Source organism: Trichosurus vulpecula, chromosome 4 (genome assembly GCF_011100635.1).
Source record: "Trichosurus vulpecula isolate mTriVul1 chromosome 4, mTriVul1.pri, whole genome shotgun sequence".
In the NCBI taxonomy this organism is placed as follows: domain Eukaryota; kingdom Metazoa; phylum Chordata; class Mammalia; order Diprotodontia; family Phalangeridae; genus Trichosurus; species Trichosurus vulpecula.
In genome coordinates, this window is record NC_050576.1 from 367,288,974 (window position 1) to 368,442,406 (window position 1,153,433).

The window sequence follows — 1,153,433 nt, forward strand, 5'->3', positions numbered from 1 at the left end:
TGGCTGTGTAAGACCAATAACACCAGCACACAGGAGGGCTGCTAGTATAGGTTCTTTGATGTGCTTTTCTTTCTTTTCTATCAATAATGATTCTGAAATTTATTTTATTTTTATTTATTTATAAAATAATCTTTAGAATATTTCTTTTTTATTTAATATTTTAGTTTTCAACATTGATTTATACAACATTTTGAGTTATAAGTTTTCTCCCCATTTCTACCCTCTCCTCCACCTTAAGATGGCATAAATACTGATTGCCTATTTCCCCAGTCTGCCTTCCCTTCTATTACCCCACTCCTCCCCCCATCCCATTTCTCCTTACTTTCTTGTAGGGTAAGATAGATTTCTATACCCCATTGATGGTATATCTTATTTCCCAGTTGCATGTAAAGACAACTTTTTTTAAACATTTGTTTTTAGAACTTTGAGTTCCAAATTCTCTCTCTTCTTCCCTCCCCACCCAGCCTCCTTGAGAAGGCAAGCAATGCCTTCTCCATTGACCTAGCTCCATTGACCTCTGGAATATCATATTCCAAGCCCTTCTATCCCTTAATGTAGAAGCTTCTAGATCCTGTGTTATCCTGATTGTGTTTCCACAATACTTGAATTGTTTCTTTCTGGCTGCTTGCAATATTTTCTCCTTGATCTGGGAACTCTGGAATTTGGCTACAATATTCCTAGGAGTTTTGTTTTTGGGATCTTTTCAAGAGGCCATTGGTTGATTCTTTCAATTTCTATTTTATCCTCTGGTTCTAGAATATTAGGGCAGTTTTCCTTGATAATTTCTTGAAAGATGATGTCTAGACTCTTTTTTTGATCATGGTTTTCAGGCAGTCCAATAACTTTTAAATTATCTCTCCTGGATCTATTCTCCAGGTCAGTGGTTTTTCCAATGAGATGTTTCACATTGTCTTCCATTTTTCATTCTTTTGGTTCTGTTTTATAATATCTTGATTTCTCATAAAGTCTCTAGCTTCCACTTGCTCCATTCTAATTTTTAAGGTAGTATTTTCTTCAGTGGTTTTTTTGGACCTCCTTTTCATTTGGCTAATTCTGCCTTTTAAGGCATCCTTCTCCTCATTGGCTTTTTGGAGCTCTTTTGCCATTTAGTTTAGTCTATTTTTTAAGGTGTTATTTTCTTCAGTATTTTTGGGGGTCTCCTTTAGCAAGTAATTGACTTGTTTTTTGTGATTTTTCTTGCATCACTCTTATTTCTCTTCCCACTCTTTCCTCCACTTCTTTAACCTGCTTTTCCAAATCCTTTTTGAGCTCTTCCATGGCCTGAGACCCATTGGTATTTTTCTTGGAGGCTTTTGATATAGGATCTTTCACTTCGTTGATTTCTTCTGGCTGTATGTTTTGATCTTCATTGTCACCAAAGAAAGATTCTATAGTCTGAGTCCTTTTATGCTGCTTGCTCATTTTCCAAGCCAATTACTTAACTTTTGAGCTTTTTGTCAGAGTATGACTGCCTTCAGAATGGAGAGTGCTTTGTCCCAAGCTTCAGGGGTTTTGTTCTGCTGTTTTCAGAGCTACTTCTATTCTGAGGTGGCATGATGACCCTCTCCTGGCCTGTGCTCTGGTCTGTGAGTGCAGGCAATCTTTTCTGCCATGTAACCACCAGGAGGACTCCCTCTCCACAGCCACCACAAAGCTCTGCCACACCAGTGCTCCTCCTCCCCCAAGAACCACCAAATAGGACAAAGCAAGACAACTTTGCCTCAGCACCAGCAGAGCATTCTCTGTACTCTTGCTCTGATCAGCCATTTGATTCCCCCCACCGTGTGGGCCAGGGGCTTTGGAAACAAACACTACTGTTGCTGCTGTTGCTTCTGCTGCTACTGCCCCTACTGGGGCCACTTCAGTCACTTTCGCTGCCCCATGGCTGTGGCTGGACCATACACTTCCCTCATCCAGATCCAGAAGTTTTCCCACTGACCTGCTCTGTTGTGTTTGGCATTTATGGGTTGAGAAATCTGGTAACTGCCACAGCTCAGTGATTCCTGCTCTGTTCAGTCTACTCTTGCCTGGTCTATCCTGGCACAGTCCACATTGGGCTGTGGTCCACTCCCAGCAAGGTATGATAGACCCTTCCCAGTGACCATCCAGGTCATCTTGGGCTGGAGACTTGTTTCCCTCTGTTGTTTCATGGGTTCTGTAGCTCTAGAATTTGTTTAGAGTCATTTTTTACAGGTGTTTGGAGGGATTTGGGGGAGAGCTTAAGCTAGTCCCTGTTTTCAAGCCACCATCTTGGCTCTGCCCCTCCCCTGATCTGCTTTTCTAAAGAAAGCAACTTTAAGGGGTTTACAATCCTACTTTAATCAAATATACATATATTATTCACTTAGTTCAAGGGGAAAAGTCATCACCCTGAACTTCAGAGCAAATACAAACAGAAATTACAAACAGAGCAAATAACACAAATCAACAGACAGGCTTCTAGCTGTCTGACCAAAGCTATACATGCATAGTTACCAGAGAGAGAAGCACCAACATCTGGGTTTTCAAAATGGGGGGGGACTCCTTACTATATATATATACACATATATGTACATATATGTATGTATATATATGTATATATATGTATATGTATATATACACATATATGTACATATATATGTATGTATGTATATATATGTATATGTATATATATGTACATATATATATGTATGTATGTATATGTACTTCTTCAGGGTCAGAGGGCTTCACACCTTTTGAAGGCTTCACACCTCTCATGACCTAATTAGCAAAATGGTGTGGGCCTTCCTACAAACAAAGGCAAGACTCACTTGAAGGCATGTGATTGCCTTAGTGCTGAGAAGCACTCCAAAAGAAAAAAAAACAGTAAAAAAGTCCCATTTTGCTTGCCCTTATATTCCATCTCTGCAGGATCCTTGGGCTTACAATCTAAGTGGTCATGGATCATGGAACAAATGGAGGCATTATACTTTGCATTCCCACCGCATAATTACTTATTAGTAAAGTGGTAATATAGTTTTAAATAACACATATCATTCAGTATATCTTATAGCATTTCTCAGAACACCCACACAGCATATATCATTGTTCAATAAACTAAACCATAACATTCACAGCAACACCCTTAAGGAAAACATCATTCAGTAGCATTCCTCAAAATACTTGTTTACACAAGCAGGGTGTCCCAGGCCAGAGTCTTCCCTAGCACAACATATCGTCCTTAAGGGATGGCAGAAAATACAAACACCATCCACCCCTAGGTAACAGCAAGTTACAATCTCCTCAGTCAATATAAAGCATCCAAGTAAAGTCTTCTTTTCATCTTGACCTGAGGTCAACTTTCAAGTCTCATGTCTCTTCCTCTGTGAGCCAACCATTCCCAGGTTTTTCCTGGATTCACACACAGGCAGCTCTCTTCTTCTGCTCCCTGTCTTAGCTCACAGGGACTGCTCCACTTCAAGTTCTTCCTTCTCCCGCCTGACAGTAGGCTCCAGGGGCTCCTGTCCAAAGTTACTGTTTCTGAGAAAGCAAAGCTCCATACACAGGCAGCTCTCTGCTCCTCCTCCAGGCTCCACAGAATCATAGCTACATTAACTGTAAAACAAACAATTATCCTAGCCCCCATATTTTCCTTCTAGTTTGCAGATCCTGCTGACTATGCCATTTTGTAACAACAATGCTACTTGCCACTACTGTGTAAATGGCTGTGTAAGACCAACAACACTAGCACATAGGAGGGCTGCTAGCTCAGGTTCTTTGATCTGCTTTTATAAGGAAAGCAACTATAAGGGGTTTACAATCTCACTTTAATTAAACATACATACAACATTCACTAAGTTCAGGGAAAAAAGCCAGCACCCTGATATCTAGAGAAAACACAAACAGAAATTACAAGCAGAAATTATAGAAACAGAGCTAAATAACACAAATCAGCAGATAGGCTTTTAGCTTCCTATCCAAGACATTACATACATAGTTACCAGGGAGAGAAGCACCAACATCTGGGTTTTTCAAAGCTGGGAGGCTCCTTAATGGCTACTCAGAGTCTAGTGTGGTCAAATCACAGGACACTCTTGCAGTGAGTGAGCCCCAAACAAAATGCTAACCTCAGAGTATACATATGCATACATATATACTTCTTCAGGGTCAGAGAGCTTCATACCTCTCAAGAGATTTACACCTCTCAAGGGCTTCAAATCTCTCACCTCTCATGATTTAATTAGCAAAAGGGTATGAGCCTTCTTACAAACAAAGGCAAAACTTAATCAAAGGCACTTGATTGCCTTAGTGCTGAGAAGCACTCCAAAAGAAAAAACCAGTAAAAGTTGCATTTTGCTTGCCTTTACACACACATTTAATCAACATTCTGTGGTGAATTTCTGGGAAGAACCACAAATGATGGGCATGAAAGAATTGTAATCTGCATCATCAGAGAGAATACTTATAATAATGACATCCTGTACAAACTCCTTGGAATTTTGAAGGATTAGAATGATGATTATGCTTTCACTTTTTGGGTTAGCCATTCAAAGCCTTGCATCCTAGAATTTCTGCTGTTTTTTGCCATTCAATGCCCTCAACATATGACTGATCTTCCAAGTATGTATGTTTGTGGGTTTACGCAGAGCTGAAACCAGGAATATTTGCATTTTGGGCAAAATGGTCACTGGAGGCAGCAGCACAAAAGATAGTCTGATGAGAGTGGAGGGAGAGGTAGCATCTTAGATGACAGTCTGAGTGCAAGGGGCCTTCATGCTGTGTCTCAGAAGCTCTCTTCCTACCTGTCCTACCACTCACTCTTTTTTCTCTTTTGTAATTCTTCCACATAATTTATCTTCTGTAATGTGTTATAGCTTGTTTATGCCCGCCATAAACTTCTTCATTGTTCTCTGACTGAAAGTCATATTAAATTCTTCAGGAGCCGTAATAATATTCTACAACTAGCTTATCATCTGTATCACATCCCCTAACTATGGGTATTCCCCAAATTTTTGTCCTAGGCCTCCTCTATTTTGCAGATGACTCATAGATAATATATATCTAGCCTCCTTTTTTCTCCCTTTAACCTCAGTTCTACACCTATTGGACATATCAAATTGGATGCCCCAGAGACATCTTCAACTCCACATCAGATGCTGAAAAATGAAACTCATTATCTTTCTCTCTAAACCTACCCTTCTTCCAAACTTCCCTATTTTAGTCAAAGGCACCACCATCCTTTCAGTCTCCCAGATTTGTAACTGTGGTATTATCCTGGATGCCATACTCTCCCTCACCCTACTTATCCTATCAATTGCAAAATATTTCCATTTCTGCTTCTACAATATCACTTGTATCAGACCCCTTCTCTCCACTCAAGTCCTCATTCTTGACTAGATTATTGCAGTAGTTTTTTAATTAGTCTCCTTTTCTCAAGCTGCTCAACACTCCAGTCTAGCCTCCATATTACCATCAGAGTAATTTTCCTTAGGTTCAGGTCTACCCTGTGACTGTCCTCCTCAACCAACTCCTATGGCTTACTATTGCCTCAAAGATAAAATATAGGCTATTTACTCAGTATAGCTTTTAAAGACTTGAGCAACTTGGTCCCAACCTACTTTCTAGTCACATTCGACATTATTTCTACTTTCTCACTTTATAGACAATTTAGCCAACTGGCTCTTGGTTCCTTGTGCTCCACCTCCTATCTCCATATCTTTTCATTGTCTATTCATATACCTGGAATTCATTCCCTCTGAAAATCTGCATCACAGAATCTCTCTTTTACTTTAAGGTACAATTAAAGAGCAATTTTCTATGTGAAGCATTTCCCTGTTCCCTCCTTCTCAAATTATCTTGTATTTAACTACTTTGTATATATTTGTATTTATTCTGTATATGTTTCTATACATATGTAGGCATAGATACATATATAGATGTAGATATCTCCCTCTCTTATCTCTTTCTTTGTTCTCCTCCCTCCCCCACTAGAATGTAAGCTTGTGAGTAGATACTGTTTCATTCTTTGCACTTGTATTTTCACTTTCTGCTCTCTCTTCTGTTTGCTTCACTTCCACACCTGCTGCCTGTTCTCTCTAAGGATGAGTGCCCTGAGACCTGATTAAATAATAATGATAATAATAATAGATAAATAAACATGATCGAATGTAAGGTAATGCATGGGAATAGCAGTGGGAAAGAATCTTATCTACTCTTGGATCCCTATGTCAGTCAGCAGTAATTCATTAAGCATTTATTATTATGCCAAGGGCTAGGAATACAAATACATTTAGAAAGACAGTTCCTGCCCTCACAAAGTTTACTTTCTAATGGTGAAAGTAATACATAGAAAGGAGCTGAAAATCAGGGGAAGACAAAAGTAATTGGCCTGGGGACATGATACAAGTCCAAAGTCTAGCACAGGGAGGGATAAATTTCTTCTTACTTTGTGCTCAAGTGTCATTCAGGTAAGGTTTATAGTATATGAGGAGGTTAGGAGAGTAGTATGGTGGGAAGAACAGGGTTTCAATCCTAGATTATAGGGAATGGGGAAGAGGTGTCACATATATGAACATACATTCATTAAAAACAAGGTACCTCTAATTCCCCTTCTTGGGGAATTAGAGGTACTTTGGTGAATTAGAGGTACTTTGTTTTTCCAAGGAGATATTTCACATTGTCTTCCATTTTTTCATTCCTCTGGTTCTGTTTTATAATATCCTGATTTCTCATAAAGTCACTAGCTTCCACTTGCTCCAATCTAATTTTTAGAGTAGTATTTTCTTCAGTGGTCTTTTGGACCTCCTTTTCCATTTGGCTAATTCTGCCTTTCAAGGCATTCTTCTCCTCATTGGCTTTTTGGAGCTCTTTTGCCATTTGAGTTAGTCTATTTTTTAAGGTGTTGTTTTCTTCAGTGTATTTTTCAGTATTTTTTTGGGTCTCCTTTAGCAAGTCATTGACTTGTTTTTCATGGTTTTCTCGCATCCTTCTCATTTCTCTTCCCAATTTTTCCTCTACTTCTCTAACTTGCTTTTCCAAATCCTTTTTGAGTTCTTCTATGGCCTGGGGCCAGTTCATGTTTTTCTTGGAGGCTTTGGTTGTAGGCTCTATGACTTTGTTGTCTTCTTTAGGCTGTATGTTTTGGTCTTCTTTGTCACCAAAGAAAGAATCCAAAGTCTGAGACTGAATCTGGGCACGTTTTCGCTGCCTGGCCATATTCCCAACCAACTAACTTGACCCTTGAGTTTTTCAGTGGGGTATGACTGCTTGTAGACTAACGAGTTCTATGTTCTACGTTTGGGGGGGAGGTGCCAGCTCTGTCAGAGCCACACTCCTCCTTCCCCAAGGACCCCCAGTCCAGACTGGGCTTAGATCTTCAGCAGGCTGTTGCACTCCTGCTCTGATCTGCCACTTAATTCCTCCCACCAGGTGGGCCTGGAGCCGGAAGTAACAACAGCTGTAGCTGCCCCACCTCCACTGCCCCCGGGGCTGGAAGCCGAACTGCGAACTCCTTCCACTCCCGCAGCTTTTCCCACTAACCTTCTCCGCAATCTTTGGTGTTTGTGGGTCGAGGGGTCTGGTAACTGCCGCAGCTCACATATTCAGGGCGCTAGGGCCCCCTCCGCCCGGCTTCTGGTCTGGATCGTCCACGCCGCTCAGGCTGGGCTCTGCTCCACTCCGTTCCCAGCTCCCAGCTCCGTGTGGAATAGACCTCACCCAGAGACCATCCAGGCTGTCCTGGGCTGGAGCCCTGCTTCCCTCTGCTGTTCTGTGGGTTCTGCCGTTCTAGAATTGGTTCAGAGCCATTTTTATAGGTTTTTGGAGGGACTTGGGTACGGAGCTCACTCTAGTCCGTGCTTACCAGCCGCCATCTTGGCTCTGCCCCTCAAAACTGAGGTACTTTGTTTTTAATGAATGTGTGTTTATATATGATATTGTTATGAGGACTCACCTGGACAGAGTATCAGGAGAAATCCTCAACATTGACGCTACTTACTTCTATTGTAAAAATAACAATGAAATGAGAAAAAGTATAAAATTGTAGATTTTGTTGCATTAAAGCAATCCTAATTACAGTATTTTATATGAACTATTTACCCTTTAAAGATTGTCATGAAACTCAATGGTTATAATGCTTGATGGTCAGATTATCTTTCCTACAAATTTTATTTTAATACAATACTGAAATTTGTAATGAATGTTCATTCTCTTATTGCTAATATAACCAGACTATTCTCCAGCAACTTGAAATTATTGTAACATTGGTATAGATGACTATGATAGTCTCTACTAAAGAAAAGATTAACCTCTATATTATATTCTAGTGCAGAATAATATATGTCTCCTCCTTTAAAGCTCATGTCCTACATTTCTATAATCCAGAGTGTCAGCATCATCCCTTCAGAGTTTCTGAAGGTGTCCTACCAGATTCTCATCTGTTTGGTCTAGACTGAAATTTAAGCATTTGGCTCTCATTCATAGCCCTCATTCAGCCAGGCTGGAAGAATTGAATAGTAATACCAGCTGGCAGTAGACTAGAGTCTATATTAGCATATTGATGTTACTACATCAGCATATTGATGCGAGTGACACCCAAATGTTGTTCTGTTTCACTCAACTGCTTCAAATAGACATTAAGCAAGGGAGGTGACAAAAGAAAGCCGACAGTTATTGTCCTCCAGATTGCCCACTGGGCAAAAATACTACATAGTGAATCAGTGCATTATCAAGCAATGACTTTAAGTCCATAAGACCTCACTACCAATAATAAATAAGAAGGAACACATGAATGACCATTGAGACCAGAACAGCTTTGATTAGAAACTCACTTGAAACCCATACTCATGTTGATTAAGGCATTTAGAGAAAGTTGGAATTGTTTCTCAATGATTTTTTCCTCAAAATGAAACTTCAAGAATGATTACTGAGCCAATCAAACCTAACTTGAATTCCCACTAGCATGTGAAAAGTTTATGTATTTCATCATTCTAGTATTCTTCAAAGTTTTAGATTCTAAACTATAGAGGCAAGAAGGGCATTTATGTACTTTCAGGACCAAAGAGAAATTTATGGAGTGCGTTCATTTGGCCAGTTCACTTAATTTTACCTTTCACTGAAGCTGATGGTGGGAGAAGAGTAATAGCTATTGGGGTGTCAGCATGTGGTGGGATCCCTGGGGAAATAGTATAGATTTAAAGCATTGGAACAAAAAGGTTAGATTCTAGATAGGGGACAAGCAACAGTCAGTCAGTAAACATTCATTGAAGCACTAGGAACTATGCTACGCATTGGGGACACAAAAAGAGGCAAAATATATTTCCTATTCTCAAGGAGCTCATGATCTAACGGAGGAGAAAAATAAACACATATAATACAAACAAGGTATATGTAGGAAATACTTAATAGGGGGAAGGCAGTAGAATTAAGATGAGTTGGGAAAGGCTTCTTGTAGAAGGTAAGATTTTAGTTGGGACTTAAAGGATGCCAGAGAAGGCAGTAGGTGGAAATGAAGAGGAAGATCATTCTAGGCATGGGGGATAGCCAGAGAAAATGCCTGGAACCAAGAAATGGAGTATCTTGTTCATGGAACACTACGGAGACCAGTATCACTGGGTCAAAGAATGGTAGGGATTAAATGTAAGTGGCAGGGATTAAAATGTAAGAAGATTGGAAAGGTAGGAAGGGGCTAGGTTATTAAGGTCTTTGAATGCCAGAGATTTTGCATTCAACCTCAGAGGGGATGAGGAGTCATTGGAGTGTATTGAGTAGAAAGGTGACATAGTTGACCTATGCTTTAGGAAAATCCCTTTAGTGCCTGAATGAAAGACGGATTAGAGTGGGGAGAGAGTGATGACAGGCTGACCCACCGCAGTCTATTGAAATAGTCCAGGTATGAGGTGATAAGGGCCTGCACCAAGTGCCAGTGTCAGGGAAGAGAAGAAGGTGTATATGAGAGATGTTGTAAAGGTAAAATTGGTAGACTTTGGCAAAAGATTGGATATGGAGTGGGGGTGAGAGATAATGAGGAATTGAAGATGACTTCTAGATTGTGAGCCTGAGGAACTAGTAGGATGGTATTACCCTCTACATTAATAGAGAAGGGGGGGAAGTCTTGGAGGGAACTGGACATCAGTTTGAGATGTCTGAATGGCAGTTGGAAATGTGAAGTTGGAAGTCAGCAGAGAGGAAGTTCTAGCCCCTCTTATCAACTGGGAGAATGAATGTTTGAACTGCAGGTAACACAACAATGTTAGCCAATGGGGAGGACCTCCTAAGGGGTCCTCCACTCCACTTACTCTGCCCTTCTTCTTTTGCTCCTACACTTCTTTCCTTTATCTATAGGGTCTATGAGAAACTAGTTGCTAGTCCCTGGAAACTGCTACCAAGACAAACAGGGCCAGTCTGAAGAAGTAACACAAATACCTACAAGAGCCAAAGAGAAGGGCAAGGCAGCCACTCATAAGGTTCAGAACTAGTTATCAGGATGGAGAATACCTTGTTTGGCTTCTGATATCTGGTTCTTAGAAACCAGGGGATGGTACTAGGATTAAATTCAGAAGGGAAAAGCCAAATCTAAATAAAAGAAGGGATCTCAGTAGATGTTATTACAAGGATGGGGTGATGGTGGTAGGAATCTTGAGAACAGCATTCAATCAACAACTACCTGGGCCATAGTACCCACTGGACTAATAATCAAAATTGTTTTGGAAGGAGGAAGTTATTTGCCCTTCTTCTTACTCTTTCTAGGCAGGTATGTGGAAAAATGGATGGAATACTGGATTTAGAGTCAGAAAGACTTGAGTTTAAATCTTACCTGATGTGCTTACTAGCTGTATGACTCTGGCAAAGTCACTTAACCTCTCTATGCTCATTTTCTTGATCTGTAAAGTTAAAGGGAGTTGGATAAATGAACTTTGAGATCCATGCATATATGTATGTTTTGTATATGTGTGCCTGTATACATACACACACATATATGTCTACTATGTGAGAGGCACTGTAGCAGGTACTGGGATTGGAAATACAAAAATAAATCATTCCTTGGCATCAAGAAACTTATATTCTAGTGGGAGGAGGGGTCACTACAAGTAAACAGATAAATATATACAAAATAATTTCAGATGGGAGTGAGCAATAAAAACTAGGAGGTCTAGGGAAGATTTCAGGGAGGATCTGTCTCCTGAGCTCAGTCTTCAAGAATGATAATGATTCCAAAAGTCAGAGATGAAGAAGCCATATATTTCAGATATGGAGCTGGTTGTTTGAAGACATCAGTTGGGGATGGTGACAATGAAAGATTATACTCATGAACTCACATTTTCAAAAGTCTGAGATCACAGCCTGGAACAGATGCGTTACTATAGAGGTTGAAAGAAAGAGTGCAGGGACAGTTGGTGAATCTCCTTTTCATATAACAGAGAATGAGTAGAGCAAGGCAATCATGGTGACTTGCTTTAACAGGAGATGAACTGACTCTATTTCCTTTTCAAGGCCAGGTACTATAGGTTAAGAATAATTTGGATTTGAAGACTCCTCATTCAGTCCAGTGTCTGGACTCTGACACCACTTCCCATCTTATGACTATCTCTAGAGGTAGAATGGGATCTGGGCTTGGATATCAAAGAATGAAAGAAATACAAAGTGAGTTGTAGGGTATGGACATATGAAACTGGGTCCCATGGCTGATGTTAAAATTAACACTCTTAAGTCCAGGAGATACTAGATTTGACCATGTTAGAAGTGGTAATCTAAGATAACCTAGTTACAGTCTCCCCTCAGGCCATCACCAGAATCATCATGAGAGTGGGTATAATGAAAAGGAAGAGACTACTTCAGCTATATACAGTAGAAAAGAGATTGGTGGAAGTAAGATGCATTTTGCATGTCATGGGCTGCTGAAGAGGGCATATTTCAGAGTTAGTAACCTAAACAATGGTAATAGACTAATAATTCAATCCTGCACTTTTTCAAGGGACAAAATTTTCTGAATTGCAAGGGAGTTCAGAATCCATACCTGAAGAAAGTCACTTTACCTTTATGTATCTTAATTTCCTTATTTTAAATTGAGGATGTTGGATTAAATTACTTCTAAGATCTTTTTCATATCTAATATTCTACAAATCCACATTTCTTGAAATTAGGCATCCCTGCTATAGTACTCTAATTTCACTCTAGTTAAGAGTTTTAAAGGTCAAACCTCCTTAATCCAGTGAACTCTCCCAGGCAGTGGGAGGGGAAGGATGATCACAGGTATAAGACTTGGGTCAAAGGCTGCCACAAAAATCACAGCAGGTTTAGGTTCACTTGGGAGATTTTTCACTTCTCTGTATCATAGGCCTTACCTCAAACGTCTGGGAGAATCACCACCTGATGCCACCTGTGGTAACTGTGTACTCCATAACGTTGAATTCTGGCTACTGATAACTGTATACTTGTATTACAAAAACTGCATATATTGTATAATTGATGGGCTTTCCCAGTCCTGTCAAAGGCTTGCTGACTTGATCCCCTGTTATACACAGTTATTTCAAGACATGATGTACCTCCTGGAAACATTTCTTGAAGGAATGGTAGGTAGTGGATAAAGAGTAATAAAAATATACACATTGATTTGATTGTACTGTCATTATGAGTGGCATAGCTCCATGGTCTTTTCATCCATAGGCAGTCATTGTGTACTATTAATAGTGTTTAGCAGGGGTCTTCCTGGATTGCTGTCCACTTGTAGGACTGAGTCTCAGGGATCTGTGACTATTTGGCAGAAAACATAGCAATGGCTGGAAGCAGTAATATTTTCTGTAGATCTGGAGTTATTCCATGGTTCTCCAGAAGCTCTCCTGACAGTTTCTTTACTTCCCGGTATAGTGGAAAGGACACTGAATTTGGGAAAAGTAGGCTTAGATTCTAATTCCTATTTTGTCTACACAAATGTAGATGTATGGTTTTCTACAAGTTACTTCCCTTCTTTGGGCTTCAGCTTATACACATAGAAATAAAAGAGGGAGTTTAATTAGAGGACCTCAAAGTTCCCTTTGAGATCTAAAGTTGTATTCGTGAAGTTCCCTGCCCATTCTATAAAGGGGATGGGAAGGTGATGAGTTTCTACAGCAGTGCCCAGTCTCTCATTATAAAGGCATTTCTTCTTTTGCCTACTATTAGAAGGTTTGTGAAGCATTTATAATTACATATTCAGATCATACCTTCATATCTGGAGGTCATCCAAGCCAAACTCCTTTGTTTTACCATTGAGGAAGTGGAGTCTCAGGAATGTGAAATGATTTCAGTCAATCAATCATTTACTAAGTGCATACTATGTGCCAGGCCCTGTGCTAAGTGCTAAGGATATAAAAAGAGACAAAAGACAGTTCTAACCCTCAAGACTCTTCCAAGGTCATAGAGATAGCAAATAGCAGACCTGGGATTTGAACCCAGGTCTTCTAACTCCAAACTCAGCCCTCTTTCTCCTATATTAAACTGCTCCCTGTGATCTTGTAATATTTGTATCATTCTTATTTCAATAAGACAGTTCTGTTCCTAGCTCTCTGTAGATGGCTCTATCATGCCACATACAGATAGAAGCTAGCCAAACCAAAATACATGTTTTCACCAAATAATAATACTAGTCTCAATTCACTGATAACCATATACAATGTCAATTTCTAGATGAAAAATACCCAGAGAACTTAGGGAAGATGCATGAACTCCTTTAGTTATCCTAATCAGTTTGAACCAAAAATAGGACCAAGACTTATAATCAGGAATCTGTGCATATCAAATATGGTAAAACAAAAAACCTCACTAATAACTAAAAACAAAACAATATTAATTGGTATTTGATTTATCTTTTAAAGTGTGATAAATTAGATTTTTGATAATAGCATGTTAAAGTTATTGATGACAGAATCTTTTATTAATCAAATGACTCCTTTAAAAATCTTGGGGGTATATTGCAGCATATTATTCTCATGATTTTAAATAGAATTTTAAGTTACCTTCATTCATGCACTCAAAATCCACACAATTACTTATGTCAAATTTAACTACTATGAACATGTAAGAATTACTTTTCAGTAATTAAAATTAAAATTTTATGCCTTTTACCATTAATCTGAATGCGTAAAATTTTCAACTATGGTAACTTACATGGGGTCATAATTATAGTCCATTGAGGAGACAGTTTTAAGATCAATGCAAAAAATAAAAGGCATCCATGAATGAGCATGAATCAAAAACTGCAGCCACAAGCTATTACACATATAATTAAAATGGATTTATTGCTTCTAGTTTTGATTTCCCCCTCCCTGTTATTAAATCATTAGAGGGATCCCTTGAGTTCAGTTATAATTATATACATACACATTATGATGTTCCATACACACACAAGGATATATATTTAAGATGTATAAAACTAGGCTAAACAGTATTATGGATGCAAAAGTAAATATCCTAAATTCTGGATATTAAAATTATGGGTTCCAGAGAAACACGAATACAGAGGTAGTTATTAGATATTTTTATATCTGCTCTTGTCACAATTTACCTCTCCACAATAGTAGAATTATGATATTTATGTGATCTGTGCCTTTACATTTCATGACTCACTCAAATGATCAACCATTTAAGTTAAGAAACATATTCTTATTTGTTTATAAATTTGTTCTCTGAATGAGTTCAAAGATGTCTATAGGAATTATTTGGTTTTGTGATCATGAGTTTTTAACCAAAGGGTAGAATGACAGTTTGGAAAACAATAGAGAGGTGAATGCTTAACTGTGTAGTAACTCTAAGCCTGCTTTCCACTAGGAGAGGCTGTTGTGAGAGGTTGGTGGGTCAGGTGAGTACTTTTGAGTTATGAAAGCTCTTGGAGGAGACCCTATATATACATACACAAACATATATGCATATACATGCATATATATATATATATGTATATATATGTGATCTAGTTCAGCATTTCTCTCTATAGTTTCTCCAGAACCTAGGTGCTCTCCATGCTTCAGTGAAACTACTAGTCCATTATATAATTCATGTGGAGTACCTGGTTGGATTACATCCCAAATCATATGTATCCACAAGTTCATCTGAAGAATGATTCTGTATTCTTGTTAGGATTCAAGAGATGTTCCTAGTCCCAAGCCAGTTCATATACCCTAAAATCCATTCCAGTTTGGCCTATTCCATTCTAGTTTGAACCATCTAGTAGACTCTAGTAAGGAGATAATATAAAAAGGATATATACGAGAATATATACTCCACATGTCGCAAATAGGAACAATAGGTGCGAAGTTGCAGAGTGTAAGATTTTGGTCCAATATAAAGAAAAACATATTCTATAGTTATCTTGATCCCATTCCTTTTCCTCTTCTCCAGCAGATTATCTTCACTATCCTTCATTCTTTCTTTCTAATCTTCAATCTCTCCCTACCTACTCCTTGTTTTCCTTCTGCCTACAAATATTCCTAAGTCAGCCCCACCCTTAAAAAACCCTTACTATTATCTGAGGTCCTACAGTCCTCTCAATCTATCATCCTGTATCTTTCCCATTCATTTCACATAAACTTGAAAAATTTGTCTCTACTCATACCCCTTCTCTCCTCTCACTCCCTTCTTAGAGTTTTTCCAATCTGGCTTCTGATTTCATCGCACGACTGTAACGACTTTCTTCAAAGTTAATAATTATCTCTTAATTGTCCTAATTGGTATCCTCACCTCAAATCTCTCCCCACTCCAATTTATTTTCCCCATAGCTACCAAAGTTATTTTCCTAATGCATAAATCTGATGTCACTCTCTTCTTGATTATGCTCTAATGACTTCTTATTACCCCTAGTATAAAATATAAACCCTTGTGTTTTGCATTTAAAGCTCTTCAAAACTTAGTCCCAGCCCATTTTCAGCCTTGTTAATATATTTGTCCCATCCTTGCATTCTGTGGTTTAGTCAACCTGATCTTGCTTTCTTTCCCAGATGAGATTGTAACTAAGTCTCTATACCTTTGCATAAGCTGTGCTAAGTAGCTAGAATACACACTCTCTTTGCCACTTCCTCTTGAAAGACCTTATTTCCTTCAAGACTCAGCTCAGGTGTCACCTTCATGAGATGTTTCCTGGTCTTCCCAGCTACAAACGTTTCTTGCCTCCCTCCTCTACAACCCCTTCTGCATGGTTGACTTGTTTTGGTTTTGTTTGTATTTAGTATATGTTTATAACCATGCATGTTGTCTTCCTTTGTAGAATGTAAGTTACTTGGAAACAGGGATTCTTTTGCCTTTGTCTTTGTATCCCCAGTGCCTAACAAAGTGCCTGGTACATAGTAGGAACTTTTTGATTGATTGATTAATCATTAGAGCTGTCCAAAAAGAGAACAGACTAAATTGAGAGCTAAGTTTTCCAAGGCATCCAATGAGTTCAAAATAGATACTTGATGGCTATTTGTTGACAATGTTGTAGAAGGGATTAATGTTTAGGTAGAGGTTGGATCAACCTAATTCTGAGGTCCCTTCCAGCTCTGAGATTCTACGATTCTGTGATCTCAAAAAGTCCTAGGCAGCAGCATAATGGAGTGTAGAGACATAGGAATGTACATCTGGAGTTGGAAGGCATTTCAAAGGTCATCTAGTTCAACACCCTCATTTTACAGATGAGGAAATCGAGATCCAAGTAGGGTAAGTGACTTGCCCAAGGTCGTAGAAGTAGTAAGGAGCAGAGGTGAGTTTCAAACCCATGTCCTGTGACTCTATAGCCAGTAGTGTGGTCTTTCCTGTAGGGGATGCAATGTGACCATTGATTTTCTGGAAAGACTGGAGCGACAGTAAAAACTACTGAATTCTCAGACTATTGCTTAGTGTCTCCCTGATCACTTTTAATATATCTGGATGAGTGTGACCATCAGCTACATTCCCAAGTGAGGGAATACCCATACTCTGAGCCATGCCTCAAAGTACTAATATCTCTGTGATAGGTCCTACACTTTACTTTCATTGGCATTATTAGTCACAAGAATGAATACCAAAATATGAAATAGTTTTAGAAAGAAATTTTTTTTGATAATTTGGTAGAGAAGAAAGGAAAAGGAGGTATGATTCTTTGTCCAATTTCTGTAAGGTTTATATATTGTATAGAATTTAGATATTTGTCTGATTGGCCTCAAGTAAGGAGTAGGTAGTGTTCACAGAAGGGCAGTTTTAGATGTGTAGTGGTAAATCAATCTAATTTGGGCAACTTAAAACACAAGCTTCGAGAGGAACCCAAAATGCAAACTTCGGGTGGACCTAAAACAAGACCCAAGTGGACCCAAAACAAGCACTCAGTGGGATTCAAGTTTTCCTTGGAGCTTCTCTGAAGTCAGTTTGGCCTCTACCATAAGCTTTTGGGTTAAACAATTTTCTAGCCACATAAAACTAGGTTCAAACAATATTAACAAATGAGAAATAATAAAGTATTTTTCTATAATATCTCTCTAATGTTCACTGTTTGCTCTCTCACAGGCAACATATCATCTTGCCAAGTTTTCCCATTATATTTCTCATAGGTAATATCTTACAAATATCAGTAAAATAAATATGTAGTGGGTGTTTTTAATTTTTATTCTTTATCTGTAACAGCTGAAAAACTGACAAGAGTAGTTAAATGATTTTCTGCTAAAAAAAGGTCCTTGACACAAGTCTTCCAAAGCCCCAGATGATACAGTAATACATACGGGCACTGATCATTTTTCCCCCGCAAATGATATCTCTACTCTGAATGAAACATTCTGTGCGTTGTAGAATAAATAAGACACCACAGGGAGATGCTATTCTCAAGATTAGGAAGAATTTTAATATTATAGTAAATGTAATGTTGGAACTAATATTGTACCAAAGGATCTGAAGTCCCAATTGGTACTAAGATAATTTCAAGAGTTTCTCATTCAGGTGCATCTGAGAGTTTTTTCACTTCAAACTTGTTTAAAAAATGGCAGATTTCTGATGATGGAATTATGGGAATCTAATTCAGGATACTATAATGTTTTGTGGTCTGCCAAGATGCTCTTGTGTCTGAAAATGAGTCTCTAGAATGCAATATTTTGCATGTGTTCATAATTTTTACTTAAATATATCAAGGACCTATTATTTTATTGGTCTGTATACCTCTTCACCCATGTAGTTTGTAACTCATCAGTAATTTAATAGGTCATTTTTGAGAGCCACAAGGGCTAGAAAATTCATCACCCTGTAAGCCAACCTGATTATTCACCTTTCTAAAGCACAGGTGTAACAAAGTCACCCCTTCTCCCCCCCCCCCCACTTCATTAACTCCCATTACCCTTAGAATCAAAGATAAACTCCTGTCATTTAAAGCTCTTTGCAACATTTCCCCTCTTTACCTTTCTAATCTTATTAAACAATACCCCTTTCCACATTCTTTACAATCCATCTACATTGGCCTACTTGCTATTCCTTGTACCTGACACTTTTTTTTTGCACTGGCTGTCCTACTGGTTTGGAAAGTTCTTCCTCATCATATCCCACTTCTAGCTTTCCTAGATTCTTTCAAGACCCAACTCAGATCCTACTTTCTTCAGGAGGCCCTTTCCAATCCTCCCTCTCATAGATACCTATCCTTTCCCTCTTAGATTACCTTCCGTTTACATTGTACACATCTTGCATGTAAATAGCTATTCGCATGTTGTTTTCCCCATTAAAATGTGAACTCTTTGAGAAGAGAGGCTATGCTTTTGTTTTTCTTTTCATTCCTTGCAATTAGCACACTTCCAATCACATATTATGGTCGAAATCAATTCTTATTGACTGACTGACCAGTCAAAATACTATCAAGACAGGCAAGGGACTGTGTGTGGCCTAGTCTAACCTCGGGAGAGAAGTTGCTACAACTATTGTCCAGGGCAGCTGGAACCTTCAACAACTGCAAAAATGTCTCCTAATCATAGACTGTGATTAGATTGAGTGAGCCAGGAACAGTCTTTGTGCCTCCCTTCTTTGTCCTTGGGGAACTTAGCTAGCGCTGTCACTTCACTTCTACTTACATCTGCCATAGGACCGAATGACAAATATCCAGCAGAAAAGAATGTGTTAAAGGAAAAAAGGGAGGAGCAGAGAGATGTCTATATCAGCTAGAGTAGCTTACAATCATGTGGGGAATAGATATGCATGCTTTACACTCATTTAATTTTACTCAAATTGAACTGCAGTAACCTATATTTTGCCTGCCTAAATTCTTTGAGGCTACAGGATGAGAGAAATGAAGAGCGAGAATTATTCCTATAAGAGGGGTGCTGAGCCAAGGTAATTGAAGCAACCACTACTTTAATATTTAAGTATTCATTCATTAAATACAAAACAAGGCAGCTTGTAAAAGGAGCAAAGCCATTTTCAGCCATGGGAGGAAGAAAACAAGCATTTATTAAATATCCTGCAATGTGCTAGGCACCGTGTGAAGCACTTTACAACAACTATCTGATTTGATTTTTACAACAGCCTGTGAGGTAGGTACTGCTAATACCAGTGAAAGAGACAGGTTAAGTGACTTGCCCTGTGTCACATAGCTAGTAAGTAACTGAGACTGGATTTGAACTGGGCTTGATTCCAGGCCCAGTACTCTTTCCACTGAACCACCTCACTGCCCGTAGAGCAGGTGGGAGGTAAAGGAGTTAACTGCCATCAAAAGAAATAGCTTAGTTTTGAACATTCTCTGGTGCCCAGAATGGATATGGTAGCCTACTGAAAGGTTGATTGTCCTTCACCTGCAGTTTAAAAAGGGAATACATCAAGCACAGTGCAACCTGGTCAATGACTCTGTTGTCACACTCTGAGTCATGCCAAGTTGGCCCTCCCCACTAGATCTTAACCCTACTGGCTACTGTCTCATTGTGTACTTGAAAGGCAGCATTAATTCAAAATACTGTTATCACTCATATTCATTGTCGATATATCATTAAAGTATATGTTATTATCATAAAAGTTTGCCAGCAGTATACCAATGAGTAAAAAAGCAGGCATACCAATGCACTACTGGTAGAATTGTAAACTGGTCCAACCATTCTGGAGAACAATTTGGAACTATTCCCCAAAGGCTACGAAACTACATACCCTTTGATCCAGCAACAGTGCTACTAGGTCTGTGTCTAAAAGATATCCCACTCCCCCAGAAAAGGAAAAGGACTTATACATACCAAAGTATTTATAACGCACTCTTATTGTGGTGGCAAAGAATTGGAAATTGAGGGGATGTCTATCAAATGGGGAATGGCTGAACAAGTTGGGGTATATGATTCTGATGGAATAGTTTTCTTCTATAAGAAATGATGACTAAGATTTTTTCAGGAACACCTGGGAAGACCTGTATGAATTGATGCACAGTGAAGTGAGAAGAACTGGGAGATCATTATATACAGTCAGCAATGATATTGTAACAGTGATCTGCTGTGAAAGACTTAGCTACTCTGATCAGTATAATGATCCAAGACAATTCCAATAGATCCATGATGAAAAATATTATCCACCTGTAGAGAGAGAACTTATGACCTCTGAGTGCAAATTAAAGTATAATTTTTAAATTTTATTTTTCTTGCCTTTTTAAAAAAAAACTTGGCTAATATGAAAATGTTTTGCACAATTTCACATGTATATTGTTTGCCTTCTCAATGGGGGGAGGGAATAGATGAAGACAGAGAATTTGGAACTCAATTTTTTTAAATGTTAAAAATAAATGAATAATAATTTTTAAAAGCACACCAACTAGAGAATCATGATGTTTATTATAATTAAATATGAGGTCAGTCTTTAAAGCATTGTTTCTGGTCCATTGCCAATTCAGTTCCTATAGGAAGAGTCTGAAATAAAGGTGGGCACTACCAGCTTTGAAATTTGCATAGATTTAGGGCTGGAAGGGACACCAGAGACCACCTAATTTAACTCCCTTATTTTACAGATGGGGAAATTGTGGCCCAGGATGGTTAAGTGGTTAAGGTTTGACCTGAGGTCAAACAGCTAATAAGTATAAGAGCCAGGATTTGAACCCATGTCCTGTGACTCTGGAACCTGTGTTCTTTCTACTGTACCACACTGCCTTCCAAAATTCAGGACACCAAAGTGTCTGAGGAGACTCTATGTGTCTAAATGAGGTAGCAAAGTAACTGTATCATCTCTGTCAGTCCAGTGGGACTTTGACTTTCAGTGAAATTTTAATTGGTGCCATATATTGTTGATATGCAGGAAGAACGCGTATACTTTGCCTATATTCAGGACTGACCCATAAATAGCCAAACACACTAGAATATGTTGTATCACATCATCTGCTTCTTGGACAGCTAGTGGTCATCCATAAAGTGGTGGCACACTTGGTCAGGTAGCTAGCAAATGGGATTTTAAGAGTCTGGAGTCTACCAGCTTTACAGTAGACTCCAGCATTTTATCTAACTCAAGAACCTGCTTTTCTAAGGTGAGGTAATATAATGGGTAGCTAGGTGGCGCAGTGAATAGAGTGCTGGGCCTGGAGTCAGGAAGCCTGATCTTCCTGATTTCAACTCTTGCCTTAGATACTTACTAGCTGTGTGACCCAGGGCAAGTCATTTAACCCTGTTTGCCTTAGTTTCCTCATCTGTAAAATGAGCCAGAGAAGGAAATGGTAAATCACTCTAGTATCTTTGCCAAGAAAACCCTAAATGGGGTCATGAAGCGTTGGATACCACTGAACTGACTAAACAACAACAATGTAATGGGCTAGCTGAATATGTTAGGATTCCATACAGTCTCCAGGAACATGAATCAGTAAGAGCTCTAGTCATGAACCAGTTTTTTACATTAAAAATTAAGAAAAACACCAAAGTATTCTAATCCTTTAAAAATTGTTCACATCTGTTGTTTTATCAAAGTAGTCTGGTTTTCGGTGAGTAAATGGCCTTTACTGTGGCAACTGCCATTTTACAACGTTGTCTGGGACCTTGAGAGGTTAAGTTTCTTGGCTAGGTTGACATAGCCAGTATGTTAGAGGAAGGGCTTGAGTAGAAGTTGAAGTTGAACTCTAAATTATACTGTGATTCTTTTAATGTTTGAGTCATAGGAAAAAAGGGAAGAAACAAGCATTTATAGAGAGCCTACCACCAGGCATTGCTCTAAGTGTGTGTGTGTATGTGTGTGTGTGTGTGTGTGTTACAAATATAATTTTATTTGATTTGAGGCAAGCATTCTCTAATGGGGTCTCTCAAATGAAGGTCTAATTGAAATTATATTGCAAACAAGCCAACCGGTGGATAAAGTTATGTCAGTTAGGTGATGGAGCTATCGGCCTTCAGGCTCAAGTCAGATTAGGCATCAGGCAAGGCTCTGGGCCCCAGATCATATTTTACCTTTTACCTTTACCCCTCCAGACACCCATCAAGGACATCTTTCGATCTTTCTGCCTGTTGCCACTGTCATGCTTCTCCCCAACTGGACCAACACATTATACACTGGACCTCTGCAATGGACCTCCAGGTTCCATGCTCTCAGCTCCTCAGGATATTAATACACTCATCTTTGAAATATTTGGAACACTGCCCTTCTCCTTAGCCCTCCCCCACATTCTGCAACCCACCTGCCCAGGTTCAAGTATTTTGATTAGTGATAAAGCGTAAACTAGTCTCTTAGCATACAATATATTCACCTTCACATCCCATCTAGATGTCCATCCAGGCCATTTTGTCATCTTTCTATTGCCACGCACAGACAATACCATTCAACTTTCCACATCTTGCTTTGGGTATAGTAATCAAATCAATAACAACATTGCTTCTGAAAAGGGGGTAGTCAGTTGACTGCCCTATAGATCAATTTGCTATTCTTACGGCTTCCTAGACCAAAACCTTTCCCTGGCCACTGCTATCCTACTTGTTTTGCCTCTTCCTATTAGGATATAGCTCCTTGGCAACATGGAGGATTCTTCTTTGTATTTGTATCTCTAGAGTTTGGACCATACCTGGAATGTAGTAAGCACTTCATAAATACTTTTTCATTTATTCTCTGGTCATGATTTGCTTTGGAATTGACTTTTTATTTGCACCAGAAGTGTAAGAAAGGAACAGTTTCAAGGAGTATCAGGATTAGGGCCCATGAGTAGGAATATCTTAAATCATGAAATAGAGACACCCTGTTGAAAGAATATTTCATAGGTAATAGCGAACTGGAATGACCAGGCTCATTGGACTGTTACATAGTTCATGACCATATTCTAAACTCCTACACTTCTCAAAGGACACTTAAAGACCTAGTTCAAATATCACTTCATGAAGACTTTTTTGATTGCTTCCCTCTCCTCAACCCTAATACAAAAATATTTCCTGAGACTTTGTACAATTCCTATGCATGTACAAGGTTGTTTTATATGTATGCATGTATATATGTATGCATATATGTACAGATGTGTGTGTGTACATGCACACACATATATACACAAAAGCACATATATATTCATACATATACATGTTTTTCTCCCTTAAAACGAAAGCTCTGTAAGAACAGAGATTATTGTGTTTGTACTTTTGTACTTGTGTATGTACTTTTGTACTTACCGAGTGCCTTACAGTAAACATTTAATTAGTATGTTTAGCTTCAAATTGAAGGAAAGGATGACGATGTTCATTTTTTCTTTTGATAAATTTATTTTAAATCCCAGTGATTATCAGCAAGTACTAACTACTCCCCAAAATATTATGTATAATTATTCACCAAAACTTCATGGAGTGAGAAGAGTGTTTAGAAAACTAAAAGGGCTATAGAAGAAGCGTGAACTATTGTTACAGATGCTCTTTGGGTCTGTTTTTCGTTCTTCTCCAAAGGGATGCTGAAGAAAGACATTTTGGAGATTCCACCAGTATGCTTACTACCATCTATAACTGGCACATATAAACCATAGTGGCTTACCATGGTTGTGGCAAATGCTTATAACTCTAAGATACTTGTTCTGAGAGAAGGTGTGTTTTGCCTTAGTTGAATTTCATTCAACAGTGTCATTGCAGATCCTCTTTCCTTCTGGTTTTGAGATAGCTGAGGACATATTTCCTAAATGTACTATAAAGCAAATGTAGAGCTGATTGTCATAATTTGTCTAACGGTGGTTCCCTCTTGCACATGCAAGTAATACCTTCAATCTTCTCAACATGTTGGTCTCCCTCCCCTCTAATGAATATTACGCTTTGTAGAATAGATGATCCAACTATGTTTCTCTATGATAATTTTGATATACAATCATGATAAAGCTTGCAGTAAGGTTGTCTTAATTCTGATGTCATACAAACCACTGCTTTGAAGACACTGACAAAAATGATGCAATTCAAAGGTCACAGTGTACATTTAAATTTTAAGGGTCCATAAATCATTTTTAATAGATGTGGGATTTTTTTTAGTAAACCAACGGATGAAAAATAATAAACTTTTCTTTAACCAACGAATTCAACTCAAAGTTTTCTTTTGCATTCCACCATTTTCTCCAACGTTTTTTCCTTGTTATCCTAAAACTATGCTGGTTCTTGGCTTGGAGGAAATGATGCTAACAAAATGTGCCGTAATTGTTTAGAAGTGATTTTCTCCGGAGAGCTGGGAAGCTTGAGTAGTTTAGTTTCCTATTACTTTCTGCCCCCTGGGTTTTACATTAGTTCTGCACTTACTTTCTTGTCTTATGTATTTGTGGGAGTAAAAGATTAGGAAGGAGAGGCTCCAGGGGATTGTTCTGGGCAGTAGCGGGGTGTCCTTAACTACCTTCTACTTGTGTGCACCTGATGCTGTTAGTTATTAACAGATTTTGTGTGATTCGATGACTATAATATCTCTTTGCTTAATAGATGTGCCCAGAAAGATGTAATAACATTTATCTGCAGGTGTACCCTATAGTCTTAATCCTAGAAAAAGGATTTTCTAGTGTTGTTGACAGCTGTTGGACTTGGGTTGTATTTTCATTGCGCAGGATGAGTCATGAATATTCAAAACAGGGTTGGCTTGGCTATGCTACCCATGGGATGAATCAACAAGAAGCCATGTATGTGGTAGAAAGTAATGAACTGCAAAGACCATTGTAAATAGGGTGGTAGGGATGAAGGAGTATTCCCCTGAGAACATAAAGAAAAGGAATGATGACAGTAGAGGTTTTTTTCAGAAATGAAAAAGTGATACCTATGTTGTAACCGGAATATAAATGGAAAATGAATTGATAAGTGAAGGTTCCTACCATCTTCCAAATCATCTACAGACTTCCATGTTGTTTTGATGATTAAGAAGTAACTGGAGACAGAGTTATATTTTATGAAATATAATAGGATAATGGGACCTGGAACTGAGAAAAAGGAACTTAGAGATAATCTAGTCTAATTGTCTTATGTGACAGATGAGTCTCAGAGAGATGTTAAGAGACTTGATTAAAGTCATAAAAGCAGGAAGTAGTGGAAGTAGTATTTGAACCCAGGTCCTCTGAGTACAATTCTAGTGCTTTTTGCATCACAAGAAGGAAAAGTATGAAGCCATATATGGAGAGCAATTTAGGATCCTCTTCTTTTACTGTATATGTTCCCAAATTTAAAGCCTGAAATGCTACATTTACTCTAACAAGTCTTCTGCTTTTCTACTTCCTTAACTACTCATTCATACCATTCTGTTGACTTAGAATTATGCTCCCACTTATCAAACCTATTGAAATCTGTCCTATCTTTCAAAGTCAAGTTTGGATGCCACATCTTCCATTAAGACTTCTCTGAGGGGCAGCCAGGTGGCACAACAAGTAGAGTACTGGCCCTGGAGTCAGGAGGGCCTGAGTTCAAATCTGACCTCAGACACTTGACATACTTACTAGTTGCGTGACCTTGGGCAAGTCACTCAACCCCAATTGCTTTGCCTTGCCCCCTCCAAAAATATAAAAAAAAAGACTTCTCTGAGCTCCCAAAACAGAAATGATCTCTACCTCCTTTCAATTTTTTATCTCTATCATGGTACTTATCATAGTTGGAATTGCAATGATGTGCATATTGTGGATGGAGATTGAAGTGACTGAGGGTATCTTTTGCACCCTTAATGGTACAGGAATATGTTCTCTTTTCTACCTCATATGTGAGTTTTGTGTGGCTCTCTGAGGTTTTTCACTTTGGGATTTAACTACATAGGGGTGCATGAGTAAACTCCTTTTTAATGTATGTCAGTGGAAACTCTGAAGAGTTCTTGCTCTAATCTGCTGGCAATATAGACCAATGTTTTCAGTACTGATGAGGATATAGTGATCATAGATAAGACTTCCTTATTTACTAACTTGTTAGAAATGCCTCTCTTAAAAGAATTTACAATGTAAAGTTACAGTGTAAAGTTTCTGTAAAGTTTAAAGCATTTAGAGTGAGAGAACCTGGGTTGCCATACGGTTTTACTACTCACTATTTCTTTGACCTTCTGGGACTTAACCTTTTTGGACATTAGTTTCCTTTTTTAATTAAATAAATGCATTGAACTAGATACTCTCTTAAGATCCATGCATACTCTGTATTCTGGAGAATGATCCTATATATCAGCAGAAGAATCATACTTGTTATCAGTGAGTATTTGTGCGCTGGGTAGCTCATGCCAGCAGTTTGGGGGCAGGTGCTGGTAATTATGCCCCTAGAGTGGCTAATTACAGGTATGCATTTAAAAAAAAGCTGCATCAGAAGTTTATTGCTACTGGTAAACCAGCTGCTTTGTTACTGAACATGCCAGAGAGATTGCAGCATCATTGGGGTATATTTTTTTCTGAATAGCAGGTTGAAATGACCGGAGGATCAATGTATCTTTTGTACACTCAATGATAATTTTAACTTTTTTTTTTCTACCCCTATGTGATTTTTGTGTGGTTCTTTGAGGTTTCTTACTTTAGGAATTAACTATATGAGGACCAAAGGGAGAGTATTTTTATTTGAATTTTCCAGAGGAGCTCTGAAAAGTGTTCATGTGTCTATATGTATCATTGGGGTTATGGGAATAAGATAAGAACCTGACTGATGGCTACTAAATCACTGTAGAAATTTACTTATAAGGAAATTTAATCCTGGTTTCTATTAATTAGTGTATACCTAACAACATCATCTGATACCCTGGGATGAAGAGTTGGAAGAGACCTTAGAGATCATTTTATCTATGTGGTAGCTGAGGTCCAAAAAAGCTAAGAGACTTTCCCGGGATTACCCAATTTAGAAGTTGCAGAGCAATGGCACAGAAGAGAACAAAGGCTCTGGTTGTAGCCTTCTATAAAATTTACTGCTTGTTAATAATTGTGAGTATTAGTCCCAGTCAGTGTACTGGGGATTTCTTCACAGTGGTAATGACAGTGGTGACTCTGAGAACTCTTTGTAGGATTATTTTTTTGAAAAAGGCCTACATTTTTGAAGAATCCAACCCTTTATTGTCTGGTAGTCCACCTCTATGTACCAGGTGTAAGCTTACATCTGGAAAAATTAAATGACTTTCCTGGGATTACATGATTTAGAAGTTGCAGAGCAGTAGCAAGGAAGAGAACAAACACTTTGGTTATAGGGCTTTTTTTAAAAATAGGGCCTAGATTTTTGGAGAATGTGTTCCTTCACTGTCCAGTGGTGAGCCTCTATGGTCAGTTAGGTGTTATGAGTTGGGCTACTTCTTGTCAGGACTGTGGATATACACTATTTTTATGTACCTAAGATTGTGTCATGGGACCTTTCTGATTTGTGTGTGAATATGGGGTACTAGGAGAAAAAAAGATTAATACTAACAATTATTAACAAAGGGTAAGTTTTATGGAAGGTTCAACCAAAGCCTTTGTTCTCTTCCTGGCTACTGCTTTGCAATTTCTAAATTATGTAATCCTTGGTTCTTTGTAGGCTGAGCCTTACTAGGTAACCACCTGGCATGAGAGTCAATCCTTTGGCTCCATCTGAGTTATAACATTCTTCAGTTGTGCCAGAGAGCAAAAAAAGAGACATCCACCTCTAAAAATATTTATAGCAGCTCTTTTTCTGGTGGCAAAGAACTGGAAACTAAGGTACTAGCCATCAGTTAAGGAATGGTTGAACAGATTATGGTACATAGGTTCAATGGAATACTATTATACCTTGAGGAAGGATAAAAGTGAGCAGAACCACAATATTACAAAAACAAATATCTATGAAAGGCTTAAGAGTTTTGATCAATGACCAATCACAATTCGAGCATGTATTATGAAGCAAACTACCCATATTCTGACAGAATAATAATAGGACTTAGGATGCAAATGAGAAATATATCTTTTTTTGAATATAGCCAATGTGGGAATTTATATTGCTTGACTATGCATGTTTGTTATGAGGGTTTAGTTTTCCTTTTTCTTTTTCTTTCAATGGGGAAAGAGATTTTTGTTAATTTTAAAAATAAATTTAATACAAAATAAACAATCCTCAAACATCTTGAGGTTTCACCTTTACTGAAAAGTAGAGAGACTGAAACAAGGAAGAACTATTAGCTGTTCTAGTGATAGTGAAAGGGAAAAGATATACTTGGAGCAGTAAACATAAATAATAAATGCAGTCATAAAATAATTAGGGTAAGAGAATAAATAAATATTTTCTTTTCATATGCCTTCTAGCCTTTTAGGCTTGAGGGCTCCTGACTCTTTCTAGAAGATTTTGCATCCATCTTCAGTATTAGTTTCTTCTTTCCTGATTTCCCATGATTATAGTGGGCTAGGAGGAGGAGTTGGTATACTTGATCTACATAGTCACTTCTAGGCCCTCCCTTTCACACACACACACACACACACACACACACACACACACACACACGCAAACATATAAACAATATAGATAATTGTCTGGTTTTGGAGTCAGAGATCTGGTTCAGATTCTACTTCAGAAAGTGTGATAATGGGAAAGCTAATTCACTTCTTAGTGTCTCAGTTTCTGTATCTGTAGAGTAGGGATAGTAATATTTGCATACCTATATCACAGGGTTATTTTGAGGATACCATCCTACAAAATTTAATGCTAGTTGTTAATACCATTAATGTTGTTTGTTTACTTGTTTTTGTCAAGGGAAGAATTTCCAAATATAAATTATTCAATAATCAGTAAATGTATTCCACTCAGGGTCATTATTGGAGTTAGTTCGCATATTTCTCTTGAAGAATTATGGCATACCCAAGCGTATTCCTGGGATTTTATTTGCATCTGTGCCTTTTTTTCTCTCTCTAAGGGGCAGGGGGCTTACAAAGAAGGATTTAGGGTTATTGAAAAGTCCTATAGATGCCTGAATTTGCACATTGACAGGAGAATGTTGGCCCTTTCAAACTGTACTGCAACTTGGTAAAATGTCTAAATTCTCTATTGCTCCTCCCTCTGAAGCCCAAGTGCATTAGATTTTCCTAGCTCAGGAGGTAGGGATCATGATTTAAGGGGAAGGGAAGAACTGGGGTTGGAAATATCAGGATGTAAGGTGGCTAGTTTTTAAAGTTTATGTTTGGATAAGTAAGATTCTTGTAAAAGTTAAATATAATAATAAAAAGTTTTATGGACCAGTAAAATTTCTCTTTTGACTGGTATTTGGGGAATACTTCTCTACACTACCACATCCCGAGAGGAGCCCTTTTATTGATTATGAAAGCTGACCTGAGCCAAAGGAATATTTGTGGATTTGTGCCTGACCTCAGTGTTCAACATACTGATGTCCCATGAACAATAGGCAAAGGAGAAATATTCAGGACAGCCATTGAAGGTGGAGTCATTATCTTCATGCAACAGAAAATGCAGTAGGAAAAGGAGATCAGACACCAAAAGGAGATATACTTAACAGCAGGGAAGACAAAATATGAGTGTCAGTCTATATGAAGTCAAATGGATGGCTAATACATATAGATATAATATGGATATCTATAGTCAGGAGAAGGAATTGAAGAGGAGAGGCCAAATTATAAGAGACGCCTGTGCAAAATATATGTCCTTGTGCATCTTCCTCTTAGTGGAGAGGCTCTAATTCATTTTGAAAAGAAATGGCTTTGAAAGTTGTAGAGAGAGACTTAATACACCATCTAGTCCAGGTGTCTTAACTTAGGGTCCATAAACTTCTCTTAAAAACTTTATAATTATTTTAATACATTGGTTTCCTTTATAGCCTATATACTTTATTTTATGCATTTTAAAACATTATTCTGAGAAAGCATTCATGGGCTTCACCAGATTACCAAAATCCATGACACAAAAATGTTAACTTTTCTGATTTAGTGAAACACCTTCATTCTATAGATGAAGAATGGTTAAGTGACTTGTCTGAGGTCACAGAGGTAGTAAGTGTGTCAGAAATGGGATTTGAACCTAAATTTTACCATGCTGCCATCACAGATAAGCTAGATAGAAGTGCCCACTCTTTTGGTTCTTATATCCATTTCTTTAGTATAGCTAGGGAACAGAAGTATTGCATTATGGATAGAAAGCTAGTCTTAGTATCAAGAACATTTAGATTCAAGTCATCCCTCTGATATACAAGCTGAATGACCCTGACCAATGCATTTAATCTCTCAGTGCCACAGGTAACTCTTCAGGACTATAAATCGCAGAGAAAATGCTGATTTGCATCGGCAGATGGAGTTTTCTTTACCTAGGAGTTAGATATGCCAATGAAATCACAGGTCTGCTTAAAAAAATCCATTTTCCTAGTTCAGCTCTTGAGGACTTTAATCAAGTTCCTTTAAAACAAACAACAAAAAAAACCAAATCTATTTCTTCAAAGAGCTATGTGGCCACTAGAGGCCTCAGCAAAGATTTGATTTTATATTGCCCTCTAGAGGTTCCAAGAGAGAGCCGAGCTGCTGCTCAGAGTTTTCTAAGCATTCTAAGAAGTGAGAGATGTCCTCACAATAATAGACAATCAGACATAGAAGAAATTATCTACAGAAGAGAGGGAGATTCAGAAATCAGTAGATAGGACATTAGGCTGATACAGTCAAATAGAAGGAACAAGGATTGAGAGTTAGAAGTTACCTTAAAGACAAATCATCTAGTCCAACCCCTTCATTTTACAAATATGAAACCTGAGGCCTATGATGCAAGTTTGAATGACTTGCCAAAAGTGACATAGGTAGTCAATAACAAAGACATGTTTTAAACCTAGGCTCTCTGACTAAATCTACCACTTTCCCTCATGAGTGACCTTTTACTTCCTAGATTATGGAAAAGAATGCTGATAGAAGGATAGAAATCATCCTAATAACTTTCCAACAGGTGACCTGTTTGGGTTGAAATTATGAGAATTTTAGGTGAAGGCCATATCCTAGGTCATAGTTTCCCTGTGGAGAGTATGGCAAGAAAAAGAGAATTATATGTAAACTATATGCCAAACCTAAATCTGTATACTCTACTAGCTGCTTTTTTATTGATACTTATCTTCATTTAGTAAAATTGAGGATACTAGAGTTGTTGATTTTGGAGTTGTTACTACATTTTAATACTTACACTTCACATATTACTGACAAAGAGCTGTAGATGTGAAAGGTATGTTTTTGCTGAAAATATAAGATACTTTTGTTGTTTAGTCATCTCTGACTCTTCATGACACCATTTGGGATTTTCTTGGCAAAGATACTGGAATGGCTTGCCATTTCCTTCTCCAGCTTATTTTATAGGTGAGGAAACTGAGGCAAAGATGGTTAAATGACTTGCCCAGAGTTACAGTTAGTAAGTATCTGAGGGCAGATTTGAACTCAGGAAGATGAGACTTCCAGACTCCAGGAGGGAACACTGTAACCATTGTACCACCTGGTGGCCCCAGAATGGTACTAAAAGTAGGTAATACAAAGTTTGTTTTTGTCTTTGGTCTTAGTGCCTTTCTCTCCACCCTTGAACTTCATTTACCACCGCACCCAAGGCATGGCTGCATTCCATTGTCTCCTTCAGGTGGTGACCCCAACAATTATAGATCCCTTTCTTTATTCAGATTTTCAAAACTTCAATATTTGCATGTCATTCCATGGGATGTTTGCTTTTAGATTGGAAAAGATTGAATCCAGGGCTGGGGAACCTGCCGCCTTGAGGCCTTATGTGGTCTTCTAGGTCCTTGGGTGCAGCCTTGTGACTTAGTCCAAGTTTTATAGAACAAGGCCTTTTATTAAGAGGATTTGCTCTGTCAAGTTTGGATTCAGTCAAAGGACCATGCTTGAGGAACTAGAGGGCCACATGTGGCCTCGAGGCTGCAGGTTACCTACCCGTAGGATAAACCCATGTTAAGTTTAATAAAGTTTCATATATTCCCTTAAGAAGTATTCACATGTTAATAGATGATTATTTGAGAACCCAAAGGAATTAATATCGAATAGTGGAATTTCAAACATCAATGGCAGGCATTTGGTGAAATAATTTGGAGAAAATACTTTCTTTGCATCCCTCAAATTATATCTCAAACTATGACTATTTTATGGAAATATAAGACTTTCTTCCCTATGGGAAAATCCTATTGAATAGATAAAAAGAGAGACAAAGATGTAACATATTTTTTCAAGATGAAAGAGAAAAACAAGTCATCACTTTCTTGTTAATGAAAAAGATCTAGCAAAATCTTTTCCTCTCTAAATGCAGCAGGTGTCCCCGTGTAAAGTAAAGTTGGATAGCTGGTACTCCTTCCTCTCTTTAGGGAAAAGGGTGAAATTCTTCCCCATTGAGCCTATTTTTACAAATTGGGGCTAGCTCAGCGTGAGACCTTTCCTTTCTGTCTCTGTCTCTACTGTTCCTTCCATCTCTCTGTTCCTCATTGTCTCTTTTTGTCTCTATCTCTCTCTGTTTCTCTGTCCCTGATGGTATGTTTCTTGAGGGAAACGGGGGATTGTCTAGCCTCTAGGCATAGTCGAACAATCAAACTGATTTACTGTTGGGATTTGGGTGGGGGTGGGACGCCGCTTAGGGCTGGGTGGAGGGTGGGGCAGGGACTACAGCTTTCCGGGTATAACGCTTTTCCGGGTATATCGCTGGGCGGTGCCGGCTTAGGATGAAGCCCGTCCATATAAGGCAATGTTATAGCTCTCGCCACTGGATTGGCTGCAATAGGTTATATAATGTACGGGGATAGGGGAAGGGAGTCGGAGTCGAGCAGTCGCCGTGGAAGATGTACCAATAAAGACCGTGAGCGAGATCCTCTGGCGTTCTGTCTGGTGAATTCCGGTCTGGGTGGAGGCCAGGCCGGCCGGTGACGACCGAAGGCTCGGTGTAGGAGCAGAAGAGGTCCCCCGGGGAGGACTGCCCGCGACCCCCGGCCCAGGAAGAGGCCTAGGGGGAACGCGGCAGGTTGGCGCCCGAACAGGGACCGGCCTAGGACGGCTGGACCGTTGCAGAGTTCCGGAAGAGCCCCGGTGATAGGGGGGACTAGCCCGACTAGGGCGGACCAGACAGCTTCTCCGTGCAGGTAACGGGGGAAAGGCCCGGAGATGGGGCAAGCGCGCAGCCTCCCTTTGCTGCGGCCAGAGGATCGGGACTTATTAACTTTACAGGTCAGAACTGCTTTGTCTAAACGGGGGTTGTCCGCCTCCACGGAGCAGCTAAAGCGGCTCGTGGAAAAGTTGCTGGTGGTGGCTCCGTGGCTCATACACTCGGGGTTTCAGCCGGACCGTTTTCCGGTCTTACAGCAGCAAATGCTGTCTTATCAAAAACAGTGCCCGGGTTTTCTTCTTCCGGAGGACTTTGGCTTGATGGCCGCCATTAAGGGGTTGCTCGACCCCAGGCCTCCTCCGGACACCAGCACGGCAGAGACTCAGACGGAGACCCGGCCGCTCGGTGGGGGCCCGGGAGGAGAGACTGATCTGACTGAGGTGGTGGTAACTGGGCCAAGGCCCGCGGCCTCTGCTCCCCCGTTGTATCCTTGGGAGGATATGCAGGAGGCGGGAAATGAGCGGCCTCAGGCGGAACATACAGGACAATGGCCCCTTTTAGAGACGAAAAGACTAGTCTCGGAGAACTGCTACCACGCTTCAGGCGCAGTTCGACTTTTTGGAGCGGTGGGCGCACCCAGCAAAGATGGCGCCGGTTTCCGGCCGAGGGAGGAGTCGCGGGCGATTCCCTCCTGCGGGGAAGGGGAGGCGCGAGGGAGGGGTGGTGTGCCAGAGGGCCGCCCACTGCCCCGCCCTCCAGAACAGGAACGCAGATCTACTTCCTCTTTTCCCCACTCTGACGGCGAAAGCGAAAGCCGCTATGAGCGGCTCAGCCCGGGGGATAGATCAGGCGGGTACCTTCCTCTGATACCTCGCGCGATCCGCGAAGCTATGCGGTCCGGAGAGGTGGTGGACTCAGAAATCTCTGAGGCATTTCCATTATTTCTGGATAATGGTACCCGAGTTTTTCAGCCCCTGCCGCTGAAGACCATTAGGGAATTTAAGCAGGCGGTGCAGGAGAATGGCCCCGCTTCCCCGTTGGCACAGCGCCTTCTTTCTAATATGACTGTCTCCACAGTCTGGACCCCGCGTGATTTCGATGACCTCGCGTTGGGGGTCCTGAGCCCTGTGGACTACACGGCGTTCCAGGCTGTCAAAGAATCGGAGGCTAGAGCGCTCCAAGCGCGCACCGGGGGGCCCCCGGGGCGGGTAGACCTGTTGTTGGGCCGGGGACAATACAGTGATCCCCGGGTACAGGCCACTTTTAGTAACCAGGAGCTGGAGGATGTGCGGGTAGTGCATCAACAGGCATGGCAAAGGCTGGGGCGTACCTCTGCAGGAACCCCAGCTGGCCTGGCCGATATGCGCCAGAAGCCAGGGGAGAGCGCACTTGAGTTTGCCACGCGAGTGCGGAGATACGTGGACAGCACGTTTGCAGGGCCGGGCCGGGAACTCATCATTAAGCAGATCTTCCGAGAGGGGTTCCGGGGGGAGGCGAAGACAGCTCTGGCGGCCTTGCCCCCCGACGCCACCCCGGACCAAATGATAGAAAAGGTGATGTCCCTCGCTCCTCCCTGTCCCATGGAAGTCTTGGCGACGGCCATAGAACGGGACCGGAGGGATCGCTTGAAAGAGGAGGCCGCGAGAAATGACGCCCTGGTAGAGGCTTTGAACCGCCTCGCGGTCTCCCGGGACTCCGGATCCGACCGTCGGTGCTTTAAATGTGGTCAGCTGGGTCACTTTCGGGCCCAGTGTCCACAAAGCTGCGGGTCGGGACGAGGCACCCCAAATTGCTTCCGCTGCGGAAAGCCTGGCCATATGGCGAAATTTTGCAGCTCCCACCAAAGGAACCCCACCCAGGAGTCGGGAAACGAGCACGGGGGGCCGAGAAAGCGGGCAACTCGCCCCCCCCGGGTCCAGTCCTTACGGCCCGAGACTCAACCACCCTTCCCTCGTGGGGGGCAATAGAAATCCCGGTCCAAGGGCCAGCAGGAGTGCTCCTGGCCACGGGGAACCCTTTTCAGTCCCGCTATACCGTTCCCACCCAGGTGCTGGCCCCCGGTGACCCGTTACTGGTAGTTAACCCACACCCTATTCTAGTTGATATTTTTCCAGGTGAGGTCCTCGCTCAGGCAGTGCCGTTCCAGGACACAGAGGCTGATTCTTGCCTTTGGATGGAGAAGATCACAATGGACCGCCCCATGATGATCCTCCTGGTGGAGGGACAGCCAGTGCGGGGTCTCGTAGACACGGGAGCCGATCGCTCCGCGCTGCCCCGCAACCAGTGGCCTCCTCAAATTCCACGCCGACGAGCTGGCAAGCCAGTAAAGGGAGTGGGAGGAGTAGTGGAGGCATGGGAGGCCGCCAGGCCTATGACTTGGAGACGGGACGCGCTTGAGGGCCAGTTTAGCCCTTTGTGCGTTCCCGGTCTCACCTATGCACTATGGGGTCGTGACATCCTTGCACAGCTCGAGGTTACCTTGTCCGGCCCGGATACTTTAAACTCTTGAGGGCCACTGATCGTGACACGGGCACCCCCACACCCCGAATCACTTGGACATCTACCACGCCAGTGTGGGTAGACCAGTGGCCCCTCCCGTTGCAAAAGCTCGTCGTAATGGAGGAGATTGTCCAGGGTCTGCTCCTTCAGGGCCAAATTAGGCCCTCCACTAGCCCTTACAATTCTCCTGCCTTTGTCATTAAAAAACGCGGTGGAAAAGGCCGCTGGAGACTCCTGGTGGACTTGCGGGCCATCAACCGTATTATGTTACCAATGGGGAAGCTCCAGCCCGGGCTTCCTTCTCCCACGGCCATTCCGGCTGGATGGCCTTTGGCCGTGGTGGACATAAAGGACTGCTTTTTCTCCATTCCCCTCCACCCGAAAGACACCCCCAAGTTTGCGTTCTCTCTGCCATCTACTAATGTTTCTCGTCCCCACAGGCGGTTCGAGTTCAAGGTTCTCCCGCAGGGAATGGCCAACAGCCCTACGCTGTGCCAGAGACATGTGGACGGGGAGCTGGAACCGGTCCATCGGGACCACCCTTCAGCTCTCCTTCTTCATTATATGGATGATATCCTGGTGGCGGCGCCTACTCAGCAATTATTGGACCCTTGCTTGAGAGATGTTCGGAGGACGCTACACCGTGCGGGCCTGTTCCTGGATCCTGAGAAGGTCCAACTTACGGTCCCGGCTAAGTATCTTGGCTCGGTGGTGGGGGAGACCTCCGTGCGGCGCCCCTTTCCTGTGCTACAGGAGGCGCGCTGCAAGACTCTTAAGGATTTTCAAAAACTTGTGGGCTCGGTGCAGTGGGTCCGCTCTTATCTTCCTATTCCCCCCGGGGATATGCAACCCCTTTATGACCTTCTCAGAGGACCCACGGACCTTAAATCTCCTCGAGCTTGGACCCCTGCAGCCCGCGATGCACTGCATCGCATCATTGCTCGAGCCACGTCCGCGCTGACACGATATGAGCCAAATAAGACAGTTTATTTTAGGCCCCTGCAAGACGGCCTATTACCATGGGGTGCCTTGTATCAGGCCCATGGAGTAATTGAGTGGATCTATGTTTCAGGCGCGGCCTCCTCGCTGGAGGGGCGCTTGGACGCTTTGGCTCGCCTTGTAATAGCAGCCCGGCGTCGCTGCCTAGCGTTGCTAGGCTGTGTGCCCACCCTGGACGCACCGTACCTTGTTCCCGTCCTTCCTGAACTGATGCAGGCGTCCTGGGCGTGGGCGGTGACACTGCTTGACGTCCCGGTGGGCGGCGGCCCTTTGCCCAAACTCTTGGAGACCATCCCCCTTTTCCCCATCTCCCTCGCCCCGTCCCCGGTGAGCCCGCAACCGGTACAGGGGCCCCAGATTTTTACCGATGCTTCTAAGGACCACAGAGTGGCGCTGTATATCCCCCATTTGCAACAGTGCCTGCGACTGCTCTCTCCATATCCCTCGGTGCAGCCCAGTGAGTTGTGGGCAATCCTTCAGGCGCTCCAGTTGTTCCCTGATACGCCTATTAATGTGATTTCAGATAGCAAATATGCTGTGGAGCTTGTTTCTGGCCTCCCAGACTCCTTTATTTCTCCCGGTGTACCGCTCCACCCACTCTTTTCACAGGTCCAACAGGCTCTGCAGACTCGTTCGGCCCGCGTTTACCTCCTCCATGTCCACTCTCACCGGACGACCGCGGGCCCCATCTATTCGGGGAATGCTGTTGTGGACGCCGCCCTCCGGTCGCCGCCTGAGACTTTCCTTGCTGTCGCGGATGAGGTTTCCGAAGATCCGGCCCAATTGGCCCATTCCCGTTGGCACCTCTCCGCCCGATCTCTCCGTCATCTGTACGGAATATCTCGACAGCAGGCCAGAGACATTGTCAAAGCTTGTGCCTCTTGCGCCCCCTTTCAGCCCCGCATCCCGGAAAGAGCTCGCAACCCCAGAGGGGACAGTTCTAACGCTCTCTGGCAGATGGACATGACGCACATTGGCTCCCGGGTTCTCCACGTCTCAGCGGACACGTTTTCGGGATTTGTCAGCGCCTCCTTTCAGCCTGGGGAGACGGCCCGCTGTGTTATTGCTCACCTCTACCAGGCGTTCGCACACATCGGCGTTCCTACGGAGATCAAGACGGACAATGGCCCTGCCTATGTCGCAAAGGCCTTCGAGGACTTCTGCCGTGAGTTCGGCATCCTACATACCACGGGCATCGCTTATAATCCGCAGGGACAGGCGGTGGTCGAGCGCACCAACCGCAGCCTGAAGGATTGTTTTACTAAAATGTTCGGCAAACTCCCTCGTCGACCGTCGACCCCAGACCTCGCTCGCGTGCTCTTCGCCCTAAACTTTTTGTCTGTTCGCGCAGACGGGACGACACCGGCGGCCCGTTTTTACGCCGGTCTCGTCGGACACTCAGACCCCACCTCCATACTTCCGCCTCCGGTTCGCGCCCGGGAGGGGTCTTCAGTTCTTTGGAGAGACCCCCAAGGACAATGGCACGGCCCAAGTCGGGTTGTGGCCCGACGCCGCGGGTGCCTGGCTGTACAGGGCCCCCAGGCCGGGGACGGGCCCTTTTGGGTCCCTCTCCGTCAGGTTCGGGACGTCCTCGTCAGGACGGACCCTAGTGACTCTGAAGAGGTAGAGCAGCCCTGACTAATTCCTTTTCTTTCCTTTTTCAGCCATGTGCCCGACACCTGGACTTCGCCTGCTCGGGGGGTTCCTCATCGTTCACCGGGAGCGGCGGTTCTCTCTTGGGAGAAAGAGGGAAAAAATTGGACCTTGACTCCTCAGACTGTTCCCCCCCAGGACGTTTGCGTCCAACCCCCTTTCTTCTGGCTCCTCATCAACGCATCTCTCTCCGACCCCCTTCTCAACTGTTCAAAGGTTGAATGTTACCTCTCCCCTTGCTGGAATGGCTCCTTTGCGCCGACTGCGGTGGTGGCCCTACCTGGCTGCTGCGGCGGCCTTCCTCGCCCTGCTTATTGCGGTCCGCGTTCTTTGCGCCCGCATCTCCCTGCTTTCTCGCCGCCAGCGGGTTGGTTACCGCGCCCTGCGGGCCGTAGGTGTGGGGGAGGACCCCTCAGGTTGGTTGGATCTTGATTCCGCTTTGTGAGCACTGCCCTATGTTTCCCCTTCTTCCTTTTAATTTTAGTTTAAGGGGTGAATTGTTGGGATTTGGGTGGGGGTGGGACGCCGCTTAGGGCTGGGTGGAGGGTGGGGCAGGGACTACAGCTTTCCGGGTATAACGCTTTTCCGGGTATATCGCTGGGCGGTGCCGGCTTAGGATGAAGCCCGTCCATATAAGGCAATGTTATAGCTCTCGCCACTGGATTGGCTGCAATAGGTTATATAATGTACGGGGATAGGGGAAGGGAGTCGGAGTCGAGCAGTCGCCGTGGAAGATGTACCAATAAAGACCGTGAGCGAGATCCTCTGGCGTTCTGTCTGGTGAATTCCGGTCTGGGTGGAGGCCAGGCCGGCCGGTGACGACCGAAGGCTCGGTGTAGGAGCAGAAGAGGTCCCCCGGGGAGGACTGCCCGCGACCCCCGGCCCAGGAAGAGGCCTAGGGGGAACGCGGCAATTTACTTTAGCTACAATACTGAATCAAAGACTTATTTAGGCTAGGGACTAGAAGAAAACCCCTAGGTTCCACTACTTTTTATAACTATGATTTTAAAAGTTTTATAGAATTATTAACAAAATGCAATGATAGCTCAAGTAGCCACTTGCTTTAAAGTTGGAAACTAATTATTTCAGTTAGTTCTGATTATATATACACTTATTCCGTATCATCCCCAAACCAGATCTATCCCCGTTTGCACTTTCTGAAGACAATTAAAGATGTGTGGGTAGAAAAATTGAGAGTGATATTATCTTTGGTTTAGAGAAAGCCATATAATGTATTACTGTACTGGTAAAAAGAAGTTTAAAAAGGAAAATAGAGAAGTTTGGATTTAAATCTCCATCCTTTCAGATGGAAAAATAGTAAAGAAAAAAATGAAAGATAGAAGGAAACTTATCAGATATCTGAATTCTTCTCTTCCAGAGGAAAGTTCATTAAGCACTAGACTTTTACCCCTGTCCTGTCTGCTTCTGGTGGAAGAAGATACTTGTTCTTCTGGTTCCAGGTTGTTCTGTTGTTCCCGGGTTCTAGAGCCCAGGAATGTTTCTCACCATTCTTCACTTCATCTATCTTCCTGTCTTTTCATCTCCCCTGATTCCTGTCTCAGATTCCAGTTCAAAACCTTCTCATGCCAGAATAATCTTGTTCTCTTATCCAAGCCTATTCATAATTCTGTCTCTCCCATGCGCTGGGAAGAAGACACTGTCTCTTTTTTTATGCTGGCCTGCATCCAACAGGTTCTTCAATCTTCTTCCCCTGAAGTAGTCTTCAGAAAGTCTGGGTAGGGTTGGGGGTCAAATACTCCATCCCACTAACCATTTTGTAAGGGAAGGCTGTTTTTTCAATTTTTAAAATTTTATTTTCTTTTGTCAATTATTAAACATATTTCCTCTCCCTCCAATCTCCCTCCCACATCCTCTCCACTACACAAAAAAGAAAATAATTAAAACAAAACCTTTTAAACAAATAGGCAAAGTCAAGAAAAATAAATTTCTGCATTGGCCAAATCCAAATACATACACGTATGTATGTATATACACATATAAACATATACATATGTATACAGATACACATATATGTATGTACACACACACACACACACACACACATATATATACACACAAGCTGGGTGCAAATTATATACATTTACATATAGGCACATATGTATATGTATATAATCTGCAGCCAGTGTCTATCACCTGTTAGGAGGTATGTAGCAGGTTTCATTATGTGTCCTCTGGAGTTATGGTTAGTCAGTGTGTAGATCAGAGTTAAGTCTTTGAAAATTATTTTTCTCTACAATATTATTCTCCTGGGTCTGACTGCATGCCGTTATCAGTTCGTTGAATGGATGGGGAAAGTATCTTCACTGTTCTAGCTGCACTTCCTTGGTTGGAATCTTAAAAACCTGAGGGAGAGGATGGTGGAAAATTATCTTGTCACTCTCCCAAACAAAGCTTCTAAATCAGCTGGACACTTCAATTCAATTTGATAAACATTTATTAACCATCTGCTATGTAGCAGAACACTATGCTAAGCACTAGAAGACAGAGAATTCAGATTAGATGTAGTCCCTGCCCTCACGGAACCTGCAGCCCAATATAACAAAACAACACATATGTAAGAGGTATGTCACATGATCTTATGGCTGTAACTACAACTTTCCTAATACTGTATTCCTATTTATTGCCCCACGTTCTAGTTAAACCTTGTCTCAGGCCCTGTCCATTGATACTTTTCTACTTTTAAATCTAACTATTAACAAATACCTTTGACCTCATAGCACAGTAAATTTAAAATAATTTAAATAGGATATAAGGGAGTTGCTACAAAGAAAAGTAGTGTAACATCAAACATCAGTGGATCCAGGCAAATAGAAACCATAATGGAGGAGATAAAATAGTGAGGGGCAGAATAGCTCAGCTACCTTCTTAGAAGACTTTCTGTCCCCTCACTTTCAAATTAATCACAAATTACACACATCTACTCTTTTTTTGTTCACTTTCTCCATCCTTTACACATTCAACCAATCTCAGCTATATTGTTACTAGAAATGTGTGAGTAAAAGTACTCATTGGGAAAATATCACCCAGAGAGTCTGAGGTTACATCCACACAGAGCTCCTTCTTACACACACGTAGACAAATCATACAAAACAACCCACAATCTCACAGTTCATTCTTTCAACAAACAGTTATTAAATATCTATAGTATATAGAATAATATAACCTGGAAGAGATACAAAACTCAGGTAAAGATACTTTCCCTGCTCTCATGGAACTTATGTTCTACTAGGGGCATAAAATGCAAATACAATATTACACACACATATACACATATATGTATATATACACACATACACATATATATATATACGTATACACACATATACATACATACACACACACACATACACACACACACACTTATATATGTGCCATAGTGCCCAAGGATTAAGCTGGAGAAAGATCACCACTGACTGGTGTATCATAGAAAACTTCCATGAGAAAGTGGCATTTGATGGAGCTTTAAAAGACAAGTAAAAATTCAGTAGGCTGTGCTTTAACATATGACTTTCCTGGTATTGAGATAGCAAGATTAATCTGGACCATGACTGTACCTAAATGTCAATGTAGGCTGAGGGAAGGGCAAATTCATGCTCTTCTCTCTCTCCTCTGGAATAGAATTGCTTCCTGTCCCAACACTGGTAATTGCCCTAGTCACCAACTCATGTCAAGTACTTCAGTTTGACTTACATATATAAAGACAGTGGAGGAGAATTGTATGAGATAGGGTAGTATGCAGTGACTGGAAAAGCAAAATGGAACCAGGTTGTGGAATGCTTTACATGCCATGCAAACAATAGGTCTGATTGTAAGGAAATTGTATATGGAGCTGAAATTTGTCATTCAGCAAATACTGTTTACTGCTCCTAGTTCTGGCTTCTGCCAAGGAAAAAGACATCTAATCCATCTTCCTTAGGACAACCTATCAAATATTTGACATCAGCTATAATTCTTCCCTTCACCAAAGTCTTCTCTTCAGGTTAAATATCTCAGGTTCTTTCTATTGATCCTTAGAAGATCATAGGTCTAGGGATAGTGGGATTTTAGAGGTCATTTTACAGATGAGTAAACTGAGGCTCAGTAACATTAAGTGATTTGCTCAGGGTCACACAAGTAGTAAGTGGCAGAAGCAATATTTGAACCCAGCTACTTTGACTCCGGAGGACACTGCCCAGAAGTATCATGCTGCCTCTTCTTTGTAGGTAATAAGTTTTGAGTCCCTTCACTATCGGAGTCATCATCCTCCACAATACTCTTCTGAAGAAATCAAGCTTCTAGACATTTTTTCACCTCCTTTCTTATTTTCTTCTTACCTCTCAGTTTTGTCTCACAATAAGAACTGCTCCAAATTTTTGCTACCATCATCCTACAACTTAAGGGGAGCAGAACACTAAGGAACTAAGGGGAATGAAACAATTCCTGTCACACGACCTTGATCATCTTGTCAGTAAAAGAGGAGACTAAGTCCTCTCTCTCTCTCTCTCTCTCTCTCTCTCTCTCTCTCTCTCTCTCTCTCTCTCTCTCTCTCTCTCTCTCTCTCTCTCCGTGTCTCTCAGCCAGAGATATAAGAAGAGAGGAAAAGCTTTGACATAGTTGCCATGGTGGATGAGATGTGACTCAATAAAAGAAGAGTAGATATACCGTTAAAAAGGACCAGTCACAAGAATGACACCGAAGAGAATCTAGAACAGTTCTACGCTATGGGGCGAATAACTACACATTCTAGTACTTATAGACAGCATCACTGGGCTATGTTAAAGGCACATGAGCATCTGTGCAAATGATGGGGGCATTTTGCAAAATGGCATGATAATTTCTCTTGATTTCAGCAGTCTCCAAAGGCATCTTTGTATTAAATATGTTCATAATTATGTTATTGAGTCATTAGCATATTCTCTTCCCATTTTTACCTTGCAGAATCTTAGTTTCCTTTATTATTCAGTTCAAATATCTCCTTCCATGAGAAGCCTGTTCTTATCACTTTACTTGCTAATGCTCTTTCCTAGACACTATTTTGTATATTTTTTCTGTGAATATGAAATTTGCCCCCAAATAGAATGTAAGTTCTTTGGGACAAGGGAAGTTTCGTTTTTGTCTTTGTATCCATGGCACAGTTATTGGTACATAATATATCCTCAATAAGTGCTGAATGAATTGATGAATTCATAAATGTTAAATTATGTTTCTTATGTTATATTAATTGAGGTGGAACAATGTGTCTGGCATTTTAAAAATGATAATCAATTAAAATGTTAATGTTTAATCACTTCAGTAATTTGGAAAATTCCGTAATAGGGGAGTGTGAGCTGCTTTTAAAAAATGCACATGTGCATGTGTGTTTGTGAGTGTGTTTGGGGAGGGGTGTGTGTGGAGGTGTGAGACCTGTGATTTAATATGTTTAGGGAATTCCCATCTTTTAAAAAAGTTCAATTCTTGTTTACAAAAAGTTCATTTTTTAAATGACTTGCCCAGGGTCACACATATACAGAGTGTTCCTAAAGTCTGGACACATAGGAAATATGGAAATATTGTATCGAGTTCATGTGAATCTTGCAAAATGCATCAACCTTTGCATCACAAATGATGGAAATCATATTGAAGATGTTATTTGTTAATATTCCTATTAAATAAAATGTTGTTGAAAATTTCATTCATTTCATTTCTTGAAAAAATGCATTTTTGGTATGTGTGCAGACTTCAGGAACACCCTGTAATATGTGTCAGAGGTAGGATGTGTTCCTGACTCCAAGGCCAGCTGCCTATCACTTATGTATTACTGTATTCAAAAGCAGAAACCACAAGGAGGAGAGAATAGCAGTTAAATTGTTGTTGTTTCATTTAAACCATAAACAAATAAACCTTGAAAGCGGGCTCCTCAGTGGGTGATGTGCTTATTTTGGATTAGTAACCATCATGAGGCACATGATTCAGGTTTTTTTTTTCTCCCTCTACCATTTTGTGCTTTTAGCACATAGAATGACTCACAACAAAGTCATAGCAAGACAGATGTTTCAATTTTCTTTTTTCAGGGAAATGAGATGTTTTTGCATTTGCTACATTGGGACAGCACCTTAGAGTTACACGCTTAAATGATGTAACATTGCCTTATAAAATCACAAGTGCTACACTTTAACTAACAATAGTTGGAAAGAATTAGCGATTAAATGTTTAAGAGCAATTCACTGGAGAGGGAGCTCCATAGTCAGCTCCGCTACTTAGATGGGGAAGAATGAAAAAGCAACTGATCCAAAAAGACTTTTTGTGCAAAAAAAAAAGTATATTGAATTTGGGCATCTTGAGTAGAATCAGAATTAATTGGATGAACAAGGCTGAGGTTCACAACATGTTGCCTTACAAATGGCTCTATAGATTTGAGTTCTACTTCCAAAAGTACAGGCTACAACTATAATATTGCCCTCCATTCTGTTTCATCCTGGGCAATTCTCCATGCCCTCCTGGAAGTCCTTCACAGGAGGTCTACTTAATGTGATTGAGGTCTTTCTGTAGTTTTCCTCATGTTACATGTTATAAATGGAGCACATGGGTTGACCACTGACTATCTCATGCTTTAGTCACACATTAAAAATAACTATTTCAAGAGACTGAATAAAATATGTAAACTACACTATAACTGGAATACTGGGGTTTGCACCTAGTTTGACTAGGCAGGTCTTATCAGAAATTATTTCTTAGAATATGCTGCCAAGAGAAAATTAGTATAGCTAGAGAAACATCTCATACTGGTCACAAAATGTAGTATGCTCTTCTGTATTTACTGGTTTAGAATGTTATATCTGAAAGAAAATAATTATATGCATATATATGTATATATATACATATAGAGATGTGAATCTATACATATATGTGTATATGCACACATATATTGCAGTGACCTTGAAGAGAACTAGATTCTAAGAAATAACTAGCTAGCATGATTTTATGAAGAACAAATCTTTTCAAAATCATCTAATACCCTCCTATGTCAAGGTGACAGCTTTGATTGAGGAGTGAAGACTAGATATATTATAGCTTAAATTTATCAAGACATTTATTTCAGTCTTGCATAATACGCTCATCAATAAAATTGGAAGATGTACCATACGCAAGTTCATATATAGGTTAAAGGTTATGATAAAAAAAGTTGCTCGCAATGGTTCAAAATTAATACTAAAGCATAGAATATGTGCTTCCCACACTTTAGGTTAAATATGTTTCTAGAGTGATGAAAAAATAGATATGATGATATACAACTTTATGTAGAAACTTTTCTGGAGATTTTAAAGGATATTAAACTATCTGTATCTTCAAAGGGTTATTAAAGTGTTATCTTAATGAAGGACAATAATGGGGGTGGGGAACTCTGGATTTGAAGGTAGAAGACTCTGGTTAAAATCTCTGCTATCTCTTACTACTTGTATGATCTTGAATAAGTCATTTAAATTCCATGAGCCTCAGCATCCTTAAAAAGATGACCTCTGAGGTCCTCCTGGCTCTAAATCTATGATCTTATAATATACTAAAATACCACTTAGGATCATGTTTTAGTCTAGGAGTTTATGATTGTAAATGAGAAAACAACTTTCAAAAACCTGTTATCACTTATGTAGTCGATGTCTGAAGGGAGAGAACAACTAATGAACTAATGAATTATACATGAATTTTACCTTCTATTTCTAAGGCCAATAGTCTGTTTAACTAATGTCTTTTGATTTGACAGAGCTATTAGAAAATGAAAATATATTTGCTGAGCTTGCTTCTCTGATATTAGACATAAGGACTGTGAAATTTGAACCCACTTATAAAATGCAAATATATTTTCATTTTCAATTTAATTAAATTCAATTGAATTTTACTTCAGTAAAAGAGAACTGGATTTGGACTCAAAAGACCAAGATTTAAGTTATAGCTTTGCTGCTTACTAGCTAAATGAGCTTGGGCAAGTCACTTACTAAGCCTAAGTTTCTGCATCCGAAAAATGGGAATAATACTTGTGGTGCCTATCTCATGTAGATGAAGCTTAAATGAAATGCCTATGAAATTCTGTTATTAAGCATAAAGCACTAAATAGATATAAACTATTTTTATTATTTGTTTGTTTTACTATGTGTAAAGTTAAATTTCTGGGACCAGTTCATTGTTCATATATAGTATTTGTCCAAGAAATATGTCCATCAAGGGAGGGAGCAGCTTTATGGCTTAATGATTTAAATGTATATTATTCTGGATATCAAACATTCTTTATCCAGTTGGTTTTTGTGTGTGTGTAACTTTCTTAAGTTGTTATGGATCTCATTTAGGAAGCTGTGCAATGTGATGCAGTTTTGATGCAATTATTGTAGTGTCAGGTACAAAGAGAAATATCTCTGGACTCTGCCTTCTACAGGAAATCTTTGTGTGATTTGGACTCTACACTGGACAGCCAAGTGTAGACTTTTGGCAAGCATATACTTCCCTGTTTTATGTTTCACTTGATGCAGTCAGAGGATTGCCAAACAAGACTATCTGTGTTTTTATTTCTTTCAAGGAATCTGATATGATTTTGACATGTGCATCAGAGATTTCTCGTTACAAATGAAGCCTTTCAAGGAGATATTTTGCTCTACTAAATCAAAAGCTTTGTTATAGTTAGTACAGAGTAAGCAAAGTGAATTCCCATGTAAAGGAGGGAGGGTTGGATTACCTTTAGTGATTTTTGTGATGCTAAGATTCTTCCTTCAACAAAAGCCCATCATTTTTAATATCGATATTCATCTAGAGATACCACATAGTAACAATGTATGAAATATGACAGTCCTTGATGATACAAATTTGAAAATGGCCCAAAGATCAATGGAGAGTTAACATGGTGGGCATGAGAACTCTGCAAGATATCACTAATAAAGAACTGTGTGAAAGAATTGGCATAAACTATAGAACCAAGGGAATGAATGACTGGAAAATGAGGAAATTCACTCATGTAGAAAGAGTGAAGGATGACCGAGGGATACCTGTATGTTTTAGTGGCATCCTTACAACATAAAGAGATTGAAAGAAATGTTTGTAATACACTCCACAGATTTCTTCCTATCCCCAATGATTTATTGAAGGCATGGATGGGTTATGATCTTCACAATTAGGGATACTAGCCATAGTAATTATATTACAGACCTCCTAGAATCCCTGGGCTTTGAGGTTCAGGTCCTCTGTTTAAGAAAGGGGTTCAGCACAGTCTTCTCCCTATTTACCCCCAGTTACCCTGCTTTTGGACCATTATGCCTTCTTTCCCCAGGAAACTCATTATTGGGAAATCTCATATTGCAAGATTGAATCTGCCTGGTACCCACTCCCTGGCTGGAGGGCAGGGCCATGAGCTCCAGGGTCATTAATTAAGAAAGGGGCTTAGCACAATCTTCCTGTAATTTCCTACCAGTTACCCTGCTTTTGGACTCCTTTAGACTTCTTTAACATGTCTCCACACACATTGGGTATCTCAGTCCCCCCCTCCACCCCACTCTGATTTTCAATTTCCTTTTGTGTGTGGTCTCCCTCCACTAAATTGTAAGCTCCTTGAGGCCAGGGTCAGTCTTTTTTTTAAACTTGTATTTGTATCTACAGCTTCTAGCACAGTGCTTGGCACAATGTAGGTGCTTAATTAATGTTTATTGAATAACTAGAAGTAGTGAAGCATATGTAAAGCATTATGGTAGGTGATGAGAGAAGATTAAAAAACAATCATACATGGTTCTGAACCATCATCGAAATGCTGATAAATCAGTTCTAGTAAATATACTGCTAAAACAATTTAAATAACTATAAAAATGTGGTATTTAACCTAGGTGGAGTGGTGCAGAGAGCAGGATGTAGAGTCATATCTATATTAGAAAGTGTAGGACATCAGCATCCACTCAGTTCTTGCATACTATTCTTTCTGTTTATTGCCTTTTGACTATTTATAATAATTTTTGGCAGTCCACCTTCCTCATCCTGCCCCCTACCCCACATTACACAGAGCATGGATGGTTTTTGGCAGGACTGCTTAGACTGGGGGCTGATTTTGTTTATAAATAGAAAATAAACTGTATGGTATAGTTAGTAGGAGGTTTTCTATTTTCAAAGATGTTATTGCTGTTAATAACTTGACAGGTTCTTTTAACTTTCACTTCCAATTAAAGGTAGATTTTTGGTTTTTTTTAACTTGTGTCCATGCAATTATTGAGTGACCAAAACCTTTCCCTGTAGTTCGCTTAGTTTGTCTATCTCTATTTCTCCAGAAGCTTCCTTTTATAGCGCAAAAGATATACATATATATATATGTATATGTATATATATATATATACACACATACATACACACATATCCTACAAGAGAAGTTGAAATGGAATCTCCCATTTCAATTTGATTAAATGGAGACTGTTCTAGCCAAAATTTTGAATCTTGGTAGATAACAATTTGCCTGACAGAATTAGGACCAAGTTAAAGAAATAAAGATCAAGCGGTGATATAGAAGATACAACACAAAGGAATGAGGGGGGATGAAGCAAGAAAAGAAATAATTGCAGTGTGTTTTATTAAGGCATAAAAATAAAGTGAACAAATTGTTTCACAGATAGTGTTAGGCTTATTGCTAGACTGCCAAAAGAAGTGGAGGAAAACACATTGAAAATATTATTTTTATTATTTTAATAATTTATGTAGGAATCACACTAGCAGGAGCTGCAATCTGTTAGCCAGAAACATTTGCCACCTGGTGTCATTGTGGAGCAACCATCGTAGGATACAGACACACATTCTTTTCCTTTCTACCTGGACAAGATTCAATTTTAGAATGTTTATATTGCTTTTACCTTAACTTGGAGTTTGGCCTTGCAAGGGAGGGAGTCTGTTTATTACAATGATATTATAACTCTGATCACAGTTCAGAGGCCATTCCACAGCTATGAGAATAAGACCACAACTGTGAATGATTGACTTAGCTATGTAAGTAAAGGGAAAAAAATAACAAATCACTTGGGTAATTACCTTAATTAAGCATGTAATTTCTTTAATTTTATGCTTTATTTTGATTGTCCAGACCTGCTCTAGCCCAGTATAATTCCACTGGATATTCATATTGATGAAAGCAAAGCAAAATGCAGACAAAGCATCATTTTAACTCGTTAATGCCTTAATATTTTGGGAGGCAATACAGCTGTTTTATTTAGCCTAGTCAAATTTTTTTCTATTGATTACATTTTCCTTTCAAAAATGAATTAGTATTAATTAGCTATTATTATTAGCTAATAATAGTATTGTTATAATATTATTATCAACAATAGTATTATTAGTAATCGTGTTATAATATTAGTACTAATTTGGTAGTAATATTGATAGCATTAATATAGTATTATTAAATATTATTATTAGTGTTAGTATTATTATTAATTAGTATTAATTCCAAGAGACTTACCCTTTGGGATTAATACGAGCTTTTCTTTATTTGCAGGCCAGTATAAGGATGCAGCTAATCGACAAGAACAATACTTTTGAACCTGATTGCCCCCTTATCTTTGTTAGTCCATTGGCTGAGCCACCAGAGCAAAAAGGGGCTATTTTAAACCTGTCGTGCTGCTTCTTTGTCTCTTCCTGTCTTTTGACTCAAATAGTTGCAAGAGTTGAGAGGTTAGGAGGTAAGGGGCTCTGCTGCTCCTTGCTAAGTGAATATTGAATTTTTTAGAACAAAAGGTCAAATTTGTTTTAAGGTGTTAACTTAGAGCACTATAGTGGTGTGGATTCCAGGAGTGAATCTACACTTACCTCAATGTGTGATCCCATACAAACCATCAAATTTCTTTGTATTTGTTGCCTTAACTCTGCAATGTGACCCTTAAGGGGGGAGCTGTTGTGATGTAGTGTGAAGAACACTGGTTTAGGAATCAGACAACCTGAGTTAGATGTGCTACTGATTCCCTTATGAACTAGGCAAAGTCTCTGGGCCTCACTTTCTTCTGTTAAATGAAGAGGAGCTTTTGAATTCTAACATTTTATGATTCTACCAATACTTGCCCTATGTCCCAAGTTAATTGTGAGAAGACAATCCAAAGATTTGGAAAAGCTTTGTGCTCTCTATATTATTATTAAAACCAAAGACAATATTAAAAACACAATTTCTCTATTCTGATTTTTTTTCTTTTTTATGTGCTAAGTGAGTTTCCATGGCTTTAATTACCTTTTTTAAACCTACTGCAGTATAAAATGATAAAATTTTTTCAATCAAGTGATATAGAAATTTGCTTTATTTTTATCTGACTGAAGCAAAGACATGGTTAACAATATGTACTTAGGAAATGCTATTGTGTTTCACTGAGTTTTTGTTATATCAGTTTCTTGCTTTGGAGAATACTGCAATGTGATTTATAATATTTTATAGATAATAAAAAATATGGCAGGAAACAAGCTTTTAGGAGCTAATTCATCTTGCCAAACACCTTTACTACTAATGTTGGTTCAGAGTCTGGGGAAGTTTTATAATTGTCCATATAGTTGAAGATACAGAAGGGACAATAGGGCAACAGAACTTTTATGTGACAGATGACCCCCAACTAGGAAAATGAATAAACTTAATTTCAATCAAAGCTTATTTTAAGCATACCCTGAAAGAGTTCTATTCCTTCCACAGGACTAAAAGACACATATTATGAAATAATCATGAAAGATACATTATTATGAAAAAATAAAGGTATGGAGATAAATACAACAGTACAGGGACATGTGAGGATTATAAATGTAGCCTGTGCTTTGGTAGCTCCTGGATCTTAAAGAAGTAAGGCTAGTTTCTTATGATGATGTGAGATTGCTTGTGGATGCCTGGTTGGCTGAATGGGAGGACATGAAAAAAGAGATGATGGAGTCATACTTCTCATTCCTCAGGACATTAAAAACCATGCTCTATTTAGACTTCACAGTCAGAATAAGGAGTGTGAATGTAGAGGAATAGGGACTCCAATTCAATGATAGTGTATTTTGTCCAATTTCGATGATATGCAAGATAGTAAATGCTTAACTCCATAATCATTCATTAAATGTGTGCTGTGTAAAATAAATCCCTTGCTCTAGGCTCAGGAGAGATAGATACACAAGATATGACCAATCTGTAAGAAAAGTTAAATGGTAGCTCCTGAAATTGCCTCATTTCTCAGATGAGTAAACTAGGAACCAGATAAGTTAATTGACTTGCCCGAAGTGACAGAGCCTAGTAAGCAGTAAAGCTTAGAGTGGAACCCAGATCCACTGACTCTAAATGCAGAACTCTTTCCATTGCACCGTTGCTCTGAATACAAAAGCTTGATAAAAAAGAATTAATGAAGTCAGAGCTTAAATGAAAATAAAATAAAGCTAAATATTTATCCTTAACTTTTCTAAGATTTTTTTAAAAAATAGGACTTCAACATCTTAGTATTAACAACAGAATTTTAATGCTGAAATACATTTGAAACTAGAATGTAAGCTCCTTGAAGAAAAGAATGATGTCTTGCATAGTACTATCCCTTGCAACTCATAGCACAGTACCTTTGCATATAGTACCTACTTAGGAAATTAATGTTTTTGATTGAATATATATTTAGGCAGACTGAATTAAGTGACCAATGATATCCCTTCCAGCTCCAAAGCTTCTAAGACAGTAGGTCGCACTGTAGGTGCTGGATATACCAGAGTAAAAGACAGGTTGTGGAAAACAGATTAAAATTTTAACATCAAAGTCTGATTTTCTTTGTGGGCAGGTAGCCAAACTCTAGAGATTAAAAGAAAAAAAAATAGTCTCTGGTAAGTTTCCATTGCGGAGAGAGGCCAGCCAACATCTGGACTGATAGTGAGTGCAGTGTCCTCCACTGGGAGTCTACTGCAAACAAGTCGTGCTGGTGGGTGCTTAGGTGTCCGATTCTACAAATAAAACAAGTCAGGTTTGTATCTGTGCTCACAGCAGAAGGAAGCTGCATATTTAAGACGTCTTAAATTAATGTTCCTAACACTTGCGTAAGATTCCTCCCCAGTTTACCTCCTTAATCTTCACACCCCTTTTCGGTGTCCAACTGACAGAATTCTCATCTCCCCTTATTCCCTACTCTCCAGGAGCGGCTAAAAACCCACAGAGACTTGGACTCCTCCCCTGGAAACTCCTCCAGGGCCGGGGAATGGTTTGGCGCATGCTCCGTACCTTGGGCAGGTTTTTGCTGCGGGTAGGAGGACTCCTTGTCACACCGGCTGGTGGGTAGCGGTGGTGCCAGCCTTTCGCGAGCGCGCGCGCGCTCCTGTGTGTCTGGCTGACAGACCTGAAGCAGCAGTGGGACTTCTCCGAAGAGGCGGTGCACTGACTCGCCTGAGGCTCCTTTCTCTCTCTCCTCCCCCTGCAAGGGCTCATCTGCAAACTTGCATTGGGGGCTGGCAGCTAAAAGCCAGCCAGCACGCAGCTCCGGGCTCTCCTTGCCCCAAGGCTCCCCAGAGTGAGAGGGTGCCTGGGGTGGAGGTGGGTAGGAGCAGGGGCTAGGGAGGGCGGGGCATTGTGAGGGGCCAGGGGCCGAAGCTCCTCCTCCTGTTTCCTGGTACCCGGGCTCGCTCCTGAAGATGAAGCCTCTGGGTGTGGGTAGAAGCACTGGTTTTCAGCTACCAGAGGGGAAGGTTCAGGACCCAAGATCAGATAGTAAGTGCTTAAGAGCCCGCGACAGGCTGGCTCCCTGAGGCGCCTTTCTGGTCTGAGAGACGCTTGCTAGCTCTCTCCTTCTCTGGCTAGGGCAGAACTAACGGCCCTGGGGGTCCAGGGAGAGAGTAGAGGGAGAGTCCCTTTTGAGCACTGGAATAGTCTTCGCGCAGCCGCCGCCCCTTGGTGTCGGGAACCGGCACCTCATCTTCGCCTTCCTCCTCCTCTTTCTCCTCCGCAGCAGCGGTGGGCTAGGGGACCCAGGTTCGCTACTCCACCTCCCCTTAGCCCCGCGAAAGCCAGCAGCAGTGAGCCACCAGAACGCCGGAGTGCAGCCAGCCAGCCAGCCGGAAGCCTTTGCGGGGGGTCCCGCCTGCCTGGCCACAGGGGGATGGAGGTGCGGCGGGCTCCGAGCCGCAGCCCGGAGTCCAAACTTCAGCGCGGGCTTTCAGTGGAGCAGCTGCCGCCGCCCCCACCACCGCCGCAGCTTCGCCTTCTGGCCTGAGAGCAGGACCATGGATGAGAGGTTCAACAAGTGGCTGCTCACGCCGGTGCTCACGCTCCTATTCCTGATCATCATGTACCAGTACGTGTCCCCCACCTGCACCAGTTCCTGTACCAACTTCGGGGACAAGTTCCACGCTGGGGGGGAGTCGGGCCAGGTTGCAGCCGCCCCAGCGGGTCCCCGAGAGGACCAGCAGCAACCACCGCCCCGGGACCAGCAAGCCGAGATTCCGGGGGCACCGGCGGCACAGCTCTCCGGGCCAGTGCAGGAGGCAGAGGAAGAATTCGAGGAGTTGGAAGAAGAGGAGGAAGAGCAGGACCGAGAGTCCCCTGACAATGGCTCTCTGCCCAAATTTGTGCCTCGCTTCAACTTCTCGGTGAAGGACCTCACTCGTTTCGTGGATTTCAACATCAAAGGGCGGGACGTGATCGTCTTTTTGCACATCCAGAAAACTGGGGGCACGACCTTCGGGCGGCACCTAGTGAAGAATATCCGGCTGGAGCAGCCTTGTAGCTGCAAGCCTGGCCAGAAAAAATGCACCTGCCACCGACCGGGCAAAAAGGAGACCTGGCTCTTCTCGCGCTTCTCCACGGGCTGGAGCTGTGGGCTGCACGCCGACTGGACAGAGCTCACCAACTGTGTGCCGGCCATCATGGAGAAAAAGGACTGCCCTCGAAACCACAGCCGCACCAGGTACGGTCATTCTCTTTCGGACACTTTTTTCTTACCAACACCACGATTTTCACTCTCCTTCCCTTGCACCTGATTTCTCCGATACAGGGTCTTCTCTAGCGCTTGTGTTGGACCAAAGTATTTCCTTACTTTTGGGGCTGGGGTAGTGGAAGGAGGTAAAAAAGAACCTCTGTCTGATCCTCTGGTCTTGAACTCACTCATCACCCCATTCTTTTCCTCCCTCATATTCAAAGAAATTTAGAAAGATTGGGCATATATGTATTGTTTGTGGGCCTCTTGGTTCAAAGGTGAAGGGTTAGTTCCAGGAGAGAGTTATATTTTATGCATAATCTTCCAAGTCAGTCAAGAAAGCAAATAAATGGACAAGGGTGGAAAGTGAACTGTTTGTGTCTGTGTAAAATGTAGAGTGGGCAAAGTGCTCCTCAAATATGCTAATAGCCTGCATGCTGGTTGTCCCAGGTGAAAAAAGGAAAGAAAATACTTCTACTCCAAGTGGCTCTCAGCCATTATGGCACGACTGGCTTGATGTTCTTTAAGAAGAGGAATTTAAACCCTTGCTCTTCCTTGACAGACTCTGAGGGTTGATCTAGTGCCAGCTATTCAGCATCTAGTGTTTTGGACTCAAGATACTGTCTTTTAGCAAGAATCTTTGCATTTGTTTATTCATATCTTGAACAAATGTTTATTGAGCACCTAACTCTGTGCCTGATACCGTGTTAGGTGACTCCTGGGACATGGATGAGTAACACTGTCCTTTTCTTACAGTGTAGAAGTGATTAATTTTTTTTTAAAGCATACTGTTGGGAATTAGGAAACTTTTACATTTGAATAGCCAATGAAAATGCTTACTCTGTTGCCATTCTTTGAGAAAGGCATGGGCAAAGATTTTGGGTGGATACTTTTCTTACCTATTACAATTTTAATACTGTTCTCAACCCTATTCCTTATCATAAAAGTGAAGTATTATTTAAATAGTGTTTTAACACCAGTATTTCTATAAGTTTTGTGGTCAAGAACTATGAATTAAAAAGCTTACTCAACTGGTTTATAGCAGATGGTTTCCCCCCCTACCCCCCATTTGACACTTACAGAAAACCTTCAGTAGCTAGCTGGAAGCAGCCCAGATTTAGGAATTCAGCACCACTGGAGCATCTAATTCCACCTCATTCCTCTGAGAATGAGCATAATTTCATTATGGGAATTTTCCCGTGGCAGTTTTTCAAGGACCTTTGTTTCTCCCATTTAAAAATAGGCCTTTGTCAGAATAAGAAATGACTTGAAATTTGGAATGAAGGTCATGGGATACTGACTACCTTTTGCTTAGTGCATTTATTAAATCTTTCTACAAAGATTTGTGATTGTATATGGTATTAGGCTGTCACAGTGATACTTTCAAACTTTGCTTCTCAATCAATGACTACTTCAGAACATAGTATATTTATACTCTGTTTTCCAAGTCAGCAGTACACTGTTTTTTGGAGAGTTCCTTGCCACTTATCTTTCTTTGATCTTTGCCCTCTTAATATAGTACTCTTTAATCTTTTCAGAATTAATCTTGTGTTAAACCAAAAATTTTGTTTGTCTCTCTCTTTTCAGCAGTGCAATACAGTATAGTACTCAAACATCTTCATAAGGACATAATTTTGGAGCTGGGAGGGGCCTTTGACATCATCCATTTTAATTGCCTCATTTTGGAGAGCAAAAACAGCACCAGGTTTAAGTTAAGTGACATATCTAAGGCCACATGGGTAGTAAGTAGAATAGCAGGCATTCAAATCCAGGCCCAGTTCTCCTTCCACTGTGCTAGGACAAGAAGAAATTTCCAACAGAGATGGGAATTTTGACTTAACTCTGAAATGCTGCTGAATGCTAGAAGTTGTAAATGCCACATAGCTAACTACACCCACTGCAAATAGCACAGTCTTCTTTCTACACAAAACCCTCCATTTCTCTATATTTTGACTGAGATTTTCACATATGTAACAAAATTTTCCCAACACATGCTTTCTATTGAGCAAACTAATTTTTTTTTGTGTGTGTGCCAGCTATTCACAATGAATATATTATACCTTGAATTACAGGTTATTAGGCACTGATCACCCTGTTCTAGCTTTCCCTTTGTTTTCTGATCTTTATAGTGTTATTTTCTGTCTGACTTTTTATGGTGCCCTGGGGTATTCCCATTTCTTTCTTATTTAGGTACTGTGGGAAAGAATTGTTCTGTTTTATTTGAGAAGCACTGTATTAAGGGACTAGGGGAGAGTAGGTGATGAGGTGATAGCAGGAGCTGAAAATTGTGACTGTCCAGAGTAGTAGAGATATAATTATTTACCAGCCCTTACTGGTATATAGTCTTCTACGATCTACTGGAGCACCCTCAATAACGGAGGATGCACAATCATCTACAATAGAAAATGACAGATGATCTGTTTCTGTATGGGGAGCAAGGTAATTGATTTTACTTGAGGAACTGGGCTAGCTGGAGGCAAAATTGTAGATTAGAAGAAGTTATTCTTCAGATATGCCCCTTCTGTGTTCCTTTCTTCTCCCCATCTAAGAGTACCCTATCTTTTTCTGACTATTCCCCCATTTAACCTCCTTATAGGAAAGGATCTGGTGAAGTCATTCCCACTAAGTTTTAAGTGACTGATAGTTCCCTGTTATTCCTCCCATGTATACATGGCCTTTTAACATTTAAAATGTTAGATGTGGAATTTAAGATATCATTCAGGGGATTAGGGAGTTATTTGATAAGGAGGGAGAGGGCAAAAATGTTTTCCCAGTGAACCTGGAAGCATACTATATAGAAGATTGCCTATTGTGGTAAGACCAGCCTTAATGAACAGTCAGGGTAGTAGTAAGAATAGCTGAGAAGAATAGTAATTATCTTTGTAAAATGAAGATAATAATATTTGCCCTTACTTTGAGGCCAGGAAAACCTGCTGTATACCTTAAAGCCCACATATATGTGAGCTAAAGAGACCTGGAGGGAGAGGACAATAGGGAGGATAGTTGGGATGAATAAAACTAGTCCTGCAGGGTATCCTGGGGAATTTTGTATTAGTGGGACCCTAAAAATAGCTATTAATGATATTAAACACAAGTACCTGGAGTGGGGGAGAAATATCATTTTGTCATTTGCTTTCACAAATGAGACAAATGTTCCAGTTTTGTTCCTGACCTACTGTGCTGGGAATCAACTGCATAGAAATGGTGGGGAAATTAGCCTGTAAATATGGTAGAGGGGGGATGAAGCTCAAATACTGACTGGCTCCAGCTGTATATAGACCTTAGTTATCTAGACTAATTAGTGTGGAGGTAGCTAGAATTTGACTATTCTATACTTTCTTCTTGATTTCATTACTGTTTCCCAATTTCCAATATTTTTAGTCTTTTATCCCATTACTATTGATTTCTGCCCATCATTTTATAATCTTTTATTAAATTGGGAACTCCTTGAGGTCAGGGACTGATTCTACCTTTCTTCATGTTCCCATTGCTCAATGTATTGCTTAGCACATACTAGGTACTTAATACATGATTGCTGACTTGACTTGGTTGGAGTATCTCTCACTTTCAATATTTTCACTGTGCTATCATATAGTATTTTTGATCTCCTTCATCTGGACAAGGATATTTTAGTCAGTTCTTTCTTTGATTGTATGTGCCTCATTTGGCATTTTGGGGACTTGCTTACTTTGATTTATGGGTGAAGCCATCTATATTATGCTGCCCTTTCTCTTTCCATTTTTGATATTTGTTTTCCCTTAGTTCTTTTCTAAATATCTGGCTCTTCAATTCCTTTTTTTTCTCTTTTTAAAATTGTATATTTGTATTAATTTGTTAATAATGATACAAAAGTAGTCTTTCTGTTTCTCCTCTTGCTTTTTTTTGTAATTATTTCCTGCCATATTTTCTCCACTTTTATTTTTACTTTTACTTCAGTTTTTGACCCAGGATGTTTAATTAAATTTCGCAGCACAGTTTTGCTCTTTAGATAGGACCTGATCTCCTATGTCACCTAAACTAGGGAAGGGGTAGTTACAGTTTGGCCCTCGGGGTATGGTTCTACAAAGTCTCAGTGTTAGCCTTTTATTTTGAAAGTATACACGGGAGTCTCTTTTGCAGAACAGAGATGACAACAACGTGAAATAGATGATTTCTTTCTTTTGAAGGTATCAGGGAATTTACCTGTTATAAAATCTCATTTTAATTCCCTGCTTTTGTTTTGCCTTGTTTCAATGATTGTAGAATTTTCAAATGAAACAGACCTTATATGTCATCTAATCCAACCTGCAGCTTTTACAGATGAAGAAACTGAGGGTCTAGGAGGTTAAAATACAGCTAGTAAGTAGCAGAGTTGGGCTTTTCAATAATAACAGATACTTTCAGAGTATGTTAAAGTTTGTAAAGCATTTTACATATATTATCTCATTCAAACCATATAGCAACTTATTGAGGCAGGTATTATCAGTTTTATATATATATATATATATATATACATATGTGTATATATGCATATATACACAGATATTAACAATATTGTATATACTGATATATGATATATAGTACATACTTATATATATATACATATATATCAATAATGCTAATACATGTCCCTATATATCTATCTATCTATTTATATATCAGTATATAATACTGATAATACTTGCCTCAATGAGTTGCTGTATGGTTCAAGTGATATTATATATATATATATGTATATATAAATGTATATAAGCTTTACAAACTTCAGAGTACTCTGTGTCAGTCATAGAAAGATAAACTTGAAATCATCTAAACCAAATAGCAACTCATTGAGGCAGGTTTTATTATATACTGATCTCTCTCTCTCTCTCTCTCTCTCTGTATATACACACACACATACAAGTGTGTGTGTGTGTGTGTGTGTGTGTGTGTGTATCTCTGTATCTATTTACCCCTGCCTCAGTAAGTTGCTGTATGGTTCAAATAATTGCAAGGTCAGCTCTCTATCTACTATACTATCCTGCCTCTTGGAATCTTTTGACTGCAAATCAAGGGGCTCATTCCTTTATTTGTTGTAGTATTTTTTTATTTTCCCTACTGTGGGAAATGTAGTAGATAAATGGAAGAACCATTCAGGTTTGCCAAGGCATAAAGTTTTTAGGTAATTTTGATTCTAGAGGCAGAATCAATAGAGGAAAAATTAAGTCATGATTTCATAGGATCAGGATTCTGTCAAAGTTATGAGTTTTGCATATGAGATACTTAATAAATGTTGAATTGAATATCTTCAATTCAATTACAGCCTTGAGAACTAATTAGTTCCTGGAGAGAACAAGTCAATCAATATATTTTTCATAAACAGTATTTTCCAAAGTGCTCTGTGGGTTCTTTCGATGTGAATAGGGATTTTCTGTCCATATTTCATTATTAGCAGTATTTCTTAAGTGTGGACTAGAAAAGGAGTAGGAAGAGCATGGCGGATATTTCACTAAGTTTTGGGGATGATGTTGTAGGGAAAGTAGCATCCTCACTCTATGACAAATGTTTCCTATTGCTGACTCTTGCATTATCTCATTTCATGGAATCATTTGACAGTATTACAACAATCTTGTGAGGTAGGCAGGGCAAAGTGCTGTTATCACCATTTTATAGTTAAGGAAAATGAAGCTCCAGGAGGTTAAATGACTTCACCAAGGTTGCACAGCCAGTAAATGACTGTGCCATATTTTCTGATTTCTTTGCCACAGTTCCCTCCATTGTAGTCCTCTGACCATTTGTGATGTCAAACATAGGATCATAGAAATGATGGGCTTGAAAAAGTCTTCAGAAATTCCATTATCCCTCTGCCTCTAGGTCTGCCTAACCTGTTCTAGACAGATGAGTATCTTTTCCCATTTTCAAAATACTGTAAGAAAGGAATAATCTATGTGTTTGCCTTCCAAGGACAGGGATGTTTTGTTTTGTGATTTATTGATTCAGTGTTAGGGGCCTCTGTGGTTATATGGTAAATGTTAATGAATGAATAAACCCTCTTCTCAAAGATAATGTTTTACTTTGAGGAGTTCTGACTTATAAAGTTATTCATTCGAAGCACAATTCCAGATCAAATTCTAATTGGTTAAAGAAGAATTCTGGTTGCTAATGCTCTGAAAGACTTCTTTTCCTTTGTTAAAGAGATTGCCTTTCCACAGAAGAAGGCAGTTTTCAAGCTGTTGCTACATTCTTATCCAAACTTCTGGGTTTCATAAATCTTTGAATTTAGGATATAGATTTGATAAGCATGCATTCAATTTTTATCCAAGTCATTCAGAAAATTAACACTCTTATGGCATTGTTGTTTAGCTCTAGAATTGTTTAGCTTATACTGTCATCCAGCAAGATATTTTACAAAATTTTCCAGGAAATACTTACAGACACGATGAAGATATATAGCCTGGGTTATAGTATATTTAGGTGAAGTCATACTTTCTTCAACAACAGTTCTGAACAAATGTTGGTTAATAGATTGAAATTAACATAAAAAGAATGTATCTAGTAATATGATAAAGAGCTTTTTACTTATTACTGATTTTATCCATGACTTGGGTGAAGACATTCATTCAACCCACATGCTTTTTTTTGAGAACTTTCTTCATTCCAAGAACTGTGCTAAGTTCCAGGGATACCAAGACAAAATGAAGCCTTCAAGTAGCTTATATTCTATTGGAGGTGGGTGTGTGAAAGAAACATGTATACAAAGATTATATATAAAATAAAAATAAAATAGAAAACCTACAAGGAAGCAAAGCTGAGTAGCTTCGAATACAATGTGTAGTATTTATTATATAGATTTTCTTGAAATGGAAATTTATCATTTAATATTGAATCCTCTCATGTTCTGCTGTGTACATGACAATGTTCTGTTTTTTTTTCTTTAAGTTTAAAATGAAAAAAAAATTACAAAAAGCTTCCAAAATAGATACAAAGTAATTGGTATGGTGAGAAGATACCAACAATTATGACAGTCAGTATTAGACTTCCTATAGGAGGTATTTTGAAGGAATCTAAGCAGTCTATGAGGCAGAGTTAGGAGAGAGTACATCCTAAACATCAAGGAAAATCTGTGCAGAAAGACATGGAGGCAGGAGATCCAATACTGTATAAAGAAGCAACAAACAGTTTGGCTAGAAGGCAGAATTCATGAAAGAGACAAATGTGTAATAAGCCTTCAAAAGCAAAGGTTGACAAGAGCTTTAAAAGTCAAATTGAAAAGTTTATATTTATCCTTGAGGCAAGAGGGAGGTACTGGACCTTTTTGAGCAGGGGAGTGACAGAAATCATACTTATCAAATCTATTTGCAAAAGAGATAGGGCTAATAATAACAATGATATTACTAATAGCTAACACTTATGCTTGCTTTAATATTTAGAAAGTAATTTATATTATATTATCTGATCATCACAACACACTGTGAGTTGGGTGCTATTATTACCCCCATTTTACAGATGGGTCAACTGAGGTTTAGAGAGATTAAATGGCTTGCCAAGATCACACTGCTACTGAATGGCTGAGGCTGGATTCAAACTCAGGTTTTGCTGATGTCCAGTATTCCATCTACTATTCTAACTAGACGACTCCTGTGATTTCATTAGTATAGGGAACTCCTGAGTTAGGAAATGCCATCTATGCAAATTGTATTTTCTCTGCAATTAGTGCCAGATCACTGAGAGGTGTGTCTTTCCTAGGATCACACAATAAGGATAATATAAAAATGACAAATCAAGATTCAAAATTCTAGAGCAAAACCAATAAAATAACATTTAACAGGGATAAATATAAAACTTTGTATTTAGGTTCAAAAATAAATTATACAAAAAAAGATGGTGAGAGGACAGTAGTTCATATGAAAAAAAATCTCAGATTTTGTAATTGACTAAAAGATCAGTGGTCAGCAGTGCAACATATCTGCTATGAAAAGGTATTACAATTATTGGTTACGTTAGTAAAATTGCATTATCTATCCCAAGGGAAGGTCTATGTCCTTCAGAACACATATCCAGTATCGTATTAAGTTCTGAGCATGCCATTTTCATAGTGACAATGATAATGTGTACCTCCAAAAGAAGGAAATAATGATGGTGATATAGAGAGGATAGTTGAAGGGAGTGAAGATTTTTATCTTGAAGATGACTATAAGTTGTGAAGAAGTATCTTAATTAAGACCCATATATGATTTTTGAAGCCATTATTAGTTTTGGAAACAAGGCAAACGTCCTGAGACACCTTATTTAATCTGATTTTCTTTTAAAAATTTTTATTTATTTTTAACATCATTTAAAAAATATTGAGTTCTAAGTTCTCTCACACCCTCCCCTACCCATTGAGAAAGCAAGAAATGTGATGTCAATTATACATGTGAAGTCATGCAAAACATATTTCCATATTAGCCATGTGTAGCAACAATGTGGCTAGCAGCTACTGGGGCTGTGTAAGAACAACAACAACCAGCACACAGAAGGCTGCTAACACAGGTTCTTTGATCTGCTTTTCTAAGGAAAGCAGCTTTAAGGGGTTAATAATCTCAGTTTAATTAAACATACATATATCATTCACTTATTTCAGGGGGAAAAGATCAGCCCCCTGAACTTCAAGACAAATATAAACAGAAATTACAAACATCAACAGATAGACCTTGTCTGATCAAATCACAATACATAGTTACCAGAGAAGAACCAATGGGGCTGGGTTAGCAAAGCCTGGGAGGGCAGTTACAATGGCTTTCCCTCAATACTCCTTTCATGAGTGATCTTCAAAAGTCAAACGCCAACCTCGAATCTTGTATACTTGTCTCAGGGCCCTGGGGCACTTGACTACCTCAGTGCTGAGAAGTACTCAAACAAAGAACAGTTAAAAGTCCCATTTAGTGTGTGGCAAAGTTAGTTAATCCCTAGTACCACCATATACAGGGTTTCCAATTAATGACTCCCAATTGTCTTAGTGATGAGAAACACTCCAAGCCAAGATCCCACTTTACCAACCCCATTCAAACAAAGGCCAGAATCATTAAAGGCATTTAAGAGAAGAACAGCAAAAAGCCCGGCACAGATTACCACCACACCATGTTGCAAAAAAGCAAGAAAAATAAAGTGAAAATTGCTTCAATCTTCATCCAACTACATCAGTTCTTTTTCTGGACATGGACAGCATTTTTCATCCTAAGTCCTTTGAAATTGTTTTGGATCATTGTATTGCTGAAAATAGCTAAGTCATTCACAGTTCATCAGCATACAATGTTACGATTAATACATGCAATGTTCTGGTTCTGACCATTTCATTTTGCATCAGTTCATACAACACTTTCCAGGTTTTTCTGAAACCATACTACTCATCATTTCTTGTAGCACAATAGTATACCATTAAAATCATATGTTACAGCTTGTTCAGCCATTCTCGAATTGATGGGCATCTTCCCAATTTTCAGTTCTTTGCCACTACAAAAAGAGCTACCATAAATCTTTTTGTACATATAGGTCCTTTTTCTTTGATTTTTTTGAGATAGAGATTTAGTAGTAGTAATGCTGAGTCAAAGGATATGCAAGTTTTATAACCTTTTGGACATAGTTTCAAGTTGCTCTCTGGAATGGTTGGATCAGTTTACAACTCCACAAACACTGCATTAATGTCCTTATTTTTCCACATCCACACTAACATTTGTAATTTTCCTTTTTTGTCATATTAGCCAACCAGATAACTCACATTTCTCTAATCATTAGTGATTTAGAGAATTTTTCATATGACTATAGAGAACTTTGACTTTTTTCTTCTGAAAACCACCTGGTCATATCCTTTGACCGTTCATCAATTGGGGAATGAATCACATTCTTAAAAATTGACTTACTTCTCTACATATTTAAGAAATGAGACCTTTATCAGAGAAGCCTAATGTAAAAAATTTCCCCTACAATTTCTTGCTTTTCCAATCTTGGCTGCACTGATTTTGTTTGTGCAGAACCTTTTAAATTTGATGTAATCAAAATTATCCATTTTACTTCCTATAACAGTCTTGCCTTATCCATAGATCTGACAGAGAAACTATTCCATGCTCCCCTAATTTGCATGTAATATCACACTTTATGTCTAAATCGTGTATCCATTTTGAGCTTATTTTGGTATATAGTGTGAGATGTTGGTCTATACCTAGTTTCTGCAAAACTGCTTTCCAGTTTTCCCAGCAGTTTTTGTCAAATAATGAGTTCTTGTGCCAAAAGCTTTATCAAACACTTGATTACTATCATCATTTCCTTTTTTTTTGAAGTGGGGAAGGCAGGGCAATTGGGATTAAGTGACTTGCCCAAGGTCACACAGCTAGTATGTATGTCAAGTGTCTGAGGGCAGATTTGAACTCAGGTCCTCCTGATTCCAGGGCTGGTCCTCTACTCACTGTGCCACCTAGCTGCCCCCAACTATCATCATTTGCTACTGTATATTGAATATCTAATCTATTTCAATGATCCACCACTCTATTTCTTAGCCAGTACCAGATTATTTTGATGGTTACTTACTGCTTTGTAATATAATTTGAGATCTGGTGCTGCTAGATTACCTTTCTTCACATTTTCATCTTTCCCTTGATATCTTTAAACTTTTGTTCTTCCAGATGAATTTTTTATTATTCTTTCTAGCTCTATAAAATAATTTTTGGTAATTTGGTTGATATGGCACTGAGTAAGTGAATTAATTTAGGGATAATTGTCATTTTTATTATATTGGCTTGGCCTACCCATGAACAATTAATATCTCTTCATTTGTTTAGATCTGTCTTTATTTGTGTGAAGAGTGTTTTGTAATTGTGTCCATATACTTCCTGTGTTTGTCTTGTCAAGTAGACTCCTAATTATTTTATATAGTCTGGAGTTATTTTAAATGGAATTTCTCTGTTCTTTCCTGCTTGAACTTTGTTGTAATCTATAGAAATGCTGATGATTTATGTGGGTTTATTTATGCCCTACAACTTGCTAAAGTTGTTAGTCATTTCAAGAAGTTTTTAGTTGATTCACTAAGATTCTCTAAGGACACTATCATATCATCTGCAAAGAATGATAGTTTTTATTCTCCATTGTCTATTCTATTTCCTTCAATTTTTTTCTTGTCTTATTGTTATAGCTAGTATTTCTAGTACAATTTTGAATAATAGTGGTGATCATGGGTATCCTTGCTTCCCTGATCTTATTGGAAATGCTTCTAGTTTATTCCCATTACAGTTAATGCTTGCTGATGGTTTTTGATAGATGCCACTTATCATTTTAAGGAAAGCTCCACTGATTCCTCTACTTTCTAGTGTTTTTAATAGGAATGGGTGTTGTATTTTGTCAAAAGATTTTTCTGCATCCATTGAGATAATCATATAATTTTTGTTCTTTTTTGTTACCAATATGGTTATAATGCTGATAGTTTTCCTAATATTGAACCAGCCTTATATAACTGGTTTAAATTCCATCTGGCCATAGTGTATGATCTGTGTATGTTGCTGTAATCTTCTTGCTAGTATTTTATTTAAAATTTTTGCCTCAATATTCATTAGGGAAATTGGTCTACAGTTGTCCTTCTCTGTGTTTGCTCTTTCTGGTTTAGGTATTGCCACCATATTTTGTCTTAAAAGGAGTTTGGTAGGACTCTTTCTTTGCCTATTTTCCCTAATAGTTTATATATAATTGGAATTAATTGTTCTTTAAATGTTTAGTAGAATTCAGTTGTCAATCCCATTGGTCCTGGGGATTTTTTCTTGGGAGTTCACTAATGCGCTGTTTAATTTCTTTATTTCTTTTTAATTTAATTTAATTTTATTCTGAACTTAAGAAATAATGCATTTCCATAACATTGTAGAATAGAAGAAAGATGATTGTATGTGAAACTGCAAATCTATTATGTACAACTTGCTATTCCTTTTAAATACATAAAGTTATCATGTAATTTTCTTAAGGTAGGGTTACTTAGGTATTTTATTTCCTTTTCTATTAGTCTGAACAATTTATATTTTTATAAATATTCATTCATTTCACTTAGATTGTTAGATTTATTGGCTTTAATTGGGCAAAATATCTCCTTATTGATTTAATTTCCTCTTCATTAACCCTTTTCACTTTTGATACTGGTAATTTGGTTTTCTTCTTTTTTTAATCAAATGTTTAAATCAAATGGCTTATCTATTTTATTGTTTTTTCTCATAAACCAACTCCTAGTTATATTTATTACTTTATTTATTAGTTCACACTTTTAATTTTTATTAATTTCTCCTTTTGTTTTCAAGATTTCCAATTTGGTGTTTAATTAGGCATTCAAAATTTGTTCTTTTTATAGTTTTTTTTAAAATTGTATGCCCAATTCATTGATCTTCTCTTTCTTTGTTTTATTGATATAAGCATTTACAGAAGCACTGCTTTGGCTGTATCCTACACATTTTTGTAGTTGTCTCATTTTTGTCATTCCTTTAATGAAATTATTGATTATTCCTATGATATGTTCTTTGACCCACACATTCTTTAAGATTTTTTGGATATAGATTTTGTATTTTGTTTATTTGGCTTGCAATTAAATTTTTATCTATATTCCCACGGACCTTTATGGGATGTAATTTTTATTGCATTATGGTTTGAAAAGGATGCTTTTCTGCATTTGTCTGTGAAGTTTTTATGCATGGCCAATTTTTGTGAACGTGCCATGTACAGCTAAGAAAAGGTATACTTCCTTTTATTTCTATTCAACTTTCTCCAGAAGTCTATCACATCAATTTTTCTAAAATTCTACTCCCCTTTGCTTCCAGAATATCCTTTTCCATTTGCAAAATTCTACTTTTTAAGGAGTTCTTATCTTCCATGGATTTTTGTGCCTCTTTTTACAAATTGGTCAATTCTGTTTTTTAAGGTGTTATTTTCTTCAATTTTTTTTGCCTCTATTAACAAGCTGTTGACTTTTTTTTCATAATTTTCTTCCATCACTCTCATTTCCCCCATTTTTCCTCCACCTCTCTTATTTGATTTTTAAATTAATTTTTGGGAATTCTTGTTGGGCTTGTGTCAAATTCACATTTTTCTTTGAGACTTTGTTTGCAGACATTTTTACTTTGATGTCTTCTCCTGAGTTTGTGTCTTGATCTTCCCTGTCACCATAGTAGCTTTTAATGGTGTAATATTAATGGAGGGAGGTGTAAGATCTTCTGTGCCCATTAATAGGGCTTATGTGGAACCCATTAAGGGAAGCTTGCTTATAGAAAGGCTTGCACACCTTTTGTTAATAAGCTAATTAGACAATGAGCTGAGTTGTGATGCCTTCTGGCTCTGAGCCTATTAGCTGAAAGAATATATATTCAGAGAGGTGAGCTTTTGCTTTGGGGGCTTGCTTATGAGAAAGATGTTGTGTATCCCTGGTTTAGACTCCAAGTGGCCATATGTTCAGAGCTTTCTGACTCCTCAGAATTAAAGGCCCTCTTGATTCAGTGGTAGATGTAAAGTTTTGATTCAGGCAGTAGAGCCATGTCTGTTGGTCTTTATTTCTCTTCTCTGTATTTCTTGTGTTAGTATTTTATGTGATTAAAAAAGAAAGATTGTTGACCCCTGAAACAGCTGTCTTTCCTTAATAAAGCAGATCTAAGAACCTGCACTAGAAGCCATCCTGGGTATGCCAGTGTGGTTGCTATTGCAAATGGTGGTTGTTTTTTTGTGTGTGTTTGCTTATTTTTACAGCCTATTTCTTTGATTTGAATTTTATGTTAAAGTTGGGCTCTGTTCCTGGGGGAAAAGGGGAACTGTCCCAAACTTCAGGTTTTTCATGCTGCTGTTTTCAGAGCTACTTCTGGGGGTGTGTAAATTTTCAGTGCTTTCAAGGCAGTATGATCCAAGGAGAGGTGTGGTCACTGCTCCGCCGGTCTGTACTCTGGTCTTTACCAAGGAAAGGATATTGCACCCCTGAAGCTGCAAGTGCTTCATTCCTCTTGGCCCTAGAGCTGTAACCAGGTTCCTTTCTCCTTTGTGAGAGACTACAAACAGTCTTCTCCAATCCAGAACTATGACCAGGACCCCTCCTCCCCTGTAGCCTGAAGTGCTATCATTCCTCTTGGCCCTGAAACTGTGACCAGGGCCCCTGTGCTCCTGCTCTCCTGCAGCTGTAAAAGTACTAGTGTTTGTCCTTAAGCTGGAACTGCAACCCACAACTACATATAGGCAATCCAGTGTCGCAAAAGGCCCCATGTAATTTCTTTCTGGCTACTTTTCCAACTCCCTTACTGTCTATGAACTCTGAACTTTGGAAGCTGCTGCTGCCTAGTTGTAGTTTCCTTCATGGCCTGTTGCTGGTTTTGCCCAGTGTGTACTGCACAGCTCCAACCCCAGTATCACAGATTTCTCCTTCCACCTCCTAAGTTGTTTTGGGTGGCAAAAATGTCTCACCCCCACCTTTTGTTGGCTCTGCCACTCCAGAATTCAATTTGAAGCTTTAAAGTTGTTTGGTTTGGAATGATGGGTGAGTTCACTGAGTTGCAGCTTAAACTCTGCAGTCTTCGCTCCCTATTATTTGATTTTAGACTCTGAGCCTGAACATTCTGTAGCTATAGCCAGATGAATATTTGTGTTATGTGCTGGCTGTGCATGTCCAAATTTTTAAGCTTCCTATTATTATGGATATTTAACAGAAACAATAACACATTATTTAGCTTTTTATACTTTTCCATTAAATGCAGCTCAATTGAAATATCAGGAAAAATTATATAAATGTTAATTATTAATTATAAATCTGAGGCAAGGTAGCACTGAGATAAAAACTGACAGTCTTGTAATTAACAGAACCATTAGGTATCACTACCTATCTAAATCATAGGTCTATGTTTCCTTTACTTACAATGTATAGTACTTCTGGTTGTTAAAATGATCCAGATCTTTTACTTCTGGAAATTTGTTTATGGAAATTAATTGATTGCCCCAGTATCCTTTTTGGTTTTGAGCTGTGCATTGCCAGCTGTCTATTGTCAGTCAGTCAACTAGTACTTATCAAGCATCTTCTATGTGCCAAGCACTATGCTAGGCCCTGAGAATACAGAGAAAAGCCAAAAATGGCTCCTGCTCTCAGGGATCTCATAACCTAATGAGGGAGACAACTTGAACTTGAAAACAATTATGTACAAGTAAGTTATATACAAGATAAATTGGAGATAATCAACAGAGGGAACACATTAGCATTAAGCCTGATAAGATAAACAAGAATAGGGGAGAAACCAAACAGCAGACTATTGAAATGATCTAGACTCGAGGTAATGAGAATCTCATCCTGCACCAGCTAGGTGGCACATTGCATAGAGTGCCTGCCCTGATATCAAGAAGATCTGAGTTTAAATCTTGTACTTACTAGCTATGAGATCCTGAGCAATTAATGTAAACTCCTTGAGGATAGAATGCATTTTATTTTTATCTTGCATGTAATATGTGCTTAATACATATTGTTGATTGGTTGAATGAATGAATGAATGAGAGCTGTTAAAAGAATACCTCCCTTTTGCCTGGGCTTAACTTTCACCAGGAGCTAGTTCTCCTCAAAGACAGCAAGTTACTATACTAATCTTAAGAAAAGTTCCTGTTATTGTGAACAAACTATGTTTCTTGATTCGTTGTTTTCAAAGTCAGGAACAGAAAATATGGTAAAAAGATCATTTTATATAATTTTTTCTTCACCTTTAAAAGTAGGCTGGAACATGATTATAAAAGGTTTTAAATACGAAGTTGAGAAGTTTGTATTTTATCGTAAAGACTATAGGAAGTCACAAAAGATGTTTTTTCTTAAAGCAGGGTAGTGATGTGATCAGAGATGAGCTTTAGGAAGATTATCTTGTCAGCTATTCATAGGATGAATTAGAGAGAGGAGAAGTGAGCATGTTAAGCTCTTTTTGGATCTCAATTCTATTACTGAACATATTAGATGTTCCTTCTAGCTTCATGTCATCCTTAAGTTTCATAAACATGCTGTCTATACCTTTATCTGAGTTATTGATTAACATTGTCAAACAAAATAGATCCAAGCTTGGAGCTCTAATGCATTCCACTAGAGATGTTTCTCTAGGCCAGGGATTCCTATCCTAAGGCCCAGTGGTTTCATGGATAGATTTCAAGGGTTCTCTAAAATTTCACTAAATCCTAACTGAAATGTAGAATTTCTTTCAACTTAATTAAAACAATTATTCTGTAAAAGAGTCAATGGGCCTCACAATTTGATGCCAAAGGGCTCCATGATACAAAAATGTTTATGAACCCTTGCCCTAGGTTAATATCAATCCGTTGATCACCTATATTTGGGTTCAGTTGTTTAATCAGTTCTAAATTAGTGTCTGGGCATTCTTGGTCTGTCCTATCTCATTTATCTCATTATCTCTTCATTTTATCAACAAAGAAATTGTGAGAGACTATCAAATGCTTTACCGAAATCCAGACATACTATGTCTATGGTATTCCCTAATCTGACTTAATAGTGACACTTACAAAAGAAATAAGATTAGTCTGGTATGAGTTGTCCTTATTGGACCTATGCTGGCTTTTAGTAAATTCTGCTTCCTTTTTTAAGTTCTCAATATCATGTCTTTATTAATACCTTCCAAATTTCCCCCCAGAAATCAAAGTTAAGCTTTCAGTTTAAATAATCCATTTTATTCTAAACAGAGAAGTGAAAGTCTAAATTTTAGGCAATATGCTTTACTTTTTCATTCCAAAGAAGATTATCAAGTTTCTAGAGAAAGGTAAGTCAATCAATAAACCTAAACCTCCAATTTTGAAATCAAGGTACAAGTGCTCTGGTTGATAGAATAGTCTGGTTGACAAATAAGTCTGCTATGTAGAAACTGTCATCTTATTAACAAGAATACTTTAAATACATTATTCCTTTTAGTAATTTCTCATAATAGTAGATCTCTTTTTCCTGTATGCATCCATGCTGTTACCCCGTATTGCTTTTTGGTAACTTAAATAACTTTATATTAATAAGATTGCAAGAGGCATTTTTTCTTTTCCTTCTGTCAAGAACCAAATGGGGAAATAGGCTGACAGTTCAAGACAATGTAGGCATATGCATCAGTAGGTGGTAGTTGAAGTAACACCATGGCTAGTTGTTAGGTTAATTGATATCGGTGAGGACATGGGTTGTGGTTATTATAGCTCATTTAAAAAGGAGGGCAAAGCTGAAGGTAGGCAGGAATCATAGATCTGGCAGAGGGGTTCAGAACCCTGGATAGCTCCTTGGGAGAAGAGTTGTTCTTTATTCTTAGAGAAATAGGTTTACTCCATTCTGCCCTTAAGCTAGAAATCCCTTGTTGCTATATCAGTGCTGGAACTAGATCCTACGGGACTAGAACTATAACCTCATGTTATCAAGAATTTGACCCCTGTACTGACATCCCTTAAATGTCTAAAACCTGATGTCACTTAACTACCACCAATTGGCTTAGCTCCACTTTAGGATCTAGTTCCAAATCCAACCCTATGAAGGGAAAATAAAAGGATTTTTGACTTATCATCTGCTTTGCTACCAATTCCACTTTGACCTTGAAACTTGGTTCTAAGTAACCAGGATAATACCTTATTCTATACGACTAAGTCCTATCTTGTACCCTAGTTCACTGTCTTATTCTATATATTTCTGCAAGGGTGCCTTACTTAGTGGCTCAGTTCCTCTCAGACTGTGGTCCATCCTTTCTTGTATTAATCTACCCACTGAATTATCTTGTCCCTAAATCCTAGGTCTTTTGGCAGGTCTACTGCCTGTTGCCAGATCTCCCAAGGCTGACCAATTTTCTGCTTGGTTTTTATTCTCTTGGCTACTGACAGATCTATCTCCACCTACCCCCACCATGACTCTACCTGCTTGTCAGAACCTCTCCAATTAATCTTTACCTTTCTAACTTCAGTTGTGATCCTGTTTAGACACATAGCCAAATTCTCCTGACATCTGACAAATTTGTTCATACTTACCCATGACTCTTATCCTTATTAGCATATCTGTGTAGTTTATAGGTTCTGGGCATTCTTGGCCTGTCCTATCTCATTTTCACCTAATACCCAACATTGGAATATCCTTGTCAGAGTAGTTGACTTATGTTGGAACTTCATGAGGGTTTCCATGATCCCAGGGAGTTCAGAAGACTGTTCTGATGAAATAATTCTTTTTTTTTCCCTTGAATGTATTTTTCTCTAGGGAAACTATCTCTTTCAGGAAAGGGAACCTAAGCTTTCTCTTACCATTTCCTTCACTTAAGATATCCTAAGTTATTCCTTTTCTTCCCATTGATTGAAAGTATAGTTCTTCATATGTGGAAATGGAGATTTCCAAGCTCTTTTCTTCACATGTCTTTTAGTTTTGAGGAAGATATAAATGAAGCCAGTTCATACTATCCATATTGAAGTTTCCCATGTATTCCCATGAAGATTTTCTACTGACCCATATAGAGTAAATAATAATGGAACTAACATTAAGTCAGAAGGAATCACTAACTAACCATTATATTATATTCAAGTGTATTTAAAATATCCATAGAAAAATTGTGGCCCCTTTAAGAAAAGGTGGCCTGAGAAAGTTGTAAAACTGCAGAGTTTAGCAAAGTAGCAGGTCAGTACTAGTTGCATATTGATAAAAGAAGATAGGGGAATTGAGGGAGTTAAAAATTTAGTTACTAGTGTAAATTTTTTCTGATTGGAAAGACATTTGCATGTGATTGGTTACAGACTTTATTCAGATGGGGAGGGGTGAGACAGAAACATGACATAATTTTTCTACATATTTCATGTTTTTGATGTATAAAAGAAAATATTAAGAAATATAGTGTGCTCATAAATTACAGTAGGGACTTTTCCTAAGGTTAGAGAGGTACCTGTCTTTCATGAGAAGAGCTATGTTCTAAGGTGAATTGAGCCCAACCAAAAGGAAGTTATTTTATCAATAGTTCTAATTCATAGAGATAGCAAACTATACATAAATTTACAGAAGGCTCTGAATAAACTAAAGGCCTAGATCTTTTTTTTAAAAAATAACTTTACCCTTTTCTTAGCAGAAGGATATTTCATGTTCCCTACACTCACTGAATTTTCTGATGTAAGTTGCTATTTACTTTGGGCAACTTAGCAAGTAGCCATTTGATGACTTGTCATATTAATACATTAATTATTAATTAATAATATTAATAATGAAACAAAATCTTTAGTTTTTGAGAGACAACCTTTAAGAAGTGAGATACCAAGTTGTTCATCCTGTTTTTTTTTTTCTTCTGGGACATGTATGTCAAGTTCTGGAATCGCTAAGAAGAATTATGGATACTACTACTACTTTTCACACCACTATATAAAACTGGGAGTTGGCCTAAAATTTTAAAGTTTACAAAGTAATCTTCATATATAAACTCATGTTTGCACATCAACCTGATGAACTAGGTATTATAGGTATTGTTATCTTTGTTTTCTGTATAAGAAAACTGGTGTTCAAATAATTAAGTTCATTGCTTGTGGACAAAGTGAGAAATGTAAGAAACAGTACTTTATCTAAGGGGTTTCTTGGGTCAAATTACAGTATCTTTTCAATTATTACATCCTAATCCTTCTCAAAAACTGATAAACATTTCAAGTCTTCTCTTTCAAAAATATCCCGCCAATTAGAAGCTTGCTAGTATAAACAACTTTCTATTTTAAAATGAGCATAACTCTACCCCAGTTAAGCTTATGCATTATTAACTCTGTTGTGAAAATTACTTCATTTGGTTAGCTTACCTCTTAAACTCTTGTCAAAATTAACGAAAACTGAAGAATAAGAGTTTCATTAGGAGTTGTGAGAGGTGGTGAAGTGAGTTGTGGGTAGTGGTGTGCTGGTAAATGTATATCAAGTTTTCTGAAGAAAAATGTATGTATGACACATTTTAAAGTTTAATCTGCATTAACATTTTCTCCAACACTTTACTAACTCTGGACAATCAACAAAACAATAAGTCAAGCCATGATTTGTAGCTTTGCTGATTTCTGAGTTGTTAATGGCCAAAATGAAAAATGAACAATTCGCTTTTGTGGGCAGGTATGAACTAGTTCAAGCACAGAACTAGCTGTAGGGGTGGTGGCTATTTTGGGTGAGTGGATAAAATGATAATTTTGGAGCCTTACTCAACTTCTGGGGAGGGAATTTCTAGTTCTACTATTATTGTGATGTGATGTATGTGTGTTCAAGGGTCAAGAAGTTGGCTGGGAACATGAACAGGCAGCAAAAATGGACTCAGATTCAGACTCAGACTTTGGAATCTCTTTGGTGACAAAGACAATCAAAACATACAGCCAGAAGAAGTCAACAAAGTCAATGAGCCTACATCAAAAGCCTCCAAGAAAAATATGAATTGGTCTCAGGCCATGGAAGAACCCAAAAAGGATTTGGAAAAGCAAGTTAGAGAAGTAGATGAAAAATTGGGAAGAGGAATGAAAGTGATGCAAGAAAATCATGAAAAACAAGTCGATGACTTGCTAAAGGAGACCGAGAAATACTGAGGAAAATAACACCTTAAAAAATAGACTAAACCAAATGGCAAAAGAGCTCCAAAAAGCCAATGAGGAGAAGAGTACCTTGAAAGGCAGAATTAGCCAAATGGAAAAGGAGGTCCAAAAGACCAGTGAAGAAAATACTACCTTAAAAATTAGATTGAAGCAAGTGAAAGCTGATGACTTTATGAGAAATCAAGATATTATGAAACAGAACCAAAGGAATGAAAAAAAGAAAGATACGGAGAGATAATTTAAAAATTGAAAGCCATGATCAAAAAAAGTTACTCAGGCCAGCTAGGTGGCACAGTGAGTGGAGCAGGGGCCCTGGAGTCAGGAGTACCTGAGTTCAAATCTGGCCTCAGACACTTAACACATTTACTAGCTGTGTGACCTTGGGCAAGTCACTCAATTCCAATTGTCCTGCCTTCCCCCCTAAAAAAAAGAAAAAAAAAGAGCCTAGACATCATCTTTCAAGAAATTGTCAAGGAAAATTGCCCTGATATTCTAGAGCCTGAGGGTAAAATAGAAATTGAAAGAATCTACCAATCGCCTCTTGGAAAAGATCCCCCCCCCCAAAAAAAATTCCAAGGAACATTGTTGCCAAATTCCAGAGCTCCCAGATCAAGGAGAAAATACCGCAAGCAGTCAGAAAGAAACAAGTTGAGTATTGTGGAAACACATTCAGGATAATCCAAGATCTAGCAACTTCCACTTTAAGGGATTGAAGCTTTTGGAATATGATATTCCAGAGGTCAATGGAGCTAGGATTAAAACCAACAATCACCTACCCAGCAAAACTGAGTATAATGCTCCAAGGCAAAATATGGATTTTCAATAAAATATAGGACTTTCAAGCTTTCTCAATGAAAAGACCAGAGCTGAATAGAAAATTTGACTTTCAAATACAAGAATCAAGAGAAGCATGAAAAGGTAAACAAGAAAGAGAAATCATAAAGAACTTACTAAAGTTGAACTGTTTTGCTTACATTCCTACATGGAAAGATGATGTGTGTAATTCATGAGACCTTTCTCAGTATTAGGGTAGTTAAAGGGTATAAACATATATATATATATATATATATATCTCAATATAGATAGATATAGATATAGATATATAGATATAGATAGATAGATAGAGGGCACAGGGTAGTTCAATATGAAGGGATGATATCTAAAAAAATAAAATAAATTTAAGGGATGAGAGAGGAATATATTGAAAGAGGGAGAAAGGGAGAGATAGAATAGGGTAAATTATCTTGCATAAAAGTGGCAAGAAAAAGCTGTTCATTGGAAGGGAAGAAGGGGCAGGTGAGGGGGAATGAGTGAATCTTTCTCTCAATGGATTTGATTTGAGGAGAGAATAACATACACACTCAATTGGGTATCTTACCCCACATGGAAGTAGGGGGAAGGGGATAAGAAAGGCGCAACGATAGAAGGGAGGGCAGATAGGGGGAAGAGGTAATTAAAAGCAAACACTTTTGAAAAGGGACAGGGTCAAGGGATAAAATTGAATAAAGGGAGTACAGGATAGGATGCAGAGAAATAGTTTTTCACAACATGACTATTTATGGGAGTGTTTTGCATAATGATACATGTGTAGCCTATGTTGAATTGCTTGCCTTCTTAGGGAGAGTGAGTGGGGAGGGAAGAGGGGAGAGAATTTGGAATTCAATGTTTTAAAAGAAGATGCTCAAAAAAGATGATTTTTGCATGCAACTGGGAAGTAAGATATACAGACAATGGGGCATAGAAATCTATCTTGCCCTACAAGAAAGTAAAGTGAAAAGGAATGGGGGGGAGGGGGAGTGGGGTGACAGAAGGGAGGGCTGACTGGGGAATGGGGCAATCAGAATATATGCCATTTTGGAGTGGGGGGAGGGTAGAAATGGGGAGAAAAGTTGTAACTCTAAATCTTGTGGAAATCAATGCTGAAAGCTAAAAAATATTAAATAAAATGTTTTTAAATCAAAAAATAAATAAATGCTGATTAAGTGATAATATTCCTGTTTTGAAATTCTGCCTTCCATTTATTTTTTTATAGTTAAAAGTGGGAAATTAATGAATTACCAAGTTAATAATATAAAACCATTATTAAAATTTAGAATATCTAACAATTTAGAATATCTAAATTTACAATATCTAACAATGAAATTAAGGGAGCTACATGTAAGTATATGCATAGTTGTAGTTTTCTATTATAAGCGTGTAAGCAGTTTGAGATTATAAAAAGTTGCCTGGCATGGTAGAAAGTAGACTTAACTTGGAGTCAGAAGACTTTGGTTAAAATCTTGTCTGATACTAGCTTCATTACATGAAAGCCGTTTAATTTCGTTGAGATTCAGGTGACTTTCTTAGACTTAGCTACTAAGCTACAGATGGGTTGTGAGCTGGTTTAGTGTGAAAAGATATTACAGGTCCTTGGCATTTTGTTGTTATTCTAAACACATTTTGTTATGCTTTTTAAAGAAACCATATGTACTGTGTTACTTTCAGAATGGAATATTGGGCCTTACACACTGAATTTTATTTCAGTAGCGTAGGTTTTTTTTTTTTAATTTGAGGACACTTAGGTGTGGCCAACCCCCAGTATTGTGGAGCCTGGGGCTGGTGGACCACTTGAGCTCAGGAGTCCTGAGTTTCAGAAAGGCTAAAGCTGAATGAATATTTCACTAAGTCTAGGACTAATATGGTGAACCCATCCCCAACCCCAGAGTATGGGGCCACCAGGCAACAAGTGGATGTCAACTGGCTACAATTAGAAATGTAACAAGTCAAAGCTTTTGAGGAATTAGTAGCAGGATCAGCCCTTTGAAAGGCTGGTATATTTCTAGCTAGGAAGATCAGGGAAACTCAGTTTCAAAAAAAAATTGAGTGGTCTGTTGGCATACTGACTCAGAATGTTTATGTTTTACTTGTTAGATTTCCAAACCATTTCCTTCTTCCTCTACAAAAAACTTGCAGTGTTTTATGTGTATGTGTGCATAATATATGTATATATATTTCACTTCTCTATATATGTATACATGCTATACATACACACACACACACACACACACACACACACACACACACATATATATATATATGTATGTTCTTAGAAGTGATTTATATGTAAATAAGAAAACTGTGTTTTTCATTTGTCAGAGTTACGGTAGGATCAATATCCAACCCCTCCCTCCTTATGAGCCAGTCTGATTTTTCCTTAAAAGGTATTGAAACTTTTTGCCAGACTTGGTTGGTCTAGGGCCCTAAGGGCTCAGACCGTTCACATCACTTCATTTCCTCTATAAATTGGCCATAAGAAGTTCAAGGAACTTTTTCTTTTTTGGCTGGTGGACCACAGTGGGAGCTTCACTCAGATGAATATACTCAAGGCAATCTTAGGACCTATCCTTGTTGAATATTATTTTCTTGTTATGGCTAAGGAAATTTCTTTTGTTAACTGTTGAACGACTTAGGAATGTCTCATTTTGTTCCAGCATCAAAACTAAACTACCAATGGACTGTCTTGAGTTGTTCTCAGCCCAGGACAAAAGGGTACTCTCAGATAAGGAAGCTCTTTTTTTTTAACAAAGCATATGTCACTAAGTTATATATAGTCTTAGAGAGTTGACTAAAGCTTAAGTAATTTGATCAGGATCACACGACCAGTGTGTTTAAGATGCAGGATTTGAACCTAAGTGTTCCAGGTTCTGAGGCTACATCTATGTACATTTTATCATACTGCCTTTTGTTTTATATATATATGTGTATATATATATATATATAAATTTGAAGTATGGGGCATTTAATAATTGTATTTTGTACACTACAGAGTTGTTATTGGTTCCATTTTGTTCTACCTAAAATGTTTGAACTAAAAAGAGTACCGAGCAAAGTTTTTTTTTAATCCCAGGAATAGGATAACAATGTGTTTGAATGGAAATCTGAAGGTAAGATTATAGGATCACAAAGTTCATAATAATGGCACTTGACATTTGTATGGCACTTAAAAGTTTACAAAGTGCTTTATGTACGTTAATACATAAGTCTCATAACAATCTTCTCAGATAGACCATACTGCATCATGTTTGCTAATACTCCTTAATACTCTCATTCCACTAATTTTGTATCCCACTTGCATTGAACAATCCTTCTTCTAAATACCCAGCTGGTTAACTTCTTCTGGTCATAGCAGAGGGGTCAGAATACTCCTTATTCCATATTGCCACTTAGAGACCTTCTCTGGACCACTTACACTAAGCAACTTCTTCTACTTTGAGGTTCACACTATCCAAATTTATCACTCAATTTAAATTCTAGTGGCTATTATATATTGAAACTCAGTGCATTTCTCTCTCTCTGTCAGTAAGTTCAGTACCTGGCTTATAATTTTTCTCTTCTCCACATCTCCTGCCCTCATATGAGGTGACTTCAACATATTTAATAATATTCCCTCAAATGTCCTAACATCTCAGTTCCTCTACAAATTTAATTCCTATTAAATATCTCCCAAATGAGGTATTTATAAAGTGCTTAGCACAGTGCCTGGCACATAGTAGGTACTTAATATGTGTGTATTTCTTTCCTTCCATCTTCTCCTGCCTTCATCCACTCCACCTCAGCTACACACAAAGATGGTCAGACCATTAATCTTGACATCGCTGACTTCATTTTCATGAACACTTCCATGTTCGTGAACTCTGAAATTACTTTATCTGATCATAATCTTAGATCATTCCATATCTTTCTATGCCTTAGGACTCCAGACTTTGTTCTGCACTATGACCTTCAATACCTTTACTCTCTAGTTCTTTCTGAGGCACCTATTGGTATAAATTCTGTTCATTTCACTATTTCAACCCCTTGACTAATCAACTCAACGCTATCCTTTTTTGAATCTCTTGCCCCCTTACCCTATTGCTAACCATGCCTTGCTAAATACCAACCCTGGATTAGTCCCACCATCTGTGCTATGCACTCCTAGTGCTTAATGGAGCTGGAGGAGATCATAATACCATGCTGACTGGATCCACTACAAATTTATTATATTTTATAATCTCAACTGGGCCCACCCTTGCCGCAGGCAATCATTTTACTTTCTAATCACTTTCCTATCTCACTCTTTTTTCTCTTTTTTTGGAGGAGGGAAGACAGGGCAATTGAGGTTAAGTGACTTGCCCAAGGTCACACAGTTAGTAAGTGTGTCACATGTCTGAGGCTGGATTTGAACTCAGGTCCTCCTGACTCCAGGGCTGGTGCTCTACTCACTGCACCACCTAGCTGCCCCTTCTTGAATCCTCTGACAGAACCTTCCCATACACTCTCATCTGAGGAATGTGTTTCATACATTACAGAAAAATGGAGACCATTCTCTAAAAGTTCTCATTTCTCCCTACTTGCTTGTCTCATACAGCTCAGACATCTTCCCGTATATCCTTTTACTCCAGTATCATGTGAAGACGTGCCTCTTTTCATTGCTATGGTCAACCATTTCAAGTGTACCCTTGATCCTATCTTATCTTCTCTAGCAGATTTCCCTCAGTATAATCCTCACTCTCTTTCATCTTCAGTCTCTTCCTATCTACTGATTCCCTCTCTTCTGCCTATGTCTTCATGCCTGTGTCTTCCCTGTCTTTTAAATGAAACTCATTTGATCTTACCATTCATGATAGGTAATACTCCTATACCTTTCCTCCCTTCTCTGTTAAAATTCTTGAGAAAACTGTAAGATAGGTACCTCAATTTCCTCTTCTTTCACTTTCTAATAAACCCTCCTCTGATCTCATGATTTAATTTAAACTGCTCTCTCCAAGGTTACCAATGATCTCTTAGCTGTCAAATGTAATGGCCTTTTCTTAGTCCGTATCCTTTTTTAACAACTATTCAAAATTTGCCAATACTGATAATCTTCTCCTCCTGTGTATTTTCTCCTTTCTTGGTTTTCATGGCACTATTTTTGCTGTGTTCCTCCTATGTGTCTGATCACTTTTTCTCTATCTTCTATTTTTTCATCCATGGCATAAAATTAACTGTGTTTCCCAAGGCTTTCTTCTGGGCCCTCTTTCTCTTTATATTACCTCACTCAGTGACCTCATCAGCTCCTATGGCTTCAATTACCATTTCTATAGTGATTACTGGATCTGTATATCCAGTCCTAGTTGCCCTCCTGAGTGACAGTTCCATATCACTAAAATATTTGTGGACAAATTGGATATGCCATAAGCACCTCAAACTCTCCATGTCTAGAACAGAACCTATCTTTCTCTCAAAAGCCCTCCCCTCTTCTAGACTTCCTTATTGCTATCCAGTAAACCACCATCATTCCTGTCCCTAAGGCTTGCAGTCCCATTGTCACCCTCATCTCTTTCCTCCTAGTCACTACATATATCTAATCCCTTAACAAATCTTACTGCTTTTACTTTTGCAACGTTTCTTATATATTATCCTTTTTTCCATCCTAGTTTAGGTATCATCTCTCTCTTGTGCTATGGCATTAGTCTTGTAATTGTTTTCCCTATCTCAAGTCCCTCTCAATTCTAGTCCAACATCTACTCAGCTGCCAAACTGAATTTCTAAAAAAAGCATAGTTAGCCCTCTATTTAATAAACTAGAATGTCTCCCTATTGCCTCAAGAATCAAATATAGAATGTTCTTTTTTGGCATTTAAACCTGATCCCTTCTACTTACCAGCATTCTTATATTTTATTCCCTTCTACCTACTTTACAATCCAGACTGGTCTATTTGCCATTCTTTGCTGATGATAATCCATTTTTGGACTTTGTGTCTTTGAATTGGCTGTCTTTGATGCCTAGAATGCTCTCCCACTTGACCTTTAACTATTTGCTTCCCAAGCTTCCTTCAAGATTTTGTCCAAATCTTACCTTTTACAAGACACATTTTTAATCCCTCTCTCTACCTCAGCTGCAAGTACCTCCTCCACTGAGATTACTTTCCATCCATTTTCTCTATGTCTTGTATGTGCCTAGTTATTTAAATGTCATCTGCCCTTTAGAATGTTTAGAATGTGAACATTCTAAAGTCAGAGATTGTTTTACTTTTTTTTATATTCCCTGGACTTAACAAATCACCTGACATATAGTTAGCACTTAACAAATTCTTGTTGATTTACTTACTGAATTTTCTCTCTACTCTTAATTTTGATCACACACACACACATATTGACTTTCAGAGAATATGTACTGATCAATAAAAAGTCTATAGGTTGTCTATACAATTATATATCACAGTCTGGACAATACACATAATATGTTTGGGAAAGACACTACAAATGAACAATGAGTAGCATCCAGAACTAAACCAGAAAAAGAAAGCAGACTGGATTGTTTTTGGGAAAGAAGTATCTAATTCTTTCAGTGAACCCAAGTTTCTCTCTGAAATAAAGGTCCATCTTTTTAAATAACAGTATACTTCCAGTGATGTTGCACAACTGCCATTCACCAATATTATAGTTTTTGAAAAACTGATTGCATAGGTCACCCAAAGGACAATGGAGAATTGCATGATGGGTGTCCGTATGTTGCAACACAGTACAAATAAGGAATTCTGGAGAAGAATTGCAAAAGATGTCAGTAGAGAAATGTATAACCAGAATAAATGATGAGAAAGCGAAAAAGACAACTGATGGACAGCTTATGGGTTCCATTGGTATCCATAAAATGAGAAGAGAATATGAGGTAGGTCCTCCAGCATACTGGGTAAACTCTCTATGGGGAATTTCTGATAGGACATAGATGAGCAAGGAAGGAATACCCACACCTATGAGATCACAGATCTATTGAAGCACTTGAATATTAGAAAATATAAAGTACTGGAAGTATACACACTAGCATAATCACCTTTGCCATTCAAAAGCTTTGTAGACCTATGTTCTAAAGGTTTTCAAATTTATGGGCTGCGAATTCTTCAGCCACAAATTTCAGTATTACAAATTACAAAGACCAGAGATTCCAAGATTAAAACTCCTATGCATATGCCATTGAGCATTTGTTCAATATGAAGACATTTATGAATATCCTATATAAATGCAGATGTCTATAAAGCACAGGATATTTAATAAACTCACTCTTTACACCTGTGACAGAAGAGAATGGACAGCAATAGAGAGCCTATGATGAAGGATTGCCTTTCACAGAGATGTACATATCTTCCTCATTCTAGTCTATATGTTTATGCCACTATTACATGACAGTCATGGCATGTGATATCATAGATGTTATCACATAGTTTCATTTGAATATGTGGCCAGATATAAGGTTGTGAGTGCAAGCAATTAGGATTTTCTTTGATCACTCATAATGTCCCTACTTCAGCAGTTACTTATGTTACCATGAAGGTAGTTTAGCAGATTTGACTGTTGCAGTGGCATGCATAGGCTCTAGGAGAATTACTCTCCTATTTAAGCTTATAAGAGATGCATCAGGTGAAAGTTTCCTTTTCACTTTGGCTTCTAATGGTACATTATTTTGTCATTTTACCTGAAAAGGATGGATTATTACATACTTTCATGAGATAAAGTCATTATTATGTTTAACAATTTCAGATCAGCATGAAGGAGCTGATTTAAATGAGATGAACTAAATGTATTATCTCATGCATGCTTATCGTTAATTTTACTGTGAGCCGTTATGCAAGATTCATTCCCGTTTCACTCTCAGAAGCAAACCTGAAACACAACCACAGATAAATTTCTGTGCTTTGAAAGCTTGCTTGCCAAGTTCCTTATATGTGCTATAAAGAATAATTAATGTAATGAAAAATCAATGTAGTGTATAAATTATTTAGGCTTTACTATCATTGTAATTTTCTTTTCTACACCTATCGATTGACAACAATTCATTTGTTAATTTCTTTCTAATAAGATATTCATTGTATTAGGTCTGTAGTAGTGCTGGTCCTGCACTTTCACAAGCAAGTCATGAATTACTAATGACATATAGAACAAGTTAAGTTGCTCATGAGTGTTGTGAAATTGGAAAACACACCATGAAGCTATTTGAAAGTCTGTCTTACAGATGTGTTTAGACTATACATCAAACAACTACAAATAGCCAAGCTAGGATATTCTTGTACTACATTAATATGTCCATATTTATGTTTTTGATACATTTTCTAACATACTTTTTTTTGTCTCCTTTCTCCATGACTGAATTCTAAGTTCTTAGTGTTAAAGGTCCATTGTTTCCTTAATTTTGTATGTACCTAGAAGAGTGATCTTTATGTAGCAGACATTAAGTAAACATTTGTGATAAGTGATAACTATATGTCCTCTGGGAGGTTCTAGTGGAGAAAAGAAAACTTAGAGCATTTTGGAAACACCAGTTATGAGGGAAGTGTAAACACACAGTGATTGGGGAGAAATTCTGTGGAATTTAATCAACAGTCAATGATGAAAGAGAAGAGGACCTTGGGTACTATAAAAGGACAATACAGAAGATCATTTTGGTATGAAATATAAAATGGGAGGAAATTCAGATTTTGGAGTTGCAGTCAATCTACAATTCATCATGTGTGGAGAGATGAGTTTCCAAAATTGGGGTAACAATAAATTCAGCTGAAGAATAGACTATATTCACTGTTAGAACAGTGGGTGGTTTCTTTTGTCATCTCACATAGTATTTCAGGAGAGGTTCATTCAGATTCACAGCTCTCTCTCTCTCTCAGACCATGAGGTCTTCGCTGGCTGGGGATCTGGCAGCAGATCATTCTTCTGAAGGTCTCTTAATTGCTTTACCCTTTGAGGGAGTTTTCCCCAAATCAATATCTTCCATTTTGTATTCATGACTTTGTCTTTATCACTATAAAAGATATCAATTCTAGCCATAGGATAATAATTCCTATAATTGAATTGAACATGTAGGCACTCTTCATTTGGGCTGGTTTAAGATGGGATAATATATTGGGTCAGTCATAAGGTACTTGCTTTTCCTTTTAACTACAAACATTGCAAAAGTTACTTCTGGTCAGAAAGCAAAAACCTTCTAGATTCATGTGTGTATTTTAATGAAAGATTTCTATGCAGAACAATTTGAAGACTAATGTGCCAACCATCTTTACAATCATTTAAGCAAATATAGGAAGGAAATAGTCTCTTGTGTTTACAAAGTATTTTTTTGTTGTAATAATTTTTAATTATTATTTATTTTTTAATATTTTTAGTTTTCAGCATTGATTTTGACAAGAGTTTGAATTACAATTTTTCTCCCCATTGCTACCCTCCCTCCACTCCAAGATGGCATATATTCTGATTGCCCCATTTCACAGTCAGCCCTCCCTTCTGTCACCCCACTCCCCCATCCCCTTTTCCCTTATTTTCTTGTAGGTCAAGATAGATTTCTATGCCCCATTGTGCCCCATTGTGCCCCATTGCCTGTATATCTTATTTCCCAGTTGCATGCAAAAACTTTTTTTTTCGAACATCTGTTTTTAAAACTTCTGAGTTCCAAATTCTCTCTGCTCTTCCCTCCTCACCCACCCTCCCTAAGAAGACAAGCAATTTAGTATAGGCCACATGTATATCATTATGCAAATCCCTTCCACAATACTCATGTTGTGAAAGACTAACTATATTTTGCTACTTCCTATCCTATCCCCCTTTATTGAATTTTATCCCTTCACCCTGTCCCTTCTCAAATGTGTTTGCTTTTGATTACCTCCTCCTGCTATCTGCCCTGTCTTCTATCATCCCCTCTTTTTTTATCTCCTTTCTTCTTTCCTGTGGGGTAAGATACCCAATTGAGTGTGTATGTCATCCCCTCCTCAGGTCAAATCCAATGAGAGAAAGATTCACTCATTCCCCCTCACCTGATCCCTTTTCCCTTCCAACCAACTGCTTTTTTTGCCACTTTTATGCAACATAATTTACCCCATTCTATCTCTCCCTTTCTCCCTCTTCTCAATATATTCCTCTCTCATTCCTTAATTTGATTTTTTTAGATATCATCCCTTCATATTCTACTCACCCTGTGCCCTCTGTCTATGTATATATATATATATATATATATATATATATATATATATATATATGTGTGTGTGTGTGTGTGTGTGTGTGTGTGTGTGTGTGTGTGTGTGTGTGTGTATATTCCCTTCAACTACCCTAATACTGAGGTATCATGAATTATACACATCATCTTTCCATTTAGGAATGTAAACAAAACAGTTCAACTTTAGTAAGTCCCTTATGATTTCTCTTTCTTGTTTACCTTTTCATGCTTCTCTTGATTCTTGTTTTTGAAAGTCAAATTTTCTATTCAGCTCTGGTCTTTTCATTGAGAAAGCTTGAAAGTCCTCTATTTTATTGAAAATCCATATTTTGCCTTTGAGCATTATACTTAGTTTTGCTGGGTAGGTTATTCTTGATTTTAATCCTAGCTCCATGGACCTCTGGAATATCGTATTCCAAGCCCTTTGATCCCTTAATGTAGAAGCTGCTAGATATTGTGTTATCCTGATTGTGTTTCTACAATATTCAACTTGTTTCTTTCTGGCTGCTTGCAGCATTTTCTCCTTGATCTGGGAGCTCTGGAATTTGGCAACAATATTCCTAGGAGTTTCCTTTTTGGGATCTATTTGAGGAGGTGATCAGTGGATTCTTTCAATTTCTATTTTGCCCTCTGGCTCTGGAATATCAGGGCAGTTCTCCTGGATAATTTCTTTTTAAAATTTTTTAAATTTTATTTATTTATTTTTAGTTTACAATGCTCAGTTCTACATAATTTTGAGTTGTAAATTTTCTTCCCCCCTTCCACCCTTCCCTCCCCAAGATGGCATGGAATACGATATATCTTCTATGTATAACTTTGCATTGAACTTATTTACACACTAGTCAAGTTGTGAAGAAGAATTATGACCAATGGAATGAATCATGAGAAAGAAGAAACAGAACCAAAAAACCTCCCAAAAGCAAAAACAAAAGAGAAGAAGAAAGGGAAAAAAAGGCAAGCATAAAGTGTGCCTCAATCTGCATTCATACTTTGTAGTTCTTTCTCTGGATGTAGACAGCATTCTCCATCGCTAGTCCTTTGGAGTTGTCTTTGCACCTTGTGTTGCTGAGAAGAGCAAAGTCAATCAGGGTTATTCCTCACAGAATCCGTATATCTGTGGTTGTATATAATGTTCTCCTGGTTCTGCTCCACTCACTCAGCATTATATCATGTAGGTATTTCCAGGTTGTTATAAAATCCATATCATCCCCATTTCTTATAGCACAATAGCATTCATATACCTTCATATACCACAACTTGTTCAGCCATTCCTCAATTGATGGGCATTCTCTTGATTTCCAATTGTTAGCTACTACAAAAAGAGCCGCTATAAATATTTTTGTACATATGGGTCCTTTTCCCACTTGCGTGATCTCTTTGGGATACAACCCTAGAAGTGGTATTGCTGGGTCAAAGGGTATGAACATTTTTTATAGCCCTTTGGGCATAGTTCCAAATTGCTCTCCAGAATGGCTGGATCAGTTCACAGCTCCACCAGCAATGTAACAATGTTCCAGTTTTCCCACATCCTCTCCAGCATTTATCATTTTCATGTTTTGTCATTTTAGCCAATCTGACAGGAGAGATGTGGCACCTAAGAGTTGTTTTGATTTGCATTTCTCTAATCAGTAGTGATTTAGAGCACTTTTTCATATGGCTATAGATATCTTTAACTTCTTCCTCTGAAAACTGCCTGTTTATATCCTTTGACCATCTCGATAGAGGAATGACTTGTATTCCTGTACATTTGGCTCAGTTCCCTGCAGATAGACTCCCAAATATTTTATAGTGTCTACGGTAACTTTGAATGGAATTTCTCTTCCATCTCTTGCTGTTGGGCTTTGTTAGTAATGTATAGGAATGCTGAGGATTTATGTGGGTTTATTTTATATCCTGAAACTTTGCTAAAGTTGTTTATTATTTCAAGTAGTTTTTTACTTGATTCTCTAGGATTCTTTAAGTAAATCATCATATCATTTGCAAAAAGTTATAATTTAGTTTCTTCTTTGCCTATTTTAATTCCTTAAATTTCTTTTTCTTCTCTTATTGCTACAGTTAACATTTCTAGTATCAAATTGAATAGTAGGGGTGATAATGGACATCCTTGTTTCACCCCTGATCTTATTGGGAATGCATCTAGCTTATCCCCATAACAAATAATGCTTGTTGATGGTTTTTAGGTAGATGCTATTTATAATTTTAAGGAAGGCTCCATTTATTCCTATGCTTTCTAGTGTTTTTAATAGGAATGGGTGTTGTATTTTGTGAAAGGCTTTTTCTGCATCTGTTGAGATGATCATATGGTTTTTGCTAGTTTTGTTGTTGATATGGTCAATTATGCTGACAATTTTCCTAATATTGAAGCAGCCTTGCATTCCTGGAATAAATCCTACCTGGTCATAGTGTGTTATTCTGGTGATAAGTTGCTGCAATCTTCTTGGTAATATTTAATTTAAAATTTTTGCATCAATATTCATTAGGGAAATTGGTCTATAATTTTCTTTCTCTGTTTTGACTCTTCCTGGTTTGGGTATTAGTACCATATTTGTGTCATAAAAGTAATTTGGTAGGACTCCTTCTTCATCTATTTTCCCAAATAGACTACAAAGTATAGGAATTAATTGTTCTTTAAATGTTTGATAAAATTCACGTGTAAAACCATCTGGCCTTAGAGAATTTTTGAACTCAGGAAAAAATGTCTTGCTGATTCCAGGCCTGGCATTCTACTCACTGTGCACCTTAGGACATAGTGGATACTTGATAAGTTTTATTGATTGATTGATTGCTGTAGCAGTAATTCAGGTGTAGCGCTATGCCTGTGAAAGTAGAGTGAGGGATGAAATTAAATGGCGTCATGTTGGAAGACTCAAGGGTATTTGACTACTTTTTGAATGTAGTTCTGAAAGATCTCTGACACATACATATCAGAAAGAATAGGAATGGACTCAGAAAGTTTCAGGGATTCTACTATTGCTGACTTTTGGAGAATCAACAATAATAGCTCACATTCATATAGATGCTTTGAAGTTTGCAAAGTACTTTAATATATTAGTTTATTAGATGCAATTCTGTGAAATAAGTGCTATTATTATCATCCCCATTTTACAGATGAGGAGACTGAGGCTGAGTCTCAAAACATCACCAGTGACACAAACATACAATAAAGAGTAACAGACTGACAGGAAAAACCAACTCTAAATAACACATGGAATTCTAATATATTTCAATCTCAGGTCTCCCCCTCTCAAGGATAATTACCTGTGTATTTCTACTCTAGTCTGGAGGTTCTATCTATATTTTTATCTGCTACCTATAGGTGGCCTCAGAGTGGGATACAGATTGTTAAACTGTTAGAGCTACTTGCAACTGCTAGTCCCTTCTTTTTACCATAGTTCGCTGTTTTGTGTCCTTGATTATGAAGAGACTAAAGGGAAGAGTCAAGTACAAGAAATATGGGAGATATTTTCATTGATATTACTGAGCAAATTGGAGAAGTCAAATTTATCTGGGGATAGGGAGGGAGGAGAATGCCTTAAACTGAACATATCAAAAACTGAACTTGTGGACATATCCCAAACAAAACTAGGCATATGAACTTAAGGTATAAATTTGGAAGTCACTTGAATGCAAAGACTGGTTTGGAGGAATATTATACTTTAATTGAGAATATTCTTTTACTTTTAGAATATGATACATTGATTCCCTAGCCCATTTCCATTGTTATTCCACCACTACCACCACCACCACCACCACCACCACCACTACCACTACCACCACCAAAACAATACGATTTAAATAGTGTTTTAAGGTTTGAAAAGCACTTTTCAAATGCTATTTCTTTTTATACTTTCAGCAACACTTCTAAGAGGTAGGTGATTTTACTCTTATGAGTAATATTTTTACATATGAAGAAACTGAGGCAAACAGAAGTTAAGACTTTAAGCCTAGAGTCACTTAGCTAGTAAATATCTGATGCCAAATATAGACAAATAAGACATGTAGGTTTCAAGTTTGGTATCAGTTTTGGAGAGGTAATAATTTTTAAAGGGTAATATTTATAACAAGTACCATATAGAACTTTTGATCCTATTGGCTGAACTACATCCCAGTGTCACAAGAATAACTGGAGTTGACTTTCTAATTTTTAGGGTGTAAGACTTTTCTTCCTTCATCTTGTTCATGAAATGCTGAACTGTAAATCCATTTGAACTGGTAGTACTAGAATACTAAAAGTCTCTATAGAGAAGTCTCAGCAAAATTTCCAGAAAAGGTGAATTAGATTTAAATTGGTTCAACCTCTTTCTGGGCAGCATTATTTTTTCATTATCTGTAATTAGCATTCTTTTAACACTAGGTGTTTGTGAAAGTTTTGGTGTTAATTGCAAAGCATAGTGTACCTTCACCTTTTTAAATTCTGAGTGCATCTCCCTTGCCATATTTTACATTTCCCTTGCTGTCAACTCTCATAGGCATCTTATTACCTAGTCCTTTCCCTAGACCACAAATATATTCCGGATTTCTCTTTCCACTCTAGTTTTCCTTATGGCTCCCTCTCCCTTGCAGATGTCCTATAGACTTTACTTTAGTCCTATGCCTTTTTTCATTACGAATTTCTTTGTTTCTCACTCTCCTCATTACACTGATTATTGCAATCCATAGCCTCTCCTTGTTTCTTCTATTTTCTAAGGAACTGTGCATGATGTAAACAGAACCACAGCATGGTGAAAAGAGCTAGGAGTCAAAATTACCAAGTTCTTGCTTTGGCTTCATTGCTGAGAAAGTTTGGAATCTTGATCACTTCATATAAACTCTCTGAGTCTTAATTTCCTCATCTGTTAGAAAAATTCATAAGGATTAGTCTAGGGCACCTATAAGTGACCTTTCAACTCTATAATTCTGATACTAAGGAAGACAAAGACATCACTTCCATTTCATCTGTTCCAAAAATCTCTCCCTTTTAACTTCATTCCTTTTCTTTTTCCTGAGTACTGCTAATCCTCCCTCCTGCTTGCAAGCTTTGCCAAAATTTCATTATCTTTGATTTTCTTTGAAGCTCTTCTCTGCCTTTGGCTCTCTGTCTCCCAGATCTCTAAAAGAAGGGGAAGGGAAGTATGATTGTAAAATCTCCTGAGTGATAAAGTCAAGGCTAATCAACCCATATAAATAGGTTCTCACCTACTTATTTTACCTTTGGTGAGTAAGGAAACCAATTAAGACTACTAATAACTTTACTCCATGCCTCTGTGTCTTCAAAGGATGACTAGGAAGTCAACAAATATTCTACAGACAGTGGAGATTCATGGTTTAGGCCCAGCTCCCAGAATCTTTTAATTACTCCTGTGGACATCCAGCTTTGTGATTTAACTAGGGTTTCTCCTGAGACTCTTGTATAAAGAAGGAACACTGAGATTATAGTTTCTTTGTCTGTAGGAGTGTCTGTGAGTTAGCTATATGAATCAGTTAGCTTAGTGGCTAATAAGTTCTGGTTGCAAGTTCAGTTTTAGAAGAGGCAAGTTATCTTCACTTCTCTAGAGAAAGTCTCTTTTCTATCACCTCAGATTGTGCCTTCCATCTGACCAACTTCCTTAAAAATGAGGGCCATTGATAACTAGATCCTAGGTAATAGGGTGAGTCCTAATGACTCAGGGCAATCTGACACCTTCTGCTCCCAGAGAAATAATTTTAAGCATCACTAGCAATGGATCTGAAGTAGCATCTTATTGAAAGGACAGCACTTTAATAATGGTGATCTAGTAGCTGTACGGCAGGCCAAAAAAACCTGAAGGTCTCTTACCCTGTCCCTATCTTCAGTACTGGTCTTGGCACTGGTTACCAGATTTGCCTTGCTGTGTTTAGCATCTTCTGGATCCAAAAATAGTCCGCCATAGATCATAATCTCTTACTTCAATTCAACTAATTAATTAAAATATTTATTGAGTTTTTATTGTGTAGTAGAGGTTAGACTTCCAGTGACCTCACTTATAGGTTCATATAATTTAGAGCTGGAAGGATTCTTAGAGATCAGCTAGTCTCCCTTTCAATTTGCAAATGAGGAAACTGATATTCACAAAGGGGAAGTGAAGTCCAAGGTCACAGAGATAACAAGGGATAGATATAGAATTTGAATTCAGGCTTTTTTTTTTACTCTAAATCCAGTGCCACAAACATAGACAGCACCAAACCTCCAAAGAAGAAGGGGGAAAAGCCTCTAATCAATGAGCAGAAAGAGAAATAGATGAATATTCTTTTAGATGTGATATAATGTGATTGGTCACTTTGCCAACCAGAATGCAAGATGTATCCTCATTGGCTGGAGTTTGCTATAAAGACAAAGTTTCACTAGTGTGAAAACTGGGAAATGTAGAAGTAGGAGGGCAATTTTCCTACCTCTCAGTGTTGCTTTGAGAATCCAATGATATAATGGATATAAAGATTTATACCAACCATAAAGTGCTACATAAATATCAAATATCATAATTATTATTGTTAGGATAGAAGCAGAAAAATGTAAAAATGTGAATAAGAGAATGTGGCAAATAGCTACAGGGATGAGTGATACCCCAATAGTAGCAATAAGTAACAGCAGAGAAAGTAGTTGGTCACAAGATGTAGAGAGAATAAAATAATAATAGCTTTGCAGTTTAAGGGTTGTTCAGCACTATGTACCCGAGTAATCTCTGATGGTCACATTTTGCTACACTCAAGGTTTACCATTGTAGATTAGTGATATTTTTCTGATAAAAAGACACTTCAGTAAGAAGGAAAATTAAATCCTATTCACTTCAATGAACCCTAAGCATATCATTTTATTACAGTCATCAGGAAAATGTGAAATGATGTCCAGTTTGCTTCCTTCAAAGAAGGCAGAGACATAGAAATATTTTTTTTAAAAAAGATTTCTAAAGGAAATGGTTTAAAGTTTCAACACTTAAAGGATTAATATTCAATTAAATGGGAAATTCATTTGTGGAATAATTAATTCCCTTATGATGCTGGATAAATAAAATATTGCTATAATTAAATAGCTGGAAAAATCTGGGCAGTCGAAGGGAAGAAACCTATCTAGCTGAATGAAGCCAGGTAATGTGAACAAATGGGAAAGTTGGAAAATGGAGAGGAAAGGATGGATACCCAAAAAAGTCAGAGCATGTGAAAAGAAACAATTTACATTTATGAACAGAGTCTTCAGGCCATCAATGATTCAGGTGACAACACTAGTAAGTTTAGCTTAGAGATTAGAAGACTGAGTAACAAAAAATATCTTCAAATTGTATATTTTGGCTCATGTAGAAAAGACCCATTTGTAAATAGGCAATCTGACCTATTTGATTGATTTATTTCATTGATATCCAAATTTAGAGAATATTTAAGGCTACTTGGAATCTGGCACCCTAATTTATATCTCAGTGGATAAAGGCTGGAGACATTATGTTGCCAATGGTCATTTGTCTCTTGAGTTGCTATTGAAGTCAGGTGGCCAAAAATAGATAGTTACTATAATAAAGTTAAGTTGTAGTCTATTTCATGGTGAGTGGAAACATCAAGACACAGAACTTCCAAAGGGTAACAGATAAATAAAATTATAAAATTTTAGAGTTAAAAGAGACCTTAGAAATAATTTAGTCCAAACCCTTCATTTTACAGATGAAGAAACTTATGTCTGGAGAGGCTGAAGAACTCTACATGCTGATAAGTAATCCAGATGGTGTGGGATCATTATGTGATATGACAAAACTTGTTATCAGTAATATTCCAGGGGCAGCTAGGTGGTGCAGTGAGTAGAGCACTGGCCCTGGAGTCAGGAGGATCTGAGTTGAAATCTGGCCTCAGACACTTGACACACTACTTGTGTGACCTTAGGCAAGTCACTTAACCCAATTGCCCTGCCTTCCCCCCTCCAAAAGAGTAATATTCCAGTTAGGGAAGATAAACTAAGTGATATGTCAAACTCATGTTAGATGAATCATTCCATACATAGTATGTAGTCACAAGTAGAAAAGAAGAAAGGAAAGAAAGAAGGAAGAGAAAGAGAGAGGGAAGCATGGATAAGGGGATGGAAGAAGAAACGGAGGAAAGGAAGAAAGACAAAATAAGATTTTGATAGTGGTGCAATGGAGAGAGGATGGGCTTTGGAGTCAGAGGATCTGAGTTCAAATGTTCTTTCTGCCATTTACCATGGGCAAACCATGTTTTCTTTCTTTCAGTTAAGTGACTTGCTCAGGATCACACAACCAATAAGAGTAGGAGGCTGGATCTGTACTCAGGTCCTCCTGACTCTAGGGTTGGTACTCTATCCACTGCACTACCTATCTGCCACTCATGTTATCTTGCAAGGCCTTAGTTTCTTCATCTATAGACCTAAGGGGGTTGGACTAGGTGACTTTTGAGGTTCCTTTTAAGTTCTAGTTATATGGTCCCATGAATGATATGAGAATAGTGATGTAAAGCTGGGGTTAGGACATAATTAGGAGAGAAGGCAAAAAGCTACAGTAAAAATGTGGCTGGGTGTGTATTCGGCATATTTTTCTAGAACTCTGCCTTTTACTCATTTTTAAATATAAATCTTCCCAAAGTGTGCCATACAGTTTCCTACCTTTTTAACTATAGTATTTTCTCAATAATTCTGCACCATCATTATATTTTAATAGTTTAAGGATCTGTGATTTCATTGACATCATCGTCATAGCATCATAGCTTGAGAATTGGAAGGGATGAGAGTCCATCTAATCTTGGTGCTCCCTCTAGTGGTGCACAGTGCAGCTCCTATATGACTTAGACAATTTTCAATTCTTCTGAATGAAAAATTAAATCTAATTATCCTGGAATCAATCCGATGCTAAACCTTTCCAAACAAGTCTAGGCTGATCTTTGTATAACAGACACAAATTCCTTTAATAGGCTTATCTAGCTGAGTAACACCCTCTAGTGTTTATGTCTTGTTAACATAAGCTTTGTGAACCAAGGTACTATGATGAGATACTGGAGTAAGATGTGAGTGGAAGGTCATAATGATAAGCATCAGCTATTGGCATATACTGACCATGTTGCTATAGATACATATGCAGATAGTATATGACAGAGGAAAAATGTAGTATACTTACCTGGAACTCCTTATTTTGTGTCTCTGACTGACAAAGCTTTCCTTTTAGTTATTTGCCTTTTTTATGAGGATGGAGCAAAGCATGGAAGATGATGGATTGTTGTTTTTCTCTCTAATGGTACTTTGTATGTGTCTTGTGTATACCCATTTATGCATGGTTATCTTTCACAGTAGAATATAAGCTCCTTGAAGACAGGGATACCTTTGCCCTAGCACGTAGCAAAGCACTTAGAACTTAATAAACATTTGTTGATTGATTCTTCAACTAAGCAGAGTAATATAACTTCCTTTTAGGAAAATTAATTAGTGATAAAAGGCTGAAGGAGTCTTTAGCAGTTTTCTCATGTTCCAGAAGTATATCATCTTTACTATCACCTGAGTTTAACTTTTCATCCGCATTTAACATATTATGTGTGATTCCTGCATGACAGGTAATGGACGACAGGCACCTCTTTGCCAGCCTGCTTCTCATTCTTTATCTTGTATGAATTATTATGTATATGTGAATTATGCAATGTGAAGAATAAGTCAATCAATCAAAAAAGATTGATTAAGTACCTAGTATGTGCTAGGCATTCTGCTGGATACTAGGGATACAAATACAAAGTCACATAATCCTTACTGCCAAAGAACTTATGTTAAAGTGTTTTGAGGAAGTTTGCTCCAAAGTCTTGCAGACTTGGTATAGGGTAAGGAACACTGACTCTGGAATGACAAAATCTGGGTTCAAATCCCACCTCTGATACTTATTGCCTCTTATCTTAGGCGTGTCACTTACCCTTCCTGGACCCATTTCCTTATCTATAAGAGAGCTGGAGCAGATAAGCTCTACCTTTGTGCTCTTTACAATCATTGTCAGATAAAGGTGACACTTCTGCTGAAAAGATTCTAGGTCACAAATTTCTCTAAACTCTTTTTTAATATTTATTCTTGAACAGAATTCCAGGTATTGGCAGCATTAAAATTTAATCTTTTATCTTAAAATAAGATTGAAAGTCTTATGTACTTCCTGTACCAGCAAATCAAGTTTCTCATTTAATTCTATTTTTGTAATAACATTTCATGTTATGAATAACCTTGCACCATAGGTAACCTCAGTAAGGTAATATTGGGAGTGGAATATGGTAAAAGATATTCTCAGATACTAACTGTGCTTACATAGGGTGAAAACTACACTTGTGTAGCAATAGAGTAGCTTAACAATCTTCAGATAAACCATTGATTCTGAAATGATCTTTCACTGAAAGTTAGAGAATTGAAGCAGGCATATTCTGTGTTGTGTTGCTCAATAAACAACAGGTGTGACATCTTTGGAAATTTTGGAATGATGAAATTCTATAGTTACCAGAAGTTTTTATTTTTGTGGATCCTGCAGCATTAGCATATGCAAGAACAGGTAACATTCTTATTCTGCTAATAAAACCTGGAGATCCGATTTACTGGCATCTATCAGAGTTGCAGTTGGTGAAGACTGCCAAAATAGACCAACTTCATCAACCTTCTGGTATGTTGGTATGTTGTGGTAAGTTATATGGATTGTGTTCATAAATAAGTTTTCTGAAAAAGCCACAACATTGATTCTGAAACAGCAAAGGCTGCCTTCCCAAGGTCCACATGGCCCAGTCAACTGTTAAAATTGTTGTCAGAGGGCACCCAAAACAACATCGTATGACGTTCTTGTAATATCTGGAACTATAGTTAGCCTGGAGACCGGAGGAAAGATATACCTGTTTGTTGCCCTAAAGAATTTGAAGAGCTGTCATATCAAAGAGGAGTTGAATTTATTCTGTTTAGCCTCAAAGGACAGAACTAGAAACAATAGGTAGTTTGTAGGATCATAGGTTCAGAGCTAACCTCCCTCGATTTTATAGATTGGGAAACTGAGGTTCAGTGAGATTAAATGTTGTCCATGGTCCTGAAGGTTGTAAGTAGCAGAGCCAGTATTTGAAATCCTGTCCTCTAACTCCAAATCTAGTTCTCTTTCTGCTGTACCACATTGAATTAAAATAAGAGAGAGGCAATGGATAAATGTGTATCTGGGTTTCACACATGCCCACCTAAGATGGAGAGACCTACTTCTGAGAGAGAATATTCTGCATTCCCCTACCAAGTGGGTGGGAATAGCTTCTTTTCCATTGATTGCATAGCTGGAGCAGGCTGCATCTTTAAGACTTCCAGACTGGAACAGTTTTATTCTCTTTCAAACTGTATCCAAGGCAGCAAAGGGCCTGCTCATCTACAGCATGGATATCATGAACTGAGTTGGGAGACTACCTTCCCCTTCTCATCTTTAGGCTCTGTGACCCTTTGATTTGGACTTGGGGTTTTGTTCTCTTGTGTTTATCCTTTTTAGTTCTAGGAGCAGGTGATAGAGTCCCCACCACATCTAGACTTGATCCTCCATTCTGTACTCTTTAACTAAAGTAATCTTTATGAAGTTCAAGTCTGACTGTACCATTGTCCCCACTCATTAATTAAACTTCACTGATTCCTTATTACCCCAAGGGCCAAATATTAAATCCCCTGCTTAATATTCAAAGCCCTTTATAACCTGACCCTTTTCAACTTTTTCCAGTTTTCTTACCCTTTATGCCCCTCTACATGCTCCACTATACAATGACACTGAAGTGCTTACTGTTCCTTGCACAAGAAACTACATTTCTGTATAGTGCATTTTCACAGGCTAGAAATTTTTCATCCCCCCTTGTTATTACTTTCTGGTTTCCTTCAAGTCTCAGTTAAAATCCCACCTTCTACAACAATTTCTTTATCCTTCTTAATTCTAATGCCTTCTCCTTGAGACACCTTCCAATTTACCCTGTATATGTATGTGTATCTATATCTATATCTATATATATGTATATCTTGTAGTTGGTTCCATGTTGTCTTCACATTAGAATGCATTCTTCTTAAAGACAGGAACCATTTTTTCCCCTTTCTTTGTATCCTAGTACTGAGGACAGTGCTTATAAAGTATATAGTATATAGTAAGCACTTAATAAATGTTTGCTATTTTTATGGAGGTGGTGGTGGTGGCGACTTTGACAGAAATGAGGGAGTTCAGGAGATGGGAGATTTTAGGGGGACACATAATGAGTTCACTTTTAGACATGTAGAGTTTAATAGCCTTGATCTCTGTTATCCCAGCTTTCCAAATACTGCAACCAAAATGCCAATGCAATTAACTTATTCTTCCCTTCACTTTTCTTGTAATTGTAGGAGAGATACATTCCTAACATTTTGTGAAATGCAGCATTTTGGGACTTCTCTTGTCTCCCAGTCCCATAGTGTCTCAATATGTACTGCTTTTCCCCCACAGAAATAAAGCTTTGAAATAATTGATCTTTTATTATGCCACAGCCCTACCACACTTGTCAGTAAATCAGCTAGCATTTATTGTCTATTATGTGCCAGGCACTATGGTAAGTAATGGAGAGAAAAAGAAAGGCCAACCTCCCCAAAAATCCAAATCAAAAACTAGTCCTTGTTCTCAAGGAGATCATGGTCTAATGAGAGAGACAATGTTCAAGCAGCCATGCACAAAAAGCCATATACGTGATAAATTGGAGTTAATATCAAAGAGAAGATGCTAAGACTAAGAGGGACTGTTTTGCTTCCCTCTGCTTCTATTTCATAATCTGTAAAAGATGGGGACTGGTTTTAATGGTTACATTATGTGACTCAGTTCTTCCTGCTAGCCTGGTCTTCACCACTGAACTCTTTGCTTTGCTTGAAAGTGGTCCCCTTTTGGTTTCTTGCTGGTATTTCCTCTCTGTTCTTAACCCGAGTCCTTCAACACTTTGCTTATCCTATGGGAGAAGATGTTGCCGTCTCCCTTCTGCCTTGCCACCTCTTTTCTGAAAACACATAGACTTTCTTTTTTGTGGTTTTATGAATTTTCTACTAAGTCCTACAGGAACGGGTAGAGGGGTTACAATTATGAAATTTCTAGAGGCCTTATTAATTCACCAAAGGTTCCCTACAACCATGAATCCTAAATTCTCATCACTTAGTGGACCTTTGATTTTGCTTTTGCATAATGGCACAGGAATCAGATATTTCTTCTTTGTTTTCTTGTTTTGACCTACGGCCTCTACTAGGTTACCTCAGAGTCTATCAGACCAATCTTGTGTGTGCAGAGAACAGGAACCACAATTATTTTGCAACATTTGGATGGACTAATCCCATAAGCACATGACAGCCTAATAGTATAAAGTCCTCAAACCTTGTCGAAGGAGAAACAGAATATTAACAAACTGTTCAAAGACATGGTAAAGCATCTATTTATCCACTGTTGTAACAACTATTTGATGACCTTCGATAAGAATCCCTGCAGTTTTTTCTAAAAGGACTTCTTTCACAATTGTAAACTTATTTGGTCTCTTCCATTGTCTCCTCCCTTTGAACAGGGGATGTTTTATTATTCTGATAATAAATTCTCCTAATTGTGCTCCAAATACTCTCTTTTCTTCCTTGACTCATCCCCCTTTCTCTACTCTTTCCTTTCCTGTGAGATGTTTTACTTATCTCTCTTAAGGTGCCATAGAATGCTGCTGATTGGCTCTATTATTAGACCTGAAAGGTTATAAAAACCAAATCTATGCCCCAGGATCTGGGCATGTTAATAAATCTCTTTGCTTTCAATTTGGTCTCCTATCTTTGACCCACAGTCGTTGGACCCCTACTGATGGATATACTTCTCCCACAATGTTGAGAGAGTTCCCTGACGTGTTTGTGTAAGATCTTGGATTACATCTCCATTTATAGCAAGTGGATTCATTTTGGCAAAACGATAGAGATTTCAGCCCTTCTAGAATTTGCTTCCCCAGGCCTCAGTTTTCAGTCAGTCAACAAGTATTTATTAAGTGCTTCCTATATGCTAGGCACTAGAAGTACAAAGAAAGGCAAAAGGTAGTCCCTGCACTCAAGGATCTCACACTCTAATGGAGGAGACAACATGAAAGCAACTTTGTATAAACAAAAGTACACAGTACACGTTTGAAGATAATCAACTGCGAGAAGAAACTAGGATTAATGGGGATCAGTAAAGGCTACTTGTCAAATTTTTCAGGATGGGAGATCTGGGCCTTAATAGGCATACCCTTTTATATGCATCCCTAAGACTTTTTCTGAGTCTCTGGTCAATGAGGGAGTTCTAATCATTTCTTTTAACTGTGACCCTCTGGTCACGGACTTGGCAGGAAGCCTTGTCATTGATTTCCAATAGTATACCTAAATGAGTAAAGAGAATCAGTGAGGCAGGTGCTATTATTATCCACATTTTACAGTTGAGGAAACTGAGGCCTATAGCAATTAAGTGACTTTACCAGGATCACAATCTAGTGAGGAGGATTTGAACTTAGGTCATCTTCACTTCAGGTCCTACACTCAATCCACTGTTCCATCTAGTTGCTTGTTCCTGCCTCCAGGAACATTTTTATCCTGTAAGATCATATCAGTTCTGGACCTCCCATTTCATCAGTACTCACTGCTATGGGATTCCTCTGATTGAAGAGCAGGTTAGAGAGCTCTTCCCAGAACTCTCCTTTTAAGGAGGGCCCCCAGGCCAGCAATCTCTTTATTCCTCACCTTGCTGCTTTCCTTTGGACATCCTATCATTTCCCCATTCCCCATACCTTTCCTTCCATTAGATGCTAAGTTTCTTGAAGGCAGAGACTTGGCTTTATTTAAAAACCTTGATTGATATCTCTGTCCTCTCCTTACTGAAGTTATTTTGTCCTCAATATGATGCAGCCTAGGCATCCATGCTAATATTCCTTTGAACTTGACCATATGTTCAAAGTTCCTTCAGATCTTTTGCTTTTAGACCTAAGACACTTTCCATTTAAAATTGTGTGCTTTGGTTCAGACCTCATCCCCAACTCCACTCCAATTCCTGTTTCTGGGCTCCTGGGTGAGCTACTTCTAGGTACCAGCTTTTCCAAAGGGGAAAAAATGTACTTGGTATACACAATAAATAATAGCAAACTTCCATGGAGGAAGAATCTGGCACTGTGCAGGTACATAATGTGGAACTCTTTTCATTATATTTTTCCTTTGTCAACTGAAATTATTTCTTTAGTGAGTTTAATTGTAATTAGGTCAGAATATATACCATGTGCTAAAATTTTTAAATTGTGATAAAACCATTCCAGGAGTAATTAAGACTCTAAGTTTTATCTGTCTGGTTACTTATGTAACTTCTATGAATAACCATGTTAATAATTGTAGTGATTCTTATATTCCTACATACTTCTGGCTGTTTATCCTGTTGGAACTTAACTGAAGACTCTCAATAATGAAAGTCACAAATCAAAAGAAAGAATACATAAAAATGGATTACAATAAAAAGACCTACATCCCTGATAAAATGAATCCCATAATTTGACAGATGTAAGGGGCTGAAAGATGTCATCTAATAAATTAAAAATGAGTTACTCTTTCCTATTGTAAAAAATGAATAGAGAATTGTTTTTCTCCCTGTAGTACTGAATGATACATGCTTCAATCTTAGAGTCAGGAAGGCCTGGGTTTAAGTTTTATCCGTGACACATACTGGCCATGAGACCCTGGACAAATCATTTAACTTTGCCATGCCCCGGGCTAGGCCTTCTTAAACTTTTTCCACTTGTGACTCCTTTTTGCCCAAGAAATTTTTATGCAATCCCAGGTATACAGGTATGTAAAAGAGGTATACAAGTCAAACATTTACTGCTAATAAATCATAAAGAAATTTATTTTAAAACAATTTTTGGTATGCATATAATTTTTTACCGTTTATTAAAGATGAAAGCAAATTTGCATAGTAATAAGTTGGACGTGCTTGTTTATTTTTACATAAAGAATTAAATCTTGGTGGAATATTTGATACCGCAGGATGTAGAGCATCTTCAACATTTTTTAGGTTTGATTGATATTTTGATTTTGTAATCATCAGTGCTGAGAATGCTGCTTTACTTAAATACATAGTACAAAATGGCAGAAGTATATTTAGGGCCATTTCAGAAATTGTTGGAAATTCTGTCCTAATCCCAAGCCAAAATTTATGTAACGATTTTTTAAGAAACTCAAGTTTTAAACCTGTGTCACTTGATAACTCGCCAAATTGTTTCAGAACCAAGGCTGTATTGAAGTCATGTGATGCAACATGGGCAAACATTTCCAGAAACACCTTGGATTTATTACATGTTTGATTTTGAATTAATTTTTGTTTGCTGTGTGTTCAGAAACCTTTCACTGTTGTTAAATTTTTTTGACCCTCATATTCAGGCACATGACCCCATATGGGGTTACCACCCACAGTTTAAGAAGCATTGCTCTAGGCAACTTTTGGCAGTTCTAAGTTGTACAAGAGTTGGTCTCTATAGGTGAAAGAGTTTCCTTACTAGGAGTTCCCTTTACCAGTGAAATCAAAAGTCCAGATGAAAAAAAACCTTGTTAAATAACCCCCACCCAACCTTGTGTTTCTGAAAGTAATTTGTATTTGGCTTATTTTTACCAAGTTGAGGGTCCTTTTTTGGACAGGACCTAAGAGTTTATTGGTTTAGGGAACCCTCAGTGTGGGGATTCCCTCCACCAACTCAGTTTGTTACCTGCTCTGTAACTTAGAGTCTTCAAGGATTGTCCAGAGCACCAAGCAATGAAATGTGTCGCATGGAATTTGAATCCAAGTCTTTCAGATTCCAAGGGCCATACTTCCTCTCATTAACAACAGCCCAAATAAAGTGTTTGCATAGCACATATTTCCTGTGCATTTTAAGTAGTATTATCTCATTTTCATTTTTGGATAGTTTATTCCATAGTACAATGGATAATGATATGGATAATATTCCACTGGGCAATGGATAATGATAATGATAATAGTAACAGCTAGCATGTATATAGTACTCCAATGTTTGTAAAGCACTTTGTGTAGGTTATCTTATGTGGTCCTCACAACAATTCTGGGAGGTAGATGCTATTCATTTCTCTACTATGCATCTGATGGAACGTAGAACTAGAGAAGTTAAGTGACTTGCTCAGGGACACAGAGCTAGTCAGTGTCTGAGGCAGGATTTGAACTCAGCTCTTCCTGACACTAAAACCAACACTATCTATTATATCACCTAGTTGCCTGTATATCTTATAGATGAAGTTTTAGTGGATAAGGCCTGAGTAAAATTCCTGGTATGTTGATAGTAGGTGAATTCACTTGAGTAATTATGGGACCAGACATGTTACTCCCTAAAGTAAAGCAGTGTTGACTTAGGGCAGACAATCCATGATTTGGAATGGGCATTATTCTAAACAGTAAGGTTCAAGAGGAAACTAATGACAATTTGCAGCTTCTCTAGAAAGTTGGTAGGCATTGTATCCTTAGCACCTAAGACAGCATAGGGAATGTAGCACTCAATACATTTGTATTCAATTGAATTGAATTCCCAGAACCATCTCTGACTCTGCTGGCTCAATGTTTTACATGACTGGACTCATCCATCAAGATACTCTCATTTTGCCTTAGAGCCATAACTAGTAGGGTTTCTTAATGCAACTGGAAAGGGAGTTCACCTGCCTGGGGAGGAGGGAGGTATAGGCAAGGAAAAGTGAAGAAGCACATGCCATCTGATATTTTATGATTCTAATTCTTTTAGTTAAGTAGATGCTTAGTTTAGTTGTTTCTATGTTACGGAAGGAATGTCATCCATATCATTTCCAATCCCTGGGACAAATTCTGATTGCTTTGCACCTGTTTTCATCCCTATACCCAAGGGTGTGTTGGGGCTAGCTTATATGCCCTTGTTAGAGTTGATTGTTAAATTTTCAGTGGACTCATTTACACTTCTGAAATCAGTAAAGGCTAAAAATGATAGCTTGATTTATTATTTTTTGATCATCTAGACTTAAAAAAGTGACAGAGAATATTAATGATGCAGATTAAACTTAAATGTGTGTTGCATATTTTTTCCTTACTGGCGAGCCAGTTATGAAACATATACCATCACATCCCTGACTTTATCTGTTTTTAATTAATACTGTAAGCTGACCATTGTGGATTTACTGAAAGAAAATTCTATTGGATTTCATTGGATCAACTATTAAAATTTTAAAATCTTTCATTGGGCCTACTTTTATTCTTTTAGGGGAAGTAGTATAATTTGGGGAAAGAACATTGGGCTAGAGAAAAAAAAACCTTCTAGGTCCTTGGGTGTAGCTTTTTGACTGAGTTCAAGTTTTACAGAAAAATACTTTTATTAAGGAGTTTTGTTCTATGGATTTTGGATTCAGTCAAAGGGCTGCAAGTGAGGACCTGGAGGGCCACATGTGGCCTTGAGTCAGCAGGTTCCCCATCCCTGGGCAAGAGCTTTATAAAAATACATATCCTAGGTAGATGGTACAGATCTTGAAAAGAAAAATGGTGAAATTAAGTATTTTAGTCTCAGTATTTAAGAGATATTTTCTTCTTTATAACAAGTTCTACCATATTTTTCAGAAAAATGTAGAACTACCTTTACCCCTGCATTTGGAAATCAAGTGCAGCAATATGCTTTTTAAGTTACATATTTTTTTTCAGAGGGCCTTAAATTGTGGTTTTAAAAATTATTTAACTGAGTAGGATTTCTGGGAGCCAAGATGGCGGAGTAAGCAGTAAATCACTGTAAGTCTCCTACATTCATCTCTAAACAACCATAATGTAACACCACAAAACAAAGCCTGGGACAACAGAACCAGCCAAAAGATGGGGTGAAACAACCTTTGAGCCCAAGAAAATTGGAAGATAGTTTGTCCCACTAGGTTAAAAGGGGAGTGTAGTCCAAGACAGGAATCATCCCAACAAACCAGCAGCAAGCCCCACCTCAGCAAACCAGAAGTAGATTTAGATCCCCAGTGTAGTGGAGCAGGCAAGTGCCAACACCAGGACCCCCACATGCCTCAGCATAGACAGGGAACAGGCAGACTCAAGCTCTGAGAACCACCAAGTACTTCAGTGTAGTCTTGAGCAAACAGGTAACCTCTAGTGGCCAGACCTCTATGGGGTTCAGTGTAGCCCTGGGCAAACAGGTGGATGCCAACCCTACAGGTGCCTAAGGAAATAGGCAGATGCCAGTGGCCAGACCATCACATGCTTCAGTACACCCTGGGGAAATACAGAAACACCAGGGAGATGCAGAAACACCTCACAAGCCTCAGCACAAAGCAGATACCTATGACTAGGACCCTGGCTCAACCAGGTAATGTGACAGACCCCTATGGCCTCCAAAAGCCCCAGCCACCCCGCACTGGACCCCCTCAGCATAGCACCAGACTTGAGGGTCCCCGGTGGGTCTCAGGGCAATATCAGTGCAATTCCAGGTAAACAGTCAGGGCCTGTGGCTCCTGGCACAAGAAGCCTGAGACAGTGCCCCTTCCACCCTGAGAGTAGAGATCAAATTTAAAAGAAAGGAAAAAAAAAAACAAAAAGATGAGCAACAAACAACATTAAAAAAAGAATCTGACCATAGAAAGTTATTATGGAGACAGGGAAGATCAAGACACAAACTAAGAAGAAGACAACAATGTCAAAACACCTATGGGCAAAACCCCAAAGTAAAATGGGGAGTAGTTTCAAGCCCATAAAGAACTCAAAAAGGAGCTTAATAAGAGTTAGAGAAGAGATATAAGAAAAATTGGGAAGGCAGAACCCACAGAACAGCAGAGGGAAGCAGGGCTCCAGCCCAGGACAGCCCGGATGGTCTCTGGGTAAGCTCTATTCCACACGGAGCTGGGAGCTGGGAGCTGGGAGCTGGGAACGGAGTGGAGCAGAGCCCACCCTGAGTGGCGTGGACGATCCAGACCGGAAGCCGGGCGGAGGGGGCCCTAGCGCCCTGAATACGTGAGCAGTTACCAGACCCCTCGACCCACAAACACCAAAGACTGCAGAGAAGGTTAGTGGGAAAAGCTGCGGGAGTGGAAGGAGTTCGCGGTTTGGCTTCCAGCCCCGGGGGCAGCGGAGGTGGGGCAGCTACAGCTGTTGTTACTTCCGGCTCCAGGCCCACCTGGTGGGGGGAATTAAGTGGCGGATCACAGCAGGGGTGCACAGCCTGCCGAAGATCTGAGCCCAGTCTGGACTGGGGGTCCTTGGGGAAGGAGGAGTGCGGCTCTGACAGAGCTGGCACCTCCCCCCCAAACGTAGAACATAGAACTCTGTAATCTACAAGCAGTCATACCCCACTGAAAAGCTCAAGGGTCAAGTTAGTTGGTTGGGAATATGGCCAGGACGCGAAAACGCGCCCAGATTCAGTCTCAGACTTTGGATTCTTTCTTTGGTGACAAAGAAGACCAAAACATACAGCCTAAAGAAGACAGCAAAGTCATAGAGCCTACAACCAAAGCCTCCAAGAAAACATGAACTGGCCCCAGACCATAGAAGAACTCAAAAAGGATTTGGAAAAGCAAGTTAGAGAAGTAGAGGAAAAATTGGGAAGAGAAATAAGAAGGATGCGAGAAAACCATGAAAAACAAGTCAATGACTTGCTAAAGGAGACCCAAAAAAATACTGAAAAATACACTGAAGAAAACAACACCTTACAAAATAGACTAACTCAAATGGCAAAAGAGCTCCAAAAAGCCAATGAGGAGAAGAATTCCTTGAAAGGCAGAATTAGCCAAATGCAAAAGGAGGTCCAAAAGACCACTGAAGAAAATACTACTTTAAAAATTAGATTGGAGCAAGTGGAAGCTAGTGACTTTATGAGAAATCAGGATATTATAAAACAGAACCAGAGGAATGAAAAAATGGAAGACAATGTGAAATATCTCCTTGGAAAAACCACTGACCTGGAAAATAGATCCAGGAGAGATAATTTAAAAATTATTGGACTACCTGAAAGCCATGATCAAAAAAAGAGCCTAGATACCATCTTTCAGGAAATTATCAAGGAGAACTGCCCTGATATTCTAGAGCCACAGGGCAAAATAGAAATTGAAAGAATCCATCGATCGCCTCCGCAAATAGATCCCAAAAAGAAATCTCCTAGGAATATTGTTGCCAAATTCCAGAGCTCCCAGATCAAGGAGAAAATACTGCAAGCAGCCAGAAAGAAACAATTTGAATATTGTGGAAACCCAATCAGAATAACCCAAGACCTGGCAGCTTCTACATTAAGAGATCGAAGGGCGTGGAATGCGATATTCCGGAGGTCAATGGAGCTAGGATTAAAACCTAGAATCACCTACCCAGCAAAACTGAGTATCATGTTCCAAGGCAAAATATGGACTTTCAATAAAATGGAGGACTTTCAAGCTTTCTCAGTGAAAAGACCAGAACTGAATAGAAAATTTGACTTTCAAACACAAGAATCAAGAGAAGCATGAAAAGGTAATCAAGAAACGGAAATTGCAAGGGACTTACTAAAGTTGAACTGTTTTGTTTACATTCCTACATGGAAAGATGATGAGTATGATTCATGAGACCTCAGTATTAGGGTAGTTGAAGGGAATATGCATATATATATATGCATATATATATGTTTATGTATATATATAAGTGAATGTGTATGTATGCATGTATCTATGTGTATATGTATGTATGTGTATGTATGTGTATATATATATATATGTAAAAGAAAGAGAGCAGACACAGGGTGAGTTGAGGATGAAGGGAAGATAGCTAAAAGAAATAAAATGAAATTAAGGGATGAGAGAGTAACTTACTGAGAGAGGGAGGTAGGGAGAGAGAGAATGGGGTGGATTATCTCCCATAAAGGAGGCAAGAGGAAGCAGTTCTAGGAGAGGAGGGGAGTGGGCAGGTGAGGGGGGAATGAGTGAACCTTGCTCTCATCAGATTTGGCCTGAGGGGGAATACCATACATATTCAGTTGTGTATCTTACCCCACAGGAAAGAAGAGGGAGGAAGATAAAAAAAAAAATAAAAGGCAGGGGGATGATGGAATGGAGGGCAGATGGGGGTGGAGGTAATCAAAACAAACACTTTGGAAAGGGGACAGGGTCAAGGAAGAAAATTCAATAAAGCGGGATGGGTTGGGAAGGAGCAAAATGTAGTTAGCCTTTCACAACATGAATATTGTGGAAGGGTTATACATAATAATACATGTGTGGCCTAGGTTGAATTGCTCAACTTCTTAGGGAGGGTGGGTGGGAAGGGAAGAGGGAAGGGAATTTGGAACTCAAAGTTTTAAAATCAGATGTTCAAAAACAAAAAAACTTTTTGTATGCAACTAAAAAATAAGATACACAGGCAATGGGGCGTAGAAATTTATCTTGCCCTACAAGAAAGGAAGGGAAAAGGGGATGAGAGGGGAGGGGGGTGATAGAGGGGAGGGCTGACTGGGGAACAGGGCAACCAGAATATACGCCATCTTGGAGGGGGGGGGAGGGCAGAAATGGGGAGAAAATTTGTAATTCAAACTGTTGTGAAAATCAATGCTGAAAACCAAATATGTTAAAAAAATAAATTGCATTTAAAAAAAAAAAAAAAGAAAAGCCAATGTCCTGGGCCTTTGCCAGTCATCATGACCTTTGTCTTACTACTAGACTTTGATGACTCTAGAGAAGAGGAGGAAGCAGATGACTTTGTGTAACTCTGCCTCTCTTAAATCTGATTCACTGGCAAGTCAAGACATCACTCTGGTGAAGTCATTGGTCCTGTTCAAAGGGTGAGCCACAACAACTCTCCCCACCCTTACCTTCCAAGAAAATATGCTTTCACTGACTCTGATCTTGGCTAAATTGATCTGATTAAAGTAAAAGACCAGCCTGTGAAAAAAAAAAAAAAAAAAAAGAAAAATTGGGAAAAGAAATGAGAGTGATACAAGAGAATTATTAAAAAAGAGTGAACAGCTTGGAAAAAGAAAACAACTGCTTAAAAGGTGGGATTGACCAATTGGAAAAGGAGATACAAAAAATTCACCGAAGAAAAGAACTCCTTAAAAATCCAATTGGTCAAGTGAAAAAGAAAGTACAAAAACTAATGAAGGAAAACAATACTTTAAAAGTTAGAACTGGGCAAGTGGAAGCTAGTGACTCTATGAGACATCAAGAATCAATCAAACAAATTCAAAAGAATGAAAAAATAGAAGAAAATGTAAAATACCTTATAGGAAGAACAACTGACCTCAAAAATTAATCCAGGAGAGACAATGTCAGAATCATTGCACTACCTGAAAGCCATAATGAAAAAGAGGACCCAGACAGCACCTTTCAAGAAATTGTTGAGGAAAACTGCCCTGATATCCTGAAACCAAAGGGCAAAAAAGGTATTGAAAGAATCCACATATCACCTCAGGAAAGAGATCCCAAAATAAACACTCCAAGGTATATTATAGCCAAATTTCATAACTTTCAGGTCAAGGAAAAATGCTGCAAGTGGCCACAAAGAAACAATTCAAATATCAGAGAGCCACAGTCAGGATTACACAGGAATTGGCAGCTGTAACATTAAAGGATTGGAAGTCATGGAACATGATATTCCAGAGGGCAAAGGAGCTAGGACCACAACCAAGAATCACTTACATAGCAAAATTAAACATAACACATCAAGGAGAAAAATGGTCATTCAATGAAGTACAAGGATTTCAAACTTTTATAAGGAGAACACCAGAATTAAACCAAAAATCTGACCTTCAACATCAAGACCCAAGAGAAGCATAAACAGGTAAAAAGGGAAAAGAAAACACAAGGGATTCAATACAGCTAAATTGTTTACATCCCTACATGAGAAGATGATACTTGTAATTTTTAAAAATTGAATCACTAATAGTACAGCTAGAAAGAACATGTATAGACAGATGGTACTGGCATAAGGTGGATTTGAGGGAATTACATAAAATAATTAAGGGATGAGAAAGAGGAGTACACTTCATGCAGAAAGAAAAGAGGTAAAATGGGGTAAATCATTTCATATGAAGAGACATGAAAGACATATTACATTGGGGAAAAGATGGGAGGGTAAGCCATGGGCATCACTTGAACCTTACTCTCATCAGTATTGGCTCAAAGAGGCAATTGTATACATATTCAGTTGAATATAGAAATGTATCTTCCCTGTTAGGGAACTAGAAGGGGAAGAGATTAAGGAGAGGGGTGGGGACTGAGAAAAGGAAAGGCAGATGAGGGGAGGTTGTAGACAGAAGCAAAACACTGGTGAGAATGGAAAGAGTAAAAGGAGAGAGTGGACAAACAGGAGGAAAAATAGAACTGAGGGAAATATATAGTTAGTAATCATAACTGGGAATATGAATGGGGATGAACTCTCCCATAAAACCAAAGCAGAGAGCAAAGTGAATAAAAAATCAGAATCCCACAATATGTTGTTTATAAGAAACACACTTGAAGCAGAGAGAGACACACAGAGTAAAGATAAAATGCTGGAGCAGAATCTATTATGCTTTAGCTGAAGTTACAAAAAAGCAGGGCTAACAATCCTGATCTCAAAGTAAAAGCAAAAAAAAAAAGACTTAATTAAAAGAGATAAGGAAGGAAACTGCATCTTGCTAAAAGGTATCATAGATAATGAAGCAATATCAATACTAAACATATATACACCAAGTTGTATAACATGCAGATTCTTTTTTCCTTTTTTAAAATTAATCTACTTTTAGCTTTCAGCATTCACTTCCACAAGGTTTTGAGTTCCAAACTTTCTCCCCATATCTCCCCTTCCTCTACCCCAATTCTGTTTACCCATTCCTCCAATCTGCCCTCCTTTCTATCACCCCCACCTTTTCTTATCCCCTTCCCTTCTATTTTCCTGTAGGGCAAGATAGATTTCTATACCCCATTGCTTGTATATCTTATTTCCCAGTTACATATAAAAACAACTTTTAACATTTGTTTTTGAAACTTTGAATTCCATATTCTCTCCCTTCCTCCCTCCCTACCCACCCTCATTGAGAAGGCAAACAATTTGATACAGGTTATACATGTGTAGTCATGCAAAACACTTCCATAACAGTCATGTTGTGAAAGACTAACTATATTCCCCTCCATCCTATCCCACCCCCCATTTATTCTATTCTCTCCTTTGACCCTGTCCCTCCTCAAAAGTGTTTGCTTCTGATTACCTCCTCCTCCAATTTGTCCTCCCTTCTGTCATCTCCCCTTTATTCCCTTCCCCTCTACTTGTCTGTAGGGTAAAATAGATTTTCATACTAAATTGAGCATGTATATTATTCCCTCCTTAAGCCAAATCCAATGAGAGAAAGATTCACTCATTCTCTCTCACCTCCCCCTTCTTCTCCTCCATTATAAAAGCTTTTTCTTGCCTCTTTTATGTGAGATAATTTACCCCATCCTACCTCTCCCTTTTTCCTTCTCCCAGTACATGCCTCTCTCACTCCTTAATTTTATTTTTAGATAGCATCCTTTCATATTCAACTCACCCTGCACCCTCTGTCTGTCTGTCTGTCTGTCTGTCTGTCCATCTGTCTATCTATCTATCTAGTTCCTCCAACTACCCTAATACTGAGGAAGGTCTCATGAGTTACAAATATCATCTTTCCATGTAGGAATATAAACAGTTCAACGTTAATAAATCCCTTATAATTTCTCTTTCCTGTTTATCTTCTCATGCTTGTCTTGAGTCTTGTATTTGCAGTCAAATTTTCTATTCAGCTCTGGTCCTTTCATCAGGAATGCTTGAAAGTCCTCTATTTCATTGAATGTGCATTTTCCTCCCGAAAGATTATAATCAGTTTTTCTGGGTAGTTGATTCTTGGTTTTAATCCTAACTCCTTTAACCTCCAGAATATCATATTCCAAGCCCTCTGATCCCTTAATGTAGAAGCTGCTAAATCTTTGTGTTATCCTTATTGTGTTTCAACAACACTCAAATTCTTTCTTTCTAGCTACTTTCAATATTTTCTCCTTGACCTGGGAACTCTGCAATTTGGCTACAATATTCCTAGGAGTTTTCCTTTTGGAATCTCTATCAGGAGGTGATTGGTGCATTCTTTCAATTTCTATTTTCCCCTCTGGTTCTAGAATATACGGGCAGTTTTCCTTGACAGTTCCTTGAAAGATGATTTCTAGCCTCTTTTTTTGATCATGGCTTTCAGATAGTCCAATAATTTAAAATTATCTCTCTTGGATCTATTTTCCAGGTCAGTAGTTTTTCTATTGAGATATATTGTCTTCTATTTTTTCATTCTTTTGGTTTTGTTTTATAATTTCTTGGTTTCTCATAAAGTCACTAGCTTCCATTTGCTCCATTCTAATTTTTAAGGAACTATATTCTTCAGCGAGCTTTTGGCCCTCCTTTTCCATTTCATCAATTCTGCTTTTTAAAGCATTTTCTCCTTATTGACTTTTTGGAACTCTTTTGACATTTGGGTTAATCTATTTTTTAAGGTGTTGTTTTCTTCAGCATTTTTTGGGTGTCCTTTAGCAAGCTGTTGACTCATTTTTCAAGATTTTCTTGCATCACTCTTATTTCTCTTCCCATGTTTTCCTCTACTTCTCTTACTTGATTTTCAACATCCTTTTTGAGCTCTTCCATGGCTTGTGATCAATTAATATTTTTCTTGGAGGCTTTGGATGTAGGAGCTTTGACTTTGTTGTCTTCTTCTGGTTGTATGTTTTGATCTTCCTTGTCACCAAAGTAAGATTTTCTAGTCTGATTTCTTCCCTCTGTTTGCTCATTTTCCAAGCCAATTACTTGATTTTTAGCTCTTTGTTAAAATATGTCTCTGCTTCCAGTTTGGAGGGTATACTGTCCCAAGCCTCAAGGTTTTTGTGCAGCTGTTTTCAGAAATATTTCTAGAGATCTGTAAATTTTCAGTTCTTCCAAGATTTTATGATCCAAGGAGAGGTGTTTCCTCCTCTCCTGGCCTGTGTTCTGGTCCACAAGTCACCACAATCACTCTTTTCTGCCTTGCCACTCTGAGGAGGATTCCCTTTCTACTACCACCACAAGCCCCACAATGCCAGTGCTCCTCACCCCAAGATCACCACCCAGGACTGTGACCCAGTTTGAAGCACGGGCAAAGCAAGAGCATGCCCCCTCAGTGCCAGCAAAGTGATCCCTGCAATTGCCTTCTGATGAGCGCTTGACCCCTCCCCCCCACCTTCTGTGGGCCAAGCACTCCACAAGCAGCCACTGTGGCTGCTGCTGCTACTGCCACCATCCTTGGGGTGGGGCCAGACCATGCTCCTCTCTCACCCAGGGCCCACAGACATTTGCTACTGACCTTCTAGATTGTCGTTGGAGTTTGTGAGTTGAGAAGTCTAGAAACTGCCACAGCAGCCAGTGATTCAATAGTCGGAGGTCTGCTCCTGCTCTGACTGTGCTGGCATGGCCCATGCTGGACTGTGCTCTTCTCCCAGATCAGTGCAACAGACTTTTCGTGTTGACCTTCCAATCTTCTTGGGCTGGAAATTTGTTTCACACTGTCATTTTGTGGGTTCTGCTGCTCTAAAGTTTCTTTAGAGTCACTTTTTGCAGGTATTTGGAGGGGTTTGGGGGAGAGCTCAAGCAAGTCTCTGCTTTTACTCCATCATCTTGGCTCCACCCCATAGCATCCAAATCTTTAAAGGAGAAGTTAAGTGAGTTATAGGCATTATGAAATGTAAAATATATACTTTCAATTATATTAGAATTAAAAAACTTTTGTACAAACAAAAACAATGCAATCAAGATTAGAAGCAAAGTAGAAAGCTGGGAAACAAACTTTATAGAAAGTGTCTATAATAAAGGCCTCATTTCCCAAATATGCAGAGAACTGGGTCAAATTTATGAGAATACATGCCATTCTCCAATTCATTAATGGTCAAAGGATATGAATAGGCAGTATTTAGATGAAGATATCAAAGATGAAGAAGAGCTCTAAATCACTTTTGATTAGAGAAATGCAAAGTAAAACAACTCTGTGGTGCCACCCTATACATATCAGATTGGCTAATATGACAAACAAGGAAAATGATAAATGTTGGAGAAGAATTGGGAAAATTGGGACACTAATGCACTGTTGGTGGAGTTGTGAACTGATTCAGTCATTCTGGAAGCAATTTGGGACTATGCCCAAAAGGGCAACCAAACTGTGATCCAGCAATACCAGTACTAGGTCTGTATCCCAGAGATCATGTACATATGTAAAATATTTATAGCAGCCTTTTTCATGGTGGCAAAATATTGGAAATTGACCAGATGACCATCAATTGTGGAATGGCTGAATAAGCTGAGGTATATGAATGTAATGGAATACTATTGTGCAATAAGAAATGATGAACAAGAAGATTTCCGAAAAAACCTGGAAAGACTTGTACAAACTCATGCAAAGTGAAAATGAGTAGAACTAGGAAAACATTGTACACAGTATCAGCAACATTGTGTGACATCAACTATGAATAACTCAGCTCTTCTCAGCAACACAATGATCCAAGACAAGTACAAAGGACTCATGAAAGAAAATGTATCCATGTCCAGATAAAGGACTGATGGACTCTGAATATAGATTGAAGCATATTTTTTCACTTCCTTTCTTCTTCTTTTTTTCTTTTCTATTGATCTGTTTCTTCTTTTATAACTGTGACTAATAAGGAAATGTTTTACATGATAGCACATGTATAACCTAAATGAAATTGCTTACCATTTTCAGAAGAATGGAGGGGAGAGAGGGCAGGAGAAATATTTGGAACTCAAAATCTTGTAAAATAGATATTTAAAATTGTCTTGACATGTAGTTGGGAAAAAATAAAATACTCTAAAAATCATTTAGTTTCTGATATCTTGCACCCCTCTTTTCCCCCAAACTTTCTCTGAAACAAATATTATTTTATGTAAAACTCTTGAAGTATAACTTGACATCTTTTAAAATAATTCATTACCATTATATAATGTACCTGGCAAACTCTTCCCACTTCATTTAAAATGACTGTGGCTGAATATTGATCCTATTCATAGAAAGAAATGCATGAATGTTTTACTTTTACATAATAATGAAACTAATAATCAGAACGAAATAAAATAATGAACTCTCAAATTTCACTGGGCTACCTGAAGCTTTTTATGGATCAAAACAAAAAATTAGAGTAAAAATAGTGATGCCCACGTGCTTCTTAATCACTTTATATTCATGCAAATGATCTCATAGTTCTTTCTACATACAAAAGATTCTTGTCTAACTGTGAAATACTTGTCTACAGAGTGTAATGCAAGTAATAAGAGGGATGAATCTTTAAGTCATCTAAGTCGAAGTGATTTCTTAAAATAATACTTAATGTGATTTAGGGCTTGAGATGATTTCTTCATCCTTAAAGTGAAAACAGTGAAAAAGAATACAGATTGATACTCAATCTCCCTCTCTCTCTCTCTCTCTCTCTCTCTCTCTCTCTCTCTCTCTCTTGCTTTCTCTTGCTTTCCCTATCTTTCTCTGCAAAGAAACACATATATCCAAACTGATAGGAAACAGAAATCAGAGAAAATATACTTAGGGGGATATATATTAGACAAAACAGAGTGAAGGAACTCTCCCACTGGGAATGAGATGAGAGAGAGAGAGAGAGAGAGAGAGAGAGAGAGAGAGAGAGAGAGAAATGTTCCATATCTTACCCAAGGGGAAATTCCTCAAATTGTAGCAATCTTGGGATCAGAACATGATGGAGATGGCTAGCTCCTCTCATGCCAGCTATGCTAGCTTTTTCCTGAACCGGGGTTGGCATCATCCATCTTCTTTCCCAAATCTAGAAGCCAGATGCACCTGAAGCAATTGCAGACTCAAGAGCATACAAAAGAGACTTGAAGAAAGTCCTCTCCTATCCAGAATTGGTACAGAGACTTCTAGGGTACAGATTCAACTCATGGAACTCAAACATACCAACAGCCAATCTGACGTGGTTTCCAGTCCAGGTGTAGAGACAAGCAATTCTATAATGATCTTGATGGTCAGCCTATACCAACTACTAGCTCTGGTATAGGAGCTGAGAGATCTGTTAGTGAGAAGATAACTAGGCCTATTAGACCAATCCTTTGGCTGAGTTTTGATGTTACAGGTCAATCTGAAGGTATAGTTACATATGTCTCTAGGCAACAACACTATAGATCACTTGTGGGAAATGTGCCTTGAATATAATTACATATGCTTACTGCTGTACATGTTAAATACTGCATGAATATACTTGTTTTGCTGTTATGTCCATTTTACCATGTTTTAAGTGTGTATGTTCATGTTATAGCAATGTCTGTTAATTGCTTTATGTGTAAACAATTGCTTATAGTTAAGTTGGATTTTACATGTAGGCCTATCGATAGTGTTATTGTGGCAGCTAGATAGCTTTGCTATGTTAGTCACGCTTATTGCTTTTGATTGATCACTGCATAGTATAGATATGCATGTACCTTTGAAATGTGCATGTTTTCTGTCCTGTATGTAGTTAGGAATGCTGTCAGTGCAGCATTCTCCTCAGTGATGCTCTGTAGAGTGCCGTGTGTCTACATATACTCTTCATATGCAAATTGACTCTCATAATTGAGAATATATTGCTTTCCTTTATCATGATAGAAAAAACCCTTTCTAAAAACACAGTTTATTCAATCATTTAAGAAATGACTGTTGATTTGTAGATTATCCAGGTTCTTTGCTTTTCTTCTTGGAACAGTCATTTGCACCTAGTACCTCAGCTTCCTCATCACCATTATGGGAAAGATCCTAGTCATTCTTCCACTCACTCACTCTTGCCTATACTCTCTTCTTATTCCTTCTCTTCTCTTGACACATTTCCACCCTAGAGTAACCTTCTCTCTAAGACTATCCTTTGAGGATTGGTGACTACCTCAGTGGGGCTACCTACTACTTCACCTCAGCGAAGAAACAACTCTATCTTTCAGTATAGGTCAGCAATTGTTCTGCAATTGACAGTTAGAATTGCCTAAAACACTGGGATTAAGTGATTTACTCAGGGTCACATAGCCAGAATATGTTAAATTTGAACAGCAGTCTTCCTGACTCTAAGATCTATTCATTATCTACCATATTAATTTGTTTCTCATGATTCTATTACACGTGTCATGTATACTAGGACATATAGCCAGCTTCTTTTTGTTTTGTCCATTATTTGGTGACTAGGAATCTTACCTCCTCCTGTTGTCAAAATGAATGAGTAAATGAATGAATGCATGAATGAATCTATGAACATTTATTAAATGCCTACCAGGCACTCTGCTAGGCATGGGGGGTGGGAGGTGGGGAGGGACAGAAATTAAAAAAAATTATATTAAGGAGAACTAAGGCAGGAAGAAATCAGAGACAAACTCTGAGGAAGAGTTTGTATTTCAGTATTCCAAAACCAAATATGGATGATTTACTTCTTGAGTACTTTGTCAGGGAGAAGAATAGTATGTCTTTCATCCCACATTCTTAAGCTGTACTTCAGCAAGCTTATTATACTACTCTTATGGGAATTAGCAATATATCTATTTCATTGATGGATATTAAATATTTGGGCACCTCTTCAATCTTGCTTAGATTAGAAACTTTCTACTATTATGATAAAAATCAAAAGGGATTAAAGTATCACCAATCTTTAGTCTAAATGACTACTGGGCAGTGTATACACACATACACATAATTACAGTAAGGTTGATGGATTATAAATGGCAAAACAGTTGAATGAAAAACTGATGGTGGTTAGGTAGAAATGTCATTTAGTTGTGAAGTGGTATGTTCATGTTTGTAGGAAGGTTGGAGCTGACACTCTATCTTTTGTAATTCAACCATTTTTTCTGACTTTTGCACTGCATGCAATAGTCATTTATCTTTAATGACCATCTAAGTTAATTAGGAAAACCCATTTAAAGAATAGAATGCTTTGGTCAAACATCAAAGGAAGTCAAAAGAGCTAACTGAAGAAAGTGAATTGTTGGAAAGTCAACTTCAATTAAGCTTAAGGAAATAAGAGGGAAAAGTCAGAGTGCAAAAATCCTCAAGATGAACCAGATGATGCTTTTAAGTAACAACATTTCCAAAGTGGAACAAAGAGTGAAATAATAGGGTCAAACCAAGGCACCTGAACTAGAATGCAAAAAAAGATTTGAAATGCCCTAAAATAGGTAAAAAAGAAGTACAGACCATGAACAAGTCATACAATGACATGTGTGGTCAGAGAAAAATCAAGAGAACTAGAGTGAAAAGAAGGAAGTAGCTTGCAGGTGAGAGCAAATAATTTTTTAGATATAGCAGGTGCAAAAGACAAAGAAAATATTTTCCTTTCTTAAATGAGAAAACAAAAAGTACATGTTGTTTGCAAATAAGCCCTTTTAAGCTTTAATGCAGCTAGGTGGTGTAAAAAAGAGAGCACAGTATCTGGAATCAGAAAGACTAGAGTTCAAATCTAGCCTTAGACACTTATTGTCTATGAGAACCGGGGCAACTCGCTAAACCTCTCTGGGCCTCAATTTTCTCATCTATAAAATGGGGTTAATAATAGCACCTATTTCTCAGTGTTGTTGTGCAATAATACTTATAAAATGCTTTGTAAACCTTAAAATGCTATGTAAATGCTATTGTTATTATTATTGTTGGTATTATTATATTTCGGACCACCTGTGATTTCATCAGAACAAGCACTTTGACCATGCAGTTTTAAAACTCTATGCTTTTTCACTCTGTGTGATTCTCGTCTACATTTCCCCATAAATCTTTTGTAAAAGAATTGAGCCCTTCATGATCTATATCCAACCTACCTTAGTTTACAAACCTACTTCACTTTATGCACTCTCCAGTCCAATCAAACAAGCCTTCTTGCTATTCCATCTCACGGGTATCCGTGATACCCTCCTTGCCTCTGCGTCTTAGAATCCCTATTTTTCTTCGAAGCTCAGCTCAAATGCTACCTTTAGGATGAGACCTTTTCTGATCCTTCAAACTTCTAGGATCTTCCCCTAAAATTGTATTAATTGTGTATATACTTTTATAACATAGATCATTGTGGTTATTGCTTTGGAGGGCACATTTGGCAGGCTAGTACTTCTCACAGCCATCTCCCCTATCCCCCCTTTATCCCCAGAGATCTAATTAGGCACCTTTTGTTACAATATCTATTTTGCTTTTCTTTCCCCTAGGGAAAAATAATAACCTGTCAGGTCCTTGTGGGCCCCTCCTTTGGTATTTTATGTAGGTTTGATCAGATAAAAAGCTGGGAGTACAATCACAATAGCTGAAAAGCCCCAGTTAGAAAATTCCTAACATTAGAGAGAGAACGGCTCTCTGACCTAAATTAAAATTATCTTTATTTCTCACTAACTTTTGACCTTTTATGTGTGAGGCAAAATTCAGGATATAGGAAATGATTAAGTAAAAGAAGGCGGCAGAATCTGTTACTGGACAAGCCTAGGGATAACTAGGGTAAAAGCACACTTAAAAAAACCCCAAAACTAAAACTTCTCTCAGTCCTTAAAGAAATTAATAAAACTGGCACCCTCAGTTCAAAACTTGTGCTCTAAGATGTCTGTAGGAGGTCAGTGTCCCTCTTGAGTCTCTCCCTTCTGTTGCACCAAGCCTACCTCCATCCGATTTCTCCTTTTGCCTGTTGCCTCTGTGCTACTGACTCTTTCTGGCTTAGCTCATTAAATCCCATGCAGAAATGAAGATACTGTCCCTCAGCACTGCTACTCAACTCTTGAGGTCCCTACTCCTTCCTCCAAGTCTCGGTATCTCAGACTATTTGTGTCCCTTTAAGAATTCTTGGGCATAATTTAAGATTGCCTTTTTGACTCAAAAAGCATGACAGTACGTTTTGTTTAGCCTTTCCCAAATGGGTGTTTTCCATTTTTGGTTACTATGAAAAGAGTTTATACACGTGCACATGTGTGTATAAATACACACACATATATAAGTATGTACATATGTTTTTATCTATCTATCTACCTATCTCTCCTTTTCGTCTTTCATCATTTTCTTGGGAGTATAGCCCTATTAATTGTAATCTGAGTCAAAGGTTATTCACATTGGTATCTTTTTGAACACAGTTCCAAATTCCTTTGCTTTCTAGAATGGCTCCACTTTCTAGAATAGCTCCACTGCCAGTGCACCAGTGTATGCTGATTTTCCCACAACTCCTCTAGCATTTTTCATTTTATGTTTTTTTTGGGTTATCTTTGCTGGTCTGATGGGTGTAAGGTTGAGCTTTAAATTTGATTTAATTTTCATTTCTCTAATTAGAGGTTTCATTTAAAAATATGGTTTTTGATACTTGGGCTTTCTTCCTTTGAAAACTACCTATTCACATTTCTTGAGTTTTTAGTGGGGAATGGTTATTAGTCTTATAAATTTGAATTTGTTCCATATATATCTTGGTTATGAGTTGCTTTTTTTTAATCACAGAAGCTAACTGCACAGCCCTTTCCCCATTTACCTGTTTCCCTTCTAATTTTAATTACATTAGATTCATTTGTGCAAAAAAGTTTTCATTCTTTTTATCACCTGCTTCATCATGAACTCTCCTTTTACTTTTGAATCTGTAGATCCAAAAGATAACTTCTTCCTTGCTCTTCTCATTTGTTTGTGATATGATCTTTTATATCTAGGTCATATATCCATCTGGAGCTTGTCTTGGTATGTAGCGTGAGGTGGTATTATAAAACTAATTACCACCAGACTGCTGTTCAGATTTTCTAGAAGTTTTGCTAAATAAATAGTGAATCCTTCTCTCCAGTAACTGGGTTCTTTAGGTGTATTGAACACTATGCTACTGTGTTTGCTTCTGTAAGTTATGTACCTAATTGGTTCCATTGATTACCCTCTCTATTTTTTAGCTAATATGAAATAATTTTTATTATTACTGCTTTATAATATAGTTGGAGATCTAGTACTGGCAGACTCCTTTCATTCCACTTTTTTCATGATTATCTTATTATTATCCTTTATTCTTGATCTTCTTTCATATGAATTTTGTTTTTTCTCAACTTTTATAAAAACTCCTTTGATAGTATGATTGGTACATCACTCAATAAGTAAATTAATTTCAGTAGGAATGTCATTTTTATTAGTTTGACTTGACCTACACATAAGCAATGATTGCTTTTTCAAGTATTTAGGTGTATATTTTTTGAGGAGTATTTTATGATTTGATTGATATACTGTATTTCCTATATGCATCTTGGTATATACTCTTGGATTTTTATATTTATAGCTGTTTTAGTTATTTTGAAATTTCCTGTTCTATATCTTTCCGCTTTGTCTTATGGATTTATTTTATCATACAACTTTGCTGAATTTATTAATTGTTTTAATTTTTTTTAGTTGACTTTTTGGGACTTTATAAGTCAATCATCTATCCCTTGCCAAAAGTAATAATTTTGTTTCCTTTTTGCCTGTCCTTATTGCCTCAATTTCTCTTTCTTTCCTTATTCCTAGAGCTAAGATTTCTAGCATTATGTTAAATAATAGTGGTGTCAATGAACATCTTTGCTCTACTTTTGGTCTTATTGCAAAGATCTTTTTTTCTCCCTTACCTATGATGTTTGATCTTGGATTTAGATTGATATTACTTAGAAAAACATGGAAAGACTTGTATGAAATAATGAGGAGTGAAATGAGCAGAACCAAGAGAACATTGTATACAGTAACAATGATATTGTTTTAAGAACAATTTTAAGTGAATGAGTTATTTTGACTATTATAAATATCCAAATTAACTATAAAGAAAGATACTATCTGCACCCAGAGAAAGAACTGATAAATATATAGAATTATTTTACATCTGTCTGTCTATCTATCTATCTATCTATCTATCTATCTATCTATCTATCTATGTCTAATGGTAACTATCTCTTGGGTGGGGTGGGGGTAGGGTGGGGAAAAAGGAGGAAAAGAATTTTACATGATAATCTTGTATTTTTTAAAGGAATAGCAAGTTTTTCAAAATAGATTTGCAGTTTCATGTACAATCATCTTTTTTATTGTACTGTGTTATGGAAATGTTTTCTTTATACACAAATATTTATTTATGTAATAAAAAGTTAAAGGAAAACAAGATTGATATTACTTGCTATAGTAAGATAATGTCCATTTATTCCCATGCTTCCTAGCTTTTTTAAAAACAAAAATTGGTGCTGGATTTTGAGAAAATCACTTTCAGAATCTATTCATATAATTATAAGTTTATTATTTATTTTATTCATATAATTTATTATATTTATATTCTTTCTTATGTTGAACTAACCATGGATTCCTGATACAATTCCAACCTGGTGGTGATTCTTTTACTTCATTTAAGATTAGGTGGAAGACATAACTCTTGTTTCCAAAGCTCATTGTCCCTATATGTGTCCTTGATCCCATCTCCTCCTGTTTCCTCTAGGAACTTTTCCCAGTTTATTTTAATGTTCATTCTTTCTTTTAACTACTGGCTCCTTCTGTACAGATTATAAAAATGCCCATATCTTCTCTCTTTTTGAAAGACCTCCATACAACCCTGCCATCCCCTCAAACTGTTATCCTCTATTTCTCCACCATTTCACTGTCAGATTGCTAGAAAAACCTTGATAAACCTCCTTGATCCTACTTCTTCATTTCTCATTGAATTCCCTTTTTTCTGTTTGGCATAAAAATTTTTTTTTCTTATAAACTCAACAAATATCAACACACAAGAGCACTTCAATATACAAAGAAGAACAGGAGAAAAAAGAGATATGTCTGTGAATATGTGCAGCTTATTTTTTAAAAAATTCATATTTAATTTGGTACTAAAAAACTGCTTTGCTCATCTGGTTCCCTGTCTGAATTCCCTTCTATTCTCCTCTGTAAATTTTTTCATTGATACTCTTTTCTTCGTTTCCCTCCCATATCGTGACTACCTTGCCTAGTTCTCTCCCTTCTGATTGAGTCCTTCAATTGTCACAAAGAAGTATAATCAAACAAAAAAATCCATTTCCTGTGGAGTTATCATGGTTATAGGTTGTCATTTTTTGAATTGAATTGAATTATTTCTTCTTCATATAATACTTTTTCTACTTTGGAAGGAAACTTCAAATGTGGCAATTCCACTATTGCTGCAGATGAGAGTAGGTCACTATATAAATGTTCATAAATCTATTTAATTTGTTGTTCTTCCATTCCAAACTGTAAAAACTCATAGAATGATATGGCTCACTTGGACTTTACACCAGACTACATGCAAGCCTTTCTCAACTGTTTATTGTGGGCTGATGCTGCTTATAATTATTTGTGCATCTGTCTTATTGTCTATATAATTTTTTTTGTGAGAAAATGCCAATATTTTATTTTATCTTTGTATTCTCAGTTCCCAGCACAGTGGCTAGGTGATTAACATGTCATCATTCTCCCCTATAAAATGTAAAAACGTACCTTCTTTCTGAACAATTGTTGTCCGTAGGTTGCCATGGCTTTCTGCTTAACAAGAACATTTAGCATTTTTGGCTAAAGCTGTTTCTGAACCCCAGCTGTTTCAGACACTTAGTTGTGATGACTATTTTAAATCAGTCAAACTTTTCTAGGAAAGGGTAATAATTGGAATAAAAGTCTCCAGTTTTTTTCATTTTCCATTTTTTCAGCATTGGCAATGTGTCTAAAGAGGCTAGCTTAGAGTTATTGCAATTGGTTACTTTTTTCTCATCTTTTTATAATTTAGTGTTTACTTAGACTTTTACTCTAACAGTTAATGATTGGACTGTGCATAAAAAAACTGACGGAGAAATTTAGGATCTAGTCAATTTCATTTAAAAAAGTGCTTGTTTGATGTTGGCCATACCTAGTATTTTCTGATTCCTTTCTGGGGGAAAGTATTCTTAATATACAGACATGAGGTTTCTGAGTAGTTGTAGGAAAATATTACAGAAGAAAAAAATATTATTATTTGTTACAGTTATACATACATATAATACATATACACAGAGTCAGGGATACAAGCCAGTGTTTAAATCTTATAGGTCAGATGCTACCTTTAACACTAGATGTTTTATACATACATGCATACAATAAACACATGCATATATGTGCCTACATATATGTAAGTATGTTTAGATATACACATAAATACTACATATACATATGCACTTTTTACACATACACACATAACACATATACATACATATGTACATATACATACAGACAGATATATAGTTTTTGGCATTTGCGCTACTTAGTACCTTCTTACTCTTTGGGAAGTTTCTGGTTTTTGAATAGTCTTTGGAAAGGGTCACAAAAGCAAAAATGGTCATTATTATTATTTTTAGTTAATGTTTACATGTGTGTGTGTTTTTCTCAGAGTCACAGAGCTAGTAAGTTTTTGAGGTGGTACTTGTGTCTATTTCTATGTCAGTTTTCTCTGCACAGAGAGAATAACAGCTATGTACACAAAATTCAAAAGGAGTTAAAATCTCTCTAATACTTATAAGCTGTGTGACTTTAGGCACATCAGTTAATCTGTATCTTTCTCTAATATCCTATAACTTATGTGGGTCATAGGTATGTTAGAATCTGCATCAATAGAGAAAGTTCCCATATTGGAAAATCAAGAGTTCCCTATGCTGATGAAATTACCAAATCTTTTTACATATTCGGTCATATATTTTCTTTATATGTGAGAATAAGCAATGTGCTACAGTGGATATAGTCTTAGATTTGGCATTAGGAAGATTTGGATTCAGATTCTGCTTCTGATGATTATTAGGTATGTGACCCTGAGGAAATCATATAATCTCTTTTAAGCTAAATTTCCTAATGTGTAAAATGGGGTTACCTACCTCATAGAGTTCTTATGAGGCTCAAATGAGGAAAGTTTTTGCAATTTGCAATAATTATAGAGTTATATACATATCAGTTAATGATGATGATAATAATAGCAAAAATAATAATGTGTGAGAGAGTGTGAGGAATCAAGAATAACTACTCATATTTTTGTATCAAATTTCAGTTTATCTTACATATCAGACTCTTATCAGAAAAATTTGAGGCAAAGGTTTCTGAAATTTGATTTCTTCTCTTATTTTAGCTGCACTTTTTTAAAAATATGATTTAAATTATCAAGATTGCCTACCTTATAGTTTATATTCATACCTATTCCTTTCTTATTTGAAAATTCCAATTCTAACTACAGATTCTTGTTTTCTTATCTTCGTATTATGTTACCCTTTTTAGTTAGGTTACATATCCCTTTTGAGCTTATTGTGGTAGGTTTTGTAAGATCCTGGTCTAAACCTATTATCTGCCCAACTACTTTCCAATTGTCCCAGAAATTCTTTTTGAAAAAGGAGTCTTTTCCACATTGGTTTGTGTTCATGGGTTCATCCAACATGGGGCTTCTGTGTTTGATTGCTTCTGAGTTGTGGTTGTAGAGTACATTTCACTGACCTACTTTTCTGTTTTTAATTAATGAAATATTTGAATTGATCTATGGTTTAGCTTTGCTTGTTTCCTTCAACAGTGAAGTTCTCAATCCATCTGTGACCAAATCATTTTATGATTACTGTTTAATAATATAATTTGATATGAAATATTTCCAGGCTCCCTTCTTTTGTTGTTGTTGTTGTTTAGTTTTTCAGTCATATCTGACAATTTCTGACACTGTAGACCACACCACACTATTCTAGTGTCATAGTTTTAGCATTTTAACAGGGTTCATGGAATTCTCCTGGCAAAAATGCTAGATTATTTGCCATCTCTTTCTCCAGCCTTTTGTCAGGAATCTGCATGACTTGTCTGTCTTAAGTAACTCTGCATAGCAGAATTCATGTTTCATGCAAGCCCCTCTACCATGACAAGGAGGGGAGGCCCCCTTCTTAGTTATTCATTTTTTCCTTTTATAATTATAAACTTTTTCTTCCTCAAAGTGAATTTTGGTATCATATTTGACTAGTCTTATAAAAGAATAGTTTGATTGCTATAGCACTAAATCTTTTAACTTAGGTAACATCCTATTGACAATAATAAGTACTTTAAAAATTTCATGGCTATTTTGAATGGGTTTTCTTTATCTTTCTTTTTTCAAATAACATACAGCATTATGATTTTGGTGAGCTTATTTCATACTGTGCTATTTTACTGAAGCTATTGGTTTTGTATTTTTTCATTGCATTGAGTACTTGGACTTATCTAAGTGAGCCATTATACCTGCAAATAGAAGAATTTTGTTTTCTCTTTTCCTAGACTTATGCCCTCAGTTTTTTTTCTCAGAGTTAGCAATATCTCAAATGGCAATGTTGGCAGTAGATATCCTTATCCCTGTTTTTATTGGGAAAACTTCTACTCTATTTTTTTAGGGCAAATAATGCTAGTTCTTGGTTTTAGACATGCTTTCAGAAAAGGCCTTTTATTTCTATACACATTAGTGTTTTTTTTAACCATCTCTACTGTATTTTTGATAGCCAAAACACTTTAATCTAGCCCAAATGTAAATTTTCATCTATTAATACTATGTTTGTTTATCTTAGAATATTAGTGAAGACAATTAAAAGACTCATGATGGAAAAGCTATGCACATCCTGAGAAAGAATTATGGAATCTGAATGCAGATTGAGGCAAACTATTCGTTCTCTCTTTTTTCCCTTATGTTTTGGTTTCATTTCTACTTTCTCATGATTCATTCCATGACTTATAATTCTTCTTTAGAACTAGACTATTATGTAAATAAGTTCAATGTGAAGGTATATGTAGAACCGACATTGTATTACATGTCATCTTGGGGGGTAGGGGGGAGGAGAGGGAGGGAGAGAAAATTTGGAATCCAAAAACTTGTGAAACTGGGTTTTGTAAACTAAACATAAAAAATAAATTTATAATTAAAAAATTATAATCATTCCCCCTGTCAGAACTAGATAAATCTAACTGCAGAAAAACAAGAAAGAAGTTAAGGAGATGAATAGAATTTTAGAAAAGTTAGATATGGTTGATTTTTGGAGAAAATTGAATGGGGATAGAAAGGAATGTATCTTTTTCTCAGCAGTACATGGCACCTATACAAAAATTTACTATGTTTTAGGACATAAAAACCTCACAATCCAATGCAGAAAGGCAGAAATATTAAATGTATCCTTTTCAAATCACTATGGAATAAAAATTACATGTGATAAAGGACCATAGAAATATAGACTAAAATAAATTGGAAACTGGATAATCTAATCCTAAAGAATGAGTGGGTCAAACAACAAATCATAGAAACAATCAATAACTTCTTCCAAGAAAATGACAATAATGAGACAACATACTAAAATTTATGGAATGCAGAGAAAGTGGTTCATAGGGAAAATTTTATATCTCTAAATGCTTACATGGATAAAATACAGAAAGAAGAGATCAATGAATTGGGCATGCAACTAAAAAAGCTAGAAAAAGAACAAATTAAAAATCCCCAATTAAATACCAAATTAGAAATTCTGAAAACCAAAGAGAAATTAATAAAATTGAAATTGAGAAATCTATTGAACTGATAAATAAAGCTAAGAGCTGGTTTTATGGGAAAAACCCCAACAAAATAGATATACTTTTGGTTAATTTGATGAAAAAAAGAAAGAAGAAAACCAAATTATCAGTATCAAAAATGAAAAGTGTGAATTCACCACCAATGAAGAGGAAATCAAAACAATAATGAGGAGCTATTTTGCCAAACTGTATGCTAATAAATTTGACAATCTTAGTGAAATGGATGAATATTTACAAAAATACCAATTGCCCAGAAATTAAACACTTAAATAACCCCATTTCAGAAAAATAAATAGAAATAGAAAGAAATAGAACAGGTCATCAATGAACTCCCTAAGAAAAAAATCTCCAGGGCAAAATGGATATACAAGTGAATTCTATCAAATATTTAAAGAACAATTAATTCCAATACTATATAAAATATTTGATAAAATAGACAAAGAAGGAGCCCTACCATATCCTTTTTATGATACAAATTTGGCATTGATACCTAAACCAGGAAGAGCCGAAACAGAGAAAGAAAATTATAGACCCATTTCCCTCATGAATATAGATGCATAAGTTTTAAATAAAATGTTATCAAAGAGATTACAGCAACTTATCTTGAGGATAATACACTACAACAATGTTGGATTTATGCCAGGAATGCAGAGCTGGTTCAGTTTTAGGAAAACTACCAGCATAATTGACCATATCAACAACCAAGCTAACAGAAATGATTATTATTTTCTCAATAGATTAAAAAAAACATTTGACAAAATACAACAGCCATTCCTATTAAAAACACTACAGAACATAGGAATGAATGGAGTCTTCCTTAAAATGATAGGTAGTATCTATCTAAAACCATGAGCAAGCATTATTTGTAATGGGAATAAGCCAGAAGCATTTCCAATAAGATCAGGGGTGAAACAAGGATGTCCATTATCACCACTGCTATTCAATATTGGACTAGAAATGTTAGCTTTAGCAATTAGAAAAGAAAAAGAGATTGAGGGAATTAGAATAGGCAAAGAAGAAACAAAGCTATCACTCTTTGCAGATAATATTATGGTATATTTAGAGAATCTTAGATAACCAAGTAAAAAATTACTTGAAATAATTAACAAATTTACCAAAGTTGCAGGATATAAAGCAAACCCACATAAATCCTCAGCATTTCTATATATTATTAACAAAGTCCAACTGCAAGAGATAAAAAGAGAAATTCCATTTAAAGTTACTGTATACATTATAAAATATTTGGGAGTCTACCTACCAAAACAAATCCAGAAACTATATGAACACAATTACAAAATACTTTTCACATAAATAAAGGCAGATCTAAATAATTGGAAAAATATCAGATGCTCATTGGTAGGCTGAGCTAAATAATGACTATTCTACCTAAATTAATTTACTTATTCAGTGCCATACCAATCAAACTACCAAAAATTATTTTATAGTGCTAGAAAAAAAACAATAAAATTCCATCTCAAAGAATAAAAGGTCCAGAATATCAAGGGAATTAATGAAATGAAATGCAAGGAAAGGTGGCCTAGCCATACCAGATCTGAAATTATATTATAAAGCAACAATCATCAAAGTTACTTGGAACTGGCTAAGAAATAAAGTGGTGGAACAGTGGAATAAATTAGGTAGACAAGACACAATAGTCAATGTCTGTAGTAATCTACTATTTGATAAATCCAAAGACTCCCACTTCTAGGATAAGAACTCACTATTTAACAAAAAAAAACTGCTGGGAAAACTGGAAAATAGTACAGCAGACACTAGGCATAGACCAACATTTTATACTGTATACCAAGATAAAGTTAAAATGGGTACATGATTTAGATATAAAGGCTGACACTATAAGCAAACTAGGAGAGCAAGGAATAGTTTACCTGTCAGAACTATGGAGAAGGGAAGAATTTACAACCAAACAAGAGATACAGATCATTATAAGATACAAATGGATGATTTTGATTACATTAAGTTGAAACAATATTGCACAAACCAAGCCAATGCAACCAAGATTAGAAGGGAAGCAGAAAGAATTTTTACAACCAGTGTCTCTGATAAGGGCCTCGTTTCTAAAATATATAGAGAACTTAGTCAAATTTATAAGACTACAAGTCATTCCCCAATTGATAGATGGTCAAAGGATATGAACAAGCAGTTTTCAGAAGAAGAAATTAATGCTATCTATAGTCATATGAAAAAAATGCTCTAAATCTCTATTGATCAGAGGAATGCAAATCAAAACAGTTCTGAGGTACCACCTCACAGCTATCAGATTGGCTAACATGACAAAACAGGAAAATGAAAATGTTGGAGAAGATGTGGGAAAATTGGAACACTAATACATTGTTGGTGGAGTTGTGAACTGATCCAACCATTCTAGAGGGCAATTTGGAACTATGGCCAAAGGGCTATAAAACTGTGCGTACTGTTTAACCTAGTGATACATCTTCTGGGTCTGTACCCGAAAGAGATCATAAAAACAGAAAAAGGACCCACATATACAAAAATATTTATAGCAGCTCTTTTCATGGTGGAAAAAAATTGGAAACTAAGGAGATACCCATCAATTGGCATATCTCCTGAACAAGTTGAGGTATATGAATATAATGAAATGCTATTGTTCTATAAGAAATGATGAGCAATTGGAAATACTTTTCAGAAAACTTGGAAAATTCAGGAAAACCTGGAAATACTTATATGAACTGATGCTGAATGAAGTGAGCAGAACCAGGAGACCATTGTGCATAGTAACAGCAGCATTGTGTGAAGACTGGCTTTGATGGACTTAGCTCTTCTCAGCAATGCAAGGATCTAAGACAACTCCAGAAGACTTACAATGGAAAATGCTATCCACATAAAGAGAAAGAACTTTAGAGTCTGAATGCAGATGGAAACATATTATTTACTCTACTTTTCTATTTTTGTTTTGTTTCTTCTTTCTCATGGTTCCTTCCATTAATTCTAATTCTTCCCTACATCATGATTAATGTGAAAATATGTTTAATATGAATGTACAAGTAGGGCCTATATCAGATTGCATGCTGTCTTGGGGAGAGGGGAGAAGAGGAAGGGGGAGAAAATTTAAAACTCGAAATCTTATGGAAGTGAATGTTGAAAACTAAAAATAAATAAATAATATGAAAAGAATGAGAATTTAGAAGAAATGGAAGAATATCTACACAATGTAAATTATCTACATTGAAAGAACAGATCCAAGATGACAATTTATCCAAAAGCCACAACATTGTAAAGACGAAAAATCTTTGAAAAACAAGAACTTTCATGATTACAGTGATGACCTATAATTCCAGAGAACTAAAGATGAAACATGGCACCCACATCATGACAAGGATGTGATGGACCAAGGGTGCAGAAAGGAACTTTTTTATATGGATAATGTGGGAATTTCTTTCACTTCACTATGCATATTTGTTACAAAAGTTTTTCTTTTGTTTTTCTAATGGGGGAGAGAGGTAGGAGCGATTAAAATGTACTTTTGCTAATTGAAAAAAATAAAATTTAAAAGAAAATTTTTTTATAATCAGCAATTAATTTGGATTGGATTCTTTTTTCTAAATAATTTTTTATTTTTAGTTTACAGCACTCAGTTCCACAAGTTTATGAACTCCAAATTTTCTCCCCTTCCCTCATCTTACCCCTCCCTGCCCCAGACGGCATGGAATCTGATATATGTTCTACATATACCTTTGCATTAAACTTATTTACACAATACTTAAGTTGTAAAGAAGGATTATGATCAATGGAATGAATCATGAGAAAGAAGATTCTTAATCCTAGCTGTGATAAACCATTTGTATACTTTTGGCACATTTTAGATATTGTGCACTTTGTGTATTACTGTGTATCAGGGTCTTTGAGCCTTCATTGTTAGTGCTTACGATTTGACTCAGTACAAAATAAATTACTCAATTTTCTGATATTATAATAAGTGTTTTTGAAAAACTAATAAATTTACTAAGAGTTATATAAAAGATTTCTGAGACATTTCTAACCAAAAATGGAAGCAATCCAGCGATACAGCAAGAATCAGATTAAAAAAGAAAACCTGAGGGATACATTGCTATTACTGAGATAGAAAAAGAACCAAAGGAAAGCCTCTAATACTCTTGGTGTATTCTCTATGGAACATTTAAAGAAAGACATAAGCAAAAACAGCAAAGGATAATAAGGTTCAGAAAGTTGCATTTTGCAATGGTGACTATCATATACCATACTAACAAAATCGTAGCTCCATCCAGGTAATATTAGAAAATGGTCACTCATTACATCCTTTTGTGTATTAGAACTCAGAAAACTTTCTGTATTGTCTTTGCCAAGCCCTATCTTTGATCTTAGCCTTGACTGGGATGGGGAATCTGTGGCCTCAAGGCCACATGTGGCCCTCGAAGTCCTCAAGTATGGCCCTTTGACTGAATCCAAACTAGACAGAACAAATCCTTACTAAAAAGGATTTGTTCTGTAAAACTTGCACTCAGTCAAAAGGCTATGTCCATGGACCTAGAAGGCCATATCTGACTTCAAGGCCACAGGTTCACCACTCCTTGACCAATTATATTACTTGGTGAAATTTGCTGTAAAGATTATCCTATTCCTTTTTGTAGGAACAGAAAAAGAAAATAGGGACAGCTGGTAGTGCAGTGGATAGAGTGCCAGGTCTGGGGTCAGGAAAACTCCTTTCCTGAGTTCAGATCTGGTCTCTGGCACTTACTAATTGTGTGATGCTGGCAAATCACTTAACTCTATTTGTCTTAGTTTTCTCATCTGTAAAAATGAACTGGAGAAGAAAATGGCAAACCATTCCTGAATCTTTGCCAAGAAAATCCCAAATGGGGTGATGAAGAGTCAGACATGACTGAAAAATGACTGAACTACAAAATTCTGTAGGAATGATGTCAGAGACTATATCTAATCCGTTCAAGGGTTAGGAGACACTATCTGGTCATTTTATCTTTCTTGAACAAGATGCGTCATATAACAACTGAGTCAAAACAGCTTTCTCTCTCCTTCTCCCTACTATGAGGAGAGTGATATTACTTATAAATGAGCTCTCTGGTTTGGCTAGCTCCCAAAATACATTTATTATCTACAGCATGGAATCATCCATTTCACTTATTAGGGCATACTGCATTTTGTTTAGTACTCTAAGATATATTTAAATTTCTTTTTTTGCAAAAATACATAAAACAATATATTATATTTATGACTTATTGGACAATTTAAATGTATTCAGATGTTATTTCTTTACTTTGAATTGTTGTAAAAAATTTCTACATGTTATTTTAAATTTGAATAAACATGTAATATCAGAAAGGTGTACTAAAATGCAAAGAATTTAATCAGTGATATCAAAGTTTAATTAATGAGGATTTTTTTAATTTAATGAACTCCTGATCAGAATACATTAAATTAATTCGATAAAATTTTCTTTCTAAATTCACTTTTAATCAAGTCTGAGTCTACAGAATTTTCATATTAAGGATCACATTAACTATAAATTTTGAATAGTTTGTTGAAACGTTTGTACCCATGTTTAGGACTTAGAATATCCTAAATGATTTAATGTAACACTGATGACTTGGAACTAGGTGCAATTATGACTTTTTTAGAGCTTATAATTACAAAATAATTAGTTTTATTTGCGTTTCATTAAATTGGTATACAACACATTAGAAATAAAGTATCTCAATGTTTAAAGTTAAAATGTTGTCAATTGTGTTAGAGGAAAGAGAATATACTAACTTAACATTGCTCTTATATCCCTAGAGCTTTATATTTGAAAAGTAGTGTAGTGGATAGTTGGCCAGGATTGTAGTCAGGAAGCCCCGAGTTCAAATATGGCTGCTGACACTTACTAGCCATGTGATGCTGATCAAGTTATTTAACCCTTTTGCCTCAGTTTCTTCATCTGTAAAATGAGCTGGAGAAGGAAATAGCAAACCATTCAAGTGTTTTTGTCAAGAAAACTCCTAATGGGGTCAGGAATAATTGGACATGAGTGAACAACAACAATTTTAGTTGGTTTAAAATCTCATAGGCATTAACTCAAATGATAATTGTTAAGTAAAATGAAGATGAAGAAAACTATGTTGGATATAAAATAGATTCTTAAAGCTCTGAGGCTGCCTACCAAATTGCCCTAGAAATCAATGGTTAAGCAGCAAAGATTATCTTATTTATAAGACAATCTATTTGAGGATTGGCCTGAAATTTTGATTTGGTAAACAGTGTACTTTGTGAAGTGGCTACCTATGACTTATAATGCAAAAAAAAATTTAAATTGGGGTTTCCTCAGGGATTATCATAGTTACAGGTTTTTGTTAAAAATTGACGAAAGGTAATTGTTTCACAAATAGTAATGAGAAGCCAGAGAAAACAATTCAAAAAGAAACATTGAGTAGCTTCAAACACATTTCAATATGTATACGAAAATGATCTCTTCTGACAGACAGAATGGTATCTATTGTACATCTGTGTTTTTCATTCAGAATTTTTCCTTCAACATCTAATTTGAAGTTATTGAATAGGAAGGACTTACTAGAGTTGCCAGCACTTAGTAAAATGCCTGTCACATAGTAGGCATTTAATAAATGTTTATTGATAGATATTGATAAAATGACCAGATAGTGTCTCCTAACCCTTGAATGGATTAGATACAGTCTCTGACATCATTCCTACAGAATTTTGTTGTTCAGCTTGCTATACTCCGACTTCAAAAATCACACTTGAAACAGAGTCACTCAAGAATCTTCAGAGCTTCAGTGAGGTAAATACATTTGCAAGCTGTGTTTTGATCTTCTGCCTCCCTACTCCACTTTACAAATGAAGGTTTGATGTTGTTGGTAGGCACCTGATCCATTTTGGCCCATCCTCAAAAGGAAGAAGAAGGACATGTGGAAAACAAGAGCTAGAATTTTTGATGAGTCCATAAAAGTAACTTCTGAACACCAAAGGACATTTACCCTTCTCTGTGTTTGTCTTTGCCTGGACTATTCATTGTTGGAGTGTTTAAAGTTTCCTGGAGTATGTTTATCCTAGATCGGTTCTTTTGTCAAGCTCAAATTCCCTTGATCCTCTTGGATATAAAGTAACACTGATCCTAATTTAGAAGAATCACCCTGAATCAGCTTCTATTTCTAGGCATGACTGGTTTCCTTGGTGTATGTATGGCTTCATTTCTTAGGACCAGAGCCAACACTGAAATACATGGGTGGATGATGAAACAGATTATTACAGGTCTCCTGGTATCCTTTTGTGTATGTTTGTATTGTGGGTTGTTTGTATGGTAACAATATAACTTGCAGGTAGATTATTTGAGTATTCAGCTTTGTTTCTGTTCTTTGAAGGCTTGAATTAGGTTAGCAGAGCATGGCATTTAGTTGGGGTTTTTTAAGGCAATTTGAGTTAAGTGACTTGCCCAGGGTCACGTATCTAGATATTTAGTTCTTAACTGTTTTAATTGTTAGTGCCTAGAATGCTGAGTTTTCACTAATCAGTTCAATTAACTTTTTTTTTTCAAAACACTGGTCTATCACATTCTCTCAATATTAGTGTCAAGTTGCTTCATTAGCAATCATGACTCAAACTTGCATATATAGATTTGGTTTCCTTAGGCATATCAAGTCATTTAAACGTCTGGCTTAGTTGTGCTTTCTCTATCATTAAGTTTCTCCTGCTAGTCCTAAAACTCTGTTGATGCTGTTATACATTTGGAATTAAGGTAAAAAAAATAAGAGTGCTTATTGTGAACCGAATTCCTCTTCTAATAATATTGAGATGAAGCATAGTGTAGTTACTGGGCTGGATTTTGAGTTAGGAAGATCTGGGTCCAAGTCTGCCTCTGATGCATACTAGTCATATGACTATAGCTAAGTACCTTAAACTCAGTAAGAGAGGTTAGGTACTCAGTAAGAGGCAAGGCACTCAATAAGTACCTTAACCTGTCCACGAAGATCACAAGTTAAAGATAAATTCTCATCAATGGAGGAAGTTTCTTAGTTCACTATGTGGTGAATTCATAGGTCTGGAGTAAAAGAAAAAACAGTCAGTTGAACTTAATTTATAACTGTTTTCCTAATGTTTTAAATAGTAAATCAATAGAATTTTAGGTTGTGGGGACAACATATAAAAATAGCTAGTATTTGTAAAGTAGTTTAAGGTTTTCAAAGCAATTTATATATGTTTTTTTTATTTAATCCTCACAACAAAACTATGAGGCTAGTGCTAAGATTATCTCCCTTTTTATAGATGAGGAAACTGAGACTGAAAGATATCAAGTATTTTGCCTAACATCTCACAACTAGTAACTTATCTGAGGCAGGATTTGAACTCAGGTCTACATGACTGGAAATCTAACCCTCCGTTCTTGGCACCACCTAAGCTACCCTCTGATGGTGGTAGTGATTTGGGAAAAATGAATGGAGATCATAATTTAGCAGTGAAGCAGCATGTCATAGTGGATACAGATAGCCTTAGAGACAGGAAGACATGAGTTCAAATTCTGCTGCTTACACTTACTGGCTGCATGATCCTGAGCAAGTCACTTCAGTGCTCTAGACAACTGAGAAGGTATAAATTTGCATTGATAGCAGGAGTTTCTTTATCTAGGAGTTCCCTGTATCAGAGAAATCACAGGTCTAGTCTGTATGCTATCTTTTTTAATTTAGTAAAATTTTATAATGTTTTATAATGGTTGCTATGGCATGACTTAAAAATTCCCATTCTGAAATTACGGCAGTTAAACCTCCTCATTCCTTTATCCAGCCTTTATGTGGCATATGCTTGAGACCCTTCTCTGCCCCTGTTGCCCTCCTCTGGGCACTCATTTCAATGTCCTTTTTAAAGAGTGCTGCCCAGAACTCAGAACAATACTCCAGGCCCATCATATTCCTTGTCTTAGGCGGTATGCCTCTCGCAGTGAAGCCTAGGATTGCATTAGCCCTTTTTTTAATGCAATACTACATTGTTGACTAGTATTAAACACAAAGTTCCCTCCCTTCTGCTACCACTGCAAGTGTGCAAGGTTTCAGATTTCAACTCCTCCCTGAAGAATGTCCCGAATGCCCCAGATGAAGACAATGGCTTTTCTATCATTTTTTTCCACAGCACTTTAGATCTCTCTTTTGTCTTGATCACATTTTCCCTTGTGTTATAGCAATTTAGAAACATGTTTTTCCATTATCCCCCTTCCCATTAGATTGTAAACTCTTTGAGAAGAAAGTCTTGCATTTTGTAGGTACTTAATAAATACTTACTGAAATGAAGAGCGTTTAGAATAACATCATTTCCGGAAAAAAAAGTTTTTGAAATTCAGTAAAGTGGATAGGTCAGGCTATTTCTGTTGGTATAAATGTGTGGTGCAATTAATTGGAAAAGTTGTGAATCTATGATCCTATTTGTATCTCAGAGAGTCAAATAGAGTATTTTCCCAGAGGACTGCAGGCCAGCATTGTGAATAGAATATCAGTGGCCTACTGTCCCTGAAAACTCTGCCCAGTGACATCCATTGCCTATCATAGTGCTTATTAAGTGCTTATTAAGTACCGTAGGCACTTAATAAATGCTGGCTGATTGACTGTTGAAATGAGTTTGGCCTACTTTGTTATAATAGTATAGCTCGGATAAGAATTAACAAAGATTTGAGGATTAAAAAAGTTATAATTAGCTTCTTAAATATTGAATATTTTGCACTGTACTTATATATATATATATTATATAAATTATAGGGTTAAAAGAGATATCAATCAATCATCTATTCTGGGCACATGACTAGCCAGAATGATACCTAAGTCCTTTCAGATAGATGATTCTTTGTCCTGCTCTTAAAAGTTTTCTTTGTCGTAATTAGTCAATACAGAATATATTTATTTTAACTCTTTCTGTTTCGTTTGGATTTTGTTGAGGTGTGTTCCCCCCTCCACCAAAGTGCAAAAGAAATGGGAATATAGTATAGTTTTATAGCAGCAATAATCCCTGTTCACAGTGCAAATACATACTGGGTTTTTTCTTTTGGATCTAGCTCTTAGTTCAGTAGCAAGAAGCACAGTCATTCATTCTATCGTCTTGATTTGGAGGAAAGTACATAAAACATTAGTCAGTTACATGTAATTTTTCCCCTTTACTCTCTGTGCACTATGGAAAAACAGAGTTTAGAATTTACTCAAAGGGGCTCATATTTGTGATTTATTTATTAGCTTTGCTATATTTGATTCCACGTCTATAGCTTTTATGAAAAGGTACAATGTAAAATATAAAAGTAGAAATGTATCAAAGAGAAATTGAAAGCTTCATATGAGCATATTGGGTCTTATTTAAATATGATACGGGGGCTCTTGGGAGGGGGTGGAGAGGAAACCTTATGACTTGTAACCTATAGTTTTGATATTTCAATAGAAGTATTCTGTGTACAATAGCAGCTGTAATGTTTATTGCTAAGTGTGTGATTTCATAAGAAATATGATTTTGAGAAAGCATTGAGACAATGTAGTGTGGGGTAGAATTTAGAATGAATTAAAATCATGCACTGCTTGTGGTTTTCCAAGTTCTTTAAAAATAGGATATGTCAACAAATACTCCCCTTGTTAGCCTAGATATTTTGATGCTATGATTAATAATTAGTACTGTGAAACACTTTGTTTACATATTTGTTTCATTCTGGAATCTATTTTAATTATATGTACTGAATTAAAAAGGAATCCTGCAGATTATTTAAAGGTCAATTTTGTTCACTGTGTTGTGAAAAGGTTTTTCTTTTCATTTTGATGTCAAAAGAGAGTTCAAGTAGTTGCTGCCCTCCTGATATGGAATATTATCCTGCAGGCTTCAAATTGGGAAGGAAAATCTGAAAAAGTTGTAGCTGGTATACAGGCTTTATTTTGTTTTTTTTTCATAGCCTCTTAATGGAGAGAGTATTGGGAGTAAAAATACTTACAATTCTTCTTCCATGGCTGTCACTGACTTGCAGTGTGATTTGTTGTTGTTGAGTTGTTTTTCAATTGTGTCCAATTCTTCTTCACCCCATTTTGGGTTTTCTTGGCAAAGATACTGGGAGGGTTTTTCATTTCCTTCTCTGGCTTATTTTACAGATGAGGAAACTGAAGAAAATAGTGTTAAGTGACTTGCCCAGGGTCACACAGTTAGTAAGTGTCTGAGGCCAGATTTGAACTTCGGAAGGTGAGTCTTCCTGACTCCAGGCCCTGGCACTTTATCCACTGCATCAGCATTGTTTTGTTTCTACTTTTTTCTTTTTTTACCATGTTTCTTTCAAATTTATTTATTTTTATTCTGAAGAAGAGAAAGAGAGAGAGAGAGAGAGAGAGTGAGAGAGAGAGAGAGAGAGAGAGAGAGAGAGAGAGTATTAATATATACAACAGAACACAAAAGAGGAATTTTTACCTGAAACTAGCAATCTCTATTTCATATCTTATTTTTTAGGGAAAATATAATAAAATGCACATGTAATTTTCATAGTGGTCCTGATTGTCTGTACATCCTTCTAAACTTCTTTCTATTCTCTTCTGTGTATTAAGAAATTTTTCAATTGATACATTCAAATGTTTCAAATGTTTCTTTTTTGGTATCACTTTGCAAACCCCAACCCTTCCTATAACCCTCCTCTAGTTCAAAATAAGAGAAAGGGGAAAATCACCCTTATAACAAATAACCATAGCTAAGCAACCCAATTCACACAGGACCAAGTCTGAAAATGTAGATCTCTTCCTGTACCTCGAGTCCTTGAGCTCTTTGTCAGGAGGTGGGTTAATATGTTTTGTCATAGGTCTTCTGGCATCATGACTGGTCCTAGCATTGATCAATATTCTCAAGTCTTTCAAATGTCATAGCCCTTATGCAAATTGTACTCTTGATTCTGAACACTTGTCTCCATATCACTTCATACCACCAAAGAGTCTCTGCAATTGTGTTCTGATATTTCCTCCTCTTGGCCCCTATCTATCTTGTATATAAAAAGTTTTTTACTGTGCCTCCCTTGTTAGAATGTGAACTTCTTGAACATAAGGGCTCTTTTTGTCTTTCTTTGTATACTTGGCAGGTGGTGAACATTTAATAAATGCTTATTGACTGGCTGAAGGCATTAATGTTCTGAAGGAGCACTTGTTTCTTCTTTCCCATTAGAATGTTAGCACCATATCATCATCATACAGTCCCTCCCAGTTGCTTAAATTACTTCCTTTCTAGGTTTTATGTTTGTCTTTGTATTTCAAAGTTCTTATTTGTTTCTGGTCTTTTCATCAGAAATGCTTGAACGTCCTCTTGTATATTAAAAGTCATTTCCCCCATATGATTATACTTAGCTTTGAAGGGTAAGTTATTCTTGGTGTAAGCCTTCATCTTTTGCTTTCTGGAATATCTGATTCCAAGATCTCTTATTTAAAGCAGAAGGTGCTACGTTGCTAGGTCTTGTGTTTTCCTTACTATGGTTCCCTGATACATGAACTGCTTATTTCTGCGTGCTTGATGTATTTTTTCTTTTATGTGGGAGCTATGACTATGACATTCCTGGGACTTTTCCTTTTGGGGCTTCATTCAGGAGGAGATCAGTGGATTCTTTCTGTCATTATTTCTCCTTCTGGTTCTAATGGAGCTGGGCAGCATTAATTTGTGATTTGTAGAATGTAGTATCAAGATTTTGTTTTTGTTATAGTATTTAGATTTTTAATGATTCTTAAATGGTCTCTCCTTGATTGTTTTTCCCAGGATATTTGTTTTTTAATATTACGCGCCTTACTTTTTTATTTTTCAACTTCTGCTTTTGTTCTGATATTTCTCGTTATCTCAAGGAGTCATTTGATTTCTGTTTGGTCTAGTTTAGGAACCTGTTATTTGTGTAAAGTTTATCACTTTTCATTTCTAAGGTATTTATTTGTCCTTCAATTCTTTCTTCTGTATTTTTTTCACTTAAAATCTCTTGCTTTGTTTAGCCTAGATATTAGTATATTAATTGTGAAAAAATCCCTTTTCCCTCCTTGTTTTAGGGGGAATCTCTAGATCTTCAATAATTTTTTAATGCTGGTATACATTTCATCTGCTCATTTCTCTAGCTTAATTCCTGAAGTGGGGCTTTGTGCTAAGTCCAGGCTCTGCCCTCTACCTCCCTCATGCTTTTGCTTATTCAGCTCTGCTTGTTCTTTCCTTAGGTCTCCTGAGTTCCAGCACTGATGTCCAGCATGAAAGGGCTTTTGAGGTTCTAGTGCTAGATATTGAGGGCCTTTTATGTTATCCTGATGTAGAATCAGAAGGAAGTTAGAACTGCTTAATGGTCTGAGCTCTACCATGCTGCTCTGGTTGTTGATGCTCCCTGGGGCTTTTAAGCTCCCTACCCTGTGGCTTTCTTGGGATAGATGATCTTTGGCTCTTGCTTGCCTATGGACACAGATCATGGAAAGTTATATAGGTCTCTGTCTACTTCTGGGAATTTTGCAAGGCTGTCAGCTTGTTCACTTGTAATGGTATTTGTTTTACTTTCCTTTTCCCTTTTGGCACCTGGCTATCTTTTTTGTGCAGTTCTGTGGTGGAAGAAACTTTATAAAATTTTCATTGGCCTTCTGGATCCTTACTCATTGTGGTAAGAATTTTAGGATTTTTTTCTGGAATATACATGTGGGATCTAATAGATCTGCCTTCAGTTCAGGCAGCCTTAAAGGTTAAAAATTGAGGACAATACTGTATTTCCCTGCACAGGAGGAGTCTGAGAACAAATGAGTTAATATATTCAACAATATCTGGAGTTTCTATGAAGATTTTATGTAACTGTTGTTAATTATTACCCAATACTTATGTCTTTGGCATATATTACTTTTTCCTTTTTATAGTCTTACTCTTTGAAATGCTTCTGATGACATAGAGATCTTAGGGCCAACTATGAATGTTAAGGATTAGTATAATATGGAACTTAGAACTCATGTTGTTGGATCCTCTCTAGCACTATTTCTAGTGTGGTAACACTTCCTCACATCCCTCAGGTAATAAATAAGTAGCAGAGCCAGGGTCTCAACTCAAAATCTTTGACTTAAAATCCAATTTAAGATTACTGGAAAGGTTTCATGTAATTCTTCAAACAGAAATTTGCCTTCATTTATGACACACCTTAAAGCACTGTTTAGAGCTGGGGAATGACTAGTCTCATAGAAAAATATGATCCTTCTTTTTTCTATAGGGGCAGGGAACTATGTTTTGTGGAACATTGAATATGTTGTCAGACTCTGACCTTTTTCTTCCTTTTTTTTGTTACAGGGCTGGCTCTCTGGGTAATGGAGGAGAGGGGATATATTTGGAAAGGAAGGTTATATAAAAGCAAAAGATATCAACTATATTTTTTAAAAGCTGGGGAATTATTTTTGAAACTAAACATAAGTATGATGTCAATGTGAAGAAAACTATTTTTAAAAAGACTAATAATTGTTGCATTAAATGGTTTAACTGTGTTTAACCTACCTTGACTGTGTTTGAAAATGTCCTGTCCAGATTAAAAAGTGAGACTGCTGAATCATCTCCCCACCAAGGACTGCTAATTAGAACCAGCTGTGACAGGTCTTATTTGGCACCAGACTTCCAATATAGAGGGCTTGCTTCAGAGGGAGTACTAGCATAGAAGGTTGCTTCAGGCAGTTCCAGAGGGGGAGTTGTTCCAGAAAGACCAGAGAGGATATTGGCTACCCTGTGGCTCTGAGTAACACAGGCAGTGACAAAGTAGTGTGAACATAATAGTTAAAAAAGGGACAGAAACAGAATATGCTGAGGCTCAAAGCAGTTATTACAGCTAGCAATGAAGTATGCATTTGGGGTACTTATAAGGTTCTGCACTACCTCTCCTCCACCTTTTTGTGCTATTTCTTATTGTTTGGTTTATCCATGCTGGGTAAATTAATTAGCTGCTTTGTGTTGCTATTTTAAAAGAAAATACAGCTTTATCAAAATATATACTTAAATAAATATATACCTTTCCCATAAATATATGCTTCTTTCAGTCCTAAAATTGGTCATGCCTAAATTGCTATATTGATTTAAACAGTAGCACCAACAATTTCCTGGTGACAGGCAAAAAATAGACATACATACCTAACCTGGAGGATAAAATATAAGGTCCATATGGGCACATTAGCATCTCAAACAAAGATAGAAATATCATATTCACAACCCTAGAAAATATGAGACTTTACAAGGTTGTCTGTTTGGGGCTATCGTGAGGTGGTAAAAATATAAAAGAACAATGCTTTTTGTTTCCCCTCTTTTTTTGTCTTATGTTTCAATATTATGTATGCATGGATACCAGGTGTGATATGGTACAATGTTATTGATCCTTCCCTGCTCCTTCTTCCTCTTCCTTCTTTCCTCCCTCCTCCCTTCCACTCTCCTTCTTCCTTTTCTCTCTTTCTCTCTCCCTCCCTCCCTACCTTCTTCCCTTCTTTCCTTCCTTCCTTCCTTCCTTCCTTCCTTCCTTCCTTCCTTCCTTCCTTCCTTCCTTGATTCCTTTTTTTATTTGGTTCCTTTAAGTTTTTGGTTCTTTTTGAGTTCTATTCTTTTATTCTCTTTTGAGACTATAGTGATTTCCAAAATGTAGTTTTGGTCAGGGTAGTTCTATAGCAATAAATAGGTTGTCAAATGAAGGCCTGCTTATCTCTTGCTGATTCCCTGATGTCAAGCACATTCCACCTTTTGGGGATGAGGTTAAGGGCTTGTTATAAGGGATAATGGAAAGTAATTTAGTTCTTCTCTCTGGTCCTTTAGGTAAACAACTTAATCTGGCCTTTACCTTGCAATCTGAGAAGATTTTGTTCTAAAATGGCTACTGTGTTGTAGGGCTTGATGTCATTTAAGTATCCTCAGATTCTCATATAGGACAACTTTACTTCTATATCAAGCAAATAGTTTGTGGGGTCCAGACATGCTATAATATGACGCTTATAACTCTACTTTACCTAAGACTAAGATATTTCATGAATTTATCAAATTTTTTAAAATATACTTCTCTCTAGAACCATTATTCATTGTTCAGTCATTTATGTTTCCTAATCAATTCTACAAAAGGACAGTGAGTTTGCCCCAAAATTAAATAGAAGGTGAGCAGGTTGTACTCCCTTGGGGAAATCACAAAACTTCTTAATGACTTAATTACAAAGATTGGTCATTTTAATAGTAATGCTCCATAAAAGATGGTGTATGGTTATAAGTCATGGAACTCTACAAATTTAAACATGGATATCACTGAAAGGGCAATCTGAAAGTACATGGTGGGCATAAGCAGCCTGCAACACATAATAAAGAAGGAACCACATAGATACACAGTAAAATATATCACTAAAGAAACATACGATAAAAATGAAGAAATGTTTGTTACATAACAAAAGTGAGGGGATACCTGATGGACAATTCATCACCTACATTGGTGTGATGTCAACAGAAGGCTAGAAAGGCCTCCAGCACATCCTGCTGAGCTTAATGGAGGTCACTGACGAGTCATACATTTTCCATCTGCATTGCCAGAATATCCATATCGACAACATCATACATTCACTAGATTACTTCACAAACAGTCTGGTGATAGAATTACTTTTATATTGCATAATTATATTCTCTGTTTCAATGCTGAATTTGGAGAAGTTCTTAAATGATATGCTATAAGGTCAGCATGCTTGTAGAGTTCATAATGAAACTCTCTTCATTGAAGCAAATTTGACATGAATAATTGTCCTAGATGAGTTCCCAGCCAGTGAGATTATGTTGCTACCTGTCACATGGTAAATTCTTCTCAGCAGAAGTTTTGAATCTGCCAACATTGGCAATTGCTTATTCAACAGTATAGCTGCAAGCAAAGGTTCATTTGGTAGGAGAGTTTAGAAATATTACCTGTGAGTTCTTAAATATGTATAGAACTGGAAAAACACTTTATGGTTTGCTGGCTTCTAAGAAATATGATCCAAGTTGTGGAAAATATAGCTCTAAATATTCAGTGAAGACACAATACTGGTTCTTGGCACTTTGCTATAGTTTCTTCTGATATCCTAGAATTTTTATTGTGGAGTAACTTTTTCCCAAAATATTTGGAAGGGTTCCTATCAAAAGGCTTTGGGATTTCTTTCCTAGGTACGTTGTATGAATCCATAAAATACATATTAGTATAACATCTTTCTATATATCTGTAATATACCTAACAAAGGCAGTTCAAACATAGTGCTAAATCTAGTTTTCTTGAAACAACAGATAGGATTTCCCAGAGGATTAAGTACAATTTTGCTATAATACAAATGTATCTAAGCCCATGAGAAGCTATTCCTCTCTTTAAAAGTCTTCATTAGATCACCTTTGACCACCAAATAAATTTCAATTCTTTGCCTAACATTTGAGGCGCTATATAATCCGAGTCTTTCCAACACTGTTTTTTGTTTTATCCTCCATCAAACTACACCACGCTATCCTCAAACATACCTTATACTTACCTACCTCTGTACCTTTACTAATGCTGTTCCCCTTTGCCTGGCATGCCCTACTTCTCTCTTTGTTCACCTCATGAATTCCTACCTATTCTTTAAAACTCAACTCAAATGCCACCCCAAGTTAGTGAAACCTTTCCCCCAGACCTTCCACAATGACTTGATTAGCACCTCTAATAAATTTATTATTTCATATTGTCTGTTATAGTTATCCGTCTTTATGTTGGGAAGGCAGATAGTGATAGAATGGCTGGGGAGTTGACTGGAACATGCCTAGATGTACTAGGTAACTGAGAACATCAATTAAGTCAATAACACCCATTCATTAAGTACCTACCATGTTCCAGGCACTGTGCTAAGTTCTGGGCATTCAAAGAAAGGCAAAAACCAAGCGAACGAACAAAATAACAGCTCCTCCTTTCGAGGACATCACAGTCTAATGGAGAAGACAACATGTAAACAACTATTTACAAACAAGTATATACATGATAAAATGTGGGGTAATTTCAGAGGGAATGGATTAAGATTAAGGGCATTGGGAAAGTCTTCTTGCAGATGGTATCATTTTGTTAAGATTTGAAGGAAGTTGGGGAAGGTAGAAAAGGGGAGGCAGATATGGGAAGGGAGAGAGTTCCAGGCATGGGGTACAGCTAGTAGAAATGCCCAGAATAAAGAAATAGTGTCTTGCTATAGGAACAGGAAGGCTGCCAGTGTCACTGGATAGAAGAGTATGTTGTGGGGTGGGGAGAAAGTGGAGTAAAATATGAGAAGACTGGAGAGACAGGAAGGGGCCATATGTTTGAAGGACTTTTGAATGTTAAGAAAAACATTTTAAATTAGTGCTGAAATTATAAGAGAGCCACTGAAGTTTATTGAATGGTTTGAATGGGGGTGCCGTGATATGATCAGGTCATGCTTTTGGAAGATCATTTGACAGATGAATGGAGGGTGGATTGGAGTGAGGCAGAGACTTGAGGCAGAAAAACTAGACAGAATTCTATTGCAGTAGTCTAGCCATGAAGTGATAGGGCCAGGATGGTGACAGTGTCAGGGGAAAGAAAGGAGTATATACAAGAGATGCTATGAGGATACAAATTACAGGACTTAGTGAATGATTAGATATGGGGAGAGGTGAGAGCTAATACATCAATTTTCCCTTTCTTAGACTTTGTTAGATGCTATACAATAAGCAATTTTTGTATATAGCAAATAATTTTTAGAGAATTATATAAGTTCTAATTGAAGTGAAAATGTATTAATGCAGTGTTAAATGAAGCACATTACATAAAGAATTTTAAGTGTGACTAGTTGTAATATTTCAGGAATGTTGTTGAACTCATAATGACCAAATGTGAAGTCTAAAGCACTGTTATGTTTTTAACTGAAACTCCAAGTATATACATCTAATAGCATTGACACCCCCTCAGTCAGTTTTGTATTAATCTTGTAATCCTTGCCATGATTCCTAAGCTTTTTAGATATTTTTATACTTTTACTTTTATAAAGTAACTCAATGTGAGGGATGTATCTTTAAAAAATAAATACAATTTAGTTTTATTATATAACTAAGCCCTTTCCTGAGATGTTCCTTTCTTGAATCTTTCCAACCACTATTTGACCTCTCCTTTGTAATGAATCAGTCAACAAGCATGTGGGCCCTGTTTGTTTTTGCCAGCTGCTCCCCTTCCAGTTTTTGAACCGTAATCAAATCAATTCTGTCACTGCTCCAGGAAAGGGTATGTCAATCTACTCCCCTAGGGCTCTGCTCGCCATCCCTGTAACTTTCCAAAATAAATAATGAGGGCCCACATGCTTCTTGATTGGTTAATCAGTGTCAAGAAGGGAGAATCTCAGGAAAATAGTCATGGTGGAAGCGGCGCCTGGGACTTGAAAGAAGTAAAGCTGAGCTTCAGGTGGGGTAAACCATTTGAGACATTGAGCACAAAGGCAGCAAAATGCAGGATGAGATCAGGGAATAATAAGTTCTTTAGTTTGAGTGGAATGTCTGTGTTTGAAGGGAAGGGGGAAATAAGGTTGGGAAAGTAAATTGGAGTTCATTGAAAAGGCCTGAGGTGTTTGTCCTTGATTCAGTACGTACTCAGTAGCAATGACTTAGAATCAGGGGTGAGGAACCTGCAGTCTTGAGGCCACATGTGGCCCTCTAGGTCCTCAAGTGTGGCTCTTTGACTGAATCCAAACTTCACAGGACAAATCTCCTTAATAAAAGGATTTGCTCTGTAAAACTTGAACTCAGTCAAAAGACTACACCCAAGGACCTAGAAGGCAATATGTGGCCTCGAGGCCACAGGTTCCCCACCCTTGATTTACTTGGAACCAGTCATTGGCATCTTTTACCTGCCAGCAGTCTCTTCTTCCTAGTATCCCACTCACTATTACATTGGATGCAAGGTGGACCAGCAGAAAGAACACTGGATCAGGAATCAGGAGATTTATGTTCAAATCCCTGTGTTTGAATCAACTATGTTCAAATCAACTCTCTGTGCCTTTGTTTCTTTATGTGTGAAATGAGCAAGTTGGACCAGATGGTATCTATCACCCCTTCTAGCTTTAACCTTATGGTCCTATGAGTTCCTTTCTCCACTTAGCCTTTTTCTCTCTCACTGAAAGCGAGTGACATATTCAAAACCCCCTGAACTCCACAAGATGAAGTAAAACTATTTATCTCAGTATAGAACAGTTTCCTTAGTGTATCTTTGAAGGAAAATCTGAATTATAGAATCTCATTTTTGGGCAGGATTTTAGTGGCCATTTAGACAGATCCATATCTGAAAACACACTCAGCAAGAAATCATCCCCTTTTTGTCTGAAAACCTCAAGTGAGGGAGAATCCATTATTCTTGGAAGCAGCCCAATCCACACTGGGATAAAATATAACTATAATTAATTGTTAAGTTTTCCTGACATTAAGACTAAATTTGCCTCTTTGCAACTTTTGTCCATTGCCCCTTTAAAGTAGAAAGAGAATTCATTGACTCCGGAGTCAGATAACCTTGGTTCAAAGCATACCTCTGATGCTTACAGCCATTACAAGCTCACGTGGGTGAACCTGTGATCTTATGTACTTGAAGCCAGAAATCTTGTCATCCTCAAATCTGTTCTTTGCCAAGACAAGCATTTCCAGTTCCTTTAACTTATCCTCATACGGCAAGTTTTTAATGCCCATAAAAACTTTCAGATTTTACAAATTTCATAATCTTTAGAAAATTACAGATAAAACTAGCAAATACTTTTACATCTAATCTTTATGAATGGAAAAGTAAGGTTTTTATGATATTTGAATTATTATAAGAATTGACAGGTACTCATCTAATTAAGTCCATATTGCCCCCTCATAATTTTTATTCCTTTCCACTGGACATTCTTTTGCTCAGTCATGTCCTTCTTAAGATGTGGTGCTAGAAATAAGCAGTATTCCAGATGTGGACTGACTGGAGAAGACCATAGAGAGATTCTTTCCCTCTTAGATATAAAAGTTTCACTGCTTTTCTTATATCTTTGTTTCTTGAACACTGGATACTTTTCCTTCTAGCCAGCAGTTTTATCTTCTTTCTACCTACCTCCTTCATTACGATCCTGAGTTTTGTACTTATTCAGGAGGACATCAGTCTATTTTTAAATTAGCTTCCTGAGGCTTTTAAGTGCAGTGTGTGAAACCATCTTCCCTGAGGATCTCCCCTGTGATATGTCTGGCCTAAATCAAATAGAGCAGGAAGAGACCAGAACTCTTCCAGAACAGATTGAAGCATTATCTGCCAGGCCATTGGGTCATTTACTGAGCTGCAGTGTTTTCCACATACGTGGTATCTTGAGAAAAGCTTTATTGGACAATTTTTATTTTGTCCATAGATATGCTAATCCTACATTAATCACACTGAATCTTTCAAGTACCCAAGTGTTTCATGAATAGGTAATTAATTAAAATGTTATTTGCAAGTGTCAGGCAATGCATGTAAGAAATCACTAAAATTTCATGAAAACTTCTTTGGACCTATTTATAACTCTGTGCACATGAATATTTTACATAACATATACATTCACTTGGTACATAGATTAAGTACTTAATGTAAGGTTTTAATATATTAAATATTAATTTATTTATTAATATATTTTATGATTAAAATTTTTATAGATAGGGGCTTAATTTGATAAGTATAAGTCCGTGCTTATAATTATTCTAAGTGTCATTAAAACCTTACTTTTCCCATTTGTAGACTGTTACAGAATTTCATAAATTTGAAAGTGTTCATTGGTAATAAAATTTTATGTGCTTTAAATTCTCGTTGCCTTCTTTACCTTATGAATGAGCAAAAATTTGGGCCTACAGGTATTATAAGGGATTTCAACTTTGAGTTATTTTTGGTGGGGAGAGAGAGTCCATGAGGTACTTGATCAAGTATTGTTTTTATCATAAAGGAAGGAACATCAACCTTAAAGGGGATGATGGTGTAACAATGGTCATTGAAGACAGTTCTTTGAGTCTTTCTAATTGTCTTTAGTCTGAGCAGAGCCTCCACACCACAACCACTTCCTCCTCGTGGGTACATGTTGGGCAATCTTCCCTATTCTAAAAATGATTTCTTTAAAACATAAGAAAATACAGTTGATCAGAGCACTGGGATTGAAGGCAGGAGACTTGGATTTGAGTCCTTTCTCTAAGACTTAATTATTGTGTAACCATCAACATCTCTTTGAACTTCAGTTATTTTATACTTTAAATGGGGATAATGTATTACTTATCTTTTAGGACTTTTATGTGGAGAGAACATGGTGAATCTTAACCTACAATAGAAATGAGTGTTTTAAAAATTACTTCTTTAGCTTTCAGTACATTTCTCTTCTTCCCAGAGATAATAATGGTATGATCAGAGTTTTTTCCCCTACCAGATCTAGAATTTTACCTTTCTTAGAACAACTAGAAGAAGGAAAGAAGGAAACAAGCATTTATGACATGCCTACTATGTGCCCACCATTTATGCTAAGTGTTTTACTAATCTTATCTCATGTGATCTTCACAACAGCCTTGGGAGGTAGCTGCTGTTATTACCCCCATTTAACAGTTGGAGAAACCAAGGGATACAGATTGCTCTATCCACTGGGCCATCTAGCTGCCTCTAAACTGGTATGAAAACTCCCTTCAGAAATGCGAATCAGCAACTAATTTGTAGTTTATACTCTCAGAGAGTTGTCTGGGCATTGATTGGCTAACTCATGGTCACATAGTTAGAATAGCTACAGCAAGATTGACTTAAACCCAGGTCTGTTTGACTCCAAGGCATATTCTCTATCCACTATGCCACACTACCTCTCATAATCATATAGCAGGTCTGAAAACTGATTATTCAACAAATGCTCAGGGAGTGCTCTAATTTAGTCTGAGAAAAATAACATTTTGTATATGTGCAAGGATCTTGTTTGGGTTAGAATTTTGGAAGTTGTTTGGGTAGAATCATAGAGTGGAAAAGAACTTTGAGAAAGTTTATAATCCATTACCCTGTCTCCATGTTCTAACATAAGTGCTTTTAATACTATGGGAGTAACCGATTTGACTTTGTCCTCTTAAAGATGAGCAGTTAGGACTCCTGGCACTACAGCATTGAAGAGAGGGCACGTAGAGCAAGGAATATGCTAATCTCCCACTCTGATCAACTTTGCTTAATGGACACTTGAAAAAGGGACAGCTTTTATGCTGGTCATGCCAGTGAGTTTATTTGTTTAACTCTCTGTCTTGCTTATGTGCATTTTGCCTCAGGTTTAGCCTAGGAAGCTGTTGACTTCAATGTCTAGTCATGTGTTCCTGCTTATAGTGGAAGAATTAGCTTCAAAGACTGTTGGTTCAAATAATGTCCATTCCTGCTAATAAAATATACGTTTGCATAGTGCCTTCCAATTTTCAAAATTTATTCATATCTTTTTTGAGAGCATGGTCAAATATTACTAAATGGTCAATAATTAGTTAAAGTAATTGAAAGTAAAATAAAGGGACAGATTTTTAAGTTAGCATCATGATATCATTAAAAAACTACATTTACTTATATGTGTTTAGAATATCAGTTCAAGAGATATTAAATTTATTAAACATTTATTTATTCATTTGCAGTTTATGGATATCACTTACATTTCCCCAAATATTCCATCCCCTACCCTCACTCAGATAGCTGTTTTTTTATAACAAAATTTAAAAAAAGAGAAAAAAATGGTTTAGCAAAACTAACCCATACATCAACCAAGTGCAACATTACATGCAGTGTTCCATACCAGTAGTTTCTCCATCTCTGAAAAGGAGGGAGGGTAGTGCATTTTTATAACTCTTCTTTGGGGGTGAAACTTGCCCAGTATAATTACGTTGCCTTCAGTTTCTATTTTTGTTGTTGTTATTCTTTCCATTCATATTATTATATTCCTAGTGTGTATTATTTTTCTATATATGGATCTTTTTTTGGAGATGGATCTTTTTTTGGATATGGATCTTCCCCTGTTTCTCTTCATTTTTCATATTTATTTCTTAGAGTACAATAATAATTCATAACATTAATGTAATACAATTTGTTTAGTCATTCCCCAATTGATGGATATCTACTTTGTTTCCAATTTTTTGTCACTATAAAACTACTACAATAAATATTTTGGTGCATATGGGACCCTTTTAAAAAAAACTTTGACCTCTTTGGGGTGTATATCTAGCAATGGGAGGTCTAGGTGGAATGGTATGGCATTCTCTAGTTACTTTTTCCCTCTTAGCATACTTTCAAGTTACTTCTAGTCTGATTGGAACTTTTGGTAGCCATCAAGAATGTAGCAGTGTGCCCACAAATATTTGCTAATCACCCACTTGTACAGTACACTGCCTTAGAAATTGGCAGAGGTACAAAGTTTAGAGAAGACAATTCGTTTCTTTATGGAACTTACAGTCTAGTAAAAGTATGACATTATATGGTTAGAGTTATATACAATATTAAGTTTTACAAGCATCAGAGATGGATTAAACAAAGTATTATGTTTGAGGGAGACCAAAAAATGCTTCAAGGAAGAACACTTGGATTGGAATTAATCAGGTCAAGAAGATTAGAATTTCAGACACAAGAAATAAGATGAGTGAAGGGACAGAACTGAGAGAGAACACTGGATGTTTAAAAGATATAAAACAGTTCACTTTGTCTTGAGCATAGGATGCTTAGAAATGAGGCTGAAAAGTAATATGTTGATCTCTGACTCTTTTTCCATTATGGACTACTGGAATCAGATTTAGCATAAAGGAAACCTGTATTGGTCTAATTACTTTATTGAGGGTTGTCCAACTGTGGGCTTTTATTGAAACAATAGACAATATATTTTGATTTGCTGTTTTAGTGAGAGCACTGCGGTAGCTTGGCTTCATTTACTAATGCATTTATGTAAATTTCTATGCTTGTAGGTGGGCCGCATAAATCTCACTGCAGGCTGCATGTGGCCAGCAGGCTGCATTTTGGACAGCCCTGAATTGCAGACCATAGTAGCTATGGGGAATGAACTTGTGGTGTATTCAAAGCTTGAGTCTGAACTTCCTATAGGAATATAGCGTTTTATATTCAGTATTTCACATTTCTCTTACTTCTTATATCCCTTATTCCCATCGATTTTCATTTGATTCTCCTCAAATGGTAAGTATTGGTACTTAGTGTTCTACTTCTCTTGTTGCTTACTTTTATGATATCACTGGCATACAATGGTATGAAGGATAAAGATTTTCTCTATGGTGTTTGTATATCATTAATCCAGGGCATCCTCTAATCATCCTGACATGGTCTTTTCTGGTTTAGCATTCCTATAGTTTTCTTAAGAGACTCATGTTGTTTGATAAATCCTGCGGTACTGGCACACTCCTTCCTGTCTCCCCTGTATCATTGATATGATATGCAATATTTAACAAAATATTGTTAAAATACAGCTAGTGATGTTGCTGCAAATACCACTGTGGGGCACTTAACATCCATTACGAGGCCTCTTTGACCCTAGCATTCAACCCCAGTATTAATTCCTTAGCTACTATATTAGTATTGTACAAATAGATTGTGTAGGCCTTTAAATGGCCAGCATAGGAATTTGAACATTACTTAGTAGGCTATTGGAAGCCCCCAAGATGGTCATTCAAATCTTTTAGGGACTTAATTCTGTGGGAACAATGACCCAGTCAATGTATTTGCTTAAATTTAAGTTGTAAGGAGAAAGAACTCTTTGAAAAATTAAAAAAAGTGTCAGAACACTTAAAAATAGGGAGACAGCCAATGAGAAACAACAATAATAATTCACATTTATGTAGCACTTTAAGGTTTACAAGGCACTCTCTTCATAAGCACCCTTTGAGGCAGGTAATGCAAGTATAACATTCTCTATTTTATCAAGTCATAAGTTGAAAGTTGAATAACTTGCCTATGGTCCCAAACCTAGCAAGTGTTGGAGATAGGATTTCAGTTCAGAATTTTTGACTTCAGTGCTGTTTCAGACTGATAAAAGCCTTATTTAGACTGCTAGCAAAGTTTCATTGTTTATTTTAAATGATCATAGTTTAACTGCTTAGACACAATGAATTAGGGTAGAAAGTGTTAGGAAAGCAAAGCTAAAATGTAGAAATGATTTCATGAATTCCTTTGATATTCCGGAACTTTTGTTCTTCCAGATGAATTTTGTTATTGTTTTTAAATATTTTTGGTAGGTTGGTTGGTATGGTACTGAAAAAGTAAATTAATGTAGGTAGAATTGTTATTTTTATATTAGCTTGGCCTACTCATGAGTAACTGATATCTTTCCAATTATTTAGACCTGACTTTATATGTGTGAAAAGTGTTGGATGTAAATAATTGGAAAGATATCAGTTGTTCATGGGTAGGCTGAGCTAATATAATAAAAATGACAATTCTACCTAAATTAATTTACTTATTCAGTGCCATACCAATCAAACTACCAATATTATTTTATAGAGCTAGAAAAAATAGTAAAATTCATCTGGAAGTAAAAAAAAGGTCCAGAATATCAAGGGAATTAATGAAAAGAAATGCAAGGGAAGGTGGGCTAGACATACCAGATTTTAAATTGTATTATAAAGCAGCAATCATCAAAACTACTTGTTACTGGCTAAAAAATAGAGTGGTAGATTAGTGGAGTAGGTTAGTTACACAAGACACAGTAGTCAATGACTATAGTAATTTACTGTTTGGTTAACCCAAAGACTTCAGCTACTGGCATAAGAACTCACTATGATGAAAACTGCTAGGAAAACTGAAAAATAGTATGGCAGAAACTAGGCATAGACTAACATCTTACATCATATATCAAAAGTCAAAATGGGTACACAATTTAGATATAAAGACTAGGAGAGTAAGAAATAGTTTACCTTTCAGATTTATGGTGAACAGAAGAATTTATAACCAAACAAGAGACAGAGAACATTATGAAATGCAAAATGGATAATTTTGGTTACATTAAATTGAAAAGATTTTGCACAAACCAAGCCAAAGAAAACAAGATTAGAAGAGAAGCAGAAAGTAGGGAAGCAATTTTTACAACCAGTGTCTCTGATAAGGGCCTCATTTCTAAAATGTATAGAGAACTGAGTCAAATTTATAAGAATTCAAGTCATTCCCCAATTGATAGATGGATCATGAAGGATATGAACAGGCTGTTTTGAGAGGAAGAAATTAAAGCCATCTATAGTCATATGAAAAAATGCTCTAAATCCCTATGGATTAGGGGAATGCAAATCAAAACAGCTCTGAGGTACTACCTCACACCTATCAGTTTGGCTCACTGTGACAAAACAGGAAAGTGCTTTCACTTTTAATAAGCCTAGAGAATTAAATGGTTAATTGGAATGCTTGGCAGCAAGGGAGGATCTTAAAACATTTGGTGCCAGAATTTTATAGAAAGATTATGAATATGTATAGACAGAGTAGGACTAAAATAAGAAAAAATTATGGTTACAGGTCTCTCCTATAAATTATTTGACTAGGCTAATAAGACCAATGTAGAAATATTTTTTTTTAGAAATTGGGAAGTTACAAGGTGGAGCTAGGTAAAAGTAATGAGAGCCTTCACTAGATCATTTGAATATCTCATTGGGAAGAGATGTGCAAGATTTTGTTTTGAGACAAGACAAATGACTTCAGATTAAACCATTTTAGAATTCAAAAAGAAAAGAAACATTTCACTTTTAAAGTGGAGGACAGGAACTGATATAAACACAGAATGCATTTGTTAAATTGACTGCCATTAAACAGTGAATAATATACCAGTTCATTTTTTGTTGCTGAAGAGAGGAATCCTTCCCATTCTTTAACCCACTCCATAATCCATCAGTCAGTTATTCAGTTTTAGAATCATCATCAAAGAACAGTACTAGGACAGAAAAAGATGAAAGTTAAAATATCATAGGATGTCAAGAGACTTAACCCCCCCCCCAACAACAATAACACTTTATTGGAAGCTAAAAGGGAAAAATATATGCCACCAATGAAAAAACATCAGGCACAACAACAAAAATCTTTTATGACTCATTGGCAGATGGACAGAGGCTTTCAAAGGGGAGCTAAATGCACCGCAAAAAAAAAAAAAAATCGAAAGACAAAGTATGACAGGTCAAGTGGAAAAAAGAAATTAGGATCCTGAAAAATTTAAGGAATCATTAATGTCAAGGGGTTTCAAAGCTTATGATTAAAAGTTTTGTTTATTTATTGTTTGTTCTTTGTCCTTAGTTCTTGAAGAGAATCATGACATCAGGAAGGTGATGTCATGACTTTACAAGTGAATTGAATTTAAGTGAGGGAGGGCTGTGCAAAGTCACTAGCCTAACTCTCTCACTCTTTCCTTCCAGCCTTTTGGGTCCAGTGGCAGGATTATAGATCAGGATGACTAGAGATGGTCCCAGATGCAGTGGGAGACCTTGGCCTTTTGAGGCTTAGGTTTTCCCCGGGTCTCAATTTGATTGGGGCAAAGCCCATTCAGTGATTAAATAAAGGTAAGAAAAATGAAAACAAAATAGAATCAACCTGGGAGGGGAAGACCCTCCAGGTTTCTTGCCAAAAGAGAAAAAATTGTTATTTATACTCACTCTGAACTGTTGGAGCACAAACAATGACCAAATGAGGCTTGGGCTGGGACCTATTGTTGGCCAGTCAATGAGAGGCAGAGTGATTTGGGTTTGAGGCATGATCCTTAAAAAAGAAATCTAGCCTGTAAACCCTAATATATCTTGTGAAGTTTCAATGATCAAAATTTACATTCCTTTGGGCAGAGTACCCACAAGTAAGGGTATGATTCCCTATGTGGACAAAGGAAGAGGAGAGAGGGAGAGAAAGAAGAGAGAAGAAGGGAAAAAGGAAAGAAGGGAAGGAGGGAGGGAACTGGTGTTGCCCAACTAGAACTGGCCGGTTGGGTCCCCAGTAGGGCAGCTTCTATTCCTCACAGACCCATTGTTTGTCCTTAGTTCTCAAAGAGGACCATGACATCAGAAAAGTGATGTCATGACTTGCAAGTGAATTGGATTTAAGTGAGGGAGGGCTGTGCAAAGTCACCAGCCTTACTCTCTTCTCTGGAGGCATCTGGGTCCAGTGGCAAGATATAGATCAGGGTGACTGGGTGATTAAACCTTTAAAACAATATTGAATGAGGAAGCCAGCAAGAAAACCAGTAAAAAACACTTGATAGTCTAAAAAGTGTGCTTCAGGACAGGGCAGGAACATAACAATGACTTCTTAGCTTCTATCTTTACTGAACAGATTTCCCCATATTAGTTTTAGGTAATGTTTACTATTAGCACTAATTGATGAATTAGATGAAGGAAATTATCAGAACTGGGTAGCTTTTACCCAAGAGCTCTTAACTTGAGCATGAAATTTATAAAATGTTGGCGAAAATGTCTAGTTGCATATAAAATGGCATTTGTGTCAGAAGACTTGAGGATTTCTACTGTAACCTGTATCTGTGAAAAACCCCTGAAAATCAGCAATTAGGGAGTTCCATTTCTATTAAATTCTATAAGCAAGTGGAATCTCTGATAAGAGGCAGGGACATGGACTACTTGAGCAAACAAAATTTTTGTCTTTGTATTCCTAGCATCTAAGACAGTGGCTTGCAAATAGTAAGCATTTAGTAATTGTTTGCTGAATTTAATTAATCAACAATATAATTTTTCTGAGTCATCCATTGATTATGAAGGGGTTTTCTTGGCAAAGATACTGGAATAGTTTTCCATTTCCTTTTCCAGTAGATTAAGGCAAACAGAAGTTAAATGACTTGCCCTGGGTCATGCAGGTAGTAAGTATCTAAGGGCAGATTTGCACTCAAGTCTTCATGACTCCAGGCACAGCAGTCTATCCATTGAGTCATCTACTTGCCTCTGTGTATTAGCTTTAAGCTTAAACTTCACTATGACTTTTCAGACTCACCTCATATTTATTCCAATTCAAAAAATATTAAAGCCTACTCTGTGTGAGGAATTGAATCTATAGTGTAAAATGAAAGATATACTCATGCACAAATATTTGCGAAGGAGAGCTCTAAACAAGGTTGGTCTTAGAAAATTGAATAAGGAGAGATTTCTTTCAGGTTGGAAGGCACAGTGATGGAAAGTTAACATCTTCATGTCAGAGAAGACCCATGCTCTGGGCCTTATAGGAAGGAACTTCAACATAGGGAGTTGAAGGCGGCAGAGAGGACTAGGGGATCATATATTTCAGCAAAAGCATAGTGATAGGAGAATAGGATGAGAATGGGAGCAGAGAGTAATCCAGTTTGAGTGTGATGTAGCCTATATGAAGAAATAGAGGATCATACAAGGGTAAAAAATTGGGTTGAAGATAGATTGTGGGGAACATTGAATTCCAGGATCCAATTTATGCTTCATTTTCTAGGTAGTGGAAAACCACTGAAGATTTTTGAGAAGGGGAGTGAAGTGATCACAGTCATTCATCAGGGACATTTTGAAATGTTTAGGAGTAGTGTGAAAAATGAATTAGAGAGAGAATAAGTCAGAAGTCAGGAAAACCGATTAGGAGGATATTGCTATAGTTTAGGAAAGAAGATGGTGGCATGAACTACTGTTGCAACAGTAGGAACAGAAAGGAGAAAGGTAGCACCCCAATAACCTGGTGTATCCCTATTATATTCTGCAGAGGCCCTCTGGGGATTTGAAGTTCCCCAGAATGTAAATATATTTTGAGGCTACTAAATGAGCAGCTCTTTTCCTGTCAGGCCTGCACTATCAAAATAATTCAAGGAAAGAGAGAAGAGCAAAGTCCAGGCCTTTTATTCCAATTATTATGTCTTTCATTGCTTGATGATACCCTAACAGTGAGAGCCTCATGGGTAATTCTCTTCTCTCTCCAAGAAGCAGACTGCTCAGGAAATATCCTCTCTTTTGACTAGAAGTATAGATTTCATGACTCTTAAATTTGAGGTTTCAAAAGAGACAACCCCCAGAACTACACCAGAAAGCTAGTATTTAGGGGCTCACATTGTCCAGATTACATAGGCAATCCTTTTGTCTCTCCCCCTCCCCCAAGTATAAAATTCTCAGGAATGTTCCTTTCCTGGATAGAGATCAAGATTTCCAATCACTTGAATTTGGAGTTACTCATAAAGTGACCCCTGTGGCTATTGCTGCCCTCCAAATATTTCTTTTCTGGCTAGATGGCTAGATTTTAGGATTCTTGATTTTGTGACGTCTTGCAGGGCAGGCACCATCCAGTAAATCAATGTAGTTCCTGAATCAATTTGATAAGTTTACCATTGTGCTTCTGCAGAAACTCTTAATATTCCACCATTGCCCCAACTACAGCTGTTTCTCCATCTGGGAAAGCCCATTTTAAAATTTGTTGTGAAAAATAATGGCACAAGTGTCCAGAAACTCTTCTCAGGCCACATGGATGAGCATATGTCTATTCTTATGCAGGCAGACATAAATGACTATTGGACAGGTAGGATATTCAAAGAACTGCCACTACTGAAATCTCAGTATCTCTCAAGTAGAAGAGAGTAAGGGAAAAGACAGAAAGGAGTCTGAGTCCTCAATAAGACTGCTTTTATAGTCCAGTGCAATGGGGCAGATTCTGTCCCAAAAGACTAAGCCAATTAATTATTCTTGGGAATAGCTCCAGTCATTAAAGCCCATCCCTCAGAAGACATGTTCACACTCTCTATTGTACACGTACACACACACACAAACACACACTATAATGTGCACATACATATGTATACATATACATACACATATATTTGTACATATATGTATATGTGGAGAGAGACAGAGAGACACAGAGAGAGAGAGACGCAGAGAGAGAGAGAGAGAGAGAGAGAGAGAGAGAGAGAGAGAGAGAGGGACAGAGACAGAGACAGAGACAGAGAGACAGAGAGACTCATACCCAATGAGCAGCACACATCAAGTTGATTGGGTAAATCTTTTGATTATCAGTTACAACAAAATTCCCAAACAAAGGCTCATCTTCAGACAAGATCTTTAATTTTATCAGGATATTCCTTTAATCGATACCCCACAACAATAATATTCACTTATACAAGATTCAAAGTACTCAACCTGACATTCAAGGATCTCCACAAATGAGAGTGAAGCTGACTTCAGTCTCATTTCACACAATACCTTTTCAGGTACTTTATTCTCCATCCAAAGTAGGCTACTTAATGTCCCCAAATATATCCTATGCAGTTTACCACTTCTGTACATTTGCTTAAGCGATTTATAGCCCATATGAGCTCTGAGCATCTTCATCACAATTCCCCTTTCAAAGGTAAGTCTTAGGTCCCAGTGCAAGTCTGTTCTCTAATGCCATCAGCTTAAACTCCCCTCTTTTTGCTTCCCCACAAGACTATCAGCTGAGAATCATTATGGTCAGTCAGTCTTAAGTCCCTCTTAGAATAGAGCCTTTACTAAGATGCTACAGTAAGAAACTGGTGCAAAATGTTCCCCTAAAAGTCTATGACACACTCTCCTGCAAGTTGAATATATAGAGGTGAAAGCAGGCTCAAGCTTAGAGAGCACATGTAGCAAAAGGGTAAGTTATAGTTCTTTTAGTTGGAAGAAATTCCTTCTATGTATATTGTAGTTTCTTTACTAGGCTCCTTTTACGGAGCTGTGAATCTATGCACATTCTGTTTTTCTTTCCTAAAGAATAAACTGCCATCAGCTGATCCAGGGATGCAACTATGGCACTGCTGGAAAGATGAGAACCTTCTGAGGCTTTAAAGTTCCTCCTTTGGCTAAAGTTGAGGGGAAGGGAGGAGACCTAAGTTAAAGTTGGAGCCTAGACCTCTCTTTTATCTCACAAGTTTCTTCCCAGGGGCTTTATCTGATGTCCATGCCTTCTCCAACCTTTCAAATGAATCTGATTCTAACTAGCTTGTTAATTTATAGAAAATAATCTGGGCATGACCAAGTTTCTTCAGTCTATTCAAGCATATTTCTTGTGCAATATGCATCCAATTCTGAGTTTTAGCACTAAGTGTAAAGCATATGCCCTTACCTAGTTTGGGTATCAAGCCTAAAATGGGGCATGGTGGTTTTAGCCACACCCTTACATATTATAAAAAAATCCTCTCCTCACATCTGACTGATGAAGTCCTACTAACCCTACCAGCTCAACTCAAAAAACACTTTCATCATTAAGTCTACACCCAATTTATCATACCTGGCAGTGATATCTCCCTCTTCTGACTTTTTTAGTACACTGTATTTTAAAATTATATTCTCATTTGTATTGTGTTGATTCATATACACTTTGTCTCCACTACAGGGTTGTAAGCATTTTGAGGCCAGGGTTATGTCTTATTTATTTTCACGTCTTCTAATTTAGAAAATAATAGATTTGTAAGAGCTGGAAAAATGTGTTTGTGTGCCTAAGGCAAGATTTGAAAACTATGTTCCCTACCATTTAAAAATTGTATGCCCTATGTGTTACTGTTCACTGTGCTTTCTTCAAATCTTTGGTCTTAGACAAGTTACCTCACAAAATAAATACCTTCAGGCTCTGGCAAGCATAATTGTCTTGCATTAAAAATATATGAATTTATAAAAAATAATATTAAAAATGTCCTTCAATGTGTGCCTACCTGGATGCTGCAAGCCAGGCAGTCCCAGCTCTGGTGCAACTTCTACTCATTGTTCCTGGTTAGGCCTTTCATTTGAAAATTGCAAATTTAGGCTCGATGTTAAGAAAAGCTTCCTGAGGAATAGAACAATCCAACAAGTACATCATGCTGATTTTGGAGGTAGTGAGTTCCCCTTCCTTGGAGATCTTCAATTAGAGAGTAGTGATCACTCTTCAGGGAATTTCTTTTCAAATATCAGTTGGTCTCAATAGCCACTGAGATTCCTTCTGAGTCTAAAATTCTGTGATCTTGTGAGTGAATATATGTGACTCTATTGGTGTGGTTTTGTGGATGAATTAATTCACCATGAAATTTTAATTAAAAAAACACCAACTTCTTAGTGTTCTTGTTCTATCACTGTATATATTTGGTTTTTAGTGAACAGTAGCTAATTGCATTTAAGTTATTAAATTTTACTTTACAGAATTGGAACATTTTATAGTTTTGTCACATTTCAATCTAAGTTACTCAGTGTGGTTAAGTTTATACAATTTATTTTCAACTATATATAGTACTAAGCTTAAAGAATTAGTCTGATTTTCAAGTACAGTATACATTTATAGTACATTGTAAAATTGTAGTTTTAATTGTGATAAACTTTAAAGACATTTCAAAAAAAGAGTTTCAGTTGGTCTTTGATATTGTATTCATTTGCATTTCTTACTATAAGTCATTTAGATTCAGACATTTCTGAAATTGAGCTGTGTTCCTAAAATGTCAGCTGTGATTATTATGCTTAGCAATAAGTAGAAATCTTTGCACACACATACAAAAGAATTCTTGGAAAACAAGTGTTTCTTTTGCCCTCCCTGTTTTGAGCTCCCTTCTGATTTCTTCCTTCTCTGATTTCAAATTATTTAATATTATTTTCCTTGTGCACTACTCATACTGTTTTTCTACATGTCCCAACGTCTACTGGTATATTATAGTCATTGGCAGCATTGGTATGTATTTTATTTACTTTTTGCATTTTCTTCAGAATTTAGCATTTAGCCATGGAAGTGCATTACAGTTAATAGATATTGAATGAATGTTTGAATAAATGGATGTTTCAGCTCACAACACAAAAACATCTTGAAATATCATTTTTATCCACTTTCCTTTTTATGTCCAGCCCAATGGAGTCATAGATTTGATCATTTCAAGGACCTCTTATTGGTTATTGTGACATTCTATTTATTGGTTAGTAGTGCCAATAGGTGATGTGAATTAAAGACTCCATGAACCAGTAGCAGCTTTCTAGATTGCAAATATCCTCTGACAAGGTCTGAAAAAAAACCCAACCAAAAGCAAAAAGAAAAGCTTCACATAAGGTAATATGAAAAAGACTGATACATGAAAGCCATGAATCCAGATGCAGATTCACTTAGTTATCCCTCTATTTGTGCAGGAGGTTTGTTACAAATTGTTCAATTCAGTAAACATTTATTGAACATCTGCTATGTACCTGGTATTATTCAGCATCTAGCTGGAGTTACAAATGTAATAATTAAGTATTTCCTGTCCTCAAGGAGCTCGTATTTGATTGTAATTGATATTCAACGTGCAGTTGAATTTGCAGACCTTTATCGAATCCATATTTTTAACAGTGGGTAGTATCTGCTACTATTATCATAATCCGACCATACTTTCTTACCTCTTTTGATTCTTGAATCTTGTCTTTCAATAAGTTACAGAAACATATATTTAGAGCCAAAAGGGACACTGGAGGTCATTACATCTAACCCCCTCACTTTACAGGTGGCGAAAGTGAGGCCTGAAAAGGTAAGGGGACTTTCCCAAAGACACATAGCCAAGTTAGGATATGAACCCAGGTTCTTTAACAACAGATATAGGCTCTACCCGGAGGATCTCTGCAATTCACTGTTTGTTTCCTCCTTGTTCATTTAATAGTTTATTTATACCAATTTATCATTCAGCCATTTATTTGTTACCCCTTCCTCATAACAAACGATTGACTCATCTTTTTCCACCATACCTGTCATTGATGTTGCCTGTCACATTGAGTTTTGATCAAAGGGACCATCCCTTGATTAACTTCTTAAAGAGACCTATTCACTGAATGGGCATTACCTCACTGAAAGTGAGAACCTGAAAAGACTTTAGCTTGAAAGGGCCAGGGTCTCACAATGCATCCTGGGCCATCTCCAGTCCTCCTGATGAATATCTGGTCACTGGACCCAGATGGCCCTGGAGGAGAAAGTGAGGCTGGTGACCTTGCACAGCCCTCCCTCACTCAAATCAAAGTCAAGTGCAAGTCACGTCATCCTTTCCCTGATGTCATGGTCTTCTTAGAGAATGAAGGATAGATACAGCAACACTTTTCTTATGTAAATCATTGGTATCACAGCCTACCTATATGGGCCATATGTTTTTTCCATTTTCCTTTATGTCTTTTGAAATTTTGATTCTTCTGAGATCATGGTATAACATGATTCACAGCCATATAACATCACTGGGAGAATATTAGTGAAACAAATATGACTTTATGGCAGTGCGTACATTGTTTGGGATTATTTAAAATGTTTTACAATTTCCTAAATTTAACTGTGACTCATTTTCTTCTCATATTCAGTTATGGACCCAGTTCAACTTGTATGTGCTATCAATAATGAACAAATACATATTTAGAGAGCATACTAGTGTCACTCTCCCTTCTAAAAATAGTACTTACAGGGTGGCTTCCTCTAGAGAAACAAGTGTCCCAGGTTCAAAGCACTCTGTGAGTCTATACTGCAAAAAAGATAGTTTATGAACCTCAAAAACATTTACTTAACTGTCATAGTAAGAAAAGTGGTAATAATTCATCTTACCCTGATGCACACTCTTTCACAAATACACCCAAAGTTAGTGCACTGCTTCCTCTCACCTTGGGCTTAAAATTGTTGCTAATACTTCCCTGAAGTTGTTTCTAGAACCTGCTTGACTCTAAACTCTATAGTCTCTAATTTCTGGCCCAGCTTTTGTCAGCTCTCTGTGCTCCAAATAGAACATGGTGCAGGAATGTGGACTTCTTTCTTCTTCAAGGATCAGGAAATACCAGGAAGTCCCTCTTTAGAAGATCTGAGACTGAACTCTGGAACTCTTGAACTTGGAGTGATCCGGAGAAAACTCTCAGAGCTGGTGCTACCTGGAGAGTCCTTAGCATTTGTTGAAAGGCTAAATTTTAGGATCATGCTATCTAGAGAATTCAGAAAACTACCTTCTCTACACTGATGTTTGGGATTTCCCTGAATTCTCCTTTGAGGCTGTATTCCAGGAAATATTTCCAATGGTTTTATGCTTCTACTGTAAGTTATTATCATCAATCTTTCCATAAGTCTTCCTCAGATAATCTCCTCAATATGCTTTCTTTTGTTCCTTTTAATTTAGAAGACACTCCAATGTAGTACTTTGTCTCCTTCCCTTTTCCTACCACTAAGGGAGACTGAAAACATTGAAGGCTAGGTCTTTCTCTTTGATGAGTTTGTAATCTAGGTCAGGGAGAAAGAACTTGTACACATACAATACATATATATGCATACATATGCATATGTGTATATATACACATGTGCATGTGTATATATACATGTGCATGTGTAAAAATGTATTGTATATGCTGTGTATTCACACACACACACATATATGAAATAATTGCAAAACAAAAGTGAAAAAAATGTAAAGTTACACGGTAGACATCTTAAGTACATGGTCTAAGCAGATGGAGTTCAAGACAGTTTTTGAGAAGAGCAAAATTTCATAAGTTTCTTAAGAGCAGGGACCATAAAGAGTATTGGAAGGAAGGCTGCTGACAGACTAAATGTTAATTTACTTGTAGAGTCCATCCTTCAAAGAAATGAGGGATCAAACATACTTGTGCTAGGCACTTATATTGTTACAGACATTCAGATTTACTCAAGTTGGGGGTATTTTGTCAAACTGGAAACTGCTTCTGTGGCTATTTGTTCTAGCACCACATTGAAAATCTAACAGAGTAAAATACCCTTTTAAACTTTTGCTTCACTCTCCTTTCCCAGAAGAATGGTTTGGTTCTGACCTTTACAAAAGACCTCCTGGAAAGATCATAGTTCTATGGTTCTTTAAATTTTTATATTATAGGCAGGTAGGGCAGGAAAGGAGAGGTCTAATTCAGTCCAGAACCTCATATCCACCTTTGGTTTCCTTTGGAGTAACCTCACACCTCTAAGCCAGCCCTATAGATTATGAGTATTACCTGAAGCCAGGTCAGGTCTTTGTTCCCTCCCTCCCCTCAGAAGGAACCTGTCTTTGGTTTGGATCTCTGAATACTCTTTATTTGGGAACATTTGTCACATGAAACCTGCTAGTAGTATTTTTATTCCATAACAATAGAGTTTTCAAAGCCCTTTCATGGACATTGTGTCATTTGATTTTCACAATGTCCCTGTAAGGTAGGAAGGAGAAGCCAGTTAACTCTATTTTACAGATGAAGACAGTGAGACTCAGAGAGATTAAATTACTCCCTTAAGATCATGTACCATTATTTTGCCCTTATTAATTGGTTGCAGAGTCAGAAATACCACTAAAGCTTTCTGAATCCTAGTCTAGTGATCTTTCCAGTATATAATGCAGAACTATGTTTTCAGAACTATATAAAGATTCTCTAATTTTTGTTGGTTTATAATTAAGCAACAAGTATTTATTTAACAGTGTCAGCTAAATGGCTCAGTAGATAGAGTGCTGGGCCTGGAGTCAGGAAGACCTGGGTTCAAATCCAGATTAAGAATTTAGCAGTTGCGTGACCCTGGGCAAGTCACTTAACCTCTGTTTGCCTTGGAGGGAGCTAGGTGACTCAATGGATACAGTGCTGAGTCTGCAGTCAGGAAGACCTGAGTTCAAATCTGGCCTTAGATTCTTCCTAGCTGTGTTACTCTGGGCAAGTTACTTGAGTTCTGTTTGCCTTAATCCACTGGAGAAGGAAATGGCAAACCATCCCAGTATTTTTGCCAAGAAAACTCCATGGATAGTATTGGTGTGCTATGGTCAAAGGGTTCACAAAGAAGTGAACACAATTGAACAACAACTTTGTTTAATATCAACTATTTTCCAGACACTGTGCTAGTCATTGGGAATACAATGGCAAAGGCAAACCAGTCCATCCCCTCAAGGAGCTTATATTCTAATGAAGGAAACAACATGTACATCTGCAAAATATAGACTAAACCCATACAGAGCAGATAGAAGGTAGGTAATATTGGTGTAGAACATAATACCAGCTTGAGGGAAATATATATGGAAAATGTCCCATTGTGCTTGAGCTTATCCTTGAAGGAAAACAGGGATTCTAAGAGGCAGAGGTGAGGAAGAAGAAAATTTCTGGTATGGGGAACATGTATTCTGAGTTAGTACAGTTTTATTGTATTTATAACCTAATAAATGCTAAAATTACAATAAACTCAGAAGTTGCCAGTGCCTAATGGGACATAGCAATCAGTTCCAGCAGTTGCTAAAAATGTGATGAGCCCTTACATCTTAGTGATGTAACAATAAATCTTTTATTTATAAAATAATTTTGCTTACTAAATTGATCAAGAAGCTCATTTTTAGGTTGACCAAGGTCAAAAATAGAGTTAATTCTTCAGGGAAAACTCTAGTTAAATATTTGCAGGATATATTTTTACATTTGGGAAGTAGGATCTCAATGAAGAGTATTGCTTTTTCTTATAGTTGACAATTACTTTTTAAAAAAATAAGATTGCTGTTTAATTTTATGTAACCCTATAATTAATTTAAAGGGACAATTACTCTCCTATTTGTGAATGACAGGATTTACAGCTAGTAGGAACTTTCTAAGCAATCTAGTCTAATCCTCCACAGTAAAAGAAGAGAAAACTAAAGCCGAGGTTGGTAAAATAACTTGTCCAAGGTATTGTGGGTACTAAGGGATGAAGTTCTTATTTGAAACCAGGGTTCTCTGATTCTAAATTCAGTACTCATTCCACTCTATTGCCCTATGTCACCTCATCTTTTAGAAGCTGAAAAATTCTTCCTTCTCCCTACATCAGATTTTCATATTCATATTATTACTTTATCAATAGCACTTGGGCACTACTAAAAGTGGACCAAAAAGGACAAACCTAAAAAACTAAAGAGCTGCATCATGTTTTCTAGGGATTTACATAGCATGACTAAATTCTAAACATTTTTATTTTTGTTACTAAGATAAAAACAATTTTTCCCCTTAAGTATTTGTGTGGTTATTCTATGTATGTATGCACATATGTATGTGTATATATGCACGTGTGCCTGTGTCAATATATATATATATATATGCATATATATGTATCCATACTTGGACATATATAATCTTTTGAAAAAAAATTATAAAACTTCAAAATTAGAATCTAAGTTCCTTAAGTAGAAATTAAGCATTCATGCAGTCATAACTATCTTATTCTTTGTCTTTGTATCCTAGCACTTTGTCTGGTGCCTTGAACATAGTAGAAAATTAATGTTGTTTGAACTTAATTTTATTGCTTGTCGAATTTGGAGATAGAAGATTTAAGGTTTCTCAAGATTACATAGCACTCCTTGTCAATTAACTTTAGCTCCTTTTTCCTGTTGCTTTTGCTGAACACCTTCTCTATGACAACCTCCTCTTGTTTTTACATTAACACATTAGCCATTACTAATAATAGATTTTGTCATGTTATTTTAATTGATTACAAAAATTATGGACAATTCTTGAATGTTTATTTGAGTATGTTTTGTTTAGGTGCTGACTATTCTCTATTGACATATCTCTAAAATATTTTCAGTCAGTAGAGACATCCTGTTATGTGCCATTTGTCTTGATGAGAATTTTATTCCAGGGAAGGATATACATTATTCATCATATTGAGGGGGTTTAGCTTTGCAGGCATGTCCTACTGGTAAAGTTTGATCCTCTTTGAGGCAGATATGGACAACGTATAATCCCTAATACATTTACCATGTAATAGTTTAAAAACAACATGTGAAAAAGTCAAAGTTAAAAGGCTATAAGAAATAAGGAAGAAACCTTAATAAGAATGAAATAATAAGCCTTAAAAAAAGGAAAGCAAATATTTTTTTCTTCATGAGTATTTAAAAATATTTTGTTTAAAAATATTTATTGATACTTTTTATTTTTGTATAATGACAATAGTCATTCCTCCACAGTCTTCCTCCTCATTCACATCTCCCTCCCTCCCCCAAATTGAATCCTTCCTTGTAATGAAGACCAAAAGTTTGGCTAAATGAACAAACAATGATTATGACTAATGGGCTTTGTAACATTCTCCACATGAAATCTACCATTTGGCCATCAAAAACTGTTTATTACCATTGATTGGGCTTCTTCTGAGTGTTGTTTTTGGGTACATTATTGCAATCAAAGTCGATTGTCCTGCTTCTTTTACTTTATATGTCTTCCTATGTTTTTCTGTATTCTTCATATTTGCCATTTTTATTATGGGGTAGATTGTAGATCTCAAGCAGGAAAGGACATCAGAGACCACCTAGTGTAACATATTATTTTATAGATGAGGGAAGTGAGGTAAAAGGAGATTAAATGCTTTGGACAAGGTAATATTGCTAGAGAGTGGCAGAAGTGAGATTTGAACACAGATCCTTTTGCTCCAGAGAAAGCATTCTTTCAATTGTGCTTCATTGTCCTTTCATGGGTATTTACTTTTTATTTTCCAGTTTTTCCTATGAAATGTAATCAATTCTTTAATATTTTTAAACTATTCTCTTTTCTGAAGTTTCATATGAGACTCTTTTTTTAAAAAATTAAAGTAGAAAATTGTTTTATGTAGAGAAATTCATTTAGAATAAGGTGGAGCTATATCTCTTAGTCTCTATCATCTGTTCCATTAGATTGTAAGCTCCTTAAGGGCAGGAACTGTCTTTTGTATGCTCAGTGGTACCTGCAGGTACCTCAGCACATGGTACCTGCTTAAGATTAAATAATTGATTAATTTTACATTTGTGATGAAGGAACCCATCTCTGTGCTAATAAAATCATCCTTTATAGGTATGTATAATCTGGAGTCTCAGTAAAGAATAATTAAAAAAATCCTGACAATGAAGGGACTAGTCTAGGTATTTTTATAAAGGCCTTGCACTCTCAGTGTGAGTAATAAAAATGGAATTGCTTCACAAAGTGATGTTCCTTTGAGAAAAGGAGAGAAAGAAAGATAAAGATGGCTTAGGGAGCAAAGGTTATATGCTACCATCTTCTGCAATTCAAAAACTGAGAAGGGTAAAGCCCTAGAGATTTCATTAGAATTTGCCCTTCCAGGCCTCACATCCTGACCCAAATCCTGGCAGAGAGAGCACATCTGATTCTAGGCAATGGCTGGACCATTTTTTAACCTTTCTTTTATACCTTTTCTCCTGCTGAATCTTATGTTACACATATACAAGTTAAACTTTGACTTTTTATTATCATGCACTCTGTGGTTCTGGTAATGAATGCTGAAAATATGATGATATGATACAGGGGAAAGTCTGGTTGCTTTCAGAGGGGATTCTTCTCTCTGCGTGGATATAAAATACCCCAGGACTTTAGAGTCTGATCTAAAGTTTTTGAAAATACAAATCAATTGTACACACCAGGATTAGCATTTTCTGTCATTTTAGGGAATTAAAGAGTATGCAAGACATTTCTTTATGGGATGTTCTGGTTTTCTATCTAAGTGGTATCACTCTATTTGCCCCCATTCTGCTCATAGATATGCATTATTAATCAAGTTTTTGAAAAATTCTCTGAATCAATTTCTTTCCCTTCCTCCCTCCTCTCCAACCCAAGGCAATTTCTTGGTCTTTGTAACATTCTTTATATATTCTTTATTTGCCTTTATTCTACATTGATCAATAGACTGATATCTAGTTTATGTATTTTGTTGTTTGGCTTCAAAGTTAACACTGCTGTTCTTGGTATCATCCATGAACACAATGGGTATACATTAAAAGACTAATACATGATTAGGAATCCTTTTCACACAGATTACCCTGTATGGAATTTGCCTGTGGCAGGTGCTATAAGTAAGACCAACACAAGCTGGAGAATAGATTTAGATGATGAAGGGAACATAGTGGTCATTGAGTTTACCTATTCTTTCCTATGTCCTTCATTTTCCTGAAGCCCAAGGAGATTAAGTGACTGAGGTTGCCCAGATAAGCTCTCAGAATTAGGATTTGAACCCAGATCACTTGGACCTGACTGGATATTGCCATATAAGTGTGGGGTTGGGTAGATTAGGGGAGTCTATGATTTAATTGCAGAGTTTTCCATTTATCCTTATGATTTTATAGGATGTGGGCCTTTGTTTGAAGGCAACAGATGACATGCAGCGAACTTCTAGTAATTGACAACTGAAGGTCAGCTATCCCTTCTCATGTTGGTATTTAGTGTTAGTTGGAGTCTACCATATAATACTTTCATTCCCAAATAACCCAACTCCAGGAGAATCTGGCCCTGATGAAGCAGGGGTGGATGCTGGCCTGATACCTACCTGTGGGCAGCTCTCAAAATACAACAATGAAGCAAGGGAGAAATACTTCCTTCCCCCACTACCTCCTACCTCTATCCTTATTTCCCTGGCACTTTGCAAGAAATTGTAAGAGAAGAGGCAAAAAGGAAGCATTTCTCAAGAACACCTGAAATTGCTGTCAATCAATTTGCATTAATAGGGAATGGGGCAGTTAGGTGGAGCAGGGACAGAGTGCCAGGTTTGGAGTCAGAAGACTCATCTTCATGAGTTCAAATCTGGCCTCAAATACTTGCTAGTTGGGAGATCCTGGGCAAGTTACTTAACACTGTTTACCTCAGTTTCTTATTTGTAAAATGAGCTGGAGAAGAATATGGCAAACCACTATAGTATCTTTGCCAAGAAAATTCCAAATGGAGTCACAAAGAGTTGGACATGACTAAACAATAATAATAGGCCATGACTAGTCCTTGGTCACCCAATCATTTAGAGCTCCTTATTTATCTAAGGAAATGTTAGCTGTGACTCACACTGAAGTGTTGACTGGGTACCCTTAGATCCTGAAAGAAACTGAAACAGTTAAATCCTCAAGCAACCTGCCTTCCCCTGCTCCTCCACCAATGCATATCTTCCACAGGCAATGAATAAACTTATTTCCATCTGGGTAAAAATGTAAATTAGCTTTTGACCCATTTGACCCATTACAATAGGTAATGCTTAATTCTGTTCAGGCAGGTCATGTGTTGGAAAGGGGACCATCCCTAGATTTGAGGGTTAGTGAAGTGTTCTTTTTTATTTTTTCATTGTGATTTGTTTAGTAAATATAAACATACAATGTAGTTTTCTTTTTTCTTTCTTTTTTTTGCAATTCATTGAAAATTTTATTTCTTTTTTTGGTAAAAAAAAATGATACAGTGTATTTTATTAACCACTCTTGACAATATGGTTCAGTGGATGAATTTTAATTCAGAGCAACACCAATACACAGCAATGAATTCTTTCTTTCTCTTCAAAATTATTTTATTATTTAATATTTTAGTTTTCAACATTGATTTCCACAAGATTTTGAGTTACCAAATTTTCTCCCCATTTCTACCCTCTCCCCACTCCAAGATGGCATATATTATGATTGCCCAATTACCCAGTCAGCCCTCCCTTCTGTCACCCCACTGCCCTCCCATCCCCTTTTCCCTTACTTTCTTGTAGGGCAAGAGAGATTTCAATGCCCCATTCCCTATATATATTATTTCTCAGTTGCATGCAAAAACAACTTTTTTTGAGCATCTGCTTTTAAAACTTTGAGTTACAAATTCTCTTCCCTCTTCCCTTCCCACCCACCCTCCCCAATAAGGCAAGGATTCAACATAGGCCACACGTGTGTCATTATGTAAAACACTTTCACAACACTCATGTTGTAAAAGACTAACTATAGTCCCCTCCATCCTAACCTGTCCCCCTTTATTCAATTTTCTCCCTTGACCCTGTCCCTTTTCAAAAGTGTGTTTTTGAATACTTCCTCCCCCAATCTGACCTCCCTTCTATCATCCACCCTTTTTTGTCCTCTTCCCCTTACTTTCTGTGGGGTAAGATACCCAACTGAGTGTGCATGTTATTCCCTCCTCAAGTCAAATCCAATGAGAGCAAGATTCACTCTTCCACCTCACCTGTCCCCTCTTCCCTTCCAACAGAGCTGCTTTTTCTTGCCACTTTTAAGTGAGATAATTTATCCCATTCTATATCTCCATTTCTCCTTCTCTCAATATATTCCTCTCTCATCCCTAAATTTTATTTTTTTTTAGATATCATCCCTTCATATTCAACTCAACCTGTCCCTCTGTCTCTATATATGTATATTCCCTTCAACTACCCTAATGCTGAGAAGGATCTCATGAATCACACACATCATCTTTCCATGTAGGAATGTAAACAAAACAGTTCAACTTTAGTAAGTCCCTTATGATTTCTCTTTCTTGTTTACCTTTTCATGCTTCTCTTGAGATTCTTGTGTTTGAAAGTCAAATTTTCTATTCAGACCTGGTATTTTCACTGAGAAAGCTTGAAAGTCCTCTATTTTATTGAAAATCCATATTTTGCCTTGGAGTATGATACTTGGTTTTGCTGGGTGTGTTGGTAAGTAAAATGGGCTCTTAGCACTTAGTTAAACCAAGTGCCCTTGAAGAGTTTGGCTTTTGTTTCCTTTGAGTAATTCAGTGTATTTCATTGAGTCTTACTAGGTGCTAAACCCCAGGCCCAAACCCCTATTAGGTGTAAAACCTATGTGGGTGTGGGTTGGTAACTGGGGTGGGGCCCAAGGTGGGGCTAAGTGAGAGGAGGTGCTAACTCCATAGCCAATCATAGGAGCCTAAGTTCTGGTCATTCAGATGATGCTTGATGACGTCTGAAATGCGTTAAGAAGAGAAGACAGAGCCATTTGCGCAGGGCTGTCATTCGTGGTGGCCCAAGGTGATGTGGAGAAACCAGGCAGCTGTAGCTAAGAAGCCCTCCAGCTCATAAACCCAGATGCTGAGACTTTGTTAAACTCTGGTAACTATGTATTGGGATTTGAATCAGACAAGGTCTGTCTGTCGATGTTTGTACTTTGTTTGTATTTTGCTCTGAAGTTCTGGGTGCTGATTTTTTCCCCTGAACTAAGTGAATGATATTTGTATGCTGAATTAAAGTAAGCTTGTCAACCCCTTAATGTTGCTTTCCTTACTAAAGCAGATCAAAAGAACCTGTTCTTTTGCAGCATGCTGGTAGCGTTCTTGTTGCTAGGCTTGTGTTGGTCTTTCACCCTCCACAGCAGCTGCTAGCCGGATTGTTGAAACACTGGGTAGGTGATTCTTGGTTTTAATCCTAGCTCCTTTGACCTCTGGAATATCATATTCCAAGCCCTTTGATCCCTTAATGTAAAAGCTGCTAGATCTTGTGTTATCCTGATTATGTTTCCACAATACTCAAATTGTTTCTTTTTGGCTGCTTGCAGTATTTTCTCCTTGTGACTTGTGAACTCTGGAATTTGGCGACAGTATTCCTAGGAGTTTTCTTTTTGGGATCTTTTTCTTTTTTATGTCTAATTCTTCATTAAGAGTTCTGAGAAAACACTTCCACAAAGGCCATGGAGAGTAGAATTAATCAGCACCACTTGAAGTCTGTGATCACACTGGTCAGCGGCATGGATGGCATCATTTCATCAACTGCACCTGTCTGTGAGCTCACAGTCTTCATGCCCTTGACATCAATAACCTGGCTTGACCAGTCTTGTCAAGTTAGATAAGGGATTGTCCTCAGCTTCTTCCTTTTTTGCACACAATGGTCATTTAGAAAAAATTACTACCTATGCTCAGAAGAAGATCTGTCATCACTGTGGCCTTGGAATGGCATTAGAAGGCTCCCAGGTCGAAGAATGGAGGGCAAAGGAGCCAATTTGTGTTATCATTTCTCCAGGACACCTTTGCTTTCAGGCTTGCTGAAATTACATATCAAGAAAAGTCAACAGGAGACAGTAAGGATACAGCTAAAAGAGCCAGGACTCTTGAGGACTTTGGTTCAAATCCTGCCTCTGAGGCTTTATTGGTGGTTTGAACCATGACATTTCACTTCTCTGAGCACTGGTTTTCCTCATCTGTAAAATGGGAATAAAGCAGCTAGGTGGTACAGTGGGTGGAGTGCTGGGCCCAAGGTGAGGAAGACTCATCTTCCTGAGTTCAAATATGGCACAGACACTTACTAGCTGTGGGATCCTGGGCTAGTCACTTATTTTGGGATATTTTTCAAGAGGCAATTGGTGGATTCTTTCAATTTCTATTTTACCCTCTGGCTCTAGAATATCAAGGCAGTTTTCCTTGATAATTCCTTGAAAGATGATGTTTAGGCTCTTTTTTTGATCATGGCTTTCAGGTAGTCCAATAATTGTTAAATTATCTCTCCTGGATCTATTCTCCAGGTCAGTGGTTTTTCCAATGAGATATTTCACATTGTCTTCCAATTTTCATTCCTTTGGTTCTGTTTTATAATATCTTGATTTCTCATAAAGTCACTAGCTTCCACTTGTTCCAATCTAATTTTTAAGGTAGTATTTTCTCCAGTGGTCTTTTGAATCTCCTTTTGCATTTGGCAAATTCTGCCTTTCAAGGCATTCTTCTCCTCATTGGCTTTTTGGAGCTCTTTTGGCATTTGGGTTAGTCTATTCTTTAAGGTGTTATTTTCTTCAGTATTTTTTGGGTCTCCTTTAGCAAGTCATTGACTTGTTTTTCATGATTTTCCTGCGTCACTCTCATTTCTCTTCCCAATTTTTCCTCTACTTCTCTTGCTTGCTTTTCCAAATCCTTTTTGAGTTCTTCCATGGCCTGAGACCAATTCATATTTTTCTTGGAGGCTTTTGATGTCGGCTCTTTGACTTTGTTGACTTCTTCTGGCTGTATGTTTTGATATTCTTTGTCACAAAAAAGATCCTAAAGTCTGAGTCTGAGTCTGAGTCTGTATCCTTTTTTGCTGTCCATTCATGTTCCCAGCCAACTACTTGACCTCTGAGCTTTTTGTCAGGGTATGACTGCTTGTAGAGTAGAGAGTACTTTGTCCTAAGCTTTAGGGGCTGCGCTCCTGTTTTTGGAGCCACTTCTACTCCACTGTCACCACAAGCTCTGCCACAGCAGTGCTCCTCCTTCCCTAAGAACCACCAAACAGGATTGCAACCCAGATCCAGGCAAGGCAAAACACCCCTGCACTCCCGCTCTGGTCTGCAGCTTGATTCCTCCCACAGTGTGAGCCAGGGACTCTGGAAGCAGCTGACACTGGAGCTTCACCACTGCACCACCTCTGCCACCCCCAGGACCACTTTCTAACTGGATGTAGCAGTTTTCCTACTAACCTGCTCCGTGGTCTTTGGCATTCGTGGGTTGAGAAGTCTGGAAACTGTCACAGCTCAGTCATTCAGGGGCCCTATAGCCTGCTCCTGTTGACTCCCAGTCTGGTCTGTCCTGGTGCAGCCCACACTGGGCTGTGCTCCACTCCCAGCAAGGGGAGATGGGCCCTTCCCAGAGACCATCCAGACCATTCTCGCTGGAGACCTGCTTCCCTCTGCTATTTTGTGGATTCTCCAGCTCTAGAATTTGTTCAGAGACATTTTTTACAGGTGTTTGGAGGGACCTGGGGGAGAGCTTAAGGGAGTCCCTGCTTTCCAGCCACCATCTTGGCTCTGCCCCATCCCCCAAAATGTATTTTTAAATTAAGTTTGGACTTGTGTTTAAAAAGAGAGTTCTTTATTATATTTTGTATGTTCTTAACTTTATTCTTTCCAGTTTATAGTTATACAATTTAAAATTAAGTATGCATTTTTGGACATTTCTTTAAAAGGTTGAATATCCAAGTGGGCTGAGTAGTGGGCCCCCTTCTCCCCAACTTCCTTCCCCTCTACTCATTACAAGACTTTTTCTATAGCAAAACCAGATTCAACCTAGATACCTTTACTGGCACCTTTATTTTAATTTTAAGGGTCTCTCCTGAGAAAGTAACTTCCTTTGAGGACTTCCTGTCTAAAAACAAGTGTCTAATTCCTTTGATGCTTTTGTATTGTCCTGTAAAGGGATAGCAGTTCCTCAAATGATAAATGGTCAAAGGACATGAGCAGGCTGTTTTCAAAGGAGAAATCCTAACTATCAAAAGCCATATGAAAAAATACTCTAAATAACTAGTACTTATAGAAATAAAAATTAAAACAATTCTGAGATTCCACTTCTTACCTATCAGATTGTGGAGAAGTACATTCTAGGCTCAGGGGATAATTTGAGGAAAGAAACTTGGATGGGAAATGGAAGACAGATTTTGGGGAAGAAACGCCCAAACATGAGTAAATAGAATCTTTGTGGACATCTTCAACATTCATTGGCATGAAGAAATGACATGGATCTTTCTATCCCTTACGAAGTGTTAATATCATGTCTGTGTACCTTATCATTAATGTAGTAGAGAGACATGTCTTAAGAGCCAATATATATTTGAATGAAGGTCTGAATGACTCAACTGTTCTTACTGAAAATTTGATGTTTTTTCAATCCTTCTTAAAGCTACTCATCATGATGTCTGTAAGATCATTAATCTTAGAGAAGACAATATGGTATATTGGCAAGACCAATTGACTCTGGAGTCAGAGGACCTATGTTCATATATCTATATCATTATCTATCTATCTATCCATCTATCTTCTATATCTTTATATCTCCTCTCTTTGATACTTTTTATCTGTTTTACCTTGGGCAAGTAACTTAAGAAGTGGGGAAGGGTTAAGGGAAGGGAATAAACATCTATATAGCACCTACTATGTACAATTTAAAAGCAAATATTAACTTATTTGATCCTTACAACAACCCTGGAAGGTAGCTGCTATTAATGTCCCATTTTACAGTTGAGGAAATTAGAAGAAACGGAGGTTAAGTGACTTGCCTAGGGTCACATAGCCAATAAGTGCCTGAGGCCAAATTTCAATTTAGGTCTCCCTGACTCCAGGCCAAGCACTCTTTGCACTGTGCCACCAGCTAGCTACCTTTTAACCTCTCTGGGATTCAAGTTCCTTATCTGCAAAATTTGAGAGTTGAACTACATGGTTTCTCAGGTCTATTCCTTATCTAGATCTTTAATTCAGTCTACCTTCTAAAGATTCATTAGAGTTTTTCTCTTGCTTAGACTTAGAATTCATATGTTCCTCTTGGAATTCATGCTAATAACATAATTAATGGTTATTTGGGAGTGCAACTTTCTGATCCCTGGAAATAAAGCAACTCTTTTTTATAAGAAGAGTATATTGGAAAGGCCTGGGCCTGGACCACTCATAGGTCAGGGTTACTCTTATGATGCCCAGAATTTTCCATTTAACATGCTAAAACTTAAAAAGTGAATTAAAAAACAACAACACATTAGCGGATTCAGTGGTGTCAAGCTAGAAGATGGAGTATGTTTTCCGTAAACTTTCTGTTTAGTAACACCCTACCTCTTCCTGAAAGTAATAATGAATAATACAAGAAAATCTTTAATGCTGTCTTTGGGCTTTTGGTGGATAAAAGGAACCACTGTTTAGCTTCAAAGCTTTAAAAAAATTCTTGCAGAGATGTTTTATCCTTTCCAATGCATCTTCTCTACTCAGTGCCTACCCACAATCCCAGTGGCATGCTCAATCCATCTTCATAGCACTACATATCTTCAAGTGTGTGTATAAATTCTGTCAGGGAGGAATACAGCTTCATAGTGGATAGCTGCCAGCAGGATTATACAGGGAGTTCTCCTGCTTGATGTAAAAATTGATCAAGGGTGACAATTGTTTATGCACTCCATGCACAGAGGTTTTAAAGATAATTTGTGTTCATTGCATTTCTTTTGCCAAAGTCCTCATCATAAGGTGCTATGTTATTGAACATCTTTTTTAGGGCTCTTCTTTAAGGAACATGGCTTATTCCAAACCTATAAATTGACAGTGGCCACACAAATATTGCATAGCCTTACAGTCAGTAATGTTTTTACACAAGCTATTGGTCCAGTTTTAACCTAATCATTTTAAAGCTCTGAGTCCAAGACCAAGAAGTTCCATCCTTGACAATGAATTCTAGTGTTCCTAACACAATTAGCCAAATAATGTATTCTTTTTTTACTTGATTGAAAATTGATGAATTTTTCTCATCATTGTTCATAGAGTCACAGATTTAAACCTTAGGTGCCATATTTTTGTGTTTTACTTAGATGTTACCCAAATATCTCTTAAGCTTATCTCCACCTTTCCATTCTCATTGCTATCCTGCTTCAGGCCTTCATTGATTCTTGTCCAGAAGAAATGTTCATCTTCTTTCTGGTTTCTCCACTATTCAGATCATCTTACACAATGGTTCTAGAATATTCTTCTAAAATATATTCAATCCAATTAAAGAAATATGTTGGGTGTTCTATGTAAGAAATGCTGTGCTAAGCTCCAGAAATACAAAGATGTATGTGACACATATCCTAGTTCAAAGGAAATTTTAAATGAATGGGAGAAAAACATGTGCAAGATTAAACATGAAATAAAGAGAGACTTAAATGCAAAAGAGTGATCTATGGTGTTCTTAAACTGTGTGAGAAGTGCTGAAAGGGGGAGTGCAGCCAAGATGGTGGCTGGAAAGCAGGGACTTGCTTAAGCTCTCCCCCAGGACCCTCCAAACACCTGTAAAAATGGCTCTGAACAAATTCTAGAGCTGCAGAACCCACAAAGAAGCAGAGGGAAGCAGGTCTCCAGCAAGAATTGTCTGGATGGTCTCTGGGAAGGGTCTATCACCCCTTGCTGGGAGCAGAGTGCAGCCCAGCATGGGCTGCACCAGGACCAACCAGACTGGGAGTTGGGCAGAGCAGGCCATAGGGCCCTGAATCACTAAGCTGTGGCAGTTACCAGACTTCTCAACCCACAAATTCCAAAGACAACAGAGCAGCTAGTGGGAAAACTGCTGGATTTGAGTGAGAGGGGTTGGTCCCAGCCCTGGGGAAGGTGGAGGTGGTGTGGCAAGGTGGTCACCAGCAGCAGGAAGCTCCCGTAGCTGCTTCCAGAGCTCCAGCTGTGGTTGCGTCCAGCCCCAGGCCAACTGGGAGGAATTAAGTGGCGGATCAGAGTGGGAGTGCAGTCCTTTCTTTGCCCTGTTTGGATCTGGGTCGTGGTCCTGGTTGGTGGTTCTTGGGGGAGGAGGAGTGCTGCTGTGGAAAAGCTTGCTGAGGAGAAGTAGCTCTGAAAACATCAGCGCAGCCCCTAAACCTTGGGACAAAGTACTCTATACTCCACAAGCAGTCATACCCTGACAAAAAGCTCAAGGGTCAAGTAGTTGGCTGGGAACATGAACAGGCAGAAAAAAAAAGATGCAGACTATTGAATCTTTTTTGGTGACAAAGAAGACAAAAACATACAGCCAGAAGAAGTTAACAAAGTCAAAGAGCCGGCATCAAAAGCCTCCAAGAAAAACATGAACTGGTCTCAGGCCATGGAAGAGCTCAAAAAGGATTTGGAAAAGCAAGTAAGAGAAGTAGAGGAAAAATTGGGAAGAGAAATGAGAGTGATGCAGGAAAATCATGAAGAACAAGTCAATTACTTGCTAAAAGAGACCCCCCAAAATACTGAAGAAAATAACACCTTAAAAAAGAGACTAACCCAAATGGCAAAAGAGCTCCAAAAAACCAATGAGGAGAAGAATGTCTTGAAAGGCACAATTAGCCAAATGGAAAAGGATATTCAAAAGACCACTGGATAAAATACCACCTTAAAATGAGATTGGAGCAAGTGGAAGCTAGTAACTTTATGATAAATCAAGCAACTATAAAACAGAAACAAAGGAATGAAAAAATTGGAAGACAATGTGAAATATCTCATTGGAAAAACCACTGACCTGGAGAATAGATTATTGGACTACCTGAAAGCCATGATCAAAAAAAGAGCCTAGACATCATCTTTCAAGAAATTATCAAGGAAAACTGCCTTGATATTATAGAGCCAGAGGGTAAAATAGAAATTGAAAGAATCCACTAATCACCTCTTAGAAAAGATTCCAAAAAGAAAACTCCTAAGAATATTGTCGCCAAATTCCAGAGTACCCAAGTCAAGTACCCAAGTCAAAAGAAATAATTTGAGTATTGTGGAAACACAATCAGGATAACACAAGATCTAACAGCTTCTACATTAAGGGACTGAAGGACTTGGAATATGATATTCCAGAAGTCAAAGGAGCTAGGATTAAAACCAAGAATCACCTACCCAGCAAAACTGAATATAATGCTCCAAAGCAAAATATGGATTTTCAATAAAATAGAGGACTTTCAAACTTTCTCAGTGAGAAGATCAGAGATGAATACAAAATTTGTCTTCCAAACACAAGAATCAAGAGAAGCATGAAAAGGTAAACAATAAAGAGAATTCACAAGGGACTTACTAAAGTTGAACTGTTAAGTTTACATTCCTACATGGAAAGATGATGTGTGCAATTCATGAGACCCTTCTCAGCATTAAGGTAGTTGAAGGAAATATACATATATATAGACAGGGACAGGGTGTGTTGAACATGACAGGATGATATCTAAAAAATAAAGTAAAATTAAGGGGTGAAAGAAGAATATATTGAGAGAGGGAGAAATGGAGAGATAGAATGGGGTAAATTATCTCACATAAAAGTTGCAAGAAAAAGCAGTTCTGTTGGAAGGGAAGAGGGGACAGGTGAGGTGGAAGAGTGAATCTTGCTCTCATTGGATTTGACTTGAGGAGGGAATAACATGCACACTCAGTTGGGTATCTTACCCCACAGGAAAGTAGGGGGAAGGGGATAAAAAAGAGGGGAAGATAGAAGGCAGGTCAGATTGGGGGAGGAGGTAATCAAAAGCACACACATTTGAAAAGGGACTTGGTCAAGGGAGAAAATTGAATAAAAGCGGGCAGGATAGGATGGAGGGAAATATAGTTAGTCTTTCACAACCTGACCGTTATGGAAGTGTTTTGCATAATGATACAAGTGTAGCCCATGTTGAATTGCTTGCCTTCTTGGGGAGGGTGGGTGGGAAGGGAAGAGGGGAGAGAATTCAGAACTCAAAGTTCTAAAAACAAATGCTCCAAAAAGTTTTTTTTTACATGCAACTTGGAAATAAGATATACAGGCAATGGGGCATTGAAATCTATGTTGCCCTACAAGAAAGTGAGAGGAAAGGAGATAAAGGAGGAGGGGAGTGGAGTGACGGAAGGGAGGGCAGATTGGGGAAAGGGGCAATCATAAAATATGCCATCTTGGAGTGGGGGGAGGGTGGAAATGGGGAGAATATTTGTAACTCAAAATCTTGTGGAAATCAATGTTGAAAAGTAAAAATATTAAATAATAAAATATGAAAAAAGAGGAAAAAAAGAAGTGCTGAAAGGGTCTGAAGTCGAAAAAGTTTAAGAAGCACTGGTTGAGACTAAATGCTTTAAGGGCCTTAGAAGAGGTAGAGACTTCTTTTAGCAGAGAAGCCATAGGGGTGAGGGAATTACAATCTGGCTTCCACTGTATCATTTACCTGAAACTACTCTTTCCAAAGTTAGCCATGATTTCTTATTCACTAAATACAATGTCTTTTTCTCAAGTATGCATGCTTCAAACTTGTTCATCAACATTTTCCTTCTGGATACTCTCTCCTCTCTGGACTTTCATGACAAAACTGTCTTCTGGCTGTCCTTCTATCTATCTGACATCTCCTTCTCAGTCTCCTTTGCAGGTTCTGCATCCATGTCATGCCTTCTATCTGTGGGTCAACCCAGAACTCTCTCCTGGGTTTCTTGTGTAATACTAAACCAAGAGGCAACATGGCGTAGTCAATAGAGAGCCAATCTTTGAACCAAAAAAAACTGGTTTCAAGGCTTACTTCTTTGGGAACCTAGATAAGTCACTTTAAACTATTACTACTGGAGGAAACTCTCTAACACTTTAAGTTGCAGAAAAGATGCCGATTTAATTTGGTAATGGGAATTTCCTCATTCAAGAGTTCCCTATGTGAATGAATAAGTGATACAAATAAAAGCACAAGCACAGGCTCTCTCTAATGCTGGACTATTATTTCTATTTCAAATCATAGAGTAGTATGACTCTATATACCCATAATCTCTCTTACCAGTGCAGTGCTTTAGTTAAAGGAAATGGAACATCTATGAAAGCTTTTATGGTAGTTATGTATTTCTCATTAGCTTCTCAAATAGTCATCTTACTTTTGAACTCTAGTGATTATGAACTCATTGTATAAGAACTCACAGTGGGCTACATTATGTAACAAAGTGACTATTCAGATTTCGATTAATATTAATAACTGAGTACTACAAAGGAATGAGAGCCATTAAACATCTATTGATTTTTTTGGTTCTAATTTCTGCTTTGCTTTGCTTCTGTGTGCATCATTTCGTTTTGATTTTCAAAAGCTAGCCTATAATTTGTTCTAGGGCAACACTGAGGAGCTTACAAATTGTAATGTACTTTACTTTTTAATTAGCACTGAAAGCTGGAGGCAGGAGCATCAGGGCACAACTGATTTAAAATCTTATTAGCCTATTGGCTACAAAGCAGCATGAGGACTTTTTTTTCAGCCAATAGCTTGTTCAATGGCTATACAGGAAAACTTAGATTCTAGTTTGATGGGCTTACTTCAGAGATTTTACTATTAGGCCAGAAAGAAGCAAAACAAAGTTAAACTTTATTCAGAAGAATTAAGTTAAACTCAAAGCAGTTACTAGCCCCAGGCCAAGGCTCTCCCTTGGCCACTAGGAGGAAGGATAAAAAATGCCTTAAACATGACACTGGCATTCAAATTCATTTCCAAATCTCTGCACACGGCTACTTTAATAACTATAGGTCAAAATCACTTCCCTGTTGTTTCAAAGACTGAAACTGCTTTGGGGAGGAGTATTGAAGCAAGGATTTTGGATATATCTATTTCAAATTGCTGCCCTGTAGCCCACTATTTAGGAAACATCTATGAGAAAGCATATTTGTTTTATTGTTCATTGTGGATGCAAGAACTGGGCATAATCATAGCTTACAAAATGTATTTTAATTTGTTGTGTATGTGACATTTGCAATACATGTTTGCAGCTTGTGTATTGTGAGCTTTCTACCAATCTCTTTCCCTTCATGGGCTTCCATCTTTTGTTCTCTCTTGGGCCAAATATTCCAACTTGTTTTTTGCTTCCCTGCTACTTGCACACTGTTCCAACATGAAAAAGTCCAAGCTAGAAATTTTTTGAGCATTTTTATATTTTACTTTTTCCAATTAAATGTAAAAATAATTCTTAGCATTTGTTTTTTTTAAATTTGAGTTCTAAATTCTCTCCCTTCCTCCTCCTACCCCATCCTTGAGAACACAAGCAATTTGATATGGATTATACATGTGCAGTCATGCAAAACATATTTCTATATTAACCACACTGTGAAAGAAACCACAGACTAAAACATGAAAAAAATAAATAATGTAAAAAAATGTTTCAGTTTGTATTCAGACTCCATCAGTTCTTTCCCTGGAGGTGGATAGCATGTATCATAAGTTCTTCAGAATTGTGTTAGATCATTGTTTTGCTGAGAATAGCTAAGTCATTCACAGTTGATAATAGTATAATATTGCTATTGCTGTGTATGTTTTCCTGGTTCTGCTTACTTCACTTGGAATCAGTTCACATAAGTTCGTGTAAGTCTTCCCAGGCTGCTTATCATTTCTTATAGCATAATAATATTCCATCACAATCAAATATTACAGCTTGTTTGGCCATTCTCCAATTGATGAGCAAGGCTAGAAACTTCTTATTGATATACAATTATTGGTGGCAAGTGGTACATTGCCTGATGACTGAATGGAAAACTACAAATACCAAATGATGGGTTTCAAACATCTGTTAGTCTTATCTTCTAGTGTATTGGAATGGCTACACTTTTACTCACTCTTCAAATTGAGGTGTGCTTAAACACACTTGTTTTATCTTGAACAGATTTTCAGATGACAGGATGTAAGTATATGGAAAGAGTTAGAGTCTGATACTATTTAATGGATAAAACTCTCTGACTGTTAGAGACCCTATACTATTAAAATTTCTCATGGAAATAAAATTGCCTCATATTTTGGCCATCAAACATTCTTTCTTTTCATTCAAAATTCTTGGGTCTCACCTGGTGTAGAAGGCCCCTTTTAAAGAAAATGTGGTATTGCTGCTTTCAGTTTTTATACTTTAGTTATTTCTTTGATGAGAGGCATAGTGTATAGAGTACCAGCCTTGGAGCCATGGAGATTGGGTTCAAGCGTGTCTTCTTATTCATACTGCTATTTGATCTAGGCATTTGAACTTGATGTTTAAGAAAGAAGTGATTGTGTGAAAAATTCCCTGGGAGGCATTTTAATATGGCATCCTTTATGACTAGGTCAAAATAGCTCATATATATTATCATACTTTTCTTTAAAATATCAGCAAATATGCAGGCAGCACAAATTTCAGAACATAACCCTCTACCCAAAAAATGGCTGATTGTAGGAACTGATCTAGTGGCAAAAGAATTGGATTTGAAGTCAGGCAACTTGATGTTCAAATTCTAGCTCTGATACTTAGAACTTTTGTGACCTTTGGGAAGTCAAAAAATTATCTAATGAACCTCAGGTTCTTTATTTGTAAACTGAGAGGACTAGATTTAGGGACTTTGGGAATCCTATCTAGTTATAAGTCCAACGATCTCATTTATATCAATATCTGATTGTGTATTTGTATTATATAAATCTAATTTGTCCCCTCCTCAGGTTAACAAAATATACAAAATCCCATGGATTCCAAATGCTTAATTTCTTCCTGAAGTTAGGGTTGCAAAACACTTTGTAAATTGTAAAGTGTTTACAAATATAAAGTATTATCAAGCCTGTCTCTCCACCCCATCCCTTCAACCTTATTTGGTTGTCAAATCTTTAAGGAAGAAAATTGGACACATAGAACTAAAATTCTCAGCCAGATAAAATTCATCAATCATGAAGAATCCTATCCCTTGCAAGGTGAACATATATATTCAAATAATGGTGTTTTCACTTTTCATTCCTCTGTGTAGTAAGTGGCTAAGATTAACTATTGGAAAGCTATTTTCTTCCTTTAGAAACTAAAGAGAAAAGAAAATCCAGTAGCTAAATTTATGAACTTGCACCACTGAAGTAGATGCTATGATAGGAAAATATTGATTTTCTAAACTGACAGAGTAGTTGATAACTTACTTTTGGTTTGACTTAATGTATAAATTGTGAGTTAGGTCAAAGGATTTTTATACCATTTTTGCGCCAGCTTATCTTGGACCTTACAAATCCAAATATTGACTTTTTTTCTGAAAAAGTGCCTAATTTTACCCCAATGGAGTTTTCATTAAGGAAGCTACAGGTGTAGACTCTCTAATGTATATACTCGTGGTATATTCCTCATCATACAAATTTAGGAAATGTGGGCATGGACCAGGGACCATGTCTTGTGCACACATTTCCCTCAGCACCTAGCATATTGTTAGGGACTTTGGAGGTGCAGGATTAGGGTAGGAGTGATCAGGAAAATCATTCTATCGATGCAGAGTAGCACTTTCTTTGTAATTTACAATCTTAGAGAGTTGTCTGAGTTTATTAAGAAGCTAAATAACTTTCTCAGGGTCATACCAGCAGCTTGTGTCAACAGCGGGACTTGATTTCAGATCTTCTTGGTTCCAAGATCAGCTCTCTATCCACATTGCCAGGTTGCTTCTATTGTGTATATTGTAGACACATAAGAAATTATTCTTGAGTTTGTTGAATATATCAGTCTTAGGATGATCCTACTGGCATAACCTTATAGCATATATTCAGAATGTTTCTTTTTTTCCTTTTTACCCCTGTGAAGTTCTATCCCCTTTCATGGGCCTATGTTCTCTCATTTCTTCTCTCAATATTACAGATAGAAGCAGTACTTTGTTATGTCCAATTCAAATGATAGTATTTTTGACCTGTGACATCTCTCCTTTTTCCTATTTTTCACTACTCACCTCATATTCACAAAAGTTAAAACTCAATTCTTGTATTGACTCCTTTTCTTATGATTTTCAACCATTTCTTATGCCCATAATAGCCCTCTCTCACCTTCAATCAGAATTTTCTACTATTTTATTCTAACAGTTGAGGTGAGGGCAAAGTGTATGAATACATTTTTCCTACCTCTATGACAACTGAATAGTCATGCTCCCAAAGAATGTGTGCTTTTGTGTATCTTGTAGGTATTCAATTTTCTTGTAGTTGTCGTATATAAACTATTTGCTGTGTGAAAGCAGAAGCTATAATCTATTTTTTTAAATGTGGCACTCAACACACTGAATGAGAAGCAGTTATCTTGGCTGTTAATGGTTCATTTGGCTCTTAAAATAAATAACATGTAGAAACAATTGATTATTCCATTACATTAACTTCTGGATGTGCACTTGAACCAATATCGGGAGGCTTACCCGACCAGACCAATCAAGTAAGAAATGTTAAGGGAGTTGTTCTTCTGTTTTTTTTTTCCTCCACTTGTGCTCCTTGTCAATAGTAGCCTTACTTTCCTTTTGTAATGTTTTAATATTTTTTTCTTTCCTATGCACGTTAGCAGAATTGAAGAGTTTTACCTGAAAATTGAGATTTTGTTTAGAAGCCCTTAAAAAGACTTCTAGCTACTGTGAGACTCACCAGCTACAAAGGATTATGGCTTCAGAACTAGAGAAGACCTTATAGGTCATTGGGTCCAGTTCCTCCATTGTACAATTGAAGAAACCGAGGCCTGGAGAGTGTAGGTGGCTTGCTCATGATCATACAGATATATTTAAGTGTTTAAGACCAGGGATTTAAGCCCAAGCACTCTGCCTCCAAATTCAGTGCCTTTTCCATGCTTCTTTCCCATCTTCATGAGTTGGGTTTACTTCAGTTCCTCTATGCTTCAGTAAACTTGGTCTCCTGTGTGTTCATGAACTGTTGTGGCTCAAAGATCATCACCTGTTGGCCACCCCTCTAGTGATAAGCCTCTACAAACTTTAAGTAGCTTAGTCTTGTGCTGATAAATACCTTGCACTTAAATCACTGACAAATCCTGTTGAATGTGTTAGAACCAGCTCTGCTGGTGCAGCTTCCAAGACTTGAGGGGCGCCTACACTGTGGGCTGAATCATTGGAGTAAGATGAATCTCAATAAGGCATGATCAATTAAATTCAAAGTTAGTGGGCTGAGAAAAAAAATACATCTTCACTTTTGAAACTATATGTAACTGGGTGAAATTGAAGAGCTACCATCAAAAGTGTTGTTCTGCCATCTGCGTTATACACAGGGATAGTCAGACAACGTAGTTTGATTACCATGTCAGTTAAGTCAAGAAGGATTTATTAACCACATAACCACGTGCCAGGTACTGTACTAAGCCATGGAAATATATAAACGAACAGAAAGTGAGTCCCTGTTTTTAAGGAATTTACATTATAATGCGGAAAGATAACAAGCAAAAGAGTGTTTAAAAACATCCTGGGGTTGGAGATGGGGTAGGAAGAGTTGGATGTAGGTTTCCCTCCTGGAAATATGGTTGACTAAGTACTGTGGAGGGTCAGGAGAGCAGCCCAGAGGAATGAATGCATGGTTGTCTTGGACCTCTTCCTTAAAATGAGGTTCTAAGAGGAATCAGCCAATCAGAGAGAGAGACTACAGGGGTGGAGAGTATTTCTAATGTGAGCAGTATGGGGTGGAGTGAGCTTACAGGTTGAATAAGTTTCTAGGGCACAATGGAAGGAGTCTTTTGGAGGTGAGTCAGGAAGACTTTGGCCTCCACAAAGTCTTACACATCTTGGCATGTAAGCGGGTCCAGCTCTGCCAGTGGGGTACAAGAAGAGCACCACAAGTCCAAATAGGAAGATACAGGTTGCAGTACGATTTTGTATACTCTGGTTAAGGTATTTTAAAGATGAAACTACCTAATTATTGCCAATTAATTGCTGTGGGAATTAATGTTTGATTTTCCTGAGGTGAACAGAATTTTCATCGTATTTTTTTTACTATGCCTAATCATTTAAGACCACTTAGCAACACTGTAAGCAGCCAAGATTTTCCTAGAGAAATTTCTGTGATTTTTATGACTAGCAGACCTAAATGCATCTCTTTCCCCCTCTGAGACTCTTGAATAAATTTAAAACACCTCTAATACTTTTAGTTTTTCTAACTTTTGTTCTTTGTTAGACATAAAGCGAGGCTTTTTGGGGGCCGGGGCATGAAGCAAGAAGGGGAGTGTATCCTAGCTATTACCTATTTATGTCCACAGTCACCTTTCCCCTCTCCATCTATAAACTGAATATCTTTAATTATAAATGGTGGTAATTCTTTTAGCCTTCAGCATAAACAATTTATCTGAGCCAGCCATGCCTTGATCTAGGTTCCCTGTTGCACAGAACTTTTAAAGGACTCTAGTAAGCTCTATTAACCTTGTGATCATTAAAACTTGTATACTCTTTCCACTACATACATACTTCTTGTGGAAATTGTTTTAATTAATTTTATTTATAAGAAACTTTATTCCAAGGTATCTTTTACTACTCACAGTTTCATAAGATGGACATTTTTTTGCATCTGACTCTGGGCTACTATAGACTCATATGCTATCTAGCCAAACCAAATGATGTGAATGTTCTTGTGGTTGCCTCGTTAGCTTCCTGAAATTCATCTTGTGGTTATTGGAATTAATGTTGTCTGGAGCTGCCATGGTCTTCTCATGAATTATGCCTTAGCGTAAAAGGAAAAAATTGAGGATTCGTGGTTCAGCCACCAAAACCTTGGCTTCCCACTACAAATATAATGATAAAGTTAGACTCAAACAAAACAAAACACAACTTCTTTACAAAAAGGCATGAAACAAGAACATTCACAAGTGTAATTGTAATACATAGTTTTGCTTGTTTTATTTAAATTTTGATTTGATGAAAGGAAATTTGATTTCATTCATTCATTTACTTCTTTTATCTTTGAGGTGGTTAAACCATATTAGACAAAAAGAAATTGTGGGTTTCTGATGTTTTAGTAGTTTTGATTGGTCTGGACTTAGTATTTCATTAGTATGGGGAAATACTATTGTAAACACTGCTTCCACCCATTATAGATTCTTAACTCCTTCTGTAACTTATAGTGTTAGAACATTGTTTAGGGGCACTGAGGAATTAAATGACATGTTCAAAGTCACAGAGATAGTATGTGTCATAAGATGGACTTGAACCCAATTCTTGCTGACTTGAAGGACACCTCTAACCATTTTGCCACTGCCACACAGTAATTTTAATATCAATCGGTTTGTTCTTTGCTACTCTGTGGATTTATAGAATAATACACACAATATTTGCATTTTAAAATTAGTCAAATGTATAGATATAAAAATCTTATTTTTTCCACATTAGATATAATTTTTAAAGTTTTAAAGGAGAGGTGCCGACACTTAGCTGAATGGTAAGAACCTGATTATGTACTTGATTGGCTGCTTAAGAATCATTGGTATTAGTAGTCTTACAAACACTAGGGGGCACTGCCTATGTAGAAAGCAAGGGTCTTCCTCAAGACTGGGGTACAATTTAGCCCCCAAAAATGAGGAGCTGCAGAAAAAAACTTTTTTGTACTTTTAAAATATTTTCCTCCCTTGTATCTGCTATCTTACATCTATTTCATGCATAGATATGAAGAGTATCTCCTTTTCACAGAGCTATTGTTTGGGGTCAGGGATGGAAAACTCAGAATGGTTTTTCCAATATTATGGTTACTTTCCCCATATTGGTACTATGTCCCCTTTTCAGTGTTTTAAAGTTTTATTTAGGAACTTCTAAACCAGAGTTTTACAAGATGCTTGTAAAATACTAGTTCCCACTAACTAATCTATGTTTAGACTGCATATGTATGTGAAAGAAATTAGTTTATATACTCAAAATTGAAGGAAAAATAGTTGGTTTTAACCAGGAATATAAATCTCTCTTGCTGAGCTCTTATATAGTAGAATTTTTAATTTTATAAGTAGTTTTAATGACTGAGCTATAAACTGCAGCATGTTGAAGATTATAATGACTCAAATCCATGAATGGTGAATAGTGACAGTGTAAATTGGGCAAAATAAATTATTTTTCTGTGGGCAGCAAAATTCAAGAAATAATATCCCAAATCAAATTCCTTATTTAGTACATCATAAGGCATTTGAAATGTGCAATAAATGTGATTTTCTTCCCAGTTACTTTATAATGTACACAGGGGAAAAATTGATTTCTTTTCCTAACCAGGCATAACCCATGTAACAGAGAGAGCAAATAAAGGCTTTGAAATGGACTTCTAATAATGTCCAGGCCTCATAAGATGCAGCAGATGTTGGTAGTTGAAAGGTGACCAGCAACATCTCTCATGGCATTGCACCATCCCCATTCTCTCTGTGCCGGAGATTAATCCTACAGGAAATTAAAGAGCAAAGTCCAGAGAATATCAGAGGCAAAATAGATAGAACTAGGTCAGTACCAAGGCAAGGAGTTAATAAGATCAATAAAGGCTAACATGAGTACCTAGCTTTCCTTGATGAAAACTGTCCACTGAAATTATACTTGCTAATTGACTTTGTAGAAAACCTATTTGCCGTGCCTAGCTTTTTGAGAATTTCTCTTTCTGGTGTTGCTGCTTAAACAGGAGCACATTATTCAGGCTTAACAACTAGTAATTGCGCTGATGGCTGTAACTGTTCCTGAATCAGCAGCAGGATAATCAAAACGAATTTATTTACAGAGATTTACTATGTGTGTTAGTGAATTTTTAGTTGAATAATTATGCGGTTTAAAACTTGGGGCCCTGATGCTATCAATATTTTAGTTTCCCTCCTGTTTCCTCTCAGAGCATTATTTTCTTCATTTATCTAAAACACGCTTCAGCTCACACAATTTAATGATAGAATTCTTCTTGGTTTTTAGCAAAATGACCTTTTTATAGCTAGTGCATAAATATTTTGGTGTTGCTGTAGGGCTTTCTCGGCAGATAGCACAGTAAAAGTTGTCTCATCAGAAGGCTTCTTGATATTGCTGCTGATAGGTAGGTTTTTAAAAGAAGTTAATGTGAATGAATAAATTATAACAAAGGTTTTAGTTTTCTTTAGGACCATGTCACCTATAGTGATGTAAGTAATCTATGCTGTTAGGTCATAGGTAGCCATATCTGAGTATTATCCACCATGAAAGCAGAAAATACTATATTTAATATACTGTTTATTAACAGGATAACACAGTACCTGGCAGACAGAAGCAGCATACTTGTTGATTGGTTACCATTCAACTCAGGGTGGGCTGGAGATTAATAAATTGTTCTCTGTGACAAGGGATTGTAATACAGTCCGATAGAATGTAAGCTCCATAAGGGCAGAAAATGTATGGTCTTTTTTTTGGAGGGGGGAAGGCAAGGCAATTGGGGTTAAGTGACTTGCCCAAGGTCACACAGCTCATAAGTGTGTCAAGTGTCTGAGGTCAGATTTGAACTCAGGTCCTCTTGACTCCAGGGCTGTTGCTCTATTCACTGTGCCACCTAGCTACCCCAGAAGATGTACAGTTTTTATTTTATGCATATAACTCCAATGTTTTCCATATAGTAGCTACTTAACAAATGCTCATTTAATTACAAGGAAGAGAGGAGGAGATACTGACAAGGAGGGACAAAAACTCATAGCATTAAATGTGGATTCTGTAGCCTTTGTCCCATAGCAATGGGTCAGCTGCTACAAGTATAAGGACATCCTTTGCATTTATGATAGCAGTCGGTCTTAACAGCTAGGAGCACTCTTCCTCTGCTCAGGGAAAGGATGGCTAATAATTACCACAACATCCCTAAGCCTTCCAATAGAACTGCTTAATATGTTAAGTTCTTTGGGCTGGATGGAGAAGGGAAAATGAAGGTACACAGCCACTTGCCTAACTTGTCAGTTGCACCTAAAACTTCAACTTTGGTGATGTTGTTAATGTAATGGTTTTCTGTAAATGTAAAACCTTTAAAAATATAACATTTATGCTGTGTGATGACACAATAAAATAACATGAGATATGTGAAAATTTTAATCCTTTCTCAAAGAGATATGAAAAATTCCAATTTTTAGTTTATCACATAGCATCTACATATTAATGTTTTGGTTTATATGCCCAGACTACTGTGATTTTTCACAATTATCTCACTTACTGTAATAGTTACTGCCATAAAACGCAAATTCCAACCTGTTTCAAACTACCTGCCATGAAAATTACTAGAAAATAGAAACAAGTTCTGTACTCAGTCTCAACTAGTGACTGAATCAATCTCTTACTTTTTTTTACCTTTTTCATGTTGAGAATATAAATCGTCTTACTGAATGTGTGCAGGAATGGTTTGGGATCAATGATATCCAGTCTCAGCTTAGCCCTAGAGCCACATGTATTTCTTTTCATCCTTTGACTTTAATTTTTCATTAAAATACTGTAATACTTTAGATTTAGTCAAGCATACAGCCACAGGTAGTTCTAGTACATGATATTTGTAGTGTCATGCACTGGTCATATCACTGATTGGCAATGGTTTTTTTTAGTGTATCTTGTGAACAACCTTTGAATTCTGACTAGGAAAATTTCTAAGGGGCTTAGCAATTTATGGCGATTAAAAAAAAGACTTTGAAAAACACTTTTCAAAGCTTTGCAATTTAGGTAGGGTACATGTATACACTATTTTAAAGATGAGGAAATTGAGTTGAAGAATGATTAAATGATTTATCCAAGATTCCACACCCAATTAATGGCAGAGCCAGGCCTAGTATGCAGTGTTCTTAATTCCCTACTCAGGATCCTTTCTGGAGCGATATTTACTTCCCATAAAATCAAGCAAAAACTATCTTCTCTGTTCTGGACTCTCTTACCGATAGTTTTAGGTTTTTATTTTTAAATACCTCAAATACATATTTATACCTCTTTAAAAATGGAACACAAACTTGCATTGTTACCAGGAATACATTAAAAATTTTTCGAAACTATAGCTGAATTATTCTGAAGTTAAATGCATGGTTTATTCACAGCAATATATTACCTTATAACTAGGCAATTGAGGAAATCATGAACAATAAAATTTATTTCCTGTATGTATCATAAGTATGTAGGAGGCCCCAAATGTAAATTCTGATCACTCATATCCTTTGTAAACAGGAAATTCAATTGGTACTAGATGACAGATATCTATAGGGTGAGTGTATTTTTGAAGTCACTATGTATCAAACCTTGTTCGGCCCAATTACATGTTGTAGGTTAACTGACCTGTACTTAGGATTGCTATTGCTCTAAAAATTTGAATGTTTCAGGAGGCAAGGGAAATGAATCATACCCTGATGAGCTCAATGTGCTTTTTTTTCTATTAAATTCCACCATCAATTTTTTTCTATTAAATTCCATCATTAGATAATTTTCAGTGTGAGGCTTTGCATGTAAAGGTGCTTAATTGTTGTTTGATTGGTAAATGAATGACATTCTCCTTTGTGTAGAAAAGTACAGAAAGAGAAGAATATATAAGTAATAAAGTTCTTTTATATCTCTCTCTCTCTTATTCACCCTAATTGTGAGTCTGCCATACATTTTGTTTTTATAATTTTTATTACTTGGATAATATGACCTCACAGATATTACTGAGATTTAGTGGAATGCAACTCATGACCAGAGCACAACAAAGGAAGGCTATACCTTTATGTAAAGAAACATATTAGCTAAAAGAAACAGTGGAGTAACAGGTATATACAAAATATCATTATATTCACCTGAGGGGGGCGGGCGCAAAATAGAAAGCATTTGGGGAAGAAAAGAAAGATGTAACATCATAATATTACAGACCACTCAATCAGAGAGAAGAAATGGATGATGATTGCAGATCACAAACATTACCATACAAGTGGATTGCTGTTGTGATGGTGGATTTCAACTATGTGTTTCAGCATGGAAGATCTTTCTGCTGAAATCGGAATATTTATAACTTATTTGGCTGCTGACAAATTCAATATTTCAGGGAGGCAAAAAACAAACAGGAAAACTGTTCTTCCGAACCTGATTTTGGTGGTATGGTAAATTACTTGGTAAAATTCAAATGATAGCATTGTCCATTCCTCATAATATTCCTATCTTAGAGTTCCTAATATGTAGAGAGTAGAGTTATGAGAAAAGTTTGAATTGATGTGCCTTTTCCAGGTTGCACCCCCTTCCTGGATTGCTCTCTCCCTTTACCTCTCTCTAGTAGATTCCCTAGCTTCTGTCAAAGCTAAGCTCAGCTGCCCCATTTTAAAGGAAGCCTGTCCTGGCTTTTTAAAGCTTTATGGTCACTCAAGTTAAAAATAGGAAGAATGTTTATAATGCTATTTGGAAGGAGGGGAGAAAGAATAGTGATAGAAGATCTCACTAGGTTGGAATGATGGTCTGAATTTAGCAAGATGAACTATCATACAAGTAATTAATTCTCGTTAAACATGTACAAGCCTAGCTTGGGAGAGAAATATCTAGGCAACAGCTATATGAAAAAGACCTGAGGATCTCAGTGGATTTCAAGTTCTGTCTGAATTAAAACATGATGTGCGGTAGGGGGAAGAAGAAAGAGGAGGAGGAGAAGGAGAAGGAGGGGGAGGGGGAGGGGGAGGGGGAGGAGGAGCGGGAGGAGGAGTAGAAGAAACAACATGACCTAGGTATATTAATTAAAGTGGCAGGTAGAATAATGTGCTCTTAACCAGTTCAATAATGATTGATGATAATGATGATGATAACAATAGCTAGCATTTATATTTTGTTTAATCTAAGCATTTTACAAGTATCTCTTTTGATCCTTACAATAACCCTGTGAGGTAGGTGCTATTATTATCCCCATTTTCTAGATGGAGAAAGAGAGGCAAACAGAATTTAAGTGATTTGCCCCAAATCATACAGCTCAATAAGTGTCTAAGGCTGAATTTGAACTCCAGTCTTCCTGATGTCTGCCCTGATGCTATCTCAACTGCACTGCCTAGCTACTTATCAGTAAATATTTGGATTAACCCGTTTATAAACTTTATATTAGTTCCTGATACTTTGTTGCTCTGTTTAGAGCAGGTACTGACACATTAGCTTTTTAAACATACGTATATCTATATCTATATCTACATCTATCTATCTACATAAATATATATATATATATACACACACATATATGGGGGGGGGAGAGAGAGAGAGAGAGAGAGAGAGAGAGAGAGAGAGAGAGAGAGAGAGAGAGAGAGAGAGAGAAAGAGAGATTATCTCACAGATCAGATATGGTGAATGAAAATTAGGTTGTACTTTGTAAATGTGGGAGCTGTGTAAGTAAGTATAAAATGCTTTTCTTTAGCCCTAAAGGTATGTTTACTATACTTTTTGAGATGAATACTTAACTACAGTTTTTTCCTGCTAAAAATAGTATTTTAATAGCATTTGTGGGGATCCAGCAGAACCACAGTAATCAATTTGATCTGGTCCTGTAAAACAGATGTCATTTTGATAAATGGTCCTAATTAGGCTGAGATTTCAGGTAGAAAGTCTATTGAGCTAATGTGTTGGCACCTATCTGGCTGTAGTCAGACAAGTACAGATTGTAAATAAACTGAATGTAGTGCATTATTAACTTAGTCAAGACACCCACTTTTGGATTCGCCGGCATTTGATCAAAGAACCTGAAAAACTGTTGGTTTTAGCTTTTATTTATTCGCTGTGGTATTTTTTTAAAAAAAGCTTTGTATGTTTCAACCCCTTCAGGTCATTTTTCACTAATCCCTATCCTGCAGTGAAAGACATGCTTAAAAATGATTAATTAGATAAGAGGCCACATAGTTTTTAGCACATGATTCATATTCTCTCTGCATAACATGACTTTAAACTGTTGTGAACAAAAACCTTTTATGTCGTCTTTCATTAATTTCAGGAATAGTCAGGATTGTTTCCCTTATGATTTCTTTCCTCATACAAAGCACAACCGCTATAAATACTCACTAGCATGACCTTGACCTCCCAAGGGACAAAATGGATTAATGATCGGGCTGGTCAGGCCTCACTTGGGGCCTTCTAAGGACTGGGGATTTCCTGACGTGAAGCCATGACTCTTAGGCCTACTCTTCTTGGATGAATAATCCTTTTTATGGCCTGGGAATCTCTCAAATGGATGTTTGGGAGAAAGATGGCTTGTCTCTCCTCAGTGTCTGCCCGAGATCCCAGATCCACCATATGCCGCAGTTCAATTAAAAAAAGTGTTTAGTGGGGAACATGGAAGGCTGCAGAGCACTGAGAAAGTTCAGGAAGTGAGGAGGTACAGACTCTCTATAGCATTTACAAAGGCCGTGACTTAAAAGGAAAATAAAGACAAGTTCAGACAAAAACACCCTGTGTCTGTCCCTGAGAACCCACACTGGGCAACATTCTAGGAACTACAGAGACTTCTTATCTTGCTGAGATGGCTAACTATTCCGGTCAAGAAGTGGGAGTAGGGTGGTTTGGGGTCATGAATGCCTAAAGACCCCCGAGGGGTCATTTTTGGTTCATTCTCTCTTAAACGTATTTTACTATGTGATTAGCAGCACCAGACATGTCACATGGTGTGCCATGCATAGAAGTTATTTGGCAATCAGAGCTAGAAATAATAATTTCTACTTCTTCTTCCTTTTCTACTAAGCTCTGTCATGCTGTTGGAGGTGGGGGGAATATTTATCATAGAATGTTTGAATTAGAAAGGAGAGAGATAATCCATTTTAAAAATCAGGAAACTGAAGCTCACAGAGGTTGTGATTTTCTAAAGATTATATAGTAAATAGCAAGATAGTGGCAAAACTGAAATTACAGCCCAGGTGTCTTGGGTTTGAACATGGGTACTTTTCTCTCTATAACAGAATTTTGAGAATCATAATAAATTTAATTAAGCTGTTCCAGTTTTCTACAGTATCTTATATATCTATGCTAATTAGCTAGTCAATTGCTAATTATTTATTGAGAACCCACTAAGTATCTCAGCACTGTGTAAAACTCCTTAGGAGGTACAGATGAAACAGAAGACATTGTTCCTGCCTGAAGATATTTGGAATCTGATCGGAGAGCCAAGACAAAAATATACTTAATTACTAAAGTGTGGCATAGACTATGTTAACGTTAGGGGTGAAGTGAGTCTATGAGGACTGTTTTTAGGTACAGGAAGTGAAAGTGAGAGTGAACTATCTCAACACAAACTTGGACGTTTTAGTATTCAATTTTTTTGTTATTTTTTCCCATGGAGCTACAACTTGACCAAAGTTCAACAGAAGTAGTATACAGAATTTGTCTGTATTCTAGGCTGGTGGGTGTCAAACTCATATAGGAGGGGTTCCAGGTGGTCTGCATGTTGACTTAGAAAACCACAATTTAACATTATCAATGTTACATTGTATTTTTATTTATTTTTTTAAACATTTCCTAATTACATTTTAGTCTTATTTGGGCAGCATTGTAGAGTTTTGCTCATGGCCCTCTGGCTTCAAGTTTGACACACATCTGCTCTAGCCCATGTAGCCTCAAAGTGCATTGTACTCTAATTTGGTTGGGCCTGCATCACTGTTAAATTAACAGGGCATATCATTTTTGGTTTATTAGTATAGGCTATTTATGACAAGAAAATCTTTGAATTTTCATTCTATGTTCTTGCTACACATAGTAAAACATTGTTTTTATACAAGGAAGTCATATAGTTAATTAGCTGGTTGATAAGTCTATTGTGGGTTTTGAAAACCACTATTTATTTGTTCTTTAGGGGGAGCAATTTTTTTGTAAATAGCATTTTATTTTTTCAATTACATGTAAAGATAATTCACAACACTCATTTTTATAAGATTTTGAGTTCCAAATATTTCTCCCTTCTTCCTTTCCCTCTCCCCTCCCCAAGATGGCAAACAGTCTTATATAGGTTATATATGTGCAATCATGTGAAAGAAGAAACAGAACAAAAGGAAAATGCACAAAAAACTGATATGCTTCAATTTGTATTCAGACTCCATAGTTCTTTGAATGTGGATAGCATTTTCTGTCATGAGTTTTTTGGAATTGTCTTGGGTCATTGTATTGCTGAGAAGAGGTAAGTCAATCATGGTACATCATTGCGAAGTGTTATTGTGTACAGTGTTCTCCTGGTTCTGTTCACTTCGCTCAGCAACCATTCATGTAAGTCTTTCCAGGTTTGTCTGAAATTCACCTGCTCATCATTTCTTATAGCACAATAGTATTCCATTACATTCATATACTTGTTCAGCCATTCCTCAATTGATGGGCATTCCCACAATTTCCAATTCTTTGCCACCACACACACAAGAAAGCTGCTATAAATATTTTTGTACATGAAGGTCCTTTTCTCTTTTTTATGATCTTTTTGGGATACAGACCTAGTAGTTGTATCAAAGCGTATGTGCAGTTTGATTGCCCTTCTGTCATAGTTCCTAACTGCTCAGAATGATTGGATCAGTTCACAATGCCACCAACAATGCATTAGTGTTCCAATTTTCCCACATCTCCAACGTTTATCATTCCCCTTTTCTGACATACTAGCCAATCTGATAGCTGTGAGGTGGTACTTCAGAGCTGTTTTAATTTGCATTTACAGTATTTTTATATGACTATAGGTAGCTTTAATTTCTTCATCTGATATCTGCCTGTTCATATCCTTTGGCCATTTATCAATTGGGGAATGATTTGTATTCTCATAAATTTGACTCAGTTCTCTATGCATTTGAGAAATGAAGCCTTTATTAGAAACACTGACTGTAAAAATTGTTTCCCAGCTTTCTGCTTTTCTTCTAATCCTGGTTGTGTTGGTTTGTTTGTGAAAAAACTTTTTAATTTAATGTAATAAGAAATATCGATTTTGCATTCTATAATGTTATTATCTCTTGTTTGTCCATAAATTTTTCCCTTCTCCATAGATCTGACAGATTATTGTGTTTGTTAGTGGTGTTTGTCCTTCGTTTTCGAAGAGGACCATGGCATCAGGGAAATGGTTACATGACTTGCAGTTGACTTTGATTTGAGTGAGGGAGGGCTGTGCAAGGTCACCAGTCTCACTTTTCCTCCAGAGCCATCTGGATCCAATGATCAGATATTCATCAGGATGACCGGAGATGAGATAGGATGCAATGGGAGACCCTGACCCTTTCAGGCTAAGTCCTTTCCATATACTCGCTTAGAGTGAGGTAAAAAAGGAAGGTAGATCTGACAGATAAACTATTCCTTGCTTTCCTTTTTCGCTTGTGGTATCCCTGTTTGGGTCTAAATCGTGTATCCATTTTGACTTTATCTTGGTATACTGTGTGAGATGTTGGTCTAGGTCTAATTTCTGTCATATTTCTTTCCAGTTTTCCCAGCAGTTTTTGTCAAATAGTAAGTTCTTATCCCCAAAGCTGGAGAGTTGGGTTTATCAAGCAGTAGATTATTATAGTCATTTACTACTGTGTCTTGTGTACCTAACCTATTCCATTGATCCACTACTCAATTTCTTAGCCAGGACCAAATAGTTTTGATGATTGTTGTTTTATAATATAATTTTAGAACTGGTACAACAAGGCCTTTTCTTTGAATTCTTTGCGTTGATTCCCTTGACATTCTTGATCTTTTGTTTTTCCATATTAATTTTGTTATTATTTTTTTCTAGCTGTATAAAATAATTTTTGGTAGTTTGATGTGGCACTGAATAAGCAAATTAATTTAGGTAGAATTGTCATTTTTCAATTGATATTTTTGCAGTTGTTTAGATCTGACTCTATTGGTGTGAAAAGCATTGTGTAATTGTGTTCGTATAGTTCTTGAATTTGTCTTGGCATGTAGACTTCCAAACATTTTACATTGTCTGCAATTACTTTAAATGAAATTTCTCTTTCTATCTCTCCCTGCTTAGCTTTGTTGGTAATATATAGAAATGGTGATGATTTATGTGGGTTTATATCCTATGATATTGCTAAAGTTTCTAATTTTTTCAATTTCTTTTTCTTCTCTTATTGCTAAAGCTAATATTTCTAGTACAATATTGAATAACAGTGATGATAATGGGCAGTTTTGTTTCAATCATATGATTTTATTGGGAAGCCTTCTAGCTCACCCCCTTACAGATAATGCTTACTGATGGTTTTAGATAGATACTGCTTATCATTTTAAAGAAAGCTCCACTTATTTCTGTGCTCTCTAGTGTTTTTAGTAGGAATGGGTGCTGTATTTTGTCAAAAGCTTTTCCTGCATCTATTAAGATAATCATATGATTTCTGTTGGTTTTGCTATTGATATGGTCAATTATGCTGACAGTTTTCTTAATATTGAACCAGCCCTGAATTCCTGATATAAATCCTAATTAGTCATAATGTATTATCCTGATGACAAGTTGATGTAATTGCTTTGCTAACATTTTATTTAAAAATTTTGCAGCAATATTCATTAGGGAAATTGGTCTATAATTTTCTTTCTCTGTTTTGACTCTTCCTTCCTTAGGTATCAGCTTGGTGTCATAAGAGACATTTAGTAGGACTTCTTCACCTATTTTTCCAAATAGTTTATATAGTATTGGAATTAATTGTTCTGTAAATGTTTGGTAGAATTCACTTGTAAATTCATCTGGCCCTGGAGATTTTCTTTTCTGGGGGATGATTTGTTCAATTTCTTTTTTAAAATAGGGTTATTTAAGTATTTTATTTGTTTTTTGTTAATCTGGGCAATTTATATTTTTGTAAATATTTATCCATTTCACTTAAGTTGTAAGATTTATTGGCATACAGTTGTATAAAATATTTCCTTATTATTGCTCTAATTTCTTCTTCATTGGTGGTAAATTCACCTTTTTCATTTTTGATACTGGTAATTTGGTTTTCTTTTTTTAAAATCAAATTAATAAAAGGTTTATCTATTTTATTATTTTTTCATAAAACCAGCTCTTAGTTTTAGTAATTAGTTCAATAGTTTTCTTACTTTTAATTTTATTAATTTCTCCTTTGATTTTCAGAATTTCTAATTTGTTGTTTAATTGGGGATTTTTAATTTGTTCTTTTACTAGCTCTCTTAATTGCATGTCCAATTCATCAGTCTTCTCTTTCTCTATTTTATTCATATAAGCATTTAGAGACATAAAATTTCCCTTAAGTATTGCTTTGACTGCATTGCACAAATTTTGGTATGTTGTCTTATTATTGTCATTCTCTTTGATGAAATTACTGATTGTTTCTATGGTTTGTTTGACCCAGTCATTCTTTAGGATGAGATTATTTAGTTTCCAATTAATTTTTAATCTATTTTCCCATGGCTTCTTATTAAATGTAATTTTTATTGCATCATGATCTGAAAATGATGCATTTAATATATTTGCCTTTCTGCATGTGATTGTGAAGTTTTTATGCCCTGATACATAGTTAGTTTTTGTGTAGGTGCCACATAGTTCTGAGAAAAAGGTATATTCATTTGTATACCCATTCAATTTTCTCCAGAGGTCTATCATATCTAACTTTTCTAAAATCCTATTCCCTTCTTAATTTCTTTCTTATTTATTTTGTGGTTAGATTTGTCTAGTTCAGAGAGGAGGAGGCTGAAGTCCCCCACTAGTATAGTTTTTCTGTCTATTTCTTCCTGTAACTAATTTAACTTTTCCTCTAAGAATTTGATGCTATACCAATTGGAGCATAGATGTTTAGTATTGATATTACTTCATTGTCTACGGTACCTTTTAGCAAGATGTAGTTTCCTTCCTTGTCTCTTTTAATTAGACCTATTTTTGATTTTGCTTAGTCTGAGATCAGGATTGCTACCCCTGCTTTTTAAAAATTTTTATTTCAGCTGAAGCATAATATATTCTGCTGTAGCTTTTTACCTTTACTTTGTTTCTCTCTGCTTCAAATGTGTTCCTTGTAAACAACGTATTGTAGGATTCTGATTTTTAATCTCCTCTGCTATTTGCTTCCATTTCATGGGAGAGTTCATCCTATTCCAATTCCCAGTTATGATTACTGTGTTTCTCTCCATCTTATATTCTCCCTGTTTATACTGTTATCTCTTTCTCCTTTCATCCTGTCTTTCCTCACCAGTGTTTTCTTTTAACACTGATTCCCTCAGTATGATCTTCCTTCTCTCAGTCTCCCCCCTCCCTTTTCTTTTCCCCTTTTCCTCTTACTTCCCTGTAGGTTTTGATAGATTTCTTTACCCAGTTGAGCATTCATGTTATTCCCTCTTTGAGAAAATTCCAATGAGAGTAAGATTCAAACAATGCCCACCCCACTCCCATCTTGCCTCTCCATGTGATACAGTTTATCTTATTCTGCCTCTCCCTTTCCTCTTTTCCCAGTACAATCCTTTTTTTAGCCACTTAATTTTTTTTATCTTCCCATGTAGGGATGTAAACAGTTTAACCTTACTGAATACCATGTTTTTTTTTTCTTTCCTGTTTACCTGTTTATGCTTCTCTTGAGTTTTGTATTTGAAGATCAGATTTCCTGTTCAGCTCTGGTCTTTTCTTCAGAAAATTTTGAAAGTTCCCTATTTTATTGAATGTTCATCTTTCCCCCTGAAAGACAATGCTCAGTTTTGATGGGAAGTTGATTTTTCATTGTAATCCAACCTCCATTACCTCCTGGAATATCATATTCCAAGCCCTCCAATCCTTTACTGTAGAAGCGGTTAAGTTATATGTAATACTGACTGTGGCTCCTTGATATTTAAATTGCTTCTTTCTGGCTGCTTGCAGTATTTTCTCCTTGACCTTTTAGTTCTGGAATTTGGTGACAATATTCCTTGGAGTTTTCATTTTGGGATCTCTTTCCTGAGGTGATTGGAGGATTCTTTCAATCACTATTTCCCCCTCTGGTTCTAGGATATCAGGACAGTTTTGCTTGATAATTTCTTGAAAGATGCTTTCCAGGCTCTTTTTTGATCATGGCTTTCAGGTAGTCCAGTTATTCTTAAATTATCTCTCCTGGATCTATTTTCCAGGTCAGTTGTTTTTTCCAATGAAGTATTTTACTTTTCCTTCTATTTTATCATTCTTTTGATTTTGTTTGACTGATTCTTGATGTCTCATAGAGTCATTAGCTTCCACTTGTCCAATCTTAATTTTTAAAGAATTATTTTCTTCAGCTAGTTTTTGTACCTCCTTTTCCATTTGGCCAATTGTACTTTATAAGGAGTTTTTTCTTCAGTAGATTTCCTCCTGTCCCCCAATTTGGCCAACTCTATTTTTAAGGATTTGTTTTCTTCAGTCAATTTTTACACTTCCTTTTCCAAGGTGTTGACTCTTTTTTCATAATTGTCTTGCATCACTGTCATTTCTTTTCCCAGTTTTTCTTATACCTTTCTTATTTGATTGTAAATATCTTTCTTGAGCTCTTCTAAGAGGACCTTTTGGGCTTGAAATCAGTTCATACCTCCCTTTGATGCTTTGCATGTAGGCATTTTGACATTGTTGTTCTCTTTGGAGTTTGTGTTTTGGTCTTCTGTATTTCCATGGCAACTTCCTATGGTCAGGGCTCTTGTTTTGTTTTTTGATTGTTTTTAAAAAGTTGAGCTGTGCTCCTGGAGTATAGAGGGCACTGTCCCAAGCTTCTTGAGCTGGTTGATGGCTGTCTGTGCTGGGGCCTCTGGTTTTTATGGCTTGCCCATTGTACTAGGGTAGCCCAGCATAGTCATACCTGTTGTGCTCTTGGTTCTGGGGCTGGTGGTTTGCCTGCTGCACTGAGGCTGGGAGCCTCACAGCTAGCCTGCTGTGACACAGGTCTGCTGAGCCCAGATCATGGACACTTGGTTGCTGATCTGTACTGTGGCTAAGAGCCTCCTCCTGGCTTGCCTGTACACCACCTGCACTGGGCTGAGCTCCCCTTTTATCCAAGTGAGACAGACCTTTCATGAAGTCCTTTTAAGTTATCTTAGGCTGGAAAATCATTTTACTCCATCATTTTGTGGATTCTGCTGCTCCAGAATTCTTTTAGAGGCTTGATTTAATGTTGTTTCTGAGGGAAATGGAGAGTTAGGCAACTTCCTGGATTCTCCAAGAACTACTATTTCAGAGCAAAATTTTATGTGTGTTTGTGTGTGTGTGTGTGTGTGTGTGTGTGTGTGTGTGTGTCTGTGTGTGTGTGTTTGTCTCTGGTGAGGTCAGGACAGTTAGGTATACAGTGGATAGAGTGCTCAACTTGGCAGCCTTGTGTTGGAATCTTTCCTCTTATACTATATGTGACTCTGGGCAGGTGACTTAACCTTTCCCCGCCTCAGTTTTCTTATTTGTAAATTAGAGATAGTAATAGCACCTACCTCACCAATTTTTTGTGAGGATCAAATGAAACAGATAACACATGCAAAGTGCTTTGCAAATCTTAAAGCTCTATATAAATGCTAGCTATGGTTTTTGTTCCTGATGATGATGATGGTGAAAGTATAACAATCTGGCAGCGCTACCATTCCCACTATTAGTCACCAGGACCTTGGGTTATTTCAAGAGTCTATTTCCCTCTCAGGAGAAGTGTCTGAATGAGAAATAGCAGAATTAATATTGAGTTGTTACCTTTGGACCATATGGCAAATTTACCTCAAGTAGAAATCTCAGAATAGTGGAGTTGGAAGGGAATGGAGAGGTCATCTAATTCAATTTGTATCTGAACAAAAATTCTCCTTACAAAATGCCCAACAACTCTTCATCCAATCAAGCTTTATTTGAACACCTCTTGTGAAAGAGATCGTGCTACCTCCCAGGGGAACCCTTTCTACTTTTGGGATAGCTACAGCTACAGATACTTTTTCCTTACACTGAAGCCTAAATCTGCCTCTTGGCAATTTCCACCTATTTCCAGCCCTTTGGGGGTAAAACAGAAGGAGTTAATCTCTCTCTTTGGTTATTTATGTCTTCTGTATATCAACCCTTCAAATACTTGCAAACAGTCACCATGCCTCCAGGAAGCCTTTTCTTCTCCTGGTTAAACTTTTTTACTTCTTTCAATTGGTTCTCATATGGCATTTGGTTTACAATGCAGATTATTACCCATTTATATCTTCTCATGTTGTGCAGTTCTTGCCTGTGTCTTCTCCAGAGCTTCTGTAGAGGATCTACCCAACAGGGTAGAGTTCATTTAGTATTTTGTGCTTATTAGTTCAGCTTGGGCTATCCTTCTCTTACCCTTACTCTTACTATATGACTAGTGCACCTCTTTTTCCAGAAGTACATGATATGGCTTTACATCATTGTTCATCTTTCCAATGTGGTCCTGCTTTCTTAAACTCATCACTCATCTTTCCATTGCTCTTTATATCCCTTGCAATTTTGATTCATTTGGCACTGTGATGTTTCACAATCTAGCAACAGAAGGAGAAGAATATTGTTGAAAAGATAGGCTTTTGAAGCAAGGAATGGCTTGTGATCATCGGAAGTGTTCCAGTTCTGGCAATATTGGTCATTCACTCTTTTTTCCCCATTTAATTTGACAGATTAATAATTGTAGCCTTATTGAAAGCAGGAATCAGAAGTGATTATTACACTTGCAAATATTGAATCCTCTTGTTCCTACCAAGGGCTTGAAGCACCTGGGTAATAAAATACAGTTTGTGGAACTACAGATAAATAAATCTGAAATGGAAAGAAATGTGGTGATAAGAAGGGGGAAAAAGAGACTCAACCAATCAAACCAAAGTCAGTTATAAGACTAAAGGGAAAATACAGAAGAAAATTGGGAAAATAATGAGGCAGATAATGAAATGGGGAATAGAAAGAGATGAGATAACAATTTGTGTTTATATGATATCCTTCATCCAAAGATTGAACTTGATATAGGGAAAAAAGTAAACTCCTGATGCTGTCAAAGGGGAAAAAGGAAGGAATCTGGTACTACAGGAAGTTAGTCTGACTAGAGTGAAGGCTGTAATGCTGTAGTGAAATAGTGAAAGACATAAAATTGGATATAGGGAACTTTGGGGATTTTGAGTAGAAGACTAACATGGTCAAAATGACAAGCATGGAGAAAGTAATTTTGAATTAAGGGTGCAGGTCAACCTAAGGCAAGGAGAAATGGAGAAAAGTATGTAACAGAAATTGTTATCTGCCATATTAGAGGGTAATGTATAGAGTATAGAGTTTTAGTAGTTAAACATTATGGTTAGTTTAGAACATATTTGCAAAAGAAATGTCTTGGGACAAGAGAGCTGTCATGAGGGCTGTAGTTGTTACAGAAACCTTTTGGCAGAGCATTCATGTCCTGAAATAGACCTGAGTTTTTCTCTTAGAAATTTAGGTGGCCTCTATAGCCAGTGTGAAATAAAAGGGGGAGGAATAGAGGAGGTACAATTAGACAACCCACATATTGCACTAGTACCTTTATAATGCCAAGAGACCTAGAGGGAGATCCCTGGACAGGAACATGAATTACACAGGATTAGAAAGTTTGGACAGGTTGCTACCTGAATGTTAAGTTCACCATTGAAAAATTGAGATATGGTAGTACCTCAATATTTGTTTAATGAATTTGGTGGCATTATGGAAGAGGAAATGGATGGAGAAGCTGGTGAGTGAATGTATTAGTAATTAAGGTGGGACTTTTTTTTTTACTGTTTTCTCTTTTGGAGCACTTATTTAATCAAGTGCCCTTGATGAGTCCCCCTTTGTTTCTTTGATTAAATCAGGAGTCTTTGATGACCTGCTTACCCCAAGGGAAAAAGTAATTTACATGGGTTTGAGTCCCATGTTTGTGATGCCCTCTGACCCTGAAGAAGCTTTTAGGTCATGTGGGTTTGAGTTGCATATTATGTTGCCATTTGACACTGAACAGGGTATATAAACTCAGAGGCTGGCATTTTGCTTTTGGGGATCACTCATCGAATGAGTGTTGAGACTGTGCAAACTGTTGTAACTGCCCCCTGACTTTGCTAACCCAGACCCATTGGTTCTTCTCTGGTAACTATGAATTGTGATTTGGTCTGTTTATATTGTCTGTTTGTAATTTGTTTGTATTTACTCTGAAGTTCAGGGTGCTGGATTTTCCCCTTGAACTAAGTGAATGATATATGTATGTTTGATTAAAGTGAGATTGTTGACCCCTTAAAGGTGCTTTCTTTAGAAAAGCAGCTCTTGTTGCTGGTCTTGTTGGGTTTTACACCCCTACAGCAGCTGGTAGCCGAATTGTTGTTACGATAAGATAACTCAAATGTCAGGGAATGGGGTAGAGGTAAAAATGGAGAAAGGTCAGAATGATAACAAGGTACAGGGCTTGAAAACAGGGATAATCATGGTGCCTTCGAGATGGCAGAAGAATTTAGGAGGGAACGTATGGGTTCAGTAAATATCTTCCAAGTTAAATGGGAGGCAGCTAATTAAATGAGTCAAGCTAGGTGGTATAGTGCATAGGGTGCTCATCCTGGAAGTAGGATATAACTGGGTTCAAATCAAGCCTCAGATACTACTAGCTATGTAACCCTGGACGAACTTAACCTCTCTAAGTCTCAGTTTTCCCATCTTTAAAATGAGGATTCTAATAGCACTTACCTTACAGCATTGTTGTGTGGATAAATTAATATTTTTAAAGTACTTTGCAAACCTTAAAGAACTACATAAAGGCCATTTATTATTATTAGTTCATATAGAGGCCCAATGATCAAGTACAGTACTCAACTTATATATATATATATATATGTACACACACACACACACATATATATGTATATATATATATGAAGAGAGAGAAAGAGAGAGAGAGAGAGAGAGAGAGAGAGAGAGAGAGAGAGAGAGAGAGAGAGAGAGAGAGAGAGAGAGAAGATGAGCCAATGGAGGGTAAACTCCAGGACGAATAAGGTCAGTAGAATCCATTAATCCTAAATGGATTAAAAGTCAGGATGTTGTAGTGGATAGATCATGTAAGTAGATCCTTTAGGTGATTTGGAGATTTTAGTGGTGGACTGACTTCATTTATCTAGTTACAAAAATGTCAGCAATCAATTGAAGACAATTGGTTAAATATTTTATGTGAAAGATGACATACAACGAAGCAATTGTTATTAATAGTTAAATAAAGCTAACTCTGTGAGAAAATACAGCGTAATTCGATTGCTAGGCATTATAGTTGTTTTTCTGTTTGCATTATTTTTTAAAGCAAATTGTGTCTTGTTAGTTACTATGAACATGAAGATATAAATAAGCACTGTATTATTACATGGTTTCTGTAGAAGAGGGAAGCAGACATTGTATATAATATATGAGAATTGCTCAGAAGTTAATGACCACTCTTTTACATCTCTAGTAAATCATTAACATTTATGTAAAGATTTCCTAGTGAAATCATTGCGTTTCTGACCCCCTACCTGTGAATCTCTGACTTCATCTATACATGAATCATATTGATGAAAATAGAGCCTTGGTTTTGTAGAATGACTTGAGAAAGATGTTTACATTATCATCTAAGCTCTTGAGGTTAGAGACTGGCACCATCATGATTACTGTCACTTAAAATTTGATCTTAATATCCCCAGCACTTAGCAGAGTAATTTGCATATAGAGGCATAATGATTGTTAATTGAATTGAATCAGTTCCACAGAGGACACCAAAAGCCAAGTGATATACTCTTTTTGCATTCTGTTTTTTGGGACTTTTATCTGTTCAGTTAGAACTTCTCAAAACTGATCATTTATATAGTAGGAATCTTTATGCAATCATATAGGGATACTGCTGTATCTCCTTAGTTGAAAAAAATGTTATTATTTAATTTTAGCTACATATGGGAAGATTCAACTGCTTCCATTGGACTTATTTGCCCACTTATTAATATTTGGCTTATGAATAAAGCAAGAGAAACAATCTTGATTTATCGCTTGTTGTTATTGTTCATCCCTTGTTTCTGAAGATGACCAATGCCATCACAGGGGTAATGTCTTGACTTGAGCATGAATTGGATTGAAGTGAGCCACGTAGATGTCAGCTTCACTCTCTCTTCCTGAGTCATAGAAGTCTAGTGGCAGATCAAAAGCAAAGGCAACTGGCTATGGCCAGGGATCCAGTGGATGATCTTGGTGTCTTCAATGTCTGACAAAGCTCTAAACACTCCGTAGCACCTGTTTCAGCTGCCTTCATGGCCACTGGAACAAATTGTTCTCATCTGCCCGTTCTACTGGGGGAAGTCTTCACACGCTTGAGGTTGACATTTCTCTAACTCATTGATGAGTTTCAGGCCTGTTGGTTAACCTCAACCTGTTTTAGCCCTTCTGCTGAGACAATTTTACCTGATTGTGGCCATTGCACATGCTACAGCTTCTTGCAGCCACAGGTGAGAAGTGGGTGTTGGGTAGACACCAAAGGAAGATAAGCATCCCTGAAAAGGGCTCAGCAAGGCCTCACACCAGAGGTGCTAATCTCCTTGAATACCCCATGTATCTCAATTTATCAGTCATTCTCTGGTCAAAAGAAAATTTGGGTACTAAAATGTGATAAAGCCATCTTCTGTCTGTGCTGCTTTGCTTGCTTTCAAAGCCCTTCCCAGTCTTAGAGACAGCATTGTGTAGTGAATAAAGCTATGGATTTGGGAGTTTGGAAGACCTGGGTTCAAATCCCACTTTAGATAGTTGCTCAGCTATGTGACTCTAACACAAGTCATTGAATTTCTCTGTTTCGTTTCCTGTAAAATGATGGTGTTGGATTCAACGACTTCTCGGGTTCTTTTTAGATCCTGCCTCTTCCAACTTATCTCCCACAGTTCTCCCAGAATGTACTCAGTTCAGTCTACTTATTATCCTATGAACATGACATCCTCAAATTTATTTCTGTGCCTTCCGTCTTCTTGGATGTTTCTTTCTTCTCTCTAATTATATGTATCTTCTCCATCCTGTAAGGCAATGCTAAAACACTTCCTCTTTCATGAAGCTTTCCATGACTTCTCAGAAATCCTATAAAATTTCATCATAAAATTCAGCACTTGATTAAATACTGTCCTGTTTACTAATTATTTCATGGTCGTTTGAATTTCTTTAAGAATGCATACCTTCTGAAAAATATTGTAGGTCTTGTCATACTCCTGTATTCTTCATAACTTCTGTGATGGCTCAAAATTCATTTTTTGTTGACGATGCAGCATTTAATCTCGATATTATAAACTACTAAACACAATAGCAACAGAAATCAGCCTATAATTTATTATAACATTAGTAGCTATAAGGGAGAACTTTTTGGATTAAAGGCAGGTTAGAGTGGGAAATAATTGTAACTCTATGATCTAATAAAGAATGATTTTTATCTATGAGCAGTGATGGACGTGTATGTTGGTTCAGCATTATCTATTAAGTTACCCCAACAGAGAGCAGTTGTAGTCTAGAATCAATCAATAAACATTTATTAAGCACCTACTATGCACCAGGCACTTTGCTAAGTACTAGGAATACCAAAAATGGCAAAAGATAGTCCCTGTCTCAAGGAATTCATCTTCATGTTGGCGTGTGTGTGTGTACATGCCACAATGTGAAGGACTTTTAAAAAGTAATTAGTCTAAATTGTCTAAAGCAAGTTTATCAACCTGATTAATACTGTAACATTCTTCATTTTCATTTGACCACAAAACAATATTGAAAATTTGAATTCTGGGCTTTCAAGTCAACATTTTAAAAATCTATTCCCTGCCCTTTGTTCGTTGCAAAGTAAATGGGTCTTCATTGCTCTCCTTTGGTGAATATCTCCTTTCCCCACATTGTGGCTTGGTGTTGCTTTGATAGCATTTCCATCTACGTTTTTGCAACCTTCATTTTTTATTTAAAATAGTGGCTATTATAAGAATGGAAATTTAGCATCTCAAGGAAGTCATGTTTCATATAGAACCAGGGATGTAAAATGCATCCTTTGCTCCCTGGCCCTAGAGAGTAGTGGTTTTGAAATGGATGGAACATTTCAAAATACTTTTGATTATATAGAGCCAGGGCTGTAGCTAGAAATTATTTTGCCTAAAGCAAATTTAGTTGGGGGTGGGTTGGGGGCATATATGGCTCTGCAAAGGGATAGTCTGACTGTGGATCTTCAGTTGTGCTGGGAGAAAGGGCAGCCTATCCCTTATGGAGTCTAGTGCTTACCTCCTCAGAGATAGAGAGAAAGGCAGGACCCAGGAGAAGGAATGTTGGGATAGGTAGCATAGGGATAATTGTGCTACATAGCGGCATGACTGGATATGCTATTTTCTACACTTTTAGACAGATATACACAACCTATAAACGGGGGTTTCCCAAAGTGAACTTTGAGTGGACAGCTAAATGAACTAAAGAGAGATCTTTTCAGGTAGCTCTGGGGTCAAATAGAAACTATGTAAATCCAGACAGGTAGCCCTGGGACAACAGCCTCAGAGTCGTTCTAAAGAGTGTGAGTTTTGATGTCAAAGGTAGCTCTTTTTAATCTAAGCTTTGCTGCTTCATAAATCACCCCATTTCTTCCTATGTAAATTTAGGAGTCTAGCCTAGGTGATTTGCCAGGTCCTTTCCAGCTATAAATCCTATCTATGATTCTAAATGAAAGTAAAATCTAAAAGCAAAATGAGATAGTCTTTGTCTCAGTTTTATTGTGGATCCTTTTCAGCTTCCATAGACCTCAGGTTGAAAATTGCTGACATAGATGCTCTAAAGACTGCTTTAGAAATTAATCTTTTAGTGGGCTACCTTTCTCTTCTTTATATGCTCCCATATCATTATCTCCTTTAGATGAGCCTTTGTAGTCAAAGCAGTGGCCCTCAGAGTAAGCAGCCTGAATATGAAAGGAAACTGGACCCTTAAGAATCTTAATTTATCAAAATCAAACAAATAGAAGAGACCGAATAAACACAGAACAAAACAAAAACCTGTCAAGAGTGAAACAATTTGATTATTTATTAGGTATTCAGAGTTCTGTGTTCTTTTTGGTCACACTCACCCATCGCAGTAGTAAAATGTTATGTTGAATCCAATAGGCCATGCAGCTTTGTGAGATTAGAATGGTTTTTTAGGTGTACTGAGAAGAGAAGAAGGTTGGCATGGTGATCACTTTGTTCTAAAGACTTGAAAACCAAAAGTAGTCTTATCACCTCAAAGCCAGTTTTGTAACAAAGAGCCTTGTAGGAATTGTTGACTTCAAATCTCCCACATGAAAAGACCATGATTTATGAGTAGACCTGACTGCTATGTTTAAAGGGATCAGGAGGGTAAACTAATTTATTTCCTAGAAATACAATTGATTTGCCAAAAGTTTAAAGGGAATACTGCTAATCAGTCTGAGGATGGGGCCTTGCTTGTTCCCAGTATGATACAAAACACATTGGAACTCCTTATGCTTTCCACATGTTTCTGCACTGTTTAAATAAAATTAAAAAAAACCTTTTTTGAATAAATTCTATGCAATTTCAAGAAAGAAGAGGGGAAAATAGGCTAGTCCTGTAACTTTGCCAGAACAGAATAAAGCTGGAATTTGAAATCTCTGGTATTAGGTACAGAGATGAGTCCTGTAACTTATTGATGTCCATGAAAAACCTACTCACAATGTGAGCCAAATATGACATTCTGTACTTGTATATTATTGTCCAGCTATCAGTTTTTGCTTAAGGAAAATAGAGATTTCCCACCCTCTTACCCCTTGGTTTTTTGAGATTGTTGTTATCCAGTTGTGTCTGACTCTTCCATGACCCCCTGGACCATATTGTCCATGAGTTTTTCTTGGCAAAGATACTGCATTGGTTTGCCATTTCCTTCTCCAGTGGATTAATGCAAACAGAGGTTATGTGACTTGTCCAGGGTCATGCAGCTAGTGAGTGTCTGAGGCAAGATTTTAACTCAGGTCTTCCTAGCTCCAGGCCCAGCATTCTATCTACTGAGCCAGCTAGCTGCCTCTAGCCAAATCAAGTTAGAATGTACTATCACCATATGCTGCTTCTGCTAATATGCAGTAATATTCATAGAATAGAATTCACATGCCTGAGCCTTGAAAGTCACAGCATGTTCTGAGCATTAATTTTAATCTTTATCAGCAGCATTGAAATTTTACTTCATAACCCATTTGGTTGAATATGATCAGAAACTGTGGTGCTAATTTTGTCTTTTATTGCTAGATCATCCCATATAATCTAAATCATCATCCCATTACTGATTTGGAATTAGGGCATAACAGGCAGAATCCATGAAGTAATTCCGTTATTTTACTTAGAGTTGATTAGATATTAGTTAGGTCCAGATGTGAACTCCCATAACTTTAACCAGATTGAGAGAACTAAGGTCAGTCCCAGAGAAAAGTAACAAAAATGATTAAATTCTCTGAAAAAAAACACAAAACCTAGGAAAACTGACAATGCTTAGTTTGAGTAAGAGAAGGAAAAGAGGAAATTTAACTATAGTATTTAGAGCCATGAAGGTATTTTGTAGTGTTTCCTTCCTTTGAAGACAAGGGAAATTTAGAATAGAATTACTTTGAATCACATAATCTGAATTGGAGAGGATCTAAGAGTTTATCAAGTCAAATTTTGGCCTAAGCAGGAAAACTCTATATCAGGGCTGTCCAATGTTAGGTTTTTATTGAAACAATAGACAACATTTTGATTTGCCATTTTAGTGAGAGTCTGCAATAGCTCGGCTTCATTAACTAAAGCCTTTATGTGAATTTCTATGCTTGTAGGTGGGCTGCATAAATCACACTGTGTTCCTCATTTTGGACAGCCCTGCTCTATATGATGTGCCCAACTAGTGGTCAAAAGATCATAGATCTAGAACTGGAAAGGACCTGAGAGATGCTTATCCAGATTCTGTTTAGAAATCTCCACCATTGGAGAACTAACTCACCACCTAGTGAGGCTGCCCCTTTCATTATGGGGGAGTTTTAATTATTAGAAAGCAGAGGGGCGGAGCCAAGATGGCCGCATGAAGGCAGAGTCTTACCGGAGCTCTCTCACAAGGTCTGTCAGATTCCCCTAAAAAAGTGAATTTGAGCAGATTTGAGAGAGTCAGAAACCGCGAGCAGTCTGCGTGGGGCAAATTTCCGAGCCGGGAGAGTTTGAAAGGCCGGAGGAACTAACCTGCAGGCTCGGAGAGTGCTCAGTGCGCAGCTGCTCCAGACCAAGGCAGAAGCGGCTGGCCAGGAAATCCACGTGGGAGACGGGCTGGGAGAAAGCTGGGCGCCCGAAACCGGCGGAGATCCCCAGGACTCCCAACACAGGACGGCAGTCTGTGGGAGCGACGAGAGGCAGCGCAGTGCCACCGGCCGTGAAAACACCCACTCCTCACGCTTGCAAAACCCAGGAACTCGGCTTTTTGAACTTCCGCAAGACTCAATGGCCAGGTAAATGGCTCTAACCCCTCCCCCCCTCACCCAGAGAATTCCTCGGGAAAAAAAAAAAGAGAACTGAAACAGAGGAGAGAGTAGCAGGGCCTCACTGGACAAATACCAGCAGCTTAGTAGTCCCAGAGGGGAAGAGTGGGCAGGGGTCAACGCCAGGAGCCCAGACGTAATCTTGCTCCCCCAGGGGAAGCGCCAGTCATCAGCTCAAACAACAAACAGCTGAGACCATTGCTGAAAAGCAAGTGCTGGAGAACACCCATAGGGAGTGAGACGCCAGGGAGCCAGACCCCTCCCCCACACCTCAGGAAACTGAAGGTTATAATTCTAGACTCACAACCCCCAGAATAAGAAAGCTGGGACAGAAAGCCCTGAGACTCACAGATAGAAATTCATTCTAACGCCAGCAAAAGGCAATCCAACATGAAGAAGAACACAAAAAAACCGAGGACAATAGATTCTTTTTATGGAGACAGGCAGGATCAAAATATCGACATAGAAGAAGATAGCAATGACACGGTAGATACATCAGATACCTCAAAAGCTAATATGATCTGGTCTCCAGCCCAAAAAGCACTGCTGGAAGAGCTAAAAGAGGACTTTAAAAACCAAATTAGGGAGCTAAAAGAAAATATGGAAAAAAAATTCACTGATGAAATCAAGTCCCTAAAGAATAAGATTGGCGAAATGGCTACGGAGATTCAGAATCTAGAGAGAGAAAAGGATACCCTGAGAGGTGAAATCAACCAATTGAAAATGGAGGCTCAAAAGCAAAATGTAAACACTAACTCATTTAAAATTAGACTTGAGCAAGTGGAAGCTAATGAATCTATGAGGCATCAAGAAGTAATAAAACAAAACGTAAAGAATGAAAAAATAGAAAAAAATGTGAAATATCTGATTGGCAAAACAACTGACCTGGAAAATAGATCCAGGAGAGACAATTTGAGAGTTATTGGTCTACCGGAAATCCACGATGAAAAAAGGAGCCTTGACAGTATCTTCGAAGAAATTATCAAAGACAACTGCCCAGAGGTCCTGGAGCCAGAGGGCAAAATAGTCATTGAAAGAATTCACCGATCACCGCCTGAAAGAGATCCCAAACTGAAAACACCAAGAAATATTATAGCCAAATTTCAGAGCTATAAACTTAAAGAGAAAATACTGCAAGCAGCCAAAAAGAAGCAATTCAAATATCGTGGAACTACAGTCAGGATCACGCAGGATCTCTCAGCTTCCACATTAAAAGACAGGAGAAATTGGAATATGATATTCCGAAGGGCAAAGGAGCTGGGACTACAACCAAGGATCAACTACCCAGCAAAACTAAGCATAATTTTCCAGGCAAGGCGATGGACATTCAACGAAATAAGGGAATTCCAGACCTTCCTGATGAAAAGGCCAGAACTCAATGGAAAATTTGATCTCCAAATACAAAATTCAAGAGAGACATAAAAAGGTAACCAGGGGGAAAAACCCCACAAACCTCATTAACCAATAAGCTTAGGTTGTTTACATCTCTATGTCGGATTATATCATCTTATGTATGTTTTTTATGTCTGTATGTATATATATATATATATATATATATATATATATACATATATATATATATATACACATATACATATATAAGTCATTCTTGGGAATGGTACAACTATTGTGACAAATGAAAGGGATATACATAGGTTGTGAATGCCTGTATAAATTAACTGATGTAAAGATATAAAATATAAATAAGAGATATAAAGGGAGGGCTATGAGGGAAGTGGTAAGGAGGTTGTAGAAAAGGGTAAATTACACCAAAGGAAGTGGAAAAAAAACATATTATAGTAGAGGGAAAGAAGGGAGGGAGAAGAGCAGTATTTGAGCTCTACTGTCATCTGATCTAGTTCAAGAAGGGAATAACATACTCTGATAAGTTTAGAAATCTAACTTGTCCTACGGGAAGTGGGAGGGAAAGGGGGGAAAAAGGGAGGGGGGAGGGCAGAAGGAAGAGGAGAAGTAGCAAGTGGGTAACGGTAAGATAAGGGAGGGGAATAAAGAGGGAGGGTCAACTGAGGAAAGCGGCGGTCAAAAGCAAAACTTTGTTGGGGAGGAGAAGGGGAAAGGGAGAAATAAAAGCATAAACAGGGGGAATCAGGATGGAGAAAAAGACACAGATAGAAATCATAACCCTGAACGTGCAGGGGATGAACATTCTCACAAAACAGAAGCAGATAGCAGAATGGATTAAAAACCATAATCCTACAATATGCTGTTTACAAGAAACGCATCTGAAACAGGGGGATACACATAGGGTTAAGGTAAAAGGCTGGAGTAAAATATATTGTGCCTCAGCTAAAGTAAAAAAAGCAGGTGTAGCAATCCTAATCTCAGACAAAGCAAAAGTAAAGATAGATCTAATTAAAAGAGATAAGGAAGGACATTATATCCTGCTAAAAGGCACCATAAACAATGAAGCAATATCATTGCTTAACATATATGCACCAAGTGGTAAGGCATACAAATTCTTAGAGGAGAGGTTAAGGGAGTTACAGGAAGAAATAGACAGCAAAACTTTAATATTGGGAGACCTCAACCTCCCCCTTTCTGAACTTGATAAATCTAACCTCAAAATAAATAAGAAAAAAGTTAAGGAGGTAAACAGAATTTTAGAAAAGGCACATATGATAGACCTCTGGAGAAAACTGAACGGGGATAAAAAGGAATATACTTTCTTCTCAAAAGTACATGGCACATACTCAAAAATTGACCATGTACTAGGGCATAAAAACCTCACAATCCAGTGCAGAAAAGCAGAAGTAGTCAATGCATCCTTTTCAGATCATGACGCAATAAGAATCATTTTTAATAAAGTACCATGGAAAAATAAGCTAAAAACTAATTGGAAACTAAATAATTTAATTCTAAAGAGTGAGTGGGCCAAAGAACAAATCAGAGAAACAATTAATAATTTCATTCAAGAGAATGACAATAATGAAACAACATACCAAAACTTATGGGATGCAGCAAAAGCAGTTCTTAGGGGGAGTTTTATATCTCTAAATGCCTACATGAATAAAATAGGGAAAGAGGAGATCAATGATCTGGGCAGACAGCTGGAAAAGCTAGAAAAAGAGCAAATTGAAAACCCCCAATTAAATACCAAATTAGAAATACTGAAAATCAAAGGAGAGATTAATAAAATTGAAACCAAGAAAACTATTGAATTAGTAAATAAAACAAAGAGCTGGTTTTATGAAAAAACCAATAAAATTGACAAATCTTTGGCCAATTTGATTAAAAAAAAGAAAGAAGAAAATCAAATCACCAGTATAAAAAATGAAAAGGGTAAGGTCACCTCTAATGAAGAGGAAATCAAAACAATAATTAGGAATTATTTTGCCCAACTGTATGCCCATAAATTTGACAACCTTAGAGATATGGATGAATATCTACAAAAACATAAACTGCCCAGACTAACAGAGAAGGAAGTGAAATTTCTTAATGACCCCATATCAGAAAAAGAAATTGAGCAGGCCATCAACGAACTCCCTAGGAAAAAATCTCCAGGGCCAGATGGTTTTACATGTGAATTCTATCAAACATTTAAAGAACAACTAATTCCAATACTTTGTAGACTATTTGGGAAAATAGGTGAAGAAGGAGTCCTACCAAATTCTTTTTATGACACAAATATGGTACTAATACCCAAACCAGGTAGAGTTAAAACAGAGAAAGAAAATTATAGACCAATTTCTCTAATGAATATTGATGCAAAAATTTTAAATAAAATATTAGCAAAAAGATTGCAGCAACTCATTACGAGAATAATACACCATGACCAGGTAGGATTTATTCCAGGAATGCAAGGCTGGTTCAATATTAGGAAAACTATTAGCATAATTGACCATATCAACAACAAAATTGGCAGAAACCATATGATCATCTCAATAGACGCAGAAAAAGCCTTTGACAAAGTACAACACCCATTCCTATTGAAAACACTAGAAAGCATAGGAATAAGGGGAACCTTCCTCAGAATTATAAATAGCATCTACCTAAAACCATCAACAAGCATTATATGTAATGGGGATAAATTAGATGCATTCCCAATAAGATCAGGGGTGAAACAAGGATGTCCATTATCACCCCTATTATTCAATTTGGTACTAGAAACATTAGCTGTAGCAATAAGAGAAGAAAAAGAAATTGAAGGAATTAGAATAGGAAAAGAAGAAACTAAATTATCACTTTTTGCAGATGATATGATGATTTATCTAGAGAATCCTGGAGAATCAAGTAAAAAACTACTTGAAATAATAAACAACTTTAGCAAAGTTGCAGGATATAAAATAAACCCACATAAATCCTCAGCATTCCTATACATTACTGACAAAGCCCAACAGCAAGAGATAGAAAGAGAAATTCCATTCAAAGTTACTGAAGGCACTATAAAATATTTGGGAATCTATTTGCCAAGACAAACCCAGGGCCTATATGAACATAACTATGAAACACTTTTCACGCGAATAAAATCAGATCTAAATAAATGGAGAAATATCAGTTGCTCATGGTTAGGCCGAGCTAATATAATAAAAATGACAATTCTACCAAAATTAATCTATCTATTCAGTGCCATACCAATCGAACTACCAAAAAATTTTTTTACTGAGCTGGACAAAATAATAACAAAATTCATTTGGAAAAACAAGAGGTCTAGAGTATCTAGGATGTTAATGAAAAGACATGCTAGAGATGGTGGTTTAGCCACACCAGATATTAAACTGTACTACACAGCAGCAGTCATCAAAACTGCCTGGTACTGGTTAAGAAACAGGGGTGTGGATCAGTGGAATAGGATAGGTACACAAGCAGGTGAAATCAACAAGTTTAGCAATCTACTCTTTGATAAACCCAAAGAAGCCAGTTTCTGGGCTAATAATTCACTATTTCACAAAAACTGTTGGGAAAATTGGAAAATGGTAGGGCAAAAACTGGGCATAGACCAATATCTTACACCATATACCAAAATAAAGTCAAAATGGGTTCATGATTTAGGAGTAAAAGTTGATACTCTAAGTAATTTGGGAAAGCAAGGAATAGTTTACTTATCAGATTTGTGGAAAAGTAAAGAATTCATGACCCAACAAGAGATAGAGAGCATTACAAAATGCAAAATGGATAATTTTGATTATGTCAAATTGAAATGTTTTTGTACAAAAAAAGCCAATGCAACAAGAATTAGGAGGGAAGCAGAAAATTGGGAGAAAATCTTTGCAACTAGTATCTCTGACAAAGGCCTCATCTCTAAAATATACAGGGAGCTAAGCCAAATATATAGGAATACAAGCCATTCCCCAATTGAGAAATGGTCAAAGGATATGAACAGGCAGTTTTCAGAGGAAGAAATTAAAGCTATCTACAGGCATATGGAATAATGCTCTGGATCACTGCTGATTAGAGAAATGCAAATCAAAACAACTCTTAGATACCACATCTCTCCTGTCAGATTGGCTAAAATAACAAATCAGGAGAATGATAAATGCTGGAAAGGATGTGGGGAAATTGGAACATTGTTGCATTGCTGGTGGAGTTGTGAGCTGATCCAGCCATTTTGGAGGGCGGTGTGGAACTATGCCCAAAGGGCTATACAAATGTTCATACCCTTTGACCCAGTAATACCACTTCTAGGGTTGTATCCCAAAGAAATCACGCAAGCGGGAAAAGGACCCATATGTACAAGAATATTTATAGCAGCTCTCTTTGTGGTAGCCAAGAATTGGAAAGCAAAGGGATGCCCATCAATTGGGGAATGGCTGAACAAGCTGTGGTATATGAAGGTGATGGAATACTATTGTGCCATAAGAAATGGGGATGATGCAGACTACATAACAACCTGGAAAAACCTACACGACATAATGCTGAGTGAGCGGAGCAGAGCCAGGAGAACGTTGTGCACAGCCACAGATATGTGGATTCCGTGAGGACCAACCCTGACATACTGCGCTTTTCTCAGCAACCTAAAGGGCAAGGACAACTCCAGGGGACTCACGATGGAGAATGCTATCTTCATTCAGAGAAAGAACTGTGAAGTTTGAATACAGACTGAGGCACACTACATGCTCGCCTTTTCTGCTTCTCTTTTGTTTTTGTTTTTGGGTTTTTTTTTTTTGGTTCTGTTTCTTCTTTCTCAGGATTCATTCCATTGGTCAAAATTCTTCTCCATGACCTGACTAGAGCATAAATTAATTCAATGCGAAGTTATACATGACAGTTATATGGGACTTGATGCCGTCTTGGGGAGGGAGGGGGGAGGGAGGGGAGAAAAACTGGAACTCAAAACTATGTAGAACCGTGTGTGGTAAACAAAAAATAAATAAAGAAATTTAAAAAAAAATTATTAGAAAGCATTCCATTATCCTGAGTCAAAAGCTGCATCTTCTACACAGTGCTACTAGTTCTTCTCTTTCCTACAAAGTAGTACAAGGGTAATCATTTTTTGATGGGACAGGTCTTAAAAGTTTATATTGTTATACTTTCCCCAGAATCTTCTCTTTTGTAGGCCGTAAATATCCCTAATTCCTTCCATCAATTTTAATATGACTTTTTCTCTAGTTTCCAACCATCTGGTTATCCTATTCTGTCTTCTATTTTATTTTTAAAATACCAATGAAAAGACTGAGTTCAATATGTGAGATGTAGACTGACCAGGACAGACGACAGTGAAAATGTTATTTCCATTGTCCTGGACAGCATTTCTTTCCATGAAACATTAGATTATATTTTTAGGTTGCTATATTATTATTCTCAAGTTATGTTAAAATACAGTTCATAAAAAAAGAAAATACAGTTCATTAAAACCCCTGAGACAGTGGCCCTTCCACCCTGGGAGCAGAGCTCAAATTTAAAAGAAAGGAAAAAGGCCAAAAAAGATGAACAAAAAACAACGAAAAAGAATCTGACCATAGAATATTTTTATGGTGACAGAGAAAGTCAAGATAAACTCAGACGAAGCCAACAATGTCAAAATACCTAGGTGCAAAGCCCCAAAGAAAAACCCAGAAAGAGCTCATGGAAGAGATCAAAATGAGCTTAAAATCATATGAGAGAGGTAGAAGAAAAATTTGGAAAATAAATGAGATTGATGCAAGAGAATTATAAAAAAGAGTCAACTGCTTGGAAAAAGAAAACGATTGCTTAAAAAGTAGAATTGTCCAAATAGAAAAGGCAATACAAAAATCCACTGAAGAAAACAACTCCTTAAAAAGTATAACTGGTCAAATGGAAAAGGAATCACAAACGCTAACAGAAAAACTGCACTTTAATAGTTAATGAAAAATAGAAGAAAATGTAAAATACCTCAGGGAAAAAACAACTGACCTCAAAAATAGATCCAGGAAAGACAGTGTCAGAATCATTGGTCTACCTGAATGCCATAATCAAAAGGAGGATCTGTATAGCATCTTTCAAGAAATTATCAAGGACAACTGCCCTGTTATCTTACAGCCTGAGGACAAAATAGGCATTGAAAGAATCCATTTATGACCTCAGGAAAGAGAACCCAAAATAAAAATTCCAAGGAATATCATGGCCAAATTTCAGAACTATCAGGTCAAGGAAAAAATACTGCAGGTGGCTAGAACAAAAAAACAATTCGAACTTCAGGGAGAGACAATCAGGATTATACAGGACTTAGCAGCTGCAACATTAAAGGATTGGAGGTCATTGAAAATATTTTCTAAGGTAAAGGAACTAGGATGACAACCAAGAATCACTTACCTGGCAAAATTAAGCATAATACTTCAAGGGAAAACTGGTTATTCAATGAAATGGAGGGGTTTCAAGTTTTCACAAAGGGAAGACCAGAATTGAATAAAAATTTGATGTCCAACATGAAGACCCAAGAGAAGCCTATAAAGGAAAAAAAAAAGAAAACATAAGGGGTTCAATGGAACTGAACTGTTTATATCCCTTCGTGGGAAGATGATACTTGTAAATCTTAAAAATTAACAATTGTGTCAATTATATAAATTCTGTATGACCATGAAGAATATATATGGATAGGGGATACTGGTATAAGGTGAATTTGAGGGAAAGACATAAAATAACTAAGGGATAAGAAAGAGGGGCACACTAGGGAAAAGTTGAATGGAGGTAAATTATTTCTGATAAAGAGGTGCAAAAACCTATTACAGTAGAGAGAGAAATGGGAGGGTGGGCGATGGTTATCATTTGAACCTTGCTCTCCTAAGTGTTGGATTAAAGAAAGAATAATATACACAATCAGTCAAAGATAGAAATCTATCTTACTTGAAAGGTAAAGATAGGAAAGTAGGAGGGAAGGAGATTAAGTAAAGGGGCAGGGGGACTGACAGAAGAGAGGGCAGATGGGGGGGGATGATAAACAGAAGCAAAACTCTGTTGAGTAGGGAAAGGATGAAAGGAGAGAGAGGACAAATAGGAAAAAATAGGATGGAGAGAAATACCTATTTAGTAATCATAACTGTGGATGTGAATGAGATGAACTCTCCCATAAAATAGAAGTAGATAGTACAGTAAATCAAAAACCATTATCCTCATTTCTCAGATACATAGAGAACTGAGTCAAATTTTTAAGAGTACAACCCATTCCCCAACTGATAAATGGTCAAAGGATATGAACAGGCAGTTTTCAGATGAAGAAATCAAAGCTATCTACTGGCATATGAAGAAGTGCTCTAAATCACTTTTTTATTAGAAAAATGCAAATTAAAACAATTCTAAGGTGCCACTCTTAGCCTATCAGATTGGCTATTATGACAAAAAAGGAAATGATCAATGTTGGATAGCATGTGGGAAAATTGGGGCACTAATGTTCTGTTGGTGGAGTTGTGAACTGAAGCAACTATTGTGGAGAACAATTTGGAATTATGGCCAAATGGCAATCAAACTGTGCATACACTTTGATCCAGCAATAACACTATCATGTCTGTATCCCAAAGAGATTATAAAAGAGTGAAAAAGAGCTACATGTTTAAAAATATTTATAGCAACCTTTTTCATGGTGAAAGAATATAGGAAATTGAGGGGATACCCATCCATTGAGGAATTGCTGAACAAGCTGTGGCATATGAATGTAATGGAATACTACTGTGCTATGCAAAATGATGAACAGGTGATTTTGAGAAAAACCTGGAAAGACTTGTACACACTGACGCAAAGTGAAATGAGCAGAACCAGGAGAAAATTGTACACAATAACAGCAACATTGTGGGATGATCAACTATGATAGACTTAGCTCTTCTCAGCAATAAGGTGATCCAAGACAATTCCAAAAGACTAATGATGGAAAATGCTATCCACTTCAGATAAAGAACTGGTGGATTTTGAATGCAGATCAAAGCATACTTTTTTCACTTACTTTATACTTTTTGTGTTTTTTCCTCTTGTTCTGTTTCTTGTTTCAAAACTGAGACTAATATGGAAATATGTTTTACATGATAGCGCATGTGTAACATATCAAATTGCCTACCATTTTAGGAAGAGGAGAGGGAGGGAGAGAGGGAGAAAAATTTGGGACTCAAAATCTTGTAAAAAATGAATGCTAAAAATTGTCTTGACATGTAATTGGGAAAAAATAAAATACTATTAAAATGTATTGAGGATCTTGTGATACCATATGTATATATGTATATATAGAGATATAGATATATGTATGTATGTATTTTATAAGCTAACTAGAGTTTTTGTTCTTCAAGAACAAGGGACCTTAGCTTAAACTTAATTATCTTCCATAGCACCTTGTAATAATAGGTATTTAATAATTATCTGTTGGTTAATTGATATTTTCCTGGCCAAAAGCCTTTTAAATAGTTACTGACAGAGTTGTAGTTCTGATGAGCAGGAGGAATGATGCAGTAGTGAGGGTCAGGGATCATGAGAAAAGCAATAGTTTGTTATTTGTACAGTCATTTCCCTCCCGGATGTCTTTACATAAGACAGTCAACCCCAAATTATTTGTGGTTGAACTTAATCAATTTTGGATCCAATTCGGCAGGAAGGTAGAATATTTCGGGAAGAGATTCTCTTGTTCTCCAGCTGAATTTAGAGCATAGTCCCATTCCTTACGCAGCCATGTGGTCACTAGGGTTATAGAGTTTTGCCAAGTGGATTAGAGATGTTTCTGACTGTCATTGTTCCATTTCTACAAGTGCCCTGAGGAATGGAACTGGAGCCCTGAACTACGTGCTCAGCTGTAACATCAACAAAATTCTAAGCATAGTTTCTTCATTAATACCTTCTGTTTCATTTCCCACCCTCAAAAGAGACCTTGCATACTGATTCTTGTGTGGCTCTACTTAAACAGCAGGGATTATAGCCAAATTCCTTGTTACAGAGTAGCTAGCATTTCAGGACTTAAAAATTGCTGATGATTTATTTGAAGTTTTCTATTATCTGTCTTAATACTCTTATCTAGTGTTGACTATTCTCTTTTAAAGTTTTTATCTGCAAGTTGCTAGGCATAATTAGATAATTTCACATAGAAGATGGATTATTTTAATTGGCCCCAGAAAGCCCAACTGGGGCCAAGAGATGAAAGTTATAGGGAGCTAATTTCATTATTCTCTGTTGATTAGTGCTATTAGAGGCAGTTAGGTGGCATAGTGGATAGAGCATTTGGCCAGGAGTAAAGGTAGCCCTGAGTTCAAATCTGGTCTTACATACTCACTAGATATGTCTGATTACCTCAGTTTCCTCAGTGATAAAGTGGGGATAATAATAGTACCTACTTTCCAAGGTTGTTGTGAGGATCAACTGGGTACACATGTTGTGTTTGTCCTTCGTTTTTGAAGAGGACCATGACATCAGGGAAGTGATGACATGACTTGCAGTTGACTTTGATTTGAGTGAGGGAGGGCTGTGCAAGGTCACCAGTCTCATTTTGTCCTCCAGAGCCATCTGGATCCAGTCACCAGATATTCATCAGGATGACTGGAGATGACCCAGGATGCATTGGGAGACCTTGGTCCTTTTAGGCTAAGGCTTTTTCATGTACTCACTTAGAGTGAGGAAATACCTATTCAGTGAATAGGCTTCTTTAAGAAGTGAGTCAAGGGATGGCCCCTTCAATTCGAAAAAGGAAAAAAATACAGTTGGGAGAGGAAGACCCTCAGGATCCTGTTCCAAAGAGAAACAGTTACCATTGACATTCACTCTAAGCCAGGAGGGCCCAAAATACAGCCATTAAGTGGAGCTTGGGAAGGGACATATTGTGGTCCAATCTATGAGCTTCAGAGTGAACTGGGGTTAAGGTTTTATGAGAGAGAGGAAGAGAGAGGAAGAGGGAGGGAGGGAGGGAGGGGGAGAGAGAGAGAGAAGGAGGAAGGGAGGGGGAGAGAGAGAGAGAGAGAGAGAGAGAGAGAGAGAGAGAGAGAGAGAGAGAGAGAGAGAGAGAGAGAGAGAGAGAGAGAAATCTAGTCAGTAAACCCCAAGTTAAGTGGGCAGTTTCTGGCCATCAAAATTTACCTTCCTTTGGAGAGAAGGAGAAGGAGAAAGAGAAGGAGAGGCAGGAGAGGGAGAGGGAGATGACAAGCTGAGTTATCCAACTAGGTTGGGTTGAGTACACAAGTAAATGCTCATTTAATACTTCCTCCTTCCCTCTCTCCCCACTTCCCTTCCTCCCTCCCTCCCTTCCTTCCTTCCTTCCTTCTTTCCTTCCTTCCTTCCTTCCTTCCTTCCTTCCTTCCTTCCTTCCTTCCTTCCTTCCTTCCTTCCCTCCTTCCCTCCTTCCTTCCTTCCTTCCTTCCTTCCTTCCTTCCTTCCTTCCTTCCTTCCTTCCTTTCTTCCTTTCTTCCTTCTTTCCTTCCTTCTTTCCTTCCTCAAATAGAATGACTTCTTAGGTAATGAGCTTCCTATCACTGGAGCAGAGCCTGCATGTTTACTTATTGGGAATGTTGTAAGGAAATTCGTACTTCAGTTGGAAAGTTTGGACTAAATAATTTAAGAAGTTCTTTCTAATGAAGAGGATATGACTCTAATCTTAAATTTGAAACACTTGCCATTTTTAAAGGGAAACCAATGAGTGAATACTAGAATAATTGTGAATACAATATACCAATAGAATAATGAAAACTGTCATCAGAGTGGAGTTATCTACTAGTCTAGTTCTTATAGGTGTCAGAAATAAGAGGCCAGGGAATGGATAATGATCTGACTAAATTCCACAAAGGACCTTGAATGCAAGTACCACAATGGGGACACAGGATCAGGCAGATTCATACCTTCTAGTAGTGAGAGAATTTTTACATTTTGTACGTGTAACTTTTTGATTGTTGGTGATACCTCTCAACTGTTGAAGGATAAATGTTACATTTAAAACTTATCCAGTCTTCTTTTTTCTTTTCTTTTCTTTTTTTACCTTCCAGAGGAAGTTCTCTCGGGCATTGCATGGTTCATCTATGGGGAATTTATAGAAAGACATCAACAAAGTTCATAAAAGGATGATTAGATATGAATTTGTATATAACTCAGCACAGTGCCTGGCATGGAGTAAGCACTTAAGTGCTCTGTTTTTCTCTCTGTCTCAGTTTTTCTCTCCATCTCTATCATAATCTGTTCCAGTGGGGGGAGCAACCGCACAAGTGAAAGAGAGTCCGTTGAAATATTTGAAAGCAACACCAACAACACCAATGCAGCAATAACTTTTATTTGCATGTTGTTTGCAGATCAGGCAAGACTAAACAGAACAGATAAATCTTACTAGAATATATTGCTTCCTGATTGGCAGTTTTAACCTTAGGCATGAATGTGGGGTTAAATTTCAGGGACTTCTTTTTAATTGCCTTAAAAAGTCAGTGGATCTAATTTCTCTGGGTTAGCTCAAGCTTTATCATATATATTCTTAAGTCTATTTTCAATTAAATATTATTTTCCTATTAGAACTCTCGCTAGGTCAATAAAATCCTGTCCCAGACACATCAAGATTCTAGGACAACTAGTTTATAGGGGAATTTTCCTAATGCCTTATGTTGAGTTCTATGAGTAAACAAAAGTCTTCAGAATCTGGGACTCTTATTATTACAACTAAAAGAAGCAAAGGCAGTTCATTTACTACTACATCTATACTTTCTTTGACATCCTTGAATCATTTGAGTATCTCCTTGGTAAAGTTCCTGCTTGAGTGACCTTATCTTTTAAAGATTTTTTTTCCAGTTTAGACTTTTGTCCTCTTATTGTAATTCTTGTTATAAGGAAAGAGTTTTTTAGGTTTTATAATAAAAACTAACTAGGATTTATAGACAGAGAAAATCTTATTTTGATGTATATTATGATTTGGTCAGAGGTTATTCAATTTAACAAATTCATCGATTACAAAAAACTTGTGAATTATGACTCCTCTGCAAGTTTAATGGGGAATCTTCAATAATTCCCAATGAATTTTTTTTGGATTTAATTCTTATTTTATTTTTTCTCAATTACACACAAATTTTTTTATATTTTTTTAAAAAATTGAGTTTCATATCCTTTCCTCACTCCTCTACCCCTTTAGAAGGCAAGCAATTTGATATATAGCATATATATATAAAATATATATATACATATGTATGTGTGTATATATGTGTATATATATTCATATATACACATACACATACAAATATATATACATACGTACGTACACAGACAAATATATGTATATACACACATATATACACAGTCAGATCTAAAGAATTAGAGAAATATTAATTGCTTATGGATAGAGTGACAGACCTGGAATCAAGAAGACTCATCTTCCTGTTCAAATCTGGCTCCACATACTTACCTGTGTGACCTTGGGCAAATCACTTAAACTTGTTTGCCTCAGTTTCCTTATCTGTAAAATGAGCTGTAGAAGGAAATTGAAAACCACTCCAGTATCTTTGCCAAATGAGGTCATGGAGCATCAGACACAAATGAAAAATGACTGGACTACAACAACACTTGAACAACTAATATTTCTCCAATTATGTAGATGTAAATTTATTTGTTTGAGCTCCCAATTAATTTTAATGAAATACAATAAGAAATATTACAAAGTTAAGTGTTTTATATTTTGGATTGGCATGAAATGTAAAAATATATATCATGTTTCATATTCTAATGTATTTTTGCTGTCTATATTTGTATGATCCAGTTGAAAAAGAATACTAGAATTAGAATCAGAGGGTGTGGGTTCAAGTCATGGCTTTGCCACTCTCTACTATTGTGTCCTTGAGCAACTGATAGCCTCTTAGGGCCTCATTGTCCTTTTCTGTTAATAATGGCACTGGGCAAGATGACCACAAAGCACCCTTCCAAGGCTAAATCTTCCTATTTAAGTTCTACCAATCAAAATAAACGTGTAAGTAGGGGGGAATGGCTTATATTGCTTTATTTACAAGTAGCACTTTATGGTATCAAAGTATTTTGACATACATAATTTCAAGTGATTCTCACCTTCACTCTATGAGACAGTGTATTTACAATTTGCAAGTGAAGATATTAAGCCCTGTAAAAGTAAGATGACTTGTGCAAGATCATATGGCCAACAAGTAGTAGGATGGAATTTGTAACTCCAGGCTTTCTAACTGTAAGTTCAATGTGCTTTTCATAATATCACAAAATTGATCTTTACTGCAATTTTTAAAAATTATCAGAAAAATAAAGTTAATGATATAATAATGAAATGTTCAAGGTGGTAAGACAGCAGAGAAGCAGAGAAATGCATAAGTAGGGGGATAGGAAGCAGTATAGTGTGATGTAAATTAGTGGTGTCAAACTCAAATTAGTGGTGTCAAATCCCCGCAGTCCATATATTGACTTAGAAAACGACAAATTAACGTTATCCATGTTGTATTGTATTTTTATTTATTTTATTAAAGGTTTCCTAATTATATCTTTAAAAATCTGGTTCATGTCAAACTCAGGAAAATGGTGGGCTTCATGTGACCTGGGCTGTATGTCTGACACCTCAGATATAAATAAGTAGATTGGGAGTCAGAAGAGCTGGGTTCTAGTCTTGGTTCAGTCGCTGTCAGATTTCTGGCAAGTAATTTAGCCATTGTGGGTCACAGTTATCTCATCTCTACATTGAGGATCTTCGATTAAATGATCACTAGGATACTCTCCTCATGCATTTAATGATTACATGTGCTTTATGACTCATTTGAAGGTGGAAGCTGGTAGGATTATGATAGTATAGAGAAGGCTTCTCACTATTTTTTTTTATTTTAAAATCTGAGATAAAATCTATTTAGTGACCCAAATTGATACCCTTCAGATGACTAGTCTGTCCACAGACAAACACACTTGTGACCTATAAAACAGATCCTGTATAGAAGAAAGTAATCTATTATCATTCAAGAGGCATATTAGAATTCATAGAAGTACCTTACAATACTACCATGAAGACTAATCCATTTGGTGTAGTTTATATTTGTGTAGGCTGAAGGTATTTTAATTGGTAGATCACAGTTATCACTCATTAACAGAATAAAATTCAGGAGGTTGTCCCTCTATTATAAACAGAAGCCTCTAAATCCCAAGAAAATGTAAAAAAAGTATATTCAACCACCGGGTTTTATTGATATGAAGATAAGACAAAGCAACAACAACAAACAACAAACCACTACTCATATACTGGTAACAAAGACCCAAGAGAATGAAGTATATAGGGAAATTGAATTTTGTTTGTTTATTTTAAAGTGTTTCATGGTAGTAAAAAGAGTACTGAGATTTGAATCAAGATAACCTGGGTTCAATTTATTCCTCTGGCTCTTCTTAGTTAGGAAAGCCACCTAACTTTAGTGTTCCTCAGGCAACCCTAGGCTTTATCTACTATGTAAATTATTGATTGTAACCTACACTCATTGGAAGGAATTCCTCCTACTGGTCCTGCACTGACAAAATCCCAACTCTTTCCCATATTCATTAAAAAGTATAAATAATAAAATTAATAAAAACATATTCTAGCCTGGACCCCCTTTTTGGGTGACTAATCAGCTAAGAAATTCCTAGATGAGTCTCTAGGAAAGTCTACATCCCATAAACTCCTATCAGTACATGTTCTGCCATATATAATATATTTTTGGTGACTGTTGGCAAAATTTGGATAACACTATTGATGTGGCTATTCTATCATCATACAATAAATTGATTGCCTTCTAATCAGCCTCAATGTCATGGAAAATTATATCCTAAGATGGCACAGAGGAAGATTGTCCATGGATAGTTTTCATAAACAGAATGGTTAGCTCAAAGTTCATTTTGTCATTCCTGCTTCACCAGCAGTGACACCTAACACAGATTCTAGCCTATGACCAACCAGGCTGGTTATCAGGTTCTAGCTCTTTGATCATGAGAATATTAGATAGTTAGTGTTCTGTTCATCTTTAATTGAGGTGCTGTGAGAACAGAACCAATCTGGAGGAAAAGAATCTAATAAAAATTCAAATCTGCATCTTGGGATTAGAAGAATTTGTTTTTCTTATTAAATAGAGACTGATTGATTTGTAGCAGTCCTCTATATCTTTTCTTCAAGTTGTCAGAACATTCACACATAATAGAAGATGTTTATTCCAAAAGCCGAGTTAACAGTAAATGATAAATATATGAGGCATACAATATTTATTGTAATGACATTATGAGCGTGGTGGTGGTGGTGGAGGAAGACATAATGGTTTGGGAATATGGAGTTAGAGGACTTAGGCATGAATATTGGATCTTCTGTTTACTAGTTGTGGCTTTGGGCAAATCATGTTCCATTTTTAGGCCTCGGTTTCCTTGTTTATATAATGAAGGAGTTGGACTATATAATTAATGAAACTTGTTCTAACTCTCAATCCCATAAGTCTATGCCAGATACTTGATAAATAATCTTTATATTAGTATAAAACTATTGGTACATTTGGATATATCTGTCAAAATTCCCACCCGAAGATGTAAAACATACAGATACTGGTAACATAAATGTCATTTACTGGAACTGAGATAATAAATATATTTAGGAATTTCCCCTTTGAATCTGAATTACAGATGCTTGCTCTTGGAGCAACCACCAGGACCTTTTCCCTTCTCTTTTGGAGAGCTGACAAACAGATTCTGTTTATTTGCATCATCCAAGCTAACTATCCAGGAAGAAGATGATAGATGAAAAGATAAACAAAAAGTAAAAAGGATTACTTTTCCAAACCCCAAATGACCCAGTGGAAGGGGTCAGTAAGAAAAAGGTACACTATTCAGGCACTGGAGGGAGGGAAGAGGTAAATGAGATGAGTTGTAAATGAACTGAACCAGAGTGGAATATATATTTATGTATATGTATATGCATATACATATATACTTACATATGTGTGTACACATATGCACATAGACATGCACACACATGAATGCACACACACATATTTTTCCAATAGTTACCTGAAGATACCCTTTGGTTAAACATTGGGACATATAGGACCCATGTGTTACATCACACCCAATAAAATTTAAAGAGGCATCTAAGGAAAGGATCTGTAGAATTATCAGTTGAAATAGTGTAATCTCTCCAGGGAAGCAGCTTCTCAAGAGCAGTTTCCAGAGAAGGAGTAATTATTATAGCCTGTTGGAGGAAAGTTAAGGAGTGGGAAGAGAAAATCGAGAGAATATGACAGAAGGATTCACAACATCTGCAGAGAATGGAAAAGAATGATAATAAAATGGTAGAAACTAACCAAATGAGAGCTGCCATCAAAAGTGCACTGGTACACAGTACCTACACGGAGGAGTGAATTCTAGCCTCCTCCTCCATTTGTGGGACTCTACCTAGAGCAGAACTGTAAGCCAGAGAGATCAAATAGGTCACTGGGTGGGAGGTAGGTGTCCCACTGGTAGGGAAAGTCTTGCCTCTTAATAGGCTTGGTGGTAAGTGCTTTGTCTTTTTTACTGTGTAATTAAAGCTGTTCTTTGTTTTAAAACCTTGTGAAGCTGGATGCATATAAGGAACTGATGGCTTCCCTTGGTAGTGCCAGATACTGATGTTCCCAGGTTCCCCATTGGTGGGGCTGATGAGAGAAAGTGTGACAAATTCCTAAAGTATTTTTTATGTCAGGAAGGAATTTTGATAGCATTATGTGAAATTTGGGGAAATATTTTTTAAAAATCACTACCTTTAGAGTTGCCTGAAAGGGGAAGAAAGAGGAATTTTTACTTGTTAAAAAATAGGAAGGTTGAGTACACAAAGTAAACTAGTTGAGAGCCCAAACCATTATAACCTATATTCAATTCCTATTTCCTTCTTTATTTTGCAGAAACTGTGAAGATTAACTCTGGAAGGGGTGGCAGAATTTTCAGTCTTGTAAACTAACTAGAATCTCTGAGGGTTATTCCTTAAACCTGAAAGCACAGAACTTGATTTTCAAGGCTTTTTAATTACTTCTAAGTGTGAAGTGTTGACACTGAAAAATGGTAAAGTTTGAAAATAACTTTAAAACATATTCTAGTTAAACAGTAATGAATAGGGATTGACATTTCCTACCACTTACTAGGTGGCCCAGTGGATAGAGTGCTCAGCTTTAGAATCAGGAAGGCTCCTTTTCCTGATTTTGAATCCAGCCTCAGACACTTACTAGTTCGGTGACTTTGGACACACCAGTTAGGCTCAATTTCCTGTAAAATGTAGATAATAACAGCAACTTCTTCAAGGGGTTGTTTTCAGGATCAAGTGAGATAATATTTGTAAAGCACTTAGCACCATACCTGGAACATAGTAGGTACTTTACAAATACTTATTTCCCCCTCCTTCCCCTTCTCTTGTGAGTGACTGTGAACACATAGATTTTCTTCACTCGTTTTCCCTCTTGGTAGGTGTCTTTAAGTGTGTGCTCACTCTCCCCAACAGATAATGAGCGCATTGGTGGGAGAGTAGGATCCAGATTATATGTGAATTGTTAACTGTTTTATCACTCATTATTCATGCATTTGCTTTAATATATCAGTGCCTGCGATATTATCATTTCTTTTGATTTCTTGTTAAGTGAATGTTTGTATTTTAAAATCTAAAGGTGTTCTTAGTGAGTAGTTGGTTGTATAAATCAAAAATACATCAGTGTGGGACTCAAGAGTAATGAGATGGAGATTATTTTCACTCTCAACAAGGTTATCCCAAATACCTTGAAAGAATTTGAGTATAATCACATGGTATGGCCCTTCTTTGAAAGCCCACCTTTTCCAGTGTGATATCAGGTTGAAGTGATTAAACCATACCAGAAGTGAGTGGTGTCCATACAACCCGGTGAGAAACGAGAGGCCTAAGGTGGCTACTTGGGGTGAGTAGACCATCCTATATACCTAATATACTTTGAATGTACTCAAATTTCATTCCTTCCTCTCAGAATCCTTAAAGACTTATTTCAAGTTTTGCTTCATTATTAATGCCTTCCCAGATCCTTTCTTCCCCAACTGATAATGTTCTTTCCCCATCTTTGAATTAATTAGATTTATATCTGTGTACATTTTGTGTTACTCTCCCTCAGCTCTAGCACCACCATCTAGTAGTTCATGCTCCTGTAAGGGAGGAGCTATCTTGATTTTGTCTTTGGATTTTGAAGATCTAATATAGTACCTTTCACATTATAGGTCTATAAGATGAGCTGAATTAATGGGAAACAATGAGGGTCCCAATTTTTCAGGCACATTATAATGCTGAATGAATGGGGAGGGGTTTGGGGAAGGGAGGAAGGATGTCTGGCAAACTCTGGTCATAAAAGTATGCTCCCTGGAGTACTTCATCCAAATGGTCTCTCTCTAGCATGTTCTTTGTTGTTCAATTATTTTCAGTCTTTTCCCATTTGGGGCTTTCTTGGCAAAGATACTGGAGTGGTATGCCTTTTCCTTTTCCAGCTGATTTTACAAATGAGGAAGCTGAGGCAAACAGGGTTAAGTAACTTGCCCAGGGTCGCACAGCTACTAAGTGTCTGAAGGCACATTTGAACTCAAGAAGATGAGTCTTCCTGACTCCACGCCCACCACTCTATCCACTGCACTACCTAGAGGCCTGCTAGCATGCTCCCCTTTTCTCATTGCTGACTTAGATGGCTACTGCTCTTAATTCTATTCTTGTCTCCTGCCTGTCCTTTGGATTTGGCTCAGAGGCGATGTGATAACTCTCTTCAAGTGCATGAAAGATTGTCCTACAGAAATGGAATTAGATCTGCTCTGTGTGACTTTGGCCTCAGAAAACAAAATTTGAAGTAGTGAGTGGAAGGCTTGATGTAAGGGAAACCTTCCTGAGAATTAGAACTATCCAAAGAGTAGAATAACACTTCAGAAAGTAGTGTGATCCAATCCACTGCAAGCCTTCAAGCAAAGGGATGAACACTAGTCAGCTGTATTGTGATGGGGATTCTTTTTTCAATCAGTTGCTGGAATAGATGCAGTTTCTTCCACCACTAAAACTCTGATTCTAGTTTCCCTATGAATTCTAGGTTGACAGCTTTATTCCTCCCAAAGAGTTTTCCCCTCAGATCCTATTGATTATCCTTAACTGAAATCAAGCATGGACTCTGTTCCATCCTTGCCAACACAGGCAACATTTATCAAGGCTGCTAGGTACCCCCTGTAGGCTCAATGAACCTGTCATGGGGGTTTCACAGGACTTTTGGCCTAGGCCCAAGATTTATTCTGGAACCTCTGAATTCCCCACAAAGGCTGTAAGTTTGTAAACCTGTAACTATTCTCTTTGAAATTCATGAGGAAGGATTTACATTTGCAAGCTATAAATGTAGTTGCAATATTTGAAAAGGATTGTTATGTTAATAACAAAATCAAGAGTATTGTTGCTTTCTAATTAAATTAGGTTGGCAAATTGTTATAGTACTTTAGATTTGCTCCAACAAAGTAATTTTCTATTCAAAATATTTCCAGAGATGACTTAGTCAAGATTAAATCAGGGAAACTAGAGAATATTTTTTCTAGGAGTAATAAAAATGGTGTTGGTTTTGAGAGGCAAAAAAAAAATTCATGAAGGAAACACTTTCATAGCAACAAATACTTCCCCTTTTAACTTTATTGACAAAGCAGGTACTTTGGCTACCAGAAATTTCAGAGGATCAATGACTTAGAGCTGAAAGGAATCTGAGACATCACCTAGTTTGACCCACTCATTAGAGATAAGGAAACTGAATCCCAGAGAAGTTAAGTCACTTGCCCAAAGTCACACAATAAATGGTAGAGATAGGATCTGAACCCAGGTTCTCTGTCTCCATTTCTAGTACTTCTTTTCATTGCATCACACTATCTCTACTATAGCCATAGGGACCTTAAGCTAGACATTTTATACAAAGCAGGCACTAGCTAGGTAAATTCCCAATAAGAGATTTAGTTGTTTTTCAGTCCTATCTGACTACTCATGACCCCTTTGGGGGTTTTCTTGTCAAAGATACTGAAATGGTTTGTCATTTCCTTCTCCAGCTCATTTTTCAGATGAGGAAATTGAGGCAAACAGGATTAGTAACTTGCACAGGGTCACACATCCAGTAAGTATCAGGAAAAAGAGTCTTCCTGATTTCAAGCTGGGCACTCTATCCATTGTGTCACCTTTGTTTTGTTTCTATTTTTATTTATTTATTCATTCATTCATTCATTTATATTTGCCATCCATTATACTGCCTAAGCTGCCATAACTCTTTACTGTCCTCTTTCTGTCCCAGGGACTGTTCATGAAAATTCTACTCTGTATGTAGTTTCTCTGCTGAGCAGATACTTACATTGCTGAGTTGAGCCAATCCATGTTGTGTTTCACACTTCATTGAGGAAGATGTCTCATGAAATTAGTCAATCCACTGAGTGACTTCTCTTACAGAAACAGCTGGTTATGAGTTATGTGACCCTGGGCATGTCACTTACCTGTTTGCCTTAGTTTCCTTGACTATAAAATGGGGATCATAATGGACCAATCTTCTAGGATTGTGGTGAGGATCAAATGAAATATTTATAAAGGCCCATAGCACAGTGTCTGGCACATAGCAGGAACTTAATAAATGTTTATTCCTTTCTCTGCTTCCAAAATATTCTTCTGCTTATCTAGACTTATTGATCAATAGCATCTGTAGTTACTATCTATCCTTTCCAACTTCAGACTTAGCTGATGCAGTTCTGAAATCTTTCCTTTCAGCTCTCTGTCCTCTTTCTGAATTGATTCTGGATTCACTGAATCTCCTCCGCAAATGATTAGTAATCAAATTCTCATCTTCTATCTGTAATCTATGTCTATAATCTGATGTATTATATTCCCATAGTTATGCTACAGTTATGGTACCCATATATTCCAATTTACTACAGCTTATCAAATTCAAAACTCAGTAGTAACTTCTTTTCTCGGAACTCTGGCTTGAATTAACACCCTGGCAGCTGTTTCTCAGAGTGTCTCTTAGAACTCTGAGCAAGATTAACTCAGCAGCAAAACCTAATGGAACAGGGTATTGTTTGTCTCTCTTTTGAACAGGGCCAATGCCATCATGGGGTGATGTCTTGCCTTGTACATGAATTGGATTAAAGTGAGGCAGAGCTGTGCAAAGTCATCAGTCTCACTCTCTCTTCCAGAATCATCAAAGTTCAGTGGAAAGACAAAAGTTAAGCACAATGTGGATTAGCTCAGCTTAGCAATGTAAGCATCTACATAGTAGAGTTTTCACCGGTAGTTCCTGTAACAGAAAGAGGACCATAAAGAATTCTGCAAGCTACATAAAATGCAGTGGATGGCATAGGTTGCAGTGGGTGATCTGGGCAGCTTCAATGTCTGACCAAGCTCTGAGCTCTCCATGGTGCCTGCCTCCACCACCTTCATGGCCATCAGAACAAATTGTTCTTAGCCATCCATTCCACCAGGGTAAAGTCTTCACGTGCTTGGGGTAAACATCCCCCTAGCTCACTGACTGGTTTGAGATCTGTAAGTTACTTGGTTTATCCTGTCTATTGAGATGGTTTGTAGGGTGTGGCTGCTGAGCCTATTCTTGGAGCCACAGGTGAGAGTTGGGTGAATCAGGTGGAAAATAAAGGTGGATGAATAGCCCTGAAAAGGGCTAAGCAAGTCCTAACACTAGAGATGCTGGTCCTCCTGAACACCCTATATAGTGTGTTATATAGACAAGGGGTCAGCTTGGGCAAATTTGTGGAGATGGGAGATAGTGATTAGTAGGTTACTTTGGTTGGAATGTACAGTTTATGAATGGTTCTAATATGAGATAAGGTTGGAAAAGTAGATTGGAGCCAGATTATGGAGGGCGTTAAATGTTAGGCTTTATGCTAGAGTCAATAATGAGCCAGTGAAAGCTTTTTAGTAGAAGAGTAACGTGCTTTAGGAAGACTGTTTTGGTTAGGTGACTATTGGCTAGATGGAGAATAGTCATTTCTCATCTGGATCTTTATGGAATTACTGGAGGCTGAGCTCTAATTCAAGTTCTCATCTAGGTCTTTTGAGGGCCCAACCATCCGGTACCAGAAATTGGCAACTCTGACATAAAACTTTACACAGGTAGGCATACCTACTGCACCTTATCCAGAGGAAAGAATGATATGTGAGATATAAAAATAAGAGAGGTATTGATGTTGACATAAGAGAGAATAACCATCTATTCATTCTTCGTTTGACTTCTTGTTTTTAAAAAATAGATATGTTGAAATAGCATTGTAAAGTGGATGTATCATAAATTTTCCTGTGCACTATGATTCCATGTTTATTATACCGTCTTCCTGATCTTTATTTGGCCATGGCCTTTAGACGAGAGCAAGGTGAACTATAAAAAGCACTTGATGAGGAGTCAAGAGTTTCAGTCTTTCAATTAATTTCTTAATTGACTAAGGAGAATCTCTGGGTCTTTTTTTCTTAATAGAAGGAATTAAACTATATAATATTATGTATGTAATTATAATTAAACTATAGAATAATGATACATACATGTGTGTGTGTGTGTATATATATATATAGCATGTAACAAAATAATATAAAACTACAACATATACTATTAATAACTAACCCTCATATAGCCCTTTGGGGTTTGAAGAGAGCTTTACAGATATCATCTCCTTTCAGCCTCAAAATCAGCCTGTGAGGCAGGTACTATTATCATTTCCATTTTGTAATGAGGAAATTTAGCCCCAGATGGGTTGAATATCTTGCTCAGGGTCATAGAGCTATTAAGTGTCTATATTAGGATTTGAATTCAAGTTTTCTAGACCCTTATATACTATACCAACTAGTTGCCTTTCCAGTCTCTAATATCTCATCTTTTTAGCTCAGAGTTGAATGTTATGATTCTTACAGAGAATTCCTTTTTTTAAAATAGCAAATTATTCTTGAAGAGAAGAGGTTGTAGATGTTATACAGAAAAAAAAAAACATGGTTTGCACGTGAAATCAAACTTTTATCAGACTGCATTTAAAAATAGTATTTTAAATGTTGGACAATATTATGTTAGCATAGCTTTGGAGAACAAGTCAAAGGGCATGCTATAAGTTGGAATATAAGATTTTCCTTTGGGCTTTGTCATTTGATACTAACAAGTCATGGGTTCTAGACATAATCATCCCTGAAAAACGAGTTTCTTTTTGATTTTTAAAGATCTTCTGGAAAGGAAATTTCAGAAATCTCTTTGGATAGACAGACTGAGTATAACAATTAAAACCAAGTCCCTTAGGTTTTAATTTAAGCCTTTTTCTTTTAAGTCTCTTCTCAGTGGAGATAGAGAAAACCTGGCAAGCATACTTAAATACTTTTTGTTATTCAAGCCTTTATTATATCAGCTCATGCTCAAAAAGTAGTGATTGTCTTCCCTTAAGTTTTTGAATGTGGTATTTAAAGCATGTCAGTGCAAGATTATACAAAATTGAATCTCCATGTTTTTAAATAGCTAAATTTAGGGGGTCAAATACTGATTTGAAGCCCAAGTTTGATAAAGTTGGTACCCAGCCATGGACGGTAGGAGTCAGGACTAGTCAGGCAAGTGAGCTGTTTGAAACAAATAATAACTGCTCTGGCTTAGCCATAGATGTGGTTAGAATGCCACCCCAGCATAAAAGATGGCTCTGCTAGGAAGGCAACAAGCAGGGCACATTTTGTCTTGGTGTCAATGTTTGCTAATATCTAATTTGTTTCCATGTACTCACACTGACTAGATTTGGTTGTCTCTGACTCTTCTCTCACTTGGTTCTCTTGTGTTATTGCCTTGCTTCTGTTAAATCTCTATGTTTTCTCCTAATTTTTCCTGCCTTGTCCTACACTGGTGACCAGTCTTGAGAATAAGTGGAGTCAACTGCTCACTCCTGCCCACTGTTAAGTATTGTAGTTTGCCTTGGGTAAATTTCCTCCAGTGAAGACCTTCCAGGGGTCCTGGGACAAGTAAAGTTTTATGTGTAAAATTGAATCTTTGTGAATTCCATACCAAGAAGAAAGGAAAGGGGGAAAAGAAATCTTCCATTGAGCTACTTTGGGGAAGGAACATTGATCTATGTTTCTTTCAGGGGTGGGGAACCTGCAGCCTCCAGGCCACATGTGGTTCTCTAGGTCCTCAAGTACAGCTCTTTGATGCCAAACTTCACAGAACAAATACCCTTAATAAAAGGATTTATTCTGTAAAACTTGAACTTGGTCAAAAGGGGGCAGCCCCCAAGGACCTAGAAGGGCACATATGGCCTTGAGGCTGCGGGTTCTCCACCCCTGGCCTAGACTATCCTGTTTGGATAGAGATGGTGGTTGGTAGGAGCCTTATAGAGAAATTTACTTCCTCTTATAGCTGGGACTTCTCCCTCAGCATTTCCTGTGACCTGCCATCAATGCTACAAACCTTGATCCAAAAATAATCCTGAACCTTTCCCCTTGCCAACAGTATTTGGTGTATAGAAAGAATTCATGGTGAAAGAAATGCTTAGCTCTCAGAGACATTGGCAGTTGTCTCTAAAATACATAGCAAGGACTTGATAAATGCATGTTTCCTTCCTTTCTCCATAGATTGGGAGGGCTATGTAGCCAGTAAAAGAACTTGGGAACCTTCTTCTACTCTATATGTTCCAGAACATATGGAAGCACACTTATTTCTCAAACTGAAGTCATTTGACCTTTTAGACTGAGGATAATCAGTAGGTTCTTGCTCTACATTTTCTGAAGGGTATGGGGGAAGGAGGTGAAATGATTATTATGCCATTTCAGCGTAAAAGATGGCAACTCATTAATTATACCACCATTTAATGACATTTTATATAGTTATCTCAGGCTTCCAAAGGGCTTTACATATATTATCTCATTCAATCCTCAAATTGTCTTCTGTTATTTTATAGATGTGGAAACTGAGGTATAGAGAGGTTAAGCACAGTAAGAGTCCGAGGCAAGAGTTGAATTCAGTTCTTCCTGATTTCAAGTCTGGTGCTCTATGTACTATGCTACCTTGCTGTTGCTATCATCTGCATTCAACTCAACTCCTTTTCCGGGTTCTCGTTTCTGTTCCTGCTCTGCCCAGCTCATCTCTTTTACAATTTGATTTGTTCTTTATCAGAGTTCTCCTCTGTATTCATGTATAACAAACCCTTCCCCTGACCTGGCTGGACACAACATGTCAAGAGGTCATCCTGGACAGGAGATGAGTTATTTTATGGAGGGGCACGTGAAACTGTACAGCTAAGAGAGAATTGGTAAGGGGTGAATTGAGTTGAAAGACCAAAGTTCAGTGTTCAAACAATCATGTACATCAGGAGGGGCAAGCAGGATATGGGTTCCAGATGGGCATCCACAGATGATATCTTGTCCTTAGCACAGGTGCTGAACAGCAGTTCCCCATGATCATTACAGACACATTATAACCACAGTACTGCACTGGTTTAGACGTCAGGAGACCAATATCTTTGCCAAGAAAACCCTAAATGGGGTCATGAAAAGTTGTACATGACTGAAAAATGACTGAACAAGACAAGGTCTATGGTGATGTCCTAAGAGGGGGCACCCTAAGTTATTTTAAAAATAATAATAAAAAAAACTTTTACAAGGCATTTCATGGTTTAAAAAGTGCTTTATTTACAACCTGGTTAAATAAGGAATACCAGTATTATTACCTTCAATTGGCAGATGAGAGAAATGGGGTTCAGAGAGGTTGTGATTCATTGAGTCACACAGGTGGTAGGTACAAGAGTTGAGACTTAAACACAGATCTTCTGATTTCAAGACCATTATGAGCTATAGATTTTATCAAAGGGAGCAGGATTACCAAAAAGAAAAGTTCTAACCTAGTAGTTTTTTGAGCTGCTAGTAATCACTTAAATTTTTCATAGCACCATAAAGTTGCCAGAGACTTCAGATTATTTTGCTTCTGCCTCCCTGATTGCTTGTAAAACTACATATGAAAAATTGAGACAAAGAAATGTGCCCAATAACAAAATATCTCTAAGAAGTAGGAATTCTTAGTGTAGTGTTATGCCATAGCTAGGTAAAGGGAAAACATTTTATAAATGAGAATAGAGCCTGGGCCTGTGGTTTTACGGATATAAGAAATGCCCAGATAAGGAAATTCTCTTTTTTAATGTAGCTTGGAACTTTCTTTTTTAGTCTTATAGTCCCATAGAACACTAAGAGATGAAATGACTGGCCCAGGACCAAATAGTCAGTATATAAGGGGCAGGACATGAATCTAGGTCTTCTTGAATTCCATTATGTCCACCTGGTTGGTTGGTTGGTTGTTGTCCTCAGTTCTCGAAGAGGGCCAAAATGACATCACTATGTTAGAGTCAAGTTAAAGGGGGTCTGACTGTGGCTGATCAGACCAATACAAGCTCAGAATGTTCTATCACAGGTCAGGCACAAATAGTCCATGTGAACATTTGGGGTGGATACTCTAAATTTGTACCTCTCTCTCTCTCTCTCTCTCTCTCTCTCTCTCTCTCTCTCTCTCTCTCTCTCTCTCTTTCGTTATTGCAATTCTGCTTTGCTCCTAGAGCACAGCATCTTCTCTGATGAAGGCAGGCCATGCTGAGTGGTCCTGTGCCAGTGTCTCCCATGTCACACAATCAATTCCAAAGTTCTTAAGAGTTCTTGAGAGTGTTCTTGTATCCCTTCTTCTGACCACCATGTGAACACTTGCTCTGTGTGAGTTTTCCATAAAATGGTCTTTTTGGCAAGTGTTCATTTTGCATTTGAACTACATGCCCAGCCCATCGGAGTTGTGCTCTTTGCAGCAGAGTTTGAATGCTTTGCAATTTAGTTCAAGAAAGGACCTTAGTATCTGGTATTTTATCCTGCCAGGTGATCTTCCAAATCTTCCTAAGACATTTCAAATGGAAACAGTTCAGTCTTCTGGCATGGCGCTGGTATACTGTCCAGGCATACAACAATGAGGTCAGCAAAAAGGCTCTGTAGATCTTCAGCTTGGTAGTCAGTCTAATGTCTCTTCTCTTCCCCACTTTCCTTTGGACCCACCCAAAAACTGAGCTGGCTCTGGTAATTCGTGCATCAACCTCATTACCAATGTGTACATCCCTGGAAAGTACACTACCAAGGTAAGTGAACTTATCCACAGCATTCAAGACTTCTCCAGTTGCTGTAACTGATGGTTCCATGTATGGATGATGTGGTGGTGGCAGATGGAACACCTATGTTTTCTTGGTGTTGTTAAGCCAAAATTAGGAAAGGTGGCAGAGAACTTTGTCGCATCTCAGCCTCGGAGGCCCCATTGAGTACACAATCATCTGGAAACAGAAAGTCATGCGCCAGCACTCCCTCCACTTTGTTCTTGACTTGTAGCCTTTTCAAGTGGAAGAATTTACCATCAGTGTGGTAGCTGACCTTGATGCTATGTTCTTCCTCATTGAAGGCATTTGACAGCATGACTGAAAACATCATGCTAAAAAGCATGGGAGAAAGCACAGAGTCTTATTTCACTCCACCTAAATCTTTATGAACATAATTTGGTCATTTACACTTCAACCTTGAATCAAGGAAATGGATTAATACTATTTACCCATTTCAGATGATTGAAATGATAAGGGATAAAATTTGATCTTTGTAAACCACTCTTCAATCAGGAAAGAACTATTAACATTTAAGCACATGGAAGACAGTATGGTATAGTAGAAAAAAGCTTTAGATTTGGAGTAAAAAGACTTTGAGTTAGAATTTAGGGTTTAAAAGGGTTTAGAATTTAAATGATCAAAACATTGGGTTTGAATTTTGACTTTATAACTTCCTACTTGAATGTCTTGGATAAGTAACTTTTCTGGATCTCCATTTCTTCATCTGAAAAAAATGATGTGTTTGGATTCAATCTCTGAGGTTCTTTGAAACCCTAAAACCTATATAGTACAGTGACCATTACTTATTCAGTCTTCTCTTTGTATATTGATGTTTTCCTCTTGTATGTTGTATCCAGTAGTGACCATAGTACCTGGATTTTGATAGAAGTGTCTTTGTATTTTCAAACTAAATATCTGATAGATTGAACTTTTTTGGTGCATTAAACCACATCATCTCCTAATGGTGAATATACTTAGGCTACTATTCCGATTTACATTTCTCTGGCTACTACCTTCTGAATGACTGTACACATTAAATTCTTACTGCATCTTCTATTCCAAACACATCATTTTTGTTTCATGTAATGAAATTTGAGTTATGAATTTTCTATGAGATTTCATAGGTTTGTAGAGTACATGTCCATCAACCACATCCCTGTGAAGATTATGCCTAATGCTTAGGAAGTAGGTGATGTGGCCATGATAAATATTAATAGATTTCAAAACAAAGTGTTTACTTAGAGATATTATTAAATGAACTTTGACTTATTCTTCAAATATAGTTTAAGTTCTGTTACAACTTATGAAAAGGTTGGGTTCCATAGGGTCATTTGTAAGTCAGTTGTTTGGAACTCGTAAGGCATTTTCAATTTTCCTATAGAAATGTTATAAACTTAACATTCAGGAACTGTTTATTATTCTTGAATAAATAGTAGTTAGGGAATTATGGAATCTCAAAAAAGCCAATGTAGCCCATATCATAGCTAAGCCTTATTAGTGCTACTGAAAATAAATGCCATTGATTATGTTGTAAACTCCTGGAGGTCAGAGATCATTTTGATTTCTTTCTTTCTTATCCCCAACATCTAGCAATGCACAGACATGTAGTAGAAAGTTAATAAATGCTTCCTGAGGATTGAATAGAATTATGAAAAGTCTTTCCAAGTTACCATTCCTAATGCCAGGAATACATTTTTTCCAATGGATACCTAATAGTGAGAATGAGAAATGCCCCTTCCCTAGTTCCTTGACTGGGATACAGCAGTAAGAATAAAAATCCCAGTTCTCCAGAGTCAGAATAATGTTTATTCAGTGTTATTTCAGTGTTTATAACTTTGAAGAATGACTCCCTCCCTTCATCCCTTCATTCCCTCATTCCTTCCTTCTTTCCTTACTAGTGAAGAATCTTCATAATATCGTGGGTAGAATAACAAAGAATTCTGTATTTACAGATGGCAATAGGTAGCTACCAGAAAGTCAGCACCTAGCCAAAGTTCAAGGGGAATCAAGCCCAGATCAACTGTCTGTGTAGGAATGTGTTGCATACAAATAAGTGTACACAGAAAAAAAAACAGTCTCATATAGTTGTTTTTTACAGAAGCATTTGGTTTTGTGCTGATCTGTTTGTACTTTCACTTACTCTTTTCCCCTGAGATCCCTTTATGACTACAACCCATGTTTTCAAAACAAATTTTAGCTGAAATTAAGGGTGAAGTCAGTAGCCACGGAACAAAACAAAACTCAGTTGACCCACTTCAGTATTGAAACCAGAATCTTGATCTATCCAATATTTTTGTCTAATCAGCAAAAATGACATCACATCCAAAGTGGCCTTAAACTTCCATTACCCGAAATTAGCAGGATTTGTTCTTGGGGTTTTGTGTGTGTTGCATCATCCCAGTAATTTCAGCTTACCAGCAGCATGCAAATTGCACTAGTTTTCTCTAGGTGTTAGAATGCAGTCTATGGAGATATTATAGATTCTAGAGTCCAAGGAAGTTAATTTTGTTTTGCTAAATAAAGCACAATACTTTACTATTCTATTAGTATAAAATTGGAGGTATACTAGATAGAGAACTATTAAGAAACTCAAAACCTTCTACAAAAGCTCTGGAGGTACCAGTGATTAAAGACTGTGTCATGCCTAAAGCAAGTGCTTTAATTAGCCATTAAACAGACTTCAGGGTCAACATGACAACAGGTTTCTTTCTTTCTGTGTTTGATTTAGTAGAAGCAGTTAATGATTTTGTTTTTATTATCTTTACCCCCTGCTTCAGAATTATTTACTTAGCACATGGAAGGCAACAGAAATTTGTTATTATAAAATCAATTTCATGCCTGACTAGACTATCTCTTCCACCTTTGTCATTATTCTTTTAGCTTTGGGTGTTATCTAGGGCTCATTTATGTTTATACAACTAGATGGCAATGGACCTTTCCCATAATTATTTGGGGAATTTGGGCCATATAGCAACAAGCAGTGAATTTTCAGAGTGTCTTTTTTGGAAGATTTCCATATATCATTTTTTTCTTCTAAGTGAAATTTCTGTTCATTAAAATTCTGTAAGTAAATCTTCCCATGCATAATTCTCTGTTTAACTATATAATAAGAATAAATTATAAAAAATTCGTTATTAAAAGGAGTAAAAACTTTAATGTTTATAAGTTAAGCATTCTGTCTTAAAACCTTTATTTATTCAAGTTAGGGTCTATTCCATATTTGGCCTTTATCTAAGACTGTAGTAGGTGACAATCATGGCTTTAATGAAATATCAATAGCTTCAGAATGAAATATTTTAAATGCCAGTGGAATGTTTTCTTTCACTTCTGAATTAATATCTAAAATATACCTGGAATTAGGGCAACACACCCCTTTCCCTGTTGTTACTGTTAAATATAACCCCAACATGGAATTGGAGGCACTTGATAAACTTAGAGCAAAGAGCTATTTTGAGTTATGAGAGCTCTTTTCTTCTTTCTCTTCTTTTATTTTTTGGGGGAGAAACTCCCACCCCCAATCTAAATTCTCATTATTTAAACTGTATATGGTGACCTGAGCCAGGAACAGGAGACAAGGGTAGTGGAAAAGTCATAATTCATGAGCCTATTAAAGGCAGTAATTTCAGAGCCAGGGCAGAATAATATATTAATATAGAGAAGTTATATCTGGCAGAAACTTTATTCCTGCAATTATGGTAGCTACAACATCCATTTGGTGAACAGCGATTCCATTTAGGGTAGTAGAAACCATAAATGGGTTGGCTTTCTCCAGGCATAGTTAATTGATGCCTAAGAAAGAAAACCACACAGTTTGAGTTGGATATGTTTATTATAGAAATACTTAACTTAATTAAAATAATGCAATTTAGTGACTCATACTACGTTAGAGGTGAGCAAATGGCAATACAATCTGTAGCAAGATTTAAAATAAGAAGATATATTCAGGCATGGTTTGTTGCCCTCTTAACTCCAAATGTGCTTGTAATTTATGACTACTTAACTTAATCTAGGTCTAGTATCCTCCTAACTTAATCCTAACCCACTCCTAACTTTCACTTGGAATCAGAAGCCAGATAAGTTGCTCCAATGCCCAGGTGCTTACCCCATTTATACTCATCAGAACTCTGGCTATCCTGTGTTTTGTTTTGCTAAGGTAATCAGAGTAGAACAAGTCCCTTCTTTCCATTCTATGGCTTCTGCCAAAGCTACAAAGTTACAAAGATTTGTGCTGTTAGAAAATAAACTAAAACAACTTCCCTATGTTTAAAACAATGACATTCGATTTAGATGGCTAATCTTGTGTTTCATCTGAGATGCATATGATCACAGTTGAGTCTTTGTAGACATAATTGTCTCTCTCTCTCTCTCTCTCTCTCTCTCTCTCTCTCTCTCTCTCTCTCTCTCTCTTTCTCCATGTGTGTGTATCATTTAGGCTGTAGAGGTCCTACAGAATCTATCTCTGTGTGGAAAGAGAATGGAGGGGGAGGAGGGAAATTCATAAGCACCAGTTTCAGGAATAAAGAGAGGAAGATATTGGTAAGAGGATCACTCCCAAGAAGAACCAAAATAAAAAAGGCAGCATGGTTTAGTAGACATTGAGCTTATCTCGGAGTTAGGCAGACCTGGATTCCAGGCTCACATTGAATACATGCTTTCTGTAGGCCCTGAGGCAAGCTACTTAACCGCACACCCAAAACAACTCTCTAAGACTATACGTTTCAGAGGAGTTGCAAGTCTCCATTGGTGAAGGGAGTTTCCTCTTTGGGAGTTCCTTACACTAATGAAATCACAGGTCTGTTTTCCCTACCACTTTCAAAAACATAGTAATAGATATATGAGAAGACAATTAGGAAATACCAAACTTTTAAAAAAAATCATATTCTAGTTAATTTGGATATCAGGGATAACAAAGTTCTTATTAATGTAGTTCTTCCTTATTTTAAAAAGTACATTTCTAGTCCATGTAGTTTCCATAAATAAAATCTCTTAAAAATTTTCCCAAGACAAATTTGCTTATGGAAGGAAAAGAATGGGATAGTAGAAACTGTGAGCCCATATCTTGTTCTATTTTGGGCCAGGTCAGAGATGGTGGCAGGAGAATAAAGAAGGCAAGGTAAACCATTGCAGGGACACATGAAAGAAAAGAAAGGGGTGAACAAGAAACCAGCCCAGCAGTGGCAAGATGCCCATTTTCCCAGATCCATTAAGCATAATCTCTTTTCCCAATGAATATCAAGTTACTTGTGCTACCATAGCAACTATCATCTTTCTCCTCCTCATTACCCATTCCTTTCTAATGAACTCATAGCATGTGATTACTCTATGTCTACTATGTGAAAACCAGGGTCATTTGTCAAGACAGTTGTCAATTCCTTTCCTTTCCACCTGAAAACTTCTGTGTATTTGACAATCATATGCTTCCTCCCTCCTATATCAGGGGAAGAGGTGACTCCCTCTGTTGTCTTCCTCTGACCTCCTGCAATCCCACTCCCCTTCCTCCTACCTTCTCCAGTGTCTTATCCCATCTCCTATCCCCTCACTAGTTTGGCTCTTCAATTTATCACTCCATAAAACAGAAGTGGAGATTTGTCAAAGATGGTGTGAAAAGGATAACTGTTTTAGGTAAGAGTTAGACCAGATGCATTCTAAGGTCCCTTACACTGTGATTCTATGGCTGATCATTGACAGAGCCATGGTAGTCATTGTAGACAGCTACTTAATGTTCAACATGCATTGAGAGACTTTTTAAATTGCTTTTAATAAATATACCTAAACCATCAAATTTTACTCTTCAGAGATTGTAGGTATTTAAAATTTACATGTAAAGCATTTTTAACATTTATTTTTTAAAATTTTGTGTTCCAAATTCTCTCCCTCCTGCTTGCCCCTCTTCCCTCCTTGAAAAGGCAAATAATTTGATATCAATTATACATGTGAAATCATGGAAAAATATTTTCATATTAGTCATGTTGTAGAATAAATCACAGACAGAAAACAAAACAAGATGTATGAAGAAAGTTAAAAATATATGCTTCAATCTGCATTCAGAGTTCAGCAGTTCTCTCTCTAGAGGTGGAAAGCTTTTTTTATTGTGGATCCTTTGGAATTGTCTTGGTTCACTGTCTTGATCAGAGTAGCTAAGTCTTTCACAGGTGATCACTGCCATGATATTGCTATTACTGTGCACAGTATTAATATTCTCTTGAATCTGCTTACTTCACTTTGCATGAGTTTATATAAGTCTTCCCAGGTTTTTCTGAAACCATCCTGCTCATCATTTCTTATAGCATAATAGTATTTTATCACAATCTCATGCCACAACTAGTTCCAGTCATTCCCCAATTGATGGCTATCCCCCTGATTTCTAATTCTTTGCCACCATAAAAAGAGCTGCTATTTTTTCTGAATGGATCCTTTCCCTTTTTCTCTGATTTCTTTGGGATACAAGACCTAGTAGTAGTAGTAGTATTGCTGAAGCAAAAGTTATGCATAGTTTTATAGCTTTTTGCATGTAGTTCCAAATTATTTTCTAGATGAGCTGTACTAGTTCACAGTTCCACCAGCAGTGTGTTATTGTCCAAATTTTTCCACATCCCCTCCAGCCTTTGTCAATTTCCCTTTTCTGTTACGTTAGCCAAGATGACAGGTACAAGGTGGTATCTCAGAGTTGTTTTAATTTGCATTTCTCTAATCAGTAATGATTTAAAACATTTTTTTATGTCACTATTGATAGCTTTGATCCCTTCTTTGGAAAATTGCCGCTTCATTTCCTTTGACCACTTATCAGCTGGGGAATGGCTCTTATTTTTATAAATTTGACTCAGTTCTCTATATATTTGAGAAATGAGGCCTTTATCAGAGAAACGTGCTATAATCCCTGCCCCCAGTTTCCTATTTTCCTTCTAATTTTGTCTCTATTAGTTTTGTTTATACAAAAGATTTTTATTTCATGAAGTCAAAATTATCCATTTTACTTCCCATGATCCTCTCTATCTCTTGTTTGGTAAACAACTAGCTCTTCCCTTATCCATAGGTCTGGGAGGTGCATTTTTCCATGTTGCCCTAATTTACTTATGAAATCACTTTATATGTCTAAATCATTTGTGTATTTTGTCCTTATCCAGTACTGATTTCTCAGTTATTTTTCATCAGATGGTTAAACTCTTACCCCCAAAGCTTGGATCTTTGGATTTATCAAACACTAGATTACTATGGTCATTTATAATACAGTAGTGCATTGTGTACCTAATCTATTCCACTGCTCCGTTACTCTCTTTGTTAGCCAATACAAGAGTGCTTTGATGATTATTACTTTGTAATATAATTTGAAATCTAGAAGTTCTAGGCCCCCTTCCTTCGCATTTTTCAGTCAATTCCCTTGATGTTCTTGACTGTAAGTTCTTCCAGATGCATTTTGTTATTATTTTTTCCTAGCTCTATAAAATAATTCTTTGGTAGTTTGATTGGTATGGCCCTGAAAAAATAAGTTAACTTAGGTAGAATTGTCATTTTTATTATATTGGCTAGGCCTACCCATGGGCAATTAATATTTCCCCAATTGTTTAGATACGTGTTTATTTGCATGAAAAGTGTTTTGCAACTTTGTTCCTATAGTCTCTGGGTTTGTCCTGGCAGGTAGACTCCCAAGTATTTTATGTAGTCTTCAGTTATTTTAAATGAAAGTTCTCTTTCTACTTCTTCCTGCTGGGGACACGTGCTACTCATTTCTAGTTTAAACAGTAATGAATGCTCACTTAATATTGGAAATGTTTTGAAATAATTTTTAATATGTCTTTGGAGAGCTATCCTAAAAGTCCTATCACTGATATATTTTGCTAGGGTGTGAGGTGTTTAGTTTTTCTCTTAAAAGCCGTACTGCTTGTAGTGTATCTGAAATGTAAGATGTACCAAATCAGCAATGCCTTTAATTTCCTGTTGTTCAGAATCTACAGTTGAGCCCTCTATGGGATTTTATTGTGTGCTGTTTATGTGGCCAAAAAAGAAAAAAAAAACTACACACCTGAACACATTTCTTGCCTTTGAATCATCTTGTCCTTTTTCCATGTAACAGTGCCCTGTAGGTTTTTCAAAGGGGAACAAAAGGATGGGCATCATAATAAGAGTTTTGCCATTCTAATTTCCTCACCTATTTCCACTCACAGTTCTGTTGTCCAGGATCTCTTTATAAGGGCTGGGCAAAATGATAGGCACACTGAGAGTGACTGATGTTGAATGCCAAAAAGCAAGTGCTAATTTAAAGTCCTTATAGTGTTCTTTTTTCAAAAAAAAATCAAGAGGAAATAAATCTCAGATTAGAAGACTAACAACTAGAGCAGTCTTGCACCTTACTGTTTTAATTGGCTCTTGCAAGAAAGAAGAATTAATTGTTTCTTTTAAAGTCTCACATCAATGGCTTAATTTTGATCCAGTGTTGTAATTAATCAGCTGTGAATAAAAATGAATCAGAAGTCATTTTAACCCTTATTTTTGAAAACTTCTTAGAGGATATAAGTAACAGGTTAGCTGAGCACTGGAATAAGATTCTCAGGTCCCTTCCAGATTTAAAGTTTCTGATTCTATGTGCTGGATGCTGGGAGGGTGGAGGTAAGGGGAATATACAGTACCTTGCCCTGCTCACTCTCAATGTGTTCATTGAGGCAGTAGATGTTCCCCAGGGAACCCCACCTGCAGTTAGAATAAACCTGCTTCAAGGTGAGGATCAGTCTGTGTGGCAGTAGTTATTCCTCTCTGTTTTCTCTTTTTCCTCAATGATTGATAGAAATTATCTTTTCCAAGATGTTGTTGCTGTCCATTGCCATAAAGATTCCCATACAACATGTAGTAGGAACTTAGGAACTACAAATTTAATAAATTTCAACAAACATATATTAAGCACCTGTTAGGTGTAAAGCACTGTGCTTTGCTAGAGTTTACTGCTGCTGTTTCAGTCTCTTCCATGCTCATTGTCTCTCCTCTAAGAGGGAATGAGCTGTGAGTGATAGTATATAAACTAGTATTCATACTAGTGATGTCACTCTTCACTTGCTCCCGCCCCAAAGTGAAATGTCTACAATCATTCTGTTCACAATAAAGTTTTATAATTTAACTGAAAGCCAGCATGGTGAAGTAGAAAGAGCAATGGATTTGATAACTCCTTGGTCAGATCTGCTACATATGAACAGTCTTTTCATGTTACTGGGTTTCAGTTTCCTGTAAAGTGAGGGAAGAGATTTCTAAGAGGTAAGAAATTTCTAAGGTCCATGCTAGGTCCAAATATATATGATAGATACATAACATATAGGTTATATTTGATCACTAACTTCAGGTTAGTGCTAAGAGGTTTTGCTAATTACTAACATCAAAGGCAGTGATACTAGTATGCATCTATTCATACCATATATTTTGCAAATTTTCAGTACATTAACTGACTTTCTAAGAGAAAGTATTGGGGAAAAACATAAGAATCAGTAACTACAGAGATGTGCAGGAGGATAGGTCACAGGGATTCTGATGGTCATTGCCTTCAGCACAATTTATACTACTATCTCCTACCATCCCGTGTCCATTGGTCCTACATTGCCTTTAAAATATCTTCAGGTCACTGTCTTTAAAATCTTCACAGTACTGTAACATACTGGGCTCATAATACATTACACACATTAGGCCTCTAACATTCTAGTACTATGATTCTATGACCTTACTTAATGTCTTAGGATAATACTGGCAGGAGTTAAAGCATCTGTACAACTTAATCTTCTTGTGAGTTTCAGCAAATCTCCCTTTTGGTATATTTCTTAGAAATCGTTTATTGAAGTATTAGTGTTATTTCAGAAAGACTTTCTTTATGTGAATCAGTCAATATGTATTTATTGAGCACTTACCCTGTGCTAGGGAACTGTGGTGAATACAAAAATTATACATGAATATTGCCTTCAAGGAGCTCACGATATGGTTTGGGAGATAAAACCAATACACATGAAGAAAAGTTGAATTAGAAGGAGTATTAGGTAAGGGCAGAGAAGAAAAAGGAACATCTCAGCTTGAGAGGAAAGCTGGAACAAAGGCATAGGAATCGACGATGAACATGGTAGTGCTCTGGTGTTGTGATCCGCCCCCGTACAGTATTGCAGTTGGTCTATAAATATGAAGGACTGTTGACTTGAACTGGTGGAAGGAGTACCTACAACAGTGGAATCATCATATTATCAAAATGCCAAAATTTCTAGTCCTCAGGAATTAGGTAGCATTCTATCCACTAACTGTTTTGAAGATTTGTGGGGGTTCTTAACTAGCTTTTTACAATCCTCTATAAGAACATTTACTTTAGTATTTACATATTGCTACCTGTTGTAATAATTTGATTAGAAAATAGTGTTTTATTTGGCAGTGATGACAGTAGCCTGGAAAGCTTGGGAATATATAATTTAAGTTTAAATACAGCATACACAAAGATTTGGGATCATTATAATATGTAAACAAAAGATAAGCTCTTTATAATTAGATATAGTATGCTAATTATTATAACATGCGAGAATTAAAATGGCAATTCTCAGTGCTTCAATAATAATTAGGACAAATTTATAACAGGAAAAATATACTTCTATTAGATTAGAGATATCTTCTCAATATAATTTCATTCTTGTTAGACTCAAATATTTGTTGTCATTAAGGACAGAGTGTTTAACATTACTTGTTCTCACTATCATTCTATTTTATTTCAGATATAGATTTTCATTAACCTAGTCCAGCATAGGGGTGATCTTCCATTGACCGATTAAATGAAGTAAAAGTCTCACTTAATGTAGCCAGCTTCTGGACAGTCAGTTTTCCTGACTGTCCATTTTGACCAATATTAGCTGATGTTACAAATCTAAAATCAGCACATAGCTATTGGGATTTTGCTGCATGTGGGAAATGTATAAGGCTCAAAAATTCAACACATGCATTACTTCAGCAGAGTAGAAGGATGTGGCAGCTGTGAACTCTGATACTGACCCAAGAACAAAGAAGAGGAGATTTGATTTCTGGGAGTCTATAAGGATGATAGACTTCAGCTTGCTTAGCCTCTCTCTCTTTCTATCTATTCCATAAAAAATCCCTAACTCCCTCATGCACTCCTCCAAGCATTTTCCTATTACTCTCTTATTTGCTGGGGGACCATTGCCCCCTTCCATCTTTCCTCTGCAGGAAATTACAGTCTCCTTCCTTCCCTCTCAGCTAGAATGAGTAATAATCCCAGGACAACTTTTCCATTCTCCTTGAGTTAGGTAGACTTGCTGAGGCTTCTCTGATTGAATAGAAAAAAATGTTGCTCCCCATTACCCATGGGGTTGACTCTTTTGGACTCTGAAGTCTCCCCCAACTTCATGATTTTATCCCAAACCTTAAGTGCGTGCGTGCGTGCGTGCGTGTGTGTGTGTGTGTGTGTGTGTGTGTGTGTGTGTATGTGAGAGAGAGAGAGAGAGAGATGGACAGACAGACAAAATTATTTGGGACATTCAATCATTTTGATATGGTTTCATCTTGTGACATGCATGGTCATGAATGTGTACTTTTACTGACACTAGGTTGACTCAGAGCATTTGGCCTTGACCTTGCTCTCTTTACTTGTTGATTCTGTGATTTTTAAGATTGGCTATTACTCCAAAGAAATGTGCAAATTGTATAACTCTTAAAGAGAATAGGTCAATGATTATTAAAGGTATGACAGCAACTGGTTGTGTGGCAATACCAAACATTGCAACAATCATTCAGGATTAAACTGAAGCACAAAGGAAAGTTTAGTGGAAAGTGAATAACACTGAGAATTGCCTAACTTTTGCTACAGAACAGCTCAAACAATACTCAGAAAGATGCAAAGACTTTCAAAGGGACCTGACATTTAACTTGTAATTGAATACGCTTGTGTGACATGAAATAGGAAGAATAGCAAGAACACCAGTGAAAATAAACACTAGTAACTATCACTGTGAAGAAAAGATGTAATGGGCAAGTAACGGGCAAGGTAATATGAAGATTGGAGTGCTGCAGATTGGATAAAAAGATATTGTTTACTAGTGAAGCTCCATTTTCATTCGTGATGATGTCAAAAGCATTTTCCATAAAAGTCCAGGTGAACCTATAAGATTAAGTCCTTCCATCAGACTGTAAACACATCCACCAAGTACAGCATTTGTTTTGTGTTTTTTCCCATGTCCAGTATGCTTAGAAGTCTTGTCCCCATAAAAGGAATTATTAATTCTGATGCATATATCGACATACTGAAAAGTAGAATTTTTCTGGAATTATAGAAATTCCCATATGAAGATGTAATACTGCAACAAGACCTTGCCCCATGCCAGGTGTCACAAATGGTTAAGAAATTTATCTATGAGGTAGAGATATTACATGTTTTAATAGGCTTGGAACTTGCCTAATTTAAATACAATTAAAAACTTATAGGCTATAAATAAGGATAGACTTGAAAAAATTAACTGTTAATAAAAGGGGTGCTTAACATTCAATGTTATGAAAAGTATTATTTCAAAATGAAGAATTAGAGAATATATATCAGAATCTTGTGAATTCACAGCATCAGAGTTTGTAAAAATAAGTGATTGCCGCAAAAGAGGATACTTTGTATATGCAGGGTTTCTTTTTTAAAAAGATGTAAAAGGTTGTAAGATTCATTGTATGTTAATAAAGGTAATGATTTTACTTTGTTCCAGTTAATGTACATACCACTATAAATAATTCCGGTTTCCACTCAACTGAATTTGCCTGAATTACTTTTTATATTATTTTTATATCATGAATTACAAAGTTGATTTTAGTGTAATTTTGTGCTCAATGCCCAGGTGCCAAAATCTTCCATTATATCTGTTTTGTCACCTCTTTGGCTTTATCCAACCCGTTGCTGTCCTTTCCTTGACTGTCTGACTGGGGACAAAATTTCAACTTAGCTTAGTTTCCAGTCACCATTTTTCCTATCATTTTAGTTAAATTGTGTTGACTATTACTGCACTTTTCTCTTTACATTAGAGAACTTGCCTTTTAGGATAATTATATCATAGATCTAGAGTTGAAAAGGACCATAAAGGTCATCTCTTCATTTTACTGTTGAGGAAAATGAGGCCCAGACAACTAAGGTGTCCAAGGTCACATAAAATAGCAGATCTCAAATTAGAATTTACCATCAGTAGCTCAATGTTCAGCCCTCCCTCATATGTACCATGCTGCATTATTTTACCTAAAATCAAAGTTTTGATATCTTACATCTATCTATTTTTCTTAGGGGTACCTTCTCTCTATCTCCTGCAAGTTACAAAATGGCTTTCCATTTTAGATTGAACGATGCTACAGATTTTTAATTACATATTTTATACTTAGCACTAGAGTAAAGGCTAAAGCAATGAAGTTTTCTACCAAATGAATATCCTAGAAAATGGAGATTTAATCTTTTACATATAAACAGTTTTTGTTTTAACTTTCTGATGAGAATATTTCTAAAATATGCTATATCCCTTCCTGCTCTCTTAAACAAATACTACTTCAACCATTCAAAGAACTCTAGTTTTATCTTTATAGGTATCACTTCCACCAGAAGAGAGATCCCTTCAGTGTGTAGTCTTCACTGGTTGCTGTAGCCAAAAATTAAATTAATCAAGATTACAGAAGTTGTTATCCATTTGCATGGTCTTTCAGAACCCAGATTTAAGGCTATGCTATCATGTAACATTGAAATAGAGCTTGTTTTAGTTTATCTGGATCATTCTGCAGAGTAGAGGTGTCAAACATGTGGCCTGAAACACTCCTGAGTGCTGCTAAATGAAATTAAGATGTAATTTGGAAATATTTAACAGAATAAACAAAAATCCAATAAAACATGATAATATTACATTTCACAACTAAGTCAATATGTGGCCCACAGGGATTCTTATTATGGATTATTGGCCCCCCTTTCTATTTGAGTTTGACACTGCTGCTTAAGAGCATCAGTATATTGTACAGTTGTAGCTATTGATATGGGCACAGATTTAGACAGTGTGGAAAAAAGCATTGAATGGGCATTGATCCCAGTGGTAGTCCCAGAGATTGTTTGCTCTTTCTTGTAAGGGTAATACAAAGCATGACCTCCTGCTCAGGCTAACACAGCTGCATTTCTACAAAATGAATTCATGAATCAAAGGTAGAATCAAACCTTATCCAAAGTGATTTTTTTTCTTGCTCTGGAAATCTTTTCCATAACTGCTTTTGTTGTGCTTTGCCTTGTCAGCATCATTCAAAACATAATCAATGACTTCTGAAAGAGTAAGACAGTGGACCACAGGCTGATACTTGTCAGCTTGAACCTGATCTATCTTACTTTCACTGTTTGTTCACAAGGTGTGAAGGAGGAATATCCCTCATCATTTCAAGAATTTGTGCCAGAGGGCTTGAGGGAGGGCTCACTGCAAAGTATACACATTCTTTATTATCAGAACAAGGAGATGACACTTTTACTGACATGACAGCAGGCCACAGTTTATTCAAACATCTTCTTTATGCTTGAATTTTTTAAACACAACTCTAGGCACAAGCACAATTAACAATTTTATCTTTAATAACATGATGAGACTGAAAGTTCTGTAATTGTGCCTGAGTGATGGATCAACTTTCTCATGATATTTTTCCTGGGAAAAATAATTCATATTCTGAATAACACTATATTAACATTAAATCTAAGAATTAATATTGAAGGTTTGGAAAAAAGGGGAAAAAAGACTTCTGGGCAAGCTAGACAGTCATCTAGCAACTAAACAGTGTTACTATTTTTCAGTGAAGGTAAAAAAGATGATAGAACAAATCAGGAAAAAAATTGTTATCCATGCATTGGCTTGTGTTTTGGAAGCAAAAGATAAATGTGTGATATCTCTGGATGCTGTGGGATGATGAAATTCTCCAATCTCCGAAGACTTTATTTAATTAAATCTTGTAGCATTAGCACATACAAGAACAGGCAACTTGTCTTTCTGATGTTTGTTCCTCGGGGAAACTTGACTCACTGGTAAGTTTCTCCAAACTAAACCAATAGATTGTGCTCAGAAGTTAGTTCACTGAAAAAAAAAACTAGACAATTCTTCTGCAGATAAGGCTTAACTGTTTTTAGAAGCTTTATCTAGTATTTTAATGTTGTGACAGAAATTGTTCAAGGATCTGTTCATAGGTACTGCTGCCGAACATAACCACCAATGATTCAGAGGTATGATTAAAAACTGGTTTATTATGCCCAGAGCATAGACTCGTATCCAAAAATCAATGAACCCTGAGCAAGTTTCAGCAGACTTATGTAGGTTTTAGTTACATAGGTATGATGGGCACGAGAGAAAGTGGAAGAGGGTAAGTAATAATTTAAATATCAAAGAACATTGTAGAAGGGGAAAAATAGATATCAGGTAAAACAGGAGGATACTAGTCAGTAAACATGGGAATATAGCTGGAATTTTCAAACTAACCGTTTAACACAGAAGCTACAGTTCGATATCTCATCTCGATTTCGCAGGCTGCAGCTAGTTAGATGACCTGCTCATCTAAAGTAAATAGTGGTAAGAAAATTAAGCCAGAAGTTCTCTCATTACAATGTCATGTTCCTCAAATGGAATGTCACCTTTTTTCTCAAAACCATCAAAATAATTCCCTTGCATGTACCACAAAATTTAGCAAATGTTGAATTGCTTATTGTTTGCAGAACATTGTGCTGTGCTGTGCTGTACTGTGATGTGTGTGTGTGTGGGAGGGGGGGAGTATGTGTGTGTTCCTGTGAGGGGTGGCGTGAGGGAGGGAAGAGGCAAAATTTAGATTACATAGCCTGCTCTTATTGAGTGTATTGTCTATCTGACAATGTCCCCTAAGATATTTTATAGTTTATTAATCTTTGAACATTTTATCTTCCAAAATAGATTGGAAGGTCCTTAGAGGAACCCAAGCATGGTGCTTTGCATGTAAGTAAATATGGGAAGCATATATTTCTTCTTAGAGTAGGGAATAGCTTCCATTGCTGTGGACCACAGCCTATGAATATGAATTAGTAGTTTGAATTAGTCTTTGGTAGTTCTTTGAGGCTAGTGACTTTTAGAGCCTGTATTTGAATGCTTATCATTCTTTCTTTAAGCCCAGTATTCTATCTGCCATGCCATGCAGCGATATGATACTCAGTAGGTAGTAGGCAGTTAATTGATATTTCAATGGATGCATGAATAATAGCGTACATTTATTTGGTGATTTGTGTTACAAAATACTTCCTTTATAACTGAGTTAGTGAAAGGTGGAATTGTGAACTGATCTAAAAATTTTGGAAAGCAATCTGGAATTACGCCCAAAGAGTTCTAAACCACCTATACCCTTTGACCTAGCAATACCACTACTAAGTCTATTTCCAAAAATGATTAGGGAAAAAGGAAAAGAACCTGCATGTTCTAAAATATTTATAGAAGCTCTCTTTATTGTGTCAAAGAACTGGTAATTGCAGAGATACCCATCAATTGGGGAATGGCTGAACAAATTGCAGTACATGATTGTGATGGAATATTACCGTCCGTTATGAAACGATGAGCTCAATGGCCTTAGAAAAACATGGATAGACTTGCATGAAATAGTGGAGTGAAATGAGCACAACCAAGAGAACATTGTATATAGTAACAGCAATATAGTTTTAAGAACAACTTTGAGTGACTAAGTCATATCGACTATTATAAATACCTAAGTTAACTACAAAGGACCTATGAAGAAAGATGTTATCTACATCTAGAAAAAGATGACTGAATCATTTCAAATATTATAAATACCTAAGTTAAATACAAAGGACCTATGAAAGAAGATGCTATCTACATCTAGAAAAAGAACTGGTAAATATAAGAATGAATAGAATGATTTTACATATATCTATGTGTGTGTGTGTGTGTATTCATGTCTAATGGTAGCCATCTCTATAGGATGGGGGGAGGGAAGAAAAAAAGGAAAGTTATATGATAACTTACTTATATATTTAAAAGGAATAGCAAATTGTACATAATAGATTTACATTTTCATGTGAATATATCTTTTCCCCCTGTCCTACTATGTTATGGAAATGCTTATTTTATTTCTTAAGTACAGAATAAAATAAATAAAGAATTTTAAAAATCATATACTATGTGCTAAGCATGGCACATTCAATAGCATATTCTAAGTGCTAGAGATTTGAAGAAAAAAAATCTCTGTTCTTGAACTTACAGTCAAATGAGGGAGACAAATGTGATGATTATGATAACAACTAACACATATATAGAGCTTTGAGATTTGCAATGTCTTTTTTTGAAAAAAGAAAGTTTTATTGATGCCTTTTTTAATATCACCATAGCTTTCCATGGTATCGCTTTCCTTTCCCCGCCAGAGAACTATCCCATCTAAAAAATAGTACTTTTAAAGAAACCAAAAATAAAGAGAAAACAAATCAGGATAACTGATCACTGCAGTGAAAAAGTCTAAAAACGTGTAATGTACAACACTTTTGCATCCACTGCAAAGGTGGGGTAGGAATATCTTCTATATCTTCTGTTGACCCATGCTTATTCTTTACAATTTTGCAACATCTATTAAAATTTTTTGATGGTTCTTTCTATTTACATTTTTGTAGTTTCTGTGCATATTGTTTTCTTGCCTCTGCATACTTCACTCAACATCATGCCATATAGATCTTTCTTTGCTTCTCTTTATTACTGTGCTATGACGCTATGCTAAGGATGAATGGAGTGATGAATGCAAAAGCCTATTCATGTCCTTTTATTTGGGATTATATATCTACATCTATCCATATGTAGAAAGAAATAGATATATGTGTTTGTGCACACACACATATATAAATGAAAACAGCTATGTTCAAATAAGATATATAAGAGATAAATCACAAGTTATCAACAGAGGGAAGGTACTAACATTAAGGGTTAATTGGGAAAGGCTCCTTGCAGGTGGGATTTGAGCTGAATATAAAAGAAGCCAAAGATACCAGGAGATGGAGATGAAAGGGGAGAGAAATTCAGACATGGAGGACAGCCTGAGAAAATGGCCAGGTTTGGGAGATAAGAGTGTCTTGTGTGAAGAACAGCAAGGAGACCAGTGTCACTGGGTTGCAGAGCCATCTTGCTGGTTTGATGGAGTAAGAAATTAAGAATACTGGAAATATAGAGGAGACAGGTTGTGAAGAGCTTTTGAATGCCAAACAGGTTTTATATTTGATCCTAGAAGTGATGGAGATCTTCTAGAGTTAACTGAGTGGGGACATTTAAGGAAGATCAATTTGAAGGATTAGTGGAGGAACAGATTGGATGGGTGTGTGTGTGTGAGAGAATGCAGATATAGGTTTAAATTTTGAAGGGAAAAGAAAGGTGAATTTTATTTATTTCAGAAACAAGAGAAAACATGTCAACTTCATATTACAGAAATTACAAATAATGCATATAATGAAATAATGAAGGAAAAAAATTATTAACCACTTGCTATATGCCAAGAAGGTGACTATATACTGGAGATGCAAATACAAAATGAAAGGCAGTCTCTGCCCTCAAGGAGGTTATGTTCCAGTGGGGAAACTCACATATGAGAGTGGTAGCTATGGCAGAGTACTTTAATCTGGAAGTTTACATGAGTGGGGGATAGGGAACTAGATTCAATTCTATAAAAATTTACTAAGCACCTACTATGTGTCAAGCACTGTTCCAAGTGCTGAAGATTCAAATAAGAAAAGAAAGACAGTCCTTATCCTTGAGGAGTTTACTATCTAATGGAGGAAGACAACATGCAAAAGGAAGTTTGAAAACAAGGAGGGGAAGACACCAGGGGGTACTCATGATGGAGGTATCTTGTTCCATGGAGTTGAAATCAAACAGTTCTGTAGATGGAAAGTGGAGTGAGCTGGAAGTCCAATTCCTGCCTTCCATAAAGGAAAGCTTTAGGAGAAGTTAAATGCTCCACCCTTCATTCCTCTAATCAGAGAGAAGAGGCTGAGGAAAGTGCATTGGTATATGAGTATCCAAGGCTGAATTCATATAATGGTGCTTAGCTCTTCTAAGCGAGGCAATGATCTAAGACAATTACAAAAGACTCATGATGGAAAATGCTATCCACGTCCAGAGAAAGAATTATGGATTCTGAATGTAGATCAAAGCTCACTATGTTCTCTTTTTTGTGTTTTTTCCCCTTACTCATGGTTTTCCTCCTTTGTCCTGATTCTTCTCTCACTACATGACTAATGTAGAAATATGTTTAATATGATCATACATGTATAGCCTATATCAGATTACATACTGTCTTGGGGAGCAGGGAGTAGAGGGAAGGCAGGGATTTAGAACTCAAAATCTTATAAAAGCAAATGTTGAAAACTAAAACTAAATAAATAAATTAAAAGAATAAATATATTTTTCAATGAAGATTTACCTTAATGATTCATTCTCAGTCATATAAAAAACAGCCTGGTAATAAGGCTTACCTAGAGTTGAAATAGAATAAGGAGAATTCTTAAAAATCCCCTTGTGTGGTGGTCTTTAAAAATATGACAGGTGCTTGTTGGTCAGGAGTGATTAAAGTATTACCTTGCCCAAAGTGAGACATATCATAGCAACAATTCAGCTAGCAGCAACTGTTGAGGTGTAAGACCAAATGAGACCAGCATACAGGAGCTGTCAGCACAGGTTCTTTTGATCTGCTTCACTAAGGAAAGTAACTGTAAGGGGTTAACAATCTCAGTTTAATCAAATATACATATATAACTCACTTAGTTCAGGAGGAAAAGCCAGCAACCTGAACTTCAGAGCAAACACAAATTACAAACATACACAATATAAACAGACCAAATCACAGTTCATAGTTACCAGGAAAGAATCAAAATCTGGGTTGACAAGCCGGGGAGCTCTTAGCAATGGCTTGCCCAGAGTCCCATGCCACTCTTCCAGTGGCTGAGAGCTCCAAGGGAGAATGCCAACTTCTGGGTTTATATAGCTTGTTCAGAGTCAAAGGTGAGTCATAAACATGCAACTCACCCACGTGACCTAGAAGCGTCACAAACATGGGACTTAAACCCACATGGCCTAAAAGCTTCTGACATCACAAATATGTGACTCAAACCCATAAAAACTTGGCTTTCTCTTGAGTCAAGGAGGTCACCAAAGACTCCTAATTTATTCAAAGAAACAAAGGCCAAAATCATCAAGGGCACTTTATTAAATAAGTGCTAAAAGCCTACCTTAATTACTGATACACATATATAGGCAGCTAGGTGGCATAGCGGATAGAATGTTGGACTTAAGAGTCAGGAAAAGTTGAATTATAAGCCTGTCTTCAGATGTTTACTAGTTAGTTGTGTGGCCCTGAATGAGTCACTTAACCACTCAGGCTCAGTTTCATTATTTGTAAAATATAGATAATAATAGGACCTATTTCACAGGGTTATTGTGACTATCAATTGAGATATGTAAAATGCTTTGCTAACCTTAAAGCATATAACTGCCCGCTCTATAAACTAGCACTCTTAAGATTTAAAGTAATACAAAAAAGAATTAAAAAGCAAAAAAAAATGAAAGCAGTTCTGAGTAGGGGACTAAAGACCTTGGTCACAATGACCTGGTTTTAAAATTCTAACTGCCAGTAATTCATTGTTTGAACTAGAGTAATTCATTTGCTCTTTCTGCACTTACACTTCCTATAGCTATAAAAATCAGGGGATTGTTTAGATTTTTAAGGCTACAATTTTACCTCTAAACTTCTGTTTTCTTCGAGATTTGTGATTTTATACTTAGGGAATGCATTGACTTTTCAAAAAACCACAGTCCTTTTGATAAACTTATTTTTCTAGTCTATCCTAATGATTTTAAAGACTTCAGCACTCAAACATGGGAAATTTACTAGTTCTCATTTGCAGTCTCATTGTGCCCAGCACACATCGGAGGACTATGGGTTTCTTATTAGCCCTTTGGAAAGTGTGAGTTGTTATGTATGGGGAAAAAAGATATAATTCAGAAAATAGACTGTCACAGGTTTACAACCACCTATCTTTATGAGAGCATTATGTATGTCACATTTGCCAAACAGCCTAGCCATTATACTTTTTAGAATACATATTGTACAAATACAAGGTACTATGTTTGCTGAAACATGTTATTTTCTTTGGAACTAAAATAATAGACTTTGGGGTCTATTAATAAAGTTGCTTTGAGGATGGACTTTAGAGTGTGGAATAATGTGATCTAAATTTGTAAATAATGAGCATGGAATGTTAGAATGGCCTGCCCGAGCAGGTATCGAATTCCCTTTTCCTTGAGGTCCTTGAGCAAATACTAGATAATCATTTTCTGGTATGCTGTAAAGGAGATTCTCAGTCAGTTGTGGGCTAATTTAGATGGTTGCTTATGTCCTTTCCAAGTCTGACATTCTGTGAGTCTGATACCTTGTTGTTGATTTTTAGTATGTTATACCCAGGTGACATTGGCTCCAAGTGTCCTTGCCATTGGAAATTGAGTCATAAAGTAAATTACCCTGCATTTCATTGCCTATCTTGTCCTTCTTCTATTCCAAGCACATGCTGTTCTAGATTTACCAGTTGGATAAGCGCCAGAAGTTCTGGATACTCTATCCTTATAGAGTAAATCAAAAAATATTCAACCAATTCAACCAATAAACTTATTAATTTATTTATACCTGATTTCTCTCAGGTAGTAAAAATATCCTCTATTACCCACCTGATTCAAATGATTCTTCTTGTTCAGCAGATCTCTCAAAGGCAGCTATGTAACTTTCAACTTTCTATATATTTGTAGTGTTAAGATGTATGTAGCATTGTATTTTTGCTAGCTCTCTTAGTTCTCTTCCTAATTGAGATGGTTTGAGACTGTTCTCCCTCCTCCCATCACATTTTCATTGAAATATTTCTAAATTGTGATAGCAGTTTAAAATATTCAGGTCAACTTGTCTGTGTCTGGCTTCGTAAGTGGCAGCTGCCACAGTTCCCAGAAGTCTGATTGTTACCCCATTCAGATAGCTGCAAAGAAGGGCCTGGAGCAAAGCTGGTTGAAGTTATTTTGAATTCCAGTGCTTGGGTCTTTATGACCATATTCTCTGATGTATGACAGCATGAGAAGGAGTCATACTGTGTCAGGAGCATTTTAAAAATCCATTACCAAAATATGCTTTTATTCAACAAGGAGAGAAAATGCTCATTTCTGTGAAAAGTCACAGTGGGTAGTTTTTAATCCCTGGGCAGGTGGACACAAGGAAAACAGTAGAAAATAATAGGAAGTTTTGTGATGAGAAAAAGCAGTTCTTCCAGTTCTCCACTTAACTGTTTCTAATTGAATTGTAGAGCTCCTTATCTTATGTCAGGGTATGATAAGTGTTGTTTTTTTTCCTGCTTTCTCACTATCCTCATTCCTTCAACTTCCCTTCATTCCTACTTTCAAATTGTATGCTTCTATCCTGCCCATGGGTCTAGGTAATATATAACATTTTATGGAGTTGGCAAGGTTGAAAAAGATAATGAAATTCAGGTTTTTCTTATTTGCCTTCCTAGAGAGAATACAAATTGTTGTCAATTAATAGATGACACATCATGCTAATACAAATAGATTGTTAATTGAATTTAGCCATAGTCCCCTACAAGTATGAATTGATATTAAAAAATCCTTTTAATTTAGGCTAATGTTTTTCAATGTCAAGTTTGTGAGAGAATTCCAGAGAAATGGTGGGAACTGGGCTCCCTTTTGAGAGTAGTAATGAATGGAACCGTTTCCATCTTTAGAGAGAAAACATGGTACAAAGGAACGAACCTTTGCTTTGGAGTCATGGAATCTGGGATTAAAACCTGCCTCTGTCTCTTGCCGCCTGTGTGACCCTATGCAATTAACTTAATATCCTTGACTCTCAGTGTTATCATCTACAAAATGAGGAGGTTGGAAAGACAGCCTCTGAGGGCCCTTCTCCATCTAGATCCATGATTCTGGGAATCATCTGGACTGTATTCAACCTTGCTTCCTTGAGAACAATGTATAGATCTGTTGATCTGGGTTCTTTCTTGTTGTAGATGTTATAGAATAGCATAAAGTGAGATGAGGAACAAAAAAGGAGGACTGCTTAAAAATAGAAAAAGGTAAAAATGGGTGCTTTTGTTACCAGACTCCTGTAGACAGAGCATATCAGTTGTTCTTCCCAGGGAAACTATGATTTTTAAGGCAACTCCAATGCTGCATTATCATTGTTAGGTTTTGAAGGTAATATTTTTAAGCTTCCAACTTCATGAAACATTGCCTCATGTAAGATCCTGATAGTACTGAACCAACTTTGAAGGAAAAAAAAGAAACTGTGGATGAAGGAACCTTGTGCACTTCTTCGGTGTGATTCAGTCAAAAGATGGACAACTCTGATATGTAGATGATTTATCCCTGTGCTTTGAAGCAAATAGATATGAAGGAGAAAGCTGACATCTCATCAAAAGCTCTTAAAGACACACTCTTTAGGAATAATTGTGCTTCCAAAGAGTCTAGAGGATGCTTGTCATTTATTACACATCTAAATTCGTAACTGTTAAATGTGATATTAGATTTTCTTCACAGTTTTATAGTAGCTGGCACGTCCAGCTTTTGAAGGAATAGAGAGTGTAGCAGTATATTAACATGTAAGCAATGTAATCATATAGTAGAACATGGTCCAGCTGGATGAGGAAATGAGATCAGATTGCTCTTCTCTCTTTCCTGGCCTATTTGGGGGGCTAATGCTAGTTTTCAGGGAAAGAAATCATGGAGGCTTGTGAGAGATTCCTTTGTCTAGGCTGAAACTGCAACTAAGCCATTGTGGATGTTCTTGCACTCTTCAAAATTTATAATAATATGTGTAAAACACTTTTTAAATCTCAAAGCTCAAATTTACGTATAGCTTCAAGTTTGTCATTAACTTATTAATATAGACTTTCTTAGTAAATAATTCCAGATTTTTACAATACTTATAATATCAAAAATTCTTTTTAATGTTTAACAAAATTTAACATAACTTTGTAAAACCCTGTGATTTATTGTCATTCCATAACTCAGAAGATTAAATACCAATGAAAATTTTGTTCTGAGAATTACAAATTACAACATTAGAATTGCTATGTGAGAAGAATATATTCAGAATTAATAGAAATAGTAAAAAGATCTTGGCAAAACAAAAACAACACAACCACCATCACAGACACACCACTCACCTGAGCAAAATACAGTTCACCAAAAAAGTCCCACAAAAACAAAAAAACCAAAAAAAAAACTCCTTCCAATATTTATATATTTGGGGGCAGGGTAAGGAGGAGTAAGCCTAAGGATAATTCATTTTCAGAGCTTCCACTGTGTTATATTAATGTTTATTTAAGAAGGGTGACTCAGAGTTTGGGGCTTGAAAAATAACTTCATGAAAAGGGAGAGGGTGCACATAGGATACCTCTGGGTCACCCAGGTGGATTGATGATTCTTGACAGAGAAGTGGGCTTTTAAGATTTTTACTTTTTAGTAAACTTGGAGCCTTACAAGGTTCAGAAGTACCCTTTAAAATACCAAAAGTCTCTTTTTGCTTCTCTTTGGTTAAAATTTCCTGCTAGTTATCAGGACCACCCTCAAATCTCATCCCTTTAGCATTACTGTCTCTTCCTATACTGTTTAATCTCTCTCTTGAAGTTTCATAGCGTATCAACAATGTTGTTAGCAGCTGCTGTGGGGGCATAAGACCAGTAACACCAACACACAGGAGGGCTGTTAGCACAAGTTCTTTGGTCTGCTTTTCTAAGGAGAGCAACTTTAAGGGTTTTACAATCTCACTTTAATTAAACATACATATATCATTCATTTATTTCATTGGGGAAAGCCAGCACCCTGAACTTCAGAGAGTATACAAATAGAAATTACAAGCATACATTATATAAACAGAGCAAATAAACACAAACCAGTAGACAGGCTTCTAACTGTCTAACTGCAGCAATACATACAGTAACCAGAGAAAGAAGCATCAAAATCTGGGTTTTCAAAGCTGGGAGGCTCTGTGATGGCTACCCAGAGTCTCGTCTGGTCAGATCATATGATACTCTTCCAGTGAGCGAGAGCCCCAAAACAAAATGCCACCCTCAGAGCTTATATACCCTGTTCAGGGTCAAAAGGTATCACAACCATGGGACTCAAACCCAAGTGACCTAAGCCTTCAGGTGGCTTAAACAGGTCATCAAAGACTCTTGATTCGGTCAAAGATTTTTGATTGAAACAAAGGCAAGATTCGAAGGTACTAGATTTGCTTTAGTGCTGAGAAGTACTCCTAAAGAAAAAGCAAAGGCAAAAAGTCCCACCCTGGTTACCATTACACATAGGTTCTTAAAGAAAAAGCCCATTCATCTCCAAGCTAGAGGTCCACTTGTTCTGTAATAAGAAAAACAACAACCATAAAGATAACAACTGACATTCATATGAGTAGCACTTTTTTAGTGGATAGAAAGCTGGTGTTGGAGTCAGGAAGACCTGGGTTTGAGTCATCCTTCTGATACATGCTATCCTTGGGAACCCGGGGAACTCTAAGATTTTAAGTTGTAGAGAAGATGCTTTGGTGGAGAAAGTTTCCTCAAATGGATGTTTCCTGTCTCATTGAAATTGTAGGTCTTGTGCCTATCTCTGTCCTAACAACAATGATGCTGACAACATTGAGGACCACAATGACAGTAACGCTAGCAATAATACTAATACATTTATATAACTTTATTGTTTACAAAGTAAGTACATACCTGATCAAATGTAAAAAAAACATTTTTTTGAATTTGTAAATTTGTAAATTTTTGCAAAATTCAAAGTACTATATATTTGTTAGCTATTATTTTTAATAATTATTTTAATTGATCCTCATAACAACTCTACATAGGAGGTATTTTTATTATCCCTGTTTTACAGATAAGTAAACTGATGCTCAGTCCATTAACCAGTAAGTATTTATTAAGTACTTACTATGTTCTGGGCATTGAGCTAAGCAGTAGGAGTACAAAGAAAGGTAAAACAAACAAACAAAAAACCTGTAGCTACCTTCAAGGAACTTACAGTCTAAAAGGGAGATAACTTGTTATAACTTTTTTCACATAAGTTACCTACAGAGTCAATGGAAGGTAATTTCAGAGGGAAGTCATTAGCAGTATATGTAGTGGGGCAGGGGACATCCTTCTGCAGAAGGTAAGACTTAAGCTGAGTCTTAAAGGAAGACAGGGAAAAGTAGAGAGGGAGGTAAGGATGTGTTTCAGGTGTGGGGGAATAGGTAGTGAAAAGGCATAGATCAGTGTAACTGTATTGTGGATTATGTGACGGGGAGTAAACTATATTAAAACTAGAAAATTAGGAAAGTACTAGGTTTTTGTGGTTCACTTATTCCCACAATTTGCAGCTTGAACTTTTGTTTCCTCAGTAAATTTCATATTTCACCTGCCACAGCTTTAAATGCCAAAGAGAGTATTTTATATTTCATCTCAGAGGTAATAGGAGCCTCTGAAATTAATTGCATAGGGGAGTAAAATGGTTTGATCCAGGCTTTAGGAAAATCACTTCCACAGGTGAATAGAATATTGATTGGAGTGGGTCAAAATTTGAAGCAGAAGACCAACTAAGGAGGCTAGTGCAATATCCAAGGTATGCCATGATTAGAGCAAGTATTAGAGTGTTGGCTATGTAATTGGGAAGAATGGAATATATACAGGAGATGATGTAAAGACAGAAATCATAAGACATGAAACTATACTGGATATATGTGGTGAGTAGAATTGAGAAGTTGAGGATGATATTAAGGTTGGAAGCCTTTTTGACTAGGAGGGTGGTGGTACCACGAGAATTAAAAGTAAAGTGTGGAAGAAGGAAGGATTTGGGAGGAAAGATAATGAGATCTGTGATCTAGCCAAATTGGCCTTCTTTCCACATGATACTTTGTCTCCTGTCTCTGTATCTTTGCACTGGCCATCCTTCTTGCTAAGAATGTACTCTCTCTTTACTTCCCTCTCAAAAAGTCCCTTTCTTGTAACAGCTACATTGTGTGATGATCAACTATGAGTAACAGCTCTTTTCAGCAATACAATGATACGAGACAATTATAAAGGACTCATGATAGAACATGCTATCCACATCCCGATAAAGAACTGATGGACTCTAAATTTAGAGGAAGCAGACTATTTTCACTCACTTTATATTTTTGTGTGTGGTTTTTCCTTTTGGTCTTCCTTCTTTCACAACTGAGACTAATATGGGAATATGTTTTACAAGATTGCATGTATATAACCTGTATCAAATTGCTTACCATTTTAGGAAGAGGGAAAAGGAGGGAGGGAGAGAGAAAAATTTGGAACTCAGAATCTTGTAAAAATGAGTGCTAAAGTTGTCTTTACATAAAATTGGAAAAACTACTATTTTCAAAAAAGTTACTCTCTGCTTTAAAGATATAGCCATCTTCTATGTGAATGAAACCTTTCATGATCCCCCAAATTGCTACTGCTGTCCCTGTCAAACTACCTTGTATTTAACTTCTTTGTGTGTGTATTTATTAACTTTATATTTATGTTGTATATATTTTTATATGTGCTTGTCTTCCCCATTAGAATATAAGCTCACTGTGAGTAGATTGTTTCACCTTCTGTAGTTTTATTGTCAGCACCTACTGTAGTTCCAGGCGCGTAATAGGTGCTTAATTAAGACTTGCTGATTGATTCCTCATTATCCTCTATCTCCAGCATGGCTGGCAAGTCCATAGCATCACAACTGGAAGGGTCCTCAGAAGCCATCGTGTCCAATTCCCTCATATTATAGATAAAGACACTTAGCCCTAAGAAAGTTAGATACCTCAGCCCCCTTATATTCATTATGTCTCCCAAGAACCTTTTAAACCCACCTCCTTTGATAAAATGTCCAGGTCGTAATGAAATGTTGAGTTTGGGATTTCCTTTGAAACAGAGCCTGAATTATTACAGGACAAATGGGTCTTTTTCCCTGACATGAAGAGGCACTTTCTTCCCAGGGTACATGTATCCTCTCAAACAACCTAAGCCGCCATGTGAAATAATCACTTCCTAGCCTCGCCATCACACCCCCACCATAATCCATAGGATCTCATTGTTTGGTACCACTCTTTGGAACCTAGTTTCCCCATCAACCCACACAGGGATGCAGGGATCAGCCCCTTTACTTCCCTGGTACACTTGTACCTGTAGTCAATTTGCGTTCTGTTGTTATCCTTCTCCCCAACAACAACAACAACAACAAAAAAACAACAGAAAAACATTTATGTGTCTTACTGCCCAATGTTCAATTGTATTTGCCCTAAACAGTATAATTATGTCATATCTTTTTCCTGAAATGTTAATAAAATGTTATTTCAGTTGTTTGTAAGGTCCTCCATCAGCCCTCATGTGACACTTTTGTCTTTCCTCCCTGTCTAAGGTTAAAAAAAGAGAAGTGAATATTGTAGGAGGGGAAATGAGGCATCCTTTTTTATATACCTATTTTACTTTTTGATTAAAATTAGCAATTACTTAATGCTTCTTACATGCCAAACACTATGTCAGGTACTGAGAATACAAGACAGAAATGAAATCATCGCTGTCCTTAAGAAGCTTACCTTCTCCCTCACCTCCTCTTTCTAATCCTCTCTCTCTCTCTCTCTCTTTGTCTCTCTCTCTCTGTCTCTGTCTCTCTCTCTGTCTCTCTCTCTTTCTGTCTCTCTCATCAGATCTCATGGATTTAACCATCATCTCTAGCATCTCTATGCAAATCAATTATTCGATTAATAAGTATCTGTTATTTTAATACTAATTAATACTTTAATAATAACCTAATGATAGCTTGAGGAGGTATGACTTAATACTGAACATATTCCTTCCACAGATGAAAATCACAATTTATAGAATCACAATTTATAAATTACTGTGGGGGAAAATATCCTGTGGATAATCAGATGAGTGTTGCTTGATTGATTCTTGGATGAACACATATGGTCCATTACTAAGCCTATAGTTATGAAAAATTTTGAGAGAATGCTAATCTTGGAGTCAAGAGACCTTTGCTTGAATCATGGCCCAGACATCTATTGGTCATGTGACTTTGAAGAAGTTCCTTCCCCTGTCTGGACTTCACTTTCCTCATTTTATAAAAGGCTCTTTTTAGCTCTCAATCCTGTGATTCTGGTAGGACCAGCCAGTTTGTAATTTACTGGCATAGCCTTTGAGAACATACAATGGTCCCCATGCCATAATAAGGCCTTGCCATAGGACTTTATTTGAAGTCCCATTTTATTAACCCTTTAAAAACCTCCTAAAACTGTTTGTTTGCATCAGAGAAAGGAGAATAAGGAGTAAGAAAAGAAAGAAGCAACAAGTGGTGTCAGTAGAGCAAGTAGACCAATGCCTTCTGGAAAGCCTGCCCTAAAAAAGCTGACACCAGGGTCTTGGAGTTGGGCAAATGTCTATTTCCAGTTACTATTTCTAAGGAGTTATAGGAAGAAGAAGAGTATTTGATGACACTGAATATGAGGTGAGATGTGTTTGTGGTGTCTTAGGTTAGAGTTTTGAAAAACATTCTCCTATAGAAATATCATTAACCATTGCAGTTTGGTTTTATATTAGTACTAATAAAGCTATATTTTGGGTACAGCAAAGTTTACATAGGACTTTGAGGGCTGATCTTGTGATGTAGTAATAATTTATTGCATAGTTTCCGTTCAAGTATGTGTTCTATGTTCCAGTAGCTTACTTAAAAATGAAGTTTTGGAAGACAACAATTTTACTTGTTGGGAATTACTTGCTTAAAGACAAAAATTCACAAAACATATTCAAATCAATCATTTTTAAATGATTGCAAAAGGAGGCATTACCATACAGGAGATTCCCTTTACGTATTCAGTTCCACAGAAGCATAAAAGCGTTTGTTTACGGATCATTAATTAGAATAAAATCTTTTTAATTTATCCCTCAGTATTTCAGAACTTCTAATTAGCTACCTGGGTTGGGCCAAAGTTCAACTTTATTCTGGTTGTTTATAAAGAGAGAGTCAGCTAGCTCAGTTAATAATGTGTATAAAATTGTAGGGGACAGACTTTAACTATCTTAAAAGACCAAGCAGTTTTGAAGTTGTAAAGACTTTATAACACCAATTAATAATCCAAATAACAATAAGTCTCATCTATTCCTTAAATTAGTAGAAAATCTATTTGGAAACATTTTATGTAGCTAAGTTTCTTTCTATATATTTGAAAACTGTATTTTCAGCTATATTATACTTTAAAATGAACTCTTATTTTTCTGAATTGATTATACTTTGATAGATTAGAGAGCAAGGCAACTTAGACCTAAGTTTAAGTATTTGGTTTTTCTTACAATTAAAGTATTTGAATTTTCTTGCAATTAAAAATAAATGGGACGGATAGATGGCACAGTGGATAGAGCACTGACTCTGACATTAGGAGGACGTGAGTTCAAAATGGGCCTCAGACACTTGATGCTTACTAGCTATGTGACTGTGGGCAAGTCACTAATCCTTGATTGCCTTGCAAAAACAAAAACAAAAAATAAATTAGGAATTGAGGTATAGTTTCTAAATTATAATTGCCAGTGGGGAAATGTTATTTAATGTATAATCTTAAATTTATGTATAATTTTCTAAAAAAACAATTCAGTTATATAAAATGAGGCACTATAGCTTGAATCTTGATTTGCATTACTATAGTTAATGGTGTTGTGAGCATAACTTTAACCTTGAAGGAAGAACTAATACAAGGTAATACCCTATATACCCCATCCAGGACATATCAATTGATCCCACAATTTCAGACACATAACCATGGTGGCATAGGTACAACAAAAATGTTCTCTGATAGCTTTGTCCTAAAATATTCATATTGCATTGTTTAATTAAAACAACTCTAAAACAACTCAATAACACCTCATACCCATCAGATCACCAAATATGATGGAAAAAGAAAATAATAAATGTTGGAGGGGATATGGGAAAACTAGGACACTAATGTACTGTTGGTGGAGTTGTTAACTGATCCTACCATTCTGGAGAGCAATTTGAAACTATGCCTAAAGGGCTATAAAAATATGCATACCCTTTTATCCAGCAATACCACTGCTAGGTCTGTATACCAAAGAGATTTTAAAAAAGACAGGGTGGCAGGGTGGGGAGGAACTTATTTTAAAAAAAATATAGCAGCTCTTTTTGTGGTAGCTAAGAATTGGAAATTGAGGGAATGTCCATCAATTGGGCAACAGCTGAACAACTTGTGGTATATTACTATAGGGGAATATTATTGTGCTGTATGAAACGACAAGCAAGACAATTTCAGAAAACCTTGGAAAGACTTAAATGAACCAATGCAAAGTGAAATGAGTAGAACTGGGAGAACATTGTACATAGTAACAGCAATATTGTAACAATGAAGAATTGTGAATGATTTAGCTATTCTTAGTAATACAATGATCCAAGATAATCCCAGACTCATGATGAAAAATGCTATCTGCAGTCTTAATACAGGCTAAAGGAAACTATTTTTCCACTTTTTCTTTTTCTTTGTTCAAGTTTTCTTGCACAAAATTAATAATGTGGAAATGTTTTACATGATTGCACAAGTATAACCCATATCAGATTGCTTACTGTCTCAAGGTGTGGGGAGAGGAAGGAGGGAGGGATAGAATTCGGAACTCAAAACTTAAAAAGACCCAAACAAATGTTAAAAATTGTTTTTATGTATAATTGGGGAAAAGAAAATATTATTAAAATATTACATTATCTATAAGACTAGATTATCAAAGCTGCAGAATAAGACCCCACATGTATCCCTCCATTTCTAAACTTGTTATCTAAAAGAAAAATTTTATTTCAATATACACTCAAGTATCTAACCTCTGAGAAACTAATAAAATTTACACTTTTCATATTCTCTATTGTAGAAATGTTACTTTAACGTCAGTGATCATATTTAATTTTCAATCAAATATTTTAAAATATTTTTCAGACCACTAGAAAAATAGGACATAACCTTGAAATATTGAATGGGAAGGCAATGTTAATTGTATTCTGTAAGAAATTGGTATGAAGAGAATAAGATCTTTTCTAATATAATACCTGATGCTAACATATTGCTCAGTTTTAACCAGCAGTGATAACTGCATAATTTGTGCCAGTTGCTGCCTGTACTTTGGGTGAGCAAAAGTTCTCCCTTGTAACTTGCCTATCCTCAGAAGTTTAAATTGTTTTCCTACACTTTCCTGTTCTCAGAGAGTTCTCTCAACAAGCTATTTCCGTTGGATAGGGCAAATCAGCAGGCCAGGGTCCAGCATCGCATTTTTTTTTCTCCTTTGGGGAAAACTAAGTTTTCCCTAAACCAGTGTTCTACCATTCCCTTAACAAGAGTCTTAAGGTTGTTCTGCAAGCAAAAAAGAGGCTTTCTTTGGCCTTAACTCAAAACTGTTTCATGTTAGCCTCAAAAAACACTTTAATGGAAGTGTTGTCACTGTAGTACCTTCCAGAAGGGCAACAAAAGGTAACCTGAGCAGCAGTCCTAGAGAAACGAAAGTGAAGGAACCAGAGCTTCTCATGCATGGTGGGAGATTTCCCTTTTGTGCTCTTGCTTGGTGTCCTAGCTGAAAGCTGGTATTAGCGCTGTTCTCATCAAAGGAAAGATCACCAGGGAGCTGCTCAGTGCTCTAATCAAAATAACCTTCTCTCCCCAGACTCCCCTCTGAATGTCAGGCTCTTGTACTGGGGATAAAAGCACAACTGAGCTTCTCTTTTCCAATCAGTTGTGAACTCATGGTTGCTGCTTTACCGTCTATGGGAAATGTCTCAATCAGGTAGACATGAAGTTGGCACCAAACAAAAATGGATGACTACCTGAAGGACTCACACCAAATGGGAGATTAGGTTGGAGAGCAGAACTGCTAATACTCATAAATCCAAAGGGCTATTCCAGCTTCCAGGAATCAAATACTTCTGAATCAGCTGAAAGCCATTGAGGCCTCCAACAGGTAGAATAGAAGTTAGCTTCACTGTTGAGGTAGGTGTAGGTACTATTAGCCCTATATGCTACTTCCAGTCTAGACCCAAGCACCAGTTTCTTCCATTTCTTCATGTGGGCCAAAACATATAATGGAACCACCAGAGTTCAGGAGCAGATATTAAATTCCCATAAAGTACTCTTAAACGTGCTATGGCCTCAATGTCTTCATTCTGAAAATTTCACTGAAAGGTAAAAAATTTCCATGCGTTTTCCAAGTAGACCCATTCTCTCAATCTGGATGACTACTGACAATGACTCTATTTTGCATTAGAAATCCATCATCTTTCCCCAATTGAGAAATGGTCAAAGGATATGAACAGGCAGTTTTCAGAGGAAGAAATTAAAGCTATCTATAGGCATATGAAAAAATGCTCTGGATCACTACTGATTCGAGAAATGCAAATCAAAACAACTCTTAGATACCACATCTCTCCTGTCAGATTGGCTAATATAACAAATCAGGAGAATGATAAATGCTGGAAAGGATGTGGGGAAACTGGAACATTGTTGCATTGCTGGTGGAGTTGTGAGCTGATCCAGCCATTTTGGAGAGCAGTTTGGAACTATGCCCAAAGGGCTATAGAAATGTTCATACCCTTTGACCCAGCAATACCACTTCTAGGGTTGTATCCCAAAGAAATCACACAAGCGGGAAAAGGACCCATATGTACAAAAATATTTATAGCAGCTCTTTTTGTGGTAGCCAAGAATTGGAAATCAAAGGGATGCCCATCAATTGGGGAATGGCTGAACAAGCTGTGGTATATGAAGGTGATGGAATACTATTGTGCCATAAGAAATGGGGATGATGCAGACTTCATAACAACCTGGAAAAACCTACATGACATAATGCTGAGTGAGCGGAGCAGAGCCAGGAGAACGTTGTGCACAGCCACAGATATATGGATTCCATGAGGACCAACCCTGACATACTGCGCTTTTCTCAGCAACCTAAGGGGCAAGGACAACTCCAGGGGACTCACGATGGAGAATGCTATCTTCATCCAGAGAAAGAACTGCGAAGTTTGAATATAGATCGAGGCGCACTACATGCTTGCCTTTTTTGCTTCTTTTTTGTTTTTGTTTTTGGGTTTTTTCTTTTTTTGGTTCTGTTTCTTCTTTCTCATGATTCATTCCATTGGTCAAAATTCTCCACGACTTGACTAGTGCATAAATTAATTCAATGTGAAGTTATACATGACAGTTATATGAGATTCCATGCCGTCTTGGGGAGGGAGGGGGGAGGGAGGGGAGAAAAACTGGAACTCAAAACTATGTAGAACCATGTGTGGTAAATTAAAAATAAATAAAGAAATAATAAAAAAAAGAAATCCATCATCTTTTTGGTCATGGTGAGTATGAGGTCCTAGTGGTCGTCAACACATTGGGTCACACAGCACTCTAGGTGCTGCTCCTTGCTTCTGGAATCCATCAGAACTTTGGCTTTGTCAATGCAGTACATTGTACATCAACCCAGGAGTTCCTGGAATTTCTCCAGTTCGCTAGTCACAAGGGCCTGTGCCTGGGCCAAGGGTACATGGTAACACCCGATGCACCGATGAACCTGCTACGTGGAGGCCTGGTTATCCTCACAGCATTATATTTCCTCCATTATAACCTATTGAAAACTAGTGTTTGTTTTTATAGGTATTAATCTTATTTAGATTAACTTTGAAAAAAAGTTCTTGAACGCTTTTTATCTTAAAGTATTTTGTTGAAGTATAGCACATCATCAGTATAGTAGTAATTGTACTTTAAAAATCCTTTACATGTGTTTCAATAAATATTGTTTGGCTACTATGTGCCATGAATTTTTTGAGTGTGCTGGTAAGATGAGCTGTTTTATGGGTCTATTAGAGGTAAACCACAATTTCTTGGTTTGCTTCCTTAAAACTTTTATTAACATTATCTCTATTTCTACTTACTGTGAATTCAACCTGTAGTCTACCAGAAGCTCTGATCAAAAACTTTTAAAAGCAAAATATAATTATTTGCTATGACCAGATCAAGATACAAACTATAAATAACCCCCAGACTCTTAATTTCTGCAAGTATAAGCTGCTGCTGCTGACAATAATAACAATAATAGGTTCTTGAAGCCATAAGCTATACAGTGATGTACATACTTACATACATACATATACGTGTGTGTGTGTGTGTGTGTGTATGAGCAAAGTTGATTCCGGAGGTATAACAGAGTTATGATTATTGATCCAAGGACAAGAAACAAGTAAAGAACCCCCTGGTTCTGGGTGTGAGCAGACAAGAAATGATAGATATTCTGAGAGAGGAAAAACTTGGTCCAGACTCCTTAAGCATTTGTAGCTGTTAGTTGTGGCAGGGAAACCATGCTTTGTTGTTAGTTTGAGAAGTAATGTTGTCGATCTCCAGCGTGGATTGGACGCTGGGGTAAATTTCTGTATTGGGGAGAGATGGGTAATATCCATGCATAAAGAATATTTTTCTAAAGAGAAATGATTGATTTGGATTTATATTGATAATGATGTTTTTGATAAAAGCATTAATAAATGTGTCAGGTGAGTAAGATACATTTTATTCAAAATAAATTGCATTCCTTAAAAAAAACTTCTTGATGCAACAATGAGAAAAATGACTGAAATGCTCCTTTCCTGTTGAAACATTTTCTTAATAACTCAGAAATTGTTACTAGAAGAGCTATAGAGTACATTTAAAGTAATTATTTATTTTGATACTTATACAAATTAAATTTTCAGATACACCTGACAGCAATGACAATTTGTTTAACTACTATAGTTAATTGAAGCAAGTGACCTTCCTCTAATTAAAAAATTATTGTAAATATCAAGTATTTTTTGGCCATTGTAGTAGAAGAAAAATAGCTACCAAACAATAGACATTTTGATTTCAACTATTTTATTTAATTAAAACAAAAAAACCTCATCATGTATTTTTATTCTCTAACAATTAAATATAATTATTTCAAGGCATGTTTTCAATTCTCAGCTATTTTAGTTAAAAATGAGATTTTTTATTTTAAAATGTTGTTTTCAATTCTGAGTTTTCTTTTTTTCTCATCTTCATCCATTGAGAAGGCAAGAAAAACAAAACTTCTAACAAATACATGTCATCAAGTAAAATATATCCCCTCATTATTCATGTTACAAATAAGATTAAAAAAAAGAAAACCAACTAAACTCTTTTTCCTTTAGGAAAGACTTAAAGCAATAGATTAAGCAGTTTAAGACCGTATTGTTTCAAGCTTAAGATATTGTTTTCTCTTCATCCCTATATTCCTGTAGAAGAAATGAGACATGTCATAGAAATAACTATGAAAATGGAAACAGTATCCAATCATTTCTAATAATTTTCTTATCTCTGAAAACTCCTTGGTCTTTTTGCTAAATATTCATTTCTACCAGGTATACTAACTATAGGTATCTCCTGAGATGCTGTCTTGGACCCTTTTCTCTCTTCAGTCTGTAACCTGTCACTCCCTATCACTTGATGATTTCATCACTTCCCATGGGTCAAGTTATTATGTCAATGCAGGCAGACCTATGTCTTGCCACTGGATTCAGGTGACTCTGGAGGAGAGAGTGAGGCTAATGACTTTGCAAAGCCCTGCTTCACTAAATCCAATTCACTTGCAAGTCAAGACATCACCCTCCTGATGTCATCGGTCCTCTTCAAGAATGAAGGTCGAACAACAATCTGTGACTAGTAGTAGCTGCCTCACTGGGGAACCAACTGGCCAGTTTCAACTGGGCAATGCTGCTCCTTCCTCCCTCCCTCTCTCCCTTTATCCCTTCCTTCCTTCCTTCCTTCCTTCCTTCCTTCCTTCCTTCCTTCCTTCCTTCCTTCCTTTCTCCATGGGGAATCATACTTCTACATGTGGGTGCTCTGCCCAGAGGAATATAAATTTTGATCACTTAAACCTCACAAGTTATCTTGGGGTTTAGGGGCTAGATTTTTTTTCTCTTCCCTACTTATTTACTCCATCATTTTTTTAAAAAGTGGGACAATTAACTCCTTTGTCCCATGTAGTTTCATTTAGGATTTTTTGAAAAAGAACTCTGGAAAACTAGGCTTTGATAGAAAAAAAAACCATTGGGATTCAAATGGAGCTACTTGAGTTTGCTTTAAACCAAATCACTCTGGCTCTCACAACTGGCCAACAGTAGGGCCCAGCCCAAGCCTCACTTGGTCATTGTTCTGGTTTTGACGTCTCAGAATGAGTGTAAATACAAGTGTTTCTGTTCTGGCCAGAAACTCTGAAGTCTTCCCCTCCCGGACTGATTTTTTTTGAGTGGGCAAACTAGGCCATCTTTTGCCTCATTTTTTGCCTAGCTGTATGGGACAGAGCATTCAAATAATAGGAGAGACATCTTTAGGAGAAGCAAAGTGAATTTATTGGATACAACCTCGCGAGGTGGGTGTCATATCTCAGTATTGCACTAGAGAGTGAGGCAAACTGCAAAGAAAATGCATAGGTGAACATACCTAACGCAAAGATCCCCTCCCCCCTTTTCTATCCCTCCTCTCCATTGCCTAGGAGGTGGGTTTACAATCTAGGTGCGAAAAACTAGACAGAGAACTAGGAAACCAGGTAGAGCCAGTCCATGCATGCTTTCTTTATCTGGAACTCAACTTCCAAGGTCGCATCTAAAAGTCTAGGAGAAGAAATGAGGACAGGGGAGGGGGCCAATTCCTTCGGCCTCACTCAATGCAAGTCACAGTGACCCTTTCCTTATTTGGCTACTAATGTGGCGATGATATGGCTAAAGAGAAATAATGAGGATGGAGAGGGGGACCTTCCTGGAGCAGAGAGCAAAAAGCTCAAAGGCAGTCCATTATCTCCCTATTTGGTAAAATTCTTGTGCTAGCAGGAGAGAGGGGGAAGGGTGCCTATAGCTTCAGGCCCTGACTATCCAGTAGTTAGCTAAGTCACTACAAGGTTAAATTCCAAGCCTCCCCTACTCCCTCAGACATTCCCCATTCCATAAATAGGAGAAGAGAGTAGCCCCTATATTCTTACCCTGTGAAGTCTTCACAAATTATCCTTCTCACTCATAGCCTTAAATCATCGAATGGGTGTTGCCTCAGACAAACTGAGACCTGGGTAAGACCTTAGCTTCAAAAGGCTCCCTCATTGCATCTGGGGTCATCTCCAGTCGTCCTGACCAATGTCTTGCCACCTAACTCAGGTGACTCTGGAGGAGAGAGTGAGGCTGATGATTTTACACAGCCCTGCCTCACTTAAATGTAATTCACTTGCAAGTCAAGACATCACATCAGGAACAGGAACAACAAAACAACCACAACATCAACAATAACATCCATTCCTAGTCTCTAGAGTGGTAATAGGGATCTTCAATTATCCAGGTATCTGTTGGAATATTATTTCTGACAAAAACAGAATAGCTTATAAATTCATTTGCCCTAATGATAATTTTGGGAGAAGGGACGAGGGATACTCCTTTATTGACCTGATTTTGACCAACAGGGAGGAACTGATTTGCTGAAATAGAAATGAAGTCAGCCTAAGAGGGAAGGGACTAAGTGACTTAGAATTCATGTTCAAGGAGGAGAAAAAAGCCTGTTAGATACACTTGGTTTTAGGAGAGTAGATTTCAAAGCATTCAGGCAAAGGATAGATAATTCAGAATTGTACAATGAAAATTACCCCAAGAGGAAGTGGAAAACTTTTAAGACACAAATTATGAAAACCAAAGAGAAACTGTAATAGTGAGGAAGAAAGGGAGAACTGCCTGAAGACACATGGATACAGAAATGCCGAGAATTCATCAAATTAGATTTTAAAAGAACATGTATAGAAAATAGATACCAGGGAAAGTAGTAGAAATTGTATGTAAAAGAATGGTTAACCAGATGCCCTAAAGCTCAAAATGAATTGAAGTTTTTAAGGAACGCTAAGGACATAGCAAAATATTTTTCAAACAATAATGGGTAAAAGAGGATATAAAAAGATATGACTTCTCTTTATTATAAATTATGGAACAAGTGTAATAAAAGATGTGGAGAAATTACAACTCCTGAACTTCTCTTTTGTTATTAATGACATAAATAACAATCTTTGGGCTGAGAAAATTAGAACAAAAATAGTTAACAGGAAATTGAAGCCCTAGATTAATGTGGCGATAGTAATTGAAGACTTAGCTGGTTTCAAAGCTTTCAAGTCACCATACCTAGATGAACAATGTCCCAGGATACTTATGAAAATGGTCAATGCTATTTTTGAGTCACTGTCTTTAATCTCTGGAAGCTCATGGAGAAAGGGAGAGGTGCTGCAAGACTGGAAAAAGACAAGTAGCCCAATTTAGAAAAAAAGTAAAGAGATTCAAAAGTGTAAAATACAGAATAAAGAGATCGACTTTGATTTCTGGGGAGAAATTATGATTGGATTATTAAAGGGATCATTTTAAGACTTTAGAATGGCTGTTAACACTTAGAGCTTATCTGGGTTCATCAAGGGAAGACATGCAAGACTAAATTAATTTCATTTTTTTAAATATTAACATTAGAGTGATAGAACAAGCTATTGCTGTAGACAGTACATCTAGAGTTCTCCAAAGCATTTGACAGTTGTTCAAATTCTATCATTTAGACAACATGGAGAGATGTGAACTCTATTATGATTATATATTAAAAATTGACTGAATGATCTGACACAGAATAGGCATTAGTAGGTCAATGTCAACTGAAGTAAGGCGTGTCTAATAGACTGTATAGTGGGGTTGGGAAAGGAGGTCTTAGGTTTAGTAACAACTGCTTTGGAGATTGGATAAGGCTTAGAGATCTCTTAATATATCTTAATTTTCTTGTTGAGGAGCTCTGATAACATACATGGTATTTAGATTAGTATAATCAATTTACCTCAGATTTCATAGAAAAACATGGCTACAATCATCAGAGGTCAAAAAGCTTATTTCTTGGTCTCTAGGCAGAACTTTCATTATTTCATACAGCCAGTTATTTGTCTTAATGGTAAATATCATTTGGGAAAAGTGATTTCATAAATGCTTATTTTTAACCTATTCTGGTTTTATCAGCTCTTATTTGCATATTTTTTCCTGTTCAACTTATCTTTGTGTTGAAATATAAGGCCATTTATGTTTCTCTTAATATTTAAGAGATTGGTAGGGAGCCAAGATGGTGGCTGGAAAGCAGGGACTAGCATGAGCTCCCCACTGAGTCCCTCCAAAAACCTATAAAAAATGGCTCTGAACCAATTCTAGAATTGCAGAACCCACAAAAAAGCAGAGGGAAGCAGGGCTCCAGCCCAAGACAGCCTGGATGGTCTCTGGGTGAGGTCTGTCCCACACAGAGCTGGGAGCTGGGATCTGGGAGCTGGGAGTGGAGCAGAGCAGAGCCCAGCATGAGCGGCACGGACCAACCAGACCAGGACCCGGGTGGAGTGGGCCCTAGCGCCCTGAATCAGTGAGCTGCGGAAGTTACCAAACATCTCAACCCACAAACACCAAAGACAGCAGAGAAGGTTAGTGGGAAAAGCTGCAGGAGTGTAAGGAGTTTGAGGTTTGTCCACCGCCCCCGGGGCAGCAGAGGTGGGGCAGCCACAGCTGCAGTTGCTTCGGGCCCCAGGCCCACCTGGTGGGAGGAATTAAGTGGCAGATCAGAGCAGGAGTGCACAGCCTGCTGAAGATATAAACCCAGTCCGGGTTGGGGGTTCTTGGGGAAGGAGGAGTGCTGGTGTGGCAGAGCAGGCACATCGCCCCCAAACATGGAACATAGAACTCTTTAGTCTACAAGCAGTCATACCCTGCTGAAAAACTCAAGGGTCAAGTTAGTTGGTTGGGAATATGGCCAGACAGCAAAAACACACCCAGATTCAGTCTCAGACTTTGGATTCTTTGGTGACAGAGAAGACCAAAACATACAGCCTAAAGAAGTCAACAAAGTCCAAGAACCTACAGCAAAAGCATCCAAGAAAACCATGAACTGGTCCCAGGCCATGGAAGAGCTCAAAAAGGATTTAAAAAGCAAGTTAGAGAAGTAGAGGAAAAATTGAGAAGAGAAATGAGAAGGATGTGAGAAAACCATGAAAAACAAGTCAATGACTTGCTAAAGGAGACCTAAAAAAATACCAAAAAATACACTGAAGAAAACAACACCTTAAAAAATAGACTAACTCTTCCTATTCTAATTCCTTCAATTTCTTTTTCTTCTCTTATTGCTACAGCTAATGCTTCCAGTACCAAATTGAATAATAGGGGTGATAATGGACATCCTTGTTTCACCCCTGATCTTATTGGGAATGCATCTAGTTTATCCCCATTACAAATAATGCTTGTTGATGGTTTTAGGTAGATGCTATTTATAATTTTGAGGAAGGTTCCCCTTATTCCTATGCTTTCTAGTGTTTTTAATAGGAATGGGTGTTGTACTTTGTCAAAGGCTTTTTCTGCGTCTATTGAGATGATCATATGGTTTCTGCTAGTTTTGTTGTTGATATGGTCAATTATGCTAATAGTTTTCCTAATATTGAACCATCCTTGCATTCCTGGAATAAATCCTACCTGGTCATAGTGTATTATTCTCGTAATGAGTTGCTGCAATCTTTTTGCTAATATTTTATTTAAAATTTTTGCATCAATATTCATTAGAGAAATTGGTCTATAATTTTCTTTCTCTGTTTTAACTCTACCTGGTTTGGGTATTAGTACCATTTTTGTGTCATAAAAAGAATTTGGTAGGACTCCTTCTTCACCTATTTTCCCAAATAGTCTACAAAGTATTGGAATTAGTTGTTCTTTAAATGTTTGATAGAATTCACATATAAAACCATCTGGCCCTGGAGATTTTTTCCTAGGGAGTTCGTTGATGGCCTGCTCAATTTCTTTTTCTGATATGGGGTCATTAAGAAATTTCACTTCCTTCTCTGTTAGTCTGGGCAGTTTATGTTTTTGTAGATATTCATCCATATCTCTAAGGTTGTCAAATTTATGGGCATACAGTTGAGCAAAATAATTCCTAATTATTGTTTTGATTTCCTCTTCATTAGAGGTGACCTCACCCTTTTCATTTTTTATACTGGTAATTTGATTTTCTTCTTTCTTTTTTTAATCAAATTGGCCAAAGGTTTGTCAATTTTATTGGTTTTTTCATAAAACCAGCTCTTTGTTTTATTTATTAATTCAATAGTTTTCTTGGTTTCAATTTTATTAATCTCTCCTTTGATTTTCAGTATTTCTAATTTGGTATTTAATTGGGGGTTTTCAATTTGCTCTTTTTCTAGCTTTTTCAGCTGTATGCCCAGATCATTGATCTCCTCTTTCCCTATTTTATTCATGTAGGCATTTAGAGATATAAAACTCCCCCTAAGAACGGCTTTTGCTGCATCCCATAAGTTTTGGTATGTTGTTTCATTATTGTCATTCTCTTGAATGAAATTATTAATTGTTTCTCTGATTTGTTCTTTGGCCCACTCACTCTTTAGAATTAAATTATTTAGTTTCCAATTAGTTTTTAGCTTATTTTTCCATGGTACTTTATTAAAAATGATTCTTATTGCATCATGATCTGAAAAGGATGCATTGACTACTTCTGCTTTTCTGCACTGGATTGTGAGGTTTTATGCCCTAGTACATGGTCAATTTTTGAGTATGTGCCATGTACTGGTTAAGAAACAGGGGTGTGGATCAGTGGAATAGGATAGGTACACAAATAGGTGAAATCAACAAGTTTAGCAATCTACTCTTTGATAAACCCAAAGAGGCCAGTTTCTGGGCTAATAATTCACTATTTCACAACAACTGTTGGGAAAATTGGAAAATGGTAGGGCAAAAACTGGGCATAGACCGATATCTTACACCATATACCAAAATAAAGTCAAAATGGGTTCATGATTTAGGAGTAAAAGTTGATACTCTAAGTAATTTGGGAAAGCAAGGAATAGTTTACTTATCAGATTTGTGGAAAAGTAAAGAATTCATGACCCAACAAGAGATAGAGAGCATTACAAAATGCCAAATGGATAATTTTGATTATGTCAAATTGAAATGTTTTTGTACAAAAAAAGCCAATGCAACAAGAATTAGGAGGAAAGCAGAAAATTGGGAGAAAATCTTTGCAACTAGTATCTCTGATAAAGGCCTCATCTCTAAAATATACAGGGAGCTGAGCCAAATATATAGGAATACAAGCCATTCCCCAATTGAGAAATGGTCAAAGGATATGAACAGGCAGTTTTCAGAGGAAGAAATTAAAGCTATCTACAGGCATATGGAAAAATGCTCTGGATCGCTGCTGATTAGAGAAATACAAATCAAAACAACTCTTAGATACCACATCTCTCCTGTCAGATTGGCTAAAATAACAAATCAGGAGAATGATAAATGCTGGAAAGGATGTGGGGAAATTGGAACATTGTTGCATTGCTGGTGGAGTTGTGAGCTGATCCAGCCATTTTGGAGGGCGGTTTGGAACTATGCCCAAAGGGCTATAGAAATGTTCATACCCTTTGACCCAGTAATACCACTTCTAGGGTTGTATCCCAAAGAAATCACGCAAGCGGGAAAAGGACCCATATGTACAAGAATATTTATAGCGGCTCTCTTTGTGGTAGCCAAGAATTGGAAATCAAAGGGATGCCCATCAATTGGGGAATGGCTGAACAAACTGTGGTACATGAAGGTAATGGAATACTATTGTGCCATAAGAAATGGGGATGATGCAGACTTCATAACAACCTGGAAAAACCTACATGACATAATGCTGAGTGAGCGGAGCAGAGCCAGGAGAACGTTGTGCACAGCCACAGATATATGGATTCCGTGAGGACCAACCCTTACAAACTGCACTTTTCTCAGCAACCTAAGGGGCAAGGATAATTCCAGGGGACTCATGATGGAGAATGCTATCTTCATCGAGACAAAGAACTGCGAAGTTTGAATATAGACTGAGGCACACTACATGCTCGCCTTTTCTGCTTCTCTTTTGTTTTTGTTTTTGGGTTTTTTCTTTTTTTGGTTCTGTTTCTTCTTTCTCATGATTCATTCCATTGGTCAAAATTCTTCTGCATGACTTGACTAGTGCATAAATTAATTCAATGCAAAGTTACACATGACAGTTATATGAGACTTCATGCCGTCTTGGGGAGGGAGGGGGGAGGGAGGGGAGAAAAACTGGAACTCAAAACTATGTAGAACCGTGCATGGTAAACTAAAAATAAATAAAGAAATTTATAAAAAAAATACTACCTTTATCAGAGAAAAAAAAATAGACTAACTCAAATGGCAAAAGAGCTCCAGAAAGCCAATGAGGAGAAGAATGCCTTGAAAGGCAGAATTAGCCAAATGGAAAAGGAGGTCCAATGGACAACTGAAGAAAATACTACCTTAAAAATTAGATTGGAGCAAGTGGAAGCTAGTGACTTGATGAGAAATCAAGATATTATAAAACAGAACCAAAGGAATGAAAAAATGGAAGACAATGTGAACTATCTCATTGGAAAAACTGACCTGGAAAATAGATCCAGGAGAGATAATTTAAAAATGATTGGACTACCTGAAAGCCATGATCAAAAAAAGAGCCTAGATATCATCTTTCAAGAAATTATCAAGGAGAACTGCCTGATCTTCTAGAGCCACAGGGCAAAATAGAAATTGAAAGAACCATCGATCGCCTCCTCAAATAGATCCCAAAAAGAAATCTCCTAGGAATATTGTCACCAAATTCCAGAGCTCCCAGATCAAGGAGAAAATACAGCAAGCAGCCAGAAAGAAACAATTTGAGTATTGTGGAAACATAATCAGAATAATCCAAGATCTGGCAACTTCTACATTAAGAGATGGAAGGGCTTGGAATATGATATTGTGGAGGTCAATGGAGCTAGGATTAAGACCTAGAATCACCTACCCAGCAAAACTGAGTATCATGTTCCAAGGCAAAATATGGATTTTCAATAAAATAGAGGACTTTCAAGCTTTCTCAGTGAAAAGACCAGAGCTGAATAGAAAATTTGACTTTCAGACACAAGAATCAAGAGAAACATGAAAAGGTAATCAAGAAAAAGAACAAGAAAAAGAAATTGCAAGGGACTTACTAAAGTTGAACTGTTTTGTTTACATTCCTACATGGAAAGATGACGTCAATGATTCATGAGACCTTAGTATTAGGGTAGCTGAAGGGAATATGCATATATATATATAAAAGTGAATGTGTATGTATATATATATGTATGAGTATATATATATATATATATATATATATATATATATATATATATAGAGAGAGAGAGAGAGAGAGAGAGAGAGAGAGAGAGAGCACAGACACAGGGTGAGTTGAAGATGAAGGGAAGATATCTAAAAGAAATAAAATCAAATTAAGGAATGAGAGAGGAATACATTGAGAGAGGGAGATAGGGAGAGATAGAATGGGGTGGATTACCTCGCATGAACGTGGCAAGAGGAAACAGTTCTGTGGGAGGTGGGGAGAGGGCAGGTGAAGGGGGAATGAGTGAATCTTGCTCTCATTAAATTTGTCCTGAGGAGGGAATACCATACATACTCAATTGGGTATCTTACCCCACAGGAAAGAAGAGGAAAGAAGATAAAAAAGGGGGGGATGAGGGAGGGGAGGGCAGATGGGGGTGGAGGTAATCAAAAACAAACACTTTCCAAGGAGACAGGGTCAAGGGAGAAAATTCAATAAAGGGGGATGGGTTGGGAAGGAGCGAAATACAGTTCGTCTTTCACAACACGAGTATTGTGGAAGGGTTATATGTAATGATACACATGTGACTATGTTGTATTACTTGACTTCTTAGGGAGGGTGGGTGGGAAGGGAAGAGGGGAGAGAATTTGGAAGTCAAAGTTTTAAAAACAGATGTTCAAAAACAAAAAAAAATAGTTTTTGCATGCAACTAGAAAATAAGATACACAAGCAATGGGGCGTAGAAATTTATCTTGCCCTACAAAAAGGAAGGGAAAAGGGAATGGGAGGGGAGTGGGGTGACAGAGGGGAGGGCTGACTGGGGAACAGGGCAACCAGAATATAAGCCATCTTGGAGTGGGGGGGGAGGGCAGTAATGGGGAGAAAATTTGTAATTCAAACTTGTGAAAATCAATGCTGAAAAATAAATATGTGAAATAAATTTAAAATTAAAATTAAAAAAGTAAAAAAAAAATTTAAGAGATTAATTCAAAAGGATGTTACAATGTAGCAGGGCATTACTATCCTATGAGTCACCTAGGCTTACAACCTTGGTGAGAGGAGAATTGAGTGAGGGAGACCAATTACAAGACAGTTACATTATTGATTTGAGAAATGCAAATTAAAATATCCTTGAGATATCATTTTACACCTATCAGATTAGCTAAAATATTGAAGGGGAAAGTTAAAAATGTTTGAGGGGATGTGGAAAAATGGGGACACTATTTCATTGTTGGTGGAATTGTGAACTGAACCAACTATTTTGGAGAGCAATCTAGAATTATGCCTAAAAGTTATTAAACTGCCTATACCAGCAATACTATTATTAAGTCTATTTCCAAAGATGATTAGGGAAAAAGGAAAAGAACTTGTGTGTTATAAAATGTTTATAGCACCTCCCTTTGTGGTGGAAAAGAACTGGAAATTCTACCATAAATATAACTTGCATCCATTCTTTTACTGTCCCAGCAGGTTAATCCTACTAGAGTATAATTATGACCAATTCAAAATTATAATGCAGTATGGACAGGGCACTACCATATTCAAAGTCACCTCCATATATTCCACATCAATACTCATAAATTAGGAAATGGCTGACCAAATTGAGGAATATCCTTGGGATGGAATGCTACTGTGTTATAAAGATGAGCTAAATGATCTTAGAAAAACACGGACAGGTTTGTACAAAATAACAAAGAATGAAATTAGCAGAACCAGGAGAACATTGTATACAGTAACAGCAATATTGTTTTAAGAATAACTTTGAGTGAATAAATATCCAAATTAACTGTAAAGGACATATGAAGAAAGACACTATCTGCATCCAGAGAAAGAACTGATAAATAGCAGGATGTATAGAATAAATTTACATATATATGCCTGTTTGTTTCTAATAGTAGCCATCTGTAAGACAGACAGAGAGGGGAAGAGAAGAAAAAAAAAGAAAAAAGAAATTTACATGACAACTTTGTTGTGTATTTAAAAGAAATAGCAAGTTGTTTATAGTGAATTTATGGTGTCATGTGCAATCATCCTTTTTATTGTACAATGTTAAGGGAATTCTTATTTTATCCCATGAATTAAAAAAGTAAATAAATAAAATTTACAAAAGGAAAACAGTTACAATAGCCCTATAGTGCCTATGTGAGTAGAGAAAAAAAGATATATACAAGTGATATTGTGAAGCTAGAAATGGCCAGATTTGGAATATATGGAGGTGACTTCGAAGATGGTAGTGCCCTGTCCATACTGCATTATAATTTTGAATTGGGCACAGTTATACTGTAGTAGGATTAACCTGATGGGACAGTAAAAGAATGGATGCAAGTTATATTTATAGTAGAAGTGTGTGGGAAACATAGATTGCTACTTGGGATTAGGGTCATATACATGTGTGTACACACACACACACACACACACACGTGTGTGTGTGTGTGTGTATGTATGTATATGGATTTTAAAATTAAATACTGAAAATTTATAGCCCACAATACCATGGCCTTACAACCATGCCACAACCCAAAAATGAAATAATGAAAACACCCTTAATCTTTAGATGCAACAATTGTTATTGAGATAAAGATTCAGAGTAGTTTAATTTATTTTATTTTTATAATACTGTGATTTTGCAGGCTACAAATTTTAGTAAATAAAAATTCAGATGTTAATAAAAGTATATTTTTTGTGAGTGTGGAACACTCACAAAAGTGTTTTTTTTTGTTTTGTTTGTTTTTTTTTGTTTTTTTTGTTTGTTTTTATAAACACAAAAGTGTTTATAAAACAAAAGTGTGTTTTTGTTTTATAAATGTCCCACAGAATTGAGGTACATAATTGAAACACTGACAGATTCTTAATGACCTTGCTATAAAACTCTAATTTTAATTTTTCTTTTTTTCAGTGTTATGCGTGGAACATCAATTATTTTAAAACACCCCAGCATGAAACAAAAGAAAAGATTTTTAATAATCAGCTATTTCTGCTACACAGCATGCAGTTAAATTGTAGTCCTTATTAACAGTCACAAAATGGTTATCAATGAATAGTCTTTACTCTCCAGCTGTTTAGCCAGATGCTCATAACTAGTTATATGTACACTTTGATAGGTCACATACAGCAAGATATAAGCCTTTTCATTGAAACCTTACTAATTTGATAAATAAGAATATCTCAAGGTTTTATATTTTCCTCTTGATAGCTTATAATCAAAATAATGAGAATACTAACATTTATTCAATTCTAGATAGTCTATATTGTTTATGAAGGAAAATTATATTTACTTCAGTAAATATTGGCACTACCTATTACCACAGTTCTCCAAATTTATACTAGAGATGGACTTTTCCCTCTTTTGAAAGTGACAATGTGATTTAGAAGTGATTGCGGAAGAAAAGCAATCATTGAGTGTAAAACAATAGACTGAGTCACAAATCTTTGGGGTTTAAGGCTAAGTGTTGTCCCCATGGAACAATCCTTGTCTCCTTGCAGATGTTGGGCTCTCCTTAAAAAAACTGTGCTGATCCTGATACAGATGTTCCTGCATTGACTGAGCCTTTGATTAACCTTTTATGTAGTATCTGCCTACAGAAATCTGGATTAGTTTGTTCCCATGTGTCTTATTAAAAGCCTGTGGGGTTTTATTGAACATTTTGTTTATGTTTTTTGTTTTGTTTTGTTTTGTTTTTTTGCTCTAGAGACAGTTTTGTGAAAAACAGACAATATGAGCATCCACTAACAAGATTGTCTAGTTGGGTGTCTGATGCCAGCTGCTGATATTAGTTTGAAATGCTAAATGCCTTGTAGTTTGGTTAGTTGATTAACAATAAAGAATGGATCTAGTTACAAAAGCAAGTGCTGTTTTATGTAAACAAATTGTCAATGCACTAGATTGAATCCATTCATTTGAAGACTTGTTAACAGAATTCTTGACTTCTGGCCTCAGGATTGGTTTTCCTTTGTAAACTGTTGTTCTGCAGATTTTAAATACCTGTCTTGCCAGTGGGCCCAATCTCAGTGTACAGTGTTACCATTTATATTATGCTGTCTCTTAAGACATTTCACTGTTGGTTATGTAGCCTTTTTATCATTGTCAGTTTGAATTGAGAAAACCTGCTTTTTCCATGAGGCTGGAGCATTTGCCTTTCTGTATATCTCATTTAACCTCACAATTATTGGACTTTTGACTTCGTTTTCTGAGTAATGAACATTCTGTACAAGTGATCATTGAGGTCTTGCCAGGTAAAGGAGAATTTGAGGTCAGCCATTCCACTTTTATATAATTCTAACTTTTAGGAAATAATTCCTTATGTTGAGCCTTTTGGCCAATTCCAATCTGATTCTGTTCTCTAGTTTACTATGGTGCTTGAAAGTGGAAAAGGAAAGAATTTTCATGGAGAATAATAACATTGAGAATGAGAATAGGAGGGAGATAGAAGTGAGGAAGAAAACTACCTGTGTGATAATTGTGGAAGTCTGTGTACCAATTCCAGGGGGGCTAAGTGGTGCAGTGGATAGTGTTCAGGGCCTGGAGTCAGGAAGACTCATCTTCCCGAGTTCAAATCTAGCCTCAGACACTTACTAGCTGTGTGACCATGGCCACGCCACTTAACCCTATTTGCCTCAGTTTCCTCATCTGTGAAATGAGCTGGAGAAGGAAAGGGCAAACCATTCCAGTATCTTTGCCAAGAAAACCCTGAATGGAGTCATGAAGAGTTGGACATGACTGGAAAACGACCTAACAAACACACCTACCAATTGGGATGATATTTCTATCTAAATAAAATTGTTATATTTAGCCTTAGTCTACTTATTGAAACAAACAGGACCATTTTCCTGTGTGTCTCTTACACAAACACATACACACACACATACACACACACACACACACACACACACACACATACATACACTCGATATCTCAATTTCTTTCCAAGCACTCTCTTTTCCCTGTGTTGAGCTGCTGATACTAATAGTAGCTTACAATTGTGTCAATCAGCTAGCTTCATCTGCCAGGACTCTCATTTGTCTCCAAATGTTGATATCTTAATGAATCTAAGGACTCAAATCTCAATGCTCAAAATAGCAGTGGAGCAGTATAGCCTTGGCCAACTCCCTCTTTCCCTTTTGCTGAAATCCAGCCTGTCCCCTTGCTTGATTGTAGGGCATTCCAAACATATTGGCCACACCTATTTCCTTCACAGAATAAAGTAACAACCATTTTTATTACTATTCATACTGGGAGGCTTTTTTTCTGCTAGCTTGGAAATGTTTTGTGCTATCATTGGATGCCCAATAGCTGGATAAATAAAGCATTATCGTACATCTTTTGGTCTAAAACTATTCATTGACCAAATATCTTTGCAGGACCAAATGCTTTGTTACTGTTATTTTTAAAGCTATTTCATCTATTTGAGTAAGAAAATCTAAAGGGAAACTTCAGTTTGGGCACCCCATCTAAGACCTGGAAAATGATTACCTTCTTGTTTTGTGTAGCTATGAAAGTCTGTCAGCTATCTGATTGAATCAAAATTGAAATAAAATAATAGGGAAAGAGGGAACAGGGAAAAACTTGATAGAGGGTAACTTTCATTCATTAATTCTTTTATTTTACTGATGATTTTTGCTGTTATAAATCCCACCCCTTCTTGAATAAGTCCCCTGTATTTCTCCTTTTTCTTCGCCCAGCTTATCATACCTTGTTTAAAAAAAGGTTAAAAAGGAAAAAAAAAGCATTTCATCAAACCAATCAACATATTGACTATATGTGACAGAATATGCAACAATCAACACTCATTGATCTCCACCTCTGCAGTGAAAGGAGAGAAGTACATTTTTCTCAATTTTTTTCCCTGGTAACATGGCTGATTGTTATATTTATATGACTTTCATTCACTTCCATTTCACTATCCATTTATAGTGTTGTAGTTATTTGTGCATATTGTTCTCCTATTTCTGCTTACTTTACTGAAACAGTTCATTTGTGTCTCCCCATGTCTTTTGAATCTGTCATATTATTCCTACAGCACAATAATATTCCGTCATATCCATGTATTATAATTTGTTTAGCCTTTCCCCAATCAATAGGTACCTGCCTTGTTTCCAATTATTTGCTTCCACAGAAAGTGCTGCTGAAAGTATTATGTTGAATATGGCGCCTTTCTCTCTTTAACTTCCTTTAGGATAGTTATTCATTCAATTATAAAAAGATACAGTCACGAAATTAAGTAGTACAGGTGTGTTAACAGAATCGCTATATCTTGGATCTGTTGTAAGGGATGAGGAGGAGCAACAGCAGAAAAAGAGAGGATGCTAAAAAAGTAAGGAAGGAAACAAGCATTTATTAAGTGCCTACTATGTACCTAGAACTGTGCTAATGCTATATACTTTATAAATGTTATCCCAGTTGATCCTTGAAAAAAGCCTATTAGTTGATAGCACCTGGGATGATACTATTATTATTCTCATTTTACAATTGAGGAAATTGAGGAAACATAATTAGTGACCTGACCTTTATCACACAGCTTTTAAGTGTCTGAAGCTGGATTTCAAATCAGGTCTTCCTAATTCATGGCCCAATGCTCTATCTACTGTGCCACCTAGCTGCCTCTAATTGCCTTTACAATTCAAAATAAATGGTGGCCTTCTGTAGTGTAGGTGAGGGAAGGAGGCAGTTTGGAACTTAAAATGTAACAAAAATAAGTTAACTTTTAAAAATAAGTTACCTCCTAAAAAGAATAAAGGGCATTTGGGGTCTTTTCTCCCAAGAACATTATGGAGTGAATTTTCCTTCTGGACTTACTGGAAAAGACCACTGGTACTAAGATCAAGAATGCTAGATTTGTTCATTTTATAGAGGGTTCTCTTAGGCCTAGTACTACAGCCCCTTCTCTTTGTAGATTTTCTGATTCCTGAGACACCTCTAATAGCTTGCTGCCTAAATCAAGATAAAGCCGTGTCCAAATGGGTCTCTAGAAATTGCAAAAAAAAAAATTACTGAACTCCATTTCAACTTTATAGATATTAGTCGACCTGTCACAAGGAAAGAGGTTATCTTGTTTGACTCTGATGTCCTCTGCCTATTTTAAGGGTGAGAACTGAAAGCTCAGCAGAAGAGACGCTGAGGATCTGTGTTTTTTTTTTGTCCCTGGTTGCTCCCAGGTCTGCAAACACCTGGGGTTACATGAAGGAAATTTTATATTACAAAGAAAGAAATGTGGATTGCCTGTACCTTTTGGAAATGAAGGAGGGATAGAAAATCTTTTTTATTTCCCCAAGTCTTAGAGCAATGGAGTAGAATGTCTTTTGAAACATTAAATTCTCCAAATGGACATAGAGTTTTAGATATGCTTTGTTTTCTTACCAGTGTTTTAGGAATTAGGTTTGAAGGTTTTACCTTGGGAAAACTAGAAGTGCAAGGGATTAGTTGGTCCAATACTATCTGATTTCCTTGGGGGGAGTTTCTTACAGTGGTGTAGAGTGTGTGTGTGTGTGTGTGTGTGTGAATGCATTGATGCATGCGTATGTGTGAAAAAGGGCATGTTCTAGGCTAGGATGATGAAATACCCTCTACAAATACAGGGTGGCACTATGTCTGTTTGTGTATGTGCATACATTAGTGTGTAACTATATACAAACATGTATATATATATATATATATATATATATATATATATATATATATATATACACACACACATATATATACACACATATATATACATATAAGTATATATATACTTATATACATATAAGTATATATATACATATATATACTTAAGTATATATATATATGTATATCTGTGAATACGTATGAATCTGTGAATTCATGTGAATGTAAATACACAGCTATGCATATATAAACACATATACACACATGCATAAATACACACATAAATACACACATGTACACAAATATATATTAGTCCCTGCATTTTCTGGAGGACAGTTCTAATGGGTTTGTGCAGCCCAGATTTAAGGATTTCTAAATAGTTATTACGTGGTAGTCATAGCTAGAAGAGGAAAACTTCCAGAAATTTTAAAACATGGAAAAATAAAACCAAAGGCATGCACACATATATGTGTATGAAAAAGGATGATTCCAGGATGAAGAAATACAGATTGGTTGTGTGTGTGTGTGTGTAGGGAGACATACTAGGGTGAAGTCCAGTTCTATCACACTGTCTTGTACGTAGTATGCACTTTAATGTTTATCTAATTGAAATGAAATTTAAACCACTTAAATTGTTATTTTATAATGCTTTTGTTGGCATAGGATGCGAAGATATGGATAGGTAATGATTGCACAGATGAAGGATGAGATCATGGATTCATTGAAAAATAGTGCCATTTATAGATCAAAAATAATTTTTTTAGTTAAGGAACACACATTTTGTTTACAAAGTTAACATATTGCTATATATTAAATTTTAAAACTTAGCTTATTTATATAATTTAATAATATATAAATACATTAATAAATTAATAATTTATATCATTACTCTTTTAATTTACATTTGCATATTTTCCAGACGGGAGCTATAAGTTCCTCAACTTTGAGGACTCCAGTTTTTGTGAGCTTATACCATGAAGCACATACTATTGTGCCAGGCACTGGGCTAAGCCCTAAGGTTATTAAAAAAAGGAAAAACTGGATCCCTATCCTCAATGACAAGCTCATGTTCTAATGGGGAAGACAACATGCAAATAACAAAATATATAAGGTATCTACAGTGCAAATTGAAGATGTTCTTAAAGGAGCATCCTCTCTTAGAGGAGAGGTCCTGGGGAAGAGGTTTGTGGTGGTAGGGACCCAGAAAAGCCTCTTGCAGAAGACGGCCTGTCTTTAGTATGATCTTTTAACTGCTAAAATATGAGCTGAATATTCTTTCATTTCAACAAGTGTAGGCATGTGAGCATTTACACAAGGCACTAGATTTAGTCCGTATACAATTTCCTGGATCTACAAGTATAAATCTAACTATTGCATGAAGGAAAAAATTCCATCCTAAATAGAGCTACAATAATATGATTTTGTTGTGTTCATAATTTAATTATTTATGAAGAATTGGTACAATACAGTTATACTTTAAAATGCGGGTGCTACTTCTGAGTCATATGTAATTCCACAATAATTTTATATTTTCCATGCTTATTAAATCTGAAAAAAATTAATGATTTTGTTCTACCATCAAAATGTATCTTACAATAAAATACTTCGAAATTATTCTAGTCATGTACAATAATTAGTCTAATTTGGTCTAATTTTATGTTAGTAAATAGGGATTAATAGTTGTATGCTTTTTATAGAATTGTTATCCTAAATACTATTCACTATTGCTCAAGACTGAGCCCAAATTCTCTGATCAAGTAAAGCAATTTAAAAAATTCTTCCTTACAAATTTAGTGCTTCCCAATTTATTTAATTTATCTTTCTAGGAAGAGTTTTGAGCTCCTAAGAGGGTATAATTTACCTGTTTCATGGGGCTTATTTATTGGATGTCACTTTCTTCTAAGAAACATGGATGATTAGTCTGAACATATGTTCTTTCCTGCGTATGTGTTGATGATTTTTTTTTAATTTGGTCTTTTACATTACAGACTGAGAAAAAAAACCCAACTGATTCACCTTGAATTTTGAAAGAAAGAATATTTATTCCACTTTAAGCCTACATCCTATATGATAAGAAATCTTAATTTTACAAATCATTTTGACAGTCAGGTTTATAAAGATGTATGTTATAATTGTGAGTCATTGCAAAGAACATTGTGACAGGTGTTATACAAGTATAAGTTTGGGGATAGAAAACCCCACCTCAATTAACGTAAACACAGAGGGCCCTGATTTTTTTTTTATTGAATAAATCCATTGGAGGTAAAACCTAAAAGTGAACTAGCCTTTAATCAATTTGGGGGTACTGAAATGCTTTGAACATTGGATGAGTACAGATGACCTCACACAGGAAATATTTTGTAGCTGGTTTAAGACAGTGTCATAGCACTTTGGGGGTAATTCATAGCCATTTTGGAAACTTGTACTCTGCAGTGAAGCAGTACAGCTTCTGGAACTTCAAAGGTCAAGAACCTAGAAGAGTCAGACACTTAAATTTATACCAGAGGGGAAAAAAGCAGGGGCAGGGAGAGAAAGCCTGGAGAGAGTATAATATTCTTTCCCTATAATTGACTAAATAATGATCTTGTGAATGTCAAAATGTTGGAAGAGCTGGAGTTCTCGTTAATATTGTTAGCAGTATCACCCCACCAGCAGTGTCTGCATCTGAAGCAGAAAGACACACTGACACAAGCTAGACACAATGAAGAAAACCAGCTCGAGGACTCTTAAGAACACTGACCCTCAAACCTAGCATCCAGCTGCAACTAAGGGGAACTTTTGAACTACAAAGGAGAAAAAAGCACTTTTAGTGAACAGAAGATGTGAGTTTACCCTTTGGCTACATGGGCTCTGTAGTTTTGAGCCCACTCTCCCTGGGGACCTTTTTGTGCAAAGGAAGAGTAAGCCCCTGTTTACCAATTGTCCTTACCATACCATTTTTAGTATATACTTTTTTTTCTAAAAGTTAATTGAGACTATTGGATAGTTATCAATGGAAAGTATACTAGATAGGGCTCATGGATGATAGTCTAGGGAAACTACCATCATTCTCAATTACCACTGTAATCCTGAGTGGTGAAGTAGTCAGTTTGATGGTGTTGGGAAACTAACATCATTTTCAGTTATCCTCAGAATCATGAAGGGAGAAATAGTCAGTGACCCTCTGTATACACACACACACACACACACACACACACACACACACACACACATATATATATACATACACACACACACACACATATATATATATACTTACATGTCGCATTATTTTAATAAAATCTAAATCCCTTCAGGGCAATGACTATTTTTATTTTGTCTTTGTATCTATAGTAGCTACCACAGTTCCTTGCATACAGTAAGCACCTAGTAATTTCTTGTTGTACTGGATATTAATTATTGTGTATAAAATACTCCACAAACACAATCCATGATATTTTTAAACACTTGTATACAGAAGCAATGCTACTTTTGAAAATAAAACACAAGGATAATACATTTATGCAAAAATCAGAAAAGTCACTGAATATTATTGTTTTCCTGAAAAGACACAAGTTCATTTCACTGGAAATTCTTTATTCTTATTTGTGGACATTTGTGTAAGTAAATCTTTCTGGAAAATTTGTGGATGTGCCTTTTTCACTTCTCAAATGTTCAATTTGCTTTTTTGCATGTATGTAGTGAAATTTTACAAAATAAAATGAAATAAAAACAAAGTGTGAAGATGTTCTTTTTGATTCACTGTTTAGACTGAATTTGAACTTATTTCAAAGTATAATACAAGTTCCTTGAGGATAGAGACTGTTTTGGTTTTGTCTTTGCATCTTCATTACTTATCAAACTATTTGCATACGATAATTGTTCATTGAATTGAGAATATAGTGTGCAATGATTTGTTTTTTTTTTAATCATTGATTGTGCATTCTGAAATATTTTTATGTGTGGTATTAATTTAGATAGAATTGTCATCTTTATTATATTGTTTCAGCCTATCCATGAGCAATTAATATTTTTCCAATGGTTCTGTCTTTATTCATGAGAAAAGTGTTTTGTAATTGTGTTTCTGTAGTTCCTGAGGTTCTCTTGGCAGGAAGACTCTGAAGTATTTTATATTGTCTACAGTTATAATAAAAGGAATTTCTCTTTCTTTTCTTTTGCTGCTGGGCTTTGTTGGTAATATATAGAAATGCTGATAATTTATATGTGTGGTATTTAGAGTTTAAAATTTCCTATATTATAAATTATAGATGTGTCTTACGTTATCCATAACATACTATAAATGTTAATGTAGAAAATATTAGCTATCATAACATACAAAGTTGAGCATCAAATGTTTCATATATTTGTGTGTACATACATACATCCACACACATATATATGCAGACATATATGCATATACTATGTGCAAACACCCAATGATGATCTAATTTGTTCTTTGAAATTACAGCTCTCCAAGAAGAGAGGAAGGCTTGATTTGATTAATTGTGCTTACAAGCTGTTAGTGAAAGAAAAAAACCCAAAATGGTTTGACTTGAATTTTTACATAATGGATGCTTTTTAGATTGGCATTACTTCTGTCAGTTATTGAGAAATGAATAAATTTCATTTAAAGGTAGAGGTAAGATAAAAAGTTGGTGGTATAATACATCAAAGGAAGGTAATAGCATTTAAACACATGGTGATTAAAATAAGATGAGAGTACTTATTAAACTGTTATTATAATAAATTTCCTCCAAAATCTTTAAAAATTAATTATGCTTGTAACCAAAGACATACTCTTTGTATATCCTTATTCATTTACCCGGACAAAAGGATCTGTATTTCTTGTACGCTTCTTAATTGGAAATTTTTTGATGATGATCTGCAAATATTGTATCAGTCTATTATCTTATTTGAATAGCAGAAATTTAGTTTAGCTTAGTTTAGGAAATATCTACTAATGCATTTAAACTAAGAGTTTGCTGTTGAGATTAATGTACAGTTAGGCAAACAACATCCCGAATGAGTTTTCATTGTAGCCTCTACTAGATACTAAGAGCAGAGATCATCAAGTCATCAAGATAATTACTAATAATTGATTGCTTTCTATGTTTGACTAGTACATAGTGCATCATGTTGTGGATATACATGTGTATACATACACACATATCTCCCTATTTGTTTATCTATATGTTATTCAAAATATTTGGCATAATAGGGAGAGTGCAGGGTCTGGAATCAGAAAGACTCATCTTCCTGAATTCAAATCTAGCCTCAGACACTTAATAGCTATGTGAGCCTGGGAAGGTCACTTAATGCCATTTGCCTCAGTTTCCTCATCTGTAAAATAAGCTGGAGAAGGAATGGTGAACCACTCCAGTGTCTCTGCCAAGAAAATCCCAAATGAGAAATGAACAGTCACACATGAATGAAATGACTGAACAACAATGAAATTCACAGTATTGTGAAACCATTGATTAATTACAGACTATTGGGGGAAATTAAAAATTTCAAGGTACCACCTTATTTCCATCAGATGCCATCTTGTATTCCTTGAGTTCCATTTTCCCTCTCTCACTTAATTTCCAGATGCCCTAAGTAGTCATTTTAGGATGTTATTAGCTTGTTACTTTCCATTTTCTCTCTCATAGCATTATAAACATGTATGCTATTGTGTATTGAATAAATAGGTAGATACATAGATAGATAGACAGTTAGATAGATACATAAATTCTGCCCATAAGGTTAAAGTAGAGTTTGTAGTGGAGGGAAATGCCACACCTATGTTGAAAAAAGTTTTAATAAAAGCAGAAAAATAAACCTAGCACTTCTGTGGATGATTGTGAAGATTAGCCTTTGTTTTCAGTCTGTTAGCGAACAGGCATTTATTAAGCATCTATCACTGTGCTAAAAGTTAAAGAAAAGTCATGTCTTATCCCACTACCCCATCTTTGGTACCAAATACTTATATGCCTATGTCCTCATCTGAAAATGATTTAAAAATTTTTTCAGGCGAATATTGTAAGGAAATATATTTATCTATGTTAAATAAATTCATCAGATTTTCAGAGATATTTACTTGCAAATGAATTTTACCACTGTTTTGTAAACATGAGGATGAAAGTTATTGATAAAATGCAGAAAGTAACTAAGAGTAATTCATCAAGAATTGATTTTGCATCTACTCTATGCCAGGCACTATGTTAGATTCCAATGATTCAAAGTCAAAAATGAAACAGTATTTGCCCTCAAGGAGTTATATTCCTTCAAGAGAAACAATATGTACACATATAATGCCATTGGTAGAGATCACTTAGCAGGAAGGTTCAGTTGCTTGCCAGCACTCCCAGACTCCTTTATAGGTAGAGATTTAATCAGCTACTAGAATAATTACCATTTCCCCCTTTTTAGCTTATAAACAATTTAAAAGCTCCTTAAATCCACATAATCTCTTCTTCTTCTGTTTTATGGGAGTTTTATCATGGAGAAAGTTAAGAGCACAATTACAAGCTTGTGATGCTTAAAAAGTTCATGAGATAATTTTTGGGTAATTAGTCATTTTGTTAATAATGCTAGTATGTTATTAATAAAAGACGTCAGTGGCATTCTTGAATTCCAAAGACCCTCATGGTGGTGGGTTCATGGCTTATATGCCCTTGGAAAAAGGATATTGCTGAGGGTGGTAATGAACTCTGATTCCTTTACAATTAATGAGAGATTGAATATTACAGTGAGGGGCCAGACATATTCTAATGAACTTTTATTATGTCATTTACTTGTAAGTTATCCCCAGCCTTGAGCAATCTAATAAAAAAAAATCCTCACCCAAACCTGAGTAGAACACAATGGGATTAAATTCTTTGTAAGATTGGGTGAGGTCTGACCAAGATTGAGGAGTTAATTCAATGTCCTTCAAGAGACTGAACTTTTTTTTTGAATCTTATTATTTTTATTTAATATTTTAGTTTTCAACGCTGATTTCCACAAGATTTTGAGTTACAAATTTTCTCACCATTTCTACCCTCCCCCCCCACTCCATGATGGCATATATTCTGATTGCCTCATTCCCCTTTCAACCCTCCCTTCTGTCACCCCACTCCCCACCCCCATCCCCTTTCCTCTTACTTTCTTGTAGGGCAGGATAGGTTTATATGCCCCATTCCCTATATATCTTATTTCTCAGTTGCATGCAAAAAACAGCTTTTTTTTGAGCTTCTGCTTTTAAAACTCTGAGTTCCAAATTCTGTCCCCTCCTCCCTTCCCACCCACCCTCCCCAAGAAGGCAAGCAATTCAACATAGACCATACATGTATCATGATGCAAAACACTTCCACCATAATCATGTTGTGAAAGACAAACTATATTTCCCTTCATTCTATCCTGTCCCCCTTTATTCAATTTTCTCCCTTGACCCTGTCCCTTTTTAAAAGTTTGTACTTTTGGTTACCTCCTCCCTCAATCTGCCCTCCCTTCTATCATCCCCCCTCTTTTATCCGCTTCCCCTTACTTTCCTGTGGTATAAGATACCCAACTGAGTGTGTATGTTATTCCCTCCTCAAGTCAAATCCGATGAGAGCAAGATTCACTCATTCCCCCTCACCTGCACCCTCTTCCCTTCCAACAGAAGTGGTTTTTCTGCCACTTTTATGTGAGATAATTTACCTCATTCTATCTCTCTCTTTCTCCCTTTTCAATGTATTCCTTTCTCATCCCTTAATTTTATTTTATTTTTTAGATATCATCCCTTCACATTCAACTCCCCATGTGCCCTCTGTCTATATATATATATATATATATATATATATATATATATATATATATATATTCCCCTCAACTACCATAATACTGAGAAAGGTCTCATGAATTACACACATCATCTTTCCATGTAGGAATGTAAACTTAACAGTTCAACTTTAGTAAGTCCCTTATGATTTCTCTTTCTTATTTACCTTTTTATGCTTCTCTTGATTCTTGTATTTGAAAGTCAAATTTTCTATTCAGCTCTGGTGTTTTCATTAAGAAAGCTTGAAAATCCTCTATTTTATCAAAAATCCATATTTTGCCTTGGAGCATGATACTCAGTTTTGCTGGGGAGGTGATTTTTGGTTTTATTCCTAGCTCCTTTGACCTGTAGAATACCATATTCCAAGCCCTTTTGATCCTTTAATGTAGAAGCTGCTAGATCTCGTATTATGCTGATTGAGTTTCCACAATATTCAAGTTGCTTTTTTTCTGGCTGCTTGCAGTATTTTCTCCTTGACATGGAAATTCTGGAATTTGGCAACAATATTCCTAGGAGTTTTCTCTTTGGGATCTTTATCAAAAGGTGATAGGTGGATTCTTTCAATTTCTATTTTACCCTCTGGTTCCAGACTATCAGGGCAGTTTTCCTTGATATTTTCTTGAAAGATGATGTCTAGGCTCTTTTACTGATCATGGCTTTCAGGTAGTCCAATAATTTTTAAATTATCTCACCTTTATCTATTCTCCAGGTCAGTGGTTTTTCCAATGAGATATTTCACATTGTCTTCCATTTTTTCATTCCTTTGGTTCTATTTTATAATATTTTGATTTCTCATAAAGTCACTAGCTTCTACTTGCTCCAATCTAATTTTTAAGGTAGTATTTTCTTCAGTGGTCTTTTGGACCTCCTTTTTCATTTGGCTAATTCTGCCTTTCAAGGATTTCTTCTCATTGGCTTTTTGGAGCTCTTTTGACATTCGGGTTAGTCTATTCTTTAAAGTGTTATTTTCTTCAGTATTTTGGGGGTCTCCTTTAGCAAGTCATTGACTTGTTTTTCATGATTTTCTCACATCACTCTCATTTCTCTTCCCAATTTTTCCTCTACTTCTCTAACTTGCTTTTCCAAATCCTTTTTGAGCTCTTCCATGGCCTGAGACCAATTCATATTTTTCTTGGAGGCTTTTGATGTAGGCTCTTTGACTTTGTTGACTTCTTCTGGCTGTATGTTTTGGTCTTCTTTGTCACCAGAAAAGAAATCCGGAGTTTGAGTCTGAGTCTGAGTTCATTTTTGCTGCCTGTTCATGTTCCTTGACAACTACGTGAGCCTTGAGTTTTTCAGCAGGGTATGACTGCTTGTAGTGTAGAGAGTACTGCTGTTTTCAGAGCTACTTCTACTCCACTGTCACTGTAGGCTCTGCCACAGCAGTGCTCCTCCTCCCTCAAGAACCACCAACTGGGACCTCAATCCAGATCCAAGCAGGGCACAGCAAGAGAACCTGCCTCTATGCCCACAAAGCACTCCTTGCACACCCGCTTGAATCCACTGCTAGATTCCTCCCACCTTGTGAGCCAGGGACTCAGGAAGCAGTTGATGCTGGAGCTCTGGAAGCAGCCTCAAGAGCTTCCTTCTGCTGCCACTGTCACTGCTGCACTACCTCTGCCACCCCCAGAGATGGGGCCGGACCACTCTTAATCAGATCCCATAGTTTCCCATTGAACTGCTTCTAAGGCCTGTTCCAGCCAGCTGACTCCCAGTCTGGTCTGTCCTGGCATGGCCCACGCTGGGCTGCACTCTTCTCCTAGCACTGTGTGATAGACCCTTCCCAGTGACCATCCAGGCTCTCCTGGGGTGGAGACCTGTTTTCCTCTGGTATGCCGTGGGTTCCGCAGCTCTAGAATTTGTTCAGAGCCATTTTTACAGGTGTTTGGAGGGACCTGGGGGAGAGATTAAGCAAGTCCCTGCTTTCCAGCCACCATCTTGGCTCTACCTCTTCCCCCCCCCCCAGCCCCAAGAGACTGAACTTTGAAATGAGAAGTATGGAAAAAGAGTAAACACTGGATCTCCCCAAATCATTGGTTATTAATAATCAGTTCTATCATTTTCACAAATTGAAAGGAGTATAATTATAGTTCACAGTCCCCCCTCCCCAGTTAGAATGCTCCTGAAGTTTGTCTTTCCTAATTCAAATTTATCTTTTTGTATTATTAACACTTTGGCATCTTTATATTTGGGACAAAATTCAGAGTACTGGAAATGTTTAGGTAAAAGAATCTAGCAGAGTATATTACTGTGTTACTGGACAGGCCTGAGGAGGAGCAATTGGGGAAAGAGTAGACTTTTTTCTTTTCGATATTTATATATAAGTGGCAACTTCAGCTTGAGTCTTTTGTTCTGAAATGCCTGTGGGAAGCAGTGACCCTCCGTGATCTCTCCTTTCTCTGCTACAGTTCTGTCCTCCTTTCAATTTCTCCTTTAGATTATATTTTTTTTTGGTCCTTGTGCCACTGATTCTTTCAAGTTCAGATCATTTAGTCCTGGGCAGGGTTAAGGAGGATGATTCTCAATGCTACTACTGCTACTTAGTTCTTGAGGACCCTACCCCTTCCTTTAAGTCTTTCTCTCACAGACTGTATATACTCCTTCAATAATGTCTGGGCGTGACTCAAGTCAGTCATTTGAGATAGTTACAAATCACCTTCAGAGCTGAGAGGGAATGATCGTTCCTCTGAAATACAAATCTCAGAATGTAAGTTAATTCTCAAACTCTTATAGTGCACAAATAGAAAAATACAAAATAGATACAATGTAAAAACAAGGTAGGTTATTCTATTTTATTTATCCATCTTTTTATCCTTTTATCAATGTACCTATGTTTTATTTATTGGTGTATATGTATATGTGTGTGTGTGTGTGTGTATGTATTTGTATGTATCATTTTAGTATGTATGCACTTGCAGGGGGTGGAAGTACTAACAGTGAATTTTATAATAAAATGCCTCCTTTAGGAGATTATGCATGAATTGAGCCTTGAATGAAATACAGTGCATATTCCACCATGGACAGAAACCTGTTTATTTCACAAGGATAGGAGTTGGAATTCATGTGTAAGGCCAATTTGGCCAGACTGAAGAATGTGTGGAAAGAGAATAATGTGTAAGAAACCTGGAAAGCTAAGCTGGGGCCAAATTGTGAAGAGTTTCAAATGTTAGATAGAGGAGTTTCTATTTGATCCTAGAAAGAATAGGGAGCCTCTAAAGTTTTTTTTTTTTTTTAAGCAGGAGAGTGATATAGCCTGCACTTTAGAAAAAATCATTTTGTCAGTTGCATAGAGGATGGCTAGATAACGGGAAATATTTGGAAGGGAGGTCAATTATCAGGCTACTGCAGTAATCCAGAAGTGGTGATAAGAGCCTGAACTAGGGGGGTAGCCAAATGAGTAGAGATAATGAGATGGCTCAGAGAAATGTTGTGGCCCTAGAATTGACAAGACTTGCCAACTGTTCGCAAGTGTGTGGTGTGTGATAGCAAGTAATTGAAGATGAGTCCAACGTTGCAAAACTGAGTAACTGAAAGTTTAGTTGGGATGTTAGGAAGATGGATTTTTTTGTGGGTGGAAGATAATAAAGGGGGTGGATTTTGATGCACCATTTAAAGAAATATTTTGAAGATGTTATAAATGACTTATTGATGATCAGATGATAAAAAATATATTTATTGAGTATCTCATGTACATGCTTGTTCATGTAGTATGTGCTTTAAATTCCAACTGAAAAACTGAGCTGAACCATAGTAAAATAGGATCAAATGTAATCATACATTTAGAACCCACTGTATCTTGCTGCTATTTTCAATTAGGTGGTGCAGTGAGTAGAGCACTGGACCTGGAGTCAGGAGAACCTGAGTTCAAATCCAGCCTCAGACACTTGACACATGTACTAGCTGTGTGATCTTGGGCAAGTCACTTAGCCCCAATTGCCCTGCCAAAAAAACAAAAAAAATGCATTTTTAAAAAAGTAGGCTTTCTAAGATATAGAAGTAGTGTGGTTCAGACTCAGGAAGTCCCACTTCTGATGGGTATTAAATGTGTAATACTGGGCAAGTCACTTAAATTCTAAGTACTAGGCAACTCTTTAAGATTATATGTTAAAATTGTATCTCGACCATACCTCTACCCCCTTTCTAGTCAGTACAGTAAGTTTATAAGTAGCCCGTATAAAGTGACAATAGCATGAAGTAAGATGGCAAAAGCCCAGAAGTCATATACACGTTGTCCCAAATATCAAATTGCTAATTTGATATTAGCATAATTTACAAATTGTATCATATATTAATCAAGAATCATATCTTGCTAATATGTGTGGAACTAGTATGTATTAGCAATTTGAAAACCAACAGGGACTGATGACAGGCACACAAGTAAACTTCTGTCTGCCTCAGTTTCCTCAATATGTGATCAGCAGTGTCAATAAGGATGATGACTGAGGAAAGATCATCAGATTTGGTAATCAAGATAATTGGGAGCTTTGGAGAAAGCAGCGCCAGCTTAAAGATGAGGTAAGAAGCCAGAATGCAGGGGACTGAGAATTGATTTGGAAGAGACAATGAATCTAGACAGCATTTCTTTCTAGGAATTTGACTGAGAAAGAAAGGAGAGAAAAAGGATGATTACTTGAGGGGATGGTAGGGTCTAGTGAAAGTTTTTTTTGGAAGGGAGAAGCACAAAGTGAGCTTTTGAAATTACAAGCTACTTAGCTCTGTTTTCTGGCAAAACTCTAGAATTTATTATTAGAAGGATGATATGCAAAGATTCAGAAAGAGAAGTAGTGATCACCAAGAATCAGCTTGAGTTTCTCAAGAAAAGAACAATCCAAGCTAACCTCATTTCATTCTTTGAGACAGTTATTAGAGTAATGCCATAGATATAGTTTAGTTGGATCAAACCACTTAACCAACACATTATTCTTTTGGATAATATGGCAGACCTAATAAATGATGAGGCACAATGCCATCTTATTGGGACACCTATAGTGGAGTACAATAGGAGAGAGCTGTGAAGTCCTACAACTGGGTTCAAAAATCCACTCTTCATGTATATCATGGAAGAGGAAGGGCTGGGCAGCAGTTCATATTAAAAAGGTTTTTTGTGTTTCAGTGAAGTTCTAATTCAACCTAAATCAAATGTGTAACTTGCCCTCTCCCTGCCTTAAACTAAGGTGAATTTAGGCAGCATGAAGAGGAGCATGGTTTTCAGAATAAGATGTTATACTCTTGTCCTCTATCCTTGTCTGCCCACATCTAGAATATTGTGTTCAATTTTAGTGACTTTGGAGGACCTCCTTTTGGAGGACCTTTGGAGGATTACATTCTGGGTAGGAGAGGAGGGTGTGTGACTAGGAACTAGAAATTATGGCATTATAGGATCAGTTGGAGGAACAGGGAGCGTTTAATCTGACAAAGGAATTTAGGGAGAAGTAATGGTTTTCTTTAAGTATTTGAAAATCTATTTTGTGGAAGAATTAAGTCTGACTTATTCGAGATAGCTTCAGAAAGAAAAACAAAAACAAACACAACCCTCCCCCCAAAAAACCAAAACCAAAAAAACCCCAAACAAACCCAAAAAACAACAGCCAAACCAATCAACCAACCAAAAAAACAACCCTAAGAATGGTTTGTGGACTTTTCAGAGTGATAAGTGTAGGGTCAATGTAAGGAAAGCTTCCTAACCATCAAAATTATCTGAAAGTGGCATAGGCTGCCAAGGAATGAATCACTATGTATGACTTCTTAAGTGGAAATTCATGAAATTAAAAAAAAAATTAAGCAGCTAGGTGGCTCAGCAACTAGAACTCTAACCTCCCCACCTCCAGGCTAGCCTCTCCAACAGCCTATTAGACGTCTCAAGCTGGATGTCTTGAAGATACATTAAACTCAACATGTCCAAAATTGAGCTCATAATACTCCTGCCCCCCAAACCCTTTCCTTTTCCTAACCTCCATATTACTGCTGAGGATGCCACTATCCTCACAACAATCCAGGCTCACAGCCTGGGTGTCATTCTTGTTGACTCCTCACTCTCACCTCTAATCTGTTGCAGCGCCTATGGAACTTGCCACTTCTCTCCTCTGACACTGCTACCACTCTGGTGTAGCCCCTCATCATCTCACACTTGGACTCTGCAAAAGTCTGCTGGTTGGTCTGTTCCCGATCCAGACTATCTTCCATTCAGCCACTAAAGTGATTTTCCTAAAGCTTAGGTCTGACCGTGTAACTCCCTCCCCACCTCCCCACTAACAAATTTTGGTAGTTCTCTATCAGCTCCAGGGTTAAATCTAAATTCCTCTGCCAGTCAACACCCTTCCTATCCTGCTCCCCTCCTTCCCCTCCTACCTGAGCTTTTGCATTCTTTTTACACTTTACAGCATCCCACATACTCTTGCTATATTTCAAAAAAGATACTCCATCTCCCGTCTCCGGACATTTGCAATGGGTATCCCTAATTTCTAGAATGTTCTCCTTTGTCATCTCTGCTTCCTGGTTTCCTTCAAGCCCTAGCTAAAATCCCCATCTACAGGAAGCCTTACTTCTAATGCCTTCTCTTTGTTGATTATTTCCAGTTTATCATGTACATAGTTGTTTGTAGGTTGTCTCCCTCATTAGATTGAGTCACTTAAAAGCAAGGCCTATTTTTAGTCTTTCTTTGTATCCTCAGCACTTAGCACAGTGCCTGGCACATATTTCATGCTTAACAAATATTTATTGACTGACTGAGGAAGATCTGAGTTTACATCTGGTCACAAACATGTATTAGCTGTGTGACCCTGAGCAAATGACTTAACCTGTGTCTGCCTCAGTTTTCTCATCTGTAAAATGGGAATTATGATAGCACCTATATCCCAGGACAGTTGTGAGGATTGAATGAGTTGGTGTCTGTAAATTGCTTTGCAAACCTTTAAAATGCTACAAAATGTAATTATTGTCCTTGTTACTGGATTCACCCCTGAATGGAGTTCATCAAGTGAAGCTTAGATGATCGTTTGTAAAGAATTCAGTAGAGGTGATTCCTGTTTAGATATAAGCTAGACTAGATTGCTTTTAGGGTCGCCTTCCACTCTGAAATTCTGTGGTTCAAGGGTAGTTGGTAAAGTGTAAAGGTATGGAACTTAAAATGGGTCTTGAATAAAAAGTCAAATTTTACTAGATAAAGAATGTGAGAAGGCAGTCCTCCTTTGGTTCTGCACATTGCAAGATATGTAGTAGTAGAGTCTCCACGAATAGAGTATTTTACTCAGGGAAGGGATGGGTTGGGGACCTGATTTCTCAGTCTACCTGACTTGTACCCTTATGTGACATATTCAGCATATAACAAAATCATCACGCAGCCATATATATACATACACACACACACACACACACACACACACACACATATATATATATATATATATATATATATACACACACACATATATATATGTATATATCTTCCCATCCCTCTCTAGGGATGTAAATCAATTTCTTATCTTTGAAAGTAGAAGAAACTTCAAGCAGGAAAAAACCTCACAAAGCAAAATAGATCCCAGAAAACTAATTTTCAATTCATGATATGGGCATCAGGCCTACCTGTAGTCAAATATCCAAATGTGCTTGACCTTGCAAAGGTGTGGAGGAGTATAATTGCTACTAAGCAAGAAGTCTTTCCTCCTGCTGAATACATCAGCTGTAGAGGAGAAAATCACTGACTCATATCATACTACACCCCATGTCTGCAGAAAGGATTTAGATTAATTATTCTAGGGTGGTTCGGCTATATCTCTAAGAGCTTGACAACTGGTATTGTTGGCTATGACCTAAGCCATTGCAGAGAGAAAGAGACAAACCATCAGCATTTCCAGGGAAAGAGAAAAGTGTGTGAATACCTAATAGTTATTAATAGCAAATGCTTTAGTATTAAAATGCATGAAAATACATGAAAATAATCAGAAATGTTTGTATCGAGTATTTAAAGTAAATGCATTTTTTAAAAAAATTCAGAATTCGGAGAAATTTTCTGCAATAGACATGCTTTTTTTCTTTGAGATTAATTTTAGATACTATTTCAGTGATTTAAAAATAAAATATATAAATAATTGACAAACAGAAATCTTAGCTATCTAGGATATATGTTTGGAAACTCAGAGTAAAAGAAAATCTTTCCATAGAAAATAATTTTATGATAGTTCTGATGCATTTAGTTCCCTTACCACTTTTAAACAGAATCACACTATCCCCTACTCTCATGTGTGAAAACATTACACTTATTTCCTCTAGGTCGTAAAAGATAGTTTGTTGATCGTGTGTTTGTATAATTTAGCTTTTCTTAGGTGTCCAATATCTCCCTTCATAATGGATAGCAAGCTTGCCAAGCTTACAAGTTTAGGCTAGGCAGATGAAGACCCAGGAATGATGTGACCTTCTCAAAGTCACATAACATGTCAGTGCTGAAAGGGAAAATAGTAGTCAAAGATTTTATTGTGCTAGTCTCCTGATCTGTTAGGAGACTAAACTCTGACTTTCCCTTGTTAGTAAATCAGCTATGGGCATTATTTTGGCAGGGAACCACGCTGGAGAATGGCAAATTGCCAGAGCTGTGATTTACATTCTTTGGGTTTGTTTATCTTTATTATCATTATTATTAATAGCTTGTTATGCAAATTTTTGTGAGAACTACTCTGCCACACAAAGGTTACTTTTAGATGAGGACAGCTGTACTGCAGATACTATATGAGGTTATTGAAATGGTTCCGCATCTGACCTTAGGAAGGTTAAAGCAAGCTGAACCCTGCAGAACCACTATGATTGGGCTGTTTAATCAGAACTTCATGGTCTTAAAAAATGTATATTTATTTTCTTGGTGTGTGTGTGTAGAATATTTTTTTCAATATAATAAGTTTCTGTGTAATACTAAATATTTCATCCATTTAAAATATTATCCTGTGAAGGGGTCCATGACACATCAAAGCTTAAGAGCACTAGCAGCATAAGATAAAGACATTTATATTAAGTATACAAAGATAAGGGCAGCTAGGTTGCATAGTGTAAAGATTACGGGACCTGGAGTCAGAAAGAGCTGAGTTCAGATTTGGCTTCAGATACTTACTAGCTGTGTGACTCTGGGGAAGTCACTTAACCCTGTTTGCCTCAGTTTCATCATCTGTAAAATGAACTGGAGAAAGAAATGTCAAATCACTCCAGTATCTTTGCTAAGAGAACTCCAAATGGGGTCACAGAGTCAGACATGACTGAACAACAACAATACAAGGAAAAGACCCTCAAGAAATTTTTACCCTAGATACTTCAGATTCTGTCATGATCTCCTATCTACCACAGTCTCTTCTTATTTCTCTCTGAATTCAATTTAACTAATCATACACTAGGGGAGCCCCACAGCTATGGAGGGAGGGAAAGGGAAGACTGATGGTTGGCCACACTGAACCACATGGATAGCCTTCAGTGGGGTGTGCTGGCAATTTTCAAGTTGCCAGTTGGTCCCTTCTACCCTAAATGATGAGTAAATTGCAAGTCACATCCAGTTTGTTAGTTGTATTTCAATTATGATGATTTTAGTCAAAAGCTAAATTAGGGAATAATTTTACTCCAAAGGCAGCAGGAACAGATGCTGCTTTTCTGGCTTTTGGATGTTTGTTTTACTGCTTCAAACAAACCCTCCTAGGCCTTGACTTTCCAGTGTATATTTGTAGCACAACAGAGAAAAATGGACAGGGGTACTTTATCAAAGTACATAGAATAAGATGTTGGCTATTGTTGAGTTTCATGTTCTAGCAATAATATTGAAGGATAAAACTTGAAAAGTCTATAGACATAAACAAAATAAAAAAGTAGGTTTATTTGTGGGCCTCTCCTCAGTCCCTGTTTGTTTTTGAATTGTTGACCCACATCAGTTCAGAAATCTATGTACAGCTTCAACATTAAATTGGCAATAGCAGAAAATATTATTAGGCAAGCCTATTGAGACATTTTCAGGTACATGTTCAGATTTGGTTGTTAAAAATCTGATAACAGCTTTTTTATCAGGCTTGGGTGATGTCAGAGGATCTTTAAGGCATCAGAAAAATTTGTTAATAATGAAACTCTCAATCATTGGAAAAACCTGGCCTTTGCTCAGAAATTGACTTTCTTTGCTCTTTTAGGATAACCAATATCATTCCCTGGTTTTGGCTTCTGTTGAGGTTTTCTGATAAAGACAACCTTGGTGGTAGGATTTTCTGAAACTATTATATTAACTCAGCTGCTTTCTCTTTGAGCTCCAGTGGCAGGGAGAGTGTGGTTTAAAAAAAAGAATTGAACAGACAAAATACTGACTGGCTTGGGCCCTTGCAACTTCACTGATTCACTAGAAATCAACTTCCTTCTGTCCTGAAAAATGTACTCCGATCTTTCACACACTGTCCCTTGTCCCACAGTTACAGTGTCTCCTGTCTCAGATTTTTTTCTCCCCTTTTGGTATCTAAAATTGTTGATTTCCCATTCACTGCCTAAAATGTATTAAAGCTTCTTCTTTACATGAAACTAAACTTTAAGAGGAAAAAAAAGACTCCATAGCACTCTGCATCATCATTTACCCCAAGTTTTCATGGAAATGTGAATGCATCCAATTCTTATAAGTTATAACTTGTTGCAAAAATGATAGAGAAACAGCAGAGCTTATTCCTCCTTTCTAAGATGCCTCCCATTTAAAGGATATACATAAAAGGCCAATGGAGAAGTTTGATTATTTTTCCAACTTTGGTTAAAAATTCCCCAAAATGCTGATTTTTAACCATACTTATTTAATAATTAATTTATTTAATAACTAACAACTAGCCCTAGAATTGGAAGACCTATGTTTGAATCCTGGGTCTGTGATATAGTAATTATGTGATCATGACACTTAATTTTTTTTCCTGAGTCTTATGGTCAAATGAGAAAAAATGCACTTGAATTTCCCAATTCACCGAGTTATGTTAATGTAGATAGGTATGCCTGTCTGCATCTATATTAAGACCATTGAATGATACTTTTCATTAAAAATAAAACATGCTTGGTCAATTACAAAATACTAGCTCTGGAAGGTTTGGTCATGGGGGAACATTATCAAGAACATTATAGATATTTTTAGAGGGCATAGATGATGATTTACATTGATCATTTAAATTGATTTTTAAAAGTTTTAATGATATTCTGGATCCTTTTAAATTTGCAGGTTAATTGCTGGCAAAAAGTTTAAAAAGTAGTTTCAAAAGTTAAACTAGATTTCTCTTTTTGTATTCATTACACATATAAAGTATTTAAGGAAGGTATACAAACGTAAATACCTTGCCAAATTTTAGAAATACTTTAATCTGAAAGTGATTGTAAGAAAAATGAGATCTTAGATGAGATAGTTGTATAGAATTTCAAATATGATGAACCTTTTATAGTGCTGGGTTAAAATGCAGACTTCCTACTGGACAGAAAACAGCATGCAAATCTTATCAAAGAGGCAATATAGTAATACTAAGCTTCTAGTTACAAGATTAGCAGGTTCTGAGAATATTGGATTATAATTTTATTTGATCAAATATTTGTTTTCTTACTCCTTCAAGACTACTAGAGGAGTAACATAAAAAGAAGAAATGTAATACATTCGAGATGGAGGAGTATTTTTTCATCAAATATGGGGTGGGTTCTTGTATTAAGTTAGTATTTTTTCTGTGGGAAAAAATGCTTTTCCTTCCAAGGCAATAGATGGAAGTTAGGGTCTCAGGGTGTGAAAGTCAGGGTCTCAGGGCCTCCCAGAAATGTTATCTTTACCTGGTAAGGTGCAGGATGTTTCAAGGGATATCCATTGAACCTCCTGTATGCTGCAGCACTATCTTTGAAGAAGGCCATATTGAACTGCCATTGTGAACTGATAGTATGACATGGGCAAACATTCTGGATTGAATGTGTTCTGCTTTCATTAGAGGGCCTATTCATGTCAGTGAGTTGTACATTCACTTGAGCATTTGTGCACTTGAGTACTCAAGGTATTTGTATATGTTAAGAAGAAATGTTTGAGATGGAGATTCTGAAATTTTATAATCAGGAATCCTAAGCTTGAATCTTTCCTCACACTTTCTGGTCGGGTAATCATGGGAAAGTCATTTAACCCTTCAGAGACTTTATTCCCTACATGTAAAATGAGGAAAACAATGCATGCCTACCTCCTATACGGGGTTATTGTAAAGAAATCACATCAGAAACCTTACAGCATTAGGCAAATGTGAATCATTATAATGATTTGTGGTAATATTGAGCTAAAATTATTATGGATTTTTAATCATTATAGTTCCATGGGAAAAAAAAATGTGTTCATCGTTCGATTTGAGGGCTCAGGTACAAATAATTACTGATACCTTGTGTTTTAAGTTTTACAAAGATTTTCCCAAACAATAGACTTGTGAGGTAGTTAATGGAAGTGCTATTATTCTGATTTGTATAAGAAACAAGAGCTCAGAGAGCTTAAGTTGTTTCTCTGTAGTCACCCAGCTATGAAGTATTGGTCACTGCCTGGAAATGAATCTGATTCTCCTGACTTAAAGTTTAGTGCTCACATTTCCTCCTGCTACAGTGGGGTTGGAAGCTCTCTCTTCTATTACTTCACCTACCTGCCAAGCTGTAAAAGCAAAACTTCCTTTTTTCTTCAAGCATTTCAGTGATTTCCATAATTCAGAAACAAGGGATCTAGAAAATTAAAGCATACGTTTTCTATCAGCATAAACCCCCTCACCCCACCCCAACCAATCCTGGACATATCCCCATCCTGTCAAGTTTATAAAAATAATTCTGTTACTTTTCTTTTACTGGCCCTTGGTTGACTGGACTGCTTTCCTGTCCACTATTACCATCTATTGATTCTGACCCAGTATTTGTCTCATTTTTAAGCATAACAAGGTAAAGAAGAGCCTCACAGATTCTTCTTGGTAATCCTGAAGCAGGCATATAAAGACTTTAAAATATTGGATATGAACTATTATTTCTAGGTACTTGTATGCATATTTTATTGTTCCTGTTCAGTCATTTCAGTCGTGTCTGACTCTTCATGAGATTATTAGGCGTTTTCTTGTCAAAGATACTGGAGTGGTTTGCCATTTTCATTCCCAACTCATTTTATAGATGAGGAACTGAATCAAGCAAGGTTTGCCCAGGGTCACACAGCTAGTAAGAATATTTGAACTGTGGCCATATTTGAGCTCTTGATAGTGAGTCTTCCTGGCTCCAGGCCCAGTGTTCTGTCCCCTATGCCACCTACCTGCCCTTGTATGAATGTATGGGATATATATTAATTATACATAAGTTAACAGTTGCTTATCTGTGACAATACTGATTATTAACCATAGGCATTTAAGTGTAATTCTCAAAGCTAATGTGTTACCCACAGCCTTTATAAATAGTGAAGAGATCTAATTTGTCTGATTACTCATTATCCTTCAAAGATCTTGAAAGTTTATGGCTCCACATTTTCACCGCGCTGAATGTCTGATATGCTTGCTGATTGCTGGCAAGTATTTTGCTACAGCTCCTTTCAGGTTCAGTTTGTGTATCTTCCTGCTTAAAAGTCTGTATTCTGTAACTCTTGAGAATGTGTCTTGCCACCCTGTACGCAGTGCAGCTCCCCCATCCTTCAGTCCCTCCCCACTCTTAATATTCAGGGACTGTTCCAATTGCTTTGTCTAAGAATGTCACCTCATTCATTTGGGCTAAACTTGGGGAAGGCTCTTCAAACTAGATAAAGGACTACTGCTTGAATTTGAGATATGAAAGCACCATTCATCTTGTGTATAGATCATTTAATGTTTTCCAAAATGGTTTTCCTAAAGTATAGATTTTACCATGGTATTCATCCCATTCCCCCCTCCTTTGCTCAACTCAACATTCTCCATTGGCCTCATCTAACCTCCAGGATCAATTATAAACTCGTGTGTTTGGCATTTAGAGCTTTTCACATCCTGGCTCCTTTCTACTTTTACAATCTTCACACACATTACTACCCTGCACAATTTTATGATATATTCATACTGGCTTATTTGCTTCTCCATACAGGACTCAATATCTTCAATATTTGAGTCAATCTTTTCAAGCAATCACTATGTTAAATGCCATAGATATAAAAGGAGGCAAAAGACAGTCCATGCCCTCAAGGAGCTCACATTCTAATTGATAGCTAATATTTATATATTATCTACCCTGTACCAGGCACTATGCTAAGTGCTTTACAAATATTATCTCATTTGATCCTCAGAACAATCTTGGGAGGCAGGTGCTATTATTATACCCATTTTACTGAGGAAACGGAAGCAAAAAAAAAGTTAAGTGACTTACCAAGCATCATGCAGCTAATATCAACTCAGATCTTCCTGTCTCCAGGTCCTGTGCTCTATCTCTACCACCTAGGTACCCTAGCATGCTAGAGAAAGTCAAGAGTGTGGCCTAGAGAGGAATCAGAAATGGCTGGCCTAGGCAGAATCCTTAAATGGAGTTCTGGGAGGAATTATCTGTGGGCAACTAATTGAATATGAATGGTAAGAGTGAGGGAAAAATCAAATATTATTATGATATTAGAAATTTGGATAATTGAGAGGGTGATGCTTTTATAAAATAGAAATAAAGATGTTTAGAAGAGGGAAGGGACAAGTTTTGAGGAAAATATAATGAGTTCTGTTTGGGGCATGTTGAATATGAGGTGACAAAAGAACATATCAATAGAGAAGTCTAGAAAGATGTTAAAGATTTAGGATTGAAATTTAGAAGAAAGATTAGGAGTAGCCATCTAGATTTGAATGTCATTTGTATAAATATGATAATTGAACCTATGGAAGTAGGTGATATCACCAAAAGAATGTAGAGTGAGGATAAAAGAGTGAACAGGATGGAGCCATGGGGAATAGCCATGCTTATGGAGGGGTAGAAGGATATTGATCCAACAAAAAAAAAACTCAGAAAGGTTTCAGGTAAGAGGAGAACCATAAGAGAAGAATATTCTAGAAGTAAGTGGAAAAGAGAATATATAGGAGGAGGGGATGGTCAACAAAGTCAAAAGTTATAGAAAGGGAAAGGATGACAAGGGTTGAAATAAAAGCTATTGGACTTGAAGGGATTGGAAATCAATTTAGAATAGATTGAGAAGAGAGTGGAAGATAAATTTAGGCTGTGACTGTAGACAACTCTTTTTAGGACTCTGACAACAGAACAGGAAACTAGATAAAGGACAAAACCTTGAGGGGAAAGGAGGACAAAGTAAAGGATTTATTTTTAAGGATATGGAAAATCTGAGCATGTTTTTAGGCAGGAAGGATAGGGAGACACTGAAGAATAGAGAAACGCAATGATCCATAGGGCAAAATCCTGGAGTAGATGACACGGGATGGACTTGAGAGTACAATAAATGTGTTAGCCTTGGTGAGGTGAAAGGTCATTTTTTCCTTTGAGACTGGAACAAAACAGGAATGTGTGGATAAAGATGTTAGATGTTCTGAGTTGTCAAAAAAGAGCAAAAGATTGACCACATACCTAGCTTCAATTTTTCGAAATGAAAGTGAAGGCAAAAGCATTTATGGAGAGAAAAGGAGGTGTGAATGATGTTATGAACCTGAGAAAAGATAAGCATAGAAATAGAAAGAATGCTTTGAAAACTGAGATGTTGAAATATATAAACTTCCATTAGTTAATTGTTTAATAGCTTGGGAACATATGAAGCAGGTGGTGGGGGTGATCCATAGTTAAGAATTGGCAAGGCGTGAGTGATAGAAGGGACAAGAGGACAATGGAGTGAAAGATCAGAGACTATGCCTTGTTAAACAAGTTAACTATTGGTTAAGATTGTAAAGGAAGGAATAAGGGACTGGAACAGTGATGATGGACTAATGATGGTGGCATTCCACTGTGCTCTGCAACAGTTGTTTGTACTGATAGAGACTTGAAGAAGTGCTAATTTCAGAAATCGTAAGCAGCAAAAGGGTAGACCTTAGCCCTCTTGGGTGTGAGGCTATAGAGTGACAGTGGCTATGTCAGTACCGGAAGAGAGAGATACAGAAAGAAAGAGAGAGAGACACAGAGAGAGAGAGAAAGACAGAGAGAGAAAGAGAGAGAGATTTAGAGGGGAGAGAGGGAGGGAGAGAGATACAGAGAAAGAGAGACAGAGACAGAGAGATAGACAGACAGACACAGAGACACAGAGAGATACAGAGATGGAAACCGAAAGACAGAAAAAGACACACAGAGAAGCACTTAGAGATACTTTTTTGTGAATAAGCAGATGTACCTTGTTCCACAATGGGATACTATTTAGAGGTGCCTAAAATCTCCCTAGAAGCAGCTAAGTAGGCAGCAGATAGAGCATTGGGTCTGGAGTAACAAAGGCCTGAGTTCGGTTTTCTCCACTACACAATAAGGACAGCACCTACCTCTCAGGGTTGTTTGTGAGTATCAAAGGAGATTATATTTGTGGACTGTTTGACATAGTGCCTGTCACATTATAGATACTTAATAAATGTTTGTTTTCTTCCTTTTGAATAATTAGCTTATGATAAACAGAAGAAGCAAATTCCTGTCTAAGTAGGAACCCATTTTTTCTGCTGTTCTAAGTTGTTAGCATCCTACTATTCTTCCATTTTTTTGCAGGGGAGAAAGCAGGGCAATTGGGGTTAAGTGACTTGCCCAACGTCACACAGCTAGTAAGTGTGTCAAGTGTCTGAGGATGGCTTTGAACTCAGGTCCTCCTGACTCCAGGGCCTGTGCTCTACTCACTGCACCACCTAGCTGCCTCACATCCTACTATTCTTTAATGGGTGGATCTTTATATTCTGTTTTTCACAGAAGTCTCTTCCATGCTTTCCATATTCTAGCCAAGCAGCTCTTTGAATATGCCTTGTACTGTCCTGCTCTGCACCTTTGCTCACATTGTTCAGTGATCTTGGAATGTTTTCCTCAACCCTTTTATATCTGTTGAATTCTTGCCCTCCTTCAAAGGCCAACTCAGATGTTATCTATTGCATGAAGGTAGGTCAGATCCCTTGGGTCAGTTACAAACTTGTTCCTTGGTCTTCATATATACCTTTGTTGTTTAATACTGTAATGTAATCACTATGTAACATTTTGTGTATTATCTTGGACTAGACTGGATGTCCTACTAACTCCTACTAACATTATGTGTCTTATCTTCTTCTGGACTCTAAAATCCAGAAGGACAAGGAATATGTTTTAGCTAACATTTGTACCTTCCCTAGTGCCTAGTACAATACTAAGGAAAAAACCCACAGAAAGTGTTTAATAAACATGGGCTGAAATGAATGAATTTTATATTTTCATTATTCAGAACTTCAATTTAATTCAATTCAACCAATATTTATTAAGTGCCCACCATGAACAAAACACAAGATGGTACTAACTGCCTCTATATTTGTTCAGGGTGATTTGAGTCTTCACGAAATGGGGAAAATGGACAGAATTCCAGTTCTATGTGTTATAAAAGATAAAGCAGACATATTTAATAAGAGTGGGGCTCATTCCCTGCATTCTTCTTCCCCCTTCTACAGAAGGAGTTATGAGGATTCATATCCTGGAGGTTATCCAGTTGGACCCTCCAGGTCAGCACACATATGAGAACAGAGTGGCTTAGGATGAGGGAGACGGAGAGGGAGAGTGAAAGGGAGAGGCAGTAAGCCAGAAGCTGAGTGAGCTGTATCAGCTTCTGAGTCCCTGCCTATACATATATTGGTTAACTAGTCAACAGGTGAAAATATGACTACAAACTGTGAAATTAAAGGTAATGCGGAGCTAATAATGACCGTAAAAACCAAATTTTTAAAGTCGCACTGTCTTTCCCAAGTAACAAATGAAAAGGAATTCATCTGCATATTAGTTTAAACCTAAATGATTTAGTTATTGTGTTTACTTGTTAATGTCTTCCCATAAAATAGTGTTTTTGGTTGGATGTTTCAGAGAACAGCTTCTACTTAACAAGACAGAATCCAGACAAAGCAATAATCTGTCTTTACTCAACCCAGACTTAATATGTTAATTTTGATTTAATTTAATTTTCTTCACTCCCGGCACAGAAATTTTCAAATGGTTCATTTGGTGCTTAATTATCAGCTAAGAATGTCATCCTATCAGGATAGAAGTCCTGCCGTGTCAAGCGTTAACTCATCTATCTGGGTACATTTCTGCTCTTTTCACCATTTTTGGGTTTGAGACACAGAAGAGAGAACGCTTCCATTTGTGTCTATTACTTAAGAATAGCTAGGAATTTTCAAAAAGGGTTTCAGGCTCAAGAATCTTTTTCAAAAACCTTTTATCTCATTTAGGATTTAAAAACTTAAAGCCTTTTTGTACTTTTAACTGTTCACTTAAATGTTCTTGCCTCTGGTCTTGTAGAGCTAAGGCAAAGTCTTGGCCAACAGTGGGAAAATGGAAGACATCAGCATACGTTTATTTCATCAGGTGTGCACCTTAACCTGATTGAAGGCAATTTCTCATGATTGGTACTTTTTTCTATTCTGCATGCCACCTTGGCTTTATAATCATTTTCCTCTGCCTCAGAGATCAACCTCCCTTATTACTTTTCACTCCTCACTTGCTAACCTTTTTTCCTCCTTAATCTTATCTATTTCATTTGTTGATTGATTGATTTGTTTCATTTCTTTCTCTTACCTTTCTCTCTTCTATGCCTTCTTTTCCCTTTTCCCTCTGTAGGAAACTATACACTTGAATTTTCAAAGACAAATGTGTTCATACATACACACACATGCCTATGTCTGTATACACACACATATACATATAGCTTTTATTAAAGCCTTGCAAAAGAATTCTCCTTTATCAGAAAGTGTATTTGGATTTTTGGTTCAGAAAATATCATTCTTCCCATGTCTTTCTTCCTTTTTCTGTTGGCCAGGCTCCTTTCATCTTTTATGTCTCAAGATTTTGTATATTTAAAAATTTCCTTAAACAACAGAAAAAAAACTATGTATTAACCATCTAAATACACAAACATGTATGTGCCACCACTGTCTTTTAGTGTCACCATTAATTGCCATTAAAAAATGAAAACATTGAGCTAGCAGCTTACTGTTTAAATACTGACGTAAGTGCATTGAATTGGACTCTTTTCTATTGTGGTGAATAAATAGCACACACCCTGGAGAATTTTGTTAGCAGAACTATAAGTTCATGTATAATTTCCCATTTTGTTATTGCCTTCAGTTAAATTTTGTATTTTACAAAAGTAATCGCTCTTACGCAGATTGACTTTTCTTATGAATCATCATTAAGTATGTCAATATCAGGAACCTGAACAATGGAATAAGTATCCAAGTGTTAGGAGACAACTTAATAGTTTATCTTCATTGCATGGTAGCATGGTGGTTTCTATGTAAACAGTTGCTGATTATGGAATGTTTTTCAATTATCTGAAGGTCATATTTGAATTGAAGTAGCAGGAGACATTTATATTTTTCGATGAAATTATTTTGAAATTTTATTTTGATGAAAGAATAAATAAGTGATAATCTCATCCCACAACACATTTGATGACATTATAATGTGGAGATTTATAGCAAGTCAGCATGGCACAGTGGATAGAGAACTAGCTTTGTGATCTGAAATCCCTGGGCTCAGACTCTGCCTCTTACAAATCTTGGTAGTATAATAATCATGGGCAAATCACTTAATCTCTCAATGCCTGAAGAGAATTCTCTAAGATTCTAGGTTATAGATGAATTACCAGTCTGTAGGGATTTTCCCTACCAGGATTTATCTATACCAATGAAATTATAGGTTCAGAATCTCACCCCCCTCCAATAAATAAAAGACGAGATAATTGAGATGAATATAGAAAAGTTGTTAGGGTGAACCAAGTATTTTCTCTTTTAAGATATAGAATATTTGTGTTGATGTAGGATACCCTGAGGAGAAATCTTGAAAAGATACTAGTATTGCTGTACTTTTCATAGGCTACCATTTCTTAAGAAACACAATTACTTAGGATCTAAAATAACGCTTGCAGAAACTTACTTTATGGGAAAGATTCCATTTTTTACTGTTTCATTTCCCTACTAGGCCAAATTGTTTTTTTTCTAATGTGCTATTTGTTATCTTAGTTGACAGATTCACATGAAAACCATTGTGTAAGAAAAAAGGGCAGATTTGGAGTCCTAAGTCATGGGTTTGAGTTCTCACTTTTGTTGGGAAAGTTCCCTAATCCCTGTAAATACAATTTTCTTCATTAGTAGGTAACATTGATGAATGATTAGACTTAAACCTGACTAAACAGGAGACACAGACCTGTATTCTGATGGACCAAATTTAAATTCCCTAATCATATAGTAATTCTGCCCATGGGAGTACTGTTAAGAAACATATGAATGATATATGATTATGCCTGTTGTTAGAGAGAGGAAACCCTTCAAGATTGAGCTAGAGAATTAGCGTATCAGCCCTGTCCTAGGAAAGGTCAAAGGTCCCTTTTCTCCTTTTTTGGCTACCAGGGCTATCTTGTGCCCTCATGTCCTGAACAGAGAGATAGAAGGAAATGCAAAGGACAGGGTGAAGCACAAGTATTTATGAGAAATGAGATTAGACCCAGAGCAGAAGTACCAGCTATGGCTGCCATCAAGCCCCAGGCCTCTCAGCCCAGGACTGGAGTCTGTCTGTTGGAGGACAGAGCCTGCAGCCATGTGAGCAGCTAGCCTGGAGGCCTCCAATCCATAGTCTAAAGGTTTGAAACTTGCCTTCTTGGACTCCTGATAGCCAGGATGTGCAGGTAAAATGGCTCTTATCCCTCCATTGAATAAACCCAGAGAATAAAACCTCAGGAGAAACAGAGGAGCCAGAAGTGGGGCTTCAGTAGTGAGAGAAGTGGGGGAGAGGGCCCTTCCTGTGGTGGCAGAAGGATACTAGTGCAGGAAGAGAGGTGTCCCAGCAGCCCTCACCTTAGCAGAACAACGAGAGTAACTGAGCCCCAGGGGGTGGAGCTAACTGACATCAACGCCAGGAACCCAGACTTGGCTTTGCACAGCCAAGGGAAGTGGCAGACACCAACACAGACATGGGCTGAGACCACCCCTGCTGTAGAGCAGTCCTGGGGAAGAGGGGACTCCCAGCAGGCAGACCACCCCTCCCCCACACTTCACCAAACCAGAGGCCATAGCACATAAAGCTGGATCCCAACATAAGAATCTTGGGACAGGCCCCCCCTGAGCCTCAGAAACAGAGATCCACTTCAGAAACCAGGAAGGAAAAAAAAAAAACCCATGAAAAAGAATTGTAAGAAGCTTTCAAAGATGATTGACTCATATTATGGAGACAGGGAAGACCAAAATACCAATTCAGAAGAGGACAGCATGGACACTACACCCACGTCTGGAACCTCAAAAGGGAAAGTGAACTGGTCTCCAGACCAAAAAGCGTTCCTGGAAGAACCCAAGGAGGACTTTAAAAACCAAATTAGGGAGGTAAAAGAAAAAATGGAAAAATGATAAATGAGATTAGTTCCTTCACACGTAGTCTTTAACAGAACAAAGAGACACTAGTAATGAGTACTAATAGCACCCAACAGAGGAAAGACAGGAGGAGGGATATGAGGACCACCACATCCTTCTTGGCTATTTTTAAACTCAGTGTTCCAGCCAACTGACCCTGATATTTACACAAACAAACAAATATACAGTCTTCTCAGAGGCCTGGGTTTGAGGAAGAAAATTGAAGAGGCTGCCATCCCAGTTGTCAAGATCACTGCTCCATTTGTCGGGGAAGACCTACCACTTCCTTCCCCTTCTTATATTCTCTTTCCTTTTGCTTGTGTTACTCTTAGGCCAGGAATGAACCACACAATATTTCCTTTCCTCAGTAGCTAAACACTCCAAGTTCCAGAAGTCCATGTAGACAGGAGCCATTCTTACTGTCTGTAGAAGACATGCTAACATTTAAAATTAGGATAATACATACCACCTAACTCATGGTTGAAAGGAAAGTACTTTGCAAATGCTCGGCCATTATATAAATGAGTTATTATCTCTGTTACTCATTTTAAGTGCATGCACACATGTCTAATACCCAATAAAACATTATTATTATTATTATTACTAGAACGGCTATTATATACCATTTCAAGTGGTATATAATATGGTTAATGGTATTACATAGCAAATAGTATATTTTATAGATACTTTCCCCTCAAAGCATTGAGGCTTCTGAGAATTTTATTTGGCCAGTGAAATCAGTATTTTTTTTTCCTGATCACATTTACCATTACAGCTCTAACTGAACCCATACTAATAGTAATGGGTAAGGTATGAACACCTGCACAGTGTTTAGCACATAGTAGGCACTTAATATATACTTATTGACTTGCTTGCATCAAATTTAATTAATTAATTTATAAAGATTGCATTTTATAGCCATTTTCTTTTCATTTTGATGGATAATAATCTCATGTGGAAGGGCCTGTGACATAGTGGACAGATCATTGGGCTTGGAGTCAGAAAACTTGGCTTTAAGTTCTAGTTATCTTATGCTTCTCATTTGTGTGACACTAAGCAAGTTGTTTTAGTCATTTCTCTGAGCTTCAGTTTTCTTGTCTGTAAAATGGTGACAAAAATATGTGCACAACCACTCTCACAGGGTGGCTGCAAGCAAAGTGCTTTGAAAGCTTAAACTATGATATTTTAGTGAGTTATAATTTTTATTATATCTTTTGGATTATGCAACTTTCATTCTATTCAGTTCAATCTCAAGAACAGAGGAGAAAAAATTCAACAAAATAAATACAGCTGCAAAAGTGTTCCTAGAATCTACAATTCCTCTTATGCAGTACAATTGTTAATATCAAGGCTTTGGTATGTTAAGCAAAGCTTAACAAGAAAATGTTCAAAAAAAGCAAATATTTTAGTGGCCTTAAATATTGACTGAGGTCCTCATAGCTAATGCTATAAATCAATAAAATATTTATTACAAAGAAAACTATATAACCTCAGTCAAGAGAACATCTGAAATAAAGATAAAACCCTCTCTTCTAGAGCAGAACTAAAATAAAGCTTTTATCTTCTAAGCCTCTTCAAAACAATTTCCCAAAATACTCTCTATTGAGTTCCAGATGTGAAGCCTCCAAATGTGAAGTCAATCAGATGTAATTTAAAATTCCTTTATAAAGTTAGCAACCTTGATTGTGTCTTCCATAATGCACACCAAACTCAGTAACAGCCTTCTACTGCATATTTGAATTAGTATTGGAGTATACCCATTATATCAAGTCAATTTTTCCCCTTTCTACCCTCACCTCTTATCTTTATAATCTTTGAAATTGCCTAAGACACTAAGGAGTTATGACTTACCAATGGTCACGTATGTAGTAAGTGCCAAAGACAGGATTTGAATAACCTGAGTTCTTCCTGACTCCAAGATCGGCCCTGCAACATAATTTATGCCACCTCTAATGACAGATGCTAGAATTTGAAAATGGACTGGTCTGAACATGATAGTTTTTGAGCAGAAATATAACCCCAATGCACATAGTGCATCTCCCAGACACAGTAATCTCAGGTTCAAGGTACTCTATAGGACCATATCCACTGACAACCCATAGCTTATGTACTTTTACTTATGATATGTGTCTACTTTTTTTTTTTTCCTTTTTGGAGGGGGGAAGGTGGGGCAATTGGGTTTAAATGACTTGCCCAAGGTCACACAGCTACTAAGTGTGTCAAGTGTCTGAGGCTGGATTTGAACTCAGGTCCTCCTGACTCCAGGGCCAGTGCTGTACTCACTGCGCCACCTAGCTGCCCCACTACGTCTCCACTTTTACTAGTCAGATCAAGGATGTGATTAATTCAAAGAAAATAATAGAATAGTATAGGAACAAAAGTAGAAATAAAACAGTGCCTCAGTAACTGGGGTGATATTCTCCCACCAATATATGTACCACCAATGGGGAGGGAGCACACACTGAGAGGGACACACATTGAGGGAATATGTATGCTTAGTGTCCGTGTGTGGAGGTAACTCATAGGTCCCACACTGTAGGATAGCAAATATCTTCTGGTGGTGGCCACATATTGTTACCACCAAGCCTTTTCTCTGATTTTTTTCAAATGGTGTCTAGTGTCTACCAGACAAATAATTTCTGCTGGATGTGTAGATGTGGCATATTATCTTTTTCCAGATTTTATAGCAATAATCTCACATGGCCACTATTTGTTAATATTCTACTGATCCTCTTGTTGCTTCTGGGCACTCCCAGGCATGGCTTCACTGTGCATTAAGTTTCTCCCTAATTTAAGCTGTTGTCTTCAACTGCAGTCCTAGATCTCTTAGTTTAAAACCTATTTTTCCCCTGCAGTTTTTCTGGAGAGAGACACAGAGACAGAGAGAGACAGAGAAAGCAGACACAGACACAGACACACACACACACACACACACACACACACACACACACAGAAAGAGAGAGAGAGAGAGAGAGAGAGAGAGAAATAGTGCAATACTGTTTTGTTATCAATAGCTTTTTTAGATACATTTTGCCACCTCTTGTTTCCATTTTTGAACCTGTAATAGGGAATGGAGTTGAACAAAAAGTCAGCATATGAGAAAAAGGGTATTTGAATCTGGAAAAAGATATGACTTTGTAAGAGCTGACCTCCATTTTATGTTAAATGTTTTAACAACAAGTAAGGGCATCAGAATGGTAAGGAATAATATAATTTTCGGTCATGGTTCACTTAAGATGGCATTATTTAAATAGCAAAGAATCTTTAGATCATAGTGGAAGGGCTCACATTACCATTGAACTAGGGGAACAAACCAGCATATAAACTCTCAGCAGCTTTGAGTCCTGGTTCTGGCATTAACTACCTGTGTAACCTTCGGCAAGTCACTTTGTCTCTGTTTCCTGATCTTTAAAAATGGAGAGACTATTGTACTTCCTGTCTCACAGTGTTGTGAGAAACTATGTTGTAAACTGTTCAAATGATATATAAATGTGAGTTGTTAATATGAAATGTCAGCTATTGCCATGCCCTGGATTTTTATAAATTCAGTAATGTTTGCTTTGAAAACACCTTGCTTATGTTCATCAAAGCTTTGTTTAATACTCTGTCACTGTGATATGTCACTTTGGGAAGTTCTGACTTATCATTTTGCAGTAAAGAACAGAAGGGGATCTGTTCAAGTAGATTTATCATTTAGATGTGAGATATGTTTTAAGAACTGGAGCCTATAAGATGAAGCGGTCACTTAGTCTGAGCAAATATGTTCTCCTTGTGTCCTGCCTCTAGGAAGTAACAAACATTCTTCTTTTAATCATAGTGAAGGGGGAAATTGACATTAGGAGTCAGTAGATTATAATGAAGCATTTTACTTTATGTGGGTGCTGTTTTGTCTTTTCTAATGAAACTGAAAATCCTTTGAGGGTGTTTTAACACCAGCCAGTGTATTCCCATTGAGCAAGCTGATGATGAGGCAACTCTTGTAAGCTCCTAACATTATTAAGAATCAATTTATCAGTTATCATATCACTTTCTCATTTTGTTGGGTCTCAGAAATACTCCCAGTTGCTTCTCTTCAATCCTAATTCATTTTGAAGGTTATTTTTTGACTCAAGGTTTTCAAAAGTTGCCCCCAAAATTCTTAAATGCTCATACTATTTTTCCATCAAAAGTACAGATTTGATTTTCCACTATTTCAATACCAGTTTTTTTTTCACCCTGATGGAAGATTCCTCCACTTTAAAGTGCACTTCCTTTCCCTCTCTCTCTCTCTCTCTCTCTCTCTCTCTCTCTCTCTCTCTCTCTCTCTCTCTGTGTCTCTCTCTCTCTCTCTCTCTCTCTCTCTCTCTCTCTCTCTGTCTCTGTCTCTCTCTGTCTCTCTCTCTCTCTCTCTCTGTCTCTGTCTCTCTCTGTCTCTCTCTGTCTCTCTCTCTCTCTCCTCTCTCTCTCTCTCTCTCTCTCTCTCTCTCTCTCTCTCTCCCTCTCTCTCTCTCTCTCCCCCTCATATGTCTGCTCATAACACAACTGAGTTTTTTGCTGCCAGCAAAAACTTCATGGCTATAGACTGAATTAGGAAAAATCTTATGTCTGAAACATTCTCATTGTATTTTCTCCTGTAAATCTTATGTCTGAAACATTCTCATTGTATTTTCTCCTGTTCAGACCACATCTAGAGTATTATGTTCAGCTCTGGCCACCACATTTTATGATAGGCTTTTGCCATCTAGAAAGCAAACAGAATGGTGAGAGACCTTGTAACCATTTAATATAAGGACCCTGTGAAAGAATTGGAGATATTTAGTATGAATAGGAAAAGATACAGGGGTAATATCATTATCATCAGATATTTGAAGTATTGTTATATGCAGGAAGGATCCAGTTATTTTGCTTGGCCTTAGGTGTTATCAATAGGAACTTTGGTGAAAGTTACAACAATATAGAATTCTGCTCAATATAAGGAATTACCTAATTAGTAATGCTGTCTCAGAAATGGAATATAGTAGATTGGTAGTGAATTCTTTGTTACTGGAGTCTTTCAAACTGAGTCTTGATGGCTGTCACTTGGGGATATTTTAGGTGGTATTTATGCTTCAAATAGGAACTAGACTACATGGCCAAAACATTTTCTTTACATTTTGCAATTCTATGATCACCTAATATCCTCATACTTTATGGCATTTTTTGTTTTTATAGCACCTTCTTTTTTAATACAATCCTTGTCTCTCCCCTACTCAGCAAAACATCTCTTGTAATAAAAAAATAAAAAAAGAGAGGAAAAGGAAAATAGTATCATCTAAAGAATATATCAATGGACTCTGATAATGCTATGCTATCTATTCCATTATCATAGATCCCTACTTTTCCCAAGAAAATAGGAGGTTCATTTTATAATTTCTTCTTTATAGAAAGGTTGGTGATTATAATAACAACATTTGGTTTCTTATTTCTTTTGTTTTTTTTTTCTATTTATATTGTTGTCATGCTGATGGTTTTCCCAGTCCTGCTTACTTCAGTCTATATCAGTTAGTACTTTTTTTAGTTAAAAATTCTCCAACCAGGAATAGTACTCCCAAGTCTCAAACTATATTATAAAGCAATAGTAACAAAAAACCCAGATACACAAGTAGATCAATGGAACCAAGTAACAAGGGACAATCAGAAATAATGGAACTTAATAACCTATGTTTGATAAATCCCAAAACATAAATTATTTAGAAAAGAACTCTCTTTTTTATAAGAACTTCTGGTAAAATCTAGAAAGTAGCCTGATAGAAATTAGACTTAGATCAATATTTACACAATATTTCACATAAATTCAAAATAGCTACGCAATTTGAATGTTAACAATCACATTAAAAATAAGAGAACATACATCTTTCATAGCTATGAGTAAGAAATACATTCTTAATCAAATGAGGGATAGAGGAAATTACAAAAGATGAAGTAGGTAATTTTGATGACTTAAAATTGAAGTTTCCACACAAATAAAGTGTGTATCTAGGATAAGAAGGGAAAGAGTTGTGTGGGGCAAATAAAATGTGAAGACTTCACAGGTAAGTATGTATAAATATATATCTATATCTGTACTAATAAATGTTTAAAAATCAAGAAATAGGGAAGTGAAAAAAAAATTCTGAGGCTGTGAGAGTCTGATGGCTCAGCCTCTGGGAAGGTTTACCCTGAAACTTTTTGTTCTTTCTTCTGGTTCAGGTTTAAAAATTTGCTCAGTGAGAATAGGGTCACTGTGACCTGCTTTCCTTTACTGTAAAAGTACTGTAAGAGAATGGAGAGGGTCTCCCCATCCCCTTATCCTATTCTCCTTCTTTAGATTTATAGATGTCACCTCAGTTGTAATCATTAACTAAGGGAATGGGAATTGTAGTTTCTGTGCCTCAATTTCCTGGTTCTTTGTCTAGCTTTCATGCTCAGATTGTAAGCCCATCTCCCAGCCAGTGGTGAGAAGGGTCAGAGGTGGGCAGGAACTCTCTTGTGTTAGGTATAATTATGGCTGCTTTGCCTCTTGTAAAGCACCTCCTTTGCTGGTTCCACTCTGTGCTAGCAGAGGACACCCAATTCTTGGGAACTGAAAAAAATTTATTTTTGTTCCCACACTTAGATGGCTCCTTATTTTAAATTTAATTGGTGAGGGTCTTTCTCTCCACACAGAGTTGAACTGGAAAAAATATCTTGGAATTACATTTCTCATATAAAGATTTAGTTTTCAAGATATATAGACAGTTAACAGAAACATATCACAAAATCATTCCTTAATAAATAAGTGGTCAAAGGTTATGATGAATATTTCTCAAAATAATTACAAAGTATTGTCATCCAAAGGAGGGAATACTCTGCTCTAAATCATTAATAATAAGAAATATACAAATCAAAATAACCCTAAGCTTTTACCTCACACCCAGAAAATTAGCAAAGATGGCAAAAACTGAGAATGGCCAATGTTGGAAGGACCGTGGGAAGATAGACACACTAATACATTGTTGGATGGAAATGTGAATTAGTACAACTAATTAAGAATGCAATTCAGAATTATGCAGATGAAATGGTCATATATCATACCCTTTTACTTGGAGATTCATATGCCCCAAGGAGGTCATTGATTAAACAATATTTTGTTTTGGTTGTAAATAACTTTTGTTGTGGTTGTAAATAATTGGAAACACAGTAGATGTCCATCAATTTTTGAATGGCTAAGCAAATTGTGGCACATAGATTTAATGCAGCATTTTTTGCTGTAAGAAAAAAATGAATATGATGAATATAGAGAAGCAAGGAAAGGGCAATAATAATATTATTATTAATAACCACAATGAGATCTGCTGATATTTATATGTACACTTCTACATATACCTAAAATAGATTTTGCCCTACCTTCTTTTACATCTGTTGAAGTTGAAACCTAAATCAAATTCCTCCTACCCCTTAAAGCCTTTCCTGAACTCTGGAATAAAAGCAACCTCTTTGTCCTTAAACTTTTCATGACATTTTCTCTTGACTTCTTCCTTGTTCTTTTCACATACCCCTTTGTATCCAAAATAGCTATATCTTTATTTTCCTATCCCCATTTGGTTGTAAACTCCTTGCACACAGGAAATATTATGGATATATCTACATATCGATGTCTATTTATATATCTATATCTGTGTCTTTATAGGAGGATTTTAATGTACATTTCTTGGTTTGAGTTGAATTGCATTGCAAAGTTTCCAAAGAGCTGTGTCATATATTATCTCATTTGATCATCACAACAACCTTGTGAATTAAGTAGGGCACATCTACAGGAGTGAAACTACTGACACCTTCAAAATGAGGGAAAAGAGTGGAAACCCATTTAAAAATACAAAAACTCAAGAAGTGCAGCAATCTTGGTTCATTTCATTTAGTGGCAACCCATATTTGTGTGCCTCAGTAACCCCTCAGTAGCCACTGTGTTAGAGGATAGTTTATATCCACAAAAATCACCTGGGATTAAATAATGTTAAATATATTCTGTTTAAGATAGTATGAGCATGTGGAATATGTTTTAGAAAGATTTACATCATAAATGGTCAAGATTTTAAAGGTTTCAGCACTTAATATTGAAGCTAAATAAATGAGGTTTTACTATGCATTTGTAAATCTCTTACCTTCTTCAATCTCTCTTGAAATATTATTTATTTAAAGAAATCTGTTTTTTATATTGGGCAAAGATAAGACATTCATTGGTTCTTGTGACATCATTTAAATATTATTCCTCCCTCATGAAATTCTAGCACAACAGATAAGGGAATGGTTTGAAAGTATTTAAAGAAAAGTCATACTGTCTTTTAAAATGATATGTTAGAAAAGGACCTCTCATTTTAATGTACTCTGTTCAGGAAGATATGTGTCTAAATAAATATTGTATAATCTATCCTTTTTTTAACTGGGTGTCCCTGACATTGAAAAAGAGATGCTGCATATGATTTTGGACTTCTACTTTAACATTTCAATAACTCAAAAGACTCAAGAACTCATTGCAGATTTTCAGGGAAGGTTCCTAAAATACTTAAAAGGAAATATTTAGTAAAGGATAGGAGAAATACTTAAATCCTTAAGTCAATAACTGCTTGCTCTTATCTCAGAGATAAGAATAACTTAATGGTCTTCAACGGGTGCTGAAGTAGATAATCTCTGGTCCCTTTGAGCTAAAAAATCATATGATTATTTATGATGAATGTTGATTTTATTCTATTAATAACATTATTTCAAACATAGTAAACTTGATGTAGAATAAACACCCACTACCTGGTAAAATTTTGGGGGGATCTTTTTAAATACTTGTCTGCATAGTTCATGTTTCTTATTGTTTATCTCACAATACTCCATCTCCCCTTCCCTAGCTACCCTTGGGGTATTGGACAGGGCATTATCCATTTTTTCTAGTTCAGATCTATACCAAAATTTGAAGGAGAATTATGGTGGACTAACAGGCAAAAGTTTGGGGGGAAAACAGCCATCAAAAATAAAATGTGAGGCCTTTTGGGTTTGAGGTGGAAGAATTAACGCCCCTGCTTAGAGCCTGTTCCTAGCATGTCTGACCCTATTACATATCATTTTAGACTGAGTAGCCCCCAAACCATAGAGAACACTGAGTATCTTGTAGATTCTAGGAGTTTCATTACCTAAAATGACATATTTTTGGCACAAAAGTAAAAACAAATCTTGGACTTTGCAGGCTAGGAGGGACCTTGTGGATCATCTAAGCCAGCCTATCCATTTCACAGAGCATACTGCAATTCAAAGACAACAAATGACTGGTTCAAGTTCACACAACTAGTAAATGGTAAATCTAAGACTAGGACACAGGTCTTTCAATGTTCTTTTTTCTGTATCAGTTCTAATGCTCCACGTGTAGGCTTGACACATGGCTTTGGGAAGGATAGCAGACAGATGTATGCTAGTGAAAACCTGCCTTACCTTAGATCTTATAAATGGTTACCTGTACTCTCTGTAGATCTTTACTACTGAAAATGTATATTTACCTTGCCTTACAAGCTCAAAGCTAAACATCCCTAGAATTTCAAAAGGACCCATTAGTAGAGAGTTTATTTTGCACTTTAGGAATGTCAAGAGATGAAGCATTTTCTGTAGGATTCCTGAATTTAAACTCATTCACTAGTTGCCACTTAAGAGATGTAGGATATATCAATTTGTTTACAGCTGATAAAATTGTACAGATGTTCAACTTCTTTGAACTTGGAGATTTTCATTATGGCTATGTGAAAATCAAATTACATTTCATGGGGTAAAGAAAGCATTGTTAAATCAGGTTTTGAATTTTTGCAAGGTTCATTTTCCATCTAGGGTTGAAAGACATTTGTTTATGATATACACAATTTAGACAAAACCTGTTTTCTAGAACTCATTGCAATATAGATTGGATTCAAGGCAAGAGCTATAATATTTTCCATGATTTTATCTATACCTATCATGTAAAATACACTAACACAGGAATACTTGGATAATAAAATTTCATATAACACTTTAGTTACAAACTTACAATGTAGCAATGATTATAAAAACAACATCAGTATAGAATGGAAAATGAATATAAAAAGTTACCTTCTCTTGTACAGAAAACACATTTTTTCATAAATTCACACAATGCTTTTTTGTACCTTATATTACTATTCTAGTATGAGGAGAATTATTCTCTTTGTTTTTTCTAATGGTTTGAATTGAAGGTTCATACACACTATCCCCATATTTCCTTTCTTACAAACAAACAAACAAGCAAACAAAACTAAATTCATTTTGTGCTTCTGAATTCAATGTCTTTACTCTGCCTAACCCCTAATTCTCTAGGTTGACTACTCCTCTTAGATATAATAGTGGATGGTCAACTGGACCTGGAGCCAAGAAGATGTGAGTTCAAATGTGACTTCAAATATTTATTGGCTGTGTTACCTAAATTCTGTCTGCCTCATTAAAAATTATTTTATTGATGTGTTTTGTTTTTACATTATAGACATTTACAAATTCTCCCTCTGTGTGAGAGATCTCTTGTAACAAAGAAAAATAACTAACAATTAACAATAGTGACTTCATCTGAAATTTCATGAGACATTTCCCATCAGCAGCCTTCAACCTCTCTATTTTTAAATTGCTATTTAGTTAACAGAAATCTACCTTTTCTCTCTCACCCTTACCCCATTGGGAAAATTTTTTAAAAAAAATCCTTGTAACAAATAGAGATAAGCAATGCAAATTCCCTCATCTTCTTTATAAAGAAGAAATCTATCTCATTATACCTCTCATATGTGTCATATAATGAGGTATATCGTATATCTCATATATATGTACACATATATACATATATATATCTGTCTATAAATTCTGTACCCTAAATCTATCTGTTTGAAGGTGAATAGTATGTTTTGTCATCTATCCTTTAGGATCATCGATGATGATTTTATTAGTAATAATTTTTATATTTTCAAAGTTGCTTCTCTTTGCATCGTTGCTATTATTCTCCTAGTTTTGTTCATTTCATTTATTATAAGTTTATAAAACTCTTCAAAATTTTTGGTTTTTATAATATTTGTGTCACAATATAAATTGTTCTAGTTCTGCTTACTTTACCCTACATCAGTGTATATACATCTTCTCAGTTTTATCATCCCTAAAAATACAGATAATAATAGCACTTTTCTGCTAGGAGTGTTGTAAAAATAAATGGGTAATATTTGTAAAGTTCTTTGTAAGTATTAAAGTGGTATATAAATGCTAATATTATTGGAGCAGTTCTGAAATAAGAAAGTATTTTGTTTAGTTCATGAAATGTTTGCCTACTATGTGCAGTGCCCTGAGCTAGGCTCTGTGAGAAATACAAAATGTAGATCAAATCCTTCCCTCATGGAAATGACAGTTCATTGTAGAAATAAGAAATATATCCAGATAATTATAATATAAAACATTTTATCAGTGGTTGGAAACTCAAATACAAAGAATCAGATCCCTGAAATGCCACATATTTACTTATAATACCACAAATTAACCTGATGTATATTATATTTTTAGTATTTTATCAAACATTTCTCAAATGCATTTTAATCTGGTTGCAATCACATTTGTGAGTTTTGACACCTCTGCTTAAATGATAAGCACATGAGACATACAAGATAAAGTGACAGATGAGGTCAAAGATTATTTATTGCCAGTGGAGAGGACAGGGAAATGATCCTGGTGAACACAACATTTGAATCTAGCTTCATTTTGGTGGAATACTACTGTGCTATGAGAAATTATGAGCTCAATGATCTTGGAAAAAACATGCAAAGACTTGCATGAAATAACGAAGAGTGAAATGAGCAGAACCAAGAGAACATTGTATACAGTAACACTAACATTGTTTTAAGAATGACATTGAATAAATAAGTCATTTTGACTATTATACACATCCAAATTAACTATAAAGGACATGTGAAGAAAGATGCTATCAACATCCAGAGAAAGAACAGATCAATAGAAATTTGTTTAGAATAATTTTACATACACAGACATGCACACACATGCCTATTTGCATCTAATGTTAGCTACCTCTAGGGTGAGGGGGAGGGAAGAAAAAAAAGAAATATATATGATAACTTCTTTATATATTTAAAAGGAATAGCAAATTGCACATAATATATTTGTAGTTTCATGTGCAATCATATTTTTATTACACTATGTTATGGAAATTCTTGTTTTATTCATAAATTAAAAATAAAATTAAAAAGAGAAATCTAGCTTTATAGGATGGGAATAAGTTTAAGAGGCAAAGAAACCAGATTATATTTTAGGGATAGGGGACATTGTGAAAAGGAACGCAAACAGAAGAGAACCAGATGTGTTCAAAGACAACTGACAAATAGCACATTTTGGTTGGATAGTACAGTGAAAGAGGAAGAATAAGCAAAGACAGTGGGGTGGTATCAGATTGGGGAAGTGCCTTGAATTCTATGAAAAGGAATTTTAATTTTCCTTAGTAGGTAGGAGGAAGACACTGAAGATTTTTTTTTGCAGTGGAATGATGTGGCCAACTTATGCATAAAAAAGATTTGTCTGGCACATGTATAGAGGATGGATTGTAGGGCAAAGCTCATAAGTCTGAAAAGCCTGGCAGGAGTTTATTGCAATAGTCAAGGTTAGAATGAGAGACTATACTAAGGTGATCACAATGGGATAAGTGAAGAAGGGTTAGATTTCAGAACTGTTTTATTGCTGGACTTGGGAACTGATTGAATATGAGTGGTAAGAGGGTTGCAAGGATACAATATAGAGTAAAGGTTATAAATATTAGAGATGAACTATATGGAGAAATCAGACATAAATAATAAAGCCAAAAGATGGAGCAGATTTTATGAAAAAGATTATAAACCCAATTTTGGCTATGTTGAGTTTGAGATGCTAGGGGAGGTATCCTGTAGGGATCTGCAGATAAAAGTCTGCAGCTCAGACATAATTCAGGGCTAGAAATATAAAATTCACCACAGGCTTCATATAAGGAGTAACTGAAGATGTGAGAGTGATATTTCCAAGAGAAAAAGTATAGAGAAGGAAGAAAAGACCAAGGACAGGATTTGGGAAAACAAAACATAGGATTTTGGATTAGTCACAAACAAGGGCTCTCTCTGTGAATTTTGAAATTTTAAATTGAGGACATTTGATCACTTTCTCTTGTTCATTTCATTTCCTTGATTTTGCAGCCAAGGCACTTATAGATAAGTGAGTTATTGATATCAGTTTGCAGTAAGAAAGGAGAAAATGCCTACACAAGACATATCTTGGAGGGAAATTTTTTAAACGATATTCTGCTCAGCAGACCGTAGCCTCAGAAAGACTGGGGAAGGGAAGGATGCTGTGCAGATATCGGTATGGTGATGTAGAAACTTGCAAGATAGCTTTCCAGATTTTTTTTCCATTTTATTGGGAAAATACCATTTTTGGTAAATGTTAGGGATTCTCCTTTGCTTTTTGGGGGTTCTGGGATGGGGATTGGTCTTGAAGCAAAGTTAGTTTCAATGGCCTCTGAGGCCCTTTCTAGCTCTATATTTGTGATCCTCTGACTTCTACTTCCAGTTCAAGTTTGGCATTTCTGAGAATTGTAATTTTTTGAAGGAGCAAAGCAGGTTTGAAAGGTAGGTTTGAAGACAATCTGCCTCATCCCAGGGTTGACGTTGGGCCTGTTCTCACAGAGGAAGGAGCATGTTTTTCCTAGTCTTGCAAGGACTTAGACCAAAGACTTATGGTACAGTTGGTGTTACTTTTGAAGATTTGAGGTAATCATTAACAAAGCTTTTCAGGTCAAAGCTAAGAGTTTTGCTTCATCATTTAGATTTTCTAACAAAATATGAGAAAAGATGCATGCTGGATGTTTGGCAGGAGTAACTTATTAGTTGTGCAGGATTGTATAAACTGTTAGTACAAAGATATAAATCAGATTCTGAATAATTTTAATAACAAAAGTTAAATTTTAATTTTGCTTTCATAATAATTTTAACCAGATGTTTTGCTAAACCAATTTGAAATAGAAAGTGAAAAAAATTTACAAAAATAATCAGCTCATAATAATAATTTCTTTTGGGGTACTTTAAAGTTTGCAAAGCACTTTGCAAGTATTATCTCATTTAATCTTTGTGTGAATCCTATGGCTAACTGTAGTTTGTCAGAGTTATGCAACTTTTCTATCTCACTGAACAAAATCTGCCACTCAATAGAATTGGTATGTCTAATATTTTAAAGTTATCAGACAACCGTGTAACCTGAGTAGCAAATATGAAGACTGATGAGATTTTGTTATTGTAATAAAAAGAAAACTTTTAACATAGTTAAGTTTACACATTCAGGGCTAAAGACCATTGTTGTGCTATGTGATAATTAGGTATAAATTGTAATAAGTTTACATAAATTAGTGTATTCAGTGTTGCTTTTATATAGCCAAACTCAATTTTTATTTTGTTTTATCTTTTTCTAAAGTAAATACAACTGGCATCACTGTGAATACCTTCCTCTCATATAATGTACTATCATCATAACTATAGATATACAAATTCTAATATTCATATTACAAGTCAAAGTTTTACATCTTATTTTCCTCATTTTTTTATCAGTGTATGATATGGTATAAACTATTGACCTATTCCATCCCTACTACAATCCAACTACAATCCCTACTGATAATCAATCAGTGACAATGAACTAATAAACATTTAGAAGTCCCCACTATGCCACACACTGTAGAAATGGACAAAAATTAACCAGAACCTGATACTAGAGATTACGTTCTATTGAGTTACAACATGCACATATATAATTCTATATGGAAAATATAGAAAATAAACACATAGTAATTATGTTGGGGAGGACATAGGGAGATATTGGGTTGATCGAAAAAGTTTTTATGACGAAGGTAGTGTTTATGTTGAGCCCTTAAAGAGGTCAAGGCATGAAGGGAGTTTATACTAGGCATATGAGACAACTAATAAAAAGACTAATGGAGAGGAAAAAATGTTTTGTGTTAGAACAGCTAATAGGCTGTATCATAGAGTTCACTGAGAACAATAATATATAATAAAACTAGAAAAGTAGAAGAAGCCAGCTTGTGAAGATATTAAAAAACAAAACAAGGGGCAGCTGGGTGGTGTGGTGGGTCGAGCTCCAGCTTCTCCAGCTCAAGGACCTTAGTTTAAATTCAGCCTTCAACACTTACTATCTGTGTGACCCCAGGCAAGTCACTTAACCCTAGTTGCCTCTACAAAACAAAATGCAAAAGTTTGTATTTTATCTTAGAAGTAAAAAAAACCCTCTGGATTTTATTGAGTGACATTGTTAGATTTCTGCTTTAGGAGAATCACTGGCAGCTGTGTGCAGTTTAGATTGAGTAGGGAGAGGCCTGAGTCAGGGAGATGAACTAGGAGAATATTGCAATATTTCAGAAGTGATGAGGGCCTGAACTAGGGAAGCAGCTTTGTGAGTAGAGAGGAAGGAGCATATATGTGACATGTTATAGAAAAATAAATGACAAGATTGGCATCTGGATGGATATGTGTGATGAGTGAGAATAAGGAGACAATCATGGAAGACTATGAGGATGGTAGTGTCCTTGAATAGCAAAATTCAGAAGAAAGAAAAGATGGGTTTGTAGGAAAGATAAGGAATTCTCTTTTGGACGTACTGAGGTAGGGGTACCTATAGTATATCCATTTAAAAACATGTTCAATGGGCAATTGTTGATACAAAACTGGAGCTCAGCAGAGATCCTAGAGCTGGATATAGAGATCTTAGTGTTTTCAGTAGAAACACAGTAATTGAATCTATAGGAACTGAGGAATCCCAGTCTGGGATAGATTACAAAGTGTAGAAACTGGAGTAATGTAGAGTTAGTTTGGAAAGGTAATGTGGGTCCACAGCTTTAAAAGCCAAAGAGAAAGGTCTAAATTGCATGTAAGGCAATAAATAGTCATTGGAGGTTATCAAGTAGAGTAGGGACAGCATAAGATTTGCACTTTAGAAGGTTAATGCAAGAGTTCAGTCTTGCTTATATCTTCTCATTTCCTATATCTCTGATGAAGTACAAATTAGACTAGACCTATGAAGGCCACAATGACCCAGGAAGTATGCTCACAATTCATTATTACTGAGAGTTGTAAGGAGGATGACACCTTATCACTAGACTCTCCCTGTCTCTGACCCCAAGAAAGCTCAAATATTTGAGTCACAAATAAGTGCTGTCTGTGTATGTATATATATGTATATATATATATATATATACATATATATATATATATATATACATACACACACATATACACACACACACACACACATATATACACTCACATAAACATATACATACATACATGTATATATGCATATATGTGTGGCTGTATGTGTATATGTATATATTTATATACATACATATATAATTTTAGCAGGACTTTCCTCTAAATTGTTATTGTAATACCAAGTATTCCCTTTAATTAACTTGATCAAATCCTCTTGCCAAATGTAAAGTAAGAGAAAAAGTGCTTTTCAGAGCAAAACTACTATGTGGTAGCAGGTTGTTTCCTCCTTAGAATTGATGTTAGAATAGTGGAAATAGGGGACATTTGGCTCAGAGCCCTTAATGATAAAAGCTGGCTACTAAATCCAAAGATAGTGCTCACCCTCACCAGTTTTCTTCATGGTAAAGGAGAAAGCAGACTCCTTAAAATACTTGTCCATTTCTTAACAGTTTGCTATTAAAGAGTAAAGAGATGAGGTTGTCAGACACATCTCCAGGTTGATTTTATAGTGCCTCACTGCACTTTGAAAAGGATGCAAAAAAAAGATGGTAGAGGACAGCTTGTTTCTTCCTACTCAGAGAAGGTAGGCATAAAATTAAGCTTTACATAACATCTGCCCAAGTGATGATAGGAACAGTTTTGGAGGGGCATTTAAAACCTTCTGCATTCTGGATTCCATCAATCTTTTCAGTCTTATTCAGCACTCTAATCAAAATGGACTTCTAGCTGTGTTCTCTGTATATGACAGTCCATCTGTTGTAGGTCTGAAATAAGCTTTTCCTCAACTTTGCCTTGTAGAATTTGGAGCTTCCTTCAAAGTACACCTAGGTGCCACCTCCTAAATGAGGATATTTGAGATCCATCAAATTGTTAATTGAAATTTTGCATTATCTATATCTATATATGTGCACATATGTACTTCACAAAAGTGTGGTTCAAAAAAAGTAAGTGAGAGGACAAAGACTTGCAGATTACACAAAAGTCTTATATGTCACAACACCATCTTAAAAATAATTGGTGGATAAAGGACATAATAAGAAGCAAATAAGGAGTAAAATAAATTTTACTTAACAGATAGGAAATTTATGCTGTATTTAGTCAGATAGTTGACTCATCAGAACTAAGATCAGAATATGGTTTAAGAAAGAATTAGAAAGAAGAAATAGAGTACAATTAGAACAACTGGAAGTTGATTTATTTAAGCAAATAATTGAAGTTAAATATTGTAAATGAATTGGGAATGGACAATAGAATTGACATCAGCACCAATTATCATAATTTCATCTCAAAGTTTAACCAACGTATGTTAATTGTTATAACAAAGAAACCAAACAGCTTAGAAGGTATCCTAGCAAATATTTGACTCACTTGCCAAACCGAGACATGTCTGCCAAATGCAGCACTAATTTGGAGTCTAAACTCATTTTAAAACCTTAAGAAGAAGAATGATGGACAATTATGAGCAGTATCATCTCATAAAGCAGAAAAAAAGCAGTAGGGGGTTAAACAGTTTAAAGTCAGCATGACAAGATATCCAACTAAGCAAAGTAATGCTAAGGATGAAAATGGAAGAACTACAAATAAAAGAACAATAGAAAAGATTTATAAAATCATTTAGACAAACCATTTCCCATATCATGGATAGTGGCACCACTTTATTAGACTCTAACATCATAGTCACCAAGGTCCTTATGGAGAAGGTAGAGATAGCACTAAAGAGAGTAAACATGGGAAAATCAGCCAGATTGGACCAAATAGAGAGAGAGCAGATACATTCTAGGGCAAATATAATTATCAGTGAATTAAAGGAATGAGACACAAATATCTGTAACAGAGAAAGATGCCAGAAGTGTGGACAAAATCTCAGTCATCATCAATACAAATTTTAAAAAAGGTAACCAAGAAAGTATAACTAATGACTTATACTTCTTCTTCTTATACATACTTCTTATGTACTTGTGAATAGTCATCTACTGCCAAATCAAGGAGATTGTCAAAAAACATAATAGTGGGGAATAAGCAGGGTTTTACAAATAATATTCAGTAGTGGACCAAATCTCTACCATCTCCTAAATAACTGAAACTTACAGAGGGTATAACATTTTATTGTTCTTAATGCTTATTGATTATGGAAGAAGCATTTTAATGAGTAGATTAAAATGCTAGGTCTTTTATAGAATGATACCTCCCATCCATACATTAAGGTCATTCAGGATTCATTAGAAGATGTACTAATAGAAACAGTTCTGTTTTATTATCCTCTGATGATAAACATCACTTGGTACATAAAATAGGTGAGTGTATGCTCATCAAAGGTAGTCATCACTGTGGTGGAGGAGTTCCAGAACAGAGACCAGACTGAGGAGGATTCTCTGCTGATGCTGTGATTTTCCAGGTGCTCCTTTTTGTGGATGATATTATACTGATTACATTCATCACTGATTTTCTGGGAAGAGATCATTAATCACTCAAGAATTTGGACATTAGACATTTGGAAGAAGAACGTATATTGCCTATTTTGACATGAATTTGGATGGACACATTATAAAGATTGTCCATCAGTATGCCTAACTTGGATAGAGAGTGCAAATGGACAGTGAGCCAGGTGAAGAGTTAAAAAGGAGTTAGAGAATGAGATGGATTGATTTAGGGAAATTTCAGTGATCTTTTACTGACCCTGAACTTCTGATGAAAGCAAAGTCCTACCTTTTCAACACTAAGGAGTTATCATTCCATAAAAGACCCAGTTAAGTGATGCTGCTATTTGTCAGCAAAAGTTTTGTTGTACACCACAGCCTACAAAGAAGAGAGAGAGAGAGAGAGAGAGAGAGAGAGAGAGAGAGAGAGAGAGCAGGCTCTAACATATCACCAAAAAAGAATTGTGAATAACTAGAGTAACACATGTCATCAAGAAATTATATAGCAAGGTGAGAAAGTGAGCTGGTCACCTGCCAATAGCAAGTGGAGAGTCAGAGTGCTCCACTGTTGTAAGAAAGCAAAGATCTCATCTAGTATTCTGTCTGGACTTTTGTGGTGATTTTTGGAAATCGTGGACAAGAAGCACACAAGATTAATGAGCATGGAGGATTTGGGATGTGTATCAATAGAGAGGATTTTTAAACAGAGAAGATCACAGATCCTTTTGAATATTTTAGTAATATATACAAATATAATTCCATATATTTAGTTCTCTCTCCCTTATATACACATATATATTTAACCTTATGGCTCTCTAATTCTGTGACTAATGGTAACACATCCTTGTCAATTCATTTGTTTATCACATTTTAATTTCTTTTCTTTACTATAAATTTAACAATGATCAACAAACACAAACATGCCAACATATAAAGAGAACTCTTAAAAAAGAGTTTTGGGGTATGAAACTTCAAACTTCTGTTAGGTACATTTTCTTTTTTTAAAAGTGTATATTAAATGTAAGAATTTAGTAACAAAATGGCTTGCATGTCTCCTTCTGAACTTTTTTGTTTTCTTCTGTATTTAAATTTTTTTATTAATGCTCTTTTTTCCCTCCTTTCTTCTTACTCTTCCCTCTCTCTCTCTCTCTCTCTCTCTCTCTCTCTCTCTCTCTCTCTCTCTCTCTCTCTCTCTCCCTCTCTCTCCCTCTCTCCCTCTCTCCCTTCTTTCCTCCCTCCCTCCTCCCTTCCTCCTTCCCTTCTGTCTTTCTTAACCTTCCTTGATTTTGTATTTTGCTGGTTCTGTGCCTTATGCCCTAGCTATTCACATTTGGTCTCCAAAATAAGCTGAAATCCAAATAATCTTCAAATGCTTATCTGCATGATCTGGCCCTTGTGGAGAGCAAGTGACATTCAGCCCCCTCTGCTTAGAGCTGAAGTTTATGCCTTTGGAATCCTGGGGAATGATCCTCAGTCATGCAGATATTTTGAAAACAGGCCTATAGAAGACACTGTTTGCGTAGGAATATACAAGGTAAAATGAAGAAAGAGTTTTGGAATGCAGTATATTTATTAAAATTAGAAGCTGCTCTATGAATAATGATTGAAACCTAAGCCTTTTATAATTTAGTGTCAGTATAAAACTCTTAGAATAATGCATCATGAGGTTGAACTTCCTTTTCTGGCACCATCCCAATTCACCTCTCCCTGAGTCCAATATGTTAGAAAACAAATCCTTCTAGATTTCTGATTAATTATTTTCATATATTTATTATTCAACCAACTATAAAAGTACTGATTTTTTTTGTAAATCTATGTATATAAAACAAATTCTTTCCATAGCCTACTTTTGCTTATTTCAACCAAGTTGATTTTTATCAGTTTGATTGAAATAAGTAACTGATTTTCCCCAATATAATCCTTGGGGGTTACACATCACGACATACCTGACATACTGATATTGACATTTAAAAGGAGTGCTATGTCTGACTATCACAACTTTTAAGTTGAAGTTATCTTATTTTCTCATGGTGTTAGGTTAAATCTTTTCTTCCATCTTGTTCAGGTTTTTAGCCCTTTTAATCATATTTCATGCTCAGAGATTTTAGGATTATATGGAAGAAAATGGAAGTAGTTTCTTGGTCCAGCTCCTTGCCTCCAGGCAGGTAAAAGAGTGATATACAGGAATAGACATTCTGTCATGTTCTCTAGTAATATGTTTTAGGGCTTAATCATTAATAAAATAAAAAAAAAAATTCTTATCTTTATATGGAGAGAAGGAAGAAGTTTCCCAAACTTTCCCAATGCATCTTAATTCTGGTTAATAATCCCCTCTATTAATTGTTTCCTCTATATCTTTTATATGGCTTGTGTTCATATTTGTTTGCTTGTGGTCTCCTTCTGTTAGATTTTCAGCATTTTGAGGGTAGGGACTGTCTTTTGCTTTTCTTTGCATCTCTAGTGATTAGCATAAGTATCTCGCACATTGTAGAGGCTTAATAAATGTTCACTGAGTATACTTTACCATTCTGCACCTGGTGTTTTTCCTCTGTTTCTCTTGTCAACCAAAAGGAGATAAATCAGGTTCTGAAAATGTTTTTCAAAAATCTGAACCAATTCTTCAGTTAGTAATAGAAAGCTTTTCACCTATAAACCTGATAGGGGTTTACTGATTGATAGCTGAATTTTCTTTTCAGTATGGAAGATGTTTATTTCAGATTTTTTTATGTTTTTTACAGACTGGTTGTTTTAGTTGTGTCTGACTCTTCCTGACCCCATTTAAGGTTTTCTAGGCACAAATAATGGGAGTGGTTTGCCATTTCCTTCTCCAGCTCTGAGGCAGATAGTATTAAGTGAGTTGCCTACAGTCACACAGTTAGTAAGTGTCGGAGAATGGATTTGAGCTTAGATTTTCTTGATCCCAGGATCAGCATTGTAACCACTGCTCCTACTAGCTGCCCTGTCTTATACCATAGTTTAAGTCAATTTTTTCTTTGCTTTTTTCCCCCTGCTTATAGAAACATTTTGGTCTGTCACTACAAAAGTGGTGAGTAGGGTAGGGACTAAAAATGTGTTTTCATACATACAGTGCTTAAAAGAAATATATTGAGCCTAGGAGGTCAGGAGAGAGGTCATGTGATGTTGTCTTAGGGACAATTCAGTAGCAACAGACATCTATTAAAGTGTCTACTGTGTGCAATGCACAGTGTCAGGTTCTGGAGAAAAATGATAGAGATAACAGATTAAAGTTCAATACTGGAGTAGAGGTAAGGAATATAGTTTCTTTAAGCAACTGTAATCTTTGTGACGAAGACAAACAACAAGGTATAAGAAGATCAGTATATGCTCTTTGGCACCATGTGCAATAACAATTATGGTGCAAAGTAGAATGTGCTAAGTACCAGTACCAAACTACCAAAGTAGGCAGCTTTATCTTCCTTTGGAGAGGACAGGCTGAGGCAGAGGCAGAGGCAGAGGCAGAGGCAGAAGCAGAGGTTGAAAGCTGCCTACTTAACTTGGGGTTTACTAACTAGATCTCTTTCTCAAAGACCAAATGTTCAACCCATTTCACTCTGGAGCTCATAGACTGGACAATAGGTCCCTGCCCAAGCACCTCTTAATGGCTATTTTTGGGGCCCTCTTGGCTCAGAGTGAATGTAAATAGTAACTGTTTTTCTTTTGGCCAGCAACCCTCAGATTCTTCCCCTTCTAGTTTGATTTTTTTTCATTAAAGAGTCATCCCTTGACTCACTCCTTAAACAGTCCTATTCATTGGATGGGTGTCACCTCACTCAAAGTGAGAATCTGAAAAGACAGCCTAAAAGGGCCAGGGTCTCCCATTGCATCTTGGGCCATCTCCAGTGCTCCTGATGAATATCTGGCCACTGGACCCAGGTGGCTCTGGAAGAGAAAGTTAGGCTGGTGACCTTGCACAGCCCTACCTCACTCAAATCAAAGTCAACTGCCAGTCATACTATCTCCCTGAGGTCATGGACAAACATAACAATAACAACAACACAACAGCCTAGCCTTAATCACTGATTAAAGAGGACAAGTCCTCCTGCTACATTCGGACCATCTCCATTCATCCTCATCTATATCTTGCCACTAGACCCAGATGTTTCTGGAGGACAGAGTGAGGCTGATGATGACTTTGTACAACCCTGCCTCTCTTAAATCCAATCTGCTTGCAAGTCAGGACATCATCTTCCTGATGTCATTGGTGAACAAAGGACAAACAACAATGATGGAGTCAAGGAAAACTTCATGGAAGAGGAAACATCTGAGTCAAATCTTAATGGATTGGACAAACTTAAATAGACTGAGATGGAGATTCATATATTCTTATCATGGCTCAATGGCAAGGAGACAGGAAAAGGCAGAATGACAGTAGTCTAGTTTAGCTGGAATGTAGAAGAGATGGTTGGAAGTATATCAGACAAAAGCAGAAGATTTGCTTGGATTGCATCCAGATTGTGGAAGGTCTTCAGTGACAGACTCAGAATCTACCCTTTGTTGAGGAGATGAGAAGCTGCTGCATAATTTTTAGTAAGGGAGTTATATAATTAAAGAAATACATTAGAAAGCCTACTCAGGAAGTGATATGAAGGAGAATTTTTAGAATTTATAGATACAAAGAACAATTCAGGAGATTACTACAGTAGCATAGGGACTGACTGATTTCTAGTACCTCAGACCAAGGCCATGAGAGCTGCAAATAAATCAGTACATATTTTATGACACTTTCATAGCCAGTATTCTTTTCCTTTCAGCCCATGAATCCCAAGGGACCTTGGAGGAATTTGAGAAGCTTGGTCCTAACTTTGGGTTTACGAGAAATGATGTTTTGCTATTCTTTCTATTCATTCCATACAGAGGTATAACTAACTGTAGCATTTGAGCAAAGAAAATCAATGAGTCCTTTAAAATTTTTTCCATAAGACTAGCCTTCTTGATGTAAGGTAAAAATCCTTCTCTTTTCTTCAGGTCAACTTTCATCTTCTGTCTTTGAGATGTATGTTTTGGATCTATGATGGAATGTTCCAGGCACTATGGAGGATCAAAATATAATGTCTGCAAAAATTTTCCTTATGTTTTTATCCAAACACAAGCTATAACATAAAGAACCCCAGACCAAAATGGGCTTCGGTGGTGGTGGTGTCAGAATGTCTACCTCTACCATTTACTAGCTTTGAGACCTTACTTCAGTCCCTCTTTCTCTTTGAGCCTCAGTCTTTTCTTTCACAAAACTTACTAAGTGATCTCTAGGTTTTCATTCAAGCATCAGATTTTCTGGTTCTATTCTTCCAGGCATCTTAAAATATATTTAATTTGGTCTATAATAGAACAAATAAATTCCAAGATTAGCTTTTTTTCTTCAAAGTTAGTACACTCCATGTAGTTTATTGGTTTTATATTTTGGCATCATAACATACATCTAATATGTACCAGGTAGACATCTTAATTTGATTTCCTACCCAAGTTATATTGAACGGTCCTGTTGACTTTTGCTACTATATTGAAGTGTTCTTCAAATTGATTTTTTATGATGTCCATTCAACAAATGTCTTTGGGTATTTTAAGATTTTACTGCCTTCAACTTAGAAGCCTGAGCCAGTGTGGGTGCAGGTGTTCTATTCTGCTTCCAATTATATATCTGTAGCCCTATAGCGTATTACAGCAATCCACTGAAAGTCTAGACATGTATGTATGGCGTACCTTATGCCTTTCAACTTCAATGAAAATTTAGCCCTGACATTTATTTGTTATATTATAGAGCTTATAAGTTAGGATACATAAAACATTTTGTAAACCTCAACGTGCTGTATAAATGTCTTCTCTGATTATTTTCATAGACTTAAGAGATAGGGACTCTACCTGTAATTTCATTGGTAAAGAAAACTCCTGGATAAGGATTCTCCTTCTACTAATGCAGGTAGGAATCTACTTTTCTCTTGAGACACTAAATGGCATAGTGGATAGAATGTTTGGCCTGGGCTCAGGAATTCAAATTCTGCCTTGACACTTACTAACTGTGTGACCATGGGCAAGTCACTTGACTTCTGCCTGCCTCAATTTCCTAAATTGTAAATGAGAAATAAGAACATCTGCCTCCCAGTATTGTTGTGAGGATCAAACAAGATGGTATTTGGAAAGTGCTTAGAACAGTGCCTGGCACTAGCAGGCACTTATTTCCCTTCTCTTTTCTTCAACTTAGAGTCTTAAAAAGTGTTCGGAGGCCATGAGAGCCTAAGTGACTTGGTCAAAGTAACACAGGCAGGGATGTGTCAGAGGTGGGACATGAACCCAGGACTTCCCAGCTCTCAGACTATCTTTCTATCTAATAGGCTTGCTGTTTTTCATCATTTTTACAATAAATGTATACCATGGAGGCAGGAGGCAGGTAAATGTTTAATAACTGGCTCTCTGGAAAATTTTTTTTCCACATGACATACTTTTAAGTTTAATTTGCAATATAAACATTTTACCTCTCATTTTTGAAAGTCTAGAAATCAACAAAATAAATAAAGCCCTGGTTTGTGGTGTTTGCCAACTTCTGAATTATAGAAGATCAAACTGAAAATTTCATAATTGACTTTTGGGAATTAGTTTGCATTGGATCCCCACACCCCAGGACTTAGGAGAAATTATATTTCATAAGAGAGACAGCATGGCTTAGTGGATGGAGAATGAGCCTTGGAATGAGAAATATTTCTTTGATACATAATAACTATGTGATCTTGAGCACATCGCCTAACTTTTCAGTGCCCCGGGCAATTCTGGGAGACTTTAAAATGCAGAAGAGTTGCCAGTGTGCACTGGCAGAGGGACTTTCCTCACTGAGGGTTCATATTCCCAATAAAATCACTGGTGCACATATTCCTCTTAAGGTAAAAATCATAAAAAATCATTGACTTTTAAAATATTACTGATTGTGAAACTTCCATTCAACTACCTTTGGAAAATGAATACTTGTCTTTAAAAGAAAAAAATCATACAGCAATGATAATTAAGGCGTTTTTCTCTGGTTTTATTTACATATTTTGTTTCTCATGTTTTGAGTTCCTAGTGTTACTTTTCCATAATAATTTATTTCTCCTTCATTACAAGCTAAGCAATGTGATAACAATGGTCACAGAACCATGTGGAACACAGACAGACCATCACAACCTAGGTTCTCAGAAAGTAGATGTTGGGACTCAAATGGTAAAATGGAATTACAAGCTGTGGATAATAATATTCTGGGAAATAAAAAAGGGCCAGAAGAATGTAAAGAAACATGTTTCCAAATGGCCAAAGTAATCTACTTTATTTCTGTCATAGAAGGATGTGTAAATTCACGACAGCAGTTTTTGCATTTTATGGTGTGGAATCTTAAAATTACCTCTGGATTATTAACTACCCAGTGATAATTTATTGCATGGATGCTGATATTCTCTAAAACTGTTTCTCTGGTAAACAGATGAAGGAATGAAACCTACTGTATTATCTTCTGTGTCAAGTAGTCATAAATAACAAAGTAATTCAGTCCTGAGATAACTCTGTCTCTTCAGTGACATTTTCACTGAAGTCGGTTTGTCGGTTTTGTAAATCTGAGTACAATATTATCTTTGTAAAATTTGTCTTGCTTGAAAACAGTTTCACTCTTGAAGGTGAAAGTATTTCTCCTTCGGAGGAGAGTTCTGTTTGCTTTCTACCATACAATTCTTTCTCTGAATTTGGTGGTGCTGATTGTTTTGGTTTTTCTTTTATATATTTACTTCACGTTCAATTTGGTTTTTTGGATGTTAAATTAGTTCCCTTTTAAAATGTGTACTTTTAAAATAAATGCATCTTAAGGTATTCTTTCAAATGACAGGAATGTATAAGTTCTTAATTGGGATGTGATATCTGCCCCTTCTCTTTGATTCCCACTTTTGCTACCATTGTGTATGTCTTCATTACCACCTGCCTATACTATTACCATGGCCTCCTAGTAAGTCATACTGTCATTTTCTCTCTGCCCTTCATTTTATCCTTGCTTCCAGACTAATCTTCCTTATGTGTAGACCTGGTTATGTCACCCCCTCCCCCACTCCAGATTCTCAGTTGACCTCTATTTCCTAACAAGCAAAATTCAGACTGTTTTGCTTAGCTTTCCAAGTCCCCCACAATCTGATGCCACCTCTTTTTTTCTAGTCTTATATTATTTCTCTCCATGTACTCTGTACTCAAAAACAAACTGGGCTACTTTGCTTCCCACATAAACTGTGTACACTTTCCTACTCCCATGCCTGCTTGTCCTCTATATCTTTTTTATCACCTATTGAATTTCTATTCATCCTTTAAATACTAACTCAAATGGTACCTCCTCTATGAAGCCTTTGCTGATATGACTTGAGAGTAACAAACGCTCCTTTCATATAACACTTGATTTTATAGTGCTCATGCACTATATTTATATTATTATGTTAAATTCATCTGTTTGTACATATCTCCTCATGACATTATAAGCCCTAGGAATTCTTGGCTTATCTAAACCTTGAATTTTCTCTAGTACCAAACACAGTGCTTTTCCTTTAATAATACTTAGACGTTTGATAAATTGAAAGAGATCAAGTGAGATGTTGGAAGTATCATACAAATATTGAGTCCTGTATTATTACCATCCTCTATAAACCTGCATTAGAAAATATCTTCAGCATGATTGTTAACAGGAGAAATGAAATTAGGTGACCAGAACAGTGAATCAATTTCTCTAATGTCATTGAGAAATATATTAAAAACAAATATGGAAAAGCCTATTCATAGAAATCTAAGTACCAAACTTAGTAGGGGAGGATTACCTTATTCTCATAGAAGGAGAGATGGTTTCAGAGACCAGAAAAGGGAATAGGAGATAAAATGAAAGGTGTTTTATATTTCCTTCTTTTTTTGTTACAGATTTCCAAGTTGTCTGAGAACAGCAAATCTCAGGAGGGAGCCTATTTCACTGCAATTTATAATCCATTTACTTTATTCCATTTATGAGAATATCCTGTCTTTTGCAAAACTCTTGTTCAATTTCTTTAACAGTATTGGGGATATTTAGGAACTTTAGGAAAAAAGGCAGAGAGTCAACCAACATGCCTTCACTGACTATGTGGAAAATGTTATTGAAAAATTCTTGCTTCATTGTTTTGATTCTCTAGAACAGTGAAGCCAAATGAATTATTATAAATTTCATTCTTAATTTTCCATGTGCTCCTTTTATCTTGTATTTCTGTATCTTAGTGAATTTATACTTACTTTTAGGTAGTTACTCTTTCCAATAGCATAGATCACAACCATTCCATCCTGTGCAGTTTTTGTCCATGTCTTTCCATTCATCCTGTGTAGGGAATTCACAAAATATGATGAAGAAATTTGTTCATTTATTTTAAATTTACATGAATATTAGTATAATATGTAGGCTTGTCATTTTTATTGTTTCAATTGTGTCTGACTCTTTGTGGCCCCATTTAGGGTTTTCTTGGCAAAGACACTTGGAGTGATATGCTGTTTCCTTCTCTACCTCATTTTACATATGAGGAAACTGAGGCAAATAGTGTTAAGTGATTTGCCCAGGTCACCCAGCTAGGAAGTGTCTGAGGCCAGGTATGAGATCAGCTTTTCCTGACTCTAGGCCCAGCACTCTATACAGAGCATCACCTAGCTGTCCCTTTATATAGGCTCTTGATATATGACTAGCTCTTCTTTCTAGTGTCAAAAACACTAGTCATATGTTTCTTGGTTGACGTGGTCTGAATGATTGCACATGTATAACCTATATCATATTGCTTCCTGTCTTGGGGAAGAGACAGAGGAAGAGGATGAAGAAAAATTTGGAATCAGTATAACCATTGTGAAAATCAGTTTGAATTATGAAAATAAAGTGACTAAAATGTCTAAAGTCTTTGACTCAGAGATTCTACTATTAGGTTTATGCCCCAAGAAGGTCACTGATAAGAAGAAAGCTTACAACCCAAAAATATTTAACAAGAACTTTTTGTATTGGCAAAGAATTGGGAAAAAAGAAGATGCAATTTGTTTGGGAATAGCTAAATAAGTTATGTAAATGAATGAAATGGGATATTACTGTGCTTCAAGCAATAGTGAATATGTCAAATACTGAGAAGCATGCAAAGATATATATGATCTGATGCATAATGAAGTAGGTAAAGCCAAGAAAAGAATAAATAAAATGATTATAATAACTACAAAACAATCAAAAGTGAATGTTGAAATATTAAAAAGAACAAGCATGACCCCTAAGAAGATACAGAAGAGACCCCATCCCTTTATAGAAGTGAGATATCCATGAATATGGTACACTTTATATTTTCTAGATTTTTTTGATGTACTTATTGGTTTTGTTGATTTTTCCTCTTCTTTTTCTTTTCCTTAAAAATATTATTATGTACAATATGATGGGTCTATGGGGTGGGGTGAGGTTGGAAAGGATAGTGGCAGAAATTCTGTTGGTGTAATTTTTTTTCTTTATCTATATCAATGTAAGATAATATTATTTTCTTTTTTTATATATTTAAATTTATTTATTTAACATATTTGGTTTTCAGCATTGATTTTCACAACAGTTTGAATTACAAATTTTCTCCCCATTTCTACCCTCCCCCCCACTCCAAGATGGCTTATATTCTGGTTGCCCTGTTCCCCAGTCAGCCCTCCACTCTATCACCCCCCTTCCCTCTCATCCCCTTTTCCCTTCCTTTCTTGTAGGGCAAGATAAATTTCTACGCCCCATTGCCTGTGTATCTTATTTTTTAGTTGCATACAAAAACTTTTTTTGTTTTTGAACATCTCTTTTTAAAACGATGAGTTCCAAATTCTCTCCCCTCTTCCCTTCCCACCCACCCTCCCTAAGAAGCCCAGCAATTCAATCTAGGCCACACATGTATTATTATGTATAACCCTTCCACAATACTCATGTTGTGAAAGGCTAACTACATTTTGCTCCTTCCAAACCCATCCCGCTTTATTGAATTTTCTCCCTTGACCCTGTCCACTTTCCAAAGTGTTTGTTTTGATTACCTCCACCCCCATCTGCCCTCCCCTCCATCATCCCCCTGCCTTTTATTTTTTTTTTTATCTTCTTCCCTCTTCTTTCCTGTGGGGTAAGATACCCACCTGAGTATGTATGGTATTCCCCCTCAGGCCAAATCTAATGAGAGCAAGGTTCACTCATTCCCCCCTCACCTGCCCTCTCCCCTCCTCCCATAGAACTGCTTCCTCTTGCCACCTTATGCGAGATAATCCACCCCATTCTATCTCTCCCTATCTCCCTCTCTCAGTATGTTGCTCTCTCATCCCTTAATTTCATTTTATTTCTTTTAGATATCTTCCCTTCATCTTCAACTCACCCTGTGTCTGCTCTCTCTCTTTTACATATATATATATATAAACACACACACACACACACATATATATATATATATACACACATACATACACGTACACACATATACACATAGATATATACATACATACACATTCACTTATATATATGTATATATATGCATATTCCCTTCAACTACCCTAATACTGAGGTCTCATGAATCATGCTCATCATCTTTCCATGTAGGAATGTAAACAAAACAGTTCAACTTTAGTAAGTCCCTTGCAATTTCTGTTTCTTGATTACCTTTTCATGCTTCTCTTGATTCTTGTGTTTGAAAGTCAAATTTTCTATTCAGTTCTGGTCTTGAGAAAGCTTGAAAGTCCTCTATTTTATTGAAACTCCATATTTTGCCTTGGAACATGATACTCAGTTTTGCTGGGTAGGTGATTCTAGGTTTTAATCCTAGCTCCATTGACCTCCGGAATATCGCATTCCAAGCCCTTTGATCTCTTAATGTAGAAGCTGCCAGATCTTGGGTTATTCTGATTGGGTTTCCACAATACTCAAATTGTTTCTTTCTGGCTGCTTGCAGTATTTTCTCCTTGATCTGGGAGCTCTGGAATTTGGCAACAATATTCCTAGGAGATTTCTTTTTGGGATCTATTTGAGGAGGCGATCGATGGATTCTTTCAATTTCTATTTTGCCCTGTGGCTCTAGAATATCAGGGCAGTTCTCCTTGATAATTTCTTGAAAGATGGTATCTAGGCTCTTTTTTTGATCATGGCTTTCAGGTAGTCCAACAATTTTTAAATTATCTCTCCTGGATCTATTTTCCAGGTCAGTGGTTTTTCCAAGGAGATATTTCACATTGTCTTCCATTTTTTCATTCCTTTGGTTCTGTTTTATAATATCCTGATTTCTCATAAAGTCACTAGCTTCCACTTGCTCCAATCTAATTTTTAAAGTAGTATTTTCTTCAGTGGTCTTTTGGACCTCCTTTTCCATTTGGCTAATTCTGCCTTTCAAGGCATTCTTCTCCTCATTGGCTTTTTGGAGCTCTTTTGCCATTTGAGTTAGTCTGTTTTTTAAGGTGTTGTTTTCTTCAGTGTATTTTTCAGTATTTTTTGGGGTCTCCTTTAGCAAGTCATTGACTTGTTTTTCATGGTTTTCTCGCATCCTTCTCATTTCTCTTCCCAGTTTTTCCTCTACTTCTCTAACTTGCTTTTCCAAATCCTTTTTGAGTTCTTCTATGGCCTGGGGCCAGTTCATGTTTTTCTTGGAGGCTTTTGTTGTAGGCTCTATGACTTTGTTGTCTTCTTTAGGCTGTATGTTTTGGTCTTCTTTGTCACCAAAAAAAGAATCCAAAGTCTGAGACTGAATCTGGGCACGTTTTCGCTGCCTGGCCATATTCCCAACCAACTAACTTGACCCTTGAGTTTTTCAGTGGGGTATGACTGCTTGTAGATTACAGAGTTCTATGTTCCACGTTTGGGGGGGAGGTGCCAGCTCTGGCAGACCCGCACTACTCCTTCCCCAAGAACCCCCAGTCCAGCCTGGGCTTAGATCTTCAGCAGGCTGTTGCACTCCTGCTCTGATCCGCCACTTAATTCCTCCCACCAGGTGGGCCTGGAGCCGGAAGTAACAACAGCTGTAGCTGCCCCACCTCCGCTGCCCCCGGGGCTGGAAGCCGAACCACGAACTCCTTCCACTCCCGCAGCTTTTCCCACTAACCTTCTGCACAGTCTTTGGTGTTTGTGGGTTGAGGGGCCTGGTAACTGCTGCAGCTCACATATTCAGGGCGCTAGGGCCCCCTCCGCCCAGCTTCTGTTCTGGATGGTCCACGTCGCTCAGGCTGGGCTCTGCTCCACTTAGTTCCCAGCTCCCAGCTCCATGTGGAATAGACCTCACCCAGAGACCATCCAGGCTGTCCTGGGCTGGAGCCCTGCTTCCCTCTGCTGTTCTGTGGGTTCTGCCGTTCTAGAATTGGTTGAGAGCCATTTTTATAGGTTTTTGGAGGGACTCAGGTACGGAGCTCACTCTAGTCCGTGCTTACCAGCCGCCATCTTGGCTCCACCCCCCATAATATTATTTTCTAAATAGGATTATTGTATTATATTATGAGATCTAAACAATAATGATGATAGCAAACAGAAATAAATACCAATATAAAAGAACTGCATAATCACATGTTATTGCTGAGTCACTATCAATTATTTTCCATAAATCATGGGAAATGGGAGAAATTCCATAGGATTTAAGAAAAGGTTCCCCACCCCCCAAGGCAAAAGAACAGAAACTAAAAACTGTAAGGCAGTGAACCTCAGTTTGATTTGTGGAAAAGTTTTATGACATTATTATATTTATTATGTTTATGGTTTTTATACTTATAGAAAATGAAAATCACATAATCAATATTATTTAATCAATAAAAGATCAAGTGGGGGAGTAGAGCCAAGATGGTGACTGGAAAGCAAGGACTTCCTTAAGCTCTCTCACAAGTCCCTCCAAACACCTGTAAAAAATGGCTCTGAACAAATTCTAGAGCTGTAGAAGCCATGAAATAGCAGATAGAAGCAGGGCTCCAGCCCAGAAAAGACTGGATAGTCACTGGGAATGGTGTATCTCACAGAGCTGGGAGAGGACTGGAGCAAAGCCCAGCGTGGGCTGCGCCAGGACCAACCAGACTGGGAGCAGGGCGAAACAGGTGATAGGGCGCTGAATCATTGAGCTGAGGCAGTAACCAGACTTTTCAACCCCAAAACACCAAAGACAACAGAGAAGGTTAGTGGAAAAATTGCTAGAGTGAAAGTAGTGGGTAGTTGGCCCTAGCCCCAGGGGTATGGAAGTAATGTAGCTCTGGGGCTGCTTCCAGAACTCCAGCTGTGGTTGCTTCCAGACCCAGGCCCATCCTGTGGGAGAAATTAAATGGCAGATAAGAGTGGGAGTGCAGAGCCTGTTTGGATCTGGTCACAGTCTGGGTTGGCGGGTCTTGGGGGCGGAGGAGTGCTGGTGTGGCAGAGTTTGCTGTGTAGAAGTAGCTCTGAAAAGAGCAGCACAGCCCCTTAAACTTGGGACAAAGTACTCTCTACTCTACAAACAGTCATACCCTGCAGAAAAACTCAAGGGTAAAGTAGTTGGCTGGGAACATAGACAGGCAGTGAAAAAGGACCCAGATTCAGACTCAGACTTTGGAATCTTTCTTTGGTGACAAAGAAGATCAAAACATACAGCCAGAAGAAGTCAACAAAGTCAAAGAGCCGACATCAAAAGCCTCCAAGAAAAATATGAATTGGTCTCAGGCCATGGAAGAACTCATAAAGGATTTGGAAAAGCAAGTAAGAGAAGTAGAGGAAAAAATTGCGAAGAGAAATGAGAGTGATGCAAGAAAATCATGAAAAACAAGTCAATGACTTGCTAAAGGAGACCCCCAAAAAATGCTGAAGAAAATAATACCTTAAAAATAGACTAATTCAAATGGCAAAGGAGCTCCAAAAAGCTAATGAGGAGAAGAATGCCTTGAAAGGCAGAATTAGCCAAATTGAAAAGGTGGTCCAAAAGACCACTGAAGAAAATATTACCTTAAAAATTAGATTGGGGGCGGGGAGCAGAGCCAAGATGGTGGTTGGAAAGCAGGGACTAGCATAAGCTCCCTGCCGAGTTCCTCCAGAAACATATAAAAATGGCTCTGAACCAATTCTAGAACTGCAGAACCCACAAAACAGCAGAGGGAAGCAGGGCTCCAGCCCAGGACAGCCTGGATGGTCTCTGGGTGAGGTCTATCCCACACGGAGCTGGGAACTGGGAGCTGGGAGCGGAGCAAAGCAGAGCACAGTGTGAGCGGCGCGGACCAACCAGATCAAGAGCCAGGTGGAGCGGGCCCTAGCACCCTGAATCCATGAGCTGTGGCAGTTACCAGACTCCTCAACCCACAAACACCAAAGACAGCAGAGAAGGTTAGTGGGAAAAGTTGTGGGAGTGGAAGGAGTTTGCAGTTCAGCAACCGCCCCCAGGGCAGCAGAGGTGGGGAAGCTACAGCTGCAGTTACTTCTGGCCCCAGGCCCACCTGGTGGGAGGACTTAGGTGGTGGATCAGAGCAGGAGTGCACAGCCTGCTGAAGATCTAAGCCCAGTCTGGGTTGGGGGTTCTTGGGGAAGGAGGAGTGCTGGTGTGGCAGAGCTGGCGCATCCCCCCCAAACGTGGAACATAGAACTTTTTAGTCTACAAGCAGTCATACCCGGATGAAAAACTCAAGAGTCAAGTTAGTTGGTTGGGAATATGGCCAGGCAGTGAAAACTCACCCAGATTCAGTCTCAGACTTTGGAATCGTTCTTTGGTGACAAAGAAGACCAAAACATACAGCCTAAAGAAGTCAACAAAGTCAAACAGCCTTCACAAAAATCCTACAAGAAAAACATGAACTGGAGACCCCCCAAAATACTGAAAAATACACTGAAGAAAACAACACCCAAAAGCCAATGAGGAGAAGAATGCCTTGAAAGGCAGAATTAGCCAAATGGAAAAGAAGGTCCAACGGACCACTGAAGAAAATAGTACCTTAAAAATTAGAGTGGAACAAGTGAAAGCTAGTGACTTGATGAGAAATCAAGATATTATAAAACAGAACCAAAGGAATGAAAAAATGGAAGACAATGTGAACTATCTCATTGGAAAAACCACTGACCTGGAAAATAGATCCAGGAGAGATAATTTAAAAATTACTGGACTACCTGAAAGCCATGATCAAAAAAAGAGCCTAGATATCATCTTTCAAGAAATTATCAAGGAGAACTGCCCTGATATTCTAGAGCCACAGGGCAAAATAGAAATTGAAAGAATCCATCAATCGCCTCCTCAAATAGATCCCAAAAAGAAATCTCCTAAGAATATTGTCGCCAAATTCCAGAGCTCCCAGATCAAGGAGAAAATATTATAAGCAGCCAGAAAGAACCAATTTGAGTACTGTGGAAACACAATCAGAATACCCAAGATCTGGCAGCTTCTACATTAAGAGATGGAAGGGCTTGGAATATGATATTCCGGAAGTCAATGGAGCTAGGATTAAAACCTAGAATCACCTACCCAGCAAAACTGAGTATCACGCTCCAAGGCAAAATATGAATTTTCAATAAAATAGAAGACTTTCAAGCTTTCTCAGTGAAAAGACCAGAGCTGAATAGAAAATTTGACTTTCAAACACAATAATCAAGAGAAGCATGAAAAGGTAATCAAGAAAAAGAACAAGAAAAAGAAATTTCCAGGGACTTAACTAAAGTTGAACTGTTTTGTTTACATTCCTACATGGAAAGATGATGTATATGATTCATGAGACCTCATAAATAGTAGCTGAAGGGAATATGCGTATACATTTATATATATATATATAAGTGAATGTGTATGAATGTATATATATATATGTGTATATATATATATACATGGAGAAAGAGAGAGAGAGAGAGGGAGAGAGAGAGAGAGAGAGAGAGAGAGCAGACACAGGGTGAGTTGAATCTGAAGGGAAGATATCAAAAAGAAATAAAATCAAATTAAGGAATGAGAGAGGAATACATTGAGAGAGGGAGATAGGGAGAGATAGAATGGGGTGGATTATCTCGCATAAAGGTGGCAAGAGGAAGCAGTTCTGTGGGAGGAGGGGAGAAGGCAGGTGAGGGGGGAATGAGTGAATCTTGCTCTCATCAGATTTGTCCTGAGGAGGGAATACCATACATACTCAATTGGGTATCTTACCCCACAGGAAAGAAGAGGAAAGAAGATAAAAAGGGGGGGTAATGGAGGGGAGGGCAGATGGTGTGGAGGTAATCAAAAACAAACACTTTGGAAACGGGACAGGGTCAAGGGAGAAAATTCAATACAGGGGGATGGGTTGGAAAGGAGCAAAATATAGTTAGTCTTACACAACATGAGTATTGTGGGAGGGTTATACATAATGATACACATGTGGCCTATGTTGAATTGCTTCACTTCTTAGGGAGGGTGGGTGGGATGGGAAGAGGGGAGACAATTTGGAACTCAAAGTTTTAAAAACAGATGTTCAAAAACAAAAACAAAAGTTTTTGCATGCAACTAGAACATAAGATACACAGGCAATGGAGCATAGAAATTTATCTTGCCCTGCAAGAAAGGAAGGGAAAAGGGGATGGGAGGGGAGTGGGGTGACAGAAGGGAGGGCTGACTGGGGAAGAGGGCAACCAGAATATACACCATCTTGGAGTGGAGGGGAGGGTAGAAATGGGGAGAAAATTTGTAATTCAAACTGTTGTGAAAATCAATGCTGAAAACTAAATGTGATAAATAAATAAATTTAAAAGAAAAAGTAAAAAAAAATTAGATTGGAGCAAATGGAGGCTAGTGATTTTATGAAAAACCAAGATATTATAAAACAGAACCAAAGGAATGATAACATGGAAGACAATGTGAAGTTTCTCATTGGAAAAACCACTGACCTGGAAAATAGATCCAGGAGAGATAATTTAAAAATTATTGGACTACCTGAAAGCCATGATCAAAAAAAAAAAAGAGCCTAGACATCATCTTTCAAGAAATTATCAAGGAGAACTGCCCTGATATTCTAGAGCCACAGGGCAAAATAGAAATTGAAAGAATCAACTGATCGCCTCCTCGAATAGATCCCCAAAAGAAATCTCCTAGGAATATTATCACCAAATTCCAGAGTTCCCAGGTCAAGGAGAAAATACTTCTTGCAGGCAGCAAAAAACAATTCGAGTATTGTGGAAACAAAATCAGGATGACACAAGATCTAGCAGCTTCTACATTAAGGGATTAAAGGGCTTGGAATATGATTTTCCAGAGGTCAAATGAGTTAGGATTAAAAGTAAGAATCACCTACCCAGCAAAACTGAGTATAATGCTCCAAGGCATAGTATGGATTTTCAATAAAATAGAGGACTTTCAACCTTTCTCATTGAAAAGACCAGAGCTGAATAGGAAATTTGACTTCCAAACACAAGACTCAAGAGAAGCATGAAAAGGTAAACAAGAAAGAAATCGTAAGGGATTTACTAAAGTGGAACATTTCCTACATCGTTTACATTCCTACATGGAAAGATGATGTGTGTAATTCATGAGACGTTTCTCAGTATAAACAAATATATAGACAGAGGGCACAAGGTGAGTTGAATATGAAGGAATGATATGTAAAAACATAAAATTAAATTAAGGGATGAGAGAGGAATATGTTGAGAGAGGGAGAAAGGGAGAGATAGAATGGAGTAAATTATCTCACATAAAAGTGGCAACAAAAAGCAGTTCATTGGAAGGGAAGAGGGCGAAGGTGAGGTGGAATGAGTGAATCTTGCTCTCATTGGATTTGACTTGAGGAGGGAATAACATATACACTAAGTTGGGTATCTTACCCCACATGAAAGTAGGAGAAAGGAGATAAGAAAGGGGGGATGATAGGAGGGAGAGCAGATAGGGGACAAAGTAATCAAAAGCAAATACTTTTGACAAGGGACAGGGTCAAGGGAGAAAATTGAATAAAGGGGGACAGGATAGGATGGAGGGAAATATAGTTAGTATTTCACAGCATGACTATGGGAGTGTTTTGCATAATGATACATGTGTGGGCTTTGTTGAATTGCTTGCCTTCTTAGGGACAGTGAGTGGGGAGAGAATTTGGAATTCAAAGTTTTAAAAGAAGATGCTCAAAAACAGTTGTTTTTGCATGCAACTAGGAAATAAGATATACAGGCAATGGGGCATAGAAATCTATCTTTCCCTAGAAGAAAGTAAGGGGAAAAGGGATGGAGAGGGAGAGGAGGGGGTGACAGAAGGGAGCACTGACTGGGGAATGGGGCAATCAGAATATATGCCATCTTGGAGTGGGGGGAGGGTAGAAATGGGTAGAATATTTGTAACTCAAAATCTTGTGGAAATCAATTCTGAAAACTAAAAATTATTAAATAATAAAGTATGGAATAAAAAATTTAAAAAAGAAGAAATGATCTGCCTTTAATGAGAAAAAAATTAAAAAAATAAAAGGTCATGTCTAATTATCATTTCTTCTTCCTTCCTCTTTTCCTTTATCCTTTCTTTCCTTCCCTTTTCCCCTTCCCTTTCCTCCCTTTCTTCCTCTGCCTTCATTCCCTCTTCCTTTATTTTTCCTTTCTTCTCCCTTCCTTTCCTTCCTCCCTTCTTTCTTTCTTTCAAAGGTTTACTAGATATACCCTTCCATAGATATTGTTTGCCTAGATATTAGCCTATAGCATATGTTTTTTAATTTATAGACATTGTAAAGATGAAAAGCATATGTAGCAATATTACAATCATTTCAAAAAGGTCTTGATAATCTTGTACTTAGATCCAGTTATCATAAGAAACAAATTTAAAAAGATAAATATAAAGTCCTACTTGGGTTCTAAAAATCAACTCCATAACTACAACATGGGTAACATCAGCCTAATAGTGATTCAATTGAAAATGATCTGGGAATTTTGGTGAATTTATAACCTCCATATGAATGAACTCCATGATATTGTAGCCGAGAAAACTATTTTGGCTCTACTCTAAGTTGAGAGTGACATAATTCCTAGTACTAGGCTGATACTAGTTTCGTTGTGGTTTGCCCTGGTCAGACCCTCCTGGAGTATTATGTTTAGTTTAGGGCAACACACTTCAGGAAGCATTTTTATATTTCCTGAGAGTCTGAATGGAGATCAGATCATACTATTTTCACTTTTTTTTCTTTCTCATGGTTTTTTCCCCTTTTATTCTGTTTCCTCTTTCACAGCATGACTAATGTAGAAATATATTTATCTTGATTGTGCATGTATAACATATATCAGACTGCTTGCTGTCTTGGGGAAGATAGAGAGGAAGAGGGATGAAGAAAAATTTGGAACTCAAAATCTTATACAAATGAATGTTGAAAACTATCTTTACGTGTAATTGGAAAAAAAATACAATTTAAGTGGGAAAAATACATTACCTGAGAATCTTCACGGGTGGTAACCAGATGGTAAAGAGCCTCAGTTTCCTTCCATATAGGGATCAGTTGAAAAAACCAGGAATGTTTAGAATGTAAAAGTTAAAATTTTGCAGGTACATTATAGCTCTCCTTAAATATGCAATGTGCTGTCACATGGAAGAAGGAATTAATTTGTCCCGCTTATACACAGAGGATAGGATGAAGAACAATGAATCAAAGTTGCAGAGAGGTGAATTTAGGTTTAATATCTGGAAAGAGTTGTTAATGAGTAGAGCTATTCCAAAATGAAATGGGTTAATTCAAGAGGTGATGAGTTCCTCCTCATCACAGGTTTTCCAGCACAAGATGGATAACCACTTTGCAGGTGTGTTGGAGAAAGTATTCTTTTTTAAAAATAATATTTTATTTTTCCCCAATTACATGTTAAAACAATTTTAAAAGTTTTGAGTTCCAAATTCTATTTCTCCCTCTCTCCCTCTTCCTCCCCCCAAGACAGTAAGCAATCCTACATAGTTTATACATGTGCAATCATGTAAAACATTTCCATATTAGTCATTTTGTACAAGAAGACTCAATGAAAAAGAAACAAAGAAAGTGAAAAAAAGCATGCTTCAGGCTATATTTAGACAGTATCAGTTCTTTCTCTGGAGGCAGAGAGCAAGCTTCATCATGAGTCCTTTAGGATTGTCTTGGATCAATGTATTGCTGAGACTGGCTAAGTCATTCACAGTTGTTCATTGCACAATATTGCTGCTACTGTATCCAAGTTCCCCCGGTTCTGCTCACTTCAGTTTGCATCGGTTCATGTAAAACTTTCCAGGTTTTTCTGCAATCATCCTGGCGAAAGTATTCTTATTCAGCTGTAAGTTGAAATAGACTGTTTATGAGGTCCCTTCCAGTTCTGTAATTTTGTGATTCTGTGAAATAATGAAATCAAGTATAGGATCTGTTAGATTCAGCAGTAAAAATGTTTTCTTCTCTTTGGGGTTTTAGTAAACGTGAGAGGAGCTACAACTTAAACAAATCAAGGGAAGAAAGGGGAAGACATTAGGTAGCTAAAAAATAGTACTGGGGTTAGATTAGAAAAAAAAATAGATCTGGCCTGAGAAAAACCCTGGTAGTTCTCCCACAGTGACACATATTAGTCAAATGCCTGGAGGAGTGCAGAAACAAGATTGGTTTGTGTGAATAAATATTGATTTGACAAGGAACCAGACACATTAATTTCATGGAGAGGTATAGCTGCAGTCTTAAATAAAACAGTACAAAAGGTATTTAAGAAAAATCATTTGCTGTATCTAGATTTTGTTGTTGTTTAGTTGTTTTTCAGTTGTGTCTGACTCTTTGTGACCCAATTTGGGCAGGAGTGGTTTGCCATTTCCTTCTCCAGATCATTTTACAGATGAAGAAACTGAGGCAAATAGGGTTCAATGACTTGCTCATGGTCACACATCTAGTAAGTGTCTGAGGTCAGATTTGAACTCAGGTCTTCCTGACTCCAGACCCAGCACTCTAACCACATAGCTGCCTAATATTTGGGCATCCTGTTCTTATGTCAAAAATATGCCTAAAGTCACATTCCATTCAAAGCAGCTTTCCGGTTCCAATTTTCCACCGTTTTTGACAGTATCATCAGTTATCACATAATTCCAGGCTTAATTTTTAGAGTCCCATTGATTCATTTCTTTTTGCCTTGGTCCTGCATATTGCCACCTAGTCCTGTCAGTTCTTTCGTTGAACTTCTTTTAGATATCTCCCTGCCTGTGCCCACTGTTACACTGTGTTTCAGACTCACAGAATCTCACACCTGGAATCTTGCAACAGACTTCTTCCCTTATTGAAATGGGATAGTTAAAGTGGTGGGATTGAATGATATTAATAAGAAAAATAGGCAAAATAAGGGGAAAAAAGACAGAACCTTGGGAAAAAATACTCACTTGCCTTGAGGCAAAAGAATAAAAAGTAAGCAAGGGAAACAGAACAGAAGGAGTTACAGAGGAAAGGAACCAACATGGAATAGTACCCCTAAAAGCAAAGGATAAAAAAGTATGCAGAAGGAAGGTATATTCAATAGCATGAGATGTTTCAGTAGGATTAAAGGAGGATGAAGGCAGAAAAAAGTCATTAGATTGATAAAGAAAGGTTCATTGCTGACCGCTGAGTGATTTCAGTAGACTTGGGAGTAGGGGCAGATGCAAGGTTGGGTGGAAGATGAGGAGAGTGGGCAACAAGGCAGTTGAGAGAATGGGTATCGTTGAAATTTTATTCATTCATTCATTTATTTAGTTTTTTGGAGATGGAAAGGCAGGGCAATTGGGGTCTGAAACTGCATTTGAACTCAGGTCCTCCTGACTCCAGGGCTGGTGCTTTACTCACTGCGTCACCTAGCTGCTGCCCCTTATAGTTGACATTTTAAAAGAGGTTTCTGAAAAGAGGAAATGAAACAAAAGCTATATGGGATAGAAGAATCAAGAGAAGGTTGTTTTTTGAGGGGTAGGAAGACCTGAACATTCAGAGCTATAGCTAAAACTCCATTATTTATAAGGGGCTATTCTTGATTCTCCTCAATGCTAGTGCTTTTGTAATATTAATTATCTCCAAGTTGTCCTGTGCATAGCTAGTTTTTATGTAGTTGTTTTCTTGTTGGCTCCCCAACTAGACTAAGCTTCTTGAGATCAGGGGCTATTTTTTTGCCTTTCTTTGTATCCCTTGAATTTAGCACAGTGATTGGCACATAGCAGGTGCATAACAAATACTTATTGACTATTGACAGACTATAAGGAGCCAATAGAAAGGTAACAATTGAAAATATACAAAATATGTGATAATTGATGGAGCAGAAGAGACCTGAAGTACTGAAATCAAGGGTACAGGGACATTTAGCAAGGGGTAGATTTGTCTACTACTCTGTGACCCCAATGAGGAAGGAGAGATGGGTTTTGAGATGCTTTTAAGACATGACCATGCCAGTATTTGGTTAAAGTACAACAGAGAAAGCCATATGAGCAGGGTCTTAGAGGATTCATTAATATGAGTATTTAAGTCTTTGACGATAATGACAGTGTATAGAATAGAGAAGAACATAAGACAGGTGGATAGGAGCTGAAGTCACTGAGGAATTTAGGAAAATGATGTGGAAATCACTTAAATTATAGCAACAAAGACAAAGACATGATGTTATAAGCAGATGGCATGAACATCATAGTCAGACTCAAGACCTATCACCAGTATGAAGTTGTTTTGTTTTTTAGCAACATGACTTCTACTGTTTACTTGCTTCTCAGAACTCTTTTGTATTCTAGTTTGTATCATAAATCTACTATTTAATTATGTTCCCATTTATTATTTTCTAGTAATTTCATTAATGGCTTCTTGTCTCCCTAATTAGAACATAAGCTCTTGAATGGTAGGAACCATACAATGTATTTATTTTCAATGTGGTATAGTAGAAAGAACACTGACTTTGGGGTCGAAGATCTTTGGTTCAAATTTAATCTCTGTCATTTATTACCTTTGTGATCTTGGGCAAGTCACTTAACGTCTCTGGTTACAGTTTCCTCACCTTAAAAAAAAAGAGGTTGGACTAGACAGCTTCTGAGATCTCTTCCAATGCTAAATCTATTACTCTATGACCCAACACAGTACTGAGCACATAGTACTTTAAATGGTTGTATATTTATTATTTCATGGTTGCATACTATGATGATGATGATAATATCTACTCTATTTGCAATGACATTTGCCTAAAAATTAATATATCTTACCTTCTATGTACTCAATATTTCAATGGATCCACAGTTACATCAGTAACTTTGTATACTTTTTTGTTTTACAGTGCAAATATATTTAGAATTTTACAATAGTGAAACAACACTTGTAATGACATAGGCTAACTTAACTACCTTTCTTCTTAGATCTCCAAGTTGAGTTAGTGGTTCTTCATATAGTTAACCAATCTCCTGTTATGAGTAAGCCCCTCATCTAGTACTACCTATTTCTATATTTTATTTAGTGAACCATGTGAGAATTCTGATGTCTCCTAAAAGTATAGTTTTGTACAGTTCTCTTTGAAATGTGTCTTCTCACTTCTCTCTCTCTCTCTCTCTCTCTCTCTCTCTCTCTCTCTCTCTCTCTCTCTCCCCCACTGTGTCTCTCTCTGTTTCTCTCCCTCCTTCCCCTCCCTCTCTCTTTGTGGTCCATTAAAAGAACCTCCTTGCCAAGTCTGTTCAGTGATGCACATTTGGTATAGCTTCAGTCTGAGAGTGTTAGGGGAAAATACTATTACTAGGAGAATTACATCAATCTGTCAATGATATAGCAGGCACACGACTGAATTTGGAAATCATCAAATATCCTCTCATTATAGCTGAGAATAAAAAAATCTATATTTGGGTATTTAATATGTCGAACACAAGTCCTAATAAAAATGTAATGTAGAATTAAAGAAAGTTCATCTTGACAAATACAGCAACATCATACCTTTTCTTTCAGTCTTTTCTGGAATGGCATTTATATCCACTAAATACATTATTTAAGAATGATGCCTTGTAAGGAAGTATTAATTTACTGAGTAGGCCGATATTTATAAGGTAATTAACTAAAATAATTTCAAAGGAATGTCCATACAAGACATTGTATATCAAATATGTCATTTAAACTAGACTGTGTCTAAAGGCACAGCACTTATGAGAAAGAGAATGAAACTACCTAAAATGTTAAGCTATAGGAAAGAAAAAAGCCAACACATTAAAGATACAATCAAATTACTCATAACATAGATTCAGATGCTCCTTGCCAGAGCTACAGTATTGTTATGACATTGTTGGAAAAGTCTTATAAAACTTATTTGGGCTAGTTAAATTTTTAGGAAACAAGTGTCCTAAATGTATATAATTGGCTGTCAAAAGTATTATATCATCACCAAAATGTCTAAGTATTATTTTTAATAGTATTTTATTTTTTCCACAATTACATATTGCAGGCTTAAGCAAAGTGGATTTCTTGGAGTTTAGTTTTCCAGGATCCATGGCCCAAAATAACCTCCTGTTCCCAGGTATTTTGCCTTGCCAATCAGGTGCTGAGTCACATAGGCTTTCGCATCTGATGGCCTGAGCCAATTAGGTGCTGAGTCATGTAGGTTTTTACACCTTCTGGCTCTGAGCCCATGAGTTGAAAGGCTGGCATTTTGCCTGGGGGCTTGCTTAGGGAAGAAACCTTTTTCATTTCCTGGATTAGGGACTCTGAATAGCCTTTATTAAGGAGCCTCCCCACCACCCACTCAGATGTGCTCCCCTGGTCTAGATGCATGTAAATGTTAAAGTATGTAGCAAGATTACTAAGAAAGTTGGAGCCCTGTCTATTAGATCAGTCATCAGTTGCTGTGCTAATTTCTCTGTCTCTCTGCTTGTTCTGCATTGTCGAATTAAAGTGAGATTACTAACCCATTAAAGTGAGATTACGAACCACTTCAAAGCTGTCTTTCCTTTAGAAAAGCAGATCAAGAACCTGTGCTAGCAGCCCACCTTGTGTGGTAGTGTGGTTGCTAATACATGTCAGGGCAATTTTTAGCTTTCATTTTTACAGGGTTTTGAGTTCAATTTTTTTTTTGTCCTCCTCTGCCCTCCCCTTCTCCAAAAATGGTAGGCAATTTGATCTAGGTTATGTATGTGCTATCATGTAGAAGATATTTCCATATTGGTCACAATTCTGAAAGAAGTAAGATCAAAAGGGAAAAAAAACATGAAAAAGAATGAAGTAAGTGAAAAAAGTATGCTCCAATGTGCATTCAGAGTCCATCAGTTTTTTATCTGGATGTGGACAGCATTTTCCTTTGTGAGTCTGGATCACTGTGTTGCTGAGAAGAGCTGAATCATTCACAGATGATCTTCATACAATGTTGCTGATATTGTGTACAATGTTTTTCTGCTTCTTCTCATTTTACTTTGTATCAGTTTGTACAAGTCTTTCCAGGATTTTCTGAAATCTGCTTGTTCAACATTTCTTATTGCTCAATGGTTTTCCATTACATTCATATACTGCAACTTGTTTAGCCATTCCCCAATTGACAGACATCCCCTCAATTTCTAATACTTTGCCACCACAAAAAACTGCTTTAAATATTTTTGCATATGTACGTCCTTTCCCCTTTTTATGATATCTTTGGGATATAGATCTAGTAGTGGTATTGCTGGATCAAAAGGTATGCATAGTTTGGTTGCCCTTTGAACATAGTTCAAAATTCCTCTCCAGAATGGTTGGAACAGTTCATAACTCCACCAACAGTGCATTAGTGTCCCGTTTTTCCCACATCTTCTCCAATATTTATCAATTTCCTTTTTTTGTCATATAAGCCAATCTGATATATATACCATGGTAACTCAGAGTTGTTTTAATTTGCATTTCTCTAATTAGTGGTGATTCAGAGCATTCTTTCATATGACTATAAATAGCTTTGATTTCTCTGTCTAAAAATTGCTTGTTCACATCTTTTGACTATCGATTGAGGAATGGTTCATATGCTTATAAATTCAATTCTCTATGTATTTGAGAAATGAGGCCTTTATCAGAGACACTTGCTGTAAAAATTATTTCCCAGCTTTCTACTTTCCTTCTAATCTTGGTTGCATTGGTTTTGTTTGCGTGAAAGCTTTTTAATTTTATATTATCAAAATGATCTATTTTACATTTCATAATGCTCTCTATCTCTTATTTGGTCATGAAGCTGTAACTCACTTAACTTCTCCTTTAAGAACGTGGATGCAGGGGGCAGCTAGGTGGTGCAGTGAGTAGAGCACTGGCCCTGAAGTCAGGAAGACCTGAGTTCAAATCCAGCCTCAGACACTTGATACATGTACTAGCTGTGTGACCTTGGGTAAGTCACTTAAGCCCAATTGCCCTGCCAAAAAAAAAAAACAAAAAAAAAGAATTTGGATGCAACTTAGTGCATATATGTTTAGTAATGATATTATTTCATTGTCTATGGTACCTTTTAGCAAGATGTGGTTTCCTTCCTTATCTCTTTTAATTAGGCTTATTTTTGTTTTTTGCTTTGTCTGAGATGAGGATTGCTGCCCCTGCTTTTTTTTTTAACTTCAGCTGAAGCATAATAGATTCTGCTCTAGCCTCTTACCTTGACTTTGTGTTTCTCTCCTTCAAGTATGTTTCTTGTAAACACCATACTGTAGGATTTTGGTTCTTGATCCACTCTGCTATCTGCCTCTGTTTTATGGGAGAGTTTATCCCATTCACATTCCCAGTTATGATTACTGACTGTATTTCCCTCCATTTTATTTTTCCTCCTTTTGTTGTCTCTTTCCTTTCACCCTTTCCCCCCTCACCAGTGTTTGGCTTCTAAAACCTCTCCCAATTTGCCCTCCCTTCTGTCAATCTCTCCCCACCCCCTGAAACTTACTGCTCCTTCTGCTGACACTTACTTAATCTCCTCCCTTCCTACAGGGTATTCCTAACATGTGGACACATAGGCAAAAATGCATATTTTCAAGAAATGAATGAAATTTTCAACAACATTTTATTTAATTGGAATATGAACAAATAACATCTTCAATATGATTTCCATCATTTTTGGTGCAAAGGTTGTTGTGCTTTGCAAGATTCATGTGAACTCCACGCAATAACTACACATTACTGTCAATTTTAGCACATTCACTCTTTATGAGTTCAATCAAGTGTGTTGCATTTATGATTTTCCTTGAGTACACCTTCTCCTTTAGCATATCTCAGAAAAAAAAGTCAAGGGGGCTAAGGTCTGTCAATATTCCAAATATTTCAAAATATGCATTTCTGCCTATGTGTCCAGACTTTAGGGACACCCTGTACTTACCTGTTGGGTAAGATAAATTTGCATATTCAAATTGTATATGATTCCCTTTTTGAGCTAATACTGATGAAAGTAAAGTTCCAGTGATGCCCATTGCTCACCCTCCTATCTTCCCCTCTACTATAATAGGTTTTTTTCACAACTCTTCATGTGAAATAATTTATCCCATTATATCTCTCCCTTCCTTCTGCACCCAATGTACTCCTCTTTCTCATTCCTTACTTATTTTTTATGTCATTCACTCAAATTCACTGAGAGATTTTGGTGGGGGTGGCTTGCACATTTGGAGGCAGTAGAGGTCTGGCAGCTTACCTGGTGCTGAGCTGGGGTCCTAGTGCTGTCTGGTGTGTGCTGAGTTCAGTGGGGTGTTTCTGCATTTCCCCAGGGCTACACTGACACATGTAGCAGTCTTGCCACTGGAGGTTGCCTTTTGGTCAGGGCTTTTCTGAAACATATGGGAGGTCCTGGTGTTGGCAACTGACCACTCTACCATGATGGGGCTTAGGATTTCCCACCGGTTTGCTGGGATACTTCCTGTCCTCGAGTGTGTTCTCCTTTTACCCAAGTGAGACAGACCTTTCTTGCTGATCTTGCAAGTTTCCTGGGCTAAGAAATTGTTTGGCCCCATCTTTTTGCTGTTTCTGCTCTCTCAGGATTTGTTTTGGATGCTATTTTGTGGTTGTTTGGAGATGAATATGGGGGAGTTACATCTATTTACTGATTACTCTGCCATCTTGGCTTGTTATTTTTTCTTGAAAGGCAAGATGTTATAGTGGACAGAGAACTGGCTTTGAAACCAGGAAGACCTAGGAAGACTGCTTCTACTGGCCTATGACTCTGGGCAAATCATTTCACCTCTTGGTGCCCTAGGCACCTCTAAAGACTATATAGGGTGTTCCAAAAGTTTTAATATAGTTTTGAGCTTCTTAGCTTAAAGTTGTTGGACCATATTGGTAGAGGAAGAGTTTTCCATAGGGATGAAATCAGAGATCCAATGTCTAACTTTCCTTTTTTTTAATGAAACCGCCACTGGAGTATTGCTAACTTCTTTTGACTCATTCCTTCCCTTGGTGAGAATATCAGATGCTTCCTATACATTTTTTTTACTGCCAGAAAAAAAATAGCTCTTAGTATAGCAGTGTGACCATGTTTTATGAACATAAAATAGCAGCAATTAGGGATCTCTCATGTGAAAATAATTGTTGTAATTCTTTTTTGGACATAATAATTGTTAGTTTATTTTTATGCCTAGTTCAGTTATGATATTTTAAAGCAACAAATTTACTTCATAATTACAATTCAATTATATTGAACAAGATTCACTCTCTGCAGTAGCCATTTCTACACTTGTTATGTCCCTTTCTCATCTCTTTATGGAATATTTGTTGACACTTTTCTCTTAAAGGTAGATAATCATTCCAATGAAACTTCATTGTTCCTTTTAGTACTTATTACTTCTTACATAAGATATAAGGTATTAATGCCTTTCAGAGTTCCTCTAGGGGGTCTACAGTCATACTGTATTTTTTCTTGGCTAAAATATTAAAACATTAAAATACATTCACACAAGCAAAACTTTACTCAGTTTGTATTGTGATTAAAAGCATTTTATGGTAATCTAAGAAGTGACATGTTCAAATCTGTCAAAGCAAAATTACAAGACTATGAATATCATTATAGACTCAAATGTTTCAAGGAAATGATGGAAATTATTTATAAGGGGACCTACCTTTTCATAAAGAAAATTGCTCAACCTTATGTGAACATTCTCAGCCCAGTGCTTGGCATATAGCGGCCACTATATAAGTGCTTATTCTATTCCTTCCCCCTTTCTTTCCCTACTTTCTTGATGATGTTGCCCTGATAACTCTTTCATCACTTTCATGAACCTTTGATCTTTTTATTTCCAATAACATCTTCCTGTCTACGAACATGCTTGGCTTTCTTCCAACCTAAAAAAAGTGCTTTTCTTGAATTTTACACTCTCCAGTCACTATTCTATCTCTGTCTTTTCCTTTGTGATCCCACCTTTTTGTTTCTGTCTTTTACTGTTTAGTTATATTGATGTATTTTGTTTTACATAATTTTCTTTTCCTTAGTTCTTTTCAAAATCTTTATTTACTTGAATTATATCGTGTTATATTTTTATTGTCAACTAACAAACACCAAATAGAATAGATATTTGCATATACATAATCTAACAGAGACAAAAAAAAGATTGTACATGAAACTGTAAGTTTCTACTACATACAATTGTTTTTCTTTTTAAGTATATAATGAAATCAGCACATAGCTTTTCAAAGCTAGATTGCTTGTCTGGGCTTTCTCATCTTCATTCTGTTCTTTTCTCTCCATTAAAAAAGGATACTTTAATAATTATCCTTCCTTCCTTCCTTCCAGTGGTTACAAGGGTTGTTACAAGAGTTTCATTTTTCTTTTTAGATTGGGTGGTGGAAAGGAGAGAAAATTAATGCATGTTAACTGAAAAATAAAAGAAAATAAACAATAACAAAAAACTGCTTATTTATATCTTTTGACCATTTATCTATTTGGGAATGCCTCTTGTTCTTATAATGTGAATCAGTTCTTTAAATATCTTGGATATGAGACCTTTAACTGTGAACTTGCTATAAATATGTTTTCTCAGTTACCTGTTTTCCTTCTAATTTTACCTACATTGGTTTTGTCTGCACAAAAATTCTTTAATTTCATGTAACCAAAATATTCTAGGTCCAAAAGTAATTTCTTCCTGGCCCCTTTAATTTGCTTATGATGTCATGATATATGTCTAAATCAGGTATCATTTTGTGGCTTGTAGTGGTATGCTGTGTGAGATGTTGGATTTTCCTACTTTCTGCCAAACTGCTTTCCAGTTTTTTTCCTGCAGTTTTTGTTGAATAGTGAGGACTTATTCCAGTAGGTGGTATCTTTGAGTTATCAAATACAACACTACTGGGCTCATATGCTTCTCTTTTGTCTACCTAATGGGTTCCACTGATTGAACTCTATTTTTAAGCCATTAATAAATTATTTTGATGATTACTGCTTGTTTTTCGTTGTTCTTTCCATTTACATTGTTTTAGGCATTAACTATATTTTTTCCTAGTTCTGATTATTTCAGTATGGATCAGCTCACATAAATCTTCCCATGTATTTCTGTATTCTTTGTTTTCATTTTTCTTATGGCACAGTTATATTTTATTAAATTCATGAAATGTAATCGATTTATCCATTCCCCAGTCAAAGGGCATCATCTCTTGTTTCCGTTTCTTTGTTATCATATACAAAAAAGAGAGCTTCTGAAATTATTTTGGTATAGATGAAACCTTTCTGTTTTTCATGTACTTGGGATATATGTCTAGAAATAGGATGTCTGGTTAAGGTATGACACTTCCTTGTTATATTTGAAATTTGCCTTCCATAAATGTTTCATTGATTCACAGTTCCACCAATGTTGTATCAGTATGCCTGTTTTTTTTCCCATATCTACTCCCACATCGAGTACATATTTTTGTTAGTTTTTGGCCAATTTTCTAGGTGTGAATTAAAACTTTTAGAGAGAATGCCCTAGGGCACAGTTTCCCCTCTTATCCTAGTTGTATTGATTTTTATTTTTTGGAAAATCTTTCCAATTTCATATAATCAAAATTATTGACTTTAACTAGTATGATCACTTCTATCCTTTGTTTAATTAAGATTACCTTCCACTTCTTCTCCCCCTGCCATAGTTATGAAAGGCACATTGGTCCAACTTCTTGAAAAAGTTGTCTATCTCACTACTTTCACTTCCACAACACCAGCACTTTCCTCAGCTGGATCTAATCTGCTTTTCATCATCATTCTATTGAAACTATTTTTTCAAAGGTCAACAATTAATTTTTTTTTGTTTTTTTTTTAAATTTAATTAATTTATTTAACATATTTAGTTTTCAGCATTGGTTTTCACAAGAGTTTGAATTACAAATTTTGTCCCCATTTCTACCCTCCCCCCCCACTCCAAAATGGCTTATATTCTGGTTGCCCTGTTCCCCAGTCAGCCCTCCCTTCTGTCATCCCACTCCCCTCCCAACCCCTTTTCCCTTCCTTTCTTGTAGGGCAAGATAAATTTCTACTCCCCATTGCCTGTGTATCTTATTTTCTAGTTACATGCAAAAAAACCTTTTTTTTTGTTTTTGAACTTCTGTTTTTAAAAACTTTGAGTTCCAAATTCTCCCCCCTCCTCCCTTCCCACTCACCCTCCCCAAGAAGTCAAGCAATTCAACCTAGGCCACATGTGTATCATTGTGTATAACCCTTCCACAATACTCATGTTGTGAAAGACTAACTATATTTTGCTCCTTCCCAACCCCTACCCCTTTATTGAATTTTCTCCCTTGACCCTGTCCCCTTTTGAAAGTGTTTGTTTTTGATTACCTCCACCCCCATCTGCCCTCCCCTCCATCATCACCCCCCTTTTTATCTTCTTCCCTCTTCTTTCCTGTGGGGTAAGATACCCAGTTGGGTGTGTATGGTATTTCCTCCTCAGGCCAAATCTGATGAGAGCAACATTCACTCATTCCCCCCTCACCTGCCCTCTCCCCTCCTCCCACAGAACTGCTTCCTCTTGCCACCTTTATGTGAGATAATCCACCCCATTCTATCTTTCCCTATCTCCCTCTCTCAATATGTTCCTCTCTCATCCCTTAATTTGATTTTATTTCTTTTAGATATCTTCCCTTTATCTTCAACTTATCCTGGGTCCGCTCCCTCTCTCTCTCTCTCTCTCTCTCTCTCTCTCTCTGTATATATATATATATATATATATATATATATATATATATATATATATATACACATACACATACACACACATAGATATATACATACATACACATTCACTTATATATATATACATAAACATATATACATATATGCATATTCCCTTCAGCTACCCTAATACTGAGGTGTCATGAATCATACATGTTATCTTTCCATGTAGGAATGTAAACAAAACAGTTCAACTTTAGTAAGTCCCTTGTAATTTCTTTTTCTTGTTCTTTTTCTTGATTACCTTTTCATGCTTCTCTTGATTCTTGCGTTTGAAAGTCAAATTTTCTATTCAGTTCTGGTCTTTTCACTGAGAAGGCTTGAAAGTCCTCTATTTTATTAAAAGTCCATATTTTGCCTTAGAGCACAATACTCAGTTTTGCTGGGTAGGTGATTCTTGGTTTTAATCCTAGCTCCATTGACCTCCGGAATATCGTATTCCAAGCCCTTCAATCTCTTAATGTAGAAGCTGCCAGATCTTGGATTATTCTGATTATGTTTCCACAACACTCAAATTGTTTCTTTCTGGCTGCTTGCAGTATTTTCTCCTTGATCTGGGAGCTCTGGAATTTGGCAACAACATTTCTAGGAGTTTTCTTTTTTTGATCTTTTTCAGCAGGCAATCTATGCATTCTTTCAATTTCTATTTTGCCCTGTGGCTCTAGAATATCAGGGCAGTTCTCCTTTCAACAATTAATTTTTGATCACCAAAGCCAATGTCTTCCTTTTTTTCCCCTGTCCTAATATTCATCAAACTCTCAGTGACATTTTATATTGTTGATCCCCTCTCTACAACTTTCTGGATAGTATCTCCCTCTTTGGCTTTAAAGATGCAACAATCTTTAAAATTTAATTCAAATGCCATATCTTATGTAGAAGCTTTATTGACTGCCCCAGTTTCTGGAGGGGTGAATTTGAATTTGAAGTTCTAGGAGATAAACTTGTGGATATTGCTCCTAATACCATAGTTCCTGAACCTCTATTGGTGAGTAGCTCATTAATAATCAATCAACTAGCTCTTAGTGAAGGCATTTACTCAAATGGCACAGTAAGAAAAATAGTTATAAAACATTCCCTCATAAACCTGGATCATATCCTTTCATAAATTGATATGTGTCCATGTGAAGAATGAGCTCAGACTTGGAGTTGAGGACTAGCAGGGCACAAGAAGATGATGCACTTGTGGCAAAAGAAATTCACAACTTCTACTGTGGGACATGGAAGTCCTTTTTCTCTTTGTAGTGTTTTCATGCATGAACCTTGGGGTTCAGCATCTCTGCCGAATGCCTTCTTAGGGTCTGTCTCTCCTTGTTGATCTCTTCTCAAAGTTGATTCTTCCCTTGAGTTCTCTCTCTGTGTATCTGGAATATTTGTATCTGCTCCCTCAATGATTCCTCCAGCACTCTTGAACTGAGAATCTCAATTTGCTCAAATTGCTCAAATCTCCCACTTTCCTGATAGACTCCATGGCCATTGTCAAAGAGAAGAGAGAGACATCCCATCCCCTCCAATCCCTTTCACAGGAGTTTACTCCATAAAACTCCCGTGAACTCTGATATTCTTTTAAAAAATATTTATTTATTTTCAGTTTTTAACATTCACTTCCATAGGATTTTGAGTTTTCAATTTTCTCCCCATCCTTCCCCTTCCCCCTCCCCAAGACAGCATGCAATCTGATATATAATATACATATACATTCATATTAAATATATTTTCACACTAGTCATATTGTAGAGAAGTATTAGAACCAATGCTAGGAACCACGAGAAAGAAGAAACAAAACAAAACAAAAAAAGAAAAAATAGAGCAAATAGTTTGCTATCTGCATTTGGACTCCATAGTACTTTCTCTGGATGCGGACAGCATTTTCCATCATGAGTCTTTTGGAGTTGTCTTAGATCCTTGCATTGCTGAGAAGAGCCAAGTCTATAAACATTAGTCATCGCGCAATGTAGCTGTTACTGTATGCAATGTTCTCCTGGTTCTGCTCACTTCATTCAGCATCAGTCAACGTAAGTCTTTTCACGTTTTTCTGCAGTTTGCCTGCTCATTATTTCCTCTAGCACAATAGTATTCCATTACATTCATATACCACAACTTGTTCAGCCCATTTGATGGCCATTCCCTCAGTTTCCATTTCTTGGCCATCATAAAAAGGGCTGCTAGGGGGCGGAGCCAAGATGGCGGCTGGTAAGTAGGGACTAGAGTGAGCTCCGCACCCGAGTCCCTCCAAAAACCTATAAAAAATGGCTCTGAACCAATTCTAGAACGGCAGAACCCACAGAACAGCAGAGGGAAGCAGGGCCCCAGCCCAGGACAGCCTGGATGGTCTCTGGGTGAGGTCTATTCCATACGGAGCTGGGAGCTGGGAGCTGGGAACGGAGTAGAGCAGAGCCCAGCCTGAGCGACGTGGACCATCCAGACCAGAAGCCGGGCGGAGGGGGCCCTAGTGCCCTGAATCAGTGAGCTGCGGCAGTTACCAGACCCCTCGACCCACAAACACCAAAGACTGCGGAGAAGGTTAGTGGGAAAAGCTGCGGGAGTAGAAGGAGTTCCCGGTTCAGCTTCCAGCCCCAGGGGCAGCGGAGGTGGGGCAGCTACAGCTGTTGTTACTTCCGGCCCCAGGCCCACCTGGTGGGAGGACTTAAGTGGCGAATCAGAGCAGGAGTGCAGAGCCTGCTGAAGATCTAAGCCCAGTCTGGGTTGGGGGTTCTTGGGGAAGGAGGAGTGCTGGTGTGGCAGAGCTGGCACCTCCCTCTCAAACATGGAACATAGAACTTGTTAGTCTACAAGCAGTCATACCCCACTGAAAAACTCAAGGGTCAAGTTAGTTGGTGGGGAATATGGCCAGGCAGCGAAAACGCGCCCAGATTCAGTCTCAGACTTTGGATTCTTTCTTTGGTGACAAAGAAGACCAAAACATACAGCCTAAAGAAGACAACAAAGTCATAGAGCCTACAACCAAAGCCTCCAAGAAAAACATGAACTGGCCCCAGGCAACGGAAGAACTCAAAAAGGATTTGGAAAAGCAAGTTAGAGAAGTAGAGGAAAAATTGGGAAGAGAAATGAGAAGGATGTGAGAAAACCATGAAAAACAAGTCAATGACTTGCTAAAGGAGACCCAAAAAAATACTGAAGAATACACTGAAGAAAACAACACCTTAAAAAACAGACTAACTCAAATGGCAAAAGAGCTCCAAAAAGCCAATGAGGAGAAGAATGCCTTGAAAGGCAGAATTAGCCTAATGGAAAAGGAGGTCCAAAAGACCACTGAAGAAAATACTACTTTAAAAATCAGATTGGAGCAAGTGGAAGCTAGTGACTTTATGAGAAATCAGGATATTATAAAACAGAACCAAAGGAATGAAAAAATGGAAGACAATGTGAAATATCTCCTTGGAAAAACCACTGACCTGGAAAATAGATCCAGGAGAGATAATTTAAAAATTATTGGACTACCTGAAAGCCATGATCAAAAAAAGGGCCTAGATACCATCTTTCAAGAAATTATCAAGGAGCATTGCCCTGATATTCTAGAGCCACAGGGCAAAATAGAAATTGAAAGAATCCATCGATCGCCTCCTCAAATAGATCCCAAAAAGAAATCTCCTAGGAATATTGTCACCAAATTCCAGAGCTCCCAGATCAAGGAGAAAATACTGCAAGCAGCCAGAAAGAAACAATTTGTGTATTGTGGAAACCCAATCAGAATAACCCAAGATCTGGCAGCTTCTACATTAAGAGATCGAAGGGCTTGGAATATGATATTCCGGAGGTCAATGGAACTAGGATTAAAACCTAGAATCACCTACCCAGCAAAACTGAGTATCATGTTCCAAGGCAAAATATGGATTTTCAATAAAATAGAGGACTTTCAAGCTTTCTCAGTGAAAAGACCAGAACTGAATAGAAAATTTGACTTTCAAACACAAGAATCAAGAGAAGCATGAAAAGGTAATCAAGAAATGGAAATTGCAAGGGACTTACTAAGGTTGAACTGTTTTGTTTACATTTCTACATGGAAAGATGATGTGTATGATTCATGAGACCTCAGTATTAGGGTAGTTGAAGGGCATATGCATATATGTATGTATGTGTATATATATATATATATATATATATATATGAATGTGTATGTATGTATATATCTATGTGTATATGTATGTATGTGTATGTATGTGTATATATATATATGTGTTTTTATATATACATATACATATATATATACATATGTAAAAGAGAGAGAGTAGACACAGGGTGAGTTGAAGATGAAGGGAAGATATCTAAAAGAAATATAATGAAATTAAGGGATGAGAGAGCAACATACTGAGAGAGGGAGATAGAGATAGAATGGGGTGGATTATCTCGCATAAAGGTGGCAAGAGGAAGCAGTTCTGTGGGAGGAGGGGAGAGGGCAGGTGAGGGGGGAATGAGTGAACCTTGCTCTCATCAGATTTGGCCTGAGGGGGAATACCATACATACTCAGTTGGGTATCTTACCCCACAGGAAAGAAGGGGGAGGAAGATTAAAAAAAAATAAAAGGGAGGGGGATGATGGATGGGAGGGCAGATGGGGGTGGAGGTAATCAAAACAAACACTTTGGGAAAGGGGACGGGGTCAAGGGAGAAAATTCAATAAAGCGGGTTGGGTTGGGAAGGAGCAAAATGTAGTTAGCCTTTCATAACATGAGTATTGTGGAAGGGTTATACATAATGATACATGTGTGGCCTAGGTTGAATTGCTCGACTTCTTAGGGAGGGTGGGTGGGAAGGGAAGAGGGGAGAGAATTTGGAACTCAAAGTTTTAAAATCAGATGTTCAAAAACAAAAAAAAAGTTCTTGCATGCAACTAAAAAATAAGATACACAGGCAATGGGGCATAGAAATTTATCTTGCCCGACAAGAAAGGAAGGGAAAAGGGGATGAGAGGGGAGGGGGGTGATAGAGGGGAGGGCTGACTGGGGAACAGGGCAACCATAATATAAGCCATCCTGGAGTGGGGGGGAGGGTAGAAATGGGGAGAAAATTTGTAATTCAAACTGTTGTGAAAATCAATGCTGAAAACCAAATATGTTAAATAAATTTAATTAAAAATAAAAATAAAAAGGGTTGCTATAAATACGTTTGTACGTGTGGGTTCTTTCCCCATTTTTATAATCTTTTTGGCATATAAACCTAGAGGTAGTATCACTGGGTCAAAGGGTGTGCACAGTTTATAGCACTTTGGGGCTAAAATATGTTCAGTGCTTAGTGATTTAAAACTACCAGGAGTATAATTAATTTGTTTGCTCATCCAGTCATATTGTTTACTTCTCAACTCAGAGAGGAGTTCACACTTCATAGAAGTATCTCATTATTAACACATTAAAGCCTCAGAATTTGTTACTATATCCTATGACTACATCAACTGAGCTGAACTAGGTGACTCACATACCTCTTTTCTCATATGTGTGATTGGGTATTATATTTTATATGAGTGTTTCTTACTTTCCTACCTCCCACTTGACTGTAAGGTCAATGAAGCCAAGTCTTTTCTTTCCTAAACTTTGTATTTTTCCCAAACATTTGGTACAATTCTTTATATGACAATTGAATTGAATTAATGACTTTTCTTAAAAAATAAGAAATAAGAGAATGTGGTACAATAGATTTGAGTTCAAATTCTGTCTCTGATGTTTGCTGCCTATTTGACTTGATCTTAAGTGACTGAAGTCACTTAATCTCCTTGGGCCTTGGCTTTCTCATCTGTGAAACAAAAGTTTGGACTAAATGGCCTCTGAGTTCCCTTCTAGATTCATCTTCTTTTTGATGCTATGCCATAATCATTTTTGTAGCATGTGAAAATTAACATCTATAAGTTCTCAGTTAATAGGAAGAATCTGAAAAGTTTCACCCTGGAGAGAAAAAAAAATAACAAGAGGTATTTAAGAGTATGTAAAGAAAATTCATTTGTTTAAAGGTAAAGGTTTGGGTTACCTTTTTAAAGGAAGCAGAGGAATGCTTGCTAGCCTGTATGACTTAACTGTGTTTCATTATGCATGATGGTCTTCTCCCTTGTGTTTCTCATAACAGTTTTTAATACCTCTCTAATATTTTAGTCATGAAATATTGTGTATCATACTCATGTTTGTTTGAAAGAACTTAATTGCTTTTGTATCGTTGTCAGCAAGAAGAAAATCTCTTCTTGGACATTGTAAAATGACAATTATTTTTTTTCTCTCAGTGAAATAAAGAACAGGAGAGGAACTGCAAATTTCATGAACTTGAACAAGCTATTACCTATTCTCCAAAATGGTATGGTCAGTAGATTGATCTGTGGCATCCCATACCCCATTTGGACAATGCATTGTTATCTAATGAAGTCAAGAGGAAGAAAGGAAGACAAGAGGGAGGGAAAGAAGGAAGAGTGAAAGAAAGAGAGGGAGGAATAAAAGGCAGGGAAAAAGGAGCAGAGAGAGAAAGAGGAATAGGAGGGAGAAGGAAGAAAAGAAGGAAAGAAGGCAGAAAGGAAGGAAAGAAGGATGGAAGTGAGGAAGTGAGGAAGAAAATGAGGTAACAAAAAAGAAAGAGGAAGGAAGAGAAGGAAGAGGAAGGAAGGAAGGAAAGAAGAAAAGAGGGAAGAGAGAAAGGAAAGGAGGAAAGAAGGTAGAAAAAGGAAGGAAGGAAGACAGAAAGGAGGAAATGAAAGAAGGCTGGAAGAAAGGAAGGAAGCAAAAAAGGAAGAGAGAGAAGAAGAAAGGGAAAAAGAAAGGAAGGAAGAGGAGGAGGAAGGAAACATTTATTAAGCATCCACCATGTGCCAGGCACTGTGCTGAGAACTTTACAAATAGTATCTCATTTGATTCTCACAACAACCCTGGGAACAAGGTGCTGTTATTATTCCCATTTTTCAGATGAGAAAACTGAGGTGAACAGAGGTGACTTGCCCAGAGTCACATAGCTAAGAAATACCTGAAGCCAGATTTGAATTCAGGTCTTCCTGAATCTAGGTCCGTTGCTCTATCCATTGTGTCATCAGATGCCTAGAAGTAGATTTATTAATTCTATACAATTGTGGAGAAGCCTTTGTGACTTGTGCTAACAAATTATCACTAGAGTATCAAATAATAACCATTTAGGAGCAATTAATAAGAATCTAAAGTAAAATTATGTCCGATGGATACAGGTGCAGGACTTGGGGTCAAGAAGATCTGATTTCAAATCCTCCCTCAGACACTTATTAGCTGTGTGACCTTTGTCAAATCATTTAATTTCTTTGTCTCAGTTTCCTCATCTGTTAAATGGATGTTATAATAGCACCATTCTCTTGGGGTAGTTGTGAGGATAAAATGAGGTAATGTATGTATAGAGAACTTTGCAAACCTTAAAGTACTATACAAATGCTAGTTATTATTGTTATTTTCTCAATGCTCATCAAGTTATTGGAGCATCATCACATCCTTCCCTTGCCTCTGAATGTAGCATTGCAGAAGATAGGAGGCTAAAGGTGTGTGCTGGACATATTCGAAATGCAGTTAAATACTTGTTTCAAATCTAGAGCAGAAAGGTTCTTAGAGGTCAACTAGTCCCACCCATTTTACAAAGGAAAAAGTGAGGATAAGAGGAGTCCAGGAATGCATCCAAGATCACGCAGTTGGTAAATGGTGGCACTCTGATTTGAACTCTGGTTCCATGACGTTGAGTTAAGCATTTTTTCTTTTGTATGAAAAAAAAACAAAGAGTGCTCTTTTGTATAAGACTTCAGAGTCAGCATCAGAAAGAGTTTAAATGATATCCCCCTGATACTTAAAGATATTTACTTTTGGGTGACATCATCAGATTACAGAAGAAAGGATCATAGACCTAGAGCTGGAAAGGACCTCCCTATGAAGCCATCTTATCCAAGCCTTTCTAGGTCTTAGATACATTTTACAGATAAGGAAGTTGAGGCCCAGAGAAGGTAAGTAACTTGTCCAAGATCACAGAGGTATTAAGTCTCTGTGGTTGTACTTGAACCCAGGCCTTCTGAATTGAAAGCCAGGGCTTGCCCCATTGTACCATGCTGCCTCCCATGCTATGCTGTACTTCTGGTATTATTGAGGACTCAGCATTTTGGGGAAAGAATAAGTGTGTGCTTTTTGATATTATTCTTGGTTTGTCCAGGGCACTGGCTTCTTCTTCCAACCACCACCATTCTATCTTCCCTCTAATTTTTCTAAATTAGATAGATGCCATTTTTGCTTTTCAGTTTTAAGCCAACATGGTTTCACTGTATGAAAATGCCCCCAAAGCTTGCTAAATTGTCTATAGGTGATAAGGAGCATATCTGCTAGAAATATGATTTTCTTTTTTATGTAAAAGTGAATCATAATCCTCATTGTGCAGCAAATGAATAAAGGCATGAATATAGCTTTAGCCAATAATCTTTGAAATAAAGAGCTTAAAGTATGATCCTATTACAAGGATTTGCACTGCCTCATGGTACACTGTCTAGTGCTATTATAATAGAATAGCAAAAGAATGCTGCAAATTCAAACTCATTTTCCACACAAAGATGAGACTAAAAAAAGTCCCAAAGAGAGAACCCAGGATTGCAGTAGCAAGTGCTTTAATTGTCTAGACTTATGCACAATATCATCAAAACTGCGGTGATTTTTTCCAAGTCAGAAGAAAAATTTTAGGATGTTTCAGGTGAATAAAACATTACAGTAAATAACCTTAAGTATTCACATAATCGTTGCCTCTCCCTATTTGCAGCATAGTAACTATTCTACTGGGTATTCATTTACATTTGTTCATCTATTTATGATATGTATTCTTTTCAAGAGTAAATTTTTTGGGTAAAGCATTTACACTGAAAGATTTCTGTTTACTCTGAGGGTAATTTTTAGGTTTTCTTCCTTTTCTCCAATTAAGAGAAAATGAATGATGAATTATTATTTGAGGAGAACAACTGTTACAAAACTTTAAAAATGCCAAAAATAAAGTTGTTCATTAGCGTTTATAACGTCCTTGTGAAGGTGATTCCTATAGCAGAGATTCCTATTTTACAGATCAAGGAAGATAGGAAGAGGCAAGCTAAGCAATTGTTTTTAGGATACATGGCAGCTCAATAATAGAGCTAAATTCTCTTCTTCCCTTCTGATTTTCTCTTTTCTGGATCCCTTAAATTAGTTCTAAGATTTGTGTTTCAAACTCATAAAAATGGCATGTACTCATCTTTCTGTGTTTTCATATGCTCTCATATTCCTTTCTTCTTCTCTTGGTTTAATCCATGTCTTCCAATGACCACAACTACCACCACAGCAAACATAGAAACCACCCTATACAAAACAGTGATGCTTTCCAAAACACAAACACACATGTCTCTCTCTCTCTCTCTAGATATATATATATATATATATATATATATATATATACACACATATATATGTATACACACACATATGCATATATATACACACTCACGCATATATATGTATATGTATATATATATACATATATATATATATACATATATATATATATATATATATATGTATAGTGTTGGTGATTTGGGTCCTCAGCCTTTACAATGCAATCATCTGTATGTATTTCAAGACAGGCTACCACAGTGCACAGGATTTAGAGATGGAAAATCTCAGTTCAAATCCTGACTCTTTTTTATATAATATTGGTAAGGTGAGTAATCTCCCAAGCGCTCAGTGGTAAAATGAACAGATCATGCTAGATATCTCCTAAAATCCCTTTCAACTCCAAACCCCATTCTTTGGCTGTTTTTGTATTCTTTTAACATATATCTACACTGTCTCATTCAGGTTTAGGTCCATAAAAGTAGGAACTATGATTTTCTGATTCTTTAGTGTCTGTTCACAGCCCCTCCATGCCTAGGAGGGCTCAATAACGGTGAATATCTGATTGGTATTACCCAGAGATTGAAGGCAATTATTTTAATCAATGAATTGTTTATGAAAATTCAAAACTACTGAGATTGTGAAGGTGAAGCAATGTAAGATCACTAAAGAGAAGATTGGATAAATATATTCCTTCCCTGGGAAATGACTGGATTTTTGGATTAATTATTTAACAGGGTATGACTATCTGAGTATAAAACACGTAACTGTTCTCCTCTCTCTTGTGGATCCAGGTGACTCTGGAGCAGAAAGTGAGGCTGGTGACTTTACACAGCCCTCCCTCACTTAAATCCTATTCACTTGCATGTCGTGGTGTCTCTCCCCTGATGTCACGGTCCTCTTTGAGAATGAAGGACAAACAATACCAACAAAACTAACAACAACCCTTCCTTGTATTATTGTTGTCATTGTCATTATATCAGACCTTAAACTTGGACTGGTATAAGGAATTTCAGATGAAAAAACTCCCCCCAACACTTCAGGTTACCACTTGATCTGCAAGTTGTCGTCTTAAAGAGTTGCCTTGGATGATGAGAAGATGTGACTTGCAGGGTGATGTAGTATGTGTCAGAGGCAGGGCTTGAACCCAGGTCTTCCTGACTCAGAGGTGAGTGGTCTATTAACTATGCCATGCTGTCTCTTGATTTCATTACAGTTTTGACAAAATATTTCTAAGATCTTATTTCTCTTTTGATTCAATAATTCCTTTGGATTTTCCTTTGCTGATCTTATTAATATTTTATATCATATCTGGAGGTTTTATCCCAGTTTAAACATTTACTAAACCTAAGATCAGCCCATTTGTCTTACCTGTCAATCTAAAGTATAGAGATTATAGAACCATACCTGAAAAGTACCTGAAAGGTTAACCTCCTTATTTTGCAGTTAAGGAAAATGAAGCTAGAGAAAGTGTGACTTAAGGTCACACAGTAAATAAGTGACAAAGTTATATTTTAATATCAAGACCTTTGACTGTAAATCAAACAGGCTGTCCATGACAGTATGATGCCCCCAACCCAATAAAAGATTTTGTGGGGATAGAAGAATCTGACTCTTCTTCCCCAAAACTATACAAGGAAGATTTTTCCTGGTTTTGAAGTTTTAGGAGTCAAAACAATTGTTAGACCATCATTAGACTCACAGATTTTTTTCTGTTAGAAAGGATCCCACAAAATCACCTAGTTAAGTGTGATTACACAAAACAGTCATATACAGCAACCCTGAATAATGAGCACTTTTTGTTTTTGAGTTTTGTATGGAAGAAGATCCCACTGCCTCCTGCATATAACCATTTTAAATAATTTTTATTTACAAGGAGAACCAGGAAGTTCTTTCTTATTGAGAAGATCAGCACTTCAAAATTGGTTAACCAATGGAGGCTATTATGGGAACTTCAGGAATTGGCTAATTTTTAAACTAAATTTGGTACATTATCAAAGGAATATCAAGATTAACTTTCAGATTTGATTTGTGATTTTTAAATAAAAGGGATGGAGTCTTTGAAGTAGGCTTTTTCTGTTATCTTTAACTTGAATGAAATGTAGTATGTGGAAGAAATTGCAGGGATGGAATGCATTATGGGAACTTAGGGCTCAGTATTTTCTGTAATTGTGAAATCTATAGTTAACCACTATTTACATTGTTTAGACTTAGATTTTAAGAGAATCATAAATCTGGCATGGCCATGTACTGAGTCTCTCTAAAGATTCCAACAGCTGACCTCAACAAAGCCCTTACCATTGGACTAGACTGCTATTAATTCTGGAAATGTTTTGTGTCTGAGAGTGTATTGATTAGCTACGCTGGCCCTTCCAGGTTTCTCTGACTATAAATAGCCTGGCTACTCCCTTGGCCATTAACAAAAGGATGGCAAAAATTACTTTGGCAACCATGTGCTAGAGGGACGTGATGATTAACTCCAAGCTCTGCTCTTCTTTGATCCAACTGTACATTACAGTTAAACTAATCTTGTGGAGATGTTTCTTTTATCATGGTGTCCTCCTTAAAATCTTTCATTGACACTATATTTCCTAATACATACGAATGCAGTCTGTTATTTGAAGACTCCCACAATCAAGACCCAAACCCAAATTGGAAAATTTTCAACTCCTGACTTCCCTATACAAACACTAGTTAATATCTCTTGAACACAAATTTCTGCTTCTGGGTCTTTGCTTATACCATGTCCTCTCTCAGAAATACCAAATCCTTCTTCTCTACTTATTTGAATTCCATTCATTCTCAAAACTCTAATTCAAATCCAACCTCCATGAATTCTTAATCTGGCCCACTCTAACCTATATTGCTTGTGTCAGTATTTAGGATCTATTATTAGTTATTTTAAATTTTTTGTCTTGTCTAGAGATATCTAGATAGATGAGTAGATAGAGAGCTAGACTGGGGGTCAGGATAGGCCTGAATTCAAATTCAACATGAGACACTTAAAATCTGTGTGTTTATAGGCAAACTTTGTCTGCCTCAGGATCCTCATATCTAAACTAGGAATAATGATGGTACTTACCTACTAGGGTTGTTGTCAGGATGAGATGAGATAATATTTCTAAAAAATTTTTGAACTTTAAAGCACTGTATAAATGCTATCTATTAGTTTCCTATAATTAGTTTGTAAATGTCTTAAAAACTAAGACCTTGTTACATTCCAGTTTTCATTCACCATAACATTTAGCACAGAGCACAATGTACCTGCTCAACAGTTTGGCTATTTTATTAATAGGTGGAAACAGGAGCAATAATTGTGAAGTTTTTAGTGGTAATGATGTAATAGTTCACATTTATATAGCAGGTAGTTTATAAAGAACTTTCCTTTCCTTAAGCCTCATTTAGAGCGGTTAAGTGATTTGACTTAACTCACATAAGCAGCTGGTGCAGTGGATATAGAGTACCAGGCTTAGTCAGGAAGACTCATCTTCCTGAATTCAAATCTCATCTCAGAAACTTTCTAGCTATATGACTCTGGGTAAGTGACCTAACCCTATTTGCCTTAGTTTCCTCATCTGTAAAATGAACTAAAGAAGGAAATGGCAAACCACTCCTTTGCCAAGAAAACCCCAAATGGAGTCACAAAGAGTCAGGCACAAAATGACTACAAATGAGCAAACAAGAAATCTAATCAGCAAATGTTAGAGTGAGCACTTGAACCCAGATCTCCTAACTGTTTTTCTACTATACCATGCTGTTTCTTGGATGCTAAGTATTATCAGAGAGGTAGTAATAGAGGCCAAAAAGGGAAAGGGATAAAAATAGGAAGGGGAGCCACAGGGAAGAAGTTATTAGGAAGTGAAACCTAGAGGAGATGCCACGTTGAAGGGAGAAAGCTTGGTAGTTGTATAGCCTTAGAGGCAGCTAGATGGTTCAGTGGATAGAGAGTGGGAACTGAACTAAGGAAGACTGAGTTCAAATCTGCATTCAGACACATACTCACTGTATGACCCTGGGTAAATCACTTCAATTCCTATCTGTCTCAGGTTCCTCAACTGTAAAAAATGGGGGAAAGCAGTATGGGTTAAATTAGAAGTTTCCGTTCATTGTTTGTGCCTAGAGCTAGGGAAGGAAACCTAGTAAAATTTCTTCATGAGAGTCCCCTCAGTGCTAACAGCAGTTGGGCTGGAGTCCTACTTGATGAGACAGATGAGACAGGGCAGGTGAGGACAGTGGATATATTGTCTCTGTATATCCTCTTCCTTTCTATCCTGTTGTAGGCCATTCCCAGTTCTCTTGGAGGAAGTTGTTGGGCTATTCTCAGAGTCAGTGAGACTTTTGCCCATTCAGCTCTTCATAAAGAGTTATAAGAAAAGTAGTTTATGTATGTCTTGGCCATATTTCTGAAACAATGTAACTGAAAACATATGGGCCTTGGACTCAAGATAGCTGGGCTCTAGTTCTAACACTAAACTGGGTCTTTCTTTCTTTCCCTCCAAAGAAGGTTGGTAAGATAGTTTCCAAGGTGTATGAGTTTGTAGCTTCATTTGACTGCACTTCATATGATCCTCAATTTCAGTGAGTTGTGTCTTCTTCTGGATCCCCAAAGACATCATTTTTTCTCAGGAGTATCAATTTCTTCTTTTTAAAAATGAAGTTAAGGGGCAGTGAGATGGTGCAGTGGATAGAGCACTGGCCCTGGAGTCAGGACTACCTGAGCTCAAATGCAGCCTCAAACACTCACTAGCTGTCCTGGGCAAGTCACATCCCACTACCTCTACTCCAAGAAACTAAAGCAAAACAAAAGAATGAAGTTAATATAGATAATACTGAAGTCCCATCGTATCCTAACATTCTGTCATGAAAAATGAGAGTTTTTGGTAAAGATGACCCCAAGCCTTTATCAGCCCTCTCTCCCAAAACATTTATTTACTACAGTAATTTGAATTGCTTCTTCAGGGGTTAATCTCTGCAGCATCAACCAACCTCATGGTGCCCTGAATTCTTTACCCACAGGGCTATTGTCTCAGGGTGTCTGTCTCTCCCCATCAGGACGTGTACAGCTCTTCCTTGAAACTTGCCACCATGCATGGTTTGTGGCATTTGTCTTAGGTCAAAAAATTCCTGCTATGGCTATAGCGGGATGTCTAAAGTATTAGAAATAACCAAAAGCTAGAAAAAGACAAAGCAAAATAATAACTGTAGTTGGACTAAAAATAGAATGATTTAAGTTTGAAACTGGGTAGCATAATTAAAAACAATTTATTTTCTTACTATTATTTTCTTACTAAATACAAATTTTGCATTACAAATACAATTTACTAAATACAAATACAAAATCAAGTACAATTAAAATGTCAGTCAGATGGAAGATATAGAGTGTAGGGTAGGAAGGAGCGCATAGTCTTCTTTTGTCAAAAGTCTAGTACTTCAAGACATTCCCCATTTTGTATTAATGTGTCTTATTCTTTTCAAACTGAAGAGACCTGCATCTTCCCTATTGAACTTGATTCTTTTTTTAGCCAGTCTTCCAACTTATAGAGGTCATCTTGAATCCTTATCTTGTCCTCTAAGTCTTCCTGGCTCTATGTCATAGCAAACTTAATAAGGATATTCTCCATTTCATCAGCCAATTCATTGACCAAAATGTCAAATTCTACTGGGACCTGAAAAAGCCTGTCCTGAATACCACTTGCTAGACTGAGATATTTTACAAGGACGTTCTTGTATGTCCTTCTAAGCCAGGCATCAGCTTAATTTACGTGGTTGTAACAACCTTTGGTAACACCCTCTAGTCCAGGAATTCTTAACCTGGGTCTCATGAACTTTATTTTTTTTTTGAGAATTGTATTTCATTATAAATGGTTTCTTTGAAATCCTATTTTTAGACATTTGAAATCCTATAAAGTACACAATAAACTTTATTTTTAGAAAGGATCCATAGTCTTCACTAGACTGGAAAAGGGATTCAAGACACAAAAAAAGAAAGAAAGCTTGCCCTTTTCTATTTTTGTCCACTATGCCTCTTTCCATTATCTTTTATGCTCCTTACAATTTGGGTTTTTCTGAGGTTTTAGTACTCCGTGATTCATAACCATATGGTATCACATAGAGAATATTGGAGTAGCAAGGTGGGCTATTGTATCAGTAAGCAATTTGGAATCTCTGAAAGATTTGAGCATTTCCCAAATCAGAACCAGCTAAATCTTCTTTTGCTTGAAAATCTGTAATTTTTCCTTTAACTTAGTTCTGCAATGATAGTCTAAGCCCTATATGTTGAGGGGAAAACTGGTAGGACTCACATGTAATAGATGAACAATATTGTTTTTATGGTTACAAAAGACTCCTTCTATGTTCTTTATGTCATTTGAGCTTTCTAGCAACCTGCTGCAATAGAGAATGTACCTTTCATTTTTATCGTTGGATAGTTGAAGAAACTTAGGCTCAGAATATTATTTGCTTTGGTTATGATCACATAGCTGTAGTATTAATATGATCGAAGATCTTCCCCACACATTCAATAGGCCTCAGGTGGGCCTAGGTGGGAAAGCTTGATTATATCTTTGTAAGTAGGCCTAAAGCCCCTACTTACTAGGTGCTAAGCCAATGTGGGCGCGAAGCCCTCAGGACCCGAAGGGGAGTTACTAAGGCCAGAGCCAATGGTATGTGCACTGGCTTCTAGTCAATCATGCATTCAGCCAATCAGAGACCAGAGTTCTAGCCAATCAGATGCCAGCTATAAAAGGAGAGCCCAGAATTGAAGGGGAGCAGAATTGAAGAGGAGAAGAGAATTGAAGAGGAACAGATCTGAGAGCCACAGGACTAAAAGCAGCAGAACTGAGAGGAAGACACTGAGGCAGCAGACATCAAGAGAGCCCTGAAGAACATATATTGAGAGAACAAGCTTTGGCAAAGCTGCAGAAGAGAATGTTGAGCAGAGAGTTAGGGTTCCTGAGTGACTGTTTACAGGAAGACCCTAGCAGGAGGGAGGGTTACAGGATGACTTGGTTCCTTGCTGTAATACTGTGTTATAATGTCCTTGTTACTACATTGAAATGGGCTTACTGCTTTTGGAATGTAATTGCTACTATATTGAATTGGGGGTATTGGTTCTTGGATTTGATCCCCTGGAGTCTAAATAAATGTTATACTTCTCTACCTTCTACCTAGAGAGTTTTTCATACTTTATGATTCTGAACCATACAGGTATGTTCCTGGTCATCCTTAAGGTCATGAATTTTGCCATACTGATATAATAGCTAACAAGTAGCAAAGTGAAAATTTTAACCCAGGTGTTCTCTCTATATAGATATGCCCCTCTTTATATTTATTAAAAAAAATTTACTCATAAACATTGTTTTCTCCATGACTGTCACTTTATCATATTGCCAAAGAGTTTCGTGACAAAAAAGTTAAGTAACTCTACTTTAAAGTAGTAAACTTTCTAGCAACATCTCTGAAAAATGGTCATCTATCTAAGGATTGCCAGTAATAGGGAAACCATTATCTTCTCAGATAACTCAATCCATTTTGAGACATGTCTATTACTAGAAGGTTTTTTCCCTTAAATCGATCACAAATTTGCCTCTGTGAAAGCCATACAACGTTTCTCATTTTTGTCCTTTGGAGACAACTAAAGCAAATTTAATCCCTCTTTTATATGACAGACCTTTAAAATATTAAATAAAATTATTTTGCCCACCCAAATCTTCTCTTTTCTGTGCTAAACACCTACATTAAAAAATAGGGTATAATGGAGCTCTCCAAACATTTTGGCAAATTTGTTGAATTTTAAATTTGTTGATTTCCTGACTTTATAAATACCTTTGGGATGGTTTTGTTTAATGAGAACTTGTACCTTGATGCCTATAAGCTTCTTCTCCTCAACTGATTTTTGTTATTTTACAAATTAATACTTCTCTTAGTCTTCCAACTGCCTCCCCAATTAATGTTATCTTTGGCTCCCATGTTTTTCTGTGGGAATTGTTTCTACTAATTTAGGTACTTTCAGGGCTCTTTTGGCCTCTTTGTTGCAGCAACTGCATTCCACTTGTTAGGCTTCTTCTAGAAAAATATAATGAGAGAAAAGATTTTAATGCCCCACCAGGTTTTTTAATGGATATGTATTTGAAAAGTGTGGGTTGGAGCCATTATAACTGTCATCTTCTCATCTTAATTCTTTGTGCTGATTTTACAACGTATTTAATTTGACCTTTGCTCCAACCCATCAGTGATCATACTACTTTCAGTTTGATTCATAATCAGTTTTTAGTTGGTTCTGAAATGATTCCAACAGTTACTTTCCTAATCTCATTGCAAGGGTAAGAAATGGTAGAGGTGGGATAGGGAAAACCTTGGAGTTATCCTTCCATTTAAGTACAACTATCTTATTTCTTCTTATTCCATGCATAGTAAGAATTTCAAAGTGGAAGTGATTCATTTCCTGAGAAAAGTGTCAGGATATTATTAATGTTTAGACAAATATCACTTGTTCAGAGTCCTAACCATTAAACTACTCCATCTCCTGCCTCCCAACCTTTGTACATAATCTTTCATACCTACAATGGATTCTCCTTTCATCTCCATTTCTTTGAATCTTCAATTTCCTTTAAAATTTTCCTGAATTATCCCTTTCTATGTGAAGCTATCCATGATCTTCCCAGCTGCTATTGCTTGCCTTCATAATATTTTATTTGTTATGAATGATTATGTATACATATGTTTTCTTTATACTTATAGGTATACATGTATCATGTTTTAACTCCCCCAGAGATGTAAGCTCCTTGTGGCTGGAAACTGTTTTAGTTTTGTCTTTGTTGATCTAGAGTAGGCCTGTACAACCTGTAGCCCATGGGTTGTAACCAGCCACAGGCATGCCAGAGGATTTCAGGTGGCCCACAAAAAATGCAGAGGAAACTTTTTGCAAGCTACCCAAAATCTTTTGGCATGCCATGGGGCCACAGGTTGTTCAGGTCTGATCTAGAGTCTACAGTGTCTGGCATACATTAACGTACTTAATTAATGCTTCTTGATTGATTGAATTAATGCTTGTGAATGGCCCATGAATTGAGTAATTTTTAATTGCATATGCCCTTCACCCTACTGTGCTACTGTTATGGTGAAAGGTCTGTGAATCATTATTTTATTTGACTAAAAATCTCATCCTTCTGGGCATTTGACTTTTCATCTTTATATAGCCTAGTCTGCATATAGCCTTAATAGCTTCTTAGAAATTTCCAGCGCTTATACTCCCCTGACATTTCCTTTGAGACTTCAGGATCATCCCCTACCACAACAAGGCACATATGTACACCACACAAAATAAATGCTTTATTTTATGATAAGAAATCATTGCCATAATTTATTTCTTAGTCAATATGTAATCAAGTAATAATGCCTTTGAGCTATAGATTCGTATACCAGTGTCATAGCCAAAACAGGTGTTGTTACCATCTGAGCATAATGATCATTTACAGATGCTACAGATGGCACTTCTAGAAACTCAGTTCTTCATTATGTAGTTCAGCCCCTTTTTATACTTTTGCAACTTAATCATTTCCTTTCTACATTTGCTTTAATCTGTCTCCTCAAGGAGAAAAACAAGAGCCTTATAAGAATAATTAGTTTTTATCAGGTGGATGTTAGCAGCAACATACAAGTCGCCTTGTTTGTTTTCAACTTCCCTTTCCATAGAAGACAATGGAGATGTAAAGGTCTGATGTTTCCATTAATTTGCATTCAGGGTCATTTCAGTGGTGTCAGTTAAGAACTGTTAATACATACTTAGAATGTGTTTGTTAATGGGACTCAGGCAAAGACGGTGACACAGCTGCCCTTAATTCCATAAACATAAGGCATATTAATCCCTTTAGTTGACGGATGCTTAAATGGGAAGATTGGATGAGTAATTGGGTGTTCTTCTAATCCTTAGCCTGGAATATAAATGAGAAATGTCTTGATATTTTGATTTGTCTTCTGTAATCTCTTTTAATTGATCCATTTATAAAAGAACTGTTTCCTTTGAATAATGATTTTGGGGGAAGGTGTATATCTGTTATTCATACCAGTGGGTTTTCACTAATTTTGTATTTTAAATTTCTATATGTAGGCCCCATTTCCAAATTATACATGCACAATATATGACTCACACGTGTATATGTGCATAAACACCTTACTGTATTTATATATGATATATAAATATGTGACATATACACGTAACACACATGTGCAATTAATATCTTGATTAATGCCCATTAAGTAAGGCACATTCTTTTGCATAGTGATAGTGTTGAGTATTGACTACTCTCCCTATGAGTCTGAAATCTTTGTAAACTAAATCATTGTTGCTAGCTCCTAAGATCTCATCACAAATTATGCTATAGTACGCCTAAAATATTAATTCAGATCCCTAAAGTTCATAATTAACTCCCAGGTAGTAGCTCACATTCTTGAAAAACTTATTTCTATATTCTTCTTTAAGTGAATACAATAATAATCTTTGTTCAAAATTATATTTCTCAAGTGACTTGTTTATGTACCTTTTATTTCAATACTTTAAGCCTTAGGAAAGGATTAAGGCTGAGCAAGAATGGGAGGGACAAGAGAAGACTGGAAGACATCTTCTACTGTTCTTTGCTTACTGAGTTTGGGAGGGAAAAGTTGAGGATATTTGATTATCCTAAGAGCCAACTAGTCAGCAAAGCAGTCCATCAGATCTAAAAACAATAGGAAATCCTAATACCTCCACATAAACTAGTAATACATCAAAGTGTAAGCTTGAAGAGATGATATGAAATAGGGTAATAAAAAGTACTTCTGGGCATCCCAAAACACTTGAGGGCAGTAGGTCATCTGAACAATCAAATACCATGCAGACCTTATTTTCTTTCCCCAAGCAAGGGGATATATATGTTATAATTCTTTTTCTCCTATGGGTATATCTACTAGCTATGTACAAATATATATGGAAAATAAGCACAACTAACTCTACCAAAGTTTACTGCATACCTGTTAGAATTTACTCCAAAGTAGTAATAATAATGTTTAAAATAGATTTTGTGCAAATAAAAATGCAGATGGAGAAAATGGTATTTCTATTATGGTAACATGATATTAGATTCAGGAATCACCTACCATTTTAAGGCTCCTCTTAAGAGCATTAGTGATAGGGAAGAAAAACTATTACCTAAGCTGGGTATCAATTGTCATTAATGCTGTCCCTTTTATCTGCATTGTCATCAAAAAAATAGCTATTAACAGCCTCACTCCTTCTCCATATAGAACAGGAGAAGATAAAATAACCATTAAAAAATTAAAGTATCTATCTTCTGATTGGTTATTTCCATTGGTGTTCAAAACGGCCAAACACAAAGCAAAAACAAAAACATATAGTAAAATATCAGGAAAAGAGGACTTTTTATTTGAAATATTAAACACCAAAACCTGTGCACCTTCACTTTTCAGGCTTTTAATTGGAAATGTATATGAATATCTTTTTTGAGAAATCTCAGCTTTTGAAAGGAATCTCAGCTTTGGAAAGGAATTTAGAGTTCTCTTCATCAGGTTTTGTCTTTGCCATGACATCTCTCTTAAGTGGTTACCCAGCCTTCTCTTGAAAACCCCAGAAAAGGGAACTTGTTCTTGAAGGGAGGCATCATTTTCCATTTTTGGACAGCTCTACCTTTGCAGAAGTGTTTTGCTTTTATTGAGCCTAAGTTTGCCTCCATAAATTTCAAACACTGGTACAAATACTAGTTCTCCCCTCTAGCCAACAAAAAAAAAACCAAATCTAATCTATGATACACATAATCACCATAATTATTTGAAGACAGTTGTTATACTTCTGAGGAACAATGTGAGGTAGAGGATAGAGAGTTAGTCTAAGAGTCTTAAAGTCAGGAAGACCTGGGTAAAGTCTCACTGCTGACACATGAAGATTGTATGACCTTGAGCAGATCACATAACCTCTCAATATCTCAGGCAACTCCCTAAGATTATCTGTTGTATGATCCAAGATAATTCCAAAAGGCTCATGACAGAAAATGCTATCCGCATCCAGAGAAAGAAATATGGAGTCTGAATACAGATCGAAGCATACTATTTTCTTTTTTTTTCTTTCTCGTGGTTTTTCCCTTTTGTTCTGATTTTTCTTTCCTTTTTGTTCTGACTAATGTCAAAATATGTTTACATGATTGTATAGGTATAACCTATATCAGATTGGTTCCTATCTTGGGGATGGGGGAAGGAAGGAAAGGAAGGAGAATAATTTGGAACTCAAAATCTTATAAAAATGAATTTTAAAAACTATCATTACGTGTAACTGGAAAAAAAATTAAATACTATTAAGTGCAAAAAAAAAACTCCAAAATAAATAAAGAAAGGAAAGAAGGAAGGAAAAAAAGAAAAAAAAAGATTACACATAGTAGAGCTGCTGATCTGCAATGGCAGAGGAAGTTTTTCCCAGCATAGAGGTACCCAACAGCATTTAACTCCAGTCTTGACAAGAAAAAGTCCCCATTTCATAGTCTTTTTTCTCTAAACTAAAAATTCTTAGTTCCTTCAACTTATCTTCAAGTAACATAGTTTTACTCATTATCCTGGTTGCCTTCCTCTGGAGAAACTCCAGCTTATCAATGCCCTCAATTGTCAATGGGACACTCAGAACTGAATACAGTTAAGTCAGATGTCATCTGACTAAGGCACAGTATAGGTGAAGATTAACACTTTCTTTCTGGGCATGATGTCTCTATTAAGAGAGGCTAAGTTGACTTCCTTGTTACCTTGTTGACTCATAATGAATTTGAAATCTATTAAGACCTTTGGATATTTTCAACGTGTGCACTATTGTCTAGCTGTATGTCTCCATCTTATAGTGCAGCTGATTTTGTTTTTAACATGAAGTCAGGAATTTATGTTTATCTCTATAACATCTAATGTTGTTGGATTTAACCTATTGTTTCCACATTTGAACATGCAGATTCTGTTATCCATTCTGTTACCTTTCCCTCCAAACTTCATGTCTACTAAGTTGGTGGGCGTACCATCAATATTTTCATTTAAGTAACTGATGAAAGTATTTAATAGAACAGACTCAAATAGGATTCTAATAGACTTACCTCTAGAAGAACAATTCTTTAGATCCAGGCATTAAACCATACCCAGAGCCACTACCTAAGCCACTTCTTTTCTTTTTTTTTTTTTAAATTTATTTATTTAACATATTTGGTTTTCAGCATTGATTTTCACAACAGTTTGAATTACAAAATTTTTCCCCATTTCTACCCTCCTCCCCACTCCAAGATGGCATATATTCTGGTTGCCCTGTTCCCCAGTCAGCCCTCCCCTCCATCACCCTGCTCCGCTCGCATCCCCTTTTCCCTTCCTTTCTTGTCGGGCAAGATAAATTTCTACGCCCCATTGCCTGTGTATCTTATTTTTTAGTTGCATGCAAAAACTTTTTTTTTGTTTTTGAACATCTGTTTTTAAAACTTTGAGTTTCAAATTCTCTCCCCTCTTCCCTTCCCACCCACCCTCCCTAAGAAGTTGAGCACTTCAACCTAGGCCATGCATGTATCATTATGTATAACCCTTTCACAATACTCATGTTGTGAAAGGCTAACTACATTTTGCTCCTTCCCAACCCATCCCGCTTTATTGAATTTTCTCCCTTGACCCTATCTCCTTTCCATAGTGTTTGTTTTGATTACCTCCACCCCCATCTGCCCTCCCCTCCATCATCCCCCTCCCTTTTATTTTTTTTTAATCTTCCTCCCTCTTCTTTCCTGTGGGGTAAGATACCCAATTCAGTATGTATGGTATTCCCTCCTCAGGCCGAATCTGATGAGAGCAAGGTTCACTCATTCCCCCCTCACCTGCCCTCTCCCCTCCTCCATCAGAACTGCTTCCTCTTGCCACCTTTAGGTGAGATAATCCACCCCATTCTATCTCTCCCTATCTCCCTCTCTCAGTATGTTGCTCTCTCATCCCTTAATTTCATTTTATTTCTTTTAGATATCTTCCCTTCATCTTCAACTCATTCTGTGTCTGTTCTCTCTTTTACATATATATATATATATATATATACACACACACACACATATACATATATATATATACATATACAAAAGCACACACACATATATATATATATATATACCTACATACACATGCATACAAATACACATAGATACATACATACATACACATTCACTTATATATATACATAAACATATATATGCATATTCCCTTCAACTACCCTAATACTGAGGTCTCATGAATCATACACATCATCTTTCCATGTAGGAATGTAAACAACACAGTTCAACTATAGTAAGTCCCTTGCAATTTCCGTTTCTTGATTACCTTTTCATGCTTCTCTTGATTCTTGTGTTTGAAAGTCAAATTTTCTATTCAGTTCTGGTCTTTTCACTGAGAAAGCTTGAAAGTCCTCTATTTTACTGAAAGTCCATATTTTGCCTTGGAACATGATACTCAGTTTTGCTGGGTAGGTGATTCTAGGTTTTAATCCTAGCTCTATTGACCTCTGGAATATCGCATTCCAAGCCCTTTGATCTCTCAATGTAGAAGCTGCCAGATCTTGGGTTATTCTGAATGGGTTTCCACAATACTCAAATTGTTTCTTTCTGGCTGCTTGCAGTATTTTCTCCTTGATCTGGGAGCTCTGGAATTTGGCAACAATATTCCTAGGAGATTTCTTTTTGGGATCTATTTGAGGAGGTGATCGATGGATTCTTTCAATTTCTATTTTGCCCTGTGGCTCTAGAATATCAGGGCAGTTCTCCCTGATAATTTCTTGAAAGATGGTATCTAGGCTCTTTTTTTGATCATGGCTTTCAGGTAGTCCAATAATTTTTAAATTATCTCTCCTGGATCTATTTTCCAGGTCAGTGGTTTTTCCAATGAGATATTTCACATTGTCTTCCATTTTTTCATTCCTTTGGTTCTGTTTTATAATATCCTGATTTCTCATAAAGTCACTAGCTTCCACTTGCTCCAATCTAATTTTTAAAGTAGTATTTTCTTCAGTGGTCTTTTGGACCTCCTTTTCCATTTGGCTAATTCTGCCTTTCAAGGCATTCTTCTCCTCATTGGCTTTTTGGAGCTCTTTTGCCATTTGAGTTAGTCTATTTTTTAAGGAGTTGTTTTCTTCAGTGTATTTTTCAGTATTTTTCTGGGTCTCCTTTAGCAAGTCATTGACTTGTTTTTCATGGTTTTCTTGCATCCTTCTCTTTTCTCTTCCCAATTTTTCCTCTACTTCTCTAACTTGCTTTTCCAAATCCTTTTTGAGCTCTTCCATGACCTGGGACCAGTTCCTGTTTTTCTTGGAGGTTTCTGTTGTAGGCTCTTTGACTTTAGTAATTTCTTCTGTCTGTATGTTTTGGTCTTCTTTGTCAGCAAAGAAAGAATGCAAAGTCTGAGACTGAATCTCGGTGAGTTTTCGCTGCCTGGCCATATTCCCAGCCAACTAACTTGACCCTTGAGTTTTTCAGTGGGGTACGACTGCTTATAGATTACAGAGTTCTATGTTCCACATTTGGGGGGGAAGTGCCAGCTCTGCCACTCCAGCACTGCTCCTTCCCCAACCCCCAACCCGAACTGGGCTTAGATCTTCGGCAGGCTGTGCACCCCTGCTCTGATCCACCACTTAATTCCTCCTACCAGGTGGGCCTGGAGCCGGAAGTAACAACAGCTGTAGCTGCCCCCGGGGCTGGAAGCCGAACCACGAACTCCTTCCACTCCCGCAGCTTTTCCCACTAACCTTCTTCGCAGTCTTTGGTGTTTGTGGGTTGAGAAGTCTCGTAACTCCCGCAGCTCACTGAATCAGGGCTCTAGGGCCCCCTCCGCCCGGCTTCTGGTCTGGTTGTCCACGCCGCTCAGGCTGGGCTCTGCTCCACTCCATTCCCAGCTCCCAGCTCCCAGCTCCGAGCTCCGTGTGGGATAGACCTCACCCAGAGACCATCCAGGCTGTCCTGGGCTGGGGCCCTACTTCCCTCTGCTGTTTTGTGGGTTCAGCCATTCTATAATTGGTTCAGAGCCATTTTTTATATAAGTTTTTGGAGGGTCTCTGCACAGAGCTCACATTATTCCCTACTTACCAGCCGCCATCTTGGCTCCTCCCCCCTAAGCCACTTCTTTTTATTGCATTCACAAGGCTTTCATAAGCAATTTTGCTAAGTGCCTTGTTGAAATCCAGGTATATTAAATTGACGATAGTCTCCAAATCTGTCTTGGAACCAATTTAAAAAAGGAAATAAGGTTAGTCTGGTATGATATGTTCTTGTTAAATACATCATGGCTCATAATGATCACTACCTCTCTTTCCAAATGCTTCAAAAACTATCCCTTTAATAAAACATCCTAGAACTTTGCTTCTTTAGCATTTGAAGAATTGGCCTTCCTTCCCTTTTTTTCAAGAACAGTGCCCGTTGCTGGTGCAACGACATTGTTGTGTTGTCCTGCAGTCCCTACTACCATGGAGGCCGAGGCTGGTATGTGTATTGAATTCAGGTGTTCTGAGCTGTAATGGGCTAAGTAGATCAGGTGTCCATAAGTCTGGCTTTGATTTCATGAACCCCCAAGAGTCGGGTGGAGGGAGGGTGCTAAACTGCTCAATAAGGGGAAAACCAAATTAGGTGGAGAAACTCCCATGCCATTCATTAATGGGATCAGGCAGTGAATAGTCTTTGCACTTTCATCCTGGGAGAGATAGGGAAACCTAACCTCTACTCTCCCACCTCAAAAAAAAAATCATTTCATGAACCCAACTCCAGTTCTACACAGGAAGCCTGTTCTCAACACATTCTCTCAAATATTTTAAGCAGTATCTTTGCAACAATACCCTAAAGTTGTTTCCGTACTCTGAAATGTATTTCACCAAAGTCTGCTGACAAAATGGAAACTAAAATTTTGAAGCCAGCCTCAACGATATTCTGACAATTTTTTTTCAGTACTTTCATTTCGTTTTATATCCTAAATTTACTTCTCATTTATGTGGTGAAGTGTTTTTCTCCCCTCTAAACTAATAAACCTTCATACCAGATGCTATGACTGTTTAAGAAGCTGGGACTCTTAATTACATTAAACTTCTGTATTTACTTGGGATTAAGTCTGTTTAATTAGTCTCACAGTCTTACTAATCAGTTCATTATTTGCATTTAGTAATTAATAAAAAACACAGAAATACTTATGATAGTTCGTGACAAAAAATAGAAAAAAATTCATGTATATCTTTGGATTTTTAAAATTGCATCATGCTTATTTGATTCAATGATACTAATTTCCTTGTTCTGAAAGACTGGAGCTTAAAAGTGGAAGTAATCATTCCATATTTCAATCCATGTAGCATATCTTTTTCTAAACCCAATTGTTTCATCTATTATTATATCTATTATACTAATTTTGGTGTACATTAGCTGCGAAGTATGTGTGATATTTGCAAACTTACCATAGCAAAACTGAACATGGCAAAGCCAAAGTCAACAAATTGCTTTATTTTTCATCTGAATTTAATGCCTAGAGTGCTACTCATCTCAAAAATTTCCTGTAGTGAAACTAACATCATGAAAACTTTTTTATACAGAGGCATAGGGAGAAAAGTTGACTGTGTCCAATTTAATAAATCAGTAAAATTTCCAGAAATAACTAATTAAATTTTTAAAAAGTGTTCTAACATACACGAGATGCTTTGCTGTGCAGTATGGAATATGTGAAGGAGTAAGTATACAATACATGGTACTTCCCCTTGGTAAGGTTATATTATAATGTTGAAGATGAGATAAACACATGAAAATTTAAAGTACACATATTTTTATAGCTCATGAGTAAGTATATAATACAGGGTATTTCCCCTTGGTATGGTTACATTATCTTTAAGATGAGATAAACACATGAAAAATTAAAGTACATGTATTTTTTACTACTCGTGAGACATCTCAGGATGACCAAGTCAAATGGCTACTTAGTTCCAAACTCAGGAGCAGAATCTAGGTCTCTTGTCTTCCAACCCAGTGTCCTTTTCTTCAATAAAATACTACTGCTAGTATTACTATCACCACTAATATTGAAAGCTAACATTAGTACACCATTTTAAAATTTGCAAAACACTTTTCTTAACATAGTCATATGAGGAGGGTAGTTTAAGTATTATTATCAACATTTTACATGTGAAGAAATGGGTTCTGAGATATTAAATTTCTTTCCCATCATCACACAGCTAATAACATAGTCTGAGATAATTTGAACCTAGGTGTCTGCACACTTTTGTGTATACCCAGTGCCCTTCTAATTAAATGCCATCTCTAACACTCTTACTTTAGTTTCTTCATCTCTAAAATGAACAGTTTAGAGAACTCAACTTTTAAGTTTTCTTCAGGCTTTAAAATTCTATATGCAACTTCCATTTGTACCATGGTTAAGGGACTAATTCTCTCTCTCTCTCTCTCTCTCTCTCTCTCTCTCTCTCTCTCTCTCTCTCTCTCTTCCCCTCTTCTCTCTGCATATGTATGTATGTATATGTGTGTGTGTGTGTGTGTGTGTGTGTATATATATATACATATACATATATATATATATATATATATATATGTACATAAAATTTGTTGGTCCCTGTGTTAAATGCTGCAAGACACACATAATAATGGCTTTTGACCCTAAAGAATTTACAATCTAAGAATTAGGATAACGTAAGTGTTCAAGTTAAATGTAACTCAAAGTTGGTATAAATGATATAGAAAAGACAGAAAAATTCAATGAGGGACCAGGGGTTGAGGAATCAGGGAAGAGGGTTATATGAAAAAGATTGTATTTGAGCTAAGTTACATGGCTACTCTGATCTAATACCCTCAATAATTCCCTACTATCTGTAGGATAAAATAGAACCTCTTCAGCTTGATATTTAAAGATTTTCACAAAATGATTCTAGCCTACCTTCCCAGGCTTATTGCTTTTAGACATTCTAACTTCAGCACTCGATCTCCCATGTCTGTGCCTTTGCAAAGCCTGTCCTACTTGGCTGGATTATACTCTTCCTCTACCCTCCCTGCCCCTGTATTCCTTCCTCCTCTTCAGCCTCCCAGCTTCTTAGGATCACCTGATTTCCAGTCTCTGCTCATCTGCCACCCTCTTCTTGTTCAGTCATTTTTCAGTCATGTCTGACTCTTTCTGATCCTATTTAGGGTTTTCTTGGCAAAGATGCTGGAGTGGTTTGTCATTTCCTTCTTGAGCTCATTTTACAGTTGCGGAAACCGAGGCAAACAGGATTACATGACTTGCCCAGGGTCACAGAGCTAGTAAGTATCTGAGGCCAGATTTAAACTCAGGAAGACAAGTCTTCCTGACTCCACTCCTGGTACTCTATTCCAATGTGCTACCTAGCTGCCCTTACCATCCTCTTATAGGAAGCTGTTCCTAATCCCCTTAGTTGTTAGTGCACACTCTGTCTGTCTGTCTTTTGTCTCTGTTTCTCTCTGTCTCTCTCCTTCACCTGCAGCCCCAGCTAGAGGTTCAGCAGCTATGCACAGGCCTGATACCAATATTTATTAGTAGAAAAGCTTTTTAACCAGCTCCTTTTCAACCCCTCCTGCCTTGTAACTTTGGATGACTGGTTGCTCACCGTATTTGTGCCAGACAGTGCAGACACCCAAATAGCTTTAACCATACTGGAACTCAGAACTCCCAAACTCAAGTAATCTATTAGCCTTAATCTTCTCAAGTAGCAAGGATTATAGGTGTCCATCCTGCCCAGCTGTATGATTTTCTTAAGAAAAGGACTGGGAAATGCTGGACATGATGAATAGTGAATATAATTACAAAAATAAACTAGTTATAACAGTTAAAGATTGGTTACTTCATGGGAGTGAGTCATTTGTGAATCAACAGTTTAGAGTCAGGCCATTGACTTTTTAGAATAATGATAAAAATCAATATTAAATGAGAAAAAAATAATCAAAATGAGAAGATATACTGTACAATTCAGGCAATGAAGATCTACTTAAGTAAACTGTTGATGCCAAAAAATAGGAAATGGATAAAATAATAAACTCAGCATTTCCTAAGGGAATTTATTCAACATAAATCAATTGCCAGAATGAGGAGATCTGCACCATCAGAGGGAACACCTATATCAGTGAAATAACAGATGCATAGAGGTATCCAGTCAATCTATTTCCAGCCTATGTTTCCAGACTTATTTACATTAATCTCCATCATACACCCTAAAAGACAAGAAATGTGACATAGTGGGTTAAGAACGGGCCTTAGAGCCTGGAAGACCTTGATTCAAGTTCCTTTGCCTCATATTGTCTTTGTGATGCTAGACAAGACATTTAATTTCTCAATCCTGTAGGCAATTTGCTGCTACATCTATAAATTTCAGAGAAGGTGCTCATATAAATTGATAGAGGGAGCTTCTAAGGTCAATGAAATTATACTTTCAGGCCTTATCTCTATCCCAATTTTTAGAAGATTCTTTCTATTGAATTGAAATCTTCCTGCTAATTTTCACTCATTGATCATGGTTCTGATCACTGAAGCTCATACTAACAATTTGTCAGAGTACTAACAACTGTTCTTATAAAGAAAAACACCTCCTACAGTTTCATACTTTTATGAATATATAGGAAAGGTAAAGGAAGATGTCTTTATTGAGCTTGGCAACAACCCCCATTTCATTATCATTACCAGCATACTTGCTGGTAATGAATGCTGAAAGAATTTGGGGAAAAAACCCCACTGAATACCAATATAAATACAATATATAATATACTTAGAAATTGGAGAAAATTTAACTAAAGCCAAGATAGTGACTTTAGAATGAGGCTTAGAATGGAAAAAAATAAAGTGTAATCATGTGATATAGAAAAGGATGATCTTCAATCTTATTGATAATTTTCCTCCACTAATGGATATTCTTACCTATACATACCTTTTCATTCTGTGTAATTCTTGTTTATGTGCTTTCATAAAATTCATAAAGTGATTACAGCATGGGGCTCTGGAAATAGCGCTGGATTAGGAGCCTAAAGATATAGGTTGGAATTCTTTCAGTCCTATTTACTATCTGTGTGACCTTGGGAAAGTCACTTTTCTCTAGACCTTAGATTTCTTTTCTATAAAATAATTATTTGAACTAAATAAGCTCAGAGGTCCTTTCTAGTTCTAAATTTATCAGACTATCAAGCTAATAGGCTGTTGTTATTCAATGTCTTTTAGTATTTTGTGGATGCCCGTGTAAAGCTAGATTTATTCATATATTATCCCTCACTTTCATTCTATAAGGCATCTGCCCCATTTTCTAATCATGCATTTCTTTGATTTTTAAAAATCTAAAATTTCTTAGATTTTTAAAAATGATATGTTTCACCCAAAACATTGACAGTAATATGCTACACCCTACTTATGCCTCTAATCTGGATAAAGACCTGTTGTTCTTTGGGTCCCCTTCAATTTCTTCACCATTTGTAACAACAGTGCTACTTTCCACTACTGTGGCTTTGTAAGACTAACAACAAGAGTACACAGGAGGGCTACTAGCACATGTTCTTTGATCTGCTTTTCTAAGCAAAACAACTTTAAGGGTTAACAATCTGACTTTAATTAAATATACATATACCATTGACTTAGTTCAAGGGAAAAAGTCAGCACCCTGAACTTCAGAGAAAACACAAATAGAAATTACAAGCAGAAATTATATAAACAAAGCAAAATAACACAAATAGACAGGTTTCTAACAATCTGATGAAGTCATTACATACATAGTTACCACAGCAAAAAGTGACATCTGGGTTTTTCAAAGCCAGGGAGCTCCTTAACAGCTACCCAGAGTCTCATCTGGTCAAATCACATGACCCTCTTCCAGTGAGTGATCCCCAAGCAAAATGCTCACCTCAGAGTATATATACACTTCTTCAGGGTCAGAGGGTGTCACAACCATGTGACTCAAACCCATATGACCTAAGCCTTCCCATGACTTAAGAACATCATCAAAGACTCCTGATTCAATCAAAGACTCTTGAGTGAAACAAAGGCCAATCTCAAAGGCACTTGACTGCCTTGGGGCTGAGAAGCACTCCAAAACAAAAGACAACAAAAAGTCCCACCCTGCTTGTCATTACACTATTGTGACTAAAATACCCAACAACCCTAAGTTACTTAGGGGGGTAATAGATGACAAATTAAATATGACTTGGTAACAATTCTTTTTAAAAATGTTTTCTATATATATTTAAATTGACACTTCCTTGCTCTATCACTTGATTCTTCCATTACAACAAAGTAAAACAGTGAAGGCAAAGATTGACCCGGTAACCTTATTTAATAGTGTATACACTACTCTGCAATGATAGTCTACCAACTTGTTACTAAGAGGAGAGTAGTGTGTTTCATCACCAGTCCTCTGGAACAAAAACTTAACTTTTTCTTTTCCCCTTTTATTATCCTTTCCCCCTTTCCATTCCCATTCTGGTACCCTTTCTAATTTGTCCTGACCACTGATTTCATTAATAGAGAATTCCTGGTAAAGAAATGGCCACTATGTTATAGCTTGTACTCTTGGAGAGTTCCTTGGGTAAATGAGAAAGTAGCTTACAAGGTTCATATAGCCAACATTTGCCATGCTCTCTCTCTCAAATCTTTTCTGTGATTATTATAGGGTCAGCTTAGTGTAGCCAATGGGGCATAAAACTTGGACTTAAAATATCTGGGTTCAAAAGGAACTATGATGAAAAATAGTATCCACCTCCAGAGAAAGAACTCATGGAGTCTGAATGCAGATTGAAGCATACTTTAAAAGAAAAACTTTCTTTATCTTTCTTTTTTGTCTGTGTTTTCTTTTATAACATAGTTAATATTGAAATATGTTTTTCATGACTGTACATGTATAATCTATCAAATTGCTTGCTGTGTCAGTAAGGGGGAAAGGGGAAAGAGAGAGGAAGAAAGAGAATTTGGAACTCAAAATTTTAAAAAATGAGTGTTAAAATTGTTTTTACATGTACTTTACATGTAATAAATAAGACTTGGTTTAAAATCCTGCCTCAGCCATTGTACTAGTTCTGTGCCTTTGGGCAAATCGTTAAACCTTTCTATGTCTCAGTTTTCTCAGCGTACCTTCCAGCTCTAACTCTCTGAACCTACAAAGTATCTTTGAGGTTTCTTATTGATTATAGAATAATAGTTTATTTTAACCAGAAACATTTAATGAGATTCAGTGTGGTGTGGAAAAATTACTGGGCTTGGAACTAGGAGAGACCATATTTCAAATCCTGGCCCTGACATTTACTAGTTGTGTGACCTTAGGGAAGTCACTTTACTTTTCTGAAATTCAGTTTCCTTGTTTCAAAAATGAGGGTAATACTTATACTACCCACTTCACAGGGCTTTGTAAGGAAAACTTTTTTGTAAACCTTAAAGAGCTGTATAACCATTATTATTCATTCCTATTCCTCCCAACCTCCCTCCACCCAGTTTCATCTCAATGGGGTTCAGGTAGTCTTTAGATAGGTTGTTTGTTTTCTATAACTTATAGTCATGCTTTGGTTGGCATTTGAGAACAAATGAAATAGCAACAAAGCATGATGAAAAAGTGTTACTAGTCATTCAAGGATTTTGTATACTATATAAATAAAATCTGGCATTCTCTGAGAGGCCCCAGTTGATCAGCTAATATATGCAGACTTCACTTTTTTCACCTAGCTAATGAAGTATTTGGACCTTAATGTAAAAAATGGTTTTGGATGTTCCCACTGTAGCTTACTCTAGTCTATGAATGTTTTTGATTGCTACTCCTTTCTTTTGTCCTTGATTGATCAAAATTTTAAAATGTGTCTGATTTCTTCTTTGATGGTTCTTTTCTGATGAGAAAAATTAGGGTCCTTTAGTTTATCTCTTTGCTTCAATTATCAGTGCATATCATGTTTGCAATCACATTAAACAGGAGCCACAAAATGTTATATCAATTAAACTGGGCAATAGCTGTATTCCTTACAGAGCTCAGCAAAGTAAAAAATGAGAAATATTATTTTCAGAACCAGATGGTAGCTTTTATTGATTTTGTTATAGTTCTAAAATGCTATACTGGGGCCTTGTTTATTCATCTTAAAAAATAGCTGATGTGAATAGTTTTTTTTTTTTTGGTAATGCACATTATGGAAAAAGTAAGTATAACTTTTAAAATATTCATATTTATGGAGGACTGTCTTCAAGAACAAGAATATTTGAATTTATTTTTAATTTTGATTTTTATAAGCATTAATAGAGTAGGTCAGTTTTGCAAATATATTATAGAGAATTATTTTGCTGATCAGTTGGCAGAATACATTGCTCTCTGAATGTATGTGGATTTTTCTTTTGTTTTGGAAAGTGTTGCTCCTTTGGTTTTCATGAATATTACATCTTTCATAATAGAACAAGGACATTTCCTAAGGCTTCATTTTGTTTAATAGACAACAAATTTCCTCAGTAAGGCAAGCGTTCATGCTTAACTTTTGCTTAAAAACCCAACTGCTATAATTATAAGCATTCATTACTTAAGATGATAGTTTTCAAAATAGGATATACTATACACAGTTGTGAGCATTCAGTTGTAGATATTGATACCTTAAGATGAGGATGCATTAAGAGAATGGAGATGGCTTACATGGAATGATAGAAAACAGAAAAAAATTACTTTTCTTGGAATAAGGTATTTGAAATTATGATATTTAATCTAAATACATCTGAAAACTTTTATAACTATCAGTAGTAAACATGTTCTATATATTTAAGTGGACACAATATAATAATTGCCTACTCTGCCATGGATGATCTACAGTTTCTTTTGCAATGTGTTCTGGTAGACATTAAAACTCCTAATATGGCAGAATGATACCAAATAGTAAAATGTGGCTATATAATGTAGAATAACATTTGTTATCTCATTTTATCATCATACCACCCTTGAGAGTTAGGTGATACTATTATCTGCATTTTTACACCTGAGGCTAAGAAAAATGAGTGTCTAATTTGAACTTGGATCTTCCTCTCTCTGGACCAGTACTCTATCCACTATGCCACTACCTGCCAAAGAGGCCATTACTCCTTAAATATGTTCTAGGGAGAAAACAACATCAAAATCAAAATGACTAGTGAAAACTAGAACTGAGTCTTAGTATTATGCTGATAAAAAACAACAGTTGTAAGAAATACCAAGATGTACTTTTTGTGGTGCCAATGATGAAGTGAATATTGCTGTATATACAAATGATAATTTGGTGAGTGATTTTTTTGGAGGGCAGACAAAAAGGAAATGTTGTGAGGTCCAAAATCACCAGTATGAACATTGTTTGTGTTCTAATGTTGTTGGTGTTGTCCAGACATGACAATGTCCTCAAGTCCTTATCCCACAGGAAATGAAATTTTAAGTTTCTACTTATAGCCAAGCTACTGAGATAGATATATAGAAGTATAGGATAAAATCTCTTCTGCTAATGACACTAACATATTTATATAAGGCTTTATTTTCTGCAAACTATTTTACCTATTTTATTACTTTGAATTTGTAAGAATCAGTCAATCCACAAGTATTTATCAAGCATCTACTCTATCACTAGGGATTAAATAAGCCTGTAATATAAGTAGTACAAATATAACCATCCCTATTCTACAGTAATTCTTAGGCTGTAGAGAAATTCAGTGATTTGGCCAAGGGTAAATAGCTGTTAAGTGGTTGAAATGGGGATTGAACTCCTCTCAATGCCCTTCTGCTATGAGCTTCCCAAACCCTTTCCTTCTTCACCTTTGATTCAGCAAGGAGAATGGATTTAACAGTGAGAGTTCTCTGGCCCATAGCTTAGTGGGGTAAAATGTGGGCCAAAGTCAAAAGGAAGAATTCCTTAGACTGTAGGAGTGAGGTTCATGCTCCTTTTCATTATAGCATGTGTCTCTTTCAAAATTATAACAATACCAGATCTCACCATTCTAGAACATTTAAGCTTATAAAGTGATTTCCTCACAATCCTGTTGTTTGCATAGTATTAGTTGTATATTCTCCACTTCACAGAAGAATCAAATGAAGCTTGAAAATATTAAATGACTTATCCACATTCACCAAGTGGTAAGGGATCCTAGCAAAAACTATATTTAAAGTCTCTCCAGTAGTCAAATTGCTGAATAACAGACCCTTACATTTAATTTTTAAAAATATTTATTTGTTTTGTTATGATTATTAGTAATTTTGAATAAATTTTCCAATAACAGTGTGTCTTTCTGCTTTCGAAAATTGTATTTTTCTTAACTCATCTTTTGGGAGAATGGTAGCGATGAGGAAGTAATTTTTCCACATAACTAGTAAGCAGCAGAGCTGGCAATTAAGTCCAAATCATCTGTTTCTGTTTTTTTCCCCCTACATTACTCTACTTCTCTCTATACTCAGCTCATAAATGACTTTGTATACCTCATGAATGTACTATCTTACTATATTAACTAGGGCTTTGCAAATAATATCCTGCACATATATTCAGAGTAGAGTGAAAGGAATCTTTCAAACAGCTGGTCTTTAATAACAAAAAGAAATAAGCACAAAAATCTCTTATGTCCCCAGTAAAAAGAAGCTATTCAAATACTAAGAAGCTATAGATATGGATTTTCATTAAGTCCATTTTACTCTAGATTTTTCATATTTTGGTGGCCATCTTTTAATGGGAAATTAAGAGAAATCTAATCCTTCTATCATTCTTGTGATCAGAATAATAGAATTTACCAATCTCATTGGTTGTAGATTCTGTCCTAGGTGCTAGCTCTAGTGAAGGTAGGATGACTTAATGGGCATTTATTAAGCTGACTGATCTGTTTATAAAAATAGACTGCAGCCAAGATTCCTCTTAGGCTCTTTAGAGGTTGTCCTGTTTTGGCTATATACATTTACATCTCATTAAGGCTGGTTAGGAGCTGAATGATTTGTTGTACAGAGGAGAAATAGCCATCTGGGTTTTGTTCATAGTTTTATTGATTCCACTCCCCTCCACCCCCACCATATGATACATACTCCTCCCAAATACATTATGCCATGGAGGGTAGAATATATGCTTATGGTCTTTGTGAGTTGTACATTTGCCTAGAGACTTATCAAAGAATTTCTTAAACTAATCGGTCCTCCATGGGGTCAGGTAAGGGAAAAGAAGTCCTATAGTTATACTCTAAAGCAAAGATCATAATTCTCCCCTTTCACCTCATTCTTATGTGTATTTGTCACCAGTAATTAAATCTCCTTTTGCTTTTATTCTTCATGTCACCAATCAATCAATCAATCAACAAGCATTAGGTTTTTTGGGGTTTTTTTGCAGTGCTTAATTACGCACCAGGAAATGTGCTAGTCCCTGGTGATACAAGTACAAAGAATGAAACACAAGAAAAGAGCCCTATATGGGAGAAAACAAGTAAACACGTGCATATGTACAACAGAAATATAAAGTGAACAAATATAAATTTATACGACATCTTTTGGGAGGAAGGGAACTAACAGTTGGGGGAGGGTGTAATTAAGAAAGGCTTTGTGTAGAAGCTGATGCTTGAGCTGCTTCTGCAGCTGTTATAGCCACATCTATTGAAGACCCAAAAAATGAAGTTCTTGCTACCATATGGAGGTGGGGGGAGAAACAGAGAGACAGACAGATAGACAGACAGACAGAAGTTTTGTCCACAAAACCAGGAAGATCCAAGTTTAAATCTTGTTTATGACACATACTGACCCTATGACTATGGGTACACAACAACCTCTCAATGCTCTAGGCAAGTGTCTAAGATTCTAAGTTGTAAAGATGGTATTAACTTGCATTGGTGAAAGGCTTTTCTCACCTGGGTGTTCCAGATTAAATCACAGGCCTAATTTCTACTGCTCTCCTATGATATATAGCAGGTAACACTTACAAACTGGCCTCTAAGTATGTAGGTTGCCCCTTAGTATTAGCACTCTTTTTGTTTCCTCCAAGGAATTTTCCCATGAGAAACGATGTACTAGGAAGCACACAGTTTCTCCCAGATCTGGGAATGCCTCTCCTTTCTTTGCATATATTCTTGGTGTAATGGCAAGCAAAGTGAGACTTTTTGCTGTTTTTCCTTTTGAAGTGCTTCTCAGCACTAAGGCAATCAAGTGCTTTTGATTGAGTCTTTGATTGAATCAAGGGTCTTTGATGACCTGCTTAAGTCACAAGAGTTTGAGTCACATGGTTGTGATACCCTCTGTGAGCTGACCCTGAAGAAATGTACATGTATTCTGAGGTTAGCATTTTTCTTGGGGGGCTCTCTCATTGGAAGAGTGTTCCTGTGATTTGGCCAGATGAGAATTTGGGTAGGCTTTGAGGAGTCCCCCCGGAATTAGAAAACCCAGATGTTGGTGTTTTTCTCTCTGGTAACTATGTATGTAATGTCTTGGACAGACAGCTAGAAGCCTGTCGGCTGATTTGTGTTATTTTCTCTGTTTGTAATTTCTGTTTGTATTTGCTATGAAGTTCAGGGTACTGACTTTACCCCTGAACTAAGTGAATGATATATGTATGTTTAATTAAAGTAAGATTGTTGACCCATTAAAGTTGCTTTCCTTAGAAAAGAAGATCAAAAACCCTGTGCTAACAGCCCTCCTGAGTGCTGGTGTTATTGGCCTTACACAGCCACAGCAGCTGCTAGTAACATCATTGTTACACTTGGTCATTCTATTATCTGGCAATCCTCCTTTACACTTCTTGTAATTAACGGAGCAACCCAGAGGTTAAGGAATCTTGAATGTAGAACTGGAGTAACTTTTATCAATACTTACACAACACCTCCCTCCCTAGTGATATAAGAAGGTACAACAGATAAATTCTGAGTCGCTGAGATATGCAAGAGTGTTAATTATTAAGTTCATTCAGTCATTATTTCAACCATGTAATCCCATGTACCCATGAGCAAAAATCCATAAACCCCTTTTGTACTTTTAAAAACGCTATAAAAAAAAGTTAGATCTGGGGCAGCTAGGTGGCGCAGTGAGTAGAGCACCGGCCCTGGAGTCAGGAGGACCTGAGTTCAAATCCGACCTCAGACACTTGACACATGTACTAGCTGTGTGACCTTGGGCAAGTCACTTAACCCCGAATGCCCTGCCAAAAAGCAAAAAAAAAAAAAAAAGAAATGACAATTTTACCTAACTAATCTATTTTTGTAATGCCACCCCAATTAAATTACTAAAAAATTACCTTACTGTGTCAGAAAAAATAATAACAGTGCATTTGGAAGAGCAGAAGGTCAGGAACTTCAAGGGAATCAGAGGAAAACAATGTAAAGGAACTAGATTTGATAGTATCAGACTTCAAACCATATTATAAAGTGAGAGCAGTGTTGAAGTTTAAAATGGATAATTTTGATTATTTTAAATTAAAAATTTCCCATATAAATAAAACATATGTAGCCAAAAATAGAGGGAATGCATAAAATTAGGGGAAAAAAACCTCTCATAGACAGTCTCTCAGATAAAATGTTATTGGGCTGGAATATTGTTGTGGTGTAGGAAATGATGAGCCGGTGGATTTAGAAAAATATTAAAGCACTTGAACTTATGAAGGAAGATGCCATATGCCTACAGAGAAGCAAATGACAAGGGCAAATAAGTGTACCATGGTCTTACATATATGTGTTTGAATGTATATGTCTATATATGTGTATGTTATGGCTATCTATGTATATGTACACATGTGTATATACATATATATGTATGTGTGTGCTTAATTGTAGCCTTCTGTGGGGTGGAGAGAAAAAGGGGAAAATAAATTAAAAGGTGTACAGCAGAGGGCAAAAGAAAACATACAAGGAAGTAAGAAAAGATGGACAGCTTTGAAAATAATACTCAGTATTTATTATATAGGTTTTCTTGAAATGGAAATTTATTGCTTTATATTGAATCCTCTCTTGTGGTCTGCCGTATACATGGCAATGTTTTCTTATTCTACTATTATATTGTATTTAAGTTTAAAATAAATTTAAAAACTTAAAAAATAACTATAGTATATATAGATATTGACTCCCACAACAGTATAGATGCTTTTCTCAAAAGGAATGTGTTTATGGTTCTTTGTTGCTCATTTTCCCTTCCATTCTTGTCCTTCTTTTGGCCTTGCAAACATTCCCATAGCCCTCTTAATTATAAGAAACCTTCGCAACTTTCTTACCTATTAATTCATGTTGATTGTCAGTACACTTCAGGCTCCTTATTGCGTTTTCTTTTCAGTATGTATAAGTAAGTTAATAACTATTGACTGACAGAAGAACAATACCGCCACCACCACTGCCAACCACAACAGCATCTACTAGAGAACAGTCATTCATCTGTTCAAGCACCAAGATTGTAGAAGGATGAAGGGTGCAACTCTGGGCTTTCGCCTTCTGCCAGGTCCTGGCCTATAAGTACAAACTTACCTGGCACAATATGACTGAGGCTGGTTTCTTTCTTTTTTAATAAATAAGTTTTTATTCGTGTTTTCTATTTTTTATATCATCAGAGATAATTTACATTGTTCCCCCCATTTCACCCTCTACTCGTCCCAGAGAACCATCCCAAATAATAAATAGTATTTTTAAGGGAAAAATGGACAGAACAATATAATTGATGAATATATTGAAAGAATCCGAAAACACATGCAATGTGTAACACTTATCGCCCTCTCACCTACATAATGGGGTGCCTTCTTATGTTTCATCATTCAAATCATGCTTGCTCTTTGTAATTTTGTTACATTCACTTTTGATTTATTTTTATGTGGTTATTCTTTCCATTTCCATTGTAGCTATTGTATATGCTGTTTTCCTGACTCTACTTACTTCACTCTACTTCAGTTCAAGAAAAGTTTTCCATGCTTCTTTCTACACAGTTTCCATTATATTCATGTACCACAATTTGTTTGGTCTTTCTGCAATCAATGGACACCCACTTTATTTCCAATTCTCTGAAATCATAAAAAGAGTTGCTATAAGTATTTTGGTGTCCATAGGAACTTTCTTCTTCTTATTGGTTTTCTTGGGGTATAAGCCTACTAATAGAATTCTTTGGTTCAAAGAATATGGGCATTTAGTCACTTTATTTTCACAATTCCAAATTGCTTTCCAAAATGGTTATACTACTTCACAGCTTAAACAAGTGTGACTCTCATTCCACAACCACTCCAACAATGGCTATTAATACTTTTTATTATCTTTGCCAGTTATCATGGTGAGGAAAAATTTCAGGATTGCTTTGATTTGCATGTCTTATTAGTAATTTGTAGCATTCTTTTGTGTGGTTGTGAATACTTTGCAGTTTTTCTTTTGAGAACTGTTCATATCTTTTGGCCACTTATTTTGTGAGGAATCGCTACATATAACTGTATTTATTAATTGTTTATATATCTTAAATACTTAACTCTTATTAGAGAAATTTGATAAAAGATTTTTTTCCCATTCAATGGCATCCCTTCTTATCCTGGATGTATTAATTTTGTTTGTGTAGAAGTTTTTCAATTTAATATAATCATTTATCTTGTTTATCTTTTGTAATTGCTTCTGATTCTTGTTTAGTTTAGAAGACATCTCCTACCCCTAGCTGTGAGAGATATACAATCTGCTTCTCTTCCAATATTTTTATAGTACAATCTTTAACATTTAGGTTATGTATCCATTTGGAATATATCATAGAAAATGGTGCAAAGTATTGATCTTAACCTAAATTCTGCCTGAGTGCTTTTTAGTTTTCCCAGAGGTTTTTATCAAATAAGGAATTTTTCCCTAGGTAATTTATATTTTCCAATTTATCAAATACTGGGTTATTGAGTTCCATTGTTTCTGATTCTTCCTTTTCTATCTGGTTCATTATTATATAGATCCACATTTAAACCAGTACCCTATGATTTTGATGACTGCTGCTTTATAATACAGTTTTTGGTCTGGAAGTGCTGTTTCCCCTTTATCACTACTTCTTTTCATCATCAACACAGAAAAAGTTAAGGAACTCAGAAATTCTTAAAATATACCTTTAACCCAAATTTTACAATAAGTATTATAAACACCCATAAAAGAAAAAAAATTCAGATCTCTTATCTGGTAAGAAGGGAAGGCCAAAAATTTTATACAGATTTTCCAGATTGAGGGGTCACTGCACTTCTCACCCCTGTGATATAGAAGGGATAACTGTATACAAAGTGTTTTGTGTGCTTTGGTACATTGATCCCCAGATATCTTATTCATTTTGTAGTTATTTGCAATGAAGTTTCCCTTCTATTATAGCTTTTTGTGTTTTGTTATTATTGTATAGAAATGCTGTTCACTTTTGAGAGATTGTTTTGTAATCTGCCACTTTACTGAATCTATTAATTGTCTCAACTAGTATCTATGCTATTCTTTAGGATTTTCCCAATATATCACCATAGCATCAGCAAATAGGGATAGTTTTATCTCCCCTTTACCTTTTAATTTCTTTATCTTTTCTTATTGTTGTTACTGGTATATTCAGAAGTATAAGTTTTTAATGGGGAGAGTAAGCATTCTTTGCTCCTGTATTTATTGGAAAAATTGCTAGTGTATCTTAATTGCATATGATGATTACTTTTTGTTTTAAATACTTTTTAGGGCATTAAAAACGTCCCTCTACATCTGTCCTTCATAGGGTTTTTAGCATAAAAGAGTGCTTTAATAAAGGTTTTAAAGGTTTTTCTGCATTTATTGAGATTATTATGCGATTTTGGATGTTTTGATGTTTAAGATGATAATGTTGATATTCTCCCCTAATGTTGGACCATACTTGCATCCCTTTTATGAATTCCAATTGGACACAATAAATAATTTCTTGCATAAATCATGTAGTCTGCTTGAAAGGATTTTGTTTGAAGTTTTTAAGTCAATATTTATCAGTGATATCAGCCTATAGTTTTCATTCTCTCTCTTATTTTCCCCTGGGTTAGGTATTAAGACTATGTTTTTCTCATAAAATATGATAGAGTGCTTTCTTTGTTTTTCAGGGGAAAAATATGATGTGTTGTACTTGTTCTTTAAAAGTTTGATAGAATCCTCTTTTCTGTGAATACATTTAGGATGAGGTTTTTTGTAGTTCTGTTACAGCTAGTTCTATTGTTTACCATGGATTGGGTTATCTAAGATTTCTACTTGGTCTTCTGATAGTTTGGTATTTTATATTATTGAAAGTATCCTGTTTCTTTTTTGATTTCAGTTTTATTAACAATTATTGATTATTCATTTTATTTATTCTTTTTTGTTATTTCACATTGCTAATTTGCTATTTTACTTATTTGATTTTCTGCCCTTATCTTTTTAATCAGATTAGCTAAGATTTATCCATTTGATTAGCCTTTTCAAAGACTCAACTTTTAGTTTTAGTTATTTCTTTTTTTCTTTCAAATTTATCTACTCTAATTTTTAATATTTCCTCTTTTTGCTTATTTTAGGTTTATTTGTGGGCTTTCTTCTTTTTTAAAAAATGCATATTTGGTTTATGAATCCTCCCTTTCTATATTTTGTTAGCACATATTTGTAGGAACATGATTTTCTCCCTGGGAGCTGCTTAGATGCATCCCCAAAATTTTGACATATTGTTTCATCATAATTTTTCCACATAGTTTTTAGTTGTTTCTATGATTTTTCTTTGGCTCATTCATTATGTAGTGTTTCGTTGTTAACTCTCCATTTGGGTCTGTATCTTTTGTTTGAGGTCTTTGAATCAATGTATATTTGTGTTGTGCTACGGTCTATAGAAAGTATATTTACCATTTCTGCCTTTTTTATATTTGTTTTCAATATATCTAGGCCCTAATGCATCGTTTTTTCTTTGTCAAAGTTCCATGTGATACTAAGAGAAAAAACCACACATATATGTATATATGTTTTTAGTTCCTTTTAGAAGACTCCATATGTCTTTTACTTCTACTTTCTCCAGCAGTTGGATTAGTTCTGTATTTTCCCTTTAGTTTATCTTTCTGTTAGTCTTCCCTAAAACTGAGAAAGGAATATTGATGTTTCCTGTCACTATTGTGTTTCTCTCTATGTCTTCTTGCAGCTCAGGTAATGTTTCCCTTATGAATCTGGATGTAAAGGCATTTGAGGTCTATGTGGTTTTGTTTTCTTTTAAGCAAATATTAGTTTTTTTATCTATAGTTTATTTTACATAATGTAGTTTCCTTGTTCATCACTTTTAATTTTTGCTTTATCAGATGGTATGACTGCAATTCCTGCTTTTTTATTCATTTGATACATAGTAATTTTTCATCCCTTCAATTTTATTTTGTGTATGTCTTTTTTTAAAGGACTTTTTAATTACCATTGTAGGATTTTATTTTCTTATTCAGCTTATCACTCTTTTTCATTTTACAGGATGATTTAATTCATTCACATTTAAAGTTATGAGATTTAAGGTTATATTTCCCTCTATTTATCTCTAATATTATTTTTCAAGTAATTTTTCCCTCTTCTGCTGTAAACATAGTACCATGTCTCTTCTGTTCCTTTAGCTGATTTTTTTTAAACTGGCTCTATTGTCACTGACTTTCTTCTCCACAACTTTGATCTTCTGCTATTGTTACCCCTTCTCTTTGGAATTTTATTAATTCATTTTCATTTTATTCTTTTGTCTGGTGATTTGAATTTTCCTTCCTTTTTTTTTCTTTTCCTTTAGTCAAGCAGATTTCCTCTTTCTTTCCTCACCTTTGACTATACCCATTCATTAGTTTAAAAATTTTTTTTTATTTTGTTTCCCTTTCCAGAGAGGATTTCTCTCACTCTTTTTATTATCCATTCTCTCTTTCTCTACTTTAAATGCTCATTCTCTGGTACAAGACTACTATAATTATCTAGTCCCTCTCTCTTCCGCATTTCTAACGGAATGAAAAGTTCTGAGATATCCATTCTGAGCTCTCCCCTGTAAGTAGTTTCTGCCACAGCCACGTAGAACTTGCCCCAGAGATTCCCAATTCCCCTTTTCCATTGTTTCTCACTCCCAGAATGTCATTCTTGCCTGTGACAGAAAGAGCACTGCCCTAAGGCAGGACTCCCATCTCCAATATGTCCCTTATTATGTAGCTCCCATGGACCTATACCCTCCACCTTGGATACTTTCTTTCCCTATTGGCCTCAAAATCTCTATTCTGGGTTCATACCCTTCAATTCCCCCAGGTGCTAGTTGTTCATTAGGAGTTCCAACTCTTCCCACCAACCAATGAGTGGTCTTTTCAAGTTCTAAATCCCCCACTGTTCAGCACAAGATCCCCATCTTCTTTCACAGAACATCTTTCTACACCCATAGGAGCATACATCACTGGAACCACCTCCCACAACCAAAATGTGCCTTCAATTTTCCTACCTAATTCAATTCTGCCTTCCTTCTCCTCACCCAACTCCCCTATTCAGGGCTTCTCTTCCTGGGGCACCTCAGTAGCCACTGTTCCCTCATTTCTAGCCCTTTATTTGAGCCAGGCAAATCACATATTCCCCTATATCACATGCAGTTCTATAAAATAAAACAAAACACATTAATTCATCTGTTGGCAAGGTGTTTATTCATAATGTTCTAGAGCTAGGTCTCCACTGTTACCTCCATCTCACTTTTGCCTTAAGCAGAATTTCTTTGTGTATGTACACTTAGAAAGAAGTCTCTTACTGTTCTCTCTGCTGTCACATTGTTGCTATTGTCCTTGGCTGCTGTCTTTCTTCACTTCCTCTTGCATTTTTGTTGTCTGGGGTATTTGAGAACCAAAAAATCAATTTAGGTGTGTTTTTCTTTCAAAATATGTTACAAATGCCCCTTTATTACTGAATTTCCATCTTTTTTTCATTTATAGTTAAGCTCAGATTTTTTATTTTAAATTTATTTATTTAACATATTTAGTTTTCAGCATTGATTTTCACAAGAGTTTGAATTACAAATTTTCTCCCCATTTCTACCCTCCCCCCCACTCCAAGATGGCATATATTCTGGTTGCCCTGTTCCCCAGTCAGCCCTCCCCTCTATCACCACCCTCCCCTCTCATCCCCTTTTCCCTTCCTTTCTTGTAGGGCAAGATAAATTTCTACGCCCCATTGCCTGTGTATCTTATTTTCTAGGTCCATGCAAAAACTTTGTTTTTGTTTTTGAACATCTGTTTTTAAAACTTTGAGTTCCAAATTCTCTCCCCTCTTCCCTTCCCACCCACCCTCCCTGAGAAGTCAAGCAATTCAACATAAGCCACATATGTATCATTATGTATAACCCTTCCAAAATACACATGTTGTGTAAGACTAACTATATTTTGCTCCTTCCCAACCCATCCCCCTTTATTGAATTTTCTCCCTTGACCCTGTCCCCTTTCCAAAGTGTTTGTTTTGATTACCTCCACCCATATCTGCCCTCCCCTCCACCATCCCCCCCCTTTTTTTATCTTCTTCCCTCTTCTTTCCTGTGGGGTAAGATACCCAATTGAGTATGTATGGTATTCCTTCCTCAGGCCAAATTTGATGAGAGCAAGATTCACTCATTTCCTCTTCACCTGCCCTCTCCCCTCCTCCCACAGAACTGCTTCCTCTTGCCACCTTTATGCAAGATAATCCACCCCATTCTATCTCTCCCTATCTCCCTCTCTCAATATATTCCTCTCTCATCCCTTAATTTGATTTTATTTCTTTTAGATATCTTCCCTTCATCTTCAACTTACATTGTGTCCTCTCTCTCTCTCTCTCTCTCTCTCTCTCTCTCTCTCTCTCTCTCTCTCTCTCCTTATATATATACACACATACATGTATACATACATACAGATTAACTTATATGTATATATATATGTATGCATAAACATGTATATATATGCATATTCCCTTCAGCTGCCCTAATACTGAGGTCTCATGAATCATACACCTCATCTTTCCATGTAGGAATGTAAACAAAATAGTTCAACTTTAGTAAGTCCCTTGCAATTTCTTTTTCTTGTTCTTTTCCTTGATTACCTTTTCATGCTTCTCTTGATTCTTGTGTTTGAAAGTCAAATTTTCTATTCGGCTCTGGTCTTTTCACTGAGAAAGCTTGAAAGTCCTCTATTTTATGGAAAGTTCATATTTTGCCTTGGAGCATGATACTCAGTTTTGCTGGGTAGGTGATTCTAAGTTTTAATCCTAGCTCTATTGACCTCTGGAATATCATATTCCAAGCCCTTTGATCTCTTAATGTAGAAGGTGACAGATCTTGGGTATTCTGATTGTGTTTCCACAATACTCAATTTTTTTTTTTCAGGCTGCTTGCAGTATTTTCTCCTTGATCTGGGAGCTCTGGAATTTGGCGACAATATTCCTGGGAGATTTCTTTTTGGGATCTATTTGAGGAGGCGATCGATGGTTCTTTCAATTTCTATTTTGCCCTGTGGCTTTAGAATATCAGGGCAGTTCTCCCTGATAATTTCTTGAAAGATGATATCTAGGCTCTTTTTTTGATCATGGCTTTCAGGTAGTCCAATAATTTTTAAATTATCTCTCCTGGATCTATTTTCCAGGTCAGTGGTTTTTCCAATGAGATAGTTCACATTGTCTTCTATTTTTTCATTCCTTTGGTTCTGTTTTGTAATATCTTGATTTCTCATAAAGTCACTAGCTTCCACTTGCTCCAATCTAATTTTTAAGGTAGTATTTTCTTCAGTGGTCCATTGGACCTCCTTTTCCATTTGGCTAATTCTGCCTTTCAAGGCATTCTTCTCCTCATTGGCTTTTTGGAGCTCTTTTGCCATTTGAGTTAGTCTATTATTTAAGGTGTTGTTTTCTTCAGTGTATTTTTCAGTATTTTTTTGGGTCTCCTTTAGCAAGTCATTGACTTGTTTTTCATGGTTTTCTTGCATCCTTCTCATTTCTTTTCCCAATTTTTCCTCTACTTCTCTAACTTGCTTTTCCAAATCCTTTTTGAGCTCTTCCATGGCCTGGGACCAGTTCATGTTTTTCTTGGGGGTTTCTGTTGTAGGCTCTTTGACTTTATTAATTTCTTCTGTCTGTATGTTTTGGTCTTCTTTGTCACCAAAGAAAGAATGCAAAGTCTGAGACTGTATCTGGGTGCGTTTTCGCTGCCTGGCCATATTCCCAACCAACTAACTTGACCCTTGAGTTTTTCAGTAGGGTATGACTGCTTGTACACTAAAGAGTTCTATGTTCCACGTTTGGGGGGGAGGGTGCGCCAGCTCTGCCACAGCAGTACTCCTCCTTCCCCAAAAACCCCCAACCTGGACTGGGCTTAGATCTTCAGCAGGCTGTGGGTTCCTGCTCTGATCTGCCACTTAATTCCTCCCACCAGGTGGGCCTGGGGCCGGAAGCAACTGCAGCTGTAGCTGCCTCACCTCCACTGCCCTGGGGGCGGTGGCTGAACTCCTTCCACTTCTGCAGCTTTTCCCACTAACCTTCTCCGCTGTCTTTGATGTTTGTGTGTTGAGAAGTCTGGTAACTGCCGCAGCTCACTGATTCAGGGCTCTAGGGCCCACTCTGCCTGGCTCCTGGTCTGGTTGGTCTGCACAGCTCATGCTGGGTTCTGCTCTGCTCCGCTCTGCTCCGTTCCCCGCTCCCAGCTCCCAGCTCCCAGCTCCATGTGGGATAGACCTCACCCAGAGACCATCCAGGCTGTCCTTGGCTGGAGCCATGCTTCCCTCTGCTGTTTTGTGGGTTCTGCAGTTCTAGAATTGGTTCAGAGCCATTTTTTATAGGTTTTTGGAGGGACTCGGCAGGGAGCTCATGCTAGTCCCTGCTTTCCAGCCGCCATCTTGGCCAGTTAAGCTCAGATTTACAGGATAGTTGGGTTATATCCTGAGCTTCCTTGATTGCCTTTACAACCTTCCTGTATTTTTAGGGTGGGTTATTCAAATTTCCTTTACTTTGTATTTTAAGACCTTTCTCCTGGTTGTTTGCAGAACTTGTCTCTGAATTATATTGTTTAACCACTATGTCTTGGAGTTTCTAGCATTGTTTGGAGATTTTGGGGGGAAGGGGATGTGTTTTTTGTTGCCTTCTTTTGTTTTTCTCTTTGAGGTAATCTATTAATTTTTTGAAATGATATTTCATTTTCAGTTTTCAGACTTTCTGGGAGTTTCTTGTATTATTTCTTGCATTATTGTATTCAGATTTATTGACACAAGTTCTTTGGGGAGACTTATAATCCTTAGGTTATCCATACACACCATGTCTTTAACAGAACCATTTTTTTAACTTGGATACAAAATATATTTTATTTTTTTTAAAATTATTTTTAATTTTAAACCTTCATTTCCACAAGATTATAAGATTTTGAGTTACAAGTTTTCTCCTCATCTCTACCTTCACCCCCCCCCACATGGCATGCATTCTGATTGCCCCTTTCTGCAGTTTGCCCTGCTTTCTATCACCTTACTCCCCCCTCCATCCCCTTTCCCCTTACTTTCTTGTAGGACAAGATAGATTTCTATACCCCATTGCCTGTATATCTTATTTCTCAGTTTCATGTAAAAACAATTTTTAAAACATTTGTTTTTAGAATTTTGGGTTCCAAATTCTCTCCCTTCTTCCCTCCCCACACACCCTTCTTGAGAAGGCAAGCAATTCAATGTAGGTTATATGTGTATCATTATGCAAAACACTTCCATTATAGTCATGTTATGAAAGACTAACTATATTTCCATCCATTCTGTCCTGTTCTCCTTTATTCGTTCTTATCCTTTGACTCTGTTCCTTTTCAAAAGTATTTGCTTCTCACTCCCTCCTCCCCTAAGCTGGCCTCCTTTCTATCATCCCCCCTCATATCCCCTTCCCTACTACTTTCCTGGAGTGTAACATACCCAATTGAATGTGTATGTTATTCCCTCCTTAAACCAAATCTTATGAGATCAAGGTTTGCTCATTCCCTTTCACCTACCACCTCTTCTCTTCCATTATAACTGCTCTTTCTTGCCACTTTTATGTGAGATAATTTACCCTATTCCATCTCTCCCTTTCTCCTTCTCCCAGTATATTCCTCTCTCACCCCTTTATATTCAACTCACCCTGTGCCCTATATCTATATCTATCTATCTATCTATCTATCTATCTATCTATCTATCTATCTATCTGTCTATCTATCTATCTATCTATCTATCTATCTATCTATCTATCTATCTATATGTATATTGCCTTCAACTACCCTAATACTGAGAAAGGTCTTATGAGTTACAAATATCATCTTTCCATGTAGGAATGTAAACAGTTCAGCTTTAGTAAGACCCTTATGATTTCTCTTTCCTGTTTACCTTTTCATGCTTCTCTTAATTCTTGTTTTTGAAAGTCAGATTTTCTGTTCAACTCTGGTCTTTTCATCAAGAATCATTCTTGATGAAAATCAATATTTTGCCTGGACGTATTATACTCAGTTTTGCTGGGTAGGTGATTCTTGGTTTTAATCCTAGCTCCTTTGACCTCTGGAATATCATATTCCAAGCCCTTTGATCCCTTAAGGTAGAAGCTGCCAGATCTTGTGTTATCCTGATTGTGTTTCCACAATGATTGAATCATTTCTTTCTGGATGCTTGCAATATTTTGTCCTTGACCTGGGAACTCTGGAATTTGGCTACAGTACTCCTAGTTTTCTTTTCAGGAAGTGGTCGGTGGATTCTTTCAATGTCTATTTTCCCCTCTGGTTCTAGAATATCAAGGCAGTTTTCCTTGATAATTTCTTGAAAGATGATATTTAGGCTCTTTTTTTGATCATGGCTTTTAGGTAGTCCAATAATTTTTAAATTCTCTCTCCTGGATGTATTCTCCAGGTTGGTGGTTTTTCCAATGAGATATTTCACATTGTCTTCCATTTTTTTCATTCTTTTGGTTCTGCTTTATAATTTCTTGATTTCTCATAAAGTCACTAGCTTCCACTTGCACCACTCCAATTCTTAAGGCATTATTTTCTTCAGTGATCTTTTGGACCTCCTTTTCCATTTGGCTAATTCTGCCTTTTAAGGCATTCTTCTTCTCATTGACTTTTTCGACCTCTTTTGCCATTTGAGTTAGTCTATTTTTAAGGTGTTATTTTCTTCAGTATTTTTTGGGTCTCTCATTTTAACAAGCTATTGATTGTTTTTCATGATTTTCTTTCTCATTTCTCTTCCCAATTTTTCTTCTACTTCTCTTCCTTGGTTTTCCAAATCCTTCTTGAGCTCTTCCATGTCTGAGATCAATTCATATTTTTATTGGAGGCTTTTGATGTAGGATCTTTAACTTTGTTGACTTCTTCTGGCTGTATGTTTTGATCTTCTTTCTCACCAAAGTAAGATTCTATAGTCTGAGTCCTTTTATGCTGCCTGCTCATTTCCCCAGTCAATTACTTGACGTTTGAGCTGTTTGTCAGGGTATGACTACTTTCAGAGTGGAGAGTGCTCTGTCCCTGGCTTCAGAGGTGTTGCAGTTGTTTTCAGAGCTACTTCTATTCTGAGGTGGTATGATACTCCTCTCCTGGCCTATGCTCTGGTCTGTGAGTCCAAGCACTCTTTTCTGCCCTATAACTACCAGGAGGACTCTCTCTCCACAGCCACCACAGGCTCAGCCACCCCAGCACTCCTCCTCCAAGGACCACCAACCAGGATTGAGACCCAGATCTAAGCAGGGAAAGGCAAGAGAATACTGCCTCAGTGCCAGCAAAGAGATCCCTGCTCCCCCACTCTGATCAGCTGCCAGATTCCCTCCACTGTCTGTGGGCCTGGAGCTCCAGAAGTAGCCACTTCTGCTGTTGCTGCCACTGCTGCTACAGACACCTCTGCCACTCTGGGGCTGGGGCTGGACTGTGCTGCTCACTCACTGAGGTCCAACTGTTTTCCCACTTACATGCTCATTTTGGCGTTTGTGGATTGAGAAGTCTGGAAACTGCCACAGCTGCCAGTGATTAAGTACCCAAGGCCTGCTTCACCCATTCTGCTCAGGCCTGGATTGTCCTGGCACGGCCCATGCTGGACTTTGCTCTGCTTCTCGTACAGTGCTATAGACCCTTCCCAGTGACCATCCAGGCTGTCTTCAGCTGGAGACTTGTTTCACTCTGTCTTCTTGTGGGTTCTGTGACTCTAGAATTTGTTTAGAGTCATTTTTGCAGGTTTTTGGAGGGATTTGGGGGAGAGCTTAAGTGAGTCCCTGTTTTCATGCCACCATCTTGGCTGTGCACCACCCCCAAGTATATTTTCTTTTAATGTCCCCTTTTTTTCTTTTCTTCTCCTAGATAGTCTTTTACTTCTCTGTATTTCCATTTCTAATTGATTATTTTCTTTTGTTTCTTTGGCCAGGCTTGCCATCTCAGATTCAACCTTTTCTAGTCTATAAATAATTCTTGGTGTGCATGCAATACATTCTGCTCTCATAATTCTTATTTTTCTCTTAAACTACTCTGAAATAGCATGTTGTGGTTCCATGTGCTCCTCAAATTCCCTAGGTTCCCCTGTCTCATCAAGTGTCGGATTGTTTTCCTTTGTTTTTCATTATTTATTCATAGATGTCTGAACTCATTATTAGATCTGGAGGCCGCATTTCCTTCTGCTGTTAATGTTTTCTCTATTAATTTATCTGCTTATATTCAAGATTGCTGAGTTTTCTTCTTCCTCAGATCTTTGATAATTTCATTGTTTTCCCTCTTATTTTTCACTATTGCTCTTTTTTGAATCCTCCTGCTCTAGCACTTGTTTCGAGAATGGGCCATTCAGGGTTCAGCAGCATAAATCTCAACCTCAAATGACTTTTAGGGGAAAAAGAATCAACTCTAGGTGGATTGTGGGCTCTCTCTCAGGCTTAGTGGAATTATCCAGAGTGTCCATACATCCCCTCTTTCCTCCTCCTTGCTGTCCTGCCCTGTTTTCTCTGTTCCTTAGTTCTTTGGCCCAGTAGTACATAGCACTGCCACACCAGTGCTATCAAGTTGAGACTGATTTTTGTAGTTCATAGTTTGAATCTTCAAGGTTCTAGGTATATGAGCTTGGGTTCTGTTTCAAACCCAGACAGCTGTCCTGCCTCTTTTCTTCTACTCTCCTGCAGAAATCTTTTGCAGCATAGAACACTGACACGGTGCTGTCCGTGAATGCCCCAGAAAACCTCCATAGCCTAGAACCCAGATCAGTATGGCACTGGAAAGAGGCAGGCAGAACCAGAATATGGTTTTTGTTGTGAGGCCATGGGTTGGGTCCCTGAATCAGCTAGGTGATTCCTGCTGCAAGGAGTAGGGTTGGTTGTGGGGGAGTGAGTACTGAGTATGAGTTAAGTATCAGTTCGTGAGGTATTTTTTTTAGCTTTTTTTCAGTATTAAGTGTCCTAGATGATGGAAATAAGCAGAAGTTGCTTTATCTTTTGTGCATAATTTTTGTTTTGGAGAATTTTGAAAGATCATGAGGGTCAGAGAAAGTTCCCAGTTTTCCATCTTCTTGGTCTCGACTGCTGGTCTCTTTTAATTATTTTCCCCTAAAAAATCATGAGTAGAGTTTTTCCTGATGTTAAGATGGTTTGTATATCAAATTTTGTTCAATTAGATCTCCTAGACCTTGTTATGTGGCAAAAATGTGGTTGGATTCCTATAAAAGCTAATGTAATTTAGTGACTACATCAAACAAGGTGAAAATACTGTTGTATTTTCTTAACTTCTCGTGTGACCAAATCTCACATATTGCTTTTTTGTTTCGGACTGTGTTTTTTTGAAAAAGCACATTGACAAAGTGAAATGTTTCTAGAGGTTGTGAGCCAGATGTTGAAGGGTCTAGAAATGATGTCACATGAGGAACCACTGAATGAAATTGGAATCTTTTGCTTGGAGAAGAAAAGACTTTTGCATGATAACTATTTTCAAACATTAAAAAGGCTGTCAGGTGGAGGGGGATTAATCTTATTTTTTAAAATAGCTTCTTGGGATACAAGTAGAGCTAATTTATAAGAATTACTGTAAGGCAAATTTCAGTCTGATATAACAAAGAATTTTCTAGTGTCAAGAACTGTCTGAAAATAGAATATGCTGCCTTGAAAAATAGGGAGTTCCAAAATTCTGAAAGTGTTAAAGCAAGATTAGAAGAGCACTTGTCAGGGATATTTTAAAAGGGATTAGAGTGAGCATCAGGTGGGAGATTGGAAAAGATCACCTCTTGGAAGTCTATTCCAACTCATATTTCTTTGATTTTGTGCTATTACTTATTGTTTGTTTGTTTACTCCTATGATTTCCTTAGTGCAGGGAATTCCTGGTGTGGCTAGCCCATCTGATAATGCAGCATGATAACTCATAGTCTTTAAGAATTGCATGAGGGCAAGGAGGGGTTAAGACTTATCCACAATTAGATAATTATTAAGTGTAAGGGACAGGACTCAAACCCATCTTCTTAACTGACTGTTGTAGCAAACTAACTTTCATGATCCGACATACAACTTTCTGACCCTGGCATTACACTCTCCATAATTCTCTTGCTCAATTACAGTAATTTTCAATTGTTTATGAAGTGGGGTGGGGGCAGGGAGAGCTCATATCTGGAATGAAGTACTCACTGCCAAATGAGAACCTATCTTTGTTGACTCTGCTAAATGAAACAGCATTGGCAATGTGACTAGAATAACAGAAGTTGAGAGAAAATAAGACCAGCTTGCAGAGCAATGTGGAAACATGTATTGGCACAGAGGACCTTTATTTGTTTGGTCTTGGAAGGTGCTAGTCTGTGTTCTCTGTGGATCTTGCATGTGAATCTTACTTTAAAAAATGTTTCATTTATTCCATTTCCTTCTGTCACTGGCAGCCAGGAAAATAATTTGGAACAGGTGGGCCTCACATGTGTGGTAAGATACTAGTGAGCAATGTTTGGGCTTTATAGCTCATCATATTCCAGTTATCTTCTTTGGATCATGATACCTAAAGGGATTATTACATTAGCACTCAGTCTTGTGCTCGTTATCTGATAAAACTCTAACAAAATGAAAAGTGAAAGTTATCTTGTGAAAGCTCATTAATATTTAAATATAAGTATAGGGGTGTATACGTGTAGACAGATTTTCCTTGGTAGAATTCACCATTTAAGATTGGAGATGCAGGCACAATCTATGATAAACAAAGACCATCGAGACCAGAGTGTACTGTTTCTGCTATTTTGGATGACTAGATTTGCACTCAAATGAAATCATGACAGATTCATTTATGTGAAATGGCCATTGCTGATTTTCTTGCCAGAAAATGAGATTGGTTTTTTATTTAGGAGATTTTCAGTGCAGTCCTTCGCTATTTTGGTTAGTGGCAAGATGGCAACTGGCACCTGTAATCTTGTCAAGGCCAAACTGCCTCTTTTCATGTGGTTGGTATTGCCAATTCCTTGGAAAACAGCATCTAAAATATCTGTAGGGTGTTTTAAAAAATCTTCCTAAAGTTTCTTAATTACTGGAAATGGTTGGCCAAAGAGCACCTGCTTTTAGTCCAACAAAATATTTTGTATAAGTAACAATTTGTACTCAACTAGGATTGTACATATGACAAAAAGACATGATTTCACCATTAATTTCATTATTCTAATAGGTCATCTGTTAAGGGCATTTTATAATTCAATTTCTGTTCATAAATATTTGATTACATTTTAGTGAGCCAACTGCATAGGGGAAATAAAAAAAATAAGGTTAATACAATTTGGGTGTGTCTTTGTAACAAATTAGGAGACAATAGTAGCTCAGGACGGTCCCTTTAATATTAGTACAGAACTACTCTTAGGTTCTGAGATTCAGAGCCAGTGTGTATTTCTCCTCTCCCCTAGCAATATATCTGCAGAAAAGAGGATCCAGGAGCCAATAATAGTAAAATTGTAAGAAAAATTCTTATCTGATAACCATTTTTTCATTTTGTTTATCCTTAGAGAGACTTTGAGCAAGCAATTTCATCTTTCAGGGCCTTGATTTCCTCAAATGAGAGAGAATAGTTTCCATTATCTCTCAAGTTACTTACTTCCATAGTTCCCATGATTTCCAAAAGCCTCAATCCTGAGACTGCCCATACTACAAGCCAGTGAAAGGGCAGCTGGGTATGCTGTAGCCTAACCCCAACCCCAACCCCAACTTAACTTAGCTTATTCATTTTAAGATTAGTTTCTGTGCCACTCATTTGATATTTCAGGTTCAGAGGAATACAGGAGAAGGGTCCCTTTCATTTCCCCATTGGTAAGTGGGTCCTTTAGGTTAGTTTATAAAAGGACCCTGACTCCCCCCAAATAAAATTGCTCAGTAACTGACTCCCCATGTGCCTTTCTTCTCATAAGTCAGTACCCTTATATTCCTTCAATCAACCAACAAGTCAATCAGACAATCAATCAATCAATCAGCAAATTCTGATTGATTGCCTGCTGTGGACAAGGTACTTATACCACAAGATACTAAATGGGACACTATTATTACCAACAACAAATCATATTTGCATAAATCTTTGTAGTCATATAGCCATATGCAGACATATTTACCATGTCCAAAACAGAATTAATTCTGTTTCCTTCTCCCCTCATAATACCAGCCCTCTTATAACCTTCTCTGTTTCTGTTGAGGGCACCATCATACTTCTTGTCACCCATGTTTATAAACTTGGTGCCATCCTTGACTCTTCTTCTTTTCTTACCCTACATGTCCTATCAATTCTCAAATCTTGTTTCTATTTCTGTAACATCTTTCACATTCATCCCCTTAGTTCTACTCACATAGCTACCACTCTAGTTCAGGTTCTCATCTCTTCCCTGGACCAGGCCTCCTAATTGGCTTCCCTACCTTAAGTAGCTTTCTATTCCAATTCAGCCTCCATACAGTTGCCTAAGTGACTTTCCTAAAGGGATGCTCTTGATATAGCATTCTCTTTCCAGTGTATAATAGTTCCCTATTATACAAAGAATAAAATACAAATTCTTCTGTTTGGCATTTCAAGCCCAGGACCTTTCCCTCCCCAAATTCCAATAGATAACAGGTAGCCCTCCCTCAGGAAACAGTCCCCCTCCTTTAAAACTATAATAATAATTTCATGTACATTGCCTGGGGCTTATAAATAACTTTTGGTATAGTGGACTTTTGTTGTAATGATATTTGTTGCAGTAGGATCTGAACACATACTCTATGTGTTTCAAATTCATCATACATTATAAGGTACTGTCAACCTCCCTTTCCTCATCATTGCCCAATGTATCTACCAGAAGTTCTCACCTTCTTTTTTGCTGTTGTTCTTTTTTCCTTGTTAGAATAATGCAGAACATAATTAGTGAAAAAATAAAGAGGAGAAAACAGATCAAGAGAATAGTACAGAAAAAAAAAGGAAAACTTCAGTGGCTCTCTGTTGCTAGTAGGGTAAAATATTGACTTCTGAGTCTGTCATTATAGGCCCCCTACAATTTATCTTCTACCTACCAAATTTTCATCCTTACTTCATAATACTTCCCTCATTATGACAATTGATTTTTATTGGCTAAACCTCCTTGGAAAAGGTTTATATGTATTGATGTATCTCCATGCATTTTTTTCATTGTCAGGAGATTACTTAAATATGTCAGGTTGCAGTTGCCTCAATTGCCTCAATATCCTCTTCTCCTGATTATTATTTTTTTCTAATTTTGCATTGATTTTTATCTTTGCTCTAACAAGTCAATTATCTGACTGTATTTAGATATCTGATTTAGGAAATGATGCTTACATCAATAACCAGTTAGTCATTTAGATTATAATCAATTTCATTTGTGTGTATATGTGTGTGTGCTACTGCGTAGTACTGAGTCTATGTAGTATCTCATGAATCTCTTTAATAGAATTTTCATTTTACATAGATGCTGCTTTCTGTATAGCCTAGAAGCTGTTGGTCTGACTTGTATTATGATCTTGAATGATGTTTTCAAACTATTTTTAAAATTAATTAAGTTACTTTTAGTTTTCAATATTTACTTCATAAGATTTTGAGCTTCAAATTTTCTCCCCCTCTCTCTCCTCTCTGTTCCTCAAGAAGATATCCAATCTGATATAGACTCTAGGTTTATGCATTACTATTAAACATACTTTCACGCATTAGTCATGATTTAAAGAAGAGCTAGAACTAATGGAACGAACCTGGAGAAAAAAGAAACAAAACAAAACCACAAAATAAAAGGAGAGCAAATAGTATGCTTCCATCAAACTTTTTTAACCAGCTACCTCCGTGACTATGTTGATGTCGAGGGTAGTGCTATCTTGTAATCTCTGCTACTAAGGAGGCTAAGCTGGTTCTTCTGTTCTGGAGTCCTTAGTTGCCATGTGCTACATTGATATTGATAGGTATCAAGTCCAACACCAATATGGTGAGTGCCTCAAGGTAGGAGCCACTAGTCTTCCTAAAGAGAAGAACTATCCTCGGTCATAAATGAAGCAAATCAAACTCTTTGTGCCAATTGGCGGTAGGATCAGGCCCAAAAGGGGCTGCTGTACTTCCATTGTGGGTAAAATTGGGTGACCCAGTCTCAAAAAAGGAAAAAAAAAGTTTATTCTATTTGATATAGTAGTCCTTATTCATTTCATCATTCAATCTCTCTACCTCCTTATGTTCTGTAACCAGTGCTGGAGCACAAGCTACAATTACTGTCATGGTGGCTTTTTTATAGATGTTGGGATGTAAGTTGCAGTTATTGTCATGGCAACATTTCTGCAGATGTTGGCATATAAGCTAAAATTATTACCATGGTGGCTTTTTGGAAACATTTATTACTAACAGTACAAGATGACCAAATATCCCATAAAATGGGACCTTTAGACAAGCAGTGAAACCAACTCCACTAACTGCATTATTCATCTCTCCAAGAAGAATCCATGAGCCATCCTTCCTTTTATCTATAACTTCCAATGAACTTTTTTCAATTATAGCAAGAATGTCAAGATTGATATGATATCCTTCTAATAGTATGTCCACTTGTTGGTCACTGAATAAGGATTTTGCCTTTAGCATAACAATGCTTAGTTTATGTGAGAGAAGGGATCTAAACACTGATTTTTATCACTCTCTTGTTTATACAATGAGTCTCTCCATACTGAGGTAGGCCTGTCCTTGAAAAGCAGACATAATGCATTGCTGTGCCTGTATTGTCAAGTATGGTAGAATCTTCTAGAGATTTGGTCTGCTAGTTTAATCTTGAAGAACCTGGGAGCCACATCTATACCAGCAGCAAAAATAGAACTTTATAAAGAACTATGACACACCATTTACATTGTAATTTCTAAGCATTGTATCTCCCCTAATGCCTCACAGGGCTTTATTTGTAATAAGTGCTTAGTGAATATTTCTAGAATGAATGAATAAATCAATTAAAACTAATATCTCAGGACTGAAACTATGTTATTGCTTTCATCTACGAGTGGAAACAATATGCCCTCCATGAGTAATAATTGCAAGAACTGAGCCAACAATGTGCTGACAGAGAAGCATTGAACAAATAGTAGTTTCAGAAAATGGAGAAGCAATTCAGGACTAGGTCATTTTCATGAAAAATTACAGAAGTTGTTTCTTTAAGGAACCCCAACTTAGTGATACATTATAGATCATATATTAAAGCAACTAGGTAGCATAGTAGATAGAATACTGGGCCTGGAGTCAGGAAGACCTGAATTCAAATCCAGCTTCAGACACTTACTAGCTAGGTGACCCTGGAAAAGTCACTTAAATTATGGCTGCCTCAATATGCTCAATTCTAAAATGGGGATCCCCAGGGTAGTTGTGAGGATCAAATGAGGTAATACTGTAAAGCACTTACCATAGTGCCTGGCATATAGCAGGCCCTTAATCAATGTTTCCTTCCTCCCTTCCTCCATTCTTCTCTTCCTTCCCTCCTTTCCCCCTTCCTTCCTTTCCCCCTTTGTCCCTTTTCTCCTTTCTCCCTTCCCCCACTCCCCCCTTCCCCCCTTTCCCCCTTCTCACGTTTACCCCTTCCTTCCTTCCCCCTTTCCTTCCTTTTCTGCAAAGAATTGGTAGACACTATGCAACAAATAACTGTAGGATGTAAAAATTTAGTGCCTACTGTATACCTAATAAAACATGGATGGCTAGAATTATACAGCATAAGATTACTGTTTTCATAGCCTGACACGTGTTCCCATACCATGAATAGAAGGCTCAAAATATGCTGGAGAACTCAACTAATAGTACTAAAACTTGACCATTACCTGGACACAATCTTGGTGCATAAAAACTCAAGAACAACCTTTTTTATTAATAGATGTTATCATCCCAAGTATTCATAATCTCCAGGCAACATGGAACAAAAAGTTTTCAAAATATAGAAATGAGGCTAAGGAGTTAAAAATCATGTGGGGACCTGATGAGGTACATTCATTTCTTCCTTTTGCCCTGTCTACTACTAGTGTTGTACCAAGGCTAATTTGAGTGAACTTATAGAGAATGTGCTTATATCCTAACACTGAGTTCAAGTGTTATCTCTGACATGAAAATGTCCATGAAACCATTAACCATTAGTGACTCGGTGCCTTAGGCAACTCTATCGGACCACACTTTGCAGAGAAAGTGCCTTTCTGAACTTATGGAGGGAGTTTTCTCGTACTGGAATTCTTTATGCAATTACAAGTTCAGTCTTTATCCCTGTCCTGCCAATGATACCATCACCTAAATTCTTTCAGACTTAAATGCATTGACAAAATATATATGTTAATTGATAGTTGATCTTTAAGCATTTTGGATGGAAACACCTAAATTATGCACCTCTCTTCTTCTTGTCCTATACCTCATCACTTCAGAATCAGGTCAGGCTCTCCTTGCCTTCCAATGTAAATTCTGTTTATGTAATCTAATCAGCATATAATACCAATGTGCTGATGTGAAAAAGCTATTTTTTCAATTTTATAATTAATAATAATTGTGCTATCCAGAATACTGTAGAAAATAGTATCATATTCTAGGTTTATTACCTTTCAAAGTTTTGTCATTTCATTATCAAGTCAGATGATATTAAATCAAATAATAATGAACACATTCAGCAGTCATAGTTTTTATCTACACAGTCCTCATGATCAAACAATTGAATTCTAGGATAATGGAATAGATATTCTTAGAGTGATTACAACTCAGTTTGTATCTACTTTTACTTTTAGAGAACTCAAATTTAGCCAAGTTCTGTTTAATGGAATTATACATATAAAGAATTCAATTAAATTCATAAACATCAAAGGAGTAGTTTAAACACATTGTAAAGCATAGTAACACTTGACAAGCTTCCATTACAAGTGTAAGCAAGATATTATATGGTCACATGACTATATTTTCTGCAAAGACATTCTTTTACTTATAATAACAACTTATAATAATAAAACTGAAATTTAGCCTTCCTAGGAACAATCTGTTTAGTTTTAATTTCATATCTTTTCCCTTTTTCCTAGATCATTTCTTCTCAATTTCTTTCTCTGGATAGCCCTCTGAGACAGCCTGTGATATAGTACCAGCTATATTACTATCATATATGAAACAGAATCTAGGATATTTAGAAGGTGTTTGGATTAGCAGAAACTAGCTGCTCCTCTTTGGATGACCCCTATCCTCCCCCCCTACTCCTGGATGAAAATGATAGCCACTTTTTCCTAATTCCTACATTCATTTGGTCCTAGAGGGGCATGACTCTTCCTTAGTCACTGAGGCAAGTCTTCCCAGGAGACATTTTTAAGTACTGTGTGCCAGGCACTGTGCTAAGTTATAAGGATATAAACAAAGGCAAATATATTGCCCTCAAGGAGCCCCCATCCTACCTCTCACTGACTGCATCAAAGAATAATGCATTTTCCTACTTGCCAACACTCTTTTGCTAATATCTCTCTTTCACACACAGACACGGACACATATACAGGCACACTCAACCAATGCCTGACTTTCTCATTTCATCCTCCTTCACAAGTAAGGAAGCATACAACCCAAAATGGTTAGGATTTATCTTTTATTTCAAATTGGTTGTGGTACTGACTGAATAGAGATAAGCTTTAGATACACCATCTGCAGTTTTGGGCAATGAGAAGGGCGTAGAGAGAATGAAGGAGAGACAGAACACATCACTGTCCTTTACCAGATTTTTCTGGAGAAATGATTTCCATAAGTATTAGTCTGCTATAGCCACAAACCTCTTCAGAGTTTTCAGAGGTCAAAGAGCCCTCAGCTAGCTACCTCTCCTTTTCAGTCTCTTGACTCATATCCCCAACTGAAAGGGAGAACAGAATGAAATGATCCACCTCTTGTTCTGGTACTCTATTCCCTCCCAATCAAAACCCATTCATCTTCCTCGCATCTTGTCTTCCTTCTGCCCATATACTTGGGACAGCAAGCCAATTAATTCCATTCTTGGCCTATGGAACTTTCAACTACCAGCATACAATTTCTCTGGGTGAGAGAGATCCCACTAACTACACATAGATGAGGAAAGAAAAGGGTCCAATTTTTGTCTGGCAGGTACTCTGATCATAAAACTCTGTACTACCAATCTCCTTATTGCCATTATAGTTGATCTTTAAGAGTAAGAGGGAGACTTAAGAGATCAGAGGGAAGACCTAGCCTAGGGAACGAGGACAGTCATCAGCTCACTCTATTTACATTCCATCTCCCAATTCAAATATCAACACTGAACTGCTTGTCATTTCTAGCCTGTTAAAGTCCCTTGAATTTCATTAAGACACTCCCCTTGATATCAGATCTATAACTAGGGTAAAGTGATCTAGTTTCCTCCTGGGTGGTTAATTTGCAAAGTGTTAACAGAACTTGCAGACTTTCATCAGGAATAAATTAGCCCTTAGTTAGCAAAAATAATTAGTTAAAATAGAATGAGTTCTTAACCTTTTTTTTCTATGATGGACTCTTTTGACAATCTGGTAAAGCTTATGTATCCCTTCTCAGAATAATATTTTAAAATCCATAAGATTACAAAAAACTATATTGAAACATGGTTATTAAAATACACATTTTTTTAAAAAAGTCCATGAACCTCAGGTAAATAATCCCACTCCTTCTCCCCACCTGGGCATAAAGGATTTTAATTTAGAGCCTAAAACCCTAATTTTAAAGATGAGGAAACTGAGGACCTGAGAAGTTTAAATGAAAGTCACATAGATACTAGATGAGAGGCATGATTTGAAACCAAGGTCTTCTGATTCCATATTTCATGGTACCATGTTTCCTTTCTTCCAGATAACTGGCTGGGGTAAGCTCCTTCCCCTTTGCACATCCCTCCCTTTATCTCCCTAAGCAGAGGTCTCATGGAGGTGGTCACATTTTACTTTTCAAAGTTAGTATTTGTGGTAGTATATACAGGTAGAGGGCAGTTAGATGGAACGGTGGATGATGTGTTTGGCCTGGTGTCAGGAATACTCATCTTCCTCAGTCGAAATCTGGTCTCAGACACTTATTAGCTGTGTGACACTAGGAAAGTCACTTCACTCAGTTCCTCATCTGTGAAATGAGCTCTAGAAGGAAATGGCAAACCACTCCAGTATCTTTGCCAAGAAAAACCCAAATGGGGTCATGAAGAGTCAGACAGGATTGAAAATGACTCAACAACAACAATCCAATTATTGTGCTGTTTTTCAAATGTACAACACTAGTTAATTTCTTTTATGACCCCTGGATTTTGTGAAAAGCGAATAATGGTAGAAATGGTATGGGTGATGTCTTTTGATTCATATATAAATTGGATTTAAGTGAGGCAGAGTTGCATGAAGTCATTGGCCTCACTCCTCCAGAGGCATCACAGTCCAGTGGCAGGACAGAATCAAGATGACTGGTGATAACTCAAGATGCTGTGGATGACCTTGGCTTCTCTGATGTCTAACCAAGCTCTAAGCACTCCACAGCACCTGCTTCAGCTGCCTTCATGGCTGTTGGAACAAATTCTTCTCATCCCCCCCATTCCAGCAGAGAAAATCTTCACATGCTTAGGGTAGACACCCCCCTAATTCACCAATGGGTTTGAGACCATTTGGTTACTCTCAACTTGGTTTAGCCTGTCTACCGAAACAGTTTGCTGGGGTGTGGCTGTTGCCCATGCTACATCTTCTTGGAACTCAGGTGAGAGTTGGGTGGAACAGGCAGACAACAAAAGTGCAAAGCAGCCCCAAAAAGGGCTCAGCAGCCATCGCACCAGAGGTACCAGTCCTTCCTGAACACACCCAGATTCTAGATAATGGACAAGGCTCTCATGCCTTCCCATTCACCAATGGAGTGAAACAAGGCTGTGTGCTTGCTCCCATACTTTTTAGCATGATGTTTTCAGTCATGTTGTCAAATGCTTTCAATGAGGATGAACACGGCATCAAGGTCAGATACCACACTGACAGTAAATTCTTCAACTTGAAAAGGCTACAAGCCAAGACCAAAGTGGAGGGAGTGTTGGTGCATGATTTTCTGTTTCCAGATGATTGTGCACTCAACGCAGCCTCCGAAGCTGAGATGCAGCAAAGTATGGATCACTTCTCTGCTGCTTATGCTAATTATGGTCTAACAATTAACACCAAGAAAACATAGGTGCTTCATCAGCCACCACCACAGTATCCATATGTGGAACCATCAGTTACAGCAAATGGAGACGTTTTGGATGCTGTGGATAAATTCACTTACCTTGGTAGTGTACTTTCCAGGGATGTACACATTGGTAATGAGGTTGATGCACGCATTACCAGAGCCTGCTCAGTTTTTGGGAGGCTCCAAAGGAAAGTATGGGAGAGAAGAGGTATTAGACTGATTACCAAACTGAAGGCCTACAGAGCTATGGTGCTGACCTCATTGTTGCATGCCTGTTGCATGCACACTATACCAGCACTGTGCCAGGAAACTGAATTGCTTCCATTTGAATTGTCTTAGGAAGATTCTGAAGATCACCTGGCAGGATAAGGCACTAGACACTGAGGTCCTTACTCAAACTAAACTGCCAAGCATTCAAACTCTGTTTCAGAGAATGCAACTTTGATGGGCTGGCCACATTGTTTGAATGCAAAACATATGCTTGCCAAGAAGATTATTTTATGGAGAACTCATACAGGGCAAGGGTTCACATGGTGGTCAGAAGACACTCTCAAGGTCTCTCTCAAGAACTTTGGAATTGATTGTATGACATGGGAGACACTAGTACCAGACCATTCAGCATGGCATGCCCACATTCGTGAAGGTGCTGTGCTCTATGAGCAAAGCAGAATTGAAAGAGTTCAAAGGAAATGCAGGATGCGTACACTTAGAGTATCCACCCCAAATGTTCACATGGACTATTTGTGTCCGACCTGTGGTAGAGTATTCCGAGCTCGTATTGGTCTGATCAGCCACAGTGGGACACATTGAAATTTGACTCTAGCATTAGTGATGTCATTTTGGTCCCCTTCGAGAATGAAGGAAAACAACCAACTACCCCATCCTCCAAAACAAGCAAACAAACAGAAAAACTATCACACACTGAAGTAACCATAAATAATAATCCTCTAGAAATTTCAATAACAACAGGCTGAGGTTGTGGTAAAGTGCTAGAAAATTTAATTGTTATTGTGTGGCAGCTAGATGACGTAATGGATAGAGTATCGGACTTCAACTCAAAATATCTCCATCTGAATTCTGCCTCAAATACATATTAGCTCTGTGACCTTGAGCAAGTTATACACTCTCTTGCAGACTCAGTTTGGTAATTTGTAAAAAAAAAAATGGGGATAAAATCATAGCACTCTGCAGGGTTATTGTGAGAATTAAATAAGGCAGTATATACTAAAATGCTTTACTATTGTTAAAGTGCTATATAAATGTGATAATAAGATGATTTATTTCATTCATTTCATAAATTATCAGCAAGCCCTTTGTCTACAACAATGTGTTAGAAACAAGGAAAGTATGAAGGCTAAAGAGGATCTCTCTGAATGGGAAGATGTAAGAAATAGATTAATAATGAACTTTTAAAAATAAAAACAAAATCCAAATCCTAATTGCAACATGCCAAACTCAAGAACCAATAGGAAAGACATGCTATAGGCAAGGGTGTCTTGTTAGGCCCCTTCCCCATTAATGGTGGTGACTGCTGACTGTCTACCACTGTTGTGCCAATATGGGAAAGCTAATAAAATCCCTAACCTCATTCCAGGGTTACTGTCATTCTCTTTGCCTATATTTGTGTTTTTTTTTAAAGATACAGTTAATAAACCTTATAATTAGAAAGAAGTATTAAAGTGCTGACTTAAACACTTTATACTGCTCTCCTAATGTTATTGTTTGAAAATGCCTTTGAGGCTGCCAATTTGCCATATAATCTTATTTCTACCTAGCCCCGCAGCTGCCTTTATCTTTGTCTTTCCATCTCTTTCAGATCTATTTCATGACTCACCTTGAAGCAACTCAATTTCTTCCAACTTTAATCCCTTTCAAAAGCAGGAAGCCATTTGTTTATTTTTAATTAGACTCATAGTATCCTAATCTCTGCACTTTCCTTTTTTTTTTTTTAAGGAGCAGAGTTGCTAAATCAAAGTTAGCAAGTTATTTGGTTTGCAACATTCAAAGAAAGGATCATTCATTCCCTCTGTGTGCTCTGGGAGGATATGAGGAGTTAAACCTAAAATCAACAACTCCTGGAACACTAGCACACCTTGACAGAAGATTGTTCTTTGTTTTATTTTTCTTAAACATGACATAGACACATCTTGTATAGTTTCCTAAAGACTAAATCACATCAGACTCATTTAATCTTTTTCTTTCATTCATTCACATTCCTTGGAGATTGAGGGCAAACAGTAACTCTAAGTTGGATCAAGTTTAACATGGCTTTTGCTTTGATCCTCATGGCATAATTATCAACAAGCTGGAACGTCATAATTGGGTATATTTATAGGGACTGGAGAGTCATACTTAGAAAGTGATCGTTACTGTGCTTAATAAGTTGACCCTACCTAGGAGGTAATCATGAATTATGGATCAGAAATAGGTAAATGACTAAGTTGAATTTTTGTATGATTTTAAGGTGATTTCCAACTCTGAGATGGTTTTTTAAGAAATATGGGGTAATAAAATGAAGTAACTAGTGTTGTATATTTGAAAACCAGCACAATAATTGGATTGTTATGGTGGGGTTGTTTTTAGTCATGTGCAACTTTTTGTGACTGCATCTGGGATTTTCTTGGTAAGGATACTGGAGTGGTTTGCCATTTCCTTCTAGAGCTCATTTTACAGATGAGAAATGGAGGCTAACAGGGTTAAATGACTTGCCCAGGGTCACACAGTTAGTTAAGTGTCTAAGGCCAGATTTGAACTCTGAAAGATGAGTCTTTCTGACTCCAGGCTCAGCACCCTATCCACTGTGACCCCTAGCTGTCCTAATAATTGCATACACCAAGGCAAAGAATGAGGACAAAAGGTGGAAGTAGAATTTTTTCAAGCTGAAATAACCAAGAAATAATTTCATAATGGTGTCATGTAGAGAAAAGCTTATTAACCATATTATGATGATAAGTTGTTCTCAATCTCCACTGAGAATAGAACCCATGTAAAGGCTTAAATGATAATATGTGAGATTTAGATTACTGAAGAAGAATTCTCTAACATTCATTACTGTTAAATATTACATTTGTTACTAAGGGAGATATAAGAGCTTCCTTCTACATCATAGAATCATAGATTTAGAGCTGAAAGAGACCTGGTAAGTCAACTAGTTCAGTGGTGTCAAACTTAAAATGAATCTCTGTGGGCTATATATTTACTTAGAAAACCACAAATTAATATTATCTATGTTTTATTGTGTTTTTATGTATTTTGTTTAACATTTCCCAATTGCATATTGATCTGGCTAGGTGTGTCCTCAGAAGTTTTGCTTGCTGCATTTGTCTGCAGGCCACATCTCTGATCTAGTTCAACCCCCACATTTTTCATGTGAGAAAATGGAGGGCCAGACAGGTGAAGTAATTTGCTTATGACCATGCAGGTAGTAAGCAGGAGAGCTGGGATTGCAAGCTGATTTCTCTAGTTTCAATACTTATACTCCTTCCATGGGACCAAGAGAAAATTCTAATAAATAATGCAGTACTCTTGCCATTCTAAGGTAGCTTGTGAATGTGTTGTTACCTGAAATTGAGCCATTGAACTATATAGGTCCCTTCCAGCTCCATATTTAAATTTTTTTTATAATATCACAAAATGTGTTTTAAGTTTTAATTTACCTTATCAGAATTTGGTGAGAATTCTGAGAAGGCATGTATTAGTTCTGTCCAATGCAAAATTACAGGGAATAAGACAAGTATTTTATGTATGAGAATAATGTCAGTACTTCTGTTCCAAAGAAGGCATAAATTGTTGAACAAATCATAGTTTAGAAAATTCAACTGTGGGTAACCTTTGGGTCATCCTGGACTTTACAGAAATATTGTTCTATTTTGGTTTAAAAACCTTTAACAAATAGTGCACTACAGTGGAATGGCCCATTCATAAATTAGAAGTGGATAGATTTAAATCATTGCAATTTGATAATTTTGTTTAGTATAACCAGTCAGATCCTGGGAGAATAGCAGAGTCTAGTGTTTGGGGCATAGAAGGTAGAGTGAGAAGCTTAGCCTTGTAATTTGTGCTGCCACTTCCTGAATAACTTGAGGCAGATTATATAAGAACTCAGTTTCCTCTTTGTGAAGTGGGAATTTCCTATTTGTGAATAGGAATTTCCCATTTGTGAATAGGAATTTGTTAATGGGAGTGAAAATATGTTGCTTTACAAATTTTTTCTGAGGAATAACATATTGATGAAACACATGTAGATATGAGGCCAAAATATCTACATAAATATGTGAAAACCTTGTGGCATTTACAAAGTTTGAGAGACATAATTCCTGGGCAATTGATCATTTTATTAATAATGCTAGCATTTTATTAATAAAAGGAATGGTCATCTGGCCATCTGTCTTAAACCAAAGATAACTTATGGCAGCGGGCAGTTTATATGACCTTGGAAGAGTGGGTGTTCCTAGGGTGGCAATAAACTTTTATCAACAATTAATGAGAGGTAGACTTTACAAAGAGAAGTGGGCTCACTCCAATGAGTGGCTGGAGAGTGACATCATGTTACCCCTGGACAAAGAAACCCTCTCTACACCCAGACCACCTTCACCCTTGGGCAATTTGGATAAAGGATCTACCTCAACCCAAACTTGCTCTAGCAGAACACAATGGGCAGGAATTCACCTAGAGAAGATGCTCTGGGCAGGGGTGAGGGGGGTGTGGGGTGTGGGTAAATTTTTGGCAGAGGTCCATAATGTCCTTCAAAGGACAGGCTTTGAACAAGAAAATGAGGACTTTAGAAAAAGGGGGAACCCTGGATCTCCCCAAATCATTGATTTTTAATAATAATTTCTCTCAACCCTTAGTGTCATTTAAAGACCTTTATTTCATAGCTTCATTTTCATGCTCAAATGAGAGGCTCAAGTGAGAAACAAGTGTCTCAATCGAGGTAGAGTTGTACTTATAGTGTGGTTTGAAATGGAGACCAAATATTGAGAAACTTACATTGTGTTACATCTCTCAATTCAGGTTAGCAAGGATCCTCTAAATAATAGAACATTTTTAATTCTTCTCATCTCTTTATTGTTTTTCTTAAAAACAATCTTTGACTAAATTACTTTCTTAATAAGTGGATAAAGCTGCTGATCTGAATTATGGTTGTGCTCTACTACTTAATTGAGTCTCCTTATCAGCTGAATTATTTGTTCTTCTTTCCTATCTTTAACATTCTCTTTTGTGCTGAGGTTTCTTGCAAAGCAGTGTTGTTATAATGAGGATGTCTATGAAGGAACTAATGGAGCTAGAAAATGAAAGTTTCAGAGCCCTGAATCAAGATGGAATAATCAACCACCATTCACTAAATATTCTTTAGTAAAAGGTCAGTAAACTCATTGTGGTCACATAACATTTAGGAATATAAGAAGAAAGTAAAAGAACAAAATGAGGGAAGAGCTAAAATTGCTTATAATTGCATCTCTGATGCTACTAATAATTTTATCTCTGTGGTCCCTATGTAGCCTGATATTCGAGGTGGTCCATAACAAATTAAAACCAATAAAAATTTTAAAGACCCTTCGTGGCCTTGTGGAAAATGTGAAATATAAAAGAACTTGAAGCCCCTTTTATAGGACATGAAATCATAAAATGATTAACATGGTGATATATTGACCCTATTTTTGTCTTTTAACCTCAAACATATCTTTAGAATATCAAAAAACCAGAAGATTTAAATTGGATATTTGCCAGGGCTTCAAACACAGCTAATAGATGAGTAGGCAATCTCGCAATGGTTAATGGTCAAAGTTTTGGTACTTATAGAAAGCAGTCTATTAAGATGTGTTCACTGTTCAGTTTTATCAGGGGGCAAAGCAGGTCTTCTTCTTCATTGTATAAATGAGGAAAGCTGTTTAAGTTTTGACTCCCTTCTGCTTGGAGCATTGACAGTGCACTCATGGCTGAACTTGAATCATGAGCTTAAGCAGCTACTATGGCACTATGTGTTATGTGGAATCTGGCCTCAGACATTTATTGACTAGCTGTGTGACCCTAGGAAAATCATTTCACTTCTGTCTACCTCAGTTTGCTCATCTGTAAAAAAGGTTAAATATAGCACCTACTTCCCAGGACTGCTATGAGGATAAAATGAAATATTTTTAAAGGGCTTTATAATCCTTAGGGAGCTATGTAAGTGATAGCAATTTTTTTTTATTTTGACTGAGGGAATGATAACTCTTTGTTTTTTGAAGGAGTCAATACTAGTCTTTTCCCCTACCCCTGAAAAATTAATCAAGGAAAGTGCTTCCAGCTTCTGTGTCCCCAGGCCTGCATATAAACCGACAATTAGCCACTTAGGTGTCAAGAATGGCCTTGATCTCTGCCCCAGTTTCCATTCCCAGTCAGGTGGGGATGTTACAGCTGCTTGTGAACTCAGCCTTTTCCATACTGTGGCCAGCAGTGAGTATTGCCTAAAACAGGGGTGGTGAGCCTGCGGCCTCGAGGCCACATGTGGCCTCCTAGGTCCTCAAGTGGGGCCTTTGACTGAATCCAAACTTCTCAAAACAAATCCTTTTATTAAGTTTGGATTCAGTCAAAGGGCTGCACTTGCGAACCTAAAGGGCCACATGTGGCCTCAAGGCCACAGGTTCCACACCCCTGGAAACAACTCAGAACCCCACTCATTCTTTGCCTATTGTTCAGACTGTTGTTCAAATCCTACCTTTTTTCTTGCTGCTTAAGTGGAAAGATAGTGTGGTGTAATGGGTAAAGTGCTGAACTTAGAGCCAGGAAAGCCTGGTATCAAATTCTGATTCTTGCCTTTTCTCAGTGAGTACATTCAAACAAATGACAACTTCTCTGAACCTCAGAGCAGTGATGCTTTCATTCATTCTTCTGTAGGTAGCATTTTTCTTACTTGTAAAATGAGGAAAATAAGGTCTGTAGTATCTATCTCTTAAATATATGTTGAGCCTCAAATGAGATAGCATACTTTGAATATTAAACATATTAAATACTATAAAAGATCATACAGTTTAATTACTTTTAAAATCTTGGCAATTGGGTTTCTGACTTTTTTCTGCCAGAGCCTTTACCCTTGTATTCTTTGTTGTCTGGTTTCCTAACCTGAATCCCTGATTCTTCACCCCACTTCCTACATTTTCCTAGCCTGGGTTCCTGAGCCTTGCTGTATGATTCTTGGGTTAAATTCCAGGTGTGCCTGGATGGATAATCCAGGTGATGATCTTCTTAGTATTAACTTCTAGCTGACCGGTCTTAGGATGGTGACTATTCTTTCTAGGAATATTCTTGGCTTTATTCCCCTTAAGCTTCCCCATGCTGCCTGTCCTCTCCTATTTCTTCCTAAACCCAAGTAATCTTATATCAGCATAATCATATTGTCATCATAAAATAATTCTGTCATTTCTCTAGCTGGATTCTTCACTCGATTTTAAAAATAAAACAAAAATACCCTTTATTCATAGATTTGTAGTTTCTTTTTTGACTTGCCATATCTGGTGGACTTTCTTCTGCAGGTTTTGTACTAAAGATATTTTAATTTTGATGTATCTGCAATTTCATTGATGTAGGTGCTCCCTTCAGTATGCAGGTAACATCTTTTTTCGTTTTTTTAATTTCCTGGCCATGATGATCTTTGATGATAACCTTTACACTCTTTGTTTTGCATGATGATACTTCCCTTCTATCCTTCCCAATATACCCTTCTTTACTTTGCCAATTACTTATAGTAAGCCATGTAATTCCCAGCTATCTCTAGGCCATGCTGCCTATATTTCCTCCATCTTTTTACTTCCAGAACCTTGGACTGTACTCCAGAACAGCGAGATCAGATAGGTGAGTTGTTGCCATATTTTGCTCAATGTCAGGCCCCCATACCACTTTCCTTTTATCTTTCCATCAAGCCCCTACAACTTACTTCTTCCTTCACTCCTCTTTCCTACCTCTCCTTTATGGTCATGCTCAATTAGAATATAAGTCTCTTTAGAGCTAAAGGCTGTCCTTCTTTCTTGTATATATACATTCAGCATATAAAACTGGGCCTGGTACATGATAGGCACTTAATAAATGTTCTATCTGTCATCTGTGTATATATCTATCATCTATGTATGTATCATTTCTGTATCTATGTATCTATCATACATATGTATGTATCATCTGTCATCTATATATGTATCTATGTATGTATCTATCCTCTATGTATATCTATCTAGCTATCTTTCATATGTATGTATGTATTATCTAACATCTATGTATGTATCTATCATCTATGTATATATTTATCATCTATGTATCTATCACCTATGTATATATGTATCTATCATATGTATGTATGTATCATCCACCATCTATGTTTGTATCAATCTATCATCTCTCTTTTTTGAGTACATAGGATCAAAGATTACCAAGTCATTTTTGAGTTAAGGAGGCTAGGGCCGAACAAGGTAAAGTGATTTGTCCAGGATCCCATAGGTAATAAGTAACAGAGTTAGGATTTTAACCCAGATGTTATGACTCCATATTCATTGTTTATAGGCCAATTCCTATGAGCCTAAACTAGGGTTCAATGCTCTTTTTTACAAGACTTCTAATAATTTGAGATAGCATTAACTTATCTAAAGCCCTTATATACCTTTTCCTGATGTTATAGTTCATCAACACATGTGACTTCATAAATAATTAAGGCCTTCTTGTCCAATTTTGTAACATCTCAATCCTACTAGAAAGTTGAGTTTAGCTGTATTTGTATTGTTATGTGTTTATGTGTGCTTTTACATTTTCATATCAAATTTAATTTGTGTGGCTATGTCCGTGTATTTTTTTTACTTATTTGTGTGTCAGAACATTATCTTTTTCTTCTTTTATACTCCCAAAGTATCTGGCATGGTGCCATCTGTTAACTGCTCAGCAGATATTGAATCTTTATTAGGTGGAGGTTTTAAGCTTCTCTATCATCTGCAGGAGGGATAAAATAATAGCAACAGTAATGAGTTGGTAAGAGCTATAGGTATAGTGTTTATTTTTAATTTTGGCTTCTGAAGGGATTCCTCTTGAATACAAAAATAAAATTGTCATATTTCATATATCCTATCATATCAATCATTACTTTCTCTCAGATAATATCTGGTTTTTTTGTGACCTTGCTACCTGATTGGTTAGAAAGAATGAGCTGTAACTGATAGGTCAATGCATTTGATGAATTGGTTTAGAAATTATTTTAGGGGAACTTTTGTTTTCCTAGCAACCCTACTGGGGAATCTAACACTTGTTCAAAAGCATGAGGATCTGTCTCTCGTAATTTTTCACTCTTGTTTGTGTAATGACACAATAAATTCCTTTCACACATAGAGGCACAGACAAATGTTATTGAACATCTCCAACCTGTCTTTGATAGGAGTAACACTTGACAATTTACTCACTTAGGGACTCTTTGTTATGCTGTCATGACTTTTTACTCTTTACAGATGTCAGCAGCATTCATCTTTTGAGAGTTTCATTGCTCTTAAGGTATATTTCTCAACACTTATTCATTCATTCAACATGTACTCTGCTGGAGCAAAGGATTGATGCCTATTTTCAATTTTACTTTGTTCTTTGGTCTCTTAGTTTGCCTTTTGCCGTGAATCGTAAGAGAATTTTATTCCTTGCATTCCCACCATCTGTCACTGTTGCCAGTTGGTTGTCAAAATGAATGCAAATTATTAAAATTTATTATATAATCTGCATTTTTACCAGATTTTAAAAAATCTTAGATTCTGATTTTGTTTTCCCATCTTTCTATAGATTTTTATGTAGCAGACACGTTTTCTGTATCTCTAGCACCACCAGTAAAGACACAGTAGGTATGACATTTGGTGATATGTACCTTTCCTAGTATGCTTGATATTGCCTTAGGAAAGTCTCATTTTCATTTTCTCTGTCTCTCTGTCCTTCTCTGTCTCTCTTTTTCTCTTTCCTTCCCCCATAGGTATGTATGTATGTATATGTATATATGTGTGTGCCTACTTATCTTTATGCCTGATCATCATATATGCAGGCTATATATCCAAATTGATTTGATCCAGCCAAAAATGAGGAGGCATAGGGATGGTCTGTGCAAAATCATGGAATTGGGAGATGGAACACATACATACACACACATACATACATGCATCTGCATGCACACGCAGATACATGCATGTGTGCATGCATAGATACACAAGCTGTTTAGCTTTGGAGTCATTTAAAATATTTGGGCCTCATTTTCTTTATACCTTTTCATATTTAAACTTTATAAATCTGTGAAATCAGTTCAAGTCTCTACATTTAAAAAAAACATAATCTGACCTTCTGTTCCTTTCAACTATCCGTCATTTTTCTGCTTTTCCCAGCTAAATTTTCCATTCTCGCATCTGTCCTCATCACTCCACTGGCAGTGCTTTCTTTGAGTTCATCAATGACCTCATTCTAGATTAATCCAAAGGTCTTTTTCACTTTTCATCCTTCTTGCCATAAACTGCATTTGGAACTGATCCCCATACCCTCCTTTGAAATATTTACCTACTTGATTCCCATTCCGTCAGAGTCATAGAATCACAGAATCTTAGAATGAAGGGACCTCTGAACCTATTTAACCCTGAATAAGAATCCCTTATATAACATATCTGAAAAGTAGGCATTCAACCTTTCTTTAAGGACCTCTAAGGAAAGGGAACCCACTACTTCTGAAGACTGCCCAATTCCACTTTGGACAAATCTAATTGAGTCATCTATAGGGGAAGCAGAAAGGTGGAAGAGGAGACTGGTGCTGACAGAAATCTGAGGCTCCTATTCACACAGCCAAGCAAGGAAAGAAGCTGGTTACTGCATTCTACCCTTCCACCCAAATGCATGCTTCTTAGGCTACACATTGCCTTTCTGGAGCTACTTTTTTTTTAAAAAAAATATGCATTATAGTCATGTTGTGAAAGAAAACATAAACAAAAAAAAACCTAAAGAAAAATAAAATAAAGGAAAAAAAAGTATGCTTCAGTTTGTATTCAGACACCATAAGTTCTTTCTCTGGGGATAGATGGCATTTTTTATCCTAAGTCCTTCAGAGTGGTCATAGATCATTGTTGTGCTGAGAATTGCTAAGTCATTCACAGCAGATCATCTTACAATATTGCTGTAACTTTGTACCTACTACATTTCACTTTGTATCAACCCAAGCCAGTCTTTCTAGGTTTTTCTGAGAGCATCCTGCTCATCATTTCTTACAGTAAAATAGTATTCCATCATAATTACAAACCACAACTTGTTCAGCCATTCCCCAATTGATGGGTATCCCCTCAATTTCTAATTCTTTACCCTCAGAAAAGAGCTGCTATAAATATTTTTGTATATATGGGTCCTTTTTCTTTTTGGTTTTTTATCTCTTTTGGGATATAGACCTAGTAGTGGTATTGCTATGCCAAGGGTATGCATGGTTTTATAGCCCTTTGGCCATAGTTCCAAATTACTGTATAGAATGGTTGAATCAGTTTACAACCCCACCAACAGTACATTAATGTCTCTTTTTTTCCCACATCCCCAACATTTGTCATTCTCCTTTTCTGTCCTATTAGGCAATCTAATAGGTATGAGGTAATACCTCAGAATTGTTTTAATTTGCATTTCTCCAATCAATAGTGAGTTAGGATATTTTTTTCATATGGCTATAGATAGGTTTAATTACTTTATCTGAAAACTGATTATATCTTTTGATCATTTATCAACTGGAGAATGGCTCTTATTTTTATAAATTTGACACAGTACTATATGTTAGAGAAGCAAGGCCTTTATCAGAGAAACTTGCTTCAAAAAGCTTTTTTTCAGAGTAACTATTGCTAACTGTATTTTCCTCCTGTAGGGTAAGATAGATTTCTATACCCCATTGCCTGTGTATCTTATTCCCTCTTTGAGTTCTGATGACAGTAAGGTTCACTCACTCTACCTCACCTTCCCCCTCTTCCCCTCCATTGTAAAACCTTTTTATTGCCTCTTTTATGCTAGATAATGTACCCCATTCTAACTCTCTCTTTCTCTTTCTCCCAGTACATTCCTCTTTCATACCTTTATTTTATTTTTTAGATATCATCCCTTCATATTCAACTCACCCTGTGCCCTGTCTATATATCCTCCTTCTAACTACCCTAATAATGAGAAAAAATATTATGAGCTACAAATATCATCTTCCCATGTAGGAATGTAAACATTCCTTATTAACCTTATTAAGTCCCTTATGATTCCTGTTTACCTTTTTATGATCCTCTTGAGTCTTGTATTTGAAAGTCAAATTTTCTGTTCAGCTCTGGTCTTTTCATCAAGAATGTTTGAAAGTTCTCTATCTCGTTGAATATCCATTTTCTCCCCCTGAAGGATTATGCTCAGTTTTTCTGGGTAGGTGATTCTTGGTTGTAACCTTAGTTCCTTTGTCCTCTGGAATATCATATTCCAAGCCCTCTGAATCTTTAATGTAGAAGCGGCTAAATCTTGTATAATCTTGACTATGGCTCCACAATATTTGAATTGTTTCTTTCTGGCTACTTGCAATATTTTCTCCTTGACCTGGGAACTCTGGACTTTAGCTATAATATTATTGGCAGTTTTCCTTCTGGATCTCATTCAGGAGGTGATCAGTGGATTCTTTCAATTTCTATTTTACCCTCTGGTTCTAGAATATTAGGGCAGTTTTCCCTGACAATTTATTAAAAGATAATATCTAGACTCTTTTTTTGGTCATGGACTTCAGGTAGTTCAATAATTTTTAAACGATCTCTCCTGGATCTATTTTCCAGATTAGTTGTTTTTCCAATGAGATATTTCACATTTTCTTCAGTTCTTTTCATTCCTTTGGCTTTGTTTTATTGTTTCTTGGTTTCTCATAAAGTCATTAGCTTCCATTTTCTCCATTCTAATTTTTAAGTAATTATTTTCTTCAGTGACCTTTTGGATCTCCTTTTCCATTTGGCCAACTCTGCTTTTTAAGGCATTCTTCTCCTCATTGGCTTTTTGCACTTCTTTTGCCATTTTGACTATGTTTTTTAAGGTGTTATTTCCTTCAGTATTTTTTTTGTGTCTTCTTCACCAAGCTGTTGACTCTTTTTTCGCTATTTTCTTGCATCACTCTCATTTCTCTTCCCAATTTTTCTTCTACCTCTCTTACTTGATTTTCAAAATCTTTTTTGAGCTCTTCCATTGCCTGAGACCATTTCATATTTTCATTGCAGGCTTTGGATGTAGGAGATTTGACTTTGTTATCATCTTCTGAGTGTGTGTTTTGATCTTCCTTGTCACCATAATAACTTTGTACAGTCAGTTTTTTCTGGTTTTTGCTCACTTTCTTAGCCTATTAGTTGACTTTTAACTCTTTGTTAAAGTGGGGCTCTGCTTCCAGGGTAGAGGGTGCACTGTCTCAAGCTTCAGGGGGTTTGTGCAGCTATTTTCCAAGATACCTGGAAGTTTTCAATTCTTCCAAGGTAGTATGATCTAAGGAGAGGTGTTTGCTACTCTCTTGGCCTATGCTCTGGTCTGTGAGTGACCACAAGAACTCTTTTCTGATCTGGAACTTTGAGGAAGGTCCCCCCTCCACTGTTGCCACAAGCTCTGTTATGCTAATGCTCCTCCTGACCTTGGAACTGCCACCCAGGACTGGGACCTGGATTTGAGTGTGAACAAAGCAACAGAGTCCTACCTCAGTGCCAGCAAAGAGATCCCTATGATCTCCTTTTGACCAGTTGTTCAACTCCCTTACCGTCTGTGGGCTGGGATTCCCAGAAGCAGCCACTGCTGCTGCTGATTCAGTCACTCCCAAGGCCTGTTCCTCATCTGCTGGGGCTGTACTGTGCTGGCAGGGCCTGTTCTGTACTGCTCTCCACGCCTACCTTGGCATGACAGACCTTCTAAGTTGTCCCTGGTGTCTGTGGGCCAAGAGGTCTGGAAACCGCCACAGCTGCCAGCAATTCAGTTGCCCTGAGGTCTGCTCCAGGCTCGCTGGTGCCTGGTCTGTGCTGGGGCAGCCTGTGCTGGACTGTATTCCTCTCTCAGCCTGGTGCAACAGACCTTTCCTACTGACCTTGTATGTTGTCTTGGGCTGGAAATTTGTTTCACTCCATATTTTTAAGAGTTTTGCTGCTCTAGAATTTTTTGGAGTCATTTTAAAAGGTTTTTGAAGGGTTTTGGAGGAGAGCTCAGGCCAGTCCTTGCCTTTACTCTGCCATCATGGCTCTACCCCACCCCTCTCAACTACTTTTAAATAGATTTTACTTGTGGAAAAATGAGGGTCAGAAGGGGGCTGGGCAAGGGAAGGGATGGTAATTTACCCTAGACCTCACTATTTTTTTTTTGGTTTTTTGTCAGGGCAGTTGGGGTTAAGTGACTTGCCCAAGGTCACACAGCTAGTACATGTGTCAAGTGTCTGAGGCCGCGTTTGAACTCAGGTCTTCCTGACTCCAGGGCTGGTGCTCTACTCACTGTGCCACCTAGCTGCCCCCCTCACTATTTTTTTAAGAGTGGTGCTGATTATGTAGCAAAAGAAACACATAGGGAGAGGGAAATAGCACTTTTTCTTGGTGTAATAGTCTTAACTAACATTTAGTTACACAGTTAGATAGTTCAAAGTACAGAATTATAGATTATTAGTGCCAGAAGGGATCTTAGAGATCACTTCGTCCAATTTCCTCATTTTATAGTTGAAGAAATTGATGTCTAGAGAGATGGTATCTTACCCAAAGTCATACTCATAGTGTATGCCAGAGTTAGGACTGAATATAAATCAATAAACATTTTTAAGCACCTACTATATATGAGGCACTATGCTAAAGAAAAATGCAAAATATGTCTACCCTAAGAGCTTACATTCTTTTGGGGATATAGAACTCATGCAAACATAAAGCATATACAAAGTAATCTTCTAAAGATGTTAAATTTAAGTCCCCTCACTCTAATTCCAGCATCTTTTGTCCAATATGCAATATTATCAGACTTGCAGTTGTGAAGCACTTCTCATACATTATAAACTATTTTATTTGATCCTAGCAATGACACTTTGAGGTTGATAGCTCAAAGTATTATTATCCTAATGTAACAAATGAAAAAACTTATAAAGGTAAACTGACTTCAAATCCTGGGTCATACAGTGGAGCCAATGCTAGAACTCAGTCATGTGAATACAAATCCAACATACTTTCCACTACATCAAACCCACTGAATATCTATAAAAAGTCAAATACATGTTAGCCATTATTAATTCCTATGACTGATACTCATCCTGGCAGTTAACATTGACTCTGATCAGCAAAACAATCAAAGATTGATGGAAGTTTCAGTGTAATAAAAAACACACATTAACAAATGTATTTACAGCCACATAGATATATGCACCTTAAATGAAAGAATATTTTAACTATCTTAATGAACTATATGCATTTTATTTATATGATCTAATAATTTGATCTTTAAGCCTAGTTTGCTACAATGAAATCTTTTAATGTTTTAGATTCCTATTATGAAGTAGAAGGGGGCTTATTCATTAGCATCATTCTTTTGTGCTTTTTGGGTTAAAATGAAACCTAAATGATGGTATGCTTATTTGGAAGTATACATAGGAGCACCTGCCTCCTTATGAGCGGTAAGAAGGTTTGAGTATGATTAAGCACAAAATTGTGTGGTGTGCCTAACTGATATTGTTTCTATACCATTTATATAAATGCAGGCTCTAAGGATGGTGATGCGAGACCAAAGGTTTCATCTGGTGGTTTTTATAAATAGCCTGAATGAACGGCTTTCCCTGAAACAGCACTTTTATGATGTGTTTCTCTTTTTCTCATTTTCAAGCTGCATTTGAAACTCATAAATTCATTATTTGTAGATCAAAAAATACAGTAAAAAAACGTCTACATAATACTATAATTTAACAGAAAGGAACAGTTAGTAACAAAAAGGGTAGGCAACTGCTAAAGGTTCTGAATGACCTCAGTGAGTGAAGGGTCAGTTCATCAAATGAGTCAGAAATGATTTACCCTGCATTAGTGATGTTTGATGGTACAATAGGTTGTGGAAATTGGAAAGAAATAGGTAAAAGTAATAGGTCCAAACTATCACATTGGCCTTTCTTTGCTATAATTTTGTGCTGTGAAGCACTGAACCAGAGATCACCTAGTATTTACAGGAAAAGAAAAAAAACACAGTGGCAAGTACATTATTTTTGTGAAAGAAAAAAAAAATCATTTGGACCAAAAAAATATCAGTTGGACACTTCACAACCATATTGTGTAAGCAGAATTCATATTTTGTAACACCCAGGACAACTACATTAATTGCTTATTTAGCACTTTTGTGTTACTTTAAGTGCTGGAGCCCTTATACTGTCCCCTGTATTCTCTCAGGTCCATGTGCACATAGGAGGTAGCTGTCTGTCTCAATTTACAATTCACAAGCCCCTATTTCCGTGGAATGTCCTTGACCAAGACAAAATATAACATGTGACATCATAGCAAAGCATTTACTTAAACAGATTGTAATGTTATTAAATCAGGCAACAAACAAGCACATTTGCCACTCTTTGTATAATGCTACTGGATCACTTGCCCACATGGAATAGGGGCTATTAGTCTGCTCCCTTTTCTCTTTCCTCATATCATCAGCATGAAAGAAAGACAGAGACAAGTTTCACCCATTAACTTGTGTGGAAGCATGAAAGTGGAATAATGGATAGAACATTAGGCCTAGGGTCAGGAAGACCTAAGTTCAAATCCATTCTCAAACACTTCCTAACTATGTGAGCCTGGAGAAGTGTAATGTTAATCAGGCAGGATTTTTTGCTGTTCTTCTCTTAAGTGCCTTTAATGAGTCTGGCTTTGAATGGGGCAGGTAAGGCAGGATCTTTTGCCTTGGAGTGTTTCTCAGCACTAAGACCAATTTGTATATGATGTGGTGCTTTCCCACTCTCTGGTGTTAGTAATTCCTCACACCCTAAATGGTGAGCCTTGTGCCCTTGGGGCTCTGAACACCATATATGTACTGAAAGGTTAGTGTTTCACTTTTGGGGGTACACTCATTGAAAGAGTATGGGTGACGAGACTCTGGGCAAGCCATTGAAATAGGCCTCTCTCCTCCCCCCCCAACTCAGCTTTGATAATCCAGACAGATATTGGTGCTTCTCTGGTGACTATGCACATTGTGATTTGGTTAGACAAAAATGTTGATCTGTTTATATTGTGTCTGTTTGTAATTTCTGTTTTTGCCCTGAAGTTGAGAGGGCTGATCTCTTCCCCCTGAACTAAGTGAATAACATATGTATGTTTAATTAAACAGAGATTGTTAACCCCTTAAAATTGCTTTCCTTAGAAAAGCAGATCAAAGAACTTGTGTTGGCAGCCCTTCTTGTGTGCTGTTGCTATTGGTCTTACACAGTCACAGTAGCTTCTAGCAACACTACTGTTACAGCAAGTCACTTAACCTATGTTTGCCTCATTTTTTTTTATCTGTAAAATGGGGATAATAATAGTACCTACTTTCCAGGGTTTGTGAGGACAAAATGAGATAAAATCTGTAAAGTGCTTTGCAAACTTTAAAGTACCAACTATTAAAACAAATAAATGCTACCTATTAAAATAGCAACACTAACATCAATAATAATTTGCTATGATGATGAGAATGGTGATGGTGATGGTGATGATGAGGATGTTATAGAAGTTAGCATCCACAAAGACAGTGGCCAGTCCACTTCCAACTTCTTTTCCTTCATACTGGATTCTCAGCACAGCGCTATATTCTAGGCAGGGAACAGAAATGTTCAAGACTTGCCAACTGGGTTAATTATAAAGCCTCAGTGTCTAGAAGGTGCTGCTTCTCAGCACAGAAATGATGAGGTTAAAGAAAAATGATGAGGTAAGGGAACCATGGGTTTCTAGGGGTGCTCGAGAACCCAAAACACCCACATGCTAGGTCCTGCCAAAGGAATTCGACTCAAGCCTTCTCAGCCAAGGAAAAGACAAAGTTTATTAAGGATTCACCATGTTGGGTTGTCTTAAGAAATCCTACCCTTTGTGATGCTTGTTTTCACAAGTGGGCCAGATTCCATCTGAGGTAGATGGAATCTGAGTGCCTTCATAGAAGCAAGATAGAACTTATATACAGAAAGATTGTGGGAGGGATTGAGGGGTGGTCAAGTAGTCTGGGGTGAATAGAGGAGGGGTTTAGGGAGGGTCTTGAGGAGGAGTCTAAGGAGGATCTTGGTGGGACTGGGGTTACTAGAGGGTCAAGACTCCAGGAAACAAGAGAATGGGATTTTGATGCTATCAAGGTGAGAAGCAACTGGATAATAAAGGGCTAGAGATTTGGGCCAAGATAATAAAAGGCTCATGGCCTTAGGGGAAGGCCAGATCAAGTGGGAAGCTTCAAGGAGAGTTCAAGGGGCTTCCCAGAGACTGTACCCTCATCAGAAACACTGAAGTATCAGTGACTCAAGGCTCTGGTATGGATACCATAGATTATTTTGGAAAATGCCATTGCTTCCTTTCAGAAACTGAAAAGGAGAAAGCTTCTTATCTCCACTTTTACCAGGGAGATTTAGCAGTGGTGTAATCTAGATGTAGCTCCCATTTTCTTCTCTTCTTCTATTTTTACCACCCTTGATGTGCTTAGTTTTTGATTCTCTCAAGACCTTTATCATGGCTTTCTAACCAGGTATACTAAAAGCTCACCTATTCAATCAAAGTCCATTCTGAGGCACCATCTTAAACTGCCAAGCTCATACAGAGATGCCAGGGGAATATGTTTCACAAAGAGAACATGATGTCTGTGTCTCCACTATTCCCTCTGTCTTCCACAAAAAAAAAAAATCCCTCCTCATGCCTTAAATGAATTAGTTTGCAACTTTTATAAATATTATGTAGACTTTAAAAAGTGTCTCAATATATTAGTGTCCAAACATTGCTAAATAAATCATTTTAATTGGATTTCTGAGTACTGGTCTTTTTCATATCACTTTCATAGAAATATAAACACTTTATTACCTGCAGTAATGTACAAAACAGTGGGATGTGTTTTTCAATGGAATATATAGGTTGACCACTGGTCTGAATATTTAAGCCATTCATTAAAAATAATCCCCAGGGAAGTCAATTATTTATTTGTTCATGCATTTTCATATTTATTACTTTATTTATGTGTTTATTTATTTATTTTTGGGTCTGGGGAGCTGGGACTGAATGTAATCAGCACCATTTTACTGTACTTTCTGACTTATCCATAAGTAACCCTTTCAAATGTGTATGTACTTCTGAAGCTTTTTTTTATTTAATAAAGGAAGCATTCCTCTTTTGTTTTGAGAGGTCTGATACAGCAATGCAAGTAGTGATATTTCTTTCCCTTTTATAAGAATAAATAAATGATACAAGTTATTCCCCAATTGAGAAATGGTCAAAAGAATATGAACAGGCAGTTTTCAGAGGAAGAAATTAAAGATATCTATAGGCATATGAAAAAAAGCTCGAAATCACTACTGATTAAAGAAATACAAATCAAAACAATTCTCTCCTGTCAGATTGGCTAAAATGACAAAACAGGAAAATGATAAATGCTGGAGATGATGTGGGAAAATTGGAACACTGTTACATTGCTGGTGGAGTTGTGAACTGATCCAGCCATTCTGGAGAGCAATTTGGAACTATGCCCAAAGGGCTATAAAAATGTTCATACCATTTGACCCAGCAATACCACTTCTAGCATTGTATCCCAAAGAGATCACACAAGTGGGAAAAGGATCCATATGCACAAAAATATTTATAGTGGCTTTTTGTAGTAGCAAAGAATTGGAAATCAAGGGGATGCCCATCAATTGGGGAATGGCTGAACAAGTTGTGGTATATGAAGGTAATGGAATACTATTGTGCTATAAGAAATGGGGAAGATACGGACTTCATAATAACCTGGAAAAACCTACATGATACAATGCTGAATGAGCAGAGCAGAACTAGAACATTATACACAACCACAGATATATGGATTCTGTGATGACTAACCTTGATAGACTTTGCTCTTCTCAGCAATACAAGGTTCAAAGACAACTCTAAAGGACTTATGATGGAAAGAGCTATCTACATCTAGAGAAAGAACTATGTATGGAGTCTGAATGCAGATTGAGGCAAAATGTTTGCTCTCCTCTTTTCTTCTTTTTTTCTCTCTTTTTTTTTTGGTTTTGTTTTTTCTTTCTCATGATTCATTCCATTGGTCATAATTCTTCTTAACAATTTGACTGTTGTGTAAATAAGTCCAATGCGAACTTATATGTAGAAGATATATCACATTCCATGCTGTCTTGGGGAGGGAGAGGAGGGGGGGGGTGAAGAAAATCTGGAACTCAAAATCATGCAGAACTGAGTGTTGTAAACTTAATATCTTAATTAAAAAAAGAATAAGTAAATGAGGAGTTCAGTAAGGATGTGACCTCCTCCTTAGAAGATGATGTTTGATAGAATTGACAACCTTAAAACTCCAGCATTTATCATTTTCCTCTTTTGTCATTTTAGCTAATCTGACAGGAGGGAGTTGTTTTGATTTGTATGTCTCTAATCAGTAGTGATTTCGAGCTTTTTTTTCATATGCCTATCGATGATGTTTGATAGAATTGACAACCTTAAACTGAGGTTCAATTATTCTTCAGGTGGTGTGATTCAGGGCATAAGAGTTTGGCAGCAAAAAAAATACAAACATATTGGCAGACATCAAAAACATCTATGGAAAAAAAATCTGTGCTTTGGAGATCCCTTAGTCAAATGGGAAAAGTTTCAACCTATCATATTAGGGAGGGTACTGTACTTGGCATTTGAAACTCTTCATTTGAATCTTGAGTGTGCCACTTCTTGACAGTGGCAGCTTCAGCAAGGGACATTTACCCATTAGAATCTTGTCAATAAAATGAGCAAAATTATAATACTTTAGCAAGATAGGTTAAAGGAATCTACATTCTGCTTGGAAGACTGACGTAGGGACATGATGACTGACTTCAATCAGATATTTGTATAGAAAAATAATTAAATTTATCCTTTATTCTGGAGTATAAAACTAGGACCATGGGTAGAAACTACTGAATGGCATTTTTTGGCTTAATATAGGGAAAATCTTGAGAATTAGAGCTAACATAATGTGGAACGGACTACTTTACAAGGTAGTGAGTTCCAGTCACAAAATCTCCAAGCCGAAGATGGATAACCACTGGGAGTGATATTTTAGAGGTGATTGAATTAATTAGCAAGCACTTATTAAGTACTTAATATGTGTCAAACATTGGGTTGAGTGCTGGCTGGGGATACCAAGAAAGGCAAAAACAATCTTTGCTCTTAAGGAACTTACATTCTAATGAAGGAAATAGCATGCAAATAATAAGGCATATAATCTATATACAGAGTAGATGAAGATGATCAGAAAGGTGAAGGCGTTAGTAGCTATAGGAAGCAGGAAAGGCCTTTGGCTAAAGCTGAGATCTGAGCACCTAACATAGCTAAAAAGCCAGCTGAAACAAGTGCTAGAGGTGAGAAGGCACAGGGGACAGTTAGTACAAAGACTAAGTGACAGGAGATAGAATATCAAATTCAAGGAACAGAAAATAGGCCAGTGTAGCTGGATTCCAGCTTTGCATGCAGGTTGTATTAGATGACTTTTAGCATCCCTTCCAATTTGGAGATTCCCTTATTCTATGAAGACAAAAGATTCTTTGCCATAATTTCTGCTCTGTTCCTGTTTAAAATGCAATTGTAGTTTTGAAAGTACTTTTTAAAGTTAAAAGCACTCTATAGCAACAACAAAAACATTATACAAAATACTTTCATGACCTTGTTTTAAATGGGAAAAGAGTGGAAGATATACAGAAGAGCATTATGTCTTCATAGATCCACGGAATCTCAGAAGTGGAAGGCATTTTGAATTAATCGATCAACCAATCAATAAATATTTATTAATCTGAATGTGGTAGCTCACATCTATGTTCCTTGATGCCTAGCAGTCTGAAGCTGAGTTTATTGGATCACTTGAACTCAGGAGTTCCGAATTGCAGTGGGCTAAAATCAATAGTGCCTGTACTAAGTCCAGCACCAATATGGTAAGCCCCCTGAAGTGGGGAGCCACCAAGATCTGAAACAGAGCAGGTCAAAGCTATTGTGTTGATGAGGAGTGGGATTGAGCCTGAGATAGGGAGACTCAGTCCCCTCAAAACAAACTCTTGCAATTATTAATCACCTACTATTATATAGCAGACATTTCGGTAACTCTGGGTAACTAGGGATACAGAGGGAAAAAAAGCAAACAAACAGTTGTTGCCTCAAGGATATTTCCTTCTCTCCAGGGAGAGGATGAGTACACATCTAAATACATGCAAATATATACATATAGATATGCAAAATGATAACAACAACCACAATAATGAGTTAGCATCTATATGGTGCTCTAAGGTTTGTAAAGTGCTTTACATATGCTAACTCATTTGGTCCTCATGACAACTCTGTGAGGTAGGTGCTACTATTATTCCATTTTACCAATGAGAAAAACTGAGTCACAGAGAGGTTAAGTTAAGTGCTCAGGGTTACAAAGCTTGTAAGTGTCTGAGGCAGGATTTTAACTCTAATCTTCCTGATTCCAAATCCTTGCAATCTATACACTATGCCATTTAGCTTCAGTGCGAATAAGAGAAAACACTTGGAAACTGGTAGGATCAGGAAAGGTCTTAAGCAGGAGGTGGAAAAAATGTAAATCAATGCTTTGTAGACCTTTTAGCTTCTTTTCTGTTCAGAATTTAGAGACATATATTTCTTTGCATCTCAAAAATAAAACCTTACAAGTTTGTGTATAATCTTGATTTCTGTCATTTTCTTAGGGTTATGTCCTGTGCTTCCCTCCACTGTTACAGTCTATTATATCCATTTTGTATGGTGTCTAAAGCCTTCTCAAGCATATGCCTTGCCTAGCAGTTTTTAAGGAAAACACATATACTCCCTGTGAGATGAGTACTTTTTAATAAATGTATTATCTTGAACAGAGTCATTTTTGGCACACTAATTTTTTTTAAATTAGCTTTATGGTCTTGTTCATGGACTATCACTCATATTTTTCACTGGTATTTACCACAGTAAGGCCTATGATTTGCTTTAATACTTGTTTTTTTTTTAAACTATCTATTGATCTCATAGATATTTTCAAAATAGCTCATTTCCTTTGCCTTCTTCATAGGTTATTTTAAGATAATAATGTATGGTGTATGGGGTGTTCAGGGAAGACCAGTACCTCTGATGAAAGGAGCTTATGGAGCCCTTTTCAAAGCTGCTTACCCATCTTTGGTGTCCTCCTGTCACCCAACTCTCACCTGTGATTCTGGAAAACCATGTTGGCAGATGGGCTAAACCAGGCTGAGGGTAGTCAACAGACCTTAAATGTGTAGGTGAGTTAGGCAGCTGCGTACCCCAAGCTGGTACAAACTTATCCCAGCAGAATGGGTGGATGAGAACATCTTGTTCCAATGGCCATTAATTTTGCTGAAGCAGGCATCATAGAGTACTTAGAGCTTGGTCATACATCAAAGATGCCAAGACCATCCACTACATCCTGGACCACCACCTGTCATAATGACTTTTTTTGGTCTTGCCACTGGATTTTGATGACTCTGGAAGAGAGTGTGGGGCTTACGATACTGCACAATTCCAACTCACCCAAGACATAACCCATCATGATATCATTGTCCTTCTTTGTAAACAGAGGATGAACAACCTTTCAAGATTTAGTCATCATAAAATAACTAACAATGGTTAAGTAAGTAAGTCCTTAGAAATTTTTTGTTGAACAAAGAAACCTACAGTAATGCAAGTCTCTGTTATGTCAGGCTAGAATTTGAAGTACCATTGAATTTTTTCTCTAAACTCTAAGGACCATCCTTCTAGTTCTCAGCCCAAATATTTGCTCATCCCCCAAAGAATCTGAGATGATTATCTTAAGCATATACAATGCCCAAGGGATTTCTGGTTAAGTCCTCTACTGAATTGCTGCTTATATTTAATAAGTTATTTTGCTTTCAGAGCTGTGCTCCCTGCTGGGGAAAAGACTGAGGAGCCTTGTTCATTATGAAATTTGGCCTAATTTTCAGTCCTGTTCTTCAGAGTACAGCTAGAGCCTTTCCCAGAACATTTGGCATTTCTGTGAAAGAGGTGGAATTATGATGCTGGCAACACAATCTGGGGTGGGTATGGAATGCACCGGTGTTAGACAAACAGGCTGGCTAATTCCGTTGTTGTTAGAATGAGAGCTCCTCATGCCCTTAGTGAGAGAGTCCCAGTAGGGAAGCAGTACTGATTTTTGCCATGTCAGGAGGACAGCCAATTTTATGAGCTCAGATTCAGTCTCTTTTGGCAGTTGCCCTATCTAAGTTCTTGGCTTTTGCTCATGATTTTTAGAGCATGTGCTTCTCTAACATAGTAAAAATTACCTTAAGCCCAATGGGATTCCTGGTGGATACTGATAATCCCTGCTATATTTTTCTTCCAGTGTGAAGAAAGCTGTCTCTGTTATCCTTATTTAATTAAAAAAAAATAATCATCTATTTTTATTTTGATTTTTTGAGATCTCCAAGGCTGGCTTTAATTTCTCTGGGTTTTGCTTTGCTTGAAAGAATACCTTTGTGCAGCTCTACTATCTAAGCATGAGGAGTCAGTCACTCTGAGTATACAGAGCATCCTGTCCAAGTAGTAGCATTAGATTACATCAGCTGCTGTCCTTCCTGATTTGATCTGAGGTTGATGCTTGAATTCTTTGCTCAAGCCCCATTAGTAAGGTGAGCAGACACAAACAAAGCTTTGATTTCTTTGTTTGATGAGAACTCAGCATCCTGCTTGCAAGATGGTGATTCTTTGTCAACCCTTTTGTCCTCTCTGGCTATTTTCCTCAGACTCTGTCTGTAATCCAGAGGGCCCATGGTGCCTTTTGTGATGTATCCCAGAGTGTTTATAATTGTGTTACATACACAGTGCTGGGAATTGTGTACATAGGTGCATATGTGTATGTATGTGTGTGTGTGCGTGTGTGTATATGTGTGTGTGTGTATGTGAGTGTGTGCATGTGTGTGGTATGGAGTGGTTGGGATAAAATATATTGAAGAGAAATTGGTGCCAGGAATTGGGTGCTCTTTTTTTTGGAGATGCCATAAATTTCTAAGTGAGTTTCTGACGTGCTGAAACGTTTTGACAATCCATCGTTTGCATAGAGCTTTTTGTATAGCAGCCTCATTGACTTGTTTTTGTTTGGTCTGGTTTTTATGTGATCATTTCTACCTCTTGTTGAATTGGTAAAAAATAATTTAACATTTTTTAGAGGCTCTGGCTGGTGTAAGCAAACTGAATCTAGCCAGGGATTTTTCTATGGCCTAATTTGAGGATAGCAATGAGCATAAAATTTGCATTTGGTTTTATTTATTTATTTGCTCTCTTCTTTCTGGTATTTATGCAATGCAAAATTAAATGTTGCAGAGTGTTAATTAACCAGGAAGAGCCATAACCATTGGCACAGACTATACTGTTAACCTGCAAAATTTATGGAAACTCAACTCTGATGGTAATTTGGTAAATTGTTACTTTTTGGAGGATAGTGGTTGATCTTGTACTCAGGCAGAATGCTCTGTTGAAGAAGTTCTCACCAAAATTTAAGGGAAACATTCTTCCATTTATATACATACACATGTATGTTTTATATGGAGGGGGAGAGGGAGGGAGGGAGAGAGAGAGAGCACATTGTCAAAGAGACCTGCCTTTAGGTTGGGCAGAAATATGCCCAGTATTCCTCTCTTCTACCCTCTGGGAGTTTGGCCTCAATGTGTGACCATCAGGGCTGGCCATTTTATTGACAAAGTATCCCATCCTAAGGGATTGTTTCTGTGTGTGATGGTGGTGGTTATGGAATAGTTATGAAAGGCTTTGAGGAGTCACAAGAAAGACACAAAGAAGGGGCAGCAGTACCATAAGTTGGCCTCAAAGACTGTGGCTCAGTGGCTGGATTGTGCATGGCATCCTGTGTCAGTGACAATGTTATGTGCCTTCATCATTATCCCAGGACCTTTATATATACAATACCTGAAAGTGGTGATTCTTTATTTCTCTCTTACCCTCAGGTTACTTTGCTACCCTGCTTTGGAAAGGGTGGGAGCTTGATGTCTTCCTTAAGTCAGGGTATGGGCCCTTTATCTTTTTTCTTATAAATTTATTTGGCTTTCCACTTATTGTTTCTCTTAAGCTGGCAATTATGAAAAATTTTTTTAAAACAGGCATTACTAATCAGAGTGTATTTATTGGGAATTCAGTACAGGGGAATGATTGGAGAGCTACTTCTGGGGAGAGCAAGGGAGAAATAGATTTTTAAACTGTAGTATTTTTGCCAGGAATTTATCAGCCAAGGTCTCAGAGCTAGAAAAAAAAGAAATATAAATTCCCAAGGGGTTGGGGGGGTGGAGTGTAAGGGCAAGCAAAATGGGACATTTTACTGTTTTTTCTTTTGGAGTGCTTCTCAGCACTAAGGAAATCAAGTGCCTTTGAGTCTTGCCTTTGTTTGTAGGAAAGCCCATACCATTTTGCTAATTAGGTCACTAGAGGTGTGAAGCCCTCAGGCCCTGAGGGTAGCTGTTAAGCTAGAACTTTCAGAACTGTTGGAGGAGAGGTTTTGCTTTAGGGGTTCACTCACTGGAAGTGTCCTGTGATTTGACCAGAGGAGACTCTGGGTATCTGTTGGAGTCCCCAGACGTTGGTGCTTCTCTCTCTGATAACTATGTATATAATGTCTTGGACAGACAGTTAGAAGCCTGTATGCTAATTTGTGTTATTTTGCTTTGTTTATATAATTTCTGCTTGTAATTTCTGTTTGTGTTTTCTCTGAAGTTCAAGGTACTGACTTTTTCCCCTGAACTAAGTGAATGATATATGTATGTTTAATTAAAGTGAGATTGTAAACCACTTAAAGTTGCTTTCCTTGGAAAAGCAGATCAAAGAACTTGTGCTAGCAGCCCTCCTGTGTTCTGGTGTTATTGGTCTTACACAGCCACAGTAAGGACAAGTAGCATTGTTGTTGCAGGGGGGGTGGAGAGAGAGAGGGAGAGAGAGAGAGAGAGAGAGAGAGAGAGAGAGAGAGAGAGGGAGAGGGAGAGGGAGAAGGAGGGAGAGGGAGAGGGAGGGGGGAGGGAAGGGAGAGGGAGAGAGACCTGACAAAGAGACCTGCCTTTAGGTTGGGCAGAAATATGCCCAGTGGGGGTGGGGAGGGAGGGAGGGAGAGAGAGAGAGAGAGAGAGAGAGAGAGAGAGAGAGAGAGAGAGAAAGACAGACAGAGAGAGAGAGAGAGAGAGAGAGAGAGAGAATATTAATGAAGGGTATACCCCTAGGTCAGGGGTTCTTAACCTGGATTTTGTGACTTATTTATAATTATTTTAAAATTATATTTCATTATATTGCTTTCCTTTGTAATCCTATACATTATATTTCATGCACTTAAAACATTCTCAGAAGTGTCCATAAGCTTCTGCCGACTGTCAGAGAGGTCCATGACACACAAAAGGTTAATATTCCTGCTCTAGACAATGAATGATTCACCAGTACCTGGGGAAGTCTGTGTTAGCTGAACTTGTATTAAGATATAGCCTCTGCCACTCTTCCCTGGGCTTGGTTCAAGAGAAACCAAGGGTAGGTGATAATTACACTATGCTTTCCCTGGCCAAACAACATCAAAACTCTAATTTTGACAGCAATTTTTAAAGGACACACGTTGTCCATTTGGATTTTATTCAGGATCTCCTATCTCGATGATTAGCAGATTCAAAACCCTGTCAAATGAGGTTCCCTTGAAAGAACTGCATGTTGTGTCTTGCCCAGGGGAAAATGGCATTTGCTGATGACTTTAGCAGTTGCTGGCACAGGGGAGGAATGGGGGTGGGGAGGTGATGAGGCTCAAATTGGGATCCGAGCATGCAATACTGAGACCTTATTCCAGTTCATACAAAGCTGTCTTTGGAGCACCGAAATCCAAGCCTTTGAATGAAAATGGGAAACCAGTTGTAAGAATGAAGATTGAATCTAGCAAATTAGTAGATGATCAGAAAGCAAGATCCAGGTGTCAGGGAACTATCAGTCTCACCTAACTTATCTCCTTACAGTTTTAGAACTTTTATAGTGTTTTCATTTCCAATCCCTTCTTACATTCCAGATCCATCATACCTCTTCCAGAAATTGCTGCCTCAGTAAAATTATGACCTTAGGCTCTGGGGATTTGTAATAAGGAAAATAAAGATTTAGGGAGGATCTGATCACTGTCTTCAAATATGTGAAGCATTTTCATGTGGGAAAAGGCAGAATACTTCTTGGCCTTGTCTACAGAGAGTAGAACTACGTCTAGTGGACTTAACTAAGAACATTTGGAAGTGAATTTTTGTTCAATATCGAACAAAAAGCATTTATTAAGTATCTATTTGTGCCAGGTTCTGTACTGGTAATATAAGGTAGGACACTCAAACTGTTACCAATGGCAGCAGGTTGGGCACCTAATATATGTGGTCAGCCAACAATAGCTGTCATTGTGGTCCTGAGCAACATACTGGCCTGTAGCCCCCTCTTAGGTTTCCTGAAGACAACAGATAAAAGCTAGGTGAGTAAAACTTCTGGGTTGGTGTTTCTTACTGTGACCCAAGTGGCCATTGAAGATCTCTTTGCTTTTGAATAAGGGAGTGATAGTGAACCATGTGCCCTTTGTCTGTAGGAGAGCAATGCACATATTTGTCTGGGGGTTGGAGTGGTGGATGGTGTCTGCTGTTCTTGAGTTCTCTTTCTGTGTGCCTTTGTGTTCTCTTGTGCTCTAGTCATTGCCCTAGGAAAATTGTATGTTTAAGATGATGCAATTAGCTCAATAAAGTCTTGAAGGATTTGGTGCTCTAGTCATTGCCCTAGGAAAATTGTATGTTTAAGATGATGCAATTAGCTCAATAAAGTCTTGAAGGATTTGGATAATGGTGAACCTGCATCATTAGGCCATCAAAGGGCTGCATCTTTGGCACCAACTTTTGAATTCTGTCCTGATTTCTTAGGCCCCTTGTCAGATGTAATGGTACTTTGGCCCTTTGACTTTTGAAGGCACTGACAATAACAATTAATAGCTGTCTAACAATGGAACGCTTCGCAGGTAGTGATATCTCTGTCCCTGAAAGTGTTTGAACAGAGGTTGAATGACTTTTAGGACATGTTATAGAGTAGTTTCATGCTTTAGTTAGGTGTTGATTTTAGACAATAATTCTCATGTCCCTTAGAGCTCAATTAATAAATAGTTATTGAGTACCAAATGTTCATGTATCCTTAAACTTTTCTGGGCAATAGGAACATTTCAAAGGTCTTGATATCTTCTTTACTATTTGGCAACTTATTTCATCTTTCAGGTGCAGGACTGCCCATTTTGTACCTTCCTCTCCTGGGCCTGGTCTTTATTCTAAGCTATACAACTAAAATGATTTTGGATCTCCTCCAAAACTGTTCTTGTGCCCTTTTATAAGCAATCGGTACAACCTTCTTTTTACTCCCTTTTCCCTGTTCAATCATTTGCACACATTTGCACATTATCTCTTATAGCATTTTGCTTAATGACTTTGCTAATTGTGAAATGCAAGGGGACATCCTTTGTTAAAGAAAATGACAACACACACACGCACACACACACACACACACACACACACACACACACACACACCAATAGCCTATCTAAATCCCCCCATCTAAGCAAATCTATTACAGTTATTGTCGAGTACTTCAGAAGAAAGAATAAAGTGACTTCCAAGATCTCTTCCCTAGCAAAGCACCTGTGTTGCTTGGGTTTGAATACTACACATGCCCTGGGCTACCACTGCTGGAGGCTGCTACTCAATCCTTTCTCTAGGACTTGGAAATCACAAATAAGTTCATCTGGTACTATTCAGATAAATAACATTAGGCTGAGTTTGGCCTTACATATCTTACATCATCTTTATCTTTCCCAGTTCTGGCACACATTCATTAGGTTGCTGATCAGCCTGCACTATGACCCTGCATTGACAAAGGCATCTCAGGGATGGCACAAAAGAAAGAGTTATAGGACCAAACATTACTGCTTCTGCCACCACACCACAACTCCCAGGCTTAACTGACCTCTGCCCTGATCTAACTTCCACTCACTATCCCTCACTCTGCTCTCCACCAAGTTCCGTTCTCTCAGGACCAAACACAGGGAAGTTTCCACATGCACCAAAGCCCTGTGTATTGTAAGCCACCCCTTAACTACCCTTCAGAAGTGCCTGGGCCATCAGCTTTCACTTGGCCCAGTTATTTCCCCTGTAGTAGCTGAAATGTTCAATGAGAGCTTCTCTATCTTGTGACCAGCACTGCCGCTGCCCTCTCACTTAAGCCCTGTTTTTTCTTTCATTCTGACACTAATGATTGACTAGAAGTGGCACCTATTTTAGTTTTTTAGGAAACATTTATTAGAAACCTTTTGGGGGCAAAAGAGCATAAAGTAGTTTGAGGTTTACCTTGAAATAGATGAATTGGTCCATCTATTCCACTCCCTTTCTTCTTTGCCACCCTTAATCCTCTGACCTATTCTCTCTTTTGTACTCAAGCCCAAGTCTAAACACATTTTCTCATCAAGTCTCTTCCCTTCTATTATCCCAACAGTTTTGGATAGCAAAGCACTCTTCTCACTGTACACTCTTTGTCTCCCATTGCCTCAACCTCTTTCCATGTCACCTTCAAATACCTTCTTGCTCCTGAATGGCTAAACCAATGGGAGGAGAGATACTGGCAATTCTAGTTATTGAGACATAGTTAACACTATCCTTTAAATGAGTGTGTGTGTGTGTGTGTGTGTGTGATAAAGTGCAAACTTGTATGTGCTGAAGATAGGGTTATAGTTTGATAAAGATCTTTTTTGTTTCCCTGGGGAATTAGCAAAACATGAAAAGAAAACTCTCCAAATATATATTTTTAAATATTTTCATTGGTGCCTTACCTTTATGTTACCAAAATTTCCTCAGTGTTCCTCCTCCAGTGAAAGCCATCATATATAACAATTAATAAAGACAAAAACAAAAAACCCAAGAGATAAAAATCATCAAAATTGATAAATTAATTGGGAAAAATCTGAAAAAATATAATGCAACACACTTTTGAGTCTCCTATCTCTGCAAAGAAAGGGATGAGGTAAGGGTATCTTTTCACATTTTTTCTTTCAAGCCATGCTCATTCTTTGTAATTTTGCAACATGTTCTTTTGTTTTGGGGTAGGGGTATTCTTTCTGTTAGTATTCTAGTAATTGTTCCTTTTGTTTTCTTGACTCTGCCTACTTCACTCTGAATCAGATAGTGTAAATCTTTTCATAATTCTTTGCGGGCATAATCATAGTTTCATAGAGCACAGAAATATTCCATTACATTCACATAGTACAATTTTGTTTAACTGTTTCCCAATTGATGGGAGTTGCCTTTGTTTTGAATTCTTGGCTATCACAAAAAATTTAAATATGATTTTCAATATAAATATAATACTAACTGCAGGGATTTATCTTGACTGTTTTCTTACTACAAAATACAATCACAACTTTTTACACCATTAAATGTGTCTTGTAGAATTTCAAATTCTGTGATCATTCATTTGCCCATTCTTTGTGGCTTATTGTTCATGTGGCATGGTAGTGTCTTCACAATTTAGCAAAATGAGTGGGAGTATTGGCAGGATCTGACCCTTCCCTAAAGAAGCAGGCCATTTTGAACATAAGTAACAGTTGATAGCAACGCATGAACACATTGTGTACATAAATATAATTTTAAATGGGAGTATTGGTGTTGGGAAGCACTATAAATCTATCCCCATAACAGTTTTTTGTCTCCTCAAAAACTATCATAATTCACAAATATCCAATCTACTATGAAGGCATGTAATAATGGATAGAGAGTTGGCCGTGAAAGTCACAATTTCTCTGAGACTCATTTTCTTCATTTGTAAAATGAGAATAATAATAGCCCAAAGCTTTCAGGATTGTTGTGAGAATTAAATGAGGCAATATATTTAAAGTTCTTTGTGAACCTTCAAGTGCTTTAAAATATTAGCTGTGATTGTGGGTTACAAATTGGAGAAGGGTCACTTGTCTATATGGGTAGAGGGAGTTTCCTTACCAGAGGGTCTCTATAACAACAAAATTATGTTGACCTAGACCCTAACCCCTTCCCCTAATAAATTAGATTAACAGTTCTCTGATAGTAGTCCTGCCTCTCCTGTTATTGCCTGATTATTGGATAATTGAAGGTCTGGTAAAACATTCTAATGTCTACTTTTCCTGCTGGCAGGTCAAAATCATTGGAAGATTAAGGGAGTCATATTTTCAGTTATGTGATTATCCAAGAAACATATTCCTATTCAGAGTAAGCCCTAAAACTCTGGGATTTGGTTTATCCCCCAGACCTTTGGCTTAGCCTCTTCGGTCATCATCCAGGCAACCAGTCCCTATGGAGAAGGGGCAAGACAGCCTAAGTGCCACCTTTGGGGTAGGTAAGAAAGTGTAACTAGAGAAGCAAGACCCTTTAAGAGAAAAACAGAAGGCAGCATGTGCTAGGCAAATTAAATCATCACCACCATCTCAACCACTACCTCCTTTCAGACCCTAATGGAGATAGTCCAGGATCCTGACCCCAAAAGCCCCAGGAAAAACAGCATGCCCCAGACCACTAATCAAACATTCAATATGCCTCCCTACCCTGCCTCTACACATATACCTCAATAATCATCCACGGAATCAGTCTTTGTGCAGATGAGACTTGGAAACTTCCTCTGCAGGTGCTCTAGGTGCCACCTTCTTAGCAGCCACAGCCACTTCAGACATAAATTCTTGCTACTCAAGTCTTTCGTTTGTCAAACGGCTCAGCATCAGAAATGGATATGATTGCATTACCAATTTGCTTTGCTACTGGACCCTAAGTAACATGGGTGCCTTTCCATCTGACTTGTAGATGTAAACTCCTTGAGAATGATACAACACAACACAAAACACACACACAACCCATCTCACTGTGTAATTTACAACATGTTTTCAATTCCTTATAACATCTCAGTAAGATAAGTAGTACCAATATTATTATTCCTATTTAAAAGGTAAGGAAACTTAGGGAAACTAAGTGTTGGCCATCCCATGTTTACTAACAGGTGACTGCATTACAAAACCTGGTTTTCTAACCAAGTCGAGTGTTTAATCCAGTAAGACAAAATGCCTCTGTATAATATGCATTATTGAGGATATTACTGTAAAAAATGCAAAAGGAGCATGTCATTTCTAATTTCTTAGTTTTTCTCCTTTCGATGGAGGTCACTAGCCCATAAGCCTTGTTTTTCTAGGAGACTCTGCATTTAACTTGCAAAAGGCCACTTTTGAAGGTATGACTATTTAGTGGTGAAAATATTTCTATTCTATTCTATCTGTTGATTTAGTACATATGTGCTAATTTTAGTATGGACCCACTTTATAAAGTGCTGATGGGCACAAACTGCATCACTAGGACCTTTTACTTGCAATCTTGAAAAAAAAAAGGAATGAGGTGTCTAAGAATAAATTGATAGAAGGGAACGGAAAGAATTGACTTGAATAACTGTGTACTTCTGGTTCACTTTTTGAATCAAATTTTAGCTATACACCATTTTAGCACATTTTCTTTATTGTTAACGGGCACCAAATGCACTAAATGTTTACCTATTTTCAGGCTGACTCAGATTTTTAGGTCAGTTTTAAAAACTCTTCAGTGTGGAGATTTGTAATGGAAACAGTTGCAAAGCCTGTACTTTTACAGAACAGAGGGGCTAGGTCAATGGAATTACCTCACTGAAATGATTGAATCCATTTTTAAAACCTATCTTTGAAGCCACATCTCTTGAGTTGAGTACTCACCATCTTGCAAATGTTCCTCCAAGGATGAGTAAGTAGTGTTATCCTCTGCAGAATGGTCAATTTTCTTGATTTTCTTTGCGTGTACATGTATAGCTGAGTTTTGCAGATGTAAGTGAAGTTATTAAAAAGAGTTTGTTATAGACAAATTGTTAAAAGGTAAAGCTTATTTTTGGTTCTTTGTATCCAAGTGTGGATGAATACTCAATAGCAAAATAGGCTTTTATGCAATGTGTGTAATTTTTTTTAAACTATCCTCCTGGTACAAATTATTATTTTCTACATGAAAGTGGAGGTGGTAGAAGCAGTATTATTCTCTCTCTTTTTCAAAAGCAGATCGGTAGCATTCCAATTTTTCAAGTGAGGAAAAGAGAAATAAATGGTCTAAGTTGTCCAATATCTCCAAATTTGATCATTAGCAACCCTTCCACTCCAGCTATGGCCCCACAAATGCACTTTCCTCTGTTGTATAGAGTATATATGTGTTATCTAATTCATATATTCATTTAGTGCTTTTCTTAATTCAGTTGTCTGTCCCTCCACAATCTCTACTTGTCATCATTTTTGTATTGAATCATGAGTTAACTCACTTTGTAGCTCTTAGAATTGTGCCCCATATAATTGAATGCTTTGAAAAAGCTTGCTAAGATGATGATGGTGATGAATGCGACAGTTTGTAAACTGAAGATTCCTCTGAAGCCTCTATGTGTATTTACATATATATATATTATATCATAATATATTTAAATGAAAGATAAATTCTTCAGAAATGATCTTTTCATTAGTCCTTAGTGAGTTGCAAATGATAATTAGGCTCTTGGAAACTTGAAATTGCCACTTTTTATGAGAATATAAAACAGTAAGTAAATAATGTCCACATAAAATCTGGAGTGCTGTTGGTAATGTAAAGCATTGCAAAAGATGATGAAATTATCCTGGTTTATTTTTTTGATTATTATTCTGCCTTTATCCTGAAACTAATTTTAATAATATAATCCTTATTTATCCCTTAACCAGTCTACATTTGTTTGAATTAGATTGTAACCTCCTTGAGGGCAGGGACTATTTTTCCCCTCTTTTTTATTAGCCCCTTCCAACACTTTTAGCACAGTTCCTGATATATAGTAAACACTTAGTGTTTCTTGATTGATTGAATCGGAATTCAAAAAGATTTCCATAGACTAGAATAATGGGCTGAATTATTCAGTCAACAAACATTTATTAAGCACTCATATTCCAGGCACTCAATCAATTGTCTGAGATACAAAGACAAAAGTAAAACAATTCTTTCCCTCAAGAAGTTTATATTCTAACATTGGGGACAACATGTACATAGATAACTAGATAACATGTCCATAGATAAGTAGATAAAATACATACAGAGGTTTACAAAGAAGTTTTGGCAAGGAGGGTACTGGAGCTGAGGCTATCAGAAAAGAGTTCATGTACAAGCTGAGACTTGAGCTGGTTCTTGAAGGGATCTAGGAATTCCAAGAGGTGCTGAAGTGAGCAGGGAGGGTATTCCAATGATCGTCACATAGACAAGGAGATAGAGGTTTAATCCCATGAAGAGAAACTTGATAATGACCAACATATTTCGTTTCAGTTTAAAAAGAGCAGCTGCACAAATACAGATGGGAGAGATATTCATTTTTCTGTTTACATCTTTCATCTCCTTAGTAGTATATAAGCTTCTTGAGGACAGAGTCTGTTTTTATTTTATGTTTGGATCTCTTGTTTTTAGTACAATGCCTGACACATAGTAGGGACTTACTTAGGTGTTTCTTGAATTGATTTTAAAAAGAATAACCTAAAAAAACCCAATGTGATCCTTTAAGAAAAGAATAGTGTCTAGTAATCTGCCTGGCTAGGACCAGATCTGGGGTATTGTCCTCAGTTTTTAGCATAACAAAGGACGTTGATGTTTGGAAGCATCCAGAGGGCCACAGATAAGACATGCTGATCATTTGAAGGGACTTGGGATGTTTAGCCTAGAAAAGAGATTAGGATAGACATGATTTTTTTTATTTGAAGGACTGTCACATAGAAACCTTGTTTGTTTGTTTGTTTGTTTGTTTTCCCAAAAGATAGACCTAGGACTAAAGGGAGGAAAATTTTGTTTTGAGGTAATAAAAACCTTAATAATAATAAGAGCCATCCAAAAGTAAAATGGGCAGTTTGGAATGGTCTGGAGTTTCTATTCCTGGAACTCCCATCCCTGGAGCTCTTCAAGCAGAGCATATGCCAGGTACTATATGCCAGGTACTCTCCTAAGTGAAGCAGGGTGGTGTGCTTGCTCCCATGCTTTTTAGGATGATGTTTTCTGCAGTGTTGTCAGACACCTTCAGCAAGGACTAAAATAGCATCAAGGTCAGGTACCGCACTGATAGTAAACTGTTTAACCTGAAAAGACTACAAGCCATGACGAAAGTGGAGGGAGAGCTGGTGTGAGACATTTTGTTCATAGATGATCATGCACTCAATGAAGCCTGTGAGGCTGAGGTGCAACAGGGTATGAATTAGTTCTCTGCTGCTTGTGCCAATTTTGGCCTGACAATAAAGACCAAGAAAACAGATGTCCCTACCAGCCTGCACTATGCCATCCATACATGGAACTATTGGTTACATCCAAAGGAGAAACTTTGAATGCTGTAGATAAGTTCACTTACCTTGGCAGTATACTTTCCAGAGATGTCCACATAGATTATGAGGTCTGTTGCATGCTTTAACAGAGCTGGTCAAGAATTTGGGAGCCTCTGAAACAAAGTATGAGAGATATTAGGCTGTCTACCAGACTGAAGGTCTACAGAGCTCCTGTGATGATTTCACTTCTGTGTGCTTGGGAAACCTGGACAGTTTGCCAGCACCATGCCATAAAACCAAGCAACTTTTGCTTCAATTGTCTTAGGAAGATTCTGAAGATCACCTGGCAAGGTGTATCAGACACTGAGGTCCATTCTCAAACTGAACTGCCAGGCTTTCAAACTCTACTTCAGAGAGCAAAACTCTGATAGATTGGCCCTGTAGTCTGAAAACCAAATGATTATCAAAAAGACTGTTTTGAGAAGGACTTTCACATGGCAAGTCCTCACATGGTAGTCAAGAGAACAGGGGCAAGGGCACTCTCAAGGTCTCTCTGAAGAACTTTAGTATTGATTGTGAGTCATGTGAGACTCTGGCAGGACTGCCCAGCATGGCATACCTGCATCAAAGAAGGTGAGCAAGGCAGAATCTCAATAGCGGAAAGGAAACAAGAGCTGCACGAAACCAGAGACATCTCCATTCCAAATATTCTACTAGACTACTTGTGTTAGTGAGTGTCTGAGGATGGGTGTGAAATCAGTTCATTCTGACTCCAGGCAGAGCACTTCCTCCACTGAGCCACTTATCTATCTCCAATGGTTTGAGACCTGGTGATTGTTTGGATGTGAGGGATGAGGGAGGGAGAGACAGAATCATTAGAGAGGACCATGAGCTTATGCATGATCACTTGGAGGTTGTTAGTGCTCATGTCTGAAATAAAGAAGTTTGGAAGAAAGGAAGTTTTTGTTTTCGGTTTTTTTGGTGTAGAGTAGGGGGTAGGATAAGGAAGGGAAGTAAGGGTGGAAATAATGAGTTTCACTTTAGAAATGTTGATTCTGATTTTAAGATGCAGACAGTGCAACCAGATACCTAGATTTACAATAGATTTATTTTTGTTACCCTCAGTATTTCCACTTTTGAATTTTTTTTTTTAGCTTTTAGCTTGTGCCTCACTCCTTTTGAACATCATAAATTTCCCATTCTCAAGCTGGGTCACTTTTGGGGTGTACCAAACTTCATTCAATGAATTACTGTCATAGCTTATAGTTGAATGAGAAAATGCTTGTTTTCTTGGTGTCAATATATGAATCACAGGAACATGATGCACACAGCAAACATAAACAATATTTCTGAAATGGACAACTAAGTCTTTCTTGATTATAGTGTAGTTGCTAGACTTTCTAATGGAATTGCTTCTTAATTACAGACCTTGTCTTTGATAGCTATAAGAAAAAATTGGATTGGACAGTATTGATTCCAAGCACTTCTGTTCCTGTTTAGGGATAGTCTGAGCTGACAAAACACACACCGATGGGCAGACAAGACTGCTTAGTTTGCCCTCTGCTAAATTTGATCAATAGGAACCTATTTCTGGAGCCAGGAGAAGTGGCTGTTTTAATTTAGGCTTGGAAGTCTCATCATTAGATGCTATTGAATTAGAAGATGCAAACTATTTTGTTAAAGATATCAGGGGAATGTCAACATTTTAACAAAGTTAAACCTTTTATTTTTCCCTTCCAAAATTTCAAGTGTTTCCTTGGGAAGTGTTTGTGATAATCCAGACTATAGCAAAAATTTTCAGCTATCTGGCACATGAGTCTGGATGTCCATTCTATTCCTTCTTGGTAGTAATGTCAATTCATTTTTACTCTTAGATTTTTCAGGGTTTGAGGTCAATGGTAGGAAGATTTTGATTGTAATGAATATAGGAGGCATAAGAAAATAACATGAGAGTGTTATTTTAGCAAGAAGTGTGCTTATGTATTGAGTCTTTGGAAAAAGTGTTATTGCTGAGATCTTGGCTTGTAGAGCTGTTGATTCTCTTAGACATCAGGGTAAATTATGCCTATATCCTGCTATCATTCCCTATTAAGTGGACCCCTAAAAGTACTCAAAAATTGATCTTAGGAGTGCCTGTCTAGCTTTTGTAGTTCCTATCTAGCTTTCCTCAAATCCTGTATTCCATTTCCCTTTGGCTTCCAGCTCTTTTCTCTATCTGGCTCATTAAGCTTAGAGTCTCTTTTAGGTGTTAAGGTCATACTTCCATTGACAAAAGCATTTCAATCGACTATGTATTTATTGACTTTCCCCTTGAATCAAATGCCTTCATTATATTGTCTTCTCTGAACTGGTTTAGAAACCACTCCCTCCCATACCACCAGCCCACCTACACTTGTAAACTTGACCTTTCCAGTCAGCATCAATATCACCTTATATTGAATACTGACTATTTAGCTAAGGCTTGGGTATTATCTTCTGGCTTCTGTAGCAGGTTCAGACCAGGTGAGTCCATCATTTCCTGACACTTTCAGGATAGACAGTGAGAAATATTGTCTTTTAGAAGTGAAGAGACAAAGAGGAGAACCAGCCCTGCCCCCACGCAACATCAATGCATATTATAATCAATAACCTGGGTCTAAATGATGCCACCATCTTTCTAAGAAATATAATTCTGAAGAACTAGCTACCCTCCTTCTAAGCAGTATTTGTAGGCTCAAGGATAAACCACAGGGGAATAGCCTTGAAAAGTGAGTACATCTATGTTCAAGCTGGAGTGGCTCTGATTTTACTTTTCTTTCTTTAAATTTAGAACAGTCACTAAGAGAATCACCTCTCTAACCTTTTAGCATCATCATGTTCTGAAGAAAAAAAAATTGGTCTTTGAATTACAGTTGGAGATTTGAAATTCCGTGATCATATTTCTATTTTGACTATACATATTCTAAGGGAATATGTTATTAAAACCAACAGGGAATTGGAAAGTGTAGATACTGATAAAAAAGAAGAGGTTTGTAAGAACAGATAATGTGGACTAGGAGAATGTTTATAGCTCAGGCTTTGTCTTGATGGGATGTAAATGGAAACAAGGAATATCTCCTGAGATTAAGATGCCAGGCTTATTTGACTTTTACCCATTCTGGGAAAAGAACTAAGTTCCCCTTTAGAGAAAAGAATGAGGAAATTTTAAGGTTTGAATTGTTTTATTTTTTTGAAGCCCAGGAAGGCATGACCTCAGCAATGGGATGCCTGAGTCACCATAGAGTTGCTTCTGCGGAAGCTAGTATTGATCACTGCATTAGAAACAACAATGAAAGTCATCCTGACAGAGTCATATTAAGAAAGATTGGTTATATGCTGACTCTACAGACACTGACCTAAACAGGGCAGCATAGTTCTCTAGCGTGTTTTGCAGTGTGAACCTTTATAGGTGGTTGCTGATTCTCTTTTGCTTACTATGTTATTTTGTTAGAATGTCACATTTTAAGAAGAGATAGATCTATCTATAATATATGTATATGTATATATACCTATATACATATGTATATACACATATATACTATACATATATACACATACATGTGCATAAGTGTGTGTGTATATATATATTTTATATATATGTATATATGTATATGTATGTGTGTATATATATATAAATATATATAATATGTGTGTGTATGTGTATCCATTTTGGATATAAAGGAAATTTGTACTGCCTTCTAACCTGTTCTAACTAACTAACATGAATCATATAAGCTCAGATGTAAAGGATACTTATTTTATTCCTACATTTTCATAGTTTTCAAGCAAAGTACATTTTTTTTAAAAAGGAATTGACAGTCATATGCAGAGTATAAAGCTTATGTTCTTTTCAAAAACTTAGGTGCCTTCTCTGATATGCTCCGAAATGTTGACTCAATGTACATATTTTGTTCTGCCAAGCTTAGTGCAATTTAAGGAATGATAAACGGAATAATTATTTTCTTGGGTTATGGATCAGTATTAGGCAAGACACAAGCCAACCTTCAGCATGACTAAACTTTAATTTCCAAAACAACAATGAATTATTGTGCTAAGAACATTGCAATCATATCCTTTGGGATGTAAAAGGTACAAACTCAAAAGAGCTCAAAGGGAATAAAATGCCAGTGTTGTAACACAGCACTCATTAGCGTATGTATATGACACCTTCCTCCCCTCAGCTGACATTATATTTTAATCAATTAGAGTACTTGCTTTGGTGAGGTTGTCTCTGAATTCTGCTTATATATCATTCTGCCTCAAGCAGCTGTGGTGGTCAGAGAAGAATTATTAGTTTAAAAAAATGTAGCTCTGGTAAGTGAGGATTCAAGAGGTATAGCCGAAAGATTGATCAATGTCAGATAACTCTAGAGGCAATACTTCTAACGGATCTGCTGTTGTCAAGGCACCGTGGGAGGAATTCTTTCAGATTTCATCAGCATGATAGGGCCACAAAAGCCCATACTTGGAACCTTTTAGAATAGAAGCCTCAGAATCTCACTTCTAGTAATAGGAATCCACCTCGGTCCAGTATCAGAATTCCTAGCAAAGACTGACTTGTGATACAGTGATAAAAGATGCTGATTCTGAAAAGTTTCAATACAGTTGAACAGGCATGAGAAACAACAGGCTTTACATAAACAATCAGAAGGGAGATGGTATATTGAGTTCTGGGGGATAAAACTTATCTAAAACACAGAATTAATGGAAGGCAGTAATAAGAAATGAGTCTAGAAGGCGCAGTGGACTTTTGTGGTTAGACCTTGTAACCACTAAGGTTTCTTATCAGGGGAATGATTTGGTCAGAGCTTTAATCTAGGAAAATTAGCCTCGTGGTGGTGTACAAGATAGACTGAAAGTTGAAGAGGTTAGGGAAAGCAGTTGGGAGGAAACAGTACAGACAGGAAGGCCTGAAATACCTTGTTGGCAAAGATAATAGAAAGGAAAAAACATACTAGAAATATGGTGGAATTAAAATGTATAGGACTTGGTGACTTTATGTGAGTGGTTCCACTATTAGGAAAAGTCCTAGGTGTCTTGTAAGTTCTTAACTCTAGTAATTTGAAAATTTGTGGTCTTCTCAACCAAAATGGTGAAGTAACAGAAAAAGCTAGAGTTTGAGGAACATTAACACATTTGACCTGGTTGCTCTTTTATGAATGTTCCCCCATTTCAAGGTTGCCCTTGGTATTGTGCAGGATAGAGAGGTTAAAAAATAAAGAAAAGAAGATAAAGAAAACCAAAAGATTTGAAAGATTTCTGGTCTCTGAACCTATACCACTCACATTAGAATCAAATATTTCTAGAGAAAAAGCATGCTTGGAAGCCAAGCCTTTTATCTGACTAACAAGAAAATTGAATTCCAGAGAGGTTACTTTACTTGTCCAGGGTCACGCAGTTAGTGGCAAAGCCAAGTTTATAACTCAGATCTCTTGACTCTCAGGTCAATATTCTTTCCAATACAGCATGCTTCCCTGATGGGCTATCTAAATCATTCTTCAAAATCCCTTATAGATAATATATCATAGGCTTACTGTTGGAAATTACTTTTGAGGTAATCTAGTCCAAACTTCTGAAATCAGTATCAATTCTGTATCATTTTCTTATTGATCTTATTTATAGGTAATTGATTTGGACATATAACTGCTTAAGTTGTGATTCTTTGTCTCTGAATTTAATTCAGAATTCAGCTAGTCTGTAATGGTTTAAGTTTAAAAATCCAGCTCTCCTGCTAATCACTGAGCTATTTGACTCAAGGAATTTATCTGACCTTGGTGGATGCTTGTGACTCCACCAAGCATGTCTAGTTTGTTATTTTGTACCTTGACTCTCAGGAGGGAAGGAGGGGGTCATACTAACCCTCATTACCAAACTTCTAATGAATCAAATTGTTCCCAGTGCCTCCACTCTGTAACCAATCATGTCTCCAATTCCATGATGTTACCAATTCTATAACCAGTGATATGATTTTTCTTCTCTGTTCCATCCTCATAAAATGTATTGCACCCTCAGTTTAGGGCCTTTTGACTATTTGAAGAGTCAAGACCTGCTTTATTAGTGAGTAGCATCCCTACTGATAAACCTTAACTTTACTCAGAGAAGGCTGCCTTGATTTGTCATTTTGTTAAATGTCAATAGAGACACTAACTTTTTGTTTTTGTTTTTACTTTAGACTTATGATTTATTTTATTTATGTAGGCAGCTCCCTGACTCCCCAACCCATCAAACTCTTCTCCTTCTTCTAATGCTGATTGACAATGGCTCTGCAATTTACATATCTTAGAGAGTCATCTGTGGCCATGAGATGTTAAGTGACTTCCTCATGGTCACATAGCCAATATCAAAGGCAAAACCAGAAGCCAGGTCATCTTGACTCTGAAGCCAGTTTTCTACTTACACCATGCTAGTTCTCCAACAATCTCTTGTTTTACAAATGAGGCAACTGAAGTTAAGATGTGAAGTGTCTTTCTCAGGTCATACAGGTAGCAGTTAGTGTCCAAGCTAGATCACTTTTAACCTATGTTCTCAAGTTGCAGATCCAGCATTCTTAAGGCAGTACTAAAAGCTAATTTTAATAAATACAATTTTTATGAGTTTCAGATAGTTTACATTGGCATCTCAAACTCAAATAGAAATAAGGGTCACTAATTCATACATAAGGATCTCTTCAGTGGCATGTTAACTTAATTTAAAAATGTAATGTTATGTACCTTTTATTGTATTTTTATTTATTTTGTTAAATATTTCCCAATTACATTTTAATCTGCATACAGCCTCATTCCAGAGGGTTGGGTATTTGACACCTCTGTTTTACATTGATAACACGGTTAAAATATGAACTCTTTGTGAGGAGGGATTGTTTCATCTTTTGTATTCGTGTCCCCAGTTCCTGACATACAGCAGGTGGTTAATGAATGCTCCTTGATTGATTGATATGCTTGAGGGTTTATGTAGGTCTTAAAAATACTATAACATGTTGTAGAATCAATGTGTTAAACACATTTATTTTCATTTTATAATGTACACCTGCACTAAAATCTTTCTCTGTTGCATCATTATGCCACAGTAATGAACCTTGGTCCTTCCATTAGAAAGCAAAAGTGGGCAAGGCTCCAGTCAACTAATAGCCCAGTGATAGATATTTGCTGTACCAGGAACAACTACGTGAGTTTGGAGGAACTCACCATCAGGTTGGCCACAAACTGATGCTTTTTTTTCCCCCAGCTATAGCAATGTTTGGAGACTATATACTAAAGTGGATAGGGTTTGCAATCTCCCCCAGTACTTTTGTGCCTCTGTGCCAAGGAAACCACAGGTTCTTGAAGTAATGAAGGCTAGCACAGCATTTAGCATAATACCTGGACACAGGGTAAGTGCTTAATAAATGTTTATTGACTGACTGACTGACAGGCTGGAAGCATCGTAAGGAAGGGTAATTATTGAATGAACACTGTATGTAAACATCTGGCAAGTCTTGGCAGCTGAGGTCCCCTAACAGTTTGCTCTAGAGCAGATTCTTAACCTTTCTACTAGTCATGAAGCCCAGTTGTAATGTTAATACAATTTGAAGATCTTTCCCATCCCTTAATAGGCCTATATGACCTACTATGAATCTAAGTCACATGAGCCTGGGTCAAAAATGTTGTGATGCCCTCTGGAACTGAAGAAGTATATATGTACTCTGAGGTTTGCATTTTGCTTTGGGGCTCACCCATTGGAAGAGAGTTACCATGATTTAGCCAGATGAGACTCTGGGTAGACGTTGAGGAGCCCCTAGGCTTTGAAAAACCCAAATGTTGGTGCTTCTCTCTCTGGTAACTATGTATGTATTGCTTTTCATCAGACAGTTGGAACCCCTGTTTGTCGGTCTTCGCTGTTTGTATTTGCTCTGCTTATATAATTTCTGATTGTAATTTCTGTTTCTATTTCCTCTGAAGTTCAGGGTGCTGACTTTTCCCCTGAACTAATTGAATGACATGTGTGTGTGTGTGTATGTAATTGATTTTGACATATAACTGCTGAAGTTGTGATTCTTTGTCTCTGAATTTAATTCAGAATTCAGCTAGTCTGTAATGGTTTAAGTTTAAAAATCTAGCTCTCCTGCTAATCACTGAGCTATTTGACTCAAGGAATTTAACTGACCTTGGGGGATGCTTGTGACTCCACCAAGCATGTCTAGTTTGTTATTTTGTACCTTGACTCTCATTACCAAACTTCTAATGAATCAAATTGTTCCCAGTGCCTCCACTCTGTAACCAATCATGTCTCCAATCCCATGATGTTACCAGTTCTATAACCAGTGATATTATTTTTCTTCTCTGTTCTATCCTCATAAAAATGTATATATACATACATATATATACACACACACACGTATACACACACACTTGATTAAAGTATATATAATCAAACATATATATATACATGCATATATACATATATATGTTTGATTAAAGTAAAGATTGTTGATCTCTTTAAAGTTGCTTTCCTTTAGAAAAGCAGATCAAAGAACCTGTGCTAGGAGCCCTCCTCTGTGCTGGTTTTATTGGTCTTCCACTCCCACAGTAGCTACAAGTAGCATTGTTGTTACACTAGTGAAGCCTGATACTACCATGGTTTATTGTCCCCATTAATAATGAAAGGAAGTGCTAAATTTCAGTTAGAGGTTAGTGAAAATAAAGATATGTGTATATATATATATATATATATATATATATATATATATATATATATATATATATATATATATATATATACTCATCCATCCATTATAGGTGTATATGTGTATAATACATATGTATGTATGTATATTTTATACACACAGACACACAGACACACACACAGACACACAGACACAGACACACACACACATATATATATATATATACACACACACACATACACACACACACACACACACGCACATATATGTATGTATATTCCTATCCAAATTCATGTACTTCCTAAAAATCTATCCATGGATAACCAAGGATCCCTTCCTCAGGTTAAGGTCTCCTGCTCTAGAACCTACCTATTAAGCTCCATCTTTCAGCATCTCTCAGGATGACAATGTGCTTGTCAGTGACAAAGCACAAGGGTAATAGCTCAGATAAAGTGCATTCCTTAATTTCTGAGAATCACGTGAGGCAAATACAACCTGATTGTTAACAATAACTTCAACAAGTCCATGAGCTGTTGCATTAAGGGGTTTGGAATGGAATAATTTAAAAGGTGTGCCACAATTAAGGAAGTATTTCTTGGCATGGTCCTGCAGCATTCAATTCAGTTCAGTTCAGGTCAGTTCAGTTTGGTTTAATTGATTCGATTCAAGAAGCATTTATTACTTCCTGCTATGTGCAGATCCCTGTGCTAGATGCTTGAGATAAAAGGAAAGAAAAAACAGTTTTTTTTCTCAGTGACCTTATCTTCTACTGGTAGGGAACAACACATACAGAATTGAGTAAGTACAAAATATATACAAAAGCACAGAGTATTTCTTTTGGGGAGTAGTAGTAGTAATATTTGGGGAAAATCAAGAAAAACTAATAAAAATTTTTATTAAGGTCACTGTATGCTGAAAACATGTTCCTTTGGCAATTTAGATTGCATAATCTGACATAGTTTGCTCCCTTAGACTCTTTTTAATATCAGAAAGAATCTTAGGTCACTTTAGAAAATCACTGTGTTCATGTAAAGGTCTTCATGTGCTTTTGCTATTGTGGCCAAGATAATATGGCAAACACATTCTGGAATATTACCATGATTTTGACATTTAAAAGGTATCCTTTGTAGGCAGATGGCTCACCTAGATGATTTTACAGTAGCTTGAATTTATGAGTCAGTTTTTCCTCCTGGCCACCTATAACAATATGCTGCTAGCAGCTGATGGGAGGTGTAAGACCAACAACAAGACCAGTAACACTGGCACACAGAAGGGCTGCTAGCACGGGTTCTTTGATCTGCTTTTCTAAGGAAAGCAACTTTAAGGGTTTTACAATCTCACTTTAATTAAAAATACATGTCTCATTCACTCAGTTCAGAGAAAAAAGTCAGCACCCTGACCTTCAGAAAAACACAAACAGAAATCATAAGCAGAAATTATATAAACAGAGCAAATAACACAAATCAGCAAACAGGGCTTCTAGCAATACATGCATAGTTACCAGAGAGAGAAGCACAAACAGCTGGGTTTTCAAAGCCAGGGGCTCCTTACTGGCTACCCAGAGTCTCATCTGGCAAAATCATAGGAACACTCTTTCAATGAGTGAGCCCCTCAAGCAAAATGCTAACCTTATATTATATATACACTTCTTCAGGGTCAGCCTACAGAGGGCATCACAACCATGTGACTCAAACTCGTGTGACTCGGCCTTTCTTGTGACTTAAGCACGTCATCAAAGACTCTTGATTCAATCAAAGACTGTTGATTGAAACAAAGGCAAGACTTGATCAAAGGCACTTGATTGCCTTAGTTCTGAGAAGCATTCCAAAAGAAAAAAAAAAAGAGAAAATCTCTGTTTGCTTGTCATCACACCACCCAGGATATGTTCATTTAAAAACCTTGGGACATATAACTAGGTTCATGCCATTAAGCAAATATTTCCCCTCTCTTTTCCACAGTTTCCTCATCTGTATCAACGAATCAATCAGTCAGCAAACATATTTTAGATGCTTCCACCTTTCACTGGCTACTTCAGCTGCCATCCTGGGGCCTTTCAATAGTCACACCTATGTGACAGTTCTCTGGCCATCTTCAAGGCATGCCTAAGAATGCCACCTCTTTTGTCTTGGGCTGTTATGAATATCAAGTTTAGTTCATTTAAGAGGAGAGGCTACAGGAGGGGTTAATTATGAACTGCAATTTGTATTGTAAATATAAAGTAATTCCACAATACATGACATCTAAACAATTCCAGAACTTTTTGCATTAAAATGGGTGCCATAGCTCAACAATATAGATGGCCTCATCAAGATGTTGATTTTGGCAAGGCCTCCTGAATAAGAACTGGTAAAAACTGGTAAAAAGAAAAAGAAGATTCCTTGTAGGTTGCCTGAGGTATAACTTCACGCCTGTCAGATTGGCCAAAGGAGAATAATAAATGTTGGAGATATGGGAAAATTGGGACACTAGTGCATTGTTGGTGGAGTTGTGAACTGATCCAACTATTCTGGAGAGCAATTTGTACTATGCCCAAAGGGCTACAAAACCATGTATATCCTTTGATTCAGCAATAGCAATAGTCTGAATCCCAAAGAGATCATAAAAAAGAGAAAATGACCCACAGGTACACAAATATTTATAGCAGTTCTTTTTGTGATGGCAAAGAATTGGAAATTGAAGAGATGCACATCAATTGGGGAATGGCCGAACAAGTTGTAGCATATGAATGCAATGGAATGCTATTGTTCTATAAGAAATGATGAGCAGGCAGATTTCAGAAAAACCTGTAAAGACTTATATAAACTGATGCTGAGTGAAGTGAGCAGAACCAAAACGTTGTACACGGTAATAGCAACATCGTGTGATGATGAACTACAATAGACTTAGCTCTTCTCAGCAATACAATGATCTAAGACAATTCTGAAAGACTCATGATGGAAAACGCTATCCACATCCAGAGAAAGAACTATGAAGTCTGCATGCAGGTCAAAGCATACAATTTTCACTTTTTTTTTTGTTTTTTTCTTTCTTGTGTTTTTTCACTTTTGTTCTGATTCTCCCTTCACAACATGACTAATGTGGTAATACGTTTAATATGATTGTGTGTGTAAAGTCTATACCTGATTGCTTGCTTTCTTGAGAGAGAGAAGAGGGAGGAGCAGAGGAGGGAGGGAGGGAGAAAACTTGGAACTCAAACTTTTACCAAAAATGAATGTTGAAAACTATCTTTACATGTAATTGGAAAAAAAAAGTCAAATACCATTAAGGAAAAAGAACGTTGCCTCATAAATTGTACAATATCATGTTTTATAAAAAGCAAGAATGATGAGAAACTCTTACATATACACAGGTTGGGGCCCTACCACCTTTCAGGAAGGCTCTCCATCTTACTTTCAGTAATCTAGACTCAAAGCCACTTGATACACAAATCTTGGAGGCACCTAGGTGGCTCAGTGGATAGGCTTGAAGATCCGAATTCGAATCCAGCCTCAGATGCTTACTAGCTGTGTGACCCTGGGCGAGTCACTTAACCTTTGTTTGCTTTAATCCACTGGAGAAGGAAACAGCAAACAATTCCAGTATCTTTTCCAAGAAAACTCTGTACATGGCAACAAAGAGTTGAACAGGACTGAACAACACACAAATATTAGGAAAGAGTCTTATTGACATCTGACTTCACAATTTCTCAGAGCCAATTTTTTAAACTTCAGGTCTTCATAGGCTCCAGGCTGGAGGTATGAAAGGCTCCCTGGAGCATTTAAGAGTGGAGTTTTACCACCCTTGGATGTCCTGATAGAACAAATCCTATTTTCATAGTACTAGAAGGACCCAAGAGACTGAGGTTGTATCCCAGTTCTGCCAATTACAAGCTATGTGAGTGATGCTAGTCAAGTTTCTTCACCGGCCAGGTGAAGAATATACCAGGTGAATAATAATTCTTGAACTGCTTACCTGACATGGTTGTTTGGAGCAAAGTGTTTTGTAATGCTCAAACCTCTCTATAAAGGTAAGTCATTATTATTGTTGTTAGAATCAGTGTTTTGTCAGAAATAAGAAATAGGCTTTTAGGGTGTTTGGGGGTACAGAGGAGTTATGATTTGCTCTTGGTCACAAAGCCAGTATGTGTCAGAGTAGGACTTCGACTAAGGTCTTCCTGACTCCAGCATTCACCCCATTAGCCCATGCTGCTTCTCATTTTTGGAGTATGACTCTACGGTGATTATAGGGCCTCAAAAGGTTGTACAAATGTCAAAAAGCTCAAAGAGAGTAAAATAGCTTCTTTGTACTACAACATTGCTAACTTGCCCTGTCAGCCAGGCAGGACATTTATGAAGCACCTAGGCACTGTGTTAAATACTGTGGATACAAATAAAGGCAAAAGACAGTCCCTACTCTAGTAGGGAGATCACAATTTAATGGGGGATACAACATGAAAACAATTACGTGTCATTAAGATAATTTGTAGTTGATGAACACAGGGAAGGCACTAGTATTGAGAGGGATTGGGAAAGGCTTCTTGTAGAAGGTGGGACTTGAAGGGAGCCAGGGAAGCCAAGAGGTAGAGACAGGGAGGGAGAGGGTTAATTCACCTATTAGTAAACTTAAACATATATTCCAATGCTCCCTTTTAATATATGATCTTTAAATGTTCTATGCAGTATTTGAAGGCTGACGTCAGAAAAATTTTGAAAGGTAATTGCTTGGTTCTGTGTTGACAATGAATGAGAAAACTGTTTAACAAAAAAGCCTTGATTCCCTCATCTGTAAAATGGGAGTGATAAAATCACCTATCTCAAAGAGCTGATGTGGGTTTTAAAGGAGATAACACATGTAAATTACTTTTGAATCTTTAATGTAACATAGAAACTCTATCATTATTATTTAAATTTTAATAATATTTTAATTTAATAGTTTAATAATAATAATAACAGTTCACTACATTGCCACAGTTACTAAAACAAAACACACATCTTGGATTCTTTTAGTTGTAACCCTAGATGGATCCAAGAATTTTCCCATGATATGACAAACAAATGGAATCACTTTGATGTAAAGGTATTATTTTCCCTTCCATTTAACCATTTCTTTGCAGTTTGTGCAATGTAACCACTGTACCAGTCTTTGAGAAGCAGAAAGTAAACCTGGCTATGAACAGATTAGTCAGGCTTCACTGTCCAAGACAGGAGGAATTTAAAAGATAAAAAGAGCTTACATAGTGGAAAGCAATTCACATTGTTTGGGATTTCTTCTGCTTTATAGCCAGCTAAGTATTGATAAAGAAATGTTTTTTTTTCTTTTTTCTTTTACAAAGAGAATCCAGTGACCAATTCTTCACTTGGCAGTGCCTCCTTTATAAGACTTGTATGTTTTCTGAAAGATGCATCTGGTTTTCTCTAGTGTTACTGGTATCACTCCATCAAGTTTGGTCATCTGACAGCCTCTTGCTGTCTCCAGGCTACACAGGCAGCTGGATCAACACAACCATTGGCCTGCCCATGTTCTCCTGTCTTTCACCAGGTGCAGTCCTTTATTGTGATGCAGTTTATTTACTGTAGGGAAATATATTTGCATCTATTTCGATTTTGCTATCTTATTCCTTAGCAGTCCCCTCATCCACACCTTTATTTACCATAACAACAATATTAATTTTTAAAAAAGTATCACAATAAAAAAGCTTATTTTTATGCAATATTCAGTCAAAAAATAGGCTTAGCAGATCACCTACTCTGCTTTGTTTGGTTTGTGAATGAAATCTTTCCTAAAAAACTTCTATTTTAATGGTACATTCCAAGAATACTGTCAAAAACTCTAACCTAAGCTCAGCTATGCTTACAGCAGCAGGATATCCTGCCACAGAAGGGATATCTAGAGGATAGCATAAAAAAAAGCATCATCAATGTTTTTAAAAATCACTGTAGGCTTTTATTTATCCAAAGTAAATGCAAGTTCCTCGAGAAAATAGGAGATGGGCTAATTAAAGATAGTAAATTAACTCCAATGTAATATTTAGCAGTTTGTATCACAGTTTCCTCGGACATATACTAAGCATTGTTTTGGTATGATATTAAAAAAGCTTCATGTTAAAACCTAGGCACATATACATACAAATAAATAAATATATACCCACATGCATATGTATGTGTATACATGGTTGTATATATGTGCATATGTGTATATCTTAACATGGACTAGGTGCCATGGATTCTTCAGTTAATGATGAACTACTAGCCACAGCAGCTATTTTCACAAAACACCATATGTGTGGATGCTGTGTTCATGTTGAAAAAAGCCTCAGAAACATGTTTTTTGAGGGACCAACCACAGATTCTCCTTATGTCTGTTCTGATAGCACAGAACTTCACAGGGAATACTATCTCTCACCCTCCCAAGAGAAGAGTCCTGGTTGATCCCTATCGATGGGAGACTTGCTGCTGCTATTCAATGCTGATGTGAATATTTGAGTTTCTCTTACAGCAAAGCAAAATTCTATTCTGTCTCTGAACTATCAGCGGTCTCATTGGAGACTCTCTTGTTGAGAAGTTGGTGTTGTTTGATTCAACTCAGTACTACAGTAGCGGAGGATTTTTATCATTCCTCATTCTCTAATGCAGTTGTACAAAAGTCAGCGTGACATAGTGGATAGGGAGCTGGCCTTATAACCCGAAAGATCTAAGCTTGAAAAGCCACTCTGACACACATTGGTTCTGTCAGCAACTCACTCCATATCTCAGGATTCCAGGAACATCCCCAAGACTATAAGTTGCAGAAAAGGGACTGATGAGGCAGAGCCAAGATGGTGGAGAAAAGGCAGTAAGTTGCCTGACTTCTCCCCAATTTCCCTCAAAACAAATTTCAATCAAGCTTCTGGAGTGACAGAGCCCATAAAAGGAGGGGTTGACTTAGAAGAACTATGGCAAAGGTCTGGCTCAAATTCCAGAACTCTCAAGGTCAAGGTCAAGGAGAAAATACTACAGGTAGCCAAACAGAAATAGGGGTTGACCTACATTTATAGATAGCTCTTTCTAATTTGGGGGCCATCAAAAAGCTTATGTTCTAGTGGAGATGCCCTGTAACTATAGAGATCAATATACAGGATACATACAAATACCTGGGGTGAGGTGGGAAGCTCTTATTGCAGAAGTTGGTATTTAAGATGACATTTGAAGACATCCAGAGATTCAGACATGAAGTGAGGAAGAAGGGCATTCTGAGACTGACAGCTACTGCAGAAGAGACATGAAAGTGGAAAATGGAGCACCACGTTTGAGGATGGGCAAATAGGTTGAGAATGCTGAATTGTAGAGCGTGTGGACGGGAACAGTGTGAAAGGAGATTAGAAAAACAGGAAGGGGCCATGTTATGAGGAGTTTTAAATGCTAAAAAGTGGAATTTTTATTTATTCCCAAAATTAATTGATAAGTTATTGAGTGGGCAGCTAGGTGGCACAGTGGATCAAATGCTGGGCCTGGAGTCAGGAAGACCTGAATTCAAATTTAGCCTATATGATCCTGGCCAGGGCAAGTTACTTAACCCTGTTTGCTTCCGTTTCCTCATTTGTAAACTGAGCTGGCAAACCACTCCAGTGTCTTTGCCAAGAAAACCCCCAAAGGGGTCACAAAACATCAGACACTACTGAAAATGACTAAACAACAGTAACAAAATTATTGAGTGTGGGATCTGTGATGTGGTCAGAGCTGGGCTCTAGGAAAATCACTTTGGCAGCAGTGTAGAGGATGTGTTGTAGTTGGGAGAGATTAATGTTGCTGCTGATCATAATCCCTAGATGGATCTATTTCTGATAACTCAAGGAATAAATTACACTGAAGTCAGAATAGAATCATAGACTAAACTGTTGCCTACAATCATGTGGATATAATCCTAAAAAACATTATAAAATCCCATAAAACATTATTTTACAGTTAATCCCATAAAACATTATCTTTAATACCATAAAACATTATGAATAGTACATAGCTTAAAATAGTGTATTAGAAAATTTAACATAAAAAAAGAAAATTTAACATAAAGGAATAATGGGTGGATAATGACTTGTCCTGGGAATGTTTCTATCTGAATCCCATAAAAATCGAGATGAATGATGATGATAATATAATAATACCATTCCATACTCATCATCTAATCATTTAAAATATATGAAATAGATTAAAGCATAGGGGAAATGTGAGAGTTCTTGATTTCTCTCTTCTCTATTTAAAATGTACTACCAACACAATAATAATCAAGAATAATCGATATAAAAAGTGGCATCTTCCAGGAAAACAGTTTAAGCCCAGTATGGTTATATGTATCCTTAAAATCCATCATCTTCCCTCCTGAATGGAACTGGACATGGCTTTCAATTCCAAGATTGAGTTGTGCCACATCATATAAATCACTTGATGTATGTAGATGGCATCAAATTATATGGCTCCACTAAAAAAACTCATTAAATAGTTACTTCATCTCATGGAAATTTTCTTCAGTGTTAGCAAAATGTCATTTGGACTTGATAAGTCTAAAATTCTTTAGTAGTGCCAAGGAAGAATGGAGAATGAAAGCTTGCATTTGAATCCAGAGCACAAAATGGACCACTAGATGAAAGCAATATTTTGAAGTTGGCATTTTCTCCATTCAAGAGGAGGCTAATGAGGAGACAATTATAAAGCTGGGTATGGATGCTGAGAGAATGACTAGCATTCCGCAGTCAAAAAATTAACTGGGAGAACAGATTTATTCAAATAACACTTTCACTATACAGGTTTTAGTTTATACTCTGGTGGGGCAAAATGGATAAAAAGAGATCCAGAAGGTATCGAAACAAAATTAAGAAAACATAGTGTGTGTTCACAAGGTTATTGTAAGAATATTAATGTTTCCTCATCCAAAAGGGGAAAATGATATAAATTCTCTGAGAATATGATAAATTTATTTTTAAATGTACAAAAATAATTTTGTATCAAATAAACCACTTCATAAAACATTAAGAAAGGCTGACAAACAGGTATATGCCACTAGATTTGTTGAATAGACTCAAGAGTCATTTATCTCTGGATGAAGACTGTGAAATTATTAAGATCCAAGAATGGAATTAAAACTTTATGGACAACATACACAAGAACTCAACCAATAACATGTTTACAAAGATTCATCCAAATAAGGGCTATATCACAGAGATTTGTTTATAAAAACAGTTGGATTTATGATAGAAATACAAGATAAGGTTATTACAACCAGAAATTACCAAAAGGTTATCCTGAAAAAGCCAGGACTTATTGATCAATGCAGATTATGTAAGACAATAGTATAGATTATGTAATAAGATGCCTTTCATCCTTCCTGATGCTATGGTTGTCCTGAATTTGTTTCTGGTAAATCTATAGAATATAAGTTTACAATGCAATAATTGCAAAAATTCTCTGACAAAAGTGGTAATTTATTCACCTGTTCAATAGTCCACAGAATAGAAATCTAAAAAAAAATGACAAAAAGTGTCTTGTCCTTGGATGCTTTTTTCAGAACCCCATTTGAAGGATGAGACCAAAGATGAACGTAATGATGGTAATTGTAAAACTAATGATAATGGAAGAGGAAATTTCCTCATTTCAAAGTTCCCTATATCCCTACATTGAAATGATAAATAATAATGCTAATATTTAAGTAACAATAACTTTTTAATTATAACTAAAATAAAATAGATCTAGTAATTGTGCAAACAAAAACCCGTACAATATTCCAATATATCCTAAGGTAAAAGAAAAAGATTGATTGATGTTTTCAGAGAACATGATAAATCAGGTTAATAAAATACAGAGATAAACAAACCCCACTTCACAAAGAAATAGAAAAGACTGGCAATAGCTATTTCAATGTAGTTATATATGTACATACTCTGACACACATGTATCTTTGTCAGAGAGAAGTCAGATTGAAACATTCTTATACATACAGAGGGGAGCTGGTAAATGTTTAACAACCAGATCTATAGAAAAAAAGTTAACTACACTAAGTTTAATTTGTATCATTAACATTTCTGTATCACTTTCTTAATTCTAGAGAATCAACAAAGCAATAAATCAAACCTTGATTTGTTTTTGCTAATTTCCAAGGTGTAAATGCTCACACTGAACATCTAACAGTCATCTCCGGGGAGCTGATTTGAACTGACTCCAGCGCATTTCCGAGTATGTTTCTCTGTAGTTGTCAATTGAAACTTCAAGTAGCTTATCTCCAGATGCACCTAAGAAGTTGCTCAGACCCAAGAGTCAAGTTTCTATCTGCATTCCATCAAACAGAAGATGAGAAGAGGAGAATAATAATATACCAGACATATACCAGAAGTTCACTATTTTTCATAAATTAACAGATGAGAAATCCCCATACTACATATACAAAATTCTAAATAATCTTAAAAATTTAACAACTGAGTGCTACTAAAATGAGAGCATCATTACAGACAAAATCCTCCAGGGCACTACATTGATCCACCAAAATTGAAAAAAAAAACAAAACCCTAACCCGCCATGATTTAATAATGCCATATTGAACATTTATTTCTCTAAACTTAAAGGAATGAAAAGCTTTCAAAATATAAAGACCTAGTGAAAAAAATAAGACAAAGCAACTTGGGACCAAGAGGGTACATATCACCCCTAGCATACTATCTTCTCCCATAATTGTCCTAAATATGCTTGTATTCCAATACTATTATTCAATTAACAAAGAGAAGAAAAATGTCTTCTTCTACCCAGCCAATAGTTCACTGAACACAAACCAAAATGATATCAGAACCAAAACTTGTCTTAGGATTGTTTTACCTGACCTTCATTACAAACAAATATGAAAAGGATAAGATAGTGATGTTGATACTGATGCTGGTAACTCACATTTATATGGTGCTTTAATGATATGCTGAAAGTAGGACGCATGCTTTGAGTTGTTCTCTCCAAATCAGTGAAATATAGATTGTTCTGAGCTGCCCTCCATTCTTCAACTTTGTTTGTTCCCATTGGTGACTAGCATATAGTTATAAGGGAGCCCAGTTAGAGGTGGGTGGCTCTGTAGCAGCAAGCATCCTAGCATACCCAGGATGGCCTGCTACCACAGGTTCTTTGATCTGCTTTCCTAGGAAAGATTGCTCAAAAAGGGGTTAACAATCCTACTTTTAATAACATTCACTAGTTCAGGGGAAAAGTCAGCCCCCTGAACATCAGAGAAAATACAAGCAGAGAAATTAGCATAACGACCAACAGACAGGACTCTTAACTGCCTGATCAAAGCAATATTGCTACAACACTTTACATATACCACCGGATTGAGAGAGCCTTTACATCTGAGCAATTGGGGGTCTGAACATATGGCTACTTATAGTCTCAACCAGGGAATCACCAGATTGTTCTCATAAGTGAACCCCCCCAAGTAAAATACGCACTCAGAGTATATACACACTTCTCACAGCCAGAAGGCATCATAACCCTCAAGACTCAGTGCCTAATCAACTTGGTACCAAAAGGTGTGAAAGCCCTCCTACAAGCAAGCCTCCTGTAAGCAAGCTTTCCTTGATGAGCTCCACATGAGACCTATTAATGGGCAGGGAAGATCTTCCTATCCCATTAACATTACAGGCTGCAGCAGATTTCAGATTAAAAGATGAGTTCTGGAAGCTAATTTTTGGAAAGTTCATTCCTCAGAAAATAAAAACACACCATTTTGCTTAGAAATGTGTGATATTGGACTTTGGTATCATCTGTGTCTACAATAATAAATAACATTATACATAGTGAATATGTCAAGGTGACTATACAATTTAAGTGTCTGCTGAGTACAAGAAATTGGGTCTTCTCACATTTAAATAAGTGTGACTAAGAACACAAAATTAAACTGATAGAACATTCATTTGGTTATCTGGACATTTTAATACCAATTTGATAGTAATGTTGGCCCATTTAATAATAATATGTCACCATCTGAATGTTATACTGAAGGTAAAAATAAATGCAAATTTTTGTTTTCATGCCATTAATCACTCCCCTTTTTTTAAACCGAGGAAGCTGAATGCAAGAGAAGTTAAGGCTATATTTGAATTATAGGCTCTCCTGGAAATGTAACTTAGTTCAATTACTCAAACATATTGAGGCAGAGAAATTATCGTCATATATGATGATGTACTATACTGGCTATCTGCAAAGAGGCCAAGTTATGGTTGCTTTGGAAACAATAACTTGGAATATGCAGAATTGTATATAAGTAAATTACTTATCTTGACAATATTTTTGCATCAAACATAAAATATTACAACTTCCCCAGTTATGTACCTTTACGTAATCTCTTCTGTTTTGCCCAGCCTTAAAAAAAAAAGGCCATTTTCAATTACTTCTCTGTATTGATCTCCTTCAAGGAAGCTACTAAATAATTTCAGCACCACTGTTTTTTTCCTGTTTATTCATGTCTTTTACTAGACAGGAGAAATATTTGCTAATGGAAGAAACAAAACAAAATATTTACACCATGCTGTGTCTTTCTTTTGACAAGGCCAGGATGCAGGAGGGAAGCCTTCTTTTCCTCCATAAAATTGTTTACATGAAACAGTAGGAGAATGCCAAAGAATAACAGTTTTCCTTTAGCAGCTGGAAGTTGTCTGAATAGAGTCTTCAGTTCCCATGCATGTTTTGTAATGCAGATTTCTTAGAAAATAGTCTTGCCAGTACACCTTAAATACATTTTAGAATTATTTTACCATGAAATTAGTTTTCTCCGTCATTGGCTTAGTTGAATCCTTCTTTTTGATCAATGCTGGGACATTAAAAATAAAACCCTGGCTGCACTTGCTATTTTTGTAAGCTCCTATCAAAAATCCATTCTGTAGCAGCCCAATGCCCATTGAGAGTTGAGGTTATTACTGTAGCATGGCTACTATGTGGCCTGCTTCTTCACATCTCGCTGTGAGGCTTAATTCCCCACTTTCTACCCCTGCCACTTGGTCATATTTACTTATTTATTAACCAGAAGTAGGGCCCAAGAGGAATCTCAGATTCCAGAATTTAAACAAACCCAGAACTATGCTAGCATTATATTAGCTCTGCCTATAATTAATGAGTTAAATGAAACACCAGCTTTGGGAACTGTTATAAATATACTCACGTTTTCTAGGAATAAACAATACTCGTTGGGAAGCCAGGAACTTTTTAATTATATTTTACTTTTATTTGTTCTGAATAAATGGGTACATCCCCTGAACAGAGTAAAAGGGAGTAAGTACTAGGGACTCAGACAAATGCCAGTCCTTTTATCGGCTCCTAATTCAGATCTCCCTCTTGGCTCTTCATTGGCCATATGCAACCCCCTGAACTGCCCACATCGTGCCCTCCTCAAATGACTCGTTTAAGCATGCATACAAGCCTAACCTTTCACCTGACAGAAGCCTGGTCTCTGCTAAATCCCAGTCACCTGACTTACATTCTGCTAAAGCTGCGTGTGGGGTGGGGTGCGGGGGAGGGGTGGGGTGGGGTATACTTTATACTCTGTGGAAACAAAACTGCTTCCACTATTTCTCACAGGGACCAAATGTTTTCTTCATCCAAGCCAAGCTTTTTGCTTTGAGTTTTAATATTATGTTCTTTTCCCATTACTATTTCTTAGCCCTTCTGTGTTCTAGTCTTTTTATAGACATAGGTAGAGGGTAGTATGATGTAAGTGAAAAGAAATAAAGCATTGGATTTGAGGCAAAAAGAAAAAAGAAACTTGGGTTCAAATCTGAATGCTTGACACTTACTACTTGTGTGATCATAAACAAGTCATTCAACCTTTCTAATTCTTAATTTTCTCACCTGTAAAATAAAAAAAAAAATGAACAATCATGCCCAAGACCCATTCTAGCACTAAATCAATGATCTTTTGACTTATAAAATTAGAGAGATTGTGTTGTTGTGTAAATCAGAGATTCTTAAATTTTTTTGTATCATGGACAACATCTTTGGCAGTTTGGTGAAGCCTATAGACTCCTGAGAATCTCTTAATACTTTTAAATGAATAAAATAAAATTAATAGTGTTATAAAATAAATCAACTATATTGAATAGACCATAGGTTAAAACCCTACAAAGGTGATCTCTAAAACTCTTTTTAACTTTAGTTGCTAAATCCTTTTCTCTGAGGTATTATTTTTAATCATGGAATTGAATGTGTATATGTTTAGAAGTTAACCTATTTTGAATTAGAGAAATGTGGGAAGCACTCAAATTATGACACATGGAGAAGAGTCTTCAAAGCAAGATCATTATTCACTTTTGTAGATTGATCATCTTATATACATTTGGGCCCCTTCGGGATCAGAAGTTGTTAAAAAGGTCTAGCATAGAAATGAGCAGGAGTTTTATTTACAGGAGCCCTCCCTCCAGCCCCCCCTTATTTTTCCCTTTACTATTTATATAGGCACAGTCTTTGTAATATCATTATTGGACATTTTTCCCATGCTCCATATTGTAATATGGAATTATAGGAACAGCATGTTGGTGAAACTTTGGGCAGAGAAATTTAGAAAAAAAGTAACATTCTCTGGCATTTTAAATGAGTAGGATAATGTGCATTTTTTTTAAGATTTGTGTCAAGCAGTCAGCTTATAATAAAAACCATTTAGTTTTACTAAACATACAGACTTCAAATTGTAGCCTTTACTTTTTGACTTAGTGTTATCCTCCTTTCCATTGCCTATACCTTTCTTACAAAAAGCCGATCACTCTAGAATCCTGATGAGACACTTGTCTCTCATGTCATACTTTACCACCAGCTTAGCTGTTATGCTAGAGGAATCTCACCCCGAAAGCAGACCAAATCAATGTTATCTTCAACACAATATGTGGTAATCGTACCCTCCTCATGTCCGTTTATTTGGTCTCTAGTCTTTCTATCCAGGGGTTGAACCTGTTAATAGAATCCAGTGCCTTGTCTAGCTGCTTGATTTAAAATCAGGTCTGAACAGAATTCTATTTTCAAATGGTTTAGGGAATAAGGAACTTCCCTCAGTGTTAAAAACAAAGCCATCCTTTGTGTACTTTCTTATTTGAGTTTAGCTTTAGTACCCAAGTGAGCTTGAGCCCATGATGAAAAAGCAGAAGCCTTTTTTCTCCAATTTTGAAATTCTGACCCTTGAACATAATAACACAGATTTATTTTCTTATTATTTGCTTGCTGTTTGTCTTTAGTTCTCAAAGAGGACCGTGACATCAGGGCAATGATACTGTGCATGCAAGTGAATTGGATTTAAGCAAGGGAGGTCTGTGTAAAGTCACCAGCCTCACTTTCACCTTGGGAGCTATCTGAGTGCAGTGGCCAGATATAGATCAGAACAACTGAAGGTGGCCCAGGATGCAGTGAACAACCTTGGCTTTTTTAAGCTAAGGTCTTTAAGCTAAGTTTGACTGAGGCAATGCCTTTTTAGTGATTAAGGCTTAATAAGAAATGAGGCAGGGGGAAGAGCCAAGATGGCAGCTGGAAAGCAGGGACTAGTGCGAGCTCCCTGCCAAGTCCCTCCAAAAACCTATAAAAAATGGCTCAGAACTAATTCTAGAACTGCAGAACCCACAAAATAGCAGAGAGAAATAGGGCTCCAGCCCAAGACAACCTGGATGGTTGCTGGGTAAGGTATTTCGCGCATGGAGATGAGAGCTGAGCAGAGCGGAGCAGAGCCCAGCATGGGCGGTGCGGACCAATCAGACCAGGAGCCAGGTGGAACATGCCCTAGTGACCTGAATCAGTGAGCTGTAGCAGTTACCAAACTTCCTAACCCACAAACACCAAAGACAACAGAGAAGGTTAGTGGGAAAAGCTGCTGGGGAGAGAGTGATAAAAGGAGTTTGTGGTTCAGCCACCGGGCCCGGGGCAGCGGAGGTGGGGCAGCTAGAGAACTACAGCTGCAATTGCTTCTGGCCCCAGACCCACCTGGTGGGAGGAATTAAGTGGTGGATCAGAGCAAGAGTGCAGAGCCTGCTGAAGATCTACGTCCAGTTCGATTTGGGGGTTCTTGCAGAAGGAGGAGGGCTGGTGTGGCAGAGCCGGTGCATCCCCCCAAGCTTGGAACATAGTTCTCTTTACTCTACAAGCAGTCATACCCCACTGAAAAACTCAAGGGGCAAGTAAGTTGGCTGGGAACATGGCCAGGCAGCGAAAATGCACCCAGATTCAGTCTCAGACTTTGGAATCTTTCTTTGGTGGCAAAGAAGACCAAAACATACAACCAGAAGAAGTCAACAAAGTCAAAGAGCCTACAACAAAAGCCTCCAAGAAAAACATGAACTGGTCCCAGGCCATGGAAGAGCTCAAAAAGGATTTGGGAAAGCAAGTTAGAGAAGTAGAGGAAAAATTGGGAAAAGAAATGAGAAGGATGCGAGAAAACCATGAAAAACAAGTCAATGACTTGCTAAAGGAGACCCAAAAAATACTGAAAAATATACTGAAGAAAACAACACCCTAAGAAATAGACTAACTCAAATGGTGAAATAGCTCCAAAAAGCCAATGAGGAGAAGAATGCCTTGAAAGGCAGAATTAGCCAAATGGAAAAGGAGGTCCAACGGACCACTGAAGAAAATAGTGCCTTAAAAATTAGATTGCAGCAAGTGGAAGCTAGTGACTTTATGAGAAATCAAGATATTACAAAACAGAACCAAAGGAATGAAAAAATGGAAGACAATGTGAAATATCTCATTGGAAAAACCACTGACCTGGAAAATAGATCCAGGAGATATAATTTAAAAATTATTGGACTACCTGAAAGCCATGATCAAAAAAAGAGCCTAGATATCATCTTTCAAGAAATTATCAAGAAGAACTGCCCTGATATTCTAGAGCCACAGGGCAAAATAGAAATTGAAAGAATCCACAGATCACCTCCTCAAATTGATCCCCAAAAGAAATCTCCTAGGAATATTGTCGCCAAATTCCAGAGCTCCCAGATCAAGGAGAAAATACTGCAAGCAGCCTGAAAAAAGCAATTTGAGTATTGTGGAAACATAATCAGAATAATCCAAGATCTAGAAGCTTCTACATTAAGAGATTGAAGGGCTTGGAATATGATATTCTGGAGGTCAATGGAGCTAGGATTAAAACCAAGAATCACCTACCCAGCAAAACTGAGTATCATGCTCCAAGGAAAAATATGGATTTTCAATAAAATAGAGGACTTTCAAGCTTTCTCAGTGAAAAGACCAGAGCTGAATAGAAAATTTGACTTTCAAACACAAGAATCAAGAGAAGCATGAAAAGGTAATCAAGAAAAAGAACAAGAAAAAGAAATCGCCAGGGACTTACTAAAATTGAACTGTTTTGTTTATATTCCTGCATGGAAAGATGATGTGTATGATTCATGAGACCTCAGTATTAGGGTAGCTGAAGGGAATACGCATATATATCTATATGTATATGTATGTATGTATATATATGTATATGCGTGTATATGTATGTATATATGTAGATGTATATATATGTGTGAAGAGAGAGAGAGGGCACAGGGTGAATTGAAGATGAAGGGATGATATCTAAAAGAAATAAAATCAAATTAAGGGATGAGAGAGGAGTATATTGAGAGGGGGAGAAAGGGAGAGATAGAATGGAGTAAATTATCTCACATAAAAGTGGCAAGAAAAAGCAGTTCTGTAGGAAGAGAAGAGAAGGCAGGTGAGGGCGAATGAGTGAATTGCACTCTCATCAGATTTGGCCTGAGGAGGGAATACCATACATACTCAATTAGGCATCTTATCCCACAGGAAAGAAGAGGGAAGAAGATAAAAAAGGGGGGATGATAGAAGGGAGTGCAAATGGGGTGGAGGTAATCAAAAACAAACACTTTGGAAAAGGGACAGGGTCAAGGGAGAAAATTCAATAACGGGGGATAGGTTAGGAAGGAGCAAAATATAGTTAGTCTTTCACAACATGAGTATTGTGGAAGGGTTATACATAATGATACACATGTGGCCTATGTTGAATTGCTTGACTTTTTAGGGAGGGTGGGTGGGAAGGGAAGAGGGGAGAGAATTTGGAACTCAAAGGTTTTAAAACAGATTTTCAAAAACAAAAAAAATGTTTTTACATGCAACTAGAAAATAAGATACACAGGCAATGGGGCCTAGAAATTTATCTTGCCCTACAAGAAAGGAAGGGAAAGGGGGATGGGAGGGGAGTGGGGTGACAGAAGGGAGGGTTGACAGGGGAACAGGGCAACCAGAATATACACCATCTTGGAGTGGTGGGGAGGGTAGCAATGGGGAGAAAATTTGTAATTCAAACTCTTGTGAAAATCAATGCTGAAAACTAAATATATTAAATAAAAAAAGGGAAGGGAAAAAAAAAGAAATGAGGCAAAGAATGTCCTCTTTAAAAAAAAGAAAAGATCTGGTAGTAGAAGACCTTCAGGGTTTCTGGCCCAAACAGAAAAAATTGGTATTTACATTCAACATTCATTCTGAACCACTCAGGGCCCAAACAATGACCAAGTAGGGCTTGGCCTGGTCCTATTATTGGCCAATCTGAGAGTTAGAGTGATTTGGAAAGCCAGGGTCATTTGGGATTAAGACTGATCTTTAAGACAAAAGGAAAACAAAATTCCTAGATTAAAAATTTACATTCCCTTTGGGATATGATACCCTATTTAGTATTTACATTCACTCTGTGCTGGGAATGAAGGGACCTATTGTCCAATCTACAAGCTCCAGAGTGAGCTAGGCTTAAGGCTTGGTTTTTGAGAAAGAAATCCAGCCAACAAAACCGAAGTTAAGGAGGCAGCCTTCTGTCATAGATATGTATCTTCCTTTGGGCTAAGGAGGCAGAGGCAGAGAGAGAGGGAGGAGAGGGAGAGGGAGAGGAGGAGGGGGATGTTGAGGGAAGGGGGAGTAGGAGGGGGAGGAGAAGAGGGAGAGGGAGAGGAAGCATTTACATTCACTCTGTGCTAGGAGGGCAGGAACCTGTTGCCCAATCTATGAGCTCCAGAAAGAAATCCAGCTGGTAACTGCTTTCTTTTGGCAAGGAACTCTGAGGGTCTTCCCCTCACAGTCTGATTTTTTTTTTGAGTTTTGATTAAAGAGGCCATCCTAAGATTAATTTCTTATAGAGGCCTATTCACTTAATGGGCCTTACCTCACTCAAAGTAAGAGCCTGAAAAGACCTTAGCCTAAAAGGACCAGGGTCTCCCCATGCATCCTGGGCCATCTCCAGTCATCCTGGTGAATATCAGGCCACTGGACCCAGATGGCTCTGGAGGAGAAAGTGAGGCTGGTGATCTTGCATAACCCTCCCTCACTCAAATCAAAGTCAACTGCAAGTCATGTCATCATTCCCCTGATGTCATGGTCCTCTTTGAGAATGAAGGACAAATTCAACCGAACAACAATGATATCCTATGTGGACAAAGGGAAAGAAAGGAAGAAAGGAAAGAAGGAAGGAGGGAGGGAGGGAGGGAGGGAGAGAGAGAGAGAGAGAGAGAGAGAGAGAGAGAGAGAGAGAGAGAGAGAGAGAGAGAAACATAGAAAGAAAGAAAGAGTTGCTCAACTGGCCAGTTCCACTTTGGGCCACATTTATAGCTCATTCATGTATATTCCTGGTCCATGCCAACCAAAAATATAGTATGTGACTCTAAACTTTTCTCCAATTCTATGTGAACACTAAGAGTCCCATCGCAAACCTGGGTTATTCCCTCCTTATAGTTGGGTATGAACATGTCATGACTGTTCCTTTGCCAAACATTTCCTGGTAACAGCTTGTACATGGAAGGTTTTAATTACATTTGGAGCTCTCTTGCTCTGTCATTGACTGATGTATAGTTAAATGCTCAGCATGATGTACCCTTGCTGGAACTCTAATAAGGAAAATGGAGACTTAATTTGCATTAGTTGTTATTAGGTCATTTTCTTATTGGGAAAACAAATGATGATTAATACAGTAGGTGCCAAATGACTCAATATGCTAGTCATGGATCCAATAGGCATATTTATCTTTATTGTGAGCCTGCCAGTGTCACCATGGTCTCAGTTCTCTCTGGGGCCTAAATAACTGCCATGACACATAATGGTAAATAACTTTTTAAAATGTGTAGGCTGACATTTTTAGAATGCATATGCTGCTTAAAAATAGGCAGGGAGGTTGACAAACACCTGATTGCCTCTAGAGATGAAATCTGAAGTGCCTGACATTGCTACCTCTGCTTGGGAGCAGGATTTTAGTCATCTCCCCTCTTGACTTCTGCTGTGCAACAGAATAGATGAATTTTGGTTTGTAGGGTTTGTAGAACTGATATCCAATTACTCAGAGTTTCTGTTCCCACTCCTTGGCATTAACTTAAAATTTCAATGCTTTTCTGAATCTATGAGTTCATTGCTGTGAAAATTCCTTCTGGTGTTATAGGTTGCAATCCATCCATACCTTCTTATTCTGTTGATTTATTCTTAGACTGTTGTCTATGTTTTTTGAATCCTTCACAGGGTTTCACTTAAAGAGTAAAAGTCCTTGCTCTAGATGTCTTGATACCATGTGAGTACCAGTGCAATATATGGACTATCCATCTGCTATCCCTCACTCTTCCTATGGCACTGGCTTACTTATGTTTTTTGATTATGAAAGTATAGCCTAATAAATGAATTATTTGACATTTATAACTGATGATGTAGTCACACAGAGTACTTTTCTCATTTTCACTCACCACAAGGAGAGAGAAATTTTTGATGATATCTTTTATGATGCTTTTTGTATGTAATTCATCATTGATAATATGCTACAGTCTATTTACACTCACCATGCATCTCTCCATTGCCCTTCAGGTGACCTGCAATTCCAATTCCTCAGAGCCTGTGACACTCCATGATTTGTAGCCATATAACACCCCTGGAAGAATATTCACATTAAAAAGACTGGTTTTTGTTTAAGGCATGAGCTTAAACTTTCTGTGTATCACAGACAATGAATGGCATTTGTGAAATATAGTCTGTCTGGAATAGGGGAAGTTAGCCCTGAGGTAACTCTGCCTGAATCACTTCAAATGAGGGAGTTGGACTAAATGTTTTGTAAGATCCCTTATAGCCTTAACATTGTATAATCCATGATTTCCCTAGGAAAAAAGAACCATGAATGTAATCACCTAAGGCTCCAGAAAATATATATTTATGCAATTTTTAAGCTAGAAAAGACCTAAGAAATCATCTAGTCAGATGAGGAAACTGAGGTTCAGAGAAGAGACATGACACATAACTAACAAATGGTTCCCCTCAGGCCAGTGTTCTTTACATCAGGGCTGTCCAAAATGCAGCCTCCGTGGTCCCCAGTATGATTTATCTGGCCCACCTACAAGCATAGAAATTTACATAAATGCTTTAGTAAACCAAACAGAGCTACCACAGACCTCTCACTAAAATGGCAAATCAAAATATATTGTCTATTGTTTCAATTAAAAACCTAAGGTTGGACAGCCCTGCTTTACAAAATGCCTGTAAGTGAGAATAGTTGTACTATTCTATTTTGTCTTTTTTAAGTTTTATTTAACATTTTCATTTTATTTGATACTTTTCAGTGGACAAAAATCTATTCTCTCTCTCTGTCTCTCTGTCTCTCTGTCTCTCTCTCTCTCTCTCACACACACACACACACACACACACACACACACACATATCTTTTTTTAACAAAGATAACTAACTCCCTCATTAGTTATATCCAAAAAATATCTCTCAATCTGCACCATGAATCTATCTCTATCAGGTGGTATGTAACATGTTTCATCTGAAATTATGGCTGGTCATTACACTTATCAGAGTTCTTAAATCTCTGAAAGTACATTATCTTTAAAGTACTGTTATTATTGTACAAATTGGTCCACTGGTTCTGCTCACTTCACTTTTTATCTGTTCATAAAAGTCTTCCAATGTTTCTCTGAATCTGTTCCCTAGATTGTTTCCTTCCTTCCTTCCTTCTCAATCAGGGTAAAGTCACTTACACAGAGTCACACAGCTAGTAAATGTCTGAGGCTGGATTTGAACTCAGGTCCTCCTGACTCTCAGGGACAGTGCTTTATCCACTGCACCACTTAGTTGCCCCTAGTTGTTTCTTATATGACAATAGTATACCATTACATTCATATAGCTTAATTTGTTCAGCCATTCTCAAACTGATGTTTAGTTTCTAGTTCTTTGTTACAACAAAAAAGTTGCCATAAATATTTTCAGACAAAGGAATCCCTTTCCTCTTTTTTTATAAATCATTTTGGGCATAGACCTAATACTGTAGTTGTATTACTGGGTCAAAGTTTCTTTTTTCGAATTTTGGGGTTTAGTTCCAAATTGCTTTCCAAAATAAATTGGTTCACAATTCCATCAACAGCAAATTGATAAATGTTTTCTCCTCTTTAGACCCCTCTGACATTTGTAATTTTCCTCCCTGCCCCCCAACATTGTCAACATGATGAGTGTGAGGTAGAAACTCAGAGTGACTTTAATTTGCATTTCTGTAATTATTAGTGATTTGTAACATTTTTCATATGGCTATCTTTAAATTGGATTCTTTTCCTCTGAAAACTAGTATATTAGTCTTTGAGAAATGGACAAGTACAAAATGGCCTCATTTGTTCTGAAGATTCTTATAAATGTGAGTACTATTTTTTTAAAACTAAATTCCTTTTCATTCTATTTATGTAAACCCTAGAGGTAAGTGAGAGCCAGACTAGATGTTGCAGCAGTTCCAGTTTGGTTGTTTTGGACTTCTCTAGGAACCGAACAAGTGCTTAAAAAGTAAAAGAAGCGGACTTGGGGTGGAGCCAAGATGGCGGCTGGAAAGCAGGAACTAGCGTGAGCTCCCCACCAAGTCCCTCCAAAAACCTATAAAAAATGGCTATGAACCAATTTTAGAAGTGCAGAACCCACAAAACAGCAGAGGGAAGCAGGGCTACAGCCCAGGACAGCCTGGATGGTTTCTGGGTGAGGTCTATCCCACATGGAGCTGGGAGCAGAGTGGAGTGGAGCAGAGCCCAGCGTGAGTGTCATGAACCAACCAGATCAGGAGCCGGGCGGAGCGTGCCCTAGTGCCCTGAATCAGTGAGCTGCAGCAGTTACCAAACTTCTCAACCCACAAACACCAAAGACAATGGAGAAGGTTAGTGGGAAAAGCTGCGGGAGTGGAAAGAGTTCATGGTTCGGCTACCGCCCCGGGGGCAGCGGAGGTAGGGGAGCTACAGATGTACAGCCGCAGTTGCTTACGGCCCCAGGCCCACCTGGTGGGAGAAATAAAGTGGCAGATCAGAGCAGGAGTGAAGAGCCTGCTGAAGTCCAGTCCGGGTTGGGGGTTCTTGGGGAAGGAGGAGTACTGGTGTGGCAGAGCTGGTGCATCCCTCCAAGCGTGGAACATAGTTCTCTTAACTCCACAAGCAGTCTTACCCCACTGAAAAACTCAAGGGTCAAGTTAGTTGGCTGGGAATATGGCCAGGCAGCGAAATTGCACCCAGATTCAGTCTCAGACTTTGGATTCTTTCTTTGGTGACAAAGAAGACCAAAACATACAGACAGAAGAAGTTAACAAAGTCAAAGAGCCTACAACAAAAGCCTCCAAGAAAAACAGGAACTGGTCCCAGGCCATGGAAGAGCTCAAAAACGATTTGGAAAAGCAAGTTAGAGAAGTAGAGGAAAAATTGGGAAGAGAAATGAGGATGTGAGAAAACCATGAAAAACAAGTCAATGACTTGCTAAAGGAGACTCAAAAAAATACTGAAAAATATACTGAAGAAAACAACACCTTAAGAAATAGACTAACTCAAATGGCAAAAGAGCTCCAAAAAGCCAATGAGGAGAAGAATGCCTTGAAAGGCAGAATTAGCCAAATGGAAAAGGAGGTCCAACGGACCACTGAAGAAAATAGTGCCTTAAAAATTAGATTGGAGCAAGTGGAAGCTAGTGACTTTATGAGAAATCAAGATATTACAAAACAGAACCAAAGGAATGAAAAACTGGAAGACAATGTGAAATATCTCCTTGGAAAAACCACTGACCTGGAAAATAGATCCAGGAGAGATAATTTAAAAAGTGATTGGACTACTTGAAAGCCATGATCAAAAAAAGAGCCTAGATATCATCTTTCAAGAAATTATCAAGAAGAACTGCCCTGATATTCTAGAGCCACAGGGCAGAATAGAAATTGAAAGAATCCACAGATAGCCTCCTCAAATAGATCCCCAAAAGAAATCTCCTAGGAATATTGTCGCCAAATTCCAGAGCTCCCAGATCAAGGAGAAAATACTGCAAGCAGCCAAAAAGAAACAATTTGAGTATTGTGGGAACACAATCAGAGTAATCCAAGATCTGGCAGCTTCTATATTAAGAAATCGAAGGGCTTGGAATACGATATTCTGGAGGTCAATGGAGCTAGGATTAAAACCAAGAATCACCTACCCAGCAAAACTGAGTATCATGCTCCAAGGCAAAATATGGAATTTCAATAAAAGAGAACTTTCAAGCTTTCTCAGTGAAAAGACCAGAGCTGAATAGAAAATTTGACTTTCAAACACAAGAATCAAGAGAAGCATGAAAAGGTAATCAAGAAAAAGAACAAGAAAAAGAAATCGCCAGGGACTTACTAAAGTTGAACTGTTTTGTTTACATTCTTACATGGAAAGATGATGTGTATGATTCATGAGACCTCAGTATTAGGGTAGCTGAGGGGAATATGCACATATATATATATTTATATTGATATTCATATACATATATATATCTATATGTTTATGTATATATAATATAAGTGAATGTGTATTTATGCATGTATGTGTGTGTATATATATATATTTATACAGAGAGAGAGAGAGAGAGAGAGAGAGAGAGAGAGCGTACACATGGTGAGTTGAAGATGAAAGGAAGATATCTAAAAGAAATAAAATCAAATTAAGGGATGAGAGAGGAATATATTGAGAGAAGGAGATAGGGAGAGATAGAACGGGGTGGATTATCTTGCATAAAGGTGGCAAGAGGCAGCAGTTCTGTGGGAGGAGGGAAGTGGGAAGGTGAGGAGGGGATGAGTGAGTCTTGCTCACATCAGATTTGGCCTGAGGAGGGAATACCATACATACTCAATTGGGTATCTTACCCGACAGGAAAGAAGAGGGAAGAAGATAAAAAGAAAAGGGGGGGATGATGGAGGGGAGGACAGATGGGGGTGGAGGTAATCAAAACAAACACTTTGGAAAGGGGACAGGGTCAAGGGAGAAAATTCAATAAAATGGGATGGGTTGGGAAGGAGCAAAATATAGTTAGTCTTTCACAACATGAATATTGTGGAAGGGTTACACATAATGATACACAAGTGGCCTATGTTGAATTGCTTGACTTCTTAGGGAGGGTGGGTGGGAAGGGAAGAGGGGAGAGAATTTGGAACTCAAAGGTTTTAAAACAGATTTTCAAAAACAAAAAAAATGTTTTTACATGCAACTAGAAAATAAGATACACAGGCAATGGGGCCTAGAAATTTATCTTGCCCTACAAGAAAGGAAGGGAAAAGAGGATGGGAGGGGAGGGGGGTGATAGAGGGGAGGGCTGACTGGGGAACAGGGCAACCAGAATATACACCATCTTGGAGTGGTGGGGAGGGTAGCAATGGGGACAAAATTTGTAATTCAAACTCTTGTGAAAATCAATGCTGAAAACTAAATATATTAAATAAATAAATTTAAAAGAAAAAAAAGTAAAAGAAGCTACCTTCTGTGAACAATGAGCAGTCAAAATCAATGAGGGGAAAATGGTCCGTTTTCACTTTATTGATTTTTGCTGCTCAGTGAGTCTTATTCATTTTGTCTTATACCTTTAAAAATATCTTTGGAAATTTTTAATATCACTGCCTTGCTTTGCATTCAATGCAGCTAACACACTTGACTGGCATGCTTCCTCTTTTTCGTACAGTGGGTATCAATGATGCAGTTGTTACGTTGGAAGGGCTTTTCTTATAATCAAAACAATGCTTTGGAAAGATGCTTCTAGCTTCTGGATGTGGGTTTGATTGTTGTAGTAGGAGGCTAAAGGGAGATCAGCAGAGGCACTGTGCTATCAGTTTAGACATTTGTTGTTTAGAACTTTGACTAACCATTGTTTTATTATGTGCTCATTAAAAATGCAAAACACACAGGCACATACACACACACACACACACACACACACACACACCCTGCAGACTTTTAAAATAGGAAACATGAAGAAAAAGAGCACAAGACTGAGAACATAGGACTGTGCATCTGATGATGGCTAAGTCATTTAATGGAAACTAAGCTTTAGTTTCCTTATTTTTATTTATTTTTATATATATATATTTTTTTAATTTCTTTATTTATTTTTAGTTTACCACACACGGTTCTACATAGTTTTGAGTTCCAGTTTTTCTCCCCTCCCTCCCCAAGACGGCCTGGAATCTCATATAACTATCATGTATAACTTCACATTGAATTAATTTATGCACTAGTCAAGTCGTGGAGAAGAATTTTGACCAATGGAATGAATCATGAGAAAGAAGAAACAGAACCAAAAAAAAAAAACAACCCAAAAACAAAAACAAAAAAGAAGCAAAAAAGGCGAGCATGTAGTGCGCCTCGATCTATATTCAAACTTCGCAGTTCTTTCTCTGGATGAAGATAGCATTCTCCATCGTGAGTCCCCTGGAGTTGTCCTTGCCCCTTAGGTTGCTGAGAAAAGCGCAGTATGTCAGGGTTGGTCCTCATGGAATCCATATATCTGTGGCTGTGCACAACGTTCTCCTGGCTCTGCCCCGCTCAGTCAGCATTATGTCGTGTAGGTTTTTCCAGGTTGTTATGAAGTCTGCATCATCCCCATTTCTTATGGCACAATAGTATTCCATCACCTTCATATACCACAGCTTGTTCAGCCATTCCCCAATTGATGGGCATCCCTTTGATTTCCAATTCTTGGCTACCACAAAAAGAGCTGCTATAAATATTTTTGTACATATGGGTCCTTTTCCTGCTTGTGTGATTTCTTTGGGATACAACCCTAGAAGTGGTATTGCTGGGTCAAAGGGTATGAACATATCTACAGCCCTTTGGGCTAAGTCATTTAATGGAAACTAAGCTTTAGTTTCCTTATTTGTAAAAATAGGTATAATATTTGTACTTATGTGACTTTTTCAGGGTTATACAGTTAATAAATGGAAGAGACATGATTCAAAACCAAGTCTTTTAACTCGAAATGTAGCAAAATGTAATTAATAGAGTTAGGTAGACAGATATAGCAATACATATTGCAAAATGTAATGTAATACATATATGTGTATATAGTTATATATATATACACACATATATATCTGTATGTCACATCTCTTTTCTCTCCCTTGTTAAACTACTCATTATCAGAGCCTTTCTTTGTATTAAGTCATACACTGAACAAATTACTGCCTTTGTAATAGACTAAAGGTCAAAATTAGTCCACTTCTCTTAATGTCAATCAGAATATTTTATCTTTTTAATTTATTTACTTGGATCAATGGTCTTGAATCAATAACCTCACATAGAATTTAATGGATAATAATAATATAGTAAAAATTTTCATTTTATCATTTTAAGGTTTATAAAATAAACACAGCACTGTGAGGTAAGTAGTGTGATTTTACTAACTAATCCATGATTTAATAGCAAATTGACATGTATATGTGGCTCTGACTGTTTTAGCATCCAAATGTTAGTTTATATGAACAGTTTAAACAAATTAATGAATCAAAACTAATAAAGAAACATGTATGAAGCACTTCCTATGTTCTATGTGTTAGGGACACAATTAGACAAACAAGGTAGCCTCTGCCCTCAAGGACTTTATATTCTTTTTTTTAATTTTATTTTAGACTCTAATAAAAGAATACAAATACAGAATAAAGAAACAAAAACATATCATAAACAAATACAAAAGAAAAAAGAAAAGAAAAGCATGTCGTGCCTAGCAGAACATAGGAGAGGATTCAAAATATGTAACAATAAATTTTCATTTCAGGAAAGCCTGTATGAAAATACACATTGTGTTAAGAACTGTCCATCTTTTCTTTGCTTTCTTGTAAGTTTTCTTTTGTTCTTTGCTGTGTACTTCTTTACTTTGTTCTTTTTTTCCCTCCCCAATCTCCCCCAGGATACAATGAAGTTTGGATATATTTCTCTATAGCTATAGATATATACATACACATATACATGTATACATATATACATATATATGTATATATATATATATGTGTGTGTGTGTGTGTGTGTGTGTATATATATATATATATATATATATATATATATATATATATATAGAGAGAGAGAGAGAGAGAGAGAGAGAGAGAGAGTCATATACTTTCCCAAACAAATTCTACTACTGATCTTTATTTTTGTGTTTGTGCATATTTCTTGTTTCCTATCCCTCCTGCCTCCTCTACTTTACTTCTACCCACTACCTTGCCCTTCTATTATTTACCTACCCCCCTTCAAGGATCTTTTCCCTATCTTCCCATTCCCATAAATCTAAATATCCTTCTATACCCCACCTTTACATATTCCCTCATCCTCCCCTCTAAAGATCCCTCCTTTTTCCTCTTCCCTCTCTCTGTCCCCCTGCCATTTTATTTCTTCTGAATTTAGAAGACTTTTATACTCTTCTAAACATACATATATATATATATATATATATATATATATATATATATATATATATATATAATTGTTCCCTCTTAAATCAATTCCTGATGAAAGTAGGTTACCAGAACTACCAGCCCTCCTCCCCTATCTAATTCTTCTGTAGTGATTCTTCCTCTTGCGCCTTATTTGTGTAAAATAATTACTCTTTTTAACTGTTCCTAAGTGATTTTGCTTTTAAAATTCATATCATACTCAGGTTTACCCCAGTCTTTCTCATAAACTACCCAATTATTAATAGGAATCTTAGATATATTTTTACATATATAAAAAGTAAATGGTCTGTCCTTATTGAATCCCTTATAATCAGTCTTTGGCATGTATCTTATATTTCTCTCGGCTCTTGTATGTCAGATCTTCTATTAAGATCAGGTTTGTTTTTTTAAACAAAGTCTTGTAGGTCTGACTATTGATCAAATGTCCCTTTTTTCATTCAGGATTATGCTTAACTTTGCTGGGTATGATATTTTCAGCCAGAGCCCCAGTTCTTCTGCTCTTCAATATATAGTGTTGCAAGACCTGTGGTCATGCTAGGTCTTGTGTGATTCTAATTGTGGCACCATCATATTTAAATTGTTTTATTCTTGTTGCTTTTAATACTTTATCCTTGAGCTGGGGGTTTTAGAATTTGACTATGATATTCCTACGAGTTTTCCTCATAGAATCTCTTTTAAGTAGTGATTGATGGACTTTTTTTTTTCTATTTCTACTTTCTGCCCTTGTTCTAATGCTTCAGGACAATTTTCTTTAATTATTTCTTGTATTATTTTATCAAGATTCTTTTTTTTTTTGCTCATAACTTTCAGGTAGTACGATTATTTTTATGGTTTCTCTTCTTGATCTATTCTCCAAATCTCTTGTTTTTCTTATGTTTCACTTTCTCTTCTATTTTTTCATTATTATATTTTGTTTAATTATTTCTTGATATCTTATAATTTTTCTGGCTTCACCTTGACCAATTCTAATTTTCAAGGTATCATTTTCTTCCTTAAGATTCTGGATCTCCTTTTCTAATTGGTTGGCTTTCCTTTCATAATCTTGCTTTTCTTGGATTATCCTTTTTTGTTGTTTTTTTTCCCTCCATCTCTATCATTTGATTTTTAAAGTCTTTTTAAAGATCTTCTATGAATTCTTTTTGGGCAGGTGACCATTTGATGTTTCTCTTTGGGGGTTTCTTTATTTCAATATCCTCCTCTGAAGATGAACCCCGGTCTTTACTATTCCTATAATAGCATTCTATGGTTGGATTTGTAGTCATAGCTTAATTTTTGTAATTGCCTCTAGCCTGGAGGTATGGGGGATGGTGCTTCTTGCCCCAGATTTTCAGTTCTCCCCTCAAGGCTGGAACCAAAGAGAAACCTCCAACCTGGTGTAAGTGCCCACAGCCAGGGGTATTCTGTCCCACTGCTTCTGCATTCATCAGGCTCATGCTGTTTTCTTCTTCCCCACATGTTCTTCACAGGATAGATGGGTCTGGCATTCCTTGTCAGCAGAGGTTCCCTGGATCTTTCCCTGGTGCAGAAGCCCAACTTCCCTTGATGATGTTTAGATTGTGGGAGCCCCCTTGATCTCCCTTTGAATCTTCCCACTAGATGAGGCATTTGCCTGAGGCCATAAGCCTTTCATTATTGCTAGGCCCAAATCTCTAGGCTAGGTCATTCTTAACCTAGCCTAGTCCTCCATTGTCTGGCTAGTTTCTACCCTTGAATTATCAAAGTGTCTATGCCTAAATCTGTTACCCTTAAACTGGACTAGCCCTACATTGCCTGTTATCTCCAGGTAGCCTTCAGCTACTTCCCAATCTTAATCCCATTGTCTTGGTTCTTGGAGGTCCCTGATGGGACCTCACCCCAGTCCCATCAAACTCCTCCTTGGACTCCTCCTCAAGACCATCCCTAAACCCTTCCTCCCTTCACCCAGGACCACCCTAGATTCCTCCCACGATCTTTGTGTATATAAGTTTCATCTTGCCTCCATGAATGGGATCAGATTCCATCTATCTCCGATGGAATCTGGCCCATTTGTGAAAACAAGCATCACAAACTGTGAGATTTCTTAAGATAACCCAATATGGCAAATCTGTAATAAACTTTGTGTCTCTTTGGCTGTGAGAAGGCTTGAGTCGAATTCATTCAAGTAGGATCCAGATTGTTGGTATTTTGGGTCTTGAGCACTCCTAAAAACATATGGTTCCCTGACCTCTTCACATGGTTCCTTGACCTCTTCTCACTCAGTATCCCAGGGGTAAAAGTTCCTTTGGTTGGGGCTGAGACAACCTCTCAAACACACTAACCCCAGGGCTTGCTGCTTGTTGTCAAAGGAGACCCTAGCCTGGAGGTATTTACTCTTCACAGGACCAAACCTCATCCTGGGATTTTTCTTCTGATCTCAAATTTTCCCAGAAAGACCCCCTGTTGTGCCTCTATTCTTATTTATTTTTACCCATGCTTTGCCCTAAATTGCTATTTTATCTCTTTTGTGGGGGAAAATCTTGAGAGTTTGGAATTTTCTGACCTACTCCACCATCTTCCCAGAATCCTCTCAAAGGCTTTATATTCTAATGGTGGAAATGGGGTGTTGTTGTTGTTTGTCTTTTGTTCTCCAAGAGGACCATGATATCAAGAAGGTTATGCCATGATTTGCAAGTGATTTGGATTTAAGCTTGTGCAAAGTCACCAGCCTCTCCTCCCCTGTAGCCATCTAGGTCCAATGGCAAGATTTAGATCAGTTTCAATGGAGATGGCCACTACAAATATAAAGGAGTGCTGGCTGGGCACGGATGTTTTAATTTGATAAGTCACAGGGAAGTTAAGTAGAGCCATAAAGAACTCATTGATATGCTATGCCCTTTCTAGTAACAAAGACACTATTGATTTGATTACTATTCTAGAGCTGGAAAACATAGTGGTAGTGGGGGTTTGGGAGGGGAGATGATAATGTGTGGTCACAGGCTGATTGACAAGAAGATAAGTGCTGTCACTTTTCTGCAAGCCTGTGTGCAAGAGTAGTATGACAAGTCTGTAGATAAAGAGAATGCTGGGCAAAATGTCTGATGAGTAAGAGAATACTGAAATAATTAGACATTAATTGCTTATAGGGAAGCCAAGCCAATGTAATAAAAAGGCCAGGATTACCTAAACTAGTTTATTTTCAGCAGCATCAAAATCAAACTATCAAAGAATTACTTTGAAGAGGAAGAAAAAATAATGAAATTAAGGGAATAAAAGGTTAAGATTTCAAGGAAAATAATGGAAAAAGTGTAAAGGAAGGAAGGCTTAGTGGTACCAGATTTCAAACTATCCTACAAAGTAGTAAACATCAAAATGATTTGGTACTGGTTAAAATTAAATCAATTCGTGGAAGAGCCATTTGCCAGTTGATAAGTGATTAAAAGGTATAAACATAGTTTTCCATGAAAGAAATTCAAACTACGAATAGGCGTATGAAAAAAAAAATTGCTCCAAAATAACTAATAATTAGAGAAATGCACGTCAAAGTTAAGGTTCAATTCACAGCTATCGTATTGGCAATCTTGATAAGAAAGGAAAATGACAGTTGTTGGCAACAAGAGCTGCAAGAAAACAGGATCCTTAAAGTACTGTTGGTGTAGTTATAAATTGATCCAGCCATTTTGAAAGGCAATTTGGAACTATGACCCCAAAGTTCCTAAACTGTATATATCCTTTGACCCAGCAATTCCATTCCTAAGGCCATACCTCAAATAGATCAAAGAAAGAGGAAAAAGGAATATTTATTTATACAAAATATTTATAATAGCTTTTTATGCTTACAAAAAACCTGCAACAAAGAGGATATTCATTAATTCAGGAGTACTTAAACAAATCATACTTTAGAACACTATTGTGCTGTAAGAAATTATGAAAGGAATAATTTTAGACAAATTTTGGAAGATTTGTTTGAACTGGTGCAGACAGAAGAAAGAACTTGAATAATTTGTATAACAACATCAACAGCATTGTAAAAAAAGGTTTGAAATCTTTAAGAACTATGAATAATGCAAATGTATTACAAAACAAAATAACAATAACAAAAACAAATTTGTTAAAAATACAAATTTTGGTGATACATTGCAATTGACTTCAGGCAGGAAAAAAGGTGAAGGGTATATAAACACATCTCAGAAAACTGAAATTTTCTTTTTTTTCCTTTAAACTGAAATTTTCAAAGGAAACTCAAAAGAGATTGAAGGGAAGTCAAGGAACTGATGAAAAATACAGATGAGTTTCAAGGTCCTGAGGTTAAGTCCCACTATGAGCCAACGCTGGCCATAAATGCTAAAGATAATAAAGATGCAAAGTTGGAGGCAAGAGGGAAATTAAAGAAAGAATAGAAACCCTACTTATGGTGGATGATGAGATAGTAAAAGAAAAATGTAGAAGTCAAACAATTTACCCTATATTTATATCTCTAGATCCAGAGGGACAAAACAAAAATAATTTGTGGGAATTGCTCCTCAAGATAAGTGAAGAGTAGGTAAGAAAATTCCTAGTTTTCCTCAATTCCTTTTTGACAGCATTGCTTGACCTTATCAAGGAATTTAATGAGGACTTTCATTTTGTACTGTTGTGTTGTGACAACTCAACATTCCTTTTCTGAATCTTTTGACTTTTACACATTTTCTCCTCACAATAACCCTGAGGTGGGCAAGCAAGTAGTACAATTGCCACTTTTACAGAAGGGGAAACTGAGGATGAGAGAAGTTAAATGACTTGAGCATACTCACACAGTGAAAACAATAACAACTGATTTCTTTATGTAACTTAGTAAGCTTAGGAAATTGCTACAACAAGGCAAAAAATAATAAAAGCCTGTTTTAGGCTCTGTGGTGAAAGAATTAAGGTGGAGGAACTGAAATATTATACTAAAGAATTTCTAGGAGTGAGGAAGGCTCTTTGTAATCATGTTAACCTCTTGCCACTTCTCAGAAGCTTCAGGATGGCTGAGCCATCATAAAATCATAGATTTTTAAGCTGAGAGGGATCTTTAAGGTTATCTAGCACAGCCACCTTATTTTATAGATGAAGAAACTAAGGGCCAAAAGATTAAGTGACTTGTCTAAGGTCACGCCATAAATGGTAAAGCCAGGATGTGAACCCAAGCCTTCCAACTGCAAATCAAATGCTCTTCCCACCACCTTATGCTTCCTCAGTAGGAGAAGTAAGAGCATCCCTAAATTGAGAACATCACTCGGCTTTCTTATCCCTTCTGTTCAGTCTGCTTAAAGAGGAACAAAACATCCTGCTGAGATGCAGATTCCACATCAAAGTGCTAGAAACCTTGGCAAATGATAGATTTCCGTTTAGAAAATAACAAGCACCATATGAAACAAAACAAAACCAAAAGGTCTTTTTGTTGGAAGTATACACAATACACCTTTTAGCTGCTGTCATCTGTTCAAATGCAGCGAACCAATCTGAGACGGACACAGTAAAATCAGGTATATCTTCATCTCCCCAGGAGGTTTTCAGCTCTGCATGCACAAAATAATGAGGTTAATTTCCCTAGACAGTTACTGTGTATCCCTGGAGTAAGTGGAGAGAGGGTGTGGTGAAAGGATAGAATCTAAGGCTTTAATCCATCCTTCAGACAATTTACTTCCTCATGGTAGCAGTAGAGCTTGTGAATTTGCTAATTGTTGCTCACTTGGATGGGATCTATCCGTGGCTTAGCATCTTGAATCACAAATCTGGACAGGGAAACATCTTTGTGGTATTAATAGGGAGGAAACAGACTCCCTGGGGAAATGCTGATATCAAAGGCTAGTGGAGTGCAGCTCATAATAATAACACCTTGAAATGACAGAGTGTCCTTGAGTTCCTCTAAATAATTCAAAGTGTTTCACACATTTGAAGGATGTGAGTTAGTTGTAAGGAAGCATTTCCTGACAGTCAGAAATATTAAATATCAGATCAGGTGACTGAGAGAGGCTAAAGAATCTTCTTTCCTGGAGGCCTTGAAAATGAGGATAAATCGTCATGACTTAGCCTCATAGAATCATAGATTTTAAGCTGGAACAGAACCAAGAGATTGTCTTATTCAACTTACTCAACAGCGCTTGACACATAATAGGCACTTAATAAATACTTATTGATTTGTTGACTCCTTCAGTATGCAGACTGAGGAAACAGACACCTAGAGGAGGTAGGTGACTTGTCCAAGGTGACATGTGCTTGGCAGAGTGGCATAACAGTGGCAGAGAAGACACCAGGATGTCTTCTAACTCTAGATCTAGACAATTTTCATAAAATCCCCCTTTAATTTAGTGTGACAACTCCCCACGATAAACTATCTAAAGAGCAGCTTTGGTCAAGAATGAAATGAAATAGCCAATCAGAAAGACATCACTGATGATTTTTTAAAATCAATACATTCACCAATTATGTTAAAACAAAAAACAAAAGCAAAACATCTTCAAGGGATATTTTCCCCAGTTTTGACTTGCTGTAGGGTCTTTACTGTCTTCATGCAAACGCTGGAGCTGCATTCTGTCAAGTATTTGTCATGCTAGAGAATGGAAATACAGCTTCACATGATTCATAGCCCCTGGATCAAAGACTCTAAAGTCTTAAAATCCCAAATTGTCATTGCTCTATCAATACCAGTGGTACAAAATTAGTGGCGGTCTTGCTTGTCCACTTCATAAACAGACACTCAGGTTTTTGGTGTAGCATGTCTAGAGCAGTGTTGCGATCCTGATTTGTGGCTCTCTTGTCCATGTTGCGGAAGTGTTCCATGGCAGAGATGTTGTGCTGGATACTCTGTTTTGGAATGCCTAATTTGGAGATGAAAGTCAAGGAGCCAAGAGCATCGTAATTAAACAGCACTAGGCAGCAGTCATTGCCAGCAGCCACCCTGCTATTCTCAGAGACAAAGGACAGACTCAGGAGTGGGAGGAACTCTGTTTTCAGCTGTGAAACCATCATGGTTTTGGAGGCATCAGCAACTGATACCGCATTATCATGGCTGATCTAAGTGAGGTGGTTCCTACTTGCAGAGAAACTAACTCCATGGACCCAACCACCAAACTTTGATATCAGTTGACCAAAAAGTATCTTGGTACCCCATGGAGTACTGGCTGGCTTTTCATCAACTTCTTTAATATAGGCAGAAAAAAAAAAACTCTGCGTTTGAAGTCACAAGATCCAGCAGTCAGCAAAATATTGTTGGGGTGCCAGTCCAAACCAAGGAGAGTAGAACGAATCAGCTTTTTTATGTGTTTGCTTACCCACATCATTTTCAGACTTAAAGTAGCACATGGAAATCAGTCAAGCTCTGCTACTTACTGCAAATTAATAAATTTGATTAATAATTTGATTAATAAATTTGATTAATAAATTAATAAATTAATAAATTTGATGAATAAATTAATAAATCTCCAGGGGAGACCATTTCACAAAGGTGGCTGCGAGGTTAGTCCTCAGGATCACATGGTTGGTTTCCAGATGCCATCTTTCTGACTCCAGACATAGGCATTACGGTCTACACCACAAGTTACAATCTGAGAGCTCTTGGCAGCCAAGTCAGTATCTGTGATGTGTCCATTGTGTTCCTGCAGTTCATGAGCTTTCACCCACTGCTTCCCATTGTCCTTGTAAATGTGGACTTCATGATTATTAGAGCTAAGGGCAATCTGAATACATACAGTCTCTGTTCCAAGCATGGCAGGTGATTGGCTCTAGTAAAAATTGATAAAAGGACATTTTTCTTGGTGTTTTCAAAAGGGAAAAGGTAAATATGGAAGGTGCAGACTGGCCCCAGAGTGGAGGATTCACAGACTCTGGTCAGTCAACACGAATAAGCTCTGGTGGGTGGTGGGAGGAAGACAGAGGCTGGGCTCAAAAGTGTTTTTTAAAAACATGTTCATATAGTCCCTGGGTTTGTCTTGGCAGGTAGACTCCCAAGTATTTTATCATGTCTAAAGTTATTTAAAATCAATTTATCTTTCTATATTTTCCTTATGGATTTTGTTGGTAGCATATAGAAATGAAAATGATTTATGGGGGTTTATTTTATATCCTGCAGCTTTACTGTTATTTTTTTTCAACTAGTTTTTTACTTGATTCTTTAGGATTCTCTAAGTGTACTATCATATCATTGCAAAGAGTGATAATTTTGTTTCCTCATTGCCTATTTTATTCCTCCAATTTCTTTTTCTTGTCTCATTGCTATAGTTAGCATTTCTAGGACAATGATGAATAGTAGTGGTGATAGTGGACATCCTTTCTTTGCCCCAGTCTTATTGGGAAGACTTTTAGCTTAACTCTATTGTAGATAATTCTTGAGACACTTGCTCCTGGAAAGGAAAGCTATGGCAAATCTGGACAGTATACTAGAAATCAGAGACAACACCTTTTTCACAGAGGTCTGCATAGTCAAAGAAATAGTTTTTCCGATAGTAATATATGGCTGTGAGAGTTGGACTCTAAGGAAAATAGAATGGTGCAGAATCAGTGCTTTCTAATTGTGGTGCTGGAGAAGACTTCTCCTAGCCCCATTGGATAGCAAAGAGATTAAATCAGTCAATACTGAAAGAAATTAATTCTAGACTACTCATTGGAAGGACAACTACTGAAACTAAAGCTTAAATACTTTGGCTTTGGACACATAATGAGAAGAACTCACTGGAAAAGACCCTGATTTTGGGAAAGATTGAAGGCTAAAGGAGAAGGGGATGTCAGAGGATGAGTTGGTTTAGTAGTGTCATGGATGCAATGAACATGAACTTACACTTTGGGATATAGTGGAGGCCAGAAGGGCCTGGCATGGTATGGTCCATAATCCGGAAGCGTTGTACATGACTGAATGAATGAACAACAGCTCTTGATGTTAGATAGATACTACCTATCATTTTAAGAAAGGTTCTTGATTCTTATGCTTTCTAGTGTTTTGAATAGAAATGGATGTGTTGTATTTTGTCAAAAGCTCTTCCTGTATTTGTTGAAGTACTTATATAATTTTTGTTTTTCTTTTATTGATATGGTCAATTATGCTTATAGTTTTCCTAATATTGAATGAGCTCTACATTTTTGGTATGAATTGCACTTGTTCATTGTGATATATTTCTGTAATCTCCTTGCTAATACTTTATTTAAAATTTTCCATCAACATTCATTAAGGAAATTGGCCTATAATTTTCTTTGTTTTTGCTCTCCTGGTTTTGGGTATCAAAACCATATGTGTGTCACAGGAGGAATTTGGTAGGACTTCTTTTATTTTAACCTATTGTTTTTCAAATAGTTTTTATGATACTAGAATAAACTGTACTTTACATGTTTGGTAGAATTCACTTGTAAATCCAACTGGTCCTAGAGATTTTTTTTGTTAGGGAGTTCATTTATGTCAGTATGGATGGATGGATAGATGGATAGATTTTTATTCCCTCCAACTACCCTAATGCTGAGAAAGGATCTTATGAGTTACAAATATCATCTTTCCATGTAGGAATATAAACAGTTCAACTTTAATAAATCTCTTTTCATTGCTCTTTCTGTTTACCTTTTCTTGCTTCTCTTGCCTTTTGTATTTGAAAGTCAAATTTTCTATTCAGCTCTGTTTTTTTCATCAAGAATGCTTGAAAGCCCTCCATTTCATTGAATATCTATTTTTCCCCAGAAGTATTATACTCAGTTTTGCTGGGTAGATGATTCTTGGTTTTATCCCTAGCTCTTTTGCCCTCTGGAATATGATATTCCTTCCAATCCCTTAATGTAGAAGCTGCTAAATCTTGTGTTATCATAATTGTGTTTCTCCAATTCTTGAGTTGTTTATTTCTGGCTGCTTGCAATATTTTCTCCTTGACCTGTGAACTCTGGAATTTGACTACAATATTCCTAGAAGTTTTCTTTTGGGGATCTCTTCCAGGAGGTGATTGGTGGATTCTTTCAAGATCTATTTTCCCCTCTTGTTCTAGATCATCAGAACAGTTTTCCTTGATAATTTTGGGAAAGATGATGTCTAGGCTCTTTTTTTGATTATGCATTTCAGGTTGTCTGATAATTTTAAAATTATCTCTCCTAGATCTTTTTTGCAGGTTAGTTGTTTTTCCAATGAGATATTTCCCATTGTCTTCTATTTTTTCATTCTTTTGGTTTTGTTTTATAATTTCTTGATTTCTCATAAAGTTATTAGCTTCTATTTGCTCCATTGTAATTTTTAAGGAATTATTTTCTTCAGTGAACTTTTGGACCTCCTTTTCTATTTGGCTAATTCTGCCTTTTAAGCCATTCTTCTCCTCATTGACTTTTTGGAGCTCTTTTGCCATTTGCGTTAGTCTATTTTTAAGGTGTTATTTTCTTCAACTTTTTTGCGTCTCCTTTAGGAAGTTTTTGACTTGTTTTTCATTATTTTCTTGCATCACTCTCATTTCTCTTCCCAATTTTTCCTCTATTTCTCTTACCTGATTTTCAAAGTCTTTTTTGAGCTCTTCCATGGCCTTTGACGAATTCATGGTTTTCTTAGAGGCTTTGGATGTAGGAGCTTTGACTTTATTGTCTTCTTCTGGTTGTATGTTTTGATCTTCTTTATTACCAAAGTAAGATTCTATAGTCTGATTTTTTTCTTCCCACTGTTTGCTCATTTCCCCAGCCAGTTACTTGACTTTTTAGCTCTTTGTTAAGATGGATCTCTGCTTCTAGTGTGGAGAATGTACTGTCCCAAGCTTCAGGGGTTTTGCATGGCTGTTTTTGGAGACCTTTCTAGGGACCTGTAAATTTTCATTTCTTCCAAAGTGGTATGATCAAAGGAGAGGTGTTTACTCCTCTCCTGGTCTGTGCCCTGGTCTGTTAGTGACCTCAAGCACTCTTTTCTGCCTTGAAATCATAAGACGAATTCCCTCTCCACCACCACCACAAGCTCTGCCATGCCAGTGCTCCTCCTCAACCCAGGACTGAGACCCAGATCCAAGCAGGGGCAAAGCAAGAGGAATCCTGCCTCACTGCCACCAAAGTGATCCCTGCAATCTACCTCTCATCAGCCACAGCATCCTCCCACCATCTGTAGGCCAAGAGCTCTAGAAGCAGCCACTTCTACTGCCACCACCACCATTGCCTTGGGGCTGGGGCCAGGGCTGGACCTTGCTCCTCCCTCACCAAGATCCAGATAGACTTTTCTTACTGACCTTCTAAGTTGTCTTTGGTGTTTGCAGGTTGAGAAGTCTGGAAACCACCACAGCTGCCAATGATTCAGTCCCTGAGCCTTGCTCCAGGGTTGACTGTGCTGGCATGGCCCATGCTGGACTGCACTCTTCTCTCAGACTCTTCTCTCAGACTGGTGCAACCGACCTTTCCTGTCAACCTTCCAGGTTGTCTTGGATTGGAAATTTGTTTCACTCTGTCATTTTGTGGGTTCTGCTGCTCTAGACTTAGTTTAGAGTCATTTTTATAGGTATTTGGGTGGGTTTGTGGGAGAGCTCAAGCAAGTCCCTTGTTTTTACTGGACCATCTTGGCTCTGCCCCCCACTTCCAGCCACCACTGCAACATTTTTTTAAAATAAAAAAGATGTCTAAAGGACCTTGGAAAGTCCTCTTTATGCTGTGTTATTGAAATTTGGAGTATAATATAGTCATTTAGTCTGTTTGGATGTTTCTAATTTTGTGTTCTCAGGGAGCCCAGAAAGGGACTCTAGATTCTAAGTGTACTCTGGTTAGTATTGCAGTAGTTTTGGTACTCTGTTGTATGGAGAGTAGTAAAATAAATTATTGGGATATAGCAGCTCCTATCCATTTTAAAGGGCAACTAGGTGGTGCAAAGGTTAGAGTAATAGACCTTGAGAGGGAGACTCACAATTCTGAGTTGAAGTCTGGCTTCAGATACTAACTAGCTGTGTGACCCTGGGCCAATCACTTAACTCTATTTGCCTGTTTCCTCATTTGTAAAATGAGATAGAAAAGGCCATAGCAAACTACTCCATTATCTTTGCCAAGAAAACCCTAAATGGGGTCGTGAAGAGTCAGACACTCCTGAAACAGCTGAACAACAACAACAACAACCTTTATAAAATTCCGTATTTTTATATCATTATTACTTCCTGACATATCTCCTTTCTCCTTAGCCTATTGAATCTCTGCTATGACAAATAAACACAAATTAAAGAGACGGAAAAAGAAATCCTTGTGACAGTGTATGCAAAATTTCACATCCATATCCCTCCAATATTTCACTTAGCAAAAGGATGTGTGTTTCATCTCAGTAGCACCTCTCAGATCACAGGCTGTTTCCATCATATACACCACTGCCATCATCCAAGGAAGTAACCCTTGTGGAGAAGGGGCCTGCCATTCTCACCACCACCAACACAAACTCCTACCAAAGTATAGATAAGCCCAAGTTGGTAAACTGGGAGTAGCACACCTCTGAGAACAGTGGCTCTGCCTCCAGCCTGGCACCCACAGGCATGATCCAAGGAATCAAGTCTTATGGAGAGCTTAGATGTGCAATGTGTCTTTGCAGGGCCTGGCCTCCTCAGCAATTACAGCTACTGAAGACCTAGAATAGAAAAATATTCACTACCAAAATCCTTGATACTGTCAAATAGCTGAAGATCAGGAACAAGCACGTTTTTTTTAATGAATATGACATTTAAGAAGATGTATCACCATGTGCTTTGTCACAGTATCTTAATGACCCCTCAGCTTTTCCATCAGACAAAGCTAAAACCTCCTCTATGCATTATGTCCCCCTATAAGAATGTGGACTCTTTGAGAACAGAAATTGTCTTTTTTTCTCTACTGGTATTCTCAGTGCTTAGCACAATGCTTTGCAAATTGTTAAGATCTTAAGAAATGCTTCTTCATTCTATTAATCAAGATTATTCATTGCAATTAATCTGAGTTCAATTGCCTTTCAACATGGTTTTCTTTTAAGCCATTGTAATCATTCACTTTACTTGGTCTGTATCACTCTTGAAAGACCCACATTTTTCTGAATTCCTCATTGTTATCATTTCTTCTTGTGAGAAATTTTCCATTACATTGATATGACATATTTTGTTTAGTTGTTGCTCCATGAATAAACTACTACTTTGTTTCTAATGGTTTGGTACCACAAAGAATTCTTTAATCAATATTTCACCATATATAGGACTTTTCTTTCGGTCATTGACTACTTTGGGGTAGTCAAGTAGAAGCATCTCTGGGTCAAAGGGCTATTAGCAAATGGTAGCATCTTTTAGATTAACAACTTAATGCCTATTCATATATAATTCTAAACTGTTTTCCAGTTTATTGGGTTAATTCAAAGTCCCAATGACAGTATATTGGGGCAGCAGCCTCTCTCTTCAAGATTCAGTTGAGAGTGGGCTCAACTCCAGATAATAATGACTTTTGGAATTATCTTTGCTCATATCTTGCATATATCTTCCACATATGAGAATGTCTCCAGCCTTTTTATTACTTCTTTTTCCATCTTAGACCTCAACTGATACTATTTTTTTTCTCCTTTGGCCTATTCATTTATGTTCTTTATAGGTGATTTATATCTAATCTTATAAATGTATTTACTCTAAGATCTATCTGGATACTCATTATTCATTGTTACCATTCACAAGTAACACATTTAAATTTTAACAGTGATTTGCTACAGATGCTTTCATAGGAATTTCAATTTCTATGAAAAGGTATTGTGGGGTGAGTAGGTTGGGGGTTGAGTAGGTTGGGAGAGATTTAAAGATTCTTCAAATTAGGCCTAATGGGGAACCTACTTAACTTAACTATATAAATCTGCTTCTCTACCTATTATAAGTATCACACCTATTTAGAATGTAAGGACTTTGAGGGGGCAAAGATCTCATTGCATTCATATGTTGTGTATCAGCTACCAGATTTCAGTGTTACGTGTTATGAACATTCATGCAGATCCAGACCAAATAAAGATTGGGTTCACTTGTTTCTTTCAAAGTAATTCTCACTATGGTGGCTCATTTCCTGGTCTTTAGAAAGATTCTTGAACTTACTCATTTTGATAACATACTATGGGTTCTTTGCTAGTTTTTCCCATCATGTTGAATTTTATTCAAGGCATCATACTAGATATATATCATCTACCACCAAGGGGAAAAATGTAACAATGACTCTCTGCCACCTTGAAGTATCTGGTATGAGTGATGAACCACAGTACAAGCAAATTAACTCAAACCTATGGGCAGAAGTCAGAATTTAATTGAATGAATATAGTTGGAAGAAATAGGATGTTCTCTAAAACCAGAAGCTTTCTGTAAAGAGGGAAAATGCGTTTAAGGAATGGCTTTCTTTGGGAAATGATTCATTTAAAGCCTTGCCTGTTCTTTAGCTTTCATTTAAAAAATGATTTTGTTCCTTTTTGTCTCCTTTATTCTGCTGCTTCCTGCCACTGGCTGTGTGTGTGTGCCTCCTCTGAACAATGACTTTTCATATATGACAGGTAAGAAGGAAGATTTTTGCTGACTCTCATTTTCTTATTGCTCTGGCTATGTGGGTCTCTGAGCTTGGTACTATAAATCACTTTAGAGATTTTCTAGAAGTTTACTTTATGCACTAAGAAGAATATCTTGTTTTTAAGCATAAAAATTGATGCCTCATTGAATGTCACCATTATAAACTCTTCATATGATTGCCAGAGTGCGCTGTTATTTAGATCATAGGTCTTACTTGTATGTGCAATGTTTTCAGGAATATAGTTTTGTCTTACATTACACACTGCATGAATTTCTGAAAAGTTCACTGCAAAATCCAATCATTTTCCATGCTGGCTTACATTATAATTTCTGGGTGGTTTTATTTTCATTTCTGATTGATTTTCCACTGGCAGTAGTTCTGCACATTTTGGAAAACCAAAGTTTCTCTGTTTCTCTATCTCTTCATTAAAATAGTGTTGATCTATTGCCTATATTTAAATACCAAAATAGGGGCAGGAACACTTCTTGAATTCTTTTGTGAAACAGGATTTTTTCAGAATAGAAATAGTCTCTCCCTAGCTTATTTTATGTATGGATTCTGAATTTTTGTTTTTTCTTGGGGTGGAGGGCGGGGTAGGTCAGATGTACTCAAAAGGTCTGGTCCTTCATTTAGTTTGCATTCGTATATCCAGATCTTCATATACTTATTTTCCATATTGCCAATCTACATTTTTTTTCATTCTTTAAGGGGGAAAAGGGCCAACTTTCATGTAATTTTCAGAGAAAAATTTACAAAAATTAACAAAAAAATGGGGAGAGAGTGTGGCAGGCCATATTTGAGGATATGCAGTGAGGCAGTGTGGTCTAATGGAGAGAGGGTTGGAGGAAGAATTGAATGAAAATATTGCCTGGAAATATTTCACCTAATCTGTATATACAGGTATCTATCTCTATGTCTATCTACCTCAGAAAATTAATGGGACAATAAATAGCTGAAATGAACTCATAGTATTGTTTGAGATACACAATTTGAATAGATAGCAAAATGTTTGTGCATTTTAGCCTTTGTAGAAAGAATTGGATAATTAAACCAAAATCAGCATTAAACTTAAAGATCTATAACCTATATACTTCTCAGGTCATTATATACACAAATAATGAATGTGCATCAGATACATAAGTAATTAATACATTGGCATATCTGACATAGCCACAAACTCATTTTAGCCCAGTTAAAACAACAACAGCAAAACAAGGCATTGTCTTTTTTGCCTGCAGTGCCACAGAAGAGTTATATTTCACAGAGACCTCATATGAAGCTTGCACAGTAACATCACTCTATGAAAAACTTCTCTCCAGAGTACATATGTCACGCAGAGTGCTGAGCCATTAAATATGGTTCCTTTACTGCCTTTACAGAACAGGAGGTAGTTCTATTAGTGACTTAAAAGGTGGCATCTCTGTCACCATAGCTGTCTGTGGGACTCTAAACCATTGGTATGTTTTGCCACTGGCTATCATGTGACTAGTTTGATTGTAGCACCCCTGGAAAGCTTGAATTGACAGACCATGATGACTTGTGCTAACAGCTACTCCTATGCTTTAGTTCATTCCTTTTGGACATATAGATATGGTTGGGTGACAGCTTTTGAGTTATACTTGAAGTTAGCTGTAATGCCTTCATGGGTTACCGTTTTATAGGTAAAGCAATTTTATAATGAGGTTCTCATATGTCTTAAAATAAACCTTTTGGGATGTGGTCTAAGACACAGGTAGTGCTAAAGATGAAACAGCAGGGTATTAGGTCATTCATTTCAGCTGAAGGATTTCCCAAATTGTCTTTCAGTAACCAAGTAAATTTTTGAAGAAAAAAAATATCCACCACTTGAAATTGTTTCTGAGCCATATGAATTCCATCTGGCATTTCTTTTGTACATATGCTATGGATAATGTCTAAAGAGATCAAGGACAAAGTTCCATATTTCAGCTGAAAGGGAGACAGTGATAAAGGAGAAAAATCCTTGCTATTCTGTAAGGAAGGGAATTTTTATGATAGTACCTTGATATTTTAAAAATTTGTAATATAAATGTTTTCTCTGTCTAATCATGGTTTCATAGTTTCATAGATTTAGAGCTAGGGAAGATCTCAGAGGTCATTTAGTCCAACTCTTTTCTTTTACAGATAAGGTAAGTGTGGCCAGAGAAGTTATGTAAAATTACTCACCTGTGGTCAAGCAGGTTGTAAGTAGCAGATAAAGGACCTGAACCATCTCCATACTGCTAGTTTGGGGTCCACATTGCAGATAGGATAGCGTGGGACAATCTGTTTCATCAACTTCAACAAATATTTACTAAGCATAGCCCTGTGCAAGATGCTGTGGAAAACAAAATTAAATGAGGCATCATTCCTACCCATATGAAGCTGGCAACTGGAGATGAGAGAAGAGGAGAGGAGAGAAGGGGGGGGGGAGAGAGAGGGAGAGAGAGAGAGAGAGAGAGAGAGAGAGAGAGAGAGAGAGAGAGAGAGAGAGAGAGACAGAGAGAGAGAGAGACAGAGAGAGACAGAGAGAGGAAGGGAGGGAGGGAGGGAGAGAGAGAGAGAGAGCACCTCGTAACTTTTATTATGAAAACTTCTGTTGCCCACCTTCATTCGCCCTCCTTTTTTTTGCTTCTCCTTTCCCCTACCTTTTGGTACCAGGCCTCTTTAGCTTAGATTTACCTCTTCAGCTCTTTGCCAGTTTGGCATGGCACCCTCTATCTGTTCTTTATGTAACCCTTCCCAGCTATATCCTGAAGAAGTTTAATGGGTCTTCCTTGCTCCCATATTCTATCCCTTGCCTCGTTATGCCATTGAGAACAGAATGTGAAACAAGAAAAAAAAATGCTAGGTGGGTACAGAGGCCTACACAGAGTCAGTATGAGAAAATCCCATTACTTTCAGAATCAACTTGTTTATTAATAAGGGTTCTTGTTTCAAAAAAAGTTGTCACTTGTAATCCTTTCTGCCTCACTTAATTCCAATTCACTTGCAAGTCAAGACATTATCCTCTTGATGCCATTAGTCCTCTTCAAGAACAAAGGACAAACAACAACAACAATCTCCCCCAAGGGATGAAAAAGTCACAATTATTTATATATTTAAATACTTTTTCATTAAGAAAAGTGATTTAATTTCCTTTAAAGAAAATATCTAGAGTTTATTTTTCAAGCTCTTGGGTAGAGGGAGATAAAGGAAATCACAGGACAATGACAAGAGAAAATTGTTGTTTTGATGACTGTTTCCTCTGTTGAATTCTTTAAACTCAAGTAAGCAGTGGCAAAAGGTCATCTAAAATTTCTGACAGCATGATGCCATCACAGTGCCTTTTTGGGTTATATAGTAGCTTAACGAAAAGCCCAATCTCATTTCAACAAGGGAGAGGTGAAGGAAAATGGGAACTGAGCAGAGTAATTGATGTAGTTTCATAAGGCTCTGCATCTATGGGGTCATGAGATGATTGCATTTTTGTTATTTCTGAAATCTCATTTTCTTTCCCTCCTCTGATTTGTGATTAGGGCAGGGACTTTGGGAAGTTGAGTGTTGTGATACTAAGAATACTAAACCATGTCACTCAGAGAGTCAAAGGTGAATTCATGTCTCATATAGGAATATAATGAGTTTTACACAGCATGGACTAATATGATGTTTCTGTATGTAAGGGAAATAAATGGTCAAGGACTACTGAATAGGTGTGTTATGAACATTAGAATGTAAGCTCCTTGAGGACAAGAGCTCCTTTTGCCTTTCTTTATATTCCTAGCACTTAACTTAGTTCCTGGCACATAATAATTATCTAATAAATGCTTACTGTCTGATTGACTGAGCCGACAGAACTCATAGTATTAGCCATGTTGCTCACCTCAGGGGCATTCATATATTTATGAATTTTGGTTTTCCTTTGGTTAGGTTGAAGACTTGCTGGCTATAATGTGTGCATGGAGGGGAATTGTGTGGGTAATGTAGAAGAAGGTCAGGAGCACAGGGCGAAATTAGATGGCTCTGTGTATGCCTACTTATTCACTGAATACAAACACACATGACCAGTTAATGACCATCAAGGGTCAGTAGGTTAATAGATTATGCCAATGTTCACAATCCTGTTTTTAATTTATTGTTTTATTTGTTTAACTGAAGGTTATTATCCTCATTAAAGTCCCCAGTGTGTTGAAATAATTATGTGTCCTTTAAAAAAAAGTACAATGCATAACTAGCCTTATGAACATAAAAAATGAAATTTAAGAAAAATTTATTCCTTTTTTTTGCTAACCCCTATCATCTCCAAACCACATTGTGATAGCCTAAAAGTACTGAACAATAATAGCAAATCATTCTCAATATAGGCTCAGATTTATTCAGCTCAGATTGTTGAGAATATAAGCTAATTCATGGTTTGTAGCTCTAATATATATTATTTTCAAAGGTTTGCAAATGAACACATTGGAGGAATGTCAGGTACTAGTTAGCCAAAAATTTCACTTAGTTCATATTGCCCCTTATAATCTCCCTCTTCTGTTTCTTATTCTTCCAGCTTAGCCTTAAAAGTGGAAAAAAGTCAGAAAATCTGAGTCGTTTTATCTTTTGTTCCCTTATGAAAAAATATGAGTAAGGAACAGGGGTTTAATTCTTAAGAACTCTGGACTAGAAGTCAGGCTTTAAACAAGTCTTTAGTTTCTAACCAAAAATGGTGACCTCAGACAAGTCACAATGCATCTTTGATCCTTAGCCTTTTTCATCTATTAAATAAAGACAATAGTGTTTGCATTACCAAGGTCATAGAAAGGGAAGGTTGAATAGTGGATAGAATGTAGGATTAGGAGTCAGAAAGACCTGGGCTCAAATCCTGTTGCAGACACTTAATATTTTTGCATCTCTAGCAAGGTCATGTAGTCTCTGAATCTTAATTCCCTCTTCTGTAAAATGAGGGCATTGAAATAAAGATATGCTAATCTTCCAGTTTTAGCTTTGAATCTATGATCCTATGCTCTGAGTGTTGATGAGACAGAAGTTTTTGTAAACTTTAAAATGTTCTACAAGCTTATCATCATCATCATCATCATCAATTTAGTCTTATTTCCCAGTTGCCCAATGCATGACTTGATAATTATTTCATCTCCTTGATACTTATTTCTTCATTCATAGAACAGGAAGAATAACCACACTGTCTACTTTAGAGAGCTACTTTGACAATGAAACGAAATATTTGTGAAGTGCTTTAAAAGCCATAAGGTATAGAGTCATCTTATTCTAGGAAACCTAAAATACCAAAGTCCTAGTGCATAGAGTATCTACTCCATTTAGTTTAGGATTGCTGACAAAAAACCAGTATTTATACTGAATGAAATCAGATTAGGTGATTTCTGATATCCCATAGGCTCCTGGTACCTCATATAGGTCTCCCTCCTTCCCTCTCTTCCTTCCCTCCTTCCTTCCTTCCTTCCTTCCTTCCTTCCTTCCTTCCTTCCTTCCTTCCTTCCCTCTTTCTTTCCTTCCTTCCCTCCTTCTGTCCTTCCTTCCTTCCCTCCTTCCCTCCTTCCTTCTGGCCTTCCCTCCTTCCTTCCCTCTTTCTTTTCTTCCTTCCCTCCTTCCTTCCTTCCCTACTTCCTTCCTTCTCTTCTTCCTTCCTTCCCTCTTTCTTTCCTTCCTTCACTCCTTCCTTCCTTTACTCTATCCTTCTTTCCTATTATCAAAAATATTTTAAAGCCAGAAATCAGTTTCCTAAGACACAGAATAATAGCTGGCAAAATATGTGGAAAGTATTTGAGGATGAACACATTGGAATAAAACCCCCATGGTTTTTCAAAGTTAAAAAGATTGCTGTCAGACACTAAAAGTTAAATCCAAACAAGACCTCAAGGAAGGAGTCTAAGGAGTCTCCTGGTTGTTAATCATTGTTTAGGAAACAGTTTTCCATTACCACCCTCCCCAAATATCTTAAACAACAACCCTCTGATCCACCATCACAAATTTGAATATTAATATTTGGCATACTTTTCTTGTGAAGGCATAAATCACAGCCCATCTAACATGATAGAAACCTTTCCAAAACTTTCTAAATGCTCTCCAAAGCAGCTGAAAATATCTTTAATGTGTAACACATTCATTTCTTTGTAACTGCCACATTACATCCTGTGTAACCCCATGGGAGAATTCCCAGAAGTTTAGCAGTCTGCAATTTAAATCCATCAAAAGCATGTGAAAAATGTGAATAAGAAAGCTCCTGCAAAAGAGCATTAGTAAGAAGAACAAGTGTAGTCTACAAGTGAAGCCCCTACAGAATTATTAGACTCACACATACACTCACACATGTGCAAACATGCATACAATACCATCTGTAATCCTTTTTCTTTCAAAAAATAATGTTTCTCAGTTTGGTTAATGGTGTCTGAGAATTCCCAAGAGTCTACACCAGATATCAAGTAGAATTGAATTTTGTGAAGAATGTGACTTGGGGGTTTAATTGAATATATTATGATTTCTGTATAATAATGTTTCTGTTGTTAAGGCTAATTGCATGGCTCTTAAAGTCAGGACCTAGTCTTAGAATTAAACTTCCCCAAATCTACATCCTGCCATCATATTTGATACAGTGGTGGACACACAGTGCTTTTAAAGCTTAATACTTGTTTATATAAATACTTGTTTAATTAAATTCAGTTTAATGAAACTGTATTTTTCTTCCTCAGGAAGCTATTATTTTGTTATATTGATTGTATTTAAATCATCTTGCAAATTAAATTATATTAATAAGATATATCTTTTATTAATCCAATTAAGACATTTTAAAACAAGATTTTGAGCCTTTACTTGGGAAAATGTCTCTATAATCCCATGACAATACTTAAACACATCAATGGATATGTGACTTCATTGAAAGGATTCAGTTATGCTCGTGGTGAGCCATTCGTGTTCTATTATTTGGTGTAATTTTTCTGAATGCCCTCCCATAGCTTCTCCATCCTTCTCAATGTAATGTAGGTCTGTCTCTAGGTCCCTTAATGTTCCACAGGTACCAGTGCTGAACTTGGGGTGCATGTGCCTTATCCATTGCTCTAGGTGTATTACCAGCCCACCTCATAGTTTTTTTACCTGCTCTGATACTGTGAGATCTTGGGTAAGTTTCTTATTTTCTTTGGGTCTCTCTTTACTCACCTATAACAAAGAGCTAAATTATGTAGTCATTTTAGGAGTGGCAACTAGTTGGCATAGTGGATAGTGTGCTGAACCTGAAGTCAGGAAGATCTATTCATTTCCTTCCTTTCTTTTATGACATTTAAATAATAGATGTTTGAAAGTGCTTCAAGATTTGTGATTTGAAACCATTTGATAGTAACAATAATAGTAAAAACTTACATTTGTAAAGGAATTTCCTTTCCCAAAGTTAAGAGCACTTTGACAACTACTTTTTCCTTTTCCTCACAAAATTTTGATTAGGTAAAAATATGAAAACATTGGTATCTTTATTTTGCAATGACTGGGTATTATCCCTTTCCCAGATGGTGGCAGGGACAAAGAAGAATATCAGAGTCATATATGGGTCTACTTAAACTAATTTGGAGCCAGTTTTCAACAATGATCCATAATGATTCACACACATCCAGGAAAATCAGTTTTGAGCAGCATATGATTTACATCAAGATGTTGAAACAGTGGATACAATGACCCTAAGTACTGTGGAAACATAATCCATACTCTGTGGCAGTATTCTAGCAAGCTAGAAAGGGGAAATTGGGATGTTTGGGATAATGTGATAGAGAACAAATTGGATCACCAGCATTAATAAAGCCTCTAACACTAGATAAGATATGATTAAGTTAACTACTTCAGACAGAGACACAAAACATTTTGCTGCTCTACACTTAGCTTAACAGGGCATCTGTACCCTTTGTTCTCCCTGATCTTCTGTGCTGTAACAGTCCAGTTCTACTAAGAGTAGCTGAGTGGTGGCCTTGGCTTAAGCTGAGCATATGCATTCTATATACCACTGTGGGCCTTGGTTGTAGAGTCCTGTGGGGTCTGCATGCTGCCAGCTCCAAAGAATTAGAGCTGCTGATTATTAGAAAGAGAAACGAAGCATAGAAAAAGAGTGTGACTATTAATTCAGAGGATATCCTTGATTTTAGAATGTTTTTTCTGATTTTAAAACTATATTAAAAGGTTTTATTGATTAATATATGTTATAAAACTCACATTCATCCATTTCCCATCCTGAAAATCATCTTTCCCTCACTCCTAAAAGGCACTTTCTTCCAAAATCTGAGTAGCATAGTTCAATAAACTCTTTGATTTAGATGAGTGGTATGCAGCTGAATCTTGAAATAGCCACTCATTACTGTTCTTCCATAATACATTTAGACTGTATAGGGGAAACCTTAGTTTCCAGATTTTTGTACAGTTCTTTTGAACCATGACTTAATGAAGAGCTGGAGTATTGACCTCCTTCATGCTTACCTTATTATTCAATCTGTCCTATGGCCCTGAATGGATCCTTTCCTATTGATACAACTCTTATTCAAGTTACTAATTTTCTGTCTCTTTCTGTCTTCTGTCTCTGTCTTTGTCTTTGTCTCCATGCAACACCACCTCATGAACTTCCAAACACCTAACAGAAATATTCTCTCAGTAACCTAAACTCTTGAAGGTTACTCTATCCCAATGCTATCTCTCAGGCCTTTCTTCTTTCATCAAATCACGGTCAGTTTCCAGTCATTCTGCAATGAGAACTCATCCTAAAGTTAGCCCCCTGAGGTCCTCAAAAGGGTTCAAAGAAAAATTGGAAACTCTCCGCCCAGGCAGCTATCCCTCTTTTATTCATTGGCATCACAGTAGCTTCCATCTTTCCAGAATATTAGTGGGGAGACAGTTTGGAAAGGTTGCATATAGAAATTGTGTATGTCACTATTTCCTTTCTAAAACCTGGAATGAGACTGCCCTTTTGGTTTGCTATTTATTCTGCCATTGAGATCAGTTCTTCCTTTTAGACAATGATCCTTGCTTTGAATAAAATCAATGAACACAGATATCCATGTAGTTTCCATCCCCCTGTACAACTCATTGATTAAACTGTCATAGTCACACAGGTTTATAACAGTTGTGGGGTAGGTACAGATGTCCTTATGTTACTCTACTACTTATCCATATGCTAGTTTTATGGCTTTCAGATGACTTCCACCTGTAGCGTTGTGTAACTGAAAACCAATCACTTGTCTCCTGAGAGTGTAAAGACTTCTGCTGCTGAAATGGAAATTGACAGGTGGTGCTAACTACAACTGCACCTGATTGTCTAAATTATTTTGTATAATTGTTAAAACCTCACTAACACCTAATGGAATGAACATATTATTCCCTTTGCCGATGGATCTGGGAAGTCAGAATAAATATTGTGTGCCAGGATTTAAAGATGTTTAAGACTGTCAGTTCTTTAACAATGGGAAAATTAATTTGAATTGCTGATAAGGAGAAAAATATACAGTCTAAATTAAATTTAATAGATGGAAGAGTATATAGAGATATATATTTTGCACTTAACATTTCCATGGGGGGAATATGTCAGACCTCATTTAACTCAAATAACCAGAGATATCAAGAACTACTGGGTTGTGGCTTTTGCCTGAGAATTGTTGAATGTGTCAAGTTGGTATGTAAGTCATGTGCAATATTTGGGTTAACCTTACACTTTAATGTAAAAGATAATGATGTGTGTCACAACCAGAATATTGAGTGGATGTCAATGATATATGACACGTTTTCCATTTACTATTCCTTACAAATCTGCCACTATTCTCATGGTTGGTAGAATAGGGACTGACCTTAACAAGGTCTTTTTTGCCTTTCAGTGGGACCAAATATTTTTATTTAATGGCTGGGAAAAATAAAAGATAAGATGACTCCAATAAAAGTTTGTTCTCTTGGATACTAGTCAGAGTAACATTTCAGGCTTACCTTGATTTATATAACAATGATGAAAAGCAAGACTGCTAGTTATAATGTAAAAACGTTTTCCATATGTGTGCTATGCAATTTTTTTTGGTGGGGGGTGGCAAGGCAAGCAGGGTTTAGTGACTTGCCCAAGGTCACACAGCTAGTAAGTGTCAAGCATCTAAGTCCAGATTTAAATTCAGGTACTCCTGACTTCAGGGTTGGTATTCTATCTACTGTACCACCTAGCTGCCCCTTTAATATATAAATGCTGAAAATTGTGTTATAATTTTGTATAAAACATATTTCTACTTTTATGCAACATGCAAACATATCAAATATAAGCATAAAATATTTTATATTTATATAGAATTATGTAAATATTTTTATAAAATACATTTTCATATTTTCCTCAGTTGTACAGGATGAATAATACCTATATCCATATCTGTCCAAAAAGGTCTTGAGAGATTAAAATGTCTACCTAAATCTAATAAGAAGGAATCTAATTGAGATAAATGAAAAGTTTACTATTTTGGGTTTTTTTTTAAAAGCAGCTTCACAAATATAGGATCTGAGACATTGGGATAGATAGCAGTCTGCCTAAGAAAAATCTACAGTTTTAATAAATGTGAAGATTGATGTGAGTTAGCATTGTAGTATGACAGTCAGAAAACTAACAGATGCTTACACTACATCACAAGAGGTGTAATATCCAGAACAAGGTAGGTTATAGTCCTTCATTATTTCCACTTCTAGGTTGTTGTGTTAAGTTTAAGACATCACTTTTTAGCAAAAGCACAGATAGAGTGTAAGTCCATTCACAGAGGGATCAAACTTATTTCTGAAGTCCCAAATCAGATTACCTGAACCAGATTAAAATGAAATTGGGAAATGTTTAATAAAATAAATAATATTTAATATAATACAGATAACGTTAATTTATGATTTTCTAAGTCATTATATGGCAGCTGGAATTAATTTCTATTTGGTTTTGATACCACTGATCTAGAGGGTAGCTACTAAAATGGTAAAAAGTGTTGAAATTTTTCCATCTGAAGATTCTTTGGGCATATTAAACCTGGAGAAGAACATACATTGGGTGGAGGACCATGTAGATTTAATCAAACTTAGGAAATATGCAACAACCCCACCTACAGTTTTGAAACCCTTTCCTTCCCCTTTACCTTGTTGGGGATCTTACCTCATCATTCATCTTTGCTCCCTCATGTACTTTTAGCTTCTTCAACTTTATTAAAATCTTCCTTCTACTTGCAAATATGTTCATGCCTCCTTAGCCTGCAAAATATCTTCCCTTAAGTTGTCTTTATCTTTCCACCACAAGTGATCATCTCATTTTTCTCCTTCCCTTGCTGCCAAACTTACGGAAAAAGTAGTCTACAATCCCTGTCCCCAATTCTTCATCATGTATGCCTTAACATCTTGTAATTTGACTCCTAACCCCCACTCCTTTGAAACTGCTGTCTTCATGCTAGCTAATGACCTTATCATCACCAGATAAAAAGGTTCTTCGCTCTCCTTCATCTAGGAAACATTTGATATGGTTAACCACACATTTTTAAAAATTTTCTCTTGGTGGCTTATATGACACCAGATCCTTTAAGTTGCCCTCCTACCTTTCCAGGTGTCAATTCCCTTTCTCGTTTGCTGGTTCATTATTCTCCTTTTGATCCTCATATTTGGAGTTTGCCCATTTGCCCATATACATGATTCTTTTATCTTTTTATTCTATAGTGTCTCCATTTACGAGCTCATTCATTCCCAGTGTACTCAGATATGACTTCTTGGTAGATGGCTCCCAAACCTAATACCACCATGCATATCTTCTCTCCATACCCACATTTCCAACTGCCCCCAGCATATCTCCAACTCAATATGCTTATTTATAAACATTATATTCCTAGAATGGTACAGGGGATGGAAAAGCACTGAATTTTGAGTTAGGAGACCAGATATAGAAACTCAATTCTGATACAGTAACTGTGAGAATATCCATGTTATTTAAATTTCCGAGCCTCAGATTTATAATTTATAATGATAATGATGACTATACTACTTACTTTATAATTTAATTGTAAAGAAAGTTCTTTATATATCTTAAGTATTCATATGAACCTGAGAATTCATCTATTTAAGAGTTTCTTTCGGTAAGAAATGCCTCCCCATCCTGTGTGACTCTTTTCCATGGTCTGAAATTTGCCTGGTCTGGAATAAATTTGCCACAAAAAGTTCATTTAATGTGCTGAAGGCCTTCCTTGCTTCCTCTTGGTATCACAAAGCTACCTGTGGAGCATTCTAGCTCTCTACTTGTCGTCTCTTGCTAGTGCCACTTGATTATATAATTTATTGAGAACATCTTTTACTCTTGTTCTTCTATGATACTTCCTGTTGTTTATAATGCCACAGCCTGCTCATACCTACTGTGTGCCTCTCCTTTGCCCTCTGTGTGAAAATCATTTTCAGTTCTTCAGGGATTAAAGTATTCTGTGTTCCGTGGCAACATAGCTGTACTAGTAAATACATTAATATTTTAAAGATGTGTCTTTGCTTTCATTGGAAGCTTAAAGTCAATAAAAGAGCTTTGCCATTTCCCAAGAGCAATTCATGACACTCTCCTCCTGTTTAACGTGGGTCCCAATTAATTGCTTTTATATACAATCCCCCAGAGAATTACAAAAGAAATCAACTATTGAAATACAGTTTTATATATACATATATACACACACACACAAGTTCACAGACTCCAGGTGAAGAACCCCTACTTTCTGTTGTATTTATCCAAATGTATGTTGAAATCTTTCCTATAGTCTTTCAGATAGACAAGACAAAATCTTTGAGTGACTCACAGCTCATCCGGGAAGCCAGCCAATGTTCTTGGTCTTGACACCATCAGTACAATATCATCTGCAAATGAGAACAGCTGGAGAACCTCACCATCTAAGAGGATCCATATTTGACCTGGATTTTGCTCTGAATTCCCTTTTTTACAGTGACAAATGCCTTTGGCAAGAATACATCTTGTTTTCCATCTTGCCTGAGGTATTTTAAGTTTTCATGTTTTTAGGATAAGTATCTCTAGTTTCTTGAAACAATTTATGTATGACATGAATTCCAAGACCTTCAATATCCTGGTTATCTTTCCTGGAAACTCTCCAGGTTTTTTATATACTTCATAAAATGTATTGTTCATACATTAAATCTATAGATGTTGTCTGACAAAAACAGTAGAATAGGGCTTTCACCTCGTTATTCTTAGCACTGGCTTTTTTAGCCGCCTTGTCATTACTATTTCTGAGTTCAAAATCCATTAAAATCTCTATATCTTTTTTTTTCAGAAAAAAACTCATAAACCTTCCCCATCTTAGACCTATGAAACTGTATTTTTTAAAATTTTATTTAACTTGAGATTAAGACTTTAAATTTGTCCATATTACATTTCATCTAAAGTTAAATTCCATATTAGATTTGGCCCATGTTCTAACCTGTCAAGAACTTTTACAATCTTGATTGTTACCAGTTGCTAACTTTCCTTATAGTTTTATGTTTTCTGCAACTTGAGTGCTCTATCTATACTTTTTCGCTATGTCATTGACAAAAAAATGTTAACAACATATGCCTAAGCATACATCCTTGGCACTCCCCTGGGGAGTGCCTCCTTCCAAGCTCACATTTCACCATTAATAGCTGCTCTTTGGTTCTGGCCATTTAGCCAGTTCAAAATCTATTTAATTATGCTATTATATACTTCACATATTTCTTTCTTTTCCACAAGAATGACATGAAACTTTATCAAAGCCTTTGCTAAAACCTTCATATTAACAGCTACTCTACTACCCTAAAATCTTGGTATCAACCGCCACTCTACCCCCCTACTCTTCCTGTTCATTGATCCTATCAAAGAAAAAAAGAGGTTAGTCTGGCTTACCTGTGGCAATGCTGGCTCTTTTTGATTCCTACATCCTTTTCTATATGCTTACTGATCATCCTTTTAATAATAGAATGTTCTAGAAATAAAAGTCAAGTTTATAGCTTTCAGAAGCCATTCTGTTCTCTCCCCCCCAAAAAAAAAACTGGGACAATTTGCCTTCTACCATCCTGTGGTATCTTTCTCATTCTCCATGATCTTTTGGATATCATTGAAAGTAGCACAGGAATCACACTTGCCATTTTTAGTCTTTTATTCTTACTATATCATCTCTAAGTATTTTATTCTTTTCACTCTTACAGATAGTGAAATCGAGGTCCGCCAAACATAAATGAGTTGTTTGAAGTCACATGGCTAGTAAATGGCACAGAGAGGACTGGAATAAATATATTTAGAATTCTTGTTCAGTTCCCTTTCCCCCACACTATGTTGCTATACTGTCTTTTATTTGGATAGAGCCCCACCTCAGAGTTGGAAAGACCTGAGTTCCAGTCCTTTCTATGACATATGCTGGCTTTGTTATTCTTGGCAAGTAACTTAACCTTTCAGTGCCCCCACACCTCTTCAAGACCATACTTTTCAGAGCACATGTCCATATATATTGGTGTAAATAATTTCTTCACTAAGGGTTTCTTATGTTGACCACATCATGACATCATAGTTCCAGAATAACAGCAACAACAGCCACAATCAGCAAAAATCCATAATTTGAGTAGGATCCTTGTCTATTAGTAAATCTCATGGATTTTTCTGTATAATTTCTCAGATCAGCTGTCATTATCCCAGATTTGCGGAGTATGAGACATAGAAGGAGTCATTTTCCTTTTTAGACCCCAAGTTTCCTGGACACAAGTCTATTATGTTAGCAAGGAAGCTAGTATTTCCTAATTGCTTGCTGTAAAGATGACTATGGGATTGGCCTTTTGACCCCTCCAGAGCAAGAAGGATGCTTCTAACTATATCAACACCAATAAATCATAACTTACCCTTTGCCCTTTGGACAAGCTCAAGGAGAGAAATAATTACATGGGACTGTTTAAGACTTAATTTAAGTATAGAGAACTGAAAATCCTTTCAACAAGAATCCAGCCAAAACTGAGACATCCCTACTACACTCCCACCTTAACCTCTGGGGTGTATAATGACATTATAATAACTGCTTGAGAAATAATCATGGTTAGCACAGTGTATTTTTAAAGCAGAGCATGAGCTGCTGGACAGGATGACTTTAAGCTAAAGGGGAAGAAGGCTATAATCTCTTTTTGCATCTCATTGCTGTACCATAGAAGGCATTAGCTCAAGGCTGTCTCTATATGATGTTGTAAAATAGTATAAGTGCCTTGTGCCTCAGTTTCCACCCTATGAGATGGAAAAAAAAATTACATCATTAAAGTCTGTCTATTTGGAGAAGCAAAATAAATGTCAGAGTAAAGCATTTTGATAGGCAGTCAGCTCTTAATTAGTCATCAAATGGAGATCTATTTCTACCCTAAAGGAGGAGGAATGAGGTTTGAGTGAGGTATGCCTTGGAATAGCATTCAAGTATGGGACTTAGGGTAAAGAGACCAGTGTTTGAATCCTCCACAAGCTACTTACTGTGTGGTCTTTGACAACTTGCTTAGTTTCTCTTAGACTCTTTGAAATTATAAGAGAGGATTAGATTAGGAGACATGTGGATATGCATTTCCAGCTCTATATACTATGCTTCTATGACAGAATACAGAGAATAGTTAAGAAATCTTTTGCTACCTCTGGGAATGTCAGTCATGCATATATACATACACATACACATATATATGCATGCACACACATATATAACATACATATGTATGTATATACACATGCATACTTAGTACATGCATGTATCTAGAAAGGAGACTAGATTAGGTGTCAAGGGTCCTTGGTCAGAGTTCATATTCTATCTTTAAATAACTTTATGACCTTGGAAAATCATCTAACCTCTATGGGCCTCTTTCAAATGAGGGTTTTGGATGAAATTCATTTATTCCACAAAACAAACAGCTACTATGTATAATGTATTATTTGGTACCTGGTAGATACAAAAATAAATATGACAAGGACATTGCCCATGAAGAGCTTAAAATCTATTAGAGAGAGAAATAAAATGATAAAAAATAAGTAAATATAAGATAACATAATAAAACCAAACAAAATAACAAAATAATAAAAAATGATAGAATAGTAGAATATGTTAACTGTCTAAGGAGAATATAAAGAATTGAGTGATTAAATAAGGGAGAAATCATTTCTAGCAGGAGGGATCAAGGGAGATTTCTTGAAGGATATGGCATTTGAGGTTGACTTTAGAGAAAAGGTAGGATTTGAAGAAATGGAAATGGGAGGATGAATATTCCAGTCCTCTCAGATTGTTGTGAGCATCAAATGAAATAATTATAAATTGCTTAGCACAATGCCTACCTAGCACATGATAGGTGCTGTATAAATGCTAGTTATTATTCCTGTTGTGAATAGAAAATAGTGTGAGCAAAGGCGCAGAATTATTAAAGCTTATCATAAACTCGTATGGCTGGTATAGTGTGTGTGTGTATGTGTGTGTGTATGTGTGTGTGTGTGTGTGTGGTGTGTGTGTGTGAAGTATGAGCTAAATCTGAAAAAATCAGATTATACCAAACTATGAAAGCCCTGCCTTGAATAGTAGAGTAAGTAGTTTAGTCTGTATTTGATAGGCAATGGGGAAATACTGAATGGCATTGAGCCATAGAATGATATGGTCAGTCCTCTTCACCAAATAAACCAAATTGACAACAGTGTGTAGAATTTATCCCATCTATATCTTGTTTGTACATAATTGTTGGCATGTTATCTCCCCTTTTGGATTGTGAGGTCTTCAAGGGCAGGGACTATTTTTGCCTTTCTTTGTATCCCCTCCCATTAGCACAGTGCCTGGCACATAGTAGGTACTTAAGTGTTTGTTGATTTGATTAGTCCTATCCTGAGAAAAGGACTGAGACTGGGAGCCCTATTAGGAGGCTATTAAGTCTCTCAAATGTTCAAATGGACCTGTTATCTCATTGATTCAAGAATGTCCTCCAGTCATGAAGGTCACAACTCATCCATATTGACCCATCTTTGTAATTCTTTCCTATGTCTTCCTATAAGTTTGGGATATGGGGCACACTCAAATGTGCTAGAGGCCTCCTCTTTCTCCCAACATAACAAGGCTACAAGAAGAGCATTGTGGTAGTAGTGTCATCTAGCCATGTAGACAGTTTCTATCATACAGTTCCTTGATGATGTCTTTTATTACTGTTCTTCAGAGTTCCTTTTTGATTATATGTTGGTGCCCATTTATGCCTACCATGTGTCTCTCCATTGCCCTTTCAGTGAGACTAAATTTTTATTCTTTACAAGTAGTTGCCTTCCATGTCTTCCATGTCTCACAACCATACAGCAACATCAGTTGAATGCTAATGGGCTTTTGCTTTCATGGAAAGCTTAGCAAAAGAACTTTGTAATTTTCCAAATGTAATCCAGGCTACTCTCTTCCTCCTGTTCAGCTCTAGGCTCAACTCATTGCTCTTCTATACTGTCTATTACAGATATATTCACTTAAGGACGAGTTTTATGTGGTGTCCATTTAAATACATGTTGAAATCTGGCCCATAGTTATTCTTCATCCACTTAAGGCTATTACAATAGTCTAAATGTTTAGAATAAAGAGTATCCAAGGATCCTTCTAGATTTAATTTTCATGATCTATTTTCCCCTGCTCAGTTATATACATGCTACTTGTTGTGATTTTATGTGCCCCCTGTGCCTGACTATCCCTTTCTGGGCAGGGGGAGCTTGTTGAGGGAATCATACCTAGGTAGCTACAGATAATCTAAAGACTAGATATTCTCTTAATGAATAATTGCAAATGAATTTTAACATTGTTGAGTAATGGAGAATGATAATAATAATAATAGTAATAATAATTCCTACAAGTCCAACTCATTGTACTTTCTGGGATTATGCGTGAAGTTCAAAAGAACAGTAACATAGTGAAATGTAAGCCAAGCTAATGCACTGAGAAAGCCTGGCAAGAACCCAGAAACACTAGGTAGTTAGTCTCTAATGACATCGATGAATAAGAGCAATAAGGGATCATAGATGTCATCTAGCCCCAACCTTATATGTTATAGATGAGGAAACTGAAGCCCAAAGACATTGTGATTTGCAACTTAAAATATATATATGATATATGTATTCTAAATTATATTAAACCATAATATATAAATGTTTGTTTATGTGCATGTATATGTGTTGTGCATACATACCCACATACTGGCTGTTGACCTTGGGCCATCTACTAAACCTTTCAGTGAAGATACCAGGAGCTCCTTTTACTAATGAAATAACAGGTCTAGTAATGGATATAATCTACTAATGAAGATCTGTGCCTTCTCTGCAAATTGTAGTCTTAGAGAGATTATCGTGACTTGCCAAAGATCATGCCAAAGGTCTTTTGTCAGAGAAGGGACTTGAACCCATGTCTTTCTAACTCTGAGGCCAGCTTTCCATCTAGTATGTGATGCTTCATACATGTATATACGTACATATATGTGTGTATGCATACATAGGTCCTTTAGGCCTGATGCTTCACGTATACAGACTATTCATAGTATGAGTATCAAACTCAGATAGAAACAAGTGCCACTAATCCACACGTAAGGATCTCTGCAAGCTCTGTATTGACTTAATTTAAAAATGTACTGTTTTCTATGTTTTGTTGTGTTTTTCTTTTTGTTAATTATTTCCCAATTATGTTTTAATCTGTTTGGGCCACACTTGGGAGTTTTTGGGCTCCATGCAGCTCCTTGGAAGCATATTTAACACTCTGACCTAGATTTCTTTAGATATATATCTACACAGAGATAGATATAGGGAGAGTATGCATTTATGAAGCACCATGGCATAACAGAATAGCAAGAGGACTGAGATTAAAGTTCTTCCTTTGACATATATTGGTTGTGAACTTGGGCAAGTGGCAACAACCTAAGGCTATAATTTGTGGAGAAGGTGAAACTCAGCAGTAGCAAAAGGAATCCCATTACTAGACCTGTGATTTCATTGGTTTGGAAAGTGTCTGATAACTTAACCAAATTTAGAGACTTGCACCATGTGCAGGTGTATGTATTACATGCATAGATGCATAAATGTATACATCTATGCATGTCATCTGTTAACCAAACAGACCATTAAAACCTAGACATTATCTTCCTATTGAAAAATCCACATGGAAATGTGCCCTTAGAATACATGTGTGTTTTAAAGATGTCCAAGACTCCCTACTATTAGGATAAATATGTAAAAACTTGACTTGCTCACTGCTGCCCAAGAGTAAAGACTGTGAGCAATAGTGAGAGCTTAATTTTTGGCAAGGATAAGTATAGTTGTTTGAAGCACAAAAACCTGATCTAGTATAGCCAAACCTCTCTAAAAGTAACCCCGCTTCTTTTTCATGGTATATGGAGATTGCAGAGCTCCCTGGCACCATATCCCTACCCCAACACCTCCTTAGAGAATATATCAACAAACACCACACCTCCTTCCTACAGTGGAAAGTGTTAGAGCCAAACAGACACTCCAACTTCTGCTTAACAAAGTAATATGATCCTAGGGCAGAGTATATGCTCTAAGCCCTGAGTTTGAATACTAGAAGAGGATTTTTCCTTGCTCAAGTCCCAGGAACATAAAGATATTGCCAGTATGCTGGGGAGGATCAACATCATATGATGCCAAAAAATGGAACTCTAAGTAATATTAGCCATTTTACACAACTTACTATAAGAAACTAAAATGGTATTTCAATATTTGGTTCATAAACCCCTTATGTATTCAGAAAGGCACTTTTCAGCCCAAATGAGAAAATAAATGTGTTCTAAAATCCTGGGCATTTGGACGAAAGGAAATAATGTTCCAGAACATGCCACTCTGTCCTCTTCAGAAAAGAGCAAACTGATTTAATCACGCATGTTGCTTTATGCAACAACCTGAGAATGATGAGATGACTTTGAATGAAGGATAGGTGCTATAAAAGTATACTACCATAGCAAATAAAAGTTCAGAAATGCTCTTAGACATTTCCATTATACATGATTGTTTCTTTCAATAAGAATGCAATATGAATGAATGAATTCTTAAGCTATGAGTGGCTCAACTCAACCAGTCTTAGTTTTAAAACCAAAAGAGTTGGTTGCCCATTTACTGAGATAGAACAGTAACATGCCAGGCAAGTAAGAATACTGATATAATGTATTGTATTGTTCTACTAAGTGTCAGGAACAGCAAGGAAGAGAGGGTAGCTGGGATGTGGAAGAAGGATGCTAACAGCTGTGGTTAATAACCTTGAGGAGTACACTGACCTCTCTTATTTTAGGATTGCCAATAGCTAGCCCACAAAACCAGACATAGTCCTTTCACTCTTGGTATCTAGCCCTTGTAATGCTGAAGTGTACAAACTTATAGTGTTGAAGAGGTCAGAAAAGAAATGGATGCTCTTGCAGCTCTTGAATTTGGTGGTTTCTCTCTCTCTCTCTCTCTCTCTCTCTCTCTCTCTCTCTCTCTCTCTCTGTCTCTCTGTCTCTCTGTCTCTCTCTCTGTCTCTCTGTCTCTCTGTCTCTCTGTCTCTCTCTCTGTCTCTCTGTCTCTCTCTCTCTCTGTCTCTCTGTCTCTCTCTCTCTCTCTCTCTCTCTCTCTCATTGGCCATGGTGTTGCCACTATTCTATGTGTGTTCTCTGGGGGGATGCTGATGAACTTCCTGGGATCTAAGACCCAATCAAAGGGATTGGTGAATATGAATCAAAAGATAGCTATGCCCTTGTTAGTACCTTTTGTTTCATTTAATCTTCTCTGGCCATCTCACCATCAGAGGTCAGATTACTCTGAAAGTAGTCAGAAGTTAAAGGGCTCTAATATAACTGAGGGATACAAGATGATTAAATATCTTGTTAATTTTTTTTAACATTTTAAATGTATTATTTTCAAAGCTGATATTTTTCCCATATGATGTATTATAGAGATTAAACTCTTGACTTTGGATTCATTAGTTCAGCATATGTTTCAAACCAGGGGAGGCTTCAAGGGAGAGAGAATATTTAACACCACACTATAATCAATTAAGATCCCCTGAAGACTCTAGAGCCAGAATATAAGCACTAGCTCACATGCCATTACTTAATTAAATTTATATTTAAATAAAAGCTGACTCTTCAAATTCAACAAATATTTTCTAAATATTAAGCAAATATTTCTTAAATGTAAAAAATATATATTTACCAAGATCAGCAATAGGATACAAAAATAAAGAAATGCCAATTTCTGTTTTCAAGTTGCTTAGTAGGTTGCATACAACATGAAAATAGAAAAGTGTACTATCAGGGAGAGTTTGATGAGGGCAAAGGACAAATCCAGACCAAGTAGTCTAGGAAAATTTGAGGTGAGAGAAAACAAATTCAGTTGGGAGGGGATTAAGGAAGACTTCATGGAAGAGGTTTCAGCATAGCTTAGTAAAATTAGTATCTTGATAAGCAGAAATGAGGCAGAGTGTATGTCAGGCATGGAAGACGGCCTATAAAAATGCATGTAAGTAAATGATTGTATATAGATGTAGCCTATGGTTTGGAACTCCTAACCCGATTCAAGTCTTGATCACTCTCTCATTTGTATAAGGTATTGATTTAAACCTTAAAAAAAGATTATTGAAAGGGGCATAAAAAAGATATTTGCGTGAGAAACACTGAGAAAATCAGCCTCTCAGAGAAAAGTTCTTGGCCAGAAACGGTTACTTCAATGAAGGCAAAGATGGAGTGTCGTGTTTCCCAGGAGGTAACTTACAAATGATTGTTTTAAAAACTTTGATGTTGGTGATTGGAAATCATGAATTAAAAATATGTTTGGTGACTGTGGAACAATTGTATATTTCTCACCTTTGATGTTGCTGATGAAAAGAATTGCTGCTCTGGGGTTTCTTATCATAAGATAGAGGTGAGTCACTAGGCATGAGTAAGTCCTGCTTTTAAGCAGGAGAGAGACAGGAGCAGAAGCAGATGACAGAAATGGAGAGAAACAGAAACATATGATGGAGACAGAAACGACGAAACCAGAGATTGACCCTTGCTGCTTGAAAGGACCCAAGCCCAGATGAGCCAGCTGGCTGGAAAATTTCCATATGCATATGACTCCCAGCTAGGTTCCTATAAGTTTGTATCCACTTTCCCTTCACCACTTCCTCAGTAGTCTCTGAATTCATTGGTAGGAAAGTGTTATTCCAATTTTTGACTGAACTTTTATTTTATGGTTATTATTGCTTTTGGCTTCTTATTTAGTTAATGATACCAACTTTGTTGATTTGTTTAATGAGAAGCAAACTGATCAAGGGGAATACGAGCTACAGCTATAAATTGTAGAAATATAATTCCTCTACATCAAAGTTATCCCTAGCACCCTAATGTTGAGTTGTTATAACATGGCTCTCCCTTTGGGAACCCACCCTGGCTTACCAGTATATGAGCAGAATGTAAATTAAACATTTTTGAAGTTTCTCTCTCACTTCTAGCCAACCACTAGGATTGAGTTTATCAACCACATAGTTAAGCAGTTTCTAGACTTGAGTTCTAAAAATAATTAATCATTTATTTGGACTAAAATGTCCAACATTTGAAGGGAAATCATGGGGGAAAAGACTAGAAAGGTAAATTGGAGCCTTATTATTACCAGCCTAATGAAAGAGTTAATATTTTATACTTGAAATAATAAGGAACTGCTGAAGATTTTTGAGGAAACAAGTAGGACATTGACTTGTATCTTAGAAATGTTATTTTGCCATCTTTGTGAATATGTATGGATTTTTGCAGAGAGGGTATGGATTACCAGTTAGTTGCTATAGTCTAAGAGAGCAGTGATAAGGGCCTGAATGTAATAATAGAATGAAATAATAAAAAAATGATATGGGTCAAGGAGATGTTGTGGAGGTTGGAAAGATAGGAGTTGGGCTTTGATGGTATGAGAGGGTTGAAAGGAAAGATAGTTCCAAAGACCAAGAAATCCAGACTAGGTTCCTGGAAGGATTGTGGTGCCATCAATATTAGAAAAAAACAACATGTAGCTTCCAGTATGTTTTTGTTTACATAAAAAATTTGTGTTTGGTAAAGAAGAAAAAAAATGCTACAAGCAAGCTTAATAGACTCAAAGAATCTCAGTTATACTTATGATTATTATTTTACTTAAACAGCTTATGAATTGTGTGTGTGTGTATGTATGTGTGTGTGTGTGGCTGTGTGTACTGATTAAGGAAGTATAGGTATAACAGGGCCCATACATTGGTTCAAGAGAAAAGTGAGGAAAGGAAGCATGCAAGGACCTGGGAAAGTTTATCTTCACTTGGCAAGTCAGATATAGTAGATCTGATGACTTAACACAGTATCCAAGTTTTAATGTGGGGCTGAACAGCAGGTATTAAAATTAGAGAAATCTGAGAATAGGAGGCAGGATGAAGGGCAGAGTAGAGTGGGATTGTGTAGGAGTGGTAAAGGAAAGATTGTGCTTGGGTTAAAGGAACAGGCCATTTTCAAAGAATTTTCCATAGAAGTCCAGGGTTTAAAATTCTAACGGTCATACACACAAAGTAGTACTGAGGGAAATAAAGGTGTGACAGGGAAACCTCTTCTTCAACGCTTAGTTTCCTGGCTGTTGCTACTGTCTTTTGCTTCCTAAGCTCAAGATGCCTTTTTTCATGAGGTAGAAGAAATACTGTATGTCTAGGTGGGAGGTTAAAAGCTTGAACATCGAATGTACTCTTAATGTGATTTTCTGCTTCATTTTCCTTTAAAGATAAACCAGGGAGCCAAAGTGTCAGTGTTTTGTAGCTCTAGACTCTGTTGTAATTGGATGATGATGTTTGCATTTGAAATGTGTGTCAAGTGAACTGAAACTAAAAACATCTTAAACAGTGCATTTTATTGTTCAAGGGTATAGGGGTATAGAGACTGAAGAGTTTTTTGGACATCGGTGAGAAAAGCGCCGGACCCAGCCAAGCTTTCCGTGTTTATTTACTTAAAAACAATATTCCCATTTCTCAGGGTTTCAAAAATGATCCTCCGAGTTATTGACAAATAATAATTTAATGGACAGCTTGATTAGATAGGTACAATGAATTAGCTATTGGTCTGACAGCCATGTAAGCATTATGCTCTGTATCTGTTTACTCAGCACTAGGTGAAATGCAGAAGTCTATTGAAAATCAGATTTCCATGCTGCTTTGTCAAAGCAAATTTAATCACAGCCAGAACATGTGGCATCCATCATTTCCACTTCAAAAGGCATCAACGGGTGCAGATCAGCAACACGGAGCACGGCTGCCATGGCTGTCCTCCACTCCCACGAAAATTAAATTTAACTCTAGATCCTTGATAAATGAAGCAGCCTAGACCATCAAGCATGATGACTAAGTGCTCAATATTAAAGCAATCCCCAGTGGCTTCCTAGCTAGAAGCACAGTCTCATTCAGTCTGGCCTTGAGGTCTTTTATGCACACATCTGATCTGTAGATGGACAAGTATCTGTTCAAGACCTTTGCCAGTATTTCAGAATTTCTTTTCCCTCTTCTGTGAATTTTTACTAAGTTCTTTCAACCCTAATTTCCCCCCTGCAGAAGTTTAGTTAACAACTGTCTAGCTAGGTACCATTCCCAAACAATATCATGTTCATACATACATACATACACACATACACACATACATACATATGTGTGTATAACATTGCACTTGAAATCTAGGAAATATGGGGCTCAAATCCCTACCCATAACACTTTACGGCCATGAGTAACTTACCTAACATTTCTGTCTTCAGTTTCCTTATATGTAAAAAGGGTATACCCTATCTCATAAGGTTTCTATAAGTTTCAAATGAGATGATATGCGTAAAGCAGTTTGTAAGCCTTAATATCCCAGCTAAATTCCATTATAATTAAGGCTACGTGTTGTATTGAATAAATTGCCAGCTTCAGAGCCAGGAAAATCTGGATCTAAGTACAACCTTTGACGCCTATTGTCTGTGTGACCCTGAGCAAGTCACTTAACCTCTAATTACTCTAGGCAGCTCTCTAAAACTGTTAAGTTGCAGAGACAGTGCTGACCTACACTGGCAGAAGGAGTTTCCTCATCTGAGAGTTCCCTCCAACAATGAAATCATGTGACTAATTCATCTCCTTCTATAAATATTATTGATAATATAATGATGACAATAACATCATCATTATCCTCCTCCTCTTCATCTTCTCCTATCCCTAGGATTCGATATTGAAAATAACTATTGGATTTAATTTATATATTAGAGAATATGCCATAGTAGATAGCGTTGGACCTGGAAAAAGGAAGCTGAGTTCAAATCTCACTTCTGAAACTTACTGTCACTATGTAACTATGAGTTAGAGACTTAATATTTCTTAGCCTTAGTTTCTTCATCAGTAAAATGGCAGCATCTTCCTTTTATAAGGCTGTTAGGAGAGTTAAATGGGATAGCATACTTTAATGAGCTAAACAAATAAACAAATAAATAAATGACAGTTATTTTTCTTTCTAATTTTTCATGCCTTAACCTTACTCTATTTTTAGGCAGTGGGGTGAGAGGGCAGGGTCGGGGCGGGGGAGGATGAAGGGGAGTGACTTTGGTATTTAATATAATTTTAGTTTTATTTGATGTTCGTAGACTAAGCATAGGTCTGAGACCCATGCAGTTGTATATAATCCAGGTATACTCATTGAATGACGTCACTGAAGAAGTCTTTGTGACACCATTAATGGACATACTAAAACAAAGACTGGATTCATTCTTTATATCAGACTTGGATTAGAAGGCCATATTATAGTAGAAAAAATACTAAATTTAAAATCAAATGTCCTGGATTCCAATCAAAGCTTTTCTATCTATTAATAATAATAGGGTAATAATAATAAATAACATAACTGACATTTATATAGTATTTTATGATTTGCAAATCACTTTGCAAACATCTGATTTTATCCTCACAATCTTGGGAAGTAGATGCTATTAGTATCACCATTTTGCAGATGAGGAAACTGAGGCTAAGAAGAGTTAAATGGTTTATCAACGTTCATGCATTCAGCAAATATCTGATATCCTTACTGAGATTTGAATTCAGCCCTTCCTGACTCCAAGTCCGGTGCTCTATGTACTGTGCCACCTTTTGACTTTCCTAGATCTCAGTTTCCTCATCTGTTAAATGAACAGGTTGGATTTGATAACCTCTAAGGTAAATCAGTTCATAGATCAGTTAATAAACACTTATTTAGCACTTACTGTATGCCAGGCACAATGCTGTTTATACAGATACAAAAAACCCCAACAATTGCTGCTCTTAAGGAGCTTGCATTATTTCAAGGTAGACAGAACATGTATGTAAGGTAATATAGAATAAATATATAAAGAACAAATACAAAAATACTAGGTAGTTAAATGGAAGATAGGTAAGGAGGACAATTGCAATTGGGCTTTTCTAGCTCTAAAATCGAGAACCCTATGGCCTTAAAATTCCCTTCAAGTCCATAAGTCAAGTCAAGTCCATAAATTTCAGAAATAATTCTACTTATGTAAATCATTGAGATTTTGTTTTGGTTAATGAGACTTTCAGTGACATTTTAACAACTGAGATATTCTTCTTAGTTTATTAGTTTCAAGTGAATATATTAAAAAGATGCTTTGAATAAAATGTAATAGATTTACAATAGCTATTTTGTTAACAAAATAAAATAAAACCAAATCAAACAAAATGACCCAGAAGTAGATAATTAATCCAGTTCCCCATGAATGTATGAGATGACAGGTGCCAGGTAGTCTACTTTCTAGCCATTCTTGACTTCCAAAACTGAGAATTCTTTCATAGAGGCAGGTAGGGGGTAGGGAGGAGTAGGTGAGATAATATAATACAAATAATAGCACCATTTATAAAGTACATTAAAATTTGTAAAGTGCTTTATCTACATTATCTTATTTGGACCTCACAGCAATTGGGAGGTAGGTGCTTCAAATCTTTTTACTTAAAATAGATCTGTGATTTCTATCTTTGCAAGGTGCCCCTTCTGGTGAGGAAATTCCTCTTTTTCCCTTGGTTAACTTAATGTGTTCTACCAAAATAAATTTTCAAGAAATTTTCCCTCCTCCTGCCAAAGATTTGTTTGGGGGTGAGCACAATTTGAAGGTTTAGAAAGTGGCCTGGGTGAAGTGCTTCTTAAACTATGGGTCACAACCTCATATGGGGTCATGAAAAATTTGGCACCAGTCAAATGTTTCTGAATGCAATGACCAAACATTAATTAGAAACCAAATGCATTATGAATCTGAGGTGTTTCTGTCAGTGCTTGCCCGTGTTACTTCACTCAACTTCACTGCAGCCTCGGTTCTGAACACCGATATGCTCACTTTGCATTGCACGTGCCCTCATGCCCACGCAGTGCCAAAGAATGCTGCTCAAACACAAAAAGGAGTTGCCAGTGGAAAAAATTTAAGAAGCTCTGGCCTAGGGCACTGGGAAATTAAATAATTTTTTAAATAATTATTTTTAAATAATTTTTATGGGTCACACAACTGCTATGTGTCAGAAATCTTCTTGATTCTGAGTACATCTTTCTGTCCTCTTTGCCACACTGTATCTAGCTACAAATATCATTATCTACATTTTACAGGTGAGGAGACTGAGGCTGAGAGAGGGGAAGTGAGTTACTCATGGTTACAGACAAAAGTAAATGCTAGATGTTGAATCTGAACCCAAGACTTCCCAGCTCTATATCTAGCACTCTTGTTGACTACTATTAGAAAGGAAGAGTATGCAAAAGTGTAGGCCTAATGATCTAGTGTCTATCTGTCATCTGAGGACAAGACTAGCCAAATTAGGGTTAGTTGCAGTGTCATATTTTTTTTCCTCCACAATAGTTCTTAAAGATTATCTACTAAATTATAGAAAGATTGTGATCTGCTTTAGTGGGGAGGACCCACACTGATAAAATCACAGACCTTTGGAGTATTGAAATACCCATAATATTAGCCAAAGTATGGGATGGGAATACAACTGAAGGATATTTGTGCAATTGGGGTAGCATGGTAGAGCAAAGAGAGTGTCTACAGTAGCTAGAATGTATGCATTGATGAGGGAAATTATCTTGATTATGCAATTAGTAGGCTCTAGTACTAGGTTTCCCTTGGTTAAGTTCCAGCGAAATTAATTATCAAGAATTTTTTTCTCCCTTTCCTTTGACTTCTATCAATCAGTAAATAAATATTTCTTCAGCACCCACTAGGTACCCAGGACTGTTCTAAGCATCCTGGAAAATGAAAAGAGAAGAGCATTAGTGACTTAACCAAGACAGTACAAAATTAAGTACTAAATTATGTGATATGTATGCTACGTGTGTTATGGATTGAGAGAAGGCTGATATCAATGTGGAACTTGGGAGGACTTGATGACAGATTGAATCTTCCCTCTCCTTTAAATAGAGACATAAAGTAAAATGAGGGATATCTTCATTGAAGTAGAGAAATCTGTCTCAAACCTTTGAAAGGTATGTTAAAGGGGGGGTAGAATTAGAGGAGAAAGTGACTGTTTAGCTCACCTTTCACCCAAATGATTGACTGCATTGAATAATTGTAGTCTTTAGTAATTGAGAATATATCCACAGTATGTGTACACATCTCACACTGGGTTATATTTATAGCTCTCTTTTCTTAACTTCATCAAACGCCAATTTTTAATCTCACAGCCAATAATCATGCACATTTTAACTCCTCTGAAGAATGATTATACACACTTGTGCTGTGCCAGAGCTTATATTTTTCAACATGATGCCTTCAAAGGGAGCTCAGCCTAAGTGATATACTGAATATCATCTCAGCAGATTTGTATTTTTTTTGGAGTTGCGAATAAGTTATTAAGACATTTTCCTGGTATCTCCAGGAAACACTTGAAAGGTCTGGCAGTAAGAGTCATTTTTGGTCTAATCACATATTACCAAAGGCAATTTGCAAACATGTTATTTTGTTATTTACTAATTATATTTATTTGATGCACCAATCACTTAATAGCCTCTGGCTGCATTTACAAATAGTATTGAAAAAGCTCCTGCTGTTATACTTATAATTTATAATAGACAGCATAAAAAGAAGATGCTGTCTCTTCATACGCATACACAGAGATAACATAAAAAGATCGATTCCATACAGCTGACCCCAGGAATTATCAAGTGTGAAGGGCATCCATAGGTAATGCCAGCAATGCCTTTACCACCTGCTTTTTGGTCTAGAGCTGAGAGAAAGTGATGACTCTTTGGGGAGTTAACTTCAGCTGCTCTGGGGTTCAGTCTGACATGATGTTACATGAATCATGTAGAAGGTACTTTTTTCTCGATAGTTCTGAAAAAGCAGAGGAAAAAGGTGGCCTGGGATATGTCCTAATTGCACTCAGCTGAAGATCTGAAGATTAATCCTGTGTTCTGTAATGATTCTTCTCTAATTTTTGGTAGAAATTGTACATTGTGATTACTGTGCATTATCACCATGTGCAAATACTGTATATTTGTGATTGTAAAGTGGGATTCTAGAAAAGGACCACACTGCATGGGAGAGGGAAATGTGAGGATTTTAGGGAAGAGGTGGTGGCCTGAAGCCATTTAATGAATGCTTTATTTAGGCTAAGATAAATGGAGCATTTCAGGCTAGAACTTCACAGATGATTCCAGAAGGGGTATCAGCATCAAAGCTGGAAAAGAATGTTAATAGTAAGTATTTTTTGTTATTAACTGTAGGTATTTGTTACAAGGAGGAGTTCTTTTAGAGCGTAGTGTTATTTGGAAGAAAATAAGTGATAAAAGAATATCAGTAAAATAATAATAAAAGAAAAGAAATTAAATTGGTTGAATTTCTTCTTACATGTGTTGCCTTGAGTCATCACTTAACATCTAGGGTGTTGGTTATCTCACCTGCTCGTTGAGGGAGCTGGGCTAGATGATCTCCATAGTTCTTTCCAAATCTAAATCTATGATGCAAATGTTAGAGAAGGGGAATGTGAATCACCCTTCAGCCCAGCTAAAGTAATTACAGATTATAGTTAAGAGTTCATGATATTTTATAAATGCAAAAAAAGATGAATCAAATCCTGTAAAGTCCTTATGAACTGTCTAACTTGGTCAAGAAGTGAACAGCTGATTGGCTAACCACTACTTTGGAGACCCCCAGCTATTTAGCTGGGGATTTATGACAACAATGAGCCAGCTCAATGGTATTTGTTTGTGATTCAGTCTCTCAGTCATGTCAACTCTTTGTGACCCCATGTACTATAGCACACCAGGCTCTTCTGTCCTCCACTATCTCTCAGAGTCTGCCCAAGTTCATGTTCATTTTTTCCATGACACTATCTATCCATCTCATTCCTTTGCCAGCCCTCTTTCCTTTTGCCTTCAATCTCTTCCAGCATCATGGTCTTTTCCAATGAGTTCCATCTTCTTATTATGTGACCAAAGTATTTAAGCTTCAGCTATAGTATTCGGCCTTCCATTGAATAGCCTGAATTAATTTCTTTAAGATTAAAGTGTCCAAGATTGAGAGTTAAATTGGAGCCATGCTCTTGACCTTGAGAAGAAATTCCTCTCTCTTTTTCTCTCTGTCTCTCTCCTTTTCCCTTTTCCCTCTCTCTTTCCCCCTTTCCCTCTCTCTCCATTCCCCTCTCCTTCCCTTTCCTTCTGCCCTCTTCTCTCTCAGTTTCCCCCAATCAAGTTCTGAGCTTGCAGTGGGCTAAAGCAATTGAATCAGGCATAGTAGATACTTGATTAGTGTTTGTTCAATTAAACAGATTATAATGGATGGAACTTTGGAGAAGTTATTTTCAATCTATCCAGGGTTTTGCTTCTTACAAGATACTCACAAATAACCACTTCCCTTCACACATAACACTGTATGGAAGAAACTGAAAAATAAGCTGTCTATTTTGAGTGGATGCGAATGAAAATCCATCCTTTTCCAAAATGACCTTCCCAGCATCCTATCCTAAGACCCATACTTCCTTTCAATAAAATAATGTCTTTGAGGTAAACTGTTGGAGGTCCTTTTAAAGTAAAAATTTCTTACCTGGGAACATATACACTGGATTTGTAACTACCTATTAGCATTTTAGTATTTTTCTTCAAGGGCTAGCTCAGTATCTATCTTTTCCATGAAGCGTTTCTCTATTCCCTTGGACAAAATCATTCTTTACTACCTCAAATCTGCTTTGTCAGGATCCTACTTTTGTACATGTCTTGGTGGCATAGTGGATAGAACACCCAATTTGCAGTCTGGAAGATCTGAGTTCAAATCTGGCCTCAGGTACTTACTTGCTGTTTGACCCTGGGAAAGCTACTTCAGCTCTGTCTGCCTCAGTTTCCCCAACTGCAAAATGGTTATAATAATAACACCTACCTCCCATGAGTGTTATAAGGATCAGATGAGATAATATTTGTTAAATACTTAGCACAGTGCCTAGCACATAGTAGGTGCTAAATAAATGTTTGTTCCTTCCCTCTCATCCCAGTAGAAGGTAAGCACCTTGATGGAATAGATACTATGGTATTGTTATGGTAATTACGGTGGGACTTTTTAACAGTTTTCTCTTTTGGAATGCTGAGGTAATCAAGTACCTTTGACGAGTTTTGCTTTTCAAATGTAATGTCAAGCAAAGTGGACTTTTTGTTGTCTTGTTTTGGAGTGCTTCTTAGCACTAAGGAATCTTTGATTGAATCAGGAGTCTTTGATCACCTGCTTATGTCGAGGAAAGGCTGAGTCATGTGGGTTTGAGTTGCATATTTGGAATGCTCTTTGACCCTGAAGAAGCATATATAAACTCAGAGGTTAGCATTTCGCCTTTGGGGGCACACTCATTGAAAGAGTGTTGGTGACGAGAATCTGGGTAGCTGTTGAGGCAGCCCCCCACCCAGCTTTGAAAACCCAGATGTTGGTGCTTCTCTCTCTGGTAACTGTTTATGTACTGCTTGGACAGACAGATAGAAGCCTGTCTGCTGATTTGTGTTATTTTGCTGTTTATATAATTTCTGCTTGTAATTTCTGTTTGTGTTTTCTCTGAAGTTCAGGAGGCTTATCTTTTCTCCCTGAGCTAAGTGAATGATACATGTATGTTTAATTAGGATTGTTAAGCCCTTAAATTTGCTTTCTTTAGAAAAGCAGATCAAAGGATCTGTGCTAGCAACTCTTCTTTGTGCTCTTGTTGTTGGTCTTTCACCCCCAAAACAACTGCTAGCAACATGGTCATTACAGATATTAGCATTACATCCCCATAATCTGGCATGATGCCTTGAATAGAGAAAACATTAAATATTTGTTGAATTTAATTGACTTGAGTATCTAAGATGGTGCAGTGTATATAGTACCAGACTTGGAGCCAGGAAGATCTGGCCTCAGACTCTTACCAGTTGTGTGACTCTGGGCAAGTCACTTAACCTTGTTTGCCTCAGTTTCCTCATCTATAAAATGAGTTGGTGAGGGAAATGGAAAACCACTCTCCAGTATCTTTGCCAAGAAAACCATAAATGGGCTTATGAAGAGTCAGACAACTGAAATGACTGAACAACAATAAAGACATAGAGAACAGAGATCTGAAGAAGTGGGAGAGGAGATAAGCAAATTTAGATAAAGAATTAGAGTCAAGAAATCATGAATATAGGAAATTAACCTAAGGGACCTAAGAATCTAAAAGGCAATTTGAAAAAATTATGTGTGTATCTGTCTGTGTGTGTCTGTCTGATGGGAATATTTGTGGGGAGAATCATAAATTTAAAGCGTAAAGGGATCTTAATGGCTATATGTTTCTGGAGTGTGCTAGAACCACCTCCCACCAGCTTACATAGAGTAATTAAATTTTCAGTGGGAGCACTTACACCTTGGTATTCTAAACACTATAAATTTCAGCTTAATTTATTATTTTGTGGAACGTCTAGACTTAAGAAAGTGAGGAAGAAATAATGAAGTGATACAAATAATAATAATACAGATTAAACTGAGAATGTGTCATGAATAATTTTTTTTGTCAAGAGGATAAGTGGTTATACATTGCCAGCCTACCCTAGAATACTCTCATTTTAAGGAAGAGGAAACTGAAGCCCTGAGAAGTTAAGGAATTTGCCCAAGGTTACATAAGTAATGTCAGAGATAAGAATTGAAATTAGATCCTCTGACTCCTAATCCTCTCTCTTTGCCTTGTAGCATCCTATCTTTCTTCTAGAGTGTAATGGGGATATAGCAATTGAACGTTTCAGCTCCAATATAAAAAAATAGATGAAATATCATGATATATTTAATGCACTCTGTCAATTATAGTAGGAAGAAAATCATGAATCAAGAAATTTCAGACTTAAAAAATGTTGTACCTGATTTCTGTCTCAAGTGATTTCTACCTGTCATTTCTAAATGTAGCAGCAATAGAAAGAAATATAACACAGAAATTTATCAAAAGTGTAGGAAGGGAGAGTGATTCTGACAAACATCTTCCACTTTAGAGTTTTGCTTAGGGCATGCTCTGCCTTAAAGTCTCTGCTAGATACATAATAGATTGCAGATAAAGCAGATACGGATGCAAGTTGGAGGACTCTCCAGTGCCTACTTAGAAAGAGGATGAATGCCAATACAGCTTGCTATAACTTGTCTTATGGTATCAGAACAAAATTCTGAAAGAACTTCTCATTGAATATATCCTTCAGTATACAACTCCAAATAAGTCATTTGATGTATGTAGAAGGAGACAATGTGTTTTATTATTTGAAGAAGCTATGTGAATAATTTATACAGTAATTTTAATGATGCTTTGGGAAAATAGAATATGGCCATTCCTCTCTTGCCTTATGTATTAATTATTGAGATCTTTTGCTTTATAAATATATTAATAAGTTGAGAATGGAAAGAATGTTTTGTAAATGTTATGAGATTTCCTAGGTGAATTATTTGCATAGGCAAAAATTGATTTAAGGAATATCTAGGTGATATAGCAAATTTAGGTCTTATATTGGAATAACTTTTAGTATCTAATTTGTGGCCATTTTTATTTGTTTATTTATTTTACCTTTAGTTCAACTTGGAGATAGGCCAGAAGAAAGGATTATAATGAATAAACTAGGATTTCCCCAACTAGATTATAAAATTTGTATGGGTAGGGACTGTCCTGTACTTGTTTTTCTTGCTATTACTCTATCCAGAATGGAAGATGGGGAGAAGCTACTTAAGGGTATGATTAAAAAAAGTTCATAGCTCCCAGATTCACAGTCTTCTTCTAATCTGTTAAGTAGTTTATTGTTTTTAACTATCAAGGGAATGTTGTTGATAAAGCTCTTGACTTTTATTTATTTATTTTTTGGTAACACCTGGAGGAATAATTTTCCCTAGTTAACATCAAAGATGCCATCAAGCTCTCTGTGGCTCTTGCAGAGCTGACAACCTCTTTCTCTTTTCCACTTTTGACAGTGGTATCTCTAAGTATCATTAGCCTATGGATTTGTCCATTTCTGAGTTTTGCAGAAGATTAAATATAGAAGAATAGTATTAAGATAACAATTCAGCCACGATGGTTTTTTTAATCTAAATTCTATTGTAAAGGATAAAAACAAGAAAATAATAAGAATATAAATAAAATAAAAACAGAAGTCTTTGCTGAGGTAAAGTCATGCTGTCAAAACCTGTTATGTGGATGTTTCTTATGAATATGTCCCTTGACTTTGAATTCTCTGTCTAGTTCTTTGCTTTTGCTCTCTTTGCTTATTCCCCTTTAGCCTTACCAAGCCTGCCTACTCTTATCTCAGATCTCTTCCCTCTTGCTTGTACCTCACACTTGCTCTGCCTTACCTGTAGTGCTGGCTTCATTACTAGGTTCCCTGCTGGCTATCCACTTCTCAGTACTTGATCTGTGAGTAGTCAAATTTGATAGTAGTTTTCTTTTTGATAACTCCCAAAGAGACCTCTTCTGGCCTCTATTGGAAGCAGTAAAACCTGCAAGCTCTTAGTTCCTCAGCCCCACAATCAGTCTTGTCATACCATGGCCTTATCTGAAGATAGAATAGAAAGCAAACTCTAAACTTTCTCTCTCTCTCTCTCTCTCTCTCTCTCTCTCTCTCTCTCTCTCTCTCTTTCTCTCTCTCTCTCTCTCTCATGCACACACACACACACACCCCTATAATATAACCTATAATAATAATAATATATTATATATGTATATATATGTATGTACATACACACATATCTACCTAACACTGCTAGCAAATGAAATCAACATAATTCATTAAAAATATCATTATTTTTTCTGCTTTTCTTAAAAAAACCCAAAAGTTAATGTTTGATTTTTATTAAATATAAGCACATAAGGAATTCATTCCCAGAAGAAAGTATAGGATTTGGCAGCCTATACGGTTGTGCATGTATGTTTGTTTATAGAATTGTGGGTGAGGTACTTTCTCTAGCAATGTAAATCAGCCCCTTCTTTCCAATTTAAAAGTTGCCTGGCACACTGAGACATTAAAGGACTTGCCTTAAATCATGCATCTAGAATGTATTAGGGGTGGAACTTAAAAAAGTCATATTTTCCTAATTTGAAGAATACTTCTCTACCTCATTCCTGGCTACCAGGGCTTTTATAGTAAATTTAGTAATATTCTGAACCAGCCTAAGACTACATGCAGGATCCTTGCAGATCCTCTAGTCTAGTGGACCTAAATTTAAATAGAAACTGATCCCTGCAGGCTACATGAAACCACAAATGAACATCATCTATGTTTTATTGTATTTTTAGTTATTTTGTTCAACATTTCCCATTTATGTTTTAATAGTGGTTGGACCACTTGGGAAGTCAGTGGCTATAATTTTAACATCTCTGCTGTAGACTAGAGGATGCTAAATCTAAAGAAAGGTGACAGCCTACCTGTACAAATAATCAGGATGTCTTAGTATGGGAAACTCCCATGTTATAACAGTCTTTCAAATATTGAAAACAGTGATCATGTCCTCCTTAGTCTCCTCTTCTCCAAGCTAAACATCCCAAGTTTCTTCAGCCTTCAACTTAGAGCCTCATAGAGTCTAAATGACCATATTGCTTTTTCTTGGATCTGACCAAACCGCATTGCCACAGCACATTACACTCTCTGAGTTGTTATTCTCTTCCTAGTCAAAGCATGTTTTCAGGAGTTCTCCCACTAGGTTCCTGTCTGGGGGTCTCTGCATTTAATTAATTGGTATGCCTATGGTGATAGATATACCCTGTACCCAATCAACAGTGAGCCCCTTTCTTTTGCTCCACAGATAAGTTTGAGCTTCAGATCCTGTGTCACATCACATGTTTCTCATTTGGAATGTCTTTCTAGACTACATTTCTATAAAGTTCAAATCAAAGGAAAAGAAATGTACTTAAACTCAAAATAGACAATATTAAATATAATCCCTCCCACCCTTAAGAGCTGTCAAACTGCATCTAGAAATTTGTGTCATTAGAAATGTTCTTTAGGGGGATTTGGGTGGAGTACTAGCCCTGGCATCAAGAAGACTTGAGTTCAAATCTGGTCTCAGACACTTACTACCTGTGTGATCCTGGGCAAGTCACTTAACCTTGATTGTCAAAAAGAAAGAAGGAAAGAAAGAAAGAAAGAAAGAAAGAAAGAAAGAAAGAAAGAAAGAAAGAAAAAAAGAAAGAAAGAAAGAAAGAAAGAAAGAAAGAAAGAAAGAAAGAAAGAAAGAAAGAAAGAAGGAAAGAAAGAAAGAAAGAAAGAAAGAAAGGAAGGAAGGAAGGAAGGAAGGAAGGAAGAAAAAAGAAAGAAAGAAAGAAAGAAAAGCAAGGAAGGAAAGAGGGGAGGGAGAAAGGAGGAAGGAAGGGAGGAAGGAAAGGAAGGAAGGAAGGAAAGGAAAGGAAAGAGGAAAGGAGGGAAGGAGGGAGGAAGGAAGGAAGGGAGAGAGAGACCAAGAGAGAGGGAGGGAGGAAGAAATAAAGAAAGAAAAATAGGAAGAGAAAAAGAAAAGAAAAAAGAAATGTTCTCTGTTGTTTGATGCTGAAGTTTATCTTTTTACATAACGGGTTTTTTAAATGGAAAAACCAAAAAAAGGAAACTCTTCTGCATCCTTCTGTTTTCCTTTTTGGGAAACATCGGTATTTACTTTGATAACTGCCCACCAAAGAAAAGTGTATCTTCTGTATCTCCTTTAATCTAGGAACAATCAGTCTTCCACCTTTGGTAAAGCACTATGAGTTTTCTCTGCATATAGTGACACTAACCCAGTTTTAGAAGTATTTAGCTGAATTCAAAGAATTATTTTGAGGCAAAGATTTTGATGAAACATTGTGCAGGCTAGAATTATTGCTTTCGTATTTATTAACTGACACTCATGGCCTATATGTAGCAGCAATTTCCTAGTCAACATTTTTATTGCTGTCATAGAGACATGACCTTCAATTTAATGCTTTGATTTTCCCTTGCTTTTTCCCTCCCTGAGCAATTAGTATATTGAACCAAAAATGCAGGTACCAAAAATTACATTTTAATGCTTTGTATCACTGATGTCTGGTCTTTGGACAATATAAGTGGGGTTATATAGCCCCAGTTGGTACGGTGCATTATTGTTGTAGTGAAGTGAGCAGTTCTGAATGGACGAGTGTTATTTCCCAAAGGCCCAGGTTACTAAGATGGAATAGTTTGCTCGCTGGGAACAGAATGGCTCATTATCAGAGATCTAACTAGTCAAAGAAAGGTAGTCTTACTATGGGACAATAAATGCTGGCAAAGGGCAACAAGGTGCTGCATACTAAAGTGGGAATGGTAATTTCTGCAGGAAGGCAGCATGTCACCCCTCCTGATATTGGGGTGCTAAGTAGCTAGATGGTACAGTGGGTAGAACCCTGGATCAGGAGTCAGTAAGACAAGTATAAACTTGGCCCCATTTGTTGTGTAATCCTAGACAAGTCACTTAACCTCTGTCTGCCTCAGTCTTCTCAACTGTAAAATATGGATCATAATAGTACTTATTTCACAGTGGTTTTGTGAAGAACAAAGGAGATGATATTTTTATAGTATTTAGCACAAGACCTGGCACATAGTAGGTGTTTAATAAATAGTTAATCTTTCATTCCTTCTTGTGACAAAATTCCCACTTACTCCTTGCTAGTTATAGCTTAGTTTATTATATTATTTTTATTTTACATTGTTGGGAATTTGCTAATATATTATCATTATAAGAGGACTCACTTTCAGGGGCAACTTAAAATGCTAGTAAAATCATTTGAAGGAATTATGTTTGCATTCTGAAATAGAAAGATTATAGTCATTTTCTGTAGTATAGATTTTATTAATTCAGTGAAATATATAGCCTAAACCTGTTATAGATTTGAGTTGTGAGAAAATCTCCATGTAACAGTATCTTACTGAATTATTTATTTACATTATTTTCATCATTGTGAGTAATTCATATCAGATACAATATAGCTAAAATAGTTTATTTTGTCTCAGATCTCCATTTGATCGCATTCTGCTGCTTGGCTCTGGCCTACTTCTGCTCTTCCCAAAAGGTGATAGTGGAAAAATAGTATTCACTTAAAATAAAAATAAAACCAATAAAGTAATTAAATTAATTGCATATTAATTTTTCAAAACCAAAACCAATGTCCCTGAGTCCTTTTCTCATCTAAACTATTTTTGAAAATTTTAGGGTTTTTTTGGAATTGGATCAAAATGGATTTAAACTTCTCTTCAATAGAATAAATGCAAAGAATTGTATGACAGTGGGGAGAGCTCTGAATTTATAATGAAATTACCAAAGGTAGGGGCATGGAAATGGTAAATATAGTTTTGAATTTGCTGAAACTTTCATTATTCTTTTTCTTTATCTTATTAGTGTCATATTAGTGGGTTAATTCTCTAGTATGAGAAATATATATTTGCTTTGCAGTAAATGGATTTTGTGGTTCTGGAAATGATACTTAATTGTCCTCAAATATCTATTAAATACTATGTTCTGATATTCTTAACTATTGCAAAAATGTATTATTTCATTAGTCTCCATATTTTGATACTATAAAGATATTTCTTCTCTTTCCATTGAAAGCTTATTTTAAATATTATTATATTCATAATTCATAATCATAATATGAGTGAATTCATTCATAGTAAAAAGATAAGCTTCAAGTTATAAAAACCAAAGCCCTAAGTAGGTTAGGAAGAGAATTATATCCATAGTAATTCTTGATGCATAAGTTATGTTAAATGTCTACATTACTATAGCTATTTCAATACTAGATATAATAGCTGGCATATATATATATATATATATATATATATATATATATATATACATATATACATATATATACATATATATATTACTTTAAATTTTGCACATGTTATCTCATTTGATCCTCATAATAATATTATGAGGAAAGTGTTAGTAATATCCCCAGTTTACGAGTGAAGGCTTGGAGGGTTAGAAAGGTAAAATAAGTTGCCATGGGTCCCATGGCTAACAATTGCTTAAGGCAGTAATATGAACTTAGGTTATTTTGACTCTAAGACTAGCATTCCATTCACGGTGGCACTTAGATACCTAGATAAGCAAAACATCTGTGATTTCAGCCACAAGACAAACTCCTGTTTTTAATCACTCTCCTCCTAACATCAATACAACCCCGTTGTATTGATGTTAGGAGGAGAGTGCTAGATAAGTGCTAGGTAGTAATATGACCCCCACAAAGATGAAATGACTTGCTCAGAGGCTCACAGATTTCAAAGCCCATATTTAAACACAGATCTTTTTGACTTTAGAATCAATATGTAGTCCCTTAAGCCACACTGACCCTTGTAATCCTAGACTGCTCAGTCTAGACATGGATTTCACCAGTGTGGAAACTTCTGGTATGGAAAATTAGACCCATACATCCACACTGACCACTCCTCTGTACCTTAGAGTGTCCTGGGCCATTTCTAGTCATCTTGGTGAATATCAGGCCACTGGACCCAGGTGACTCTGGAGGAAAAAGTGAGGCTGCTGACCTTGCACAGGCCTCCCTCACTCAAATCAAAGTCAACTGCAAGTCACATCATCATTTCCCTCATATCATGGTCCTCTTTGATAAGGAAAGACAAACACAACCTGTGGGTAGCTGTATTAGGAGGGCAGAGTTTATAATCTCAAAGAGGATCATAAACATGTCTGAAACGTTCGGAACCGCCGGATATAAGAAACTCTCAAAGTAGAAGGCAGAAGAATCAAAACATTTATTTAGGCTCCACAGTAACCAACCCATGAACCAGCAACCCCATTTTGATATATTGATCAAAAGCTTCCAGGCCCAATAAGTACGCCTTGAAAGAGTAACCAGGAGGCTACAGAGAAGCATGATTGCGTAAAGCAAAATCATGTTTCCCCCTCTATGGTAATAAGATTACCCACTGGACTGAAGTCTTTGTTCAGCTTCCTCCCGTAGGTCAGCTCTGCTACTGGCAGCTCCTGGTTCAGCTGTGGCTGTGGCTGTAACTGTAGCTGTAACTGTCGCTGTAACTGTCGCTGTAACTGTCTCTGGCTCCAACCGGAAAAGGAAAAGAGGATCTTCAAGCTGTCCTCTCCCCTCTTATAGAGTTTTTGACATCATCAAGCACCGCCTGAACGACCAGGGCCGATTGGTTCTTGACTTGGCCCCTCCCCCTAGCGTAGCCGTTAACACCTCCCCTCAGCCAGCCCCATGACTCATCACACAGGAAGTTGTCTGCTTCCTGGAATGCTCCTTGGGCCTCCTGCCCCGGAAGAGCAAGCCACAGTGTCCAGAGGCTCAATGAGGTAAGCTGAGTCATTCAAAGAAAACAAAGGCCATTCTGGCTACACTCCACCCCTTGTTATAGGATACATAATCTAATCAGCCATGTATCCTAGAACATACATTGTGATCCAATTACAAAGGAAACTAAAACATATCATTCATTATAAAGCAAAACATATCATTTGGTGACATTCCTAAATATTGGTTTACGATTCAAATGTGATCCACCCCTAGGTCCCAGCAAGATAATCTCTTCAATCAATCATCCCCAAAATAATTATTAATAATTCAAATGTCCACCCCTAAATCCTTGTATCCATTACATAGGATCAATAATATCATAACAATAAAACAACACAGCAAGGATAACACAAAATAAGTAAACAGAACACTATCATCATTTCCACCCCCCTTGAACGATTGGGGCTCAAAATCTTGGGGTGAGGGGTGAAGGTCTCATTTTCCATAGCTTCTTCATGCTGAAATTGGATGTAGAGATGGCCCTGCCCCCAAAAAGTCCCATTCCAGAGGTCATTTCTTTAACGAGCTGGCAGGAATTCCAAGAATGCTACATGCTTAGGCAGTCACCGGAAAGTGCAGGGTGCTTAAGCCTGAAGGAAACAAAACTAGCAACAAGGTTAGCCAAAACAAAGGACAAAAAGAATAGACAAGTATGGACTATAATTCTTCAAATAAAATCATCTCAAGTTTGGTTGAGATTTCAGTTATGCAAAGATCCAACATCAGAGCCAAACTCAGGTGGGAAATGTTTCTTTTCAAAAGGAACATAATGAGGAAGCCAAGAGGATCCCACCCTAGATAGAAACTAAGATTGTCCTCCCAGCCTTTCCCCAAATGTACAAGTTTTCATCCGTTAATCACACAAGGTCACCTTCAGTCTGAGTGGCTTGTGGGCTTGCAGGAGCAGTTCTTATTTCCCTATTTCTCGTGTTATCAAGTCCTCTATACATTCTGTATAATTCATTGGTTGGAATTCCATCTATCATTTCAAAACCTACCCCTGCTCTCAATAAAGCAGTAAACATTTCTTTCCTTGTTACTCTCCTTTGGCGCCAAGTTTGCTGGTTATTCACCCTTCTCTCTCGAGGAGATCTATCCCTTCCCCAGTCACCTAAGTCATGTAACTGTAAAATCTTATTTATCACTGTTGTAAGACGGCTCCCTACTTCTCCAAGTAATAAATTCAAAATTAGTTGTTTATAAGCAGGGGGGGCTGTCCTAATTATTAAATTCCTATGAGGCAGTTCCATTGAATCATTGTAATATTTGTCTGCAGTTCCTATCATAATGGCAGTCTTCATTACCTCCTCCTTTAGTCTCATGATACAATCTCTAAGTGAATACCAGGGTCTGTGCTCAGTGGGCCACATAGAATCAGTAGCATATCTCTTATTGCATCCCACAGCGGCTAATGCCAACAGAGTAGTCCTGCTATCACCATCTCCTTGCTGATGATGTTCCCTAAAAGCTTGTTGAACTAGAGGATCATGGCTGATACCTATGAATCTCATGCAGTCTGTCCCATCTACTGATATTCCACTGGCCCCTTGATCACTGAGTCTTACCATCCAAGATATCAATGGTTCTCCTATTCTTTGGCTGAATCTACTCAAAATATCTGTGACCTCTTGCGGTGAGAAATCTTCCTGAATTTCCCTTGTAACTGAATCTTCACCTCGGGTTTCTGTCTTCCTCCTTTGTATGGGTCGAGCCCTTGTCTGATCATTTAACCATCTCCTATTCTCTGTGTGAGGCACATCCTGAACCCCAGTAGTGTTTTGTGCCTCAGCCCCTAACATTGTCTCATTCTCTCCCCACTCACTTCCTCTGCCACCATGGCTAGGACGAAGCAGGCAGTCAGGCTCTTTCTGGGCTGGGTTGAAATGCACTCTGGGCTTTTTTGGTCTCCTGTTGCTCTTAGCCACATTAATAGAAAAGTTCTCATTTGAGTCAGTTTGGTCTCCTGCTATCTGAGATTCCCCTTCTTCCTGTGGGGTAGGAGTGCCCCCATGTCTTTCACTTAATCTCAATCTTTCGTATACTAGCCGGTAGGCTGATAACACTATCCAGCTTTGCCTAGATAGTGATGCCCCTGACTGAATCCCAACTTCTCGTAAACACTTTTCCAAATCCCTAGGATCTCCTCTCCGTAGCCTTGGTTCCCAGTTTTCACAGGGTCCAGCTTTTTTAGCCAATTCTTTTGCTAGGGAGGAATAAAATGGATCCTCCCATCCTGGGATATTCATCTCTTCCTCTGGAATTGTTCTGCTTCTAAATAGAGATCTTATACCTAGCGATCCCATCCTCATCGCCAAATGTATTAGGAGGGCAGAGTTTATAATCTCAAAGAGGATCATAAACATGTCTGAAACGTTCGGAACCGCCGGATATAAGAAACTCTCAAAGTAGAAGGCAGAAGAATCAAAACATTTATTTAGGCTCCACAGTAACCAACCCATGAACCAGCAACCCCATTTTGATATATTGATCAAAAGCTTCCAGGCCCAATAAGTACGCCTTGAAAGAGTAACCAGGAGGCTACAGAGAAGCATGATTGCGTAAAGCAAAATCATGTTTCCCCCTCTATGGTAATAAGATTACCCACTGGACTGAAGTCTTTGTTCAGCTTCCTCCCGTAGGTCAGCTCTGCTACTGGCAGCTCCTGGTTCAGCTGTGGCTGTGGCTGTAACTGTAGCTGTAACTGTCGCTGTAACTGTCGCTGTAACTGTCGCTGTAACTGTCGCTGTAACTGTCTCTGGCTCCAACCGGAAAAGGAAAAGAGGATCTTCAAGCTGTCCTCTCCCCTCTTATAGAGTTTTTGACATCATCAAGCACCGCCTGAACGACCAGGGCCGATTGGTTCTTGACTTGGCCCCTCCCCCTAGCGTAGCCGTTAACACCTCCCCTCAGCCAGCCCCATGACTCATCACACAGGAAGTTGTCTGCTTCCTGGAATGCTCCTTGGGCCTCCTGCCCCGGAAGAGCAAGCCACAGTGTCCAGAGGCTCAATGAGGTAAGCTGAGTCATTCAAAGAAAACAAAGGCCATTCTGGCTACAGTAGCCTCACCCTTTTCCTCCCCTCTCCTCCCCTCCCCTATCCTCAACTGTGGCTGAAGGTTGCCTTCTTACTTTCCTGTTTACTGGCTAGGTTTCTTCCTCAAAAGCCAAGTCTTAACCCCAATTCACTCTGGAGCTCATAGATTGGATAATAGGTCACTCCCCTCCCAGCACAGAGTGAATGTCAGTACTAAATAGTAACTGTTTCTCTTTTGGGCCGGAACCCTGAGAGTCTTCCCCTCCTGGATTTTTTTTTTTAAATTTTGATTAAAGGGGCCATCCCTTGATTAACTCATAGTTCACTGAATGGGCGTTACCTCACTCAAAGTGAGAACCTGAAAAGACCTTAGCCTAAAAGGGCCAGGGTCTCCCAATGCATCCTGGGCCATCTCCAGTCATTCTGGTGAATATAAGGCCACTGGACCCAGATGGCTCTAGAGGAGAAAGTGAGGCTGTTGACCTTGCTCAGCCTTCTCTCACTCAAATCAAAGTCAACTGCAAGTCATGTCATCATTTCCCTGATGTCATGATCCTCTTTAAGAATGAAGGACAAACACAACAACAACAATAGCCTTAGAAAGTTGTCTGGACTCACTGAGAGGTTTAAAGACTTGTTCATGGTTCAAACAACTAGTATTTTATAGAGGCAGCATTTAAACTTGGGTGTTCCTGATTCTGAGGTCATGCAGCCTTCCACAACACTGGTTACTCAGCTACTCAATAAGTTTGTGATCTAATGAATGTAGAACTCCATCCTTGCTTGCCCATTCTATTTGACTCTCCTCCCTGTACCCCCAGTAAGTTCATCACAAAGTGTCGAAACAATATTCTGGGAGCCTTACTCACTTTCTGTTACCACTACACATTTATTAGTGCAGACCATAGACTGTCCATCACTTATCCTGTTCTCTTACCATGTGAGCAGCCCATGTTCAATTTTGATCATAAATTCCTTTGATAACATTCTTTACTCCAATTCCTCATAGTCCCTTATTTATTACACATTATACATCGTCATGCCGACTATGCATCTGTCCATTGTTTTCTGAGTGATTCTCATTAGTAGATATGGTAGAGAAAATGTTTAGTGCAGACATTATTATTATAATGGCAAGGCAAGTAAGGAATGGAAACAAACAGACAAAAAAACCCAAATGAATCTTAAAGCTTGGGATCCAAGTGTGCTTCCCATACTGTTTAAAACAGTGATGTTCCAGGATCTGAATCTCAGCTTCATTTGCATTTCATTCTGTTCAAATAACTCAAAAAGTTTTTTTAAGTAGAAATCTACCCTCATATTATAGGAGTTAAATGCAGATCCCTTTCCTTCTTGTGAGCAGAAAGAAAAAAAAATATTTGTTAAAATTGAGTAAATACCAGAAGGTAGGTGGAAAATCAGCTCATGGCACAAATCATTTTGCAATTAATTATGCTGACCTGTTTTTATGTGCACTCTTCTTTATAAATGAGATGGAATAGCTTTACAATGTGCATAACATCGTTTTAAAATGCTACATAAATTCAGTCATGTTTTTATATGCAGTTGAAAATTTTGAGCATGGAGAGAATTTGGCAGGTTGGAAGGATTTGCATAAAAACATCATTTGGGTGGGCTAAAAACTACTCTTCTTTCATTTAATGTAAGTGTGCAAGACAGGATGGAGAATGGATTTCATTCTTATAATGCCCCCAGGTGATTCTCACATATGTATTTTATGGATTTCATTTAAATGAATACCTAAGTAAAAATGTATTTTTTACTTGAGAATACACATAACATGAATCAGGAATCATGTAAGGGTAAACTCTAGGCCAGTTAAGATCAATGTTTGTAGTTGCCCCTATATTTATTTTTTTTTGGTGGGGAGGGGTTCATGGACCTCTGACAGCCTGTAGAAGCCTGTGAACTGCTTCTTAGAATAACATTTTAAATGCATAAAATAAAATACAGAGGATTATAAAGAAAATGGATCATATTGGAATAATAATAATGGTAATACTAACCATTATGTGTACATATGTGTATATACATATATCTATGTGTATGTATGGGTATATACACATATTTGTTCAGAATCTAGGCTCTTCCCCCTCTTGTGATTTTCTTTAAACAGGTAATCACTATCAGGATACAAACTGCTCAAGCAACTTACTTGTCTTTTACTTAAGGTTGCAGAGTAAGCCGCAGAAAGGACAATGTGAAGGGTTAGGTATCACTTTATAACACATTTTGAAAAGTCTTAGGAATGACAATGCTACTCCCCAGCAGCTGGGCACCACAAGGCAGATTTATAAGTGAATCATTAGCTATGCAAAGAAGACAAAGTACATCAAATCCCATTCTTCCAATGGGTGTGCTACTTAGGTCTAGCCTTCAGCCACTGTTGCTGCTTTGTTGATGGTATAAGGTGTGGAAGAGGGACTTATAGTTAGCAAGTTTCTGACATTTGGCATGATTCTACTGAATCAACCCGAAAGTCAGTAGAATCAGGTAGGATTACATCGGTAGCTGTCTAATCTGAGGATCTTTAGTATTGCTTCACCTTTACTTCTTGGATCAAAAAAAAATATGGTCCTCAATGATTACCAAAGATGTAATAATACATTTTCTTTTTAAATTTTCTTTCTAATTTATGGACGAAAACAGGCATTTTCTTAACAGTACAATAAAAAGAGATGAGTACATGAAACTGCAAATCTGCCATGAACAACTTGCTATTTCATTAAAATATACAACACAATTAAAATATAAACTCCTTCTCTACCCTCAATGTATTCTATATACCCATTTATCCATTCTTTCTCTGGATGTAGATAGCATCTTTCTTCATATGCCCTCTATAGTTTTTTTTTTAATTTTCACAATTTTAGTGACCTTCTTTGGGATTAAAGATTGAAGCTGATCAGAGAAACTCAATGAGGTTACACACATTTTTGGGTGTTTTTCTTCATTTAGAAAATTGCAGGAAAAAAATTGTAAAAGTGGTGATTCTTTGAAATTTGAAAAGACCTGCAAATTGTTTTAAAAGATAAATGGGCAGAAGGCTAAACTTGAAGTTATGAAGACCTGAGTTTGAATGCCTTCTGCAATACTTATCGACTACATGACCCTGGCCATTGGCTCTAGAACATCAGTTGTTGGTTGATAATATCTATAGTATAGATGATGTTTGTGATATAAATGCGTGCACATTTATATGCAATATATGTAAATGTAATATGTATATGTAAGATGTATAATATATGTAATGATAATATATGTAAAGATGATGTATGTAAAACACTTTTCAAAGTCCCACTACTACTGCTCTAAGAAAATCAAATCTGGAATCATGGAAAATGCCCTTCACATCCAGAGAAAGAACTTTGGAGTTTGAATATGGATGGAAGCATACTATCAGCTATCCTTTTCTTTTGTTGTTTATTTTGTTTCTTCTTTCTTGTGGTTCCTCCCATTAGTTCTAATTCTTCTTTACATCATAACCACTGTGAAGATATATTTAATATGAATGACTTAAGTAGAGTATATCAGATTGCATGCCATCTTGGGGAGGGGGAGAAAATTTGAAATGCAAAATCTTATGGAAATGAATGTTGAAAACCAAAAATAAATAAATAAGTAGTAAAAAATAGAAAAAATCAAATATGGACATTTGTTCACACCATTCACTTACTAAAGTTCTGTTTTTCCAAATTAATAAATTATTTTATGTCCTATTCATTTCCTAATATATTCCTGCTCCCAAATGAATCTTTTTATATAACAAAGAAAAAATGAGTAAAACCCAATTAAATATGTGAATACAACTGACAGAATAAGCAATATTCTACAGTATAATTACCCACTTCTCTACTGATAGGAGGTAGGTAGGTTTTATATATATATACACACACACACACTCACATATATATACATATTTGTGTGTGTGTATGTATGTATGTATGTATATGTGTGTATGTGTACATACAACCTCTAAGAGTAAGATTTTGATCATTATGGTACTCTAAGTTCAGTGTAATTTAGTTTTGGTTTGTTTATATTATTAGAGGCACTCTATTGTTCTCTTAGTTCCTCTGCATCATAAGTTTGCATAAATCTTCCTTTATTTCTATGAATTTCTTATGATCATAATTTCTTTTGGTGCAATAATATGCGTGTATATTAAATTTTGTGACTTATTCTTTGATCCTTTCACTAGTTTTTAAAATAGTATTTATGTCTTTGTATTTCCTTATTTTGAATAATTTTATTGTTACGATTTCTTAAGGATGTTTTAAGATAGACTTTTTTCTGCATTTGTCTATTATTTATTTCTGCCATAGTACTTGATCAATCAATCTTCATAATCTAATCTTAGAAAGAAAAATGGGGTAAATAAAAAATTGAGGCCATATGCAGGCACGGGACCAAAATTCCAGGAAAAACTGACTTAGAAGTGAATTCTATATAAGACAGAAACTGTAGCTAATCTCTAGACTACATTGTCACATATTTGTTTTTCTTCTTCTGATTGCTTGGTTGTATGTCAAAGACATTTTCCAACTCCAAATTTCTAGTAATAAAGAATGAGTTCTTTGAGTGTCCTTGAAGAAGAATTTTCATTTTGAAATGCTTTCCCTTTTGGAGGAAAAGGAATTTGGGGACATAATTCAATTTCCCTTTCTTTTTCTTATAGTCTCTTTCAGCTTTCCTTTCTAATTCCTATGGCAAAAGCATACATTGTGTGAACTCCTACTCTCTGATATGTGAATCTCTTTCTCCAAGCTACTTAAAAATTCTTTGTATCTGGGGGCGGAGCCAAGATGGCAGCTGGTAAGCACGGACTAGAGTGAGCTCCGTACCCAAGTCCCTCCAAAAACCTATAAAAATGGCTCTGAACCAATTCTAGAACGGCAGAACCCACAGAACAGCAGAGGGAAGCAGGGCTCCAGCCCAGGACAGCCCGGATGGTCTCTGGGTGAGCTCTATTCCACACGGAGCTGGGAGCTGGGAGCTGGGAACAGAGTGGAGCAGAGCCCAGCCTGAGCGGCGTGGACGATCCAGACCAGCAGCCGGGCGGAGGGGGCCCTAGCGCCCTAAATATGTGAGCTGCGGCAGTTACCAGACCCCTCGACCCACAAACACCAAAGACTGCGGAGAAGGTTAGTGGGAAAAGCTGCGGGAGTGGAAGGAGTTCGTGGTTCGGCTTCCAGCCCCGGGGGCAGCGGAGGTGGGGCAGCTACAGCTGTTGTTACTTCCGGCTCCAGGCCCACCTGGTGGGGGGAATTAAGTGGCGGATCACAGCAGGGGTGCACAGCCTGCCAAAGATCTGAGCCCAGTCTGGACTGGGGGTCCTTGGGGAAGGAGGAGTGCGGCTCTGACAGAGCTGGCACCTCCCCCCCAAACGTAGAACATAGAACTCTGTAATCTACAAGCAGTCATACCCCACTGAAAAACTCAAGGGTCAAGTTAGTTGGTTGGGAATATGGCCAGGACGCGAAAACGCGCCCAGATTCAGTCTCAGACTTTGGATTCTTTCTTTGGTGACAAAGAAGACCAAAACATACAGCCTAAAGAAGACAACAAAGTCATAGAGCCTACAACCAAAGCCTCCAAGAAAAACATGAACTGGCCCCAGACCATAGAAGAACTCAAAAAGGATTTGGAAAAGCAAGTTAGAGAAGTAGAGGAAAAATTGGGAAGAGAAATAAGAAGGATGCGAGAAAACCATGAAAAACAAGTCAATGACTTGCTAAAGGAGACCCAAAAAAATACTGAAAAATACACTGAAGAAAACAACACCTTAAAAAATAGACTAACTCAAACGGCAAAAGAGCTCCAAAAAGCCAATGAGGAGAAGAATTCCTTGAAAGGCAGAATTAGCCAAATGGAAAAGGAGGTCCAAAAGACCACTGAAGAAAATACTACTTTAAAAATTAGATTGGAGCAAGTGGAAGCTAGTGAATTTATGAGAAATCAGGATATTATAAAACAGAACCAGAGGAATGAAAAAATGGAAGACAATGTGAAATATCTCCTTGGAAAAACCACTGACCTGGAAAATAGATCCAGGAGAGATAATTTAAAAATTATTGGACTACCTGAAAGCCATGATCAAAAAAAGAGCCTAGATACCATCTTTCAGGAAATTATCAAGGAGAACTGCCCTGATATTCTAGAGCCACAGGGCAAAATAGAAATTGAAAGAATCCATCGATCGCCTCTGCAAATAGATCCCAAAAAGAAATCTCCTAGGAATATTGTCACCAAATTCCAGAGCTCCCAGATCAAGGAGAAAATACTGCAAGCAGCCAGAAAGAAACAATTTGAGTATTGTGGAAACCCAATCAGAATAACCCAAGATCTGGCAGCTTCTACATTAAGAGATCGAAGGGCTTGGAATGCGATATTCCAGAGGTCAATGGAGCTAGGATTAAAACCTAGAATCACCTACCCAGCAAAACTGAGTATCATGTTCCAAGGCAAAATATGGACTTTCAATAAAATAGAGGACTTTCAAGCTTTCTCAGTGAAAAGACCAGAACTGAATAGAAAATTTGACTTTCAAACACAAGAATCAAGAGAAGCATGAAAAGGTAATCAAGAAACGGAAATTGCAAGGGACTTACTAAAGTTGAACTGTTTTGTTTACATTCCTACATGGAAAGATGATGAGTATGATTCATGAGACCTCAGTATTAGGGTAGTTGAAGGGAATATGCATATATATATATGCATATATATATATATGTTTAAGTATATATATAAGTGAATGTGTATGTATGTATGTATCTATGTGTATATGTATGTATGTGTATGTATGTGTATATATATATATGTAAAAGAGAGAGAGCAGACACAGGGTGAGTTGAGGATGAAGGGAAGATATCTAAAAGAAATAAAATGAAATTAAGGGATGAGAGAGTAACATACTGAGAGAGGGAGATAGGGAGAGATAGAATGGGGTGGATTATGTGGCATAAAGGTGGCAAGAGGAAGCAGTTCTATGGGAGGAGGGGAGAGGGCAGGTGAGGGGGGAATGAGTGAACCTTGCTCTCATCAGATTTGGCCTGAGGGGGAATACCATACATACTCAGTTGGGTATCTTACCCCACAGGAAAGAAGAGGGAGGAAGATAAAAAAAAATAAAAGGTGGGGGGATGATGGAGTGGAGGACAGATGGGGGTGGAGGTAATCAAAACAAACACTTTGGAAAGGGGACAGGGTCAAGGGAGAAAATTCAATAAAGCGGGATGGGTTGGGAAGGAGCAAAATGTAGTTAGCCTTTCACAACATGAGTATTGTGGAAGGGTTATACATAATAATACATGTGTGGCCTAGGTTGAATTGCTCAACTTCTTAGGGAGGGTGGGTGGGAAGGGAAGAGGGAAGGGAATTTGGAACTCAAAGTTTTAAAATCAGATGTTCAAAAACAAAAAAACTTTTTGTATGCAACTAAAAAGTAAGATACACAGGCAATGGGGCGTAGAAATTTATCTTGCCCTACAAGAAAGGAAGGGAAAAGGGGATGAGAGGGGAGGGGGGTGATAGAGGGGAGGGCTGACTGGGGAACAGGGCAACCAGAATATACGCCATCTTGGAGTGGGGGGGGAGGGCAGAAATGGGGAGAAAATTTGTAATTCAAACTGTTGTGAAAATCAATGCTGAAAACCAAATATGTTAAAGAAATAAATTGCATTTAAAAAAAAATTCTTTGTATCTGAATCTCGGAAACTTTGTGACTACATTTCTGTGATAGTTAAACATAGGGTTATTCTCTTTTAGTCTTTCAGCTTCTGTAAATTTGGAACCTGCCAACTGTTTCAAATACAGGCAATTTTCTTTTATTATTTACTGGAATATGATATTTAGACTCTTTATTTCTTTCAAGTTTCCTGCTAGACTGATGATTATGAAACTCTTAAGTCGAGCTCTGTTCTCACTCTTGTTCTGATTTGTAGAGATCTGAGGCCTTCTTTCACATTTACCATTAAAAAAATCTTATTTTATTATTTCTAATTCCAATACTACATTTTTATTCTGCCTGAGTTACACATTAGAGATGGCCCTACTTTTTTATGATTTTTCAGTAAACTTTCTGTGTTGTTGATTTTCATATTTGTTTTCTTGTATTCTTCTTTGTACCATCTTGTGGTTGCAGTCTAATTTTCTGTTTATGGTTATATTGTTGCTAATTATTTCTCCTCATTTTTATTTGAATGAAATGAATTAATAAAAAAATCATTTATTAAGTGCTTACCATATGCCCCGTACTAAGCTAAGCTCTGTGGATATAAATATAAAGAAGCTATATCGTCCCTGCCCTCAAGAATCTTATATTCTGATAGGGTGCAACAGTAGAAATGGTAGAATGGTAACCATGGAGGAGTGCTTTGGACAAGGAAATCAGAAGGAATGGTTATTGAAGTCATAGGGCAATTGATTGACATGTCCTTTTCAAGAATTCTAGTGATTATTTGATTATTGTTTTCAGAGACAGAGTTGTAAAAGTGAGGGTGAATACACATGTAGTGACATAGCATGAGAGTGGCAGTAAGTGCATGACGGGCCTTTTTTCAGGGATCAATGTGCTTTTTTTGCCTACTCGTTTTTCTGTCTCCATGTTGGGTGTTTTTTTTTAAACAAGATTTTTTCTCTCTGTTAATGTATTTATCTTATTCCTTCTTTTGAAAACATTTTGATTTCACCTTGTTTGCTATATTTGTTGCTATTTTCCAGATGACATTGAAGAACTATATTATTAAGAACCACTCACTCAGCCTTCTTCATGGACCTTCACTCTCTCCTCTCCTTATTTTGTTAGCTCTTTAATAAACCACTTCATTTCTGTACAGGGATGGCCAGATCATCTGTATTGCTATTTATTTATATTCACCGTATATGTTATATACATTGAGATATCAGCACACAATAATAACCCAAATAACGAGCATTTCTGTACGTACATGTATATGAAGAAGATCGAGGAAATTTGTTCTAATATGGGAGAAAATGCTGATATAACATTTTAGAGCTTTTCAAAAGCAGATGGTTGTTGGATCAGAGTTCAGGAGATTAGAATATTAAATGCTGATTATATCAAGGAACAGCTGTGGTTCTGACTGTCATTCTAAGTTTATGTATAAATTGGATTTATTCTGGGAGCAATCAAAAATACTAATATTTGATAAGAAAAGTATTAGCTAAGACTCATAAGGTGCACAGTGAGGGGTCCAGTGACCTTTATTAATATGATTTTTAAGAGACCAAAAATTAAGCTACCTAATAATGACTTTCACTTAGATTATTGTCAGGAAAGTCACTATTACCTGCATAGCAGTCCATTATACAGTATAGAGAATGCAGAAAGCCTGGAGAATACGTGTGTCATAGCTTCCTGAACAGTTTTCAAGATTTCCTCCTACATGCTCTGAATTGTAAACTCTCCAAGGGCAGGGTCTATGTTTTCCTTATACTTCATGGCAATTAATTGGTAATGCTTTTTTGTAATGATCAATGTAGTGATTCTCATTCTTCCTCATGTTTAGCAGCCAATAACGAAAAATGAGGTGGAAGAAAGCAGTATTTGGCAAACCAATACATGAAATTCCGTTACAGAGTCGAGAACACAATAGAAATACAATACCGTATTTCAGTGCTGTGAAAATTCATAATATTTCAAATTTAAGATACTTTTTGACCATATAATTGCTATGACCAATTCTGTGATCTATTTTTATGTACTGAGTTTATAAGAACTTACATGTTGGAATTCATTTAGTGAAGTAAACGCCTCAATGTAAACAGTTCCATAGAGCCTTGGAAAGAGAGCTGAAATGATAAGTCTCATGATTATCAGTAAAGGGCCAGTTCCATCCATAACATCATGCTTTCTTATTTTGGAAAAGAAAGCTAATGTCAGTTGAAGCTATGTTTTTGATGTCTGCTCAATCCGGTATGACCTGAAAAAATAGTGAGAAAACATTTTTTTATGTTCAGTTCTGTAGGTTTGAGTCTTCATAAATAGAAAAATGCTTAATTGCTTTTCTTCCAAGTTGGCTTCATTTTTTTTCTTTTCTATTTGAGGACTGTATTTCTGCCAGTTCTGAAGTTTGTTGGTCCAGTTATTTTCAAGTTATAGAAGTGCAGCATAAGTTGTGGTACTTTTTTCAAAGTGAGAAAAGCCATAGTTTATAATCTAATGGAAAATCATGTGTGTGTATGTGTGTGTGTGTGTGTGTTAAAAATAAGCATTTAAAGGTCATTCAAAATACACTGTATTAATTGTACACTGTGGACACATCACATAGGCCACAAAGAGGGATAGAATACTGGCAAGGAATCAGCACTTCTATGTTCTTATATTTGCTAGGTGACCTTGAGTAAATTGTGTCATCTTTCTGGGCTTCATTTTTCTCATCTGTAAACTTATGAGGTTTATTTATTTCAGCAGTTGGGTTTTAACCTAAGATCTGTGAATGTAGAAAAATTGATAATAATTTTGATACAATTGGTTTCTTTGAAATCCTTTGTATTAATTTAATTTTTAAAAACTTAATTCTGGGAGTGATCCATAGGCTTTGCCTGATTGCCAAGAGGGTTTTTACACACACACACACACACACACACACACACACTGCCCAAAACAAAACAAAATCTCCCAGATTCTTATCCTATGATTCTGTGACACATGTGCCATTCAAATTATCCTTTACCCTGACTCCTGATATACATGTAGTATAAGATTAGCCTTGGTTAGTAGCTGATTTTTAATGACTCTCATTTAGAATAGTATTTGGGGCTACTATTCCAACTACCACTTACACTGGCAGGCTGGGTACCCAGAGCAAGGGTACTGTTCCCACTCAGAGTCTAGGGGTAGCCTTGAGGTGTGGGGAGGTGGTCATTTATCTAATGCTATAGAGATGAAAAATTAATAAGTCTTTACTGGTGTTCTCACCCACATCTATATTTATTAGCTGATGTTAAATTAGTCAGCCAGAATTAATAAGCTTTTAGAAATAGCTATTCTAAATTGGTACAATTGGCACAAATATGCCACCACCATCCTGTTTGTGGCAAATTTATGTCAGCACATGTACAGTACGGGAAAAGAGTGGACTTAAGCTTATTGCACAAGTGTCAAAGAAGGTCACTCATAACTTTAGGAGGTCCTTTTGCTCAAATCCTCAAATGTGTGGTATAACTTTTCTGCAAAGATCTTTTTAGAGCTTTGAATATGCTTTTTTTTCTTGTCGTGCACACTCTGTGTTTGGCTCCTGATGCTGACATTCCCATAAGCTGTTCTAGGAGCACTACTAGGATGTAGGTGGGGAGTCCAAGACTCTTTAGATTCTTAGAGGATTAGAAGTCCTCTTCTAGCCCAAAGGAGAAAGAAGGATATGGAGATTAAGGTTAAGACCAGTACATGGTCTTTTCTCCTCCCTCTAAGTGATTCTTCCTTAGGGGCTAGCTGGCTTTCACTTAGCTTTCTAACCACTTAAATGCTGGGGTTCTGAACTGCTTTACAATTTTATACACCCTTTCAGGACATGGCTGAGCCTCCCTAGCCAATACCAACACATCTGTGTGGCATCATCTCAATTCATCCAATAGACGTTATTACAGTTACCTCATAGTTAACCATTCAAATTTTATTTATTAGATTCCTACTATGGCCAAGGCTTTGTGATACTCATTCTTTAAGATCCATCTCATATGTTCCTTCCTCCATGAATTCTTACTTGAATTCTAATTTTATGTATTGTAGTCATTAGATCAATATTGTATACCGTGGTATGTTTGTATGTGTCATTCAACCCCTGCTAGATTTAAATTTCCACGATATCAGGATCTTTATATGTCTCTCAATTCCTAGTATGGTATATTTAATGAATGATTGAATTAATGAATGAACAAATTGCCCACTCTCTTCCCTCGAGGAGTTTACAAACAAGGAAGGGGAATGAGATGCACAGAAATGTTTTAAATGTGAAACAGTGGAAAGTATTCTGGACCCTCCTCAGAATTGACTATGAATCCTGTCTAATCCACTTATGTTACTTACGTATACTGGGTTTCAAATAGATGGCACCTAAGTTTCTTTCTGTCTATCAGGCTATGATCGTACAAAACCCTAATTCGTACCTGTGACCTCAGTGATCTTTCCACTTTATAATGTTAGAGACATATTATGAGCAGCATCTTGGTTAGTTCCCATATTTGAGACAAGGGCTTAATTTAAAAAGTAATCAATTACAAAGAGAAGGAACCATCAAAGAACTAGAAAGAGAACAAGCATAAGCCAGTATCATTGAAGCCAAGAGAGGAAAGAAGTAAGGGAGTATTAAAAGTATCAAATGTATCAAAGAGTATAAGAATTTGAGGACTGAAGTAAGATCATTGGATTTCACTTGTGATCTTTGACCAAACTGTCACTGTAGAGTTTTTATAACAGAAGCCTGGTTATAAAGTGTTAACGAATAAATGAGTAGCAAGGAAGGGGACAAAAGTACTCTTTCTAGAAGTTTGGTACCAATGAGAAGGAGACAGAGTGTAGCAAGATCAAAACCAGTTTAGTCTTCTTTTGAAATCAGTGAGTTCTGAGAATTTAGGCAAGGGGAGAGGGAAGAGAAAGTACAGAGCTAATTGATAGAATAAAGTCCAAGAGTGGTGGAAGAGCAAGGGATCAAGGCCATAGGACACCTTGGGAAACAGGCAAGGAAGAATCAACAGAGCAGTTTGAAAGTAGAGAAAGAAAGAAGGGAGGTCAAGCCAGATGATCTCAGTATTCTTAAAAAGACATCGATATATCATTTGCTGATGGTGATGGTAGGAATGGGGGATTTCATTTCACTTTTAAAGTTTTTTTTCCTGCAGTTGACAAACACCAAATAAAATGGGCATTTCCATGTATGTAGATGAACAGAGAAAAAGCATTGTACATGAAACTACAGATCTCCATTATGTACAGCATGTATTTTATTTTTAAATATATAAGAAATTCAACATGCACATTTCATAGCTTTTCTACTTATTATTCTTTCAGACCTTCTTCTGTTCTCTTCTGTGCATTAAAAAAGTTTCAATGACTCTCTTTTGTTCCACCTTCTTTCCTCTCCCCCTCTTTCCCCCGTTTTCCTCCCTCTAGCTCTTGTCATTCCTTCCTTCCTTCTTTCTTTCCTTCCTTTCTTCCTTCCTCCCTCCCCTTTCCTTCCTTCCTCCTTCCCTCCCCACTTTCCTTCTTCCGTCCTTCCTTCCTTCCTTCCTTCCTTCCCTCCTTCCTTCCTTCCTTCCTTCCTTAACACCTCTCTCCTACATGCCCCCATTTGCAAAGAAAAATAAATCCTTTTTAATATATATATATATATTCAAGAAAAAGAACTCAAAACATGATCAGCATATATCATGATCAGTCCTCTGTAATTATTTTTGGTTATTTGCTTTGACTAGACTTAAGTCTTTAAAAGAATTTTTAAAAATTCTTATTGTAAAAATTGGTTGCCTGTCTCTGTTCATCTATACCAGGTAACACAACTATCTATGGGTTTTTGTGAATCTATCTCTTTCATCTTTTGTTGTAGTGCAATAATATTCCATTGAGCAGTTAGGTGGTGCAGTGGATAGTGTGCCAACCCTAGAGTCAGGAAGACCTGAGTTCCAATATGGCCTCAGACATATAACTAATTGTGTGACCCTGGGCAAGTTATTTAGCCCTGTTTGCCTCAATTCCTCATCTGTAAAATAAGCTGGAGAAGGAAATGGCAAACTACTGGAGTATCTTGCCAAGAAAACCCCAAATGGGGTGACAGAGAGTTGTACACAACTGAACAACTCAACAATAACGACAAAATATTCCATTATGCTCATATATAATAATTTGTTTACTCATTCCCCAGTTAATGGGTAGACCCTTGTTTTTTGTTTCTTTGCTATTACAAAATTAGACATATGAATTTATTCTGACTTATAAGCCAACATATTTTGACTTAAGGAGATAAGATATCTTGCTGTCTTTGAGTATTTTTAAGGTTATAAGGCAGAAGAGAAACTGAACTTGTGGTGCTTGGCCCACAGGAGCAGAACTAGAAGCAAAAGATGTAAGTTAGGAAGACTCAAAATGAAGCTTGATATGAGGTTTTTTAAAACAAAACAAAATAAAAAACCCAACTTCATAATAAGTAGAGCCATGCAAAAATGAAGTGGTATACTAACAAAAAACAGTGGATTTTCCTTCACTGGAGGTCTTTATACAAAGGCCAGATGACTAGTTTGGGGTTATATTGTAGAAAGGATTCTCATTAAAGTAGACTGCCATTGCTGTCCCTCCCATGCCAAAGAATCTATGGACTAGAGGATTTTTAAGATCTCTTTTAGCTTTGCCATTCTATAATGATCGAAGAAGATTTGTTATAAGAAATTATGCACCCGATGATACCTATTCCAAAAAGAAAAATCAATCTTTAACTTTTAGCTTTCAGAAGTTTATTATTTAGAAAGCTGTAAGTGTATTTATAATGAAAACATGATTGCTGTCTTCACTATGGTGCTCACCAGGCCTTAATCACGAAAGCCTGCCGTTGGATTATAGTGATTAGGAAATGTATAGCTTTAGAGCTCAAACCACATTTTAATAGCTTGTTTGTCAATAATGTGCTATTATATTATTTCAAAGCAAGGATTATAATATAGAAGAATTAGCCTTCTGCTAATACATATGTGTGTCATATGGGTATAATACCTATTTCTTACATTGTGAATGATTTCTTATAAGAAAATGAAGCAGTTGTAATTTGTACACATGTCAACCATATACCAAAATAAATTATTAAAATAATTTTGGGCAGATGATCCTTAAATAGAATATAGTACACTGAACAGGAGAAACAGTAGACAGCATATTCTTTTCTGAAAAATCTTCACAGATGCCAGTAACAATAAATGTTCAGCAATGACAATAAATTTTACATTTTAGCGGAAAATTTGCTTCAAATAATTTACTCCTGTGTAATCTCAGTTGGCTTCATCTAGTATCATATATCAACAAATCAATACATATTTTGCTTGTGAATTAAGCGAAACTGAAGTGAGCAGGAAGAATCTAAAGGAACAGATGGCTCACAGTTTTTCTCTCCTTCTAACCTGGACCATTCTTGTTTCCATGGAAATGGGTATTGGATCAATCCCCTTTTGTCCTTCCTAAGACTGCTCTTAAATTTGGGGAAGATATGAAGCTAGGGTCCCTTTGACAGCTGGGTCTAGTTGGCACAAAATTGTAAAATGGCCTCAGTTTTTTTCTGAAAAAAAAATTAATTTGAAAGAAACCAAAATTCAAGACACCTGGGTTCCAGGTCAGACTTCAACACTCACTAGCTGGGTAACCTTGGTCAAGATACTTACCATCTATGGACCCTAGTTTCACTATCAGCAAAATAAGAAGGTCTGACTAGGTGATTATTTATTGTTGCCTTCTTGAATATATGATCTCCACCTGACAAATTTTAAGCTCTCAAAATAGTAGCAACTATGAAGTGACACATTTATTACTAACTAAAATTCTGTGCTTCCATCAAACTTTAGCTGATAAAGGTATAGTGTGGTGATTCACTTTTGCTTTTTGTTGGGCAGGTCATTTTGCATTATTTGAATCTTGTTTTAAAAGTTATTCATATTCCTGAAATAATCTTATCTTCCATATTCATCCCATCCCAATTGACTGTCTTGGGTCTTGATGCCCTCAATAGAGAGCAGTCAGTTTCCTGTGGTTATTTTCCAAATTGACTAGGACGCCCTCTACCTATATTCCCTCTTTCCTTGATTTTTTAAAATTCTAGTTTATATAACTTCTGGAGTACGAGGGCACTCTGAGAAGAGTATTTCTTCGAAATATATTTAATATAATTCTTATTTTTCTTAGCAAGTCAATAAAAGAATCATTAAAGGAATGATGAAGCTCTGCCTTAATACTGGAAGACTGTTTATATCCTCAAGAAATATTCCATGTTATGTACAAAATAGGATTCCCAGGATTAAGAATTGACATGTGTAGATTGGCTAGCATGTCAAAACAGGAAAATGATAAATTCTGGAGAAGATGTGGGAAAATTGGAACACTATTGCATTGTTGGTAGAGTTGTGAACTGATCCAACCATTCTGGGGAGCAATTTGGAACTATGCCCAAAGAGCTATAAAAATGTTCGTACCCCTTGATCCAGCAATACCACTTCTAGGGCTATATCTCAGACAGATCATACAAGAGGGAAAAGGACCCTTAGGTACAAAAATATTTATAGCAGCTCTTTTTGTGCTGGCAAAGAATTGGAAATCAATCCCCATCAATTGGGGAATAGCTAAACGAATTGTGGTATAGGAAGGTAATGGAATAATATTGTGCTATAATAAATGAGGAGCAGATGGACTTCATAAGAACCTGGAGAGACTTACATGATCTAATGATGAGTGAAGGGAGCAGAACCAGGAGAACATTGCACACAAGCACAGACATATTGCTTCTGTGATGACTAACTTTGATAAACTTGGCTCTTCTCAACAATGCAAGGTTCTAAGACAGCTCCAAAAGACTCAGGATAGAGTTTAAATTCTGGCTCTGTCATTAGTCCCCTGTGTAACTTAGGACCAGTTGCTAAACTTTTCTGTAATTTAATTTCTGTATCTTTAAAATGAAGGGGTTAAACAAGATGATGTCTAAGGTCCTTTGCAACTCTAGATCCTGTGGTTGCTCTTATCCAAGAATGAACATCCTTAACCATTGGGAAAACAACCAGTAGAATCTGATAATTCAATCATTCATGTGCTTTGGCAAGGGGCCAGATTGTGTGTGTGTGTGTCCTTCCGAGAGAGCCAAATTTTCACGGCCAGCTCATGAGAAGTGCTCCAATTGGTCCCACCCCCACTATATGCTAAAATAAACAGGTTGAATTCAACGGCATCTAAGATTCAGTCCTGCTCTGAAGCTATCATTCTAAGGATGAGGTACCATATAAAGGGCCTGTAGTTGGGAAATGGTAGCATCAGGCTTAGTATCTTAGCGATATAGCTATGACTGTGATCATAAACATTTCTAAGATCAGGTTATTATAAAGTACTGTAATAAAAAATACCTTAATAAGATTTTTTGGACTGGAGAAATGCTTTCTCTTCTCAGCTCTACCAAAGACTAGAAATGTGATACAAGAGAAATAACTTCTCCTTAAGCCTTAGTTTCCCAACAAGTAAAATGATTTTTTATGTCTCCCATATCTAATAGATTATGAAAGCAAAGAAGAAAGCCTAGGTTGTATGTGGGAATCAGAAATAGATGGCTCTTTCTGAGACAAGTTAACGTTAACTAAAGAAAACATGAAGCCACCTATCTCTAATTCTATGAGGCGTACAACTTTATACTTACACATGGTCTTCACTTGTACAGGCCTTGGGAAGATTCAAGATTGATTTTTTCAACTACAGAAATTCCACAAGGCCAAACAGAATAATATGAGACTGCTGGAAAAAACGTACAGAGGAAAAAAGAAGACACAAAGAGAAAAGGAAGCAAATATGTTTTGTTTTGTTACTATGTTGTTAAAATGAATTTATAGTTATTAAGCATAATATAAATTATGAAAGTTTACATCTTTGTGCATGAGTTTTTTCTTCTCATATATGAATATTAATTTTTACATTCAGAATAAAAATTCAAATAATTGATAAGCATTCTTCTTATTTGTGTATAACTATATATTCATACATATCTATACATATGCATGTATACATGTACATATTAATAAACATTTATTTGTACATATGTACATGTGATTTGCAGTACTGAAATATCTGCCAAAGCAAACATAAAATATACATCTATTATATACATGTATATATGTCTCCTGGGGCAGAATACTTCCTACCCCCACAAAAAAGCCTAGATTTCCTCTCCAATTTTCCTATTTCTGTCAATGGTACCACAATTCTCCTTGTTTCCTAGGTTCAGATAACAAAAAACCCAAACCAAACCAACCAACAAACAAACAAAAACACCAAAACTGAGCTATGAATGGACATATTGAGGGATATAATGCATATACATTGTGACTTCATTGTTAAAAAGATACCCCTGAAACTAAGTCTAACATTATTGTAAGATCTTCTAATAATCTTTGTCTTCACCTAAGGTCATTTTTTACTCAGATATAATGGGATTTATTTCATCCTCAGTCTCCTCACCTTCTTAGCTGCTTTTGATACCACTGATCCCTGAAACTCTCCATTGAATCATCATTTCAATCACCATTGGAACTCTCCTGCTTCCTACATCCTTGTACTCTCTTTGTTCACCTACCTCTTTGTCTGATGCCCTTTTTCTTTTCCCCCTAGTGACCCCCATTTCTCTTCTTCTTTGCTGATTCTGAGAGTTCTCCAAGTCCTTGTCCCTTTGTTGTTCTCCATCCATGGTTATTCTCTCTAAATTTGTCTATTCCCATGATTTGAATTCTCATCTGCGTGTTGATGATTCCTTCCCTCTACTCCATACACCAAATTGACTGATTAAGCATTATCACTGGAATGCCTATCCTGCAGCCACTTAGACATATTGCTGGCATTTTAATTCAGTGTATCTAAAGCAAAACTCCTCATCATTAATTCCAGATCCACTTCTCAAAAAATAGCAAGAACTAAGACAAAAACCATAAAAAACTCACAATCCCTCATCAAAGCAAAAAAAAAAAAGCAACAGAATGCTCTTTCTACTTTTTCCATTTCTTTCATCAATCATCCTGTTCTTTCTATCCTCCAGTTTTAAAATGTTGGTGTTATATTGAATTTCTCCCTCTCTTTCACACCCTACCCTCATCCAGGTAGTAATTAACTCCTTTTCTGGTCTTTCTTTGTAATATCTCTTGTCTCTAGGATGTATCCCTTCCTATTAATTTCTATTCTGACCACTCCAATTCAGTCCCACATTCCTTGTGCTTTGCCTATTTCAAGGGCCTCATTGAAGTAATTTCCCTTGAAGTAAGCCTTCTCACCATGTTCTATCCTGATTAATAGGACCAGATTAATCTTTCTAAACACTGATTTTGTCATGTTGTCCTTATTCAAGAATGTAAATGGCTAATTTAGATCGTGTCCAAGTTCCTTAGTCTTGTCTCAAAAGCTTTCTGTAAAAAGGTCACATTTTGTCCAAATATATTATTCCTTCCTCCCAGTATTGTTCATCTGTTTGCTCTTCCTTAACTGTCACTTTCTTCTGGTATATGCATTCACTATTGCCTATTCAATAAAGTCCAGACTCCAAGTTTAGCTTTCAAGGATCTCCACAATTCGAGTCCAAGCTTGCTAACCTTATTTTATAACTATAATACTTTAGACTAGTCATTCACTCTAATATCCTATTTTGATTTTTGTTTATATGTGTATAAGACTTATGTCTCCCTGTTATAATATGAACTCCTTGAAAGTGGGGATTATGGACATCCCGCCTTTCCATCTTCCTCAGTAACGAGCACAGCATATGTACTAAGTCACTCAATGAATATTAAGTTAAATTGAATGATATGCATTCCGTTTTTACCTTTACTCATATTTTTAGACCAAATGAAGTATTTTCCCTCCTTTATGCTAATCCCAATATTATATGCCTTTCAAAACCCACTTCAAGATTTATTTCCAAATACCCTTTCTGACCTAGACTTGTCCCACAATAATTTTGTCCTGACTCTCAATTCCAGATTATGTATATTACATTCTCATTATACCTATTTATGTATTGCCTTAGAATTCTTCTCTTCTTGTTTTATTCCTGTACTTCTTTATCTCCCTAGCAAGACACTAAGTACCTCAAGGGAAAGTCTATAGCTGTCCCTCAAATACAGGTACCTAGCCTGTTCTTAATAAATATTTATTGCATGAGTTTTCCCTGGGGACTATAGAATCCAGGAGGGCTGATTTTATAATGAATGGTCATCCACAGTCCAGGGCCATGCTGCCTCTTCACATTATTCCATATTACTCCTTTTCATGCATTCTATGCTGCAGTTATACTACCCTTCTTCTTGCTGTTTCATACCTCCAGGCTTTTGCTCATGAATCCCCATGATTGGCATCTCCTCCTTTTCCCTCTTCACTTTTTGAATCTCTACCCATTTTTTAAACCAGCAGTTCTCAAACTTTTTAGCCTCAGGATCCCTTTATACTCTTCAAAATTGTGGAGGACTCAAAATAGCTTTGGTCTATTTTTGGTTATATGTCTCAATATTTACCATATTAGAAATTAAAACTAACAAACTTAAGCACATAGATTAATTAATTTAAATGACAATAAACCCACTGCATATTAACATAAACATTTTATGAAAATAACTCTATTTTCAAAACAAAGAAAAATTAGTGAGATGAGTGACGTTGTTTTACGTATCATGGCAAATTTCTTTAAAGTCTAGCTTAATAGAAGCTGTGTGTTCAGTCGTTTTAAGTCATCTTTGACCCCAACTGGAGTTTTCTTGGCAAAGATACTCAAGTAGTTTGCATCTCCTTCTCTGGCTCATTTTACAGATAAAGAAACTGAGGCAAACAAGTTTAAATAACTTGTCCAGGGTCACACAGCTAGCAAGTGTCTGAGTCCACATTTGAACTCATAAGTCTTCCTGACTTAGGTACAGTGCTCTAGGCATTGTGCCACCTGCCCCTAATAGAAGATAGCTGAATTCTAATATATGCATCCATAGGGTGTTCCTAAAGTCTGGACATAGGTAAAAATGCATATTTTCAAGAAATGAAATAAATGAAAATTTCAACAATATTTTATTTAATTGGGATATTAACAAATAACATCTTCAATATGATTTCCGTCATTTGTAATGCAAATGTTGATGCGCTTTGCAATATTCATGTGAACTCGATACAATAACTCCACATTGCTGTTAATTTTAGCACATTCACTCCTTATGCATTCAATCAAGTGTGTTGCATCTGGGATTTTCATTGAGTACACCTTCTTTAGCATACACCAGAAAAAGAAGTCAAGGGGGGTAAGGTCTGCTAATATTCCTAATATTTCAAAATATGCATTTTTGCCTATTTGTCCAGACTTCAGGGACATCCTGTATAATAAATATTTTGCAATGTGCATGTTTTTCTGAACTAAAATATATCAAGGAAATCAGGCTTCACACAGTTGGGAAAGGAAGGAGTATGTTAATAGGTAAATGACATCTCAGTAATTTTATGAAAATAGTTTTGACTTGGAGAACCAACTTGGGATCTTCAGGGGTATTCAGATAATACTTTAAGAACTGCTGCTTTAAACCAAATTGAAATGTTACTTTCCCCATTAAGCATTCCCTGATTTAGCTGGCAATTTTATCCCTAGTACACTTGAAATGAATAGATGGTTTGACCAGAAATCAGTCATTCATGAAGTCAAATTGTGCCCCTGGACAAGCCACTTAACTTCTGTCTACCTCAGTTTCCTCACCTGTAAAATGAAGATAGAGTGCCTATACCATAGGGTTATTGTGATAAAATTAGATATTTGTAAAACTCCTTACACATCTTAAAGTGTTACATGAATGCAAGCTATTACTATTGTTTTTGTTATTATTAGTACATATGATATTGTGAATTAGCTATCTCAAGATATGTCTCATCTTGATAATTAGCTCAATTGTTCCATGAAAACAGTACTGACCTTTAGATTCCCCCACCAGTGCCTAGAATAATGCTCTGCATACAGCTGTTCATTAATAAATGTTTGGTGAATGTTGTGGAGTTAATCAGTTCAGTAACAAAGTACACTACGTAACTTACAGTTATGATAGGGGATAAATCCTGATGTCTAGAGGAAAAATATGAAAGTTATTTAAATCTGGGGATACAAACAGAAGGTCACTACTAATCTTATTTAAGAACCAAGAGATTGTACCTCCTCTTCTACCATTCCTTCAAAAAACCATGCTCTTCAGGGTTGGAAGGGAAAGAAACAATTGCTGATCGGAAGTTATATCCCTCTATACTTCCCTGCTTTATTTTCAAATGATGTTTTTTACCCCTTCATTTTTTTTAATCTATTCACTTAACCTTGAAATAAACTAGTAAAGGGAATTCTTTGTTTTTATTAACCACCTTTATTCTACCCACTGTAAATGCATTTTAATACATAATCCCAATGCCTGAAGAAGAGCAGCCAAAGCTGTAGAAACAAAGAATTGTCACTTAAGTCTGCCAAACTACCTTCTGAGATCTAAAAGTTGCCATTTTCACAAGGCATTTGCTGATGCCTTATTTAGGAAGAACATTACACTGTTCTGTAGAACTGAAAAGATAAAGGGGGTGGAGACCAGATGGCAGAGTAAAAGTAGGGACTTGCTTGAGCTCTCCTCCAAACCCCTCTAAATACCTGCAAAAAATGACTATAAACAAGTTCTAGAGCTACGGAACCCACAGAGTGAAACAAATCTCAAGGCCAAGACAACCTGGAAGGCTGACTAGAAGGTTCTATAGTGCCAGCCTGAGAGCTGAGCGCAGTCCAGTGCTGGCTGTGCCAGCACAGACCATCTGGAGCAGGACTCAGGGCACTGAATCACTGGCACCTGAGGTGGTAACCAGACTTCAGGACCCACAAACACCAAAGGCAAAGTAGAAGGTCAGTGGAAAAACTCTGTTGGACCTGGGTGAAAGAAGAGCAGAGTGTGGTCCAGCCCGCACCCCAGGATGGCAGAAGTGGTGGTGGTAGCAGCAGCATGTGACTGCTTCCAGAGCTCCAAGCCCACAAATGGTGGGGGGATCAAGTGGCTGATCAGAAGGAGATTGCAGGGATCTCTTTGCTGGAACTGAGGCAGCATTCTCTTGCTTTGACCTGCTTGGATCTAGGTCACAGTCCTGGGTGGCAGTCCTGTGGTGAGGAGAAGTGCTGGTCTGGCAGAGCTTGTGGCAGCTGTGGAGAGGGAATCCTCCTCAGAGTTCCAAGGCAGAAAAGAACACTTGTGGTCAATCACAGACCAAAGCACAGGCCAGAAGAGGAGTAAACACCTCTCCTTTGATCATATCACCTTAGAAGAACTGAAAATTTACAGGTGCCTACAAGTAGCTTGGGAAAACAGCTGTGCAAAACCCCTGAAACTTGGGACAGAGCACTCTCCACTCTGAAAGCAGAGTCCTATCCAGACAGAGAGCTCAAAAGTCAAGTAATTGGCTGAGAAAATGAGCAAGCAGTGTAAAAAAATCAGACTATAGAATCTTACTTTGGTGACAAAGAAGATCAAAACATACAACCAGAAGAAGACAACAAAGTCAAAGCTCCTACATCCAAAGCCTCCAAGAAAAATATGAATTGGTCTCAGGCCATGGAAGAGATCAAAAAGGAGCTTGAAAATCAAGTAAGAGAAGTAGAGGAAAAATTGAGAAGGGAAATGAAAGTGATGCAAGAAAATCATGAAAAATGAGTCATCAGTTTGATAAGGAGACTCAAAAAATACTGAAGAAAATAACACCTTAAAAAATAGGTTAACCCAAATGGCAAAAGAGGTTCAAAAAGCCAATGAGGATAAGAATGCCTTAAAAAGCAGAATTGGCCAAGTGGAAAAGGAGGTCCAAAAGCTCACTGAAGAAAATAATTCCTTAAAAATTAAAGCAGACCAAATGGAAACTAATGACTTTATGAGAAATCAGGAAATTATAAAACAGAACAAAAGGAATGAAAAAAATAGAAGACAATGTGAGATATCTCATTGGAAAAACAACTGACCTGGAAAACAAATTTAGGAGAAATAATCTAAAAATTATTAGACTACCTTAATGGAGAAAGCCATGATAAAAAAAGAGCCTAGGCATCATCTTTCAAGAAATTATCAAGGAAAACTGCCCTGTTATTCTAGAACCAGAGGGTAAAAGAGAAATTGAAACAATCCACAGATCATCTCTTGAAAAAGGTCCAAAAGAAAAACTCCTAAGAATATTGTAGGCAAATTCCAGAATTCCCAGTTCAAGGAGAAAATATTTGAAGCAAACAGAAAGAAACAATTTGAGTATTATGGAAACACAATGAGGATAACACAAGATTCAGCTGCTTCTACATTAAGGGATGAAAGGGCTTGGAATATGATTTTCTGGAGGTCAAAAGAGCTAGGATTAAAACCAGGAATCACCTACCCATCAAAACTGAGTATAATACTTCAGGGGAAAAATGGACTTTCAATGCAACAGAAGATGTTCAAGCATTCTTGATGAAAAGACCAGAGCTGAACAGAAAATTGAAAATTTGACTATCAAATACAAGAATCAAGAGAAGCATGAAAATGTGAACAACAAAGAGAAATCATAAGGGATTTATTAAAGTTGAACTGTTTACATTCCTACATGGAAAGATGATATTTGTAACTCATGAGACATTTCTCAGTAGTAGGGTAGTTGAAGGGAATATATATCTATACCTATCTATCTATCTAGATAGATATACATAGATATATAGATATAGATAGATAGATATAGATATAGATATGGAGAGACAGAGAGACACAGAGAGAGAGAGAGAGAGACAGAGACAGAGACAGACACACACACACACACACATACAGAGGGGGGTGGAGAGACAGAGAGACAGAGGGTACAGGGTAAGTTGAATTTGAAGTGATGATATCTAAAAAATAAAATTAAGGGGTGAGAGAGGAATACATTGGGAGAAGGAGAAAGGGAGAGATAGAATGGGATAAATTATCTCACATAAAAGAGGCAAGAAAAAGCTGTTACAATGGAGGGGAAGAGGGGGGAGGTAAAAGGGAATGTGTGAACTTTACTGATATCATATTTGGCTTAAGGAGGAAATAACATACATACTCAATTGGAGTATCTTAACCTACAAAAAAGTAGGGGGAAGGAGGTAAGGGAGGGATGTCAGGAGGGAGGGCAGATTTGGGGAGGGTGTAGTCAGAAGCAAGCACTTTTGAAAAGGGACAGGTTTAAAGGAGAAAATTGAATAAATGGGGGGTGGGAATGGATGGAAGGAAATAGTTAGTCTTTCACAAGATGACTATTATGGAAATGTTTTGCATAACTACACATGTATAACCTATATTGAATTGCTTGCCTTCTCAATGAGGGTGGATAGGGAGGGAAGAAGGGAGAGAATCTGGAACTCAAAGTTTTAAAAACAAATGTTAAAAATTGTCTTTATGTGCAACTGGAAAATAAGATATACAGGCAATGGAGTGTAGAAATCTATCTTGCCCGACAAGAAAGTAAGGGGAAAGGGGCTGGGGGGTAGTGATAGAAGTCAGGCAGACTGAGGAAGAGGTAATCATAATGCATGCCATCTTGGGGTTGGGGGGTAGGGGCAAGATGGGGAGAAAATTTGGAACTCAAAATCTGGTGGAAATGAATATTGAAAACTAAAAATAGATAAAGTAGTAAAAATAAAGAACTGAGAAGATTAAAAAAATGGATGATGAAAAGAGAGTGGAATGCACTTACATCCTTGGTGATGGATCTTCTGTTTTTACAACTATAGATCAGACAAGTGAATCTACCCAAATGAAACCTTGTACCCTGGTTGAATTAATACAACTTGGCTACTGTTAAGTACACTCATTCCAGATACTTGGTTCCCCTTGAACCAAGCCTAAATAGTAGAGAATAGTGGTACCCTGTTCTTTTCTTTTGTTCTTCTTAATAGAGGGAGATATTCTTCTCTGACATTAGATAGAAGACTTAAGGTATGTATATTGTTTAATTATTATTAGTCATAGGATCATTTAAGGGTGTATGTATGTATGTGTGTGTGTGTGTGGGAGAGAGAGAGAGAGAGAGAGAGAGAGAGAGAGAGAGAGAGAGCTGGCATATGGAAAGAAAATCTATCTTGTTTCTCACTTGATCCCAAAAGGAGGGCAGGACTAGAAGAAATGAGTGCAAGTGGAAGAAGGTAGAATTCAACTTTTAAACTTGATATAAAGACAAACTTCCTAACAATTTTAAGTATCCAAAAGTGATCTAGGCTTGGATTCCTCCTCACTAGACATCATCAAGTGGATTTTTTTATATTTCTCCCAATCTATTACAACAAATAATTATTATGTGCAAAGACACCATTTTAATGATACAAAAATGAAAGATAACATAGCCCTTTTCCTTAAAAACTTACAATCAGCTGGGTATGGGGGTAGGATACAATATGTATGAAGATAAGGTAGAATGTCATAGAGGTCTGAAAGTTAATACAGCTAGGTATAGATTAGTCTGAATGATGAATCCTGTGAAGTGGTCATATATACTCTTTTTAAGAGTATTTTATTTTCAATTCATGGAACAAAACAAAAATTTTCATAACAGTACAATAAGAAAGGTGATTGCACATGAAACTGCAAACCTACCATGTAAAACTTGCTAATCCCTCCAAATCTACAAGAAACTTATCATGTAAATTTTTCCTCTTTTTATTCTTCCCTCCCAGATATGGCTATCATCAGACACAAATAAGTATATGTATGTGAAATTATTCTCTATATACGTCTATTTACTAGTTTTTTTCTCAGGGTGCAGATAACATCTTTCTTCATATGTTCTTTTTTTAATTTCTATATTTGTAATTGTCAAAATGATTAAGTCACTCAAAGTTGTTCTTAAAATAATATTGGTGTTACTATATACAATGTTCTTCTCATTCTACCCACTTTGCTCTTCGTCATTTCATGCAAGTCTTTCCATGCCCTTCTAAGTTCATCAGGCTCATATTTCTTATAGCACAGTAGTATTCCATCACAACCATACACCACAACTTGTTCACCCATACTCCAATTGATGGGGATCCCTACAATTTCCAGTTTTTTGCTCCCACAAAGAGAGCTGCTATAGACATTCCTTCACATTCAAAGTTATAATTACTATTTGTGAATTTCCCTCCATCCTATTTTTACTATTTTCTTTCTCAGCCTCTCTTTTTACCCTATCCCTGTAACCATATCTTCTCCCGCACCCTACCAATCCCCCCATATTTTCCTTTCATCCTCCCAAATCCAAGTCCATACACCCCTCTCTCCCTCCAGATTTGTCACATCTCTACATGTTCAGAAGACTCTACACCCTTAGAGATGAACATGTTGTTTCCACCAAGATGAGAGTAAGGTTCCAAAATTACCAGCCCTCCACCCCCACCTGCTTCCTCTGTATTAGTTCTACATTTCATGCCTCATATTTATAATATAATTGCTCCCTTTTACCTTTTCCTATCCAATTTTCTTTTCTAGGATCTCCCCCATCATACACAACTCAGCCCCAACCTTTCTTCCAAGATATCTTAGTAATGGTGACATTTTTAAGAATACTGACATTTTCAAATACATACATACATACATACATACATACATATATATATATGTATATATGTATATATGTATGTGTAAACAGCTTGACCTTAAGAAATTTGTTTGACTACTTATTAGAAGCATTGTAGATGTAATTCCTGCTTATGGATTGGATTAGATGGCTGATGTTAGTTCTGAGATCCTGTGATGCTGTGATAAATGTGAACATACAGAGGAAACAATGTGGGAAAAGTGCAAAGACATTCAGATTTTTTGGAATCAAGAAAATGAACACTTAGTTTGTTGACTTGGCACGTGCAATATTTTGGAGGCTCCTCTTTTAGTATGATTTACAGCAATAAGATTTATATGGAGACTGGAGATGTAGCTTTCCTCTCTCCTCCTTTTAAACAGGCCAAGAGAGGGCTCATTGTTGACTCTTTGATCAGCAGATACTGATTGCTTTAATGACAACACTATTTTAGAAAACATTTTAAACACATTACGCAGCAGATTATTCTATTTTTCTAATGGAGCTGTCCTTGAAGAACCATTATGCGATTCTTTTCAAATGTTTAATAAAGAACAGGATTATAATGATCATGTTTGAGAATAGATTTTATGTGGCTGGGAATTGCTGTGTAGTAATCCTCCATTAAGCCATCAGGATGCTAAAATATATTTTTTAGGGAAGTAGAGATGAGGGCTTCATTATATTATAATAATTAGCATTCCCTTTGAGGCTACATGGAAATACATTTTTCAAAAGAAGTGACCTTCCTCCTCATCATCATTAAAGGGTTCTTGTTTATTATTCACCTCTGCTTGGCACTGTGACAAGCAAACTGAGTAGAAGCCAATTGCCAGCCTTCATAAGCTTCCATTGTTAAACAGATAACACTGATACAACAGACCCTTGGGAAGTTACTGTGGAACTCAGTGAGTTGTATGAATAAATTTTAAAAACTGCTTACACTGTCTATATTAATGTGAACAACATTCGAAAACATTCAACCAGCAAATTTGAACTCATCATCTTGCATCTAGCCATATAAATGTAGGCAGATTGCTCAATGCATAGGCAAGACTTGCCATAACCATCCATATCGAACAAAAGATCAAAGGACCGAAAATTGAGTTCTATAAGGTTGACAAAAATCATCTAGTACAATACTGTGTTTTTAGAGGAGACAAAAGTAAGACCCAGAAAAGAAAGTGATTTCTAATTCAGAGTTATGTAGTAGATTTGGAATCTAGAGGAACTGGGTTCAGATCCTGACTGAGACACTTGTTAGCTATGTGACCCTAGGTAAGTCAATTAAACCTATTGAAAAAAATATATATCTATATCTGTGTGTATGTATATATGTGTACATATATACATATACGTATCTATATATATGTATGTATATATGTACCTATGTGTATATATGTTTGTATATGTGTGTGAGAGCCTTTTTTAAAAATTCTGATACTCAAGGCAGTGTGCCATTGATGGATAGAGAGCTTGCCTTAGAGTAAGGTAGACCTAGGTTCAAATTATGCCTCTGACATCTACTAGCTCAATGACCCTGGGCAAATCATTCAATCTTTAAGTTCTCCTAAGCAAACAAAGGGCTTCTGTTTTTGGGGGGTGAGTGAGTGGGGGAGGTTACTGATTATGGGGTTGTGAAAGATATGCAAAAAGGAGCATCAATAAAGTATATTCTTATATACAAAGAAGAAAAAGGAATTACAGAAGGAAACAAAGAAATTGAGTAAATTTGTTATTATCTTGTCAAATTCATTATACATATATACTTCTTAAAAATAAACTGAATGTAACAGAAGTTCAGTTTCTTAACCTTCTTTCTTATTGTTTTTTGTTTATTGAGGTAGAGAGAATCTAACAAATCAGTGAGAAGGGCGTGCAGTGCATGCTGGGGCGACGGTCATTACAAAGGTACAGAGATGAAAAATAGAATGCCATGTAAAGGTCATATTGAGTGGACCACAGAGTTGATGGAGGGAAGTACTATGTAATAAAGCTATACAGGTAGTTTGGTGCAAGGTTGTGAATGGCTTTAAATTCCAGCAGAGAAGTTTTTATTTGCTCTTCGAGTCAATAGGAGCCACTGGAGTGTTTACTGATTATGGAAGTGTCATGTCTAGACCTGGGTTTTAGGCATATGAGTGCAGAATGAATAGAAATGAAGAGAGACTTGAGGCAGGAAGGCCAACTGGGAGATCATTAGGCAACAAGTGATGAAGACCTGACTGTGAGTGAGGAGATAGATATGAGAGATGTGAAGTAGTGACAAAGTTTGGCAACTGATTGAATATGTGGGATGAGAGAGAGTGAGCAGTCGAAGATGATCCTGTAAATGGAGTGATGACAGTATCTTTGACACTAATAGGAAAGTTTGGAAACTAGGTTTGAGAGCAGAGCTCATGGATTCTGTTTTGGACATGTTGAGTTTGAAATGCCTATGGGACATCCGGATGTAAATATCCAATAGGTAGTTAGTGATGTTGGGAGCTCAGGAGAGAGACAAGGATTAGATTTATATAAATGGGCATCGACCTCAGAGATAATAATTAAATCCATAGGAGCTAATACAAACTAGATATAGTATCCCAGTCTTCTGGCATAGAATTTAGGCTCACTAACTATAATTTGGTCAGCTAAGTGGTACAGTAGATAGAGTGCCAGGCCTAAAGTCAGGAAGACTCATCTTCCTGAGTTCAAATCTGGCTTTAGACACTTACTATGTGAACCTGGGCAAGTCACTTAACCCTGTATACCTCAGTTCCTCATCTCTAAAATGAGCTAGAGAAGGAAATGGCAAACTGCTCCAGTATCTTTGCAAAGAAACCCCAAATAGGGTCATAAAAGTTGAACATGACTGAAACAACTGAAAAAAACTATAATTTAGCTCTTCTGGTGTTGGGGTGTGGGGAATAGATGACAGTAAAGTAAACTAAAGAAACACTTTAAGAACGCAACGTTGCTTTGAAAAATAAAAGATATGTAGTACAAGGAATGCAGTGAAACATGATTCTCATCCATTATAATGAGTGATAAGTTACTGGGAAAAATAAGTTATAGCAACAGGGAGACTGTTCAGACAAAGAGACACCCAAAAAGATGAAATGGGGTGGTCTTCCCAAAGAAAGACTTGGAGTCATACTCAAAATTGAAAACCATAGTCATGAATAGCAGGGAGATCTGCAATTGGGCCTTGCTAGAGTAAAGCCAAGAATCATAATAGTTATTAGGATGATGATGATAATAATAGCTAACATGTATGTAACACTTTAAAATTTTCAAAGCATATTAACATACGTTAACTCATTTGATTTTTATTACGATTCTCTGAGGTGGGTGCTTATTAGTGCTATTAATATTCATTTTATTGATGAAGACACTAAAACATAGAGAGGTTAAAGTGACTTGCCCAAGGTCACACAACTTTTCAATGTCTAAAGAAGATTTCAAATTCTGTCCTTCTCGATTGCATGGACCACACTGTCTACTGTGATGCCACTGATGATGACGATGATGTCATGTCAATAAGCTAGTGCTTTAAGTTTACTTAATGGTTTTATGGATGTGCATTGTGAACTTTTGCTTGTACATGGGTCTTCACTGATGTTCCCTATGTCTCAGTAGTAATTACTACTAGAAGCAGCAGCATTCAGGAAAAGGACAGTAATTTCTAACATAAAGTAGGTAACGCGCTCTATCCTATAAAGAATATAGCTTTGAAATTACCATCTTTGGCTTTGTCATAAGTATTTCATCTCTGTTTCCCAGAAGGATCTGGCAACGGTGATGATATGTGCTCCAAGAGAAGCATCATAATAGAAATCCTATGTTTGTTATGGAAATGTGGTAGTGTATGTTTTTCAGGAGGAGAAGAGGTAAAGAGCAGAATGTCCATAAGCAGAGAGTGAATTTGTAAAGAACAGGGATGAAGAGAGCAAGGAAAAAGGCATGGAATCATTGTTTTACATGATCTCTAGAATTTTGAGTTCTGGCTTGGATTACTCTCAAACTCTTTAGAATTCCTGAAGCTTTGAGGTTGACTCTAGGCTTTATGAAAAAGCTGACTGAATTATACATATTTTATCCCACACATGGTCTCTTTTGTGAAAATAGAAACAGCATAGTACTGTATAGTAAAAAAGCACTTGTTTTTGCTACTGACTAACTTTGATTTGGGGCAAATTATAGAATCCAAGTCAGCTATCAAGTTCCCTTCTTAGTCTTCTCTATTCCATCCAGGCTGTAGATTCCCAGTTACTTCAACAATTCTTATATAGCTTGGGTTCCAGTCTCTTCTCCATACACTCTTTTTATTCATCTTTCTCAGAATCCATCATTTCAAATGTCAGTAAAATATTAGTTTTTCCATTGGATCTTTAATGATGCCCCCTAGCTATTGTATTCCTTCCAAAATCACCTTATATCTGTTGAATATATCCTACATATGTGCATAATCTATGCTGGGTATGTCTACATATGTACATATTGTCTCCCCTAGCTAGATCATATTATAGAATCCATTAGGACCTGAGCTGTTTTTACTGTTGCCTTGTACCATCAGCACCTAGCACAATGCCTAGAACACAACAGTTGTTTAATAAATGCTTATTGATTGATTGATATGTTCTAGTTTATCAATGTTTGTGACAAAATGTGGCATCCAGAATTGAGCTCAGGTGTGGTTTGACTAGAACAGAGCACAGAACCAACATCGTCTTCTTTGATCTGGAGACTTTGTTTTTACTGAATGGAATTGGATTGCATAAATTCTTTTAAATATCACCTTATACTGCCAACTTATATCAAGCTTATAGTTCACTAACTCATCAAGGTCTTTTTCCATATAACTTGTTTTCCAGTCATGAGGTCTCCCTTATCCTAAACTTGTGAAATTGATTTTTTAAACCCAAGTTCAGCACTTTATATTTGTTCCTATTACATTTTATTTTTTTAAGCTTCAACTCCTATTCCATCCAGTATCTTTTTGGAAGGCATGTAACATTTCAATTTCCTCATCTAGCAAATGAAGGGGCTGAAGTAAATGACTCCTAAAGTTTGTTCCTTTTCTCACCTTTTGTGTTCCAATGGTATTGATTAAATAAAAGATCATTAATTAATTCATTCATCAATTGGTAAATATGTGTAAGGTGCCTAACCTATGGCCAGTTTTTCAGCATTATTTTTCCCTCCCCCCTACCCACTTTCTTTACCTCAGAATTTTCAGGAGGCCTTCAGCTCTGGGAGGATGGGCCCTTATCGGAGCATAGGGATGTGTAGTCTTCCTGCCTGTTCTGCTTCTATCAAGTCTCACAGCTAACACAGGAAATAATATCATTGGCCATGGCCTCTTCAAATAGGAACAATAATGATACATATCTGGTTCATGACCTTATTTGTTTTTCATCTCAGAGAAAAAAGAAACTACCTTGTTGTTCATTGTGATTGAAAACGAGCTAACAAGTTCAGCCAGTTGTGTGTGTGTGCTGCATTCTCAAAGTTTCTGTCTAGCCTGAGTAATTGGACAATTTAGCCCGACACTTTTGGCTGATGCATTCTTTGTAGAGTGTTTTTCTCTACCTAACCTGGGAGCTCCTTGGTTATGAAAATCCCAGATTGCATGCCATTTTTGTTTTTAAGGGAAGATAGTACATACTTGCTATTCCTCTGACTTACAACATTCCTCATGTTTTATCATTCATGTAGGAGCCCTGTCGTTTGTCTTCAAAAGTCCTTTTGTAATCCCAGAGATGAAGCCCAATTTCCTTCACAGATCAGTGGCTACTTTGTCTTAGTACCTGGCATAATGAAGATCTCATTTATGTACAACTTAAGAATTGTTGATTCACACAGATGGCAGAAATAGTGTTTCTGAAGGTAGAGGACTTCACAGAACCACAGGCATTAGCATGCCAAAATGAAGAAAAGGAGGTTATAATGAAGGCTGGAATCCTTCTACCAAATTGGGTGAGCAAATTCTTGTAGTGGAGTGCTACTTAAGTAGAGTTTCCAGGGTGGGCTGGCCTAGACAAGCATGTAATCTCAACAGGACAAAACAGAGTGTTATGCTTTGGTGTGAGAGAACCTTCATTTGAATTCCAATTTGACCACTAACTACTTGTTTGACCTTAGACAAATCAGCCCAGTGCTTAATACAGGTCCTGGCACACAGTAGGTACTTAATAAATGTTTATTGAATTGAATTGAATCTTGCTGGACCTCAGTTTTTTTATCTGTAAAATGAAAGATTTGGAACCTGGGGTCTCTTTCAATGTTCAATCTATGACCTTATGATCTTATTGTCCCATTATCCCTCATGTTAAACCCAAAAATGTGTTTCAGAAATTGTTATGAACTCTTCCTAGTGCCCTAGGAAACATCATCTTTGAGTCATTCATTATTAATTCATTATTAAGCACCTGCTGTATTATAGTTCCTGTGCCAGATATTGGACATACAAAGACAAAAATGAATTGGTCTCTGGTCTGTAAGAATTTCTTTTGGGAGAAGTTGCAGTGGTGGTAGTTGAGAGTGGGGAGAGATGGTATAGTATGTACACAAATAAATTAATGCCAATATATTGTCATTATAAAGAGAAAAATATTGGAAGGGGAGGGCACTAACAACTGATAGCATCCTATCAGAGGGTGCACTTGAGCTGAGCCTTGAAGGCAGCCAGGGATTCAAAGAGGAGAAGGTGAGAAAAGAATTTATTCTAGGAATGAAGGATAGTGAGTATGAAGACAGAGAGGTAGAAGATTTATGGGGAGCAGCAAGTTTGCTTAGAATATAAAGAACATGAAGGAAAGTTCTGTCTCCCTTTCTAGAGTTGAAACCAGTAGTAAGTGGATACAAAGTCAGAGGCTCTGATAATTAGGATAATAAGATATATAAGATCATAGACTGGATATTGAATGGAACCTTACATTTCAGTCCCTTCATTTGACATATAAAGAAACTGAGGCCCCCCAAAGTTGACATCCACCCCAACTCTTTCATTTTATGGATATAGAAATGGCTTAAAAAAGTGGTCACATGCCCAAAGTTTTACAGTTTGATGAAGAAACAAGATTAAAACCCAAATGTTTTCACTCCAAATCACCTGCTCATTCCATTATACCTTAGCTTCTTTTTGTTGTTGTTCAGTCCTGTCTGACTCTGTGACCTGTGGACTGTAGCATGTCAGTCCTGTCCACGGGTCAATACTGCCCAAGGTCAAACAGGTAGTTAGTGGCAGAGCTAGAATTCAAAGCCACCATAGCCGCAGTGAGCAACAGTTAACCCACCAAGAAAATGATTCACTCATGGTTCAGGAGATTGGGATAGAGATTGTCTTAAGTAAATACCTTGTACCTTTACTTTGTCTCCATGCCCAGCCATCACCCAACTTCAACCCTTCATCACCTCTCACCTGCACCATGGCAATATCCTCCTCATCAGTCATCCTACATTGATGCATTCTCCCCCCTCTCCCCTCTGCTTCATATATTTGCCAAAATAACCATTCTATGCATAGGTTGAACTATACCTCAAAATGCCATTTTCTTTTTTAAAGGAAGATATTACATACTTGCTGTTCCTCTGACTTACAGCATTCCTCAAGTTTTATCCTTCACTTAGTAGCCCTGTCATTTGTCTTCAAAAGTCCTTTTGCAATCCCAGAGACGAAGTCTAATTCCCTTCACAGACCAGTGGCTACTTGGTTTTAGCACCTTGCATATTGAAGATCTCATTCACATACTGCTTAAGAATTATTTATTCACACAGATGGCAGAAATAGAGGCATTTCAAACCCCAAAATCTTTAATAGATCCCTATTGCCTTTAGAATAAAATACTAGTTCTATAAGTACAGTGGGAGTGGGGACCTGCAGTGACAATGGATTTAAATCTGGAACTCTGAGCATAGGTTAGATTGGCCAAGGGTGAATGAAAGAGAAGGAGCTGGCTCAGATCTCTTCATGTTTCTTTGAGCCCTGATACCCCTGGCAGCTTAAATTAACTAGAGCTAATTTACCTGTGAGGTAAACCTTAGTCAATAGAAGGATTTAGTATTGAAGAGTTTAGAGGTGGAGGCGACCTTAGTGATCATCTACCCCAGCTCTTTCATTTTATGGATATAGGAATGGCTTTAAAAAGTGGTCACTTGTCCAGGGTTTTACATTTGATGAAGAAACAAGATTAAAACCCAAATGATCTCACTCCAAATCATCTGCTCAGTCCATTACACCTTAGCTCCTTTGTGTTGTTATTCAGTCCTGTCTGACTCTTTCTGACCTGTGGACTATAGTATGTCAATACTGTCCATGGGGTTTTCTTGGCAAAGATATTGGGGTGGTTTGCCATTTCCTTCTCCAGTGGATTAAGGCAAGCAGAGGTTAAGTGATTTGCCCAGGGTCACACCGCTAGTATGTGTCTGAGGCCACATTTGAACTCAAGTCTTCCCGAGTCTAGGTCTAGTGCTCTATCCACTGAGCCACCTAGCTGCCTGTTATCTACCTCCCACTCCTCACCCCAGATAGTGAAAGAAGTAAAGTCCTGACTTTTGCTGTGTTTGGCACCCTTGGAATATTCATGGTGATAGTATCATTAATATGAATTTGAAGACTGATTCAAGTAGCAGAAAATCCAAGCATCTAAAAGGAAGCAATAAGTTTAGAGCAACATTGTAAATAGGCACAGCAAATTTACTAGTAAAGATATTTAACCATTTATCCTTTTCCCTAGGAGGTACATAGGTTTTAAAATAAATGAAATCAGCATTTTTTATGACTTGTCTAGCATAAATCATTATACTTTCTGTGCAAGTACCTATTTGCAAATGGCATTTATAGTACATTAAATCAAAATCAACAGGGAAAAAGGAATAAAATCTATTCCATACCATACTCCAAAAAAGCATAAAAAATTTTCTAAATTTAACTAGGTTAATTTTAGTCTAGGAAAAAAAAATCCCAAGCCCCAAATTTATTTTTGGTTGAGTAACAGAGCTTTTCTTAATGTCTGCTGTGGCTATCTGGGCAAAATTAGAAACTGAGGACCCACAGTAGATCACCGGATTCCAAACTGAGGGACATCTAGGTAGCAGATACCAAATCTGTTACATGCCTGATATTAGGGATACATTGTTAGGAAAACTCAGTATGAAGTTTGGGGCAACTTAAAGATAGGTGTGGAGAGCTGGAGGAGATGACTCTGAGAGCAAACTCAATTTTATCTGTTATCATAATATCATAGCAATTCACATTTCTATTTGAGTTTCACTCCACTCTTGCCTATGTACTAAGGAGGCTGCACATTGTTCTTACCTATTATTATGTTTGAGAAGAATACTTAATTTTTTTCATTTAGAAAACAACATGTTATAGTAGAGTGGAAAGAACATTGGGCCTGGAGGTCGCAGACCCGTGTTTGAATTCTGCCTGTCACTTATTAACTTTGTGATTCCAGACAAGGCAAGTTATCTCTCAGAGTCTTGGCTTTCTCACCTGGAGTAATTATGTTGTGCTACTTATTTTATGCATGAATTGTAAAGAAAAGAATTTTTAGGCCTTTGATTCCTATACACATATAAGTTGTTACTCATAAATATGATGCATTATAATTGAAGAAGCAGGGACTTTTTGGAGGCAGCTAGATGGCACCAATGGGTAGGGGTACTGAGAGTTAGGAAGACCTGAGTTCAAATCCTGCCTCAGATGCTAATTGTTTAACCCTTGTCAAGTCACAGAAATTTAGCCTCAGTTTTCCTCATTTTTAAAATTGGGAATAATATCACTGGCTTGTTGTGAAGAACAAATGAGTAAATATATATATATATATATATATATAAACATATATATGTACCTGTATATTTATAAACATACACATATATATGCATATATATGTACCATTTTTTGTAAATCATAAAGCACTATATGAATATTATTATTATTATTATTGACTAACTCTTAAATAGCATAAAACATGGTGGCATATATGAGTGCTTTTCATGACATAGAGGACAGAAAACTGGCTCAGAGCAAAGAAGACATAAGTTCAAGTATTGCCTTTAGCATATATTGGAAGTGGCAACCTGAACAAGGCATTTAAACCTCCTCGGTATTCTAAGCAACTTTCTAAGACTCCATGTTGCAGACAAGGTTCCAACCTCTTTTGGCAGAGGAAATTTCCTCATCTGGGAATTCTCTATGCCAATGAAATCACCCATCTAGTCTCTATTTCTTGATTTTCTGAGTCTTCTAAGCCCATTTGATTGCATTTTAAAAATTCCATTCCATCATTTTATTCTTCCTTCTTGTACTGTGCTGAAACTTTCAATCCTTATGTTAAGAAATGATTGATCATATCTGAATACAGCACATTTTAGGCCAATAATAAAATGTCCACATGGAAGAATGTCACTAAAATATCCAAATCCTTTGACCTAGAGATTCCATTACTAGGCACATACCTCCAGGAGAAAAAGGAAGATTATATATATTTTGCTATTTTGTTTCCAGATTGTTTTATATACACATACATGTCTCTGTATAAATATAATATATATGTATATACCAAAATATTTACACCAGCACTTTTTACAGTAGCAAAACTGCTACAATCTGGAAATAACTTCCCACAGATTGGGAAATGGCTAAACAAGTTGTAAATTAATATAATGGAATATTACCATGCTGTAATAATACTGACTGTTGAATACATGAGAAGACTAATGTGAACTGATGCAAAGTGAAGTAAATGAAGAACCAGGAAAACAATATACATAATTACTATAGCAATATAAATGGAGAGGCAACCAAAACAAAACAATGGAAACTAAATACTATGAAATTTTAGTGATCAAACTTTGTTCCAAAGAAGAGATATAAGAAGGTACTTCTTATTAGCTTTCTGTAAAGCTATAGGATTTTTTAAGTAAATCAGTTTTTTTTTTAAATTCTTTAACCCCATCTCCTTTTAAAATTCTTTTTTATAAGGGATTGCTCTCTGTGATAAGATTGGGAGAGGGATACATTGGAAAATGTAAGTCACATGAAAGCAAAACTTAACAGTATAAATTTATGGTTTGTTTTGAATAGTGTTAGAATGCTGTCATACAGTAATAGACTCAGAACTAGAAGATGCTTCAGTGGTCAGTGAGTCCTGATTACGGATTCCCTATGGAGATGGGGCTGGATGATCATTTGTGTGGAAGATATAGTCGTTGTTCACTCATTTTCAGTTGTGTCTGATGCTCCACGACCCCATTTTGGGTTTCCTTGGCAAAGAGACTGGATATTTTGCTATTTCATTATCATCATCATCATCATCATCATCATCATCATCCTCATCCTCATCCAAACATACTTTGCCATTTCCTTCTCCAGCTCATTTGACAGGTGAGGAACTGAGGCAAACAGGGTTAAGTGACTTGTTCAGGGTCATATAGCTAGTAAGTATCTGAGGCCACATTTGAAATCAAAATCATGTTATAGAGGAATCTCCAATCATCTTTGACTTGATGACTTCTGGGAACTGAATGGACTTGAATGCTAGAAGGGAATCTTCCCTCCCCTCCACCAAAAGCTGCTAATGACTGTCTTGGGACAGACTGGTTCTTGATAGGGAGGGAAAAGGGGCAAATTTTTCCTTAATATCAAATCTACTCTTAGCTTTGCTCTATTTTCAGAACCTTTCACACAATGAAAAGAGTGAAAAGCTCATGTTGGCCATGAAGGTGCCCCAAGGTGTTTCCTCCCTCAATATCTGTTCCAATCAATATCTCTTGGGAGGAGTTTGATACCCTGAAAAGAAATCAGATACCCTTAGTCTTTCCCTCAACGTATCAGTGGGCACATCCACAATTTTCATAGTGAGATACTTTCAAAAATCCCAAAGAAAGACTCAGTTCCCTAAAAGCTTAACAAGTTGATCAAGAAACTATCATCCATTTTCTGCTTCTATACTGGGCATGTGTAGCACATGTGTATGAAAATAATCACTTTTGTTTCTTTCCAGTTACTCTTGCCCAAATGCTCTCTAGCATCTCTCTCCTCTGGCTCATAGATATTTTCATAGGAAAAATTGTGTCTTCTTGATATCCAATTCAACTCCATTGCCATGTTCTATAATGTACTCTTTTTGAATTGTCTTTTCATTTTTATATCCTAATTGTGAGTCATATTCTACTAAATGTTTGCCATTACTATAAAGTAAACTTTAACTTCTTGCATCACGTTCTCTAGGCCATTGGGTTAAACCATGTTTTAAGCTTTTGTGAATAGACTTCTAATGCCATGATTCCTACTCCATCTATATCATGGTAGCTCCCAAACACCCCCCTCCTTTTTTTTAAACGTGCCCGTGGAATTACCTAACGAATTCAAGAAACCCCAATGTATGAAATACTGTACAAATGCCCAGAATTAACATTAATTTGTTCGTTGTGTCTATATGACATGCCTTAAGTTTGGAGGCTAGTTAAAGAGGGTTTACAGTTATGTCATGGATTTAAGGTATAGATAGACTTAATGATACTTTTTAATCTGTTTCCTACCCTTGCTATGTGTGAACCATGGGGCCCTCTAAAATCTCATGGTATAAAATCTATGTAGATAATTTTCAAGTGAGAGGGAGTTCACCCTTATTTTGGGGTTTATGTGAGTTTTTAGTTTTCGTTTGCTATTCCTTTAATGTAATATAATGCCAGACAAATAAAAACATATGTGTGTGTATATTTTTTTTTATTGCACACCTACCACACATCAGGCCTTGTACTAGGTAGGCCCTGGGGATACCAAAACAATCAAAAGAAAAGAAACAGTCTATGTCCTCAAGGAATTTACATTCAAATTTGAAATAATAATATGTGCACACATTAGCAAATATAATGTATATCTAAATTTATATATATTTACTAAAAATATATGAAATATATATCACTTTGGCTAATATGTACAAATAATACACATAGACACAAAGTGAATTGAGATGGGAGAATATGAGCAATTAAAAGGGATCACAGTGGTCCTCATGTAGTCCACATATAGTATGCATGTGATACACAGCACTTGAGCTGAGTCTTGCAGTAATCTAGGGAATATATAAGGCAGAAGTGAGGAGGGGAGGCATTCTAGTGATGGAATTTTCAACCCCTGAAAAGACCCGCAATTGGAGATGAGAAGCAAGTAAGCCATTTTGACTTGTGTGATAAAGAGAGGAATATGCAAAAAAAAAAAATACTCAAACAGGGAAATAAGCTCAAACCATATTGTGAAGGATTTCCAATGTTAAACAAAGGGCTTTCCTAAAGACAAGACAGAACCAATGGGAACTCATGAGCAGAAGGAGCCACATGATCAAGTCTGTACTTTAGGAGCATTACTTTTGCTTCTATTTACACATTGGATTAGAATGGAGAAAAGATTGAAGGGATGGAGACTAATTAAAAAGCTACTTTGGTAGTTCAGGTGAGAGACAACAAGACCATGACCTGGGTGGTAGCTGTGTAAGGGAAAATAAGGGGATGTATGTGAGAGATACTGTGAGGGCAGAATTAACAAGACTTATCAACTGATTGGATATGGGGCAGAACAAAGGTGAGAGTTGAGGGTTACTCTGAAGATGTGAACTTGAGTGAATGAAAGTACAGTGGTAACTTCCATGGATTTGGAGGAAAGTATATTGAGTTCTGCGTTGGACATGTTGAGTTTGAGATGCTTACAGACTATCCAGTTTTAAATGTCCATTGGATATCGGTGATGTGGGACTTGTGCTCAGGAGAGGAGATGTGGTGGGGTTAGGATCAAGTGCACATTAACATTTTTCCTATGATTGTTATTTTGTGATCTTCCACCAGACTGTAAACTTAAGTTCAAGGACCTCATTTTATGCTTCCCCTGTAGCACCCTAGTGAATGGTCCATAAGAGATGATCAGTTAATACTTTCTAACTTGCCCTGACTATTCTGAGAAATCATTATGTGATATAAATTTGGAGTTGAAATATAACTTCTCTGTGAGTAGTCATTTGTCTGTATATGTGTGTGTGTATGTGTGTGTGTGTGTGTGTGTTTGTATTCCTTTCCACCCTCCCATATTCTCCAAATCTACTTGGAAGCCTGATAAACAAACAAAATGGTAGAATGGCATCTTCCTCATCTCTTCATCATTAATGAATAAATCGCTACAACCAGGTCTTAGCTGTCCCCATTCACAAGTGAAGAGCTTATGTATAGCATAAGCAACCATGACAGTGAAGAAGTACTATACAGGGAGTGGATCAGAAAGGTAATGGAGATAGACAATTGAAGGCTTAGATAAATTCAGGAAAGAAACATGGTGTTGTCTTCCCTCATTTTTTTTCTTGGAAAAAAAAGGAAAAAAAGTTTTTCCTAAGTTTTTCATCTCTACCTTTACATTTCTAAAGATGACAAATATGACAAAACAAATTATACAAATTATATTTTAGTGATTCTAAACAAAATAGACTGGTTATTTAGATCTGTTAAAATAATGTTAAAATGAGTGTACCTATGTTTCTTTATGTGTATTCTTTCTGAGGATGGAGAGAGTTAAGGAGGGATGACTTTCCTTTCCTCTAGCATCCCCAATTTTGCTAACTGCAGTATTTAACATGTCTAAAATGGCATATTTTCCAAATCCATGTTAGCATTTTTCAGAAAAAGAAATCTTACTGTCTACACAGAATCTCAGTTGTTGGGGACCTCAGAGGCATCTAGACCAACTCACATCTGAATGGGAATACCCTTCAAAATCAATCAAGCACCATTTATTAGGCATTTATTAAAGTGTTAGGCACTATGCTAAACATTGGAGATGCAAAGAAAGGCAAAATCATGGTCCCTGCTTTCAAGGAACTACTCTTCTAAGGAGGAAGACAATATGCAAATCATGATGCACATATAAGCTCCATATAGTATAAATAGAAGGTAAACTCAGAAAGAAGGCACCTGCAGGAGTTGTGGAAGGGGTTGATGGGAGGGTCCAGGAAAGGCCTCTTGTAGAAGGTAAGATGTGAGTTGACTCTTGAAGAAAACCAGGAAAGCCAAGAGGTAGAAGTAAGGAAGTAGAGCATTCTAGTCCATTCTAGCACAACCAGTGGACAAAAAAAAATATGGAGTTGGGAGATAGAGTATCTTATGTGACAAGCAAGAAGTAGGTGGTGGAACTGGAATCTAGACTATGTGGGAGTGAACTATAAGAGTCCTAGAAAGATAGAAAGGGGCCAAGTTATTAAAAGCTTTACATACTATGAAAAGCTTTTGAAAGGCATAGAATCCTAAATGAGTTGATCATCTGGCTTATATTCAAAGAATTTCAGTCAGAGGGAACAGATCACTTTCTAAGGCAATCCAGTCCACTTGGGATATTTCAAATCTGCCTCCTTTTGATTTCCACCATGGCTCCTAGTTCCACCCCTTTAGGGACAAACAAAACGGATGTGATATTTCTTCCATTTGACAGCTTTTCATATACTTGAACACAGCCGTCTCATACTCTATAAGTCATACTTATTATCACTCCGGCAACACAATCACCTTGAGCCTTTCCATTTGATTCTGGAAAGGGATATTTCAACACTATGAGCCACACTATCCATCTCCATCTAGGCTTGGTTCAAGTTGCTCCCAGTATTCAGAATGAGTCTGGTTAGCAGCAGCTGAGTTGTATCACCAAACTAGAGTACAAGGTATCCTTGTTGGGTCCTTGGTCTGATCGATTACTTTAAAAGAGAAATGTCACTTTGTCAGGAATGAAAGTATATTCCACTTTCGTTTACTACTTCCCTCTTCTGACCTCCTCAGTTCTATAGAAGTGTTATATACTTTAGAAGAGGGCCTGCAAATAATTTTTGATAATGGAAACTTTTCAGTTCTAGGAGGTACTTGGCAGTCTTCAGTGACAACTTTTTCTTTCAGCAGTTTTTGCTGCTCGTTTGAAGGCTCTGGGCTTTCTTGCTAAAATGAATTTACCCTAAGTGAAGAAGAGTCTAATAAGACTCTAACAAAAAACATCCTATACTGGTTTATCCAGAAAGATAAGGAGCCCAATATCCTGAATTGAATGAGTGAGTGACAAAAGTCAGAGAAAGAAACATCTGAAGGATGTAAGGGAGGAAAGCATAGAGGGCTCAAATTCCACATCAGCCACCTCTCATTTGCCCATACCGCAAGCTCCAAAGGGCATGACTTTTTGGGGGAAATGTACCCTAACCATCTTCTATCTTGTTGCTATTGCTTCCTCCAAACCAAACCAGATTCATAACCTGAGTTTGAATTTGAACCTGAACCTTGAATTTGGCCTCCTCTTGCTCCATTATCCTGGTATGGTTTTAGGAGGGTAGTAGTGTTTAGTGAAAAGGAGCCAGGGCATGTATACATACATGAGTACATACATACCTACGTACATACCTGCATACTTACCTACATACATACACACATACACACATGCATTCACACGCATGTATATACATGCATACATTCATGCATACATGCAGGCATACATACATGCATATGCATATTGTGTGACTGAGAGACATTATAATAACCAATGATTTGGGGCGATCCAGAGATCCCCGCCCCTCTTTTGTAGTCCTAATTTCAAAACTTCAGTCTCTTGAAGGACATTACTGATAATGAGATTGGGACTAACTCTCTTTCTTGTTCAGGCCCCACCCAGGTGGAGAAGCCATTGTGCTCTACTCAAGTTTGGGTAGGGATAAATTCTTTGAATAGATTGAGCAAGGTGGGAGTGGGGGGGGTGGGGTAGGGTGGTGGTAATTTAGAAGTAAATAACATAATCAAAGTTCATTTGAATAGGTTCAACCCCCCATTGTAATATTCATTCTCTCTTTACTTGTTAACCAATTGTTGGTTGCCACCCTTGGGAATACCCCTCTTCCAATGGGCATCTAAGCCGGGAGCTTGCTGCCACAATCATCTTTGGTCTAAGAGACAGATGGCCAAATGACTATCCTTTTATTAAAATGTTGGCATTATTAATTACCCAGAAATTTTGTCTCTTGAACTTTTTAAATGCCATGGTATCCAAGGCTTTGGAAATATATTTGTATGTATAAATGTGTTTGTGTACTATATATGTATATAAAATATATGCCCTTATACTTGGGCTTTGACATTTTCTGATAGATGCACACCTAAAAATATTGGCATATTTTCATTCTGATTGAATTGCAAAATATGTTAAGCCTAACTTTTATCATATCAACATTTTGTTATTTGTGCCTTTTTGCATACTGAAGATTTAATATGATTAAAGCCTCATACCTTTTGAAAGCTGAATGTTTCCCACAGATAGATTTCTTCATGACTAACCAATGTTGCAGTCTTCTGTTGGTAGTTCTGTTAGAATTAAAACCCAAGATTGAAGTAAAGTTGAAATCTAATCCCACATTACTATAAAAAGGAGGCAAAAAAGGAGCCATGGGACCCCCTGGTTTGTGGTTTTAGCTGCAGGACAAGTGGCTGCACCTTCAGCTCAATCTTATATAGGTGCATCAGAAACCCCCAGCATGTTTACCTTTAGGGTGGCTTACAGAGCCACCTGGCAGGGCACATCAATCTTACTTGTAGTCAGGCTGCACACTGGATAATTTCACCTTTTCTTGGGCTTAGGAGCAGCAATTTAAAGGGGGGTATCATAAAAATAACTCATCACTACCTATGATACAATACTTCTTTTCCTACAATCAGTGTGTGTGCCTCCCCTTTTCCCTACACGCAATGTCTACCATCTTTTAAAATCTGTCCCTTCCTTATAGAATCAGCTGTCACAAAATAGATGAAGTCTTCCCTGATCCCCCTTCAAATGTCCAAATAATGTATATTACTGTTTGGAGTCTCTTTTTATGCACTTATAATAGATTGATTGATAGACAGATAGATATCGATACATAGATATTATAGATACACACACATATCACAATGTAGGTCACTCACATACATACATGTGTGTGCATATAGACACATATGTGTATGTGCGTATACACACACACATATATATATACATACATACATATAGGTGTGCACATATATGTATGTATATATAAGAGTGACCTTAAATCTGCTTATTATGTCAAGCTGGATATTTGCATATGATGAGTTCATGTATTATAACACCTGAGTAGCATGCTGATGTAATGCTCTCTACTAGTCCTAGGCTTGTGCTATAAAAACAGTTATAATCCACTTTCCATTATATGTGTGTGTGTGTTTGTGTATACATATATATATATATATTTGTTTGTCTTCAGCATCAGAATGTGAACTCCTTGAGGGAGCTTGACTGTCTTTAGTCTTTCTTTGTATCCCCAGTGCTTAGCATAGTTCCTGGCACATAGTGGGCACTTAAAAAATGCTTGACTATCTATAAAGTGATGTAAGTGTGAAATACTATTTCATAATTTCCGATAAATTAAACTGTCTTGTCTTTGTGCTATTTGTGAAGAAAAGGTTTGCTAAGCAAATCAATAATTTAAATAAACTTAAAAGGGTAATGTTTAAGGGTAATGACAAAAGAAATATATTCCTATGCTTAGCAGAATCTATGTTCACGCAGACAATTAATGTGTGATTACAAATGAGTCATCTAACCATTAAAAGAGACCCAACAGGATTTTTATTGGCAACATTTTATTAGTAGCTATTTCTCCTTACTGTATGTATTTGAAAATCATAAACCGTATTTATTTTTAAACATTTTGAATTTTAGATTTTTCATATCCAGCTGTTCATCTCCCACATCCACCATCCAGCTAATCTGAATTAGTGAAGTTTTAATGTGTTATTTCTGCTCTTGGTTAAGGTAGGTGCCAGCATAGCAATCAGTGACCTCTTAAATCTGCTTATTATGTCACAGCTGGATATTTGCATATGATGAGTTTGTGTATTATAACACATGAGTAGCATGCTGATGTAATGCTCTCTGCCAGTCCTAGGCTCGTGCTGGAAAAACAGTTATAATCAACTCTCCATTATCCATAATAATGGAGGAGAGGAAAGATATGGAAAGTCCCCAAATGACTTACATTAGCCCTGGTGTTGACATTTGAGGATAAACATGTCTGATAATATGGAAATTCATTTCAAACAAAATGAGGAAGCCACACATTGAAGTCTTTTGGCACACACAGCAAATAAGATAGGGCAGTTGAGCTGTGGAGGTAACAAGGCAGCAGCTGTATGCAATACCCTTCAGAAATGGAGCAGCCCCTCACTCAGCCCGAAAGCTTATAAACTCAAGGAACCACAGAGGTTTATTGCTAGTGTTTGAAACTAGGTCTTGTGATATCACTGGAGCAGAATCTTAAAATGTTGGAGGTGGGAGAGCAGAAATAGAGCCACCTAACACTATTTCTGGGTATTCGTGTGTTGCTGGATGCCTTTCTCTGCATGCCCTATCCTTATTTTTTGCATTCTGTGGAGGAGTCATGGGTTGCCTCATGCAATTAAGGTTGGAGACTCAAAGGATATCAAAGGGATTTGGTAACAATTTGAGAATGACAACAACACCCACCTCTTTTGGTTGTTGTGAGGATTAAATGATATATTTGTGTAGCATTTAGCATAGTGTGTAGCACATAGTAGGTGCTATATAAATGCTAAGTAGTATTATTAATATTTTGATGATGATGATGAGTCAGTGTCACAAGTTTAGCAACACCTGTGTGCTTGAGTCTTTTCCTCTTCTCTAGAAAATATCAGTATAAGTTTCAAGGTAATCTAAAAAGTAGACCTGGTTTCAGAAGAAGTAATGTTCTATTTAAACTGAGTCAATGTTGGGCTTATAAGATCTGGGTTCCAATCCCAGCATTGTTTCTTATTAGCTGTATGATAGCGTAGATAAATCTCCTTATCTTTCTTAACTCATCTGTAAAATGGGGATGCTAATACCTCTAAGAAAGCCTACCTCCTAAGTAGTCCGTGAGGAAGGAAAGCACTTGGCCAACCTTAAAGTGAAAGATAAATGTCATATTTTGTTGTAGTTCCATATCCTGACCTGGCTAAGATTGCTTCAGGCAACTTCATGTTGAGAGAAGACCTTTGTACTTTGCAGCCTGATGTAAAACGGCACCTTTCAACAGAGCCGTCTTCTGGCAAACTTTCTCTGTAGTAACATGGGTTTGGTTTTCCAAGTTGTGATGTGGCATGCATGAAAAAGAGATGTCAAAGGAACGAGAGAGATCAGACAAAGGACAATGTTTGCTCTCAATAAACTTGGTTATATAAGGGTCTTTTCAGAGCTGTATCATTGCCTTGTGTGACCTTGAACAGGTCACTGTATTAGGAGGGCAGAGTTTATAATCTCAAAGAGGATCATAAACATGTCTGAAACGTTCGGAACCGCCGGATATAAGAAACTCTCAAAGTAGAAGGCAGAAGAATCAAAACATTTATTTAGGCTCCACAGTAACCAACCCATGAACCAGCAACCCCATTTTGATATATTGATCAAAAGCTTCCAGGCCCAATAAGTACGCCTTGAAAGAGTAACCAGGAGGCTACAGAGAAGCATGATTGCGTAAAGCAAAATCATGTTTCCCCCTCTATGGTAATAAGATTACCCACTGGCCTGAAGTCTTTGTTCAGCTTCCTCCCGTAGGTCAGCTCTGCTACTGGCAGCTCCTGCTTCAGCTGTGGCTGTGGCTGTAACTGTAGCTGTAACTGTCACTGTAACTGTCGCTGTAACAGCCTCTGGCTCCAACCGGAAAAGGAAAGGAGGATCTTCAAGCTGTCCTCTCCCCTCTTATAGAGTTTTTGACATCATCAAGCACCGCCTGAACGACCAGGGCCGATTGGTTCTTGACTTGGCCCCTCCCCCTAGCGTAGCCGTTAACACCTCCCCTCAGCCAGCCCCATGACTCATCACACAGGAAGTTGTCTGCTTCCTGGAATGCTCTTTGGGCTTCCTGCCCCGGAAGAGCAAGCCACAGTGTCCAGAGGCTCAATGAGGTAAGCTGAGTCATTCAAAGAAAACAAAGGCCATTCTGGCTACACTCCACCCCTCACAATGTTCTAGGATGCACAATCCAATCATAATTCAAATTAAATTATATATCCTAGAACATTGTGATTCAATTATGCAGGAAACTAAAACATATCATTCACAATAAAGCAAAACATATCATTTGGTGACATTCCTAAATATTGGTTTACGATTCAAATGTGATCCACCCCTAGGTCCCAGCAAGATAATCTCTTCAATCAATCATCCCCAAAATAATTATTAATAATTCAAATGTCCACCCCTAAATCCTTGTATCCATTACATAGGATCAATAATATCATAACAATAAAACAACACAGCAAGGATAACACAAAATAAGTAAACAGAACACTATCATCATTTCCACCCCCCTTGAACGATTGGGGCTCAAAATCTTGGGGTGAGGGGTGAAGGTCTCATTTTCCATAGCTTCTTCATGCTGAAATTGGATGTAGAGATGGCCCTGCCCCCAAAAAGTCCCATTCCAGAGGTCATTTCTTTAACGAGCTGGCAGGAATTCCAAGAATGCTACATGCTTAGGCAGTCACCGGAAAGTGCAGGGTGCTTAAGCCTGAAGGAAACAAAACTAGCAACAAGGTTAGCCAAAACAAAGGACAAAAAGAATAGACAAGTATGGACTATAATTCTTCAAATAAAATCATCTCAAGTTTGGTTGAGATTTCAGTTATGCAAAGATCCAACATCAGAGCCAAACTCAGGTGGGAAATGTTTCTTTTCAAAAGGAACATAATGAGGAAGCCAAGAGGATCCCACCCTAGATAGAGACTAAGATTGTCCTCCCAGCCTTTCCCCAAATGTACAAGTTTTCATCCGTTAATCACACAAGGTCACCTTCACTCTGAGTGGCTTGTGGGCTTGCAGGAGCAGTTCTTATTTCCCTATTTCTCCTGTTATCAAGGCCTTTATCTCTGTACATTCTATATAATTCATTGGTTGGAATTCCATCTATCATTTCAAAACCTACCCCTGCTCTCAATAAAGCAGTAAACATTTCTTTCCTGGTTACTCTCCTTTGGCGCCAAGTTTGCTGGTTATTCACCCTTCTCTCTCGAGGAGATCTATCCCTTCCCCAGTCACCTAAGTCATGTAACTGTAAAATCTTATTTATCACTGTTGTAAGACGGCTCCCTACTTCTCCAAGTAATAAATTCAAAATTAGTTGTTTATAAGCAGGGGGAGCTGTCCTAATTATTAAATTCCTATGAGGCAGTCCCATTGGATCATTGTAATATTTGTCTGCAGTTCCTATCATAATGGCAGTCTTCATTACCTCCTCCTTTAGTCTCATGATACAATCTCTAAGTGAATACCAGGGTCTGTGCTCAGTGGGCCACATAGAATCAGTAGCATATCTCTTATTGCATCCCACAGCGGCTAATGCCAACAGAGTAGTCCTGCTATCACCATCTCCTTGCTGATGATGTTCCCTAAAAGCTTGTTGAACTAGAGGATCATGGCTGATACCTATGAATCTCATGCAGTCTGTCCTATCTACTGATATTCCACTGGCCCCTTGATCACTGAGTCTTACCATCCAAGATATCAATGGTTCTCCTATTCTTTGGCTGAATCTACTCAAAATATCTGTGACCTCTTGCGGTGAGAAATCTTCCTGAATTTCCCTTGTAACTGAATCTTCACCTCGGGTTTCTGTCTTCCTCCTTTGTATGGGTCGAGCCCTTGTCTGATCATTTAACCATCTCCTATTCTCTGTGTGAGGCACATCCTGAACCCCAGTAGTGTTTTGTGCCTCAGCCCCTAACATTGTCTCATTCTCTCCCCACTCACTTCCTCTGCCACCATGGCTAGGACGAAGCAGGCAGTCAGGCTCTTTCTGGGCTGGGTTGAAATGCACTCTGGGCTTTTTTGGTCTCCTGTTGCTCTTAGCCACATTAATAGAAAAGTTCTCATTTGAGTCAGTTTGGTCTCCTGCTATCTGAGATTCCCCTTCTTCCTGTGGGGTAGGAGTGCCCCCATGTCTTTCACTTAATCTCAATCTTTCGTATACTAGCCGGTAGGCTGATAACACTATCCAGCTTTGCCTAGATAGTGATGCCCCTGACTGAATCCCAACTTCTCGTAAACACTTTTCCAAATCCCTAGGATCTCCTCTCCGTAGCCTTGGTTCCCAGTTTTCACAGGGTCCAGCTTTTTTAGCCAATTCTTTTGCTAGGGAGGAATAAAATGGATCCTCCCATCCTGGGATATTCATCTCTTCCTCTGGAATTGTTCTGCTTCTAAATAGAGATCTTATACCTAGCGATCCCATCCTTGTCGCCAAATGTATTAGGAGGGCAGAGTTTATAATCTCAAAGAGGATCATAAACATGTCTGAAACGTTCGGAACCGCCGGATATAAGAAACTCTCAAAGTAGAAGGCAGAAGAATCAAAACATTTATTTAGGCTCCACAGTAACCAACCCATGAACCAGCAACCCCATTTTGATATATTGATCAAAAGCTTCCAGGCCCAATAAGTACGCCTTGAAAGAGTAACCAGGAGGCTACAGAGAAGCATGATTGCGTAAAGCAAAATCATGCTTCCCCCTCTATGGTAATAAGATTACCCACTGGCCTGAAGTCTTTGTTCAGCTTCCTCCCGTAGGTCAGCTCTGCTACTGGCAGCTCCTGCTTCAGCTGTGGCTGTGGCTGTAACTGTAGCTGTAACTGTAACTGTAACTGTCGCTGTAACTGTCGCTGTAACTGTCGCTGTAACTGTCGCTGTAACTGTCGCTGTAACAGCCTCTGGCTCCAACCGGAAAAGGAAAGGAGGATCTTCAAGCTGTCCTCTCCCCTCTTATAGAGTTTTTGACATCATCAAGCACCGCCTGAACGACCAGGGCCGATTGGTTCTTGACTTGGCCCCTCCCCCTAGCGTAGCCGTTAACACCTCCCCTCAGCCAGCCCCATGACTCATCACACAGGAAGTTGTCTGCTTCCTGGAATGCTCCTTGGGCCTCCTGCCCCGGAAGAGCAAGCCACAGTGTCCAGAGGCTCAATGAGGTAAGCTGAGTCATTCAAAGAAAACAAAGGCCATTCTGGCTACAGTCACCTAACCTGACTGGCCCTATTGTTTTCTCATTTGTAAAATACAAGGGTTAGAATAGACAGTGTCTAAGGTTCCTTTTAGCTCTATCATTTTATGGTTAGAGAGACTACATAGTCCAGTGAAGATATGTTGGATTTGAAGTCAGGAAGGCCTGGGTTCAAATTCTGCCTTAGAGGCTTAAACATGTGATACTCCACAATTCACTTAATCTCTCTGAGTCTGTTTCCTCATCTGTGAAGCAGATATAATAGTTGCATCTACCTTAATGTTTGTGTGTGTATCAAATAAAATTATATGTTTGAAGCACTTTACAAAAATTAAAATTATATATAAATGTTGGCTATCATTTTTTTTCAATTTCACAAAATTTTATGGAAGATTTGAGTGAAAGAAAGCATAATAGAGAGGATCCACCTGTGAATAACCAAGGGTTGACTATTTAGTGTGACGTGTTAGTTAACTTAATTCCATTATTATTCACTACTTACTTTGGATTTCTCATCTACCAGATTCCCTACGAGTTCTCACTAATCAGCAAATAAGTCACTACACATGTTTTTTAACATTCTCATTTCTAATAACCAGAGATTCATATGGACAATAGCCCTTTTTTTGTCACTGTGTTTTTAAAATAACTATTAGATGGGGCAGCTAGGTGGCACAGTGAGTAGAGCACCGACTCTGGAGTCAGGGGCACCTGAGTTCAAATTCAGCCTCAGACACTTGCCACATTTACTAGCTGCATGACCTTGGGCAAGTCACTTAACCCCAACTGCTCTGCCCCTCCCCCCTCCCCAAAGACAACTATTGGATAATGATCTTATCTGTCTGAATACAACCACAAACAATTTCATGTAGTAATGCTATCTGTATGACTGCCTTCAATTTCATGTAGTCCATTAACATCCACACTTTCTTTGGAAAATAGGAGATTTCAAAAGCTTGTATTATTGTTGTTTTCACCTTCACTAAGAGTCTGTTCTAAAAGTAGCTAAGTCATGCATGCCCATCTCCCAGTTCACCATTTGGAAAAGGGACAAACTGAAATGGTTGTACCTCATGGATGAATTCTCTACAGCAATAACATTTTAGATTCTTTATGCCTCGTGAGCTTGACAACACATCAAGAGAAACTGATTTTGGAAAACACAGATTGTTTTCGAACCCCTGCTGAGAATCACGTTTGACTAATTATTTTTTGACATTGAGCATTTTGCAACATTTATGCCTTACACAGAAAAAAACTTTGTCTTGATTGGAGAGAGAATGTTTTCCTAGTCTGACTTTTTTAGTGTGCTCTTCTTTGAGATATTTGGGCAAAGCGTCTGGTTGCAGTTTTATTATTTTGCATAATACTTAGTTTAGGTTGAATCTGGGTAACTGCTTATAAGGCCTGCATATATTCTCCCTACCATATATCCTAATTTAGACCCTTTATATAGTTCTTTATGTTTAAATAGACCTACAAAAACCTCCTCAGGATGTTATACTTCACTAGTACAATTCTTATGACATTTACATAAGCTTGCAGAAACCTTTCTAAAGTGATGGAAAAATTTGATCCATAATTTTTAATATTTATAAAACTGGCAAGAACGAGGTAAGTGAAATTTGAATTTCTTATGTGTCCCAGAACCAACTTTACCATGTGGAATAAAATACAGAATGAGATACCGTGGTCTATAGAAGGATTTTTATTAAATTACATTAAACAGAGACTTTTTTTTCTTAGGAAAGCATTGCTCATTTTTCATTCCATTTTGTTCATTTGCACATCGTATTTTCTAAACACGGGATGAGAAATTACTCATTTTAACTATGCTTCCCAGCATAACTTTAGTAAAAGAAGAAAACAGACCATTTTGCTATTGGCATACTGACTAAATGCATGGTTCATGCAACCAACATTTATTGAGTGCCTTTTGTGTGCCCAGCATATCAGAGTCTCTAGAAACTGTGTTGTTAACTTGAAAGAAAAGATGAGCCTACATGAAGCAGAGGATATGAAATTTGACAGGTAATATATCAGGGAGTCTTTAATTCTAAATATTCAGAATCACTGAATCATTGGCACTGCCATGTACATAAGTATGAGAGGCTCACAAAATCCTCTAACCTGGATCAACTCTTGGTATCATAGGATAGCAGACAGCCCAGAAGGAGCGCCTCATGGAGATGAGCCCCTAACATCTTCATATGTTCTTTCTTTCTTTTTTTTTCTTTTGCTGTGTTCTATTTATATATTTTAAATTAAAATGAAATAAGGTACAAAAATCAGTTAGGTACTAATAAAGATGTAGGGGAAAAATAACCACAAAAATAAATCTTTTTTCTAGTAAGCAGATGCAGAACTCATGCATTTATATTACTAACTATCTAATCCCGCTTGCCAGGTAAGAATATAGCACACAGGATTCGAAGAAAATAACACTGCTTCCTTCCTACTTTATTGAGAAGACTGATGTCATCCATGGAGAGCAGCCTCATATCCCCCTCTCCATTCCTTATTAATACGAGTTTGCATTTATAGTTTCAACATTTTCATAGTGCTTTACATATGAAGTATGCAATGTAAGTAATTTATTTTTCCAATTTATAAATGAAAGAACCTGGACCTCAGTCTTGGCACTCCACCTCATCATTAATTTCTGCCTCTCTGATTGGAGGGTGGCGCCATGAAATCCAAACCTCCATTTAAGCGGGGAGCTCAGCTCAGAACATGTCATTTCTTACTTGGCTGCATTACTCTGGGAGTTCTCTGACTTTTCCAAAATGGCCCCAGAGTTAGGTACTTTTCTCTTCCCTCTCTCTGCTTTTCACCTTTCAAACAATTATGTATAAGTTGTAAGAACAATGATGCTTGCAGCTTCTGTGGCTGTGTAAGACCAATGACACCAGCACATAGGAGGGCTACTAGCACAGGATCTTTGATCTGCTTTTCTAAGGAAAGCAACTTTAAGGGGTTTACAGTCTCAGTTTAATTAAACATACATATATCATCCACTTAGTTCAGGGGAAAAAGTCAGCACCCTGAACTTCAGAGAAAAAAACAAATAGAAATTACAAACAGAGAAAATAACACAAATCAACAGGCAGGCTTCAATCTGAGCAAGACATTACATACATAGTTACCAGAGAGAGAAGCACCAATATCTGGGTTTATCAAAGCCAGGGAGGTCTTTAATGGCTACTCAGTCTCTTTTGGTCAAATCACATGATACTCTTCCAGTGAGTGAGCCCCAAAACAAATGCTAAGCTCAGAGTATATATACCCTTTCTCGGGGCCTGAGGGCTTCACACCACTCCAGGTCTTTGCACCTCTCCAGGGCTTCCCACCTCTTGTGACCTAATTAGCAAAAGGGTGTGGGCTTTCCTACAAAAAAAGGCCAGGCTCAGTCAAAGGCACATGGTTGCCTTAGTGCTAAGAAGCACTCCAAAAAAAAAAAACAGTGAAAAGTCCCACTTTTCTTGTCATTAAATAAGTTTACTTTTGGGGGTTTTAAAAATATTTATTTATTTTGACATTGCTTTGTTTTAAATTTTAAGTTCCAAAGTCTCTCCCTCCCTCCAACCCCCATTCCCACTCACTGAAAAGGCAAGCAATATAATATCATTTATACATGTGAAATCATGCAAAACATATTTCTGTATTAGCTATATTTCAAAAAAAGAAAGCAAGAAAAATAAAGTGAGAAAATTATACTTTAATTTGTACTCAGAGTTCATCAGTTCTATCTCTGGAGATAGATAGCATTTTTTCCATCTTGAGTCCTTTGGAATTATCTTGGATCATTGTATTGATCAGAATAGCCAAGTCTTTCATAGTTGATCATTACAACATGCTGTTACTTTGCACAATGATCTCCCACTTCTTCTCACTTCATTTTGTATCAGGTCATGTAGGTCTTGCCATTTTTTAGCTGAAACCACCCCTCCTCATCACTTCTTATAGTACAGTAGTACTCCATCACAATCATATGCCAAAAATTGTTCCAACATTTGCCACCTGATGAGTATCCCCTCAATTTCCAAATCTTTGCTACCACAAAAAGAGCTATAAATATTTTTGTACATATGTGCCCTGTTCCTATTTCTTTGATCCTTTTGGGATATAGATGTAGTAGTGGCATTGCTGGATCAAAGGATATGTGCAGTTTTATAGTCCTTTGTACCTCTTTTTCCATTTGGAAAATTCTGTTTTTAAGGAGTTCTTTTCTTTAGTGAATTTTTGTACCTCTTTTATCATTAGCCCAATTCTGTTCTTCAAGGCTTTATTTTCTTTGGTATTTTTTGTGCCTCTTTTACCAAGCTGTTAATTCTTGTTTCATAATTTTCTTGCATCACTCTTGCCTCTTTCCCCAATTTTTCCTGTACCACTCTAATCTCTTTAACTTTTTAAGGAATTTTTGTTGAGCTCAAGTGCAATTAGCATTTTTCTTTGAGGCTTTGCTTGTAGTTGTTTCCTTCTTCTAAATTTGTGTCTTGGTCTTCCCTGCCACCACAGTAGATTTTTCAGGTCAAGGTCTTTGTTATTGTCATAGTTGTTGTTATTTGCACGTTCTACACCCCTCCCCCCACCCCATCCCGGCCCTTCCATCTGTTTCTTGACTTTGAACTTTATGTCTAAGTTGGGTTCTGCTCACCTGGGTGTGGGGAAGCACTGTTTCAAGCTTCAGGCTCTTTAATGCTGCCATGAACAGAGCTGCTTCTAGGACTCTGCAAGTTTTCAGTGCTTCCAAAATGGTGTGAGAGAGATGCGGTCACTAATCTCTTAATTTACATGCTAGTCTTTACCCACAAAGGGTACCACTGCTCTGTAGCTGCAAGTGCAAGTGCTTTTCTTGGCCCCAGAACTATGACTAAGTCCACTTCCCCACCTATGACTGACCATAAACTTTCCTCTACATCTTAGAACTATGACTCAGAACTACTTACAGGCAATACAGTTGTCAAGCAGTGCCAGCAAAGAGTCCCTTGTAATCTTTCAGACCAATCATATGACCACCTTACTATCTCTGGGCTGAGGGCTTCAGAAGCTGCTGCTTCTGCTGGTGGTGCTATCATTGCATGCATATGCACTAGACGGGTCTCCACCCTGATGTCACAGACCTCTCCTGCTGACCTACTAAGTTTTCTTAGACCAGAAAAATGTCTTACTCTGACCCCTTATTGGCTCTGCCACTCCAAAATTTGATTTGAGTGTTAAAGTTATTTGGAAGGGAATGTTGAAAGAGTTCAGCTGGATTCCCTCTGCTCTGACATCTTGAATCTGCCTCCCAGATGTTCTTTTAAAAGGAAGTCAACAGAGAGGGCATATGGCATGCCATGTGAAGGATGCATCCAAAGCCTGTTGAGTTTCTGCTACTGGCAAACTTCACATTGCTCCTATCTGTTTTCACCTATGTGCCGAGAGGCACAGAATGTTATGATTAACTTCTAAACACGTGTATTAATAGCCTCCTTTTAGACGGCAGTCCCAATAGCTAACTTTATGGCAGCTGATTGGAGTAGCCATGGGATAGTGGGATTGTGTTGGGTACCATCTCCTGTACCTAAAATAGAGCCTCTTGTACTCTTTTTCTTAAAAACTTGCTGTTAAATATAAACCATTCATTAAAGTGCAGTGGAATGCCAAGCAAGAAAAGGCAAAATATCAGGAAGAGGTTTGCAAGCAGAGACTGGTTAGAAAAGGTGAATCTTAAGTATTGAAGGAAGCAATACACATCTATTCATGCTGAAGAGGTATGTGTTGGGAATTTCTAGAGTGCTAGGCAGTAAAGGAGGAGAGAATGAAAAGAGTGGAAAATCAGAAAAGATGGATTTGAGAGGCCCAATAAGATAAAGTTGGTTAGAATTCAGGGTTTTGTAATAGGAGATCACTCTGTGAGATAGTGTAGACAAAGATGGGGGAACTGGAACAGTTGATGGAGGGCCTTTAATGCTAGATTTAGCATTTTAGACTTGATACATTGAGTGAGAGGGAGCCACTGTAGATTTTTTATTAGGTGGATGACATAATGAATGTAGTATTTGAGAAAGATTATCTGTTAGGTCCTGTGCTAAATGGACTGGAGTGGGAAGATAGAGAAGCTGACACACTACTGCAATAACCTAAAAGTGGAATGGTGAAGGCCTACATAAGAAGGATGGCTTTGGAAAAGGTGAGAAAGCATCAAATGCAGGAGACATTGTAGAAACCTAAAAAAAGGGGCTTGACCATTGATTAGTTACAAAAGACAAATAATAGGGAGCTATCAAAGAGGCCAAATGGTGCTATTGATAATGGTTAGAGTCACAGGATTTCAGAATTTGAAGGACCTGTTTAACTCATACATGAATATGACTACTTTCTATAAGAGTGTTGAAATTCAGAGGCAATAAGTATCTGAGGTAGGATTCAAATCTGTACTTTGTGAATGTAGGTTTCATATTCTACCCCTTGATATAGATTGAAGACCTCCAGCAATGGAGGAGGTTACTGTCTTTCAAGGTAGTTCATTCCAGTTTAGGGAGTTCTAATTATTGGGGAGGATTTCCTATTGAGCCCCAATATATCTATGCCTCCCTCTACCCACCCTCCCCCCCAAAAAAGAAAGAAAATCCACCTATTGCCCCTGGCTCTGCTCTGTGGGATTAAGCAGAATAATACCTCTTCCACATAGCAACCATTCAAAATACTTAAAAACAGCTGTCATGGAGAAGTGAATAAGAAAGTTGGTGTGCTGGTTAGGAAGAGAAGTGGAAAACAATTTTTGAAATATTTGCTCTGGTTATCATAGGGACAACCTAAGAGAAATATTCTATATGAGAACAGGAAATGATATTATGGAGATAGGTAAAGATAGTGTAAGATCAACTGCATGGCTAAAGTGCCACTGCACTCCAATGACTCTGGAAGATAGAATGAGGCAGATGACTCCGCACAGCCCTGCCTCAGTTAAGTCCAGTTCCCTTGCAAGTCAAGACACCACCTTCCTGATGTCGTTGATCCTCTTTGGGAATGAAGGACGAACAACAATGAACAACAACGGCTTTCTTCAAGGCCCAACTGAAATTCCACATTCTAACGGAAGCCTTTCCTGATCTCCCCTAATTCTAATGCTTTCCCTCCATTAATTATCTCCTTTACATACCTAGTTTGTACATATTCATTTGCTTGTTTTTTCCTCCATTAGATTGTACTCCTTGAGAACAGGGTCTGTCTTTTGCCTTTCTTTTTATCCCCAATACTGAGGCCACTTAATAGACACTTAATAAATTCTTACTGACTAACTGACTATTGTACAATACTTTGACTCAGATAGAGTGCTGATCAGGGAGGGTCTTAAATGTCAGGCCAAAGAGGTTGGGATTTTATTTGGTAGGCAATGGGGAACAATTGAAACAGTTTCAGTAGAAGTTACTAGGCACAACTGCTCCATATTAAGTACTACCCACCAAACCAAATTTGTGAAAATTATGATGAGATGTGGTTCCTGGGTGATTATAATCTCCGTCATCATTTTTATGCTATATATACCATCCATGGAATATTTGAGAGTATATTTATTTGTAGGATTAAGGTATTCCTTAAAGGTCAAAAAACCCATGTTCTCCCTGAAGGGAAAAAAGGTGTGTGTCTTCAGTGTTTCCCTCCCTTTTATCTGCATAAAGCCTCAGGAAATGTTTCAACACTTTTGTAATATAGCTGACCACTTTACTACCTTTCATGTTGTTTTATCTGAAGACTTCTTAAACTCTGTTTAGTCTAGGAAATGACAGCACCTGTTAGACTCAGGATCCACTGAGAGCAAGTATTTCAGCTTATCCCCTGAACATCAGGGGTCTGGGAATAGCCATCTTTTTAAGTGCACAGCTCTCTGTTAGCGGAATCATAAAAATCATTGCTGTGTAATATGAAAAGTTTACGAGGTCACACGGATGCTTGCTTATTGTGCATATGGTTAGAACTGTGCATTTCAAGTTAAATATAGGAACAGCTCTAGCTGTAAAGAAGTAGTTTAAGAAATCAGGAGAACTATAAATGGCCATCTGCTCTAGTCTCCATTTTTATTTGCTGAATTCACCCAGTGCAATATTTTAATGAAAAATGGGTTGGTATTCCATCTGTTCATTAACTTTTTTTTCACACTACGCAATAATCCATCATTTTTACTGAGTGGAAACAATTTTTCTACTTTGTGAAAATATTTTTTTAAAAAAAATAGAGGCAGTGGGTATAATTCTACTTTCTGTTAGTTTCAAGTACATTTAAGAAAGTCCTTCAGTAGCCTCTAGGCTCTCTTGGAATGAGTGTGGTGGTGATACTAAAACTGGGATTTTTTTTCATAGTGTTGAGAATATATTCCCCAACTCCTTGTCCTGTCATCCACATTGGATTCTTCTTAGTTTATAAAGCTATGGTTAAACCTTCTACAAAGGACCAAATGCTTAAGAGAAACAAACAACACCATTGGGAATTAGACGTAAAGGCAAGAGTTTTGCTGAGAACAGGTCTTGAAAAACAAAGCAGAAAATGTGTCACTTGTGTTGAGTCTTAAGACTGGGTTTGTAGCAACCCAAGTATAACCTAATTATTATCATTCTACCTACATAGAAGCTCAATACCTAAAATTTAAAACCATATTACTTTTTAGTCCATTTTGATTTTTTTAACTGTTCTTTTTTTATCTCTCTGGGGTTGATGTGATGCAGTACTAGCATCACGGACATATGAGGATTATACCTCCTGTAGCAAATGTCAGTTTTAATGTCATATATAATGCCTATGTAACAACAATGCTCCTTGCCACTACTGTGGCTGTGTAAGACCAATAACACCAGGACACAGGAGGGCTACTAGCACAGGTTCTTTGATCTGCTTTTTGAAGGAAAGCAACTTTAAGGGGTTTATAATCTCACTTTAATTAAACATACATATTTCATTCACTTACTTCAGGGGAAAAAAGCCAGCACCCTGAAAGCACAAACAGAAATTACAAGCAGAAATTATATAAACAGAGCAAAATAACACAAATCAGCAGACAGGCTTCCAGCTGTCTGTCTAAGACATTACATACATAGAAAGAAGAACCAACATCTGGGTTGTTTAAAGCCATTCCTAAAGGCTACCCAGAGTCTCCTCTGATCAAATCACATAATACTCTTCCAGCGAGTGAGCCCCAAACAAAATTCTAACCTCAAAGTATATATATACACACACTTCTTCAGGGTCAGAGGGCGTCACAACCATGGGATCCAAACCCGCGTAACCTAAGTCTTCCTATGACTTAAGCAGGTCATCAAAGACTCCTGATTCAATCAAAGACTCTTGATTGAAACAAAGGCAAGACTCAAAGGCACTTGGTTGCCTTAGTGCTGAAAAGCACTCCAAAACAAAATACAACAAAAACAAATCCCACTTTACTTGCCATTACAGCTTGTTGTGTCACTCTGGCTAGTAGACTCCTTGAATCTAGATGTGGCTGAAGGGTATAAATGTAGCATTTGGGGGATGTATTGATGTTGGGAGGAAGCAGTGAATGTTTAATTATTAAGTTCCATTGTTGACAAACTGTTTGAAGTTTCCCAATCTGTTGACCCATGATATTTTTTTTTCGTGTCAGCCACTCTTAAATCACTTATTGGCAGAGTCATAAAGGCAAAATCTTTACTGCTTGCTGGCTATGGGGAGCTGAGGGTGTGTTTGCTTATCTACACAATGGTCTGATTACCTTAATTTTGTGCTAAAGTGGAAAGAGTTGTGATATGACAGAAAGGATTGGGAATCTGAAGACCTAGGTTTAAGACCTGTCTGCCATGGTGTGCATTGTGTGACTTTGGGCAAGTCATTTAACCTTGGTTTTCTCATTTGTAAAATGAGGAGGTTAAACAAGATATTCTCTAGATTCCCTTCCAGTTATAGATTTATGGCCCTGTGATCTCTGAGTCATCATTTTCTCCTTTTTGAATGAGTATATTTATATCAGCCCTGCCAACTTCACAGGGTTGTTGTGAGGAAAATGCTTTGTAAATCTTAAAACAGAAGTATGTAATTAATATGAATGAGTTAATGTAAGCAAGGGATCTTTAAACAGCAAAATGCTGTTTAACTGGAAGCTATCATTATTAATATAAAACAACCATAATTTCTTTCTGTGTGGGTACTCTTTCCATTGACACAGATAACCCCTTCCCCCATTTACATTTCATGAATTGTGCTGGCTAAAAAATTTATCACACAGTGGCCACCCTTCTTGTGATGAGTCTCTGTAGTTACCTCTGCTAATTGACGATAGCTGCATAGTCTCTTGATGAGCCTGAATTTGAAGCCATTCCAGCTTGGAAGGACCTACCAGAAATTGTCCTTCACTGACATAAAACTTCTGAGTGTCTAAGATCATCTCCACCCACTGAGGCAGTATAAAGTATATGGATCTTCAGTCCATGCAGAAGTACCCAAGCAAACATTTCTAACAGTCAGAAGAGGAAAGGAATGAATATTATTACCTTCATTTCATATTAGAAAATTGAACATGCAGAGATTGTTTAACTTGTGCCACTTCATTGTGTTTGTCAGTGCCAAGGCTAGAATTTGGAATAAGGTGATCAGGAAAGGCTTTGTATTGGAGATGGCACATGAATTTATTCTACAAAGCAAGATCAACATTCTAAGAGGCAGAAATTAGGGGAAAGTATATTCTAGGCGAGAGGGATAGCCTATGCAAAAACAGGGAGATGGGTAATAAAATATCATATAAGGAACAGCAAAAGGGTCATTTAGCTTGACTATCAAATAGGTGAAGGGGAGTGATATATAATAAGATTAGAAAGGTTGCTTGCAGTCAGACTGTATTTAAACTTGGAGGTAGTAGAGAACCATTAGAGTTTATTGAGTATGGGAATAAAAGGGTTAGACGTTTGATTTAGGACTATCCTTTTGGAGGCTGTGTGGATGATGGATTGGAGAGAGACTTGAGGCAGGGAGACCAAGTAACAGGCAATTTCAATAGTCTAGTGGAGAGGGGGTAAGGGCCGGAACTAAGGTGATGGCTACACAGATGTGTGAGATGTGGAGGTAAAAATCCTAAGATTTGACAGAGCTGATTTGATAAGGATGTACTGAAATATGAAGAGCTGAACTACTCCTGCTAAAATGCCTAATGGTTTCTAGTAATTTTCATGCATATCTAGTCCAAATTCCTTGGCATTTGCTTAAACTTTCTTTAACCTTTAACTTTTGTCATCTACACTACCCTCGGTTGGAAACTACCACCTAGGGTGGAATCTCCACTTTACTCAACCTAACTCACCTACCATGAGATTTTTTTTTTTGCCCTAAGGCACAGGGCCACAAACTTCTCTGAAATTACTGATGGGGTAAGGAAGGTGGTATGGTGGAGGAAAGGAGTCAGTCAGTAAAGAATGGAACCGGATGTTGAGAATGCAATTTCCTTAGGTTGGGGTTGATGGTGGAAACAGTAGGGAATAGCTCTTGACTGAACTATCTCCAATGGCACATCCCTTTTGGTCCAAGATCAAGGTGCAGTGGCAATAACTAATTTGGAAAGTGAACAGCTAAACTTGTATAATCACAGCCTGATGGTTGGGAAACACTGCTCTAAGCCTCAGTACCCATCTCCCCACCTGTTACTTTCTACTATGGGCAAGGCATAGGCAGCAAGGTGGCACAGTGGGTAGAGTACCAGGCCTGAAGTCAGGAAGACTCATCTTTCTGAGTTCAACTCCAGCCTCAGATACTTACTAGCTATGTGGCCCTGGGCAAGTCACTGAACCCGATTTGTTTCAGTTTCCTCATCTGTAAAATGAGCTTGAGAAGGAAATGGTAAACCACTCTGCCAAGAAAAACTCAAATGGGGTCGTGAAGGGTTGGACATAATTAAACAAGAAATATACTACTATTAGGAGCTTTCTTTGTGGGGTGGGGAGTGGGAATGGTCTGGTTGCATGAAAAAAACAGAGCCCACCTCTGATCCAGAAGCTGTGCTCTTCATCTTGATACAATCAAGGAATCACCACAGGCACCTCCACTATGTGGAACCTTATGCTGTATATTGCTTTCATATTATTATGATAGTTAAATATACAGACCAAAATAACCATTAACATTCTGAGTTGTAGGTAAAATTATGTACCTTAGAGATGAAACTCTACGTCATAGAAATCTGCTATGCAAAATTTATCTGCTTCTGCTAATAGATAAGTACAAAATTTAGAGAATGCTGCTCTTGGAACCATAAAGAAGTGATCATTTGGAGTTAGTATTGGTCCGTTGGCTCTTCTTCACTTTAAATGGACATCTTTGTATTCTAGATGGACTGATTATATGAATAGCTTAGAATGCATAAGCTAATGTAAAATATTTCTCTAAAGCTATAAGAGGATGTCAGTCTCAAAGGAAAGAAATTTGCTGATTATATTAAATAAAATAGTTTCTATTTCATTGAAGTATTCTTTACAATCAATTCCTTACTTTTTTTCCCTTTAAAGAAAATAATTTGTACTTTCCTGAAACGGAAGAAACAAGATAGCAGTGAATTTTTGTTTTAGAGCTGACCTCCCTAGAGAAGCTTGTAGTTTAAAACTTTTTGAGAAAAAAAAAAGCGGAATCTTGCCATCAGCTATACACTGAGATATTATCTAAGGATTTAAAAAAAAACCACATGAAAAGCTCAAGGCTATTATACATATCCTCTGCAACAGGAGCCAGGGTCAAGCTTGAAAAATAAGAGATGTAACTGTTCTCTCTCTCTCACTGACTCACTTGCTTCCCCTTTAACCTTCTGCTGCAATCCTCAAACAGTTTTTTTTTCAAAGAGGAAAATGGAGAAGATACCAATTCAGCAAAATGAAACACATCACAATACTTTAAATTTAATTTATTCAAAACAAAATATCTTGAAAAAACAAATGGTTTTCATTTTAAAAAGAAACTTCTTTCAAAGAAAAATAGTTGTTGCCTATAGAAAAACTGTTTCTACTCATTCACCAAAAACTCATCTCTATTAGGGAATTTTTTTTTGCATAGTTGTCTCTGCTCTGTTATGTGTGTAACGTGTTTATTTGCTGTAGTATTAATGTGATGGAAGATCTTCCCCACTCATTCAGTAGGCCTCAGGTGGGCCTAAGATGGGAAAGCTTGATTATATCTTTGTTTGTCAGTAGGTCTAAAGCCCCTACTTACTAGGTCCTTAAGCCAATGTGGGTGTGAAGCCCTCAGGGCCCCAGGGGATCCTAGGGGAAGTTGCTAAGACCAGAGCCAATGGTATGTGCACTGAGTTCTAGTCAATCATGAATTCAGCCATTCAGAGACCTGAGTTCTAGTCAATCAGATGCCAGCTAGGACTGTATAAAAGAAGAGCTCAGAACTGGAGAGGAGCAGAATTGAAGAAGAGAAGAGAATTGAAGAGGAACAGAAGTGAGAGCAGCATAACTGAGAAGAAGACATTGAGGCAGCAGACATCAAGAGGGCGCTGAAGGGCAGACATTGAGAGAACCAGCATTGACAGAGCTTCAGAAGAGAGTGCTGAGGTTAGGATTTGTGAGTGATTGTTTATGGGAAGGCTCTAGCAGGGGGGAAGGTTATAGGAAACTTGCTTCCTTGCTATAATACTGTATTATAATTATCTTGTCACTACATTGAGCTGGGCTTACTGGTTTTGGAATATAATTGCTACTATATAGAATTGGGGATATTGGTTCTCGGATTTGATTCTCTGGAGTCTAAATAAATGTTATACTTCCTCTGCCTTCTACATAGAGAGTTTTTCATACTTTGTGATTCTAAACCATTCAGGCATGTTCATGGTCATCCTCGAGGTCATGAATCTTGCCTTAATGATATATTGTATAAGACTTTTTTTCATTACTGGAGACTGATTACTCATTGCTCAGGACTTGTGTGAGGGAGTAGAGTTGTTTAGAGCTTGAGAGAAGAGAGATCTTGTTCTTCTAGCTTCCAGCTTCTAGAGAGAAAACGTAAGATTCCAAATTCGATTCAGGGAGTAGTCCTTGAAGGGAGAGAAAGACTGTAGGAAGAAGGCAATATGTAGAGGAATTAACACCTATGACCCTATCCCCAGTTTACTACACCAGAAACTTCTTGAAATTGGGTCAAATTTGGGACTCTGTCTCTTAGTTGAGATGAGAGATTTCATTCCCAGTAGGAGAACTCATTCACTTTGTATGTTGTCTGGCATATTCTCATCTGTATACCTTTTCTGATTTCTATTTACCATCAGCTTGGATTAATGAGTTTATTTGTTATTTGCTCTGTGTGGTCTTTGTGGACCTGATATTTTTAGGACAAAGAGGTTTACCATTGGATGTATAATTTGTGACACTACTTTCCTGTTAAGGGATAGAAATCAGGATCTAAGCTTTAACTCAAAAAATTATTTACCCTGGACTAACAATATTTAAGAGATGGATAGATATAATTCTAGCCTGGTACTCTTTCTCTGAGAATAGAGTGGTCAGCCTCTGGCATCAATCTCCTGGCAGTAATCAAAGTCTGTCTTAGAGAAGGGTAGATGAAAGAGATTTTAAAGATATCTATTCATTCCTACCTGTGAGGCATATCTCTACAGAACCATGTAGACACAGATAACTTACATGGTCAACATACTTTTTTACATATGTACATACATACATATATATATATATACAAAAGTAGTCAAATATTTAATGCTTAAGACTAGTCTATAGACCATATCATGCCTATTTTAATGGAAAATAGAATCATGTAGAAAGATAAATGTAAGAATATACACATACACATATATTTAGATATGTGTATATATGTGTACACACATACGTGTGTATGTGCATGTGGGGCAGCTAGGTGGCACAACAGTTAGAGTGCCAAGCCTAGAGGCAGGAAGATCTCAATTCAAATATGGCCTCAGACACTAGCTATGGGACCCTCGGCAAGTCACTTAACCCAATTTGCCTGAGTTTCCCCATTTCTAAAATGAGCTGGAGGAGGAAAGGTCAAACTACTCCAGTATCTTTGCCAAGAAAATCCCAAATGGGATCAGAAAGAGTTGAACAGGACTGAAAAATAGCTGAATAACACTGTACACACATATGTATTTTTATGATTCTATTTTCTATTAAAATATATTATAGTAAACTCAACAGTACCATCTAAATATCACAGATTATTTGAAAGGGGGAGGCCTCACCTTCTGTCCTTCTTGGTCTCTTTACTCTTTTTCTCATGGCCTCCCTAAATCTCTCTCCCCTTATCCCCTAACCATGATATATTTCCTTGGCTAAAAAGATTGGGGAAAATTCAAAATGGATCTAGGCCATTCCCTCTACCTGCAGTGGTGATAGATTCTAGAGTGTGGTTAAATAAATATTAAATATTTGACTGCCTTTAATATAGTCAAGTTTTAAGTCAAATGAATTCAAACCAAATTTGTTCCAAGTTTGGTATCATTAGGGCACTGTGCTTCATGCAGGGGATATAAGAACAAAAACACACAACCCCTGCTGTCAAGGAGCTTACATTCTAAAGGATGATATAATATTTATGCAGTTAACCAAATATAAAGCATTTTGAAAATAACTCTTAACAACTTGAGAAATCTCCGATGGCTTCAAGGAAGAGACACCTGGGCTAAGCCTTCAAGACAGACAATGAGGAAGTACTTGCTGACTTGCTGGCTTGATTTAGTATAGAGAGAGCATCAGATGAAAGCACAAGACTTAGTGAATGAAGTGTTAAGTTCAGAGAACAATTAGTTCAGTTGCGTTGCAAAGGAAGGTTCTTTAAAGGTGTGGGAGTACTGCAAAATGAGACAGATTGCACAGGCCCCTGAATGTCGGGATGAAGAGTTTAATTTTATCTCAGAAGCAATATTGATTTTCTAAAAGTTTTTGAGCCTAAGAGCAATATGATAGATAGATAGATAGATTAGATAGATAGATAGATAGATAGATAGATAGATAGATAGATAGATAGATATAGATAGATAGTTATATAGAGACGTCTGTACCTTAGGGAGATTTTTTTTTTTTTTGGCAGGGGAGAATGAATTTGGAGAAAGAAGAGATAGGAAGTAGCAAGAACCATTGGCAGATTGGTAAGCTAGTCTTACGGGGAAGACTGGACTAGAGTGGTAGCCACATGATTGGAGAAAAGGGAAAGAATGTAAGTAAGCAGATTATCAATATTACTGCTTATACTACTACCACCACCACCACTACCAGGACTACTATTACTAGCTAGCATTTTTATAACACGCTTAAATTTTGCAAATATATTTATTGTCTCATTTTATCCTTATAACAATCCTAGGAGGTAGGTGCTCTTATTATTCTCATTTTACAGATGAGGAAACTGAGTCAGCCTGAGGTTAAATGTCTCACCAGGGTCATTTCTACAGAGCCCGTAAATGTTTGAAGTAGAATTTGAATTAAGATTTTCCTGATTCCAGGTCCAGAACTCCATCCACTGTACCATATAGTTACCTTAAATACTTTTTTTTTGGTTCTCTTTTCCCCCCTCCCCTTTTTAATTGCATAATGGGAAATCTCTCACGTGAAATGTTTGCAAAAGAATGGCTTATTTGGGGGAACTTTCACTGAAGCTTGTCCTTAGGGGAGGTTGATTATATTGATTTAAGGAAAGCAGATTTCTTGTTAGCTCAACCAAGTACTAAAACTTCATCAAAGGCCCAGAGCTGCTTATAAATATAAATCACAGACAAAATATAAAACAATTGCTCTTTTTATAGATACTTTAACTTTTTCTAGTTCGAAAATGTGAAATTTTGTGGTCTTATTTAATCTCCCCACTTGAAGTTTATGTATTTATATTTTCTATAGTTTATATATTCTATCCATCTATCTACCTGTCTACTATCTGTGTGTGTGAAATAGATATAGGTATGTATGTATATACATATATGTATTAAATAGATATAGGTATGTATGTATATACATATATATTAAATAGATATAGGTATGTGTTTTTATACATATATATTAGATATAGGTACATATGTATATACATATATATTAAATAGATATAGGTATGTATGTATATACATATATATTAAATAGATATAGGTATGTATGTATATGCACATATATATTAAATAGATACAGGTATGTATGTATATACATGGAGAAATTTGGCTTAAGTTCATCTTTGTTCTTTTCAGATAAATTTTTGTGAGACACTCATTTCCCTTTATATCCCTCATCCCTTTTCAGCCTTTGTTGAAAATGCCTGCCATTTGTCAAATGGGGAGGGGGATATGAGTGGATTTTTCTCCAGAAGTAATGAAACTATATTGGAGCAATGTAGTGCCTTTTGACCCACACGATGTCCTGTTTACATTGGTGAAACAATGGTTCCTTATAAGTGGTTTATTTCTAGCAGGAAAATTTGGTTTCTTACAGGGATGCAAGTTTAGTATTAGGTTTCCCTATTGTTTGTGCAACAATTTTAAGACTGGAACAAAAGGATGATTTTTCATTTTCTTAGATAAGTATGAACACAGTATTGGAGAGCAAAAAGGAATTTCCTGAGAGCATTTCATCTGTCCCTCTATGAATATGATGTGGAATGAACCCTAGTTTTTTTGAGGCCACAGTTTTACTTGTTAGATAGCAAAGCTCTTTTAGAAACTTTAGTTCCTATAACAAATATTTCAGATCTAGCACTCAAAGCTCAGGTGTTTTGTTTCCAAAACTAATGCCCTTTCCTCTAAATGTCAAACCATTCTTTACATGGGATGTCCTATTGAGTAGTTTTACTATTTTTATTTTCGTTCTCAAACTGGGAAAAATGAGAAAAATTAGCAGTAACTGTTTGGCAGTGCTATTGAAGGATGTCTATTAATGAACATTTCTCCCCTATAGGACAATAGAAGGCTTGTTGAAGAGGAACATTAAGTCATAGACAGAATTGGAAAGGATTTTGAAGGCTATCACCTCCAACTCTCTCATTTTATAGATCAGGAAACTACACGTCATATAAATGAATTTGGCCTGCCTTCCAGAGGCGGTGCTCAAGAATGAAATCTTGAAGACCCAAGGGGGAACAATGCCAGAAGAAAATAAAATGGGAGTTTTCTGAAGCAGTTGATACACATAAAGAGGAAACTCATCAACTAATTTGGATTTTTAAAACAAATGTACAGAAAATGGATGACCAGTTGTTGTTGTGTTTGTCCTTTGCTCTCAAAGAGGACCATGACATCAGGGAAATGATGACATGACTTGCAGTTGACTTTGATTTGAATGAGGGAGAGCTGTCCAAGATCACTAGCCTCACTTTCTCCTCCAGAGCTATCTGGTTCTAGTGGCCTGATATTCACCAGGATGACTGGTGATGGACCAGGATGCATTAGGAGACCCTGGCCCTTCTGGGCTAAGGTCTTTTCAGGTTCTCACTTTCAGTGAGGTGAAGCCCATTCAGTGAATAGGGCTCTTTAAGAAGTTAATCAAGGGATGGCCTCTTTAATCAAAAACTAAAAAAAAAAAAAATCGAACTGGGATAGGAAGACCCTCAGGGTTCCTGCCCAAAAGAGAAACAGTTACTATTTAGTATTTACATTCACTCTGTGCTAGGAGGGCAGGGACCTATTGTCCAATCTATGAGCTCCAGAGTGAGTTGGGTTAAAGGCTTGGTTTTTGAGAAAGAAATCTAGCCAGCAAAGGCAAAGTTAAGGAGGCAGGAAGGCCAGTTAAACACTAGATGAATATAAGAGATTAGCATGATCTTAGAAAAAGAGTCAGTTAAACCTCAGAATGAACTGAGGCTTGTGAGGGAAGTGAAGGACAACAACTACACCTTTTGTTTGTTTGTTTTTTTTTTATATTGATGTGAAAAGGAGGATTGGGGAAGACATAGAACCTTTGCTTCAGGTGGACAGAATGGTGACCACTAATAAATATAATATTTGATTCTTTTTATTCTCCATTAAATGAGGATTATCTTTACCCTGGGAATGAGAAAACAAAAGAAAATCATTAAGAGGGGGTTGTTACTGAAGTCAAGAGAGCAAAGTCTGCAATGTACTTTGATCCACAATCTGAAATATACATATTATTGTTCAGTTGTGTCTGACTCCTCGTGACCCCATTTTTGGAGGTTTACTTGGCAAAGATACTGGAATGGTTTGCCATTTCCTTCTCCAGATCACTTTACAAATGGGGAACTGAGGTAAATAGGGTTAAGGGACTTGCCCAGAGTCACACAGTTAGTAAATGTCTGAGGCTGGATTTGAATTTATGAAAATGAGTCTTTCTGATTCCAAGCCCAGTGCTCTATCCACTGTGCCACTTAGGTGTGGCTGAAATAAGCATATAAGTAAATACAAAATAAGCCCAGAGTAAAGTTAAGGGCTTTCTGGTCTGCTTGAGCTGAGTCTTGAAGGAAGCCAGGAATTCTAAAACAGAATGCATTCTAAGAATAAGGGCCAGCAGATACAAAGGAAATGAGGTATGAAATGGTGCATCAGTTATGAGGAACAGTAAGAATCCCTGGCTGTAGATTATGTGAAGGGAAAAAATAATATAAATATGATGGAAGTTTGGGGCCAGTTTGTATTTGATCTTAGTATTAATTTGAAAGCAATTTGAGTTTGAGCATGAAGGTGATGCAGTCAGATTTGTGTTTCAGGGAAATCATCTTGGTAGCTATGCAAAGTTGGCTTGGAGAGGGGACAAACTTATGGCAAAGAAACTAATTAAGAAGGATTGGAATAATCTAGGTGAGATATGACAAAGTCCTAAATTAGTGTTGTGGTGGAATTAATAGAAGGAAATATAGTCAAGAAATGTTGTGAAGTTAAAAAGGACAAGATTTGGCAACTGATTGGTTATATGTGGTGAAGAAGAAGAAGTATCCAAGGAAGATATCTAAGCTGCAAATCTGGAAGACTAGAACAATGGTGTTCCCTTGATATAAATATAAAAAATCAAGAGAAAGGTAGATTTGAGGGATAAAGAGAAGTAATTTTAGATAGATTGCATTTCCAACACCTATAGGACATTCAGTTTGACATGTCCATTAGTTCATGGGACTATTTGTCATATGAGACTGGAGCTCAGGAGACTAAGGCTAAATACATACATATACATAGGACTTGTTTACATAAAGATGATATTTTTGCCGATGAAAGCTGATGAGGTCACCTAGTTAGTATAGAGAAACAGGAAGGCCTAAGATGGAGCCTTGGGATATAAAGACATTTATGGGGAATTATAAAGATAATAATCTAGCCAAAAGAGATGTAGAAGGAGTGGTTAGATGGATAGGAGGAGATACAGGAGAAAGCAGTGTCACAAAACCTGAGAGGCGAGGATATTTTATAGAAGGCTGTCAAGAAGAGAAAGGAAAATAGCCATATATGTTGGTAGGTACTTGTTCTCTTAGTCACTTTTTTGTTATTAATAAGGTCCAAGTATCTTTCCTGATACAATGTGGATCAAACCTTCATTGCTTTTATAATTATATCTTCTGCCATGATCTCCTTTGGATTATCTAGCTCTCTCTTTTCCTATCATTGTTCTCTTTGGTTCCATTTCTATACCCTTTTAAGCACATTTAAGACCATCTGTGATGGCTCTGTAGACCTTGATGGCAAAAACCATCCTTAAGTGCCTTCTGAATGAGTTTGTTTAGTTTTCTCACTCACTAAATTTTCTTTAAAATATTTTCATCCCCTAATGCTTCTCTAATTTATGATGCGATGATATTCATAATCTTTCATTAACCTTCTCTTTAAGATTTTCCAAATGAGTTTGTTTTCAAAACTTTTATTATCACTTTGTTTCACATGTAAGTCAAATGTTTTCTGATTAACTTACCTTTAAGTCTCTGTTACAGTAGTTGATTTATGATGCTTAAAATTCTATATGAAATCATTTTACTTCATGCCTATGCATTTTCTTCTGTCTACATTCTAGTTTCATCACCAATAACTTATTTTTACAAGTCATATTAGAGTTTTTTCAATTGCATGGTTTATTTTCCCTTCATTTTTATTCATTCTTCTAACTTTGTATGAGTTTTGTTCTTTATTCTAGTAAGTTGGTAGTTCAACTATGCACAAACAGCTGGTTTAGGAATGACTCCTAATCAATAGCAAGTTAATTCTTGTCTATTGAAAAATAAAACAAATGTTTCTTTAAAAATGTTGTTCAATGTTTGCCATGCTCAGCACTTGCTGATTTTTTTCTCAAAGAAAATATTTGTTATTTACAGGAGTGAGATGCCTGTGTAGTGTATAACAAGTCTTTGGCCTTCCCCATTCCTTATTATTGATTCACTTTTTTCCCCTTCTATATCTCATATCCTCCTCTGTTCCTACATTTCCACTGAGGTCACTTAGTATTAAAATATAATTTACCTTATTTGGAGGCCCTCATCAAGTCCCTTAGAGAATTTCCTTACCACTTTATCCTCTCCAAAAGATATTGGTCCACAGGCTGCAATTATTTTCATAAGAGTCTTTTTGCAAATCCTTAACCTAAGCACTGTGTTATGAGATTACCAAATGTTCCATGAAATCATTATTTTTGTTTCTTTCATACTTATGATAAAGCCAACTCTGCCAACTCCTTTATTTGTCTCCTCAAGGAGAATTTCTGAGCCACTTAGTTGCAGCTTTCTACTTTCTTATTATTTTCTTTATAGCAAGAATGCTGAAACTGATTTATTTCCATTTCCTTAGTTAATATGTATACTAATAGGTCACTGGACAAAAATATATTTCTAGAACCCAGCTGCTAAATAATAGCTTATAAACAGTCTAAAAAATGTGTGGTATCTAGAACCCTCCCCCTCTTTCTTGATCACCATTCCTTTGTCAGTACAGAAATCAAAATATGCCCACAGATCAGTGAGGGCCATTTTGTATTGTTAGTTATTTCTTGGGTTGTAATGTTGAAGAATCTATAATGCAGTGGTCAGGCTACTGGTTGGATGAGCCCTTCCCTAATTAGTGAATTTGACTTACTTTTGAAGCAGAGTGATAATAAAAGTTTTGAAAACAAACTCATTTGTAAAATCTTAGAGATGGATAATGGAAGATTATGAACATCATTTTATCATAAATTAGAAAGAAGCATTAGGGGATAAAAGACATTTTAAAGGAAGTCTAGTGAGTGAAACAACTAAACAAAATCATTCAGAAGGCATTTAAGGACAGAAATGTAAAAAGAATAACAAATAGAAGACAGCTAGAAAAGGTTTGTAAAACAAGCAGTTTTTTTGTTTGTTTTTTTGGCTTTTGCCATCAAGGTCTACAGAGCCATCACAGATGGTCCTAAATGTGCCCACAAGGGGGGTAGAAATGGAACCAAAGAGAGCAATGATGGAACAGAGAATTAGAGATAGATAACCCAAAGGAGATCATGGCAGAAAATATGATTATAAAGGCAATGAAGATTTGATTCACAGAGTATCAGGAGAGAAAGATGACTTTGACCTTATTAATAACAAAAAAGTGACTTAAAAGAACAAATATCTACCAACATATATGGCTATTTTCCTTTCTCTTCTTGACATCTCTACAGCATTTGACACTATGGACAACCTTCTGTAAAATATTCTCACCTCTCAGATTTTGTGTCATTGCTTTCTCCTGGATCAAGTTACTGTTAAAGTGTTTTATAACATGGGGTCCAGATAGCTCAAAAGTCTTTGAAAATGTACTTAATTTGTTGAACTATACTACAATTGAAGCATTTCCATCTTGGTCAAACCTGCTAGAGTTCATGGATCCCTGATAGAAGATTTGGGAATCCAAGTTTACCTCTTCAATGTAGTGAGACATCTGAGTGGTGCTTTGTGGAAGACTTGCAAGTCTTTAGTCACTATGTGTTAAAATAAATATGAAATGTATTCACTTCTGAGTTTTTGCACAACTTATTTGTAAGAATTACTTCTTCACCATTCTGTAGAGTTGAATAGTCCACAATCATTTCAACGGAATGGCCACCCTGAAGCACTCTTCCATCATTACCTTACTGGACAAGACTTAACTAGGCAACTTGCACTTTCCATCTTTTGGGCTGTCTAGATTTCATGCTATAAAATACTTACAACTTGATCAAATCTCACAAATTCATTTTTAAAAAGGAATTTAGTGTATCATCATCATGTTTCTGGTCTCCATTTCTTGTTAGTTTTTCCACTTGATTAATCCCTTTCCTTGGCTTCCAACCGCATTGATTCTATGATAATTGAGGTGTATTTTAAGAGATAGCTTGAATTCTGTACATGGTTCTCTGTTTTCAGTTATCCTTTTCTATCATTTTTATTCCAATTGGGATAATTTTGACTTTAGACTGCCTAGATATTACCCAGGGTATTTACTCCTGAATTATATGCTTCAATAGACTCAATTTACACAAACTAATCACTTTTTGTCTTTTTGGTTCATACTAGGTCTAGAGAGGTGCAATTAAAACCCACTAGGGTCATAGAAAAATACTAGAATGGCCAAAAAACTTTAGGATCAAAATATTGAAGATTCCTGTGGGATTTAGATATGACCAGAACCATATCTAAAGCATGGGTTTTTATCCCAGAATGACAAATTTAAAAGACACTAAATGCTTGTAGTCCTTTAGCAGCATAGGCACAACAGAACTTAACACTTGGTCAGGAAAAAGAATTAATTATGTCAAATAGGATGCTACCAGGTGACCCATTTGCTTTCCCTGGCAACCTACTCTAGGTGGGATCTTCCACAACCTTAACCTGCACTACTACTTCTCCCTTTCTGTGGAAGCAGTCTCCCCTAGTGAAGGCTGGAAATCTTGCTTTCTCTGCCTGTGGGGGTTAGTACTCTGGTTCAAAAATTTAATTTGTGTGTCATTTTTTGTGCCACCATTTGCCATTGTCCCCAATCTTGATTTGTGTTTCCCCAGATGCAAAGATTTCAGTTATGCCTCCACTGTTGCTAGTGAGACCAGTATCTCACTTCATCTCACCTTATGATTACCATCCAAAGCTATCAACCAGGGGAACAAAGTCTGTGGAGAAGGGGCCAATAATGCTTATCATCGCTGTTGCCAATTGTCACTGACTGGGCAGTCAAGTGAGCTTAGCTGAAATAGCAAGGTAAAATGAATATGAGAAAAATGATTATTAATAACTAATGATTTTGGCAGATTCATATTTCCCACTTAGACTCATTTCAAAACCTCAGTCTCTGAAGGTTGAGCTAACCTCCTCTATCCAGACCCCACCCAAGTGGAGCAGCCATTCTCTTCAACCTAGGTTTGGGTGGGGGTAAATTCTTTCAATAAATTGTCCAAGGCTTTGGTTAACTTAGAAGTAAATGACATAATCAAAGTTCAGGTCCATCCCCTCATTGTAATATTCATTCTCTTATTGATTGTTAGCTAATCAGAGTTGATCCCATTCTTGGGAATACCCATCTTCATGGGCATATAAGCCATGAGCCTGCTGCCATGATTTTCTTTGGTCTAAGAGAGAAACGGTCAAATAACCAGGCTTTTATTAAAATGCTGGTATTATTATTAAAATGCTGGTATTATTAATAAAATGATTAAATTACTCCGAAATTATGTCTCTTGAACCTTTTTAAATGCCACAAGTGAGAGGGAAAAGTGGGAGAGAAAGGGAGAAGAAAATGGACGGAGAGGGGAGACAGACAGACACAAGAGACTGGGGAATTACAGTATCCTTCAGACTTCAGTCATTGTTCTAGCCAGACTCCCACAAATGTCATTGAGGAGAGCAGTTCTACCAGAGAAGGGGTTTGCAATCCCTACAACTACCAGTTATAGCTGATTTTGACAAGCTGGTTAGCGCAAGAGCCTCAGGAATAGAACCAACCCTACTACCAGCATGCACCCTTATAGATATCAACCAAAAGGGCATCTCTGGTGGAGATGTGACCTATCAATGTATTCTGTAGATGCTACAGCACCCATCTCCCCAGTAGCCACAGTCCCTGAAAACCCAGAAAAGTAAGTTCTCATCATCATTCTTTGCACTTTCAATTAGCTCAACACAAGAAGGAGGTTCGGTTTTATTAATGGAAAAGACCTAACAGAAGATGCATTACTATCTCCTTTGTGGTTGTACCCTAGGACCTTGTGGGTCCTTCCTTCTGACTTGATGCTGTGTTGTCTCTTCCTGTTAGACTATGATCTTCAGAGTAGGAATTGTATTCCATTTCTCATGTGTATCCCTAGAATTTAGAACGTTGCTTTGGTCACAGTAATTGCTTAATTGCAACTGCAATTGAAATGTTGTTTCCTTCATTCATTCCAAGCTTGAGTATTTCAGCCACATTCCAACTTAAATTTCTCTTAGAATCCAGCAAGGGTGTTGTGAGGTTCCGTGCATGCATGCCATTCACTGCCGGGTCTTGTTGTTTTCAATACCAAGCCTGAAATGTGCTCTGGGGTAGCTCATCAGTACAGCCCCAAGTACAAAGCCATGCATACCACGGGAACTCAACATGGGTTTGTTGATGACAATAATGCTGAGACATATTCAGAAAATAAATCTCAAGTGCTGAGAAGTAAAGTCTCTTACAAAGCAAGAGATTGCTTTCCTGTCACAGATAAGGAGAATCCTTTCCATTTAAATTTTCCTAATGCCTGGCAAGCATACTGTTCAGAGACTTTTTTGAGAGGAGAAAATCTTTGCAAATCAATGTGAACTTGCTTATGCTCAAATGACAGTACTTTTCTGAAAGTCAGATTGTATTCTCTGCCCTTTCTTGGAAAATGATTATAGTAATTGAACTGAATATAGCCTTCTACATTGAAGTGGATGAATGTAGACACTTAAGGTTAGACTTTCAAGACAGCATATATGGACTTAGCCACGTGTGCTCCATTAGTACTGGTGGGTGTTGGACAGCCACATGCTTTTGCTTGTTGGTTTATACATTTACCCCACAGAGCAGTCTGCTGTGAATATCCCCCAGTCCCACACTTTGTCAAATTTTCTATGACTGCTCCTCAATAAAAGATGGCCTGAACAGTGGGTCTTTTTCTTCTTTTTTAATGATAATAGGAAAACCTGTGTTTTCAGTGTTTTTGTCAAGTGCTTACTGGATCCTTGGTTGGAAAGTTGGTTAGGGAAATGACTATTGAGCTCATTCACCACCATAGTAACCGAATTTTAATACCTTCTGGGCATACAGACATTTATATAATCTAACTCTATGGCACTGAGGTACAGTGTATGTAGTGTATTTATGATTGAACAGAAAGTTTCAAATAGCAGCCTGTGAAATTGGATTTTAGATGTAATGTACCATAAATAAGTGCTATAAAGATTGCCTTTAATGCCATAAATCAGATTTTATTGGTTTCAGCTATCTCATTCTAGTTATTGTATTACCCACAAAATCAGACGAAATCAAAGAGCTGGAATATTTTTTATTTTAATGTCCCATCTTCTATAGTAATGGCACACAAGCCCTCACAGCTGCCTTTTCGTGGAGGTTGGGCAAGGTTGACAGGTGGCAGGCACCAGCAACATGTGAGGGGCAGAATCAAAGGATATAGCCAGACTTTCAGACTTTAAGCCATTTTTAGTACCTCTGGTTTTGGAAATGATACAAAGCAGATGTACTGGCAGATTCCCTCAGCTTCCTGGGAAGAGAGATGACTGGTCAGTTGTTTTAAGCCTATGAACATTTGTTGGACTAGAAGTAACCAGAACCCTTTCCAATGCCCACTATAGGAGGGAAGCACTCTGGGTCCTTCCACATTGTTTTCAACGTGAACAAGTCCCTATTTGCTGATACATGGCCTCATCAAGAGTACCTTTCCTACTTCTCTAATGTCTGCTGCTCTGTCGTTCAACTTCCCCACACTTCTTACCTTTGAGTTTCCTTCTGGATTAGTCTGGGACATTTACATACGGCCATTCTTTGAACAGACTTTTAAAAAGCAAGCACTCACACACAAACAGGAAGGTGTAACCCAGGAGACTGGAGTAATATAAAAATGAACTATTTTCTAACTGAGCAGTTTTCAAGCTGTTTAAAATGTAGATTACACTTATTTTATGTATACTTTTTCTTCAGCGTTTGCTTACAGAAGAGCTCTCTTTATAGAGAGAAGAGTTTTTCTCTGAGAAACCCAGATAGACCTCACTGATGATGACTTTCATTATTCAGGGTCAAAACCTTATAACCTAGGAGGGGGTGAGAATGGGGAGGGCAGCTAAGGGGAGAGATGCCTGCAGGGGCTTTTTGTAACTTGAATTTCAGAAAGATAAATCTTGATTATGTTGCACATTCTGTCTCCCATGGTGTGGTATCAGATACATTTAATGGAGTTATGCTACATGAAAAGTAGCAATACTTCACAACCAGAGGAACCATTGAAATGTTTTTTTTTATTTTGATTATCAAGGTATGTGACTAATTTCCACCATTGCTTAAGGATTGTTCAATCTATAGGATCTCTGGACAATGTATGTTAATCCTGCAAAATATTGTGATGTGCTTGAATCAACTCATTTAAAAAACAAAAATAACACATACTTTGTGATGATGGCATCATTAAACGATGAGACAGGTTCATAGGATCAGTGATTTAGAGCTTGAAAAGGCTTTAGAGAGGGGGGCAGAGACAAGATGGTGGCTGGAAAGCAGGGATTCACTTAAGCTCTCCCCCAAATCCCTCCAAACACCTGTAAAAAGTGAGTCTGAGCAAATTCTAGAGCTGTGGAACCCATGAAATATCAGAGGGAAGCAAGTTTCCAGCCCAGGATAGCTTGGATTGTCACTGGGAAGGATCTATTGCATGGTGCTGGGAATGGAGTGCAGCCCAGAGTGGGCCCTGCCAGGACCAACCAGATGGGCAGTTAGGCAGGCAGAGCAGGCCTTAGGGCCATGAATCACTGAGCAGTAGCAGTTACCAGACTTCTCAACCCAGAAACACCAAAGACCACAGAGCAGGTTAATGGGAAAACTTCTAGATCTAGGTGAGAGCAGCCCTAGCCCTGGGAGTGGTAGAGGTGGCAGTAGCAGAGGCAGCTCCTGCAGCAGCTTCCAGAGCTCCAGTGTCAACTGCTTCCTGAGTCCCTGGCCCACATGGTGGGAGGAATCCAGCAGCAGATCAAAGTGTGAGTGCAGGGAGGGCTTTGCTGGCACAGAGGCAGGGTTCTATTGCTTTGCCCTGCTTGGATCTGGGTCACGGTCCTATTTGGCAGTTCTTAGGGGAGGAGTGCTGCTGTGGCAGAGCTTGCAGTGACAGTGGAGTAGAAATAGCTCTGAAAACAGCAGCACAGGCCCTAAAGCTTGGGACAAAGTACTCTCTACTCCACAAGCAGTCATGTCCTGACAAAAAGCTCAAGGGTCAGGTAGTTGGCTGAGAACATGACCAGGCAGTGCAAAAGGACTCAGACTCAGACTCAGACTGTAGAATCTTCTTTTTGGTGACAAAGAAGATCAAAATATACAGCCAGAAGAAGTCAACAAAATCATACAGCCTACATCAAAAGCCTCCAAAATATGAATTCACCTCAGGCCATGGAAGAGCTCAAAAAAGATTTGGAAAAGCAAGTTAGAGAAGTAGAGGAAAAACTGGGAAGAAAAATGAGAGTGATGTGAGAAAACCATGAAAAACAAGTCAGTGAATTGCTAAAGGAGACCCAAAAAATACTTAAAAAATAACACCTTAAAAATAGACTAACCCAAATGGCAAAAGAGCTCCAAAAAGCCAATGAGGAGAAGAATGCCTTGAAAGGCAGAATTAGCCAAATGGAAAAGGAGGTCCAAAAGACCACTGATGAAAATACCACCTTAAAAATTAGATTGGAGCAAGTGGAAACTAGTGATTTTATGAGAAATCAAGATATTATAAATCAGAACCAAAGGAATGAAAAAATGGAAGACAATGTGAACTATCTCATTGGAAAAACCACTGACCTGGAAAATAGATCCAGGAGAGATAATTTAAAAATTATTGGACTACCTGAAAGCCATGATCAAAAAAGGAGCCCAGACATCATCTTTTCAAGAAATTATCAAGGAAAACTGCCCTGATATTCTAGAACCCGAGGGTAAAATAGAAATTGAAAGAATCCACCGATCATCTCTTGAAAAAGATCCCATAAAGAAAACTCCTAGGAATATTGTCACCAAATTTGAGAGTTCCCAGGTCAAGGAGAAAATACTGCAAACAGCCAGAAAGAAACAATTTGAGCATTGTGGAAACACAATCAGGATGACACAAGATCTAGTAACTTTTACATTAAGGGATCAAAGGACTTGGAATATGATATTCTGGAGGTCGAAGTAGCTAGAATTAAAACCAAGAATCACCTACCCAGCAAAACTGAGTATCATGTTCCAAGGCAAAATATGGATTTTCAATAAAATAGAGGACTTTCAAGCTTTCTCAGTGCAAAGGCCAGAGCTAAATAGAAAATTTGGCTTTAAATACAAGAATCAAGAGAAGCATAAAAAGGTAAACAAGAAAGAGAAATCATAAGGGACTAACTAATGTTGAACTGTTTGTTTACAATCCTATATGGAAAAATAATGTGTGTAATTCATGAGACTCTTCTCAGCATTAGTGTAGTTGAAAGGAATATACATATATATAGATAGAGGGCATAGGGTGAGTTGAATATGAAGGGATGATAGCTAAAAAATAAAATCAAATTAAGGGGTGAAAGAGCAATATATTAAAGTGGCAAGAGAAAGCAGTTCTTTTGGAAGGGAAGAGGGGGCAGGTGAGGGGGAAGAGTGAATCTTGCTCTCATTAGATTTGACCTGAGGAGGGAATAACATACACACTCAATTGGGTATATTACCCCACAGGAAAGTAGGGGGTAGGCGATAAGTGGTGGGGGGAGATGATAGAAAAGAGGGCACCAAAAGCAAACACTTTTGAAAAGGGACAGAGTCAAGGGAGAAAATTGAATAAAGGGGGACAGGATAGGATGGAGGGAAATATAGTTAGTCTTTTATAACATGATTATTGTGGAAATGTTTCACTTATTCATACATGTGTGTCCTATGTTGAATTGCTTGCCTTCTTAGGGAGGGTGGGTGGGGAGGGAAGAAGGGAGAAAATTTGGAACTCAGAGTTCTAAAAACAGATGCTGAAAAAAAAGTTGTTTTTGCATAAAACTGGCAAATAAGATAGACAGGCAATGGGATATAGAAATCTATCTTGCCCTACAAGAAAATAAGGGCAAGGGTTTTATGATGGGACGGGGAGAGGGGTGACAGAAGGGAAAGCTGACTGGGGAATGGGGCAATCAGAATATATGCCCTCTTGGAGTGGGGGGGTGGGTACAAATGGGGAGAAACTTGTAACTCAAAATCTTGTGGAAATCAATGTGGAAAACTAAAAATACTAAATAATAAAATATGAAAAAAGAAAAGGTTTTAGAGATTATCTAATTCATTATCTTCATATTCGTAATACAGACTAGTAAACTGAGGCCTACAAAAGTTCCTAGGATTGTGGATTTAGAACTGAAAGGCACTTAAGAAACAATCATCATACTCCCTCATTTTGCAGTTGAAGAAAATGAGCCCTAGAGAGGTTAAATAACTTCTCCAGGGTCACACAGCTGGCATCTATCTGAGCTGGCTGGTCAACTCCTGCTTCCAAACACAGCATTTTTTTCAATACAATGTACTGCTTTGATTAAGTGAATTCCTCAAGATCACTAGGAGTAAGGCACAGAGACAGACAGGATTTGAATCCAAGGCATGGTGTGACAGAAAGAACAGTTGAATTGAAGATATAAGACTGGCATCTGAGTATGGACAATATGACCTCAAACAAGTTACTCTCTGAGAGCCACAGTTCCTTTTTCTGCAAAATGGGTGTAATACTCAATGTCAGCCCTGCTTATGTCCCAGCGCTGTCCACCAAAGCATCTAGATCTTTTTCTGACAAACTGATGTAGAAACCTGCCTCTCCAATTTTAGAAATAGGGTAGTGATTTCTTGAAGCCAAGCTTGTTTGTTTGTTTTTTCCCCCAAAGGAAATAAGGATTGTCTGGCATAACTTGTTGGTATATGTATGCACATATATATGTATGTGTATATATATATATATATATATATATATATATACACATATATATGTATGTATATGTATATATATACATATATATGTATGTATATGTATGTATGTATGCATATACATAAGTGTGAATACACACAAATTTTGTAATTTCTGCCTTTTTTCTAGGTTCTCAGTACTAATTTATTCAACAATTCATTCTAGAGTTTTGTCCAGGTAGAATTTTTCCAAGCTCAGTAGAATATTTAAAAATCTCATTTTCTTCCCTTTAATTTGAAAATAAGGACAATTTACTGTATTGTATGATCTTTCAGGTATCACTGACGGTAGCTGAGCAATAACATCCTCAAGTCATTTGAATACCTAGGGATACAGTTCAACTGAGCCAAGTGACTTGAATTTATAAAGGGCAACTGTCTTTTTATTATATCTTTCCTTATTAGTCTATAGTACTCTGTAAGGTCATTTTCCTTGGTGGAGAAAACAAAAGAATTGAATAATCCACCTTCTTTTTTGTGATCACTCATTATCATCCCACTTCCTCCAGAACCATCCCTTCATTAGTTTTCATCTTTTCCCCAAGACAGGTACAAAAAATACCTTTGTACCTATCCCAATTTAATCCAAGTTTTAGCACTTTGACATCAGCCTTATATTACTTTGCCAGCAGTAGCATGACCTGGTGGCTATGGCATAGAACTTGGAGTCAAGCTCAGTCAGTCAATAAACATTCGTTAATGATGTGCCAGGTAGTATGTTGAGCACTCCTATACTAAAAGAGGCAAATGACAGTCCCTGACCTCAAGGAGTTCATGATCTAATGTACAAAAAGCTTTGTGCAGGATAAAGGGGAAATAACTAAGAGAAGGAAGGCACAAAAATTAAGAGGGATTGGGAAAGATGGGAATTTGAATTTAGTGACTTGGCCACTAAGTCACTTAAATCTCAGCCTCAGCTTTCTTTTCTGTATGATAGGGATAATCATAATCCCTGCCTCACAGGATCATTGTGAGTATCAAATGATACAATATATGCAAAGCACTTTGCAATCCTTAAAGCACTGGGTAGATGTGATGTTATTGTTATTGCTATTATTATTAATCTCCTAGAACTTCCCCTTGCTTCAGTCTTATATACAAATATTTTAGTCCTTGTTCCTTCCTTGAATTTCGTCCTCGAAGAACTGCATATCTCCACTGTTACTGTTTTCCCTAACTTGCAGCTGTTCTCTATGGCATCCAGCTTGATAGATGCATACAATTAGTTTTCCCTCTTCTTTTTTCCCCTTTGATTTTAAAGCCTTTTTGATTAGATTTGAAGACATCAGAAAAATACATTCCTACCAGCCTTTGTTAGGTGACTCCATCCCTGGCCAGGAGCCTGTATTTCCTGTACTTTTAACTGTGGTCCAGAAATAAAAATCCCATTCTCTGATGCCATTTTCTTAACAGGCTGTTCATTTTTCAAATCTGCTTGTTTTTTATTCTACATCCCATGCCTTTGATGAGCAGCCATAATGAAAATAACATCTCTATCTCTATAGTCCTCCGTTTCTTTCTCAAAACTTCATAATTTTTGGGAACAAATTCCAAGTTCTTTCCAGGACTACCAATTGCACCCACGTGAATCACCAGAAGTGGGTAGTAGTCATCTGTTAAGATAATTCACAGGAAAATCGTTGTCATATTTTATACGTCTGCCTTAGGTAGCCAACAAATTTATCTCATTTTGTTATCAATAAGTAGGTGCATCAGTATCCTTTAGCATGCAGTCATCATCTACCAGCGCTCATTTATACTCTTCCTCTGACCCTTCTTGTACTAATCACCAAGCAAACCTTTAGTTTTGCCCTTCCAAAATAGAGCAACTACTGACATCTTTAGAACCATGAAGGATGCAGAAGCAAGCTACCATGAAGTCCTTGAGTATGGGCCAACTGCTTTTATCACATTTACTAGGTACATACAGTCTACTGAACATTAAATAAAACATAATTGGAACACGTGACCAAAAACAAATCACTGTGCTTAAATAGAAAAACCATATATTTTTGCTATTTCTGTGATGAAACTTTGATATTGTATAATGAAACTTTGTATTATATTCTCAGTATTCAGGAAAAAAGTTTTTGCTTCTGTCCATATGGCTTATCATCTAAGCAAGCCAGATAACACATTGGGGGAGAATTTGAATGAGTTTTTCATGGTCCCATTTCACTTAGGTGGATCATTGCAGTTCAAATCTCATTTCCTAATTTTTCCCCATTCTTTCAATTTGTTTCCTGTCCTTCTCTCCGCCTCAGATGCTCCTGACTCAACAACGTCCTTCCATCTTGTCTGTGATGAGGAAAACTATGACCTGATTCTAGTACCTGTATCATGTATCAGTGCACCTGGGCATTTAGGCTGGTGCTAGCCAATACGGGCATGTGTGCATATACAAGAGAGCAGGAAGAGATAAAAGAAGCAAAAGAAGGGAAGCAGTTGTATTTACTCCCAGTAAGAGTTGGTAGGCAATAATAAAAATAAAAATTATAAAAATAATATTTATATACCACTAGGTACATTACAATTATTGTCTCATTTGATCCTCACCACAGCCCTGGCAGGTAGGTGCTATTATTATCCCCATTTTACAGTTGAGAAAATGGAGGCAAAGAGATTCTGACTTTCTGTGGTCACAAAGTAAGTGTCTGGGGCTGTATTTGAACTCAGGTTTTCCTAACTCCAAGCCCAGTGCTCTATCCAATGTGCTTTTCTTATGAGAAGCTTATGAGAAACTATGAGGGAAGCTGCTTAGTCGAATGACAATTAACATCTCATTTGCTGCAAGGCTACTTCAGTACACTCTCTACCACAAATGGTCTGTCTCCTTTGAACTTCTCAGTTCTCAATGGCATTGGCTTAATTATTGTTTCTTGTTCAAACTTTCCTTTTTTTTTCTATATTTTACCTTTGAGCTGGGGGTTTGGGGATTTGACTATGATATTCCTATGAGTTTTCCTCAGAGGATCTCTTGTAAGTGGAGATGGATGAATTTTCTCTATTTCTACTTCCCTGCTTTGTTCTAATACTTCAGGACAATTTTCTTTAATTATTTCTTGTATTATTGTATCAAGATTCTTTTTCGATCATGATTTTCAGTTAGTCCATCTATTTTTATATTTTCTCTTCTTGATCTATTCTCCAAATCTGTTATTTTTCTTATAAGGTGTCTCACTTTCTCTTCTATTTTTTCATTATTTTTCATATTTTGTTTAATTATTTCTTGATCTCTTTTAATTTCACTGGCTTCACTTTGCCCAATTCTAATTTTCAAGGTGTCATTTTCCCCCTTAAGATTCTGGATTTCCTTTTCTAATTGGTTGATTTTCCTTTCATAACCTTCTTGTTTTTCTTGGATTATTTTATTTTTATTTTTTTCCTCCATCTCTCTCATTTGATTTTTAAAGTCTTTTTTAAAGATCTACTATAAATTCTCTTTGGGCAGGTGACCATTTGACTTTACTCTTTGGGGGCTTGTTCAAATTTTCAAGCTCTCTCACAAATCTGCCCAGAGTTCCTTCCCTTAAGAAACATACTAATATAACAGAGAGATGGAACACTGGAGAAGGTTGGACTTGGTGGATTCAAAGGTCTCCTCCAGAACTTAGGCTCGTGGAGAGCTAGCAGAGACTTTAAACTCCTTTTTTCACCTCTCTGTGAGTCTTTCCTTGAGATAAAAAAAGCCAGTTAAGCGAAGCCTAATACAGAGACTTCATTGAGCAAACATTCCACACCCAGACTTCTCCCAGCTGTCTAATGAATGGAGGAGGGGGCATTTTCTCATCTCTTCTCTAGGGATAAAGCTGGCATTATAATTATACAGAATCTGAATTTGTTTCCTATTTTCATTTATATTAGTGTAGTTTTTATGTATATTGTTTTCCTGGTTCTGCTTACTTCTCTCTGTGCCTGTTCATAGATGTCTTCCTATATTTCTCTGAATTCCTCACATTCATCATTTCTTATGGGAAGAATTTGTTTTATAGTATTCAACATGATCAGTGTTGCCTACTACTCAGAGAACTGCAGTCCTAAGCCAGGCTCATAAACTGCATTTCTTGCTTTCTCTCCTCTTCCTTGCTCAACAAATATCACAGAACCCAGGTGACTCAATTTACTTCCAGGCTTTAGTTTTTGCCAGCACTAACTGGAATGTGATGCTGTGTTTGCTTTTTTCAAGTAGTTCTATTTCCAGAAACTCAGAGTACCCATGACGGAAAAGAAGAAAATCCCTTTGTGGATACCAGATTGCTGTGGCATTTGGAAAATTTTGTTCTAAATGAGCTGTCCAAGATAGTTATTCAATGGAATTTAGCCATTGAACAGTGTAGAGAGGATGTGTAGGGCAGAAATCTCTATCTATCCATCCCTCTATCTGTTTATCTATCTTTCTTTCTTTATCTCTTTTGCTGTTTCTTTCCTTATTTCTTCCTTCCTTCCTTCCTTCCTTCCTTCCTTCCTTCCTTCCTTCCTTCCTTCCTTCCTTTCTTTCCTTCTTTCCTTCCTTCCTTCTTTCTTTCTTTCTCTTTCTTTTACTTTCTTTCTATCTGCAAATATCTATATGTATGTATACATGTATATATAATTTATATTGAACATATATCACAACATCAAAGGCCCAGTTGCATACATATATGCATAAATATATACACACATTTTTACATTTGTATATGCATATGCACTGTACTCACAGTGTACATATACATAGATTATATGTATGCATACATGTAAAGTTGTGCACATGTTTGACACACTGTACATTTGTGTATATTTGCACATAGGTATGTGTAATAGGGATTTTTGTAGTTGTATATATTCAAGATAAACTCAGTATTATACATAAGTATGTATGTGTGGATATATATGCATATCTATTTGCTTATCTGTGCATAGATATATGCATATCTATCTGCTTATCTGTCTGCTCTATGAAGATTTCTGCCTTATACATCTCTTGTCTATTGCTCAGTGATAAATTTTACTGAGTTTTAGGGAATTCAGATAAATATGCTGCAGTACTGTGTTCTGAACCTGCACATCCTCTTCAGGAATAAAGAAGGGGCACAGTGTTTAAGAGCTAGGTTAGTTATAGCCAAAAAGTGGAAGAAAAATACGAGTTTGCTATGTAAAAATTAGAAAATCACTAGTGACAAATGGTAAAGGTTATGTTTTTATGCTCTCTCGAATATTGATGGACTCAGTAAATCCTTTGATCTTGTTACTATTATTATAAAGCCAATAAATGCTTGTTGAATTGAATTGGATTGAAAGCCTTATTAGTTTCAGCTCTAATAGTTCAGGATGCATCATAATTTAGACAGAGACTTGACTGAAGGTTCTCTTTATGTTGCCTGTGGAAGGAGTTTTCTCAGTGAATTAATAGTGAAAACAAGATTTTAGAGAATGTTTAGTATACTCAATTAAATTCAATACAGTTATCAAGTATTTATTGATAACCTACTTCTTGTGGTCAACACTAGTGTATGAAAGACATCAAATAACTTGTTCCATGTTTAATATATACTGGGGTAAAATATGGCTTACATATATTAAACAAGCAGAAAATAAAACAAAGGCAATTTATAAGCAAGTGCATATTTTGTAGTAGAGAACCATACAGGCAAATTCTGAGGGAGTTTGTGGCATAGGAAAAATCAGTTCAGAGCCTTGCCCAGAGCATCATCTCCATGGTCATCATGATCTTCATCGACATCAACATCAGATATCATTCCGTTGCACTACATTAAGAATTTGAATAAATGCTACCTTTCCCAGGCACCTAGGTAGCATCGGGCCTGACATTAGGAAGATCTGAGTCAAAATATCAGACATCTACCAGCTGTGTGACCCTGGGCAAGTCACTTAACCTTTGTCTGTCTCAGTTTCCTCCTCCGTAAAGTGGGAACAATGATAGCACCTATCTCACAGAGTTGTTGTGAGGATCAGATGGGATATTTATAAAGTGCTTAGTGCGGTGCCTGGCATATAGTAAATAATTAACAAATGCTCCTTCCTTTCACCTTCCAAGGGACATTTGCATTTTGAGCTATCTCTAATTGAAGAATTATATTTATTATTCTATTCACAGATGATGATATATTAGAAAGAGCCCTGGACTTGGAGTTAGAAGACCATGTAAATATAATTTGTTCCTTTTATTTTATCTCACTTGAATGGATGTCAGCCAGGGGCCTGACAAGCCCATAATGATCCCCCCCCCTCCTTTTTTTCCCACTGAAAGGAGCCTAGTCACATTGAGAAACATGAAAATAGACCAAATTTGTTTTTGGTGACCCTAGGCTACCTTTTCTGAACCCATTCAGATTTTCTCTACTTTTAGGTGGTCAGGGTCTCGTCTTTGTCCCAAAATCTACTTTCAAAAAATCTCTGATATGTGTCAGTATATATCAGTCAGGTACTCTAGCCTTACAGTGAATTTCAGTCAATAAGCTACTTCTCTCAAGGCTATTTGCATTTTAAGTAACCTCTAATTGAGTGATTAAATGCTTTGCAGGCTGTTAACTAAAATGCAAGCATCAGGGAGCAAGAAGAAGTACTTTGGGGACAAGGTCCCTGAAACAACATTGTATAGGAGACTGCCCTTTCTACCTGGGTATTTCCTTTACCTGACCAGCTCTTATGGGTTTCTTCTCCATAAGAAGCTGGCCTGGTTTCAGAGTTCTAGGTGACATTAAGCCATTAAGACCTCTTCAGTACCTATCCTATACCTGGCCAACACAGAGAGCTTTATAGATAGTGGAATAGAAGCAGAAAGAGACATTCCCTAGTTATGCTGATTGCTATTCATGGAGGCATGTGAGGAGGCTTGGCTTCCTGGTAGACAGTCAGCTAGAATTAGAAGACGAGATGAAAATCAATATAACAAACTCAGATAACAGGAAACAAAGTACAGGTGGCCCTTAGGACCTGAAAGAGTATAAAATAAACTTGGCTTAAACTTCGTATACTCAGCTACAAAATCAACTAATCGATGATCCCAGTCTCCCCTCTGTGCAGCAAAGAGACTAACTACATTTGAGACAGGAAAAGCTCTGATGATCATTGATTCCAACAGTCTTGGCTCAGCAGTAGAGGATCATGGGGAGGAGTTCCAGAGAAAGTTGTAGTCCTCATTTGAGCAACAAAAGCAGTATAAGCATTAGGCATATATAAGGAGCCTTATAATAATGGCATTGTTGCCAAAATGATCTTGTCATAAAAGACTGATGATCAAGACCAAAAGGGCTATTTTCTGTAATTGGAGATAAGCCTGGTCTTAGATTAATGGAGGATTAGGAAATACTTTGGCTTATAGGACATAATTTTCTTCGATAAAGTTTTTGGAATCAGAGTACCAAATATGTCGTAGTGCTTGAGATTGCTTTTGCATGTATCCAGAAATCTTAAAGAAGTAAGGTCTGCTAAATGGAAAGGTCAAGGTCTTAATTCCACCCTGAAATTAGTCATACTGTTTAACTTTCCTGCAGAAAAGAGAGATAAGGTGATACAGAATGACCAATTCTGAAGCACCTTCACATATGCATTTACCTTTTGATTTTCTTCTGTACTAGGCTGCTTACTTCTACTGTGCTTCAGTTTCCTCATCTGTAAAATGAAGTTTTTTGGACAAGGTGACCTCTAATATCCCTTCCAGATCTAACATTCCATAGGCGAATTCCAAATGGTTTATCTTATCTGCATTCAATCTTATGTGATCTTTGAAAAGGAGATGAAAAGAGGCACTAATAATACAAAACTAGGATAATCCAAAAAGGAATTGTTGAGGTTTTTTAGGGGTGCTCAGGACCCCAAAACACTGACACACCATGCTTGCTTGAATGAATTTGAGCCAAGCCTTGTTACAGCCAAAGAAAAATACAATTTATTAAAGATTCACACCATATTGGGTAGACTCTTAAGAAATCTCACCATTGGCTAGACTCTTAAGAAGTCTGAGCATTTGTGAATACAAGCAGGCCAGATTGAATCTCAGCTAGATTGAATCTGAGAGCCTTCATGGAGGCAAGATGAGGTAAGACAAGAAGCAAGACAACCTACAGAAAGGTTGTGGGAGGGATCTCAGGTGGTCAAGTACTCTGGGGTGATGGGAGCAGGGGTTTAGGGAGGGTCTTGATGGGACTGGGGTGACTGGGGGGACTGGGGCAAGGTCAGACTCCAAGAATGCGATTAAGGGTTGAAGGCTACCTGGAGATGACAGACAATGGAGGGCTAGGCTAGTTTAAAGGTAACAGATTTGGGTATAGATATTTTGATAGGATCAAGGGTGGGAAGAGGCTGGAGGCAATCCAAGGTGATCAGACAATGGAGGACCAGGCTAGGTTATTTGGGCATGAAAAGCCAGATCAAGTAGGAAGATTCAAGGTGGGTTCAAGGGGGATTCCAGAGACTGTACCCTATCTGAATGGCATTTGAATTTTGTAAAGATATTCACTACACCTACACACACACACACACACACACACACACACACACACACACCCCTTTTCCTTCTATGCTGCCTAACCTAATGACATTAGCTCCTAAGAGTTCAATTATAATTTCTATGCATATGATTCGATTCCCTGATGTATATGTCCAAGCTTAATCTTTCTCCTTACTTCCAATACCACACCTCCAACTTGCTCTTTATATTTCAGGCAGGATATCTGCCTGACATCTTAACACAGTCATCTCAAACACAACATGTTCAGAATAGTACTCATTATCTTTCTCCCAAAATGTTTCCTTAGACTTAACTTTCTCATTACTGTGGAGTGCGCTAGTTTTCTTCTAGGCACCTCATCTCACAGCCTCAGCGTCTTCATTTTCATACCAAATATCCAATCCATCACCAAATCTTGTTTCTGCCTTTATGACATCTCTTATATGTTCCATTCTTTCCACTCACAGAGCTATTTCATCCCATGCCTAATATTCATAGATTTTTTGGGGTGGGGAGTTGGGGAGGGTAAGGTGTTGGGGTGTGGAAATGGCTCAAATCTGTGATTTCATCAGTGTAAGGAACTCTTGGTGGAGGGTTCTGCCAATGCAGATCAGAAACTGGTCTATAACAAGGCTTCTTAGTGCCCTGGCAGCATTAGTTGGCATTGCATGACCCGAGGGCATGCTCAGCACAAAGTATTCATGGTTTGCATTCAGAACCTAGGCTGCAGTGAAGTTGCACAATGAAACACCAGCAAGCACTGCCAGAAACATCTCGGATTTGATGGGGTATAGGCTCTGGGAGCCAACTTGAACTCTACTTGAATCTTCCCAGTTGATGAAGCATTTGCCTGAGGCCATAAGCCTTTCAGGCCCAAATGGCTTGTTATTCTTAACCTAGCCTAGCCCTCCATTGTCTGGCTACTTCCCACCCTTGATCCTATCAAAATATCTATGCCCAAATCTGTTACTCTTAAACTACCCTAGCCCTCCATTGTCTGTCATCTCCAGGTACTCTTCAGCTACTTCCCACCCTTAATCCCATTCCTAGATTATGACCTCTAGTCACCCCAGCCCCATCAAGATCCTCTTTAGACTCCTCAAGACTCTCCCTAAACCCTTCCTCCCATTCCCTAGAACCATCCCTAGATCCCTCCTGCAGTCTTCCTGTATGTAAGATCCATCTTGCCTCCATGAAGGTGCTCAGCAGATTGAATCTGGCCACTTGTCAAAACAAACATCACAAATGGTCAGATTTCTTTTTTTAAATTTTTTTATTTAATATATTTAGTTTTCAGCATTGATTTTCACAAAAGTTTGAATTACAAATTTTCTCCCCATTTCTACCCTCCCTCCCACTCCAAGATGGCATATATTCTGGTTGCCCTGTTCCCCAGTCAGCCCTCCCTTCTGTCACCCCACTCCCCTCCCATCCCCTTTTCCCTTCCTTTCTTGTAGGGCAAGATAAATTTCTATGCCCCATTGCCTGTGTATCTTATTTTCTAGTTGCTTGCAAAAACTTTTTTTTGAACATCTGTTTTTAAAACTTTGAGTTCCAAATTCTCCCCCCTCTTCCTTTCCCACCCACCCTCCCTAAGAAGTCAAGCAATTCCACATAGGCCACGTGCAGCTCATTATGTATAATCCTATCACGATACTCATGTTGTGAAAGACTGACTATATTTTGCTCCTCCCTAACCTATCCCCCTTTATTGAATTTTCTCCCTTGACCCTGTCCCTTTTCAAAAGTGTTTGTTTTTGATTACCTAAACCCCCATCTGCCCTCCTTTCTATCATCCCCCCTTTTTTTATCTTCTTCCTCCTTCTTTCCTGTGGGGTAAGATAGCCAATTGAGTATGTATGGTATTACCTTCTCAGGTCAAATCTGATGTGAGCAAGATTCACTCACTCCACCTCATCTGCCTTCTCTTCTCTTCCTACAGAACTGCTTTTTCTTGCCATTTTTATGCGAGATAATTTATTCCATTCTATCTCTCCCTATCTCCCTCTCTCCATACATTCCTCTCTCATCCCTTAATTTTATTTTATTTCTTTTAGATATCTTCCCTTCATCTTCAACTCACCCTGTGCCCTCTCTCTCTCTCTCTCTCTCTCTCTCTCTCTCTCTCTGTATATATATATATATATATATATATATATATATATATATATATATATATATATATATATACACATACATATATACATACATACACACTCACATACACATATATATAGACATATATATATGTCTATATATATGCATATTCACCTCAGCTACCCTATTACTGAGGTCTCATGAATCATACACATCATCTTTCCATGTAAGAATGTAAACAAAACAGTTCAACTTTAGTAAGTCCCTTGCAATTTCTTTCTTTTTCCTGTTCTTTTTCTTGATTACCTTTTCATGCTTCTCTTGATTCTTGTGTTTGAAAGTCAAATTTTCTATTCAGCTTTGGTCTTTTCACTGAGAAAGTTTGAAAGTTCTCTATTTTATTGAAAGTTCTCTATTTTGTTGAAAATCCATATTTTGCCTTGGAGCATGATACTCAATTTTGCTGGGTAGGTGATTCTTGGTTTTAGTCCTAGCTCTATTGATCTCTGGAATATCGTATTCCAAGCCCTTCGATCTCTTAATGTAGAAGCTGCCAGATCTTGGGTTATTCTGATTATGTTTCTACAATACTCAAATTGTTTCTTTCTGGCTGCTTGTATTATTTTCTCCTTGATCTGGGAGCTCTGGAATTTGGCGACAACATTCCTAGGAGATATCTTTTTGGGATCTATTTGAGGAGGCGATCTGTGGATTCTTTCAATTTCTATTTTGGCCTGTGGCTCTAGAATGTCAGGGCAGTTCTCCTTGATAATTTCTTGTAAGATGATATCTAGGCTCTTTTTTTGATCATAGCTTTCAGGTAGTCCAATAATTTTTAAATTATCTCTCCTGGATCTATTTTCCAGGTCAGTGGTTTTTCCAATGAGATAGTTCACATTGTCTTCCATTTTTTCATTCCTTTGGTTCTGTTTTATAATATCCTGATTTCTCATAAAGTCACTAGCTTCCACTTGCTCCAATCTAATTTTTAAGGTAGTATTTTCTTCAGTGGTCTTTTGGACTTCCTTTTCCATTTGGCTAATTCTGCCTTTCAAGGCATTCTTCTCCTCATTGGCTTTTTGGAGCTCTTTTGCCATTTGAGTTAGTCTATTTTTTAAGGTGTTGTTTACTTCAGTGTATTTTTCAGTATTTTTTTGAGTCTCCTTTAGCAAGTCATTGACTTGTTTTTCATGGTTTTCTCACATTCTTCTCATTTCTCTTCCCAATTTTTCCTCTACTTCTCTAACTTGCTTTTCCAAATCCTTTTTGAGCTCTTCCATGGCCTGGGACCAGTCCATGTTTTTCTTGGAGGCTTTTGTTGTAGGCTCTTTGACTTTGTTGACTTCTTCTGACTGTATGTTTTGGTCTTCTTTGTCACCAAAGAAAGATTCCAGAGTCTGAGACTGAATCTGGTTGCGTTTTTGCTGCCTGGCTATGTTCCCAGCCAACTTATTTGACCCTTGAGTTTTTCAGCAGGGTATGACTGCTTGTAGAGTATAGAGTACTATGTTCCAAGCTCGGGGGGAATGCGCCAGTTCTGCCACACCAGCACTCCTCCTTCCCCAAGAACCCCCAACCTGGACTGGACTTAAATCTTCAGCAGGCTGTGCACTCCTGCTCTGATCTGCCACTTAATTCCTCCCACCAGGTGGGCTTGGGGCCGGAAGTAACTGCAGCTGTAGTTCTGTCGCTGCCCCACCTCCTCTGCCCCTGGGGTGGTGGCCGAACTGCGAACTCCTTCTTACACTCTGTCCCCAGCAGCTTTTCCCACTAACCTTCTCTGCTGTCTTTGGTGTTTGTGGGTTGAGAAGTCTGGTAACTGCTGCAGCTCACTGATTCAGGGCGCTAGGGCACACTCCGCGCGGCTCCTGGTCTGGTTGATCTGCACTGCCCATGCTGGGCTCTGCTGTGCTCTGTGCTCCCATCTCTGTGTGGGATAGACCTCATCCAGAGACCATCCAGGCTGTCCTGGGCTGGCACCCTGCTTCCCTCTTCTATTTTGTGGGTTCTGCAGTTCTAGAATTGGTTCAGAGCCATTTTTTATAGGTTTTTGAAGGGACTTGGCGGGGAGCTCATGCTAGACCCTGCTTTCCAGCCGCCATCTTGGCTCTGCCCCCACCAAATGGTGAGATTTCTTAAGCTATACCCAGAATGGTGAATCTTTAATAAACTTTGTTTTTCTCTTTGACTGAAAGAAGGCCTCAACAGATTCATTAGGTGTTTAACTTTTAATTAATTTTTGGTTGTTGCTCATTCAGAAACTTTTTACTATTGCCAAATTTTTCATGACCCCACCACATGGGGTTGCAACCCACAGTTCAAGAAGTGTTGGTCTATAACACAGACTATTAGAGAGTTACCTGAGGAACCAATGTTTGGGTGACTTACCCAGGGTAACACTACTGTGTTTCAGAGGAAGAAATATGAACCCAGGTCTCCTGGACTCAAAGGTTGACCCTCTATCCTCTATGCCTATAATAACTATTTTTTGATAATATTATTAATAGATATCAAAAGGAAGGGTCCCTGTGGTCTGTAGAATTATAGAATAATAACATTTATGCCTAGAAAGTATCTTAGAGATCGTCTTCAATTCTGTCATTTAATAGATGAGGCAACTGGAGCTTAGAGACCTTAGGTGATTTGTTCAAGGTCATACAGGTAAGTTAGTAGCAACACTAAGATTAAAACCCAGGTCTTCTACTTGGTTTGACTTTCTGACATATTGTAAGCATTCCATCAATATTAACACAACTTAAATCAAATGTTCTTTCTAGCTCAAGAAAATACTTTGTGAGAAATTATGAGAAACTTAAATATTCTCTGTTATGATATGTAGACAGAAACAAATATTGAGCTATCATTGCAGTGGATTGCAGTTAGTGATGGTAAGGACTATGACTCACATTCTCAAAGGAGGTTTTGCTTTACCATGTGGCAAGAAGTTAACTTTCTAAAAATGTTTGCTAGTATTATTTGAGGGAGGATGATGGACTATGTGATGTCGCTGGGCACCTTCAAAAACAATTTTCTTTTGATCTGCTATATTTTTTTAAAAGCGGTCTCTAGAAACCAAGAGGAGAATTAGTAACCCTGAACCTCCAAAGACTCATAGGATCTAAGTTTTTGTTTTCAATTGGAACAGATAGGTCATCATTAAATACAAAGTTCTGATCAAGTTCAACTCAATTGAAATCAATTCACAGGATCATAGGACATGGGCTCTTAGCATCCAGCCTACCTCTTCTCTCAATTCTTTCCTCTACTATGGACTTACTACCTGTCTTTCAGTCTTGCTCTATAGTTTAACAGTCCAATTATTCATTATCGGCTATCTTCATATTCCTTCCCATCTTGTCTATCAACACCAGTTGCCATATTCTAACTGTCTGTTAACTTCATTGTTACTATTCATTTGAATGGTCTTGGAGAAAGCAACACAATTTTGTCAACTAGGTTCACTACATATTTATATTATTTAATTTCCAATGATCTTTTACTGATAAATAACTCACATCTTCCACAGTGGCTTCTTCAATCTCTCCATAAGACATTTTTTTTACTGCCACAATCTCAACTTATCTCAGATTACCATTCTCACTTCCTACTTTACCAAGAAAATAGAGAATGTTTAAAGTATCATGTCCATTCCATGTGTCATCCCTGATTTTCTTCTTGCTGTACTCTCTGATGAAGATAGGGACCTTCTCCTTGCCAAGAGTTTGTGCTCCTAATTCCTTTCTCTCTCATCTCCTTTCAGACTTTGCTTTCTGCTCATTTTAAATCTTTTTTTTATCTACTGAGTCCTTCCCCACCCTCTACAAACATGTCAAAGTCTGACCATACTTGCCTGTCCTAATTAAAAAAAAATAAACTTCACTCGACCTGCCATTTCTTCAAGTTATCATCCTGTCATTTCTTCCTTTCATAGTCAAATTCCTAGAAATGAATTAATACTCATTGCCTTCCTACTCCCACTCCCACTCACCTCTCAATTCAATTCTGATCCCTACATTCCAACAAAACTGCTCCCTTCAAGCTCAGGAAAAAAATCTCTTAATTGCTAAATCCAATAACTTTTCTAGCTGCTCATTCTTCTTGACTTCTCTTCAAATTTTGACACTGCTCAATCACACTTTCTCCCAGATACTCTCTTCTCCCTTGAATTCTGTGATACTGCTTTCTTGATATTCCTCTAAGTGCTTCTTATTTTTCTTTTCTAGATCAACATCTTTCTCCCACATATTAAGTAAGGGTTCACCAGCTTCCATGGGTTCACTTCATATTTTTATGAAGATAACTCCCAAATCTATATTGAGTTTTAATTTCTTTTTAGAACTTCAATCCCAATTTAACAATTGCCCATTGGACATCTTCACTTGTATGTACCATAGACATCACCAGTGTAATATTTCTGAAACAGAAATCATTATTTTTTTTCTGTGAAACCCACTCCTCCTCTAAACTTCCCCAATTCTATTGAGAGCACCAGTATTCTTCTAGGTATGCAGGTTTATATATAACCTTGTTGTCATCTTCAAATCTTTTCATCTTTTTTTTTTCATTTTGAACAAGTTGTCTTGCAGATTCTACCTCTACAATATCTCATGTTATTTCTTTCCCTTTACCTCTACCATGATCATGATCTCATTCATCTCTCACCTGGATTACTGTAACAGCTTCCTAATCAGTCTTTGTTTTCAGTCTTTCCTTTCTCTAATTCTGAAGACAAAAATCTCATCATTTCTCTCCCCTGCTCAAAAAAGCTTAAGTTACACCCTATTGACTCTTATTACAGAAAATGAAACTTGCTAACCTGGCATTTTTCTCCACCTCCATTTCTAGTCTTATTTCATATTGTCCCCTCTCCTTCAATGTCCATCACAGTCAACCTAAGCTATAAGCTTTACCCAACCATTGCCATTTCATCTCCCTCCTTTATTCCTTTGTACCACTGTTTCCCCACTGTAGGGCATCACTCCCTCATTTCTACCTCTTAGACTTCCTAGCTTTTTTAAAAAACGTAGCTCATATGCATTCTTCCAAAGGAAGCCTTTGCTGATTCCCATCTCCCAAGTCATTAGCTTTTCCTTACTTTTGAAATGACTCCATATATTCTTTGTATTTATTTATCCAGGTACATATTGTATGCCCTCCTCCCTTTAGTAAAATGTAAATGTCTGAAATCAAAGTCTAATTCTCTCCTTTAAATGATAAGGCAAAAAGAGGTTAGTTTATTGAGTAAGGTCACACAAAAGTAGTAAGTATAAGAACTAGTATTTGAATCTAAATCATCTCAACCCATATTTAGTGCTTCTTCCATTATATCATGTTGTTTCAAGTAATAAACATGCATTCAGTTATATCCTATATATATTCATTATGCTCCTACCATATACAAAGCATTGTGCTAAGCTTTCCGTGATTGAAAATGAGTAACATCATGTTATGCACTATGGTTATGAACTGCTGAATTGACACTTACCATGACAAGAGCTTCCGATTTATAGGATGCATGTCATTGGAATCTGCCCTTTATTTCTTTCCTTTCTTAAAAGTCGGCCTTTCCATGACGAATGCCAAGCCTAAGAAAGGAAGAGCTTTTACCCTTTTCCTACTTTGCCAAATGCTGGTAAAGTTACCAACTGTAGCTACTGAAATTTCTGCCTGAAGGTCATCTGAGGGGAGAGAGTCATCTAAATAGAGTCATTGACTGCTCTAAAGGTTAGTGTTTGCATTAAAAGAAAACAGAAAAATTAAAGGGGAGGGGAATGAGGTAAAGAAAAACAATGACATTTAAGATATGAAAGGAATCATACAATGGCATTGTTTTGCAAAAAAAGAAAATATTTAAAACAAAATGTGACAAATGTAATTTAAACAACCAAGATCTTGTGGTCTAATCTCAGATTAATTAAATTAGGAGGGAGCTCATGGTTCTAAGTGAGTGCTAGATGGGAGTTGTAAAAGCACTGAGCTGTGAATAATTTGTGACTTTTATATCCCTTTATGTGGATAAAAGCAGAGCAATGATGTGAACATAAAGGTCCCATATTGTCCTCATTTCATGTGTGCTGTCTGTGGAAGATAGCATATGGACCCCAGGGAGTGGGAACAGTGTGTGTGTGTGTATGTGCATATTTGTGTATATGTGTGTGTTTATCTCTGATTTTCATTTTATAAAAGGGTCACTGCTTTACATATGGGTTTTAGTCATGAACTAATGAAAATGGGGACCATTTTGTGTCCTATGTGAACCCTTCCCCTTCTCCCCCCACCCCATTCGTTTTTTATGAAAGCACAACTGTTTAGATCCAGAGGCAAATATTTTATTTACATTTTGTAAATTACAGAAAAACAGACCTGGGTCTGTCATCTTAATAATTCTGCCTTAATCAACATGTGGATTAGGCATTTTGTGTGTTAACTGCAGTGAATTCTTAATCCTGGGAGGCTTTTCTTGCAACAACCCAACATACTTGACCAGTGAAGTCAATGGAAATATAAATTAATTTAAATTAACTTAAACAAAGCAGAATTAAGAAGAGAAACCGGTTTCAAAACTGACACTTGAAAGAAAGGGAAAGGAGAAGATCCATGCAAAGTATGTCCTGATATAAATGATTCTTTAATCATACCCTCCTTGTTTTGTATTATCCATCCCCATTATTCCCTTCCAAATAACTGAATATAAACAACATTGGCTTTTTTTCCTCTTAATAAATAAGCCTTCAATAAAAAAGTCAAATTCCACAAGGAAAAATCATTTCTTCAACTTATGCTTCTTTTTATTATGTAATTTATTAAAAACATAATATTGAACCTCAGTACAACCAAGCTTGCTTAGTAATTATTTACCTTTCATTAATGTCAATGCGTGAAATGCCATAACAACCTGTTAGTCTCTCTCTATATATCACAACCCGTGCTTCTCTAATCTGTTCAAGTTGCATTCATTTCTACAATTATTTGGTTATGAAATGCTCTACAATTATAGAGAAGGTAAAATGGGTCTTAGGTGCTCATAGAGAAAGTCCTTTGGGACTCTTACTTTGGAGTCTTTACCAAGTGTCAAAAATCACTAAATCTCTCTCTCTCTCTCTCTCTCTCTCTCTCTCTCTCTCTCTCACTCCCCCTCTCCCCCTCTCCCCTCCCTCTCCTTCTGCCCCCTCTTTCTTTCTCTATCCCTCTGGGGCAGTTCTGGGGAAACCACACAGTCAGAAATTTGCACTGCCTACAGAAGAATTGCCAAAAGCTTATCTTTGAACCAAGTAAATCTCCAATAACACTTCCATGACTAGACTCATTTTTGGTCTCCTATTTTCTCAAGTATTTAGACTTGGTCCAGCTCTTTTGACCTTGGATTTTTTTTAAAGTCTGCTTTAAGTTCACCTTCAAGAATTTTCATTCAACTCCTTCCCAACACACCTACCTCCATTGGTGATTCCGTTCTGCTGTCCTCTGATCTAGTTCCTCTTCAGAAGTTACCTCCTGACTCCCCAAGTCTGCCTTGGATCTTCCCAGTGAGCTATGGGGCTCTTAATCTACTCCAGCTACAAGCTCTAACAATTTTGGCACTTCAGTGGATTCATCGATATGGAGCTACCCTCTATTATTGTAAGTCAACAGCCCAACCATGACTTTTCCTCCTGTGCAACTCTTGTCCCTGTTCTATATACTCTACAGGGAGAATTGACTCACTTTGCTGGAGACTTTCTCTAAGTCAAGGGTTTTTGACCTTTTTAATGTGTCATGCACCCCTTTGGCAATCTGTTGAAGCCTATGCCCCCATTCACAGATAGACAAATAGATATAGATACATGTACATGTCCATATGCATATATGTATATGTGTGTGTATATATGAATATACAAATTTATGTATGTGTATATACATATATGTATGTGCCTATATATGTATATATATACACATAAAACATATACAGAATTTCAAAGAAACTAGTTATATTGAAGTATGGCTATCAAAGATTAAGAACCTTAGGTCTTTTGACATTTTATGGGTACCTGGGTAGCACTTGGGCTATAATGGCTCTCTGACTACACTCTCCTAGTAATAGACTGTATATACTCTTTAAGGACTGGGATACCTAAATATGGAGATGATCATTTCCTCAAATTTGGTCAGATGGTGATGAAATTTTGGGTTCTTATAAACCATTACAAAATCCAAATGAGATATGCTTTGGAACATGAAGTTTCTATGAAGACTTTAAAAAAATTAGATTTTTGACAAAGACTATAGTAATACCTAGAAAATTTGATGGGCATGATAAAAGTGCAATTAAAACTCTTGGAGAAAGAATTGGAACCAAAATTAATAGCTTAGAATGGTAAGCCAATACATAAGTGACAGATTGCCTAAAAACTAGACTAGATCAAACAGCAATCAATTATTTCATGAGACAATATTAAATATTAGAATACATCTAAGTGACTTGATATAAACAACAACTGCCCTGGGAAAAGTTCAAGGAGAGAGAACTTAAGAATTACTGAACTCAATAGATATCATGATACAAAAGTATTGATACTATATTTCAAGAAATCATAAATGAAACCTGCCTAGATCTATTAGAACCATAGGGGCAGATAGAAAAAAACCACTGATCACTTCTTGAAAGGAGCCCCCAAATTAAAACTCCTAAGAATATCATAACTAAAATCCAGAGTTATCATACAAAAATGCATCTAGACATGAAATATTTTTTTAATGTGCTATTTTTAAAAATGTACTAAAGAAGTTCTGAAGGATGAACAGACAAGCAAGATAGTTTTGAAAGAAATGCTTGGAATTTATTTTACATACATATATATATATATATATATATATATATATATATATATATATAGTATGAAATGTAGATTCATAACTGCATAAACAATCTTTTTGTTTCTATGTGCTCTGCTATAAAAATAAAATAAAACAAAAAAGGGAGCACAATTTGAGCGGACATGTCAAAGGGCTGCTCTGAGGGTATCAGAGAGCTATGGTTAAGTTCACTGGAGAAGTGGAAGCCATTATCTGTCCCCAGTAGCCATCATCCCATATTTCTCCTCCCCTTTGTGGCTGACCTCTCTGAGAAAATGTTGTACAATTACTCTCCTTTCCTCTCAATTGCTTCTAAACTTTCTGTAATCTGGCTCACCATTCCACTAAAGCTACCTTTTTCAAAGCGGCCAATGATCTCTTGATTTTCAAATCTAATACGCTTTTATAAATCCTGATCTTTCTTGACCTCCTTGTGGTTTTTGACACTGTCATTCACCATCTCCTTTCTCCTCTCCATGGTTTTGTTACACTCATTTTTTGTTATTCTCCTTGTATATGCCCCCTGTTCCTTCTCAGTATTCTGCCCAGGTTCTTTATTCATGTCTTACCCTTTAAATATCTGAGTTAGTCCTCTTGTCTTTCATGCCATATATACTTTTGCTTAATGATTGTGTCAGCTTCTGTGGTGCAATGATTATTTCTATACAAATGACTCTTGGATTTATTTATATAGCCCAAATCTCTCTGCTGAGCTACATTCACACGTCTATAATCTCCTCTTTGACATCTCATATTGGATATCCCAAAGACATTTCCAATTCAACATGTCTGAATCAGAAAATATTATCTGCTTCCATATAATACACCCTATATCCACTTCCTTTTTACTCTTATAGCCCCCACTACCTTCCCAGTCATCAATGTCTACAACCTTGATATCATCCTTATGTCTTCATTCTCATTTGCCCCACATATCTAATTAGTTGCTAAATCTTGGAATTTCTTTCTCTACAACATCTCATGCATATGTTTCCTTCTCCATTTACACAGTCATCACCCTAGTTCTGGACTCTGTTGGCTTTCACCTGGACTGTTACAATTGCTTTCTAACTGGTCTGCACTCCAATCCATCCTCCACATATCTGTCAATATGATTATTCTAAATTGTAGGTCTGATGATGTCAATCCCATGTTAAATTTGCTCCATTGATTCCCTCTCACCTCTGGGATGAAATTTTAAGTTCTCTGACCTGTAAAGCGCTTCACAACCTGGTTCCTTCCTACCTTTCCAGGCTTGACACTCCTAACTTCCCCCATTGAACTCTGTGATCCAGCTGTTCTCCATTTCTTTCAGTTCCTTAAACAGAAAACTCCATCATCTGTCTCTCTGTCCTCTAAACTCCCTATCTTATTTTCCCTGGTCTTCTTCAAGACTCAACTCAAATCTCATGTCCTGCAAAAGTCTTTATTGGCCTCCCCTAACGATCTCTTTCAAATTATATTCACTTACTCTACGTGCATCTTCTAGGTAACTAAATGCTTACCTACTGTTGTTGTCTTCTCCATTAGAATGAATGTTCATTGAGGGCAAGTACTGATTTTTCAAATTTGTTTTGTCTTGTTTTTGAGATTTTTTTATATCCCCAAACCTTAGCAAAGTACCTGACACTTAGTAAGCACTAAATAAATCCTTGTTTTCTCACTGATTAACCTGCTCACTGAATAACATAGTTCAGTTAGTGAAGAAATTACCTTACTCTCTTCCAAATGTATTTGATTTGTTTCCTGCCAATCATTGTCAGTAGAGCTACAGAAACAACCTAGAAGCTAGCCTCCAGGGCAAGAATATATTTTCTTAATTTTCTTTTGATTTTACTTTGGATTGTCTTAATAAAAAAAAAAAAGCATCAATGATTAAAAGTGATGACCAAAAATTTTATTTAATACATCAATATTTCCTAGGTAGAAGTTCCACAGGCTTCTTATCCATTTTCTTCTTGATCTATGGTATAGTAGAAGAAATTGTGCATTTCTTTGAAAGAAAGATTGAATAGAATAGGGTACCCAGAAATCTGGGGTATAAATTATCCATCCAACCCTTGAGGATATTGTGACAAAAACCTTGAAAATGTTGCTTTAGTCAGCAAGATACCTCATAATTGCTGTAGAAGCTGTAAATTTTGAAGGATGATGTGGGGTTATCTTCCACTTCATATTCAGCTACTTCTTTAACATGCAGCAAACACCCGTACTTAGTGAGGAGAAAAAAGAACATCAAGACTGTCTTCAGAGATAGTGGGGATTTTTTTTTTATTGTGCCTCAGAATACAAATCACATCAAAAGATGCACTGATGAGGAGATGATTTTAACCCAGAGCAGTTGATTATTTGCTCAGGAGGAAAATAGAAATGCAGCTGTAAAGGCAATGGTATTGTCAGACTTCTTTGAATATTTGTACTTTGCCAAAACTTCTCTTCGGTGTGGGGAGAAGGGAGAAAGGAAATTGACTTGACTTTCTCAGCATCGTATTTCCTCAGGATCGTATAATCCCAGTTGTCTGAACATGGTTGCTTAGTGCTTATCTTCCTCCTCTTTCCTACTAAGGCAATAGAGACTGGAGTTAAATCTTTAGTAGTTTTGCTTTGAAAACACCAAATTGCGCAAACGAATATGGTCCTGCTTGGAGGCAGGAAGGGAAAATGAGCGTGAAGCAGACACTTTATCTAAGGCAAGTTATGATTAATTTCTAATCATGAATTTAAGGACTTTCCTCCCCTTTTTGTCTTTTCCCCCCTCTTGTTCTGGATATAGCCTTTCTAACAGTCATCATTATTAGTAAAGAACCGAGAGTTAACATGTCTAAAGGGAAAGTTTAATTTGACAGGGTCAGTAATAGTTTTTCCCCCTTGAGTTTCCATTACAAGATGTGGAAAAAAGCAAAGGTTTTTGCCTCAGCCAACACACTGGCAATTTTCCTCATCTTTAAAGTGTTCATAAGTGGGGGAAAAAGATCATCTGAGCCCTCAGGACATTGTTAAGTTTTTATTTTCTCTCTGCCAATATCTGTCAGGGGAAAGCTAAATGAGCCCACTTCCTCCTTACTTTGTGCTTTTCAATTCAACTAAACATTCAAATGCACCATTCTCCTCATGACAAGGACCAAAGAAACAGTAAACCTCTGACTGTCAGTCTATAAGTTTCTTTTAAGGGATACTTCTACTGGTGTTCAGAAATGCAAGAATGGAAGACAGTGGGGGTAAAACAATGTGCTGAGAATAAGATAAGAATTCTACTTATGTATATAGGAGAATGAATGGAATGAAGAATACCACCACCATCATCATCTTCATCATTACCACCACCTTATCATAATAAGATCTTTTTTTAAAAGAAATATTTTTATTCTAAATTTAACAGATGGCAAAAAATGAGCATTTCCATATACTACTAGGAAAAAAGAGAAGGGACTAAATATGAAAATGTAAATCTTGATTATATGATCCTGTTTTTAAATTATATATTAAATTTATTATAATAGTACCAATATTGGGCTGCTTGTATGATAAGTCTCCTTCTGAACTTTCTGTTCTTTTCTGTGAGTATTTTTATAATTTTTTCAACTGGTGCTCTTTTCTTTCTTTCATTCTTTTTTTGGCAGCATTATCCCCAACCCCCAAGAAACTTAACCTCTGGTTGCCTCAGAGTATAATAGGAGCAACATCTCAGGGTTGTTGTGAAAATAAAATTAGATAATATTTGTAAAGTGCTTTGCAAACATTAAAGTGCTATAAATTATTACTGTAATAATATTATTATTATCTATAAGTATATTAAATGAAAACAGTGCTATACATTTCAATGGCTGAAAATGTATGTCTTGTAGTCCATCACTTCTCTATCAAGAGGTAGGAAGCATGATTCATCATCAGGTTTTTGAAGTTTTGATTGAACATTGTATTCTTTAAGGCTTTTAAGGTTTTCATTGTTTTTTCCCTTTGCTGAGTATGGCAGTCCACGACTATAGTCCCTGCTGGGGAGGCTGGGGCTGGTGGATAGCTTGAGGTCAGGAGTCCTGAGCCATAGTAGGGCTAAAGCCAATGGAATACTTATACTGTTTGGCAGCATTATGGTGGGTGAGCTCCTACAGGGAAGAGGGCAAATAAAATGCCTAAGGAGTAGCAAACTGACCTAAAAATGGGAGTTGATTAAAACTTCCATGACTATAAGTGAGTGGCTAATGCACCTCTAGCCTACATGATATAGAGAGACCCAGTCTCAGAAACAAGGTAAACTAACCAAACAGTTGCTTTCCTTATAATGTTGTGGACATTGAACATAAATTGTTCTCTTAGTTCTGATCACTTCATTTTGCATCAGTTCATACAAATCTCAGATTTCTCTAAAGCTCTCTGTTATGATTTCTTACAACACAGTAATATTCTACTACATTTATGAGTCATAATTCATTCAGCCATTTCCCAGTTGATGGATACCTACTTTGTTTAAAATTCTTTGTTACAACAAAAAGTGCTGCTTTAAATATTTTTGTACATATATATCATTTCTTTCTGTCTTTATCTGTTTAGGACACATGCTTAGTAGTGCATTCTTTCAAAGGCTTTTCTCAAAAGCTTTGGGTTAGTTACAAATTGCCTCATAGAATATTTGTATCAATTTATGGCTTCACTAATAAAGAATTCGTATGCCTGTGTTAACAACTCCCCTTACACAACTGTCTTTCTCTTTTATGTTATATTTGTCAATCTAATAGCTATGAGGTGGATCCTCAGAATAAATATCTTACTATTAGTGATTTGATGCATTTCATAAGTCATTGATAAACTCAATGTCTTCTTTTTAAAACTGCTTATTCATATCCTTTGGCCATCTCAGACACACTTGTAATGGGAGTTCCAAATAAGACATTCCATCTGAATACTTATGGAATCACACAATCTTGGAGTTCAAAGGGACCCGAGACCTTCTAGTTCAAATTATTTACCTCTCTGCAATTTGTATTGCTTGTTCCTAATTCTTGCTATTTGGGCCAAGCAGAATACTAACAATATTGATATGTATCAATATCATTATTCTATGGTAATGAATATAATGCTATTATTATATAAAGATTCTATTATGTAATCAACATACAATAGAATTACTCCTGAAGAGAGTCATTGTTTCATTGGCTAATAAAATAACAATAAACCAAAGCCCCACAAACAACATACTTCCATTAATAGACATTGGTAGATTTCTATGCTGACTGCTAGAAAGGGGTGAAAAAGATGGTGGCCAATAAATCAGTAATAAACAACCATAGGATTGGGTGATTTATAGTCAGAAGGGGATCTCAGAGCCCAGTTAGTCCAATCCCCTCACTTTAGAGGTGAGGGATTGAGGTCCTGGGAGATCATGACTTTCCCAAGATCAAACAGGTTGCAATTGTCTGAGGTTGAACTTGAATCTGGGTCCTCTAATGCCAGAGCCAGGAAACTTTCTAGCTTCTGTAGCTTTAACTAACCACTTTCCCCTCAAAATGTCTGGCATTTCTTAACTATATCCCCTGAAAGAAGTTTCTGTATCTAAGAAATCCTTCATCTTCTATAGATGAAATTATTGAGGGCAAAGATGCCCTGAATATGCCTTTCTCTATCATCATTTACTTTTTAATTAATTTACAATGTACATAATTATAATTTAAAATACATGAGTACCAAGGGAAAAGTAGTTAATGTATGAAATGTAGTAAGTCATAAGCCCACCTTGTGGGTCTTATCATTTATAGGAATACTATGGTGCCAATCATCATCTGAGAATATTACCTAAATTGGTCTTGGTCCAACTTTTTAGACACATTATTGAGGATAACTGATTTGACAATAGCAAGGTTCATTGAATAATAAGGCCCCAAATAACAGTATTAAATGTTAGATTATAATTCCATGTGAAATTTTAAAAAATCAATTATTAAAACAATTTACTTACTTATTTTCTGGTGCTGCACTATACAAAAATAAAAATGTAACATATTTGCTGATTTCAGGAAATCACACATTGAAGTCCAGAAGTTATTAGGCAGATTATGACTTTTGTTACTTCATCTATAAAATGGAAGTTTTTGATGAAATGCTGTATATGCATGGTAACCCCATTTTCTGAATGGAAAATTAGAGTGAATAACATAAAAGATAATTGTTTTTTGCAAAATATCTTTACAAGTAGACTTTTCCCCTGAATTAGGGACAGGCAAAGAAATTCTGGTACATACATGACAACTATTTTTCTCAGTTCTTTTCCAGTGTTATCATTTTCTCATTCTGTGGTTCGGTTTGAAAGAACATAGTAGACATCACTTACTAGGACTTTTAGAAGGAAACAAAATACAGACAGACAGGAGCACACACACCTAGAAGTATATTGCACTGAAGTGCAAAATTAAGGTAATTGTGTTAAAAAGCAACCATAAAAACCAGACACTTTTGGGTCAGTGCATGGTGAGAGAAGGTTTTTTTTTGCAGTGGAGGAGGACTTTATATCTTTTGGTGTCAAAAATATGGCCACAATGAAAAGCCTCCCCCTCCCCCCATTAAGTTCTTTTCTGGTGGATCAGGATGAGTTCTAGGTAGAGCAGGTAGGGTGCAAGGGATTTTTGTAATCTTGAATGATCTTCTTCATTTCATCCACATTATTCCCAGAACTAACACCTAGGATGCAAGCTATTGATAAATTGCTAAACACAAATTGTATACTAAATTAGTCGTTTTTTATAGTTCTTCACAAAGCTACATCTAGCACTTAATATATTGTCTATGTCTATACACAAGATCCCTACACACTGATTATTTAATGCTGACATCTCTGACCCCTACGGCCAAATAGGATATGTGGTCTTATAATTCTAATTCCATTTTCTGTGATAGACTTGAAATGTCAGAGGGCAAGGAAAACATGAAGTGGCACGACAGACTACATAATATTCCATTAGGAAAAAAAAATAAATCCATATATAAGACTTTAAGAATGTTTATTTAATCTGGTTGACAATTTGGTGGATTCCTAGTTCTTGAGAAGTACATATGATTAAAAATAGTATCATTGGTTTTTACAAAAATATCTTTATTAAAAGTTCTTAGAATTTTTATGAGGCTGTAAATAGCAGTGAGTCATAGAAATAGAATGGAAATAACAGAAAATTGAAACCAAAAGGCAGGAAATTATTGACACCTCACCTCATTTCTCCAGCCCTCCTTCCCAAAATTACCTTATATTTATTTTGTACTCATTCTATAATACTTGTGTACTTCCCTTAGTCAATAGAATGTTCACTGTTGTCCAGAGGATACAGAATGTAACCCTTTGAGGACAGGGACTGGCTTATTTTTGTCTTTGTATTCCAAGTGCCTAACATTGTGGATGAAACAGAATAGGTGCTTAAAATCTGCTTTTGAGTGTAATTCATAATATTATCATGAAAGATATGATTCAGTAGAAAGCACAAGACATTTGGACTCAGGGCTCTTGAGTTCAAATTCAGACTCTGCAACTTAATACCTGAGTCACCTTGTCAATTACAATTATCTTCTCTGTTCTTCAATTTGTCGTCTATAGAATGAGAGGGCTGGGTTCAATGACCTCTGAGGTCCCTAAATATATGCTAAATATATGATCCTGTGAATGTCTACGAAAGGATTCACTTTAAAATTATTGGTGCGTGCGTGCGTGCATGTGTGTGTGTGTGTGTGTGTGTGTGTGTGTGTGTGTGTGTGTGTTGGGAACTGAAGAATAAAGAGAAAGATAATTTAAATGCTCATTGATCTTTCCTAGAAAAGGGAACAGGAACAGACACTGGCTATCAGCTGAAAGAAGTTATCATGAGCAAATGGAAGAAAGTTCATCCCTGATGCCTTTAAACCCAAAACACAACACAGCTTCTCCTCTATCTACCATGCCTACTACCCTGTCATTAAAATAGATCAAACTAAATCATGTACTAATTTTGGCTTTATTTTGGTATACCTAGTTTCTGCCATATCGTTTTCCAGTTTTTCTAGTTTTTGTCAAATAGTTTTTATCCTAGAAACTGGGGTCTTTGGGTCTTTCAAAAACTCAGTTACTACGATCATTTACTAGTGTGTCTTGTGTACCTGACCTATTCCATGTATCCACCACTCTATTTCTTAGGCAGTATCAGATAGTTTTTTATTCACATCTTTTTTTAAAGTTTTTAATTTATGGAATAAAACAAGCATTTCCATCACATAGTACAATAAAAAAGATGATTGCATATGAATCTTTAAGTCTACTATATACAACTTGCCATTGTTTTCAAATATACAGTAAAATTATCATGTAAATTTCTTTTTTTCTTCCCTCTGCCCTAGAGATGACTAGCATTAGACACAAATAGGTGTGTGTGTGCGTGTGTGTGTGTGTGTGTGTATTGTCTGGATGCAGATAGTGTCTTTCTTCCTATGTCCTTTATAGTTAATTTGGGTATTTATAATAGTCAAATAACTTACTCGGTCAAAGTCATTCTTAAAACAGTATTGCTCTTACTGCATATAATGTTCTTTCTGTTTTGCTCATTTCACTCTTCATTTTAAAAGAATTTGTCTTCCTGTCTCTTGCTGCTGGGTTTTGTTGGTAACATATAGAAATGCTGATGATATATGTGGGTTTGTTTTATATCCTGCAACTTTGCTAAATTTGTTATTTCAAGTTGATTCTTTTCAAACTCTGCTGCATATTATCAAGTTCCATTTTCAAAGTATTTGCAAATTGAAATTGGGATGATCCCCCTGCCTCCCTGAATTTGTTCAGGTTTCTTATAAAAAAATGGTCAGGAATATTTCCATTTTCTTTCTTCTTTCCTTTGTAACTCCATTAGAATTGAAAATGAACCTCTGTGTACTTTCTCTGTTGGCTTAGTTTTCAAATATTAACTATCAATTTCTTATGATTAGTACAGTTAATAGCTATTATCTTTTATGCATATAAGAACATAATTAACAAAAGGAATAGATACAAGAATTAACTTTTGCTTCACAACATGACATTTATAGATTTATTTTTCATTCTTACTTAGAATAATGTTATGAGCAAAAATGTTAGAAATTCATGTTAGGAGACATTTAAATTATCTTCAAACCTCATATGAATACATTTCAATTGTGCCATGCCATCAGTGACAGACAACACTAATAAATTTGTCCAAATTTTTATTATGTTGGTTGTCATTTAATAGTAGAACCAAAAATGTATTTCATATGCTAAAATAATCTTTCAAGCCAAGCTAAACACCAACTGTCCCAATTATGTTTGTTTTATGGTGCCAGTAAAATAGTTTGAGCGCAGAATGTGTGTGCAGTGATTTCTACTTCACTGCTGCCAAAATCTTAAAATGGCACTACCTTGAACTATAATTTGTTTCTAAGGGTCATATAAGCAAAGAAAGGGATCAAAGAAATTTGCAGGTGTGCTTTCTTCCTTCTCAATAACTAAATTTGTAGAAAAATCTTCTGGAAGGGTCAGTATTCAATTAAACTTTTGTACTAAATTTTGAACATGGAAACAGTTGTTTTTCAACATAAATATGCCTTCTGGAAACTTCTGTAATGCATGTAAGGTTTGAAGGATAGAAAAGCACATTTGTTATCCTAATTCAGAGATAATTGCTTGCCATTAGATTCATAGCCACGTAAATTTTTCTCATTTCTGCCAGCTAACTTGTCAGCTTTCTAAACTCCATCTCCATCTGCCCCTTTAGTGAGAAGCTGAAAATCATTTTTTCCCTCCACCAAAATGGTAATGACTAGTAAATTCAAATTTCAATGAAGCCACAAGCATGGATGAAAAAATGTTCTATCTGTCTGTCTGTCTCTGTCTGCATAACTGCCTGTCTATTTATCTCTCTGATACAATCATTTAAAAACTGGTCTTTGTTTTCTCCTTCTTCTCCCTCCATCATATAAATCCATGTGCTCTTCTCATGGCAATGGCATAAGAAAATCATTGAACCTTTCAATAATTATTTATATCATGAATTTGGCTAAGAAAAAGGACAGTGCCTATATTCCCTCCTTGGTAGAAAGTAGACTGTCCTTCTTGCATATTGTCTCATGTCAATATGTTGTTCCCTTCTACAACTTCATGTGGACCAGTCAAAATACTTACAATCCTACTTATAGTCAGGAAAAAAGATTTGCACATTTGAAGGAATAGAGACTTTCTGCTTCAGCAGAACAATCCACAGGAATATTTCCAAGTGAGAAATGTATCATAGTTACTCTATAGTCACACTATCTTATCATGTTCATGCTCCTGCCAGTGCCTTGGGGAATAGCTTGTCTTAGGACTGTGTAGTCCTCCAACTATGGTGTATTTCCACCAGTAAAAATAGGCACATGTGTTGATGGATAATTATAGGCCCCCATGCCTAGGATGCACTTCTTCATCTCCACTTCTTGGAATTTCTAGCTTCCTTCAAAGCATAGCTCAGGTGTTATCTGTAACATTCAGCCTTTCTTTGTCTCTTGGACTACTAGTGTCTCCCTCTTGAAATTACCTTGTATTTACTTTATTTGTGCTTTGCATGTACTTAAATTGACCCATGTTGCTCTTCCTGACAGAATGTAAACTGCTTAAAGGTAGAGGCTATTTCACTTTTATCTTGGTATTCCCAATTCCAAGGTGCTTACTAATTGATTAGTATAATATTGATAGTTAACATTCCAATAGCGTCTCAAGGTTTGCAAAGCACTCAACATATAGAAATATCAGCAACAAGTGTGAGCTAGTGTCACATTATCTTTTCTTTCACCTCTAATTATCCTTCCTTCATTAAAGAAAATTTACCCAATTATATCCACATAATTGCCCCATATATCCACCCTTGCATATGGAAATATACCATGTTTAGAGTCCTAATGGCACATGCATATTGGTTTTCACCTCCTTTATGGTGTACCCTTTTCTTCAGTTGGTACTCCTCTAGATTAATTTCTATCCTATGTGTTTTTGAGATGAAGCATCCTTTATGCATAGTTCTCAGTCAACCAATGTCTATTACATATTGAAAACATTTTATGTGCTTTTTATTGAAAACCCCTTTTACATTTAGTGGGTTCCTAGAATTCCTACTCCAAATGCCTTTCTACCTTCCTATACCAAATGACTATTTAAGCAGCCCTCCCTCACTCGAATCAAAGTCAACTGCAAGTCATGTCATCATTTACCTGATGTCATGATCCTCTGTGAGAATGAAGGACAAATACAACAATCTATGCAGTGAGGTATCAGAGGTTTCAGGTGAACATTTCCCTCTTACAGATCTATGAGTTCTGTCCCATTAATATATTATTATCATTAATTCAGACAGAGCAAGCCTCTCCCACCTTCCTAATGTTACTTCTAGGTACTAGCTCTTCAGGTTGTTAAGAGGGATCACAAAGGCTTTTGTCTGACATTATTTAGACTGAGACTGTTCTTCTTCCCAAGGGCAGTGCAATTGGCAGTAAAGAATGGTAGTAGGGAGCTGTCTAGCTGAAACTAGAAGATGGAACTGATCTCTCATGAATGGATTGCAAGACTCAAAGCAATACAAATTTACTCAGACTATGAACTTCAAACTTTCCTTACTTCTAGTATCTTAACTTTATGTATTACTTAAGCCTAGGCTACATTTTCCTCCTTTATATTTGTTCATTTAAAAATAATTTTTTAAACTTAATAATTATCAATAATATCAGCTAGGTGGCTCAGTGGATAGACTGCTAGAGCTGGAGTCAGGAGGATCTGAGTTCAAATCTGGCCTCAGACACTAGCTGTGTGACTTGGGCAAGCCAATTCATCCCATTTGCCTCAGTTTCCTCTTCTGTAAAATGAGCTGGAGAAGGAAATGGTGAACTACTCCAGTATCTTTGCCAAGAAAACCCCAAATGGAAGTCATAGAGTCGGACATGACTGACATGACTCAACAACAACAAATCATCAAAAAACACAGGCATTCCAATTGATATAAAACCATAAAAAGATTATATACAAAACTGTGAATTTCTGTCATTCACTATTTGTTTTTAAAAGTTATATGTCAAATTAAACACAGGGGTAATTAGATTGCCACCTACTATCTGAGAGAAAAAAAAAAACACCTAAGAACTCAGTCATAGGAGTAGATCTAGACAATCTATGTTTTGGTTCTCTGCTTTTCCTAAAAGGTTGTAACTTTCCTTCACTATCCCAGAAGAACAGCCCTGTTCAGCAAGAGAGGAAAAAGGCCCAAATAAGAGTAGCCCATGTTGAAGCAGACCTATCTATCAGTGAATTTCTGTACAAACTGTCTCTGAAGGAAACAAGAGACACAAAGTCCCACAGTCTGGAGTTCTTAACTTGCCCTGGGCCAAGTCCCATACACATGTGACTTCTCACTTTACTCTTATAAGTTTGTGTCCATTTGTTTTAGCAATCCGGCTAGCAGCTTCTGTGGGGGCATAAGATCCACCCACAGCCAGCACCCAGGAGGCTGCCGGCATGCCGGGAAAGAACAGGTTCTTTTTATCTGCTTAACCAAGGAAAGCACGGTGAAGGGGTTGACCAGCTTACTTTAATGCAGCATTCAGTTAGTTCAGGGGAGCACTCAGACAACATTCATTTAGTTCAGGGGAAAAATCCAGCACCCTGAACTTCAGAACAAATAGAAACAAATTACAAGCATCAACAGACAGAACAAATGCAGATTCATTCACTTACTTCAGGGGAAAAAGCCAGCACCCTGAAGTTCAGAACATTCATTTAGTTCAGGGGAAAAAGCCAGCACCCTAAACTTCAGAACAAAATACAAACACATTACAAATATCAGCAGACAGACCCAATACAATTCATAGTTACCAACATCTAGGTTCAGCCCAAGGGCTGGCCCAGAGTCACGCTCGCCACTACTCCCGCTGCTGCTCCAACCTAAAAGGGGATCTTCAAGCTGTCTTCTCCCCTCTTATAGAGCTTTTGACATCATCAAGTGCTGCCTGAATGACCAGGGCCAATTGGTTCTTGAGTTGGCCCCTCCCCCTAGGACCCTGGGAGGTTCACGTCCACGTAGACTAGGTTAACACCTCCCCTCAGCCAGCCCCATGAATTGTCACACAGGAAGTTCTCTGCTCCCAGGCATGGGTCTCTGGGCTTCCTGCCCCAGAAGAGAAGCAGCAGGCCCAGAACCCAGCAAGGCTCAATGAGGTAAACTGAGTCACTCAAAGAAAACAAAGGCCATTTTGCCTACCGACACACCATGGATACTATCAATAGGAGAATGTGTCCCCAATTTATAGGTAGAATATCATTATTATTAATATTCTTGCCTTGCCTTATTAAATGTTTCTTGTTGGTAGTTAATGGAATACATCTTGATTGATTTGTTAAAGGAAAAGCATACCAGTGGGGGATTCTCTATCTAAAGCGTATTACTCTTTCCCCCTAGTACCTTGACAGTGAGTTATAGCAGAGGCCACCCCTCTGGGAAATTCCCAGTCTACCAATATTGATGCACTTTGGGTGAGCAAGCAAAATCAGAGAGAAGAGGGAGGGGAGGGTCAGTCCATGTCCATGCTACACTTGAAAAAACAATTCAAGTAGCACTGAATAGAACTATTGGAGAGCCCAAGCCAAGACCAGTCAAGGGTTGATGGTAGTATTACAGAGAAACCAAAATGGTACAACCCTAAAAGCTAATACATTACTACCTCCCAAAAAACAAATTAGAAAAGGAAGAAAATTTTAGATAAGGCTGGCACAGGGTACAGTTTCAATTTCCTTTCCTAACTGGAGTCATTTCTTTGCCCAGCCACATTATTAGACTCTATCAGCCCTTCAGGGGAAAAAAAATTACCCCTCCCTTAGTATTAGGATGTTTTAAGAGAGTTACAATGATGACAAAAAAGTCCCAAATGAAAGACCTTAAAATGATTAAAAGTCTACCTCTCTGAAAAATCATGCCTTAAGAAGAAAGGTCTGGCTGTATTATGTTGGGGGGGAAAAAGGTTAAAGAATTATTAGATCATTGACTTCAAGTACCTAGACAGTTATTTGTCACATTGTCTGAAGATTAAATGTAGAGAAATGGCTCTAAGCCATTGTTAAAATTGAAAATGAACACACCTTCTTAGAAGTAGGGCTTAATAGTCCTTGGGATGGGTTCCCAAGGTGAGCATAGTATGTCTTTCCTCAGAGAACTTGCAATAAAGGAGAGCAGAGAGGAATCTGTCCTGTGTGGTTTCTAGACAACCAGTCTGATCTGGCGACAAGATGATGGACTCAATTACCTCCTAAGGTCCCATCCATCTCAATGATTGATTCCATGAGATCATTCTGATCACCAGACAGCTTCATAGTTGTGAATTAAAAAGGGAACATGAAATCAGTCACCACAAGAAAATCTTCCATATCTATATAAACCTTGAAAGAAGACTTGGAAAACAATGTTTGGAAAAAGTATAATTTTCTTGGGTTCTTGTGTGCGTGTGTGTGTGTGTGTGTGTGCATGCGTGCGTGCGTGTGCATGTGTGTGTGTGTACTTACATCTCTTTAGCACAGGCTTTTTTCTCTATAATGTCCTTAAATCTATCAAGAAAAACAGGTTTTAGCACATCAGGTGATATTTTGCTTCCTGGACCATTTAAATTAATTTTCTATTACCAATGCAAATGTGTACTTTCCAATTTACCCACTACACAATAAAATGTAATTTAAGGCAATTAATGTTCATTAATAGCCCCATCTGTATGTTTATCGCTTTATCCTTAAATACTGAAGACATGGTATCCATATTTTATAGCTTACTTCTTACCAGCATGAAATCTTATCCTTGAGGGAAAATGCAAGACTTACATATACTTGTGTCTGATATTTTAGGGCGAATTAAACTCCTTATTTTTTCCTAACATGAAGCTGTTAGAGCCTACATGTCTCCTCATACCCAGAAGTAGTGAACTGTTATGAGTATATTAGCATGGTTTTCTCATCTTTGTGTGACCTGATAGTGATGGGACACACATTTTTATCAAGGATTAATATGTCTTCTGTTTTTCATAGTTATTTGTCCCTATCTTTTGGCATTGTTTTGTAGTATTTTATCTATACTTGTTATTTACTTCTCTGTGTGCATGCTGGATCCACTGTCCCACCCACAAATAGAATGTAATTTTCTTAGAGCAGGGATTTTTAATTTTTTTTCTCCTATCCCAGGGCCTAGACCAGTGCCTTGCACAAAATAACTACTTAATTTTTTTTTTTTAATGAATGAATGAGTGAATAACAAAATGAATCCAAGTTGTGACTTGGTCATCACTGGGGACATATGGTTCTTAGTGTCTCAGAGCAGTGGTTGAATAACCTCAGGTCAGCCTCCAATACAGGTTAGACTGGAAGGCAGTATGTTATAGAGGAAATAGCATGGTATCTAAATTCTGAAGATGTAGGTTTAAAGCCATCTTGTAACATGGACTATGTAATGTAACATCCTTGGGTCTCAGTTTCTCTGTTTATAAAATGAGTGATTAAGTTAGATGGCCTCTGAAGTCTTTTTAAGCTCTAGGGTGATGATCTTAGAAGACTTCTGTGGTTCCTTCCAAAGCTGAGATTTTCTTCACTCTGTGCCTTGCTACAAGTTGTATCCTTTGCTCAGAAAGCTCCATCTCATTACCTTTGTCTTTTGGGAACTTAGCCTCCCTTCCCTCTTCTAAAGGATATCTTTCCTGACCCTTCCAGCGAGGGGTTATTTGCCATCCAAATTCCTAACCAAAGTAGTTTGTATTTTTTAAAATATATTTTGAATTTACTTATGGGTGTGTACATATTGTTTCCACTCAATTCAATATAAGCTCCTTGGGGACAGGCCTTTGTATTTATATAGATATCCCTTATACATGGGGGGATAAGGTTTAGGGGTGCAACATTCCCTCCCCCTCCCAGCAATCTGGAAAATCCATGTAAAAGTTTTTGACCCTCTCTTTGTGCCAGAGAAGAAGTCAAAAATATTAATGTTATTAAAGGATAAAATATGTTGTTATTTTACAATGCTGTACATATATTTTATGCATTTCTGAATTTAATCTAAACTTTTTCTGTGTTGTCTGCAGCTTCCACAAAACTCCCCCCAAATTCCCATTTAACTTTTTATGTCAACCTGTGATATATTGAAATAGTGATGGGGAAAGTCACAATATGGAAGGAATAGCTATACTCAATATCTAAGACACTATCTAGCTTCTAATAGATAGTAGAAGTGTAATGAATGATTACTTATCAATTAATAACGTCTACTTTATTTTGAAATTATTCACTTGCCTTTGGAACTAAAGTGTTAAAACAAAGATAATTCATTTCCTTATTGTTCTTTGCTATATCAAGGAACAAGGATTGCCCATTAGCTGAAAATGTTATAATGTTTCAATAGAAGAACCTCTATGGGGGCAGCTAGGTGGCGCAGTGAGTAGAGCACGGGCCCTGGAGTCAGGAGGACCTGAGTTCAAATGTGGCCTCAGACACTTGACAGATGTACTAGCTGTGTGACGTTGGGCAAGTCACTTAACCCCAATTGCCCTGCCAAAAACAATGAACAAATATAACATGTAACAAAATATAACAAAATAAACAAATAAGCAAAGAAGAACCTCTATCCTTAGTAACTTTAAATTCAAATATACCTACTGCTTTCTCTCAATCTACCATGCCCAGGGCACTGTCATTGAAATAAATGAGGTAACTCCAAAAGAACCTGCTCTTTTCAGAACTATGCTTTTTATTATCCATTCCTATTTTTCTCTTCAAGATATTTGCAAGTCAAAATTAGGACAATTGTTTTCCTAAATTTTTTTTCTCCACACGATCATGAACAGAGTAGGTACCTAATAAATGCTTTGCTGAATTGAATTCTGTGAAGTAAAGAAAGTAGCCCTCACAGTTATACTTCAGTCAAGGTTTTTTTTCCTTTCCCTTTTCTGTCTTTCTCAATTTCCACTGGCCAGCATGGCTGGGAGCCTGACAGGTTTAGAAATGATTACACTGATATCCTGGCACACAGTACACATGGCAGTATATTTGCATATAGGTGTCCTGTCTTTTTTTTAAAAAGTGGGCCCAAATAAGCAGTCAAGGAACTCTGGAGGGAGAGCTCGAAACTCCTCGATTTCCTATGGCTAGTGAATCTTCTATGACCCTAAATATTTTTTGGGTGGTAAGACTCCTAGGATATTCTGGCCTTTGTCTAAGTACATTTGTGAAGCTTAGCTTAACTGTGATTTTACACTAGATCAGGGCTTCTTAGCTTGGTCTGTGGACTCTTTTGTATTTTTTATTTTTTGGTATATTCTGATAATTGGATTCTTTTGTAATCCCATCTATTTCATTTTATACGCTTAAAGACATTACTGTTAAAAAGGGTCTCTAGGTTTTACCTTGCTGCCACAGGGGCCATGCCACAAAAAAAAGATGAAGAGCTCGTGGACTAGAGAGAGAGAGCTATTTAATGGGGATCATCAAAACAGATTAGAGAGGAATTCTCAGTTCATAAACATAATAAAGTTGAATTACTAAATACATTGGCCATAAGGGGAATCATCAGTTTAACAAAATATCACTAATGACAAATACAACATAAAATCTATAATAAAAATAGAATAATGATAATATAAAACATAAAAGGCATGTAATTTTCCCTGTAAAGTGGAGTATATTTCTACTCCTCCAGCATGTTGGCCATTCATGGACAAGTTTCCATGTGTACTTTTCTAGTAAAGAGAAAAAGAGAGAGAAAAATGGAGAGGCCAGGAAGAGATAGGGCCAAAGAATGAGGTCAGTCCTGCTCAGTCATGGGACAAAAAAAAGGTGAACAGACTACAAATAGATAGATGAAACTTATTAAATGTTTACCATGTGAGAGGCATTGTCTAAGCAATGGGATTTTAATTATAAGCTGAAGGTTCTTCCCCATAAGCAACTTAAATTCTAATGGGGAAAGGCAGCACCAAGAAGGATTATGGAAAAGGGACAGACACGTAGAGTTTAAGGGTGAGGGTGTGGGAGTGTGGAAGATGAAAATAATGGTGATGGCAGTACCTCAAAATTGTTTTAATTTGCATTTCTCTAATCAATAGTGATTTAGAACATTGTTTTTATCTGACTATAGATAGCTTTGCCTTCTTCTTTTGAAAACTGTGTGCTCATATCCTTTGACAATTTATCAATTGGAGAATGGCTATTATTTTTATAAATTTGACTCTGTTCTCTACACATTTGAGAAATAAGTCCTTTATCAGAGAAATTTGTTGTAATTTTTTTAATATTGCTTCATTATCTAGGGGACCTTTTAGCAAAATGTAGTTTCCCTGATTAGCTCTTTTCATTAGGTCTATTTTTGCTTTTTCTTTGTCTGAGATTGCTAACACTGCCTTTTTTATTTCAGCTGAAGCATATTAGATTATGCTCCAGCCCTTTATTTTAACTGTGTGTGTGTTTCTGTTTCAAGTGTATCTTTTGTAAAGAACACATTGTTGAATTCTGGTTTCTAATCTGTTCTGCTATCTGCTTCCATTTTATGGGTGAGCTCATCCCATTCATATTCACAGTTATGATTACTAACTGTGTATTTCCTTCCATCCTGTCTTTTCTGTTTATCCTTCTCTCTCCCTTTTTATCCTGTCCCTCCTCAAAAGTCTGACCATTGCCTCAGTTAATCCACCCTCCTTTTTATCATCCCCCAACCTCATATTCTTATTCCCTTCCCCTCCTATTTCCCTATTGGTTAAGATAGATTTCTATACTAACTGAGTGTGTGTGTATGTATATATGTACATGCATATATATGTATGTGTGTGTATACACTTATATACATATACATACATATATACAAATCTATGTATCCATATCTCTATTTCTGTGTCTATATCTCTGTATCTATATGTTCTTCCCTCTTTGAACCAATTTCAATGAAAATCAGGTTCAAGCATTTCATGCCATCCCAATTTTTCTCTTTACTATAAAAGTTCTTCCTTGTATACCTCTTATGTGAGAAAATATTTTCCCATTCTACCTCTTCCTTTCCCCTTCTCTCTATTCATTTCTCTTTCTTACCCCTTACGTTTTTGCAGGATCATTCCAACATAATCAACTCATATTCATGTCTATTCATATTCTGTCTATGTAGACTCCTTCTAACTGTCCTAATAAAATGATAAAGTTCTTAGGAGTTAAATGTATCATCTTCCCATATAGGAATGTAAACAGTTTAACTTTATTTAGTCCCTTGTAATTACTCTTTCATATTTAACTTTTTTTGCTTCTTTTGAGTCTTCTGTGTGAATGTCAGATTTTCTATCCAGCTCTAGTCTTTTTATTGGGAATACTTAAAAGTTCTCTATTTCATTAAACATCCAATTTTCCACTCTGAAGGATTATACTCCATTTTGCTAGGTAGGTTATTGTTGGTTGTAATCCTAGTTCCTTTGCCTTCTGGAATATGGTATTCTAAGCCTTCTGTTCCTTTAACATGAAATCTGCTAAATCTCTGTATACCTGACTGTGGCTCAATTATATTTCATTTTTTTTTCTTTTGGGGGCTGCTCACAATATTTTCTCCTTGACTTGAGACCTCTAGAGTTTGTCTTTAACATTTCTGAGAGATTTCATTTTGTGATCTCTTTCAGGAGGCTGTTTGCAGATTCTTTTAATTTCTATTTTACCTTATGGTTCAAGTAGCTTTTTAGGGTCAAATCATTTTGTTGTTGTTTGTTCATTTTTCTCACCCATTTCTTGACTTTGAACTTTATGTTAAAGTTGGGTTCTGTTTAACTAGGGGTGGGGAGGCACTGTCCTAGATTTCAGGCTTTTTCATGCTGCTGTTTTCAAAGTTAGTTCTGGAGGTCTGCAAGGTTTTAGTGCTTCCAAGGCATTGTTATCCTGGGAGAGGTATGGTTCATCCTCAAAAATGTTTTGCTTCTGACTACCACCTCCCCCTACCCACCCTCCCTTCTATCAGCCCCTGCCCCTGATCTTATCCTTTTCTTCTTGTACTTTCATGTAGTCTAAGATAGATTTCAATACCCAGATGAGTGTGTATGTTATTCCCTCTTTGAGATAATTCCAATGAGAGTAAGGTTCACATGCTCCACACTACCTCCCCCATGAACCCCATCCACTGTAAAAGCTTTTTTGTGCCTTTTTTATGTGAGATAATTTATGCCACTCTAACATCTCCCTTTCCCCTTCCCTATTCCCCTTTCTCATCCATTCATTTTATTTTCTTAATCATCCCATCATATTCAATTCACACCTGTGCCCTCTCTCTATGTATAATACTTCTTTTAATTACCCTAATAACAATAAAGTTCTTAGGAGTTACAAATATCACCTGCACATGTAGGGATATAAACAGTTTAACCCTACTTAATGAATCCCTTATGATTTCTCTTTCCTGCTTACCTTTTTGTGTTTCTCTTGAATCATGTATTTGAGAGTCAAATTTTTCTATTCAGCTCTGTTTTCATCAGGAATTTTTGAAAGTCCTCTATTTCATAGAATGTCCATTTTCCCCTGAAGGATTACACTTAGTTTTGCTGGGTAGGTAATTCTTGGTTGTAATTCTAGCCCTTTTGCCCTCTGGAATGTTATCTTCCAAGCCTTCTTATCTTTTAAGGTGGAAGGTGCTAAATCTTGTGTTGTACTGACTGTGGTTCCTCCATACTTTATTTGTTCCTTTCTGACCACTTACAATAATTTCTACTTGATCTGGGAGGTCTTGAATTTGGCTATAATATTCCTGGCAGTTTTTATTTGGCATCTCTTTCAGGATGTGATCAGTAGAGTCTTTCAAGTTCTATTTTACCCTCTTGATTTAAGGTATCAAGGCAGTTTTCCTTGATAATTTCTTTATTTGATCCTGCCTTTCAGGTAGTCCAATAATTCTTAAATTATCTCTCCTGGATCTATTTTCCAGATCATTTGTTTTTCCATGAGATATTTCACATTGTCTTCTATTTTTCATTCCTTTGGCTTTGTTTTATTGTTTCTTGATGTCTTATGGAGTCAATTTTAATTTTTGAGGATTTATTTTCTTCAGTGAACTTTTATACCTCCTTTTCCATTTGGCCAGTTCTACTTTTTAAGGAGTTCTCTTCACTGGATTTTTGTACCTCTTTTGCCATTTGTCCTATTCTATTTTTTAAGGTGTTACTTTCTTCAGTATTTTTCTGTGCCTGCTTTGCCAAACTGTTGACTCTTTTTCATGATTTTCTTGTATTACTCTCATTTCTTTTCCAATTTTTTCTTCTACCCCTCTTATTTGATTTTTAAAATCCTTTTTGAACTCTTCCAGGAATTTTTTTTGGGCCTGAGAACAATTCAGACTTTTCTTTAAGACTTTGGATCTAGGGCGGCTGAGGGGCAGGGGCGTGGCGGGGTGTCTCCCTCGCTCTCTCCCTCCCTCCCTCGCTCCCTCCCTCCCTCGCTCCCTCCCTGCCTCGCTCGCTTCCTCGCTCGCTCTCTGCCTCCTTCCTCGCCCTCTGCCTCCTTCCTTGCCCCTCGGCCCAACATGGCGATGCACAGCAAGGCGGCGCCACCGCAGATCCCGGACACCCGGCGGGAACTGACCGAGCTGGTGAAGTGCAAGCAGGAGCTGGCGGAGACGCTGCAAACTTGGAGAGACAGATCTATGCTTTTGAAGGGAGCTACCTAGAAGACACCCAGATGTATGGCAATATTGTTCGGGGCTGGGACCGCTATCTGACAAATCAAAAAAAACTCCAATAGCAAAAATGATCGTAGGAACCGAAAATTTAAGGAAGCCGAACGACTCTTCAGTAAATCTTCAGTTACTTCAGCAGCGGCAGTCAGTGCATTGGCTGGAGTTCAGGACCCACTCATTAAAAAAGGGAACCAGGCACAGAGAGTGACACATCTCCAGACTTTCACTATCAGGAGAATGAATCCAGCCAAGAGGACACAGAAAACTTGGATGGATCTGTGCAGGGGGTGAAACCCCAGAAGGCTGCTTCCTCCACCTCTTTATAGAGTCATCACAGCAGCCATAAAAAGAGGAAGAATAAAAACCGACACAGCCCGTCTGGCATGTTTTATGATAACTTTGAGTATGTATATTAGGTTAGGCTGGGAAGTTTTTTTAAAAAACAGAAAAACGTGATGGAGGATTGATCTTAAGCTAAACAAAAAGCCAGGAGCCGATTATTAGAAGACCCATTAGTACAGAAGCTTACAGGCTGTAGAGCCCTGCCCTCATACAACTTCAACAAGAGAAACACCCCTCCACTGAGTGGCCATTAATGTCTGCACTCCCAGAACCAGTGCCTGCATTGAGGAGTAGTTTGTTCTAAAGAGGGGTGAAAGAAAAGCCTTTCTGTAAAACCACATCAGACCATTTACCTCGTGTCATTTTTAGTAACTGTACTGCAGGAAGACCAAGGCACAGTGCAGTCCTAGGTTGCCTACTTTCTGCAGTTCTCCATTCTTGGGACTGAGTACTTCCCAGCACTGGCTGCATCAGATTCTTCTGTGATACCCATCGAGAGATGTCTTGGGTGTTTTTGATGCCGAAACCAGTGCCCAGTTGTTTTATGTCCTATGGAGACTGTAAATATCAGGCATTTCCTTATTCTGCCTTATGTGTTGTTTGTTGTTACTGTCTTGTTTTCTTTGACGGATTTGTTGTAATACAGTTGTACAGATTATGGCAAAAAAAGAAAAAAGACTTTGGATCTAACATTTTTGACCTTATGGTGTTCTGAGTTTGTGTTTTGATCTTCCCTGTCACCATAGTAACTTTCTATGGTCAGGATCATTCTGGACATCATATGACTTTACATGATTCTGAAGCCAACAAGGTCATTATTTGGTCTGTTCTATCCTCTAATATTCATTCATTCAAATTGTATAATGTAGGGGTGGGGAATCCGTGGCCTCAAGGTCACAAGATTCTCAAGTGTGGCCCTTTGACTGAATCCAAACTTCACAGAACAAATCCCCTTTTAAAAAGATTTGTTCCATAAAACTTGGACTCAGTCTAAAGGCCACATCCAAGGACCTAGGAGGCCACATGTGGCCTTAAGGCCTCAGGTTCCTCCCCCCAGTATGTTTTCAATGAATGGCCCATGGCAGTCAAGGTTAAGTGATAATGTCATTGTAACATTACCTGTCATTGCAGCTGCTTCTCTTCTCACATGGAGGCTCATAGGATTTCTTTTTCCTCTTCCGTTAAAAATTGTATTTCATTGTCAAACTGATAAGAAATACGATCTCTGTGTATATTCCGAAGCAGGGAGAGCCAAGATCCCTCCAATGCTGATATCTGAAATCAGGCTCAGCAAATATCCACATGGGCAGATACAAGGCAGAACAGATAGTATATGCTCTAAGAACCTTGGCCCCATTGGTCAATCCTGCCATTTTTCTTGTATTTTTATCCCCAGCATTTCACAGAGTGTTTGGCACATAGTCACCACTTAATAAATGCTTTGCCTTTAAGACAGACAGGTGCATAGTGGATGGGACACTGGACCTGGCTTAAGAAGAGCCAAGTTTAAACCCTGCCTTAGACAGTTATTAGCACCGTGGCTATGAGCAGGTCACTTAACCTCTTGTATGTAGCTTGATTGAACATACTTCTTTGCATGTTGTTTCCCTTGTTAGACAGTGAACTCCTTGAGAGGAGGGACTATCTTTTACCTTTCTTTATAACCCTAGCACTTAACACATTCCCTGACATAGTAGGTCCTTATTTAACGTTTATTAACTCGCAAAATATTTCACCTTAAATTTCCTCATCTATAAACTTGGGATAATAACACTGTCTACCTTATACAGTTGTGGCAGCTAGATGGCTCAGTAGATGAGCGTTGGACCTGGAGACAGGAAGACCTGAGTTCGAATCCTGCCTCAGACACATGCTAGCTGTGTGATGCTGGGCAAGTCACTTAATCCTGTTTGCCTCAGTTTCCTTATCTGTAAAAAGAGAAGAAAATGGCAAACCACTCCAGTATTTTTGCTAAGAAAACCCCATGGGTAGTGTGGTTCACAAGGAGTCAGAAATGACTGAATGACTAAATCGTTATTTAAAAATTATTGTTATAACCTTACAGAGTGATTGTGAGGATCAAATTAGATGGCATATGTAAAGCTCTTTGCAAATCTTTTAATGCAATATAAATGCTAGCTATTACTATTATTAGTTACTATCTATTTGTCTCTATCTCTTTGTCTCTGTTTCTGTCTCTCTCTGTCTTTTTCTTTCAGTCTCTGTCCATCTCTCTCTCTCTCTCTTTTTTTCTATACAAATGTTACTCCACTGAACACTGATACACTAAGTATTGCTGTCCTGGATACTATCCCAGTGGACACATTACTTCTGCCAGGCCTTACTCTGTTGGACACAGCTGCTTTCAAAAAACTGCTCCACTAAACATGTAATCTCTTCTGGAGAGTGCTGGGCACAGAGCCACTGGGAACATGGCTATGAGGTTTCTTTCTGTCTGCTTCAGTTGAAGTCTTTGGCTACAGTGCTATTTCTTCTGCATGAGAACTATGGATTCTCCCATCCTCTCTTAGTTTAATATCAAGAAGCTTTTTAAAAAATAGCTTTTAAGAAAGTAGTCTTCTTTTCCTCAGCTGCATATCAGCAATAGCCCTCCAAAGGGGAAGACACAAATCTCGTTGTCTGTGTGTGTGTGTGTGTGTGTGTGTGCGCGTGCGTGCACGCGCACACCTGGGACACCTGCCTGTTTCCTTCAAGATCAGGGTACTCCCAGTTAGATAAGACTTCAGATTTAATCTTTACTGTAAATTAAAATTCCTATTCTCTGGGTTTGGGTCTTCATGAGTGACTTCATTAATGTATTTTGAGCATTCTGTATACTTACCAAATTCAGTATCTGAAATGGAAACTGCAGTCGCTTGTCATAGCTCCAAATAGCTTTGGACTTTGGTATTGCTTCAGTTTTGAAAAAAAAAACAAAACAAACTACAAACTTCTGTCCCCAGCCTCTGTTAGTTCTAGATGCTTCTAGTGCCCTCCCTCTGTTAATTATTTCCTATTTAACCTCTATATGCCTCGCTAGTATGTATTTGTTTGAATGTTGTCTCCCCCATTAGATTGTAAGCTCCTTGGGGGCAGGGACTTTCTTTTATCTCTTTTTGTGTCCCCAGAACTTAGCACAGTGTCTGACACATAATAGGCACATTTAATAAATGTTTAATGATTGATTGTTTTATGACTCTACTATGTAGAGGAATGGATGAATGGACAGGGAAAAGGTACAGAAATAAAACTAAGAGGCATGGCAAGGCCACTATCTCTCCTAATTTCCAAGTCACATTCCTTTCCTAGCCAATGCATAAACTGATGAATTTACACTTACATATTTGCTAATGGGAAATAGCAAAAAGAAGTATGTGACCCATAAGCCTCATCTTGAAATTTTAATTAATGTTTTACTGACCCACAGACTGATTTCTTACAAGTAATTATTTTTAGGTTCTAGGCCTACAGCCAATGCTGATTTGTCATGCATGTAATGCACATTTTAGCTAATGTGTGAAGCCAGTCAAGGTCAATGTTAGCCTTCCAACCTCAAGATTAAAGGAGCAAATCCAAGCAGGCGTTCCTTGTTAAAAGTTAAGCCAGGTTGTATATTACTTGGCTTAATCAACTAAAGGGAATCTATTTTCTTTTTAAGGATGGAGGATCTTTTTTTTTTCAAATTGAGCTAATGTTTTTATTGTTGTTTCTGTATGATGAAGGATGGAAATATATGTAATCAGTAATACTTTCCCTGATAGTATATTTAATAGGAAAATCAGCTCACATGGTGATAAATAGAAGAGGAGATTTTCTTGGCATTCTATTCATAATGCTTTTTTTGAAGTCATTTTCCTCTCCCCTCTCTCATAGCAATAATGGCATTTGGTTGGTAAGTTTATCTGCTGAACAGGAGGTGAGTGGGCTGGTGCATCCTTACTGGCCATGAATACCCATTTTTTGGCCCTTGATTTCCTGTTAGAAGTATCTTTTTTGGGGGTGGGGCTAAGACATTTTCTGCTTTGTGATTGGAAAATAAAGTGATAATACCAAAATAGTGACTTTCAAAATAATTTTTTTCTCTTCTCTCTTCTGAGAGTTCTTTTTTCAGGGAAAAAAGCTTTTAAAAGATTTTGTACAGCTCCATCTACACTTAAGGTTTTGCCTCCAGGCGTGTCATGTTAACATTTGTTGATAGTTATTTATATGTATCTATATATACTTGCAGACCAAAATGTGGATGAAAAGATTCTGTAATGTATGTCCATACTTAGAAAGATGATTCCTCTTTTGTCAGGGAACAGCAGTAGAAGAAATAAAGCAATATATCTAAAAGTACCACTTAAAATTTTAATTAATGCTGTCCTTACCCACATATCGATTTCTCTCAAGCAATTATTTTTAGGTGTTGGGTCTAAGACCTGTGCTAATTTTCATGCATGTAATACATATTGATCATATCAGACTTGTCACTCTCACAGCAAATGAAACTAGAATATAAAAAAAGAAGTTGCAGTTAAATGAAACAATGGTTCAAAGGTTCTTGGTGAGGTAAATGAAGAAGTTGATTTTATCCTGCATCTAATGGCAACAAAAAAATGTCATTTCATGGGCTATGCTATTCCATCTTGCAGAATTCATTGTAATTCAACTCATTTCAATTCACAATCATTATGTATCTTTTAAGTGCAAAGTACCAATAAATGCCAGGAATATAAAGATTGAAATAAAGTATTTCTTGGGTTCCCAGGAATTTGTATTCTATACAGACATAAACTGTGCACAACATACAAAGTAAATACAAAGAGATTTTGTGGAACTAAAATCTAGGACTGAGGAAATAAAGGCTTTCTTTAGGTAGGAAGTGGTATCTGAGCTAAGGCCGAAGGGCACTAGGGATTTCAAGGAAGGGGATTGAGGCAGGAGTGCACTTTGGGCTGGAGGGACAAAGAGTCAAAATGGAATGCTGACAAAGAGTCAGAGGTGGAAAATGGAACAATTCCTATGAGGAACAACAGGAAGACAATTCTGGCTGAATCATATTATGTGTAATTAGGGAGAAATGTGAAATAAATCTGGAACGGTGTGCTAGAGCTAGGTTTGCAAAAGACTTTAGGTTCCAGGCTGAAGAGTTTCTATTTTACCTGCAGGCAATGGGGAGCCACTGAAGTTATTGGAGAATGAGAGTGACATGAACATAGGAGAGTGTTGGTGAATATTACTTTGATAACTGCGTAGAGCAGAGATGTCAAACTTTCTGGGGACGAGCAGGCAGCAAAATGCTGGAGTGAGGCTAGAATCATATTAAAATGCCCTTGGGATATGCTTAACAAAATAAATAAAAATACAAAGCAACATAGATACTATTAATTTGTGATTTTCTAAGCCAATATGCAGGCTTCAGGAATCCATTTCCATTCGAGCTTGACACCATTGGTATAGAGGTTTGATTAGAGAGGGGAGACACTCAAAATAGGAAGACCAGTTAGAATAGTATTTCTGTAATCCACAAGCAGTGATGAAGAAGGTAGAATTAGAATGATTTGGCAACTGACTGGATATGGGCAGTGAAAAAGAATGAAGAATCAAGAATGACTCCAAGGTTTCAAACTTGAATGGGATCAATCAACAGAAATAGGGAAATAAGGAAGAGAGGCAGTTTCAGGAGGAAAAAAATAATATTTCATTTTGGACATGTATTTGAGATACTGATGGTATGTGTAACCAAATAGATATCTAGAGGAGGCAATTGATGATGCAGGATTAGAGCTTAGCAAAGACATAAAGAATGAATATTTAGATTCAGGGGTTATCTTCATAGAGAAGATAATTGTATCCCATGGAGATAATGTTATTATCTAGACGAAGTATGGAGGAAAAAATAAAAGAAGACTCAGAAGAGAGCTCTGAAGGCATACTTATACTCATGGATGATTATTCTGCAGAGAGATGGAAGTAATAGTCAAAAAGGCAGAAAAAAACCTAGGAGAGAGGCATATTCGAAAAAGGGAAAATCAATGTCAAAAGTATGAAGATGTCAAACGGATGAAGGCCAAGAAAAGAGCACTAGATTTGTCATTGAAGATATCATTGGTAATCTGGGAGAGTACAGTTTCAGTCAAGAGATGGGGCCAAAAGCCAGACTGCAAAAGGTAGAGAAGTGAGTGGGAAGTGATGAGCTGAATGCAAAAAGTGTGATTGACTTTTTCTGGAGTCTATGTATAAGAGGATTACAGGATGATAATTTGAAGGAAAAGTTTTTTGAGAATGGAAGAAACCTAGAATATGTAAAACAATATAACATAGATTTGGAGACAGAAGTGAAGATAATTGATGGAGCAAGATACCAGAGAAGTTGGGAAAAGTTAGGATCAAAGACATGGATAAAGGCTGGCCTTGTTAATGAAAATCACCACATTTGCCTCTATGCATGTATGCATGTGCCTTTGCGTGTGCGTGCGCACACACACACACACACACAACCACACAAAGCACTATGATGATAACTATAGCCTATACACTATTGTACAAGATAAAAGTTAGGGAAATACTAGAAAGAATTTGATAACTCACCAAATTATATCAACATACACTTTAATACTAGGTGATGTCAGAGTATAGGCAGATATAAGTGAAGATGGTGGGGGGAAAAGTCCTGAAAATACAGTTCAGGAGTGGAGTAAGAAACTAAAGAGACCAAAGGCTTACTGACTATATGCACTTCTCAATTTATATATCATGAATATTTCCATAAAAAGGAGAGTTTGGAGGTCATGGATATCGCAAGGAGCAAGTATCCCCCAAAACAATAAAATTGATTCTATTTTCATATATCAAAAGCAACTGGTTACTGATATGAAATTCATTTCTGAATCAACTCTCTGTGGTTAATAATATCCATTGAGATGTTGGAGCAAAGATTGATAATAACAAATTCAAAGTATAAAAGTAGATGATATGGTATAAGCATTTCCTACCTCACCTTTTTAAACAAGTTGTTGATGGTTAAAAAAAAGGAAATGGACAAAAGAACAGATAAAACATTTCTTAAGGCAATGAGGCAACCAAAAAAGTGCAGGGACTACTTCAACCAGCAAACTTTTTGTCTTCTTGCCCATTAGAGAAATATGATGAAATGTAACATTAGTTTAGAATATAAACTTACTTATAAAACCTTATGGAGTAGGATAATTGAAGATTATGAGTATTATCGTCACATAAAACAGTAAGAAGTAGTGAAGGGGACATGATGTTTATAGAAAGTATGGTGAGACTCAACAAACCAGATCGGTAAGAATAGATGAAAAATGGAAACAATCTATAATATTTTTATAGCAAACTAAATTTTTTCATCAATGACAATGCAGTCAATAGAATTCAAGTCAATATCATGTGCTGCAGGAGAAAATAGAAATGGCACTAAAAAAATCCCCAAAACATGGAGCATGCAGCTCCATTATACCAAGGTGACATTGAAGTGAGATTTTGTAAGCATACCTCAGACACTGCAACTATGTTACTACAGGTTGGAAAAAGTTAACATCTATTCAGTACCTAGAAGAAATATGCTCAAATAGTCAGAATTATCTAGTAGTAGCTTGGTGTTCTCTATAAACAGATAAAATTTCAAAATAATACATACAAACCCCAAAATACCCTTGAGAATTCAACAAAATAAACTGTATTTTAATCCTAACTTTATTAAAGATGAACCTGCCATCCATAAAGGCCCATGCATTACATTGACCCAAAAAAATTCAATAACAATATTTTTAACAGATATATCAAATACTCATAAATTTCAAACTATGTAGAACAAAAAGATTGTCTAAGATAGAAACCTAGTAGAAGATATGTATTTTTTAATTTGGAACAGGAGAAGGTATATAATTCCTAACATCCTGTCTGTTTTGTAGTTTTCCCTAAGGAGCTTTCAGTGAGACTGAGTATGAATTTGCACTTTAACACTTTCATTCATTTACAAAGAAACAAACAAAACAAATGAATACCTACATTATTTTATCCCTCTGCACAGCTCACTGAACATTGGACTTAATGAGATAGTAACTTGTTTGAGGACAACTACTATTTAAACTGCTTAAGAATAGAGAGTGTACCTATGATTTCATTGGTTAAAGGGAATTCCCAGGTGAGGAAACTCTTTCCAGTAACGCAAGTTGGCTACTTCTCTGCATTGTAAAGTCTTGAAAAAGAAACAAAATGAGGAGGAAGAAGAGGAGGAGGGGGGGGAGGAGAAAGGGGAAAAGGATGGGGAGGAGGAGGAGGGGGGTGAGGAGGAGGAAGGAATGTATCTATATAATGCCTTAAGGTTTACAAAACATTTTTTGCATTTGTTATTTTATTTTCTCTTCATAACAACTCTGAGGTAGGTAATGCTATTATCATCATTTTGCAGATGAGGCAAAATAGAATATGTTATTGATATGGTAGCATTAAAACACTATAGCAGTTCAGAGGAGAAGACAGCCAATGAAACTTCATTCATTCAACAAACTTTCAACTAGGTATTAAATAAGTACAATGTATTATTCTTGGGGTACATGGCAGTTAGGATGAGAAACACAAAATTTTATAAGATAGCATATATTCTTTAAAGGTGATCAGAAAAGAAAGATAATTATTATGTATAATGTCACATAAATACCTTCAATAGGTGCATAAGAAAATGCTTTTTATATGTCATCCAAAGGGGAAGGCTGCTACCGTCAGAGATAAATCAAGGAAAGCTTCTTGGAAGAGGTAGCATTTGACTTAGGTTATAAAGGATAAGAACAAATTTATTAAAAGCTGTAGGGAGCGAAAAAGTATGGGGGCCCTTGTAATCTCCCTAGTAGAATCCACCTGCTCTTTGAGGACAGAGAGTGTCTTACTCTAGTGTCTAGCAAATTGGTTGACATATATTAGGTGCTCACTTGCATGTTGTGGCATCACCTCTCTGATGACATGGTCCATGAAGGACAAACAACAAAATAAATTCACATTAATTGATTTATCAAGGAAAGAAAATGCAGGGCAGGGTTATCTCCTATAGCACTTAGTATTATAGAGGTATGAGTAGTGAAGGGGGTTTAGTAAGAGTTTTTCAAGGTTGAGGGTTGATGGAATATAAAGAGCAAAAGGTCCATGTGGCAAGGGATTTATGGATGGACGACCGGACTTTGATTAAGTGACTGACCCAATAGACAAGACTAGGTAGGTGTTGCAACAATTTGGCTAGCAGCTGTGGTAGGAGTGAAAGATGAGCAACAAAGATGCTGCCAGCACAGGTTCTTCTGATCTGTTTTACTAAGGAAAGTAACATTAAGTTCAATCCAACATACTAACATCATTCACTTAGTTCAGGGGAAAAAGCCAGCACCCTGAACTTCAGAGCAAATACAAACAAATTACAAACATCAACAGACAGACCTAGTCTGATTCAAATCTCAATGCATAGTTACCAGGGTTTAACAAAGTCCCAACATCCAGGTTTACAAGCTGAGGGGCTCTTAACAGCTGCCCAGAGTCTCTCCCAATCACATGCCACTCTTCCAGTGAGTGAGAGCCACCAGGGACTACACCAACCTCTGGGTTTATATATCCTGTTCAGGGTCAAAGGTGAGTCACACATGCAAATCACCCACGTGACCTAAAAGCATCACAAAAATTTGACTTAAACCCACATGGTCTAAAAGCTTCTGATGTCACAAACATGTCACTCAAATCCATGTACCAGGCTTTCCCTTGGGACAAGGAGGTCACAAAAGGACTCCTAATTTAATCAAGTAAACAAAGGCCAAACTCTTCAAGGGCACTTGGTTGAATAAGTGCTAAAAACCCTCCTTAATTGCCAATACAGTAGTGCAGGAAGATGAGGCCAGAATTTGTCAGTACAAGGAACTGAGGGTCAAAATGAGGCCAAAGTATAATTACAGAAAGAGTTAAAAAGTGGGAGAGGTAGAATGGTAGTAGGGTGTGTTCAGTGGAGGATACTTCAGAGCTTAAGTTGAAGGATTTAGAATAATTTCCAAAGATGTTGACATAATCATGGTGGGTAGTAGAAGTAGGGTAGAAATAGAAGTTATAGGTGTTAAAGAGTTCAAAAAACTTGAAGGTAATGATATTGGAAAGACAATCAGATGATACTGAAGAATGTGGATGATGGCTGGGAAAAGAGCAAAGAAAGATGTTATCAGCTAGGTGCTCAAACCATGGAGAGATGTTAATGAGTGGCCCAAATTGGTGGCAGCTAGGTGGCATACGGATAGAGTGCCTGGCCTGAAGTCAGGAAGACTCATCTTCCTGAGTTCAAATCTTGCCTCTACATGTACTAGCTGTGGGACCCTGGACTAGTCACTTAACCCTGTGTGCCTTAATTTCTACATCCATCAAATGAGCTAGAGAAGGAAATAGGAAACCACTCTAGTATCTTTGCCAAGAAAACCCCCCAAATGGGATAGTGAAGAATTAGACATGACTGAAGTTAGTGAACAAAAGCAAGAGATTGGTGACAAGAGTGAAGCTTAGAAGAAGATGGATGGTGTTTTCAGATGGCATGATTTTCAAAAAGGAGATGGCTAAGGAATGGGGGCAGGACCAATGTTTGCAATCTGCAACAGGAGCAAGGAGCATCTTAGGTGTACCTTCATGTCCTGTGAGTTGGGAAAGCACGGGATGGAGAAGTTTGCACCAACTGTTCAGAAAAACACACACACAGAGCATGCAAAATAATTAAAATGAAGTGTGGGGGAGGGGAGTGCAATTGCATATTTTTTTTGCCTTTGGCACAAAATTAGCTAATTACGGATCTGGTTAGCATTAAATGGTGGGATCATTTAGTTACCACGAAATTCTCAAGGGTAAGCTTGATTCCTTTGAGTTCACTGAAGTCAAGAAGGTTAAATGATTGTAGGAGAAAGAGGTCTAGCATAAGGAAGGAATTTATTGAGTGACAGTTAACTCTTCTTCCTCTCTTCTCTATCTAATCAGTTGCCAGCTTTTGTCAATTCTACCTTTCAAGATCTCTGTTTTATGCTTTAAATTCCCATTCCCACCATCGTGAATTTCAATCCTTCATTAAGTCTAATTTAGACTAGAACAAAAATCTCCTAATTTGACATTTTCCCTCCAAACCATCATAAGAAAACTGCTACTAGATTAATCGTTCCAGTTTTCTAGAGGTAGCTACTCAATGCTGTGAATAGAGAGCTGGTACTCAGAGTTAGAGTTGGGAAGACCTGAGTTCAAACTTGGTCTCAGATACCAGCATGACCCTAAGCAAGTCAATTAATCTCTGTTTGCCTCAGTTTCCTCATCTGTAAAGCGGGATAATGGTAGTACATACCTTCCCGGATTTTTGTGCAGATAAAGTGAGATAATATTTGTGAAATGCTTAGCACAGTGCCTCATATATATTAGGTGCTTAATGAATGCTTATTATAAATAATAACAATAATAAAACACCTAAGATTATGTTGGACTAGATAATCTTTCTGAGGTCCTTTTTAATGCTAACATTTTATGAAATATGCCACTTCCTCAGTTAAAACATTTCAAAATTCTCTCTGTTACTTACCAATTTAAATCTAAACCTCTTAGTGGGGGTAGTCATAGGATCACAGGATTTAGAACTGATAAGGGAATTAAATGCTATCTAGTCAAACATCTTCTTTTCATGACGGTATTAACCGAGGCCTGGAGAAATTATGCTACTTACACAGATAGTTGAACCAGGATTTCAATCCAAATCTGATTTATTCATCGTCCTCCACAATCTATCTCCCATCTAAATGTTCACTATTGTATTATGCAAATAAAACTGCAATACCTTTTTGTTGATGTTGGTTTCCTGATTCCACTCTTTTCCCCTACTATAATCCATTCTTTATGTTGCTGTCAGATGAATCTTCTCTGTGCAAAAATCTGATCGGTCCTCTGATCAAAACTATTTGATGGTTCCCTATTTAATAAAGTCCATCCTCCTTAGGCTGGCACTCAAAGTTTTGCAACACCTCATGTTTCTCTACTTTTCCAGCTTTATTTCATATTACTTCCCTCCTCATTTGTTATGCTGTAGCCAAAGAAGACTCTTGTAATCCTTTATATGCATTCATTTCTTTCTTATCTTTTCTATTTTATCCCAGTGCTCATGCAACTACCACATTTTGGAAGGTCTTTCCTCCTATCACCACTTATTAAAATTGCCTCGCTTTCAGTATCCAGCTTTAATACCACCTTCTCCATGATACTTCTACTGATATCCAAAGAAATGGAAATTATTTTTCCTTCCTTGAATATCACTAAATCTCTCATGCCATTAATGGGCCAGTGTAATGTTAATACAATTTGAAGATCTTCTCCACCCCTTAATAGGCCTATGTGACCTGGGTTGAACCTGGGTCAGCTAGAAGTCTGAGTCACATGAGCCTGAGTCTCAAGGGCTGTGATGTCCTCTGGCCCTGAAGAAGGGTATATATAGTCTCCGAGGTTAGCATTTAGCTTTGGGGCTTACTCATTGGATGAGTGTTCCTGTGATTTATCCAGATGAGACTCTAGGTAGTCATTAAGGAGCCCTTTCCCCACGCTTCCCTGGCTTTGAAAAACCTAGATGTTGGTGCTTCTCTCTCTGGTAACTATGTATATTTTGCTTTTGGTCAGACAGTTGGAAGCCCTGTCTGTTGGTCTTTGCTGTTTGTATTTGCTCTGTTTATATAACTGCTGTTTGTAATTTCTGTTTGTATTTTTCTCTGAAGTTCAGGGTGCTGACTTTTCCTCTGAACTAAGATTGTTGACCCCTTTAAAGGTGCTTTCCTTTAGAAAAGCAGATCAAAGAACTTGTGCTAGCAGCCCTCCTGCGTGCTGGTGTTATCGGTCTTGCACCCCCATAACAGCTGCAAGTAGCATTGTTGTTACAACCAATGAGCCCAAGAGTCCTAGGAAAAATAGCATCTCCACCAGCAACACTAGCAGCTGCTGTGGAGGTGAAAGACCAACACAAGACCAACAAGAAGGGCACACAGGAGGGCTGCTAGCATAGGTTCTTTGATCTGCTTTTCTAAGGAAAGCAACCTTAAGGACAATCTCACTTTAATTAAACATATGTATATCATTCATTTGGTTCAGGAGAAAAAGTCAGCACCCTGAACTTCAGATCAAATACTAACAGAAATTACAAGCATACATTATATAAACAGAACAAAGACAAATCAGTAGACAGGCTTCTATCTGTCCATAGCAATACATACAGTTACCAGAGGGAGAAGCAGCAACATCTGGATTTTCAAAGCAGGGAGGGGGAGGAGGGGTAGGTGCTCCAAAGGCTACCCAGAGTCTCATCTGGCCAAATCACCAACACTCTTCCAATGAATGTGCCCCCAAAGGCAAATGTAGTATTAATGCGATCTAATATCTTCCCCACCCATTCAATAGGTCTCAGGTGGGCCTAGGTGGGAAAGCTTGATTATATCTTTGCTGGTCAGTAGGTCTAAAGCCCCTACTACTAGATGCTAAGCCTCAGTGGGCATGAAGCCCTCAGGACCCTAAGGGGAGCTGCTAAGGCCAGAGCCAATGGTATGTGCATTGAGTTCTAGTCAATCATGAATTCAGCCAATCAGAGACCTGAGTTTTAATCAATCAGTTGCTGGCTAGGACTGTATAAAAGGAGAGAGCAGAATTGAAGAGGAGCAGAATTGAAGAGAAGAAGAACATTGAGGAGAAACAGGACTGAGAGCAGCAAGATTGAGAGGAAGACATTGAGGCAGCAGACATCGAGAGGCTGCTGAAGAACAGACATTGAGAGAACCAGCATTGGAAGAGCTGCAGAGGAGAGTGCTGAGCAGAGAGTTAGGATTCATGAGTGATTGTTTACAGTAAGGCTCTAGTGGGGGGAAGGTTACAGTATGGCTTGGCTCTTTGCTATAATACTGTGCTATAATTTCCTTGTTACTACATTGAGGTGGGCTTACTGGTTTTGGAATATAATTGCTACTATATCGAATTGGGGGTATTGGTTCTCGGATTTGATCCTCTGGAGACTAAATCAATGTTATACTTCCTCTGCCTTCTATATAGAGAGTTTTTCATACTTTTTGATTCCAAACCATTCAGGCATGTTCATGGTCATCCTCAAGGTCATGAATCTTGCCTTGATATAGCAAAACGCTAACCTCTAAGTATGTATAGACTTCTTCAGGGTCAAAGGCCATCACAACCATGCAACTCAAACCCATTAACTAGGCTGTCCCTTGATGTGAGCAGGTCATCAAAGACTCCCTATTCAATCAAAGATTCCTCAGTGCTGAGAAGCACTCCAAAAGAAAGACAATAATATGTCCCACTTTACCTGCCCTATTCAAACAAAGGCAAGACTCTTTAAAGGCACTTGACTGCCTTAGCATTCCGAAAGATCATATGACAAAAATGTCCCACCCTAATTACCATAACACCACCCTACCCTAGAGCACCTGCTCTCATTTTAGCCCAGCACTACCTCTCACCTCATCATCTATCATCAAGGAAAACAACCCTTGTTGACATATATCCTGGCAAATTATAGCTGCTATAATTCCAGCTTCTTCAGAAGCCACAGCTACCAAGGGCCTAGAAAAGAAAGATCTCACCATCACAGTTCTTTGTGTTGAACCAGGGATCACCAAATGGCCCAACTTCAGAAATGAATATGATATTATCAATGGAAATTGCAATAAAGATGTGTTTCACAGCCCTAAGAGCAGGTATTCACTTTTTTATCTCCTACATCTTTGACCCATACCAGAAGTATGAACAAATATAAACTTTTCTTTCTCTTCTTCCATGTATCTGTGTACATGCAAAAATCATGTGGTACAGTATAGATTTGAGTCAGAAGAACTGGTTTGGAGTTTTGGTTCTGCTCCTCGTGTGCCCTAAAACAAGTAACTAAATCAGTCTGGCCTCAATTTTTTATTTATATGATCAGGAAACTAGGCTACAGTAGGGAGACTCTGAAGTTCCTTCCAGCTTCCAATCCTATGATCCTATGAGGCTGTGTATACAAATTAAGATGTCATAACTATTTGTTTTTTAAATCAACATTTGTGCTCTTTTTCTAATCTCATTTTCTGTTTTTGACAAAACACATTCCAGTCTGGTCCTTCCTAACAGAATTTAGGCAGTTTTTAGAAAGAAAGAAAAATAGCTCTTTGTCTTTATGTCTCTCCCTTCTATTGTTTCCATGAAGCTATATTTAACAACTTGCTGAATCCCAGTGAGTCTTGGATATATACCAAAGTAACCTAGTCTCTCCAGGTTTCAAACTAAGAAAAGTCTTTGTTGTGAGAGAACATCAGGGCATTTCAATCAGGCAGGCAAACCAGCACTCCTTAAGCCCTTACTGAGTGTCAAACTCTTAGGTAGATGCTGAAACTACAAACACCAAAGTGAAATTGTCCTTTGAGTCAAGAAAACCTACATTCTATTTCGAAAGATAATATGTACACCAAGAGGTAAATGCCACCTATATGCAAAATAGATATTAGGTAGTTGGGAGGCAGGCAGGAAGCCAAGAAATCTCATCCCCCACATCCCCAAGGATCTCACATTTCCTTTTACTTGGATATTGTCGCTGATATAGAAAGCACTTCATAATAGCAGATTTTTGTTCATTAAACTAAGGTGCTTCAGGTGTATTTGTGGAGAAAAGCTCGTTAAAGATTAATAAAGGAAAGATATTCTTGCATCAGTATTTTTGAATATATTAGGGGCTTATTCCTTTTATCTTGATCATGGGGAAGCCATGCATGGGCTGTTGTATTTTCCATTTCTCCCCATGCCTTTTGTTATTTTACAAAATGAGGAAAATGAAAAAAATTCCCAAAAAATCATTAACATAAAAAATTGGCCTATTTTTATTAGTAACTTTATTTCCTCTCTTTCTATATAAACAGGAAGTTTTAATTAATACAGTAGAATGTATGTGGGTTTTCCCCAACCCTCGTTCATTCTGAAATAATTCAAGTTGCACTAAAAATAGTGAAAAGAATGTAGTTTGTGAAGTTTTGTTTGATAAGATGTCATTATCAGGCCCTTTTGCATTACTTGTGTTACCCTATATGCTTCATATATTTACAGTATTCTGTGCTTATTCTTCTTAATACTGACAGCATGTCAGTAAGAGGGCATCTTAATTCCGCATCTACAAAATCTAAATGTCAAACGTTGGTTCTTGCAGCTAGAGTCCAACTATATATAACTTCCCCCATTAAATCTGTCTTATCTGTGCCACAGTTGGAAATGTCAATTAAAAAAGGAATCTAAACTCATTTTTTAAAAAAAGCTCAGTGACAATGCCATGATATTCTCCAATCTATCTGTCAAACAGCCTCCCATCATCCCCCATTCTATATTTTGATGTCTTAATTAAGTCTTGATAATGTGTTGGCAGAAATTTTTTGCTAATGGACAAAAAACTTCCAAAGCACCATCCTTTTCACTGTGCATTCATCATGACTCTGCACAATCAGAAGTATTACCATTTCTGATGTTTTTCATTATTTTTGACACCTCCCAATTTAATAGATTCACTGTCAACTGCCCACACTGAGGTATAACAAGTATAGCCCTTTGGATACAGTGTTAGGAGCCAGACCTAATTCTGATAGGAGCTTGTGCTTTACACACATAGAATACTCAGTTATCACACTATTGTGAAATTATATTAGTGAAGACTAAAACCTTCTAATATGTATAATTTCTGTTATTGTATTTCTTGTTATTAATAGCTATTACTGCCTTATATTTGAATAACTTTCAGTTTATAAAGCCCTTTCAGGTACATTATCTTATCTGATCCTTGCAACAATTTTTTGAGGCGGATTAGAAATAAATTGTCGATTATTAGCCCTTGTTATATGTCACATACCACGCTAGGCCCTAGTGAGAAAAGTTCAAAATGAAAAAGTTCCCACCCCCAAGCATTTTATCTTCTATGGGGATAGGGGTGACAAAATGTATACATAGAAGTATATACAAAATTTATATTTTTTGTTGATTGGACCTGTGGTTTCTGTTCGTCAACAAGCATTTTTTTAAGTTCTTGCTGAGTGTTAAGTACCGTGCCAAGGGCTAGTGATAATAAAGAAAGGCAACAATACAGTCCCTAGCTTCAGTGAGCTCACATTCCAATGGAGTAAACAGTATCCAAACAACTATGTACATTTGTAGAGAACTCTCTGTGAGGAAGCACCTTCTATTATGCAGATCTCCACCCGCTCTGCAATTTATAATTTCAGGGGGTGGGGCGTAGGGCCCTCAAATATTAACCAACTGACCCAAAGTCATATAACCAGCATGTCAGGGGTGGGATTTAAGCTCAGGGCTTTCTGACTGTGGTTCTTTATTTTTTGGTCTTATATATTTATACCAATTCCTCTCATTTCTTGGATATAATACTTTTATCAGAGGCATTTAATGCAAAGATGCCAGCTTTCTATCTACAACAGTAGGATGCTATTAATATAAAAAAAATTTACAAAACTAATACAAGGTTAAGCTCTGGCTGTGGGTATAGGGAGGCATTAATGGCTACATTATTAGGAAAAGCTTCATGCGGAAGCTGAGCTATTACCCTCATCTAAAAAAAAAACAAACAGAACTGAGATGCAGCATTTAAGATACTTGCTTATAGGCACACAGGAGTGTGAAAACTATAAATGTAGGCCCTTGAGTTCTGAGATCATCAAAGTACTCTTTTCCCTACACTACACTAACATAAATAGAAATATTTGATAAAAAATTAAGAAGCACAGAGGAGAAATTAGACATTAATTTACAGGAAGAACAAAAGCAACCCAAAACAAATTTCCAAATTCTTCAATAATTAGAAAACAACTTTTCTTTGATCTCTTTCCTTCTCCTTACTCCATTCTAGCTTTCCTCAAAAACCTTTTTTTAATCTTTTACATAAGGCTTATCCTTCAAGATGTTTTTAGGATTTGGTAGCAAAACTGCAAATGTCATTAGAAATGTCATTTTTTTGGGAGGAGGTGAAACATCGTGCTCAACTCTACAGTAAGAAAATCACAGAATAATAGTCATGTCATCAGGAATCATGTACAACGTGGGCTGTGGGGTGTTGGTTTTCTTTTTTCAGTTTTAATGGCAGGAGGCATTTCTATGTCTAGCATTTGTGACTGCCTCCTTCTGTGAAATGAACTGCATGACCCAGGCAGCCTGGGAGTTATGCTGAGAGCTAACCTCGCTTTCTTGGCCACTTTAATTCCACAATGCTGAGAATATCCACTTTTAATATACTACATGTGATGTAAAGAAGAGTTTGGTTTGGCAAAACATATTGGCCATAGAGCTCCCCACGTTTTAGTATCAGAGTAACCCGAATTGAATGAACTTGCTCCAAAGCTGCACCTTCGTTTGGTTTCTAGTGACCTAAATAAAATAAATTATTTTTTCTGTTCTTTCCTTCTTTCTCCATCATTTTTCTTTTAAAAAAATATTGATGTACCCTTATTTGAACTTTGGTGCCCGTATATATGTTGACCCTCTGTCTACATGCTGAGGATTCTCATGAACTTAGGGAGATTTTTAACAGAAATTTTACTTTCTTGACTCAGTTTCCCCCTCCCCAGTTTAAAAAAAATCAAAAACTTCCAAAGCTAACTGAGGCCTAGTTTTTTAGTTGCTTATCATGATAACAGGCCTAGCCTTAGAAAAATATTGAAAGAGGATGTAGTATAATAGAAAATACACTGGATTTGGAGCCAAACAGCAGGGGTTAAGAACCTGGGCCTGCCATTTACTAACTGTGTCACATAGGGCATGCCATTTCACTTTTCTGGGAATCAGTTCCTTTATTAAATGAGACAGTTGGATTCTACAATTTCTAAGAACCCTTCCAGGACTAGGTCTATGCTTCAAAGTTCTTGTCCTTTAAACAGGAAAAAAAAGTAAACATTAAAGTAGTGGGAGGGGGAGAGTATGAACCACGTTCCTGAAGGAGCTTTCATCCCAAGAGAGTGAATGTGTCCATCCCCTTCTTTCCCAGAGCTCCTTCAGATTCGTGGCTCAGACAAGGAAGCCATGGGATCAGGCTCTGTGTAGTTGGAGGGTGCTCTAAGATAGTCTACAACTCAGCCAACCTGGTCTTCTTCTTATTCCTCCCCTTTAACATTCTGCCTGCCATCTCTGACCATCATCATCATCACTGACTATTCTCCATGCATCATAATCACTCCCTTACCTCTTTCAAAATTCAGCTCTAGTGCTGCCATTTACATGAAACCTTTCCTTATCCCCTAGTTGCCAGTGCCCTCCCTCCCCAAATAACACTTCATTTATTTTGTATATATTCTCTATCTTTTCAGATACATACATACATATTGTCTTCTCTATAAAATGTAAACTCCTTGAAGGCAACAACTATTTCATTTTTGTCATTGTATTCATAGTGTCTAGCTCGATGCCTTGCACTCCAAAATAATTCTCTAACTGCAATAATTTGAAAGTTGGATCCACGGTTCCAAAGAAATCCATGCCTTCCTATCTTGTGCTCCTAGGGCTACAGTTTCAATGAATGGGAGAATACGGGTCTTGGATCAACTGCATTAGTCTTTAATGTAATGTTTATTGTTAAATGAAATTTAAAAAATACATCAGATTCCATACCATCCTAGGGAGGGAGGGGTGGAGGGGTGGGAAGAAAATCTGAAACTCAGAATCATGCGGAACTGAGTGTTGTAAACTAAAAAATAAAAAATCTTAACTAAAAAAATAAATGAAATTTCAATTTGTTAAAAGCATGAGGAATCATGAGGGAGAGGGAACTCAGGGAGTGAAGAATTTAAAGGCTCTCCTAAATGCCATGACTAAGAGTGAGCTACCTTAATTGTGCGTATTGGTAGGGTGGGATGGGAAGTGGTAATGAGAGCCAACTGGCCCTTGACATCTATACAAAGTAGCATGTCACTTGATAGATAACTTACCTTGAAGGACTCCTCACTCTGAGCTGTTCTCATTGTGCTGTCACCTAAGTGCTTAAAATCCCCATACACTTTGACACTTGAACTGACAGTCCCAACCTGCCATCATTTGGTAGTGTAGCTCATGACATGCTATGTTCTGTTAACTGCAGTACATCTGGTTGAGGAAACCGACAGCTGGAAAGCTAATAGAAGACCCATTGAAGCAAGAAGCCAGCACATTTACTTAAAAATTCCTTGTGTAGAAGGGGATGTTAGGAGAAATGTTGCCATTTTGTATGCAGAGCACATATGATTTGGCCTGGTGTGGACACTGGATCAGAGATAAAGACAGGCAGTTAAATGAAATGACTGGTGCTTCAAATGAAAGTATATAGAGCCCATAAGTGACTTCTCAGCAAAATGAGACTCCTCTGGTATTACATTCTCCTAGTTGTAATAGTAAGTGTCATTCGACCCCCAAAAGCCTATGCCTAGAAAATGCCAAAACAACCAACTGAAAAGTGGAAAAGTCAGAATGGTTATTCAGCATCATATGGAGTAAGACAGATCTTTATTTCAATTCATAGACTTGAGCATGTGTTTTTGCTGAATTCAGAAAAGAAAATATTTTCCACATATAGTCTTTCTCTTATTATTGCCAACTTCGTATTTTTTCCCAAGCCAAGAATTCGTGCATGAACATTCTGATATTGGAAATATCATCCAGAAAAAATCCTTTTCTGATGTCTTGTATGTATGGAGGTGACCTTGGGTTCTTCAGAGTTAGGCCTCCAGGATGTAAGCTCTTGATCCCAGCAAGCTGGAAAGATTTTGACTATGAACTAGGCTGTATCTCACCTTTGATAAAATGCCTAGTTCAAAAAATCATAATCGACCACAAGATGGTGAATCCTTTCACTCACTGCAATTCCTTAAGAGTATATATACAGGGGGTAGAGCCAAGATGGCAGCTGGAAAGCAGGGGCTAGTGTGAGCTCCCTGCTGAGTCTCTCCAAAAACCTATAAAAATTGGCTCTAAACCAATACTAGAATGGCAGAACCCACAAAACAGCAGAGGGAAGCAGGGCTCCAGCCCAGGACAGCCTGGATGGTCTCTGGGTGAGGTCCATCCCACACAGAGCCGGGAGCCAGGAGCTGGGAGCTGGAAGCTGGGAGTGGAGCGGAGCAGAGCCCAGTGTGAGCAGCGAGGACCAACCAGACCAGGAATGTGCCCTAGCACCCTGAATCAGTGAGCTGCAGCAGTCATCAGACTTCTCAACCCACAAACACCAAAGACAGAGGAGAAGGTTAGTGGGAAAAGCTGCGGGAGTGGAAGGAGTTCCCAGTTCGGATACCAGCCCTGGGGGCAGTGGAAGTGGGGCAGCTACAGCTGATGTTGCTTCTGGGGAAAAATTGGGAAGAGAAATGAGAAGGATGCAGGAAAACCATGAAAAACAAGTCAATGATTTGCTAAAGGAGACCCAAAAAAATACTGAAAAATACACTGAAGAAAACAACACCTTAAAAAATAGACTAACTCAAATGGCAAAAGAGCTCCCAAAAGCCAATGAGGAGAAGAATGCCTTGAAAAGCAGAATTAGCCAAATGGAAAAGGAGGTCCAACGGACCACTGAAGAAAATAGTGCCTTAAAAATTAGCTTGGAGCAAGTGGAAGCTAGTGACTTGATGAGAAATCAAGATATTATAAAACAGAACCAAAGGAATGAAAAAATGGAAGACAATGCGAAATATCTCATTGGAAAAACCACTGACCTGGAAAATAGATCCAGGAGAGATAACTTAAAAATTATTGGACTACCTGAAAGCCATGATCAAAAAAAGAGCCTAGATACCATCTTTCAAGAAATTATCAAGGAGAACTGCCCTGATATTCTAGAGCCACAGGACAAAATAGAAATTGAAAGAATCCATCGATCGCCTCCTCAAATAGATCCCAAAAAGAAATTTCCCAGGAATATTGTTACCAAATTCCAGAGCTCCCAGATCAAGGAGAAAATATTGCAGGCAGCCAGAAAGAAACATTTTGAGTATTGTGGAAACCCAATCAGAATAACCCAAGATCTGGCAGCTTCTACATTAAGAGATCGAAGGGCTTGGAATACGATATTCTGGAGGTCAATGGAGCTAGGAATAAAACCTAGAATCACCTACCCAGCAAAACTGAGTATCATGCTCCAAGGCAAAATATGGATTTTCAATAAAATAGAGGACTTTCAAGCTTTCTCAGTGAACAGGCCAGAACTGAATAGAAAATTTGACTTTCAAACACAAGAATCAAGAGAAGCATGAAAAGGTAATCAAGAAAAAGAACAAGAAAAAGGAATTGCAAGGGACTTACTAAAGTTTTTGCATGCAACTAGAAAATAATATACACAGGCAAAGGGGCATAGAAATTTATCTTGCCCTACAAGAAAGGAAGGGAAAAGGGGATGGGAGGGGAGTGGGGTGACAAAGGGGAGGGCTGACTGGGGAACAGGGCAATCAGAATATATGCCATCTTGGAGTGGGGGGGAGGGTAGAAATGGGGAGAAAATTTGTAATTCAAACTCTTGTGAAAATCAATGCTGAAAAATAAATAAGTTAAATAAAGAAATTTAAATTTAAAAAAAGAGTAAATATACAGAAGTATGGGGAGTGTCAATTGAGAAACCAAAGAAACCATAGGTCTTTTGAAATATTTAAGCAAATAGAAGAAAGCTAAGGTAATCTGATTTTTAAATGTCAGACAAAGACATTTAAAATAAAACAACAAAATTCCTATCTACTCTAACACTTCAAAAATGACCATGTACCACATAGTACCGTGGAAATTATGCTGGTTCTGGAGTAAGAGGTTATTTAATTGTTTTAGTTGTGTCTGACTCTTCATGACCCCATTTAGGGTTTTCTTGGCAAAAATACTGGTTTCCATTTTGTTCTCCAGCTCATTTTACAGATCAGGAAACTGAGGCAAACAGCATTAAGTGACTTGCCAAGTATCAAACAGCTGGTAAATATCTGAGATGGGATTTGAACTCTGCTCTTCTTGACTCCAGGCCCATGGCTCTATCCACTGTGTAGGGTTCAAATCATTGGTCTGCCAATTTCTAGCTGTATGATTTCAATCAATCCATATTTATTAAGTACCTACTATGTTCCAGGTACTATGCTAAGCTCAGGGACACAAAAGGCGGCAAAAGGCAGTCCCTTCCCTCAAGGAGCTTACAATCTAATGTGAAAGACAATATACAAACAAATATATGCAAACCAAGCTATATAAAGGATAAAAAGTAAATAATTCACAGAGGGAAGGCACTAGGATTAAGAAATATTAGGAAAGCCTTCTTGTAGAAGATTGAATTTTAGTTAGGCCTTAAAGAAGCTAGAGAGGTGAGAAGAAAGAGCAAGTAAAAAGGGAGAGCGTTCTAGGCATAGGGGAAAACCAGAGAAAATGCCAGTCAAGAGATGAACTATTTTGTTCCTGGAAAAGCCAGGAGGCTAGTGTCACTGACTCAAAGATTACATGTCCGGGAGTAAGGTATAAGAAAATTGGAAATATAGGCAGGGACTAGATTATAAAGATCTTTGAATACCAAACAGAGCATTTTGTAGTTGCTTCTGGAGGCAATAGGAAGCCACTGGAGTTTATTGAGTAGAGGAGTGGCATAACTGGACCCGTGTTTTAGAAAAAAAAATCCCTCCAGTGGTTCATGGTTCGGAGTGGGGAGAGACTTGAGGAAGGCAGATCCACCAGCGGGCTATTGCAATGGTGCAGGCATGGCGTGATAAGGGCCTGCACCAGGGAGGTAGCAAGTTCCGAGATTCAAGAGATGTTGCAAAGGTGTGAAATGAAGGGGGATGACCTAGTGTTCCTTACAGTTCTATATCAATGATTATACATCATCAGCATATATTACTGCTATTATGGCTTAATTTCCATTGAACATCCATAATGTATTATACTAAATATGCAGAAAAGGAAGGTGCTGTCTTCTGAAAACTTACATTATAAAAGTCATGACATAGGCATAGCTTTTTTAGCTAGCATTTAAATAGGGCTTTAAGGTTTGCGAAGCACTTTACATATGTACTCTTATTGAATTCTTATAACAAACCTCAGAGGTAGGTTTTATTACTCTCCTTTTAGAGATGAGGATACTGAGGCACAGGTAGCCTAAGCAACGTACCTAGGGCATGCAGGTAGTTAAGTGTCTGAGGCCAGAGTTGAATTCAGGGCTTCCTGACTCCTGGTCCACTGATCTATCTATGGTAGTACCTAGCTGCGGAGTGTACATATCTATCATAAACAGACCAAGGGATGCAGCTTCAGTTGGTAAAATTGAAATGATTTGTATCCTTGCTCCCAAGAAATTAAAATTATATTAAAAAAATAACACCCACAGTGTGGAAATGACAACTCTAATATTTTGTTTCTGTCTTCTTTTCTTTACTTAGAGTAACTTCTTAAGACTTCAGTGGAATTAGGTAATGTGTTCCACATTCATGCCATGAAATTTAGAATTCCCTCTTAAAACTTAAGTGCCATAGAGTACTTGAAGAACCTAGTTTTCCAGAATCCATATTTTGTGGTAGTGAGACAAAATTGCAAGTCTTCTTTAGCCGTGCAACTCAAAATGGAAAATAATTTCATTTCTGGAATATGTAACTTTACTCACCTAAGTTATGACTTCCCTATGGGGAGAGGAGCCTGTCATTAGGTTTTCACGGGAGGAGGAAGGTGTGTGCCTGCAGTTACAGTGTTCATCATCACCCTCTCTCATTATCATACATGTCTCCTCCAATTTGTGATCTCATTTGCTCTGCATACTCAGCTTGAAAAGTCTCTTCTTTCTGTATTTGTTCAAGCAGTTGATGACCTTTTAAGCCAACAAAAATGCCTGAATCAAGTGAAAATATTTTTTTTTATTGATGTGAAAATGAGATTGTGGTTTAATCCACAGTTTTTTTTTCCAAATCCCCTTTTGTAATTATGATTTCTGATCAGTTTTTAACAGAGTGCTACAGTGTTGTCTACCTATATGAGAGAGTCCAAAACAACTTATAAAATGTAACCAGGTCTCTTCACAGTCTGTCCTTTAATATGGTTACTGTTCTAACTCTAAGCCATGGTGATAAAGCTACCCTGTGCTTTGGCTGGTAGGGGCAAAAAGAATTAAAAATGCTTTGAGATAGTAAAATGGGGTAATGTGGTAGATAAACAGCTAGATAAGGCAGCTAGATGGTATAGTGAATTGATTACTGAACTTACAGTGAGGGAGAAGAGTTCAAATAAGAAGCTCAGTTAAGTATCTGCCTGAAACACTTAACTGTCTGTATGACCTTGGGAAAATCACTTAACCTCTCTCAGCCTCAGTTTCCTAATTCGTAAAAGAGGGATAATAATAGCACCTAACTAACAGGGTTGTTGTGAAGAAAAAAAGAGATATTATATGTAAAACTCTCTGTAAACCTCAAATGCTATAAAATGTTATTAAACTAGCAGATGAGAAGACAACATTGAAGATTGGATTCTGGTAAGGAATTTGTTTCTGTTATTGTTGTTGTTAGGTCATTTCAGTTATGTCTGACTCTTCATGACCCTTATTGGGGTTTTCTTGGCAAAGATACTGGAGTGCTTTGCCATTGCCTTCTCCAGCTCATTTTACAGATAAGGAACTGAGCCAAACAGGGTTAAGTGACTTGTTCAGGGTCGCATAGCTAGTAAATTTCTGAGGCCAGATTTGAACTCAGAAAGATGAATTTTCCTGACTCCAGGCCTGGCACTGTATTCACTGTGCCACACAGTTGACCCTGGAATAATGGTATGGAATAATAGGTACCATATTATTAATTGAAGTCATCTGGACAACTATTTGGATTTTAGAGGGAGCTTTATTAGACACTCCTGAGAATCAACATAGTATAGTGGATAGGGCACTGGACTTGGAGTCAGGAAACCCTGAGTTTAAGTACTGCCATAGATACTTACTAATGGGCAAGTTATTTGATTTTTAGATTTTTCAGTTCCTCAGCTTTAAAATAGAGGGAGGGATTAGGACTTGATGGTTTCTAAGGTTCCTTCCCATTTCAAATCTAATACTTAACTCTAATATTTTATCCAATGAACAACCAACTCGAATACCCTATCTTATCTATCCTTGGGGTGAAGGGAATGGGATAATTGCCCAAAGTGACAGAATATGTTTTATCGGGACCTTACTATATTTGATATGTTTCGTAAAGTTCCCGCAATGCTATTTGACTGTGAATCATGGAGTATGATGATCATAGAAGAATTACAATTGTGCCCAAAGGGCATAGAAACTGCACTAGTGACTACAGTTTTCTACAAATAATAATGTGTAAATAAATGTAGATGAGATATTGTCAGGAACATGTAATGAAAGAGGAGTCAAGGATGCCAGATGGTCAACCTGAGTATTGCCCTAGAGTTCGCAGGAAAGGCTGCATGTAGCCTGCCTAGCCATGCTTCATATACCTCTTTGGCAATATACCCTACCACTGCAAGTATATATCACCTCCTCCTCTTCCATCTCTTCCTCTGGAAACTGTAAACAAATCAATACTGTCATTGCTACTAGAAGGCGAGTGTCAATCTACACTTTTGTAGCTCCACTTACCTTCCTGTGATTTCCCAAACCAAAACATCCTATCATGGTGACCCTTTTCCTACAGGAATTATCTTTGTCTTCTGGTGTGTGGGGCTAATTGCAAGGGTCAGAGAGGTGATCAAGCTCTCTCTCCCCTTCCCCAACATTTAGTAGTGAATTCTCTCTAAATCAGGGCTTCTTAAACTTTTTCCACTCTGAACCCCTTTTCCCAGCATTTGTTGGCTTTGCATGGCCTGAAGTCATGTGCAGTGCAAAGTGTGCATGTTTTGTATTTCAGAACCAAAGCTGCAATGAAGCTGTGATGCAACATGGGCAAGCACTACCAGAAACACCTCAGATGCATTATGCTTTTGATTTTTAATTAATATTCCATCATTGTGCATTCAGAAACCTTTTACTGTTGCCATATTTTTCATAACCCTCTATGGGGTCATCACCCACAGCTTAAGAAGCCCTGCATTGAGGAGTTAATTCATAGTAATAAATATCCCTGCCCTCCCCCCAAGACCCCTAAAAAGTAAAAGAAGACCCAAGGCAAAACTCATATATTTTTATTTAAATTTATTTAAAGATTTTAGTTATTGTAGAGCTGAGGTGCAACTAGCCAGAGTTTGGTTAAATATAAAATGTCTGAAGTACAAAGGCTCCTCTTGGCTCCCTTGGGTACTTCCAAATGAAGGACACACTCCTCTGCATCTTTAAAGATGCTTCAAATCCTACACTAGCCCTCTTCAGTCTGACTTAAATACTCATATCCGTATGAGGGCAACAGGATGTCTTTGGAAGCCATGTAATTTGAGGCTAGATTGCTTCTGACATCAGTCCTTAGCAGTGAGACCTCTTGCTCTTCAAGTGTTCTTGAAGATTTACAAGCGCTAATTGACCAGGTGGCATGTACTTGAGCTCATGAACAGTCTTTTTTGAGTGCTAATTAGCCAAAGCACAGGTGTCAAAGTCATGGACAATTCTTTCATGATTGGTTGTTGACCCTCAACAGCTTCAGATATAGGAACCTAGTAGGTAGGGGAGGTAGGGGAAATCTATGATGGACAGCTTCCCATAATTAACCTAAGGGTAATATACACTCAGTGACACAGGAAGATGGCAATAATCTTGGGATGAACAATCTGCTTAGCCAAGATAATAATAAATGTCCTGAGAATAACTTTGACAGGAACCAGTGTTATCTTGGTGTGGGGATGGGTGGCAAAACCTTTTGCAAAAGATAGAAGAAAAGGACAAACATCTATTGCACATACGACAAGCAAATATATGAGGCTACAAGCAAGCTGCAAAGATTATTATCAAATCAATATTTATGCAAAAAGGAATATAATAAATCAAAAATATCTTTTGCTTAGGCAAAGGAATCTCCCAAAATAGGGTTGCATTTTGAATTATACTAGACAAATAATAGCAATAAGAACAACAAGAATAATGCAAATTTGATCCATCGTACAGTAGCACGCCTGTAAGTAGAAACCCATAGATGGGTAGTCCCTCCTACCACAGGATAGGTCACAGCAGTCAAAATATAGAACTGGCTAACAAAGAGAAAGAATATTCTGCCTATGAGAATGTAAGGTTCTTAAGAACAAGGACTGTCTTGGTTTTATATTTGCATCCGTAGTGCTTAGCATAACACTTGATACATCTCAAGTGCTTAATAAATGCTTTTTAAAAAATGTCCTCCATTTATTCATAAGTGCCATGATATGGCTGAAATTGTTAAACTAGAAACGAGTTGTTTTCATGCTTCAGGCAAATTAAATCAAAAGAGGATATGTAGGTTCTACCAAATTGGGAAGGCTTTGAGTCTGGTTGTCTGCATCTGCGTCTGTCTACCAGGATTCAGTTCACACCAACAGAGAAGAGTTTATGCCCAGAGGGAGGCCTCCAGGTGATTTTTTTCCCCAGCTATAGCAACTCAAGGTGATTGACTAAACAAATTATGGGGGAGTGGGTACAATCATCCTCTGTGGAGGGAGTTCTAATGTGGTTGAAATCATGGAACCTTGAAGTAAGTTATGTTTCCAAGGACATCTGCATGCCTGCAAGCTGGGCTATACTCTGCCCCTATTGCATTTGGTATTGATCTGAAATGACAGTACAATTAAACATATACAAGACTGCTGTGTCTCCCCCTCTATGCCCTCTCTTCTTCCCGTGTTGCTCTCTATCTTGAGACTAGACAATGCACTGGATTTGGGCATTGCGATGCTTGCACAGCTGGCTGACTTTTTCAAAATGTGCTGGTAAATGTTTTATGTCTGCCAAGGTTTTCAGTGCAGCAGGGAGACATGGCATCAGTTATATGCTGAACTCATTGTATTAGTGGAAGAAAGACTATTGTAGGACAGTTCATATTCTGAAACACTATGTCGTGGAGGGCCAAAGTAGTTTAGATGAGGCTATTAAAATCCAGAGGAGCGGAATTTGAGGACTGTGTGATGTTCCTGCTGAAGCACGTGGTATTTTTCTCTTTTTTGAAATATGGTCACAGTTGGCTGGAAGTCAATTACTTTGAATTTGGGTAACTTATATTTGTAACACAGCTAGACAGGGTGGATTTAAAGAATGGCTACAATGTGGAAAATGTCCCCACACATGCTTACAGCTGAACACACTTTGGTATTTTAGATTTGCAAGAAGTGAAGGGCAGAAAAGAATTATATTATTTCCAATTCACTTATCATCCAATGTCTGATGATTTCAAAGCATTTTCTAAACTTTCAAATTGTCTGGTAGGAAGTTCTATGCAGAAAAGACAGCAACAAGCTAAATGGTACGTTATCATTCAAAGTGGGGTGATGGCAGAAATGGAAATATAATGATAATAATAACAATAACAGTTGGTATCATGGATAGGGAGCCGACCTCCAAGTCAGAAAGTCTTGGATTCAAATCTTGCCTCTGACGCAAATTGGCTCAGTGGTTCTCTAAAGTCATTTAACCTGGCAGCACTCCTGCAATGATGTACATTTGAAAGTAAGTTGCTCACTGGGAACTCCCTACATTGATGGACAAGCACCATCGGTCACTGGGAGCTCCCTACATCGATGGTCAAGTACCATCTCTTCCCACCAACAACAACTACAACAAATGTAGATTGTCTTTTAAGGTTTACAAAGTAATTTCCTCACAATAATATTTTAGGAAAAATAGCGAAGATAGTATCCTTTCCATCTTACAGATGAGGAAACTGAGGGTCAGAAACAACCAAGACACACTGTAAGGGCTTAATTAATGCTTGCTGACTTGGCTTGACTTGAGGGGTGATCACAGACTTTGTAAAAAGAAACTCAAAATCTCCCAGGAAGCCCATTACAATTTTGGGTAACTCTGCTTACTAAGAAGTTTTTTCTTTTCATAAAATCAGAATCTGTCAGTCTATAATTTCCATCCACTACTCCTACTTTTACCTTCTGAGGAAAAGCACGACAAGTCCAAGTTATTTTCAAGAGTTATTAAATCAGGGTCTGGGAATATAATTGATTTCCTTTATAATTTATCTTATTTTGTACATTTAAAAACATTCAGAGAAAGGGTCCATAGGCTTTACCAGACTGCCAAAAATGACTATGATAAAAAATAAGAAATATTACTTTAGATACTCACAGAATGATTTATCATATCTGCTCTAATGCTTCTCTTTTATGGGCTGTCTCCCTAATTCCTTCAAGAATTCTCAGATATTTAAGAAACATGTGTTGATTAATTGAACATTGTAGTATTCTTCCAAGACCCTTCCCTGTACTAGCTGTCCTCCTCTGGTTGCTCACCCACATCTCAATATTTTCCCTAAAATATGGTGTTGAAGAAAATACTCTGTTTGTAATCTGATAAGAGCAGATCACAGCCCCGATCATTTCCTGTGTTCTGAACATTAGACATTTTGGCCGCCATGTTGTACAGTTGTCTCATACTGAAGTTTACTGATGTTCCCAGCTATTTTTAGCACATATCCTCACTATCTTGTATGTAACCGTACAGTTAAGTTTTTGAAACCAAATGTAGGATTTTGCATTTATTTTTATTAAGTTACTTCTAGTCAGATTAGAGTTGTTGTCCCAGCCTGGCTAGATCATTTTAGATCACAAATCAGAGAAGCATAGATTGGTTAAGTGATTAAGATCACACAGTCAGTAAATGTCAGAGTTGACACTCAAATCCAGCATACCGGCGCTCTTTCCAGTAAACCCTGAAGAGGAGGAGGAGGAAGATTCTTTAGATTGCAGAAACATTTTGTGAACAGAGGAGGGAAACAGAAAAGGGAAAGTTAGCAGGGAGGATGCTTATCTTATATACCAGAAAGACAATTATCACTTTTCACTAGTACTATTTTAATAGTCTCACTATTAATTTCTCTATTTCCCATCTCTACTCTCTCTAATCAGTCCTCCACATAGATACCAAAATAATCATATGGTGTAAATCTATCCATGTTATTCCTCTGGACAAAAACTTCAGGGGTTCCCATTGCCTCTAGAAAAAAATGCAAATTCCTAAGCCTCTTTGAGGTGCTCCACAGTCCCATTTCAATTGAACTGTCAAGCTGTATTTTGCATCACTCCCTTGTAAATGCTCTATAGTCTAGACAAACTGGACAACTCCCCAAACAGGGCATTCTTTCTCACTGTGCAAGCCTTCCCCAATACCTGCAAATTCACCCACCTTTTCATCTTAGAATCTCACATTTGTTAATGCTCTCTGCCTTCTCGAATTAACTTGAATTTAATGATATGTGTTCATAATCCATCTGCCTCTAGCCTTGATGGATTATAACCTCCTTGAGGTCAGAGGCTATTTTGTTTTTATTACTGTATCTTTTTCAACTAGAACAGTGCTTTTTGCACATAATGAATATTTTAGTATAATTTAACATAATTCTAATTTTTACATTTAACAACTTTATATTTCTTATATTCTATTTTATATTTAATTAATATTTTACATAATTTATCAATTCTGATTTTATATTTAATAAGCCTGTGTTTGTCATATTCTGTTTTATATTTCATTAATATTTTATTATAAATAGAATTGCAAAATAAGTGGATGTACAGTTGAGTCTCATGAATATAATTCAACCAAAATGTGTGAATGAATTTGGTGACTTTTTTAGATAGGTGGTACAGTAGATAGAGTGGTTGGCCCAGAGTCAGGAAGACCTGAATTCAGATCCAGTCTCAGATACTCACTAGCTATGTGACCTTGGGCAAGTTGCTTAACCTTTCTATACCTCAGTTTCCTTAACTGTAAAATGGAGTTAATAACAGCACCTGCCTCTCTAGGTTGTAGTGAGGATAAAATGAGAAGACATTTGTAAAATACTTAGCACAGTGCCTGGCACATAGTAGTTCCTATTGAAATGCTTATACTATTCCTTTCCCTTTCCATACTTTGGAGTCCTTCTTGTCCTCAGGGTGTTATAAAAAGCACTTATTGTCTGAATATAGACTGAAGCATGCTGTCTCCTCTTCCTTCCTTCCTTCCGTCCTTCCTTCCTGCCTTCCTTCCTTCCTTCCTGTTTTCTTCTACAAAATGACTAATATGGAAATGTATTGCGTGATTGCACATGTGTAACCTTTATCAGATTGCTTACCCTCTCAGGGAGGAGGAGGGGAGGGAGAGGGAGAGGGAAGGAATAGAACTTGAAACTCAAAACTTTTTAAAAAAATGTTTTAACCTATAATAGGGGGGAAATAGAATATTATATTTTTTAAAGGGAAACAATTCTGTTTCATAGTGCTGTCCTTGGCAGTGGGAACAGTTATAGCTATGAAGAGTTTATTATTTGTATCATATTTTTACTATGAGGTTTTATTATTAGCGACTCATTCTGATGATGGTGAGAAGGAATAGATGCCTAACCAAAGCAGAATGCTGAAGGAAAGGTACTTTCTTAAAGTTTATTAGGATCACAGGATTTAGTGCCTGAACAGATCCTATATCCTGTAGCCCAGCTACTATTTTTTCTAAGAAAACTGAAAGCCAGAAAGGTTTAATAACTTGTTTAAATTTGTATAGGGTTTTGACCAGGTGTTTTCATTCCAACTCAGTTCCCTTTCCTTTATACACTAGATTTTGAGTTAGAAGACTGGAGCAGGGGGAGGGGAGTTCAAATCCTTGTTCTACTACATATTTGCTAGATGACCAACAGGTGACTTTAAAACTACCTCACCTCTTACCCTCTTCCAGGCCTCAGATTAGTCACCTGTAAAATGATGAGATAGGACTAAATAATTCTAAAATCTCTTCCAACTCTAAAATCTTAAGGTACTATATACAGTTCTGCCGCTACTCCTGATTGATGCCACTACTTTTATCAGGTCTTATAAAGGTCATTGGTAGTTTTCTAATTATTTCATTAGAGGATCTTATCATGAATAAATTACAGCAATTTGTATGTGAATCAAATATTCAACTATGACCCTCTTAGAATGATGAAAATATGCATTCAGCTAGGTCCTGATTAGTGCTAACAATGAATCCCATAAAGAGGTCACGTTATTCGAATTCACATGACATATATCGTTAGAGAAGAATGAGTTACCATATTTTACATACTCATACATAAATAATAAGTTTCAAGTTTTACAAAATAAATTTCAATTTTACACAATAATATATAAATCAAATTTTTAAAATAATATGAATTTCTTATACATGTGAATACATGTAGGTTTTTAGTAGATTAGGCTACCTTGACCTATACATTGTTCCTTAAACTTTCCATATCTTAATTTACAATGTAACCATATACAAGGCATACACTCCTCATTCCTCCATGTTCATCTGAAATCTTTGCTGTTCTCCAAGCCAAAATCATGTCCCAGATCCTCTGCGGCAGCTAGACCACAGAGTAGAAGGAGCCCTAGGCCTGGAGTCAGAAAGACCTGAGTTCAAATCTCAGACCCCAGACACTTACAAGCTGTGCCACCCTGGTCAATTCACTTAACCTTATTTGCCTCAGTTTCTTCAACTGTAAAATGAAGAGAATAATAGCATCTACCCCCAAGGTTCTTGGGGATAAAATGAGATAATATTTGTAAAGTGCTTAGCCCAGTGCCAGGCACATACTTAACCAATTCTTCCTTCTTTCTTTCCCGGAAGCCTTTTCTTTCTATTAATACCTATCAAAAGTGATCTCTATCTCCTCAATAGTGCCTATTATTGGTGCCACTCATTTGGCATCTATAACATATTAACTTGTAGCATTATATTTATGTACATCTTAATATTCTTAAATATTGAAGATCGATGTGGGGTAAGACCCATGCCTTATACTATTTTGTAATACTTCATTAAAATATCTAGTACAGTGCCTTAGACATAGTCATCCTTCAATAAATGTTGGGTTGGTAGGATTGGTGTGCTGTGGTGGAAAATACTCTAGAGTTGGACTTAGGAGATGTGGGTTTGAATTATATTCTTACTACTTTCCAGTTCTGTAACTTTGGGCTCATTACTTAACTTCTCTGGGACTCAGTCTAGCCACCTGGAAAATGAGAATAATAGTTGAATCCTAGAATTTTAGGTTTGGAAGGTACTGCAGAGATAGCTGGTTCAATATATTTCTGAATAAGACTTTCCAGGACAGCATTAGCAACAAGTAACCATCAGCTTCTACATGATGAATTCCATTGATGTAGAAACCCCTCTTTCCTTCTGCAACCCAATCCGTTTTGGGACAACTTTAGTAGTAAAGAAGGAATTTTAAAAAATTCTATTCATCCCAAATCTACTTCTCTGTAGCTTCTACACATTTCTTCTAGGCTTTTTCTCTAGGACTAAGTAGAAAAAGTGTAATTTCTCATCTATCCCCATGGTAGCCCTTTGAGTAATTCAAGTAACTCTTTTCTTGTACTATCAACCCCACGAGATTGTTGTAAGGAGAAAATGAAAGCATGAAAGTACTTTGGAAATGCAAAGCCTTATATAATTTTGAGTTATTATTACCAAAAGTTTGTTGTTATTTCAAAGTGCCTGTGTAGTTATTCAAAATGTCATTTACCTGAAGATTCAATACAAATGCAGCACAGAGTTTGACAATGTACTTAGCAAACACTGTTAACTTCTCTAGTTCTGATGTCCTGAATTGCAATGTTTTTCAAACACAAAGTTTTCACTGCATCACAATGGCTCAGAATAGTGTCCAGCAAATAGCAGGCAATTAATAAATATTTGCTGACTATTGAACAAATATTTTCTAGTGATGCTAGGAAATGACCAGTTTCTCCTTTTCTAGCACAGCATAAAACTCCATCCCTGGCTTTGTGTCCTTACAGTTCAATACAATTTTTTTAAGCACACGGGAGGCTGGTGTGTTGTGGTGACCTGGATGGCTAATATACAGTCTGCTATTTTGAAGATTTGTTGGCAGTATTCATGGGGGGCCAGGGAAATTGGACTGTTTTGAGAAGTGCTCCTGCTACCCTTTATGTGCTCATGTTTAAAATTATAGTGAAGGAAAAGTAGTAAATCTTTCCCATTCCTCCAGGAAAATGTTGATATATGTTATGGATAGCAATTGCTTTGTATGGATTGAACATTACAATGTGATAGGGTAGGCACATTTGTTTTAGATCCCAGACATAGTCTGTAAAATGGGTTTCAGGGCTTTGTAAAATAAACTCAGGAAAATTGATGAGAAATGTCCATTTTAAATACAAATATAAAGAAGAAAAAGATCTAATTTCTTGATTCTGAAGATACAAGACTGACAGTGCTCTTGGCAAACATGTGAATAAGCATACTTCAACTTACGGCATTCACTGGTGAAATAACATTAAAGGAGGCAGTTAGTTGCAAAGCAGTATTGTTATAAATGGGAGATGCATTTCTGAACAGAACATTTCTGAATAAATTATGGACTTAAAGAAGCTTAAAACAGGCACTTGCAAAGGCCTGAAATTAATAGATGATAATGAGGTATTGTTATGCCATATTAGGTTGGATTGGGCAGGCCCTTTGGCATAGAAATTTGATTCCCAACGTGAGTGATCCCTGAGCTGGACTTGGCAAAAGCATTTGTGGAAGCTAAGTTGTGGGGTTTGCAAATACAATACATGCTAGAAAAAGTAATTGACTCTTTCTTCCTAAGAAATTCCTTAATATTTCATTTCAGATGCAGCTAAGAATGATATGTTTCTAGTAAGCCTGGATATCTTTTTCAAAACCGCGTGTGACTGTGTGTGTGTGTGTGTGTGTGTGTGTGTGCGTGTGTGTGTGTGTGTGTGTGTATAGGTCTGTGTATACGTGACTTCCCTGGTCCCTATTTTCCCTCAACAACTTGTGATTATTATAATACACAAAACTCTACTTGCAAGATTACTCAAAATAGAAGGTCTGGGGCATCCTACGGAAGCACTATAGGCTGAAATAGTCCCTGACTACAGGGACAAAATGCACTCCCAATCCAAACCAATATTTAAGACCCCTTAAACAAATGATCACACAAAAACAGGAAAAGCACCTGCTTCAATAACAGATTGTGCAGACTTCCTAAGCTACGTCCTGCTTAATAAACCTGCTGGGGACATTTTCCAGTTGAGGAAGATTTTGCCTGGATGCATACCCTGCATCAGATTAGCATGCAACACACTGGTGGAATGCTCAATTGCAAAAACAAAAATAAAAACAAACCCTACTCCACCCCACCCTGGCCCCCAAAACAAACAAATAAAAATACAAGGCGAGATGTGATTCTACCTCATTACCATTTTTGGGTCCTGGTTTTGTTCTGGTTCAGGGAAATAAATCTCCACATGTAATCACAGGAAAGCAGCTCTATATAGACTATAGATCAATTCACAGTAGTGTGATGTATGTAAGATATGTGTGTGTGTCTGTGGGTTTATTTGAGGGTTGTGCTGCTAAGTGCTGGGAATAAAAAAAGAAAAAAGGATAAAAAAGAAAGAAAGACAGAAGACAATCCCTGTGATGATGATGATGATGATGATGGTGATGATGATGATGAAGATGATGATGATGGTAAAAGCTCACATTATATAGGGTTTAAAATGGGCCAGTAACCGTGCTAGCACTTTATAATTATTATCTCATTTGATCCTTACAACAACCCTGGGAGGTAGGTGCTACTATTATCCCCACTTTACAGATGAGGAAACTGAGGGGTAGAAAAGTGAAGGGATTTTCCTAAGATTATACATGTCTTCTGACTCCAAATCTAGCCACTTGGCCTCCAAGGAATGAGGAATCCTCCATGCATCTTCCTTCCCCACTGCCCAAAATTTCCAGTATTTTTGTTCTTGTTGTTCAGTCATTTCCAGTTCTTCATGACCCCATGGACCATAGCACCCCAGACCCTTCTGTCCTCCGCTATCTCTTGAAGTCTGTCTGAGTTCATGTTCATTGTTTCCATGATGCTCTCTATCCACCTTATCCCCTGCTGTCCCCTTTCCCTTTTGCCTTTAATTTTTCCCGATGTCAGGGTCTTTTCCAATGAGTGCTGTCTTCTCATCATGTGGCCACAGTATTTAAGCTTCAGCTTCAGTATTTGGCCTTCCAGTGAATAGCCCAAATTAACTGCTTTAAGTATCTACTGATTTAACCTCATTGCATTTCCAAAGGACTCTCAAAAGTCTTCTACAGCACCACAATTTGAAAGTGTTGATTTTGCAGTGCTCAGCTTTCCTTGTAGTCCAACTCTTACAGCCATACATTACTGTTGGATAAACATAGCCTTGACCATATGGACGTTGGTGGGCAAGGTGATGTCTCTGCTTTTTAGTATGCTGTCCAGATTTACCAAAGCTTTCCTTCCAAGAAGCAAGTATCTTTCAATTTCATCACTGCAGTCTCCATCTGCAGTGATCTTTGAGCACAAAAATATAAAATCTAACACTGCTTCCATTTCTTCTCCTTCTATTTTCCAAAAAGAGATGGGACCAGTTGCTGACATTTCAGATTTTTTTTTGACATTAGGCTTCAAGCCAGCTTTTACACTGTCCTCTCTCACCCTTGTCAAGAACCTTTTTAATTCCCCTTCACTTTCTACCATCACATTGGTATAATCCACACATCTGAGATTATTGATAATTCTCCTGGCAACCTTAATTCTGTCTTTTGATTCATCCAGCCTGACATTTCACATGATATACTCTGCATATAAGTTAAATAAATACAGTGACAGTATAGAGACGTCTTTTAAACATACCTAACTATGGTAGATGGATTCATATCCTGATTCTATCACATTTGGAAATGTATTGGATCCTCTAAAGGTCCTTTCTAGCTCTAAATCTATTATTCCCAATATTTTCCTTCTAATCAGATCTCTTTTATATACCTTATTTTTTATTTATAAAAAGGTGTGTGTGTGTGAGAGAGAGAGAGAGAGAGAGAGAGAGAGAGAGAGAGAGAGAGAGAGAGAGAGGTAGAGAGAGAGAGAAAGAGAGAGAGAGAGAGAGAGAGAGAGAGAGAGAGAGAGATTAGAGGGAGGGACCTAGATTTTCCCTGTCAATATTGTTACCTCAGTTTCCTTCATTAGCTTGAATGGATTCCCTCAGCAATGACTTAATTTTGGAGTTGGCCTCACCCCAGACAACCAAGTGACTTCTTTGCCTGTGAATGTAACCATTACCCTGGCTTCACTAGCTTACAAAACCTCAAAGAAGGAGACTACAAGATCTATGTGGGGCTAAGGAATGAAGAATATTATTTAAATTGATGCTGTGGATGAGATGGTTTGGTCTCAAGGAATTGTCCAAACTGTCATAATGGGCTTTCCTGATATAAGATGAGATTTAAATATAAAATAATAATAACTTTGGTCAGGGCCATATTATAAGGCATATGCATGCACACAAGAGCATTTTGTTCCATCATTCAGGTATCACTTTGTACTCAAACATAGTATACTGTTTATGATTTGCCCTCAAAATACAATCAAATCATCTTTGTTTGATAAATTACTTTCTTGAGTTTTTATAAATTCTTAACTGAAGCAAAGGATGTTCTAGACCCCCTTTCATAACCTCATCAGACTTAGTGTTTCAAAATCATGTTTTTTCTTATAAGTACAACACAGACATCTATATTGTGCTGTTCTGGGCTCTTTATAGAACATGTGGGATGAGAAGAGTTTGCCAGGCAGGAGGAAATGTGGAAAATGTGACACAGGCTTTGGCATTTTGCAATGCACACTCCTATTTGACATGGACAAACATTATCAGCAAATGCTTTCACCATGTTCTGTATTAAAATGTAACTTCTGAAAATATCCCAGATATTTCCTAATGGTGGACATCATTAACTGGCATGGAAACTACCTGTAAGGAAAAAAAAATAAGAAGGTCCATTTATACTTCATGGAAAGGTCTTGCCACTGGGGAAATGAATGCATGGAGTATTAGAAATTCTAGCAAACTACTGATTCTGGTTTTTATATCTCTAGGCTATTCTTTGTCATTATCCATTGTGTCAGATTCCTCTTGTCGCATGGCCTTCACTGTAGACTTTTATGATAATAGCTAAAGTTTAATGGAATGACTGCTGAGCATAGAGTAAGGAGAGCAGGGCTTGAGTCTTGGATCCACTGCTTGCTAGCTAGGTAGCTCGGAATAGGTCATTTAGCCTTGTTAATCCTCAATTTTCACATCTTTAAAGTAGGCACGATAAAATTTGCACTACTCACCTTACATGGTTACCCCATTTAATTCAACCTCAACAATTAATCGTCTCTTATGTGCCAGTTATAGTGACACACAGTGGGGATACACAGACAAAATGAAATATTGCCTGCCCTCAGTAAGCCTTTGTTGTTATTGTTATTATAATTGCTACTATTAGTGTATCTACATGACTTTTTGGGAAGGAATACACCAGAGCAGATGGGTGATAGTCTTAATGGATACGCCTGATTACACTTTTCAGGGAAACATTTAGTTCCAATCAGCGTGCCCTGCCATAAGGGAGGGAAGTGAGCAGCCAAAATATTTAATTGGCAGCTCTCTCATAACTGCCAGAAGGTCATATAAAAAGGATATTGTGGTGACAGACTATTATAGATGAGTGTTTTAAGATACTTTGGCAAAGATAACGTGATGTGAAACTTTTTCTATATTAGACCTGATTGCAGTTTTATAGTAATCTCTCTGCAAATGGTTCCTGAACAAATGCTTACTTTCTTTATCTATGTGATTCTGTCTTTCTATGAAATAGGTACACTATAGAGAAGAAGGGGGAAAAAAGGTCTGGGAAAAAGAAATACATTCAAGAATTGGAATTTGCCTTAAATTAAATGTAACACATTTACAAGCACATGCTATGTGCAGGGCATTATGTTAGGTATTAGGCATCCCAAAATGAAACCACTTTTATCCTCATGGAAATCACTTTATGCTGAGGGATAAAAATTTTACACAGATAAGTAAAATAAAACAAGTAATCAGTCAATAAGTAAGCATTTATCAAGTGCCTGCTATCTGCCAACCACTGTGTTTTGTGCTAATGATACAAAATCAAAAGTGAAATAATTAAAGGAATTTGCATGCTAAGAGATAAGACATATCTGTAGGTGTAGGGGGGAGAGGGACCATTGGAGATTGCTGAGTAGAGGGATGACGTAGTGAGATCAATGTTTTAGGAGTATCAATTTGACTACGGCGTGGAGAACATATTATAAAGGGGAAATTACTACAAAAAAGGGACACCAATTAAAAGTCTATTGTTGAGGCAAGAAGTGATGAAAACCACATTAGGGTGGTTGTTGTGTGAGTAGAGAAAAGAGGGTTGATAGGAGAAGATGTTGTAGAGATAGAATCATGAAGATTTGGCACCTCACTGGATAGGGCGGCAGGGGAGGGGATGTGAAAAGACTCTGAGGTTACACACTTGGTTGACAAAAAAGGATAGTAGTAGCCTTAACAGCAATAGTGAATATTATAAGAGGGATAGATTTTGTGGTAAATAAAGTCAATTCCTTTTTGTATATAATTAATTAGAGATGCCTTTGGGACATCCAAGTGTTAATTATCTAGGAGACAGCACCTTCAATAAATATAATTGCCTATATAGGAATCCTCAAGATAAGTACCCACCTGTAACAGGTTTTTCCTAACCCACCTATAGTATTCTTATGGATAAGACAAAGCAAGTAGTGTCCTTACTAGGAAGTAAGGCTGGGTCTGAATTACACACCTCTCTAGTATTCCTGAGTGTAAATACAGCAAATCCACAACCCTTCAGTCTCCTATTAATTTATTACCTTTCTTAGTGGGTTCAAAGACAATCTATAAGGAATGATCTAAAATCAAATTACATTAAAAGCATAATATCTCATGCTCATCAACTGGGGAATGGCTGAAAAAGCTGTGGTATATGAATATAATCAAATACTATTGTTCCATCAGAAATGATGAGCAGGAAAGACTTACATGAACTGATGCTGAATGAAATGCACAGAACTTGGAGAACATTGTACATCGTAACAGCAACATTGTGTGACAACCAACTTTGATAGACTTAGTTCTTCTGAGCAATGCAACGATCTAAGACAGTTCCAAAGGATGGAAAATGCTATTCACATCCACAGAAAGAACTATGGAGTCTGAATGAAGATTGAAGCATGTTATTCACTCTCTCTCTCTCTCTCTCTTTCTCTCTCTCTGTCTTCCTCTCTCTCTCTCTTCTTTGTCATGGTTTTCTCATTTCATTCTGATTCTTCTTTCACAACATGACTAATGTGGAAATATGTATAATATAATTGTACGTGTATAGCCTATATCGAATTGCCGACCGTCTTGGGGATGGGGGAGAGGAGGGAGGGAGAAAAAATTTAGAACTCAAAATCTTAGAAAAGTGAATGTTGCAAACTAAAAATTAAATAAATTAATTCTAAAAAAAACTTGGGAAGCAATAGAGCCATGGTACTCTGTGTTCATAAAAAAAGACACTCTCAATAATTGATAATTAATTAGCTCCTAGAACCCATCCTAATCTATCAAAACTGCAGAAGCCTTTTCCCATGGTCTATAGTGTTCTGTGTTTACCTCAAACCCTGAGATGAATCCTTAGACAAACGCCAATCTTATTGGCAATATAATTTTTAACAGCCACAAAATAGTCACAAAAACAGTAACAAAGTTAGTTGAATTCATCTCAGAGCTGCAGTACAAGTATCTTCATTCCTCTCAGGAATTCTTAGAATGTCTTCTCCATAGAATAAGAGTTAATTTAGTTCAGTTCTCATCAGGAATAAAAGACAGCGAGTAAACTTATTTCTCCATCTGGAACAACAGTTCAGCTTCTCTCAAACCATCTCTTCAGACTCCTCAAATGTGACAATTAACTCTCCAAATCCCTCACAAATGTACAGTATTCTTAAAATGGCAATTAACTGTCAGTCCCTCACAGAGGCTTTCTACCATGAAAGTTAGCTGTCTTAGTCTCTTCAGGAATGGAGATCTATTAGACCTATCTTAGTGGTTCATAGACACCTATGACAGTTAACTTGTCGGTCCCAAGGCACAGAGTGTTAGAGGTCTCTGTGACAAAAAACATTTAAGCTGGGGTTATATTTATACAAAATTCTTACAGTTTTCCTTAGTTTCTCATGTTACATGGCACAAATGCTGTAACCATAATTGTAGTGATTTGATCATCTGCTTATCCACTCAGAAACTTACCCCATTGTGTTTGATACGATAGTCAGTCTCTGATTAAAGATTAATCGACTTTTCTATATCTCTTCTCTATGTATTCCATCAGTCCCTCTCTCCCTCCTTAGGAGGTTGCCCAGGAAATCCCTCTTTTATGATTCTATTCATTTCTCTTCCCTCTTGAGAAGAATAGTTCCCCTTACTTCTTGCTGCAGTATTTGGAGGGAATGATGCCAAAGACAGCAACAACAACTGTGAGGAACAACAATGATGATAATACTTAGCATTCATATAGGCATGAAAATTTGTAAATTTTTAATTTAATGAATTAAATAATTAAATAAAATTTCCCAATATCAGCTCTTTTCTTTTTCTTTTTTTTGAGGAGGGAAGGCAGGCAATTGGGGTGAAGTGACTTGCCCAAGGTCACACAGCTAGTAAGTGTGTCAAGTATCTGAGGCCAGATTTAAACTCAGGTCCTCCCAACTCTCTAGTCACCTAGCTGCCCCAATATCCGCTCTCACAACAACCCTTTATGGTAGGTGCTATTTTTATCTCCATTTTGCAGATGAGGAAACTGAGGCTGAGAGGTTAATGAATTGGGCAATTATACAGCTTAATAAGGGCCTGAGGCAGGATTTGAACTCAGGTCTCTCTGACAACAAGTGAAATACTCTATCTTTTGCATCACCTTGTTGCCTAGCTGGACTGGCAAGATGCATAATTCTTCACCAACCCCCTAAAGTCCCAATCTCTGCTTATCTACTTGACTATTAGTAGTCATAGGTTGGGATCTGGGATGGTACTTGGTAGGGTTGTGGATAGGGATGGAACTGAGGAGGAGAAGAAAACTAGTATTGATGCTGTAGTAAAGAAATGTTCTCTGCATATTAGTGATAACTTTTATCATGAGTCTTCACTTTGTTGCAAACAGCAAAAACCCTTAAGAAAAATCCATAAGGGCTGTGTGTTGGCTACATGGATCATAGAATAGGGGTCCTAGTTTACAGTGGACTAGAAGGGAAGAGTCCAGTGGAATATAATGATGAGTAGCAGAAGAATGCAAAAAACATGGGTCATCTCTGGGGCCTTTGGAGGAAAAAGAAGAAGGTTATCAGGAAAATGGTCCAGGACAGAACAGGACCCTGTGGGGGAGCATTAGCTGAAGATCTAAGATTCTCCCAGGTGATAATGTGATGGCATGGTAGAAAAGGAAGCTGATTCAAGATCCCTGAGTCAATATTCCCCTTGCTACCATTTATCCTTTATCCCATCCTGTTGGATATGCTGTGCCAGTAGTTGCTGAAATCATAGGATCATTGAATTTTAGAGCTGGGTGATACCTTATTGATATTCTTCAATTTTCATAATAGAGAGTAAGGGCCTTTATAGAAGTAATGAGAATAATCAGTATTAAAGCCAGGATTTGAACATAGATTCTATGTGTTTTCTACTATAGGCTACCATGACTTAGATCTGGGTGAAACCCTGTTCCCAGATTAAAGGAGAGTTTGTGTTTCCTTGTCCTCCTCCTTCCCCTGTCCCATGTTAGAATTCTGAGTGAATTTTCCCATGGAAATATTGTTCTTAATGGTGATTAAGCCCTATACTTTACATGTATTATGGATTAAATAGTCTTCTTTGAACTGACCTGGGGAAGTAACCATCATCAAAGCAATTTCCATGTGAAATTGTATTTTGAGATCCAAGCAACTACTTAAAAATTGACTTTAAAATATGACTCATTCATAATTTGTAGATTGCCTTTTCCTCCTTTGAATTTCCATAGCAGATAATTTTTGAGTATGTTGGGTGTTTCAATAGAGAAAGTGCTAGATCTGGATTGAGGAAGGGCTGAGGAGCTGTGTGGCCCTGGACAAGTTACTTCACCTCTTTCTTCCTTGGTTCCTTGATCTGTAAAATGGGAATAATAAAAGCATCTGCTTCGCAGGGTTATTGTGAGGATAAAATTTTATAATTGTGTTAATTGCTTTGTAAATTTCCAAGAGTTATATATCACCATCATCTATCTATGATTCTGTGTAACAATACTGCTGATAAATTATTTTTAAAGAGGCAATCAGGGTTAAATGACTTTGCCAGAATCCTGCAGCTAGTACATATATGACACGGCATTTTAACTTATAACCTGATTCCATATATCCTGGTCTTCTATCTACCGTGCCACCTAGATGCCCCAGATAAATTCTTTTTAAACAGTAAACATAAGAGAAATGCCCAAACTATTTTTGGTGCTAAACGAATCTAAGTAAATACCTTTGTGTTTCCTATGTATTTTGAAATAATTTGCCATCAATTTTACAAATGAACTTTGTTATTTTGTTTGGCTCTGTAAAATATCCCTTCAGTAACTTGATTGGTAAATAGCTACTAGTAGTATTCCTAGAACTACAACAGACAATAGAAAGAGAAAAGACCATCTTTGCTTTACTCCTGTATTTACTTGGAAACTTATAGTGTTACCCATTGGAAATAGTGCTTGTTTATTTTTTAAATTTTAGACAGATATTATTCACCATTAAAACAATAATCCTCCCTATAGTTTGTAAGATATTTTATGTAAATGAATGTTATATTTGTAGAAGGATTTTTCCTTGCATTTTTTCAGATAACAATATTGTTTTGTATTTTTATACTTCATTTATTAATTTGTTTTTATTTCTTTTATATTTTATCTAATTCCTCCCCTCCTTTCCTCCTTCTTTTCCTCCTGTCCTTTAAGTGACTAGATCAAAATCCCAACTACTTGCCCCCTCTTCAATTTCTTTTGTTTGTTTTTTCTGCACTTTTTAATCTAGAAATCATTTCTTTACCTTCTCTTCATTAATTCTCTTAATGTTATGTATTCTAAGCCTTTCTCTGCTTTGATTCATGGTCTATATACTTCCTCCACCTTTTTTAAAAATCTCTTTGTGTTGCTTCATGGAATTAAAGTTTCTGAGGTATTAAATTTAATCTCCCTCTTCTAATAAATTTTTATGTTATTGCCTTTGTAGATCTTGTCCTATCATTTTACTTTTTTCCATCATGCTTTCTGTTGTGCTCTATTCAAAAATATTAATTTGTGAGGGAAGTAATGAGCATAAAAGCATTACCTCATGGTCTTTCAGTCCAGTTCTATCCCTTCTCCTTTTCATGAACATTCTCTATCCCCTTTACTATGCATTTTCATCTCTGTTTCATCTATTCCCAACTTTCTGTGTGACATTTGTCCCCACATGTTCTGCTTTTTCTTCTCCTGATGCAGAATGTTAATCCATGGAGGAATAACATTTTCTCAGAGGAAATTTTCTTGTGTACCTCTTCCCTCAGTTTTGACCAATTGAATGATCCCCATCTCCTATTACAGACTTATACTTCCTTCCCAGTGGGGACTCCCCTGAGTCTTCAGTGAGTACCTCTTCTTCTGTGGATTTCAGTGTCTCCCTTTCCCCCCTCCCAATTCTTCTTTAGCCCTTTTTTATTTCTGAGAGACTGAAGGGCTTATCTTCTTTTTATTTTTCACCTATGAACTTAGGGGAAACCACACATTTTCCTCTACATTGCTCCTTCATTCTTCCTATTTATGCACCCTCCAAATCTACAACTTTGTATTGAAAAATGCATTTATTGCCCTGTAGGGCCTTTGTAAGGTGTCCATGTTGTGTCAGATGTGGTGCTTCAACATCATTTTTCCTAGTTCTTTAAATTCTGCTTTCATCTCTATTGCCTTCTATAATTTTTTCTTGAATTTCTTAAAGGTCCATCTTTACTAATTATCCAGATAGATTTCTCTTTTTTAAGAAAAAAAAATAAGCCCTAATAATCAGGTAATTTTTTTCATTTTTATTCTTTACTTGGAAAGAATTATCTTATTTCCTGGACCAATGAAATGAGGATATTTTCTGAACCTAATTAGGAATGAAAGTTGAAGGGAAAGGATTCAAGAATATTCACTCTGTGCCATGCCAGCAAGAAGCTGTGTGTGGGGGTAGCTAATAAGCCAATTTCTGAAACACCCTATATACACCCTGGAGGTGGGAGGAATACCAGTCAAAATAGTTTTCTCCAGCTCACATTGATGTTTAGTTATGCTTCCCCATCCTGTACTTGTATAGCTCATTTTTTGCACTCCAGTATAGGACCTTACATTTATCTCTATTCAATTCCATTTTATTAAATTTAGCTCTCTCATCATTTTAACCTATTGAGATCTTTTGGGATATTGGGTCTGCCATTCAACATACTAGTTATCCCTCCCAGAATTCTGTCTCTTCTAAGTATAGGCAGGGAGAATTCTCCACTGATAGGAAGGAAGACATCAGGGCTGAGAGCAGTTCTTTGACAGGAATGCTGAAGGAATCTTCACATAACTACCAAAACACCCTATTATAGAAATATGAGCTAATGTTATTAATAATCATTATTTCTACTGATCCTTTGGATTAAACCATGTCTTTATAGAGGGAAAATATAAGAACTAGGGCTGAGAGTTTGAAATGTCTATACCATAGCTAATTAAATCATGCTTGATGGAGCTGAAATACAGAATGATACTTATGGAATAGTGAAGATGGATTATATAACTAATTAGAACAACTAAGATTTAAGTTTTCAGGTTTTCTCAATAAACAAATATCTCTGAGGAAAGGGATTTTTTTTCTCTCCATCTGTAAAACCACTGAGCATTGGGACACTCCCATTATGGAGTATCTTCAATGACTCCCTTATTAGATTAGTCACTATAAGGACTAACTGCTTATTTCTAAATTTGATGGGAACATTAATCACAGAGTGCATTCAATGTGCTAGTGTAGATCCCAAGAATGAATACAATTAAACTGCATTAAAATTCCATACTGAATGATTCAGAAGAGCCCATTTTTATATTAATATTAATATCTTTATGAAGTAACAGATGTTCTTTTTTTTCCTTTTTCTTTTTGTGTGGGTTGGGGGTAGGGGAAGGGAGTTGACAGACGTTTTCTGACATAGATACCATCGGTCATATTAGTAGAACACCAAGAAAGGTGTATTTTGTAATTCTAATGTTTATTAATTTTGCCTCCCTATTTGTTGCTTTATGGGTTTGTTTTCGTCATTTGTCACATTCAGAATACGCATTTGGAACTAATGTTTTGGGAGAATGACTGTGTGGGAGAAAGTAAGATATTGTTAGTCTGCTGTAGCCTATAATGCTCTATTTTAAAGGAAGTGGCAGAGTCTGTTCTTTACAAAGCCTACACTGTTATATTTGCTTGAAAAGGCTATCCCTGGCCTAAAGGATATTGATGATGCCCATTGAAAAGTTCAGTTTCCAGCTTAGGCAAGATGATAACCAAAGACTGGTGACCATCTGTAATCTGGATTTAGGAGATTCACTTTAGCTCTTCTTCAGTGACTTGTTTTTTAAGTATGAAAGGCTGCTTTCTGTGCTGTGGAGGTGGCAAGCAAATGATCTGGAAAGCTGAATCTTTTTCGATCTGCCAATTTTTTAAATAGGTAGATGATTATGGATCCTAAGCTTGCTATTATGCAAAAAGGAAAATGTTTTCCTCCAATGACAGTTGTAAGTTGTCTTGTTTTGGGCCTTTTAAAATATTTCACAAGATTCTTTACAGTCTCCCTGGAGTTACAATGCAATCCAAATTGTTTCAGCTATTTATTCCCACAGTAAAATACCAATTGGCTAGAAGCAGGACCTAGAGGGAAATTAGGCAGAGCTAGTCTAAGAACATTCCTCACAAAGGATAAAGCCTGAATTGAAACACTTTTAGACTCACATTCTTAAACTCTGAGCATCTTTCATTTGGGAATTGGCTGTAGTCCTGTCACAGAGGCTCCTCTTTAAATTAAAGTTACAGTGGCCTCGCTTTGACCCTTAATGCACATTCACTATGACTAAGAGTGCCCATTAATAACCAATAGAACAGAAACTCTTAAAGCAACTGAACTTGAGCAACTATATCATCCTTCCTCCACCCCTTTCTTTTAATCCCTTCCCTAAGTGTTAAGTTATTAGAATAAGAAGCTGAAACTGTTTTAGAACAATATGCACATATTGCACATATATTGATTTCTTTTGCACAGAAGTCATATTAAAATAGGACAGAGACCAAGGGCTAAAAACACCTACTCCTATCTTTGACTTTATGGGGTTTTGTGTCAAATTCTTGCCATGAACCAAGATTAATTGGTTCATTTTAAAACAGTGCCTTCACTGTTCCTGGCCCCAATAGGACTATTTGATACATGAGTTACAAAATGTTTTTTTTTTATTACTGTCAGTCAATTAATAGAGCCCTGGCAGTGCAAAAAGAAGCAAAAGACAGTCCCTGGCCTCAAGAAGTTCACAATCTAATAGGGGAGACAAACAGCCAAAAAAGTACAAGTAAGCTATATTCAGGATAAATAGGAAATCATTAAGAGAAGGGAGACACTAGAATTGAGGGAGGTTGAAAAGGGCTTCTAGTGCAAGGTAGACAGAGACGAAGAAGCAGATCCAGCCAGGCGTGGGAGAGGGCCAGAGAAGAAGCCTGGAGCTTAGAGATGGAGTGTCTTGTCCATAGTTCAGAACAGACAATGTATCTGTATAAAGCAAATGTTTTACTTCTGTCCCATTGTGTCTGATCCTCGGGCTAGAAAATGACTTGTCATTATACAAGACAAACACCCCAGGCCCATTTGCTATATTAGGAACATTCTGGTTAATCAGTGGAATCACATCCCTAGGAGATTGTGCTCACTCTTTCTGGGGGACCAGTCTGATCACTAGTTTAAATAAGTTAAAATATGGTGGAGTAAAATGACTTTGGAATTTTATTATATATTTAAAAGGAATAGCAAGTTCTACACAATAGATTTGTAGTTTCATGTGCAATCATCTTTTTATTATACTATGTAACGGAAATGTTTGTTTTATTCCAAAAATCAAAATAAACAACAACAAATTAATAGCTTTACCATTTATTCGTTGTATGACTATGTGCAAGGTCACTTTAATATGATCCTCAGTGTGTTGTTCAGTCATTTTTCTATCATGTCCAACTCTTCATGACCCCACTTATGACCCCATTGTCAAAAATACTGGTGTGGTTTGCCATTTCCTTTTCCAGTTCCTTTTATAGATGAAGAAATTGAGGCAGACAGGGCTAAGTGACTTATTCAGGGTCATACAGCTGGTCTGAGGCCAGATTTGAACTCAGGAATATGAATGTTCCTGACTTCAGGCCTGACTCTCCATCCACTTTGCCACCTACCTGACCGATCCTCAGCTTACTTACTGTCAAATTAGGAAAATAATATTTGTATCCTGCCTCACAGGTTTACTGTGAGGAAAACATTTTGTGAAGGGCATATTTATAAAATTTTGAGCTGTTGTTATTATTGCTTATGGAGCTATGGTTTTGACCATCACAATAGGTAAAAGATTATTCTTGCTGAGTTTGTGAGAACAAACATTTTTGTTCAGTGTTCTGTCATTTTAAGTAGTTGGTTTCATCTCCTACTAGTTGTCATAGAACCAAAGAGGCACTGTAATACCAAAGTCATGACATTTCTGTCATTACAGCATATCATTAAAGCCACAGTTTCATTCTGTTTTCATTTTGTTTAAGCCACCATATTTCAGAGAAGACAGGTGAAGTGTTAATTACTAGCATGATGGAGAGAATGATTAATTCAATAATGTATTAGCTCATTGAGGTTCTAAATTATGAATAGACAGGTCCCAATTATGGCTTCTAAGAATGAAAGTCTAGATTTCAAATAACTCTTAGAAAGAGGTGAAATGTACACATACACCTTACTTTTCAGTGGTGGTCTGAGTACAGATTTAAAATTCCACACTATAAAATTCTTAGAATTGAGAAGAAAAGTCAAAAGATATTTGTTAAGAGCTGGCTGTGTTCACAAAACTTTGGGAATTAGAAAAGAGGTACTTGGCTATGAGTTGCATATAGCATAATGAAAATTTTAAGACAGATTCTATATAATCCAGTAGTCCAGTGGGTCAATGAAAGCACTCATTTGGACATTTCCTCTAAAAAATAGATCTCAACCATCCATGGCTTCCTATTTCATCATGACTTTTATCTATCTATGATTTCCAATAAATTCACCACATAGGGTCCACTCAGAATGCTGGGTGACCTTTCAGACACTGTTTGGATGCTACTTCTGTAAATTTCTTCATTTCAATGTGTGACCAGCACATTTTTCCCCACTCTCATTCCTATACATTTCTCTTCATAGAATCCTCTATAATACTTATCCTGTATAATTCCTCACTCGTAATGCGTTTCAGGCACTGATGCCTGCTGTGTACTTTTCTAATCTTCTTTAATTCTTAACTTTGATTGTTCCTTAATAAAATATTTGTGTGCTTTTTGTTTTCTTCAATCACTGTTATTTCACATTGATTCTCTGCACCCCCGGGAGATGCCTCTATGTAAGCTTCTTGAGAATAGGGATTGTTTCATTTTTTTGTCTTTGTATTGATAGTGTCCAACACAACTCCTGGTACATAGTAGTGCTAAACAAATGCTTATTGATTGACAACAGATATAGCATATTTTCTAAATCACTGGATTTGAAGTTAGGAATATGAGTTCAAATGATGCCTCAGATACTTAGTAGCCATGTGACTGTAGGCACATGATTTAATTTTCTTGTGTCTCAGTTTTCTCATCTGCCAAATGAGGGGGTTGGACATGCTGGACTTGATAGCCCCTAAAGTCCTTTCCAGCTTTAAATATATGATCCTAAGTATAGTCAAACAGAGCAAATCAACACATTTATCATTTATGACAATGTCTGCTTCATTCTGTGTGCACCTCTACTCACTACCTCTCTGTGAAAAGACAGGTAAAATGCTTGACCATTAATCTTCTGAACTCATGAGTAATCACTGCATTTATCAGAATTCTGAAGTCTTCCCATGTTATTTTCCTTTACATTGTTAACATATGTAAAATTCTTTGCCAACATTAAAATATTATATAAAGGCTAGCCATTATTTTTAATAATCATTATTGTCATTATTATATGATTTGAGAATTAGTCCATCAGTTCCCTCAAAATTGTTTCATCATTAGGATGGATCTCCTGTGCACATACTTTGTCTGGTTTAGTTGCATTTCTTGTCTTTATTTTTTTCAAAAACATTTCCACTTTCTCTAGTTGCACTGTGACTTTGTGCATGTATTGACTCCAACATTCTTGATGCTTAAAAGACATTATTTTATTATTTTTTTCTTCTCATCTTTTTCTATACTCCTGGGGCAAGTTGCTATTCTGGAATATTCTTTTATACTCATATATACTACAGTACAGTTACATTTAAATAGACTTTTTGTAATAGAAGAAAATATTAAGATGTAAAATCATCTTTTGTAGGATCATTAAAAGCATCCTTGGTATAATTCCAGTAGCTAACTAAACAATTGGCATGATATGCACCTCTTTCTATTCCAACATAAATTTGGTCACCTTTGCTAAGTTTCCCTATTTTGAAAGTGTTTTTATTTTCTATAGCTTGGTGAGTATAAGTATTGGGTATAGTGACACATATTAAAAGCATTGTTCTTAAATTTCTTATGGATTAATATTATATCCTGGAAATTGTGATTGGTATTTTGGTCCATGATGTTTTCTAGCTCTAGTAAAGTTTATTAGTTGACTTGTACTGAATATTTGTAGTAGGAAGATTTGACATCTGTCGGTCTATGGAAGAAAGAAAGCTTCCGATATATAATTCTTGGCATCACCGATTCTACATAATTACTTTGATTTACCTATCTGGATTCTGTATTTATGTTTTAAAAATGAAACAAAATCACATTTGTGAACCCATATTATTTCCTTCTCTAAGTACCTTATCTCAACTGTTAATTCCTCAAGCTATCAGTTCATCTATTTCTTCTTTTTTACGACCAGTTTCGACCCCCACTTCCTCATCTCTAAGTTCTCACATTTCTTCTAAGTACTCACAAAGCTCTTGCTTAATAACCTATTCTAACATTTTGCCAGGGATAGATACCAAGCTCATCCATCTCTGGAACTGGAAACCATCCAGATTACAGTGGTAAGTGAAATAATGATGGTAGATAGGTTCTGAAGGGGTGGGCAAAGAGAGAAAAAAGTAATAAAATATTGTTGCTATCCCCTGGTGCTGGATTGTTAAAATGCATTTGAACAAAATTGATGGAAATAGAAATGATTCTATTTTGCTTGACATAAAGAAACACATAGTCATAAAGTTGGAAGGAAGCTCTAAGAAGCAGACTGTTATAATGAGAAGAGCACTAAACCCTATTGGGAAGAACCTGTATCCTGATTCCAGCTCTGCCTTTAGCTTTTTTTGTGACCTGAGGCTAGTTAATTCATCTCACCAGGCCTTAGTTTCTGCATCTGTAAAATAAAGAGCTTTATACTAGATGATATCTTAGGTTCCTCAGAGTTCTAAAAGTCTGGGATTCTAATATGATGGGGTCATGTGTCCATTTAATTGATCTTGGAGTTATATTCTAACAATGTGTAATGCTTCTAATGCAGGGGTTATGGCAGTTTCTGTTTTCAAATAGTAGGAAAAGGAATTTATAAAATTCTACCTGCCATGTAATAGCTTGCATAGTTACGTGTACGAGGTCTACTGGGTATACTGATACCTACCACTTACTTTCCTTGAGCAGAAGGAGAGCATAATAGTAGGGTGCCAAAAGGGTGGACCATCACATGGTAGATTGTCTAAAATGAGTTAATAAGACTTTGCTCCTATTGCCTTAGACCACCTACATAAAAGAATGGGGAAGAAATAAAATAGGACTTAAAGGATTTTGACATTGACATCTTCAGAAAGGGCAGAAAAGGGTGCCAAGGTCATTTGGAAGGCCTGAGAAGGACGAGGACTGAGTAATAGGATTTGGGCATTGGGCATTAGTGATGACCCCAAAGAGTGCAATTTTAGCAGTGTCAGATCAAAAGGGGCTAAGGAGTAGGTGGCAGATGAGGAAGTAGAAGCTGCAACTAGGTAATGAAAAGGAGGAAATAGATGAATTGTGAGTTTGAGGAATTAACCATTGAGAGAAGGAAGTTTTTTAGGCTAGGGAAGGTTTGTCAACTAAGGGGTAGCAGTGAGTAGAAGAGGGGTCAAAGATGTAGGAAGAGACAGAAGTTATAAAAGAAAAGGTCTTGGAGAAGGTGTTATGGCACAAATAGAGGGGTTAACTTTGGAAAGGGGGATATTTCTATTTCTCTTTTTTTTCTGAGACAGAGGGAAACAAAGAGCAAATGAATAAAGATACAAGATTTAGGGAATTCGTGTAGGATGTGACATGTCTATTTCCTAAAAATGGTAAGAAAAAGAGCATGTCCCTGTTAGCCAGGATCACACAGAGTGACAATAAGTTGGCTCTCTGGAATTCTGTACCATAGCCAGGAGGTTGCCCTCCTTTTAATCATCATCCCCACCACATTCTTGGCATAGTATGTATGTTGAGTGAGGAAGTACTTTGAACAGGAGAAGGGGAAGAAAAGGCAAACCTGAAGAAAACAATATAGCTAACTGTAGCCATGGCCAGTCTCAGTTATGAATGCATAGGGAGGGAGGGAGGGATATGGAGAGAGAGACAGAGAGAGACAGAGACAGAGAGAGAGAAAGAGAGACAGAGACAGAGAGACAGAGACAGACAGAGAGACAGAGACAGACATAGAGACAGAGACAGACAAAGAGAGACAGAGACAGAGACTGGTAGAGTCAGAGAGATACACAGAGAGAGATTCTCACCCTGTCCTCCTACTCTCTCTCTCTCTCTCTCTCTCTCTCTCTCTCTCTCTCTCCCTGTCCCTCTCTCTTTCTCTCCTTTGCTTTGGAAGATGCTATAATCACACTGGGTACATTTATGCAAGGGGAGAATGAATTATTCTGTTCAACAGCTGGGATCTGCACCTCATTTTCCTTATTCTTACTCAGAGACCTACACAAAGAATAAAGTGAAAAACAAAGGAAGGTTCCAAATGTTAGTCCCCAGAATGAAGGTAAGCTAATAGTGATCAGTCATAGACCTTCTATCGATCAGTAATGATCTGAAGGCAAAGCTGGAGTCTCTGAGGTCTGAGGACAGCATAATCAGCATCAGTCAATAGAAGTCACAAAAGAATGAGGACCTACCAGCTCATAGACTCCTAGGCTTAAAAATAAAGAAGTATAATCAAATATGTCAAGGGTATATTGAATTTGTAAAGCTTTAAACTACTCTGAAGAAAGGTATTAAATATCAGGGATCTTTGTTTAAAGAGAATGGGACCAGAATATATTCAGTTATTGTGCTGTGTATGCATTTACAGTGATCATTGTTTTACAAATTCTCAGGGTATGTGTTTGTGCTGAAGGAATAAACATTTTCACTGATGAGCCACTTGACTTTTCCGTAATTATTAGAGAGCAGTTAATGAGTTTGGAGTCAGTGACCTAAGAAAACAAGGAGACACAGATCTGAATCTGAGGGTGTCTCTCATCTGCTGGTTTATACCTCTGTGAATTTTTTTCAAAATAGGGAATTTTGAAAAACAACAAGAAGAAAAATATAAACAGGGTTTAGCCTGTTCTCTCTTTTCAACAATGTCTCTTTTTGACAGAGTCCTTGGCTCTCAGAGTACCAATTAACATAATCACTTCTTGGAGCAAAGGACAGAGAAATATTGATGTATGAAATTAACCTTGTTCAAAAGACTTGTTTGCTCATTATTCACTTCTTTGCTCATCCCCACTACAATTTCTTTCTTTCCATTACCCTCCTTGTCTAATCTCATGTCATCCTCTACCTATCTCTTTTCATTTTCTATTGCACCCTGAGAGGCATTGTGGGGTGGTGGATATAGAGCTGGTCTCAGAATTAGGAAGTTTAAGGCCTGACTGATATATACTTGCTGTGTGACCATGAGCTCATCACTTAACTTCTCAGTGCTCTAGACCAGTGGTGTCAAACTCAGAAATGGGAGCCACTAGACGATACTTAAGGATCTCCGTGGGCTGTGTGGACTTAGAAAACCACATATGTTTCAATATTTCTCTTTTATTAATATATCAACACATTAAAACTAGATAGGAACTGTATTTTAATCTGGTTCAGTATTCATTCAGGAGTGTTGCAGGTTGCATACAGGCCATGGGCTATGTGTTTGATATGAGTGGTCTAGTCACCTCTCCAAGACAACAGACTGCAGAGAAGGTGGCAGCCTACCTGTGTAAAAAGAGTTTCTGCACCTGGGAGTTTCCTATGCTAAAAAAAAAATCACAGGGACAGTCTCTATTCCTACCTTCAGTAATTGAATGAATTTGACGAAATTACCAAGGACATTGGTAATAATTCTCATGTAACTGTTAGTTGGAAATACCAGAAATTTGTTTTATTCAGTTGTTTTCAGTCACGTTCAATTCTTTGTGATCCCATTTAGGGTTTTCTTGGCAAAGATACTTCAGTGGTTTGCCATTTCCTTCTCCAGCTCATTTTACAGATGAGGAAACTGCCATAAACAGGGTTAGGTGATGTGCCCTGGATCACAAAGGCAGTAAGGGTCTGAGGTCAGGTTTGAACTCAGGAAGATGAGCCTTCCTGACTTCAGGCCTGGCACTCTATCCACTGCACCACCTAGTTGTCAGTGATTTGCTAATAAAATTAATGATCCACTGCACTAGGGGCATTCCTCAAGTTCTTAAATGTATATAGTTGTAAAAACCAAACCAAGCCAAGCAAAAACAAAAACATATAACCAGAAGGTGGTACTAGCCAAACTGGTTGTTCCTCTCTCAATCAGGAGCATGAGGAAAGATGGGTGCCAATTGCTCATTGGCTGGGCTCCCTTTGTTGGTTCCCACAAGTTTCTGATTTCAATTAGAAGAAATTTATGTGTGAAACTTCCTTGCTTTGGTCTTTCTCTGCAATCCAAGCACTGAAACAGGATGCAGCTCAAGTGTTGATATCCACATGACTTCCCATGACTACCACAAATCTCATGCTGGACAGAGGCCTGAGAACAAATGTGACTCTAACTTTTATTGTGTTCTTCAAAGTCTCTCTACTTAATCTTCAAAAACCTATGACCATGATTTCAGCATTTCTGCATCATGATTTTCTTTCAGATCTGAACAGGAATCCAACTTTATCCCCAGAAAGCTAGACCAATTCTCTGCTCACTGTGTAACTTTCTCCAACTGAGAAGTATAGTCATACCCTTGCAAATCCAAATTCATTTGGATTATATCTATTCTAGATATTGAGTGACAGTTCATTGCCATTATTTGGTGTATGAAATAAAATTTCTCCACTATAAAATAGGAAAGATCTTGTTACATACCTCACAGGGTTGTTGCAAGAAGAGTAATAAACGAATGAGTTGTCATCATTTCTATTATTTGGTACCAAATTCCCAGTATGATTTGTTTTAAGCCCATCAGTCAAAGAAAGCATTCTAAGAAAGAGAACTGGAGGGAGAGTCAGGCTCTATTATGTGATTCCCCATATGCACATCCAGTGCATTTAAAGGGCTCAGTAGGTCTGATTTTCTTCTTTCCATGCAAACAAAGAAAAAAAAGAAAATGTAAGTGATTTTAAAATAAGGAAATAACAGAAATGGATACCAGGGTCTGGGCAAATCGAATCAAATGGGATTAAAAAAAAGCAGTGAAACTCAAAAGCTTATTTTCAGAAGAAATTGTCTTCAAACCGGTTTCTACTGAGTAACATCAAATGGAAATCCATTTGCAGCTATAAAAAGAATCTCCTAGCTTTTCTTGTTCGGTGCAACCACTTTAATGTTGCTAAACATCTTTTTTTCTGTCTCTTTTTTGTGTGACATTTTCTTAGTGGCTCATTTTTTAGGTGGGGGAAGTGTCAGGAATTCTCCTCTACATAAAGGTAGAAAGAAGCACGGATAGTATAAATATGTTGACATGTTTGATATAGAAGTTATAAAATATTATCTTTAAATATTTTATAGTTTTCAAAATCATTGATTACCATTAATTGAATAGGGCTTAACTGGTTTTGAGATTCCTTAGATCCCTTGCATAAATACATATTGAGGGGCTGTTTCAAGTGTGTATTAGATCTTAATGTTTCTCTTTGGAACCATTGCCATTTATCATAAAATTGTAAATATAGATTCAGGGATGTTTAAAACACACATTATTTACCTGGCAGGGCATAATGGCTCCAAGAGATGCATTATGGCCTATTTTAAACTCCTCATAGAAAATAGTTTCTGAACACCTACCGGATGTGAATGTTATTTTGTACCAAAGAGTATAGAGATTATGCTGCCGAGTTATTTACTACATGTGTTAAATAAAAGATGTTTTCTAAGGTAGGTGAGTTGAACCAATTTCTTTACTATTTGTAAAAATGATTTACTGCGTGTGGTGATTTGGCAGAAGGCAGTCAGCCAAGGTTTAGCTGAAAGCTCATTTTTAAGGAGCCTTAAATGAGAAGTATAATATGTTCTATTTTGGGTATTCTGAATTGAAAGCTAAGAAAGTTTTTTTTATAATTCATGTGTATATGGAATGGATCTATTCATCCTTTATTTGACATTTTTTGTGTGCTACAATCATTCCTCTTCAAATAGAGTCAGAAAATTTGCCAAAGGTAGTATTAAATGGCTCTAATAAAATAGACTCTAATAAGGTGAAATTGAATAGAGATAAATGTAGTCTAAACTTGAGTTCTAAAATATCAGCCTCACAAGTATGAGATGGGGGTTATATGGCCAGATAGCAATCCATCATCAAAAGAGCTAACATTACAGTAAGTAGAAAAGGGTTGATATGAGATAACAGGGTGATATGAAAATTATGAAAGCTAATGTGACATTGGCTACATTAAGGCAGACAGAGTGCCCAGGTCCCTTTGTATTTTGCCCTGTTCAGACCACATCTACAGCATTTTATTCATTTCTAAGTGCCACATTTTAGGAAAGACATTGATAAGCTCCTTTGATGTCACTGTCATTCCACTACTCCAGAAAATGCATTGGCTCCCCATTCTTCCAAGACAAAATACAATTTCCTCAGGTCGTCATTTAAAAGCCATTTATGATTCTCTAACTTATTCTTCTAGGGTAAATTAATGTCACTCCTCATCACAACTCTGCATTTCATCCAAATTGGCCTGCCTGATGTATATTGCAACACTATTACATCTCTTGCTTCCATGTGTTTACATGGCTCTCCTTAGTGCCTGAAACATCCTCTTCATATCCACCTTTGGAATCCCTAACTCCCATAAAAGCACAACTCAAGTACCATCTTCTATGAGAGGCCCTTTCTGATCCTCCATAGTTGCTCTGTCATGCTGATCCCTATGTTTTAACAAATTACTTTTTATATAATCTATATTTACTTATCTGCATATATGTTGTTTTCCCTCAAGAGACTATAAATAAATTCCTTATGGGGAGGGAGAGTGTGATTTTTTTGTTGACACCGTGTACCTAACACTTCGCACAGTGATGGGCACATAATAACTGATTAATAAATTCTTGTTTAAATTCAAGGCATGTCAGATGTCCTATACAAAGTGATGAAGGTGCGGAAGTGGCAAGTTTAGAGCAGGAAATAAATAATCATCCAGTTTGGCCAGAACATAGAGTACATGAAGGGAAGCTGGGAAGAAGGTGTCAGAACGCGATTATGGAGATCCTTAAATGCCAGACCAGGGGTTTATAATTTAATCCTTTTTCCCTAATCATTTTTGGAAATAGACCAGTACTGGCATTTCTGGGTCAAAGGATTTATGCCATTTAATAACTCTTTGGGTATAATTCCAGATGCTCTCCAAAATGGTTAGATCAGTTCACAATTCCACCAACAATGAATTAGTGTCCCAATTTTGCCACATCCTCTCCAATATTTGTCACTTGACCCTTCAATCATTTTAGCCAATCTGGCAGGTGTAAAATGATCTCTCAAGATTGCTTTAATTTGTATTTATCTAATCAATAATGATTTAGAATATTTTTATATAATAATAAATTATTTTGATTTTTTAATCTAAAACTGCCTGTTTATATTCTTTGACCTTTTATCAGTTGGGGATGACTTGTATTCTTATAGATTTTATGGTGTAGTGGTAGCCATCTCCAGGGCAAGGAAGGGGGAGAAAGGAAAAAAAGAAAAAAAAAGAAACTTACATGATAATTTTATTATATATTTAAAACAAATAGCAAGTTGTACATAAGAGATTTGCAGTTTCCAGTGCCATAATCTTTTTCATTATACTATGTTATGGAAATGCTTGTTTTATTCCATAAATTGAAAATAAAATAAAATATTTAAAAATACTCCTATGTGTAATAGGGAACTATGGAAGGAATTTTTAAAAAATGTTGCAGAGAAGCAATTTGGCTAGGATGGTTTATTCAGAAAAAAAAATCATTCAAATGAGATCCATTTATAAAAGACTTATTATGTGGCAGGCAATGGGGATACAATGACAAAAAAAAAAAGAAAATTACTTCAAGGAGCCTACATTCTATCAGGGACTCTATTACAGAGGCAACAAGGAAGAGCATGAGGGACAGCCTATGGAAAAACACGGAGACAGGAGACAGAACTTAGCATGTGAGCCACAGCAATCCACTTTGGCTCAACTGAACAATTTCTGAATGGGAATAATGAATAATAAGGCTTGAAAAGTAAGTTTGAGCAAGGTTGCAAAGGGCTTTAAATGTGTGGTAAGAGTGGACCTCTGGAATTTACTGAACAGAGGGATTAAATGGTCAGATCTGTGTTTTAGGATTATCGCTGTATAGAGGATGGTTTGGAGAGAGGAGACACTTAGGGAGGTTATTGAAAGGAGGTGAGAGGAGATATGAGCCTGAACTAGAGTTATGGGTGAGTGAATGAAGAGAGGGGATGAATGTGAAAGTATTGTCCAGATAAAATTAATAGGACTTGATAATTGATTGGAAATGTGGGCTGAGGGAGAGAGGTGTCAAGGATAACTATGAGGTTGTGAATTGGGATGACTGGATGGATTGTGGTGCCCTTAAAAGAAATAAGAAATTATATAAGAAAGGTAAGTTTTGGGCCTGGGCGTAGGTATCAGTATTGTTTTGGACATGTTGAATTTGAAAATGTCTATGGGACAAACATACAGTTCAAAATGTACAACAGACTAAATGTACAATAACTGGTGATGCTAGATACCAAGATAGACACTTGGATTGAATATATAGGTCTGAGAATTTTTAATGTACGAAGAATAGTTGTACCTGTGGGAATTTACAAACTCACAATTATTTTGGCAGTGGTATAAATGATAGATTAGTCTTTAATATCTCCCTATTTACTGATTATTTTCCTTCTATTTGCAAGCATAGCTAAGTCTCTCCCATCCTTAAAAACCTTTATTAGACTTCACTAAACTCTCCAGTAATTATCATACATACCTCCTCCATTTCTCAGTCAAACTTCTAGAAAGAGCTGGCTACAATCATTTCCTCCCATTCTCCTCATACATAGGTCTTGGCCTCTGATTCATCACTTGAATAAACCTTTTCTCTCCAAAGGTGCCAAAATGTTCTTAATTGGTATATCTGATGGCCTTTTCTCAATCTTCATCCTTCACTTCTTCACCACATTTAATATCATTGACTGTCTTCTCTCTCTCTCTCTCTCTCTCTCTCTCTCTCTCTCTCTCTCTCTCTCTCTCTCCTCTCCTCTATCTCCTCTTTTCTGTCTTCTATCCCTCTCTTTCTATTTCCCCCTCTATTCTCTTTTCTTTCCCTCTATCTCTTTTCTTCCTCTCATCTCTCCCTCTCTCTACTTCTCTGTCTCTTTATTACTCCTTTCTCTCCCCCTCTATTCTCTCTTCTCTCCCTCTATCTCTTTTCCTCCTCTCTCCTCTTTTCTCCCTCCTCTCTTCTTTCTCTCTTTTCTCTCCTCTCCTCTCCCTCTCTCTACCTCTATCCTTCTCTCTCCTCTCTTCTCTACCCCTCACTTTCCTCTTCTCTCTCTTTCTCTCTCCCCCTCTCTTTTATCAGCTCACCCAAGAGTATAGTTATTAATTCAATGCAGGTGACTCTCAAATCTATAAATCCAGTCCTGTGTCCCTCTTATTCTTCAGTTGCTCATCACCAACAGCCTGTTAGACTTTTGGGATTACAAATTGCCTGTTAGACTTTGGGAATTAAATATTCTGACAGCACCTCAAACTCAGTGTGTCCACACCTGAAATCATTCCTAAAGTCATCCCTCTCTTGAACTAATTCTATCACCGCCCTCTAGTCACTTGGGTTCAAAATCAGCCATATTCTACTCCTCATTCTTCCTAGCCCCATATATTGAATCAATTGCCAAATTGTGTTATATCTCAAATCCATCTCCTTCTCTTCATATAACCACCACACCAGTTCAGGCTCTCATCAAGTCTCACTTAGACTATTTATAAAAGTGTCCCTTTTGTAATCCTTTCTCAACTCCACTAATCACCTTCATATTTTCTAGAGTGATTTTTCCTAAAAGGCTGGTTTGATTTTTCCCTCTTCTCAATAAACTCCATTCGCTCCTTATTAATCCCCCTAGAATTAAATCCTATTTGGCACTTCAAGCCCTTGACAGCTTTGACCCAGCCTATCTTTGGAGCCATATTACCCCCTTTGGCCATCCCAACATTGCAGCTAAACTCACTTTCTCATGATTTTTCGTACACAGCACTCCATTTCTCACCTCACTGCCTTTGAATTGATTCTTCTCATACACTTCTTGCACTCTTCTTCTTGGAATCCATAGTCTTCTAGATCAGAGCTAATGCCACCTTCTGAAAGACATCTTTCCTGTTCCCTTCATCTATTAGTATCTTTCCTCTGTCATCACTTTGTATCTATTTTGATCTATATGATTGTGTGTTATTTCCCCTTGTAGAATGCAAACCCCTTGAGGGAAGGAGCTTTTTCATTTTTGTCATTATATTCTTAGCACCTAGTACCTGGCATGTAGTAGATACTTAACAAGTACTTATAGATGGATTGAAGGTATTGCATAGCATTGAGAATCTGACTTAGGTGTTTAGCAAGATTTCTCTCTTTGAATGGCGTAAATTATTATTTTTTACAGAAAGCTGCTTTAAATAGCATGGCATAATACAAAGTATCACAGAATCTGTTCCTACAGTATATAGTTGGCTGAGAGTTACGTATGTGAATGATGTAGTATGCAGTTAAGATTACTGGCAGGTAATTCAAACTGCCTACTCAAAGTCTGGAAGAAAGAACTCATTTAAAAATTTAGCAGATCATTACAAAATAATATAAAGTTCCTCAGTATTTTCTGAAAATGGGTTTGAAATTATATTTAGCTAAGTAGTCATTGAAAAAAAAAAGCTGCCTGGTCTAGAGAGAATTTGCACATGGAACTGAAGGTGGTGTCACAGTATACCAGCCAGCCATCTATCTAACCTTGTGAACATTGCTATCTGACCTGTAGCTGCCTTGCTTCTCCCTTTCTGGAACTTTCTCTTTCTCAGTGGACCTCCAGACACCATACCCCACCCTTCCTGGGGGTCTTAATCCATTCCACTCCCATCAGAAAAACTCCATACCCCAGCCACCATTCTTCAGTATGTATTATCACCAGCTATTATCATGGAAGCTCCTTGAGAGCAGCAGAGACTCTCATTTTTGTATTTGATTCTCTAGTACCTAATACTCCAGTGCCTAACTCATAGTAAGTGTTTCATAAATGTTTCATTATTTATTATTATTATTATTAATTTATTCATTCAGTTCAGGTTCAAGCACCTGTATTTCCTCCTGTGTTGGATGGTAGAGATGCCATTTTCAATTTCCTGATTTTGATTAGCAGTGGCAGCAGTATTCAGAATTAGGAAATGGGGAAACTGCAAGCTTTGCCCAGAAGATATTATAGTAGTAAAGGTAGGGAGAATAGGGAGTAAAGGATGGATGCAGGAAATGCTGGGAAGGTGGAATCAACAGAAAACATTTGAAATGAAAGGTGAGGAAGAATGAAAAAATCAAAGATAAGCCTAAGGTTGTAAACTTCAAAGTCTGAGTGAATAGTGTTAGTACAGACAGAAACAAATTTCAGAAAGAGGAAGAGGCCAAGGGCAAAAGATAATGTGTTAGATCCTGGAGTCATCCAAATTGAAAGACAATCTTCTGTGCAAGAAGGCACTATGAGCAGACATTTGCCTGTAGCTGTAGCTACCATTTACCTTGCTTATGCTCAGCAAATCCCCTAGGTTTTCAACGGTAATGTGTTCCTTTAATGTTGTTATTGGAGCAGGTTGCCATGAAAGTAGCAAAATTGGGTCCTGGGTATCTTTGTGACAGAATGTGGAAGGGTTTTGAGTGAATCAGATACATTTGGGGTTCTAGAGAACAGCACTTTGTGGGGATCTTCTAGCTAGAAAAAGAGATGTGTAACATCTGGAAAGAGTAAGTGTTATGGCTGGTGGAAGATTATATTCTCTGCTGGCCATTCAAACTCTGAGGCAGTGTATGACTTTGGGTTCTGGTGCCCTTCTACACAGTTATATTAGAATTTGGGAGACAATGGTAAGAGAGCATTGTTGATTGTAGACATCTTATTGATAAAATTTTCTGAGTTCCCAGTAGTCTTTTCAGAAGGAAAGAGAAGATGTAGGGGGAAACCAGTGTGGACCCAGGCTAGATGAGAGGGTATGTGTATGATTCTGATTCAATAAGCTGTTTGGGACATGTTCATTTTTTGGAGCTAATGGAGCAGCCAGGTAGAGATAACAACCAGGTGGGCAGCCAGTTAAGTGGTTGTGGAGCTCAGAAGAGAAGCTTTTAGAAGGAAGATAGAATTACCAAAAATGTTTTGAGTATATAGCCTTAAAGAGGTCAGGCCTTAAAAGTTAGCCAACAATATTGATCAAACTTTTCTATGAAATCTTTCCTGAAATGACAGTAAAATGAAATTCAAAGAAATGGTAAATATAAAAGATATCTAGCATATAATATATATCATATGTATATATACATATAATATGATACAGCATATATATGTGAATAGATATGTATACACTATTTCCTTTTTTTGTGGTGATAGGCTGGGTAACACATGTACCTTTTTATTTTATGTTTTTGTAGTGTTTATGTGTTGTGACTTTAGGAATCATTAAGATTTTCATAAATATTTTATCTCTGTGAAAATATCATCAAAGTTCTATTTCTAGGTCTATAAAGCAATTACATGTTTGGAAGTACTATTTTATTGCAATAAAAGGAAGAGTGTTCGTGATATGTGGCTTATTGAAGCCGGTGTGATTCAGTTCAAAATGAATCCTAATTATTGCTTTCCATTATTTATAGCAGGGAAGCTAGGAGGTACAGTGGATAGAGTGTTGGGTTTGGAGTCAGGAAGACTCATCTTTGTGATTTCAAATCTGCCCTCAGACACTTGCTAGCTGTGTGACCCTGGGGCAATCACTTAACCCACTTTGTCTCAGTTTCCTCATCTGTAAAATGAGCTGGGGAAAGAAATGGAAAACTACTCTAGTATCTTTGCCAAGAAAACCCCAAATGGGGTCATGAAGAATGGGACATGACTGAAATGATTGAACACAACAAAATTATTTATTCCACATGGGGCTTTCCTTGGGCTTTACCAGTATTCTTGTGGCAGTTTGGTGGCACACTTGCCCAAAGCCCTGAATGAAGTGAATGTGTATTAGTTAGGAGTGCGTTTTCATTTTCATCTTGAATCTGACTTTGATCCCTAGGCATTTTGGGTACCCTTTGAGAAAGTGCTATAGTTTATGGCCTAGGGTATGTCCTAATCTGATGCTTCATCATGGCATGAGGGTGACCCTGGATTGCCAGTGGAGTGTAAATTCTGGAAAGTCCTACCTGCCTGGAAAAAAAAAAAAAAACAACAAAACTTCAAGTATGGGTCCAGTGATCAATTATCATCTGCGCATCTGCCTAGTTATGCTTGGGAAGGCCAAGGTAGGTTTGGTGAGAAGATTGGCTACCAGGTGACTCACTTTAAGATAATTATGGAGGTGCAGAAGAGTTATATTATTCATGACTGAAGGGTACACCCACACCAGTGAAATAATACTCTTGAAGTCTGAAGTCAGTATAGGATGACATGACTTCCAAGAGCATTTCTTCCTCCTCTTGGTCTTTTATTATTTTCTTTCATTTCTTTTGAGACTCAGTTACTTCCCTAACCTGCACCACTGTCCCATACTGAGTGCAGCATACAGAGGTGAATTCTGAAGCATTGACTAGAGTTAGAGGGACTTTTGTAGTCTCAGACACAATAATAGTTTTATTGCATCTGCTTCCTTCCAGACACTATGGTATATGGGATTGTAGTAACGATGATGGCTGGGAGAGAAGAGGCATTTAGACTGATCTCTCCTCTGAATGAAGCCCTGTAGAAATTATTCTATTATATAATTTGTGATTCACTATTTATTGCTTTGAATAGTCGAAAGGTTTTGCCCCTCCCCCTCACTATTATGTAACCTGTTGTTCATGTGTATGAAACCAATTCAATAAGCTGTTTGGGACATGTTTATTTGGAGGGGCTGGTGGAGCAGCCAGGTAGAGATAACAACAAGGTGGGCAGCCAGTTAGGTGGTTATGGACGGTCATTGAAACCTTAGAAGGTTAGGGATGGAAGATACCTTAAGAATCACCTGATCTAACACTTTCACATTACAGATGAGGGAACTGAGAAGAAGAGAGGAGAAATGACTTTCCCAAACTTATAAATTGAGTGGTAAGGATAGAAGTAGGATTAAAGTTAGTTGTCTTTCCATCATGTATAGTTATAGTGTTGCCCCTCCAACAATACCTTCTTTCAACATTGGAGGCACTCAGTAAAAAGATAAGTAAAAAAAAAGTAAAAAGGCTGACTGATACTAGATAGACCTGTAGAATTTCTTCCCTTATTTAAGAGCCAGTTTGGTCTAGTGGTAAGAGCATGGGTCTTAGCAATCAAACACTTAATTCCAGTTCTTACACTTACTATTTGTGTGACCTCAGACAATTCATTTGAACCTCAATGAGCCTCAGTTTCGCTATCTATAAAAGGCAGACAGTAATACTCTTACTACCAACTTTGCTGAATTATTGTATAGAAAGTTCTTTGGAAATATAAATGTGGGTTATTTTTATTTTGAAAGCTTTTCAAAGCATTCAGTGCCTCCTTGCTCTATTATCTTCAAACTTTGCACTCTTTCTCCTCAACATCTTTAGGGATATGGGCTAATTCTCTAAAGGATAATTTTAATGGTGAGATATTGGAGTTCTGTGTTTTCAAGGCTATAGACATAATCTCTCTGTGTTACAAAAAAAAACTGACAAGTGTGTATCATGGCAATACCAGGACTATTCTAGGTATTAGGAATGCAAAAAGAAAAAAAAGGAAGAATGAAAGGAAGGAAGGAAGGAAGGAAGGAAGGAAGGAAAGAAGGAAGGAAGGAAAGGAGGAAGGAAGAAAAGAAAGAAACTTTTCCTGTCTTTAAAAGAATTTACCTTATATGAAAGAAGAGAACATGTACACATTGAGGTATATACAAAATAAATGCAAAGTAATTTGAGAGAGAGGCAACCTCAGCTGTGCATATCAGAAAATGGAGATAAAAAAACCTATCAGAAACATGCAATGACTGATTAGGCTTATTATAACTACTTTAGCAAATATTTTTCTAAATTCATCTTCTTTGCTTGTCCAAGGATGATCCTAGATAGATAGGTTTGTTACAAAACTTTATTCTATTGATGTTAAAACACAATGGAAATGAAGATTCTCTTCTTTTTCCCCTTTCCCCTCTCCCCTGAGTTCTTAAAACTAGGTAGACCTCTGGATTCTAAAATTCCAATTTAGCTGTGTCTTATAATCATTTATAGCATAGCATATATTCAGGAAATGCTACTGTTGTCTTTCATACAGTACATTTGTAATGTCATTAAAAGGACAATTCAAATTAAGACATCAATATTTTCCATTTTGGTCTAATGTACCCATTTGAAGATTTTATAAAAAACAAAGAAAATCCCACAAATTGCACCAAGTCATATAGTGCAAATGATACTGTAAAATTTATTTCTTCATGAGAAATTAAGGTACAAAATGCCTCAAAACCTCCTGCACTAATTGTATCTTGTCTGAAGCCAACATTGAATGTCTTAGGGTGCTTGAAGAGCAGTGTTTAAGTATTTATGGTTTATTATCGCCTTAATGCTCTGACACTTGGATATTATTTTAGAAGATACAGCATTTTAAAAAATATCTTAATCTACTTAATGACCTTCTATTTGCCTCTACTCTGGTAAGCTAATGATTTGTGTTTCAGTCAGGAATCTACAGGGATTTGCCAAGTGTAAAATAATGTCTCAGAGCAAAATTTTTCTATAGTAAAAATTGGCCAGCTAATTACAGTGTGTGCTCTAATGATTGTTTTTTTATAATAATAACAACTTCAAAATATTTCTTTTTAGTTAAATTTAAAGATACATTCTAATTTTGATAAAGTACAGTACAAATAGTTGCAAACTGAGCTAGGGGAAATGCCTTCTGATTGCTGTATAATAATGCACCTTTTACTTTTTTAGTAAAGCTATTCTAAATACTTTCAAATTCATTCCCATTTGATCTTCATTTTTTTATAAAAAGGTATTTGCATGTCATAAATATTTATTACATCTTCCCCAACTCTCCTAACAAAGCCAAAGTTGTTTTCGCAAACAATAAATATCATTTTTTTTCTAAATTAAATGCTCCAAATTGTTCATTGTTTCCTCTTCTCCTTTCTTCTGTACTGTATTTTATCCTTCTGCCCAGTTTTCTTCACTCTTAAACATTTATACCCTTCCATATTTCTTCTCTCCCAGACAGTCTTTATCCCTAGGAATGTGATTCTTTTTTGCTCTTCTTTTCTCTCCTTGTTCTTTTCATCACACCTCATAAACTCTCTCTAGCTGTAACTGTCCCACTCTTTGAACTATGATCTTGGTTAACTGAATCCAAAAAGCTTCCATGAAAGCTCATTCCTAGCTTGGGTATTAGTAAGTTTCTCTCTCTCTCTCTCTCTCTCTCTCTCTCTCTCTCTCTCTCTCTCTCTCTCTCTCTCTCTCTCTTTCTCTTCCTCTCTCTACCTCTCCCCTCCCTCCCTACTTTTCTTCCTCTCTCTTTTCCTCTCTCTGCCTCTCCCTCTCCCTCCCTCTCTCTTCCTCTGTTTCTCACTGCTTCTCTTTACCAGATTCCTTCTTTCCTGCACCAGAACTTTATAGATTGTACACAGTCACTTTGTTATGCTAGACATTCTATGTGACATCTCTGTTGTGTCCCAATTGTATATGCTGCAGGCAACCAACATGTTTTTCTTTTAAAGAACTTAGTTCCTGAAGTCAATCAATTTCTATTTTTTTGGTTTAAACTCATTTTTTCTGTAGTTTTTTTTAATTTTTATTTTTTAGACCTTTGTTCTTTATAGATTAAGAGCTAGAAGTCACTCCAGTATATTCCAGTCTTATTTCACAGATAAGGAAATTGAGGGGCCTAGAGGTAAAATCAAATGGGGACTGCCCAAAAATTACATGGGGAAAAGTGGTAGAATTAGGATTTGAATCTAGGTCCTTTGATTCTAAATCTATCACTTTTTTCTCTGTATCATGCTGACTTCTACCCTGTTCCCTTCTATCCTTGTTACAAATTGCATATTTTTGTTATTGAAAATCTTATCAATGGACTGTATTAAATAATTCTGAAGCTGGGAATGTTTGCTTCAATTTTCAGAATTTTATTCAAGAAGTGGTTTTATATGTTTTTTAAAAAAATATTTATTTTTAATTTGTGGAATAAAATAAGCATTTACATAACATAGTGTAATACACAAAGATGATTTCACATGAAACTGGAAATCTATTATGTACAACTTGTTATTCTTTTTTAATATATAATAAAGTTATCATGTAAATTTCTTTTTTCCTTTTGTTCTTCTCTCCTGACCCCTATCCTAGAGATAACTACCATTAGACACAAATATGTGTGTGCATATTTGTGTGTGTGTGTGTGTGTGTGTGTGTGTGTGTGTGTGTATCATTCCATATAGCTATTTATCAGTTCTTTCTCAAGATGCAGATAGAGGCTGCTTCTAAATGTCCTTTGTAGTTGGGTATTTATAATACTAGTAGTAGTAGTTTGGGTATTTATAATACTATATATAATATATTCTTTTAAAATGTATCCTATCAGTTTCATACAACCATAGAACTAGAACTAGAAGCCATCTTAGAATCCATTTTGTCCATTCCTTTCTTTTTTTATAATTTTGTAAATGGAGACAATGACATTAAGTGGTTTTCACAAGATCGCATAGGCAGTTAAAGAGAGAGGCTGGATTCGAACTCAGATCCTCTGATTCCAAAGCCAGTACTCTTCTCACTTTACCCAAAGTTGTCTCTCTTCTGCTCTTTTGAAAAGAAAGCAGAACTTATATTCCCTTGAGCATTCTTGTTGCCATATTTAAAAACTCTTTCCTCTTCTAACAGAAATTTGACAATGCTCCAAAAAAATAAATCTTCCAGCTTGATAAAAATAAGTTCAACTATTCATTTCCACATTATAAGGAAAAAAAGTCATACCTTTCATAATCTTTATTCTTTCTTTTACACAGATTGGGTTGGCCCACTTTCCTTTCTTGTCAGTGTTTCCAAATTAGTAATATATACATTTAAATGTGTCCTTCAATCTGGTGTTACCACTACTTTATTCTAAATATTTGGCTTGGAAGGGATAAGGGAACTGTTCACTTCCCCAGGACCACACCTGGGTGGTACTGCATAGCAGATGGGGATCCTCAGAAACAGATTTTACTTACTGCATCTGCAATCACAGACTGAGGGCTCATGTCATCCTAACCAAGATTCCCTCCCTGCCTAAACCCATAGCAAACTGACAAAACCTGGTTTGTCCTTGTATTCCTCCTTCTTTCCCATAGATCTATGCAAACTATTAACTCTTTTATGAGAAGAACCAGTCTCAAAAGTTACATATACTCAGACTAGAGATGATGGCTTTGGGCTGGCTAAATGGTATAAAAACCCAGGGAAATATATGGTTCTTACAAATAGAGGAGGAAGGGAATCCCCATGGAAGCTGTGGCTAGAGGAAAGCCTACATTTCTCAGGCTCACAGTGAATGTAATAGAACAATCATATAGAAACCACACTAACAACAGTGATGAAGAGAACTTCAGTCAACACTAGATTACAATCAGAGAGCTTCTCTTCTGGCTTTTATGCCCTTGTTGCATTCTATTGGAGAGAATCAACCAATAAAAATGGTGCTAGCTGGAGAGAACTCCTCTATTTGAATATATAGCATCCCTCTTTCCTAGTAATTACACTTTCCGTATTGCTCAGATACAAAGTGGGCAAGGTGATGCTTCTGTCTTCTTGCTACCACTCAGTTTGTGGAAATTCTTCCCTTGAAAAGGTCAGTTGTGGGTTATTTTAGGTCTTTCTATCATTTTCAGCAACACAGTTGACACTGTCTTCCTAAATGCCCCTTGTATTCAGAAAACGCACTGTAGGTTAGAGATTTCTTCAAAGTTAAATCCTATGACTTTAATTTAATTTTTAAAAATTCTATAATTCTTAACTTCATAACAATTCTTTTTTGTTTCACCCCCATCATTCAGAAGGTCAAAAAAGCAAAACAAAATTCCTGTTACAATACATATAGTCAAGCAAAACAAATTTCTACACTGACCATGTCTAAAAAAATGTCTCAATCTATATTCTGAGTTTATCACCTCTTTATCAGGAGGTAGGGATCATGTTTCATTGTGAATCATTTGGTATCATGATTAATCATTGCATTGATTAGTATTCCTAAGTCTTTCAAAGTTGTTTTTCTTTACAATATTGTTATATATCAAAAGTTCTTATAATTTACATAAGTCAGCAACAAGGTAGGCAAGCAAGCCTAACTGAAGCAACAAGGTACCCCATGGAAGAGACAAGAGGCAGCTTGTGCTAGTGAAGACAAACAACCACCACCACCTTGACAACCACTTCCCCTCAGACCTTGAAGAAGACATCCCAGGATTTGAAGCCAAGAGTCTTAGGAATTGCAGTGTCTCCCAAACCACCAAACCTACTTCCAAACCAGCCCCAACAACTATCTGACAAGAAAAACCATGGTGGAGAAGTGATCCTCATCACCACCAACCATAATTGCTGTTCGATTATCACCAATGGGCACAGAAGTCTATAAGTCCTAGGAGTGGCAGCACCCAATAGCCCATAGGTCCCACTTCCAGCCTAGCCTTCATAGCCATTATCCCAGTCAGCAACTCCTGTGAAGAAGCCAGCCATTCCCACTGACTGTCACACATAGGGCAAGCAAGCCAGCCTAACTAAAGCAGCAAAACACTTTGAGGAAACAACAAGAGTCAACATATGCCAGGCAAATCAAATCACTTTGACTTCTCCCATCAGACCCTGATGTAGACATCCCAGAACCAGAAGGCTTGGAAACAGCAATGTTTCCAGTCCACTATTCAAAGCCATCATCCTGAGAAGCAACTCCTGCGGAGATGCAACCTGGCTACTGTTCCTGCAGATATCATAGCCATAGCTCCTGAAGACCCAGAAAAGAAAGGTTTTTGTATCAAAATCGTTTGCATAGGTTGAACATGAGAAACTGATAAAAGTTTATCTGTGGAAATGCAATAAAGAAATGGCTTTAACATCTGCTTTGTTTCTGTAGCCTAAGAACGATAGGACTTTTCCATCTGATTTGCAATTGAAAACTTCCTTATATGTTTTTCCTCCATTAGTATATGAACTCCTTGAGAGAAGGGACTGTTTTATTTATCTCTCTCCAGAGCCTAGTACAGTGTTTTGTGTGTAATAAGCACCACCTAAATAATTTATTTATTCATTCACACACCCAACCTGCAGTGTGCACAGACCTTTCTGCCAGCTTCCTTATGCTGATCTGAGTTGGAAATGACACACTATGTCCATCCCCTTGAATTACCTGATACACACACACACACACACACACACACATATATATACATATATACACATACATAATATATTCATATATACATATTTATATACACATGTAATGTGTGTGTACACATACATACATGTTGTGTGTGTGTACATATGTATATATTTGTTGGGGAGCTTAGATATGTTTCTTCTAGATACTCTGCCATCTTGGCTATGCCCATAACTAGAGTTTTTATATTCACTAATTATACTGAACCAAGTTGACCCAATATCAACTAGTCAGAGACCCTAAGACTTGCCGTTTGAGTCAGGGTTGCTTGTAATGCCAAGATTTTGACCCACCTAGAAGACGCTGTAGATCTAAGATAACAGAGATTGATAATTATAGGGCTTTGCCATGTAATCAGCTGTGTAACTATGAGTTGATACTGGTGGTTCTACTCTCAGTAAGATAGAAATTAGGTCCCAAAGAGTCAAGTGTTTCCCCAAATAGGTGAGCTGATTTCAAGGACTGAACAACAGAGTCCTAATTGGGAAGGTGGTTTATCATCAGAAGCATTGGGGGAATTGCAGGCTAATTAGCACATTTGGGGCCACTTTCCTGACTCCCACTTTCATTGGTTGGTAGGATCTTCAAAGGGTGGCTAACTACTATTATCTTTAAGATAACAATGACCATGGGAACCTCTAAAGTAAAGAATCGATTTCTCTCATTTCCAGAAGGTCAGGGATGATGGAAGGGACTCTTAATAGGATGAGAAAAAAAGATCCATCAGGAAGACAAAGAAGAACCCATAAGGAACCCAATTCGGGGGCACATAAGGGTCACAAGGTGGCAAGGTAGAAGAAAGTGATGCTAAAGAGAGAGGTCAAAGAACCTCTGAGCATTTTGAGATATGTATGGGAAGCTATGCTATCCTAGAAAGAACCTAGAAAGCATTTCTGGGGCTGTGAAGGCCTAAGCAGGGAATTAAAAGATTTGGAGGCACAGGTGGTATTTTCATCTGTTACCAATTGACGGTAAAGACCATAAAAAGGAACAGAGGATTAGGAAGTGACTAGCAGGTTAAGAAGATGGTATCAAAAATTTCATTTTCTAGACCACCATATAAGGTAAAAGAAGGGCAGGTTCTTGACTGGGAATAATCCATATGGAATCAAAGAATCAATTTGATACGAGAGGACATGAGAAAAAAAAGGTTCAGGTACAGTAGCTAAATGAAATATTTTAGAGGAGGCAGCAAGCATGAGACAGTGTTAAGGAACAGGAAGAGGCACTCAGGAATTTGTAGGGAAAAAATGAGGAGGAGAGACAGATAGATGTCATATACTATGGCATTAAGTATGTGTCATGAACTTGAGAGCCTAATATGAGAGGTAAATACTACCCAAAGAGATCACTAAGTCTTAAAAGGAAGTGATTCATGACTGGGCTATTGCAATGGAAGGATATGCCCTATTTCAAAAGAACATATTTGACGTAAAGGTCGGTTGGGGTAGCATTGTACATCAAGACATTCAACTGTGTGGAAATCCTGGTGAAAGAGGAAAAGGACGAAGCATTTTATTGTGACTCAAAGGAGGAAGGTGAATCAAAGATATTGTCATAGTGGAAGTATACTAAGCATCATCAGGACAGCTGATGGAATTGGATGATGACTTCTTTACATAGACTACGAGGGTGTCATGGAAGCAAGTTAGATTTGTGATGGGAAACTTTTTACAAGTCAGATGTCTCCTGGAAGACTCTGCTAAAAGTAGAGCAGCTGGTAAATTCTTGATTATCTAACATAATTTCATCATCTGGCCCTGGATTCTTTTTTTCTTTTTAAGTTTTATTTTCAATTAAAAAAAGTATTTATTCTCTCTCTCATACTCTTTTTCCCTGACCTGGAAAAAAAGGAAGAAAAGTAAAATCCTTGTAATAAATATGTATATTCAAGCAAAACAAATTCCTACATTGCTGGCCTTTTTCTGACTAATAAAAGGGAAATAGTAAAGTAGGAATGAAGGAAACCTTATGTGACAGTGGCTATGTGCTCTTAGTTTGTGCTGATGGACAAGGAGGGACATACCCAGCATTCTCAGATGTGTTTGTAGGACCTTAGGAAACCTGCATTTGAGGAGTACTGTGAGAGGATAGAGAGGATACAAGGCCAGAAAGCATCTAAAAGGGAAGGCCAAAAGGAACGGTAGGCTCTGAAGAATGAAATATTAGTTGTGTAGTCAAAATTGACTTTGGAAAAGAAAAAAAGATGTTTAACAAGAATTACGTGACTGAATAGAGAGATCACCGATGAGCTTAGATTTAAAAACTACAAATACAAGAGATAGAGATACAAGCAAGGAACTAAAGACACAAGCAATGGCAAGGTCCTCTAAGATTAGTGTGAGGAAGATTAAAGCCCTGCATGTGCTAAAGCTTTTGGTAAATGCTAAAAACAATGAAGAAGGGCACTTTTAGCTCTGAGGAAGCAAGAGGAGGATCAAGGAAGGAACTGGACTTTTACTTGGTTTGGATGGGAAGAAGACAGATGATGGAAAGAAAGCAGAATTATTTGACTCCCTATTTTGTTTCTATTTTCTCTATTAAGAAGAATTGTTTTCAGAATGTGACAAAGAGAACAAAACTGTTTAGTGGGGAATTAGAAACAATGGTGTTGTTGTACAGTCATGTCCTATTCTGTGACCCCATGGACGAGAACATGCCATGGAACCCGTAAGGGGGAGATATGGTGAGTCTCTACCTGCTCTTAACCACTTCAGTTACTTGGCCTGGATATCCTGCATCCTAGGCTAATGAAAAAACTCATTGGTGAGATTCTTGAACAACTGTTAGTAAAATCTCCTGACTTTCAAAAATGGAAAACATTGAATACTTCAAACCACAGAGTCACAGGATTCAGAGTAGAAGGGACCTCAGCAATCATGTAGGGCAATTCCTTCATTTTATAGATGAGGCAGCTGGGCCCAGAGAAGTGACAGCCAGGGGTGGTAGAAGCAGAGAGGCAGGATCTGAATGAGGTCGTAAGACTTCAAGGTCAGCACTCTTTCCTCTGTCCCAAGCTAATAAAAGCAGATCAAGTTTTAAAAAACAAACCACCCCCTCAAAACAAACAAACAAACAAATAAACAAAAAACCACTGAGGAGCTGCAATTCTTAATTCTGTCACTGTTCAGCTCCATCAGTATATTTCCCATTAACGTTAGGCAGTAAGATTTTAATTAGCTTTTACAAAAGTGATTTGCTAATAGAGTCTAGTAAGAAGTTTGTGCAACCTTCCCAGCCCCAAAAGTCTAGGGACACATTTTCCTCAAATATACATAGAATGCAGGACTAAGCTTAGGTTATGATGCTGATGAGGAGATGTGGAACATGAGTAGAAAAGACACACGGCGAAAGAGCAAATTCACAGCTCCTGGTTTCTTGAATCCATAACAAACATTCATCTCTGGTGCAAGGGGTCATGTCTTTTTTCTGTCGGTGTCTCTTCATGTTTGTCTTCAGTGTATCATCTGGATGCACTGCCTGCTCTGATAACATGGATGGTGATGGAGGGTGGTAGGGAAGAAAGGAGGGAAGAGAGAGAAAGAGAGAGAGAGAAAGAGAGAGAATGAGAATTTTTCCCTTCATTACTAGGATGAAATTTCTCCTGAAATGCAACACCACAAAGACCATGGTTAGCTTGTTGGATGAGTCAATCAATGATATTCTCTTAACTAAATCAAAGAATAATTTATAATTGATAAAGGGATAACTAAGGATCTACTTTCTAAAAGCACATTATTAAAACAATTATCTCCATCGTTTGATTTGTTGATTGAAATAGGAGCATGAAATCACCACTCTTACACTAATATTATACAGAAATGAAAGGCAACAGCCCTCCAGTGAGGGAAAATCCTTTGCTTCCATGCTTTCCCTGATTATTACAGCCTTTTAAGGGGTTTTACATCTGAGGTCCAAAGATGACCTACTTCCTCTGATGTTTATGGAGCCATCAGCATGGCAACTTTGACTTTCTAAGTTCATTTCTCCAGAATTAGGGTCAGAGGGCTCTAGGGAAATAATATTCTCTTTCTCAACCCTTATCCCTTTTATTCTTTGGGGTTGAAGACTTTAAGTTATGCACGGGGCAAGGTCCCTCACATATTAATATTGTATCCCCAATCAAACAAATTGAATGTAGAAATAGTTGTCCCTTCTTCCCGCTCCCTTTCCCATTTAAATTATCTGAGGAAAATAAATTTTCTGGCCCAGAGGATATGCTTTGTGATGAATGGGAATAATAACCGGAGAAAAGACTAAATCAACTATGAAATCAGAAGGGGGCATGTAGGCAAGAGGGAAGATTTAAGAGCATTTTTGCTCCTTGTCTTTCTCACTGAGAAGATGTCATTGAACAACTCTGAGTAGCAATGAGCCTGCCTTACCTGAGAAACTGATAGACTGTTTGCTAATGTAACATGCCAGAAGATTGGCAGAAAGTGAAAAGAGAAAAATGCCACCACTGTCACCGGTTCTTTTTCAAACATCAGGAAAGGGAAAGCTAAGACAGGACTTGGAGAAGTCCAAGAGAGAAGTCCATGTGGCAGAAACTATAAATCACTCTGGAGGTCTTTGGGAGTAATAATTGCTTATTCCATAGATCGTTCAATCAGTCAGTCAATCAAGCAAGCATTTATCAACTGCTTACTATGTTCCAAACACAATGCTAAGTACTGGGGATGCAAAGACAAAAGTGAAAAAAAAACCAGTACTCACATACATACAAATATATATTCACACATACAGTCATATACACACATCTTGTTTAGTCTCTTTGGTTAAGTGCTACATGTGTTCATACATACATGCATATATGTATTCCATTTGTGTATTGTATGATGTAGTATATTGTGTGCCTGCATGTGTATAGTGTATGTAGTAGATTTGGGAGAGCTACATTAGCAACTGCAAAGACTAGGAAAGGCTTCATTTAGAAGCTGGATGCCTGAGCTGAATCTTAAAGGAAACCACAGATTCCAAGAGGCCAAACTTACTGGGGAGTGACAAATGGAAATATCAATGTGGGGGGGGCAAGTAACAGTGTGGTATGAAGGAAGAAAGAACAGGAAAGAAAAAGAGAGAGAGAGAAAGAAAGAAAGAAAGAAAGAAAGAAAGAAAGAAAGAAAGAGAAAGAAAGAAAGAAAGAAAAAGAGAAAAAAGGAAGGAACCATATATATATATATGTGTATATATATATGTATATATATATATACACATATATATATAGTTCCTTCCTTTCTTTCTCTTCATGTATATACATGAAGCAATGATGTCCAGTGTGCATAAGTGACAATATATATGTATGTGTGTGTATATGTGCTTATGCATTTAATCTGCACCTATGAGGAGTTTGTGCTTCTTGTGAGAAGAGAAATGAAGGCCTTCTTTGACTTTCTAAGGAAACTATAGCAGCATTTAGAGAAAGAGGAGGGGGGTATATTATTTCTAGTTGCATGTGTTTTGACACCAGCTATTAAAAACAGGAGGCAGCTAGGTGACACAGTGGATAGAGTGCTGGGCTTGTATTCAGGAAGACCTGAGTTCTAATGTGACCTCAGAAACTTCTTAGCTGTGTGACCCTGGGTAAATCACTTAACCCTTTTTGCCTCAGTTTCTTCATATGTAAAATAAGCTGGAGAAGGAAATGGGAAACCACTCCAGTATCTTTGTCAAGAAAATCCCAAAGGTGTCAGGAAGAGTCAGACAAGACTGAAAGATTGAATAACACCTGAAAACAGGCATTCCATCTCCTCTTGTCTAGAAATAGGATTCCAGCTTTGCAGACTGGCTTCCCAAGCCCACTGGGCAGTGCTGGACACACTGCTTCCATTTCCTTCAAGGCTAACGCTGTACATATATGATTTTAGTATACATGTCAATGTTGAGACAGAATATCTAGCTTCAAAATGTGGGAAGGAATCCTAGGAACAAAACATTGTGGTATAAGCATATGTAAGAGAAAACAGTGACAAAGTAGCAGAAGCAGGGAGAGTATGAAAAAGTACTTAATGTGTAACTCTTTTCTCATTTTGACCTCTATTTAATTGCTTCTTGGGATCTTCCCATTACCTCTTCCATGGTCCAATGACACATAGTAAGTTTTTTCTAGGGCTGTTTGGTTAAAGGTTACTTTTCAATCCCTCGATATTCTTGACAATTTCATCCTTATTTTGGATACTTCCATAAAGTCAATGTAGTATAGTAGAAAGAGAACTGAGCTTGAAATCAGAAGAACCAGAGGTTTCAATCTCAGTTCCATTATTTACTAGCTATATTATCCCAGACAAGTTACTTAGCCCTGGAGTCTCAGTTTCCTCAACTGGTACAATGTATGAAGCACTTTGCAAACCATAAAGGGGTAGATTAATGTTATTATCACCTCACATGTTATGAGACAATTATTTTGTGATCAAGCAAGAAACAAGCTTTTTTAAAGAACTTACCTTGTTCGAAACACCATGCTAAATACCCATTGAGGTGGGTATTCATCAGGGACCTGTGCTGAGCCCTCTTTACTTCTCTTGCTATACTATTTCACTTGGGGATCTCAACAATTCTTATTTATTTAATTATCACCTCTTTCCTAATGATCTTCAGATCTTATCTAGCCCTAAGCTCCAGACTCAAATCATCAACTGCTTGTTAGACATCTTGAACTGGAAGTCCATAGTCATCTTAAGCTCAATAGGTCCAAAACTGAACTTACTATCTTTCCTCCCAAACTCTTCCCTCTTCCTAATTTTCTCATTACCGCTGAGGGTACTGACATTCTCCCACTCTTTCAGGCTTGCAACCTGGATGTCAATCTCTATTCCTATCTCTCTCTCTCCCTCTCTGTTTCTCCCTCTCTGTCTCTCTCTGTCTCTGTCTGTCTGTCTGTCTCTCTCTCATCCACTCTTCCATCCCCATCAAAGTCAATCTGTAGCCAGTCTTGTTGATTTTACCTTCATAACATCTTTTTTATATTCCCCCTTTTTTTCTTATGACATGTCTACCACCTGGTACAGGTCTTCATCTCCTCATTAAAGTATTACAATAGCCTGCTGGTTGGTCTCCCCGCCACACATCCCTCATCCCTCCCTTCTCCACTTCATCCTCCATTTGGTTATCAAATTGATCTTCCTAAAATACAAGTCTGCTTATTTCACCCTTCTTCATATTCAGTAAATTCCAGTGGCTTTCTATCACCTCCAGGATCAAATCTGAAATCTTATGTCCCTCATTACCTGCCCTCCCCACACCTTCCAGTCTTCCTATACCTTACTCACTCCACATACTAGCTGTCCCCAGGCCTGGAATTCTCTCCTTCTTCATCTTCACTTTCTTTTGGCTTCTCTAAGTTCCTTTGTCTCAGCTAAAATCTCATCTTCTGCAAAAGGCCTATTTTTTAGTCTACTTAATGTCCTTGCCTTTCCCTCTGTTGATTATCTCCCTCTGTTGAAATATCTTGTGTGTATACATGTATGTATATGCATATATATGTATATACACATACATATATACTCCTAAATACATATATACACACATATACATATATACATCTATCTATCTATCCATCTATCCTGTTTGTATATAGTTGCTTGCATATTATTTCCCCCATTATGCTGTGAGTTCCCTGTCTTTTTGCTTTTCTTTGTATTCCCAGCCCTTTGCACAGTGCCTGGCACAAGATAGGTGCTTCATAAGAGCTTGTTAATGACTGACAAAAACAGTTTCTGTTCTTAAGGAATTTACATTTTAACAGGGCATACAACATGAACAAATCAGTAAACATGAGATAAATATGAAGTATTTAGAAGATGATCTTAGAAGAAAAGGCAGGGGCAGCTAGGTGGGGCAGTGAGTAGAACAACGGCCCTGGAGTCAGGAGGACCTGAGTTCAAATCCTTCCTCAGACACTTGACACATGTACTTGCTGCGGGACCTTGGGCAGGTCACTTAACCCCAATTGTCCCGCCCCCCCCCCCAAAAAACAAACAAATAGAAGAGAAGGCGCTCTTCTTATAAACCTCCAAAGGGCCCTGCAAATGTGAGTTGTTCAGTTCTATTAGCATTCATTTGGTATCATTTTATCCTGTGTTTGCCTTAGATGTTGTGTACCCAACCCTGCCCCCTTCAACCTAAGTCAGTCTCACAATTATAGCTCCTTTGCATATGTTACCTTTATTTCTTGCCATTAGTAACCTCTGTACCAAACATTAAGTCTCCATTTTCACTGGTGTGGATGCCAATTCCCTATTTAATGTTGTCTGGAAATTTCATTAATGTGATACTTACCTCTTCTTCCAGATCACTAATGAAGTTGTTAAACCAGACCAGGCCTGACATTCATTCCCCTGGCATCCTGCTGGTCACCTTCTTGCAACTTGACACATTGCATTTCCTTATGGGTCTGTCAGTCTATTTTCAGTCCTCATGACAGTGCTCATATACAGCCAATTTATGTTAATTTTCAACATGATCTTTCTTAGACTACTATATCAGGCTTTTCCTTCATCAGCTGTATAACATCACAGCTCTGCCACCTCCTCTTCCCCACAATTCAAAGTAATAGACTATATATATTTAGTTTATTTTTAATTTTGAAAACATGACAGCAAGATCAGTTGAAGCATTTAGACTCTATCTTCAGTGCCTTTAAGTACTTGGAAACTGTACTCTCTATTTTAATTTATAAATAACATCTTGCTATGAATATATGTGGACAGTGAATGCACAATCGAAACAGGACATGAGAACTCCCTCTGTGGATGCAACCTGTCAGGGACTTTGTAAATAAGTACAAGGGAGTCGCCTGTGCATCATATAGGTTAAGTGACTTGCCCAGGGTCACAGGGCTAGTAAATGTCTGAGGGAGAAATTAACCTAAACTTCAAGAGTTCAGTGACATACCATCATTCCACATTGCCTCTGACAACAGTGAAAGCAAGTATAATTTGCAGCATATAATTTTCATGCATATATATGTAAATATACATATAATTTGCAGTTGATAGATATATACACATATAGTATGTATACACACATATACATATGCATATATATATACATATGTGCATATAGATATATATTTCAATATTGCAGAGACAGTATTGTGAATCATGACATATCATTTTAAATGGTACAGTGAAGTCTCTGAGGGAGACAATGCTTTGATCTGGGGGAACCAAATATTTCAGCCCCTGAATGATTTACTTGTTTTTTTTTAATCAACAGACAGAAATATGAAGGCTCTTATACCCCATGTGTAGTATTGCGTACTCTGATGGAATCAGTGGTAATCAGTGCCCATGTAAGTTCATTCACTATTTGAGTAATAATAGAGTAGAAGGAGAGGGGTATGGTTCAGAGCAAGAGGAGAGAAATACCTTTGTACAGTTATCCCTTCCACATGGGGGTGGTTAGGAACACAGGGCCCCAGTGATCTGGAAAATTCATGTAAACGTTTTTGGCCCTTTCTTCATGAAGAAGCCCGAATTTTTTTCTTTTTTCTTTTATGGGGTATTTACAATACCTTGTTGTAAAATTTGGGTTAGGTATTTGGCCATAACCTGTATTATAAAATAATATACACATTATTTTATGCATTTCTGAGTTTTTAAACTTTTTTTCTGTGTCATCTGCTGGCTTTCATGGTCATCTGCAGCTTCCACAAAACTCCCCCCAAATTCCCATTTAATTTCTTGTGCCAACCCACGATATATCAAAACGGCAATGGGGAAAATTGTGATGTGGAAGAGATAGCTATACATGTTTTGTTACCCTTAAGAGAGAAATTCCATACTGCTGCTGACCCTGATCAAGTCATTTAACCCTGTCTGCCTCAGTTTTCTCATTTGTAATGAGCTGGAGAAGGAAATGGCAAACTATTCCATATCTTTGCCAAAAATCAAACAAGCAAAAACCTAACATACATACATACACACACACACACACACACACACACACACACACACACACACAAACCCCTCCCCCAAACCCCAATAGGGTCACAAAGAGTCAGAGACTACTGAAAAATAACCAAATAACAACAATAATGTCTGGAAGAAAGAAAATGAAACTCTAGACACACTTTACTTTTGACTGTTTTAGTCATAGCATTCTTCCTTGGATCATTGTCCTAAAACAGCTTGTTAGAAGGTATCTCAGTGAGGGAAGATAAGGCCAGCTCCACACCTGTGGTGGTCCCAGTTTCATTTTGCATGAATACTTAAATGGTCACAAACACCTAGCTGTTGTCATGGCTTAAGGTAAACATGTATGAAGTCAAGGATACAGAACTAAATCATCACATCTTTCAGTGAGTGGTACTTTCAAAGTCATTTTCTCTAAAAATACTCCAATTTTTCTACAGAAATTCCATGGTCACTGCTGATTTGGCTAGCTCAGAAATACATCAAATATTCAGAGCCTTAAAAAATGAGATTTGCGCTATGAAAACACAAATGATTGTAAATGAGAACATTCCCAGCTAGGCGTAGCTTTCCTCTGTCAATCAGTGTTATCATGGCCATCTCATCCTTAATGTGTTTATTTGCTAATGAGAGGCTCAAAAGAACAATGCCTATAGCTGAGTGAGTCATAAAGTGACAATATTCAGTTCCTTTACCAGGCCATGATGTCTGTAGGAATTTTCTTCTCTTTATTCACACACAGCCTCGTGCTCTTCCTAATGAGGATTCCATTTTTTTTAAAAAATAAGACAAAGATCTCTGGTACCCAGAATTCTAAAGTGCTAAAGCATTAATAGTTAGAAGAATCTCAGAGAGCAGATGTTTGCAGCCTACCTGAAAGTTATGAGTCCTTCAAGATGATGCCTTACCACATAGTTTAATGAATTGCTTTGGTCAAAAATATTATAATTTGGTGGCCAACCCTCTGGGGAGAGATGAGCATTGGCCACACTTATCTAGAGCGGTACGCAATTCTCAGATGAAAGACACACTGGGCACCCTCATCATTGGACCTATTATTAAAGCTTTTAGTGTACCTACTAGAACTTGTAATCCAGTGGGAAAACCTTGATAGGGCAAAGTTTGTATCTTATACCGCAGGGTGGCATTATATCAGGACTTTTAACGGAGGAGGAATTATAAGACTACCAACTCACTTGTGTGTGTGTGTGTGTGTGTGTGTGTGTGTGTGTGTGTGTTACAGGTGAAAAAGAGTTTTGTATAGAAAATTATTTTTCTTCATAACCCAGTAAGGGAGACAGGGCTGCTATAGCCGTTTTGTGACTGAGAAAATGAGGCTCAGAAAAGTATGGTGATTTGTCCCAGATTAAATAGCTTGTATAGTATAGGCAAGGTGCTTCACTGGATCACTTCAATATAACTATTCCCACATTTTCTGGATTTTTCCAAAATTCTTTATTTCTTAATGGTTAATAACATTCCATTATATTCATGTATTACAATATGTTTAGCCATTCTCTGGTCATGGGGACTAATTTTGTTTCCAGTTTTCTTTCCTATCTCGAAAACAGAATTATTACGAATACTATATTATACATGGGGCTTTTCCATCTAACTCCCTAAGAATATAAGGTATATGACTACAATAAGATTTCCAGGTCAATGGACTTAGGAATATTAGTCCTTTTTGCGTCTATATAATTATAAATTGTTTTCTAGAATGGTTAGACCAACCCATAGTTCCATCAGAAGTTCTATTCAATTTACAAATCATTGGATTATATTATGGGAGATTTAAAACTAGAAGACAATCCAAAGGTTATCAACCTGACCTCTTCAATTTACAAATAAACAAGTTGAGACTCAGGTAAAATGACTCGTTTCAGGGTCACACAAATAGTGATAATAGCTCACATTTATATTGGCCTTTATGGTTTGCAAAATAATTTACATATATTACTCCAACCCTGTGGAGCATTATTATTATTACTGTTTGACAGGTGAGGAAACTGAGGCTGACAGAGGTAAAGTGATTTGGACAGAACCGGGCATCTAACAATTAAATATCCAAGTCTTTGTGCTTCCAAGTGCTGTCCCCACCATTATGCTGCGTTGCCCACGTTAGTAGTAAATGGTAGAGTAATCATTTGAATACAATTCTGTAATGCATGGTGCCCATGTAAAACCAATTTACCATCATTTATGTTTATTAGAGCTGGTGGTACAGTAATAAAACTTACACTTAGTGATGCATGGTATCAAATTTACTGGCTATTTGATAATGCAAACATCAAATTCTCTAGGAACAAGCCTTATTCCTGAAAATCTTAGTAATTATGTCTCATACCAATGCTCATGACAAGGTTCCCTCTTTGTCCAATAAGAGGCCATATGTTTCCCTCTGAGGTCACATTCTGGTAAGTCTCTGTCCATGTCGAGTTATCATGGGATGCTCACATTTCCAAGTGTAGGAAACACCGAGGACTATCCCAATAGACACCCAAGGATAGGATGATCACTCGGGCTTCTAGTATGTCTTTATGGTTCTTGCTAAGGGAATTTACAAGTTACATCTAAGTTCTAACTGGTGATAATTATCTAACCTTTTAATGATAAAAACTATCAATCAAAGCTAATGTCATTAGTGTTTATCAGTTTATCAGATTGGAGACATACACCTATACCTACACACATATTGACACAGCATTAGAAGATGTTTGCCAAATCTGGGGAACACATGCTTGTCAATAGCAGTTGATTACCAAATCTAGGGACACATTATTAGAAGGTGGTGACCAAATTTGGGCATCTAGGTGGCATAGTGGATAAAGCACCATGCCTGGAGTCAGAAAGACCTGAGTTCAAATGTGGCCTTAGTCACTTATTAGCTGTGTGGCCAAAGGCAATTCGCTTAATTCTGCTTCAGTTCCCTCATCTGTAAAATGAGCTGGAAAAGGAAATGACAAATCACTCCAGTATCTTTGCCAAGAAAATCGCAAATGAAGTCACAAAGAGTGGACGTAGCTGTAGTAATTAAATAAATGTTCAAATTTGAAACAAACACACATCATTATTAGCTATTTGCAAAATCTGGCATATACACAACATTGTCAAACTATACCATTCAACTCCTCATCTTATTATAAAAAACTCCCAAAACCAAAAACCAAAAAACAATAATTTCTACAACAGCTACTTAGTCACAAATTGGAGGCCTATTTAAGATAAAATGGCATTACTCATCCATTGTTAACATACTTATTTTCACTGAAAGGTCCCTTGACTTCAAATCCAGACTGCTCTTCAGGACATTTGACATAGGCTTTGAAGGACACGGTAGAAACTACTGTTAAAATGTGAATTGAACAGTTAGTACAAATGATAACTGACATTGCTGTCTACTTATCTTCCTTTATTCAGGAAAATTTGATATCTCTTGGTTCACATGCAGGAAAGTTGAAACAATTTTCCTTCCAAAGTTCATTGTTTCTTATTTGTTGCTCCACTTTTCTGGAGAAGGCAAAAAGAAGTGGCCCTTGCTCAGCCTGAGTTCCCAGGATGAATGTGGAATCAGGGTTTGAGTAGTATCAACAAGATTTTATCTCCTCCTTTGAGGAAGAAAGGAAGGGGCAGATTGAGGCCAGCAGATGGATAGCTGTGCTCTAAGTGGATTAGCTCAGTGTATCTGGCAGCAAGGCCAGGGTATAAATGATACTTGAACAACCAAGTGCCAGATACCAGCTAGCAGGCAATTGTGGGAGGGGAAAAGTAAATGGGTTATGATGTTGCTAAGCAAAAGCATTTTGTTAAAATGTTCCATTGTTTTTCTTCAAATGAAATATAAATCCAGAAGAGAAAACAATCAGTTCTTTATTTTGTTTTAAGAAGCAATTTCCCCAGTGGAAAACAATTTACTGACATCAGAAATATGTTTTATGGAGAAAAGTCTACATAATTGGCTACCTTTCAACATTATGTGGTATTATAAAATCCTTGAAATTCACTAAATTTGCATCTTGTGACACAGCACCCATGTCCTCATATTCCCAGTGACTTCCTTCATACTCTCTTCTATGGCCTGATCTATTTTATACAACTATTCAACTAAAATTATTTGGAAATATGTTCAGGTTCTGATTATTAAGATTTACAAGAATGAGTCAGACTAATGTCATCATAAAAAGTAATGATGGTTAGTGTTAGTTTTATTTAACTTTTACTCAGTTACACTGACCCTAGCCAGGCCTTCATTGTTTTATTCTTTAGGTGTAACCTCCTAACTGCTTATTCTGGCTTCCTTTTTCTAGTCTAGCTGACTTTGGTTTACACATACCGTTATTAGCAAAGGGAAAAGAAATACTAGAAAAATGAACCTTCAAGACAAATATGTGAAAAAGAGATAACAAAGAGTAATGTAATGAAAAGTACCGACGTGTGGTCAAGATTAAAAATACAAATCTGATATATAAGACTGCCACTCTCCGATCTGCCTCTCTTCTGGGGTAAGAATAAACCTGCCCTTAGTCCAAGCATCAGCTAGGACAGCATCTTCCAAAGAGAATATCCAAAAGTCATCAAATGGGTGAAAAGATTCTCTCTCTCTCAACACAACTGCATCCATACACCAGAGGGAAAAAATGAGTCAGTGGTACAACCCTGAATAAGGGGCAGCCTAGTTATTATGCCACAGAGAGGAAAGATTGGGTTAGACACAGTACAGTTAGTTTTTGACGTATATAATTTTATTAAGAAGTTAGTTGAGTCTGATTCAAAGGAGTTCAGCCAAAATAACCTAACTAGGTATGGATTAAAAATGCTATCTGAGAAAAGTAGGACATGGGTAAGGTTCCTTTTAGCTCTGATAAGAGAAAAAGACAAGCAACAAAAATTAACAAGACTACTTAGTCTCAGCATGGTCCTTAATGTAAGGACCACCCTTCCCCCTCACAATACATCCATACATGCGCCCCATCAGCAACTGGTATATACAAGCACCTAGAGGAGAGGGACCATATCTTCTTTTTTCTTTTGCATCTTTCTTTGCCCATCCTCTGCCTCTAGAATGAACAATCCCTATACACAGAGAATGCTCAATTAATGTTCTAGAGGCAGCTGTGTCAACACAGGGGATAGAACACTGGACCTGGAGTCAGCATGACCCGAGTTCAAGTGTAGCCTCAGATACTCACTAATTCTGTGACCCTAGGCATGTCACTTAACCTCTGTTTACCTCAGTTTCCTCAGCTGTAGAATAGGTATAATAACAGCACCTACCTTGCTGGGTTGCTGAAAGGATCAAATGAGATAATATTTGTAAAGCACTCAGCACAGTGCCTGGCACATAGTAGGTGCTTTATCGATGTTTATTCTCTTGCTCCTTGTCTGCATGAGGATGACAGGGAAAACAAAGTGCCTTACATAGAAGAGAATTGCTAGATGGGTAGGGCAGAAAGGAAGAATCTTCCCAAGCTGTACTGCTTGGGTCAGAACTAAGTAAAGCTACTCAATTCTGACTTAATTATAAAATATACGAACTTAAAAACTATCGTTGTTTTGTTTGTCGTTGTTGCTGTTCTTTGTCGTTTTCATTATTTTTATTTTTATCTCATGTGTGTGTTTTGGGGGTCAGGGAAGCTTCCAGATTTATTATTGTAGAGAACTCCCAGTAAAGGAAACTCTGATGCAGGTCAGTAACTTGTCTGAAATTAACCATCTTAAGGAACTGCCTTGGATGCTGAGAGGCTGAGTTACTTGTAGGCGTACAGCTTGGATGTATGAGTTCCGAGACTTGAATATGTGTCTGAGACTCCAAGGTTGATCCAGAACATGATACTACTCCTCGGGCATTTGGCATATTTTTTTTTTAAAAAAAAAGGACCTCTGCACCATAAAAAGTAGAATTTCCTGACATTAGCAGTACGTAAATTTATAAAAAATAACAATAAAATGTCTAATTTCACATGCCCTACTGTGGGCCATACTCTAGCCTCCTATCCACCTTGACTACTCCTAGGCTCAGGTCTGGACATTTTCAACAGTGTAATTTGTTTCTATAATACAGTAGCTAGGAAAATAGCACACGTTTCTTTCTGCTTGTTTGAAATTTATTGAAAAAGTAATACAAGCAGCAAGACTGATCCACTCTATCTAAACACTATCACAACCTACCCTGCCTTTCACTACCAAAGTCCCAAACTGTGGATCTGATCATCACCTAATTTAATCTAAGGATAGTCCCAATTTGATTCTTCATCCATAGCTCCTAGTTCATCAAGAAATGTAAACAACTATTCAATATGATACAGTGTTGTAAGTCATTTTTTTTAAATTGACAAACCTTCCTTTTTTTTTTCTTTGCAACTAAAATAATACATTTGAAATTGATTTGTAGAAACAAAACCTAGTTTAGGGACAAAATTTCTGGAACAGATTCTAAAGTGAGGAAACCAGTTGCTGCTGGGGTGGGGGACTTGGGCTCCCCAAGTCTCTCCTTTCCTGCTCCCCACCCCGCTCCACTGTACTGGGTATTGAATGTGTTTGAGATGCTGTAAACAGAAGTTCTGGATAGCTTGCAGCTAGGGATGATAAATGGAGCTATGAGAGAGCCTTCCCTGCAGTCTCACATTGGGGTGGACTAGAGAAAGTTGTCTGTGATGTATCTGACTCACTTTGGTCAAGTTCCTGCCAAGTCCCTAAATCTGGGAGTATTGCTGGGCTTCTTGGAGTTCTGATCTAGCATTATATTTCCCCTGCCCTTGGTAGCCTGGCAGGGCAGCCCACCATCTCCTTTGCATCTGGTTCTTTTTCACATTTAAAATGCAATAGGCAGAGAAAAAACCCAAATAGTCTCAACATTTACTGCCAGGTTAAGGTCAAGGGGAGGAGATAAGACATAGGTTGTGGGGCAGGGAATATTTCAGGCCAAATAACCCTCACTATGTTTGAAGGAGGGGACAGGCCCACAGGGGTGACCAATATTTGACTAAGGCCATGCTGCTAGCAAGTGAGTGACTTGTGGGCCAGCTGGTGGAATAAAAAGGCACCACTAACCAGCTGTGACAATGGATGAGCCATTTAACTTCTCTGCGGCTTGGTTTGCAGCAGTCAATGAGGGGGACTCAGCTCTAAGGGTGCATGAAGTTAAGATGAGGGCTCAGATCTACCATTTTCATGCTTTAAACATCACAGTGCTCTGCTCTGAGACAACTTTTCAGTAAACCTCAGTCCTCATTCTCGCCGAAAAGAGGAGCCTCACACCAAAGGTTCTGAGCCCCACTAGTATGTTTGATAATGTTCTCAGCTCTTTACTCCTGTCCTTTATATGTGAAGATGATACTGCTGGCCTGTTCTCTAATGGTGACGAGCTTACGATGCAACTTCCATTCATTCTGGCCTGGTTCCCTATTTGACAAAGGACACATGCTTGCTTGTCTGAGCTTTGCCCTCTTTCTGGTGAGTGAACAGCTTCCCCTTATGAATTTTGGACTTTGCTGTTATATATCATGACTTAGGACACTTTCTTGACTGAGGGCTGTGTCTTCATTGCCTCCATTTTGGGTTGACCTTTGTGACTAAAGCACCAGGTGGGGGGCCTGCCTTCTCAAAGGGATACCACTTTAGCCTATAGCTCACTGAAACCCACTCTTTTTCTTCTGATGGGATCAATTCCAAAGTGAGTGGGTGCTCATGCCCTGCAATGGCATCACTCCTGGTTTACAAGCTCTAGGCAGGGAGGCCACAGAATGGCAGCCTGAGGGGAGGTAGCTGACAGGAGTGAGCTCCATGATACTGTTCTGTAGCTTGGACAAACTAATGACTTTCTTGGCTCCCCCTTGCCTTCTCATTTTGTCCTCATCCTAGGAACCCCTTGCTTCTTTCCAGTTCCATGTTAAGGCTCAGGAAGATGTGTTTGGGACTAAAGAGGCAGGCCAATAGGAGGACCAGTCACCATGAGGGAAAATCCTCAACTGTAGGCCACAGTCCTGAGCCGAGTTAGGCAGGTGCCTCATAGGCAGGCACAGGGGAACACTGCAGTCATGAATCCCGAGGACATTCATTCTAACCTTTCAAAACCAAATCCAGAAATCCTCAAACGCAAGTAGAAAATAGTCAAGCCTTATGGAAGGAAGATATGCTCTAATTCCCATGATTCCATGTTATGATATTGGGATAGGAGAGAAAGGTCCCAGGCACACAAAGGCCTTGGCCTAAGGAGCAACCCCTACTGGTAGGCCATAATGGAGAGAAGAGAAGCAGCCAGGTCTGGCTGATCTGATACTTCTAGATCAGTGAAGCTGCCTCAGTAAGGAATCTTGGCAGAATCTGACAGTTCAAGACAAATTCTACCACTGTCCTACATGTGAGCAGCACGTGGTCATAAGCAGAGACTCACTCTCATACCTCATTATGCCTCCCCAGAGTCCCTCCTGAAGCTATTAGGTAGGACAAGGACGTTTTGATGCATCTGCTGATCATGCTTGTTGGGTGGATGTTGCACAGTTCACTTGGGTGGTGGTGTTTCGAAACTACTGTCCATAAAGTTTGATCCATTATGTTGGGAGAGGGGGGAAAGGCTATTTCTGAAGAGACCAAAAGGTTAAGGAGGTAGGTGACAGTTCCATGAATGTGCTTGAGAATCCACAGTATCATATATTTGAAGTTCCAGCTTCTTTGCTCTAAATAGCTACTGAAATAGCTTTTTGAAAAAGAGTGTTAGAGAGAAAAACACTACATTTGCAGCTGAGGTCTCTGCCCATTATGGTGTGTGTTTGGCTCTCTGCCCCATGATTCACAGAGGAACACCCTTCCAGTCAGGCACTGGGGAGACACCTCCACTACCCCAGGCTTTGATCAGGCAGATGAAGTGAACTCATTGGCTCCGGAGGAGGAAGATGTTTTTTGTAGCCATGTGTGTGACTAAGACAGTACAATAAAGAACAGAGATCAATAACTTGGCTTTCTCCTTTGGCGCAGTGGATGAGGTTCTTGTGAGGTGGCAAAGCCCATGGAATGTTCAAGTATGAAAAAGTGAGGAGTGCAAGCGATCCTGAAAAAAAATCACCACTGCTTAGCTAAAAAAAAAAACAATCCATAGAGTAAAAAGCTGGGCAGTTTCTGACTTCATAATCTAGACAAAGCTGTGGCAAAGGCTCAGTGGTATTTAGAGGAATCCCGTGTCATCAACTTGAAATGTGAAAGAAGATGAATTTTCAGTGGTTTTAGAAAATTCTTGAAATTCCAAAGCCTCAGTGTTGAAGGAAGTTTCCTTATTGCTCTGTTAGTTTTCTCTGAGACTGGAAAAGGAGTGGGGTGAGATTCCTGAGTTACTCCTCAGTGATCTCGGTCTCCCCATGGACAACAACCTTGGTCACTGGCATGTTGAGGTATTGTTCCTTGGCTTCTCTGATTGTCTGAAGAAGGACCTGATTGTGATCAATGTTGACATCTCTTGTGATCACCATTCTTTTTTCAATCTGAGAACTCACCTTATATGGTCTTGGTAGTCTGAGTCACGGTGGTGCTGCTTGTGGTGTCCGATGTAATGGTCAGAGCTGTCAGCAGAACACGTGGGTCTAAGTTGCCATTGCCCACATAGGTCTGGGTAGCCTCGTAAATGATGGTTTTGTGTCAGTGGAAACAATGGGGACATATTTAGTTGAGATTTCACTTTTCCCAGCATTAGCAGCATCTGAGATGGTGAATGTCTGAGTCTTCACCAGGGGAGGTTGTAAACTTTGAATGAGGGTGGGTGAACCTGAACCCACCTGAAAATCAGGATATGGTCCATTTTGCTTACCAGGTAGCTCATTTGGTGTAACATGGTTGTCAACCCCCTTTGCCTCTTTTTCACCAGTGTACAGCTGACAGGAACCAGGGGTTTCTGAGAGCACGTACTCTAAGAGCTTTAAGGCACCAGCTTGCTCTCCTGTACCTGTACATACCACATTTGGACAACTTAGCATCTGCTTGTTACCATATTACCAGCCGTCCCATGTGCCTTGTCTCCTGTCTCCTTGCCATTTATGGAGACAGACCCAAAGTCATGGCTTTGTGGAGACTGCAATGGGGTTGTCATTTGGGTCCCACTATGAGCTACTGAATGCTCAAGGCTTTCCCATTAAGGGTCAAGGTTTGATCTCTCTGTTACTGCATCCACTTCCTCTTTGGGAATGTGATTCATAGTTCTTTCTACTGAGGGAATCTGCCCATTGAAGGTCAGCATCTAGAACGGGAAGTGAGTTGACAGGCACTTGTCCCACTCACTGGACCAAGGCTCTGAGATTTGGGACAATCTGGTTCAGAGTCTGGGCCAGACTCCATGAAGTTCTTCTTGAGCTCACAAATCCTGGCATGGTGCTTCCTAGTTTCTTCCTGAGTCTTGTCTAAACTGTTCTATTCTTCAGGGGTCTGGTTCCACTTGTTCGGGTGCCACTCCTTCCTTTTTTTGTCTCTACCTTCACAGTTTCCTTCTGCATTTTAGAGACTGTGGGCTTCTTGCAATTAAAGGTTCCAGGAAGTTGACTTCTAGACCATGGCTCTGAGCAATGGCTGGTGCCAAGGTAGATTGAGGGCTTTGGTTTGGTGTCTCCATTGCTTCAGCTCAATCGAGGCTCTGAGAGGCCTGTTTGCTTGCTGTATGCTTGAAGTATGGTGCAGGCCTATCAGTAAGAGCATTGGCTTGTCTAGTTTGGGCCTGAGTCTGGCCACTGTAATGAAATTTGGATCTTAGGACTATATTGGATCCTGGGCCTCTGAGAACACACCTTTTATGGTCTTGATAATCTGAGGCATGGTTTTGTTGCTTGTGGCGTCCGATGTAATGGTCTGAGCTGTCAGCAGTACACCCGTGTCTAAGTCTCTGTTGGGAGTGGTTTCAGTGGATGTTAGTCTCAAAAATATATGTTGCTCTACGCATACATTCCACAATTTCTTAGCTGCTCAAAAACGGGGAGGGTTGAATCCAATGGTACTTTCATAATGCTTATGCTATCCAGGTAGAATCTTGATTTTATAAAAAGCAGCCATACTTATAGGAAATCTTCAGCACCTTGGGCCAAGGAAAGTGGTTAATTCTCAGCCTGTCTTTGTAAACAAGAAGGCCACTGGAACACATTCCCAGTATGATATCCACTCCCTCCAAGTCCTTTGCTTTATGCAGGTCAACTTCATACATGGAGGGCTTTTTGGCGTTCTCAAGAAATTCCAGGTCAGCTGGGGCTGGAGTCACAATCACCTATAAGAAGTTCCATGACCTTCTCTTCAAGCTCTTTGTTCTGGTTTGGGGCCAGTTTAAACTCATGAACATAATTAGCACCACGAACTTTGTGGTCATAGTCTCCCAATTAAGACTGGACAGAGCTAAAGTGACAAAGGAGCAAGGCAATTGTCCTGTAAGAATGTCCTGCCAAAGCTGAAGACATAAGTAATTGCTTGTTATTTCTTGTGATCATTGTGCTGGGTCAGGTGGATAAAACTTCACATTGAATAGAAAATTCCAAGGGGTCCCATGAAGTTAGTTTTTTATTTCTTTGGCAGAATCCAGCCAAGTCTTGGAAGTCACATTATTCCATATGGCTAGACAGAAGAAGTCTTCTTCTAGACTGAAATGTTGTCTTTATGAAATCTTGTCCTTTAGGCTGTTTCTCTACCACACATCCACAAACTGTGTCTCCAGCAAGGATACCTCGAAGTGCATGTTTCTGTGTCCTCTGACAACTTTCTGGGAAGACCCAAGCTCTTTCTCAGTTTTTGGTTCCACACTTGCTTTGTTCTCTTCTACGTTGGTTGGAGCCCTCTTCAAGTTCTTCTCCTTGCTTAGTTTCAAACTCCAGATATTTTCCATGCCCTTCCTGGGCAAGCTGTGTTTCTGAGCTGCTTAAAAGAATGAAGATCTGAAGACAGGTCTGTTTTAAGTTCAGGTTCAGGGGAAGCAATGGGGGGCTTTTAAAAGGATCTCTTCATCAAGACCAGCTCCAAACTCTGTTTCTCTCTGACCTCTCTTTTTCATTCCTTAGGTAATTCTACTTCTTTGCCTTCATTTTCAGAGACTTGAGACTTAGGCCTCTTGACAAAAGAGGAGAACAGCAGGGACAAGCCTCAGCTTTTTGATGTCTGCTCTTTGTTCTTACTCAAGTCTGTGTGTGTGTGTGTGTGTGTGTGTGTGTGTGTGTGTGTAGGTGTCCACACTGGAAGCTTTCTGCTTCTGTTCAGAATGATTAATCCCCTTAGCTGCCTTCTGCAATGACTCTTCCAGATGAACTTCTTGTGTTCCTGTTCTGGTGCCTCCTTTGCCTTCTTCCTTCTGCTCATGGTGCTGTGGATTCCTGGCCTCAGCCACTAAATCTTCTCTGGCCAGAAGAGAGCTAGGTGGGGATGTGGGTGGGGGGCTGGGAGAGCTGGGCCTGACCCACCCTGGCTGCCCTGGACTCCCAGATATTTCTAATGTTACTGAAATAAAGTTGCTTCTTATTCAGTATATGATATTTCAATGGTATCTATGAAGCCTGTAGATTTCAAGGCCAAAGTTATGTTGGCTTTTGCCTTTGGTAATTTGCTCTTTAACATTATGCCTTCAATTTGAAAATCACATTTATCTCTCCTCCCTAATCCTTTCCCTAGCTTTTGATGTTGCTAGGGGACATTTGCTCAGATTGACAATCATGTTGGTAATTTTCCTTTCATATTTGTAGTTATATGCCCTTTGAAAACTATATTCATTTCCTTTACATGACTACTTATGGAAAAATCTTTATGGTAATATATTTTTGGTACATATGTTGGCGTACTGATTATTTTACTTAGACATTGTTTTGTCCTCAGTATATGTCTATTTAACTGTTAAAAATTTTGATTAAGTTATAACTAGAAATTTATGTTACATCTAATGTTATTCCTAAGATATAAGCACCTTGAAGTCATGGAATTAATTTTACTAATTTCTTAAGTGTTCTATGAATAGATTTATCTCTCTCAGTGATTCCATCCTATTCCTCTTCCCTCACTCACTGTAGCCAAAATGGCCTTTGTTTTCTTTGAATGACTCAGCTTACCTCATTGAGCCTCTGGACACTGTGGCTTGCTCTTCCGGGGCAGGAAGCCCAAAGAGCATTCCAGGAAGCAGACAACTTCCTGTGTGATGAGTCATGGGGCTGGCTGAGGGGAGGTGTTAACGGCTACGCTAGGGGGAGGGGCCAAGTCAAGAACCAATCGGCCCTGGTCATTCAGGCGGTGCTTGATGATGTCAAAAACTCTATGAGAGGGGAGAGGACAGCTTGAAGATCCTCTTTTCCTTTTCCGGTTGGAGCCAGCGACAGTTACAGCGACAGTTACAGCGACAGTTACAGCGACAGTTACAGCTACAGTTACAGACACAGCCACAGCTGGGGCGGGAGCTGCCAGTAGCAGAGCTGACCTACGGGAGAAAGCTGAACAAAGACTTCGGGCCAGTGGGTAATCTTATTACCATAGAGGGGGAAACATGATTTTGCTTTACGCAATCATGCTTCTCTGTAGCCTCCTGGTTACTCTTTCAAGGCGTACTTATTGGGCCTGGAAGCTTTTGATCAATATATCAAAATGGGGTTGCTGGTTCATGGGTTGGTTACTGTGGAGCCTAAATAAATGTTTTGATTCTTCTGCCTTCTACTTTGAGAGTTTCTTATATCCGGCGGTTCCGAACGTTTCAGACATGTTTATGATCCTCTTTGAGATTATAAACTCTGCCCTCCTAATACATTTGGCGACGAGGATGGGATCGCTAGGTATAAGATCTCTATTTAGAAGCAGAACAATTCCAGAGGAAGAGATGAATATCCCAGGATGGGAGGATCCATTTTATTCCTCCCTAGCAAAAGAATTGGCTAAAAAAGCTGGACCCTGTGAAAACTGGGAACCAAGGCTACGGAGAGGAGATCCTAGGGATTTGGAAAAGTGTTTACGAGAAGTTGGGATTCAGTCAGGGGCATCACTATCTAGGCAAAGCTGGATAGTGTTATCAGCCTACCGGCTAGTATACGAAAGATTGAGATTAAGTGAAAGACATGGGGGCACTCCTACCCCACAGGAAGAAGGGGAATCTCAGATAGCAGGAGACCAAACTGACTCAGATGAGAACTTTTCTATTAATGTGGCTAAGAGCAACAGGAGACCAAAAAAGCCCAGAGTGCATTTCAACCCAGCCCAGAAAGAGCCTGACTGCCTGCTTCGTCCTAGCCATGGTGGCAGAGGAAGTGAGTGGGGAGAGAATGAGACAATGTTAGGGGCTGAGGCACAAAACACTACTGGGGTTCAGGATGTGCCTCACACAGAGAATAGGAGATGGTTAAATGATCAGACAAAGGCTCGACCCATACAAAGGAGGAAGACAGAAACCCGAGGTGAAGATTCAGTTACAAGGGAAATTCAGGAAGATTTCTCACCGCAAGAGGTCACAGATATTTTGAGTAGATTCAGCCAAAGAATAGGAGAACCATTGATATCTTGGATGGTAAGACTCAGTGATCAAGGGGCCAGTGGAATATCAGTAGATAGGACAGACTGCATGAGATTCATAGGTATCAGCCATGATCCTCTAGTTCAACAAGCTTTTAGGGAACATCATCAGCAAGGAGATGGTGATAGGACTACTCTGTTGGCATTAGCCGCTGTGGGATGCAATAAGAGATATGCTACTGATTCTATGTGGCCCACTGAGCACAGACCCTGGTATTCACTTAGAGATTGTATCATGAGACTAAAGGAGGAGGTAATGAAGACTGCCATTATGATAGGAACTGCAGACAAATATTACAATGATCCAATGGGACTGCCTCATAGGAATTTAATAATTAGGACAGCTCCCCCTGCTTATAAACAACTAATTTTGAATTTATTACTTGGAGAAGTAGGGAGCCGTCTTACAACAGTGATAAATAAGATTTTACAGTTACATGACTTAGGTGACTGGGGAAGGGATAGATCTCCTCAAGAGAGAAGGGTGAATAACCAGCAAACTTGGCGCCAAAGGAGAGTAACAAGGAAAGAAATGTTTACTGCTTTATTGAGAGCAGGGGTAGGTTTTGAAATGATAGATGGAATTCCAACCAATGAATTATACAGAATGTATAGAGGACTTGATAACACGAGAAATAGGGAAATAAGAACTGCTCCTGCAAGCCCACAAGCCACTCAGACTGAAGGTGACCTTGTGTGATTAACGGATGAAAACTTGTACATTTGGGGAAAGGCTGGGAGGACAATCTTAGTCTCTGTCTAGGATGGGATCCTCTTGGCTTCCTCATTATGTTCCTTTTGAAAAGAAACATTTCCCACCTGAGTTTGGCTCTGATGTTGGATCTTTGCATAACTGAAATCTCAACCAAACTTGAGATGATTTTATTTGAAGAATTATAGTCCATACTTGTCTATTCTTTTTGTCCTTTGTTTTGGCTAACCTTGTTGCTAGTTTTGTTTCCTTCAGGCTTAAGCACCCTGCACTTTCCGGTGACTGCCTAAGCATGTAGCATTCTTGGAATTCCTGCCAGCTTGTTAAAGAAATGACCTCTGGAATGGGACTTTTTGGGGGCAGGGCCATCTCTACATCCAATTTCAGCATGAAGAAGCTATGGAAAATGAGACCTTCACCCCTCACCCCAAGATTTTGAGCCCCAATCGTTCAAGGGGGGTGGAAATGATGATAGTGTTCTGTTTACTTATTTTGTGTTATCCTTGCTGTGTTGTTTTATTGTTATGATATTATTGATCCTATGTAATGGATACAAGGATTTAGGGGTGGACATTTGAATTATTAATAATTATTTTGGGGATGATTGATTGAAGAGATTATCTTGCTGGGACCTAGGGGTGGATCACATTTGAATCGTAAACCAATATTTAGGAATGTCACCAAATGATATGTTTTGCTTTATAATGAATGATATGTTTTAGTTTCCTTTGTAATTGGATCACAATGTATGTTCTAGGATACATGGCTGATTAGATTATGTATCCTATAACAAGGGGTGGAGTGTAGCCAGAATGGCCTTTGTTTTCTTTGAATGACTCAGCTTACCTCATTGAGCCTCTGGACACTGTGGCTTGCTCTTCCGGGGCAGGAAGCCCAAAGAGCATTCCAGGAAGCAGACAACTTCCTGTGTGATGAGTCATGGGGCTGGCTGAGGGGAGGTGTTAACGGCTACGCTAGGGGGAGGGGCCAAGTCAAGAACCAATTGGCCCTGGTCGTTCAGGCGGTGCTTGATGATGTCAAAAACTGTATGAGAGGGGAGAGGACAGCTTGAAGATCCTCTTTTCCTTTTCCGGTTGGAGCCAGCGACAGTTACAGCGACAGTTACAGCGACAGTTACAGCGACAGTTACAGCTACAGTTACAGACACAGCCACAGCTGGGGCGGGAGCTGCCAGTAGCAGAGCTGACCTACGGGAGAAAGCTGAACAAAGACTTCGGGCCAGTGGGTAATCTTATTACCATAGAGGGGGAAACATGATTTTGCTTTACGCAATCATGCTTCTCTGTAGCCTCCTGGTTACTCTTTCAAGGCGTACTTATTGGGCCTGGAAGCTTTTGATCAATATATCAAAATGGGGTTGCTGGTTCATGGGTTGGTTACTGTGGAGCCTAAATAAATGTTTTGATTCTTCTGCCTTCTACTTTGAGAGTTTCTTATATCCGGCGGTTCCGAACGTTTCAGACATGTTTATGATCCTCTTTGAGATTATAAACTCTGCCCTCCTAATACACTCACCCAACATAAAGTATGATACATGAATGTGCCTGAGAAAATGCCTATAGCTTAAGGAATACAAAAATTTATAGAAACGTAATAATTAGGGTAAATGTTTTGAATTTGTTATAAAAATTAATGTTTTAGAATAATTAAGCAATCATTCTATAGCAAATGAAGAATAACTCAGAAAAAAATTAAACAAACCATTTCCTTTTTTATATGCTCCCTCAAGGAGCAACATGGCACAGTGTATATAGAGTTGGCTTCAAATCAAGGAAGATCTGGGTTCAAATCTTGTCTGTGACACATAGTGGCTATGTGATTCTGGGCAAGTCACTTGAACTCTCATAGGGCCCAGAGTCTAGGCAACCTCTCTAAGAATATAAATTGCAAAGAAAGTACTGACATGAATTGGTAGGGGTAATTTCCTTACTAGGCATGCCTTGTAGCTGTGAAATCACAGATATTCCTATTCCTGTCCATATAATCTCTCAAATTGTTTCCTTTGTCTGCTATATTCTCCTTCCTTTTTATTTTTTCCAAAGCTTACCTGTTCTCTAACGTCCAGATCGAACCCTGCCTACCCCAGGAAGCCTCACTTGACTTGGAGATGGTGGTGGTGGTACTGTGGAAAGACTACCGGCTCTGGAGTCAGTGTATCTGGGTTCAAATACTACCATTAACACTTACAATGTGACCTCGGGCAAATCACTTAGCCTTCTTCAATTTTTGTTTCCTCACATTATAAAATGAAGGTGTTGGAGGAGATGATCTATTAAATTCCTTCCTGATCCAAATCCTGTCTGAGCCTCATTGATCTCAGCACCATCATGATATAGCATTCAAAACCTTAACCAGAAAATTTGCCCTTAATTAGCATTCTATACATATATTATACTGTCTCTTCACCTAGAATAAAATTCAGCCAACTAAGTGCAAGGCACTGGGAATATAAAGGTGACAAATGGGACAAAACTTAATCTCAAGTTCGCTCTTCAGTATGAGGTAACATAGGCAAATACCTACAATATGATACATAGTAGAATGTGGTAAGACCATAGAGAAGTGAAATGATAATTAATTTATGAAATTATGAAATGGGGTTGAGCCCAGTTCTTTAAGTACTTAATGAGAAAGATGATCATAGCTGTAGGAAACGGTTGCCATCACACTTTAATAACCACACAAGGAGTGGGATCAAACAGCAGAAAAAGTACAGAGACAAGCAGTGAAATGGGTACAGAGGTAGATGGCATGATGACAGAGAGGATGCTGAAGGAAGGCCGACAGTGCGAGGAAGAGGATAGAGAGGAGAAGAGGCAAAATAGTATGTAAACATGGATTAGAGTTGGGAGCACTAGGCAGCATGACTCCAATGGAGACAGAAGAAAGCTAGGGGAGCAGGAATTTGAGGTCTCATTTTTATAGGGTATTTTGAGGGGAAACAAAGTAACTCTTATCTTTTGGGTTAGTTTATTAGCATACCTGAATCAATTCAAAGTTGTCAGTAAAACTTTAAAATTAATGTGTCTGTATCATCTCAAAATTATCAGCACCATTTGGTTGTCTGCTGTTCTTCTGAAATTGATCTATATATCTAGGACCAAAAGTCTCTGACTGCAAGCTTGGATGGCTTTCTCTGATTCAGTACATATTACCAGGATACGATTTTTGGTTAATATGGGATACAATTTGTAAATTATGCTCCCTTGATTTATGGGATGGTTTGTATGTGACTTTCAATTCCTGTTTATAATATTACTTCATGCTATTGCCCCTTTATAATGGCTACTCATAAACTTACTAACTATACTCACTAGGAGCTGAGGGGAGGGTGGTCAAGGGGCCCAGAACAGGATACAATTTTAACACAAGGAGATATGAAGTGATATGAATACAAAGAACACTTCTATTTGGGAGAATCAGTGAAGGCTTAGTAGAGGAGCAAGCATATGAGCTCCATAAATTCTGGTTGAGTGATTAGTTGATCTACTGTAGCACTTGTAGCATTTCAACAGGTAGAGATAAACAGCTAGGAGATTTTCCAAATTTGGAAAACAGAATAGACAAAAGGCATGGATCCAGAAAAATAGAGGGCATGTTTGTGAAATGTCTTCATCTTAGGTTCAACCTACTAAATGTTAGAGCCAAAGTAGAGTTGGTTTAGAGTATAGAATTCATAAAGCAAAATAGTGTATAAAAGAACTGAAAGGTAGGTTAAATATGGCTATATTTGGAGGGCTGTGGATGCCAAGGCTAAGATTTTCGAACTTTATTCTTTAAACAATAAGGGAAATACTGAAATTTTCAACGAATAAAAGAAAATAGCCAGAGGTGGGCATTAGGAAGGTTAATCTTATATAGTAAAATGTGGATTGGAGAAGAGAGAGTCTAGAAGCTAAAAGACCAGGTTAGAAGATATTTTCATAGTCTAGATGATAGTGAATAAGAGCCATTAACAGAAATAGCCAAATCATCAGGAGAAATAAGGTCTTTTTTGTTGTTTTTTGGAAAGAGAGTTGGAGTGCAGCAGGATGGTGATTAGTTCAATTTGGGACAGGATAACATGGCAATGGTCATGAGTATGGAAATGGAATCAAAGATGACTGCGAGGTTTATGTCTAGATGATTAGTTAAATGATGATGATATCAGCATGAGTAGGGATTTGGGGAAGAGTGGTTTTGGGGAGAAGATAATGAGTTCAGTTTTGAATATGTTGAATATCTCAAGTTAGCAGTACATCCAAATCAAAATGTTTAAGGGGTGGGGAACCTATGGCCTTGAGGCCACATATGGTTATTATGTAATGATAATCAGGGCAGGATTTGTTGCTGTTTTTCTCTTTTGGGATGCTAAGGTTATCAAGTACCTTTAATGAGTCTGGCCTTTGTTTGAATGGGGCAGGTAAAGTGGGATCTTTTTTTCTCTTGGAATGTTTCTCAGCACTAAGACAATCAGGAGTCAGTGATTTGTACATAATGTGGTGCTGGTGGTTGAGGAGCTCTCCCACACCCTGGTGTTAGTGATTTCCCACACCTTAAATAGTTGGCCCCAGCCCTCAGGGCCCTGACTTTTCAGGGTCACTCATTGAAAGAGGGTGGGTGATGAGATTTTGGGCAAGCCATTGAAACAGCCCCCTGGCTTTGATAACCCAGATGTTGGTGCTTCTCCTGTAACTATGTATTAGTATGGATAGACTGGTTTGTGTTATTTGCTCTGTTTATAATGTATGCTTGCAATTTCTGTTTGTATTTGCCCTGAAGTTCAGGGGGCTGATCTTTTCCAACCTGAACTAAGAGAATGATATATGTATGTTTAATTAAAGTAAGATTGTTAACCCCTTAAAGTTGCTTTCCTTAGAAAAGCAGATCAAAGAACCTATGATGGCAGCCCTCCTGTGTGCTGGTCTTGTTGCGTCTTTTACCCCCACAACAGCTGCTAGCAACATCATTGTTACACCTTCTAGGTTCTCAAATGAAGCTGACCGAATCCAAACTTCACAGAACAAATCACCTTAATAAAAGTATTTGTTCTATAAAATTTGCACTCAGACAAAAGGCTGCAACTAAAAGGCACATATTCACAGATTCCTTTGAATACCAGGACATGATTTCCATTTCTGGCTGTTTAATAATCTTTATAAATCTCTGGTCCCTTCTTTTCACTAGAATTTCTGTACATCAGTGAAATCATATGTCTAATCCTCTCCTCCCACAACCCCAACCTAGAAAAGAGTCAATATGCAATTAGAATCCATGCCATTGCAATGAACTGATACTGAGGGAAGTGAGCAGAACCAGGAGAACATTGTACACAGTAACAGCAATATTGTACAATGACCAACTTTGATAGACTTAGCTCTTCTCAGCAATGCAATTATCTAAGACAATTCCTTTGATGTTGAATCCAAACTTCACAGAAGAAATCACCTTAATAAAAGTATTTGTTCTATAAAATTTGGACTCAGTCAAAAGGCTGCACCTAAAAGGCACATGTGGCCTTGAGGCCACAGGTTCCCCACCCCTGCCTAGACAGGTGGCAATTTGGAATGGGAACTCAGAGGAGTGGTCAGGACTGAATAAATATGTTTTGAAGTCATCCGTGTGGAGGTTGTATTAGAAGGAATGACAGTGGGTTACCTTGCTAAAGGAAGAGAATGTTGAACAAAGAGAGGATCACCAAAAGAACGTTGGAAAACATCAGGAGTTGGAAAACAAGGCAGTCAAAGAGATCAAGAAAGATCTATTGGAGAGGTGGAAAACTGATAGAAAGCAGTGTCATGGTAGCAAAAGCTGGATTGATTATCAAGAAAAAGGAACTGGTCAACCATGTCAAATACTGTAGAGCTGTTAAGGAGAGTGAAGACTGCTAAAAGGGAAATGCAGGTCCAGATCTTGGGAGAAAAGTTTAGATGAGAAATGTAATATTAGGAGTTTCCTCAGAGAGACGATAAGTACAGCTCTAAAAGTGTATCATATTGTCAAGGAATCTGAGGAGAGGGAAAAGTCTTATGAGATAATTTTGGACAAGATTCTTGAAGAGAGAGAGACTGTGTCCTATACATATTTGTATCATTCATGGCACTGAATACATGTACTTACAAAAGGTACTGAATCAGTATTTGTTGATCAATTGGTTTATATTAAACATGGATTCACTGTATGGTGTCTTCGAATACCATGCTTTTGTAGCGCATTTAAAATATGACTTCACTAAAAAAATATCAACTTACAAGCAATGTTTGGGAAATAGCTATTACCTAAAATAAGTCATATCCCGAATTTAAGAAATTAACATTTGCTGAAAAAGCCTACTAAAAGTCTCTGAGGCATACATTCCACTAGTCTGAGGAAAAAAATTGGTCCACACTTATTTCTTATTAAGGGATACCTGAGAGAACATCTTCAACTTTACAATTCCCTTCTTCTGGTAAATAGAGCCTTAGTTTTCTCACTTTCAATTACCTTCCAACAATCGTTTTATGAGAAGGAATTGAACATTCACAGGGTTCATGTCTGAGGTAATTTTTTTTTTAAATTTCCACATTAGTCATGTTGTAAAGAAGAATCAAAACCAAAGGGAAAAAACCACAAGAAAGAAAAAAAAGAGAGAGAAAATAGTATGCCTCAATCTGCATTCAGACTCTATAATTCTTTCTCCGGATGTGGATAGCATTTTTCATCATGAGTCTTTAGGAACTGTCTTAGATCACTGCATTGCTGAGAAGAGCTAAGTCTATCAAAGTTGGTCATTGCATAGTATTGTTGTTACTGTGTATAATGTTCTCCTGGTCCTGCTCACTTCCCTCAGCATCAGTTCATTGCAATGGCATGTATTCTGATTGTATATTGACTCTTTTCTAGGTTGGGGTTGTGGGAGGACAGGATTAGACATATGATTTCACTGATGTACAGAAATTCTAGTGAAGAGAAGGGACCCAGAGATTTATAAAGGTTATTAAACAGCCAGAAATAGAAATCATGTCCTGGTGTTCAAAGGAATCTGTGAATATCTATAAAATGATGTGAATAAACTGAAGAACTTCTATTGCCCTCTTGATGCTAAATCTATAATATTAGCATCACATGGATGCAGCTATTTCCTCCAAAGATTCAAATTGCAACCCATCCACTCCTTCCCATTCTGAAGTGACACTCGATTATGTCCTCCCAAAAGCTTACTATGATATGCTGGTAGCCTTCTGTGCTTTTTCTTCTTCCAACTTTCAGCTAAAAGCCCATTTTTTCAAGAAGGCTTTACCAATTCCTTTTAATGTTAGTGCTTTGCCTCTGTTTTTTTTTTTTAAATTTCCAATTTATCCTGTTTCTATCTTGTTTGTATATCTTCTTTCCATTAGATGGTAAGCTCTTCAAAAGCAAGAACTGTCTTTTACTTTTCTTTGTATCTCCAGTTCTTAACATATTGTCTGGAATATAGTAAACACTTAATAAGTGCTTCTTTTAAAAATTTTATTTTATTCTGAACTTAAGAAATAAAACAAGCATTTCCATAACATAGTAGAAAAAAGATGATTGTACATGAAACTGCAAAACTGTTATATGAAACTTGCTATGACTTTTAAATAGATAATAAAGATATTATGTAACTTTTTTGTCTTTTTTTCCTCCCCTCTCCACTCACAGAGATGGATATCATTGACACAAATGTGCATGTGTGTGTACACACACATATGCACATATGTGTATGTTCATACACATATATGTTTAAAACCGTTCCATACATACTACTATTTATCAGTTCTTTCTCTGGATGCAGATAATGTCTTCCTTCATATGCCTTTGTAGTCAATTTGAGGATTTATAGTGGTCAAAATGACTTAGTCACTCAGAGTTGTTCTTAAAACAATATCGTTGTTACTACACACGATGTTCTCTTGGTTTTGCTCATTTGGATCATCATTTCATTCCAGTCTATGCATAGTTTTTTCTAAGATCATTGAGATTATCGTTTCTTATAGCACAGTAGTATTCTATCACAATAATACACCACAACTTTTTTAGCCATTCTCAAATTGACAGGTATCCTCACAATTTCTAGTTCTTCACCACTACAAAGACAGCTGCTATAAATATTTTAGAACATGTAAATTCTTTTCTTTTTTCCCAGATCATCATGGGAAATGAATAAATGCTTTTTGACTGACTGACACCACAACTATACCAGTAGACCTTTCCACAATGATCCTTCTCTCACCACCTGATTAACCATCTTTTTATATCTTATGTTTCTTTGATGACATTTTAATGACTTCTTCATAATTGCTTGTGTCATATGTTGTAGGCTATTCATTCTCATCATATACCTTAAATTACAGCTCTGTCCCAATTAGTGTGAATAATGAATCCCATGAAATGGTCATTTATGGTTGAATTTGCACTATTCGAAGTTATAATTATGTAAATTTTGGTCCTTGGTTCTAGCCCAATGGAAATATGTGATGTAAATTCAAATAATGCAGCTACTTAAAGGGATTCATTATTTGCACTAATCAGGACCTACCTATATGAAGACATAAAGTTATTAAATGAAACAAAAAGTCACTTATGGCCATCATTTCCCTATTTTTTTTGAGGGGAAGGTTGTAACAATATGTTTTTAAGTGCTAAAAATCTTAAGTCTGTATCTATCTGAGATGACATAGTAGTTAAATCCCACAATTTTAGCTTCAATCCATTGTGACCATGTATTAAAGTGGCTTTCCTTTTGCAGCCATTTTTCACATCACTGTCATCTCATATGAAAAGTTTCATTTAGTACAGTGAAGTTTGAATTTCTGTGATTAATGGGAGATGTTAATTTCTTTCTGTTATTAAAACTCTATAAAGGAAGACACTTTAAATGAAATGCATTCTTGCAGGAAATTGCATCATAATGGTGTTCTTTCTAGCCCACAAGCCACAGGGTTTGGCAGAAGTAATATGAATCCAGTAAAAATAGCTTGTTATCTAGCACACTAGGGAAATTAAGAGTGTCAATTAGTCAACAATTGTGGCTAAATTAATTTCAAAGAACCACAGAATCTCACAATTGCAAGGGACATGGGATGTCCTTTTGTACAACTCCACATATTCTTTGAAGTGCTTTTCTTTTACCAGTAGAATGATCTGTGAGTGATTGAAAGGTCCAGAAAATGCATGTGTATGTATGTGTGTGTGTTTGTGTGTGTGTGTGTGTGTGTGTGTGTATGTGTGAGTATGTTGAACTGTTCACAAAAAATCGTGATGCAGAGATCTATTTTTCACCTTTAAATACAGTAGAAACAGCATGTAGCAACTATGGCAACCCTAGCCCTAACCTCGGATAATCTGAACATTCTTGTCCTTAATTAGCTTTAAGATCATTGCCATTCAGTAGAGAGTATTGTCTATTGGTGAGCATATTGAATATTAACTCAGGATACTGCTGTTTGACTATTATCTTCTAACCTTACTATCTCTTTGCCCATGAGTGCCTAGCCTCAGTTACTTTATTTGTAAAATAGGGATAATAATATCTTACCTAACAGGATTGACATGAGGAACAAATGAAATAATAAATTGTAAAATTTTGAAAATTTGAAGCTTTATGTAAATATTAGCTATTATTATTCGTTTGAATATTTAGATCGAGGTAGAGTTATCAGAAATGCCTCATTTCTAAAGCCTTTCTAGTTAGTAAAGATTACACAGCCTTACCCATTGTAACTACTCATTATGCTCTCCCCACTGTCCCCAGTTGCCCTCTGGTAGCAGCTCCCCACGCTGTGAGTGAAATCCTGTAATTATAGTGGAAATCCTACTTAGTGAATTGCCAATCTTTCTATTTATTTTGAAGTGGGATAATGGGGCAATGATTCATTATAGAGTTTTTGTGCAGGCCTAAATTCATATGCTATTTAAAGCAAAACCAAAAATGCAGCATGGACATCTTTTCTTTGCTAGGGTGACAGAGAGACTGTAATAAATCAGAAAGAATTTGGTACAATTCACTCTTATGATATAAATTTAGGGTAGGTTCTAATTTTTGAAGATTTATCAATCTGGTGTTTGAAGGGTCACATCACAAAAAGGGCTCTGTACCTTACAGCTCTTTTGCCAAGCTGTGATTTATGAGACCCTAGTACCAATAAATCATACTCTTTGGTTCCTCTTTTGTCTGTCAGAAATAAGAGAATTATTTTGAAAGACTAGACTTGTTTTTTTTTCTCTGATAAAGAGGTTGCCCCCATCTTTTCCACCATAAGGTATGAAAATTTCAAATTTTCCCGTTAAATTGTCTTATTATGTGGTGATGGAGCTGAAGGGTATACTGTGTGTACTTGTCAATTAGACTAGAGAATGTGGCAGTAAAGGTGGTTGTTTGACTTTCCTCCGAAGATGCCTGGATTTTCCATTGCCTTGAAGGGGAGCAGTGTACAATGAAAATTACATCTGATTTTGTGTATTTTCCCTATTTCCTTTAAAGAGAACAGTTTTCAGTGGGCCGAGAAAATGGAAATTCAAATTAAAAGTCAGATTGTAAGCAATATTTATTCTTTAAAAGGCAAACTTCTGGAAAGTAGTAAAGAAAATAATAATCCTTTTACAACCCTTCAGGTAAATAACTAACAGAGCTAAAAACCAGAAGCCTTAAAGCAAACAGCAGGAGTAAATCAATAACTCCCACACTGACTGAAGAAATGATTTTCTATTCAGGATATCAAACAAAACTCTCTAATGTGATATTAATGGCTGAACGAACAGGCTTCTTATTTGCACTTTTGTGAGGGGGAGTCTGAGGATTGGCACTTGCTCATCTACATCAAATCTGGTAAGAACCTCATGAATAATGATTTGACATTTTCAGTGGGAAAGGAGCAGCTTGTCTTCAAGTCTGAAAAGCTTTCTCCTTTTGATAGTCATCTTTTCTCTTCTTCTGATGAGCAGCATTTTTTCATGTCAACTTTCAGTAAGCAAATGCTCTACAAGTCAGGGAGGAGAACCCAGAAAGGTAAAGAGGTAGGCCAGAAGGGGGGGAACAGGAACTATTTTGTCCATCAAGACCAAAGGTGTTGCCTGCATGTGCTCACATTCTTTCCAGGGCAGTTTTGTTCAATTCTGCTCCATTCACTATGTTTCACAACAATCATATCCAGAAGAGTAGGAGGGAGGGTGATGACAAGAATGTGAAGGCCAAATGTGAAGATAAAGATTGTGGCATGTGGGATCTGTCAGTGGTCTATGTGGTAAGCTTCTGTTGGACAAGGAGCTAATATCCTACTCAACACAATTTGGTCTCTAGCTTGCCTATCCAAACTTATCACAACACTACTACCCATCACATGCTCCAAATTAAAGAAACTGGAGCTGCTATTCCCCAAACACCCTATGCACTTTCCCACCTCCTCAACTTTGAGTGAGCCATTCCCTAAACTGGCAATGACATATATGTCTTCTCTGTGTCTCAGTGGACCTACCAGCTCTATCTGTTTAAGTCATACTCATTGTATCTCTACTGTGAAGTTTTTATTCATTCATTTATTTACTTATTTATTCATTTATCTATCCATTTATCCATTTATTCATTCATTCATTCATTCATCTATTTATATATTCATTCATTCATTCATTTATTTATTTTTTCCTTATTTATTTATTTGCTTGTTTTTATTTTTCTGATTCGAACCCCTGAGATGCTAGTGGTCTCATCTGAACTTTCTGCACATTGTTCATACTTCTCTTAAAGTTAATTTAATCCTTCCAATATGGGGATTTCGTCCATGTGCGCTCTTCCTCTAACAGTGATCACTCATTTATATAATGTTTAAAGGTTTTCAAAACACACTGCTCCTAACCAGCCTGTGAAGTAGGTAGTACAACTATGATTTTTATTTTATAGATGAGGAACAGGCTCTGAGAGGCTATGATTTAAACATGATCACTCTGCTTTTACATGCCTGAGACAATGAAAACTCAGGTTTCCTTATTCCAAACCATCCATTCATTCTACCTCCTTTGAATACAGGCAATGCCTGCTTGCCTTAGTGGACAGATTAATGAGTTTCTATGTCCAAAAAGAAAATGATTATAATGACAACATTAGCAATATCATTACTTGCTTTTAACCTAGTTTTGATTAACCTATTCAAACAGCTAGCTCTTCCAACTTAAGCTTATATGGTCCTCAGGTGATTTATATACAATCCATCACAAGGATGATGTCTTTATGGAGGTTGATAGGATTTGACAATATACTTACTGTATTCAAATTTGTGTATGCATATGTATAATCATGGAATCCTAAATTTGGAGCTTGAAGGTACTTCAACAATCATATCATACAGCTACCTCATTTTACAATTCAGGAACTGAGAAGCAAAGAGGTAACTTTCCTAGAGTCACATAGGTAGGAAGTAACAAATTCAAGATTTGAACCAGGGTCCTCTGACACTAAAGCCAGCAAGCCTTCTCTTCTACTCTGCTGCCTCCAAATTTACTGTTTATATTGTTGCTTTTGTTAGTTTATATTGTTAGTTGTTATTGTTTACATTGTTTTATCACCTCAATATTTTATAAACTTCTTGAAGAAAGAAACTATGCACAACCAGAGCTCATTACCTAGGTGCTTGATAACTGCTTATTAAATTAAATTAAAACTCTGATTAATCAATAATATCTAGTTTTTATAGAGGACTTTAGGGTTTGCAAAACACTTTACATATGTTATATCCTTTGATCTTCACAATAACCCAAAAGGTAAGAGCTTTTGTTAGGTTCACTTTACAGAGGAGGGAACTAGGGCTGAGAGAGGTTAATGAATTGCCCAAGGTCACATAGGTAGTAAGAATCTTGGGCAGAATTTGAACTCAGTCCTTCCTGACTCCAAACCGTACCTACCATAATTGACAAATCATTTACAGTTATCTCTTCTACATTGTAACACCAATGCTGCTTGCAGCTGTTGTGGAAGTGTAGGGATAATAACACCAGCACACAGCAGGGCACTAGTGCAGGTTCTTTGATCTGCTTTTCTAAGGAAAGCAACTTTAAGGGGTTAACAATCTTCCTTTAATTAAACATACATATATCATTCACTTAGTTCAGGGGAAAAAGTCAGCACCTTGAACTTCAGAGAAAACACAAACAGAAATTACAATCAGAAATTATTATATGAACAGAGCAAACAACACAAATCCACCAACAGGGCTTCGGTCTGTCCATAGCAATGCATACATAATTACCAAAGAGAGAACCACCAACATCTGGGTTTTCAATGCTTGGGGGGAGGGGGGTCCTTATCGCCTACCCAGTGTCTCCTGCGGCCAAGTCACAGGAACACTCTTCCAATGAGTAAGCCCCCAAAGCAAAGTGCCAACGTCAGAGCAAATGTATATACGCTTCTTCAGGGCCAGAGGGTGTCACAACCATCTGACTCAAACTCATGTGACTTCTTAGGCTTTCTTGTGACTTAAGCCGTCATCAAAGACTCAATCAAAGGCATTTGATTGCCTTAGTGCTGAGAAGCACTCCAAAAGAAAAAACAGCAAAAAGTTCCTCATTGCAGTTTCAATATATTGTGGGTTGGCATAAGAAATTAAATGGGAATTTTTGAGGAGTTTTACAGGAGCTGCAGACAATCTATGAAGGCCAGAAGATGACATAGAAAAAGTTTAGAAACTTAGAAATGCATAAAATACTTGTATAGTATTGTATAATACTATACCCAAATTTTACAATAAGGTACTGTAAATACCCCATAAAGGAAAAAGAAAAAAAAATCAGACTTCTCTGGTAGGCAGGGAGGGCCAAAAATTTTCGTGTGGATTTTCCAGATCAGGCACCATGACCCTAACCCCTTTCCTCCTCCATGGAAGGGATAACTGTTTCCCACCTGTTATCAGCCGGTTCACAAGTACTCAACAACATTGTATCGGGCACCAGGTGTTGCAAAGAAGTGTGAGTCATTTCCCTTTACCTCAGGAGGCTTACAGTATTTTTGAGGAGTCAAACTAAAAGAGGATTCAAAGAATAATTAAGTGCTAAACTTTGTGGTTGTTGCTCTTAAGTGTAAGAGCTTGCATGAAGCTGGAATCACCTTCTAGAGACACTCTGATAGGTGATGTGTATTTCCTCTTATGCTCAGCGTGTTCCTGATGTGATCATCAGTTACTTTAGAGGAAAGTGGCTTCAATCTCCCTGGGCACTATGAAATGACAGACTGCAGGGTAGCAGGAAGTATTGATGGATCTGCAATGTACCATATGTGCTACAAGTGGCCTTTATAGTATTACTGTCACCTTCAATGAACCTGTTTTCTACTCTGGGTGTAACTTGGTGGTGGGAGGAGGAGGGGTGGGATTCATGCTTTGTAGTTCTTAGAGTCCAGATTTTGTTTTCAAAGGCGTATTGTCAGTACCAATAAGGTCCAAATGCAGGTTAACTATAAATGATGCCCATTTAGTTTATGCAAATTCACTTTACAATATTAAATACATGAGATCTTACTCTTTGCAATGTGATTTGCTATGCATACCAGAAGCATTTCCTAATAGTTTCTGAATTGATCAGGTTGACATGTGGTGAAAAGTAAACATTTTCTTACTTGCTGATTTCATGTTTTCCTCTTGTACAGGAGTGCTCCATTTTGCCTTGCTTTGGTTGAATCTCCAAAACTTTTTTGGAACAAGTAAACAAACCTTGCAGGGACTGGGTTCCAGCCTTAGAGAGAAGAGGGAGGAAGCATTGACTTCCCTGGAACTTGCCTCCATGACTGGCTTATTGTTGATCCTGTGAAAGCAGAACTACATGAAATCAATCTTGTAGTAGTGACAGAAGAAGAGTCACAAACCACACTCATTAGACTTGTAGATACTGCAGAGATCCCTAACTAGAGTCGACTGCAGCCCCTAAACATTTTTCCTGTCAATGTAAATTCACTGAATTGTATTTGTAGCTATGGCTTCAGTACCAGTTCTAAAGATATCAACTTGAGGTTTAGAATAAATGCTAAAACCCAAGTGAAGAGATGAATATAAGAGCTAATTTGGACACACCCTGTTCAAAATATTGTCCCTGTTGGTATCTTATGCCCCCCTTGTATTGTAATGTATTTGAGCATAAGCAACTTCATCTTTTCTTCAGGATGCAGCCTCCATGAGAACCTCCCCCAACTTCCACCCTTTGCTCTGGGAATAATCTGATTAGCACTAACAGTCTTAGAAAGATATCTGTCAATTGCCCTATGACTCTACTCACAATCCCGGTGACTGCCCTGACCAAAACACCCATCCTCAGTCATGACTTCCCTATATATGTTACTTCCCCTTTGGAAATGTAAGTTTGTTTCCTTTGTATTTGTATCAGCACTGCTTAGTATATTGTCTGGCACATAGTAAGAACTTAATAAATGCTTTTCTTTTCATTCATTCATTGCTAAGGGTGGGGGTCCACCTTACCCAATTTATCAGAGAAGACCCAAATTGAATCAAACAATCAAAAATAAATTAGGTGTGAATAAGTCCTTAATCAATTTGAAAGGATCATAAAGGCTTTGATTCATAGGACGAAGACAAATGATGCCACAAAATGAATATATTTGATCAAAGAAGATTAAGTCACATCTCTTAGACTACATATAAAAGTGACAATCTAATCTGGAGCAAGAAGTCAAGTGGGAGAGGACTCTGAATTTAGGAGTTGAGGATTTCAGGTCACTGATGGGGAATCACCTAGGGGGAGGGAGGATGTTGGGTAGAGAAGAATACCACCCTCTTCCCAGTTCCTCTACTCCATTAACTAGAAGAAAATATGAGAGGGAAGAAATATGCCAAGGTTTAAACTTAAGGCCTGTGGAGGGAGAAAAGAAAGACTTTGCTGGGTTATACAGAAAGGGAAGTGACCAATTCAAAATTCAGAAAACCTACAGTTCCCATAGGGAAGTGTGCACTGTGAACCCCTAGAAGGCAGGAACCATCTTTTGCTTTTCTTTATATTCTCAGTACTTAGCATAGTGCCTGGCACATAGTAGGAAGTGTGCTTATTGACTGAATTGGAGCCAGTAGCAATATCTCTAGTGCAGCAGTACCCAACAATAATTATCTTCACCAGAAATTGTGAGACAGAGTGCAAACTAGAAACATGGAAGAAAGACAGCTTCAGGATTTTCCAAGAACACTGACTCTCAGGACTTGTAACCAGGAGTTATGAATTAGCCTTTGGCATATGCATTCCCTACACATGTGCTTCATTCCAGTTTTAATATAAATTTTAATATAATCCCTCTCCCCAGGGTCCTTGTATATGAAAAGGGAGAGTAAACCCCTGGTTTAGGGGCATTGTTTCTATAAAAACTGTCATCGCTAGATCTACTTAGTAAAAATTCTTTATGAAAGCTAATTGGGTCTGGTTGATAATCAATGAGAAACACAAGAGCTACTGAGGAGTTAGAAATAATAACTACTCAGAGTTACCCCTATAATCCTGAAGGAAATAATAGAAACACCTCCTGCATACCCCCAAATGAGAGTGCCAGTGTGAGTAGAGGATATGAGCCCAGAGGGAGTACAGCAAATTAATTCCTCTAGCACAGAAGTTCTTTCAGAGGGTCTGCAAACTTGGATGTGGGGAAAAAATTACATCTTTATTTTACTGGGCCTCTAATGGAAATTTAGTGTTTCCTTCATTACTTTAAATGATTCTGAGAAGGGCTCTATAGGCTTCACCATAATTCCAAAAGGTTCAGTGATACCAAACAAAGTAAAGAATACTATGTTATGGAATTGGTTGTTTTATTCCATAAATTAAAGCAAAATTTAAAAAGTAAAACCAAACAAAGCAAACAAAAAAAAACAAAAAAAAAACAACCTCCACCTGTTCTGCACCCAGTAGGTACTTAATAGATGCTTGTTGCAGTTGTGTATGTGGTTATTATAACTCATTTCTATAGCATTTTAAGGCTTTTGAAGCATTTTCTTTGAAATCATCCTGAGGTGCTATGATAGGAAGTTTTATCAAATGCTGGAGGATTGAGCAGAGTAGGGTGTCCTATTTAAGAGTATAGACGGAAGCGGAGGGGAACCTGTGGGCCACATGTAGCCCTCTAGGTCCTCAAGTGCAGCCCTTTGACTGAATCCAAACTTCAGAACGTATTCTGTGAAGTTTGGATTTAGTCAAAGGGCCATACTTGAAGACCTAAAGGACCACATGTGGCCTCAAGGCTACAGCTTCCCCACCCCTAGGGTGGAGAATTCAAACAGGGAACAAGTCCTTTGGGAGGGGTGAGGAAACTCTGAGTGCACCATCAGGGAGGAAGATGTCTCCAAAATCTCCAAACCACCTCCTACCTCTTTGTTAGGCTTCCTGATAGGCTGATGGGCATACCTCTGCCAATTCGTACTTCAGCTTGCCAAGGAGGGGCTAGGACAAATCATCTTTTGCTTCTTCACTAGGCATTTGGCCTTACAATGAGATAAACTTCTAAAGTGCTTAGTATACTTTAGTTACCTGCTTAGTACCTGGCATATAGTTGGTGCTTAATAAATACTTTTTCTGTTCCCTTCCATTCCTATACTCTTTCTCTAGTAGTCAAATTCATGGCTTATAATCTCCCTCTCCACCCTATTTCCTTTACTTGTTCTGGAGGGGTTAAAGTGTCCATGTCTATATTCCCTCAAACACCCTAACTTCCTAGTGCCTCAGTCTCCTCAAATCCCATGACATGATCTATTCTCACTCAGTACCACCCAGGAATAGGAATGATCATACTTTTCACCTTGCCATAACTCACAAGTGTTCCACTTCCACGTTCAAGAACTCTGAATTTCTTTATGTGTTCACTATCTTTTTCTTTTCAATCTTTCCATCTCTTCCATGTCTCATTCCTCTGATACCAACTCTCCATTCTCAGAGTGACCTTCACTCCCTTCATCTGTCAGTACTATCCTAGACCATCATGCTGTTCTGGCCACACTCTTCTCCCTTCCAAATCTTGAACTTTTGGTGAGCCAGTTCAACTACTCACTGTCCTCTCCTCTTGAATTCCTTGTCCCCTTATCCTGTCATCAATTATGCTTCACCAAACCATGACTTCAGAGTATTCACACTGCTCATCTCCTTTCTAATTCCCTTACTACTGAACAGAACTTAAGGAAATCACAAAATCATTCTGACCAGGGTGACTACAAATTTGATAGCCAATTTTAATTGCCCTCTTTTTAATTCTTTGCCAGGACATTTGATTGGTTTTTACAACATTTTTACAACTAAAAAGAAATGAAGGCCACCTGGATTCTCATTGGTCTAACCTTTTATCAATATAAATAGCATCTTATAAGTATTGTAGAAGATGTAGTCCTTATATTATTGATTTTAATATGCTATTAATAATGCCTTTGGTTTGATGTCAGTTATTTGTTGAGGAAATATTATATATACATACATATATACACCCAGAGATGTGTATGTATATGTGTGTATTCATGTGTATACATGTATACACTTTTACACATACATATTTAAATATGGGTTTTAGCTTCTGTTTTGCTATGAGTTTTTTTTCCTCTTTCTCCAATTTCCCAGTCATTTGTCTTCTTTCTATGTTGGAATATCTTCCTAATATTTATCCAGGAGGGCTAAGGGAAATCAATATGCCAATAGCAGGCTGCTTATTCTTTCCAGACTTGCCAGGGAATGTTATGATTAACAGTTGGTGCCTGGCTCAGTACCACTCTGTTAGTACCATGCCCTGTCCAATCATTCCAGTTGCTCATCAGATTGAATTAATTCTATGTATTGCTTGAAAAATATAGCATGAGGTTAAAATAAATTTTTTATTAAATCCTCAAATCAATTATTTTTAGCTTGGAGCACTGTTAGAATGGTAGCATTTTCCCTTTTTTCCCATATTTGTTAAAGAGCGATCAATATGCAAGAATATTATGGGCTTTAAAATGGAGATGAGGGAAGCTCATTGTCATGATATCTCCTACTCCATGCATTTACCTAGCAGCTACATAGAAAACAAGGGCTTTGTTATCTATCAGGAAAAGAAGGAATCTTTTTTCTACTTTTTAATGTTTTGATATAGTATCTAGTGAATCAATTCCCACTGATTTCTCATAGGTAGAATCAATGAGATCTTCATTTCTGTGATAAAAAAATCTAAGCTATATTTTAATAATTTCATGTTTAAACTATTGATATAGTCTTCTGAGCATGTTCTCTACCTTAGCCATTACCTATTCCATGGTACATTGTAATAATTATTAAAAATAATGATCAATGTAGATTATACAAGTGCATAGTAGAAACTGCAAATCATCACAGTTGGTTGGAAAAACACATATGAAAAATTCAGCAAGACATGGTCTGATGGCTAAAATCATACATCAGAACTTCACTGACTTGATAAATAGTCAGCCTCTATGCCAAAAATCAGACCTCAGAATATCCTAGAGAATATAACCAATAAACTGTATGAGAACCCAACCATGATTTCAGAACAAATTTTGTCTAATGTTTTCCAGGTATGAAATTTATAAATCCTATGTTTATTAGGTATTGCCATACCAAATGCTCATAATCACCAAGCTATAGGAATTAAAATCTTGCAAAATCTAGGAATTTAAGAGAAGAGGTAAAAAAGATGTGGGAACATAAGGAGGTGTATGCCATCTATGCATTCCTGGCTTACTGAAGATATGCCGTGGATGCCTTCAGTGAATCTATATAGGAAGTGCTAACATCCTAATACTTTTATTCAGTTAACCAAAGCATTTCTGTAGGGAGAGCATGAAATATAAAAGAACAGAAAAACAAGAAGGATAACAAGGTTTCCTTGGATTGTTTCTATTTGAACCCCATTAAAACAATGAGTACAATAAGATGATGACAGCAGGCGTATGTTTATCGTCACTTTTTTAGAGTGTTTTAAGGTTTGCAAAAAAACTTTACATAAGTTCATTCAATCCCTTCTACACACACCAGTGATTATTATCTCCAAAAGTTCAATTCAACCTAACAAGTATTTATTAAACACCTTCTATAGGCAAAGCAATATGCTAAGATTCTGGAGATACAAATAGAACAAGCCATTGGGAAATTTACCATTTAGCAGGGCAGAGAAAACAAAAAAAGCTTCCTAACTCTAATACATTTTGCAATGTGATAAGCCCATAGGAGAAGAACAGAGTAGAACGAAAGTTTTAAAGAAGGAGGAATCAATTAAAGCTGAGGAGACCAGAGAAGGCATTATATAAAAAGCTACAATTGAAGCCTTGAAAGTAAGGCAATGTTTCAAAAGGGTAGGGGTAGAGATCATTTTAGGTGGGTGGTGGAGCAGGATGACAGATTGCTCATGCAAAGACAGGAATCCTGGTAGGGAAGACAAGTTTGGAAAACTTTGAAAAAGCTATTTTGTCTAGAATGTAGAGTTTGTGAAGGCAAATAGATAAGAATAGGGGTAAGGATTATAACTAAGATTTCATATGGATAGAGAAATCTCAAATTAGGAAACTTCCTCTACCAATGCAGACTGGTACTTTCCCTGCAACTTAGAGTTTTAGAAAGTTTCTTAGAACACTGAGGCTTGCCCGGGATCCCACAGCCAATGTGTGTAAGAGGCAGGACTCGAACCCAGGTTTCTATAATGGCCCTTTATCCACTAAGACGATGTGGAGTATAGAATATGTGAAGGTAGATAGTAGGATTCAAATAAAGTGAGACACTGAAATGTTAGGAAAATCAAAACTGTAAATTACTCCAAATTGGTAGCACCTCTATATAGCACTTTAAGGTTTGTGAAGTACTGTAAATATGTTTTCTTATTTAATCTCTATGAGGTAGCTGCTGTTATTATTGTCATTTTATGGTTGAGGAAACTGAGGCACAGAGTAGTTAAGTGAGTTGTCTAGAGGAAGTATGATGGAAAGAGGCATGGTGGGCCTTAATTAGCAGGTGATATCATGTTCTCTATGAGTTTTCATACATGAGAAATGATATGAAAGGCATTATGAAGGACAAGCACAGAGTGGCCATGTAGTGATAGGGAGAAATGGCATAAAATACAGCCCAACTGCTACATTGGTAACCCCTGAAATAGTAAGAGAAGAAGGAGGCTACTATATACCTAGCAGATCTTTTATGGAGGATTTATGTGAAAAGATATGGAGGAGTTGAGATCTACATTGATGGAGATAGTGGGCATCTCATGTATAAGTGAGATAGAAGTCCCCTTTCTATCTCATACTCAGCTTGCAGTTTAATTGACTTTTTGTCCCTTAATGGGACTGGATGATGTCCAGCTCAAATTCAAAAGTCAGCTAAAATGTTCTTATGCTCCTGACTGACCCTATCCAATCTTAATTACTTAATTAATTTCTGATTCCATCTTCAGCTTCTATGTAGTTCCTGGGAGCTGAGTTTTATTCTTTTGAACTCATTTTATATGTTCTGCCTATATTGTTGGACATTTTTTTAGTGTGAATCTTCTTTCATTACTCATTCTGCATCTTCAGAAGGAATGTGATGATGACTCCTCCTTTTGTAATTCTTCCAAGAGATCTAAATCAACAAGCATTTTTTAAGCTATTAGGATTAAGGGACTGGGGACACAAAGAAATAAAAAGGAAATAGACTCTGACCCCAAGGAGCTTACATTTTACATTATCATATGAACATTATAAACCCTATTGTCCATGCAAGGACTCTGGAATATTTTCATGGAGTGTTACCTCCTACCTAACCAATTTCAAAATACCTCCCCATTTCATTTCTCCATGTCTCAGCTGTTATATACCAAGGTTTTATAAATTAAATTTAATACTGAAGAAAACAGCAGTTGGAAGACAAGTGTGTTAGAAAAGCATCCTATGGGGGGCGGAGCCAAGATGGCGGCTGGTAAGCACGGACTAGAGTGAGCTCCGTACCCGAGTCCCTCCAAAAATCTATAAAAATGGCTCTGAACCAATTCTAGAACGGCAGAACCCACAGAACAGCAGAGGGAAGCAGGGCTCCAGCCCAGGACAGCCCGGATGGTCTCTGGGTGAGCTCTATTCCACACGGAGCTGGGAGCTGGGAACGGAGTGGAGCAGAGCCCAGCCTGAGCGGCGTGGACGATCCAGACCAGAAGCCGGGCGGAGGGGGCCCTAGCGCCCTGAATATGTGAGCTGCGGCAGTTACCAGACCCCTCAACCCACAAACACCAAAGACTGCGGAGAAGGTTAGTGGGAAAAGCTGCGGGAGTGGAAGGAGTTCCCGGTTTGGCTTCCGGCCCCGGGGGCAGCGGAGGTGGGGCAGCTACAGCTGTTGTTACTTCCGGCTCCAGGCCCACCTGGTGGGAGGAATTAAGTGGCGGATCACAGCAGGGGTGCACAGCCTGCCGAAGATCTGAGCCCAGTCTGGACTGGGGGTCCTTGGGGAAGGAGGAGTGCGGCTCTGACAGAGCTGGCACCTCCCCCCCAAACGTAGAACATAGAACTCTGTAATCTACAAGCAGTCATACCCCATTGAAAAACTCAAGGGTCAAGTTAGTTGGTTGGGAATATGGCCAGGCAGCGAAAACGCGCCCAGATTCAGTCTCAGACTTTGGATTCTTTCTTTGGTGACAAAGAAGACCAAAACATATAGCCTAAAGAAGACAACAAAGTCATAGAGCCTACAACCAAAGCCTCCAAGAAAAACATGAACTGGCCCCAGACCATAGAAGAACTCAAAAAGTATTTGGAAAAGCAAGTTAGAGAAGTAGAGGAAAAATTGGGAAGAGAAATAAGAAGGATGCGAGAAAACCATGAAAAACAAGTCAATGACTTGATAAAAGAGACCCAAAAAAATACTCAAAAATACACTGAAGAAAACAACACCTTAAAAAATAGACTAACTCAAATGGCAAAAGAGCTCCAAAAAGCCAATGAGGAGAAGAATTCCTTGAAAGGCAGAATTAGCCAAATGGAAAAGGAGGTCCAAAAGACCACTGAAGAAAATACTACTTTAAAAATTAGATTGGAGCAAGTGGAAGCTAGTGACTTTATGAGAAATCAGGATATTATAAAACAGAACCAGAGGAATGAAAAAATGGAAGACAATGTGAAATATCTTCTTGGAAAAACCACTGACCTGGAAAATAGACCCAGGAGAGATAATTTAAAAATTATTGGACTATCTGAAAGCCATGATCAAAAAAAGAGCCTAGATACCATCTTTCAGGAAATTATCAAGGAGAACTGCCCTGATATTCTAGAGCCACAGGGCAAAATAGAAATTGAAAGAATCCATCGATCACCTCCGCAAATAGATCCCAAAAAGAAATCTCCTAGGAATATTGTTGCCAAATTCCAGAGCTCCCAGATCAAGGAGAAAATATTGCAAGCAGCCAGAAAGAAACAATTTGAGTATTGTGGAAACCCAATCAGATTAACCCAAGATCTGGCAGCTTCTACATTAAGAGATCGAAGGGCTTGGAATGCGATATTCCGGAGGTCAATGGAGCTAGGATTAAAACCTAGAATCACCTACCCAGCAAAACTGAGTATCATGTTCCAAGGCAAAATATGGATTTTCAATAAAATAGAGGACTTTCAAGCTTTCTCAGTGAAAAGACCAGAACTGAATAGAAAATTTGACTTTCAAACACAAGAATCAAGAGAAGCATGAAAAGGTAATCAAGAAACGGAAATTTCAAGGGACTTACTAAAGTTGAACTGTTTTGTTTACATTCCTACATGGAAAGATGATGAGTATGATTCATGAGACCTCAGTATTAGGGTAGTTGAAGGGAATATGCATATATGTATATATATATATATGCATATATATATGTTTATGTATATATATAAGTGAATGTGTATGTATGTATGTATCTATGTGTATATGTATGTATGTGTATGTATGTGTATATATATATGTAAAAGAGAGAGAGCAGACACAGGGTGAGTTGAGGATGAAGGGAAGATAGCTAAAAGAAATAAAATGAAATTAAGGGATGAGAGAGTAACATACTGAGAGAGGGAGATAGGGAGAGATAGAATGGGGTGGATTATCTCGCATAAAGGTGGCAAGAGGAAGCAGTTCTATGGGAGGAGGGGAGAGGGCAGGTGAGGGGGGAATGAGTGAACCTTGCTCTCATCAGATTTGGCCTGAGGGGGAATACCATACATACTCAGTTGGGTATCTTACCCCACAGGAAAGAAGAGGGAGGAAGATAAAAAAAAATAAAATAAAAGGCGGGGGGATGATGGAGTGGAGGGCAGATGGGGGTGGAGGTAATCAAAACAAACACTTTGGAAAGGGGACAGGGTCAAGGGAGAAAATTCAATAAAGCGGGATGGGTTGGGAAGGAGCAAAATGTAGTTAGCCTTTCACAACATGAGTATTGTGGAAGGGTTATATATAATAATACATGTGTGGCCTAGGTTGAATTGCTCAACTTCTTAGGGAGGGTGGGTGGGAAGGGAAGAGGGAAGGGAATTTGGAACTCAAAGTTTTAATATCAGATGTTCAAAAACAAAAAAAGTTTTTGTATGCAACTAGAAAATAAGATACACAGGCAATGGGGTGTAGAAATTTATCTTGCCCTACAAGAAAGGAAGGGAAAAGGGGATGAGAGGGGAGGGGGGTGATAGAGGGGAGGGCTGACTGGGGAACAGGGCAACCAGAATATAAGCCATCTTGGAGTGGGGGGGAGGGCAGAAATGGGGAGAAAATTTGTAATTCAAACTGTTGTGAAAATCAATGCTAAAAACCAAATATGTTAAATAAATAAATTGCATTTAAAAAAAAAAAGAAAAGAAAAGAAGATAAGTCTAAATTAAAAAAAAAAAAAAAGAAAAGCATCCTATGAATTTTCCAAAAGTCTGATTTAAATTACTTTTGGGATTATCACTTATAAGGATCCCTCTCTTTCCCATTGGCATTGATAATTGAAAGCTGACCATACAAATACCCATTGCTTTGAGATGGGCAACTGTTTAGCAGCATGTTCTTTTTTATCCCTTGTAAACATATTCAGTGCTCACTAAATGTTAAGTGACTAATATTTTACTCCTTCATTATTTTGTTCAGTCACTCAGTCATGTTCAACTGTTTGTGACTCCATGGACCATAGCACACTAGGCCCTTCTATCTTCTACTATTTCTCAAAGTCTGTCCAAGTTCACGCTCACTGTTTCTGTGACACTATCCATCTCATCCTTTGCTGTCCCCTTTTCCTTTTGCCTTCGGTATTTCCCAATATTGAGGTCTTTTCCAATAAGTCCTGTCTTCTCATTTTGTGGCCAAAGTATTTAAGCTTCAACTTAAGACATTCCAGAGAATAGCCCAAATTAATTCCTTTAAGTATTGACTGATTTGATTTCATTGCTGTTCAATGGATTCTCTTAAAGTCTTCTCTAGCACCACAATTCAAAAGCACCAATTTAGTGGCACTCAGCTTTCTTTGCAATCCAACTCACAACCATACATTGCTATGGGAAAAACCACAGCTGTGACTACGTGGACCTTTGTCAGCAAGGTGAAGTCTGCTTTTCAGTATGCTGCCCAGTTTTGCTATAGATTCCCTTTTAAGGAGAAAGCATCTTTTAATTTTATGACTGCAGCTCTATCTGCAGTGATCTTTGAGCTCAAGAATATACAATCTGACACTGCTTCCATTTACTCTCCCTCTATTTGCTAGGAAGCAATGGGACCACTTGCTAAGATCTTAATTATTTTTATGATAAGCTTCAAGCCAGCTTTTATACTCTCCTCTTTCACCCTCATCAAGAGGCTTCTTTATTCCTCCTCACTATCTTCCATCCACAGTGGTATCATCTGCATATCTGAGATTGTTGATATTTATCCAAGCAAGCCAAATTCCATCATTTGATTCATTCAGCCTGGCATTTTGCATGATGTGCTCTGCTTATCTGTTAAAAAACAAGGTGACAATATACAGCCTTGGAACATTGCTTACCTAACCACTTGAAAATATTTGGTCCCTTTTGATTCTTTTCTTTCTTTTTTCCTTTCTATTGTTTTCCCATTTATTGTTTACTTTTGTTTACCAAAATGAGATACTTAGAGCATCAGCAAGTCTGTTTCTTTTAAACAGAAGTTTCTTTTCAGGTCTTTTAACTTAATAGTATTTTATTTTTTTCCAGTTACATATAAAGACAGTTTTCAACATTCATTATTATAAGATTTTGAGTTCCAAATCTTTCTTACTCTCTCCCTCCCTTAACCCTTTCCCAACACAGCAAGCAATCTGATATAGGTTATATATGTATAATCATGTTAAACATATTTCCAGGTTAGTCATGTTGTGAAAGAAGAATCAGAACAAAAGGGGAAAACCAAGAGAAATAAAAAAACCAAAAAAATGAAAATACTTGATCTGTATTCAGACTCCATAGTTCCTTCTCTGGATGTGGATAGCTTTTTCCATCATGAGTCTCTTGGAAGTGTCTTGGATCATTGCATTGCTGGGAAGAGCTAAGTCCACCATAGCTGATCATTGCGCAATGTTGCTGTTATTGTGTATAATGTTCTCCTGGTTCACTTCACTGTACATCAGTTTTGGGTTTTTCTGAAATTTGCCTGCTCATCATTTCTTATATCACGATAGTATTCCATGACATTCACGTACCACAATTTGTTCAAGCATTCCCCAATTAGTGGGCATCCCCTCAATTTCTAATTCTTTGCCACCACAAAAAAGAGCTGCTATAAATATTTTTGTGCATGTGGGTCCTTTTCCCCATTTTATGATCTCTTTGGTATACAGACCTAGTAGTGGTATTCCTGGATCAAAGGGTGTACACAGCTTTATAGCTCTTTGGGAATAGTTCCAAATTGCTCTCCCAAATGGTTGGATCAGTTCACCACTCCACCAACAATGCATTAGTGTTCCAATTTTCCCACATCTTCTACAACATTTATCATTTTTCCTTTTCTGTCATGTAAACCAATAGGATAGGTGTGTGGTGGTAGCTCAGATTTGTTTTAATTTGCAATATTCTAATCAATAGTGATTTAGAACATTTTTTCTTATAACCATCAGTAGCTTTAATTTCTTCATCTGAAAACTGCCTCTTTATAGCTTTTGACCATTTGTCAGTTAGAGAATTACTTGTAGTCTTATCAATTTGACTCGGTTCTCTATATTTTTGAGAATGAGGCCTTATCAGAGACACTGGTTGTAAAAATTATTTCCCAGCTTTCTGCTTTCCTTCTAATCTTAGTTGCATTGGTTTTGATTGGGCAAAAACCTTTTATCCATTTTGCATTTCAAAATATTCTCTATCTATTGTTTGGTCATAAATCATTCCCTTCTCTGTAATTCCAACAGGTAAACTATTCCTTACTCTCTTAATTTGTTATGGTATCAACCTTTTTGTCTAAATCATGTACTCATTTTGACCTTATCCTGGTACATGGTATGAGATGTTAGTATTGTTTCTGCCATACTACTTTCACTTTTCCCAGCAGTTTTTGTCAATTAGTGAGTTTTTATCCCTGAGACTAGAATTTTTAGGTTTATCAAATAGTAGATTACTAAAGTCATTTACTACTTATGTATGTAAGCTATTCCTCTGATCCACCACTCTATTTCTTAGCACCAAATACCTTTGATGATTGCTGCTTTATAATCTAGCTTTAGATCTGTTATGACTAGGGCACTTTCCTTTGAATTTTTTTCCACTAATTCCCTTGATATTCTTGACCTTTTGCTGTTCCAGATGAATTTTGTTATTATTTTTATAGCTCTACAAAATATTTTTGATAGTTTGCTATGGCACTGAATAAGTAAATTAATTTAGGTAGAATTGTGATTCTTCTTATATTAGCTTGGTCTACCCATGAGTAATTGATATTTTTCCCATTGTTTACATCTAAATTTATTTGTATGAAAAGTATTTTGTAATTGTTTTCATATAGTTACTGGATCTGTATTTGAAGGTAGACTCCCAAATAGTTTATATTGTCTACAGTTAATTTAAATAGAATTTCACTTTCTATCTCTTGCTGCTAGGCTTTGTTGGTAATATATAGACATGCTAATGATTTATGTGGGTTTATTTTGTATTCTGTGACTTTGTTCAAGTTCTTAATTATTTCAAGTAGTTTTTTTAATTGATTCTCTAAAATTATTTAAGAATACCATCATGTCACCTGCAAAAAAGTGATAGTTTTGTTTTCTCATTGCCTATTCTAATTCCTTCAATTTCTTTTTCTTATTGCTAAAGCTAACATTCTAGTACAATGCTGAAAAATAGCGGTGACAATGGGCATCTTTGTTTCACCCCTGGTCTTTTTGGGAAAGAGTCTAGCTTATCCCCATTACATATAATGCTTGCTAATGGTTTTAGATAGATACTACTTATCATTTTAATGAAAACTCCATTTATTCCTATGTTCTCTAGTGCTTTTAATAAGAATGGCTGCTGTATTTTTGCCAAAACCGTTCTCTGCATCTATCCAGATAATCATATGATTTCTTGTCGATATAGTCAATTATGCTGAGAGTTTTCCTAATATTGAACCAGCCCTGAATTCCTGGCATAATTCCTACATGCTCATATTATATTACCCTTGTGATAAATTCTAAAATTTTGCATAAAAATTCTTTAAGGAAATTGTCTGTAATTTTCTTCCATTCTTTTGATTTTGTTTGACTGATCCTTGATGTCTTATAGAGTCACTAGTTTCCACTTGCTCAATTCTGATTTTCAAGGAATTATTTTCATCAGTTACCTCTTGTGTTTCCTTTTCCATTTGGCTAATTCTACTTTTAAAGAAATTGCTTTCTTCAGTGGATTTTTTTCCATTTGGCCAGTTATATTTTCCAAGGAATTATTTTCTTCAGTCAATTTTTGTCCTTCCTTTTCCAGGCTATTGACTCTTTCTTGCATACCTCTCATTTCTTTTCCCAATTTTTCTTCTGTCTCTCTTATTTGATTTTTAAAATAATTTTTGAGCTCTTCCAAGAAGGCTTGTTGGATTTGAGGCCGATTCATATTCCCCTTTGAGGCTTCATATGTAGGCATTTTGACATTGTTGTCCTCTTCTGAGTTTGTGTTTTGATCTTCCCTGTTGCCATAGTAGCTTTCTATAGTCAGGGCTTTATTTTTTTGTGCTCATTTTCTAGTCTATTTTGTGACTATTACAGTTGAACTCTGCTCTTGGGAAATAGAGGTCACTGTCCCAAGCTTTCCGTGCTGGGTGCCAGGGGCTCCATCACTGGTATGCTAGGGTAACTTGCCCACTGTGTTGGGATGGCCCTGGCCTAGTTGTGACTGTTGTGGGTGGTAGTGGGGGGAAACACCTTCCAGGGCTGACAGTTTATCTTCTCTGCTGGGGCTAGAAGCCTCACTGCTGGTCTTCTGGGCCAGTGACCTGCTGAGCCAGGACTGAAGGGCCTTGGTTGCAATCTGTGCTGGGGCTAAGAGCCTTCTTCTTGCTTGCCCAGACATCACCTGCACTAGGTTGTGCTCCTCTTTTACACAAGTGAGACAGACCTTTCCAGAAGTCTTTCTAAGTTACGTTAAGCTGGAAAATTGTTTCACTCTATCTTTTTGTAGGTTCTGTGACTTCAGAATCTGTTTAGAGGTTTGATTTAACATTGTCTCTGAGGAAAACTGGGGAGAGCTTAGGCATCTTCCTGGCTTTTCCTTGCCATTTTTGAACAGAAGTTTCAAGATGAATATTGTAATTAAATCAAGGATAGAAACTTGTATTGTTTAATTAAAAACCACTATAATATTAACTGGATGGCCAAATATGTTGTTTTAAAAGCAATCTAAATAAAAATTTGTTGCTCCTCTCATATGAGTATAAAGGCATTAGATGGTAAGTATTGAAAAGCTGATCATATACCCTTTGGATTCTTGAATTTTTATTTATTTAATTCTACTTGTCACTGTATATCAACTATAATGCTTACTCACATCTTTTGGAGAACGACAGAAATAGAAGTTTGGAGTAAAAGTGAACCAAGGATATAAAAGAAGGAGGAGCTCAGAGAGTACATTTCATTCTCCTCCTTTGCTTATGTATCACAAATTCCCTAGTACAAAGGAGATAAACCAATTGTTCTTTTAATTTATAATTATGCAACAGTATGCATTGACAGTTGTTTTTTCAGGAAAAATGAAGACCTTTACGTTGATATCTAATAAATTCCTTGCTATAATATCTCTAAGTAGTAGCTGTCATATTTCTATGTAATATAAAGGGAAACTGAAGGATTGATTATACTAATGAAAATATTGTTCACTTGTGTCAAACTCTTTGTGAACCCATGCACCATACTGTCCATGGGGTTTTCTTGGCAAAGATATTGGAGGGGTTTGCCATTTCTTTCTCCAGTGAATTAAGGCAAAGAGAAGTTAAGTGATTTGCCCGAGGTCACATAGTTATCTGAGACCAGATTTGAACTCAGGTCTTTGTGACTCTAAGGCCAGCACTCTATCCACTGAACTATCTAGCTGCTTTCTACTAACACAAATGGCATTGCACTTGGAATCCAAGGAATTGAGTTCAGATTTTGATTCTGCTACTGAGTACCTATGTGACCTTAGGAAAATCAATTCCTCTCTAGTTTCAATTTCCTTATTCATTAAAAAATAAGTTGGAGTAGATCCACAGTTCTTGGTATATACCAAGTCCTGAATAAACGTATTATCTCTCTCTCTCTCTCTTTCTCTCTCTCTATTTTAGGAGTTCTTAAGCTGGAGTCCACTGTCTCCTTGGAAGTCCATGAATGAATTTTAGGGGGGTAAACTTGAATAGGAAAAAAATGCATATTGATTTTCACTAAACTCTAACTTAAACTTAGCATTTCCTTCCATTTTAAATGGGGATAAAAATTAATCTAAAAAGAGGTCCATAGGCTTCACCAAACTGCTAAAGAGGTCCATAACAAAACAAAACAAAAAAGAAACCCTTTGGTTCTATCTTTAAAATTCCATATATGACAGCCATAGAAAGAAATAACACAAAACCTATAGAAAGAAGAGAAGAGATAGAATTCAAAGTTTCTGTCTCCTGGGACAACATTCTAAAATTAAACTAGAAAGAGCCTTGCTTTTAATGTAAAGCCTTTATTAGGAAGAAAAAGCTCATCAGAGCTCCACCTGTGAAACATACCATCTGAGATGGCAGTTAGGACAGGTGTGTAAGCTGTGCTTTAAGTTACAGCTTTAAATAGCCTCATCTACTTTGTTAATTACCACGGCAACCTTGAAGATCACTTGTAGCAGGCATCACCCATTGCTCCTTGAGGTGTTTTCTCAGGGCTGGCACTTCATGAGAAAGCCACAGGGACTGCAGGTGCTACTGTAATGTTAAAAAAAGTGTAAAAAAAAAACAAAAAAAGCAACTGCAACTTGCTCGATATTATACCAGTCAATTCTGCTGAAAGTTGTACAAACCATCAAAGAAAACTCAGTATTTCTAACAATGACTTGTCCTAGTTTGGTGTGAACATGCATGAATTGGCTAACTCTCCATTCATTTTTCTTACTTTTTATCCTATGGGACCCAGGGATTGGACTTCATATTTTCTTCTGCTACCACTATCCAACCTTCCACGTGAATTACTGTGTGACTAGATCCTTTGCAGAAAGGAATAAAATTCTCACACTTTTCTAACCCATAGTATTTGAAAGAAGCAACACAATAGCATAGATACACAGATGCCACAACTGTCATTACAGTTGACAGGTCATTTTCTAGGTGGGATTCATAAGTATAGCTGGATTTAATTAAGGCCACACCCCTCAGGCAAGATATAGATCAGTCAGCTATCAAAATAGTAACATAGCATAAGAATAATATAGATCAGGGATTCTTAAAGTTTTTGGTGTCATAGACTATTTGGGTAGTTTATGGACTCTTACTTTGAATGTTTTTATCAAATATGTACAATTAGCTGCATAGGATTATACAGGAAACCAAAGTTTAATGAAAATTGGAATGTAGTTTTTCCACTCTAAGTTCATTGACCCCCTGAAATCTAGGTTCTGTGGACCCCTACGTTAAAGACCCCTGGTTAATGCCTAAGCATTTACTAGGAAAGGGGAAGCAACTATAGTCATAGAACTAGGATAAATGATCCATCAGCTTTCATTTTTCTTTTATGACATAGCAGGTAGCTAATAAAGCACAGTAGCAGATAGTGCTGGTGACCTGGTCTATTTGTTTGTATGTGCTTAGTAGGATAGACTGTCATTGAATTAAACACAGTGTAATGCGTAACTCAGATACACTTGGTAAAGTAGGAACTGGGAAATCTTTCCCTTCTTCCCTCCCTTCCCACACCCATGCTTAGGCACATAATTCCTTTTCTTCCTTTAACAGCATTTGTTTTCTTTCTCTTGAACCATCATTTCATGGTCCCTCTTCAAATGAGGAGAAAATAAATAAATAAATAAAATCTTTAACAAATATGCATAGTCAAGCCAAATCCCCACACTGACCATATCCAAAATACATCCCATTATTCTTTGTGCTTATTGAGTTGATTAGCTCAAGAGTTTAGTAGCATTCTTCATCATTTGTCCTCTGGAATTATGTTTGGACATAGTATTGATCTAAATTCTTATGTTTTTAAAAGTTATTCAATTTTACAATGTTGTTATTGTATAAATTATCTTCCTGGTTCTGCTCACCTCCTTCTGGATCAATTCATACAAGTCTTCTCAAGTGTTTCTGAAATCACCCCCTTCACTGTTTCTTAAGGTAGAAAAATAAGTTATGGTATATAAATGGGAGATCCTTCATTATAGCATTGGGATATCACCTCATATAATTTGTTTAAAACAGTGTGAATCCTTTATAACCTGCCCATTAATGTTGGGGTCCAGGAAGCTAGATCATGTTTGCACTTTAAGAAACAGCTTTAAATGGCTTCATATACCTTGTTAATCACCACAGCAACACAGAAAGGCCCGAGTAGCTTCCATCTCTCATTGTTCCCTGAGGTATTTTTCAAGGCTGGTGTTTCATGAGAAAGTCACAGGCACTCCAGGTGCTTATCTAATGAGATAAAAACAACAGCAACTTGTGGGATATTATACCACCCTATTCTGCTAAAGGCTATACAAATCATAGGTAAAGAATAGGGACCCCTTGGAAGGAAATCCATTGATCTGTGTCTCTCTGTAGGCAGTAGGAAGGAGCTGAAGGGCTGTTTTGAACTGGGCAGATTATGAAGCAAAGTCATCAGAGCTGAAACCTGGCTCCAGATGAGTCCAATTTTGTTCTCATGTGAAACACTAGCTTGGAGGCACCCCCTCTTGTTGCTTATGTAAAATAACAGGGAAAGAAATAATAATACTCATAAAACTGTCTTACATCTCCTGAAGGCTTTATTGTTAGATGTTATGGAAAAGATAATAGAAAAGTAAAATAAAAAACCAAAAGGGAAAGTCATAGAATTTTTTAGAAATCCTGTATAGTAAAAACAGTGTTGTTTTGTCATGTCTGAATCTTCCTGACTCTATTAGTGCTTTTATTGGCAAAGATACAGGAGTGGTTTACCATTTCTTTCTCCAGCTCAGTTTACAAATGAGGAAACTGAGGCAAACATGGTTTAAATGACTTGGCCAAGGTCACATAGCTAGTAAGTGTCTGAGACTAGAGTTCAACTCAAGTCTTCCTTACTCCAGGCCTGGTGCTCTATCCACTGAGCCACCTAGCTGCCTCAAATAGAAACAGCAGAGCATGGTAGACCAAAAATTGCATTTGCTTTTGAGTTTATTCTCTAACATTTATTATCTGTGTGACCACTGAGAAATCACTTCTCTACAAGCCACAGTCTTCTCATCTATAAACTGAGGATAAAAACAGATATGCTAACTACAAGGTTATTATAAGAAGAATATTTTGTAAATCCTAAACCTGTGAATATTTGAATTACCATCATTCATTCTTAGATTCCCCTTCACAGACTCATCTTTTGTTTTGTTTTGTTTTTTCATTCAATTCAACAAACAATTTTAAGGAGCTTATATTCACTAGGCACTGTCTTATAAGTCACCACAAAGCATGAACACATAAGAACTTTAATAAGTACTAATTTTTCATCCAAGCATAATTAAAATCCTACCATGAATTAGTTTATCTCATAGAGCTGACAGATACCTTAGCATCCTTCCTATTAAATCTTAGAGTTGGAGGGATTAAAAAATCTTAGAGTTGGAGGGACCTCAGAAACTGTCTAGCCCAACCACGAGGCTTTATAGTTGTGCACTAGACCAAATCACACATAAGTTCTTAGTCAGAGTTAGTGACAGTTCCATCCCAGTTCTAGGCTTAGTAGAATGGAAATTTTAGGATCTGCTTTTAAGTCTTATGCAAAGGTTTCATCCCCTAGGTTGACCTCTGTGATTCTGAGCTGTGATATATTTCTGTTTTGTAGTCAACCCAGCCTCTGTAGATCCTTGCAGGTCCCTGACTTCATGAATTAGGAAGATGCTTATTTCCTCTTTTGGGACCAACATATCCTGAATTTAAGGTAGTTCTGTATTGCCATTATTGCAAATTCCTTTATCCTTCCTGAAACTCTCCGTAATGCCAACTTCGTTGAAATTCTACCCTAACCTTCAGTTCATATTTGCATGGCCATTCTGGCTTTTAAAAAGCACATTCACGGATTATTATGCTACTCAAGCTAGTTCCTTGTCCTAGTCTTACTACTCTCAGTGTGGTCTCAAAAGTAGCCACCATTATTCCTGAACTCTTTCAATGAGTCAGCTAACACCCTAAACTCTAGCTTTAAACTTATGTCTTTCCACATTCCAAAACATGGGTCTTTACTGCTAGACCACTTACTAAGTTTCTGTTTCTAATTTGGGGGATACTTCCAGCTTTCAGCTTGTTCTGATGTTCTGACATCATCTCTGATAACTCAGATATCTCTTTTCCATTATGTCTCCATCATACCTAGGTATTTATGTTTGAGAATCCTTTTCCTGGTTGGGAGAGAAGGAAATAAGATTTTTAGAAAGCATCTATAGTGTGCCAGGCACTGTGCTAAGTGCTTTGACAAGTTTACAATTTTTAATTTTCACATACTTTTAACTAATGGTAAGAGGAGGGCTATTATCTCACTTTTCACTCTCATCAACTCCACATATGCATTCCATCTTGTCATTTTTACCTTGTCAACATCTCACATAGATCCCCTTCTCTCCATTCACATAGCTACCACCCTCGTTCAGGTTTTTATCACCTTTCACCTAGACTATTGCCAATAGCTTCCTAACTGGTGTCTCTGCCTCAAGTCTTTCCCCACTCCAATCCATCATCCATTCAGATTGCCAAAGTATGATCATGTCCAATGCCTGCTCAAGCAGCTCTAGTGGCTCATTATTACCTCTGGCATCAACTACAATCTTGCCTTGCATTTAGGGCACCTCATAACCTAGCCTCTTCCTAGCTTCCAATCTTATTAAACTTTACTTCCCTCCACATTATCTGTGATATTCCGCAAACATGGTAGCACTCCACCTCCTATCTCACTGACTTGGAACTGTCTGTCTTCCATGCCTGTAATTCTCTGTCTCTGACTTCTTAATTTCCCAAGATTCCTTCAAAACTCAGCCCAAATCTGACTTTCTCTAGGGGGCTTTTACCTGTTACTTTAGCTCTAAGTGCTTTGCACTCAGATTACTTTCCATCAACTGCATACAGATCTTTTATGTACCTAGTTATTTAAACATACTCATTAGAATGTAAGCTCCTTGAGAACAAATACTACTTTTGCTTTTCTTTGTATTCTCGGTAGTTAGCACAGTACCTGGCACATTGTAAGTACTTAAGAAATGCTTCTTGACTGACTTACTTGAAGATTAATATTTTCTACTTCTATAGGTCATAAAAAGACTAATTTGCTTGAGGATTAATATTTTCTACTTCTGTGGTTCATAACAAGAGGAAAAGGAGCCGTAACTTATGAATTCAATTCCCAGGAAACCATTTGAAATATTTTGTGACCCTGAGTAGCTCAAATCACCTCTTCATATTTCAGAGGTTTTTTTTTTTTTACCCTGTAAAATAAAGACACTGCTACTTGGTGCCTCTCTGCTTCTCAGGGAAGAAATGCTGATAAATGAGATTCATAATGCTACAGTTGTCTTTAAAATGCTCTGCATGCCTAAGATATAAAGGTATTTAAAAATTAGGTGTTATCACTATAAAAAATGCTCATGCCAACCTTGCAATAAAAATCCAAATCTGATCCTTATTTACTCTTTTTTAAGGAACAGAAAGAGACCTTGTGGGCAGTGAAGAAAGATTCTAAGTATTTTAAATTCGTGACAAAAATAAATTCATGCTTATACGACAAATTGCAAATTTAAGAAATATCTAAGACAATGTTTCCTTGAAAATTAATGCAAACCAAAGGTAATTTCTTTTATGTGATAATTTTCTTCACTAAAATTCCTCCTCTCAATAGATATTAAAATGCATTCCAAGTACTTGTAATATTTGGGGCATTTGTCTAAAATTTGTCCTTTTTGGATTTGTTAAAGTGTAGAAAGCTGAAGAAGAATAAGCACAACGTACTTTTAACTCTTCTCAATTTATATACAGGGTTACATATATAAATATATATACATACATATATATATGTAGATGTATATATATATATATGAATATATATATATATATATATATATATAAACCTGCATGTGTATGTATATACATATACACAGATATTCAACCCCTAGAAAACATTGCGTCCATGCACGCACATTTTCTGCAAATGGATGCAGAGAGACAATCAAACATGTGAGGAATTAGCTTCAAAGACCATGACCCATTACAATTGAGAGGCTATGGATAGAAACAGGCCTTAGGAACTGGCATGAACACTTTTGCAAGAGAGAAAAGACTTCCACACCTTGTGGCACCAGGAGTTATAAATTGCCTTGGCTTCACAGGCATGCAACATGTGTGCCTCACTACCGCTGTAACCTAAGTGAGAGTTCACTCTGCTTTTAAATGCTATGTATGTAGAAGGATATGGTCCAGGTTTATGGGGAACTTTTTAAAAATTACTGTCCTTGATATGGTATTTGAGTATAAACATCTTTATAAAGGCTGATCAACCTTGTAAATAGTCATTGACGTGATTGTTGATTAGAAACACACTAGTGGAGGCTTATGAGTTATAATATTGAGAGTACAAAACTTCAGAGTTATTCCTAGAATCCAAAGCCATTATCTGGGGACTCAATCACAAAATATGAGTAGAGGTTGTGGTAGTAGTCCACACTGGGTTATATATACATACATATGTAATATCTAGATGTGTGCATGTTTGCATGTATATATATATACACACATATCCATACACATATGTGTATATATACATATATAGCTACATATGGATATGTGTTACATATCACCTACACACTCATACATAGAGAACAGTAGTACATTGTGATTTTTCTACTGCTTTACATTACCTAATATGTGTGTGTATATGTATATATATATATGTATATATATATATATATATATATATATATATATATATATGGATAGATAGAGACATGGATATATATGTGTGTATGTATATATATGCATGTAACAAATTTTTGTTGTTTAGATATGAGTTCTATATCTTCTGTATGATGAGACAATGAATTTTAATAGAGCAGAATGTTTAGAATTGTATCATCCTGTCCTCTTGACCAGTTCTCCTTCAACTATGGTCATATTCTTATTATGTTCTTCAAATGCAAATTTCCTGTGATATCTACAAAACTAACTAGAGTGCTTATTCATGGAGAAACTCACTGGCTACATGCCCTTAATCAAGGCTATTCCTATCCAGAAGAACGAAGTGCATTTCTGTGATGCACCAACCTGTTCTTTATCACCACAAGGCTCTAGATAATTAGTACTTGCTAAATTTGGGTTTTCTTAGGGAGAACTGAAAACCATACTGACAACTTGATTGTGTGGTTGACAAAGATGGTATCTTTCCACAACACTGTTCCTTTTTCCCTTCCTTCTTTTCTTCTCTACTATTCCAGGGACCCTGTTTTAAAGTCTTTAGTCTTTTGAAATTTACAGATTTATAAAACATTAGGGGAAAGGGAAAAGTGAGGACATTAATACCTGTGCCCTTGCATAACCCTGTTCCAAATTGGGATATGTGCTAAAGGATGTGGTATGTGCAACGTTGGCTTTTATTGGGGAACAGATTTATTGGGGAACTGTAGGCTGCTAAGTTTTGGGGGTTCGTGAAATTTGCAGAACCATTTGCTGACAACCTATTTCTTGGAATAATATAAGCTCTTTGAAGCATGGGAAGTTTTGTTTTTGTCATGAATCTTCAGCAACCAAAGATGTAGGTGTCAGTACAGTAGAAAATCCCTTAGTTTGGAGATAGAGAACCCTTGTTCAATTCTTCGCACTACCATTTAATTTGATGTGGTTGTAGGCAAAGCATTTAATCACTATGGCCTAAATATCATCATATGTAAAATAATGAGGTTGGGACACATGACTTCTGAGGTCCTTTGACAAACATTAAGTAACCACAGTCATGGGCATAAAGTCTAATGAGATAAGTATATATGAATATAAAAAGAATGTACAAAATAGATGTAAGGCAATTTTTTAAAGTGAATGAACTATCAGCTGAAGGTTGTGGAGGATTAGCAAAGGCCTCATGGAGGCAGTTCTTGAGCTGAATCTTGAAGGATACTACTGGTTATAAGAGGCAGGGATGAGAAGAGAGTATATTCCAGTCATGGGGGACAGCCAGTCAAATGGTATACAGATGAGAGATGGAATGTCAACTATAAGAAACAGTAAGGATGTCAGTGTGGTTGGACCATAGAGTACATGAAAGAGAACAATATATAATAAGTTTGGAAAGTTAAATTGGGGCCATGTTGTGAAGAACTTTGAATGCCAAACAAAGGACTTCATATTTGATCCAAAAGTTGCTAGGAAGCTACTGGAATTTGTTAGATGGGGAGTAATATAGCTAGATTTGTGCTTTGGGAGATCACTTTGACAACTCTGGAGAATAATTAATGTGGGGTATACCTGAGTCAGAGAGAACAATTAGGAGGCTATCTCAATAGTCAAGAGAAAAAGGAAATATTGCAATAGTCTAGACAAAAAAGGAAATGAGAGTCTGAACCAGGATGGTGGTAGTTTGAGGGAAGAAAATAGTAAGAGGTGTTGTGGAAGCAGATATGTCAAGATGTCGCAACTGGGTGAGAGAACGAGAAACAGAAGATAATTATTGGAGTTATGAACCTGTATGAGTAGAAGGATAGTAGTCCCCTTGTGATCTGAATGATGAACCAACAAAAGACACTGAAAAGGAATAGTGACACAGGTAGAAGGAGAATTAAAGGAGAGCAATATTATGGGCTCCCAAAGAGGACATAGTATTCAAGAGGAGAGGGTGGTCAATAGCCTCACATACTGTGGAGGCATCATGAAGAGATTATAAGATTTGGTAATTAAAATATCCTTGGTAAATTCAGAGAGGATGATTTTAGCTGCAAGTCCAGAAGCCAAAGCACAAGGAAAATTAGAAGTAAGAAGAGAGAACAAGGGGGCACCAGAATAGACAGGCTGAGAAATCATAGAGAGACATGATGATAGCTTGAGGAGATGTTAGGGTTTAGTAACATTAGAGAATTTTTTGTTTTGTTTTGTTTTATTTTGTTTAGGATGGTGGAGACTTGGATATATTTGTAGTTGGTAGGGAAGGAAACAGTAGGTAGGCAGAGGTTAAGGATTAGAAAGAGGTGATCGATTATTGGAGGGAGAATCTTATGGAAATTCCAAGAGTGGATGAGATTGAAAACATCTTAGAGCTTTTCTTTGACAAAGAGAAGGGCCATCTTATCAGAGACTAAAGCAGAAGAGAAAGGGAATATTGTCAAGAGGATTGAGAGAAATAACTCTAAATTTATGAAACTATATGTAAGACAAATAACACTGGCCCACAGGATGTCTGCTAGCACAGGTTCACTATTGATCTGATCAGACTGGAAAGACAGCTTTGAAGGGGTTAATAATCTTACTTTATTCTAGTCTAGTCTTCTCACAAAGGTTGCTGATAATGAGCATAAACTCCTACAGCATTCCCTAATCACCCTTCTTGCAGGGGCCAGGGAGAAAGGAGGTGGCAACTACCCCTATGTCTTGATGGGCTCAGTCGAGATAGGCGCAACTTGTGCATTCCATTAAATCCTCTCAAGCCTCAATGGGGGCCAGTTGAGGCAAACATAGATTCCCCCTAAGCCTTGATGGGGGCCAATCAAGGCACACCCAGAATTCCAGCTTGTGCATTCAACCCTAAGGGTTCTCCATTCCCTGACCAGTGCCCACCTGCTTTATAAGACAATAGACAAAGAAGGCATATTGCCAGCAATAGCCTCACAAGTATACATCACCTCATCCCTGTGATGTCACACTGCACAGTCGCACTGGATGTTTACAATTTCAGCACACATGTTTATATTTGTCGTTATATAATGTTGCTGCAAGTGTGGTGGCAATGTTGTGAACCATGAGCCTGGGAAACTGAGCTTGTTATGGCCATGGGTCTTAGGAAACTGAACTCTAAGAAATAATAACAAAAATCCACTTTACACACACTAAAATCCACCTTACTCACACTACGAATTTATGAAACCTGGCACAGTTCAGTACCTTCAACTTAGTAGGCACTTAATGAATGCTTACTAAATGGAAATGAAATGTGCAAATATTTAAGAGGGAAGAGTTGACTATAAAAGAAATGTGAATTTATCACATTTGCTCTTTCCAAATATCCAACTCTGCTTGAACTAAATTTGGCAGTTTGTAAATTTTCAGTTGAATGATTTTCCCAACAAGAAAAGTTCTTTGAGAGAGCTGATAAAATGAACAGTACTTGAACTCTATTGCCCTCTAAAGCAAACAATAGTAGAAAAAACAGTAGAAATGATTAAATTGGTTAGAGTCAATCCCCAATTACACCCACACCCACAAACCCTGCACCATCTGTAACCTAATTAAGAATATTCTAAAGGCAAATTCTTACTCAACATTTACCCACAATAATCCACTTCCTTAAATAATGAGGACTTCAACACAGAAGCCATGCTCCTCATCTAAATATTTTAGGGACTTTAGTACATGAACAATGCTAATTTTAGCTACTTTTGTGTTTTTTCAAAGAAATAAAAAGAAAAAGTGGAGAAAAAACAGCACTAAGCCAGACTGTTTTCAAACATGTTTCTAAAACAGGTAACAAGAGTAGTATGTTTGAAGCTGCTTAGTCTCACTAACCAGAAAGAAAAAAAAAACATTCTTAAATGGAAGTTAGAGGGGGCAGATGATGCTAATATCTTGTAGTTTCATCCTCTGGTTCTAAAGCACCTGAAACCAAGTTTCACTAATGAATCATTATATAGATGAAGAAGCTACTATGAAAAAGTTAAGTGACTCCCTCAAGGTCACTTGTAATTCAATAACAATGATAAAAATCCAGCACTCCTGGCAACAAGTCTTCTTTCCCTGAGAACCCTCCCATCTGCCCAAACTTAATGTTGTATGATGCAGCAGAAACATGGACTGCATGATCTGAGAGGTGTTTCCAGCCTCTGCCATCTCACTGGTTCTGTGACTCTCTTTATTATTCTTTTATTGTAATAGAATAAGCTTCTCTGTATAAGCTTTCTCTTTTCCCTCTATTTGCTGACTTTAGAATACTTTGCTGTTGAAAGGTCAGAATGATAAACCTGTTCACTGATTCTATTTTGTTCCAGTTTAAAACAGAAAGTCTAGCTGAAATGTTAGCCCCTTTCAATCTTTTCAGCAGTTGAAGTCCCTTATACATAGGTTGGTTTTTGTTGTTGTTGTTATTTGGGGTGTGTGTGTGTGTCTGTGTGTCTGTGTGCCTGTGTCTGTATCTGCGTCTGTGCCTGTGTGCTGTGTGTAAATTATTTGTTGTATTGGTCACTTTTCCTAGAATTCATAGACCTTGTTATTTGATTTCTGAAGGGATTTTATTCCTTGTGGTCTCTATCTTTCTTTTAAAATAGTTTTTATTACTCTGTTCTTTAAGCTTGTGTCTGAGGTTACCTTTCTTTTCATCCCATGTAATACTCACTAGGTTTTAGAAAGCAGTTGGATCTAAGAACCATAATCTAAGATGTATTTACCCAGGCTAGTCAGGTATTTGTTGTCTTTGTTGTCTCTTACCCCTCCTAAGATGTCAAATTTGGGTCTATCTCCCAAACTTCCATTGCCATCTGCAGAAAAATACAGACCCCAAACCAGGTTCACTGGGATAAAAAACCTGATCTAGTTGCTATGGTTGAGGAAAGTCACTGTTCTTACCCTTCCCTTATCCCTCATTGTCAGTCCCAGAGCAAGTGTGACAAGCCACACATTCAAACATCTCTTGTACATTCAGACAAAGGAAGGAGGCAGGCATGCCAAAGGGCAGTCACTCCTTTACTTCATAGAAGGTTCTTCCTACTTCAATGGCAAATTCTTTTCAAAGTATTTCCCCCTCCACACTTCAGGGGCTCCATCACCTCAAAGCCCTCAGCCTTTTAGCACCGAGCTAGCATATATACATATTGGAACAGGACCAGGGCAAATGTAATAACAAAACGGACAAAGTTCCAAGGACAGCACATGTGACTCGGGAAGGTGCCCAGATCCAGCCATACTCTATCGGGTATACTTTAGCCGATGGAAGGAGGAGTTCCACTGCTTACATTACATTTTCTATTGCATATATAAAAGTGACACCACTGCAAATTTCCCATTGAATCTGGGAAAGGGACTAGTTATAATCACCAGAGAAGAGAACCTCCTGCTTTTGAGTGATTGGTGACTGATTCATCTGTGCATATAGTTATTGTTTTGGTAAAAAAAAAAAAGTTTTTATGGCCTAAATTTGGAGGCCTGGGAGGCTCCGTGTCAAAAAGATTTAGTCAGTCAACAACTCTGAAATTAATCATAAGTATTAATTGAGCACCTATTATGTGCTGGTCACTGTGGGAGGCCCTTTGGCCATAAGCACAAATAATGGAACAATCTTTACCCTCACTGGAATTATGAGTCATATATTTGTGCAAGTACAATTGAAATGGGAAAAATAAGAATACAGAGAACCATCTAATGTAGGTTTAATTCAATCCATTAACTGTTTCTTAAATACTTATTATGGATAAGCAAGTATACACAGAAGAAAAAGAATGTAATCTCTGCCCTTAGGGATCTTATAGTTAACAAGCATTTAATAAGCACCTACCAGGCACTATCCTAAGCACAGGTGATATAAAGAAAGGTAAAAAAAACCAAACAAAACCCCCATTCTTGCTCTCAAGGAACTCACAGTCTAATGGATGAGATATAGGATGTATATAAGTAGTATAATGAAAGATTGAGTGTGAGAGTAGTAAAGAACTGATCCAGGAAACATGGTTCCAAGAAATGTGAGGAAAAAGAAGATCGAGATAGTTTTCATGGATGAAACCTAAATTGAGCTTTAAAAGAAGAGAACAAATAGAACCAAGGATGGGGTGAATTCTATGTGGATAGCCTGTACAAATGCATGGAGGTGGGAGAGCACCTAAAGAGATTAGGAAATAACTAGTAGTTCATTTTGTCTGCATTGTAGAATGTAAGAAGAGATGAGAACCAGAGGCAGCTAGGTGGCACAGAGAAGAAAGCATTGACCCTGGAGTCAGAAGGACCTGAGTTCCAATGAGGGCCTTAGTCACTTACTAGCTATGTGACCCCAGGAAAGTCACTTAACCCTGCTTGCCTCCAAAAAAAAAGAGACACGAACCTGTACTGGAGGGGTGATCATGTCAATAGGGAGAGGACAAAAGTGAAAGAGATTGTTAAGGTAGAATCATGCGATGATAGATTTTGAGCCTGAAGGAAGTTCATAGTTATCTAGTTCAGTCCCCTCATTTTATGGATGAGGACATAAAAACCCAATGTGAGTGGTTTGCCCAAGGGTCAAATACAAGAATCAAGGGAAATATGAAAAGGTAAAGAGGAAAGAGAACTCTTAAGGGACTTATTAAAGTAGAGCTGTTTACATTCCTACATGGAAAGATGGTATTTGTAACTCATGAGACCTTTCTCAGTATCAGGGTAGTTGAAGAGAATATACATACATACATACATACATACATACATTCATACACACACACACATACACACATACGTATATATGTATATTTTCCCCTTTTGGGATCGTTTTCAAGAGGCGATCATTGGATTTAGGGCAGTTTTCCTTGATAATTTATTGAAGATAATATCTAGGCTCTTTTCTGATCATGGCTTTCAGGTAGTCCAATAATTTTTAAGTTCCTTCTCCTGCATCTGTTTTTCAGGTCAGTAGTTTTCCCAATGAGATATTTCACATTGTCTTCTATTTTTTCATTCTTTTGTTTCTGTTTTATTATTTCTCGATTTCTCATAGTCTTTAGCTTCCATTTGCTCCATTCTAATTTTTAAAGAATTATTTTCTTCACTGAGCTTCTTGATCTCCCGTTCTATTTGGCCAATTCTGTTTTTTTAGGCATTCTTCTCTTCATTCGCTTTTTGGACCTCTTTTGCCATTTGGGTTAGTCTATTTTTAAATGTGCTATTTTCTTCTGTATTTTTTGGAGTCTCCTTTAGCAAGCTGTTGACTTGTTTTTCACAATTTTCTTGAATCCCTTTCATTTCTTTTCCCAATTTTTCCTCTATTTATCTTACTTGATTTTCAAAATTCTTTTTGAGCTCTTCCATGGCCTGCAACCAATTCATATTTTTCTTCGAGGCTTTTGATGTAGGATCTTTGACTTTGTTCACTTCTTCTGGCTGTATGTTTTGATCTTCTTTGTCAGCAAAGTAAGATTCTATAGTCTGAGTTTTTTTATGTTGACTGCTAATTTTCTCAGCCAATCACTTGACTTTTGAGCTCTTTGTGAAGGTATGACTCTGCTTCCAGAGTGGAGAGTGCTCTGTTCCAAGCTTCAGGGGTTTTCATGCTGCTGTTTTCTGATATACTTATAGCACCTGTAAATTTTCAGTTATTCTGAGGTGGTATGGTCCAAGGAGAGGTGCTTACTCCTCTCCTGGTCTGTGCTCTGGTCTGTGAGTGACCTCAAGCACTCTTTTCTACCTTGGAAATGCTAGGAGGACTACCTCTTCACAGCCACCACAAACTCTGCCACACCAGTGTTCCTTCTCAGCCCAGGACCACCAACCAGGATTTTGACCCAGATCCAAGCAGGGTAAAACAAAAGAATCCTGCCTCAGCGCCAGCAAAGACATCCCTGCACTCCTACTATGATCAGCTGCCTGATTACCTCCACTGTTTGTGGGCCTGGAGCTCTGGAAACCACTGCTGCTGCTGCCCTGGGGCTGGGGCCAGACTGTGTCCTTCTCTCACCCAGGTCTAACAGTGTTTTACACTGACCTGCTAAGATATCTTTGGCATTTGTTGGTTGAGAAGTCTGGAAACCACCACAGCTCAGTGATTCAGTGTCCTGAGACATGCTCCAGCCTGGTCTGCTTAGGCCTAGTCTGTGCTGGCACAGTGCTCTGCTCCCAGCACAGTGTGATAGACCCTTCCTAGTGACTATCCAGGCCATCTTGGGTTGGAGACTTGTTTCATTCTGTCATTTCATGGGTTCTGTACCTCTAAAATTTGTTTAGAGTCATTTTTTACAGGTGTTTGGAGGGATTTGGGGGAGAGCTCAAGCAAGTCCCTGCTTTTACTCTGCCATCTTGGCCCCACCCCGCCCAAGGCTCATTCCAAGGCACCATGCTGCTCCTCTGGTTTGACATATTCCCTTTAAAGTTTTCTACCACCAGATAAAAGCACTCTACTTTAGGTATGCCTTTCTTTCTTTTACTTTATACCATTGAAAAACCTATGGAAATGTATTAGACAAAAGCATTATGTACCAAATATAGCCCCAGAGTTTTAGAGACGGGTTATTCTTCATGAGTGTATTGTCTAGTACTTTAGTCTGAAACATGTCTCAAAAAAAAGGGAAAAGAAAAGAAAAAAGGGGAAGAAAGAGAAGACAAGAACATATTCAATTTAAAGATAAAAGACTATCTGAGCCAAAGAAATGACACTGTATTAAATGTAATTATAGTCCATGGAATTGGTTTAACATTTGATTTATATGTGATTTTAAGAACAAATTAAGATCCTAGAGTCATAGATTTAGAGCTGGAATTTCAGAAGCCACTTATTCCAACTCTATCACTTTCAGTGAGCAAACCAAGGCCTAGAGAGGCTGAATAACTTTCTCAAGGTCACACAGATACCAAATGGCAGAATTCGAATTTGAACCCAAGTGCTCTACCTCTAAATCCAGTCTGCTCCTTTCTTGTATCTTAAGTAAAATAATAAATGTAAAGCATTTTTCAAACCTTAAAGTGCTATAAAAATAGCTATTCATTATGTCAAAAGTATATGCAAACATTGGCTGGTAGGTGGGCTGGAATTTAGTTTATTTCTGCTTGTCTTTTTTTGACTATGATATTATCAAGAAAAAATAAATAAAAATATAATTAAGATTAAACCACAGGTTTAGGGATTTTATTGTTGTTCACTAGTTTTTCAGTTGTGTCCAACTCTTCATAACCCCATTTGGGATTTTCTTGGCAGAGATACTAGAATAGTTTGCTATTTCCTTCTCCAGCTCATTTTACAGGTGAGGAAACTGAGGCAAATAGGGTTAAGTGACTTACCCAGAGTCACACAGCTAGCAAGTGTCTGAGGCCAGATTTGAACTCAGGAAGATGAGTCTTCCTGACTCCAGCACAGCATTCTATCTATTGTGCTATCAGGTTCATCCCCAAGGTCAGGGATAACTGGATTCAAGTTCTGCCTGTGACACGTACTAGCTGTGTGATTCTGGGCAAGTCACCTTAACTTCTCAGTAATTCTCTAAGATTATAAATTTCACAAGTAGTGATCATCTGTATTGGTAGAGAAAATTTGTCCATTGGGATTCACCTATGCCAGTGTAATTACAGCTACTCAATCCCAATCTAAGGAAGGAAGGAAGGAAGGAAGGAAGGAAAGGAGGGATGAAGGAAGGTAAAGAGGGAGGAAAGAAAGGAGGAAGGTGGAAGGAAGGTAGGAAGGAAGGAAAACAGGAAAGAAGAAGGAAGGAAGGAAGGAAAGAAAAGAAAAACAAGAACACAACCTCTATATTCCTCAAAAAGCCCTCAGATAGAACTATACTTGGTCACAGAATCATGGAATCTCATAGTTGGAAGTAAACTTAGATATGACCTAGTCCCACCCTCTCATGCTATAGATGAGGAAATGAGGCCCAGAAAGAATGATTTGCTTGAGTTCACCCAGCTAGTAAATGTCAGAGGCCTTCTGACTACAAGTTCAGCATTTTTCCCACTATGGCACTGTAAGTTCATTTCATGTTAGTTAGCAAGTTTTTTTTAAAAAGAATCTCTTTTCCATACCTTATGTACATGACGATTAATAATATTCACTTGACCCTATAAAAGTTAGTGAAATAATATTTATATGGAGATAAAAATGTGATGGGATGAAACTGAAAGGAATATAAATTGTTCTACTGAAATGATTTATGTTTTCTCCACTGTATCTGATAGCTTCTGAAGCTTCTATCTGTAAAATGTAGATAATAGGTGGCCTTAATAGGATTCTATTAAGTGCAGGGACATCCTTGATAGTATATAATGTTATATTGTTTCCCACTTAGTATTTTATAACCAAGGTCTACATAAGGTGCCCCAAGCCTAATCTAACATCTTTTTCTAATCATCCAAGATGCAAATCAGACGGTCAGTAAAGTTCCAAGTTAGTGACTGAGCCCTGCAGCATTGGCTCCCTTGAATTTCTTGTGTTGTTTCACCTAATATTTTGTTTTTAAAGGACAAATTAATGATGTTGTGTATGGCATAGCCATATTGAAAATGTTCTAGAAATGAAAAGGAAGTTTAATCTCATTTATTAAGATATAAAGGAGCATTGTATCACATCTGCAATGGGAAGGTACCTATGCCTTCATCTTCAATTCAGTTCAGTCAAAGAGATTTATTAAGTGTTTACTAAATTCATCTAATTCACTAAGGTGAAAGACGGTGTTATATAGTGACTAGAAAACTATCCTATGTTTTAGGAATGAATTAATTAAAAAGCATTTATTAAGTGCTTAATATATGCAAAACAACAGGGACACAATGGGATCTTGTATCCCCTCTATAACAGATTGTATAACAACAGAAATGTTTTTGAAATCCAGCTTTTTACCCTCTCATTTAAAAAAAAATCAAAGATACCCTTAATAAACATGCATATTATTCTCATAAAACTTTGTCTAGAGGTAAGAAAGTGGTCCTATAATCTGATTTTAATATCCTCTCAATGATATTTTTAGTAACAAAACTATTCATAATTTTGGTGTTGCAATTATTCTTGGTCTTCCCCTCATTGAGTTATCTTGAGAATTAATTCCACCATGACCTCAAACTTAAGTCACATTCAACACAAATCTTTTCTGTGTATATACACAGTTTGGTCCAGCTATTTGGTTTCATATCCATTTTTCCCATGGAGAACAAAAGGTACTGAAGTGTTACAGAGTCCTAATCATGACTCCACATTCACTGATGAAGAAAATACTTTTAACAGAAATATTGTGAGATCATTTTCATTTCTCGTCTATTTTTGACATGCTTCATCTTCATATGCCCTGAATATGATCTGCCTCATTTGGGCTCATGATAAGTATTTTGTTAAACTCATTTTCCCTTTACCACTTTTGCTGTTGTAAGAGGTAAAACTCATTTTAGTTTCCTACAATTTTTTTCAAATGTTTTTGAAAAAAAAATTATACTGGAAACCAGTTTTAACTTTACCACAACTTGGTAATTAGATCTAATATTTGTTAGCTGAAATAATTTCTGGGCTTTTGTGGCTCTTTTATTATGTTAATTGTTTTATATAATTAAAACTTCCCTTATGGGAAATGGTCATAGTTCGTGCCAATGTCCTTTCCTTTTTTTACTGTCCATACTTCAATGTCAATAGCTTGTTTGAATAGTTTGCATTGGAATTATTTTAACTGGAGGTTCTAACATCTTTCTATCTGTCCTTTCTTCCAATTTTGCATTGATTTTGACATTTGCTCTAACAGGTTGTTGGGTTTACTGGACACCATTTGGAAACGATTCCTGCTTCTCTTAGTCATTCCTTCTCTGTTAAGGTATAATAAATTTCCTTTTTTTTGGAAGGAAATAAGCATTTATTAAACACCTACTATGTGTCAGGTACTAGACTAAACCCTTCACACATATTATCTTCATTCAGTCCCCACAATAATCTAGGAAGATAGGTGCTAAAATGATCTCTATCTTACAGTTGAAGAAAATGAGGCAAACAGGTTAAGTGACTTGCCCAGGATCACATAGCTAGTGTCTGAAGCTGTATTTGAACTTAGGTCTTCCTGACTCCAAGCCCAGGACTCTATCCACTGTACCACCTAACTTCCTTGAGAAGTTACCCATAACTTGTAATGTCCAGCACCTTCTGAATCTCTTTCTGACAACATATTTATAGATTTAGACATGGCACTTCTACATAATACGTAAAACATACATCGCTTTCTTTCCTTAATTCTGAAACCTGTTTTACAGCTCATTTTTTGGGCATCGTTTCCTAAGCCCATTTTTGCAAATAAGTTATTTGGTGATAAAGTTTATGATAATTTTGGAGGAAGTTCTCAATTTCTTCATAGAATTTCTGTACCTCCTCATCCTCTGCAATAATAGATTGCCCACAGGATGTTATTTTCTTCATGGTGCTATTTGCTTATATTTGTCATTAGACTTGAAAAGTAACATGGCCAATTACCCTATGAAATTATGTTTCTCGTTGCTTTTGAGCCACAATAAAACCAGTCCCAAAAATGTTATTCGCCTTCTCTAAGGAGAACCTGTGAATATTACAACCCTGTAGCTGCATCTTCCTTTTTAAGATAGCATATGATCTTAATAGGACTCATTTCCTCTAAGTTGCAGGTTCTTAATCTTATTTGGGTCCTGGACCCTTTTGGCAGAGTAGTGAAGCATATGGACTACTTCTCAGAATGATGTTTATAAATGTATAAAATCAGATATACAAGGTTAGATAGGAAATGAATTATATTGAATTCAGTTGTTCACATGCATATATATGTACACATATGTTATGAATATAGAGACATGTACAAATTTCTGTGTTTATTTACCTATTTTAAAGTTCACAGACCCCAAGCTAAAAATCCCTGCTCTAATAGTATGCCAACTTATTGGTTGTTAGGCCAAGGTCTCACGTTTAGAGTATCAACGGCTAAGTTGAAGTCTGTAGACATTCTACAAACTGTGTGCAGAAGCAAAAAGGATGTGCACCAGATCTAAGGGTAATGCGTGTTTTTCTTTGTTTCATGGGATGCCATGGGGAAATAACCCTTCACCTAGTGGCTAATCTGCTGCTGCTGAGTCTCTCAGTACTGAGGATTGCTGTGCTCTAGATGAGACAGTCTATTATTGGTATTGTATTCAAAGCTTTTCCAGTACGATAGAACCTGCCCAAATCTGTGTTCTGCTGTTCTAACCAATATAAACCAAGCATTAGTTACCTCCCGGCCACAATAGGACTTTTGTGGAGGTAGAACAATTGAGGTGTACGTTGAAATAAGTAACTAAATACATATAACATAACATAGAATTTCTATTTATTCAGAAAGAATAGGGAAGAGTGACATTAACACGTTAATCATCCTGCTAAGAGAAATGTAAAAGTTCCAAACTTGGCAGATTTCCATAGTGTGAATCTATTTGCAAATTGCCTTTTGCTTATTAGTTCAATCCTGCTTCCTTAACCTGGGAAATTCTCAACATAATTTTGTGATCTTTATTTTCCCCTTATTTTCTTCAAGAAGGAATCCCTTTAAGAGGAGTTGGATGGCAAAGTGATTAGATAAAAGTTTTATAAGACTTAATTGGATAACATTTGGAGATAACTGAGTACAATTGCTGCGAATTGTTTGTGAGGCCTATGAAAATCTCCAACATCTTTGATGAAAATTCTTTCACATCTACTTACTCTAGGCTACTTTATCAGGTCTCCTGTGGGAAACCAAAGAGTCTCTGGTAAGGAGCATTTACCAATGAGTTTAGTACCTTAGATTGAATCACATTAGATTGTCTTTCCATTGTGTAGCAGCTTTTTCTTTTCTTTTCTGATGAAAGCACTATATATTTTTTTTGTTACAAAAGGGGAAAAGGCCCAGTGCTCTTACATATCACTGAACATTAAGACATCTACTCTGATGATTTTTTAGCAAGATTATTGGAGACTCTCCTGATTATATGTTAAGAAATTATATATTAGCTCCTCTTCTCATTTGAAAGAATCACTTCACTTGACAAGGATGCCTAATTTGTCCTACAATGGTAGCTCTGATCTTAGCTATTCTTGATCAATATAAAGTGCTTTAAGCACTGTATAAAGGCAATTTATAATCATGTGCATGTGTAGAGGCATCTAGGTGGTACAGTGGATAGATCTCTGGGCCTAGAGTAATGAAGACTTGAGTTCAAATCCAGCCTCAGCCACTTAATAGCTAAATGACACTGGTCAAGTCCTCTAACCTATGCCTGCTTCGGTTTCCTTAACTGTAAAATGGGGATCATAACAGAAACTACCTTCCAGGGTGATTGTGAGGATCAAATGAGGTAATATTTGTAAAATGCTTAGCATAGTGCCTGGCACACAGGCTCTTAATAAATGTTTATTCCTCACACCCTCTACCACCCCTTGATTCAAGGGAGATAGTGGAAACATTGGTTCCAGAGTGAGAAGGCCTTTCAGACTTTGTGACCTCGGGTAAGTCATTCCCCTATTTATGGGTCTCCATTTCTTCTGTAAAATTAAGGGGTTTGACTAGGTGATCTCTAAGGAACCTTCAGTCTCTAACATCTAATAAATCCAAAATGCTTTGTTCATGGAAAGAGGCTGAGCTGTTCATGAGAAATAAATTTTTCTTACTTGTATCCATAGAATTACAGGTCTCACAACTGTATCAGAACTCAAGAGATGTCTGCTTTAGCTCTTTATCATCAGAAGTTGGAGATATCATTGACCGTATTTTACAGATGAAATACCTGAGGTCAAGAGTACTCAGGTGACATCAGATATATAACACTATTACATGGCAGGGAAAGGTTCAGACTAGAGGACTTCTTCCTCTGCATGCCATGCCTAGTCTGCACCATGTTGTACTTCCCTCCTACAACATAGTTCTGTACACACAGTAGGGGCTCAATGAGGATTTGTTGGAAGAATCTTAGTGAATTAATTCATTCATCCACACACACATATACTTAAACTTTGGAAAACTGTAAATACCTTTATTTTAAAGTCATTATCCATGACTAATTCACATGCCACCCAATTCTATACTCTTAGAACCCAACCTTCAACTCTACCCAAAGAAGGGATACTGGGGAGATGGAGTTGTAGTAGCAATTTAGATTTGAAGATCTTTCCCACCCATCAATAGGCTGTGTGACCTGCTTACATCACAGGAAGCCTAAGCCTGACATTTGGTTATCAGATATGATTTTCTGGTGTCTGAGTAAGTCATACTTCTTTTACCTTCTTTATGGAGAGTCTCTCATATCTTGCTATACAGAACTATATAGGCATATTCACGATCATCTTTGATGTTCTGTTTATTGCCTTACTGTTTCAGGAGTATGCCAAGGAGGGGATTTGGGCCTTTTGGTTAGAAAGAGCCTGAGACTCCCGCAATAACACACACTTAGTTATTCTATCAGACCCAAGGTGAGCTCAGAGTTCCAGCTCAAAGGTCAATGCAAGGATTCATAGTATCCTAGTTAAGAAATGATGACGATGATGATTTAGTATGTTAATGATTTTAAAATGCTTTATACGCATTATATACATTTACTAATTTAATCTTCACAAGAATTCTATGCAGTCATTAGGAATAGGGACCAGAACTGTGATTTCATTGGTGTAGGGAGATGTCAGCCTAGGAAATTCCCTCTACCAATGCTAACTGGTCACATTCTCTGAAACATAGTTTTGGAGATTTGGTTAGAGCCACTAGAGGTTAAATGACTTGCTTAGGATCACAAAGTTAGCAAGTATCAGGACCAGGATTTAAACCCAGATGCCCTGATTTCAAGTCTAACTCTTTCTGCTACTTTACTATGTGTTTAAAAATATTATGATACATAAACACAATATTTGTGAATATTATCATTATATGTATTTATAAATAGACTAGACTTTGGCTTGGTAATGAGATCATTGGTCAAAACCCCAGCTTTTCTCCTTTTTTGACAATTGAGGCATTGTCTTATCTCTAGTCTTTTGTCACTGCTTGTATTTTCAAGGATTCCTAAAGAATTACTGATAATAACTGTATAAGTGATTGACAGTGATTACTATCCTAAAATATTACATCCAGAACTGGAGAGTTGAAATAACTTAAATCATCTGTGTGTTCTCTCAGTATCTTCTTACTTATCTTGGGCAATTTTGTGTCCTCTTAGCCAGCTTTTTGTATGCTTTACTATTTGAAGGTCATTCTCCTTAATAGAGAAAACAAAGCAAATGTGGCAGTCCAGTAGTGCTTTAATTCAAGAATTTAATCCAAATTTCTTAAGTGCCTAGCATGTGTGAAGTTTTGTGTTAACTAACTTGGACTTTTTTGTCATATGTTAAAATTATCCCATATGCAAAAGCAGCAGAGTCATTCCTTCCTTTAATCTCTTGCTCTAAACATATCCTTAAAAATTTCCCTTTGTTGTCCTTAACATTTTTCAAAAAAAAAATCACCTCATTCTGAGCTTTAGATTTCCTGAAAATCTTCTTACAGATCTGTTACATTCTCTTTATATTCATTCCTTATGTGCCCCTCCCTTCCATCTTTTATCATGTGTTCTTTTTAATAGCTGAGCTCATTAAGATGGCAGCTGGAAAGCAGGGACTTGTGTGAGCTCCCCCCAGTTCCCTCCAAACACCTATAAAAATAACTCTAAACAAATTCTAGAACTGCAGAACCCATGAAATAGCAGAGGGAAGCAGGGCTTCAGCCCAGGACAGCCTGGATGGTCCCAGGGTAAGGTCTACCACAAGGAGCTGGGAGCAGAGCAGAGCCCAGCATGAGCTGTGCCTGGACCAACCAGACCTAGAGCCAGGAGGAACAGGCCCTACCTCGCTAAATCAGTGAGCTGAGGCAGTTACCAGACTTTTCAACCCCAAAACACCAAAGACAACAGAGAAGTTTAGTGGGAAAAGCTACAGGGGACAGAGTGAAAGGAGTTCCTGGTTCAGCCACTGCCCCATGGACAGTGGGGGTGGTGCAGCTACAGAACTACAGCTGTGGTTGCTTCTGGTCCCAGGCCCACCTGGTGGGAGGAATTAAGTGGCAGACCTCAGCAGGAGTGCAGAGCCAGCTTAGATCTCAGTAACAATTCAGGTTGGTGGTTCTTGAGGGAGGAGGAGTGCTGGTGTAGCAGAGCTTGCTGTGTAGAAATAGCTCTGAAAACAACGATACAGCCCCTCAAGCTTCAGACAAAGTACTCTCTACTCTACAAGCAGTCATACCCTGATGAAAAACTCAAGGGTCAAGTAGTTGGCTGGGAACATGGCCAGGCAGGGAAAATGGACTCAGATTCAGATTGAGACTTTGGAATCTTTCTTTGGTGACAAAGAAGACCAAAACATACAGCTAGAAGAAGTCAACAAAGTCAAAGAGCCTACATGAAAAGCCTCCAAGAAAAATATGAACTGGTCTCAGGCCATGGAAGAGCTCAAAAAAGAATAGGAAAAACAAGTTAGAGAAGCAGAGGAAAAACTGGGAAGACAAAGGAGAGTGATGAGAGAAAACCATGAAAAACAAGTCAATGACTGGCTAAAGGAGACCCAAAAAATACTGAAGAAAAAACATCTTAAAAAATAGACTAACTCAAATGGCAAAAGAGCTCCAAAAAGCCAATGAGGAGAAAAATGCCTTGAAAGGCAAAAGTAGCCAAATGGAAAAGGAGGTCCAAAAGACCACTGAAGAAAATACTACCTTAAAAATGAGATTGGAGCAAGTGGAAGCTAGTGACTTGATGAGAAATCAAGATATTATAAAACAGAACCAAAGGAATGAAAAAATGGAAGACAATGTGAAATATCTCATTGGAAAAACCACTGACCTGAAAAATAGATCCAGGAGAGATAATTTAAAAATGATTGGACTACCTGAAAGCCATGATCAAAAAAAGAGCCTAGATATGATCTTTCAAGAAATTATCAAGGAGAACTGCCCTGATATTCTAGTGCCACAGGGCAACATAGAAATTGAAAGAACCCACGAATCGCCTCCTAAAAAAGATGCCAAAAAGAAAACTCCTAGGAATATTGTTGCCAAATTCCGGAGCTCCCAGATCAAGGAGAAAATACTGCAATCAACCAGAGAGAAACAATTTGAGCATTGTGGAAACCCAATCAGGATAATACAAGATCTAGCAGCTTCTTCATTAAGGGATTGAAGGGCTTGGAATATGATACTCTGGAGGTCAAAGGAACTAGTATTAAAACCATGAATCACCTACCCAACAAAACTGAGTATAATGCTCCAAGGCAAAATATGGATTTTCAATAAAATAGAGGACTTTCAAGCTTTCTCAGTGAAAAGACCAGAACTGAATAGAAAATTTGACTTTCAAACACAAGAATCAAGAGAAGCATGAAAAAGTAAATAAGAAAGAGAAATATTAAGGGACTTACTAAAGTTGAACTCTTTTGTTTACATTCCTACACCAAAAGATGATGTGCATAATTCATGAGACTTCATTATTAGGGTAGCTGAAGGGAATACACATATATAGAGAGATAGAGGACACTGGGTGATTTGAATATGAAGGGATGATATCTAAAAAAATCAAATCAAATTAAGGGATGAGAGAGGAATACATTGAGAGAGGGAGAAAGGGAGAGATAGAGTGGGGTAAATTACCTCACATAAAAGTGGCAAGAAAAAGCAGTTCATTGGAAGGGAAGAGGGGGCAGGTGAGGGGGAATGAGTGAATCTTGCTCTCATCAGATTTGACCTGAGGAGGGAATACCATACACACTCAATTCGGTATCTTACTCCACAGGAAAGAAGGAGGAAGGAGATCAAAAGAGAGGACAATAGAAGGGAGGGCAGATAGGGGAAGGAGGTAATCCAAAGCAAACACTTTCAAAAAGGGACAGGGTCAAGGTAGAAAACTGAATAAAGGGGGATAGTATAGGAAGGAGCAAAATATAGTTAGTCTTTCACAACATGAGTATTGGGGAAAGGTTTTAAATAATGATAAGCATGTGGCCTGTGTTGAATTGTTTGCCTTTTTAGGGAGGGTGGGTGGGGAGTGAGGAGGGGAGAGAATTTGGAGCTCAAAGTTTTAAAAGTAGACATTCAAAAAAAATTCTGCATGCAACAAGGAAATAAGATATACAGGCAATGGGGCATAGAAACCTATCTTGCCCTACAAGAAAGTAAGGGAAAAAGGGATGGAGGGGAGTGGGGTAACAGAAGGGAGGGCTGACTGGGGAACAGAGCAACCAGAATATATGCCATCTTGGAGTGGGAGGGAGAGTAGAAATGGGGAGCAGATTTATAATTCAAACTCTTGTGAAAATCAATGCTGAAAACTAAAAATATTAAATCAATAAATAAAAGAGAAAGTAAGAAAAAATACCTGAGCTCATTAGAGAGTTCCCTATGTAGTCTCACTGGTTTCTTTCAAATACTTACCCTTTCCTCTTGTCTTTTTCAGGAATCTACGAGTGTATTGTCAAAATTTAATTCTTAAGTGTCTCCCAACCTTCTTGAGCTGTATTCCCCTTATGCATTTCTAGGCTTAGCATACATTCCCAGTCTAGATTTTTTGAAATCTTCTTTCTCAATGTCCCAATTATATGTATGGATATGCCTTTTACCAACTTTTTTTTAAATAAGGGGAGGATGGGAGCATGGATGAAGAGAGGAAAGTAAATGAGTATGTATTACAGAAAGATACACAGATTCACTCCTCTCAGTCAGATGGCTCTGGAGAAAAGAAATTGTCAATGTTGTAAGCTTTATATCACATTTTTCAAGTAGTACATCTCAGGCCATACCTGGAATTTTTCATAGAAAATATTCACAAATTTCTGCCAATCCCCTTTGTATTCTTATCTAGTCTTTTCTTCAATTCTCCTTATATACAGCTGTTACAGAATAGGATATTAACTCAAATGCTCAAATTTTCAGTGCCTAAGCTGAAACTTGATTAAACTAGGAATAAAATGAGCTTTCTATAAGGTAAGCCAAAGGGGACAGGGGGTGATTACATAGCAAAGAACTAGCCTCAAATGTTTTCCTGTTTCCTGTCCTTGGCTAGGTATATACATACTTAGATCTGTGATCTCATAGATGTGTGTCCTCTCTATATGACTGAAGGTTGCAATCCATTCATTATTTCTCATCTTGAATGATTGAAACATTTATTAAGTGATTGCTGTGTGCAAAGCACAGAGAATATGCAAATAGTAAACTAAGACAATACTATGTTATTCATGTCCATTTCTTCCAATAAATACTCCAAAGAGGATCCACTCATTATGTTAAAGACCTATTAGTCTTTTGATACTTCATGCAAACCCATCTGTTATCCTTGCATCTGGCTACAAGATGGTTCCCTCTTCTTTTCCAGTGCTATGTGTCATTGTTGTCAACATTTATACTACTTTTTGCGTATGTGAGCATTACAAAAAAGCAGATAACTCCCACAGATCACCAAACCCTTCCATAAATGTGTGAACCATGTCACTGATTATATGAAACACACACACATATGTATATATATATATATATATATAATGTATATATATGTATGTGTGTATAGATATATATGCATATGTCTATATCTATCTATGTATCTTATCTATCTAAAATTTTCACAAATCTCAAATTTTAAATCATAGCATATGAGTTCTAAAAGGAACTGCAGAGGTTGTCTCCTCCAGACTCCTCATTTTGTATATAAGGAAATTGATACTCAGAAGTGGAGGAGCTTGCTGAAGGAAACATAGTGAGCATATTGTCATTTAGGATATGAACTCAGGTTTTCTCATTTGATTCTACATTCAAGGCTCTTTCAATTTGGCCAAGTTATATCATTAGTTTGCTCATTCCTGCTTCTTTTATAGATCAATATTAAGTTTAATTTCTCAGGCTTAAAGAACTTTGGGCACTTGTTTCTGTTTAAAAGAGAACACTTTCTTTGGGTGGTCTAAAAGGAATAGGTGAGAGCGATGGATTGAAACTTACTTCAAAACTCTCAGGATCCTTGGTTTCTTCTGGGAAGAAACTCTTCTCCTGTAAAAGGACTCTCTTTGATAATGTAGAATGCAACTCCCCCATAAATAAATAGGACAATTTGATGAGTAACTATGTACAAAAATAATTCAACACCTGGATGTCTCACATTTGTTGAGGAGCCTGGTTGAAGCTACCAAATGAAAGAGACTGAAGAAATGGAGGAGATGTAGTTAGAAAGTAGTTCATAGGATAAAGACCTAGGCAGCCTCCAAACTCAAAATGAAGTACCAGTGTGATATGGTAGTCAACAGAACAAACAGGAACTAAGGCTACATTAGTAAGCAATCATTTTTTAATTGTGCTGTGTTAACAAAATGCTTCTTTTGTTCCATAAATTGAAAATATAAATAAAAAATAAGAAGTACATTGCTCAGGGTAAAGGAAGTTATGATCCAGATGCACCATGCCCTGAGAAGACCATATCTGGAGTATTGTGTTCAGTTCTAGACATCATATTTTTGGAAGGACATTGACAAGCTAGAAGATGTTGGGAGGAGGGTGCCTAAGGTGATGAGGAGACTAGATATCATGCCAAAGGGACTGGGCATGTTTAGCCTGGGAGGGGAAACACTTGAAGTATTGTCCTGGGTAAGATGGATTCGATGTCTTCTTCCTAACCTTAGAAGACTGAACAAAGACCAATAGGGGAAAGCTACAGGAAGGCAGAGTTTAGCTTACCACAAAAAACAAAAATTAAAAAAAAACTTCCTATTAAGTAGAACCATCTTAAAATGAAATGGGATACTTTGGGGAGGTAGGTATTCCTGAAGGTCTCCAGGTATATGTTAATACCTACCGCTGTGGATGGAATTCAATTCTGTTTAACAAACATTTATTAAGCATCTAGCCCAGTGCCTTACACATGTTTAATAAATTCTTCTTGATTGTGTAAAGGTTCATGATTTAAGTGTGTTAGGCTAATTGACTTCTGACACACCTTCTAAGCCCTGAAATTATAGAATATGTTACTTGAGAACAGAGACAAATTTGGGATGCGTGTGTGGGGGGAGGAAGGTGGAAATGGAAATTGTCTTCCCAACCCCTAGGACAGTACATAGTAGGTGCTTAATAAATATTAGTCAGAATGTAATTGATGGTTGGAAGAACTCAAAATCACTTACACAAGTGCAAACTGCTTTAAGGATTAGCATTCAATAGGTGTTTTTCAGTAAAGAGTTGGTACCACTTATCTTCTTTACAAGACATTTCAGAAGCCTATAAGGAAATAGTGCAGAGTGAAGGGCTCATTAGAATATATACCACTGAGAACATCACAGACTTTAAAACCAGAACCAAACAAAACCAAACCAGTTAATGCAGACATCAATTCTCTGTTTAATAGGAACAGAGAACTGTTGATACATTGGTTTAGAAGGGACACTTAAAACCTCCACTCATTGTATAATTATTAATATTTATTATTCTCTAGGGGAAATGACCTTGTATACATTTACTTTCCAAAGATTGGCAGTAAAAGCAGATTATACTGATAAATAAGCAATTAGTTTTCTGTGGGGGGTTTTCTGTTTAATTTGTTTCTTCCTCCTAATTCTGTTATTTTTCTTAGCATGTAATTTTTTTTCTAGTGTTGCTGGTTGAGTCATGTAGAAGGGTAAAATTACTCTCCCCACCCCCTCCCTTTTATGGAGCTACACAATGACATCATTAAGGTTAATTACACTAGCAATTAAAAAGCATCTAGTTATTTGGAAACAGTCAGTGAGGATGAATTGTTCCTCCATGCCTCAACACATGAATTGGTTTGATGGGAAAGTGGAAAGTCTGTAGGTCAGGGATATATTTCTTGCCACATTTTGCTGTCAGAAGGTTTTTCCTCCTGCCCTTGGAAGGCCCAGAAGTGTTGGATAAACCACATTATACCACTCCTTATCTTTCTTATGGGTATTAGGGACAGATATTCTCATTAACTCTCAGCTTGTGAATTATGGGTGAGCCATTTACTGTACAGAATTATAAATTGTCCAAAACTACTTGTGCTCATAGCCTATTGGCTTTGAATTTTGGTTCCCTTGTGCAGTACCGTTGGTTTTAGGGCCTGTCTGGAGTGCCAGTGGATGAATTTCTTAATTGCAAATGGATCCTGTCTATGTTTTGTGACATTTATTAACCCCCAAATTATTTCCCTTGTATGTAATTTTTCCCCCTACGAAGCTGTGCTAATTGATAAATGAGTAGAAACTCAGACAAACATACATTTACACTAACACTTCTGAATTTCACTTGCATGCCTGTCTGCCTGTATCAGGAGATTCCTAATTGGCTTTTATATTTACTTGACATGGATAGTGGTTTTTATAACACACAATTCTGCCTCTAGCTGTGTGCTAGAAAACTGTAATTCGAAAGAAGATACGCCATTTGATTTCTTGGTGTGGATTAAACTAAAATGAGTTCCTTTACCTCTAGAGAGAAGTGAGTCATTAGACTCATTTTCAGTGGGCAAACCACAAAGACTTGTTGATTGAGGGATCAACTGACTGATTGGGGGGGGGGGGCAAGCCAAGGTAAATGGCACCAGAGATCAAGGCAAGAATATAAATTTGCTTTTCTCTGATTTCTCTGTGACAAATCATTCCTGTGGTCACTGTCTGGAGGGTCTTTCCCCAGAAGTGAGCAAGCTTCCTGATACAAATATTTCCCCTTCAAATATAGTAGCATACGTAGCCTCTATATTTATGCTCTATTGTTTGTTCATGGTCACCAAAAAGATGGAATACTACATACAATAGTTATCCCGTGGTAGACATGCTTTTTGAATGGGTGCTTTAGATGAACTGTTGAAAGCAAGAAAAATCTGTGTCATTATCAGAAATGCTTAAGAAAGTAAGTTAAGCTTTCCAGTAATATAAAGCACTCCTGGCTACCCAGAAAAGAAAGAAATAAACAGAGAGCAAAGCATACATACCGTTGTGTAAGTTTTAAAGATGTAACTACAAACAAATGTTCTTTTCCTCTCCTCCCTACTCTTTTGAGATGCCAGATCATCAGAGATTTTTGGCAGCTCGGTCGTCTTACACAGCAGGAGGTCAATTTTATCCTAGGCAGTCAGAGAAGCTTCCTAACATAAAGACTTTTGATATTCACCACAAGAACCTGTTTAAGAAAAAATCTTGAACATTTAAGGCTGTAACATCAATGTAGGAGTACCTAGAGACTCCATCATAATTAATTGTAATATGTAAATTTGTGCAACAGGACCTGACCATCCCTCCATCATTATTGTGGCATCATTAATTGTAATATGTAAAATTGTGCAATAGGACCTTACCATCCCTCCATCATTCTTGTGGTAGTAGTACAAGCTGTTTCTGTAAGGTGGGTTGATTTCCTTTTAAAGATACAAGGAGTATTCTCTGGGTCTTAATTTAATTTCCTTGCCACCCAAATCATAAAAATTCCACCCTATATAGGAAGTTGGTTTTAGCAGAATTCTCATTGCCCTTTTAGAGCATCTGTCTGACAGTGTGGATGGAGCGAATGTCGAGGTGGGGATGAGTAGTTGTTTTATCTTGAATTACAATATTTTTAACCTTAAGAATTATGTACTTTTTATCCTTTGTTATTAGTAAAGTAATTTTTGAAAAATTACATTTTGTGGTCCATGAGTATCTTATTGCATTCTGACCCTAAGCCCAAATGAGTGGATTGGCTTAGCTAAGATTAGCTTTGCTGTGGAGGTTATCAGAGTACCTTTGTACTCTATGGGCCTTTTTCAGGACTCATCTACATGTGCTCAATCCCCTAAAGGCAGCGGGGAAAGACCTGGGCACTTTCATTTCCTGTCATACCATGTGGCAGTGGGTATGAGACTAGGCAGGGGACAGAATCAAAGGAGCCAAGGTGGCTAAGGGTTAAGAAATTATGTGATTGCTAGGTCATGAAAAGATAGAAGTCTGGAAGATGAATAATCAGGACAGGGCCAGGGACTATGTATGTTTTGGTTATCAGTAATAAGGCAGGGATCAGGAAGGGGAGAAGTCAAGGAAGTAGCCGCACTTTGTGGTCAGGACCAAGACAGGAACACTAAGAGTAAGCCAAGGTTTGAAAAAGTCAAGCAATATTAGAGGTACTATGTAAATAGGCAGGTGGAATCAAAGGTATCATTGATCAGAGTGCAACAGTGAACCTAATCTTGCCACTAAAATTTTTGACTGAGAAAATCCTGTCTGTGGGCAACTAGATGGTGTTTTGGAGAGAGTGCTGGGCTTAGAATCAGGAAGGCTCAGCTTTCCGAGTTCAAATCTGGCCTTAGACACTTATTAGCTATGTGACCCTGGGCAAGTCACTTAACCCTTTTGGTTTCAGTTTCCTCATTTGTAAAATGAGCTGGAGAAGGAAATGGCAAACCACTCCAGTATCTTTGCCAAGAAAAAACGCCAAATGGAGTCACAAAGAGTGACACATGATTGAAAACCTGAACAGCAACAATCTTATCTATACTTCCAATTAGAGTAGGAAGTTATCTCAGTATTAAATTAAATTCAACAAATACTTAAGTACCTCCTGGTATGGGGCATACTTCCCTAGCTACTTGGAGTAAGACCAAATTTACATAAAGCATAATCCCTGCCCTCATGAAGCTTATAGTCTAATAGGATGGTGAACTTGGAGAACAAGTTTATGTAAGAGATATCTACCACTGTCTGGGGAAGAGGTGAAGGTGCAAGAGGGGCAGGGTTGGAGTCTAAAGTTATATTGTCTTAAAGCCTTGTCCTAGGGCACTGAGGTGTTATATGACTTGTCCATACCCACAGTCAAAGCTGGCTCTTTGATCCTGTGTCTATCAGATATCCCTCTTGAAGTCTTTAAGGTTCATTAAAGCCGAAAATATCCTCCTCCACCCCCTGAACCACCTCCTCCACCCACCCTGCAAAAAAAAGGAAGTTTTTGCTAGATTCATTTCCATATGTAACACTCATATAACACATAGAGATACTGAATGGCAGCGTCTATCTATGATTATAAGAAACAAAGACAAAAGGACAGACCTCCCAAATTCAATAAAGCACATGTGATGCTCATTTGTTGACCTTCTTTAATCAGAAGGTGCCTTCTGGTTAGAAGCCATAGATTAGAATATGGGCAAAAGCAGGTTCTCCTTGTTTCCAGGTTTTGGGGTACTGGGTGAGATTCTTAATGGGGGAAATTTACTGGATAGCATTTGAAACAGGATTTTAAATTATTTGCAATGGTTGACTAAAGGTTCCTGCCTCCTTATGGTCACATCATATACGGCAGAGGTTGGGGGACAGGCTAGGGGAGGAGGAGATGGAGGCAGAGAAAATAAAAGGGTAGATGTGAATAAGTGGAGCATGATCTGAGACTCCATGGCCAGAATTCTCTCCTTCTACCTTTATTTTGCCTGTGTCTATATGCACATACTCCAAAGGAGGGGCCTGGATTGACCTGATACTATTAAGGATGGGGAGGGGGAGGTGGCAGGGTTTAGGATTAAGATTAGGGTTGTAGAAGAAATAAACAACATTCCAACCTTAACTCTCACCCTGCCAGCAGAATCCCAGACTCTTCCCCATTCTTACTTTTTCCAAACTTCCAACCTTAATATTCCTCAGAGGTTTTCCTTAATTTCCAGGTTAGCTGGTCAGTCCTATTTTCCTCTCAGAGAGATATAGAGGTGAAAAGCTGTACTAGGTGCTTGGTTCCCCGTAACAATCCTGGTGTATTCATGACAACACTGCGGCGATCTTGATATTCAGTACCAGTATGTTCTTAAACAAATTGCTCTGGAAGTTTACTCTTTTGAAGAGGCATGTACCATAAAAATGGGAAAGATAAAGCTCTCACCAGGAAACCAGAGCAGATCATAACTCCGTTGCAGTTCAGGAAATGAAAATATACCAATAATGAGATGAAACCCAATTCAAAACAACTTATGTTGTCTTCGGTCCTCAAAAAATAATCTCTTTTTCTATTATTGGGAGAAACGTGCCTCTCTTTTTCACTTCTTGCAAATCCAAATTTCCTTCTGAAGCGATGATCGTGGTTAGCTAAAATTGCTTCCACTTAGCTATTATACAGGAATGACAAATATATTATTGTTAGTCTTTATTGGCATTATTATTAGTCAGTTGTCAAACCTTGAAGGAAAAAGCACCAAGTGAAACATTGAAAGAGTAATCATGTTTTCATAAATATGTTCCCAAATAATTATCTTGAGTATGCTATCTACTTAGCCTTAATATAAGCTTCTCATGTGAAACAGCCAGTTTTTGATGACTTGGGAATTCATTTGGAAAATAAATAGAAATGATAAGCCCTCTAGTGTGATATATTAACAGCTACATTGACTGTGGGCCTTCAGGCTCGACTCAGAAACAAATTCCAAATTCTGGCATGTTCCTCTCTCTCTCTCTCTCTCTCTCTCTCTCTCTCTCTCTCTCTCTCTCTCTCTTTCCCCCTCCCTCCCTCCTTCTCCCCCTTTCTTCCTCCCCCCTTTCTCCTCCTCCTTCTCTCTCACTTCCTCTCCCTTCCTCTTTCACTGCCCTGCCTCCCCTCCCCTTTTCCCTTCCTCCCTACCCTCCCCCTCACATACACACATCCCCTAAGGACTTGATGTGTCTTTTCAGAGATAGAGTAATCAAATTAAGTAAATCTGGTCTTGTTGGCTATGTCCCATCCTCTCTATATATCCCTGTTGGTGTAATGTGCAAAGAGAGAATTCCCAGTTAAGAAAGATGCTGGAATGTTAAACAAAAAGGAAATCTTGCTTCCAGAAGCAAGAGCTACAGACTTTTTTCTCATCCTGCAAAATGATCCTCATCCTTGCCAGTGAAGAGCAATTTCACTTTTGACCATTTTCCAGGAAAGAAAAGGCTGTACTTGAATAAGAATAGAAAGTGATAAAATGCTGAGTGGCGGTTGGGTACTGGTAAAGGAGCTGCGGGAAGAAGGTTTAGACTTTCATCATCCTTATTATGGCATAGAGACCTTACACCCGTGAAGAAAGACTGATTACTTAGAAAAGTGGCACCTACACCTAGAAAAATTATAAAGTAAGTGAAGTTTGTCACTTGTTTTGCCAGTCTTCTCTTTTTGTCCCCTCCCTCTTCCCCTCAGAAATCTAGCTTTCTCATGCTCTCTCTACTTCCTGTCTCCCACGCTAAAATCAAATGTACCAAAGCATATTATTAGCAAAGGACCTGATAAACCCTTTTATCACATGCTATTTTTTTTCTTTTCTACAAAGGCATAAATAAGTGAGGAAGCTTTAATCGGTTACCTCCCTCAGAAGGTACTGGAATTTTAACTGGAGACAATGCTTTAAGTCTGATGAATTACTCTGTAAATGGGAAATTAAAGGTATCTTTTAACTGGGTAGTAAGAGATATTCTGAACGATAGGGATCCCGTCCTAACCCAGTGAGATTATTCAGACTTTATGTATAGAGAATATAGTCCAGAAAGGTAATAAAGATTTAGGATCTACCTGCAATCTTAAATGACTCATATGTGAAAAGAGATGCAAAGGCCACCAACTCCTGGCTTAGGAAGGGGAGAAAAAACAATCAGAACCTATTACTGACGGGGAACAAGTAAACTGAGGGATTTCTATGGTCCCTCCGCAGGAGGAGAGGCGGAGGAAGATGAGAAAACCAGATCTCCAAAAACTGCCTAGACCTTTTTACAAAAAACAAACAAACAAAAAAAAAAACATGAGCAGGAAAGGGATGGTGCTAAAGGTCTGTAGTGCTGTTGTAGCTATGGGAAACAGCTGGGCAACAGAGTCTGACTGTAATATATTTCTTCTTTGACTTCTTGGCTAAGGTAATGGAGAATTAGATGTTACAGAAGTGGCATATATAGTCAGATTAGCTTATCTATTTAATGGTGAACAGAATGAATGAATGAATGAATGAATTAGTGAATGAATGAATGGAGTACTTACTATATACCCGACACTGTGCCAAGTGCTAGGGATAGATTTTAAAAAGAGGCAATTACCTTCTCTCAAGGACGTTATATTTGAATAGAGAAGGGGTGCCCAGGGAGAGGAGTTTTTTTCTGTTGAGATGGAAAATTGGGATGGACAGAAAGATGGCCTGAGGAAATAGCTGGGTGGAACATGCAAGTGAAAGATAATCTGTTGTCTAGGTTCAGCCAGTATATAGAATGGACTAAATGGGCTAGGTTCCATATAATTAATCACCAGTCAACTGGAATGAAACCTCCTGTCAGAAGCTCCAAAGAAGAATGGATAAGCTTCCCAGGGGACTGGGGCATGAGTTCAGGAAGACACAGGTAAGGAGGCCCAAGTGTTAGATCTAGTGTTGAGTAGGTCAACAACACTAGCAGAGTGTGAGTTGAGAGAGATAGACAGACAGAAAGAAACAGAGACAGATAGAGTGAGATGGAGACAGAGTCTCAGAGAGACAGAGGCAGAAGGAGACAGAGACAAAGAGAGTTAATATTGTAGTATAAAGTATTTTCTGGTTCTCACTTCTGTGTGCATCAATTCATATATGTCTTTTTATGTCTCTTTGAAACTGTCTTTCCCCTCATTTCTTATAGCAGAATCGTATTCCATTATATTCATATACCACAATTTGATCTGCTGTTTTCTAATTGATGAACTTCCTCTTAATTTCCAGGATATATGTTCATATCTATATCTATACACGCATATGTATGTAGATATATATACACACACATATGTGTGTATACATATACATACATGCATGTATGTATACATATATAATTATTTCTAGTATATCATTGATAGTATAGTAACCATACAGACATGATTCCATTCATATCTCTGTGTGTGTGTGTAATTTTTTGTACATATAGGGCCTTTTCCTCTTTTTTGTGTTCTTTGAAATATAAGTTTAGCATCTGGATCAATGGACATGCCTTATTTAATATTTTATGCATGCAATTCTACTGTTGTTGTATGTTTAATGATTGGTGGGCTATTGCTTAGATAAATAAAATGATTTGGTTTTTTTAGGGGGAAGAATGAAAAAAAGCATTAGGGTCTAAGAATATCTTCTGTAGGATCACTAAAAAATGTCTTTGGGGCCATTCCAGTAGGTGACAGATGAGTATTTCTTCCTGTTTTCACATGATTTTGATTTCCTCACTGCAGGGTACAAAAACTTAGCATCTATGAAATACTTAAGAAGACATGATCAAGTGACCAGAATGATATATGAGAGAGAGATGCTATCCTTCATGACTTGATAGATGACAAATCCCAGTCTAAAAGGTTTTTTGTTCCAAGTAGTTAAGATGTTATGTATATGTAGTGTGGTGAGATCTATTTAAAACATTGTTTTTAACTTTTTTATGAGTTGATGTTATATTTGAGTAATTATGGGCAACAGTTTTGTCTGTGACAATGCTCGGGAACCGGTCATTTATTTGGTGAGTTCTCAAAGATATTTGGACTTTGTATTTTCTAGTAAGGGGATTTGTCATCTGTTAGCTGATGAAGGAGAGCAATCTTCATGTATATAATTTTTGACACTCATTCATGTCTTATTAGGTATTTAGTAAATGCTAAGTTTTGCAGCCTACAATCATTCACTATATAATTTCTACCATTTTCTTGTCAAGTCCTCACGAGCCAATAGGTCTATGTTCCCCAGTGACCTTTTTGTAATTTCTGCTAGTAATGACCTAGTCTTAGTCATTATCATGAACTCTTCTGTTTCTGTGAAGAAATCCAGTTAATTCAGCCATTTTCTCCATGCCTCTTCTCACCATGTTATTGATTGACTTTGTGTGGATTTACCCATGGAAGGACTTTTATTTCCATTCTGGTATCCTAGTAATCTCATAGGTACCATACAGAGGCAATCCGACTATCAGTTTCATTAAATTCAGTAGCATGTACTGATTAACAACTTTTAAGTATTGCTTGTCAGTCTTCCTTTTTGATAAGTAAGAGTTAATCTTGTATTATTTGCCTTGAGTTGATGGTCCTATGTTTAATTAACATGTGTAGAGTTTTGTTTGGTACTTTCTAAACTAATTATTATTATTATTAGAACTGGTACTTTACACTGACACTGACTAGTCATTTGATCTTTGATAAGTACTAAGTTTATACATTTCTCTGAGCTTCAGCTTCCTCATATGCCAAATGGAGATAACTTCCTATTTTGATGAATTCTGAGGATAAAATCATGAATAAATTGATTTGTAACTAGAAAATGCTACATGAGTATGTTTGAGGGACACGTAGGATAGTGTTCATGTACTCCCACACATAGTTTAAATCCTAAAAATGGTTTATTGATGCCTTTTGTTACTTATATCATAATCATTTCCCCATATTCCTTACTCTCATTGAATCTTACTTTTGTGAAAAAAGGAAAAGTGAACCCAGCCCACAAAGCAGACATCTTTAGTAGCACATATTACATTTTACACCCATAATCCTCCCCCCAACTCTACCAAAGTTAAGGAAGTATGTTTCATCGCCCATCCTTTGGGACTCATATTGTTCATTGCAATTAATGTGGGCATGACAGCATTTTAGCGTAGTTTATCATTTATGGTAGCCAAAACAAAGATTACATGTTTTATCATTTTGAGAACTCAGTTTATTTTTTTAATGTGTTAACTTACTAGATTACGACTCTGTTTTCCTCCTAGAACCAAATCTGAACATTTGATATAATGGGATGTATTGGAAATAGCACTGGTTCTGGACTCAAAGATCTTGGGTTCAAATGTGACTTTTGTGACCTTGGGCAAGTCATTTAACGTTCATGGGTCTTGGTTTCCTCAGTTGTAAATAGGAAGGATTTGTATTAGATGGCTTCCAAGGTCCCTTCCAGTTCCCAATCTATTATCCTTTGATCCTATGTAAACTATGTTTCTTTATAAGGATTTAATTTTTAACATTAGATCTAGAGGTCTTAGTGCTGGGAAAACATTGATATGATTTATTTCCTCACCTTGCCACCTTTCCCCCTTTTCCCTTAGTTTCTATATCATTGTTCTTGTCTCAGATTTAGATTTTGAAAGGAACAGGTATTTTTTTCTAAGGAACAATGAATTCCACACCTGATTACTACTATTTCCTATAACTATATGACATTAGAAAAAGAATGACATGTTCTTCTGCCTAGTGAAAGGAGAAAGAAAACAATCTTCTAGCAGTTTATTCCATTTGTATGAGCATATTGAACAGACTGAGGAAACACTGCTTTGTCTGGTGTTATAAGAAACAAAATAAACCAATACCTTCTATGGGGTAAAGGGTAATGTGCACAATAGCTAGCGGCAACAAACTCTGGTGAATAGAGGACAACTAGGGATCAGAGAGGCTGGAAGCTACAGGCACAAAAAAGACCAAGCTATAAGATCATATTAAAGCTGTTATTGATTAATGAAAGATGAATATGCCTTAAAACCATAATATTTGGTGTAGCATTGGTCTTCAGAAAGCCCTACCCTGTTGCACCCTTCTACTTATTGAAAAGCTCATTTATATACCCTATAGATAGAGATGTTCAGTGGAAGGGACATAGCCTACAGAGTGGTTCTCTCTCTCTCTCTCTTGGTTTTAATATCTCCTAGCACCTCGCATCTAAAGCCTTTTGATTAGCCACCATTTATAAATCCTGGGCTTGGGCTAAAATGCTCATCTTCTGCCCAGAAGGAGTAAATTGTAAAAGAAGTAAATAAGGTGAATGTTTATTTATACTGATGTCTTCTGATCTCTCCCCACGGGGAAGCTATACAAGATTAATGATGATAAGAAGCCTTTCAGAAGTAAGTATACTTTCTCTCACTGACCCCTCTGGCAGAAAGCCCAAGCAGCAAGGAATGGGGTTAGCAGGATGCAGCCAGGGCAGAGGAGGAAGAGAAACTAGTGTAAATGTAGCTTTGGAAAATCTTTCTCTTTGAGACTTGTGGCTTTGGGGGCAGGGGAGGGAAAGGAGGGTGAAAATATTGCGTGTTTAATGCAGAAAATGTGTGTGCATGTATGTGTGTATGCATATGTATATATATACACACACACACACAACACGTACACACATATGTACACGTATGACAAATACCAATCCAATATAAAAATAACTGCCAGCTGCAGAATGCAGCCTACATTACTCTGGCTTGTGGAGAGGCAAAATGACTTGGCTTTACTTAGCTATCAGTAGAGAATGGATCACGTCTATTTCATGCAACTAACAAGTCAGCCGCAAAATATTGTATAAAATGCTTTTCAGAGACATTATTGCTAACTCAAATTTCTACAGGCCTTTAGGGATGACAATGCATTTTTCTAAAAACAATCCAGTAAGGCGGATGGTGTAAATGTTATTAGCCCCATTTTAAAAGGGAGGAAATAAATTACTGGAAAGTTACAGATCCACATGTAACAGAGCTGAGACTTGAACTCAAGTTTTCCAAATCAAACATCAAACGCTCTTTTCCTACCATCGTGTTGCCTCTCTCAGGGGTGGGGAAACTGTGGCCTTAAAGCAACATGTGGCCCTCTAAGTCCTTGGGTGTGGCCCTTTGACTGAGGCCAAGTTTTACAGAACAAATCCTTTTATTGAGGAGCTTTGTTCTGTGAAGTTTGGATTCAGTCAAAGGGCTGCACTTGAGGATCTATAGGGCCACATGTGGCCTTGAGGCCACAGGTTCCCCACCCCTGAGTGGGAGACCAGGATGCTTTAATATGAGTTAGGAAGCAGATGACTAGCAGGGGAAGGAAGCTATGTCTGATTGCTTAGATCTCCCATTGACTCTCCCATTGGCTTTCTGGTTGATTCACTGGGTGATATTGGCAAAGCTATTTCCCTTCTTTATGTCCTAATTTCCTGATGTGTAAGGTGAGAAGACTAGATAAATTCTAAGGTCTCTTTTAGTTCTAAATTTCCATGAGTATGTGAAAGTAGATCTAAGATGAAAACAATATTAGACTCAACTCAAAACCCACCATCTGCATGAGGCATTTATCAATCCAGCTAGTAGCTAACACCTTCTTCTTTCATATTAACTTCATCTATTCTCTCTATATTTTACATTCTTGTATGTATCTAGTTATCTGCAAGCTGTCTTCCTCATTCAAATGTATGCTTCCTTAGTGTAAGGACTGTTTGGGTTTGGGTTTGGTTTTTTCATCTTCCTTTATATCCCCCTGTCTTAGCACAGTACCTTGAACACCTTAGACACATTAGTTGTGTGACCCTGGACAAATCACCTGCCTGTGACTCAGTTTTGACATCTGTAAAGTCAGTTACTAATAGCACCCAAATGGGTTAATATATACATAGCACTTTGTAAACCTTAGAGGACTATATACATGCTAGCTATTATCATTATTATTATTTTTGATGATGACGATAAATTCTTGTTAACTTACTAGTGACTTAGATTTAGATTCCAATTTTCCAAATTTCTGATTCTGCTGGAAAGAATAGTAAAAATGCTGGCCATGCCAATATGCCTATAAAAGGACTCTTCAGTAGGTGTTTGATACTTGTGAATACCTTCCCTGACCTGAAGCATAACTTGGGGAGATGGTCTCACATGTTACATATAGCACACACCCCTTCCCACATCCCAAATATCTCTCCAACTTGAAATCCAGCTAGTAGGTTTGGCCCCCAGAACACTGATTACTATTTATCACCAGATATAATTGTGAGAGGCTAGGATTTTCAAGTACTGTTATTCACAAACCCACATTGACTTGCCTCCCATTGGGTATTAGCAATTAATTAGTTTCAATTAGCTTTTTTCTTTTGAAAGGGTATTTGCTAAGGTGGCATAGTAATAACAATTGGTACAAAAGATCCCTCTCTACTTCCCCTTCCCCTAGAAAAAGACCAGGATACACCCTTCTTTTACACACACACACACACACACACACACACACACACACACGATCCCTGGGTATAGTGGGTTCAAACTTAAAGCACAAAAGTAATGAGTAATATTTGTAGGGAATGCGTGTGGCCAAAGGATGCCTCACAAATATTGACAATGGAGTCCTCATGAAATTCCCTTTAGTGTAGTCTCTGCTGGGTTCTGTACCCTTAGAACAGAGGTTCCCAAACTTATTTGGCCTATTGCCCCCTTTAAAAAAATACTCAGCGCCTTCCTGGAAATCTGCTTTCTTTGAACCTTTACATTTTTTTTGAAATCTGCATCATTTCAAAAAAAAAATAACACATATATGGGAATATATGTATATATTTTGTAAATGACACATCTTAAATTTAATAATTGATTATTAATTTGGGTTTTATTTTCCTGCATTGAAATTTTGGTGATACAACATTACTTCATGTAAGTATATAGTACTGTATCATGAACATGTTCCTGCTGATGTATGCTGGACTTCCAAACAATTTGAAACATGCTTGCCTGCCAACACTTGCTTGTTGAGACCTGTCAGCGGACTTGACCACTGATCAGTTATAAAATGTATTTTGTGTGTTTATTTGGAAAATAATGTAATCACTATGACTTTAACTCTCTTACATAACAAATGAAATGTGTAGGAACAGTTTTTCAAAATTTCCTTCCCCTTTCTCCTTTGCTTACGTGGGAAACAATGGGAGGAGTTTTGTTTCCACAGAGTTGAAAGTATCCACCCCACCCCAGCTTTAGCAGAATGTAAGTCAGGTGACTGGTTCTAATCAGAGCTGTGATCTAGGGGACTTCTGATCAGGTAAAAGGTTAGAAGCTTGTATGCATGCTTAAGGAGCTGTTTGAGGGAGGCTTGATGTGGGCAGTTCAGGGAGCTGCATCTGGCCAATGAAGAGCCAGTGGGGGATTTGAATTAGGAGCTAATAAAAGGACTGGCATCTGTCTGAGTCCTTGTACCCTCTTGTACTCTGTTCAGGGGACATCCCCATTTATTCAGAAAGAATAAATGTAAGATATAATTAAAACCTTCCTGGCTTTCCAACGTATATTGTTTATTCCTCGACTATGTATGTTTCTAACACTTATGCTTCCACTTCCCCCTTATTTTTATTCAACACCCCCCAGTTGCACCTGAGGCTACTACTGGACCTGCATCATTCCAGTGCCTTCTGGGGAGCAGTATCACCCACTTCCAGAACCTATGCTTTAGTGGATAGAGTTTACTTAAAATTAGGAAGACTCAAGTTCAAATCCAGCCCCATGTGCTTACTGCCTGTGTGACCCTGCTTAACACAGTTTTCTCATCATTAAAATGAGGATGATAATAACATTTACCTCTTGAGATTGTTGTGAGGTTAAAATAAGATATTTGTAAAGTGATTCACGAACCTGAAAGCATGTGTGATCATAGCTATTGTATTTTTTTCTTATTTTCTTATTTTGTCTCTGTCTGTTCTGGGTTAGAAGTGTTGCTTCCAATAAGTCCCTTCTCACTGATACCTGATAATGTGCATCATCCAGAATCATTAAAGGACACAAAATCAGCATAACCAGTTAACCAAAAGTATTCCTCCTCATGTTTCTCCTTCTCCTCCATTAAGTTTTAAACTCCATCTCTGTATCCTCAAAACCTAGCATGTAATTGGCACTTCATGAATGTCTATTTAACCACATATAACACACTAGATAGAGTACTAGACTTGGCACCAAGAAGACTTAGTTTTCAATCCTGACACTTACTAGATGTGTGATACTGAGCAAGTTACTTATTTGTAATCCTTAATTTTCCCATTTATAAGATGGCCTCCAAAGTCCCTTCTAGCTCCTATATGAGTCTGTGAATTCACCCTAAGACCCTAACTCTCATTAGTAGTCTGATTCTCTTCCTGTGGCTACATCCAAAGCATTTCCATTTTAATCCGAAGCCTCCAGACCAACTGATAAAATCTGTTCCAGCCTCCCCAGAGTCTGACAGAAACTATTTCTGGTCCCTTCCTGGCTTAGCCTATTCCCTTCCTGAATCTATCTTTTCTTGGGCCCCCTTTTTCCTCCCATTAGGTTCCTTTTATCTATTAAATCACCTTTTAGTGCATTACAAATAAGGACAGATTGGGACTGAAAGCAAAACAGTTGGATCTGGGCCAGTATACCACACACTTGTAATTGCCTGTGGTTCTACACATATCCCAGGCCTGCAGGGAAATTCCTCTCCTGGGACTAGCATTTCGGATACAGAACTTCATTTGCATATTGATGTTTGGTTTATAAGGACTTTCTTGGATGATTGGAAATAGGCTATTCAAGAAACTGAGGGTTGATAAAGAAAAAAGAGAAATAAAGAAAGACTATCTGTAGGGGACAGGGAGGCCATGAGGTTCATGCATCTCAGAATCTGAGCTGTAGGACATAAATCCTTAATATTTTCCAGGGTATTTGTATCTGGTGACTTATTCCTTGTGAGCAGAATTTATACCGTGTTTTAAAGTAGCTTTTAGTTTTTAGAGATGAAGGGACTTCAGAGGATATTTAATACAACACCCTTTTTTTACAGATAAGGAAACTGAGCCTCCCCAGAGAGGTAAAATATCTTGCCCAAAGCTACACAGATAATAAGAAACAGAAAAGGATTAAACCCAGGTCCTATACCTACAAGCCAAGGGTTCTCTATAATGCACAGTACTTCTTAATCCTTCCCTGGTATTCATGCCTTTCCTCCAGAAGACTTTGATGTGATAAAGCAGAAGGTTTGTTTTTGGTTTTTGGGGGGAGGGTGTGTTTTCCCTATGAAGAGCTATTGACCCACTTGCAGACACAAACAAAAATACACACTGAGTAAAGGGAAAAATTTATCTTTGAGAGAAAGGAAATATAACACATTCCACTTATCTGTTTTAAAATTGAGAATGGCATATAATTCCATTTACCATATATAAAACCAATTATATGCATATGTGCCTCTGTATAACTTAAGCTCAATTAAGTGAGGGAAATAAAAAGACAGAGAAGGAAATAAAGTGAGAGAGAAGAGTAACAGACAAAAAGATGGAGATAGAAATATGTTTAGGAAAGTAGAAATGTGTACAGATTTCCCTTTCTCCTTATGCTACACACACACACACACACACACACACACATATTATACATGCATACTGGCATTATATATATATATATATATAAATATGTATGTTATATATTATACACACATATATAATACACATGCATAGGGACTCAATATTCATTGTCAAGAGAAATACCTATTTTGTGGCCGTTAGCATGTTGGCAGTGAGTACTTTCAAAGCCATGTTAATTTATTCATTTAACAACCATTGATGAAGTTATTAATATGTAATACCTAGGGTTGGTGCAAAAATAAATGAGGACAGGCACATGCCCTTATAGAGTTTCCAATCTAGTGAAAGCTAATATATATTTTGTCAACTAAGGGCATATATGTGTGTGTGTGTATACACACACACACACACACACACACATATGTATATATATATACATACAATTTATGTTATTACCTTTTAATATTCACCCTTTCTGTACAGATAAGAAGGGTCAGACCATAACTATAGATAATCATATGCAGGCAACTTCTTTCTGAACTAGAGTAGTTTTTGTTTGGTCAGGTCCTGGAATTTTTACTTTTCTTTCTAGTTAATAAGGAAGTCCTAAAATTGACTCCTTCGGGAACAGAACTGGTAAATCTGAATTGAATAAATTTTAGTTGTACTGAATTCATTGTAATCAAAGTACTATTACAATAAGCCATGGAAATAGCCTTCTCATGTAGAACCTGATGTTATAATGGTATTTATTGCAGAATAATAGAATTTTGTAATGCCAGCTAGTTGGCACAGTAGTTAAGAGTGCTGGGCCTGGAGTTAGGAAGTCCTGAGTTCAAATTTGAACTCAGACACTTAGTAACTGTTTGACAGAGGACAAGTCACTTAACTTCTGTCTGCCTTAGTTTACTCGTTTGTAAAGGGGGGACAATACTAGCATGTGCCTCCTAGGGTTATTGTGAGGATCAAATGAGGTATTTGTAAAACACTGTGGCCACATTAAAGCACTATAATTTGTTGTTGTTCAGTAGTTTCAGTTGTGACCCTACTTGGGGTTTCCTTGGCAAAGATATTGGAATAGTTTACCACTTCCTTCTCCAGTTCATTTTACAGATGAGGGAACTGAGGCAAACAGGGTGAAGTGACTTGCTCAGGGTCACACAGCCAGGCAAGTGTCTGAGGCCAGATTTGAACTCAGGAAGATGAGTCTTCCTGACTTCAGCCCTAAACTGTCTACTGCACCACCTAGCTGAGCCCAAAGCACTATCTATGTAAACGATAGTTATTATCATTGATTCAATAGTTAGAAAGAATATTAATTGTCATCTTCTCCAATGCATACAAAAAACCCCACAAACCCGACTTTAACACGTCAACTTTGACATATCCAGCATATTCAACTGTTTGGCACCCCCCAGAAAAGGTTAACCTACTACCTCTTGAAGCAGCCTATTGAAGGAATTAATAATGTCTATTATTTTTATTTATTTTAATTTTTTGAGGGAGGGAAGGCAGGGCAATTGGGGTTAAGTGACTTGCCCAAGGTCACACAGCTAGTAAGTGTGTCAAGCGTCTGAGGCTGGATTTGAACTCAGGTCCTCCTGACTCCAGGGCCGGTGCTCTACTCGCTGCACCACCTAGCTGCCCTTTTTAAATTTATTTTAGTTGAATAATGTCTATTACTGAAGTAGATTTATCCAAAATAACCTACAGGTCTTATAAGCAAGGGAGAAAATAAGACAGATCTCAAGAAAATAAAGTTTTTGGTTCTTGCTCCAGGAAGTTCTAGCATCCTAAGTAGAATATTGGACCCTCAGGGGACTCTGGAATGTCAAGTCTGTAAACAATCCTGGATTTGTTTTAAAACACAAGTATAGTGGAAAGAATACTGACTTTGAACCAAATCATACTCCTCATGCTTATTACCCACCTGACCCTGGGCTGGTCCGAGATCATTCTTCTATAAAAAAACAGCAACAGCAATGAATGAAAGAAAATTCAGTTCAAGGCTGGAAACATCTAAAAAGGAGTTAACAACTTTATGCTCTGTGCTTTGTACCTGCTTTTAGATCGGCATTATTTAGCCCATCACTGCATCACTGAATAAGACAGCTAGGCATTTAATCATCATCAACAGACATTTATCGAGCACCTCCTGTGTACAAGGAACCATACTGAGGGCTGGATAGTGGGTGATAAGTAGCCTTGAACAAACAGAAGTGGGATTCCTTTTGGCATCAGACAGCTGTGTCACCCTGATAGCTATATCTGCTTTTGCAACATAACATTCATCCTCCCTTTTCCTCTGTGTTGAATTTACCCTGGCATGTTCCAATTACTACTCTATACTATGTTCTAAGTGTCTGGTGATTTAAACATTTGATATCGTGGTAATGGTAAATTATTTTAATGTCTTGTGTGTCTTTGTGGAAACCTATACTAACAGGGTACTTTGCATTGACATTATGTGTGTATTTGTGTGTGTGTGTGTGTGTGAGGGGTGGGGAAGGGGAGGGAGAGAAAGAGAGAGAAATGCTGTCCCCTGCATCTTAATTCATGGATGTATGTCAGTGCATCATAAATTTAGAGCTTGAAGGAAGCTTAGCGGTCAAATGGTTCAACCTCTTCATTTTATGGAAAAGAAAAACTGAGACTCCAACAAGTTAAGTATCTTGCACAAGGTCACACAGGTAAAGCCAGTATTCAAATCCAGGTCCCCAGATTTTGTGCTCTTTCCAGTAGACTGTATGTGGGTGGGTGGCTGTGTATATGTGATTTTTGCATACTTTAAATTCAATATGAAATAAATTATTGTTTCCCTTCAAGTCAATGGGAAATTGCAAAATTTTCTTTTGTGACCCAGAGGACATCAGGTATTCTGTTTTCAGAAAAACAGTCAAAATTGGTAGTAAAATTGAAATGGATAGCTTCACTGAAAGATGTCAAATAATCCTTGATGATAGAAACCCATCCATTCGTGCTAGAGGATGGAAATCTGTTTTGCCTTGTATTTGGAAGCCAAATGTCCATTTTCTGGTGTTCTTCCAGTTGTTTATTGCTTGCCAGGGCCTTTTGACATTCTAGGAGAACCTCAGTTTCTTATTAATCATCTCTGGTCTTCCTCTGCCACCAGACTCTACCTCAAGAGCCAGGAGGAGAAGCAGAAGCCTGCCTCTCAAATTGAAACCTGGCACCAAACTAAGAGGGCCATTTAGTGCATATAGGTGGCCAAGGAGCTGGAGAGAGACACTGAGTCCAAAAGCAGCTGCATCCAGAATAGGGAAGTTAATTATTAACATTGCCAATTGAGAGAAATTTTACCAAACTGGGTTTTGGCCTGGTTAGTGTAGCCTAAGGGACGTGTTCATTTTTAAAAGAAGGAAGGAGGAACATTTTTCTTGCCTCTTCGTTGCGGTGAGGGGAAGGCATTCCATTCTGAGTTGGCAGTGCTTGTATTTATCTGGAACTGTGGCAGGCTGGTAATTTGAATAGGAAATTGTGCTTCTCCATTATAATGTCTTTCATAATGAGAAACTTCTGGTGACATATGTTTATTAATCTTAGTTAAGAGACACCTGCCCAGATGGTCTATACCTGGGAAACATTTGGAGTCATCAATCCTTCCCTAATCATCACACTTCCCTTCACTCTGGGTACAACATCAATTTGGGGGGATGACCAAGAGTGGCTGCCACGCCACATTCCTTTGCCTGTGTTGAACTGAGAAAGGGTGAAATGTCAACGGGAAATGAAACAGATTGCTTAGTCTTGCGATATGATCAAAGGAGAATCGTGAGCTTGTCCTGTACCCGACATACCATGGTAGTCACCGACCTTTAGTTGAAAGGATTTATTTCACATTATTCTTTGCATTGCAGACTAAAAGACATAGTAATGAGGTGCTCTCTCTCCATCTTCTTACTCAGAGAGGCTATACAGAAAAGTACAGCTGCACCCAGCAGGGTGTTAATCACCACTTGCTGACAGTCAGGACTGACACAGGCAATAGGAGAGTGTTGTAATTTCCTACTGGATGGGCTCTCCTCACCATTCCAACTTCCATTAATAGCACCACACTAGAAACTCTCGGGTATTTGTTTCTCACCACTGAGGTTGGATTTATGTAAACAAAAACATTATTCTGGCACAAAATTAGCAAAGGTATTAAGTTGATGAATGTGATGGTGACAAGGGCTGATGGTTGGAAGGCAGAGGATAAGCAGCAATCGTCTGTGAAATATGGAACACCCCCTACTGTTATTAGAGACACAGAGTCAGTGAGTTGTGGGCTGCTAATGGTAACATGATATTTCCCTTCATTCCATTAAATTGAAAGGGGATTTACTGTCTTTTCACCTCATGCTTCCTTCTGGCCTTGGGGCCAACAAGTTGCAAACCCCTGGGTTTCTTTTATTTTTTATTTATTGTTTGTTTTCCACAACTCTCATTACAACAGTACATATTTGGCATATAATTAAATCCCCCATACCATAAGATCACAACCACACTCTGTCATCAGAGAGCTCTTTACAATCTGCTCTACACCTCGGCAAGCAGAATTGTTGGGACAATAGCAAGGAGTACATAAATCTGAATCCATGCAATCCATTCTAAGAAGGCTGGAGTCTTAGGAATTTATTTCTACTGGGGTGCTCAGGGACTGGCGTGGTTGTTTCAAGTAATCCCTTGTGAGGCAATAAGAGGACTGTTATGTCTCTGAGAATTATCTCCCTCATAAAACATTGTTAAAAGATGATAACACATTTCATTTCTATTTTGTCTTTGTAATCCAAATATTTTTTTTCTGTTGTTGAAGAGCCAATGACAGATCAAGGGAGAATGGAATAGCTGATGAAGGCAAGGCTGTTCCATACTTCTAATTTTCTTTTGTTTTTGGAGATTTCAAACAAACAAACAAACAAATCACCCAATTGATCAAATCAACAAGCATTTATTAAGTGCCCATAATGTACCTAGTACAATGCTGGGGAAATAAATACTAAGAATGAAATCACCCCTATGTCTTGACTTCTATTCATTCAGCAGATGGCCATATGCCACATGATCTCCCTATTATGATTATAGGAGGGTAACAGTGTCACAAGGCTCCAGGCTACAATTAGCCTGTAGAACATCCAGCCCAGGAAGGAGTTCATTCAGGACAATTGTTGGTCCTTTTTATTTTTATTTATTTATTTTTTTGCTAAGCTCTGTTTCCAAATGGAAAAGCAAAGCTTCAGATATAGATTGAATGTGAAATTAGAACAACAGTGAACCATTAGTTCATTTTTGTGCATTTAATAAATTCACCTATGCATGTTACCATGTAAGATAATATATCATTTAAAAGATAGTTTCGGTTTTCAAGAAGGTTATTATCTAAGATAGACATGGCTACATAACACATATTTCTTTCCAGCGCCGACTTCAGGGATCTTTAGTATTTTGGAGCAAGTTAATTATTTTTGGTCACCAACAAAAATCTTTAAGTATCACCAAATGTTCTACTTTTCATTGAATCGTGAAATCACAAAATTTCAGAGTTAAATATTTTCCCCTTTTCCCAGCCACAGATACTACCCATTTTTAAGCCCTTATTCCCTCTGGCCTGGACTATTATGATAGTATCCTAATTTGTCTCTTTGTCTCCAGTCTCTTCCCTCATCGATCCATATTCTACACAGCTACCAATGCACAAATATGACCATGTCACTACCCTGCCTGCCCAAAACCTTTATTGGCAGGAATCCTGTGGACAAAACCAGAAACTTTTAGTGGCCTTTAGGATGAAATTTATTCAAGACCTTTGATAGCCTGGGTTCCATTTTCCTTTCCAGTTTAATACCACATTATTTCCCTTCACATACTCTATATTCCCACCAAATTGGATGATAAGCTCAAACTGACATAGCGTCTCCTTCCTTCTTGTATTTGCATAGGCCAATTCTACCAGCTCTCCCTATATTGAATACATCCCCCTACCTCCCTCCCCCATCTCTCTGCCTTTAGGAAAGTGTGTCTTCCTTCAAAGCTCAGCTCATATGCCAACTCATCTGTGAAGCTTAGCTGACACCCATCCCCATCTCAGTTGTTAGTATTTCCTCCCTCCTCAAATTACTATGCAAATGTAGTATCCCAGTCCCTACTCCAGCAGAATGTAAGCTATTTGAGAAAAAAAGCAAGTTCCCTTTTTGTTTTTGCCTTGGACATAATAGGCTTTTTAGTTAAATGTCTGTTAAATTCAATTCAATTGGTAGTTACCTCAGAGATCATCTAATCCCTACCCTTCTCCCTGGGCATGAATTGCATCTGCAGTGTCCTTGACAAATGGCCATTCAAATTTAAGAAATTCCCTTAATTATAATGACTTATATGAAGTATATGGCTTAATGACTATAATGCCATATAGATGAATCATTATCCACATGATGACTTAGATGTATATGCCTTCCCTCACTACTTTTCCTCGTTCTTTTCAGAGTCACTGAATTGGATTCTGTTCTTGATTTCTAATACTGGAAACCCAAAGATTCTGGAAGAAATCGAATAGCTGTATAACAAGTTACAGTGACTATGTTCACAGCTAAAAGAAAAGGGAGAGAGAGAGAGAGACAGAGAGAGAGAGAGAGAGAGAGAGAGAGAGAGAGAGAGAGAGAGAGAGACGAAGGAAGGAAGGAAAAGAAAGAATAAGATGTATTGTGTTGTCTTCACAGTTTTTGATTTGATGTACAAGGTCATCAGATGTAACATAAAGTGACTTTCAAACTGGCTGCACATTTGGGTTCCAGGTGACTGACAATATAGAGAAAATCAGTCATGAATATTAAGTTTCTTTCAAGCATTTTCCCCACAGGAGGAAGCATAACATTCATTGTAGCAATGTCTATTCCAACTTATCAATTTCTTATGTAGACTTTCAGAAAAGCCTTTAGATATGTTTTCTCCTAAATATCGCCTATGAGTCCCGTTTTGTGATATCAGGACCATTTTTAGCTTGGCTTCAGAAATTATTTTTCTCCTGAAAGATCTTTCTATATCAACTAGCCCAAGTAATTGTCTCAGTGGCACTATTCTTTATTAGTCCTCACTCTCCCTATTTTGTAGCCCCACATTCCAACTTCCATTTTTAATTGGTTAGTGATATTACTATAGATTTGGACTAGTTTGGAGCAAGTATATTGAAGTTGGCCTCATTATTTGACCAGGAGTATTTGTGGGATGTCATTTGCTGATATCCCACTTTTTAGAAGTCTTTCTATAGGCCACTTCTTCTTTATTTAAGCTACTGTTATTTACATAGTTAGGGTTATGAACAAATCATTTCTAGCTCCTCACTGACACAAGAGTCCTTCACTTTAGCACTGCTGTTTTCCTTGTGATACTATTGGGCCACAAATCACAGATAATGTCAGTCCCAGAATAAGCAGAATTGCTGATCCATTGACTCAAAGAATAATGCAGAAATCCACTGTTAGATATCAGTAGGTAGCAGCCTACTACCAACAATGTAAGAGACAGTAGAGACATATGGGATCAGAAAAAAGAAGTGTGCTGGTCACATATGAGAAATAAGGGCTATCAGATAGATATCCTGAATGCTATGCAACTATCCATAATGAAGTAGAAGAACTGAAGGGGAGCCTAGAGAGTTTTGAATTAGGGATAATATTGATAATATTAATAATAATATAATAAAACTAGACTTTATGTAGTAATTTAAAGTTTGCAAAACACTTCCAAATATCATCTCATTGTATTCCTAAAACTATGGGTTATATGTGCTATTTTTACCCCCATTTTATAGATGAGGAGACTGAGGCAAGTAGACTTGCCCAAGGTATCACAACTAGTAATTTTCTGAGTTTAGATTTGAACTCATGTTTTCCTGATACCAATCCCAGCATTCCATCCACTGTACAACCCAGAAGCCTCTATGTTGGATCTTTGGAAAGACATGGATAAGAATTGGTTAGAATGAGAAGGTATGGATAGGTTGTGATCTGTTCTCCAATGAGATCCATTGAAGTATCTAAATATTTTGGGACTAGTTCCCAGGCAAGGGGAAATGAAATTCAAATAGAAAGGCTTTTGATTTTAGATCAGTTCCCATTAAGAAAAAAAAATGTTTACCTTACACTTGTGCCAATGGCAGTAAGTATGAGAGTAAATGTCACTTTATGACCTTCAACAAAGAGCAAGGATAAATAGTACTACTATATCTTAGAAGAACTAAGATCCATCAAAGTGGGGCAAAGGATCTATCACCATCTCGATTATTTTTCTAGCAAAAACCTTGAAGTCTTTAGAAGGAAAGAAGACAATGCAAGTAAAAATTGCTGTGATTAAAATCAGTACTTTTCTTATTATTGGTAATAGGTCTCAGGAGCAATCTCTTTGGGACTTTTCAGAATAATTAACATGCACATAAATCTTTCAGTACATGTTTCCCCACTGCTACCATCTAGCTACTATTTCTTGGGCTCTTAGTTTATCCAAATTGGTCATTCATCAATGAAATCTTTCCATTTGATTTGTTACAGGTTCTTATTTGAATGGGAAAAGAGAAACTTTGCATCTAAACATTTCAAGCTTCATCATATTTTCTTTTCCGCTTGACAGCAATAAACAGGACTTGGCAAAAATTCCAACACAAATGAAATTTTTAAAATGAACCACACTGTTATTTATTTTGACTTATGTGGCAATAAAGCGATAATTCAATGGGTCACTACACACCTAGTTTTATATAACAAAGGAGCAGAGGAGAATGGTGGCTTAAAGGAAGCACCACTTAACTCTATGGAGTTACAGAAGTGAGTGATTTTGAATGCAAATGAATGCTTTTTTCTCTCTTTTTCAATCAGACCACGAAATAGAATGCCAATATTTTAACCCTAGGTAGTACCTTAGAAGTCATCTAGTCAAACCATTTCATTTTTTTCTAAAACAAGATTAAAAACTGAGGTCCAGACTTGCCTAATGTCACATGGGTTGCAATTAGCAGAGTTTGGATTTAAATCCAGTACCTTGGACTCTAAGTCCTTCACTCAATCCATTGTACATTGGTAGGTATTCATGTGACCTTTGCTGGACACTTAGATTTAAAAATTTAAATTAACTATGAAGCATTACATATGAATTATCATTAGTGTTATCAGTTTAAATAGTTATTAATGAGTTCTGTGACCATCGCCATTTCTTATACAGTGCACATAACATATCACTTAAAGCTATCTAGCTGAAGCTAATTCATAAAAAGTCAAAAGTAAGATTATTTGGGGCTAAAAATTATGTATGTGACTACAAGAAACTGAGGTATGAGCACTATCTCAGTCCCTGGATCTTTTCTCACTAGTGACCCATTTAACTTGACCTTCAGGCACATGGCCTTAGTTCACTCATGTTATTTAATTTGATTCTCAAAGCAACTCCTGTTTGTGATGGAAAAAAATAAAACAAAACCTTCTCTTTCTGCCTGCTAAGCTTCATTTTCATTTTCCTTGTCTCACCACATTTTTCTTATATTTGTTGTGGCCCCAGCTCTGTACAACTCCCTTTTTTATGGCCCTACCCTGCCTAGGAAATTTTCAACCTTAGCCTTTCCCTTAAATTGAATCCTAGAAAGTCTTCCATCCTAACTTGTGGTAGTTACCACCATTACCTCTACCCTGGTGTGTGTAAGAGGAACAATATAAATTGCTCTCCTTGCTAGAAAGTTCTTTCCTCTTATTGAGCCCCAAATTGCCTCCCTTTTACTTCTAGTCATTTGTCTTGATTCTGCTTCCTAGAGTTAGGTTGAGGGATTGTTCAACTGTATGACAGATAGCTGAAAAGAATGACCATACTATCTCTAAGTCTTTTTTTTTTCTGGCTAACCATTGTCTATAAAGTGAGGAGGGCAAATCAAATGGCCTCTGAGGCCCCTTCTGTCTATAATTTTGTGAGCCTATCATTTACAAAAATAGTAGTAATTATATATATCATATTTTGTTATAATTGTCTTAAAGTTTTGCAAAACACTTTCTTCACAACTTTGTGACAGTGTGAGTACTGTTAGCCTCATTTTCTAGGTGAAGAAAAAGATATTTAATAAGTTAAGAGACTTGTTTGTAGTCACATAGTAAATATCAGAGCTGGGATTATAATCCAGATTTCCTGACTCCAAATCTAGTACTTTTTCTTCTGCATATTCTGGGATTGCATTGGGCAGTGGTCAATGGATTTGTTAAATCTTGACTGTTTCTCTATCACATCTCAGATATATACTGAGGGAGGACAAGACCCCTCTCAGCTACCCATGTCAGATCTACATGTCTATACCTATGTAATCTGCAGCAGGAAGTAAATAACGACCATTATACATTCCTGCATTTGGGCATGGCAACGGGATTCCTCATAGTTATTAGCATTTGATGCCATTATTACTACTTCTTCAGGTCTAGATTTATAATATATAGTAATAAACTGATGTTTCTTACCTTTATTTTTCTTCTTTGATGGGCAGCATGGCATAGTGGACAGCATCCTTGATGGAAGTCAGGAAGATCTAGGTTCAACCTACCTCTGAAGCTTACTAGCTATGTGGCTGTAGGCAACTCACAACTTTTCTGAGATCCAGGAAACTCTAAAAGACAGTGTGTAATAATCAGGTCAGTGGAGAAAGTTCCCACACCAATGAAATCATGAATTCTTGATTTATTTTGTCTTACTGTATAATGTGCTTCTGCTCACTAGTCTCTTAACTCAGCATCCACATTTCTTCTCCTCAGATTCTTGTTTCTTAGATTGTGTCATCCATCTGTTATAGCAGTAAGGCAAGATTCATGACCTTGAAGATGACCATGAATCTGCCTGAATGGTTTAGAATTGCAAAGTATAAGAAGTTCTCTCAATAGAAGGCAGAGGAAGTATAACATTTATTTAGACATGAGAGAATTGAATCCCAGGACCAATAATTCCAATTCCATATAATAGCAATTATATTCCTGAAACCAGTAAGCCCACTTCAATGTAACAACAAGGAAATTATAACAAAGTATTATAGCAAGGAGCCATGTCATACCTCCCCACGCAACCTTCCTCCCCCCCCGCCCCCCCCCCCCCCCCCCCCCCCGCCGGACCTTCCTGTAAACAGTCAGTCACAAATCCTAACTCTGCTCAGCACTCTCTCCTGCAGCTCTGCTGACTCTGAGTTCCTTGATCTCTGCAACTCTCTCTTGTTCTTTACTTTCTGCTCTGCAGTCTTTCTCAATGCTGGCTCTCCCTCAATTTCTGCTTCCTCAGTGTCTTCTTAAAGTCTGCTTCTAAATTCTGTCCCTCTCCATTCCACTGCTCCCAGTTCTGCTGCTTTCTGTTCTGGGCTCTCTTTTTATACAGTCCTAGCTGGCATCTGATTGACTAGAACTCAGTGCACATACCATTGGCTCTGGTCTTAGCAATTTCCCTTAGGGCCTGAGGGCTTCATGCCCACATCAACTTAACTAGAAGAAGGATGTAGGCCTGGGGTTTCACACCTAGTTAGTGAAAGGGTATGGGCCTGCCTCTAGTCAGGCCTCCCTTTGTTGGCCCCACCTGAGGCCTATTCAGTGGGTGGGAAAGATCTTTCACTTACTGATTGGCCTTATACCTGTCTAAGAATGTTATACTCTTCAATAAGCTAAGACATTCAGGAGTTTTCCTTAAGTCCAGGTTCCTCCTTGATTAAGGAACTCAGCTTAAATTTAATGAGTTTTTCATGTAGGAAGACAAACAATCCATTAAACTTTTCAAGTTATTTGTAAGGAAGAGATGTCTAGTTGGCCTTATCTCCTGAATAACAAGAAACACTACAGTCCTTCATGGCTCACCCCAAAATGGTCTTCTTCAAAACTACTGGAAATACTGTGTATTTGGCATGCCTGTTGACTGAATTTAAACTACCCTTTCCCTTACTTCCCCCTCCTCTTAGTCAGCTCAGGTCATAGTAATCAACAGCCAACATTAATTTACACAGGAAATATGTGAACCCAGCCCCCTTTGTTGAATGAGAACAGAAACTATTTTTCTTTCATTGGTCTGTATAAACTTTAAAGGAGTTTCTATTTCTTAAGTATAATATTGACCTAATAGTCCAGCTTCTGTCCTAAAATATAAAATGTTCCCTGTGATATAATTTGCAAGCAGAAAGTATTCTTTGTCCTTTTTAGCCTCAAAGGCCCTTACTGTGACATAGAAATATGTAAATAATTTGACAGTGGCCATGTGAAGCCTTTAGGAATGCTCATGTTTTAAAAATCCAATTCTGAGGGGAGGGGAATTGGCATTCCAAAAGAGAAAAATGTCAAATAAAGTATACAGTTAAGGAATTGTTTTAATTATGTTTCCTGAATCTTCAACTGGAAGGCACTAAGTACCCCTCCACTAAATTATAAAGGAGATTTCTAGACTGCACACCTCACGTATATGAAATACCATAGGTTAAAGTTGAGGGTACAACTATTTGTATGTCACAAGGTCCAGGGCTACATACATATAGGTAACATCTGATTCCAAGGCTGTCACAATAAAGGGGGAATAGAGCCATTAGATTCTAGGTGCTGATTTGAACATTTTATTGCAAAATTGGCAAGTTGTGAAATCCTGTAGGATTCTGAGGTGAAATGGAAAAAACGAGAGAGAATAAATAATTATATAATAGTGATTATATGATAGATTAACGAATAATGATCATAGATAACTGAAAGCTAATGGCAAAAAAGAAAAGATTGAAAAAGGAAAGACTAAAATTTCTGGCATGCCTTAAAGAAATAGAGGTAGAAGACAGATGTTAGAAAAAAGTAAAGACTTTTGACTGAAATAGAGATGTGAAAGGTCATAGAGAAGCTCGAGTCTACCACATAAACCCCAGTAAAAACCTGGAAAGGATGACAGGAACTCCAATGTTAAAGTAAACCCAAAAGAAATAATCTTCATCAAGTGGAGAACTGCACAAATAGACCAGTGGAAGCATGGATAGGAGGCAAACCAGGGAAGCTAACACAAGACTGTTCAACCATACCTAAAATAGCTACGGTTCTGACTAAGCAGTTCACAAACCATTAAAACCCTCAATAATTAGAGTAGAAGGTATATGCTGGCCTGTGGCCTATCAGCATGGCAGTGAGGGACAGAATTATCTCCCATTGATCAAGACATAGAGATACTGTGCATGCTTCAGAGCACAGGGAAAGGTGGAGGTGGGGGGGGAGATTGTGAGGGGGCACCATATGGATCACAACTTTATCTAAACTAGGTAACAGAAACTTGAACATACACAAGTACACATACATACATCAAAAGTTTGATATAGAAATATATGAAACTCAAGACTGGGAAAAGAGTGGAAGTAGGTAAAAAAGGAAAGTTTCAAGAAGGGAACACTCACAAGTAAGATAGACTTCAGGTTCAGAGGGTTGATCCTAAAAGGGTGAAAAAAAGGTGAAAAGCAGAAAGAGGAAAAAAAATGGAGTATTAATGGTAAGAGTAAAAGTGAATGGGATTAACTCTTTCAGAAAATGGAGGAAGAAAACAGAATCCAACAATATGTTATTTATAAAACAAATTTTATGTAACATGAACATTTAAAAAGTGGTTCAAGCAAAATTTATCATGATTCAGACAAATTTGAAAGATCAGGGAGAGCAATAATTTCCTCAGAGAAAACAACAGCAAAAGCATTGATGGCTGAGAGACACGCATAGGAACTATATTATCCTCAGAAGCACCATAGATTATGATATTAATACTTGATATGTATGCTCCAGATGGAATGGTCTTTAAGTGACTAAAGAAAAAAATAACTAAATTACAAGAATAAATAGAAAAGTATAATATTTTATAACTTCCCTTTTAAAACCTAGATAGTAATAACAAAAAGATAAAGTTAAAGAATTGAATGGAATTTTGAAAAAGCTAGATATATTGAATTTCTGATGATTAGCAAATTGGAAGGTATGCCTATCTCTCAGCTGTGCTTTTCACCTTTATGAAAACATTATACATTATAAAAATATTCGTTAGGATATAAAAGCCTCATAAAAGAAATGCAGAAAAGAAGAGACATTGGATACATTTTTTATTGACCACGGTACAATAAATAGTATGATCAATAATTAAGAGCATGTGAAGAAAGGATTCAAAACTAAAAAAAAATATATTTCTCAAAATTTTTATCAGCAAAAGAGAAAGACCAGTGCAATCAATTTGTCATGCAACTAAAAATAGGAAAAAATTAAAAATTAAATTAATAATTAGTTGTAAAAATATGTTTACCTTTTCATGTTAAAAATGTTAAAAACCTTAGAATAAATGGTTCATTCCTTAGAATATTAAATAATATCTATTTCAAATCAAGCCCTCGCACTGTCTGTAAGAGAGAAATACCGAAGACTTTTCCCATAAAATCAAGGATAAAGCAAGGAGGTTCATTGTCAACATTATTTTTTATATATTTTGAGTAAATCTATAGCAATTAAACAAGAAAACACAATGGATAGCTTGACAAAGATTAAACAATATTATCACTTTTGTAGATGATATGTTATGCACAGAGAATATTTGAAATTCAACTATAAAATTAATTAAAGCAGTAATTTCAGTAAAGTATCAGGACATAAAGTTGAACCATAAAAGTCATCAATCTTTCTATATGTAACCAACAAAACACACTAAGAAGAGATAGAAGACGAAATTCCATTTTAAAAATTCCACTTAAATGAACTGTATACTATATAAGATATAGCTACCAAGATAAAAAGGATAATTAACTAAATAAAACTAGAAGCTATTCTTCACAGAAATAAAGACAAACATAAACAGTTGTGAGATATTAAATTGCTTATGGTTCAGCCATTCTAGTGTAATGAAAATGACAATGCTTCTTAAATAAATTTCCATATTTAGTGCCATAATAATCAACTAAATTCATTTGGAATCACAAAGTGTCAAAAATCTCAAGGGAAATAAAGAAAAATGAGATAGCAAAAAACAAAAGGACGGTGAACAATACTCGATTTCAAATTATGCTTTAAAACTATCTTCGTCAAAATTCTATGGTTAAAAAAATAGAAAAACTGATCAATGGAATAGCTTTCAGGGGTAAGAAAGCTGTGGCCTCAAGGCCACATACAGCCCTCTAGGTCCTCAAGTAGGGCACTTTGCCTGAATCCAAACTTCACAGAACAAATCCGCTAATAAAAGGATTTGTTCTATAGAACTTGCACTCAGTAAAAAGGCTGCACCCAAGGACCTAGGAGGCCACATGTGGCCTCATGTCCACAGCTTCCTCACCCCTGGGCCCTTAGATACTTAAGAAGCATAAGCAATCAAATATAGTAGTAGAGTGTTCAGTAAACTCTAGGGCCTGGTTTACTCAGATAAAGACTCACTAGTCACCTACAACTACTGGGAAAGCTATAGTTATCTGACAAAAATCATGTTCAGACAAGTATCTAATACCATATGCCACAATATCCTCTAAATGGATCCATGATGTAGGTATTAAGGGTCATATCTTTGACAAAGTAAAGAATTAGAGAGAGGAGATCCTTTTCACAAGTATGGAAATGGAAAGCAATTTTTATTAAACAAAAAATAAAGAGGACCATGGGAGATAAAATTAGCAATTTGGATTATATAAAATTAAAAAAGATTTTACACAAACAAAATGAATGCAGTTAAAATTAAGAAACAGAGAAACATATAACTGAGAAATTTTTGAAGCATATTTTTCTGAGAAATGTCTTCTATCCAAGATATAAGATAATGATACAAACATATAAGAACAAGAGCCATACTCCCACAGATAAATTATAAAAGGATGTAAAAAGGCATTTCTTAAAAGTGAACTTAAATCTAATGACTATGATTTGGAAAAAAATATTCAAAATCACTAATAATAAGAGAAATGCAAATTAAAATAACCCTGAGGTTCTACATTACATCAATTAGTTTGGGAAAGATAACTAATATAAGGAAAATCACAATTGTTGGAGAAGTTTGGGGTATATGTACAGTGAACCATAATTCTCAAAAATAGTAGGGAAATATACCCTAAATATTACTAAATTGTATCTACCCTTTATCCCTTGGACACAATTGCTAGGCTTATCATTTATTTGGTGGTGAGCCCCTGAAAGAAATTAAAGAAAAGGGAAAGGACCCATATGTACAATAATGCTTATCGAAATACCTTTTGTTGAAGCAAACAGCTAGAAACAAAGTGCGTTTCCTATCAGTTGGGAGTCGGCCAAATAAATTATGGTATGAGACTATAAGGGACTATTAGTGTGCTATAAGAAATGATCAAAAGAGACAGATTCAAAGAGAAGACTTGTATGAACTAATAATGCAGAGTTCAGTGAGAGGAACAAGGAAAACATACAATGGTTCAAACAGTATTAAAAAAAAAAAACAACTGCAAAAGACTTAAGCTGTGCATCCAAATCAATGACCAGAATTGTTTTGGGGGGAGGGGAGTTTGGGGGAGAGGCAAGGGAGGGAATTAGAATGAGTAGGAAAGTGGTCATAATATTCCTTTAAAAAATGAAGGAAAGGTGCAGCCAAGAGAATGGCATGAAAACAAGGACTCCCTTGAGCTCTCCCCCAAATCCCTCCAAATACCTGTAGAAAATTACTCTAAACAAATTCTAGAGCTACATAACCCACAAAATGACAGAGTGAAACAAGTCTCCAGTCCAAGATGGCCTGGGTGGTCACTGGGAAGAATCTCTCACACCATACTGGGAGTGAAGTGTGGCCTAGCGTGGGCCATGCCAGGACAGACCAGGCCAGAACAGATCAGATTGAGCAGGCTGCAGGGCCCTGAATCATTGGCAGCTGTGTAGATTTCTAGATTTCTCAACCCATAAACACAAAAAACAACTGAGCAGGTCAGTGGAAGAACTGTTGGACCTGGGTGAGATAGGGGCACAGTCCAGCCCGAGACCCAGAGCTATGGAGGTGGCAGCTGCAGCAGTGGCAGTAGCAGCAGCAACCATGGTGGCAGCTGCTTCCAGAGCTCCAGGCCCACAGATAGTGAGGAGGAATCAGTAGGCTGATCAGAGTGGGAGTATAAGGATCTCTTTGCTGGCACTGAGGCAAGGTTCTCTTGCATTGCCCTGCTTGGATCTGGGTCACTGTCCTGGTTGGCGGTCCTTGGGGGAGGAGGAGTGCTAGTGTGGCAGAGCTTGTGGTAGATGTGGAGCGGGAGTTCTCCTGGTAGTTACAGTGCAGAAAGGAGTTCTTGAGATCATTCACAGACCAGAGCACAGGCCAGGAGAGGAGTATCATACCACCTCAGAATAGAAATAGTTCTGAAAACAGCAGTGCAAAACCCCTGAAGCTGGGGACAGAGCACCCTCCACTCTGAAAGCAGTCATACCATGACAGAGATTGTATTATAGCCAAATTCCAGAGTTTTGAATTTCAAATACAAGAATAAAGAGAAACATGAATGATAGAAGGGAGGGCAGATTAGGGGAGGAGGTAGTCTAAGAAAACACTTTTGAAAAGGGACAGGGTCAAAGGAAAAAAATTGAATAAAGGGGGACAGTATAGGATGGAGGAAAATATAGTCAGTCTTTCACAATATGACTATTATGGAATTATTTTGCATAACGATACATGTGTAACCTATATTGAATTGCTTTTATTCTAAAGGAGGGTAGGTGAAGAGGGAAGAAGGGAGAGAATTTGGAACTCAAAGTTCCAAAAACAAATGTTAAAAAAAATTGTTTTTACATGAAACTGGAAAATAAGATATACAGGCAATGGAGTATAGAAATCTATCTTGCCCTACAAGAAAGTAAGGGAAAGGATTGGGGGCAGGGGGGTGATAGAACAGAGGACAGACTGTGGAAAGGGGCAATCAAAATAGATACCAAATTGGTGTGGAGGGGAGGGTAGAGATGGGGAGAAAATTTGTAACTCAAAATCTTGTGGAAATGAATACTGAAGTTTTAAAAATTTTAAAAATTTAATTTAAAAAAAGAAGAAGAAAAGAGTTTTGATGAACCATTAAACAACAGACACAAGAATTGTGGAAGGAAGTTCATAAGAGGGCACAGATGGGTAAGACAGTATTGGAACTACCATGTTAAATGAGAAATATAAAGAAGAAACAAGCTGTCCATAATTCTCATTCATAGTGTCATATGCAGTTTTCTTTTTTTTTTGATTGTTGTTCTTTGTATAAAGGAATGTTCATATATGTTGATATTTGACAAATTCATAATAAAAAAATAATTTTTTTTCAAAATTCAAAAAGTGCAAAATCTTAGAAGGTAAACAAGGAAGAATATACCTAAAGTAAACAGTTAAAGTTAGAACTAGACTAGAAGCCATATCTTGTGACTTTGGATTCATTGCCCTTTTTGTGGTTTCTGTTTAATGAGTAGGTTTTGGAGGAAGAATGGCTAGGGGGATGCTTATATTTAGGAAAGTAGAGATTCTGGTAATGCACCAAGTATTGCAATGTAGTCACAGTTATTTGACTCCAAAATGATAAAACAAGAGATGATACATTATGAAATAGCCTGGGGCCTCATTGGAACACCTCCCTTGGTAAAATGGCCTTATTACGGGTTAATTTTTTTAACTTCATTAATTAAACTTCTCCTCTAGACATGCAGTTTGCAAATGTTAGTGTGTGTGTGTATGTGTGTGTATGATTGAATTAAACAGTATTTTAGATGTGACCTGGTTAGTTCAGAATATAATAGGATTATAATCTCCTTCTAGTTACTATGTTATTGTTAATTCAGTTTAGGATCACTTTAGTATTATGGGCAGTCACTTTACATTATTGACGTGTTGGGTTGTAGTCAACTAAAAACCTTAAGTTTTAGACCTGCCCAATGAAGTATTTTTAGAAATGATTTTTCCAAAAGTAAAGTCCAGGACTTTACATTTGTCCTTTTTAAATGTCATATTTATTACATTGGGTCATCCTTCACTCTGCCAGAAACTTTTTTGGAACATGAGTCTAGCATCTACCATCTTGAAAGCGAGCTAGGTGGCACAATGGATAGAGCACAGGGCCTAGAGTCAAGATGATCTGAATTCAAATATAGCTTCTCATCTTTACTAGCAAATAATTTAATTTTATGCCTTGCTTTCATTAACTGTAAAATGGAGATAATGGAGATACTCTCCACATGGTTAGGAGGATCAAATGACATAATATTTTAAAAGTGCTTAGCACAGTGGCTGGCACATAAGAGGCACTTCAGAAATACTTATTTCCTTTCTTCCTTCCTTCCTTCCTTCCTTCCTTCCTTTCTTCCTTCCTTCCTTCCTTCTTTCCTACCTTCCTTTTTTCCAAATATAATGGCAAGTCCTATGAGACTCATGCTATGAGACTTATGCTATATTATAAAGAAAAATGATATTTATTATTTATGCCAATATTGACCAATGCAATTACCAATCCTTTTTCATTTTGTATTCTGCATAAATGTTTTTCTCATATATATTATATATATATACATACACATATGCTATATGTGTTTATATGTATGTACTCACATATATGTATGTGTGTACATATATGTGAGTATGTATGTATCATTTCATTTTAGTAGCTGTTTGAATTCCCTTTAAGTGATATAGGGAATCTTCATTGTTTTCTGGAGTAAATAGGGATTGAGGCCTAGTTGTGACCCTTTCTCCCAAGCAAAACATTTATAATCAATGGCACTTAAAAGAAGGCATGCAATGATTTTACTGAGAAGTGATTGATGAAAAACACCTTCACTTTTAGAGGAAGAACTTCAGGACATTGGCTAGTCACTCTTCCAATATCCTCATTAGCTTCTGTTTTGGTGAGATCCTTAAATAAAACATGTTCTCTGCTCTACCAGGAATGCTTAATTATCTACTGTTTGGTCTCTGCTTGCTCTGTAGGATTTCCAATTCTGTAAAAAAAATACACTGATGTGCCCAGATAATGCATACATTCTGAACCCATCCATAGTCTCATAAAATTTTAAAACTTTACCCTTAAAAACAAGTTGCTTGAGCCACAAACTATGTTCCTTTCAACAACTTTCCCTTATTGCCCCTGCTCAGATGCTGGATACTCCTTTTTTCTCTTCTTACATCTCTTTCCATTTATAGGAATGTTTTCATGCTTCTTTACAAAGCTTTAAAGTTAATAATTTCTCAGTAAAGCTCAGTAAAATGTCATTATCATATACCACACTATATGGCAATTTAGTGATTGTGTGTCTCAAATCATATTCCCATGCATGTAGCAATATGTGGTTTCTCTCTACAGGGCATAGATATAAAAGTACAATTCTTTTTCCTCCTCTAAACATTGCATTATAACTGCCTTTGATCTTACCCAATTCTCAAACTTCTCCCAAATTCTCAAAATTTTTCCAGAAAAGATTTCTCTTGAGTGTCCCTAAAATACTCAAGTACCTCCAAAATGTGTAGATACATTAATATTGATAATCCCCCCACTGCTGAAGATTGCTCACAAGCCCTCTATATATTAATGGAAATGCTTCCTGACTTTCTGTGGCTATAAAAGTTCATTACCTAGTCATCCAGTCTCTGCTTTATTTATTTATTTTTTGGCTTACTAACTGTATCCATTCTTCTAGTTGTCTATTATTTTTGGTAGAGTCTTTTTTTTTTTTTTGCTCTGCCTTACTTCTAGAAATATCAGTTCATGAAGGAGACAATAAAGTGTGGTGTCACGTCGTATCTCAGGCCATGAGACGTGTTCCTACCTCTTGTCCTTACCATAATTACTTACCTTTTATAAAGCCTGTGTTTGAATCTATTTGTCCCACCTTCTCCAACTAGCCTAGATGCATGTTACCCCTGAATGGATTAGAAGGCAATCTTTTTTTAAACATTTGTTTTTAGAACTTTGAGTTCCAAATTCTCTCCTGTCTTCCTTCCCCACCCACCCTCCTTGAGAAGGCAAGCAATTCAGTATAGGTTATACATTTATTGTTATGCAAAACACATCCATAATAGTTATGTGGTAAAAGACTATATTTCTGTCCATCCTATCCTGTCCCCCTTTACTCAATTTTCTTCTTTGACACAGTCCCTTTTCAAAAGTGTTTTCTTTACATTAGCTCCTCCCCCAATCTGCCCTCCCTTCTATCATCCCTCCCTTATCGCCTTCCCCCGTACTTTCCTGTAGGGTAAGATGCCCAATTGAATGTGTATGTTATTCCCTCCTTAAGCTAAATTTGATGAGACCAAGGTTCACTCATTCCCTTTCACCTACCCACTCTTCAGTTTCATTATAACAGATTTTTCTTGCCACTTTTATGTGAGATAATTTAACCCACTTTTTCTCTCCCTTTTTCTTTCTCCCAATATACCTCTCTCACATCTTAATTTTATTTTTTTTAGATATCACCCCTTCATATTCTGTCTCTCTCTCTCTCTATATGTATATATATATATATATATATATATATATATATATATATACATATACATATGTATATTCCCTTCAACTACCTTATACTGAGAAAGGTCTTATTAGTTACAATTATCATCTTTCCATGTAGGAATGTAAACAGTTCACCTTTATTAAGTCCCTTATGTTTTTTCTTTCCTGTTTACCTTTTCATGCTTCTCTTGATTCTTGTAGTCAAATTTTCTATTCAGCTCTCGTCTTTTCATCAAGAATGCTTGAAAGTCCTCTATTTCATTGAAAATCCATATTTTGCCCTGAAGTATTATACTCCATTTTGCTGGGTAGGTGATTCTTGCTTTTAATCCTAGATCCTTTGACCTCCAGAATATCATATTTCAAGTCCTTCGATCCCTTAGGGTAGAAAATGCTAGATATTATGTTATCCTGATTGTGTTTCCATAATATACAAATTGTTTCTTTCTGGCTGCTTGCAATATATTCTCTTTGACCTGGGAACTCTGGAATTTGGCTACAATATCCTACAGAGTTTTCAATCTTTTTCAAGAGGTGATTGGTGGATTCTTTCAATTTCTATTTACCCTCTGGTTCTAGAATTATCAGGGCAGTTCTCCTTGATAATTTCTTGAAAGATGATGTCTAGGCTCTTTTTTTGATGATGGCTTTCAGGTAGTCCAACAATTTTTAAATTCTCCCTCCTGGATCTATATTCCAGGTCAGTAGTTTTTCCCATGAGATATTTCACACTGTCTTACATTTTTTTCGTTCTTTTGGTTCTATTTTATAATTTCTTGATTTTTCATAAAGTCACTAGCTTCTGCTTGCTCCATTCTAATTTTTAAGACATTATTTTCTTCAGTGGTCATTTGGATCTCTTTTTCCATTTGGCTAATTCTGCCTTTTTAGGCATTCTTTTCCTCATTGGCTTTTTGGAGCTCTTTTGCCATTTGAGTTAGTCTATTTTTTAAGGTGTTATTTTCTTCAGTATTTTGGGGGGGTCTCTTTTAGCAAGCTGTTGACTCATTTTTCATGGTTTTCTCACATCACTCTCATTTCTCTTCCCAATTTTTCCTCTACTTCTCTTGCTTCCTTTTCCAAATCCTTTTTGAGCTCTTCCATGGCCTGATACGAATTAATGTTTTTCTTGGAGGCTTTTGATGTAGGCTCTTTGACTTTGTTGACTTCTTCTGGCTGTATGTTTTGATCTTCTTTGTCACCAAAGAAAGATTCTATAGTCTGATTCCTTTGACATTGCCTGCTCACTTTCCTGGCCAATTAACTTGACTTTTAAGCTCTCTGTCAGGGTATGACTGCTTTCAGAGTGAACAGTACTGTGTCCTAAGCTTCAGGGGTTTTGTGCTGCTGTTTTCAGAGCTACTTCTATTCTTAGGTGGTATGATACTCCTCTGCTGACCTGTGCTCTGGTCTGTGAGTGATCTCAAGCACTCCTTTCTGCCCTGTAACTACCAGGAGAACTCCCTGTCCATAGCCAGAACAACCTCTGCCGCATTAGCGTTCCTCTTCCGCCAAAGACCACCAACCATTACTGTGACCCAGATACAAGCAGGGCAAAACAAGAGAACCTTGGCTCAGTGCCAGGAAAGAGATCCCTACACTCCTGCTCTGATCAGCCAACTGATTCCCCCCCACCCCATCTGTAAGCCTGGAGCTCTGGAAAGCAGCCACCATTGCTGCCATTGATGCCACCACCACTGCTTTGCTGATGTTGCTGCTGCTACTGGCTGGGGCTGGACCAAGCCCCTCTCTCACCCAGGTCCAACAGTTTTCCCACTGACCTGATCAATTTTCTTTGGCATTTGCGGGTTGAGAAGTCTGGAAATCACCACAGCTGCCAGTGATTCAGTGCCCTAAGGCCTGCTCCACCTGATCTGCTCTGGCCTAGTCTGTCCTGGTGTGGCCCATGCTGGGCCATGTTTCACTCCCAGCATGGTGTGATAGACCCTTCCCAGCAATCATCCAGGCTGTCTTAGGCTGGAGACTTGTTTCACTCTGTCATTTTATGGGTTCTGTAGCTCTAGAATTTGTGTAGAGTAAATTTTTACAGGTGTTTGGAGGGATTTGGGCTAGAGATCAAGTGAGTCCCTTTTGTCACACCACCATCTTGGCTCTGCCCCAGAAGGCAGTATTGAGAAAGAAATCCCATGCTTACTGAAGATGATGTTCTAAACTTCCCATTCCTCTCCAAATAAAACCCAAATCTCTTACATATATACCTAACTTCCCTTGGGAAATAATAGCCACCTTTCATTTCTCCTTTTTGACAAGAATGGCCTTCCATTCTGCCCTCCAACACAGTCCTAACCTTCCCCTGCTTTTCCCTAGTTTCTTAGCACCCCCAAGGATATTGAGAAATTTAAGAAATTGCTTGCCTTATTCTGCTCAACTCCAGGCAGTTTGGGAATACATCTCCAGCTCAGCTCTCCCAACCCTAGAGATTTCCCCCCATGTTGTCCCCCAAACAAAAGGTATTGATTGCCTTTTAAAGGGTTAAGGGATTTATCCTGTGGAATACTAATTCAATTCCTTCCCTTTTTCTCCCTGCTCTGTAAGAGTGCCCAAAACCTTTAAAAAACCTATATCCTTTTCACCTCTTGATGATCTTTTCTTTATTGTTCTTTCTTTCACCCCTGGGTCCAACTTCTTTTTTAAGTAAAAAAGCCCCAAAAGAAGAATTGAGTTCATTGCTTAGTCTTTTCTTGATAATTGTACTCCTTAATATTTCTTATGTTTTTCTTGTTCAGAATATTTACCAGTCAAAAGTTCTGCTCATACTTTCCCCCACTTTTTAGAGGGGGAGAAGGTCTTCAGTACTTATCTTTTGTTATAGATAGGCCTATCTCTGAGGTCAGTTACTTTGGGTTGAACTGAATTCACATATTCTTTCAAATGTGTGATATTTTGATCTACTTCTACCAAATATTCTTCTACTTCTGAAATTTTGACTTCTAAATAAATCAGTGTATTTTTTTCCCCAGATCCTCAAATACTTTGGAGAGATTTCCCAGGTTATGTCTTCAGTTGTTTACCTTGTTCTGTTTTGAATGCTCAGATTTCCAACCTAATTTCCATTCATAGGACTTCTTTTAAAATAAACATTTTTCTGCGAAACCATTCTAAAGTTTCTGGCTACTATTATTCTATGAACAATCTGTACAATTCCTTTTATTAAATTGAGGATTTTTGTTAACTTTCTTAATAGTATTTAATATTATTCACTATGTTATGGATTTTAAAGGATTTTTATTCATTTTCCCTTCTGTCTTCATGTTGTGTTATCTGTTTATGAACTAGGTTAAGAGATATTCTCTATTAGAGCTTTTGTCTTTCAGATTTTTCTTTGTATTCTTAGTAGTTTCTTTCTATTTTTCATTTTCTTTGGCCCCCTCCTCATCCATTTCTATGATACACACTTTTATTCCTCCACAGAAAACAAAGAATGAACATTCTCAGAATCCTGGAGTAGGGGGCAATGGGAGCCTCACTTTGTCTTTACCCAGAGTAAATACCATTAAGGAGAGGCTTGGCTTCAGTTAAGCTTATAGTTCCTTCTGCTTGGACACGGAAGACTCTTGAATTCTAGTGAGCTCTGTACCTACACCCTTTCCTCAGAGGTACACTCATTTTCTCTTGCGTGCTTGGGACAAATCAGTCTTTCCCACCCAGCTTTAGCAGATTTAAAGTGAGTCACAGATGTAGAAAAATTGACCAAGGGTCATTACAGCTGGACTCTGAAGCACAAGCCTATGTGGTCACTTAAATTTGCTTCACATGGCAGGCTGGGTAGTTCTGTCTTCCAGTCTTTTAAGCTTTATTAACTGTAAATCTAATATAAATTTTCTTCTTTAGAGATTATTATGTGTATCGGCAATCAAAATGGGTTTGAGTGACATGTTTATGACATCAGAGGCTTTTAGACCACATAGGTTTAAGTCGCATTTTTGTGACAGTTTTAGGTCACGTGAGTGAGTCGCATGTACGACTCACCTTTGATCCTGAACAAGATATATAAAACCAGGGGTTGGCTTTCTTTTTTCGAAGCTCTGAGCTGCAGCAGTGGTGACACAGGACTCTGAGCCAGCCATTGTCGAGCTGCCGACTGAGCTCAGATGTTGGTAACTGTGACTTGTATTTGGTCTGTTTATAAATGTATATTTGTAATTTGTTGGTATTTGCTCTGAAGTTCAGGGTGCTGGCTTTTTCCCCTGAACTAAATAAGTGATATTTGTAGGCTGGATTAAAGTAAGATTGTTAACCCCTTGACATTGCTTTCCTTAGTAAAGCAAATCAAAAGAACTTGGGCTTACAGCATTCTGTGAGCTGGTTGTTGTTGGTTTTACACCTAGACAGCAGCTCCCTAGCAGGATTGTTGAAACATTGTTTTGAAGAGATTGCAATGAAAACAACCAGTGCATCATTTTGATGATTTTAATCTAGTCAACTCCCTGGTAATAAGTCTCTCTCAATTTAATTAGGCTTGTTCTTTGATAATATAACTTACAGTATGTCACCAGAATGGTTCTTAAAACCTTTCCTAATTGGTAGAAAGTGCAAGAGCCTCATGTTCTACTAACCTAGCATCACCCTACTCCCCCACTACGTAGCTACAAAATGAGACAAAATAGCAAGCTTTTAATAGAGGAAAATGTATGTGATAGAGACAGACTGGCAAACATATAGAGACAGAGAGAAATGGTAAATGTTTGTTTGATTGGAAACAGAATAAATTTCTACTAATTTGAATACATCTATTTATTGAAATATTATAACATCTGAAGGACTTTTAAATGGCTAATTCCAACAAGCTTCCCAACTGTTTTTATTATCAGTAAGAATTCACCATAAAGTGAATGACAACTAAACTTTTGGCAGGTTTCATCTCCTCACTCCCCCAGAAGAGCCTGGTCAATGGTTTGTTGATGGATGTACTGCTGTGCCTCACTCTTTCAGGCTTTTCAAATTCATTTAGTCCCTCTCCCCCTGCCTTTGTTAATCCTCAGGATTTTAACAAAGCACATAATAATAACACTTTTCATCTCTGAACGTCTGACAATTATCTCATCAGTAGCATGAGGGGATTGAAGTAGAAGATCTCTAAGGTCCCTTACAGCCCTAACATTTTCTGATTCTAACTGATTAGTTCATTAGCTCATTGAACCAGATTCTTCCCAGTAAGTTAGAGGCTTTCGGGAGAAGCATTAATTCTTTTAGGCCACTGGAGCACCATTTGCAGCTAATGGCCTGAGTCCCTAACTTACTACAAGGGAGGGACTTGGGCACCATTATAGAAGAGTCCATTAATCCTGACATTACTCTGTGGGGCAGGTAAGATTAACTTTTCACGAATTGAAGAGTTGCTTTTTCTCCTGAAGACCAAAGACAGTTTCTGCATTAAATCCAAGATTAGAACTCTGGATTTCTGGTTTATTGAATAAATGAATGAACTGAGCCTTATATTCAAGTCTGATATCACCAAAATTCTTGCTTGTTTGGTTTTATAAACAGTGAGATTTGTTGAGCTTCTAGGTACCTCAGGGATTACTTAGTCCATCTCACTCATTTTACTGGTGATGAAATGTAAACCAAGAGAGATTAAGTGATGTTGAGATACAATATTTATTTGGCGTGACCATGATATTTTGTGGAGGAGTAGGCTGTCAGCAGAAGGAGAGGAGTAATTTTTTAAGAGTTTTGTTTCTGCTTCTATTCACCACTAACCTTCTCCACTGGGGGAAAAAAGATTTATTCACCAAGTATATAGCAAGGTAATAGCTAATACATGCTACGGGTACATATAAGAGAAAAGGAAAGTATAGTCCCCATTATGAGTTTCATTTCTTTGTGTATCCTGGTTCCCCTTACTCTTCTCTTCCCCAATCCCTCCCAACTATCTTCAACCATTCCTTTACATTATATCATTCCCAGATACTTAAACAAACAGTTAGCCATACTGTTCCCTAATAATGTCACTCTTTAAACATAGGAACTCAAAATGAATGCAATACTCCAGTGTGGTCAGTCAGTAATTGTGTCAATAAGCATTTATCATTAATTGTATATTATGTGCCACATTGTGCCAAGCATTGGGGATATAAAAAAAAAGTAAAAAAAACCCAACCCTACCTTTCAAGGAGCTCACAGTCTAATGGGGGAAATATCATGGGAACAAATATGCGTAAAAAGGATATTAACAGGAGAAATAGGAAATAATCAGCAGAAAGAAGGCACTAGCATTAAGGAGAATCAGGAAAGGCTTCTTGTAGGAAGTACCATCTGAGTGTGACTTGAAGGAAGCCAGGAAATCCAGGACAATCAATAAAAATGCCGAGAGTCATAAGGTAGAGTGTTTTGTGGGAGGAACAGCAAGGAGGCCAGTGTAATTGGATCACAGAGCACATGGTAGAGAATAAAATATAAAAAGACTGGCAAGATAGGAGGGGGCCAGGCAGGAAAGGCTTCGAATGCCAGAGAATTTAGTATTTGACTCTAAAGGTGTAGGAGGTACTAGGGCTTGTTGAGTAGAGAGGTGACATGGTCAGGCCTGTACTTTTGGAAGATGAAATGGATAGACTAACCAGCAGACTGTTGCAATAATCTAAGCATGAGGTGATGAGGGCCTATACCAGGGTCGTGGAAGTGTCTGTCAAAGGAGAGAAGGAGTTATATAGGAGGGATATTATGAAGATAGAATTGATAAGACTTGGAAGCCAGTTGGATATGGGAGAGATGACAGAGAGAATGAGAAGTCAAGTATGACACTTATGTTGAAAACCAGAGGGACTGGGAGCATAGTGGTGCTCTTGATAAAATAGGAAAATTATAAAGAGGAGAGGGATTTGGGGAAAAGATAAGAAGTTCTGTTTTGGACATATTAAGTTTAAGCTCCTTATAAGATATCTAGTTCTAGATGACCAATAGGTAGCTAGATAGGTGAAGACTGGAAGTTAGGAGAAAGATTAGGGTTGTGTAAGTATATCTGAGAATCATCAGAAATAGCATAGAAGGAAAAAATAAGAGGGAAAAAGACAGAACCTTGGGGGCATCCACAGAGCACGAACTAAATGAAGATCCAGCAAAGGAGGCTGAGAAGGAGCGATTTGACAGGAGGTAGAAAACCAGTTGAGATCTAGTTAGAAGAGATTATCAAGAAGAAGAGGATGGTAAACATTATCAAAGGCTGAAGAAAGATTAGGGAGAGATCGTTGGCAACTTTGGAGAGAGTAGTTTCAGTTGAATTCTGAGGTTGGAGGCCATATTACAAGAAAGTTAAGAAGAGAGTGAAAGGAAAGGAAATGGTAGCATTCAATATATTCAAATATCTACTAAAGTAGTTTAGCCACTAAAGAGAAAAGAGTTTTGAGGTCATAGGTATCTGATTTTTAAAAATCTTGTATTTTTATTTAATCTTACAAAAATATAAAAACAGATCAAGCTTAATTTTATATTTAATTTATTATCCTTAATTGAAAAATAGCTAATTGTCACTATTATGACACCCATATTATGTGTCACCAATACTACACTAATTGTCACTATTATGACACCCATATTATGTGTCACCAATACTACACTAATTGTCACTATTATGACACCCATATTATGTGTCACCAATACTACATGTACCACATTCATATGTAATTTATGCATAACTATGGATATACATGGTATTATCTAGTACATATTCATTTTCATGAATAATTTTGATATATCTTCAGTACTTCCCCTCCAATTTTTGTGCCACATATACTTTCTTTCAATATTGACTTGAATCATTTGATTTACTATTTGTCAAGATGGCAGCATTTTTGGCATATTTCAGTGGTTTATAGGGTTGCCATATGGTAGTTGAACTTTCTACGATCTGTCCATTATATTTCTACTAATGCAGCCTGAAATTATGTCAGTTATTTTGGCAGCTATGTACCTGGACCAGATTAAGCTTGTTGTCAACCCAAATCCCTAGATCATTTTCATATCAAATGTTTCCAAGTCAGGTCCTCACTACTGTTGTCCTATACTAGTGCGATGGATTTCTCAGCAAAATACAGCAATTTCCATTAGTCAATGGATATGCTTAAGAAATTCTTACTACTTTTGCCTTTTTGCAGACAAATATATTCTTTGAATGAAAGGGATCTTATCTTAGATATGTCAAATCAAACTATTTTCTCTCATGAACAATAGTTTCAAAAAATACTTCAATCTATCAATAAACATTTTTGAAAGTCTATTGAGATCTCAGTGCTGTGTAAATCACAGTAGGAGATACATAGAAGTAAGAAACAGTTAGCTTATTCTTGATATTTACAGTCTAGTTGGGGAGATTATGTTTAATATACATATACATGATAAAATACCATAACTAGAGAAAATGACATATAATTATACATAAAATATTATAACTATATAAAATAGCATATAATAATGACAAAAATAGATACTACTGGAGTTCAGGGGATGAAATGATAATTTCCAGCTGAGATATTAAGGATGTTATCAAAGAATATATGGGAATTGAAGTATTCCTTGAAGGATGGACAGGATTTAGAAAAATGGAGGAAAATCCAGGTGGGAGGAAGAGTAAGCACAAAAGTATGAAGGAAAGTACAAGGTATATACAGCTAGGTTCAAATGAGCACAAATAATAAATTCCCTGCAGGGGCAGCATGCTTTCCAATTTGAATCATCTGAATTTGTAATTATGTACAATATGACAAATGGACCCCACCCCACCAATGTAATTCAATCCTCTGTGAATTTCAAATAATGAGACCACTTCAGGGGAGACATTGTTCGTATTAAAAGACCTAACTAAATTAGGAAAAGAAATTATAGAGGCTACAAAGGAAGGTTCTTGTCTGTAATAGGTAAGACTCAAAAGGTAGCTTGGAAGATTATTGTGGACCTTGACTACCAGGTTTAGGGTTTTGGATTGTATTCTGTAGGAAGTTGAGAGCCAGTAAATTGTTAAGTGAGAGAGTGATAACAGGAAAACCATTATTTAGAAAGATTACTCTGGTAACAAAGAGAGGCATTGGAATATAAGATAGAGAGATAGACTTTCAGACAGAAAGACTTGGGTTCAAGTCCCGTTTCTGACATATACAGATTATCATCTTGGGCAAGTCACTTAACCTGTCAATACTCATTCATTCACTTGCATGTTATGGCATCACCTTCCTGATGTCATGGTCCTCTTCAAGAACAAAGGACAAATAGCAATCTCTGTGAGTATAAAGGGAGGTGCCCACTGAGGACCAAAATTCCTTCTTTCCTTCCTCCCTTCCCTCCCTGCCTTTCTCCCTTCCTTCCCTCTCAAACTTCCCACCCCCATTTCTCTTAAAGACCAACCTTAACCCTCCAAATCACTCTCCCTCTCACTGAAAACAGGTCCCAGTCCCAGCCCTACTTGGTCATCTTTTGTGCCCTGATTGGCTCAGAATGAATGTAAATAGAAATTGTTTCTATTGTAGCCAGAAACCCTGAGGGTCTTTCCCAGATCTATTTTTTTTTAAAGAAGCTATTCTTAGCCTCATTTCTCATTAAGCCTTTAATGACTGAATAGACTTTGCCTGAGACCTGTTAAGGACCTTAGCTTGACAAGTTCCTCACTGCATCCTGGGCCATCTCCAGGCCTGATCTATATCTGGCCACTGAGCCCGGATGGCTCCAGAAATGAAAATGAGGCTAGTGACTTTGCATAGCCCTCCTTCACTTAAATCCAATTCATTTGTGTATCATGGCATCACCTCCCTGATATTATGGATCTTTTTGACAATGAAGGACAAGCAGCAGCTCTAGCAACCTCTATAAGACTCTAAGTTGCAGAATATTCGATGATCTGAATTGGTAGAGGTTACTTTGTCAGTGGAAGTTCTCTATATATGACAAACATAGTATCAAAATAAAAGTCGATTAGTTGGTCCACAATTTTTAAAAAATCTAATAGCTATAAGAAGGGTTCTTTACAAAAGGAAACCTACATGTAGTAGGACTAGGTAGGAAATTATTACAATAGTCTATGAGTGATTTGATGAGAGACTGAGAAAAAGCAGCAGTATGACCTGATTTTTTTATATATAATATGATGATAAAGAAGATCTCTAAACAGTTGAGCTATTGGATTATTATTATAGAAATCAGGAAAGTTTTTTGGATTATTCTTTACTTCATGCTCGTCACGTTTGAATTGTGGTTCTTGTTAGCACTGTGATAATGTCCTCATTGCTTTTAAGTGAAGCTTTCTAATAAAATATTTATTAAGATACAATGCTAACATGCTGCTTCCTAACTAAGAATTATGTTTCAGTTGATTTAAGCTACTCCAGAGAATATCCAGGCTAAGAATTTGAGATGCATTTGGGGAATAGAAAGTCCATACTTATTAATGTCTGGGTCTTTTACATAAGACTATTTTTTTTTGTTTTATTTTTATTTTTTTCCATCTCATCTCCCAAGTTTAGCTCCATGATAAGCAAAGAGAGATAGTGAACATTTTTCGTATCCAAATTTCAACTTTACCCAGGAAAGGCATCCAGATTTTCCCAGGGCCTTTATCACTTAACAGGGTATAAGTCATGAATTAGTTCTTTTAATTAATTTAGAAATGAAGACACTGTTTAGTTTATAATTACAGTAAACAAGACTCACCAAGAGGTCTGATTTCTTGAAGCTTCACTAACAATAACAATAATTCCCTATGTCTTTTGCAGTGGCAAAACCTTTTATCTAGCTAATACTCCTAATAACTCTGTGAGGTTGGTACAACAAGGATTATTTTCCCCTATTTTGCAAGAAACTGAGAGTAGTTGAGGTAAATTTTCGGAATGTCTTACAGTTTGCAACTGCCATAATTGGAACAAAAATGTAGGTCTTCCTACTATATCCTTTCTCAGGATTCTGAGAAAAAGAGAACTGAGCTCTCGTAAATTAAAGTCAATGTATATTACTTAGTAGAAATGATTGTTCACTCAGACAATTTCCTATAAAATAAGAAATAAAAGCAATAGAACACATTGATAGCAGTGACAACAAAGGGAAGAAATATAAGAACCATAAAAACATATGAGTTTTTCTATTTTCTATTTCTTTCACATAGTCAGATAGGGTGAGTGACTGTAAGAGAAAACATTCCTACTCGGTAGCTCCTGAGGTTGTTATAACACAGTCCCATGATGAATGTTAATAACAATGAGCCCATGTCATCAATAAAAAAAGTTCATATATTTTGTATATCCTCTTTAGGATCACAGGAACATACATATAGATATGGAAGGGAATTCAGAGGCCATTTAGAACTGGTTTCATTTTAAAAATTAGGAACCTGAAGCTAAGAGAAGTTAATTGAAATACCCAAGTTTTATTAATACCTTGAAAATACATATTATGCTTGAGACAGAGTTTTATCCAAAGAAGTCAAAGTAAAAATCTGGTGGAACTTAAAGAGATGAGTTTCTTTTGTCTGTAAAATTCCTATATTTGGAAAAATAAAAGAGGAATTGGAATGAAAAAAAAAACTAAGAAAATTCTGTTTAGGCAACAAGGCAAGGGAGACTTTGAACAAGTTACTCTACCTTACTGGACCTCTGTGCAGCTAGGTGGCAAAGAGGATGGAAGGAGTCCGGCCTGGAGTCAAGAAGACTCCTCTATCAGAGTTCAAATCTGGCCTCAGAAGCTGACTAGCTGTGTGACCCTAGACAAGTCACTTAACCCTGTTTGCCTCAGGTTTCTTATCCGTAAGGTGAGCTAGACAAGGAAATAGCAAACAGCTCCACTAGTTTTGTCAATAATGTCTCAAAAGGGGTCACAAAGAGTCTTTCACAAGTGAAACAACAGCTCAGTCTCATTTTCCTGATATGTGAAATTACAGAGTTCGAATAAATGATTTCCAAAGTCATTCACAACTCAGTCATTTTGTGATTCTGCCCTTCATAAATCATATTTGATAAATGAGGTGCTACCTGTAATAGCAAGGCAATAATCACAATATAGATGATAATTATCAATATGCCTATGTAGTTCTGTGTCACAAAATATGAGACTCTCCGTATAGAAGGTAGAAGAAGTAAACAATTTATTCAGACACCAGAGAACCTGATCCCAAAACCACTAAGACCAATCCATCATAGCAGTAAAGAATTCAATACATCACATCACAGCAGAGAACCGTTCCATCTCAAAGCCATCCACCACTCTGCTGGGGCCTTCCCACAAACACACTCACAGCTAGCTCACCTGCATCTGCTCTCTCCTTCAGCTCTAACCACTCTGAGCATTTCCTGTGGCACACTTTCCTTTTCCTCTCAGCAAGCTTCTCCCACCACATGTGACTTAGGTTTCCTGTGATGTAAGCAGGTCACATGGGCCTATTAATGGGTGAGAAAGATCTTCAAATCTAAATTGTCATTATACCCCCTTACATTCTTGTTTGGGTATTTCAGCTTAATGAGTATATCTCAGGAAAATGACAATAATAGATTCCCAGTTCGGAGTTACGTATAACGGAAAGAGTCACCGTTAAGGGCACTTTGTTTGTTTTTTTCATTTATACAAAAAGGATGAATACATGTATATATGTGTACATGAATGTGTTTTAACAATGGGGAATACTGCCTTCTCTTTAAGGAAATTGTAAATAGAAACCATATTATCAGAAGAGCTTTGTTTAATTTGCCAACAGCTTATGTTACTGAAAAATAAGAAATTGCAATACAATTTTTTTCTTGTAATGTCAATTATAGGCTTCTGTACTGTGAACAACACACTCAATAATAACAATAGGGGACCTTCCGACATAAATTCTGTAAAGAACTTGCAATTCTACTGAGTCTGTTTAGTTTAAGTGATAAAGAAACACGATGTTCTGTATGAAAGAGCAGCAGGCCCCTAGACAGTGAGATTCACTTTCTCTTTAATGAGGTAAAATGATGGTTTTTATCGTGTAAAAATAACAGCAAACAATGGAAACACATGTTACTTAACCCTGGGCTGTAAAGAAAATGAACCTTAAGTGTGTTTTTGGCTCAGACTAATGTGGTACCTACAGCCACATACAACTTTAAGAGTTAGACCTATAAACATATATTATCAACTTTACCGTGGTTTGCCATTCACTATATAGTTTGAGGCTTGTGACTAAATTTTGTGTAAATTGGAGAAAGATCAACAACTCCCCTCTTCTGCTTAATACATTTTATGTGACTTTGGCTGTTTATTCAGAAATTGCAGGTCCATGAAAATTCATCAAAGAAAAATAGTTGTCACCTAGAATATAGTTCGGGTTATTTACTTTGTGGTTTGGGAAACTGGTAAGCTTCTTAAAATAATAGCAATTATAACTAATATTGTTATAGCACCTTCAATTTTACAAAGTATTTTCCTAAATAGAACTTTAGGGCAGGCCATGTAAGTATTATTTTGAATAACAAGAAAGTATTGGGAAGGGAAATTTAAAATTTAAGGGAGGTCACTGTATTCCCTCCCTCCCCCCCCCACTTAATAGTATTTTATTTTTTCCAATTTCATGTAAAGATAATTTTCAACATTTACTTTTTTAAGATTTTGAGTTCCAATTCCCCACCCTGTCCCCAAGAGAGCAAGCAATCTGATATAGGCTATACCTGTACAATCCATTTCTACATTAGTTATGTTGTGAAAGAAGAATCAGAATAAAAGGGAAAAACATGAGAAAGAGAGAGAGAGAGAGAGAGAGAGAGAGAGAGAGAGAGAGAGAGAGAGAGAAAGGGAAAATAGTATGCTTTGATCTGCGTTCAGACTGCATAGTTCTTTCTCTGGATGTGGATAGCATTTTCTGTCATGAGTCCTTTAAAATTGTTTTGGATCATTGTATTGCTGAGAAGGCTAAGTCAATCATAGTTGATCTTCATGCAGTGTTGCTGTTACTGTGTACTTTATTCTCTTGGTTCTGCTCACTACTCTCAGCATCAATTCATATGTAAGTCTTTCCAGGTTTTTCTGAAATCTGTTCTTCATTTCTTATAGCACTATACTATTCCATTACATTTATATACCACAACTTGTTCAGCCATTCCCCAATTGATGGATGTCTCCTCAATTTCCAATTCTTCACCACCACGAAAAGAGCTGCCGTAAATATTTTTGTTCCTGTGAGGCCTTTTCCCTTTTTTATGATCTCCTTGGGGTAGAGACCTAGTAGTGATAGGTATTGATGGATCAAAGGGTATTCACAATTTTGTAGCTCTTTAGGCTTAGTTCCAAATTGCTCTCCAGAATGGTTGGATCAGTTTGCAACTCCACCAATGCATTAGTGTTCCAATTTTCTCACATCTTTTCCAACATTTATAATTTTCCTTTTTTGTCATATTAGCCAATCTGATAGGTATGATGTGGTACCTTAGAGTTGTTTTGATTTGCATTTCTCCAATCAATAGTGATTTCTCCAATCATTGGCATTTTTATATGACTATAGATAGCTTTAATTTCTTCCTCTGAAACTGCCTGTTCATATACTTTGACCATTTCTCAATTGGGGGATGACTTGTATTCCTATAAATTTGGTTCAGTTCCCTGTATATTTTAGAGATAAGGTCTTTATCAGAGACACTAGTTGTAAAGATTTTCTCCCAATTTTCTGCTTCCCTCCTCATCTTTGTTGCATTGGCTTTTATTTAAATACAAAAACATTTCAATTTAACATAATCAAAATTATCCATTTTGCATTTTCTAATGCTCTCTATCTCTTGTTGTGTCATGAATTCTTTCCTTTCCTATAAATCTGATAGGTAAACTATTCCTTGCTCTCCCAAATTGCTTATAGTATCAGTCTTTATTCCTAAATCATGAACCCATTTTGACTATTTTGGTGTAAGATATTGGTCTATGCCCAGTTTCTGCCCTACCATTTTCCAATTTTCCCAGCAGTTTTTGTGAAATAGTGAATTCTTAGCCCAGAAGCTGGATTCTTTGGGTTTATCAAAGAGTAAATTGCTATAGTCATTGACTACTGCCTCTTGTGTACCTAACCTATTCCACTGATCCACCACTCTGTACCAAGTACCAAGGACTTTTGATGACTGCTGCTTTATGGTACAATTCTTTTCATTAATTCCCTAGATATTCTAGACCTCTTGCTCTTCCAGATGAATTTTGTTATTATTTTATTCACCTCTGTAAAATAATTTTTGAATAGTTTGACTGGCATGGTGCTGAATAAGTAAATTAATTTAGGTAAAATTTTCATTTTTATTATATTAGCTCAGCCTAACCATGGACAGCTGATGTTTTTCCATTTATTTAGATCTTACTTTATTTGTGTAAAAAGTGTTTTCTAATTGTGTTCATATAGGCCCTGTGTTTGTCTTGGCAGGTAGACTCTCAAATATTTTACAGTGTCTGCAGTAAATTTAAATGGAATTTCTCTTTCTATCTCTTGCTGTTGGGCTTTTTTAGTAATGTATAGGAATTCCAAGGATTTATGTGAGTTTATTTTATATCTTGCAACTTTGCTAAAGTTGTTTATTTCTAGTAATTTTTTAAATTGATTGTTCAGAATTCTCTAAATAAATCATCATATCATCTTCAAAAAATGATAATTTAGTTTCTTCTTTGTGTCTTCTAATTGCTTCAATTTCTTTTTCTTCTTTACAGCTAACATGTCCAGTACCAAATTGAATAGTAGGGGTGATAATGGACATCCTTGTTTTACCCCTGATCTTATTGGGAATGTATCTTTATCTCCATTACAAATAATGCTTCTTGATGGTTTTAGGTAGATGCTACTTATAATTTTAAGGAAGGCTCCATTTGTTCCTATGCTTTCTAGTGTTTTTAACAGGAATGGGTGTTGTATTTTGTAAAAGGCTTTTTCTGCATCTACTGAGATGATCGAATGGTTTCTGCTAGTTTTGTTGGTGATATGATCAATTATGCTGACAGTTTTCCTAATATTAAAACCAGCCTTGCATTCCTGGAATAAATCCTACCTGGTTGTTATTCTTGTGATAAGTTGCTACAGTCTTTCTGCTAATATTTAATTTAAAATTATTGCATCCTTTGCAATTGGTCTATAATTTTCTTTCTCTGTTTTGACTCTTCCTCCTCTAAGAATTTGCACGCCATACCACTTGGGGCATATATGTTAAATAATGATATTGCTTCATTGTTTATTGTATATAGTGTCCTTCCTTATCTCTTTTAATTAGATCTATCTTTACTTTTGCTTTGCTTGAGATTAGGATTGCTACCCCTGCTTTTTTACTTTAGCTGAAGTACAATACATTCTACTCCAGCCTTTTCCCTTTTACCTGTGTGTATCCCCCATTTCAAATGTGGTTCTTGTAAACAGCATATTGTAGCATTATGGTTTTTAATCCATTTTGCTATCAGCTTGCATTTTATGGGAGAGTTCATCCCATTCACATTCACAATTTATGATTACTGTCTTTGTCTTTTTTCCATCTTATTTTCCCCCATTTATGCTTTTATTTTTCCCTTCTCCCTTCCACTCCTCAACAGAGTTTTGCTTTTGACCTCTGCCTTCCTCAGTTTACCCTCCCTCTTGATTCCTCTCCCTTATCTCACCTTTTTCCCCTTGATACTTATTCCCTCCCTTCTGACCACTCCCCTACCTTTTCTTTCCCCTTTCCCCTCCTACTGCCTGTAGTACAAATTTGATTTCTATACTTATCAGGATATGTTATTCCCTTCTTGAACCAAATCTGATGAGAGTAAAGCTCAAATACTTCTCTTCTCTCTCCCTTCTTTCCCTCTAATATAATATGTTTTTGTGCCTCTTCATGTGATGTAATTTACCTTTTTCTACTACCTCCTTACCTCTTCTCCCAGAACCATCCCTTTATATCTGTTAATTATATTTTTTATCATCATATCAATTATTTTATACACCCACAGTCTATGACTATCCCTTTCAATTGTCATAATAACTGCACTATTCTCAAGATTGACATATATATATATATATATATATATATATACACATATATATATATAAAACATATATAAAACAAAATAATCCTACATAAGGATGTAACTAATAAGGCTTGTTGATTAACTAGAGTTTTTTCCCCTGTTTACCTTTTTATGCCTTTCTTGAGTTTTGTATTTGACAATCAAATTTCCCATTGAGCTCTGACCTTTTCATCAGGAAGGTCTGGAATTCCCTTATTTCATTGAATGTCCATATACTTTCCTGGAATATTATCCTCAGTTTTGCTGGGTAGTTGATCCTTGGTTGTATTCCAATCTCCTTTGACTTTCAGAATATCATATTCCAATTTCTCCTGTCATTTAATGTAGAAGCTGAAAGATCTTGTGTGATCTTGACTGTAGTTCTGTAATATTTGAATTGTTTCTTTCTAGCTGCTTATAGTGTTTTCTCCTTGACCTGATAGTTCTGGAATTTGGCTATAATATTTCTTGGAGTTTTCAATTTGGTATCTCTTTCAGGGGGTGATCAGTGGATTCTTTAGATGACAACTTTACCCTCTGGTTGTAGGATATTGGGGCAAGTTTCCTTAAGTTTTTCTTGAAAGATACTGTCCAGGCTCTTTTTTCTTCATCATGGCTTTGGTTAGACCAGTAATTCTTAAATTGTCTCTCCTGGATCTATTTTCCAGGTCAGTTGGTTTTCCAATCAGATATTTCACATTTTCTTCTATTTTTTCATTCTTTAGATTTTGTTTGACTGATTCTTAATGTCTCATAGAGTCATTAGCTTCTACTTGCCCAATTCTAATTTTTAATGTATTGTTTTCTTCCTTTAGCTTCTCTATCTCCTTTTCCATTTGGTTGATTTTACTTTTCAATGAGACATTTTCTCCATTTATATTCTGATTCTCCTTAAATATTTCACCTATTTTACTTTTTAAAGATTTGTTTTCATCAGTGAATTATTTTTTTCATTTTTTCTTTTACCTCCCTAATTTGGTTTTTAAAGTCCTCCTTGAGTTCCTCCAGGAATTCTTTTTGCTCTGAAGACCAGTTTACTTTCCTTTTTGAAGTTTCAGGTGTGGATATAGTATCCATGCTGTCCTCTTCTGAATTGGTATTTTGGTCTTCGCCATCTCCATAATAGGAATCAATAGTCTTTGGCTTTTTAGTGTGATTTTTCATGGCATTTTATTTTTCCTCCTGGATTATAAAGTGGATCTTTTTTTCTGGGGCTCAGGGGACTCTGTCCCAAGTTTATTTTGTGCTTTATGTACTATGGTGTCTGGTTCCATCAGGTGTAGGGGAGAGGTGGTCGAGCTGCTGGGAGTCTCCTCTTCCCCAGGACTGCTCTACAGCAAGGGTGCTCTCAGCTGCTGTCTGTGCTGGTGTCTGCCACTTCCCCTGGCTGTGCAAAACCATGTCCAGGGTCCTGGCATTGACATTTGTTAGTTCCACCCCCCCTGGGGCTCAGTTACTCTCTTTGTTCTGCTGAGGTGAGGGCTGCTGGGACACCTCTCTTCCTGCGCTAGTCTCCTTCCACCACCACAAGAAGGGCCCCCTCCCAACTTCTCTCACTACTGAAGTCCCAATTCTGGCTCCTCTGTTTCTCCTGAGGTAGTGTTCTCTGGGTTTATTCAAGGGAGGGATGAGAGCCATTTTACGTGGCCATCATGGCTCCTGGAAATCCAAGAAGGTGAGTTACAAACCTTTACACTGTGGGGTGGAGGCCCCTGGGCTAGTTGCTCCTGCAGCCACAGGCTCTCAGCTGGGTGTCTCCCATAGCTCTGACAGACTCCCTTTCTGGGCTGAGAGGCATTGAGCTGGATTGCAGCCATAACCGGTACTTTTGCCCTGGGCCTGTTTCTGCTGGAGTGTTTCGCTCACCCAGCAACCTCCCAGACTGGTGCACTGGCTGGATTCCTCTGCTCTTCCTGGTTTTTTTTTTATCTGGGACCCTTCTGAATGCCCAGCACTCCTCCCCCCTCAGTCTACTAGTGGCTTCAAATTCTCACAGATCTGCTCAGATTCACTTTTTTAGACATATCTGACAAAGTTTGTGAGAGAGCTCCAGTAGTTCCTTCCTTTCACAGTGCCATCTTGGCTCTGCTTCCCCCCCCACCCGGTGGGATAAACTTTCAAAAACCATGGGTATACCCTGTATAGTTTTTGTGGTGATTTGAAATGTGCCTATACATTTTGTCTATCATCTACCATTTTCATGGGAATCATAATTGTATGTTTTTAAGCAAATGAAATTGTGTTCCTAAGGATTGGCAAAAGATTTTGGTTACATCAAAAATGATTTTTAATGCAGTTCTTTCAACTTCTTTCCACTATTCTTTAAAATCTTCCTCTTTAGGAAGTTTCCTTTTTTTGATGAACCATTAATATCCCTTTTGATTTTTGGAAGCATTTTTCAGAAAAAGAAAACCTGTACGTTTCTGATCAATATAGTTTTCAAAATTTCTAACTGTATGTAGCTTTAGGGAAAACACACACACACACACACACACACACACACACATATGCACATCCATTTACCACACTAACTTATGGTTGACTTGCCACATTTTGCATTTTTCAGTAAGTTTATTCCTTTGGGGCCAGAATATTTCAATGTAAGTTGTTGTTTGTTTATATCTCTTTCACAAATAAAACAGCAATGTAAGTTATGCTCTAATTGCAGTAATCCCAATAAAAGAGCAATTGCTTCATATTCTCACCAACATGCCAGAAATACTTTCCATTCTTAATTCTTCTTAACAGTCATTTCATATTTAGGAAAAAAAAATGGTGTCTTGCAGGAGCGTTGACCTTTTCGTCTAGGAGTTTAAAGTTTAGTTTAATTTCAGGATAAATTTAGATAATGAACACGACATTTTTGTCTACTTGGAGTGTTCAGTGAAGGTCTGAGCACAGAAATATTACTTTATATGGGGCACCATTAACTTGCTGGCCTTCTAACTTTATGCTAAATCTGAATCATCAGTTTCATTTTCTCAAGCTGAGTTTCAAGTTTCTGGTGTTTTGTTGTAGGTAGTTCTTTACTATGTGTAACATTTCTCATGGCTGAAAGATTTAATATTATGTTGTATGCTGCATGTTTTGATATGGATATATTTGTTCTCTCTGAATTATAAGAATTGGAAGTGGCATAAGAGATCCCCATGTCCGTCCATTCAGTAGTCTAATACAAATGATACAGGCAAAAGGAGTGAAGCAAGTCTTATCATGATCACTTGTTTTGTAAATAATAGAGTTCCTATTTATTTCTTTGCTAGGGGAATGGATTTAAAAGTTATCTCATTGGATACATGACAAAAAACTATTTAGATGATTGATATATGAGGTATACTGAGAGATCAAATGATTTACACCAACATCTATAAAAAATATAATATACTTGAGAAAATAAAATTAGAAACAATAGTGGTATTTGCCAAATGATACCCAGTATTAAATAAACAGAATGTAATGTATCATTTTATGACTGAATGCACATGAGCATGTTCCAACAAATAACACAGTAACTTTGATCTCACCTAGTTTCTAAGAAGCCTCTCATTACCTATTTCCCATTTCTACCCTTCTCCCTAACCAAAGTGCACTTTATTACCACCCAATATCTCAGAATATATATCAAAGTTCACATCTCATTCAATAATTGTGGGTGACCAAGAAATTCTATTTGAATGTAGCTTAGGAATACATATAATATAGCAAGAAATTTCCATGTGACAGGTAGGTTGAAGAATGTGTTGAATATTATTTCCACCCTACAGTTAATGAAACTGAGGCTTTAAAGAAGAAATGGCTTTGCTGAGTTGTTAATAAGTGTCAGTTGTTATGACTCCAACTGATGTTTTTGACACATCCTCGTCACCCCTTCCCCTTTATCCAACATTCTTGCTATGATTGAATAAGAGGAAAGGGGACACTGTTTTAAAGAAAATAGAAAATCGAATTTAAATAATGGAGATCTTCTACTATGACTTTGTTAGCCTCATAGCATCTTTGAAAATGGTTATTGCCTATATTTAATAGATACTGAATCTAAGACTTGAAATGATAGGTGAAAATATGAATGGGATCACAATTAAAACTGTCAAACACGTCTCCAAATCTGGACAGAGTTAAGCTACCTTTATCCTGTTTCTACTGCAATGGAAGGATAAAGAGGTAGTGGGGAATAGTAGAAAGAACTCTGTGTAAGTAGTGAGGAGACTTGGGTTCTTAACTCTACTTTTGGCTCCTCAGTTCTGTGAATTTATGTGGATCATTCAATGTCTCATGGGCCTCAGTTTTCTCATTTGTAAAATTAAGTGTTGGACTAGATTACTCCCTCCTCTGAGGTTCTATGATTCTAATCTAGGGTATCCCAAACAAAGTAAACAGTTAGGTGATACAGTGGGTAAGAGTGCTGATCTTAGAGTCAGGACAAGTTGAGGTCAAATTTTGTTTCATATGCTTGATAGCTGTGTGACCTTGAGCAAGTGATTTAACATCTCTCATCCTTACTTTCCTCATATGTGTAATGGGGATACTAATAGCAGCTACCTTACAGGGTTATTTGGAGGATCAAATGAGATAATATGAGATGATATATGTAAAGCTGTTTACATACCTTAAAGTACAATATAGATTCTAGCTATCATCATCATCATCATCATCATCATCATCATCATCATCATCATCATCATCATCATCTTCTAGTTCCTTGCAAGTCAAACATGGCATGGAACCAAGCCCACAGTTCAATTCCAGGACTGAATTATAATCAACGGGTAACTCAGTTAGGTGGCACAATGGATAGAATGCTGGACCTGGAGTCAAGAAGACGAGTTCAAATCCAGTCTCAGATATTTACTAGCTGTGTGACCCTGAGCATGTCACTTAACCCTGCTTGCCTAAGTTTCCTCATCTGTAAAATGAGCTGGAGGAGGAAATAGCAAACCACTCCAGTATCTTTGTTAAGAAAACCCCAAATAGGGTCACAGAGAGTTGGGAACAACTGAAATGACTTAACAACAACTTTGATTGAGGCCAGAATTCTAAAAGTTACTAATGAATTTGAAAGGATGCTTATGGTCCACATGCACTGTTAATGCAAACCCCTGGAATAGGAATAAATGGAAAATGGAAGGTCTGTGAAAAAGAAGGTGGAGAGGACATATGATCAAAACACACAGAAAAAAAAGAGGGGACCACAGCAGTCATAAAGAACCTCAGGGGCCAGGTAGCCCCACACATACAACTTCAAGAATTTCATCTATAACATTCCCAACTATTATAAGATCACAAAACCCAAAAACTGGGTATAGACAAGATGACTGTGAATTTGTTCCCCAAGTATTAACTAAAAAATGCTCCAAATGATGCATACTAAAATTAGATAAAATGCTCTGGGATCATGAAATATAGGAAAAATAAGAAGAAAATGTAACTTTGCACAAATGAAAGGCATATAATCCATTTTTCCAGTATGTGATACAGGTTAGATATAAACTACTGCTATACAAGTACAGATTAATTCATATAGTATAAATTAATATGGACCTATGAAAGAGAAATAATTTATTAAGCACCTACTTTGGGCAAAACACTGAGCTGGATGCTGAAAATAGAGAAATAAAATTGTCGTAGTCCTTTACCCTCAAGGAATTTCTGCCGGACATCCCAGGTTTCTATTTCAGAGCTGCCACAGATCTACAGCTCTTTCCACTGTGGCTCAGTGCTCATTCAATTCAATTCATTCATTCATTCCACATGTGTTTTATTAATTACTCATTAATAGGTGCTGGAGACACAAAGACAGTGCATATGCTGAAACTTTCCAACCCCCACTCTGAAAGATGAATTTGATCCTTATTTCAGAAGTATGCATGAGGAGTCAGGAGTGATAGTCTAATGCCATTGGCTTGCCCCTCTCCCCTCTACTCCTACTTTTGAGAATTTTTTGTACTTTGTATGAGATGTTTTGATTGGTTGATTGAGTAGGACTTTTTTCACCTGGTCAAGATATAAGAGCTAAAATGGAGTGAATTGGTTTTGACTCCACCCTTACAAAAATAATCTCTATCCTGAAAGAGCCTACACATTCTGTGGGGAGAAACACCATGGGCACAAATAAGTGAAAATGAAAAATACAAATAATAATATATAAAAATGGAAAATATACAAGTAAGTAAAAATGATTTCCAGGGTGAAGGGCAGTTGCATTTGTGGGGGATAAAGCACATGTTGAACGAATGAATTGAGTGAGCAGTGAGCCATAGTGGAAAGAGCTGTAGATCTGGGGCAAGAAGTCCTGAAATAGAAACCTGGGATGTCCAGTAGAAATTGCTTGAGAGTGGATCAAAGAGTGGAGCTTCGAGTAGTAAGTAGCCCATGAGGTACATTTGGGGGAAATTAAATAACCTAATAGGCAGAAGGGAGGAGGACGACGTGTCAGGCATGGAGAAGGCTCAAAGAAGACATGAAGGTGAAATACAGCATGTTTTATATGGAGAGCAACAAATGAGCCAGTTCAACTAGTTCATGAAGGACAGTAATATTCAAGAAGTAAGCTTAGGAAGTTATTGCTATAGTCTGGAAGAGAGGTAATAGAGGCCTGAAATACTGTGGGCAACCATGGGAGTGGAGAAGAGGAAGAAGGCAAGGGATGTTGTGATGGTCTTTGGTATCATATGCTCTTGGTATTGCTAGTGTCTACATGAGAATTCTGAGCTCCTTCTGTCGGTGAGTCAAGTCACCTAGAATGGCATCCTTACCTTCCCAAGAAATAAGCTTTTGGGACTCCAGCAACAGGGAATCCATTGCCAATTTTCATCTCTTTGAGATCTGCTATAGCCAACTGTGCAGCCATCTTCAACTCAAGGAAAAAGAAGGCTTTCTGAATCTACCAGTTCATTTCTGATTCTGACAATGTTTCAACCAAACATAAATAATGCATTTTAACCTTCATGCTGCCTTCCTTAAGAAAGGGTCTTAGATTTCCTCCTTAATTTACCAGGCATAGGTAAAAAGGGATGGGGATCACCTTTCTTTTGTTGCTTTGCAAAAGGCATTGTTTCTACCCTGACTCTTACTTGCTGAAGTTCCCCTTTCTGCATGGGTATTAAGCTGGATTCTATCTGTGTCTCTGGACTTTAACATAAAATTAAAATAGGCATTCAACTTTTGAATGCATGGCATGGTGAAGATGGTAAACATCATGAGCATGGCAAGACCTCAGCATGAGCTGAAGGCCTACAGGATAATGGCCTTAATGTATTCCATTTTGCTTTGGGGAAAGGGGTCACCTTGTTTCCTCTCTCTGTCCTCTTGGCTCCATAACTCTCAGGGGTGGCAGTGGAAAGGGGGCATATCTAATTCTAAAAAAACAGTCAATATATTCAGTAGTAAGCAACATTGTGCTTCAAATTCTATTTATACTCCTGACAAAATTGGTAGTCTTGAGAATGAGATTCTTTTGAGGTTCTAGAAGTTACAAGACTCTCGTTACAAGAACTCTTCTAACCTTGACCTACAGTAACTAAATGGCAGGAACTTTGAGCATGAACCGAAGTTGGCGAGAATCTGTAGCCTGTCACTGTTATTTTCATTACTAGGTAATATTGATTCGTGGAAACCAATTCTCAGAAAGGCATTTGCTTCTTTATCCAGTGTTTGGAAAGAATTGAGGGCCCCCTTGTGGCTATAATCTATCTCACTAAATATGGATGACAAGCTATAAGCCAGAAGTCATTTTACTTTATGATTCTGAAACATATAGACCATATGGAACAATTAATTTTATTCACAGGATTTTAAAGAGGACCCAGGGATGAAAACAAGTATCTGTTTAAACAGTAAAGGCTAGTTATCTCTCAGAATTATTTAAATTATATACTTATCACCTTGATTAATGATGGGGATATAGAGAATAGGAAATGCCATACAGGACAGCCTAGTTAGAGAGATTTTTTTCGGAGAAAAAGCATGAAGAATGCATTATCCAGCCTTTTAAGCCCCATCCCCATGTTTTTAATCCATTTATCGATTAGCTAAACGGAGAAGCAACCTTCAGCTGCCCCTGGCTAGTTTTGTTTTGAAAATTCACTTGCATTTCTCAATGATTTTCTAAGATATACAGATAGCAAAGAAGGCTACAATGAGAAATGTCCCCAGTTTACAGAATTTTAAAAATTTCTAAGGAAAGAACATAGAAACCCTGTTAGCTGTCCTCATGCTTCCATTAGGGCATGCCTGAAGAATTTTTGCTACTTAAGGTCACTGTGCTCCACATTTGAATTAATAAAAGGGAACCCAAGGCAAAGTTTAGACAGAACAAATTGATTTTTTTTCTAGGGGATTTAAATTACCATGCATATTTTATTCCAAATTACTGTAAATTGCTTTATTAATTAGGTAGCATTATAGCAGTGCTTCAGAATCCACTGTGGCAAAAGATTCCTTTGAGCTCTCATTTGGGAAGCCTTGGTTGTTGGAAGGAGTTCACGCTATTATCTTGAATTAGTTGATTTTAGAGTGAGTCTGATTAGGGCTCTATGGTACTTGTAGCACAATTTGGTTTTCCACAGACAACTTTGTGGAGAATGATGCTGGCGTCTCTTCTGAAAAAAAAATGATCACCTCCCCCCCCCTATCATTCCTAGGAAAGAGAAAAAGCCAAGGATGATAGTTGCTCAAGGAAGGGGAAAAATTGGAAAGGAGGGAGAAATATCAGCCCCTTACTTGTCAGGGTTTCAGAGACCATGTGAAGGTTAAAAATTATGTCTGGTTGATTTCTCCCTTGATACTAATGGGTGATTAGCATTAAGAGCAGCCATATTCTTTGTAGGGTGTGAGGGAAATAGACCGCTATCTAAAGGTAATGCTAACAGAGACACTGAGCAATCATTACTAGAATTTTCATCCCCTATGGAAAAGTCTACACACTAGCACCAAAACCCTGAGATTTCTTTCTTATTGAATATCCATGATATGGAAGGTCATGAGGTTAAGAAGCAGAAAGGAACTTCGATATTTTTGAGATTAATATTTTTATTTATTGATGTTACATTTCAAAAGATACAAACACAATGTGTAAAAACCAATCCTCTTCCCTCCATACAAGTTAGGCTAGTTTTGCCTTAAAAGGTAATAGGATCTTCCTAGAGATTGGTTGGCTTAGGAGTCTAAAAATACATCCTCACTGCTAGAGTATAAAGCAACCACAAGGGAACATAGGGACACTCTTATCATTGGCTGGTGGATTATAATTGATAACTCAGGCAAGGAAGCTTCACAAAACTAAATCAACCCAAGGTGTCCCCAAAACCTATATCTTTCTCCTGCTGTGGCCTAAGACTTAATAAAAGGTAGATGCATAAAATCAAAGTTTGGATTCAGTCAAAGGGCTGTACTTGATGACCTAGAGGGCCACATGTGACCTTGAGGCCACAGGTTCTCCACCCCTGACCTAAGTAAAAGTTTTTTTTTTATTAATTTATGAATGAAGTAAAAGAGTGTCATTTTGTTCCAATATTAAACCTGAACTACTAGTAGATTGGTCTGAGTTAGGTCCAGCTCAGAATTCATGCCATTCTACAACTTAAAGGATCATAGAATCTTAAGCTAATAAAAATTTAGAGACCAGCTGGTGAGTCCAACTCTCACTTTACAGAGAAGGAAATGAGGTCCAAAAGACTAAATAATTTGCTGAAGTTCGCATGGGTAGCCAAGATGGGTAAACCCAGGTCATGGAATCATAGATTTAAAATAAGAAGGGATCTTTAAGGCCATCTAGTCTCATCCTGTCATTTTACAGATGAGAAAACTGAGGTACAGAGAGGTTAAGATGACTTTCCCAAAGTCTCCCAGGAAATAAATGACAAATGTGAGATTTGAACCTAGTTCTTTCCCCTAGGCTATTCCTTATCCCTTGCTCTTTCTACTACAATACGTTGGTCATTATTCCATCTTGTGAATTCTCATGTTACTTTATCTGATCCTCTTATGTAGCTTCTCCCTCTAATTAGTGGTATTGCGTTATATATATATATATGTGTGTGTGTGTGTGTGTGTGTTTTATTCCCCAGCCCCATTGGGACATAAAACATTGTAAGTGTGAGGTGGAACAGTAGGAAGAACTGCTGATCCTAGAGTCAGGAAGACTTTAATTCAAATACAGTCTCTGACATTAACTGTGTGATGCTGTGCAAGTCACTTTATGTTATTTGCATCAGTTTCCTCATCTGTAAAATGAGCTGGAGAAGGAAATGGCAAACCAGTCCAGTATCTTTGCCAAGAAAATCCCAAATGGGGTCACAGAGAGTCAAACCTGACAGAAACAAGTCAACAACAAATGCGCAAGGGGTAATTAGGTGGCACAAGGGATAGAGTGCCTAGCCTGCATTCAGGAAGACTCATCTTCCTGAGTTCAAATCTCGCCTCAGGCATTTACTAGTTATGTGACCTTGGGCAAATCATTTAACCTTGTTGCCTCAGTTTTCTCATCTGTAAAATGAACTGAAGGAAATGGCAAACCACTCAAGTATCTTTACCAAAAACAAGCAAAAAATGGTTTCTTAAAGAGTTGGACACAACTGAAAAATGACTGAACAACAAGTACAAGCACCTTGTCAACCTATGTGTTCACCTTAGCATCCAGCATGGTACCCCTCATTAGAGATGTTTTTCACAGGGATTTGTGGGATTAAATTTCTTAAATTACTCTTGGTCTCTAATTTATTTCTGTTTTCTGTTTGTATTTTATGGTAGATGCATAAAGCAATCATGCTTTGTGCCATGCTGTGCACAAAGTACCTAATGTATTTATTTTTGGTGACATTACATCACAAAACGTCACCTGGAAGTGAGAATCCCTCTTGTGACTCTCTGTTGGGATAAGAATTGAGGCATGCGAAATGCTCAGTGAGGGGAATGGGGTTATCTGGAGTTAATGGCTGTTCTGGGTGTAAAGGAAAGATGTAGGAAACTATGAACTTTGGAGAATGAATGAAAGTAGCTTTACTTTCTTGGCTAGAATAAATAGAATGAGACAAAGAGCAAATGAGGAAATAAGAAGGCATGTGTGAAGATTGGTGAGATATTCTGAGGGGACTAAATTTCAGGGTAAGGCAATATTTGCAATATCTTAAGTGGCCAATCAAAAGGAAACTTCAGATTCAACAAAATACAGAGACAGAAGAATGCATTTCATAGAGGAATCAGTTAGCAAACATTCATTGTGATGCTTCATTTTGGTTATGCCAGAAGTCTGTATTGCGTTTCACATCCCAAATGGGAATTTGAGTTTGGAATTCTTCTAATTGCCTCCTCCTCCCTACTTCACCACCAGAGATTTGACTGAGGAGTGGTAATAGGAAGTGAGATGACAGAGGCATGCTAAAGTCAAGGTTAGAAGAAGCTGAGAGTGACAACAGCCAAGGTAGGCTTTCTTCTTTCTGGGATCAGTTGTTGGGTTCTCTCATCCAGATCAGTGATACACTAACTCTAGTTAGAGTTCTCTGCCAGTGACATGACAGCCAGAATGGAGTTTTATGTAGACCGAGCCTGGATCTAGATCAATTACTTGTCTGGGGGACTGCCAGAGTTTAGGAGTATGATGGTCTTGCAGCTGCTAGATAGATGTTTTATTGTCTTATTATGCACTGTTTCCTGCTTATTATATACTGTTTAAGGTCAATTCAGTTCTATGTTGAGTGAATACTGTCCCCAGTGTCCAAAACTTTCATGCCTGCTGCTGAGAAGGCCAAATAGTTTCTGCCAAGGTCAAAAGATTAACATTCACTGAAATACAGCAAGTTGAATATCAATCAGTAAATGAAGTATTTTAAATGCTTACTATGTGCCAGGCAATGGGATATAGAGACAAAAATGAAGCCATACTTGTCTTACATTTTATCATGAAGACAATATATTTATAAATAACCACAACCAAAATTTATACAAGATAAATGTAAGGGAAATTTTGGAGGTACTTGGCACTAGCAGCTGGAAGAATCAGGAAAGTTTTCACATAGAGGGTCATGGATGAACTGAATTTTCAAAGAAATAAGGCATTCTGAATGGCAGAAGTGAGAACAGGGTTCATTACAGGCATCCGATTGAAGGAGACAGCAAGTTCAAAAGGACAGAGATCAGCGATGGAATGGCATGTGGGAGAAACAGTAAGAGTGAACTCCTAAGTAAGAGGAGGAAAGAGAAAAGTAATATATAAGATTAGAAATGTAGTTTGAAAAAGAGATGGCATTTTGTCAGTGGGTGGGGGCTCAGAGCTAATTTTAATTGGGTAAAACCAGAAATACACATATTCCTTCACAAGCTGTTGACAGTGCCCCACACGAAGGCTGTGATGAGGAACAAATCTTTGATTCTGTAGTAGCCATAGACAGCATAACAGCTATTTAGTATTTCAGTCCCACTAGGGAAGGTACAAATTGCCAGTGAGCCTAGGACTTGAATGGCTGTCAACAGATATTTAAACATAGAGGCTGATTCTCTCTCTTCCTCTCTTTTTATGGATTCCTACAACTTAAGATGCCATTTTGACACCCCCCTCCCCATCCCTCCTGTAGCTCAATTGATATGGTGACATAATATAGTCAAAGTTGATGAGGCATTAATGCAATAATAAGATGTTAATCTCAGGTGTTCCCTTCACAAAACATGAACACTTATGTCTTAGCTAGTCTGTTTATTGAGTGTGTGCAAGACAGATCAGCAATAGGGAAGAACCCAGGTCTTCATCTTTTGGAGGGGAAAAGAGGATTTTCTCTCCCTCCTTATCAATCAGCCATGCCATATAGCAGCAGATCTACTTGTTGAGCAAGAGACACCCCATTCAGCAATCAGAGAGTTCTTCAGTTGAGGAAACTTCAGACAATAACCAGAAATTAAGCTGAATAGACATCCATACAGAAAGGAATCACGAGAGTAGAAGCACTTTAAAGTACTATCACCCCTGACAGTAGAGAATAGAACCTGCCACATGTGTGTGTGTGTGTGTGTGTGTGTGTGTGTGAGAGAGAGAGAGAGAGAGAGAGAGAGAGAGAGAGACAGACAGAGACAGAGAGAAAGAGAGAGAGAGAGAGAGAGAGGGGGAGAGAGAGAGAGAGAGAGAGAGAGATACAGAGACAGAGACAGAGAGTATATTGGTAATAAAAATAATAAAACCTAGGGCCAATAAGAGGAAAGAACTTTGAGGGCTGAAATATTAGAGAAGTTGTGCTACAATTAAAAAAAAAACAAGTAAAATTAACCCCATTGTAAAAGGCAAAATTGTATATATAGTTTATTTTCTGTCTGACCCAATACTTGAGCAAATGTAAAAAATTAATTCTGTTCTAATTTCATGGTCTCTACCTATAGGTTGATTCTACCTGGGTGCCCATGTTAGTAAGCCAGAAGGAGCCATTCTATTTAAATCGGTACACAGATAGTTAAGGGAGGGAAAGAAAAAAAGGATTTGAAGAGATGAGGTAAAGTTTTATATTGGAGTTGCCTGAGCTCTGTTAAAAAGAAGTGAAGGATTCTATGAGGCAGAGGTGAGGAAGGAAGGGAAGAATTACTAGCCCAAAGGAAATGGGAGATGGGTTGTCATGTGTGAGGAACAGAGAGGTCAGTTTGGCTACAACATAGAACAAAGGAAGCAGAGTAGTGGATAATGTATAATTATGATGAAGTTAACTGTCCTTTGTCTGTCAAGATTCTTAAAGATTGTTGCAGCTCATTGGTCTGAACCAAAACTTGAAGTCTGGAGTATAGATCTAGTCTGATGGAGAGGTGAAAGGAAAAAAGGAAGAGAGAATATGTATTTTATGCATGAAAGGTAGTATTGAGGAGAGAAAGAATGAATTGCTTGAAAATCAGTCAATCAACAGGTATTTATTAAATCCTTACTATATTCCAGGGACTGTGCTAAGCACTGACTATTCAAATATAAGCAGAAAGACTCCTCCTGCCCTCAAAAAGCATATATTAATAATGGGGTGAGGTATACAAGGAAGCTGAGGAGGGGGCGAGGGGGTGGGGATAAAGGTAACTGGGGACCTAGTAGAAAAAAAATCCAAATGTCATCTAGAGAGGAATGAGACATAACTGGTTTGGTCACTCTCCTTAAATGGTGAACATAAAATATTTCACCATAAATCCACAATAGCTCTGATCAGGTTCATCACTTGATGCATTTTCTTTGCTGCATTATTTGAATCTCCTAAATGAAAGGCTTGAACACTCAACTCCAACCAAATAAGGAGGAAAAAGGAAGTGTTGAACTCAGTTGGCTCAACTCTGTCAGCTGAGAACATTTAGCTAATTATTTTGGGTGTACAGAAGAGCTCAGGTACACTAGATTGTACTTGTCCTTCATTCTCAAAGAGGACCACGACATCAGGGAAATGATGACATGACTTGCAATTGACTTTGATTTGAGTGAGGGAGGGCTGTGCAAGGCCACCAGTCTCATTTTCTCTTCCAGAGCCATGTGGGTCCAGGGGCCTGGTATTCACCAGAATGACTGGAGATGGCCCAGGGTGCATTTCGAGACCCTGGCCTTTTCAGGTTCTCACTTTGAGTGAGGTAAAGCCCATTCAGTGAATAGGCCTCTTTAAGAAGTCAATCAAGGGATGGCCCCTTTAATCAAAACTCAAAAAAAAAAATCAAAGGGGAGGGGAAGATCCTCAGGGTTCCTGACCAAATAGCAACTGCTTCTCTTTGGCCAGAAAGACTAGATTATAGGTTTAACTTGAAGCAATACCGAGTATATGCCGACTACTGCTTTTCCCCCCTCAAATACTCCATATTCACAAGAGCTATAGTTCAAGGATGCCTCACTTGATTTTATTGATTCAGGCTGATTGTCAGTGTCTGTTTCAACTTTTCTTTACCTGTCCCAGTGTTAGAAGGACTGGAATTTGGTTTTCTTGTCACATTCTCATAATTTCTAAATCACAAGAACTTAAATAGAAGCAAGGAACTTTTGTGGATTGTTTTTGTCCTTTTAATAGCTCAAACTCATCCGTGACTATTACTTCCCCATATCTCAAGTCACCTCCATCATTTCTTCTGGACTGCTTATTGATGGTAGAAACATGCAAAACAGAATAGCTCCCATTGGGATAAAGGATCAGCCAAGGTGATGGAGTGAAAAAGAGTGTTGTGCTTAGAGGCAAAAGAGATAAATAATTCAGTCATGAGAAGCTCAAATTCACCCTGACATTTATTAGCTATGTGAACATAGTTAAGTGATTGAGCCTTTCAGTGTTTTTGTTTTCCCAACTGTAAAATGGGTATAATAATAGGAGAGAGCATTGTAAAGAGAGAAAAAGAACACTCAACTTCATATCCTATGGCCTTCTATCTCCTCTGAATTATTTCTTTCTGTAGAGGCATGCAAGACAAGCTGTCTCTGCGTTGGAATAAAAAATTATGGAAAAGGTGCTTATTACATGAAGTATTAAAACATCTGAATCACAGAATATATCTAGATAGATAGACTTTACATTATTATTATTATTAATTATTATTATTATTATTTTTCACACCTTGTGGGATTCTCTAAAGTATCAGGTTCTGAAGAACTAAAATTGTGGATAGCTAGCCCAAAGGGGAAAAAGGTAGAGTGTGGCAGGTATGAGGAGGCTGCAGCATAGAACTGATAAAGAATTGTGCAGAAGAAGCTACATAAGTAGCAGCATCAAAGAAATGTTTGCATAGAAAATAGCAGGCAGCTAATAGAGTGATGCATAGACTGTTGGACATGGAGTAAGGAAGACCTGAGTTCAAATACTGACTCAGCCACTTGCTAGCTGCATGACACTGGGGTAAGTCACCTCACCTCTCTCATTCTCAGTTTCCTTATCTATAAAATGGGGATATAATAACACCTAACTCACAGATTTGTTGTGAGGCTCAAATACATAACATACATAAAATGCTTTGCAAACCTTAAAGTGCTTTGTAAATTCCAATAGTCATCATCATCATCAAATAAGATAGACAAATCATGTATCAAGAGAGATAATTAGTAGATAATCCACAAATGCCATTGTTACCCACATAATATCAAGAAATCTAGAGAAAGATAACTACAGGGAGATCTTATATACAGGATCTATCAGAAGACAGACAAGAGTCACTCAAATACGGTTGAAAAGATGATGAAAAGAGATAAAAAAGGCATGCATGGGTTGCAATTTTCAATGGAGGATGACATACTCCCATTGATGGTAAGGCTACTTCCAGATCCATCCAAGTATCACAATTATCATTTTTATTTTCAATAAGATTAAATGGAACAATGGAAAGGCTGCCAGCCTGGGATTTTGGATAATTGATTTCTAACCCTGGCTCTGCCACTGTACAACCTTAGGCAAGTTATTTAATCAACCTGAGTTTAATGTTTTCTCGTTAATAAAATAATGAAGGCTGGATTAGATGCCTTCTGTGACTTCTTTTAGCACTGAAATTTTATGAATATATAATATGAGGCCAGATCTGTGATAATACCAGTAGAGGGAACTCCCTAACAACTAAACCACACAGCATCTCTGTCACATATTACAATAAAATCCTCATGATGTAGTCCTTTAACAACCAGGATGATCTAGAAACGAACATTTTCCAGGTTCCAAAACATAAACACCCAATCTAGTTGTCAGCATTACTGAAACTAACAGGAATAAAACAGTTAGACTCAGATAGAGTTGCTAGACACTTGTTATTTACTCTCTTAGCATTTGGGGAAAAATAGATCTCTGCTTTCGAAGATTTTTTGGAAACAATAATTTCCATGGATGAGTCATGTCACAGCACTTTCAACCACTTAGAAGTTCAAGGAAACAGAGCCTGGAAAGAGCCTGGGCAGTAGGAATTAATTGAAACCAGAGTTTGTTTTTTTTTAAAATGTCAACAAATAAGCACTTCTGTTTTCCCAGCAATTCATATAGCAAAACTTTCAGCATACATGCTAGCATAAATAGTTATGTTGTTTTTACTTCAGATGGTGTTGGGTCAGCAAACATTGTTAGTGAAATTATGAAATAGTACAACCATTTTGGAAAGCAGTTTGTGCAAATAAAGTTACTAAAATGTCTCCAGATTACACTAGTAAATGAATGCCCCAAGGAGGTCATTGATAGAAAGAAAAACTCCATATACACCAAAATATTTTTTGTAGCAGCAAAGAACTGGAAACAAAGTAGATGCCCATCATGTGGCATGTGAATGTAATAGAATTTTACTGTATTATAATAAACAATACATATGATGAACACAGAAAAGCATGGAAAGACTTAAATGAATTGATGCAAAGTGTGGAAATAAGAACCAAGGAAACAATATACACAAGTACTAAAACAATGTAAATGGAAAGAACCACCACAAAACAAACAAAACTTAATCTTGCAAAATTACATGAGTGTAGCTGGCCACAAAGTAGACATAAAAGAATGCACCTTCCCCTACACATGTGAAGAGATCCATGTGATAAGGGAAGAAAGAGGTTCATGGTTGTGAAATATTGTATTGACAGACTTTTTTTCTATATAATGATCAGTTATTTGTTTTTCTTCTCTTCCTCTTTCCTAAAACAGACAAACAAAAAACCCATTTTGTTATATAAGATGGTTCTCTTTGAGGTAGGGAGGGATAGAAGAGTAAATTGAACAAACAAAAGATATTAATAATGTTTTCTTTTCTTTAAATAAAATAAAGGAACAGATGGACAGAAGGGCATGCTTCTGTGACCATAGACTTATGAATCTTCTGGCCTCCACACTTTCATTTGTCATGAGTCTGTTATTTGTTCAAGATGTTAAAGAAGGAATGTGATGTTAACTTCCTCCAAGTCCTTTCCCCAACCCCCACTCCCCCCAAAAGTTTTTCTTCTCTAAACTTGAATCAGAACCTTTGGGAATTATTGTTCCTTTGGTTTAGAGAATGCTGGATTAGTAAATTCACTAGTGGTTGTAAATTACTAAAGGATGTCTTTTTGTGAGATTGAGATGAACTGAAAGTACATCCTCCTTCCCGTTATGCTCAGAAGTGCTAACAGCTCCCTGGATACTGCTGCCTACTTAAGAGTCTTAAGAAGTAAGTGCGGTGTAGTGGGAAAAAAGTGTTGGTTTTGGAGGGAAACCAGGGATCATCCTTCTATCTCATACTTGTTAGCTGTGTGACCACTAGCAAATCATTTCAGTTTTCTGAGTCTCAGTTTCCTCATCTTTAAAATGAGCATAATAATAGGAGGCATCATAATACAGAGAGAAGAGCATTGACTGGAGTCAGAGAACCTATGTTGTTCATATATACTTCTGATATTCACAGCTACCTGTGTGACCTTGGAGAAATCACTTAACCTCCTAAATCTCTCCCTTTTTATCTCAATCTCCTTCCTGGCTTCCTTTTGTTGTTGTTCAGTTATGTCTGACTCTTCATGACCCCATTTGGGGTTTTCTTGGCAAAGATAAAAGCAATTGAGGCAAACAGGGTTAAATGACTTGCCCTGGGTCACTCAGCTTGTAGGTGTCTAAGGCTGGATTTGAACTCAGGTCTTCCTTACTGGAGTCAAGATGCTCTATCCACTGTGCCACCTAGCTGCCTAGCTTTCTTTAGGGCCCAGCTAAAATCCCATCTTGTACAAGAAGCTTTTCCCAGTCCTTTGTAAAACAAGTGTCTTTCTTATAGAATTATCTCCAATTCATCCTATATGTATACCTTATTTGTACAAGGATGTCTGCATGATGTCCCACCCATTAGACTAGGTACTCTTTGAGACCAGAGGCTGTTTATTTTTTTGTTTTGTTTTTCCCTTTTTTGTATTCTTAGGATTTAGTGCAGTACCTGGCACATAGTAGGTGATTAATAAATGTTTATCCACTTGTCTCAGTACTTTCATCCATTAAAGGAGTTAGTTGAGCTCCAGAATCCCTTGCAGCTCTAGACATGCGATCGTAATTCTTCTGACTCCTTGTCCAGTGCTCATTCTACTACTGTCTGTTAGAGCCACAAAATGACAGCTCTGAGATTGTATGGTACCCCAATGGTCCTAATTGTGTTATTTCATCCTGGGTTTGCAATAGTTTTGTACTCTGAAAACAATCCAGTCATTCCATCCAGGTAGTAGGTTCAAGGAAGAAAATAATAGAAGAATTGAATCCTTTGCTGCTTAAACAAATAATAAAATCTGCCTTCAAATGCCTTTTTGTCTTATCCAGAAATTATTCAGCAGGCACTCTATCACAGCAATCATATATAGCAATATATTTGTTTTGGTATCAAATGTCAGGTCTTACTTCATTTCATTTCCAAACTGACCACTCGAAAACTTATTTTGTGGTAATCCCCTGCTTTCCTACATAATTCCCACCTTTGTCATTCCATGCACCTTTTATGCAGAACCTGCAAAATCAACTCCAAAGGGAAAACCTTGGGAAATGGATGACTTAGTAATACAGCCTCCTTAGCACACTTAGCATACTGCCAGTAATTCTTCTATCCCAGGCTGAGATTAGGGCTTTGTGTGAGACTGGGTATCAGGCTTATCTCAGGAGCAGTGGACTCATGCTGGCTTCCTGGATGCATCTGCTAAAGCTTTGTGGAGTACAGTGGGATTGCCCTCTTGCCTAAATCCCAGAGATGCTGTGTAGTGCTCAGTGCCTCTGAAACAAATAATCACTGAAGATCCTGAATAATGCATAAGAGAAGGCCCCTTCCAAGCACATCTGAGACTGTAGTGGGATGAATAGTACTCAGCAAGCAAGCAAAAACAAGCTTGTGGATGAGTATTCCCTCACATTTATTTTTGCAACACCACTTGGGAAAAGTGAAGGCAACTGCGACAATCCAGTGAAAATCATGGTATGTTAGTGAGTCTGATTCTCAAATATTTATTATTGCTATAATTCAACTCCATGATTTTATTGTCAAATACATTTTTTTCCCTGCGAGAAAGTGTGAATATTAAAATTACCATCACTTGTGAAATGACCAATGTCATCCAGAAGCCTTAGTGTTTGACTCAGTATATACTCCATACACTGCCTCTCAAAGGGCTCTTTCTCTGACAGTGTGCATCAAGTGTGCAGCCTCTGGCCCTCTGATCAGAAAGGTTTTTTTTAATTTAGGCATAACACTGCCCAGCAGAAACTGACTTCAAAAGTCCAACATAAATTTTAGCTTCAATGAGTTTAATAAACAAAAAAAATAATAATCCATCTAGAAGAGGGGTATTCCACAAACGGATTGTAAAACTAAACCAACTTAATTGTGGGACATCAGTGAATTCCATGAGCCTATTCTAAGTCATTACTGGGTGAGTGAGGGTTACAGCTAAAAGCTGCCACAATTCTTCCCTTTCCTATGCTCTTTGATTCCTGGGCAGCCATTCTTCTCCCATTTAGTGCTTTCAGAGTTTTAGTAAAATAAAATGGATCATCTTGATCCAAATTATTCTTTCTTCAAGTCAGTCTGATCCCTGCCTGATGGAAAAGAATCATGGAGTTACTAGACTTCCTAGCATCTTCAAGCAGCCCCTATCACCTTTGGCCCTCACTCATTTGGGAGGAGTCTGTGTCACTTTGTACTCAACAAGTTCATCTGTAAACAATCTGTAAACAAAAGGACAAGAATCCTTGGTGTGAGATAAGGTGATAAGTGGCAGTTTGGCCTGGATTTTTTCCTTGTATGTCTCTACTTTCCCATCATAATATAGGACATACTGGAAAGCAATGACACTACCCCACAGACACTGTGATGCTCTGAAGGTTCTCTATTCTAAGGCTTAGTCATTGTGGCTCCCAATTTCCCATTGGCTTGGAACATCATTCTTAAAGTTCTTAATTTGTTTTCAAGGCTTGAATAAAATTTCTTTTCATCACTATGTCAAAGTACAGGCTACTTATTGCAGTTCAAAGTGCAGGAATTCTATCAGATACAGTGCAGTGTAGAAACCAGAGCAGTTGTACTATGTAGGAAGAAAGAAATTAGTTTTGTTCTGAGCATCGGGCAAGTGACAATACAATAGCTTTGCAGCACAGAGGTGGGGGTCAGGATGAAAATGTGGAAGGGCAGCCTTGTGTTCCAGAATTCCCAAACGCCTCTCCATGATTTGGAATGTAAACATGCTCTTGGTTGCTTGCAGGCCAAATTCTCTGGTCCTTGGCAGGTTTATATATCTGGGTATGAAACAATGTGAGGATCTCTGAAATTTCAGAACATCAAATTATAGAAATAAGTAAAAGCCTACTTAATGAAAAGAAAAATGCAAAAAAAAAGCCAAAAAATAACTCCCATACTTTAGCCAGATCTAGGTTAGGTTAAGTCCTAAACCTGGGTTATTTCTACATTATTTAGGCTACAAAAGGAGACAACATGGTATAGGGGAAACAGAACTAGGTTGGAAGTCAGCAGATGTCTGTTGTTTGAGTCCTACCTCTTACATGTTTTATCCGGCTGACCACTGACAAGTCACTTACATGCTCCTGTAAAATGATGCTGATTGTATCTACAATACCTTCCCATTTACCTAATTCACAATTTTTTGGTAAGGAACAAATGGGAATTTTATAAGGCTGAGTACTGTAGAAACATCATATGATCATAAATATTATTATTTAAATCAAGCATTCTCCCAGAGTCCTGGTCTGGCTCACAATTCTGGATCTCAGTTGCCTCAACTATAAAATGGAGGCGTTGAGAAAAATGGTTCCTAAGATCCATTTCAGGTTGAAATCTATGCTATTCTGATGTTAGGAGCTTTCCTCAGTGCCTCCAAGCAGTAGATTTTTTAATGGAAAAAAAGTGTGTAGCTTTTTTTAAAATTAAAATCATGCCTTAGTGATTTTCTACAGTGCTTTTTGAATTGTGGGTCTTGACCCCATATGAGTTTGCAAAAAATTTGGCAACAGTAAAAGATTTCTGAACAAGCAATGACCAAAAATTAACTCAGAATCAAAGGCGTCATGAATCCAAGGTGTTTCTGTCAGTGCTTGCCTGTGTTGCATGGTGGAAGTTCATCGCAGACTTGGTTCTGAAAATAAAGCATGCATACTTTGCACTGTGCATGCCCACAGACCCTCAGGCCGCACAATGCCAACAAATGCTGCCAAAAGGCCAAAAGGGGTGGCCAGTGGAAAAAAGTTTAAGAAACCCTATTCTAGAAGAAGTTAGCAACAAGATTAGCCTTTTTATATCTTAAGTAACATTTCTTGGACAGAAAGGAATAATTTCATGCAGAGAGGCAGTGTGGTACACTAGAAAGATCTTGGATATGATGACTGGAGAAATCTCAGTTCAAATCCCACAGTTGGTATTTACCAGGGTAATTAATTCCCTTTCCTCCCTCATCTCTCCTCCTCACTCCTTCATTGTCATGCCTTAGAGTATGCTCCCGTATTTTCTGTTTGCTTCAGACCACATGGAAACATTGGGCCTAGGATTCCAATCATACAGTAGTTAACTACTGTAATGTAGCTCTGCTTTCCTTCTCCACCCCGAGCATTGGTGCATGTGCTGTTAACCTAGCTGAGATTTCATTGATTTTGACTAGCTGAGTAGGGTGATATGAAGACTGGGGACTTTTAAAACTGGGAAACAGTTCCCAGTTTTCTGCTTTGCTCTTGTGGCAGCAAGATCTGCTGTGGAGAGGAAGTCTACAGGGAAGAGTGAGCCTTTTCCCCAAAACTAATGTCAAGGTGATCTCACCCCCATAACAGCTAGTGCCAGGGGACTTAGCCAGACTAGCCTGTGCCAGGGACTCTCTGGCAGTCCTACATCATTTGCATTTCCTTCCCTTGAGCAGGTGGCCTTGTGAGCTTGAAAGGTCTGGAGATCTGCCCACCCACTGCAGCAGCAGTTGGAGTGGATGCATATCCTAGCTAGCTATGTCTTTAGGCACTAAGCCAGAGATCTAGTGGCATTGAGAGCTGTAACCAAGGGGAAGCCAGCCAGAAACTGCACCCTCTTTGCAAAGGTCTCCTGAGTCCTCAGCTCTTCTGGCTTAGCCTCTCAGTGATGAGTCTTACATGACTGGAAACTGGCGCCAGAAGTTTCCCTATGTTGGTCCTAGGGATGGTCCCAGAGCTGGAAGAGAATATCAGTTGCATGCCCCAAAGAATAACAAATGGGGGGAGTGCATCATTCCATTCACCAACCAGAATTTTAGTTTAATAATCTGTAAATTGGAGATAGTAATAACTGCAATATGTACTCTTCAGAATTTTGATGATTAAAATTTTACCCTGCCTTCTATATGTCCTAAAACCATCTTGCCCCAACCAGACCACAAGGGGGAAAATTCTATAAAGCTTAAATCACTACATTCATGTTTCTTCCCAATTTTCTGTATTCAAAATATAAATAAGTGACTCCCCCTCCAAAAAAAAGATAATGTGCATAAAACACTGTGTTACCCTTAAAGCTACATATTAACACTGGCTATAATTAGATAGATTCATTTGACTGGCAGATAATGAAATTACTAAACTTAATTTTTTTATTGGCAAGGTTACTAAACAGGTATATTGGATAATTAAGTAGATATAGTTTATATAGATTTTACAAAATATTTGATAAAGTCACAATATTCTTATGGAAAAGATGGGAAGACAAAAGCTAGGTCATAAAATTTGATGGATCTGGAAAGATTTAAATAGCAGACCCAGAATAGTCATTAATAGTTCTTTGTCAATATGGAAATACGTTCTAGTAGAATATACCAAGTATCTGGAGACAGTCATGATACAGTATAGAGAATGTCCAGTTCAGGGGCAGCTAGGTGGCTCAGTGAGTAGAGCACTGGCCCTGGAATCAGGAGGACCTGAGTTCAAACCCAGCCTCAGACACTTGACACACTTACTTAGCTGTGTGACCTTGGGTAAGTCATTTAACCCCAATTGCCCTGCCTTCCCCCCTCCAAAAAATGTCCAATTTAGATTCTGAGGATCCACACTCAGTCCTGACCCTCCTCCATAGTACCTGTTTGTCACTTAACCTCTCTGAATATCAATTATTTCCTCTGTAAAATGAAGAGGTTGGATTGGATGTTTTCTGTCAGCTATAATTTTATGATCCTATAACCTCTGCTTCTAAATATTTCTATCAATTATTTAAATAAAAGCATAGATGGTATCTCTTACAAAATTTACACTTGGTACGAATCTGAGGAAGAGTGTCCTTTGAAGAAGGACAAAGTAGGCTTCCAAAAATCTTGACTGGCTAAATCTAATCTGATAAAACTAAGTAATGATACATATAAAGTTATAGATGTGTTTTTTTAAAAAACAGATTCACAAGTACAAGAAGGGTGAGGCATGGCTAGACAGCAGTTTGTCTGAAAGAAATCTGGGGCTTTAAGTGGATTTTCAGCAGCCGAGAAAGCTAATATGGTCTTGGAGTGCATTGAGAAAAGCCTTGTTTCAGGGAATATGGAGATCTGTACTTAAATTTTTAGTCATTATTCACCTCTGCTCAAACTACATTTGGAGTATTTGTGTTTAATTCTGCTCTTTTGTTGTTGTTCAGTCATTCAGTCATGTTTGGTACTTTGTACCAGTCTCTTCTATCCTCCACTTTATCTCAAAGTCTGTCCAAGTTCATGTTTGTTGTTTCCATGACTTCTATCCATCTCATCTTCTGCTATCCCCTTTTCTTTCACTATTTCCAAACATCAGGTTCTTTTTCAATGAGTCCCATCTTCTCATTATGTAGCTAAAGTATTTAAGCTTCAGCTTCAGTGTTTAGCCTTCCAGTGAACAGCCTGAATTAATTTATTTAAGTATTGACTGACTTGATCTCCTTGCTCTCCAAGGGATTCTCAGTGGTCTTCTCCAGCACCACAATTTGAAAGAGTCAATTCTGTGGCATTCAACTTTCCTTATAGTCCAACTCTCTCCATCTCTCTCTCTCTCATTCTCTCCCTCTCCCTCTTCTCCCTCTCTCTCCCTCCCTCTCTCTCTCTCGCTCCCTTTCTCTCTCTCTCTCTCTCTCTCTCTCTCTCTCTCTCTCTCTCTCGCTCTCTCTCTCTCTTTTGTGAGCCAGTCAGAGTTAAGTGACTCACCCAGCTAATAAGTGTCAAGTGTCTGAGGCTGAATTTGAACTCAGGTCCTCCTAACTGCAGGTCCAGTGCTCTATTGCTATTGGAAAAATCATAGCTGTGAATATACGAACCTTTGTCGGAAAGGTGATGTGATGTCTCTGCTTTTTGGCAGGCTGTCCAGGTTTGCCATAGCTTTCCTTCCAAGGAGCAAGTGTCTTTCAATTTCATGGCTGCACTCACCATCTACAGAGGTCTTTTTAGCCCCGCAATATAAAGTGTGGCACTGCTTCTATTTCTCATCTCTCTAATTTGCCAAGAAATGATGAGACCAGTTGCCAAGATCTTAGTTTTGTTACTGTAAATACCAAATAGTAACTGCTTCTATTTTGGGAGGGAACACTGAGGGTCTTCCTCTCCCATTTGATTTTTTTTGAGTTTTTGATTAAAAGGGCCATCCTTGATTATCTTCTTAAAGAGGCCTATTCACTGAATGGGCATTACCTCACTTAGCCTGAAAGGGCCAGGGCCTCCCATTGCATCCAGGGCCATCTCCAGTCATCCTGGTGAATATCAGGTCACTGGACCCAGATGGCTCTGGAGGAGAACGTGAGGCTGGTGACTTTGCACAGCCCTCCCTCACTCAAATAAAATTCAACTGGAATGTCATGGTCCTCTTCAAAATGAAGGACAAACACAAGTTTCAAGCCAGCTTTTACACTCTCCCCTTTTGCTCTCATCAAGAGGCTTCTTATTCTTCTTTACTTTCTGCCATGACAATGATATCACCTGCATATCTGAAATTGTTGATATTTCTCTGTGCAACCTTAATTCCAGGTTTTGATTCATCCAGCTTGGCATTTTACATTATGTACTGTGCCTATAAATTAAATAAATAAGGTGACAATGTACAGCCTGGTCATACTCCTTTTTCAATCATAAACCAATCAATTGTTCCATGTTTGGTTCTAACTGTTGCTTCTTGGCCCACAAACAAGTACTTCAGGAGACAAGTAAGATGATCTGGTACTCCCATGACTTTGAGGGATTGCTGTATTTTGTTGTAATTCTGGGCACCAGAGTTTTAAAAGGATGTTGACTACTTGGAGAATGCCCAAGGAAGACAATCATAATGACAAAGGTTTTCAAATTGAGTTGAAGAAATTCAAGTTGCTTCTCCAGAGGGCCAAAACCAGGAGTAATATAGTAGAAATTTTTTTAAAAAAGGAAAATATAGGAATAGAAAGAGTTGAAGCAATGAAACATTAGCTAACAATTAGAGCTATCCAAAAGAAGAATGGTCTACTTTGGGGGAAGTCTGCTTCCCCTACATGGAGAATCTTAAGCAAGACTAGACTAAATATTAGATTTTTTTCTTGGTTTCTAGTTAATAAATTCAGTCTGACACTGTAAATTTGTCCTAGTTGTTAGAACTACAAGAGTAAAAAAAAAACATGTTAATACAACTCCTACTATATGTGGAACACTGTACTAGACTGGGGAAATTAGCAAAGTTTAGGTATGCTATCCTACCTGCCCTCAGGGAATTTGCAGTCTAGCTGAAGGAAGACAGAGATTGTTTCCTAGTCCGAAATTCTGTGTTATGGTATTAACTTCTTTGTCCATTTGCCTTAGACTGTCTTCTTAGCCACCTCTGCTTTCCAGGCCATCTGGCCCTGGATTCATAAAGACTTATCTATATATCTATATCTGTATCTGTATCTGTATCTGTATCTATGTGTATATCATCTATATCTATATCTATCTCTATATCTATCTCCATATCTATCTCCATATCTATATCTATATCTATCTATACACCATAATTTCCTTTTAGTAAAGTCTCTGTTTTAGGCTATTCTCTTTTCTATTCTGAACAAATGTCATCTGATGGTTTTCCCACCAAATTTCTCTTTCTAGCACTCTCCTGCTATCATATTCATTTTCAGGGTGATAATAACAAATACTTCTTGGCCTTAAAGTCATGTGACTGCTTCTCTTGCCCCTTCCCTCGCTGAGTCTCAGGTCTCTGAGTCATCGATCAGGCCTCTCTACTGGGGCCATTGCCTCCTAGACACAAGTTTTTATAGTAAGACAAATACACTTAGTACATACAATATATACTAGCAAACAGAAATCCTTCCCTACTTTCATTCCCTACCATTAAGGACAAGGCTGGCACCCCAGGGTCTCCAATAAAAATGTACATTTCATAAGCAATGAATTCACAGAGTACTTTCTACTGTGTAACAGTAGAAAAGCAAATCCAATGCAAATACTATAAAAGAAACCTATTTTCACTAATTTCACCTTACTAATTGGAAAGAATATTCTTTATACCTCCTCTTTAATTGCACTGCATTGACTTCATCTGCATGTACATTAACCCAATAATAATTGGTGTATTAAAATATTATATGTATTTTCACTCTTTGATTCCTTTAAAACATGCAAAAATTATGGAAAAAGGGCAAAAGGCCACATGTATTCAACATCAAGATTAGCTCTGCTTACCAACAACATACCATTGAACTATAAAAGTACATAACAGAGTTTAGTGAGGTTAAGAATGGTTTCTTTTCCTTTTTCTATTTTTGTTTTTGCATTCCCAGAACCTGCCTTACTATTTGTCACGTAGCACGATCACTAGACCATAGATTCAGAGCATTAAGGTACTTTAGGCTGAGGTGTAAAACTCAGCCCCAGTTAAGGCAGAGCCAAAATAATATGTAATTGGGAAATGTTTAACAAAATAAATGAAAACACAATACAGATAATGTTAATATGTGGTTTTCTAAGTCAATATGCAGCCTGCAGAGATATGTTCCTTTTTGACCTTGACACCTCTGCTTTAAGGGATTCAAGTCCAACACCTTATAGTTTATAGAAGATAAACCTGAAGTCCGGTGATTTTAAGTAGCTTGACCAGGGTCACAGATCTAGTGAGTGTCTGAGGAGGGATTTAAACTGACTCTAGGTACAATGTTTTATTAATCAACTTTGTTATCTTTCAACAGTATCAATAAATATAAAATGTGTATTTAAATAAATTTAAAATAAAGACACTTGTTGTCCTGGCTTCAATATTTCAGCATTTATTATTTTTTAAATAATATTACATTACAATCTTACACAATTCCACATGAGGGGAGCATAGTGCATATGAAATACTGATGATTTATAGGTCAATATATATTTTTTTAATTCATTGGTATAGGCTCTCTACCAAGGCAGAGATAAAGCTCTGGCCTGGAATGAGGAAAACATAAATTCGAGTCCTAATTCTGATACATACTGACTATATCACTCTGGGCAAGTCATTTAACCACTCATTGCCATAGGCAACTCTCTAATCCCCTATATAGCAAAACAGTGACCAATAAAAGCACAAGTCTGGAAAAACAACAACATAAGAACTGCTGTAATATTGATATAAACGAAGTACTTATCTACCTCATCACACACAAAGTAGACAGCAAATTATACCCATTTCAGCAATGAGTGAACTGAGGCCCAAAGAGGTTAAGTGACTTGCCCAAGGTCCATAGGGAGTAAGTGTCAGAGGTGGGTCTTGAATACATGTCCTCTGACTTCAGTGCTAGTGCTCTTTGCATTATACCATACTGCTTCATGAAAGAGTCAGAATTCAAACACAGGTCCTCTGACTCCAAATTCGTATGTGTGTGTGTGTGTGTGTATACATACACACACATACATGTATATACATATACACACATACATATATGTACACACATCTATATATATGCACATACACACATGCTTAATATATGTGTATGTATGTATATTCATGTATCTGTATACACATGAATTCATATATGTGTGTGGATAACAGAATAAACCAAATTAAGAATCTAAGGAATTGGCAAAGTTATAGGAAAGTAATCTTATTCTAATCTTAATGCAAATATACACTGCTAATAGAGTTATCTATTTCTAATAGAACAACCAGGGGAAAGGACATGGAAGGGAGCACAATTAATTCACTGGGAGTACTGCCATAAATTGATATGCTGCTGGAGATTGTTACAATGGAGCGTCATAGCTTTACAATGAGTTTGATGAAAATCTGTTAATGATATTACTGAAAAGACATCAATTAGGGATGAAGTTGTAGGTTCCCCATGTAGCCTAGTCATAGAATGGGTTGGTTGGCACAAATTAAAGACAATCTTCCACTCTTATTCCACAGCTCAGCCCTCTCAAGAGTCTTTATAAGATGATAATGCCCATCTGCTTTACTGATTGTTCTAGGATAGAATGTAGACTTGCTTTTACCACTAACACGCCAGCATTAATGGACATTGTCATTCTATCTCTTACAGAATGATTCTATAACAGCGACACACTGATTATTTCTTTTCCTGTCTCAAAGTCCCTGTGTCTTAATGGACCTCCCACTCACTTCCTACTTCTATTCTGTGGATTGTCTTCTTTTACTAAGAAAGTTGAGATAATGGGCATGTCCTGAACAAACTTCTTAGAATTCCACGTCCATCCACTTCCATAAGTGTGGTTTTATTTTTATTTTTTGTGATGATTCATTCCTCACATACCTCATCCTTCTTTCTTCTAAGGACTGGCTTTCCAGAGTCCCATCATTATTATTCTTCAATATGAAAAAAGGCGTAAGAACAATTTTAACCAACAGTTAAACAAATAAACCACTAATTATTGCCATTACTCTTGGGCCCATTTGGTATTCTTTATTTTTAAATGGAGAAATGAGGAGAAGAAGGAGGATACTCAATTTAACTACCCTTTGACTTTGTTTTTATAAGAGTTGTGTACTCTGAAAACCTGTTGACTTATTTTAGTGTGTCCAAATTCTTTTCTATTTTGGCTGTTATGCAGGATCGATTAAAAAAATGAGATTAAGGCTAGCTAAAGAAATTCTTAAATATTATCTGTCATCCAGTGCCAAAACCATTATACCATTAAATATAAGAACATTGTATACTATTATACGAATGGCCCAACTGTCCACCTTTATATCGCCATGTCAGTGTTCATTTGGATTATGAATTGATCTACTGCCTATCTGGCTGACAGAACCCTTAAGCATTTTAGATTTCTTCACAGATAATCACCTTTTGATTAGATTAGTTATTATTGAATAAAATCCTCAGCAGCAAATTTTTTGAGCAAGAGAAGACTTTAGCCTTGGTCAATTTTAGTCAGATGTGGTGATTAAGTAGATTTCCAAGATTGTACCTCAGCTATTAGAAAGGGAAAATAGGCAGGGTGAATTCTGCAGCCCATTCTAACTAGAAGACAAAAGCATTTTCTTCATATTCCAGTCAGGTCCCAAGGAAACCTTTGCTTTATCGAACCTTTGCAATCCTCGACCTTAAATCCTTTGAGCTGCCATGAGTGTTTAATCTGGCTCCTAAGATTAAGATGTTCTAATAGGGCTGACCTGTCATTTCACAGTCAAAAGATTATTTGTTCACTTGTGTGTTTTGTGTTTTGTTCAGTTAACAGGGAAAACAGTTTTCCTGTGTGATATCATTTGCCTGGTTCAAGGATCTAATTGGCTTTGGATACTTAGGAGCAAAGACTTCAGACATCCTTCAATGTGCTTTATTGTTGCTGCTATAATCATTATAGTGTTTGTTGTTCAGTAACTTCTTGACTGAGTTCTAACAGCATGTACAGGATAATGAAACACAATCAGCTCACACTACCTATGTAGCAGACTCATAAACCAAACAAGTCACCATTTAGGATCAAAGTAAGACTGACAGGTATATTACCATATATACTCTCGAAAAATATTTTGCTGCAGAAACAAAAAACAAACAAAACTCTCATTTGTGGAGACTACCAGCTTATTAATGTTTCTTAGCTATCTTTATCAGATCCACAATTAGAGTGCAAAAATAGATGAGCACAAAGCTTGGGATAGGGGTATTGATGGAGAATTTTCTGAAGATGTAGTCTTGGGGAATAAAAGGGCAATCTGACGTTTTCCCCAATGAAGCTTGGAGGTAGGAAGACAAGGTCCAGGAGAGGGTACTTCAGTGATAGGCTGCTTGGGATGGCAGCCTCAAGCCAGTTTCACCAAGTGGCAGATCAGGCTGTTAGGGGACTAAAGCAAGGATACAGAGTTCTGTCAGGGAAGAAAGCATACTCCATTCCTAAATGTTGGCCTCTTGATCCAATGTCCCATATACCTCATGTTACTTCAAGCTCTAACCTCCATTGAACTTTTGGGAAATTCCCTTCTACTGATGGAATAGTTGTTCTATCATAGTGGGTTAATATAGTGTAATATAGTGTAATGTTTAAGCAGGAGCTAGCAAATGTAGCCTCTGGAGTCTCTTAAGGGTAAATAGACTCTCCTTTCTGATTTAAAGTAAAGTGAATGTGTTTCTTTGGGTCTGTATTGTACGACTTTAAGAAATCCCTTCTGTACTTTAACTTATACATATTTTACATGTGCTGAACTGAAAGTTTGGTTAAACGAGGTTATCAGGATAGGTGATATATAAATTCATATTATTTTATTTCCTTAAAGCTAGCAGATACATGTACACAGAGCTGAAACATAAGTTCTGACTATCTGATAAAAAGAAAGAGAAGGCTTACATTTTAGAACAATACCAACTCTGGATGTCTGTGTCACTCAAATTTATGATCTCCACGTATGTTTAACCATAGCATGAGAAAGGAATTTCCTTAATTGAATAGGTTGCAAGCACAACAATATAAGACAGTTGACAAAGCATCGATGGAAAATACAACCCAGGATATTTGTATTTTCTTTATCATTAACATACCATAGCAGAGTAGATAAGAAAAGTCCCATTGTTCAAAATAGTGTCTTGTCACTGCAGAAGAATACTCTGGTCAGCTTCACCTGGCTTTGTAGTGTTGATACAGGAAGGGGCATTTTGAGTTCACTCAGAGAGCCAAAAAATTGCAAAGCATTATGGTAGATTAAGCTTAGAGTGGGCCACAATGCCTCTCCTGTTTGGCCAATCCAGGTTTTAGGCCTTTCTCAGATCTTAGGGTTTCAAATTTGGGGAGAGGTCTACACTGATACTGTTGGGTAAAAAGTAATAGGCTTAAAAAGGGAAGTAAAATTTGCATCTCATGAACTAAACATCTTAACAGAAATCTTACTAGGAAAATTTTATTTTTTTCCTATTACTTTCTCTGCATATTCATGTGCTTTTGTATCAGGGTCAGTTTGGCCCCAGAGAGCTAGAACATTTTGGTTCATTTGCCCTTTCCTCTCATGTTTTCCTTTTGATCTTGAATCATGATCCAATGGGATGGCATCTTTTATATATGCGGTAAAAATTTTCCATCAAAATCAAACTTCCACACAACAAAAAAAGATGTCAATTGGAAAAAAAAAAAACCATTAAGTCAGATTACACTAGCCTTTGGAAAAAAAAATATTACTTATCTGCCACCCAGGCAAAAATCAGTTATCAATGAGGAAATTGTACTGCTTTGTGATTCTTTAATCAAACTAATATTAAGCTTTTGCTATGGGGAAATAGAGAACCAGTGCTTTCCTTCTAATACTTCTGTTGTCATTCCCTCTTCATCTGTTGTCACAGTCTAAAAGGAATAATTCACATTTTCCTCTATCCTCTATTTTCTCAAGTACCAGCAAAGATTTTTAAGGAAAATCAATAAATTCCCACTTAAACCATTGACTGTAGAGAAGGAGGGAGATTAGCTGCTCAAATTAAGCACAAATTCAAAAGTGATTTTCCATCTATCCCTTTTAAGCAATAAAGAACAAAAGAAATTTAGGGAAGAAATGAGACAGAACATAGAGGCTGGGCATCTTTCTCTCCTCCTCTCCTCCACCTTATTTCTTCATGTTGGGAATGTGGCTTCACTCTTGTGTGAAGTGTTATGAATTTCCAGGACATCAGAAATATTCATATTGTGAGTATTTTTTATGCATTCCAAAGGGTTTGGAGAGCCATTTGTGCTATCTCTCTTTCATGCTGGCACAAATAATTTAAATAGCTATCTGTAGCATGATGTGGAAGAGCAGTGGTGACCTAAAATAGATATGTTATAACAATGGTTCTTCTTTTTTTAATATTATATTATTTATTTAATATTTTTAGTTTTCAGCATTGATTTTCACAAAATTTTGAATTACAAATTTTCTCCCCATTTCTACCCTTCCCCCCACTCCAAGATGGCATATATTCTGTTTGCCTCCTTCCCAGTCAGCCCTCCCTTCTATCACCCCACTTTTCCCTTACTTTCTCATAGGGCAAGATAGATTTCTATGCCCCATTCCCTATATATCTTATTTCATAGTTGCACACACACAAAAAAACCTTTTTTTTGAACATCTGCTTTTAAAACTTTGAGTTCCAAATTCTCTCCCATCTTCCCTCCCCACCCACCCTCCCTAAGAAAGGAAGCAATTCAACTTAGGTCACACATGTGTCATTATGTAAAACCCTTCCACAATACTCATGCTGTGAAAGACTAACTATATTTTGCTCCCCCCTATCCTATCCCCCTTTATTCAATTTTCTCCCTTGACTCTGTCCCTTTGTGAAAGTGTTTTCTTTTGATTATCTCCTCCACCTATCTGCCCTCCCTTCTATCACCCCCCTTTTTATCCCCTTCCTCCTTCTTTCCTGTAGGGTAAGATACCCAATTTACTGTGTATGTTATTCTCTCCTCAAGTCAAATCTGATGAGAGGAAGAGTCACTCATTCCCCCTCACCTCCTCTTCCCTTCCAACAAAACTGCTTTTTCTTGCCACTTTTATGTGAGATAATTTACCCCATTCTATTTCTCTCTTTCTCCCTTTCTCAATATATTCCTCTCTCATCTGTTAATTTGATTTTATCTTTTTAGATATCATCCATTCATAGTCAACTCACCCTGTGCCCTCTGTATATATATATATATATATATATATATATATATATATATACATACACATACATATATGTATGTATGTATGTATATTCCCTTCAGCTACCCTAATGTGAAGTCTTATGAATTATACACATCATCTTTCCATGTAGGGAAGTGAACAAAACAATTCAACTATCTTAAGTCCCTTATGATTTCTCTTTCTTGTTTACCTTTTCATGTTTCTCTTGATTCTTGTGTTTGAAAGTCAAATTTTCTATTCAGCTCTGGTCTTTTCACTGAGAAAGCCTGAAAGTCCTCTATTTTATTGAAAGTCAGTATTTTGCCTAGGAGCATGATATTCAGTTTTGCTAGGCAGGTGATTCTTGGTTTTAATCCTAGCTCCATTGACCTCTGGAATATCATATTCAAAGCGCTTCGATCCCTTAATGCAGAAGCTGCTAGATCTTGTGTTATCCTGATTGTGTTTCCATAATACTCAAATAGTTTCTTTCTGGCTGCTTGCAGCATTTTCTCCTCCATCTGTGAGCTCTGGAATTTGGCAGCAATATTCCTAGCAGTTTTTTGGGGGGATCTTTTTCAGGAGGTGATCGGTGGATTCTTTCAATTTTTATTTTACCCTCTGGCTCTAGAATATCAGGGCAGTTCTTCTTGAACATTTCTTGAAAGATGATATCTAGGCTCTTTTTTTGATCATGGCTTTCAGGTAGTCCTATAATTTTTAAATTCTCTCTCCTGGATCTATTTTCCAGGTCAGTGGTTTTTCCAATGAGATATTTCACATTGTCTACCATTTTTTAAAACTCCTTAGCTTCTGTTTTATATCTTGATTTCTCATAAAGTCACTAGCTTCCACTTGCTCCAATCTAATTTTTAAGGTGGTATTTTCTTCAGTGGTCTTTTGGACATCCTTTTCCAGTTGGCTAACTTTGCCTTCTTCTCCTCATTGGCTTTTAGGAGCTCTGTTGCCATTTGAGTTAGTCTATTTTTTAAGGTGTTATTTTCTTCAGTATTTTTTGGGATCTCCTTTAGCAAGTCATTGACTTGTTTTTCATGATTTTCTCACATCACTCTCATTTCTCTTCCCAATTTTTTATCTACTTCTCTTACTTGCTTTAACAAATCCTTTTTGAGCTCTTCCATGCCCTGAGACCAGTTCATATATTTCTTGGACACTTTGGATGTAGGCTCTTTGACTTTATTGACTTCTGGCTGTATGTTTTGGTCTTCTTTGTCACCAAAAAAGAATTCCAAAGTCTGAGACTGAGTCTGGGTGCATTTTCGCTGCCTGGCCATGTTCCCAGCCAACTACTTGACCCTTGAGCTTTTTGACATGGTACAACTGCTTGTAGAGTAGAGAGCACTTCATCCCAAGCTTGAGGGGCTGTGCTGCTATTTTCAGAGCTACTTCTACAGGGCAAGCTCTCCTACACCAGTGCTCCTTCTCCCCCAAGAACTGCCAACCAGGATTGTGGCCCAGATCTAGGCAGGGCAAAGCAGTCTTTGCACTCCCACTCTAATCAGCTGCTTCATTCCTCCCACCAGGTGGGCCTGGGGCTGGAAGCAACTGCAGCTGTAGCTTTGGAAGCAGCCTCTGAGCTGCACCCCCTCCACTGCCTCTGGAGTGGTGGCAGACCATGAACTCCTTTCACTCTCTTCCAGCAGCTTTTCCCGCTAATGTCTTCTGTTGTCTTTGGCATTTGTGGGTTGAGAAGTCTGGTGACTGCTACAGCTCAATGATTCAGGGCCCTATGGCCCTTTCTGCCTGGCTCCCAGTCTGGTTGGTCCTGGAGCAACCCATGCTGTGCTCTGCTCTGTTCTGCTTCCAGCTCCATGTGATAGACCCTTCCCAGTGACCATCAGGCTGTACTGGGCTGGGGCCCTGCTTCCCTCTGCTGTTTCGTGGGTTCTGTGGCTCTACAATTTGTTAAGAGCCATTTTTATAGGTGTTTATAGGTTAAGCTCCCTGGTGGGGAGCTTAAGCAAGTCCCTGCTTTCCAGCTGCCATCTGGGCTCTGCCCCCCAGCAATAGTTCTTAAAGTAGGGATCTGGCAGTACTTGCAGTGGGTCCATGAGGTCAAAATTATTTTCATAACTCTACTAGTGTGCTTAAGTTTCTATTGCAATAAATATCTATAGATATATCATACACTAAAAAAGGCACTTGGTAGAGGGTCTTTAATAATGTTTAAGGGTGTAAAGGGATGTTGAGATTAAGTTTGAAAATTGTTGTGCTATAGGATTGTAGCATATTTTTATTTTTTGTTGTAAGTTTCTTTGTATAAATTAAGAATACTGTTCATTCCTCTCAGATATCTTTGCCATTTCACAAGTTTTAAGAATGAATGAATTAAAAAAAATATATTAAGCACTTACTACATGCCAAGTATTGTGCTGAGCCCTCGGGCTTCATGTACAAAAAGCAAGGTAGTCCCTGCTCTAAAGGAACCCACAACCTAATTTTGGGAGGAAATACATAAAAGAAAGTTTGGCTGTGGGATAGATTGCAAAACTCAGGTATCCTTGTTTTGGCCACAAACAGATCATAGGCAGATAACAAGGCTTTGTGTCCGGAGCACATAGAGGAAGTACATGGTAAAGACTAGAAGACCTTGGGATAAGCACTGTTAGGGTATATTTTAAGGTCTATTGGTCCTTTATGTCACCAGATAAAAAATAGAGTTGGTGGCATCCACTTATCTAAGTGCCTTGAATAGTCAAGCTGCCTGTGGGGTCCAGCTGGTGCTGGGTCAGGGAGAGAAGAGGGGAAGGGAAGGAAGGGTACTCCCAAAAGTGGCTGATTTTCTATGACACTTGAAATGATAACATAAGATCCCTAAAAGAGACACCTTCAATTCCTAACCATCACAAAGGTAATCAGTCAAAAGCCTTTTTCTCTGAATGGCTCCCTTTCTTTTTCTTTCTTTCTGGTCTAGAGTAGAGTTTCCTAATATTTTGTGTGTGTGGCATAGATCCCTTTAGCAGTCTGGTGAAATCCATAGATCTTTCTTAGAATAGTATTTGTAAATGCAGAAAATGAAATACACAGAATTGTAAAGGAAACAAATTAGATTGAAATACTGTTATCAAAAAAAAATTAAGTTGACCACAATTTAGAATCACTTGTTATACAATCACTAGTGTCCCCTTGTAGCTATAACATTTTATGATCAATGATTCTGTTACTCAAGATTGAGTCTAGAAAATGGTAGACGTACAAAAACCTATCACAGCTAGGTGGGGCATTGTATAGAGTTTTAGACTTGAAACCTGGAAGACCAGATTTTGAATCCTGCTTCACATACTTACTAGTTGTATAGCCCTGGGCAAGTCACCTAACCTCTCTCATTTTCCTCATCTGTGTAATGGCAATAGTAATTACATCTAAGTTATAGGACTGTAGGAACTAAATGAATTAGCATAGACAAAGCACTGCCCAAATTTTAAAGCGCTTTGTAAAATGTGAGTTCTTGTTGATGTTAGTATTTTTACAACTGGTAACTTTCTTTTGCAATTTATTCTAGGAATTTCTATTATATCACAATGCTGAGGGATCCAGTATCTCGTTATCTGAGTGAATGGAAACATGTCCAGAGAGGGGCTACTTGGAAGACATCTCTTCACATGTGTGATGGCAGAAGCCCAACTCCAGATGAGCTGCCTACTTGCTACCCAGGGGATGATTGGTCTGGCGTCAGCTTGAGGGAGTTTATGGATTGTGGCTATAACCTGGCCAACAACCGCCAGGTCCGTATGCTGGCAGATCTTAGCCTGGTGGGATGCTACAACTTGACTTTCATGAACGAGAGTGAGCGGAACACCATCCTGCTGCAGAGTGCCAAGAACAACCTGAAGAACATGGCCTTCTTTGGGCTTACAGAATTCCAGCGGAAAACCCAGTTTCTGTTTGAGAGGACATTCAATCTCAAATTCATCTCCCCCTTCACACAGTTCAACATCACTCGGGCCTCTAATGTGGAGATCAATGAAGGGGCCCGCCAGCGCATCGAGGAGCTGAACTTTCTGGACATGCAACTTTATGAGTATGCAAAAGACCTTTTTCTGCAACGTTACCACCACACCAAACAGCAGGAACACCAGAGGGACAGGCAGAAGAGGAGGGAGGAGCGGAGGCTGCTTAAGGAGCATCGGGCTCACAGGTGGCAGAAGGAGGATGAGACAGCAGTCACAGAGGACTATAACAGCCAAGTAGTCCGATGGTGACACCTTCTGTTTCTCCTCCCAAGGAGGTAGGAGGACCATGGACAATGCTGTTATTTTGCTGAATCATCTAAGGGAGTGATAAAAATGAGCCATGATTTCTGAGTATGTGAGACCTGATTTGAACATCTGCCCTCCCTTTGTCTTTTTTTCCTCCTTAGCTTTTAACAAGCTAAAGGGGTTCTTCTTGTTTTTTCCTTGACACTTTTCAATCAATGATATTAAAGAAAGTAGAATGACATCCCCAACAAACCACTCTGAAAGGCCCACACCAAGATGGGGAACCAAGAAGTCTGGTTTTGCATCCTCCTTTTCAGCCTCACAGTAGAAGAATGGCATGTGAAATCAGAGCCTGCAGTGGCACGAATGTAAAAACCAAGCTGGGGCTTGGGAGTTCTGTAGAAATTGGTCTTTTCACAATCTCTTTCTAACAGTATTATAGGATTATTTATAAGGATCAAGAAAAGAAGTGAGAAAGGAAATAAAAAATTTGCAGGCCCTCAGTCAAAAAAGAAGAGAATGACATCCACTGCTGTGTTGAATTCATGCTAGAGGATGAAACATGTGGGTCCTCCTTCACCTTTTGACTGCAAATGGCCTGACTCTGGATGTATCTTAAAATATGAGCAAAAGGCAATCACTGATGCACTAGTCTAACTGTGATCATCATCCTAAGCATGGGCCATATAAACTTCCCCATCATCCTTTTCTGAAAATAAATTCTTGTTAAGTGACTGGGTATAGCCATTAAAAAAGACCATCATTAGTGATCTCTCACAGGCGGATGCCATTTTATTTTCTCCTAAAAATTGAAAATGGAACTGAAAATAAAATGTGATGGGAGTGATGTCTACCATGTTCTAAACTTATTAGTGAAGCATATTTATTAAACTGTTATGTGTATTTTTCCAAGGAAAATGGAAACAGATATCTTCCTTGGTATAGCACTGCCCGTGGGACTGAAATTCTGCTATGGTAATAGGACTATAAGGTTTTGGCTTGGAACTTGATAAGGTGGCTAGCATGTGCAAGGTCATTGTACTCAAGTTGTTCTATGAATAACACCATACACTAGCTACCACATATGAGTGTTGGATATGGGATAATTATTCAGATTTTCAGCAAGACAGCAATTAATGGTGTCTCAATTATCTTCAGTCTAGTACATTTTCTTCATTCTTAAACCTTTGATTGTCATAGGAATAAACCTGTGATATAATATTTAACACACGAGACCATGATATACCAAATTGGAAGTTGATGCTCTTCAGATGCTTCCCATTCTTCTTGATCTTGTAGAAATGACATGAACAAAATAAACAGACAAATATATGAAAACCCATGGGATTGTGGGAGAGGGAATATCTATTATATTTTCTGTTATGTCATCAGTTACATAGAAGGATGTGGGTGCCACAAAAGATGAAGCTGAAAAGTTCCTACCAGAAGCATCACATGAACACAAGTAGGATCTGCAAAGTGAATTGATTTTTTTCTTTTTTTGGTGATCAAAGTAAAAAGTTTGGAAGGCAACCAACCTTTTTGAACCACCCTTCATCCCATGTTCAGCACAAGTCCCTTGATCAACCAATCAATAAAATTACATTGAGTGGGTAGTGAAAGTAAGGGTGTGTGCCAGGTACTGACCAAGCACAGTCCCTTTGGTTCTATCAAATATTTGAGGGAGGTAGAAGAGTAGATGAGACCTCTCCTCCATGACCTTCAGTCCAGTCAGTAAGGCCATCATCTACAAGCAAAGGTCAGGATTAGAGCTATATAAGTGGATGGTGAGCCAGCACTGACAGTAGTACCTCTTCAGTACCTGAGGTGAACCAGCTGCTCTTACCCAGTTGAGTTTGTTTCTGATCCATGAAGATGGTGCTTGTACCATGATGGTTTCATAAGGTCTTGGTCTCACTGTGGCCTGAAGCCTAACTCATATGGGAAGTCACTTCATCCTCACCCCACACACATATGTCCCTCCACCCCATGAAAAATGCCATTATTATGAATGACTTGGCAACTGTACTTTCAGAGCCATGAAAAGAAAATAAAAAGGGGTGACATAAATATGCCTCATTAGATGATAGAGATTAGTCTGACAAGAGATTGGTCTGATAAGACATCAGTGTTTTCCATTCTGATGATTTGTCTGTGAGATGAGGAGGGGAAGTAAGGGGGAGGGAGAGAAGGGAAGGTTACATCTAGAATTAATGAGCAGATTTTTACAGTTTCATTTTTTTCTATGAATATGGTATGGTTTTGCAGAGACTGGCAGGGCTGCAAATTTTCCCTTCTGCCTGCTGCTGGGGGAACATGCACAAGCGTGTGTGTACATGGGCAGGAGAACACAGCAGGATGAACACACACACACACACACATACACACACATACATACACACACACACACACACACACACACACACACACACACTGCGATAATGATCCAGCTTTATGTTATGTGGAAATTCAAAATAAGTTAGAGAGCATTTGAATTTTTTTCCTCTTAAACTCACTTTTAAAATATTGGCAGGGAATTAATGCATCTCTAAGCTGTCAACTACTAACATCATGCTGTTCCTGAGGCAGGGGGAATTTATATCCAAAGGCTTTCCCCAGAATCATTGCTGCTTGCTTGATATATTGCACTCCACTTGGGATTGGATATCAGGCTATTCAAAAGGGCAGCCATCTATTTGGATTGGCCTAAGGCCAGGACTAAGCAAATTAAACAGGCAACCCTAGTCTTGTTCTATTATAATCTTTCAATTCAAAGCAGCCTCTGCATGGTCTCAAATCTCCAAGGTACTGAGGTGATACTATGGTGATGTAAGTGGAGAGGTGAGAAGGTGCTTTCTTCACTGCAAACCAAATTCGTACCATCTTACTGTCACCTGGGCCTGGGCAGCCTTTCAAGGTAAGTCAAAAGCCTTAAGATAAAAACATAAATCAGTTTCAGTTATGGCAGTACCCAAAGCCCCAGAACAGAAAACAAATGAACAAACAAACAAACAAAAACAAAAGTAAACAAAAAACCCTAGGGAATTCCAAATTGGATGAAATCTGATCATATTCGGTTCTCCATTCCCTACTCTTTTCAGTCTCTCTGCAGTGGTTCTCTCAATAGCTTAATCATGCTATGGGTTTCCAAATGGTTTTATTAAGGTCAATATTTATGAAGTACCTCCTACACGTAAGGCACTAAGATAAGTCCTACTCTGTCTTCTTCAGACAAATGTTTAGCTAATCAAAGAGATCCAATTTCTCCATAAGTATATATAATTGGGGTATACATATTAATCTTTGATAAGGTCAGTAATGTCCCCAGATAACAGTATAACACACAGTCTGCAAGAAATTTAGAAGCCAGGGTCCTTGCTGTTTAGTGTAACCTTGTGCGTGTCATCTGCTTTCACTAAAGTACAGAGATTTGAGGGCTCAGTTGAAATGATTAAAGTAAACTTCTTTCAGAGCATTGAGAAGATGAAATATTGTCTTTGGGGATACATTCTACTCAATTAGCTAGTAAAGGTAACAATTAGTACAGATTTTTAAGAAATAGACTTAAGTTGTAGGGAAGTGATCTGGTTTTATTTTTTGGGGGGTTGTCATTTATTTTATGTTGCACCCATATCTCATGAGATAAAATTGAAATCAAGAATAATGTCTAAATTTTATTTAGTGCTTTATACATTGCAAAGCACTTTCGAACACATCACTTCATTTGACCAATCAATAAGCATTTTTAAATGCCTCCAATGTGGCAGGCACCATTCCAAGTGCTAGGTAAATAAAGACAAAAATGAAATAGTCCCTCCACTTAAGAAGATTACATTTTATCAGGGGAGATAATATATAGACATAAAGAATGTGTAGAATAAATGCAAAATGAATACAGAATGGTTTATGGAGAGCGGGCTCTAACAATTGGGGAGGATGAGGAAAAACTCTATTTAGAAGGCTGTATATGAGCTGAGTCTTGAAGGAAATTTCTAGGAGGAAGAAGAAAGAGTATATCATAGATGAAAGGGATAGACAATACATAAGTATAGAGATAGGGGATCCCTACAAAATTTTGTTTCTTGGAAAATAGAACAGCTATTATCCCCAATGAACAGCTAAAGAGACTGAGCATCAGAGAAGTTAAGTAAATTGTCTGAGGTCACATATCTCAAAGCTAGTGGGGGCTACAATAGGTCCCTGGATTTCCTGAATCCTACTTAAATGGATTTTTTTGAATTAACTATTTTACAATGAATAAGCCCTAGGATTACGAAGAAGGAACAAAATGGGAAGCCCCAATTTTGGCATTCTCTTCTACCAAACCTCACAGAAGTGCCAGCACATTGCATGGTGGGGCCTGTGAAATTCACTTTGCCATGCCTTCTGGTGCATGTGCCAAAAATCAGTGAAACACTAAATGGTTGGCAATCCAAAGTAAGAAAGAAGGAAAAAAAAAACTATGTGATCTGTATTGTGGAGAGAATAAATAAGCTTATTGAAACAGATTTTTAGAAGTAGGTATAGGCTCTGTTTATTTGTTTACAAACTGCCCTGAAAGTAAATAGAGGACCACCACCTATAAGGAATGTGAATTAATCCTACTCCCTCAAAAACTTCACACCTTTAAGTCTGTGATAGTGCCTGAAATTTTCCTGTTAGAGATGTATTCCTTTGGATCTTAAAGGATTTTCATCTCCAAAACTCCCAAATTAAAAGACAGATGCTCCTTTTGGGAGGGGTGTGTTCTGCTCAGTGGTCAGAGATAAAACCATAAAGAACATGCTTCTCAAGTACCACCTTAGCATCAATAGATTATCAGATACCTTTCCAATTTTCACATAATTGAGAACAATGACTTATAGGAGCAGGACAAAAGAAGGATACCCCAGCATGAGGGAAAATCAGGAGCAGAGAGATAGATACTCAAAAGTAAGATGAGAAGGTCTAACAACAAACTTTTCCTACTGCTCAGTTTTGTCAGGGCTGGCCCCTTGGCATATTACAGTTTTCTGGGCACTAGCAGCAAAAGGACAAGATTATGAGGAAATAGCAACACTGGGGCAAGTAAAATAAAAAAAGATAAAATAGTTCAATACCTGAACTATTTTATGGGATGAAGATAATGTGGGAAAGATCAGAACCAACCAGAATAGCGGGCAAAAAATCATCACACTTCATCTGCCTGTACCTCTGTCTTCTCATCATCATGTTTTCACTAACTTAGACAAATTGTGTCACTCTGACATCCTTCAAGATACCAAAACTGCCTGCCTACTTGTTTACTTACACCATGGTAGTCAGTAACTCCATACATGTATTAGAGTCACTTGGGGACCCATCCATGGTACTTTCCCCACTACTTTCTTGACTTCCCTTGCTTTTTTTCTTAGGCCCTTTGTTTGTGCATTCTGTCCCAATTCAGTTAGAACCCATAATCCAATGCTCTGCCTCTCTGTGGCATATCTGGTCACTTCTGAATTTACACATTGAAATTGTTTAGTAGCCTTGCCCTTAGAGGTGGCCCAGATATGAAACCTTGGCAGATTTATTGCTTCATTGTTGTATTCAGGCCCTATTGACAAAAAGAAATTAATAGACTCAACCCACTAAGCAGAGAAGCTGCATCTGCCAGAAGCATGCATGGCTTTATAGACAGGCGGTATCTGCAATATATAACTGCCATCAATTCCTAGGGCATTGCCTGGACCCCTTGTCAGACTCTAGGTTCTGAGATCCCAAAGCACAAGTGGCTGACGAGCACATGTTCTAAGTTGTCTGCAGAGAAGATAAGAATTGTGATCTCTTGGCCCAACAGATATCACTATACTAGCATTCTTGCTCTGTGCTGGATGGTGACAAATCCAAGGACTAAATATCTGCACGGGAAAGGTTGAGTTTTCTCTGGTGACAGCATGACATGTTCTGATGAAATAAATCTCTACAATGGTTTGTTGGTTATCAGATTTTTCTATCATCATTTCCCTTAACACTTTACGTAGTCTTCCCTACAGTGATTGCAACACTTTCTATATTTTACTTGTATTCCTTTTCATTAAAAAAATCAATTATACATTGGAAGGAAAATTTGAATTTTCCATTTGGTGCCACATTTTAGGTGAAAGGGTAGTTATTCAGTAGATGGTAATTATTTTGTCCTGAGGGATTTTCCTTTTGTTTCTGTGCAATAACGTGTATGAATTTGGCTACTCTGAGACTGTATTGTGCATTATCAACTTTTCTTGCTATTTAAAAACCGATAGTTTATAGAACTGAGGATTTTCATTGATGTAAAGCACAATTTAATGAATAAGTTAACATATTAAACCGTTGTGATGTCAAGAACAACTGTTTCCTCCTGTGTGTTTGTCAGTGTTTTCCTAAAGAAGGAGGGAATTGTTGCTTAAACACTTGAAGGAATTAGTGAGAAATGCATACATAGAGTTGGCTTTGTCACACTCCAATAATCTACAATTTGGTAGGAGAATTTTAAAAAGCCAAGGGAGAGAAATAATAGATGGGGACAATGTTGAACACCTGAGTCCAGGAAGGATTCCATAATAATTTCAAATTCACATGCTTCTTAGATTCAGAAAGAGTGGAGGAGAGGAAAGAAGAGAAAAGGGAGGAAGTGATGGAGAGTGAAGTGAGGGAAACAAGAGAACCATTTATGCAATAATAATAGCATTGTTGGAACAAACAGTCATGAAACTTCAGATCTCTAATCAATATAATGGCCAACCAGGAATCCAGAGCATTGAAGATGAAGCATACTCCCCGCTTCCTGACAGAAAGGTGAAGGATTCAAGATGAAGAATGAAGTGTATATTTATGGACATGGCCAATGTAGGAACTTATTTCACAATATATATATATTTGTGGCAAATCTATCTTTTATCCCCTTTTAAATTGGAGGTGGTGGTAAAGAAAATAATTATCAATTCAAAAATAAAATGACATTAAACTATGTAAAAGAGAGAAATGGGAAGGACTTCCAGGAGCCAATATGGTGGAGTAAGTAGTAAATTGCTATAGCTCTTCCATATTTACCTTTAAACAATCAGAAAATAGTACCCCAGAATGGGTGTAGTGGTCTTTTAGGTGGGGAGACTTGGAGGATTGGCAAGAAAGGCCCATCTCACTCGAGAAAAAGGGGAGTGCTGTCAAGTACATGAAGCATCCCAACAAGCCAGCAGCAAGACCCACCTCAATAAACCAGTGCGAGATTCTGATCCCCAGTATAGTGAAGCAGGCAAACACCAATACCAAGACCTCCCCCCGCCCCCCGCCAACTGCCTTAGCATAGCCAAGGGACCTGGCAGACTCCACCTCTGAGAAGTACCATGTGCTTCAGCATCCTCCAGAATGACAAGAAAGTAGGTGAGACCTCTACATGCTTCAGCACACCTCTGGCAGTCAGCCTCCTTGTGCTTCAGTGTAGCTATGGGTGAATAGGCATCTTTCAACATGACAAGAAAGTAGGATAGCCATCCATGTGCTTCAATGTAGCCCTGGGCAAACAGGCACCCTCTAGCAGCCAGACCTCCATGGCTTCAGTGTAGCCCTGGGGAAGTGCAGAAAAATCCCACTGGCCTTAGCACATATCAGACACCACCATTAAACCCCAGCTCAGCACCAGGTAACCTGCCAGACACCTATGTCCTCCAGCAGCACCAGGTACCCCTCACTGCAACCCCTCAAAACAGCCCCAGACATGAGGTTCCCCTATGAGCCTCAAGGCAACATCAGTGCAGCACCAAGTAAACTGCCACGTCCTGCAGACACTGGAACAAGAAACCTCAGAGAGAGTTCCTTCCATCCTAAAGCAGAGATCAAATTTAAAAGAAAAGAAAATGGCCCCCCAAAAGATGAGCAAAAAATAACAACATAAAAATAATCTGACCATAGAAAGATATTCTGGTGACAGGAAAGACTGAGACACAAACACAGAGGAGGACAACAATATCAAAACACCCAAAAAAATCCCAAAGAAAAATGGGAAGTGGTCTCAAACTCAGAAAGAAATCATGGAAGAGCTCAAGAGAGAAAAATTAGGAAAAGAAATGAGTGATATAAGAGAATAATGAAAAAAGAGTTAACAATTTGCAAAACTGCTTGAGAAGTAGAATTGGCCAAATGGAAAAGGAGATATGAAAATCTACTGAAGAAAACAACTCCTTAAGGAGTACAATTAGTCAAATGGAAAAGAAAGCACAAAAGCTACTTGAGGAAAAACAACACTTTATAGGTTAGAAATGGGTAAGTGCAAGCTGATGACTCCACGAGACATCAAAAAAAAATTCAAACAAAATCAAAAGAATGAAAAACATGGATGGCGGCTGGAAAGCAGGCACGACTGTGAGCTCCTCGCCAAGTCCCTCCAAAAGCCTATAAAAAATGGCTCTGAACCAATTCTAGAACTGCAGAACCCACAAAATAGCAGAGGGAAGCAGGGCTCCAGCCCAGGACAACCTGGATGGTTGCTGGTTGAGGTCTTTTGCCCACGGAGTTGGGAGTGGAGCAGAACCCAGTGTGGGTTGCGTGGACAAAACAGACCAGGAGCTGGGCAGAGCAGGCCCTAGCGCCCTGAATCAGTGAGCTATGGCAGTTACCTGACTTCTCAACCCACAAACACCAAATACAACAGAGAAGACCTGCAGAACCCACAAAATAGTGGAGGGAAGCAGGGCTCTAGCCCAGGACAGCCTGGATGGTCTCTGGGTAAGGTCTATTCCATACAGAGCTGGGAGCAGAGTGGAACAGAGTAGAGCCCAGCGTGGGCGGTGTGGACCAACCAGACCAGGAGCTGGGTGAAGCATGCCCTAGTGCCCTGAATCAGTGAGCTGCAGCAGTTACCAGACTTCTCAACCCACAAATACCAAAGACAACAGAGAAGGTTAGTGGGAAGAGCTGCTGGGGACAAGGGGATAGAGTTCATGGTTCAGCCACTGCCCCAGGGGCAGTGGAGGTGGGGCAGTTACAGAACTACAGCTGCAGCTGCTTCTGGCCCCAAGCCCATCTGGTGGGAGGAATTAAGTGGCTGATTAGAGCAGGAGTGAAGAGCCTGGTGAAGATCTAAGTCCAGTCCAGGTTGGGGGTTCTTGGGGAAGTAGGAGTGCTGGTGTGGCAGAGCTGGCACATCCCCCCAAGCTTGGAACATAGAACTCTTTACTCTACAAGCAGTCATACCCCACTGAAAACCTCAAGGGGCAAGTAAGTTGGCTGGGAACATGGCCAGGCAGGGAAAACGCACCCAGATTCAGTCTCAGACTTTGAAATCTTTCTTTGGTGACAAAGAAGACCAAAACATACAGGCAGAAGAAGTCAACAAAGTCAAAGAGACTACAACAAAAGCCTCCAAGAAAAACATGAACTTGTCTCAGGCCATGGAAGAGCTCAAAAAGGATTTGGAATAGCAAATTAAAGAAGTAGAGGAAAAAATTGGGAAAAGAAATGAGAAGGATGTGAGAAAACCATGAAAAACAAGTCAATGACTTGCTAAAGGAGACCCAAAAAATACTGAAAAATATACTGAAGAAAACAACACCTTAAAAAATAGACTAACTCAAATGGCAAAAGAGCTCCAAAGAGCCAATGAGGAGAAGAATGCCTTGAAAGGCAGAATTAGCCAAATGGAAAAGGAGGTCCAAAAGACCATTGAAGAAAATACTACCTTAAAAATTAGATTGGAGCAAGTGGAAGCTAGTGACTTTATGAGAAATCAAGATATTATAAAACAGAACCAAAGGAATGAAAAAATGGAAGACAATGTGAAATATCTCCTTGGAAAAACCACTGACCTGGAAAATAGATCCAGGAGAGATAATTTAAAAATTATTGGACTACCTGAAAGCCATGATCAAAAAAAGAGCCTAGATATCATCTTTCAAGAAATTATCAAGGAGAACTGCCCTGATATTCTAGAGCCAGAGGGTAAAATAGAAATTGAAAGAGTCCACCGATCGCCTCCTCAGAAAAATTCCAAAAAGAAATCTCCCAGGAATATTGTCGCCAAATTCCAGAACTCCCAGATCAAGGAGAAAATACTGCAAGCAGCCAGAAAGAAACAAGTTGAGTATTGTGGAAACCCAATCAGAATAACCCAAGATCTGGCAGCTTCTACATTAAGAAATCGAAGGGCTTGGAATACGATATTCCGGAGGTCAATGGAGCTAAGATTAAAACCAAGAATGACCCGCCCAGCAAAACTGAGTATCATGCTCCAAGGCAAAATATGGATTTTCAATAAAATAGAGGACTTTCAAGCTTTCTCAGTGAAAAGACCAGAGCTGAATAGAAAATTTGACTTTCAACACAAGAATCAAGAGAAGCAAGAAAAGGTAATCAAGAAAAAGAACAAGAAAAAGAAATTGCAAGGGACTTACTAAAGTTGAACTGTTTTGTTTACATTTCTACATGGAAAGATGATGTATGTGATTCATGAGACCTCTGTAGTAGGGTAGCTGAAGGGAATATGCATATATATATGTATATATATATATACATATATATATGCATGTGTATGTATATATACACATATACATGTATATATACATATATATGTTTATGTATATATGTGTGTGTGAGTGTGTATATATGTATATATGTATGTCTCTGTGTGTATATATATATATGTATATATATATATATATATATATATAGAGAGAGAGAGAGAGAGAGAGAGAGAGAGAGCAGGCACAGTGTGAGTTGAAGATGAAGGGAAGATATCTAAGAGAAATAAAATAAAATTAAGGAATGAGAGAGGAATGTATTGAGAGAGGGAGATAGTGAGAGATAGAATGGGGTAAATTATCTCGCATAAAAGTGGCAAGAAAAAAAAGCAGTTCTGTAGGAAGAGAAGAGAAGGCAGGTAAGGGGGAATGAGTGAATCTTGCTCTCATCAGATTTGACCTGAAGAGGGAATACCATACATATTCAATTGGGTATCTTACCCCACAGGAAAGAAGGTGGAAGAAGATAAAAAATGGGGGATGATAGAAGGGAAGGCAGATGGGGATGGAGGTAATCAAAAACAAACACTTTCTAAAAGGGAGAAAATTCAGTAAGGTTAGGAAAAAGGAAAATATAGTTAGTCTTTCACAACATGAGTATTGTGGAAGGGTTATACATAATGATATGCATGTGGCCCATGTTGAATTGCTTGACTTCGTAGGGAGGGTGTGTGGGAAGGGAAGAAGGGAGAGAATTTGGAACTTAGAGTTTTAAAAATAGATGTTCAAAAACAAAAACAAAAGTTTTTGCATGCAACTAGAAAATAAGATACACAGGCAATGGGGCACAGAAATTTATCTTGCCCTACAAGAAAGGAAGGGAAAAGGGGATGGGAGGGGTGAGGGGTGACAAAAGGGAGCACTGACTGGTGAGCAGGACAACCAGAATATACACCATCTTGGAGTTGGGGGGAGGGTAGAAATGGGGAGAAAATTTTTAATTCAAACTCTTGTGAAAATCAATGCTGAAAACTAAATATATTAAATAAAAAAATTAAAATTAAAAAAAAGAATGAAAAAAAATGGAAGAAAACATAAAGTAGTTTATTGGAAAAACAACTGTCTAGAAAACTGATGCTGGAGAGACAACATCAGAATCATTGAATTACCTGAAAGCCATAGTCAAAAGGAGGAACAGGACAGCATCTTTCAAGAAATTATCAAGAAAAGTTTCCCTGACATCCAGGAACCAGAGGGCAAAAAAGGCATTGACAAAATCCACCAATGACCTCTGGAAAGAGATCCCAAAATATAAACTCCAAGGAACATTATGACCAAATTTCAGAGCTCTCAGGTCAAGGAAAGCATACTACAAGTGGTCAGAAAGAAACAATTCACATATTGCGGAGCCACAATCAGGATTACACAGGACTTGGCAGCTGCAACATTAAACTATGGAAGGTTATGGAACATGATATTCCTGAAGGCAAAGGAACTAGGAGTAAAACCATGTATCTCTTAGCCAGCAAAATTAAGTATAACACATAAAGGCAAAAAAAGGGCTATTCAATGAAATGGAGAGATTTCAAGCTTTCATAAGGAGAAAACCAGAACTAAACCAAAAATTTGACCTCTAGTATTGAGATTGAAGAGAATTATAAACAGGTAAAAAGGGGAAAGAAAACATAAAAGATTCAATTGAGCTAAACTATTTACATTCCTACAGAGGAAGATGATACTTGTAATTCTTTATTTTTTTAATTTTTAAAATTTTTTTATTATTATTTATTTAATATTTTTAGTTTATAGCATTGATTTCCACAAGATTTTGAATTACCAATTTTCTCCCAATTTCTAACTTTCCCCCCACTCCTATATGGCATATATTCTGATTGCCCTGTTCCCCAGTCAGCTCTCTCTTCTGTCACCCCACTCCCCCCATCCCCTTTTCCTTTACTTTCTTGTAAGGCAAGATAGATTTCTATGGTCCATTGCCTATAAATCTTATTTCCCAGTTTCATGCAAAACCGACTTTGTTTTTTTGAATATCTACATTTAAAACTTTGAGTTGCAAATTCTCTCTCATCTTCTCTCCCCACCTACCCTCCCTAAGAAGGCAAGCAATTCAACATAGGTCACACATGTATCATTACGTAAAACACTTCCACAATACTCATGTCGTGAAAGACTAACTATATTTTGCACCCTCCTATCCTGTCCCCATTTATTCAATTTTCTTCCTTGACCCTGTCCCTTTGTGAAAGTATTTGTTTTTGATTACCTCCTTCCCCTATGTGCCGTCCCTTCTATCACCCCCCTTTTTATTCCCTTCCTCCTTCTTTCCTGTGGGGTAAGATACCCAATCGAGTGTGTGTGTGTGTTATTCCCTCCTCAAGTCAAATCCGATGAGAGAAAGATTCACTCATTCCCCTTCCCCTGCCCCCTCTTCCCTTCTGACAGAACTGCTTTTCTTGCTACTTTTATGTTAGATAATTTACCCATTCTATCTCTCCCATTCTCCCTCTCTCAATATATTCCTCTCTCATCCCTTAATTTGATTTTATCTTTTTAGATATCATCCCTACATATTGAAGTCACCCTGTGCCCTCTGTCTATATGTATATATGGTATATATGTATAATCCCTTCAGCTACCCTAATACTGAGGTCTCATGAATTACATCATCTTTCCATGTAGGGATGTAAATGAAACAGGTCAACTTTATTAAGTCCCTTATGATTTCTCTTTCTTGTTTACCTTTTCATGCTTCTCTTGATTCTTGTGTTTGGAAGTCAAATTTTCTGTTCATCTCTGTTCTTTTCACTGAAAAAGCTTGAAAGTCCTCTATTTTATTGAAAATCCATATTTTGCCTTGGAGCATGATATTCAGTTTTGCTGGGTGGGTCATTCTTGGTTTTAATCCTAGCTCCATTGACCTCCAGAATATCATATTCCAAGTCCTTTGATCCCTTAATGTAGAAGCTGCTAGATCTTGTGTTTTTCTGATTGTGTTTCCACAGTACTCAAATAGTTTCTTTCTGGCTGCTTGCAGCATTTTCTCCTTCATCTGGGAGCTCTGGAATTTGGCGACAATGTTCCTAGCAGTTTTCTTTTTTGGGATCTTTTTCAGGAGGCGATCGGTGGATTCTTTCAATTTCTATTTTACCCTCTGGCTCTAGAATATCAGGGCAGTTCTTCTTGATAATTTCTTGAAATATGATATCTAGGCTCTTTTTTTTGATCATGGCTTTCAGGCAGTCCAATAACTTTTAAATTCTCTCTTCTGGTTCTATTTTCCAGGTCAGTGGTTTTTCCAATGAGATATTTCACATCGTCTTCTATTTTTTCATTCCTCTTGTTCTGTTTTATAATATCTTGATTTCTCATAAATCACTAGCTTTCACTTGCTCCAATCTAATTTTTAAGGTAGTATTTTCTTCAGTGGTCTTTTGGGCCTCCTTTTCCAGTTGACTAATTCTGCCTTTCAAGGCATTCTTCTCCTCATTGGCTTTTTGAAGCTCTTTTGCCATTTGAGTTAGTCTATTTTTTACGGTGTTATTTTCTTCAGTATTTTCTTGGGTCTCCTTTAGCAAGTCATTGACTTGCTTTTCATGGTTTTTTTGCATCACTCTCATTTCTCTTCCCAATTTTTCCTCTATTTCCTCTTACTTGCTTTAACAAATCCTTTTTGAGTTCTTCCATGGCCTGAGGCCAATTCATATTTTTTTCTTGAAGACTTTGGATGTATGCTCTTTGACTTTATTGACTTCTTCTGCCTGTATGTTTTGGTCTTCTTTGTCACCAAAAAAGGATTCCAAAATCTGAGTCTGAGTCTGTGTCCTTTTTAGCTGCCTGGCCATGTTCCTAGCCAACTACTTGACCCTTGAGCTTTTTGTCATGGTATAACTGCTTGTAGAGTAGAGAGTACTTTGTCCCAAACTTGAGGGGCTACGCTACTGTATTCAGAGCTACTTGTACACAGCAAGCTCTGCTGTACCAACATTCCTTCTCCCCCAAGAACTGCCAACCAGGATTGTGGCCCAGATCTAGGCAGGGCAAAGCAGTCTTTGCACTCCCAGTCTAATCAGCTGCTTAATTCCTCCCACCAGGTGGGCCTGGGGCTGGAAGCAACTGCAGCTGCAGCTCTGGAAGCAGCCTTAGAGCTGCACCACCTGTGCTACCCCCAGGGCAGTGGCAGACCACGAACTCCTTTCACTCTGTCCCAGAAGCTTTTCCCACTAACCTTCTCTGTTGACGTTTGTGGGTTGAGAAGTCTGGTAACTGCCACAGCTCAATGATTCAGGGTGCTACACCTGTTCTGTCTGGCTCCCTGTCTGGTTGGTCCTGGCACAGACCATGCTGTGCTCTGCTCCCAGCTCCGTGCAATAGACCCTTCCCAGTGACCATCCAGTCTGTCCTGGCCTGGAGCCATACTTCCCTTTTCTATTTTGTGGGTTCTGCAGCTCTAAACTTTGTTCAGAGCCATTTTTTATAGGTGTTTGGAGGGACCTGATGGGGAGTTTAAGCAAGTTGCTGCTTTCTACCTGCCATCTTGGCTCTGTCCCCCATACTTCTTAATTCTTAAAAATGTTATCACTGATGGTACATAGAAGAAATACACACACATACATACATACAAATATAGGCATACATATATGTGTGTATGTATGTATATATGTATGTGTGTGTGTATGTGTATAGACAGTAGGTATATGTATAAGGTGAATTTGAAGGAATGCCATAAAAAAGTTTAAGGGATGTGAAAGGAGAACAATGGGTACAGAAGGAAGGGAGAGGTAGAATGGGTTGAATTATTTCACAGGAAGAGGCACTAAAGACCTATTACAGTGGAGGGGAGGGTGGGCTATGAATATCCCTTGAACCTTACTCTCATCAGTATTAGCTCAAAAAAGGAATAACATATACAATCAATTAAATATAGAAATCTATCTTATCTTAAAAGGAAGTAGGAGAGGAGCAGATCAAGCTGGGGGTGGCATAGAGAGTGACGGAAAGGAGGGCAGATCGGGGTGGTGGTAGACAGAAGCAAAACACTGGTGAGGAGGGAAAGTGTGAAAGGAAAGAGAGGACAAACAAGAGGAAATATAGGATGGAGGGAAGGACACAGTAATCATAACTGTGAATCTGAATGGGATGAACTTTCCCATAAAATGGAAGTGTATAGCAGAGTGGATCAAAAAACAGAATCCTGAAATATGTTGTTTACAAAAAACACACTTGCAGTGGAGAGATAAACACAGAGTAAAAGTCATGGGCTGGAGCAGAATCCATTATGCTTTAGCTAAAGTAAAAAAAAATATAGTAACAATCCTGATCTCAGACAAAGTAAAAGAAAAATAGACCTAATTAAAAGAGATAAGGAAGGAAACTACCTCTTGCTAAAAGGTATCAGAGACAATGAAGCAATATTAAAGCTAAACATATATGCACCAAGTGATATAGTATCCAAATTCTTATAGGAGATGTTAAGTGACTTACAGGAAGAAATAGACACCAAAACTATACTAGTGGGGGACCTCAACTGTCCGCTCTCAGAACTGGACAAATTCAACCAAATACAAACAGGAAAAAAACTAGGTAGGTAGAATATTAGAAAAAGTTAGTTATGGCAGAGTTTTGCAGAAAACTAAATGGAAACAGAAAGGAATATGCCTTTATCTCAACAGCAGATGGCACCCACAAAAAGATGATTGTAACAGGGCATAAAAACCCTTAAAATCAAATGTATAAAGGCAGAAACTAAATGTATTCTTTTTGGATCATAATGAAATAAAAACTATATTCAACAAAGGCATTGGAAATAGAGTTTACAAATTAATAGGAAGCTAAATAATCTAATTCTAAAGAATAAGTGTGTAAAAAAACCAATCACTGAAACAATCAATAATTTCATTAAAGAGAATGACAATAATGAGACAATATAGCAAAATAGTTGCTGAAAAAGATTTTGACAAAATACAACACCCATTCCTATTAAAAACACTAGAGGGCATAAGGATAAAGGGAGTGTTCCTTAAAATGATAAGCATCATCTATCTAAAACCATCAGGAAACATTATCTGTAATAGGGAAGCCTTCCCAGAAAGATCAGTGGTGAAACAAGGATGCCCATTATCACTACTATTGTTCGAAATAGTGCTAGAAATGTTAGCTATAGCAATAAGAGAAGAAAAAGAAATTGAAGGAATTAGAATAGATAATGAGGAAACAACTCACTCCTTGCAGATTATGAAAATGCAGATTTCAGGGAAAAAAAAAACTTGTAAAGGCTTATATGACCTGTTGCAAAGTGAAATGAGCAGAACCGGGAAAACGTTGACACAGTATCAGCAATGTTGTGTGATGATCCACTATGAATGACACAGTTCTTCTCAGCAATACAGTGATCTAAGACAAATACAAAAGACTTCTGAAGGAAAATGCTATCTATATCCAAATAAAGACTTGATTGACTCTGAATGCAGATTGAATCATATTATTTTGGTTATTAATTTTATTGTCTCTCATTTTTTAAAAAATGTGTTTCTTGTTTCACAATTGTAACTAATGATTTTTTACATTATATCACTTGTATAAACTACATCAAATTGCCTACCATCTTCAGTAGAGGAAAGGGGAGAAGAGGAGGAGAGGAAGGGAGAAAAATTTGGAACTCAAAATCTTTTAAAAGTGAATGCTTAAATTTTTCTTCACATATAACTAGGGAGAAATAAAATACTATAATTAAAAAATAAAATAAAAGAGAGAAATGGGGGAGTACGATGAGATAGAAAGATATTGAATTTGGTGCCACAAGGCTAAGTTCTGAGACCCAACTTTGGCACTTAGCCACAATGAGCCTCAGTTTTCCATATCTGTAAAATGTACATAATATTTCTTGACTTACCTGTCTCACAGGGTTTTTATAAGGGACAGATTGCAGTAATGTATACAATTATAAAGTGCTACTTAATTATAAACTATTATTCTCTGAGAACAAAGAGGAATAGAAATCTAGTCATTTTATTTATTATTTTAAATTATTTTAAATCAAGAACTTTATCAGAGTTTCAATGGGTCATATTTTTAAAAGTCTTTCATTGTAGTTATTAGTGAGATAGGGTGAGGAGGATAGTCAGTCAGGAAGAAAGGTAATTAAGTACCAGTTGAGTGGTGAGCACTAAGATTTGTTCTATAATTCACCAGTTGTTAAATGAGATCTTTAATCTTATGTCACTTTATTTTCTTTGAGCTAGTGAAATATGAAGACTGGAAATATAAAGTAGACCCCCACAATGGGAGTGTATATAACGAAATAGCTTGAAGAGACTTTAAAAGTCATTTAGTACAACTGAGGAAATGCGGAAAATCAGACATGGAATAATGAGGTGTCTTATCTAAGATCACACACTTAAAGGTATATATGGGGGATATTGTGGCTGAGTGCTAAATTTAGAAACAGAAAGACTTGAGTTCAAATTTTGCCTTAGCTACTTATTAATTGTGTGACCTTGAGGTAGTTATTTCATTCATCTGTTTTCATACTTAGCTTCATCACCTGTAAAATGAGGATTTTACTAGGGCCTGCTAGGTCGTGCCATAGTGCACAGGGTGCTGGGCCTGGAGTCAGAAAGACCTGTCTTCCTGACTTCAAATTTTATCTCAGGTGCTCACTAGTTGTGTTACCCTGGGCAAGTCACTTAACCTTGTTTGCTTCAATTTCCTCATCTGTAAAATGAGCTGGAGAAGGAAATGGCAAAGCACTTTGCCAAGAAATTCCCAGGAATGAAATGACTGAACAACAACAAAAAAGTTGATAATAATAGCACCTATGCCACAGTGTTATTGCAATGGTTAAATGCGATAATATTATCAAAGTGCTTTCCAATCCTTAATGTGCTTTATTGTTATTATTATTATGAATAATTATTATTCTGAATTACTGCTACTATTTACATAATTATATAATATATTATATATTGCTATATATTATGCATAATTGTATAATGATGATAATAATGATCGCTATGATTGTTATCAATATTATCTACCCTAAGACTAAATTAAGTCCCCTGATTCATGGGCATGTATACGCTTCCCCTCACTTGTATTTACACAGAGAACCTAAGGTGATAAAAGGTGAACCCCAAAAGAAGGGTAGGAAGACCTAATATCATTGGAATAATGAGAAGCAAAGGAATTAACAGAGGAAGAATTGGGTTGAAATAAAAGAAAATGGGATAGCTAGCAAATAAAGGGGTTCCTGATGGAGAATGACATAAACAGAGAATCACAAGTCACTTGTGCTTCCTGGATGTATCAATGATGGGTTGAAGATGAGTGGACAGTCAGGGTGGCAAGGAAGGGAAACTCAGGATTGGGAGGGTTAAAGATGCCCTATGTGTTGTAATTAATATCCAATCCTTTCACAAAAGCCAAGTGCTATAGAAATGTTAATTCCAGGTAATGGAAAAATAATACTGCTCATAACAAAGTTGATTCAGTTTAATAATGCTAATTCATCTTGTCTGGAAAATTCCTCTGAACATAATTCGAGTGCTCAATCAGATGATATGACAACAGCGACAAACAACACGTTAATTTGAGGGCTGCCAGACTTTTTCCAAGTCTTATTACCCCATTTTACAGATAAAGAAATCTCTCAGGTCAAAGAGATTAAGGGATTTACCCATAATCATATAACCAGGAAGTCTATGTAGTGAGATCAAAAATCAGATTTCCTGGCTTAAAGGCCAGTGCTCTATCCTCTCTCTTATAACTTTAAAATTACAAAGATAACGTGGATTATATATTATCCTAGCAGCATTATACTATAGTTCAGCCAGTTTACCCTTACAGTACTTGGTAAAAATGTTGTACCAAGTCTTTGCTGAAAGGAAGCTAATCCTTTAAGTAGTTCACAATTGTGCAGATGGTTTTGAGTTCTTCTACTCATAAGTACAACCTAACTAGCAATCTGACTAGCATTTATGAAGTACCCACTATGTATAAAGTGTTATGCTATGGTTTAGGAAGACAACTTCCCTTTCTACCCCTTGCCCACCCTCCCCCTAAAAAAATTGTTCTCAAGTAATGTATCTTCTGTAATCTCAGTGGTCAGAGGGAGTTTCAGAAGTCAATTAGCCTAATACACCTAAAATGTTCTTCATCCTTCAATATCCTGGGTGGTGTCTTGACTTGCATGTGAATTGGATTTAAGTGAGGCAGAGTTGTTCAAAGTCCTTCACTTGATTCTTTCTTCCTGAGTCATCAAAGTCCATTGGCAGGACAAAAACCAAGCCAATTGGCAATGGCCTGTGCTGCAGTGGATAATGTCAGCGTTTTTTGATGTTTTATCAAGCTCTAAGCACTCCAAAGTACCTGCTTCTGCTACTTTCCTGGCTGCTGGAACAAACTGTTCTCATTCTCCCATTCTGCTGGGGAAAGTCTTCACATGATTGGGGTAGACATCCCCTTAACTCACCAACAGTTTCGAGATCTGTACCTTCAACCTGGTTTAGCCCATCTGCCAGACAGTTTACCAGGGTGTTGTCACTGCATTTGCTACAGCTTCTTGGAGCCACAGTTAAGAACTGGGTGAAGGTGGACACCAAAGGTGGATGAGCAGCATCTTGAAAAGGGCTTGGTAAGCCCTCGCAGCAGAGGTGCTAGTCTTTCCTGAACATGATACACTACCATGAAAAGACTGAGCTTTTGTGCCAAGTGTTTTTTTTTGTTGTTGTTGTTTGTACACGATGGAGGAGGCAACCCCTGAGTGTGTTATTTTTTTTTAAAAAAATGAAATATGTTTTTGAACTAAATCATCTTGTTATAGGTCCTGCCTCTAATATTTATATGCCTTCTAAATGGACATCTCTGTTGTTTATAGAGGCTCTTAAATTTCAGTAATTCATGGGGAATATTTTCTTTCCTCAATGCAAAACAAGTCTGACTTCTGTAATAATGGCAACAGAACCACCATCTGAGTAGGATTTATGGTGTTTAGGTTTGTTTTTTTTTCAGATTATGCCATTTCAAAGGGTCTTTGTATGAGAGAGCACAGATTGGTTTGCAATTTGATCTGTTATAGAGAGTGGGCAAAAGAGTTATTCTCCAATTCAAAGTCTCCATACTACTGAGTAATGTTGGCATTTATGTGATCATTTAAAATTATTCAAATATTAGTTGCATATGAAATTTGAAGGATCATTTCATGAAGATAAATAGGAGATGATACCTTCAAAAGCAGATATTCTGGAACCTCAGGGTACAGTTTGATTTCAAAATGGCATTGTTCGTTATGAATGCATTTTCCTCATCTCTAAAATGAGGGCAATGGATTAGATGAACTCTATGGCTTCTTTCAGTTTCAAATGGCCATGCAATAGTTCAGTGAGATATTTTCAGTAGGGGTTGTCTACTGTACAAATAGTTTTTCAGAGTTTAATGTAATAAAATCATAGTAGCTGACATTTACACAGCACATTAAGGTATGCAAAATACATTGCATGCGTTATCTCATGTGCACCTCACAAACACTCTGAAAAATGTACTACCAGTATCATTACTCCCATTTTGCAGCTGAGGAAACTGAGTCACCATCACCTAGTTAGCAAGTGTTCAAGGTGGGATTTAAGGGAGCTCACACATTTTAGGTAAATAAATTAAATAATAGCCACTGGCAATACTTTTTTAAATGATGGGATTTTCATTGTTGTGTACACGACCACTGGTAATCCTATCTCTAGAATGAGATTTATAGAATTAACAAAGAAAGGGAATAGTATGCAGGAAAGTCAAGTGGGTTAGTATGCAAAGGCATCCTGCTCATGCTGTCTGGGGCCAGGCAGGTGCTGCTGTACTCTGCTGTTTCTCTTCATAGAGACAGGTGTTGGGCCACAGGAAGTCATTAAATCCTTGCAACTCAGTATACAGCTCCCAGGATGGGCCTCAGGGATGCTGCCAGTAAAAGGTGATGAAGAAACATGTATTGCTGTCTTCTGAAGATGTTGCTACTGGTTTCTACTGTTTGCATGTTTAGCTAAAACAACTCTTGCACAAAGACACCTGAAATACATAGTTATAGTCATTACAGAGCATCTTCTGTCCCACATTGAGCTCATTATACTTCAATTGCTGCTCAGAATAGATGATTGAGAGGAAGAGAGGAACTTGGTAAAGTGGAAAGCACCTTGAAATGGGAGCCAATCTGAACTTGGTTTCCTACCTTTTTGTTTGAGCCTTAGTTTTGGGTAGCTGGATGAAGCCCACTCCTCAAAATGCAGAGAAGACCAAGCTGAGTTGAAAATAGAAAAGTTTTATTAGAAGGAAAATCACACACTGTTGCCAAGACACTCCAGGGTAAAGCACAAGGGAGCCTGCAGTGCAGGAGAAGCAGAAGAGATTATCGTTGAAAACCACAAAGGGAGGGGTTGGGAAAAAAAGAATGGACCATCTTTCTCAGGAATAAAGGGATACAGAAGCAGGATGTTTTGCAAGAATGGCTGACCACAAGGCTGGTTTGGACTGGTTTGAGGGACACATAGCTCAGCAAGGTCAGCCAGTGAATACCAGCAAATGTGTCTGGGAGTGAGCAAGACATTGGCTCACTGCAGTTTCCTGATTGCCTCCTTCAGGCAAATGGGCTTACTCTGTGTCCAGTGCACCCGCCTGGTAAGGTAACTCATAGAAAATAGACATCTTACTCTTAGGTTTACTCTCACAGTTTTATCCTATGTCAAGCAAATAATTTGGTTGAGGTGGATGGCTTCAAACTTTTTGTGATGTTATGAGGCTTTGCAAACTGCAATCTCTATATTGTGACAGAGGTGCCAGGAAAGGTAGTGTAGGGGTGGGCTGGGCTGGGGGGGGGGAGGATGTTAGAGAGCTGGCCTCAGAATGAAGAAGATGTAGGTTCAAATTTTACCTTTTATACGTAGTAACTATGGGCAAGACCCAACTCCTCAGTGCCTCAGGCAACTCTCCTTGGCTATAAATTACCGAGCAGATGCAGATTAGTAGATGGGATTTCTTCAATGGGGTGCTCCCAACGTCAACAAAATCCTCAGTCTTGTTTGTCTGTTTGTTTAGAGTGACAGAGTTAGTAACTTTGGCAATATGCTCCTAAGTTAATATTTGCTGTGACTTGCAGGATTTAGAGACCAATTGTAGGACAGAAGGTCTCCAAGACATTCAGAGGTAATAGAAGTGATTTTGATCTTATTTTTCCTTGTACCAACAGAGATCAGCAAACAATTGCTTTGCAGGAGTTGAAAGGCACCTTACTCACAGCTGTGCCGTGAGGATATGAGGACATATGAGGATATAGGATGGGTGATCCTTAGCTCACAAAGCTTCACAAAGCTTTGCAAAATTGGGATAGGTACAGAAATAAATATGTCAGTAAGCAAGGTGGACAAAAACAGAGCTAGCACATGAAGCAAAAGTTATGGAATTCTATAGGTAGACCCAGTGCAGAGTCAACAAATCTGGGTAGGAGTGAGCAGAAGCACAGAACCCAGTATTAGAGTAGGCCCAGCAGCAAAACAGAGAAAGTGAGATGAGCAGCCAAGTGTCAATACCGAGGAGAATCAAACTGCCTTTTGGCAGACTGGAATAGTTTTGTTAATAGAAGACCCTTTAGGTTCATGAATGACAAATGGCCCTTCAACTCTATGGCCCCACAATATCCATTAGAGCAAATTTCCATTCATTTGAAATAGTATGAATGAGAAATCTTAGATAATCTTGATTTTACTCTAGATTTTAATTTTTTAAGAAAAAGATAAATAACAAGTAGAGTTGAAATCAGAAATGTATTCAAAAGAGCAATCTCCAGGATGTATTAATTAACTCAGAGTCAGTTTGGTGTTCTAACCCTTCTAAATCAACAGTCTTATACAATGACAACCAATGTTCATATCTATGAGCTTAAGATGTCACAAGATCTTGGAACACCTTCAGAATCAAGCTAAAATTATATTTATAGATAACAGAATCAGAATAACTTAAGCTCAGTTGGAAGGTACCTCAGAGAGTCTGGCATTACATTTGGTCGTCGCAGCATCTTGATCATCTTTCTCCTGATGACCTCAAATTTGGCAATATCGTTCCTAAAATATGGCACCCATAAGTGAGTATGCAGGGTTGTTCTGGAAGGACTGGCACATCTGGTGTGAGGGCTTGCAGAGCCCTTTTCAGGACTGCTCATCCACCTTTGGTATCCACCTTCACCCAACTCTCACCTGTGGCTCCAAGAAGCTATAGCATTTTCAGTGGCCATGCCTCAGTAAAACTGACTTGGCAAACAGACCAAACCAGGTTGAGGGTAGTCAACAGAACTCAAACATGTTGGTGAGTTAAGGGGTATCTACCTCATGCCTGTGAAGACTTCTCCAATGGAATGGACAGATGAGAACAGCTTATTCCAATGGCCATGAAGGCAGCTGAAACAGGCTCAGTGGAGCACTTATAGCTTGGTCAGACATTGAATATACCAAGGTCATCCACTGCCTCCAGGTTCATTGCCAATAGCCTTGACTTTTGTCCTGCCACTGGACTTTGATGTTTCAGCAAGAGACAGTGAGGCTGATGACCGTGATTCATTTAAATCCAATTCATATGCATGTCACGGCATCACCCATCATCTACTATTTTACCCCTAGGTCATGATGTCATCAGTTCTCTTTGAAAATGAAGAATAAACAAACAAACTTACTAAAATATGGTACCTATGAGTAAAAATGTCATGATGACTGTGTGCTCTGAGTAATTCCAAATGTAATGACACTAACACATCCTTTTTTCTAGACAATATACACCCTTTAAAGCAGCAAATAATCACAGTGGCTATTTTGGCTACGGTATCACATGGTTGACTAATATTGAGCTCATAGTCTACTGAATCCTACACTTTTACACATAAACTGTTCTCTATCCTCAAATCACTTTCACTATATAGTGTTTTGGTCATCTTCTCTCTGAATTCTTTGAAACCCACCTTTCCCAAAGCCAGAGCATGCTGTGCTTTGCTCTCTTGTCTCTCATCAGTAGTTGTTAATGTTAAATCTCTTTTATTGCTTTTTTTTACAAACCAGTAAAGTGTCTATTAGATATATGTTAACTCAGAATTAGACAGAATCTTCATTAATCAGAACCACAGTTCTCTGGATTTCTTTAACTAAGTAAACAAGAGTTTACTCTGTGCCTGACACCCTCACTTACAAAATATTTGCTTGGCACAATTTGACTTTTTAGTTTGTTGTTCTTATCTAGAAGCCACTGTCTTGTTAGCATGTGGCAGCTGGACTGTCTCCTTTGTACCTTGATGAGAGCCTCAAGGTAAATTGGTTTTCTTTTCCTCCTGAGATAGTAATTTAGATAGAGATGAAGAATCAGATTCAGGAACACTCTCTTTGTCCTTCCATGATCAAATCTTCCTTTAAGCAATCCAGAAGTTTGTAACAGTTGAGGATTAACTGTTTGGTATAAAAAATAAAATTAATATACACATGGAGCTTTAAATAGGCTATCAGTGAGAGTCACAAAGATGATATAGAGGAAAGAAGGCCAGGCCTAGAGTCTTCAGACCTACACTGACAGAAATCCTAAATATAAGACTTACTAGACCTATAACCTTAGACTCACCATTTAACATTTCAAAGCCTCATCTATTAAATGGGGTTAATAATACTTGTACAGATTTTTACGGAATTGTTAGGAGGAAAGTACTTTATAATCTTCAGTTTTTTTATAAATATGGGTTATTATTATTACACTTGGAAACAATGCTTCGTTTAGTGATGTCCAGGCTCAAACTTCAAATCTGCTGCCTTCTTGATACGCTTATTTGTACCTTCTTTTGTAGGTAACATTAGTACTCAATTTCAACATAAAGGCATAGGATCATAGATTTAAGGCCAGAAGAGACATTAGAGCTTACTATAACCATCTTTATATTTTATTGTACTTTTTGTCACTATCAGTTTTATTGATGTGTTTTATTTTTGCATTAAAAACATTTACAGATTATTATTTTCACTTGATAAAAGGCCTTTCGTAACAAAGTAAAATGTTTAAGTAAAATTGATAATAGTGAATTCACCTGAAAGCACATGCAACTATACACATCCATAGCATGCAACACCCATTTTTAAAAAATTAATAGAAATCTATTTTCCCTCTGAACCACTTCTCATTCCATTAACAAAAATAAAAATCACATTTTGTGACTATATACATAGCCAAGCAAAGCAAATTCAAACTTAACCATGTTAATAATGAAATCAACAAAACTTATGATTAATAACAATAATGCCAAAAAAACCTTTTTAACAAATTACAATCCTGTTTCTATTAAAATCACTAGAAAATAGGAATAAATGGATCTTTCCTTAAAATGATTAAAGGGATTAACAATCTTCTTTCAATTACGTGCACTGGTTCAGGGGAAATGTCAGTACCCTGAACATGGAGAAAATATAAGCTGAGAAAATACAAGCAGAGAAATTAACACGAAGATCAACAGACAGGGCTCCAATCTGTCTGAACAAAGTAGTACCTACATACCACCAGATCAAGGGAGCACTATCAATATCTCAGCAGCTGGGGGTGGGGCTTCTAACAAATGACTACCCAGAGTCTAGTCTGAGGAATCAAAAGGTCATTTTCATAAATGAACCCCCAAAGCAAACTCTCAATTTAGGGTATATATACCCTTTTGGCTAACAGGCTCAGAGCCACAAGGCATCACAACCCTCATGACTCAGTGCCTAATTGACTTAGTATCAAAAGATGTGAGAGCCTTCCTACAAGCAAGCCTCCCCATAAGCAAGCTTCCCTTTTAAGGAAGCTCCTCCTTAGGCAAGTTCCTCTCCCAATGGGCTCTATGTGACTCATGATGTATCACAGCTGTGAACTGAACACATGTGGTCACATTAGCCTATTAATCGACAGGGAAGATCTTCTTATTCCATTAACATCATGGCAGGCCCATCATAGCTCTTTGATTATTATAATATAAAATTGATAAGGTCCCTCCATAGTGATTCCAGTCTAGTACCTAGTGGTCAACAGACAATGAATTCTCTAGGAAGGTTTGGGAGACCAAGAATTGTTGGGAAGTACCTTGGTTTCTAATGACACTCTTCCTCTTGATAATTGCTTCAGCTCCCATGGGTTTGTCATTTCTAGGTAGATAACTCCCAGATCTAGTCCCAGTCTCTCCCTTGAGCTTCAGTCCCAAATCACCCACTGGACATTTCAAACAGGATGATCTAGGGATATATTAAACTCAACTTGTCCAAAATCCTGAGTTCATTATCTTCTGTTGTAAACCTAAACATCTTTGAAACATCCAAATTTTGTCAAAGACACTGCCATCCTCCTTCCAGTGTCTTGAGTTCATCATCTCAGTATTATCTTTGACACCTCACTCACCCTTCCCCCACATGTGAAGTTAGTTGCTAAATCATCCTACTTCTACCTTCACAACGTTTCTTTCATCTGAGCCCTTGTCTCTACACTATCAAACTAAGCTATCAATTTAATTCAGATCCTTATCTTCTCTTGCTGCATTATTATTGCAACAGGAGCTTCATTGGTCTCCCTGAATCACCTCTCTGCCCATTGGAGTCCAGCCTCCACACTTCTACCAAAGGGATTTTTCTTGAGCGTGGATCTATGTCACCCTTCCCACTGCCGTCCACCCATACCCTGCAATCAGTGGCCTCCAGGATAAAATATAAATGCTCTTCTTTTGCTTTTAAAACCCTTCACAACTTGATCCTAATCTGTCTTTCCAGCATGTTCCATATGCTATAATTCAAGCCAAATGGCCTTTTCCTTACTCTTTACCCACATCACTCAATTTCCCATCTTCTTTTCACTACTCTTCAGACTCTATTTCTAACTCTTTCAGCTTCCACTCTGGAAGGTGCCTTTTTTCACCATATTGTTTGTAGTGCCACTCCTGTGCATCACAAGACCAGTGTAAACTACATAAATGTTGCTTCATTCACGAAATGGATAATGTCATAAAGCTATAGGACTTAGTCCTCTGAAATGGGAGAGGTGAAGCTTGGGATTTTGATCTTCATTGTCCTCCACATCCAATCACTTTTTCTAGGGACCATTCTACAATTAGTTAAAGTTAACATTGTCACTCAGTTTTGTTTTTTTTTTTTTTTACCTCTACTAAGCTTCTTCTCCAGTGAAATCTATGCCATCATCAGCCTCACATCACTCAAGTCAGGATTTTCTGGCAATGATTCTTGGGGCATTTACATAGTAGAAGGTCCTCTAGAAGTCCTTGAAGAACTTACCACCAAACCATGGGATATGGTAGGAGGAACACTCACTAATGTTTGTGTCATATTATCTAGGTTAGGTTTTCCTAGCAGCTAGTGTCCCCTTCCACTACCATTAAACTTAGTTTGCATTTATTTTGTATATTTTGTACTTACATTTTACTTGCTACTTCCTTTAATTAAATGTTAGTTCCTTGTGAACAAGGACCATTTCACTTCTGTCTTTCTAACTCCAATAACAAGGACAACCTCTTTACTCGTACTCCTATAGGGATCCCTTCTCTTTCATAACCAAAATTTGGGGTTGGGGGGAGGCGGCAGTGGGAATCTGTCTATTCTAGCTTACTGTAATCAGTAATTTGGTCTCATCATTCAAATGAAATTGCTCTTTCCAAAACTACCAATGATTTCTTAGTTGTGAAATCTTAAAGCCTTTAATTAGGCTTTTTCCCTCCCTCCCTCCCTCCTACTGCCCCCCCCCCGACACACACACACACACACACACACACACACACACACAAGCACGTATTCACTTCCAATTAATTAAGGGGAAAAAAGTCACAGTCTGGCATTTTTAGGTGGGGATCTTAGAATTTAAATTCATACCAAAGCTTAAAGAGGAAATTAAAAGATTTTAGCTAGTATATGCATTTGCTCAGTACATAGTACCAGTATTGAAGGTGATACAACCCTCCAAAAATTAAAAATCAGTGTCCTAGAGAAATTCAAATACTCGTTAGTACTCTAGCTCTGGCACTGGCTCATTACTTAAACAGAATGTACCACTGTACTTCTCTATCAAGTAAATCAAGTTGATAGTCATGTGGCCAAGACAAGGTTTGAAAACTGTACTTCCCTGTATTTAGAAATTGTATCCCCCATGTGTTACTGGCCAACAGATTTTGGAAACTTTTCTGTAATCATATGACTTGGCATCACCAAATAAACAGTCATAGTGTAACAGAAAGTAAAAATTTCCAGTACAAAATGTGCATATGTTTACTTCTCCAATACGTCAAAAGATCTTTGAGTTCCTAGGACAGGTAATCCCAGTATTGGTACAGGTTACTATCCTGCAAAATAATAAAGTTGATCTTCATAAATTGCTGTATCCCAACATTTTTCAGCTTGTGGTTGATCCTGTGCTGATGAGCCTTTCTACGTTTAGAAAGACCAGCCGTCTTTTGTCAGATTGTGCAATCTCTTGTCAGACCTATACTCACTCACAGCTCAGTCATAGCTTTAGTTACATTGCCGTAGCCTTAAATGAAACAGGTAAACCACTATATTATGTTGGCGCATCATAATAGAACCTAAGGTGGGGGCGGAGTCAATATGGAGGTTGGAAAGCAGGGATTTGCTTCAGCTTTCCACCAAATCCATCCAAACACTTGAAAAAAATGGCTTTGAACAAATTTACAGCTGCAGAACCCACGAAATAGCAGAGGGAAACAGGTTTCTAGCCCAGGAGAGCCTGGATGGTCACCAGGAAGTGTCTATCACACAGTGCTGGGAGGGGACCCCAGTCCAGCGTGGGTTGCACCAGGACAGATCAGACCTAGAGTCAGCCAACTGGAAAAGGCCTTGGGGCCATGAATCAGTGAGCTGTGGCAGTTACCAGACTTCTTAACCCACAAAATCCAAAGAGCAGGTTAGAGGGAAACTGCAGGATTGAGTTTAGAATGGTCTGGCCGCCAGCCCTGGGGGTGGTAGAGGTGGTGCAGCGGTGGAGGTGGCAACAGCAAGAAGCTCCTGAGGCTGCTTATAGAGCTACAGTGTCAGCTGTTTCTGGAGTCCCTGGCTCACATGGTGGGAAAAATCTAGCAGCAGATCAGAGTGGGAGTGCAAGGAGCACTTTGTGGGTACAAAGGCTGACTCTGGTTGTGCCCTGCTTGGATCTGTATTGCAGTCCCGGTTAGCAGTTCATGGGGCAGGAGGAGCACTGCTATGACACATCCTGGGGTGACAGTAGAATAGAAGTAGCTCTGAAAACAGCAGCGCTTGGACCCTAAAGCTTGGGACAAAGTGCTCTCTACTCTACAACCAGTCATACCCTGACAAAAAGCTCAAGGGTCAAGTAGTTGGCTGGGAACATGAACAGGAAGGGAAAATGAACTCAGACTCAAATTCAGACTCAAACTAAAACTCTAGATTCCTTTTTTAGTGACAAAGGAGATCCAAAAATACAGCCAGAAGAAGTCAACAAAGTCAAAAAGCCTACATCAAAAGCCTCCAAGAAAAATATGAATTGGTCTCAGACCATGGAAGAGCTCAAAAAGGATTTGGAAAAGTAAATAAGAGAAGTAGAGGAAAAATTGGGAAGAGAAATGAGAGTTATGTGAGAAAATCATGAAAAACAAGTCAATGACTTGCTAAAGGAGACCCCAAAATACTGAAGAAAATAATACTTTAAAGAAGAGACTAACCCAAATATCAAAAGAGCTCCAAAAAGCCAATGAGGAGAAAAATGCCTGAAAAGGCAGAATTAGCCAAATGGAAAAGGAGGTGCAAAAGACCACTGAAGAAAATACCACCTTAAAAATTAGATTGTAACAAGTGGAAGTTAGTGATTTTATGAGAAATCAAGATATTATAAAACAGAACCAAAGGAATGAAAAAAATGGAAGACAATGTGCCAAATATCTCATTGGAAAAACCACTGGCTTGGAGAATAGATCCAGGAGACTTAATTTAAAAATTATTGGACTACCTGAAAGCTATGATCAAAAAAAGTCTAGACATCATCTTTCAAGAAATTATCAAGGAAAACTGCCCTGATATTCTAGAACCAGAGGGTAAAATAGAAATTGAAAGAATCCACCAATTACCTCTTGAAAAGGGTCCCAAAAAGAAAACTCCTAGGCATATTGTCACCAAACTACAGAGTTTCCAGGTCAAGGAGAAAATACTGCAAGCAGCCAGAAAGAAACAATTTGAGTATTGTGGAAACACAATCAGGATAATACAAGATCTAGCAGCTTCTACATTAAGGGATCAAAGGGCTTTGAATATGATATCCTGGAAGTCAAAGGAGCTAGGATTAAAACCAAGAATCACCTACCCAGCAAAACTGAGCATCATGCTTCAAGGGAAAATATGGATTTTCAATAAAATAGATGATTTTCAAGCTTTTTCAATGAAAAGAGCAGAGCCGATTAGAAAATGTGACTTTCAAATACAAGAATCAAGAGAAGCATGAAAAGGTAAAAAAGAAAAATAATTCATAAGAGACTTACTAAAGTTGAACTGTTATGTTTACATTCCTACATGGAAAGATGATGTGTGTAATTCATGAGACTTTTCTCTGAATTAGGGGAATTGAAGGGAATATAGACAGAGGGCACAGGATGAGTTGAAAATGAAGGGATGATATCTAAAAAAATGAAATAAATTTAAGGTGTGAGAGAGGAATATATTGTGAGAAAGAGAAAGGGAGAAATATAATGGGGTAAATTATCTCCCGTAAAAGTGGCAAGAAAAAAACAGTGCTGTTGGAAGGGAAGAGGGGGTAGGGGAAGGGGAATGAGTGAATCTTACTCTCATCAAATTTGACTTGAGGATGGAATAACATACATACTAAATTGGGCATGTTACTCCACAGAAAAATAAGGGGAAGGGGATAAAAAGAGGGGGATGATAGAAGGGAGGGCAGATATTGGGAGAAGGTAATCAAAAACAAACGCTTTTGAAAAGGTACAGGGTCAAGGGAGAACACTGAATAAACTGGGACAGGATAGGATGGAAGGAAATATAGTTAGCCTTTCACAACATGAGCACTGTGGAAATGTTTTACACAATGATACATGTGTGATCTATGCTGAATTGCTTGCCTTCCTTGGGAGGGTGGGTAGGAAGGGAAGAGGGGAGAGAATTTGGAACTCAAAGTTTTAAAAGAAGATGCTTAAAAAAAAGCTGTTTTTGCATACAATTGGGAAACAAGATATATAGGGAATGGGGCATAGAAATCTATCCTGCCCTACAAGAAAGTAAGGGGACAGGGGATGGGGGAGGGAGTGGGGTGAAAGAAGGGAGGACTGACTGGGGAATGAGGCAATCAAAATATATGTTGTCTTGTAATGGGGAGGAGGGTAGAAACAAGGGGAAAATTTGTAACTCAAAATCTTGTAGAAATCAATGTTGAAAACTAAAATATTATATAAAATTGATAAAAAATAGAACATAAGAAATGTCACATTGAAAGTGTCCTTTGGAGAGACAAGATGGCAGCTGGAAAGCAGGATCTCACTTAAGTTCTCCCCCAGATCCCTTCAAAACCTGTAAAAAATGGCTCTGAACAAATTCTAGGGCTGCAGAACACACAAAATAGCAGAGGGAACCAGGTCTCTATCCCAGGATAGCCAGGATCGTCACTGGGAAGGGTCTATTCCACCATACTGGAAGTAGAGTGCAACCCAGAGTGGGCCGGGGCAAGACCAACCAGAGTTGGAGTCTGGCAGAGCAGGTTGTAGGGCCATGAATCACTGAGCTGTGGCATTTACCAGACTTTTTAACCCACAAACGCCAAAGACAACAGAGCAGGTTAGTGGGAAAACTGCTGGATCCGGGTGAGAGCCATCCAGCCCCAGTCCCAGCCCCAGAAGTGGTGGAGGTAGCATGGCAGTGGCAGCAGCAGGAAACTCCTGTGTTTGCTTCCAGAATTCCAGCTGTAGTTGCTTCCAGCCCCAGGCCCACCCAGTGGGAGAAATCCAGCTGAGGATCAGAGCAGAATTGCAGGGAGCACTTTGCTGGCATAGAAGCAGATTTCTCCTGCTTTGCCCTTCTTGGATCTGGGTCATGATCCTGTTTGGCGGTTCTTGGGGCAGGAGGAGCCCTGGTGTGGCAGTGCTTGTGGTGATAGTGTAGTAGAAGTATCTCTGAAAATGGCAGCACAGCCACTCAAGCTTGGGACAAAGTACTCTCTGCAAGCAGTCATACCCTGACAAAAAGTGCAACAGTCAAGTAGTTGGCTGGGAACATGAACAGGCAGCAAAAATAGACTCAGACTACAGAATCTTTTTTTGGTGACAAAGAAGATCAAAACATACAGCCAGAAGAAGTCAACAAAGACAAAGAGCCTACATCAAAAGCCTCCAAGAAAAATATGAATTTGTCTCAGGCCATGGAAAAGCTCAAAAAGGGTTTGGAAAAGTAAGGGAATTAGAGGAAAAACTGGGAAGAGAAATGAGAGTGATGCAAGAAAATCATGAAAACAAGCCAATGACTTGCTAAAGGAGATCCAAAAATTACTGAAGAAAATAACACCTTAAAGAATAGACTAACCTAAATGTCAAAAGAGCTCCAAAAAGCCAGAAGAATGCCTAAGAATGGCAGAATTAGCCAAATGGGAAATGAGGTCCAAAAGACCACTGAAGAATAAAACACCTTAAAAATTAGATTGGAGAAGTGGAAGCTAGTGACTTTATGAGAAATCAAGATATTATAAAACAGAACCAAAGGAAGGAAAAAATGGAAGACAATATGAAACATCTCATTGGAAAAACTACTAACTTGGAGAATAGATCCAGGAGAGATAATTTAAAAATTATTGGACTACCTGAAAGCCATGATCAAAAAACGAGCCTAGACATCATCTTTCAAGAAATTATCAATGAAATTTGCACTGATATTCTAAAATAGAAATTGAAAGAATCCACCAATCACCTCTTGAAAAAGATCCCAAAAAGAAAATGCCCAGGAATATTCCAGATTTCCTAGGTCAAGGAGAAAATATTGCAAGCAGCCAGAAAGAAGCAATTTGAGTATTGTGGAAACACAATCAGGATAATACAAGATCTAGAAGCTTGAACATTAAGGGTTCAAAGGGCTTGGAATATGATATATATATATATATATATATATATATATATATATATATATATATATATATATATATATTATATAGACAGAGGGCACAGGATGGGTTGAGTATGTAGGGATGATATCTAAAAATAAAATAAAATTAAGGGATGAGATAGGAATTTATTGAGCGAGGGAGAAAGGGAGAGATAGAATGGGGTAAATTATCTCATGAAAGTGGCAAGAAAAAGCAGTTCTGCTGGAAGGGAAGAGGGGGCAGATGAGGGGGAATGAGTGAATCTTGGTCTCATCAGATTTGACTGGAGGAGGGAATAATATACAAACTCAATTGGGTTTCTTACTCCTCATGAAAGTAGGGGTAAGGGGATAAGAAAAGGAGGATGATAGAAGGGAGGGTAAATTGGGGGAGGAGGTAATCAAAAGCAAAAAAAAAATTGAAAAGGAACAGGGTCAAGGGAGAGATGTGAATAAAGGGGGAAGGATAGGATGGAAGAAAATATAGTTGGTCTTTCACAACATGATTATTGTGGAAATGTTTTGCATAGTGATACATGTGTGGCCTGTGTTGAATTGCTTGCCTTCTTAGGGAGGGTGGGTGAGGAAGGAAGAGGGGAGAGAATTTGAAACTCAAAGTTGTAAAAGTGAATGCTGAAAAAAAGTTGTTTTTGCATGCAACTGGGAAATAAGGTACACAGGCAATGGGATATAGAAATCTATGTTGCCTTATTAGAAAGTAAGGGGTAAGCGGATGGAGGGGAAGTGGGGTGACAGAAGGGAGAGTTGACTGGGGAATGGGGCAATCAGAATATAGGCCATCTTGGAGTGGAGGGAAGGGTAGAAAGGGGGAGAAAATTTGGAACTCTAAATCTTGTGGAAATCTATGTTGAAAACTAAAAGTATCAAATAATAATAAAATTTTAAAAAAGAAAATTAAAAAATTAAAAAAGAAAGGTTCCTTTGTAAGTCACTTCTAAGCAACTGCATATATCAATTCCATCTAGTTCTTGTTCTGATCCCAAGTTAAGTCAAAAAGCACAAGAAGACAAAAATAACTTGATAAGTGAATGTTTTCCTTCTCAACCCATAAGAATTAGCACCTTTTTCTGCCATCTTTTTTTTATTCTCCATAATTTTTTATTCGTCATATTATTCAGCCAAGATCCCAAAGGATCCTTTTGCATGACTAGCTCAGACAGCTGTCCTTTTTGGTTAGTTATCATTTTCTGATATGTTTAACTAGGGTTAGTGAGTGACATTAATGGTGGTTCAGATTGGGGTGAGGAGAGACTCTTAAAACCAACTTTATCGTAGGGGAGACAGAGATCCTACTGCTACCATGGAGCCAGGGAGGAACTCATCTGGAGGAAGCATGCTATCTCATAGCTTTAATTATTCTCACTAACTACATGCTAAGCTCAGTTGTTTCTACTCTGCCAGACGAGAGCAAGTGCCATCATCAGTACCTTCTAAATTTAGAGAACATGGATAAAAGTTTGAACCACTATGCTCAAATTAGACCTCTGTCTTTCTATCCATTATTTCCTGACCGTTGAACTTGGGTCTCTGAGGTAGAGGAAGGACTGGGAACCATACCCTTAGTGAACTGGCCATCCATATAGCAAAACACAATTTGCACTTTTAGAAAGGAAAAAAAATACTATAGGAGAAAGCACATATGAAAATATAAATACCTATGACATGAACAACTGTAGTGATGGGACCAAAGGAGGGGTGAGAATTTGAAAGGGGGTTGGTTAATTGGAGAAGTCTTCTAGATGCAAACTAATACCTAGCCTAGTCTTCTCATGAGCTTTGAAAAGAGTAATAGCACTTTCTGTATTAGAATGTATGGCCTTCATCAAAAGTAACTATAATTTTTTTTAATTTAAAAACTGGCCACAACACTGTGTATCTGTAAGAAGCAATCAGCTTCTGTGATAAAATGCCAGCCAGGTCGGTAAAACACCAGCCGGTTGGCAACCCTACCCTAATCTCGAACTAGGTTAACATTTTCTCTGCACACATAGTTCTTTGGCAGCATCAACTACCTGCAGGGCTTAATTGAGCATGAGTCTCCCGGGCTTTCAGTTCTGCTGTCTTTCCTGATGAGCAAAGGGAAAAGGGAATGGAAAATGTGTCCACACTTAGTACGAAAAGGATACTGTTAAAAATGTTCTTCCTAGTATAATTTTTGTTGGTGATGCTAGTATTATTCTACCTCCCTAATAATCTTCTTCCCTTTAAACACAACTTGAGATGGATTTTTGGAGTGGGTATCTCCCTCTATCTCAAAGACTTGATGAGAACTAATTACAATATGAGATGCTTTAATAGTCTTTGTATAGGGCCCTACCACCAGGTACGACATTATATTTACTAGCAGTATGAGGATTTGTAGAAGTGTTTCTCTTATTACAAAAGCCCAAACACTCCCTCTAAAAATCCTTGGGATGCTTGGGAACTGACATTAGCCTTAGTTTGAGTTTTGCCTCACTGATTTAATTTACAAAGCAATTCTCTATTCTGGTGACTGGACGCAATAATGTTTATTTTACTGTGTAGAGGTTAAATTTTGAGGTTAGCTGTGGGAACCAAAACAAAAAAAGGGGGGAAGGGTCCAGTTTTGATTTAACAATGCTATGTTGAATTGAAAAAGATGGTATTAAAACAGGTCAAGTAAAAAAAAAAGACAGTACAGTAAGCCGTGATTGTGGAGGTGAAAATCTGTTTTGGTTCTGGGTCCCAAAGGAAGGCCGCTGTGATAAGATTCCATATAAATGTGGGCTCTGTGGAGATATGACCAGCGCAAAGCAATGGGCACTGAGAACCCTGTAAAATGGGTTGCTGTAGAAACTGCTTTCAAAACCATGTTTAGTTCTAGGGCTGAACATATTTCATGGCAGGGAGAATGGAAAGTAAGCAAGTTAGAATTGGGTCGGCGAGGAAGCCAGTGGCTTTAGGGTTCCTAGAATCTGATGTGTAAGATGTCCCTAGGGCTTTTACTTTAACCAACAATGTGAAGAGAAATGGTAGGCTCCTTTGCTTTCTCCTTTTCTGTTGACCTTTGTTCTCTACTCTCAGCCTCTTTTACCTTGACTTTTTTCCTTGTCTCATGGAGATATAAGCTTGATATATTGAGACTTGGAAGAGACTTCAAAGGTCATCCAATTTAGCTGAACTCCCAGTTTTACAGGTTAGGAAACTGAGGCCCCAAGGGGTGATTATGAGGCTATGTCCCTTTTCCTCATAGTAATACCTTATAAGGTGTTTCAATTTAGAACTAGAAGGGACATTAAGAAATTGGTTATTTACTTGCTGGGTAAGGGTGGTGTGAGGTGGGGGAGGGGGGAGGGAGAGAGGGAAGGAATTTGGAACTTAAAATTAAAAACAATATTAAAATTTGTTTTTATATGTAATTGGGGAGAATTTTTTTAAAAATGAGATTATTTATTACAACTCTTATTTGACAGATGAGAATAACTAAAGTCCAGAGAGTTAATGAAGCATGTCTTGGGATTTCAAATCAGTTCTTCTGATTCAAGTGCATCAGATCAAACTAACATTCTCTAGTTAACACTCTCTTCCTTTCCTACTACTTCAACCAGGATTTGTTTTTCTTATGCTTAATGGGTTATATAATAGGTTATTTCAAAATAATACCTCCAGGCCTATGGTACCTCTTTCTGGCTACCACACAGCAAGCCCCTAATCCATGTTTAGTAATTCTTGAATGATACTCCTATAATCACTATTATTCCCTCCAAGCCAATTTTAGGTAGTTGCATTTTCTTTCATTTCAGGTCTGGCAAAATTAGGCATTTCTCTGGACATCTACTATCTCAAAGCAAAATCCTGAATACAACAGAGGCTTGGAAATATAAAATATTTGAGCTGAACTATATCTTAATTCATGATCAAGTCTATATTTATTATATTAAAGAAGAAACTTAGGCCACAAGTGTTGAGGAGATATCCCAAACATCAAGGCCACAGCCAAGATGAGGATCCCATTATGCTGGCTCCCTATTCCATTTTTAAAAATTTGAACACCACTGTAATTCCTATCCCATTTACATCATATATTATTGTGAAGATGAGACAATGGATGTCAAAAATTTCTGTTAAACTACAATTATTATATATAATTATTTATTATATTATATATGTATGTGTGTATATACACATATACAAATACACATACATACATATACACACACATATATATGTATATATATATATATACATATATGTGTGTGTGTGTGTGTGTGTGTGTGTGTATGTTTCAAAATTTCAAAGATATGTAATTCCATCCTGGTAAGCAGACCACTGAATAATGAAGAAAGAACAGCGTCCCACCTGGTATCACCTGGAAGCCACCTTTCAGAAATGGTCCTTTGCAGTCTAGCATGGCTAGTAGCAGGATGACATATATTCAGGCTTTCACTGGATCCAGGCAGGACTTCTTCTGGTTGGAAGAGCTTGCCAGAGCTTGCGAAACCTTGCATAAAGGTGAGGCAATGATGACTTTGTGTCATTAAGGTCATTTATAACTGTGTCCTGGGCAATGTTTTCTAAACCCTTTTTTATTCTCTTGGGCATACGCATAGAATTAGAAACACCTTTTCACTGATTTAGCACAGTGCCTGGCACAATGTAGGCTCTTAATAGATGTTTATTAATGGATTGACCTACTGATTAAGCTTTATAACTTAAAAATCCTATTTTAGAAGAGTAAATTGGTACTCACATGTGTCAGCAAGCTTTCTGACTGTTTTCATGTTAGGGCAGGACTGTGAAACCTTAGGTTTTTATTGAAACAATAGACCAGACGCTGCCCAGCTCTGTGGCGCGGCGTCGTTCCACGCGTCCCGTGAACGGAAAGGAGGAGAAGGAGGTGGGAGGATGGCGGAGCCGGCGGACAAGCCCTACCGGGCCGAGTACGCGAAGAGCGGGCGCGCCTCCTGCAAGAAATGCGGCGAGAGCATCGCCAAGGACTCGCTCCGCTTGGCCATCATGGTGCAGTCACCCATGTTTGACGGGAAGGTCCCAAACTGGCATCACTATGCTTGCTTCTGGAAGCGTGGGCTTGTCATCTCCCAAGCTTGAGGTAGATGGCTTCTTGGAGCTGCGATGGGAAGACCAGCAGAAAATTAAGACCATCGAAGCCAGAGGGCTGACAGGAGGCAAAGGTGGGAGTCAAGATGGAGGTGGCAAGGGAGAGAAGACCCTCATCAACTTTGCGGTCGAGTACGCCAAATCCAATAGGAGCGCTTGCAAAGGGTGTCAGCAGAAAATAGAGAAGGGTCAGGTACGGTTGTCCAAGAAAATGATCGATCCAGAGAAGCCGCAGCTGGGGATGATTGACCGGTGGTACCACCCGGACTGCTTCGTCAAATGCCGAGATGAACTGGGATTCCTGCCTCAGTACAGTGCTAGCCAGTTCAAAGGAAAATAAAGTGCTTCCGACTCTTTCTAAATGTTCTTCAGTTTTGATTTTGGAAAAAGTGTTAACCACATTTATTTTAAGGTAAAAATAAAAGCTAATTTCATACTAAAAAAAAAGAAACAATAGACCATATATTTTGATTTGCCATTTTAGTGAGAGCTCTGAGGTAGCTTGGTTTCCTTTACTAAAGCATTTATGAAAGTTTCTATGCTTGTAGATGGGCCACATAAACCGCACTGCGGCCGGCATGGGGCCCATGGGCCCCCATTTTGGACAGCCCTGATGTTAGGGAATAAGGTTTTGTTTGTTGATTTTTATTTGTTTGTTTTGGTTTGGTTTGTCTTGTCTCTGCAAAGTAGCTTTTTTTTTTTCCTTCCTTTTGGGTCATTCCAGGCCTATACATTTTCCAAGCAAACATCTCCCACTAGTGGTCACTGATTGACTTCTTTCCATGAACACTACAAATTTCCTAAATTATTCCCCATGGCAAGACTTCCATCTGAAAACCTATACAGAATATCTAATAGCTTAGATCATCATAATAAGAACCAAAAAGGACTTTTGGGAACTGTAATATATTATTATTACTCTATAGTGACACCCTGCTTCACTTCCCACCTGTCTGAATGATCTTTTTCTGTCTTCTTTGTTGACTCATCATTCTCATCACTCTTTCTAATTGGGAATGCCCCCTAAGGTTCTGCTCTAGGTGCAATTATCTTCTCTTCATTATGTACTCTCTCTCTCTCTCTCTCTCTCTCTCTCTCTCTCTCTCTCTCATAAACGTTTTTATTCCCATGGGTTTAACTATCATCTCTATTCAGATAACTCCTGGATCTACATATCCATTAACCATCTTTCTCCTAAACTGGAATCTCTTGCCACAAACCATCAAACACCTCAACAACTGAACTCTTTCTCTTTCTCCCTAAATCTACCCCTGACTGGAAATCCCCTATTTCTAGGGAAGGCACCTTGATGCTTCCAGAGTCTCAGTTTTGTCATTTCAGCATTATCCTTAATTCTTTACCTGCTCTCACCCCAAATATCAATAAGTTGCCAAATCGTGTTGTTTCTATCTTCACATCTCTCACATTTGACCCTTTACTCTCTTTACTCACACAGCTACCGCCTTTGTTCAGGGCACTTATCATCTCACTCCTAGTGAATTTCAACAGCCTCCCAAGTGATATTCCTACCACAGATCTCTACCTATTCCTGTCAAATCTATACACTATTGCCAAAGTACTTTTTCTTAAGTATAGATTTGGCCATATCACTTCCCTATTTAGTCAATTCCAGTGGCTTCTTCTTGCTTCTAAAGTAAAATATAAGTTTTTCTGTTTAGCCTTTAACATCCCACACACCCTTACCTCTCCCTACCTTTCTAGATTCCTTGGCATTATTCTCCATCCTTCACTCTATGATCCAGCCATAGTCTTTTCTTTTCCTCATACACAACACTCCATATCACATTTCTCTTTTGGTATTGACCATCCCCTGTGCCTGGAACACACTTCTTTCTTTTAAAAACCTCTCTCTTCTTTTAAGATGCAGTTCAGACACAATCTTCTGCATGAAGCCTCTCCTGTTCCACCACTTGTTGGTGCCCCCCTCTCAGACTATCTTGTATTTAATTATTTTATGTGTATATATACATAGGTATTTATCAATTTTATGTAAATGTTGTATATATTTGTGTTTGTACTTATTATCTTTCCCATTAAAATGTAAGCTCATTATATATATAGGGGTTGTTTTAATCTTTTTACTGTTATTCCCTGTGCCTAACATAGTACCTGGTAGTAAGTACCAAGTAAATACTTGCTGACTGAATAATTGGTTGATTGATTAAGTCTCTAGCACAGTGTTCAAAGCCCGTGGTAAGCACAATGAGGACTACTTGGTTTCTTGGTTAATTGATTGATTAAATAATAGTCTTTTACCAGTTCAAGTCCTAGAGTATCGATCTTCATATTTCTTCATAAATATGTTCCATATCTAAAGGAACGATGCATGTGGGAGCCAGAATGAGTTTGGATATTGGATTTTTGTAATACTTGCACTAAACTTGCTCTTTATTAATTCCATCTCACTACTGTGAAGTGCCCATTGGAGCAGAAACATGAAGGACTTGGGCGCTTAAAAGTTTTCCTTCAGGCTTTGCCACAGATTCATGAGATAATTCAGAGACTTCTCCTCTGTTGGCCTCAGTTCACCCATCTGTAAAATGAATATAGCACTACCGATCTGACAAGGGTATTGGAAGTTTTAATTATATTTTGAAATTCTTTCACCTGTCAAGCAGAGAAGTGCAAGTTATAATTAAGAGTGGAGAGTTAGTATTCCTGGTTTTGTCATTCATTCTTATTATATCATGACTATATATGTTTAAAAAATCATGTGTAGCTCCTGCTGTTATCCAGCATGCTCTTCTGAACTTCCATAATGCTGCCCCCACATAGAGTAATCACGCTGTATTGTCCTCTTTTCTGAATATTATCAGGCCTCAACCACATTGTAAAGGAAGAAAACTTGTATTCCGTGATCTCTCACCTGCCTTCTTAAGCACTTAACAAGTAGATGCCTCTGCAGTTGTCTTTCTTTCTCAGTCTTCCTCCCCTGCATGTATCTGCCTCAGTTTCTTCATTTGGAAATAAGAAGTTGATGATGTCTGATGTGCTTTCCCGTTCTAGATCTGATCCTAGGACATTCTGATGGTGACTAGTCCAGCACCTAATCCAGTGGCTGACACATGGTATGGTCTTAATAAATGCTTGTTGATTGATTTTAGAAGCTAGTCATCATCATCGTTGTTGTTCATTAATATGAAATGATTCAATAATATGAATCAGTCAACAAATATTTAATGAATACCTATTATGAACCAGGTATGGGAATTTGTGGTAGGTTTTGGTAATACAAATATAAAAGTGTCCTCACGGAGCTTACATTTTCAGTCATGTTCAACCCCTCCTGACCCCATTCAGGGTTTTTTTTTTGGCAAAGAAAATGGAGTGGTTTGCCATTTCCTTCTCCAGCTTATTTTACAGATGAGGAAACTGAGGTCACTGCTTACCCAAGCTCACATAGATAGTAAGTGTATGAGGTCAGATTTGAACTCAGGAAGATGAATCTTCCTGATTCTGGGCCCGGCACTCTATCCACAGTGCCACCTAGCAGTCCAGAAGCTGGTCACTAAGTAATTAATTTATTTGACTGCAAAAATTCAAGAAATTATTCAGAAGGGTGTAACAGCATTGTTACATGCACTGGTAGAAGTATTATGCACACGAGTGAAATAATAGATTCTTAAAATACTTAAATACGTTTTTGTTATAATATACAGCATGGAAATCCCCATCCACTAATGCAGATTGGCAAGTTGTTTGTAATTCAGTTTCAGAGATTTGCCCTCAGCTCAGGTCCATGGTCACAGCCATTAAATGTCAGAAGGAAGACTATATATAAATATAATAGCACTATACAAAGTCATCTGAGGAGAGAGTCATGCTGATATACCTGTTTACACATCATATGGAAGCCTCTGCATAAGTCACAGGATCATAGTTCTGGAACTGGAAGGGACATTAGAAGCCATCTAATCCAGTCCCTTCCTTATACAGGTCAGAAAAGGAAAGACTAGAGAGATGAAGGCACTTGTCCATGGTCATAGATATAATAAGGTGCAAAGGCAGCCTCTGAACCCCTTCCTTCAGCTTCATATCCACTGTGTTTTCTATTGTTATTATTCTGCCTCAATGATTGTCTTAGTAAAAGTCTTAGTACAATGTGAAGCCATAGTAGCTTAAAAATGCACTGAGACTTTTGGGATATCTTGTATTTAATCATGCCATGCAGTATAGAGCTTCTTTGCTATCACAACGAGTTTCTGATCTCATCAGTATCAGTCCTTCCTCCACAATTACAGGTTGCAATCCATCTAAATCTTTCTAGCCTATGTAATTCTTGTTTGTGACATCCTATAAATCCTCCATAGGGTGTTTAGGTATCCACAGTGAATAGAGAAGTGGGCCTGGAGTCAGAAAGATCTGAACTCAAATTTAGCTGCAAATACTAACCAGCTACGTGATCCTGGGCAAATCATTCAACTTCTGTTTGCTTCAGTTTCCTCAGCTATAAAACGGGGATCATTTCACATCTGCCTTCCAAGGTTGTTGTGAGGATCAAATCAGATAATATTTGTAAGGCATTCAGTCCCTGGAACACAGTAGGCAGTTAATAAACGCTTGATGCCCACCTTAAAGTACAAGGGGTCTTTCACTAGATTGACTGACATTGCATGCATACCATTAGAGTATATGATTTATTCCTTACTCTTTGACCATGACCAATTGCATCTTTTTTAGTCCTACATCCCTCTGATGAGAGATTCTGTTTGGCTTTTCCTATCCAGTTCTTCATTATTAATATATAGAGCATTCCAAAAATCTCAATAAAAATAAATAGTACTAAATAGCAAAAAAGTAATAATAATAATAATAATAATGGAAAAAGCAATTAAAGCTTTAGTAAGCTTGAATAACTTTAGGGATACTGAGGAGTAACAAAAAGATATTTTATACTATCCTATGTTGTTCAGTAGTGTCCAACTCTTTGTGACTCCATTTGGGGTTTTCTTGGCAAAGATGCTGGAGCAGTTTGCCTTTTTCCTTCTCAAGCTCATTTTTCAGATGAGGAAACTGAGGCAAATAGGGCTAAATGGCTTGCCCAGGGTCACATAGCTCATTAGTTTCTGAGGTTAGATTTGAACTCAGGATGATGAATCTTTCTGACTCCAGGCCCAGCACTCTATTGTACTATACGTTATAACCAAATCCCACTCTAACACTGATACTATATACTGTATTACACAGAATATATTCTAATGTAAGAGAGTTCATCATGGCATAGGAGATAGTATAGCATATAATATTTGTTTAAAGCAACTTCTATTCTCCAGATGATTGGATGTCATATTGCTCTTGAATTAAAAAAAAATCCTATTCCAAGCATGGTTAATTCAAACTCTGTTCCTCCTCATTACTTAAATCCTGCTTATTTCAAATGGAACTGGTTTTATGTATCAGTAAGGCAAAATTCATGACGTAGAGGATCACCATGAGCATGCCTACATGGTTCGGAATTGCAAAGTATGAAAAACTCTCTAGGTAGAAGGCAGAGGAAATACAACATTTATTTAGACACCAGAGTATCAAATCTCAAGACCACTAACTCCAATTTGATATAGCAGTAATTATATTCCAAAACCAGTAAGCCCACCTCAATGTAGCAACAATGAAATTATGACAGTATTATAGCAAGGAACCATGTCATCCTGCAACCTTCCCCCTTGCTAGGGACTTCCAGTAAACAATCACTTATGAATACTGTCTGATTGCTTGTGTCCTCTCCTACAGTTCTTATTACCCTTGCAGTTCTCAGAGTCATTGCAGTCTCCTGGATTCTCTTGATTCTTAGTTCTCCAATCTCTTGATGCTATAGATTCTCAGTTCTTTGATCTCTGAAACTCTCCGGTCTGCACTCTCCACTCTGCAGTGTCTCTAGACGCTGGCTCTCTCTCAATGTCTGCTCTTCAGCACCCTTTTGATGTCTACTGCCTCAATGTCTTCTTGATGTCTGTATCTCAATTCTGCTTCTCTTACACTCTGGGTTCTCCTTATATACAGTTCTAGCTGACATCTGATTGGCTAGAATTCAGGCCTCTGTTTGGTTGAATTCATGCACCTCTGCTAGGATAGAATTTAGTGCACATACAATTGACTCTGCTTTTAGCACCTCTCCTTAGGGCCCTGAAGGCTTCACACCTCTAGTGACCTAATTAGCAAAAGGGTGTGGGCCTGGGGCCTCATTAGTTAGTGAAAAGGTGTGGGCCTGGGGCTTCACACCTAGTAATAAAGGGTGTAAGTAAAGGTGCTATTGAATGGGTGGGGAAGATCTTTAATCACATTAATACCACATCTTATTATAAAGACAAGAGAAAAACATGGCTACTTGCTACAAGAAACTTACAAAATTATTTTTTTTAATGTGGGAACAAGGAAAAATTAGAACACTAGTGAAACACATGCAAGCCTTGGCAATTAGCTAAAGTGCCCCTCACCAGAGGAGGTAAGTTTCCCATTAAGTATACCATCCCTGGCCCAGGTAGGAATGCTCTTCTCTTTCCTCCTGGACAGCTCACTAGAGATGTGTTCCAGGCAATAGATCAGGGGCAATGATTTTTATCTCTCAGATTCATGCTATGAACACATATATCCCTTCCTGCTCAATAAAGCTTCTATAGAACAGTTTCCATTATCAAGCATCAATGAAATCAGCCATGGTACAAATGACTGAGGGCTACCCATCCCGTTTTAGAGATGAGCATGTGAAGTACATGGAGAACACATTTATTCATCAACTCTAGGAACAGTATCAAAGATTCTGAACTTTCTTTACTGAGCACAATATTTATATTTTATAGATGAGAAATCTGAGCCTAAGAAGAGATTAAAAGATTTGCCTGCATTCACACAGTTAGTAAGTGTAAGAGGAAGGATGCAAAACCAGGCCTTCCTTCCTCCAAGTCCAGCATTCTATCCCCGACAATCATTTGTTGGATAGTTGTAGTAATATTATACTCAAAAAGTATTACTTGGCAGATAGATGGCACAGTGAAGTGAATGCTGGACCTGAAGTAAGGAAACCCTGAGTTCAAATATAACCTCATATGCTTACTGTGTGACCCCCATAAGCAAGTCCCTGAGACTCTGTTTACTTCATTTTCCTCATTTGTAAAATAGGAATAAGGATAATAATAGCATCTACATCCCAGAGTTGTTATCAAGATACAATGAGATTATATTTGTCTGTAAACCTTAAATCTCTATATAAATGCTAGATGATCAACTTCTGCTTTTTACTAAATTCAGAAAGGTGGAACTAATTTGACTTATAAAACCTGAAATTTAATATCAAAGAATTTTCTGACAGAAGCATACCATTTAGGCATATCTCTTACTCTCCTCTGTGTCTCAGCTTCCTCATTTGTAAAATCAGCATCTTGGACTAGATGATGACTGAAGTTCATTTCAGCATTAAATTCTGTGGTTTGCATGGCCAAATACACACATTCATAGACACAGGTACACACAAACAAACACACACACACACACACAACAAAGAAAACAAGTAGTAAAGTTCTGGGAGAAATGAGTGAGGAGCTAAGAAATCTTCTTGACAAACAAGTCAAAGGCAAGAGTTCTTAACCTAGGGAAAAAATAACATCCTTATTTTTGCTAACCTCTAACTGAAAATCAGCATTAGCATTTCCTTCAATTATTTAAAAACATTATTCTGAGAAGGGCCCGTAGGCTTCACACACACACACACACACACACACACACACACACACACAGACACGAGTGTTTAAAAACTTAAAAACTTCTGGTCTAGGAGAATAAAGAAGATGATTGGTTGATTAGGAAAGGAAATCTGAAAATTAGAAAAGCATTGCAAAAGAACAGCAAGATTCAAAGAGGAAAATGACATTTCCATCGTTCTACACTTTTCCTTAACCCCTTCCTGACCAAAAGATGTTAAATGCCAAACTAAGGAAGGAGTTTGAGTGTATGCTTCATATAGTAATATATAACCATCTTTTTGACCACCTTTTTAATAGAAGTCAATGAAAAATAGTGTCACAATAATTAGATGAATGTAAATTTAAAGCAACTCTGTGTCTTTCCATAAACCCATCAGATTAATGCACATCAATGAACTATTGATGGGGCTGGGGATGGGTTCATCCATTCTGGAAAGTAATTTGGAACTCACTACTAGGTCTATCAACAAAAGAAAAAAAATAGCCTTGTGTACAAAATTAGTAATAACAGCCCTTTTGTAATAGAAAATACTGGAAATGAAGAGGATGCTCTTAAATTGGGTAAAAGCTGAATAAATTATGGCTCATGAATATAATGGAATATTTTCATTATACAAAATGACAAAGGAGATGGTTTCAGAGAAATCCAGAAAGAATTACATGAACTGATGCATAGTAAAGTGAGAACTAAGAGAATTATTTATATAACAACATTGTAAAGACAAACAACTTTGAAAGACTAGAACTTAAGAATCAATGCAATGACCAATTTAATTCTAGATGACTGATGACTTGAAGCATGCTATAAACTTCCTGACAAGGAGGTGGTGGACTCAAGACAATGAGGCACATATTTTTTAAACTTGACCAATAGTGGAATTTGGTTTTCTTGACTATACATATTAGAAGGATTAAGGAGAGGCAAGAGGAAGAAGGGGGCTAGGGATAGATTTAGTAGTATCTCAACTACCACCACCAGCTCCATGAGAATTCAAAAGAGAAAAAAGGCCAGAAGAAATCACAATGACAACAACTTTGGAAGTTACATGTTGAATTATTATACATCAAAATTAAATCTAGCTTTACGTTATAGAGATTTACAACTGTACATATAATCCTTTCCCTCTGTCTATATATGTATGTATATGTGTGTATGTGTGTATGTGTGTGTGTGTATACATATATATGTTCATTTTATTTGGTCCTTATAAAGTTCAGAAAAAAAAGTAAAGTTTGCTTTAAAAAATGCTAAAGTGTATTCACTATGTGCTATAAAGTAATATATAGTATCCTGGTGAGACCAGAAGGTCCAAAAATCATTTTTCTGGGTTTCATAGTCATGCCTGCTGGAATTGTACCACTAATTATTGTTGATCTCTCTTTGTCTTAAATTCTTCATCATGCTTGCTAAAGAATCATTGGTTGAGGACATATAAAACTAGATCTATTGCAATATTTATGTATCCTGGACAGCAATACCCAGTCTGGCTGGCCCAAAAACAATATTTAAATTAACTCTGTTGTAATTCATCATGTACAAATGATGTGCACACAAACACGGTTGAATCTGAAGAGATAAAAATCAAAATGTTAAGATGCAAAGGAGATAAATTGGGCCTTTAGGATATTAATTTTCAAGCTCATAAGGCTCAGATGACTTTTAGGAAAAGTAAAACTTGGTTTATTCTAAAGAACAGAGAATATATTATTGATGTCCCATGAATTTTACATCATTGCTGTGGCTGATAGTAATATTGTAATAATGTTGAAATACATATTGCCTCTGCTTTATCAGATATGGCAAGAAAGAAAACATAAATGGGTCCATAGAAAGGGGCTTCTCTTGCTAGGAACAGGACAGACCCTGATTTTATCGAATACAAATATTATGCAACTAATATATGTCCTTGGTGACTTTTTAGGTACCATTACATGTAATTTCTTCTCTGACTGATCAACAGATATAAAGTAACTTCTGTATAATGTTGCTGTAAAATATAAACAGGTCTTATAGCAAAATGCTCCTTTAGGATATTGGTACTTACTATTGTTGTACTGTACTTTTAAATTCATATATATATATATATATATATATATATATATATATATATATATATATATATATATCTTCATTGTATCCTCATGCCAGCCCTGGGATGTAGAGCCCATACTCAGAGAGGTTGGATTGTTGTGTTTACAAAAGGAGCCAAGCTGGCCAAAGCAGAAACAAGTGAGGGATGAGGAGTAACAGATGGGGAGATGGTGTTCAGAGACAAAATGGATCCAGATAACAAGATGGGTAGGAAAAAAAAAATCTTGGTCCTGGATTTCATGGACAAATGCATTTTATTATTTCATCAGAACATTATTTAAAAATTCCATTAGAGACTATAAACTTCTGTCTGTTTACAAAAAAAAGTTGAAACAAATGGACTCTGCCCAGTTATAAGACTAGATCCATGATGTTCCCTCATTTTGCCTATATTTCAACAAATTTTTTAGTACAGCCACACTGTGCTCTGGAGGCAGTTTATCTTTAATTGTGAAGAGAGACTCTCTACCTTACTTTACAGTAAACTGTGCATGCCAAAAGTGAGGAATTTAGGTTCCATTCTTCCATTCTCTGTCTCTCTCTATTTCTCTATCTGTCTGTCTGTCTGTCTGTCTGTCTGTCTCTCTCTCTCTCTCTCTCTCTCTCTCTCTCTCTCTCTCTTTCTCCCTCTCCCTCCCACCCTTCCCCTCTCTCCACAATTTTAACAATTTTAACTAGGGCTTCAGGCACCATTTTGGTCTCAACTTTACTTGTTTCCATGGCTTAAAGCCAGCCCTTTAAAAATCAATTTCAATTGCCCTTCACTCTAGTGGTTGAATTTCCATTTGATTTTTTTCCCCACAGTGGCTTCCATCCAAGATGGGAGGAGAAATCCATGTCAACCCTTTAACCAGCCAATCTTTCAGGTTATTATAGCTCATCATGTTGACTTGGGAAATGTATAAAGTACACCCAGTATATCTGATGAGCTTTAGCATTTCTGTGGCAGCTGTTGAGACATACCTGAATTATTCCACAGTGGGGAGAGCCCACATGCGTGAAACATTCCAAAAAGAGAAAAGGTCCAGGAGGACTTTGGGGCTTGGGACCCCAAGAAGAAATGTGTGCTGAGTTGAAATAGACTCACACATCTGGCACACAAAGTGCATTTTGTCCTTCACAAGCAATGGATTAATCATCGCTATGTGAAAATAGTATAAATGTTGTTTTGTGCAGCTACATTAGTAGCACACAGTTTTAATTATGCTCCTAATCCAGTAGTCCATATGCCTAAATTGTTTATAAATATAGTCTTTAGTACAGGAAAACAGAGAAGTAAAGTGTATGCATCATGATTGAATGAATTAGATTTAATTAAAAGTCAAATGAAGTATAGCTGGGGGATTTGTTTCTACCTAGGAACCTGGGGACAAGACTGTTAATGGTATTTTTTGTAAACAAAAACTTTAAAATGCCAATCAAGCCATCCTTATATAGGCACATCGCACACAAGGTTGCTCTCATCAACAATAACAGTATTACTGCATTATAACTAAACCCCATCTTAGCTCACAAAACCTGCTATAATATTCTTTAGGCAATCACTCATTTATAATATATGTAACATTGTTCCTATAAAACTAACTGCCTGCTATAATGTCATTTCCCCTGCCATCATGTTTTTTCTAGAACCAATTAATGATGTTAGAAGGAAATTGAGGGTAGCCTGGCATAGAGAAAAGAGACCTGACTTTGGGATCAGGAGGACCTGGGTTCAACTCCTACATCTGCTACATACCAGCTCTGTGACCATGGGAAGGTCACTTAATTTCAAAGTGCCCCAGACTACTCTCTAAAGCTATAAGTTGCAGACAAATTGGTGGCAGGAGTTCCCACAGCTAGAATTCTCCACATTGATGAAAGGTCTGGATAATAATAAAATAAGTCTATCTTTCTGGTTATTATAGCTCATCATGTTGACTTGGGAACTGTGTAAAGTACACCCAGTGTATCTGATGGGCTCTAACATTTCTATGGCAGCTGTTGAGACATAGCTGAATGATTCTACACTGGAGAGGGGTAGCATGCATGAAAAAGACCGTACTAAGTGACTGGTGATAGTAAAAGTAATTTGCAAGCTATGGGAAATATCTACACTTCCAGAAAAGAAAAACAACCAATAACATAGAGAGCTCTGTTATTCCAAAATGTTAAGCTTCTTCAATCCCATTTTCAATGGACAGTCAAGAATGTAAAAGACTTTTCAGGACCCCACAGTCTACTTAAACTTTTGCAAGATTCCCTGATCCAGAGGCAAGACACTTGGGTTCTCATTTAGTTAAATATTCTGGGTACTAAAGAAGGTCCTACAGAGATACTTGTTAAGGCTGAGTAGAATGGGACAGGTGAATTCATAGTGTGTAGTCCTAGTTCTCCTCCCACTTTCATGGTGGGGAATTCCTAGGCATCAGTTTTGTTAGGTCTATCAATTATGCTGCTCCAAGGCCAACACACTGTGTATGCCATAAATGTATAAGTGAGTCATGATTATAGCTGTAATGGGAATGTTTATCTGCAGCATAACAGCTGACCTCATTTCCAATTTCCCATCCACAGAGTAGAGTGACCAACCTCATTGGGCACATGTGACAAAAATGTTATTATATTATTTTGTAGTGTGTGTGTGTGTGTGTGTGTGTGTGTGTGTGTGTGTGTAGCTCTGATCAGCAACTATTAGTGGTTCCAAGGGAGTACAGACTCCAGAATACAGCAAGCTGAAAGCAACTTTGCCAGCAATTCAGCTAAACCCCTTCAGCTAATGTGACAAGACATGTGGTATGGGTATTTGGTTTTTCTCTATTGGTAGACCATAAGAGTTAAAATAGTCTAAAGGGGTTGAATTGATCTAGAGTGTAACAAGTTATTTGGCCACCAGGATGCACTCTACTCAAGCTGGAGAAGAGAGTTTCAAGAAGGCATTGCTCTACTAAGGTTATAGAGAATGCAAACATGAGGATAAGTCTCCTCCCTTAAGGCTTTCAAAGGCTTTCTCTCTCAAACAGAAGATAAAGCTTGTGCACAAAAATCTGTAATTTCTGGGAAATAGACAGAAGGCCCTTCTAATTTTCAATAAATGTTAAAGCGAACAAGAGGAGGAATTTCCATATTGATTTGGAGAGTGGTAGGGAGAGAATTTGGCCACTGGGTGTCAGTCTAAAAGCATTTGATGTGAGGAAGAAATTCCAGATGGTGTTCAGGAGAAGGCTCAGAAGTAGGACTAAGATGGTGAGATGAAGAAGAAACAATAAAAGTGGTCCAGGAAGCACAGACGAGAGGATGAAAGAGTAGAAAGAGACAAATGACGTTTTATAACATAGGGGTTTCTTGAACTTATATATAAGCAAAGCATGTGTATGGAATGACCAGATGGAAAAGAATGAAGATCTTGGCCTTGCTTCACAATATAATGAGAAATCATGCAGGGGAAATTGCCAGTAAAGATAATGGGTTAGTGAAGATTATTTTGGTAATGGCCTTGAAGAGCCATCAAGGCAGGGTGATGCTAGAGGCTGGAGGTAGGATGCTACAATTGGAAAAGGGGCTTTATTTGGCTAGGCAAGATTGAGTCCAGTAGGAACTAAGGCAATAATCCTAAGGGCACTGAGGAATGGGGAGGATTTAGCATCTGTTGTGATGGTGAAAGAGACAGATAGCTGTTGACAGAACACAATGATGAGGTAAATCAAATTATTCAGCTTGAGAACAGGGTTTGTTTTACTAGTAGATACTGCGTAGTTATGACATGGAGCAACTGGTAAAGAACCTTCTCAACAAGAAAAAAAATTAAGAATTAAAAAACCCTCTCAACAAAAGTATTGAACTCAGTGCACATGAAAGATACCTGAAATTATATTACAAAAGCCCTTTTCATTTTGCCTAATGCACTGTCCTCTGCTAAAATACAAATATTTCTGGTGTTAGAGGAGCTGTTTTGTTCAATAGTACCTGAGTATGAATTAGGTTCTCAGATATTTTTCACTTACTATTGACAAATTTTGTTGGGGAAAGCATAGAAATGCAGGGCTTTCCGTTTTTTAGTGCTCTGGTCCACTCAATTTGGGTGGTCAATAAAGAGATTGTAAAGGTATCAAAGGCTTTTGCATCTCTGCCTAGATAGAGCTACCATCCAGACAACGGGATGCAGGCAAGGTTATCTCACCAGTGTTTAATATGGATTGGTTATAGGAAATCTAGTGGGAGATTTGGTATAAGTAAGAAGGCTTTGGGGAGCTATTCCATATGGATACTTTGAGGAAATTTTAGCTACTATGTCACCACATCAGTGTGGAATGAGGTGGGGCATGGATAAGAGTTGGGTGAAAGGACAGTCTACCTCATTTAATTTTTCTCCTTGATGGTTAATAACTCAATCCCAGTAAATCATCTAAGCAGATGGGCTAAACCAGGTTAAGAGTAACTGACAGTTTTCCTGGCTTGTGACCAGTAAGCAGCCATGAGCAGCAAAGTCTCTTGGGCAAACTCTATGAAGCTGTGCAGGAGGTCCTGCATGGAACCCAGCGCAAACAAAGAAAGTTTTTGGAAACTGTGGAGCTGCAAATCAGTCTGAAGAACTATGATCACCAAAAGGACAAATGTTTTTCTGGCACCGTCAGGCTCAAAACCACACCCCGACCTAAATTTTCTGTGTGTGTACTGGGAGACCAGCAGCACTGCGATGAAGCCAGGGCTGTAGAAATCTCCCACATGGACATCGAGGCCCTGAAGAAGTTAAATAAGAACAAGAAATTAGTCAAAAAGCTGGCTAAAATGTATGATGCCTTTTTGGCCTCCGAGTCCTTGATCAAGCAAATCCCTCGAATCCTGGGCCCTGTTCTGAACAAAGTTGGCAAGTTTTCACCTTTGCTCACCCACAATGAGAATATGGTGGCAAAGGTTGATGCGGATAAATCTACTATCAAGTTCCAGATGAAGAAGGTGCTGTGTCTGGCAGTAGCTGTTAGCCATCTGAACATGACAGATGATGAGCTTGTCTACAACATCCATTTGGCTGTCAAGTTCCTGGTTTCTCTGCTGAAGAAAAATTGGCAAAATGTAAGGGCATTTTATATCAAGAGCACCACGGGCAAGCCCCAGCGGCTCTATTAAATCAGCATGGTGTTAATAAATGGCGGAAGCTGCTAATGAATTAATAAATGGCAGAAGCTGTTAAAAAAAAGAGTAACTGACAGATCTCAAACCTCTTGGTGAGTTAGGGCGATGTCTTCCGCCAAGCATGTGAAGACTTACCCCATTGGAATGAATAGATGAGAACAATTTGTTCCAATACCCATGGAGGCCACTAAAGCAAGCACTGTGGAGTGCTTAGAACTTGGTAAGACATTGAAGATGCCATGGTCATTCACTGTATCCCTGGCCATTGCCAGTCATTTTCAATTTTGTCCTTCCATGGGCCTTTGATAACTCAGGAATGAGGCTGATGACTTTGTGTAACTTTACCTCACTTGAATACAATTCATGTGCAAGTCAAAAAAATAATCCACGATGCTATCATTTCTCTTCAAAAAAGGACAAACAATAACAAATTTACACAAGGCCTCATATTTCCATAGCATCTTATGTCATTTTACATACATAAAGCTAGGCAGTGCAGTAGATATTTGGAGTCCAGAGGACCAGAGTTTGAATCCTACCTCAATCTTTCACTAGCTACATGACCCTTTGCATATCATTTAACTTCTTCAGACTCAGATTCCTCAACTTTAAGATGGGGATAATATCACCTAGCTCAGGGGATTATTGTGGTGATCAAATGAGATAGTATCTAGGCAAAGTGCTTTGTAAACCTTAATGTGCTATGTGAGCACAGTTATTATTATCTCACAGGATCCTCACAATAACTCTTTGAGATAGTTAATTTAAATATTACTATCCCTATTTTATAGATGAGATTGAGACATCTTCCCAAGTCACAAAATGAAAAAATGGAATAGTCACAGGATTAAAAAAAATACTTTTTCCTAGTACAGTATTCTTTCTATTATGCCTTAATGAATTTATTTACCTTTGTGCAAAGCTGTGTCCGACTCTTTGAGAGGTGCACAAAAGAAATAAGATACATTCCAAACTCTTGGGAAGCATAGAATCCGATAAAGACAAAGACCCGAATATAATGATGCCATTTTAATATCCCATGATAAGTGCACTGGAGAACACAAAGTTAAATGCCATAGGAGGGTAGAAGGGTAAGGTTGTCACCAGCAATATGGATACATGAAGGCTTCATACAGCAGGGGACATTTGGAAATCAATAGGCAGAAAAGAATGAGAGAGAACATTTCCGGCATGGGGAGCAACCTAAACAAAAGCATAGAGATGGGAGGACACACGGTTTCTTGGGGGAGAGCACAGGGAGCATTGGAAGGTGCAGAGGATCATCCACATTGGCAAGCACATAAAGTAGCTTGAGGAGAATAGTATGAGGTAGGGCTGGAAAGGTAGGGTAATTCCATATTGTGGAGGGCCTTAAATGCCAGGCATTGTTGAATGTTACTCTGATAATGCTTGGGAAACAATCATCAATTTATCACTACTGGTTCATCATCAGAAACCTCCCATACTTCAATTGTTGCTTGTGTGATAGTATGTAAAAGTCATTTATCATTTGGTTCTGCTACATAGGCATGATGACATGAAAAGAAGCACTTGGAAAGTCCAACAAAGAAGACATGCTATCCCTAGTGTCTACCCGTTGGCTTCATTTATAGAGATGAATTGCCCAGAAACTGAATGCTGGATTTCTTGGACTTTTACCTGGAATCTGTGGGAAACATGAATATTCCAGCTGATCTCTCTAGAGCTTTGCTCAGAATTACATAAGAAAATGTGCCAGAAAACAACAACATGTCATTATTTTCCAATTAAGAAATCTGACTTTGGAAAGTCTTCTTTGTGGCATGCATATTCTTCCATTATCCTGGGTGAATGGGGGGGGTGCAATAAATAATTGAATAATGATTAAATAGGTAATAGATATTTAGCAATAAAATAACTAATAAAATAAATAATTTGAAATAAATATAGTAAATATAAATTTGTGTGTATATGAATGGATACATATAAATAAACGTGTGTGTGTGTGTGTGTGTGTGTGTTTCCCCCAGCTCTTCCCCACCCACCACTCACAGCAGTTACTGAATGGTAGTCCATGCTATGGAAGCTGTTACTCTGTATCTAAAATGACATATGGAATCGTAGGATTCTATTCTTAGAAACTTCTTTTGTCCTGAAAGTTCTGCTCAAATTATTAGGAATATTTTGAACAACTTGTAATGTTCTTTTGAGAAGTACATCTGGGGACTCCCATGTGACCCTAATAGAAGCTTTTCCTGCCCCCCCCCCCAGGAAAAACACACACACAGATACACATTTTCCTTACTCTTCATTCTACTAACTTTTGCTCTTACCTTTTGGCACTTAGCATATGAATTCATTCTTTCATACATTCATTCAGAGACCCTCACAATACTGAAGTTGACCATCTTAATTTTATTTCTGTTTCTGTCTGGACAACCAAACAATATCCCATGGAGTGTTTGGCCTCCCAATTGGCCATTTGTGGTTCTATGGGTTCTACTTTGTAATTCAGATAGTCTAACTATTGACACCCTTTTGAGGTATCCACTTAGAGTCTCCTTAAGCCATAAACTTTCTCTCTTAGCCCCATTCTCCCTCCACTCCCCCTATACAAGTTTCATTTGCCACATAGTCACCCAGAAATGGTCTGTACCTTATTCTTTGTGTTTCATGCTGAGTGAATGACTACAGACTCCAGTTCTTCCCTCTTTACCATAGACCAGCATTGATTCATATGTTGCCTGTTATAGTTGTATATCTTCTTATAAAGAGGTGGCAGGTCTTTATCAAGACCAAGGCATGCCAGCCTAATCCAGTTTCTTTTTTTTTCTTTGACATGGTTACTAGGCTGCAAGATTAAAAGCATGGTATAGATAGAATTTATCCATATTTTAGTAAAGTTTGGTGGATGTTTTTCATGCAATCCTTATGGATAAGATGCAAAGATATGGGCAACATGATAGTATGGTTTGTGTCAAGCCATTCAATTTTTTTTAAATCCACCTATCTAATAATATATAATATTATATATGTATGTAAGTATATATGTAACATAAATAATATAGAACACATAAATATATATTTATATAAATATATGATATAAAATAATAATAATAATATCTAAGTGCTCACTATATGCCAAACTTTGTGCTCAGTACTAGAAAAACATAAGTAAAAGGCTTATAATGCTTAATATAATGTTTTTATGCTTAATATAAAAGATGATGCAGAACTAGATGGCATAGTTTATATACTGGATAACAGAATCGGCTCTGCCACCCCATTCTGAAGAGTCTTTAAAGCATAGCAAATTGTGCTGAATTGAATAAGATGAAATTTATTAATTCATTATTATGTATTAATTAACAAATATTTAATAAATATCTATTATGAGCCCCGTATGGGCATTGTGCTAGAGTTTGGTAATACTAATATAAAAGAAGAAGCAGAGCCAAGATGATGGAGTAAGGGGACTCGCCTGAGCTCTCTCCCAAACTCCTCCAAATACCTTTTAATAATGATTCTAACCAAATTTTAGAACAGCAGAACCCACAAAAGAACAGGATAAAACAATTTTTCCAGCAGCCCGAGATAACTTAGGTCAGCAGGAAAAGTCTGTTGCACCAGGGTGAGAGAGGAGTACAATGCAGCCAGTGCAAACCACTCCCAAGCAAAGCAGGAGCAAGACTGAGTCGGCAAGGGCAGCAGCTGATTTTGGAGCTCTTAGTCCACAGAAATAAATGGATTTAAACAGCTCATCAGGAGGAATTTATAGGGGTCTCTTTGCTGGAACTGGGAGCAGGACTGTGTTTCATTACCCATAATTGGATGCAGATCTCTGTCCTGGGTGGCAGTCCCAGGGTGAGAAGGAGCACTAGCTCACCATAGCTTGTGGCCACAAGAAAGCAATGGCCCTCCTCACAGTTCCAGGGCATGAAAGAGACTTGTAGTCTCTCACAGACCAGCATACAAGCCAGGAGAGTTGTAAACACTTTTCCTTAGATCATACAAACTTGGAAGACCTGAAAACTTATAGGTCCCTAGAGGTATCTTTGAAAAGAGCTGCACAAAACCCTTGAAGCTTGGGACAGTGCATCCACCACCTTCTTCTTTAACAAAGATTTAAAAGTCAAGTACTAGGCTGGGAAAATTAGCAAATAATGGGAAAAGACCTCTGACCTTGATACTATGGTAACAAAGAAGATCAAAACACACACTCAGAAGAAGACAATGAAGTCAAAACTCCTACATTCAAAGCCTCTGAGAAAATGTGAATTGGTCTCAGGCCATAGAAGACATCAAAAAGGATTTTGAAAATCAAATAAGAGAACTAGATGAAAATTTGTGAAAAGAAATGAGAGTCCAATATGAAAAATGAGTCAACAAGTTGGTAAAGGAGACACAAAAATTACTAAAGAAAATACCTTAAAAATAGTCTAGGCCAAATGGTAAAAGACATCTAAAAAGTCAATGAGGAGAAGAATGTCTTAAAAGCAGAATTAGCCAAATGGAAAAAAGGTACAAAAATTCCCTAAAGGAGAAAAAAAAAACTCCTTTAAAAGTAGAATTGGCCAAATGGAAAAGGAGGTACAAAAGCTCAGTGAAGAAAATAATTAATTAAAAATTAGAATTGAGCAAATGGAAGTGAATGACTTTATGAGAAGTCAAGAAAAAAACCAAAACAAAACCAAAAGAATGAAAAATAGTAGAAGACAATGTTAAATATCTTATTGAAAAAAAAACTGACCTGGAAAATAGTTCCAGGAGAGATAATTTAAAAATTACTGGACTACCTGAAAGACATAATGAAAAAAGAGCCTAGATGTCATTTTTTTCAAGAAATCATTAAGGAAAACTGCCCTAAAATGCTAAAACCAGAGAGTAAAATACAAATTGAAAGAACACACCATTTATCTCCTGGAAGATCCCAAAATGAAAATTCTTGGGAACATTATAACTAAATTCCCGATCTCCCAGGTCAAGTAGAAAATAGTGCAAGCAGCCAAAAATGAACAAGTCATGTTTTATGGAGCCACAATCAGAATAACAAAATATTTAGCAGCTTCTACATTAAAAGATTAAAGGGCTTGGAAAATGATATTCTGGAGGGCAATACAGCTAGGATTAAAATCAAGACTCACTTAACCAGCAAAAGTGAGCATAATCCCATAATTGGACATTCAATGAAATAGGGGACCTTCAAGCATTCTTCATGAAAAGGCCAGAGATGAATAGAAAATATGACTTTCAAATACAAAATTGAAGAGAAGTATAAAAAGGTAAACAGGAAAGAGAAATCATAAGAGACTTAATAAGGTTAAACTATTTACATTCCTACATGAGAAGATGATGCTTGTAACTCATAAGAAATTTCTCATTGCTAGAGTAGTTAGGAGTATATATACAGAGAGAGAGAGAGAGAGAGAGAGAGAGAGAGAGAGAGAGAGAGAGAGAGAGAGAGAGAGAGAGAGAGACAGAGACAGAGAGACAGAGACAGAGAGAGAGAGAGAGCACATGGTGTGAATTAAATATGAGGGGATGATATGTAAAACAAAAGAAAATTAAGGGGTGAAAGTGGAATGTACTGGGAGAAGGGGAAAGGGAGAAATAGAATGGGGTAAATTATTTCATATAAAAGAAGCAAGAAAAAGTTTTGATGATGGAGGGGAAGAGAGGGAGATGAGAGGGAATAAATAACCCTTATTTTCATCAGAATTGGCTCAAAAAGGGAATAACTTTCCTATATAATTCAATAATTGAATAACTCAAGTGGATAGAGAAATCTATCTAATCCTGTAGGAGAGTAGGAGGGAAAGGGGATAAGTAAAGAAGGAAGTGATAGAAAGGAGGGCAGATTGGGGGAGGAGGTAGTCAGAAGAAAACACCTTTGAGAAGGGATGGGCTGAAAGGAGAGAGAGAATAGAATAAAAGGGGAAATAGGATGGAGGGAAAAAACAGTTACCAATAGTAACTGGGGGAAAAATTGAAACAAATTTCTCTGATAAAAGCAAGCATCTTGAGAAGTTAGTCAAATTTATAAAAATAGGAACCATTTCCCAATTGATAAATGATCAAAAGATGTGAACAGTTTTAGAGGAAGTAATCAAAGTTATCTATAGCCATATGAAAAAATACTCTGACTCAGTATTGATTGGAGAAATGCAAATTAAAACAATTCTGCAGTATTACCTCATACCTATTAGATTGGCTAATAAGACAGAAAAGAAGATGAACACTGTTGGAAGGAATGTGGGAAAAGTGAGACATTAATGTACTGTTGGTGGAATTGTGAACTGATTCAACCATTCTATAGAACAGTTTGGAAATATGGCCATGAGACTATAAAATCATGTATACTACCGATACCACTACTAGGTCTATATCCTAAAAGAGATAAGAAACAAAAAATGAAAAGGACTTATATATATATACAACAATATTTATAGCAGCTCTCTTCTGGTGGCAAAGAATTGGAAAGTGAGGGGATGTCCATCTATTGGGGAATGGCTAAACAAACTGTGGTATGTGATTATGATGGAATATTATGATGCTATAAGAAATGATGAGCAGGATGCTTTCAGAATAATCTGGAAAAACTTACATGAGCTGATGCAAAGTGAAATGTACTATGTACAAAGTAAAAGCAATGTTGTCAGATGATCAGCTGTGAATGAGGCAGCTATTCTCAGCAATACAATGATCCAAGACAACTCCAAAGGACTTATGATGAAAATTGCTCTCTATATCTGCAGAGAAAGAACTCTAAACACAGATTGAAACATTTTTTTTTTACTTTTTAAAATTTTCTTGAAGTTTTTTTTTTGGTTTGTGTTTTCTTTCACAACATGACTGTTATGGATATGTTTTGCTTTACTACACATGTATAACCTATATTGAATTGGGTGAGGTGAGGTGGGAAGGGAGGGAGAGAATTTGAAACTCAAAGTTTTAAAAATGAATTTAAAAAATTGTTTTTATATGTAACTGGGGAAAAATAAAATAGTAAACAAAAGAAAACCAAAAAAAATCATATAAAAGTATCCTCATGGATCTTACCATTTAATATGGGATCTACCAGAGGTGTGTTGGTAAATGTTTAAGAAATGGCTCACCAGAAAAACAAAACACTGCACAATGCACTTTTAAGTGTAATCTGCCTTATTAGTGTTTCTTTCATTTAATCAACAAAATGATACACCCAGCCTTAATTTGTAGCATCTACCAGTGTCTGAGATTGAAATGTTCACAGTGAATATTTAAGTTATTTCTTGAGAGCCAATACCAGTTGACTTCCTTACCCCAAAGACCCATCACATTCAGTACATTTGCAGGAGGGGCAGAGAAGAGAATTTGGGCTTCAGCAATAGCAAGGAATCATGAGGTGACTGGGACTAAAACGTAGTAAGTAGATTGGTATAGATATTATTTACATTGATTTTCACAAAGTACTGACAGTATCTTACTAAAAAGAACCATAAAGAGGTTTAGAGAACCCAATTAATGTGAATAATGGATCTCCTGAAGTGGTCCCATTGTTCAGATTCATACTCCATATTTCCATTGTGCTGGAATCAATGACCATATTTTACAGAGTTATAGTTTTATAGTACAAATGTGAATACATGCACCACTTCAGGGCATTTCTTATCCACACTAGTGGTAATGAGACTAAGCTGTAGTAAAGTTAAGTGATAGGATATTAAGCTAGAGGAATGTCTGTAGTATTGTGTTCCAAGGGGTCTTTTCTTGACATTGTGGTATTTAACTTTTATTTTTAATCATTGATTTAGATAAAGACAGAGATAGCATACTTAGCAAATTTGCAAGTCACAGTAGGTTAAGAGGGTAGCTGACCCAAGGATATCAGAATTAGAATTCAAAATTATTTTAACAGGCTAGATTATTGGGCCAAATCTAGTAAACTGAAATGTAGCAGGGACTAATTTAAAGTCTTACTCTTGGGTTCAAAAACATGACTTCTCAAGAACAGCTTAGAGGAAGTTTATTAATGTCACAGTTTTTTTAAAGAACTGGAGGAAGGGGAAGAAAGGAGGGATACAGCACCCATTTACTTGATGCAGAAACAAGTTATCAGTAAAATTTGTTTCTTAAAAAGATCTGAGACTTTTAGTGGACTTTAAAGCCAATGAGTCAACAATACAATTTGGCAGCCACAATAGAAAATGCAGTTTTAGTCTCCATGAATAGAAGCATGTGTCTACATCAAGGAAGGTCCTAGTACCTCTGGACTGGAGTCAGCCCAAACACCGGATATCATGTGTTATTGGCAAGCTTAAATGCTTCCAGAAGTACATGGTTATGGGAATACAGAACATTCCAAATGACAACAGGAGATGTTTAAGCTGGAGAGCAGAAGATGGAGGAGGGGAGCAGGATAGCTTTCTTATTTGAAGGTCATGTGGAAGGGAAATTCAACTCTGTTTGGTCTTGAAGCAGGACAGTAATAAAATCACTAGGTGAACATTGGAGGGAGAGAGAGATACAGAGAGGTACAGGTAGCTCAGACAGAGAAAGAGAGACACACACACACAAACACACACATACAGAAACATTTAAATTTGATGAAAGAAAATAAATGTGCTATGATTATAGAGCTCCGGAAAAGTGTAATGAGCAAGGGCTGCTCTTCACTTATAGTGAAGGCTAGAAGACAGCTTATCAGAGATTGTGTAAATATGGTTCCTCTCCAGGTAGGGTTTAGTACAGATGACTTCTAAGATTGCTTCAAAGTCTGTCGTTCTATAAGGTGGAGAGAGCATTGAATTTAGAGTTATAGAATCACAGAATCTGAGATTTGGATAGGACTTTAGTGGCCATGAGGTCCAACCCACACCAAAAACGTAATCTCCACTGTAATATATCTGGTAAGTCCAGGCTAAAGAGAGAAAGAGAGAAAGAAAGGGAGGGAGGGATAGAGAGGGAGAGAGAGAGAGGGAGAGAGAGAGAGAGAGAGAGAGAGAGAGAGCGAGAGAGAGAGAAAGTGAAAAATAGTATACCTCAGTCTGAATTTGGACAATATCAGATCTTTCTTTGGAGGCTAATAGCATTTTTATCATGAATTATATTGGATCATTGCATTGCTGAGAATAGCCAAGTCATTTCCAGTTCTTCATTGTACAATATTGTTGTGACTGTGTACAATGTTCTTCTAGTTCTGCCCACTTCACTTTGTATCAGTTCATGTGTTCCCGTGTTGGTGGTTTTTTTTTAAATCATCATGCTTGTCATCATTGCTTCATCATTGTTGTTACAGCACAATAATATTCCATTACAATCATATGCCACAGTTTGTTCAACCATTCCCCAATTGTTGGGTATCCCCTCAATTTCCAATTCTTATCCACCACAAAAATAGTTGCTAAAATATTTTTGGATACCTATAATTGTTAAGATAATTTTTCCTGACATCAAGCCTAAATTTGCCTTGGCAACTTTCATACATTGGCTCTAGATTTTTGCCTCAAGGTCCAAATGGATCAATCTAACCCTCCTTGCCTGCCTCCTCATAACAGCCCTTCAAATACTCAAAGACAGTTTCATGTGTCCCTTACATCTTCTCTTCTTTAGGCTAAATATAGGGGGAATGACTCATTAATGTGTTGGCAAAAGCTGATGCTGTACAGGGGATAAAATGACAGAGATTTTGAAGAGTAAAGGGAAAAGCCTACAGGTACAAAATAGACATTCCCCATTCCAAAAATGCTATGCTCGAGTGCTTCATTTGACTAGGAAGAGGTCAGCAAACCTATGAATTTTACTCATACCTATGTCACTAGCCACTCATCTATATAAAATTCCCAAAGCAGGGTGGGAAGTACTGCAGCTAATCCCCCTAAGGCAACATGTAGTGAATTACTGAGAAAGACAGGAGATTTTTTCAATAGGAGCGCTAAGTTTTTTCCCATCCCCTACCTGGGGGCAACAGCATTAGATCAGAGGCTTTTAGGGAGCCAAAGGGGAAAAGATTCTACTGATCCTAAAGTTAGGGTTATTGCCCTACCTGAAAGAGTTCTCTAGCATTCTAACAGAATTAAGCATAGTAAGCTTGCAGCTAAAGAGAGGTCTCTGATATCTAGCCAAACAAGTGCCCAAAGGTGAAAAATAGAAGAGTAAGTTCAACTTTCCTGAAGCCTGTTAGTAGCTGCCAGGTGGCAGAGTAGCCTTCTTGGCCATGGCTGGCAGCCACTTCCCAGTACTGGCAGACTTTGGTGAGGAGAAAGCACAGATACAACGTGACCTATGTGAAACAGTTCGGCAGTGGGTTGGCCTGATCGGTTGAGATACTACCAGCAGAGCAGTTGGGCTGATTTGTCATTCTAGCAAAGACACTGTAACTTGCCAAAGGTCAGATCAACTGGACAGCAGAGCAACTTGCAGGAAATTTTATGAGGACCTTCTGGAAAGCAAAAGGACTTCAGAGACCTGAAATTACGGAGTTGCTGTTCTTTTGTTCCCTGGAGACCACTGAACAAGTTCAAATAGATTGTTAAACTTTCCTTGTAAGCATTTACACCTCAGAAATTGGCAAAGGCTACAAATCAGGGATTGATTTATTGTTTTGTTGATTGTCTAGACTTTAGAAAGTGTTAATAATGCGTATTAAGCTTAAGGGTGTGTCATATGAACATTTGGGGGGGGGGTGAAAAGCCAGTTGTTAAACATTTACCAACACACTTATGACTAGATCTGTACTTCACTACCATTTTATTTTAAGTTTGTACCCACTTGTTCACATCCCAGAGTGTGTAACTGATAATGAGGGAAATACTTTTAATTTCTGTTCTTTGATATTCCATTTAAATAAATGTCTTTGCTAAAGAATTGAGTCTATTAACTGAAACACACTGGTGGGAACTCATGAATTGGCATTTGGGATAATAGCCACCCACAAGTTTGCCCCAGAAACCTTGGAGAAATAAAAGCAACCCCTCTCAGGACCCAACCTGCCAGTGCTTATGTGAGTTGGTCAAGTAAATTCCAAAGGAGTATTACATAAACGTCTCCAGTTCTTTGAGCTGATCATCATATGACATGAACTCGAAGTCCTTTTTGTCCTCATGAGCCTCCTCCGGACACTCTCCAGCTTGTAAATATCTGCCTTAAAATAATTATGCACAGAACAGAGCACAATACACTAAAAGAGATACGACTGGAACAGACTACATTAGAATTATCTCCTCCCAATTCCTGGAAGTTCTTATTCTATTAATGTAACCTAAGATAGCATTAACATGGTAGCTACCACATTAAGCTACTTAGACATTAAGGTTGTAGTCTACTAACATTCGTGGATTGTTTTTAGAACAACAGCCATCTAGCCATTCTCCCATCCAGAAATGATGAATTTGTTGTTGCTGTTGTTTTTGGTACCCAAATGTAAGACTTTATATATCCCTATTAAACTTGATCTTATTAGATTTAGCCCAATGCTATAGTCCAGAGGTGTCAAACACAGGGCAACCCTCCTGAATGTGGTCTCAACCATATTAAAACATAATTGGGAAATATGTAACAAAATAAATAATGATACAATAGAATATAGATAATGTTAATGTGCTTTTCTAAGCCAATATGCTTCTTCAGGTATCCTTATGGACCTATTTCTCTCTGAGTTTGACATAAATACTCTCACCTATAAAAATGCATTTTGATCTTGATTCTATCATACACTGTGTTAGCTATCTCTCCTAATTTTAAGTCAGACTACAGACCACAGGGACAGAAGGAGGAAATAGATAAGGAGTTTGGGAGGTACAACATAAGTGTGACATGGAGGTATATATAGTATTGATGGAGGATTTTGAGTATCCAAATATCTGCCAGAGCACACTCTCTCCACAAAAAGCAAAGTATCTAATAAGTCCTTAACTTGTCTTAGTGATCATTTTATCTTTCAAAACATGGTATAACTAACAAATTGGGTTCTCTTCTAGATATGATTCTTAGTAACTCATTGACTACTGGTGTGGACATGGTGAGAACCCTGGAAGAAGCTGACCACTCTCTCTGAGAATTTGTGACATAAAGCTGAGTATACTCTGAGAGGCACCTTAAAGTTTGAGAAAGCAGTTATCAAATGGTTGAAATCAAATGGGCTGAAATGCGACAGAGGAAGTCATCCCAGGAAGGATGAAAGATACTTAGGAATGATATTTTCTTTCAACTTGATAGTACTTTATTTTTTTCAATTAAAAATAAAGATAGTTTTTATCATCCACTTTTATAAGATTTTGAGTTCAAGAACAATATTCTTAAGGTACAAAGAGAATTACTTTTAGTGAAGAGGAAAAATGGTATTGTCTATAGTATCAGTTCCCAACATTTTTGGTCTCAATACCTTGTTATATTCTTAAAAATTGTTGAAGACACCAAAGAGCTTTTGTTTCTGTAGGTTATAATTAGTGATTTTTTCTATCATTACAAATTAAAACTGGTAAATATTAGAAGTTACCAATTCACTAAAACAACAGCAAACCCACAATATACTAATAAATACCTACATTTCCCAAAACAAAAAAAAAATCAATTTACATATTTTTGAAAGTCTCTTTAAAGTCTGGCTTAGTAGAAAACAGTTGGCTTCTCAAATTTCCTACATTCAATCAGTTGCAATGTTATTTTGGTTGAGCTATCTAAGGAAAATATGGCCTTACACAGATAGGTATTTGGAAAATACAGGAGTGTTATTATGGACAAATATCATCTTAGCAGTAGTATAAAAATAATCTTGACCACATAGATACCCTGGAAGGTCTTGGGGTACCCTAGGGGTTTGCAGATCATACTTTGGGGACCCCTGGTATACAGAGATCAATACGGATTATGAGATACTCACCAACCATCTTAGATTTTAATAAGATATATGGAAACAAGGTCAGGTAATTAAGAATGAAGATAAAAGAAGGGCATGATGGTATATAAATAGTGTCAAAAGTGATAAAGCTTACAACAATCCAAGGCTAGTAAGGGGAAACCTTTTCTGATTTGTATTGGGAGAAAAAAGAATGGAGAAGAAGAAAGGATCCTTTGTTTTGGAATGAATAGGATAATGAAAAATGACAACAGGAAGAAGGAAGAAACATTTAATTTTTATTTTGCTTCTCTTTTCTCTACTAAGGGGAAAATCTTTTGCAGAGGAGATAGAACACAGGTGACTAACAGGGAATTGATACCCAAGATGAGGAGACAGTAAGAGAGTACTTAGATACTTTGGCTGAGTTCAAGTCACCTGGCCCAGATTTACTACACCCTCCAGTATTAAAGGAACTGGAAGATAATGAATGGTTGAACCATCATAAGTGATATTTAATTAATCATGGAAAATGGCAGCAGAAGATAGAAAAAAGTATGTTCCAATTTTCTTAAAAAAATGGAGAGAATACTCTATAAACTATAGGCCAGTGAGATTGACTTTGATTCCTAGGAAAATCCTAGACAAAATCACTAAAAATATGTTTGATCAACAGCTATAAAGGGAAGTGGTGATTCCAAGGAGGCAGCATGGCTGCTTCAAGGAAAGATCATGCCAGACTAACCTGATTTCCTTTTTGTTCGAATATCTAAACTTGTAGATGAGGGGAAAACTATGCACATAATTTACTGAAATTTTAGCAAAGATTGTGATAAAGTATCTTAAACTGTTCTAATAGAGAAGATGGAAAGATATGGATTAGACAATAATACAGTTTGATGGAATCAGACATAGTTATATAACCAGATTCAGAGTAGTTGTCAATGATTCTAGGGACCACATGTTTTTCGGTGGATCTGTTTTTGTTTTTAATCTTTTTTAACATGTTAATCAAAGATAAAGGTAAGATGGCATGCACATACTATTTTCAGGGTCAGAAGACAGGGTTTGAATCTTCTCTATTTATTGTCTAATTGACCTTGGACAATCACTTCACTAGTCTCAATTTTGTCATCTATAAAATGAAGCACTTGGACTAGATGGCCTCTGAGTGCCTTTGTGACTCTGAATCTTTCATCTCATAAAGTAGACTAAGGATCTACCTAATGGTGCTGAAGGGCATCAACAATTCACCTTCTCCTGTAAGAAAATGCTTCAATTTCCTGACATAGGTGAAATTCCCAGCATTCATCACTGTGCCAAAATATTCTATTATCTCAGAGGGGTGCTACATTAGCATGGATTATTTTAACCCATTGATCATTATGATTCCTATGCTTGCCCAAAAATATGACATAAGATTTATAGACCAAGAAACTCTCAATAATATGCATTTTTTATTTCTTGAAACCACTTGAGGTATATAGTCTTAAGCTTCGTTAATTAACTATAACTTATCAATAGATATTAAAAGATTTAATAACCAATTCCCCTTCTTTATTCACTTTTTACCACAGCTGAAGAAGATTTGCAAATTTCCTTTCTGGATTTCATTTGAGATGCTGCTACTTCCCCAAACACTGATGGATATACTAGACAACTTTTTTTAAATTACTGCACAACTTAACAACAACAATGTGTGACCATGTAATTTTATAATGAAAGTAACCAATAAAAGGCATTTGTCAATGTGTGTGTGTATTTGTGTGTTCTTTGTTATTTCCTTTTTAAAATCATATATACACTCTAACTCAATCGATTCTACTTCCTAAATCACTCTTGGTGGGAGCCCAGTAGGCCTTTATTTTTATGAAAAGATTCTTTCCTTTTTAATTTACCCTGTGTATGACATCTTGTCATCTTGCTTTGTCTTGTTCATTTTGTTTCATGTGAGAGATACTTTGCCCAAGCTCTCTGAGTGATTATTTACCTGTTGAAATATTTACATTGACTCTTTGAGGACAACGGCTGCTCCTGGCAGAATTACCTCTTGGCCCCAGTGGGCCAAGCTCTGAACTTTTCCAATTGAAAAGGTCAGACAGTTATGGGAAGTGACAATTTTTAATTTTGTAACCTCTGTAGGGAGCTGAGTGCTACTGACTTGAACAAATAAATTAGTGTGGAGCTGGCGGCCTTTGCCAACTGAAAACTGCCACATGAAGAGGAAGCAATTTAACTCCAATAAATGGAGAGAGAGATGCTGGCTGCTCCTATGAAAGCATCAAGCTGAGTCACCATGAGAACTAAGAAGCCTGAGTTATTGCTCTCCTAAATCTCCTTTAGGCTTTTTTTGGTTACCAGTTAAGTGTTCTTAGTTGAGTTTCACTTAGTTTGTTCTCATCCAAAGGAGATTGCCAAATGATTTACATTATCTACATAGCCAATGACATTTGGCTTTTCCAAGTGACATGACTCCTTGTGGGATATTCAGGAGCCAAGAGGCAAGAGTGCCTGATCATACTCTGAATCTTCTCCAAGCCTGAAACAGTTTTAATAATGAAACTATTAGCCCCAATAGCTCTTATTTCTATTAAATGGGGGGATATTTATTTCACAGGTTCATCTAGGTGGCTAGGTGGCTCGGTGGATGGTGTGGGAGGCTTGGTGTCAGGAACACCTGAAATTGAATTTTGCTTGAGAAATTTACTAGCTGTGAGACTCTAGGGAAGTCACTTAACCCCTCCCATTTCCTTCATCTATAAAATAAGGATAATTATAACACCTTTCTTGGTGGCTTGCTTTGAGGACAAAATGAGTTAACATGTAAAATGCTTTACAAACCTTAAAACTCTATATAAATGCCAGATATTTTTATCATAGCATGGACTGAGCAGATTGAGAGAGTCATTTCCTTTTAAGATGCTTGGTTCCTTGTCTAGGAGTGATGGAAGAAGAATTTTGGATCTGACGTTCTATGAGCAGTGCTAATTGAGGCTCTATTAACAAAGAACACCTGCTGACACTTTGGGAACATTAACTTCCATTCTATATTGCTATATGGCCCTATGAAATAAGTAGTTTAAAAGTCATTATTCCCATTTTAAAAGGAAGAAATTGGGCTCAAAGAGGTGTGAATTGTATAATGTCACAAATCTGGTAGCGTAGCTATGATTTAAACCATGAGTTTGGTTACTACCTATATAAGATGATTCCCAAATCTGCATATGTAAGCCTCCTTCTCTCCCCTTAACTGCAATCTAGCATAATCAAATAACTTCTAAACACCTCCTCCTGAATGTTCCATGGACATTTAAAACTCAACATGTCCAAAATAGAACTAACAAGAAAAATAGCTAGCATTTATGTTTCACTTTAAGGTTTGCAAAACATTTTATAAATAATGTGTTATTTTATCCTCACAGTGACCCTGTCACATAGGTGCTATTATTATTCTCCCTTTACAGAAGAAGAAACTGAGGCAGACAGAGAGGTCAAGAGTCTTGCCTAGAGTCACACAGCTGGCACTCTTTCTATATATATGCATATATATAAAAAATTGGAACTCAGGTCTTTCTGACTTTGGGTCCCTAGTCCTTTATCCACTGTATCACTCAGCTGACTCATTACACTTTCCCCGAGTTCCATCCTTCTACCTAATTTCCCTAAGTATCAAGAACACCATCATTCTTCTAGGAACCCAAGTATCCATGCCATCTATGGCTTGATCCAAGTCATTGATGAACATGTTAAAAAACACAGGAAGAACACAGATCTGCTGGAGAACACACAACTCCTTGAATAATTAACAACTACTCTTTGAACCTGGCCATCCAACCAGGTCTGATTTCATCTAATGGAATCATATTATTGCCTAATCCACATCTCTTCCTTTTCTCTAGCCTTACTCACCATATCTAATCTGTTACCAAGTTTTGATAATTGCATCTCCATAATATCTCTCACATTTGTCTCTCTGGATATTCTCATAGGCAGAGCCCTAGTTCAGACCCTCATCATCTCTCACTTGAATTACTACAATAATAGCCTCCCTTTGTTTGCCTCCAATCTTTCCCTTCTCAAGTCTGTCATCTTCATATCTGGCAAAGTGATACATCATTTTTAAAGCAAAAGTCACAACACATTTTTCACTTGCTCAAGGATCCTCAGTTGTTTTTCTATTGCCTCCATGATAAATTCAATCTTCTTCTTCTTCTTCTTCTTCTTCTTCTTCTTCTTCTTCTTCTTCTTCTTCTTCTTCTTCTTCTCCTCCTCCTCCTCCTCCTCCTCCTCTTCCTCCTCCTCCTCCACACTTCAAGTCTTTCATTGTCTGGTTCTAACCTTTCTTTCCAAGCATTTCACATTACTCCCTCACAACTTTGTGTTTAAAACTCTTCTACTTTTTATCCCCACCTCCACAGCTTTACATTCCCCACCTCCATGCCTTTGTATAGGCTGTCTCCTATTTTTAGAATGCCTTCTGTCATCAGAGCAATACCCTAACTACTTCTCCCATCCAAATAAGACTAAATTTTCTCATAGGATTAAAGAGACAGGCAGTTGACTTACTCCTTGTTCACTTGACTCCCAAATAGCTAGAAGGATCTTGAAGTATGCTCCAATGTTTAGGTGGTAAAAAGCAATGGGAATCTCAGAGAAGAGATCTTCATGCAGTTGAATTAACTAGATGTATCTTCAATTCACATTCTTGTTGAACATCCTTTCCTGGATCTCCCAAGAATATACTCCAGAGATAGGTGGAATTGACTCATGGTGGTGGGGGTGAGGTAGAGTGGGGGGTTAATAATATATAAATAGGAAGAAGAATGGGTTGGGAAATCCTCTTATGGTTCATAGTATTAACTGGACCACTCTAGATGTTACTACTCCATTTATCTAGGGCAAAGTAGTCCATTATTATGATAATGATTTGGTCAGCTAACTCTGGTCCAGTTGCCTAGACCTGAAGGAAGAGTAATCTTCAAGCTCAGGAGAAATATGAACACTTCTTAAATCTACCTGTCCATGTGGTTATGAAAAACAAATGTTGTACACCAGAGAATATGAGCATGGGCTTCATTCCCACAACGGTGAGATTCCCAGGACAGCGATAGGTATGCTTTGTTCGGAAGTTCTCTGTCAAGTTCAACCTGGTTTTGCAAATATTTCTGTCATCTTTACACACACATTCCACAGTTGCATAATAGGTCATTATATCACAGCTGGGGGTCTTTATTAAGGAAATAAATAAATAACTTACTATGAAATGGGGATAGAGGGAAATACTCTTATTGACATTGATTTTGTTCCACTACAACTGACCTTGCGTAATATTGCTGAGCCCAGGTTATTTTAGTTCTGCTCAGATACTGAGTATAGTGTAGCTTCACATTTGTTGATTCATACAACATAATTTCATGCTATGTAAGAATTATAATACTTAGATCAGTAGTTAACCATGTGAGAACTACCCACTTCAGGGTTATGGAGATATTATCATGAAAACAGTACCTTACTCCTAGATAAATTGAGTAGTAACACTTGGAGTAAGTAGCCCAGTTGATAATGTGAACAAGAGAGGTCACTAACCTATTCGCCTTATTTATATGTTGTTAGTGTTGTTTTCCCAACTGGGATGTTTGGAAAAGTCCTGTCACTACCTTCTTGAGGCCATTTATACAATCTTTTCCATTGTTTCTCCATATATACCTCAGATGGATTCAATATTCAAATGAACAACTCATGACCATCATTTTAGATTCAGCATGTTATTCACAAACATTCCAATGAGCAGCCTGCTAACATTATCCCCTTGCTGGCAGATTGCTGATTCATGAGATTACTCACTACAACAATGCTTTCTAGTACCAATTGGGTCTTCTAATTGAGTGAATCTATTAAAATAAGAGCACTGAATCCAATGGATGAAAACAAGATCAAAAACAGACTCATGCAAATAATAACACGCAAATATTGTAGACATAGGTTTCACACTACATGGCAAATAAAAGTTATTAAATATATGTCAAATTGTCTCTGGGAATATTATGCAGTTGGTTTAGCTTTCTTCCTTATCTACATGCATATTATAAAGTACCTAAGTGGTTCTTTCCCTAATTTCTTTTTCCCCCAAATCTCTCCAAAGCTTCTCATTTCCCATCTTATTCCTAAACATGCCATCTGATCATCATAATAGAATTAAAATCAAAATAGTCACATAGTAGGATAAGTTAATAACAGTAATAAGTAAAACAATATTATCCTAAGGTATAGTTGTATGTAGTGGGTGGTACCCCAGAATGAGCTCTGTCCTGGAACCTTTTCTATCTCTATTTGGTATTTCTTAGAACTTTAACTGGTGGAGAAATGAACTGCCATCTTCTATTCTCTGCTTCTGTATCTTCACTTTGAGACATTTCTACTTTTTATTTGGTCATAACCTTTTTTTTCTGTAGGTTGGTCCGATGACATACAATCCAGCCTGATCTGGTCTTGGTAAAAATCTTTAATTAATATAGCATGGGCATATTTCAGGAATGCACAAATCCACAAACGGGTCTGTGATCTCATCATTTTGGGACTTCCTTCTAATAAGGCAGTGTGCAACTCCATCCATGCTTGCCCATACCGTGTGACTCTTATTGATGTTCTCCCAAAAGCTCACCTCAGAGAGTAGACCTAACGTGTAGATGATCTTCCTAACTTTCTCTTTCCTTATAGTAAGGGTACAAGTAAGGTATTCTGGTTGTCCACCTGTCATCCCTTACCTCATCATGTGAACAGAAAATCTTCTTTTTCTGTTATAAAATTATTTGATAATGTTCTTTACCGCATTCTTCTTTTAACTTCCTTATTGGTGATATGTGGTACCCTGCTTACACCTACATATGCTTCCCCACTTCCCACTGTGTTAAACTCATCTTTAGGTAGAGGCAGAGGTCTTTCATCTCTTGAGACTTTATAGCAACACTGGTAAAATGTTGCTAGTGAAAAGATGGGCTTTTGCTTTCATGTGAAGCTTATAGGCAGTCTAGCTCATCATCATTCTTCCTTGTCATCCTTCATGCCTTTCCTACTCCTGGAACAACCTCAAATTAGCCTTCAATTAACTGAAGCAGTTTGGGATTGATTGCTTGATTACCGTTCCAAAGCACAGAGATGGGGTTGCTTATTTGGTTTTTGTTATTAGGTGTGAAGAAAGTATATGTTGTGCCTGTTTTGGCACTATAAGCAGTTCATTAAATTTCTTGGATGTAATACTATGAAGAGTTAGAGTAGTCATAATTGATGACAAATTTCACATCTTCCAAATCTAGCCCTTCGGCTGCAAAATCTGTGGTAATCAGGACAGGAACTTTTCCATGTTTGAGTTCATTTAGAGCCCAGTCTCACTCCTGTCGATTATTGTCACCATGGCATCATAGACCACCCGTCCCTCTTAAGTTTTCTGGTAAGTTCACAATACCTTTTGGTTTTCACAAAAAAACAATAATCTTATTTTGCTTTTTGCTCATGATTCTCATCAACTAAATTTCTCATGCTTTTCTACATCATGGCACCCATCCATAATTTGAAGAATATTATGATTTACACTTAGTTCCAGGGCACCAATGTTGATGTGAATGTAATCTTTTAAAAAGTCTTCAGCAAGCCACCTCACTTCTTTTGGTCAAGTTGTACTCCATATTACAGTTTGTCCATCAGGTCTTATTTGATCAACAGTCTTCCTGATTTGTGGCCCAAAGCCTATATCAAACATTCTGTCTGCTTTCTCAAACACAAGGTAAGTAGTTCTCCTCAAATTAGTTTTCCCACACTCGAAAAAGTCTATCAGTCTTCCAGATGTTGCACTACAAATTTCTATGCCTCTTTTCAAGTCTCATATTTGTAGTCCCTTTAGAGTACCATCATAGATTCAAGTGGATTTTAGATGACATTTTCTATTGTATTAAATATCAACTTGTTTTACCTGTTGGGTCAGCTCATGAATTGGTGCCAGCACCAAAAAAATAGGCCCATCGCCTTTGTCTAGGAATGGCTGATGATTTATGTGGAAAATGGCAGGCAAAAAATAAGACACTATTTTCCCTGAACCAGTCTGTACTACTATAACCATATACAACCCACTTAGAGCAACAGGCCACTCTTGGGCTTGGATAGCAGTAAGTTTGATAAAGTTCTGCTTTGCAATTATATCCATTACATTTGCAGGTTGGTTTGCAGCAGTTGTGACCTGATACTGTAATTTATTTGCTTCTTTGATATGTTTTAACCTCTTTTGCACCTACCCAAATCAGGATGATCCAGATAAAAATTCTTCTCAAATTTGGACAGTTCCTTGATATTCTGCATGATCTGTCCTAGAGATGCAAACTGCTGGATAAGCTCTATAGGGTTTCCATCAAAACACATGTTGAAATTTGGGCAATAGATATTCTTCATTCTCTTGGTCTTATGTAGATGGGCAGGCCAAACCCCTTTGAATGATTGCAATACCATTTTCTTCTAAGAATTTCTGTAATGTCCTGGGGCTTATTCAGTGATAAGTCATCTGCAATCAGGAGCATCTGGAGGATCACATCACCCACAGAGAATTCCTCTTGGACCTCAATTCTCTGATTAGATTTGTTCCATCACAATGGCAAATACATTTCCCAAGTGTACATTTTTCTGTTTTATTTCTTACGTGCTGTCTATTATCAGAGGCTGATTATAAAGTGTTATTTGTGCTGTTAAGTCTTCCAAAGAATTTGGAATGTTCATGATATATGAATAGGAGATGGAGAAATGCTGTTTGAAAAAAGATTTTAACAATATTCTGTCCTACCAAATGCAATTAAAAAAAATAAACAATAGACATAATGGTATCTTACATTATGTGTATCTTTAAGTTAATTGTGAAGTGACAATGATATGGTTCACTGTTAAAGATCACTTGTGAAAGCCTATTTATTCCTTACTGATATCTTCATCAAGAATGCCCTTGATTTGTGCATAGGTGACTTTCACAAAGATTTCATATAAATGGAAAGTGGGCATATATGTCAGTAATTATTCATCTTTTCTCAGTTACCTTTCTCAGTACTAATAAGGTCCAATATTACTTCCTAACCTTTGATATTTTCTGATTCTTGATTCCTTGTATATTCAATGAAATATAAATATTAGCAATATATTGGGAATGTTGCCAAGCCAGTAAAAGCTTTATAGATATATTTTGACTATACTTCCTTCTTTTAATGAGATTTATTGGGGGAGGGGAAGCTCATTGAAGGCTTGCCTTTTTAAGTATAACAAAATACCTAAGGTTTCTCCAGTTACATGACAGAGTGTAAATTTATACAAGCATACTTTATCAGAATCCCAAGAAGGAGAAATGTAGTGGCCTTAGACAAAGATGTCCCTATACTTAAAACTGAGCTGTATGAATGGGGACATATTGCTATAAAAAACAACAGCAACAACTCATAAAGCAGTGTTTTGTTCTACCAAATAGAATGCTTTATTAAAAAATAACCAACAAATGATTAGCATAATGGGATCTTACATTCTGTGCATCTTTCAGTTAATTGTGAGTTGGTAAAGATGTCTATTGTTAAGCATCACTTGTGAAAGCTTGCCTTACTGATACTTCCTTGCTAATAGTTATTAATACTCCTTACTAATACTTCCATCAAGATTACCCCTAATTTGCATAGACTTTCCATGGCTAGTTTCTGATTAAAGTCACCTTTGAGGTGTGGATCAATTCCCCTCAAAGAGGCACTTAATGAATATCACAGATTTAGAAAGGTATAAGGGACCTTGGAGGCCATCTGTTCCACTTTACTCTCTCATTTTCTACATGAGAAAACTAAGGCCCAAAAAGGATAAATAGATTGCCCAAGGTCACACAGGTAGTATCAAAGACTGTATATGAACCCAATTTCTTTAACTCCCAAACCAGTGCTCTTTCTAGAGGTTCCCTGTCACCTCCAGGCTCAGATATAATATCCTCTCTTTGGTGTTCAAAGATCACCACCTCATTCCCTTTACCTCTGTAATCTATCTTTCCTCCCCACCCCCACATTCTTCAATCCAGTGATACTGGTCTCTTGTTGTTCCTTCCTCTACATTCCATCTCTCCTCTCTGGGTATTTTCTCTGGTTGTCTCTCATATTAGAAATGTTCCCCCTCCTCATCTCCACCTCATGGCTTCCCTGGCTTCCTTAAAGTTGCAGTTGAAATCCCATCATCTACAGGAAGTCTTTCCCAGTCTCTCTTAATTCTAGTGTTCTCTGTCAGCTGATGATTTCCTATTTATCCTTTACATAGCTTTTTTGTGCATACTTGTCTCCCCCATTAAACTTGGAAGGAGGAATTGTCTTTTTTCCTCCTTTGTATCCCTAGTGCTCAGCACAGCGCTTCACACATAGTAAGAACTTAATAAATGTTTATTGACACATTGGCTCACTGACTCTTTCTACTTTATTCTTCTAAAATTCAATAGGTTTTAGTTTTCAGTATAACTGGAAAATATACATAGCAACAATTGTTAACTTAGGATAAAATGCAAATTTTTGTGAAGAACTTTGATGGAAAACATTCTGCCTCTCCACACCCATAGTCTATAAATGAGACTCACAGTTACAAGTATTTCAAGCTAGTCTGAGAGTATATAGGGGAATGAACAATTTTTGAGATAAAGCAAGAAAACAAAAACGTATTAAGCTGCTGCTTTGTGCAAAGAAGGCACTGTGCTAAGAGCTGGGACCACAAATAGAAGCAAAAATAAAGACAATTCCTCCATGAAGCTTATATTCTAATAAGCAGAGGCAACCTCTGAAAAGGAGGAAAAATCTGAGAAGGCAGGAGGTGAGGGGGTAGAAAAGCACTTTCACAGGATATGGTATCAGAGTCCAGAACCTCAGAAGCAGATATAAGAAAGGAATAAAATTTATGAAGGTTTCTGGGAAGACGTCACCAATGGAATAAGGGACCTGGCAAGCTGCAAGGGTGGTCTGAGGTGAGGAGGCCTCAGGCACTGAAAGAAGTTTCAAGGTTATACTGTAACTGAGGCAAGGTATTGCAGTCCAGAAACTCAGAAGCAGAGCCACTAAGGAAATGAAGGTTGGATGACCTTGGTCTAATATCTGAAGAATCTCTTATTAAGCCCAGAATCTTTTCTTAGAGCTGGAACCAGTGAATATTAGTCCAAATCCCTGCCTGAATAGCTCTCAATGAGAATATTTTTAACTAGTTACTTCCTTAAGGGTCCCGATTTTGTGTGGGTAACCATCAAGGGAAGCCCTGTAATCATCCAGAAATAAAATTATAAACATAGAGGCCATAACAGTGAGATGGCTCTCTTGGTATCAGATGTCATGGCAGCCTGGAGCCCCTATAGGTTAGAGCATACCTACAGGCAGTGAACCTCAGTGGAAAAGGGTAAACATGACTTTCCAACTGAGGGAGCCTGAAACTCCTGTGCTCTTGACTTGAGATCTGTCCTATATCCCTGCCAGCATCTTAAACCTGCTGATCCTTGGTAGAACAGGGAGGTGAGCACTCATTAAATAAATCCAGGGGCTCCCGAGGTTATACTGGCACAAGGTGGAATGGGAATTCATTAAAACAAGCTCTTGGCAAAAAAAGCGCGAAAGCAAAGCATCCCTGTTGTTTAATATCCAGAGATAGAAGTTCAAGGGCTCCTGCTTATGTGACCTGTAAATCAGATCTGCCTCACCATTAGCCAGCTTATATTCATTGCTTATAGAGAGAACAACCCATCCACTTGTTCTGTTCAGGATGATAGTTTTCTCTTGGTCAGTCCATTAACTGTGAGGAACTGTGGATGATTTGTGACTGGAACCATTGTGAGTGCTTCCAGCTGGACACTTGTCAAGGCTGCCTATAGAGTCAACTAACAACCCTGAGCTCTCACTAGGTACCAAGAGTCACATAAATGGAAAAATTTGCCTTTAAAAAAGTCTGTTTTTATTGATAAATTTTGACTTGTTGCAGCAGAAAAACATAAATCCACAAAGTATACCCCTCAAACAATTAAACAAAATAATACTTAAGAATAACTACAACTGTTTGTAAAAGAAAAAAATATTCTTGAACCTTAACAAGTTCGAATTTAGTTGCTGTTTGATGCTATTTTCATTACAGTTACATTTTTACTTAATATTAATTTTAATTAATCAATTTTGATTTATTTTTCTTTCTACTCCATGAAAACATATTTAAAAATTCTTGTAACAAATATGCATAATCAAGCAAAACTAAAGAACTTCTGATGCTCCCCTTCATACCCATCATATTGGAAAAGATGAAAAAAAGGAAAATATCAGGTGAAAGAGGGGTTGCACAAAAACAGGGACAATAATACTCTATCAGCGGACCTAAGAATGGGTAAAAGCATTCTGAATAGTTGCTTCTATTTACTTCCAAACAGATGATGCCTAATACCCACCACCCCTCTTTTCCTATTTGTGGCTGTGGTCAATCACTTTGTCAACAAACATTGGCTGTTAATCCTGGGGTGGGCCTGTTGTGTTGCCAGGTTGTTCCCTCCATGGTTTCTATTCTTCAGCAAGTGTTTTCTCTCTACAGAGCTCCCAGCTTTTTTCCACTAAATACCGAATTCAGGATCTAAATAGATAAGCTTCCAGGAACTTTAAAAGTAGTCTACAAAATCTAGCAGACCAATATTATAATCTATGTGTGTTATTAGTCTCTTTACAATCTGAATTATTACAATGTATATTCCCGAGTGTCTTCACTTTCCCAGTTTGGTCATTTCTAAGCCTTCAATTTAATTCAATTGAGCCAGCATTTATTATGTTCCTACTCTGTGCTAAGCACTGTACTAGGCATTTGGGGATACAATGAAAACATGAGAGTCATAGGTAATAAGATCATAGATTAAAAGTTGAAAGGATCCTTAAAGGTCATTGAGTCCAACTCACTCATTATAAAGGTAGGGAAACTAAGATTAGCCATTACATTTAAGGAACTTGCACAAGCACACATAAGTAAGTATCTGAGACCAGGCTCAAATCTGATGCCAAGCATAGTACTCTGTTTACTTTACCATGTTTATTGTCAAGGGGATTGCATTCTACTGTCTTTTATGGAACAACTAAGTGGTGCAGCAGATAGAGAGCTTCAATTGGAGTCAGGGAGAACTGAATTCAAATCCATCCTCAGAAACTTTCTAGCTGGAGGACATTAGGCAAGTCACTTAACCTCTATTTGCCACTGGACAGGAAAAGGTAAACCATTCCATTATCTTTGCTGAGAAAACCCCATGGACAGAGGTCCATGGAGTCACAGAGTCAGACAACAAAGACAACTTTTTGTCTATCATTATTTTTATCATTTATCTGCAGTGCCCTGTACCTACCCCCTCACATTTAGACCTAGATAAGTAAATATGAACTCATTCTTTGTTTGTGTACGACATGGCTAAGCATAGCTCCACTGTACTAATATGGGAAGTGCTCAAAGCAGGCAGAGTGAGCCAGCAACTCAGGGATTTCAGATTATAAATGCAAGTACCCCATCTGGACTGGATCATATCCTGTTACCGAGGTGCTAGCAGTGAGAAAAGAGGAAAGACATGTGATAACTGGGAGTCAGTGTCATTAGAAGAACATTCAGGCCACTGAAGAAAGTCAAGCGAGAAAGTATTTGGAGACCCTTCTTTCTCAATATTGTCAAAAGCAATTAGCAACACTAATGAAGGCATATATTTGTCTCCTCACTTTTCTGGATTCTAATTTAAAAAAAATGTTGTTATTCTCAACTTGATAAACATCAGCAAGCACAAATACTTTCACAACAAAGAACAGAAAAAAGTTTTTCATATGAAACTGTGAATCTCTAATATATTTTGCTTATTGATTTTCTTAAAAAGCATGTAAAAGTTTGCACATGTTAATTTCAAAGATGACCTGTCTATCTCTCAACTTTCTTCTTTCCTGTGCAGTAAAAAAATGTTTCATTAACACTCTTTTTCTATTCTTTTATTTTCGACTTTAGTCTTATTTGCCCCCTCTCCTTAATGCAATCCCCCAAAAAAGAGGTCCTCCCTTGTAACAAATATCCTAGTCAAGCAAAATAAGTCTATGCTGCTTACATATTAAAATATGTCTTATTCTGCACCTCTAATCTATCACATCTCTGTCAAGCAGGTAGTGTGATTCATTACCTATCTTCTAGTAATGTTTTGTTATTGCATTGAATAAAGTCTTTAAGTCTTTCAAAGTTGTTTTTCTTTGCAGTGTTGTAGGCCTTGAATAAATTATTTTTCTGCTTCTGCTCGCTTCAGACTGCATCAGTTGAAACAAGTCTTTCCAAGTTTCTCTGTTATCATCCTTTCTGTGATTTCTTATGTTCTAAAAATGCTTTATGACACTTATAATCCAAATTTAATCAACCACCCCTCAGTTTAAAAGGAGCACACTTTATTTCCAGCTATTTTCCCAAACAAAAATTGAAGCTAGACCAAAGGACTTATGATGGAAAGAGCTATCTACATCTGGAGAAAGAATTATGGAATCTGAATGCAGATTGAGGCAAACTATTTGCTCTCTCTCTTTTTTTCCTCTTCTTTTTTGGTTTTGTTTCTTCTTTCTTATGACTCATTTTATTGGTCATAATTCTTCTTTTACAACTTGACTGTTGTGTAAATAAGCTTAATGTGAAGGTATATGTAGACAATATATTGGATTCCATGCCATTTTCAGGGGGAGGGGGAGAGGAGAAGGAGAAGAAAATATAGAACTCAAAAACTTGTGGAACTGAGTGTCATAAACTAAAAATAAAAAATCTAAAAAAATTAAAAAAAATTGAAGCTACAAATAGGATGGTGTAATGTGTACTTTTTTCTTTCTTCTACCTCTTTAAGATATAGGCCTAGTTGTGGTCTTACTTTTTCAAAGGTTATTCTGTATTTAGTGAGTTTTTGGCTACCATTTCAAATTATTTTCTGGAAGAGCAGGGCCAAATCACAGTGCCAAACAGTAGCAACAACAATAACAAAAGAATTTCACCTACTATGGTTGCAGGAAAGACCAAGACATAAACTCAAAAGAAGACAATTTGAAAACAGCTACAAACAAAACTTCAAAAAATGCTACTTGGGTGCAAGCCCAACAAGAGTTATGAGAAGAGGTTAAAAAAGAGATAAATGGTGAGGGAAAATTTAGGGAAATAAATGAGAGTGATGCAAGGAAATCATGTTAACAGAGTTAACAGATTGGTAAAAAGAGGCACAAAAATGAAGAAAATAACATGTTAAACATGGAATTGACTTATTAGTAAAAAAAAGACACAAAAATTCACTGAGGCAAGAACTCTTTAAAAAGCAGAATAGCCCCAAAGGAAAAAAAAGAATATGAAAGCTCACTGAAGAAAATAATTCCTTAAAAATTAGAGTTGGGCAAATGGAAGCTTTGACCCCACAGCATATGAAAAAATAAGAAAAATCAAAATAACAAAAAAAGTAGAAGTAAATGTGAAATATTTCATTGGAAAAAAAAACTGACATGTAGAATAGAGCCAGGATCCATATTTAAAAATCAGTGCACCACCTTAAAACCATGGTTGAACAAAAAAGCCTAGATATTATATTTCACCAAATTATTGAGAAAAACTCCCCTGATATCCTAGAAGCAGAGGGTGAAACAAATTGAAAGAATCCATTGATCACCTGCTGAGGCTCCAAATGGAAATCTTCTGAGAATGTTATAACTAAACTCCAGAGCTCCTAAGTCATGGAGTAAAAATTTCAAGCATCCAGAAAAAGAAATTGAAGAATCATGAAGCCATAGTCAGGATTAAACAAGATTTAACACCTTCTACATTAAAGGAATGGAATATGATATTTGAAAGGCAAATAAACAAAGATTACAACTAAGATTAACCTGCCCAGAAAAACTTAATATAATCCATTAGGAGAAAAATGAAATAGAGGAAAAATGAAATAGAGGAAATAGAGGGATTACTGATGAAAAAAGCATCTGAATAGAAAATCTAAAATTCAAACAGAAGATTCAAGACAAGCAAAAAAGATAAGCATAAAATAGTAAACATAAAGGACTCAACAAAGTCAAAATATTTACATTCTTATATACAAAGATGATACATGCTACTACTAAGATTTTATCACTATTAGGCCAGTTAGAAGGAGTCTACATAGACAGAGATTATGAGTGTGAGTTGATTATTTTGGGGTGATCTAAAAATTAAGGGGTACAAAAGAGATTCTTTGGGAGAAGAGGGAATGGAGAGGTAGAATGGGGAAAATTTTCTCATATAAAAGAGGCTTGAAAGGAAGAGCTTTTATAGTCAAGGGGGAAATGGAATGGGGCATAGTGGGCAATGCTTAAACCTTACTCTTATTAGAATTTGTTCAAAGAGGGAAGAATACACACACACACACACACACACATACAGTTGAGTATAGAGATCTGTTACCCAATAGGGAAATAAGAGGTGAAGGGGGTTAAGGGGGTTAGATATATGTGGAGGGATGGGGGGAGAATCACAAAAGGTGGGTTGGGTTAAGGGAGACCAATGGTCAGAAGCAAAAGAGACTTCTGAAGAGGGACAGGATGAATAGAGAGAGGGAATGATAAATAGGAAAAAAATAGGATGAAGGGAAATACTTAGTCAGTAATTATAACTAAATATGAATGAGGTCAAATAGAAATGGATAGCAGAATGGATTAGAAATCAGAATCCAGCAATATGTTATTTAAAAGAGACACACCTGAAAAAGAAAGTTGTATACAGATTTAAAATAAAAGACTGCAGTAGAATTTAATATGCTTCAGCTAAACTTTAAAAATGCAGGGTTAGCAATTATCATCTCAGGCAAAGCAAGAGAAAATAGAGACTTATTCAAAAAGTGTAATTAGGGAAACAGTATTTCGGTAAAAAGTTCTCACAGACAATTAAGTAATATAATTTTTATAAGTTTCTCTGATAAAGACCTCATTTCTCAAATAAATAGGGAACTAAGTCAAATTTATAGAAATAAAAGCCTTTATCCAATTGATAAATGGTCAAAGCAGGGCATTTTCAGAAGAAGAAATCAAAGCTATTCATAGTCATATAAAAATACTTCAAATTATTATTGATTAGAGAAATGCAAATCAAAACAACTCTGAGGTACCACCTCAAAACTATCAGAAATGACAAATGATGGAAAAGATGCGGAAAAATAAGTACACTAATAAATTGTTGGTGGAGTTGTGAACTGGCCAACCATTCTGGAGAACAATTTGAAATGGTAACCAAAGGGCTATAAACTCTCTATGTCCTGTGACCTAGAAATACAACTAGTAGATCTATACCTCAAAGAGAATTGGAGATTTTCAAAATTGTCCAATCTGAAAGAAAAACAACCATTGAGGCAGAGTTCTGAGTCAATGATACTTTATTAAAGTATCCATGGCCCCCTCTAATGTAGTGGACCTCAGATATTCCTCACAGTCTGGGCCCTTTCTCCAGGGCCTTAGTTTTATCTGACATCAGGACAATGCAGGTGGAGCAGGCTGAAAATTTCGAGTCTTACTGATGACCTTGCCCTTTACCCTCCAGGAGGGTCTACACAAATGCATAATCTCATTCCTGACAAACAGGCTGGTGAGCAGACCTTAATAGCCCTACCTTGACCTTTCAAGCTGTCCTACCAAGCCAATGCATTGGCTTATGAGGTTGGACTGATGATCAGATGTAAAAACATCTGAATAGGCTGATGGGCTGGTAGAAAGGCAGGCTGAAGTCTGGCAAAATGGTTCACTGATTGGCAACATGCTTATGGATATCTCCCCATGTTAGGCAATAGAGGGATGACAAAGGATGGAGAAGCAACAAATTTAGCTGGGGGATTTTCTATATAATTGAGTCACCTCTGTCATGTTGGGTTTGGTCATCATAACAAGAAAAAACAAGAGTGGAGATACTCTAGTTACCTTCTTAGGATTAAGCAAGTGATCTTACAATCTTCAATTCACTGTTCTGAAGCCAACTATCAGAACTTATGATCACTACCCCTATGGATTCATATCAAACTTATTAATACTTATTGGAATAAAATAAGGGTCCAAGAAGTCATCTATCACAGAGATTAAAAAGGAAAATGATTTATATGTACAAAAATATTAATAGCAGCATTTTTTGTGGCAGCAAAGAATTAGAAATTGAGGGGATGGTCATCAATTGGGGAATGGCTAAACAAGTTGTAGTATATAATTACAATGGAGTACTATTATGCTATGGAAAATAATGAGGAGGGTTTTTCAGGGAAAAATATGGCAAGAACTATATGAAATGATTACAAATTAAAGTGAGAAGAACTGGGAGATCATTGTGCAGAGTAAGCAATGTTGTAATGATGATCAACTGTGAAAGACTTGGCTGCTCTGATCAATATGAGTGGAGACAATTCCGAATGACTCATAATGAAAAACTGCTATCCACCTCCAGTGAGAGAAGTGAGGAACTTTGTATGCAAATTGAAGTATAATTTTCTCAAGTTTGTTATTTTTTTTGCTTTTTTTTGCAACATGGCAAATATGGAAATATGTTTACATGATTCTGCATGTATAATTAATTGACAGAATTTTGCTTGCTTTCTTCTTAAGTTCATGAAAGGTGAGAGGAAGGGAAAGAATTTGGAACTCAAAATTGAAAAAGAAAAGAATGTTTATAAATAATAAATTTAAAATAAAAAACCTGTCTCATGTTTGATGAAAAAAAAATGATGACTGCCCTTGACTGCTTTTGCTTGTGAATAATGGGGTTTGAAGAGAAAGAACTGGGGAATGGATTGAGGTACAGAGTGATAAAGAGACAGAGAAGATAAACATTTTCCCTCTGTTGAGGCAGAAGGAATTATTTTCTCTTCTTCCCACTACAGGTGTACATAAACACACACACACAGACAACACACACACACACACACACACACACACACACACACACACGCACGCACAGGCACGCACACACCTGCACACACTGGTGGTTCTTAAGACTATAAAGGAGAATGTTATGATTTTTATTAATTGACTTGGGTTTTTTTTTTTATTTCTTATTGTGCCGGATTAAACTGCATCAGGGGTGGGGAAAAGTCAGTGTTATGTCCCCAGGTAAAAATGAGCTGGAATGCCCTTTGCTGTCTAGGACAATCCTGAGCAATTAGGTCACACTTCCTTATGCTCTCTCCCACCCAGCTCCACAACACATATGCATGTAGAAAATTTTTTTCTTCAGGAATGGAATTTAGGGTGGTGACTAGAGAATGGAAATTGCCAAGGAGAGGAATGCCCACATTCCAAAGGTGGGATCCAGATAATCTATTGATCACTACTTTCTTCCATTTTATTTTCCACTTTCAACCTTTAAACCCTTCCAGACAGAGCTACCACCTGGTTATACAAATACATGTACACGTATATGGCCATATGTGTATATGCCTGTTTTACAGCATATCTATATATTTAAAAAGGTTTATGTTTACAAATTATAAACCATAACACTCAATGGCATGCCATAAAAGAGTTATAAAACTATGCTCTATTGTCCTGTAGACTAATCTAAATATTTCTTCTCATATATTTCAAAATTTTGTGATCATCTTTCCCAAAGCTCTAATTCTCAGCTAGTGTACAAAGGAATGACTCTTTTTTGGCTCTCATGGTTTACTTAAATTATTCACAGATTTATTTAACGATCTGCCTCCATCCTCTATGTGATGAAATTATGTAACCTGAGGCACTTAAGGGCAACTTGATGTACTGAATAGAGTGCTGGGACTAGATTCAGGATCACTTATCTTCATGAGTTCAAATTCAGGTTCTGTGTGACACTTGGAAAGTCACTTAACTCTGTTTGCCTTGGTCTCCTCATCTGTAAAATGAACTGGAGAAGTAAATGGCAAACCACTGCCATATTTTGGCCAAGAAAATGCCAAGTTGGATCACAAGGAGTCACACACAACTGAAACAACTGAACACCAACAAGGCATTTTGGTTACGATATCCCAAACTTAAAAAAATATCTTTGATCTTTTCCCAAATTGGCTGTTTCACAAATACTGATACTATAGGCCCCAGCTGTGCTTAGAGGAGCTGAAATTCTACTTCAAGGCACCCATCTTCAACACTTCAAGAGATCTTAAGAGTTCTATTCTCTTTTCCCATGAATATGAATCAGGCCTCAACACAGTCTAAGTGGTAGCAGTAAAAGTTTTCCTGAAAAACAAAACAAAACAAAACAAAACTTGGTTATATATAAACTCTGACCATTCAAGGTAAAATTGCTATTTGTATAAACTATAGTGGCTAAACTAAAATGTAGAATTTGTTTCCTTTCATTTTAGGACAATTGCATGATTCTTGACTGCTGGGTAGAACAGGCTTATTTTCAATTCCATTACCTGAAGAAGCAGCAGAGTCTCAAGTTTTCCAAAATGGTGATGAATTTCCAAAAATCGTTGAAAGAATGAAGGCAGAAATTGAATCCTCTAGTAACCACTATTGCTGAGCAACATTCCTATAAGTGATAAGATAGATACTTAGGGAAATGAGGTTGGAAGGAGATGACACAGAGCCCATGACACCTTCAGAATGAAAATAAATAGAAATTAACTGTCTAAAAGTTACAATATAAGGAATTGCCTTACTGTTTGGTTTCCCATGCCTCTGAAGGTCAAATTTCTGCCAATAGTGATATTACTATTAGAAAGCATCCAGACATACATTTCTGAGAGCCAAGATGGCAAAGTAACTCTCTCCTATTCACCTCCAAACAAACAAAAAACAGGGCACTAAAACAAATCCTGGAAGAGTACAACCAGCAAAAAATAGGGTGAGGGACTTCCAGGAGCCAAGATGGAGAAATAAACAGCAAGTCACTCTCACTTTCCCTTATTGACCTCTAAAATCCTAGAAAATATCACCGCAGGAAAAATCTTGGCATAGCAGAGCAAGAAGAAAGATGGGGCAAAGCAGGCTTTTAGCCAGGAGGCTTGGAGGATTAATGGGAAAGGTCCTTCTTGCCCTGGTGGAAGAGGAGTGAAGTCCAGGACAGGAGGTGTACTGGCAAGCCAGAGGGAGATCTTGAGCCCCAGAGTGGTGGAGCAGGCAAGTGACAACACCAGTACCCCCTGCAGGGCTTGGCACAGCCAGGGAACTGGCAGATTCCAGCTCAGAGAGCCACCATGTGCACTGGCAGGCAGGCATCCTCCAGTGGCTGACCCTCTCTGTGCTCCAGCACAGCCCCAGCCAAATAGATGTCCTCCACAGCCAGAACTCCATGTGCTTCAGCACAGCCCCAGATGAGCAAGCATCCTCCAGTGGCCAGACACCCAGCCCCCATGAGCTTCTGTGTAGTCCCAAGGAAACATAGAAAAACATCACCTGGACTCAGCACATGCCAGCCACCACCATAGCACCCCAGCTCAGCACCAGGGAATCATCCAGACCCCTATGGAGTCCAGCTGCCAGGACCCAAGGCCCCAGTATACCAGCAGAAGAAGTTTGGGACAGTGCCCTCTGTGCTCCAGCAGAAGAGTTCAAGTTTAAAATCCAGCAAATAGGAAACATCATGAGCAAAAACAGAAATAGACACTGACAATAGATCCTTTTTATGGGGACAGGGAAAATCAAAAAACAAATTCAAAAGAGGACAACATTGTCAATATATCTACATCTGCAACCTCCAAGGAAAATATGAACTGGCCTCAAGCCCAATTCTTAGAGGAGCTCAAGAAAGATTGTAAAGGTCAAATAAGAGAGGTAGAAGAAAAATTTGGAAAATAAATGAGAGGTACACAAGAGAGTCAACAGCTTAGAAAAGGAAGGACAAAAATTGACTATAGAAAAGAACTCCTTAAGGAAGAAAATTGGCCAAATGGAAAAGAAGGCAAAAAAATTCACAGAAGAGAACTCCTTAAAAAGTATAATAGGCCAAACAGAAAAGGACGTAAAAAAGCTAACTAAAGCAAACAATTTGATAAAAATTATTATTATGGAAGCTAATGACAATGAGACATCAAAAAACAGTCAAAGAAAATCAAGAATATAGATAACAGAAGAGCATGTAAAATACTTCATTAGAAGAACAACTAACCAGGAAAATAGATTCAAGAGAAATACTTTAAGAATTACTGGTTTACCTGAAAGCCAAGACCAAAAAAAGAGCCTGGGCAGCATCTTTCAAGAAATTATCAAGGAAAACTCACCTGTCATCCTAGAACCAGAGAGTAAAATGTCATTGAAAGAATCCACTGATTACCTCCTGAAAGATTTCCCAAATTGAAAATGCCAAGGAATATCATAGCCAGATTCCTGAATTATCAGGTCAAGGAGACCTGCACTCAGAAAGAAGCAATTTAATAGCATGGAACGACAGTCAGGATTATGTGGGACCTTGCAGCTTCTACACTAAAGGATCAGAGGACTTGGAAAGGAAAGGAAAGGAGATTGGGTTATAACCAAGGATCAACTAACCAGCAACACTGAGCATAAAACTTCAGGGGAGGAGATGGGAATTGATTGAAAAAGGAGATTTCCAGATTTTGCTGATGAAAAATCCAGAGCTGAACAGAAAATTTAATCTTCAAATATTAGACTTAAGTGCAATATGAAAAGGTAAATAGGAAAAGAAAAAATGTTTTTCAGTAAGCTTAAACTGTTTACATCTCTACATGGATTTTGGATTCATCTTAGATCATTGTATTGCTGAGAAGAGTGGAGTCAATGATAGTTGATCATCGCACAATGCTGCTGTTATTGAGTACAAGGTTCTCTTGGTTCTGTTCATTTTATTCAGCATCAGTTTACCTAAGGTTTTATATGTAGCTTTTTCCCCTGAAATTCAGCTGCTCATAATTTCTTATAGAACAATAGCTTTTCAGTACATTCATATACCTCAATTTGTTCAGCCACTCTCCAATTCATGGGCATCTCCTCAATATCCAATATGTTGCCAACACATAAAGATCTGGATTGAAAGTTTTTGTATAGGTAGGTCCTTTTCTCTTTTTTATGATATCTTTGGGACATAGACCTAGTAGTGGTATTGCTGGATCACAGGGTGTATAAAATTGGATTGCCCTTTGGACATAGTTATGAATTGCTGTCCAAAATGGTTAGATCAGTTCATAACTCCACCAGCAATGCATTAGTGTCCCAACTTTCCCCATATCTTCTCCAGCATTTATCATTTTCCTTTCCTGTCATATTAGTCAATCTGATAGGTGTGAGGTGGTACTTTAGAGTTGTTTTAACTTGCAATTCTCTAATCAATATTGATTTAGAGTATTTTTCATATGACTGTAGAGAGCTTTACTTTCTTCATCTGAAAAGTGCTTGTTCATATCATTTGAGAATTTTTCAGTTGGGGAATGACTTGTATTCTTATGAATTTCCCTCAGTTCTATATATATTTGAAAAATGAGACCTTTATCAGAAACACTGATGGCAAAAATTATTTCTCATCCTTCTGCTTTCCTTATGATCTTGATCGCATAACTTCTATTTGTGCAAAGACTTTTTAACTTAATGTAATCAAAGTTATCCATTTTACATTTCATAATGCTGTCTATCTTTTGTGATCACAAATTCTTCCCTTCTCTGGAAGATCTGACAGCTAAACTATTCTTTGCTCTCTTAATTTTCTTATGGTGTCACCCTTTATGTCTACATCCTGCACCCTTTTTGACCTTATCTTGGTATGTATGCAGTGTGCGATATTGGTCTATGCCCAGTTTCTGCCATCCTTTTTTCCAGTTTTCCAAGCAGGTGTTGTCAGACAGTGAGTACTTATCCCAGAAGCAAGAGTCTCTGAGTTTATAAAATCATAGATTACTATAATTATTTACTACTGCATCTTGTGTGCATAACATACCACTGATCCACCACTCGATTTCTTTCTTTTTAAAAATTATTTTATTTTAAACTGAAATAGAAAGACTTAAATACACAATAAGAAAAGAAAAAGAAATGTATAGTAAACTTACATAATAAAACTTAAAAACAAAAGAAAAAAGGAAAACAAAAACATTGCCATGCACACAGAGGAATGTAAGAGAGGATTCAAAATATACAGCAATAATTTTCCTTTTGTTTTTTTTTTTTCTTTTTTGAGTGTGTGTGAGGCAATTCTGGTTAAGTGACTTGCCCGGGGTCATGCAGCTAGTAAATGTCAGGTGACTGAGGCTGTATTTGAACTCAGGTCCTGTTGACTCCAGAGCTGGTGCTCTATCCACTGTGCCATCTAGCTGCCCCAATAATTTTCCTTTCCAAGAAAGTTTGTATAATAAATACTGCGCATGGTGTTCAGAGCTATATTTGCTTCTTTGTAAGTTTTGTTTTGTTCTCTGCTGTGAACTGTTTATTTTATTTTTTTTTTCTCACTGCCTCCTCCCCTCCCCCACAAAGGTAGAATTAAGCACAGATACACACACATATACATATGTATATACATATGTGTATACATATACTTGTGAAACATACATATATACACACAAAGATGTATACATGCATATGCACATACATACATGTACATATATATACTTAGATGTCTATAATCATACTCATATATAGAAATATACATTCTTACGGATCTCTATAAGACTGCACTATACTTACTTGTCCTCTGTTTCTCTGAAAGTGGATAACCTCTTCCTTCATAGATCTGAGTCTTTCCATATTTGTCTAAGTCTATTTTCTATACCACATCATATTTCCATCCTTATACTGTCTAGTTATTTTAAATAGTCTAAAACACCATTGCTTGCTATTTCTGGCATATAGTTTCTCTTTTTTTTCTCTTATGACTAAATCTATTTTAGCTTTAACTTTGTCTGAGATCATGATTCCTACGCCTGCTTTTTTTCCCCAATAAATTCTACTCCTGATCTTTATGTTTGTCTATATCTCTTATTTCCTATCCCTTCTGACTCCTCTTTTTTAAGTCTACCTAGTACCTTGCCCTCCTACTATTTAACTTACCACCCCCCTGTGTCCCTTTCTTATGCTCCCATTCCTGCTACTCTAAAACCCTTCTATTACCCCCCTCCCTTATCTATTCCTTACCCCCTTCTAAAAAGACCTCCCTTATCCTCTTCCCCTTAAACTTTTATTTCTTTAAGAGTTTAGAAGATTTGAATATCTTTTAGATATATATGTATTGTTCCTTCTTTAATTCATTCCCCATGAAATGAGGGTTCTAAAACTACCAACCCTCCTCCCCCATCTAATTCCTCTGTGTCTGTTCTTCCTCTCTCACCTCCTTTGGATAAAATAATTATTCTTCTCATCTGTTCCTAAATGATTTTACTTTTTAAAATCATGTTATACTCATGTTACGACTCTATTTCTAAGCCAGTACCAAATAGTTTTGATGATTACCACTTTCAATTTAGTTTTAGATCTGGTATGACTAGGCCACCTTTCCTGATGAAATTTGTTATTGTTTTTGCTAGCTCAATAAAATAATTTTTGGTAGTTTGATTGATATAGCACTAAATAAGAACTGTTATTTTTATTATATTAGCTTGGCATACACATGAGAAATTGCTGTTTTCCAATTATTTAGATCTAACTTAATTAGAGTGAATATTGCTTTGTAATTGTGCTCCTACATTTCTTGGGTTAGTCTTGGTCATATTGTCTATAGTATTTTTAAATGAGATTTCTATGTCTCTTGCTGTCTTGTGCCGAAAAAAAGCGAGCGAGACCCTGATATAAATTTTAATGTGGATTTATTCAAGGCCGCCACTGTTTGGAGTAAAGACTCAAATAAAACAGCCCTGAGCAGGGGTAGGGTCAGGGTATTTAAAGGGAAAAAAAAACACAAACTGATTTCCATGTAGGTGAGAGCACAAACTGTGGAGCAAGCTGGGGCAGGACTATTTCCATGGAGATGGGAGCACAAACTGTGGGGGGAGCTGGGGCAAGATGGAGGGTAAACCGGGAGACAGGGCACAAGAGTTGCTGAATTTTTTTTGGTAATATATAGAAATGCTGATAATTTGATGTGGGTTTACCTTATATGCTGCAACTTTGTTAAAGAATATTATTTCAAGTAGTTTTTAGTTGATTTGATAGGATCCTCTAAGTATACCATCAGATAACTGCAAACAGGGATAGTTTTATTTCCTCATTGTTTATTCTAATATCTTCAATTTCTTTTTCTTCTCTTATTTCTTAAGCTAGCATTTCTAAGATAGTGTTGAATAATAGTGCTGATAATAGGCACCTTTTTTTCACCCCTGGTCTTATTGGGAAGACTTCTAGTTTATCTCTACTACAGATAATGCTTGCTGTTGATTTTAGATAGATACTACTTAGTTTAAGGAAAGTTCCATTTATTCCTATGCTCTCCATTGTTTTTAATAGGAAGGGATGCTCTATTTTGTCCAAAGTTTTTTCTGCCTTGATTGAAAAAATCATATGGCTCCTGTTAGTTCTATTATTGATATGGTCAATTATGTCGATCTTTTTCTAATAGTGAATCAGCCCTGCTTTCATGGTATAAATCTGACCTGTTCATAGTGTATGGTCCCAGCGATAAGTTGCTTTGATTTATTTTCTCATCTTTCATTTAAAATTATTAGATTAATATTGTTTATGGATATTGGTCTATAATTTTCTTTCTCTGTTTTTACTCTTCCTGGATTAGGTATCAGCATCATATTTGTGTCACAAAAGGAATTTTGTAGGACTGCTTCATTGCCTATTTTTGCCAATTGTTTATATAATATTGGGAATAATTGTTTGGCAGAATCCACGTATAAATCCATCTGGTCTCAGAGATTTTGCTTAGGGAGGTCATTGATGGCTTGTTCAATTTCTTTTTCTAAAACTTTTAATTAAGTTATTTAAGTGTTTTATTTTTTCTGTTAATCTGGTCAATTTTTATTTTTTGTAAATATTCATCCATTGCACTGAGATTTTCAGATTTATTGGTATATAATTATTCAAAATAGATACTAATTATTCCTTTAATTTCCTTTTCATTGGTGGTGAATTCACCCTCTTAATTTTTGATATTAATAATTTGGTAGTCTTCTCCTTTTTTTTTAAATCAAATTAACCAATTTTTTTTCTATTTTATTTTTTTCCCCATAAAACGGTTCTTGTTTATTAGTTCAATGATTTTCTTACTTCCAAGTTTATTACACCTTCCTTTTATTTCAGAACTTCCAATTTGGTGCTCAATTAATCATAGTTAATTTGTTCTTTTTCTATTTTTTTTCTTAGTTTCATGACTAATTAATCAATCTCTGCTTTCTCTATTTTATTTATGTAAGCATTTAGAGATAGAAAATTATCTCCAAGTACTGCTTTAGCTGCATCCCACAGATTTTGGTATATTGTCTCATTATTGTCAGCAAATTTGATGAAATTATGGAATGCTTCTATGATTTGTTGTTTGGCCCACTCATTCATTAGGATTAGATTATTTATTTTCCAATTAATTCTTAATTTATCTTTCCATGGCCCTTAATTAAATATAATTTTTATTGCACCATGTTCTGACAAGGATGGACTCAACATTTTTGCCTTTCTGAATTTGATTGTGAGGGTTTTGTGCCCTAATATAGGATCAATGTTTGTGTAAGTGCCATGTACTGCTGAAAAAAAATGCCTGTTCCTTTCTACCCCCAATTAATTTACTCCACAGATCTATCAGACCTAACTTTTCTAAAATTTTATTCACATCCACAAGTTCTTCTTTAATTATTTTTATTAGATTCTTCTAGTTCTGAGAAGGGGAGTTTGAGTTCCCCTCTAGCATAGTATTGCTCTCTATTTCTTCCTGTAACTCACTTAACTTCTCCTCTAGGAATGTGGATGCTACACCACATGGTGTATATATACTTAGTATTGATATTACTTCATTGTCTGTAGTAGGTTCTAGAAATAAGTAGTTTCCTTCCTTGACTATTTTTAATTAGATCTAGTTTTGAGTTTGTTTTCTCTGAGATCCCCATTTATATCCTTGCTTTTTTTTTTTACTTCACCTGAAGCAGAATATATTATACTCCAGCTTTTTACCTTTACGCTCTGTGTGTCTCTCTGCTTCCATTGTGTTTCTTGTACACAACATATTTTAGGATTATGTTTTTTTTAATCCACTCAGCTTTCAGCTTTTATTTCATGGGGCTGTTCATCCTATTTCAATTCATGGATATGATTACTAACTGCGTATTTCCCTCCATCCCATTTTTTGCTTTTTTATACTTTTCTCTCTCTCCTTTCACCTTGTCTCTCCTCACCAGTATTTTGCTTCTGACCACCACCTCCCTCACACTGCCCTCCCTCCTATCAGACCCTGGTTTTTTCTTCTCCTCTAATTCCCTATTGGTTAAGATGAAATTCTATATTCAACTGAGTACATATGTTATTTACTCTTTAAAATAAATCTGATGAGAGTAACGGTGAGACAATACTCACCCCCTCTTTTGTTCCACTCTCTGGTTATAGGTTCTTCATTCCTCTTCAGTTGATAAAATTTACTTCATTCTGCTTTCCCCTGTCCTCTTCTCCCATTACAATATTTTTTTTGACCACTAATTTTTTTTTTATCATCACATCAGAGTCAACTTATACCCATTTGCTCTGTCTATGTATACTCATTCTATGGACACAAACCATTTAATCTTATCGAATAACATGCTTTATTCCTTTCCTTTTCACCTTTCTATGATTTTCTTGAGTTTTGTATTTGAAGACTGAATTTTCTATTCAGTTCTAGTCTTTTCATCATGAAAGTTTGAAAATCCCCTGTTTCTCAAATGTCTGTATTTTCCCCTGGAAGATTACACCCAATTTTACTAGGTAATTCCTTCTTTTTTAAAGGTTATTTTTAGTTTTCGCCATTCATTTCCACAAGATTTTGAGTTACAAAATTTCTCCCCATCTCTACCCTCCCATCTCACCCCAAGATGGCGTGTATTCTGATTGCCCCTTTCCCCAGGCTGCCCTCCCTTCTACCACTCCACTCCCCTCCATACCCTTTCTGTTACTTTCTTGTGGGACAAGATAGATTTTTATACCCAATTGCCTATATATCTTATTTCCCAGTTGCATGCTACATTGTATTTGGCATTTGTGGATTGAGAAGTCTGAGAACCACCACAGCTACCAGTGATTCAGTGCCCTGAGACTTGCTCTGCCTGGTCTGCTCCAGCCTTGCTTGTCCTGGAGTGACCCATGCTAGGCTGCACTCCACTCCCAGAATGGTGCAACAGACCCTTCCCAGGGACCATCCAGGCCATCTTGGGCAAGAAATGTGTTTCACTCTTTCATTTTGTGGGTTCTGTAATGCTAGAATTAGTTCACAATAATATTTTTACTGGATAATTGATTTTGGGTTATAAAACAAATTCCCTTGCCTTCCAGAATATCATGTCCCAAACCCACTGATTCTTTAATGTAGAAGGTGTTAAATCCTGTGTAATTCTGACTCTAGCTCCTGGATATTTGAATTGTTTCTTTCTTTCTGCTTGCTTTATTCTCTCTTTGACCAGATTGTTTTGGAATTTGGCTAAAATACACCACAGAGTTTTCATTTTAGGATACCTTTCAGGTGGTGATCTCTGGAATCTTTCAGTGACTCTTTTACCCTCCAATTCTAGGATAAAAGGACAGTTCTCCTTAACAATCTCTTCAAAGTTGCCGTCTAGGCTCTTTTTCTGATCATGGCTTTCAGGTAGTCCAATAATTCTTAAATCATCTCTCCTGGATCTATTTTCCAGGTCAGCTGTCATTCCAATGAGATATTTTGCATTTTCTTCTAATTTTTCATTCTTTTGATTCTTTTGGACTGATTCTGCATGTCTCATGGAGTCATTAGTTTCCATTTCTCTAATTCTAATTTTTAATGAATTGTTTTATTCAATTAGTTTTTGTACCACCATTTCCATTTGGCCTGTTCTACTTATAAAGGAGTTTTTTTTTTGGTCAATCTTTGTATTTCCATTTCCAAGCTATTGACTCCATACTGTAAAGTTAAACAAAACAGAATGGTCCACAGAAGAGATATGAGAAATTATCCCTACTCCATTACTTTGTAGAGGTAGAAGGTCCATGAATGTGGTATATTCTCTGTTTTCAGATTTTTTCAATATATTGATCGGGATTGATGTGTCTTGCCCTCTTCTCCTTTCACATATTTGTCCTAAAAACATTATTTATTATATAGAAGTGTTCTCAGGGAAGGAAATTGATACTGGGAGAAATTGTTTTGGTGATGCAAAAGCAAAAAGTTTAATAAAATGTACTTTTAAATAGCGCAATAGTAGACAGAAGGAAGTTAACAAGAGAACAGATAATTTCACAACTTTGAATTTTGCTGAAATTATTATATATCCATATAACAAGTATGTGTATGCATGTAATATGTATATATTTATATATAAGCACACACTCTGTCTATCATCTATCTATCTATCTACCTATCCAGCTATCTACCTAAGTTTGAAGCATGTTGTACCTAATAGATATTAATGCTTTCACATACTACCCTTTATTTTCTTTTCTACCTTGTATAATAAAAATGGTTTTTATTTTGTTGCTTTTTTTTGTTTCTGGTGGTGCAGTTGGGGTTAAGTGACTTTCCCAAGGTCACACAGCTAATACATGTGTCAAGTGTCTGAGGCCAGATTTGAACTCTGGTCCTGCAGACTTCAGGGCCAGTGCTCTACTCACTGTGCCACCTAGCTGCCCCCATAATTTATTGTTAAGAATAAGTTTTTAGTTGCAAAGAATAAAAGAAAATATTCACTATTTGCAGAAGACATGAGGGTTTATTTAGGAACTCCAGACAATCAGGAGAGAAAGTGAGAACTTTTGCAGTTTTAGTAAAGAAAAAGAATATAAAATTAGCACATAAAAGTAACCATTTTATATAGTAATGAAAAATAAGAGGAAATTATAGAAAAGCAAAGTCCATTTAATATATCTATAAAATACACAAGATATTTTGAAGTTACCAAATAAACACATCACTAGTAATATTCTTTCCAGACAAAAATGAAGAACAGTAATTAAAGGCATAATTATTTTTCCATATCATGGCATATCAATTTCATAAATTAATTTATACATTTAGTGACATAAAAATTAAGATACTAAGTTAGAAATAGTCAAAATAAAACATTTGTTTAGAGAAAGAAAGTTACTAAATCTCAAGGTGAAAAAAGCAGGAATGAAGTTAATTTAATATAAGATTTCAAGCTATACAAAGGAGTAATCATCAGCAGAATTCATCAGAATTATTTTTTTAAATGTAGAAAAAGATAAATGTAGAAAAAGATAAATGGAACAGACCAAAAAGGGAACAGTTCACTGTTCTATATACATAATAACATAAGTATCACGGGAAGGAATGGTTAATCAAAGACAAGAATTGCTGCATAAAATGGCAGGCAGTTAGACAAGAATTAGTCTTAAACCTTGATAAGGCAGCAAGTCTGACAATAAGAACTAAATGGATATGTAACCTACATTCAAAAAGTTGTGGATGCAAGGAACAAGGAAGGAAATAAGGAAGGATGAAGGGAAGAAGTGATGGAAGGAAGGGAGGTATGAATTAAGGAAGGGAGGAAACAAAAAAAAAACAAAGGAATGATGTAATGAAGAAGACAGGAAAGAAACAAAGGAAGGGATGAAGGAAGGAAGGAAGAAAGAAAGAAAGAAAGAAAGAAAGAAAGAAAGAAGAAAAGAAAGAAAGAAAGAAGGAAAGAAAGGAAGGAAGGAAGGAAAGAAGGAAAGGAAGGAAGAAAGGAAGGAAGGAAGGAAGGATGAAGGAAGAAAGAGAGAAAGAAAGAAAAAGAAAGAAAGAAGCAAACAAATGGAAGGGAGAAAGAAAACAGAAGGAGATATACTTTTCAATTGTGATGTCTATAGTGAAATTTTTAGTATATAAAATGTAAAACATTTTACGTGAATAAATGCAACTAGAATTATTAAGCCAAATAGTGAACCAGGAAAATAGTTACCATAAATATCTCAGATAATTTGCTATCCAAATCATATATCAGATTGAGACAAATAGATGACTAAAAATATTCCTGAAAATTAAGTTGCAAATGAGAACATGCACTGTTTTTTAAAAGACATATGTATATATTTTGTTTTTGAGCAATCTAATTTCCAAATAAATCTCAACATTCCTTTGCCCAGTAGGGCATCCCTTGTAACAGAGAATGAAAAGGAAAAAAAAATATATCAATTCAGAAAAAATAACAATGGCCAGGTTTCCCAGAATATGAAATTGAACATTTTTTCCAAAGAATTTCAAGCCGTCTATAACCATTTTAAAGATTTTTCCAAATCATTAATTATTGGATGATTGTAAATGAAAACAACTTTGAAGTTTAGCCTTATATTTCTCAAACATAAAGTTACATAAAAATGTATATAGTTTGTTTTTTGACAGATAATAGGCAGGGAAGTGGTGCAGCGGATAGAGTGCTAGTGTGAGGAATCAGAAAGACTCATCATCATGAGTTCAGTTCTGGCCTCAGAAATCTATGATCTTTGTCACCCTGGGCAAGTCACTGAACTCAGTTTGCTTCGGTTCCTCATATGTATAATGAGCTGGAGAAGGAAATGGTATCTTTGCGAAGAAAACCCCAAACAGGATCACAAAGATTCAGACATGTCTGAAAGGACTGAACAACAACAATGGGAAGATAGACACATTTATCTAGGTTCAGTCAAGCTGTGAATAGGTCCACATATTTTTCAAAATAAATTGGAATTGAGAAAGAGTTCTTAATAACTTGTTTATATCTTTTTTTCTCAATCTCACTACTTAGCATATAGGTCAAGGAGGTAAAAGTCAGAAGGAGCAATCCTATATATAAGAAGCTATTTATAACTTTATTTTTAATTGTAGAAAACACTTGAAAGGACATAAATCTCTATCTACTAGAGAATGTCTGAACAAATTATAATCGTAAATATAATGACCAATTTATTTAATAATCAGAAAAGAAGAATGTGATGAATTTAGAGAAACAGAAGAAAAATTTCATGAACTAATGAAGTGTGATATAAGCTGAACTAGGAGAACAATATGCACAATGAATATATTAATGTCAATAAAACTCCTAATTATGCTTAATTAGAATGACAGATCTCAGTCCTGGATAACAAATGATAAATCATTTCTCCCTCAATAGAGAAACTGATAGATAAGCATTGGCACCCAGGCTTTGCTATCTACTTCCTGCCAATGGACAAGTCAGCTCACCTACTCTCCTCCATGTTTGTTATCTGGAAAATGAAGTAATTATACTATATGGATTCTAAAATCCTTTCCCTCTTTAAGTCTATTAACTATTTCCTATGAGCCTATGAACCTGGGAAGAGAATGGGCTGAGTCAATTGGGGATAGTATATCAAGAAAAAATAACAGAAGAATAACAGAAATAACCCAGAGGAGCAGAACATGATTACAAGGATTTGGTGAGCAGAATAATTGGAAAAAGGATAGAAAGATACATTAGCCTTGTGGAAGAATAGGTTCTGAACAGTTATTTTTGTTGTTTTAGGAAATATTGAAGATCCTGGTAAAGAAGAAAAGAGGGAGAGGGATATGGTAGCTTGGTCCCATAAAGCCTGGTATCCTCAGGTGACAAAAGAGTATGTCTGAATTGAACTACTAAGCACTTAATTGTTATAAATAGTCAAAATACAACAAATTTAATTTATTGATATGAAAGATATTGAATCACAAGGAAATAAAAAGCAGGAATGAAGTTAATCTAACATAAGCCTTCCAGGTATATGAGGAAGTAAACATCATCAGAATGACTCAGGATAAGATAAAAAAAATAAACATACACAAATGGAACAGACCAAATAAATCACCAGTTCATTACTCTAAATACTTAAGAACACAAATATCAGAGAAAGGACTGTTTATTCAGAGATAAGAAATGTGGCATAAAATGGTAGGCAATTAATCAGAAATTAGTTTTAAACCTATATGGCACCAACTGTGTCAATAAGGACCAAATGGACATGCAACCTAAAAGAAAACAGTTATGGAGACAGGTAATGTAAGAATGAATGAAGGAAGGAAATAAGAAAGGATAGAAAGAAATAATGATGGAAGGAAGGTAAGAAGGAAGGAAAGTAATGAAATAGAGGACTTCCAAGCATTCTTATGGAAAAGACCAGAACTGAATAGAAAATTTGATTTTCAAATGCAAGAATCAAGAGAAGCATGAAACGGTAAACAGAAAAGAGAAACCATTAGGGACTTATTAAAGTTTAACTGTTTGCATTACTGCATGGAAAGATGATATTTGTAACTCATGAGACCTTTCTCAGTATTAGGGTAGTTGAAGGGAATATACACAGAATGGACAGGGTAAGCTGAATATGAAGGGATGATATCTAAAGAATAAAATTAAGTGCTGAGAGGAATGAGGAGAAAGAGAAAGAGAGATGTAGAATGTAGTAAATCATCTTATATAAAAAAGGGAAGAAAGAGCTTTTACAATGAAGGGGGAGAGGGGGGAGGTGAAAGGGAATAAGTGAACTTTACTCTCATCGGATTTAGCTTAAGGAGGGAATAACACACATGATCATTTGGGTGTGGAAATCTATCTTACCCTACAGGAAAGCAGGGGTAAGAGGTTAAGACAGGGGGGATAATAGAAAGGATCCAGATTGGGGGAAGGGGTAATCAGAAGCCAATTCTTTTGAGGAAGGACAGTTCAAAAAAGAGAATAGAATAAATGGAGGGGAGGACAAGATAGAGGCAAATATTGTTAGTCTTTCACAACATGACTGTCATGGAAGTGTTTTGCATGACTACACATATATAACCTATATTGAATTGCTTGCCTTCTCAATAAGGGTGAATGGGGAGGGAGAAATGGAGACAATGTGGAACTCAAAGCTTTAAAAATGAGTGTTCAAAATTTTTTTTTACATGCAACTGGGAAATAAGATATATGGGCAATGGAGTATAGAAATCTATCTTTCCCTACAGGAAAATATAAGGGAAAGGGGATAAGAGAAGGGAGTGAAAGAAGGGAGCACAGACTGGAGGAAGGGGTAATCGGAATTCACACTCTCTTGGGGTGGAGGGAGGGGAGAGATGGGGAAAAAATTTGTAATTCAAATTCTTGTGGAAGTAAATGTCGAAAATTGAAAATAAATATTTTTTTTAAAAGAAGGAAGGGGGAGCAGCATAGAGCCAAGGTGGCGGCATGAAAATTAGGACTCGATTGAGCTCTTCCTCAAATCCCTCCAAACACCTATAAAATGACTCTAAACAAATTCTAGAGCTACAGAACCCATGGAATGACAGAGTGAAACAAGTCTCCACCCCAAGACGGCCTGGATGGTGGCTGGGAAGGGTCTATCTCACCATGCTGGGAGTGGAGCACAAACCAGTATGGGCCATGGAAGGACAAACAAGGTTGGAGCACACCAGGTGGAGCAAGCCTCAGGGAACTGAATCACCGGAAGTTGTGGTAGTTCCCAGACTTCTTAACCCACAAATGCCAAAGACAATGTAGCAGATGAGTGGGAAAACTGTTGTACCTGGGTGAGAGAATGGCGGGGTCTAGCCCCAGCCCCTGGGTGGCAGAGGTGGCTGCAGCTGTGGTGGCAGTAGCAGCGGCTGCTGCTTCCTGAGCTCCAGGCCCACAGATGGTGGGGGGAATTAAGTGGCAGATCATAGTGGGAGTGCAAGGAACTCTTTGATGATCCTGAGGCAGAATTCTCTTGCTTTATCTTCTTTGGATCTGCATCACAGTCCTGGTTGGCAGTCCTGAGGGACTGGTGTGGCAGAGCTTGTGGTGGCTATGGAGAGAGTGTCCTCCTGGAAAGCACACAGCAGAAAGGAGTGCTTGACCTCACAGACCAGAGCTCAGGCCAGGAGAGGAGTATCATACCACCTAAAAATAGAAGTAGCTCTGAAAACAGCAGCACAAAATCCCTGAAGCTGGGGACAGAGTACTCTCCATTCTGGAAGCAGTCATACCCTGACAAAGAGCTCAAAAGTCAAGTAATTGGCTGGGGAAATGAGCAGAAAGCATAAAAGGACTCAGACTACAAAATCTTGGTTTTGGTGACAAAGATCAAATCACACAGCCAGAAGAAGTCAACAAAGTCAAAGATCCTACATCTAAAGCCTTGAAGAAAAATATGAATTGATCTCAGGCCAAGGAAGAGCTCAAAAAGGATTTGGGAAATCAAGTAAGAGACGTAGAGGAGAAATTGGGAAGAGAAATGAGAATGATGCAAAAAAATCATGAAAAACAAGTCAACAGCTTGCTAAAGGAGACCCAAAAAATACTGAAGAAAATAAAACCTTAAAAATAGACCAATCCAAATGGCAAAAAGATCCGAAAAGCCAATGAGGAGAATAATGCCATAAAAAACAGAATTAGCTGAATGGAAAAGGAGGTCCAAAAGATCACTGAAGAAAATACCACCTTAAAAATTAGATTGGAGCAAGTGGAAGCTAGTGACTTTATGAGAAATCAAGAAATTATAAAACAGAACCAAAAGAATGAAAATATAGAAGAAAATGTGAAATATCTCATTGGAAAAACCTCTGACCTAGAGAATAGATCAAGGAGAGATAATGTAAAAATTATTGGACTACCTGAAAGCCATGATCAAAAAAAGAGCCCAGACATTATTTTTTGAGAAATTGTCAAGGAAACCTGCCCTGATATTCTAGAGCCAGAGGGTAAAATAGAAATTGAAAGAATCCACCTCTTGAAAAGGATCCAAAAAAGAAAACTCCTCAGAATATTGTAGCCAAATTCCAGAGTTCGGAGGTCAAGGAGAAAATATTGCAAGCAGTCAGAAAGAAACAATTTGAGTATTGTGAATACACAATCAGCATAACACAAGATTTAGCAGCTTCTACATTAAGAGACTGAAGGGATTGGAATATCATATTCCAGAAGTCAAAGGAGCTAGGGTGTGTGTGTGTGTGTGTGTGTGTATGTGTGTGTGTGTATAGAGAGTGAGACAGAGAGACAGAAAGACAGAGAGAGAGAGACAGAGACAGAGAGACAGAGACAGAGAGAGAGAGAGAGACAGAGAGAGAGACAGAGAGAGAGAGAGACAAAGAGAGAGAGAGAGGGCAGAGGGTGAGTTGAATATGAAGGGATGATATCTAAAAACATAAAATTAACAGATGAGAAAGGAATATATTTGGAGAAGGAGAAAAGAAGAGATAGAATGACCTAAATTATCTCACATAAAAGTGGCAAGAAAGGGGGCGGAGCCAAGATGGCCGCATGAAGGCAGCGTCTTACCGGAGCTCTCTCACAAGGTCTGTCAGATTCCTATAAAAAAGTGAATTTGAGCATATTTGAGAGAGTCAGAAACCGCGAGCAGTCGGCGTGGGGCAAATTTCCGAGCCGGGAGAGTTTGAAAGGCCGGAGGAACGAACCTGCAGGCTCTGAGAGTGCTCGGTGCGGAGCTACTCCAGACCAAGGCGGAAGCGGCTGGCCGAGAAATCCATGTGGGAGACGGGCTGGGAGAAAGCTGGGCGCCCGAAACCGGCAGAGATCCCCAGGACTCCCAACACAGGACGGCAGTCTGTGGGAGCGATGAGAGGCAGCGCAACACCACTGGCTGTGAAAACACCCACTCCTGACACTTGCGAAACCCAGGAACTCGGCTTCTTGAACTCCCGGAAGACTCAATGGCCAGGTAAAAGGCTCTAATCCCTCCCCCCCTCACCCAGAGAATTCCTCGGGGAAAAAAAAAGAGAACTGAAACAGAGGAGAGAGTAGTGGGGCCTCACAGGACAAATACTAGAAAGGAGTCAACGCCAGGAGCCCAGGCTCCCTTGCTCCCCCAGGGGAAGTGCCAGACATCAGCTCAAACAACAAACAGCTGAGACCATTGCTGAAAAGCAAGTGCTGGAGAGCACCCACAGGGAGTGAGACGCCAGGGAGCCAGACCCCTCCCCCACACCTCAGGAAACTGAAGGTTATAATTCTAGACTCACAACCCCCAGAATAAGAAAGCTGGGACACAGAGCCCAAAGCTAGAAATTCATTGTAACGCCAGGAAAAGGGAAAACAACAAATATGAAGAAGAATACAAAAAAACCGAGGACAATAGATTCTTTTTATGGAGACAGGCAGGATCAAAATATCGACATGGAGGAGGACGGCATTGACATGGTAGATACATCAGATACCTCAAAAGCTAATATGAACTGGTCTCCAGCCCAAAAAGCACTGCTGGAAGAGCTAAAGGAGGATTTTAAAAACCAAATTAGGGAGGTAAAAGAAAACATGGAAAAAATGGAAAAGTCCCTAAAGAATAAGATTGGTGAAATGGCCACGGAAATACAGAATCTGAAGAGATAAAATGACACCCTGAGAGGTGAAATCAACCAATTGAAAATGGAGGCTCAAAAGCAAAATGTAAACACTAACTCATTTAAAATTAGACTTGAGCAAGTGGAAGCTAATGAATCTATGAGGCATCAAGAAGTAATAAAACAAAACGTAAAGAATGAAAAAATAGAAAAAAATGTGAAATATCTGATTGGCAAAACAACTGACCTGGAAAATAGATCCAGGAGAGACAATTTGAGAGTTATTGGTCTACCGGAAATTCACGATGAAAAAAGGAGCCTTGACAGCATCTTCGAAGAAATTATCAAAGACAACTGCCCAGAGGTCCTAGAACCAGAGGGCAAAATAGTCATTGAAAGAATTCACCGATCACCCCCTGAAAGAGATCCCAAACTGAAAACACCAAGAAATATTATAGCCAAATTTCAGAGCTATAAACTCAAGGAGAAAATACTGCAAGCATCCAAAAAGAAGCAATTCAAATATCGTGGAACTACAGTCAGGATCACGCAGGATCTCTCAGCTTCCACATTAAAAGACAGGAGAAATTGGAATATGATATTCCGAAGGGCAAAGGAGCTGGGACTACAACCAAGGATCAACTACCCAGCAAAACTAAGCATATTTTTCCAGGCAAGGCGATGGACATTCAACGAAATAAGGGAATTCCAGACCTTCCTGATGAAAAGGCCAGAACTCAATGGAAAATTTGATCTCCAAATACAAACATCGAGAGAGACATAAAAAGGTAACCAGGGGGAAAAACCCCACAAACCTCATTAACCAATAAGCTTAGGTTGTTTACATCTTTAAGTGGGATTATATCATCTTATGTATGTTTTTTATGTATATATATATATATATATATATATATATATACACACACATATATAAGTCATTCTTGTGAATGGTACAACTATTATGACAAATGAAAGGGATATACATAGGTTGTGAATGCCTGTATAAGTTAACCGATGTAAAGATATAAAATATAAATAAGAGATATAAAGGGAGGGCTATGAGGGAAGTGGTAAAGAGGTAGTAGAAAAGGGTAAATTACACCAAAGGAAGTGGCAAAAAAACATATTATAGTAGAGGGAAAGAAGGGAGGGAGAAGAGCAGTATTTGAGCTTTGCTGTCATCTGATCTAGTTCAAGAAGGGAATAACATACTCTGATAAGTTTAGAAATCTAACTTGTCCTACGGGAAGTGGGAGGGAAAGGGGGGAAAAAGGGAGGGGGGAGGGCAGAAGGAAGACGAGAAGTAGCAAGTGGGTAACGGTAAGATAAGGGAGGGGAATAAAGAGGGAGGGTTAACTGAGGAAAGCGGCGGTCAAAAGCAAAACTTTGTTGGGGAAAGGGAGAAATAAAAGCATAAACAGGGGGAATTAGGATGGAGAAAAAGACACAGATAGAAATCATAACCCTGAACGTGCAGGGGATGAACATTCTCACAAAACAGAAGCAGATAGCAGAATGGATTAAAAACCATAATCCTACAATATGCTGTTTACAAGAAACGCATCTGAAACAGGGGGATACACATAGGGTTAAGGTAAAAGGCTGGAGTAAAATATATTGTGCCTCAGCTAAAGTAAAAAAAGCAGGTGTAGCAATCCTAATCTCAGACAAAGCAAAAGTAAAGATAGATCTAATTAAAAGAGATAAGGAAGGACATTATATCCTGCTAAAAGGCACCATAAACAATGAAGCAATATCATTGCTTAACATATATGCACCAAGTGGTAAGGCATACAATTTCTTAGAGGAGAGGTTAAGGGAGTTACAGGAAGAAATAGACAGCAAAACTATAATATTGGGAGACCTCAACCTCCCCCTTTCTGAACTTGATAAATCTAACCTCAAAATAAATAAGAAAAAAGTTAAGGAGGTAAACAGAATTTTAGAAAAGGCACATATGATAGACCTCTGGAGAAAACTGAATGGGGATAAAAAGGAATATACTTTCTTCTCAAAAGTACATGGCAGATACTCAAAAATTGACCATATACTAGGGCATAAAAACCTCACAATCCAGTGCAGAAAAGCAGAAGTAGTCAATGCATCCTTTTCAGATCATGATGCAATAAGAATCATTTTTAATAAAGTACCATGGAAAAATAAGCTAAAAACTAATTGGAAACTAAATAATTTAATTCTAAAGAGTGAGTGGGCCAAAGAACAAATCAGAGAAACAATTAATAATTTCATTCAAGAGAATGACAATAATGAAACAACATACCAAAACTTATGGGATGCAGCAAAAGCAGTTCTTAGGGGGAGTTTTATATCTCTAAATGCCTACATGAATAAAATAGGGAAAGAGGAGATCAATGATCTGGGCATACAGCTGAAAAAGCTAGAAAGAGAGCAAATTGAAAACCCCCAATTAAATACCAAATTAGAAATACTGAAAATCAAAGGAGAGATTAATAAAATTGAAACCAAGAAAACTATTGAATTAATAAATAAAACAAAGAGCTGGTTTTATGAAAAAACCAATAAAATTGACAAACCTTTGGCCAATTTGATTAAAAAAAAGAAAGAAGAAAATCAAATTACCAGTATAAAAAATGAAAAGGGTGAGGTCACCTCTAATGAAGAGGAAATCAAAACAATAATTAGGAATTATTTTGCCCAACTGTATGCCCATAAATCTGACAAACTTAGAGATATGGATGAATATCTACAAAAACATAAACTGCCCAGACTAACAGAGAAGGAAGTGAAATTTCTTAATGACCCCATATCAGAAAAAGAAATTGAGCAGGCCATCAACGAACTCCCTAGGAAAAAATCTTCAGGGCCAGATGGTTTTACATGTGAATTCTATCAAACATTTAAAGAACAACTAATTCCAATACTTTGTAGACTATTTGGGAAAATAGGTGAAGAAGGAGTCCTACCAAATTCTTTTTATGACACAAATATGGTACTAATACCCAAACCAGGTAGAGTTAAAACAGAGAAAGAAAATTATAGACCAATTTCTCTAATGAATATTGATGCAAAAATTTTAAATAAAATATTAGCAAAAAGATTGCAGCAACTCATTACGAGAATAATACACTATGACCAGGTAGGATTTATTCCAGGAATTCAAGGCTGGTTCAATATTAGGAAAACTATTAGCATAATTGACCATATCAACAACAAAACTAGCAGAAATCATATGATCATCTCAATAGACGCAGAAAAAGCCTTTGACAAAGTACAACACCCATTCCTATTAAAAACACTAGAAAGCACAGGAATAAGTGGAACCTTCCTCAAAATTATAAATAGCATCTACCTAAAACCATCAACAAGCATTATTTGTAATGGGGATAAACTAGATGCATTCCCAATAAGATCAGGGGTGAAACAAGGATGTCCATTATCACCCCTATTATTCAATTTGGTACTGGAAGCATTAGCTGTAGCAATAAGAGAAGAAAAAGAAATTGAAGGAATTAGAATAGGAAAAGAAGAAACTAAATCATCACTTTTTGCAGATGATATGATGATTTATCTAGAGAATCCTAGAGAATCATGTAAAAAACTACTTGAAATAACAAACAACTTTAGCAAAGTTGCAGGATATAAAATAAACCCACATAAATCCTCAGCATTCCTATACATTACTGACAAAGCCCAACAGCAAGAGATAGAAAGAGAAATTCCATTCAAAGTTACTGAAGGCACTATAAAATATTTGGGAGTCTATTTGCCAAGACAAACCCAGGGCCTATATGAACATAACTATGAAACACTTTTCATGCGAATAAAATCAGATCTAAATAAATGGAGAAATATCAGTTGCTCATGGTTAGGCCGAGCTAATATAATAAAAATGACAATTCTACCTAAATTAATCTATCTATTCAGTGCCATACCAATCGAACTACCAAATTTTTTTTTTTACTGAGCTGGACAAAATAATAACAAAATTCATTTGGAAAAACAAGAGGTCTAGAGTATCTAGGATATCAATGAAAAGACATGCTAGAGATGGTGGCTTAGCCACACCAGATATTAAACTGTACTACAGAGCAGCAGTCATCAAAACTGCCTGGTACTGGTTAAGAAACAGGGGTGTGGATTAGTGGAATAGGATAGGTACACAAATAGGTGAAATCAACAAGTTTAGCAATCTACTCTTTGATAAACCCAAAGAGGCCAGTTTCTGGGCTAATAATTCACTATTTCACAAAAACTGTTGGGAAAATTGGAAAATGGTAGGGCAAAAACTGGGCATAGACCATTTTACACCATATACCAAAATAAAGTCAAAATGGGTTCATGATTTAGGAGTAAAAGTTGATACTCTAAGTAATTTGGGAAAGCAAGGAATAGTTTACTTATCAGATTTGTGGAAAAGTAAAGAATTCATGACCCAACAAGAGATAGAGAGCATTACAAAATGCAAAATGGATAATTTTGATTATGTCAAATTGAAATGTTTTTGTACAAAAAAAGCCAATGCAACAAGAATTAGGAGGGAAGCAGAAAATTGGGAGAAAATCTTTGCAACTAGTATCTCTGATAAAGGCCTCATTTCTAAAATATACAGGGATCTGAGCCAAATATATAGGAATACAAGCCATTCCCCAATTGAGAAATGGTCAAAGGATATGAAGGCAGTTTTCAGAGGAAGAAATTAAAGCTATCTACAGGCATATGGAAAAATGCTCTGGATCACTGCTGATTAGAGAAATGCAAATCAAAACAACTCTTAGATACCACATCTCTCCTGTCAGATTGGCTAAAATAACATCTCAGGAGAATGATAAATGCTGGAAAGGATGTGGGGAAATTGGAACATTGTTGCATTGCTGGTGGAGTTGTGAGCTGATCCAGCCATTTTGGAGGGCGGTGTGGAACTATGCCCAAAGGGCTATAGAAATGTTCATACCCTTTGACCCAGCAATTCCACTTCTAGGGTTGTATCCCAAAGAAATCACGCAAGCGGGAAAAGGACCCATATGTACAAGAATATTTATAGCGGCTCTCTTTGTGGTAGCCAAGAATTGGAAATCAAAGGGATGCCCATCAATTGGGGAATGGCTGAACAAACTGTGGTACATGAAGGCAATGGAATACTATTGTGCCATAAGAAATGGGGATGATGCAGACTTCATAACAACCTGGAAAAACCTACACGACATAATGCTGAGTGAGCGGAACAGAGCCAGGAGAACGTTGTGCACAGCCACAGATATATGGATTCCATGAGGACCGACCCTGACAAACTGCACTTTTCTCAGCAACCTAAGGGGCAAGGACAACTCCAGGGGACTCACGATGGAGAATGCTATCTTCATCGAGACAAAGAACTGCGAAGTTTGAATACAGACTGAGGCACACTACATGCTCGCCTTTTCTGCTTCTCTTTTGTTTTTGTTTTTGGGTTTTTTTTTTGTTTTTTTTTTTTTGGTTCTGTTTCTTCTTTCTCATGATTCATTCCATTGGTCAAAATTCTTCTCCACGACTTGACTAGTGCATAAATTAATTCAATGCGAAGTTATACATGACAGTTATATGAGACTTCATGCCGTCTTGGGGAGGGAGGGGGGAGGGAGGGGAGAAAAACTGGAACTCAAAACTATGTAGAACCATGCGTGGTAAACTAAAAATAAATAAAGAAATTTATTAAAAAAAATAATAAAAAAAAGTGGCAAGAAAAAGCTGTTATAATGGAAGGGAAGAGGAGGTAGGTGAAAGGGCATGAGTGAACCTTGTTCTCATCATTTTTGGCTCAAGCAGGGAATAACATACATACTCAATTGGATATCTTATCCTAAAGGAAAGTAGGGGAGAAGGGGATAAGAGAGGGTGATAGAAGGGAGGGCAAATTGGGGGAGGAAGTAGTCAAAAGCAAACATTTTTGAAAAGGGACAGGGCAAAGGAGAAAATTAAAAAAAAGAGGGGGGCAAAATTTGATGGAGGGAGATATAGTTAGTCTTTCACCTCTTGGCTATTATGGAAGTGTTTTGCATACCAATATATGTACAACCTATATTGAGTTTCTTGTTTCCTCAAGGAGGGTGGGTGGGGAGGGAAGAAGGGAGAGAATTTGGAACTCAAAGTTCTAAAAACAAATGTTAAAGAATTGTTTTTACATGAAACTTGGAAATAAGATATACAGGCAATGGGATATAGAAATCTATCTTGCCCTACAAGAAAGTAAGGGAAAAGGAGATATGGGGTGTGGGGGGGATTGAGGAGATAGAATGAAGGGCAGACTGGGGAATGGGCCAATCAGAATACATGCCATCTTGAGGTGGGGAGGGAGCTTAGAGAAGGGAAGAAAATTTGTACCTCAAAATCTTGTGGAAATAAATGTTGAAAAACAAAAAAAAATTAAAAATAACAAAAAAAGAAAGAAGGAAAGTAGGGATGAATTAAGGATAGGAGGAAACAATAAAGAAGGAAAGGAAAGAAAGAAGGAAGGATGGAAGGAAAGAAGGTAGAAGAAAACAAATCAACAAAGAAGGAGAGAAGAAAGCAGAAATAGATATACTTTCCAATTGTGATGACTGGTGAAATTTTTGGTATGTAACATGTAAAACAATTACACACAAAAAAGGAAATGCAACTAAAACGAGAAGACAAACAGTGCAGCTAGAAAACTTTTACCATAACTATCTCTCATAATTTGATACTGCAACAACAATGTTACTTGCAGCTACTGTGGCTGTGTAAGGCCAATAACATGAGCAAACAGGAGGGCTACTCGCACAGGCCCATTGATCTGTTTTTCTTGGGAAAGAAACTTTAAGGGGTTTACAATATCACTCTAATTAAGCATACATATATCATTCACTTAGTTCAGGGGGCAAAGTCAGCACCTTGAACTTCAGAGAAAATACTAACAGAAAATACAGAGAAAATATAAAGACAGCAAATAACACAAAACAATAGATAGGCTTCTAGCTATCTGACCAAACCTATACATATATAATTACCAGAGAGAGAAACACCAACATCTGGGTTTTCCAAGCCGGGGCAGGAAGCAGGGGGCTTAACGGCTACCCAGAGTCTCCTCACCAACACTCTTCCAATGAGTATGCCTCAACCAAAATACTAACCTCAGAGTATATATATATACTTCTTCAGGGTCAGAGGGTGTCACTACCATGCGACTCAAACCCATGTGACCTAGGCTTTCCCATGACTTGAGCAGGTCATTAAAGGCTCCCAGTTCAATCAAAGACTCTTAATTGAAACAAAGGCAAGACTCAAAGGTATTTGACTGCCTTAGTGCTGAGAAGCACTCCAAAACAAAAAAAAGCAAAAATCCCACCCTGCTTGCCATTACAGATATCCAAGTCATATACACCAATAGATGACCAAGAATATTCCCTAATAATTAAGTGGCAAAGGAGAAAATGGGCTGTTTTCTTTTTTTAAAAATATACTTATATATTTTGTTTGTGAGCAACCTAATTTCCAAATAAATCTCACCATTCCCTTGCCCAGTGGAACATGCCTTGTAACAGAGAATCAGAAAGAAAAAAGACAAAAAAAAATTCAGTAAGAATAACCAATGGCCTAGTTTCCCAGAATATGAACTTGAGAACTTTTTCCAAAGAATTTCAAACCATTTAGAACCATTCTAAGGATTGTTCCAAATCATTATACGATGACTATAAATGAAAGCAGCTCTGAAGTTTAGTCTTATAATCCTCAAAGATAAAGTTAGGCAGCAAAGTGGTGCAGGGGATAGAATGCTAGGGTGTGGAATCAGAAAGTCTCATCCTCATGAGTTCAATTCTGACCTCAGACACCTAATACCTGCATCACCATGTACAAGTTTCTTAACCCCATTTGCTTGAGTTTCTCATTTGCACCATGAGCTGGAGGAGGAAATTGTGAACTACTTCAGTATCTGTGCCATGGCAACTCCAAATGGGACCGCAAAGATCCAGATATGTCTGAAACGACTGAATAACAACAATGGGAATACAGAGACAGACACATTTATCCAGTTTCAATCAAGCTGTGAATAGTTCCACATGTTTTTCAAAATAATTTGGAATTGAAAAAGAGTATTCAATAACTTGTTTATATCCTTTTTCTCAATCTCACTACTTGGCATATAGGTCAAGGAAGTAAAAGTCAGAAGGAATAATCCCATATATAAAAAGCCATTTATAACTTTATTTTTAATTGTAGAAAACAACACTTGAAATGGCATAAATTTCCACCTATTAGATGATTTCTGAACAAATTGTAATCATATGAATATAATGACCTATTTAGTGAATAATCAGAAATGAAGAATATGATGAATTCAGAGAAATAGAGGAAAATTTTTGAGAACTAATGTAGAGTGAAATGCACTGAACTAGGAGTACAATAAGCACAATGATTGGTAATCTCAATAAAAATCCCATAATTTTGCTTAATTGTAATGACCAATCTCATTCTTGGGTAATAAATGAATTATTTCTCCATCAATAGAGAAACTGATAGATAAGTGTTGGCACCCTAGCACTGCTACCTACTTTCCCAACATGTAAAATTCAGCTCACATACTCAGCTTCATCTTCTTTATCTGGAAAATGAGAGGTTTCAACTATGTCCTTTAAAATCAATTTCCACTCTAAGTCTATGAACTAGTTCTTATGAGCTAATGAAACTGGGAAGGGAATGGGCTGAGTCAATTGGCTATGGGATATCAAAACAAAATAACAGAGGGAAAGCCTCTTCATCTACCATAGTAATTCATGATTAGAAAGATTTGGTGAGCAGAATATTTGGAAGAAGGATGGAAGGATACATTAGCTTTGGAGAAGAATGGGTTCAGAATATCAAACATTTAGTTAAGTTTTGGGAAATATTTAAGGAAATTGTGAAGAAGAAATTAAGGAGAGAGGTATGGTAGCTTGGTCCCATAAAGCCTGGTATCCTCAGGTGATCAGCATTCAGCTGCTGGTGCTTATGTAGTTTCTAATATCAGGGGATGGGGCATGAGCTTGCCTATACAATTATTGCTAGTAGTGATTTCATATCTGTTATTTTGTCCTTCCATTGTGTATTGCCCTCACTGGCTCATCCCCCGCACTTCAAGAAAGCTAGTGAAATGACCTAAGTCAATGACATTTAAATTACTTTTGCAACACAGGATATAAAAAAAAAATACTGTCAAGGAGTCCATGGTTTTCTATGGGAGGGAAATCACAGGATGGAAGACTAAATATTATTTTTTTCACATAATATTTGGTGCTTCTGGGCAAGGTGGCTTCAAAGGCTCTGGTAAATTTATAATTGGAAGTACTTTTTGGGCAGGACCTTTTTCCAGTCCTCAAACTCAATAAAACAAAAACTTAGGTATGGGAGTTATCTGGACATGAACAATGCCTTGAGATCAGGGATGGAGCATGATGTTTCAAAGGAGGTATTGTTTTCTGAGGTCCTTATAAGATCATTTGACCTTGGTCCATTCAGTACCAGTAACATTAACACCATGGCTGCTACCAAATGTCTACCGCTCCTTTTCTCAGTAGCCCTTTTGGGCCTGAGCTCTGCTCAATTCACAGATGAGGGTAAGCAGGGGACACAGAGAATCCATGATCATGTTAGGAGGTTGTTGGGTGGTGGCCAGGGTATAATTCAAGTGAAGTCATTTGGAATCAGCCATCCTCAGTAATTCAAGTACTTTTGTCTTCCAAGGGTTAAAGAGAGGAGGGGATTTTCTTATTTTCTGATGACTCCTCAAATCTCTTTACCACACTGGGTTCAAAGCCAAATGCAACCTACTAATTCAATCTTATTTATTCTTTCCTTCAGTCATCTATACTCCTTGCTGTTCCCCATGCAGATTATTCCATCTTTCCCTTTAATCCTGCTGTTCCTCCCTGCAATACATTTACTACTCATCTCTACCTCTTAGAATAAGCTTCTGTTAAATAAGCTTCTGTTAAATTTCTGCTTCTGTCATCTCCAATAGGAAATCTGACTTGATTTCCTGCCCTACTCCCTGTCCAGCTGTTCTCTTCACCTAAGAAAAGATTATATTTTTTTAAGTTTAACATTTTAGTTTCCATTTTCATGTTGTATTTCCAAGTAGAATTTAAATTCCTCAACATTAGGGATATTTCTTCAATCTTTGTACACCTAGCACCTAACAAAGTGACTGGCACATTATAAGCACTTAATATAATCTTACTGAATTGAACTGAATTATCTGGCAAAAAATATCGATAAGACAAGTTAAAATTGCCTACCTCTAATGAAACGTTTCCATTAATTAGTTCCATTAATTCCAAATAATGTCTGTACATCCAGAAACATCCAGATGATTGAATTTATCAGGTTCCATTCAGACTCTGACAATGTATAGACATTCAGTTTAATTCTTCCCTTTATTGCATGAATCCCTTTCTCCTTTTCAATGTGTGCATTCACTTCTTGCTAGGTAGAGATGATCTCTATGAGCTGGGCATGCTCAGGCAGAGACTAATGTATCCCCTAAGGAGTTATGAATTCCTCCTCAGTCATCAGGCTCTTTATTCTGGGTCAGGAAAAAGCTACATCTTCATAATATCAATAATCAGTCACTCAAGAAGCATTGATTGCTGGGGATTCAAAATGAAATCCATGAAGGAAAATTAGAGGGAAGCAGCTTCTGCCTTCATGGAGCTGACATTCTAAACAGAGATGACAGAACAAAGAATTTTTTTTTTCTAATTGAAAAGAGATCCTCATACTCATAACTCATCTAGATGTTTTCAAATATGCCAATATTGGGGATCCTGTCCAATAAGATTAGGGTGATGGAATGAAAATTATTGTTTTTTTTATCAAAAGTGTTTGCAACATACGGAGTTAGCCTAAGTGGGGCAACATAATAATGTCCACCATGTGAGATCTCAGGACCCTTAAGTAACATTAGTGTTGCATCTCAGAGATAGGTGTAATCAAAATATGGAACCACAGTTCAGTGGGTAGTAAATTGGAAACAACTACCAATGAAGATCACTCTGCTCCTGCTCGGTGAGTTAGTGTCTTAGAGAGTTTCTGGAGTAGAGGCAGTAAGCAATTTGACAATGTTCATAGGGCCAGTGGGTGTCAGAGGTAAAATGTTAACCCAGGATTTTTGACTCTCAGACTTGATGTCAATCAACCATGCCATTCTGCCTCTCAGTGAGATTCCCATCACCATTTTCCAGATGAAGACACTCAGAATCAGAGATGTTAAATGACTTTCCCCTTGACATAGCTAGCTAGGAGTTTGAAAGCTATGACCTGAACCCCAATTCCTTGACTCTGAGGCTAGTTCTCTAGGGAAAGGCAACATGCTGGGTTAAAAAAACGTCTTTGTAGTCAAAAGACTTAGATTAAAATTCTGCCTTTCCCAGTATGATTTTGGATAACTCATACTCCCTGACACATAGGCATCTGCTTATTAAAGCCTGTTGACCATGTTCCTTGAATTCCTCCCATTTTCTATTTGGCAAATGGAAGAGTTCCAGTAGATGATCTTTGAGGTATCCTACAATCCTAAATTCTTTGGTTTTAAATCTTGTGTGAAAAACAAATATTCTGATAGATGAAATGTCTTCGTAGCACAAGGATACTTAGCTCTCTGGAAATCCTAACCATGTGGAAATGAGATTATTTCCTTCCCTTTGGAATTGAAGGTATAAGACCCAAGAAAGCCTCATCCAGATTTAAAGTCATAGTGGCCTAGAATGAGGTAAAACCAAACAAAACTTGTGGAGTAATGTGAGGATCTAGAAAAATTCATCATTCATGGTTATTTTTTATTTCCCTTACAGAGCAAGTATCTGTACAGAATACAGGTAAAATTGCAGGGTAGAAAATATTCTAACATGCAGCTGGACTTCATTTTGACTTTTGCATTGAAATTGTTTCTACATGCATCATAAAGTAGAACCTTCCAAGGCCTTTCAGAACATAACTTGGGGAGGATTGTGCTTAAGCCTCTCCTTACTTTTAAAGTATCTGTCACTTAGAGAAGCAGACCTTTTGGATGTTTTCCATGCCCAAGTTTTTAGAAAAATCAAACAACCTTTTCCCCTTCCGCGAATAATTACAATAAACTTACTGTGTTCTCTTTCACCCTCTTAAATATCTAGAATGTAAGAGGTCACTATTAGTTTAATTAATGATAATAACCAGTTTTTAAGAAGCAGGCTACAATTAAATCCAATTGTTACTGTTCTTTTTTTATTCCCCCCTTCCCATACTTCTTTCTTCACTATCATAGTCCATAAGACCTATCTCACTCTAGAACACATTTAATCACCCTAAGTTCTAGGAATTTCATGTGTCAGAACCTTCTTTGGACCATAGGCCAAGAGGCTCCAAAGAGGTGTTTTCCTTGTTACCAGTTAGTCATAAGACCTGGTACATTTTAGGCACATAATAAATATTGACTAATGGACACAGTTGATAAGGTAGTTGAAAAACATGAATAAGATGTAAATAAATACTTTCACAATGTCTTGACCTTGAATTTACTTTTTTCCATTTAAACTAAGTTGGAGAGTGGAACTTTGTAAGACATATGTAGGAGGTATGAATACATAAAAACATGTGGGTATCTGCAAATGAGGGGATACACATCTAAGAAACACAAGTGACCAAGACAGCTAGGGATGGATAACTCAAGCTTTTGAGATAGCAAGCTGCCAATGCCTTCCGTTGCTATGGTTATATGAGCTGATGCTAAGCTTGTTTCCTGTCAATCATTTATATGATCATTGATTGCATAAACCCTTCCAGGCTTACATTGAGCCTGGGACAAGCCTGGATCTCTTAGATACATATTAGACATCCACTAGGTAAGTGTAACAGTAAGGCAATAAACACACCATCAACAAGTCATGAATATGCCTATGGAGTTCTGCATTGCAAGGTATGAAAGACTCTCCATAAAGAAGATAAAAGCAGTATAATATTTATTCAGACACCATCAAATCATACGCCATAACCAAATGTTCAACTCCCACAGCGAGTCAGCCCACTTTATCATAAGAGCAAGGAACTTAAAACATGATGTCACAACATGGAGCCTCACCATCCCAAAACCTCTCTGACTCCCTGCTGGAGTCTTCCCTAAAACAAACTCACAGCACAGCTAAGTCAGCCTATTCAGTTCTAAAAATCATGAGGGCAGCCATTAGCAGCCATAACTGCGCTCTCTCTCTCTCTCTCTCTCTCTCTCTCTCTCTCTCTCAGCATCTCATGTGATATAACTTCCTTTTCCTGTCAGTAAGCTCCTCCCACCACATGTGTATTAGGCTTCCTGTAATGTAAGCAGGTCATATGGCCTATTAATCGGTGGGAAAGATCTTCAAATCTAAATTGCTACTACGTTAAGCCTGGGTCACCCTCATTCAACACTACCAGTAAGAAAGCAAGGGCTCTGTCCTTTGGACAAATAACCTATAGCCCAAACTGTTCTGTCCGCATCAAATGCATATCAGGCTTTTCCCTTCATCTGACTTTTCTATATCTATGCTGTCTCTTTTGATGAACAAAACTCAGAAGATCCAGTAGCTGTAGAAGCACCAAACAACTCCCATCAGGGTGATCAGAACTCTGGCCAGCAACAAGGTGCTAACCAAAAACATGGACTCCCAGGTGGTCAGCAAGGAGGTCATCCAGATGGCCGGCAAGGAGGTCATCCAGGTGGCCATCAGGGATGACATCTAGGTGGCAAGCAAGGTGGCTGTCCAGGTGGGCAGGCAGGGAGGCAGTCAAGATGGCCATCAGGGAGGCTGTCCAGATGACCAGCAGAGAGACCGTTCAGGTCGCCAGCAGGAAGGCCATCAAGGAAGCCTGCTGGTAGGTCTTCCAGGTAGCCAGTGAGGAGGAGGTCAAGATGGTCAACAGGGAGGATGTCCAAGTGGCCAGTAAGAAAGTCATCCACTCTCTCCACCCCAAGGTAATCATTGTTTTACTCAGTGAACCAATGTCTATGTTTGAATATGTACTGTCTATCAACTAATGTCAAATCAGTCCCAAATTTTTTTAGAGCTCTGTCCCCTTTTCTATTAGTCTAACTCTTCAACATTCCTTTTCTCCAAAACATTTGCTCACCTATGCTTATCTCTGCACCATTTTCCCTGATGGAAGCAGAGAGAGAAAGACACAGAGAGACGGAAATAATTAGAGACAGACAGACTCAGACAAAGATAAAGAGAGGGAAGAACAGAGAGAGGATAAGGGGAAGAAGGCGGAGAGAGAGAGAGAGAGAGAGAGAGAGAGAGAGAGAGAGAGAGAGACAGACATACAGACAGCCAGACAGATATGGAAATATCACCAATCTTTTCCCCCCTCTCCTTTATGCTACTTGTCCATATCCTTACCTAGGGTCTTTCTCCAAATTTTGTATTGTTTTCTTTTTAAATTTCAGTAACACATGACTTTGTCATTGCTGTTGCCATAAACCAAGAGAACCAATCAAGCAAATTTCATCTCCTTTAAGCCTCTTCCTTCTTTCAGTTGAAGAAAAGGAAGATGGGCATTTGGGAGACACCCTTAAAGTCCTCATGAGGACCCAGATACTAGGACAGTATGTTCCTCTTGATCTACTCCATAACTTCTCTATAATACTAATAAATATGTTAGTAATTAAACATTGACTCCTGCTTCTCTTTATGGTGTTTGTGTCTCTCAGCTTTCAACATACTGAATTCTAGATACAGGGACAGAAGTATGGTCCCCAGCTACTTAGTGCTTGGCTGACTCCAAATTAATCTGTGGATGCCGAGCCCTGACCTTGACTTAGTGGCATGATTCTGAGCCCCCAAAAGTGCACCTTACTCAAAGTTGGATGGGGAACATGCATATAACAAATATTTTTGAGCTCCTGTAAAGTTCATATTACTGGAAGGATTTAAAGGAAAAGAATGTTCAGAATTCCTCAAACTCCTATGTAATCTTTAATCATTTCCTTGAAAGAGAGTCTGATTTCCTCTCTTTTCCTATATTACTAAAGAGAGCTAAAAATCTAAGAACAAATTTTGTGTTCTCCCAAAGCACTCTCAGTCAGTACTGAGTATTCAATAAGCACCTACTATTTACCAGACACTATGGAAAACACACTTACATATACAGAAAGGCAAAACCCAAATAAAGGAACCAAAAGAAAACTAAAAATAAGCAAACTCAGCTTTCAAGAAGGTGACAGTTTAGTGGTAGGGTCTTCATTCAAACAACTACATATGTCAAAAGAATTTGAAATGTAGTCCAGGGTGGACTGGTCTTTAATCTGGAAATAGCCAGAGCTGAACCTAGCAGGTGATAGGAAGATATGTCAGGAATAAGTAATGGTTTAATTAATTTCAGAGTAAGGAAGAGAAGTTTGCCTATGGAAGTCTTCCTCAGGAGAGGGCCTTCTCTTGATGTGCAAAGACAGGGCCTATATACCTGAAAAAAGAAAAAAAAAAAAACTACAAGGGGGTGGATCATGAAACAATCATTCATAGGTCTTGTAAAGGTTCCCATGGCAGGGCCATTATGGCAGACATCATGGGGACAATACAGGAGCTCTCTGGTCCCATGGGAACAGTTATTAAGTTGATTGTCTCAAGACTTAAGTGTCATTGAGTCTTCTGATTATATAGGGGTACAGAACCAGAGTTAGCATGATAAGAACTTGAGTGCAGTAGCCTCTGGTTCAGTTCACTTGGCAGTTATAAGCTCAGTAATTTCTGAATTGTTAGCATTTCTGTTGTAACATGTTGGCTATAGCTATGGCTCCCAAGCCAGAATCTCCTGGAAATATAAGAGTTCCAACCAATCTAGATTGTATTATCATTACAAAATGTCATATTAATTAATATGAAAATCATGAATCCCCTGACAGTCCCTCCTTCTGGTCAAGGGTTAAGATGGCACTGCAGACCAAGGGAGCACATCCACCTGAAATTTTATTTTATTTTATGTAAGGTTGTGTTGTGCCCTGCCCCACCCCCAATTTACCTTCCATCTTGCCGCAGCTCACCCCACTGTTTGTGTTCCCATCTCCACAGAGATCAGTTTGTGTTTTTCCCTTTAAATAACCTGACCCTACCCTTGCTCGGGGCTGTTCAATTTGAGTCTTTACTCCAAATAGTCATGCACTTGAATAAATCCACATCAAAATTTATATCCCGATCTTGCTAGCTTTTTTTGGCACAGCAGTTGAAGTGAATAGCTGAGATACAAGATGAATATAACAGTTAGTTTTGTGCCCCCATAAAGTTATATTATTTGAAGGATATAAAACAGTAGAATGTTCAGAATTCCTCAAACCCCTGTACAATGTTTAACCATTTCCTTGGAGTGGAGTCTGATTTCCTCTCTTTTCCTATACTACTGAACAGAACTAAAACATTAAGAGCAAATCTGATGATCACCCAAAGTGCTCTCAGTCAGTCAGAGGGCATGTAGTAAATGCCTACTATGGTGCCAGACACTGTGGCAAGCCATTACATATAGAGAAAGGCAAAAAACAAAACAAAACAAAACCCACAATGAGCAATCTCTGCTCTCAAGAAGCCGAGAGTCTAGTGTTGGAGGCAAAATTCAAAGACCTACATCCATCAGAAGAATTTGAAATGTAGTCCAGAGCAAACTGGTCTTTAACCTGGGAATTGTCAGAGCTGAACAGACCAGGCAAAAAGGAGATATGTCAGGAATCAAGTAATGGTTCAATTAGTTTCAGAGTAAAGATGACACATTTGCCTATGGAAGTCTTCCTCAGTAGAGGGAATTCACTTGCTGTGCCATGGCAGGAAGCTAAAAAAGAACGCAATGGAGTGGATCACAACACAATCATTTTTACATATTAAAACAGTTCCCATGGGCCTGCAGGCATTTTAGGGACAACACAGGTACTCTTGACTCCTGTGGGAACAGTTCTTAGGTTGATTGTCTCAAGTCTTAAGTTTCACTGCATCTTCTGATTATTCAGTGGGGTAAAGAAACAGAGTTAGTATGATGAGAACAGGATGGCAGTAGGCTCTGGTTCATTTCAGTTGACAGTTAACTGAGGAATTCATCTCTTTCTGTTGCTATGGCTCCCAAGCCAGAATCTCCTGGAAATATAGGAGTTCCAACCAATCTAAATAGTATTATCATTATAACATAACATATTAATTAATATGAGAATCATAAATCCCCTGACATTGCCTCCTTGTGGTCAAAGGCTGAGAAAGCACCGCAGACGAAGGGAGCACATCCACCTGAAACATCATTTTGATTTTAGTTAAGGCAGGAGTGAATAGCTGAGACACAAGATGAAGACCGAGAAAGAACACAAGGTAAAGAAGGAGGAGAAACATCAGAACAGAGAGGGCAGAGGGGAGAATGCTGCCACTTAGGTCCTCCTCTATAAGGAAAGACTGGTTGACCTAGAAACAATGTTCCTTCACAATGACAGAGCATGACCCTCACTTTTTGGCAGTTAGGGTGTCAAGCACCCAGTGCATTTGCACTACCATGAGGACAGGTGAGTCAATCTGCTTTGGAAGGCTGGTTATGAGGTTTCCAGTATGCTCCACACCTGTGGATAAGTCTTCCAAGGGGTTCCTGACAGAGGTGTCCAGTGTACCAAAAGTGGCTGGGGTATTCGTCAAGGACCAGAGGGCCACCAAGAGAGGCTCAATGCCATGAAAGCATACTTCCACTGTCACTGGAGGGAGTAACTTAACCGGAGAGGAGCCTTGGCAGAGTGGTTCTCTGGAAATAGAGATCATTTGGGTACGGTGTAGACAAGAGTACTGAAACCTACCCTGGAGAAAGAAAGGCTGTGTTATAAAGTAGAGCAGCATAAGAACAGTCCTGAGGAAAGGAACAATTCAACTGCCTATTAAAGGATGAATTCTAGGCAGAGTGAATAAAGCTCAATGGGACAAGAGGCCATTCTGGAATTCCCAGGCTATTCTATAAATTTAACAGATGACAGTACAGTTATCTTTATTTGGGACAAAGGTCAGGGGTCTCATTCCTGATTTGTTAAGTCACAGTCCCTCACTCCACTTGGAAGAAGATGCATTTCTTGTGTTATAAGATGCCCCAGTCCTGTTCAGGGAAACCTGTGGCCACAGAGCTGGCCAGAAGAATCAAGAGAGGCCTTTAGGGAAGCAACCCATGAGTTCAGGATGAAGGTCAAATTACATTGCATGGGATTTAATGATGTAAGGTGGTGCCTGTGTTGCTCCTTTTACCTAGGATGCAGAGGGCAGCTTGAATTTCTAAAGAGAATCCTGAGTGTAATTAACCCCATTGGTAAAGGTCTCATAGCGTAAAGGACCTCTGTTTTGTGTTTAAGTTCTCTTTTTCTTGTTTAGGGTTCTCCGTTTCCCCACAGGCAGATATACTTCCAGGTATTTTAATGATTGCAACTGTGGTAGCATCATGAGGCTACGGATAGAAGTGAAGGTAAGGAATGAGAGCTGCTCCCTTTAAAAAACCTGTTGCTCTTTGGAGCAAAAAGGGACTTATTGTTCTCCCAGCCTGAGGAGGAGCGGGGGTTGTTGGAGCATGCTCTTTTGGCCAGTACAATAGAATCTTCCCATTGTGTTCTTGATTGAGGCTTCTAATATGGAGTCAACAGCTAAAACTTGAAGTAGCTGGGACCCTGAATCACATGCCCAACAGTTAGTTGAATTGAATGATTTAGAGAAGCTTTGTTTTCAGGGAGGCCGAACCAAGATGGTGGCTGAAAATCAGGGACTTGCTTAAGCTCTCCCCCAGATCCCTCCAAACACCTGTAAAAATGGCTCTGAACAAATTCTAGAGCTGCAGAACCCACAAAATAGCAGAGGGCAACAGGTCTCCACACAGGAGAGCCTAGATGGTCACTGGGAAGGGTCTGTGGCATGGTGCTAGAGCACAGCCCAGCATGGGCCACAATGGGAAACATCAGACAGGGAGTCAGCCAGCCAAAACAAGCCTTAGGGCCATGAATCAGTGAGCTGTGGCAGTTACCAGACTTCTAAACCTACAAACACCAAAGAGCAGGTTAGTGGGTAAACTGCTAGATAGGGTTAGAAAGTGGTGTGGCCATGAGCCCTGGAGGTTGTGGGGGTGGTAGCAGCAGCAGAAAGCTCCTGAGCCTGCTTCCAGAGCTCTAGTGTAAGCTGCTTCCCGAGTCCCTGTCTCACACAGTGGGAGGAATCTAGGAGCCAATTAGAGTGGGAGTGCAAGGAGCACTTTGTGGGCACAAAGGCAGATTCTCTTGCTGTGCTCTGCTTGGATCTGGATTGCGGACCTGGTTGGTGGTTCTTGAAGGAAGAGGAGTGCAGCTGTGACAGAGTCTGGGATGACAGTGGACTAGAAGTGGCTCTTAAAACAGCATTTCTTGGACCCTAAAGCTTGGGACAAAGTACTCTCTACTCTACAAGAAGTTATACCCTGACAAAAAGCTCAAGGGTCAAGTAGCTGGCTGGGAACATGAATAGGCAGCAAAAACTAACTCAGACTCAAACTCAGACTCAAACTCAAGTTCTAGATTCCTTTTTTGGTGACAAAGAAGACCAAAAAATATAGCCAAAAGAACTCAACAAAGTCAAAAATCCTACATCAAAAGCCTCCAAGAAAAATATGAATTGGTCTCAGGCCATGGAAGACCTCAAAAAGGATTTGGAAAAGCAAGTAAGAGCAATAGAAGAAATATTGGGAAAAGAAATGAGAGTAATGAAAGAAAATGATGAAAAATAAATCAATGACTTGCTAAAGGAGACCCCCCCAAAACTGAAGAAAATAACACCTTAAAGAAGAGACTAACCCAAATGGCAAAATAGCTCCAAAAAGCCAATGAGGAGAAGAATGCCTTGAAAGGCAGAATTAGGCAAAAGGAAAAGGAGGTCCAAAAGACCACTGAAGAAATGACCACCTGTAGCCAGAATGGCCTTTGTTTTCTTTGAATGACTCAGCTTACCTCATTGAGCCTCTGGACACTGTGGCTTGCTCTTCCGGGGCAGGAAGCCCAAAGAGCATTCCAGGAAGCAGACAACTTCCTGTGTGATGAGTCATGGGGCTGGCTGAGGGGAGGTGTTAACGGCTACGCTAGGGGGAGGGGCCAAGTCAAGAACCAATCGGCCCTGGTCGTTCAGGCGGTGCTTGATGATGTCAAAAACTCTATAAGAGGGGAGAGGACAGCTTGAAGATCCTCTTTTCCTTTTCCGGTTGGAGCCAGAGACAGTTACAGCGACAGTTACAGCGACAGTTACAGCTACAGTTACAGACACAGCCACAGCTGAAGCAGGAGCTGCCAGTAGCAGAGCTGACCTACGGGAGGAAGCTGAACAAAGACTTCAGTCCAGTGGGTAATCTTATTACCATAGAGGGGGAAACATGATTTTGCTTTACGCAATCATGCTTCTCTGTAGCCTCCTGGTTACTCTTTCAAGGCGTACTTATTGGGCCTGGAAGCTTTTGATCAATATATCAAAATGGGGTTGCTGGTTCATGGGTTGGTTACTGTGGAGCCTAAATAAATGTTTTGATTCTTCTGCCTTCTACTTTGAGAGTTTCTTATATCCGGCGGTTCCGAACCTTTCAGACATGTTTATGATCCTCTTTGAGATTATAAACTCTGCCCTCCTAATACACCACCTTAAAAATTAGATTGGAGCAAGTGGAAGCTAGTGACTTTATAAGAAATCAAGATCTTATAAAACAGAAACAAAGGAATAAAAAATGGAAACCAATGTGAAATATCTCATTGAAAAAACCACTGACCTGGAAAATAGATCCAGGAGAGATAACTTAAAAATTATTGGACTACCTGAAAGCCATGATCAAAAAACCACCTTAGACATCATCTTTCAAGACATTATCAAAGAAAACTGCCCTGATATTCTAGAGCCAGAGGGTAAAATAGAAATTGAAAGCATCCACCAATCACCTCTTGAAAAAGATACCAAAATGACAACTCCTAGGAATGTTGTCACCAAATTCCAGAGTTGCAGGTCAAGGAGAAAATACTGCATGCAGCCTAAAAGAAACAATTTGAATATTGTGGAAACAGAATCAGAATAACAAAAGATCTAGCAGCTTCTACATTTAGGGATTGAAGGGCTTGGAATATGATATTCTGGAGGTCAAAGTAGTTAGGATTAAAACCAAGAATCACCTACCCAGCAACACTGAGTATAATGCTCCAAGGCAAAATACAGATTTTCAATAAAATAGAGGACTTTCAAGCTTTCTCAATGAAAAGACCATAGCTGAATAGAAAATTTGACTTTCAAATACAAGAATCAATAGAAACATGAAAAGGTAAACAAGAAAGAGAATTCATAAGGGACTTACTAAAGTTGAATTTTTTTGTTTACATTCCTACATGGAAAGATTATGCATGTAATTCATATGACCTTTCTCAATATTAGAGTAGTTGAAGGGAATGTACATATATATATATATATATATATATATATATATATATATATATATATACATATACATACATACATACATATGTATATATATATATACATACATACATATACATACAGAGAGAAAGAGAGAGAGAGAGAGAGAGAGAGAGAGAGAGAGAGAGAGAGAGAGAGAGAGAGAAGGCACAGAGTGAGTTGAATATGAAGGGATGATATCTAAAAACATAAAATTAATGGGTGAGAGAGGAATATATTTGGAGAAGGAGAAAAGAACAGATAGAATGACCTAAAGTATCTCAAATAAAAGTGGCAAGAAAAAGCTGTTATAATGGAAGGGAAGAGGGGGTAAGTGAAAGGGCATGAGTGAACCTTGTTATCATCGTTTTTGGCTCAAGCAGGGAATAACATACATACTCAATTGGATATCTTACCCTAAAGGAAAGTAGGGGAGAAGGGGATAAGAGAGGGTGATAGAAGGGAGGCACTTTGGGGGAGAAAGTAGTCAAAAGCAAACATTTTTGAAAAGGGGCAGGGCAAAGGAGAAAATTGAAAAAGGGGGGGGTAAAATTTGATGGAGGGAGATATAGTTAGTCTTCACCTCTTGGCTATTAGGGAAGTGTTTTGCATACCAATATATGTACAACCTATATTGAATTGCTAGCTTTCTCAAGGAGGGTGGGTGGGGAGAGAAGAAGGGAGAGAGACAGAGAGACAGAGAGACAGAGAGAGAGAGAGAGAGAGGAGAGAGAGAGAGAGAGGAGAGAGGAGAGAGAGAGAGAGAGAGAGAGGGAGAGAGAGAGAGAGAGAGAGAGACAGAGGAGAGAGAGAGAGAGAGAGAGAGAGAGAGAGAACACAGGGTGAGTTGAATATGAAGGGAATGATATCTAAATGTGAATAAATTTAAGGTGTGAGAGAGGAATATATGAGAGAGGGAGAAAGGGAGAGAATAGAATGGGGTAAATTATCTCACATAAATGTGGCAAGAAAAGTAGTTCTGTTGAAAGGGAAGAGGGGGCAAGTGAGGGGAATGAGTGAATCTTGCTCTCATGAGATTCAACTTGAGGAGAGTATAACATACACACTCAATTGGATATCTTACTCCACAGGAAAGTAAGGGGAAGAGGATAAAAAAGGGCAGATAATAGAAGGGAGGGAAGTTGGGAGAGGAGGTAATCAAAAGCAAATGCTTTTGAAAAGGGATAGGGTCAAGGGAGAAAATTGAATAAAGGGGGACAGAATAGGATGGAAGGAAATATACTTAGTCTTTCACAACATGAGTGTTGTGGAAGTGTTTTACATAGTGATACTTGTATGATCTATGTTGAATTCCTTGCCTTTCTAGGGAGGGTGGGTGGGAAGGGAAGAGGGGAGAGAATTTGGAACTCAAATTTTTAAAAGCAGATCCTCAAAAAAGTTGTTTTTTGCATGCAGATGGGAAACAAGATATATAGGGAATGGGGCATAGAAATCTATCCTGCCCTACAGGAAAATAAGGGGAAAGAGGATGGGGGCAGAGTGGGGTGACAGAAGGGAGGGCTGACTTGGGAATGAGGCAATCAGAATATATGCCATCTTGGAATGGAGGGAAGGTAGAAATGTTGAGAAAATTTGTAACTCAAAATCCTGTGGAAGTCAATGGTGAAAAGTAAAATATTAAATAAAAATTATTAATAATTGAAAAAAATATATAAAAAAAATAGAGAAGCCATGCTTTTTCTTCTGAGTGGGTTGACTACGGGGCTTAGACCACATTTCTTCTACAATTGAAGTGTGAATGTTTGCTCTTAGGCTGGTCTATTAGAAACTGCTACTAGGTCCTAACAGCTTTCAAAGCATATCTGTCCTGTTGTAAAGTTAAACCCTCCAAAACAATGTCACTGCTTAACCAACAATTACAACCAATCCACAAATACAAGCAATCCACAAAGAGTCCCTGTGTGCCTCAAGGAAACATCGGTGTAGCATGACATAGATAGTTGTGTCCTGCAGCCACTGGCACAAGAATCCTGAGACAGTGCCACTTCCACTCTGGAGCAGAGCTAATTTTTTTTAAATTTATTTATTTAACATATTTAGCTTTCAGCATTGGTTTTCACAAGAGTTTGAATTACAAATTTTCTCCCCATTTCTACCCTCCCACCCACTCCAAGATGGCATATATTCTGGTTGCCCTGTTCCCCAGTCGGCCCTCCCTTCTGTCACCCCACTCCCCTCCCATCCCCTTTTCCCTTCCTTTTTTGTACGGCAAGCTAAATTTCTACTCCCCATTGTCTGTGTATCTTATTTTCCAGTTGCATGAAAAAAACCTTTTTTTTTGTTTTTGAATGTCTGTTTTTAAAAACTTTGAGTTCCAAATTCTCCCACCTCCTCCCTTCCCACCCACCCTCCCCAAGAAGTCAAGCAATTCAACCTAGGCCACACATGTATCATTATGTATAACCCTTCCACAATACAAATGTTGTGAAAGACTAACTATATTTTGCTCCTTCCCAACCCTTCCCCCTTTATTGAATTTTCTCCCTTGACCCTGTCCCCTTTCCAAAGTGTTTGTTTTTGATTACCTCCACCCCCATCTGCCCTCCCCTCCATCATCCCCCCCCTTTTTTTTTCTTCCCTCTTCTTTCCGGTGGGGTAAGATACCCAATTGGGTATGTATGGTATTCCCTCCTCAGGCCAAATCTGATGAGAGCAACATTCACTCATTCCCCCCTCACCTGCCCTCTCCCCTCCTCCCACAGAACTGCTTCCTCTTGCCACCTTTATGTGAGATAATCTACCCCATTATATCTCTCCCTGTCTCCCTCTCTCAATATGTTCCTCTCTGATCCCTTAATTTGATTTTATTTCTTTTAGATATCTTCCCTTCATCTTCAACTTACCCTGTGTCGGCTCTCTCTCTCTCTCTCTCTCTCTGTATATATACACATAGATATATACATACATACACATTCACATATATATATATATATATATATGTATACATATATATATGTATACATAAACATATATACATATATGCATATTCCCTTCAGCTACCCTAATACTGAGGTCTCATGAATCATACATGTTATCTTTCCATGTAGGAATGTAAACAAAAGAGTTCAACTTTAGTAAGTCCCTTGCAATTTCTTTTTCTTGTTCTTTTTCTTGATTACCTTTTCATGCTTCTATTGATTCTTGTGTTTGAAAGTCAAATTTTTTATTCAGTTTTGGTCTTTTCACTGAAAAAGCTTGAAAGTCCTCTATTTTATTAAAAATCCATATTTTGCCTTGGAGCTTGATACTCAGTTTTGCTGGATAGGTGATTCTTGGTTTTAATCCTAGCTCCATTGACCTCTGGAATATTGTATTCCAAGCCCTTCGATCTCTTAATGTAGAAGCTGCCAGATCTTGGGTTATTCTGATTGTATTTCCACAATACTCAAATTGTTTCTTTCTGGCTGCTTGCAGTATTTTCTCCTTGATCTGGGAGCTCTGGAATTTGGTGACAATATTCCTAGGAGATTTCTTTTTGGGATCTATTTGAGGAGGCGATCAATGGATTCTTTCAATTTCTATTTTGCCTTGTGGCTCTAGAATATCAGGGCAGTTCTCCTTGATAATTTCTTGAAAGATGGTATCTAGGCTCTTTTTTTCATCATGGCTTTCAGGTAGTCCAATAAGTTTTAAATTATCTCTCCTGGATCTATTTTCCAGGTCAGTGGTTTTTCCAATAAGATATTTCACATTGTCTTCCATTTTTTCATTCCTTTGGTTCTGTTTTATAATATCTTGATTTCTCATCAAGTCACTACCTTCCACTTGCTCCAATCTAATTTTTAAAGTAGTATTTTCTTCAGTGGTCTTTTGGACCTCCTTTTCCATTTGGCTAATTCTGCCTTTCAAGGCATTCTTCTCCTCATTGGCTTTTTGGAGCTCTTTTGCTGTTTGAGTTAGTCTGTTTTTTAAGGTCTTGTTTTCTTCAGTGTATTTTTCAGTTTTTTTTTGGGTCTCCTTTAGCAAGTCGTTGACTTGTTTTTCATGGTTTTCTTGCATCCTTCTCATTTCTCTTCCCAATTTTTCCTCTACTTCTCTAACTTGCTTTTCCAAATCCTTTTTGACGTCTTCCATGGCCTGAGACCAGTTCATGTTTTTCTTGGAGGTTTCTGTTGTAGGCTTTTTGACTTCTGTCTGTATGTTCTTTTGTCACCAAAGAAAGAATGCAAAGTCTGAGACTGAATCTGGGTGCGTTTTTTCTGCCTGGCCATATTCCCAACCAACTAAATTGACCCTTGAGTTTTTCAGTGGGGTATGACTGCTTGTAGACTAAAGAGTTCTATGTTCCATATTTGGGGGTGATGTGCCAGCTCTGCCACACCAGCACTGCTCCTTCCCCAAGAACCCCCAATCCGGACTGGGCTTACATCTTCAGCAGGCTGCTCTGATCCGCCACCTAATTCCTCCCACCAGGTGGGCCTGGGGCCAGAAGCAACAACAGCTGTAGCTGCCCCACCTCCGCTTCCCCTGGGGGCTGGAAGCCGAACCCCAAACTCCTTCCACTCTCGCAGCTTTCCCCACTAACCTTCTCTGCTGTCTTTGGTGTTTGTGGGTTGAGAAGTCCGGTAACTGCCACAGCTCACTGATTCAGGGTGCTAAGGCCTCCTCCGCCTGACTCCTGGTCTATTTGGTCTGTGCCGCTGAGGCTGGGCTCTCTTCTGCTCCCAGCTCCCAGCTCCCAGCTCCGTGTGGGATAGACCTCACCCAGAGACCATCCAGGCTGTCCTGGGCTGGAACCCTGATTCCCTCTGCTGTTTTGTGGGTTCTGCCATTCTAGAATTGTTTCAGAGCCATTTTTTATAGGTTTTTGGAGGGACTCGGCAGGGAGGTCACGCTAGCCCCTGCTTGCCAGCCACCATCTTCAAATTCAGAGCTCAAATTTAAAAAGGAATTGAAATGGTCAAAAAAGATGAGGAAAAAAAAAACTCAAGGAATAAAGTTTCTGACCTTGGTAACTTATAATGGTTACATGGAAGACCAAGACACAAATCCAGAAGAGGATAGCAATGTTAAAACACCTAGTGGAAAAACTCCAAAGAAAACTGGTACATGCTTTCAAGCCCAGAAAGAACTAATGAAAGAGCTCACAAAGGAGATTAAAAATCATATATGGGAGGCAGAAAAAAACTGAAAAAAATTGAGAGTGATACAAGAGAATTATTTAAAAAAAGAGTCAACAATTTGGAAAAAGAAAGCAATTGCTTAAAAATTGGAATTGGCCAAATGAAAAAGAAGTACAAGAACTGGAGAAAACAACCACTTAAAAGTAAGTATTGGGCAAGTGAAAGCTAATGACTCCATGAGACTTCAAGAATCCACAAACACATTCTAAAGAATGAAAAATAGAGGAGAACATAAAAGAACTCATCGGAAAAACAACAGATAACAAAAATTGATCCAGTGGAGCCAATGTTGAAATCATTAGAGTACCTGAAAATTATAATGAAAACTAAGACCAGGACAGCTTCTTTTAAGAAATTATGGTAGAAAACTGCCTTTATTTCTTGGAACCAGACAGCAAAATAGACGTTGTAAATTGACAGATCACCTCATAAAAACAACCAAAAATAAAAACTCCATGCAACATTATAACAAAATTAAAGATATACAAGGTCAAGAAAAAAATAGTACAAAACAATGAAGTGATGTTAATACTAAACATATATGCATGAATTGGTATAGCATACAAATTATTTTTTTCCTATAAATTAATTTATTTTTAATTTTCAGCATTCACTTGCACAAGATTTTGAGCTGAAATTTTCTCTCAATCTCTCCTGTTCCTCTATCCCAAGGCAGTGTGCATTCTGGTTACCCTTTCCCCCAACTTACCTTCCCTTTTATAATCCCCCTTTCTATCATCCTCTTCACTTCCATTTTCCTTTATGGCAAGATAGATTTCTATACCCCATTGCCTGTGTATCTTATCTCCTAGTTGAATCTGTATAATTTTTAACATTTATTTTAAAACTTTCAGTTCTAAATTCTCTCCCTTCCTCCCTCCTAACCCTCATTGAGAAGGCAAGCAATTCGGTATAGGTTACACATGTGCAGTCATGCAAAACACTTCCATAATATTCTTGATATGAAAGACTATATTTCCCTTGATTCTCTCCTGCCCCCAACATTTATACCATTGTCTCCTTTAACTGTGTCCTTTCTCAAAAGTGTTTGCTTTTGATCACCCCTCCCCCAATCCTTCCCTCCATTCTATCATCCCTCCCTCTTATCGCCTTTCCCCCAACATTTTTTTAGGGGAAGAGATTTCCATATCCAATTGAGTGTGTATGTTATTCCCACCTTAAGCCAAATCCAATGAGAGTAAGTAAGGTTTGCTCATTCCCTCTCACCTCTTTGCTTTTCACCTCTATTGTAAAAGCTTTGTCTTGACTCTTTTAGGTGAGATAATTTACCCCATTCCATCTCTCCCTTTCTCCTTCTCCCAGTGCATTCTTCTCTCACTCCTTAATTTTAGTTTTTAGGTATCATAACTTCATATTGAATTCACCCTGTATCCTCTGTCTATACATGCATATATATATATATATATATATATATATATATATATATATATATACACATATGTACACACACACACACGTATGTGTGTATGTACATATGTATTCCTTCCAACTACCCTAATAATGAGAAAGGTCTCATGAGTTATAAGTATCATCTTCCCATGTAGGAATGTAAACAGTTCAACTTTAATAAGTCCCTTATGCTTTCTCTTTCCTGTTTACCTGTTCATGCTTCCCTTTATTCTTGCATTTGAAAGTCAAATTCTCTGTTCAGCTCTGGTATTTTCATTAAGAATGCTTGAAAAGTTTTTTTTAATTACTATTTCATTGAATGTTCATTTTCCCCTGAATGATTACACTATGTTTTGCTGAGTAGATGATTCTTCATTTTAATCCTAACTTCTTTGACCTTGACCTCTGGAATATCACATTCCAAGCACTCCAATCCCTTAATTTAGACTCTACTAAATCTCCTGTTTTCCTGATTGTGTTTCCACAATACTTGAATTATTTCTTTCTGGCTGCTTGTAATGTTTTCTCCTTGACCTGGGAACTCTGGAATTTGACTACAATATTCCTAGGAGTTTCCCTTTTTGGATCTCTTTCACGAGTTGATTGGTAGATTTTTTTCAGTTTCTATTTTACCCTCTGGTTCAAGAATATCAGGGCAGTTTTCCTTGATAATGTCTTGAAAGATGACGTCTAGGCTCTTCTTTTGATCAAGGCTTTCAGGTAGTAGGATAATTTTAAATTTATCTCCCCTGGATCTATTTTCTAGGTCAGTGGTTTTTCTAATGAGATAGTTCATATTGTCATCTTTTTTTTATTCTATTGGTTTTGTTTTAGTATTTCTGGATATCTCATACAGGCATTAGCTTCCATTTGCTCCATTCTCACTTCCAAGGCATTATTTTCTTCAGTGATCTTTTAGACCTCTTTTTCCAATTTGGCCAACTCTGCTTTTTTTTTTTTTTTAATGCAATTTATTTATTTAACATATTTGGTTTTCAGCATTGATTTTCACAACATGTTGAATTACAAATTTTCTCCCCATTTCTACCCTCCCCCCCACTCCAAGATGGCTTATATTCTGGTTGCCCTGTTCCCCAGTCAGCCCTCCCCTCTATCAACCCCCTCCCTTCTCATCCCCTTTTCCCTTCCTTTCTTGTAGGGCAAGATAAATTTCTACGCCCCATTGCCTGTGTATCTTATTTTTTAGTTGCACGCAAAAACTTTTTTTGTTTTTGAACATCTGATTTTAAAACTTTGAGTTCCAAATTCTCTCCCCTCTTCCCTTCCCACCCACCCTCCCTAAGAAGTCGAGCAATTCAACCTAGGCCACACATGTATCATTATGTATAACCCTTCCACAATACTCATGTTGTGAAAGGCTAACTACATTTTGCTCCTTCCCAACCCATCCCGCTTTATTGAATTTTCTCCCTTGACCCTGTCCCCTTTCCAAAGTGTTTGTTTTGATTACCTCCACCCCCATCTGCCCTCCCTTCCATCATCCCCCCTCTTTTATTTTTTTTTATCTTCCTCCCTCTTCTTTCCTGTGGGGTAAGATACCCAACTGAGTATGTATGGTATTCCCCCTCAGGCCAAATCTGATGAGAGCAAGGTTCACTCATTCCCCCCTCACCTGCCCTCTCCCCTCTTCCCACAGAACTGCTTCCTCTTGCCACCTTTATGCGAGATAATCCACCCCATTCTGTCTCTCCCTCTCTCCCTCTCTCAGTATGTTGCTCTCTCATCCCTTAATTTCATTTTATTTCTTTTAGATATCTTCCCTTCATCTTCAACTCACCCTGTGTCTGCTCTCTCTCTTTTACATATATATATCTATATATATATATAAACACATATATATATATGCACATACATACACATACATACTTATACACATAGATATATACGTACATACACATTCACATATATATATACATAAACATATATGTATATATATATGCATATTTCCTTCAACTACCCTAATACTGAGGTCTCATGAATCATACACATCATCTTTCCATGTAGGAATGTAAACAAAACAGTTCAACTTTAGTAAGTCCCTTGCAATTTCCGTTTCCTGATTACCCTTTCATGCTTCTCTTGATTCTTGTGTTTGAAAGTCAAATATTCTATTCAGTTCTGGTCTTTTCACTGAGAAAGCTTGAAATTCCTCTATTTTATTGAAAATTCATATTTTGCCTTGGAACATGATACTCAGTTTTGCTGGGTAGGTGATTCTAGGTTTTAATCCTAGCTCCATTGGCCTCCAGAATATTGCATTCCAAGCCTTTCGATCTCTTAATGTAGAAGCTGTCAGATCTTGGGTTATTCTGATACTCAAATACTCAATATTGCTTCTTTCTGGCTGCTTGCAGTATTTTCTCCTTGATCTGGGAGCTCTGGAATTTGGCGACAATATTCCTAGGAGATTTCTTTTTGGGATCTATTTGAGGAGGTGATCGATGGATTCTTTCAATTTCTATTTTGCCCTGTGGCTCTAGAATATCAGGGCAGTTCTCCTTGATAATTTCTTGAAAGATGGTATCTAGGCTCTTTTTTTCATCATGGCTTTCAGGTAGTCCAATAAGTTTTAAATTATCTCTCCTGGATCTATTTTCCAGGTTAGTGGTTTTTCCAATAAGATATTTCACATTGTCTTCCATTTTTTCATTCCTTTGGTTCTGTTTTATAATATCTTGATTTCTCATCAAGTCACTACTTTCTACTTGCTCCAATCTAATTTTTAAAGTAGTATTTTCTTCAGTGGTCTTTTGGACCTCCTTTTCCATTTGGCTAATTCTGCCTTTCAAGGCATTCTTCTCCTCATTGGCTTTTTGGAGCTCTTTTGCCATTTGAGTTAGTCTGTTTTTTAAGGTCTTGTTTTCTTCAGTGTATTTTTCAGTATTTTTTTGGGTCTCCTTTAGCAAGTCATTGACTTGTTTTTCATGGTTTTCTTGCATCCTTCTCATTTCTCTTCCCAATTTTTCCTCTACTTCTCTAACTTGCTTTTCCAAATCCTTTTTGAGTTCTTCTATGGCCTGGGGCCAGTTCATGTTTTTCTTGGAGGCTTTTATTGTAGTCTCTACGACTTTGTTGTCTTCTTTAGGCTGTATGTTTTGGTCTTCTTTGTCACCAAAGAAGAATCCAAAGCTGAGACTGAATCTGGGTGCGTTTTCGCTGCCTGGCCATATTCCCAACCAACTAACTTGACCCTTGAGTTTTTCAGTGGGTTATGACTGCTTGTAGATGTATGAGTTCTGTGTTCCACGTTTGAGGGGGAGGTGCCAGTTCTGTCAGACCTGCACTCCTCCTCCCCCAAGAACCCCCAGTGCAGACTGGGCTTAGATCTTCAGCAGGCTGTTGCACTCCTGCTCTGATCCGCCACTTAATTCCTCCCACCAGGTGGGCCTGGAGCCGGAAGTAACAACAGCTGTAGCTGCCCCACCTCCGCTGCCCCCGGGGCTGGAAGCCGAACCGGGAACTCCTTCCACTCCAGCAGCTTTTCCCACTAACCTTCTCCGCAGTCTTTGGTTTTTGTGGGTCGAGGGGTCTGGCAACTTCCGCAGCTCACATATTCAGGGCGCTAGGGCCCCCTCCGCCCGGCTTCTGGTCTGGATGGTCCACGCAGCTCAGGCTGGGCTCTGCTCCACTCCGTTCCCAGCTCCCAGCTCCCAGCTCCCAGCTCCCAGGTCCCAGCTCCGTGTGGATTAGACCTCACCCAGAGACCTTCCAAGCTGTCCTGGGCTGGAGCCCTGCTTCCCTCTGCTGTTCTGTGGGTTCTGCCATTCTAGAATTGGTTCACAGCCATTTTTTATAGGTTTTTGGAGGGACTCGGGTACGGAGCTCACTCTAGCCCCTGTTTACCAGCTGCCATCTTGGCTCCGCCCCTCCAAAAGGAAAAGATTTTAATAAAAATCACAATGTGTAGAAGACATGATGTCTTACCTAGGAACTCCAGAAAATTGTTAGAGAAAGTGGAAACTTTTGTAGTTTTAGGAAAGAAAAAGGATATAAAATAAACAAGTAAATTAAGCATTTTTATACAGAAATAAAAATAGGGGGAAATTATAGAAAAGTAAAGTCAGTTCAATATATCTATAAAATATGCAACATATTTTGAAGTTAAGTTACAAACCCATATATAAGTTTTATAAATCTACCAATAGGAAAATTCTTTACAGATATAAATGTAAAAAAAAAAACAAAAGACATTTTTATTCCATATCAAGGCATTTCAATTTGTTAAAAAAAGGCTTTAGCATTCAAAATAATTTATACATTTATTGAAATTAAAAATTGAACAACTAAGTGGTTAGTTGTTAGAAATAGCAAAGATAAAACATTTGTTCAGAGAAACAAAAGATAATGAATCACAAAGAAACAAAAAAAGCTGGAATGAAGTTAATCTAGAATGAGATTTCAAGCAATATTAGGAAGTAAACATTATCAGAATCCCTCAGGATTGATTAAAACATTCACAAATTGATAAATGAAAAAGAGCAAATAAGCCAACAGTTCAGTATTCTATATGTGCAAGAACATAAATATCAGGGGATGTACTGTTTACTCAATGACAACAATGGCACAAAATGGTGGAGAGTTAGGCAGAAATAAGTTTTCAAAGCAGATATATCATCAAGTATGCCAATAAGGACCAAATCAATGTGTAACCTAAATGGAAAAAGTTACAAAGGCAAGTAACATAAGAAGGAAGGAAGGCTGGAAAGAAGAAAAGAAAAAAAGAGGGGGAGGAAAGAAAATATAAAGAAAGAAATAAGGAAGAAGGAAGGAAAGAAACAAAAGAAGGGAGAGAGGAAGAAGGAAAGGCAGGGAAGAGGGAAGGAAGGAAGGAAGAAAGAAAGGAAGAAAGAAAGAAAGAGAGAGAAAGGAGGGAAGAAAGAAAGAATGCAAAAAGAAAGAGTGAAAGAAAGAAAGAAGGCAGAAAACAAAGAGTTAGACTTTCCAGTTATGATGACTATTGAACTATTTAGTATATACATTGTAAAACATTTTACATGAATAATGTAAATGCAACTCAAATAAGGTGATAGTGCATCAAGAAGAAATTATATATATGTACATATATGTATGTATATATATGTATATGTACATTCATCTTAGATAATCTGATATCCACATTATATCTGAGACTGAGACAAATAGATGACCACTAATATTCCACAATAAATAAGTTACAAAGGAGAATATGAAGTGATTTTTAAGTGTGTTTATATCTTTTGTTTGAGTGCAATCCAATTTCCAAATAAATATCACCATTTCCTGGCCCAATAGGGCATCCTTTGTAACAGAGAATCAAAAGGAAAAAAAAAGAAAAATATTACTTCAGTAAAAAACAATGACCAATCCTACAATATGAAACTGAATATTTTTGCCCAAAGAATTTCACACCATCCACAACCATTTTAAAGATTTCTTTTCAAATAATTAATTGCAACATCACTGTAAATGTAAATAACTCTGAAGTTTAGACTTGTTATTCTCAAATGAAAAGTTTTTTTTTTTAAAGAAGGATACAGTTTATTTGTGATAGACAATAGGCAGCAAAGTGGTGTAGTGAGCAGAATGCTGGGGCATGGAATCAGAAATACTCATCTTCATGAGTTCAATTCTGGCCTCAGACACCTACTATCTTCATCACCCTGGGCAAATCACTTAACCCTGGTTACTTCATTTCCACATGTGTATAATGAGCTGGTGAAGGAACTGGCAAAATGCTCCAGTATCTTTCACAACAAAAACCCAAATGGCATCACAAAGAGTCAGACAGATCTGAAAGGACTGAACAACAATATTTATCCAGGTTCAGATAAGCTGTGAATAGGACCACAATTTTACAAAATAATTTGGAATTAACAAAGAGTCATTGGTAACTACTTTATATCCTATTTCTCAATTTCACTACTTGGCATAGAGGGCAAGAAGATGGAAGTCAGAAGGAAGAGTAGAAGCTATTTACAACTCAGTTCCATTGTAGAAAAACAACACCTGAAATGACATAAATGCCCATCTAGGAGAGGAGGAGTTAAATAAATTATGATCATCTAAGTATGGTGAATTATTTATTTAATTAACAGAAATCAAGACCAAGATAAATACAGAGAAATAGAGCAAAAAATTTGTGGACTACTGTAGAGTGAAACAAGCTGAACTAGGAGGACAATATTCACGATGACTGGTAATGTGAATAAAAATCTCAGTTATGTTTAACTGTAATGACTACTTTTTATTCCAGGATACTAAGTGATGAATTATTTCTCCCTCAATAGAGAAACAGAGAAGTAAGTATTGGCACCCTGGCTCTGCTACCTATATTGTGACCATGGACATATCAGCTTACCTACTCAGCTTCAATTTCTTTATCTGGGAAATGAGGGGATTGGACTTTAAGTCTATGAATTAGTTCCTACGAGCTAATAAATCTGGGAAGGGAATGGGCTGAGAAAATTGTCAATGGGATATCAAAAAGAAAAAACAGAAGGAAAGCCTCTTTACCTACAGTGCTAATTCATGATTAGAAGGATTTGGTGAGCAGAAGTTTTGGAAAAAAGATGGCAGGATGGATTAAATTTGGGGAAAATGTGTTCTGAACATCAAACATTTAGTCAAGTTTTGGGAAATATTTAAGGAACCTGAGAAGAAGGAATGACAGAGAGAAGCATGGCAGCTTGATCCCATAAGGCCTGGTATTCTCAGGTGACCAAATAGTACAGCTGCTGATGTCTATGTAGTTTCCAGGAGGAGAGGATAGGGCAGGAGCTTGCCTGTACAATTATTGCTAGTAGTGATTTCATTTCTCTTACTTTATCCTTCCATTGTATATTGACTTCACTGGTTCATGCCCCACACTTCAAGAAAGCTAGCAAAAGGATCAAAGTCAACGATGTTTAAATGACTTTTGCAGCACAGGATCACAAAATACACTCAAAGAATACAGGTTTCTGTATGGAAGGGAAATCACGAGATGGAAGACTACCTGTTATTATAGTCACAACATTATATTTGAGGTTTCTGGGCAAGATGGCTTCAAAGGCTCTGGGAAATTTATATTTGGCAGTACATTTGAGGCAGGAATTTTGCCAGCCTTCAAACTCAATCTAACAAAAACTTAGGCATGGGAGTTATCTGAACATGAACAATACCTTGAGATAAGGGACTTAATGGGACACTTCAATAGGGATATTGTTTTCCAAGGTGCTTATAAGAACAGTTGACTTGGTCCATGCAGTAGAGGTATCATCGACACCATGGCTGCTACCAAGTGACTGTTGCACCTTCTCTCAGTTGCCCTGTTGGGCCTGAGCTCGGCTCAATCCACAGTGAAGGGTAAGTGGGGGACATAGAGAATCTATGATCATGTTGGGACATTGTTGGGGGTGGTGGACAGAGTATAATTCAAGTGACATTGTTTGTAATGAGCCTTCCTCAGTAGTTCAGGTACTGTTATATTCCCAGTGTTGTATAAATAGGAGGTGGTATTCTTATTTTCCATATTCTGATGACTCTTCAAATCTGTTATCCACACTAGCTTTGAAGGTAAAACCAACTTACTTGTTCAATCTTATTTATTATTTACTTCAGTCATCTATGCTCCTTTCTGTTCCTCTTGCAGAATATTCCATCTTTTCCCTTTTATCTGGCTGTTCCTCCCACCTGCAATACATTTCCTACTCCTCTCTACCCCTCATAATTCTTATCTTCTGGTAAATTTCTGTCTTCTGCCATCTCCTACAGGAAATTTAACTTGATTTCTTGCCCTACCCTTCCAGATCCTCTTTCATGTTAGAAAACATAAGATTTTTCATGTTTTTCCATTTTATTTTCTATGTTTATACTGTATTTTCTAATGGAATATAAATTCCTTAACATCAGGTACTGTTTCTTCTTTTGTTTTCCACCTAGCACATAACAAAGTAAGTGCCACATAATAATCACTTCATATTATCTTAATGAATTGAATTATCTGGCCAAAAACAAGTATAAGCATTTAATTTTTTTTCTGTAATGAAATATTTACACCAATGGAGCAAGTAATGTCTCTATTTTCAGCAATGTATAGATGATTGAATTTATCATTTTCCATTCAGACTTTGACAATGTGTAGACATTCAGTTTAATTCTATCCTGTATTGTAAAGGATTCCATCATCCATGTCAGTATATTTATTCAATTCTTGAAAGTATGGGTGATATCTCTGAGTTGGGGATGCTCAGACAGAGAGTTGTGAATTCCTCTTCAGCCACAGAGTCCTTTATTCCACGATTTGGAGAAAGATACATCTTCATAATATCCATAATCAATCACTCAACAAGCACTGATTACTGGGGATTCAAATCAAAAGCCATGAAGTGAATTTGGAGTGAAGCAGTTTCTGCCTTCATGGAGGTGACATTCTAAACAGAGATGACAAAACAAAGAATTTTTTCTAATCAAAAAGATATCCTTATACTCAAAACTCATCTACACTTTTTCAAATATGCCAGTATTGGGAATCCTCCCCGACAAATTTAGGGGTTAGAATGAATTTTTATTATTTTTTATCAGAAGTGTTTGCAACATACAGAGTTAGACTAATTGGGGCATTGTATTAATGCCCACCATATGGGATCTTAGGACACTTAAGTCACATTAGTGTTTTATCTGTCTCAGAGATAGCTGTGATCAAGGTATGGAACCACAGTTCATTGTGAAACAAATCTGCAACTCCTCCCAAATGCCAATCAATCTGCTCCTCGCCAGTAAGTTATTGTCTTAGAGAGTTTCTTGGAGTATTGAGGCAATAAGCAATTTGTAAATGCTCCTAAGGTCAATAGCTGTCAGAGGTAAAATCTCAACCCAGGATTCTTGACTCTCAGACTGAATAGAAATAAACTATCCCATTCTGCCTCTCAGTGAGATTCACATCCCCCTTTTCCAGGTGAAAACACTCACGGTCAGAGATGTTAAATTACTTTCCCCCTGGCATAGCTGGGAAAGAGTTTGCAAGTTATGACTTGTACCCCAATTCCTTGACTCTAAGGCTAGTTCTTTAGGGAAAGGCAACATGCTCGGGTAAAAGAAAAGTCTTTTGAGTCAAAAGACCTAGATTAAAATTTTTCCTTTGCAGTGTGACCATGGGTAACTTACAGTGCTTGAAAAATGGGTAACTGCTTATTAAAGTTTAGACCACGTTGCTTGAATTGCTCCGGTTTTCTAATTAGAAAATGAAAGATTTCCATTGCATGACCTTCAAGGTACCCTCCAATTGCAAATTGTATGGTTTTAAATCTTATGCAAAAATATTCTGATAGACAAAATGTCTTTTTAGCACAAGGATATTGAGCTCTCTGGAAATCCTAACATTGTGGAAAGGAGATCATTTCCTTCGCTTTGGAAATGAAGGCATAAGACCCAAGAAAGCCTTATCCAGGTTTATAGTAATTTTGGCAGAGTGAGATAAAAAGGACCAAAACTTGCGGAGTAATGTTAAGACGCAGAAAAGTTCATCATTGATTGTTATTTTATATTTCCTCCTACAGAACAAGTCTCTGTACAGAATACCAGTAAAACTTCTGGGTAGGAAATATTCTAACATGCAGCTGGACTTCAGTATGACTTTTGCGTTGAAATTGTCTCTATGCGCATCATCCAAGGCCTTTCATAACATAGACTGGGGAGGCGGGGCTGGAGTATTGTGCTTGAGCCTCTCCTTACTATTAAGGTGACTGTCATTCAGAGAAGAAGTCCTTTTAAATCTGTTCCATGCCAAGGGATTAGGTAATTTATGTGAAACCTTTCCCCACATTTTTTTTAAAATAAAAACTTTTCCCAGTCCTCAAATAATACTACTAACCTTACTTTGTTCCCTTTCACCCTCTTAAATAGCTAGAATGTAAGAAGTCACTAATAGTTCATCTTATGACCATAACACATTTTTAGAAAGCAGGTTACCAAAATTTAAATCCAAATGATACTTCTCCTCCCTTCGGTCCCTCCTTCCCACACTCCTTTCTTCCCTACCATAGCCTGTAAGATCCCTCTCACTCTCGAACACATTTAATCACTCCAAGTTCAAAGAATTTCATGGGTCAGAATCTTCTTTGAACCAAAGGCCAAAAGGCTCCACTGATATTTTTACCTACTTCCAGTTAGTCGTAGGGCCTGGAATATTTTAGGCACTTAATAAATATTGACTGATCAACACAGTTCATAATGTAGGTGAAAAAAAATGAAAAAGATGCAAATGCTTTCACAGTCTCCTGAAGATTCAATTTACTTTCCTTCATTTAAACTAATTAGAAGAGTAGAAGCTTAAAAGAAATATGTAGGAGGTATGAATACATAAAAGCATGTGGGCATCTCCAAATCAAGGGATGCACATTTCAGAAACATGAGTGACCAATACATATAGAGGGTTGTAAGTCATGCTTTTGATATAGCAAGCTGCCAATGTCTTCTGTTGCTGTCATTATATGTGTTGATACTAGGCTTGTTCCTGGCCAATCACTTATACGATCATCCATTGCATAATCCCATCCAGGCTTACTCTGAGACTGGGGTAAGCCTGGATCTTTTACATACATATTAGACATCCACCAGGTAAGCCTGGGTCACCCTCATTCAATACTTTCCGTAAGAAAGCAAAAGCTCCATCCTTTGGACAATTAGCCTATGGCCCAAAACATTGTGTCTGCATGGACTGCATATCCGGTCTTTTCCTTCATCTGACTTTTCTGTACCTATGCTCTCTCTTCTTAGATGAAAAAAAAACAAAAGATCCTGTAGCTTCTAATGCACCAAATGACTCCCAGAAGCATGATCGAACCCTGGCCAGCAACAAGGAGGTAACCAAGAACCTGGGCTTCCAAATGGACAGCAAGGAGGTCAACCAGGTGGCCAGCAGGGAAGCCATCCAAGTGGCCACCAGGGAGGACCTCAAGGAGTACAGGAAGGAAGACCTCAAGGTGGCCAGCAGGAAACACGTCTAGGTGGACAGCAGGGAGGACCTCAAGGTGGCCAGCAGGGAGGACTTCCAGGTGGCCAGCAAGAGGACCCCCAAAGTGGCCAGCAAGGAGCACGTCTAGGTGGACAGCAGGGGGGACCTCAAGGTCGACAGCAGGGAGGACATCCAAGTGGTCAGTAAGGAGGTCCTCTACTCTCTCCACCCTCAAGGTATTTCATTATTTTTCTCAGTGAAACAATATCTATTTTTGAATATGTACTGGATCTCAACTGACATCAAATCAATCCCAAGATTTTTTAGAGCTCCTTCCCCTTTTCTATTAGTCTAACTCTTCATCACTCCTTTTCTCCCAACTATTTGCTCATCTGTGCATATCTCTGCACATTCTCCCTGATAGAAACACAGAGATAGATAGAGACAAAAATAAAGAGAGAAAGAGAGACAGAGAGAGGGGGGGAGAAGAGAGACAGAGAGACACAAAAACGAGAGACAGACACAGAGAAAAACTTATATAGAGAGAAAGAGAGAGAAGCGGTAAAGGGAGGAAGAGAAAGAAAGAAACGGTGTGGGGAGAGAGAGAGAGAGAGAGAGAGAGAGAGAGAGAGAGAGAGAGAGATCGCAAAACATTACTAGTTTTTTCCCCCTCTCCTTCATACCACTTATCCATATCCTTATCTAGGGTCTCTCTCTAAATTTTATGGTTGTTTTTTTATTTCTGTAATGTATGACTTTGTCATTGTCAATCCCATTAACTTTGGGACCACATCAAGTACATTTTACTTCCTCTAATCCTCTTTCTTTCTTCTTTCAGTGCATGAAAAAGAAGATGGGCATTCAGGAGACACACTTAAAGTCCTCATGTGGAACCAGATGTTAGTACAGTATATACCTCTTGATCTTCTCCATAACTACTTTGTAATACCAATAAATACTTTAGTAATTAAATATTGACTCCTGCATCTCTTTATGGTGTTTTTTTCTCTCAACTTTCATCATACTGGGTTATAGATATAGGGACAGAAGTATGGTCCCCAGCTACTTAGTGCTTTGCTGATTCTGTATAACCCTGTGGATGCATAGCCCTAACCTTGACATAGTGGCTTAAATCTAGGCCCCCAAAACTGCACCTTGTTGAAGATTGAATGGGGATCATGGGTAAAACAAACATTTTTGAGCTCCTGTAAAGTTCAAAATACTAGAAGAATTTGAAGGAAAAGAATGTTCAAAGTTCCTAAAACTCCTGTATAATCTTAATCATTTCCTTGGAATAGAGTCAGATTTCCTCTCTTTTCCTATGTTACTGAGCAGAGCTAAAAATCTAAGAACAAATTTGATGACTCCCAGTACTGAGCATTCAGTAAGCATACACTGTGGAAAACACTTACATATACAGAAAGGCAACACACAAATAAAGGAACCAAAAGAAAATTAAAAATAAGCAAACCCAGCTCACAAGGAAATGGCAGTCTAAGTCTAGTGGTGGAGGCATCATTCAAATAACTACATGAATCAAAAGAATTTGAAATGTCTTCCAGGGTGGACTGGTCTGTAATCTGGGAATGGCCAGAGCAGAACCTAGCAGGCAATAGGAATGTGTTTCAGGAATCAAGTAGTGGTTTAATTAATTTCAGGGTGAGGAAGACAAGTTTACCTATGGAAGTCCCCCTTAGAAGAGGGCCTTCTTTTGCTGTGCAAATGAAGTGCCTATATACCTAAAAAAATGCAGGGGGGGCATACAACAACACAATCATTTATAGGTCTTGCAAAGGTTCCCATGCCAGGCCCATAAGTGCAGGTATCATGGCAACAATACAGGAGATCTTGAGTCCTGTTTAAGTTGATTATCTCAAAACTTAAGTGTCACTGAGTCTTCTGACTATCCAGGGGTACAGAACCAGAGTTAGCATGATAAGAACAGGAGTGCAATAGACTCTGGTTCAGTTCACTTGGCAGTTATAGGCTCAGTAATTTGTGAATTGTTAGCATTTCAGGAGTACTTGATTTATCACTTCCTGTTGTAACATGTTGGCTATAGCTATGTCTTCCAAGTCAGAATCTCCGGAAAGATGGGAGTTCTAACCAATCTAGATTGTATCACCCTTACAACATGTCATATTAATTAATGCGAAAATCATGAATCTTCTCACAGTCTCTCTTTCTAATCAAAACCTGAGATGACAGTGCAAACCAAGGGGGCACATCCACCTGAAATATGATTTTCATTTTATGGGAGGATGGAGTGAGTAGGTGAGATACAAGATGAATATCAGTACAGATGGCAAAGCTCTTGCTGGCTCAATCACCCTGGGGCACAGGAACTCTTGCTGGTCTGCTGAGGTGGGGCTTGCTGCAATACTTCCTCTCCTGCACTGTTCTCCTTCTGTAACCACAAGAGGGGCCCATCTCTCTAGTACCTAAGCTAAAAGACTTTTGAATTCCCACTTCTGGCTCCTCTACTCCAGGGTTTTTCCTAGGGCAGTATTCTCAGGGTTATTCAAAGTCAGCAAGGAGGCATAATAAGAGCACATACTCAGTCATCATGGCTCCTGGAACTTCAAGAAGGTGAATTTCAAACCTTTAGACTGTAGGCTGATAGCCCCAACAGTAGATGCTGCTGCCGCCACTGGGTCTGTGCTTCTTTCTCTCCTAACTCTGAGAGACTCCCATCCTGTGCCAGGAAGACTGGGACATGCCACTGCAGCTGGTGGGTGGGGCCTGCTACAGTTCCAGGTATGGTCCAGGGTGGTTCCATGTGCCAGTGCTCTCCTGGCCCAGCACAACAGATACTGCTCTTTCTGGACTATTCTGGCTTGGCAATCTGACATGCTCTCTCTTTCAGGGGATTCTACCTCTCTCAAATCTGTTCAGATTCACTTCTTAAGAGATATCTGAAATAATTTGGGAGAGTTCAGGCAGGTCCCTCTTTTCCCTCTGCCATTTTGACTCCATTTCCTCTATCAACTTTTTTCTGTGTAATTAATTCTTGCTGGTTATCTAAGCTTCCTTGCTTTTAAGAATATCATGTACCAAGCCTTTTGATCCTTTAACAAAGGAAATGCTATGTGGTGAGTAATCCTGAGTGTAGCTCCTTGATATTGAAATTTTTTTCTCTCTACTTGTAGTATTTTCTCTTTTATTAGACTGATTCAGAATTTGGCAATAATATGCTGTGGAGTTTTCATTTTAGGAACTCTTTTAGGTGGTGATCAGTGGAATCTTTCAATGACTATTTTACCCTCTATTTCTAGGATAACAAAGCAGTTCTATTTGATAATTTCTTTGAGAGATGCTGTCTAGGCTCTTTTTCTGATCATGGCTTTCAGGTAGTCCAATAATTCCTAAAGTATCTTTCCTGTATCTCTTTTCCAGGTCAGTTGTTATTCCAATGAGATACTTTTCATTTTCTTCTGCTTTTTCTCTTTTTATTGTTTTTTTCTGATTGATTCTGGATGTCTCATAGAGTCATTACCTTCCACTTGCCCAATTTTAGTTTTTAAAAAAAATTGTTTTCTTCAGTTCTCTTTTGAACTTCCTTTTCCATTTTTCCACTTCTGTTTTTCAAGGAGTCATTTTTTCAGTCATTGTTGTGCTTCTTTTTTGAAGCTACTGACACATTTTTTTATGATTCCCTTGCTTAACTCTCATTTCTTTCTCTAATTTTTCTTCTATCTCTCTAATTTCATTTTTAAATTCCTTTTTGACCTTGTACAACAGGAAATATTGGGCTTGAGACAAATCTTCTTTCCCTTTGAGTGTTTTCATGTGCATGTTTTGACACTGTTGTTCTCTTCTCAGTTTGTATTTTGATCTTCCCTATCTAATCATAGTTTTTAATGGCCAGGATTCTTTCTTCTATTTTTGTTCCTTTTTTGGACAATTTCTTGATTTTTCAACCTGAGCTTTTACCCTTTACTGCCCTAACCTCCTTGTGCTAAGGTCTAGGTAGTTGGTGACTGTATTTCTGCTCCATTGACCTCCTTGGCTGGTGGCTCACTCACATTTCTCTCATGGTTCTTGTGCACTGAGTTCTGGGCCTGGCAGTTTGCCTCCTACACTGTGCCTAGAGTCCTAAGCTAGACTGCTGAGCCACTGGTCTGTGGAGCCAGAACCATGGGTCTTAGTTGCTGATCTGTGCCTTGGCTAAGAGCCTGATGTTGGCTTGCCCAAACAATATCTGTGACTGACTGCATTCCCCTTTGGCACAAGTGAGACAGACTTTTCCTGAATTCCTTCTCTGTTTTCTCAGGCTAGAAATTGTTTCACTCTGTCTTTTGTGGGTTTTCTTGCTCCAGAATTCCTTTAGAGGATTGATTTAATGTTATTTTCAGAAGTAAACTGAGAAGAGTTCAGGCAACTTCCTGACTTCTCTTCAGCATCTTGCCTCCACTTCAATACTAGGAATTTTTTTAAAATAATATATGCCATGGAAGATATATGAGATGATATGCCCAGCTCACTCCTTTTAGAAGTGGAACATCCATAAATGAGGTATATTCTTTGTATTTTCACACTATTTCTATATATTGATCAGGTTTAATGTTTTCCCCCTCTTCTTCTTTCATGAATTGTTCTTCAGAAACATTATTTATTATATGGAATGGTTCTCACAGAAGGAAATTTATACTGGGAGAAATACTTTTGGTGATATCAAAAGCAAAAATTTTAATAAAACATATTTTTAAATTCCAAAACAGTAGGCAGAAGAAGTTAAAAAGTGAACAAACAACAGGACATCTTTTAATGTTCCATGTTGAATTTATTATATATCCATGTAACAGGTATGTGTTTGTATGTAAGTTTAAAAAAATTTACATAATAGATATTTATGCTTTCGTATACTTTTCGTATACCCTCTTTTTAAATTTTCTACCTTCTATGAAGAAATAGATTGTGTTTTGTTGTTAAGAATTATTTTTAATTTCAAAGAACCAAAAAAACACCACAATTTGTAGAAGACACAATGTCTTACCTAGGAACTCCAGACCATTGTCAGAGAAAGTGGAAACTTTTATAGCTTTAGTAAAGAAAAAAGATATAAAATAAGTACATAATTTATGCATTGTTATACAGAAATAAAATAGGGGAAAATTATAGAAAAGTAAAGTCAGTTCAATATATCTATAAAATATTCAAGATACTTTGAAGCTAACCTACAAATCCACGTATAAGTTTCATATAGCTACCACTAGAAAAATTCTTTACAGATAAAAATGAAGAAAAATAGTTAAAGACATTTATTATTTCATATCAGGGCATTTCAATTTGATAAAAATGACTTTAGCATTCAAATTAATTTATACACTTATTGACATGAAAATTAACAACTAAGAGGTCACTTGTTAGAAATAGCAAAGATAAAACACTTGTTCAGAGAAACAAAAGATAACAAATCACAAGGAAATAAAGAGCAGGAATGAGGTTAATCTAGAATAAGATTTCAAGCAATATTAGGAAGTGAACATTATCAGAATGCCTCATGATTGATTAAAACATTTACAAATGGATAAATGAAACAGAGCAAATAAGACAGCAGTTCATTATTCTATATATGAAAGAACATAAATATCAGGGGAAGTACTTTTTGCTCAGTGATAAGAATTGCATAACATGGTAGAGAGTTAGGCATAAATAAGTTTTAAAAGCAGATATATCAGCAAGTATAGCAGTAAGGACCAAATTAATGTGTAACCTAAATGGAAAAATTTATGGATGCAGGTGACATAAGAAAGAAGGAAGAATGGAAAGAAGAAAATAAAAAGGGAGGAATGAAAATATAAAGAAGGAAATAAGAAGGAAGGAAAAAAACAAAAGGAGGGAGAAAGGAAGAAAGAAAGGAAAGGAAGAGGGAAGGAAGAAAGAAAGAAGAAAGAGAGAGTTGGTAGGAGAGAGAGAGAGAGAGAGCAAGAAAGGAAGAAGGAAGGAAGGAAGAAAAAAAGGAAGGAAGGAAGGAAGGAAGGAAGGAAGGAAGAAAAAGAAGGAGGAAAACAAAAAGACTTAGACTTTCCAGTTATGATGACTGGTGAAATATTTCGTATATAAAATGTAAAATATTTTACATGAATAATGTAAATGCAACTCAAATAATGAGTGTAGCAAGAAATAATTATATATATATGTACATACATACATATATGTATACATATATTTACATACATCTTAGATAATCTGATATCCAAGTCATATATGAGACTGAGACAAATGGATGACCACAAATATTCCACAATAAATACGTGACAAAGGAGAATATGAACTGTTTTTTAAAAATGTTTATATCATTTATTTGAGTGCAATCTAATTTCCAGTCAAAAGGAAAAAAGACAAAATATTAGTTCAGTAAAAATAAACAATGACCAAGTCTCCTACAATATGGAACTGAATATTTTTGCCCAAAGCATTTTAAAAGATCTCAAACCAATTTAATTTTTTTTAAATCATTAAGTATAACATGACTGTAAATGTAAACACCTCTGAAGTTTGGACTTGTTATTCTCAAATGAAATGTTTTCTAAAGAAGGATACAGTTTATTTGTGATGGATAATAGGCAGCAGAGTGGTGTAGTACCTAGAGTGCTGGGGCATGGAGTCAGAAAGACTCATCTTCATGAGCTCAATTCTGGTCTCAGATGCCTATTATCTTCATCACCCTGGGCGAGTCACTTAATCCTGGTTGCTTCAGTTCCCCATCTGTATAATGAGCTGGTGAAGGAACTGGTAAAACGTTCCAGTATCTTTCCCAAAAAAAACCCAAATGGGATCACAAAGTGTCAGACAGATCTGAAAGGACTGAACAACAATGGGAAGATCAAAGTATTTATCCAGTTCCATTTAAGTTGTGAATAGAACCAAAGTTTTGATAACTAGTTTATATCCTATTTCTCAATTTCACTACTTGGCATATAGGGTAAGAAGATGGAAGTCAGAAGGAAGAATAGAAGCTGTTTACAACTTTGTTTCATCGTAGAAAAACAACACCTGAAGTGACTTAAATGTCCATCTATGAGAGGACAGGTTAAACAAATTATGATCACATAAGTATGGGGAATTGTTTATTTAATTTACAGAAATCAAGACCATGATAAATTCAGAGAAATAGAGGAAAAAAAATTGTGGACTAATGTGGAGTAAAATAAGCTGAACTAGGAGGACAGTAAAAATCTCAGTTATACTTAATTGTAATGACCACTCTCATTGCTGGATAATAAATGATGAATTACTTCTCTATCAATGGAGAAACTAATAGGTAAGCATTGGTACCCTGGCTCTGCTACCCACTTTGTGAGCATGGACATGTCAGCTCACCTGCTCAGCTTCATTTTCTTTATCTGGAAAAGGAGGACATTGGACTTGATGGCCTCTAAAATACATTCCCACTCTAAGTCTGTGAATTAGTTCCCGTGAGCCAATAAATCTGGGAAGGGAATGGGCTAAGCCAATTGGCAATGGGATATCAAAAAGAAATAGCAGAGGGAAAACATCTTCACCAACAGTAGTAATTCATGATTAGAAGGATTTGGTGAGCAGAATTTTTGGAAAAAAGAGATTCAGGGATAGATTAAATTTCAGGGAAAATGGGTTCTGAACATCAAAATTTTAGTCAAGTTTTGGGAAATATTTAAAGAACTGGAAAAGAAGGAGTGATGGAGAGAGGTATGGTAGCTTGGTCCCATAAGGCCAGGTATCCACAGGTGACCAAATAGTACAGCTGCTGATGTCTATGTAGTTTCCAGTAGGAGACGATAGGGCAGGAACTTGCCTGTACAATTATTGCTAGTAGTGATTTCATTTCTCTTACTTTATCCTTCCATTGTATATTGACCTCTCTGGTTCATGGCCTGCACTTCAAGAAAGCTAGCAAAAGGACCAAAGTCAATGACATTTAAATGACTTTTGCAGCACGGGATATCAAAGTACCCTCAAAGAATTCAGGTTTCTGTATGGGAGGGAAATCATGAGATGGAAGACTATCCATTATTGTAATCACAACATTATATTTGGAGTTTCTGGGCAAGATGGCTTCAAAGGATTTGGCAAATTTACATTTGGCAGTACATTTGGGGCAGGAGGTTTTGCCAGCCTTCAAACTCAATCTAACAAAAACTCAGGCATGGGAGTTATCTGAACATGAACAATACCTTTAGATAAGGGACTTAATGGGATATTTCAAAAGAGATATTGTTTTCCGAGGTGCTTGTAAGAGATGTTGACTTGGTCCATACAGTAGAGGTAACATCGACACCATGGTTGCTACCAAGTGGCTACTGCTCCTTCTCTCAGTTGCCCCGTTGGGCCTGAGCTCTGCTCGATCCACAGAGACCCACAGAGTGGGGGACATAGAGAATCTATGATCATGTTGGGACATTGTTGGGGGTGGTGGCCGGGTATTTTTCACGTGAGGTCATTTGTAATTAACCTTCCTCAGTAAATCAAGTACTGTTGTATTCCTAGAGTTAGATAAATAGAAGGTGGTGTTCCGGGCAGAACCCACAGAACAGCAGAGGGAAGCAGGGCTCCAGCCCAGGACAGCCCGGATGGTCTCTGGGTGAGCTCTATTCCACACGGAGCTGGGACCTGGGAGCTGGGAGCTGGGAACGGAGTGGAGCAGAGCCCAGCCTGAGCGCGTGGACGATCCAGACCAGAAGCCGGGCGGAGGGGGCCCTAGCGCCCTGAATATGTGAGCTGCGGCAGTTACCAGACCCCTCGACCCACAAACACCAAAGACTGCGGAGAAGGTTAGTGGGAAAAGCTGCTGGAGTGGAAGGAGTTCGCGGTTCGGCTTCCAGCCCCGGGGGCAGCGGAGGTGGGGCAGCTACAGCTGTTGTTACTTCCGGCTCCAGGCCCACCTGGTGGGAGGAATTAAGTGGCAGATCACAGCAGGGGTGCACAGCCTGCCGAAGATCTGAGCCCAGTCTGGACTGGGGGTCCTTGGGGAAGGAGGAGTGCGGCTCTGACAGAGCTGGCACCTCCCCCCCAAACTTAGAACATAGAACTCTGTAATCTACAAGCAGTCATACCCCACTGAAAAACTCAAGGGTCAAGTTAGTTGGTTGGGAATATGGCCAGGCAGCGAAAACGCGCCCAGATTCAGTCTCAGACTTTGGATTCTTTCTTTGGTGACAAAGAAGACCAAAACATACAGTCTAAAGAAGACAACAAAGTCATAGAGCCTACAACCAAATCCTCCAAGAAAAACATGAACTGGCCCCAGGCCATAGAAGAACTCAAAAAGGAGTTGGAAAAGCAAGTTAGAGAAGTAGAGGAAAAATTGGGAAGAGAAATAAGAAGGATGTGAGAAAACCATGAAAAACAAGTCAATGACTTGCTAAAGGAGACCCAAAAAATACTGAAAAATATGCTGAAGAAAACAACACCTTAAAAAACAGACTAACTCAAATGGCAAAAGAGCTCCAAAAAGCCAATGAGGAGAAGAATGCCTTGAAAGGCAGAATTAGCCAAATGGAAAAGGAGGTCCAAAAGACCACTGAAGAAAATACTACTTTAAAAATTAGATTGGAGCAAGTGGAAGCTAGTGACTTTATGAGAAATCAGGATATTATAAAACAGAACCAGAGGAATGAAAAAATGGAAGACAATGTGAAATATCTCCTTGGAAAAACCACTGACCTGGAAAATAGATCCAGGAGAGATAATTTAAAAATTATTGGACTACCTGAAAGCCATGATCAAAAAAAGAGCCTAGATACCATCTTTCAGGAAATTATCAAGGAGAACTGCCCTGATATTCTAGAGCCACAGGGCAAAATAGAAATTGAAAGAATCCATCGATCGCCTCCTCAAATAGATCCCAAAAAGAAATCTCCTAGGAATATTGTTGCCAAATTCCAGAGCTCCCAGATCAAGGAGAAAATACTGCAAGCAGCCAGAAAGAAACAATTTGAGTATTGTGGAAACCCAATCAGAATAACCCAAGATCTGGCAGCTTCTACATTAAGAGATCGAAGGGCTTGGAATGGGATATTCCGGAGGTCAATGGAGCTAGGATTAAAACCTAGAATCACCTACCCAGCAAAACTGAGTATCATGTTCCAAGGCAAAATATGGACTTTCAATAAAATAGAGAACTTTCAAGCTTTCTCAGTGAAAAGACCAGAACTGAATAGAAAATTTGACTTTCAAACACAAGAATCAAGAGAAGCATGAAAAGGTAATCAAGAAACGGAAATTGCAAGGGACTTATTAAAGTTGAACTGTTTTGTTTACATTCCTACATGGAAAGATAATGAGTATGATTCATGAGACCTCAGCATTAGGGTAGTTGAAGGGAATATGCATATATATGTATATATGCATATATATATATGTTTATGTATATATAAGTGAATGTGTATGTATGTATCTATGTGTATATGTATGTATATGTATGTATGTGTATATATATATATATATATATATATATATGTAAAAGAGAGAGAGCAGACATAGGGTGAGTTGAGGATGAAGGGAAGATAGCTAAAAGAAATAAAATGAAATTAAGGGATGAGAGAGTAACATACTGAGAGAGGGAGAGAGGGAGAGATAGAATGGGGTGGATTATCTCGCATAAAGGTGGCAAGAGGAAGCAGTTCTATGGGAGGAGGGGAGAGGTCAGGTGAGGGGGGAATGAGTGAACCTTGCTCTCATCAGATTTGGCCTGAGGGGGAATACCATACATACTCAGTTGGGTATCTTACCCCACAGGAAAGAAGAGGGAGGAAGATAAAAAAAAATAAAAGGCGGGGGGATGATGGAGTGGAGGGCAGATGGGGGTGGAGGTAATCAAAACAAACACTTTGGAAAGGGGACAGGGTCAAGGGAGAAAATTCAATAAAGCGGGATGGGTTGGGAAGGAGCAAAATGTAGTTAGCCTTTCACAACATGAGTATTGTGGAAGGGTTATACATAATAATACATGTGTGGCCTAGGTTGAATTGCTCAACTTCTTAGGGAGGGTGGGTGGGAAGGGAAGAAGGAAGGGAATTTGGAACTCAAAGTTTTAAAATCAGATGTTCAAAAACAAAAAAAAGTTTTTGTATGCAACTAAAAAATAAGATACACAGGCAATGGGGCGTAGAAATTTATCTTGCCCTACAAGAAAGGAAGGGAAAAAGGGGATGAGAGGGGAGGGGGGTGATAGAAGGGAGGGCTGACTGGGGAACAGGGCAACCAGAATATAAGCCATCTTGGAGTGGGGGGGAGGGCAGAAATGGGGAGAAAATTTGTAATTCAAACTGTTGTGAAAATCAATGCTGAAAACCAAATATGTTAAATAAATAAATTGCATTAAAAAAAAAAAGAAGGTGGTGTTCCTTCATTCCATATTCTGATGATTCTTCAAATCTGTTTTCCACACTAGGTTTGAAGGTAAACCCGACTTACTCATTCAACCTTATTTCTTATTTACTTCAGTCATCTATGCTCCTTTCTGTTCCTCTTGCAGAATATTCCATCTTTCCCTTTACTCCAGCTGTTCCTCTCACCTGCAATAGATTTCCTACTCCTCTCTACCTGTTACAATTCTTATCTTCTGGTAAATTTCTGTCTTCTGTTAACTCCTGTAGGAAATCTAACTGGATTTCTTGACCTACTGTCTTTCCAGATCTTACTTTCAACTAAGAAAATATTAACTTTTGAGGTTTTGCATTTTATTTTCTATTTTTATATTGTATTTCCAAAAACAATTTAAATTCCTCAACATTAGGGGCTGTTTCTTCTTTCCTTGTATACCCAGCACCTAACAAAGTAAATGCTACATAATAATCATTTCATATAATCTTAATGAACTGTATTGAACTATCTGGCCAAAAATATGTATAAGCATTTTAAAATTTTCTATCTCTAATGAAATATTTACGCCAATGTAACAAGTAATGTGTCTACATTCAGCAGCATACAGAGGACTGTATTTACCATTTTCCATTCAGACTTTGACAATGTATAGACGTTCAGTTTAATTCTATACTGTATTGCATGGATTCCTTCATCCATGTCAATATGTTTATTCAATTCTTGAAAGGTATGGGTGATCTCTCTGAGTTGGGGATGCTCAGACAGAGAGGAAACTGTCCCCTAGAGAGTTGTGAATTCCTCATAAGCCATTGAGTACTTTATTCCAGATCAGCAGAAAGCTATATCTTCATAATATTCATAATCAATCACCCAACAAGCACTGATTACTGGGGATTCAAATCAAAAGCTATGAAATAAATTTGGAATGAAGCAGTTTCTGCCTTCATGGAGGTGACATTCTAAACAGAGATGACAAAACAAAGAATTTTTTCTAATCAAAATGATATCCTCTTACTCAAAACTCCTCTAAACTTTTTCAAATATGCCAATATTGGGAATCCTGCCCTACAAAATTAGGTATTGGAATGAATTTTTATTATTTTTTATCGGAAGTGTTTGCAACATACAGTGTTACACTAAGTGGGGCATTGTATTAATATCCACCATATGGGATCTCAGGACACTTAAGTCACATTAGTGTTTTATCTGTCTCAGAGATAGCTGTAATCAAGGTAGGGAACCACAGTTCATTGTGGAATAAATCTGCAACTCCTCCCAAATGCAGATCAATATGCTCCTGTTCAGTAAGTTATTGTCTTAGAGAGTTTCTTGAAGTATTGAGGCAATAAGCAACTTGTAAATGTTTCTAAGGTCAATAGCTGTTAGAGGTAAAATCTGAACCCAGGATTTTTGACTCTCAGACTGAATAGAAATAAACTGTGCCATTCTGCTTCTCAGTGAGATTCACATCCCCATTTTCCAGGTGAAAACACTCAGGATCAGGGATGTTAAATTACTTTCCCCTGGCATAACTGGGAAAGAGTTTGCAAGTTATGACTTGTACCCCAATTCCTTGACCCTAAGGCTATTTTTCCAGGGAAAGGCAACATGCTGGGGTAAAAGAAAAGTCTTTTGAGTCAAAAGACCTAGATTAAAATTCTTCCTTTTCTGGTGTTACCATGTGTAACTTACAGTGCCTAAAAGATGGATAGGCACTGATTAAAGTTTAGACCACGTTGCCTGAATTACTCAAGTTTTTTAATTAGAAAATGAAAGGTTTCCAATACATGATCTTCAAGGTACCCTCCAATTGTAAATTGTATGGTTTCAAATGTTATGCTAAAAACATATTCTGATAGAGAAAATTTCTTTTTAGCACAAAGATATTGAGCTGTCTGGAAATCCTAACATTGTGGAAAGGAGATTATTTCCTTCCTTTTGGAAATGAAAGTATAAGACCCAAGAAAGCTTTATCCAGGTTTATATGCATTTTGGCAGAGAGTGAGATAAAAAGAACCAAAACTTGTGGAGTAATGTTAAAACACAGAAAAAGTTCATCATTGATTGTTATTTTATATTTCCTCCTATAGAACAAGTCTCTGTACAAAATACCAGTAAAACTGCTGGGTAGGAAATATTCTAACATGCAGCTGGACTTCAGTTTCACTTTTGCCTTGAAATTGTCTCTACTTGCATCATAAAGGAACACCTTCCAAGGCTTTTCATAACATAAACTGGGGAGGGTTTGGCAAGAATGCTGTGCTTGAGCGTCCCCTTACTATTAATGCATCTGTCGTTCAGAGAAGAAACCATTTTAAATCTGTTCCATGCCAAGGGATGAGGCAATTTATGTGAAACCTTTCCCCCCCCCCTTTTTTTTTTAATAAAAACTTTTCCCTGCCCTCAAATAATACTAGTAACCTTACTTTGTTCCCTTTCACCCTCTTAATAGCTAGAATGTAAGAGGTCACTAATAGTTCAACTTATGACCATAACACATTTTTAGGAAGCAGGCTACCAAAATTTAAATCCTCCCTTCGGTCCCTCCTTCCCACACTCCATTCTTCCCTACCATAGCCTGTAAGACACCTCTCACTCTAGAACACATTTAATCACTCCAAGTTCAAAGAATTTCATGGGTCAGAATCTTCTTTGAACCAAAGACCAAAAGGGTCCACTGATATCTTTTACCTACTTCCTGTTAGTCATAGGGCCTGGAATATTTTAGGCACTTAATAAATATTGACTGATCAACACAGTTCATAATGTAGGTGAAAAAAATGAAAAAGATGCGAATGCTTTCACAGTCTCCTGAAGATTCAATTTACTTTCCTTCATTTAAATTAATTAGAAGAGTAGAAGTTTGAAAGAAATATGTAGGAGGTATGAATACATAAATACTTATGGGCATCCCCAAATGAAGGGATGCACATTTCAGAAACATGAGTGACCAACACATATAGAGAGTTATAACTCATGCTTTTGATATAGCAAGCTGCCAATGTCTTCTGTTGCTGTCATTATACGAATTGATACTAGGCTTGTTCTTGGCCAATCACTTATACGATCATCCATTGCATAATCCCATCCAGGGTTACTCTGAGACTGGGGTAAGCCTGGATCTTTTACATACATATTAGACATCCACCAGGTAAGCCTGGGTCACCCTCATTCAACACTTTCCGTAAGAAAGCAAAAGCTCCATCCTTTGGACAATTAGCCTATGGCCCAAACCATTCTGTCTGCATGGACTGCATATCCGGTCTTTTCCTTCATCTGACTTTTCTGTACCTATGCTCTCTCTTCTTAGATGAAAAAAAGCAAAAGATCCTGTAGCTTCTAATGCACCAAATAACTCCCAGAAGCATGATCATCCCTGGCCAGCAACAAGGAGGTAACCAAAAACCTGGGCTTACAGGTGGACAGCAAGGAGGTCAATCAGGTGGTCAGCAAGGAGGTCAACCAAGTGGCCAGCAGGGAGGACATCCAAGTGGCCAGTAAGGAGATCATCTACTCTCTCCACCCTCAAGGTATTTCATTATATTTCTTAGTGAAACAGTGTCTAGGTTTGAATATATACTGACTGTCAACTGACATCAAATCAGTCCCAAGCATTTTTAGAGCTCCTTCCCCTTTTCTATTAGTCAAACTCTTCATCACTCCTTTTTCCCAACTATTTGCTCATCTGTACATATCTCTGCACATTCTCCCTGATAAAAACAGAGAGACAGACAGAGATAGAGTGTGAGAAAGAGAGAAAGAGAGAGAGAGTGCAAGACATCACTAATCTTTTCCCCCTCTCCTTTATACTAATTCTCCATATCCTTATCTAGGATGTCTCTCCAAATTTTATGTTTTTTTTTTTATTTCTGTAATGTATGACTTTGTCATTGTCATTGATGTTAGCTACGGGACCAAATCAAGCACATTTCATTTCTTCTAATCCTCTTTTTTTCTTCTTTCAGTGCATGAAAAGGAAGATGGGCATTCAGGAGACACCCTTAGAGTCCTCATTTGGAACCAGATATTAGTACAGTGTATACCTCTTGATATGCTCCATAACTCCTTACAATACCAATAAATACATTAGTAATTAAACATTGACTCCTACATCTCTTTATGGTGTTTTTGTCTCTCAACTTTCATCATACTGGGTTCTAGATACAGGGACAGAAGTATGGTCCCCAGCTACTTAGTTCTTGGCTGATTCCAAATTAAGCTGTGGACGCATAGCCCTAACTTTGACTTAGTGGCTTAATTCTGAGCCCTCAAAACTGCACCTTGTTGAAGATTGAATGTGGACCATGCATAAAACAAATATTTTTGAGCTCCAGTAAAGTACACATTACTGGAAGGATTTAAAGGAAAAGAACATTCAGAGTTCCTGAAACTCCTGTATAATTTTAATCATTTCCTTGGAATAGACTCAGATTTCCTCTCTTTTCCTATATTACTGAACAGAGCTAAAAATCTAAAAACAAATTTGATGATTCCCAGTACTGAGCAGTAAGCACCTAATATGTGCCAGATGCTATCAAAAACACTTACATGTACAGTAAGGCAACACACAAATAAAGGAACTAAAACAAAACTAAAAATAAGCAAACCCAGTTCACAAGAAAATGGCAGTCTAGTGGTGGAGGCATCGTTCAAAAAACTACATATGTCAAAAGAATTTGAAATGTCTTCTAGGGCGGACTGGTCTTTAATCTGGGAATAACCAGAGCAGAACCTACTAGGCAATAGGAATGTGTTTCATGAATCAAGTAGTGGTTTAATTAATTTAAGAGTGAGGAAGACAAGTTTACCTATGGAAGTCTCCCTTAGAAGAGGGCCTTCTTTTGCTGTGCAAATTCAGTGCCCATATACCTAAAAAACTATAAGGAGGGGGGGAGCAGATAACAACACAATCATTCATAGGTCTTGCAAAGGTTTTCATGGCAGGCCCATAAGTGCAGGTATCATAGGGAGATCAGGAGCTCTTGAGTCCTGTTTAAGTTGATTATCTCAAACCTTAAGTGTCAGTGAGTCTTCTGATTATTCAGGGGTACAGAACCAGAGTTAGAATGATAAGAACGGTAGTACAATAGCCTCTAGTTCAGCTCAGTTGGCAGTCATGGGCTCAGTAATTCGTGAATTGTTAGCAATTCAGGAGTACTTGATTTATCACTTTCTGTTGTAACTTGTTGGCTACAGCTATGGCTCCCAAGTCAGAATCTACTGGAAAGATGGGAGTTCTAACCAATCTAGATTGTATCATCCTTACAACACATCATATTAATTAATGTGAAAATTATGAATCTTCTCACAGTCTCTCTTTCTGGTCAAAGCTTGAGATGGCAGTGCAGAGCAAGGGGTCACATCCACCTGAAATATGATTTTGATTTTAAGGGAGGCTGGATTGGGTAGGTGAGATACAAGATGAATATCAATATAGATGGCAAAGCAAATAAGGAAAAGAAACATCAGGGCAGAGAGGGCAGAGTGAAGAATGCTGCCAAGGTTTCCAAGTAGCCAGCAGAATAAGTCATAGGGAGGTGAGAGGGTGACCTGATTCGGAATGTTCTGTGCCCTATACAATAAATCTTCTGCTTTCATGTTTAGAGCACTAAAGTTGTCCTCTATCAGGAAAGACTGGTTGACCTGGAAACAACATTCCTTCCCAATGACAGCACATGCCCCTCATTGCTCAGCAGTTAGGGTGCTAAACACTCAGTTAATTTGCAGTACCATGATGGGAAGTGAGTCACTCTGCATTGGGAGGCTGGTGGTAAGGCTTCTAGTATGCTCCAGATCTATGGTTAACTCTGATCACAGGTAGCTGAAAGAGGGGTCCAGTTGACCAAAAGTGGCTGGATACCAGTCAGGGGCCAGATGGCTGCCCACAGAGGACATTTCTAAGCAAGAAAGAGAAGTCATAAGGGACTTCCTAAAGTCAAACTGTTTTGTTTACTTTCCTACATGGAAAGATGATATTTGAACCTGTGAGACTTTTCTTGGTATTAGGGTAGTTGAAAGGAATATATATCTCTATAGACAGAGGGCACAGGGTGAGTTGAATATGAAAGGATGATACGTAAAAAAATGAAATTAAGGGATTAGAGAGGAATATATCGGGAGAAGGAGAAAGGGAGAGATAGAATAGGGTAAGTCATCTCACATCAAAGTGGTACAAAAAAGCAGTTCTATTGGAAGGGAAGAGGGGCAGGTGAAAGCAGATGACCGAATCTTGCTCTCATTGAATTTGACTTGAGGAGGGAATAACACATACACTCAATTGGGTATCTTACCCTAGAGGAAAGTAGGGGGGAAGAGGGTAAGAGATGGCAGATGATAGAAGGGAGGAGGTAGTCACAAGCAAGTACTTTTGAAAATGGACAGTGTCAAGGGAGAATACTGAATAAAGGGGGACAGGATAGGACGGTGGGAAATATAGTTTTTTACAACATGACTATAATGGAAGTGATTTGCATAATGATACATGTGTGGCCTATGTTGAATTGCTTACCTTCCCAGGGAGGGTGGGAGAAGAGGAAAGAAGAGAGGACACTTGGCCAGTAACCAAGTACCTAGACCTCAACACAAGAAGGTAGGACAGTACGCTGGTACCTACAGAGCAGAACTCAAATTGAAAAGTCAAGAAACTATTTACAAAGGGAAAGAAAAAACAAAAGAAAGTGTCCTGGCCATATAAAGCTATGGAAGAGATGGGGAATATTAAATCACAAACGCAGAAGAGAACACCAGTGTCAAAATATGCATATGCAAAGACACAAAGGGAAACATGAATTTGTCTCAATCCCAACATTTTCTCTTGTACAAGCTCAAAAAGGATTTTAAAAACCAAATAATAGATGTAGAAGAAAAATTGTTGAAAGAAATGAGAGCTAAGCAAGAGTAATAAAAAAGAGTCTAGCTTAGAAAAAGAAGCACAGAAATTGATTGAAGAAAATGACTCCTTTAAAAGTAGAACTGGACAAATGGAAAAGGAGATTCAAAAACTAACTAAAGAAAACAAATTCTAGAACTGCAGAACCCAAAAAATAGCAGAGGGAAGCAGGGATCCAGCCCAGGACAACATGGATGGTCACTGGATGAGGTTTATCACTCGTGCAGGAGAGCTCAGCGAGGGCGGTGGCAGGACCAACCAGACCAGGAGCCAGGTGGAACAGACCCTAGCACCCTGAATCAGTGAGCTGTGGCAGTTACCATACTTCTCAACCCACAAACACCAAAGACAACAGAGAAAGTTAGTGGGAAAAGTTGCAGGGGACAGAGTTCTAGGTTCCACAACTGCCCTAGGGGCAGAGGGGGTCGGGCAGCTACAGAACAACAGCTGCAGTTGCTTCTGGCCCCAGGCTCACCTGGTGGGAGGAATTAAGTGGTGGATCAGAGCAGGAGTGAAGAGCCTGCGTAAGATTTGCATCCGGTCCTGGTTGGTGGTTCTTGGGGAAGGAGGAGGGCTGGTGTGGCAGAACTGGCTGTATAGAAATAGCTCTGAAAACAACAGTGCATCCCTTCAAGCTCAGAACAAAGTAGTCTTTACTGTACAAGCAGTTATACCCCCAAAAAAACTCAGGGGTCAAGTAAGTTGACTGGGAACATGGCGAGGCAGTGAAAACGCTCTAAGATTCAGTCTCAGACTTTGGAATCTTTCTTTGGTGACAAAGGAGACCAAAACATACAGCCAGAAGAAGTCTACAAAGTCAAAGAGCTTACATCAAAAGCCTCCAAGAAAAACATGAACTGGTCTCAGGCCGTGGAAGAGCTCAAAAAGGAGTTGGAGAAGCCAATTAGAGAAGTAGAGGAAAAACTGGGATGAGAAATGGGAATGATGCAAGAAAACCATGAAAAACAAGTCAATGACTTGCTAAAGGAGACCCCCCAAAATACTGAAAAAATATTGAAGAAAACAACACCTTAAAAATAGAGTAACTCAAAGGGCCAAAGAGCTCCCAAAAGCCAATGAGGAGAAGAATGCCTTGAAAAGTAGAATTAATCAAATGGAAAAGGAGGTCCAAAAGACCACTGAAGAAAATACTACCTTAAAAATTCGATTGGAGCAAGTGGAAGCTAGTGACTTAATGAGAAATCAAGATAATATAAAACAGAACCAAAGGAATGAAAAAGTGGAAGACAATGTGACATATCTCATTGGAAAAACCGCTGACCTGGAAAATAGATCCATGAGAGAGAATTTAAAAATTATTGGACTACCTGAAAGCCATGATCGAAAAAAGAGCCTAGATATTATCTTTAAAGAAATTATCAAGAACTGCCCTGATATTCTAGAATCAGAGTGTAAAATAGAACTTGAAAGAACCCACAGATCGTCTCCTCAAAAAGATCCCAGAAAGAAAATTCCTAAGCTCATTATAATCAAATTCCAGAGCTCCCTGGTCAAGGAGAAAATACTGCAAGCAACCAGAAAGAAACAATTTGAGTACTGTGGAAACACAATCAGAATAACCAAAAATCTAGTAGCTTCTACATTTAGGGATCAAAGGGCTTGGAATAAGATATTCCGCAGGTCAATGGAGCTAGGATTAAAACCAAGAATCACCTACCCAGAAAAACCGAGTATCATGCTCCAAGACCAAATATGGATTCTCAATAAAATAGAGGACTTTCAAGTTTTGTCAGTGGAAAGACCAGAGCTGAATAGAAAATTTGACTTTCAAACACAAGAATCAAGAGAAGCATGAAAAGGTAAACAAAAAAGAAAAATCATAAGGGACTTACTAAAGTTGAACTGTTTTGTTTACATTCCTACATGGAAAGATGATGTGTACGATTCATGAGACCTCAGTATCATAGTAGCTGAAAGGAATAAGCATATATATATATATATATATATGTGTGTGTGTGTGTGTGTGTGTGTGTGTGTGTGTGTGTGTGTGTGTGTGTATGTGTGTGTATGTGTATATGTACATATGTGTGCGTCTATGTATGTATATATGTAGGTGTATATGTAGACAGAGGGCCCAGGGTGAGTTGAATATGAAGGGATGATATCTAAAAAAATAAAATCAAATTAAGGGATAAGAGAGGAATATATTGAGAGAGGGAGAAAAGGAGAAATAGAACGTGGTAAATTATCTCACATAACAGTGGGAAGAAAAAGCAGTTCTGTAGGAAGGGAAGAGGGGGCAGGTGAAGAGGAATGAGTAAATCTTGCTCTCATAGGATTTGACCTGAGGAGGGAATACCATATGCAATCAATCTTACTCCACAGGAAAGAAGGAGGAAGAAGATAAAGAAGGGGGGACAATAGAAAGGAGGGCAGACAGGGGGAGGAGGTAATCAAAAACAAAAACTTTCGAAAAGGGACAGGGTCAAGGGAGCAAATTCAATAAAGGGGAATAGGTTAGGAAGGAGCAAAACATAGTTAATCTTTCACCAACCTGAGTATTGTGGAAGGGTTTTACATAGTGATACGCATGTAGCCTGTGTTGAATTGCTTGCCTTCTTGTCAGGGTGAAAGGAGAGACAAAAGTATAATGAAGGGAAAAATAGGATAGAGAGAAATACACAGTTAGTAACCATAACTGAGAATGGGAATGGGGTGAATTCTCCCATAAAATGGAAGTGGACAGCAGAGTTGATAAAAGCCAGAATCCTACAATATGTTGTCTATGAGGAAAATATTTGAAGCAGAGAGACACACAGACAGTAAAGATAGAAGGCTGGAGCAGAATATATCATTTTTCAGCCAAGTCTATCAAGGTTAGTCACCACAGAATCAATATATCTGTGGTTGTGTACAATGTTCTCCGGGTTCTGCTCCGCTCACCCAGCACTGTATCATGTAAATTTTTCCAGGTTATTATGAAGTCCTTAGCTTCCCCTTTCCATTACATTCATATACCACAACTTGTTTAGCCATTCCCCAACTGAAGTGCATCCCCTTGATTTCCAATTCTTTGCTTCCACAAAAAGAGCTGCTGTAAATATTTTTGTAAGTATGGGTCCCTTTCCCACTTGTGTGATCTCTTTAGGATGCAGCCCTAGAACGGGTATTGGTGGGTCAAAGGGTATGTGCATTTTTATAGCCCTTTGGGCATAGTTCCAAATTGCTCTCCGGATGGGTTGGATCAGTTCACAACTCCACCAGCAATGCAACAGTGTTCCCATTTTCCCACATCCTCTCCAGCATTTATTGTTTCCCATGTTATACAATCTGACAGGTGACATGTGGTACCTAAGAGTTGTTTTGATTTGAATTTCTCTAATCAATGTTGATTTAGAGCATTTTTTCATATGCCTATAGATATCTTTAATTTTTTCCTCTGAAAACTGCCTGTTCATATCCTTTGACCATTTATCAGCTGGGGAATGCCTTGTATTCCTACAAATTTGGCTCAGTTCCCTGTATATTTTAGATAAGAGGCCTTTATCAGAGGCTCTAGTTGTAAAGATTTTCTCCCAATTTTCTTCTTCCCTTCTAATCTTTGTTGCATTGGCTTTTTTATACAAAAAACTTTTCAATTTAACATAATCAAAATTATGAATTTTGCAATGCTCTCTATCTCTTGCTGTGTCATGAATCCTTTCCTTTCCCATAAATCTGATAGGCAAACTATTCCTTGCTCTCCCAAATTACTTATAGTATTAGCCTTTATTCATAAATCATGAACCCATTTTGACTTTATTTTGGTATAAAGTGTAAGATGTAGGTCTTTGCCCGTTTTTTGCCCTACCATTTTCCAATTTTCCTAGTAGATTTTGTGAAATAGTGAATTCTTGGCCAAGAAGCTGGATAATGTGGGTTTCTCAAAGGGTAGATTGCTATAGTTGTTGACTACTGCATCTTGTGTACCTCACCAATTCCACTGATCCAGCACACTGTTTCTTAGCCAGTACCAAGTAATTTTGATGACTACTGCTTTATAGTACAGTTTAATATCTGGTATGGCTGGGCCACCTTCCCTAGAATTTCTGTTCACTAATTTCCTAAATATTCTTGACCTCTTATTCTTCCAGAGGAATTTTGTTACAATTTTATCCAGTTCTATAAAATAATTTTTGGCAATTTGATTGGTATGGCACTGAATAAGAAAATTAATTTAGGTAAAATTGTCATTTTATTGTATTAGCTTGGCCTAACCACAAGAAAATGATGTTTTTCCATTTATTTAGATCTTACTTTATTTGTGTGCAAAGTGTTTTGTAATTATGTTCATATAGGCCCTATGTTTCTCTTCACAGGTAGACTTGCAAATATTTTATAGTGTCTACAGTAACTTTGAATAGGATTTCTCTTTCTATCTCTTGCTGTTGGGCTTTGTTAGTAATGTATAGGAATGCCAAGGATGTATGTGGGTTTATTTTATATGCTGCAACTGTGCTAAAGTTTATTTTTTGATTATTTCAAGGAGTTTTTACTTGTTTCTCTAGGATTCCTTAAGCAAATCATAATATCATCTGCAAAATGTAATAATTTGGTTTCTTCTTTGCCTGTTCTAATTCCTTTGATTTCTTTTTCTAAACTTATTGCTAACATTTCTAGTACCAAATTGAATAATTAGGGTGATAATGGACATCCTTGTTTCACCCATTATCTTATTGGGAATGCATCTGCCTTATCCCCATTACGCATAATGCTTGCTGATGGTTTTAGGTAGATGCTATGTATAATTTTAAGGAAGGCATCATTTATTCCTATGCTTTCTAGTATTTTTAATAGGAATGGGTGTTGCATTTTGTCGAGGGCTTTCTCTGCATCTATTGAGATGATCATATGGTTTCTGCTAGTTTTCTTATTAATATGATCAACTATGCTGATAGTTTTCCTAATATTGAAGCAGCCTTACATTCCTGGAATAAATCCTACTTGGTCATAGTGTACTATTCTCATGATAAGTTGCTTCAATCTTTTTGCTAAAATTTCATTTAAAATTTTTGCATCAGTACTCATTAGGGAAATTGGTCTATAGTTTTCTTTCTCTGTTTTGTCTCTTTTTGGTTTAGTATTAGTACCATACTTGTGTCATAAAAAGAATTAGGTAGGATTCCTTCTTCACCTGTTTTGGCAAATAGCCTACAAAGTATAGGAATTAATTGTTCTTTAAATGTTTGATAGAATTCACATGTAAAAACATCTGGCCCTGGAGATTTTTTCCCAGGGAGTTCAGTGATGCCTTGCTCCATTTCTTTTTCTGTGATGGGGTTATTTAGGTATTTTACTTCCTTTTCTTTTAACCTGGGCAATTTATATTTTGTAAATATTCATGCATTTCTCAAATGTTGTCAAATTTATGGGCATAAAATTGGGCAAAATATTTCCTAATTATTGTTTTGATTTCCTCTTCATTGGAGGTGAATTCACCTGTTTCAGTTTTCATACTGGTAAGCTGGTTTTGTTCTTTCTTTTTTAAATCAAATTGACCAAAAGTTATGGTTTTTCCATAAAACCAGCTCATAGTTTTATTTATTCATTTAATAGTTTTCTTGATTTCCATTTTATTAATCTGTCCTTTGATTTCAGTATTTCTAACTTGGTATTTATTTGGAGATTTTCAATTTGTTCTTTTTCTAGCTTTTTCAATTCCATGCCCAATTCATTGATCTCCTTTTTCTTTATTTTGTTCCCGTTAGCTTTTAGAGATATAAAATTCCCCTAAGAACAGTTTTTGCTGCATCCCATAAGTTTGGTATGTTGTCTCATTATTGTCATTCTCTTGAATGAAATTATTAATTGTTTCTATGATTTGTTCTTTGGCCCACTCATTCTTTAGAATTAGATTATTTAGTTTCCAATTAATTTTTAGCTTCTTTTTCCATGGTCCTTTATTACAAATAATTTTTATTGCATCATGATCTGAAAAAGATTCTTTTACTACTGCTGCCTTTTGGCACTGTTTTGTGAGGCTGTTATGCCCTAGCACATGGTCAGTTTTTGCGTATGTGCCATGTACCACTGAAAAAAAAGTATATTCCTTTTTATCCCCATTCAGTTATCTCCAGAGGTCTAACATATCTGCCTTTTCTAAAATTCTGTTCACCTCCTTAGCTTCTTTCTTGTTTATTTTGAGGTTAGATTTATCAAGTTCAGAGAGGGAGGGGAGAGGTCCCCCACTAGTATAGTTTTGCTGTATATTTCTTCCTGTAACTCATTTAACTCCTCTAAGAATTTGCATGCTTGGTGCCTATACGTAAAATAATGATATTGTTTCATTGTCTATGGTTCTTTTTAGCAGGATATAGAGTCCTTCCTTATCTCTTTTAATTAGATCTATCTTTGCTTTTGTTTTCTCTCAGATTACCATTGCTACTCCAGCTTTTTTTTTTTACTTTAGCTGAAGCATAATATATTCTACTCTAGCCTTTTACCTTTACCCTGTGTGTTTCCCCTTGTTTCAGATGTCTTTCTTTTAAACAAAATATTGTAGGATTATGGATTTTAATCCATTCTGCTATCTGCTTCCATTTTATGGGAGAGTTCATCCTGTTCACATTCACAGTTATGCTTACTATCTGTGTGTTTTTCTCCACCCTGTTTGGCCCCATTCATGCTGTTATTTCTTCTTTTTTCCATCCACTCCTCGAGAGAATTTTGCTTTTGACCACCACTTTCCTCTGTTTACCCTCCCTCTTGATTCTTCTAATTTAACATACCTTTATTTCCTCTTACTACTTCTCCCCTCCCTTCTGGCCCTTCTTTTCTCTTTTCCCTCCTACTGCCTGTAGGACAATTTTAATTTCTATATTTCTCAGAGTATGTTATTCCTTTCCTGAACCAAATCCGATGAAAGTAAAGCTTAAATACTGCTCTTTTTCCCCTCTCTTCTTTCCCTCTGCTAAAATGTGTTTTTATATCTCCTCTTGTAATGTAATTTACCCTTTTCTAGTACCTTCCTTCCCTTTCTCCCAGAACCATCCCTTTACATCTCTTAATTATGTTTTTTCTCATTATATAAGTTATTTTATACCAACACCCAACATCTACGTATATCCCTTTCAGTTGTCATAGTAACTGTACTATTCTGAAGACTGACATATATATGTATATATACACATATCTACATATACATATATACACATGTACATGCATACATACATATATATGTGTGTATATATATATTTCCATATAAGGATGTAAACAATTTGCCCTTATAGATTAACAATTTTTCCCTTCTGTTTTTCTTTTTATGTCTCTCTTCAGTTTTGCATTTGAAGATCAATTTTTCCATTGAGTTCTGGCCTTTTCATCAGAAAGGTCTGGAATTCCCTTATTTCATTGAATGTCCATCTGCTTACCTGAAAAATTACGCTCAACTTTGCCAGGTAGTTGATCCTTGGTTGTAGTCCAAACTCCTTTGCCTTTTAGAATATCATATTCCAATCCCACTGACCTTTTAATGTAGAAGTAAAAAGATCCTGCATGATCCTGACTGTAGTTCTGCAATGTTTGAATTGTTTCTTTCTGGCTGCTTGCAGTATTTGCTCCTTGACCTGATAATTCTGGAAACTGACTACAATATTTCTTGGAGTTTTCTATTTGGGATCTCTTTCAGGAGGGGATTAATGGATTCTTTCAATGACTATTTTACCCTCTGGCTCTAGGAACTCAGGGGAGATATCCTCAATGATTTCTTGAATGATGTTATCCAGGTTCTTGTTTTCATCATGGCTTTCTGGTAGACCAATAATTCTTAGATTGTCTATTCTGGATCTATTTTCCAGGTCAGTTGTTTTTTTCAGTCAGATATTTCACATTTTCTTCTATTTTTTCATTCTTTAGATTTTGTTTGACTGATTCTTGATGCCTCATAGAGTCATTAGCTTCTATTTGCTCAATTCTAATTTTTAATGAATTGTTATCTTCATTTTGCTTCTGAGTCTCCTTATCCATTTGGCTAATTTTACTTTTCAGGGCACCATTTTCTCTAATTAGATTCTGAAACTCCTTAGCCTTTTGACCAATGTTACTTTTTAAAGATTTGTTCTCATCAGTGAATTTGTTTTCATTTTTTTTTTGCCTCTCTAATTTGGTTTTTAAAATCCTCCCTGAGCTCTTCCACAAATGCTTTTTTTTGGGGCATGAGACCAGTTCACCTTCATTTTTGATGTGTGAGATGTGGGTATAGTGCCCATGTAGTCCTCCTTCTTTTTTTTTGTTTTTCTTTTGTTTTTTTTTTTTGCCTGTGTATCTTATTTTTTAGTTGCACGCAAAACCTTTTTTTTTTTGTTTTTGAACATCTGTTTTTAAAACTTTGAGTTCCAAATTCTCTCCCCTCTTCAACCTAGGCCACACGTGTATCATTATGTATAACCCTTCCATGATACTCATGTTGTGAAAGACTAACTACATTTTGCTCCTTCCCAACCCATCCTGCTATATTGAATTTTCTCCCTTGACCCTGTCCCCTTTACAAAGTGTTTCTTTTGATTACCTCCACCCCCATCTGCCCTCCCTTCCATCATCCCCCCCCTTTTATTTATTTTTATCTTCCTCCCTCTTCTTTCCTGTGGGGTAAGATACCCAACTGAGTATGTATGGTATTCCCTCCTCAGGCCAACTCTGATGAGAGCAAGGTTCACTCATTCCTCCCTCACCTGCCCTCTCCCCTCCTCCCACAGAACTGCTTCCTCTTGCCACCGTTATGCGAGATAATCCACCCCATTCTATCTCTCCCTCTCTCCCTCTCTCAGTATGCTGCTCTCTCATCCCTTAATTTCATTTCATTTCTTTTAGATATCTTCCCTTCATCTTCCACTCACCCTGTGTCTGCTCTCTCTCTTTTACATATATATACACACACACACACACACACACACACACATATAAACATACACATACATACATATACACATAGATATATACATACATACACATTCACTTATATATATATATATATACATAAACATATATATAAACATATATATATGCATATTCCCTTCAGCTACCCTAATACTGAGGTCTCATGAATCATACACATCATCTTTCCATGTAGGAATGTAAACAAAACAATTCAACTTTAGTAAGTCCCTTGCAATTTCTGTTTCTTGATTACCTTTTCATACTTCTCTTGATTCTTGTGTTTGAAAGTTAAATTTTCATTCAGTTCTGGTCTTTTCACTGAGAAAGCTTGAAAGTTCTCTATTTTATTGAAAATCCATATTTTCCCTTGGAACATGATACTCAGTTTTGCCGGGTAGGTGATTCTAGGTTTTAATCCTAGCTCCATTGACCTCCGGAAAATCGCATTCCAAGCCCTTCAATCTCTTGTTGGTTGGGAATATGGCCAGGCAGTGAAAACACACCCAGATTCAGTCTCAGACTTTGGATTCTTTCTTTGGTGACAAAGAAGACCAAAACATACAGCCTAAAGAGGACAACAAAGTCATAGAGCCTACAACAAAAGCCTCCAAGAAAAACATGAAGTGGTCCCAGGCCATGGAAGAGCTCAAAAAGGATTTGGAAAAGCAAGTTAGAGAAGTAGAGGAAAAATTGGGAAGAGAAATGAGAAGGATACGAGAAAACCATGAAAAACAAGTCAATGACTTGCTAAAGGAGACCCAAAAAATACTGAAAAATATACTGAAGAAAACAACAGCTTTTAAAAGGAATTAAAATTTCTAAATAACCCCATCTCAGAAAAAGAAATTGAGCAAGCCATCAGAGAACTCTCTAGGAAAAAATCTCCAGGGCTAGAGAGTTTTACATGTGAATTCTATCAAACATTTAAAAAACAATTAATTCCTATACTTTGTAGACTATTTGGGAAAATCGGTGAAGAAGGAGTCCTACAAAATTCTTTTCGTGACACAAATACAATACTAATACCCAAAACAGGTGGAGTCAAAACAGAGAAAGAAAACTATAGACCAATTTCCCTAATGAATATGGATGCAAAAGTTTTAAATAAAATATTAGCAAAAAGACTGCAGCAACTTATCACTAGAATAATACACAATGACCAGGTAAGATTTATTACAGGAATGCAAGGCTGGTTCAGTATTAGTAAAACGATTAGCATAATTGACCATATCAACAACAAAGCTAGCAGAAAGCATATGATCATCTCAATAGATGCAGAAAAAGCCTTTGACAAAATACAACACCCATTTCTATTAAAAACACTAGAAAGCATAGGAATAAATGGAGCCTTCCTTAAAATTATAAATAGCATCTACCTAAATCCATCAACAAGCATTATTTGTAATGGGGATAAGCTAGATGCATTCCCAATAAGATCAGGTGTGAAACAAGGATGTCCATTATCACCCCTATTATTCAATTTGGTACTAGAAATGTTAGCTGTAGCAATAAAAGTAGAAAAAGAAATTGAAGGAAGTAAAATAGGCAAAGAAGAAGTTAAATTATCACTTTTTGCAGATGATATGATGATTCAGTTAGAGAATCCTAGAGAATCAAGTAAAAAAAAATACTTGAAATAAAAAACAATTTTAACAAAGTCGCAGGATATAAAATAAACCCACATAAATCCTCAGCATTCCTATACATTACTAACAAAGCCAACAGCAAGAGATAAAAAGAGAAATTCCATTGAAAGTTACTGTAGACAGTATAAAATATTTGGGAGTCTATCTGCCAAGACAACCCCAGGGCCTATATAAACATAATTATGAAATACTTTTCACGTGAATAAAGTCAGATCTAAATAAATGGAAAAATATCAGTTGCTTATGGGTAGGCCTAGCTAATATAATAAAAATGACAATTTTACATAAATTAATCTATCTATTCAGTGCCATACCAATTGAACTACCAAAAATTATTTTACAGAGCTGGATAAAATAATAATAAAATTCATCTGGAAGAACAAGACATCTAGAATATCTAGGGTATTAATGAAAAGAAATGCTAGAGAAGGTGGCCTAGCCATACAAGATATTAAACTGTACTATAGAGCAGTAGTCATCAAAACTACCTGGTACTGGCTAAGAAACAGAGCTGTGGATCAGTGGAATAGGATGGGTACACAAGATGGAGAAGTCAACAACTATAGCAATTTACTCTTTGATAAACCCAAAGAGGACAGGTTCTGGGCTAAGAATTCACTCTTTCACAGAATGTACTGGGAAAATTGGAAAATGGTAGGACAGAAATTAGGCATAGACCAATATCTTACACCATATACCAAAATAAAGTCAAAATGGGTTCATGATTTAGGAATAAAGGCTGAAACTATAAGCAGTTTGGCAGATCAATGAATAGTTTACCTATCAGATTTATGGAAAAGAAAAGAATTCATGACCCAACAAGAGATAGAGAGCATTACAAAATGCAAAATAAATAATTTTGATTTTGTTAAATTGAAAAGTTATTGTACAAAAAAAGCCAATGCTACAAAGATTAGGAAGGAAGCAAAAAAAAATGGGAAAAAAATCTTTACAACTAGTGTTACTGATAAAGGCCTCATTTCCAAATTATACAGGGAATTGAGCCAAACATATAGGAATACAACTCATTCCCCAATTGAGAAATGGTCAAAGGATATGAACAGACAGTTTTCAGACAAAGAAATTAAACATATCTATAGGCATATGAAAAATGCTCGAAATCACTACTGATTAGAGAAATGCAAATCAAAACAACTGTTAGATATCATATCTCTCCTGTCAAATTGGCTAAAATAACAAAACAGGAAAATAATTAATGCTAGAGAGGATGAGGGAAAATTGAAACATTGTTACATTGCTGGTGGAGTTGTGAACTGATCCAGCCATTTTGGAGAATAATTTGGAACTATGCCCAAAAGGCTATAAAAAATGTTCATACCCTTTGACCCCGCAATACCACTTCTGGGGTTGTATCCCAAAGAGATCATACAAGTGGGAAAAGGACTCATATGTACAAAATATTTATAGTGGCTCTTTTTGTGGTAGCTAAGAATTGGAAATCAAAGGGATGCCCACCAATTGGGGAATGGTTGAATAAGCTGTGGTATATGAAGGTAATGGAATACTATTATGCTATAAGAAATGGGGATGATACAGACTTCATAACAACCTGGAAAAACCTACATGGCATAATGCTGAGTGAGTGGAGCAGATCCAGGAGAACGGTGTGCACAGCCACAGATATATGGATTCTGTGAGGACTAAACCTGACAGACTTTGCTCTTCTCAGCAACACAATGTGCAAAGACAACTCCAAAGGACTCATGATGGAGAATACTATCTACAACCAGATAAAGAACTATGAAGTATGAATACAGATTGAGGAACACTTCATGCTTGTCTTTTTCCCTCCCTTTTTTTCTCTCTTTTGTTTTTGTTGTTGGGTTGGGTTTTTTTTTTGTGTGTGTGTGTGTTTGTTTTGGCTCTGTTGCTTCTTTCCCATGATTCATTCCATTGGTCATAATTCTTCTGCACAACTTGACTAGTGTGTAAATTACTTCAATGCCAAGTTATACGTGGAAGTTACATGGGATTCCATGCTGTCTTCGGGAAGGAGTGGGGGAGGGAGGGAAGAAATTATGTAGAACCATGTGTTGTAAACTAAAAATAAAAAAAAATTAATAAATTTGTTTTTATGTAGAACTGGGAAATAAGATACACAGGCAATGGGGTATAGAAATCTATCTTGGCCTACAAGAAAGAAAGGGGAAAGGGGATGGGGGCAGTAGGGTGACTGAAGAGAGGGCATCCTAGGGAAAGGGGCAATCAGAATGTATGCTATCTTGGAGTAGGGGGGGTAGAAATGGGAGAAAATTTGTAACTCAAAATCTTGTGGAAATCAATGTTGAAAACTAAAAATATTAATAATAAAATATGAAAAAGAATCACATAGCTCTCTCCCAAGTTATCAATGATCTCTTACTTGCCAAGTCCAGTGGCCTTTTCTCGGTCCTCATTTTCCTTGATCTCTCTGCAGCTTTTGACACTGTCCATAATCCACATCTCTTTAATATTTTCTTCTCTCTAGATTTCACATTACCACTCCCTAGTGGTTTCCTTCCTACCTATCAGATCATTTCTTCTCAGTCTCACTTGCTGGATCTTCATCTTAGTCACACCCTCTAAGTATTACTGAGGGTCCTGTCCCTGGCCTTCATTTTTTTCTCTTTTAAAAAAATAATTAACTAATTAATTTGGTTTTAGTTTTACTTTCCATCATTCACTTCCTCGAGTTTTTGAGTTTCAAATTTTATCTCCCTCCCTCTTCTCCTCTCTCCTCATCCAAGATGGCATACAATTCAACGTAGGTCCTGCGTATACCTTCATACTAAACAAACATTTTCACAATAGTGAAGATGTAAAGGAGAACTATAACCAATGGAATGGACCACTATGAAGAAGAAACAAACAAAGAAACAAAAAACAAAAAGAAACAAAAAGGAGAGCAAAGAGTTTACTTCAGGTGATGTAATTCTTTCTCTGGATGTAAATCATTTTTTCCACCATGTGTCTTTTGGAGTTGCCTTAGAAACGTGCATTACTGAGAAGAGCCAAGTCTATCCATGTTAGTCATCAGAGATACTGTGTGTCTGTAATCATGTATAATGTTCTCCTGCTTCTGCTCCTCTCACTCAGCATCAGATAATATAGGTCTTTCCAGGTTATTATGAAGTCCATCTGCTCCTAATTTCTTAGAGTGCAATAGCATTCCAATATATTTATATACCACAAATAGCTATTTTTAGCTATTTCCCAATTGATAGGCATCCCCTTGATTTCCAATTCTTTGTCTCCACAAAAAGAGCTGCTATAAATATTTTTGAACATCTGGGTCCTTTTCCCACTTGTATGCTTTCTTTTGTATTACTGGTTCAAAGGGTATGCATATTTTTATAGCCCTTTTGGCTATAAAAGAAAAAAATAGTTGGATCACTTCAGAATTCCACCAATAATGTATTAGTGTTTCAATTTTCCCACATCGTATCCAGCATTTATGATTTTCCTGTTTTGTCATGTTAGCCAATCTGACAAGTGGCATGTGGCACCTAAGAATTGTTTTCATTTGCATTTTCTAATCAATAGTGATTTAGAGTATATTTTCATATGACTATAGATGTTTTTAGTTTCCGCCTCTGAAAACAGCTTGTTCATATCCTTTGATCATTTATCCATTGGGGAATGACTTCTATTTATATGAATTTGATGCAATATTCTGAATAATTTTTGAAATGAGCCCTTTATCAGAGACATTGGCTGCAAAAATTCTTTCCACATTTTCTGCTTCGCTCCTAATCTTGGTTGCATTGGCTTTGTTTGTACAAAAACTTTTTCCATTTAATGTAATCAAAATTATTCATTTTGCATTTCATAACACTTTCTATACCTCATTTGGTTATAAATTCTTCCTTTCTCCATGAATCTGACAGGAAAACTATTCTTTGCTCTCCCAGATTGCTTATAGCATCAGCCTTTATATCGAAATTGTGGCACCATTTTAACTTTATTTTGGTATATGGTGTGAGATATTTGACTATGCTCAGTTTCTACCATACCATCTTCAAGTTTTCACAGTAGGTTTTCTCAGAACATGAGTTCTTATCCCAGAAGCAGGAGTCTTTGTGTTTTTCAAACAGTAGTTTACTATATTCATTGAGTACTATGTCTTGTGTACCTAACATATTCCACTAATCTACCACTCTACTTCTTAGCCAGTACCAAGTAATTTTAATGGCTGCTGCTTTATAATAGAGTTTAATATCTAGTTTGGCTAGACCACCTTCTCTAGCACTTCTTTTCGTTAATTCCTTTGACATTCTGGACCTTTTGTTCTTCCAGAAGAATCTTGTTACTATTTTATCCAGCTGTGTAAAATAATTTTTGGTAGTTTGATTGTTATGGCACTGGAAAAGTAAATTATTTTACATGTAATTGTGACTTCTATTAGATTAGCTCAGCCTACCCATAAAGAACCGATATTTTTCCATCTATTTAGATCTGACTTTATTTGTGTGAAAAGTGTTTTATAATAGTGTTCATGTAGGTCCTGGATTTGTTTTGGCAAGCAGACTCCGAAATACTTTATACTATCTACATTAAATTTACATGTACTTTTCTTTTCCTGTGACTTTTCTACAGTTATTTATTATTTCAAGTAATTATTTCATTGCCTATTCTTTTTTTCCAATTTTTTAAAAAAATTTATTTAATATATTTTGTTTTCAGCATTGATTTTCACAAGAGTTTGAATTACAAATCTTCTCCCCATTTCTACCCTCCCTCCCACTCCAAGATGACGTATATTCTGGTTGCCCCATTCCCCAGTCAGCCCTCTCTTTTTTCATCCACTCCCCTCAAATCCCCTTTTCCTTTCCTTTCTTGTACGGCAAGATAAATTTCTATGCCCCATTGCCTGTGTATCTTATTTCCTAGTTGCAAGCAAAAACTTTTGTTTGTTTGTTTTTGAACATCTGTTTTTAAAACTTTGAGTTACAAATTCACTCCCTTCTTCCTTCCCCACCCACCCTCATTAAGAAGGCAAGCAATTCAGCATAAGCCACATGTGTATCGCTATGTAAACCTCTTCTACAATACTCTTGTTGTGAAAGACTAACTGTATATTGCTCCATCCTAACCTATCCCCCTTTATTGAGTTTTCTCCCTTGACCCTGTCCCTTTTCAAAAGGGTTTGTTTTTGATTACCTCCTGCCCCTATCTGCCCTCCCTTCTATCATCCCCTTTTTTATCTTCTTCCTCCTTATTTCCTGTAGGGTAAGATACCCAACTGAGTGTGTATGGTATCCCTCCTCAGATCAAATCTGATGACAGCAAGATTCACTCATTTCCCCTCACCTACCCATTCTTCCCTTCCTACAGAAATGCTTTTTCTTTCCACTTTTATGAGAGATAATTTACCCCGTTCTATCTCTCCTTTTCTCCCTCTTTCAGTATATTCCTCTCTCGTCCCTTAATTTGATTTTTTTTAGATATCATCCCTTCATATTCAACTCACCCTTGCCCACTGTCTACATATATATATAACATATACACACACACACATGTATGTACATACCTACATACATACATATACATATATGCACATAAAGATGTAAACAACCTAAGCTTATTGGTTAATGAGGTTTGTGGGGTTTTTCCCCCTGGTTACCTTTTTATGTCTCTCTTGAGTTTTGTATTTGGAGATCAAATTTTCCATTGAGTTCTGGCCTTTTCATCAGGAAGGTCTGGAATTCCCTTATTTCATTGAATGTCCATCGCCTTGCCTGAAAAATTATGCTTAGTTTTGCTGGGTAGTTGATCCTTGGTTGTAGTCCCAGCTCTTTGCCCTTCGGAATATCATATTCCAATTTCTCCTGTCTTTTAAGGTGGAAGCTGAGAGATCCTGCATGATCCTGACTGGAGTTCCACAATATTTGAATTGCTTCTTTTTGGCTGCTTGCAGTATTTTCTCCTTGAGTTTATAGCTCTGAAATTTGGCTATAATATTTCTTGGTGTTTTCAGTTTGGGATCTCTTTCAGGGGGTGATCGGTGAATTCTTTCAATGACTATTTTGCCCTCTGGTTCTAGGACTTCTGGGCAGTTGTCTTTGATAATTTCTTCGAAGATACTGTCAAGGCTCCTTTTTTCATCGTGGATTTCCGGTAGACCAATAACTCTCAAATTGTCTCTCCTGGATCTATTTTCCAGGTCAGTTGTTTTGCCAATCAGATATTTCACATTTTTTTCTATTTTTTCATTCTTTACGTTTTGTTTTATTACTTCTTGATGCCTCATAGATTCATTAGCTTCCACTTGCTCAAGTCTAATTTTGATTGAGTTAGTGTTTACATTTTGCTTTTGAGCCTCCATTTTCAATTGGTTGATTTCACCTCTCAGGGTGTCCTTTTCTCTCTCTAGATTCTGAATCTCCGTAGCCATTTCGCCAATCTTATTCTTTAGGGATTTGATTTCATCAGTGGATTTTTTCTCCCTTTTTTCCATTTTTTCCATATTTTCTTTTAGCTCCCTAATTTGGTTTTTAAAATCCTCCTTTAGCTCTTCCAGCAGTGCTTTTTGGGCTGGAGACCAGTTCATATTAGCTTTTGAGGTATCTGAAGTATCTACCGTGTCATTGCTATCCTCTTGTATGTTGATATTTTGATCCTGCCTGTCTCCATAAAAAGAATCTATTGTCCTCGGTTTTTTTGTATTCTTCTTCATATTTGTTGTTTTCCCTTTTCCTGGCGTTACAATGAATTTCTAGCTTTGGGCTCTGTGTCCCAGCTTTCTTATTCTGGGGGTTGTGAGTCTAGAATTATAACCTTCAGTTTCCTGAGGTGTGGGGGAGGGGTCTGGCTCCCTGGCGTCTCACTCCCTGTGGGTGCACTCCAGCACTTGCTTTTCAGCAATGGTCTCAGCTGTTTGTTGTTTGAGCTGATGTCTGGCACTTCCCCTGGGGGAGCAAGGTTACGTATGGGCTCCTGGCGTTGACTCCTTTCTAGTATTTGTCCTGTGAGGCCCCACTACTCTCTCCTCTGTTTCAATTCTCTTTTTTTTTTTCCCGAGGAATTCTCTGGGTGAGGGGGGGAGGGATTAGAGCCGTTTACCTGGACATTGAGTCTTCCGGAAGTTCAAGAAGCCGAGTTCCTGGGTTTTGCAAGCGTCAGGAGTGGGTGTTTTCACGGCCGGTGGTGTTGCGCTGCCTCTCGTCGCTCCCACAGACTGCCATCCTGTGTTGGGAGTCCTGGGGATCTCTGCCGGTTTCGGGCGCCCAGCTTTCTCCCAGCCCATCTCCCACGTGGATTTCTTGGCCAGCCACTTCCGTGTTGGTCTGTAGCAGCTCCGCACCTAGCACTCTCCGAGCCTGCAGGTTCGTTCCTCCGGCCTTTCAGACTCTTCCGGCTCGGAAATTTGGCCCACGCAGACTGCTCGCGGTTTCTGACTCTCTCAAATCTGCTCAAATTCACTTTTTTATAGGAATCTGACAGACCTTGTGAGAGAGCTCCGGTAAGACGCTGCCTTCATGGGGCCATCTTGGCTCCGCCCCTTCATCTTCAACTCACCCTGTGTCACACATATATATACACATAGATATATACATACATACACATTCAATTATGTATATATATATATATATATATATATATATATATATATATATATATGCATATTCCCTTCAGCCACACTAATACTGAGGTCTCATAAATCATACACATCATCTTTCCATGTAGGAATGTAAACAAAACAGTTAAACTTTAGTAAGTCCCTTGCAATTTCTGTTTCTTGATTACCTTTTCATGCTTCTCTTGATTCTTATGTTTGAAAGTCAAATTTTCTATTCAGTTCTGGTCTTTTCACTGAGAAAGCTTGAAAGTCCTCTATTTTATTGAAAATCCATATTTTGCCTTGGAGCATGATACTCAGTTTTGCTGGGTAGGTGATTCTAGGTTTTAATCCTAGCTCCATTGACCTCCGGAATATCGCATTTCAAGCCCTTCGATCTCTTAATGTAGAAGCTGTCAGATCTTGGGTTATTCTGATTGGGTTTCCACAATACTCAAATTGTTTCTTTCTGGCTGCTTGCAGTATTTTCTCCTTGATCTGGGAGCTCTGGAATTTGGCGACAATATTCCTAGGAGATTTCTTTTTGGGATCTATTTGAGGAGGTGATCGATGGATTCTTTCAATTTCTATTTTGCCCCGTAGCTCTAGAATATCAGGGCAGTTCTCCTTCATAATTTCTTGAAAGATGATATCTAGGCTCTTTTTTTGATCATGGCTTTCAGGTAGTCCAATAATTTTTAAATTATCTCTCCTGGATCTATTTTCCAGGTCAGAGGTTTTTCCAATGAGATATTTCACATTGTCTTCCATTTTTTCATTCCTTTGGTTCTGTTTTATAATATCTTGATTTCTCATAAAGTCACTAGCTTCCACTTGCTCCAATCTAATTTTTGAAGTAGTATTTTCTTCAGTGGTCTTTTGGACCTCCTTTTCCATTTGGCTAATTCTGCCTTTCAAGGCATTCTTCTCCTCATTGGCTTTTTGGAGCTCTTTTGCCATTTGAGTTAATCTATTTTTTAAGGTGTTGTTTTCTTCAGTGTATTTTTCAGTATTTTTTTGGGTCTCCTTCAGCAAGTCATTGACTTCTTTTTCATGGTTTTCTTGCATCCTTCTCATTTCTCCTCCCAATTTTTCCTCTACTTCTCTAACTTGCTTTTCCAAATCCTTTTTGAGTTCTTCTATGGCCTGGGGCCAGTTCATGTTTTTCTTGGAGGCTTTTGTTGTAGGCTCTATGACTTTATTGTCTTCTTTAGGCTGTATGCTTTGGTCTTCTTTGTCACCAAAGAAAGAATGCAAAGTCTGAGACTGAATCTGGGTGCATTTTCGCTGCCTTGCCATATTCCCAACCAACTAACTTGACCCTTGAGTTTTTCAGTGGGGTATGACTGCTTGTAGACTAACGAGTTCTATGTTCTACATTTGGGGGGGAGGTGCCAGCTCTGTCAGACCCGCACTACTCCTTCCCCAAGAACCCCCAGTCCAGGCTGGGCTTAGATCTTCAGCAGGCTGTTGCACTCCTGCTCTGAATCGCCACTTAATTCCTCATACCAGGTGGACCTGGAGCTGGAAGTAACAACAGCTGTAGCTGCCCCACCTCCGCTGCCCCTGGGGGCTGGAAGCAGAACCGCGAACTCCTTCCACTCCCGCAGCTTTTCCCACTAACCTTCTCCGCAGTCTTTGGTGTTTGTGGGTTGAGAGGTCTCATAACTGCTGGGCGCTAGGGCATGCTCTGCCCAGTTGCTGGTCTTGTTGGTCCACGCTGCTCAGGCTGGGCTCTGCTCCACTCCGTTCCCAGCTCCCAGCTCCGTGCGGGATAGACCTCACCCAGAGACCATCCAGGCTGTCCTTGGCTGGAGCCCTGTTTCCCTCTGCTGTTCTGTGGGTTCTGCCGTTCTAGAATTGGTTCAGAGCCATTTTTTATAGGTTTTTAGAGGGGCTCGGCAGGAGCTCAGGCTGGTCCCTGCTTTCCAGCCGCCATCTTGGCCTGACACACTCATTTTTAGGATTATCTTATTTAGTTTCCAATTAATTCTTAGTCTATCATTTACATGGTCCTTTATTACAAATATACATACATATATACATATATATTTGTGTATATATATATGTATATATACATATACATATACATATATATATATATATATATTCCTGTTTTGATTTTGTACTAACTATACCATTCTTAAAAGTAGCAAATATCATCTTCCCATATAGGGATGCAAACATTTTGCCCTTGTTTAACAACAAGGAATTTTTTTCCTTTATATTATTTCCTTGTTAACCTTTTTATGCCTCCCTTGAGTGTTATATTAGAATATCAAATTTTCCCTTGAGCTCTGGCCTTTTAATCAGGAATGTCTGGAATTCTCTTATTTCATTGAATGTCCTTCTCCTTGCTGCCTGAAAGATTATGCTCAGTTTTGTTGGATAGCTGATCCTTGGTTGTATTCCAAGCTCCTTTGCTTGTTGGAATATCATATTCTAATCCCTCCTATCTTTTAATGTAGAAGCTGCATGTTACTGTATGACCGTGACTGTAGGCCCACGAAGTCTGTTTTGTTTTGTTTTGTTTTTGCTTTTCGGCTGATTGCCGTTTTTTGCTCCTTGACTTCATAATTCTTGACTTTGGATATAATATTCCTTGGTGTTTTCAATTTGGGATCACTTTCAGGGGTGCTTGGTGGATTCTTTTATGCCTATTTTACCCTCTGGTCCTAGGATCTTGGGGCGATTTCCTTGACGATTTCTTGCAAGATACTGTGGAGGTTTATTTTTTGTTACATCATGGCTTTCAGGGAGACCAATAATTCTCAGATTATGTGTCCTGGATCTATTTTCCAGATGCTTTGTTTTTTCCTATGATATATTTTATGTTTTCTTCTATCTTTTCATTCTTTAGATTTTGTTTGACCAATTATTTATGCATCATAGAGTCAGTACCTCCTACTTGCCCAATTGCATTTTTTAACAAATTATTTTCTTTAGATAACCTCTGCATCTCTCTTTCCATTTTGCCAATTTTACTTTTCAAGGATTCATTTCCTCCTGTCAGATTCTGTAGTTTTACTACTACCTCTCTAATTTTGCTTTCAAAATCCTCTTTGATCTCTATCAGAAATGCCTGTGAGTATTATGACCAGATCATACTTCCTTTTAAGGTTTCAGCTATCTGTATAGTGTCAATGCTGTCCTCTTCTGAGTTTGTATTTCAATCTTTCGTGTACCCATAATATTATTCCGTGGTTTTTTTTTTTTAACTTTTCTAGCTTACTTCTTCATTGTGTTTCCCTTTTTCCTGCCTTTTTAAGAGGATCTATGCTTTTGGGGCCCAGCAGTCTGTCCCAAACTTTTTGTTTTTGGAGATAGGGACCTGGTTACTGCCTTTGTATGCTGTGGCCTCTAGTTTTGTCAGTTAGAAGTTATATACTGCTGCACACCATGTGGTGCTGAGTTGAATCTGACTGCTCTGTACCAAGGATTGAGGTCCAATGAAATCTTTATGAGTTTCTCTGGGGGTCACAGTGTGAGCTGTGGTGTAGGGATGTTTGTTCTGCTGGAAGCCTCCTCTTCCCCTAGTTCTGCACTATATAGCACGGGTGGTCTCAGCTGTAGGTCTCTGATGGTGTTTGCCAATTCCCCTGACTATGCAAAGGCACACCTGGGTTCCTGGTGATGGCTCTTGCTGGCTCAATCACCCTGGGGCAGAGGAACTCCTGCTGCTCTGCTGAGGTGGGGCTTGCTGCAATGCTTCTCCTCCTGCACTGGTCTCCTTCTGTAACCACAAGAGTGGCCCATTTCTCTAGTTCCTAAGCTAAAAGACTTTTGAACTCCCACTTTTGGTTCCTCTTTTCCAGGGTTTTTCCTAGGTCAGTACTCTCTCGGGTATTCAAAGTCAACAAAGGAAGCATAATAAGAGCAGTTACTCAGTCACTATGGCTCCTGGAAGTTCAAGAAGGTGAATTTCAAACCTTTAGACTGTAGGCTGATAGCCCCAACAGTAGCTGCTGCTGCTGTCGCCACAGGCTCTGTGCTTCTTTCTCTCCTAACTCTGAGAGACTCCCATCCTGTGCCAGGAAGACTGGGGATTGCTACTGTAGCTGGTGGGCTGGGCCTACTACAGTTCCAGGTATGGTCCAAGGTGGTTTCATACATCCAATGCCTTCCTGGCCCAGCACAACACATCCTGTTCTTTCTGGACCCTTCTGGCTGGTCAGTCTCACACACTGTCTCTTTTGGAGAATTCTACCTCTCTCAAATCTGTTCAGATTCACTTCTCAAGAGATATCTGAAATAATCTGAGAGAGTTCAGGCAGGTCCCTCTTTTCCCTCTTCTGTCTTGACTCCATTTCCTCTATCAACTTTTTTCTGTGTAATTAATTCTTGCTGGTTACCTAAGCTTCCTTGCTTTCAAGAATATCATATTCCAAGCCTTTTGATCCTTTAACATAGGAAATACTCTGTGGTGTGTAATCCTGAGTGTAGCTTCTTGATATTGAAATTTTCTCTCTCTACTTGTAGCATTCTCTCTTTGTTTAGACTGATTCAGAATTTGGCAATAATATGCTGTGGAGTTTCCATTTTAGGAACTCCTTTAGGTGGTGATCAGTGGAATCTTTCAATGACTATTTTACCCTCTATTTCTAGGATAACAAAACAGTTCTACTTGATAATTTCTTTGAGAGATGCTGTCTAGGCTCTTTTTCTGATCGTGGCTTTCAGGTAGTCCAATAATTCGTAAAATATCTTTCCTGTATCTCTTTTCTAGGTCAGTTGTTATTCCAATGAGATATTTTGCATTTTCTTCTGCTTTTTCTCTTTTTAAATTTTTTTTTTTCTGATTGATTCTGGATGTCTCATAGAGTCATTAGTTTCCACTTGCCCAATTTTAGTTTTTAAAGAATTGTTTTCTTCAGTTAGCTTTTGAACTTCTTTTTCCATTTTTCCACTTCTGCTTTTCAAGGAGTCATTTTTTTCAGTCATTGTTGTGCTTCTTTTTTGAAGCTACTGACACATTTTTATGATTCTCTTGCTTAACTCTCACTTCTTTCTCTAATTGTTCTTCTATCTCTCTAATTTCATTTTTAAATTCCTTTTTGACCTTGTACAAGAGGAAATTTTGGGCTTGAGACAAAATCTTCTTTCCCTTTGAGTGTTTTCATGTGTATGTTTTGACACTGTTGTCCTCTTCTCAGTTTGTATTTTGGTCTTCCCTATCTGTATTGTGGATTTTATGGCCAGGGTTCTTCTGTTTTTGTTCCTTTTTTGACAATTCCTTGATTTTTCAACCTGAACCTTTGTCCTTTACTGCCCTAACCTACTTGTGCTAAGGTTTAGGTAGTTGTTCACTGGATTTCTGCTCCATTGTTATCCTGGGCTGGTGGCTCACTGACGTTTCTGTCATGCTTCTTGTGCACTGAGTTCTGGGCCTTGCAATTTGCCTTCTGCACTGGGCCTGAGGCCTAAGGGTGGAGTGCTGTGCCACTAGCCTGTGGAGCCAGGACCATGGGTCTTAGGTGCTGATATGTGCAGTGGCTAAGAGTCTGACATTGGCTTGCCCAGACAATACATGTGCCTGGCTGCATTCCCCTTTGACACAAGTGATACAAACATGTTCTGAATTCCTTCTCTGTTTTTTCAGGCTACAAATTGTTTCACTCCATCTTTTGTGGGTTTTCTTGCTCCAGAATTCCTTTAGAAGCCTGATTTAGTGTAATTTTCAGAGGTAAACTAAGAAGAATTCAGGCAACTTCCTGGCTTCTCTTCAGCATCTTGACTCCACTTCAATATTAGGAAATTTTTTAAAATAATATATGCCATGGAAGATATATGAGATGATATCCCCAGCCCACTCCATTTAGAGGTAGAACATCCATGAATGAGGTATATTCTTCATATTTTCACACTATTTCAATATATTAATCAGGTTTAATGTTTTTCCCCTTTTCTTCTTTCACAAATTGTTCTTTAAAAATATTATTTATTATATGTAAGGATTCTCACAGAAGGAAATTGATACTGGGAGAAATAATGTTGGTGATATCAAAAGCAAAAGATTTTAATAAAATATATTTTAAATTCCAAAACAGTAGGCAGAAAGAAGTTAAGAAGTGAACAAACAACAGGACATCTTTTAATGTTCCATGTTGAATTTATTATATATCCATGTAACACATATGTGCTTGTGTGTAAATTTAAAATAAATTGTACATAACAGGTATTTATGTTTTCACATACAGCCTTCTTTTTTATTTTCTAACTTCTACGAGGAAATAGATTGTGTTTTATTATTAAGAATTATTTTTAATTTCAAAGAACTAAAAAAAAATCACAATTTGTAGAAGACACGATGTCTTACCTAGGAACTCCAGACCATTGACAGAGAAAGTAGCAACTTTTGTAGTTTTAGTAAAGAAAAAAGATATAAAATAAGTACATAATTTATGCATTGTTATACAGCAAAAAAATAGGGGGAATTAGAGAAAAGTGAAGTATATATCTATAAAATATGCAAGATACTTTAAGGCTAATCTACAAACCCATGTATACGTTATATAGCTACCAATTGAAATATTCTTTACAGATAAAAATTAAGAAAAATAGCGAAAGATTTATTATTCTATATCAGGGCATTTCAATTTGATAAAAAATGAATTTAGTATTCAAATTAATTTATACATTTATTAACATAAAAACTAAACAACTAAGTGGTTACTTGTTAGAAATAGCAAAGATAAAATATTTGTTCAGAGAAACAAAAGATAACAAATCACAAGGAAATAAAAAGCAGGAATGAGATTAATCTAGAATAAGATTTCAAGCAATATTAGGAAGTAAACATTATCAGAATGCCTCGTGATTGATTAAAACATTTACAAATGGATAAATGAAACAGAGCAAATAAGACAACAATTCATCATTCTATATATGTAAGAACACAAATATCAGGTGAAGTACGGTTTGCTCAGTGATAGAATTGCATAAAATGGTAGAGAGTCAAGAAGGAATAAGTTTTAAAAGCAGATATATCATCAAGTACAGCAATAAGGACCAAATTAATATGTAACCTAAATGGAAAAATTTATGGAAGCAAGTGATGTAAGAAAGACGGAAGGATGGAAAGAAGAAAAGAACAAAAGAAGGGAGGAAAGAAAATAGGAAGAAAGAAATAAGGAAGAAGAAAGGAAAGAAACAAAGGGAGGGAGAAAGGAAAAAAAGAAAGGAAGGGAAGAGGGAAGGAAGAAAGAAAGAAAGACAGAGAGAGACAGAGAGGGAGACAGAGAGAGAGAGAAAGGAAGGAAGGAAGGAAGGAAGAGAAAGAAAATAGGAAGAAAACAGAAAGATTTAGACTTTCCAGTTATGGTGACTAGTGACATATTTAGTGTATAAAATGTAAAATATTTTACGTGAATGATATAAACGCAACTCAAATAAGGAGACAAGCAGTGTAGCAATAAAAAAAATTATGTATATGTACATATGTGTGTGTGTATATATATATATATATATATATATATATATATATATATATATACTTACATACATCTTAGATAATCTGATATCCAAGTCATGTATGAGACTGAGACAGAGGACCACAAATACTCCACAATAAATACACAACAAATCAGAATATGAACTGTTTTTTAAATATGTGTATATCTTTTGTTTGAGTGCAATCTAATTTCCAATTGAAAGGAAAAAACACAAAAATATTAGTTCAGTAAAAATAAATAATGACCAAGTCTCTTACAGTATGAAACTGAAAATTTTTGCCCAAAGAATTTTAAAACATCTCAAACCAATTTAAAGATTTATTTTCAAATCATTAATTTTAACATGATTGTAAATGTAAACAACTCTGAAGTTTAGACTTGTTATTCTCAAATGAAACGTTTTTTAAAGAAGGATACAAATGTTTAGGTGGGTGGAGCCAAAATGGCAACTGGAAAGCAGTGAGCTCCCTGCTGAGTCACTCCAAAAACCTATAAAAAATGGCTCTGAACCAATTCTCAAACTGCAGAACACACACAAAACAGCAGAGGGAAGCAGGGCTCCAGCCTAGGACAGCCTGGATGGTCTCAGGGTGAGGTCTATCCCACACGGAGCTGGGAGCTGGGAGTGGAGCGGAGCAGAGCCCAGTATGAGCGGCTCAAACCAAGCAGACCAGGAGCTGGGGAGAGCGGTCCCTAGCCCCCTGAATCAGTGAGCTGCGGCAGTTACCAGACTTCTCAAACCACAAACACCAAAGACGGCAGAGAAAGTTAGTGGGAAAAGCTTTGGGAGTGGAAGGAGTTTGTGGTTCGGCTTCCAGCCCCGGGGGCAGCTACAGCTGCAGCTGCTTCTGGGCCCAGGCCCACCTGGTGGGAGGAATTAAGTGGCGGATCAGAGCAGGAGTGCACAGCCAGCTGAAGATCTAATCCCAGTATGGGTTGGGGGTTCTTGGGGAAGGAGTAGTGATGGTGTGACAGAGCCGGCACCTCCCCCCCAAACGTGGAACATAGAACTCTTTAGTCTACAAGCAGTCATACCCCACTGAAAAACTCAAGGATCAAGTTAGTTGGTTGGGAATATGGCCAGGCAGCGAAAACGCGCCCAGATTCCGTGTCAGAGTTTGCAATCCTTCTTTGGTGACAAAGAAGACCAAAACATACAGACAGAAGAAGTTAACAAAGTCAAAGAGCCTACAACAGAAACCTCCAAGAAAAACATGAACTGGTCCCAGGCCACGGAAGAGCTAAAAAAGGATTTGGAAAAGCAAGTTAGAGAAGTAGAGGAAAAATTGGGAAGAGAAATGAGAAGGATGTGTGAAAACCATGAAAAGCAAGTCAATGACTTGCTAAAGGAGACCCAAAAAAATACTGAAAAATATACTGAAGAAAACAACACTTTAAAAAACAGACTAACTCAAATGGCAAAAGAGCTCCAAAAAGCCAATGAGGAGAAGAATGCCTTGAAAGGCAGAATTAGCCAAATGGAAAAGGAGGCCCAACGGACCACTGAAGAAAATGCTACCTTAAAAATTAGACTGGAGCAAGTGGAAGCTAGTGACTTGATGAGAAATCAAGATATTATAAAACAGAGCCAAAGGAATGAAAAAATGGAAGACAATGTGAAATATCTCCTTGGAAAAACCTCTGACCTGGAAAATAGATCCAGGAGAGATAATTAAAAATTATTGCACTACCTGAAAGCCATGATCAACAAAAGAGCCTAGATATCATCTTTCAAGAAATTACCAAGGAGAACTGCCCTGTTATTCTAGAGCCATAGGGTGAAATAGAAATTGAAAGAATCCACCGATCGCCTACTCAAATAGATCCCAAAAAGAAATCTCCTAGGAATATTGTTGCCAAATTCCAGAGCCCCGAGATCAAGGAGAAAATGCTGCAAGCAGCCAGAAAGAAACAATTTGAGTATTGTGGAAACCCAATCAGAATAACCCAAGATCTGACAGCTTCTACCTTAAGAGATCGAAGGGCTTGGAATACGATATTCCCGAGGTCAATGGAGCTAGGACTAAAACCTAGAATCACCTACCCAGCAAAACTGAGTATCATGTTCCAAGGCAAAATATGGAATTTCAATAAAATAGAGGACTTTCAAGCTTTCTCAGTGAAAACACCAGAGCTGAATAGGAAATTTGACTTTCAAACACAAGAATCAAGAGAAGCATAAAAAGGTAAACAAGAAAGAGAAATCATAAGGAGGGACTTACTAAAGTTGAACTGTTTTCTTTACATTCCTACATGGAAAGATGATGTGTATGATTCATGAGACCTCAATAGCATAGTAGCTGAAAGGAATATGCAAATATATATATATATATATATACACATATATATATATATATGAGCGAATATTCATGTATGTATATATATATATATATATATATATATATATATATATATAGAGAGAGAGAGAGAGAGAGAGAGAGAGAGAGAGACAGGGGGCACAGGGTGAGTTGAAGATGAAGGGAAGATATCTAAAAGAAATAAAATCAACTTAAGGGATGAGAGAGGAATATATTGAGAGAGGGAGATAGGGAGAGATAGAATGGGGTGGATTATCTCACATAAAGGTGGCAAGAGGAAGCAGTTCTGTGGGTATCTTACCCCACAGGAAACAAGAGGGAAGAAGATTAAAAAGGGGGGGATGATGGAGGGGAAGGCAGATGGGAGTGGAGGTAATCAAAAACAAACACTTTGGAAAGGGGACAGGGTCAAGGGAGAAAATTCAATAAAGGCGGATGGGTTGAGAAGGAGCAAAATTTAGTTAGTCTTTCACAACATGAGTATTGTAGAAGGGTTATACATAATGATACACATGTGGCCTATGTTGAGTTGCTCGACTTCTTAGGGAGGGTGGGTGGGAAGGGAAGAGGGGAGAGAATTTGGAACTCATAGTTTTAAAAAGAGATGTTCAAAAACAAAAAAAAAAAACAGTTTTTGCATGCAACTAGAAAATAAGATACACAGGCAATGGGGTGTAGAAATTTATCTCTCCCTACACGAAAGGAAGTGAAAAGGGGATGGGAGGGGAGTGGGGTGACAGAAGGGAGGACTGAATAGGGAACATGGCAACCAGAATATTCGCCATCTTGGAGTGGGGCGGAGTGTGGAAATGGGGAGAAAATTTGTAATTCAAACTCTTGTGAAAATCAATGCTGAAAACTAAATATGTTAAATAAATAATTTTTTTTAAAATAATGAATGTTTAAAAAAATTACATTTAATTGAGAGAAAAATAAAATAAGAGAGACTTAAAAAAAGAAAGATAGAGTTTATTTGTGATGGATAATAGGCAGCAAAGTGGTGTAGTGCTTAGAGAGCTGGGTCATGGAATCAGAACGACTCATCTTCATGAGCTCAATTCTGGCCTCAGATGCCTACAATTTTCATCACCCTGGGTAAGTCACTTAACCCTGGTTGCTTCAGTTCCCCATCTGGATAATGAGCTGGGGAAGGAACTGGCAAAATGCTTCAGTATCTTTACCAATAAAAACCCAAATAGGATCACAAAGAGTCAGACAGATCTGAAAGGACTGAACAACAATGGGAAGATCGAAATATTTATCCAGCTCCAGTTAAACTGTGAACAGGACGACAATTTTACCAAATAATTTGAAATTAACAAACAGTCGTTGATAACTGGTTTATATCCTATTTCTCAATTTCACTACTTGGCATATAGGCAAGAAGATGGAAGTCAGAAGGAAGAATAGAAGCTATTTACAACTTTGTTTCATTGTAGAAAAACAACACCTGAAATGACTTAAATGCCCATTTCCTAGAGGATGGGTTAAACAAATTATGATCATATAAGTATGGTGAATTGTTTATTTAACTAACAGAAATCAAGACCATTATAAATTTAAAAAAATAGAGGAAAAAATTTGTGGACTAATGCAGAGTGAAATAAGCTGAACTAGGAGGACAATATTCACGATGACTGTGGTAATGTCATTAAAAATCTCAATTATGCTTATTTGTAATGACCACTCTCATTCCTGGATAATAAATGATGAATTACTTCTCCCTCAATAGAGATACTAATAGGTAAGCATTGGCACCCTGGCTATGCTACCTACTTTGTGACCATGGACATATCAGCTCACCTACACAACTTCATTTTCTTTATCTGGAAAAGGAGGGCACTGGACTTTATGACCTCTAAAATACATTACCACTCTAAGTCTGTGAATTAGTTCCTATGAGCCAATAAATCTGGGAAGGGAATGGGCTGAGTCAATTGGCAATGGGATATCAAAAAGAAATAACAGAGGGAAAACATCTTCACCTACAGTAATATTTCATGATTAGAAGGATTTGTTGAGCAGATTTTTTGGAAAAAAGAATGCAGGGATAGATTAAATTTGGGCGAAAATGGGTTCTGAATATCAAAATTTAGTCAAGTTTTGGGAAATATTTGCAGAACTTGAGAAGAAGGAATAATGGAGAGAGGTATGGTAGCTTGGTCCTTTAAGGCCTGGTGTCCTCAGGTGACCAAATAGTACGGTTGCTGATGTCTATGTAGTTTCCAGTAAGAGACGATAGGGCAGGAACTTGCCTGTACAATTATTGCTAGTAGTGATTTCATTTCTCTTACTTTATCCTTCCATTGTATATTGACCTCTCTGGTTCATGGCCTGCACTTCAAGAAAGCTAGTGAAAGGAACAAAGTCTATGACATTTAAATGACTTTTGCAGCACAAGATATCAAAGTACCCTCAAAAAATCCAGGTTTTTGTATGGGAGGGAAATCATGAGATGGAAGACTATCCATTATTGTAATCACAACATTATATTTGGAGTTTCTGGGCAAGATTGCTTCAAAGGATTTGGCAAATTTACATTTGGCAGTACTTTTGGGGCAGGAGGTTTTGCCAGCCTTCAAACTCAATCTAACAAAAACTCAGGCATGGGAGTTATCTGAACATGAACAATACCTTTAGATAAGGGACTTAATGGGACATTTCAAAAGGGATATTGTTTCCCAAGGTGCTTATAAAAGCAGTTGACTGGGTCCATGCAGTAGAGGTAACATCGACACCATGGTTGCTACCAAGTGGCTACTGCTCCTTCTCTCAGTTGCCCTGTTGGGCCTGAGCTCTGCTCGATCCACAAAGAAGGGTAAGTGGGGGACATAGAGAATCTGTGATCATGTTGTACGTTGTTGGTGGTGGTAGACAGGGTATAATTCAAGTGAGGTCATTTGTAATTAGGTTTCCTCAGTAATTCAGGTACTGCTGTATTTCTAGAGTTAGATAAATAGGAGGTGGTATTCTTATTTTCCATATTCTGATGACTCTTCAAATTTGTTTTCCACACTAGGTTTGAAGGTAAACCCGACTTACTCATTCAACCTTATTTCTTATTTACTTCAGTCATCTATGCTCCTTTCTGTTCCTCTTGCAGAATTTTCCATCTTTCCCTTTTATCCAGCTGTTCCTCCCACCCGCAATACATTTCCTACTCCTCTCTACCCCTTAGAATTCTTATCTCCTGTTAAATTTCTGTCTTCTGTCATCTCCTATAGGCAATCTAAATTGATTTCTTGCCCTACTCTCTTTCCAGATCTTTCTTTAAACTAAGAAAATATAAATTTTTTGTGTTTTTGCATTTTATTTTCTATTTTCATATTGCATTTCCAAAAAGAATTTAAATTCCTCAACATCAGGTGCTGTTTCTTCTTTCTTTGTATGCCCGGCACCTAACAAAGGAAGTGCTACATGATAATGACTTCATATAATCTTAATGAATTGAATTGAATTGAAATATCTGGCCAAAAATATGTATAAGCATTTTAAAATTTTCTATCTCCAATGAAATATTTACACCAATGGAACAAGTAATGTGTCTACACTCAACAGCATACAGATGATTGAATTTACCATTTTCCATTCAGACTTTGACAACGTATAGACATTCAGTTTAATTCTATCCTGTATTGCATGGATTCCTTCATCCATGTTAATATGTTTATTTAATTCTTGAAAGGTATGGGTGATCTCTCTGAGTTGGGGATGCTCAGACAGAGAGGAAACTGTCGCCTAAAGAGCTGTGAATTCCTCCTAAGCCATCGAATCATTTATTCCAGATGAGGGGAATGCTACATCTTCATAATATCTATAATCAATCACTCAACAAGCACTGATTTGTGGGGATTCAAATCAAAAGCCATGAAGCAAATTTGGAGAGAAGCAGGTTCTGCATTCATGGAGGTGACATTCTAAACAGAGATGACAAAACAAAGAATTTTTTCTAATCAAAATGATATCCTCATACTCAAAACTCCTCTAAACTTTTTCAAATATGCCAATATCCGGAATTTTCAATAATTTTATTTATTTTTTATCAGGAGTGTTTGCAACATACAGTGTTAGACTAAGTGGAGCATTGCATATATGTCCACCATATGGGATCTCTGGACACTTAAGCCACACTAGTATTGTATCTGTCTCAGAGATAGCTGTAATCAAGGTATGGAACCACAGTTCATTGTGAAATAAATCTGCAACTCCTACCAAATGCCAATCAATCCGCTCCTATTCAGGAAGTTATTGTCTAGAGTGTTTCTTGCAGTATTGAGGCAATAAACAATTAGTAAATGTTCCTAAGGTCAATAGCTGTCAGATGTAAAATCTGAACCCAGGATTTTTGACTCTCAGACTGAATAGAAATAAACTGTGCCATTCTGCCTCTTCCAGGTGAAAACACTCAGGGTCAGAGATGTTAAATTACTTTCCCCCTTGCATAGCTGGTAAGGATACTGAAAGCTATGTCTTGTACCTCAATTCCTCGACTCTAAGGCTAGTTCTCTAGGGAAAGGCAGCATGCTGGGCTAAAATAAAAGTCTTTGGAGTCAAAATACCTAGATTAAAATTCTTGTTTTTCCAGCATGACCTTGGGTAACTTACAGTGCTTGAAAAATGGGTAACTGCTTATTAAAGTTTAGACCATGTTGCTTGAATTGCTCCAGTTTTCTAATTAGAAAATGAAATATTTCCAATATATGATCTTCAAGGTACCCTCCAATTGTAAATTGCATGGTTTCAAATCTTATGCAAAAAATACATATTCTGATAGACAAAATGTCTTTTTAGCACAAGGATATTGAGCTCTCTGGAAATCCTAACAATGTGGAAAGAAGATTATTTCCTTCCCTTTGGAAGTGAAGGAATAAGACCCAAGAAAGCCTTATCCAGGTTTATAGTCATTTTGGCAGAGAGTGAGATAAAAAGAACCAAAACTTGTGGAGTAATGTTAAAAGACAGAAAAGTTCATCATTGATTGTTATTTTATATTTCCTCCTATAGAACAAGTCTCTGTACAAAATACCAGTAAAACTGCTGGGTAGGAAATATTCTAACATGCAGCTGGACTTCAGTTTCACTTTTGCCTTGAAATTGTCTCTACTTGCATCATAAAGGAACACCTTCCAAGGTTTTTCATAACATAAACTGGGGAGGGTTGGGCTGGAAGGATGTGCTTGCACCTCTCCTTCCTATTAATGTATCTGTCATTCAGAGAAGAAGTGCTTTTAAATCTGTTCCATGCCAAGGGATTAGGCAATTTATGTGAAATCTTCCCCCACCTTTTTTTAGATAAAAACTTTTCCCTGCCCTCAAATAATACTAGTAACCTTACTTTGTTCCCTTTCACCCTCTTAAATAGCTAGAATGTAAGAGGTCACTAATAGTTCATCTTATGGCCATAACACATTTTTAGGAAGCAGGCTACCAAAATTTAAATCCAAACGATACTTCTCTTCTCTTTGTTCCCTCCTTCCCACACTCCTTTCTTCCCTACCATAGCCTGTAAGACACCTCTCACTCTAGAACACATTTAATCACACCAAATTCTAAGAATTTCGTGGGTCAGAATGTTCTTTGAACCAAAGGCCAAAAGGCTCCACTGATATCTTTTACCTACTTCCAGTTAGTCATAGCACCGGAATGTTTTAGGCACTTAATAGATCTTGACTGATCAACACAGTTCATAATGTAGGTGAAAAAAAATGAAAAAGATGTAAATGATTTCAAAGTCTCCTGAAGACTGAATTTACTTTCCTTCATTTAAAGTAATTAGAAGAGTAGAAGTTTGGAAGAAATATGGAGGAGGTATGAATACATAAATGCCTGTGGGGATCCCCAAGTGAAGGGATGCATGTTTCAGAAACATGAGTGACCAATACATATAGAGAGTTATAAATCATGCTTTTGATATAGCAAGCTGCCGATGTCTTCTGTTTCTGTCATTATATGAGTTGATACTAGGCTTGTTCCCTGCCAATCATTTATATGATCATTACATAATCCCATCCAGGCTTACCCTGAGACTGGGGCAAGCCTGGATCTCTTACATACATATTAGACCTCCCCCAGGTAAGCCTGTGTCACCCTCATTCAACACTTTCTGTAAGAAAGCGAAAGCTCCATCCTTTGGACAATTAGCCTATGGCCTAAACCATTCTGTCTGCATGGACTGCATGTCCAGTCTTTTCCTTCATCTGACTTTTCTATACCTATGCTCTCTCCTCTTAGATGAAAAAAAATCAGAAGATCCTGTAGCTGCTCATGCACCAAATAAATCCCAGAAGCATGATCAGAACACTGGCCAGCAACAAGGAAGTAACCAAGAGCCTGGGCTTCCAGATGGACAGCAAGGAGGTCAACCAGGTGGTCAGCAGGGAAGACATCCAAGTAGCCAACAGGGAGGCACTCAAGGTGGCCAGCAGGGAGGACCTCAAGGGGGCCAGCAGGGAGGACCTCAAGGTGGCCAGCAGGGAGGTCGTTCAGGTGGCCAGCAGGGAGGTCATCAAGGTGGACAGCAAGGAGGTCAACAAGGTGGTCAGCAAGGAGGTCAACAAGGTGGCCAGCAGGGAGGACCTCAAGGAGTACAGGAAGGAAGACCTCAAGGTAGCCAGCAGGAAGCACGTCTAGGTGGACAGCAGGGAGGACCTCAAGGTGGCCAGCAGGGAGGACGTCAAGGTGGGCAGCAGCGAGTACATCAAGGTGAACAGCAGGGAGGACCTCAAGGTGGCCAGCAGGGAGGACATCAAGGTGGCCAGCAGGGAGAACCTTCAGGTGTCCAGCAAGGAGACCCTCAAGGTGGCCAGCAGGGAGGACCTCAAGGTGGCCAGCAGGGAGGACCTCAAGGTGGCCAGCAGGGAGGACTTCCAAGTGGCCAGTAAGAAGGTCATTTACTCTCTCCACCCTCAAGGTATTTAATTATTTTTCTCAGTGAAACAATGTCTATGTTTGTATATGTACTGCCTGTCAACTGACATGAAACCAGTCCCAAGCATTTTGAGCTCCTTCCCCTTTTTTATTAGTCTAACTCTTCATTACTCCTTTTCTCCCAACTATTTGCTCATCTGTACATATCTCTGCAGATTCTCCCTGATAGAAACAGAGAGAGAGTGACAGAGAGAGAGAGAGAGAGAGAGAGAGAGAGAGAGAGAGAGAGAGAGAGAGAGAGAGAGAGAGAGAGAGAGAGAGAGAGAAAGAAACGAGAGACAGACACAGAGAAAAAACATATGTAGAGTGAAAGAGAGAGAAAGGGAGAGAGAAGGAGAGAGAGGGAGAAAGAGAGAGAGAGAGCACAAAACATCGCTAGTCTTTCCCCCCTTTCCTTTATTCTACTTATCTATATCCTTATCTAGGGTCTTCTCCAAATTTTATATATATTTTTTTTAATTTTAGAGATGTATGACTATGTCGTTGTCATTGCCATTACCTAAGGGGACCAAATGAAGCACATTTCATTTCCTCTAATCCTCTTTCTTTTCTCTTTCAGTGCATGGAAAAGAAGATGGGCATTCAGGAGACACCCTTAAATTCCCCATGTGGACCCAGATGTTAGGATAGTATATACCTCTTGATCTACTCCATAACTTCTTTATATTACCAATAAATACATTAGTAATTAAACATGGACTCCTGCTTCTCTTTATGGTCTTTGTGTCTCCCAACTCTCATCATACTGGGTTCTAGATACAGGGACAGAAGTACGGTCCCCAGCTACTTAGTGCTTGGCTGATTCCACCTTAACCTGTGGATGCATAGCCCTAACCTTGACTTAGGAACTTAATTCTGAGCCCCCAAAACTGCACCTTGTTGAAGATAGAATGGGGACCACGCATAAAACAAATATTTATGAGCTCCTGTAAGTTCATATTGCTGGAAGAATTTAAAGAAAAAGGATGTTCAGAGATCCTGAAACTCCTATAATTTTAATCTTTTCCTGGAATAGAGTCTGATTTCCTCTCTTTTCTGATATGACTGAACAGAACTAAAATCTAAAGACAAACTTGATGATTCCCCAGTGCTTAGCATTTAGTAAGCACCTACTATGTGCCAGACATTGTGGAAAACACTTACATATACAGTAAGGCAACACACAAATAAAGGAACCAAGAGAAAAGTAAAAATAAGCAAACCCAGCTCTCAAGAAATGGGCAGTCTAGTGGTGGAGTCATCATTCAAATAACTACACATGTCAAAACAATTTGAAATGTAGTCCAGGGTAGACTGGTCTTTAATCTGGGAATAGCCAGAGCAGAACCTAGAAAGCAATAGGAACGTGCTTCAGGCATCAAGTACTGGTTTATTAATTTAGGAGTGAGGAAGACAAGTTTGCCTATGGAAGTCTCCCTTAGAAGAGGGCCTTCTTTTGCTGTGCAAATTCAGGGTCTATGTACCAAACAAACTCCAAAAGGGGGATCACAAAACATTCATAGGTCTTGCAAAGGTTCCCATGGTAGGCCCTTGACCGCAGGTATCATAGGGACAATATAGGAGCTCTTGAGTCCGGTGGGAACAATTTTTAAGTTGATTTTCTCAAAACTTAAGTTCATTGAGTCTTCTGATTATACAGGGGTGCAGAATCAGAGTTAGCAGGATAGGAACTGGAGTGCAATAGCCTCTGGTTCAGTTCACTTGGCAGTTATAAGCTCTGTAATTTGTAAATTCTTAGCATTTCAGGAGTACTTGATTTATCACTTTCTGTTGTAACATGTTGGCTATAGCTATGGCTCCCAAGTCAGAATCTCCTGGAAATATGGGAGTTACAACAAATCTAGATAGTATCATCCTTACAATATATCATATTAATTAATATAGAAATCATGAATCTTCTGAAAGTTTCTCTTTCTGGTCAAAGCCTGAGAGGGCACTGCAGACCAAGGGGGCACATCCACCTGAAATATTATTTTGATTCTATGGAAGGCTGGAGTGAGTAAGTGAGACACAAGATGAATATCAGTATAGATGGCCAAGCAAACAAGGAAGAGAAACATTAGAGCAGAGAGGGCAGAGTGAAGAATGCTGCCAAGGCTTCCAGGTAGGCAGCAGAATAAGCCAAAGGAAGGTGAGAGGGTGACCTGCTTCAGAATGTTATGGACCCTGTTCCATAAATCTTCTGCTTGCCTGTTTAGAGCATTAAGTTCTTCCTGTATAAGGAAAGACTGATTGACCTAGAAACAACATTCCTTCCCAATGACAACACATGCCTCTCATTGCTCAGCAGTTAGGGTGTTAAACACTCAGGGAATTTGTAGTACCATGATGACAAGTGAGTCAATTTGCATTGGCAGGCTGGTGTAAAGCTTCTAGTGTTCTCCAGACCCACGGTTGACTCTGATGAGAGGTATCTGAAAGAGGGGTCCAGTGAACCATATGTGGTAGGACCAACACAGGCTCATTGCCATGAAAACATACCTCCACTGTTACCACAGGGAGTAACTTAACTAGAGAGGCATTTCAGCAGTGTTTCTCCAGAAATAGGGATAATTTGGGCTTGGTATAGACAAGGGTGTTAGGACCTTCCCCAAAGGGAGGGAGGATATGATATAGAGTCCAGCAGCATAATAGCAACAGTTCTGAGGAAGGGAGAAATTCAACTCCAAAGGTTTGGGTTTGAGAGCATGAATTCCAGGCAGTAAATGAAGCTCAACAAGTGGAATTCTTCCAAGTATGAGAATGAGAGGCCATTCTGGAATTCTCACGTTGTACCAAGAATTGGATAGATGCCTTTACATTTGCCTTTATTTGGGAGAAAGTTCAGGCTTATGATCCCTGATTTTTAAGGGCAAACTTCCTCATTCCACTTGGAACTGGGGGAATTTGTACTCTTATAAGTTGCCTCAATTCTGTTCAGGGAAATCTGTGGCCACAGAAACTGCTCAGAGGAATCAAGTGAGGCATTTAGGGATGCAACCCATGAGAAATTCAGAACGAAGGTGGAATTACAATTTAATGATCCAAGGTGGGGACCCATGTTGCTCCTTGTGTTGGAGATGCAGAGGGCAGCCTGAGTTTCTAGAAAGACCCTGAAATGTAATGAACCCCACAGGTCAGATGGGACTGGAGCAGGTCTCAGGGAATGGAATTACTGGCAACTGCAGCAGTTTCCAGACTTCTCAATTAACAAGGGACAAAGACAGCTTCAAAGTGATGAGGAAGATCAAGTCATGCAGCCGGAGTAAGACAATAAGTTGAAGTTCATTGACATTCAAAAGCTCCAAGAAAAATATGAATAGGCAAAAGGGCATGCAAGAACTCAAAGAGGATTTTGAAAATCAAGTAAGAGAAGTGGAGGAAAAATTGGAAAGAGAAATGATAGCAATGGCAGGAAATCATGAAAAACAAGTCAAAAACTTTCCTACGGAGACCCAAAAAATGCTGAAGAAAACAAATCCTTTAAAAGTAGACTAATCCAAGTAGCAAAAGAGGTCCAAAAAGCCAATGAGGGGTAGGATACCTTTAAAAGCAGAATTGACCAAATGAGGTCCAAAAGTTGACTAAAGAAGATAATTCCTTAAAAATTAGAATGGAGCTATTGAACCTAACAACTTTATGAGAAATCAAAAAAAATTATGAAACAAAAGCAAAGAATGAAAAAAATAGAAGACAATATGAAATATATCATTGGAAAAAACAACTGACCTGGAAAACAAAGGTCCAGGACAGATACTACCTGAAAACCACGATCAAAAAATAATCCTAGACATCATCTTTCAAGAAATCATCACGGAAAACTGCCTTAATATTCTAGAACCAGAGGGTAAAATAAAAATGGAAAGAATCCATTGATCACCTCCTGAAAGAGATACTAAAAGGAAAACTCTTAGGAATATTGTAGCTGAATTCCAGAGTTTCCAGGTCAAGGAGAAAATATTAGATGGGGTCAGAAAGAAACAATTCAAGTATTGTAGAAACAATCCCTATTACACAAGATTTAGCAGCTTCTACATTAAGGGATCAGAGGGCTTAGAATATAATATTCCAGAGGTCAAAGGACATAGGATTTAAACCAAAAATCACCTAACCAACAAAATTGAGTATAATATTTCAGGGGGAAAATGGAATTTCAATGAAATAGAGGTCTTCCAAATGTCCTTGTTGAAAAGACCAGAGCTGAATAGAAAATGTGACTTTAAAATACAAGAATTAAGAGAAACATGAAAAGGTAAACAGGAAAGAGAAGACATAGGTGATTTGTTAAAGTTGAAATGTTTACATTCCAAGATGGAAAGATGATATGTGCAACTCGAGATCTTTCTCAGCATTAAGGCAGTTAGAGGGAATGTGTGTGTATATGTGTGTATACATATATGTATATATATATATATATATATATATATATATATGTATGTACATGCATATGTGTATATATGTGTATATATATGCATATGCATACATGTATGTGTATGTATGTGTGCATGTATATATGTATATACACATACAATATACATACACATATATGTATATATACACACATATAGACATATACACACATATACATATATATTGTTGTATATGTATATATTTATATTTGTATATGTTTATATGTTTGTGTATACATCTATATGAGTGTATGTATGTAGACAGAGGGTACAGGCAAAGAAGATTGCTGCAGTCAAAAACACTGTAGTAAATACAAGACCAAAAATACAAGCCATTCCCCAATTGATCACTGGCCAATGGATATGAATAGGCAGTTTTCAGATGAAGAAATCAAAGCTATATATGGGGGAGGCAAGGGAAGAAAGGAGAGAAGGTGGAATTCAAGGTTTTAAAAATTAATGTTAAAATTGTTTTTATATGCAACTGGGAAATAAGATATACAGGAAATGGAATAGAGAAATATATGTTGCCTAAAAGAAAATAGAAGGAAAGGGAATAAGAGAAGGATGTGGGGAGTAATAGAAGGCAAGGCAGATTGGAGGACAGGATAATCAAAATGTATGCTATCCTGAGGTAGGGGGAGGGGAGAGATGGTGGGAGAATTTGGAATTCAGAATCTTCTGGAAATGTATGTTGAAAACTGAAAATAAGTAAATTTATATTAAAAAAGAACATTCAAAAAATCACAAGTGGCCAAATAGAAAAGGAAAGACAAAAGTTAAGGAGAAAACTTTTCTTCTTATTAAGATTTTTTTTTATTTTTTAATTTTACAACACTCAGTTCTGCATGATTTTGAGTTCCAGTTTTTCTTCCCCCCCCTTCCCTTCTCTCTCCCCAAGATGGCATGGAATCCAATATATCTTCTACATATAAGTTCACATTAAAATTCTATACACAATAGTCAAGTTGAAAAGAAGAATTATGACCAATGGAACAAATCATGAGAAAGAAGAAACAAAACCAAAACCAAACAAGAACAAAAAAGAAAAACAAGGAGAGCAAATAGTTTGCCTCAATCTGCATTCAGACTTCATAGTTCTTTCTCTGGATATAGATAGCTCTCTCCATCATGAGTCCTTTGGAGTTGTCTTTGAACTTTTTATTGCTGAGAAGAGCCAAGCCTATCAAGGTTAGTCATCACAGAATCCATATATCTGTGGCTGTGCACACCGTTCTCCTAGTTCTGCTCTGCTCACTGAGCATTATATCATGCAGGTTTTTCCAGGTTTTTATGAAGTCCGTATCTTCCCCATTTCTTATAGCACAATAGTATTCCATTACATTCATATACTACAACTTGTTCAGCCATGCCCCAAATGATGGGCATCCCCTTGATTTCAGATTCTTTGCTACTACAAAAAGAGACACTATAAATATTTTTCTATATACATGGGTCCTTTTCCCACTTGTGTGATCTCTCTGGGATGCAGCCCTAGTAGTGGAATTGCTGGGTCAAAGGGTATGAACATTTTCATATCCCTTTGGGCATAGCTCCAAATTGCTCTCCAGAATGTCTAGATCAGTTCACAGCTCCACCAGCAATTTAACAGTGTTCCAATTTTCCCACATCTTCTCCATGATTTATCATTTTCCTGTTTTGTCATTTCAGCCAATCTAACAGGAGAGATGTGATACCTAAGAGTTGTTTTGATTTGCATTTCTCTAATCAGAAGTGATTTCAAGCATTTTAATTTCTTCCTCTGAAAACTGCCTATTCATATCCTTGTATTAGGGAATGACTTGTATTCCTATAAATTTGGCTTGGTTCCCTGCATATTTTAGAGATGAGGCCTTTATCAGAGACACGGGCTGTAAAGATTTTTTTCCCAGTTTTCTGCTTCCCTCCTAATCTTTGGTGCATTGGCTTTTTTATACAAAAACGTTTCAATTTAACATAATCAAAATTATCCATTTTGCATTTTGCAATGCTCTCTATCTCTTCTTGGGTCATGAATTCTTGTGTTCCCATAGATCTGATAAATTGTTCCTTTCTCTCCCAAATTGCTTATAATATCAGCCTTTATTCCTAAATCATGAACCCATTTTGACTTTATTTTGGTATATGGTGTAAGATATGGGTCTATGCCCAGTTTCTGCCTTACCATTTCCAATTTTCCCAGCAGATTTTGTGAAATACTGAATTCTTAGCCCAGAAGCTGGATTCTTTGGGTTTATCAAAGAGTAGATTTCTACAGTCCTTGACTACTGCATCTTGTGTACATAACCTATTCCACTGATCCACACCACTGTTTCTTATCCAGTGCAAAGTAGTTTTGATGACTGCCACTTTACAGTACAATTCAATATCTGGTATGGCTAGGCCACCTTCCCTAGCATTTCTTTTCATTAATTCCCTATATATTCTAGACCTCTTGTTCTTCCAGATGAATTTTGTTATTATTTTATCCTGTTCTGTAAAATAATTTTTTTTGTAGTTTTATTGGTATGGTGCTGAATAAATTAATTTAGGTAAAGTTGTCATTTTTATTATATTAGCTCAGCCTAACCATGAGCAACTGATATTTTCCCATTTATTTATTTATGACTTTATTTGTGTGAAAAGATCTTTCATAATTATGTTCATATAGGCCCTGTGTTTGCCTTGGCAGGTAGACTCCTAAATATTTTATAGTGTCTACAGTCACTTTAAATGGAATTTCTCTTTCCATCTCTTGCTGTTGGACTTTGTTTGTGATGTATAGGGATGCCAAAGATTTATGTGGGTTTATTTTATATCCTGCGACTTTGCTAAAGTTGTTTATTATTTAAAGTAGTTTTTTATTGATTCTCTAGGATTCTCTAAATAAATCATCATCTCATCTGCACAAATTTGGTAATTTAATTTCTTCTTTGCCTATTCTAATTCCTTCAATTTCTTTTCTTTTCTTATTGTTACAGCTAACATTTCTAGTACCAAATTGAGTAATAGGGTTGATAATGGACATCCTTGTTTCACCCCTGATCTTATTGGGAATGCATCTAGCTTATCCCCGTTGCAAATAATGCTTCTTGATGGTTTTAGGTAGATGCTACTTATAATTTTCAGGAAGACTCTATTTATTCCTATGCTTTCTAGTGTTTTTTAATAGGAATGGGTGTTGTATTTTGTCGAAGGCTTTTTCTGCATCTATTGAGAGGATCATATGGTTTCCATTCATTTTGTTGTTGATATGATCTTTTATGCTGATGATTTTCCTAACATTGAACCAACCTTGCCTTCCTGGAAGACATCCTACCTGGTTGTAGTGTATTATTCTTGTGATAAATTTCTGCAATCTTTTTGCTAATATTTTATTTAAAACTTTTGCATCAATATTCATTAGGGAAATTAGTCTATAATTTTCTTTTTCTGTTTTGACACTTCCTGGTTTGGATATTAGTACCATATTTGGGTCATAGAAAGAATTTGGTGGGATGACTTCTTCACGTAAGTTCCCAAATAGTCTACAAAGCATAGGAATGAGTTTTTCTTTAAATGTTTGATAGAATTCACATGTAAAAGCATCTGGCTCTAGAGATTTTTTCCTAGGGAGTACATTGATGGTTTGCTTAATTTCCTTTTCCTATATGGGGTTATTTAGGTATTTTACTTCCTCTTCTGTTAACCTGGGCAATTTATATTTTTTGTAAATATTCATCCATGTTTCCCAAGCTTGTCAAATTTATCGGCATACAATTGGGAAAATAATTCCTAATTATTGTTTTAATTTCCTCTTCATTTCATTTTTGATACTGGTACTTTGATTTCCTTCTTTCTTTTTTTAAATCAAATTGACCAAAGGTTTATCAATTGTATTGGTTTTGTCATAAAACCAGCTCTTGGTTTTATTTATTAATTCAATAGTTTTCTTGATTTCAATTTCATTAATATCTCCTCTGATTTTCAGTATTTCTAATTTGGTATTCAATTAGGGATTTCCAATTTGTTCTTTTTCTGGTTTTTTCAGATGCATGCCTAATTCATCGATCCCCTTTTTCTCTATTTTATTTATGTAAGCATTTAGAAATATAAAATTTCCCCTAAGAACTGCTTTTCAGCATCCCATATGTTTTGGTATATTGTCTTGAATGAAGTTATTAATTGTTTCCATGATTTGTTCTTTGTTCTCCTCATTCTTTAGAATTAGATTATTTAGTTTCCAACTAATTTTTAGTTTATTTTTCCATGGTTCTTCATTAGAAATATTTTTATTACATCTTGAACAGAAAAGGATGCTCTGGTAGTTCATTCCTTTCACAGTGCCATCTTGGCTCTGCCCCTGAGGGCAGAGGGGGGGTGGGGTGAAAGAAGGGAGGGTTTACTGGGGAATGAGGCCATCAGCATATATGCCATCTTATAATGGGGGGAGAGTAGAAATGAGGAGAAAATTTGCAACTCAAAATCTTGTGGAAATCAATGTTGAAAACTAAAATATTAAATAAAAATGATAAAATTTTAAAACATTTAAAAATCAAATAAGATAGACTTACCTCTTCTGAGCAATACAATGATCCAAGAAAATTCCAAGACTCATGATGGAAAATGCTATTCAGATCCAGAAAAAGAACTATGGAGTCTGAATGCATGTCATTGCATACTCTTCTTACTTATTTTGTTTCTTTAGTTATTTTCATGGGTTATCCCTTTTGTTCTGATTATTCTTTTACAAAATGGCTATTGTAGAAATATGTTCAATATTAATGCATAGGCAGAGCCTACATCTGATTACTTGCTGTCTTGGAGTGGTAGCGTGAAGGGTCTGAGGGAGAAAAATTTGAAGCTCAAAATCTTACAAAAACGATTATTAAAAGCTATTTTTACATGCAATTGGTAGCACATTAAAGACTATTAAGTGCAAAAGATTGCTACAGTAAAAAAAACCTGTAAATACAAAACAAAAGAATATAAGCCATTCCCCAATTAATCAATGGCCAATGGATATGAACAGGAGGTTTTCAGATGAAGAAATCAAAGCTATCTATAGGCATAAGAAAAAGTGCTCTAACTCACTTTTGAATAGAGAAATGCACATAAAAACAACTCTAGGTACCACCTCACACCTATCAGTTTGGCTAATATGACAGAAAAAGAATATGATAAAAGACATGGGAGAACTGAGATACTGTTGGTGGAGGTCTGGATTGATTCAACCATTCTGCAGAGCAATTTGGACTTATGTCCCAAGGGTAACCAAACGGTGCATGCTCTTTGATCCAGCAATACCACGACTAGATTTGCATCCCAAAGATATCATAAAAAAGAAGAAATGACCTACACATGTTAAAATACTTGTAGCAGTGAGGTGGAGCCAAGGTGGCACTGTGAAAGCAGAGACTTCCTGGAGATCTCTTACAAATTCTGCCAGATACCTCTAAAAAAGTGAATGTGAGCAGATTTGAGAAAGTTGGAAGCCACTAGTGGATTGAGTGTGGCAGGAACACCAGGTACAAGGAACTGCACCAGACTACCACAGAACAGGAGCCCAGCTGTGGAAGCCAGCCAGTTACCAGGCTGGGACAATGCTGGGCACATGGAGCAGGAGCAGGTCCAGGGCTGAAGTGCCAGCTATTGTGGCTGGTGAAACCCAGACCTCTCAGCCAAGAATAGGGGTCTGTCTGATTTACAGGAGACACTGGCACAAAGCCTGTGGTTGTGGGAGTAGTTACTCCTGAGGCTATTAGCCCACAATCTAAGGGCTTGAAACCCACCTTCTTGAATTTCCAGGAGCCATGACGATGGCTCTCATCCGTCCCTTCTTTACCCAGATAATACTCCCTTGTGAGAAACCCTGAAACAGAGGAGCCAGAAGTGGGTTTCAGTAGCCTTTTAGCTCAGGAATCTCAGCAAATGGGTACCTCTTTTGGTGGCAGAAGGAAACTAGTGCGGGTAGAGAGATGTCCCAGCAGCCTCACCTCAGCAGACCAGCAAGTGTTCCTGAGCCCCAGGGGTGGGGGAGGGGGGCAGGGCAGAGAGGGGTGGAGCCAGCAAGCGTCAACACTAGGACACAATAGGGGCCTTTGCACATCCAGGGGAAGTGGCAGACACCAGTACAGACAACTGCTGAGACCTCCAATGCTGTAGCACAGCCCTAGGTTAAGAGAAGATTTCCAGCAGCCAGACCACCCCTTCCCCACACCTCATGAAACCAGAGGCCACAACACACAAAACCTGTAACCAGGCCCAAGTTCCCAGCAAAAAAAAAAAAAAAAGCTTGGGACAGAGCCACTTGAGTCCCCAAAGCAGAGATTCACTTTAAAAGCCAGGGAAAAACATAACCCCCATGAAGAAACAGTCCAGAAAACTAAGGACTATTGATTGTTTTTATGGAGACAGGGAAGATCAAAATACCAATTCAGAAAAGGATAGCATTGACACTATACCCACATTTGAAATCTCAAAAAGGAATGTGAACTGGTCTCAAGCTCAAAAAGTATTCCCAGAATAGTAATTTAGAGAGGTAAAATAAAAAATTCACTGACGTGAACAAATCTTTCAAAAGTAAAATTGGCGAAATGGTTAAGGAGGTTCAGACTCTAAATGGAGAAAATAACTCCTTAAAAAGTAAAATTAAACAAATGGAAAAGGAGATACAGAAGCTAAGTGAAGAAAGCAATATGTTAGAATTTAGAATTGGCCAAGTAGAAGCCAATGACTCTATCAGTCATCATGAATGAGTCAAAAAAATTCTAAAGAGAGAAAAAAATAGAAGAAAACTTGAAATATCTGATTGGAAAAACAACTGCCCTGGAAAATAGATCCAGGAGAGATAAGCTAAGAATTATTGGTCTACCTGAAGCGATGATGAAAAAGAACCTGGGCAGTATCTTCCAAGAAATCATCAAGGAAAACTTCCCCAAGGTCCTAGAACCAGAGGGTAAAATAGTGATCGAAAGAATCCACCAATGGCACCTTGAAAGAGATACCAAATTGAAAACTCCAAGGAATATTGC

The 1,153,433-nt window shown here is 37.4% G+C and overlaps 2 protein-coding genes and 6 pseudogenes across 2 annotated transcripts; 5 read left to right on the forward strand and 3 right to left on the reverse strand.

Annotated features, from left to right (window-relative positions):
* The first annotated feature begins 53,630 nt into the window (after positions 1-53,630).
* HS6ST3 (heparan sulfate 6-O-sulfotransferase 3) lies at positions 53,631-945,578 on the forward strand. The gene is made up of 2 exons (XM_036757410.1): positions 53,631-54,313; positions 944,767-945,578. The coding sequence occupies exons 1-2, from the start codon at positions 53,631-53,633 to the stop codon at positions 945,464-945,466; spliced, it is 1,383 nt and encodes a 460-aa protein (XP_036613305.1). The 3' UTR covers positions 945,467-945,578.
* LOC118848504 lies at positions 520,657-521,852 on the reverse strand (annotated as a pseudogene).
* LOC118848503 lies at positions 695,666-696,405 on the forward strand (annotated as a pseudogene).
* On the reverse strand, positions 787,684-914,179 carry LOC118845977 (annotated as a pseudogene).
* A 38,342-nt stretch (positions 945,579-983,920) lies between the features above and the next one.
* On the forward strand, positions 983,921-984,492 carry LOC118847262 (annotated as a pseudogene).
* A 13,923-nt stretch (positions 984,493-998,415) lies between these two features.
* LOC118845522 lies at positions 998,416-999,068 on the forward strand (annotated as a pseudogene).
* A 19,383-nt stretch (positions 999,069-1,018,451) lies between these two features.
* LOC118847263 lies at positions 1,018,452-1,020,064 on the reverse strand (annotated as a pseudogene).
* A 117,801-nt stretch (positions 1,020,065-1,137,865) lies between these two features.
* LOC118847264 (protein argonaute-2-like) lies at positions 1,137,866-1,142,007 on the forward strand. Its single transcript, XM_036755775.1, has 2 exons — positions 1,137,866-1,137,944; positions 1,141,358-1,142,007. The coding sequence occupies exons 1-2, from the start codon at positions 1,137,866-1,137,868 to the stop codon at positions 1,142,005-1,142,007; spliced, it is 729 nt and encodes a 242-aa protein (XP_036611670.1).
* Positions 1,142,008-1,153,433: the final 11,426 nt, after the last annotated feature.

Bases quoted from the DNA above. Each gene is read 5' to 3' on its own strand.
- LOC118847264 (XM_036755775.1), top strand. From the start codon at position 1,137,866: ATGGTTGCTACCAAGTGGCTACTGCTCCTTCTCTCAGTTGCCCTGTTG. The intron at 1,137,945-1,141,357 runs GTAAGTGGGGGA...CTCTCCTCTTAG, and splicing joins TGCTCGATCCACAAAGAAGG to ATGAAAAAAAATCAGAAGAT.
- HS6ST3 (XM_036757410.1), top strand. From the start codon at position 53,631: ATGGATGAGAGGTTCAACAAGTGGCTGCTCACGCCGGTGCTCACGCTC. The intron at 54,314-944,766 runs GTACGGTCATTC...AATTTATTCTAG, and splicing joins CGAAACCACAGCCGCACCAG to GAATTTCTATTATATCACAA.